This window comes from Schistocerca cancellata, chromosome 4, assembly GCF_023864275.1.
Source record: "Schistocerca cancellata isolate TAMUIC-IGC-003103 chromosome 4, iqSchCanc2.1, whole genome shotgun sequence".
In the NCBI taxonomy this organism is placed as follows: domain Eukaryota; kingdom Metazoa; phylum Arthropoda; class Insecta; order Orthoptera; family Acrididae; genus Schistocerca; species Schistocerca cancellata.
In genome coordinates this window covers 712,648,688-713,802,120 of record NC_064629.1, presented here as the reverse complement: position 1 = coordinate 713,802,120, position 1,153,433 = coordinate 712,648,688, and the positions used below count along the sequence as shown (strand labels likewise).

At 43.0% G+C, this 1,153,433-nt stretch overlaps 1 protein-coding gene, 1 long non-coding RNA gene and 2 pseudogenes across 7 annotated transcripts; 2 read left to right on the top strand and 2 right to left on the bottom strand.

The window, feature by feature from the left end:
• Positions 1-316,556: 316,556 nt before the first annotated feature.
• LOC126183466 (serine/threonine-protein kinase NIM1) lies at positions 316,557-803,460 on the top strand. Of its 6 annotated transcripts, none has more exons than XM_049925470.1 (11): positions 316,561-316,620; positions 472,007-472,054; positions 526,413-526,434; positions 568,756-568,825; positions 572,346-572,412; positions 710,662-710,841; positions 749,274-749,385; positions 768,951-769,107; positions 784,115-784,223; positions 791,315-791,557; positions 802,347-803,460. In XM_049925470.1, exons 2-11 carry the CDS (start codon positions 472,036-472,038, stop codon positions 802,808-802,810), a joined length of 1,443 nt encoding a protein of 480 aa, XP_049781427.1. In that variant the 5' UTR covers positions 316,561-316,620; positions 472,007-472,035; the 3' UTR covers positions 802,811-803,460. The 6 variants fall into 6 exon arrangements, with proteins under 6 accessions (XP_049781429.1, XP_049781427.1, XP_049781431.1 ...); XM_049925474.1 differs by having other exon boundaries at positions 316,565-316,620; positions 526,413-526,525; positions 802,347-803,452; XM_049925471.1 differs by lacking the exon at positions 572,346-572,412 and having other exon boundaries at positions 316,565-316,620; positions 526,413-526,525; positions 802,347-803,444.
• On the top strand, positions 376,848-376,965 carry LOC126186121 (5S ribosomal RNA; annotated as a pseudogene).
• A 40,450-nt stretch (positions 803,461-843,910) lies between the features above and the next one.
• LOC126184537 (uncharacterized) lies at positions 843,911-850,408 on the bottom strand. The gene is made up of 2 exons (XR_007536835.1): positions 847,565-850,408; positions 843,911-846,720 (listed from the first exon to the last, which is right to left on the bottom strand). It is a non-coding gene; the product is annotated as an uncharacterized LOC126184537 (long non-coding RNA).
• Positions 850,409-906,731: 56,323 nt separating this feature from the next.
• LOC126186140 (5S ribosomal RNA) lies at positions 906,732-906,849 on the bottom strand (annotated as a pseudogene).
• Positions 906,850-1,153,433: the final 246,584 nt, after the last annotated feature.

Sequence of the window (1,153,433 nt, the reverse complement as noted above, 5' to 3'; positions counted from 1 at the left end):
TTTGAAGGTTTTGAAAACTTTGTATAAGAGAGCAGGAACACATGTCAGCATATAAAATTTTCTTTCACACTCTGCGAATAGATCAAATGTTCAAACGTGTGTGAATTTCTATGGGACCAAACTTCTGAGGTCATCGGTCCCTAGCCTTGCACACTACTTAAACGAACTTATGCTAAGAACAACACACACACACCCATGCCCGAGGGAGGACTCGAACCTCCGGCGGGAGGGGCCGTGTAATCCGTGACGGGGCGCATAGACCGCGCGGCCACTTTGCGCGCCGCGAATAGATCATCAACAAAAAATGCCACTTATTTTTTTCTACGTGAGACACTGCATTTGCAGGGCTAAATGATAGACTGGGTGAGGAGCTACGTATCAGTATGTGTTTACTGGACTATCTGAATCAAAACAAACCGCTTCTCCTTCCCCTGAAGATGTCAGCCTAGCCCTCAGCCAAGTACCGTAAAAGTGAGCAACTTTGTGACTATTTTAACACTTTTTGGAAATTTGCTGTAGGGACTACGGGACCAAACTGCTGAGATCATCGGTCCCTTGGCATACGCACTACTTAATCTAACTTTAACTTACGCTAAGGACAACACACACACACCCATGCCCGAAGGACTCGAACCTCCGACGGCAGGGCCTCGCGAACTGTGACAAGACGGCTCAGACAGTAGCACTTTTTGTAGCATAACATATACAAGTATGTACTGCAACGTTTAATTTCCAAACATATGGAATTTGATAATTTTTATCCTTTAATTTTCACAGGAATAAAGTTCTTTTATGTGTAGTGAGGTATTCGGAATGTGGAATATTAATTGTCACAAAGTTACCCCCAGCTCTGGACAACACTGTCTTAAGACAGAGAAAGTAGAATTAAATTCATCAGTCACAATGATGAGCTGACCATATGCTTCTTTTTTTGTGAGAGACAATTTTAACTTTGTTGCGAATTTGCCGTGTTTTGTGAGTTTTGATTTATTTTTACACAGAAGTGAAAAAAGCCACAAATTTTGCCAATTTGGTGACATTTACTTTCCTAATTTTCTTAAATAACATATAATTATAGAGCTGTCCGCCCCGATAGCTGAGTGGTTAGCGTGACCGATTGCCGTACTACCAGCCCCGGGGAATTTTCTTCGCTCAGGAACTGGGTGTTGTGTTGTCTTCATCATCATTTCATCCCCATCCGGCGCTACATTTCATCCCCATCCGGCGCTCAAGTCGCCCAATGTGGCGTCGAATGTAATCAGACCTGTACAACGGCAGCCGGACCTGCCCCACAAGGGGCCTCCCGGCCAGTGCACCAAACGCTCATTTCCATTCCATTATAGAGCTATATATTCATTGGAACAAGGCAAGAGTGAAAAAAGTAAACTGCAATAAAAACAGGCCTTGAAGGCCCAATGATACCGATCGGTCGCCGCATTATCCTCAGTCCTAAGGCGTCATCGGATGCGGATACGTAGGGCGTGTTCAGCACACCTCTATACCGCCCGTTGTCAGTTTTCGTGACCGGTACCGCTACTTCTCAATCAAGTGGCTCCTCAAACTGCCTCGCAAGGGCTGAGTGCATGGCAATAAAACAAAACTTCTACAAAGTTATTGCCGTATCTGTTCAGTGGAACCGTTTGAGACAAAAACAGGTCAGAAAACGTATATTTAACGCAAAATTCTAGAAGCAAGGTAATTTGTTCAAACTGTTAGACAGTTATAAGTTCTATTAGAGGAAACAGAGTAATGACACGTTCAGTACAATATTCTGAACAGCTGTATGTTATATTTAGAAACGAAGTTAAAATACGAAATAAAACTTTGCATTTGTTACAAAACCACTCACAGTTGCCCCTTGTTTCATTAATAAGACTTGTTTTCTACAATTGCAGTTGCCACACTTTTTCCTGCAGGTGTGTGTCGTCACAAAGTAACCCCTGTAATCTACGGAAATAGCTATTTTCGCTTTTCCGTGGTTGAAGAAATTGTTTGTAAAACTGAACTCTTATACTGAATGATCTACACATATATAATTTATTTATATCAACTTACCTTCATTTAGTCAGCTCTTCAAAGTTATCAGCAGTAGCAGAAAGTTTCCAAGAACTCTATAAACTCGTTTTTCACCTTACGACAGTATGGCTTTGTGACCATCTCAGGTGTAATGCACGAACTTGTAGCTCCCATCATTAATGGCAGTACTTTGCAACAACACACTGCACCCAAATTACAGTATTTAAGAATAAAAAGCTGGAGCGCGCTGTTGTCACAAAGTGATACCTCAATCACGAATTTGCCACCTTTACAGTGTATAGTAGTATGTTACATGAAAATTCGTACAAAATCGATTGCAGCTTTCGTGTGATAGCAAATGATGGGAAACACAGTAATGCATAATATTTGTAAGATTATATAAACGTAGAGAGATGACCCTTGAAGATTAAGTGCGTAGTCATGGATTGATAGAAATGTAGAACATGGAACTGATAGCAGTAACTGACTTCAGACATACTGCAGGAAACGCTGAAGCGAGACTGGCCGTCCTTTGTACTACAGTCTTGCTGTGCTTTCCTAATTTCGGAGAAAGATTATAGCTGCATAGGAGCCCTCCTGAGAACCTCAGTCAATACAGTTGTGTGTTTGCGTAGCTCTAGCGCATTGACTGTTAACTCGTTATACTGGAGAAAGTCCAATGACGTGCATTTATCTTCTATCTTAACAAATGAAGACGGAACTGAACAAGAAATATTGTTAAGGAAACTTTATTCGAACGGGTGAAGGACGATCGACGTAGTGGGAACATTGAACGCGCCTGATAGTTATGCAACTGAAACACCATTTCTGTGTTGCGCACTCACTAGAACCGTTTAACGACCAACGTACCGTCCGTCACGACCAACGTGCTGTCTGCCATTACGTGGGGATCGATACAATGTTGTAATGGGTAGTTATGTTTCGTAAGTCGCGCCATGCCACTTCCTTCTTGTGCAAACTGCCAGCGACGGGAAAACACTGTGTATCATCAGTGAAATGTGAATAGCGTACCAGTCTTTGAGTGACAGGCGAAATCAACACAGTAAACAAATGCAATTCTTACTGAAACATAAAATACTGACAACAGAACTTAAATTGAGCAGATTAGTAGTGTTTAACTCGAGATGTAAACGGTAAATAGTTTTGAGCTGATAGTACTCTAAGGATGCGTTCTGTCTTCAGTACCAACCGTACTGTTTCTACACTGAAACGTCACCTCAATTGATGTAGCGTTACTAATATTTTCTAGATTTATTTGTGGGAGCTGGAATAAGATTTTTATGAGGATGTAGACTAAAATTAGCTTCTGAAAGGCGCATTCACTTCTGAATACTTCATGTGACTTTGAATTCGATGTCGCATTTCATCTTCAACTTAACAACTTTACCATGTTTACAAGCCGGGCGAATTAGTTCATGTAACATAATTTAATTACTGTCTTTTACAATAGTTCTATAAACTTTTTTGTAAATTCTCTATAAGCCAATTTTTAAATACGCTACCTGAGCTGAGGTATCCAGACACACATTAGCAAACATTAATATCGTGTGTGTCCACTCTTCGTCCGCGTGTGTGTGTGTGTGTGTGTGTGAATTCCTAAGGGACCAAACTATAGAGGTCATCGGTCCCTAGACTTACACACTACTTAAACTAACTTATGCTACGAACAACACACACTCCCATGCTCGAGGGAGGACTCTAATCACCGGTGGAAGTGGTCGCGCAATCCGTAACATGGCGCCTCTAACCGCGCGGCCACTCCGCGCGGTCCTTCGTCCTCATGATGGCTTTCAGTGACGTGTCTGAATATCTATGGAGGAATGGCACCCCATTCTTCCTCACGATCCGAAACCGGAGAAGGTAATGCTGTTGGACGTTGGGATCTGGAGTGAAGTCGACGTTCTAACTAGTCCGAAAGGTAGTCCACTGGATTCAGGTCGGGGCTGTGGGCACGTAGGACCATTTCAGAAATGTTATTCTCCACAGACCACTGACTCACAGATGCTGCTTTGTGACAGGAAGCAGTGCCATGCTGATAAGAACATACATTCTCTCCGAACAGGTCCTCTACTGTATGCAGTACATAATGCTTCAAAATGTGCTAATATTTCTCATGTAGAGTTTTCTTAAGCGCAAACACCCTCATACCGTACCACGACCTCTTCCATGCTACACTGCTAGCACCACATGACGGGAGGTAATGTTCTACAGATATTCACCAAACCCAAACCCTTCCATCGAATTTCCACAGGCTGCAACCTGATTTATCACTCCAAATCACTCGTTTCCAGTCATCCACTGTCTTCTAGCGTTGCTCTTTACTCCGCCTCAATTGTCACCTGGGACTGACTACTGAAATATGTGGCTTGTGCGGATCCTCTAGACTACTATACCCCCATTCTTTTAACTCTCTAAGCACAGTCCTTGTGCTAGTTGGAATGCTGGCAGCACTTTTTAACTCACGAATGATCCCTTCAGCTGATTTCAGGCGATTTTTTACAACCACCCACAGCTGTGCTCGACAGTGTCTATCCGTCAACACACAAGATCTACTTGGTCTTTGTTTTGCAAGGAAGTCTTGAATCCAGTCTCAAATTTGGTTCGATACTCGGTAAGCTCGCTTTTTTTCTTCACTAAACGGCAGTGTGGGACGGTGTTAAATTCCTTCCTGGAGTCAAGAAACATCACATCAGCCTGAGCGCCGTTGTCTATAGCGCTATGGGTCTCATGGAAGAACAGAGTGAGGTGAGATTCGCACGGTCGTAGGTTCGAATCCTGCCTCGGGCATGGATGTGTGTGATGTCCTTAGGTTAGTTACGTTTAAGTAGTTCTAAGTTCTAGGGGACTGATGACCTTAGAAGTTAAGTCAAATAGTGCTCAGAGCCATTTGAACCAATTATTCTACAACAGATTGACGTCAACGATATAGACCTATATGTGAATCTGTCCTACGACCCTTCTTGAAACCTCGAATGAGCTGCGATTTTTACCAGTCGTTAGGCACATTTCGCTGCTCCAGCGATATACGATAAACTGTTGCTAGAAATGGAGCTAGTTATTTCGCATAATCTTTGTAGAATCTGACAGTTATCTCATTTGGTCCTAATGCCTTTCCACTACTAATAGATTGTAGTTGCTTTTCTGTTCCGCGATCGGTTATCTGAATATCTGCCATTTCGACGTTGATACGATGATTGAAAGGAGGGACCGTGTAACGATCTTCCGCGGTGAAACAATTTCGGAAGACCGAATTCCGTATTTCGAGTTTCTCTGTGTTATCTTCCGTTTCATTTCCAATATGATCACTGAGTGAGTGAATCGTAAGAGCAAAACCTGTTAGAATTTTTACTCAGCTCGCCTGAAAAATTTTACTTTCAGAGTCACTGATCGCTTCTCTCATTGCTCTCCTTACTCTCATTTTCGCTGCGTTCAGCTTTTATTTGTCTGCTAGATTCTGACTTCTCTTGAACCTGTGATGAAGCTCTCTTTGTCTACGCAGAAGTTTTCTAACACGACTATTAAAGCATGATGGGTCTTCCCATCACATATGACCTTGCACGCAACATACTTTTATACGGCATATTGAACGATTCTTTTGATTTTATTCCATTTGTACTCCCCATCTTCGTCATCAGCATTGAATATTTGATGCTACATACTCAGATAGTCTGTAATTTGTATCCTGTTATTCTTGCAAAGTAAAAATATCGTCCTCCCTCAGGAGGTTTAAGACGTTACCTTCACGGATTGGTTCTCTAATTATCTGCTCAAAGTAATATTCAGAATAATGTCAGACGAGTCCCTGTCTCTGGAAGCAATTTTGATTACGCGACTCTCCCAATCTATACGTGGCAAGTTGAAGTCGCCGCCTATTACAACTGCACGAGCAGGAAAATTACTAACGATATTCTGCAAGTTCTCTCTGAAACGATCTACCAACTGCAGATCCTGATCCAGGCGTTCTATGAAAGCATCCGGTTACCATTTTTGACCAGTGTTCGACACTTAGCTTCACCCAAATTAATTCACATTCGGAATCCGTGATAATCTCGCTAATTATTATCGAGTTCTTTACTGCAATAAATGCGCCGCCACCATTGGCGACTAACCTATCCTTACGATAAATGTTGCATCTGAATTTAGGATTTCGTTGCTATTCACTTAAGGTTTTAACCAACATTCTATTCCTAACAGTATCCGAGCATTATAAGCTTCAATAAGCAATACAAATTCTGGGACCATTCCTTGGATTCTCCTACAGTTTACTGATATCATGTTAATCTTTTATATATTCGATCTGTAATGACGATCATTCTCTGAGAATATTGTGGCTGGTGTAATTTCGATTTTGCCAGGCAATTCATTTCTGATCCCAAGGAGCGGTTTCTCTAGCCTAAAAAATCCCATTAAGCACGCCACATCTATTCTGCTACCCTATTAGGCGCTTGCTTCGTGTAATGGACACCTGACGTATTAAAGGAAACCCAATAGCGGTGGTCGAGTAATTCGCATCCGATACCATCTGAGCCTCTGGTTTAGAACTTCCACTTTGCTCCAAGCCGGAGAACCGCGATCGACCCTCGGTACGATGCTACGAATATTCAGCTTTGCTTGCATCCCCTGTGAGATGCTAGTTACCTCCAGAAAACAAGCCATCCGCCGAAAGAAACCTAGGTCTCAGAACCCAAGCGACAGGCGTCATTCCTGCCGACATGTACCACTCTATTTTCAGCCGGCTGTACACAGTGCTCTCTACAGGGTGTTACAAAAAGGTACGGCCAAACTTTCAGGAAATGTTCCTCACACACAAATAAAGAAAATATGTTATGTGGACACGTGTCCGGAAACACTTAATTTCCATGTTAGACCTCATTTTAGTTTCATCCACCTACGCCCAATGGAGCACGTTATCGTGATTTCTTACGGGATACTCTACCTGTGCTGCTATAACATGTGCCTTTACAAGTACGACACAAAATGTGCTTCATGCACGATGGAGCTCCTGCACATTTCAGTCGAAGTGTTCGTACGCTCCTCAACAACAGATTCGGTGACCGATGGATTGGTAGAGGCGGACCAATTCCATGGCCTCCACGTTCTCCTGACCTCAACCCTCTTGACTTTCATTTATGGGGGCATTTGAAAGCTCTTGTCTTCGCAACCCCGGTACCAAAGGTAAAGACTCATCGTGCTCGTATTGTGGACGGCTGTGATACAATACGCCATTCTCCAGGGCTGCATAAGCGCATCAGGGATTCCATGCGACGGAGGGTGGATGCATGTATCCTCGCTAACGGAGGACATTTTGAACATTTCCTGTAACAAAGTGTTTGAAGTCACGCTGTTACGTTCTGTTGCTGTGTGTTTCCATTCCATGATTAATGTGATTTGAAGAGAAGTAATAAAATGAGCTCTAACATGGAAAGTAAGCGTTTCCGGACACATGTCGACATAACATATTTTCTTTCTTTGTGTGTGAGGAATGTTTCCTGAAAGTTTGGCCGTACCTTTTTGTAATACCCTGTATAGCCGACGGCAGAGGCTCCTCCCCGGAAACATATCGAGTGCACAATGGCATTCTTTTCCGCCCTGCCTGCTATTTCCCTGAGAGGCTCCATTACCCGCCTAACGTTGGAGCTCCCAGTGACTAGCATACCCGCCCTCTGCAATTCTCACATTTAAGCATGCGATTAACTTTAGACGCAGACAGATGAAGTATACAAATTCAGTCACGGAGGGAGTAATGACATCAGGAAGGGCATACAGCCAACAACTGGCACTAAAATTTCCAGAACTCACATAACACTGCCGACTCCGTCGAGGAAAATGAGAACAGGCAAGGAAGAAGAAGAAAAAGAAGGAGGAAAATTCAGGATATTGATGAATTTTATAGTTTATGTCTTTTTCAAATTCGCAAGTGGTAACACATCTGGAAAGTCTTGGAACGCCGGTTTACACTTCATTAACCAGCTTCTCGCTGTCTACAAGAATTGTGCGTTTACCAGTGGGTACCTGCTGTCACCTACCTCAGTCCACGCAGTAAAAACTTGTAGAATTTATTCCGCGAGACTTTGCAGTCGTTTTTAGTGCCAAAGATAGCGTAATTTGAGAAAGTTCAGAAAGGTAACGCTTCCGAATTTCTTGTGTGAAAACACCTAAAGATTTTTAATTAAAACAAACGTTATTAACATCCTACGTTATATTCCTCATGTCTACATATTTGATTGAGCGAGGTGGTGCTGTGGTTAGCACACTGGACTCGAATTCGAGAGACGACGGTTCTAACCTGTGTATAGCCATCCTGATTTAGGTTTTCCGTGATTTCCCTACAACGCCGGGATGGTTCCTTTGAAAGGCACGACTGATTTCCTTCCCCATCCTTCCCTAATCCGAGATTGTGCTCCGTCTCTAATGACCTCGTCACCGACGGCACATTAAACGCTAATCTCTTCCTCCTCCTCTACAAATTTGCAGCCTTCTGCCACTAGAGAACTCCGAATTGTAACAAGGCGGTGTGTAACGTAACAATTTCGGGGCCGAGAAATGACGTGCTGTAAGCGAGTTTCGAATTCGAAGAGTCTGTGGTATCGACAGCTACGATGCCACATAGTAGGTCCGCTCTGCTAGGTTGGCACTACGAGGGACACCGACGACAGCGCCCTCTAGCCGGTGCTGTCGAGGTCTAGGAGCTCCGCGATTGCTTCTGCCCATTTCATCGGGTACAGACAGCCAGGACACTTCGCTCCAACTTCGCACCACCTTGCAAGTTATGTAATATGTTTGCATATGTTATCCGCTAGTAAAGGTGCCTTAACTGTATCTGCAGTACCGAGAGATTAGTACCTTTTCCTGTTCCTGTTCCTTACCCACGCGCCGCCTCCCAGGCGGGATACAAAAAGAGTTCGTCCACATATGGAGGATCCTCTTTTTCAGCATGACAGTGCCAGACCATACACGAGCGCTGCGACATCTGCAACAATCCCATGTCCTGGGTTCACTGTCATCAGTCATGCTTTATGCAGTGCCAGCTTGGTCCCATCCGACTTCCATCTGTTTCCAAAACCTAAAGAACACCTTCGAGGACTTCGCTTTGACAGTGAAGAGGCGGTGAAACAGAGGTGAGGTTGTGGCTCCGTCAAGAAAGTAATAGATTCTACTTTGACGTTATCAACAAACTGATGTCTTGTTGGGAGAAATGCACTATTGGCCACTAAAATTGCTACACCACGAAGATGACGTGCTACAGACGCGAAATTTAACCGACAGGAAGGAGATGCTGTGATATGCAAATGATTAGCTTTTCAGAGCATTTACACAAGGTTGGCGCCGGTGGCGACACCTACAACGTGCTGACATGAGGAAAGTTTCCAACCGATTTCTCATACACAAACAGCAGTTGACCGGCGTTGCCTGGTGAAACGTCGTTGTGATGCCTCGTCTAAGGAGGAGAAATGCGTACCATCACGTTTCCGACTTTGATACAGGTCGGATTGTAGCCTATTGCGATTGCGGTTTATCGTATCGAGACATTGCTGCTCGCGTTGGTCGAGATCCAGTGACTGTTAGCAGAATATGGAATCGGTGGGTTTAGGAGGGTAATACGGAACGGCCTCGTATCACTAGCAGTCGAGATGACAGGCATCTTATCCGCATGACTGTAACGGATCGTGCAGCCACGTCTCGATCCCTGAGTCAACAGATGGGGACGTTTACAATACAACAACGAACAGTTCGTCCACGACGTTCGCAGCAGCATGGACTATCAGCTCGGAGACCATGGCTGCGATTACCCTTGACGCTGCATCACAGACAGGAGCACCTGCGATGGTGTACTCAACGACGAACCTGGGTGCGCGAATGGCAAAACGTCATTTTTTCGGATGAATCCACGTTCTGTTTACAGCATCATGATGGTCACATCCGTGTTTGGTGACATCGAGGTGAACGCACATTGGAAGCGTGTATTCGTCATCGCCATACTGGCGTATCACACGGCGTGATGGTATGGGCTGCCATTGGTTACGCGTCTCGGTCACCTCTTGTTCGCATTGACGGCACTTTGAACAGTGGACGTTACATTTCAGATGTGTTACGACCCATGGCTCTACCCTTCATTCGATCCCTGCGAAAACCTACATTTCAGCAGGATAATGCACGACGGCATGTTGCAGGTCCTGTACGGGCCTTTCTGGATACAGAAAATGTTCGACAGCTGCCCTGGCCAGCGCATTCTCCAGATCTCTCACCAACTGAAAACGACTGGTCAGTGGTGGCCGAGCAACTGGCTCTTCACAATACGCCAGTCACTACTCTTGATGAACTGTGGTATCGTGTTGAAGCTGCATGGGCAGCTATACCTGTACACGCCATCCAAGCTCTGTTTGACTCAATGGCCAGGCGTATCAAGGCCGTTATTACGGCCAGAGTTGGTTGTTCTGGGTACTGATTTCTCAGGATCTATGCACCCAAATTGCGTGAAAATTTAATCACGTGTCAGTTCTAGTATAATATATTTGTCCAATGAATACCCGTTTATTATCTGCATTTCTTCTTGGTGTAGCAATTTTAATGGCCAGTAGTGTATATTCGCCGCCAGTGTGATTATGTCGAGAAATAAATATGTAGACACGAAGACTAAAGATGTACAAAGTTAATAACGTTTGTTTCTTTTAAAAAGCTTTACAAGTTTTCAGATTAAAAATTCGGAGGCATTACATTTCAGCACGCTCTCTTATATCGTTAATGGCGCGGCTAACATTCGTGTTAAGTACTTTGTGTCAACCTCTGGCAGAGAATAAATGAGTTTGACGGAAATGAAGCTTATAGGTCTTCACATTATCGCAATTTTAACCCTCGCGCCCGTGCGCCAACGCCATCACATCAAGTCACGTAAGAAAGGAAGATTGGAGTTTAATGTCCCGTCGACAATGAGGTCTTTAGAGACGAGCACAAGCTCAGATTGCGGAATGATTGGGAAGGAAATCGACCGTGCCCTTTGCAAAGGAACTATCCCGATATTAACCTTAAGCGGTGCAGGGAAATCAGGGGAAACCTAAGTATGGATGGATCGACGGGGAATCGGTCTGTCCATATACAGGGTGTTTGGGGAGGAAAGGTCAATATTTTAAACAGTAATAGTATAAGTAATTCCGAACAAAAAATGTTATATGAACATGGATCGGCAAATTCTTCCTTAGGGAGGTATGGGTATTGAAAGGAACTTTAATTCTGCAAAACTGATGTGCACAACGTGAACGTATACGCTATACAACAGGACCTTAACGTGATTTTCTTGCAAACAATGTACAGGTATATGCCATGTTTACGCTATGCAACCTACAACGTATTATGGTCATGTGATGTACGTAGTTTATTGTTTGCGCAGTTGTGCCGTGTAAGCCGCATTGTGTTATGTACCGGCGACGCATCGGTTAGCTGTGTAGTGTATGGTGTTAACTTTGTTCGTACAAGCGCTGCTAACAATGCCACTCATCTACAGTAATGAGGGATAATCAAATATGGTGTATGTGATTCTTGAAGTTTTCCCGGCGGACATAATGTTCCATCATCTTTCGGGCGTGCACTCGGGGCAGCGACAATTCCTCTTACGATAGTTGGGAGGTTTCTAGCCGAAATATCGCAAGAAGAATTGTCGCTGTCCCGAGTGCACGCCCGAAAGATGATGGAACAAAATATGGTGTATGTTTATGGCTTCTGCGACGGTAGTGCTACCGCTGCAAGACAAGAATACCACAGGTGCTTTCCGACTCGACATTACCTGATCGCAGGGTGTTTACCAAAGTGTTTATCACTTTGCGTGCAACAGGCTCTCTTACAAGTACACATTTTTCGTCCGAGCGTACACATCAACAAACTATGCAAGAACAGGAAGAAATTATCTCAAGTGTTGAGCGTAGTCCCAGTAAGAACATACGAAGAATGTCCCTGCGTATGAATGTCCCAGAGACACGTGTATGGGAAATATTACAAAGTGAAGGTAAATACACGGGATGAACTGATTCGTCGCATCATGGACACTGCTGAATTGATTAGGAACCAACCATAGGCAACTGAACAAGCAACACAACATCTACATCTACATCTACATCTATACTCCGCAAGCCACCTGACGGTGTGTGGCGGAGGGTACCTTCAGTACCTCTATCGGTTCTCCCTTCTATTCCAGTCTCGTATTGTTCGTGGAAAGAAGGATTGTCGGTATGCCTCTGTGTGGGCTCTAATCTCTCTGATTTTATCCTCATGGTCTCTTCGCGAGATATACGTAGGAGGGAGCAATATACTGCTTGACTCTTCGGTGAAGGTATGTTCTCGAAACTTTGACAAAAGCCCGTACCGAGCTACTGAGCGTCTCTCCTGCAGAGTCTTCCACTGGAGTTTCTCTATCATCTCCGTAACGCTTTCGCGATTACTAAATGATCCTGTAACGAAGCGCGCTGCTCTCCGTTGGATCTTCTCTATGTCTTGTATCAACCCTATCTGGTACGGATCCCACACTGCTGAGCAGTATTCAAGCAGTGGGCGAACAAGCGTACTGTAACCTACTTCCTTTGTTTTCGGATTGCATTTCCTTAGGATTCTTCCAATGAATCTCAGTCTGGCATCTGCTTTACTGACAATCAACATTATATGATCATTCCATTTTAAATCACTCCTAATGCGCACTCCCAGATAATTTATGGTATTAACTGCTTCCAGTTGCTGACCTGCTATTTTGTAGCTAAATGTTATAGCTAGAGCGCAAAAGTACATTGACGTTCATGGTGGGATATTCAAACCTGCTCTGTGAACTGTAGAACATCTGTACGATAAGTGTTAAAGCCCTTTTTAATGAGTTGTCTGAATGTCTGTGGAGTAATGACAGCCCATTCTGCCTCAACAGCCAAAAACCAGAGGAGGTGATTATGTTGGACGCTGCGATTTGGAGAGAAGTCGACGTTCTACCTCATCCCAAAGGTCGTTCTTTTATCCATTTTGCTTAGAGAAGGTGTTCCATTGAGTTCAGATCGAGGCTCTGGCCAGGCCTGTCAATTTAAGGAATGGTATTAGCCACAAATTATTGACTAACAAATGTCGCTTTACGACATGATGCATTTTCATGCTGATACGAACGTTCATATCCTAAAAACTGTTCCTCTGCCGTATTAAGCACACAATACCGTAAAATGTGTTCATATCGTTTCACATTTTGTGTTTTCTTAAGCGCTATAGAGGAACCACGCCCCAATCACGGAAGACCTCCCATACCGTATCACCACCTCCTCCGTACTTCACGGATGGCTTCACACATGATAGCAGGTAACGTTCTCTAGGCATTCACCAAACCCAAAACCTTCCCTCTGATTACTACAGGATATGACGTGATTGATCACAGCAAATCATCCGTTTCCAGCCATCCACTGTTCAGTGGCGGCGCTATTTGCATCACACAAAGTATCGCTCATCAGTAAGTATACAAATACGTGGCTTATGAGAACCTACTCGATAATTTTAACTCATTCTTTTTAACTCTGCACGCACAGTCATTGCGCTAGCTAGTATGCTGGTAGCAGTTTGCAGTTTGTGAGTGACTCCTGTTGATTTCATGCAATTTTTTGTAACCACCTCCCGCAGTGCTTGAAAGTGAGTCTCCACAGCTGGCCGGCCGGTGTGGTCGTGCGGTTCTAGGCGCTTCAGTCTGGAACCGCGAGACCGCTACGGTCGCAGGTTTGAATGCTGCCTCGGGCATGGATGTGTGTGATATTCTTAGGTTAGTTAGGTTTAAGTAGTTCTAAGTTCTAGGGGACTGATGACCTCAGATGTTAAGTCCCATAGTGCTCAGAGCCATTTGAACCATTTTTCTCCACAGCAGGCGCTTGGTCCATGTACCCGTGCTGATTGCTGTTCTTCGGTGACGAAGGCTGGAATTTGCATGTCAATACCGCAACTGAACCTCCACTGAGCAGCGAGACGTGGTCTATTCAAATGAGACATGACCGCTGGAGTGTTCGGTTTGAATCGTTTGAAAGCAAACACCCTGCAATAATTGTCGGATGGGTCCAGGGTGGAGGAGACAGAGTTATGATCTGGGGACTGTTTTCGTTGCATTTCCTAGGTGGTCTCGTCATTCTTGAAGGCACAATGGATCAAGAAAATTATGCATCTATCCTTGGGGAGCATGTCCACCCCTAAAAGTAATTTGTTTTTCCTCAGCACGAAGACAGTCTTATTACACAGACATGAGGTCTGCTTTGAGTCGCTTTAGCTGTGCTTGTTCCTTCGCGTTTCCACGTCGCAATCACATCACCAACAGTCGAGTTGGACAGCTTTAGAAGGGTTGAAATGTCATTGATGGATGTGTTACTCAGATGACACTCAGTGAACAGTCCACCTTCAAAGTCACTGAGCTCTCCCGATTGACCCATTTACTGTTACTGCCTCTCTGCTTGCAGCCGGCCGCGGTAGTCGAGCGGTTCTAGGCGCTTCAGTCCGGAACGGCGCGACTGCTACGGACGCAGGTTCGAATCCTGCCTCGGGCATGGATGTGTGTGATGTCCTTAGGTTAGTTAGGTTTAAGTAGTTCTAAGTTCTAGGGGACTGATGACCTCAGATGTTAAGTCCCATAGTGCTCAGAGCCATTTGAACCATCTCTGCTTGCAGCACAAAACTCCCCCCCTCCCTCCCCCAACCCCTCCTTTTATACTGGCGGTTCCGCCTCTCATGACATCTAGTAGTCAATTCCTCTTTACGTAGGGGCTTACGGATACTTCAGATCAGATAGTTTATGTCTCCAGCCGTATAAATGTTTACGGTGGCTTCAGTGATTTTTGCAGTTATTGCGCAATGGGTAATGAATTATTGACATAATGAACGTAATGAGATTGGTAGTCGCCCGGAAGTCCTGTTTAGCTGGAGGCTAGATTACTGCTTTAATTTATTGTGTCTCTCACCCAATTGGAAATGTTTCTAGCTGTGTGATAGGGCGCAACATCTGCTTGAAAGAACACATCTTCCGCAAGAAATACACCGAGCACGTGTGCATGATGAATTCGTACTCCAACCGCTTAAGAGTGACTTAACACATGGTTGTATGTTATGAAAAATGTCGTTATAATGCTTCCTAGGCCTCAACGCTGTCCTCAAATCGCCGGAATGTTCTGGCAACAGTTGCGGCTTATTTGATCTCTCGAGTTCGTCGTCGAAGACCTACCATGCTACGAAGCAGAATACTGTCTACCGTTGATCAACAATCGTACAGTTTTAATTATATAGAATATTTCCTTTCCTGTCGACGCACCATCGTTGGTGTGAAGCCACTTGCTGTCTGCTTCGGAACCCAGTGCACAGAAGAGGCCATCGAACTACACAAGTCTGGTTGCTACCTGGTTTATTTGGACGGCGAGCTGTTCCACCGCAACACCTCAATTGCCCTTCACGCAATGCCGTAGTGGATGTTCGCCTCAGACTTCAATGTGAGCCGTTACTCCGCCTCGTAAGTAGCTCGCAAATGTCACAGTTTCAAGCAGATTGCCCCTCGCTTCTCTCCCCTTCCACTTCCTCCGCAAGCCGATGTAGCTCTACAATTTATAATTAATCTTCTTCATTATTTTTTCAGGTAAGAAATTTGTGTAGCACCTGATGCATTCCATTAACGTAGCGTCGGATCTGTGGTAAGTTGGGTGGTGTTATCGCGATTCTATTATTACACTTGACACTGTCATATGCGATGTATTGTATGGTATGTACATACGACATTCTTTATGAAGGGTGCTCTGTTTTAAGACTTCAGTACACTAAACTCTCGCTAATACGGCCGTCAATAGTCCGGCCTCTCAGTAATCCGGCACACTTCCAGCTTCTAGCCGTTCAACCTGAGATGACGCCCACAATAAAATAATTTCGTTTGCAACAATGTTGTTATTTGATTACAATGTTTAACATTCCTGTACACTTTGAAATTGTCGGTTTCCTAACGGATCATTATCATGGCTTCTAAAGGGAAACACGTTATGCTAGACCTCAAGCAGAAACTCGAAATTAGATATAAACTGAACTGAGGTTCTTCGCAGAAAACCATTATTGCTAGCAACAGTGTTGGACGAGCAACTATTTATGACCAAGCTTCAGCAGAAAAGAGGTAATTATAAGCTCACAGGAAAGTTTCGATGGAAGTGATGAAGAAGAGGACATAGGAGGAGAGAACATGTGGATATCTCAAACTGCTGGTGCTGAAGTTGGAGACGTCTTCCTAGAGTACATTATGCAACAATCAGAAACATGGTAGGACCTATGGAATGCTTGTAAAGCCTTTGTGTGATAAAACGTACTACCGTCGCGTATCATCATGGTGACAACTAAATCTTTGGGACATGTTTCATAGTGAATGAAGAGTGATACTAATATGCATGTACACACTCAACGACTAAGTGTCCTGTAAAAATGAATGTATCTTTTGATTTGATATAGGCACTCTCAACAATACGACACTTCCGCTAATCCGACACTTATATGTGCGAGGAATGGCCAGTTTAGCAAGAGTCTAGTGTACCACAACAAAGACACCCAAAGACCTGCTTTGAGGAACACGATCATAAACTTAAGTACTCCCCTAGAATAGCGAAATCACCCGACGAAAACCGTACTATGCAACTTTCAAAGAGTCAAATAGGAAGCAGTGTTTCTTCATCGCATCTAGAATGGATGAGTCACTTGTTTCAGAAAGTATTTCGCTAAGATGGCGTGATACACTTTCCCCTGGCACTGTCTACTATTGCAAAAATGAGCACTTGCCATACAACTTCCTCTCCTCACCGTTATCCAGGCACAAGCTTCCTCTTGTACTTGCAGCTGGTATTAACTTTGGCCTTCTCTAGTTAATCGCCGTGATTATGATCAAGCTACTAATAGGTGGGAAGATTATAAAGCTACATAATTAAGTTTCGTATACCAACTCAGATAAAGATACATATGAGCGGTACACTATATGACAAAAAAAAGGGAAGAACCCAGAAGACATGGTCGCATATCAATGTAACTTCTTACACGTACACACCATCGACGGGCATATAAGTGAGTTGAGATGCAATTCTCTTTGATGCGCGGAGTGGCTGCGCGGTTTGAGGCGCCATGTCACAGACTGCGCGGCCCCTCCCGCCGGAGATTCGAGTCCTCCCTCGGACATGGTTGTGTGTGTTGTTCTTAGCATACGTTAGTTTAAGCAGTGTGTAAGTCTAGGGACCGATGACCTCAGTGGTCTGGTCCCTTAAGAATTTACACACATTTGACTTTTTTTTCTTTCAATTCTCTGTGGCAGGTAAAACAGCCACCAGAGTTCATAAGTGTTTTTCGTGTTCAGTGTTGTTATTTGGTCTGGTAGGGTACATAAGGAGCATGAATAGCGTCAGATGCTGGGTGACTACTAAAAGGACACTGAGATGCCGTTTGCTCGTTTGAAATACCGTATCAGCACCTACCAGTGCTTCAAAGGAGCCTCATTGTGGGTCTCCATTTGGCTGGCTGGTCAAATCGTGAAGTACCCAGATCTGCAGCAAATTCAGATGTGGTAGTGGTCCGATGTTGGACTGCGTGGGAAGGTGAGGGCTCGCATACTCGTCGTCAGAGTTCCAGTGGACCATGTCTGGCCAAAGCAAGGGAATATCGACGTATTGTGTGCTAAGTACATCGTTATACCTTCACATCTGCGCCTGCCATCCGAAAACAGGTAATGGACTCCCCACAACCTTCTGTGCCATCCCGCACCATTGGTCGGAGACCGCCTGCAGCCGAATTTGGGAATTACCGACCCATGTGTAAACTGCCGTTAACACCGCAACACAAACGGCTGCGATAGTGATCGAAGCAAACGAAATGAATTAAAATTTGTGCTGCGTTCGTGACTCGAACGCGGGTCTCCTCGGCAGAAATGCTAAACATTACACTACAAAAGCAAGATGGTCAACACTGCTGCACGAACTACCTAAGCTGGATGCCCTCCTCAACACAAACTTCAATTCATTTTTCCCTTATACAGGGTGAGTCACCTAACGTTACCGCTGGATATATTTCGCAAACCACATCAAATACTGAAGAATCGATTCCACAGACCGAACGTGAGGAGAGGGGCTAGTGTAATTGGTTAATACAAACCATAAAAAAATGCATGGAAGTATGTTTTTTAACACAAACCTACTTTTTTTAAAATGGAACCCCGTTAGTTTTGTTAGCACATCTGAACATATAAACAAATACATAATCAGTGCCGTTTGTTGCATTGTAAAATGTTAATTACATCCGGAGATATTGTAACCTAAAGTTGACGCTTGAGTACCACTCCTCCGGTGTTCGATCGTGTGTATCGGAGAGCACCGAATTACGTAGGGATCCAAAGGGAACGGTGATGGACCTTAGGTACAGAAGAGACTGGAACAGCACATTACGTCCACATGCTAACACCTTTTTATTGGTCTTTTTCACTGACGCACATGTACATTACCATGAGGGGTGAGGTACACGTACACACGTGGTTTCCGTTTTTAATTACGGAGTGGAACAGAGTGTCTCCCACTGGAAACGCGTCGACCTATGTGCTATCAGCATGATGGTGCACCTGCACATTCCGCAATTAACACTAGGCTGACCCTTGACAGGATGTTCGATGGGCGTTTCATAGGACGTGGAGGACGCATAAATTGGCCAGCCCGTTCTCCTGACCTTACACCTCTGGACTTCTTTCTGTGGGGTACGTTAAAGGAGAATGTGTACCGTGATGTGCCTACAACCCCAGAGGATATGAAACAACGTATTGTGGCAGCCTGCGGCGACATTACACCAGATGTACTACGGCGTGTACGACATTCATTACGCCAGAGATTGCAATTGTGTGCAGCAAATGATGGCCACCACATTGAACATCTATTGGCCTGACATGTCGGGACACACTCTATTCCACTCCGTAATTGAAAACGGAAACCACGTGTGTACGTGTACCTCACCCCTCATGGTAATGTACATGTGCGTCAGTGAAGAAGACCAATAAAAAGGTGTTAGCATGTGGACGTAATGTGTTGTTCCAGTCTCTTCTGCACCTAAGGTCCATCACCGTTCCCTTTGGATCCCTACGTAATTCGGTGCTCTCCAATACACACGATCGAACACCGGAGGAGTGGTACTCAAGCGTCAACTTTAGGTTACAATATCTCCGGATGTAATTAACATTTTACAATGCAACAAATGGCACTGATTACTTATTTGTTTATATGTTCAGATGTGCTAATAAAACTAACGGGGTTCCATTTAAAGAAACGTAGGTTTGTGTTAAAAAACATACTTCCATGCATTTTTTTATGGTTTGTATTATCCAATTACACTAGCCCCTCTCCTCACGTTCGGTCTGTGGAATCGATTCTTCAGTATTTGATGTGGTTTACGAAATATATCCAGCGGTAATGTTAGGTGACTCACCCTGTATATTCTCACTAGTGCCAGGGCTCTCCGATATTGGCAAGCCCCCCAGCATTGGACGTAATGGGTCGTCCTTGTACCATTGGTGATCTTATAGATCTTATAATTAAATGTTTCCCTGAGACATTTAAGTCTCTTTTTATTATCTACGGTAATGTTCGAAGCAAACGAAATGAATTAAGAGATCACTTATGGTACAAGGACGACCCAGTACGTGCTTGCAAATATCGGAGAGCCGTGGCACCAGTGACAATATATAAGGGAAAAATGAATTGAAGTTTGTGTTGGGGAGGGCACTCAGCTTAAGTAGTTCGTGCAGCAATGTTGACCAGTTGACCGTCGTGCTGTGATAGTGTAGTGGTTAGAATTTCTGCCTAACAAGCAAGAAGACCCTGCTTCGAGTCCCGGCCGCAGCACAAATTTTAATTCAATTCGTTTCCTTCGATCATTATCGTAGATAATAAAAAGAGACTTGAATGTCTCAGGGAAACATTTAATTATAAGATCTACAAACGGCTGCGTTTGGAGTGGTGCCGTGACAGGAGAGCAGGGACTGCCGATGAATGAGGTCACATTGTGTTCAGCGGTCAATCCCAGTTCTGCACTACCCACGATGACCATCGTCGACGAGTATCGCGGCGACCTGTGGAGAGGTTACATTCTTCTAATGTTTCGGAGAGTCACGGCGATGCTACTCCTGGCATCTTTGCACGGAGAGCCATCGGACATGACTTCAGGCCACAGCCGGCAGCGATTGAGGGAACTCTGACGATGCAACGGTATCTCACGGAAATCCTGCGTGCTTATGCTTTGTTTTTCATGCGACACTATCGTCGAGTCATTTTTCAACAGCACAATGCTCATCCACACATCTGTGAATTGTGATGTTGAAATGCTCCAATGGCCAGCAAGATCCCCAGATCTATCCCCGATAGTACGTGTTTGAGACCAGCTCGGACGTCAGCTCCGCCACAGTGCCAGAATCAAGGATATCACTAACCAGTTATTACAGTTGTGGTCCAGCTTGCCTCAGGAGAGGATATAACGGCTTTATGACACCCGAATCAGAGCATGCATGCAAGCAAGAGGGAATGCAACGTCATACTGATAAATTGGTTCATACTGCCAAATCCTTTATAAATTTGACTCGATTTCGTAATCACTCAAATAATGGTATATATTCTCTCAATATGTGAAGTTTCATTCCGTTTCCTCCTCCCCTTCTAGGTGCTTCACACATTTTGTCAGGCAGCGTAATTAAAACCCTCAGATACAAATAGAAGAAGGTGACTTAATCGATTGTCAAGATAGCACTAAAGTAAGTGGAACAGCGTTCTTCAACTGTTCAACTTTTACTGGTTATTGGACAGACAGTTACTGCTTGATCGTCAAGAGGAAACGACACGCATTATACAGTCATACATGAGAATGTGAATGCAAGCAAGGGAGAGATTCTATCAAATGTTGCAATGGCGATAGCAGAACGTTAATAGAGCATAAGAATGGATGACTGGTTCGATTATGATCGTAATTTGGAGCTATCAGCATAGTATTTACTTATCGAGCTGTCGCTACGAGTGCGCAATAAGGGGCGTAAACGATTTGCTCGTCGTTAACCCACAACCTTCCCTAATCCTCTGACGCAGCGTCACCCTGGAGTACTGCTACGTCATCACGCCTGCACTGTTGGTTAATATGGCTCGGAGGCTGATTGTATCTGGCGCGGAAACACGTGTTGTCCTCTTCCTGGCGGTGAAAATAGTTAAAGCCACTGATCGCTTTGGGTGTTATTTAAGAACTTACCTGCAAAAGAAAACAACTGACAGACGGATGTGGTACTACTTTTTCCGGCCAACTTAACTTGGTCTGTTGCAGAATTTGTGGAAAGATCTCTCTGAAAAGTTGACAGGCAGTGGTGTCTTCCAACGGCCAACTGCTTGTGAAAGCGTTTAAGTTCCTACTTGGTTCTCGGTTGCCCTCGCACCACAAAAGAAACTGATATTCAAATTTGTACACTAATTAATAACTGAAGTTCCTGAATTAATTTTTATCCTCAAGTATCGTGTATTCTTTAATCTAGGTAATGATAAATTTATATTGGCATTCCTTGACGGTGCAGTATCGCAATGGAATGTGGATTAAACTGTGACCTTGAGAATCTATCTAAATCTTTATCTGAAGAGATCTAAGCAAACCAATGAACACCTGTAGTAGTACTACAGGTCTTAGGCCCAGCTGCCGGCCGCGGTGGCCGTGCGGTTCTGGCGCTGTAGTCCGGAACCGCGGGACTGCTACGGTCGCAGGTTCGACTCCTGCCTCGGGCATGGGTGTGTGTGATGTCCTTAGGTTAGTTAGGTTTAAGTAATTCTAAGTTCTAGGGGACTTATGACCTAAGATGTTGAGTCCCATAGCGCTCAGAGCCATTTGAACCATTTTTTTAGGCCCAGCTCATCGCGAATACAACACCAGCTGGTACAGACTTAGTTGTGGCATACAGCTTCACAACCATACAAAGACTAGCCATGATAAACGTATCCTAGGTCTCTATAAATGAAGAAAAAATTACTAAAATAACAATAACTCTGGATGATATAAAGCAATTGACACCGACGCGGAGCATGTCGTTACCACATTACTCCAGCAAGAAATTATTCCTGAAAACCAACACTTAACCCACTTGTGGCATCTGCACACAGAGGATAAAAACATGTTTGAGTGTAGGACTACAGTTGATACTGTGAGAGTGAGAGAAATTGCCAGCGTAGTAACTTCGGTCGTCTAGCCTCGAGCTATCGTTTACCAGAACATATGATGGATTGACTTCGGTACATAGAAAGCTGGTCAGATGCATATAACGATGACTACGTTGTGCAATGTTCATCTTTCTGTTGTTAGTAAACCATGACAACATTTTTAACAACAGCTTTGATATCCAGTAGGTATGGCTAGGACAGTTAAGGGCAGTGACACACACTTGCGATTGGTATGTGCTGTTACAGACTTGTTTGAACAGAATTGCGTCCCCACTGCAACTACGGTTGGCTCTTGTTCCAGCCCCCAAAAGGCCGATATCGTCGATTACTTTGGCTAGAATGCTTTGTGAAGATACTATGTTTACAAGACGAGCAATCAACTATGTATCACTCACAACGTGCCACAAGAAGGAGCGGGAATACAAACTTAGATGTTGAACAGGAGATTCGTGTCGAAACGTTCACCTTATCGACGAATCCCGGTTTATCTTGCAAAGCGAGAACAGGCGTGCTATACGAGTAGTCACATCACTTTCTGTTCACGACGATGCTGAGCGGTTCTTGAAATCTTTAGCGTGGTGCCACTAGGGCAATGAATATCTGAAGATGATCGCAGCTGATGTGCGAACCAGGTCAAATGAATCAAATAATACGCGACCTGTATCGGTATTATTTACTTAGTTTAAAATATGTTATTTATGAGGGCAGAACCGACTGTTATGTATCAAACTGACCAGTAGTGTCTGTAGAGTTGTACAGCATTTGGTGTGCAGAGAGACAATTATGTCTTCCCACCTGAAACTACCTGCGCAATTCCATGGAGATACATCCTTGATTCTTATGTACGTCCTTGTAAATGAGGATGGAAACGCTTCAGTATACGAGAACATCGATTGTCTTGTGCACGAATATATTCAACACAGAACAATTGAGACGCGCTGAGAGGAGGCTTACAAAATAAGAGATATTTATTTCCTATCGTATTCATGTCCACAGCCCGTGGTCTCGCGGTAGCGTTCTCGCTTCCGAAGCACGGCGTCCCGGGTTCGATTCCCGGCGGAGTCAAGGATTTTCACCTGCCCCGAGATGACTGGGTGCTGTTGAGTCGTCGTTATCTTCGTCGTTCATCCCCATTACGGTCGGAGAAAAGCAACGGCAAACCACCTCCGAACGACCTTGCCTAGTACGGCGGTGCGGGTCTCCCGCATCGTTCCCCTATGCTCTGTCAAGAAGCATGGGACTTCATTTCACTTCATATCACATTTCTAGATAAGATCATTACCAGCATCACAATCTTTGATTGCACCGTATTACTGTGTGGGCTAATCATATCCCACATTAACCATAGTTGTGCTTTTCTGAATATTTCAAACATGCTGGGTGTTTCAAAAAGTTTCATCCGATTTTAAAAGACTACGAGGGGAGCAATAAAGTTCAAATTTTAACCCAAAAAACAATGTTACGTAATTAATTTTTTTGTACATGTCTGCATTCCTTGCGCCGGCCGCGGTGGCCGAGCGGTTCTAGGCGCTTCAGTCCGGAACCGCGTGACTGCTACGGTCGCAGGTTCGAATCCTGCCTCGAGCATGGATGTGTGTGATGTCCTTAGGTTAGTTAGGATTAAGTAGTTCTAAGTTCTAGGGGGCTGATGATCTCAGATGTTAAGTCCCATAGTGCTCAGAGCCATTTGAACCATTTGCATTCCTGGCACATCTCGAAATCATTGCGCGTGAGTGCTGTAGCTCACCGCTAGAGGAGGCAACTGTACTGTGATGCGAGGATTTCAGCGAGTACTGGGAATACAGATATGTACGTGCAAACAAACAAAGTATTAATTAAGGAACTTTATTTTTTTCAGGTGATAGTTAAAACTTTATGATTACCTCTCGTATATTTTCTCCATGAATAAGACACAAACTAAGGGTAATTTTAACTTAATCGTAAAACTACAAAGTTTTTAAGCTCGCCAGACAAAAGTTAGTCACCCCTAGAGAAATAACTGCAAGCATCATTTAAAAAAAATGGTTCAAATGGCTCCGAGCACTATGGGACTTAAGTTCTGATGTTATCAGTCCCCTAGAACTTAGAACTACTTAAACCCAACTAACCTAAGGACAGCACACACATCCATGACCGAGGCAGGATTCGAACCTGCGACCGTAGCGGTCGCGCGGTTCCAGACTGTAGCGCCTAGAACCACTCGGCCACTCCGGCCTGCAAGCATAATTTAATACCGTGTAACTCCGCCCTGGACTTTATAACTGCCTGGACTCTGTTAGGAGGTGAGTCCTAGGTGTTTTGCAAGTACGTTGCACTGAGGGTAAACCACTCAATGAGGATTTGATCGCGTAATTCCACAAAATGCGGAGATGCTGATGTTGGAGTTTTACTTATTGTTGCAATGTATCCCACAGATTTTTTTGTATGCTTCAAAAACATGATTTTGCAAGCCAATCACGATGTAATAGGATGGGAGAGTGTTCATAAAACCAGTCACATACACTATGTGATCAAAAGTATCCGGACACCTGGCTGAAAATGACTTACAAGTTCATGACGCACTCCATCGGTAATGCTGAAATTCAATACGGTCTTGGCCCAGCCTTAGTCTTCATGACAGCTACCACTCTCTGAGGCATACGTTCAATCAGCTGCTGAAAAGTTTCTTGGGGAATGGCAGCCTATTCTTCACGGAGTGCTGCACGGAGGAGAGGTATCGCTGTCGGTCGGTGAGGCCTGGCACGAAGTCGGCGTTCAAAAACATCCCAAAGGTCTTCTATAGGATTCAGGTCAGGACTCTATACTGGCCAGTCCGTTACAGGGATGTTATTGTCATGTAACCACACCGCCACAGACCGTGCATTATGAACAGGTGCGCGATCGTGTTGAAAGATGCAATCGCCATCCCCGAATTGCTCTTCAATAGTGGGAAGCAAGAAGGTGCTTAAAACACCAATGTAGGCATGTGTTGTTATAGTGCCACGCAAAATAACAAGGGATGCAAGCCCCTTCCATAAAAAACAAAACCACCATAACACCACCGCCTCCGAATTTTACTGTTGGCACTACACACGCTGGCAGATGACGTTCACCGGGCATTCGCCATACTCACACCCTGCCATTGGATTGCCACATTGTGTACTGTGACTCGTCACTCCGCACAACTTTTTTCCACTGTTCAGTCGTCCAACGTTTACGCTCCTTACACCAAGGGATCCGTCGTTTGGCATTTACCGGCGTGATGTGTGGCTTATAAGCAGCCGCTCGACCATGAAATCCAAGTTTTCTCACCTCCCGCCCAACTTTCATAGTACTTGCATTGGTTCCTGATACAGTTTCGAATTCCTGTGTGATGGTCTGGATAGATGTCTGCCTATTACACATTACGACCCTCTTCAACTGTCGGCGGTCTCTGTCAGTCAACAGACGAGCTCGGCCTGTACGCTTTTGTGCTGTACATGTCCATTCACGTTTCCTCTTCACTATCACATCGGTAACAGTGGACCTAGGGATGTTTATGAGTGTGGAGATCTCGCGTACAGACGTATAACACAAGTGACACTCACTCACCTGATCACGTTCGAAGTCCGTGAGTTCCGCGGAGCGCCCCGTTCTGCTCTCTCTCGATGTTTAATTACTACTGAGGTCGCTGATATGGAGTACATCGCAGTAGGTGGCAACACAATGCACATAATACGAGAAACGTGTTTTTGGAGGTGTCCGTATACTTTTGATCAGGTAGTGTGTTCTTCTAGCCCAATGTGCTCTGCTGTTGTCGTCTTGAAAAATAGGTATGTGAGTAGCATACTCATCATTCAGATGCTGACTGAAAGGCAACACTTGATCATTCAGAATGTTTACATGAACATGCTGGCTCATGTTACTGTTACCTCAGTGGGCGGGCGCGATTCTTAATAATATATGAACACCCCCAAAATATCATAGACTCACCTCAGGCTTGAGCCTGACCCTGCACACTTGTAGGATGAAATGCTTCATTTTGCCTTGGTGCACTCAGCGGTATGCATCGTATGAATATAGACAAAAGCGTGATTCGTCAGACCACATTTCGTTCGGTGATTTCGGTCTCATTGAAGATTCACAGCTTCATGTGATTGTGTGAGCAAAGGCCTCGTGCGAGGTGACCGGCTCCAAATGTTCATTGTATGCAGTTCCCGTCGCATTGCTCTCTCAGTAACGGTTGGGGATGGGCCTTCATTGACAGTCTGCAACAATTCCTGTCGGGTTTGGAAGCGATTTTGATTCACAAGCCGTGAAACACGTGTGTGGCCCCTCTCAGTCAATGTTCTGTGACAACATGTGCTACAGCTAGAATTGTAAAACTACCGTAGGCTGCCGTACATTACCGTAAGGAAGTGTAGACTACGTTAGTTTTCCTGGTAATCTCCGCCTGTTAAGATTGTACCCACGTTACCTGTACGGTAGTTGTGTTGCATACCTATCAGGCGTTGCCTCATTTCTATTGCTTTGTCTGCATTTACGATTAGTGTCTTACTACGTAGGTTCCCCTTGAAACCGGAAATGGTGAGCCGTCTACGAACTAACTGTGGATATATAAAGGACCACGTAACGTACGAAACATTTTTGTTCTACGTAGTTATCCTCCTGTCTGTTACTTAAAAATAAACAGAAATTGTCAATAATCAGTTCAGATTTTAGTCGAAAATTGTTGATTTGGCCGGTCGGTGTGGCCGATCGATTCTAGGCGCTTCAGTCTGGAACCTAGGGGACTGATGACCTCAGATGTTAAGTTCCTTGCTGCTCAGAGCCATTTGAACCATTTGTTGATTTGTAACATGCAAAAGAGGGATGTTGTAGCAAAAATTACAAAAAGCAACACAGATTTATGAGGTGTGTCAGAAAGCGCAATGTCCTCCAAAAAAAGTTAAATTGAAAAACCGCGAAACAAAAACGTATCAAACATCGCTGCAGTACCTCGTCGAGTTTATTTATAACGTGTTTCTATTAGTTAAAAACAACGTTCGTACTTATCAATAATAACAGGAAACACTTGCCTTTCATCATCAGGAAGAACGTGTCACTGAGTACGAAATAACAACAATAATTAAACAGATTTTTTATGTTTGTGCATGTACAGCGTACTTGCATCAGAAGTAATTGCTTTGTTTGCATAAGGAACCAGCAGTTACGCTATCATCTAACTGTTCTTACCTATAAGATGCAATTTATATTTTGCATGGATACAAAATACACAGTGGACTAACACTGAACTATGTGCTGTTCTAATTACGTGTAGAACAATCAAACAAATAAAGAACAAGGAGAAGTCCTGGGTTTCCAGTTTCTTTCACACACATCCATTTATATCCCTTTCCCTACCAATGGTACCAATAGTACCGTTAATACTACCATTTACTACGTCATTTATGTACTATATCAGGCCGGCCGCGGTGGTCTAGCGGTTCTGGCGCTGCAGTCCGGAACCGCGGGACTGCTACGGTCGCAGGTTCGAATCCTGCTTCGGGCATGGGTGTGTGTGATGTCCTTAGGTTAGTTAGGTTTAAGTAGTTCTAAGTTCTAGGGGACTTATGACCTAAGATGTTGAGTCCCATAGTGCTCAGAGCCATTTTTGTACTATATCAGAACTACCTAACCGTGGTTTTGGTATAGCGCAACTTGGGTTACAACACTGCTTGTAGACGCGTTGAACCGTCCGTCACGAAACACCAAAAAATCCAGCAACTTCACACACCATATGGCCATGCGCACGGCTAAAGACGATTTCCCATATTTCTCACTATGTCAGGTCTTTGCATTTGCCCATGTTTACGTAAAATGTCTGCTGGAAACATAAATGCCTCACTGATCGCTATTTACTTATATTCACGTAGAGGCAGTGCGCGCGGTTGCGGACATGACTCGATCGTTCCGCTATCTGCAAAGGCTTAACGATTTTCTGTGCGTGGGTACTGGGGTGACGAATTTTTTGTCCAGCGAACTTATTTTCAAAAGGAACATCCGATTTTCCAAGAGTATAGCTTTTCCATGCACGCCCAAACGTCCTTTGCGTAATTTTTACAATTATATTTAGGATCAATGTTTTCGTTTACCTTTCACAAATGTTCAATACGCCCTCTACGACATACGCGACTAACATCGAGACGATAGCCAAGCTCATGCCACACTTTTCCTATTCCGAGCATGTCTAGAGTTCCTGCATTCACTGATGTTCCTATACAGCGTCGCAGTTCACCTATAGTTGCTCGAAGGGGAGGTACAGAAACGGAGTCCCCCCCCCCCCCAAAAAAAAAAGAAAAAAACCTGTAGGGAGTAACCGTACACTGCAAGATCCGTAGCTTCTGACGGCCGATCCACCGTTGACGCAGGTGGTTATTAAGAACTGCTCTGCCACGGCAGTGCCAGTATGGTGATGCTCCGTCGTGTTGTCCCCATGTAGAAACGAGACAGGTCGGGTAATCAAGAGGCGATCTAGCTGCTCCAGGAAGACACATGCCGATAACCACATAAACCGACAATTTACAGCTTGCGTCAGTGTAAACTATAGCTCCGATGCGAAATTAAAAATTTACCCAAAGTTTCTGTCTATCTTCGTCGCGTAAATATGTCTAAAACTCGGTATATCCCAACTTAAAACTGAAAATCTGATTTTTCACATTTTATTTATTTATTACCGACCTAGGTAATAGCACACTTGCCTCGTATTCAGGAGGAAGACATAAATTACATACTAAATGGTAGGGTATCCGGCGGTATTAGTAACACTGCTAGGGAAAGAAACATAAATGAAAGTGTAAGACAGAAATTGGGAATCAGTGACTTCTCTTTGCTTTTTGTTCATTTGTTTGTTTGTTTTGAACATAACTAGAACCACACATCATTCAGTGTTCGTCCATTGTGTATTTTACATCCTTATAAAATATAAATTGCATTTTATAAGTAATAAAATTTTGTTGGTCGCGTGACTTCTATGCTTTTATGAAACCTAAGAAAATACTTTGGATGCAAGTACAGTTCACATGCATCGTACATTATTATTATTATCGTTATTTCTCATTCAGTAGAACGTTCTTCATCATGATCAAAGGCAAGAGTTTCTTGTTGTTATTAATAAATGCGAAAATTGTTTATGAATAACGGAAATATGTTTTATATAAGTTCAACGAAGTATTGAAGCGATGTTTGATGTGCTGCTGTTTGGCATTTTTTTTTATTTTACCTTATTGTTAATGAAATTGTGTTTTCTAACGCTATACGATAAATCTGAGTTGATTCTTTTATTTTTATTCTTGAGAGTATTTTGATTCTGTCACAGCAACTATAAAAACGTGTGGTTTTTTTTTTCACCAGACGCGTTTCGCTTTATTGAGGTAAAGCATCATCTGTGGTCTGTAATTAAGTTATTTACATTTTGATTGCTTTAAGATCGAAAAACAGTTCGTTAACAATATGTTGGTTTGTACTTATGGTGGTTTTTCGCTTGATTTCTCGGTTGCATCGGGAAATGCCGTCTGCTAGCACATTGTTCATGTTTTTCTTCTTTCGACACTGATGGCTGTGGTCTAATTTTTAATTGTTCCGCAGTACTATGAATTTCTTATGTTTTTCACCCCACAATTTTTCGCACACCACTGTTTTCTGTTTGATTTTATAGAAATGGCTCTGAGCACTATGGGACTTAACATCTGAGGTCATCAGTCCCCTAGAACTTAGAACTACTTAAACCTAACTAACCTAAGGACATCACACACATCCATGCCCGAGGCAGGATTCGAACCTGCGACCGTAGCGGTTGCATGGTTACAGACTGAAGCGCCTAGAACCACTCGGCCATATACTTCTGAGTATGCTTTATGGTTTGTGTTTTGTAGTGTTCTCAACATAACATTGCCACTAGTTTGTCTTTGACCCACAATCATTTTTTTATTATTGTATGTGTATAATTTTATTTAATTATGTTGCTGTGTATTTATATACTGTGTAAGAATAGGGATGGAGTACTTATTTATTTATTGGCTGGGGTAGGGAGAAACCATGATGAGTGGACATAAGTTTACAGTAGTGGTTCAAATGGTTCAAATGGCTCTGAGCACTATGGGACTTAACATCTGTGGTCATCAGTCCCCTAGAACTTAGCACTACTTAAACCTAACTAACCTATGGACATCACACACATCCATGCCCGAGGCAGGATTCGAACCTGCGACCGTAGCGGTTGCATGGTTACAGACTGAAGCGCCTAGAACCACTCGGCCATATACTTCTGAGTATGCTTTATGGTTTGTGTTTTGTAGTGTTCTCAACATAACATTGCCACTAGTTTGTCTTTGACCCACAATCATTTTTTTATTATTGTATGTGTATAATTTTATTTAATTATGTTGCTGTGTATTTATATACTGTGTAAGAATAGGGATGGAGTACTTATTTATTTATTGGCTGGGGTAGGGAGAAACCATGATGAGTGGACATAAGTTTACAGTAGTGGTTCAAATGGTTCAAATGGCTCTGAGCACTATGGGACTTAACATCTGTGGTCATCAGTCCCCTAGAACTTAGCACTACTTAAACCTAACTAACCTATGGACATCACACACATCCATGCCCGAGGCAGGATTCGAACCTGCGACCGTAGCAGTCGCGCGGTTCCGGACTGAGCGCCTAGAACCGCTAGACCACCGCGGCCGGCTACAGTAGTGTGATGGAGTGAGATTTGGAGGAGAAGGTGAGTAGCAAGAAGAGAAATGAAACTGGGAGAGGGAAGGGGTTGGGTGGGAGAGGGGGAGGGGGTGGAGGATGGAAAAGGTTCTTCTCCCTTTCACGTAATTTCATCAATTATTTTATATAGAGTCTGGTTTCCACTATTTATTTGGTCATTGAGCAACTGTTTATTTTGTGTTAATGCTTTGTGTACGTGGAAATTTTGTTGGAAATGGGGGAGGTGTCTGCCTTTATTGATTTTTATGATATTAATATCTTTTTGAATATTGCTTTATTTATTTTTAATACAAAATCCTACTGTTTCACATTACAATTCAACTCTTTTCGAATAAAACCTGAATTATACATTGACAATTTCAGTTTTGCTATAAATGGCTCTGAGCATTATGGGACTGAACATATGTGGTCAGCAGTCCCCCAGAACTTAGAACTACTTAAACCTAACTAACCTAAGGACATCACACACATCCATGCCCGAGGCAGGATTCGAACCTGCGACCGTAGCAGTCGCGCGGATCCGGACTGAGCGCCTAGAACCGCGAGACCACCGCAGCCGGCTGCTATAAATACTGTTTATTCTTAAGTAATAGACAGGAGGATAACTATGTAGAACAAAAATGTTCCGTAGGTTACACAGCCCTTTATATATCCTGAGTCAGTTTTTAGACGGTTCACTACCCTCGGTTTTTAGGGGAATGTAGTGAGGTACTGATCGCAGGCGTAAAGACAGAGATTGTTATGAGGTAACGCCCAATAAGTATGCAACGCACCTAATGTACAGGTAACGCCGGTACGACCTCGATTGACCAAAGTTATTAGGAAAACTACAATAGTCTAGGCTTGCTTGCTACGATAGCCAACAGTAGTGTTACTACTCTACTTTTAGTGATTGCGCTAAATCGAGCCAGGCAATTGCTGAGATGTTTTCTTTGGAAAGGGCACAGCTGATTTCCTACCCCATCCTTTCGTAATCCGTCTGTAATGACCGCGCTATCGACGGCACGTTAAAACCTTACTTTTCTGTGTCAGGCGCACGACACTTGGGCTACGTTTCATTGATTCATAGAATAAATATGATTTATAGAAATTAAAGTTTGTGCTATCAGCCACGAATCTGAAAACAGACAAACGCAACATTACTGCGACCAGTGAGCTGTTTTATGGTTTTCTCAAAAGCTGTCTATTTGCCGCCCACTACGGAGTGGATTTTGGGTTATAAATGCGACCCAGAATCAGCTCGTGCCATACCCGCAGGTGACCGCGTAATTGCCCCTGTACTGGAGAGATTTCAGCCGCCACAACGGCCCTCCATTAAATGTTGCCGAGCGCGGTCGTAACGTCGACGACGTGTTTAATTGCAGCGCAGTAGCCAGCTGGCGGGTGCTATGTGCTCCTTGCAAGAGCTGCCCCGCCAGCCACATCCTCATTACGGTTGATTGGCCCCGCTATCACGGCGGAGAGTTGAGTACTCCCACACCGGCGGCCGCGTTTGCTCACCATAACGTTACACTGCTTCTTTACATCTGTCACGTCATGTTTCACATGCCACTGAATGCGATGCTGGCGCCAGATTATAGTACTAACGGTCAAAACCCACTGTTCCCAAAAATTTAATGAAGATAATGAACAGTTATAACTTAAAAGGTTCTGCATTGGATGTTATGAAAAGTTGGCGACGTACTAAATCGCGAAAGGAAAACGTAGTTACAGCGAAAAAAAAATCAGTTACAATTTAGAATACTTGTGGAAGGTGAGAGTTTGTCATAGCACGAGTCACATCAGCTTGGAGTAAGATTACTCTGAGTGGAACTGCAGCTTTTACAAAGATCTGCGATGCTGTTTGAGATGGTTTCTAGGAACTACTAAAGGAAGGAACGCTGTTCTTTTTGCGAAGTTGCTCGCACCGTGCTCACGTTCTGGAAAGGAGAACTGCGAATAGTAACACGCCTCCAGGCAACATCCAAAGAAACCCCGTGGGATTTAGCTGGGGAGACACAGTTGATATTCCATCAGGTGAACTGTTTGTTGTTGACAGAATTGTTCATTAGTCGGAACATGTGTTTCGAGAAGTGTCATGTAGCATGATAAGAATATGACCTATAGCATCAGCATGAGAACTACATGAGCATTGCCTTCTCTATAAAGCTGTGTTGTCACAGTTGCACATGGCTGGCCGTTGTGACCGAGTGGTTCTAGGCGCTTGAGTCCGGAACCACGCTGCTGCTACTGTCGCAGGTTCGAATCCTGCCTCGGGCAAGGATGTGTGTGATGTCCTTAGGTTAGGTTAGGTTTAAGTAGTTCTAAGTCTAGGGGACTGATGACCTCAGATGTTAAATCCCATAGTGCTCAGAGCTATTTGAACCATTTGAACAGTTGCACATGGAAAGCTTTTGGGCTCTGTGTGATCTAACGGATCACACCTCATACACTTCATAGACGTTTTATGGATGCCAAATATGTTATAACGGCCTTCCGTGTGTTTATGTGTTTGAGAGGTATAGAATCGCGTTTTAGTAACTGTAACATGTATATTAGCGCAGTCGTCATTTCTTTGCTTTGGACGGCCAGTAAACGTCGATCACAAGCAGTTAGCCATCAGCCTTCGTGGGCGAAACACCGCGAGACTAGCAAATAGCAAGTTAGCTTCTCTGTTTCTGTTCTTAGTTTAATTCTTAAATTCTTTCCGTGTTTTTGGGAACTTGGAAAGTTCAATTCTTAAATTCAGTGCTTATTTTTGTAGTTTAGAGGTATAGAATCAAGTTTTAGTAACGGTGACTTGTACATTCGGGCAGCCGTCGCTTATTACATTCGGACGGCCAGTAAATGTCGATCACAGCTAGTCTGCTGTCAGCCTCTGTGGGCGAAATATCAGGAGACTAGCAAGTTGCATATTTTAGTTTTCTGCTTGCGTTGCCAGTTTAATTCTTAAATTCTTTCCATGTTTTTGCGAGCTTTCAAAGTTTAATTCTTAAATTCTCCCACGTAGGCTGCTGCCTCGGGTCGTGGCGGCAGCGGGGAAACTGGCGCGTCGCTTGGGACACCTCAGCTGTCGCTTGTTTCGCCCACGGGGTCTGCTGTCGTGGCGCCTTCCATCGTAACCGACGCGGGGGGTGAGTGGCGGGTTGTAACGCGGTCGCGTCGCTCGAGGCAGAGTCAGTGTGGAGGAAGTTAAATTGAAACTCAGCACTGAAGATTGCAGTCCTCTGTTGATATGCATTGCTTTACAAGTGGTGTCAAATATTCTCTCCCGTGAGGAATGGTGAGATATATACATGTGAATGGTTATCTCGCATATGTATCAACTTTGTGTAAACCGGACTCTCTGATATCACGAATGTGATGGTAGGGAGAAGGGAAGGAAGGAAGATACAGGTTTTGCATCGTGACTTATGATATCATTGGAGAGCGAGCGAAAGCTCAAATGAAAAAAGAACTGAGAAGGAAATGACCCGTGTTTTTCAATGAAACCACGAGGGCACCTGTTTTAATGTTTTCAGGGAAATTGCCGGCCGCGGTGGTCTCGCGGTTCTAGGCGCGCAGTCCGAAACCGCGCGATTGCTACGGTCGCAGGTTCGAATCCTGCCTCGGGCATGGATGTGTGTGATGTCCTTAGGTTAGTCAGGTTTAAGTAGTTCTAAGTTCTAGGGGACTGATGACCACAGCTGTTAAGTCCCATAGTGCTCAGAGCCATTTTTTTTCAGGGAAATTGTTGAAAACCTAAAGTTGGACAGCCAGACCAGAATTTAAATGATTTTGCTCTTGCATATGAATCCAGTTTGTTAACCACTCGCTACGGTCGCAGGTTCGAATCCTGCCTCGGGCATGGATGTGCGTGATGTCCTTAGGTTAGTTAGGTTTATGTAGTTCTAAGTTCTAGGGGACTGATGACCTTAGAAGTTAAGTCCCATAGTGCTCAGAGCCATTTGAACCATTTGTTAACCACTGAGTCACTTCGCTTGGTCTGCACGGTGACAAAAACTTGGGCGATGAATTAGCGGTACTGTTAATTCAAGTGTACAACAACACATATCGGGCATAGATATACGTGGTAGTTCTTTGATGAAGTTCTACGAGGGTTTCTCAGGAAGTAATGCACCGCATTTTTTTTCTCAGCCGAAAACCATGCTACGAATGCTAAACGTTATGTATGTATTATTTGAAGTTTTCTGAGTGGGCGTGCCAAGTTTGTCACTTCCGACAGTTAACGTAGCTGCAGGATAGTTTCAAAACGGCCTCTGTAGGTGATGTACGTTACAAGCAACGTGCCGCAGAGAAAGAAACTGGGGAATATTCACAAACGCTTGTGCAGAGTCTGTGGAGCATATACTGTCGACAGAAGTACAGTTAGTCGCTGGGTACGGAGGTTGAGGTCATCAGAAGGCGGTTCGGCGGAGCTCCACGATTTGCAGCGGTCGGGGAGACCATCCACGGCTGTCACACCTGACACGTTGCAGCGAGCTGATGACTTCCACTTGTTTGGGCCACTAAAGGATGTCATTCGTGGCAGACATTTTGAGGACGATGAGGAGGTGGTTCACACAGTGAAGCACTGGCTCCGCCACCAGAACAAGGATTGGTACCGACAGGGTATTCACGACCTTGTCTCGCGCTGGAGGAAAGCCATAGAACGTGATGGAGATTGCATGGAGAAATAGGCTCACCATTCTTTCGTATGTGCAGTTCTCATTATGTTCAATAAAGAATTGTTGAAGAAAAAAATGCGGTGCAATACTCTTTGGGCAACCCTCGTAGATGCAAAATCACTTGTAAGGAACAGTTCTCATTGCCTAAGAACATAAGGACGTACACTTAGCCACGTGAACACCTTTGTGTGAATTAGATGTACCTCCAGTTCCTCTATTACAATCCATCATAGCTGGTCCAATAAATTACATTCCGACACCACTCAACCACGTTTACCCTCTGCTATGCACTTATAGTTGCTTGCGGTGTACATACGTAGATGCAGATGTTTGTAGTCCCAACTGTCTACATCTTTATGTACACCTATATTCGGTAAGCCGCCTTGCGGTGTGTGGCGGAGGGTACTTTGTGAGCCAGTGTCACTCCCCCCTTTTCTTTCCAGTCGCGAATAGTTCGCGAAAAGAACGACTGCCGGTATGCCTCTGCGTGAGCTCGAATGTGTCTAATTTTATCTTCATGATCTTTTCACGAGATATAAGCAGTAGGAAGCAATATTTCTGAAGACACATTTAGGAACGTACACTTTCGGAACTTTATCAATAATCCACAGTATGATGCAAAATGTTCAAATGTGTGTGAAATCTTATGGGACTTAACTGCTAAGGTCATCAGTCCCTAAGCTTACACTCTACTTAACCTAAATTATCCTAAGGAGAAACACACACACCCATGCCCGAGGGAGGACTCGAACCTCCGCCGGGACAGTATGATGCAGATCGCCTCTCTTGCAGCGTCTACCTCTATAGTTAGTTGATCATATCTGTGATACTTTTGAGCTTACTAAATGAACATCTACATCTACATCTACATTTATACTCCACAAGCTACCCAACGGTGTGTAGCGGAGGGCACTTTACGTGCCACTGTCATTACCTCCCTTTCCTGTTCGAGTCGCGTATGGTTCGCGGGAAGAACGACTGCCGGAAAGCCTCCGTGCGCGCTCGAATCTCTCTGATTTTACATTCGTGATCTCCTCGGGAGGTATAAGTAGGGGAAGCAATATATTCGATACCTCATCCAGAAACGCACCCTCTCGAAACCTGGCGAGCAAGTTACACCGCGATGCAGAGCGCCTCTCCTGCAGAGTCTGCCACTTGAGTTTGCTAAACATCTCCGTAACGCTATCACGCTTACCAAATAACCCTGTGACGAAACGCACCGCTCTTCTTTGGATCTTCTTTATCTCCTCTGTCAACCTGACCTGATACGGATCCCACACTGATGTGCAATACTCAAGTATAGGTCGAACGAGTGTTTTGTAAGCCACCTCCTTTGTTGATAGACTACATTTTCTAAGAACTCTCCCAATGAATCTCAACCTGGCACCCGCCTTACCAACATCTTCGTTGGATCTTCTCTATTTCCTCTAACAGTCCGATCTTGTATGGGTACCATACTGGCGAGCAATATTCAAGTATTGCTCCACTCAGAGTACCAACTGTCGTCTTACTTTCTAGTATTCTGTTGATTGTTAAGTGTAGATAACACGAGGAAATTGAATCGTGCATGGTTTACACGCAGTACTCACACTCATGGGTCAAAGCTGTATGTTACCCACCGCGAGATTGAACGATGACTCGATGAGGTAAGTACATATACAGGGTGGTCAGAAACAGTACGGTAAGTGTTTTAGGGTGTTGCAGAGTAGGTTGTGCTGAGAAGTAACTGTTAAAGTTGCGCGCGCAAGTTCAAGCGGCCCGCCAGATACATGTTAGTTGTTCTCATAGCGTAGATGATAGCGCACGAGACTGCTCAGCCCTTGGTTTGGTTTCGGTGCTCACTACCGTCCTACGCCCAGTTTTTGTATCACTGTCTTGTTCAGTTTTAGGAAACTAGACGAATCACTCGTTTGACGACACCGTTTCTGGCAGACTGCTTGAATTTGCCCGCGCAATTTGATGGATGACTAACTTCAATGCTAATTAACTCGGAAACGGTCCAACGTATCGAATTTTTTTCTTAACAGTTACTCCTCAGCACAACCTAACCTATAATACATTAAATGTATTCGCAGTTGCGAATATGGACAACCATGAACTATATAATGGAATTACGACAATGAAAATTCGTTCCAGACTGGGTCTCGAACGTAGTTTTCCGGTTACTGCGAGCGGTCGCCTTACCATGAGGCTATCCGAGCATGTTTCATGGCCAGACACAAATTACTTTTGTCATCAACGATGTGTCTACAACCTGCACTCGTACATCCATTACGTATATTCCCGTACAGGGGAAACATATTAATTGAAAGTTGCTTGCCCGGTATCAGCGGATAAATCCGATGCGGCGGTGCCTGTGTTGTTCAGAAGTACGGTGCAATGTTCCTTCGGACATGCATGCACGAACAGCCACTGCGGCGACTGCAGCCGTTATGAAATACGTGAAATGTATTCGCATCTACATCTACATCTATATTTATACTCCGCGAGCCACCCAACGGTGTGTGGCGGAGGGCACTTTACGTGCCACTGTCATTACCTCTCTTTCCTGTTCCAGTCGCGTATGGTTCGCGGGAAGAACGACTGCCGGAAAGCCTCCGTGCGCGCTCGAATCTCTCTAATTTTACATTCGTGATCTCCTCGGGAGGTATAAGTAGGGGGAAGCAATATATTCGATACCTCATCCAGAAACGCACCCTCTCGAAACCTGGACAGCAAGCTACACCGCGATGCAGTGCGCGTCCGGCCGGAGTGGCCGAGCGGTTCTAGGCGCTACAGTCCGGAACCGAGCGACCGCTACTGTCGCAGGTTCGAATCCTGCCTCGGGCATGGATGTGTGTGCTGTCCTTAGGTGTTTAAGTAGTTCTAAGTTCTAGGGGACTGATGACCACAGCAGTTTAAGTCCCATAGTGCTCAGAGCCATTCGAACCATCCGATGCAGTGCGCCCTTCTTGCAGAGTCTGCCACTTGAGTTTGCTAAGCATCTCCGTAACGCTATCACGCGTACCAAAAAACCCTGTGACGAAACGCGCCGCTCTTATTTGGATCTTCTCTATCTCCTCCGTCAACCCGACCTGGTACGGGTCCCACACTTATGAGCAATACTTGATGGACTATTTTCTAAGGACTCTTCCAATGAATCTCAACCTGGTACCCGCCTTACCAACAATTAATTTTATATGATCATTCCACTTCAAATCGTTCCGCACGCATACTCCCAGATATTTTACAGTAGTAACTGATACCAGTGTTTGTTCCGCTATCACATAATCATACAATAAAGGATCCTTCTTTCTATGTATTCGCAATACATTACATTTGTCTATGTTAAGGGTCAGTTGCCACTCCCTGCAGCAAGTGCCTATCCGCTGCAGATCTACCTGCATTTCGCTGCAGTTTTCTAATGCTGCAATTCTCTGTATACTACAGCATCATCCGCAAATATCGACAACCATCAGTTGTATAATGGAATGACGGCAGTGAAAGTTTGTGCTGGACTGGGACTGGAATGCGGATTTTCCACTTGTATCGAACGGTCGCCTTACTTTTAGCAGATAAGTGGGAAGTCCGGTTTCGAGAAGCTGCCCGGCACAAATTTTCGTTGTCGTTATTCCATTATACAGCTGATGGTTGTCCACATTCGCTACTGCGAATGCATTTCGTGCTCTCTTCGCCGCAGTGCCTGTTCCTCCGGACTTGCATCCATGTCCTAAGGAACAGTACATCGTACTTCTAAACAACACAGACGTATCCTACCGTACCCTGTAACACCCTCACAAGCTTTTCAGACTTTTTATAATCACCATGTATAAGCGGAGATGAAGCGAATGACGAATCATTCTATCGACGGTACCGCCCATAAATGTGAAATCCGCTGACGCAAGCGACTGTAACAAAAGGCAGGTTCCTGCGTCGTCCTCCCGAATGCGAGTGCAGTGTGATAACCACTGCACCACCCCGCTCGGTGATTGGATAGGGTAAAGGCGATCGTACTTGTCCCAGATATGTTAAAAATCAAAGATCTGGGTCTGACGTTCCCTTCTTACGGCGTGACAGGTTGGTGAGCAAAGGGACTGAGCCCACTTGCTTGACTCAAATGGCTCTGAGCACTATGCGACTTAACTTTTGAGGTCATCAGTCGCCTAGAACTTAGAACTAATTAAACCTAACTAACCTAAGGACATCACACACATCCATGCCCGAGGCAGGATTCGAACCTGCGTCCGCAGCGGTCGCTCGGTTCCAGACTGTAGCGCCTAGAACCGCACGGATACTCCTGCTGGCGAGCCCACTTGAAATTGGTACTTTAAGGTCGTTCTACACAGGGTGGGGGGGGGGGGGGGTTATTTTCGTACACTGATAATCTGCAATCTAGAGACGTTTATTCGTATAGCAAGATGACACGTGGCCAAATTTAATACACCAGAACCACCTCACTGGCGGGGGTGGCACTTGGCGTTTTACATCACATCATTCTACGATAATCTTAACCTTATCCGATTATACACTCATCAAAAAAAGTTTTGCACCACCCCGGTTCTTTGAACTACTGAGGACAGACGATGGCTGTGGTTATTGTATCACGGACACAGTCCGTTTGACTGTTCAGAGATGTCACTAAATCACGCCCAAAGGTGTAAACAACCATGCATGAGCAGCGCCTATTAGACGGAGCGGGTCCAACAGCCGATCAGTTCCAGTCGCTCCACCAGGAAGAAGGTACACGGCTCGTGTTGTCTGTAGTTCAACCATGCCTAGACGGTCAATACCGCGGTTCGATCGCGTCCGCATTGTTACTTTGTGCCAGGAAGGGCTCTCAAAAACGCAAGTGTCCACGCGACTCGGCGTGAACCAAAGCGATGTTGTTCGGACATGGAGGAGATACAGAGAGACGGGAACGGTCGATGATATGCCTCGCTCAGGCCGCCCAGGGGCTACTACTGCAGTGGATGACCGCTACCTACGGATTGTGGCTCGGAGAAACCCTGACAACAACGCCACCATGTTGAATAATGCTTTACGTAAAGCCACAGGACGTCTTGTTATGACTCAAACTGTGCGCAATAGGCTGCATGATGCGCAACTTAACTCCCGACGTCCATGGCGAGTCCATCTTTGCAATCACGATAGCATTCAGCGCGGTACAGATAGGCCCAACAACATGCAGAATGGACTGCTCAGGACTGGCATCACGTTCTGTTCCCAATGAGTGTCGCGTATGCCTTCAACCAGACAATCGTCGCAGACGTGCCTGGAAGCAACCCGGTCGGGCTGGATGCCTTAGACACACTTTTAAGCGAGTGCAGCAAGGTGGAGGTTCCCTGCTGTTTTGGGGTGGCATTGTGTGGGGCCGACGTGCGCCGCTGGTGGTCATGGAAGGCGCCGTAACGGCTGTACGATACGTGAATGCCATGCTCCGATCGATAGTGCAACCATATCGGCAGCATACTGGCGAGGCATTCGTCTTCATGGACGACAGTTCGGGCCCCCATTGTGCACATCTTGTGAATGACTTCCTTCAGGATAACGACATCGCCCGACTAGAGTGGCCAGCATGTTCCGCACAAATGAACCCTATCGAATATGCCTAGGATAGATTGAAAAGGGCGGTTTATGGACGACGTGAACCACCAGTCCCTCTGAGGGATCTACGCCGAATCGCCGCTTAGGAGTGGGATAGTTTGGACCAACAGGGCCTTGCTGAACTTGTGGACAGTATGCTACGACGAATACAGGCATGCATTAATGCATAAGGACGTGCTACTGGGTATTAGAGGTACCGGTGTGTACAGCAATCTGGACCACCACCTCTGAAGGTATCGCTGTGTGGTGGTACAACATGCAATATGTGGTTTTCGTGAGCAATAAAAGGGCGGAAATGATATTTATGTTGATCTCTATTCCAATTTTCTGCACAGGTTCCGGAACTCTCGGAACCGAGGTGATGCAAAACTTTTTTTGATGTGTGTAACTCGCCCTCAAAACTCAAGTTAAATGCTACAGTGCCCACTTTGTTATCTTCAGGTTCTCGTTGGACTCGACGGATGAAACGGATACCCTGTCTTTCCATATTTGCATGTATTTTCTGGTCAGTTTGAAGTATAAAGCCCCTGTGGAAGATTATACCATTAACGATATTTAGTTTCCTGTGGTGGAGGGACTGCGATAGAAATGTCGATACGTTTGTCGCGGTATAGCAATGCCAGTGAATAAGCGGGGAAGAGTGTTATAACCAATATGGACCCATTCAGATTTTATTTGTTCAAGTGACCACGCTATACTTGCCTTCAGTTTCTACCATAACAGATAATGGCTTGATATTTGATAAGGTTTCACCATCAGTCCTGGTACACACCAGAAAATGAAGCATATATGTCTCTGCTTGTTGGACATATTGGTTTTGTAGATAATGATGGAAACGTATTAGGGCTAGATCTTTCTGCGCTGAAGTAACTCGATAGATCTCGTAAGACCGCAAGAGTCGTACATCCAACAGCGTGGCTTAGCTTGCAGTGCAATGAAGTGAGTAAAGAGACAGGAAGTTTATGGCCCAGGATGACTGGGTGTGGACGACAAGGACACATGCGGGTGAAACGCCAATGCCAGAATGGTGCCAGACTCCACACTGGGCACACCACAATGGCTGCCACGGGACGTCCTTCTTTGCCACCCAAAAATCTGGTAACGGGCGAAATGCAAAATTATCGAATCACTTCCTGGCATCTGAACTATGCAATTGTCTTTTACTGTGCCGAAGGATTGTTGTATACAGTACATACAGGCAAAGAAGGTCTATCTTCCATCAAGTCATACGGGGAGACTTATTACTGTTTGCATTGCAGAAGTTTATTTAAAAACAATACTGATCTCTAAGCTAGCATGGAAGGAGGTGCCGGCACTTGATTGACATACGCAAAAGAGAGATTGTGCAAGTATGTCTAAAGACGAGAGGGTTCAGTAAACGACGTTTGTCACTAGGTCCTCGTGGATGACGGACGTGCAGAGAAGTTGATGTGCAACATTGGTGAAATGTTGCATATCCCTCACTTTGCTCGACTGGCGTTGTATCTCCCACTCAAGGATCAATTCATCGCGTATTTGTTTTAAAGTAAGGGTTTAGTATAGGATTGAACTTGTGCTTCGTGACAGCCATTCAGTGACATAGCTGCGCTAAAGTAAATGATTATCATATGATTTAACTGGTGCTTCTTGAACGATTAGTGTTCAGTCTAGAACCGTGCGACCGGTACGGTCGCAGGTTCGAATCCTGCCTCGGGAATGGATGAGTGTGATGTCCTAAGGTTAGTTAGGTTTAAGTAGTTCTAAGTTCTAGGGGACTGATGACCTCAGATATTAAGTCCCATAGTGCTCAGAGCCATTTGAACCATTTGAATGATTAGTGAAGGATTCAAGTTGTGCTTTCTGACAGCAATTATAAATAGGGCATAATAATAGTAATAAATCTAGTGTTATCTTCACTCTGATTTTTTTTCTGGATTGGAACCCAGCGGTGAGCTTGAAGTTTTAATAATCGCTGTAGATGTTGCGCACGTCCTATGTGCGGAGTGTTGAGTGTATGTTTTGTGCGACAGGGCACAGAGGCGAAAGTATGGATTGGAAACGGTTATGCTAGGGCTGTATAAAACAGATCTTGGTCCACTGATGTCCGAAGGTAACGGAATACTCTGCACTACCACAGCTCGAGCAAGGCATTATACACCCAGTGGTACTACCCAGAAGATAATTTTTCATAAGCTTGATTCTCTTCATTGCGATTGGTTCATCATGGTGGCATTCACTCTAATAGGGCGCGCTCCCCATAGGCTCTGTCCAGCCTAAACAGCCGCCACCTGGTATAGAAATTTGGTCTCGGAGGCCCTGCATCCCAAGTAAGATCGACACATACTCCTGAGAATTCATATGGAGGAATCAAATCAGACAGCAGCAGTGAGTATTCAGAGGGATACCATCGTGCATGGTACCTGACATTGCCCACACAGTCTGGTGACAGTGCTGGATATTGGTCGATCTTCTCTGCACGGTCCACTCTATTAAGAAGTTTTGCGGATAATATGGAAGTAAAACAGGGTGACGGGGGACATTTGTAAATAAACCGAAAGTGGTGTAGGATTAAACGAAAAGCTGAGAAACCGAAAGCAGTGGCCAGAGGTAGGGCCGAGTCGACATCGAATAGGGTATCTGTTGGAGGCTACGTAGAAGGATAATAAATAGTGAGAGATTAGCGATGCGGCTGGGGCAGAAGAGAAACTCCGCAATGGCTCGAAACTCCGCGTTTTACACGGACGTTCTGACAAAATAATTGTGAGCCCCTTACAGGGATGTTTATAGAGCCAAAGTGATCATCTGATGGTTATGCAATCGTCATTTAAAAGAAGTGATGCTTTATCCATAACGTGCTCTGTGTCGAACTTGCGATCTGTCCTCTGCATTGAAATTCCATCAGTAGCCCAGAGGTAATGACAGTTCAATGTTCTACTGACTCCTTCACTGTAAAACAGGTTATCGTTACCGAGTTCAGCGTGCTGCTCGAGCATCCCCTTCACTCCCCCCCCCCCCTTTTTTTTGCAGAATTTGTTAGCCCTAACGTTCTTTACATTTGCTTGTGTGTTGCTGATAGTCACGTGTTTTATGGTAAGTGGACTTAAGTTCCTTAGCTTCATGAATCGGGGGTGGTAACGGAGTGGTAACACCGAATCCCGTTAGATCACCGAAGTTAAAGGTATCTGGCTTGGCTAACACTTGGATGGGAGACCATCTGGGCTGCAAAGCGTTGTTGGCAATTGGGGTGCAGTCAGCCCTAGTGAGGCCAATGGAGGAGCTACTTGACTCAGAAGTAGCGGCTCCGGTAACGAAAGCTGACAACATCTGGGAGAACACTGTGCTGACTACATGCCCCTCCATACCCGCACCCATGACGACTATCGTCTGAGGATGACACGGCAGTCAGTCGGTAGCGTTGGGAATTTCGAGGCCTGTTCGGACGGAGTTAAGGTTAGCTTAGTTGTATGAATGAACTTAGTGATATGACCAGTGCGTTCCTCTTGTGAAATTTCCTGATTATATGGTCCCTTGACTGAATATTGGTCCATTCGGTATGTAGATGATAAGTGTTACCAATCTGTTATCGGATCATTTACTAACAATTTCTGGTTTGTTTTAGGATAGTCCGTTCTCTTGTAGGACGCGAGGGCGTGCTGGAAAGTAATGCCTCCGATTTTTTAAAGTGAAAACTCCTAAAACTTTTTAAACAAAACAAAATTGTTAACATTCGGAGTCTTTATTCTTCATATCTGTATACAGGGCTATTAAAAAAGAAGGAACATTTTTAAAACATTTTTTGCTTTCAAACTACAAAAGATAGAAACACGATTGCAACTTTTCTGGAAAAAAGAAAGATCAAATTTTTATGCCATCAGTGTAAGCACCAGGTGTTACAAGACAATTATCAAAACGGTGGCTCATTTCCTGCCACACACGAAGCAGCTGGTCTCTCGTTATCGAAGTCACACCTTCATCTATGGGATCTATTACAGGCTTTCAAGAGTGTCAGGCATAGGAGGGATAGAAATGCGGTCTTTTACGTAACCCCACAGATAAAAGTCACAAGGTGTGAGGTCTGGAGACCTGCGAGGCCACTGGCGATGAAGTTCTTCTGCTCCTCCTCTTCCAACCTGGCGTGCAGACCTCACACCTTGTGACTTTTGTCTGTGGGGTTACATAAAAGGCCGTGTTTTTATCAAACAAATGTTCAAATGTGTGTGAAATCTTATGGGACTTAACTGCTAAGGTCATCAGTCCATAATCTTACACACTACTTAACCTAAATTATCCTAAGGACAAACATACACACCCATGCCCGAGGGAGGACTCGAACCTCCGCCGGGACCAGTCACACAGCCCATGACTGCGCGTTTTTATCCCCACTGTTCCTGACACACTTGAAAGTCTGAGACAGCGCATTGTTGAGCTGTGAACTCGATAACAAGCTATCTGCTGCATCGTTTGAGACAGGAAATGAGCCACCGTTTTGATATTTGTCGTGTAACACACGGTGCTCACACTGAATGCATAAAAAATTAGAACTTTTCTCTTTCCAGGAACGTTGGAATTGTATTTCGTAGTTTGGAAGCAATAAATGGTTGGAATCTGTTCCTTCTTTTTTTGAACAGCCCTGTATTTGCAGCCTTCTGCCACTAGCCGGTAACATGACGGTGAGTAGCGTAACAGTGTCTGTGCGGGAGAAACAGAGTGCTGTGTTAAATTTTCGCATTCGGAGAGTTCATCCACACATGGTGCACGATCTCTTTCAGTGTGACAGTGCCGCACCACACAGAAGCCCAGCGACATCAGCAACAATCCGACGCCTGGTGTTCACTGTAATCGATCGTCTTCCATACAGTACCAACTTGACCCCATCCGATTTTCATCTGTTTCCAAAACTTAAAGAACGACTTCGAGATGCAATCAGAGGTGAGGTGAGATTGTGGCTTCGTCCAGAAAGTCAAAGATTCTTCAGTGTCGGTATCAACAAACTGGTCTCTTGTTGGGAGAAATGTTTTCGTCGTCAGAGTAACTATGTTGAGAAACAGAAAGCTCATAGAGGATCATCAGTTCACAAAAATCATTGAATCTCTGCTGCAAAACAGACAGTTCTATGTAATGTTGGACGAAAAAAAAAGCCGATGGCGTCGACAAAAGAACGGTCTCGCCCAGAGCAGTGTGCTGGTCCCCCTAATATTTAACGTATACACCAATGATCAACTAACACCGGAACGTACTACCCATTTCTTGTATGCCGATGATCTGGCCATTACAGGGCAAGGAAATAGCTTCGAGGAAGTAGAAGGGAAATTAGAAAGCTCACTACACGTAATGTCTGAATACTACACTCCTGGAAATTGAAATAAGAACACCGTGAATTCATTGTCCCAGGAAGGGGAAACTTTATTGACACATTCCTGGGGTCAGATACATCACATGATCACACTGACAGAACCACAGGCACATAGACACAGGCAACAGAGCATGCACAATGTCGGCACTAGTACAGTGTATATCCACCTTTCGCAGCAATGCAGGCTGCTATTCTCCCATGGAGACGATCGTAGAGATGCTGGATGTAGTCCTGTGGAACGGCTTGCCATGCCATTTCCACCTGGCGCCTCAGTTGGACCAGCGTTCGTGCTGGACGTGCAGACCGCGTGAGACGACGCTTCATCCAGTCCCAAACATGCTCAATGGGGGACAGATCCGGAGATCTTGCTGGCCAGGGTAGTTGACTTACACCTTCTAGAGCACGTTGGGTGGCACGGAATACTTGCGGACGTGCATTGTCCTGTTGGAACAGCAAGTTCCCTTGCCGGTCTAGGAATGGTAGAACGATGGGTTCGATGACGGTTTGGATGTACCGTGCACTATTCAGTGTCCCCTCGACGATCACCAGTGGTGTACGGCCAGTGTAGGAGATCGCTCCCCACACCATGATGCCGGGTGTTGGCCCTGTGTGCCTCGGTCGTATGCAGTCCTGATTGTGGCGCTCACCTGCACGGCGCCAAACACGCATACGACCATCATTGGCACCAAGGCAGAAGCGACTCTCATCGCTGAAGACGACACGTCTCCATTCGTCCCTCCATTCACGCCTGTCGCGACACCACTGGAGGCGGGCTGCACGATGTTGGGGCGTGAGCGGAAGACGGCCTAACGGTGTGCGGGACCGTAGCCCAGCTTCATGGAGACGGTTGCGAATGGTCCTCGCCGATACCGCAGGAGCAACAGTGTCCCTAATTTGCTGGGAAGTGGCGGTGCGGTCCCCTACGGCACTGCGTAGGATCCTACGGTCTTGGCGTGCATCCGTGCGTCGCTGCGGTCCGGTCCCAGGTCGACGGGCACGTGCACCTTCCGCCGACCACTGGCGACAACATCGATGTACTGTGGAGACCTCACGCCCCACGTGTTGAGCAATTCGGCGGTACGTCCACCCGGCCTCCCGCATGCCCACTATATGCCCTCGCTCAAAGTCCGTCAACTGCACATACGGTTCACGTCCACGCTGTCGCGGCATGCTACCAGTGTTAAAGACTGCGATGGAGCTCCGTATGCCACGGCAAACTGGCTGACACTGACGGCGGCGGTGCACAAATGCTGCGCACCTAGCGCCATTCGACGGCCAACACCGCGGTTCCTGGTGTGTCCGCTGTGCCGTGCGTGTGATCATTGTTTGTACAGCCCTCTCGCAGTGTCCGGAGCAAGTATGGTGGGTCTGACACACCGGTGTCAATGTGTTCTTTTTTCCATTTCCAGGAGTGTATAAAGAGAACTCCCTCAAACCAAATCCATCTAAGACACAGGTTAGCGCTTTCCACCTCCGCACAAAACAAGCAAACAGGAAGCTGAACGTCACCTGGAATGGCAACTAACTGGACCATACGGACAAACCAACATACCTTGGTGTCGTGCTGGATAGATCACTGACGTACAGATATCACTGTGAAAAAACCTGCCAAAAAGTTGCTGCCAGGAACAATATTTTAAGAAAACTGACGAATAGTAAATGGGGAGCTAGTTCGACTGTATTAAGAACAACTGCTCAAGCACTTTGCTTCTCCACGGCAGAATATGCATGCCCTGTATGGTCTCGATCCACACATGCCACAAAAGTCACTACAGTCCTTAATGAAACATGCAGGCTAACAACAGGATGCATGAAACCCACTCCACTTGGGGAAATATACAAAGCAGCTGGATTATCATCTCCTGAATGCCGAAGAATTGCGTTCGAACATACAGAAGAATTTAAACAGATTTTCGACGAGCGCCACCCGCTGCATGGTTCTTCATGTGGACGTAACAGACTGAAATCCCGCAGGAGATTTCTCACTAGTGAATTGAACGAGCCTCCGAAGGACTACCCTGCCTCACGAGAAATACCCAGCGGCAGTACATCAAGCTGGAAGATTTGGAGAACACTGAACCGTATCAGAACAGGCGTAGCACCAGTTAAAGCAAACCTAGTCAAATGGGGCTTCAAGGACGAAGGAGACAACAAATGCGACTGTGTTGAAGTTCAGGATACGGAATACCTTCTACAGTGTTCCATCTGCCCCACAAGGTGTACCCTTGACGAACTATGGCTTGAGAAGAGAGAAACATTGGACTTGGCCCGACATTGGGCTGAAAGGCTTTGAAACAAATCTCCGGACACGAGAAAGTAAAGAAAGTAAGAAATAAATATGTAGACATGAAGAATAAAGATGTAGAATGTTAGTTAGATTGGGTTGTTTTGGGGAAGGAGACCAGTTAGTGAGGTCATCGGTCTCATCGGATTAGGGAAGGATAGGGAAGGAACTCGGCCGTGCCCTTTGAAGGGAACCATCCCGACATTTACCTGGGGCGATTTAGGGAAATCACGGAAAACCTGCCGGCCAGTGTGGCCACGCGGTTAAAGGCGCTTCAGTCTGGAACCGCGCGACCGCTACGGTCGCAGGTTCGAATCCTGCCTCACACACATCCTGCCTGGATGTGTGTGATGTCCTTAGGTTAGTTAGGTTTAAGTAGTTCTAAGTTCTAGGGAACTGATGACCTCAGATGTTTAGTCCCATAGTGCACAGAGCCATTTGAACCATTTGAACGGAAAACCTAAATAAGTATGGCCGGACGCGGGATTGAACCGTCGTCCTCCCGAATGCGAGTCCAGTGGGCTAACCACTGCGCCAGCTCGCTCGGTAGAATGTTAGTAACATTTGTTTTACTTAAAAAGCTTTAAAAATTTTCACATCAAAAATTCGGAGGTATTACTTTTCAGCACGCCGTCGCACACTGCCTTATTTAATGCAGATCCGTTTTAAAGGGCAGCATTTTGACACTAAAGTAACCCAATACCAGTCGTACTCAAAGCTGACTCGGAATTGGCGGCGTTTACCACCATGAGTTATGTAATAACTCGTAAAAAGGCGTAAAAAATTATACACTTGCAGTAGTAGTTTGCTTATGTTTAATCCAACTCGGGAACGCGCAAAATATGAAATGATTCTTCTGAACATAGTAGTTAAGCTGTGCTGACTTTCCAGACAAGGTAACACTTCAATAGCTTTAGTCGGTGATCGGACTACAACTGGCTCGTCAGTGTTCCCCAGCAGCTAGTAACAATGCACAGTTGATCGTATTGTAACAGCCTCGGACGGTACAAGGTACTCCCAAAAGATATAAAACATCTCGTTATTCGGTTTTACAGCACGTTTCATACATTAAAGGTCCAGATACTTGTTTCACCTAGATGAAGTTTCGAAACTGCAACGTATGAACATCCTACTCTTAAAATTTAATGGTTTAATTGTGTTACTACTAGTCATAATCACGTAAAACAAATATTTTTCTTCACCAATGTTTCTTTCACGATGTTGAAAGTCATTGTACAACTGTGTACATCGCCATCTTTCCCGAATCGCCGGCCGGAGTGGCCGAGCGGTTCTAGGCGCTACAGACTGGAACTGCGCGACCGCTACGGTCGCAGGTTAGAATCCTGCCTCGGGCATGGATGTGCGTGATGTCCTTAGGTTAGTTAGGTTTAAGTAGTTCTACGTTCTAGGGGACTGATGACCTTAGAAGTTAAGTCCCATAGTGCTCAGAGCCATTTGAAACATTTCCCGAATCTCCATGTGTGACTATCACTGAAAAATAACAACGTACTATTTTCGACAGCAAGCATAAGGTTGAATTTAAGACAAGCATATAGAAATATGAAAGAAAACAAATATTACAACAGCATGTTGAAAGTAGAAACATTCAGTGGTTGTTCAGGGACACTTCTGAGTATTTTGGTATACGAGACCTACGGAATTTTTCTATGGATTAAGATTGTGAAACAAGTAAAATTTTACGGTGTCGTGTACTTTAACTGTATCCTATAGTTAGATAGCACCAAGTCACTTGCTAATAAACTCTAAAATAGTGTTAATCTATGATGGATGCAGACATTGTGATTGGATTGAAGAGTTCCTAGATAGCATGTCATTCTCAATGGAGAGAAGTCTTCCGAAGTAAGAGTGATTTCAGATGTGCCGCAGGGGAGTGTCATAGGACCGTTGCTATTCACAATATACATAAATGATCTTGTGGATGACATCGGAAGTTCACTGACGCTTTTTGCAGATGATGCTGTGGTATATCCAGAGGTTGTAAAAATGGAAAATTGTGCTGAAATGCAGGAGGATCTGCAGCGAATTGACGCATGGTGCAGGGAATGGCAATTGAATCTCAATGTAGACAAGTGTAATGTTCTTCGAATACACAGAAAGCTAGATCCCTTATCATTTAGCTACAAAATAGCAGGTCAGGAACTGGAAGCAGTTAATTCCATAAATTATCTGGGAGTAGGCATTAGGAGTGATTTAAAATGGAATGATCATATAAGGTTGATCGTTGGCAAAGCAGATGCCAGACTGAGATTCATTGGAAGAATCCTAAGGAAATGCAATCCGAAAACAAAGGAAGTAGGTTACGAAAAATGGCTCTGAGCACTATGGGACTTAACATCTATGGTCATCAGTCCCATAGAACTTAGAAATACTTAAACCTAACTAACCTAAGGACATCACACAACACCCAGTCATCACGAGGCGGCGAAAATCCCTGACCCCGCCGGGAATCGAACCCGGGAACCCGGGTGCGGGAAGCGAGAACGCTACCGCACGACCACGAGCTGCGGAGAAGTAGGTTACGGTACGCTTGTTCGCCCACTGCTTGAATACTGCTCAGCAGTGTGGGATCCGTACCAGATAGGGTTGACAGAAGAGATAGAGAAGATCCAACGGAGAGCAGCACCTCGTTACAGGATCATTTAGTAATCGCGAAAGCGTTACGGAGATGATAGATAAACTGCAGTGGAAGACTCTGCAGGAGAGACGCTCAGTAGCTCCGTACGGGCTTTTGTTAAAGTTTCGAGAACACACCTTCACCGAGGAGTCAAGCAGTATATTGCTCCCTTCCTATGTATATCTCGCGAAGAGACCATGAGGATAAAATCAGAGATATTAGAGCCCACACAGAAGCATACCGACAATCTTTCGTTCCACGAACAATACGAGACTGGAATAGAAGGGAGAACCGATAGAGGTACTCAAGGTACCCTCCGCCACACACCGTCAGGTGGCTTGCGGAGTATGGATGTAGATGCAGATGTAGATGTAGTGCCTTCAGTAGTTATAATCTTTTATTTAGCTGGCAGTATTGGCGATCGCTGTATTGCAGTAGTTCGAGTAACGAAGATTTTTGTGAGGTAAGTGATTCATGAAAGGTATAGGTTACTGTTAGTCACGGCCATTCTTTTGTAGGAATTATTGAAAGACAGGTAGCGTTGCGCTAAAAATTTTGCGTGTCAGTTTAGTGTTGATCAGAATAAGTAAAGAGAGAAATGCCTGAGTACGTTCAGTTTTGTTCAGATGTTTGAAAATCAAACAACGTAGAGGTTTACCATCTCAGTAATACACAATTTTCTAATACTCCTGTTAAAATAGGAACTAAATGTAGCAAACACGATACGATATAACATGTGCTACAGTAACAAAATGACAAACGCCGATTTTCTATGAAATATTTTATGCACAACACTCGTAGCTTCCTGAAGTTATGAAAAATGTCCGTTCATTTACCCTGATAAACACTGAAGTTCTAGGTTAACGATTCTTTGAGCGAGAATACTCTGCTAAAATTGTATATAGCAGAAATGTTGATTAGAACTGATGCATTAGCAAATCACAAAATACGTCTGTCGCGATAATCATTCTACGGAAATATAAAACATATCACGACACACACGCAGGTTGTCATACAGCCAACAAGAAAAATATATTTCAATTTCAAATTAAGATTTTGAAATTAAGTTATCGAGGCGAATTTATCTGACACACGTGATTTTATTCGGACGCGAAGTAAGTACCGGAAGTGGGTTATATGCGTAAATATAAGTAAACAAATGTGCGAAATGTACTGTGTTTTTTCACTTAGCTGATTTCGCGTCTTCTTTCTCTACCATGCCTAAGAGAAACACTGCGTCAGTACGTCTCACGAAAACAACGTAAAATGTGGAGCAACATAACGCACGTCGTCCCTCGGAGCAGCTAACCAGTTCCTTTGATCAAGCGTACACAAAAAGTAAAATCTCATATAGCCTTTAATTTGCCCTCAGCAGCTGTCAATGTTTAGACTCGGAAATTCCACCAAAGGTCCAGTTACTGTTTGTATTATACATTGCCCGGTTTCCTGTAGCAGTATGTTGAAAAACAGACTCTCATAAAATTCAGTCATACAAATGTATCTTCAAATTTTCCCCCTGAAATTAAGAAAGTTATATATTCCCACAAAAATAAAAGCTCACATGATTTGATGGCGTTTCCAACAGGGTATTAAAGATTTGTTCACTTATATTAAGCCCTGTCTTATCTGAAATATGTAATGCACCAGTTACTCAAGGCATTTTTCTAAGGAGATTGAAATATGGCATTGTTAAAGCCCTCGATAAAAAAAGTTATAGGAGAGATGTCGGTAACTGCTGACCCGCTTCACTACTGACATCATTGGTCAAGCTATTTGAGAAGATGATGTATTCTAGAATAGCATCTCACTTGCGCGACAATAATATCCACAACATATCTCAATTTGGATTTCAGAGAAGTCTTCTACTGAGAATACTATTTCCACATTTACTCACCAAATTTTAAAGGCGTTGAACAATAGAACAGAGCCTGTTGGTATTTCCTTTGACCTGCCTCACTCATTTGTCGCTGTGTGAACCACTATAGTCTCATAGATAAACTGAGGTTTTATGGTATAGCCAACCAGTGGATAAACATTTTTCTTAAAAGCGTTGAATAACAGAATAGCGCCGGTTGGTGTTTCCACTAACCTGCCTCAGGCATTTATCGCTGTGTGAACTACGCAGATAGATAAACTGAGGTTTTATTGTACAGCCAACAAGTGGATAAACCATCATACCTAATGAAAAGACGTAGGAAGTTAGGAAGTAGTACTTAGTAATTCAGCCAATGTAATCTGACTGGGGAAAAGTATCACATGGAGTTTCACAAGGCTCAATATTAGGTCCTCCACTGCCCCTAACATATATAAACGATGTTCTGTCTAATACACATAAAGTAAAATTAGTTCTTTTTGCGGATGACGCTAGTATTGTCATCAAACCAAGCAAACATACAGGCCCAGAAGAAATGATAAACATTTTTCTTAACAGTGTCATTGACTGGTTTTCTGCAAATGGGCTCACTGTCAATTTTAAAAAGACACAACATATTCAGTCATGCACATCTTGAGATATAGCACCAATGATAAGTGTAACACACGGTGAGGGAATGATAAATAGAGTGGAAACTTAAAAAATTTTAGATGTTCATTTTGATGGGAATTTAATCTGGAAGAAGCAATTTTTGAACTCCTAAAAATATTTAGTTCTGCCAGATTTGCGCTTACAAACTGCAAATCTTGGGGAAAGACAAATCGGTAAGTTGATATATTTTGCAAATTTTCATTCAGTAACGTCATGTAGAATGATATTTTAGGGGAACTCATCTTTAAGAAAGAAAGTCTTCATTGCTCGAAAATGTGCTATAAAAATAATATGTGGTGCTCATTCACGATCGTCTTGTAGACATCTGTTTAAGGAATTGAGCGTTGTGACTACTACTTCGCAGTATACTTATTGCTTCATGGAATTTATTGTAAATAATCCACTGCAGTTCAAAAGGAACAATGATGTACATAATTACAATACCAGAAGGAAAAGCGACATTCATTACTTCAAATTAAAGTTGTCTTTAGCACAAAACCGTGTGCACAACGCTGCAACTAAAAGACTGCAAACTAAAATTTGAAAACACACTGAGAAAGTTTCTCCTTGAAAATTCCTTCTGTTCCGTAGAAGAATTTATATCATTGTCATGTGTGAAAGTTGGTGGGTAGGAATTACTGACTCACATCTGTATACTTCATAATAAACTTATAAATGTTCAGCATGCCATAATTACAAATTAATTTGCGATGTGAATTTAAAATGACTCGTTCCACATTAATACGATTTATCTTACAAATTATCCATGAAACATGACCCTAACTAACTAACTCACTAGTCAGAGATAGTTTTGTTCTGTCTCATGTAGACGAATATCAACTCGTATATTGTTAAACTTAAATCTGATGAACGCTAGCAAGAGCATTTCAAGGTAGCGAATCAGAGACACAATGCAGAGAGCAGGTAAAAGTGCTAGCATTTAGGTTACCGGAGGTCAATAGTAACACTAGAGCCCTGATAATTCCAGACGCTCTGGCCATCTATCCCAGGGGAGAAATTTCACTTCAGAGAATTAACTGGCAACTCCATCCACCACCTAGACGCTGTTGTAAGGCGGCACAGTAGAAGGTGGTCACAATAAGGCACACCTTAGCAATCTTGATACTTGCCCGTGAGAACCGCAACATCAGGTAGAGTGCTGTAACAGCGGTCCCCGCGCACGAAAGGTCTTTGGGCGGGGCCATTTGACGTAAAGCACTGTTATTGCTATCCATAATAGGAAGGGCAGTGAAGAGTAGCGTTCAGCTCAACGTTGTTGCTACCAAACTTGAAGTCTGTTAATGTAAAATCCAGAAACATTCCTTCCTACCTACCGAGTAGGAGAGTGGGAGGTTGAATGTTGTTGGCCATAGGCGTCCTGGGGGTGCAGAGCCACTCGTCAGATTGGCCGAAGCCTGCAAATTGCCGGTGGATACTGTATATAGATTACTAAGATTTATACTTACGTTATTATGTACGTATTTGCTATCGTTAATTTCCTTGTATGTTTTCTTCCACGGCTTCAGTCTGATGACATAATTTTGAAACGTGTAACGCCTAATACAGAACTGTGTGATTTCAGACCTTTCTACATTTCAAAGTTGTGCCAGGTTTGTTCATTCTGAGTCAAAATTTGCATTTCATGAAAAGTTAGAGAAACAATGGAAGTAGCTTCGATAGAAACTTCAGTGTAATGAGTTTATAATATAATACATTTACTACAAAAATTTCAAGCCTGTAGCTTTAATACTCCGTGCGTCTAAAAGTAAAGAAAAACATCAATTTATATGAAAATAATTACATTCATTTCTGTCAGACATTAGATTTGGTACACTTATATACCGATATCTCTCATCGATATAAGCTATATATTTGCATTGTATTAATCCTTATGGTGTTTAAATAAGTTTTTGCGCAATCTCTAGCTCCACGCATGGTCTCACAGTTCACCCGCTTCACCCAACGAAGGATTGGAAGGAGTGGTTGGGAGTAGATGTCCGTCTCTCTCTGGCTCTTCGTGCTGTTCTGCACCTGTCGTAAATTATCAAACTCAGTTGCTTCCCCACAAGATGTATGACATGTGATAAATAAATTCTATTAATGTAATGAGCAAAAATTTTAACGTTTCACTAGAATTGCTTGAGAAATAAAAAGTGTGGCCAGCAGAGTCTAAAATATATTTATGTTGCACCAACCCTTTACCCATTTTGCTTTTGTATGATCCTTTGTACATAATTTTTAGTTCGGCAGTGAAGCCCTGTGAGGCATAAATTAGCAGTGTGTTCAGTGAATTATGATGTACGTTAGCAGTTTTAAATTTAAAAAATAAATTTGTCTCACAGAGGTAGATTTATCCATAGGTCTGTGGCATGTATCACTGCAAAACAGCTAAACGCAGCCTTTTATCAGCTGTTCTGATGATCTGTAAGGTCAGCTAACTTTTCGAAGGGCCAGAGTCGCTAAGAGGTATTGATTTCTCCTTGAACATTCACGGTAAGAAGAATCCATTAGTGCCTCTGTCGCTTATCTAACGATCACCTTATCCTCGAACTTGCGTGACTGCGAGCAATCACTACTACTTACATAGCCGATGGGCTGTGCCTCACGATGCAGACGGACTAGTCAGCCACAAGGACGCTTCGACTGAACTAGCTTCTGCTGTATCTGAAGATGTTCCACCTGTTTTTTGGTCAGTATAAGACAATAAATTTTATCTAACTAATAGCAAAGTGAAAAGAAAATACGTGGCGTTTCTTTAATAGATCTATAAGGTGAGACATATAACTAAATTTTATACAATGGTGTATGCTCACTGCCTGCCGATTTTCTGTTCCTGATTTACTACCAGTAACTTTCTGCAAGCGCATTTTATACTAATAATGCAAAATAATGCCGGCCGCGGTGGTCTAGCGGTTCTGGCGCTGCAGTCCGGAACCGCGGGACTGCTACGGTCGCAGGTTCGAATCCTGCCTAGGGCATGGGTGTGTGTGATGTCCTTAGGTTAGTTAGGTTTAAGTAGTTCTAAGTTCTAGGGGACTTATGACCTAAGATGTTGAGTCCCATAGTGCTCAGAGCCATTTGAACCATTTGAACCAAAATAATGCGGGAAGAAATCGTTTTATATGAAGACAGTAACTGTTCTCGAAAGAACAGATTCTGTAGATGACCGTGCAGCTTTTCTCTGGAATAAATGATGACTAACTGAAACCCTCAGCTGCCGACAGGTGTTCTTGATATACCTCGATGTGGACAGCTGAAAATGTGTGCCCCGACCGGGACATGAAGCCTAGATCTCCCGCTTACAGGGCAGACGATCTATCCATCTGAGCCACCGAGGACACAGATGAACAGCGCGACTGCAGGGACTTATCACTTGCACGCTTCCCGTGAGACTCACATTCTCAACTGTCCACAATTCAACCTATGTAATGTGTCTTATAGACATTTGCCCATTCACTCATTACTCGCGCACACTCCTTGGCGATTCCTGTAAGAGTTTGGGCAACCTGTGCGCATTCGCACAGACGAAGGTCAATGGCTGGGTAGCCTTTTAACTATATATATGTCTATAAGATGCATTACATAGGTAGAATTGTGGACAGTTGAGAATGTGAGTCTCACGGAAAGCGTGTAAGGGAGAAGTCCCTGCAGTCACGCTATTCATCTGTGTCCTCGGTGGCTCAGATGGATAGAGCGTCTGCCATGTAAGCAGGAGATCCCGGGTTCGAGTCCCGTTGGGGGCACACATTTTCAGCTGTCCACATCGAGGTATATCAAGAACACCAGTCGCAGCTGACGGTTTCAGTTAGTCATCATTTAGAAATCGTTTTGTTAACCGCCACTGAGAAATTAGCGGTCGCATTCTCTAATGAAGATTTTCAAGAACATTTCTCACAGAAAACAGTACGAAGAAAACTTCGTATATTTATCTCAGCTGGATCTACTGCAGACTGTAATAATGCAATTATCTGTGTCTCACTCCTAACATAATATTCCAAAATTTTCGTGAATGTGGTGTACTCGAGGCTTGTCATGCATTTGTTGAGTAATGGGATACTGAGTCAGTCAGAGTTGGGAGTTTATGAGCGCTGCTCTACTGGGGCAGCTATATATATGCGAGGATCATTCGGAAAGCAATGCCTCCTACCTTTTTACTTTTACATTACAACAGAAGTAAATGCCACATAAATAGGATACCAGCTACAACATTCACGATGAATGTATCACTTTTCGATATAATCACCATCTTCGCTCACAGTTTTTTTCCACTTTGAAACTCAGCAGTAAAGATCATACTACCCAGCATGTAAAAATCTTGGAGCAGCCCAGTTTTTCAATAACGACCATCACACTACCGGTACCGATGGATGCCTGGCTACATAATTCATTTGTTGTTACCGATCGTCGTCACTGATGATTTGTAGACATGAGTGGTGTCTCTGAGTGTGGATAATGAGCTGGGGTTGCTGCGGTGCCACAAGCAGGAATTTGGGAATTTGGGTCCGACGAAAAGCGTGTCCGGAAGGCCGAGGCGGTTAAGGCAACTTTTATAGAGAGGCAGAGCATCTAGGTTCGAGTCTTGTTCCGGCACAAACCTTCAGCTCTCCCCGTTGCATTGCCGCAGTGCCCTGTGCGGCTGGAAGTCATTATTTCTTTCCTATCTCTTTCCTATCCCATTTTCTTTCCATTTCTTTCACCACACATATTGGATGTTGTGTCAAGTAACTGCAGTCGCTGGCCTGGCGCTTGGATCTGCATCAGCCAAGTGTGTTTGCCCTTCAGCTTCTCTTCAGCTTTGCTGTCATCCAACGTAGCATCTCCGTACACCTGCATCAGCCTTTCATGAATGAAACTGGGAGATTCACCTTCTGCAGCAAGGAATTCGCTCTCAGAGCACTGTCTTATATCTACATCTACATCTACATTCATACTCCGTAAGCCACCTGACGGTGTGTGGCGGAGGGTACCTTGAGTACCTCTATCGGTTCTCCCTTTTATTCCAGTCTCGTATTGTTCGTGGAAAGAAAGATTGTCGGTATACCTCTGTATGGACTCTTAATCTCTCTGATTTTATCCTCATGGTCTCTTCGCGAGATATACATAGGAGGGAGCAATATACTGCTTGACTCCTCGGTGAAGGTATGTTCTCGAAACTTCAACAAAAGCCCGTACCGAGCTACTGAGCGTCTCTGTTGCAGAGTCTTCCAGTGGAGTTTACCTATCGTCTCCGTAACGCTTTCGCGATTACTAAATGATCCTGTAACGAAGCGCGCTGCTCTCCGTTGGATCTTCTCTATCTCTTCTATCAACCCTGTCTGGTACGGATCCCACGCCGGTGAGCAATATTCAAGCAGTGGGCCAACAAGTGTACTGTAACCTAATCCTTTGCTTTCGGACTGCATTTCCTTAGGATTCTTCCAATGAATCTCAGTCTGGCATCTGCTTTACCGACGATTAATTTTATATGGTCATTCCATTTTAAATCACTCCTAATGCCTACTCCAAGATAATTTATGGAATTAACTGTTTCCAGTTGCTGACCTGCTATTTTGTAGCTAAATGATAAAGGATCTTTCTTTCTGTGTATTCGCAGCACATTACACTTGTCTACATTGAGATTCAATTGCCATTCCCTGCACCATGCGTCAATTCGTTGCAGATCCTCCTGCATTTCAGTACAATTTTCCATTGCTACAACCTCTCCATATACTACAGCATCATCCGCAAAAAGCCTCAGTGAACTTCCGATGTTACCCACATGGTCATTTATGGCTGTATGTTAATGTCGGCCATTTCCTGAAGGAGAAAAAAACTGATCACATTACTTTCTAAATGGCCCTCGTATATGGGAAACAGGATGCAGAAAACTGACTATTATATTCTAGTAGTACAAAGAGGGACGCCATATCATTTGCATGGAGAGAAATCACAATGAACGTTCTGCAGTGTTCGACCATGGCATCATTACTCTTTGTTAAATCGCTACCATTTTATTTGAATCAGGATGCAAAACTAATCAGTTTTGCTGATGATACAAGCAACATTAAAATGTCGAAGAACGAAAAGTCAGCAGAGACAGTACAGGGTGTTTCACGCACGATGCAAGCGCTATCTGTGGCGTTGTCTCCCATAAGTAGGCTTGCTTTGTTTCACCGCTCGCAGCGTGGAAAGTGGCGTATCGTTTTTAACCGAGTTAAACTGGGCGAATTATGAGCGGTCTTGTTAGTCCGAGAAAATCGCTGCGCGATTTAGCACTGTAGACTGATATATCAATCTGAAACATTACAAAGGAATGATTGTTCATTGCCTGGCCAATTCAGATACTGTACCACAGTGTTGCAGCTGACTATTGCAATGTGTACATGATTGAGAGGTTGGTCGTGAAATGAAGACTTTGGTTGTAAATAGTGATAAGTGGCAAGGTGCTGTCTTGAGAAATTGTGCAGTAAAGTTTCAGTAAAATCTCATACAGAAAATATTTCAAGTACACCCAGTGTGAACTTTTGATTCATAAAAGTCATGGCTTTCAAAGATTAATAGAATTCGCTTTGACATACGGCATTGTATTCTGACGTAACTCTTCCCATTCACAAAGGATATTTTTGGCTCAGAAACGGGCAATACGAGCTTTATGTGCTGTAAGTTAGCGAACCTCTTGTCGACCCCTATTCAGGATTATGGGATTCTTACACTGACCTCTCAATGTATATTTTCTTTAATATCGTTTGTAGTTAAAAAAGGAGCTTCTTCCCAAGAATTAGCAACTTCCATCTAGTTAATACTAGGCAGAAATCCAGTCTGAATTTGGATAATTTATGTGGTGTAAGTTAGCGAACCTCTTGTCAACCCCTATTCAGGAGTATGGGATTCTGACACTGGCCTCTCAATGTATATTTTCTTTAATATCGTTTGTAGTTAACAAAAGGAGCTTCTTCCCAAGAATTAGCAACTTCCATATAGTTAATACTAGGCAGAAATCCAGTCTGAATATGGATAATATCCCCATGACTTTTTTGGAAAAAGACGTCGAGTATCTTGCGGCATCCATTTTCAATAACTTACAACAGAAATTAAAAAAATCTTAGCAGTAGGCACTATCAAGTCTAAATTAAAGAATTTTGTCATGCCTCGCTCCTTCTGTTCTATCGAGGAGTTCCTGGAAAAAATTAAGCTAATTCCTGTGTTATATTGTTGATCGTACTAATATACACTCGCGGCTTGTCTGCATAGGAATCGTGTGCATTTTATTTTACCTATTATTACTTTTCTAATGTTAATTTCATGCGATGACTCGTTCTACAACCATAGTAATTTACGCCTACGGTAGTAGACGTGTAAAATAAAAAGTAGGAAAAGGACAGCACAGGTGAGCATAGACATAGTGAAAAAGTGTTCTAGCAGAGGCTTGAAACGAAACGCTTATTGAAGAACTTCATGATTTACCGTCAATAGCTGCTGATAAAATTTATTTATTGGAGAGCCAGATTCGGTCCACAGACCATCATCAGGTTCACAAAAACATTTATACACCATACTAGGCGATAAAATAAATGGCGTTAAATATAAAATTCATGAATTAGTCATGTCAAACATTAAAAATTACATCGTAAATTATAAAAATATGCAAAACAGTGCACTTATTTATTTATTTCGAGTCAAAAACATTACAACAATATTTACAATATATACAATATAACAAATCAGGTCAAATCATAAAAGAACAAACTAAACGGTATTAGCCCAAAATTGTGCAACGGCAGCAGCATTGTCTGAAACATCAACAAGCTCTTGTGTGGAACATGATACAGGACATCTAGGACAGTTAATTAAATGTTTGGTTGTCTGTTCTTCTCCGCAGTCACACAAGGTGGAAGATTCCTTCATGAAGCCCCATTTAAACAGATTGTCCTTAGTTCGTCCGACGCCACTCCTGAGCCGATTTAGAGACTTCCACACTGTCCAGACTTGATTTCCACCAGGAGGAAGGGTCTCAGAAGGAGTCATCCAATCATTACTGTCAGATTTTGCTGTCCACTGAGATAGTCTGGCTGCTCCAGTCCGACCGGTGAGGGGTGTAGTAGTTCTCATGAAGCTCCTCCTAGATTTGAGTCTACTAATTGGTGGCTGGTATCCATGTAGCAGGTGATCGGTGTTATGATCTGCTTTATGTCTCTCAAGTTTGGCTGCGACTTCACGCCTTATGTCTGGAGGAGCAATACCTGCTAGTTTATGGAGTTTATCAATAGGTGTAGCTTTGAGGCATCCCGTTACTGTCCTGCAGGTTTCGTTCAGGGCCATATTAACCATCGTCATTAACATTACGAACGGAGGCGCTCTACGACTGGCGTATAATAAGTAATGCAACAGATTTTTTTTCTAAATGCAAGTTGGTTCTATTTAGGATTCCGATACACCACGTTATTCCCCACTCTTCTGGCTAAAAAACTCCGCCCCCGGTAGCTGAATGGTAAGCGTGACGGATTGACAATCCTCTGGGCCGGGTTCGATTCCCGGCTGGGTCGGGGAATTTTCTCCGTCCAGGGACTAGGTTTTGTGCTGTCCTCATCATCATCCTATCACTCCCATCGGCTGCAGGTCGCCGAAGTGGCGTAGAATTGAAAGACTGACACCTGGCGAACGCTCTGCCCGACAGGGGGCCGTAGCCATACGACTAAATAAAATTGGCTAAAAAATCCTTTTTTTCAACATAATCTACGTTTAATGCGAAGGCCTTACGCCATCTTACTGGGAGGGCCTGTATGCCCGCGTGGTACCATTCTGCTGATCGACGTCGGAGCCATCATCTTGCTGCATCAGTAACCTCCCCATCATCCATGTACTGCTTCCCGCGGAGTGCCTCCTTGCTTGGACCAAGCAGATGGAAGTCGGAAGTCGCGAGATCTACGCTGTAGGCTGGATGAGGCATAACAGTCCAACGAAGTTTTGTGAGATCCTGTCGGGTGCATAGACTTGTGTGATGCCTTACGTTTCCATTGAGAAGGAGAAATTCGATTGCATTTTTGTGACGACGAACACGCTGAAGTCGTTTCTATAATTTCGTAAGGATTGCACGATATACTTCAGGGTTGACTGTTGCAACATGAGGAGGGATATCAGACAGAATAACCCCGTCAGAGTCCCAGAGGATCGTCGCCATGAGTTTACTGGCTGAGGGTACGGCTTTGACATATTTCTTGGAGGACAGATGGTGCGGCGCCTCTCCATAGATTGCCGTTTTGTTTCCGATTCGAAATGATGAACCCGTGTTTCAACCTCGTAAAGCTCAAGCATTTCCGCACAGTAAGTCCTTCTTGGTCTTTATGGTCTTCTGTTACGCAGCGAAGAAGCCAGCGGATACACACTTTTGAGTACTCCTACTGGTGGACGAGTACATCAGCACTACCAACAGAGACATCCAGTTGAGCAGCGATCTGTTTGATATTGATCTGTCGATCATCTCGAATGAGAGTGTCCGCACGTTCCAACATAGTAGGAGTCACAGATGTGTGAGGACGGCCGGCGCGCGGAAGATGGGACAAGTTTGCGCGACTTGTTGTGATGATGACAGATGCCTCACCCAACGACTCACCGTGCTTTTGTTCACTGCCAGGTCTCCATAGATATTCTGCAAGCGGCTCTGAGTATCTGCGAAGCTCTGGTTTTCCCCCAAGAGAAACTCAGTGGCGGCTCTCTGCTTGGATTCACCTCTATTACAGACGCCATTTTGAAGGCTACGTATAGCGCCGCCAACTATTGGAACTTCATGAAACTATAGGGGATGAAGCAGGTATATTCCATGATGTTCCACAAGAAGTTCCGTATTTTTTCAAACGGAATTGGCCGAGGAAAAAATTGTTTCTTTACTTACTGAAGCTGCGCGGAGTGACCGCGCGGTTACAGGCGCCATGTCACTGATTGCGCGACCAAACCGCCGGAGGTTCGAGTCCTCTACCGGTCACGGGTGTGTGTGTTTCTCTTAGTATAAGTTATTTAAAGTTAGTTTAAGTAGCGTGTAAGTCTAGGGACCGATGACCTCAGCAATTTGGTCCCTTGGGAATTCACACACACACATCCTTACTGAACGTCCCTCGTACGTACTACCGTCGGCAAATTTCGAGCTCTTTCACGGCTGCCAGTGACAGATGAAGTAATATAAGCTGCAAGAATTTCAATTGATTTTTTCAATTTTTTTTCTTTTTTTCTGTAACTATTTTATCTGATTATGTTTTTAACATTCCGTTTTGCTTGTATATTAACAGTAGTTGCTGTTCACATACTTTATTTCTATATATACAATATTCTAAGTTATCATGATTATTGAATATGTACGATCTATTTAAGGTTTCAAGATAACAAGTTTAAGATTTATTGCAGTAAACTGAAATGAACTTCAAATTGTGTGACTAACAAGGGATTGTCCCTAATGAGTTACAAATGCGTCTATCTCTGACTGCAGTGTAGGCTAATGACTTACGTCAACTTGTCCCAGATACAAAGAACGAATTAGCGTGTTAATTGACAGCCTCGACTCAGTATTGGGAAGAAAAGGTGGACTTACAATCAAAATAAGACCATCTTGTTTTAGGTTTTGTATGATTTTCTTAAGTCGCTAAGTTTCAGCGAAGTCACAGAGTAGACCTTCTCGCATCATTATACAAATCAACTTGAACTCTATCTCTAATAACAGAGACGTGGACAGGATCTCTAAGTCTTTTCTTCTTCCTTCCCTTATGGAATGCCCAACTTGCAGCACTATTAAATCCCCTGGATTGAGCTCAAGGAAATTCCGTTTAATGACAACTCAGGCCCATTCAGTTTACGTACTGCCTTGTTTCCATGAATTGACAGATACTGCAATCGCCACATCTTCAGCGATACGTTTCCAGGTGTGGGTCACTTTTGTAGTAGGTAAAGTTTGACTTGTTACCTTTCCTACACGGCTTACAAAGGGAAATTAGTCATATTCGTCGATGTGCAGTTGAGGATAGTGGTGCCTCATTCAGGAATCCTGTAAACCGAAGGGTTCTCACTGCAACTGCCCGTGACCCTTCACAAGGATGTGTCCCCATACGAGGTCCTCTGCACCGTTTTCCCTCGATCGTTTAACACAGAGCGACATGTCTACATTTCCACTTACATCTTTATTGCACAAGCCACAATACAGTGCTTGCTAGATGGCACATACGGTGACGGTATCATTTTGCGCCCTTAGTATCGCATTCGAAAATTATGCGTGGAAGTAAAAACAGCTGGTACGCCAACGTGTAAGTCAGAATTTGTGTTTTCATTGTTTTTTCCAAATTTTAAGAATGCGGATTCTCCCGATCTGGCTCTGACATCTATCCCCTCACCCGACAACTTTTTACGTGGATTCCACAATGACAATCACTAACGGCTGAAATGAATCTGATGAAATATCTTCTGGAAAAGCACCACTGAGTGTACACTTTCCAATGATATTGCTACCAACCACAGAAAATGGCTCTGAACACTATGGGACTCAACTGCTGAGGTCATTAGTCCCCTAGAACTTAGAACTAGTTAAACCTAACTAACCTAAGGACATCACAAACATCCATGCCCGAGGCAGGATTCGAACCTGCGACCGTAGCGGTCTTACGGTTCCAGACTGCAGCGCCTTTAACCGCACGGCCACTTCGGCCGGCACCAACCACAGAGCACGAAGTCAGTAAAAATGTACAAAAAGTAAAAAAAAAAGTGTCAGTAGGCTTAGATTAAGTGCAAATGTGTGTCTTGAAACAATGCGCAGAGACTATACAAGCTCCTTTAATAAACGCAATAGAGGAACCCTTCACATCAAGGACAGTTCCAGACTATTTGAAACAGTAGTTGTACCTGTGCTAAAGAAAGGTAATACGAAAGACAAAGAAAATTACTAGTCCATTTCCCTGCTGCCACCATTCTCAAAAGTAATAGAACCAATCATGAAAGCCATGTTAATGAGTTACTTGAGTAAATAAAACCTTTTGAACAAAGCATAGTTTTGTTTACGAAGCGGTAGAAGCACGGAATGAGCCATAGTAAAAGTAACAAAAGTGGCACTTGTTGCTTCTGACAAAGATGAGTGTGTCACAGGAATATTTTTAGATCAGTTTAAGGTTTGTGATATTGCTGATCATAAGTTTCTACTAAATAATTAGGAATAAGAGGGGCAACTAACGTCTAATTCCAATCATACCTGGCAGGCAGGGTACAAAGATAAAGAACATATAACTCAAATAAGTAAAACGTTTTAGTAAAACAGCCAAGCCGCATTAATATAGGAGTTCTTCAGGGTAACATTTTAGGACCAATACTTTCTCACTAGTGTTAGTAAGGGGGAAACAATTCTCTTTGCTGATGACAGCAATTTTATAGTCACTAAGAAAACAAGAGAATTCCTTGCAAAGAAGACAAGTGGATCCCTCAAGGAAGCTTACAATAAGCACTAAAGTGACACTAACTCCAAAGTAAACAAATGTCATGAATTTCAGTTTGAAGAGGGTAAATGACAATGTTAAATTAAATGTAGATAACAACTCATCAGGCAATGTAACGAATGAAAAATTTCTAGGAATGAATATTGATTCTCAGTTGAAGTGGTGTGAACACACAAACATACTGTCAAACGGAAGGTCATCAGCATGTTGTATCCTTAGAGTCCTGTCATCAATGTGTAACAGCCAGTGTACTTCAGTTATATACTATTTATATGTACTCTCAGTTCTTAGCTACGCATTCTTTTCTGGAGATCACTCGCACAAAACACGAACACAATTTTCAAACTGCAGAAAAGAGCTATACGAATAATAAACAAAAAATGTAGCCGAGCTCATTGTAAAGCTCTGATTAATATAGTGTGGATTTTAAATGTACCGTCTGAATACGTTAACAAAAAAGCTGTACACAACAAAAATAACGTTGGTAATTACTGCACGAACAGCTCTGCCTTTGACGATGCAACAAGATCTAGACTGAAAATACATTTTCCAAGAAAGAACAAACATAAAATTCAAAAGAGCATTTTCTAGCAAGGAATAAAACTGTACAATAAATTAGAAAAGTAGACTGAGGAAATTGCTAAAACACATTTATTTGAAAAGGCAGTTAAAAAGTTCCTTGTAATCCAAGAATTATATACATTAAAGGATTCCTTAGATGAAGAAGTGTAGGGGTTTGGTAAAAATAAAACGCAAAAAACAACAAGGATAACAAAACATTTAAAATACCACATAACAATTTCACACTATATTTTTTCCTTCTTTTTTCCTTTCCTGGAAGAACTTACCCCCTACGCCGTTCACCATACAATACTGGCACCTTATCCTGTTTCTGAGCTCAACATTTCACTATTTATATAAGGTTGCTGACTCAGTATTTCAGGCTAGCAGCTGGGAAGTTACAATGTACAAAATGATCCTGACGTCAGCTGTGATAGGGTATGTAGTGTTTGTAGTGCTACGAGACAATGTGTGCATAGTGTGTGCAGAGCGTTTGTCATTAGCCTTCTGTTATTATTAAATAGCTTATCTGTAGAACAGTATTGTACACTAGGGATAAACCAAATGAGGTACCACTGTTTTAAACAGAGTGGCTTTGTATTCGGGAGGGAGGAGGCTAGGATCTTCCTCCAGCCACCCTGATTTAGGTTTTCTGTGGTTTACCTAAATTCTTCCGGACAAATTCCATGATGGTTCCTACTACAAGACCACGGCCGACGACCTATCCGATCCTTGCCATTTCATACCAATAAGTCTGTAAATATCTGTATATGTGAATTATTTTATTATTGTTGTTCGGTAATTCTAATATCAAGACATTTCCAGTATCCTTGTAAAAGAGATCTAGATCTATGGTTAAATGAAACTACTACTGCTACTACTACTACTACTACTGCCTTTATATAATTGGAACACAGCTGGTTTCGACCTTCTATGTCACTGTCAAGAGCACTTGATGATGACAAGAAATTTGCAACAGGCTGTGCTCTTATGACATGAAGGAGTTTTATGTGTACAGCCTATGTTATTTTTCAAGACTGTCTTTTATTATTTATATGGAGTCACCAGAACTTAAAAATCATTCCCGATGGACAGATCAAGATATTTTTGTGTTACGGCTATCATAGTAATTGATTGGCTCTCATGTATTAAGACAATATCAGAGCATTTCACGATACAAACAGGTCCTGAAATGACGTAATTGGACGCGGAGTGGGTGACGCCTTCTCTGTCAAATCCTGTCTTAGTTGTGGTATTAATAACGGTCGGGGCGCCCTTAACGTCGTATCGGAAGACACAAGGTGCCGTGGCGTCAAAGGATATCGTTTATGAGTATCTGCCTTCTCTCATGTCTATTAGGAGCTTGGAGGCAGCACAGCAGTATCGGAGGTGTCTCTCCAGCCCCAGTTTCTGAAATTAATGCGTAGCGCTTCCAAGGCATTTGCGAAGTACAGTATATCACGTGCCTATAGAGCTCACTTCACCCTGTAAGTTATTCGAAACGGACCACCTCTCTTGGCGTCTCAGATTCCCAGCCTTATCACGGACTGAACACCTACGGAATTTGCTAGGGCGGTTACTACTCCAACGTCAGCCTCTTTTTGAGACACTGGGCGATCTACGCATGTGATCGCAAGAAGAATGGTGAAAGAGAGCAATAGGATTGTGTATGCTAAAATAGATTCCCTCGTATCCACGGGAGAAATCTCTGCACCATGCTGAACTCGTACGTTCCTTAGTATGCACCTCACGTTATGGATGAATAATTGGGAATTTCTTTTCTTTACATGAATTTCCTCATTGAATAGATGTGTAATTCTGGTCTGGCTGGTCGAAGCTGTAGTAACTTCCAGGAACATCAGTGGAACCACTAAACTGAGAATCCTCGATATTGTATTCGAAGAGCAGGTGGCACTTTCTTTAGTTTTGAAACGTCCCCTTAGAAAATTGTGTATTACTGTGCTGGTAAACCTCTACGTTATTTGATTTTCAAACATCTGAGCAAAACTGAACGTACTCAGGCATTTCTCTCTTTACTTATTCTGATCAACACTAAACTGACACGCAAAATTTTTAGCGCAACGCTAAATAATTCCTACAAAAGAATGGCCGTGACTAACAGTAACCTATACCTTTCATGAATCACTTACCTCACAAAAATCTTCGTTACTCGAACTACTGCAATACAGCGAGCGCCAATACTGCCAGCTAAATAAAAGATTATAACTACTGAAGGCACTACATCTACATCTACATTTTCATCCATACTCCGCAAGCCACCTGACGGTGTGTGGCGGAGGGTACCTTGAGAACCTCTATCGGTTCTCCCTTCTATTCCAGTCTCGTATTGTTCCTGGAAAGAAGGATTGTCGGTATGCCTCTGTGTGAGCTCTAATCTCTCTGATTTTATCCTCATGGTCTCTTCGCGAGATATACGTAGGAGGGAGCAATATACTGCTTGACTCTTCGGTGAAGGTATGTTCTCGAAACTTTGACAAAAGCCCGTACCGAGCTACTGAGAGTCTCTCCTGCAGAGTCTTCCACTGGAGTTTATCTATCATCTCCGTAACGCTTTCGCGATTACTAATTGATCCTGTAACGAAGCGCGCTGCTCTCCGTTGGATCTTCTCTATGTCTTGTATCAACCCTATCTGGTACGGATCCCACACTGCTGAGCAGTATTCAAGCAGTGGGCGAACAAGCGTACTGGAACCTACTTCCTTTTTTTTCGGATTGCATTTCCTTAGGATTCTTCCAATGAATCTCAGTCTGGCATCTGCTTTACCGACGATCAACATTATATGATCATTCCATTTTAAATCACTCCTAATGCGTACTCCCAGATAATTTATGGTATTAACTGCTTCCAGTTGCTGACCTGCTATTTTGTAGCTAAATGATAAAGGATCTATCTTTCTGTGTATTCGCAGTACATTACACTTGTCTACATTGAGATTCAATTGCCATTCCCTGCACCATGCGTCAATTCGCTGCAGATCCTCCTGCATTTCAGTACAATTTTCCATTGTTACAACCTCTCGATACACCACAGCATCATCTGCAAAAAGCCTCAGTGAACTTCCGATGTCATCTACCAGGTCATTTATGTATATTGTGAATAGCAACGGTCCTATGACACTCTTACTTCGGAAATCACTCTTACTTCGGAAGACTTCTCTCCATTGAGAATGACATGCTGCGTCCTGTTATCTAGGAACTCCTCAATCCAATCACACAATTGGTCTGATAGTCCATATGCTCTTACTTTGTTCATTAAACGACTGTGGGGAACTGTATCGAACGCCTTGCGGAAGTCAAGAAACACGGCATCTACCTGTGAACCCGGGTCTATGGCCCTCTGAGTCTCGTGGTCGAATAGCGCGAGCTGGGTTTCACATGACTGTCTTTTTCGAAACCCATGCTGATTCCTACAGAGTAGATTTCTAGTCTCCAGAAAAGTCATTATACTCGAACACAACTGATCGACGTTAGAGATATTGGTGTATAGTTCTGCACATCTGTTCGACGTCCCTTCTTGAAAACGGGGATGACCTGTGCCCTTTTCCAATCCTTTGGAACGCTACGCTCTTCTAGAGACCTACGGTACACCGCTGCAAGAAGGGGGGCAAGTTCCTTCGCGTACTCTATGTAAAATCGAACTGGTATCCCATCAGGTCCAGAGGCCTTTCCTCTTTTGAGCGATTTTAATTGTTTCTCTATCCCTCTGTCGTCTATTTCGATATCTACCATTTTGTCATCTGTGCGACAATCTAGAGAAGGAACTACAGTGGAGTCTTCCTCTGTGAAACAACTTTGGAAAAAGACATTTAGTATTTCGGCCTTTAGTCTGTCATCCTCTGTTTCAGTACCATTTTGGTCACAGAGTGTCTGGACATTTTGTTTTGATCCACCTACCGCTTTGACATAAGACCAAAATTTCTTAGGATTTTCTGCCAAGTCAGTACATAGAACTTTACTTTCGAATTCATTGAACGCCTCTCGCGTAGCCCTCCTCACACTACATTTCGCTTCGCGTAATTTTTGTTTGTCTGCAAGGCTTTGGCTATGTTTATGTTTGCTGTGAAGTTCCCTTTGCTTCCGCAGCAGTTTTCTAACTCGGTTGTTGTACCACGGTGGCTCTTTTCCATCTCTTACGATCTTGCTTGGCACATACTCATCTAACGCATAATGTACGATGGTTTTGAACTTTGTCCACTGATCCTCAACACTATCTGTACTTGAGACAAAACTTTTGTGTTGAGCCAACAGGTACTCTGAAATCTGCTTTTTGTCACATTTTCTAAACAGAAAAATCTTCCTACCTTTTTTAATATTTCTATTTACGGCTGAAATCATCGATGCCGTAACCGCTTTATGATCGCTGATTCCCTGTTCTGCGTTAACTTTTTCAAATAGTTCGTGTCACCAGAAGGTCTAATATGTTATCGCCACGAGTCGGTTCTCTGTTTAACTGCTCAAGGTAGTTTTCAGATAAAGCACTTAAAAAAATTTCACTGGATTCTTTGTCCCTGCCACCCGTTATGAACGTTTGAGTCTCCCAGTCTATATCCGGCAAATTAAAATCTCCACCCAGAACTATAACATGGTGGGGAAATCTACTCGAAATATTTTCCAAATTATCCTTCAGGTGCTCAGCCACAACAGCTGCTGAGCCAGGGGGCCTATAGAGACATCCAATTACCATGTCTGAGCCTGCTTTAACCGTGACCTTCACCCAAATCATTTCACATTTCGGATCTCCGTCAATTTCCTTCGATACTAGTGCACTTCTTATCTCTATAAACACGCCTCCCCCTTCACTGTCCAGCCTGTCTCTGCGGTATACATTCCAATCTGAGTTTAGGATTTCATTACTGTTTACGTCTGGTTTCAGCCAACTTTCTGTCCCTAGTACTATATGGGCGTTGTGACCGTTTATTAATGAGAGCAGTTCTGGGACCTTTCTATAGACACTCCTGCAGTTTACTATTAGCACATTAATATTTTTATTCCCTGTTGCATTTTGCCTACTCCTACCTTGCCGCGTCTCAGGAGGCGTCTTGTCGGGCCTAGGGAGGGGATTCTCTAACCTAAAAAACCCCCCTTGTGCACTCCACACGTACTCCGTTACCCTTGTAGCCGCTTCCGGCGTGTAGTGCACGCCTGACCTATTCAGGGGGACCCTACATTTCTCCACCCGATAGCGGAGGTCGAGAAATTTGCACCCCAGATCTCCGCAGAATCGTCTGAGCCTCTGGTTTAAGCCTTTCACTCGGCTCCAAACCAGAGGACCGCGTTCGGTTCTGGGAACGATACTACAAATAGTTAGCTCTGATTCCACCCCAAGAGAGAGGCTTTCCGCCTTCACCAATTCCGCCAACCGCCTGTACGAAATGAGGATGACCTCTGAACCCAGACGGCAGGAGTCATTGGTGCCGACATGAGCAACAATTTGCAGTCTGGTGCACCCAGTTCTCTCTATCACCGCCGGTAGGGCCTCCTCCACATCTCGGATGAGACCCCCCGGCAAGCAGACAGAGTGAACACTGGCCTCCTTCCCCGAGCTTCCCGCTATTTCCATAAGGGGCTCCATCACCCGCCTAACGGTGGAGCGTCCAATAACTAATGCATAGTTAGCAAATGAAAGATTTTAATTGAGAACAAACAATGTATTTACCTTAATAGTGTTCAAAAGTCATAATACATATATCAGTTCATGACATCCAGTCTTTCGTTTTTCTGACGGACACACGTCCAGATCGTCCGCTCTCAAAACTCTGCCATCTCTCTTCCCACATCCACCACTGCTGGTGGCTCACCTCCAACTGTGCAACGCTACGCGCTGTTCACATCCAACAGCCCAACACTACAGTAGCGAATATTGCAACAATGCCAACCAGCCACAGACTGCACATAGCACAGTCAGTTGATTTTCATACAGGGCACTACATACCAACATAAAAACCTAAACAGCCTACTTGCTCCCCACAAAAATTTTTACAAACTGTTTCGGAGCATTGGCCAATACATATTTGTTAAAATTTTTTATATTAACGCTAACGAATATATCAAATGTACACACTTATCGATACAGTGTTGGTCAAAAGCAAAAATTTTCTCACAGTCCATAAAGACAATCCTAATCATTCCTCATAGTATTAATTGCAGTTTTTTTTCAAAGTCTGAGCAGTAAGAGAAAATGCACACGGAAGTAGTAGATATCCATGCAGTCTTGAAGATATTGGCGCTCGCTGTATTGCAGTAGTTGGAGTAAAGAAGATTTTTGTGAGGTAAGTGATTCATGAAGGGTGTAGGTTATTGTTAGTCAGGGCCATTCTTTTATTGTTAGTCAGGGCCATTCTTATGTAGGGATTACTGAAAGTCAGATTGCGTTGCGCTAAAAATATTGTGTGTCAGTTAATTGATGATCAGAATAAGTAAAGAGAGAAGTGTCTGAGCACGTTCAGTTTTGCTCAGCTGTTTGAAAATCAAATAACGTAAGAGGATTACCAGCACAGTCATTTATAATTTTCAAAAGGGGAAGTTTCATAGTGTGTCCGTCAGAATAAGGAAATTTGCCAAACTGGATGTCACAAATCATACATATATATTCTTACTTTTGAACACTATTAAGGTAAATACATTGTTGTTTTCTCTATCAAAATTTTTCATTTGCTGACTATACCTATCAGTAGTTAGTGCCTTCCGTAGTTAGAATCTTTTATTTAGCTGGCAGTATTGGCACTCGCTGTATTGCAGTGCAGTGGTTGATGTGGGGAGAGAGATGGCAGAATTTTGAGAGCGGACGATCTGGACGTGTATCCGTCAGAAAACGTTTACAGGGTGTTACAAAAAGGTACGCCCAAACTTTCAGGAAACATTCCTCATACACAAATAAAGAAAATATGTTATGTGGACATGTGTCCGGAAACCCTTAATTTCCATGTTAGAGCTCATTTTAGTTTCGTCAGTATGTACTGTACTTCCTCGATTCACCGCCAGTTGGCCCAATTGAAGGAAGGTAATGTTGACTTCGGTGCTTGTGTTGACATACGACTCATTGCTCTACAGTACTAACATCAAGCACATCAGTACGTAGCATCAACAGGTTAGTGTTCATCACGAACGTGGTTTTGCAGTCAGTGCAGTGTTTACAAATGCGGAGTTGGCAGATGCCCATTTGATGTATGGATTAGCACGGGGGAATAGCCGTGGCGCGGTACGTTTGTATCGAGACAGATTTTCAGAACGAAGGTGTCCCGACAGGAAGACGTTCGAAGCGATTGATCGGCGTCTTAGGGAGCACGGAACATTCCAGCCTATGACTCGCGACTGGGGAAGACCTAGAACGACGAGGACACCTGCAATGGACGATGCAATTCTTCGTGCAGTTGACGATAACCCTAATGTCAGCGTCAGAGAAGTTACTGCTGTACAAGGTAACGTTGACCACGTCACTGTATGGAGAGTGCTACGGGAGAACCAGTTGTTTCCGTACCATGTACAGCGTGTGCAGGCACTATCAGCAGCTGATTGGCCTCCACGGATACACTTCTGCGAATGGTTCATCCAACAATGTGTCAACCCTCATTTCACTGCAAATGTTCTCTTTACGGATGAGGCTTCATTCCAACGTGATCAAATTGTAAATTTTCACAGTCGACATGTGTGGGCTGACGAGAATCCGCACGCAATTGTGCAATCACGTCATCAACACAGATTTTCTGTGAACGTTTGGGCAGGCATTGTTGGTGATGTCTTGGTGCCCCATGTTCTTCCACCTACGCTCAATGGAGCACGTTATCATGATTTCATACGGGATAATCTACCTGTGCTGCTAGAACATGTGCCTTTACAAGTACGACACAACATGTGGTTCATGCACGATGGAGCTCCTAAACATTTCAGTCGAAGTATTCGTTCGCTTATTAACAACAGATTCGGTGACCGATGGATTGGTAGAGGCGGACCAATTCCATGGGCTCCACGCTCTCCTGACCGCAACCCTCTTGACTTTCATTTATGGGGACATTTGAAAGCTCTTGTCTACGCAACCCCGGTACCAAATGTAGAGACTCTTTGTGCTCGTATTGTGGACGGCTGTGATAATACGCCATTCTCCAGGGCTGCATCAACGCATCAGGGATTCCATGCGACGGAGGGTGGATGCATGTATCCTCGCTAACGGAGGACATTTTGAACATTTCCTGTAACAAAGTGTTTGAAGTCATGCTGGTACGTTCTGTTTCTGTGTGTTTCCATTCCATGATTAATGTGATTTGAAGAGAAGTAATAAAATGAGCTCTAACATGGAAAGTAAGCGTTTCCGGACACATGTCCACATAATATATTTTCTTTCTTTGTGTGTGAGGAATGTTTCCTGAAAGTTTGGCCGTACCTTTTTGTAACACCCTGTATATATATAGGGTTTCCCAGCTATCTTGTCCACCCAAAATATCTCTGGAACAATAACAGCTATTGGAAAACGACTTTCACCGGTATCAATGTAGGGCTGGGGCCCATGAATGTACATATTTGGAAACATTCTAAAACGAAAGCATATGTGTTTTTTAACACAAGCTTATGTTTTTTTTAAATGGACCTCCTATATTTTTTCTTCAGCAATGCATAGCATGACACAGCACATACACAATGGCGTTGATTGCATCGCAATGTTCCCATTACATCCCGAGATATTAAGACGCGAAGTTGACGCTTGAAACATCCGACATGCGCTGCTAGCGCACGTCCTGAGGCTCAGGCGTGAAGCCCATGCTGCCCGTAATCGCGATGTGATTGACATGCGTAATCACACTTCCATACTTATCAAGAGGTCCGAAACGAATAATACGGTCTGCTGCCATCCTGCATTAACGTCGTACATTCCAGCAGGTATTTATCCCATAGACTAGGGGTGATGCGGTTCTGTAACATATCTGTGTACTGCAACGTTAGTCACAAAGTTAACTTCGCCTATCGTTAATCCGTTACTAAAAAGGTAATGCCGTTCAACGTTAAAACTTTACTTTACTGTAGATCTAGCGCAAGTGACAGTTAATCATTCACTCGTAATAGTAAAATTCATGTTGATGGTTTTAGTGAAACGAGCAAGTGGACTAAAAGTTTTACCGTTGTTTAGGTAAAAATGTTTTGATTTGGGAAGTTCAGGTAGGACATAGAAGATGAATGTAAACATGTTTAACCAATTAGTTTTATTATCACATAATTATCAATGTTATGTTTATCTAATGCGTTAAATGACAAATTGTTGCAAACAAATGTTTCTTAACATCACTGGGTAAAATGGCCCTTTGTAGAAACTTCCACTGTGATACCAGCACTACATACTAAACATAGCGGTCACATCTCATGCTCAAAGTGATGCCCATTGGCTTGCATACATAGGGTCACTCTGCGGATGAAGGATGCCCTACTTCGTGCTACTGTTTCCTCTTGGATGGCTGTACAAGCATCAATAATGCGTTGCTTCATGTCCTCTGGTGTTGTTGGTTAATGTTGGTAAACAGCATCCTTCACTGCTCCCCAAAGAAAATAATCCAGCGGTGTAAGATCCGGAGATCGGGCAGGCCACCTAATTGGGCCACCTCGTCCAATCCGCCTACCAGGGAACTTACGGTTCAGAAGTCGTCGCGCTCGTAAGGCGTTATGTGCAGGGCATCCGTCATGCTGATACCACATGACCATTCTCCGGTTAAGAGGTACGGTGTCCAAGATAACAGGAAGATTGTGTCGTATAAATCTGGAGGATTGTCTGCCATTTTGGATGCCATTTATAAAGAAGGGTCCGATAATGGTATCTCCAATAATCCCACACTAAACATTAACTTTCCACGGACGTTGATACTCTACCTGACGGAGCCATTTTGGATTGTCTGCGGACCAATAATGCATATTCCTCATATTGACAATTCCTTTGTTGGAGAATGATGCCTCGTCGGTAAAGAGAACATCTGCTAAAAAATTTGGATTAGTCAGAAGTTTTTGCTGAGCCCACCGACAAAATGTTACCCCATTGCGGATGTGATTTCCATAAAGATCCTGGTGTAAATGAACATGGTAAGGATGAAATTTATGACGTTTAAAAATACGCTGTGCACTTGATTTCGACACACCAACTTCACGTTCAATTTGACGTGTGCTGATTTGAGGATTCACAGCTATGGTAGCGAGCACAGCAACTTCAGCACGTTCATCTGTGCGTGTTCTAGGACGATGTGGAGGTCTTGGATTTAAGCTTCCCGTTTCACGTAGACGAGATGTGAGACGACCAAACATCCGGCGCGAAAAGGCGATAACTTGTCAGGGAATCGTCTTCTGTACAGTCGTTCTGCCTGAACAGCATTTCGTCCACCTACAACAGGGTACAGTACAGGTATGTAGAGTAGGGTAGAAAACAGACATATTAACTTAATAATCATAATGTTCGCTAAAAGTACTATCAACAAACAAGCAATCTCATAACGCATTTTCCGTCAACGTTCATTCTCCATAGATCAGCAGCATATCTACCATATCTTCATGTGTGTACATTATAGTGTACAGTATAAGATCCACAACACAACATTTATTGACAATGTGTACTACCTCCGTGCCGTCACTAGATTATTCTGATGCACGACTACACTGGCAAGCGGTGTACTGCGCGCCAAAGCAACAACAAATGGGATGCTCGGAGGGTGGTGGAGTACAGGAGTTTGTATGGGTCGCAAATCATAAACAAGGCGAAGTGGTAACTGTGGCAGTAGTGGGAACTACGTTGGACACTTGACTAGGTAGAGCCAGGCCCTGCGCGACGGGCACAATAGGTCATATAACGCATTAGATCAACCTTATTTTGGGTGTGCAGGATAAATAAGACAACCTGACGGATGTACACCGATCGGTACTGGTTCATATTGTGTACGTAGATACGTAAAACGTGCAAGAGGCAAACCATTATGTGCTTATGAGAGTTGATGGCAGCAGACCGTATTATTCGTTTCGGAGCTCTTGGTAAGTATGGAGGTGTGATTACACATGTCAATCACATCACGATTACGGGCAGCATGGGGTTCACGCCTGAGCCTCAGGGCGTGCGCTAGCAGCGCATGTCGGGTGTTACAAGCGTCAACTTCACGCCTCAATATCTCGGGATGTAGTGGGAATATTGCGATGCAATCAACGTCATTGTGTATGTGCTTTGTCATGCTATGCATTGCTGAAGAAAAAATATAGGAAGTCCATTTAAAAAAAACATAAGTTTGTGTTAAAAAACACATCTGCTTTCGTTTTAGAATGTTTCCAAATACGTACATTCATGGGCCCCAGCCCTACATTGATACTGGTGAAAGTCGTTCTCCAATAGCTGTTATTGTTCCAGAGACATTTTGGGTGGACAAGATAGCTGGGACACCCTGTAATACCCTATAATGACTTTTGTCCATTATTAAGGTAAATACATTTTTCGTTCTCTATCAAAATCTTTCATTTGCTAACCATACCTATCAGTAGTTAGTGCCTTCAATGTAACACTAGGCTCCAAAGTAAATTGAGAAATGATAGTGACGACGAGCGTAGCTTATCAGCACCACCGTGTATGAATTAACAGACATTCAAAGTAGTAATTTGGTAATTGTGCATAGGGAAATGGAGCGGGCGGCAAATAATGGTGTAGACAGTGAAACAATTAGTGAACAGGGAAACATTATCGATCGAAAGGTCGGCAACAGCTCGCCTCAGGATTCCGAAATGACAGGACAAAATTTTGCAAATACTGTAGATTCAGGTTTGCGTCCTCACCTTTTTCTCAATTAAGTCAAGACACATCTTCTGCTTTTCAAAATGCGAATGTTGCCGGTGCAAATGCACTGCCGAAAAGCATAAAGGAACAGATTCCAGGCACTAATACATTATTATTGCAATTAATGCAACAAATCAAACAAAATCAGAGACAAACACAGCAACAGCTTCAGAAGTTAGACACAATGGAACAAAATCTTCAAAAGTTAGACACCACGCTTGAACAAACACGTGAAGGTTTAACTGCTGAGCTACTTAATATCGAATCGAAATGTCAAAAAGTCTGCAATGACGTAAAAACACAAATTTGTGAGCATTTCCAACCTATTTTTTCGTGTCATGAAAATGCATTACAGAATCACGAAGCAGCCATTAAAGAACTGCGAACTGTTGTTCATGAAAATCACGACACCTTGCAAGCTAAAACTGACTCAGTTGCATCTACTGATTCGGTTACGCAACTTGCAAAAACTCAGGAAAACTTAAAGGACACAGTAGATACGCTTTCAACACAAATGGACACTCTGAAACTCGGTTCAGAAAAACACACTAAGGAAATCAGTTCATTATCATAGAAAGTAGACGAACTTTCGGATCAGTTCACTAACTTATCTGAATCTGATCCGAATGACACAAGACCCATAGGCTTCACTGACACAGAAGAGTAGGAACAAATTAGAAAATTCAAACAAAATCAGAATAAAATCAATACGCAACACAAAAGAGAAACCCGGGAAGTACAAGATCAGTTGGCACAAGTAATACAAGAATTACATATTTCAGAGGACACTCGCGCTCCAACACGGCAAGAGGGACTTAGAAATACGGAAAAGCAACAAAATAATAACACAGAGCATTTGGGAAATTATGAAAGAAATTGGCAAGGTGCGCCGAATTTTGAGATGGAACCGCTGACATGACGTAACAATGACCGATATGCGACTCGCCGATACGATGACTTTGACTATAAGCTGTTCATTACTACACGTAAATTCAAAACATTTAAGAATTCTGGCAACGACATTCATCCAAAACCGTGGCTTCATCACTTCTCTCATTGTTTTCCTCCCAACTGGTCATTAGAGCACAGATAAGAATTTATGTGTGGCTGCTTAGAGAATGAACCAGCTGTAAGAATGCGATCGGTCATTCACGATTGTCACAGTGAAGGAGAATTTTATCATGCCTTTCTCTCAGCATATTGGTCTCACGCTACTCAAGACCGAGTAAAACATAGCATCATAATGATGAAACACTTTGAACAATCTGAATTTTCCAGTCTTGTCAAATATTTTGAAGACATGTTGCATAAGAATCAGTATCTGTCAAACCCATACAGCCTCTCAGAACTCATCCGCATTTGCTTCATCAAATTTCCTGAACATTTACGACATATTATTTTGGCAAGACGTTGCAAAGACGACATTGAAGCTTTTCAGGGACTGTTACAAGATTTGGAAATTGACACTGACAATCGCGGGACGCGAAAACAGGAACACAACAATTACAGGTCACATCCGTCACAATTCCGCGATGACAGAAATAATAACTGGACACGACAAGGCTATTCTTACAACGCAAATCGTAACCAAAACAGACACAACCCGTATGACAACCGTAGGCAGAGTAGTAATAATTACAGGGGAAGATCACCTCCCCGCGGTAATGACTATGACAGAGACAATCAGAGAAACAGACAATATGGGAACCAAAATAATTATTATCAAGGGAGACAGAATAACTTCAGACGCAACGGTCTACCGCGCAGTTACGATTCCGGGAGAAATTTTCCACCACATGACCGACAAAAAAGAAACTACCGACATAACGACAGACCTGAATTTCATCAGAACTGGAGAGATTCAAACAGGGCAGTGCCCTCTCGACAAGGTGAATTTGTAGAAATTAGATCTCCAAATCCCAATAAGGACGCGCGCCAACAAAGAGACAGTAGTGAGTAGGCAATGACTTACACCGCTGGCGGCCACAAAACGTACTTATGAAGCTGACGACGTAACTGCCGTGGCTAGTAATTACGTAAAAATGGAAGACATTAGGGACATCTTACTCCAGGTATACGACGTAAAACATAACAACATTACATATCCTGTAATTCACATTACAGTAAACGAAGTAAAATTTACGGCAGTACTTGACTCTGGCAGTCCCATTTCAGTAATTAGTAAAACAGCCTTTAGCAAATGCAACAAATCGAACGATTGCCCCACACTTCCGTAAAAAAAGGGTAGATATACGCCAACAAACCAACTTAGAATTCTTTTGTCAAAGCCACAGTTTCTCTATGAACTCTCTTGTTGTTCCATTATTGTCGACGGAAATTATATTGGGAGTAGACTTTGTGAATGAATACAAAGCAATCTTAAATTTTCACGATGCTGAAATAAGTTTAGAGAAAGAAGGTAAGTCAATAGCTTTGAAAGTTGAAGATTGGCTCTCAAACCATGACGAGGAAATGAATCGACTTTACCTCCTGTTAGATAACAGTTCGGAATTTTCGACGGAACTTGACACTAACAATCACTCGGCAAGTATTGCCAGGGATGATATCGACGGCGTATTTGATACTAATGAGTTAATTCAGAATAAAATTCAAACAATTGAGAATTGTAATGACACTGATAGGCAGGACCTTTTTGAGATTTTACAATAATATTCCACAGTTTTTACTCACAAAACTGGAACAATCAAGGGATTTCAATACCAATTTTGTGTACGTGAGCATACTAAATTTTGTGTTAGACCATACGTAATTCCGGCAAATTATAGGGAGCGTGTTAGAACAGAAATACAATCTATGCTTGACGAGGCCATTATTGAGCCAGGCGTAAGCTTATACAACAATCCATTACATGTTGTTGAGATGAAAAATGGATCGATAAGGCTTGTATTAGATTCGAGACAAATCAATACTATCATCATTCCTGAAACAGACAGGCCGCAAACGTTCGAAGAACGTCTTCAAAATTTTAATGGTGTAAAAGTGTTGTCTTCTATTGATTTCAGATACAGCTTTTATCACATCGAACTTCATCCAGAATGTAGAAAATAACAGTTTTTCTTTGTTTCGGCGTTTGTTATCAGTGGTGTGAGTACTGTAAGACATTCGGTACACACGCCATCAGATTATTTGACTTGTCGCTCTAAAGAAGTAGGCCAGTGTCAGCAATATGTCTCGTGGTCTTATCGTGGCGTGTTTATCCTCTGCTGTTTGGTCAGACGATAGAAATGCCACTTGCACGCTTAGAGTAGCAGATTGACGGTGACCAACTTTAAACAGAACTTGATTAATTTTCGCACACATTTATTAAAATAATAACAGGTATACTTGAAAAAAGAGACAGCATTGGTCGTATATTTTTTACTATCGCAAAATCGATTTTCTGTCACAGAGTGACCATCTTCAGTGCTAGAAGTTAAAAATTTTTTCACATTACGATTAGAGAGTACAACATAGAAAATCACGATTACATCTGCATATGAACATAACACTTGTTAGAAACAAACCTATATTGTATAACTTAAATTAGGATGCACTGTTGTCACTAAGCTTACGGCAATCACATAGACTGAGGTCGCTGTTTACCTGCACTTGTTCAGCAGACCTCGGTGTGACGGGGCCTGACACGCCCTCTATGTGACATATATCACGTGAAGACATAGTATTACTGGTTTTGCGAATTATTAACACTAAGTAACTCTTGTACTTTTGTGAATGGTGTAGTACTTCAAATTTAAAATGTACGTACAACACATAGCAGACGCAGGGGAATATCTAAAATACATTGGCGTATTGTTTTTTTATAAACTATAAACATAAAATAGATCGATGATAAGTTGTTAGAGTGCAGAACATATAAAAAGCAAAAGATAATGCAAAAGAATAATAAATGAATAACATAAAAAGAGGCGTAACACAGGTTTTTTAAAAAACATAATACCCACCATCTGGCGTGGGAAGTCAGAAGTACAACGTTCGTAATTTATGTAACAAACGTTAATACCAAGGAGTCAAATATATAAAAATAATAACGTTAATACCAAAGAGTCAAATATATAAAAAATAATAACAGTACGAAATTTTTTTTTCCTTTATTGTAATTTAAACACCTATACAGGTGCGCTGGCAGCAGCATGGTTCGCTGCTCTTCAGCCTTTAGTTGAACAATAAACATGATAGAGAGGTGATATACAAAAAAGACGGCGGGCAAAAACATGGAGATACAAAAAAATAAGAGACAAGAAGCCGTTCACGTTGGACGAAAAAACACTAACACTTGGAAACATGGCGCACAAAACACGGAGAACGGCGACGGCACATGGGAACAGTTGAGTCGGGACTGCACGAAACACAAAACGATGCACACACACTAAACACTGGTGGCGATGGTCTCCGGCGCGCGAATGTTCACTGAGCGTGTACGAGTCCGGGGACCTGCCAAGAGGGGGGGTGGAGGAGGAGGAAGGGGAGATGGGAGAGGGGAGAGCAGAGATGCCACGGGCAAAGGAGAGAGGGGGAGGGAGGAAGGGGGAGGGGAAGGGGGAGGGGAAGCCCGGAGGAGAGGGTAGGAGGGAGGGGGAAAGGAAAGAGAAGGGAAGGGAAAGGGGGGGAGGGAGGGTGCCGAAAGGAAAGGACACAGGAGGGGGGAGGAAGGATCAAAGTTGATAGGAGGGGTAGATGCAGGGGAGGAGGACATCATCAGGGAGGGGGAGCTGGCGGAAGCCACCTTGGGAGAGGGTATGGAGGGTGGAGAGATGGAGACCAGGTGGGACATGGGAGTACAGGCGCGGCAGCGGGCGGGGGTGGGAGAGGATCGGGGAGACGAGCGGGTGAGGAGGATCGAGTTTACGGGAGGTGTATAGGATTCGTATCCTTTCGAGGAAGAGGAGGAGGTGGGGGAAGGGGATAAGGTCATACAGGATCCGCGTGGGGGAAGGGAGACGGATGCGATAGGCAAGGCGGAGAGCATGGCGTTCAAGGATTTGGAGGGATTTATAAAAGGAAGGGGGGGCGGAGATCCAGGCGGGATGGGTGTAACAGAGGATAGGGCGGATGAGGGACTTATAGGTGTGGAGGATGGTGGAGGGGTCCAGACCCCACGTTCGGCCGGAAAGGAGCTTGAGGAGACGGAGTCGGGAATGTGCCTTGGCTTGGATTGTCTGGAGATGGGGAGTCCAGGAGAGGCGACGGTCGAGGGTGACGCCAAGGTACTTAAGGGTGGGGGTGAGAGCGATGGGACGGCCATAAACGGTGAGATAGAAATCAAGGAGGCGGAAGGAGGGAGTGGTTTTGCCTACAATGATCGCCTGGGTTTTGGAAGGATTGACCTTGAGCAACCACTGGTTGCACCAAGCGGTGAACCGGTCAAGATGGGATTGGAGAAGGTGGTGGGAGCGTCGCAGGGTGGGGGCAAGGGCAAGGAAGGCGGTGTCATCGGCAAACTGGAGAAGGTGGACGGGGGGTGACGGCGGCGGCATGTCCGCCGTGTACAACAAGTACAGAAGGGGGGAGAGGACGGAGCCTTGGGGCACACCGGCGGAGGGGAAAAAGGTGTAGGAATCGGTGTTATGGATGGTGACATGGGAAGGACGGCGGGAGAGAAAGGAACCGATAAGACGAACGTAGTTAATGGGAAGGGCGAAGGTTTGGAGCTTGAAGAGGAGACCGGAATGCCATACGCGGTCATATGCGCGTTCGAGGTCAAGAGAGAGGAAGATTGCGGAGCGACGGGAATTGAGCTGTTCGGAAAGGAGATGAGTGAGGTGAAGGAGAAGATCGTCGGAAGAGAAGGACGGCCGAAAGCCACACTGGGTAACGGGGAGGAGGCGGTGCTGGCGGAGATGCTGGTGGATGCGGCGGGTGAGGATAGATTCCAGGACCTTGCTGAAGACCGAGGTAAGGCTGATGGGACGGTAGGAGGAAACGGCGGACGGCGGTTTGCCAGGTTTGAGGAACATGAGGATACGGGAGGTTTTCCACAGGTCGGGGTAGTAACCAGTGGACAGGACTACATTGTAGAGCCTGGCCAGGGTGGAGAGAAAAGAGACAGGAGCTTCACGAAGGTGACGGTAGGTGACACGATCGTGACCAGGAGCGGTGTTGCGTTTGGTGCGGAGTGTAGTGATGAGATCCTGTGTGGTGATGGGGGCATTAAGGTCTGTGTGTGGAATGTTGTCCAAGTACTGGAAACCAGGAGCGAGGGGAGGGACAGAGGTGTCAGTTCGATCGCGGATATCTGGGAAGAGGGAGTAATCGAACTGGGGATCATCAGGGATGGAAAACACATCGGACAGGTAGTAGGCAAAGTGATTGGCCTTACTAAGGGCGTCAGGGAAGGGGTGATCATCGTGGAGAAGAGGATAGTAGGGGGAGGGTTTGGTTCCGGTAAGGCGACGGAAGGCGGTCCAGAACTTGGACGAGTTTATAGGGAGGGTAGCATTTAAACGGGTGCATGTCTGTCGCCAGTCCCGGCGTTTCTTAGCCGCGAGCAAATTTCGAATGTGTCGCTGTAGTTGCCGGTGGCGTCGTAGTGTGTCCGGGTCACGCGTGCGGAGGAAGGCACGGTAGAGACGATCATAGTCAGCTGCTTGTTATCCCTTATATACAACGCCTCAGTCATAGTCGCTACGAGAACACGTATAATGGCCGCTATTTCAACTATCTCAACACATTGACACACATGTTTTCAGTTTGTTTTAATAACATTACTAATTTCGTTTTTTAAAAGATGCTTCTTCCTTTTTTGTTCTGTAATTTGCAGAACTTATGGACGCCTACTGAACATAATTTTACTACAGTCGACATCTCGTAGGCGTTGACACAAAGTAATACAAACCGGTTATCACTTTACGTAATTATTTTTAATGTATGTTAACAATTCCTTTGCTATTTGAATAAGTGCTGGATATCGTGCATAATCTATGTTTAATTTCTCTAAAGTACGATGTATATTTTGGTATAAGTGAGACTATTACTTGTCTTTCCTCATGATGGTTTCTCGATGATTGATGTATACTACTTGTTCGCACCTTATATTTGCACGGCATTTTAATTATTAAGTCAGATCTCCGGCGGTACACCGAAAGGTTACCGCCATTCGATAGTGCACCTTCGCGCTAATCGAAGTGTTAGGGGTTACAGGTGCCAGCCAGCCAGCCAGCCAGCCAGCCAGCCAGCCAGCCCGCCCGCCCGCAGCAGCAGCAGCAGCAGCAGCAGTTCGCGGTACCGGCCTGCAGCAGTGGTCAGCCAGCCAGCCAGCCAGCCAGCCAGCCAGCCAGCCTGCCAGCCCTCCGGTGGCAGCCGCAGTCCAGCCAGCAGCAGCAGCAGCAGCAGCAGCAGCAGCAGCCGCCGCCGCCCCGGCCCCGTCCGCGGCAGCAGCGTCCCTGCCTCTCGCCGCCGCCGCCGTCGCCGCCGCCGCCGTCGCCGCCGTCGACGGCCGTCCGCCGTCCGCCCGTCCGCCGTCCGCCGTCCGCCGTCCGCCGTCCGCCGTCCGCCGTCTCCCAGTGTGTGTCCTGTCCTTTTAGTGTTGTGTTTTTTCTTTCTTCTTCTTGCCGTCATGTCCGCCCCCACCACCACCGTCACTACTACCACCACCGCCATCGTGTATACGTCCCCATCCGCCGCCTCCACCACAATCACTTGGTGTGCCCAGTCCCACCCCCCTCCTTCCATCCCTCCCCTCCTCTCTATCCCTTCGCCCTCGCTCTTTGTCGCCCCCTCTCCCGCTTTCTCCTCTCGTTCTGATCCCTTCCCCCCACTCCCCCAGCCTGTCACTGCAGCTCCGGCTAGGGTGGTGGCCCGTCGGGCCACTGCCCACGCCCAGCTCTCCCCGTCGCCATCGCCATCGCCACCGCCGTCATCATCATCGTCGCCATCGCCATCACTGCCACATTCGCCTGCACCGTCACAGTCACTTCCTCCGGCGCCGACTGCTGCGTCCATGCCGGGACCTGTCCCTTCCCACCACCTCCCCATCGTTCCCGTCCCTCCTGTCACCACCCGCCCATCTGCCGCTGTCAAACGCCCTAGTGGCGCCTCGACTTCCTCTACTCCTAAAAAGGCTCCACCCCGCCCCCCATCCCCACCCCAAAATGCCATGGACGTCTCCCCACCAGGCCCCGCTCCCTCCTCCTCCTCCTCCTCCCCCCCCCGGTCTCTACAAATATCTCCTGTCCCGTCCCGATCCTTCCTTCCTCGAGGCCCGGAATCTCTCCCTCCTCCTCCGCCAACATTTCCCAGGCGCCCCCATCTCTCTCCTTACTCCCAGACGGGATTCTGTTCTTATCTCCTCCCCCAGCCCGACCCTCCATACTGACATCCTCTCCCGCCTCCCCATCACCCGTTTTGGTCCTCACGCCTCCCTCACCCCTGCTCCCTCCCCATCTCCTACCCGCCAACCCCAACCCCCGCGTCGCCCGCCGACCCTCACCACCGTGATCACTCGGCTTAGCCCGTCGATCACGGAGGAGAAGGTGCTGGCGGAGCTGAAGGCCCATCCCACCCTGGAGGTGCGGGCAGTCCGCCGCATCTTCAACGCGACCGGCCCCACCCGCCTTATGCGGGTTTTCTCAGAGGACGCCCCCTCCATTGACCGTCTCCTGAAGGAGGGTGCCCTCCTCTTCAATCAGCGGTACAAAGTCGACCCCTCCCGTTCCCCCCCTCAATCCCTGCGCTGCCAGAGATGTCTGCGCTACAATGCACACACAACAGCCGAGTGCCGCGAGGCCCCCACATGCCCGCATTGTCGCCAAGCGCACTTCCTCCGGCAGTGCCCCAACCTCCAATCCCCTCCCTCCTGTAATACCTGCAGCCTCCCCCACCCTACCTACTCCCAAAAGTGTAAAGCCCGGCCCCCTCCCACCACCCCTGAACTCACCGTCCCTGTCCGTCCCCTGGACGCCCCCACCCCTCCTGGCAATTCCCTTCGTCCCCCCCCCCCCACTGCTGAGGACATCATCAGGTTCCTCACCATTGTCCTCCAAAACGTCCATCCCTTTCAGCGCCCCCACACCCTCCAACAGATCTCCCTCGCCGCCCGTTCCATATTCCACCTTAAAATGTACGCCACCTATTCCAATAACCAGGCCCATTTCACCTTCTCCCGCCTTGACACCCTCGTCTAAATCCTTATCATGGCGCGACAGCATCGTATCCTTTTCAACAATATCCGCTCCCTTCCCGCCAACAAGAACCTCTTCCTGCACACCCTTGCTACCCACCGTGTGGATGCCTTCCTTCTCAATGAAACCTTCCTCCAACCCCACCACTCCATCCACACCTCCCCCTATCTCCTCCACCGCTCCGATAATCCCCTCCCAGTTGCGCGTGGCGGAGTTGCCATTGGCCACCACCGCCAGATCCCCGTTCGGCTCCAACCTCTCCTTCCCGACCCCACCGAACACCTGATCCTTAGTCTCTTCTTCCCCGGCCTTACCGTTACCTGTGCCACCATCTATGTCCGCCCCAACGCCCCTCTTCCTTTCGACTTCCTCTCCCACATCGACCGTACCTTCTCCTCCTATGTGATCGCCGCCGACCTCAACATCCATAGTCGCTCCGCTGCCCAGTTGCGGCGGTGGCATCGGTTCCTCTCCTCCCTTCAAGGCGACCTCGTCCCCATCCCCCAGCACACCCGCCCCGAATCCAATTCCACTCCCGATGTTATTCTTTCCTCCCCCAACCTCCTTGGTCGCATTACGGTGGATGTCCTGGAGCCTATTGGTAGTGACCATCTCCCTGTCCTCCTCACCGTTTCCGACGGTCGTCGCCCCCGCCCCGACCCTCGTCATGACCCTCCCCCCAAGTACATCCATGACTATTCCCGTGCCAACTGGGATGCCTACCGGGATACCCTCTCCACTCAGGTCGACAGCCACCCTCTCGCCTACCGCCATCCCGATGATGTCTCCCATGCCGCCTCCTTTCTCCAGCAGACCTTGTCTGAGGCCGTGGAGGCCCACGTCCCTACTGTTGCCATCCACCCCCACCGTCCTACCTTACCACCACAGGCCGTCCTCCTCCTCCGTGAATCCCGTCGTCTCTACCGTGCCTTCCTCCGCACGCGTGACCCGGACACCCTACGACGCCACCGGCAACTACAGCGACACATTCGAAATTTGCTCGCGGCTAAGAAACGCCGGGACTGGCGACAGACATGCACCCGTTTAAATGCTACCCTCCCCATCAACTCGTCCAAGTTCTGGACCGCCTTCCGTCGCCTTACCGTAACTAAGCCCTCCCCCTACTATCCTCTTCTCCACGATGACCACCCCTTCCCTGACGCCCTTAGTAAGGCCAACCACTTTGCCTCCTACCTGTCCGATGTGTTTTCCATCCCTGATGATCCCCGGTTCGATTACTCCCTCTTCCCAGATATCCGCGATCGAACTGACACCTCTGTCCCTCCCCTCGCTCCTGGTTTCCAGTACTTGGACAACATTCCACACACGGAACTTAACGCCCCCATCACTACACAGGATCTCATTACTACACTCCGCACCAAACGCAACACCGCTCCTGGTCACGATCGTGTCACCTACCGTCACCTTCGTGAAGCTCCTGTCTCTTTTCTCTCCACCCTGGCCAGGCTCTACAATGTAGTCCTGTCCACTGGTTACTACCCCGACCTGTGGAAAACCTCCCGTATCCTCATGTTCCTCAAACCTGGCAAACCGCCGTCCTCCGTCTCCTCCTACCGTCCCATCAGCCTTACCTCGGTCTTCAGCAAGGTCCTGGAATCTATCCTCACCCGCCGCATCCACCAGCATCTCCGCCAGCACCGCCTCCTCCCCGTTACCCAGTGTGGCTTTCGGCCGTCCTTCTCTTCCGACGATCTCCTCCTTCACCTCACTCATCTCCTTTCCGAACAGCTCAATTCCCGTCGCTCCGCAATCTTCCTCTCTCTTGACCTCGAACGCGCATATGACCGCGTATGGCATTCCGGTCTCCTCTTCAAGCTCCAAACCTTCGCCCTTCCCCTTAACTACGTTCGTCTGATCGGTTCCTTTCTCTCCCGCCGTCCTTCCCATGTCACCATCCATAACACCGATTCCTACACCTTTTTCCCCTCCGCCGGTGTGCCCCAAGGCTCCGTCCTCTCCCCCCTTCTGTACTTGTTGTACACGGCGGACATGCCGCCGCCGTCACCCCCCGTCCACCTTCTCCAGTTTGCCGATGACACCGCCTTCCTTGCCCTTGCCCCCACCCTGCGACGCTCCCAACACCTTCTCCAATCCCATCTTGACCGGTTCACCGCTTGGTGCAACCAGTGGTTGCTCAAGGTCAATCCTTCCAATACCCAGGCGATCATTGTAGGCAAAACCACTCCCTCCTTCCGCCTCCTTGATTTTTATATCACCGTTTATGGCCGTCCCATCGCTCTCACCCCCACCCTTAAGTACCTTGGCGTCACCCTCGACCGCCGCCTCTCCTGGACTCCCCATCTCCAGACAATCCAAGCCAAGGCACGTTCCCGACTCCGTCTCCTCAAGCTCCTTTCCGGCCGAACGTGGGGTCTGGACCCCTCCACCATCCTCCACACCTATCAGTCCCTCATCCGCCCTATCCTCTGTTACGCCCATCCAGCCTGGATCTCCGCCCCCCCTTCCTTTTATAAATCCCTCCAAATCCTTGAACGCCATGCTCTCCGCCTTGCCTATCGCATCCGTCTCCCCTCCCCCACGCGGATCCTGTATGACCTTATTCCCTTCCCCCACCTCCTCCTTTTCCTCGAAAGGATACGAATCCTCTACATCTCCCGTAAACTCGATCCTCCTCACCCGCTCGTCTCCCCGATCCTCTCCCAACCCCGCCCGCTGCTGCGCCTGTACTCCCATGTCCCACCCGGTCTCCATCTCTCCACCCTCCTTACCCTCTCCCAAGGTGGCTTCCGCCAGCTCCCCCTCCCTGATGATGCCCTCCTCCCCTCCATCTACCCCTCCTACCAACTTTGATCCTCCCGCCCTCCTCCTGTGCTTGCTCCTCAGGGCACCCTCCCTCCCTTCTCTCCCTTTTCCCTCCCTCCTCCTTTTCTCGTCCCTCGTCCCCCGGGCCCCCCCTCTCCTGTCCCTATCCTCCTGTCCCCGTCTCCTCAGCCGTGGCATCCTCTTTTCCTCCCCTCTCCCCTTCCTCATCCCTGTTGCCCTCTTGGCAGGTCCCCGGACTCGCACACGCTAAGTGGACATTTGCGCGCCGGAGATCACCGCCATCAGTGTATCGTGTGTGCCGTCATGTTTAGTGTTCCGTTTCGCCGTCACGCTCCATTGTTCACCTGTGACATCGTCTTCTTCAGTGTTTGTGCGTCGGGTCTCCAGTTCCTAGTGTGGATTGTCATCAAGTGTGAACGGCTTCTTGTGCTTTTCTGTTCTTGTGTCTCCTGTGTTTTCCCGCCGTTTTTCTATGTAATGTCTCTTCTTTGTTTATCTCCATGTACTCTCTTCGGCTGAAGAGCAGCGTATTGTGCTGCTGCCAGCCTACCTGTTTGTTCAGGTTTCAAAATTACAATAAAGTAAAAAAAAAAAAAAAATTATTAAGTAACGGTATCAGAGGGTTGGATCCCCTCATTCGAAGGCGTCCGATTCCACGGCCTGGGCTACTCCCTGGTTGGAATCTCCGCTTTCGAAGTTTGTGTTCGTCTGTCTGTCTGTCTGTCTGCCTGCCCGCCCGCCCGCCGCTTCCTGCTGTCGCTGTTCGTCCGTCTGTCCGCCTGCCTGCTCGCTGTCCACCGCCGCCGCCGCCGCCGCTGCTGCCTGCTGTCCGTCCGTTCGTCTGCCTGTTCGCCACCATCTGCTGTTCGTCCGTCCGTCTGTTCGTCGCCGTCGCCGCCGCCGCCGGTGCCGCCGCCAGCCGGTGCCGCCTGGTCGCCGCCGTCGCCGCCGTCCTGACCTTGGTCTACGGCCGTCTTCGTCTTCCTCAGTCTTCGTCTTCATCCGTCTTCGTCTTTGTCTGTCCCCAGTTTCTGTCCTCTCCTCTTCGTTCCGTTAGTTATTGTTTCTGTCTACCGTCATGTCCGCCCCCACCACCGCTGCCACCGCTACCACCACCGCCATAGTTTATACTTCCCCTTCCGCCGCCTCCACCACTATAACTTGGTGTGCCCAGTCCCACCCCCCTCCTTCCATCCCACCTCTCCTCACTCTCCCTTCACCCTCTATCTTTGTCGCCCCCTCTCCCGCTTCTTCCTCTCGTTCTGATCCTTTCCCCCCACTCCCCAAGCCTGTCACTGCAGCTCCGGCTCGGGTGGTGGCCCGTCGGGCCACTGTCCACGTCCAGCTCTCCCCGTCACCTTCGCCATCACCGCCGCCACTGCCACTGCCACTGCCACCGTTATCGTCATCGTCATCGTCGCCGTCGCCTTCACCTTCACCTTCACCGTCGCCATCTCTGGCGCCGACTCCGGCCCCGGGACCTGCCCCTCCCCGCCACATTCCCGTTGTTCCCGTCCCCCACACCTCCTCCACTGCCGTCAAGCGCCCCAGTGGCACCCCTGCTTCCTCTGCTTCCAAAAAGGCTCCGCCTCGTCCTCCTTCCCCCACCCATGATGCCATGGATGTCTCCCCGCCTGTCCCTGCCCCCTCCTCCTCCTCCTCTACCCCCTCCTCCTACCGCTACCTCCTCTCCCGTCCTGATCCCTCTCTCCTTGAAGCCCGGAACCTCACCCTCTTCCTTCGCCAGCATTGTCCTGGTGCCCCCATCTCCCTCCTCACTCCTCGCCGTGATTCGGTCCTCATCTCCTCCCCCAGCCCAACCCTCCACACATACCTCCTTTCCCGCATCCCTGTCACCCGCTTTGGCCCTCATGCCTCTTTCACCCCTGCTCCTTCACCACCTCCCTCCCGCCAACCCCAACCTCCGCGTCGCCCGCCGACTCTCACCGCCGTGATCACTCGGCTTAGTCCAGTGATCACGGAGGAGGAGGTGTTGGCGGAGCTCCAGGCGCATCCCCATTTGGAGGTGCGTGCAGTTCGCCGCATACATAATGCTACCGGCCCCACCCGCCTTATGCGGGTTTTTTCCGAGCACGCCCCCTCCATTGACCGTCTCCTGAAGGAGGGTGCCCTCCTTTTTAACCAGCGGTACAAGGTCGACCCCTCCCGTTCCCCTCCTCAATCCCTGCGCTGCCAGAGGTGTCTGCGCTATAACGCGCACCCCACAGCTGAGTGCCGCGAGGCCCCCACCTGCCCGCATTGCCGGCAAGCGCACTTCCTCAGGCAGTGCCCTAATCTCCAATCCCCTCCATCCTGCAATACCTGCAATCTCCCCCATCCCACCTACTCCCAAAAGTGTAAAGCCCGACCCCCTCCAACCACTCCTGAACTCACCGTCCCTGTCCGTCCCCTGGACGCCCCCACCCCTCCTGCCAATTCCCTTCGTCCGCCCCCCACCGCTGAGGACATCATCAGGTTCCTTACCATCGTCCTCCAGAATGTTCATCCCTTTCAGCGCCCCCACACCCTCCAGCAGATCTCCCTTGCCGCCCGTTCCATATTCCAACTCAAGATGTACGCCACCTACTCCAACAACCAGGCCCATTTCACCTTCTCCCGTCTTGACACCCTCGTTTAAATCCCTGTCATGGCGCGACAGCAACGTATCCTTTTTAACAACATACGCTCCTTTCCCGCCAACAAAAACCTCTTCCTGCACACCCTTGCCACCAACCGCGTGGATGCCTTCCTCCTCAATGAAACCTTCCTGCAACCCAACCACACAGTCCACACTTCGCCCTACCACCTCCACCGCTCCTATAATCCCCTCCCGATTGCGCGTGGCGGAGTTGCCATTGGGCACCGCCGCCAGATCCCCGTTCGGCTCCAACCTCTCCTTCCTGACCCCACCGAACACCTGATCCTTAGTGTCTTCTTCCCTGGCCTTACCGTTACCTGCGCCACCATCTATGTCCGCCCTAACGCCCCTCTTCCCTTCGACTTCCTCTCCCACATTGACCGTACCTTCTCCTCCTACGTGATCGCCGCCGACCTCAACATCCATAGTCGTTCCGCCGCCCAGTTACGGCGGTGGCATCGGTTCCTATCCTCCCTTCAAGGCGACCTCATTCCCATCCCCCAGCACACCCGTCCCGAATCCAACTCCACTCCTGATGTTATCCTCTCCTCCCCCAACCTCCTTGGCCGCATAACGGTGGATGTCCTGGAACCTATTGGTAGCGACCATCTCCCTGTCCTCCTCACCATTTCAGACGGTCGTCGCCCTCGCCCCGACCCTTGTACTGATCCTCCCCCTAAGTATGTCCACGACTATTCCCGAGCCGACTAGAATGCCTACCGGGATACCCTTTCCACCCAGGTCGATAGCCACCCTCTCACCTACCACCACCCTGACGATGTCACCCATGCCGCCTCCTTTCTCCAGCAGACCTTGTCTGAGGCCGTGGAGGCCTACGTTCCTACTGTCGCCATCCACCCCCACCGTCCTACCTTACCCCCACAGGCCGTTCTCCTCCTCCGTGAATCCCGTCGTCTCTACCGTGCCTTCCTCCGCACGCGTGACCCGGACACACTACGACGCCACCGGCAACTCCAGCGACACGTTCGTAATTTGCTCGCGGGTAAGAAACGCCGGGACTGGCGACAGACATGCACCCGTTTAAATGAAACCCTACCAATCAACTCGTCCAAGTTCTGGTCGGCCTTCCGTCGCCTTACCGGAACTAAACCCTCCCCCTACTATCCTCTTCTCCACGATGATCACCCCTTCCCTGACGCCCTTAGTAAGGCCAATCACTTTGCCTCCTACCTCTCCGATGTTTTCTCCATCCCCGATGATCCCCAGTTCGATTACTCCCTCTTCCCGGATATCCGCGATCGAACTGACACCTCTGTCCCTCCCCTCGCTCCTCGTTTCCAGTACTTGGACAACATTACACACACGGAACTCAATGCCCCTATCACTACACAGGATCTCATTGATACACTCCGCACAAAACGCAACACCGCTCCTGGTCACGATCGTGCCACCTACCGTCACCTTCGTGAAGCTCCTGTCTGTTTCCTCTCCACCCTGGCCAGGCTCTACAATGTAGTCCTGTCCACCGGTTACTACCCCGACCTGTGGAAAACCTCCCGTATCCTCATGTTCCTTAAACCTGGCAAACCGCCGTCCACCGTCTCCTCTTACCGTCCTATCAGCCTTACCTCGGTATTCAGCAAGGTCCTGGAATCTATCCTCACCCGCTGCATCCACCAGCATCTCCGCCAGCACCGTCTCCTTCCCGTCACCCAGTGTGGCTTTCGGCCGTCCTTCTCTTCTGACGATCTTCTCCTTCACCTCACTCATCTCCTTTCCGAACAGCTTAATTCCCGTCGCTCAGCAATCTTCCTCTCCCTTGACCTCGAACGCGATTATGACTGCGTCTGGCATTCCGGTCTCCTCTTCAAGCTCCAAACCTTTGCCCTTCCCATTAACTACGTCCGTCTGATCGGCTCCTTTCTCTCCCGCCGTCCTTCCTATGTCACCATCCATAACACAGATTCCTACACCTTTTTCCCCTCTGCCGGTGTGCCCCAAGGCTCCGTCCTCTCCCCCCTTCTGTACTTCTTGTACACGGCGGACATGCCGCCGCCGTCACCCCCCGTCCACCTTCTCCAGTTTGCCGATGACACTGCCTTCCTTGCCCTTGCCCCCACCCTGCAACGCTCCCAACGCCTTCTCCAATCCCATCTTGACCGCTTCACTGCTTGGTGCAACCAGTGGTTGCTTAAGATCAATCCCTCCAAAACCCAGGCGATCATTGTAGGCAAAACCACCCCTTCCTTCCGCCTCCTTGATTTCTATCTCACCGTCTATGGCCGTCCTATCGCCCTCACTCCCACCCTTCAGTACCTTGGCGTCACCCTCGACCGTCGCCTCTCCTGGACTCCCCATCTCCGGACAATCCAAGCCAAGGCACGTTCCCGCCTCCGTCTCCTCAAGCTCCTTTCTGGCCGTACGTGGGGTTTGGACGCCTCCACAATCCTCCACACCTATAAATCCCTCATCCGCCCTATACTTTGTTACGCCCATCCCGCCTGGATCTCCGCGCCCCCTACCTTTTATAAATCCCTCCAAATCCTTGAACGCCATGCTCTCCGCCTTGCCTATCGCATCCGTCTCCCCTCCCCCACGCGGATCCTGTATGATCTCATCCCCTTCCCCCACCTCCTCCTTTTCCTTGAAAGGATACGGATCCTGTACACTTCCCGTAAACTTGATCCTCCTCACCCGCTCGTGTCCCCGATCCTCTCCCACCCCCGCCCGCTGCCGCGCCTGTATTCCCACATCCCACCTGGTCTCCATCTCTCCACCCTCCTTACCCTCTCCCAAGGTGGCTTCCGCCAGCTCCCCCTCCCAGATGATGTCCCCCTCCCCTGCATATACCCCTCCTATCAACTTTGATCCTCCCCCCCCCGCCTTCTGTGTCCTTTCCTTTAGGCACCCTCCCTCCCCCCCCCATTCCCTTCCCTTCTCTTTCCTTTCCCCCCTCCCTCCTACCCTCTCCTCCGGGCTTCCCCTCCCCCTTCCTCCCTCCCCCTCTCTCCTTTGCCCATGGCATCTCTGCTCTCCCCTCTAACATCTCCTCTTCCTCCTCCTTCACCTCCACTCTTGGCAGGTCCCCGGACTCGTACACGCTGAGTGAACATTCGCGCGCCGGAGGTCGTCGCCATCAGTGTATCGTGTGTGCCGTCGTGTTTAGTGTTCAGTGTTGCCGTCGTACTCCATCGTTCACCTGTGCCATCGCCATCTTCAGTGTTCATGCGTCGTGACAACAGTTTGTAGTGAATTATCGTCGAGTGTGAACGGCTCCGTGTTTGTCTTTATGTGTCTCCTTTTTCTTCACCACCGTTATGTCGCATTTGTGTATTCTTTCTGTTTTTTCTTATCTCCTCTACGGCTGAAGAGCGGCGTACCATGCTGCTGACAGCCTGCCTGTTTTGTACGGGTTTTAAAATAACAATAAAGGAAAAAGAAATTATTAAGTAACGGCAGTTTCGTACTGTTATTATTTTTTATATATTTGACTCTTTGGTATTAACGTTATTATTTTTATATATTTGACTCCTTGGTATTAACGTTTGTTACATAAATTACGAACGTTGTACTTCTGACTTCCCACGCCAGATGGTGGGTATTATGTTTTTTAAAAAACCTGTGTTACGCCTCTTTTTATGTTATTCATTTATTATTCTTTTGCATTATCTTTTGCTTTTTATATGTTCTGCACTCTAACAACTTATCATCGATCTATTTTATGTTTATAGTTTATAAAAAACAATACGCCAATGTATTTTAGATATTCCCCTGCGTCTGCTATGTGTTGTACGTACATTTTAAATTTGAAGTACTACACCATTCACAAAAGTACAAGAGTTACTTAGTGTTAATAATTCGCAAAACTAGTAATACTATGTCTTCACGTGACACATGTCACATAGAGGGCGTGTCAAGCCCCGTCACACCGAGGTCTGCTGAACAAGTGCAGGTAAACAGCGACCTCAGTCTATGTGATTGCCGTAAGCTTAGAGACAACAGTGCATCCTAATTTAAGTTATACAATATAGGTTTGTTTCTAACAAGTGTTATCTTCATATGCAGATGTAATCGTGATTTTCTATGTTGTACTCTCTGATCGTAATGTGAAAAAATTTTTAACTTCTAGCACTGAAGATGGTCACTCTGTGACAGAAAATCGATTTTGCGATAGTAAAAAATATACGACCAATGCTGTCTCTTATTTCAAGTATACCTGTTATCTGGTCGTAGTGCACAAGACAACATGGAGTCGCTAATCAATAAAATAATAACAATCATAAACCTTACTTAACTTGATTCTGGATGCTATTTGCAATTGACAGTCTGAAGTTCCTTTGGTCTTGGTACGTTAATCTTATTCTCACATATCTCTGATACTTGACAAAGTGTCTATACATTTCTCTTCATGGCTATGCACACGAATATGATAATCTTATTAGGCGCAGATTGAAACTTGACTATAGACGGGTACAGACTAATGCAGACAGGTGCAGATAAATGCAGACTGACTAATCGGAGGTCTGTACACTCATTATAATACCTCGAGTGTTCAGGTATTACTGCGCAAGTGTGACCCTCAAGGAGAAAAGGTTCTACGTTAGCAGCAATCTCATTCGCTGCGTTACATATTAATACGCGGATCGGTGGAAGCAGAATTTGGTCCGTCTCTAAGACAGCGCCATCTCGTAGTGCGGAGACGGACGAGCGCTGCGCCTGCGCTGTTGTGCTTAGTGGGGCGCGCTGTATTGGGAAAGTTGTGTACGCGCTGACTACGCGGATCTATGTACACAACATGATCAATTTCGGAAACTTCCTTTTGGTTTGAACATTTATTCGGCAGCATTCATTCGTGGGCTAAATTCAATATTATCTGAGTTCTTAAAACGTCACATCATCTTATATGTGGACGATATTCTAATAGTAGAAGCCTCATGGGAACAACATAATCGCATCCTCAACAGTGTGTTACGTATTTTTGCAGAATCTGGAATTACAGTTAACTTGGAAAAGTCTGAATTCGGTAGGTCAAAGGTTAAGTTTTTGGGATATATTATTTCTTCTGAAGGCATTCAGCAAGATCCTGAAAAGTTAGAAGCAATCAGAGTCATTCCAGTTCCATCCACAAAAAAACAAGTCCGCAGTTTTCTAGGTCTCGTAAATTTTTACCGTCGTTTTCTGAATATGCAATTCTAGTTACACCAAAACTTTGTTCTCTCACTGGAAAAAATACTATTTGGAACTGGGACGAACTGGCACAGTTGGAATTCAATTCTTTGAAAGAAGCGGTACTTAACGCGCCAATTCTAGCTTATCCCGATCTGTCACAAGATTTCTGCCTTAACACGGATTCTTTTAAAGTCGGTCTTGGTGCCCATTTTTTTCAAGAAGCCATAGAAAATGTCACAACTGTTCAGAAAACCATTGCTTTTGCTAGCTGTGTGCTAACAAAATCTGAAAAAAAATTATTCCGTTACTGAATTAGAAGCTTTAGCTATCGTTTGGGCATTTAACAAATTCCGTTTCTTTCTTTCTGATAAGCACGTAAAAGTATACAGTGATCATCGTGCATTACAATTTCTTATACCTACAAAGTTAAATCATGACAGGTTCAAACGGTTGGGCATTGTTTCTGCAGGAATTCCACATCACAATAGTCTACATTCCCGGCAAGGAGAACGTTGTTGCGGACGCACTATCACGTGCTCCTGCTGGGCTTGAGAAAAGCAACACAGAAGGCAACCTCGAGAAAAATTTCAGCTTTCTTTACATTCAGAAAGTCGCCTTTGAAAACTTCATCACCACATCTTTAAAGGACATTGCTCATGAACAAGATAAAGATCCGATTTGGAAAGACATCAAAAGTAAATGGCATGAAAAGACACACACACAGATTCGGCATTATTATCTACATCTACATCTACATTTATACTCCGCAAGCCACCCAACGGTGTGTGGCGGAGGGCACTTTACGTGCCACTGTCATTATCTCCCTTTCCTGTTCCAGTCGCGTATGGTTCGCGGGAAGAACGACTGTGTGAAAGCCTCTGTGCGCGCTCTAATCTCTCTAATTTTACATTCGTGATCTCCTCGGGAGGTATAAGTAGGGGGAAGCAATATATTCGATACCTCATCCAGAAACGCACCCTCTCGAAACCTGGCGAGCAAGCTACACCGCGATGCAGAGCGCCTCTCTTGCAGAGTCTGCCACTTGAGTTTGTTAAACATCTCCGTAACGCTATCACGGTTGCCAAATAACCCTGTGACGAAACGCGCCGCTCTCCTTTGGATCTTCTCTATCTCCTCCGTCAACCCGGTCTGGTACGGATCCCACACTGATGAGCAATACTCAAGTATAGGTCGAACGAGTGTTTTGTAAGCCACCTCCTTTGTTGATGGACTACATTTTCTAAGGACTCTCCCAATGAATCTCAACCTGGTACCCGCCTTACCAACAATTAATTTTATATGATCATTCCACTTCAAATCGTTCCGCACGCATACTCCCAGATATTTTACAGAAGTAACTGCTACCAGTGTTTGTTCCGCTATCATATAATCATACAATAAAGGATCCTTCTTTCTATGTATTCGCAATACATTACATTTGTCTATGTTAAGGGTCAGTTGCCACTCCCTGCACCAAGTGCCTATCCGCTGCAGATCTTCCTGCATTTCGCTACAATTTTCTAATGCTGCAACTTCTCTGTATACTACAGCATCATCCGCGAAAAGCCGCATGGAACTTCCGACACTATCTACTAGGTCATTTATATATATTGTGAAAAGCAATGGTCCGATGATCTGGTTAGAAACAACATACTCTTCTAACGCTGCACTGTTGATGACAAGCTATGGGTACTTTGCATTCCTGACGATTTTGTTAATAAGCTCATATGGTACATTCATTTCAGCTACGTACATTTTGGTCCACGAAAATGTTATCATATTCTTCGTACGACTTGTTATTTTAACAATATGGAAAAGAGAATTCGAAGAGTCTTGTCTAAACCATTTACTCTCTCACATCGGGCTCCGTTGTTTCCTATCATTCCTTCTAAATTAAAAGAATCTGCTGCTGTTAATCTCTTGAGACCCCTTGTCAGAACATCGAATGGATTTTCGTACGTTCTACTCGCTGTTGAACTTACTTCAAAATTTGTTTCTTTTACACTGTTATGTAAAACCACTGGACAGTCTGTATCCAACACCTTTGTTAAAAATTTCTTACGTGAAGTTGGACACGTTAGTAAAGTCATTTCAGATAACGGACCGTAATTCAGATCTGCTGTTTGGTCATGCATGCTTTGGAATCGTAAAATCAAACCTGTTTTTATTTCATTGTACTCACCACATTGCAACCCGTCTGAACGGATTATGAAAGAAATCAATAAGCTTTGCAGACTTTATTGTCACAGAAAGCATCAGTATTGGGACAGATATTTACACTTATTTCAAAATGTGCTGAATGAAATGCCTCATGACTCCACTGCTTTACCACCTATTCTTGTACTGAAGAATGAAGAACCACCAAACACAATCAGAGAGCTTGTACCTTTTCCGAATACACGTAAACTTCGACACAAAGACGTAATTCATTTGGCTATTAAAAATATAAATTCTGCTGCAGGCAAATGGAGAAAACTACACGGTAAAGCAAATGCAAAGAAACTATATATTGGTCAGAAAGTTCTCATTAAGGCTCATTCATTGTCACATAAGAAGAAACACTTGAGTCACAAATTCTTTCTGATTTACAATGGACCTTACAGAATCTGACGTATAACATGATAACTACGTTGAAGTTTAAACTCTGCATACTAGGAAGAGTGAAGGATTGCACCACATTTCACATGTAAAACCGTTTATTGAGAGATAATCTGCTTTTTAACTTAGTCTTTGCCATAAAATCTTTCACGTCACATTACTAGTACACTTTGTCACACTTAGAAACTGTTAACATGCAACTATGTTTTAAAGTTAACTATCCAGTCAAGAACCTAGGCAACTTATTTAGACAGTAATTACGAATACATTTTTGCAGTGAACAGACGGCACAGTATTATTTTGTGTACATTCTTCCTTGTTTGTTTCACAATTACATAACGACGACTATAAGGCTTACAGATTGGAACATAAACTGCTAATGAGATTTTAATGCAACATTTTGGTCTACTTGAAAAGACATTCTTTATTTAAAGTACTTTCTGTGAGATTACAGATGATTTAGTATTTGGTTTTTTTGACAGCTACCTGATTATATCACGACGCTACTAATGTGTGACACAATTATATTGTTGCTTTTGCGGTGTATCTGTTTTATATCTGCACAGTTGTTCTGTATTATTCTGGAAAGTAAAACATGTTTTAGTAGTAACTTTGTGGTATAGCTACAATGAGACAGCCTTTTCCGTAGCCAACAATGCGTTACAGTACAGTACTTTCTTCATCAAGACAATAAGTGTAATAACTAAGATATCTATATGTAAAGCATTTCACTTTTGTTTATGATGAGGTAAGTACATTGACTTTTGCAGAACTTTGCTTGCAGAGGACGATAACTACGACACTTCAACAGAATTATCTTACAGCAAGACGCACAGTTTAGCACTACTAGACGCGCATTTGAGTGATTAATTTTTGTACTTAAAACATTTATTTTTAAAGATTTTTGAATTACAAAGATACAAAGAAAGTTTTCCGTGATGCATTTCATTCCATTGCTATAATTTGTAATATCTGATGGTATAATTATATTTATCCTCTATGTGTTACCTTTTGAATCATCCTGTATAATGAGAGAGCGAAACCATTTTGCCCAAAATAGCCGCTTCTGTATTTTTCGACCGGATTTTGGGAAAATGATCAAACTATCTTATTACGTTTCTACGAAACTCTAACTCGAAAGCGCGGTTGGCAGCAAGATGGACACCATCAAGCATCCATAATCCGGAAACAAGTTTATGCATAAACAACACTTCTGTAATGTAGCTACGTCCGAAGCCATGTGGGAAGTTGGTATTACATTAAGACACTAGACTCGTATTAGGAGGAACGTCAGTCCAAATAGTTTTCCGGCCATCCAAACTAGGAATTTCTGTGAATTCCACAGATCGCTTAAGACGAACGCCAGATTCTTTCTCTGAAAGGTCACGGACGATACCCTTTCCCATCCACCACCATTGCAAGATTGTGCTTCGTTTCGAATCACAGGATGTTAAGACCCTAATATTCTTCCCTTTTCTTTCCTTATTAGGCATGTTGACCTGACTACATCCCATCCTGCCAGACGATATCTCAGGTTAACACCTAGTTTGTGTTTCCGGCGATGCAACAAAGTAACGAAAGTCTTACAATACTTCAATAACTTCACAAAATGCTGAATTTCTGACAATAATTATGTTACACTGTACAGTCACATTAATGTGATTTTATTTTTTATTTAGCGTATGGCATCTACAGAGTAAAACTGCACGCATACTATTCAAATGGCTCTGAGCACTATGGGACTTAACATCTGTGGTCATCAGTCCCCTAGAACTTAGAACTACTTAAACCTAACTAACCTAAGGACATCACACACATCCATGCCCGAGGCAGGATTCGAACCTGCGACCGTAGCAGTCCCGCGGTTCCGGACTGAGCACCTAGAACCGCTAGACCACCGCGGCCGGCTCACGCATACTATTAATTAATGTAATAAACGAATTACAAATATGGTAGTAAATGATTGATTGCAAACAACAATATGCGAAAGATTAGGGAGACAACCACTGCAGCTATTACAAGTCCACATCTAAGCAGGTCACCCACTGAACAGCACGTGGAGTAGCATTCATTATATCCCTCCATTCTCCTTCAAATCTCCTCGCAGGACATTTGAAGATCAGGTAAAAGATTGTTTCTTCTTCTGCACCACAGTCGCATCGTGGGTCGTCAGTGAGTTTCCATTTGTGGAGAATGGCCTTACAGATGCCGTGGTTAGTCCGCACACAATTAAGTCTGCACCAAGTTCTTTTGGGCATTTGCATTCCTTCCACCAGTATCGAAGCATCAAAATCGGTGATGAGAGGATGGTGATTATTCAGCGACCAGTATTGCCTCCATTCCCTTGCTATGTCGTAACTTTCTGGGAATTTGAGGACTTCGTCTTCCCAAATAGGTTTCCTGGATTTTTGGCGGACAGTTGGTAGATGGTCCAATATTTTTCGGATAGGTATATCTTCTTCCATTATCGAATAGCTGCTTGTTGCCTTCTGAAGGAGGGAGGAGCTATATTGCAAAGGGCATGAAGCCAGGGAAGTGGAGTTGATTGCAGAGTTCCTGAGACAATCCTCATGGTGGTGTTAAGCTGGACATCTATTTTCTTCATGTGTGTGCTCTTGTGCCAGACTGGGGCGCAGTATAAACAAGAGATTGTGCTGCGGTGCGTAGGGTGTTAGCTTGAGCTCTCCAGGAGGTTCCAGTCAGCTTTCTTAATATGTTATTTAGATTTTTTATCTTTTGACTGGTTATGTCTAGAATGTTTTTTATAGGTTAACGACCGGTCAAGAGTGATTCCTAGATATTTTGGATGGCTGTTGTGCGTCAGTCGCTTATTGCAGAATGTTACTTGTAACTCTCGTCTTGCCTCATGATTGTTCAGGTGGAATACGCTTACCTCAGTTTTATTTGGATTTTGGCAGAGCCTCCATTTCGTATAATACTGGTTAAGAAGTTGAAGGTCCGTTGATAGAGTAGCTTCCCCCTCTTCGAATGTCTTGCTCTGAGTGGCTATTGCAATGTGGTTTGCATAGCAGAATTTTTGCGATTTAGTTGCTGGCATGTCACTCATGTATAGGTTGAAGAGAAGGGGAGCCAACACTGATCCCTGTGGGAGCCCATTGTTTATTGAGTAGGATTTACTCGTAGATTGGCCTACGTTCACTCTGAAGTAGCGATTTTTCAACATGTTTTCCGGACGCTTAGTAGTCTTGCGGCAGGGGTCGCTTTTTTCAGCTTGAGTATGTCGAGCCAGATGGTATCATAGACGGCCGAGAGGTCCACAAAAGCCACACTGGTTTTTTGGGCCCTTTAAAAGCCTGACTCAGTGTATGAGGTTATGGCAAGGACGTGTTCACAGCAGCTCCGTTTGTTCCTAAATCCTGCCTAGTCTGCGGGAATTAGTCTATCTATGGAGTCATATATTCTGTTGTACAGCAGTCTTTCTAATAGCTTGTAGCAAATGCTCAATAGGGCTATTGGCCGATAACTAGCTGGGTCATCCTGTGGCTTTCCTGGTTTTAAGATTGCGAGGATTTTGGCTATCTTGAACTGATAGGGAACCCAGCTGGTGTTCATGATGTCACAGTAGAATTGTCTAAGCCATGCACTGGCGGCTTTCCCCAGTTTAAGACGGGGTACGAAGTGTAGACGATCTCCAAGACGGTGTACCCCGGTCAACGGTCCGTGACGACGGAAGGGCAAACATTTTACACACTAGGCGACCGAACTATAATGAATTTCTCTCACGGTCAAGAAAATCTACAGAGGAAAATTAATGTGATCAACTGTCAGAAGTCTGAATAACCACCATTTGCAAATGGTTCAAATGGCTCTGAGCACTATGGGACTTAACATTTTAGGTCATCAGTCCCCTAGAACTTAGAACTACTTAAACCTAACTAACCTAAGGACATCACACACAACCATGCCCGAGGCAGGATTCGAACCTGCGACCGTAGCAGTCCTACGGTTCCGAACTGCAGCGCCCAGAACCGCACGGCCACCGCGGCCGGCCCACCGTTTGCAGCATGGACCGCTGTGAGACGTGCAGGAGGAGAGTCAGTGAGGTTGTAGAAGTTACCACCAGTTATGTGGAGCCCTGTCGACTCCAATGCCGTTGCCAGCTGCGCTAGGATTCCCTGTTGCGGATCCATGGCATAAACAGTCCGATCGAGATGGTTCCACAGATTCTCCATTTGACTTAAATCCGGGAATTTTGGTGGCAAGGTGAGCACGGTGGAGATATCCTGGTGCTCTTAGAACCACGCACGTCCAGAACGAGCTTTGTGACACGTTGCAGTGTGATACTGTTGGATGCTATTGTGCCGAAGAAAAATAAACTGCTTATAGAGATAGACATGGTCCCCAAGGATAGATGAAAACTTTTGTTCATCCATTGTACCTTCCAGTGGGAAGAGATCACCCAGGGAATGCCCTCCGGTGCGAACCCTTCCGACGATTGATTCCGAATGTTTGCTTTCAGATGTTTCACGCCATACACACCAAACACCATCTGCCCGATGGAGCATAAAACGTGATTCGTCTGAAAAAACTGCCAGTCGCCACTCAGTGAACGTCCGGTTGCGGTACTGGCGTGCAAATTCCAACCTTCGTCGCCAATGAACAGCAGTCGGCATGAATCAGGCACCTGCTGCAGAGGCTGACGTTCGCTGAACGGTCGTTGAGGCGACACTGTTGGTAGCGCCTTGGTTCGTCTGGGCGCTCAACAAATGCACGTCTATTCGCCCACGCACATCTCCGCAGCCGTCGTTCGCCCGAAAGCCAATGACCATGCCCTTTTGGACGTCAGATAAATCTCTCCGTTTCCGCATTTCAACAAGTACTGCATTCTTTTCCGCGTCCTCCCCACATTTACATACCCTCCACTGCTACTGCTGCCACCTGTCTTTTGCGAGTGGTTGGCGTCGATCATAGACGGTGGTCACATTGATGTGACTGGGCCATGTATTTTCGTATGATTACAGCTATTAGTCACTCGTGGTCTACAGTTCATGATTTTCTAAACATCCATCGCCTGTGCCACAGTATTGAAAACAAATATTACATTATCATAAAGCTTCTACATGCCTTAAAATGCCATGCTACATCAAAAATATTGCTACAGCAACATCCTGTTCTACATTACTTAACGTTTTTCTGATGGTGTCCCGAGTCTGGTTCGCCTACACCGTTAGGCTACCCGCAACGTAGAACCGAGGCCCTTAAACACGAAAATAAATATACACTACTGGCCATTAAAATTGCTACACCAAGAAGAAATGCAGATGATAAACGGGTATTCATTAGAAAAATATATTATGCTAGAACTGACATATGATTACATTTTCACGCAATTTGTGTGCATAGATCCTGAGAAATCAGTACCCAGAACAACCACCTCTGGCCGTAATAACGGCCTTGATACGCCTGGCCATTGAGTCAAACAGAGCTTGGATGGCGTGTACAGGTACAGCTGCCCATGCAGCTTCAACACGATACCACAGTTCATTAAGAGCCAGATGCTCGGCCACCATTGACCAGACGTTTTCAATTGGTGAGAGATCCGGAGAATGTGCTGACCAGGGCAGCAGTCGAACATTTTCTGTATCCAGAAAGACTCGTACAGGACTTGCAACATGCGCTCGTACATTATCCTGCTGAAATGTAGGGTTTCGCAGGGATCGAATGAAGGGTAGAGCCACAGGTCGTAATACATCTGAAATGAAACGTCCACTGTTCAAAGTGCCGTCAATGCGAACAAGAGGTGACCGAGACGTGTAACCAATGGCACCCCAGACCATCACGCCGGGTGTTACGCCAGTATGGCGATGACGAATACACGCTTCCAACGTGTGTTCTCCGCGATGTCGCCAAACACGGGTGCGACCATCATGATGCTGTACACAGAACCTGGATTCATCCGAAAAAATGACGTTTTGCCATTCGTGCACCCAGGTTCGTTGTTGAGTACACTATCGCCGGCGCTCCTGTCTGTGATGCAGCGTCAAGGGTAACCGCAGCCATGGTCTCCGAGCTGATAGTCCATGCTGCTGCAAACGTCTTCGAACTGTTCGTGCAGATGGTTGTAGTCTTGCAAACGTCTCCATCTTTTGACTCAGGGATCGAGACGTGGCTGCACGATCCGTTACAGCCATGCGGATAAGATGCCTGTCATCTCGACTGCTAGTGATACGAGACTGTTGGGATCTAGCACGGCGTTCCATATTACTCTCCTGAACCCACAGATTCCATATTCTGCTAACAGTCATTGGATCTCGACCAACGCGAGCAGTAATGTTGCGATACGATAAAACGCAATCGCGATAGGCTACAATCCGAGCTTTATCAAAGTCGGAAACGTGATGGTACGCATTTCTCCTCCTTACACGAGGCATCACAACAACGTTTCACCAGGCAACGACGCTCAACTGCTGTTTGTGTATGAGAAATCGGTTGGAAACCCTCCTCATGTCAGCACGTTGTAGCATTAAAACAAAACAGAACAAAAATGTCTAAACATCTTTACAAAGTAAATAACATAGTATTAGAAATATTTTACAACATAACTCTTATCAGGTAAACATATAAAGACAGGAAGAACACAAATACACAAGGGTACACAAACACATAGCGAGATAACACAAAAGGAAAGGACAGGATTTGTTTTACTGCAGTATTTATCGTATTTGAGTTGCAAACAAAACTTTTTTTACTTCCTGGATGTCTCCCTTAGTTCATCATTATTCCCAAAAAGTCCTGTCTATACGTGTTGTCCCTAAACTCTACTTTTTTGTTCATGTCCTCTTTCAAAATAATTATTTCTCATTGTACAATACTCATTTTGGCCAAAATCTTTTTCATATAACTTCTTAATGCATTTCTTCCAGTTAATCACAGCTCATTCTCTTACATAGCCTACCCCCTCTTCAGCTAACTTAAATCTACTGAGTTCAGATACATATACCAATGGACGAGGCAATGCAGCAGCACAAAACAATTAACACAAACAGAAACGATAAAAAAATTGTAATTGGCAAAGCAAGCAAAAGTATATCTAAATTAGCAAAGCAAATGCCACATTACAACTAATATGAAACAATGTGCAGTAAAAAGAGAAATAAATCAGTAGAGAAACTGGATTAGCAGAGTAATACAAAGTGACATATGCAATAACTTATACTTAAACAAGACAAAGCTCAAGCAGAAAAAATATTACAGTAAAGATATGAAATGTCTAATACCTATGTCACATCTTAACACTAGAGTGATGCATCACAAAAACTTACTCTAACAAAAAAGTTACCAAATCGTTGAAAAAATTATGTATGCAATTCCTGTGAATGGAAATGTCTATTTGTGCCCCTCCCCCCCTTTTTTAAGAAAGTAGATCATAAAATTATTCTTTATTAGGTCAGTAGACAGAAAACGTTTCTATTAGTACATCTATTAAATTTTATTTTAACCAATGCTGCAGTGCAGCTAGAAACTAGATATTAAACAAAATGAGCACATATATACATAAAGCAAGGCATTAAACGTCATTCACTGTCCACATGGCATTTCATAAGGCAGTAAAAAGTCTCTCAACTAGCAAGACAATAGATGTAAAAATGTTTCTCATCATTTCATTAAGCATTTCAGCAAATATCAGAAACTACGAGCTCCAAAGTCTAATCGTATGTTTTCAAGTATGAGCATGTCGCATTTGCGATGCTTTCTACAAAGAAATGTCAATAGCGGGGATAATGGCCTCTTTTTTCTCCATCTAATGGCTTTTTTTTTCAGGTGACTGTCACTCAGCTGGGCGCCCACAACACATTACATCAAGGTCACCTACCTTCCTTACCAAAACATTTATGGCAGCAGTTTCCGCAGTTTCTCATATAAAAAAATTTCACAGGTTGAAAAATTACGGTAGAAATGTGTAGAAACGAAATCTCATGAACAGCAGTGTTGTGATACATTCACACATGGACACACGTCATAACTCTTAAAGTACGATTCTTGGTTTCCAACATCCTTTTTTACAAACCAGAGTCCCTAACTTCTATTCATTATTCATATACATTTAAACATGTAATCACATTTCTCATATAGCATCAGCTTACTGATCATAAACATACTTCAACAGCATAATACACATTGTCGTCGTAATAATAACATCATAACAGATCAATCACATCTCAAAATCATCAAAGCTTCTTTCAATAATTTCAAAACCTAAAACAAATTCTCTGCTCATTTCAGTAGTGTCATCTACCTCAAACATACTTCAAAAATCATGATTCCTTATCAAATACAACATTCAAAGCACTCATATTATCACAATGGTTCGGAAAAAATATGAACAGTTCACAAAGTACAGACAAAATACAATTTCATAAGTGTGAAGTTATCCAACTGTGTAATTGCGTAAACATGTGTCACTGACGTAATAAAAGAAATGTTTGTTTCTCTCAGTTAAATGGTCAGATAGCTGTGTGATTCTGTGTTAGAGAAATATGGTACCAATCTGTAAAGTTGTATAAGCAAATACCATATTAGCAAAGGCTCCTAGCGCTTGCCACAAGTTTAGTACACAAAGAGAAGAGAAATACAAGGAAATAGAAGGAAATTTTCCTGCACAAAATCGCACCAATAAGAACGGAGGAGGGCTCATCAACGTCTGCAGACAATTTGACTTAAAAGTAATGTTAACATTTTTCAGGAAATTAGCAAGAGGAAATAAGACCTTATCTTCTAATACACATTTTGGCTCATATCAGCTGGATCATGTGGCAATAACTAAACAAAATCTAAGAGAAATCATGAACATACGGGTCAGAAGAGGACTAGGTATAGATCCGGACCGCTTTTTAACTGAAGTCAAAGCCAAATTTCAGATTCAGAGACCAAACCCCAAAATCAAAAAAGTCCATAGAATTGACACAAAATTTCCGTCAGAGAACAGGAACGTATTCGTTAAAAAGCTTCACGCAAAGAAGATGATATAGTGGGATAAAATCAGAGAAGCAACGACAGAAACGGTGAAAGAACTAGAACGACCACGTGATGAAGCGATAGAGCATAGACTAACTGCTTGGAAAAAATGGAAATCCTGCAAAAAGGAAAAAAAAAATAACTGGACCACATTCACTGACATTAGAAAACAGTCATCAAAAATTATTCGAAAAGAGAAACGGAAATTTGACAAAAAACGATTAGAGGAAATAGATACAAATTTCAGACCGAAAAACACTAGGAACTTCTAACAAAGTTGTCAGAGAAAAATAGCAGGGTACAAGCAGATGGGCCTACACTTCAAAGGTCCAACAGGCAGACTGATTACCAATGACAAAGACAACTGAATTACTAGCAAAATACTTCAAAAATCTTCTAACCTGCGAGGTTAGCCTCAAACGAAAAACCCACCTTCAGAACCACCACCATTGCGTCAAACTTAACAATACATTGGCCAGCTGAAAAACGAACAGAGCTGCAGGTGAAGACGGCTTATTAGCTGAGATGTGGAAACTGGGCCGAAAGCGGGAAGCTGAAACAATTTGTGAGGTTATTGAAGGTTGCTGGGTGAAAAAAAGAAAAACGGCCGACTGGAAACAAGCCATAACCCATCCGCTACATAAGAAGGGTAACAGGACAGACACCAAAAATTACCGAGGCATATCTCTACTTCCAGTCACCTACAAAATTATGTCCAAATCTCTGCTGAATAAAATAGCAGATGAAGCAGAACACACAATTAGCAAGTACCAAGCAGGGTTCAGAAAAAATAGATCGTGCCCAGAGCAAATTTTTAACTTGAAAACTATGCTCAGGATCAGAACAGTGTGGAAACTTAACACAGTCGTTACATTAATTGATTTAAAAAAAGAATACGCCTCTGTAGACAGATAGACACTGAAGAAGAAGCAAATATCGACAAAACCACCAGACAAATAGTCGAACAGACGCACACAGACACAACTTCAAAAATTTAATTTCTATGAGAAATTTCTGAACACTACAGAATCAACATAGGTGTTCGCCAGGGCAATAGGCTCTCACTGATTCTCTTCAGTCAGGTCTTAGACAAGGTCATGAGAGAGTGGGATAAAGCACTACAACAGAAAAATACCGAAGGAATCAATCTAGGGCAATGAAGGGGAAGATTTGAGGTGAAATGTCTCGCTTTTGCTGACGATGTTGAAGTAATTTCCAAGGACAAAACAGATGCAACGATAATGATAGAAACACTTAACAAAACTGTAGCTAAAATCCTATTACTAATATCATATGAGAAAACGGAATACAATGGACAGAAATACAATAGAGAAAAATATATACAAACGCAACACGGAAACACCAAAAGAGTTGATTTGTTTGGGAGAATGACTACAATCAAGTGGGTTAGATAAGTAAGGAAAGCTCGAAAAAAAAATGGAATTAGCATAAGAACTCACCCAAAACCGATATAATAAAAGATCAGTATTATTCCAGGTAAAATTTAAACATTACGCAACAGTAATTGAACCGGAAGCACTAGCGCTGAATAAAAGAGGTGAACATGAAGAAGTGGAAAAGAAAGAAAGGGAAACACTCAGAAAAATTTTAGGACCACAGCACAACAAAGATAACAACGTACAGCTCGTAGTTCAGAAGATACGACGTCATAAACATCGAGCTGTGTGCAAACGAAACTACATGACGAAACTGAAAATGGTTCAAATGGCTCTGAGCACTATGGGACTTAACATTTGAGGTCATCAGTCCCCTAGAACTTAGAACTACTTAAACCTAACTAACCTAAGGACATCACACACACCCATGCCCGAGGCAGGATTCGAACCTGCGACCGTAGCAGTCACGCGGTTCCAGACTGACGCGCCTAGAACCGCACTGCCACCGCGGCCGGCCATGACGGAATTCGCTAGATACAGGTGGCATACGACAACAAATACACATGAAAAATGTTAAATATATGTGAAATATATATGACATATGCGAACGCAGGCCCAAGTGTAAAAAGCTCATCCTAAAACCCTGAAACGATTTTAACGAAATTTGGCACAAATATCAGTTACGGTCTAGAAAGAAATGCTGTGGGGTAATAACCACCAGCCTCCTATTGGGATGAGTGTGATAACGTGGAGAGGGAAGGAGGGAGGAGAATATGGACTCAGATAGGGAAGGAGGAAATGAACAGAGAGATGGTGAGGGGGAAATGAACAGAGGGAGGGGAGAGGAGGAGATGGGCAGAGGAAGGAAAGAGACAGTGGGAGAAAGAGATACGTAGAGAGAGTAGGGAAGGGGAGATGAACAGAGAGAGGGGGGAGGAAATGGGCAGGGAAAGGAAAGAGAGGAGATAGACAGAGAGAGGAGAGAGAAGGAGATGCACAGATAAAGGAAAGAGGAGGACATGTACAGAGAAAGGAAAGGAGGAAGAGATCGACAAAAAGCGGGGGCATGAGGATATAGACAAAGAGAGGGTCCAGGAGAATGTGAACACAGAGAGGTGGGAGGAAGAGATGGACAAAGAGAGGGGCAGAGGAGGGTGAAGGAGCAGATAGACAGAGAGAGAAGGGTGGAGGCGCTGGACAGACAGAAGGCCAGGAGGAGATGGATCTAGAGTCGGGGGTGGAGGAGAAAATTGACAGAGAGAGGGGAAGGAGAGGATGGACTGATAGAAGACTGGAATAAACACATACCTGCACAATGCTGGGTGCTCAGCAAGTGTATTATAAACAACACAAGAAAATGACTCCTTGGAGTCTGGATTGGAGGTCTGTTGTGTTTGCTGATGAAACGCACTCTGACTGCAAATCTGGACGTCATTCTGGTGATTCGATCTGTTGTGCGGCCATTCATGAACAACTTTCCAAGGGGTATTTCCGAACAGGCTAACGATCGTCCACAATTCGATGTTGTAATCTAACATTTTCTACAGAATGGTTGCCTTGTCCTGCTCGATCACAAGATATGTCTCTAATCGAGCATGTATAGGACATCATCGGACTTAACATCTGAGGTCATCAGTTCCCTAGAACTTAGAACTACTTAAACCTAACTAACCTAAGTACATCACACCCATCCATACCCGAGGCAGGATTCGAACCTGCGACCGTAGCGGTCGCGCGGTTCCGGACTGAAGCGCCTAGAACCGTCGGTCACAGCGGCCAGCCTCAACATATCATCTAGCTTAAAACCCATCAGAATAAAATATGATTGAACTTGGAAAACTGTGCCGTGTCTATTGTCATAATCATTTAAAATCTTGGGATTCTAGTATCTACAACTTTCAAGAAATTATCAGTGAATTACCGAAAGTTTCGTCTACCCTACCGCCGGTATTTTCACTGAGGAATGAACACCCTCCGGGTTAGATTCGGGAGACTGTTCCTTCACTTTCTACTTTGAAGTTGCGGCACAATAATGTAGTGAAAATGGCCTTGCCAACGATTCAAATGGTTGCGACGAAACGAAAAAGGTGTGATAGGTTTAAAAGGTCATTCACTACTGCACAAAATATGCTGATGAGGTCTTACAAGTTATCGAGTAAGAGGAATTTCTTTAGTCATAAATTTCAGTCTTTGCCTGATCCGTTCAGAATAAACGAGTAGCACGCCAAAATTCACCGGATGTGGAGACACTGAGGACCAAGATGTCACAAGGTCTGCTACATGTTTCTAATGTAAAAGCTTATCATCAATAGAAATGTATGTTGTACTGCACTTTGGATCAATCTGTTGTAGATAATGTCTCAAGTGTATCATATCAATGTAAATAAAAGTTGTCTCTACGATACTAATTTTACCCACGATTTAAGATGAGAACAAAGTGTGACAGACTGTGTATCTGTTTCTTACGTATTATGGTAACACTACATAACTGTCATGTGCTGTGGAGACCTCTGATTTCAGATAAGAACGTTGTATTGAATAAAGGACTTGAGTTAAGACGATAGACTAAGCATTCAATCAGATCAAGAAAAAACGATTTTGGAGGGTAATTATGCGATGTATCTCATGAAAATGTAGGAAGGTAAGACTTTGACTAACACAGGTGTGTGTGTGTGTCGTGATGGTCAAATAGAGAATTCGATGCTGTATCATTTGTATGGTTTTGAACATTGATATATATCATCCGGGTGAGGATGTGAGGATGGGTTGAGTTTAATGACCTCGCTATAAGTCACGATGTTGGTGCAGGATGGTCGGCAGAGCAGTAGATACGTCAATCCAGATAGTTGGCTGTAGTAGTCATAGAAGCAGTGAGAAAACAAAGCAGGCCCAGGCTCGTGTGAAAGACGAGATGATTTTAGGAAAGAGCTTCTGTAATTCGGGGATGAGGAACCCGGTAAAGTATTTGGAAAAAAAAGATGCAAAAGAGCCAGTTCCTAGATCAAGTATTTGCAGCGACGGACTTGATTCGCATATGATACGGCGAGTTGCCACAGTCGTGTCAGCTATCATTGGTAGGTCGCTGTAGGCAAACGGAGGAGGATTTAAAATCACTGCTGCAAGGAAGAGCGCGAAAAGTGCAACTTATAACGGCAACGATCAACTACCCTTGAGACCACAACGAAACTACACTGGTGGAAAAAAACAATCGCAACATTAAGGAAGAGTTGTGGGACATGAGCGGATCTAGGCGCTACAGTCTGGAACCGCGAGACCGCTACGGTCGCAGGATCGAATCCTGCCTCGGGAATTGATGTGTGTGATGTCCTTAGGTTAGTTAGGTTTAAGTAGTTCTAAGTTCTAGGGGACTGATGACCTCAGAAGTTAAGTCCCATAGTGCTCAGAGCCATTTTTAATATTTCGTGTCAGTCGCACAAGAGAGGCATTAGTATCGACACTATGAGGATGCAAATCATGTTTACGTTAAATACACCCTGTAACGGTCGTGAGCGTTAGTTTCCTTTGAGACTGGACGTGGTGAGTTGATGTTTGTCAAGAATGCCTTTTAAGATGACAAAATCGGCATTATCAACAGTACACTGAGTTTGAACGAGGTCGTGTAATAGGGCTACGAGAAATTGGATGTTCCCTTTGCGTTATTGCAGAAAGACTTGGAAGGAGTGTAGTCACTGTACATGATTGCTGGCAGCGGTGGCCACGAGAATATACTTTCGCAGGAAGACTGGGCTTCGGACGGCCACATGGCACTACCGAGAGGGACGACCATCGAGTTCGGTGGCTGGCGCACCGCATACAATCTGCAGCCGCAATTTGAGCATCAGTTGGCACCACAGTGACGCAAAAAACTGTTACAAATCGCTTATTTCAAGGACAGGTTCAAGCTAGACGCCTTGTAGTGTACATTCCACTGACCCCAAACCACATTCACTTGCGACTTCCGTTGTGTCCAGAGATAGCTCATTGGTGGAGAGGGTGGAGGTTTGTTGTGTTTTCTGATGAAACCTGGTTCTGCCTCGGTGCCAATGATAGCCGTGTGTTGGTTAGAAGGAGGGCAGTCGTGGGCCTGTAATCTGTCTGTCGGTGTGCTGGACGCACTGGACATACATCTGGAGTTATGGTCTGGGATCCGATTTCGTACGACAGGAGGAGTATTCTCGTGGTAACCTAACGCAAATTTTTCCACCAATCTGGTGATCCGACCTGTTGTGCTGACATTCATGAACAGCATTCCAGGGGTGTTTATCAACAGGATAACGCTCTCCCACACGCAGCTCTACAGAGTGTGGGCATGTTACCTTGACCAGCTCGACCACCAGATCTGTCTCCAGTTGAGTGCATTTGGGACATCATCGAACGACAACTCCAGCGTCATTCACGAAGAGCAAGCATCATGAACCGTCCCTTTATTGACCGGCCAAGTGCAACAACCTTAGAACTACATCCCACAAACTGACAACTGGCACCTGTACGTCACAATACATGAACGTTTGCTTGCTGCATTCAGCATTCTGGTGGTTACATTGCTTATTAATGTACCACCATTTCATGTTTATAATGGCTCATCTCGCGCTTATATTAACCTGTGCTCTTGCAATGTTAATCACTTAAATATGTTACTTAGCGAGATATATTCCCGAAATTTCATTACTCTACATTAATTATTTTTTTTTTGTGTTTCCAGTTTCTTTTCCGTCCGTGTATAATGAGAGACGAGATGACAGTTTACGATCTCGTGCACGTCAACCGTACAACAGTAACCAGCCGGGCAGGAATAACTGGGATTACGGGAACAGGAACCATTTCGACCGTAGAGTCGAATAGCCACGGGATAGCAACCAGGAGAGACAGGATACTAAAATAATTGAAATCAAGGCGCCAAATCAGCCGCCCGAAAAGCCAAGAAATGACAATGAGTTCAGTGACGGCATGTCGGTAAACGGCATGTCACAAACGCACATATAAACCTTTGGGGAGATCTGTGTTAAGGATCCAGTAAATAATGTTTATATGATGAATTTCTTTCTATGTATTCCTTTTGTCAATGCTGATCGAGTGTTTATTTTGACCACAGTGTTGGTCGTGGATTAATGTGAAAAGAAGTGTTTTCCGTTAACTATGACCTTTAGGTAGCTTACTGATGTCGTTTTTTAAGAAGTAAATGTGGGGTGATTTCATTATGTTTATGCTGGGCAGGTAATAAACGCGACGATGCCAAATGAAGTTATGAATTTTTGATGTGTATGGAGGGAGAGAGGACTGTTGATGGCGCTAGGACGCGCGCATTTTTAGTTAAAGTGAAGCACGCCGAGTACAATGTTTTGGGGCATGTGCCCACATATGTGAAGGCAGCACGAATCAAGGTCGCACTGCATGTCAACGAGGCATATGAAGGGTTAAGTGATCGTAGTCTGATGAAACGAAACTGAAGCGAAGCATGCAGTAGGGAAAGGAGACAGCACTTTGAACACTAGCTTATTAAGGGAGTCTGGAGTTCTAAATAAGTGTATCCGCATTGCAGTTGATGGCTCTGAGCACTATGGGACTTAACTTCTGAGGTCATCAGTCCCATAGAACTTAGCACTACTTAAACCTAACTAACCTAAGGACATCACACACATCTATGCCCGAGGCAGGATTCGAACCTGCGACCGTAGCGACGGTTCCAGACTGTAGCGCCTAGAACCGCTCGGCCACTCTGGCCAGCTCATTGCAGTTGAAGTCGACCACAGAATTTGTCGTATGCGGAGGAGATCTGTCCGCGTCAAGGTACCCCTGGACCACGAAGTGGTTGGTGAACTTTTATTAGATGTGTCCACGTCATAGTGTAGAGAGCGCAAACAATAATGAAGAGCTGGGGACCCTCCTAGCATGTAGTGTTCTTACTGCGGCTAGGTGACCTGCTTGCAGTGGGAGAAATTAAGATAAAATAGTAATGTATGAATAATACTGACAGCATATTGAAGAAGTGTTTCTAGAGAAATGTTTCAGAAACTGGCGTCATAAAAGAGGGTCAGCTCACAGCAGTTACCGGACGACATCAGGTGATAGAAAAGAAGCCGAAGCGGAACCTTATTGGCGATCCTTATCTGAGGACGCGTCATTTGCAGGAGATGGTTCAAATGGCTCTGAGCACTATGGGACTTAACATCTGAGGTCATCAGTCCCCTAGAACTTAGAACTACTTAAACCTAACTAACCTAAGGAAATCACACACATCCATGCCCGAGGCAGGATTCGAACCTGCGACCGTAGCAGTCGCGCGGTTCCGGACTGTAGCGCCTAGAACCGCTCGGCCACCGCTGCCGGCTTTGCAAGAGAAGACGACAATCGACGACAACTACAGCCCAAAACAACAGCGGTGTACTATGCTAATTTTTAGTTTTGCCTTTCAGCATTTCAGCATCGTGCCGTAATCCATCATGTAGATAATTTGAATTACGTGAATGCGTGTAAAACGTACAGCAACTGAATAATTATGTGTATGTTTGGTGATTAATCAGTTTTGCACCCACAGGTATTTAGTGTTTTTCTTCAGAATGTCTTGTAAGTTGTTATCTGCAATTTTTATATAGATTTGGCACATGTTTCTGTTTAAGTTACAGGACTGAGAAGTGAGAGATGGAATCAAGAAATCAAGAAGCTTTTTTTTTATGGATTGGATCACTTTCAGTACACTCTAGGCCCTATAATTTCTGTTCCCCACGAGACATAGCTGTGTATAACTGACAATCAAAGCTTTCTTTACCATTATACTGTCACAGACCCACTTGTTGCAACAAGCTATAACAGTTCCAGAAGTTAACTTCCCTAAAAACACTCAGACCACTAGTTGCTAACAGATATAATGCATATCCATATGAGTAATCTACAGTACAGACGCAGTTCCCCGATAAGACTATGCATTTCATTCACACCAATATTGTATAATCTCAAGTGCAGAAGGAAGAAGTAGGATACAGAGGTTAGTATTCAATGTGCGTTCCCACACAATAACCCCAGTAACACGTTCAATCATCGATTTTCGAGCCGAGGGAACGAACTATGATTTCAGTGCAAAACTAAATCCGTGTTCACTCCACAGGAGTACAAAATATCACACAAGATCAATAGAACCTACAGTAGAATGATATGGCTGAAAAAATTAAAATTTAAAATTTTTATGTTCACAGGATATTATTACTCAATAAATTCGACAAATAGCTCACTATTTATAACACTACTGCTCTATAAAACGTCCACATACACTTTGAATTCCTCCTCAAGGTGCAATGTAACTTCAACGTAAATTTACAGAATCTTTTGACTGTACCTGACCATCCACTAATTCAGCACTACTCTGAAGTCTCTCTACAGCAAAAACATATGAGAAACTACTAACTCAGAATAACGCACAGAATGAAAGATTCAAATTCTCAAGACCAAGCTTATTAAACTTTAGTACCACTATAAACAGAGAGCATTGTTTCAAAAAATAATTCCAACATCTGCTGCTAACATTCAAGTACACCCAAGAGATCAGATGCTCACTACAACAGATTCAATAAGCCCCTTAAAGTCAACTAATTAAGTAACTAAGTGTAAGAAAAATCAGTTGTATGCATCACGTTAGTTAAGATATTCAAACAACTTGTTCAAATGTGAAAGACATGACTACCTGTAATTTAGGACACACTATACAATAAGAAAAATTTTCAATTTACGTAAAGCAGGGCAAGGATGTCAAACAAAATGTAGTAAGCTTTCCGCAAGCGCGGCCTCAGAACAACGTAGTTATATAAAAATTACGCAGTATCCACCCAAATGACATTCAGAGTTTGGCAAGCACAATTTAGAGAATAATTTCAATCTGCATGTACTATGTATGCCACAGACAAAATTGTTATATTGTTCCCATAACTTCCTAATAAAATAATAATTAATTCTGCTGAAAGGAAGAGCATACAATGAAGAGTAAGTAACTAGTAATCACGTGACCATTCCAAAGCATCAGTTTACTGTACCACTCTTATTTAATATTCACTGAGTTTACAAATTTTTCCGCCGAGCAAGGTGGCCCAGTGGTTAGCACACTGGACTCTCATTCGGGAGGACGACGATTCAAATCTGCGTCCGGCCACCCTGATTTAGGTATTCCGTGATTTCCCTAAATCGTTTCAAAAAAATGCCTGGATGGTTCCTTTGAAAGGGCACGGCCGACTTAGTACACCATCCTTCCCTAATCCAATGGGACCGATGACATCGCTGTTTGGTCCCCTCCCCCGAATCAACTAACCAATCAACAAATTCTTGCACTAGCAGTAACTGAATGAAACAGGTTTTTAAACTGGCACAATTCTTTTCTTGCGAAGACCCTAATGCATTGTTTAACAAGTCGCTGATTTTGAACGTGACCACGCGCCCCTGCTTAGGCTTTTCCTCGCGAGCAGAGCGGTTGCGGCGTCGTGGGGGGTGAGAAGAAATGTTTGCGCACCATTTGGTCGTGATAACACGGCAGAAACGCCAAATGTGAAACAGAGGTGCCATCTAGTAGCATCAGCAGCGAGTCGGCACTGCGTAACACCGAGAATGTCTTCGCATTTCAGTCAGCAGTGCGAAGAATGTTATCTTTTTATACAAAAAGATGGATTCGCAAAACGCTTAATGTATCATAAGACACTGAATACAAACGCAGTGTATGTCTCGCCACGTCAACGAATACGGAAATGGAAAATGTGAAAGAGCTGAGCTTTCACAAGAGGTTTTAAAACTTGAAAGGAATCTCTATGAAGAGCAGGAAGAAGAGAAAGAAAAATCATGTCAGTGTGCCGTTCGAATGGCCTGTCTTTCCGATATTTAAATGAAGGTGTCCATCTTGTCTGTACGATGCAATGGCCTAACATGTGTACAGGTGCCATATTCGATTACGTCTCGTTTATCTTTCTGTCTCCAGCCAGTTAGTCTGACTCCTCCCGTTGATGTTCGACGGATTGATCCTAAATAAAGACATATCCGCGAATATTTTATAACTGTCAGTTTCGTAGACGCTGATATCGTTTCAAAGGCGTACCACACTACCATAGACTTACTATCCCGCTGGGGTCTGTAATATCTCTTTATATTCTACTAATTATCCCTGCACACTTCTATGAGTGAATTACGTTTCCTACTTGACCATCTATATACTCGCAGAATCGATGCGCAAAATACTACACTACTATTACTATTCCATGAGCGCATAATTACGCTTTGTAATATTCTCTCTGGTGTGTTGAGAAGACTTCTAGGATCTTCTTCGTGCCGAATAGCCGCATTTAATAAGTGTAATTTTGCTATCGAGATTACTGGAAGAAAGAGATTGAAATAATATTGTATGCTACTCAAGAAAATATATACTGAGCATTTATATCAAAGGTGTGTAAGGAATTTCATTATATATGTATTCTCTAATTGGAAATTTGCATGGAGGTGTCGTTTCGTTGGTAACCAGAAGGGAACTTCCGATGAATTGGGAATGAACCTGCAATTATTAGATCCAAGAGCTCCATTATTTCATCGGATAATTAAACTCTATCAAAGCAAACTTTTCGCTTGATCTGAGGTTTCCCGACTGACTACGCGACGCAAGAAAACCAAGACATTTTATTTACACAGGATTGCAGATCGCTTCGAATCATAGAGACTGCGGACAAGGAGAGTCATCGTCCGATTCTGATTAAACAAGTAAAGCTTAATTATAACTCTCTTGAGCGACTGTGATGACTGTGATATGGCTGCTTATGAATGAGATCATTAATGAAATACTAATAAATAACTTTCCTCCTCACCAGCAACCAGTATAAACACAATATTAATTAAAATTATAGGTCAGCCATCTTGCCTGCCTCTTGTTGAAATAGCTTCCCCGTCAACATTCTGGGAAACTGTCTGGTCAAGTCTTAGTCTTCTTATATCATCGATGGAGACTGTTTCATCGTAGTATAGTGTCATTCACCGTTTGATACCGACTGGCTACCATCTTTTCCACACAGACCTTCGCCCGACTGATCAACGTGACGAATGTCATCACACTGATAACTTACGTCACAAACTGATATCTTGTGGACGGAATCATTGGTTCTGGATTTGTCGACAGTTGGTTCCTCTTCCCCGTCGGCCTGAATCCGCTTTTTCGGATGAATTTCCTATTCGTCCGGACGTATCGTTTTTTTCCTCAGACGAAAACGAATACGATGGTTTGGCTCCTGGTTCACTACGTTCATTACGTTGCTGAAGAGGTGAACGACCCTGATCCCCGTATTTTTCACCAATATCTGGAGATCGCGCATTGGAAGTGGCTGCGATCCCCACGTTATCGAGCACTTTTTGCAAATGGGTTTTTTGTTATTTTTAATCGACAGGGTGTTGGTTAAGTTCCCCTCTAGTCTTTGATTCCTAGCCTCGTTTCGTCCACTACTCTTCCTTATATCCATAAAACATAAAAAATAAAAAATATTAAAAAATAAATAAAGTTAAAACAAGTAGACAGTATGTCGTGAGATAGTTTCCGGCTAACCCAGAATCTTTTTCTCTTGTTTTGTTACTAATAATTATTTGTTTTTTCAATTTGTAGCTCATATTAACTGATGATTTTGACTATGGTCGTCTGAATCTTCATGAAATTACCAAGTCAATTTGATAATTAAGAAAAATGGGAAACAAAACTGCACTACTTTCAGCAAAGTCTTTGCGCCCATTGACGGATGGCTATTTAATAAAGAATGCTTGGTAGCTGCAGCTGAACACTTATGTCAGCTTCCGGTGGAAAAATTTCACGTGGTGCAGTTATCAGTCAATTGTTAAATCATGCGTCCCACACAGGTTAGAACAAAAGACGTTCGGAGCCAGCTTTCGAAATCTTTCTAAAGAGTTGGTTGCGTATTCGTTAACGCTCCACGTATAGTATCACAGGCACATAGCTGGATATGACATTCATACGAACGTTTAAGAATGTGTAGAAATTGTAGGTTTGTCATGGAGTTAATTAATTTATGTGTCTACAGACGGAGCGCCTGTCATGATGGGAAATAAATCGGGATTCGTAGGTCAACTGAACGTGAAAATGAGAAAGCTTCCAGCTCCCAATCTGCACAAATCTACGGTTTGAAGAAACTGAACTACAGTGTGGTAGGAAATATAAAGACGTTCTATATTTTCTGGAAGCATTTCCCTCAGAATCGAATCCTCGTTTACACAGGTCTCTACGGAGGGGTAGAGTGCTCACTGCTTGCAGGCCTACGCTCACGGTCTGCTTGTGGAGCACCTTTACTGTGAACCCCTGCCCTAATGTAACCAGCAGGAAAATAACATGTGTACGATAATCACTACATTTAGTAATAGAAAACTGTCCTGTGCAGAGAAACATACATTATATTTGGATTTTATAATCAGAAATAGTCGTTGAAAGCCTGAAACTGTAAAAAAAGGCTTTGTTTATAAAATAACTTTTCTGCTACAAGTTTAAATTTTCTTTTTATTTATATTTTGCACGACACGTTTGGTGAGTGCGTTTCTCGTGTGCTATGCTATTTATGCGTGACACATCAAACACATCGTGAATAAATGTAGAACACGAAAACGCAATTAACAATGAGAATCATTTCTCGAAACGCATCGTGCAAAATATAAATAAAAAGAAAATTGAGACTGGTCGCAGAAAGTTTTTTTTATAAAAAAACACACACATTATATGACTCCTAGACTTCACAATAAGTTTCTGCCTCTCAAAGTGCTTTGCTTAATTGAATGTTTACATGTAATAAATTTGTCTGAAATTGAGCAAAAATAGTCCCCACAGTTACACAGACAAATATCCATTAGTTAATATAAAGGCATATAAGGGATGAATAATCAAAATCAAACTTCAACAAGTGTTCCCACATCCCGGTAATCTCTTCTGTAGCATATATTTAATGCACAAGCACTCGCAAAAGCTCCTATAGTAATTTGAAACTGTTATCTGATTAGATTTTAACAAGTCCACAGTATTAAATTTAAAAATGTCTGCAGCACGAATATTCTTAATAGCAAGACATTTGCTCCAGCAGATAATTAAGAGTTGTTTTGCAGTGCATATACTAACAAAATAAACATGAAATAATGACGGGACCTAGACTAAAGTGAATGATGTGCCTACCAGAAGCTTCACAAAGCAAAACATCCTGACTAAGGACTGACAGATGTAAGCCTCCTACTTCTATTTAAATTTAATCTCAGCACATAATTGAAGTGTCTTCAGTATCAATGCTCTGAAAGTATTCCCCTCATATACAAGATTTTGAACGATAAATGGATGTTAACGTGGCTTGGCCCCTTTTATGAGATATTTAGACGTGGGAAAGACTTTCATAACGCAACGGTAAATATAGCGGATCTTGAACAAGTCTTTAAGCAATGCAAAATTACAACAAATGCATTCAAATCTTAATAACACGTTATAAAAGTATATGGCATCTGTGCGATGGAGATATTGGCTCTACATAACTCATTTTCACAAGAATCATTAACCATATTTTTTCTAAACTTATTCAGGAACAGCACTTGATTCGAAGTTCTCTGCAGCGTCGACATACCTTATTATCGCTGTAATATGTGTGAAAAGAAATGACTGTATAATCTGCCGATGATAGCTTGTATAAACAACGATTTCGTTTAAGGCTGAACGTATCCAGTTATGATTTTACACAAAGATTAAGTGAGTACATGGGAGCTTGCCAACAGAGCATGACAGTTATGAATGGTTTCAGGACGAAAAGTAATTAAAGAGGGATTAGAATTGTTTGGATAAACGATCTTATGTTTAAGAAGCTCGGTGATTCATTATAAGGTTTTGTTTACTTTTGATACATTCACTTTTTATAATATAATCATGATCAGTTTCGGGAAACGACACGCTACAATAGGAAAAATAAAGGAGTTTGTGTTAAGACTTTAAAAAAAGGAAAAATATATTTACTAAGTCTGCTTCTGAATTAATTAGTGACATATGGATCATACCTATGGGCGACGTTTGATGAAGAAACGATCAAACGTTAACAAACTAAACATAATACCAAGAGTCGGGAAACTGTATCGATACAACTAAGATTACTTTTCTGTCCCTATTTTCTGGTTTAGATGCTCGCATTCTCTATAATAAAAGTCTTTATTTGCAAAGATTTGGATGTTCTCGACACGGAAACTGGAAGAAAGTACTTGTAAAAAACATAAAATGTGTCAGATTTCCGATAAAAGTCCAATCAGTCACTTGGAAAACGTTGGAAGTAGAGCACAGGCCGTTACAGCACTGTATATAAACAAGAGGATGGTCTGCACAATAGAAGGAACTAAGAAACAGCCATTATGGTATATATTTCCGATAGTTGATAGCGCTGCACTTTGGGCTGCTAGTTGTTTACTTCACTACCCGTAAGCTCAGAAGAGATAATACAGACCGGACGACAGGGCAGAATTCTGCTGCAGACCGCTGTCACTTCTCTTCCGGCTGAGAGGTGTTTACGTTAGCTGGACAGATGCTCGGAAATGAAGACGTGACCTGGATAACACAGTGCAGCACTCGGTCGTCGGGAGGCTTCACTTACGAGCATCTCCCCAGGTATCGTAAACACCTCACAGCCATGAAAGAACTGACAGCGGCAGAATGCTTCTCTTTCGTCCGAGCCGAGTCGTTTCTTCTGCGCTAATGGACAGTGAATTAAACGTCTGGCAGCTCGAAGTACAGCGCCATCAGCCGTCTGGAACATGTTCATCTACATCTACATATACAGGGTGGTCCATTGATCGTGACCGGGCCAAATATCTCACGAAATAAGCGTCAAACGAAAAAACTACAAAGAACGAAACTTGTCTAGCTTGAAGGGGGAAAACAGATGGCGCTATGGTTGACCCGCTAGATGGCGCTGCCATAGGTCAAACGGATATCAACTGCGTTTTTTTAAATAGGAACCCCCCTTTTTTATTACATATTCCTGTAGTACGTACAGAAATATGAATGTTTCAGTTGGACCACTTTTTTCGCTTTGTGCTAGATGGCGCGGTAATAGTCACAAACATATGGCTCACAATTTTAGACGAACAGTTGGTAAACGTAGGTACGTTTTAACATTTTATTTCGGTTGTTCCAATGTGATACATGTATCTTTGTGAACTTATCATTTCTGAGAACGCATGCTGTTACAGCGTGATTACCTGTAAATACCACATTAAGGCAATAAATGCTCAAAATGATGTCCGTCAACCTCGATGCACTTGGCAATACGTGTAACGACATTCCTTTCAACAGCGAGTAGTTTGCCTTCCGTAATGTTCGCACATGCATTGACAATTCGCTGACGCATGTTATCAGGCGTTGTCGATGGATCACGATAGCAAATATCCTTCAACTTTCCCCACAGAAAGAAACCCGGGGACGTCAGATCCGGCGAACGTGCGGGTCATGGTATGTTACTTCGACGACCAATCCACCTGTCATGAAATATGCTATTCAATACCTCTTCAACCGCACGCGAGCTATGTGCCGGACAATGGTTCAAATGGCTCTGAGCACTATGGGACTTAACATATATGGTCATCAGTCCCCTAGAACTTAGAACTACTTAAACCTAACTAACCTAAGGACAGCACACAACACCATGTCATCACTATGTGCCGCACATCCATCATGTTGGAAGTACATCGCCATTCTGTCATGCAGTGAAACATCTTGTAGTAACATCGGAAGAACATTACACGGAAAATCAGCATATATTGCACCATTTAGATTGGCGTCGATAAAATGGGGGCCAATTATCCTGCCTCCCATAATGCCACACCATACATTAACCCGCCAAGGTCGCTGATGTTCCACTTGTCGCAGCCATCGTGGATTTTCCGTTGCCCAATAGTGCATATTATGCCGGTTTACGTTACCGCTGTTGGTGAATGACGCTTCGTCGCTAAATAGAACACGTGCAAAAAATCTGTCATCGTCCCGTAATTTCTCTTGCGCCCAGTGGCAGAACTGTACACGATGTTCAAAGTCGTCGTCACGCAATTCCTGGTGCATAGAAATATGGTACGGGTGCAATCGATGTTGATGTAGCATTCTCAACACCGACGTTTTTGAGATTCCTGATTCTCGCGTAATTTGTCTGCTACTGATGTACGGATTGGCCGCGACAGCAGCTAAAACACCTACATGGGCATCATCATTTGTTGCAGGTTGTGGTTGACGTTTCACATGTGGCTGAACACTTACTGTTTTCTTAAATAACGTAACAATCCGGCGAACGGTCCGGACACTTGGAGGATGTCGTCCAGGATACCGAGCAGCATACATAGCACACGCCCGTTGGGCATTTTGATCACAATAGCCATACATCAACACGATATCGACATTTTCCGCAATTGGTAAACGTCCATTTTAACACGGGTAATGTATCACGAAGCAAACACCGTCCGCACTGGCGGAATGTTACGTGATACCACGTACTTATACGTTTTTGACTATCACAGCGCCATCTATCACAAAGCGAAAAAAGTGGTCCAACTAAAACATTCATATTTCTTTTCGTACTACACGAATATATAATAAAAATGGGGGTTCGTATTTAAAAAAACGCAGTTGATATCCGTTTGACCTATGGCAGCGCCATCTAGTGGGCCAACCTTAGCGCCATCTGGTTTCCCCCTTCAAGCTAGACGAGTTTCGTTCTTTGTAGTTTTTTCGTTTGATGCTTATTTAGTGAGATATTGGGCCCGGTCACTGTCAATGGACCACCCTGTATACTCCGCAAGCCGCCATACGGTGCATGACGGAGGGTATACTATACCACAACTAGTCATTTTATTTCCTGTTGCACTTGAAAATAGGGCGAGGGTGAAACGACAGTATAAAGGCAACCGTATTAGCCCTGATTTCTCGTATCTTATCTTTTTAGTACTTATGTGAAATGTATTTTGGCGGCAGTAGAATCGTTCTTCAGTCACCTTCAAATGCCAGTTCTCCGAATTTTCTCAACAGTGTCCCGCGAAAAGATCGTCGCCTTCCCTCCAGAGTTTCCCATCTGAATTCCCGAAGCATCTCTGTAACATTTGCGTGTTGTTCGAACCCACAGGTAACAAATCTAGGAACCCGACTATGAACTACTTCAATATCTTGCTTTAATACGACGTGGTGCGAATCCCAAATACTCGGGCAGTACTCAAGAATAGGTCGCACTAGCGTCCTATATGCGGTCTCCTTTACAGATGAACCACACTCTCCTAAAATTCTACCAATAAACCAAAGTCGACCATACGCTCTCCATACTGCAATTCTCACAGGCTCATTCCATTTCATATCGCTCTACATGAGTACGGCCAGAAATTTAAACGAGGTGACTATGTCAAGCAGGACACTACTAATGCTGAATGCGGACATTAAGAGTCTGCTTTTCCTACTCATCCGCATTAATTTACATTTTTCTACATTTAGAGCTAGCTGCCATTCATCACAGCAACTATAGATATTGTCTAAGTCATCTTGTGTATATTATTAATAATGTGAAAAATGTGAGTATTACGTAAAATCTGACTGCTGCACATCTTCAGTGAAGTAATGTGATCAATGTAAGTGTTCTAAAATGATTTTCTCTCTGATGATGCGTAGTTACAATAGGCACAGAATTATCACATGCACCTCTCGTAGTGTACATTAGGAAGTTGTGTGAAGGTTGAGGTCGTTAGAGAAGGTTGGTTGGTTGGTTTGGGGAAGGAGACCAGACAGCGTGGTCATCGGTCTCATCGGATTAGGAAAGGATTGGGAAGGAAGTCGGCCGTGCCCTTTCAGAGGAACCATCCCGGCATTTGCCTGGAGTGATTTAGGGAAATCACGGAAAACCTAAATCAGGATGGCCGGACGCGGGATTGAACCGTCGTCCTCCCGAATGCGAGTCCAGTGTCTAACCACTGCGCCACCCCGCTCGGTCAGTTGTGTGAAAAGTTTGTTATGATATTTTAGATGGAAGTATGTTTAAGATCTTTTCACTTATTTCACATTCATTAGGATTATTTCGCTTGGGATCTGTGGAAGGTATATTAATATATCTCTTTTTCTTTGTAAATAGATGTTGTGTATTCTTCTTTTATGACATGTTCTGTATCAGGGGTAGTCAAAATTTTTACCTGCCTCCTACTTTTACATTTCTTTAGCAGTAAAATTTTCTAACCTCTTAATTCTTTCTTAGTAACAGCGATTTATAAAGTAAGGATATAACTTTGCCTTAGAAAGATTATGAAGCAGAGTTGCAAGTTAAAGCATGTAATAATAATTAGTTACCAAATACCTTATGTCAAAATTTTATGAAAACCGTGTGGAAATGTTTTTAAAATCCCTATTGCCTGCCCGCATCTCGTGGTCGTGCGGTAGCGTTCTCGCTTCCCACGCCCGGGTTCCCGGGTTCGATTCCCGGCGGGGTCAGGGATTTTCTCTGCCTCGTGATGGCTGGGTGTTGTGTGCTGTCCTTAGGTTAGTTAGGTTTAAGTAGTTCTAAGTTCTAGGGTACTTATGACCACAGCAGTTGAGTCCCATAGTGCTCAGAACCATTTGAACCCTATTGCCTACCATGAAAGTGGGCGACAGGGACCACGTTGACAACTACTGTTTTGTATTGTTGAGGATTTCCTCAGTAATAGATTTATAGAATAAAATGTGCATCTAATCTAATGTAAACTGTATGCATCGCCTAATGTGTGTTTTTATACACTTAGCCTACTGTTTCACGTAAAATACACCACCGTGTAACGCTCTATTCGCAACTGGTGAACCTTCTCCATACTTAGAGCTTCCAATAGCAATGTTCCTGTCATAATGTCAACGTCTGTTCCGTGTGAAATGTGGTGCGTAGAATTAAACGGGAGAGGAGAGAGGGTCTTCAGTGGCCTATAACGAGATGGCGATTCTGGATTGTATGACGGTTGTTAATTACTTTGTTATTTCCATTTTTGTGGATCACATTTTCAAGAACTCATATGATGTGCCAGCATCCGTATATAACAGCGGTAATAGTAAAATACTGGTCGAGGCAGAAAAGAGAGGCCATGCAAAATGTATATGCAACGGGTAAATAAAGCGAGGTGAGGTTTTCGCAAAGATACAGGAGACAACGTGGTCAATTCTATGATGTGTTCAAGTAGCTTTTAACGTTTATTCTCGTAGCTGCCGATTTATGACACCAACATTTTTAAAAGTGGAACTATATACCTTTTTTCTGTGGAATTTGAAACAGTCTTCGAAGGGGCTTCAGCGACGTAGCATGCTTGGAACTTAATCGGACAGTAACAGGATAACAGCATCGCGGTCCACTAACTCACCGTCAGGAGAAGAGGTCACACAAACGTCTGGTTTATTGTACGCAAATACGTACCACAGTATGGTTGGTGTATTTGTTTGTATGTCTGGTATATAAGATGCTCAAAATATTGAACTCGAGCACTGACATATGCTGTAAAGCGGTGCCCGAAAGGCAATACTGTCTGATGTTCAAGCGGAATTTCTGCAGCAGAGGCTCGTGTTATACGGCAGTTCATGTTCTCAGGAGCCGTCGGTTTTGCCTGGTAGGTCTCTTGTTTCAGTTTTCCCATAGATGAAAGTCCAGAGGTGTTAAGTCTGGTGAGCGTGCACGCCATTTAGTGTTTTCCCCGACGACAGATCCAACCATCCTCAAATGCTGTGTTGAGGTCTTTAATAATATCTTCATAATGTGCGCGGCGTCCGTCGTGTTGGCACCACATGGATTGCCTTATGTCCAGTGGGAAGTCATTCAACAACTGCGACAGCATACACGTTAGGATCTTCAGATGTTAGTGCATATTTTGAGTCTCATCAATAAAACAGGGACCTAGCACCGCTTGACAGGCCGTCGTCGTTTTTATGCATTTTTCTCGGCCATCGCGGATTTTAAACTGGTCGCTAGTAGGGGAAAGGGTTGTATCTTGAAAGATTCCTCAGACTTTCAACTCTAGCCAGCCCTGTAATAGAAGTTTGATGTATTTTCTTATTCTTGTTTTAAATGATAGTACCCACCTGTTGTACACTGCAGTCTTTTTAAGAAATTATAAAAATTTCTCTGGAAGAGGAAGGTTTTCCCAAACGTGTTGCAGTAGAGAATATCTTGTTAATGTTATTGTATTTCATGTCGATAATATTGTATTTAATAGTCTATCTGTTATATGTTTATATTATTGCACTTCCAGTAATCTGTAAGTGAACCACATTAAATAGAATTATTACCAAAAACCCGTTACTAGTCAAATACATTTTTAAATAGAAGCTATTTGAAACTAATACTAATTTTCATGTTCAAGACGGAAAAAATTGGTAAGATACCAAAAAAACTCAGTTTATTTCCAAATATTGCACGTTGCATGGTAGAAGATAGCCTTCCGTTTCAAGGTCCACGATGACGCACGACCGACGAAGAATTGCTTACCCGTCCACACGTTATATTACTTGTTTTAAAGATAGGTAGATTTTTATTTACCATAAAATTCTACAAAGGAAGACTTAACAATATCTTCCTCATAATGTTAATATGTTGAACAGAATTTGAATGTGTAGTAATCAAAATATTTACAAATGCTACACATAACTCAACCTTATATCTCACAACAAAAACAATAGAAAACACTGGAAACTGCTTATGGCGGTCTCTAGTGCGCAGTCCTTTGTGTAATTCGTAAATCGGTCATTGAATTGAAACACTGACCATAAAACGTATTGTATTCAGTTGGTATACAGCAGTCTACCCTACATATTTCGAAGATTGAGCTGCCCGTGGTTCGTAAATGATGCTTTATTCGTAAAGAGAACACTTGTATAGGAACGACGACGCACTTTCCGTAGACTCCATTCGGAGAACTGTAATCGATCCTGAAAACATTGCCACGAAACTTTTAAAAGAGAGAAATGAGGAAAGGATGAAATGCGTTGGACTGCAATATTCGCACAACGCTAATGTGAGTGATTTCATCCTCTTATGCTTGTGGCTCCGTAGTGACACATGTATTGTCTGTTACAGCCGCTAAAACGTTAGAAGCACTTCTCTCTTCTGTTGGTGTTCTCTACAGCTGGCTTATTTTATTCTTCACTCTTCCAGTTTCTTAAAACTTGGTTCAAATGGCTCTAAGCACTATGGGACTTAACATCTGAGGTCATCATTGCCCTAGACTTAGAACTACTTAAACCCAACTAACCTAAGGACATCACACACATCCATGCCCGAGGCAGGATTCGACCCTGTGACCGTAGCAGCAGTGTAGTTCCGGACTGAAGCGCCTAGAATCACTCGGCCACAGCGGATGGCTCTTGAAACTTACTTTATAATTTTGAACACTTGAGATGGAATTCATATCAGTAACCATACAAACCGTGCCTGAGTTGGAGCTACTCCTGATGGCGGGATAGTGCTTTGCTTCATTGTTACCTTGTTACTATTTAATTAGGTCCTATTTGTGCTAAATCGCTGAAATCCTCTTTGAAGTCTGTTTTCAGTTCCACAGAAAAACGTGTATAGTTCCATTAAAAAACCATTTGTGTTAAAATTCGGGAACTACTGACGTTAAAAATTGTACGTCAGAAAATTTGCCGCATCTACACATGTACAACACTCTCCTTCAGCACGACAATGCCAGACCACGCACGAGCGCTGTGTTATATGCAACAATCCGAAGCCTTGTGTTCACTGTCATCGGTCACCCTCCATATAGTCCCGACTCGGCTCTATCCGATTTTCATCGGTTTCCAAAACGTAAAGAACACCTTCGATGACTTCACTTTGGTGTTGATGAAGCAGTAGAAACAAAGATGAGGTTCTGGCTCCGTCAACAAGGTCAAACGTTCTACAGTGTCGTTATCAAGAAACTGTTCGAAACGTGTTCATCGCCAAGGTGGCTATGTTGAGAAAGAAATATGTAGATATGAAGAGTAAAGATGTAGAACGTAGATAAAGTTTGCTTTGGTTAAAAGTCTTCAAGAATTTTCACATAAAAAAATTCGGAGGCATTACTTTTCAACATCCCCTGGTAAATTCATGCTTTTTGCAGCTCAAGGTTTCTTTACTACGCTACTGGCTATTAAAATTGCTACACCAAGAAGAAATGCAGATGATAAACGGGTATTCATTGGACAGATATATTATACTAGAACTGACATGTAATTACATTTTCATGCAATTTGGGTGCGTAGATCCTGAGAAATCAGTACCCAGAACAACCACCTCTGGCCGTAATAACGGCCTTGATACGCCTGGCCATTGAGTCAAACAGAGCTTGGATGGCGTGTACACAGCTGTCCATGCAGCTTCAACACGATACCACAGTTCATCAAGAGTAGTGACTGGCGTATTGTGACGAGCCAGTTGCTCGGTCACCATTGACCAGACGTTTTCAGTTGGTGAGAGATCTGGAAAATGTGCTGGCCAGGGCAGCAGTCGAACATTTTCTGTATCCAGAAAGGCCCATACAGTATCTGCAACATGCGGTCGTGCATTATCCTGCTGAAATGTAGGGTTTCGCAGGGATCGAATGAAGGGTAGAGCCACGGGTCGTAACACATCTGAAATGTACCGTCCACTGTTCCAAGTGCGGTCAATGCGAACAAGAGGTGACCGAGACGTGTAACCAATGGCACCCCATACCATCACGCCTGGTGATACGCCAGTATGGCGATGACGAATACACGCTTCCAATGTGCGTTCACCGCGATGTCGCCAAACACGGATTCGACCATCATGATGCTGTAGACAGAACCTGGATTCAACCGAAAACATGACGTTATGCCATTCGTGCACCCAGGTTCGTCGTTGAGTACACCATCGCAAGCACTCCTGTCTGTGATGCAGCGTCAAGGGTAACCGCAACCATGGTCTCCGAGCTGATAGTCCATGCTGCTGCAAACGTCGTCGAACTGTTCGTGCAGATGATTGTTGTCTTGCAAACGTCCCCATCTGTTGACCCGGGGTTCGAGACGTGGCTGCACGATCCGTTATAGCCATGCCGATAAGATGACAGCCATCTCCACTGCTAGTGATACGAGGCCGTTGGGATCCAGCACGGCGTTCCGTGTTACGCTTCAGAACCCACCGATTCCATATTCTTCTAACAGTCATTGGCTCTCGACCGACGCGAGAAGCATTGTCGCGATACGATAAACCGCATTCGCGATAGGCTACAATCCGACCTTTATCCAAGTCGGAAACATGATGGTACGCATTTCTCCTCCTTACACGAGGCACTACAACAACGTTTCACCAGGCAACGCCGGTCAACTGCTGTTTGTGTTTGGGAAATCGGTTGGAAACTTTCGTCATGTCAGCACGTTGTAGGTGTCGCCACCGGCGCCAACCTAGTGTGAATGCTCTGAAAAGCTAATCATTTGCATATGGCAGCATCTTCTAAATTTCGCGTATGTAGCACGTCATCTTCGTGGTATAGCAATTTTAATGGCCCGTAGTGTAGCATGGGGGACTGACTGAAATTATGTCTTACTCCTTGCTCAAATAATATCTCCCTTATATATTCTTCGACTCTTCTCTGTAAAACGTGTAGATTGTCCCTGTGTCTTACCGCTGCGAAGTTCAGAATTCCAAATAGTGCGTTTCAGTCAATACTGTTTTTATAAATCTAAAAATTCAGTAAATTTATGTTTGTTTGTTTTAAATCTATCTTCTGAAACAAGCTGAAAGGTCAGTATTGCCTCTTGTGTACCTAATTTATTCTGTAATCCAAACTGAAATTTTCCTTAGGTTAGCTTTCACAGTCATACCACACTTTAGTACGACGGCGGTTATTAATAAATACGATACATTTTTTTTCTGAAAACAGAACGGTTTTATTCAGGATTCCATTACACAATATTATTCCCCAATCTTCTGGCTAAAAAAAACCATAATTTTCAACATAATCTCCGTTCGATGCGACTGCCTTGCATCACCTTTCTGGGAGGGCCTGTATGTCCACATACCACTCTACTGGTCGACGTCGGGACCAATGTCTTGCTGCATCAGTAACCTCGCCATCATCCACGTGCTGCTTCCCGTGGAGTGCATCTTTCATTGGGCTTTTTGCTCCCTAAAACAAATCTTTCATTGGGCCAAACAGATGGCGCGAGATTCAGGCTGTAGGACTGATGACGAACAATCCAATGCCGTTTGTGATCTTCTCTCTTGTACTCACCTTTCTTCAGGCAATACGTTGTTATGGAAAAGGAGAATTTTGTTTGCATTTGTGTGACGACGAACGCGCTGAAGCCGTTTCTTCAATTTCCTGAGGGTAACACGATACACTTCAGAGTTGATCGCTGCCGCATGGAGGAGGGCATCAAACAGAATAACCCCTTCAGTGTTCCAGAAGACCGTCGCCATGATTTTACTGGCTGAGGGTGCGGCTTTGAACATTTTCGTCAGAGAAGAGGTGGTGTGGTGCCACTGCGTGGGTTGCCATTTTGTTTCCGGTCCGAAGTGATGGACCCACGTTTCATCACGTGTGAAAATGTTCGACAAAGCGTTGTCACACTCAGCCTCGTAACGTGCAAGCAATTCCGCACTGATTGTCCTTCGTTGCTCTTTATGGTCTTCTGTTTGGCGACGAGGCACATAGCTTCTAGTACCCCTATTGGTGGACGAATGTGTCAGCACTACCAACAGACACGTCCAGCTGTGTAGCGAAGTGATTGTGATCCGTCGATCACCTCGAATGAGAGTGTCCGCACGTTTCAACATATCAGGAGTCACAGCTGTGTACGGCTGACCGGCACGCGGGAGATCGGACAGGCTCGCGAGATCTTGTGATGATGGCAGATGCCTCACGCAACGACTCAACGTGCTTTTACTCACTGCTAGGTATTCGTGGACATTCTGCAAGCACCCACGGCTCTATGATGCTCTGGTATTCCGTCAAAGGAAACTCAATGACAGCTCTGTGCTTGGAACGCACCTTCGTTACACACGCCATTATGAAGGCTACGTATCTACCGGAACTTCAAGAAACTATAGGGTCTGCATCGGAAATATTCCACAATGTCCGACAGTAAATTTTGTATTTTTTCAACTGAAATTGGTCGAGAAAGAAATGTGTTGCCTTAGTTATTGAACACCCCTCGTAGAATATTCGTGTTAGTAATTTGCAGCCCTGACTTATTAAAGGGATGATTCGGTAATACTCCCACCTGTCAGCACTTGGCTTCTTTAGTACTGAGATCATTACAGTCTTTTTGAAGTCTGATCGTATTTCGTCTCTTTTTCTTATTTCCCGCATAATATGTGGAACAGTTTTGCCTTGGTTGCTTCTGACAACGATATTAATCGTTCCGAGGAAATGGCGTGTAGTACACGAGCCTTGTTCCGACTTAGATCTTTCAGTACTCTGTCAAGTTCTTTATGCAGTATCGCGTACCCAATTAGCCCATGTACGTAGCACCTTTCAGACTGCTCTTCTTTGCTTACTACTGGCGTCCCATCTAAGCTCTTGGTATTCGTACAGTCGCTTCTCTTTTCTCCGGAAGTTTATGTAGCTTTTCTACATGCACCACCTATTCACTGCTGTTCTGATATTCTCGACTTTCGATCAGTATCATTTTTAGAATCCTATACTTATTTCTTTATTTGCTTCGTTTTTAAATACCCTCGTTTCATAAATTTAATTTCATTTATCGTGATGTTATTCAGGAATATTTACTTGGCTTTGAGTAATTGCTTAGTTGTTCCCATGCCGCTTTTTGTATTTCATCTCTCAAATCTATCCGTTCATCTTCTACTGTTTCCATTAGCCTGTTACGTCCAACTGTTACTCAATGATCCGTTTGAAATTCTCAACAACTTCTGATTGTTTAAACTTATCCATGTCTTATCTACTTAATTTACGACCTTTCTACTATTTATTCACGTTCAGTGTACGTTTCATTATCAATAAATTATAGCCAGATTTCATGTCTTCTCCTGGCACAGTTTTGCAGGTTAAAATCTCGTTGTCAAACTCAATCTCGCCATTACGTAATATATCTAAAGCCTTCACGAGTCTCCAGGTCTCTCCAACGTATACAGTATTTTATCATAAAGCATAATGTGTTTTTCAAACAAATTGTGCTCTGTGCCAAACTCCAGAAAGCGCATTCTCCTTTCATTTCATTCCACTACTCCACCATTTCTCCTTCCCTTCCTTTTCCTACTATCGAATCCAACCTCAAATCACAACTAAATTTTCGTATCCCTTAATATACTGAATAATTTCTTTTATTTCATCGTGCATTTTCAATATCTTCACCGCCTGCGAAGTTAGTAACAATATATACGTGTCCTACTGTGATATGGCTCGCGAATTTGTGTCAGTTATGGCTTCGATAAACCGTTCACTATGTTGTTCAATTGCATTCATATTTTCTTGTTAATTATTATATCTAGTTCTGCATTACATCCCTCCGCCACACACCGTTGGGTGGCTTGCGGAGTATAAATGTAGATGTAGATGTAGATGATTTAGTGTTGATAACCCAGGATTCACCTGCCACTACACTTCACAAAATCCCATACCTACCACAGATCTATCCATTTCGCTTTCAAAGTTTTCGTACCTACCTATACGATTAAGGAATCCAACCGGACTTCCACATTTAAAAAAGTTCAGATTATTTTTTGCTGTTGACAGAAACCTCCAGAATAATCCCCAGCCGGAGATCCGAATAGGTGAGTATGTTACCTCCGGAATATTTCACTCATGAAGGTGTCATAGTCATTAAACCATACAGTACAGCAGCATGTTCACGGGAAATACAACGACTGTAGTTTCCAGTCGCTATCAGTCGTTCGCAGGATGGTGGGACAGATTAAAAACGTTCTATGGGGTCATGAATCATGATGTAGTGCTCCTACGAAAGTAGACGGGACCCGACTGTGTCCGTTGAACAGTCTTCGTGCATACCGCAATATTTCCCACTAGGAAAATTGATGGGTGATTTTCCTGGAAACAGCTCCTTTTGCTTGTTATGCCAACGCTATGACACAGCGGTACAAGGTTGGAATGACAACTAATTAAGAGTCTGTTGTCGAAGACCACTTAGTGAATGAGCACAGCGTGCATTAGTATGAGACGGAAGTCGTTCATATTGTGTGACTTGTTGAGCTTCGGTTTTTACTATAAGAAAATACTGGTTACAGAAACCTTTAAGCAGAATGTTAATAAAGCACAACTGGAATCTCGTACTTTATTTCGCAGAACCTATTTGAAACCAGACCGCAAAATGTTTTCTCACTTCTAACATAATCTATTTTAATTCTGGAAAATTTGAAATTAGAATAATGTTTGTTAAACGCCACTTTTGACAGTGAATTGATTAGATTGAGTGCTTTTCAGTACCTTAAAATGCAATAGCAGAGATAATGATTAGTATTTTTAAAAAATTGTTTCTGAATATTTATGGTTGAGTTTCTCACTTAACTTACAGTCAATGTCCATTGCAGGTCATTCGTATAATTTGGCACAGCTACTGCCGGGGTATGATATTTCCTGCTTTAAGAAATAGGTCATTGGATTCGGAATATCTTTTATGCTTAGTGTCAAATGAAAAGTCGCAGGACTTAATTTTCTTCATCTCTTTAATTAACACTTCTTAGATTCAGTAATCACAATGCAACAAGTGCAACTGGTACACACTTTCACGACACTCTTCTACACAATCTTGCCAAAAGTGAACAAAGATCACTTAGCTATACAAAGATACTACCTGAAAATTTGATTGACAGCTATAGAGAATATTATCTTTCTGTATTTTTCATTTGCTATTTAATATTTTAATTTTATTGCTTTACAGTTCAATATTGATTGTGTTAAAAATGGTATTAATTAATATAACTAGTTTCCCAAAATGCAAAATATGTCTGACATATTTTTATATCACGATATTTCATTGAAAATTACTTTGGAATTACTATTTTTGCGTAAAAACAACTCTTTCATGTTAATTATCAACCAAACAACGCGTCTACGTCGGTATAAATATAAATAAAAGTGAAAAATTATATTATGCATGTTCTATTACTGAACTGGGTGATGAATGTATAGAATGTATCTTGTTGTATACTAGAAAATTAAAGTGTGCTACTCACTAGTTCCATTACACACTCCAAAGGAATCTAGGGCTTGAAATTGACCCATAGGCAAATGTCTCCTGAAATTCTAAGTGGGAATCAAGATAATTTCGATCACAGAGTGTATGAGTGACGGCAAGTATTAAGTGTAACTCTGAGGAATGTATTGAGTCAACGTATATTTGTACTGTTGGTGACAGAAATGAGAGGGGGAAAAGGGTGAGCCACGTGCTGCGCGCATCGCCTGACGCTCTCGAAAAGAGGTGACCTCCAGTCTTAAGAATCCTCTTATGGATGGATCACCATCAACAGAGTCTTCCACCCGTAGTCCGGAAGTTACTCCGTGGAGGATTGGGATTTAAGCCAGGACGTTTACGCACAATCTGATGATTGAGAACCGTACCGGGCATCCTCGCATCCCCACCGCACGTCATGTACTTGATGAGAATTTATTCTGCCGGTGGGATTAGCTGGTTCAGATCGAGCGGCGACACGTGCCTGAATTTTGGATAATAAGCCACGGAGTTTGGCCATAACAGAGGTGAGCAGAATAGATAAACGGAGGACAGCGCTCGACGACGTTAGATGTGCATCTACGGCAGCACTGAAAAAGCGACTGCTTTCACTAAGTCCATGACCATAACAACATTTTGGATATGTGTTTATTAATATTCCGTAACACTGTTATGTTACTTACATTGACCTATGTGTATATGAGGACAATATGCCTTAGTATTTCAGTTGCGTGCTCATATTTTAAGATGGAAGCCAGGAGTTACACTAATATACCTGATGTTATAATACTATTGATTTTTCCATTACATATATGAAGAGAGGAAATGTCAAATGTTTTAAGTTTTTTCACAAAACACGTCTGCAATGCTATGGTGTATACAGTGCTATGTTACATGTAAATAGACGAGTTCCAAGTGTCAAATCATGGAGAAAACATTTTTTCAAACATTCATTACTATATAGCGGACGGTAGCAAAGGTAAGCAAGGACGTTCGTGCGCAAGATTTACACGAGATCGTTAAGTCAGCTAAAGCAATGAACATATTTCATGTAATTCCAATGCATACATCTTATAATACTACAACAAAGTACCCCATAATTATCGTATTATTCGCTTTCACAACTTCGATATTATGTAGTTCATTATTTTATCATTAGTGATAATTAACTGAAGGGATAAAAAAGATGTCGTGTGACTAGGGCCTCCCGACGGCCTCCCGACGGCAATAAGGAACTGAATTCATTAATTCATTGTAGTAACTTACTCGCATTCTATCATTATTTGAGAAAGATGTTTAGTGCACATTAAGAGTAATAAAAAATAGCGGCAAAGTGAAATGATACACCATGATTAACAAAAATGATTATATTTACGTGTTTTATGAATATACTGAATGATCTTTGTTCTCTTAATTTCGGCGTTGCACAGACTGATTGGTGCTATCTTGTGAAATCTTGTCGAACTTAATTGTTATAAAATCTGGTATGGAATATTGATTAATCGTAGCTATTGCTTCAGAAAACATGACGAGAATCAATGTTGTAGCGAATAACATTGCTCAGTGTATACCACGTTAAGTATTGTTAGTGGGTAATGAATACTGGGTTTCACGAGTTTTAAAGTGTTCAACACAATGGTAGTTAACTTTCTTTAACGTCATTATCGTGGCATTCTCGTTGAGCTTCGACATATTAATTTACTGTTATTGTCTAAAAGCACTTCAATTATTTTTATGTAACGTCAGTTTCAAACAAACATACAATACTTCATAACGTTTGCTGAAACATGAGCTGGTAACCAACATTATCATCCGATAGTTAGTACTTCAGTCAATTTCAGTTACATAATTAATTAAAAGCTTGACTTACTACACATAAATAATTAAACTGATTACAAAATGTATTTTCGATCGTTGTAGTACAGTGTAATTATTTGTGCTTTAACGATCAGTAGTACATTCATCGACATTCTTGTGGTGAAATTATTCTTTTGAGTTGATGCTATTTTTTTTTTTTTTTTTTTTTTTTTTTTTTGCAAATTACAGCACATGAGGTCACACGTGTTCCTTAATACACCGGACGAAGTTGATCGGGTTACAAACTGACCAATTTGTTTCTAAAGATACTGCTCAAACAATGTTGTCAATGCGAGCATGTAAGATCTCCAAAGCAAAGTGTCTTACGTTCATCCATTTCATAAAGCCATTAAAAATTGTTACTGTGAAGCATAAGGATGGAAAAATGTCAATGCCTTAAAAATAAGAAAAACCCTTTGCTCATATGCGAAGCACCGTACTTCATGTAAAAGACCAGCGATGTTCATAATTTGCAGAACAGGAAGACCTATTGATAATGTTGCCATTTGTTTCTTAAGAGAACAGCGAGCTATACAGTAAATTTTTAAAATTTTGTTCCCAAGAATGGAACTGTGTGAAAAAAAAGGTTCAAATGGCTCTGACAGGGGAACATCCCCATCGCACCCACCTCAGATTTAGTTATAAGATGATACAGTGGATAGGCCTTGAAAAACTGAACACAGATCAATCGAGAAAACAGGAAGAAGTTATGTGGAACTATGAAAAAAATAAGCAAAATATACAAACTGAGTAGTCCATGCGCAAGATAGGCAACAACAGGATAGGGTGAGCTCAGGAGCGCCGTGATCCCGTGGTTAGCGTGAGCAGCTGCGGAACGAGAGGTCCTTGGTTCAAGTCTTCCCTCGAGTGAAAAGTTTAATTTTTTATTTTCAGACAATTATTATCTGTCCGTCCGTCCGTCCGATGCGAGGTAACTGCGCCATAGTATGGGGACGCTACACCTAAACAAACATCGAAACACAGGACGTCAGTCGACTACAACGCACGGAAGAGAGAGTATTTCTGCTAAGGAGGCTCCCTGGCTGGCAGTTGACTGTTCGCTACTTTGGACGAGATTGCATTAAATACGTGAGATCCATTCCGTGGGCAATATGAATCCAGCAAATATAGCTCGCGACTTCAATAACAATGTCAATGAATATTTTCCGAACTGTAAGGCATCGGAAAGTTCCTTAAGGGATCGAACGATTGTCGAACATTTGTATGATTATTTCCTACATTTCTTGATAAACAGTACGTGTGGTGATGATTGTCTGAAAATAAAAAATTAAACGACAAACTCCAGGGAAAACTTGAACCAAGGACCTCTCTTTCCGCAGCTGCTCACGCTAACCACACGACAACGGCGCTCCCGAGTTCACACTCTCCTTGATGTTGATTATCTTACGCATGGACTACTCAGTTTGTATATTTTGCTTATTTTTTTCATAGTTCCACACAACTTCTTCCTGTTTTCTCGATTGATCTGTGTTCAGTTTTTCAAGGCCTATCCACTGTGCCAACTTATAACTAAATCTGAGGAGAGTGCGATGGGGAGGTTCCCTTGCGAGCACTATGGGACTTAACATCTGTGGTCATCAGTCCCCTAGAACTTAGAACTACTTAAAGCTAACTAACCTAAGGACATCACACACATCCATGCCCGAGGCAGGAGTCGAACCTGCGACCGTAGCGGTCACGCGGTTCCAGACTGAAGCGCCTAGAACCGCACGGCCACACCGGCCGGCGAACTGTGTGAAAAAACAGAAGTCAGTAGTGAGAGATTTTTTTTCATGAATTTCATTTTTTTTCTCTTTTGCAAGAAATTTAAAGTGTTAAATGATTTTTATTGACTTTAGTTATTCTAGTTACAACATTACTCCTGTACAATGAGGTGATAAAAGTCATAGGTTAGCTATATGGACATACACAGATGGCGGTAGCATCGCTTACACAAGGTATAAAAGGGCAGTGCAGTGTCGAAGCTGTCATTTGAACTCAGGTGGTTCAAGTGAAAAATTTTCCGGCGTGGTTATGGCCGCACGACGGGTATTAACGGACTTGGTAGTTTAAGCTAGAAGCATGGGACATTCCGTTTCGGAAATCGTTAGGAGCTTCAGTATTCCGAGATCCACAGTGTCAAGCGTGTGCCGAGAATACAAAATATCAGGCATTACATCCCAGCGCGGGCAACCTTGCGGCCTTCACGTAACGACCAAGAGAAGCGGCGCTTGCGTAGACTTGTCAGTGCTAACAGACAAGCAACACTGCGTGAAATAACAGCAGAAATCAACGTGGGACGTACGACGAACGTATTCGTTAGGGCAGGATGGCTCACGTGGTGTTAATGGGCTATAACAGTAGACAACCAAGGCGAATGCCTTTGCTTACATTGCCTGCATTTCCTGTCCAGGGTCCGTTGTTAGTAGGCTGTTTAGGTTTTTATGCTGGTAAAGTCACGTAGCGCTCTGTTTGAAAATCACTGACTGTGCTGTGTGCAGTCGGCGGCTGGTTTACATTGTTGGAATATTTGCTATTGTAGTGTTGGGCAGTAGGATGTGAACAGCGCGTAGCGTTGCGCAGTTGGAGGTGAGCCGCCAGCAGTGGTGCATGTGGGAGAGAGATGGTAGAATTTTGAGATCGGACGATCTGGATGTGTGTCTATCAGAAAGAGTAAATTTGTAATACTGGTAATCATGAACTGATATATATACGAGGGCTGTTCAGAAAGTAAGCTCCGATTGATCGCGAAATGGGAACCACAGTGAAAAATTGGAAATGTTTTATTTTTAACAGTTAGCTACACCATCCAGCTACTTCTCTACGTAGTTGCCGTTCTGACTAAGACATTTGTCGTAGCGTTGTACCAACTTTCCAATACCCTCATCATAAAAGACAGCCGCCAGTGCTTTCCGCCAATTCTCTACGCTGGCCTACAGCTCGTTTTCTGTGCCAAAATGTTGTATTCATAGCCAGCGGTTCATGTGAGCAGAAATGAAACGCAGGGGGAGTCAATTACGGGCTGTATTGTGGGTAGTCAAACATTTCCAATTGAAAACGATGCAGGAGCATCTTCATTGCCCCTTCAGAATGCGGCTGAGAATATTGACTTGTAGAAGAAACTGCACGACAGTTATGTAATGTTGGCTGTATAGCTTCAGGCGAAATTTCTCACCAGGTCCTCGTACTTGGCGGGAGACACTATTCTCTAGACAACTTTACGCGATCACTGTGAGCTCAGAAATGAGAGGAGTGACTTGATGCTATCTAGGGTCATACTAGAGACACTGCCCAACACATCTGTGCAAAGCTTTATCGGATTATCATAGTCGTTTCCATTTCGCGATCAATCGGAGCTTACTTTCTGAACAGCCCTCGTGTATATATATATATATATATATATATATATATATATCATGACTTTTGAACATTATTAAGGTAAATACATTGTTTGTTCTCTATCAAAATCTTCCATTTGCTGACTATGCCTATCAGTAGTTAGTGCCTTCAGTAGTTAGAATCTTTTATTTAGCTGGCAGTATTGGTGCTCGCTGTATTGCAGTACGCTACGGTCGCAGGATCGAATCCTTCCTCGGGCATGGATGTGTGTGATGTCCTTAGGTTAGTTAGGTTTAATTAGTTCTAAGTTGTAGGCGACTGATGACCTCAGAAGTTAAGTCGTATAGTGCTCAGAGCCATTTGAACCACTTTGTATTGCAGTAGTTCGAGTAACGAAGATTTTTGTGAGGTAAGTTATTCATGAAACGTGTAGGTTATTGTTAGTCAGGGCCACTCTTTTGTAGGGATTATTTAAAGATTGCGTTGCGCTAAAAATAGTATGTGTCAGTTTAGTGTTGATCAGAATAAGTAAAGAGAGAAATGTCTGAGTACTTTCAGTTTTGCTCAGCTGTTTGAAAATCAAATAGCGTTAGAGGTTTTCCAGCATTGTCATTTTTAAATTTTTCGAAGGGGACGTTTCATCGCCACCATATCGGTTGGACCACAGACGACTAGAAAACCTTGGTCTGGTCAGATGAGTCCCGATTTCACTGGGTAAGAGGAGATGATAGGGTTCGAGTGTGGCGCAGACCCCACGAAGCCATGAACCCAAGTTGTCAGCAAGGAATTGTGCAAACTGGTGGTGGCCCCATAAGACTGTGGGCTATGTTTAAATGGAATCATCTGGGTCCCATGATCCAACTGAACTGATCATTGGCTGGAAATGGTCGTGTTCGGCTACTTGGAGGCCATTTTCAGCCATTCATGTACTTCATGTTCGCAAACAACGATGAGCCATGTCCCAGGGCCACAATTGTTCGACATTGGTTTGAAGAACATTCTGGGAAATTCGAGCGCATGATTTGGCCACCCAGATCGCCCGTCATGAATCCAATTGAATATTTATGGAACATAATCCAGAGGTCATTTCGTGCACAAAATACTGCAACGACAACGCTTTCGCAATTATGGTCGGCTATAAAGGCAATATTTCTGCAGGAGACTTCGAACGATTTTTTAAATCCATGGCACGTCGAGTTGTTGCACTACGCCGCGAGAAGGAGGTCCGACGCAACATTAGGAGGTATCCCATGACTTTTGCCAACTCAGCGTATTTCTCTACTTGTATTATCACATATAAATCGCAGCGCATTAGTATTCCTGACACATGAAACTAGAACTTTCTTATTGGCACTCAGAACCGGTCAGCTCCCTGTTATAGCACTCAGAAGGAACGGTCCAATCCGACTTGTCGAAACCTGCCCTGAAATTTTTTTATACAGGAAAAATACACCAAAAGAAACACAATTTTAGCTGCCAAGCCACATTGCAAGTATTTTTTAAAAAATGTTGAAAATTGCCAAATTCGTAGCTCGCCAGACAACTGGAGAAATGTATACTCCTACCGTAGCTGTAGCAGACAGCACATGCTTAACACGGTGTGCACGTATCCTTGGTTGATGGCACAACGGTAAACAGATAACGGAGCACAACGCTGTCATAAGTTTTAAGGCGAATTTCAGTTTCCGTGGTTGGTTTCTCTGACACAGTTATTCAGAGTTATTATTCGCTCGAATATGCATCAAATTTAATATCCATAAGAATTAGTAGTGGTTGCTAAACACACTTCAGATAGGTCCAAACATTTTGTAAAACACTTATCAGAACCAAAATACAGTAATATAGGGGTTCCACAAGGTAGCATACTAAGACCAATACTATTCCTGATACACATCAATGACTTTCCCAGCAGTGTTACTCACGGTGAACAAATTCTCTTCGCTGATGACAGCAATATTATAGTCAGTGAGATAACTAGAGAACTTCTCGCAGAGAAAGCAAATGAAACTCTCAAGGACGTTTACGATTGATCAGTAAGCAATAAAGTGGCATTGGACGTAAAGAAAACTAATGCCATGAATTTCAGTTTGAAGAGGGAAAATGACAATGTTAAATTAAATATAGATGGTACCTCTATAGACTGTGTAACAAATGCAAAATTTATAGGAATGTTATGCCCTTGGAATCTTATCATCAGAGTGTAGCATGCAGTGTCTTTTAGTTACATACTATTCATACGTACACTCAATCCTTAGCTATGGCATTCTTTTTTGGGGAACAAATGCACGAAATATGGACACAGTTTTCAAACTTCAGAAAAGAGCCATAAGAGTAATAACCAAAAATAGTTGTCGAGCTCATTGTAAAGATCTGTTCAAAACACTGGAGATTTTAACTGCACCATGTGAATACATTTACCAGTCAGTTGTACATATCAAACATAACATTGGTAATTACTGCACAAACAGCTCTGTCCATGACCATGGAACAAGAGCTAGACTTAACTTACATTTACCAAGAAAAAATAAACATAAAACACATAACAGCGCTTTCTACCAAGGAATAAGACTTTACAATAATTTACCAAAAGATATTAAAGGAATTGCAAAAATACACTTATTTAAAAAGGCAGCTAAAAATAAATACATTTTATACAGTGGAGGATTACTTAGATAAAACAGAGTAGGGGCTTGGTAAGAAAAAGTTATACAAATAAATAATAATAATGACTATAAAACATCCAACATTCCACGTAACACCTTCACACTATGTTTTTTTCCTTCTTTTTTCCTTTTCTATAAATACTTACCCCCAAGCTATGCATTGCACAATACTAACACCTCTTCCTCTTGCAAATCTCTACATCTCACTCATTATGCAGGGATGCTGACTCAGTTTTTCAGGGTAGCAAACGGGAAGGTGTAGTACAGAAAATGGCCCAGAGATCACCGGTGTGTTTGTGTTTGTGTGTGTGTGTGTGTGTGTGTGTGTGTGTGTGTGTGAGAGAGAGAGAGAGAGAGAGAGAGAGAGAGAGAGAGAGAGTGTAGTGAGTGTAGTGAGTGAAGTGTTATGCAACAATGTGAGTATAGTGTGTGCAATGACTGATAGTGAGATATGAGTGAACAGTGTGGCATTACATTATTTAATAAGTTATTTGTAAAAAAGTATTGTATAGCAGGAGTAAATCTAATGATTGTCTCTAACTGCAAGTCTGTAAATGTATGTGTATACGAATTAGCTTATTTTAAATTGTTCTAAACTTGTAAATATTTTGACATGTCCTATATCCTTGTAAAAAATAATCTACGGATAAATAAAGCTACTAGTACTACTAATACTACTACTAATAGCATCTATTTTTGTGCAGATTCTAGAATTTCAAAGTAATGTGGATCCGAATTAGTGTGTTCAACATTGCAAAAATGAAATATGAAGAACGTGTTGAGCAATCGAAATCACTTACTTCTTCTGGGCACCGGCATGTGTGTTATTTATTAGTTAATTTCTTGGACATTAATTCGAATGCTGTCGAAATTTCGTTGCAAGTTGTGGAAATATAAGTGTTAGAAGAAAGGAGAAATAGCTTAGGCAGTTCCGTGAATTGTAGTTCGAACGATGATTGTTGTGCTAATTAAAGTCTAGAGCAAAAATAGAGTACCTTCCAAGTCCAAAGAAAAAACGTGCAGTAATATGTTTCAAAGGAAACTCTGTAAATTTTTTGGTTAAACGAAGGAGGGAGAAAACGCTTAAAATTAAGCTGTGTGCAAAGGTGGTTTCGTATCGTAAAATATGAACCTGAATTGTATAAATGAAAGAAAGACTTACACTGCCGCGCGGTGTAGCCGCGCGGTCTGGGCGCCTTGTCACGGTCCGTGCGGCTCCCCCCGTCGGAGATTCGAGTCCTCCCTCGGGCATGGGTGTGTGTGTTGTCCATAGCGTAAGTTAAAGTTAGATTAAGTAGTGTGTAGGCTTAGGGACCGATGTCCTCAGAAGTTTGGCCCCACAAGACATTACCACAAATTTCCAAATTTCCACTTACACCAAATATAAAATATGCCCAAAAGTGAAACTCGCAAAAGTGTGAAGGAAAATTGTTCGAAATATTTTGTTAGAGCTGCACGTGGGAGTCACTATTACTAAGAGACATCTACCAGACTGGGTGCTCTGGATTACAAATGAGATGAAAATTACTGATTTCCAGGCTTCTTTGAGCCGCTTAAACTGATTCAGGAAAATATACGAGAAGGAAATCGCAAATTACGTACATTATCTCAAGTGAACGCGTAGAGGAGATGACATTAATAGGCAATACTATAGAGCAATTCGTAGCTGACGTGTAAACTAAGTTTGTTGTTTTCCCCTAAAATGCTGTTTTATAAAGCCACTGAGTCAGATTTCATGCAATAACTGCGAGAAAACTGCAACGACAAAGTCACTTGTGCAGTCGAATACAAGAATACCAGTTATAGGTATCGGTGGATTACTGTTTGCGCAATTTTATACCTACCTTCCGAAACATCAAGACAAATTAGGATAATAATTTAAAAAAAGAAAATCTGTTTACTTGAAAAAAATCTTGTAATCTACATAGCAAAATCTGAAAAAAAACGTGAGCGAATGTTTTTCAATGTAATATCCGAAACGTCTTTTTACCAGTTGCAGAAAATGATTCATTCCTTTTGTTGGACTCCTGGAAAGGACCTAACGACCCCTCTGTGTTTAGGTGGACGACGAAAAGGCTATTAATATAATTCTGGTCCCACGTGGAACAAACAGTGTGTCAACAGCCTGAAGCATTTTTCAGAAAATTGTTAAACAGTATAATTTCTGATAGCCCTTTTTAATTTCAGGTCTATCAGTGGAACAGCATTGTTAAGCTTCAGTTCTTTTTACATTGTCAGTTTGCATCGCCGCATTTTAAGAATTTGATCAAGTATGCATGGTACACAGCGCAATATGCAGAACAACGGCTACGACCATTTCTAAAGCCATTCCAGTTCTGTACAAATAAAACTAGTAGTTGCGGTGAAGTGCCTGAGTACACATATGTTATGTCAGATGTGCCTGGTGAAAGGAAAATATTTGTTTTCGTCATCCAATAGACACTTCACATTTTGTGACGATTACTGGCACTAAGCAAGGAACACTTCCATTGTTAGTAAAATATACATTATTCAGTAATTATCATAAGAAATGTGCTACGGGAATTTTTATAGTATACCAAACGTCAAAAAATTAAAGTCCCTATTGATGCAAGCCGTCTGTAACGTAACATCACACACTGCCTTGATTTTGTTTGCTCTACTAGCCAACTGTGTGGGAAATACGTTTGCAACAGTTTAGCTGTCAGTACGAACTGCAAGTTATTCAAAAAATTAATGATTTTAACATTATTTTTAAATACTTGCAGTGTGCCTTATCAGTTAACACTGTATTTCTTTCGGTGTACTCTTCTTGTGTGAAGAATGACAGGGTAGGTTTCGAAATGTTGTGTTGGACCATTTCCTTGTTAGAATGTTCTTAATAAATTACTTATTTTTAATTTGCCTCATTATGTTTCGCATTGCTATGACGAGCAGCATGTTTCTGCGGTGTCATAATACCTTCTCATTTTTTTTGGATATCAGTACGTTATGTTCAAAAAGATATTAGACTTTCCTGACAAATGTGGGATTTGCGACATGGACCATTTGAAATGTCCACTCTTCATACAGGGTATATTGTCATATAATTGTCCTATAGACCGAAACCAGTCGTAAAAGTAAATAATAATTCTTGAAAAAGTTTTGTAAATACCTGAAAGCTCAGTAGTACTACTTACGAAAAATTTGTCCCCTACCGTTTCCATTTGTTACAGTAAAGGTGGTGAGATCCGCTTGGTAGATGTTCGAATTACTCTAATATAGACCGACTTGGAATTAGGCGACATGTTAACTGTAGGAACAAATTGTTTCTCATCTATCTAAAACGCTCATTTAAAAAGTAGATAAAAATTCGCTTGACGCCTTCCCAAGAGGCCATCTCGACCCCCTCCAATCTGACTATGTAAGCGTAGACCAGACGTAGTTTAAATTCAAAGAAACAGTATCGACGGTGATTGAGAGGTATATACCAAATAAATTTATAAGAGATGGTACTGATCCTCCATGGTACACAAAACAGGTCAGAACACTGTTGTGGAAGCAACCGAAGAAGGATGCCAAATTTAAAGGAACGAAAACCGCCAAAACAGGCGATGTTCTGATGAAGCACGGACTTCAATGACAGATGCTTTTAATTGTTTAGACAACTAAACTCTTTCTCGAAATCTGGTAGAAAATCCAATGACGTTCTGGTCCAATGTAAAGTACATCAGCGACAGGACACAATCAACACCTGCACTACGTGGTAGAAATAATAACGTTACTGATGACAGTGCCAGTAAAGCAGAGTGTTTCGAAATTCCTTCTCCAAAGAACACGAAGTAAATATTCCAAAACTCGAATCAAAAACAGCTGTGAACATGAGTAACTTAGAAGTAAATATCGTCGGTGTAGCGAAACAGCTTAAATCACTTAATAAAGGCAAGTCCACCGTTTCAGATTGTATACCAGTTAGTTCCTTTCAGAGTATGCTGACACAGTAGCTCTATATTTGGCAGTCATATAGAAGCGCTCACGCGACGAAAGATCCTTACCTAAAGACTGGAAAGTTCCTCAGGTCACAACAGTACTCAAGAAACGAAGCGGGGGTAGTCCACTGAATTAGGGACCCATATCACCAACGTAGATTTACAGAAGTATTTTGGAAAATATACTGTGTTCAATCATTATGAATTACTCCGAAGACAACGATTTATTGAGAAATAAGCAACATGGATTCGGAAAATAATGTTCTTGTAAATAGTCTTCCCGGGTTTGCCGCCGGTTCTTGTTAAACAGAATTATCTCATTATTCTAATATGAGTGTTATCGACAGGGGCTCTCATTTTGACTCCATATTTTTAGATTTCCAGAAGGCTTATGACACCGTTTCTCACAATCGACTTATAATCAAATTCCATGCCTAAGGAGTATCATCTCAGTTGTGCAATTGGATTCCTTATTTCCTGTCAGAAACGTCATAGTAAATGACGGAAAGTCATCGAGTAAAGCAGAAGTGGTATTAGGCGTTCCCCAGGGAAATACTAGAGGCCTCTGCTCTTCCTGGTCTATATAAACGATCTAGGAGACAATCTGAGCAGCAGTCTTAAAGTTTTTGCAGATGATGCTGTCTTTAGTGTCTTGCAAAGTCATCAGATGATCAAGACTGATTATAAAATGATTTATACAAGGTATCTGTATGGTGCGAAAAGTGGCAACTGACTAAATAATGAAAAATGTGAAGTTATCCACATGAGTACTGCAAAGAATGCGATAAATCGTATTTATCTGAATTCAGTAAAATACTTAAGGATTACAATTCCGAAGAACTTAAATTGGAACGATCATTTAGATAATTTTGCGGAGAAGATAAAATGCTGCGTTTCATTGGCAGAACACTTGGTAGATGCAACAGGTCTACCACAAAAGGGACTGCTTACACTACCTTTGTCCGCCATCTTCTGGGGTACTGCTGTGCGGAGTGGGATCCGCATCAGATAGTACTGACGGAGGACATCGAAGAAATCCAAAGAAGGGCAGTTCGTTTTGTGCTATCGCGAAACAGGGAAGAGAGTGCCACAGATATGATATGCGAATTGGAGTGGCAATCATTAAAACAAAGGAGTTTTTAGTTGCGGCAGAATCTTCTTATGAAATTTCAATCACCACCTTTCTCCTCCGAATGTGAAAGTATTTTGTTGGCGTTCACCTAAACAGAGAGAAATGATCGTTGTAAGAAAATAAGAGAAATTAGAGCTCGCACGGAAAGATTTAAGTGTTCGTTTTTCCCGCGCGCTGTTCGGGAGTGCAACGGTGGAGAAACAGTGTGAAAACTGCTCAGTGAACCCTCTGTCGGGCACTTAATTGTCAGTTGCAGAGTAGTCTTGTAGATGTAGATGTTTCGGCTGTACATCCAAGACGTGATGGAACTATTTTGGTGGGCAAAGAGCTGAACTTAGCAACACGGTCAATTGAAGAGTGAGTAAGAAGTGATGCAATATTAATGGAAGGCATGAGTATTTGTAATCTTATCCTGTCTACACATTATCGCGATATTTGGATTGAAAGAAATACAGTACGTTTGTAACCAAGATGAAGCAGCGTTCATCACAAGACAAGGGACAGAAACAAACTGATGCAGAATTCACAGAGATACTCGCACGCATGTGAAAATTTTTCTGCTTTCTGTCGTATCTCAAAAGGTTTCCATTTTATTGTAGTCATATCCAAAACAGCCTTGAAAAGATAAGAACCGAATTTAGAGCAGAAACAACAATCTTAGAAAAAGTAACACTCACCCAACTAGCCTTCGTTTTTGTTTCTATAGTGTATCGGCAGCTAACTTCATTCTATTGCTGGTCTAATAGATAAATATACAAAAAGATCGAATGTTCCACGAAATTAAAGATCTACGTTTCCTGAGAACAATTTTCCTTAATTGCTGCATTTTCTTGACGTAGGTACCTCTAAAGGTCGAAAACACTCGCCAAAAGTGTTCCGAGGGAAGAACGATGAAAGTTATGAAGGGGGTGGACAAAAGTATAAAAATACCAAAAAAACAACACGTTACCATCCCTACTACAGAGTAGGAAACCAACTGGCATTCATGAACAGCTTCCAGTCATCTCGGAGTGTATCAGTACAGGTCCTACATGGTTTTCAAGAGAATCTCATACAATTCGCCCTAAAAAATACTGGCTAGTTCAAGTAACGATGATGGAGATGGATGCCGCCGACGCATCATTCTCTCCAAAGTAGATTACAGAGACTCAATAATACTGAGATCTGGTGATTGTGGTTACAAGGGTAGATGCGACAATCCATTCTCGTGTTCACAAAACCAGTCCTGGACCATGCGAGCTGTGTTAACTGGGGCCCTGGCTTCTTTGAATACAGCATCACCATAGGGAAACAGACGTTGTACAATGAGACGGACTTGATCAGCCAAAATGGTCTCACAATCCGGGGCAGTTCCCTAGGTAACGGAAGAACACATCACCATCGACAACCAACAATTTATACACTTTCGAATTCACTTAGGCTCGCTATAATGCATTTAAAACTACACGGAACACCGTCCTGACCTCTATTAGGACTTGAGTACATTGCAGGATGACCAAGGGGCCCATGGTAAATCAAGATATGGTTACCCAAATCATCACTGAACCCACGCCATGTTTCACTCTTGGGATGCAAACTTGGGCAGTAGTTGGAAACAGTCCGAAACAAAAGGAACAAAACTCATCCGGCCAAATGACTATCTTCTGTTGCTCCATAGTGTAGGTTTTACGGCTTCAGCACCACGTTTTCGTGTTACGGGCATTTGCATCACTGAAGAGTGAGTTTGGAAATCCAGCTCGCCCTACAGTTCACGGGTATGGAGCTCCCTTCGTGTTGTTTTGGTGCTGACAGGGTTCGCGAGTGCCACATTTAGTTCTGCTGTGACTTTTACACCTGTCGTTCTCTTATGTTTCGTCACAAACCGCTTCGGTGACCGTTAGTCATGATCACACAACACACTTTCGTCCCTGTTGTGACTTATCGGATGATGTTTTCCCACTTTCCCTGCATACGGTACAGATCTCTGATACGGTGTCTCCTGCAATACGAAACGTCTCAGTTCTCTTAGTTACGGAAGAACCCACCACCATTCGAGTACCAACAATTTACACACGTTCGAATTCACTCCGCCCCGAAGTAATGCACCTAAAACTACACGGAACCCCGTCCTGACCACTACTGAGACTTCAGTACATTGCACCGGTACCGTTCGTGATCAAATATAGCAACGCACCCTGCATGCTTGGCTAGCGTCAAGACGTGATACTATCACAGGACAGAGGAAATGGAGGAGACTGAGGAATGAACCTCCAGCGCCTTCGATACGAATGGCCGGATTGTGAGCTATCAAGTAAAGTAATGCGCATCTCTGTTCGTTATCAGTTAGTTCACAGTCCTGGTTAGGCTCTGAGTGAGAATGGATTCTATAATCTGTCACATTACTGTGCCTGAATATGAAATTTCTATTTGAAAAATGAAACAGATTGAGTACATCATAAAGAAGTGCATTTTAACTGAACTTGGCAATTTTGCAACATTTTTTTTTAATGTCAAATTGCTCCGACATGAAAACACTGCTCGTTCATGCGTGAATTGGTTCGATGTCTTGGCTCTCATCTGGAAAGGATGAAACTCCACACGAGAAAGCTGCTGCAACAAAGATAAACTCTACCCATATTTTACCAGCCGACTTCCTCCTTGGGATTGTTCTGCCCACTTCACGTGTCTAAAGCAACACGAAAGAGGGTAGCGAAATTATTGATGAATGAGAACTCGTGATTGGATTTTGCTCACTGCCTTTGGGGGATCACGCAACAGCCGCAGTCCCCCCGTATTAAAGGAGATAGGCTGATCCTGTCATATCTCTCACTGCTGCCTCGCTTGTGTCTGTAATTTCATTATACACTGTCAATAAAACTTGCCTTTATTGGGAGTTGTACACTTTTTCTACTATGTATGATCGTTGTTCTAAGAAACACAGATTTGACTGGTTTTCATGCAGTAGGCGGATAACGATATCTGTGTTGTTCCATACAAAAGATGACGAACGTAACTCGTAGAACAGCAGATATAAGCTTCTTTAGTTCTCACTCTCATGGGAAATTACTTATCGTTAATTTGCTCTGTACGACTTAACACTATTTTCACGATTCATTCATGTAATGTTACAAATAGCGAAGGAGATCGTGAATCCAAAATTAAGTATCTCAAAAACTAAGATGGATAGACGAGTGCAACAAACAGTGTGTTTACTGTGAAAGCTGTAAGAAGCTTTTACAGTAGTTTCGAAATAGTTCAAGAAGCTTCTAACAGATCGTGATGTAATCGCAATGCGTTGTCCCTATAAATAGTGCGCCGCAGCTAAGAGCGATTAGGTCCACCACTGAAATGTGAAAGGAGTTTATCGTACCGAACGAAGAGGTTGACAATGCGTATTCCATTGAATAACGTGTTTGCCTGGTACTGGAATACCACAGGTTACAACACAGTCGTACGGCAGCAACGTGCAGTTTTATAAACATTCGCAAGCTCTTCGCCAAGTACGAACGGACAGGCAGCTTGACTGATGATCTAGCGGGGAATGTTGGCTCCAGGCAAACTGTAGTTTCTCCTGAAAACGTCGGCACGGTTTCTGGAATTATTGGTGGCCGTGGTGGCCGAGCGGTTTTGGGCGCTTCAATCCGGAACCGCGTGACTGCTACGGTCGCAGGTTCGAATCCCGCCTCGGGCATGGATGGGTGTGATTTCCTTAGGTTAGTTAGGTTTAAGTAGTTCTAAATTCTAGGGGACTGATGACCTCAGATGTTAAGCCCCATATTGCTCAGACCCATTTGAACAATTTTTTAGGGAATTATTGAGCAAAATTCAAGTAAATCCGTCCGAAGAACAGCAGCAGACACTAGTTTGAAACATTCCAGCACGCATTAAATACTGAGAGAGAGCCTACATACGTTTCCACTCAAAATACAAAGCTATCAAACCTTACAATACCTGTACGAACTGTGCGACAGAGCGCTGACTTTGCGAGCTAGATTCTTGCAATGACTGATGTTGGAGGATCTGATGTTGGCTGCATCTGGTTCACAGATGACGCACATTTCTATCTGGATGGAGTGGTGAATAAGCAAGACTGGCGATTTTGAGGTTCCGAAGATCCCTATTTGTATGAAGCGAAACCGCTGTATTCCCCCAAAGTTACCATCTGCACTACGGTTTGCAGCAGAGGCATAACTGGCACTTCTCATGCGAGAAACGATCACTAGTGAATGTTACTTTGTAGTTCCGCAATAAATTGTTTGACACACAGCTAGCGTTATAGGATCAACCACGCACCGAGCTGTTTATGATGAAGGGGCCAGAGCACGTCGCACCTAACAGATGTTTCTCTTCCTTGACGAATACTTAGGGGACAGAGTCATTGCGTTGGATACTGCAAATTTACTGGCACAGGGATGGATAGGCCTCCATATTCGCCCGATGTGATTCCTTGTGACTAATTCTTGGGGGAACGTTGAAAGACACGTACTGGAACCATCCCACTACTGTGGACGAGCTTGAATCGAAGACTTGCACGGCATCAGAATCCGTTCTGTTGAGGCACTACAGAATGTAATGGCAAATTTTATGGTTCGTTTGCGCCACCTCCGTACTACGAGTGGCTGACATTTCGAAAAGATTGTGATGTGCTGGCACAGACTGCTTGCATAGGACGAGTTTAATTATGCACGCTGATACTGTACGAGCTGCACAGCGTACAGCGCCATCCGTTAGCAGCTTTTCGAACTGTTTCGAAATTCTTGTATAAAATTCTTGCATCTTTCTCAACAAACATCCCTTTGTTGCATTCATCTATCGAACTTAGTTTTCTGAATATTTAATTTCGAAATAAGGGATCCCTTCGCCGAAATCCCTGTATAAAGCACCGTAATAGAATCGGAGCCATAAATTTGGGCAAAGCTATGTAACTGAATTTGTAAGAGAAGACACTGCGATTTTATGTTCGTCTGTTTCTGCTTGCATACACATTTTGAGTCTGCCATTAATTAAACCAGTCACAAATTACACTTTGATATTAGAAAAAAAATTATCTAAACCAGAAGACATCCCAAATACGGAAGCGGAAAAAAACACGATTCTGGGCATCAACAGCAGGAAACTTAAAGTGATATTTACTACAATTTTTTTTTAGGTTTTTATGGATACATTATGTCGTATTGCCTGTTTGCTTTCATTACATGGTCTTCAGAGGACGTTTGTTTAGTGATTTTTATAATACTTGACAATTGTTTGAGGGCCTTTGCCTGCTCATAACCGTTGCGATTCTCCCTTTTTTACCTTCAGAGGTCGTTCGCTGCTGCACGGAAATCCATGATTCGTTTATCTCGAGGCTTTCTTGTTTCTTGATAAAACTATCGCACGCTTGTGAATTTCGGTAACTTCCCTGAACAAACGAACGTGATACGTCTTCTTTACGACGGGAACTTACGTTTCGGCGAATCTTCACTACATACTCGGTGTCTCACAGCACTTTCTCCAACACGGCCGACTTGTTTACTGGTCCCAACCTGTTATACCGTTTACGTTGGATCAAACTGGTACTGATGGATCGTCCAATCATTCTGATATTGACTTTTCCACACGTACATGGTATACGATCGACTTCTGATATTGTGAGTGGGTCCATTTTATTGTTTGTCGATCCGGAGCACTGTCTAACATTCTTGGTCAGTTTGTATAAAACAGTCTTTACGCCGCGTTAGCGCAATGCATGGTCCATATTGCTTTTCTGCCATATATCTTCAGGATGGCGACCACAGCCAACCTATAACTCTTGTGCGATTCTCGAGGTTATGCAAAATACTGTATGTTTCTGTTTACTGGGCTCGAAAGATTTTCTAGCCACTGTTTTGTTGGTGGAAATGACAAAATTCCAAACCTTGTGAAAAAAGTCAATATTCCAATAATTTGTGCTTCAAATCCCTCGAGCACTGTCATTCTTTTCATTCAAAGCGGAAGTTTCACACTGAAACTACTACTAGGCGCTAAATGATTGACGTCCACGACTCTTCACAGAACGTGCGGTTCGGAGGCTTTTCTGCTCTGTGAAGAGCAGTTGGTGATCTGTACCAACTGTGCCGAAAAAGCACACTGCTGGTGTATGCACCAGTGTTTCGAAGCACACCGTTCATCGTACATTTTTGAACATGGAGTTCAGCAGCAGACCACCCTTACGTGTTCATACGTTGACCCGACGACATCGTCACTTTCGATTGCAGTGGGCACGAGATCAACGGGATTCGACTGTCGATCAGTGAAAACATGTCTGCTTTCCGGCTGAATCACATTGTTGCTACATTAGGTCGATGGTCATCTCCACAAACGCCGTCATCGAGGTGAACGGCGGCTCGAAACGTGCAGCGCGCCACGGACGCAGGCTCGTGGGAGCAGTATAGTGCTCTGTGAGACATTGCCCTGTGCTTGCACGGTACCTGTGGTAGTAATCGTAGACACGCTGACAGCTGCAAACCACATGCATCCCTTCATGCTTGATATCTTTCCCGACGGCGATGTCATCTGTCAGCAGTATAACTGTCTGTGTCTGAGTCAGACCCGTGCCACAGTGGTTTGAGGAGCATTACAGTGAACTCTCGTTGATGTCCCTACGCCTGTTGTAAATGCTACGGAACTCATCTGGGTCGCTATCGTGCGCCATCACCGCGTACGCAAGTCACCGGCCCGTTCTTTACACGAAGTACATGGCCTGCAGGTAGACATCTAATCCCACATACCTCCAAAAATCTACCAACAAACTGTTGGATCCCTGATACCCAGAATCACTGATGTATTTCGTTCCAAAGATGGGCAAACAATCTATTAAGCAGGTGGTCTTAATGGTTTGGCTCATCACTGTACTTTGTCTATTTATTAGTTTTTCGATCAGTACGAACATACTTTGGATCTAGTAGAATGAGATACGAAATTTACGTGGTTCAAAAAAAGTTTTATTCAATACAAAAACTAAAGATATTGCAAGAATTGTGCTTTTCAATCTATTTTCCAAATAAAAATTGTTATGTCTCTAATTACTTTCTTGTATAATTGAAGTCACGAACTTGGTTTGTTTGTTAAGACGTTAAATCCCTGACATCATGTTTAAAAGTGACGTATTTGAATGTGCAAGTAGCAGCCCCAGAAGTAACGGAAAGCTCCTTGACTAAAAATGGTTCCTCATCCACGAAAGTAAACGTGTTTGTTCTGGCTTGTCCTTTCTAAAAACATCAACCTAGTCTTTGCCTTCTAGATAACAAATTTTACACTCATACAATCTAAATAATTGCCTAATTTTCTCCATATGCTTTAATCACAGCATAATCTCCTGGACTAAGAACAGTGTCAAGTACTTCTTCATTTCCTTCAAATTATTGGTCTTCCTCTGAAGAAATACAGGTGATTACTGTTTCTATTCACCCAAAAACTTCAGAAAACATATTCCTAAATTTTCAATTTGCTGAAACACAAGTCAAATTACTGTATACTTTAAAACCGAACATTTGGTTAACGAAATGGGATTGGGAATTTGCTTATCATGTACTTAAATTAAAACAACACAATCTAAGACGGTACTTAAAAATAAATTTAGCAGTAAACGAATTTAACACCACATCCGATATTTGCCATAGAATGAACAAACAGCAGCTTACACTGTTGATAACTATGATGGTTCAAAATGGTTCAAATGGCTCTGAGCACTATTGGACTTAGTCCCCTAGAACTTAGAACTACTTAAACCTAACTAACCTAAGGATATCACACACATCCATGCCCGAGGCAGGATTCGAATCTGCGATCGTAGCGGTCGCGCGGTTCCAGACTGAAGCGCCTAGAACCGCTCGGTCACACCGGCCGGCGGATAACTATGAAATTGATATTTTACCTGTTACACTGGTTCACTACCAACCTAGACAAATAAATCTTTAAATGATAATCCCATACACACATTTCTCTTGGTCGAGCTGTAGTAACCACTAACCAGTTACCAAATATTGACAATAACAATGCAAAAAATAGAGAAGGAACTCCGCCGCAGGTAAAGAGAATGACATGTCATACGTGATTTTAAGCATATGCGCAGACGAGAAATTCTACGCGCTTCACTGTGTTGAAAACATCTGAGCGAGACCGATTTTACTCTAATGATCACCAACGATACCAGTAAAGAGTTTAATTATTACGTCGTTTTATTCAGGTACGTATAGCGGATTTTGTCTATGAAAAGTCTATGTTCATGGATCCAACTGTACCACATGGTTGTCCAATCTGGATTCCAATATATTTTTTAGGTTACCTGTTCTTGTGTAAAAAATAATCCAATACGTACGTATGATGTAACAGGAATACTTGCCTTGTGAGTGGGAGGTGATTGCTATGGCTGTGGAACAGGGACATTTGTGACACGGATATCGAATCTTTCTGCAGCGCTTCCGTTTTCAAAGAAAGTTATTAAGTAGTCATGAAAGAGTAGTGTTGTCCATGTCCACACGCCTGTAATATAGAATGAATTGTGAGTAAATCACAAAGTGCAATCTATGGGAGTTACAGAATGGGGATTTACATTCAAGGTGTGCAATGAATGTATCCCTAGGACCTTGAGAGACGCTCCTAAAATACTTTTATCTCAAACACTAACTGTGAGAAACCTTTCGACAGGAACTCCCAAAAATATTGCATATTTTAGTGTCTTTGATATCGCAAGTAAACAATAATTTCACAACCACGAGGTGGGTAATTCTCGTTTACAACATGAATTTCTGTTGAGTTGCCACTACGCATTTGATATCCCATAGCAAAGTTTGGTGTAGTGCACGAAGTTTTTCAAAAAAGGTCGTAAGGAAACTACTCTGATCTCGGGATAATACTATGAAATGCCACAGAAATCTCAACGGCACACATTTAACGACTTTGAAAAACAATTTTAGTTTTAAATACAAACACGGATGCCTCTTGTTCACTCTTATTTTTGAGAATAATCTCATCCTAACATATGTTCCTGTGGGGGAAACGGTTGGTCTGCCGAATTATCCAGTTTTGTCTCGTGTGCTCTGTTTTTTCTCTGAGTAGGGAGAGTGTTTTACCAGGTGAATGTTGTATCTTGATGTTTCCAGGTTGGTGTTTCAATCTAGTGACCAATTTTAGAATAACATGAAGTAATGCGCTCTAGAAACCGCCATAAGCAGTTCCCGGCATGTTTTTACATTTCTTTGTTGCCGTGGGACATGAGGGCATATTTTGTCCAGTGTTTGTAAAAGTAAGAGCTCTACACTTTTAAGTGCTGTATAATATATTAAAGCTACACAGAAGAGCCAAAGAAATTGGTACACCTGTCTAATATCGTGTAGGGGCCCCGCGAGCACGCATAAGTGCCGCTACAAGACGTGGCATGGACTCGACTAATGTCTCAAGTAGTACTGGAGGGAACTGACACCACGAATCCTGCAGGGCTGTCCATAAATCCATAAGAGTGCGAAGGGGTGGAGATCTCTTCTGAACAGCACGTTGCAAGACATTCCAGATATGCCCAATAATGATCACGTCTGGGGAGTTCGGTGGCCAGCGGAAGTGTTGACACATAGAAGAGTGTTTCTGGAGCCACTCTGTAGCAATTCTTGACGTGTGGGGTGTCGCATTGTCCTGCTGGAATTGTCCAAGTCCTCGTAATGCACAATGGACATGAATGGGTGTAGGTGATCAGACAGGATGCTTACGTACGTACTGTCAGAGTCGTATCTAGACGTATCAGGGGACCCATACCACTCCAACTGCACACGCCCCACTCCATTACAGTGCCTCCACCAGCTTGAACAGATACCTGCTGACATGCAGGATCCATGGATTCATGAGGTTGTTTCCAAAACCGTACACGTCCATCCGCTAAGTAAACTTGAAACGAGACTCGTCCCACCAGGCAACATGTTTTCAGTCAACAACAGTCCAATGTCGCCAAAACCCCATTTCGATGACACTTCGTTGAATGGCACGCACGCTGACACTTGTTTATGGCCCAGCACTGAAATCTCTAACAATTTGCGGAAAGGTTATTCTTCTGTGACGTTGAACTATTCTCTTCAGTCGTCATTAGTCCCCATCTTGCAGGATCTTTTTCTGGCTGCAGCGACGTCTGAGATTCGGTGTTTTACCGGATTCCTGATATTCACGGTAGACTCGTGAAATGGGCGTATGGAAAAATCCCTTCTGCATTGCTACCTCGGAGATGCTGTGTCCCATCGCTCGTGCGCCGACTATGACACCACGTTGGGTTGTTTGGGGGAAGAGACCAAATTGCACCGGCCGAAGTGGCCGAGCGGTTCTAGGCGCTACAGTCTGGAACCGCGCGTCCGATACGGTCGCAGGTTCGATTCCTGCCTCGGGCATGGATGTGTGTGATGTCCTTAGGTTAGTTAGGTTTAAGTAGGTCTAAGTTCTAGGGGACTGATGACCTCAGAAGTTAAGTCCCATAGTGCTCATAGCCATTTGAACCATTTTTGAGACCAAACTGCGAGATCATCGTTCTCATCGGATTAGGGAAGGACGGGGAAGGAAGTTAGCCGTGCCCTTTCAAAGAAACCATCCCGGCATTTGCCTGGAGCGATTTAGGGAAATCTCGGAAAACCTAAATCAGGATGGCCGGACTTGGTATTGAACCGTCGTCCTCCCTAATGCGAGTCAAGTGTAACACCACGTTCAAACTCACTTAAATCTTGGTAATCCGCCATTTTGACAGCAGTAATCGATCTAACAACTGTGCCACACACTTGTTGTCTTATACAGGCGTTACCTACCGCAGCGCCGGCCGGTGTTGCCAAGCGGTTCTAGGCGCTTCAGTCTGGAACCGCGCGACCGCTACGGTCGCAGGTTCGAATCCTGCCTCGGGCATGGATGTGTGTGATATCCTTAGGTTAGTTAGGTTTAAGTAGGTCTAAGTTCTAGGGGACTGATGACCTCAGATGTTAAGTCCCATAGTGCTCAAAGCCATTTGAACCTACCGCAGCGCCGTATTCTGCCTATTTACATATCTCTGTATTTGAATACACATACCTGTACCAGTTTCTTTGGTACTTCAGTGTATTTGGAGACTGTTGTTGAGTCTTCAGGTACAGAGTTCTGTGGCGAGTACAGTTCTGTATAATTTTAAAACTAGTTACATAACACATGGGCCGTTAAGCTGTCTTCGTTGGTCTTGAACCGTCTTGTACCTTTAAATTGAAAAAGGTCTTCTACCACAGAACACGTGCCATTTGTAAATGAACTGAATTTCATTAATGCTTACCAGTTTTCTCTCGCTTATGAATGGCCGCAGCTCGTGGTCGTGCGGTAGCGTTCTTGCTTCCCGCGCACGGGTTCCCGGGTTCGATTCCCGGCGGGGTCAGGGATTTTCTCTGCTCGCGATTACTGGGTGTTGTGTGATGTCCTTAGGTCAGTTAGGTTTAAGTAGTTCTAAATTCTAGGGGACTGATGACCATAGATGTTAAGTCCCATAGTGCTCAGAGCCATTTCGCTTATAAATGGAAATTTGTGTTAGCTGCCAAAGATTTTTATTTGTAACTGGTTTTTTATAATGTTTCTTATTACTTTGATCTCACTTGCTGATTACTGGTGTCTAGTAGAGGAATAATATAACACACAGCCTATTAAAAACACCACTGACAAGATTTTCTCGATGGTTACCATTTTTAAGTGTGAATAGAATATTTGCTCCGGTACATGACCATGTTGTGCCATAGAACAGTTTTCCACATTTTGAAAAACATTACTATTGCGGAACAATTTGTGTAATTTCACAAAGAGAGTGCGGCATACATAAGGCGTATAATACATTATAGATACAGTATGTCATATACAGGGTGGAGAAAAAAATGCCGCACTTGGAGGTGGGCATTCGAGTCCTCAACCAGATTCAAGACAAAATTTTATCCAACGAAATCAGAGCGGGCGTATCCTGAAAACACATGTATGAAAATTAGTAACTGGCAACACTGTCACATCGTGCAGCGCATCGGAATGTTCAGAGGAGTGTGTATAATCCCGCACTACCGTACCAGCCGTAGTAGCTCTCTGAATAAAAGCCGTCTGCATTAGCGCGCTCCTGACCTGTTGCCCCTGCCGCGAGCGCGCGTGGAAGATGAAGTGCGTACGCCGCTGATACACGTGTTGTTGTCTGAATAGATCGCCATGGCACATAATTTCAGAGAGACTACGATCTAATTTACGCTTGACAACGAATATGCCAGACCAGAGGCTTTTGAAGTAGCACGTTCTTTGTGGGGTGAAGTTCGTTTACCTGCTTCAGACCTCACTGGGTCACACCCATCCACTTTAAGCAGCACAGTGTGTACGTTAAGATGACCAATGATGCTGCATGTGAAAAAACTATCACCGCTGCTCAATCGGGATTTAAATTTCGACACTCTCGTGGCCATATCAGCGATGTAACAGTGGCTCCTTCAGGCTTGGGAGTGAGGGTCATTAGCATCTTTGAAGTGCCGTTTGAGGTACCAGAATCGATGGATATTAAATCGCTGCGTTCATATGGAACGGTACTCAGTCATGCGCCTGAACGCTGGGCGAGTTTTAGCACCTATCGCGTGCGAAATGGCGTCCGATAGGTGCGAGTCGTCCTTAATAAACATATTCCTTCATACTTCTATACTGGAGGGTGTCGAGCTATTGTGATTTACGATTGCCATCTGCGGACATGTTTTGACTGTGATGGAGAAGGACATATCTGCTCTGAGTAAATACAACTCTTCATCAGGCAACTGCCACGAGGAGGAGCGTCACAACGAGAAGTTCCTACGAAACTGCCGATGAAATACGTGTCGGTAGTCTGCCTGAGGGTGTTGCCGAGTTCGGAGCGTGACACGTACGTGTTGATGGAAGAGCTGACCGAGATACGGGAGCAGTGAGGTGACAGGGAGGATGCCCCTACACCCCCTTCATGGCAGATGAGAGAGGAACCGCATGCAGCCTCAGAAGTAGTAGGCGTTGTGGAAGTGAAGGTCGAGAATGTGGCGGCAGCAATATATCAACGAGCGCCCGACGAACAACATGAGGGTTCGCCTACCGTGGCAGAGGGCAGGGCGAGATAACAACACTCGCCGAAGTGTCGTAAAAAGCGCCGCCATCATTCGGGGGACGCGGGACACGTCCTCCCCTAGCGTAGGGGACACGGAAGATCTTAGAGCTGAAGAGATACCTGACATGGAACACGTGCCTTTAGAGGACGTCGAAAGGATTCCTTCGAAAGGTGACCGGATGTCCTCACTTTCTGACGGTCCCTCTTCATTGACAGTCCGCAGCTCGTGGTCTCGCGGTCGCGTTCTCGCTTCCCGAGCACGAGCTCCCGGGTTCGATTCCCGGCGGGGTCAGGGATTTTCACCTGCCTCGAGATGACTGCGTGTTTGTGTTGTCCTCATCATTTCATCATGATTCATAGAAGTGGAGAGATTGGACTGAGCAAAGGTAGGGAATTTGTAAGGGGCGCTGATAACCGCGCAGTTGAGCGCCCCACAAACCAAACATCATCATCATCTTCATTGACAGCCACTGACCCAATAATGCTGATGGATGTGTGAGTGACAGTGTCTCAGCAATCACATCGAAATGCAGCAGAGGGTATTTCTGGGGTTGATGACCAGCGTGACTGGGCAGAGCAAGTCGAAGAGGTGCCTGAGTTGGAGTCCCCACTTGATGATGGCTCGCTTATAGGACTACACCATGGGACAAAAACAATCGAGGGAAGCCCGTTGACCGTCAAATATCTGTGTAAGAATCGTGGGCTATAGCCTTTGGAATTTACAGTGTTATGACAACGAGGAAGACGACGACAACGAGCCAAGCATATAAGGTGAGAATAGTAAACATTAATACTGTACGATCGCTTGCGAAGTTGCATCGCGTCTGGGACACGATCTGTGCTAGAGACATGGATATCCTGCTCGTGAAGGAAACCTGCAATGCTGCCCTCCCAGAAGTGCTTGGTTATAACACTTACCTAGCGCCGACTCCAGACCTAGGACGTGGCATGGCGATCTTGGTCCGGGAAGGGATTCTGGTGTGTGACCTTTATTATCTCCCCTCAGTCTGGAGTTTGACGATGACCGTTAACAGCATTAGTATTTTCTCACCTATGCACCGTCTGGATCTGACAATTGATGAGTGCATGCGAAGCTCTGCTCGGAGGAGATTGCGCCCCTGTTCCGTGGCAGATATGATCATATCTTGTAGAAGAGGACTTTAACCTTTTTCTCATGCTGAAGGATGAAACCCCAATTTTAACTTCTGTTATGCACTGCGCTCGGTCTACCAAGACATGACGCTAATGGACACATGGGAAAAGATCCATGGGCAGTGAGAGGTCTACACGTTTTTTAATAGCCACTCGGGGAGCAGACTGGATCGGTTTTTTTTTGTTTCTGACAGATTATGAGATCATGTGCTGACTGCTGAATGTTGGCATAAAGTGTTTACGGATCACCTTGCATATTTATGCAATTTAACCCTCCCACAATATCAGATCTCGTGGAGCCGTAGTTAGTGGAAACTTAATTCATCCTTATTGATGGATCCTGAATGTCGCCTGCATACTGCAGAGGCGTGGCTGATATGTACTCGTCGTCTCTCGGTGCATTGTATGGTCTGAGTGTCAAGCGGAAGACCATAGCATTCAGCTATCCATTTTATCGATCACGTGACGTCGATTGGAGGGACTTTCGATCCGTGCTAGGTGCTTGGACAATGTCGATGGAAAAAACATTTCCATACACCATGTGTCCCAGGGGCATGCACGTAATCGCCAATCGTTGATCACAGTGCTCCATGATGGGAATGACCGGCCCCTGATGCCACAAGACATTGCGGCCGGGTTTCGTGGTGCGTTACCGCCTCCTTTCTGCCGGGACGCCGACGGACTATCGGATGGGCGAAGACACATTACGACAGATGAACATGGGGTTGGGTTGGGTTGTTTTGGGAAGGAGACTAGACAGCGAGGTCATCGGTCTCATTGGATTAGGGAAGGACGGGGAAGGAAGTCGGCCGTGCCCTTTTAAAGGAACCATCCCGGCATTTGCGTAGAGAAAACATGGGGTTGGATGGTTCGGATGAAGGGGAGTGACTGGAACCCCTAATCGACAATGACAGAAGGACGGCACTCAGAAAGGGGGCGGTACGTAGATCCCCTGGGTCAGATGAGTTGGAACTCTAATTTTATCGTGAATTTGGGGATATAATGATGTCCCAATGGGTGCTGTTGTGTAATGAGTTATTGCGCCCTGACACGCAAGTCCCATCGCCATTCATGGCAGGAATGCTTATACCAATACCGAAATCGGCGGTCATTGTCAGTGCCCCTCAATTTCGACCGCTCACGATGTTCAATACTGACTACAGAATCTTTGCACAAATGTTGGCGGAAAGGCTCAAGACTCTAATATCCAAGAGAAGGCTGGTGTACCGGTTCGGAGTAGCATCCACTCTAGCGTAGGTGAATACCGTGACATCATTGCCCTGATGTAGGATGTCGCCTGCGAGCGGCGTTCATGTCAGTGGGTTTTGATCGTGCCTTTGTCAGGATTAGCGTTGATATCCTTAACTCGACCATGTGAAACATGGCGATATCTCAGGATTTGATTACTGTCATGCGCCTCCTTCGCGGCCCTCCTTCGATGATGAGAGTCAATGGCAAGGAGGTAGGCACGATTTCTGTTTACAGCTCGGTTAGGCAAGGATATCTTACATCGATGGTGCTGTTTGCAATAGCACTCAGACCGTAGATGCAGACTCATCGACTTTCTCTTACAGGCGTCTGACTCTGTTTGAGTTCTTTCAGGTGTTGCGCATATGCCAATGACTTGATGACACTCGTCAGATCAGAGAACGAAGTACGTCAGGTGGCTGCTCTTCTTACAACGTACGGTGTGGCGGTGAGTAGCAGGATCAACGTGAATAAAGCCCAGTTTATGCACATCCGACGGCGGCTGGACGCTTTGCACAGTACGCTTATGAAGGTGGACATCTTGCAATGCTTAGGGGTTTTGTTCACCCGATCGCTACAACCATCAGTGGTGGCGAGTTACCAGCGACCGCTCCAGCTTGTCCGACTGCACATACGCTACAATTGACTCTGAACCTACGACACGCTCCGAAGGGTGGACTCGACTAACGTTCGTCTTGCCTCACGAATGTCACAGCTTGCACAGATACTGCCAGTGCCACATGGTATTGCTGACATGTTAGCTGCTGCCTATGGATACTATGGCAGCCAAGAGATGCTGTTTAACGTTAAATAGGATACTTTAATTCTCCCACGCCATTCTGAAGCTCTTAAGCTCACGAATGTGCAGAACAAGGCTATGTGCGAACGACGGTACGGATCTGGAACCAACGGCATCACTCCATCACGTCGTCGATCCTGGAAGTTCTTCTCACGTCCTTTGAACCGCCGGTGGTGGTTGGCACAATATCGCCTTTCTTTTCTCACGTCGTGCTATACTTTGTTGATCTTAGTTGTGTCCAGTTACAAGTACCTTCGACGAGGATCCCCACCAACCGTGAAATATATCGACACTTGAGGCTTCATCACGACAGCAATGTTGTCGGACGTAATACGCAAAGAGCGACTGGAGACAGATATGGGAGCTGCACGTACGCCTCTCCTCACCGAGGCGTTTGCTTGATGGATTCCGCACTCAGCCTTATATCTGGCATGCTGGACACCGACGAACATTGTCTGCAGTGCGGTGAGGCGAAGGATGTTTGGCGGCTGATGCAACGCGTCATGGCACTCCTCCAACGCACCGACGACTCCGCGATCACGATGGAGGCATTCTTCTACCCGGACGCCGTCTTTCTCCCCCACAAAACTGTTGACAATCCACTGGATTTCAGGGCACGCATCGTACTATGTGCTCTTGTGGACTCTGATATCAGGCATGGGTTATTGACTCTATCTACTAGAAAAACATGAGATCATTGGACTTCACTCTAAATACAAAATGTGTAAGTAGGCTGTTTAGGTTTTTTTATTGGTAACGCCACATAGCGCTCTGTATGAAAATCACTGTCTGTGCTGTGTGCAGTCTGTGGCTAGTTAGCATTGCTTCTGCCATTGTAGTGTTGGGCAGCTGGATGTGAACAGCGCGTAGCGTTGCGCAGTAGGAGGTGAGCCGCCAGCAGTGGTGGATGTGGGGAGAGAAATGGCGGAGATTTGAAATTTGTAAGACTGGATGGCATATATATTATGATTATTAAGGTAAATACATTGTTTGTTCTCTATTAAAATCTTTCATTTGTTAACTATGCCTATCAGTAGTTAGTGCCTTCAGTAGTTTGAATCTTTTATTTAGATGATGAAAATCACTGTCTGTGATGTGTGCAGTCTGTGGCTAGTTAGCATTGTTGTCTGCCATTGTAGTGTTGGGCAGCTGGATGTGAACAGCGCGTAGCGTTGCGCAGTAGGAGGTGAGCCGCCAGCAGTGGTGGATGTGGGGAGAGAAATGGCGGAGATCTGAAATTTGTAAGACTGGATGGCATATATATTATGATTATTAAGGTAACTACATTGTTTGTTCTCTATTAAAATCTTTCATTTGCTAACTATGCCTATCAGTAGTTAGTGCCTTCAGTAGTTTGAATCTTTTATTTAGCTGGCAGTAGTGGCGCTCGCTGTATTGCAGTAGTTCGAGTAACGAAGATTTTTGGTGAGGTAAGTGATTTGTGAAAGGTATAGGTTAATGTTAGTCAGGGCCATTCTTTTGTAGGGATTTCTGAAAGTCAGATTGCGTTGCGCTAAAAATATTGTGTGTCAGTTTAAGCACAGTCATGTATAATTGTTCAAAGGGGACGTTTCAAATGTACTTTGCGAACTTTCTATGAAGCTTGTTTCATGACCCCACCAGAGCAGTGGGGACTCCCAGGCTCGCACAGTTTCACCGGCTAAGATGTTCCTCCCAGTGGAGTGACAGAAATGTCACTTTGGCCCTACATTTGTTTCTTTTCTTTTTCAGATGTGATTTGCTTTTTCCTAGTATATAAAAAGTAAAATAAAAAAAATTAATGGAGGTACAATGTTCCCTTCCCGCTACCTCTCCGTCATCCTGTCAGGAGACGGGAACATTGTGACCAGTCCTCTAACTATGACCCCTGCCCACTCTGTCGCAACCTACTAAAACAAGAAAAAATAGTATGTAGGTAGTACGTCTAAAAATGCAAAGAGTATGCTACTGAGTATGCTATGGCTCGAATCTTTGTCAGATTCCTGTTTTATTTGTTAGACTTCCATTCACTAGTTCTCGTCGTTTATAAGAAGGACATCATTTTGTCACATGCCAATGGCCTTTCACACGACAGTGGGATCCATTAAACTGCGTGCATGTATCTACTAACTGGCAGTGCACAACCATAACTGGTCCTGTCAAGATCATGTAGGACAGCTTCCCGATGGAGTACACAAACGATGAGTACGTCGGTATGCTTTTGGTGGTGGGTGCATCCAATAACAAAGCCGCTGCTGCTGCTCCAGCGTATGCTGCAAGGTACGCTCAAAGGCGACATCCCGATAAGGATGTTTTCCGTCGCCTGGAGCAATGTCTACGAGAAATCGATAATTTTTGTCCACAAGTAATGGACAGAGATTGGCCAAGGACTAGGCGTTTTCCACAAGCAGAGGACGCGATTCTTGAAACCGTTGAATAATCACCTCGCGAAGTATCCGTGAAATTGCAAGGCAGTTCCAGATATCCCAAAAACTGGTTTTCGGAGTGTTGCACGATGTAAAACTGCATCCATATTATAACGTTAACTCAACACCAGCGGCCAGAAGACTGCATTCGACGAGTTCACTTTTGTGAATGGCTTTTGCACCGAGTGGAAGGTAATTGACATTTTATAAATAGCGTGATATGGACTGACAACTCTAGCTTCATTCTGGAAGGTACTTTCAACCTCTACAACAGCCATTATGGATCGGAACAAAATCCACATGCAAACCGTGAAAGTGGCTCTCAGGCACCCTTTAGCATAAACCTGTGGGCTGGAATCGTGGTAGGAGTGCTTTTGGGCCCTTACGTATTGCTGGACAAGTTGAATGTGCCGCTTTACCCTACGTTTCTTTGCAATACTTTGCCTGGCGTATTAAAAAACATTCCACTCGGTGTTTGGTAACAGCTATGGCTTCACCATGACAGTGCAGCTTCACACTTTGGAATGAATGTGATTAACTATTTAAATGAAACATTTTCGTGGGAATGGATTGGTCGTGGAGAGCCCATATTCTGGCCGCCACGTTTCCCGGACCTTTTAATTTATAGGGAAACACGACCTAATAGCTCGCGTGCATACCACTTTGGCAGTTGGGGATGAAGGTGTGTTGTGTAGGGTCCAGCAAAAGAATGATCCAGTGAGTGGCGAAGTGTCTGCAAATACAAGGTGGTCGCTTTGAGCATCTTCTCTAAAGTGAAATTATTGTGTGTAGAATGATGTGCATTCTAGCGTAGCCTACCTATTGTGTTTTTGTGCCTCTTTGGTTACAGACGGTGTTACTGTATCTTCTTTTATTTTCCGTGGGCTTTATTTGTGTCATGGACGGAACAAAGCGGTCATTTACGTCTATAAGAAGTTCGTGTTATGTTTTAATGTTTAAATAAATGTATCATTAACAAAAAGAAATACACAAGATATCACATTGTGGAAATGTAAATTGGATACAGTTTGATCATTTAACTGAAAAATTTTTGACACAAAAGTTGGTAGTCAGCAGTTCTGCGTAATTGATCCCCGTGGTATTACCTAGTCTCACTGAGCTATTTTTTTCTGCTTTGGTTGATCTCGTTTTGTACTGTTCGATGAATTCGTTCGGGGTGGACGTCCGATAACACCCGTTCGGACTCTTCGTTAATCCAGTTACTCCCTTTGTTTTATTACAGAGGGCAGTTAACCATCTGACCGAACACGCTGAGCTACCGTGCCGGCTAGCTAATGGGACAGCTACGGCACAGCGCAGAATTCATGTTGCCTGTTCTTGGTCATACAACATGCAGTTACAGCTGTTGCCGCCGCAGACGTTGGCGGACAACGCGCCACGTAGGAAAACTTGGAATAGGCATCCATTATAATGGGGCAATACCGATTTAGAAAGAGCCCAGAAAGATCGACATTTCGACGCTCACACGGGCGCTGCGGCGTCGGCCAAGGGGAAAAAGACGTCCGCGTTGCCGCCTGTTGCTGAACACAGTGACTGCAAGCGGCGATAAGCCTTGTAATGTCCCCATCTATTCCCGGTCAATACACATGCCGGTGGGCCAAAGCTTTGGCGCGAGAGGTCCTCCAATGACCGAAATGCAGAATCCGCAGTACATTACGGCTTAACGAAGCAGGGATCACAGCCCGGGAACTGCGTGTTCCGTAGCCAATAAAAGAACCCCCTCAGCAACAGAAAGGCGGTGCTGGAGGGAGAAGTAATTACGCAAGGAATCCGAGACACTGCCCAGAGGTTTTTCCTGCCAACCATGCTGCACAAAAGAGAGGACCCAACTAAGTAAAGGATCCGCTGCGACGGACGATGCTATCGTGGTTCTAGTGATAGGAAAACCGTCGACTGCGTTCTGTTTCTCAGTATCTACACTCCTGGAAATGGAAAAAAGAACACATTGACACCGGTGTGTCAGACCCACCATACTTGCTCCGGACACTGCGAGAGGGCTGTACAAGCAATGATCACACGCACGGCACAGCGGACACACCAGGAACCGCGGTGTTGGCCGTCGAATGGCGCTAGCTGCGCAGCATTTGTGCACCGCCGCCGTCAGTGTCACCCAGTTTGCCGTGGCATACGGAGCTCCATCGCAGTCTTTAACACTGGTAGCATGCCGCGACAGCGTGGACGTGAACCGTATGTGCAGTTGACGGACTTTGAGCGAGGGCGTATAGTGGGCATGCGGGAGGCCGGGTGGACGTACCGCCGAATTGCTCAACACGTGGGGCGTGAGGTCTCCACAGTACATCGATGTTGTCGCCAGTGGTCGGCGGAAGGTGCACGTGCCCGTCGACCTGGGACCGGACCGCAGCGACGCACGGATGCACGCCAAGACCGTAGGATCCTACGCAGTGCCGTAGGGGACCGCACCGCCACTTCCCAGCAAATTAGGGACACTGTTGCTCCTGGGGTATCGGCGAGGACCATTCGCAACCGTCTCCATGAAGCTGGGCTACGGTCCCGCACACCGTTAGGCCGTCTTCCGCTCACGCCCCAACATCGTGCAGCCCGCCTCCAGTGGTGTCGCGATAGGCGTGAATGGAGGGACGAATGGAGACGTGTCGTCTTCAGCGATGAGAGTCGCTTCTGCCTTGGTGCCAATGATGGTCGTATGCGTGTTTGGCGCCGTGCAGGTGAGCGCCACAATCAGGACTGCATACGACCGAGGCACACAGGGCCAACACCCGGCATCATGGTGTGGGGAGCGATCTCCTACACTGGCCGTACACCACTGGTGATCGTCGAGGGGACACTGAATAGTGCACGGTACGTCCAAACCGTCATCGAACCCATCGTTCTACCATTCCTAGACCGGCAAGGGAACTTGCTGTTCCAACAGGACAATGCACGTCCGCATGTATCCCGTGCCACCCAACGTGCTCTAGAAGGTGTAAGTCAACTACCCTGGCCAGCAAGATCTCCGGATCTGTCCCCCATTGAGCATGTTTGGGACTGGATGAAGCGTTGTCTCACGCGGTCTGCACGTCCAGCACGAACGCTGGTCCAACTGAGGCGCCAGGTGGAAATGGCATAGCAAGCCGTTCCACAGAACTACATCCAGCATCTCTACGATCGTCTCCATGGGAGAATAGCAGCCTGCATTGCTGCAAAAGGTGGATATACACTGTACTAGTGCCGACATTGTGCATGCTCTGTTGCCTGTGTCTATGTGCCTGTGGTTCTGTCAGTGTGATCATGTGATGTATCTGACCCCAGGAATGTGTCAATAAAGTTTCCCCTTCCTGGGACAATGAATTCACGGTGTTCTTATTTCAATTTCCAGGAGTGTAAATAGAAATAAAACAACTCGTCCTGATCGAAGCCGGGTCTTGCCCGATTGGAAGGCGAGATAAGGTATCGGCGTTGGAGTGCTGCGCCGTCGGCCGGTAATGGATTTGATAATGATAACGGGAGAGCCACCCATGCAACGATGCGCTGCCTTGTTCGGCGGGGAAGCCGAGGGTTAAAAAGAGCAACCAACGGCATGTGATCCGTGATTAAATGGAACTTACAACCATACAAGAATACGAGAAATTTCTTGAGGTCGAACAGAATCGCTAAAGCCTCCTTTTCAGTCTGAGAATACCGCTGCTGAGCGGGAAAATTTTAGAAATTTGTGGTAAGTTCCTATTGGAGCAAACTGCTGAGGTCATCAGTCCCTAGGCTTACACACTACTTAACGGAACTTAAACTAACTTACACTAAGGACAACACAGACACCCATGCCCGAGGGAGGGCTCAAACCTTCGAGGGGGAGTGGGGGAGCCGCGCGAACCGTGGCAAGGCGCCCTAGACCACGCGGCTAGAACGCGCGGCTGCTGGGCGGGTGGTAATGTCTTAAGACGCGTAAGCAATCGGTCGTTCACACCGGTGCACATATTTCTACGCCATCACCAAGCCATTACCGTGCTGAGAGGTATTTGTAGCCAACACGAGACTCTGACCTGGCTGAAAAGGTGGCCACACATAGGGCAGATTGAAGCTTAGATTTAAGCAAGGCAATTGCTCGGTCGCAAGTTGGGGATCACAACAAAAGGCACATTTTTGCGTAAAAGCGCTTGCAGTGTCTGAGCAACAGTGGATGCGTCCGGCAACAGCTTACGGTAGTACACAACTTTACCTAGAAACGCCTGCAGTTCCTTAACAGAGGTCGGTCGCGGCAAAGCAGCAATAGCATCGACATGGTGGTGTAACGGGTTGACCCCTGTGTGAGAAACCTCAAAACCTAGGTACTCAACTGACGGCTGGCAAGATTGTACTTGAGACCCACAGACTCCAAAACAGGAAACAACTAAGTGGCCTTGACAGAGTCACGCAACGTGACAGACACCAGCCGCGCCCGGCCTGGAAACCAGTAGCACAACCGAGCCGGAGGAAAACAGAGACGAAACGTCAGAGCAGAGGGACTCCATTTGCTGTTAAGGAACTTGATCTGACACTAAATTTACCTCATCGACAATGGAGAAACCAAAAGCATCCAACCCGAACAAGTCTGTGGTATGGGAGTGATCCACAAGAAGGAAAGTGAGAGGGCGAGGAACAGATTTGTAAGAGACAGGAACGGAGAACTGATCTAGGATTGTAATCTACTGTTTATTGTAGCTAATTACCGTGATACCTGTGTGAGAAGAGGGGAGCCCAAGTCCACGGAACCGGCCGAAGTGGCCGCGCGGTTCTGGCGCTGCAGTCTGGAACCGCGAGACCTCTATGGTCGCAGGTTCGAATCCTGCCTCGGGCATGGATGTTTGTGATGTCCTTAGGTTAGTTAGGTTTAACTAGTTCTAAGTTCTAGGGGACTAATGACCTCAGCAGTTGAGTCCCATAGTGCTCAGAGCCATTTTAGCCAAGTCCACGGAAGTTCGTGCGTTTACTAAAGTCACTGCAGCTCCTGTGCCGACTTGCAGTTTTCGCGGTTTATTAAACACACGCAAGTCAATAAACAGTTTGTTCGGGGAGACAGTCATTGTAGAGAAGCAGTTTACGCATATCGGTACTAATGTGTGCGCCACGTTTGAAGAGGAGCTACTCACCGATGTAGTGGGGCTTTTCTTTCGCCACATGTTGGAAACAGCCCAACGCTTAAGGCACGGTAGTACGCTCGTGTTGGACGAAGCAGTAACAGCAAGACGGAAGGGGGGCAAGCAGCCTCTGCTGTGAAGCTGTCCGTTACTGGTGTGGCCGAAACCGGCGCTTCCCCATGCGACGCTGATTCGAGGTTTGTACTGGTGCGACGGCTTCCCCGTCATCCGGAAACCTTGCAGCGTGTCTAAGGCTGCGGTCACAGTGGCTCCGATATCGGTGGATTCCGCCCACGACCGACATCGGCCGGAGACGCCCTATCTTATCAAATCAGTACGCAGTCACGTGCGCGGTCACACTACAGCCGATCTTATCTCCCGAAAGTACAGACTTCGGACGACAATGGGTGAAATTCAAATCAGTTTGTTTTATTTGGTTAAATCGACCGACGTTCTCGCACACGAAATATGGAGCGCGAGAAACATATAAGCTTAGTCCAAGAAAGAATAAGATTGTGGCATCCTGATGATGAAAGTATGATAAGCGGAATATACACTACTGGCTATTAAAATTGCTACACCAAGAAGAAATGCAGATGATAAACGGGTATTCATTGGACAAATATATTATACTAAAACTGACATGTGATTACATTTTCACGCAATTTGGGTGCATAGATCCTGAGACATCAGTACCCAGAGCAGTCACCTCTGGCCGTAATAACGGCCTTGATACGCCTAGGCATTGAGTCAAACAGAGCTTGGATGGCGTGTACAGGTACAGCTGCCCATGTAGTTTCAACTCGATTCCACAGTTCATCAAGAGTAGTGACTGGCGAATTGTGACGAGCCAGTTGCTCGGCCACCATTGACCAGACGTTTTCAATTGGTGAGAGATATGGAGAATGAACTGACCAGGGCAGAAGTCGAACATTTTCTATATCCAGAAAGGCCAATACAGGACCTGCAACATGCGGTCGTGCATTATCCTGCTGAAATGTAGGGTTTCGCAGGGATCGAATGAAGGGTAGAGCCACGGGTCGTAACACATCTGAAATGTAGCGTCCACTGTTCAAAGTGCCATCAATGCGAACAAGAGGCAACCGAGACGTGTAACCAATGGGACTCCATACCATGACGACGGGTGATACGCCAGTATGGCGATGACGAATACACGCTTCCAATGTGCTTTCACCACTATGTTGCCAAACACGGATGCGACCATCATGATGCTGTAAACAGAACCTGGATTCATCCGAAAAAATGGCGTTTTACCATTCGTGCACCCAGGTTCGTCGTTGAGTATACCATCTCAAGCGCTCCTGTCTGTGAATAAGCGTCAAGGGTAACAGCAGCCATGGTCTCCGAGATGATAGTCCATGCTGCTGCAAATGTCGTCGAACTGTTCGTGCAAATGATTGTTGTCTTGCAAACGTCCCCATCTGTTGACTCAGGAATCGAGACGTGGCTGCACGATCCGTTACAGCCATGCGGATAAGATGCCTGTCATCTCGACTGCTAGTGATACGAGGCAGTTGGGATCCAGCACAGGCGTTCCGTATTACCCTCCTGAACTCACCGATTCCATATTCTGCTAACAGTCATTGCATCTCGACCAGCGCGAGCAGCAATGTCGCGATACGATGAACCGGAATTGCAATGGGCTACAATCCGACATTTATCAAAGTCGGAAACGTGATGGTACGCATTTCTCCTCCTTACACGAGGCATCATAACAACGTTTCATCAGGCAACGCCGGTCAACTGCTGTTTGTGTATGAGAAATCGGTTGGAAACTTTCGTGCTGTCAGTGCGTTGTAGATGTCGCCACCGGTGGCAACCTTGTGTGAATGCTCTGAAAAGCTAATCATTTGCATATCACAGCATCTTCTTCCTGTCGGTTAAATTTCGCGTCTGTAGCACGTCATCGTCGTGGTGTAGCAATATTAATGGCCAGGAGTGTAGTTCGGAATCTGTGGACTGAAATCGTAGGTTTATTCGAAACCTCAAATACGTAAAATTTTTATTGAAAATTTTAGGCATAGATTATAACATCAAAAAATAATTTGTTCAAGTGAAAAGGGTGGCGTATCTTATATGGTTACTGTTCTGGATCTTTTCTGTGGTAGGTTTTTTTTTTTTATTTACACGTCACGTTCTGTGGGACCAAATTGAAGAGCAAATCTCCAAGGCCATGGAATTACAACATAAAAGTAATAACACTTAAAAATAAATGTTTATGAACCCGAGAAAAGTCAGTCCGTAAGTTTAAGTAAGCGCAATCAACAATAAAATAAGAATCAGCTTAATTTTTCAAGGAACTCCTCGACAGAATAGAAGGAGTGACCCAGGAGGAAACTCTTCAGTTTCGATTTGAAAGCACTTGGATTACTGCTAAGATTTTTGAATTTGAGTGGTAGCTTATTGAAAATGGATGCAGCAGTATACCGCACACCTTTCTGCACAAGAGGTCCGATCCAAATGCAGGTTTGATTTCTGCCGAGTATTAACCGAGTGAAAGCTGCTTATTCTTGGAAATAAGCTAATATTGCTAGCAAGAAATGACAGTAAGGCATGTATATATATTGAGATACCAATGACAAAATACTCAGACTCTTGAACAAGAGGTTCGCGAACTTACATCACTTATTGCCCGAACCGCCCGTTTCTGAGCCAAAAATATCCTTTTAGAATGGGAAGAGTTACCCCAACATATAATACCATACGGAATGGACAGTATCTTGAAAGGAGGATATAAGATGAACATCAACAAAAGCAAAACGCCGGCAGCTGGTGGCCGAGCGGTTCTAGGCGCTACAGTCTGGAACCGCGCGACCGCTACGGTCGCAGGTTTGAATCCTGTCTCGGGCATGGATGTGTGTGATGTCCTTAGGTTAGTTAGGTTTAAGTAGTTCTAAGTTCTAGGGGACTTATGACATCAACAGTTGAGTCCCATAGTGCTCAGAGCCATTTGAACCAAAAGCAAAACGAGGATAATGGAATGTAGCCGAATTAAATCGGGTGATGCTGCTGGAATTAAATTAGGAAATGAGACGGTTAAAGTAGTAAAAGAGTTTTGCTATTTGGGGAGCAAAATAACTGAAGATGGTCGAAGTAGACAGGATATAAAATGTAGACTGGCAATGGCAAAGAAAGCGTTTCTGAAGAAGAGAAATTTGTTAACATCGAGTATAGATTTAAGTGTCAGGAAGTCTTTTCTGAAAGTATTTGTCTGGAGTTTAGCTATGTATGGATTTGAAACGTAGACGATAAATAGTTTAGACAAAAAGAGAATAGAAGCTTTCGAAATGTGGTGCTACAGAAAGATGCTGAAGTTTAGACTGGTAGATCACGTAACTAATGAGGAGGTATTGAATAGAACTGGCGTGAAGAGAAATTTGTGGCACAACTTGACTAGAAGAAGGGATCGGTTGGTAGGGCATATTCTGAGGCATCAAGGGATCACCAATTTAGTATTGGAGGTCAGCGCGAAGGGTAAAAATCGTAGAGGGAGACATTAGATGAATACACTAAAGAGATTCAGAAGGATGTAGGTTGCAGTAGGTATTCGGAGATGAAGAAGCTTGCACAGAACAGAGTAGCATGGGGAGCTGCATCAGACCCGTCTCTGGACTGAAGACCGCAATAACAACAATACGACATAAGGGAATGAAAAAAAGTGAAGTAGACTAGTTTTAGTGTCAAGCGATCACTCACTTCAGGTACCGTACGAATAGTAAAAATGGCAGTATTAAGTCTTTGAATAAGATCCTGAACGTGGCTTTTCCATGACAACTTACTATCTATCTGAACACCTAGAAATCTGAACTGTTCAGTTTCACTAATCATATGCCCGTTCTGTGAAATTAAAACGTCAGTTTTTGTTGAATTGTGTGTTAGAAACTGTGAAAACTGAGTCTTACTGTGATTTAGTGTTAGTTTATTTTCTACAAGCCGTGAACTTAGGTCGTATACTGCACTATTTGAAACCGAACCAATGTTGCACACAACATCCTTTACTACCAAGCTAGTGTCGTCAGCAAACATAAATATTTTAGAGTTAGCCGTAATACTAGAGGGCATATCATATGTATAAATAAGGAACAGGAGTGGCCCCAACACTCTACAAATTATTATTACTGCTTACTGGCGTTTTATGCCAACAGGGTAGTGATTGTGTTAATATCGAGTGGTCTGCAAATGTAGTGCACGGTATGTATTTCCACGTTTAATTGCTTTACGTTTTCAGAGTATCATATGCCACACTTTATGCTTGTCTTTCACTCGTGTGTTAAATGACAGTCATTGAAGGTTGGTTGACCTACGTCTGCAAAATTTTATAGAAATACAGCGAAACAGAATGTTTATAACTTGCTTTTCAAGGTCACCACGAATTATCTTGAGTATGTAACAGAACGTTTCTCCCGTCATATCATATTTCGTAAAACTTGTCTGGTTATTCCGATAACCGAGGACAGAGTGTATAGTACTCGCCACGTTCTTTACGCCACAGGAAAGCTAATTCACATGCATTCGGCGTCTCTTTAATTGCAGCGCAGCACTCGCGTCCAAGCATAGAGGCGTCGTGGTATCCACCTCACCCTAAGAGGTTAAAATCTAATCTACTTCATACATGGAATAGATTCTAACCTAACCTAACGTAACGTAACCTCCCTGACCCTGCGAAAAACTGACGAAGTAGATCGGACGCACTATGACCATGCGATCGTCCGATGTTATCGGGCGACCTCTGATGATGGTGTCTGACGACCGTTGTCTACATCTACATCTACATCTACATCTACATCACTACTCTGCAATTCACATTTAAGTGCTTGGCAGAGGGTTCATCATTCGTGATGGGTACTAGTGACAAATTTAGAACGATGGCTCAAAACGTGTGATTCTGCAGCCCAGGCTTTGTAAGATTGGTTTGAGCGTTTCTGACAACTGTAAAATTAAATATGCGTCGCAATGAGATGCGTCCTGTCACAGTAACGGGTTGAGAGAACCTTGCACATTTCATCGAATGATAAGCTGGCCGTTTCATGCAAGGGGCAAGTTGGTACAACAACCGATAAATGCGAGGCGGAAGCCGGGAAAGAAGGAAAGCCCTACACAAATCTGCATCCCCCACGCGAAAAACCTGGAAATGTTGGCGTAACCCTGTCTCGTACGAGTCCCAATCTTAAGCCGAATTATGATATGGTGGAGATAGCGACTTTTGCACTGACGGAAGAGTATTCTGCGGCGAACACGCAGATGTCACTTGAGTCAGATTGGTGGTGAGAACCTTCAGTTGTTTTGCGAAAGTTTGCTACTGGACAATGATACGTTGGAGTAGTTCTTCCGTCGAGATGTTTGTCGGGTGCCTTAGCAATGGTACTAACACGAGGAGAAACCGTAGCCTTGCTGTACCAAGAACAAACGTGATTTGTGGAACATGGTAGTTTATAGAGCAACACGTAAGGCACAATGAACTATATATTGTGCGCAGCACTAAATACGTTGACTGGACAACAGTATTACAGGTCACCGAGTAGGCTGAGCACTCGTTTGCGGTAGCTTAAATAATAATGTTTCTTTGGCGGCTTACCAGAGCGAGCCTTGGCGCCGACCTAGGTGGCCTCTATAAGAGGGCCTGAGTACTGTATGGAAATCGCGTGCGTCATGAGTGAAGGTCCATCAACATGCAAAGCGCTCTACATCTTTCATGTGTTATTTCAAGAATGTATTTTCAATAACAGTCGTCACTTGAATTGCATAATTGAAGAAATTGTATCGTATGTACTGTCATTAATAAAGTAACTTTTCATATTACTTGTCCTGTCTGCTCTTTGAACTTTTCAAACTGTGAACGTTATTTCTGGTGCAATGTGTGTTAATTACTTATGAAAAATGTTCAAAATAATTAGAAATTTAATATGATCATAAGATACTAAAATCACACAAAACAGTTAAACAGAAGTCCAAACCCTCCAGAACCTGAAACTCAAAATTAATGAATATTTAGTGTCGTACTCCAGAGTCATTTTGACGTACATTACACCGTTAGCTCCATTTCCGCACGTCACTTACAAGATTGGACTGAGATTTTTGTGACAGTGAGAATCTAGTACATTGTGCTTGATGGCAAGTACTTACCCGGAGCGCAGGGTGGACACGGGTAATTCAAGGAAAAGGGGTCAGGTAGTAAAACTGTACTCTAAGATTCACACTGAAACATTATGGCTCAACTTCTGTCAGTATAAGACTTAGTATCTTCCGGAAAGAAGTCATCTTTACGAACTTTACACAGTAAATTAGTATATTTCAGCAAATAAAAATTAGTTCAAAGAATAAAGTTTTGAAACTAAATTAAAATAAAAAATAAAATAAAATTTGTGTCTATAGACAGATGGAAAAATCTGGTGGACTGTAGTGAGATCTTAAAATCAATTATTTTAATGAAAATCATACGCAGAAAATACACACCCCTATCACAGAAAGTATGAACGTATTTCATTACGAGCATTTAAAATGAGTTTGGTTAGAAAAAAATTCGTCTGGCAGAAATCATTTGGTGTATATGTTCTTTCCTTTTTTCTCTATTATGACTAGAGCAAGAATTTCAATGTAGCTAAAACTTAAATATGTATCCATCTTCGCTGCAGAAAAAAATGAAAATAAGCATTTATAAAACAAACATAAATGACAAAAATTTGAATAAATAGCAGAGAAATAATTCTTACCTTCGCAAGATTGTATTGGAATGAAGATGAACACCATTTGTAAGTTGTCAGTTGCAAGAGTGATGACTGTCACATAATAGGCTTAGTAACGTGAAGAAGTTGGTCCACCTCACATGGAATGTTGTCCGCCGTGGATATTTAATGAAAACAAGTTGTTTTGGTTACCTGTGATTCCAGCAGGAAACGACTGAAATTAGCAACAACGGAACGCATTCGTCTGAAACTGTGGTTTCCCTCATAAAGGGAACTTACTTTGTGTATTACTGTGTCGATCTTACTTTGGCCTAACTTTCCGAGCGCTTCAAGAGCGTTATCAACCACGCGTATTAGCTCTGCGCAGAGCTGATCGGAACCTCAAACGTTTTTAGTAATTTCTCTTCAAATGTAAAATGTGATTTGGTGTATAATAAGAGTAATTTCAAATTTGTGTTGTAATCCGAATCTCACAAAATAGCGATTAAAAAAGCATTCTTCGCATGTAATTGCTGTACGACATTAAAAAAATAGCTCAAAATTGTCAGTATAGTATTCAATAGCACTTAACCACGGACTGATGGAAAGAAGAGGTAGGACTACTCCGGAGCCGTATGATGAAAATATTCAATTCCGTGCGCTACTTTAACAAAATATTTTTCCAAGTGTCAATCACAGCATTCACATTGGAAGCCTTCTATATTTTCTCATAAAGAAAATGCAACATATGAACAACACAGACGAGGTGAATCATTTTGAGGGCTTACCCGCTGAAAAATGTTGTCAAACCCCGTCAATACTTTGACCGTATGAGGGCACATATTGACGTACTGTCAAAACTAGCAATGTTGAGGAGCAGTATTGATGGCCCTCAAAATATTTTCAGTATTGTAAGTACATACTGAACGAGTGAGGTCAGGCAGTGATGGTTTGACTGTATTCCGTATTCAGATGTTGACACAGCTTCATGAACAACCTACACGGCCTTAATGTGCGCTATTTATGTTTTCAATTCGTCTTTGTGAATATCATATCTCAGACTGAAGTTTTCACGTAGTCTTCAAACACAAAAAATTTAATGGGCCTATGCAAGGGTAATAATTGCAAATACCACTTTAGGATGATCAACGGAGGATTCTGTATGACACTGCTTACATTATCAATCTGAAAATACATCATATATTTGCAGTTTCTGTTGTTAGAACTAATATAATTGCAGCATGAGCTTCCTTTTGAGTGTTCGACATCTTAGTCGTGTAAAATCGCAATGTCAGCAGACAATATTGACAATAATATTGATGGTGTGTGGGGTTGCTTTAATTTATTGAAGCTTTGACAAAAGGGTATTGTCAATAAATACTGAATGTTTACAGGCCCCTGTACGTACGTTTACTTGTAGTGTCTTAGCAGTTTTTTTCATCCAGGTGGCTCTATGAGCTCAGGACAAAGAAACATTATCGTAACTAGTAGCATGAGGCCACAGTAATTTTATAGCTTCATTTAAAATTCTAGCAATAGGGTAATGATAAATAGTTTTCAGCTAAGGCAATTTAACAAAAATGATGTAGAATACTCCACGGCCTCTGTCAACAGTAACAAGGTTTCTAGTAATCAGTCGTGCTGTATGTGTCGTCTGTCTCCACTAAAGTATGCTCATTATTCGATTTTCGCGAATTCTGCTCATAGTTTTCCTGGAATCCTGGAACAGTGTCGCATGTACTTTTGCGTTGAATCATCGAACGAGTACAGTCCTGTACATTTACACAGAACTGTATTTAACTGTTTTTAACTTAATGAAATGTATATTAGCTACAATTAAAAGTTTTCGCAGATCCATAAGATACCTCCCTGCCAGTTATCATGTGATATATAAGCAAATGCTTCTACAACAAGCTATTCCCACTGATTAGACAAACTCTTCGTTCCTCCATACTTCTACCTTCTAGGTGCTGGAGCACTTGGGACCATTGCGTAAAGCCTGTCACTTCAACACAATTAAAAAAAAAAAAAAAAAACAGACTGTTCCAGTGCTACAGAATATATCGGTAAATTCTTCAGTATACTCGTTAAGTTTTAACAACTGTTTTGTTTGCATTTTGGCACGATGAATCAGTACATACAAATACTTAAATCTCAGAACTCTGCGCACAGCCGATGCATAAGAAGGGACAAACATTACACTGAACTGTGAGACACTTTACACAAGCGAACAATCGAAAATCAATTGGCCTGCTTTAATTAGACTTGCGGTGAATTCCAGGGTGTCACAGATACTGGCAAACTTCCTGCGTCTCTGCGCGAGACCCGATGCGCCGTGGTCACAAGAATGCCTCACTAAAAGGGAAATTATCGAGTTTGTAGTCTCTAACACGTCTGGTTTAAGTTCAGTCGGTAGAAAATACGTTTCAGCTAAGTAATTTACGCTGTTTAATCTACATAAAAAGGGAAAATATGCAATGCATATATTTCATCATTATATTTTTTATGTTATGAGAAAGGAAAAAAGTAATTGTGTGTGATACTAGATTCTTCAGAAGTACTTGTCGATCTACTTATCAAATCACAGATATGTCCTACGTGTTTTTACATACAGCAAAACTGAGAAACTTTGTGAAACTTTTATCACTTTTTGTAACATAACCTTAACAAAAATCTACTGCTATATTTAATTTCAACATGTATGTAATTTTGTAACCTTTGTTCTTTATTTCTGATAGCATTACATTTTTATGTGCGGTGAGGTATCCAGAATATGAAATACTAATTGTCACAAAATTACCCTCAAACCCAGAATATCACAGCGACAAGAAGTCTCAGATAAGGAGAGTAGAGTCAACTGCATCTTTCGAAAATATGGGATGACAGCGTTTCTTTATGACACACAGTTATAACTTTGTTAGAAAATGGTGCAATTTTATGAGTATTGTTTATCAATAGACAGAAAATCATTTGTCACAAACTTTACAATTGGGTCAGATTTATTTTTCTAATTTACTTGAAACCCAAATAATTATTGGCCTATCCTCATTGAGACAAAAGAAGAGTGACAAAAAGTAAACTTCATTAGATAAGGTAATGAAATAAAACTTTTAAACATTTATTTATGTAGTTGTTCAGTCAAATCATATGAGTAGAAAACAAGTCGCAACACATCCATTTAACATAATATTCTCTAAGCAAGGTGATTCTTTCAAGCTGGACACTTACGTGCTTAAAAGTTCAGTGGAATGAGGAAAAAACAAAGTCACGACACGTTCTATACAATATTCTGAGCAACTGTACGTTATAGTTAGGAACAAAATTATAATGCGGAAGAAAACTTTGCTTTTTTACAAAATCATTCAGAAATTACCCTGATTTCATTAAAGAGACGTTTTTCTACAATTCAAATTGTTACACCTGTTTCTGCAGGTGTGTGTGCTATCACAATGTTACTGTGCTACCTGTCAACAGCAGCAAACAGTTAATAGTTTGTGGTGATTTCAATGTAGATTTTCTACAGGATTATGGTACGAAAAATGATATGGAGGCCTTATTTGGATTCTGCAATTAGATTTCACATATGTGGATAAAGACAGTAGAACCCTAATAGATAACGTTTTCTTTGATAAAGCTCAGAGCAAGTAAATAGCTGTATACCCAGTAACGAATGCTTGGATCATGACGCACTGTCATTGGGATAAATGAGATAGTCCCTTACAGTATACATACTCCTCAATGGAAATCAGTTAGAATAAGTTATGACTCCAGAACAAATATTTTTAAGAATAGTTTACAAGAGATGACCTGAGATGAAATTTATAAAGAATCAAATGCTGACATAAAAGTTAATCTATTCCTTGGTAAATTCGTATCATTATTTGACAATAGCTATCTGCATAAGCTAATCGGAAGGCACATTAAGCAGCCATATAAAAACCCATGGATTACTAGAGAGGATAAAGAACGTTTAAAAGAAAAAGCGAAATGTATCTGTTAGTAATAACAAGTGAAGTTCCCACAGCAGATGCACACTACAAAAACTACTCAAAATTATTGATAAAATTTATTAATAAAATCAAGGAACATGCACATCATGTCAGAAATCAGTAATTCCGACAAAATGTCGAGAAACGAGAGGCAGGACAACCAGTCAAAGAACAGGATAACATCGCTAATGACTTGAGTGGAAGGGCAAAAAAGATAAGTCACAAGTAGCAAATGCTTTTAATAATCATTTGTTAAATATAGGAAAAAAGATAGGAACAAACAGTTCAAGAGAAAAAGCACAACAGTATACTGAAAAAACAACTCTCATAAGATTCAGTCATATGAGTGTATCATCAGCGTCTCCCTCTGAAATTAAGAAAATTATACAGTCCCTCAAAAATAAAACCTTATGTGGCGGACTGGATGGTGTTTCTAACAGAGTACTGAAGATTTGATGCCACATAATAAGCCCTAATGCATCACTTAGCGCAAGGCATTTTCCCAGAGAGCAGAAACATGAGATTGTTAATGACCTATATAAGAAAGCTGACAGGCGAGTTGTCAATAACTAATGATCTGTTTCACTGCTGATATCATTTTCCAAATGTTTTAAAAAGAATTAAGTATTCTAGAATAGTGTTCCACCTGAGCAACAATAACATCCTCAGAAATTCACAATGTGGATTTCAGAGTTGCTCTACTGAGAAAGCCATTTACAATTCCACTCCCCAACTTTTCGAAGCATTAAATAACTACATATCACTGGTAGTTGCTGTGACGTACCTAAGGCACTTGACTATGTGAACCGCAATAACCTCATAGATAAACTGTGATTTTGTGGGATTAATGGAATAGCAAATCAACTGTTAATATTACATCCAAACAAAAGAATGCAGAAAATTGTAATTGGTATTTCAACCAATGAAATCAAGGGATACTCCACTGACTGGGGAAATCACATAAAAATTTCCCGAAGGCTCAATCTTATGTCCGCCATTGTTTCTCATGTATGTAAATGATCTTCCGTCTAATATACAACCATCAGAATTAGTTCTATTTGCAGATGACACTAGTATTGTAATCAATCCAAGCATATATGTAGCAACAGAAGAAATTTTAAAAAGTGCTCTTAACTGTCTCATTGATTTCTGCCAGTGACCCCACTCTCACTTATAAAAAGACACAATATACTCAGCTCTGCTCATCTAGAGGTACTACGCCAATGATAGGCGTAGCACGCGCTGATAAAATAATAAACAGAGTGGAAAATTCAAATTTTTCAGGTATTCGTATTGATGAGAAATTAAACTGGAAAAAGCACATTTTAGAAAGTGTACTTGCCTGTGAAAGGCAAAGGTCCCCAGTTCGAGTTCTAGTCAGGCACACAGATTTGTTCTTACATGAAGTTTCATATCACTGCTCACTCCGCTTCAGAGGGAAAATTTCATTCTGGAAACGTTCCCAAGCTATGGCTAAGTCGTGTCTCCACAATGTTTTTTCTTCCAGGAGTACTAGACCCGCAAGTTTCTCTGGAGAACTTCCGCGACTTTTGGAAGGTAGGAGACGAGGTAATGGCGGAAGTGAAGCTGCGAAGAGGGGTAGGTCAGCTGATAAGGAACTTACCCGCGAAAGTAAAAGGTTCCTATTTCGAATCTCGGTCCAGCATACAGTTTTGATCTACCAGGAAGTTACATATCAGTGCACACTCCGCTGCAGATGAAAAACTCATTCTGGATTTGTTTAAGGAGTGGGGCTTACTGACTACTGCTTCAAAGTGTATTTATTCCCTCACAAAGTTTGTTGCAAATAATCCACAGCCGTTCAAAATGAACAATGATGTACATAACTACAATACAAGAAGGTAAAAGCCACATTAAGGCTGTCTTTAGCACAAAAGGAGGACACAATTCTACAACCAAAATTTTCGGTTACTTACCCACTGACAAAATGCCTGACAGATAGCAAAGTAAAATTTAAAAACAAACTCAAAAAGTTAAAAAGTACGAATTACTTACTCAGTTCTGTACATTCAATAATAAAACAACAAAAAACTAATAAATATTCAGCATGTCACTATATTTACAAATTAATATGCGGTGTGAAAGTAAAATGACTCGTTCCATATCAATACGATTTATCGTTCAAATAATCCATGGAACTTTAAATTAACTAACCAACCAAACTTTATTTTTAATTTTCGAATCGTTGAACAAAATTTTTGCAAACCAAGTTTAACTCTTGTATAGAATAGTCTCCATATATATACCAACGGCGTCCATCATTAATGACAGCCCAATGGAAGAACACACTTCAGCAGAGTTTTATGTTGAATGCTGACACGAGTTACATAATTCAAGAATAAAAGAGGGGAGCGCGCTGTTATTACAATGTAATATCTCAGTCACAAAGTTTCCCCGTTTTACGATACTTTTTAAAAGACGTAAAATCTGAGCCCTATATAAGTTTTACCATCTGGCGAGCTGGGATAAGCTATACTAGGAAGATATTATCCTCTTTCATGCCGAGCGGCTTTTACATCTTAAGAAGAAGTATAATAATTTTAAAATATATTATGAATGCAAATGTATAAAAATGATCAGTTTTTCGCAATGTAAAAACTGTGTTAGGCATTTTTCAATTTTTTATGTATCATGAAGTGTTCAGTTTGTATGAAGTTTATTTGACTATGCAAATGATGTTGCAGGATTCGTGGGATGTCACGTCAGACATACTGTGTCAGGAATGTGTGTTCGAGTAATTATGCGAAAAACTAGTTGTTGCGCAGCGAATAAAGGGGTAGGTTTACGATGTGATTACAGGTTATATGTGAGGGATCTTACAGTTGCCAAAAACATGGGAGACAGTTACGGATGCTGAGACTGAGTCTTCGAAAGGAAAAGAAATGATAGGGCCAGGATGTGAAAGAAAGGAAACATCTATTAGATTTCTCAGGACTGAGTTTGCAATTTTCATATACGAGACCGAAAGATGTGCCACAGCGTAGTTGGCATGGAGATAAAAGGCGAAACAATGGGGATGTAGGTATAAACACTTCAACATTTTAAAGCAGGTAGGTACATCCGCAAGTGTTGCCGATTATTTATGACAATTAGAATGTCAAATGCTTCTAAGCTGCTTGGCCACTTGCAGCCTTGACGATGAAATCTCGTAGATAAGTAGGTTTTCTTTATAGTTTGAATTTTGCTAGTCGTAATCTTTCGTTGTAAAATTAATTAACAAACAGGGGTGTTTCACAACGGACTGCAAACGTCTCCTTGTGGAAAGCCACGGGTGACTTGCCGGCGGGTCTGCCATCTCTTTTAGGAAACACTCGAACGAATGTGGTTAAAGATTTGAAGTTCTGTGACTTGTCAAATGTTTTTACAAAGATTTAGGGAGAGGGTCTTAATTTGCTCACTGGGTGACAAGCTCGCCCATATTTTATGTAAGTGGCCAGCCAATGACAATTTCCTGTGGAATTCTTGATACTCCGTTTTCATTTTCCTTACGTTTTATTTTCTTATACAGCATTTCCCTTCTTTTCTTGCCTTCTTTGTGTGTTTGCTTCGGTTTTGCTAAGTCTGTCTACATTCGATTCTTTTAATGTGTGTCAGGGCGCTGATGACCTCGACGTTGAGCGCACGTAAGCCCCAACACTCACTCTCTCTCTCTCACACACACACACACACTCCTTGGCGGAAAACTGTTTACTCAGACAGTGCGAGTCAATGTATTAGTTTATGGAAGTTATATAGGTTCAAAAATAATTAATATTACATATATAATTTAATTATATAATTAATAAAATACGAGCAAGGGAATTGTGACGAACTGGTAAAGAACTGTTGTGGAATCTATTGTTGTGTATGCAGATATAAAGCTTTTCACACAGTCTTCTTTTTTTTAATTTCATCTGTTGCTCGATAGAAGCGAAGACAAAGAATTCAAGTTTCCTAGAATGACAGACATTTCTGCTTTAGCAGATTTCTTGGAATTACCTGAATAACTGCCAACGGACAATTCGGATATAGATTCTTAATGGCAAGTGACTGAGTGACTTCGATAAATCGACAGTCGTTATACACATTCGCAAAATAGTGCATCCACTTGTTGGGAATGATGAAGATCTGAAAGAGCTACGTTATGCAGACTCAAAATAAAATATGGATTTATTAGAAGAACTGGAAATGTTAGGACAGTACAAAATATGAGAAGGTTTTGAACGACCAGATTACAAGAAAAACAAAGTCATAGCTTTAAAAGCATCGACGATTAGTACTAAGCCGAAATGCTGTCCACAGTGTGAATTAAGTGTTGCCCGCCAGGAGAGTCGAATTCGTTAAGTTATTACAGATCAGATTATTGGCTGATAGCGTAAAGAAATTACATACATCGATATGACACGTTACTGACAATACTTGACGTATTTTGTTTCAAATGGCTCTTTGCACTATGGGACTTAACTTCTGAGGTCAGCAGTCCCCTAGAACTTAGAACTACTTAGACCTAACTAACCTAAGGACATCACACACATCCATGCCCGAGGCAGGATTCGAACCTGTAACCATAGCGGTCGCGCGGTTCCAGACTGTAGCGCCTAGAACCGCTCGACCACTCCGGCCGGCGACGAATTTTGAATGTACCTTTTGAAGGTAGCTGCGTCACCATGACATGGCTCAGTGGAACCGCAGGTAGCGGGCGTTGTGTACGAGTTAGTTGCAGTATATCACACGAACAGGAAAACAAGCAGCTAGAAAGAAGTCCTGTCATATGCTATTGACCTGCGACGCTGCACTGTTCAGCATAGTGCACGATCGGAATGGAGATGGCAGCCGAGAAGAGGGCTGTCAAGGGAAGTAAGCAACGACAACTTACAAGGAGACGGCACGACCGTGGGGTCGGGGATTTGTCCGAAATTTTGTGTGGTGAAAGAGGACCCCTAGCACCTCACGTGGTTAAAATACTAGGACGCACTACCCGGAAAATCCCGAGAAAAATCGAGCCAAAGTTCCTTAGGTGCCTTATGAGTATACAATGTTAGTCAATTGCGGAGCCGCCGTCTGGCCTAGGTGCTTAGGGTTCGGACACTTCCGCCAGATGTCTCGGGTTCGATTCCTCCTGTGGCACTTTTTTTCGTCTGTTTCATTTTCTTTTGTTATCCCGCCAATTATTCAGAAAGTTTCCCAAACCTACATTATCTTTATCAAATTAGTTACATTATTGAATAAAAATTATTTTCTTTTTGTTCAACAACGCAATTCATGGCGGTGGGTTTTCCATTTTTCATTGTAAAGTATATGAGGTATATTGGGTTTTTAATCAGAATAACAAAATCGATTGGGGAACATTCAGTTTTTATACATATAATAATTACAAACAAAAACATAGCATCGCGAGAGATTTCTTCCGAAGATGTCGATGCAATTAAATTATTTTCCATCAACAGCCTTTCATAATACACCACTGCGTCCTTTTATCGTAATTTTGATATATCACCATGAATGGATTCTTCACGAATTTCTTCTCCTATTCCTGAAGATCCAGCAATTTCTTCAGTCGACATGTTTAACCTCGGATCGGAATAACACGTTGAAATTTGAAACAGGCACGTCTGTTCACGACGAAATCGAAAAACAAACTGCAATTTACTTCTCACGGCTCGCGCACAGTCCTATGCGCAGATGACCGTTATAATCCCAAGGAGACCCTTACAAAGCCCCTTTAAACCTTGAAACCCCATAAAACGAAATAGAACAACGAGCACGAATATTTTTCTGTGAATGAAAAACTTTACGTTCTTGAGCTAAAATAATGTAGGTTTGAGAAACTTTTTGAGTAATTGGTGGAATAACAAAAGAAAATGAAACAGAAGAAGATAAATTGCCAGAGGAGGAATCGAACCCGAAACGTCTAGCGTAAGAGTCCGAGCCCTAACCATCCTTTTTTTTTTTTCGCTTTATCTGCTCGGAGCGGACGTCGTAAGACATCCATTTAACTTCGTTGTTGATCTGTTAACTCAGTTTTTTTACTACAGAGGGCACGTTACCCTGTGACTAAACACGATGAGCTACCGTGCCGGCTGCAACCATCTAGGCCAGACGGCGGTTCTGCAATGGACTAACATTATATACTCATAAGTCACCTAAGAAACTTTGGATCGATTTTTCTCGGGATTTTCCGAGTAGTGCGTCCTAAGATTTTACCCACGTGAGGTGTTAGGGGTCCTCTTTCACCACACAAAATTTCGGAAAAATCCCCGACCCCACGGTCGTGCGCGTCTCCTTGTTAGTCTGAAAGCTTTAAACCTGTCTTATGAGCTGTTTTGTGCTTTTCTTGGATATTCTGGTTCTTGTAGTGGTGGGTATCTGAAGGCGGAAGCTTGATTTTACAAAACGTATCACTTTTAATATTGAAAGATATTAACTTGATAAACGTTACAAATGAGATTCAGCTGACTTATTCTCTTAGCTTCAAAAATTGTTTAATGGACGGATTTTTAGGGTGCTTCTCGAATATGCTAAAGAAATAGATGTAAACTGCAAAAAGTATTTCTAACCTCCATCTCCGCTTGTATTTCTAACAGAAATCATCTTTGTAATTAGTCGAAAGTGTGTGATGCGCTAGTATAAATCTGTCAAACCAAACAGATTTGTAATACTGATATTCATCGCAGCTCGTTTTGTTTAAAACTGAAGATAATTCAGTTCAAGTTTCTGCAACTGATAAATTTTATGTTAAACCAAGAATTGTATAACATTAACAGGACGCTCGAAAAAGTGAAAAATCTTTTCCACGTCAGCTAGCATAAATCGTTTTGTAAAAGCGTAGTGACAAACACGTGTGGTACTTTATCGTTGCATACAGCGAGTGTTACTAATCCGTTTTACAGTCAGAACATAAATGCAAAGCAGCTTAAATCACTTAATAAAAGCAAGGCCCTCGTTCCAGCCCGTACACCTGTCAGGTTCCTTTCGAAGTGTGCTGATACCATAGCTCCATACTTAGTAAATATATGCAACAGCTTTCTCGAGAAAACGTCCAGACCTAAAGACTGGAAAGTTGCACAGGCCATACCAATGATCAAGAAAAGAAATAGTGGTCTGTAATTCAGCGGATAACTGCTATCACTAACGTCGATTTGCAGTAGAGGTCTGGAACATACACTGTGTTCGAACATTACGGATTACCTCGATGACAACAATTTATTGACAAACAATCAAAATGGATTCAAACATATCGTTCTCGTAAAACACAACTAGCTCGGTATTCCGATATTGATTCTATAGTTTTAGATTTCCAAAAGGCTTTTGACACAGTTCCTCACAAGCGACTTCTAATCAAATTTCATGCCTACGGAGCAACGTCTCAACTGAGCTACTGGATTTGTGATTTCCTGTCAGAAAGGTCGCAGTTCGTAGTCAGTGACGGAAAGTCATGGAGTAAAACAGAAGTAATATTCGGGCGTTCTCCAGGGAAGTGCAATAGTTCCTCTGCTGTTCCTGATCTATATGAATGATCTAGGAGACAATCGGAGCAGCCATCTTAGATTGTTTGCAAGTGATGGTGTCGTTTAGTGTCTTGAAAAGTCATCAGATGATCCAAACCAATTGTAAAATTGAGACTCCCTGGCAGATTAGAACTGTGTGCCGGACCGAGACTCGAACTCGGGACCTTTGCGTTCCGCGGGCAAGTGCTCTATCAACTTTTTATTTTTTTTATTTTTAATCTCATTTTTGTTCTATATTGTTCGTTGAATATGTTCGTGGCGGACGTCCGATGACACCCGTTCGGGTTGTTCGCTGATCCGTTCACTCAGTTTTTTTATAACAGAGGGTAGCTAAACCCTTTGACCGAACACGCTGAGCTACCGTGCCGGCAACGTCGTAGTGCGTAGTCAAACTGAGCTACCTAAGCACGACTGACGCCCCGTCCTCACAGCTTTACTTCTGCCAGTATCTCGTCTCCTACCTTCCAAACTTCACAGAAGCTCCCCCGCGAAAGGCAAAGGTCCCGAGTTCGAGTCTCGGTCCGGCACACAGTTTTAATCTACCAGGAAGTTTCATATCAGCGCACACTCCGCTGCAGAGTGAACTCTCATTACAATTGTAAAATTATTTAGACAAGATGTCTGTATGGTGCGAAAAGTGGCAATTGGCTCTAAGTAATGAAAAGTGAGAAGTCCTCCACATGAGTACGAAAAGAAATCTTCTAAATTTAGATTACACGATAAGTCACACAATTATAAAGGCTGTGATTTCAACTAAATCTTCAGCGATTACCGTTACGAATAACTTAAATTGGAATAGTCTCATAGATCATGTTATGAGGAAGGCAAACCAAAGACTGCTTTTTATTGGCAGAGCGCTATTGGAAGATGCGACTGGTCTGCTAAAGAGACTGTCTTCACAACGCTTATCAGTCCTCTTCCGGCGTATTGCTGCGTAGTTTGGAATCCGCATCAGATACGATTGATGGAGGACATCGAAAAATTTGAATGATATTATCGTGAAACAGGGAATATGAAAACTGGAAATTTGTGGTAATGACTATGGGACCAAACTGCTGAGGTCATCGGTCCCTAGGCTTACGCAATACTTAATATAACTTAAACTAACTGTGCTAAGGACAATACACACACCCATGTCCGAGGGAGGACTCGAATCTCCGACGGTGGCAGCCGCGCGAACCGTGACAAGACGCCCCTGACCACACGGCTACCCCGCGCGGCCATGGGATATGATATGCGATATATGATAGCTATCATTAAAACAATGGCGGGATTTTCTCATGAAATTTAAAACATCAGCTTTCTCCCCAGAGTGTGAAAATACTTTGTTGGCGTCCACCTACATAACGAGAAATGATTGTCACAGTAAAGTAAGAAAAATCAGAGCTCACATGGAAATATTTAAGGTTTCCCTCCGCGCTGTTCGAGAGCGGAACTGTAGAGAAATACAGTAGCTTGAAGGAAGTTCTACGAAGCCTCTGCCAGGCACAATAACGTTAATCCTTCACCACTAGCACAATGCAATACTAAAGTTTCTTGGCAGATCGACATCTGGCACTAAAAACAAAAAAAGGCAAGTAGCATGTGCATGCTACAGATTCAGTCCATTCAGAAAAAAAAAAACTACTTGGTGGTTTCGGCATGACCATAGAAACGCGTAATGAAATAAATATTATCTAAACCAGAAAATTGAAGATGATATTTGTTTAACACTACGTCACTCAGAGTAGATACATTGTCTAGTCACATTAATGTGACCACTACCTATGCTCGACGTCACCACAGACGAGAGGTGGCAGCACTAGCAATGGAGGTTATATAAAGCGTGTCGAGAGAGCGCGGTAAACGGTGCAGTTGTTGTTGTGATGCTGAAACGGAGCGATTTATCTGACGTCCGAAGGGGAACGATCATTGACTTTCGGGCTTGCAAACTGTTCGCGTGCCTCCCGTTTAAAGTATGGTGGATGGTAAAATGGCGAGAATCACTGTTCAGACTATACCTGGACTCGTCCGTGAACATAACCTGGGACCACTGTTCCAATGACCATGTGCTGTGTTCTTGACACCAGGCTTCACGGTCTCACCTGTGACGAGGGGGCAGTGGAATGCAGCTTGCAGGTCTCCAGGCGAATAAACCATGTCTGTTCAGTCGTCTGTAGACTGTGTGTCTGGAGACAACTGTTCCACTGGCTGCGGTAAGGTCCCGAGCAAGGCTACCTGCAGTACTCCGTGGCCGTCTGCGGGCACTGATGGTGAGGTATCAGTCTTCTTGTGGTGTTTTACACTGTGGACGTCCCGTACTGTAGCACCTGGACACGTTTCCTATCTGCTGGAATCGTTGCCATAATCCTGAGATCACACTTTTTGGCAGACGGAGGGCCCGTGTTTCGACCTGATGTGTTTGACCAGTCTGCAGTCGCCCTAGTATTCTACCCCTCTTAACGTCATCAATATGTGTTCTTTGAGCCACTTTCAGCACGCAGTCTCCATTATCATGTCTGAAAACGTCTGCACACTTACTCGCTGCACCGTACTCTGACATGCACCAACACACCTCTGCGTATGTGGACTGCTGCCAGCGCCACCGTGCGACGACCGCAAGTCAAATGCACCGCATGGTCATACCCCGAAGTGATTTAAACCCGCAAACCGCCCACTAGAGCGTTGTTTCACCATGTATCAGCATTATCCTTAATTTATGAGCATGAGTTTAGATATGATTACAGTAAGTGCATAAATCTGACAATTAAATACTACACACTGTTAAAAGCTTTCTCAAAGTCGAAGAATGCAACGTAAATACTGAATATAGTCTTCTCCACTTCCATACACTCCAGCTATATAATCCACTCTGGGAATACAAAACAAATATTTCGGTGCGACGGACTATTTGGATGATATGACAGCACAAGTAGCAATAGACGGAGGTGACGAAAGCCATGGGATAACGATATGCACATATTCAAGCAGCGATAGTATCACTCACACAAGATATTAAAGACCAGTGCACTGGTGAAGCTGTCATTTGTACTCATGTGATACATGTGGAAAGGTTCCCGACGTGATCACTGCCGCACGACGGGAATCAAATGGTTCAAATGGCTCTGAGCACTATGGGACTCAACTGCTGTGGTCATAAGTCCCCTAGAACTTAGAACTACTTAAACCTAACTAACCTAAGGACAGCACACAACACCCAGCCATGACGAGGCAGAGAAAATCCCTGACCCCGCCGGGAATCGAACCCGGGAACCCGGGCGTGGGAAGCGAGAACGCTACCGGACGACCACGAGATGCGGGCACGACGGGAATCGACACACTTTGAACGCGGAACTGTTGGAGCGTGACGCATGGGACATTCCATTTCGAAAATCGTTAGGGAATTCAGTATTCAGCGATCCACCGTGTCAAGGGTGTGCCGAGAATGCCAAATTTCAGGCATTACTTCTCACCACGGACAACGCAGTGGCCGACGGCCTTAACTTAACGAACAATAACAGCCTCGGGCACTGGCAGATGTAAAGCCGTGAGGGCGAGGCTTAGGTAGCTCAGATGGTAGAGCACTTGCCCGCGAAAGACGAAGGTCCTGAGTTCGAGTCTCGGTCCGGCACACAGTTTTAATCTGCCAGGAAGTTTCATATCAGCGCACACTCCGCTGCAGAGTGGAAATCTCATTCTAATAACAGCCCCGTTTGTATAAAGTTGTCAGTGCTAACAGACAAGCAACACTGCGTGAAATAGCGGAAGAATCAACGTGGGGCTTACGACGAATGTATCTATCAGGACAGTGTGACGAAATGGCAGCAGACGACCGACGCGAGTGCCTTCGCTAACAGCACGAAATCGCCTGCAGCGTCCCTCCTACGCTCGTGACCATGTCGGTTAGATGCTAGACGACTAAAAAGTCATGGTCTGGTCAGGTGAGTTTCAATTTCAGTTGGTAAGAACTGATGGTAAGTTTCGAGTGTGGCGCAGACCTATCGAAGCCATGAACCCAAGTTGTCAGCAAGGAATTGTGCAAACTGGTGGTGGCTCCATAATTGCGTTGTCTGTTTTTACGTGGAATGAATTGGATCCTCTGGTCCAACTGAAACGATCACTGACTGGAGACGGTATTTTTTCGGTTACTTGGATACTATTTTCAGCCATTCATGGATTAATTTTCCCAAATAACGATTGAATTTTTACTTATGAAAATCCAACGTGTCATCGGTTCACAGTTATTCGCGATTGATTTAAAGAACATTCTGGACAATTCGAGCAAATGACTGGGCCACCCAGATCGCCCGACATTAATCCCATAGAACATTTATGGGACAGAATCCAACACTTTCGCAATTATGAACGGCTACACAAAGGGACTCAATTTATGAGGTCATCAGTCCGCGTAACTTAGAACTAACTAACCAAAGGACATCACACACATCCATGCCCGAGGCAGGATTCCAACCTGCGACCGTAGAGGTCGCGCGGTTCCAGACTGTAGCGCCTAGAACCGCTCGGTCACCCCGGCCGGCGGGCAAAAGAAGGTCTGACACTATGTTAGGAAGTATCCCATGATTTTTTAACCTCGGTGTAGATTATTTAGTAGCTCGCAATCTGAAACAAGCCCAATGAATAGTGTAAAAGAGACTGCGGAGGAGCTGCTAAACACTGGATATGCGAGTGACAATACAGATAATGTAAATTCATTGTGTGACTACTTCGCAAAAGTGAACCATACTGCTGCGATTAGATGTGGTAACAGAATTAAGAAAATTCTCGTTAGCACAGTATTACTAAAAATAGATTATCCACCAGTATACGACAACACAAAATGCAGTAACTACATCATTCCCGTTAAATATGTGTCAGGAGGTTTCAATAACACAAATGATTAATCTACCCTCACTGAAATGCTGTTAACTCTAGAAATGGAATATATGTGGTGTCACCGCCAGACACCACACTTGCTAGGTGGTAGCCTTTTAAATCGGCCGCGGTCCGTTAGTATACGTCGGACCCGCGTGTCGCCACTATCAGTGATTGCAGACCGAGCGCCGCCACACGGCAGGTCTAGAGAGACTTCCTAGCACTCGCCCCAGTTGTACAACCGACTTTGCTAGCGATGGTTCACTGACAAAATACGCTCTCATTTGCCGAGACGATAGTTAGCATAGCCTTCAGCTACGTCATTTGCTACGTGCTAGCAAGGCGCCATTACCAGTTACTATTGATACTGAATCATGTACCGTCAAGAACGATGTTCACCATAAATGGATTAAAGTTAAGTATTCCACCAGCTACGTCCGTTTTTTCTAAATTCTAATTTCCTTGTCCTGTTCCAGACCTCACGCCAGCCTGCGTGAGCTAAAACGCGTGCCTTTCGGCTTCCTCTAGTAACACGGTGTTGGCTCTCCTGCCAACCACAACAATATACTTACTGAAAAACAGCGAAATCAAGCCTAGTGACGCAAAACAAAACTCAGCACCACGAGAAGCAGCAGCCAACCCTAACTAGTCTACTATAGGCTACGACAAGTTAGAAGAAGGCCTGCAACTATGCAGAGTGGAAAACAAAGACAACTTACAGACTGCCCAGAGTCTAGCTATACGATTAAGACATCCACAGACTGACAAAATTTGTTACCCCACAACTGAGTAGACAGACAAAATGTTACTACGAGCCGTAAAACTACTACTGGATGCGCTAGAACTTTGTGACCTAATGAAGAAGGCATGTAAGCGTCGCTGTGGGGAACTAAACCTCGACTGTCTTGTATGCACACACGAAAGAGTTCTGCTCGACCGTACCAAAGATAATGCCGCACTGCTATGTCTTTACACAAAGCCCGTGATGAAAATAATGCCGTAACAAGTAGGCTAGTAAGCGCGGCATTAACGAAAGTCCCGGCAGAACTCGATGTGCCAAGAACCGTACTCCAAATGTAGTCGACGACTCACATGCCTTCCTATAGGAACAAAAACAATTACGCATGACCAAATGCCAAAGCCTGCAAAGTAGGCGAGAAGAAAACGCGCACCTTGGTTAGTCCCAAACGAAGAACTCCCTCCTGGCCATATGGAAGGATGGACGACATGGAAATCTCTTAATAGGCTGCGTTCTGGTGTCACACGATCCAAAGAGAATATGCGCAAATGGGGCCTCTCAAATGAACCGGAGCTGTGTGACTGTGGACACAGAGAAACCACCACCAACCTCACGCAGTGTGTGCTGTGCCCAAGCACCTGCACCATGAAGGATTTGATGAATGCCACCCCGGAAGCGCTGGACGTGGCAAGGTTCTGGTCCAAGACTTCATAAAATAAAAAACTGCTTGACCCTGCTTATATATCTGTATACTTTTATACTCTTTTTGTATTTGTCATATACTTGACATATATGTGTTAATCGTTCTGATTTTATGTAAGATGCTTCTGACACGATTAAATAAATAAATAGTGCTGAATAAAAACATTGTAATACCCAAATTAAGTCAACATTCTACCAAGCATATGGGTGTATACGAAGAGGGTCACAGCCTCTCTTTATGCAAGATACTCTGACAACATATAGCCATATGTACAGTACATTAGATTAGGAATGTTGCACATTATGCAAGACACAAATGACTTTTAGTATGCGCGGTCATTAACGCAAAATCGGTGTTATCGCACTCCAGCACAACAGACGATAGAGTACGAATATTATTTATTATTTATTTATTTAGCGTATGGCTCATAACATCACAGTAAAAATTACAGAAACAACACGATTTTAAAAAAATCACATATGTATAAAAAGAACAATCAATAACAGTTTGTATATAAGGACACCACCAATTATAAATTTACAATCACAGAAGAGCAATCACAAGCAGACGTCCAGCTTAGATAATGTATAGTCGATTGACTCTTGGGTCGCCATTAGGAAACCCTGTGGGTCACCCTCATATGCCCTTAGTGGGCATTCCTGCACGATGTGTTTGACCGTCTCTCTCTCAGTGCCACAGTCGCAAGCGGCAGAAGGAAGTTTACGCCATCTGTGTAAGGAGTCGGCACATCTCCCACAGTTGGTTCTGGTGCGATTAAGAGTTGACCAAACTTTGCGAGGGCAATCAAATCCTTTTGGTTTACTAAAGATGGATGGCATACTGTGGCAGTTTACTGCTGTTCTGCTCTCCCATTTGTCTTTCCATCGGTCATTTATTTTAAAGTTGGTTTGGTGCAGAGCCTGTGCGGTCTTTAGTGGAGGATGCCTACACCGGAGTCGCTTTCCTTGGATGTCGTGAGTATCTTCATGGATTTGTAATTGAGGGTTGGTCATGATTTTTTGAAATTCTCTATCCAGAGCGTGTTCTCGGCGCAGGTTAGGAGGGGCTATGTTACTGAGAACGGGCAGCCACACTGTAGGAGTTGGTCTGATTGTGCCTGATATAATACGCATTGTTGCATTAAGTTGGCTATCTACCATGTGTGTGTGTGTGTGTTTGCTGTTGAGCCACACTGGGGCACAGTATTCTGCCACTGGATACACCAAGCCAAGTGCGGATGTTCTTAAGGTAGATGCTGTGGAGTCCCAAGTGGTGCCACAGAGCTTCTGCAATATGTTGTTGCATGTTTTAAGTTTCGCTGCAGTTTTAGTCAGGTGTTCTTTGAATGTTAGTGTCCTATCTAGGGTAACCCCAAGGTACTTTGGGTGTTTGTTGTGATTTAGTAATTTCCCGTCTAGATATACATATAGTTCTCTGTTGGCCATTTTGTTGTTAGAGTAAGCGTAGTAATCGATAAAATACATGAACAAAATCTACTTTTTCTTAACAGGGGAGGGCAGATACCGACGTCTGAACGAAATACAGAAAAGCCAATTAACAGATATCTCTGCCGTAAATAATAAAGTCCTGTCACGAATACGAGACAGGTTCGTTCACGAAGTGTTCACACGAAGTGACCGTAATGCAGTCGCAACAAAAGCGCAGACAGGTGACCCAGACTGTGTATCTAACAAGAGATTATCCGCTGCAAAACGCGACAGGAAGTGTGGACTGGAAAATCCATACACTGACTGAACTGATACAGACAGCACAAAAGACAGCCATACCAGACACAAAAAATAAACCGAAGCAACACTAAAAAATTCCATGGCCACACGTGCGCACAAAGCTAACAAAGCAAGCTAGGAAACACTACCTACGAATAAATAATACCGGGGAAATACAAGCAAGACTGGGCATACACAGAGAGATGAAAAACAGATATAAAGCAGCCATTTTTCAGACAGAGAAACGACGCCGGGACAACTCTACACAAATAAAATTACAGGAAAACATATATGGATTACGCTACGAAGTTTTATCGGAAAAAAATCAAAACCCACTGGTGTTGTCAACGCTACGGTAATATGATGCAAGTGAACACAATGCTGAATACTTGCTGCAGAGACTTCTAGCTGATGACAATGAAAACACAGTCCCACTTATACACACGAACCTACGGATAGAACTACAACTTGACTACACAACTGAAAGTGTCACTTATCATATTACGGGAGAAGTGGTCACGCGAGCGATAAGACTAGAGAGAAAAAAAGCCGCTGGGCCCAATGGCACATAGGCGAAAATCTTGCAACAGATTGAAACTCTCATTAGACCCTCACGAACCGAGCCCCTAAACGAGGCTCTGAAGCTTGGAAGAATACTATGCCTGTCTGAACATCATATAGTCGCAGGTATGGAAATGGTAAATGTAGGATAAGCTTTCAGCACACGTAAGTAGAGGCACTATGGAGAGAGGAGGAGTTGCCATATTTGTTAAAATCAGTCACAGTGTGAAAAATTTGGAAACTAAAAAATTTTGCGTAGAGCAACATACAGAAGTATGTGCATGTGAGCTTCAACTAAATAATAGCACTTTTATGATTGTAGCTGTGTATAGGTCCACATCGGGAAATTTTCAACTATTTTTGAAAAACTTGGATTCTTTGTTGTGCTACCGCTCAGACAAAGGAAAGCAAATTATTGTTTGTCGGGATTTCAACGTAGATTTTGTGAAAGACTCCGATAGAAATCTTGACCTTGAAGTATTACGTGGTTCTTTTAATTTGACATCAGTTGTTGATTTTCCTACTCGGGTGGTGCAGGGAAGCAGCACACTGATAGATAACGTTTTCATAGACCAAGATAAATTTAATCAAATAAAAACTTTTCCTGTTAAGAACGGTCAGTCTGATCATGATGCACAGCTAGTTACATTACATGATATAGCTCCATACAGTAATGCAAAACAGTCCTCCAAAATATTGCATTCCATTAACGATTTAACACTTCAAAACTTTAGGGAAAGCTTGCAACAGTTAGACTGGGATGAGGTGTACAGGGAACATGCTACATGGCTCTGAGCACTATGGGACTTAACTTCCGAGGTCATCAGTCCCCTAGAACTTAGAACTAGTTAAACCTAACTAACCTAAGGACATCACACACATCAATGCCCGAGGCAGGATTCGAACCTGCGACCGTAGCGGTCGCGCGGTTCCAGACTGTAGCGCCTAGAACCGCTCGGCCACGAACATGCTACTTTAAAATTTAACCTATTTCATGATATCTTTGTGAGTATATTTGAAAACAGTTTCACTAAGAAAACAGTGAAATATAATTGTAAGAAACCATGTAAAAAGCTATGGCTTACTAAAGGTATAAAAATATCTTGTAAACAGAAAAGGGAAATGGATCTTATAACTAGAAGGAGTAATGATCCCGAAACAGTGAAACATTATAAAAACTACTGCACTGTATTAAGAAAAGTTATTAAAAGTCCAGAAGTATGTGCATTATGTCTGAGATTAGTACATCTGATAATAAAATTAAAACAATTTAGAATATTTCGAAAAGGGAAACACGGCAACCGAGAGCACAGGAAGACTGTATTTCTATCAAACACTATAAAATGTTTGTTAACAAGAAGTCAGAAGTAGAAAACATTTTTTAATAATCTTTAAGTGTTGTATCCCACGCCCGGGTTCCTGGGTTCGATTCCCGGCGGGGTCAGGGATTTTCTCTGCCTCATGATGCCTGGGTGTTGTGTGATGTCCTTAGGTTAGTTAGGTTTAAGTAGTTCTAAGTCCTAGGGGACTGATGACCATAGCTGTTAAGTCCCATAGTGCTCAGAGCCATTTATACCATTATTTTTTAAGTGTTGTAGAGAAAATATGATCCAACTATTCATTAGAAAATGCAAGGCAGTATATGGAAGAGGCAGTACCTATGCAATTTGATAAAATTGAAATTCAACCCACCTCTCCTACTGAAACCAGGAAAATAATAAATTCACTCAAAAGTAAAAGCTCACACGGAACTGATGGCATTTCCAACAGAGTACTAAAAGCTTGTTCCCAACAAATAAGTAGGATTCTCAGCCACATATGTAGTGGCTCACTGAAACAGAGCATTTTTCCAGATAGACTAAAATATGCTATTGTAAAACCGTTGCATAAAAAAGGGGATTGATCTGATGCTAACAACTACTGCCCAGTCTCACTTCTGATTGCTTTATACAAAATTCTTGAAAAATTAATGTGTTCAAGAGTAGCATCACATATTCGTAAAAATGAAGTACTAATGAAACGTCAATTTGGTATTCAGAAAGGCTTTTCAACAGTAAATGCAATACATGCTTTCACTGATCAAATATTAGATGCATTGAATAATCGAACATCACCCATTGGGATTTTTTGTGTGAATCATGCAATAAGCTTAAGTATCATGGTATAAGCGGGACAGTACACAAATGGTTTAATTCATACTTAATTGGAAGAATGCAGGAGGTTGAAATTAACAGTCCAGAAAATCTGCAAAACCCAGCAGAGTCCCCTAACTGGGGAGGTATCAAGAATGGTGTCCTACAGGATTCAGTCTTGGGTCCCTTATTGTTCTTAATATATATTAACGACTTGCCACTCTATATTCATGAAGATGCAAAGCTAGTTATTTTTGCTGATGATAGAAGTATAGTAATCACACCCAAGAAACAAGAATCAGCTGAGGATAGATGAATTCTTATACTGAACGCCGCGCGGGATTAGCCGAGCGGTCTCAGGCGCTGCAGTCACGGACTGTGCGGCTGGTCCCGGCGGAGGTTCGAGTCCTTCGTCGGGCGTGGGTGTGTGTGTCTGTCCTGGGGCCTCGTTAAGTAGTGTGTAAGCTTAGGAACTGATGACCTTAGCAGTTAAGTCCTATAAGATTTCACACAAATTTGAACATTTTGAACTTATACTCAACACACTTGCTAAGATCCAGGAACGCTTTCTGTGTGACAAACTACAGTCGCAACGGGACTTAGCCCCCATCAATATGGATGCTGACAAAATAAATCAGTTGATCACGCGATGAACGAAGCAAACGGGATAGTAGAAAAGAGGTCGGAAATATGTAATAGCCGTAATGATAGACATAACGGACGAATTTGACAACATCTGGTGGCCTGTGGTGTTAGCACATCTTAGAATCTGTATAGTGTCGCGCAACTTTCCAATCGACAAGACCATTAGGTGCCGTGCTGCAACGTATTGGACGAAGATGAGCTTCAGAGAGAAGTAAGAGCAATCACAGAAGAAGACGTCACCGGAAAACGCATACTAAAACTAAGCTATTATGTCGAAAATTTACATGTTGAGAACAGTTGCTGTAATACTATAAGGTTTGTAATTGAGACAGCAACCAGCCACAAGTACGGTTTAACAAGGTTTGTGTGGATCAAAATGTAACCGGTTTCTGACTTTTTTTTCAAATCTTTGTTCGGATAGTTGTTACACGTTTCGTTGTTTCCTTGCTGGGGCCTCGTTTTGTATCCGTTATTGATTTGCTGCACACGCGATAAACATTTACAAAAAAATGGCTCTGAGCATTATGGGACTTAACATCTGAGGTCATCAGTCCCCTAGAACTTAGAACTACTTAAACCTAACTATGCTAAGGACATCAAATACATCCATGCCCAAGGCAGGATTCGAACCTGCGACCGTAGCAGTCGCGCAGTTCCGGACTGAGTCCATGAGCTCTTCCCAAAAACAAGGGAAAGATTAGAAGTAAAAGCGTCGAAAGATATGTTTCATAAACGAACACGGCCCACATCCATCACACTTACTTCGAGTGAACATCCGTTCGAGCCAAGAATGCGCATGCTGGGAACTAAATATGTAATACTGCACTGCACCGCACGTATACAGGACAGACGATAGATGCTGACTCACGCCAACATATAAAGCTTCCTAAGGAATAAAGACAAATGGGCAGACCTAGACAGAACAGAAGACACTATTTCAAGAATATCTCAAGAAGGAGGAGGGGGTCATTAGAGATGGAGCATAAACTCGCATTATGGAGGAATAGGGACGTAAATCGAGTGTGTCCTTTCAAAGGAAACATCCTGGCATTTGCCTGAAGTGATTTAGGGAAATCACGGAAAATCTAAATCAGGATGGCCGGACTCGGGTTTGAACTGTCGTCCTTCGGAGTGATTACAAGGAGAATACCAAGGAGAGTAGCCATATAGAGTCGCACCCAGACCAAACATAACTGTATCACTAAACGGTGGCAGTGACAACAGAGGAAATTAAATATAGCTAACAGTGATGTAGAAACGGAAGACGAAGCAGGCACACATTAAGCAAGGTAGAACATAACAGAAACTCAGCTACAACACTATATAATTAGAGATAATAATACATATGAAAACAGCTACACAGAAAATTACAAATAAAGATATGCTGGTCAGAAATGCATAACTCGATGTCTCCATTCCGAGGTCTGCCTTCCTGACAAGCTGTATAAAGTATTGGCAGTAATGACTGCTACAATAATTGTCACTGAAGCGTATTTCACAGTAGGCTGTAAGCAGTTATTTTTGCCTAACGGTCACTTAAAAATGTAATTGATTTAGGAAACTAATCCTTTTCATTCAACCAAATTACATACAAAACTAGTAATGTCAAATCGAAAGAAAAAGGCTCAGTGCGATTCCGTGGCTTTCCTTTCCGATTATTGACAGCGGCGGACAATCATTTAATCTATTCTTTCCTATCCTTCTTTCATTCTCCTCTAAATTACTAAAATTTTTAATTATAACCCATATTTTCTGATCGATTTGCAGTTTCTATTTTGTTTAACTTCCATTTTAACTCGTTATTATTACTTTCATTTGTCTTTGCTATGAACAATATTTGCTTGTATACTCGAAAACTTCTTGTTATGACAAGATGAAAATTGTAAAATTAAGACCTGTTTTAAAATACTAGGTAGCAGGTATTTAAAACAACTATAGATAAAATGTAATAAATGAAATGACATATGTGTCGTTGAATGCAATTATATTCTCGTTTGGCAATGCGTTTTCAGCTGCCACCAATTTCCCCAGACATCGTGGCCACAGACACCTTTCAGGTTCAATCGAGCTCTGTTGAGCCGTGAGCACGGACTGCCCGTCGTAATACTATTCGCATTCACACAGTGTTTTATACTGATGCCTACAGTGTCTTTCACAAACTTCGTGATGTGTCATGAAGATTGTCTAGATTTTATGTCTCTTTAGAAAGTAGGAGATCTTCACTGTGACTGAATCACACAATGAAAAAAAGCCGGCCGGGGTGGCCGAGCGGTTTTAGGCGCTACAGTCTGGAACCGCGCGACCGCTACGGTCGCAGGTTCGAATCCTGCCTCGGGCATGGATGTGTGTGATGTCCTTAGGTTAGTTAGGTTTAAGCAGTTCTAAGTTCTAGGGGACTGATGACCTCAGAAGTTAAGTCCCATAGTCCTCAGAGCCATTTGAACCATTTGAATGAAAAAAAGGCACTTTTTCCTCTTCGACGTTCTGATTGCGGCTACCACCTGAAATTGCTTGCCATATTTTTTGTTGTTATAGCTATTCTCAGGGGATTTTTTTCGTAGGTGGTTTAGTTCTTGTGGCAAGTTTCCGGCATTAGGGGCGGTTTCCACACCAAGAATCGAGTTCCTCAGACCAGCGCGCGTTAGGGCCGCTAGATAACGGCTGAAATCTTCCAGATACCGCTCCGTGTATGTGCGAGAACAGCAACAACACAAGGTTGTCAGTTACCACTTGACAGTTTTCGAGAAGCACTCGGCTGAAATCACGTGGATATACAATGATGAACACAAACATGACGGAAATAGCGTGTTGTTGCGTGTTCTGCTTCGTAGCATGCTGGTCCGCCGTTAGAACGCAGTACGACTGCGATTGTATGTGGCATGGATTCAACACATATCATGCGCTTCTTGTAAATTTCGGACCAGTAGTTCGTGAGTGCGAAGATGGTGCCTGATAATGTTCAAAAATGTTCAAATGTGTGTGAATTCCTAAGGGACCAAACTGCTGCTGTCATCGGTCCCCAGACTTACATACTAGTTAAACTAACTTAATCTAACTTATGCTAAGAGCGACACACACGCATGCCCGACGGAGGACGTGAACCTCCGGCAGGAGGGGCCGCGCAATCCGTGACATAGCGCCTCTAACCGCGCGACCACACCCAGATGTGATCCATACGGTTCCAATCAGGCAAATTTGGTGCCTAAGGCATCCACGCGATTTCACTATCATGCTTATCGAACTATTGTAACACAATTCTTGGCTTGTGACCCGGAGAATTATCCTTCTGGAAGATGTCTTAACTATGGGGAAAGCCATCCAACATGAAGGGATACAGATGACCCACAATAATGCCCAAATAGTCCACAGCTGTCATGGTGTCTACCACAAGCATGCTACAGCCACCACTAGCCAGTGTCCGTAACCCAGTGCATGATTCGGACAGCCGTTCGCTTGGATGACAGCATATATGGACACCGTCATCCACCCGATACAACGTGATTAATCCACCAAACGACACGCTTCCATTGCTCAACGGTCCAATCTCGATGATCCCGTGCACACTGCAATCGTAATTGACAATGTCGTTCCGTCAACACGGGACATGAAAGGGTCATTTGCTGTGGAACTCCGTGATCAAAAATACACTACCCGCCATTAAAATTGCTACACCAAGAAGAAATGCAGACGATAAACGGATATTCATTGGACAAATTTATTATACTAGAACTGACATGTGATTACATTTTCACACAATATGGGCGCATAGATCCTGAGAAATCAGCACCCAGAACAACCACCTCTGACCGTAATAACAGCCTTGATACGCCTGGGCATTGAGTCAAACAGAGCTTGGATGGCGTGTACACGTACTGCTGCCCGTGCGGCTTCAACACGATACCACAGTTCATCAAGAGTAGTGACTGGCGTATTGTGACAAGCCAGTTGTTCGGCCACCATTGACCAGACGTTTTCAATTGGTGAGAGATCTGGAGAACGTGCTGGCCAGGGCAGCAGTCGAACATTTTCTGTATCCAGAAAGGTCCGCACAGGACCTGCAACATGCGGTCGTGCATTATCCTGCCGAAATGTAGGGTTTCGCAGGGATCGAATGAAGGGTAGAGCCACGGGTCGTAACACATCTGAAATGTAACGTCCACTGTTCAAAGTGCCGTCAATGCGAACAAGAGGTGACCGAGTCGTGTAACCAATGGCACCCCATACCATCACGCCGGGTGATACGCTAGTATGGCGATGACGAATACACGCTTCCAATGTGCGTTCACCGCGATGTCGCCAAACACGGATGCGACCATCATGATGCTGTAAACAGAACCTGGATTCATCGGAAAAAATGACGTTTTGCCATTCGTGCACCCAGGTTCGTCGTCAGGCGCTCCTGTGTATGATGCAGCGTCAAGGGTAACCGCGGCCGTGGTCTCCGTCGAACTGTTCGTGCAGATGGTTGTTGTCTTGCAAACGTCCCCATCTGTTGACTCAGGAATCGAGACGTGGCTGCACGATCCGTTATAGCCATGCGGATAAGATGCCTGGCATCTCGACTGCTAGTGATACGAGGCCATTGGGATCCAACACAGGGTTCCGTATTACCCTCCTGAACCCACCGATTCCATATTCTGCTAACAGTCATTTGATCTCGACCAACGTGAAGAGCAATGTCGCGATACGATAAACCGCAATCGCGATAGGCTACAATCCGACCTTTATCAAAGTCGGAAACGTGATGGTAAGCATTTCTCCTCCTTGCACGAGGCATCACAACAACGTTTCACCAGGTAACGCCGGTCAACTGCTGTTTGTGTATGAGAAATGGGTTGGAAACTTTCGTCATGTCAGCACGTAGTAGGTTTCACCACAGGAGCCAACCTTGTGTGAATGCTCTGAAAAGCTAATCATTTGCATATCACAGCATCTTCTTCCTGTCGGTTAAATTTCGCGTCTGTAGCACGTCATCTTCGTGGTGTAGCAGTTTTAATGGCCAGTAGTGTACATGCTACAGGGTGTTTAAAAAATGACCGGTATATTTGAAACGGCAATAAAAACTAAACGAGCAGCGATAGAAATACACCGTTTGTTGCAATATGCTTGGGACAACAGTACATTTTCAGGCAGACAAACTTTCGAAATTACAGTAGTTACAATTTTCAACAACAGATGGCGCTGCGGTCTGGGAAACTCTATAGTACGATATTTTCCACATATCCACCATGCGTAGCAATAATATGGCGTAGTCTCTGAATGAAATTACCCGAAACCTTTGACAACGTGTCTGGCGGAATGGCTTCACATGCAGATGAGATGTACTGCTTCAGCTGTTCAGTTGTTTCTGGATTCTGGCGGTACACCTGGTCTTTCAAGTGTCCCCACAGAAAGAAGTGACAGAGATTCATGTCTGGCGAATAGGGAGGCCAATCCACGCCGCCTCCTGTATGTTTCGGATAGCCCAAAGCAATCACACGATCATCGAAATATTCATTCAGGAAATTAAAGACGTCGGCAATGCGATGTGGCCGGGCACCATCTTGCATAAACCACGAGGTGTTCGCAGTGTCGTCTAAGGCAGTTTGTACCGCCACAAATTCACGAAGAATGTCCAGATAGCGTGATGCAGTAATCGTTTCGGATCTGAAAAATGGGCCAATGATTCCTTTGGAAGAAATGGCGGCCCAGACCAGTACTTTTTGAGGATGCAGGGACGATGGGACTGCAACATGGGGCTTTTCGGTTCCCCATATGCGCCAGTTCTGTTTATTGACGAAGCCGTCCAGGTAAAAATAAGCTTCGTCAGTAAACCAAATGCTGCCCACATGCATATCGCCGTCATCAATCCTGTGCACTATATCGTTAGCGAATGTCTCTCGTGCAGCAATGGTAGCGGCGCTGAGGGGTTGCCACGTTTGAATTTTGTATGGATAGAGGTGTAAACTCTGGCGCATGAGACGATACGTGGACGTTGGCGTCATTTGGACCGCAGCTGCAACAAGGCGAACGGAAACCCGAGGCCGCTGCTGGATCACCTACTGCACTAGCTGCGCGTTGCCCTCTGTGGTTGCCGTACGTGGTCGCCCTACCTTTCCAGCACGTTCATCCGTCTCGGTCCCAGTCCGTTGAAATTTTTCAAACAGATCCTTTATTGTATCGCTTTTCGGTCCTTTGGATACATTAAACCTCCGTTGAAAACTTCGTCTTGTTGCAACAACACTGTGTTCTAGGCGGTGGAATTCCAACACCAGAAAAATCCTCTGTTCTAAGGAATAAACCATGTTGTCTACAGCACACTTGCACGTTGTGAACAGCACACGATTACAGCAGAAAGACGACGTACAGAATGGCGCACCCACAGACTGCGTTGTCTTCTATATCTTTCACATCACTTGCAGCGCCATCTGTTGTTGAAAATTGTAACTACTGTAATTTCGAAAGTTTGTCCGCCTGAAAATGTACTGTTGTCCCAAGCATATTGCAACAAACGGTGTATTTCTATCGCTGCTCGTTTAGTTTTTATTGCCGTTTCAAATATACCGGTCATTTTTGAAACACCCTGTATATATGCCGCGAATAGTTGTACCTGCACCAACATTGTACTCTGTCGACAGACCTGCCACTAACCGCCGGTTGTCCAGTTTTGCAGAGCGGGCAAGCCTTAAATATCCACGTTGTGTGATGAGGTGAGGGCGTCCAACACCTCGTGGCCTACTCGTAGTTTCACTGTAATTCATTTACTTTCCACTGATGCTCAAGGCAGTAGTACGTGAACAGCCGACCAGCATCGCCGTTTCCGAGTTCTCGTTATCAGGCGCCGGGCCATAAGGGTATTCCCTTTGCTAAAGTCGCTTATGTCAGAGGATTTCTCCATTTCTGGCCTATATCTTCGCTAGAATTCGTCTGTGCTCCACTTATATGTACCTTCCAAATCCAGTCACGTTCCGCAATGCTACCAGGTAATATTCAATCTCGCGGTGGGCAGTGGAACGTTTTGGCTCTTCAGTGCATAAACACTATAAAAACTTGATGCGCCTGGGAGTCCGATACGGTTTTACTGGACCATATGCGCTCACATATAACGTAAACGGTGTTTGTTTCATTAGTCGTTCGTTTTCAGTTAACTGTGGAATTAATGGCTAAAGGGATTTTAGAGATTTTTTATGTTTTAGAATTACTTCCTCTTGTTGAAGTTAAACTTTAATACTCAGTACCATTTTGAGGATACTGATAACAATAGAAATATGATTCAGGTAATGGAACCATTATCCCCTGAAAGTCGAATGCGAAAGGTGGCCTGTGTATCAACTAGCACCAAATTGTGTTTTAAATCGCAGTGTCTGTAAATGTAAAGCGATATTATGCGGACGCTATATCGCGGCAGTTTTAGGTGGGAAGTGTTTTAAACCATGGTTTTTTAAGATACCGCTAGAGGTCGGGCCTGAACTACCACTGTCAACAGCGTAAACAATTGTACTGCAGCCATTACCAAATGATTTTTTTGCTCCAGTTTGCATTGTGTTGTTCACTGCTTTTTTCATTATTATGAAATAAGTGAAGAGATCACTACTGGTGCATAAAGGGACTCGAATGCGACTCTCACTGCAACACAAGGAATCAGCGATCCTTATGACCGTTACGTCGGTTCTGCTTTCGTGGCAGCACAGAAATCGTACGTAGGATGGCAGTCCTCTGAGAGGGAGGCGGATCTTATTCCCTCGCACCGCTCCTCGCCCCTCAGGCGATCTAAGTTTTCGTTTGTTTACGGCGCGGCCGACTGCCGCATAATATCAAGTGGGGAAGCAACGTAGAAATTGACACAATCTGCAGGAAGAATCACCTACAACTTGCACCGCAAATATTGCGGAAATGGAAAGGGCTGTTGATGTGCGCTTTTCACAGAATGGAAGTTTATTTTTGTGCAAACATACACTTTTTAGATGGAACGATGCCTATTGACATTAACAAACTAAAACTACGGTAAATGAGAATGTAAGTGGTGTTTGTTGCAGGATTCTATCTAGTACGAGTATTTTGGAAAGTTTCCAAGTTTCCACAACGATACTTGTACAGTACCTGCAGTAGCACACACTAAAGAACAACACAAGTGCGTACACTAGTTATGTGTATTCTGACCAGTAACGAGACAACTGACCGTCACAGGTTGTGTTCAAAATGACCACCGGCAGCGGCAATACACGCCTCCAGTCTGGTATGAAACGACTACTGCACATGCACTAGCGTTGCAGTGGAGATCTCCGAACAGTTTGCCGTAACAAGTCGTTGAATATCACTGGGTGCAGTTAGTGTGTTCTTCTAGACAGCGTCTCAGCGTCTTTCAGCTATCCCAAAAGGAAGACGTCTACAGACGTCAAACCCAGAGAACGGGCCGGCCAAGGTACAGGTCCTCTGTTCTATGTCCAATCCAGCGATCTGGAAACAATCATAAAGAGATGCTACAGTACTTCGTTCACTATTAGCTGGGAAGCCATCGTTTTGGTACCATAAGCTCCTCCTAGTCTGCAGAAGAACGTCTTCTAGTATGAGCCGGCAGGAGTGGCCGAGCGATTCTAGGCGCTACAGCCTGGAACCACGCGACCGCTACGGTCGCAGGTTCGAATCCTGCCTCGGGCATGGATGTGTGTGATGTCCTTAGGTTAGTTAGGTTTAAGTAGTTCTAAGTTCTAGGGGACTGATGTCCTCAGAAGTTAAGTCCCATAGTGCTCAAAGCAATTTGAACCAATCTTCTAGTATCAGCTGAAAGTGGTCTGTTAGGAGGCTGCGATACTTGTGGGTGTTCGGTGTTACGTCTATGAAAAACGGGCCTGTGAGCTGATGGTCCACTATCCCACACCATACGTTTACACTCCGTGGGTCCTGACGTTCCACCTGACGAAGGCAACGGAGATTTTCAACAGACCAATACGGCATGTTTCGGCGGTTTACCTGGCTATGATTGGTAAATGTGGCTTTATCACTAAACAAGGTACATGATACATCTAGGGTATCCTTTCTTAATGCCCATGTAGAGAATTTAACACGGTTCTCATAATCGTTTTCGTGCAGCTCTTGATGGAGGGAGATGTGATAGGGATGTATCGTATGTTGATGGAGAATGCGTAGCTCACTTGCCTGACATGCCACTTCCTCGTGCGGTTGTACAGGAGTTAACGAGCGGATCGAATGCAACAGCGGCAAGAACATTAATTTCCCCCTCTTCTGTCGTCACTTATTTCCCTCTGTTACGTTGTATAGGTGTTACAGTATCACTTTTACTTAACTGGTTGAAGAAGTTGATAAATAACTGACGAAATGGTTGACGTCTATTGGGATATCTTAGCGCATACACCGCACAAGAACGAACTGCGTATACTCTCTATACACCAAGAGCATGACGGCTTTTTCTGTATTGGTAAATCCCATTGTCGACTCACGATCTATTTCTTGAGACTGTTACACACGAACTTACCAGCAAGTCGCAATGCACTTAAGGAACACGCAAGCGCACTGTAAGCAAACTTAACAATATCGTACATGTACATCTATATCTGCATGGATACTCTGTAAATCACATTTAAGTTCCTGGCAGAGGGTTCATCGAACCACCTTCACAATTGTCTATTATTCCAATATTGTAAGGCGCGCGGAAAGGACGAACACCTATATCTTTCCGTACGAACTCTGATTTCTCTTATTTGATCATGGTGGTCATTTCTCCCTATGTAGGTTGGCGCCAACAAAATATTTTCGCATTCGGAGGAGAAAGTTGGTGATGGAATTTCGTGAGGAGATTCCTCCGCAACGAAAAACGCCTTTCTTTTAATGATGTCCATCCCAAATCCTGTATCATTTCAGTGATACCCTCTCCTCTATTTCGCGTTAATACAAAACATGCTGCCCTTCTTTGAACTTTTTCGATGTACTCCGTCAGTTCTATCTGGTAAGGATGCCACACCGAGCAGCAGTATTCTTAAAGAGGACGGACTAGAGGAGTGTAGTAAGTTTCCTTAGTACATTTTTTACATTTTGTAAGTGTCCTGACAGTAAAGCGCAGCCTTTGGTTAGCCATCCCCACAACATTTTCTGTGTGTTCCTTCCAATTTAAGTTGTTCGTAATTGTAATTCCTAGGTATTTAGTTGAATTTACGGTCTTTAGATCTAACTGATATATCGTATAACCGAAGTTTAACGGATTCCTTTTAACACTCATGTGAGTGACCTCACACTTTTCGTTATTTAGGGTAAATTGCCAATTTTCGCACCATACAGACAACTTTTCTAAACCGTTTTGCAATTTGTTTTTAACTTAAGATGATTTTACTAGTCTATAAACGACAGCGTCATCTGCAAACAATGTAAGACGGCTGCTCAAATTGTCTCCCAAATCGTTTATATAGGTAAGGTACAGCAAAGGTCCTATAACACTACCTTGGAGAACACCACCTAGCAATTACACAGGTTGAATGGCACGACCAAGTGTCGGTGTGGAATCTTTCCAAAATACGATACCTCGTAAATGTTGAAACCTTCCCACAAAATTTTCTTATAATGGCAATAATTTGAAACGACAATTACAATCGTGCTAAGTGTAACCTTGGACATAGAGCCAAGTGTAACCTCCCAGCAAAAATTTAGAAAGACAATAATTTGAATGTTAACAAGATTAGAACCTAGTGTAACCTCCCAGCAAATAAAATAATTTATTGACAATGGCAATTACATGAGAACTAACAATCTGAGCCATGTGTAAGCTGCCCACAAAAATGTAAGACAATTCAATGATAGTGAAATCTCAGTGACAATGAAAACACAAGTAGACCGAAATGCCGATCTTTAGGCCCTGATTAAACTCAAATTCTTACCTCAATAAAACTGCATCTGCTCTTATTTTTCGCCATAGCTTGGAGGAAATGCATCGCAAATATATATATATACTTTTTTGAATTTAAGGGAAACTTTTCTTTAAGGAAATGCAAGGGAAATATTATTGCAAAAAAGGATTGTTTGTTAAAAATGCTTAGTTTGAAAACAAATTATTATTGGGGCAATTCTTGAACAAATTAATTACACTTAAGATCCATTACAATACATTATTAGCTGAGCGCAAAGCTGCTTCATTACCTTATTTAAAAATATACCTCGTCCTGAATCTTGACCAGAGCCATGTCTGCGCCCGCCGACTCGTCACACAACTCGACTATCTCTCGCGCGCTACTAGCACTGACTGCTTACATGCAACTGCACTGTAAACTCGCAACCGACTGCATACTCTCGCGGCTTGCTACTAACTACTACTGCATCTCGCAACAAACTGGAACTGTGGCGCGCTATAACTCTCTCGCAACTGAGCTGACTAAATGGTCTCTGGTCAGAGATTGTGCAATGCCTCACCATCGCTGCGTACGCGTTTCAATGTCTCGAACTGGAATTCTACAACAAACACCACAGGCATTCTGCTTTACCATACTTTTAATTTGTTAATGTCAGTAGACACGGTTACATTTCAAACAATGAATACTTTCTAAGTATTACTGCAGTCTGTTGATTGGCTACAAAACACGCCCCTGACCACCAATCCATTCTGTGGAAAGCATACATCAATAACACTTTCCATTACCGCAATATTTGCGGTGCAAGGTTTAGGTGATTCACCCTCTGCAAGTTTTGAGCAGACCTTCAGAAAGATGATGGAGTATACAGGAGTAGGTGTTGCTCATGGTACAAAAGAGGGGTGAGGTTACATCTTATATTGCAAAGATGAACATTTTATCTATTGCTGAAATCTCACTTCGTACGACAAAAAAGTAGACGAACTATGAAAGAACTAAATTAGTGATCCTACACAATGTGATGAGGATCAGATGTTAAACAGATATTTTCACACAGAATCCTACATCGATTACCATTTACGAAAACAGGGTCGGAACAAGAGCTAACACTTCATGCTGAAAAAAAGTTTAATGAGTACACATTAAAGCACAGACGAAGTTGAACTACAAGCAGAGAGTGTTCCTATTTGTACAAGCACAGAATACGATAGCGCCTTCTAACATTCCGCAAATAAGAAAGTCCCAAAACCATCCAGAAACGATAAATAATGGACGTTAAATATTTGTAGGAGGCGGTAATGGAACCAGCGTTTCACACGACTGCAACCGCTGCACCATGATAGGCGATATAACATTGTTCTGTTTACTAGGAAATCCTCGACTCGTTGATTTGGAGGTCACTATAGTTTCCTGGATCTGGATCTAGACAGTATTCCTTCGTAGCTTTGCGCCCCGAAATGAATCTTGTGTGTAAACCTAAAATTTTTGAAGTTTTACCCTACAAGCTCAGAGCTGAGGTAGTCAACTCAGTTCAGGTGTGCCAGACTGAATATCAACACGGCGTACTGCTGATGAAGCGGAAGAAAGGGCACCATGCAAGCATTTGCACACAACCTCCAGTCGCGAGAAGCAAAAGAGCAAATGCTGTAATACACCATAACGGTATGAAGTAACACTCCGTAACTTCAAGCACCATAGTACCCATGCGACAGTCAAACGTTCGAGAAAGACACAAGCTAGGCAAACCAGAATAATTATTGATCCACCTTACTAAGGCAAGTAGCATTGATGAGACCAATAGACGAGGGAAAATTCGCTAATGCATCCAGACCATTGTGTCGTAGGTATGGTCTTCACGCCGGCCAGGGTGGCTGAGCGGTTCTAGGCGCTACAGTCTGGAACCGCGCGACCGCTACGGTCGCAGGTTCGAACCCTGCCTTGGGCATGGATGTGTGTGATGTCCCTAGGTTAGTCAGGTTTAAGTAGTTCTAAGTTCTAGGGGACTAATTGTTGTGGGTTGGCAAGACAGCCAATCCACTATGAGGAAGCCGAAAGGCACGCGTTTAAGCTCACGCAGGCTGGCGTGAGGTCTGGAACAGGACAAGGAATTGAGACTAGCAAAAAAGGTACGTAGCTTCTGGAATACTTAACTTTAATCCATAATTGGTGAACATCGCTCTTGACGGTACATGTTTTACAGCATCAATAGTAACTGGTAATGGCGCCTTGCTAGGTCGTAGCAAATGACGTAGCTGAAGGCTATGCTAACTATCGTCTCGGCAAATGAGAGCGTAATTTGTCAGTGAACCATCGCTAGCAAAGTCGGCTGTACAACTGGGGCGAGTGCTAGGAAGTTTCTCTAGACCTGCCGTGTAGTGGCGCTCGGTCTGCAATCACTGATAGTGGCGACACGCGGGTCCGACGTATACTAACGGACCGCGGCCGATTTAAAGGCTACCACCTAGCAAGTGTGGTGTCTGGCGGTGACACCACACTAATGATCTCAGCAGTTAAGTCCCATAGTGCTCAGAACCATTTGAACCATGAACCATATCGTCTTCACTCTTTAAATGACGGAGCTTTCGGATCTCTAGAACAGATTCAGTCATGCCACCATTCTATCTGTGTCACCAGGGCCAGAGAGAATCACGGTCTATTGATTTTCAGTCAAACCACGGCAAGCCAATCGATGATGGTCTACCTGCTACCTGTTTGCTGACTTCGATGCCGAGATGCAGCCAACTTTATGCAAATCACAGCCGTGGTGTGCCGTTGCTGCCTGCTGGGACATTGCAGGTGAGGAGACGAGTGGTGTGCTGCAAGCCCTCCTTCCAGTGAGGGTCATTCATCCATGATGTCTGAGTACTCATCCCTGCACTGTACACGCATGGACGCGTTCGCACAGCGCTCTGGTCGACTCGTGAACGTTGACTGCAGTATTGATCGACCCAGGACAGGTGACCATGGCCTAACCTTCACAAAAATGACGTCCTGGACCACACAATCGGCTATCCTCACCTAAGTGTGCAACAGGCTCTTTTACAAGAGAGCTGATGTGTAGGCCCGCACTGTACAGCAGAACGTCTGGACTTCGCAACTCCCGCTCGTCTTTAAGCTGCCGCCTGCACAACACACCTGTAGCGGCAGACTGACCTGTGGTCCCGCAGCCACGACTCACAGACGAGGCACGTCAGCGCTTCTTCGTGGCATGCACTGAGGCACAGCCACCGTACGACGCACTGAGGAATCCTTATTACTCTGTATACGCATCCTGGCGAATAAGTGTCACTACACATACCGCTGTGTTTCAGACGCCCCCGAGTGCTTCTCTGGACCACTCTCCTGCATTCCGTGCTCGGCCTCCCGCACAAACAACGACCGCAGCTCCCTGGGTCCCGAAAGTATGGTCGCGCTGGTGGATTCTCGCGTTCTGGTCATGTTTTGATGTGTTCATGGGCACTACGACATTCACACAGAATTACTGCGGTCGAGGCATCGCGATCGTGGGTCAGGTCTTCATGTGTTTTGCAGCGGAAGACCCTGTTATCGTTCTACACCACAGGATTATGATAGATATTCATATAAAAGCCATGGACGAAGTTTCTGCTGTTTTGTCTCTTCGATGTGCTGTCATTACTCTAGACTTCGTAGATGACAACTGACAAGTGATGTAGGATTTCATATGAGCCAAAGTAGCGCTTTAAATATTTTTATGGTAGCTCACCCCTAAGCACATGTGTAGTAACCCATACTAAGTTGCATGTGTTGCATATTACAGGCCAGTGTTCGACGTTATAAGGTCCTCACTCCTTATTCTCGGCTCCAGTTTCCGAATGCGTGCCAGTGATCTTGCTTCGGCCGGCCGGTTTGGCCGAGCGGTTCTAGGAGCCTCAGTCTGGAACCGCGCGACCGCTACGGTCGTAGGTTCGAATCCTGCCTCGGGCATGGATGTGTGTGATGTCCTTAGGTTAGTTAGGCTTAAGTAGTTCTAAGTTCTAGGGGACTGATGACCTCAGATGTTAAGTCCCATAGTGCTCAGAGCCATTTGAACCACTTTTTTGATCTTGCTTCTTCGCTTCTGGTGATGCGTTGTTTGCTGTAATCATTCTCAGCATCGTCAGTTTGAAAAGAAAACAAAGCATTCAATGTTGTTTCAGCCTCTTGACTGTGAATCAGGAAAAACGTGTGAAATTTATAATGTTTTTCCTTACTGTTTTGCACAGAATGTTGCGATAGGCAATACCGTACCCCAGTCTCTCCTTCGAAGTCAGCATACTTTGAGAGCATATGTACCAGTATTTTATTAAAACGTTCCGTGGGATCGTTAATACACGGGTGATAGACAGGTGTCATTCTATGGACGATATTAAATTATGAAATTACATCTGACGTCAGTCTCGACTGAAATACTTTTCCACGCTCAGAGATGACCACACAGTGTGCTCCATATTTCAAAATTATAGCACTCGGAAGAGACCTGGCGATTTCCGTAGTTTCGGTGGTCGGTACAGCCTGAATGACAGATCGGTTAGACCTGGTCGGTGATACTTACTTCTAATAACATCAAGGATCTTAAAAACCCAGATGACCTGATGTCAGAGCATCGAAATCTTCATTATGGGTGGCTGTAAATACAGTTGGATGACAAACCACCGTTTCCGTCGCGGTGGGTGGTAATTCCTTTAATGCAATGTGCCCTTTATTGACATGAATTCTTACTTGACGTGGAATGTCATACTGATAAATGGGGGCGGGGGGGGGGGGGGGGTAATATGGCCATGTTCTTCATAAACTTCGCTCGATATTGTGGTCACTTACGCTCCCAACCCGTAAAGTTCCATTTCGTTTCCCCCTGCCCTTCAGTATGCTTCACTTTTTTTGTTAGGTGGTGTAAGAAAAGAATCGTTTACAAGCCAACCATGTCTTCCCCTAAGGCAGTATGTCTGGTCTGTGTAGTTAATTTTCCTGTTATGGTCGACAGCATACAGTAATTCAGCTTCCCTCCTTTCGTATGCATACAAAGCTTCGTAGGGTCTCACAAATCGCGTAGGAAGTGTATCTGATTGAGAGTTAACGAGCAAGTTTTCGGCAAATACTGACAGTCGTCCATAGGTACGTTGTGGCCGTAGGAGAACGACTGTCAAGAGGCTTCTAGAGCTTAGCAAGCAGCCACGATGTCTGCTCACACAGTAGATCACGAGATATAGCTGGAGTCTAAGGAGCTGATCACTCAGAGCTATCACAGACAAAATTCATTACTTCGTTCTTCATCCACCGTCAAAGCCGTGGCAAGATAAGGCAGTCACAGAGCTGTTCGCATCACGTTTCACATCTGATCACAAGTCTGACTTTTGGAATGATCCACCTGTACTAGTATTGTGCAGGAAAACGAACATCGACGAATGATAATTAGAATGTTAACACCAAAGAGCAACATAAAAACATGCCATTGACGCAGAGTATTACGAGGTGCATTCAAGTTCTAAGGCCTCCGATTCTTTTTCTAATTAACTACTCACCCGAAATCGATGAAACTGGCGTTCTCGACGTAATCGCCCTGCAGACGTACTCATTTTTCACAACGCTGACGCCATGATTCCATGGCAGCGGCAAAGGCTTCTTTAGGAGTCTGTTTTGACCACTGGAAAATCGCTGAGGCAATAGCAGCACGGCTGGTGAATGTGCGGCCACGGAGAGTGTCTTTCATTGTTGGAAAAAGCCAAAAGTAACTAGGAGCCAGGTCAGGTGAGTAGGGAGCATGAGGAATCACTTCAAAGTTGTTATCACGAAGAAACTGTTGCGTAACATTAGCTCGATGTGCGGGTGCGTTGTCTTGGTGAAACAGCACACGCGCAGCCCTTCCCGGACGTTTTTGTTGCAGTGCAGGAAGGAATTTGTTCTTCAAAACATTTTCGTAGGATGAACCTGTTACCGTAGTGCCCTCTGGAACGCAATGGGTAAGGATAACGCCCTCGCTGTCTAAGAATATGGACACCATCATTTTTTCAGCACTGGCGGTTACCCGAAATTTTTTTGGTGGCGGTGAATCTGTGTGCTTCCATTGAGCTGACTAGCGCTTTGTTTCTGGATTGAAAAATGGCATCCACGTCTCATCCATTGTCACAACCGACGAAAAGAAAGTCCCATTCATACTGTCGTTGCGCGTCAACATTGCTTGGCAACATGCCACACGGGCAGCCATGTGGTCATCCGTTAGCATTCGTGGCACCCACCTGGATGACACTTTTCGCATTTTCAGGTCGTCATGCAGGATTGTGTGCACAGAGCCCACAGAAATGCCAACTCTGGAGGCGATATGTTCAACAGTCATTCGGCGAGCCCCCAAAACAATTCTCTCCACTTTCTCGATCATGTCGTCAGACCGGCTTGTGCGAGCCCGAGGTTGTTTAGGTTTGTTGTAACACGATGTTCTGCCTTCATTAAACTATCGCACCCACGAACGCACTTTCAACAAATCCATAACTCCATCACCACATGTCTCCTTCAACTGTTGATGAATTTCAATTGGTTTCACACCACGCAAATTCAGAAAACGAATGGTTGCACGCTGTTCAAGTAAGAAAAACGTCGCCATTTTAAGTATTTAAAACAGTTGTCATTCTCGCCGCTGGCGGTAAAATTCCATCTGCCGTATGGTGCTGCCAGCTCTGGGACGTATTGACAATGAACGCGTCCTCATTTTAAAACAATGCGCATGTTTCTATCTCTTTCCAGTCCGGAGAAAAAAAATCGGAGGCCTTAGAACTTAAATGCACCTCGTACAAATGCCACCACTGGCGTGAGAAGTTCTGTCACTGTGTTCCTACAAGTAATACGGAAGGTAGAACAAACTTTTATGTGTTTCAGCACACTGCGGAGATGACATATTATACTGTTACAGCCAACTATTCTGAAACTTTCAGTGGCACAGCAGCTGTACTGTACTATTTGGAACGTTGCTGCAGCCAGCTAGTCTGAACAAATGTCTAATGTTTTATGACTGAGAAACTTCACACATTCTTCAAGATGTCAGCTTGTGTTCTTACTTCTATAGTATGAGATTTTAGTCGCCAAACTTGCAATCCACACTGCATCAAACAAAAAGTTAAATGTACTGATTAACAGCGTGGTTTTAGATGTTGACAGGAAAAGAAAGGGACGATTTAAGTGGCCAAACACGCAAAGCTGCGAACAATGATTATGATCATCTGACATATAATCTCATTACCGGAACAGACCAAAGATCGTTCGCTAGAGAGCCTCCTCACATCTTGCACAAGATGAGTTCTTCAGAGTTAAGACATCTGCATGTACAATAAATCACTACTCCCAATCAACACATCATGTACTGAAACACCGCCAACATATCTAGGCAACTGGCTGTGTGAGTGAGTCAATGATCACGCATATTCCAAGCACAGACACGAAGCACTGTCACAAGACACCAGTACAATGCACCTTCTGCAACTATAAATTGGCACGGAGTATCTTCTAAAACACAACATCAGTAGGATGTGCCCTCTCCCATGCAACATTGCTATGAAGCACATACTGCCACACAACACTACTAGGATACGCCCTCTGCCATGTGACACTGGTGGAAAGTATTCTCTGCCACACAACAACAGTAAGATGTACCGTCTGCCATGCACCATTGCTTTAAAGCACCCTCTGCCACAAAACACCAATATGGTGAACCCTCTGCCATGTAACGTTCGTACAAACCAAAGTTTGCTACACAAAATCAGCAGGGTGCACAACAATAGGACAAAGCTCCCCTGCTACACAAATTCGTAGGTTGCGCTCTCTGCCACACAACATTCATATGAAGCACTCTCCACCACACAACATCACTAGGCCACAAAATTTAGGTAAGAAGCACCTTTTCCTTCTAACATTTGTACATATTACCCTCTGCAATCGAACACTGGTAGCAAACACCATCAGCCACATATAATTGGTGTGAATCGCCACAGCGGAACAAAACTAGTCACAAGGACCCTCTGTCACATAATAGCGGAAGGCTGCACCGTCTGCACGCAATATTAATACGAAGCATCCAATGACACACATCAGTAGCATGCATCCTCTGCCACACAACGTTGCTACTACGCATGCTCTGCCAAATAACATCAGTAGGGCGCACCCTCTGCCATGCAACGTTGATACGAAGTATCTTCTACTGCCAACAATACCAGTACAGTGCACGCTCTGCAACGTAACATTGCTACAAAGCACCCCTGTCACACAACACCAAAAGGGTGGACACACTGCTATGCAATTTTCGTACGAAATACTCTCTGCAACACAATATCTGTATGGTGCACCCTCTACGACACAACTATGACCTGAAGGACCATCTGCAACACAAAACCAGTAGTGCACACACTGCCACACAACACAGGTACAAAACACCCTCTGCCACATAACAACAGTAGGGTGCACCCTCTCCCACTCAACACTGGTTCTATGCATCCTCTGCCACACAACATCAGCAGGATTCCGTTCTCCCATGCAACATTTCAGTGGAGCATCCTCTGCCACACACCAGAAGGGTGCACCCTCTCTCATGTGGCCTTGGTACACAGCACCGTCTGCTACACTACACCAGTAGAGTACACTCTCTGCTGTGCAACATTGGTATGAAGAACCCTCTTCCACACAACATCAGTAGGATTCACCCTTTTCCACACGACATTACTATGAAGCACCCTATGGCATACAACATAAAGAGGATGCATCCTCTGCCACGCAACATGAGTACGATGCACCCTCTCCCTTGCAACATTCCTATGACGCAACTTCTGTTACACAACACCAGCAGGATGCACCCTCTGCCATGCAATATTGTTGCACACAGCACCAGTAGGATGCACACACTGCCACCTACCGTTGCTATAAAGCATCGTAACAGCAGTAGGATGCACCTCATGACACGAAACATTGCTATGAAGCGTCGTCCGCCACACAACACCCTACGGTGAACCCTCTGCCATGCACCGTTAGTACGAATCACAGTTTGCTACATAGCACCAGTAGGGTGCCCTCTCTGCCACACTTTATTGGTACGAAGCAACCTCTGCCACAAAAAATTGGTTCAAATGGCTCTAGGCACTATGGGACTTAACGTCTGAGGTCATCAGTCCCCTAGACTTAGAACTACTTAATCCTAACCAACCTAAGGACATCACACACATCCATGCTCGAGGCAAGATTCGAACCTGCGACCGTAGCAGCAGCGCGGTTCCGGACTGAAGCGCCTAGAACCGCTCACACCCTCTGCCACACAATTTGGGTACGAAGCACCTTATTTCATTCGTCGTTGGTACATAGTACCCCCTGCAATGCAATATTGGTTGGAAACACCCATATGACCTGTAAAATTGGTACGAAGCACCCTCCACCATGCAACAGTGGTACAAAACAACCTCTGCCCCAGCCAAACAAAACTAGAAAGAATCACCCTGTGCACGTAGAAGTTGTAGGAGGCACCTTCTGCCGCGCAATATCAGTACGAAGCGTCCTATGTCATGCAATATTGTACAATGTATCCTCTGGGAAGTAACCTTGGTACACTGTTGACAGCAGTGCCGCCGGCCGGTGTGGCCGTGCGGTTCTGGCGCTTCAGTCTGGACCCGCGTGACCGCTACGGTCGCAGGTTCGAATCCTGCCTCGGGCATGGATGTGTGTGATGTCCTTAGGTTAGTTAGGTTTAAGTAGTTCTAAGTTCTAGGGGACTGATGACCACAGATGTTAAGTCCCATAGTGCTCAGAGCCATTTGAACCATTTTAAACAGCAGTGCCAGGCTACACGGGTAACTGAGATTCCAAAGAGTTCTGCCATTCACTGCTAGATAGTAATGTCGTTGTTTTCTCAGCAGCAGGAGACTTCAGTTCATCACAAGTCATTCAGTTTGCACGCAATGTTTGTGAAGTACATATACAAACCCTCCTAGTAAAGCGCTGTACATGTTATTGAAAACTGTGTGAAAGCCCGTACAGTAGTTCCTGACATTAGGCTGAACATGCAAACAGAACCACGACATGGGACTTCAGTTTACACTGGTGTCCAAAATTAAAGCAACAAACCGTTATTTCCACGTCCTTTGACTAATTCACGATATAATCATACAAACTATCAACACATGTCCTTACGATCGTGTGTTCTGCACGCAAGATGACATTCTGGGCAACTGACAACCACGCCAACGATGACTTCAGGGCACCTTTCAAACAGGGTAGCGTTTGCCGATTAGTCCCACATCCACAATCACTGTATACACTATCATAGCCGGTGCAGTATGGGACAGGGAAGACCCTGTCATAGCCGGTGCAGTAAGGCACATGGAAGACTCCTACCAGACTCTATGCGGTGGAAGAATGGAAGCAGGACAGTCGGAAACTGATGTGGCCCGAAGGCTTAATGTGAATCCTTCAGTTGTTTCTCGGACGTGATGATGATGATGATGTTTGGTTTGTGGGGCGCTCAACTACGTGGTTATCAGCGCCCGTACAATTACCCAATTTTTGCTCAGTCCAATTTCGCCACTTTCCTGGATGATGATGAAATGATGAGGACAACACAAACACCCAGTCATCTCGAGGCAGGTGAAAATCCCTGACCCCGCCGGGAATCGAACCCGGGACCCCGTGCTCGGGAAGCGAGAACGCTACCGCGAGACCACGAGCGGCGGACGATCTCGGACGTGGTGACAGTTTATACAGATCGAAACACTATCAAGAAGACCACGGCATGGCCGACCACGTGTGACACCAGAAAAATAGGATCGTTATGTAGCTGTAAGGTTACGACGGTGCCGCCGTGGTACTGCACGCCAACTAGCATCTGACGTCGCAGCATCCATTGGGCGTGTTGGATCGAGCCAAACGGTTACAGAAGGCTTCGGCAGAGTGGGCTTTATTGTTGGAGAACTCCTGTATGTGTACCTGAGACGACAGGCATGTTGTTCGGTCTATCTTGCAGGATCATATAGCTACTTCATGTAACTTGAGTCAGGAAATGAGCCTATTTTCAGTAATGACGTCTGGATTATCTCAGACTGTCAGCACGGCGACCATTGTTGTAGTTTCTCTAGATGCGGCCACTGACGGGACAAGGTGACAGTGGGAATGTTGCCAGCTGGCATTCATCATCCTCATACGGGCCCAGCGCCTTGTGTGATGCCATGGATGTCAGTGAGTACACAACACTATCCTTCCTAGTTCGTAAAGCCGGTAATTTGGACAGGAGGCATTACATATCTGACGTGTTAAGGCTAGATACTACAGGACCACATGCTGACCATGCTGTGTAGATTTGTTCGATGCAATGGGTGCTCGAATGTTGCGTTCGCCAGATCTGGTCATTGGTTGCCGATAGAATGGCACACCACCACTAGCCAGACACTAGCACTGAGTAATTCAGGCATAGAGCTGAAGCAGCATGGGATGAGGTTCCCGTGTCTGTTATTCACGCTCAGTTCGATTTGGAACCATTGTTGTAACTCTGCGTAGCATTTTGGATATTTGTGGTAAGGTCTTATGGGACCAAATTACTGAGGTCATCGGTCCGTAACCCTACACACTGCGTAATCTAACTTAAACTAACTGACGCTAAGGACGACATACACACCCATGCCTGAGGGAGGACTCGAACCTCCGACGGGGGAAGCCGCGTGGACCGTGGCAAGACACCTGAGACCGCTCGGCTAACCCGTGCGGCTCTGTGTAGTAATTTCACACACTACAGACCCTCAACTCACCTACAAATTTAGTTATTTATTCTTGCAACAAGCCAATGGCCTTGCCGCATTAGTGACAGCGGTCACCGAAGTTAAGTGTTGTCGGGCTTGGCTGACACTTGGATGGGTGACCGCCCGGTCTGCAGAGCGCTGTTGACAAGTGGTGTGCACTCATCCCCTATGAGCCAAATTGAGGAGCTACTTCACTGAGAAATAGCGGCTCCGGTCACGAAATCTGACAACGGTCGGGAGAGCTGTGTATTGACCACATACCCCTCCATATCCGCATCCAGTGACACCTATAGGTTGAGGATGACACGGTGGTCGGTCAGTACCGTTGGACCGTCCGAGACATGTATGGACGCAGAGGATTATTCTTGCTACAATACAATTACAGTATATGTTCTTGCTGCAATATCGTGTACACAAAAAATTCGTTATATGGTGTACTTCCTGGTATCGCAATTTGAAGACCTTAAAAACATGTATGTGGAAAATGTGTTGAGTTGGCAGAAGAGCCAACACCGTGTTACGAATGGAGGCCGAAATGCACGCGTTTTAGCTCACGCAGGCTGGCGTGAGGAGGGAAGGACTATACTGACGTGAGGTCTGGAACATGACAAGGAATTAGAATTCAGAAAGCGGACGTAATTAGTTTCATACTTAACTTTAATCCATTGATGATGAACGTCGGTCTTGACGGTACATGATTCACAATATTCTCTATTAGTAACTGAATATGGCGCCTTGCTAGGTCGTAGCAAATGACGTAGCTGAAGGCTATGCTAAACTGTCGTCTCGGCAAATGAGAGCGTATGTAAACAGTGAACCATCGCTAGCAAAGTCGGCTGTCCAACAGGGGCGAGTGCTAGGGAGTCTCTCTAGACTAGACCTGCCGTGTGGCGGCGCTCGGTCTGCAATAACTGATAGTGGCGACACACGGGTCCGACTGTAGGGAAGCAGCCTACTCACGCCTTATAAAATTCACATCAGTCTTTCCATTGTGTGCCAGCCTAGTCCGCTGTAACTAGCTCTGACGTCATAAATGTTGCGCAATACTTTACAAATCAAGTAAATAACCTGAAACGTTTCTAGCATGTCAGGAGTAATACTAAATCAATATGTGTTGAATATCAGTTCAATAACTTTAACCATTTTCGAAATTTGGACGTTCTTCTGTAAAAATCATTGGCGCAACAGAAAAGAGCTAGAAACTTAAAAATTTATATTTAGATTCCTTTTTCATAATAATTTAGTAGAAACAGTATTCTGGATCTCACAAATTAAAATTTTAGTTGAAATTCATGATCTGGTTTTTGTCTTAAAAATTAAGGAAGCAGGATAGATTAAGTAGGTGAATAGATAAAGCTAGGATGTTTAAATTTAAGTAGAAGGGAGATCTGCTATAATCATAAAGATGTAAGAAGTTTCAACCGAATAACTATAAAACTATAGCGATAGCGTATCTCCAAAGGGCAAGTTCAGAGCTCGTCTACTGCGTGTAGTGTAATTAAATTAATTCTCTCGCCCAAAATATTTGACTTAGCCGCGTCAGACTTTTATTATGATTACTTACCTGTGTGCTGATTGCACATTTAATTTGAGAGCTTCATCGGCCATCAGCAAAGGAAGCAATGATTTATTCGATAACTTGAAGTGGTGCATTACTAGCCCAGCGGCTAGTCAGGAGAGCGGATTTGATCAGGCGTTCCCTTTATATAAGAACGCTGTGCGAGAAGAATAAGGCCCCAGTTCTCTCCAGACGCTGATTAGCGGCACCACCTGTGCCGGGAGTCGGGAGTCGCGTCGCGTCGGTATCATTGCTATAAACAGCCTCGGATGCCTTAATAAGTTACTTGGTATATGCGTAACCATGAAATCATTTTCGAGTGAAGTGTTAATTCTGGGATGACTTTAATGATCTATCTTCAGTTTGAGTATGTCGTATTTTCACGTGCCGCCGTGGGACAGACATTGTACCATTATTTAGCGTGGCGTTTGATGAACATTATCATCAAATTATGGCGAGAATTCACTTAAACATTTAATTTGAACAGTTATAGTTGCATCAGCGCATTAGACTCTGAACTGCTCTGGTAGTTGGATTGTGTGGATTCTTTTTGGTCTGTGACTTTCAGAATATAGTGAACATTTTAGAGAGAATGGTTTTTGATTATGAATCCCAGACAATTTCCTAATTCCTCAGAGCTATAAGCTGTAGCTATAAATATATTTCTCAGATGAAGTGGGTACTAGGAATTCTAATTACAGGCTTCACGTTTTGCTAATCACTTTCTGGTTGCCAATATTGTAGTTAGAGAGCCAGTGTTGAGAACGGCAAACAACAGCAATAAATAAATAAAAGGAACATTCATAACAATTATTCCACCCGCCGCCACACATATGGTGCATCGCCCGGGAATGCATCTTTTCTACAATACATTCTACATTATGACAATTAATTCCACCCGCCGCCCCACACGACGTATACTAACGGACCGCGGCCTATTTAAAGGCTACTACCTAGCCAGTGTGGTGTCTGGCGGTGACACCACAAAATGATAAACAAGCAATTTGCGATTCGATTAATTTCCTTCTGTCTCATAAAACTGACGCAGATATAACTTTTAAAACTGTTGTAAGTACTATAATTTTCTGGCTGGATATTCATCCACGAGAGTGTGCGGAAATCAACACTTTGAACGCATTATAACTGCAGCCAGCGATGTGCTACAAGATGTGAAGTGTTTTTCAAGCTGGTGCGTTAGGGTGGTGAGTGGCACGTGGCGCGCGGCTGATTTGTGAGTCGGCGGCGTTCTCTTTATGCGCAGCTGGCGCCAGGGCGGGCTGTAACGTCCGCTGTAGCGGGCCCTAACAGACGCAATGAGGCGCGTCCCTTCCGGCCGACCGTCCTCTGCGCATGTCAAGGCCACGCCGCATCTGTCTGCCCGTGCCCATCCCATCTCAGTTGCAAAACCAAGTGGCATCGTAGGCAGCGCGAATGCAGAAAAGAGCCTTTCTGACTTCCAGCGCAAAGTTAATTTCGCTTTGCTCTCTGTCAGCTACTGCCATTTTCTTCTTCTACTTGTCCCTTTGTCCCGTATCGGAGCAGAGTCCGCATTTTTATTAACGAATACGGCACGATAAATTTAAGGGACGGCCGGATTTCCTCCCTGTCGCCACCTTGTACTTCCAGGGACGGAATATGTGTGCACCAACTACACTTTTAAAACTGCCGTATCATAAGCAAGCGTAGACTTGGGTAGGTTTCCTGGTAGCCTTGGCCAGTTGAGATCGTAGCCGCGTTGCGTTTATGTTTAGTTGTGTTGCATACCTATTGACGTTACCTCATTTCCATCGCTTTGTTGGCATACTCTGTTACTGTCTTATTAGATTCCCTTAGAAACAGGAAGCGATTAACCTTCTACAAACTGAGTGAGGACTGTATAAAGAGCCACGCAACCTGTGGAACGTTTTTGTTCTACACAATTATCTTCCTGTCTGTTACTTAAAACAATACAGTATTTGTAGCAAAACTAAAATTACCGACGTTTAATTCTGGTTGTTGTCGAAAACTATTTACTTGTAATATGAAACAGAAGTACGTTGTAGTAAAAATTTCGAAATAATACAGATTTATCATAGAAAACGCAAATTCTTCAATGAAATGTTAAAATGAGAAAAAAAAGAAAAAAGTGTAGTACACGTTGCTTCAGTACTTCATCGAGCTTAACCGAGCGAGGTGGCGCAGTGGTTAGCACACTGGACTCGCATTCGGGAGGACGACGGTTCAATCCCGTCTCCGGCCATCCTGATTTAGGTTTTCCGTGAATTTCCCTAAATCGCTTCAGGCAAATGCCGGGATGGTTCCTTTGAAAGGGCACGGCCGATTTCCTTCCCCATCCTTCCCTCACCCGAGCTTGCGCTCCGTCTCTAATGACCTCGTTGTCGACGGGACGTTAAACATTGATATCCTCCTCCTCCTCCTCCTTCATCGAGCTTATGTAAAACATGTTTCTGTTATTTATAGCCGGCCGATGTGGCCGAGCGGTTCTAGGCGCTTCAGTCCGGAACCGCGCTGCTGATGCTGCGGTCGCAAGTTCGAATCCTGTCTCGGGCATGGATGTGTGTGATGTCCTTAGGTTAGTTAGGTTTAAGGAGTTCTAAGTCTAGGGGACTGATGACCTCAGATGTTAAGTCCCATAGTGCTTAGAGCCATTTTTGTTATTTATAAACAACTTTCGTGCTTATAAATAATGACAGAAAACTGTTGCCCTTGGTCACGGTGAAAAACGTTCTATTGAGTACAAAATAACAACAATAATCACATTTTTGTTTTGTTTTGTGCAAGTACTTACATCATTCCATAAGAGAAAAGTAGTTATGCGGTCAACTGACTTTTATTACTTCTAACACGCAATTTATATTTTGTGAGGATATGAAATACACAATGGACTAATATTGAAAGATGTGCTGTTCTAATTCTGTGCAAAACGAACAAACAAAGAGAAGTCGTCAGCTCTCTGTTTCTCTCTCACACATCCTTACCATATACGATTAACGGAATACTCCGAGAAAGTTCTAAAAAGAGCAGAACATTTCGTATTATCCCGAAATAGGGGAGAGAGTGTCACGGACATTATACAGAATCTGGGATAGACATAAATCAAACATAGGGGTATTTTTCTGCGACGGAATCTTCACACGAAATTTCAATCACCAACTTTCTCCTCCGAATGCGAAAATATTTTGCTGACGCCGACCTACGTAGGGAGAAACGATCATCGTAATAAAATAAGAGAAGTCACAGCTCGCACAGAAAGACGTAGGTGTTCGTTTGTTCGAGATTGGACTAATAGAGAATTATTGTGAAGGTGATTCGATAAATCCTCTGCCAGCCACTTAACTGTGATTTGCAGAGCATCCATGTAGATGTTGTAATCTTTCCCTACCAATGCTACTTGTAATCCTACCAGTTACTACGCCATTTATGTAGCGTTTCAAAACTACCGTACCGTAGTTTTGGCAGAGAGCAACTCTAACACCAGAAAGTTTTCTTAATGTTTGCGAATCGTGTAACTGAGATGGGACCATGTACCAGACCGGTATTCACCTAGTAGGATGTGGGAAACCGCCTAAAAACCCCATCCAGGTTGACCGACATGTTCACCTGCATTGCTGATCCGCTAGGCGGATTCGATCAGGGGTCGGCGCACATCCCCGTTCTGGGAGCTCGCTTTTGACATGCATGGCTACCCGGGCTGTTTCTGTCAGCTACTGACGTTGCTATCCAAGTCAGGAACCAGCAATTAAACCTTCAAACGATTTATACATATAAATAAAATTCTCTGCTTGCTCATTTCGTATGTGAACTGCCCACCTAATCTTACGAGCTGGGGGAGGGCTTACCCTAGGAAGAATGAGAATGTAATGTAACAATGTAAATTGATCGCAGCTTGTAAATTCCTCTTGTTAGTGGGCGTTACTTTCATCTATGAGGGTCACTCCAAAAGAAATGCACACTATTTTTGTAAAAATGCAGTTTTCATTCTGCATGTGTAAGTTTTACAGGGTGTAGATACATCCTTCCCGCTTGATTTCAAACTTAGTTCAACCTGTTCCCATGAGTGGCGCCGTCACAGCATGTCTTCAAGATGGCTGCTACGCTTGACGTTCGTCAGAAGCAACGTGCTGTCATAGAATTCCTGTGCTGTGAAAACGAGACAGTGGGAAACATCCACAAGGGGTTGAAAAAGGTGTATGGAGATACTGCTGTCGATCGCAGTACAGTTAGTCGGTGGACAAGCAGGTTACGCGATGAAAGTGGACACGGCAATATTGATGATTGTCCCCGCAGCTGCAGGCCTCGTACTGCACACACTCCAAGCAATGTGCAACGAATTGGTGATTGCTGACAGACGCATCACAGTGAACGAATTGTCACGCTACGTTCGGATAGGGGAAGGTAGTGTTTGCAGAATACTGATAGTGTTGGCGTTAAAAAAGGTTTGTGCCAGGTGGTTCCCAGGATGTTGACAGTGGCTCACAAAGAAACAAGAAAAACGGTATGCAGCGAACTTTTGGAGCAGTACGAGAATGGTGGAGATGAATTTCTTGGATGAATTGTGACAGGTGATGAAATATGGCTCCATCATTTTTCAACAGAGACAAAGAGACAATCAATGGAGTGGCATCATGCAAATTCACCCATGAAAAAAAGTCGTGTTCGACCACATCGGCAAAAGCAGGATGTTTTGCTGTTGCACGACAATGCACGGCCACATGTCAGTTAAAAAACCATGGAAGCTATCACAAAACTCGGATGGACAACACTGAAAGACCTGCCTTACAGTCCTGACCTGGCTCCATGTGACAATCATCTCTTTGGGTTTGAAGATGGTGACTCCCTTGTGCACGCTGCCAAATAGTGGCTCCAACAGGCTGGTCCAGAATTTTATCGTGCGGGTTTACAGGCGCTGGTTCCAAGATGGCGTAAGGCAGTTGAGAGGGATGGAAATTATGTGGAGAAATGAAAATATTGTTCCTAAAGGATGTATCTACACACTGTAAAACTTTCAAACATATAGAATAAAAGATAGATTTTTAAAAAAGTAGTGTGCATTTCTTTTGGAGTGACCCTCATAATATTATGGAGTGTTTCAGGAACATTAAAACACCGTCAGTTCAAAAAGTTCTGTGACTGATATTCCCGGCGTACAAACGACGGCAGCACAATAACTACGGTGACTACGTGAAATAACGACAGTAGACAACAGATGTGCATCCGACCCGTCAGATGTGAGCAGGCCGTGTTTAACAGTGTGCTTATGGCCATAGGGTGTCAGCGTTGTATGACAAATCGCAATGGAACAACATTTCTATATCAGGTATTCAAGACGGTTCCAAAATGTTTTGAAAAAGATGAAAGTTTGTGCAACGTTTGTCCCGCACGTTGTGTGATTCCCGAACAAAAACAACACGTGGATGCCGGCCGTGACTGGATTTAAATGCAAAACGCGGACAACGCTTTCCTGGAAAAAATCGTCTCGGGTGACGACAATTCGTCTTATCAATACGAACGTACCACAAAACGATAAAGTGTAGAAATACACATGAAGTGTCAACACTTTGATAACATAATCGATATTCGAGTCAATGTGATGCACGAATCGACCAACATTCCAAAGACGGGCTTTTCTGACAGTTTCACATAGTTGTATGAACGTTCCGTGCGTCGTACTCAACTGTGGGAAACTATGCAGAACACACGAAGTGTTAAACCCACCATTTTTGTTAGTACAGTTTCAAAACTGTTTTGACTGATGAGACATATTTCTTACACGTACACATATAAAACCTTGGAGTAATTTTTACAATCACGCTTAAGATCAAAGTTTTCATTCACCTTTCACAAATGTTCAGTGTGCCCTCCACCGAATGCACGACAAACATCCAAAGGGTAGTCAAACTCGTCCCATACTTTTGTGAGCCTGTCTGGAGTTACCTGCATCCAATGCTGTTGCTATGCGACGTCCTAATTTATCCAATGCAGCTGAAAGAGGCGGTACATATACGGAGTCTGCGACAAACCCCAACAAAATGGAATCACACATCGTGAGATGAGGTGACCTTGGAAGACAACGGTGCAGTATGAAATCCGTACGCCCCTTACACTCAGTCCACCACTGAGGTACTTACCTGTTGCAAAATGCTCTTACAAGCAGGTACCAGTGAGATGGTGCTCTGTCATGGTGAAAATGAAACACATTCTGTCATTTGTGTTATAGTCCTCTTCGCTCGACGCACATTGTGTAATGAACGAGTGAGCGACCTAATTGTACCAGCGTCATTCTACCAGCAACCATATGAATTGGCATCTTACAATTAAGCTAAGCTACCCCTTAGTACCCGGATGTTGTAAGTGCCTGCATGCAAAAGATTTACCCGTCTACAATTGGATGGTTCTCTTGAAAATAAATCTATGTAGTCCTATGTGTACTTTAAAATTTCTCCGAAGTTTCTTTCTTCATTCGTTTACAATCCTAGTCTTCTGAAAACGGATGAATGTGTTTGAGACATATTGTATTCAGCAGATACAAACAGGTTGCAAAAATAAGCCACACCTTTCTAACGTCTCAAACAGTCTCTGTCAAAATGTGGATCTATACCTACATATCTTGAAAAGTACTACACTACTGGCCATTAAAATTGCTACACCAAGAAGAAATGCAGATGATAAACGGGTATTCATTGGATAAATATATTATACTAGAACTGACATGTGATTACATTTTCACGCAATTTGGGTGCATAGGTCCTGAGAAATCAGTACCCAGAACAACCACCTCTGGCCGTAATAACGGCCTTGATACGCCTGGGCATTGAGTCAAACAGAGCTTGGATGGCGTGTGCAGGTACAGATGTTCATGCAGCTTCAACACGATACCACAGTTTATCAAGAGTGGTGACTGGCGTATTGTGACAAGCCATTGCTCGGCCACCATTGACCAGACGTTTTCAATTGGTGAGAGATCTGGAGAATGTGTTGGCCAGGGCAGCAGTCGAACATTTTCTGTATCCAGAAAGGCCCGTACAGGACCTGCAACATGCGGTCGTGCATTATCCTGTTGAAATGTAGAGTTTCGCAGGGATCGAATGAACGGTACAGCTACGGATCGTAACACATCTGAAATGTAACGTCCACTGTTCAAAGTGCCGTCAATGCGAACAAGAGGCAACCGAGACGTGTAACCAATGGGACTCCATACCATCACGACGGGTGATACGCCAGTATGGCGATGACGAATACACGCTTCCAATGTGCTTTCACCACTATGTTGCCAAACACGGATGCGACCATCATGATGCTGTAAACAGAACCTGGATTCATCCGAAAAAATGGCCAGGTTCGTCGTTGAGTATACCATCTCAGGCGCTCCTGTCTGTGAATAAGCGTCAAGGGTAACAGCAGCCATGGTCTTCGAGATGATAGTCCATGCTGCTGCAAATGTCGTCGAACTGTTCGTGCAGATGGTTGTTGTCTTGCAAACGTCCCCATCGGTTGACTCAGGGATCGAGAGGTGGCTGCACTATCCGTTACAGCCATGGGGATAAGATGCCTGTCATCTCGACTGCTAGTGACACGAGGCCGTTGGAATCCAGCATGGCGTTGCGTATTACCCTCCTGAACCCACCGAGTCCATATTGTGCTAACAGTCATTGGATCTCGACCAACGCGAGCAGCAATGTTGCGATACGATAAACCGCAATCGCAATAGGCTACAATCCGACCTTCATGAAAGTCGGAAATGTGATGGTAGGCATTTCTCCTCCTTACACGAGGCATCATAACAACGTTTCACCAGGCAACGCTGGTCAACTGCTGTTTGTGTATGAGAAATTGTTTGGAAACTTTCATCATGTCAGCACGTTGTAGGTGTCGCCACCGGCGCCAACCTTGTGTGAATGCTCTGAAAAGCTAATCATTTGCATATCACAGCATCTTCTTCCTGTCGGTTAAATTTCGCGTCTGTAGCACGTCATCTGGCGTAGCAATTTTAATGGCCAGTAGTGTAAATCGCATTTTATGTCATCCCCCGCAAAGAACAATCTCAATTTCTTTAGAGATATTAGAGCCTCTGACATACCATCACTTGTTTCTTCAATACAGATGCCAATAGCTTGGTGACATTAAAATCTGGCGATACCGAAGACCAGGGAAGGCTTTGCTGGTAACAGGTGACTGTGACTACTCACTCAGTGGAATATTCAAGATTTGTTTTGACGTAGCCACCTGTTTGGGACAATACCTGCGTATGTGAATGAAGTTGTCCAATTAAAATGGTTTATACCAGTTACCTGTCCTTTACGTGTAACCACAAAAACATCAAACGCCACAATGCGATGCAACTATCCAATTGATTACAATCAAGCGACTGAGCGAAGTGGTGCAATGTTTAGCACAATGTATTCGAATTCGGGAAGACGACAGTTTATATCTCCGTCCGAATATCGAGATTTAGGTTTCCCCCGATTTCCCTAAATCGCTTAAGGCAAATGCCGGGATGATTCCTTCGAAAAAGGCAGGGCCGATTTCGTTCCCCATCCTTTCCTAATATGAGCTTGTGCTCCGTCTCTAATGACCTTGCTGCCGTCGGGACTTTAAACACTAATCTTCCTTCCTTCTTACCGTCAAGCAGCGTGCTCTCAGTTGGAAAACGGTAAATTCGGTTGTATGCAAGCTGGGCCATAACAGCCCACAGGCGATCTTCCTAATTAGTCGTATCTGGTGGCGTTCTACTATTCTGTACCGCTGCAGCCACAGCAGCATCCGTCGTCGTTGGAACTACCGTAACTCACCAAGCTGCATTCCATATTCCTATCGGCATTCATAGATATGGCTGTAAAGTTTCCATAGTCGATATATACAGCGAGGCAATGATTGAATTAAACTCATGGGACATGAGCATATACTTACAACATTGCAGTGTACTAAAACTGAATGATCTCTGATGCGCATTATCGATTGCCACAGACAGGCTTTGCCCCTGGAATCCATAAGTAAGAGGATCATTGTTTAAGCTTGTTGACTACTTGAGCAAAGAAGCTACGTGCCAATGAGCATAGCGTTTCAAAGCCTGTATTCCTCCTGTATCGTCCTGTATAAGTGAATAACCCATCATGTCTGTAGAGGCTGAGTTCACTGAAGGAATTCCCATGTATGTTGTAACGGCCATTGGACTGAAAGCAATATAGGCCGACTTTAAGTGCTACAAAAGACAGCTTCATTCAAAATAATGTGCTCCCACTATCCAATGAAATCATATATATATATACTCCTGGAAATGGAAAAAAGAACACATTGACACCGGTGTGTCAGACCCACCATACTTGCTCCGGACACTGCGAGAGGGCTGTACAAGCAATGGTCACACGCACGGCACAGCGGACACACCAGGAACCGCGGTGTTGGCCGTCGAATGGCGCTAGCTGCGCAGCATTTGTGCACCGCCGCCGTCAGTGTCAGCCAGTTTGCCGTGGCATACGGAGCTCCATCGCAGTCTTTAACACTGGTAGCATGCCGCGACAGCGTGGACGTGAACCGTATGTGCAGTTGACGGACTTTGAGCGAGGGCGTATAGTGGGCATGCGGGAGGCCGGGTGGACGTACCGCCGAATTGCTCAACACGTGGGGAGTGAGGTCTCCACAGTACATCGATGTTGTCGCCAGTGGTCGGCGGAAGGTGCACGTGCCCGTCGACCTGGGACCGGACCGCAGCGACGCACGGATGCACGCCACGACCGTAGGATCCTACGCAGTGCCGTAGGGGACCGCACCGCCACTTCCCAGCAAATTAGGGACACTGTTGCTCCTGGGGTATCGGCGAGGACCATTCGCAACCGTCTCCATGAAGCTGGGCTACGGTCCCGCACACCGTTAGGCCGTCTTCCGCTCACGCCCCAACATCGTGCAGCCCGCCTCCAGTGGTGTCGCGACAGGCGTGAATGGAGGGACGAATGGAGACGTGTCGTCTTCAGCGATGAGAGTCGCTTCTGCCTTGGTGCCAATGATGGTCGTATGCGTGTTTGGCGCCGTGCAGGTGAGCGCCACAATCAGGACTGCATACGACCGAGGAACACAGGGCCAACACCCGGCATCATGGTGTGGGGAGCGATCTCCTACACTGGCCGTACACCACTGGTGATCGTCGAGGGGACACTGAATAGTGCACGGTACATCCAAACCGTCATCGAACCCATCGTTCTACCATTCCTAGACCGGCAAGGGAACTTGCTGTTCCAACAGGACAATGCACGTCCGCATGTATCCCGTGCCACCCAACGTGCTCTAGAAGGTGTAAGTCAACTACCCTTGCCAGCAAGATCTCCGGATCTGTCCCCCATTGAGCATGTTTGGGACTGGATGAAGCGTCGTCTCACGCGGTCTGCACGTCCAGCACGAACGCTGGTCCAACTGAGGCGCCAGGTGGAAATGGCATGGCAAGCCGTTCCACAGGACTACATCCAGCATCTCTACGATCGTCTCCATGGGAGAATAGCAGCCTGCATTGCTGCGAAAGGTGGATATACACTGTACTAGTGCCGACATTGTGCATGCTCTGTTGCCTGTGTCTATGTGCCTGTGGTTCTGTCAGTGTGATCATGTGATGTATCTGACCCCAGGAATGTGTCAATAAAGTTTCCCCTTCCTGGGACAATGAATTCACGATGTTCTTATTTCAATTTCCAGGAGTGTATATATATGAGTGTAAGGAGTATAAATGCAGATATTTCTATTGGTGTCTGAGGACAGTGTACTGAACAACATTAAATCAATATTTACGTCATTTGTAGACCAACAATTATAGCTGTTACGTTTTTAGATTGGGTAGCACCTCCAACTACATGTGGCAAAAGCAAGCTATTAATGTTTATTTTCCCCTTGGCAGAAGCTCACGTGGTGAAGTGTGGACACATTGAGGCAAAGTGGTTAGTCCATACTGAAAGGCATACTTATTGCTGCAGTTACAACTGTGCTGAAAACATCAGGTCATATTGTTTGTGCATGCTTGTGGGAACACTGTTCGATGCAGGGGAAAAACAACCAACTCACTCTGTATACGAGAGTTGGAACTTTAATAGTGGCAACTATTTATTTACGTCTCGTTCAAAATAGATATGTGTTTCAAAGTTTTACTGACCTTCAAAGTAGTCACCAGCATTGTGCATAATCCGTTGCCAGCGATGTGGAAGTCGTAGGATACTCTTAGCAGTGCCAGTTGTGTTGACAGGCCGGCCCGCGTGGCCGTGCGGTTCTAGGCGCTTGAGTCTGGAACCGCGTGACCGCTACGGTCGCAGGTTCGAATCCTGCCTCGGGCATGGATGTGTGTGATATCCTTAGGCTAGTTAGGTTTAAGTAGTTCTAAGTTCTAGGGGTCTGATGACCACAGATGTTAAGTCCCATAGAGGCATTTGGGTTCAAATTGACAGTTCGAGCGGTGCGGTGTATTGCCTGACGAATTTGTAGCAGTTCTGAAGCGAATGCCGCGAAGTATTTCCCTCAATTTAGAAATCGAGGTGAACGAGGGATTAAGTAAGGAGAGTGCAGTAGGTGGTATAGCTCTTACCAGACCCATCAGTTAAACAATTGAGTAACAGCTTGCACAACACGTGCTTGAGCATTATCCTGAAAAATGATGGTCAGTTTCCACAGAAAGTGTCATCACCTCTGTCTGTAAGCTGGTCGTAGGTTGTGTTCCAAAACCCCCTCCACCCTCCCCAACCCTTCTCCCTCTTAACTGCCTTCACGTACCGTATTGGCGGGAATTTCGAATTTTCACGGGAATTTTTTTGTCCCAGGTCTGTGCTGACGACACATCCCACAAGGGAATTGGCAGGAAATTAAAAATGGCGGTGCCCTTTCTGGGACTCGACCCTGGTCTTTCTGGATGGAAAGCCGAAGTGCTCCTCAGACCGCACGCCTACCCCGGGTGGCCAACACATGGAAACTGTCCAGATGCAGGAGAGGAAGATTTGGTTAGTGTTCTTTATTAATTTTGCTCAGGAAACTGACCTAAAGACCAGTCCTAATTAAGTAATGAATTGTAGAGATCAGGGATAATTACACAACTATATGTGTAGCACTACATAAGAACGGCATACAATAGAAATGAAATACAGCTGAAAAACTAATCGTACCATACAAATGGTGTTATCCTGCTGGGAAAAAATTTTCATTGTGTAACTCAAAACTACTAACAGACACATTCAAACTCTTCCCTTCACCTACAAGCTGGTGGGAAAAAGGCTGGGGTGTAAGGCAGAATCAACATTCTTTTTGGTGGGGAATACATTCAACTGATGAGATGCTGCTATTGGACAGAGAGGAGTTTAAAAAGTGTATTACCTGTAAGTACACAGCTGAGGACAGAATCTATCACTGTTTGACATCAGAGTTCACTACAGACACCTGCTCAAAATCCACCCCAGGCACCTGAAGCCAATATACGCTGCCACAACTGATAAAAAAATTCATCACTGCACTTCGAAATTGTCACGATAAAAACCAGGAGTTGTAATGAATTAGTCATAATGCAACACATGCACCGGGAAAATGGTTGTCCCAAAAGACAACAGAGGGGACAGTATCTGAACGGCATTCTCCTCTAGAGGCGCTCATAAACTGCCGGAAATTGAGGCCCTCTCCTATCCCTTCCTCCGTCACATTAGCATGTATAATGAACTAGACAATAGGAGATAAAAGGTCACCCACCCCAAATACAACTTGTTCATCTGAAATATAGCAACACAGCCTCCACATGCCCCTAGTCAGAGCGCGGCTGTGTCTGGCAACCAGACACAGTAGACATACCCCGTATTGCCCCCAGCAGCCTGCTGTTCTGCGCTAGAGAACAACTGTATTTGTCGTCAATCCAACTGTTTCTTGCAATCTGTTAAATGCATATCTCCGAAGGACTGGACCCCATTTGGAACAACGAAATTCCAGAGAATGCTGCAGATCGCATTTTCAAACGGCTAGCTGCTCCACCGAACGCTGCGCTTTTTTTTTTTTTTTTTTTTTTTCTGAGGCTGATTGCCACCCCCTTGTGGTCACTGGTCTCACCAGGCCTTCCGCTATTCTCCGTGGTCCCTCACAGTATATGGTCTGCATTGAGGCGACGGACTTCGCCAACACAAAAGGGAAATTTAGCTGCACGGCCCCGCCAATCGTCGAAGCGTGGCTGTGTCGCGCAATCACTCACCATAGACGCGCCACCGCGCTCCCAGCAGTCCACCGTTTTGTGATGGAGAACAATTGCATTTGACGTCAATGCATCTGTAATCAAACATCTATTAAAATAAGGAAAACACAATTGTGACTATAATAAATGTCCTCTTCCCACGAAAATACACTCCTGGAAATTGAAATAAGAACATCGTGAATTCATTGTCCCAGGAAGGGGAAACTTTATTGACACATTCCTGGGGTCAGATACATCACATGATCACACTGACAGAACCACAGGCACATAGACACAGGCAACAGAGCATGCACAATGTCGGCACTAGTACAGTGTATATCCACCTTTCGCAGCAATGCAGGCTGCTATTCTCCCATGGAGACGATCGTAGAGATGCTGGATGTAGTCCTGTGGAACGGCTTGCCATGCCATTTCCACCTGGCGCCTCCGTTGGACCAGCGTTCGTGCTGGACGTGCAGACCGCGTGAGACGACGCTTCATCCAGTCCCAAACATGCTCAATGGGGGACAGATCCGGAGATCTTGCTGGCCAGGATAGTTGACTTACACCTTCTAGAGCACGTTGGGTGGCACGGGATACATGCGGACGTGCATTGTCCTGTTGGAAAAGCAAGTTCCCTTGCCGGTCTAGGAATGGTAGAACGATGGGTTCGATGACGGTTTGGATGTACCGTGCACTATTCAGTGTCCCCTCGACGATCACCAGTGGTGTACGGCCAGTGTAGGAGATCGCTCCCCACACCATGATGCCGGGTGTTGGCCCTGTGTGCCTCGGTCGTATGCAGTCCTGATTGTGGCGCTCACCTGCACGGCGCCAAACACGCATACGACCATCATTGGCACCAAGGCAGAAGCGACTCTCATCGCTGAAGACGACACGTCTCCATTCGTCCCTCCATTCACGCCTGTCGCGACACCACTGGAGGCGGGCTGCACGATGTTGGGGCGTGAGCGGAAGACGGCCTAGTGTGCGGGACCGTAGCCCAGCTTCATGGAGACGGTTGCGAATGGTCCTCGCCGATACCCCAGGAGCAACAGTGTCCCTAATTTGCTGGGAAGTGGCGGTGCGGTCCCCTACGGCACTGCGTAGGATCCTACGGTCTTGGCGTGCATCCGTGCGTCGCTGCGGTCCGGTCCCAGATCGACGGGCACGTGCACCTTCCGCCGACCACTGGCGACAACATCGATGTACTGTGGAGACCTCACGCCCCACGTGTTGAGCTATTCGGCGGTACGTCCACCCAGCCTCCCGCATGCCCACTATACGCCCTCGCTCAAAGTCCGTCAGCTGTACATACGGTTCACGTCCACGCTGTCGCGGCATGCTACCAGTGTTAAAGACTGCGATGGAGCTCCGTATGCCACGGCAAACTGGCTGACACTGACGGCGGCGGTGCACAAATGCTGCGCAGCTAGCGCCATTCGACGGCCAACACCGCGGTTCCTGGTGTGTCCGCTGTGCCGTGCGTGTGATCATTGCTTGTACAGCCCTCTCGCAGTGTCCGGAGCAAGTATGGTGGGTCTGACACACCGGTGTCAATGTGTTCTTTTTTCCATTTCCAGGAGTGTATGTGCAGTTCATTTTCTTTTAGTTTTATGAAAAAATGGTTCAAATGGCTCTGTGCACTATGGGACTTAACATCCGAGGTCATCAGTCCCCTAGAACTTAGTACTACTTAAACGTAACTAACCTAAGGACATCACACACATCCATGCCCGAGGCAGGATTCGAACCTGCGACCGTAGCGGTGCGTGGTTCCAGACTGAAGCGCCTAGAACCGCTCAGCCACATCGGCCGGCTTTAGTTTTATGAGCAAAATCGGTATAGCTTATACGCTCAATTGCAGAATACAATTCCCATGGCATTATTTTGCTACATCCAGCGAAGGGTACCGCCGCCAATTACAGATGATCAGCAGAGACATGTCCACCCTGCATAAAATCAGGAAAAAATGTTGACTATTTTGCTGTGAAATCTACCGATCACCATAAAATGTCCTCGTTATTTCCAAACTGTCATCAGAGTAAAGAAAAGACGAGAATTTAAACTCTGAACCGTCTCTCGCATTCAGTGTCTGTAAACAAATTGTCATGCACGTGCGTATTACAAACATTTCAGGAACATGAATTAACGTTAGAGAACACAATCTTTCACGACATTGGCTCACATGTTGGAACAAACACAATCATGTTACGTTTGACAACAACACTCTATAACTCAAGAGAATGTAAATGTTTTGTACACTGTGGCCGGTCTACTTTTACCAGTGTGGTGCCATATCATACTAGCGTTTACGTTTACGAAACAGATCGTAAGAGCCTGTCTCACCCTGTGTAGGTGGGAGATTGAAATTTCGTTAACAGATATCGCTGCAACGAAAAAGAAAACAAAGAAACGCTTGTCAAGAATCATTCCTTGGCACCCTAGCCATCTCTTCCACCCGCCAGGTGGCACGTCTTTGTTACCAAATTGGTAGACTAATTAATGTAATTGACCATTAGAGTCACTTAGCATGGTTAGTATTTCTTTTTTTCAGGTGGCACGTCTTTGTTACCAAATTGGTAGACTAATTAATGTAACTGATCATTAGAGTCACTTAGCATGGTTAGTATTTCTTTTTTTCAGCAGTCGGATTACACCCACCAGGTAGGACAAATGGGAATACGTGGAGGGAACACGATCTTCTTTTCGAGGAACGCTACTGAGAAACGACATTTGCAACTGATCACAGAGGGATCTGCAGCCTGAAACATAGGTTTCGCCTAAGAAATGTGCTATTAGGTACACAATCATAGCGACTATGTTACTGCCACCCTGCATAAAAAGCAGTCTTGAGTCTACAGCCACTCACAGGTTGCTGACAACATTACGCTTTTGGATAGAAATGCTTTCCGCAATTTGGAATCAAGTTTATCCATTCAATCACATACTTGCATTGGATTCTGTAGAAACTTCTTTTAATGATTACAGCCACTGTTGAATCATATTCGTGCCGCTCTCATATCTCGAAACGAGTCACCTCTTTTGAATCTATCTGATAAGCATCCCATAGAGGTAAAACTCCAGCGCTGTTTTTTAGACAGTCCCTCTGCATCTTGTAACTGCTCCTCAGTCTCTGTCCCACTGTCCCTGCAGCTTCGTCCATGTGATCGACGCAATTTAAGTCGACCTGAATGGAAGTCGGAGATCGCTATACCTAAGACTTTCTGCATCCCATGGAAAAACAGGATGAGTTGATTTAATGCAACAGGGCCGAGGTTTGACCCCTTGGTGGAAATGGGAACATGTTGTCATAGCTCCACCACAATGAACAGTGTGTAAGGCCAGTGCCAACCGAAGTTTTCCCCTGAAACACGAGGTAATAGAAAATATAGTACGAGCAGTTACGGTGGTGTTTCTTGTTGGGAAAATTAGGACGTCTCCACATCATACAGGGTATGGAAGATGGACGAGGATTTTACTACTGAATTGCAATACATCTCCAAACTACATACAGGTACTGCAGTCCAAAGGAGATCTGCATCTCTCAGGGTACGTTCATGCCTATCGCCCAAACGTTCTCTCTCACCTCGGTGGTTTGTACCATCCAACAGACGAAACCAACAAACTATAAACCCTCCGCTAATTTCATCTGTCAGAAAACTCGATAAGATATTACCATTTCCCTGTCTTCTGATATATCTGTAACAAATACAGTATGCCTTTTGGCGTTGACCATATGTGGCGATTCTATCAAATATACAGGTATTGGTTTATTGGAGCAGGTGGTTCGTGATCGAAGTCGCTTACAGAGACCGGTGTAAAGTGTTGTCACCTGTAATGTAAGAGGACCATGTCCAACAGACTATCAATCTCATGAGAGGGTTCCTGTATTGATCCTTTTCCTTTATAAACAAGTTAATACACTGTTTTTTCGGTTGTAACACATCCAATCAGTGTACACCACCATAGGCTGTTTTTTTTTCCTCCCTGTACATAGCCGGCCGGTGTGGCCGTGCGGTTCTAGGCGCTTGAGTCTGGAACCACGTGACCGCTACGGTCGCAGGTTCGAATCCTGCCTCGGGCATGGATGTGTGTGATGTCCTTAGGTTAGTTCGGTTTAAGTAGTTCTCAGTTCTAGGGGACTGATGACCTCGGATGTTAAGTCCCATAGTGTTCAGAGCCAGCCATTTTGTACTGTACATAACAATAATGACCACGAAGGACTTTCTTCCGCCGTTCAATTGACATCTAGCACACAGAGTAGTAGAATGGGGTGATTATTTTCTATCATTATGGATCTTTAAGTGTGTAAATGTAGGCGTGATAGGCACTGCAGGATGCCATGGTTTGGTGTTATTCCTGGCGAATTTCGACAATAATGTTACGAAATATCGGTAATATAACATGCATCAAAGATGTTATGCTCTTTAATAGGAAGTTTAAATGTACTTACATCCCCTACAGAATAGCTTTGCGAAGGGTTTTTCGCACTGTCGGTAGTAACATACAAGCAGTTGATATTGAGACTTTGCAATTTGTAACGTTCACGGATAGTCTCTATATGTATGCATATAGTGCTGTCAACGGTTGACAGTTGCCATTTAAATGCATAAATTTCTAAATGTGCATCTATAAATTATGCTGCTGGGGGTGCACATTCTCTAGGTACGGAGAGGGGAAAACTCTGACAGTCCAGGATATGCATTCGACACACTGTCAGCTAACGAATAACTTATTACTAGGATTAAAAAAAAAACCTGAAACCTACAATTTGCAGATGTCCTGACGTGGTTGTGGGGGGTATATCAGAGTTGGGCGATGTAAACAAAAGTAGCGAAGCTCATTTAGTAATCAATAAAAACATATACTTAGGGGAAAAAGAATATGAGAGCATCGCAGAAATCATCTCTGTACAAGTGTCAACTACCTGTTGCAGATCCCTACATGGTAGAGTGAACGTCAGATGAACACGTAGGACTGTGTTAGACTTTGAGCTTCCATCAAGTGCATCACTACACGAGGCTGCAGACATGCTCTCTGATGTGCAGTAGCATTACATGGATTTATTTACAGACTACGAGTCTCTAATCTGCACCACTCGCTGAATCTTATCTAGGTATGAGGCGAGTGTTACTATATTTTTCATGACCTTTCTATCCAAAATGCGTGTATGTAGATCATCAGGAAAAGGGGAAGTCTTATGGTCCATCCTTTTTTTAAAAGACAGGTGTATAAGACACGCAAATATCCTGATATAAAATCAAACAACGCATGGGCATGCCTGCAATATGACCATATGCCTATGGTAAAATATCAAGAAATATGGAAAAAGACATAAAATACATAATAATCAACGAAAACCTGATATAACTACGACAAATTGATGGAAAGTATGTAAAATTGAGGGAAAAACGACGAAATTAGTAAAACCGCGAAAGAACTTGCAAAATTACTTAGCGACCACGACGAAGGGACAAGGGTAGTAGAGTGCAAAAAGTGGCAGAGCAGCTGGCTGTTTGTAAAAGCCTGTGTCCTCCCTGTTGGAGGGAGGGTATGAGGGGAGGGGTGAGGGGTGATGATGGGCCTCGATTATTGACAATTTGTGAGCGTTTCTCAAGGAGAACGCACTTTCAGCTACTGTCCCCTTTCTGTCTTTTGTAACAATGATTTTCCGCAGTACATGTGTTTCATTATTACCTGCTCATTATGAGTGCTGGTTTTTATCATGACAATTTCGAAGTGTAATTAGAACTGTGATGCATTTTTACTATCAGTTGTGTTAGTGTGAAGGTTATTGGCTTTGGTTACCTGGGTTGCAGGGCGGTGTTTGAGCAGGTGTCTGTAGAGAGCTCTGACGTCAAAAAGTGATAGATACTGTCCTCAGCTGTGTGCTTACAGGTAATACACCTTTAAGCTCCTCTAGGTCCAACACCAGCATCTCGTCAGTTGAACGCATTTCCCACCAAAAAGAATGAAGGTAGTACCTTACACCACAGCGTTTTCCTCACCAGCTTGTAGGTGAAGGGTAGAGTTTGAGTGTGTCTGTTACTAGTTTTGAGTGGTACTGTGGAATTTTTTCCCAGCAGGATAACACCAGTTGTATGATATCGTCAGTTTTTGAGCTGTATTGCGATTTTAGGCTGTCGTTGTATAGTGCTACGCATATAGTTGTGTAATTAGGACTGATCTTTATGATCTGGACAGTTTCCATGTGTTTGCTACGCGGGGTAGCCGTGCGGTCTGAGGTGTCTTGTCACGGCTCGTGTGGCTCACCCCGTCAATGGTTCGAGTTCTCACTCGGGCATAGGTGTGTGTGTTGTCCTTATGATAAGTTTGTTTACGTTAGATTAAGTAGTGCGTAAGCCTGGGGACCGATGACCTAAGCAGTTTGGTCCCATAGTCCTTACCACAGATTTCCAATTTCCATGTGTTGGCAGGCGGACTTGGGCTTTTCATCCAGAATTACCAGGGTTCAAGTCCCAAAATGGGCACCACCATTTTTAATTCGCTGCCAATTCCAAGGCTGCAGAGGTGCTGGGCCCGCCTTATATCTCTGATGTGATCGGATGCTGCATTTGTATTGACTCTGCCAGATTCAGGCGCTTCTAGTGGCACAATCGTGTTAGGGGGTGCACTTGGGCTTTCTGTCCAGGAGCAGCAGGGTTCGAGTCCCTGAAAGGGCACCGCTATTTTTAGTTTGTCGACAATTCCCTGGTGTGGTGGGACACCGGCACAGCCCTGAGACATAGAATTTCCCACCAAAATTCGAAATACCCGCCAAAATTTGAAATTCCTGCCAATATAGTATGTGGGGGAGGGGGGCGTTGGGGCCTAGGTACAGGATGAGAAAAGCACATGACGTCATCTGGGGGGTGGGTGTGTGTGTGTGTGGTTTGGGGTGGGGTGGGCGTGGTCAGGGGAGAAATTAATTAGTCTATTTAATTAATCTGCATATAAATTTGATATAAAAATGCGGGTGAAGCCGCCATCTTCCTACTACTAAAGAAAACCACAACGGATAGAGCCGTTTTTCAAGGTAGTACTGGTACTGCCGTAGTCGAAGTGGCAGGAAGTTGTTACAAAATATGAATGCACAAACACGTGACTCACTCGTACTGCTCATTCAGGAGCGAACACCACTTAAAATATTGGCTCGTGACCATTTAAGCGTTTCCTCTACATACTCAGTATAGGATATTCTACTCTCAGTATATTTTTGACACTAAACGCTTGGTACAGAGCATACAAGGACAGCAGACGTATCCTGCACGCTTTTTGTCCTTGATTACTACGACTACAGACGTCGTCGGAAGGTCGAAATCTATCTTTGAATTGATAGAGGTTACCAATCGAGAAATCTTTACCCAACCTTGCGAGCGTGTGTACCGCTGCAGACACCGGTACGATGAACTCTCACTATGCTTTGCTTCCGCGTATTCGACGCATTTTATAAAGCTCCGCTGCAGGAGAACGTTTTAAACTTTTCTTCACAGTTTATTACTCGCGCTAAACATTGTTTCTTGACAAAGATAGCCGTTGCATCCTATATTATCCACACAAAATCTGCGAGTTCTAAATGTACTTTTTTGTAGCACTGTTTTCTCCCATGTGCAAGAATTTGTGTATTTGAATATCAGCTAATCTATTTGGACACGAACTTGTACGACCTCACCGGCCGCGGTGGCCGAGCGGTTCTAGGCGCTTCAGTCCGGAACCGCGCGACTGCTACGGTCGCAGGTTCGAATCCTGCCTGGGGCATGGATGTGTGTGATGTCCTTATGTTAGTTACGTTTAAGTAGTTCTACGTTCTAGGGGACTGATGACCTCAGATGTTAAGTCTCATAGTGCTCAGAGCCATTTGTGCGACCTCAGGAAGACTCACATTGCGCAGACCCGGACTGAATCGTCAAAGGAATAGCTTCCGAGCTAACAACTGCTGCGAGCTGTCAGCCACAAATAAAAAGGTAATGTAGCCGCAAACTGTATAGACGAAAGTCATGGAGCCCTTCACCTGGCGGGAATTCTAGACTGAACAAAGTACCGGGTGGTTATAATTAAAGTGCAGCTGCTCACGGAACTCCAGTGTGGGCTGTAACTATCAAATGGCAGCGAAACTTGGTAGATATTCTAATGCGCTAATGCAGAACCGATTTACGCTGGAAAAAAATTAGCCCAATTTTGGCCACCATGTGCAAATCTGGCGCTGTGAATGCAACAAAGACGCATAGAAGTGTTTCCATATGTAATGGCATACGAACAGAATACGGGCAGGAAATGTCAAAAAAGTGAAAAAGTCACGATGCAGATGTTATCACTAACCGCCGCTTACGCAATTTGTTCAATATGAGCACCGCAGACGTCGACGAGATGATTTACAGCACCAGATTTGTACCTGAAGACCAAAACTGGAACTAATTTTTTTTTTCAGCGTAGATCAGTTCCTCATTAACGCATTAGGAATATCTACCAAGTTGGGATGACATCCGGCAATTACAGCCTAAGCTGGACGTCTGGGAGTAGCTTCACTTTAATTATGATCACCCATACTATGCATTAAGTGTTGCTCTACCTTCCTTGGAGCGTAGTACTGAGGTGGTGTGCCGTCTGGGCTTGGACAAGATGCTTTCAATAGCAGGAGCTCCTGCGTTCGTCAGACGGGCGCACGACACAGACGTGTGTAATGCTTGGGTCAATACGCAGTCGCTGTTTAGATCAACTGCTTGTGGCAGACATACGCTCACTGGTGTTCTGCCTCGCGCGTCATCAGGCGCGTGCTTACGCATTGGCTGTCGGGATCGTAAGCCTCCTTTTCCTTACCGTCACTCGTCTTCGCGTTATCTCCCATCTGGTATCTATTATGCAACAGGCTTTCTGGTCCCTGACAATATTTCTAGTTCACTGTTGATGTAGTAAAAGCGCCAATGTTGTCACAGTCAACATTCTTATCTGCTCAAGCTGCATACAGTTTTTGCGTATCATATATTTATACCGCATTCTTGTTTACTGTTCTTCTAAAAACTGTTTTCCTTGTTTCGCGTAAAATGTTTTACAGGTGAATTGGTGGGAAAAATACAGTTCACTTCATCCTAATACACTACTGGCCATTAAAATTGCTACAACACGAAGATGACGTGCTACAGACGCGAAATTTAACCGACAGGAATAAGTTGCTGTGATATGCAAATGAATAGCTTTTCAGAGCATTCACACAAGGCTGGCGCCAGTGGCGACACCTACAACGTGCTGCCATGAGGAAAGTTTCCAACCGGTTTCTCATGCACAAACTGCAGTTGACCGGCGTTGCCGGGTGAAACGTTGTTGTGATGCGTCGTGTAAGGAAGAGAAATGCGTACCATCACGTTTCCGACTTTGATAAAGATCGGATTGTAGCCTATCGCGATTGCGGTTTATCGTATCGCGTTATTGCTCCTCGCGTTGGTCGAGATCCAATGACTGTTAGCTGAATATGGAATCGGTGGGTTCAGGAGGGTGATACGGAACGCCGTGCTGGATCCCAACGGCCTCGTCTCACTAGCAGTCGAGATGACAGGCATCTTATCCGCATGGCCACGTCTCGATCCCTGAGTCAACACATGGGGACGTTTGCAAGACAACAACCATCTGCACTAACAGTTCGACGACATTTGCAGCAGCGTGGACTATCAGCTCGGAGACCATGGCTGCGGTTACCCCTGACGCCGCATCACAGACAGGAGCGCCTGCGATTGTGTACTCATCGACGAACCTGGGTGCACGAATGACAAAACGTCATTGTTTCGGATGAATTCAGGTTCAGTTTACAGCATCATGATGGTCGCACCCGTGTTTGGCGACATCGCGGCGAACGCACTACCCTTCATTCGATCCCTGCGAAACCCTACATTTCAGCAGGATAATGCACGACCGCATGTTGCAGGTCCTGTACGGGCCTTTCTGGATACAGAAAATGTTGGCTGCTGCCCTGGCCAGCACATTCTCCAGATCGCTCACCAATTGAAAACGTCTGGTCAATGGTGGCCGAGCAACTGGCTCGTCACAATACGCCAGTCACTACTCTTGATGAACTGTGGTATCGTGTTGAAGCTGTATTGAGAGCTGTACCTGTACACACCATCCAAGATCTGTTTGACTCAATGCCCAGGCGTATCAAGGCCGTTATTACGGCCAGAGGTGGTTGTTCTGGGTACTGATTTCTCAGGATCTATGCACCCAAATTGCGTGAAAATGTAATCACATGTCAGTTCTAGTATAATATATTTGTCCAATGAATACCCGTTCATCATCTGCATTTCTTCTTGTTGTAGCAATTTTAATGGCCAGTAGTGTAGTTAGGTGCCTAGGTTGGTGCTAAAGTGGGGGCGGGGCGACACAGATGGAAAAGGGTGGGGGAGGAGGCGGGGGTACTAGTTAATGTTTGATTGCACTGAGCGGTAATGGTCTAACAAAGGTTGAGAACCACTGGTCTATGGGGATGTGAATGTTCTACAGACTACTGCCGATAACAACGGCCCACCACCGGCACATTATGCCCAGCATGTGCAGAAACCCACCGACACATTCATCCAGCTTTCCTCAGGCCAGCAATGCAACCCTTTTCAAATGGCTGAAATTGTTGAACGGAGTACGTACTCGTCGGCGGGGCAGGGTTCTACCCTAGAATGAATGCTGAACAAATTGATCACCTCTATACTCAGCACAGTTACTGCTTGCAGAATCAAAACAGAGGGCGCACAGACAGGCCTGCAGAGCGTCATCTGATCGCCGATAACCATGGCAAATGAATCACTACTACTACTACTACGCCTCAGTATGCACATATTATTCCCTGGTGGCATTGTAGGCAGTCCAGGAGGGTATTGCATTATTTTAAGGCAGTGTACTTTTAAGCTCCCCAATAGAGACAGCATTTATTTAATTACTAGCTGACTGACCGACAGTGCCCGGCATGTATTTTTCCTATGTTCTATTAGTGCACCTCCTCCTTGCTCCTATCACTGCCCACTTCCACCTTCTCCTTCTCAGTCCATTTCCTCTTTCCCCCTATCTGAATCTATATGCTAATCCCCGTCCCCTTCTGCGTATCTGCTCCTTTCTCCTCCGTCCATCTCCACCTCCCCACTCAACGTTCATCCCGCCCTCTCCTCACTGTCTCCTCCTCACCCCCTCCACGTCCATCTCCTCCTTCCCTCCCTCTGTCTGTCTGTCCATCTGCCCCTTCCGCTTCCCTCTCCTCGTTATCAGCCCTACCCCAGTAAGAGATTTCTGGTTCGTAAACACAACAGTAATTCTTTCCACATAGTAAGTAGTATGTTACCAAGTTTGGTTGAAATCGAACCATAAGTTTAGGAGGAGCTTTTTACCTGTGGCTTTGTCCGCATATGCACGTGTCACGTATTTTCAATGTATTTAATACATATTTACTCCATAGTTCAGTACCTCTAGCGAATATCGCCCTGCAGTTTCGTTTTCACGTATCTCTGTGTTTATCACCTCACAACTCCTGAAGTACGCGTTGTAAAATAATATAATTTTGTAGGTACATTCAGTGGCGTATGAGAATACTGTCTGCGAAATGTGCTGCGAATAGAATAAGTAGCAAAGAAGTCATGCATGTTGCGGCAGTTTTTCACCCATCTCGGTGCTTCAGACATCATACCTCTTGCACTATGTGACGTACAAAGATATAATTTTGTAGGTGCATTCAGCGGCATACATGGATACTGCCTACGAAATGTGTTGAGAATAGTTTTAATAGCAAAGAAGTAATAAATTTAAACGTCAGGCCTGATGTGACAGTTTTTCACGTATCTCTGTGTTAATAGCGTCATACCTCCAGAACTGTGTGTCTTGCAGTGCAGTAAATTAAAACGTCATGCCTCGTACGGTTTTTTTTCTGCATGGACAGTGAAAATGTAATAAGAAAAATTCTTTCCCTTTCATGATTTTGTTGGGGGTACTGTCAGCGAGAAAAAATTCGTAAAGGTTTGAAATGATGTATAAAGTTAGTTTAAAGTCAGTAGGTGCTCTCATTTTCAAATACTGGATGAATAAAACCTGGGTATTCGAGCGTCGTGGGCTACACTACAGTTTCACCCCCACCCCCATCCCTTGATAGATACCACAGCGACTCTCGCCAGGCAGTAAGTGACATTTGTATCAAATTTGGTTGAAATCGGTAGAGTGTTTTAGGAGAAGATATAGAATATACATACATTTTTATAATATATACGGATTTCACGTATTTGGCGAAACATTTTGAAATTATTTTGAATGAACATACCGATCTAAAAAACAAAACAAAAAATCATCGAAGATTTGAGCAATATTCTCATAAACCTTTGGTGTTGAAATACATTCCCTTGTTTAGGTATTCCGTTAACGCGTAAAATCCAATAGAGAATTAAAATTACTAATGTATTATATAAGCGACTCACTCATTATCTTTGGATGTAAAGCTCATCGTCCCATGACAGTATACAATTTCAAAATTAATGTGCTGATAATTACATAATCATATGACTGTTGCTGACAAACGTTACTGGTATGTGCTAAAAAAACCGGGCAGATACAAGTAGATCTTGCACTCTCAAGATTCCGTACGAACTGAATTATGTATATAGATAATGATAAGAATTACGAGTGGCTCAACAGCCTGCTACAAGTCTCTCTACAGGACGCCACTTCGGCGGCTTGCGTGTCCCTAACCTATCCCAGATATCCAACCAGGAAAAGGGGACCTACTGTGTAACGTGGAATTTCGAGGACGTGTTGTTTCTAGCGACTACTAATATCGCTGACAGGTAAAATCTAGGTTAAAACGAAGACAGGAAAACTGGGTAGTCCGACCAAAATTCGATCCCGAAACCTCTCGGTATCCACGCACGTAATTTATCGCTACACCAACAGGCCCTACATATACACTCCTGGAAATGGAAAAAAGAACACATTGACACCGGTGTGTCAGACCCACCATACTTGCTCCGGACACTGCGAGAGGGCTGTACAAACAATGATCACACGCACGGCACAGCGGACACACCAGGAACCGCGGTGTTGGCCGTCGAATGGCGCTAGCTGCGCAGCATTTGTGCACCGCCGCCGTCAGTGTCAGCCAGTTTGCCGTGGCATACGGAGCTCCATCGCAGTCTTTAACACTGGTAGCATGCCGCGACAGCGTGGACGTGAACCGTATGTGCAGTTGACGGACTTTGAGCGAGGGCGTATAGTGGGCATGCGGGAGGCCGGGTGGACGTACCGCCGAATTGCTCAACACGTGGGGCGTGAGGTCTCCACAGTACATCGATGTTGTCGCCAGTGGTCGGCGGAAGGTGCACGTGCCCGTCGACCTGGGACCGGACCGCAGCGACGCACGGATGCACGCCAAGACCGTAGGATCCTACGCAGTGCCGTAGGGGACCGCACCGCCACTTCCCAGCAAATTAGGGACACTGTTGCTCCTGGGGTATCGGCGAGGACCATTCGCAACCGTCTCCATGAAGCTGGGCTACGGTCCCGCACACCGTTAGGCCGTCTTCCGCTCACGCCCCAACATCGTGCAGTCCGCCTCCAGTGGTGTCGCGACAGGCGTGAATGGAGGGACGAATGGAGACGTGTCGTCTTCAGCGATGAGAGTCGCTTCTGCCTTGGTGCCAATGATGGTCGTATGCGTGTTTGGCGCCGTGCAGGTGAGCGCCACAATCAGGACTGCATACGACCGAGGCACACAGGGCCAACACCCGGCATCATGGTGTGGGGAGCGATCTCCTACACTGGCCGTACACCACTGGTGATCGTCGAGGGGACACTGAATAGTGCACGGTACATCCAAACCGTCATCGAACCCATCGTTCTACCATTCCTAGACCGGCAAGGGAACTTGCTGTTCCAACAGGACAATGCACGTCCACATGTATCCCGTGCCACCCAACGTGCTCTAGAAGGTGTAAGTCAACTACCCTGGCCAGCAAGATCTCCGGATCTGTCCCACATTGAGCATGTTTGGGACTGGATGAAGCGTCGTCTCACGCGGTCTGCACGTCCAGCACGAGCGCTGGTCCAACTGAGGCGCCAGGTGGAAATGGCATGGCAAGCCGTTCCACAGGACTATATCCAGCATCTCTACGATCGTCTCCATGGGAGAATAGCAGCCTGCATTGCTGCGAAAGGTGGATATACACTGTACTAGTGCCGACATTGTGCATGCTCTGTTGCCTGTGTCTATGTGCCTGTGGTTCTGTCAGTGTGATCATGTGATGTATCTGACCCCAGGAATGTGTCAATAAAGTTTCCCCTTCCTGGGACAATGAATTCACGGTGTTCTTATTTCAATTTCCAGGAGTGTATACAGGGTGTTACAAAAAGGTACGGCCACACTTTCAGGAAACATACGAGCCTGGATTAGAAGGGAGAACCGATAGAGGTACTCAGGGTACCCTCCGCCACACACCGTCAGGTGGATTTCGGAGTATGGATGTAGATGTAGATGTAGATTCATCACACACAAAGAAAGAAAATATGTTGTGTGGACATGTGTCCGGAAAAGCATACTTTCCATGTCAGAGCTCATTTTACTACTTCTCTTCAAATAACATTAATCATGGAATGGAAACACGCAGCAACAGAACGTACCAGCGTGACTTCAAACACTTTGTTACAGGAAATGTTCAAAAGTCCTCCGTTAGCGAGGATACATGCATCCATCCTCCGTCGCATGGAATCCCTGATGCGCTGATGCAGCCCTGGAGAATGGCGTATTGTATCACAGCCGTCCACAATACGAGCACGAAGAGTCTCTACATTTGGTACCGGGGTTGCGTAGACAAGAGCCCCCATAAATGCCCCCATAAATGAAAGTCAAGAGGGTTAAGGTCAGGAGAGCGTGGAGGCCATGGAATTGGTCCGCCTCTACCAATCCATCGGTCACCGAATCTGTTGTTGAGAAGCGTACGAACGCTTAGACTGAAATGTGCAGGAGCTCCATCGTGCATGAACCACATGTTGTGTCGTACTTTTAAAGGCACATGTTCTAGCAGCACAGGTAGAGTATCCCGTTTGAAATCATGGCGGTGAATCGAGGAAGTGCAGTACATACTGACGAAGCTAAAATGAGCTCTAACATGGAAATTAAGCGTTTCCGGACACATGTCCACATAACATCTTTTCTTTATTTGTGTGTGAGGAATGTTTCCTGAAAGTTTGGCCGTACCTTTTTGTAACACCCTGTATATATTGATGGGTGAGTTTGCGAGTATCAGAATATCTTACATATTTGGCCAGATCTTTCGATTGCATTGACTTAGAAGCGAAATTTATTTACACCGCCAAAGAACCGTGTATCTTAGTATTTTACATAAATTTCAACTTGATACCTCTGACAATTATTGTGAAAAACGGGTCTCATCAAACAGACAGACGAACGACAAAGTGATCATTTAAGTGTTCCGTTTTCACCGACTGAGATACGAAACCCTAAAAATGAAATCATGGCCGAATGCACCCCTGAAAAAACGCATATGGGGAAGGAGTACAGTTTGACAATAACGCTGACCAGTGGGTGTACGATGTTCAGAGATTTGGAAATCAGTACGCGCGTCAACATTATGCCTCTCCACACTATAACACACCACCAAAACGACCATGTCTGACAAAGTCCCTGGGTGCATTTCGAACTCATATGGCGAGAGGTGGGAAACGATAATGCACCCAGAAACACTGTCGAACATGATCGTTTTGATGTTCTAAGTGTTATGATGTGAGGAGACATAATGTAGCGCGTGAGCGTACGAAGCTCCCAATCTTCGAACAAGTACGCTTAACTGTCAACGTTATTGTGATCATGTGCTCTTTACACTGTGCGTCTCGTTAGGAATTCATTCGGTCCTGACTTCATTTTTATGGATGACGATGCATCGAACAGCACATATGGAGCAGGTCTTGTAACGAAAGGATATTCGTCGAATGGACAGAGCTGCCTGTTCCCCACGATTTAAGCCACATCGACAATGTGTGTAATGCGTTGAGGAGACATATTGCAGCTTGGGATGCCCTCCTGCAACAACGCCTTACCAACCTTCTGGCCAGCATGGGAAAACGTTGCAGAGTGTGCACTGCTGTTCGCCTTAATTACACACCCTATTAAGAACAATATCCCACCTCATGCAATGTCCAGGGGACCATAATAAATTGCGGTGACTTCAGTGTAGTTATTATCTTTGAAGAAAAACAGCATTTGTGACCGTACTATTGGGTATTTCTTTCAGTGTCCGTCTGTACTATACGGTAGCATTTCTTTCTGTTTGTGGTCCAAGTTTCATCGGGACATATGTGATGGAAATATTACTTTCCTCTTTATGTTTTGTACAATAGTGTATACTGACATATAGCCCTACGTACTGATAACTGTTTATTTCAGTACACTTCCATTTTATGAAAATTTGACAATTTCTTATCCGTTTTACTCAGAAATTCCTTTACAAAAAATTATTTAGAATTTACCGATTATTCTGCGACAAGTGACATTACTATTCTAAGTCTTTCAACTATATTTTAGCTTGCCGCTGTGGCCGAGCGGTTCTAGGCGCTTCAGTCGGGAACCGAGCTGCTGCTACGGTCGCAGGTTCGAATGCTGCCTCGGGCATGGATGTGTGTGATGTCCTTAGGTTAGCTAGGTTTAAGTAGTTCTAAGTCTAGGGGACTGATGACCTCAGATGTTAAGTCCCATAGTGCTTAGAGCCTTTTTTGAACTATATTTTAGGGTAGGGAAAAGTGAGGTTTGACGTAAGTCTTACATTTGACAGTAATTGATTCGCAATTCAATTTAGGTCTTTAACTTCATACTTCCACCCCTTCTTATTTCTTATTCATATATGGGCGCAAAATAAAATTTCCTTTTCTCTCTGTTATTTCAGGTCAACCGACAACGGTGAAGACGTGTGATTAGCCACGGCGTAACCCCTTTGTCTGCATTACTAGTTCATATTCTCACGAATCCACTGCTATTCAGTAAAATCGTGCAATCAGTACGGAGACTGTTCAAGAAATAACTTCCTTCTGCATCACCCTAACCTTCAGAATCCTCCATTAATTAATTCTCTTCAAATGTCGAATACAGAGTATTCCAAGATCTCGCCGAAAAGTCGATCAGACACATAAAAAGCAGAACTTTTGCTGAAGCACATGTTCTATATATTTCGTAGTTGGTTAGCTGAACAGTAACATAATTCTTGACGCTCCGTGGGGAAGTGAAGTTGTTATTCTGTATGGCAGTTTCTGGATCCATCATGGGCTAGGACTTCTATGAGCTCATTATTACGATTGTGTGTTAAGTACAAGCGATGGACAATGCAAAACATCCTCGTCGATCTATGAACACCTACATCACTGTACATTTGTTGTATTTTATTGACGTGTTAGAGGAACAGGGTGTCTTCTGAATTCGTTGACAATCAAAGACGCGATGCTGAGGCTCTGGATTTTGATGATGCTATGTCAGAGAGATTTAGTAATGCTAAAGAGTGCTGTGGGACGTACTGTATGCATAGATCATGTAACTGTTTGGATAAAGAAGATCATACCTCTGTATAACTTTCCGAAGGAACACGCACTAGGATCACCTGATTTAGTATTTTGTATGTCATTTATGCAATGATTTGTTAGTCTTTAGTCTAAACGCTTCAGGCTACAGACACAGCGCTCCCCCACCTTCATCACATACACATGTATTATTTACAGATGAGTACCACTCAACGCGCCACGGTTATTTTATTAACATTCGAATACCCACACTTGCAACTACGAGAATCAACATGCGATTAGTGGTAAATCTTACCAAGAAGGGATTCAAGAACATTTGGATTTGAATTTTTGATAATAATCAGCTGCGGTCTGCACTTTTGCCAACGCGTTAAACTTCATTAGTTTACCAAAAAATAATTCTCATTGAGTGATTTGTCGATGCTCAATATTTATCCGTGAGATACTGCCATTCTGTAGAAGTCTCGAGACAGCGTCTTTCCTTCTTCCAACTTTCCATGCATTTAATTGTTGCTGTATATTGGTTTGCAGCATTGCTTAAAATAGCATGCATCCAAAAAAAGTGGGGAAGATTTGGGTTTAGCGTCCCGATGATTAGAGACGAAGTTCAAATTCTAATACAGCAAAGACAGGTAGTAAATAGTGTTGTTTCGAAAGAAAACAATCCTCAACCTATTTAGGGAAACCAAGTAAAACTAAACCTGGATGTCGAATACTAATGCAAGTCTAGATCGTTAACCATTGCACCTCCTCGCTCGATTCGATGTGCAAACAATCGTGTCATCGAGTGCCATACAGCACTGTAGGGTATGAATATAAAATAAACGGTATGTGAATTGCTGCTGAAAGTAGAATAGAATCAGCAGTATTAATTACTCTGTTTATTAAAAGTAGATTCGTTACTGGTTTCGGACCCACAGATTAATCACCGGACGGCCATTTCATCCTCAACGCTATGTAAAACATATAAAATAAACGTGTCAGCCCTCTGAAGATGACACTGGGGTCTCTAAAGTGATTAAATCTCTGTTTTTAATAAATTAAGTAATTAACGGCAGTTGATGCCTGTTTTTCCATTCAGTAAGAATTTATTTGCATTTCAAGACAGCAACGTTCTCATGGGCCCAGAAATTTTGACAGACGTATAAGGTACACTTCTGCTGCCGCTAATTTGTCCTGTGACACTCCCACATTCTAAAGTTGAGAATAACTGATAATATTTATCAGCAAATTGCTTTGTTTTCAAACGAATAACAATTTACTATTTGTCTTGTACGCGTGATCCTAAACTGTCGCCAACTGCATGCGATTTTATGCACTACACATTGGACATGCAACAGTGACAGTGAATTACTTAGCACCTGGTTACTGTTGTCGATGTAATAAAAGTTTTAGTTTAACAAGTTTGCATACAAAAGGTATTTTACAAAACAATGTTATGTACCCATGTGTTAGTTTAGAATTGTCCGATGAATAATATTATGAAGCTAGCCATTATACAGTATTTATATAGTACACACACTACAAAAATAACGACTGGCTACTTTTAATCTAAATTATGCTTTATCAGTTATAAATCCCAATGCTGTTGCCTGACCTCCGAAATAAAACTAAGACCAGTCACAACGACTACAGTTACAAAGGAAGGAAGGAAGAAAAATTGGTGTTTAACGAGATCGAGGTCGTTGGATACGGTGTACAAGCTCGGAATGGTTCAGTGATGAGGAAGGGAAAAGGTCCTGTCCTTTCAAAAGAGCCATCCCGGAATTTGCCTGGTGTGATGTAAGGAAATCTTAAATCAGGATGGTTCATCGTGGATTTGAACCGTCGTCCTCGCGAATGCGAGTCCAGTGTGCTAGACTGTGTGTAAAAGGTTCCTCACATTACGTGAACACTTACGTTTTATTAACTGTTCCAGATATCGAAACAATTGTTACCACTCGTAATTATTTTTCCTATGGTTCAGTATCAACAGTATTTAAAATCTCTTGAAAATTGGAGATTGATGATGTAACGCTGTTGAGTATTTATAATTTGGATTTCCCAAAAGTACTCTGAGAATGAACAAAATCTGAAATCATCCGCTGTCGTTGCGCAGTTTCAGCTCAATTAGAAAGTAAAACTAACGTGACAGGATCGCAAGTCCTTCTCGTTGGCACACTTCAGCATCTTATTTACTATAGCTTCGTACTCACATTTTTAGAAGTTTAACTGTAAATATTAATACGCATTACGTCACATTCCATTTGTCGAGACCATTACCCAAACAGTAATATATTCTCTCCTTCGAAAGCACTCATTTATACTATTCTTGTTTCGATATTTTGAAAACTTTCAGTATATTTGAGGCATCCTAATTCCGTTGAACGGAATGTACATAACAGCAGCAACATTTTTTTTAAAATTACTTCTACAACAGCGTGAAGAAAATTGCCCTGTGACCATCTGTGCGAGACGTGAGAAGTTAATCAGCAATGTAAGCGGAACGAAAGGTAGAGAAGTGATCAGCAGTAGATGATTTGAATTGAAAACTTCCGGTGGGCGACTTTTTCCTGCAAACAACTGAAATACGTTACGTCTTCAGGTGCCAAGCGCACTTCTGTTCGCCTTCCGGCTGCTGTAAACATTTTCATCGAGTGCAAAGTCCATCTGTTCTTATCGAAAGGCATTTCAGTAAGGGCCGTTTATTAAAAGAATTTTAGATTCTTTGAAATGATTGGCAATTTCGTCACTTTCGCTTTCGTTATCAACAGTAACTCGGAGAAACGTACTTCCGTTTCTCGCACTTTCATTTTCTAGAAATCGACCAGGGATCTCTCATTTGCACGGAAAATGTTTTTCTAACAGGTGATCTAAAAGAAGTAAGAATAATGAAAACTCAATAAGTCGAATAAGGTGATATACTTTGAAACGATCCACTCTCGATAAGCCTCCTCTAAGTGTGATTTGAAGAACCAGTCTCCCTTCTGTCAGTTTCATTTTGTAGAGATCGATAGGCTATGTCTTATTTGCAGTGAAGTCCTTTATCTGTTGGAGGATACAAACTTGAATAATGAATAACAGATAAAGGATCACCATTTCCAAGATACTGTATTCACTGGCATGCTTAACAAAAATCCGAAGTTTTCTTTAATAGTGAAAATTATGTTTACTTTTAGTAAGTAAATATCAGGAAAATATTAAGTTGTAGAATACGTATTGTGGGGTATTACTGAGTCTTTGAAAACATCGTTAAAATGTGATGCGATAAGTGATTTAAAGGTATAATTGTTTGCACGTGTCAGAAGATTTCCAGCCTGAATAATATATTTTTGCAGTAATGATTTCAATCATGTCGTAACATGAGTTAAGATATGTAACACACAGAACAAATAATGACAATGGCTGTGCAAAACTGTGACAACATTTAAGAAATCGGACAAATGCGAGTAGGCATCGCGCTCTGAGGATTCCATACAAACTTAATTATGTACACACACCAAAAAAAGTTTCGCATCACCTCAGATCCGAGAGTTCCGGAACCTGTACAGAAAACTGGAATAGAGATCAACATAAACATCGTTTCCGCCCTTTTTATTGCTCATGAAAACCGAACATTGCATGTTGTACCGCCATACAGCGAGACCTTCAGAGTTGGTGGTCCAGATTGCTGTACACACCGGTACCTCTAATACCCAGTAGCACGTTCTCTTGCATTGATGCATACTATCCACAAGTTCATCAAGGCACTTTTGGTTAATATTGCCCCACTCCTCAACGGCAATTCGGAGTAGATCCCTCAGAGTGGTTGGCAGGTCACGTCGTCCATAAACAGCCCTTTTCAATCCATCCCAGGCATGTTCGATAGGAGCGATGTCGTTAAACTGAAGGAAGCCATTCACAAGATGTGCACGATGGGGGCGTGAATGGTCGTCCATGAAGACGAATGCCTCGCCAATATGCTGCCGATATGGTTGCACTATAGGTCGGAGGATGACATTCACGTACCGTACAGCCGTTACGGCCCCTTCCATGACCAACAGCGGCGTACGTCGGCCCCACATGATGCCACCCCAAAACAGCAGGGAACCTCCAACTTGCTAAACTCGCTGGACAGTGTGTCTTAGGCGATAAGCCTGACCGGGTTGCCTCCAGACACGTCTCCGACGATTGTCTGGTTGAAAGCATATGTGACACTCATGGGTGAAGAGAACGTGATGCCAATCCAAAGCCGTCCATTCGGCATGTTGTTGGGCCCATCTGTACTGCGTTGCATGGTGTCGTGGATGCAAAGATGAACCTCGCCATGGACGTCGGGAGTGAAATTGCTCATCACGCAGCCTATTGCCCACAATATGAGTCGTAACACTTCGTCCTGTGGCTGCACTAAAAGCATTATTCAACATGGTGGCGTTACTGTCAGGGTTCCCCCGAGCAATAATCCATAGGTAGTGGTCATTCACTGCAGTAGTAGCCCTTGGGCGGCCAAAGTGAGGCATGTCGTCGACAGTTCCCAGTTCCTGTCTCTCTGTATCTCCTCCATGTCCGAACAACATCGCTTTGGTTCACTCCGAGACGCCTGGACACTTGCCTTGCTGAGAGCGCTTGTTGGCACAAAGGAACAATGCGACCGCGATCGAACCGCGGTATTGACCGTCTAGGCATGGTTGAACTACAGACAACACGAGCCGTGTACCTCCTTCCCGGTAGAATGACTGGAGCTAATCGGCTGTCTGACCCCCTCCGTCTAATAGGCGCTGCTCATGCATGGTTGTTTACATCTTGTGGTGGGTTTAGTGGCATCTCTGAACAGTCAAAGTGACTGTGTCTGTGATACAATATCCACAGTCAACGTCTATCTTCAGGAGTTCTGAGAACCGGGGTGATGCAAAACTTTTTTGATGTGTGAGTTTAGACAATAATAGTAATTTCATGTCGCTCAGTTGACTGGTGCGTGTTCCAAACCTATCCCAGTTATCCACCCAGGGAAAGGGACCTACAGCGTAACGTGGAACTCGGACCGTGTGCTCATCGCGGAGAGGTGAAAACTAGGTTAAAAACAAGACTGAAAAAACTGGTAGTTCGACCGAAATTTGATGCTGAGTCCTCTTGGTTTTCAGGCAAACACTCTACCGCAAGACCAGCAAGCCCGACGTCGGAATATGTATTTATAGCTCGTCTGAAGGGTTTGTTGAGAGCACAAGCGAATATTAAAATATGTGACATATATGGCTGTATCTTTTGACTGCGTTCGCTCCGAAGGTTCAATTTTTCACACAGCCAAGGGACCGTAGACCTTAGCATGTGGCATGAATTTCCGCTTGATACCCCTCACCGTTCATGAGAAAAAGGCGTCTTAACAGACGGACAAACACAGACAACCAAAAATTTGTGATGTTATTACAAATTAACAGTTTTGGGATTTTTCCTTTACTTGTACTACGAAACTGCGCTTCTTGACAATTTTTTTTTTATTCTAGGTCGATGGAAAGTACACCATAAGTTTTGATGAGTGAGTTTGCAAGTATCGAAAGTTATGATATAAATGGCCGTATCATTTGATTGCTTTGAGTCAGAAGCTTCAATTTTTGACACCGCCAAGGGACCGTAGCATATCATATTAATTTCAGCTTGATACCACTAATCGTTGCTAAGAAAAAGGGGTATTAACAGTAGGACAAACAGACAGAGAGACAGACAGACAGACAGGTAAACGGACAACAGTTCTCCTGTAAGTGTTCCGGTTTTACTGATTGAGGAACTGAACCCCAAGAAACAGGTATATAAGGCAGTTTGTGTTTTGTGAAAATAACAGCATCCACACTAAGTAATACGAAATAGAATACAGCAGAGATAAATGAACACTGATAAGCCGAAGCATTGTGAGAACTACCCACCGCGACGTTGGATGCCGTGGTATTGCGGACACGTAACGCGGTAACAAAAGTATGTAAGCAGAGCATACACTGACGGGGGATCGCCCTAGCGAAGATATACTCTGCAGATGGGGAATCCATTAAAATACGCGACTTTGACAAAGGGCAGATTATTATTATCCACAGCCTGTGAACGAGTATCTCGAAAATGGCGAAACCGGTCGAATGTTCTCCTGCTACTACCGTGAGCATCTATGAAAAGAGGTAGGACAGTGGAACTAGCACTAGCTCTATATTGTTGGACGTCGACTCTTTACAGAACATGAGGTTCGGAGGCTTGTCTGTTCTATAAAGTAGGATAGATGGTGATCTGTGGCATCTCACAATGCTGATGCACGCAAAATATTTCGGCGCCACCGTTCATCGTATATTGTTGAACATGGACTCCGCAATAGATTTCTGCTTCGTATTCACATATTGACCCAACGGCATAGTTAATTACGATTACAGTGGGCACGGGAACGTCAGAATACGACCATCAACCAATGGAAACGGGTCAGCTCTTCACGTGAATCACATTTTGCTACACAAGATCGATGGTCGTATTCACAAACATCGTCACCGAGGTGAACTGCGGCTCGACACGTGCAGAGCGCCATGGACGCAGGCTCGTGGGAGCAGTATTATGCTATGGGAGACATTCTCCTGTGCTTGCATGGTACCTGTGGTAGTAATTGTAGACACGCTGACAGCTGCGAACCACCTGCATCCCTTTGTGTTTGATTTCATCCCCGATTGCGATGTCATCTTTCAGCGGTATAGACGTCCGTGTCTCGGGAGTCAGAACCGTGCTACAGTGGTTTGATGAGCATTACAGTGAACTCTCATTGATCTTTCGACGACCAAATTCGCCCGGTGTAAATCCTATGCAACACGTCTGAGTCGCCATCGGGCGCCATCACCGCGTACGCAAATCAGCAGCCCGTTGTTTACGAGAATTACATGACCAGTGCGTACACATCTAATGGAATATACGTCCACAAACCTGCCAACAAACTGTCGGATCCCTGATATGCAGAATCAGTTATACAAATGATTGAAGCGATTTCATAAATTCACTGTAGCTCCATTCATTGACATATGGTCACGACACACTACAGATACGTAGAAAAACTCATAAAGTTTTGTTCGGCTGAAGCCGCACTTCAGGTTTCTGCTGTCAGAGCGCTCGAGAGCGCAGTGAGACAAAATGGCGACAGGAGCCGAGAAAGCGTATGTCGTGCTTGAAATGCAGTCACATCAGTCAGTCGTAACAGTGCAACGACACTTCAGGACGAAGTTCAACAAAGATCCACCAACTGCTATCTCCATTCGGCGATGGTATGCGCAGTTTAAAGCTTCTGGATGCCTCTGTAAGGGGAAATCAACGGGTCGGCCTGCAGTGAGCGAAGAAACGGTTGAACGCGTGCGGGCAAGTTTCACGCGTAGCCCGCGGAAAATTGGCTCATGCCACAACTGGAGACCAACAGCGCCGACTTCATCTTTCAACAGGATGGTGCCCCACCGCACTTCCATCATGATGTTCGGCATTTCTTAAACAGGAGATTGGAAAACCGATGGATCGGTCGTGGTGGAGATCATGATCAGCAATTCATGTCATGGTCTCCACGCTCTCCCGACTTAACCCCATGCGATTTCTTTCTGTGGGCTTATGTGAAAGATTCAGTGTTTAAACCTCCTCTACCAAGAAACGTGCCAGAACTGCGAGCTCGCATCAACGATGCTTTCGAACTCATTGATGGGGACATGCTGCGCCGAGTGTGGGAGGAACCTGATTATCGGCTTGATGTCTGCCGAATCACTAAAGGGGCACATATCGAACATTTGTGAATGCCTTAAAAAACTTTTTGAGTTTTTGTATGTGTGCGCAAAGCATTGTGAAAATATCTCAAATAATAAAGTTATTGTAGAGCTGTGAAATCGCTTCAATCATTTGTAATAACCCTGTATATTTCGTTCCAAAGACGGACAAACAAGCTATTATGTAGAGTTTTTTCTCGTCAGTGTATACTGAAATATATTTTGTCTTCTGCAATGCAGATGCCGCTGATGGCGAGCATGTGAGCCCGGTACTTACTCAGCAACAAATAAACAAAAGAAATCTCTACTGGGTGGCTTATAAATGTGCATACATATTTAAAATTACTGTTTTAGATAGTCGGAGCCATCTAAAATGTATGCTTACAAAGAAATCATTTGCTTAACGTTTTTTAGAAGTCTAACAAGGGGAGGCTACGACGTTTGGTACGCGGATTTACTGCAAACTTCGTACACTCGTAGTACTCCACGAGGACAACAAAATGTGTAACCAGTAGCGCGTACTTCTCAAGCGTTATTGATAAAATCGCAAGATAATTTCGGTCGTCGAATATATATTTGTGCCTGGCCATTTTAACCGTGAAGCGGATGCGGCCGAGTGGTGCTGACACGATAGCTCAACGTGTTTGGTCAGAGCGTTAGCAACCCTTTAAAATAAAATAAAAATTGTGCGAACGGATGAACGAACAAACTGGGACGGGTGGCATCGGACGTCCGCCCTGAACAAATTCAACGAACAATATAGAACAAAATTCTTTTTTAAAAAAAAGTGTTTGGCGTTCTAGCCGCTGGATAGCTGGATCGAGTTCCGTTCGTCAGTTTTTTTTATTTTCAACATAGTCATTTTCTTTATTATTTATAATACAATTGATATAATGGCGAAAATACGTGTAATCGGATGAACGTTTATTAAATTTACAATGTTATTTGGGAGTCCACTAATTTTTATTATCGTAAATAATGTAATATTCATAACTATCGACTAGTAAACGACCAAACGCATAAAGTGATACTGAAAATGTATGCTTGTCCGTGATTTGAGAAATCCCTTATACCTAGAAGGAGCCCGAAACGACTTGTTACCTCCAAGTTTTGACCGGCACAGACGGCTTTCGAAAGACGTAGAATTAATCGTCGCTTTCGACATTACGAGTACAAGTTGCAGGAAGGTATTTTTCGCAAGAACATGGAAAACAAAGTTAAACTGCACCAGCTGCATTGAATAAATGCTATGTTTCCACATACGCAAGGCCTTTTGACGGTTTCCGTGGAAAAACAAACTTCGTTAACATTTTCGGAAACCCCTCTTTCAGACGATAGTTTGCAGCAAACCATGCATAACGCAGTATTTCCTTAAAAATCGGCGCTGATAATTCGTTATGCAGTATCGAGTGTATTTTAACAGCGTCTTCCGAGAAGCAATTTCTCGTTCTCTTTCGATTAAATACGAACAGTTTTGAAGACACGGACAAGCATACATTTTCAGTATCACTTAATGCGTTTGGTCGTTTACTAGTCGATAGTTATGAATAACACATTATTTGTGATAATAAAAATTAGTAGACTGTCAAATAAGATTGTAAATTTAATAAAAGTTACACGTATTTTTCTCATTATATCAACTGTAATATAAATAGTAAAGAAAATGACTGTTGAAAAAAAAAAAAAAACTGTCGAACGGTACTCGATCCAGCGACTCAGCGGCTTGAACGCCAAACACTTAAAAAAAAAAAAACATTTTGTTCTATATTGTTCGCTGAATTTGTTCAGGGAGGAGTCCGAAGACACCCGTTCAGTTTGTTCGTTCATCCGTTCGCTCAGTTTTTTTTATTAGAAAGGGAAGCTAACGTGCTGACAGAACACGCTGAGCTACAGTGCCGTCACCACTCGGCTGCAGCCGCTTCATTGTTAAAATAGCCACGCACAGATATATATTCGAAGACCGAAATCACCTTGCGATTTTCTCAGTAACGCTTGAGAAGTACTCGCTACTGCTTACACATTTTGTTGTCCTCATGGAGTACTACGAGTGTACGACGTTTACAGTAAATCCGCGTTCCAAACGTCGTGGCCTCCCCTTGTACGTTACTCCTGATCCTAATTATTCCTTTTATCAGCATGTAATATTATGCTCAGCTGTTCCACTAAGAACACAACGATAAATACTCATCGCAGGAGCAAACGATAGGTCAGAAGTTATGAGATGTCCGTCCACTCACACTGTAGAAATCAACAATATCTGGCAGCTCTTTAGTGCTATGACAAGTCTCCATAGAGCACGAAATGTCTTCGGGATACCCAGTCCCTTGTCTGAAATAGATGCACGCTAGTAACAGAAATGTGCAGTAGAGGTAACGCTTGGGCGTTCATTGTGGCGACTTTCCGAACGTAAGGAGAAGAATCTCTCAGCCGTTTGAGGTGTCGGAAATTACTAGGGTCCGGGAATACTATGGAGCTGCAATAAAGTCACTCAATGACCTAGGAGGAGGACTAGTCATTGGATGACACTTGAACAATAAACCCACCTACGACATTCAACCCTCCTAAGGCTGCCCAAGTTGACTGCCCAAGTTCACTGTTGGTGATGTGCTTGTGAAGTGCAAATGCAAAGGAACAACAGGAGCTAAATCAAGACTTGGCAGACCTCATGTGGTGACGGGTAGGGATCGTCGAACATTTCAGAAGATGGTTGCGAAAAACAGCATGAAATCAACTGAAGGAATCACTCGTGAGTTTCAAAATGTTATCAGCACTACAGCTAGCACAATGACAGTGCGTAGGGAGTTAAAATGAATGGGGTGCAATGGCAGAGGAGCTCCTCCCGCGATCACTTCAAGCGACACTTGAAGTGATGTAGACAGCAACACCCTTCGGCAGCGGATGACTAGAAACGAGTAATTTTGAGTGATAGATCACGCTATAACCTGCAAAATTCAGGGGAGTAGTTTGGATTTGTAAAATGCTTGATAACGCTAATTGCAATAATGTATAGTGCCAGCAGTGAAGTGCAGAGGGGGTGGTATTGCGGTCTGTGGGTGTTTCTCGTGGTGAAGGTGTGGTCCTCTTATTGCGCTTAAGAAAACGCTAAATGCGGAAGGACATCAACATGTTTTACAGCATAGTGTGCTGCGTACAGTAGAGAAAAACTTCCGAGACGATGACAGTTTGCATTCATGTACATCTACATCTACATTTATACTCCACAAGGCACCAACGGTGTGTGGCGGAGGGCACTTTACGTGCAACTGTCATTACCTCCTTTTCCTGTTCCACTCGCGTATGGTTTGCGGGAAGAACGATTGCCGGAAAGCCTCCGTGCGCGCTCGAATCTCTCTAATTTTACATTCGTGATCTTCTCGGGAGTTATAAGTAGGGGGAAGCAATATATTCGATACCTCATCCAGAAACGCACCCTCTCGAAACCTGGACAGCAAGCTACACCGCGATGCATAGCACCTCTCTTGCAGAGTGTGCCACTTGAGTTTGCTAAACATCTCCGTAACGGTATCACGCTTGCCAAATAACCCTGTGACGAAACGCGCCGCTCTTCTTTGAATCTTCTCTGTTTCCTCTGTCAACCCGACCTGGTACGGATCCCACACGGATGAGCAATACTCAAGTATAGGCCGAAGGAGTGTTTTGTAAGCCACCTCCTCTGTTGATGGACTACATTTCTACGGACTGTCCCAATGAATCTCAACCTGGCACCCGCCTTACCAACAGTTAATTTTATATGATCATTCCACTTCAAATCGTTCCGTACGCATACTCCCAGATATTTTACAGAAGTAACTGCTACCAGTGTTTGTTCCGCTATCATATAATCATAAAATAAAGGATCCTTCTTTCTATGTATTCGCAATAAATTACATTTGTCTATGTTGAGGGTCAGTTGGCACTCCCTGCACCAAGTGCCTATCCGCTGCAGATCTTCCTGCATTTCGCTGCAATTTTCTAATGCTGCAACTTCTCTGTATACTACAGCATCATCCGCGAAAAGCCGCATGGAACTTCCGACACTATCTACTAGCCCATTTATATATATTGTGAAAAGCAATGGTTCCATAACACTCCCCTGTGGTACGCCAGAGGTTACTTTAACGTCTGTAGACGTCTCTCCATTGATAACAACATGCTGTGTTCTGTTTGCTAAAAACTCTTCAATCCAGCCACACAGCTGGTCTGACATTCCGTAGGCTCTTACTTCGTTTATCAGGCGACAGTGCGGAACTGTATCGAATGCCTTCCGGAAGTCAACGAAAATGGCATCTACCTGGGAGCCTGTATCTAATATTTTCTGTGTCTCGTGAACAAATAAAGCAAGTTGGGTCTCACACCATCGCTATTTCCGGAATCCATGTTGATTCCTACAGAGTAGATTCTGGGTTTCCAGAAATGACATGATACGCGAGCAAAAAACATGTTCTAAAATTCTACAACAGATCGATGTCAGAGATATAGGCCTATAGTTTTACGCATCTGCTCGACGACCCTTCTTGAAAAATGGGACTACCTGTGCTCTTTTCCAATCATTTGGAACCTTCCGTTCCTCTAGAGACTTGTGGTACACGGCTGTTAGAAGGGGGGCAAGTTCTTTCGCGTACATGACAATGCACCCTGTCATTATGCAGCATCTATGGAGCAATGGATTATGGGCAATTATAGTGTTGTGATGGACTGTCGTGACCAGAGTCCCAAGTTGAAGCCAATGGATGGGATCAGTCAGAATGTCCAGACCCCAATACCTAGCATCACTGCCTTCTCCAGGTTCTGTTCTTGAGACTGCCATTCCTCCACAAACATCCAGTACCTCACTGAATGTGTTTCCAGCATAGTTCAAGCCATCATAAAGGCGAAGGGTGATACAGCCTATATTAATGAATACTAATAGGGGGCCGGATACTTTCGATCAAGTAGTGTATGGGGGCATAGGACTTGCACTGAGATGCTTGCCACTGCAAGGACGCAATACAGCCAGTGTGGATAGTGACTATGCAGACTTCGTAGATGTATAGCCGTAAGTCCTAAAGTGAAATGAGCTCTCTCTGGGTCGTCTTAGACAGCGACACTTGATGGTCGTGGAAATATGTCTAAGTTTGATTCCGGGGACTCTGTCACTAAAGCCTAAGGAGGTAAAGACCGTTGTCACGGGGGAGGTAGCTGGGAGCGAAATGGCAATGAAGTGGAGTACTGCGAGGAGAGAAAGTGTGTTTGGATAAGCCAGCTGTACAGTTATCCATCTGATCGTCTCACAGTTCATTGTAACAGTGAAACATACACTTACTACAGTTATCAGAAACTGAGTCCATGTCATACTACAAGAGGTTGAAACAGTGAGAGATGTAATAACATCTGTATACCTCTTCACGCCCCTCGCGTGTGGTCGCATTGGCATAGAAATACGGCTTAATAGTACTAGAAAATAAACAGTAAAGAATTTTCTTTCATAAAAAACATGAACTGAAAATATACAATTTTTATTAATCGATATTTGTTCTGTTTATAGTACATTTCTACATTAGTTTCATATACTAACCCACTTACATATTACCATAAGAAACGTAACCATAGTTTACAAACACTTTATTATCACATAGCTGCGTATTAGTTTTATGTTGTTTAGAAGAAAACCTGTATAATCAGTTAAAGATTTTTAATAACAGGTTTAACATGACCTGCTGTAGTACCATACCAGCAACTCAAAATCCAGTGTTATGTAAAAAATAGTGAAAATATCTGGCTGTCTTGGACCCCCGCTACACTGCTGATGATCTGGAAACATCTTCTACAGAGAACGGACATCGTGGCGGATTTGACAGAAACTGAAGTTAAGTGTGAAAAGCGGAGAGAAGACGGAAGTTCTCTCTTACTGTAAAGGTGTGAGAGAACCAGCTAGTGGCATAAAGTACGGACACACGTGGGTGTTCTCGTCAAATTGCATCACACGACGCTTAGACTGTTGTGATACCGCAATGACGCATGTGCTTTGCGCACAGTCAGTGCACGAATACAACAGTCATAAATTAAAGCTTTGTTCGTTAGACTTTATTCGGTGCCTTATCTAGACTACCTAAACGAGACTATTTTACCTACTCTGTCGCAAAACAGGACTCCCGGTGAAATCTTATGCACACGTTGTAAGCAACACAGACACTGTGCGCCAGAAGTTCTCGCGGTATTTTGACCACAGAGACTATTTGAAAAGGCCGGAAATAGAGCGTTAAATGAAATTGCTCCTATACTGTAAGTTTTCTTACTGGCCTGGGAACGGTAAGCTTCACCATTGAATTGTTTGTCAGCGTTGCGGACAACATATTAGTGCACATTGCGTATGTCACTGCTGGGGTGAATCATCCCAATCGGGCCGTTCTTTTGTTAAAATTTTTCCAAAGAATCGTGTACAACGATGTGGACAAACACTATTTTGAAGCAAGATACCGCGAAGAATTAAATGAATAGAATCAACCTGTATTCCGTGATAATATCTTCTGATCAAATATTATTCTGGGTTCCCGAAAGTAGAGTAAACGCAACATACATCTAGTTATATACTCCACAAGTGTATCGCAGCTCAATGAACATAAACTCTGTGAAAGAAGTTCTGAATATTTCTGAAACAAAAAAGACAGATAGAAGCACGTCTGCAAACAACTTTGTCGAAGCATTTGGAATTGCTGTATTCACCATATACACTTGGTGTCAAACATAAATAGATGGCAGGAAGTGAATCCCTTTACACCGAAAGAAGCTGCTGTCATAGAGTGCCTTTCTTGCACTTAGCAGCTACACAGCCTCGTCACAGGGCCAAAGAGGTAGGAAACAAATTAATATTATTTTCCACTAATTGATGAAGAGAAAATAAACATTGCGTATCTTGAGTGTGAAGATGATACGTGGCAATGCTGCTATAAGTTCAATTGAACTAAAATTTGAGCAGTGGTCCAATTCTGAATCCAGTAAATTATAACTAATGTAACCAATAGAATGTTCAAGTGGGTCCGTCTGGGCGACGACTGTAGATATTTCCCGATGCAGTCTTGAGGCGCGGTGTTGATATTCTCGAACTAATTGTTGATACACAACGCCGGCAGGGGTGGCCGAGCGGTTCTAGGCGCTACTGTCTGGAAGCGCGTGACTGCTACGGTCGCAGGTTCGAATCCTGCCTCAGGCATGGATGTGTGTGATGTCCTTAGGTTAGTTAGGTTTAAGTAGTTCTAAGTTCTAGGGGACTAATGACCTCAGAAGTTAAGTCCCGTAGTGCTCAGAGCCATTTGATACACTACGGATACTTGAAATTCTGGACTATGGATACTTATTAAGTGGAGCCGCGGAGTCGTGTGTCTACTTATATCCGCATTTGGTGGGTGGTTGTTCGCTTGGAGCTATTTGTATGACGTTAGGGGGAAGCGTAATATAGTTCGTGCTGTGTGCGCCCTCTATAGCGTCTGACCATAAATATGTTACGCTTATATGGAGACTTACCTTGACATGTGCGCACTTTCTGTGTATGGCAGTGTACTGTATCTTCTAGGGGGCATAAAATAAATAATAAGCTGGTAATAAATTGAATTAGAGATATCTGGCGTGCAGAAGGCGGGGTGCCGTTGTCGCCACGAAAAATGGAATCGATCCGCCTGTCATGCCACTGGGATAGCGTCATACTCTATACTGGCTGTCGGCGTGACAGTAGAATGAAAGATGGGCGTGACAAAGGTGCATTTGATCACAGTTAGATTGTTAATGCCAACGGCTCTGCCGCAGTGGTAATAGTGGTTCCCGTCAGATCACCGCGCTGTTGAGCTAGGCTAGAGCATGGATGGCTCACCGTCCATTTTGCCGAGCGCTGTTGGCAAGTGGGGTGCAGTCAGCCAATTGTGGAGCTACTTGACTGATAAGTAGCGGAGTAGCTGTTCCGGTCACGAAAACTGACAACGGCTGAGAGAGCGGCGTGCTGACCAAATGCTTCTCCATACCCGCATCGAGTGACGCTTATGCGTTGAGGATGACACGGCGGTCGGACGGACGGTACCGTTGGGCCTTACGAGGCCTGTTCGGACGGAGGTATTGTTAATGCCGTACTTATGGGACAATCCATCTTCAAGGTCATGCTGGAACTGGGATTTTTACTTACCGTTTTGAAAACGGCATACTGTAAGTTCCCCGTTTCGGCTGAAGACGCGGCTGCAAGAGTCAGCTACTATGTGCAGCAACGTGTTGATAGCAGAGGTCGCTTCGAATATCATCGGTTGTGACAAATGATAGGCGGATCACAGTGAGCAAGACACACATGCCACTTAACTGGAATACAACAGATTGTGAACAACCATAACATCGAGAACCACTCCATCGCTATGGGATATGGCACTCACTGCTCCATCCGTGTATCTTGCCTGGTCACAAGTCAGCAAGAACACTTCCACTGGGTGGTCAGAGCTAGCAAATTAGTTAGCCTAGCCTGATGAGTCACGTTATACTTCGGCATACGCTGATGGTAGGTTACGAACTGGCGAAAATCGCACGAGCTGGTGCCTTCCCAACGCTTTCGGTGTCTGGCAGTCAAAGCCACGACGTTTCGCTGCCGTAATAATGTCGAAATTGGATTCCATGCACTCCTAGAAATGTGTATAATTCAGTTGCTCATAAGTATAAAGAATATGTATTGTATATCTGAAAGCCAGACACAATACCTGGGTTCGGTGTGGGGCGGCGGTGAGGTGTGTGGACAGAGGAGATGGACAGAGGGGGAAGGGGGAGGTGCTTAGAGGTGGAGGAGCAAATGGATAGAAAGAGTAGGGAGGAGGAGATGGCGAGAGAGGGGGAAGGAAGACAGCGACGAATAGAAGATTGGAATAAATACACATCCAGGCATCGCCGGGTACTCATCTAGTAATTCTTTACTAAAACTGAATGTCCAGATTGTTGTTGAATGTTTCAGTCGTTATTGATAGCTTTCCATTAACTCCATACTGTGATGTAAGCTATCGGGACAAAGGTTTCTGGTCACCCCAATGTAATGCGAACATGACCGCTCGTTGTCACGGGAGGCTGAACCTCCAATACAAAAGGAAGCGTGGTGTACTGTGTTCTCAGAAGGAGACTATCCAGCAATGAGATTTTTGTAATTTTTTGTATTTCTCATACGTGAAGTTTAGAACTGAAATATCAATACCCTAAAGCTGTTCGATGCAACTCTCAAAAATCTTTCAGAAAATCGACTCTGATATTTGCCAAGGAATTTCAGAAAATTTAATTCTCTAAAAGGAATGCCATTTATTACGACAGTCACGGCGGCTCGCTAGGTAGCGTTGGAGAATGGCAATCAGGTATTCAAAAGATCGCTGGTCCAAATCTCGCCATAGTCTTCTTTCCGTACATTTTGAATTCCTACATCATTATAAAATTCATCAAATATATGCCAGTTAACATATATCTAATGACTAATTTTTGAACAGTGCACGTCTTCTTGTTTCTAATTACATATTACACACAAAATTCTAGTTGCCATTGCAAATATGAAGTCCTAGTTATTGAACTTTTATAAAAGATTGCAAATAAAGATCGTTTAAATAAAAAAAACATAAAATATCGATAATTAAGACTTTAAAATGAAAACTGGAATTTTGTATGCGATGTCTAATTAGAAAAAATTAAGACCTTCATTTCTTATAAAAGTAATGATTAGATGTATGTTAATTAACATATATTTGATGAATTATATTTTTAAGTGATGTAATTTGAATTGAACGAAAGAAAAGAGAAAAAAACTGTAGCCTGATTCGAACGACTGATCAGTTGAATTCCAATACTACAGAGTGAGCTCCGCTGCCTGTCGACAAGAACGACTTTACTCTTAGGGAATTACTGTCGCTCAAGTTGTTAGGGAAACAGCGAAGCTGATTTTCTCGAGACCTTTTGAGTGCTACATCGAACTGCTTGAGCGAACTGCCAGCATCGAACTGGTTTGATATTTGAGTTCTGAACTTCACGTACCATAAACATAAAAATTACAAAAATCCGATCATCGGGTGGTCTAATTGTCAGTAAGGAAGCAGTAACAACCGAATGGATCGGTCAGGAGAGCTCACTAACTTCCAACGTGGATAATCATTGGATGTCACCAGAGTAGCAAATCCATCATGGACATTTCAAGCCTTCTAAAGCTGTGCATATCGACTGTTGGTGATTCGATTGTGAAGAGAGAACGCGAAGGTACAATCACAGCATAGCTAAACCAAGTGTAGGTAGACCCCATATACTGACGGACATGGTTCGTCGGGCATTGCAGAAGGCGGTTGAAAAAATCGCACGAAATCAGCAGAAGGATCAATCGTTAGTTCCAATGGGTTACTAGCAGTTCAGGTAGCGCAGTGAATGTGCGTACAGCGTTAAAAAGAACGGCATACAATGGTCGAACAGTTCCTAATAAGCCATACAGTTATACAGTCAGTACGAAGTGTCGCTTGAGGTGGTGTAAAGAGCGACGACACTGAACTATGGATGGCTGGAGACGAGTTAATTGCAGTGATAAATTACGCTATATCCAGTGGAAACCGATACAAGTGTCTGGGTTTGATGAATGCCTGGAGAACGTTACCTGCCACCGTGGGTAGCGCCAACACCGAATTGCGGGGGAGATGGTGTTTCGGAACGGGGGTGTTTTCGTGGTTAGGGGAGGATATGAACAAACTATACTCAGTGAAACAGAGGAACAGTTCGAAGACTTTGGGTGCTCTTATCAGCATGACAATGCACCCTGGCATCAGTAATTTTGTAGGAGTCACCCCTGCTTTTTTCCAGTGGCTTAGAACTTCGCGCTGGTCGAGAGATTCGCGATACATGCAAACTAAGTAGGGACTTATTTGTTTTCAACTCTTTCAGTTGTTTCTCTACGCCAGCGATGCTTATTATTATGTCATCCATACGGAACTCTGTGCGATGGACAAACGACAGTACGTTTCTACGATTCTCCTACATGAACGATTTCTTAAAAGTGGAATTTAAAACTTCAGCCTTCTTTTTGTTATCTTCTACTGCCAAATCAGAATCGTCAACGAGTGACTAGATGGAAGCCTCAGACCCACTCAGTGATTTTACATAGGATCAGAATTTTACACCCACCTGCATCAGTTCTCTCTCTTGGTGATACAAACTGCTTACTGGTCCTCCCGCCTTCCTGTGGACGCGGATTCTGGCATTCGTTTGGATCTTGTGGAATCGCGTCAGCAGGGAACGGGTGTGTCTGATTCAACCCCCTTGTTGACCTCCCCTACCCCCCTCCCCGACCAAAATATCGCAGTCTGACGAACAAAGATGCCCGAGTGTCTCCGTATCGACCGCCATCGACAGCACTCCGGTTACGCAACCTTCTTAACTTCCGTCTTTGTATCTTTTAGCGCAGGAGTCGCACCGAGGTTGCTTGTCCTGTCGCCTGCTGAGTCTGTTGTTCCGTCCCTGTCTGCCATGCCGGATGATCTTTTGTGGAGTAGATTACTTTTCCTGGTTCATCGCGTGCAGATTCAGATCTTGTGCTTGATACCCCTACTCTTCCGGCTGCTGAGGTGATTTTGCCTCACAGCGTGTCCACCCAGTTTGTTCTGTCTCGCGCGAGAATTCACGGCGTAGGAATTCTGCAGGGAGTGGGACTTGTCCCCCATCCCCGGACTCGCCTATGGACTAGGCAATGGACTGACGATCGGAATGTGGCATACACGGACTTTACTTTTTTCCCACTTTGATAGACGACCCAGGCATACATCTTTATTACTTTGTATGTCAGTCGCATTGAATCTGAATTACGTCTCGCTGCTCTCCGTCAGTTTATTTATGATTCTACGGCAGATGTTATATTCGTGCAGGAAGCATTATGTACCACCTTCTCTCTCCCCGGATTCCAGACCGCTTTGAGGATTCTATTGGTACTGCTCTTTTATCGTGAAGGTATTCCCGTCACTGGCATTGAATTTCTCACTTCTGGCTGTGGGATTGCTTGTCGTCATTTTGACTGTACCCTGGTTGTGCCTTATGCACCTGCTGGCACGAGTCAAACGTTGGCTACTCGAAATTTTACAGAGAGGAGCCCCCTTACATTTTGCGTAAGACTCCTCGGAACTTTCTGCTGGGTAATAATAACTGCATGTTACTTCCCGTTGACCAGCCTATACGTTTTAATTTTAGTCGTGATCTTCAAGAATTGGTTCTTACGATGTGTCTGAGGGATGTTCGGGAACATAAATGGACGACGTTGGTAAAATTCACGTTTTCTGCTGCGACGTCTAAAAGCAGACTTGACAAATTTTGTTTCTCCGATGTTCCGTTTCATCAGATTCTTGCAGTGGACTGATTCCTGCTCCTTGCACTGATCGCTGTGCTGTTGCAGTGATTATCGACGCCGGCCTGTGTGGCCGAGCGGTTCTAGGCGCTACGATATGGAACCGCGCGACCGCTACGGTCGGAGGTTCGAATCCTACCTCGGGCATGGATGTGTGTGATGTCCTTAGGTTAGTTAGGTTTAAGTAGTTCTAAGTTCTAGAGGACTGATGACCTCAGAAGTTAAGTCCCATAGTGCTCAGAGCCATTTGAACCATTTGGTTATCGACCTCATCCGACAAACCATAAGTATTGTTGTGCTCAGTGGATACTCAACGTTTCTAAGCTTGCTTATGGGTCCGTTGATGCCGTGACTGGGGCTGGGTAGACATTTTGCCTCCGCTCGGTAGAGCGCTACCCATGCTTATTGGGATTATGGTCTCAGTATGCAAAGCCACGAATGCGAAAAACGCTTATATGTTATTCTGTGGCAAGGGCGAGAGGCTTTCGGAACACGTATGAGTTTTGTTATACGGTTCTTCGTGAGTTACATCCACGAGCAGGTGATACGCCGCTGACATTCGGCGGATCAAGGCTAATTTGCCGCTGATTAAGAAGCAACAGATAGAACTGTCGAGGGTGAAATCTAAGCCACGTTCTATCGTTAACAAGGAACTGACAATCTTGTGTTACCTGCTTCGCCATCACATTCTTCGTCGTGATTCTCGTATTACCTCCGCCATCGCAAATGATGACCGTCAGTTGACTACTCAAAGAGAGGTGACTCAAGCTTTATATAAAATACTGTGCATAGTTGTGCGCAGTGGATGACACGTGGGTATCCATTATGACGCTAGTTTTGCGACCCTCTGTCAGGTGATAAAGCCTGACCACAATGTTGATATTTTATCGGATTTTTTTGGAGGATAAAGTGTTAGATTTTACGGCTAATTCCCCCTTCCATAAATCCTCTGGTCCAGACGGCATGCTGAGAGAAATGTGTTTACGTTTTTAGAATCGCTTGGTTTCTACTTTTACTTTCATTTGAAACGAGATTTTGCGTGGATGAGCCGTGCCTGCGAGCTGCAAGGGGGGGAAAATTAACATTCCGAAGCATCATGGCTGTTTAACAGTGGCTGATTTTCGTCTCTTCAAGCTGCATAGTTTTTACTAAAAAACTGTTGCACGGGCTGTGAACAGCAGATTGTCCTTAATGCTTGGTCTTGTGATTCGTAAACATCACTGTTGCTTCCATGGCCGTACCTTTTTGACTACGGTAGAAGAGTATAGGGATGTGGTTTCGGTGGCTGCTGCTACAGCTATTGGTTCAAATGGTTCAAATGGCTCTGAGCACTACGCGACTTAACTTCTGAGGTCATCAGTCGCCTAGAACTTAGAACTAATTAAACCTAACTAACCTAAGGACATCACACACATCCATGCCCGAGGCAGGATTCGAACCTACGACCGTAGCGGTCGCTCGGTTCCAGACTGTAGCGCCTAGAACCGCACGGCTACTCCGGCCGGCTGTTACAGCTATTCATTGTGCTTTTGCCTCCTTAGATTTTTTAAAAGACATTTGATAGTGTTAGTCGCACCTATTTACATAACGTGTTGGTGATTGGTGGCTCCTGCACGCGTCGTTCTTTCTAACTTGTACAATGACATTGCAGCGTCAGTGGTGGTTACTGGGTGGCTGACACCACAGATTGTTCTCTGTCGGGGAGTGCCTTAGGCCAGTCCCCTCTCTGTTTTTCTTTGTCCTGTCCCTCGGAAAGTTGCTGCAGCAAGTTATTGATCGGCTGTCAAATTTAAATCCTCACAGTTAGGTTGTTTACCGATGACGTGTTGGTCCTCCTCCGTCGAAGTGAGGAAGTCCCATTGTTAAAACTAGCAATCGATGGTTTTTGTCTTACTTGAGGCGTGCACTTAAATGAAGACAAATGTAAATTCCACAGCCTACGCGGCTTCGAGGACACTGTCCTCTCTTGGGCACGGTTTGTGGATAGGCGCACACCTTTGAGGGTTGTCGTTGATCATTGCCCACTGAAGATGCCGGCTTTGAATTGGAAATCTATTACTAATAAAATTCATGGTGCCGAACTGGAGCACGAACGACGCTCGCTTACCATTTTGCAGATAGTATGAATTTTGCATACCTGTATTTCGTGTAAGGCATATTGTATCACGCAGATCTTTCTTACTGCAAAAAGGGCAGCGAAACAATTGCGGCAACTATCTGGCCGTTTTATCTGGAAAATGCCTATATTTAAAGTACGTTACGAGATGCTGACGAAGCCTTGCACGGAAGGAGGCTTGTCTCTCTCACATATCACGGCCATTTTATGACCGACGTATGACAATGATTGTTACCCCTGAATTGCATATTGTCGCGTCGCAGTTCTTCACTCTAGTACGGACAGTGTACTTGGGTGACAAAAGTCACGGGATGGCAGTGTGTACGTACACAGATGGCAGTAGTATCGCATACACATGTTATAAGACGGCAATGCATTGGCGGAGCTGTCATTTGTACTCACATGATTCATGTTGAAAGGTTTCCGAAGTGATTATGGCTGCGTGACGAGAATTAACCGACTTTCAACGCGGATGTCAATGTGTGATGAAGGCAGACGTTAGGACAGTGCGGAGGAACTTGGCGTTAATGGGCTATGGCAGCAGACGACAGACGAGAGTGCCTTTGCTAACAGTGCGACATCGTCTACAACTCCTGTCGTGAGCCCGTGACCGTACCGGTTGGACCGTAGACGACTGGGAAACGGTGGCCTGGGCAGGTTAGTCCCGATTTCAGAGTGTAAGAAAGAGATGATGGTGGGATTCGAGTGCGGCGCAGACCTATAGACGCCATGGACTCAAGTTGTCAACAAGCCACTGTGCAAGTTGGTGGTGGCTCCATAATGGTGTGGGCTGAGTTTACTTGGAATGGACTGGGTCCTCTGGTCAAAATGAACCGATAATTGACACGAAATAGTTATGTTTGGCTACTTGGAGAGCATTTGCAGCCATTCATGGACATCATGTTCCGAAACAACGATGGAATTTTTATGGGTGACAATGCACCATGTCATCGGGCCACAGTTGTTTGCGATTGGTTTGAAGAACATTCTGGATAATTCGAGAGAATGATTTGGCCACCCAGGTCACCCGATATGAATAACCATAGAATATTTGTGGACGTAGCTGAGAGGTCAGTTCATGCGCAAAATCGTTCACTGGCAACGGTTTCGCAATTATGGACGGCTACAGAGGCAGCATGGATGAATATTTCTGCAGCGGACTTCCAACGACTTGTCGAGTCCCTGCACAACGCCGAGCAAAAGGAGGTCCGCCACGATATTAGGAGGTATCCCATGACTTTCGTCACCTCAGTGTTGGTCTTTCTTCGCCACTGATGTTGGCTTCATTCATCTCCCGTTCGAGAGTTCGCGCGGTGAGCTATCAGGGGGCGACATTTTGATGCTGCAAGTGGTCACGACACAATTCCTGTTTGCTCACGGGGAGGGAGTGGTCTGTCCCAACCGATTTAAACTGTTATCACCGGGTGTCCGTTGGAAGGTTGTATGGGCCAACATCAGTCTCACGAGTCACACCGTGGAAGCGGCTTTCTCTTGGTACAGAGTCATTAATAAGTTATTACCTACAAACGAAAGTCTACACTGAATTGGAATTATTTGCACGGCTACATTTTGTCAATGGAGATAATTAGACACGTGCCCGCATAGATTTACGTGCAGTGGTCACCTGGATAATCAGCTCTGGCTGCGAAATCAGCTTGCTTTCCCCACTATTAGTTCTGTCACTGTTTACATCACCGGTATTATCATGCGGTCGGATTCCTCCACCTTTCCGAAGTCGAAGACAGACTCCGTGATATGGTTAATTTCTCATTTTGTTCGTTTTGTTGTTGCTGGTGTGCGTGGAGGTAGAGGAATGACTTTTTGACGTTTCTGCAGTACGTGCTTACTGCATATCGGGACGCCCCACAATTTTAGGTTTACCAGACAGTAAGCTGGTAAATGTGGTCAGCGATTGTGACCCTTATCTGACAGAGAGGTCGAGGTGTCCTGTCATTTCTCGTTTCTGTTCTTGGCAAGTCAATCCATGGATTATGTTCTCTGTTATATGTAGTCGAAAAAAGGACACCACGTTTAGCCACCTGTTTTGTCCTTTAGCTGTGTGTTGCTGCAGCTTCCGTTTTAAAAAAAAGAAGTGGTTAGCATTGAGGTTCCGTAATCGGTGAATCGCTGGATCGAGTACTTCTCTTTTTTCTATTGTTATCTTATTTATCTACTTTTTCACAGTCGGTCATATTGTTTTATGTATATGGCATTTGAGGGATAGTATGGCGAAGGGATGCGTGCTTTTGTATGGTCGTTAGCTGGATTCCTGAAGTTAAATGGGAAAAAAAGAAAAACAAGGCGGTCGAGGCATTAGACTACCAATACGCTTTTCCGTGTTCGATTCTTGATTTTGGCTTAATTTCGATATTTTGGTGAATCTGATAATATTCTGAAAATCGGAATACTTTTCTTTGACTTTTTTTGAAGTAAAACATCGTGATACGTAAAACAAAAATACACTTAAAATATATTATTGCATGATCCTAACTGATGGTCTATTGATGGCTGGGTGTTGTGTGCTGTCCTTAGGTTAGTTAGGTTTAAGTAGTTCTAAGTTCTAGGGGACTTATGACCACAGCAGTTGAGTCCCATAGTGCTCAGAGCCATTTGAACCATTTTTTTGATGGTCTATTCTTGAACGCTCTTGCAGTCAATGGGGTGAAACTTACCATAGAAAGAGGCAACACATCCTTATGCAAGCGACAGCATGCGTAACTAATATGTTCCAAGACACCGATTATAAAAACGGGATTTTCCTGTGCTCTATCGGTGATAAAAAGATAGGATAAAATGCAAATATTCTAGATAGTCCTTGGGCTAGGGGCCATTTGGGTATCCAATAGAAGGATCGACTTAGTGTCACTAGCCTACTGTAAGGGGTCAAAGTATCTACATCTACATGGATACTCTGAAAAATCACATTTAAGTGCCTGGCAGAGGGTTCATCGAACCACCTTCAATCTCGTATAGCGCGCGGGAAGAATGAACACCTATACCTTTCCGTACGAGCTCTAATTTCCCTTATTTTATCTTGGTGGTCATTCCTCCCTATGTAAGTCGGTGTCAACAAAATATTTCCGCATTCGGAGGAGAAAGCTGGTGGTTGGAATATCGTAAGAAGATTCCATTGCAACGAAAAACGCCTTTCTTTTAATGATGTCCATCCCAAATCACGTATCATTTCTGTGACACTCTCTCCCATATTTCGCGCTAATGCAAAACGCGCTGCCTTCTTTGAACTTTTTTTATGTACTCCGTCAGTCCTATCTGGTAAGGATCCCACAACGCGCAGCAGTATTCCAAAAGAGGACGGACAAGCGTAGTGGAGGCAGTCTCCTTAGTAGGTCTGTTACATTTTCCAAGTGTCCTGCCAATAAAACGCAGTCTTTGGTTAGCCTTCCCCATAACATTTTCAATGTGTTCCTTCCAGTTTAAATTGTTCGTAATTATAATACCGAGGTATTTAGTTGAATTTACGGCTTTTAGATTAGACTGACTTATCGTGTAACCGAAGTTTAACGAGTTCCTTTTAGCACACGTGTGGATGACCTCTCACGTTTCGTTATTTAAGGCCAACTGCCACTTCTCGCACCATTCCGATATTTCTTCTAAATCGTTTTGCAGTTTGTTTTGATCTTCTGATGACTTTATTAGTCGATAAACGACAGCGTCATCTGCAAACAACCGAAGACGGCTGCTCAGATTGTCTCCCGAATCGTTTATATAGATAAGGAACAGCAAAGGGCCTATTACTCTACCTTGGGGAACGCTAGAAATCACTTCTGTTTTACTCGATGACTTTCCGTCAATTACAACGAACTGTGACCTCTCTGACAGGAAATCGCAGATCCAGTCACATAGCTGAGACGATATTCCATAAGCACGCAATTTTACTACGAGCCGTATGAATAATACAGACTTCCTTCCGTTCAGGCAAATCGAGCAAATCGGTAAGTTATTTTGCGTTCGATGTGGTCTACGTTGGGCTTGATGGTACTTACGGAGGCAGTGTTATTTCATGGGCGGTTCCTCAAAAACCCCAAAAAAGTTTTTTTTTACTATATTTTCGTCGTCACCAGCGGGCCAAAACCCAGCCGAGGATTCCAGGACGGCTATGTACAGCAAATGACTAAATTTTTTACGATACATTCCTAAGATTCCGATGTCGAGCAACCTTGAAATTTTCTTGATATATTTTGTTCGTTTTTTGGATACAGAGGTTCAAATTACCCTACTTCAATACGTAAAATACGCACATAAAATCCTGTGTGAGGTTAAAATATAGTTTATAAAGTGATGTAGTACGGAGAAATATGCTCTGAAGTGTCTCTGTTACCATCTGGCAACCTCATGTTGTAGTGCTGAAGATATGAAAAGTTATGTACGTAAAATCCGGTCTGTGATTTAAACTTAGTTTCAAGTTACTTGAATTTCACATTAGTAAACTATCTATATTTTACTGACCAATAAATTTCTTTTCATATAAGTTACATGCCCTGCTGCAGCAGGGGAAAGAAGAGAATCACCCAAAAAATCCAAAAAAATGCTTCTACTGGAGCACAAAAAATGCGAATATGTTCCTATTTGTTTAAAAGACTAACTGAAAAGTATGGTACCAGCTGCTTCATTCTGCCTTCCTAGGCACCTGTAAACATTTTCCCAAAAATTTAGGCAGGGAAAAAATTCGGGTTCAGGGTTTCTATGTGCTGAGAGAAGAAGAAGAAGAAGAAGAAGAAGAAGAAGAAGAAACGGGAAAGTAGTAAATACTGGAAGATAGAAGGCAGTGGTTATGTTCTAGAAAGAGCGAAGGAAGCAATGGTATTGTGAGAGAAAGAGAGGGCCACAGTGACACAGTGGCAGTGGAACATAGTTGACAGTGACAGCAATGATAGAATTGTGCTAGGAAGAGAGTGCAGGAGACAGTGATGACGGGAGGGGAGGGGGAGGGGGAGGAATAAAGAGAAAGAGAAAGTGGGTGAGAGCCAGTGACAATGAGAGACAGCGTTTATGATAGTGACAACGAGGAAGAGAGAGATAGTTGCAGTGAGAAGAGATTGCAGCAGTAGTAAGGAAGGAGGTGGAGGTGGTTAGTGTTTAACGTCCCGTCGACAACGAGGTCATTAGAGACGGAGCGCAAGCTCGGGTTAGGGAAGGAAATCGGCCGTGCCCTTTCAAAGGAACCATCCCGGCATATACCTGAAACGATTTAGGGAAATCACGGAAAACCTAAATCAGGATGGCCGGAGACGGGATTGAACCATCGTCCTCCCGAATGCGAGTCCAGTGTGCTAACCACTGCGCCACCTCGCTCGGTAGTAAGGAAAGAATGAGATGTTAGTGGTAAGAGAGAGCAAGAGGGAGGCTGTGAAAGTGAGAGGGGACTGTAGTAGTAGGACAGAATGAAGTGGATTGTGGCTGTGGCACAGGAGACAATGACAGAGAGACGCAAAGAGCTAATGACAATGAGCTTGGCTGAATGAGTGAGTGAGAAAGGGCAACTGGGAGTGGATGGATATGAGCGACTTATAGTGATCGATCAGTGGGTGAGTGAGTTGCACTTACGGGAGCTTGTGGCAGTTTGAAGTGAGCTACATGTTAAAAAAGAGCGAATAAGTTCGCATGATTAAATTTTTGGGAAAATTTTTTAAGGTTCTGAGAAAGGTAGAATGTGGCAGCTGGTACCCTAATCTTCAGTAACAGTCTTTTAAATAAACAGGAACATATTCGCATTTCTTGTGCACCGATAGGAGCATTTTTCCTCTGGCAAATATTTCTCGCACACAAGAATGTCTCAATGACATTTTCCTATAGATTCTTCGTGGAAAACGTAGCTGATTCACGTTCCTAAACACAGATATGTTAGATATTTATTTAGATGCCTACTAGTCGCATAAAATCATATCTTGAAATACAGAGAGCGGACAACTTGTTATGGACCAACGCATGAATTTGATAAAATCCGCCCTGTCTAATTGTCTGCTCTGCTATGATGTGTCATGATTTTGAAGCTGTGAGATGAAATTATTTAGCTAACGGAAAAAGTAAACGTCACACGATTGACAAAGAGAGGCACATTTCGGTGGTATCACTGTGTAAGTGGAAAATGACTAAAAAAAACCGGCAGAGTGTTGCAAATTGCGTCAGTGAAGTTGGAAAGTCGACCGAGTAATACGCATGACATGCAGTACTACAACCGATATTGTGAACAAAATTTTTAAAAAAATCTGGGGGCATTGTTTTTCAGCATGCCCTCACATAGGTGGCTACAAATAGGTTGCACCCTGATATCAATGATGATAGAGATTAGGTATCAAATTAGCAGTTGTAAGTTTTTCCTACCTGGAGTTATACCATTTTGGAGAGCAAACTCTTTATGAGGTGATGACTCTTCGTTGATTGTGCACATGACACCCGTTTCTTTGGGAAGGATACCTTTTCCGTCGTGATAACATCACCTAAAGCTAAGTCACCTATCCACATATCTGGCTGAATTCTGTTCTGTATTTTTGCCTAGCTTCGAGAGTTCCGTGTTGAATTTCCGTGGTAGAAATAGGATACTAGCCCGACATTCCGTAAACTGGTATGCTGAGCGAAATGGCAAGTGGGTCGAGTTAGAGGTAATTAAGTTGGCGCGAGGTTTCGATTCGAGTCTGGTTCACCGCTTGGTTTCCAAGCGTTACGCTACGCGAGCAGGCATTTAAAACAAAGGCGAGGGCACTTAGAGATGCAGTACCTGTCGTTCACATGCCTGAACACCTCGAGCCAAAGCGGAGATGGTGAGAAGGCCCGAAGGAATACGTCTCTTTGATAGAGAGTGGGAAGATGCGACAGCTTAGGGTCGAAAATAGCTGAATGGAAAAAGCACAACAATGCATTTTGTTGATGAAGACGGGCACAAGATCCACAGTGTCGACAAACGCCTTGAGATAAGTAAGTATATATTCAAAAAATAGAAAGAAGTAGATTTTGCATAGATTAGTGTATGGAAGCATCAATTAACATTGATAAATGTAATTTTTATAATTGTTACAGTATGTATGTCCCCATTGATAAATCCTGTCGGTAGTCCAGATACAAGGGTGTAAACGGTAATTGTTTACAGCATACCACAGTGTTGTACGGGAAATCAAGAAAAACAATTTTATGCAGGATACTTGCGGTATATCAAGTCGGGAAAGCACCTCAAATTGGGCAACAAAAACAAGATACAGCGCATGCACGTCGCACGAGATTTTCAATGTTCTCTCTCTCTCTACGTACGAACTTTTAGTCATAGATAAAAAAAATGAATAAGACGTTTGTTGTAATAAATTTAATATAGTTTAATTTTGCCCTGGGATACGTTGTCGCCGGAGGCCACGGTTTTGGAGTCATTCAAGAAAAACGTAGAAAAGTAACCTTTAAGCGCACTCTGACACACACACGCACCCCCACACTGGTCAGGATTTTTAGTATGTCGTTCATCACAATTCCTCCTACCATTTTTTCCCAGATTCGACCTTTTTTGGTTGTCATTGACTCATACACTACGCCACTGGCTTAGTGGGTTATTTCGGCAACATTATCAACCGAAAAGTGCCCCGGTGGGCAATGAAAGAAAAACGACTTCCGTACACGTTAGTCGAAAACCAATTGCGTTGACAGTTCGATCTAAAAATAATCCTTACAATCTCTGTAGTTTTGTAGTAAGAAGATCGGACAGACAATATGATTTAATGGGTACTTTATGCCGTCAAAATTCATAAAACTGTTAGGTTTAATTGACGCAGACCTCAGCTTTACAATTTTTAAATGCACGACTAAGCCTGTAGAGTAATTGAGTCCAATCGATGAAGACCAAAAATTCGTGTAGTCACAAATTTTTGTATAGTAGCAGGAGGGAATGCCATGAACAAAATACCAAAATTCCTGACCCATGGGAGATGGGTATGGTAGTAGAAGTGCGTTTGATGATCTTTTTTGTAAGTTTTTCTTGAATATTTCGAAAACCCCGGCCTTAAACGAAAACGTATCCCGACACAAAATCCAACCACATTAAATTTCCTACAAGAAAGGTCCTATTCATTTTATTTCTAGGAGTAACAGTTTGCTCGTAGAGAGCGAAATGATTTGAAAACATCTCGTAAGGATCATACGCTAAAGCTTATTTGGTTTTTGTAGGCTAATCTGAGGTACTTTCCCGACTCGATAGATCATAAGTGTTCTCTATGAGTTTGATCGTCTCGACTTCCTCTACACCGCTGTATATATGTAACTTGAACATTAATAATAACTGCTACTATATTTGCACATCATGACAGTCGTAAATATGATTTCTGGAATATGTAGTCAAGTAAGGAGAATGCAGCGTACAATGACGTAATACATATTTTAGTTTAAGAATATGTTTCATTGTGCGAAAATTTAGGTAATCTTCCAGCGAAATCACACAGGTAATCGTATTACGCTCCATATTTATGTGGAAAAGAATGACGTACAATACGTGCTGAGATCGAACGCTTTAAGACGCTGTACATTTTGCTAAGTACGACTAGTACAACAGCCGAAAATAGTCGACAGGTTTGGCCGGCCGCGGTGGCCGTGCGGTTCTAGGCGCGTCAGTCCGGAACCGCGAGACTGCTACGGTCGCAGGTTCGAATCCTGCCTCGGGCATGGATGTGTGTGATGTCCTTAGGTTAGTTAGGTTTAAGTAGTTCTAAGTTCTAGGGGACTGATGACCTCAGATGTTAAGTCCCATAGTGCTCAGAGCCATTTGAACCATTTGAACTAGTCGACAGGTTTAAGGAAGTACTGGAAGAATCCACGATCAGAGAAAGCTCTAATAGCATTTAGCTGTCATACAGGTGATGTTCGATATCAGGAAAATATAAGTCTGGAGTGAAATACACGTATTTTATGTAAACGTGAGTTTTTTTATTTTTATTTTTTAAATTGGCCTCAAGCTATTGGGCCATACAGGCAGCACGTCAGGTTAGATTTGTCAACCATAACTGTATATACGAATCTCACACTGCTGTTCTAATTATATGTTGCAGTTAATTTATTAATTTTGTTTTTCAAGCGTCAGACAGCTACATGCACGCATGTCTATCATTTGACTGTTTTGCTACATAGAACACGTACAATAAAAATGAATTTAAAACGCCCATTCTTGCTAGGCCAAAATCGAATCCGATTTTTGGGGCAATATTGCTACGAAACTGCATGTGTAAGTTAAAATTCATCCCAAGTTTATATCAGTTCGTGTAGAAGATACAGTCGTTTGAAAAAAGGCAATATTTTGGGAACATTCTGTATTAAACTGGGTGTCGCAGGAGGGATGGCCAGTATTCAGGGATATTAAAGGAACGATCATTCTAAGCACAAAAAGTCTAGTAAACATGGGCTCTAAATTGCATACCTTAAGAGGTATGAACACTTCTTCATCTTCGATACTGTACAACAAATCTCTTCTACTGCAATCTCTTTGCCTTCCAGTTATTGGGAAGAGGCAGCATGGATGAAAATAAGAACATTGTCTAGTACCCATGGGCTCTAAAATGTGTACCTTAAGAGCTATGAGTAATTGTTCAGTAGAATAGATGTGTTTCACTGTAGGGACCATGAACAAGTACCCATAGGTCTTAAGGTATGCACTTTAGAGCACATGTTTTCTGGGCATTTTTTCTTGTTATAATACATATTACCACTTCTCATACAGAAAGCGAGGAGCATGCACTAGAAGAGATTAATTTTACAGTATCGAAAACAAAGAAGTGCTCATTGCTCTTAAGTTATGCATTTTACAGCCCACGTTTACTGGAACTGTTTGCTTTTGCTGTAATATCCCTGAACACTGATCATTCCACTTGCAACACCCTGTAGAAGAGCATCAAACAGTTCAACAGCATGTAAGACATAAAAAACATAAAGGCTAAATGTTTTGACAACCGTCATATCATAGTCGAGAGAGCGGGATGGATCGTTTGAAAGGGCACAGCCGATTTCCTTCCCCATCCTTGAAACAGACCAAGCTTGTCGACAGGATGTTAAACCCTAATTCTCCTACTTTCGTCGAGAATGCCTGTTCCTCTGATGAAATTAAACATAGCTCGAAGGCAGGGATAGTTTGAAAATACAGAAGAATTTTTCAAGAACGAGAAAGATGAGTTATTAAAATTCCATGTTATGTTTGTGGAGTTTTCCGAGTTGAAAATATTTTTGTCAATAAAATGCTCTTACAGAGTAAAACAAATAGAAACTACAGGTTCTGGGCACTGCTCTTTACCGAATATTAAAGAAATTGTGTAAACTGCCCTAAACCCCTCTAGCACTGTAAGTGGTCACAGACTTGTATGACGCAGAATAAAATTAGACAGAAAGTTACATAGGTAAAACTCATCGGGAGGAAATTAGAAACCGAGCATAAATTAATGACGTATAGGAAGGTATACAAGTTTAAATCACAACCAAGTTCAGAAACTGAAGTCTGTCACACATGAAAGGAACACTTATTTAAGAAAGCAAGGCTGAAAGTAGGTGACTAACAGCATAAGCACATTTCTAATCGTATAACCAATATGTCTCTACCACCAGCATTAAAAATCAATCTTCTACTTACTAATAAAAACGAATGTATCTGTATTCATTTACGCAAGGGAAAAGACGTAGGTTGTATCCTAGGAAACTTATATTGGTATGTGTGGACTAATGTACTAGCAGTGAGAATGAAAATAAGTTAAAATTGGACTGAACGTTTATTAACTTCAGAATTTTACAGGATAAGCACGAAACATTTACGTTAAAACACAATGGGTTACTGGCACCTGATTTACTAAACCAGTGAGCGCAAAAATTATCAAAATACGTTGCCCCATGAGCTCATGTGCCATCGATAACTTTTAAAATGGGAACAGTTTCATGGACAGGTATCATACACGCACTTACACATTCACTGTAGCACAATGCAGAGAAGAGAAAAGAAACGAAAAGAGCTGAAACATACACCGTAATCAAATACGTATAGCCGGCAAAAAGGCGTGTTCCCAACGGCCTAACGCATCAATGATAAACAGAAAGACGGCTTTATCCAAAATTTCAGAAAAGAATCGTGTGGCCGAACAGGTTGTCATACAGAATAAACCACGAAAACTCCACAATATCTGGAGTCATAAAAAGGAGGGACAAGAAATCGCAAAGTGAAAGACCGCTGCTGTACTGAAATAATCACAATCTCAAGCGTAGACTAGCCGCGTCCGGTGGTACAGCCATACAAAGCACCCATGCAAAGAAAATTACGAACCGTCGGAAATACAAATCAGAAATAACACACACGGGAATGGAATTTAATTTAAAGCCTACCGGTAAAGAAGGGCTTTGAAAAACGAGGAGCTGAGGTCCCATTCGTTTTTCAAGCACGTGGCCCAGGTTACACAAAGCAAGACCATGAGAAAACATAAAAGTCCTGAAAATCTGTTATTCTGGAGAAAGATTCGTCCACACAGAAAATTACTGGAAAGTAATTACAAAAGAAAACAGGGTCAGAACGCTGAAGGCTCTCTAGACCGTACACGTGGAATCGAACAGACAAAATCACAGGTACTAAATAAATAGACGGCGAAGAAAAAAGTAAAACTATTGAAAAATGAAAGAAAACAAGAGTTCTAGTGGAAACCGAACATGGTTCGTTCACCACGCATGTGAATTCCTAAGTCGGCTGAACAAAGCAAGTACCTATAAAAATCGAATAACAGCAAAACAACTAGCACCTCCCGTGTTGATGAAACTATACCACATGATTACCAAGACCTAATGCCGAAAATAAACAGATTAATACTTTACCTAAGCTGAAACTTACACAACCTCAATTACCATATGAAAGCTATTGTAGACGAGCTCTCACGAGCAACCTAACTCCCAGCCTTTTGGGAAATATCCTCTTCTTGGGGACTAGGTGTGCTGTTGTCTTTACGTTCGTATAGTTGTAATTGACATTCCATTGCTGAGCTGGCTGAATGGACATCTCCAAAAAGACAATAAAGAAAACGCAACTCACCGTGCTGACTTAAGCACATTACCGCTTCTCTCACGTCCTTACCTCACCCCAAGTTTACACAAGAATTGGCTAAACTGCCACAGCAGCAGACGGAAACTACATCAACAGCCAAACACTATGAAAACACAATACGCAGACTCATTCACGCTGTCATTCAAAAAGGGAAGGAATGAGAATGAAACACAGGAATACAATATTCAAACATCATAAACGAGGGTGTGGGAGTTAGAGGAAACACAGATACTCAAATCTACATAGATGATGCAAAACAGACACAGACATAGTTAATGAAAATGTGTGAAACTGTGGCTGATAATCACACTCAGCTGCTCATTCCTTATCCCAGAATGATTTATTAAATGCACTACAAGTATTAGGTGCTAATAATTTGAAAAATGATGCGAAATTGAGCGAAACATTATGAAACAGCTCACATAGAGACATTTCAATGCTTCAAGAGTCTCGGATAGCACAGCTGATAGAATATGCCTTAGAATAAAGGTCTTATCACAGCTCACTGACTACAAAAGATGACCGAAGCTTCTCTGCCCACCATGTCTACCACATAACAACAAAGCTCATCCTTTTAGATCGCGCTGTATGACAGATACCTATAATCTTAATAACAATGAACCCAGGCTTGAAAGGGAAAAGCTTTGCCGGCCGCTGTGGCCGAGCGGTTCTAGGTGTTTCAGTGCGGAACTGCGTAGCTGCTACGGTCGCAGGTTCGAATCCTGCCTCGGGCATGGATATGTGTAATGTCCTTAGGTTAGTTAGGTTTAAGTAGTTTTAAATCTAGGTGACTGATGACCTCAGATGTTAAGTCCCATAGTGCTTAGAGCCATTTGAACCATTTGAAAAGCTTTCCGACAAAAAAACAAACATAAGTGTATTATTTATCCTTATTAAGATGTCTCTATAGCAAACTGTAATAGTGAATGAATAGCAACCACAAAATTAAAAAGGCCAAGACTCACGTAACTGACACAACAAGACGAAACCCGGAACGTAAACAAATACGTGTGCAAGACAATACATATGTTCATGAAAACGCGTCAGTTTTTCACATAGCAAGTGAAATGAAACATGTGCAACAACAACAATAATAGCTGAGAGCGTAACCATGTAAAACACGCAAAGAGAAATAAGGCGGCAAACAGTTAAATATTTCATTAGCCTCTACACAGAAATCAAAGTTCGTATAAATACCGAGGGATCCGTTTTGGGCCAAATAGGAACCTGACCAATCATGGCGGATAATGTCAGTATAATGAATGGAGTCACCCTAGAACAACTCGCAGTGTAGTTGTCATGCCGGTGCCCCCCGCCAACCCCCCCCCCCCCCCCCTCCACCCATCCTAAAACCTCTGCAGAACCAACAGGTAAGCGTCGGTAGACAACCGGCGGATTTTAAATGCACTGTTGGTCCTGGATTGGTGCAAAATTAATTGCAGCGTATAATATCCAAAATTATCCTTCGGTTAAATTACTTAACACTAATTGTAATAGCTAAAGAAGATTACTTGAGAGCATATTAAAATCCTGCTTGGCAAATGTCATCTGGCGGTATCAGTGTGGGAATCGTTATTACGAATGCTCGATGTTAACTTAAGAGAGATACGGGTCTTCAATAACAAATCGGCGTGTCAAATATACGTGGGTGAAACGTTTGTTAAGCAACGATCAGTTGGATTTCAGAATCAGCAGATGGATAGTATCCGATATTTTTCTTGCTAGCGGCGCCAAGTTTAATGAATTTAAATCTCAAATTACACCACTTTGATCCAGAAACAAAAACAAACAATTCGATTGGATTCAAATCACTCATCTGTGCCTGATTTCCACTGCCAACACAGCTATCGTGCTTAAATCAAATTGGGACAAAAAGATTAATAAGATACGGATGGCAAAGTTTAGAAGGCACTCCTAAACCGAATTCAAAAAACCTAATACGTGAATAGCAATGCGCTCAGTCAGCCGAACTATCCTGTCGCTACAAAGAGACATCGGCAATAATATGCACACACCCGTTTGTTGCCTCATGTAGAAAGCAAGTGTATTCGATTCTTTCTTTCAAACTAACAGTTTACCTCCAGAAGGGCATTTGGGCATCAAGAAACCATACTATCAATACGTGGCGATGTTTGCTAGTTGAATCCTAAAAACATTTTAAAAAATGTTTCTTTCCTTAGCACTGAAGGACAGATCTGCACTAATTAAATGCAGCGCTTGTGAACGTCAGTTTCAAATATGGCATCAAATTTTATGTGGGATATAGTTACATTTAAGATAGTCTACCGACTGGTAGGCCAGCCATTCGGTATGCTAAAAGAGCGGAGGTTCGAGTCCTCCCTTGGGCATAGGTGTATGTGTTTGTCCTTAGGTTAATTTAGGTTAAGTAGTGTGTAAGCTTAGGGATTGATGACCTTAGCAGTTAAGTCCCATAAGATTTCACACACATTTGAACATTTTTTTGCTAAAAGAGCTCAGGGTGCAACATAAAATCCAATAGCATCTAAATACCTGTTCAAAGATTAGGAAAACATCTGTAAAAAATTAAAAAAAAACCATTTCTACATCCAAGTCAGATCTCAAGGACAGAGATCAGTTTAATAGTGTAATTCATCAACGTGTTTTGTTATCTCTAACAGTTCCTTGTTAGCTACCAAAAAGGACAGAGACTTCAAGCTTTTCCTTTGTCTTAAGATATTGTAATTTCAAAAAGAATACAGGAATATGAAATCTAATTGTCAAAGAGCCAAAACCGACGAAGCCGTTTCTGGTGATTGTGGGGAAGAGTTCAAAGAGATGGACAGCGTTCCTGAAACTTGTTAAAGCGACTGCTTATTATGCTCACGTTAAGCAGGAGATCCAGGCTCGAATCCCACTCTGGCACAATTTCTCATTTGTCACGACATATTCACAAACATCTAAATTTGAAAGCCACAGTTAAACAGGGTAGATACATAGAGCAAGCCTTGTCCTTTCTTTACAGTGATATAGACACAGGTAGGTATTTACAAACATCAGAAAGTGTAAGACGACTTGACTAACTCCTAAAAATTCATAAAAAGATTCAATTAGGTTTCATCAGTAATAAGATGTGTAGCTACAACGATAACATAGACGAGGTGCCTGGCGGTAATTAAACTATATGGAATGTAACGACCTAGGATATTTTCTTGTAAAAAGAATGTTATTCATTGAAGGAAATGTGGCTTAGCTTGGAGGACAGAAATAGTGCATATAAGTAGCTAGTCTACTCGTTTCTCAAGATTAGACTGTAGGAAATAAAAATTTTCTTGAAACGCATATAAGGGGCAGTCAAAAGAAAACGAGACAGACAGAAAAATCCGGATAAATGCGAGTAGGACTCGCCTACTAAGGGTTTCGTACAAAATTAAGCGTGAATAGAGATAGTGTGGTGTCACCGCCAGACACCACACTTGCTAGGTGGTAGCTTTTAAATCGGCCGCGGTCCGCTGGTATACGACGGACCCGCCTGTCGCCACTGTCAGTAATTGCAGACCGAGCGCCGCCACACGGCAGGTCTAGAGAGACGTACTAGCACTCGCCCCAGTTGTACAGCCGACGTTGCTAGCCATGGTTCACTGAGAATTACGCACTCATTTTCCGAGACGATAGTTAGCATAGCCTTCAGCTACTTTTGCTACGACCTAGCAAGGCTCCATTACCAATTGATATTGTGATTATAAAGCCTGTAACGTAACGAGAGATGTTCTACAAATGTGGATTAAAGTTAAGTATTCCAGAAGCTACGTACTTTTCTCTATAGCATTCATTACGTATCCTGTTTCAGACCTCACGCCAGCCTGCGTGAGCTTATAGCGTGCATTTCGGTCTCCTCTAACAAAACAGTGTTGGCACGTCTGCCGACATATCAGATAGTTCATCCGTTTCGGTAATCGAGAATTTGTATGATTTTTGCCTCTTATCGATGTTGATACTAGCAAGGTATCAAAATATGTGAAATGAATGGCCGTAACTTTTGTTGAATTGACTTAGAAAATTAAATTTTCCACGCCGCCAAGGGACCATAGTCCTTAGTATGTGACATACATTTTAACGTGCTACGTCTGCTCGTTCCTAAGGAAAAGGGTTCTTAACAATCGGACGGACAGACAGGCGAACAATAAAACGGTCCTATAAGGCTTCCGGTTTTAGCGATTAAGGTACAGAACCCTGAAAAGTAATTAAACGGTTTATTATTTCAAAAGTAATCGCCATAACTGTTAATAAATTCATCGCACTGTGAGCCTTCATAGAAAAATGTTTGTGGTTGCCTATGGAACCATGATTGTACCCTGACGTGCACTACTTCGGCTGAAGCGAATCGATGGCCACCATTATCTTTCATCAGGGCACCAAAAATAAGGAAATCGCATGGTTAGCGATCGCGACTGTTTGGAGGAACGTAAGGGCTTCCTAGCGGAACTTCTATAGCATTGTCAAACAACTTCGCCAACATGTAGACCCGCCTACATGTTACCCCCATACAGTCCTGAACTCTCCCCATGCGATTTCTTTATTTTTGGTGCTCTGATGAAAGACACTGGTGGCGGTCGATTCGCTTCGGGCGAAAAGGTGCACATCTGGGCGCAAACACGGTCTTATAGGCAACCACAAATATACCGGGTGATCAAAAAGTCAGTATAAATTTGAAAACTTAATAAACCACTGAATAATGTAGATAGAGAGGTAAAAATTTACACACATGTTTGGAATGACATGGGGTTTTATTAGAACCACCCGAAAGATCTCTTGCACGCGTCGTTTGGTGATGATCGTGTGCTCAGCCGCCACTTCGCCACTTTCGTCATGCTTGGCCTCCCAGGTCCCCAGACCTCAGTCCGTGCGATTATTGGCTTTGGGTTACCTGAAGTCGCAAGTGTATCCTGATCGACCGATATCTCTAGGGATGCTGAAAGACAACATCTGACGCCAATGCCTCACCATAACTCCGGACATGCTTTACAGTGCTGTTCACAACATTATTCCTCGACTACAGCTATTGTTGAGGATTGATGGTGGGCATATTGAGCATTTCCTGAAAAGAACATCATCTTTGCTTTGTCTTACTTTGTTATGCTAATTATTGCTATTCTGATAGATGAAGCGCCATCTGTCGGACATTTTTTGAACTTTTATATTTTCTTGGTTCTAATAAAACCCCATGTCAATCCAAGCATGTATGTCAATTTGTACCTCTCTATCTACATTATTCCGTGATTTATTCAGTTTTCAAATTTATACTGACTTTTTGATCACCTGGTATTTCCATGGCGGCGCTGACCATCTTGTCTCACAGTGGGATAAATATATTAACAGTAATGGCGATTGCTCTGAAATAATAAATAGTTTACTTACTTTTCTTTCCATCTGTCTAGTCTTCGTTTGATTGCCCGCTATATTATTTACAGATTTTGTAAGTAGGCTGTTTAGATTTTTATGTTGGTAACGCCACGTAGCGCTCTGTATGAAAATCACTGATAGTGCTGTGTGCAGTCTGTGGCTGGTTTGCATTATTGGAATATTTGCTATGGTAGTGTTGGGCAGTTGGATGTGAACAGCGCATAGTGTAGCGTTGCGCAGTGGGAGGTGAGCCGCCAGCAGTGGTGGATGTGGGGAGAGAGATGGAAGAATTTTGAGAGCGGACAATCTGGACGTGTGTCCATCAGAAAGAGTAAATTTGTAATACTGGATGTCATGAACTTATATATATATATATATATATATATATATATATATATATATATATATATATATATATAATGACTTTTGAACATTATTAAGGTAAATACTTGTTTGTTCTCTATCAAAATCTTTCATTTGCTAACTATGCCTATCAGTAGTTAGTGCCTTCAGTAGTTAGAATCTTTTATTTAGCTGGCAGTATTGGCGCTCGCTGTATTGCAGTAGTTCGAGTAACGAAGATTTTTGTGAGGTAAGTGATTCATGAAAGGTATAGGTTATTGTTAGTCAAGGCCATTATTTTGTAGGGATTGTTGAAAGATTGCGTTGCGCTAAAAATATTGTGTGTCAGTTTAGTGTTGATCAGAATAAGTAAAGAGAGAAATGTCTGAGTACGTTCAGTTTTGCTCAGCTGTTTGAAAATCAAATAACGTAGAGGTTTTATGGCACTATCGTTTATAAAGTTTTTTCTAAGGGGAAGTTAAAATTTCTGAGTTGATTGGGATTTTGGTGAAAAATTCTAATTATTATTTCTAGTTTTGGTGGAACACTGGGAACTGTAACATTACGAAATTTGCTGGTAAGCAAAAAGCCAAGTTGTGTAAAACAAAATTTGTGAAACAAAGCTAAAAGTGTGCTTTTCCTTATATAATCGTTACAGATAACTTTAGTGAACATGAGTCATGCAACTGTTCAGTTGACAAGTTAGATTCTTTGGAAGTTAAGTGCTTAGGATAAGCGAAAGTATTAATATAATAGTGGGAAATAATTATCTATGATACTGCGTAACAGTGTGCTCACAAGTGCACGCAGCATGAACTAGTAATGCTATCTACGAAGTGCCCATCCGCTAAATTCTGGCAGTATTTTTTTTTTTCGAGGATTTGCTGGCCACGATACCATTCAACGAGGCGTGACCCCGAACCTTCGTAGCACTTCCTTTTCCGTGAGAACTCTCCTCACACATTATCGCAGTCGTGATTCCTTCTTGCGATCGTCGCCGAGAGTGGCCACTGTAATCGTATTTCCCCGGCTTTATGGATAAGGCTGTTGTCCTGTGGCATCTTGCCCCCATAAATCTCGCACTCTTTCTTCCTGTCTCCGCGCAGATGTCTTCCGGGGTGACACCGCTCTCGTCTTCGCAGAGTGGGGATGCGACGTGAAGCCGAGGGAACAACAGTGTGTATGGCCGCTGCTGAAGAGTAACCTTCCTGGAAAGGATGGATTAGCTGGAAGGCCAGTCCACAATTTCCGCCTCCCGAATTAAAACTAACTCTCCAGTCATTACACTTTAATGTTTATGCACATCGTAAATTCAGACTTATTTATAGAGCGATTTCTTAAATTCTACTAAACTTAAAAGGAAGTAAGAATGACCTACTGAATATTTTGAGACGACCAACGTTTGCTTTCTCTATTTCATATTACGTATGGTTCCACAAATGTGGCAACGTTTAAAATTATTCCCCTACTGTTTCGTTTGTTTTCATTCAGTTATGTTTACGTGCACGTATTATTTACGTTTATGTGAGCACAGTCACATTACGATTCACTCCCTCTTACGGTTGTTTCACGTATCTTCCATGTAGCCGTAATTTTGTGCACAAATTATATAACACTACGTTGGGTTTATGTAAACACGATTACATTAGAGTACGCATTTATTGATCAGCTTCCGCAGCTGGGGTTCCCAACTTACGTCATTGTTATGGTGCTGCACGTGGAGGCACGTTGTTCGAAATCTGGTCGTGGAAAGATATTGCGAGTACCAGTATTTGATTGAAATGGTGAACAGCCCATCACTGCACCGTGGGACAGTACCTGGGACTAGATTCTCTGTCTGCCCGTACTGCGTCATCAATTGTGACATGTGACTGTGTTAATGAACATGCACAAGACACAGATACAAACGTACCACAGTAATCTGAAGGAAGATGAAGAATCGTATTTCATTATTTCACTATACTCCACTAATGAAAATACGACGCAACATTCAAATTCTAACAGCAATCTTATAGCTCCTTTATGTGTAAAACCATTAGTATGGTTACACTTGTAGCTCCTTAAAATGACATCGCACATCCGTAATTACCTAACTCAAAATGCAATGTAGAGAATTCGTGTAATTAAATTTCTCGCCGTTGCAAAATGCATACGTATTTCAAAATGTATGTATGTATATATGTTCCACATCTCCTCCTAAGCCATTCGACCGATTTCAACCAAACTTGGCACGCATGTCATTTACTGTTCGTAAAGATTCGCTGTTGCGGTAATAACTACTTACCTATCAAACGGATGGGGACGAAATATAAGTGTAGCACATGTCGTGGAAATAGCCAGTCTGTATTTATTCTGTATTTGAGAATGAGAGCACTTAGAGACTTGCAACAAACTTTACACATAATTCAAAACATTTGCGATAATTTTTCTCGCTAACAATCCCCACAAGAAGTTTATCACTTGCCTTATTTTTGTTATTTGTACAGTAAAACTGCCACGTGAGACATGACGATCAAATTTATTACTTCCTTACTACTAATTCTATTCGTAACACATTTCTAAGACAGTATATCCGTGAAAACGAAACAGCAGGACGAAATTCGCTAGAGATGCAGGTGAATTATGTCCACAAATATGTGTGAAATATATTAAACATATGTGAAATACACTGAATCGCCAAAGAAGCTGGTATAGGTGTACGTATTCAAATACAGAGATATGTAAGCAGGCAAAATACAGCGCTGTTGTCGGCAAGGTCTATTTAAGACAATGAGTGCCTGTTGCAGTTAGCCGGCCGGGATGGCCAAGCGGTTCTAGGTGCTACAGTCTGGAACCGCGCGACCGCTACGGTCGCAGGTTCGAATCCTGCCTCGGGCATGGATGTGTGTGATGTCCTTAGGTTAGTTAGGTTTAAGTAGTTCTAAGTTCTAGGGGACTGATGACCTCAGAAGTTAAGTCCCATAGTGCTCAGAGCCATTTGAACCATTTGGCGCAGTTGTTAGATCGGTTACTGCTGCTACAATGGCAGGGTATCAATACTGAAGTGAGTTTGAACTTGGTGTTATAGTCGGCGCACGAGCGATGGGATACAGCATCTCGGAGGGAAGTGGGGATTTTCCCGTGCGACCATTTCACTAGTGTGCCGTGAATGTCAGAAATCCGGTAAAACATCGAATCTCCGACATCGCTGCGGCAAGAAAAAGATCCTGCAAGAATGGAACCAACGACAACTGCAGAGAATCGTTCATTGTGAGAGAAGTGCAACCCTTCTACAAATTGCTGCAGATTTGGGGTCTGAGTGGGGTACAGTCAAGTGGGGGGGGGGGGGGGGGGTGTCCCAGGGATCAGTGTTGGGGCCACTCCTGTTCCTTGTTTATGTAAATGATAAGCTCTCTAGTATTACAGGTAACTAAAATTTTCTGTTTGCATGATGACACTAACTTGGTAGTAAAGGATGTTGTGTGCAGCATTGGCTCAGTTTCAAATAGTGCAGTTCATGACGTAGCTTCATGGCTTGTAGAAAATAAACTAAAATTAAATTAAGTAAGACTCAGATTTTACAGTTTCTAACACACAATTCTACAAAACCCGCCATTTTAATTTCACAGAATGGGCATATGATTAGTGAAACTGAACACTTCAAATTTCTAGGTGTTTAGATAGATAGTAAACTGTTGTGGAAAGCCCACGTTCAGGATCTTGTTCAAAGACGTAATGCTGACTTTTTTACTATTCAGATATTAGTGTATTTTGCTTATTTTCATTCGCTTATGTCGTATGGTATTATATTTTGGGGCAACTCTTCCCAATCTAAAAGGATATTTTTGGCTCAGAAACGGGCGATTCGGGCAATATGTGATGTAAGTTCACGAACCTCTTCACGAGTCTGGGTACTTTGAGATTGGCCATTGACATTCCTTACTGTCATTTCTTGTTAACAATATTACCTTACTCCCAAGAATAAGCAGCTTTTTGCAGAAAGATGTGTAGTATACTGGTGCATCCTTTTCCAATAAGCTACCGCTCGAATTCAAAAACCTTAGCAGTAATCCACGCGCTTTCAAATTGAATCTGAAGAGTTTCCTCATAGGTCACTCCTTCTATTTTGTCGAGGAGTTCCTTGAAAAATTAAATTGATTCTTATTGTATTGTTGATTGCGTTATTTAAACTTATGGGTTGATTTATTTCGGATTCATAAACATTTTATTTTTATCTATTATTACTTTTATGTTGTATTATCATGTACTGACACGTTCCATGACCGTGGATATTTGCTCCTCAATTTGGTGCTACGGAAATTGACGCGTAAATAAAATAAAAGTCAATGCTGGACAATCAACAAGTGTCAGCGTGTGAACCATTCAACGAAACATCAGCGATATGGGTTTTCGTAGCCGAAGGCTCACTCGTGTACTCTTGATGGCTCCCGACAGGAAGCTTTACGCCTCGCCTGGGCCCGTCAACACCGACATTGGACCGTTGATGACAGGAAACATATTGCCTGCTCGGACGAGTCTCGTTTGAAATTGTATGGAGCGGATGGACGTGTACGGATATGGAGACAACCTCATGAATCCATGGACCTGCATGTCAACAGGAGATTGTTCAAGCTAGTGGAGGCTCTATAATGGTGTGCGGCGTGTGCTGTTGGAGTGATAGGGGACCCCTGATACGTCTAGAAACGGCTCTGACAGGTGAAAAGTATGTAAGCATCCTGTCTGATCACCTGTATGCATTCATGTCCATTGTGTATTCTGACGGACTTGGACAATTCCAGCAGGACAATGCCACACTCTGCACGTATAGAACTGCTGCAGCGTGGCTCCAGGAACACTTCTACTGGCCACCTAACTCCCCAGACATGAACATTATTGGGTATATCTGGGATGCATTGCAACGTGCTGTTCGGAAGAGATCTCCACCCCTTCGTCCTCTTACGGATTTATGGACAGCCCTGCAGGATTCATGGTGACAATTCCCTCCAGTACTACTTGAGACATGAGCTGAGTCCATGCCACGTTGTGTTGCGTCACTTCTCCACCCTCGCTGGGGCCCTACACAATATTAGGGAGGTATACCAGTTTCTTTGGCTCATCAGTGTATATGTGACATGAGGGTAAGCGGGTGAAGCCGCAGATAAAAAGAGTCATCCAAACTCCTGGATCAATTTGTACCAGATCTGATGCACATATTCTTACTATCTGGAAAGGAAATACTGTGGGGGAGATTATAAATGCACTGCCTCAATAAAAAGCAACACCCTCATGCACTGTGTATAATTGTCATCGACGATCATATGCCATACTGAAGACTAATCTGTGCGCCTTCCGTTTTGGCTCTGCAAGCAGTAACGGCGCTGAATTTAGAGATGAACAGTGTGTGGAGCATTCATTTTATGGTACAACCATGCCCCAGCGACGAATACGTACTCCTGTTTTACAAATTCTGTCATTTGAAGCGGGTCGCCATTTGAAGACGCACATGAAAGCATTATCTGGTTTCGAAATTACAGTTTAGACTCTCTGCGGAACCCAATGCTCTAAAATAAAAAGATGGAATGGCTTTATTGGCCGGGAGACCTAGTTCGTGGCCGTTAAAAAAAAAGTTCAAATGGCTCTAACTACTATGGGACTTAACATCTGAGGTCATCAGTCTCCTGGACGTAGAACTAATTAAACCAAACTAACCGAAGGACATCACACATATCCATGCCCGAGGCAGGATTCGAACGTGCAACCGTAGCAGCAGCGCGGTTCCGGACTGAAACGCCTAGAACCGCTCGCCCACAGCGACGTTTCGCAATCTGTTGCAAGTCTTTCTATATGACGTCACTTCGGCAACTTGCACGTCAATGAAGATGACTTGAAATGATCAGGACGACACAAACATCCGGTTCCCGACGGAAGAAAATCTACCACGTCGACAATGGAACTTGGGACCGCACGATCTAGAGGAAGTGTTGCTAACCACTTCATCTGTCTGTTTCTTCGACGGTTTTCATCTGCAGTTCTGTGGCGATATCGTATGACTTCTCGCCGGCCGCGGTGGTCTAGCGGTTCTAGACGCTCAGTCCGGAACCGCGCGACTGCTACGGTCGCAGGTTCGAATCCTGCCTCGGGTATGGGTGTGTGTGATGTCCTTAGGTTAGTTAGGTTTAAGTAGTTCTAAGTTCTAGAGGACTGATGACCACAGATGTTAAGTCCAATAGTGCTCAGAGCCATTTTTTTCGTATGACTACTCTCATATTTCTTCCGTGAAAACTTTACTCAGTATTTTAATTACGTAGGGTGGCCGAACACGTCGAGCTACAGTGCCGGCTCAACTAGACCACGAGTGGTGAATCATTGCGTGCACTGTTAGCGTTTGACACGTTGGGGGAATGCTGCATGGTTATATTTTAAGTTGTACCATTCGCTTGTAGTTCATTTGTGAATGGCGCCTGAGACGTTATAGAATGACAGTAAGGAGTGGTTAAGTGTCATACTACGGATCCAGAGGTTTCGACTCCCATGTCAATTAGTACTACGGTTTTTATCTGTTACTTCTCTCTTCTTTCATCTCTGACAATATGAAAACACCTAGTTGCACAGTGGTTCGGGGACCACGTCAAACGGTAGTTACCTCAGTTAACAGAAGAGTAAGTTCAAAGATCGGGGGAAGGCACATACCACCTCCAATAGGTCAATGCCTAATAATGCATGGAGGTGTTCAAACAGGTAGATTCCATATACCTAGATTTCCAGAATACGTTTTACATGGTGCCCCAGTGTAGACTGTTAAGGAATGTCCGAGCGTACGGAATATGTTCCCAGTTATGTGAATGGCTTGACGACTTCATAAGTAATAGGAAGCCCTACATTGTCATCAGCCAGTGTTCATCAGAGACAAGGGCATGGTGAGGAGTGCAACAGCGAAAAGTGATAGAACCGCTCCTATTCTCTGTCTTCGCAACCGATCTGACGGAAATGGTGAGCGTCTAGGGCTGTTTGCTGACGACATTGTGATGTACGGGAGGGTGTCACCACTCAACGACTGTAGGAAAACGCAAGATGACTTAGAAAAAATTTATAGTTGACGTGATGAACGGCAGCTTGCTCTAAATTTAGAAAGATGTAAGTTAATGCCGATGAGTAGGAAAAACAATCCCTTAATGTGCGAAAACAGCATTAGCAGTGTGGTGCTTGACCCAATCACGTTGATTAAATATATGGACGTGACGTCGCAAAGGGATATGAAATGAAAAGAATACGGAAGGACAGTAGTAGAGAAGACAAATGGTCGACTTCGGTTTATTGTGGAAATTTTAGGGAAGTGTAGCTCATCTATAAAGGACACAGCATTTAGAACACTAGTGCGACACATTCATGAGTACTGCTCTAGTGTTTGGAATCCCCACCCGGTCGAACTAAAAGGCAGATGTCGAAGCAGTTTGAAGGCGTGATACTAGATTTGTTACCGGTAGGTGCAATCAGTATGCGAGCATTACGGATATGAAACTTCCTGGCAGATTAAAACTGTGTGCCGGACCGAGACTCGAACTCGGGACCTTTGCCTTTCGCGGGCAAGTGCTCTACTACTGGCAGAAGTAAAGCTGTGAGGACGGGGCATGAGTCGTACTTGGGTAGCTCAGTTGGTAGAGCATTTGCCCGCGAAAGGCAAAGGTCCCGAGTTCGAGTCTCGGTCCGGCACACAGTTTTAATCTGCCAGGAAATTTCATATCAGCGCACACTCCGCTGCAGAGTGAAAATTTCATTATGGATATGCTTCGTGAACTCCAGTCGGAATCCCTGGAGGGAAGACGACATGCTTTTTGCGCGAAACACTATCGAGAAAGTTTACAGAACTGGCATTTGAAGCTGAGTGCGGAGTGATTCTGTTGCCGCCAACGTACATTTCGCGTAAGGACTACGAAGCCAAGATAAGATAAATTAGGGGTCGTACAGAGGCATAGAGCGTCAATCGTTTTTCTCTCGCTCTATTTGCAAGTGGAAATGACTAGCTGTGGCTCCCTCCGCCATGCAACATACTGCGGCTTGTGGAGTACCGTATGTATGTAGATGCAGATGTAGATGTAAAGGAGCTAATTGTAAAAACGTGTAGCATTCGTCTACCTAAAGATTATTTCAAGCAAAGTTATTGTTGTGATCTTAAATCTGAATACTGATTTCATGCAGCTCTCTACGCTCTTCCGTCTGATGCAAGTATCCTCACCTTTGTGCAACTACTACAGCATGTATCCACTTGAATATCCTTGTTGTAGCCAAGCTCTTGTTCCGTCTCTTACAATTTACTCTTCTTTGTTAAGGGTAGTTGTAATGGTCGTCCTCTGAAGTATGAAGATAGTCAGGTATCCGTCTACGGTTGGACGTACGGCTTAATGTGGGCTGTGTGAACAGATAACTTACATTCTTTGTTGGCCATAGTGATGTGCAGAGGAAAGTTTACCAACTGAGTCACGGTAGTGAAACTGGGAACGACCTAGACAACTTATATGAGTAATGAGTATTGGCTTACTTTAAACGTGGATTAATGCCTTGGCAGGTAATGCGTGTGAGTAGGAGCAAAGTGAGTAAAGGATTATTATTAAATGTCTCTGGACTTAGTCAGATTGATTAAATACCTAGGTGTGAAACACATCTTTCAACGTTTAATACAGCTGTAAATGAGACTACGTACAACACCCCTGTACGACCTATTATAGGATATTGACTGAGTATTTAGAAACGTCAGCGGGTCACATAAAGAAGAAACTCGAAGGAATACAAAAATACCTCTATGTACGGATTCTATGGAGACCGTGAAGGTAAAATTAAACTGAAAACAGCTAGTACTCGTATAGATAAATGTTAAGTATCATTCTTCACACTCTCCAGCCGTAAATGCAAAGAGCAGAAACAGTTATGTACAGCAGAATAAAATTGTATATCGCAGATTATAGATGCAGATGTTAACAGAATGTTGATCGATTTTGAATGTGCTTGGGTAGCACGACTAACAGCCTATTGTTTACGAAAGAGAGGTATCAGGGTTCGAGTCTCGGCTCGACAGATAGATTTAACTTGCAACATGTAACCGACATAGCACATATTTCAGAATAAAGTAGCAGATCACAATCGCAGCAGCTGGGCAAGTTTAGAGAAACAATATAGAGACATACTATGAAACAATGTGAGACATCCCCGTATACGACGCTCAAGTGGAAGGGGAAAGGGGCGGTGAGACATATAACGGTAAAAAGTACTCTCCACCATGCACTGCAAATTTTCTTTCTGTGTATTAGCACAGCTATGTAGATGTTGATGATTGATGTACAGGATGATTCAGCTGCCCCTACCGATGACGTTTTATGCAACCGCAATTCTATATCTGGCATTCAAAAACCACGCGCGAGATTTTCATATTCTCTCGATCGCTACGCACAAACTGTTAGTCCTACAGAAAAAAATTAACATGACGTTTTTCTAGGAATTTTAATGTAGCTAAGTTTTGTACTGGGATACATTTCCGCTGGAGACAAAGGTTTTCGAGTTCTCTCACCAGCCAGGATTTCCAGTATGTTGATCTTGTCGCTCCTTCCTACCACTGTACAAAAATTTCCGATTACACGAACAATTCCCGATATCAGACTGTTTTTGGTCTCTATGGACTGGGCTGCTATGCCGTCAGCATATTCGGCTATTTCATTAACGTTATTAATATTACCTTGTCAGCGAGGGTAATGGAAGAGAAACGACTTTTTCAAACGTTTTGCTAAAGCTAATTACGTTGACAATTCGATCCAAACTTAACACTTACAAGGACAGTAGTTTCGTAGACAGAGGGCCTGACGGATACAACGACGTAATTGTTTGTTTTAAGCTGTTAAAATTCATAAATTTGTCAGGTAAAATTTACACAAACGTCAGTTTTACAATCTGTAAGTGCTCGACTAAGCTGGTGGTGTAATAAGGTCAGTCAATGAAGACCAAACAAGGTCGAACATGAGAAATAAGTCGTGCTGTCGTAAATTTTTGTACAGTGGTAGGAGGGAGCGCCATGAACAACATACCAGAACTCCTGACCGATGGGGACTGAGGGTGGGAGTGGGGCTGCGTTTGTAGGTCACTTGTATGTTTTTCTTGAATAACTCGAAAACTACAGCGTCTAGCGAAAATGTATCCCCGTACGAAATTTAAGTACATCATATTTCCTACAAAATCTGTTCATTTTTTCTGTAGGGCTAATAGTTTGCGAATAGAGAGAGAGACAGAGGGAGAGAGAGAGAGAGAGATAGAGAGAGAGAGAGACCAAATATGAAAATCTCACGCGTGGTTTTTGAAGGCAAGCTATAACATTGCTGCTTGCATAAAACGACGACGGCAGGGGCAGCTGAGACACCCTGTATAAACTCACCAGACAAAAGATTAATCAGCTACTTAAAAGAATGCAGTGGTAACTTTGGAGTGCTGTAGATACTGCAGAATTGGTACCAGGCAGTCATGTGACTCTACACCACTTACGTAAATAATTCCAGCGATGTTGTGTGTATGTGCGGCAACGGCCTTGTCGCAGTGGATACACCAGTTCCCGTGAGATCACGGAAGTTGAACGCTGTCGGGCGTGGCCGGCACTTGGATGGGTGACCATCCAAGCCGCCATGCGCTGTTGCCATTTTCCGGGGTGCACTCAGCCTCGTGATGCCAATTGAGAAGCTTCTCCACCGAAAAGTAGCGGCTCCGGCCAAAGAAACCCATCATAACGACCAGGAGTGCGGTATGCTGACCACACACCCCTCCAATCCGCATCTTCAACTGAGGATGACTCGGCGGTCGGATGGTCCCGATGGGTCACTTGTGGCCTCAAGACGGAGTGCTGTGCTTTGCGTGTATGTGCCAGACGACTGCATGCAATCATCGCAGTGAGGGTGATCGACGTAGATGCTGGACATAATAGCAAAAAGGGGCAACGGGGATTGGAAGTGCACATAACCACACCGGGAATGAAGTTGTGCTATTTGCTGTTCTATCAACACGGACGGTCTAACGGTCTGAAAGGAACACTATACCATTTGCAATCATGTAACAGGGCATAATAACAGAGGTTGTAAAAATTTCCTAACTGGCACGGACCGAAGACGAGTGATTTACCTTGTTAGTGACAATCGGTTTCAAATCCGGCAGCAGTTACGGCTGCTGTCGGTGAGTGGAAGTCCATCTCAGTCACTTTTTCAGAGAAAATTTGGAAGAGAACTGCATGTTATGAATATTTGAAGTCGTTTACCACTCAAGCATGCCATTGCTTAAAGCCGTGCATAGTGTCGTACTTCTTCATTGGGCCAGGCAACATGGAAACGGGACTGCAGGTGAGTGGAGATAAGTCGTGTGGCCCGAAGAGTCATGATTTCGTCTCTTTTCAAATGCCACAAGGCGTTGAGTGCATCGGGGGGCCAGTGAGGCTTTAAATCCGCAATATCTGGAGCGTATATTTCCGACTGCTGTTAGTTTTGCGAGAGTTTTAGGGTATTTTTGGTACCATAATTTGGATCCTCTCGTTCAGATTACTGTGAACATGAACAGGATGCTTACTTGAACATTATCTATGACCAAGTAATCCCCTTTCTTACTACGACTTCGTGATGAATATGTTGTGGAGATATAGTCTTCCAAGGCGATAACAGCTGTCTTCACAGAACTATTCGCGCACGTTCCTGGTTTGAGTAACACTGGGCCACCCTATTCCACTGAAAAAATGGTTCAAATGGCTCTAAGCACTATGGGACTTAACATCTGAGGTCATCAGTCCCCTAGACTTAGAACTACTTAAACCTAACTACCCTAAGGATATCACACACTCCCATGCCCGAGGCAGGATTCGAACCTGCGACTGTAGCAGCAGCGCGGTTCCGGACTGAAGTGCCTAGAACCGCTCGGCCACAGCGGCAATCTATTCCAATGAAAATGTTTGGGAATATTTGGAACAGCAGGTTCAACGTAGCAATAAACATCCTCGTAATTTTGTGGTTCTACTACATCTAATCATCAGTGTGTGGTTTAAGTTGGATATGACGTATCAGAAGATAATTGTAGGCTCGTCCGCTTCGTTAGCTGAGTGGTCAGAGCCGCCGAATGTTGTGCAAAGGTGCCCGGCATCGATTTCCGGCTGGATCGGAGATTTTCTCGGCTCAGGGACTGGGTGTTGTGTTTTCTTCATCATCATATGATCCCCATCGACACGCAAGTCGCCGAAGTGGCGTCAACTCAAAAGACTTGCACCAGGCGACCGGTCAACCCGACGGGAGGCCCTTGCCATACGACATTTCATTTCATAGTAGGCTTACATGTGATTGCAAGCTTTCTCGGCGTATTCGAATGATAAAATCTTTTCGGATGATCAGATGTATGTTGGCATCACCTTGTCGCTACGTTTTAATGACTTTGGTACCCATCATTTCAAGGTGAAGGTAATGGGTTCGAAAATCATTTAAACGCCAACACTCGGATGATCACCAGAGAAGATTTTATCAGTACTCGTAGGCTGTCTGTTAGCTGTATTGAGGCCATTATCAAGATTAGAGTCAGTGTTACCCGAAATTCGCGAGTTCTCTCCTCGGGATGATTACTTGATTCTACTGTGTGCTTAGATTTATAGTATTGAACGCAGTCGGATGGTTTACGGATGAATTGGAAAAGGACAAATAAAGGAACAGGTCATTGTCTTATCAAAGATCGTTCCAGGGCTTCGCCGAAGTGATGGAAACCCTATGAAACCTAAACTGCGATGTATTAACTGTGCGTGCTGCGAGATACGTGGGATATATTTGACGTTGTTCGATGTCTGTTTGTAGTATTACTGTGTAACATAGTGTGAGCTCAAACATTATGATTTAAATGGAACAAAACTACATCCTACGTTAAAAACACTATGAATTCTGAAAGCATCGATTTTGTGAAACTCGACTTTCGAGCTTTACTCATAACATCTTGAGGCCAAGTATACAGGTAACCACATGAGTTCAGTAATTATAAATATTCGTAAAGCTGTCGGTGCAAAACTACTTTGATCTGATTAGGAAAATGTACTCGTATGTTCTATCTAATCACATTTCCGATCGAATTGATAATTTTTTATCAGGGAGAACACAAAATGTCCACAGACACAGAAGTCCTATCGCCTATATTCTAGAGAAGCGTAGTAGTTCATCGCTGTTCGTGTTTATAATAGTTCAAATGGTTCAAATGGCTCTGAGGACTATGGGACTTAACTGCTGAGGTCATCAGTCCCCTAGAACTTAGAACTACTTAAACCTAACTAACCTAAGGACATCACACACATCCATGCCCGAGGCAGGATTCGAACCTGTGACCGTAGCGGTCGCGCGCTTTCAGAGTGTAGCGCCTAGAACCGCTCGGCCACTCCGGCTGGCTTTAAAATAGTGATTTAGTGGATATGCTTAGCTGAAATTTGAGAATTTTTGCATCTCTATCTATGGAAATGTTTAGGGCTATAAACTCAGTAGCACTATCCACTCAGTTCCCGCTGCAAAAACTAGCAATTACTTCTCAGGGTAGATAAGTACAAAGTTATACACTGCAGGAAAGTATAAAAATGTAATAGGCTTTAACTACTCGGTTAATGAGGGACAAATAAAGCCAACGCTATCACACAAATACCTGTAAGCAACAGAGCGTAGAGATACTAAGTGGAACGTTCACATATGCTCAGTTCAGCTCAATTATCAGGCTTTGATTTGTTGATAAGATACTACGAGAATTGCTGTTTTTCTAGGAATGAAAGCTCCTACAAAGCATTTCAGTATTGTTGGTCGGGGTTGGGTTGTTTTGGGGAAGGAGACCAGACAGCGAGGTCATCGGTCTCATCGGATTAGGGAAGGATGGGGAAGGAAGTCGGCCGTGCCCTTTCAAAGGAACCATCCCGGCATTTGCCTAGAGCGATTTAGGGAAATCACGGAAAACCTAAATCAGGATGGCCGGACGCGGGATTGAACCGTCGTCCTCCCGAATGCGAGTCCAGTGTCTAACCATATTGTTGGTCGGTCTGCGGCCCTTACGAAGTTGGATTAACAGAAAGCATTGAAACGGTTCAAAGAGAAGTTTCAAGATTCGTCCCATGTTTGTATATCAAGCGTGAGAGTGGCACGGCTATATTCAATAAACTTCACTGGAGGCGTTGCGCCTCACGGAGAACCCTGCTCAGAATTCCTGGAGCCCACGTTACAGAACAAGTTCAGAAACGTACACTGAGGTGACAACCTCAACAAGCCTTTGGAAGTGGTGGTGGTGGTGGTTAGTGTTTAACGTCCCGTCGACAACGAGGTCATTAGAGACGGAGCGTAAGCTCGGGTTAGGGAAGGATTGGGAAGGAAATCAGCCGTGCCCTTTCAAAGGAACCATCCCGGCATTTGCCTGAAACGATTTAGGGAAATCACGGAAAACCTAAATCAGGATGGCCGGAGACGGGATTGAACCGTCGTCCTCCCGAATGCGAGTCCAGTGTGCTAACCACTGCGCCACCTCGCTCGGTCCTTTGGAAGTCCCCTGTAGAAATATTGAGCAGTGCTACTTCTATAGAGACAGCCATAATTGCGAAACTGTTGCCAGTGCACTATTTTGTGCACGAACTGACCTCTCTATTATGTCCCATGTATGTTTCATGGGATTCATGTCGGGCTATCTGGATGTTCATTTCATTCGCCAATTGTCCAGAGCGTTCTTCAAATCAATGGCGACCAATTGTGAGCCGATGTCACGGCGCATTGTCAGTCACAAAAATTTCTTCGTTGTTTGGGAACATGAAGTCCATGAGTGGCGCTAATGGTCTCCAAGTATCCGAACACAACCATTTGCAGTTTGTTATCGGTTCAACTCGATAAGAGTATCTAGTCAATTCCATATAAACACAGCCCACACCATTATAGAGCGACCACCAGCTTGCACAGTGCCTTGTTGACAACTTGGGCCCATGGCTTCGTGAGGTCTGCGCCATACACGAACTCCACCATCACCTCTTATACAATGAAATCGAGATTCATCCGACCAGCCGATGTTTTCCAGTCGTCTGAGGTCTAGCCGATATTGTCACGAGCCCAGGAGAGGCGCTGAAGGCGATGTCGTGCAATTAACAAAGGCACTCACGCTGGTCATCTGCTGCCATAGCCCATTAACGCCAACGGATACGTTCACCATTCGTCCCACATAGATATCTACCGTTACTACACGCTGTGTTGTTTGTCTGTTAACGTTGGCGACTCTACACAAAAGCCGCTGCTCTCGGTCATTAAGAGAAGGTGGCCAGCCACTACGTTCTCCGTGGTGAGAGATAATGCCTGAAATTTGGTATTCTCACTATACTCTTGACGTTGTGGATCTCGGAATATTGAATTCCCTAACGATTTCCGAAATGGAAAGTCCTATGTGTGTAGCTTCAACTACCATTCCTCATTCAGAGTCTGTTAATTCCCGTCGTGTGGCCATAATTACGCTGGAAACCTTTTCGCATGAATCAACTATCTGCCAATACATTGCCTCTGACCGTAATAGGGATGAATGATGATGATGAAGACGACACAACAACACCCAGTCATCTCGAGGCAGGGAAATCCCTAACCCCGCCGGGAATCGAACCAAAAAATGGTCCAAATGGCTCTGAGCACTATGGGACTTAGCTGCTGAGGTCATCAGTCCCCTAGAACTTAGAACTACTTGAACCTAACTAACCTAAGGACATCACACACATCCATGCCCGAGGCAGGATTCGAACCTGCGACCGTAGAGGTCGCACAGCTCCAGACTGTAGCGCCTAGAACCGCTCGGCCACTCCGGCCGGCAATCGAACCAGTGACCCCGTGCGTGGGAAGCGAGAACGCTTCCGCAAGACGACGACGTGCGGACTCCCATAATGATCATGACACAAAAATTAGATGCTGCTGCTTAAAGGTTTAAGGACACGAAACATCGAAGCTCATCAGGCCACCAGGACGGCATGGGTGTAACCCATCTTTCTGCGTCGACAGTAATTTATATGCGCAAGTCTGAGAAATATTTTAAATGTTTGCGTAACGTGAGTCTGATGCGTGGCGTGGTAAACAGCCCACTGTTTAGCTAGTGGGATTGGGGAAACCGCCTAAAAGCTACGTCCAGGCTGGATGGCACACAGGCCGCCGTCGTTAATGCGTCGGCCGTACTCGAAGGGGGACGGGCACACCACCCCTTGATGGAAACGGGCGCTTTAACACACACTGCTGTCGGCTATCAGAGCGTGTTCACACATTAGCAAATTTGGACTCATACAGAGTTCTGGTTTCCGTGTACTAACAGCGAAATGAGCGGAGAGATGGGAAATGACCGAGGTACAGTAAGTGCTCTTCACTGTACATCATACGGAGGCTGTCGGATTACACATGTGGGTGCAGCAATATTGTTCAAGTATATGGAATCGATATCAGGTCGGAGGGATAAATCGAGCCTATATAAAGAGTGGTTGCGCGAATGATCGCTATATTGTTTATCTGGCGGGAGAGTGTAAAATAAATGCTGAAAATCTTCACTGGCAGACATTCGAAGAAAGACGTCGATATCTGCCCAGAAATTCAACAATAAGTTTCTTTAGGGTGGAACCTAAGAGTATTTCGCAGCCCCTAATAAATCGATACCACAGATATCGCGATGACCAAATCAGATTAGTAACAGCTCACAGAAGGAAAGCGAGCGAATTTTGATAGATGGCGCCATAAAAAGTACGCTCTTCGTAGTGATTCGCAGAATTTGGGAGTAGATGCAGGTAAAGGTAATTTAATACGAAGTTTGTAAAGCGAAGGCGGAAGCTAGGTGGTGAGGGGAGGGGAGCAATAAGGCGGGAGCAGAGCCAGGGCGCAGGCGTGTGCCGCCCCTCCGACGCCGCTACCCCCACCACCGCCGGCGCCGGCACCTACAAGTAGAGCGACGCCAGCGCCGGCTCGCAGTCGCGCAGCCGCCGCCTCCCTGCTCGCACATCGCCGCCTCTGCCTGCAGGTAGGACGCGCTGCGGCTCGCGCCACGCGCCAAGCGCCAAGCAAACGCCTGCTTTCTGCACGCTGCCTTTGCTGTGCAAAAGTCTGTTACATACTGTTTAATTTTACTGTACAGAGACCAATATGTAGAGATTCACTCTCTATTTCCTTGTACCCTCTTGTAGTCTGACGTAATTTCGATTGTTTATTTCTTGGTAACATGACAGTTCGGCCTAAACTCAAATTTAAAAGTCAGACTTCTCTCTGTGTTGTCTTTGAAAACGAATGCTACTGATTCAAATATGAGTCCTATTCCACAAAAAATAGACGAGAAAATTCAAAGAGGGGTTATCAGCTTGCATATTGTTTCGCATTTGCCGCAACAGACGACAGAATCCCGCGTAAAAGTGTCATTTCTGTTAAAATTAGTACTTCTCACTTCAAAATTCGCTGTATATACACTATATTTTTCATTTTTATACTAACTGTCTGATCGCGAACTTTGCCTCCCGTGCTGAAAGTAATTTCGTTTATCTGGGAATGAAATACGCGCTTAAAACTTTCAAAATTATTCACAGATTTCAATCGCCAATGTTTTCTCTGTTGTAAATAAAAGGCAAATGATAAAATTTAGCTTGTGAAATATTCCTTCAAGTTTTCTGATAGACTTTAGGGGATTGTTGATGTAGCCACAGGGTGTGAAACGCAAAATTCGCAGGTCACTGAGAAATGTTAATTTACATCTGCGACAGATCTCACTTTTCATACATTTGAACCGCTGATCTCATCTGTAATCTGTTAAAACGTGAATGAATGACATAGGTCATTGTATATTGTTTCTTCTGAGACATGGTAATGCTATAATGTGCAAAAAAAAAAAAAAAAAAAAAAAAACAAGCGTTATGACATTACTAAATTTGTGTAAATTTCAGCTCTGCAACGTGAAACTGAAGAGTAAGGTAAGATATCGACAGGAACCGTAATTTATATTGAATTATTTGTTTTTCTTTGTTGTCATATTGTCATGTATTGTCATGTTATGTACACATTCCATAGAAATGAATCACCAGTCTTGGACGGAGCATTTATGGTACGCTGGTTAAGTACAGCGCAAATTTTCCGCAATTTTCCTTTGGCACATAAAAAAAAAACAAGTATATTTCAACGAATATTCCATAAACAAAAATAGTTAGATAATAAAAGCCAGTCCATAAGTTCTCAGTCACGTTGAGAGAATCTTTCTGTCTAGAGATAATTTCTTACTCCAAGGATACAGCTATGATCAGTAAGAGAATTTAAAAAGTTTTCGTATAATGCAGATCAAGTTAGTTTAAATTAAATGAAAAAATCTAAATCAAAACTATGTGGATGACGTTAGTCTTCTAACAAACAGAAATGCTACTAAGATAAATTAAAAAAAAAAACATTTAAATTCTTGACATAATTTGTCAGTCGATTCAAAAGTGTTTCAAGTTTTTCGATTTCCTACATTTTTGTTTTGACAACACGACACAACATGTTCGCAGTAAGTGTATTTGCTAGAGCACTGCAAGCATGGGAACTTTAACCAGAAGGGCAATACAAAGTAAGACTGTTTTTACATTGAGGTAAAGTAGTTCACAACAAAAATTATATGTAACAGAAAAAAACCAGAGGATAGATGCAATATCCTATATTAATTTAATCATATGTTACTATGATCTGTTTTCACATAGCCAAGTAATCATGAACAATGACAGCTAAGAAGAGCGCAGAAGATGAACGTTGATGTTTTAAATACAGGTGGAGTTTTACATTCCCAAATTTCATATGTTGTATATCATGTTCATTGTAACGTTTCATTACATACGAAATATTTATGAGTCATCAGGCCTTAAACAGAATTTCTGTAAAACAAAAAAGAGACATGCTGACAATTACATACCTTTTAAATTTCTTGTTTAACATTATATTCGTTACATCTATCGTATGTGTTCATTTTAATTCTAGCAAACGAACAGTTTATGGTAAGTTCATTATTTTTGTTGACAGTATCTACTTAAGTAATGCTGACTGTAATTATATTCCCAGGTATCTAACTTTAATTCACCCATTTCTACAGTAATACGTAAATAACACTCAGTCTATCTTCACTGACCAACAAGACATTAGAAATTCCCACCAGGTCCCTAAACACGCTTGTAAATAAATGTATGCTCTGAAACAGTACTGAACCTGCTGTGGCGTATGCTTCATAATCCTATTGTTGAATTTTGGGATTCTTGTTACCATGTTTATCCATGTTTTCAAAATAAATATATATGTTGTGGAACCACCTCCTTTAAAATACAATACGCTTTTACCTATTTTTGGTACCTAAAGATGTTCCCACATCTAAAGGCATTTTTCTGTGAGCCTTGGAATTTGCAGAAATAAAGCGAGATCCGCACAGATAAGTACTGGAGAATGTCTGCGAAGAAAAAAGAAAAAAAAAACAAAAAACACTTGGTGTTTCTCAGTAGAAGACGCTGTAAGAACCATATCTAGAATGCATTTGGTAACATGAATCTGTATCCCACAAGCCACCGTACTATGTGTGGCTGATTGTATATGAAACATCAGAATCACTTTCCCCCTTTCCTGTTCCATTCGCGAATGATAAGCAGAAAGGAAGATTATCGGTACTCCTCTATAACGGGTGTAAATGATAGCAGTTTACAACGTGTAAACATGAATTACAGGGAGGGGAAAGGAGGGTGGGAAATCGTGACGAGTAGTCGCACAGGGCACTGTGGTAACGCAATGGCAAAAGTTGAAAATTTGTGCCAGACCGGGAATCGAATCCGGATTTACCGCTACTCATGAACGGCCCCTAACCGTTTCAAATTTCCAACTTATCACACGCTGCAATGCAGCGCCGCTCGTCCATTAAACTCACCACTCGCAAATCCTGATTCCGGTAGGAGTTCGGGAGATATTTGCGCGTTCGCCTGAAACAAAACTCGTGGAGCTGTCCTCTTTTTAAAAAATACCGACAGCTCATCGACGTTTGTTTCAGAGCAAATGTACAAATATCGTCTGAACTCTTACGGGAATCATTATTTGCGAGTAGTGAGTTTAATGAACGAGAGACTCTGCATTGCAGCGTGCAGTAAGTTGGAAATCAGATTCGGTTAGGGACCGTTCATGGGAAGCGGTAAATCCGGGTTCGAGTCTCGGTCCGGGACAAATTTTCAACTTCCGCCGTTCCCTGTGCGGCTAGCCGTAACGATATTCCACCCATCCTGTCCATTTCCTCCCCCTTCCTACAGTTCATGTTTGCATCTATGTACCAGCCGCGTCATCACGAGTGACGTCTGTTCTGTCGTACATGTCCGACAGAACAGACACCCCTCACATATATACATGTTGTTCCAAAAAACATCGACAAACTTTAGAGACAGGTTCCTTACGCCAAAACAAGAAAAAGAGGCTAATAAACAAGGTCTCCAAAGCGCATACCTTAAAAGATATGAGCACTTATTCGTCTTCGATGCTATGAAACATCTACTGCTAGCTCTTTGCTTTTCATATTTTGGAAGGAGGTTGTACAGACCAAAACAAGTAAGAAATGCTGGTATAAATGGCCTCTAAAATGCAAACCTTAAGAGTTCTGGGCTCTTGGTCAGTAGAAAAGACGTGTTTCACATTAGCGAAGATGAACAAGTGCTCATAGCTCTTAACGTATGCATTTTAGAGCCCATGCTTACTGGACTCTTTTACTTGTTTCTGAGTAAGGAATCTGTCCCTAAGGGTTGTTGGTATTTTTTCGGACACCCTGTATACAACGTACCACAGTAGTGTAGGGGACGTCGAGACGAACAATTTCATACAGGACACTTGTGGTCTATCAAGCCGGAAAAAACCTCAAATCAGCCCACAAAAGAAACCTAAACTGCAGCACATGTCTACTGCGCAATATTTTGAATACCCTCTCGTCCTCGTATGTCACCGGTTTAATCGTTCATAACTGCTTGCAGCTTACTTCTTTTCCTCGCTAAAATCGTTCAGGTTAAACGAGCGTTGTTCTTGCACTTGCTAATTGTAAAATTGACGTTTGTGTAAATTATACCTCAAATTTATATAATCTGTAAGTGCAAGAACAACGTAAGTTTAATGCACAAGAGAAAAATAAATGAGCTTCAAACGGTTAAGTCCGACTAATCCGGTGGCATTAATAGGGCGAGAGTATATTTAAAATTTTGGGCGGCACGCATGCGCTGTAGCTTAATCGACCTTTGTAGGCCGAATTTAGGTTTTTTCCGTACTTGATAAAGTACAAGTGTCCTGTATCAAATTCTTCGTCTTGACTTCCCCCACACCACTGCAAACACGTTATTGTTTCTGTAATCTTCCTCTTCTGGTCACAACACGAGGTATAATTTCGTGGAAATAACGTTCGAAATTAGAATCTCGAAATTATGAGATCAAGGAGAAGTACAGCGTCTTCCTTTAGATTTCGTTGACCATATCTGGGATGACTTCGTGCTGTTTAAAAAGTTTTATTATCTATTCTGATCATTCAGTTTGGTAAGTATCCTAAACCAACGAACAATACTCAAGAACTAACTGAAAGGGGGTTTCGTAATCAACCTCCTAAGTGGGTGAACTAGCTTCCTTAGAAGTCTTTCAGTAAATCCGAGTCTAACACTGCACATCCCCCAGTCTAAATTTACTGTCACTCATTGCTCTTGAACGAAGGTAACACAATAATGACATCTACCGTACATGCACCCTTCTATGCTATTTTCATTGGATTCAGTCCACAACTATATCTCAGTTTATGTAACTAACACTTGTTATACGTTTGCAAATAAATCCTTCCATTCCCTCCGAGAAAGTTCTGAGCGCTTTATACCGCAAGACTGCTGCTTGATGTAGGTGTCTGTGAGCTGCAAAATACGAAGGGACGACGACACGCTCGATACGAAGTATTAGTTATTTAAGTCCCTTTATGTTAACATTACTGCAATACACAGTACGATTGTCCTGGCATAAGACAACTGAGCACGAAGGGTTTCCTATTATTTTCCGTACAGCTTACTTCTTGATAGGGCAGAAGCATTCACGCTAGATACAGAAGATTTGATTTTGTGGTTACTCATTTTCCCATAAGATATTATTTTCCATTGTTTGAAAAGAATGCTGATATGTTTTGAACAGTGGGATGTTTGGCTTCAAATGGTCATAATTTTAAGGTTGCCACCACCAGTTGAACATTTTTGGTAAGTATACGAATTGCATCAATCACGTGACAAACCTCACGCACGATATTTGCCGACGGAGCACAAGAAAACGTCTGTAGTTGTCTGTTCGGCCACTGTCACTAAGGTTATCGATTTTCATGAAACGTGTCACAGCGTACGGACACAGTCCAAGGACGACGCATAGTCGAGTTCTAATACCTCACGACAAATAGTTCCTTATTACTGTGAGCCGCCTCGTTTCTTCTGTATCGCGTCAGAAATACAAATGTAACTGCTGGTGGCAGAAAACAGAGAGAAGAAAACCAGGTTAAATGTAAGCTATGACATTAATCCTGCTACTCACAAATTAATAATTGAGGTAAAATACACTTAGAGACTGTTCCCCATTGTGAGGCAAAGAGCGCAGTCACCTTCTCGGAAAAATTTTTAAGAGCAAGACAGAACCTCCGTCTTAGGCTGATTCAATTATTTTCAGCCGGTTCAAAAAACAAATATCTTTCTTTAGCCCGTCACAAATGCGAAAGTCACTCGGCCACATATTTGGCTTCTAGAATTAACACTCAGATGTATATCTATAAAGTACGGTATATCTAACAACGGTTTCTGAATGTGTTGCCCACCAATACGAGAAGGATAATACAGTTCTTCAACGTTTCAGAGGGCTTGAATTCAACGTTTCTCGTACGTTACAGGTATTTTCCTGTAACTTTCACGTTGTTGGTAACCTGAAGGACGATATGAACATGTACAGTCTTTGGGTACGTGAATGACTTGGTTCAATTGAGGTATTTTCCTGTAACTTTCACGTTGTTGGTAACCTGAAGGACGATATGAACATGTACAGTCTTTGGGTACGTGAATGACTTGGTTCAATTGAGGTCCAGTAAAATGACAAAATGCTGACAGAAAATTTTACGAAGAGAGGAATAAACTTACCTGATGAAAATACTAACTAACTTCACTCTAACAGTGTGTATAACTCACACGTGTCTTGGTAGGAGCTACGATTCACTGTTCCTGGGACTGAACGACATTCTAATTGTAAGATACGTCAATGACCAGTCACTCTTGCCACAAAATCTCACGTTGCCGTTTGAGATTACACGAGTACCATGTCAGTAACGTCTCTGACATGGTGGATAGTCCAAAGGTGGGATTACCCTTCAGTGTTTCTCATGCTAGGAAGTCACAGTGCCGGCCGGTGTGGCCGTGCGGTTCTAGGCACTTCAGTCTGGACCCGCGTGACCGTTACGGTCGCAGGTTCGAATCCTGCCTCGGGCATGGATGTGTGTGATGTCCTTAGGTTAGTTAGGTTTAAGTAGTTCTAAGTTCTAGGGGACTGATGACCACAGATGTTAAGTCCCATAGTGCTCAGAGCCATTTTGAAGTCACAGTTTTTGGACAACGAATGCAAGACTCGTCATCTTCAAAAGTAGGATTAGATATGTCACGCTACTCTTTAAGATGAATGAAATGTATTATTTGTAGTCGTGAATGCAGACTACCACAAGCTGTACGAGGGCCGTTCAATATGTAATGTCCCACATTTTTTTCGCAGAACATATTTATTGTTGAGAGTCAGTATTTGGTGACAATATACATCAATATGTCTTGTCCATGTCCTATTTTTCTACGTAGTCTCCATCACGTTCTATGGCCGTACGCTAACGCTGAGGAAGAGCATGTATTCCCTGCCGGTAAAAGCTCTCGTCCTGCAGGCGTAGCCATGTTTTCACTGCATGACTGACACACTCGTCATCTTCAAAGTGTGTTCCCCGTAGAAAATCTTTTAAACGGCCCAAAGAGATGGAAGTCCGAGGATGCCAGGTCTGGACTGTAGGGTGGATGAGGCAATGATGTCCAGTAGCTGTGGCAGGACGTCCCGGGCGTGACTGATCACAGAGCTCTGTTTCTGCATTTCCTGGGGCTGTAACTTTTCTTACCCATCACCCAGCGGCACTCCTATCAACTGCAGCATCGCCATACACTGCACAAAAACGTTTATTGATGTTCACCAGGGTTTTCTTTTTCTGCACACAAGAATACTTTAACAGCATTCTGCTTGTAACGTGAGTCGTATGTAGACGCCATTTTGACGCTGTCCTACGGATCTTCCATCTGCCAGAACGGTTCGAAACTTCACTGGCGCACAGAACAGTCTTCAAATGTGAAGCACCAACAAGGACGTTTGTCTACGTATATTAATGGTTTTTTTTAAAAATGTGGGGCTTTAGTTTTTAAACGACCCTCGTATAAGGGACTGACAATTGAAATTTGTGCCGGACCGGGACTCGAAATAGGACTTCCTGCTTTACGCCAGCGGTCGCCTTGACCACTTTTTCTATCCGTGCACGACTCACGAACAATCTCAAACTTTCATATGTCATCGTTCCTGCATCACAACCTATACTCGTACACACATTATATAATTCCCGTACAGGGGAGGGCATTTTAATTGAGAGTCACTGTCCAGTATCGACCGATAAATACGATATTGCACTGGAATATAGTATTTATGTTGTTAAGAAGAACAATGCAATGTTCCTTCGGGCATTCCTTTCAACTGGAATGTTCCTCGGCGTACGGGAATTGCGTAATGTCTGTACGAGTACAGGTTGTGAGGCAGGAACAACAACATATGGAAGTATGTGACTGCACGTCAGTCACCAAAGAGGTTAAGGCGACCGCTTGCGTAAAGAGGTGAAATCTGGGTTCGACTCCCAGTCCGGCATAAAGTTTCATTGCCGTTATTCTCTTACACAGCTGATAGTTGTTCATATTCGCAACTGTACAGTGCCTGTTCCTTCCGATTTACATCATTTTTCTTAATAATACAGGCACTACAGTATCGTACTCCTTGAGATAGTGGGCAAATGGCAAAATACAATACGGTTGCCCAGCATCTAGATGCAGCCGCATTGACTCTAAGTACAGTTCTTCAACCTTTAACGCGTCGTGCAAACATCCCAATAATCTCAAACTCTCTCCTAAAAATTCCGCAAATCCTTCTCTGAAGGCTTCTTTAGATCTACGATGATCGAGACGCAGCATATCATGCACGTCATGTATAATCGTCACATATCACAAACACGACACTACGATTTTCACGTATCCGTTGCAGCCCCTATACTCATTTAAGAGACATTTCTCATGCATCGCGAAGGAAATGTGCTACTGTGCACGAAGGAAGAAACACCTTAACTACTAGATGTCTGAAACCACCCCTCGGGTTTTCGCAGCCAACCATGGTATAAGAATTAACTTCATTCCCGTATAAAATGATACGTGATTCATCTGACCACAGAAAACATTCACATTCTTCCGCGGTCCGCTGTCGGTGCTTCATTTCGCACCGTTGATGACCAATTGTCTGGAAACCAGGAGACAATATTCCATTATGACGACGCCCAGGATCAGTTCTTGGTAGCGATGCGATCTCCAGTAATTAGATGCGACACATGCGGGCTGTCACGGTCTATCATGGTCGCGATTCAGCTCCGTCTTCTCTATTCAATTCCACGTACGACGCCATATCTCCCACTTCTAGGAAGCCCGCAGGGTAATCATGGTCGTCATTTAGCTTTGTCTTGGCTGTTAAATTCCCCGTATGTCAGAATATTTGCCACTTCTAGGAAACCCATAGGGTAGTACACGATGATATAGCTACACATATAAAAAAAAAGTTTTGCATCACCTCTGTTCCGAGAGTTCCGGAACCTGTACAGAAAATTGGAATAGAATCAACATAAACATCATTTCCGCCCTTTTTATTGCTCATGAAAACTACACATTGTATGTTGTACCACCATACAGCGAGACCTTCCGAGGTGTTGGTCCACACTGATGTATGCACCGGTACCTCAATACCCTGTAGCACGTCGTCTTGCATTGATGCATGCCTGTATTCGTCGTGGCTTACTATCCCCAAGTTCATCAAGGCACTGTTGGTCCATACTGCCCCACTCCTCAACGGCGTTTCGGCGTAGATCCCTCGGAGTGGTTGGTGGGTCACGTCGTCCATAAACAGCCCTTTTCGATTCATGTCTGGAGAACATGCTGGCCAGTCTAGTCGAGCGATGTCGTTATCCTGAAGTAAGTCATTCACAAGATGTGCACGATGGGTGCGCGAATTGTCGTCCATGAAGACGATTGCCTCGCAAATATGCTGCCGATATGGTTGCACTATCGGTCGGAGTATGGCATTCACGTATCGTACAGGCGTTACGGTGCCTTCCATGACCACCAGCGACGTACGTCGGCCCCACATAATGCCACCCCAAAACAGCACGGCACCCCCACCTTGCTGCACTCACTGGATAGTGTGTCTAAGGCGTTCAACCTGACAGTGTTGCCTCCAAACACGTCTCCGACGATTGTCTGGTAGAAGGTATATGCAACACTCAGCGGTGAGGAGAACGAGATGCCAAACCTAAGCCGTCCATTCGGCATGTTGTTGGGCCCATTTGTACCGGGCTGTATGGTGTAGTGGTTGCAAAGCTGGACGTCGCCATGGATGTCGGGAGTGAAGTTGCACATCATGCAGCCTATTTTGCACAGTTTGAGTCGTAAGACCTCGTCCTGTGGCTGCACGAAAAGCACTATTCAACATGGTGGCGTTGCTGTCAGGGTTCCTCCGAGCCACAATCCGTAGGTAGCGGTCATCCACTGCAGTAGTAGTCCTTGGGCGGCCTGAACGAGGCATGCCATCGACAGTTCCTGTCTCTTTGTGTCTCCACTATGTCCGAACAACATCGCTTTGGTTCACTCAGAGACGCCTGGACCCTTCCCTTGTTAAGAGCCCTTCCTGGGACAAAGTAACAATGCGGACGCTATCGAACCGGGGTATTGGCCGTCGAGGCATGGTTGAAGTACAGACAGCACGAGCCGTGTACTTCCTTCCTCATGGAATGACTGGAACTGATCGGCTGTCGGACCCCCTCCGTCTAATAGGCGCTGCTCATGCACGGCTGTTTACATCTTCGGGCGGGTTTAGTGACGTCTCTGAACAGTCAAAGGGACTGTGTCTGTGATACAATATCCACAGTCAACGTCTATCTTCAGGAGTTCTGGGAACTGGGGTGATGCAAAACTTTTTTTGATGTGTGTATGAAGTTTGATACCTCTTCATACGATGAAGTTTAGTTCACCCTCCCGAATAGCTGCGCTCTTTAGCATGTCGCTTCTGGCACTTGAGGAGGCTCACCAATCACGGATCGAATCCTGGCGGCGTATTAACGACGTAACCGGTGTGCCGGCCAAGCTGGATGTGGTTTTTTAGGCGGTTTCCCATAGCCAACTAGGTGAATAATTGTCCGTAAATGGTTGCAAAGTTCTGGGTATATACGAGGGGCGGCCACGAATGCGAAGCTTTACGGCACCTGCACACCTCGTGTCCGGTTACTACTGCAACCAGACCAGCGCTGAACTGCAGTAAAAAGAGACGAAATCAATCTGTACAGGCAGTTTCTTTCTATGCAGTTTTATTGATTAACAGCCCATTGTATCATCACAGGCGGTTGACTCAACAGCAGCTAAATGCACTCACCACATCTGGAGCCTAACCCACCGCCAATCAACAGATGGTCGTAATCAGCCCCCTGGTACCACAGCAACTTGGTCACTCTCCACTAGTTAGACAATCATCGCCACTTCTCGCCATCCACGAGCCCTGCTCGAGGAGCAAGATAGCCAAAATATAACGTATTCCTCCGAAATATCGACGTCTTCAGAAGTTAACCCCGCGGCTCGCGATTGAGGGGGGTAGGATATCAAACGGGCCGACTTGGGGCAGGAGAGGCATCACAGGACATTTTAATTTCCAGTGTCTATACTTTTACAAATAAATTCATCAAACTTTGTCAGAATCACCAGGAAGGATTCAGGATTCACACCCATTGCAGTGGAAGTTCGAAAACATAACAAAATAAATTTTTTTACGTGCGAAATTTCATCATTTTTTCCACTTACTAATGGCTGCATTTGTTGCTATAGGTACACTTTTCTTCATAAGTTAGAGAGATTCTTCGATGAATTTTGCACAGCATACATACCATACTCACGGGTGTATGACACTCTAGAATTTATTTAATTTATGAAAAAACGAATGAAATATTATATTTTAAACTTCATGTTTAGAAAAAACACAAATTTTACACCTTTAAGTATAGTTTGTATGCTGTGCAAAATTCATCGAAGAATCTCTCTTACTTATGAAGGAAAATGTACCTACAGCAACAAATGCTGCCATTAGTAAGTGAAAAAAATGAAGAAATTTCACATGTAAAAAAATAAAATTATTTCGTATGTTTTCGAACTTCCACTGCTAAGAGTGTGAATTCTGAATCCTTCATGGTCATGCTGACAAAGTTTTATGAATTTATTTGTAAAAGTATAGACAGTGGAAATTAAGATGTTCAGTGGTGCCTCTCCTGCTCCACGTCGGCCCATTTGACGTCCTATACCCCTTAAATGGCAACTGAAGCCAGATCAGGTGTGTCAGCAAACGCGGTCACATACACCACAAAGGGTCCGTGTTCACTCCTTGGAGCTCACGGGCAGAACATCTTATTCCTGAACTATCCCACCAAAATCAGACTAAATGTGCGCACTTGATCATGGATTCTATAGATGGCCAACGCAAAATACGTACACGCATTATGTAGAGAAATTCTTACACAACGGCCGCAGACTATGCTGATCATCCCACAACGTCCCATGCTCTAATACAATCAACACCGGGAAACGCCACAAACGCCCGGATCGCAGAACATGTGGAGGTCAGTCAGTCAGTCTCCTAACGTAGCAGACACATAAAAGCTGAACGAAGTAAAAATGAGCGTATGGAGAGCAATGAGACAAGCGTTCAATGACTATGAGAGAATAATTTGGCAACCGATGTGACTAAAAACTCTAAGAGGTATTGGTCTTACGCAAAATCGGTAATCTATTGGAAATCATCTATTCCGTCACTCAGTGACCATACAGGCAGCGAAACGGAAGATAACAGACAGAAGGCCGAAATACTGAATTCAGTCTTCCGAAATTGTTTCACCGCAGAAGATCATACATAATTCAGTCACTCCTTTCAATCATTGCATGAAAGTGGAAATGGCTGATATTGAGATAACAAATTGCGGAATAGCAAGTTCTATCCATTAATAACGGAAAGGCATGAGGAACAGATGAGACACATGTAAGATTCCGCAAAGATTATGCGAAACAACTTGCTCCTCTTCTAGTAACAATTTATCGTATTTCGGTGGAGCAACGAAGGGTACCAAGAGATTGGTAAAAAGCGCAGGTCATTCCCATTTTCGAGACGGGTCGTGGGACAGATGCGCATAGTCGTAATTACAGGCTTATGCCTCTGACGTCAATCTGCTGTAGAATTATGGAACATGTTTCATGTTCAAGGATAATGACGTTTTTGGAGAACGAAAATCACCTCTGTAAAAATCAACATGGATTCCTCAAACAGAGATCTAGTGCATAAATACGAGCTTAACTAGTACTTTACCGTATTTGCGACTAGATTCAAGACTTCCTGCCAGATGGAACTCAACACGTCACTCTTAAAGGAACAAAATCAACAGATGTAAAGCTAATTCCAAATGGTTCAAATGGCTCTGAGCATTATGGGACTTAACTTCTGAAGTCATCAGTTCCCTAGAACTTAGAACTACTTAAACCTAATTAACCTAAGGACATCACACACATCCATGCCCGACGCAGGATTCGAACCTGCGACTGTAGCGGTCGCGTGGTTCCAGACTGTAGCGTCTAGAACCGCTCATCCACCCCGGCCGGCCTAAAGCTAATTTCCGGAGTACCCCAAGGAAGTGTGATTGGACCGTTTACAGCGTATGTAAATTATCTAGTTGAAATCGTAGAAGCCCTTTAAGACTGTCCACAGACGATGTGATGGTCTATATGGAAGTAGCAACGCCAGAAGACAGTATCGATTTGTAAAATTACCTACAGCGGACTGACCAATGGTGCAGTGTCTGGCAGATAACCGTGAACATAAATAAACATAACATATTGCCCATGCATAGAAATAGATATCCACTGTTGTACAACTACACTATCGATGAAAAATTATTGGAAACAGTATCTGCCGTAAAATGTGTAGGAATAGTTATCCAGAGCGACCTTACGTGGAATGACCACACAAAACAAGTAGTAGGAAGAGCAGATGCCAGACAGATTCGTAGGAAGAATCTTAAGGGGAAATGTAACTTACTCACGAAAGAAGTCGCTTACAGGGCGCTAGTTCGACCGACTCTTGAGTATTGTTCATCAATATGGGACCTTTACCACACAGGGCTCACAGAAGAGATACATATTATCCAATAGAGAGCGGCGCGTTTCTTCACTGGATCATTTAGTCGGCACCAGAGCGTTACAAAAATGTTCAACAAACTCTAGTGGCAGACGCTACAGGAGAAGCGTGGTGCACCACGGAGAGATTCACTATTGAAATTTTGAGAGAGTACTTTCCATAAGTAGTCGGACAACGTATTGATTCCTCCCACATACATCTCGCGAAATGACCACGATGAGAAAATTCGAGAAATTAGATCCGCTATAGAGGCTTACCGACAATCATTTTTCAAACGCGCCATTCACAAGTGTGAAAAGGGAAGAGGAAAACGATTAGTAGTACCAGAAGTACCCTACACCACACGCCTTATGGTGTCTCGAGGAATGTTGATGTAGATGTTGATCACGAAACACAGAACACTACACTTTGGGGGTTGAAGATACCGAGAATTATCTGAAATCTCGTGTAAAAACCTATAAACCTCCGCTTGAAATCTTAACCGGATAGCGTCTAACACTATAGTAATAAGTTTCCAGTAGTCTTTATATTCTGCTGACGTAGTCTGCGTCTTTGTTCACGAGATCATCAATAGCAAACTAGCCATCGCGACGGACTACGATACAATTGTTAAGCGAGTAATCTCATGTACCCTGCATGTTCTTTTGTCGTCCGGGCGAGGCATAGCCGCTCGGTTACAAGACTTACCGCTGATAAATATTTATGTCCTCTCGGGGACAAACCGCAGAGGGGTAGGGCGTGACTTCTACCACAGCTGTATAATGCAGCTATTCACATCTTTGTGTGCACCTGAAATTCTATGTGAAGACCTCAGTGATGTGATATCTAAAGACGATCATACCCAGGCTACAATTATTCGGAGTAACCTTAGGCACTAATCACGGAAATGAAATTCGAAGATAGTTGATGGCGACTGAAACCGAATACCGTCAGCAAGTCATCTTGACAGACTACACACACAAAAACACCTCTTGCTGGACATCGTTGACTGTGATTTGTGGTCAGTCAATTTTTCAGATGATACCGCTTTTCAAATATTAGTACAACTGCTGTCTCAGTAAGTGTATAGGGACTCAGTTGCAGCCTTCCATCGTACACAGATTTCGAAGCCGAAGGTAAGTAAACCTAGCAAGCGGCATTGGCTGCGCGACAAAAATTTCAGTTTGGCATACACTGGAAGACTAGACATTCTAAGGCAAAATTGAGAAACTTATGAACCTATGAAGTTAATAAACTCAGATGAAATACGCCAACGAGATGGTGGTACTACTATCTGACGCTGATGCAGGAATACTCTGAACCCATAAATTCCATCCAAAATATCTCCGCAATCAATCAGATAAAAGCAAATATTAGGAGTATAATACGCCAAAACTTCGGCGTTTTTAGAGTTCGTGCACGGGATTGTGCCGACTTCTTGTATACTCCCTCTTCCATTCACCACGTGATCCAACTGTCACCTGGCGCGCCCTCTTTCTCTTAAATTTGCGAGATAAGGGAAGCAACCTGTCCAGCAGGCGGTTTGTTATACAAGCCTTCATTGCATTACACCACTGTCTGCTCCACAGGAATCAAAGACTTCTCATATGTGCACGGTAAGGTGTCGAAGTTGAGTGACCGTAGCAAGATATAAGACGACTGCGACAATATTTCCAGTGGATGTGATGAATGGCAGCTAGCCCTAAATGTGGAAAATGTAAGTTAATGAGGATGAGTAGAAAGAGCAAATCTGTAATGTTTGGATATAGTATTACTAGTATCTTACTTGACACAATGAAGTCATTTAAATATCTAGGCGTAACGCTGCAAAGCGATGTGAGATGTAACGAGCATGTGAAAATTGTCGTATGGAAGGTGAATGGTCGACTTCGGTGTACTGGGAGAATTTTAGGAAAGAGTGGTTTACCTGTGAAGGTCGATTTCGGTTTTCTGGGAGAATTTTAGGAAAGAGTGGTTTACCTGTGAAGGAGACGGCATATAGGACGCTGGTGCGACCTCTTCTTGAGTACTGCTCGAGTGTTTGGGATCCGTACTAAGTCGGATTGAAGGAAGACATCGAAGTAATTCATAGGCGGACTGCTATATTAGTTACCGGTAGATTAAAACAACACGTAAGTGTTACGGAGATGCTTCGGGAACTCATACGGGAATCCCTGGAAGGAAGGCGACGTTCTTTTTGAGAAACACTACTGAGAAAATTTAGAGACGCGACATTTGAAGCTACTGCCGCCATTATACATTGCGCTTAAGGACCACGAAGATAAGATTCGAGAAATCAGAGCTCATACAGAGGCATATAGACAGTCGTTTTTCCCTCACTCTATTTGCGAGTAGAACAGCAAAGGAAAAGACTAGTAGTGGTACAGGGCACCTTCCGCCACACACCGTACGGTGACTTGCGGCGTGTCTGTGTAGATGTTAGATGGTTCAAATGGTTCAAAGGGCTCTGAGCACTATGCGACTCAACGTCTGAGGTCATCAGTCGCCTAGAACTTAGAACTAATTAAACCTAACTAACCTAAGGACATCACACATCCATGCCCGAGGCAGGATTCGAACCTGCGACCGTAGCGGTCACGCGGTTCCAGACTGAAGCGCCTTTAACCGCACGGCCACACCGGCCGGCCTGTAGATGTTAGATGTAGAAAATAGTTCCCAGCAGTGAAAAGCAATTTCAAGTGGTGGTGTGAGTTTATCCGCTGTTCCATATACCATGCAAGCACACATTAGAAAGCTGGTGAAATAATAGCAGATGTAAACTGAAGAGCCAAAGAATCTGGTTCACCTGCCTAACATCGTGTAAGGCCGCCGCGAGGACGCAGAAGTGCCGCAACACGTCGTGGCACGGACTTAAGTAGTGCTGGAGGGAACTGACACCATGAATCCTGCAAAGCTGTCCATAAATCCGTAAGATTACGAGGGGGTAGACATCCCTTCTGAACAGCACTTTGAAAGGCATCCCAAATATGGTCAATAATGTTCATGTCTGGGGAGTTTGATGGCCAGCAGAAATGCTTAAACTCAGAGGAGTAGCAGTTGATGACGTATGGGGTGTTGCATTGTCCTGTTGAACTGTCCAAGTCCGTCGGAATGCACAATGGACATGAATGGATGCAGGTCATCAGACAGGATGTTTACGTACGTGTCACCTGTCAGAGTCGTATCTAGACGTATCAGGAGTCCCATATCACTCCATTAAAGAGGCTCCACCAGCTTGAACAGTCCCGTGTTGAAATGCAGGGTCCATGGATTCATAAGGTTGACTCCATACCCGTACACATCCATCCCCTCGATACAATTTGAAACGAGACTCGTCCGACCGGGCAACATGTTTCCAGTCATCAACAGTCCAACGTCGGTGTTCGCGGGTACAGGCGAGGCGTAAAGCTTTTGTCGTGCACTCATCGAGGGTACACGAGTGGGCCTTCGGCTCCGAAAGCCCATATCAAAAACGGTTCAAATGGCTCTGAGCACTATGGGACTTAACATCTGTGGTCATGAGTCCCCTAGAACTTAGAACTAATTAAACCTAACTAACCTAAGTACATCACACACATCCATGCCCAAGGCAGGATTCTAACCTGCGACCGTAGCGGTCACGCGGTTCCAGACTGAAGCGCCTAGAACCGCACGGCCACACCGGCCGGCAAGCCCGTATCGATTATGTTTCGTTGAATGGTTCACACGCTGACAGTTGTTGATGGCCGGCATTGAAATCTCCAGCAATTTGCGGAAGGTTTCACTTCTGTCACGTTCACAGATTCTCTTCAGTCGTCGTTGGTCCCGTTCTTGAAGGATCTTTTTCCGGCAGCAGCCATGTCAGAGATTTGATGTTTTACCGGATTCCTGATATTCGCGGTACACTCGTGAAATGATCGTACAGGAAAATCCGCACTTCATCGCTAACTCGGAGATACTGTGTTCCATCACTCGTTCGCCGACTATAACACCACGTTCAAACTCACTTAAATTTTGATAACCTGTCATTGTAGCAGCAGTGACCGATCTATCTGCGCCAGACACTTGTTGTCTTATATGGGCGTTGCCGACCACAGTGCCGTATGCTGCCTGTTTACATATCTCTGTATTTTAGATAACTTTGTATTTGACAATGAAGTCAAAATTTCGTGTAGCAGACGTGGTAGATGGATCGCAGTAGCGGCAAAAATGCAAACATACAAAGAGTATGAGCTATAGAGTGCAAAGAAATCTTGAAAATGAGAATGTGTCGAAATTGCAACCGCAATAAATAATATTAAAGTGGAATGCTTGATTTAAAAATTTCACGAAAGCTGTGAACTCAGTCTGAATCAAAATACTGGTAGATGTCTACTTCTCTAAGTTGACAAACTAACTGCCTCATGGTGTGCCTTTATCAGCAAATTTCAAACCGAGAGTTACTCATTTCCGAAACGACGAACGCCTTGTCCATAATAACCCTACGGCCGATTTCGCTTTTAAACTCTGACTTTAAATTACTAAAACACATTCTTAACAATAGATCGGAAACACTTTCATCGCATGTCTAGGATTCGTACCAGTTCAGCGCTATTGAGGGATGATCAGTGATGAAGATTCTAGATCACTGTGGAGACCTAATATATTTCTAGACTTAGAATGAGCATATGACCACATTGCTTATGGATAAGTATAGAACACAGTATCCGTTCTACGACTTCATTCTACCTTTTTGAAATCATTACGTAGCTTTCAGCAGCAAGATATCGAGATTAAGAAGTAAACGAAGCGCTCACAGTGCAAATCTTTTGCTTACGAGAACTTTCACAAGGTTGCCCTTAATTTGCCAATTCGTTCGAGCTCGTCACAGAACCCTTGCTAACACACCTGCACGACACACTATAGGGCATCAATCTACTTAGCCTCAGAAGAACCGTTCGAGTGTACACAGATGACATCATCTTAATAATCCAAGATAGCAGACACTGAGTTTGCCAAAAATATTCTAGGAAATTGACAACAGTAAGTGGTACCTTCTTGGGTATATGTAAATGTGCAATCATACTTATAGGTCGACCTCAGCGCCGACTGCACCTCACTTCGTTGCCACAAGAAGAAATCCAGAAACAACTGGGAATGTTTCCCACTGCCTGCTCAAACGATATGAAAAAGGTCAGCTGGCGCATATAGGTGCAAAATATGAACGCCACCTCACCTAGGCAAAACATGCAGTATGTAGATCGGCTCCAAAATATCTTCTATTTCAGCCAATACGTCCTTACGTGAATGCAGCGCATAGCAGCAGTGGTGCCCAGCCCAGAGCTTCAGCATGGCAAGTCTTGGTGGTAACATATGGGTATGTCTAGAAATAAACTTTACTCAGAATAACTTTTAAAATCACTGCCCTAACCAACAATTTAGAGGGCCATGACTTAAAAATTCAGAGACCTACTGTACGGCAATTCACCTAAAAAGAGTGAACAAAATCATCAGTGATGCCCAGAACAGCGTAACTAAATATTTGTAGGAATCCCTACGCCGTGAAATCTATCCATCACTGCGTCGAGGTCTCGCTGTCAATTTGTGCAAGAATACGTTACCATCTACGATCAAGCTAAGGTCTGACTGGGTGAGGAACTGCTTCACCGCTCTACGTCATTCATATAGAACACTTAGCTTCATCCTCCTGAGCACCACCCTCTGCCAACCACGTATCCGCGGCTCAGATGATCCACAGTGTAGAGCGATGTCTTCCATCGAGTGGTACCCACTTGCTAAAGGGCGACATGTTATGAAGCAGTCGCAAACGTTGTACTTACGGATCTGAAGATGAATCGTGCCAAACTTGAACAGTCAGCTTTGAAACGATTATTAAATCCCCAATACCATCGAACGCCGCTTTTTGTATTGGCGAAATCTCAATTCTGAATTGGGCGCCAAAGAAATTGGCTCTAATTACCTGTACGTCATATCGTGTAATCACATCACAGTTGTTACGGCGGGATTGGGAATATTTCCCATCTTCCAACATTTCAGCTTGATACGCTATTCAAGTGTTTTATTTTTTTCTGTTTAACAGAAACTTATTTTGAACTCAACAAGACCAAACGTCAAAGACAAGACATCACGTCGACGCTGGTGGAAAATACTTTTCTGTGGATGGAGGCTTTCCATTGTCCTCTTCTTCACCCCACTTCTTATTCTCTTTCGAAGGATAAATTTCTTCTTGTTGGTGCGAGGATTCTACAGCCGTCGCCACATCCTGCATCTCTGTTGCCAAACGTCTCGATCTTGCCATTCTTCCTCATACTCTTGTATTCCTCTTCTTTCCATCGCTTCTTGGATACCCCTTAACCGCATTTTCTGTGGAATTCATCTCCAGACCCTTCAAGGAGGTTGCCATGAAAGTACTCTTTTGGGCCATCTCTCTTGTTTTGATCTGTCCAAAGCACTCCACCTATCTTCCTTTTGTTCTGCTCGTAATACTGTAATGAGTCTGCGTACGTTCTCTTATTTCCTCGTTTGTTACGTGGTAAAGTCGGGACGTTATACAAACTCTTCTAAAGTGGTGCATTTATAAAGCCTTGCGTCTCGTTTTATTTATTTGTGTAAGTTCACAGCACTGACTCCCATAGCTTGTTATTGGTTTCACGATGTATTTGGATAAACTCATTTTAACTTTTAAACTCATTTTTGAGGACCAAAGTACAGGATATAATTTTTGAATAGCCGCCCTACCCTGCCTGACCGTTTGATAGATATCTCTGTCACGTATCCCATCACACGATAGGATACTGCCCTTGTACTGACACTCTTTACATGCTTTAATATGATGTCTGCCAATTTCTTTCTGCACCTTAATGACACATTCTGCCGACTTGTAGTTGTTTATGATACTTCTTACATAAATTTTTGGCAATTCCCCTGACCACAGCCCCTCAAACAATAGCTGTAGTGGCACTTTGTTGTATGATTTACCGAGATCTACAAAGACCAAATGATTGCTTAGATCTCTTTCGCGTCTCTTCTCCATGATCTGGCTTAAGATAAAAATGTTATCTACACATGATCTGCCTCTTCTAAGGCCACTTTTTTCCTCCGTTTCCTTCACAATCTTCTCCATTCTTGGTTTTACAATCCTCCCGAATAGCCTACTAACAGAACTTGTGACACTTATACCACGACAGTTGCTATACATTTCCTTGCCTCCTTTTTTATGTGTGGGGCTTAGACACGCTAAGTTCCACTCTACTGGAATTTCCTTCCCATAGGACATACATTAATTACATAACTTGTTTAGATATTCATACAGAATGTTTGGATCATACCTCACCAATTATAATGGTACGTTTCCAGGCCCTGTTGATATAGACACCTTTTGTACCTCTTTCATAGTAATTTTGTCTGCTTCTTCACCATCCTGGTCTTCCTGTATCTCCCATTTTATTTCATTATATTCTGTCCTTTGTTCCGTTAGCAGGCCTTTAAAATGCTTCTCCTACTCTGCTAGACTTACAATCATCAGGTCTGCTCTTTCTTTTATTTCTTTCCTCAGTCTTGCAACTACTTTCCATGCTGTCGTCACTTTGGTGGTCCCCCCCCCCCCTCCACCCCCCATTGCATCGATCGACTTCCTTGCATTTATCCTGTCAGATTTCATTTCTCCTTTTGCATACGACCTTTTTTATTTCTCCATTAAGTCTAAAGTAAAAGGCTCCTTCATGTCGTCCCCTATTCTCAACCATTTATAGTAGCACCTCTATTTGGGGTTAGCTTTTTCTTAGCTGCTTTGAGTCCACCATTGTAGCGGCCTCTTTCTTTCTTCCTTTTGCTGCCCCAGTGCTTAAAATGTTGCTCATATATACATTCTTTAATTCCTTGGTACATATTCTCAGCCATTCTTTCTTCTAACTGCCTCATTGTTTTAACAATCGTAATAATGTACAGAAACACACTATCTAAGTTGTATCTACTGTCCTCTTGACAATATTTGCCTCTTTAACTGTCTTTGGCCCTTAGATGTTACTATCATCAATGCGTCTAACATTCTGCATCCCTGTAGACCATAACATCATTTGTTCTTAAGTTGGAATTTTTATTTTGAATGATGTAGCCTATTACTGACCTGAAATTTCCGGAAGGATTTTCCCATGTATACTTGTAGATCTGCTTGTCAGGAAATAAACCATTTAAAATCTTTAAGGACACTGTCTAACACATATCAACTAACCTTTCCCCATTGTCATTTACTGCGTCATCTCCATATCTTCCCACAATACCACTATCAGTGCCCACCCCAACTTTTCCATTAAAATACCCACTTAAAATTTTTCTTTTGTGGGCCCATATGTTATCTAGCACACTTTTCATGGAACTGATCTTTGACTTTGCTGTCAGCATTATTTGTAGGTGCATAAGCCCCGAGACTGATGATTTCGTGGCCATATTTTTATATTTCTGCAGCCTTTATCCTCATCAATTTCCTCCGAGCATTTGCTATTTCATCTATGCTTCTTATGGACGGCTATTGAAATCTATCTGTTGTTGCTTTCCTTCCATTGAACTCCACCTTAAAAATGAATTTAACAGGCTACATTTTCATTTCCCCTACCCTTGACCTTTGTTTCACTGAGGACACACACACCTATCGTCACCCTACTTAGTTCCTAGAATATTTCTCTTTTCTTTGTACCCAAACTCTGCTCATTCTACGTTGGTATAAACATAGTCCTTTTCTGTAGCCGTTTTTGTCTCCGTGGTGATCCAATCCCGTTATTTTGCTGAGGGTTTGGCTGATATCTTGAGCCGAAAAAATATTTTTTAGAAATGCTGAGGATGTGGTCCGGCGAATCAACGCCCATCCTGGAGGACCGGGCAGTATTTCGGGTTGCCATCCCCTAGGTAAACTGCCTTCCGAGCGCTTCGACCTCTGCCCGCCTACGAAGCAAGGAAAGGAAAGGAAACATCAAGGCTGGCTGTAGGAAAGATGGGACATTGTGAGGCACTCCTCGTCTGGTTCTCTCGTAGAGGCCTGGCCGGCTAGGAAGGCCCCGCCAACAGCTACACTGCTGCCGGTATAGCCCGCCACTCCCTTGGAAACACGCAAACCCTCTCGCCCACACGGACAGTGCTACGGTAAGACGGTGTCTCCTGAGAGGCGAGAGTAAAATTTTTTATTTCAGGCTAAAAGCTTCAGCCGAAGGAGGCATTTATGACGAGAGGGGGACTGGAAGGAAATTTCTTAAAAAAGCCCAGTGTGTTAGACCATTGTTCGACAAAACCAAGCTTCCGGATTCGAGTCTCACTCCGGCACCCTGTTTTATGCCGCCAGAAGTTTCAAACAAAGTAAGTATTCCTACATATTATGACTGCATGTGCTAATGGACTGAGTATACAGGGTGAGTCACCTAACATTACCGCTGGATATATTTCGTAAACCACATCAAATACTGACGAATCGATTCCACAGTCCGAACGTGAGGAGAGGGGCTAGTGTAACTGGTTAATTCAAACCATAAAAAAATGCACGAAAGTATGTTTTTTAACACAAACCTACGTTTTTTTAAATGGAACCCCGTTAGTTTTGTTAGCACATCTGAACATATAAACAAATACGTAATCAGTGCCGTTTGTTGCATTGTAAAATGTTAATTACATCCGGAGATATTGTAACCTAAAGTTGACGCTTGAGTACCACTCCTCCGCTGTTCGATCGTGTGTATCGGAGAGCACCGAATTACGTAGGGATCCAAAGGGAACGGTGATGGACCTTAGGTACAGAAGAGACTGGAACAGCACATTACGTCCACATGCTAACACCTTTTTATTGTTTTTTTTTTTCACTGACGCACATGTACATTACCGTGAGGGGTGAGGTACACGTACACACGTGGTTTCCGTTTTCCATTACGGAGTGGAATAGAGTGTGTCCCGACAAGTGAGGCCAATGGATGTTCAATGTGGTGGCCATCATTTGCTGCACACAATTGCAGTCTCTGGCGTAGTGAGCGTCGTACACGCCGCAGTACATCAGGTGTAATGTCGCCGCAGGCTGCCACAATACGTTGTTTCATATCCTCTGGGGTTGTAGGCACATCACGGTACACATTCTCATTTAACGTACCCGGCAGAAAGAAGTCGAGAGGTATAAGATCAGGAGAACGGGCTGGCCAATTTATGCGTCCTCCACGTCCTATGAAACGCCCGTCGAACATCCTGTCAAGGGTCAGCCTAGTGTTAATTGCGGAATGTGTAGGTGCACCATCATGCTGATACCATATACTTCTGTACCTAAGGTCCATCACCGTTCCCTCTGGATCCCTACGTAATTCGGTGTTCTCTGATACACACGATCGAACAGCGGAGGAGTGGTACTCAAGCGTCAACTTTAGGTTACAATATCTCCGGATGTAATTAACATTTTACAATGCAACAAACGGCACTGATTACGTATTTGTTTATATGTTCAGATGTGCTAACAAAACTAACGGGGTTCCATTTAAAAAAACGTAGGTTTGTGTTAAAAAACTTATTTCCGTGCATTTTTGCATGGTTTGTATTAAACAATTACACTAGCCCCTCTCCTCACGTTCGGTCTGTGGAATCGGTTCGTCAGTATTTGATGTGGTTTACGAAATATAACCAGCGGTAACGTTAGGTGACTCACCCTGTATTATGGCTGATATAACACAATATGTTGTTTTCAGTGGAAAGCCATGATCAAATCAAGGTGAATCTGGGGTGCTTGAGAAAGTGCGAAGAGACAGATGCTGTGGACGATATAAACAGTTGCTGAAACGTTAGTTGTGCACTAATGACATTAGCAGAAAATGTTGCTGAACACAGGAAGTTTTATAGGTTGTCCACGCCTGGTGGAGACATACACTATACTTTCAAAAAGTCCGGATACGTGTTAGTAGACACAAATATTGGGGGTATCCATGTCTAGGTTTTGTGACGAAATTAAATCTACTGGGGACACTTTCAGTGAGGTGTCTAAATGTCTGCAGACGAATGGCAGCTAGTTCTGCTTGAAGAGACTAAACTAAAGTGGGGAGTGAACTTGGACCCTAGGGTTTGGAGTGATATCGACGTTCTAACTCATCCCAAAAGTGTTCCACTGGATTCAGATCAGGACTCTCGTTAGAACAATTCATTTCAGCAGTGTTATTATCGACAAACCATTGTCTCACAGATGTTGCTTTATGATAGGTTGCGTTGTCATGCTGATAGAGGCAGTTACCGTCTCTCAAGAGTTCCTTTACTGTACTCAGGACGCAATACTGCAAAATTTGTTCATGTCCTTCCGCATTTAGCGTGTTCTTAAGCGGAATAAGGGGACTACATCCTAATCACGAAAAACACACCCGTACCGTAACACTACCTGCTCTGTTCTTCTTTGTTGGCAGGCACTACACACTACAGCGAAAAACGTCCTCCAGGCATTCACCAAGCCCAAGCCCGTACACCGAATTACCATAGGATACAGCTGGATTTATCACTGCAAATTATTCGTTTGCAGTCGTCCATCGTCCAGTGGTGTCGCTATTTACACCACGTCGTTTAGAACTGACTAAAGAAATGTGTGGCTTCTGGAAAGCTACTCGATCATTTTACAACATTCTTTTTAGCTCCTTACACACAGTCGTGGTGCTAGCTGGTCTGCTGATAGAACTTTGGAATTCATGAATGGTTCCTTCTGCTGGTTTTATGCTACTTCTACAACTACCCTCCGCAATGCCTCACAAATCCCTGTCCGTCAACATATGATGTGCGCCTGGTCTTGGTTTTTACTATGGTTGTTCTTTTGCATTACGTAATCAACCGTCGACTTGGGCAGCTTTAGAGGGATTGAAATTCCCTAATGATTTGGCTGGTTCAAATGGCTCTGAGCACTATGGGACTTAACATCTATGGTCATCAGTCCCCTAGAACTTAGAACTACTTAAACCTAACTAACCTAATGACATCACACAACACCCAGTCATCACGAGGCAGAAAAAATCCCCGACCCCGCCGGGAATCGACCCCGGGAACCCGGGCGTGGGAAGCGAGAACACTACCGCACGACTACGAGCTGCGGACTCCTAATGATTTGTTACGCAGGTAACATCCAGTGACTAGTTCATGTTCGAAATCATTGAGCTATTCTGCTGCTATTGTTTTTCCGCTTACAACGTAATACTCCCAGCCTCCTTTTATACTGGCATACCCACCTCTCGTGAAATCTAGTGGCCAATTCCGCATAACATACGGATGTCCGGATGCTTTTGATCTGTTTGTGTAGGTAACTGGTTCATAACGCAAATAATGTTTTAGAATCATTCTCTTATGTTACCTGATTGCGCGATAGCGACCAGCCACTCCAGCCAAAGTTTTAAGGCAACTCCGTCCGCTACAACTCAATTCGGAACGACAACATGACATTAGTTGTTGGGGAAGTTCGTAAAACGCTAGAATTCATTAGAGGATTTAAAAAGTAATTCATCTTTGAAGATCGCAGCGTACTCAGTTATCATCGGAGTCATTCATAAGTAAGTCCTAATGGTGCAGTGCCTAAGATAATTACCATACAGGAGTAACATATGAGTGAGGGAGACGCTTGAACGATGAGTTCTTTACCTTTTACTGGATTGTTTAATAGGAAAGAGAATAGTCAAAGATCTCCAGGGGAATGTGGTATAACAAAGATGTTATGACCCACAAATGCTTTTTCAAAATCCAAAAGCTCATCATCAGAGAGGAATCAATGTCAATACTTATCGTGTAACGATACCGAGGCTAAAAATAGAGAAATCTTTACTCATACAGCCAGTCTTTCATTCCACTCATATTTCACGACATGGCTTCGTATGTAAGAGGACCGACTTCAAATACTTGTACGACAGTCCAGTTTAAAAAGAAGGACGGAAGATTAGGTTTAATGGCCCGTCGCTGACGTGGTCGTTAGACACATAGCACAGGCTCCGACTCGACGGGCATAAGGAAAAATATCGGCCTTGTCGATTTCCAAGGAATCACCGTGGCGCCTGCTTGGTGCGATTTAGAGAAACCACGAAAAATATAAATCAGGATGGGCAGACGGGTCACAGTTCGTAGTAACTGGCGGAAAGTAATCGAGTAAAACTAAACTGAAATATGGTGTTCCCAAAGGAAGTGTTATAGGGCCTCTGCTGTTCCTAATCTTTATAAATAATTTAGGAGATCATCTGATTGTTTGCAGATGATACTGTCATTTACCGTCTAGTAAGGTCATCAGAGGATCAAAATCAATTGCAAAATGATTTAGACAGGATATCTGTATGGTGCGAACAGTGGCAATTAACGCGAAATAATGAAAAGCTTGAGGTCGTCCACATGAGTACTAATAGGAATCCGTTAACTTTGTTACAAAATAAATTACACAAATCTTACGCCTGTCAATTCAACTAAATGCCTAGGGATTACAGCTACGAACAACTTAAATTGCAACAATCACGTACATAATGTTGTGGGAAAGGCGAACCAAAGACTGCGATTTATTGGTAGAATACTTAAAAGATGCAATAAAACCGCTATAGAGACTGTCTGAACTACGCTTGTGCGTCCTCTGCTAGCGTATTCGTTGTGCGGTAAGGGATCCTTACCAGATAGGATTGACGAAGGACATATAGAAAGTCTAAAGAAGGGCAATTAGTTTTGTTCTATCGCTAAATTGGGGAGAAAGTATCACGGATACGATACACAAGTTGGTGTGGCAGTCATTAAAACAAAGGCGTTTTTAGATGCTGCAAGATATTTTCACGAAATTTCAATCTCCAGCTTTCTCCTCTGAATGCGAAAATACTTTACTGGCGCCCACCTACATAGGAGAAACGTTCAACGCAATAAAATAATAGAAATCGAAACTCTGTCGGAGAAATTTAATTGCTCCAATTTCCCGCACGCTGTTCGGGAGTGGAACGTTAGAGAAATAGCGTGAAAGTGGTTCGATGAACCCCCTGCCAGGCACTTCAGCGTGAATAGCAGAGTAGTCATGCAGATGCAGACGTAGATGGGTGTCTGAAGAGCCCATTCCTTACAGTACGAGTCGTGTGCCCTAGTACTCCACCAGCTCGCTCGGTATCTAGGTTAAGATTATGAGTAACTTCCCTAAAATCTTCCAGTGAATGTTTGGACGCCTTATCTAAAGGTCGGAACCGGTCACCCTTTTGTCTTCTTCTGTCAGAGATTACGTTCAGTCTCTAACGATATTTATACCAGGAGGCGATAAACTCTTCATTTACATCCTTAATTTCTTTACTCCATTTTATCTCCGCCGTACATGTACCGTATCTTGCGGAGTAAAAACGTGGATGAACACAATCAGTTCTCGACTGTAGCATCATAAACCTGCCGACTGCCAGATCCGAATTTTTGTAAGTAGTTATCGTACATGAGAAAAACAGCTACTTTAAGAATATACTGTACAGACGTTGAGAGTAATGGTTGTGGCGATAAGAAAAATTTATTTACTAGAAAAAAAAAAGTTTTAGATTTTCAATGCAGTTAATTAATGACGAACCGATTTTATTATTCAAGATATGTGTTGATGAACATGTACCGTTTCATATAATGAGGAAAGGGGACGATTCGCGTAGTAAGAAGATCAGTAAGCTCCTAAGGTCACAGAGAGGACTGAACAGTACAGTCAAGATATTTCGTATGACTACCGGCAATAAAAAGTTACGTGAAGACAAAAATCTAAATGATATTAAAATTACCACGGTTATACTTTCGGAGAATCTGAGAGCCAGATTCTGTATCCAGAGCTATCAAATGGTTTCATACTCTCAATTAGTGAATAAAAATAAATTTATTGTTCTGTTAATCGTGGACCAAACTGGTACAGTAACTATAAATTCTGTTTTTCTTAATGCTTTCTTAATGCGGAACGTTTCTATAATCGACTTCTTAACGGATGCGAAGATACAAGACATACGAAGGGACATTAAGAGCTTGACGCCCCTTCAAGGTTCAAGGTGTAGGAGGAATTTAAAAATAAGTAAAATCATTAACCCATTAACCAAAAGAACGACACTGCCATTATACAAATTTTTCGTTCTCTCTATGCTGAGCATGCAGTAGACCTGCTTCAGAATTCTTGCCATTGTTTACGCACGTTGGTTGGGAAGCGGATCGCTCTAAGTGACTGGATAACGAGAATATTTGAAATATCGATCTTTGTAACTGTTGACGTGTGTGTTTTATATAACATTTTGTAGAATTGTAGAACACTTTTAATGCTCGAATATGACGACCATCTTTGAGACAACTCAGCTCGTCTGTTGAAATCAACTTGGATCCCGGAGGAGACATTCATTTGATTTCCAATTCGCCCTCTTTATTCACGAGATCTTACAAGGACTTTCGGATAACAAATAATTACATAATACTGATAGAATGCGCTATACGGTGGGCTTTGAGTGTCAGTGTAACCTCAGATGTCTTACTCCTGATATCCGTTTGTTCGTGCAAGGGTATAAAACGAAGGAACACCAGACTTTAAGGTTCCGTGAAGGGAGAAGTCATTAGAGACGATAAGAAAGTTGGATAGGACAAAGATGTGGGAAGAAAACGCCCGTGATCATTTTCACACCAACTAACCCAGCATTCATCACAATAAATTTATGGCAACTGAAATGAACCTATATTAGGATATATAATAAATTTTTACGTCAACGGTTGCTTAAATGTTTACAAAATGTTCACATTACTGGCTTCACCAAACAACTGCCACTTGTAGGTGTGAGATAATCCACTACAAATCTTCGTACAGATATCTAACAAAAACTTTTAAGCACTTCGAACACCATGAAATCAACTAAAATATATAAATGAAAGTAAATAATTTTACCACATGGTAAAAAAAGTCCAGGAAGCTAACCGCTGCGCCATCTCGCTAGCTAATTGTGAGTGACACGTAAATGTGTCGCATAGGAAAGTGATGATAGTCTATGCAACGGCTAAAGAAACGTGCTAAATTTAAGTTTATCAAAGACTAATAGTAAAAAAATCGAGCTGAAAGATAAGAACAGTATTTACGGAGCATTGCTACGCTGTAATTGTTTTCCTAAGACTGGACGGTGTCGCAAGGAAGCATTATGCAATGCAGATAAGTAAAAGTATATTTCACAACTACATCGAGCAAGTGAAAAATTTTGCATTTCACAGAAGGTAAACTAAAAGAAAGAGAAAATCCATACAGTAAATTACGACATGGGGAATATCAAAGAGAAATATGCGCCTAACAAGATGCTGTTAAATTACATTTATCATCTTTAATGAAAATTGGCTGTTTTGTCGGCCACAGAGATTAAAATTCTAGATCACGAGAACTGTATTTTTAACTAAAGAATACATGACGAGTATTGGAATGAGACGACACTGTGTGACGTACATAAACGATGGATAACTTGTATCTTCTTGTAGCTTTGAATGAAGTACTTGCAAATAAATTATGTGAAACAGAATAATAGTTTTTCATCATACGAACAACGTATGTCACAGTCGAACGTTCCTTCGATAATATTTGGTATCATGTTTCTTTAATTATTAACTGCCGTACATTACATACAGAGACACTGATGGCAGCGTAACGCAAAAAGCACGATACTTGTAAAGCAAGTCTTATGTTTCGTAGCTTTGGCGTTATAGACGTGTTTTATTTTGATGAAACGCCGTCCGATATTTATCAAAATTTATGCAGATGTGTATCATACAACGCATGTTACATGATTAAGCTCTCATTCCATTCGTAACTGGTGTCCACAGTCAACATCAGTATGATGTCTGACTCCCACGGGCACGAATACACACTTACAATCGTTGTAGTACGGAAGCAAACAACCTCGGAATGTCATATTGAGGAAGTCCTTGCCATATCAAAAACACGTTCTGTGCCAGTAGACGAAGACTGATGGCTTGTCATTGCATTCTAGACATGCTATATGAGCGATAAATCAGGGGACCTCGTAGGACAGTGAAAATGCGAACATTCCTCGCGGTGTGAACGTAGCGTGAGCTCTTCATTATCCTGCTGGAATCTATCATTTAGTACACAGGTCATGGACGAGTGTGGCAACGGGATTTCCCATTATTGCCACATACTGGCGAACATTCAGTCTCCCTTCAACAATTAACAAATCAGATTGTTGTCATGTTCAGTAGCACCCCACACCGTGATTCCAAGATCTGGAGAGGTATAGATCACTAGAATCGTTGCTCCTTGAGTCGATCCCCCTGCCTCAAACAGAAGCAAGAAACTTCGCTAATCACTGCAGAATGATTGGCAATTTCAATAATGAATTCCCGACGGGTTCGTGGCGCCGCAGTTCCACAAACCTCTCCGCGGATTTCAGCTGTTGTCATCCTTATATTGGTCACGAATGATGCCTCTCTACTATTATGGCCACATTGTTGTCTTTATTCCATATTGTCACTAATCGTTGTTCAGTTATTGTACTAGAGGCAGTTGTCTGTGTCATTTGTCGGTATGATGCTACCACGTCTTTCATGACAAAGATTCAATATTTCACAAAGTCCGAAAGTTGGCGAAACGCTCCATGTGCAGATCCTGTGGGCTTTCTGTATTGCGGCATCGATCGGAAACCATCTAGTAAGGTAGCCATTACAGACTGTCTAATCTTCGTCTGTAGGAATTGCTTTTTTCTATGCTGAAAATAAGCTCACACGATCCTGAACGTTTGATTAAGTTATCCCACAGGCACGTAAATACGGAGTAATTTTCTCGCCATGTCCAGTGCAATGGTTTCGCTGTCGGCAGCAATGCGCCATGTCCGGCACCCTCAAGTCACAATGGAGGCAGGTAGTATCAGAAGTCCTCCAGAGTTCGGTAGTACGTCCTGCATTCTTTTCATTGGTTGTCAATGACGTGTCATCAGGTTTATCCGACATCAAATACCACATGTACGCTGATGACATTCATTGTATCTAAGAGCAACACCAATAAACCTTAAGATAGTTATTGAGAACCTCAGTATCGACCTTTGTGAACAATCAGAACGGGCGCAGTATATAGCATTAAAACTCGACCCATCCAAAACCCAAGCGGTCATTCTAGGTTCATTAGACCGAATTATCGGGAATCCCTACCATCTTTATCCCTAAATTGGAGAAATATCAACTTCTCTCCTTCAGAAAAGAGTCTAAGAGCAATAGTAAATGAAAATTTAAATGGGACTGAGCACGTAACCGCAGTGTACAAGAAGGTATCAGCATCTCTCCATTCCCTACAAAAATATAAAAGTTTCTTCTCTCTTGACGAGAAAAATAAATTTGTTCGAGAAGCTATACTTCCAATTATTGATTGCAGCGATGTTATCCTGCAAGTACTTTCTCAAGGAAGATCATCGCCCCGAGAGATGGCTATGAATGCCAGTGTTCGTTATATCTGTGATGTTTCACTCTTTACTCATATTTCACCATAATATGCACAGCTGTCATGGCAGCATGCAGACAAGCGCAGAGATTTCCATACCCCCTGTCTTGTCTACCGTCCTATTAACGTACACTCTCCCCCCATATGTCTCCTCGACCTTAACGCTCTTGTCTGAACAACATGGCAGAAGCTACCGCTCCCATCGGAGCAAATTCTTTCTGACCCGTAACATCGTTCTGCCACTTTCTCGAAGTCCTTCTCAGTAGCAGTAACCCGAGTCTGCAATAACCTCCCTCATTATATTACAGAACTCCAGCTTCAGAAGAAAGTTAATGACATGATCGATGAAGCAACAACAATCATTATCATTGTCCTTGTACGCATTCGTTGCCCTCGTCAATCCTTCTTTCCAGCTAGGTCTTCCTCATTTCTCAATATTCTTAGCTTGTGCAATCTCCTTAAATTTCATTTCCCCACAACCCGCTGTATCAGAAAACATCTATTTTATACGCAAATAAATTCGTTTTATATCTTCCATGATCGTTATTGTTATTATTGTCATTATTATTATTATTATTACTGTTATTACCATTGTCAATATTAGTGGAAGCAGTACTGCCAGTATCAACTTCATCAGTTCACAGACAGTATTATCTACTCATACTGTCACTATAACACCAAAATTATTTTAATAGTTTTCGTTATATGAAAACTCGTATTTCTTAGGTAACTTATGATGTAAAAAAGATTCTATTGGTATGAAATCCTGGTCCGATGAAAGAGAGGGCCTTATGGCCCTAACCAGATCCGGTTAAATAAATTAAAATACAATAATAGTTTGATTGCGTTCGATCAATGTGTCCATGGTGTAACACATTCAATATCCGTCACTATATGATTATGCATTAAGCTTGTCCCAAGAAAAGCAGATAAAGCGTACTTGTCATGGAATCATTGACGAATACAGTAATCTACTGAATATATGATTCCAGAGGGCAGTTCTGGAGGTTACAATCTGAAGTCAACGTTGTTCCGTAGCTACCGACTCTTGTCAAAGTGGTAATGATATGTGATTAACACAAAGTAAAGTCGCCTGAGAGAATATATCAAGCCATTCATTAACACTTTTGTAGATTTTGTGCTTCTTTCAAGAAAATTAGAACTTTTATTCATGTAACGATATAGTATATTCAGCTAAGCGTAAGGACGAACACCGATAAACTGTTGGGAGAGATCGTACGGACGATCGTCTTAATTAGGGCTCCAGCGGGAATATTATCAACTTCCTCATAAGTTCCAAATAACAGTGTTGTTCTATAGTTACTACTAGCACTTGAACTTAACTACCTATAACGGAGGAAATCAACCATTCGCGCTGTATAATTGAAGACAGAAGTACAAGACAGTACTGTAACTAAATTCGCCACAGATATTGACGTGATTTATTGCAGAAATCACAGTTTAATTCACTACTTGTGATCCCCGCCTTCTGTTAGAGTTCATCTCTCAATCAGCTTGCACAGTGCCACGCGAGAGTAGAATTTTTTTATGAGAACACTAATATTGACCCGTATTTCGTTTATGTGGAAAGCACAGATAGAATATAAGGGAGAGGATAAACAAAAAAGCGATAAAAAGTTTCAACTGTTGCCCATAACATTATTCGCATAAAACTCAGATCGTTTATGAAACTGATTTCTTTGGTCAGTATCACCTTTTGCAATCACATGGAGGCTTATGTACAACATTTTATTACTGTTCAGCATGGAGCCATAGGAAATGCTATGATAGAGTTACGTATATTGAAAGAAATAATTTGCGTCGGTTAAGTAACTGCAGTTGAGCGTTTCAGTAACAAATTGAGTAATAATGATGTACATCAACTAGACACTATATACCTGTGCGCGCAAACTACATTGACACTTGGTGCGGTGGCTAATGGGAGCGACCGTAAATGGGAAATGCATTTACGGTCGCTCCCATCAGACACCGCGTCGACTCTCAACTTAGTTTGCGCAGACGGTACTTAATGATGTTTGAGGTGCAGGGACGATCAACTCATATACATTCTGAATGTTACACGCATCATGTTCACAGAGAATGTTCCATAAACTCTTCGAGATACCGAAACACGGTTTACTATGAATGACAAAAGCAAAAGGGCTAAACTTCTTTTTTCCTGTATTATTAATGTTACTATTATTTTACCTATTGACATACTGAAGTAAGCTCTACCGATGTCCCTGTGTAATGTAATTCAATAACTTGCGAAAATAGAAGTGTCGGGAACGCAGTGAAACTTTTCGCTCTGATAGCATGGAAACATCCTAAATGCAAGGCCGAAGCCGATGCACATTTAGCCATAGTTGTTAAATATGTGTTAGCCAAATCGGCAGCTATTTTTCAGTGAGTGTGTATGCTTAACCAGAAACACACGTATGGTGTACAGGGCTGGCAGAGATAAAATTTTGAGTCGTCTGAACTAACGGCTTGCACGCTGACTCCACAGATTCTTATGACTGACATTTTCAGTGTTGGGAAAACTCTTTATGAATTTACAGAGTTGCCATAATATGCATGGTATCTCAAAATGATGTATGCTCTCTTTGAAACTGAATATCTCCTTAATTAAAACAGATAGAAGTGAAAAGCTTTTCTTGTCATATACATTAAGGTGTAGCTTAACCCTGTATTGCCTGGTGGTACTCAAAAGAACCAGCTTATTTTTACTCGCATAGTTTGCTCATAGTTCAGTTTGCTGTATTCAGAACATATTGGAAAGTTACGGTACTTCCGCTCTACAGTTTCAGAGACGTTACTTCTGGCAGCCAGAACTCAAAAGTCTTTGTTGAGCGTTGCTGTGAAAACGAAAGATTGCACGTAATTGTGTTTCCGTAGTGCTGCCTAGAAATTTTCGCATGTTATTGAAACTTCTGTCGTATTTTCCGTTGCAAGTACTTACTTTCTTAGTTTTGTACAATAGCTTGGAGCTTTAGGTCACAAACAAGTGATATCAAATGAAAAATAAAAAGTGGACTTACAAGTACAGTCAGGCTCTGGGAACACTTTATTGCAGTAACGTGCTGTAGTCTCTCACATGTTGTTCTGTGGTTATTTTTGTCTTTAACTGATGCAGAAATTGAAGCGCTTTTGTATGAGGACATTCTCACTAATATTTCAAAAATCACTGACATCAAAGATGAAGATGACAATGTTAACAATTTTGACAAAGCTTTTTCGATCAATTTGTAATAGGCAGATTTGAAACAAACATTAAGTGGTTCACATTATGATGGGTTGGAGAATATTTTGCAATCTACATCCATAGCTCGACGTGAAAATCAGCCAAATTTCAATAGAAAGTGCAGAAACAATTGCTCTGTAACAAGTAACTGCGATTACAGATACAGTGAGTTAGCACACTTGATTCGCATTCGGGAGGACGAAGGACGACGGATCAATCCCGCTTCCGGCCATCTTGATTAGGTTTTCCGTGATTTCCCTAAATCACTCCAGGCAGATGCTGGGATGGTTCCTTTGACAGGGCACGGCCGACTTCCTTCCCCTTTCTTCCCTTCTCCAATGAGACGGATGACCTCGCTGTTTGGTGTCAGGCGGCCGGTGTGGCCGTGCGGTTCTAGGCTCCTCAGCCTGCCTCGGGCATGGATGTGTGTGATGTCCTTATGTTAGTTAGGTTTAAGTAGTTCTAAGGACTAGGGGACTGATGACCACAGATGTTAAGTCCCATAGAGCTCAGAGTCATTTGAACCATTTTGTTTGGCGTCTTTCCCCAAATCAGCCCAACCCAACAGATATACTGAAAGTACTTTCTTACACTCTCCTAGTCATAATTATTTTTAGCCTATAATTACTGCTTCTTCTTCTTCCATTCATGGATTTTGCTGGAAGTCTGTTCCGGCTGTGACAGCCGTAGTACTACTTCAATTCATGTATTCTAAGGGCAGATCCTATAGAAGAATTACTTCACGATTACCTCTCAGCTACTGATGTTCTGTATTTCGTTTTGAAGCCAATTACAGAAGACATAATTTTACAGAGCAATCTTTATGCAACACTGAAGGGAAAGATTTCAAATCTGAAGGAACATGAGTTGTTAGCTTTTTTGGGAATTTATTTGTGGGTTATCACAAGCTACCATCATGGAACACTACTGGTCTACGTGTGATGCCCTTGGTATTTCTATTGTAAGGCGCTGTATGAGTAGTGTGACAGGTTTGATTTTATTTTGAGTAATTTACGTCCTAACGACAGCTCAAAAATTCCAGCAAATGACACTGTTTAGTTGTATAAAATTCGCCCGCTTCAAACTGTTCTGAATAAGAAATTTATTTCCATTTATAGAGGTTCTAGCGAGCTCGGTATTGATGAATCAATGATTGTCTTCAAGGGAAGTAGTATAAAGCAATATAATCCATTAAAATCAATGAGCAGTTTTTGACCAGAAAGAATACACACAAAATTTTGATGTGTATCGTGGTAGAAACGGGACACTGGAGAAGGAATTTGATGGACACGGTTTCGAGGTGACAGTTGTATTGAAACTGTGTAAATGAAATTGCGGTCAAAAAATTGGAAACCTGTGGTAAGAGCTTATGGGACCAAACTGCTGACGTTATCGGTCCCTAAGCTTACACGCTATTTAGTCTAACTTGAACTAACTTACTCTAAGGATGACACACACACCCATGCCCGAGGGAGGACTCGAACCTCCGACGGAGAGAGCCACGCGGACCGTGACAAGACGCCCCACACCGCGCGGCTACCCCGAGCGGCTAAATTGGGGTAAGTTCAGAAAATTGTACAAAATGGAAACATTTATCTGTCTTTGTTGCTGTTATGTCCGTGAAGGCAAATGGTACATCTGATTACCTACGCTGAAAAAAGTTGCAAAAAATGTCTTAAGCCATAAAATCACAGATTCTACAGAGAAAATGGAAAAAAGTACATTTTTTCTTCATCGGGAATTAGAGGGTGATGGTGGTAAATGCCCAAAATGACCACCTTCCACCACAATACATCGTCAACAACGACTTAGAACAGAGCGACATACCAACTGTATTATTTCTAATGGAATAAACATCGTAGTTGTGTTCAGTTTGCCCTCTTAGATCATACTGTGTTTGTGGCTTTGAGCGTACACAGTGCTCCTGATATTAATAATTTTATATAAGATTGTCGGAGAATTCTTATTCCAAAGATAGAATTTAAATTGGATAAATTCGGTGATCGGTCTCTTCTCTCCGTCCTGTCCATCTCGGAGGGAATGTGTCGTTGAGAGATTCCCTGATATCAAGTTGAAAGTTAAGTGGCACGCCGCCCCATTGAGATTTAACAATCATCATTGTCAGAAATGTCGTTAAGGCATGGAGCTTGCATATGCAACATTTCTAGATGAGAGTCACCCTTGACAATGTCGTGAAAGAAGTGCGGCACGATCAACCCTTTAGATGACAGACAACACCATCTCATACTCATGGTTGATAAACATTCCTCCCTTCAGTTACGTATGGATTTTCGTTAGCCCAGAGTTCACGCAGTTATGGCTGTTAATTGTTCCTTTAAGTTTAAAGGTCGCTTTATTCGGCAAAAAAAAAAAAATAGTTTTTGGAAACAGTCATTTCCTTTACACATGATGATGAACCACTCACAAATGTCTATCGGAACCATCCATGTTCAGAGCATGGAAAAGTGTCGGAATGTAAGGCTTCCATCTCTGCGTCCGTAAAATTGTGCAAACACAGGTTTTGATGATTCCAGTTTCATGAGAGCATTACCTCACAGACGTTTTGTGTACGCTTCAATCTCTGTATAAAAACTTTCGCTGTCTGTTAAAAGTGTCTTTCTTCCACTTCGTCCTTTCTTCACACCATACAACGTTCCATCGACTTCACACTTGTCTCGTACTCTTGTAATTGATAACCAGGAAGGTGGTGGTGTTCCAAATTCAACAATCCAAAGTCGTTGATACTCACATTATCTGTTTTCCAGTAACATTTTAGCATCCGCTTCTGTTCTTCAATGATAGCGTCATGTTTATTTCCAGTCCTGCAACAAATGGAAGCAATGCTAAGTTTTTTACTGTCCTCTGAATTATTACTCACAAAAATATTTTTATTTGGTTCAAATGGTTCAAATGGCTCTGAGCACTATGGGACTCAACATCTTAGGTCAGAAGTCCCCTAGAACTTAGAACTACTTAAACCTAACTAACCTAAGGACATCACACACATCCATGCCCGAGGCAGGATTCGAACCTGCGACCGTAGCAGTCCCGCGGTTCCGGACTGCAGCGCCAGAACCGCTAGACCACCGCGGCCGGCACAATTTTTTTTATTTTTTTTTTTATTTGCGTTAGTTAAAGAGAGATTCCAACGTTAATTTGGGACACCATGTGTGATACAATAGGCTGTAATAGAGTGAAAGTACGCAAATGAAATAAGCTGTCGTATTTCCGTGTCGTAGACAGCAGAAGTTATTTTTATAGTGTAGATAGCAGCATTAAGGTTCTGTGCAAGATCCCAAGCCTGATACTTCCAACAGCTTTCCATCTATCTGCCGTTCTAGGAATTGAATGTGTTGGACGTCACTGTGTATTTGATCACCTCGTGACAATAAAATTGAGCATCTACAATAGCTTCGTGTCATAAACTGTATGCACTCTGTTTTGGTGCAGTCAAGTGTCAATCTGTTTGCTATAAGCCACAAGCTAGTGTTAAACACTACCCTACTTACTGTATCATTTGCATAACACAACACACCTTTCATAATGTAGCTTTTGTCTATTATGAACAGAATTTTTTAATCATCTGCCATTTTTATCGACATATTAATATATTCAACATAATTATCCGTCTTGATCCCTAACACGTTTCGGCCATAGCCATAATTAGAATGTCACACACACACCGGACAAATAAAAGTGATATTTCTATCAGAAATTCAGTAACTGTACAGAACAAATTTTAAACTTGGTGTGCTTTCCTTTTGTTCTATACACTGTATTACTGTATTTCTGGTAGAAGTATTACTTCTCGTCTGTTATGTTTCTCTGACAGATTCTGATGATAACTGTGGCCTAAACGCGTCAAGGCAGGGGTCCCTAAACACGGGCCGCAGGCGCATTCGGCCCGCGAAGTGATTAAATTCGGTACGTGCTTGAACGAAAGTTTTTAAAGTAACGCACGATTCTTCCCGCTCGTTTAACTCTCAAGAGAGGCCGCTAAGAGTATTGCCTTCACTTGCTCATAAATAACAGTGTTGCCAGAAGACGCGCTCTGCCTGCAGCTGACAGTGACTTGCCGGGTATGTTTGCTGTGTAGTTATTTCAAGTCGCCTTTCTCTCGAATACGTGTGCTATATGTCCGTTGAGACTAAAGAGATAAATTTAGATACTGAGTGTCGTATCTTCAACATAATGTGGGCAGTGATACATTTCGTTACCGAGAAAGACAACAAACCAATGTGTGTTACCTGTAATCAAGTTACTACTGTTCTTAAGGAATGCGCCCATCGTCACCACTACGAGAAAAGCATGATGCGCATTTTGATAAATTCAAGGACAAGTTCCGCGAACATAGACCCGGAATATCGAAACGTGGACTTTGTTTTCAACGTAACATTTTTAGGAAACGTGTCTAGGAAAGTGATACTATTGCAAAAGTGTGTTTACGAATTGCCAATGAAACGCCAGACAAAGCACGCCGTTCTCTGACAATGACTTCCTAAGCCGAACGATATAAAGCAGTTACTGTTTCAGAAAATACAGTGGAGCGTAGAGTTGAAGACATTGCTTGTAATTTACCAAATCAGTTACAAGAAAAGACAAGTTTGCTTGATACTTAGTAGCCCTTAACGAATATACAGATATCACTGACATTTCGCGAGCGCTGTTGTTTTTTCGAGGTATTAACACAGACTTTGAGGTTACTGCAGAATTAGCGGATCTGATATCGTTGTATGGTACAATAACAGCTGAGGAGTCTTTCAAGGGGTACAGTTTACTTTAGCTGAAAAGTAAAAACTACCTCTTTCTGGACTGAAATGTGTTACAATAGATGGATACAGAAATATGTGTGATGATTATGCAGATTTCGTTGGAAGACTAAACTGAGAATGTGAAGGCAGTAGTCTCAATAAACCACTGACAATACACTGTGTTCTTCATCGGGATCCACTTTGTGTACGGTCAGTGTGATGAAGCCTTTAATTTCTGTTGTCATGCACTTAAACACCGTCAATTCAAGTTTTTCCTGGATGAGATAAGATTTTTGTCAACTGATACACCATGCCACGCGGCAATAAGATGTTTAACCTATGGTAAAACTACGTGAAGCTCTGTTCCTTGAGAAGAGAGATTGAAATGTTTCAGAATGAGAAAGTAAGCCTTTGGAAGTCCAGTATATGGAAACAAGCTTTCGTAGCTGAAGTTGGTCTCCATTCACGATGTCGATGTATTTTTCTTGTACAGCATAGCCACAGTTTGAGAAAATTTTGGATTCAAGAGACAAATATACCTCTCACATAGTGCACTAAAGAATAATGAAGTATAACTTAGGTTTCACTGATTACTGTATTTGTGTAAAATAAAAATAAGATTCTTTATAATTTTTTTCTTCAGTTTCTGAGAAAATGTGTCACCAACCCAGAATAAAGTTTCAAAACTTGATATATGGTCCTTGCAGTCTTGTAATTTGGAGCCTCCTGTGTTAAGTTGCATAATTTTAAAAGACAAAACTATAAATAACGATCAAGGTGGACGAGTATTGACTAGTGCTAACGGTAACGGACTTGTACAATGATTTTATTTCATTTATAGTGAAGGAAAGGTTGATGTGTATTAATAAACGAACGGACCCAGAACGAAATCCTTTGGTACCTCTACATTAGAACACACAATTCAAATTCAAATCTTTTTTTCCTAGTTCCTAAAATTGTGTACAGCTACAATGACGCAAAAGAAAATAATCATTTTGCAAATCTTTTATAATATCCTTACTACAATATGCACAATGTTCTTATTGAGATACACAATCAGTACTGTTCCAAGAATACTGGTACATGTATAGGTCCGTATGCAAATTCTACATACAAGCTACCACCCCTCCATCACCATATTCCGGTTTACGCAAATGATTCAATTGTACACGAACTGACAAACACTCAACCGAACATTGATCACCATGAAAATTTAAATTAACTGTTATATGACACAACGGCTACTTGTAATTTAACCTGCGCTTGGCTATTAAAAAATAAACAAATGCTCATACGTAGCTCCGTGGCGCTTACATGGCTGGCAGTGGAAACTTTGAAGATCATGCTGCGTCAGTCAGCTTTCTGCTGCGTTTGTCAGTGTGCAAGCAACAGGCGATTAAAGTGGACGGTGTTATTTCTTCTCCCGGCATTTGCGAGGTACGTTTCGTCATTCTCTTCCTGCAAGCAGAATGAGTCAATGTTGTCGTGATTCATCGTCGACTGTGTCTTACGTATGGAGTTTGGGTTATGAGTGATGGTGCTGATAGGGGGTGGTGCAGAAAAACAAGGCTGGTTGTAAAGATACGCATCTCGAAAGCGGTCGATGGAGACATTCGGATGTGACTGATGAGCAAGCGCAATCCGGTGATGAAATTGTGCCTGCGAGACGGCGATTCACAATTTCAAAATATCCTGAAGGTATGCCTCAGAGTTCAAGGAAAACCCTTGTTAACATTTTTAAACAGATGTCACACTTTTGGACTCGGAGGTTTTTCAACATTCTCCATGTAGTCCGGCCTTACCGCTAAGCGACTTTCATCTCTAGCACAAGATGAAGGCCTAACTGGTTACTCAGCACTTCACAACCAGAGATGGGTTCGAGGATGCTATCAACAACTGACTAAACGACTAATAACCATTTTGTAGAATTATGAGTCTTCATCTACATCTACATATATACTCCGCAAACCACCACACGGCGCGTGGCCGACGGTTCCTTGTAATACTGCGAGTCATTCCATTTTCTGTTTCACTTGCAAAAGGAGCGAAGGAAAAACAGCTATCTATATGCCTCCGCACGGGCTCTAATTTCTCTTATCTTCTCTTCGCGATCCTTACGCGAGATGTACCTTGACGGCAGTATAATTGTTCTGCACTCAGCAACAAATGCCTGTTCTCCAAGCTTTCTCAATAGTCTTTCGCGAAGAGAACGTCGTATTCCCTCCAGGGATTCCCATTTGAGTTCACGAAGTATTTCCGTAATATCCGCACGTTAATCGTACCTATAGGAAACAAATCTAGTACCATGCTTCTGAACTGCTCCGACGTCTTTCTATAATCCGACTTTATGGGATCCCAAACGATTGACCGTTACTCAAGAATGGGCCACACAAGTGTTCTATGCACGGTATCCTTTATAGCTGAGCTAAACTGTGCTACAATTCTCTCAATAAACCGAATTCGACTATTCATCTTCCCTACTACATACCTTACGTGTTCGTTATTCGAATATTACAGTATTCTTTTAAGCACTCATCTGCATTAACTTATATTTTTCTACGTTTAGAGCAAGCTGACATTCAGCACACGAAATACACCGGTGTGCAAAACATGGACGAAAGTAACTTTCTCGTGATTCGTCACTGCCAAGTAACACAGGTCGATGAAACTTGAACCGTACATAGAAAGAATTGCTAAAGTACAGTACATAAGGTAACTGAAAGAAATATTGAATGAGATGAACTGAAATGACTCTTTTATTCAAAGAAAATAATTACACCAAAGTCAGCGTGGTTCATGGTGGTCCCCTGGACACTATAGAATGTTGGACACCGTTTTTAATAGGGTGTGTGATCACCACGAAAGGTTACGCGCGCTTTGCAACGTGCTCCCATGCTGGCTATAAGGTTGGTAAGGGATTCTTGTGGTAGAGCGTTCTATTCCACCACAAGCGCGGTTGACATTTAGTTAGAGATGGGGACCCTCCACGCCCGCACCAACATGGTGACCAGACCAAAAGTTCTACTGTCACTGCTGGCCGCGGTGGTCTAGCGGTTCTGGCGCTGCAGTCCGGAACCGCGGGACTGCTACGGTCGCAGGTTCGAATCCTGCCTCGGGCATGGGTGTGTGTGATGTCCTTAGGTTAGTTAGGTTTAAGTAGTTCTAAGTTCTAGGGGACTTATGACCTAAGATGTTGAGTCCCATAGTGCTCAGAGCCATTTTGATCTACTGTCACCTCCGTCAACATGTTAGTTATCTAATAGGTGGATCACAGGATGCTGGGCTGTGATGTTATCCGTGCGTCTGGTAACACGGTCCATCAGGTGATATATAGTGGACGAAACGCGTATGAGGGTAGCAATTTGAAGAGCAGAGGGAAAAAAGTGCCAAGGCTCTTGCCGTGGGAAAAAAAACCTCAGCGACAGTGAGATGGGTAGTAAGAGCAATAGTGGCTTACTAGCGGCGATAGTTCATGCAAGGTTGGGTTTGTTAGTATGGGTATCATGCATCATTACCGTGGCAAGCGATGGCGATGTATCGCTGTTTGCTGCAGCCGCTGCATTCCTGGAACAATCAAGATCGGCCATAGATCATCTCACTGTGTGTGGGGGGTGTGGAGCTTGTCTGTATGCAGTGTACGGTACGGCTTCCCTGCGTGGTGCCAGTTACTCTTGACAGCTGTAGGATGCTTCAGTACGTCTTCATCACCCATCCCACATTCGGTCGATGGAATATAAGTCAGGGGAACGGGGATGTTAGTCCATTCGCCGAATATCCTCTCGTTCCAGAAGCTCCTCCACAGCCGATTGTTATCCATAAAAATGAACTCAGAATCTAATTCACCCCTGGAAGCATGCGCATGGGGAAGGAGTACAGCGCAGGTAGATGTGCTGTTGGAACGAGAGGATATTCGGCGAGTGGACTGGCCCGCCCGTTCCCACGACTTAAATGCCATCGAGTACTTGTGAGACGCGTTGCTGAGACGTGTACCAACGACCATCCAGCAGTTTTCAATCGAACTCGTGGAGAAGTGGAACACTGTACCACAAGAACTTACCAACCTTGTGGCCAACATCGGAGCACGTTTCAGAGCACGCGTCACCGTCCACGGTGGTAACACGCCATATTAAGATCCACGACCCCCTTTTAGTAATCTCCAGGAGACCATAAATCGGAGTGACTTCAGTATAATTATTATCTTTGAATAAAATCATCATTAACTCTATATATATGAAGATGGTCACCGTCGGTAACCATGCAGCTCGTTAGAATGAAATGAATATTCTTACCTGCATACAGGCGTTGATGTAAGTCAACGGGGAGAGTTGAAAATGTGTGCTCCGACCGGGACTCGAACCCGGGATCTCCTGCTTACATGGCAGACGCTCTATCCGTCTTTTTTTTTTGGTCGAAGCGGACGTCACATGACATCCATTGAAGTTCGTTGTTGATCTTTACACGCAGTTTTTTTTGTTACAGAGACACGCCAGGTCTCTGACCGAACACGCTGAGCTACCGTGTCGGCTACCCATGTGAGCCACCGAGGACACGCCTGGAACAGATACCATCTTCATATATATTCACCGGCCATTAGACCATCTTCTTCTGTGCGGATGCACGAACAGTGCCCGAACTCCCGGGTAATGATTATGATGGGCAGGGGCACTATGAATATAGTGTGGGACAATAAGTTGCGAATGTGGGCCTCACGGGAGGCGTGCCAGTGATAAGTCCCTGCAGTCGCACTATCCTCTCTATCCTCGGTGGCTCAGATGGATAGAGCGTCTGCCATGTAAGCAGGAGATCCCAGGTTCGAGTCCCAGTCGGGGCACTATTTTCAACTGTCCCCGTTGACTTATATCAACACCTGTGTGCAGCTAAGGGTATTCATTTCACTGTAAAAGTATAATTTATGTTCGTCTCATTGCGTATTTATTTCATATAATAAAACAATTCGCTTCAGTTGACAGAAAGTAGTGGCAACTGAAGCGGATTTTTTGTTACGTAAACATGATCCACAGTTGCGCGAGTTAGCCTGATCAAATGCTTTGTATTTCTTTCAGTTGCTTATATACTGTACTGTACTGTAGAAGTTCCTTCTGTGGATGGTCCAAATTTCATCGAGCTATGTTACTTGGCAGTAAGGCATCATACGTAAGCACCTTCATCCGTAAGTTCTAAACACTACTAAAGAAATTCTGTTTAACTCATCTGTGCCCTCCTACAGTCTCTCAAAGACACACTTTCCCGTACACTACAGCGTCAACGGCAAACAGTCATAGATTGCTGCTCAACCTCTCCGTCCTATCGGTAATGTACACTATGTGATCAGAAGTACCTGAACGCCCCAAAAACTTACATTTTTCATATTAGGCGCATTGTGCTGCCACCTGCTGCCAGCTACTCCATATCAGCGACCTCAGTAGTCATTAGACATCGTGATAGAGCAGAGTGGGGCGCTCCGCGGAACTCACGGACATCGAATATGGTCAGGTGTTTGGGTGTCACTTCTGTCATACGTCTGTAAGCGAGATTTCCACACTCCTAAACATTCCTAGGTCCAATGTTTCCGATGTGAAAGTCACGTGGAAACGTGAAAGGACACGTACAGCACAAAATCGTACAGACCGACCTCGTCAGTTGACTGACAGAGACAGCCGGCAATTGAAGAGAGTAGTCGCGTGTAATAGGTAGACATCTATCCAGACCATCACACAGGAATTCCAGACTGCCCAGGACCCACTGCAAATACCACGACAGTTAGGCGGGAGGTGAGAAAATTTGGATTTCATGGTCGAGCGGCTGCTCATAAGCCACACATCACGCCAGTAAATGCCAAACGACACTTCTCTTCGAGTAAGGAGCGTAAACATTGGACGGTTGAACAGTGGAGAAACGTTGTGTGGAGTGACGAATCACGGTACACAATGTGGCGATCCGATGGCTGGGTGTGGGTATGGCGAATGCCGTGTGAACGTCATCTGCCAGCGTGTGTAGAGCCAAAAGTAAAATTCCGAGGCGGTGGCGCTATGGTGTGGTCGTGTTTTTCATGGAGCTTGTAGCCCTTCTTGTTTTGCGTGGCGTTATCACAGCACAGGCCTACATTGATGTATTAAGCACCTTCTTGCTTCCCACTGTTGAAGAGCAATTCGGGTATGGCGATTGCATGTTTCAACACGATCGAGCACCTGTTCATAACGCACGACCTGTGGCGGAGTGTTACACGTCAATAACATCCCTGTAATGGACTGACCAGCACAAAGTCCTCACCTGAATCTTATAGAACACCTTTGTGATGTTTTGCAACTCCAACTTCATGCCAGGCCTCACCGACCGACATCGATACCTCTCCTCAATGCAGCACTCCGTGAAGATTTGGCTGCCATTCCCCAAGAAACCTTCCAGCACCCGACTGAACGTAAGCCTGCGAGAGTGGAAGCTGTTATCAAGGCTAAGGGTGGGCCAACATCGTATTGAATCCCAGTAGTACCGATGGAGGATGCCAAGAACTTGTAAGTCATTTTCAGCCAGGTGTCCGGATACTTTTGATCACATAGTGTACGTAAAAAAAAAACAATAGTGGCCATATTACATTTCCCCGGGCTCTCCTGTCGATACCCTTTTCTCTGATGAACACTCGCCGCGATGGAAAACATACTGGATTCTATTACGTAGAAAGTCTTGGAGCCATTCCTATACCTGAGAACCAATTCCGTATGCTTAGACATTGTTTAACAGTCTGCAGTGGAGCAGTGTAACAAACGATCTCTGGAAGTGTAGAAATACCTGTTGCCTTTTATCCACGGTTCGCAGAATATCACGAGAGGAAAGAGAAAATTGAGTTTCGCACCAACGATGCTTTTTAAATCTGTTCTGATTTTTGTACATAAGTTTTTCTGTCCCAACGAAACTGATTATATCCGAACTTCGAACATGCTTAAGAATTCTACACGAGCCGACGGTAAGGATATTGGTCTGTAATTTCGCAGGTCTGTTCTGTTACCTCCTACCCTTTTCCCAGACGCTTGGGTCCTTGCAATGGGCAAGAGATTCGTGATTGATGCAAACTAAATAAAGGGACGATACCGAAGAGGACTCCCTGAAAAACACAACTGCGATTCCTATCCGGTCGTGGCGACTCATTTATTTTCAGATCTTTCAGTTGTTTCGCAACGCCGGGTATGGCTGTTTCTACGACCACCAAACGAGAGTCCGTGGGACGGTCGAACGATGGTATGTCTATACGATCCTCCTGCGTGAAAGATTTCTTAAATACGAAATTTAAAATTTCAATCTTCTATTGCCACACCAGAATGGTCGACGGGTGACTGAATACAAACTTTTGGTCTGCTTAGCGATTTCACGGCAATATCTTTCGCTAACTTAAAACGGTGGAAATTGTTGCACGCTTCCCGCATCGACACCTTAAAGAATCTGTCAGTTTGCTGTCACTGAAGGAGGAGAAAATAGGAATCGTTGTGTGAAGGGAATTTCATCCCAGCGCTGTGCATACTGTATTACACGTGACTCGCCGACTGCTTGGCGAAACGACACAGGACGGAAAGTAGGCTTCTGACATTGCAGCAGCTCTCACCGGATTCAACATTAATTCCCCACCCAGCGGCACGTATCTTAAGTTTTCACCATTTAGTATCTTAAAGTCCTTTATTTTACACCGACTTGAAAACTGTTAAACGTATCAACCATTGTAGCTCTCTCCTCTAATGTCGTCGCACAGTTTTTATCGCCTATAAATTTCCTCTAGCAATTACAATAAAATTTTACGGTTATAATACCACATAAATCTTTATTCAACAATTGGTCTTCGGGATCACGTGAAGGGGATATTCGTCTCACGATATGTTCGACTCTGCTGCAACATCCAACGCGAAGGGATCAGAACTTTATTGGTCACAACGGCGAAAAACAAGAACAATCTGGCTTTAGGAGAACGTGACGAAACTGCCCGCTGAAGCCTGCTAAACCACTGAAATTCTCGCCAGAAGTGACCGCCGCAATTTCCTGCAGCTTACTGAAACCACACGAATAGCCGATAGCTCTTTCTTTCCCTGAACTTTGGTAAAACTCCTCACTCTCATCTTCGAAGTGTACGTGACGAGAAAGTGAATCCAGCATGGCCAATATCTGTTGGAGATAACGTGCAACTCCAGAAACTTCTTAAGCCAGGTATATCCCATTTCTGACGTGCTGCGGAATTACACGATGATGCAAAGACTAGGAAGTTATTGACTTATTACTGACGGCACTTAGGAACTCGTGTCAGATGGAGATGGAAAATTTCTGGATAGAACTTGAGGATCGAGTCTCACACACGCGAGGGGGGAGTTAATGTAATTGATAGTGTCAGGATGTCTGTATATGTCTCTCTGTTGCTAATATCGCTAAGGAATACACAAATAAACGGTAAAAATACACGTGTAGAGAATGATAAACCTTAATTTTTGCAATTCAAACACGAAGTGTAATAGTAGCTTCTGTACGAAATGATATGAAAAATCGAATGTAATTGATTTATTTCTTCGGTACTGTCTGACATTCTGCTGCAGTCTAAATCCAAAGCTCGTTAGCAATGTCCACTGGATCTTACTGAATGGCAATGTAGCACTGATGATATAATACCGGATAACCGCCTTCAGAAATCTCTGGAAAGAAAAGAGCTGATATCCGCTGAACTGCGAAAGAGGTGTGAATAATCAGATTAAAACCGAGTCCGGTGTTTCTCTGTTGGTATATTAATTAATTCATTCTGGAAGTAACGTCAGACGAGGTAAGGGTACCTATTCGAAGTATGAAGAAAGGGAGGAATTAGGAGATTATGGTGTCTCAACAGAAATGATTAAAACTGGAGTGTAAGTTACACGAAACGACTCTGCAAAATTGTTTACAAATTTTTTGCGAAATAAGACAATTGCCCAAAACTGAAACAATAATATAATTATTTATTTGTATTTTCTACTACCAGTCATTTATATTTGTTTTATGTTTAATTTAGCATATTGCAACACGCTTCGCGGTTGTTTTGACCATCTTCAGGCGTTTCTACACACTGAAAACTGTTGTTTAAAAATAAATTGCCTTAAGCTAAATCAACATAGAACTTTTTGTTTACTGTTCGCTGCTGGAGTGTCTGTTGGAGTATCTGGAGGGAGGGAGTGGCGGCAGCGGTTTGACAGAAATTGGTGTCCACTTCTGTTTGCTTCTGGTGTGGTTGTTTATTATGTTTGACACCACAGTCTGTGTGGAATACAGACAGTTTTGCATCAACTACTATTGTGTACAAATCTTGTGACACACTTTCTTATAAGACAATGGTTCACTTACGAATTTGACGTCCCAATACTTTTTTGCATCATTGGTACACTGGCGGAATTGTTGTTTAACATTACACTAGTGCTCTCTCTATTTTGGTACTGTTTTTTGACGTAATTCGATACAGAAATTTTTCTACGTACATGTTAACACTATACACATAATGCATGGCGATCTTCCAGTGTTTGCATGAATATCGACTGTCTCGTTTTACAGCGGTATTCGTGCTACTGACATTCTTGTAGTCGTTTGTTTCACATATTAAGTCTATTGCATTAGAAATGCCCCAAGACTACTGCAGAATTCTGAGATTTCGTATTTGGTTATTTCATTAAGAATATTATCTCCATATTTCGTATTATGAATGAAAATTTCTAGTACTTCCGTGATGTCCATTCTTTTACTTTTTCCGATTCTATGCAAAATTTCAAGGTTGTCTTTGATTTTCAAAGGGTGGCCTGTGTGTGTAATGTTCTTTGCTACTATTGATTTGTTACATTCGTCCAGTCTGTAGGAGTCTATATGTTGTTTACACCGAGTTCTGAAATTTCTCCCTGTTTGATCTACATTTGTTGCTTTGACTGTAGGTAATTTTGTAAACGCCATCTCCATGAAGCGAAAGACATTGCTACAATGGTAATACCGTCTCCTGTGAGATAATCGAACTTAAGCGCTGTCGGGCTTGGCTGACACTTGCATGGATGACCGAGCTCTGTTGGCAGGCGGGGTGCACTCAGTCCTTACGAGGTCAACTGACGAGTTGCTTGAGTGATAAGTAGTGACTCCGGTCATGAAAACGGACAACGGCCGGGAGAACTCGGTGCTGACCACATGCCTCTCCACATCCGCATCCAGCGACGCCTGTCGGCTGAGGGTGACACGGTGGTCGGTGGATGACGCTGGGCCTTTCGAGGCCTGTTCGGACGGAGAGACATCCATCAAGATCGATATCTGGCGGTTTTGTATTGTAAATAAGCTTCCTGTGTAAGTTGTTGGTGCTGAAGCTGATTTTACGTATGTTTTTCGAATATCCTTGCTAATTTGTCAGACATTATGCCAAGATATGGTATTTCTACATATTTAACTGTCAGGGTGCTGTCAGTAGTGAGTGTAGTTTTATATTGTCAGTTCAGTTTGTGTTTTTGTCTGTTGTAGCATTGTACTGATGAGTAGAGAGTCATATCCATTGTTTATTGCGGTGCATTTTATGGTTTCTATTTCTTATTGGATTTCCGTATGTTAAAGTGTAAATTTGTGGCCTCTGTACAGTATTAATCTATATACAGCTTTTTTGGGGGGATATCGGATGTGTGGAGGAGTTTGGTATAGTGGTGTCTGTATAGGTTTTCTATAAACACTGAAAAAAAAACTCTTGGTTCTGTTTTGTTATTTACACGGCAACAAATGGTATAGAGTTGTTTTATTGATGCTCAAGAGTGAATTGGATACTTATATGCAGGCTATCGAATTTATTAAAAATGTTTGTTACTCCTCATCTGTGGCATCAAATGAGGGTGTCATCTATATACTTCTTATGGAATTTATCTTTGTTTTTGATGCAGTCTTTTAGTGTCAATATTTTATTCTCTATATGGTTGATAAATGTCTCTGCTATTGGCCACTAAGAGGGATTTCCATTGCTAGCCCTAGGTCCTGACTATAAATTTTGTTGTTGAAAGAGAAGTAATTATGTGAGTGAACTAAATTTAATACATCTATAAGCTCCATTATCTCTGGTATGCTCATTTTCTTGTTTTTAATAGGATCTTTCTTATTATCTCAACCGTTTCTACAGTACAGGTGTACAATGTCTAGAGATATAATCTTAGCTTGAGGTGGGACACTCAGGGCGTTCATACTGTTAATAAGTTCATAGCTGTTCTTTATGAAATATGATTTTTTGAATGTGCATTTTTCAACGAGTAAGTCATTTAGTTCTCTCATTAATTTTTATTAAGTAAATAGTGTTTACATGTATGTAAAAAAATTGTGCAGTGAATTACTTCAAACACAGGCCAAAATAAATACTGTAATAGTGTAATGTTACACAACAGCTCCGTATGTGTACCAGTAATGCAAACGAGGCTTTGGTACGCCAAAATCGTTAGTGAACACCTGTTATATCAAAAGCGTATCGCACGATTTTCACACCGTAACAACTCATGGGATACGATCTACATTCCACACAGGCGGTGGTGTCAGACACGACATACAACATATGCCGCTCCACACACGCAGAAGACATCGGTGGACATAAATTTCTGTCCAACCATTGCTCCTCCTCCCTTCAATTACCCCAACAGCCACTCCAGCAGCGAAGAGTAAACAAAAAATTCTATGTTTATGACAATTTATCTTCAAGTAACAATTTTCTGTATGAATAAACACTTGAAACACATGAAGTTGATCAAAACATACACGAAACACTTTGCAATATATTAAACTAAGCACAAAACAAATCAAAATGTCAGGTAACAGAAAATACAAAAAAGGACACACACAAGGAGAGACAAACTATAGACTTATAAGACTCTTACCCAAATTTTATGAGATATTCGGAAAATTATCTCCAATCACATAGATAACAAATTGATGTTTTAGCCAGACGAGGCAACAAGCTGCTTTTAGAAATGGATATATCATTTTCAACTCGTGACAGACTTCATAGAACGGATCAGACAGTGCTTGTCCGGGATCTCTAGGTTTTCCGAAAGCTTCTGATTCGGTTTCAACAAAATATGTATTATTAAACAAGGCATCGATTCAATATATCTTAGCATACTGAAGAATATATACTTCAATGAAAGTGCTTCCATTATCCTTCATAAGGAAAGTGAGATCAAACTGAATGAAGAATCAGGCAAGGAAGTTGCTTATCACCAAAACTCTTCTCAGTATACATACAGGACGTATACAGGCGGAAAAGGATTGTGCGTTAATGGAACATATTAGAATAATATGCGGAAACAATTTAAAATCTCAGGGTTGATCATTTAGCAACTGGAAGAGACATTTTGAGAATTACTAAGAGAGACGCGAATACTAACAAATCGCTTAGGGGGCCAGATAATTACGATTTCAACGAAATTTAAGATGGTCAGGGTGTGTATCCAGGGGAATGATGTTCTATTTCCAACGACGAGGTTTCTTACTTCAGTAAGCTCGACAAATGCGCTACCTAGTCTAAGGCGAAGAACAATATATTACATTCAAGAAATGCTGTACAAAACTGAATGTCCAACGCATGTCCCTAAATTTCGCCCTGTGATATAGTATTATACTGTATATTTATTCTACATTTTAGGTCTAGGCTAACTAAGTAAATGAGGTAATCTGTTTGACGGATACATGTTACGCTTTTGCCTCCGCAAAGGTTACGTACACTCCTACCAAGCCCGTACTAAACAGGAAACGCACTTTTTGAGTGCCCTGTTCTTGGTACGAATGTTAAAATTTATCTGTGTCTTTTACTATTCGGTTGACTCAAACTACACACTCTCACAAACTGTCAGCATCTATATCAAACGTTCTTCTGAATAGAAAACGCAACAAAAGGAAGTCTGTTAATGGTCTTATATTAATGTAGTATTCAGTGATTAGGTTTGGTCTACAAATTATTAATCAAGTTCGTTACTTGTCAGTGAGCTAGAGTCCCTAAGCACACTCCATATTATACACTACTTGGTGTTACGGATTGTAGCATGAAGGTAAATCTTTAGTTTAACTAATAAAACTCTCAGAAAAATCGTCGATCTTGGGCATTAGTGATCATGTCTGGTTTTTCTGTTCTCTTCACACTGTTCGTCCCTAAAGCACATGACTGAACACTTCATTTTTCAGACCATTTGGAGACATCCTTCTTCTATGAAAATTAGAACCCGTTTTCTCGACAAATAATCGATGTAGCGCATCTACCGCCTCCAGAGCGAGTGTTCGTCCTGTTTTCTGATTAGCTGAGTCAGACTACGGTGAGTGAGCGTTATCGCTGCCCTCATTTAATTAGGTACTTCCCCCGCTCGAACAGTGAAAAACCTTTAATTAAATTTCAAATTCTGCCAAATTATGGGCTCTAAAAAGGCAGACAAACTTTATATAACAATATCTTTACATGTCAGAAGGCCTGTATTATGGAAATACCGCCTGTTTTATAAAATTCCTTTCACAGTTTTCCTTGTGCACTACAGGATTGTACAATGTTATGTACACTCTTATACATAATCCAGTTACGTAACATTTCAAGATACATTCTCAGGTACAGGTTGCATTCATCCCATCGGATATGCTAACAGCACTGCAACTTATATTGCTAAACAAAAACCACTTGCATTGAAAACGAATGTTCCGAAATACAGTACATACGTGATTGCCTCGATCCATGGCTTTCAGAATGTTATGCAAGAAAGGTGCGAGTTGGGTTTCAAATGATCGATGTTTCCGGAAGCCATAGTGATTGGCGTAGAGGAGATCATTGTGTTTGAAATATCTCATTACATTAGAGCTCAGAATTCAACAAGGTTCAACAACAAACGGATATCAGGGATATTGAACGCAATTTCGTGAATCATTTCCACTGCTCTTCTTGTAGACTGGTGTGACCTGTACTTTCCTTCCGGGGGATCTTCGGTGTATTATGTTTAAAAGAGGTGCTAACTCAGCAGCAAATTCAGTATAGAACTTGACACGGATTTCATCAGGCCCTCTTGCTTTGTTTAGTTTGAACGATTTCACGTTTCCCAACGCCTATATTTCATTCATATTTACAGTGGTACGAGCAACACTCCTGAGTTTTGCTTTGTAAATGAACATTTGGAAACGGAATTAGGCATTTCTGCTTCTGCTTTGATACCCTCAATTTCAGTTCCTGTCTCGTCCATGGGTGTCTGGACACTAATATTGGGGCCACCAGTAGCCGTTACATGCGATCAGAATGTTTTATCCCTCTTGGCAACCAGAAACGTTTCGTTTCTTTGAGCTTCTCTCTACCTACAGCCCTCTGCTTTGTTTTTTCACCTATTGCGCTGTAGTCTTTGTTTCTTTAGAAGTTTCTTTGCAGTGACTGTATACCATGGAGGGTCGCTGCCATTATGAACTTTTCAACTAGGTACATGCCTATTCCACCCATGGTCAACAATTATTTTAAACTTCAGCCATAATTCATTTCCATGCTCCTATTCTGAGCTAAGAGTTTCAAGTTCCTCATTGAGATATGACACTACTGTCTATTTATCTAGTTCACTCAATGTATAAATATTTCTACTTGCTTTAGTTGCCTTTTGTGCCCTGGTATTCATTATTGCTACAAGTGCCTCATAGTTATAGATACCAGTTTCAATGTGGACATCCTCGAAGAGGTAGGTCTATTTGTTGCCATTAGATCCAGTTTATTTCTAGCGTGGATGTGGTGAATTATCTGTTCCAAGTAGTTTTCAGAAAAGGGATTTAGTAACGCTTCACAGTATGTCTTGTCACGACCACCACTAACAAAACTGTAAGTAACTCAATTCATTGTTCGATTGTTCAAGTCTCCCAGAGGATTCTAGTATGGCTGTGGAACTTACGTGCTAGCGAACTGAGGTTTTCCGTCAGCAACTATTACAGTTTTATGCCTGGTTTAGCGACTCCATACACGCTTAGAGAACGACGCATCAATTGGCGAATACATAGCTGGGGACACAACTCTCGGGCTACATCTCTGCCCAGCATATTCACAGGCGATCAATAATGCCTTTTAAAGGATGACTAAATATCGCTATCCGACAGACTGGAAAATGAAGTTTTTACTGTATTCCAAGAGACAAGGAAAGACCAAGATGACGGCCTAATGAAATGTGGGCAGAGAGCGTTAGAAAACATACAGAAGCGACACGGGGTTCGTGAACACGGAAAAGTGTACAGTAGGCCTCTGTTTAGCGTTGTACTTGCTAAGCAGAAAATTTTCCTATCTTTTCTAATATTCCGATGGCATTCTCTGCTCCATTTTGCTACTTGAAAGTGTGCTCTGCGCATATTGACCTTAGTATCTAAGGAATGCTAAACTACAAAGACTGTGCACATCGTAATGACTTTAAACACTGATATTGTTTTCAGAAGATTTGCTTAACAACCCATTAACTGAATAGAATACAACCTTGTTAAGATTATTTTTTCAAGAAGCAGTAGTTCAAAAATGGTTCAAATGGCTCTGAGCACTATGGGACGTAACTTCTAAGGTCATCAGTACCATAGACTTAGAACTACTTAAACCTAACTAACCTAAGGACATCACACACACCCATGCCCGAGGCAGGATTCGAACCTGCGACCGTAGCGGTCGTGCGGTTCCAGACTGTAGCGCCTAGAACCGCTCGGCCACTCCGGCCGGCAAGCAGTAGTTCACCCTATCTAGTTGTCATAATGACCATCACTGAACAGAATAGATTTTGTGTTCCCCTACAATTCTGTCATTAAATCAATTACAGTCTATAATACTGAATCGCGCCTCGTCTTTAAGAGATGGATAGCATTCTTCTGTGGAGGAATTTGTGCCTCAGATGAGTGGTAGCAGCAGCGCTTGAGCAGCGGTGGCTGCTGTCTATCTGACGCAACACGTTACCTCACCGGAACGTCTCGAGAGCGGTACATGCTAATTGCCAGAAGAATACGCTAAAGCCGATACGGAGCAACTAACGAAAGAAATGCAGAGCAGCCATTTATAGAGAAAACTATAACTCGTAAAAAAGTAGCTCTACTCATGGGAAGATTAGGTAGCTCTGGTGTCGTATCAACTGAGCACTATGGGACGTAACTTCTAAGGTCATCAGTACCATAGACTTAGAACTACTTAAACATAACTAACCTAAGGACATCACACACACTCATGCCCGAGGCAGGATTCGAACCTGCGACCGTAGCGGTCGCGCGGTTCCAGACTGTAGCGCCTAGAACCGCTCGGCCACTCCGGCCGGCAAGCAGTAGTTCACCCTATACAGTTGTCATAATGACCATCACTGAACATAATAGATTTTGTGTTCCCCTACAATTCTGTCATTAAATCAATTACAGTCTATAATACTGAATCGCGCCTCGTGTTTAAGAGATTGATAGCAGAAGGATGTGGGAAACATTTCTATACCGATAATAATCTCTCACACCTCTAGTGAGAAGAGAGCGTATCGTATGTTGAAAGGCATTGTTCATAAAACGAAGGCACTGTTATTTCAATCAAAAAAATATTAAATCTCACACTGCTTATAGCTATTAATTGATTATCCGTATTTCATTGACGAAGGGAGAAAATATTAACTCCACCAAATGCTGCAGGCGAAATGGAATGCAGGCGTTTAAAACTAGAAGTGACAGAATATGCAAAAGGGCTATTCAGAAAAAGCTACGGGTAACACACAAGGCTGTAGAGGCAAGCATGGATAGGATAAAGATAAATGCTGCCTATAAGAAAATTACACTGGTGTCCAAATTTAAAACAACAAACGGAAATTTTTTAAGGTTGCGTCAATTTTGCCACAATACAGTATGAACAGGCTATAGTACAGTAGAAACAATGTAAAGGATACAGAACGCAAAGAATCGCAACGTACATAACGGTAGACAAAAATGTTCTACGTTTTTTCCAAATCAACGGATTTTCCCACACATTCCGACAACTGGTTAATATGCTCAGTGCGGGGTGTGGCTATCTTTGGTAGCAATGTAGGCCTGACAACGTCGTGGCATGCTGTGAATGATGTCATCAGTCTCATGTTGCGGCAATAACGCCCATTCATCCTGCAGAGATGCTCGCAGTCTTGGAGAGTAGTTGGTGGGTGCTGACGTGATGCAAGCTGTCTCCCTAGTGCATCCCACACATTCTCTATGGGACTGAAATCGGGAGAGAGAGCAGGACACATCATGCGTGCAATACAGTATCTTCCGTTCCCAAGAAAACATCAACCACCCGTCCTCTATGAGGGCGAGCATTATTGTCCATCAATATGAAGTGCAGGCCCACAGAACCTCGAAACAACCGGAAATGAAGTCCCATGATCTCGTCACGATACCTAACAGCAGTTAAATCTTGTCGATTAACCCGTACAATTTTATGAAGAGAGATTAGAGTGATAAACGTAATTCCTGCCCACCCCATTATGGATCCTCCTCGATATCTGTGTATTTCCACAATGTTTGGCTCCGGAAATCGTGTTCCACGTTTCCTCCAGATGCGAACCCATCGAGAATCACTCTCCAGACTAAATCGGGTTCATGTGTGACAGTAATGTCGGCCTACTGTTCGACCGTCCAGGAGGCATGTTGATGACTCCACTCTAGACATATCCTTCTTGAAGACGCGTAAGAGGTAGAAATAGAGCAGGTCTCCGACAATAAAGCCACTCTGCCGAAGCCTTCTGCACACCATTTGCCTCGATATAACACGTCAGTGGATGCTGTGAGGTCAGACGCCAGTTTGCGTGCAGTACTAAGGTGGTACCGTCATGTCCTTACAGCCAAATAACGGTCCTCTTTTTCTGATGTCAGCCGTGGTCAGCCCTGCCGTGGTCTTCGGGATACAGTTTCGGTCTCTATAGACTGTCGCCTCATCCGAGAAACAACAGAGCGATTTACATTAAGCCATCGAGCCATATCAGTTTGCTACTGTCCCGCTTCCTTTCTTCCTATGGTCCTCCACAGCAGAGAGTCCGGTAGACATCCTCTCTGTGCCATACTGCTCCATCTGTGACTGTGTACACAGCGACTGTGGAAGTGACACTACACGGCAAAATCTACCTCGTTTCATGGGTGCCCTAACGTCATCGTTGGCATGGTTGTCTGATGACCGGAGTGCCAACTTCCGTGCAGAATACGACCGTACGAGCATCTTTTTGACAATATGATTATATTCTGAATTATGCAGAAGATGGAGTTGTTGCTTTAATTTAGGACTCCAGGGTACATACACCTTTCGAGAATGGAAAGACAGCAATATGTATATCAAGAGCTCAGAGGGCAAACCAGTACTAGGCAAAGAAGGAAAGATAAAAGTTTGAAGGAATACATAGAAGAGCTATACAAGGCAAATGAACTTAAAGGCAATATTATAGAAAGGGAAGAGGAAATAAATGAAGATAAAAAGGGAGATATACAGTGGGATGACAAAAGTATTGGGATAACGATATGAACACATACAGATGGCATGCACAAGGTGTAAAGGGGCAGTACGTTGGTGAAGCTGTCACTTGTACTCCGGTGATTCACGTGAAACTGTTATCGATGAAATAGTCGCCGCACAACAGGAACTGACAGACTTTGAAAGCGTAGTTGGAGCTAGATGCATGGAAAAACACATTTCGGAAATCGTTTCCGAATTCAGTATTCCGAGATCCACAGTGTCAAGAATGTGCCGAGAATACCAAATTTCAGGCATTACCTCTCACCAGAGACAACGCAGTGGCCGACGGCGTTCACTTAACTACCGAGACCAGCGGCGTTCGCTTAGAGACGTCAGTGCTAACAGTCAAGCAACACTACGTGACATAACCGCAGAAATCAATGTGAGACGTACTACGAAATTATCCGTTAGGACAGTGCGGCGAAATTTGGCGTTAATCGGCTATGGTAGCAGACGAACGACGCGAATGCCTTTGCTAACAGCACGAAATCGCCTGCAGCGCCTCTCCTGGGCTCGTGACAATGTCGGCTGGACCCCAGACGACTGGAAAACCGATACCTGGTCAGATGAGTCCCGATTTCAGTTGGCAAGAGCTGATGGAAGGGTTCGAGTGTGGCGCAGACTCCAGAAAACTATGGACCCAAGTCCTTAACAAATCACTGTGCAAGCTGGTGGTGGCTCCACAGTAGTGTGGGCTGTGTTTACATGGAATGGAATGGATCCTATGGATGTTCATTTAGTTGGAGACCATTTGTAGACATTAATGAGTGTCGCGTCCCCAACAACGATGGAATTTTTATGGATGACAGTGCACCACGTCATCGGGCCATAACTGCTCGCGACTGATTTGAAGAACATTCTGGACAATTCGAGCGAGTGATTTGGCAGCCTAGATTGCCTGACATGAGTCCCATCGATCATTTATGGAACTTAATCGAAAGATCAGCTTCTGCACAAACTCCTACACCGGCTACACTTTTGCAGTTATGGACGGCTGTAGAGGCAACATGGCTCAACTTTTCTGCAGGAGCTTTCGAACGTCTTGTAGAGTCCATGGCACGGCAAGCCGCCGCACTACAGTGGGAAAAAGGAGGTCCGACACGATATTAGGAGGTATCCCATGACTTTTGTCACCCCAGTTTATATTGGAAGATAGGTTAAAGAAACGCAAACCTGCGTTTACAGCATTTGTAGATTTAAAGAAATATTTTGACGATATTGACTGGACTACATTCTTTGAAATTTTGAATGTAGCAGGGATAAAATACATGGAACGAAGGTTTATTTACAGCTTGTACAAAAACGAGACTGCTGTTGGAATAGTCGAAACGTATGACAGGGAAGCAGCGGTTGAAAAGGGAGTCAGTGAGGAACGTAGCCTATTCCCAGTGTTTTTCAGTCTGTATAGTGCACAGACAGTAAAGGAAGTCAAGGAGAAATTTCGGAAGGGAATTAAGCTTCTTGGATAATAAGTAAAACTTTCAGTTATGATAATGACATTGTAATTGTGTCAGTGACTGTAAAGGAGTTGGAAGAGCAGCTGAAAGGATTAGACAGTCTCTTGAAAAGTGTTTATAAAATGAAGAATGACAAGGGTCAAATTAAACTGGGCTGTACTGAGGAAATTATCGCCGGCCGGTGTGGCCGAGCGGTTCTAGGCGCTTCAGTCTGGAACCGCGCGACCGCTACGGTCGCAGGTTCGAATCCTGCCTCGGGAATGGATGTGTGTGATGTCTTTAGGTTAGTCAGGTTTAAGTAGTTCTAAGTTCTAGGGGACTGATGACCACAGATGTTAAGTCCCATAGTGCTCAGAGCCATTTGAACCATTTTTTTGAGGAAATTATCCAACGGCCTTGCCGCAGTGGTGACACCGGTTCCCGTCAGATCACCGACGTTAAGCGCTGTCGGGCTGGGCTAGCATTTGGATGGGTGACCATCCGGTCTGCCGAGATCTGTTGGCAAGCGGGGCGCGCTCAGCCCTTGTGAGGTAAACTGAGGAGCTACTTGATTGAGAAGTAGCGGCTCCGGTCTCGTAAACTGACATACGGCCGGGAGAGCGGTGTGCTGACCACATGTCCCTCCATATTCGTATCCAGTGACGCCTGTGGAAAGAGGATGACACGGCGGCCGGTCGGAACCGTTAGGCCTTCATGACCTGTTCGGGAGGAGTTATACTGAGGAAATTACATTAGGAAACGAGGCACTGAAAGTAGGAGATTAGTTATGCTATTTGGGCAGCAAAATAACTGATGATGGCCGAAGTAGACAGGACAGACCGGTAACAGTAAGAAAAGCATTTCCAAAAAAGAGGAATCTCTTTTCATCGAATATAAATTTAAATGTTAGGCATTGCTTTCTGAAGGTACTTGTCTGTAGTGTAACTTTATAAGTAAGTGAAATGTCGATGATTAACAATTCAGGCAGGAAGCTTTTGAAATGTGGTGTTACAGAAGAACGCTTAAGATTAGATGGAATAACTAATGAATGGAGACTGAATCGAATTGGGGAAAAAATAAGTTAATGCCACAGCTTGACTTAAAGAAGGTATCGGCTGATAGGACCAACTCTGAGGCATCAAGGAATCGCCAATTTTGAAATAGAAGGAAGTGTGGGGGGGAGAGGGAGAGGAGGGTACAACACTGTTGAGGGAGACCAAGGCTCGACTATTCGAATACAGTAAGCCTATTCAAATGGATGCAGGTTATTCAGTCATGCGGCAGCCTGCATATAATAGACAAGCCTGAAGAGCTGCATTAAACCAGTCTTCGGATTGAAGATAAGAACAACGACATGTTCTGTAGATCACATGATCGATGCATGCGTTTCTCGAAGTAATGCAAACAGTTAATTTGGTGATCATGGCCTTCCGATGAAGTGGTCAGGTAGATTTTCGTTCATTGCTATTGTCGATTGCTGCTACAGTGCAGAAAGTTAGACTACAGTGCATTAGGCTGTTTCTATATATTCGCCCGCGCCGTTGCCTTGATTTATGTAGATGTAAACAGATGCGAACTTAGAACGCACAGCTGGTTGGAGCAAGTATATGAAAGCCGGTATGTGGGACCAGGGACCTGTAGAAGGAGAAGCCTCGCTGTTCCAGGACTTTAGAGAGGTCCCTCGGTAGCTAGGACTGACATAAACGTCTGCTAGAGGCTGTTACAGGGAAAACAAGCCATTGTGCTCGAAGAACAATATTCGCAGGGAGGCCGCAAATTGTTACTCTCGCCCATTAATTCTCTGCACTCATCTAGACGGTAGTGTGCTGAGTCCATACTGCAACAGAATGTGCTTCTAGAAATAGTGAACTTCCGAAAAAAACACCGGTTCGTAATTCTTGGGGATTTTCAAACGCTGTAACTGTAACACAGGGTGCTTAGAAACCGTCTGAACAGATTGTAAGAGTGTTGCAAGGTAGTTTGCGCTGAGAAACAGCTTTTAAGAAAAAAATTCGATACGTGGCGCCATTTTTCGAGTTAATCAGCATTGTAGTTATCCCATCAGGCCGTTGCTCGCAAATTGAAGCGGCCCGCCAAAGACGGTGTCGCCAGTCGTGTTCTTCGTTTGGTTTCCTATAACCGAACAAGAGAGCGACATAAAAATTGGGCATGGGCCGCTAGTAAGGATCGAACCCAAACCAAAGACTGAGTAGTCTCATGCACTATCATCTACGCCATAAGAACAGCTGACACTAATTTTATCTGGCGAGCAGCTTGAATATGCGTGTTCAACGATCTGATTGACCATCTTCAATGATAATTAACTCGGAAACGGCGCAACGTATCGGATATTTTTCTTAACGTTGTTTGAGCACAGCGCACCCTGCAGCAGCCTTACAAGCTTTTCAGACTGTTTCTGACCACACTGTACGGTGCTGCATTGGGATGGTTGTGATTACTGTGCCAGGTTAATGTCTAGGAAAGCGGAGGAACTAGAGCTGTGTATAATAGCAGGATAAAACTTTGGAAAAGGAATGAATGGTGATGAGAGTGGGATAAGGTGAGGAAAGCTAATAGACACCCTCGAAGATTAAAACTAAAATATAGTAAGCCAAGACAAGGCATGGGTCGTTTACTTTGTGGTAATAATTTTCTCTACCAAATTTTATTACAACTGAGGTCAGTACTTACCAGTGTGTTTGGAGTTTTGAGAATGTACTACCTGTACGTTCCTTGACAGAAAATGTTAGGTAGCCATTCCTTTAAGGTTATTTTTGTATTGTTTCAAGGATAAAATAAACCTGTCGCCTTCGTTAAACACAATTTGTACACAGCGTTTATAAAATAAAGTTCTGGTATACCGCTAGTGTACGTAAAACGTTTGTAATGAAATTCCAGGCGTGAAGCTAACAGTGAAGTGCACGTGAACATTATGCCTGAAAATCGGATATCGAGAGGAACAAATTCACAGGCGTCCCATACACAACAGCGCAAGATTTATAAATTTGTCAGAATAGGCATTCGAAAAAAAATACAGCAAAATGTCAACTGTATATCTCAATGAGAATACCTTTTTTTTTTTTTTAAAAAAAGTAATTTATGAGCATAACGTTTGAATTACAGACATGTGAATGTTGGTCATATGTGTTTGATGCCAGCAACTTTTCAGTATTCGAGGAAGGTAGGGAGGAAGATTAGTTTTCAACGTCCCATCGGCGGTAAGGGCATTAGCATATATATTGTGTAGTTGTTACAACTAGAATTGGGATAGCAGCAACTCGCGCAGGCAGACTTACGAAAAGTCGAGTGGTGCTGAGGCACGCAATAGCCGGCGAGTAACAACTAGTATAGAAATAGTCACATAGGTTAGGATGCACGCCAAGCTACTGGCAACACTCGAAGTCTTTCCCAGACAGCTACACCTTGAGCGTGCGTGCAATAAATGTGTAGTGTGTAGGGCAGTTTTCGAGTCTGTTTAGCTCAGACTAATTTTACTCCATCGTGGTTTTTAATACTCTTTGTCGTACGGTGACCATATTTCTCTTGCTAATAGTAAATTTAAAGACTAAAACCGATTAATGAGGAATTTTGCAAACATTGTCACTGTCCTGCAGTAAAGACACAGGAAAGCAGATATCGAGGTAGCAGTAAGAACAATTAAAATTTAAGCTTGTTCCATATGTTTCATAGCGCTCTTGTGTTACTCTATACTATGAAGACCTTGAAAGAGCATATCTTTTTGCACCATTATCGTAAACTCCCTACGTTAGATGGATTCCTTTCTAGCCAACACGTGACTCAATGGAGGTCTAGTGAGCCGGTAGGGACGAACGCCAAAGTTTACTCTTTACGTTGTCGAGCGTATAATATTACTAATACCGGCATTCAAGGCACATACAGCATACTAACTTAAGCCAAACGAATGTATCTAAAATAGTTTTATTTGGCATTGCTGTTAGGCAAAAAGCAGACGGCCGGCCGCTGTGGCCGTTCGGTTCTAGGCGCTTCAGTCCAGAACCGCGCTACTGCTGCGGTCGCAGGTTCGAATCCTGCCTCGGGCATGGATGTATGTGATGTCCTTAGGTTATTTAGGTTTAAGTAGTTGTAAGTCTAGGGGACTGATGACCTCAGAAGTTAAGTCCCATAGTGCTTAGAGCCATTTGAACCAATTTTTGAAAAACAACTGAAGACTGCTTCCGAAGGTGATGCAACACCTGTAACTACATCTTTACTTTGCTACCACCATAAGGTGTATGGCGAAGAGTACATCATGCAGCTTTGTACTTGTAATTTAATAGATGTCTTCTTAGTGTAGAAGGCCTTCAACTAAATGGTATAATTTTAACCAGAAAAGATTTTGAATATAAACATGTTCTTAAGCATGTTCAGAAACATTGTAGTTCCATGTAACATGTTATTTAAATTCAGTAAAACCCTGAGCTCGTAGTAAGGTCGTTCCCTCCACATTATTCTTTAACGCAGGACTGGTAATCCACCGTTGTTACTTCACTAAGACCTACGTAATTTGTGATGAAAGAAAATAATTTCAGTTGGGAATTCCCTAACGGCTTGTAAGAAACACCGCAACGACTCTATCTGAAGAGAACTAATCGCAAGCACAGATTATTTTGACGCAACACGAATGTTCAAGACAGCCTTTATTCAGCCGTAAGTAGCTGCTTTAAAGCCATTGTTACTACATACGATTGTGACGCACTGCATTGGAGAAACAAAAGTATAGGGAATTTACAGATCGTTGTGCTGGATGGAGAGGGCCAATTCCTCGTCCATGCATACTCCATATTGTACCTACTCAGTCACATTCCTCTGAGGCACGTCAGAGACGTGGTATATTGTACCTCAGCCAATAGGCAGATGCCCTGCAAGCACATTATTTGGAATCACAAGAAACACTGCTGCACATGGAGATGAGTATGAATACAGATTACACAAACTCTCGGCACATATCGGAGCTCATATATAGCTGTACTAAGATGTAAATTCTACTCGTGACAACTTGATGAGTTTGGCTCAAACCGTATTTTTTGTTCTTAGCGAAACCTTATCACACTGTTACAAAAGGGCTTCCTATAGTTTCTATATTTACTAATATATTTAGCAAAACGTTACATACGTTACGTGAAATGTTTTCAGGAAGTCGTACCTTAATAAACAGTTTTGCCATTGATCAGCTATATCATTCACTTACTTATACAATCAAGACTTTAGCGGCAGCTGTTGAGTCAAAGATGATGTTAATAAATAATAATCAAAGACTAGATTATCTATGAGGGTTTTGGAACATCTCTTCACATAAACAGTAAAGGAATTCTGGACCTGCACATGATTTCCTGCGCCTAGGAGAAGTGGTCAGTGGTTAGGTTCAGAAGAACGAGAACAGACGTGGATTCAACTATCACCGATGTCAGAAGGTCGTCACAGCGTGTAGAGACAAGCACATGCGCGCTCGCACACATTCTCTCTCTCTCTATCTATCTATCTATCTATCTATCTATATCTCTCTTACACACACACACACAAACACACATACACACACACACACACACACACACACACACACACACACATTATGCTTAAGTTCCCTCAGATGGAGCTATGTAAATTTTTTTTATGTTGTGGTTGTTCTCTCGGACGTTGCTGAGTTGGGATATAAAATACGCTTCTAGCTGCATAGAGTGTTGTTGAACCTTAATCACTTTGCGTTTTATAATTTACTCAATAAAGTATGTGGATGGTAGTTTTCTGAAAATTTTCGATGTTATGGTTTTACGATCTAACCGTGCTCTACTTTTTACGTATTCGGATAAAATACAAATGAATGGATTTTTTGAGTAAACTATTGTTTAACACTTTATGAAATTCTTCTATCATTTTTCCATAAGTTGTTTCGAGATACGTAAATGGCTCTGAGCACTATGGGACTTAACATCTGTGGTCATCAGTCCCCTAGAACTTAGAACTACTTAAACCTAACCAACCTAAGGACATCACACACATCCATGCCCGAGGCAGGATTCGAACCTGCGACCGTAGCGGTCGCGCGGTTCCAGACTGTAGAGCCTAGAACCGCTCCGCCACTCTGGCCGGCTGTCGTGCTTTGTACTCAGATAACGACTAAAGAATGTTTCCTGTCATTATCGTTCTTGAACTGGAGTCATTCTCTATGCTTAACAGCAGAAGACAAAGGAACATATTTTCCATAACTTTTTTGATAAAGTTACGAAAGTGGAATAACATTTGATATATATGAAAATGGCGTAGACTGTATTAAGTTTGCAACGGTAATATACTCGTGTTAATCGATCATAGTAACCGTCCAGATACTTGCTTAAAAAAATTAAAATCAAGTACTATTTTACTCTAAATGAAACTTTAGGTCTTCATTTTTCTTTTTACACAAGCGTTCTTCAATTCTAACAGAAGAGTTGCGGCGAAGGGAAGGAAGTCAGTTCGATACATCAGACCGACTTCCACAGGAGCAAGTGAATAATCTACATAGTCCACACGCAATTACGGTATTATACATGTGCTCCGTGCTTCGTACAGGGCATCTACAAAAGTATAAATGACACATGCAACCAAAGAAAGCTTAAATGTCTCGTGAAAGTTACATTCGATGCCAAGAGGATGATAGACTAAATATTGGGTTATTGCTCGTTATGAAAGAAATGAACAATCCTATAGTTTACACACACACACACACACACAAACACACACACACACACACACACACACACACACACAGCGCTAAGTTTGACAATGAACAGACACGAAACACTTGTGGCCTGAAGTCTTGAAACTTCGACGAATTACATCAAGAAATGTACGAGGAACAGCAATGGAAATTTCATCGATCGTCTTCATTGATAAACAATACTCTTATTCTACATTCGTTTTGAGCACAGACCATTGGGAATCGATTACTTGGTGAACGTTTGGAATTTGCAGTTGGTGACAAGTTGAAGTCCTGCAGTCAAAGGGAAGAATCATTACTGCAAACCAATATGTCTGTCTTTATCTGTTAAGAACGCTATTCTTATCTTAGAAACGGAGGTAGTTGCAGAAACATACAGTCACAGTACACTATTTTTACTTTGACCATCTGCAGGTGTTTCTGCATCTCTTACTATTTTTCCAATGATTTCGCATTTCTAAGAAGGAACTATGTGTAGTGGCGTATTAGTGTACCACAGTTTTCTGACCTTGAAGTGTATCCCTACGCCGGTCGGAGTGGCCGAGCGGTTCTAGACGCTACAGTCTGGAACTCGAATCCTGCCTCGGGCATGGATGTGAGTAATGTCCTTAGGTTACTTAGGTTTAAGTAGTTCTAAGTTCTAGGGGACTGATCACCTCGGAAGTTAAGTCCCGTAGTGCTCAGAGCCATTTGTATCCCTACGCTTTGATTGACTTATTAGCAATGGAGAAGCAGTTTACAAAAGACGTGTTCCTTCCCTCTGTCAGAAGCCAGGAACGCAGGAACTTCTAGACTGCCTTGCGGGAATCGACATGAAGAAATATTTTCAACACTGGAAGGATCGGAGGTAGACGTTCTTCGACTCAGATCGCTCCTATTTCAAAATCTGTCATTTGTGATATATATGTAGTATGTACTTGCAGAGTTACTCTCATTTTTTTATTGTCTGACATTTTTCACAACAATTGCCGCCGGATCGCGAGAACACGTTCGTAGTAAGCTGCTCTTCCATCACCACTGAGTTCAACGATGTCAATGAACCTAGTCCAGCCAAGGACTGTTCTCCAGAGCAGAATAATAGTCGTGAATTCACTTTGATATCATGAAAAATAGTTCCCAGTTCATGGATTTATGAACATTTCACAGTAAAATTCTAACTAGCTGACGGCTCATTTGCAGTGGAGATCTGAAGACGCTTCACTTGTGAGACACAGAACTTTCGGCGTGAAGATTGTCTGTAAAATTATTTTAAGGCCGCAATATAATGTTATACCGAACCGACCGTTGCCTTTTTCCGACAAATAAAATAATTTGCTCTTCCGTCCTTTAATTTGTATGCAGATGTAACAGTAAAGAGTAATTTTTTCTGTTTGAAATTAAAGTTTGGTTTGGTTTGCTTTGAGGTTAAACGTTAAGGGTTATGTTGAAGGTATCGAAAAGTGTTACTGCAAGATGTTCAAACGCACCGCGAAAGATAATCCTGCATAGTCTGCAGCTACCCTGAAGCAATCTTGTCTTCAGCCTTTTAATGAAGAGACCCATCTTCACTGATACGTCTCTGTAAATTAGCGTAGTTTTCAGATAGAGCGAAGCTGTACCTCCTATAATATCTGCGTCAGATTTATAAGAAGACTTAATGGTCTAGCGATATGTTTATTAATTTGAAGAATTATCACAGAACCTTACCGAAATAGTTCAATTAGGAGCCCTTGTAGCTTCCGTAAGCAACTTCGCATGATCTACGCGAGAAATTAACATTCAGCCGGAATATGTCGACTGTACTCAAAGAATGTGCTAATTCTGCAATCCTTTGACTTTATTTTAAAATGTTTCTCAGAATGAAATATTTCAGTCTCTCATATCAACGTACTGTGCACAGCTGTAAAAAATATTATCTTTCGCGGAACCTGTCACCATTTACCATTATCGATCTACAAAGAGAACTGAACGTTTTATGAGTAAGTTTGTACAAGTTATTCAAATATCGACGGTAGCTACGTAAATTAAAACAGAACAGAAGAACACACACTTTATTTTGAAGTACGTTTTATGGCAGTAAGAGTTCATCATCATTATGTTATCTGGATGAATAAGGGCATGATCTTCTTTCGAAGATTAGATCGCAGCTTACCGGTACATAGAACTAAGTATGTTTTACAAGTCGTAGCTAGTTTTCTGGTAGCGATCTGATGCGCCACCGTGGAATGCAGGTCTCCTGAGGTCTAGTTGTAGGATGATGATAGTTATCATCTGATAATCCGGTAATCATTCAGAAGAATCACTAGCGAAAGAAGTGGGGTGTTGAAGTACTGAGGCTTGATGGAGTGCGTTTAAAGTTCTCTAAGGTTTTAGATATTGCGATAATGAATACAACGGTAGGAGGTACTGTTTAAGTGGAATGGACATCTGTAAAATGGGCAATCACAGTAGTTAGACAGATAAATGTAGGTATTGCCAAGAATCCTTGGGTAACGGAAGAAATACATTAACTGATCGATGAAAGATGGTAGTATAATGATGTTTACGAAAATTCAAGAACACGGAAATGTAAGTCACGTAGGAATGAAATAAACAGAAAGTGCAGGGTAGGCAGGGCAAAATGGCTGCACTAAGAATTTGAAGTAATCGAAAAAGAAATGGTTATGAGAAAGACAGGTTCAGAATACAGAGATGTCAAAACAACCTTCAGTGAAATTAAAACTAAGGCGTCAACATTAAGAGTGTAATGGTCAGTCCATTGTTAAATGCAGAGAAGAGAGCAGACGGATGGGAAAAGTAATTTCAAGGCGTCTACGAGGGAGTGAGTTACAAGTACTAGAAGAAAAAATGAAAGTGGCGATGGAAGACATAGGGGATCCAGTATTAAATTTAGAGTTTAACAGGGCTTTAGAAGACTTGTGTTCAAATAAGGCCTTCGGAATTTCTAAAATCATTCGGGGAAATGGCAACCAAATAACTGCTTAACCTGATATGTAGATTCTATGAAACGGGAGCCATACCATTAAACTTTCAGAAAAAAATATCATCGATCTATAAAAGCGTTGGAAATTCTCGAGGAAACTTGTCTAACTTATAGGGAAAGACTGATAATATACAGTATATAGGGACCTTAGCAGGGAAAGCGAATGGTCGTCTTTGGTTTATGGTTCAAATGGCTCTGAGCACTATGGGACTTAACTGCTGTGGTCATCAGTTCCCTAGAACTTAGAACTACTTAAACCTAACTAACCTAAGGACATCACACACATCCATGCCCGAGGCCGGATTCGAACCTGCGACCGTAGCGGTCGCGCGGTTCCAGACTGTAGCGCCTAGAACCGCTCGGCCACTCCGGCCGGCTAAGAACCGTCGTCCTGTCGACTGCGTTTCCAGTGTGCTAACCAATGCGCCATCTCTCTCGGTAACGTTTATTGTCCAGCATAAGCAGGAGGTAGATTGTGGAGCCATTTTCAAATCGAACTCTTATTCTACAGCTGAATTAATTTCGTATGTTTACTGCTAGAACATTAAAGCAAACTGTTCACCATATATATCAGGAGAACGTAATTCCATCTTCTGGTGCAGTATGGGACTACGGCTGTTCAATGTTCAATAAAAACAATACCAATCGCCGTTATGTATTTTTATTTCTAGGGAATGGAGTGGCAGTGCTGTCTGTTGTCCAACGAGCACGTATGCCCGTCTACTACGAGGCCAGTTAAAGGCACTGCTATATTTGTAACACGAAGGTTACTAGATTGGAGCAGTTTTTGCCTGAAGATGACATAGTGTAACGTCGAAACTGGTTGCCCAAGAATAAACCTACATAACGGCGATTGGTGTTGTTTTTATTGAATATATCACGAGTTTTTGTGGAATTCTGTTAGCGTGCTACTAAATTTCACTGTGTAGTGACTCAACATTGACCACCTGCCACCATTAGTCTTCCTAAAACTGTTTTGTAACATGGTGCAATCGTAATAAGATGTCAAACCTAATATGGCAGTATTCCAATCATGCTTGAGTGTCATAAAGTCGTTAGTACTGATGCAGAGATGTGGATGCATCGTTACAGAACGAGCAGATCGTGGTTTCCTACAACTGCTGAAGGTAGCTGTTGTCTTGTGAGTTCAAACATCAGTGATGATGACAGAATTTAAATCATTTACGCTGAGAATGTGGGATGTGTTTTGCTATGTCGTTGTGGTGAAAGGTGCCACCATCGTGCAGTGGTGCCAAAGTTCGGATACTACAAGTGGATCGTAATAAGGGAACGAATCGCGGGCTCCTTTATTACCAATAGAGGCGCTTACTACTTCTCTTACACCACAGTACAGTCGTCATTTGGCCTGTATATCGACGCCATTCGCGATGAACTTACACCTTTCGTGCTTTACAATAAATACTCAGATGGTCTTGCGCGGCGTCGAGTATTTTTTTTGACACATCAGACCAGCAGACTTTCTGCACCTGTCTACTTCCTAATGCGCATAATCTGGTCGTCGTAAACGAGCTCGTAGGAGGCGCAGGCGAAGCAGGAATCTTGACGTATCCAGCGGTTTCTCAGCCCTTCGGAAAAGGCGCTATTTCCTAGATTGTGATGCAGTCATTTGATTCTCCCTAATCTGTTCCTTATTAAACACTAGTAAACCGTTTCGACTTTTAAACTAGTTTGGAGCCCCTGACTAACAAAACCATTCGCGCTGCGGTGGACTTCGGCGCGGTGAAGTTTACTGGTTAACGAGCTATTTCTAACTCAATCGTAACTTAGCGTACAAGCGCGAAATGCTTCCTTTTCATGACTACCTAGATTCAGAATTAACTGTCAAGTTTGGAAAGAGATTCACAACATTAATGTTGTCTAATTTAAAATTTTCCTGCTGTTAGCAAAATGAAGAAAGCTTAGGATTAAGCGTTCCGTCGACGACGAGATAATTAGTGACGAACTAGCAAGCGGAAATGTAGAATGAAAGGAAAGGAAATTGTGGGTGCCTTTTCACAGGTATCATGCCATCATTTGCCTTAAACAACATACGGAAAGCACGGAAAACTTAAATCTGTGTGGTCAGATGGAGATTTGAACTGCCGTGTTTCTTTCATTCGCAAAATCTAAGAAAACGTCTGTAACTTCACAATGCGTTACTACTGACACTCTAGAGAACATACAGGTGCTATTGATCAGGATGGAACCATAGTAGGGATATATTAATAGTATGAACCTTTCAAACAAATGATTGACTTAGAATGGAACGACACATGGTAAAAATATGGTTAATATGAAAAATGTGGCTTTTAATGTTGGGGTATTGCACTGCACCGCGGATACATCGGAAACGGTGTGACACGTCCTCATGTTGTCCTTGTCAAGGGCGTAGACTGTTCCATTTCATTGTGGTTTATTCACTCCTACGAAACTCTACATTTTCACTTCTATGACAAATAAGAAAGGAACTTACAGCACAGTAATTCATAATTCGTATAATACGTGTAAGTATTGAATGTGTTAACATGCAATATTTCAAGCAACTGGCTAGATTTTTGCTCAATAATACCTTCATCTATAGCTATTGTGAATCTTCGGGACATATCTGTTTATTGCACGCTATCGTTTCTTTAACATCTTGAGCTTATGTTGATTTCAGTTTCATTAAACTTCAAACATCAGCCGCACGGGGTAGCCGTGCGGTCTAGGGCACCTTGCCACAGTTCGCTCGGCTCCCCCCATCGGAGGTTCGAGTCCTCCTTTGGGCATGGGTGTGTGTGTTGTCCTTAGCGTAAGTTAGTTTAAGTTAGATTAAGTAGTGTGTAAGCCTAGGGACCGATGACCTCAGCAGCTTGGTCCCACAGAAAATTACCACAAATTTCCAAATTTTCTTCAAACATCCGTAGAACCCAAATGCCTAGTGGCTGGTAGAGCAGATACATCTCCCTATCGTGAAATCTTCTTTATCGAATTTTAGCTCTTCAGGCTGAGGTGAACCCCTTGTAAATGGCATGATAGGTAACATCTGTTTAGGAAACATCTGCAGCTACCCATGTAACTGGAAGTCGGACAATTTGGTAAGCCTTTTATTATTCAATGTTCTTCTTTATTTATGACTAACCTTTGTCAGTTGTACTTAGGATGAATACTAGGCCAACCTCCTGCATTTATACGATCCACGATATGATGAAACTTCTACTTAGCATATGTGCATTTGACTGGAAGACGATATGAGTCACGTTCTTTTGACTAAACAACCAATGATTTTTGTGTACGTATTTTAAGTATTTTCTAGAATTCCTGGGTGTCTGCGTGGATCACTTTGTATGTTCTCCACGGTATTTCAGCAAAGAGACTCGTTGCCGTCTACATGTGGTTCCTGATGATTGCTGACCTACGAGAGCCAGTGTCCTATATACGTTTGTCGTTACCCCGCTATAAACCCAGCAGTCACCGCTATCCTTTTAGCTGCCGCGGTGGGTGATGGTGTTCATGGCGAAGGTGGCGACGCCCATCTGTAGCGGTCTCCAGACTCCGCACTCTTACCATCGGCTGTGGACTTCACTGTACGATAATGCTTTACTTTTTCTAGGCTCAGTGCAGAGTTCCTCGTCTGACTCATCTGTAGGTCGCTATATTTGCCTATTCTTGCTCTAAAATTTCAAAGGCATCTTTTAACACACAGTACCAAAAGAAGGAAAATTTCCTAAGAAGCTGGTTTTGTTGTAATTATATAATACGGCCAGTTCTTATATTATCTCGGTCAGCGCTGATTTGGTGGTCAGTGTGGCGGCTATGTTCACGGCACATCTCCTCTACAATGCATACCGTTTCCCGAATGTCAGTGGATTTGGTAGACCTCTCGTTAGCGAAGGCCTAGATTATTCTTTACGGAACCTGGTAGTGTCAAGGTCTTAGGGAGTGGGCGAAATACACATTCGACATCGTGTCGATCCAAGTTGCTGTTCATTTTTATGGAGGTATCGCCGACAAACGGTATGCACGCAAGTGATTTATGCTTTTCTTTTTCTTTCTGCTGTTGTCCAGGTATAACCAGCTTGCTGTTGTGTTCATTCCTTCGAAATGTTGTCTCCGGATGTTTCAGCTCAGTCGGAAGGCTGTCTTGGTCCCAGATGGATCGCGCCCTGTGGAAAAGGGGGGGGGGGGAGGGAGGGTAAAGCGCCTCCATGCTGGGAGATGTGGTAGCTGCTGGAGTCGTGTGGATACAAATCAGTGTGCGTAGGCTTCCTGTACACGGTGTGTCCCAGTTTGCCACCGGGTTTTACCATGACGTCAGTAAAGTGGAGGACGCCATTCTGTTCCACCTCCACGGTAAACTTTGTGTTGGTGGTGAAGCGAGTTGAGGTAATGGAGAAATTCTTCTAAGCTATCCCGACCACGTGGCAAAACGACGAATGTATCATCCACGTACCGGCAGAAGCAAGTTGGTTTCAATTTGGATGTCTCCATACTCTTCTCCTCGAAAACTTCCAAGAACAAATTCGCTACAACTGGTGATAAAAGACACCACTTGGCGGTGCCGTCCCTCTTTTCGAAGTAATTTCCACCTAACAGGAAATAAGTTGAGGTGAGCACAAACCCGAAGAGTTTCGTGCTCTGTTCTTGAATATCTTACTTACCAATTCTAAGGAGTCCTTTAGTAGTACCTGGTGAAGACGGACAATACGTAAAAACTCTGGGACAGGTTACTATCACTGAGGCAAATATCTTGCAGATGTACAAATTTAATGGAGTTAAGAATGTGATATTGACAGTTGCTGACAAATGGACTCAGGAGTGCAGTCACGTGTTTGGCCAAGGAGTATGTTGCTGCTCCTATAATGATGTTATGGGCGGCCGTGGGATGCCTTCTTTGTGGACTTCTGGTAGCCCTTACAGTAGTGGTGGAGCACCAGTTTGTGGACGAACTTTATTGACAGTTTTCGCATCTAAGATAGTTCGAAGAAGTTCGATAGTTTCTCTCTGGAGGCGACTCATCTGTCCTATTTTCATGACCGCTGCATCATCGAGAAATCCATAAATTGTTGTTGATATTCTGAGCAAAATAGTAAAACCATAACGTTCTCTTTGTCAACGGGCAGGAAGACCAAATCTGGATCGTCACGTAACTCACAGGTAACCATTCCTTCCGCCTTTGAAACGTTTCTCTTCGGTGGAGCAACCCAGGTGGAAGCGCGGTACGTTTCAAGGCGAATTTCTTATGCCTTGTTGACAGGTATAGCGTGGGTGTCCTGTTCTACACTGCTTGTTATGTCCAAAATTGGTAATGATGTTCGATTCGGGGCGAAATTTAGTCCTTTCTCTGTCACCGACATTGCTGCATCGTTTATCGTTTTCCTGTAAGGTTGATAAGAGTTCGCATAGGTTATTATTGCGTGGTTGCATGCCGTGCTACATGGCGTTCATAATTGTCTTTTTAGTCGTAGATTTTATTCATATGCTGGTGGCCTGTGACTGTGTGACAGCATCATCTTACTCCGGTGAAGTTGGAGAGTGCGCTGAAGCTGTGTTATGATGGATATCCAATAATTTATCGAGGTAGTCTCCGGTTATCGGCTAGTTTAATAGGTTCTCCCTCTTACTAGGTATAAGCTGGATCGTTTTGTTATGCGAATGGCTGCTGCAGTCCTTACATGGTGGGATACCTAGGCGAAAGGTGGAACCAAAGTACTATCTCGATAACGAAGCAAGTGTGTGAGTGAGCAAAGCAGCCGCTTCTTCTTGTTCCGTAGCTTGTCCACCGTTTTCATTTTAAGTATGATACGTCTGACATGCATTTCAAACAACCATTCGAAAGCTGCCACACAGCAGAAATTGATTAGTAGTGGTCAATGCCAAATAAATTGAAGTTTTTGATCCAACCAATCACAGCCAATGTGCCAGATTGTCATCATTCAGATAATTAGTTTTGGCTGTGGACTACTACTATACTGTACCATTCCGATAAAGCTGTTTCAGTTCATTCCACCTTTGGAAGTACGGATATTCTCGGTGTGCCTCTTAGTTTTCTTCCCACCTTTCTTCTTGCAAGCATTTTCCTTAGAGATTCCATAAACCGAATTAGTTGTCCAATTAACTAAGTAATGTGTTAAGGTGTAATTTTTGTTTTATTTTGTTTAGTACTTTTTCGAGAGATTTTACATCAGTCTGAGTGTGTTTGAGAGTCTTTTACACGTTTGATTCTTTCTTGCATCGAAGTTTGCCCTTTAAGATTTTCAAAATGTCCACACTTCGCGTTCATTGTAAGAAGCATTCATAATAATTATCTTTAGAAACTTACACCATATTTCTGTTTTAAGACCATAGTTTGTTAATAAATTATTTTAATTTCTATAAGTCTGATTGTACATCGCGGTTCCTGCATTGATATCCAGCGCCTGCTATTCTTCTGTGTGTTTCCACGTGTCCAACACGTGTGTGTGTGTGTGTGTACTTTGTTTTGGATGGTTTCGAAGAAGAGAGGCAGGATGATATTTCCTAATGTCCTTTTGATTCCTTCTTTTCCCCCCACGTAATGCGCAGGTGAGTCATCCAGCAGCATCTCAGCACTTCAGAAAATTCAACTCGTAGCGAAGATCTGGATAGTATAAAAACGTCTCTTTTAATGGTGGGCTACGACACTACAAATAAACCGAAAATGGTGTGGCGTATCCACACGTTGTCCTTGTCAAGGGCGTGTAGTGTTCCATTCGACTGTTGTTTAATCCTTCTTCGAAACTTCATTTGCACTTCAGGTAACTTATGTAACAAGTGAGGAAAATCGTACGACAACACAACAATTCTCGGAAAATACTACCTTTCAAGTAGCGCATGTGTTAACATGCATTGTTTCAAGCAAATGCTTAGGGTTTTGTTCAATAAGACCTTCATTTCTAGCTGCTGTGAATCTGCTGGTCATAATTGCTTGTTGCACGCTGTCGTTTCTTTAGCGATTTGGGTTTATGTAGGCTTTAGTTTCTTTAACCTTCAAACAAAGATAGTGCATAAATGCTCAGTGTTAGGAATAAATGTCCTCGGCCGGCCGGAGTGGCCGAGCAGTTCTAGGCGCCACAGTCTGGAACCGCGCGACCGCTACGGTCGCAGGTTCGAATCCTGCCTCGGGCATGGATGTGTGTGATGTCCTTAGGTTAGTTAGGTTTAAGTAGTTCTAAGTTCTAGGGGACTGATGACCTCAGATGTTTAGTCCCATAGTGCTCAGAGCCATTTGAACCATTTTTTAAATGTCCTCGAATACCGATAGAGCAGATATAGCTCCGTAAGGTAAAATCTTTTATGTTTAATTTTAGCTGTGCGAGCTGAGGTACATCCCTTGTAAGTGGCATGACAGATAACAGCTGTTTGTGGGAAACGTGCAGATACGTATGTAACTGTGCAGCCCGACAATTTGGTAAACTTTTATTATCCGGTATTCTCCTTTATTGTATTCCTGCCATTTGTAATTCTACTTACGCTGCATACTAGGCCAATCTCCGATGTTTGGAAATTCTCTGCCATGATGAAACTTCTACTTAACCCAAGCCGCACGGGGTGGCCGCGCCAGTTTGAGGCTCCATGTCACGGATTGCGCTGCATCTCCCCTCGGATGTTCAAGTCCTCCCTCGGGCATGGGTGTGTGTGTTGTTCTTAGCATAAGTTAGTTTAAGTAGTGTTAAGTCTAGAGTCCGATGACCTCAGCAGTTTGGTCCCTTAGGACACAGACTCACACTTAACCTACGTACAACGGGAAGACGAGGTAAGTAATCTTTTTATTCTTTCGATTGAACTACGAAATAAATTTTACGTATGTATTCTAAAAATTTTGTAGAATTCCTGTGCTTGGGTCACGTTTTAAGTTCACCACGGTATTTCAGAAGAGAGACTCGTTGCAATGTACAGGTGGTTCTGATGACAGCTGCTCTGCTGGAGTCAGCGTCCTATGTACTTGGCCGCTACCCCCTCCAACAACCCACCTCTCACCGCTATCCGCTTAGCTGCCGCGGTGGGTGATGGCGATGATGGTGGGGGTGGCGACGCCAGAACTCGAACTTCGGTCTCCAGTCTCCGGACGTGGACACCACTTAATGAGAATGCTTTCCATTTTTCTAGTTTTTGTGCAGATTTCCTCGTCTGATTCAGCTGTAGCGCGCTACCGTTGTTAATGAGACAGTCTTAAAGCAAAGTATCAGTGACCAAAAAGAGGAAAACGTCCTATTTTGTTGTGTTGTGTGGTATTACCAGTTTTTATACTATGGTCAGAAAGAGCTGATGCGGTGGTGTGACGTAATTCAGTGTAGTGTTTATTTTCATGGCAGCTCTCTTCTAGCATGAATACAGTTTCCCCAATTTGGTAGAAAATCCGAAGAAATTCTGGTCGTGTGTAAAGTACACAAGCGGCAAGACGCAGTCAATACCTTCGCTGCGCAGTGCCGATGGTACTGTTACCGACGACTGTGCCGCTAAAGCGGAGTTATTGAACGCAGTTTTCCGAAATTCCTTCACCAGGGAAGACGAATGGAATATTCCACAATTTGAAACACGAACAGCTGCTAGCATGAGTTTCTTAGAAGTAGATACCTTAGGGGTTGCGAAGCAACTCAAATCGCTTGATACGGGCAAGTCTTCAAGTCCAGATTGTATACCGAGTAGGTTCCTTTAGGATTACGCTAACACAATAGCTCCCTACTTAGCAATCATATACAACCGCTCGCTCGCTGATAGATCTGTACCTACAGATTGGAAAATTGCGCAGGTTGCACCAGTGTTTAAGAAGGGTAGTAGGAGTAATCCATCGAACTACAGACCTATATCATTGACATCGGTTTGCAGTAGGGTTTTGGATCATATACTGTATTCAAACATTATGAATCACCTCGAAGGGAACGATCTCTTGATACGTAATGAGCATTGTGGTGTCAGCGCCAGACACCACACTTGCTAGGTGGTAGCCTTTAAATCGGCCGCGGTCCGCTAGTATACGTCGGACCCGCGTGTCGCCACTGTCAGTGATTGCAGACCGAGCGCCGCCACACGGCAGATCTAGAGAGACTTCCTAGCACTCGCCCCAGTTGTACAGCCGACTTTGCTAGCGATGGTTCACTGACAAATTACGCTCTCATTTGCCGAGACGATAGTTAGCATAGCCTTCAGCTATGTCATTTGCTACGACCTAGCAAGGCGCCATTATCAATTGCTATTTATCTTGTGATGCATGTACCGTCAGGCCGATGTTCACTAATTATGGATTAAAGTTAAGTATTCCAGCAGCAACGTACCTTATTGGCTATATTAATTACATTGGCCTGTTCCAGACCTCACACCAGCCTGCGTGAGCTTAACGCGTGCCTTTCGGCTACCAATCATAGTGGCTTGGCTGTCTTGCCAAGTCACAACAAGCATGGTTTCAGAAAACATCGTTCTTGTGCAACGCAGCTAGCTCTTTATTCGCACGAAGTAATGGCCGCTATCGGCAGGGGATCTCAAGTTGATTCCGTATTTCTAGATTTCCGGAAAGCTTTTGACACCGTTCCTCACAAGCGACTTCTAATCAAACTGCGGGCCTATAGGGTATCGTCTCAGTTGTGCGACTGGATTCGTGATTTCCTGTCAGGAAGGTCGCAGTTCGTAGTAATAGATGGCAAATCATCGAGTAAAACTGAAGTGATATCAGGTGTTCCCCAGGGAAGCGTCCTAGGACCTCTGCTGTTCCTGATCTATATAAATGACCTGGGTGACAATCTGAGCAGTTCTCTTAGGTTGTTCGCAGATGATGCTGTAATTTACCGTCTAGCAAGATCATCCGGAGACCAGTATCAGTTGCAAAGCGATTTAGAAAAGATTGCTGTATGGTGTGGCAGATGGCAGTTGACGCTAAATAACGAAAAGAGTGAGGTGATCCACATGAGTTCCAAAAGAATTCCGTTGGAATTCGATTACTCGATAAGTAGTACAATTCTCAAGGCTGTCAGTTCAACTAAGTACCTGGAAGTTAAAATTACGAACAACTTCAGATGGAAAGACCACATAGATAATATTGTGGGGAACGTGAGCCAAAGGTTGCGTTTCATTGGCAGGACACTTAGAAGATGCAACAAGTCCACTAAAGAGACAGCTTACACTACACTCGTTCGTCCTCTGTTAGAATACTGCTGCGCGGTGTGGGATCCTTACCAGGTGGGATTGACGAAGGACATCGAAAGGGTGCAAAAAAGGGCAGCTCGTTTTGTATTATCACGTAATAGGGGAGAGAGTGTGGCAGATATGATACGCGAGTTGGGATGGAAGTCATTAAAGCAAAGACGTTTTTCGTCGCGGCGAGATCTATTTACGAAATTTCAGTCACCAACTTTCTCTTCCGAATGCGAAAATATTTTGTTGAGTCCAACCTACATAGGTAGGAATGATCATCAAAATAAAATAAGAGAAATCAGAGCTCGAACAGAAAGGTTTAGGTGTTCGTTTTTCCCGCGCGCTGTTCGGGAGTGGAATGGTAGAGAGATAGTATGATTGTGGTTCGATGAACCCTCTGCCAAGCACTTAAATGTGAATTGCAGAGTAATCATGTAGATTTAGATGTAGATGTAGATGTATACTTTGCCGCATTGTCAGGGTATTTGGTAGACTCGTGGTTTGGGAAGGCCTAGATTATCCTTTACTGAACCTTATAGTGTGTGAGTCTTAGGGAGATTCTGTTGACTTTAAGAAGGTATTGCCAACAAACGCGTTGCAGGATAGTTGTTTGTGATCCTATTTTGTTTCTGCTGTTGTCCAGGTACAACCAGCTTATTGTTGTTTCCATTCTTTTTAAATGTTGTCTCCAGATGCTTCAGCACATTCGGAAAGCTGTCTTTGTCGCAGATGCGTCTCGCCCTGTAAAATGGTGAGCATAAAATGCTATCACGTTCGGAAATGTGGTGAATGCTGGAGGCGTGCAGATACTAGACTTCCTTTACACGCTGTGTCAAGTTTACTGACTGGTTTCCGATTCACCAGGACGTAAATGAACTGGAGGACGCCGTTATATTCCACCTCCATAGTAGGCTGTTTGTTGGGGATGGAGAGAGTTGGTGTGATGGAGAAATTCACCTGAGCTGTCCAACCATGTCGCCAAATGACGAATTTGTCATCGACATAACGCCAGAAACAGGTTGGTTTTAGTTGTGCTGTATCCGTAACCTTCACCTCGAAATCTTCCATGAACAAATCCACCACAACCGGCGATAGACAACACCGCTTGGCTACGCCGTCTGTCTGTTCATAATAATTTCGACCGAACAGGAAGTAAGTTGAGTTGAGCACAAACCCGACGGGTCTCATCAGGGTGTTCTCGAATTTCTTAGTCCTTTAGTGGTTCCTCATGACGACGGGTAACATGAACATGCTGCTTTCATTGAGGCGAATATCTTGCAGATTTTCTACAAACTGAATGGAGTTACGGATGTAATGCTGACATTTCCCGACAGATGAAGTGAGTCAGTCAGGCGTTTGGCCAAGCCGCATCGCTGCTCCTATAATGACGATTATGGACGGCCGAGTCACGCCCTCTTTGTGGACTTCTCGTAGCCCTAACAGTCGTGGCGGAGCTTGTGGAAGACGATTCTTGACAGTTTTTACATTAGGGTACTGAGAAGAAGTTCGTTGTTTTTCTTTTTTTCTCTCTGGAGATGACTTGTAGGATCTCCTCCTACTTTCAGATACGCTGCGTCATCGATAATGCCAAACATTTTTTGCTTGCATTCAGAATTAGGAGCAACACCGCGATGTTCCCTTTGTCAGCTAGGGCAGGCTCACCAAATCTAGATCGCCACGTAACTCGCAGATAGATCTTCTTTCCGGCACTGAAGTGTTTCTCTTCGGTGGAGCGGCGTGGCTAGATGCGCAGCACGTTTCACGGAGTATTTCTTCCGCCTCGTTGAGATCTCCGTGGGTGTCCTGTTCCACACTACTTGCAATGTCCAAAACTCGTATGATGTCAGAGTCGGGGCGAAATTTAGTCCTTTCCGGGCACCGATTTAGCTGCACCGTTGATCTTTCTTCTTGTGAGTTTGATCATAGTTCCCTTAGGTGGTTATTGAGTGGTTGCGTCTCGTGATGCAAGACATTCATAATTAAATGTCTCTTTGGTTTTAGCTTATATTCGTGCACTGCCGACCTGTGCGCATGCGACAGCATCAGCTCACTCCAATGAAAAGAGAGAAAGCGCTCAAGCTGCTCATTTTAGATTCTGATGGGTGCCTACGCAGGCATTAACGGAGTATTTCCTCTATTTGGTCACATGTATCATCGAATTATTCATCTTTACATCTATTTGAAAGTAAGTTTAAGTTTATATTATTCATAGGCAGAACGAAGAAGCAACTATAAGGAGCAGTCTAATGAGAATGAGATAGCTCGAAAAAAAGGTAAGTAAACTGTTCATTGTTTCAAACGTAACAGTCTATTGAGTATAGATTATGGATTCAGATTTAAAAATAAGGAATAACAAAGTAATTAGAAACAGGAGAAACGAGATTAATGTAAAACTTTTCAGAATTGATTACCGGGAAGTAGATGTAGCTTAGGACTTCAGCTGCGTTGGAAGCAAAGTAACACAATGCGGACGAAGCAAGGACGACGTCAAAAACAGACTAGCGCAGCGAAAAGGGCATTTCTGACCAAACCAAGTCTTCCAGTCAAAATATCGAGCTTACTGCAAACAAGGATTACCCGAGAATGGTGCTGTAGAAGGTTGCTGGAAAATAGATGAATTAACGAAACAAGAAATGAGGAGACTCTCCAGAGAATCGGCGAGGTAAGGAACACATGGAGCACGCTGACGAGAAGTAGGGACAGGATTTATTTATTTAATCGTATGTCTAGGATCCCCCGTCGGGCAGACTGTTCTCCGGGTGCCGGTCTTTCAATTTGACGCCACTTCGGCGACCTGCAGTCGATAAGGATGATAGGATGATGATGAGGACAGCACAACACCCAGTCCCTGGGCGGAGAAAATTCCCCAACCCAGCCAGGAATCGAACCCGGGCCCAGAGGATTGACAATCCGCGACGCTGACCATTATTTTTCTTGCTTTTTTTCCGTTATGGTTCGTTGTATTTCGTCGTAGCGGACGTCACATGACTTCCGTTGAAGCTCGTTGTTGATCGTTTCACTCAGTTTTTTATACAGAGGCCAGCCAGCTCTCTGACCGAACACGCTGCGCTACCGTGCCGGCTTTATGACCATCCAGCTACCGGGTGCGGACAGGGACAGGATGATGGGACATGTTTTAAGACATTAGGAAATAATTACTGTCGTACTAGGGGCGCTGTAGAGGGCAAAATCTGTATGAAAAGACATAGAGTGGAACATAATCAACAAATAATTGAGGGCGATGAGTGTAAGTGCTACTCGGAGGTGAAGAGGTTGGCACAGGAGAGTATTGATCTGTAACTTTATCAAATACAATGGTGGCAACATCCTTTTCATAATGGGAAAAGTCACCTATTAGCGCCGAAGTCTCCACAAACAATAATATCTTGTGACCGCAGTGGATACCCGATTACTCTCTGCGATTCACATCTTCCTAGACCGTGTAGGTTGCTGTGCAGCCAGAAACATGTACTGTCCAGCGCAAGTTCCTCATAATATGTGGAGCTATTTACGAACTGAACTCTAATTCTGCAGCTAGACGATTAACGAAATCGGATCAGTACATACCTGCTGCACACTAATCGTTTCTTTGACGACCTGAACTTATGTGGGATTTAGTTTGTTGACCTTCAAACATCAGTAGTACAGAAGAGCATGGTGTTGGGGATACATGGCCTTGATGAGTGACAGAGTAGATATATTTCAATCCAAATTTAGCTGTTCGATCTGAGGTACATCTCTTGTAAGTGGTTTGTTGGGTCACTTCTGTTTAGCAAAGACATGCAAATACGTGTGCAACTGTGGAATCCGACAGTTTCGTAGACGTTCTATTATTATTCGATGTTCTAATTCATTGTATGCCTGCCGTTTGTAATTCTACTTACGCTGCATACCGCGCCAGGTCCTACATTTATAAGATTCAACGACATGATGAGACATCCACTTAAGCTGTACGAATTTGATGGGAGAACGATATAAGTCATGTTTTTATTCTTACGAGTAAACAGCCAACGAATTTTTATGAGTGTCTTCTAAGTATTTTGAAGAATTCTCGTGTGTCCGCCTGGGTCACGTTGTAAATTATCCACGATATTTTGAGGTAAAGACTCGTTGCCATCTGCAGGTTGTTGCTGATGACTGCCGCTCTGGTGGAGTCAGCGTCCTATATACGTTGGCCGTTACCGTCACCTTCACCCACCGCTGGACGCTATTCGTTCAGTTGAAGCGGTTAGTGGTGATGGTGATCGTGAAAGTGGCGACTCCCGTCTGCGAACCTCGGACTCCAGTCTCCGCGCTACCACCGTCGGGTATGGGCCTCACTATACAAGAATGGTTTACTTTTTCTAGGCTTAGTGCAGCGTTCCTCGTCTGACTCCGTTGCACGACGTTATCTTTGTTAAGTACACAGTCTTCCACCGAAATTTCACTAAACACTCTAACCATGTAATACCAAAAGAAGGAAAACATGCTAAGCAGACTGGTTTTGTTGTAATATGTAGTATGGCCTGTTTTAATACTATCGTCGGTCGTGGTTGATTTGGTGGTCTAGTGGCGTCTATATTCACGTCACTTCTCCTCTACTGTGCGTACAGTTTGCCCTGTGTATGCCTAGCCACATGGTCAGAGCTTTGGTAGTACCCTGGTTCGAGAAGGCCCGTGGTCGTGCGGTAGCGTTCTCGCTTCCCACGCCCGGGTTCCCGGGTTCGATTCCCGGCGGGGTCAGGGATTTTCTCTGCCTCGTGATGGCTGGGTGTTGTGTGATGTCCTTAGGTTAGTTAGGTTTAAGTAGTTCTAAGTTCTAGGGGACTGATGACCATAGATGTTAAGTCCCATAGTGCTCAGAGCCATTTGAACCATTTTTTTGAACGAGAAGGCCAAGGTTACCCTCTACTCAATCTAGTAGTCTCAAGGTCCTGGGGGTGGGCGAAATACACATTTGACTGTGTTGTTCCAAGGTTCTGTTAACTTCTCCTGAACATCTGAGACTTATCAGACCAACAGACGTTCTGCATCCGTCAAGTTTCTAGTTAGCATAATCTGTGCAGTATGTCTAATAGTCGTCGCAAAGGAAGACACGGGTGGCGCAGGCTATGCAATGAGGCTGACGTATCAAATGGTTCAAATGGCTCTGAGCACTATGCGACTTAACTTCTGAGGTCATCAGTCGCCGAGAACTAGGAACTAATGAAACCCAACTAACCTAAGGACATCACACACATCCATGCCCGAGGCAGGATTCGAACCTGCGACCGGAGCGGTCGCTCGGCTCCATACTGTAGCGCCTAGAACCGCACGGCCACTCCGGTCGGCCCCTGACGTATCCAGCAGCTTCTTAGATCTTCAGGAATGTTGTTATTTCCTAGATTGTTACGCAGTCATTCTATTCTGCAAATCAGGTCTTTATTAAACATCGGTATACCGTTTAGTCTTTTAATCTAGTTTGAATGCTGATTCAGAAAACCCTTCGCGGTAGACTTCGGCGCGGTGGAGTTTTCGTGCTAACGAGCTAATTTCAGCTCATCGTACAAGCAAGAAGATCTTACTTGCTATGACTTCCTAGATTCAAAATGAACAATCAGTTCTGAAAAGAGATTAAACATTAATCATTGTTTGGCTGTTTTGTGGGAGGGGACCAAACAACGAGGTCATCGGTTTCGTCGGGTTAGGGAAGTGTGGGGGAAGGAAGTCGGCCGTACCCTTTCAAAGGTACCAACCAGGCCATTGTCTGAAACGATCTAGGGAAATCACGGAAAACCCGCCGGACACGGGTTTGAACCGTCGTCCTCCCGAATGTGAGTCCAGTGTGCTAACCACTGCGCCACCTCGCTCGATCAGAAGTAATGCTGTCTGATTTAAAATTATCCTGCTGTTGCCAGAAGGAGGGAAGATTACGGTAATACGTTCCGTCGACGACGAGGTAATTAGAGACGAACTAGCAACTGGAAATGTATAAGGAAAGGGAAGGAATTTCTAAGTGCTTTTCATAGTAACCATCTCGTCATTTGCCTTAAGAAATTTAGGAAAACCACAGAAAACTTAAGTCTGTGTCACCGAATGGAGATATGAACTGCCGTCTTTCTTCTATTCGCAAAATCTAAGAATGTGTCTATAACTCGACAATGCATTGCAACTGACACACCAGAGAACATTCTGTTGCTATTCACTTGGATTGCACTACAGTAAGGGTATCTTAATAGTATGTAGTTTTCAGTGAAGTGATTAAAGTAGAATGGGTCCGCAGCTCGTGGTCGTGCGGTTGCGTTCTCGCTTCCCGCGCCCGGGTTCCCGGGTTCGATTCCCGGCGGGGTCAGGGATTTTCTCTGCCTCGTGATGACTGGGTGTTGTGTGATGTCTTTAGGTTAGTTAGGTTTAAGTAGTTCTAAGTTCTACGGGACTGATGACCATAGATGTTAAGTCCCATAGTGCTCAGAGCCATTTGAACCATTTTTTTTTTGAAAGTAGAATGGAACAATTTATAGCAAAGATCTGGATAATATAAACAAAAATATTACAAATATAAATGATGTTAGCCGCGCGGGATTAGCCGAGCGGTCTTAGGCGGTGCAGTCATGGACTGTGCGGCTGGTCCCGGCAGAGGTTCGAGTCCTCCCTCGGGCAGAGGTGTGTGTGTTTGTCCTTAGGATGATTTAGGTTAAATAGTGTGTAAGCTTAGGGACTGATGACCTTAGCAGTTAAGTTTCATAGGATTTCACACACATTTGAACATTTGGAACATAAATGGTGTTAAATCTACCGCGAGTAAGGACAGCGGCGCGGTCTAAGGTGCCTTGTCAAGGCCCTCGCGGCTCTCCAGTCGGAGGTTCTAGTCCACCCTTGAGCATGTTCTTGTGTGTGTGTGTGTGTGTGTGTGTGTGTGTGTGTGTGTGTGTGTGTGTGTGTGTGTGTGTGTTGTTGTCCTTAGCGTAAGTTAATATAAGTTAGGTTAAGTAGTGCGTAAGCTTAGCGACTGATGACCTCAGCAATTTGGTCCCGTAAGACCTTAACACTAATTTCCAAATTTCCAAAAGTAAGGCCATTTTCGTTTCACATGTGGTTTTTAATATATAATTTAAAAACTAGTAGAGGTAGCATATTGCTGTCACATATTTAAAGTTCTTACATGAAACTGGGGCTTCATAGGAATTTTCAACTTTGTAAGTCGATATTTAGCGGCTTCAATTTTTCATAAAAACATCGATTTTCACTAAAATATTGCTCTGATCAAGGTGAGACTTGTAACTTTTAGTCGTGATACATTTGCATATTCTGACCCGTTTTTAGCTTTCTACTTTTATCTTTTAGCGCCACTTACCTTTTTTTTTCTTAAGATCGCTTATTTTGCGTAACATATTCATTTGATATTCCTGAGACTTGACAATGTTATTATTGATGTACTTAAGCATACACTGAAGAAGTTTGGAAAAGTTATTTTAATGTTTAATTTCACTCTTAAGTTATGATGCAATCCTACATACGTTATGATGACGTGGCACTGGTAGTGGTGAACTGTAGTAAGCCCCGGCACACTCGCTTTCCTCTGTATCTTTTTCAGCGATACAACACTTGTTTCGCCTCATGTCCACATGTTGCCCTTGTCAAGCGCGCATACTGTTCCATTCACCGTAGTTTAATCACTTCTTCGAGACTCCATATCCTTAATTGTATGACGAATAAAGAAGAATGTACGACAATCCGAAAGTAATACTGTAACTACTGCATATGTTAACATGCATTGCTTAAAGCAAGTGTTTAGATTTTTGGTCAGTAATACCTTCGTTTATAGCTAATGTGTATCTGCTGGTCATAACTGTCTGTTGCACGCTACCGTTCTTAAGCTACTCGAGTTTGTGTAAGCTTTAGTTTCTTTAACCTTCAAACATGGATAGGACACAAACGCATAGTGTTAGGGATTGATGTCCTGGATGGATGACAGAGCAGATACAGCTCCGTATGGTGGAATATTTTGTATTCAATTTTAGCTGTTCGAACTGAGGTTCATTCCTTGTAAGTGGCATGACAGGTCACAGCCATTTAGGCAACACATGAAGATATGTACCGGCTGATGAAAAAGTCAGTATAAATTTGAAAACTTAATAAACCACGGAATAATGTAGATAGAGAGGTAAAAATTGACACTCATGCTTGGAATGACATGGGGTTTTATTAGAACAAAAAAAGGTCACAACTTGTCCGACAGATGGCGCTAGACAGCAAAACGTCAGTGGCTGCGCATGACAATCGTGTATAAAAGGAGCTGTAATGAGAGAGAGAATCAGATGAGCCAGCAGTCGCAGCATGTAGACGTTACCTGAAAAGGCGCTTTTAGTGAAGCTGTATTATCGGAATGGGGAATGTGCTAGTTCAGCGTTACGATCCTGTCGCCATAGGAAGGGGATTCGAACGGGTAAAGGTCCGTTGACAAATGCAGCTGTGTTGAGAATGATTTCGAAGTTCGAAGCCACGGGTTGTTTAGACGATAGACCCCGTAGTAGCCGACCGAGCACAAGGCATAATGCTGCTGAGACAGTTTAGGAAGAAATGGAGACTGTAGCGGGTTCGTCTATGCACGGGGAAGTTAGCGCTCGTGCAGTCACACGTCGTAACGGCATTCCATACACTACTGTTTGGTTGGCACTTAGGCGTACCCTCCGATGCTATCCGTACAAAATCCATCAGCATCATGAACTGTTACCTGGCGATTTAGTGAAGTGGAGGGCATTTGCGGTGTGGGCGTTTCAAAAGATGGCGGAAGATGACGGTTGGCTGAGTAACGGGTTGTGGACCGACGAAGCTCATTTCACGCTCCGAGGGCCTGTCAACGCCCACAACTGCAGAATTTGGGCTACCGAAAATCCTAGAACTGTCGTGGAAATTCCATTGCACGACACGACGAGAAAGTCACGGTATGGGTTGGATTTACCACATCTACCGTTATCGGGCCTTTTTTCTTCGAGGAAATGTGTGATTCTGGTTTTGTAACTGCTACCGTGACGGGTAAGAGTACGCCGATATGTTACAGAATCGCATCATCTCCATCCTGGCTGATAAACACCTGCTGGAACTTACGATGTTAATGGAGGATGGCGCTCCACCTCATATTGCTAGACGCGTGAAAGATCTCTTGCGTGCGTCGTTTGGTGATAAGCGTGTGCTCAGCCGCCACTTTCGTCATGCTTGGCCTCCCAGGTCCCCAGACCTCAGTCTGTGCTATTATTGGCTTTGGGGTTACCTGAAGTCGCAAGTGTATCGTGATCGACCGACATCTCTAGGGATGCTGAAAGACAACATCCGACGCCAATGCCTCACCATAACTCCTGACATGCTTTACAGTGCTGTTCACAACATTATTCTTCGACTGCAGCTAATGTTGAGGAATGATGGTGGACATATTGAGCATTTCCTGTAAAGAACATCATCTTTGCTTTGTCTTACTTTGTTATGCTAATTATTGCTATTCTGATCAGATGAAGCACCATCTGTCGGACATTTTTTGAACTTTTGTATTTTTTTGGTTCTAATAAAACCCCATGTCATTCCAAGCATGTATGTATTTGTACCTCTCTATCTACATTATTCCGTGATTTATTCAGTTTTCAAATTTATACTGACTTTTTGATCACCTGGTATGTAACTGCGAAGTCCGACAATTTGGTAAACATTTTACTATCCGATATTCTCCTTTCCTTACGTCTACCATTTTTAATTCTACCTACGCTTTACACTAGGGCAGCGTACTACGCTTATACGATTCTGTGACATGATGAAATTTTTCTTAAGGTACGTGCATTTGACCGTAAGTTGGTGTCAGTTATCTGTTCATAGTTTTTTGTAAAAAACAAATGCTCTTTGTGTATGTATTTTAATCATTTTGTATAAGTCTCCGGCCGGATCACGATATTTCGGCAAACAGACTCGTTGCCATCTGCAGTTCGTGATGATTACTGCTCGGCTGGAGGCAGCGTCCAATATTCGTTGGCTGTTACCCTCACTATCACCCACCACTGACCGCTGTCCTTGTAGCTGCCGCGGTGTGTGGTGGCGTTGATAGTGAGGGTGGCGACGCCCGGCTGTGAACTTCGGTCTCCCGTCTCCGCACCTTCAGCGTCGGGCGCAGACCTCGCTGCGCGAGAGTGGTTTACTTTTTCTAGACTCAGTGCAAGAATTCCTTGTCTGACTCCTCTGTAGGCCGCTATATTTGTTATTAACTCAGTCTTGCAACAAAATTTCAGTAAAAGAAACAAAACATCCTAAGTAGATATGTGTTATTGTAATTTGTAGTTTGTACTGTTCTTATGCTATGGTCGGTCGGGGCAGATATGGTGGTCTGGCGTAATTCATTGTGGCGTCTGTGTTCACGGCACTTCTCTTCTACCGTGAGTACAGTTCCTACAATGTATGCCCTGCCACATTCTTAGGGTATCTGGTAGACCTCCGTTTATCGGAGGCCTGGATTACATCTGTCGATGTAGTGCTTTTCGTTGGGTCTTCTGTATCTCTTCTATGAGTCCTACCTGGCAGGGGTTCCTGATTAATGAGCAGTACTCAATAACCGTCCGAACAAGCGCTGTTTAAGCCACTTCTTTCGTGGATGAGTTACATTTATTTAACAGCTTCCTATTAATCTTAGTCTGTGTTATGTGTTCATTCCACTTCAGATTGTTGTGGATAGTCACTCCTAGATATTTTTCGGTATATACTGTTTACGGCAATTTGTCATCAGAATGTAGTTGTACAGTAGTGGATTGCATTGCCTATGTATACGCAGTACGTTACATTTATTTACGTTCAGGGTCAACTGCCAGTCTCTGCACAATTCGTCAGTCCTTTGTAGGTCATTTTGTAAATCGACGCTGTCTTATAGACAACCGCATCATCTGCGAACTATCTTACAGTGCTTCCGACGCTTTCTACTAGATCATCTATATACATTTTAAATATTAACGGTCCTATCACACTTCTCTGAGGTACTCCGGTAATTACATGTGTCGTTTTTGTTAGATCAAGTATTTCTTGTGTTACCCGAGATTTCCTTGGTCTGACTCCGATTTTCCTGACATTTTCTTCCAGCGTCAGTAACATTTCCTTGTTTCCTTCATCTTATTTGCTAATCTTTTAGCTCTAAGCTCTTCAGCTGTGACTATTTTCGAATTTCTTTGTACCTCTCATTCGGAATGTGATTTTGCTATTTTTTAAACCAAACTTTCACTTGGCTTTAAGAACGAAGCGGTCGCTATCACTATCAAAATCTAGATGAGAATAACAGGATATGATTTGCTTTTGTTCCTTTTTTTCTTGGCCCAATACACTTTCTTGTTGTACGAATGTCTCTTTTGTTTTTATGGCTTCTCTTCCGCAGTCGTAGTTTTACAAGGAATTTGCGATGTATGCCAGCTTTGGTGATTGTGGTATAGGTCTCATTTGGACTAGACACGTTTCGCTTTATTTTAAAGTATTTTCATGATCCATATGGCGATTGTGGTTTTTCTTACAAACCTGTTTGGCAAGATCATAAAGCTATCTCATGTTTTAAACTACGTTTGTTGCTCCAGTTTTTTGTCTCCTATACAATATCTATATATTATTCTACACACAGGTGTTCGGTTTAGCACACTGCACTTCACTGATACAGAACACATTTTCATCTCCATGTTTTTGCAAACAAACATCCGGCTTGTGTACTTCGTATATTTTATTCTGATAGTGCGGAATGCGATCGTCGTTTGTTTTGTTTTTGCGGCTGCGGCAGCGTCTGCTATTCCTCTGTGTCTCCCATGTATCCAACTCGTTAGCACGCTCGCGCGCGCGCGCTTGTGTGTGTGTATTTCGTTTTGGACGGGTTCAAAGGGGAGGGGCGGGGTAATATTTCCTAACGTACTTTTTTATTACCATTCTGTAGAAAAATGACAACTGAAGATGCTTTAAAACAAAGTGAAACACGTCTCGCTCAAATTAGAAGTACGTTGCAGTCGCAAAAGACGAACGGGATATAATAGAGCGCACAATTTCCAATTACCTTTCTGCTCTACTAGCTGCGTTACCTAATCTAAATTTTCCTGCTCATTTTAGATTTTGTTGGTTGCCTACAGGGGCATTAAGCCTCCTATTATCATAACATTATCATTTATCTTTATTACTGCGAGCAGTTCCTCTATTTCATCACACGCGTCATCGATTTATTCATCTTAAGAATTTATTGGTTGAAACTAAGGTTCTATTACTCATAGATAAAAAGAAGAAGCAACTATAAGGGGCAGTCAAATGAAAATGAGACATGTGGAAAAGAGTAAGCAAGCTGTTTATTATTTCAAAAGTAATCGCCATAACTGTTAATACATTTATCCCACTATGAGACAAGACTGTCTTTATGGAAAAAAGTTTGTGGCTGCGTATGGAACCACGATTGTACCCAGGCAAGCACCTCTTGTACGAAGCAAATCGACGTCCACGAGTGCCTTTCTTCTGGTCTCCAAAAATACGGAAATCGCATGGCGAGAGATCGGGGCTGTATAGAAAATGTGTGAGGGCTTCCCAGCGAAGCTTATGCAGCTCACTCGTAACAGCCTGGCAACATGTGGGCATACCCGCCGACGTCTTAGGTCATCGTCAGGTGTCAACAGTCGTGACAAAAGAAATATAATTTTGCTGACATTATGAAAGTGTTTACCGTTGACTATTGTTGTCATGCTCTGACAAGCGCCTCAGGTATTTCGGTTAATGGTATCTACAAATTATTTTAAAAACTCAGTCTTTTTGCAACGAGCTGTGTCTTTGTGCCGTTTCTTTCACTCTGCGTGCTGTTGTGCAAGTTTGTCAGCGCCGAGTGTTCGAGCATTGATAACGGCTCTGTTTATCAGTGAGTGTTCTGTCTGACATGTCTCATATTAAATGGAGTTGATGAGACGTTATCACAGCTATCGCGAACAACACTAGTCATCGGGGAACAAATTGCTGACCAGATCTACACTTCTCACGTTTTCGATAAAAGATCGAAAATAATGCAGCCTGTTGACTCCAGTTTTTGTGTTTCCTATTTATGTTAGTTGTTTTTCATTGTTTACAACACATTTCCCCTAGAATGTTATACTTCAGTAATTACTGGGCCAGACTGTTACCTTTGTCTCGTTGGAAAAATAGAGCGAAATTGCACAGTGATTAGAGCGTTGGATCTGCATTTCGGAGTGCAGTGGTTCAGATTCTTGTATGACCATACTGATTTAGGTTTTGCGAGCTTTCTCAGAGTCGATCGAGGTAAACGCCGAGTTGATTCATATGAAAAGGTCACGGCCTATTTCCTTCATCGTCCATGCCAGTCCGAGCACATGCTCCGTCTCTTGACCTAGTTACCATTGGGAGTTTGAAAACACGTTCTTGTTGTTCTGAAAATTATTATTAATTTGATCACAGATCGGCTTTTTAGGCCATCGTCAGGTGACTCTTTCCTGTGGATAAACTCATATTGTGCCTCTGATCAAGGCACACATTTACATTTTAATTTTTTCTCTTGGTCATTGTAATTTCCTTGCATTTAAAAAACTTGTGAACTGCGAAGAACCCAAATAACTCTTAAAAATCAACGTAAATATCACAATAAAAACCATGCCTAACAAATGTGACAGACTTTCCAAGGATTATAAAAAGCACTCAAAGGACAAAAAAAATATTCCGCACGTGAAGGTGAAGAGGGTTTTGTTGAAATGTGGAAATAGTCAAGTGATACAGAGAAGACTTTCTTACACATTCTTCTAACATAAATCTGGATAACAGAACAATTTCCCGAACGTTGGACCACGGCCATCATCCACCCATTACATACGGAGCGAGATAAGGGCAATCAGGACAACAGCATACAAATCTGTCTCCTTGGCTGCACATACAAGATTTTATCCAAGATCCTAAATGAAAGAATCAAAGAACAACTAGAACAGGATTTAGAGAAATACCAGGGAATTTTCAGACCGTGGAGAATCTGTGGAGAGCAGATCATTAGTTTAAAATTGATTATGGCACACTCCTATTTAACATCTTCATCCATTTGAACGATAAGAAGTGCAATAGTATCGAAGGAAATTGACGGAGATCCGAAATGTGAAATAATTTGGGTGAAGGTCACGGTTAAAGCAGGCTCAGACATGGTAGCTGGATGTCTCTATAGGCCCCCTGGCTCAGCAGCTGTTGTGGCTGAGCACCTGAAGGATAATTTGGAAAATATTTCGAGTAGATTTCCCCACCATGTTATAGTTCTGGGTGAAGATTTTAATTTGCCGGATATAGACTGGGAGACTAAAACGTTCATAACGGGTGGCGGGACGAAGAATCCAGTGAAATTTTTTAAAGTGCTTTATCTGAAAACTACCTTGAACAGTTAAACAGAGAACCGACTCGTGGCGATAACATATTAGACCTTCTGGTGACAAACAGACCCGAAATATTTGAAAAAGTTAACGCAGAACAGGGAATCAGCGATCATAAAGCGGTTACGGCATCGATGATTTCAGCCGTAAATAGGAATATTAAATAGGGTAGGAAGATTTTTCTGTTTAGAAAAGGTGCCAAAAAGTAGATTTCAGAGTACCTGTTGGCTCAACACAAAAGTTTTGTCTTAAGTACAGATAGTGTTGAGGATCAGTGGACAAAGTTCAAAACCGTCGTACATAATGCGTTAGATGAGTATGTGCCAAGCAAGATCGCAAGAGATGGAAAAGAGCCACCGTGGTACAATAACCGAGTTATAAAACTGCTGCGGAAGCAAAGGGAACTTCACAGCAAACATAAACATAGCCAAAGCCTTGCAGACAAACAAAAATTACGCGAAGCGAAATGTAGTGTGAGGAGGGCTATGCGAGAGGCGTTCAATGAATTCGAAAGTAAAGTTCTATGTACTGACTTGGCAGAAAATCCTAAGAAATTTTGGTCTTATGTCAAAGCGGTAGGTGGATAAAAAAAATGTCCAGACACTCTGTGACCAAAATGGTACTGAAACAGAGGATGACAGACTAAAGGCCTAAATACTAAATGTCTTTTTCCAAAGCTGTTTCACAGAGGAAGACTGCACTGTAGTTCCTTCTCTAGATTGTCGCACAGATGACAGAATGGTAGATATCGAAATAGACGACAGAGGGATAAAGAAACAATTAAAATCGTTCAAAAGAGGAAAGGCCGCTAGACCTGATGGGATACCAGTTCGATTTTACACAGAGTACGCGAAGGAACTTGCCCCCTTCTTGCAGCGGTGTACCGTAGGTCTCTAGAAGAGCGTAGCGTCCAAAGGATTGGAAAAGGGCACAGGTCATCCCCGTTTTCAAGAAAGGACGTCGAACAGATGTGCAGAACTATAGACCTATATCTCTAACGTTGATCAGTTGTAGAATTTTGGAACATGTATTATGTTCGAGTATAACAACTTTTCTGGAGACTAGAAATCTACTCTGTAGGTATCAGCACAGGTTTCGAAAAAGACGATCGTGTGAAACCCAGTTCGCGCTATTCGTCCACGAGACTCGGAGGGCCATGACACGGGTTCCCAGGTAGATGCCGTGTTTCTTGACTTCCGCAAGGCGTTCGATACAGTTCCCCACAGTCGTTTAATGAACAAAGTAAGAGCATATGGACTATCAGACCAATTGTGTGATTGGATTGAAGAGTTCCTAGATAACAGAACACAGCATGTCATTCTCAATGGACAGAAGTCTTCCGAAGTAAAAGTGATTTCAGGTGTGCCGCAGTGGAGTGTCGTAGGACCGTTGCTATTCACAATATACATAAATGACCTTGTGGATGACATCGGAAGTTCACTGAGGCTTTTTGCAGATGATGCTGTGGTGTATCGAGAGGTTGTAACAATGGAAAATCGCACTGAAATGCAGGAGGATCTGCAGCGAATTGACGCATGGTGCAGCGAATGGCAATTGAATCTCAATGTAGACAAGTGTAATGTGTTGCGAATACATAGAAAGAAAGATCCGTTATCATTTAGCTACAATATAGCAGGTCAGCAACTGGAAGCAGTTAATTCCATAAATTATCTGGGAGTAGGCATTAGGAGTGATTTAAAATGGAATGATCATATAAAGTTGATCGTCGGTAAAGCAGATGCCAGACTGAGATTCATTGGAAGAATCCTAAGGAAATGCAATCCGAAAACAAAGGAAGTAGGTTACAGTACGCTTGTTCGCCCGCTGCTTGAATACTGCTCAGCAGTGTGGGATCCTTACCAGATAGGGTTGATAGAAGAGATAGAGAAGATCCAACGGGGAGCAGCGCGCTTCGTTACAGGATCATTTAGTAATCGCGGAAGCGTTGCGGAGCTTATAGATAAACTCCAGTGGAAGAGTCTGCAGGAGAGACGCTCAGTAGCTCGGTACGGGCTTTTGTTGAAGTTTCGAGAACATACCTTCACCGAAGAGTCAAGCAATATATTGCTCCCTCCTACGTATATCTCGCGAAGAGACCATGAGGATAAAATCAGAGAGATTAGAGCCCACACAGAGGCATACCGACAATCCTTCTTTCCACGAATAATACGAGACTGGAATAGAAGGGAGAACCGATAGAGGTACTCAAGGCACCCTCCGCCACGCACCGTCGGGTGGCTTGCGGAGTGTGGATGTAGATGTAGATGTAGATTTCGCATTGTGGGTCTGCGGGAAGCTAGATGGAGTATCGACGGACTGCTGCGTAAGTTGGACACAATGTATCGGCAGCGTAGCGCTGCTTTCAACGTTGGTCTGTGGAACATTTTCCCACCTGTATACCTCCTTCTGGACTTCCGCCTAGTACAGACCCACGTCAAGGTCAACGCACTGTGCGAGCAGGCAATCATCATCTTGGGCTTAATACAGGCAATGTGGCACCTGCTTTGTCATCAGAGGCCATTGGGAACCGGATGCTCGTATCAGGACTACGATTACGAGTGCCTCTGGCCAGTCTACCACCAAAAGCACGACAGCGCCAAGCATGTCTGGTATGGTGTCGTGAAGGAGTTGACTAGAGAATAAAATGGCACTCAGTTGTCTTCAGTGATGAGTGCAGGTTTTGTTTGTATGAGAGCAATGGACGTACTCGTGTTTGGAGCAGACCTGGTGAGCTGCCTATTCCAGAGACCAGCCGACAACACATAGCTCCCTTTCCCCCTCAGGGGCCAACATACGTTTGCTGCGTATGGGCTTGGCGACCTTGGGGTTCCTGAGCTGGGGACTGGTAAGCATCGCAAGCTCTGGGCATGCTGCAGCCATCACTGCTCGGCGCCGCGATGGAACGTTATGTGTCACAGGGAACGGGAATCTTTACTTGACCGCCTGGATCGCGAGGATGGTAAAACCTCTATAAAAAAAACCTTTCATTCTCAAGGTGTGCTGCGCACCGATGTGATGCATGGCTGTTGAGGTGGACCAGTCGTTAGTGGGCAACAGCTGGGGATAGTGCCTCACCTCAGTTGCATAAGGCTTATCTAGGCACGTGGGGCTCTGTCTAGGTGGACTTCTACTTCCCTAGCGGCTCGTGGGACCTAAATGTAACTCTCTTCCTAGAGAAAAGCGCGGGCCGCTAGTAGGTATTAACACCCAAACAAATAAGAAGGTTCGTGTAGCCAGTCCTCCAGGCTCGGAGTTTACACAGAATTTGTCATTGAATAGTAACAGAACGCATGTTACTGGCCAAATGTGTTTAGATTGTGAAGTGAAAAGAGGGTAGCTCTGAGAAGGTTTCGCCTTTTTGTATTCAAAAAGGTTTAGAAAGCATCGCAGGTACACTGAAATCAGCCCAGCGATTGCATAATGGCACACTGCTGGATGAAACTTCTGGTTCCCAACAAGCTACGAACCTCCAGGAAGCTAAGTGCCTTGGGGAATAGGCTTTAGAAACAGAGCTCCACAACACCTTGAACTATAGCAAAGGTGTTGTGCCATGTGAAGATCTGGTTGACGTTCCCAAGAAGGAAATGAAAGATTAGCGGGCTCAGGAAGGAATCGTTGATGTGTGAAATATGTTGAAAAGGGTGGATAGGGATCTCATAAAATCTGGCCACTTCATCCTCACCTTCAATAGCACAAAACTCCCATGGCATATCAAGGCAAATTTCCTTTGACTAAGTGTATGGCTGTATGTCCCCAACCCAATGCGCTGTTTTAAATGCCAACGCTTTGGGTACACCACCTTAGGATGTAAGGACAAAGCCAATGGGGTAAATGTGGCAAGGCAACCCAAGATGCTGTTGGTTGCTTCTCCCCTTCGAAGTGTATAAGTTGCTTTGGGGATTTCCCTGTTTGTATTAAGTACTGCAGCGTATTCCTTGAAGAAAGGAAGATACAGGAGATTGAAACATCGAAACCATGAAGATATATAGGGCCATGCGGCTTCCCACATTCACTACTTCTTTTGCTAGAGCCTTTAAAAAGCCTATTTCGACAGTCAACGCTTCTACGCAAGTAGAAGTTGCTAGTGTGAACACTTGTACCTGCGTTTGTCAGTGCAGTTGTCAAGCTGAAATTGTTTCAGAGCCCGTAGCCTTCCTGTGAATGTCAGATAAAGTGACAATTGCCACAACTGCAGACTTCCTGGTACGTCCAAAGACAGACTCTGGTAAAAATACGTCACTGCCTCTACTGCTGCTGTGGTAGCTTCCACAACGACCTTCCAAATCAAAAAAGCAAATGGGAGGCTTTTACTAAAGGCGAAAACAAACAGTGAATCATCAGACCATGTCGATGTTATTCGACTTAACGGCTCCGCTGCCTCTGCTTCAGAGCCACTGGATTGCGAAGTCTGCCCAGGGCAATCATCTTGCCCCAAGGCTGAACCTCCACTAGTTGTAAGCTTCCCACCCAGCAGAAAGACGGGGTGAAACTGCAATCCTCGGAATAAATGGCTCGCATACTACAGTAGAGCATAAATTGGTTTAGGACTCATGTGGAGGAACTGAAACTCGTTGCACAGGCACACCATCTGTGCTTGTGTTAACAGGAAACGCATTTCAAGGTCACCTCCCTGTGCTACAGGGCTATAACCTCCACTGAAAGGATGACCAAACTGGGGAAAGGGCCAATGGAGGGGTTGTTGTATTTGTCAGTAACACACATCACTCCTCTGCTCTCTCCTTGGTTGCTGACCTGTAAGCAGTAGCAGTTTCTGTTTACGGAGGTCAGAACACTGCTATCTGCTCCCTGTATTTGCCTCCACTGGATATGGTAGACTCAACCGAATGCCGTGAAGTTTCCTTCAGTTTAGAAATCGAGTTGAACTTACGAGGGCTTAAGTCAGGAGAGTGCAGTAGGTGGTATAGAACTTAGCAGCCCCATCAGTCAAACAAATCAGTAACAGCTTCCACTGTACGTGCTTGAGCAAAATGATGGACAGGTCCTGAAGAAAGTGTCATCACTTCTGTCTCTATGTTGTTCATTTTTGCAACACAACCTACGACCAGCTTAGAGACAGAAGTTAATATACCAGCCACCAGTTTTACTAAAGATGTGATGATTTACTTTGATGGCTTAATTCGTTTATAATCCTTACAGATCGTCTTACATATGCAGAAAAGATTTCCATTGATGACCATCGGCAATAAAATAACAAAATTTCTTACGATTGTTTTAAGTTTAATTTACAATGTAACGAGGTGTTACAACACTCGACTGGTAACTGAGAAGAGATGAATTCGTTCACAATATAGCCACCGTGATTAATAAGGCTTCCGTTTCGTACCTCAGTTAAATCCAGGTGGGCGACGGGATGTCTATGATGCTATGGTGACGATGGATTCCTCGACCTCTTCGGTTATCTTACGAAAATGTAAGCCCAGAATAGCTTGCCGTGAAAGGCAACAAAACGGGGCATAACATACCGTCAGAATACCGCTTTGCAGTATGGGTGCCGTGGATGACAATCAAAGGGGTTCTAATATGAAATGAAATGGCACCCCAGGCCATCACTCCTGGTTGTCGGGCTGTATGGCGGGCGACAGTTAGCTTGGTACCCTATCGCTGTCTGGGACGTCTCCAGATACGTCTTCGCTAGTCATCGTGGTTCAGTTCGAAGCTGCACTCATGACTGAAGACAATTCGAGTCCAGAGATTCCACGCCGAAGATGTGTCTGGAGAGGCCCCAGACAACCTGACTGCTTCCGCCGTCCGGCAGGTTACTGGGAGTTATGGTCTGGTGTGCCATTTCATTTCGTAATGGGACCTCTTTGGTTGTCATTCGCGGACCCTTTACAGCACAGCGGTACGTAGACAATAGTCTATGTCCCGTTTTGTTGCCCTTGTTAGAAAGCCACCCTGCAAACAAGATAATGGCCATCCGCTCACTATGAGAGTGCTTGCCAAACCCTACCTGGGCCAGAAAGTCGCCGGTTTGAGAACGTTTGGAGCATTATGGGCAGGGCCCTCTCAACAGCTCGGGATTTTGATAATCTAGGGCGCCAATTGGACAGAATTTGGCATGATTTCCCCCAGGACATGAAAGGGAAGCAGTGGTTGGGAAGGGAGTGAGACAGGGTTGTAGTCTCTCCCCGATGTTATTCAATCTGTATATTGAGCCAGCAGTGAAGGAAACAAAAGAAAAATTCGGAGTAGGTATTAAAATCCATGGAGAAGAAATAAAAACTTTAAGGTTCGCCGATGACATTGTAATTCTGTCAGAGACAGCAAAGGACTTGGAAGAGCAGTTGAATGGAATGGACAGTGTCTTGAAAGGAGGATATAAGATGAACATCAACAAAAGCAAAACGAGGATAGTGGAATGTAGTCGAATTAAGTCGGGTGATGCTAAGGGAATTGGATTAGGAAATGAGACACTTGAAGTAGTAAAGGAGTTTTGCTATTTGGGGAGCAAAATAACTGATGATGGTCGAAGTAGAGAGGATATAAAATGTAGACTGGCAATGACAAGGAAAGCGTTTCTGAAGAAGAGAAATTTGTTAACATCGAGTATAGATTTAAGTGTCAGGAAGTCGTTTCTGAAAGTATTTGTATGGAGTGTAGCCATGTATGGAAGTGAAACATGGACGATAAATAGTTTGGACAAGAAGAGAATAGAAGCTTTTGAAATGTGGTGCTACAGAAGAATGCTGAAGATTAGATGGGTAGATCACATAACTAATGAGGAGGTATTGAATAGAATTGGGGAGAAGAGGAGTTTGTGGCACTACTTGACTAGAAGAAGGGATCGGTTGGTAGGACATGTTCTGAGGCATCAAGTGATCACCAATTTAGTATTGGAGGGCAGCGTGGAGGGTAAAAATCGTAGAGGGAGACCAAGAGATGAATCACTAAGCAGATACAGAAGGATGTAGGTTGCAGTAGGTACTGGGAGATAAAGAAGTTTGCACAGGATAGAGTAGCATGGAGAGCTGCATCAAACCAGTCTCTGGACTGAAGACCACAACAACGACATCCATCAGGAAGGGATCCAACAACTCTATCAATCAGTTCCAAGTCGAATAACTGCCTGCTTTAGAGACAGAGGTGGTCAAACGCGTTATTGACTTGCTCAATTTGTGAAGCTCTTTCTCTTGAATAAATAATACAATTTTTCTGAAACTGTAATCATTTGTTTAGTAGTACGTGTACATCACATCTACCGATTTTCGTCCCATTCGGAATATTCCTTTGTGGTGTGTCCTCCTTTTATCTCAAAGTGTATTAAATAAGCAGGCGGCATTCGTGATGTCTTCGTGAGGTAACAGGTCAGAGCCAGAGGTCCAAGTGAATTCCCCATCAGACTTAGCACTTTCATAGGAATTTGTCGCGGAGGCGTTCTACAGGACTGTGTGTGGTGGTACTCTCATCTAAGTGGTTTGTGGTTTCACAAGAAACGTGATATATCAGAGCAGATGCATCAGTACGGACACGCGTTCTGATCACTTGATGTGTAATCCCATATCAAAGGACGGTGTTCTCCAAAAGACGTGTGCTTCTCCAACATTAAATTAAGATGACGGTTTGATGTAATACGTGATCTGTGTCCATCGTGGTCGAGATCGTTAGGCACAGGAAACTGATTTCAGATAGAAATCAGCCGCGCGGCATTAGCCGAGCGGTCTCAGGCGCTGCAGTCATGGACTGTGCGGCTGGTCCCAGCGGAGGTTCGAATCCTCCCTCGGGCATGGGTGTCTGTGTTTGTCCGTAGGATAATTTAGGTTAAGTAGTGTGTAAGCTTAGGGACTGATGACCTTAGCACTTAAGTCCCATAAGATTTCACACACATTTGAACATTTTTGATAGAAATCAGAGATTGCTGCTTCTTAAAAGATTCACGTAACTTTCCTGATTCGACTTGGTATAATGGAGGGCTTATTAATAAATGCTTGCAACACTTCTGAGGAAGAAAAACCTCACTATTATATTAATACAGAATTCATCATGCGCGAAGAGCCATATTTGATTTGATATCTAAAGCCTCTATTCAGATGTAAAGCACGTCGCTTCTACTATTGTCAGAAGCCATATAATCTTCATGAATAGCTACATGAAAAATATTTCAGTTCCTTTCCCGGGAATGTAAAACATAAAGTAAAAAACTCTGGTACAACTCTTTATGTCTCTTTTGCATTACGACTTCACGTTTTTATCTACAGAAACCTTACCTGTAACAGTCAAAGTAATAACTCTCAATTTTAATCAATGTTTTCGCCTTAAATTCTACGTATTTTAATGAAAGATATGCTGGAACAGATATTATGTCTAAAATTACTAAATAATTGTTTACGCCTAGTTATTTATGAGTGTGTCATTTCGGCAACGCTTTAAATGGTAGTGCAATTTTAGGAGAACTTTATAAATGTGTTCAAAAACAAGCTCTAAAGTATACATGACGAGCCAGGCGAACAACTGCCTAGATCAACCGAAAATCTTCATCTGTAATTACTGGCACCTGCCCTGAATTTTTTTCGTGCCTGCTGTTATCCGTTATACAGAAACGGTCTGTTTAAAACTTGCAGGGATATTCTGTGTGCGGGACGTAACTGAATATACGAATGAGGATATCGATTACTTCTGCTTTTGGTTGAGAAATCATTTGTCAGCTATTTACATCAATCTATAGAAGTTGTATAACACGTGAATGTGGAACTGGATGATTGCCTCTGCAAGTCACCGTTGCTCGGTCATAACAGGTCCTGCAGAGGAAGCACCTGCAGTGCAGCCCGTACTCTCTCACCACTGACTGGCGTATTACTGCAGTCACTTGGCTGCGCTTGGATTGGAGCTGAGCGCGCCGCCGCCGCAGGCAATTTAATTGGAGTCACACTTGCGATTTATCATGCGGAAGATAACTGAAATCGAGTTCAGCGATAAACGCGCTGCGCCTATCCATCTCGCACTCTCATGTCGATTCATTAACGAAACCGTCTAGTTCATGTGTCACACTTCAAGGGATCCGGATTTCTTCCTTCCACAGGAACCTGTTTTAAATGAGTTCCCATATTCTAATTTAATTATGCATTTCTCTCAGTTTGTATTTGTTCTGTTCTTTTTTTGCTTTTTATTTCTTAATCTCACTCAGCAAATGAATCTTAAGTATTTTCTCTTGTGTAACGAACGCCAGACTAGCAGTACTTAATGGCATAGTGGTTACACTAGCTATGAAAAATGTGGATGTGACTGATGACGAACCAATCGAATGATGACAACCAGTTTACTAAATGAGCAAAAATGCAGTTTTCTGGACGGGCAAGACTGATGGTAGCCAATCAGATTATGTACCTAGCTTCCTCACCGCCTCGAAAATGGTAAGGCCGAAGTGGAACAGAGCTAGGGCGATGATAACAGCTTGGCTCATGCATTGTAATGCAGGTTTTCCTCTGGTTCAGTGAATCCTTCAGGTACATTATGGGAGAAGTCTTTCGAAAACGTTACGGTTATTTCCGCGAGCCTCCTCTGTTCAAGTGAGCCATAGCCGCATTTATTACGACCTTTGTATCAACATTACTTTAACGCATAGGGGCGGAAAAGCGCTTGCCATGGTTTTCGATTTATGTATTAGACACTTATAAACTGATTAATTAATTGTCACATTCTGTGTTTCGAAAAGCGTGATTAGACGGCCTGATATTCTAAGATTCTGTAAGTGATGGAAACATAACCGTCTCCATGAAGAGTAGACGTAATGTACAAGGTAATTCAAAAATAAGCATCCGGTTCGCACAAGACTATATCTTCTGCACGAATGAAGATAGAAAATTACAGTAAATTTTAAATTTCTCATAGGCTAAAAACATTTTACAAACCGCTTTCTGAGGAGTGCAACAACAGCTCAGAGATATTATAAATAAAAAACACTCATCACTCAATAACCATGCAAATTATCATGAAAATTATAATTAAAAAATTCAAGAATGATGAGGTATTTCCAGAGATGCATAGCTGTATGAAGATACTTTATTCGCAGCTACCGATTTCACTTCAGTTTAGACGTATCTTCAGGTTTATCTGCCAAGAATACAAATCCCTGTGTGAACTTTTTTGAAATGGTAGTGATACGGGACCACAGTGTTGCGTTCAACAAAAAATAATGACACGTTTGAAGGCTTTTTGGAACGCTGTTACATACTCTATTGTGCTGTGTGGTATCACTGTCCAAATCACGAAATGCGTCGTGTATGTATTCTTTTAGTTCAGCAGTGATCTGAAACTTCTGAATAAACAGAGCACTTGACGACAGCCCAAACGAAAAAATCCATGCGCGTGATATCTGGTGAACGTGGAGGCATGTCAATATCTGCCCTTCGATCAATCACTTTTCTTTGGAAAGTTTCGTTTAAATAATCGCGGACTGCAGCAGCTTAATGTGATGGAGCACCATTTTGTTGAAAGTAAATTTCTTGAAAGTTTTCAGCACATGTCATAAGTTCTGATACTACGTACTTCTGAAGCACAGCTGGCCGGGGTGGCCGAGCGGTTCTAGGTGCTACAGTCTGGAACCGCGAGACCGCTACGGTCGCAGGTTCGAATCCTGCCTCGGGCATGGATGTGTGTGATGTCCTTACGTTAGTTAGGTTTAAGTAGTTCTAAGTTCTAGGGGACTGATGACCTCAGAAGTTAAGTCCCATAGTGCTCAAAGCCATTTAAACCATCTGAAGCACATATCTCTTCCATTACAAAAAAGTTCACACAGGGATTTGTATTCTTGGCAGATAAACGTGAAATGGTTCAAATGGCTCTGAGCACTATGGGACTTAACATGTGAGGTCACCAGTCCCCTAGAACTTAGAACTACCTAAACCTAACTAACCTAAGGACATCACACACATCTATCCCCGAGGCAGGATTCGAACCTGCGACCGTAGCGATCACGCGGTTCCAGACTGTAGCGCCTAGAACCGCTCGGCCACCCCGGCCGGCAAGATACGTCTATACTGAAGTGAAATCGGTAGTTGCGAATAAAGCATCTTCATACAGCTATGCATCTCTGCAAATACCTCATCATTCTTGACTTTTTTAATTATTATAGTTTTTACGATAATTTTAATGGTTATTGAGCGATGAGTGTTTTTTGTTATTTATAATATTTCTGAGCTGTAGTTGCACTCCTCAGAAAGCGGTTTGTAAAATGTTTTCCTATGAACGTGGATAACGTGGATAACTTCCCGAATGCTAGGACTCTGATATTGTCCATCTACAGTATGAAAATATACCCATTGTGAGTGCTTGTCGTTTTTGTTGACTGTAACATCATGGTCCTGTATTTTTACCATTTCAAAAAAGTTCACACAGTTATTTCTATTTTTGGTTGATAAGCCTGAAAATGTGTCTATACTCACATGAAACCGGTAGTCGCGAATAAAGCAACTTCATATAGCTATGCGGCTTTTGGAAACATCTCATAATTCTTGACTTTTATAATTATTATAATTTTTATGATAATTTGAGTGGTTATTGGGTGCTGAGTGTTTTATGCTGTTACGAAAAAACCTTTATTTTCAAAAGAACCATATGGTTTTATGAGGGAATGGCTTTTACATCCATGCACATGCACACTTGAGGTAATTTTTACAGTTATGTCTAGGATGAAAGTTTTCATTTACATTTGACATATGTTCAGTGTGCCCTTCGCTACTCTCAAGAAAAAAACATCCAGATGATAGTCAAATTCCTCCCATACCGCTATGTACATATCTGGAGTTACTACATTCACTTCTGTTGCTATGCGGCGTCACACTTCACACAGAGTTATTGGAAGGTTAGGCATATAGTCAGTGTCTTTCAAACGCCCGCCCCCACACCCTGATCCGTACGCTCCTTACGGCCAATCCGTCATTGAAGTCCGTCGTTGAAGCAGTTCACTGTTACGAAATGCTCTTACCTGTAGGAAACAGCATGGAGGTGCTTCATCCTGCGGACCACATCCATAGCCGAATGGTCACTGGTACGGTAACTCAGCATGCTCGGTCAGCTGACTGTGCGAAAAAGAAAAGAGTGAGCTTCTCAACGATAGAATTCGAAAGATGTCATGTGACATACAAACTGAACCGCTGAGGAACACGATGAAGAAACAGATGAAAGAAGAAAAAAACAAAAACTCTTGACGTCGTTGCTTTCCGTGTGGTAACATGCGGGTTCAATTCCCGGTATCTTCTTAGATTTTGCTGAGGTAGGGAGATCTGAAACGAGGTCGACACAGCCTCGGGAGGCTCAATGAGGAGCTGCTTGAGTAATGAAGCAACGGCATCACCAGGACTCATCTACTGGCAACAGCGGCTGGAGGTATTGGTGATATGGTGACCACATGTCCCACGGTCGTAGATCGATCCCCGTTCCACCTTGTCGGCAGCAGTCGGGAACTCTGAACAGACCTAAGACATAATCCGTGAATGGTGTTTACGTTTAGGTTCTCGTAAGAGTGGAAAAATTCAGGTATCGATCTGACGCACATTGCGTAATGAACAAGCTAGCAAATGAGACCCTAGCGGCAACTACATGAACCGGCAATTTCCGTGTGGCTCCAAGACGAACTTTTTGTTTCTGTGCGCGACTTAAAATTTACCACAGTTTTATGTCTTCATAGATGTAGAAAATGTACTTCTATAAAACCAGATGAATCTCTTTGATATAACCTATATTCCGTTCGCCGTGTTGATAGGAGAGCTCACTTTCTGAAACGCATTCGCTATCGGTAATTCGTTTCTAATTGTTATACCGTCTCAACAGTTTACACATGACTCCTGTGCGAAACTCGTCAACGAATTATTAACAGGCATACATTGCTTAACGTGAGGTCCTGAGTAACATTAAAAGGCATGACTGCTGAACGAAAGTCATTTTCCTCTTGTCAGCCGTAACATATGAGGAGGAGGAGGAGATTAGTATATAACGTTCCGTCGATAACTAGATCATTAGAAACGCAGCACAAGCTTTGATTAGGGAAGAATGAGGAAGGAAATCGGCCATGTTCAAATGGTTCAAATGGCTCTGAGCACTATGGGACTTAACATTAGAGGTCATCAGTCCCCTAGAACTTAGAACTACTTAAACCTAAGCAACCTAAGGACATCACACACATCCATGCTCGAGGCTGGATTCGAACCTGCGACCGTAGCGGTCGCGCGGTTCCAGACTGAAACGCCATGTCCTTTCAACGGAACCATCCTGGCATTTGCCTGAAGTGATTTTGGGAAATCACAGTAAATCTAAATCAGGGGGGCCGGCGGAGGGTGTGAACCGTCGTCCTACCGAATGCGGGCCCAGTGCGTTAACCACTGCGCCATCTCGCACGAGCCTATGATTTGAAGTGGTATGACAAAAATTAGTCATTTCCTTATGTCGTATCTAATAAATAACGGCCACCTTTCATTACGGAATCTAATTAAATCCGGTATTCATACCTTACCTTAGTTAACGTAAGTGAGAGACACAAACTCAAAATTCATATGAAACGTGTTTTAAACAATGTTACTAAACTCATTATGAGAATGTATTGCTATTTAATACTGTGAGCGAGTTGGATCGCCAAGCTGTATTCAATAACAGCGATAACAGCGAACTAACGATCGTTACGGAAGTTCTGAACTTTGCTTCATTAGTACGCCTGCGTTAGGGTTTCGCCAATCATGTTTCTTTGCAAGAGCGATGCTGCCATCGGTGGTTCTCCGCTTGGCATATATTGCGTAGAAAATGATTCACAGGAACAGACGACATGTTTGGAAATTAGTAACACGACCGCAGGATCTGGCTCGATGTCCAGTTAGATCATCGTGACTAAAATTCAACACATTAGGACTGAATTACGTAAGAATCTTCTGTATTTACAGTGGACTCTTTTCTCATTTGCTACACAGCTGTATCTTAATCTTTACTCTGCAAACAACTGGGAAATGATTGGTACGGGATGTTTTGTTATTTTGCTATAAAGGGTTATATAACTCAGTTTGCAAGACAACAACCATCTGCACGAACAGTTCGACGACGTTTGCAGCAGCTCGGAGACCATGGCTGCGGTTACCCCTGACGCTGCATCACAGACAGGAACGCCTGCGATGGTGTACTCAACGGCGAACCTGGGTGCACGAATGGATGGCAAAACGTCATTTTTTCGGATGAATCCAGGTTCTGTTTACAGCATCATGATGGTCGCATCCGTGTTTGGCGACATTGCGGTGAACGCACATTGGAAGCGTGTATTCGTCATCGCCATACTGGCGTATCACCGGGCGTGATTGTATGGGATGCCATTGGTTACACGTCTCGGTCACCTCTTGTCCGCATTGACGGCACTTTGAACGGTGGACGTTACATTTCAGATGTGTTACGACACGTGGCTCTACCCTTCATTCGATCCCTGCGAAACCCTACATTTCAGCACGATAATGCACGACCGCATTTTGCAGATTCTATACGGGCCTTTCTGGATACAGAAAATGTTCGACTGCTGACCTGGCCAGCACATTCTCCAGATCTCTTACCAATTGGAAACGTCTGGTCAATGGCGGCCGAGCAACAGGCTCGTCACAATACGCCAGTCACTACTCTTGATAAACTGTGGTATCGTGTTGAAGCTGCATGGGCAGCTGTACCTGTACACGCCATCCAAGCTCTGTTTGACTGGGTAGGATGTACGTAGAGTTCGGTGGAAGGATCGTCAGCAACTCCTAGTCTTGCGGTCAGTGTTGCTGACTCGCGGTCACGGGCCCTCGGGTTTCGTTCCCGGCCATGTTGGAGATTTTCCTTCGCTCTGGACTCGATGTCTGGGTGTTCTACTTACTAACAGTCCATCATCATCATCATCGAGGCACAAGTTGCCGCAATGGATAACATTATGCGTGTTCTATTTTGTAGGAAATTCGTAGTTTCTGCCCTGGAGGATGGTTTTTGAAGCTTTCTAAGCATCTTATCACTAACTGTGCGACATCTGTCTTGGAATTTCTGACAGCGTTTGTGTTACACTTTCACGCCAGTTAAATATTCCTGTGGCCATTTGTGCAGCCCTCTCTTTCTATACGCTCGATGTCTACTGTTAGTCCGACCAGGCATGGGCCCCCATTCACTAGAGCAGTATGCATGTGTCTGTATGTGTTTTGAATCCAGTCTCTTTTGTGGACAAACTACAGTTTACTGCTATCCTACGAATGCTTCGCAGCCTGACATACTATGCGACTACATTAAAAAACCTGGCACCAGCTCTCTTTCAGATCGATGGAAGAAAGAATTGTTTGTAGCTGTATCGAAGGATGCTTCACATCAGTCACATGGAATTGTTTCGGAAAACCACCAGAAGCAAGATTCAGGATGGCTGTGTTGTTAGCTTCAGTATTTGATAATTTACACTTTTGTTACCTCCAGAATATTTTCTATTATTTTCAGCTGTATACTTATCCGTACCCTCCTCTAATTAAAATTATTACCACAAATACACATATATTAGGAAACTATTACAAAATATAAGTAACGAAAAAGATGTTACGTCTTCTGCATAGTAGTCACGGGGCTTCTTTCCTCCTTTACTTCTTTTAAAACTTCTTCAATGTATTCTTATCTGCCTAGCTGGTCTTCGTTATCTTATCGAAAGCAACGTCTCTATCGCATCTAAGCGAATCTCTTCTGTAGTCAACAGCGTTCAAATTTCACAGCCTTACAGCTGAATACAGCAGATGAACGACTTCTAAAGCTGTTTCTTCTTTCCCATAATACGTGTTTACTACTAATTATCTTGTTTCTGTAAAACACATTTTGCTGCTGCTGTTTATACTGTATCGCCGGCACCATCGATTTGCCTTTTAGGTTATAATACCTAACTACTAGAATACTTTTCGGAGTAATAAATAAGCGTTCTGTCCAATTTTTACTCTGTTAATTATGTGTAATGCCTTTATAAGTCTGTGGCTCCATCATAATGTGAATAGTCTCACATCTTTTCTGCCACGTACAAATTATTTAAATTACAGTGCAGTGTAACGAGATGTTACAGAGGAAATAGAGCTAAATTGCGTACTAAAGGCCGTCTGCAGAAGTGAATTTCGTATATTAATGTTTTGATATATTTTCTTGCGAGCAGTGATTACCTACGACACAATGAATGTTTCGTCAATCGTGAGTACAGTCTACATTTATTCCATGCACTTGTATGAATCTGTCAGACAGTTTACTGTACGCAAACTAAAGGCACAAAGACATAAAATAACCTATGATTCCGGGATTCATGTTGAAATAATATGTTTTTTCCTGAAATCTCAGAGGTTCTGAATGCTGAAGACAAATTGTTGAGTCTGTAGAAACATATTTTAGAGAAACTTTAAAACAGTTATACCTGTAGAAGACTATTTGATCGTCAAGCATGTGATGATCGAATATTATATTTTGTAGATATATTTCTAGTTTCTCCAAGTTGCTTCCACTGATTTATGTTCGCAGGACAGTGGGCCGGTCTGCCATACCTCTTATCAAGAACTTGTTCTTGCATCTGATGAGTTTTTGGTCCTGTTATTCGCAACATTAAATAATTCGCAGTTAACGCAGTTCAGTCCATAAATTCCAGTGCCCTCTGTTACGGGTCGGATGGAGCTAGTAGCGAGTTCTAGACAATGTTTTAGTTTGTTGATTATGTTGGGAGAGATTTTAAGATCCGTTTTTCTAAATTAACTGTTGTCTGCAAATTCAATGAAATACAAGTGTGACCCGGATTTCTCACCCGAATATTTCTATTAATGAAAAATCATTTGTTAAGCACTAACAATAAATGAATTCAATCTTCTTATTTTTCCTGGCTTTTATCCCGTATTTAGATGGGGTCGGCATGTCAATTGTTGGATTTGGCAGTGTTAGTTGCAGACGGTGTGCAAATGCCCTTCCTGTCGCAACCCCTCTCCATCTCGGTTGCGAATCGTGTAACTGAGGCAGGACGTCGATACCAGTCACCTATTCGGATGTGGGAAACCGCCTAAAAACCACATCCAGGCTGTGAGGCACACCGATCATTGTTAATCCGCCGGGTGGATTCGATCCGGCACCAGCGCGGCTACTCGAAACCCTGAAGCGGCGTGCTACCAGTCAAGTTACAATTCAAATAACAGAAGTTATCTAAACGGGCGCTTGGTTACTGTCAATTTTGGAGTTAGATATTCTTATTCTGTTTTATCTGTTAACGATTACTAGGTCGGCCGGTGTGGCCGAGCGGTTATTGGCGCTTCAGTCCGAAACCGCGTGACCGCTACGGTCGCAGGTTCGAATCCTGCCTCGGGCATGGATGTGTGTGGTGTCCTTGGGTTAGTTAGGTTTAAGTAGTTCTAAGTTCTAGAGGACTGATGACCTCAGATGTTAAGTTCCATAGTGCTCAGAGCCATTTGAACTATTACTATTTTGAGTTTAGTTGTGTACTTCGAGGTTCACATTTAAGTGTAGGATTTTCTATGAAGAGCTGGGTAAGTCAGTTCAAAGACTGGAGGAAGACAACAGGATGTCGCCTCTCATACGAACGCCCCTAGTTACCTCTGCGGTGTTCGAATTAACCTTTGGGATGTGGACAACTGTGTATTTGATGAAGATTTAAACTCGATTTTTTCCAGAATTGATTCCGATTTAATTCTTATATCGACGTAGACGTCTCATGTGACGTGATGTTGATATTTATGTCAGTAATAGTTATTTGTTCCACGATGCGGATGTATTTCGTACTTTGCGTCAATTCTGTTTACCTGCGTCGCATGAGGCCAGTGTTAGGTTGGTTCCTTCATCAGAGACACGATTTCCCCCAACGTCAACGTTCAAATAACTCAAGCCTCTGTTTTGTATGACCTCAGTGTCAATGAGACTTGAAACTCTCATCTCAATTTCGTCCCTTATCTCGTATATTTTAGTATCGAGTAAAGAAGGAAAGTATCCTGCACGTTCAAGAACACTGCAGGCTGATGAAACGTTCGCGAGGAGAGGGACAAAACACAGTGTCTCTTTCTTATTAAAGTTGCGACTAAGAATAGAACAAAGCCGCGGCGTACCTGGCGGGAGCGGTTTCCTCGCGACAGCGGAAAGCATGCAGTATGGAGGGCCGGGCCACGGCGCAAGTTAAAGATAGCGGCCAGCAAAGAGAGCACTCGCCTGAAGGTCATGGCCGCCTCGCTGCCCTTCATTGTTTATGTCGTCGTTATAGAGATGGTCACAGCCGGCTGCCACGTGTCACCCCCGCGTGAGTGATGGCGCGCCCCCCACATGGCAACAATCACGTTCCGACGCGCTGCAGCGCTCGCTGCAACATCAGCTAATTACTTTTCGCTTGACGTGACACTTCGATTGCTTTTTCCGTAATGCGAGATCGGATCCCCGAAGTTTATCTCTAGTATCCAAAAGTATCTCATCTGGCCCGCTCTAAACCAAGTCGAAAGATATACAGTGAATGTCATCAATGTTTACTTATTTACACGTCAAGTTCCGTAGGACCAAATTGAGGAGCAAATCTCCAAGGTCATTGAACGTGTCAGTACATGAAATTACAACATAAAAGTAATAACAGATAAAAATAAAATGTTTATGAACGGGAAAAAATCAAGCCGTATGTTTAAGTAAACGCAGTCAACAATGTAACATAGGAATCAGCTTAATTTTTCAAGGAACTCCTCGATATAATAGGAGTAGCGAGCCATGACGAAACTCTTCAGTCGAAAGCTCGTGGATTACTCCCAAGATTTTTGTATTTTAGTGGTAGCTTATTGCAAATGGATGCAGTAGTGTACTGCACACCTTTCTGCACAAGAGTTGCGGAAGCCCGATCCAAATGCAGGTTTCATCTCTGCCAAGTATTGTCTGAGTGAAAGCTACTTATTCCTGGGAATAAACTAATATTGTTAACAGGCAATGACAGTAAGGAATATACATGGTGTTTCAAAAGTGATGGTCAATATTCAGAGATATGATAGGAATTAGATGGGTAGATCACATAACTAATGATGAAGTATTGAATAGAATTGGGGAGAAGAGGAGTTTGTGGCACAACTTGACAAAAAGAAGGGACCAGTTAGTAGGACATATTCTGAGGCATCAAGGGATCACAAATTTAGCATTGGAGGGCAGCGTGGAGGGTAAAAATCGTAGAGGGAGACCAAGACATGAATACACTAAGCAGATTCAGAAGGATGTAGGTTGCAGTAAGTAGTGGGAGATGAAGAAGCTTGCACAGGATAGGGTAACATGGAGAGCTGCATCAAACCCGTCTCAGGACTGAAGACAACAACAACATGATAGGAATGATCATTCGAAACAAAAAAGTCAAGTAAACATGGGCTCTAAAGCGCATACCTTAAGAGCTATGAGATATTCTTGATCTTGAATACTGTCAAACAAATCTCTTCTACTGCAAGCTCTTTGCTTTTCATATTTTGGTATGTGTTAGTATGGACTAAAATAAGAAAAAAGTGTCCAGTAAACATGTGCTCTAAAATGCATACCTTAAAATTATGGGCACTTGTTCATTAGAAGAGTCGTGTTCCAAAGTACTGAAGATGAACAGGTGCTCATAGCTGTTAGGGTATGCATTTTAGAGCACTTGTTTACTGATCACCTTTTCCTTTTTTTGGTCCATCCTACCGCTTCTCAAAATATGGAAAGCGAATAGTTTGCAGTAGAAGAGATTTGCTTCACAGTATCGAAGATCAAGAGCTGCTCATAGCTCTTAAGATATGCGTTTTACAGACCATGTTTAATGTTTACTTGACTTTGTTTAGAATGATCATTCCTGTCATATCCCTGAATATTGACCATCACTTCTGAAACATCCTGTATGTATTGAGAGGCCAATGTCAAAATACCCAGATTCATGAACAAGGGTTGACAAGAGGTTCGTGAACTTACACCACTTATTCCCCGAACCGCCCGTTTCTGAGCCAAAAATATCCTTTTGGAATGGGAAGAACTACCCCAAAATATAATACCATAAAGCGAATGAAAATAAGCAAAGTAGACTAATTCTCATGTCGAACTATCAATCACTTCAGATACCGTTCGAATAGTAAAAATGGCAGCATTAAGTCTTTGAACAAAATCCTGTACATGGGCTTTCCACGACAGTTTATTATTTATTTGAACACATAGAAATTTTAGCTGTTCAGTTTCACTAATCATATGCCCATTCTGTGAAATTAAAATGTCGGGTTTTGTTGAATTGTATGTTAGAAACTGTAAAAACTAAATCTTACTGTGATTTAGCTTTAGTTTATTTTCTACAAGCCACGAATTTACGTCATGAACTGCACTATATGAAACTGAGCTAATGTTGCACACAACATCCTTTACTACTAAGTTAGTGTCATCAGCAAACAGAAATATTTTAGAGTTCCTCATAATACTAAAGGACATATTATCTATATAAATAAGGAACAGGAGTGGCCCCAACACTGATCCCTGGGGAACCCTCCACTTTACTGTACCCCACTCAGACCCCACATCTCAGCCATTTTCAACATTGGGAATAATGACGTTTTGCCGCCTGTTGCTAAAGTAAGAGGTGAACCATTTGTGAGCTACTCCCCGTATTCCGTAATGGTCCAACTTATGGAGCAATATTTTATGATCAACACAATTAAACGCCTTAATTAAATCAAAAATATGCCTAGCGTTCGAAACCTTTTGTTTAATCCATCTGGTACCTCACAGAGAAAAGAGAATATAGCATTTTTAATTGTTAAACGACTTCTAAAGCCGAACTGTACATTTGACAGCAAATCGTGTGATATAAAATGATCAATTATCCCTACATACACAGCCTTTACAATAACTTTAGCAAACACTGATGGCATAGAAATAGGTCTAAAATTGTTTTCATTATACCTTTCTCCCTTTTTATGAAGCATCTTTACTACTGAGTACTTCAATCGTTCAGGAAGCTGACCATTCCTAAACGAAATTTTGGAATTCTCTTACCAACGCCACTTGTGTCTCTTTGAGGGAGTCGTGGTGTTCTTTTACGAATGCAGCATTATTAACAACCCGAACGATGAGTTGGTCTCCTGTGGTTTCTTTTACTTTGTTGGCTTCCCCTTTCAACCAGCGCTACAGGACATAAACTAAAGCGGTAAGATGCGGCGACTTTGATGACCAAGATACGGGACCATATCTTCTGATCCATCTTCAGAGGAATGTTAGGTTTAAATGATGTGTCACCTGACGATTAGAATGTGCACTGCACCCGTCATACTCGTCATACAGGAAGAACGCTACACAAACATGTAGCCAAAGCAATTTCTATCAATAATTGTGGATACCACATCGACATACTCAGCACATATAAATACGTGCACTTGCTTAAATGATACAGCAGAACTGGACAATGAATCACACTCAAATCTCGGTTGAAAAATTCCTCAGTGATAATTCAAGCACGACTTCACAATCTTAACTTCAAAACAAAAATTGAGAATCGATAAATAAACCCATACTATACACTATCGATCTGATCGAAAGTTCGTTCACCCACATGTAATGCGGAATCGACCAGTAGATGTCACGAGAAGCAGAATCGTCAGTATAAACGGAGGGATCTACGGCCTCAATGCCACGCAGTACACAATGCTGTAAATTGTGCTAGTATTCTTCGTCATTTAGCGTTTTCTTGTGAGCAATAAGTGAACCACAGCCTAACCTCAAAAAAATCCCCATATCGTAGCACCACCTCGTCCGAACTTCGCTGTTGGCACTAAGCATGATGGCAGGTGACATTCCGAGGCAATAGACAGGACATTGGCAGGAATGATCCGTGAAAGAAAAATGAACTTTCATGTTTTCAGAACTGCTGGAATTTTAACCATTCTTATTCAACAGATTGGCTGATACATGTCGACGGAATTGTATCGTCTTTTTAAAAACACAACTACTTGATCCATACGTCAGAAGTATTTTCATATTTAACTCTTGAACACACAGATATAATTAAGGGATTAAGAACGCTGAAGGTGTAGAGAAGTTGTTTTGAGTTCGTGACAAGTCTTTAGTATACAGAAAGGTCTTAAAAAACAGCATATTTCGTTCATAAACTCGGAGTCAGGTCCGAGAAGTACTGGCTGGCGTGGCCCGCTTTATCTGTGATGGGTATAGATGACAGATAAGGCTCTTCACTTTCAGATTCCGCAGTGAGTGACGTAGATGTGTTTTATCTATGTATGTTCTCCAGCGAGAATCGTTACCGTTGGAGTTTCAGAAACCGCAGTCATCTTCAAACAGTCAACATCCCTTCCTGGTGAAGAAAATTACTATGTCCATTACGTTTGGAAATATCCCCTACACATAAATTTGCACTAAAGAATATACGGTTAATGACTGAGGATGTTATATATGGTATTAAATGCACGTTTTCACAAAATATGTAAGTCGTAGTTCCCTGGAGTTGAATAAAAAGCCACTCGTGTACTACATCGTGCACTTTTGAGATTTCTACTTGCTTATTGCCATATTTTGTTTATTTGCACAGTTGTAACGCCTGAATAGTACTGGATGTCTCTCGTTGGATAATGCTGTTTTTTTCAGTACGATTGCTTTTCGCGATACCATCCCGTTTAAGTTGTACTTTTCTGCGAAGCGTCTCCATGTCCTCAGTATTCATTTTCTGTATTACATTTACAAATCTTGGGAATTCGAAGTGTAATTAATAATACGTTTCACCGTAGTTCCTTATGTATACGAACTACTTGATTTTTACTGAACTCTTCATACGTTGTTCTACAGCATGTAGATTTATACAGACACTCGGCAAAAAATCGGAAGAAACGTCACTGCCGCCGTCTTCGATGGTCAGTTGGAAAATTCACTTGGGTTAGTTTGGAGAGAGGACAGAAAACCTAACAGAAACTATTTTAAACAACAGTTCTCGAGATAATGCTTCAATTCTGTTCTGCGGAATATTTCTCTCGCTAATGTGATACATCATGAAACGCGAAAAGTCATACTTCTGCATTGATTACCTTAGAGGAATGCGATTTCTTTCTGCATGATTCGATGTGAAAGCTCTCAGAATACCTTTAATAGTACTTACTGTGTTTCTTTGGAAACTGAAAACTGGAGTTATCTTTCCCGGAGTTTCCCATTCGTGATTATGTCTTAAGACGTGATTCGATTTATTTTAGAGCAGTGAAATATAGCAGCTGTAGTCCATCGCAATGTATTATAGATTATAAACAACAGTGAGGTATTTCGACGGACGAAGCCTTTCTGGAATCGAGAAATAATTCGTCCGTGGCATATAGCTATGCGGCCTCGGACATTCGTGTAACCCTTGTCACAACACTTGGTACTTCCTAGGCTTCATTTTCTCTCCTCGGACATCTGTATGTTCACATTAGGATGGTAAACCATACTAGTACTTTTATGATGGGTTTATGATGAGTGTGTATTTTTTCGAGACGAGCTCAGTTAACACTCGTAATAACCTTTGCAGTTCTTTTTTTTCTAAGACTGACTGTCAATCAATACTGTATGGTGAGATTTCAAACACGTGACTTTCTCATGTCGGTAATTTAGTTCGACTCAGGTAGTTTTATAAACCCTCCGTTCTCGTGATTTCCGCAACTTACAGGTTGGTTTCCTCTCGATCCCTTGCTGTAGATTTTTCCTTCGATTGTTTGTATGTCAAAAGTGTTGTTATTACACACTGCCAGAAAATGTTTAATATGCAATGGAGTGCAAAACTAAATGAAGAAAGAAAATTTCGCATGGCGTGTCACTGTCAAGTAATATGGCTCGATGGAACTTGAACCATTCGTAGAAGGAACTGCTACTATGTATATAGTAAAGAAACTAAATGTAAAGTATATGCAATGAGACGAACAGTAATGACACTTTTCTTCAGAGACAACTTGTCTCCGCTGTTTATGATGGTTCGATGGACATTATAACAGTTGGGACATCATTGTTCATACAGTGTGTGATCACCACGGGCAGCACTGCATGCGCTGCAACCTGCTCCCACAAGTTTGTTCTTGTGATAGGGCGTTCGGTTCTTCCCTACTAGCGCGGTTGCCAACTGCTGAATGGTCGTTGGTGCGTGTGGACATGCTGCAATACGTGTCCACAACGTGTGCCACACGTGCTCGATGGAATTTAAGTTGGATACGGGGGGGAAGGGGGGGGGGGTGGCGGAACAGGCAAGCCAATCCATTCGCAGATCGCCCTCTTGGAACTCGTTCCAAGACCACCTCCACCAGCGCTGTTCCATGTAGTCGCGATCAGTCATCCATAAAAATGAAGTCAGGGCCGAGTGAACTCCTGAAAAGACGTAGATGGGGAAGGAGTACAGGGTGACAAAGTTGCCTGGTGAGTGCACCGTGTTCAAAGGTTTGGAGGTCAGTACACCCATGCAACATTATGCCTCCCCACACTATAACACTTTGACCACCAAACCGCTAATGTTGACGATGCTGGACACACCCTCATATGGCGAGAGGTGGAAACGCGAAATGCACCCAGGAATACTGTCGAACATGATCGTTTTGGTGGTCCAGATGTTATGGTGTGGGAAGGCATAATGTTGCACGGGCGTACTGACCTAATTTTTGAACACGGTACATTCACCAATCAACGTTATTGTAGCATTATACTCCTTTCTCCCGTGCGTCTTTCAGGGCTGCGTTCGACCCCGAATTCATTTGTATCGATTTGAAAATGTGCGAGCGCATCTAACAGAGCAGTTAGAGGAGCTCTTTTAACGAGAGGCTATTCAGCGAATGGACTGGCCTGCCCGTTCCCTCGATTTAAATCTCACCGAGCTCTTGTGGAATGCGTTGAGGAGGCGTATTGCAGTCTGGAACGTCCTACATCTACATCTACATCCATACTCAGCAAGCCACCTGACGGTGCGTAGCGGAGGATACCCTGAGTACCTCTATCGGTTCTCCCTTCTATTCCAGTCACGTATTGTTCGTGGAAAGAAGGATTGTCGGTATGCTTCTGTGTGGGCTCTAATCTCTCTGATTTTATCCTCATGGTCTTTTCGCGAGATACGTAGGAGGGAGCAATATACTGCTTGACTCCTCGGTGAAGGTATGTTCTCGATATTTTAACAAAAGCCCGTATCGAGCTACTGAGCGTCTCTCCTGCACAGTCTTCCACTGGAGTTTATCTATCAACTCCGTAACGCTTTCGCGATTACTAAATGATCCTGTAACGAAGCGCGCTGCTCTCCGTTGGATCTTCTCTATCTTTTCTATCAACCCTATCTGGTACGGATCCCACACTGCTGAGCAGTATTCAAGCAGCGGGCGAACAAGCGTACTGTAACCTACTTCCTTTGTTTTCGGACTGCATTTCCTTAGGATTCTTCCAATGAATCTCAGTCTGGCATCTGCTTTACCGACGATCAACTTTATATGATCATTCCATTTTAAATCACTCCTAATGCCTACTCCCAGATAATTTATGGAATTAACTGCTTCCAGTTGCTGACCTGCTATTTTGTAGCTAAATGATAAGGGATCTATCTTTCTATGTATTCGCAGCACATTACACTTGTCTACATTGAGATTCAATTGCCATTCGCTGCACCATGCGTCAATTCGCTGCAGATCCTCCTGCATTTCAGTGCGATTTTCCATTGTTACAACCTCTCGATACACCACAGCATCATCTGCAAAAAGCCTCAGTGAACTTCCGATGTCATCCACAAGGTCATTTATGTATATTGTGTATAGCAACGGTCCTACGACAATCCCCTGCGGCACACCTGAAATCACTCTTACTTCGGAAGACTTCTGTCCATTGAGAATGACATGCTGTGTTCTGTTATCTAGGAACTCTTCAATCCAATTGGTCTGATAGTCCATATGCTCTTACTTTGTTCATTAAACGACTGTGGGGAACTGTATCGAACGCCTTGCGGAAGTCAAGAAACACGGCATCTACCTGTGAACCCGCGTCTATGGCCCTCTGAGTCTGGTGTACGAATAGCGCGAGCTGGGTTTCACACGATCGTCTTTTTCGAAACCCATGCTGATTCCTACAGAGTAGATTTCTAGTCTCCAGAAAAGTTGTTATACTCTCACATAATATGTGTTCCAAAATTCTACAACTGAACGACGTTAGAGATATAGGTCTATAGTTCTGCACAACTGTTCGACGTCCCTTCTTGAAAACGGGGATGACCTGTGCCCTTTTCCAATCCTTTGGAACGCTACGCTCTTCTAGAGACCTACGGTACATCGCTGCAAGAAGGGGGGCAAGTTCCTTCGCGTATTCTGTGTAAAATCAAACTGGTATCCCATCAGGTCTAGCGGCCTTTCCTCTTTTGAACGATTTTAATTGTTTCTCTATCCCTCTGTCGTCTATTTCGATATCTACCATTTTGTCATCTGTGCGACAATCTAGAGAAGGAATTGCAGTGCAGTCTTCCTCTGTGAAATAGCTTTGGAAAAAGACATTTAGTATTTCGGCCTTTAGTCTGTCATCTTGTGTTTCAGTACCATTTTGGTCACAGAGTGTCTGGACTTTTTTTTTTTAATCCACCTACCGCTTTGACATAAGACCAAAATTTCTTAGGATTTTCTGCCAAGTCAGTACATAGAACTTTACTTTCGAATTCATTGAACGCCTCTCGCATTGCCCTCCTCACACTACATTTTGCTTCGCGTAATTTTTGTTTGTCTGCAAGGCTTTGGCTATGTTTATGTTTACTGTGAAGTTCCCTTTGCTTCCGCAGCAGTTTTGTAACTCGGTTGTTGTACCACGGTGGCTCTTTTCCATCTCTTACTATCTTGCTTGGCACATACTCATCTAACGCATATTGTACGACGGTTTTGAACTTTGTCCACTGAGCCTCAACACTATCTGTACTTGAGACAAAACTTTTGTGTTGAGCCGCCAGGTAATCTGAAATCTGCTTTTTGTCACTTTTGCTAAACAGAAAAATCTTCCTACCTTTTTTAATATTTCTATATACGAGTGAAATCATCGCTGCAGTAACCGCTTTATGATATCTGATTGCCTGTTCTGCATTAACTGTTTCAAATAGTTTGGGTCTCTTTGTCACCAGAAGGTCTAATATGTTATCGCCACGAGTCGGTTCTCTGTTTAACTGCTCAAGGTAGTTTTCAGATAAAGCACTTTAACCACAAGAACTTCTCACCAACCTTGTGACCAACATAGGAGTATGTTGCAGACCATGCACTGCCATCCGTGGTGATCACACGTCCAATTAAGAATCACGTCCCGCTTTTTGTAACAACCAAGGGATGATAATAAATCGCGGCGACTTCTGTGTAGTTAGAGGAAAATGTCGTTTCTGTTCGTCTCGCTACGTATTTCTTTCAGTCATCTACTGTACTGTACTACACTGCAGCAGTTCTTTCTATGTATGCTTCAATTTTCATCGGGGTATGTTACTTGGCCGTGACACATTACGAGAAAATTATTTTCTTACTTACGTTTTGCACACCAGTATACGCTAAGATGACAAAAGTTATAGGATACCTCCTAATATCGTGTCGGATCATCTTTTGCCCGGCATAGCGCAGCAACTCGACGTGGCATGGGCTCAACAAGTCGATGGAAAGCCCCTGCAGAAATATAGAGCCATGCTGCATATATTGCCGTCCATAGCTGCGAAAGCATTACCGGTGCAGGACTTTCTGCACGAGCTAACCTCTCGATTACGTCCCGTGAATGTTCGACAGGATTCACATCGGGCGATCTGGGTAGCCTAGTCAGTCGCTCGAACCGCCCAGAATGTTCTTTAACCCAGTCGCGAAAAATTGTGCCCCAGTGACAAGGTGTATTGTCATCCATAAAAATTCCATCATTGTTTGGCAACATGACTTCCATGGACGCTTGCAAATAGTCTCTAAGTAGCCGAACGTCCAGAGGACCTAGTCTGTTACATGTAAACACAGCCCACACCATTATGGAGCCATCGCCAGCTTGTACAGTGACTTGTTGACGACTTGGGTCCATAGTTCAAATGGCTCTGAGCACTGTGGGACTCAACTGCTGAGGTCATTAGTCCCCTAGAACTTAGAACTAGTTAAACCTAACTAACCTAAGGACATCACACACATCCATGCCCGAGGCATTGGGTCCATGGCTTCGTGGGGTCTGCGCAACTCTCGAACCCTACCATCAGGTCTTACCAGCTGAAATCGGGACTCATCTGAACAGGCCACGGTTTTCCAGTTGTCTAACGCACAACCAGTAGCGTCACGCGCCCAGGAGAGGCGCTGCAGGTGATACCGTGCTGTCAGCAAAGACACTCGCATCGGTCGTCTCCTGCCATAACCCATTAACGCCAAATTTGGCCGCACTGTCCTAACGGGCACGCTCGTCGTACGTCCCACACTGATTTCCGACAACTCTACGCAAACGCCGCTGCTCTCTGTCTTTAACTGAGGGCCGTCGGCCACTGCGTTGTGCGTGGTGAGAGCTAATGCCTGAAATGTGTATTCTGGGCACACTCTTGACGCTGTGGGTCTCGGAATATTGAATTCCCTTACGGTTCCTTGCGTCTAGCTCCAACTACCATTCCGCGTCAGTCTGTTAATTCCCGTCATGCAGCCATAATCACGTCGGAAACCTTTTCACATGAATCACGTGAGTACAAATAATAGCTCCGCAAATGCTCTGCCCTTTATACGTTGTGTACGCTTTACTACCGCCATCTTTATATGTGCATATCGATATCCCATGAATTCTGTTACCTCAGTGTATATTGGCGTAAACGTAGTAATGACTGTTCATTTGTATCCACGTGCTTTTTCCGAAGACTAGACAATTTCTTCCATGTGTGGCCCAGGAATTTCCTTATAAAAATTTGTTTAGAATATGTATGTTGTTCTGCGACATGTGACATTACTATCCTAAGTATTTCAACTATATATATGACACTGTTTGATTTACCATTTCATTTAGATCTTTAACCTCAAACTTACGCCTCGTGTCAGCGGGCCAGCAGCTCATGGTCTTGTCTTTAGCGTTGCCAATTCCAGATCGTGCGCCCCAGAGTCGATTCCTGGCCGGGTTGAAGATTTTTTTCTCTCGGATCTGGGTGTTGTCCTTATCATACTTCCATTATCATCGAACAGCAAGTCGTCGAAGGGGCGTCAAATAAAAACACTTCCATCAGATGGTTGTCCTGGCCTAGGATTCCATGCGCACATATCCATCCCTTATTTATTGTTCACGCATGAGAGTTAAGTAAATTTTTCTTTGCTCCCTGTAACATCTGGTCTTCTGACAACGATGAGGACGCATAGATAACCATGTTGCAACCACTTTGTCTGCATTACTGGTTCATATTCTAACGAAACCGCAGTTCTTCAGTAAACTCGTGCAAACATTTCAGACACTATTCAAGAAACATATTTCGTCTGCACCACTCCAACCTTCAGAACTCTCGCATACAGTATGTTTTAAAGATGCCCCCGAAAAAAAAATAGGACGCACAAGGAGTAGCATTTTTGCTGAATAACATTTTCTCGTCGTTGGTCAGTTGAAGAGCGTCATAATATGCGACGCTCCGTAGCCAACTCATAGTAGTTGTCTTATTTGGCACTTTCTGTACCCATTGTGAGCCAGGACTTTCATGAGCCCTCTGTTACGATTATGTGTTGAGGGTATGCGTTGGCAATGCAAGAGATGCTCGTCGATCTACGAACATACACACAACAGCACATTTGCTGGACTTTATTAGCGCCTTAGCGAAACAGAATGTCATCTGACCTCGTTGACAGAGAAAGACGTGATGTTAAGGCTACGGACTTTGATGATTCTGTGACAGAGAGATTTAGTGATGATAATGGCTCCTGTGGCACGTGCTATACGCACAGAACGCGTAACCGTTTGGAGTGTACTGACTGTGAATTTGAACAGTCATCATCCCGAATGCTGGTCCATTGTGCTAGACTACGTGTAAAAGGTTTCTCACACAATGTGAACACTTACGTTTTTTTAATATTTCGAGACACTGAAACAATTGTTAATAATCGCATTTCTTTTGTCCGTTTTTGTTTCTTAAATATGACAATGTGCATTTTCAATAGTATTTAAAATGCTTTGAGGAACAGAGGCTGACGATATAACGGTTATGAATATTTGGAATTAAGGATTTCGCAAAATTATTCGTAAAATGTACAAAATCCGAGGAGATCATCTGCTGACATTGCGCAGTTTCGCCTCAAATACAAAATAAAGCTAAAATAACAAGTCCGAGACACCAGCTGGCTGGCACACTTTTGCACCGCTTTAAATACAGGGTCATATATTTTGAGAAGTTTCACCGCAGATAATAATAAGCGTTACATCATACTCCATTTGTCAAGAGCACTACCAAAGAGCAATATACTCTCTCCTTTGAAAACATTTATTTATATAAAAGCTTGTTTTGATATTTTGGAAACTTTCAATATATTCGAGACATCCTCGTTCCTTTGGAACGCCGTGTTTTTAACAGTAGTAACGATTGTTTTAAATTTCTTTTGTAGTAACGTGAAGAGAGCTGCCCGTGACAATTTGTGCGATGGGTGAGACGTTAATCAACAACACAAGTGGTAAGAAAGACAGACGGTGGATCAGCAGTAGGTGATTCGAACTGATACTTTACGGCGCGTGATTCTTTGCTGCAAGCACATGAACTGCGTCACGTCTTCAGGTGCCATGCTCCCTACATTTCAATCAAGTGCAAAATCCATCTGTTTTTATCTAAATAAATTTCTGTGAGAATCATTTATTTAAAGAAGTTTAGATTCTTTGAAACGACTAGCAATTTCATCACTTTCGTTCATCAACGATATAAATCGAAACGTCCATCATCCTCAATGGTCCTCCTGTAAGTGTCATTGGAAGAACCATTCTTCCTTCTGTCAATTTCGATTACTAGAGAACGATAAGCTAGGTCTTATTTGCCGTGAAGTCCGTTATCTGTTGGATGATCCAAAATTGAAAAACGGATAAGTCGTGAAGAAATACCTTTACCGAGGTGTTGTATTTACAGGCAACCATAGCAAGACATAATAATTTTCTTCAGTAGCGAAAATCATATTTAATTGTAATAAGCAAATATCAAGAAAATGTTAAAGTGTCAGAAAATATATTGCGGGGTATAACGGCGTGTATGAAAACATCTTTAAAAAATGACACGACAAGCAATTTTAATGTATAATTATTTGCGCGTGTCCGAAGTGTTACAGCTTAAAATATGTAACACACCGAACAAATAATAAGAGTGGCAACATTTGAAAAACAAGAAAGAGGAATGACGGCATGTGTTAAATCCAGAACAATAATGACACCCGCAGCACTTTGACCACATGTCAATCGGTGGCTCATTACACGTACCCCCTATCAAGTGTACAATAATTGTATGTTTCCTCGTACAGGTACACTGCTTCTGGATGTACATCATCACATAGCAATTATTAAAGCATGCGTATCCAAGTCTCACTGTCTGCGCCGATATGGATTTCCTCGATAACGTCAGACTGAGGAAAAGCTGGCAGTATACAACAGAAGACCTTAGTGATACTGCTCTAAAGACTAGCTTCCTTCAACGATAAAGAACAAGCAATCAGCTAAGAGAGTGGAACGTACTGTTAGAACATCTCGCAGCAGGACACTAATACTAATTAACAATATAATCTACATTGCTGACACAAAATCCCACAACCATAAATGGCATTTCACGTAACGTTTGAGAGAATGTGGAGTTGTGTTGACCACCTCTTACTTATAAGAACACAGATAGCGCACGTCAAACAATGCAATGCAGCTTTTAATAACAGAAGGCAGAATAGCGAATAGCGATATTGCGAAATTTAGTCTTATTCCACCTCGAATGATTTTGTTCCCGACAAGATGATAAACCCTAAGCGTCTTTTGTTTACTCTCATCTCGTCAGTTTATTCTGGTTTCCACGAGGATATAAACCACCTTTTCCGCCTAAATCTGACAAAAACTAGGGTGAAAGTGGAAAGTAAAAGCTCTGTTTCCACATTCTATAACCAAAGACGAAAATTATGATTTTGTACAAAAGGTTTTGTGGAAAGGCATGGACCTTAAAAAGCGCCCAATTGTTCTGTATCTCATCTTCTGTAGCCATAGTTAGCTAGTTCACGCACCACTGGCCACTTGTAATTTAATGACGAGGGTTAAGTCAGTTTATAGGTATTACCACAATTTTTGTTTGAAATAAGTCTGCAACCTTATCTTTTGCATATGAGTTCACATAAAGGAAATTAATAACAGCAGTAAGTGCAGCAAGTCTAGATTAGCCGGACTAATGTTCACCCTAGGCTGCACAGATAACCGAAAAAGATGGGCAATCCAAAAACACACATTGCTGATGGAAATTGCTGTGTTCTATATTTACAAAAACATGTTATACTGTACGTCACTTTTGAAAGACCCCTGCATTACTTACACGTCACTTGCCGCTTACAAAATTCCATATAAAGGCGCTGTATATCGTATCAGTTTACTATCGGGAAATAACGATCGAGTGTTTTCTGTTTCTGTTTTTCATTCACTTCTTTCGTGACGATGGTTCGTGGTTTCCTATGAGTGGAAACATCGGTGTAGTAAAACGATTTTTGTCTTGCATACTGTGGCAACAGAAAATGCATGTCAGTGCCTCGGTGTCCGTTATAACGGGTTCCTTGATCACATCTCTTCCTCTACCGAATACACTTTGTTCGCTGTACCCACATTACTAAGCTGCTCTAATCCCTGTTCATAAGCATCTCCATGTAACCACTCGCGGACATTTTCGTCATTTCCGTTTTCACAACTAGAATTTCCTTACTATAAACAAAAGTATTCGTTCCAATTGTAACAGAATCTATCAGGCTTTTTTTTTATTTTTTCAATCATCACCGTCAACAAAAGAGGCAGCTTACAAAACGCTCGTTCGTCCAATACTTGAATATTGCTCGTCAGTATGGGATCCGTAACATATAGAGCTGATAAGAGAAGTAGAGAAGATCGCAAGAAGAGTTGCACGTTTCGTTACAGGCTCATTTAGCGAGCAGCGCCACGGAGATGGCCAACTGCCTCCAGTGACAGTCACTACAAGAGATGCGTTCTGCACCTCGAAGTTCTTCCCGTGAACTATTCGCGAGTGGAGTAGGAAAGGTGGGAAGTGACAATGCCACACGAAGTATCCTACGCCACACACCGCAAGATAGATTGCGGAAAGTAGATGTAAAACTGAATGTAGATGCACGGATAATTCGCAAGCCGTATAATCGTCATCTTGCTGTATGTGCGAGGGGACTACCAAAAGTCAGTTACCAATTATTATGGCAGTGACTGTTATAGAATGGTGCACTGTACTGTACTTCAAAGTGTCACAGATACATGACACGATTTTTCAACACAGTCATCAAGTCTCTGGAAACAACGGTCGGAACGTTGTACCAGTCGATCAATCGCTCAACGATAGAAATCCGCTCCTTGGGTTCAAAATGTCTCTGAGCACTATGGGACTTAACATCTGAGGTCATCAGTCCCATAGAACTTAGAACTACTTAAACCTAACTAACCTAAGGACATCACACACATCCATGCCCAAGGCAGGATTCGAACCTGCGACCGTAGCGGTCGCGCGGTTCCAGAATGAAGCGCCTAGAACCGCTCGGCTACAATGGCCGGCCCGCTCCTTGAGCACGGAGCCATTTTCTTTCCCCCCTCAGACGCTCTTTCAGCTTCCCGGAAAGATGGAAGTTGCAAGATGAGAGATCTGGACTTCTCGATTAGTATTACCAACGCCTGTGCGGCCTTGGCCACTTTGTTGGACTCACGTCGCTACAGTTGGACGCGATGCTAGATTTGGTCCACATACCGCTATAATTTCACTGTGAATCTGGGCGCAATTTAGGCATTTTGCCCACAAGTATCGCATTCTCTCGCATACTTGAACCTTGGAGCACATTTCCGGTTGCCACGCCACTTGAGCCACACACTGCGATGCACGTGTTATCCGTACCGCAGCAGAACTCTCTCTGCAGGAAACCCTGAAAATGTGGTCTCTTCTGACAATGAGCCGCTGTTGTTTGCGCAATGGTCTTAGCGAGGGCCGACATGTGTAAATTGCTTTCTGAAATTCCTACACGATACTTTTTCACGCGGGTGGGCAAACGATGGCCTACAGCCCGGATCAGACCAGCGACTGGTTTCAGTCCGACCCGCAAAAGAAATTAGTGGTCTCTAGGGCGAGGTTCTCGCGTTGTACTCCGCACGGGATGCATTTTCGGATATTTCAGTCGACACTCGTTTCTCCTCGGGTTTGCGACTCATTACGCAGACCCGCAAAACTTGACATTTTCCCCTTTGCTTCTGTATATTACAGTCGATGTATGCTAAGTTCAAGCGAATTCGAATTTTAAACCTTTTTTTTTAAAAAAATTAACACATAAATAAAGGCTTAATTTCTTTAGTGTTAAAGAAACTGCCCATGCCCATGTGATGAGTTACCAGAAGTTTTTTTGGGTAAATGTTTAATACATCCTTGCTGACAGTGTTTGTGAACATTAACACAACAAATTTCAAACACTGAAATGACCTTACTGCGCTGAAAATCGCGAAGTTACGCCTAATCACTTGCCGACTGGGACTGACTATTTCATTGCCGTATACTGTTTTTCTATTGTTTCTCGTATTAACATTAGTAAATAATTCTTGCCAGTTGTGGACGTAATAGAACACTGCAACTGCTGAAAATGAAGGATATTTGTAAAAAATTTGCGCAACTTGTTGTGTTACAGGCGTTTATTTTTCCATGGTGACAAAAAAAAAAGGTTCAAATGGCGCTGAGCACTATGGGACTTAACATCTGAGGTCATCAGTCCCGTAGAACTTAGAGCTGCTTAAACCTAACTAACCTAAGGACATCACACACATCCACGCCGGAGGCAGGATTCGAACCTGCGACCGTAGCAGTCTCGCGGTTCCAGACTGAAGCGCCTAGAACCGCTCGGCCTCCATGGTGACATTTCAGGATGCTTGGCATCCGCTCATGAGATATTTGCATTTATTTACATATAATGGAAGTTTTTTCCCCCCATGAACCATGGACCTTGCCGTTGGTGGGGAGGCTTGCGTGCCTCAGCGATACAGATAGCCGTACCGTAGGTACAACCACAACGGAGGGGTATCTGTTGAGAGGCCAGACAAACGTGTGGTTCCTGAAGAGGGGCAGCAGCCTTTTCAGTAGTTGCAAGGGCAACAGTCTGGATGATTGACTGATCTGGCCTTGTAACAATAACCAAAACGGCCTTGCTGTGCTGGTACTGCGAACGGCTGAAAGCAAGGGGAAACTACGGCCGTAATTTTTCCCGAGGGCATGCAGCTTTACTGTATGATTAAATGATGATGACGTCCTCTTGGGTAAAATATTCCGGAGGTAAAATAGTCCCCCATTCGGATCTCCGGGCGGGGACTACTCAAGAGGATGTCGTTATCAGGAGAAAGAAAACTGGCGTTCTACGGATCGGAGCGTGGAATGTCAGATCCCTTAATCGGGCAGGTAGGTTAGAAAATTTAAAAAGGGAAATGGATAGGTTAAAGTTAGATATAGTGGGAATTAGTGAAGTTCGGTGGCAGGAGGAACAAGACTTCTGGTCAGGTGACTACAGGGTTATAAACACAAAGTCAAATAGGGGTAATGCAGGAGTAGGTTTAGTAATGAATAGGAAAATAGGAATGCGGGTAAGCTACTACAAGCAGCATAGTGAACGCATTATTGTGGCCAAGATAGATACGAAGCCCACACCTACTACAGTAGTACAAGTTTATATGCCAACTAGCTCTGCAGATGATGAAGAAATTGAAGAAATGTATGATGAAATAAAAGAAATTATTCAGATAGTGAAGGGAGACGAAAATTTAATAGTCATGGGTGACTGGAATTCGAGTGTAGGAAAAGGGAGAGAAGGAAACGTAGTAGGTGAAAATGGATTGGGGCTAAGAAATGAAAGAGGAAGCCGCCTGATAGAATTTTGTACAGAGCACAACTTAATCGTAGCTAACACTTGGTTTAAGAATCGTGATAGAAGGTTGTATACATGGAAGAACCCTGGAGATACTAAAAGGTATCAGATAGATTATATAATGGTAAGACAGAGATTTAGGAACCAGGTTTTAAATTGTAAGACATTTCCAGGGGCAGATGTGGACTCTGACCACAATCTATTGGTTATGACCTGTAGATTAAAACTGAAGAAACTGCAAAAAGGTGGGAATTTAAGGAGATGGGACCTGGATAAACTGAAAGAACCAGAGGTTGTACAGAGTTTCAGGGAGAGCATAAGGGAACAATTGACAGGAATGGGGGAAAGAAATACAGTAGAAGAAGAATGGGTAGCGTTGAGGGATGAAGTAGTGAAGGCAGCAGAGGATCAAGTAGGTAAAAAGACGAGGGCTAGTAGAAATCCTTGGGTAACTGAAGAAGTATTGAATTTAATTGATGAAAGGAGAAAATATAAAAATGCAGTAAATGAAGCAGGCAAAAAGGAATACAAACGTCTCAAAAATGAGATCGACAGGAAGTGCAAAATGGCTAAGCAGGGATGGCTAGAGGACAAATGTAAGGATGTAGAGGCTTATCTCACTAGGGGTAAGATAGATACTGCCTACAGGAAAATTAAAGAGACCTTGGGAGATAAGAGAACCACTTGTATGAACATCAAGAGCTCAGATGGAAACCCAGTTCTAAGCAAAGAAGGGAAAGCAGAAAGGTGGAAGGAGTATATAGAGGGTATATACAAGGGCGATGTACTTGAGGACAATATTATGGAAATGGAAGAGGATGTAGATGAAGATGAAATGGGTGATACAATACTGCGTGAAGAGTTTGACAGAGCACTGAAAGACCTGAGTCGAAACAAGGCCCCTGGAGTAGACAACATTCCATTAGAACTACTGATGGCCTTGGGAGAGCCAGTCCTGACAAAACTCTACCATCTGGTGAGCAAGATGTATGAAACAGGCGAAATACCCTCAGACTTCAAGAAGAATATAATAATTCCAATCCCAAAGAAAGCAGGTGTTGACAGATGTGAAAATTACCGAACAATCAGTTTAATAAGCCACAGCTGCAAAATACTAACACGAATTCTTTACAGACGAATGGAAAAACTAGTGGAAGCCGACCTCGGGGAAGATCAGTTTGGATTCCGTAGAAATACTGGAACACGTGAGGCAATACTGACCTTACGACTTATCTTAGAAGAAAGATTAAGGAAAGGCAAACCTACGTTTCTAGCATTTGTAGACTTAGAGAAAGCTTTTGACAATGTTGACTGGAATACTCTCTTTCAAATTCTAAAGGTGGCAGGGGTAAAATACAGGGAGCGAAAAGCTATTTACAATTTGTACAGAAACCAGATGGCAGTTATAAGAGTCGAGGGACATGAAAGGGAAGCAGTGGTTGGGAAGGGAGTAAGACAGGGTTGTAGCCTCTCCCCAATGCTATTCAATCTGTATATTGAGCAAGCAGTAAAGGAAACAAAAGAAAAATTTGGAGTAGGTATTAAAATCCATGGAGAAGAAATAAAAACTTTGAGGTTCGCCGATGACATTGTAATTCTGTCAGAGACAGCAAAGGACTTGGAAGAGCAGTTGAACGGAATGGATGGTGTCTTGAAGGGAGGATATAAGATGAACATCAACAAAAGCAAAACGCGGATAATGGAATGTAGTCGAATTAAGTCGGGTGATGCTGAGGGTATAATATTAGGAAATGAGACACTTAAAGTAGTAAAGGAGTTTTGCTATTTGGGGAGCAAAATAACTGATGATGGTCGAAGTAGAGAGGATATAAAATGTAGACTGGCAATGGCAAGGAAAGCGTTTCTGAAGAAGAGAAATTTGTTAACATCGAGTATAGATTTAAGTGTCAGGAAGTCATTTCTGAAAGTATTTGTATGGAGTGTAGCCATGTATGGAAGTGAAACATGGACGGAAAATAGTTTGGACAAGAAGAGAATAGAAGCTTTTGAAATGTGGTGCTACAGAAGAATGCTGAAGATTAGATGGGTAGATCACATAACTAATGAGGAAGTATTGAATAGGATTGGGGAGAAGAGAAGTTTGTGGCACAACTTGAACAGAAGAAGGGATCGGCTGGTAGGACATGTTCTGAGGCATCAAGGGATCACCAATTTAGTATTGGAGGGCAGCGTGGAGGGTAAAAATCGTAGGGGGAGACCAAGAGATGAATACATTAAGCAGATTCAGAAGGATGTAGGTTGCAGTAGGTACTGGGAGATGAAGAAGCTTGCACAGGATAGAGTAGCATGGAGAGCTGCATCAAACCAGTCTCAGGACTGAAGACCACAACAACAACAATGGAAGTTTTTAAGACAGCTACTATAAAACGTCGTACGTCAAGAAATAATGTTCACGAAAGGTAAATAAACGTAAGCATCCGCAAGATGCGTTGAACATAAAATGAATCTACTCGAAAATTTGTGTTTTGAGGCGTAATTTCTTGGCGTGTCGTGTCGGAGAAGCGATGCCATTCGCATCGATGCGTTACCCCATAGACATTAAGGTCACAGACGCTAGATTGACTGTCTGCTAGGAGCTTCGCTATCAAGTCACGTGATGAGGCGGCCTGCGAGGTATGTGAAACAAACCCGCGGATCACATAAGGTACCTCAAGACTGCTTTAGTAATAAACAAGCTACAAGTGATCCCCCGTCAATATACTTCTTCATGACGTTCAAATTTAGCTTTGTTGTCTGGATGATGATGATGTTTGGTTTGTGGGGCGCTCAACAGCGCGGTTATCAGCGTCCGTACAATTTCCCAACCTTTGCGCAGTCCAATTTTCGCCACTTTCCTGGATGATGATGAAATGATGAGGACAACACAAACACCCAGTCATCTCGAGGCAGGTGAAAATCCCTGACCCCGCCGGGAATCGAACCCGGGACCCCGTGCTCGGGAAGCGAGAACGCTACCGCGAGACCACGAGCGGCGGACAGCTTTGTTGTCTGTCATACATTTAAAATCATCGCGTATAATCTATCAAAGATTTGGGTAACAACATTATTTACCTCTTTCTGAGCTAAAGTCAGTTTTAATTATGTTTAATTATGACTAGCGAAAGTATATTTCCCTTCTAGTTTTGTAATTATGGACATCATTATTCAAATGTCCGCCCCTGGTAGCTGAGCGGTCAGCGCGACAGAATGTCAATCCTAATGGCCCGGGTTCGATTCCCGGCTGGGTCGGAGATTTCCTCCGCTCAGGGACTGGGTGTTGTGTTGTCCTAATCATCATCATTTCATCCCCATCGACGCGCAAGTCGCCGAAGTGGCGTCTAATCGAAAGACTTACACCTGCCGAACGGTCTACCCGACGGGAGGCCCTAGTCACACGACATCCTTTTTTTTTTATTATTCAAATGGCTGTGAGTCCTATAGGACTTAACAAAATGGTTCAAATGGCTCTGAGCACTATGGGACTTAACTTCTGAGGTCATCATTCCCCTATAACTTAGAACTACTTAAACCTAACTAACCTAAGGACATCACACACATCCATGCCCGAGGCAGGATTCGAACCTGCGACCGTAGCGGTCGCGCGGATCCAGACTGAACCGCCTAGAACCGCTCGGCCACCACGGCCAGCGTCCTTATTCCTTCTGCTCTTATAGGTTATTTAGGACATGTTGCATGAGAGAAAATAAGTGTGAATTACAACTTAAGAATATGTGTAGATTTAAACACAGTGTAAGCCTCCTAACAATAATCGATATTAACTTGAGAATAAATAGGAAAAACTCGCTGCAGAGGCCACAGTAAAGGCTTAACACATTCGTGTAAACAAAAGGAATTTTGTGATGGATTCGTCACTACACTACAGTCGCCAGTTTTGAATCACTGGGATTCTAACATCAGCTTGTATCGGAAAAAATATTTTGTTAAAACCGAAGAAGAGAGCCCAAAGTATAACGGGAAACGCTGACACGGAGAGATTCCGTTTGTTGACATTCACTCTGCGTGTTGACGCAGCTCGAAGGTGAGTGAGCAACCGGGGCGTCTGCCCAGTACCCGGAAACGCGGGCGGAGCCGCAGGACTCGCAAACAGCGACAGTCCCAGCTTTCGTCCGAAATAGTGCGGGATGGGCGCTGTGAAAGCCGTGCACATGTTTGTTGCCACTCGCAAATGGCGGACCTCTCCAACCCAGGCGCTCTCGTAGCCTGTCTTGTGTCGCTGTTGACAGCCCAGCTGTCGTATCCAGCGATACCACCATATGTAAAGTCCACACTTCCCGAGCAATGGCGACAGGAAGCATCCGGTCACCCTCTACCACCGACACTGACAAATACTGACGACACGGGATACGGACAGGAAAAAAAGCAAAATACTGCTTTCGGAGCAAAGAAAATGTCTGCGTGCTTAAGTATCAGTATTGGTATTTATCTACACTTGCTTCTACATAAATACTCCACAAGCCATCGTATGCTGCATGGCAGAGGGTACCTTGTATCACTACTAGATATGTTCCACTTGCAAACAGAGCGAGGGAGAAACGACTGTCCATATACCTCCATACGAGTCCTAATTTTCCCTATTTTATCTTCGTAATCCTTAAACGAAATGTACATTGGCCACAATAGAATCGTTTTGCTGTAAAATTCGAATGCCGGTTTCCTAAATTGTCTCTGTAGTGCTTCGCGAAAAAACGTCGTCTTCCCTTCAGGAATTTCCATCGGAGTTCACAAAGCATCTCCGTAAAACTCGCTTGTCGATCTAACCTATCTACCTCGAAGGAATTCCAAACGCTGGAGCTGTATTCAAAAATGGGTCGCACAAGTATTGTATACCCGATCTCCTTTATAGATGGGCTACACTTTCCAAAAATTCTACCATTAAACCACAGACGGCCGGCCGAAGTAGCCGAGCGGTTCTAGGCGCTACAGTGCGGAACCGTGCGACCGCTACGGTCGCAGGTTCTAATCCTGCCTCGGGCATGGATGTGTGTGATGTCTTCAGGTTGGTTAGGTTTAAGTAGTTCTAAGTTCTAGGGGACTGATGACCACAGCAGTTAAGCCCCATAGTGCTCAGAGCCATTTAAACCATAAACCAAAGACGACCATTCGCCTTCTCTGCTAAGGTCCCTACGTGCTCGCTCCATTTCATATCGCTGTGCAGCGTTACGCCTAGATATTTCATCGACGCGACTGTGTCAAGCAGCAAATTACTAACGCTCTGTTTGAAGAAAAATGGTTCAAATGGCTCTAAGCACTATGGCATTTAACATCTGAGGTCATCAGTCCCCTAGACTTAGAACTACTTAAACCTAACTAACCTAAGGACATCACACACATCCATACCCGAGGCAGGATTCGAACCTGCGACAGTAGAAGTCTTACAGTTCCAGATTGAAGCGTCTAGAGCCGCTTGGCCACAGAGGCTGGCGCTGTGGAGTGGTGATAAATAAGTAACAGAAGAAGTAAAAAATGGTAAAATATTTTATTGTATGATAGTCTCCCTTACTGTATGCCTTCCATTTTATTTCCACCTTTTATATGGCACAGTAGGCTAACAACATCCTTTTTTAACGGCGTAAGACCTTATGAACGCTTCACTTGTAGCCAAGTATGCATATTTCATGGGTTCCGCGGTGCAAGCCTTCCTTTCATTCTCTCGGCTAAACAACCCATCGTTCTTTTATATTTATATTTTAACTATTTTTCACCTGATATGTGTTTGAGACAGCCAGCTGAAAATCACTATATAGTAATAGTGGTGACTAGAAAATAAAAGGATGTTTTAATCCACCCGTTTACAGCTTTGCGGCAGTTGTTATTACGAAGAACATTTAGACTGCAGGATCAGCATCTGTACTGAGTTAATCGATCAGATATCTAACGGTAAAAGTGTATTGCGAACTAGAAGCTTAGGATTAATGCAAACAGTTATTTATGGAGAGAATGCTGGGAAAGTGTGAAGTATTTTTCAAGGTAATAGCGGAGAAAATGTCGTACAAGATATTCTTCAACATTGTTGGAGTGTTTGTGAACCAATCAAAGTTTCAGAGGAGAATGGAAATGAAGGAATGAAGGAATCGGTAACGTGCAATTAAATGTTAATATAGCATGTGGTTGGTTCACCAAGTTCGAAGTTATAAAGATATCTCTGAAAATTTGCAAAAGAAATGAACTAAAGAAAATTTACTGTGTTCCTAGTAAGGTCTGTTAACGAAATTTGGGATAGGATATTAGAAGGTGACTGTCGAATAGATCTAGTGTCTTCACTATATTCCTCATACAGACAGCCAAGAGAAAGGGAGGGGACGGGTAACCTTTGCCTTTCTATGCTAAGGGATGACGTATTTCTTGTTTAAAACCTCACAATTTTTCTTGAATGTCACTGTTCCTGGAACTCACTGATGTCCTACGCACTCATGAGACATTACTATTTAGCGAAATCAGTTTGAAGTCATAATTAATGGTAGGTGCACTGAAAACATCATAAAGTATCTTAGCATGGTCGTGTACGATTCTTTTACATTGATTGCCTACACATCTGGAATACATGGCAGCTAAATTCACTTTAGCACAAAATTACCTCAGCCTCGAGTTGACTTATCAATTATGAGACACGGTCTGTCAGGACAGTCTCATACTAATTTCAGTCATCAAACGAACGCATCTTCACAGTAACTGAACTCGCCATCTATTCTACAAAAAAATAAAAAGTAAAAAGAAAAGATCGTTCGGACCATTCTGCTAAACTCAAAATTCCACTTAACTGTGTGGAACTTTTCACAGGAATAATTTTGACGATATCAGTTCTGCTTTATTTTTTGAATTTTACAGAACTACAATGAATTCCCTGAATTTGGTTATCGTAAATTTATTGGTCATTCATCGTTTGACTTCTGTGAAAACACCGATTGTAATTAAGTCTGCTATTATTAAAATTGCAGCTTATCTGAATGCTTCTGTGTCTTTTCTGTACTGCGGTCATAATTTAATAAATATTAGTTACATTGGACTACAAAGTGTTGGGTATATGACTTACGTTGTGTGTATATTTATTTCAGATCACTTCAGTTAACATTGCTTGTACTGGAGAAGGAACTCTAATGATTAATTTTTAATACAAATGTCATTTACCTGGTTCCTATTGTCAGCCTCAGTATAGAGCTGTAGGGGGTATTGATTCACAAAGTTACAAATCTTAAAAATATTTGGAAATTGAAGACAACGTCGAAAAAACGTCTATCTAACTTCTTTGCCGATATGTTTATATTATACTTATTGCACGTAAAGCAGGCATGGTCAGTCCGCAGGTAGAATGTAGAATACGTTACGTTCAGGATGTACAGTCCCTGCCAACAGCAGATTCTCTGGAGCATCCAGGATCCATTCGCTTCCTCCCTGGTATCAATACAGAATTTCTTTTTAGTTATGTATTGTTGGGACATGCAACGGCTTCATCCCCGCCGACTTGCGCGAAACGATTGATGGCTGACCTTCAGCTCATAAATCGATAGAAATCGATTGGTTCGCAAGCTGCCCTCGTCTGTATGACAACATCTTCCTTTTGTAAATGCTGACACCTTGAACTGACAACGTCATGTATACTCTGAACACTTTGGTCACATTCTTTACTGACTCCAGTTTAGCGTAGCATGCTTACTTAAACTGTGGGTAACGTTCTTGTCTTTGCCAAGAACAAGCTATAACCAACAGAGCTGGAATACGATTGCGTTATCATGTACCGAAGAACCTGATTAGCCTCTCCAGCTAGAAAAACCTATTTCGATCAAGTAAATTTAGCGGAATCTAACCGTGACCAATGACTATAAAACACTTTTAGTAAGGAAAATGTGTAAAACTATGCTCAGAGGCGTAATTTAACTTGTAAAGTTGTGTCCACGGTAAATCGTTTGCAGTGTTCATTGGTCGACCTGGATGTCTGAGCTACGTAAAATTTTTATCGTACAGGGTAGTACGTAATCCTAAAATACTGATAATATTGTCTGCCCTTTATTCCGCAGTCTCGATATATTTTTCAAATAAAAAAATCCTTTATGGGCTGTACTGTTTTCAAATATATTTGCCACTGGCCAATTACCTCTTTCTGTTATCAGGAAGCCACCTATTAACGTATCAAAAACAGATAGAATAAAACATGCAACATATAAAAATGTTTGTAAAGAACACCAAATAGCAGCGTTGCTAATTTAAAAAAGTATAGAGCCTAGCCTCTGTTAAATTGGCAGAGCCGCCATTTGGTGTTTTTTTTATATGTTTCTTCTTTGTTACAGGTTTTAGAATGGATATAGGTTGCTTGTTAATGAGTAGAAAGTCGAAATTGGCCAATAACAAATAAATCAGAAAACTGTACAGCAAATTCTGGACAGCCTTTTATTATTTGAAGAGTAATCAAAATGTACATTCCCAACTCAATGTGATGGTACCATACCTCTTACAAATTCACAATTGTCAACGAAATTTTGGAAACAACAATAGACACTAAAACCGTCGTGTGTATATTTCCTAGCTCTTTTCTTGACGAACAACGTGTCAATATGCGATGCGCTTAATACCTTTGTGGAACTGGAACGCGAAACCAAGTATCTACTTTTCGAGAAAAACGTTTATCCATACTAAGTATTATTCTGATTCAAGTTGTGAGAAAAGTATAGGCTGACGTATTTCTCCATCTCGAAATTATAAATGTAGTCCCGAAGTCATCGCTATATATGTGACTAAGAACTTTCCTGTACCGTAGCCACTCTCATATATGCGCTGCGAACGTGAAGCGTTGCTTTGAGGGCGCCGGACAACTCGATATTAAATCTTCGGAGTTGTTTTACCTATAGGCCACCGACCATTGCTTCATCAATTTTTTCTCCCCATCTAATGATACGGATGTAGGCTAGATGCGAACTATAAACTTATTTCCTTGTTTCTCAGGTATACTGGTCCTTCATCGTTACTAGGAAAGCTCGTTAATGAGTACTTATCTATTTTTCTTTAACTGTTCAGAGAGCAGCTTCGAGTCGCTCGGTGTTTTCTGATAGCTTAGTAGTAAGAACTTCGCTCATGAAAGGGAAGGAAGTGAGTTCCAGAAATAATTGGGCACACTGTTTTAACCTCTTACGAGTGTTCAATCAAATGAATGCATCATTTCAACGAAGGAACTCTATTCTATTTACTTACACTATGTGGACTAACGCCCCGAGACCATCCACATAATGTTCTTTGTGTGATGTTACGCTATGTATATGAAGCTATACAAGTGTAGGAACATACGGCAACCTAACGAACTATTGTCAGTCAAAATGGACAACGCAGAGAATTAAACGAGTGAGAATTGATGTGTCATTTGAAGGTAAAAATTATCGAGAAATCGAGGCATTCCATTAGAGATTAGTTTCTTTCTTCTGGGATTCATATCTTCTAAAAAAAACCTTGCTAAGCATCAGGTTTTATCCAACAGAGGTGTTTCACAGGAGTAGTATGTTCCAATATCCAGTTGCTGCATTGTTCTTGTGAAATGGATACATCACAAAAGCATTAAGCTCATTCATCGCTCTTGAAGGCCTAAGAAATTGAATGAGAGGAAACGGTGTACACAAAAGAATACTATACGAATGAATCGCAAGATATATCCATTGCCTTTTGCTCAGAAATGGCGTACAAGATAGACCGATCCGCCAAGAACCTATAGGATCCTGCCTAAGTGATCCCGGAATCACCTGATGTGATTTGGCACTTCGCAGAGCGTCTCTCAGTTTGGCAGATACATGGAGAAAATGTTTAGCTGAGTGTGTTGTGATGAAGATGGTGATATGAAGGCGTTGATGAAAAAATTTTAAGAAATAGTATGCCTACCATATCGTGGTAACAGTTTGGACTTTGATCTTTTCTGTAACAGCGTAGTGATGATGTCTGGTTTGTGGGGCGCTCAACTGCGCTGTCATCAGCGCCCGTAACTGCTTAGTAGTTATGTCAACATAGCAAGGACATTGCACTGTGGTTTGGAAACAAAACTGATTTGACGGACTGACATACTCACACCGCTTAACCGAATCTAATCGAACAGCGTACAAGATAAATTCATCCAAAACCAAATAACGACTATTCACTCTGTTTTGTGTATACTGTGACCTGCAGTATTCATGTAATTGATAAACGTATTTGTATTTATAGACAAGGACAAGGCCGCTTTTTTTTATATTCTTACTTTTTTGGAAGATCTAGGGATCTTGTTGGCCACGGGAGTACCTAAACATGACGCAGAATGTTCACAGAGACACTTGACATATATGGACGAGCATTGTCGTGTTGGGAAACGGCACTACGGTGGTCTCATATGAAAGGTAAGACATGGGGACGCAGAAAATCCGTGACATACCATTGTGCCGTCAGAGTTCCCTCAATGACTGTCAGCTCTGCCCCGAAGCCATACCCAATGGCTACCCACAATATGACGCCAAGACTAACACCGCTATGCCTGTCAGAGCACTGGAAGATTGGAACATCTCCCCTGCCCGCCGCAGTATTCGCCAACGATAGTCATCCGAAGCGCTGCAGAACCTCGATTCATCGCTGAATACAATGCAACACCGTACATCAGAAATCAATGCTTCCTCGTTACGGCAGCACTGAAAATGCAGCCGTTTGTGTTTTCGTGTTAACAGTAAACATGTCATCACGGTTATTTGACGTAAAAAACAAAAAAATGAAAAACACTTAGTGGAGTTCTCATCGATACAATTTGAACGATGCCGTACGACATCCGCGCAGAACCACTGACAAATACTGTCGAAGAAACAGATCGAAAGAAACAAGACAAAACAAGTGGTAAAGCGCGTGCCTGGAAACCGAAAGGTCGTGGGTTCGAATCTCGGTCGAGCCATGGATTTTTCAATCTTCGTTTTAATGTAGCCTTGACCTTTCAATGTTGTGAGGAATCGCCAGAAACAACACGTGGTGCGGATTCCACTTTTAACTGTAGGTCCCGTTTCCCCGATTCGATAACGGGGTAGGTTAGGGACGCGCAAGTCGCCTAAGTGAAAGACTTGAATCAAGTCATAGGTCCACAAGATATTATTATTATCATTATTATCGAATGTCCCCTCTGTAGATCGATAAGCAGATGATTTTTTAATCTCTCTTCGGGTTTTCTTACTTTCCCAATACTTTCTTCATTATTATTATTATTATCATGACAACCGATATACATAATTAAGTTTGGACGGATCCTTAGAGTGTGAGTCGTACTTGCACTTGCACTTTTTTTTCCATGTGTCTCGTTTTCATTTGACTGCTCCTTATACGTGACAAGTTCCCTTGGATTAACGCCATTGGCTAAGCCTTAGTCAACTACCATGTCTGACCGTGTAAAGTAATACTTTTTGGGGTTATTTCACATTTGTTGTTCACAGTCCACGAAATTACTGATGTCTAATGCAAGCTCATCGTCGAAACGACACGTTCGGAATGGCTGATGTGGAAGACAGTTAATTGTAGGCGCTACGTATGAACAAAAACGTCACACTCTGAGGTTTAAGTATAGAGAAAAACGCAGAGAATCTGAAATCAATACCGAACGTTAATCGGGAGACAGCCTGCACCAATGGGTTATTAGCGTTCCTGGCGTATTTCCAATAATACAATATCAACAGCCGTTTTTTAGGTTTTATTTTTAGGCTACCAGTTTCGACTTTACATTAAAGTCATCTTCATGCTTAGACAGTGAAGGTTATAACAGAACAATCAGTAACCTAGTGGAGTATTCATACTGGTTTTTGTCCAAGGAAAAAGAGGCGGGTAAGAGGACCGACTAATCATCTGTAAAGTAGATAACAGGATCATATATCAGGTAAAGTAAAGGGGGTACACAATGAGCAATGGTATTCTTTACAGTATACAAAAAGGAACGACACATTGAAAAGGAATTACAGCTATTGAACACCATAGCTGTACTCTATGGTTATTAGACAATACTCTACAAGGAGGACCCAGAAGCACTCTAGGAGCATGACTGTAAGAAGTAAAAAATAAAAAGTAAAATTGTATTCATCCACGTAATAAGACCCTGAATACAACAACCAAAAAGTGGGTATTGCGTACGTTAACTTTCACAAAGCACACCTTTTTCACCAATAACACAAGGGTGGTTTCTAATTGTAAGAACACCATTTGGAAGATGGGAAACCAACACCAGTTATTTGGGCAGAAAATTCCTACCATACTTCTGTGGAGTATCTAATGAACGAAGATAATCAACCGTAGTCTCGTTATAGGAAGTCGCGAAAATAAAAAAAAAATTAGTATTAGACTATGTCCCTAGTGCTCAACAAAACGGGACGTTAACTGTTCCATATAGATCGTAGGGGAAACGCAAACATCGAGAGGTAAACTCAAGTACATACCATGAAATGTTAAATCAAATAAGAGTCCACATGGGCTCTGAAATTTGTAAAAGGATGATGTACTCTTCATCATATAGTATCCGAATATATCACTTCTTAATCATGTAATCGCGGAAAAGTCACTAGAAAGTAATCTCCACTCCCCAGACCATCATTATAACACTTAAATGCAAATGAAAATTGCAGAGATGTAATAGTTCCATTCGCCATTGGGGTAACATAAAACCGAATGGACTGAAACATCTACGTAACTAACCTAAAAGTACTCATACCCTAATGACCTAACTATACGAAACACGTCAGGTAAATCCACTACTAACTGTTAAGTAGGACCTACATTAAGCCATAACTGACCACAAAGACACAAACCAATACCCACACTGGCATGCGTGCTCTTTGGACAGCTGTCAGCAACTGTCAAATCATCCACTCTAATACCCATAGAGTACAGCTATGGTGTTCAATAGCTGTAATTTCTTTTTAATGTATCGTTCTTTTTTGTATACTATAAATAATACCATTGATTACTATGTACCCCCTGAACTTTACCGGATATATTATCCTGTTATCTACTTTACAGATGATTAGTCGGTCCCTTTACGCGCCTCTTTTACTTTGGACAAAAACCAGTAGAGTCTGCCTCGTATAAGCATACTTATTTACAGACAATGGATATACTGGACTGATGGCTGCATTACTTTAACACTTCTGGTGTATGAATACTCCACTAGGTTACTGATTGTTTCACAGTATGCATGAATAACCAATTAATTTCTGATAGTACATATTGCGTTGTATCATGTAGATTTTAATTAAGACTGTTTTCTTATAATTATGTAAATTAATATGTAACACTTGCATCTTTCAGACAATACGCTCTGTATTTTAATATGTACTTATTGCTCTAATAACCTTCACTGTATAGGGCTGAAGTTGACTTAATCTAAAGTCGAAACTGGTAGCCTAAAAAGAAAAAGAAAGGCTATTGGTATTGTATTATTAGAAATTGTCCAGCCGTATTCGCCGGCCACTATGGCCGAGCGGTTCTAGGCGCTTCAGTCTGGAGCCGCGCGACTGCTATGGTCGCAGGTTCGAATCCTGCCTCGGGCATGGATGCGTGTGATGTCCCTAGGTTAGTTAGGTTTAAGTAGTTCTAAGTTCTAAGGGACTGATGACCTCAGATGTTAAGTCCCATAGTGCTCAGAGCCATTTGAACCATTTTTGAAGCAGCCGTAGTCCCACACTCCAGACAGAGGATGGAGTTACATTCATGTTCCTGACGTAAGTCAACAAATACTTGTTTTGGGGCATTTGTTTATAGGGCTTTCTTTTTAGTTTAGTAACAATATGAGACACTTTTTTAAAACACCCTGAATTAGGGTCTCTTCAAGCTTAATTCTGAGATGGATCTTGGAAAGAACAATTTACTATATACATTTGTGCGAGCAGTTGTTTGTCTATCTTTGTCTTTAGTCCATATACTGGAGCTTGAGTGAATCGAAGAATATTACTAAATTTCGTTCCGACCGTAGAATATGCCAGGTTTTCCACCAGTGAAAGCTAGAGATATTGTTCGACAATAGTGTACAGCTGTTCCTTTAATTTTTCATCAACGTTAAGTGATCTGCGCTGTTTCCACACACGAAGGAATACACTCTGCACGTGAACTTCTCTCAATATATAAGTCAGTGAAAAGACTATACCCGCTGCCTTAGCAATCAAAAATATAACAGGAATTCTGCCAGGACGTGGTTCCCCGTTCGAATAGTCGTATTTATACAAGAAGTATTTACTTTAACGTCAGCGTTTTTTAAAGTTTGTACTGCGGTCAAACGATGGTGTGGTAGTAGAATCGTCAATTGTGTATGCTTATTCAAAAGCAGAAATTAATTTTTCATCTCTGCGCCTGTGTCTTAGGTCCGCTATTGTTCCTCACGTATGTAAACTGTCTTCTGTCTCATATACGACAAGCGGAATTAGTTCTTTTTGCAGATGACACTAGAATTGTAATCAATCAATGAATACATACAGAAACAGAAGAAATCGTATAGAATGTTATTAAAAGTATCATAGACTGGTTTTTTGTGACAGGTCTGAGCGTCAGTTTTAAAACGACTCAACATATTCAGTTCTGCACATGTAGGAGTACTGCACCAATGTGTAACAAAGTGTAACATATGGTGAGGGAATAAAATTCTGACTTGTCCATATTGATAAGAATTTAAACTGAAAAAGCATATTATAGAACTCCTAAAACAGCTCAGTTCAGCCACATTTGCAAATCTTGGGGAGCGACAACTCAGTAATCTGACATATTTTGTATATTTTCAATCAATAATGTCATGTAGAATAATGTTCTAGGGTAACTCATCTTGAAGAAAAAGTCTTCGTTGCTCAAAAACGTGCTGTAAGAAAAATATATGTGGTAACCCACAATCATCTTGTAGACATCTGTTGAAGGAGTTGGAAATACTGACTTCTGCTTTACAGTATATGTATTTCGTAATGAAGTTTGTTGTAAATCATCCACTACAGTTCAAAAGAAACAGTGATATGTACATAATTACAATACGAGAAGGGAAAGTGATTTCATTACTCCACATTAAAGTTGTCTTTAGCACAAAAAGAGGTGCACAATGCTGCAACAAAAAAATTGATCAATTCCTCAGTGATATAAAACGTCTGACAGACAGGAAAGTAAAATTTGAAAACAAATTCATAAAGTTTCTCCTTGACAACTCCTTCTATGATATAGAAAACTTTCTATTGTTGTAATGTGTAAAACGTGGTGAGTAGAAATACTAACTCGTATCTGTCTACTTAAAAAGAATTTAGAATGTTCAGCACGTAAGAATATTTACACCTTAATTTGCCACGTGACTGTAAAATGACTCCTTAAGATTTATAGCGCAAAACGAACCAGCGAACGTAAAACTAACTAATTAACTAGCTTCACATTTTGACTTCAGTCTTCCGACTAAACCTGCATATTTTCCAGACATATTTCTTTCCACATCTGTTATAATGCATTTTAGCCGACAAATTGGAGGACCGTACTTTTCAGCTAAAATTAACTTCATTTATTGAAAGAGAGCCTCATTAAAAAATAAAATCAGATCTGCCAGATCTTCAGTAACTTCGAAGTCTGTGTTAATACCTCTAAAACACAACAGGGCTTGAGCAGTATCAGAGACTGCCTACACTATGCCTGCCCGTCGTCTTTTGGAGTACTACTGCGCGGTGTGGAATCCTTTCCAATATAGGATTAATGGAGTACGTAGAGAAAGTTTAATGAAGGACAGCACGTTTTCTACTGTCGAGAAATAGGGGAGATATTGTCACGGACATCATACCGGATTTGGGGTGGACATCATTAAAACAAAGGCGTTTCTCATTGCGGCGGGATCCTCTCATGAAATTTCAGTCACACTTTCTCCTCCGAATGCGAAAATATTTTGTGAACGCCTACCTACATAAGAAGAAACGATCATCAGAACAAAATAATATAAATCAGAGCTCGCACGGAAATATATAGGCGTTCGTTTTTTTCGCGCTCTGTACTAGACTGAAGTAATACAGAAATATTGTGAAGGTGGTTCGGTGAACCCTTTGCCAAGAACTTAAATATGATTTGCAACGTATCTATGTAGATGTATGTAGATTTAGAGATGCCTGTAGATTCGTCGAGGGCTATTGAGTACCAAGCAAACTTAGATGGCATTTCTTGTATCTGATTTGGTAAACTACAAGCTGTTTTCAACTCGACGCTCCACATCATTTGCTGAAAGAGTAACTGCATCATGTTTTTCAGTTTTGTCATGTAAAATTCTTTAGCTGTATCTAAAATGCACCTCTTTATGTTATCACCGTGAGTGAGTGGTACGTCTGTTTGGTGATTTTATTGGTGATTCTTAAACTTACTTTTGTACTGACTTCATACTTTCCTGAATGTATTTCCTAAAAAAATGTTTTGCTGAAAACAAAGCTCACGTTTCAAAGTTTCAAGTTTATGTTCACGTATCTTGCTCTTGAATTCATCGAAGTGTGCACCATGATTTTATCGTTATGTTGACGAATATTGTGTTCCTTAAGAACAGTAATAACTTCATTACGTATCATACAGTTTAGTTTCTTGTCTCTCGCTATGACGAAATATTTCACGGCCCACGTTGTGTTGTCGATACGACACTCACCATCTAATTTTCTTCTTTTAGTTCCAGCGGACACATTGTACTCGTATTCGAAAGAAAGACAACTCAGAATAACGTCACAGCAAATATTATGCCAGTCAGTCGCTTTCAGCCTCAGGCAGAGCGTCCCTGTTGGCATCGCTGTTATCTATTAACAAGTGAAAGCAATACTCTCAGCGGCCTCTCTCAGAATTAAACGAGCAGGAAGAATCACAAGGTGCTTTGCTACATGGTATATGGGAACATCAATATTACTGACAAGAGGCCAAAGAGAAATCTTTACCTTATGGATGTTCGAAAGGTCGTATAATCTAGGGGCTACAATACTTAAGATTTACGAATGTTGACCACCTCCTGTGCAAGGAGCAGGTCATCACTGAATTTGCGAAACGATGGATCAGATAGTAAACAGTGCATGTTTTTAACATCATTTTGCTTTTCCAGCACAACAGTAACATTGCTCTTGTCCACGGGTAACACAGAAGTATCAGGATCCACCATGAGTGAACGCAAAACAGCCCTTTCAGTCACTACAATATTACTGATGGGCGAACGTGCTCCAGTCAACACACGACATGCTTCTTTCCTAAGACCTTCGACAACAACAGGACATAGCTTAAAAACAGCCTGTTCAACAGCACTTAAAAAATCAACCGGCGTCAGCTTACAACTGTATATTTATTCTCTATCGTTTCAGTTATAACAAACTTCTCAACAGGAGGAAAACAGTATACGTCAATGGATCGAAAATACATTTTCGACAAATACGAGGTGCATTCATGTTCTAAGGCCTCCGATTTTTTTTCTCTGGACTGGAAAGAGATAGAAACATGCGCATTGTTTTAAAATGAGGCCGCGTTCATTGTCAATACGACCCAGAGACGGCAGCACCGTACGGCAGACTGAATTTTACCGCCAGCGGCGAGAATGAGAACTGTTTTAAATACTTAAAATGGCGACGTTTTCCTCACTTGAACAGCGTGCAATCATTCGTCTTCTGAATTTGCGTGGTGTGAAACCAATTGAAATTCATCGACAGTTGAAGGAGACACGTGGTGATGGAGTTATGGATGTGTCGAAAGTACGTTTGTGGGTGCGACAGTTTAATGAAGGCAGAACATCGTGTGACAACAAACCGAAACAACCTCGGGCTCGCACAAGCCGGTCTGACGACATGATCGAGAAAGTGGAGAGAATTGTTTTGGGGGATCGCCGAATGACTGTTGAACAGATCGCCTCCAGAGTTGGTATTTCTGTGGGTACTGTGCACACAATCCTGCATGACGACCTGATAATGCGAAAAGTGTCATCCAGGTGGGTGCCACGAATGCTGACGGACGACCAAATGGCTGCCCGTGTGGCATGTTGCCAAGCAATGTTGACGCGCAACGACAGCACGAATGGGACTTTCTTTTCGTCGATTGTGTCAATGGATGAGACGTGGATGCCATTTTTCAATCCAGAAACAAAGCGACAGTCAGCTCAAAGGAAGCACACAGATTCACCGCCACCAAAAAAATTTCGGGTAACCGCCAGTGCTGAAAAAATGATGGTGTCCATGTTCTGGGACAGCGAGGGCGTAATCCTTACTCATTGCGTTCCAAAGGGCACTGCGGTAACAGGTGCATCCTACGAAAATGTTTTGAAGAACAAATTCCTTCCTGCACCGCAACAAAAACGTCAGGGAAGGACTGCGCGTGTGCTGTTTCACCAAGACAACGCACCCGCACATCGAGCTAACGTTACGCAACAGTTTCTTCGTGATAACAACTTTGAAGTGATTCCTCATGCTCCCTACTCACCTGACCTGGCTCCTAGTGACTTTTGGCTTTTTCCAACTATGAAAGACACTCTCCGTGGCCGCACATTCACCAGCCGTGCTGCTATTGCCTCAGCGATTTTCCAGTGATCAAAACAGACTCCTAAAGAAGCGTTCGCCGCTGCCATGGAATCATGGCGTCAGCGTTGTGAAAAATGTGTACGTCTGCAGGGCGATTACGTCGAGAAGTAACGCCAGTTTCATCGATTTCGGGTGAGTAGTTAATTAGAAAAAAAATCGGAGGCCTTAGAACTTGAATGCACCTCGTACGACACAGCCAAATGTAGAGCATACATAACTGCATAAGAATCTGTTTGAACATGAAATGAAATGATCGTATGGCTTTGTTGGCCGGGATGTCCCAGTCGGGTTTTACCGCCAAGTGCAAGTCTTATTTCAGTCGCCGCCACACTGAAGAACTTGCGTCCGGTGATGAGAATGAAATGATTATGAGAACAACACAACACGCAGTCCCCGAGCGGAGAAAACCTCCAACCCGGCCGGAAATCGAACCCGGGCCCAGTGCATGGGAGGCATACACGTTACCACCCGCCTAAGCAGGTGGACTGTTTGAACGTAATCCATATAAACGTCCTGTATATTAGCACAATTGCAACAATGTATATTTGCTTCACATCTAATAACTGAACGTTACGATACTCAAAAGTACAAATATTATCTGTCGAACTGGTATGCGTTTGGACGTGGTGCAAAGTTTAAACTTTTCCCTAGCACGGATACAGCTGCGTCGCACGAAGCTTTCTCCGTGAGACTGATCACAGGACATCGAGATGTAATATCATACTGCTAGCCACGGAAACTTCCAAACTTAGCCGGATGTTGGGCAGTTACAGAACGAAATCAACAGTCATACTGCAACCAAGAAGCAACGTCCAGCCAATCCCAAAAAAGAGTTTAAATGCTCGATACAGTCATCAAATGAAGCCAAAATAATTGTTTGGAAACAGAATCCAACTGTCGGCAAGTATAATGCATTCTTTCATGAACATACACCAGTGTATTACTTGATGCGATTAGCGGCAGCAGAACTAATTTTGTTTAGCTCTAGTTAGTGCACACGCGACTGTTGGGATAGTATTATTGTGGAAGCAGTTGATATCAAGTTAGCTAGTGACCTTATAAATCAATACGGACGTATTTGCTTAAATTCTCCTTGCAGTCCTGCTCTCTCCCTCGTCAAACAGCAGATGGATGGAGTTACCGTTACTTGCGTACCTTTTGGTAAGCGTCAGATACCGATTGTCTCTCCTAACAGTCGTCAGGTGCATTTTCCTTCGTATTTCGGCAGATATCTGCAATATGTATCTGGTGTCAGCCCAAACAAATACTGCACATCACGTATTTCATGCGACGTTCCGTATGATCGGAAAGCGTCGGTTTGTTACCAGTTACAAATAAAATTAAAGTAGAATTTACGTGACCATTCGATAGAGCGGTCCCAGATTAGTTTAATGCGATATTTGGTTTATCACTATGTATTAAAAAAGGACAGAAAAACACGAAGAATAAACATTGCGTCGCGAGCTATCCGTCTGCCGCAGCGCAACGAAGTCGCTGTAGAGTACTGCTTATTCTCAGTGTTTTTCTGTCCTATTTAAAACATAACGCAAAAACTAATACTGCATTAGCCTAATTTTGACCCTCTATCGAAAGGGCGCGTAAAATTCTTCCTTAAAAATCATTTTGTTTGTCACGGAAGCAAACCGACGCTTTCCGTCGACACTGGGTGAAGCGTGAAAGATGTGATGAACAGTATTCTTTTGGGCTGACTCCAGCTAAACACTGTAACAACTAAATTGCAAATATCTGCCAAAACACCGGAGAAAATGCGCTTGACGACTCTTAGGAGGGATACCTTGTATATGCATTTGTTTTACCTGGCAAGATTGCTTGATGAATCGCAACTCCTCCGACAAAATTCCGAATGTTGCTTCGGGATATTTTCTGAGTATTTTGATATAAGGGATCCGGGATCTGCGATGGCTGTTACAAAGTAAAAATATAATTACGATTTTTCTTCTTTGTTATCAGATTTATCTTTGTTTCTGTGAATACATTTTCACAACAATGAAAACGCATTTATTACGCAATCACCAAAACGTGGGAACACGAAAGCATTCGGTTGTTCGTGGGCGCCTATGTACCGATGCATAACTACTGTGATGTGGTTGCCGCCGATGAGGAAACAGCTGAGCAGGGCGTCGACGTGCCGCTTTTCCACGGCATTCAGTGAACGCATTTACAAGAAGCATATCGGCCGATTCTTCGCCCAATGTTAATGTACAACTAACAACGCTGATAAAACATACTCAAAACAGGACCGAACAGTACTGAATGCAAGCTTGAGGACCAAGAGGAAAATAGATTTCCAAACAAGACAAGTCACATGCCGTCGATATTTGCACTGTTGTGCACTGTTTCAGTGCAATACAGATAAAAACCTAGCCGGGGAAAGAACCCAAACGAAACGCAAATACTCTGTAAGAAGAGGCCGTAGATGGCGGGTACCTGTCGAAATATCGTTTGTTGTCGACAATGTCAGCCGGCTGTATTTTCACAATTTGCTCGAATTGTTGTAATATGTCAGCAACTTCTGAATTTTAATCAATACTCACCTCTTATTCATGAAAAGGCCTAGATTGATCTCTTATACCAAGCAGTTTGCGTGCTGTTAAGGAGAGGGCAGCTCTTTGAAGTACACAGGGGCGTTTGCGTTCCCCATGATTAACGCTTTGCGTGAAGTCTTTACTTCATAAATGATGAACACCATAATATTTTTAACTATGCTGCCACCGCTCGGAAACAAACTCAGTTCTGAGCGCTATCTGTGGAAAGCTAATTATTTTACAACTCGTTTCCAGCATTTCCTTTCGAAAATTCTCTATTGTGTTTCATCACAGGGAGATTAGGTAACAACCGGAGCAATAAAATTTAATCTGAATTTCTGTAACTGTCTGTTAGCGGTTCACGTGAATGATGACTCCACAACAGTTATCCATTTTCTGTGAGAGGTAGAGCGAAATACTGTAGAGACAGACGGAGAGAGACAGAGAGACAGAGAGAGAGAGAGAGAGAGAGAGAGAGAGAGAAATCTCCAAGTCGATGAGCCGACTGTCAACCCGTTCACTTCAGTCAAGGAAATGTTTTATCTGAATTACCAAAATATATTTCAAAATACATTTGTTTAATAAAAACGAGGCTCGAAATTTTTAACCAACCTCTGCGTTATGTTGAAAAGTAATATCTCTGTTTTCTGTGTAACTGCGATTCTACGAGCTTTCTGTAATGACACTGGAAGTCTACCATATGAAATATAAAGTATTTGCCGATGACCCCCTAAATATCTAGACAGCTTTCCAGATCAGTAATTCGCAACAACTAAAGTGATGGTGATTAAAGCAATAGACTAGCGATGTGGCCTAGCGATGTACAAATTCTCCTCCAGCCACCCAAATTGAAAGTCTAGAAGATTTTATTCTGGCATGACACGGCATAAGACTACAATCACTCATCCAGATTTAGTTTCTTTGAAAACAGAGGGCCTGTTTCCTTCCCGTCTCCTCTATTTAGAGCTTATGTTCCGTGTTCAACCACTTCCTTGGCGACGAGATATGAAAATTCGATGCAGAAACTGCAGTGTGCAAGTCTTTCCCACAAAAAATCCTTAAGAGTTGTTCCTGTGGAAGATAGAATTGGCAACATATTACACTTTGACCGATTAGTTACTCTACAGATGAAAACATGCTGCAGTTGCGTTGTGAGAAAGACCGGCTAGGGAGTACCACATGGTCATAATAAGACTGAAGCTAAAACAGTTTCAGGTTGAGTACTGACCGAGGGAAGCGAATGGGAGACTCACGACACAAATTCTCAAGACGACATTTATAAATTAAAGCTGTTCATAATGCCAGAGTACAAACAAACGCAGGAGATCATCTCAAAGCTTTTCGTAAAATTTTTAGCACTTTTTCGAACTACGTAAATTCCAAATGAGACTCATTGTCAAGCAATGAAATTTTCACTGACATCAACTTCTTGTCACTTTTTTTCCGTTGCTTCTTATCTTTCCGGAACATCTATTCACACATTGTCTTTGAAATGCACTGCTGAGCAAGTTAGCTGAGAATCCACCTTTGTTCGAAATTTTAGTAATCCATCACGATTTGAAAGTTTACTACTAAGAGTGATTTACCATTTAAGCTGAAATGGACCTTTGAATTTTTTGACTAATTAAAGTTGTTTGTTACTCCAAAACTTAAACCGAGATTTTGACTGTCGCAGGCAACTAATAACAGCCCATACAATCAGAGTAGATGTACTATACGTTACGACTCAAAGATATAATTTGTCACCCTTCTTCCGAAACTGAAAATTTTCAGACAAGACAAACAATTTAGAGGAAGAAATGCTTCTGAAACCGGAACTGTTCACTTTGGAACTATAAATATCAGCATTACAGTATTTGAAGTTTGATCAACGTTGCAGATGTCACTAACATTCTACATCTCTGATAAATTAAAAAAGGGCCTATTTTTGGAGGCCTCAGAGACGACAGAATAGTTTCAGTACACTGTATGGTCTATTGGATGATAAAAGTTGTACGACAGTCATCTTATTGTGGTATCACTTCGTGTGAAATAAAAAGAGGTAGGAAACGAGAACTCGAGGCTTGCCCAATATATTGCAACGACATTTCCTTCCTTTATGAAACACGAGAGATGACAGCGTTACAGCTCTTGACTTTTTAAACCATATTACTGTTTTTCAGGGACGGATGGTACACACGAAATTGTACCGAACTGATACGTTGTCGTCTGGGCTCCAACGCCGATGTTACCATCATAGTATCAACCGAAAAACTCAGTCTGTGTTCCTGTGTACAGCTGATGCGTTATTTTTATCGCTGATTAGGTGTCACATGACTTGTTTGAGTCACAGACAAAGAGAGCAACTGAAGTCGCTCAACAGAGGAAAGGCCACTGGACACGAATACACGAAAGAACTTGCCGCTCTTCTAGCTGCAGTGTGCTGTAGGCCCTAGAGGATCGAAGCGTACCTAATGATTGGAAAAAAAGGACAGGTCATTCCAGTTTCCAATACTTGTCGTCGAACAGACGCACAAAACTATAGGCCTGTATCTCTCTGACGCCAGTCTGTTACAGAGTTTCGGAGCACGTTTTATGCTCGTGATTATAACGTTACTGGAGACCGAAAATATCCTGTGTAGCAAACGAAATGGTTTCCGAAAACAGCTAGTGAAACCCAGTTAGCTCTCTCCGTCCACGAGATCCAGAAAGCAATAGACACCGGCGCCCAGCCAGATGCTCAGTCCCTTGTCTTCCTGAAGGCGTCCCGTACAGTTTCGCACCGCAGCCTAATGAACAGAATTCGAGTGTACGAATTTTCACACCATCTGTGTGATTGGACTGAAGAGTTTCTACCAAACAGATCATAGCCTGACATTCTGAACGGACAGAAGTCTTAAGACGTAAAGGTAAGTCGGGCGTGAAACAAGGGAGTGATACAGGACCAGAACTTTTCACAGTATATATAATATGCAGATGAAGTTGGAAATTCCGTGAGACTTTTCGCGGATAATTCTGTTGTATGCAGAGAAGTCGCAACGACAGGAAATTGTAGCGAAATGCAGGAAGACCTGTTGAGGATCGACGCTTGCTGCAGGGAGAGGCAACTGACCTTAAAAATAAATACATTTAAATTATTGTGAATACATAGACGGAAAGAATCTTTATTGTATAATTACACAATTGGAGAACAATCACTCGAAGCAGTTACTGCCATAAAATATCTAGGATTAAGGGGACGGAGTGATTTGAACTGGAACGACTACGTAAAATTAATCGCGGGCTTGTCAAATGCCAGCTGAGAGTCACTGGAAGAACCCCCAGGAGAACCACCAACAAAAGAAGTAGCTTAGAAAACGCTATTTCTACCAATAACTGAATATTTCTTGTCAGCCTGGGATCTGTACCAGATGAGATTGACAGAGGAAACGGGGAAGATGTAAAGAAGAGCGGCACGTTTCGTTACATGTACAGTTAGTAAGGGCGAAAGTGTCAAGGAGATGCTCTGCCAACTCCAGCAGCAGACGCTTCAAGAGAGGTGTTCCTCATCACGGTATGGTCTGCTGTTAAAATTCCGAGACTCTACGTTCCTAGTAGATTCAATCAACATATTGCTTCCTCCTATGTATATCTCGCGCAACGACCACGAAGATAAAATTCGAGAGATTCGAGCCGAGGCAGAAGCGTATCAGCAATTGTTCTTCGCAAGCACTATATGAGACTGGATCAGGAAAAGGGGTAAGTGCCAGTGGTACACTAAGTACCCTCCGCCACACACCGTAAGGCGGCTTGCAGAGTACAGACGCAGATGCAGAATATGTCTGCCGTTTATGGCAATCATATGATCTTCCTGTGATCTGTGAAAGCAATAAAGGTCTCGTGGGTTAGTAAACGTTATATTCCTGCTGAAAGTCAGTGGATTAAACGATGTCATCTATGCAATGACTGACTTTGTCAGGTCATAGCCTTGGACAAATCACGCGTTCTTCTTTTCACCTAAACATATTTTGGCACTTTGTTCCACAATCAGCGCATCATTTTATTACTTAGTTTTACGTTAGGTTGTGTGTATGACTGGTCGCGATAGATAGTAGAAGTTTTCCGCTAATGTGGTTCTCAAATGAAATGTGTATTTAGTGATTTTCCGATTGAAACATGGTTATAAATTTTAGTTTTCTTTCGTGTGCTCATCTGAGTCTAATATTTTTCAATTTTACGTAGATTAGACTAGTTTCTTTCTGTGTTCCCTGACTCCATTTTTATATTAAGCTTGGAGCCTATGTGATGTGCACTGCTAATGTTATATAAAATCTTTATTCTGCAGTTTCTGTTAAATCAATTATGTTTCACGTGCCTTTCATGTTGTTCCAGATGGCGTTCTCACCGATGTAGCTACTCGCATGTCCAATTTCATTCCAGGTATTTTCCAAATTTATTTTTCTTATAGCCATTTTCGTAATATAGGGGGTGTTAGGGGTATAAGTGTAGATATTGTGATCATTGCTACCTTAATGTGTATCTTCTTCAGTGTTTCTTTTCTCTGCATCTAACAGTCTTCGTGCTACCAAGTTATATACACTACTGGCCATTAAAATTGCTACACCAAGAAGAAATGCATATGATAAACGGGTATTCATTGGACAAACATATTATACTAGAACTGACATGTGACAACATTTTCACGCAATTTTTGTGCATAGATCCTGAGAAATCAGTACCCAGAACAATCACCTATGGCCGTAATAACGGCCTTGATACGCCTGGCATTGAGTCAAAAAGAGCTTGGATGGAGTGTACAGGTACAGCTGCCCATGCAGCTTCAACACGATACCACAGTTCATCAAGAGTAGTGACTGGCGTATTGTGACGAGCCAGTTGCTCGGCCACCATTGACCAGACGTTTTCAGTTGGTGAGGGATCTGGAGGATGTGCTGGCCAGGGCAGCAGTCGAACATTTTCTGTATCCAGAAAGGCCCGTACAGGACCTGCAACATGCGGTCGTGCATTATCCTGCTGAAATGTAGGGTTTCGCAGGGATCGAATGAATGGTAGAGCCACGAGTCGTAACAAATCTGAAATGTAACGTCCACTGTTCTAATTGCCGTCAATGTGAACAAGAAGTGACCGAGACGTGTAACCAATGGCACCCCATACCATCACGCCGGGTGATACGGCAGTATGGTGATGACGAATACACGCTTCCAATGTGCGTTCACCGCGTTGTCGCCAAACACGGATGTGACCATCATGATGCTGTAAACAGAACCTGGATTCATCCGAAAAAATTACGTTTTGCCATTCGTGCACCCAGGTTCGTCGTTGAGTACATCATCGCAGGCGCTCCTGTCTGTGATGCAGCGTCATGGGTAACCGCAGCCATGGTCTCCGAGCTGATAGTCCCTGCTGCTGCAAACTTCGTCAAACTGTTCGTGCAGATGGTTGTTGTCTTGCAAACGTCCCCATCTGTTGACTCAGGGATCGAGACGTGGCTGCACGATCCGTTACAGCCATTCGGATAAGATAGCTGTCATCTCGACTGCTAGTGATACGAGGCCGTTGGGATCCAGCACGGCTTTCCGTATTACCCTCCTGAACCTATTGATTCCATATTCTGCTAACAGTCATTGGATGTCGACCAACGCGTGCAGCAATGTCGCGACACGACAGACCGCAATAGCGATAGGCTACAATACGACCTTTATCAAAGTCGGAAACATTATGGTACCCATTTCTCCTCCTTACACGAGGCATCACAACAACGTTTCACCAGGCAACGCCGGTCAACTGCTGTTTCTGTATGAGAAATCTGTTGGAAACTTTTCTCATGTCAGCACGTTGTAGGTGTCGCCACCGGCACCAACCTGAAAAGCCAATCATTTGCATATCACAGAATCTTCTTCCTGTCGGTTAACTTTCGCATCTGTAGCACGGCATCTTCGTGGTGTAGCAATTTTAATGGCCAGTAGTGTAATTTACTACCTAACGTTTTCTCCTTGGTCGTTACTGCACCAAGTGGACTACACTTGTTAGTCTAGACTAACTGTTTTGCGCCTATGTGTGCACACTTTAACAGCTGACATGCTGCTCAGGGGAAAATAAGCATAAGGGGTGTTCTTCCCAAACTTGGAGGCACTAACCAAGCTGAAAATATACTATTTCTAATTGTTAGTCTGAAAATTAAGTAAATAATGATCTAATGTTGTTCAGTACGCTGCCGTCAGTCAGCAATAAAAATATCTGCACTTATACCCATAAAACCCTGTGTGTACTACACCTACAGCTTTCACTGAAACTGATATAGCTTTACTTTGTTAATAAGCGTGGCCAGGTTATATTGACTAAGAAATGCACTGTCTCGCAAAAATGTGAAGCACCCAGCAGGAGGCAAAGAAATGAAACAGCACGGGCTGAGAGGATATATGATGTTATTTCATTGAATACAACACTGGGAAATGGAAATGAGCGTTTGGCGTCATTGGCCGGGAGGCCCCTCGCGGGGCAGGTCCGGCCGCCTTGGCGCAGGTCTTATTACATTCGGCGCCACATTGGGCGACCTGCACGCCGGATGGGGATGAAATGATGATGAACACAACACAACACCCAGTCCCTGAGCGGAGAAAATCTCCGACCCAGCCGGGAATCGAACCCGGGCCCGGAGGACGGCAATCCGTCACGCTGACCACTCAGCTACTGGGGCGGACACAACACTGGGTCAAATTTACAGAGAACTACGCAGTATGAGCCCACTTATCTGTATGATGTAGCATCCCCTATGGCCTGGAGGCATGCTCTGATTTGATTGGGAGAACTGTGAAAAGACGGTAGTATCCTTTCCTCAAGCAAGCTGTTCCGCAAATGTTGTACCGTAATTGGTCCTTGATATCCTGGATAATGAAGTGGGGCGAAGCTGACGTTGGAGTTAGTACCACACATGTTTTATCGCGGCCATGAGAGTACCTCAACACCACGCTGATTGTTCGAGACACGTGCCTTATATGGACCTGCAGTGTCCAGTTGAAAAATATCGGCATGATACTGCCATATAAGGGGTAATACATGAGGACGCAGAATGTGCGTGACGTACCGTTGTGTCTTCAGAGTTCCCACACGCACTACCAGCCGTGTCATGAAGTCATACCTGATTGCGGCCCACACGGTGGAATAGCACCGCAGTGCCTCTCCAAAACATTGGAAGAATGGAGCCTTCACGAGGAGGCCGCTGTCATCCTCACCACGATGGTTATCAAGTGTAGTGAAGAACCGCGTTTCATCCGTGAACGCAATGTGGCGCTATTGATCAGCAGTCCATACTTCCCAGTCACTGAACCACTCCAGTCGCAGCCGTTGCTTTTAATGGCCTTAACGGCAGCCTACGCATGGGACGGTAATTCCCTAGTCCGGCTGCTGCTAGTCGCTGATCAATGGTGCGTGTTGACACAGAATGATGTAGACAGTCCATTATCAGTTCTGGGATAGCAATTGCAGACGTGAAGAAGTTACAGTTTGCTTGATGGGTGTACAGTACGGCTTTCTTCCCTTGTGGCGGTCAGACGTTGTTGACCGGAACCTTGACAACGAGTACGCTTTTAATGGTGTCACCTTCGCATACTGTTCAATACCAGGCCACTGTCCAATTAGAATGCTCCACAAAAAATGGTTCAAATGGCTCTGAGCACTATGGGACTTAACTACTGAGGTCATCAGTCCCCTAGAACTTAGAACTACTTAAACCTAACTAACCTAAGGACATCACACACATCCATGCCCGAGGCAGGATTCGAACCTGCGACCGTAGCGGTCGCGCGGTTCCCGACTGCAGCGCCTAGAACCGCGTGGCCACTCCGGCCGGCAATGCTCCACAATACTGGATACTGCACGGTTCGACCAGCTGGCCAAATGGGGACCCACAATCAGACCCCTTTTAGATGTTGATAACGCTGTCTCCCACAATTACGTTGCATTTCCGTGTCCTTCACAGTGATCACTCAACATCTGAGCATGTTCATGCCTCTTATATTCGCTACCAGGCTTCGTAACAGCCCAAAACTCGAGCATAACTAATAGACTCTGGTGCAAGTTCTATCAGTCGCAGAGACTTACAACTCTAATGATTTAAATACCTACCAATAGTTACGTCGATATCTGGCCATATCTTCTGGGTGCTTCACTATTTGTCAGGCAATGTATTAAATTACTTTTAAGGATAATAATTTAATCTAACATATGTTATTGCAACACAAGAATTACAAGAAAATTTCTCCTTTCTTCTTACGTGGTGAGATGCTATTGGAATCACAGTAATGCGTTTACTCACTAACACTGATTACGTGTAACTGATGAATGTGATGAGAGTGAAATGATTAGGTACACAGTGCAGTAAAATAAATGTAACCACCCTCTATGTTCGACGTCAACGTGCAATAAACACTCACAGACGGCAGGTGGCAGCACCAGCAGTAGACGGTATATAAAGGGTGTCGGGGGGACGCTGAAACAGTCCAGACGTTGTAAAAAATGGTTCAAATGGCTCTGAGCACTATGGGACTTAACATATATGGTCATCAGTCCCCTAGAACTTAGAACTACTTAAACCTAACTAACCTAAGGACATCACACAACACCCAGCCATCTCGAGGCAGACAAAATCCCAGACCGGCCGGGAATCAAACCCGGGAACCCGGGCGTGGGAAGCGAGAACGCTACCGCACGACCACGAGATGCGGGCCAGACGTTGTAATGCGGAAACATGAGCGATTTATCTGACGGCCAAAAGGGCATGAGCATTGACTTTGGGGCCAATGGTGGAAGCATTTCCGTAACGGCTAAATTTGTAAGCTGTTCGCTTGCCTCTGTGGGTGAAGTATACCATGCATGGCAAAATGGCGCTGTCCAAAAACGGCGCCGAGGCAACGGTGGTGCACCACGGGTCATAGATGACAGGGGTTGACGACTGCTGCAGAGATGAAGTACAGGCGAATAAATGTGCAGCTGACCACCCAGACGAGCCAAGGGGCTGTCAACAGTGTTTCCTCAGCGACCGTTCAGCGAATGTTGCTGCGTATGGGCATGTACCCAAACGAGCCAAGAGGCTGTCAACAGTGTTTCCCCAGCGACCGTTCAGCGAATGTTGCTGCGTATGGGCATGTACCCAAACGAGCCAAGAGGCTGTCAACAGTGTTTCCCCAGCGACCGTTCAGCGAATGTTGCTGCGTATGGGCATGTACCCAAATGAGCCAAGAGGCTGTCAACAGTGTTTCCCCAGCAACCGTTCAGCGAATGTTGCTGCGTATGGGCATGTACCCAAACGAGCCAAGAGGCTGTCAACAGTGTTTCCCCAGAGACCGTTCAGCGAATGTTGCTGCGTATGGGCATGTACCCAAACGAGCCAAGAGGCTGTCAACAGTGTTTCCCCAGCGACCGTTCAGCGAATGTTGCTGTGTATGGGCATGTACCCAAACGAGCCAAGAGGCTGTCAACAGTGTTTCCCCAGCGACCGTTCAGCGAATGTTGCTGCATATGGGCATGTACCCAAACGAGCCAAGAGGCTGTCAACAGTGTTTCCTCAGCGACCGTTCAGCGAATGTTGCTGCGTATGGGCATGTACCCAAACGAGCCAAGAGGCTGTCAACAGTGTTTCCCCAGCGACCGTTCAGCGAATGTTGCTGCGTATGGGCATGTACCCAAACGAGCCAAGAGGCTGTCAACAGTGTTTCCTCAGCGACCGTTCAGCGAATGTTGCTGCATATGGGCATGTACCCAAACGAGCCAAGAGGCTGTCAACAGTGTTTCCTCAGCGACCGTTCAGCGAATGTTGCTGCGTATGGGCATGTACCCAAACGAGCCAAGAGGCTGTCAACAGTGTTTCCCCAGCGACCGTTCAGCGAATGTTGCTGCATATGGGCATGTACCCAAACGAGCCAAGAGGCTGTCAACAGTGTTTCCTCAGCGACCGTTCAGCGAATGTTGCTGCGTATGGGCATGTACCCAAACGAGCCAAGAGGCTGTCAACAGTGTTTCCCCAGCGACCGTTCAGCGAATGTTGCTGCATATGGGCATGTACCCAAACGAGCCAAGAGGCTGTCAACAGTGTTTCCTCAGCGACCGTTCAGCGAATGTTGCTGCATATGGGCATGTACCCAAACGAGCCAAGAGGCTGTCAACAGTGTTTCCTCAGCGACCGTTCAGCGAATGTTGCTGCGTATGGGCATGTACCCAAACGAGCCAAGAGGCTGTCAACAGTGTTTCCCCAGCGACCGTTCAGCGAATGTTGCTGCGTATGGGCATGTACCCAAACGAGCCAAGAGGCTGTCAACAGTGTTTCCCCAGCGACCGTTCAGCGAATGTTGCTGCGTATGGGCATGTACCCAAACGAGCCAAGAGGCTGTCAACAGTGTTTCCCCAGCGACCGTTCAGCGAATGTTGCTGCATATGGGCATGTACCCAAACGAGCCAAGAGGCTGTCAACAGTGTTTCCTCAGCGACCGTTCAGCGAATGTTGCTGCGTATGGGCGTGTACCATGCTGACTGCTGTTCAGTGGCGACAAAAGGCTGGAATTTGCACCCAAGTACCACAGCTGGACGTCCGCTAAATCGCGAAAGGTGGCATTTTCGAATGAATGACGTTTTATGTCTCATCTGACTGAAAGAAAACACCGTGCAACAATCATCGGGAGGACTCAGGCCACAGAATGGAGACTCATGGTCGAGGTAATGCTTCCGTGGAATTTCCTGAGTGATCTTGTCATTCTGGAAGGCGTCATGGATTGACCCAGGTATGCATATATCGTTGGGGTTCATGTCCAACCTTATGTGCAGACTGTTTTTCCTTTGCACGATAGCATCTACCAACAGGATAATGCAACATGTCACGCAGCTCGCAGAGCACCAGGATGAGTTAACTGTAATCCCCTGGCCAGCAAACTACCCGGATGCAAACCCAATTTAGAATCTGTGGGACCACCTCGATCGGGCTGTTCATGCCATGGATTCTCAGCCGAGAGACCTAGCGAAGCTGGCCACAGCACTGCAGTCAGGATTTCTCAATATCCCTGTCGGTACCTTTAAAAACCTTACTGACCCTCTTTCTGCAGGTATCGCAGTGGGCTGCGCTGCAAAAGTTGTTATTCAGGCTTATGACAGGTAGTCACATTAACGGAACTGGGCAGTGTCTAAGGCACATTAGCTGCTGAGGAACCGTACATCTGAAGCTCGGATGTACAGGAATTAAGGGTCGTCTGTCGCACGTATGAAATATTGAAACGTCCTGTGTTTGTCATTCACCAAGAGAACGAACTTCTGGATAACTGAACACTAGAAAGAGATGTAATGTACCATCATGAAAAACTTTTAATTCCATAGTGGCAGTAATTTATTACTAAGGACCCGCTAGGGTAGCCGAGAGCGCTAACGCGCTGCTTCCTAGACTCTGGTAGGCGCGCCGCCCCCGAATCGAATCCACCCGGCTTATTAACGACGAGGGCCGATGTGCCGGCCAGCCTGGATGTAGTTTTTAGGCGATTTTCCACATCCCGGTAGGTGAATACCGGGCTGGTCCCCATGTTCCGCCTCAGTTACACGGCTCGCACTATTCCACGGATTACACTCGACGCAGACAATTGGCGTACACTAATTCCGTCCCGGGGGGGGGGGGGGGGGGGGGTACATGGTGGCGGCAGGAAGGGCATCCGGCCACCCCTTAAACATTAACATGCCAAATCCGATTAACGATGGCTGACCCTGCGTAACTGCGGGACAAGGCTCAAGCGATAGATAGATAGATTGATAGATAGACAGATAGATAGTAATTTATTATTAAGGAAAGATTAATAGAATAGGAAAGTTAATAATAGTGACATAACAAATATAGTATGGTAGAACAAATGTAAAAGTGTTATTCTGAAAAAGTTATTTTGAGAATTCAGGTACGAAACAGCATTGAATGAATGTAAAACTGTTATTCTGAAAATGTTTTCGTTATATGAGCATTCACGTACAAAACAGCATTGTCTTCTACTGGTTTAACTCAGTGAAACCGCTGAATAAAAGGACATGGTTGCCAAGTGAAGGGTAGAAATGGAAAATGTTCAAAGTCCCATAAAAGAACTAGTTTTCAGTGTTATTGGGTTCTAGGTTCTCTGCTGTATGTTCCTAGAATTGTTCTAAGTGTCAGTGTGGAGCATGTGTTTCAGATATTCATTACTAGAAGGTGCATGGTCTTTATGCTGAGAAATGCTTCCCCCAGGAGTTCAAATGCCGTTCCGGTACATACACCTGATTCCTTTGATTCTAAAGAGCTTACGGAGTATCGGAGCAGACCTGCGATTGGATTCAAAACTTTCTTGCAGACAGTACTCAACACGTCGTTCTTAACGGAACTAAATCGACAGATGTAATGGTAATATCCGGAATACCACTGGGAAGTATGATGGGACGTTGCTGTTTGCAATATATATAAATGATCTAGTAGAAAGCGTCGGAAGCTCTTTAAGGCATCTTCGCTTTTGAATTATTTCTTTTTCAACATCTGATCCCAAGAATGGAACCATGTAGGGAACAGAAGCCAATAGTAAGAGATTTTTCATGAATTTTATTTTATTATTCTCTTGTAAAAAATAAATGAGATATCTTTTGTCGACTAAAGTTATATAAGTTAAATAATTTTGCGGTATTTTTGTACTTGTATTATCTCAAATAAACCATAGTTCCTCTGTATTAATGACACTTTGAGCAAGAACTTTCTTACTGACACTTAGAACCAGTCAGTTTCCTGGTCTGGCACTTAGGACGTTATTAATAAACTATTTATCTTCAAATTTATTATTTTTTGTATTAATGAGGTGGGCAGCATAAATATGTGGAATCAGAATACCTTCTCAGTATTTTGGATACAAATAAGCTATGAATAAGAATAGGTACATAGCCTTACGGTTCTCCTGGCAGGTGTGAGACTTGGCACTTGGAACATTTTCCACTTCCATTCCCAAATAACTGCTGTTTTAAAATATTTAATTGATATCCTCTGCTGTTGGGCTCTTAATGTTTGTTAATAGAGAATGGTCAACAGATACTAAAAGTTTCTTAAGCCAATGAAAATTCTACACAGTCCAATCATATTAATGTGACCATCCGTCAAAAGACGGAATAACAACGTTCTGAATCGTGGATCACTGCTAGTCGTGAAGGAAGAGGGTCAGTCGGGTTCCGGAAGATACCGACAGGGATGTGGAGCCATGCCGTGGCCAGTTGCCGTAGATCTCTCGGTTGAGCACGAACAGCCTGATCGCGATGGTCCCACAGTTTCTCGACTGCGTTTAAATCCGGTGAGTCTGGTGGCCAAGGAAGTACGGTAAACTGATCCTGGTGCTCTTCGAATCGTACACTGAGAGCTGTGTGACACATTCGCCGCGCGGGGTAGCCGTGCAGTCTAGGCGCCTTGTCACGGTTCGTGCGACTGCCCCCGTCGGAGGTTCGAATCCTCCCTCGGGCATGGGTGTGTGTGTGTGTTGTTCTTAGTGTAAGCTAGTTTAAGTTAGTTAAAGTAGTGTGTAGGCCTAGGGACCGACGTCCTCAGCAGTTTGGTCCCATAGTACCTTACCACAAATTTTCAAAATTTTTTTGTGTGAGACGTTGCATTACTCTGCTGCTAGGTGCCACAGTGCCGAGGAAAAAACAAACTGTGTTTGGGGCTGGACATGGGGCCCAGCGATAGACGTATATTTTTTATGCATTGCGCCTTCCAGAATGACGAAATCATACAGGGAATGCCACGAAAACACTACCCAGATCATAACGCTCACTCCTGCAGCCTGGACGCTTCCGACTATTGTGGTAGGGCAATATACTCCAACGACCATCTCTGCGACGTAGAGTAAAACGTGATTCATCTGAAAAGGCCACCTGTAGCATCCAGTTGCAGTACTGGCGAGCAAATTCCAGCCTTCGTCTCCAATGGACAGCAGTCAGCCCGGGTGCATGAAACAGGCACCTGCTGTGGCGGCCCATTCGCAGCAATATTTGCTGAACGCTCGTTGAGGATATATTGCTGGTAGCCCCTTATTTCATCTGGGCGCTCAATTGCTCAGTAGTTGCACGTTGTTTCATCCGTATACTTCTTTGCAGCCGTCGTTCACCCCTATCGTTTATGACCCGTGGTGCACCACAGTTGTCACGGCGCCAGCTTTGATGGCGCCGATTTGCCATGCTCGGCATACTTTAACCACGGCGATACGGGAACAGTTTAAAGACTTAGCCATTTCGGGAATGATTCCACTCTTCACTCTTGGCTAGAAAGCCAATAATAACGCCCTTTTGGCCGTCAGATAAATCTCTCCGTTTCCGCATTACGACAACGTCTGGACTGTTTCCGTTGCTGGTTGGCTGACTAAAGTTCCGACCTAAGGCACGAGTGGGGGCAGGATAAGCACTTGCGTGCTATGCCTACAGGACCTAACTTTGTGTGGGAGGGGGAGTGTCCTATCGGCCATGGGGGTCCTCTCTAGTGATGGGGGTGTCCCCTGGGAGTGTTGGGAAGTGGGTCACTCTCGCAACAGGTCCGGCCAACGAGTAGTAGGCCGATGTGTGGTTGTTGGCCCAGTCACTGGACGAGCCGGTTGCGAGAGAGATCCCCATTTTCGTAGAAGTGATGTGCCGTAACCCGAAAACGGTCACGCAGTGGCAGAAGGCCAGTATCAAATGGTTCAAATGGCTCTGAGCACTATGCGACTTAACTTCTGAGGTCATCAGTCGCCTAGAACTTAAAACTAATTAACCCTAACTAACCTAAGGATATCACACACATCCATGCCCGAGGCAGGATTCGAACCTGCGACCGTAGCGGTCGCTCGGTTCCAGACTGCAGCGCCCAGAACCGTACGGTCACTCCGCCCGGCATAGAAGGCCAGTATCCTCATGGAGGAGATGAGAGGGGTAAAACCGGAGGAAGCGCAGCGCGAGCCTAAGCGCCCTGATTTGGACCCATTAGAGGCAGAGTATCCCAGGAGTCGGCTGCATTGCCCCACACCACGGCCGCTTACTCCAAGACTGGACGCACCAGTGTTAGATACAGCGTGGTGGAGAGACAAGGTCGACTCCGGATTTAGCGGGGTGTATAGGACGCGAAGTCTCCCTATGACACTGTTCTTGACCCATAAGATATGTGGGACCCAGGTGAGCTGCTGGTACAATTGCTCACCGAGATATGTGGCAGTTTTTGACCACGGGATGGGGCCTCCCGCGATGTGTAGGGATTCCACATTAGGCGGTATCTTCCGCTCTGTGAAGGTAACTGCCTGGCTCTTCCCTGCATTAAACTTACGACGCTACCTCGTGGCCCAAGCACCAAGTGCTTCACAGCCTTGCTGGAGGCGGCGTCCCATGTGGTGCACATTCATACTGCGAGTGCACACCAGTGCACACCAGCACTGATGGGCCTGACGGTGGACGTACCATGGTCTGCCCGGACGTGGAACGTCTTGCCAGAGAGGTATGACCTCAGGAGGACTCTGCGACGTCGACACCCCGTGCACAAATAACTTGTCCACGAGGCCATCGCGGCACACAGAGTCAAAGGCACGGGAGACATCTAGGAACACTGCGCCAAGGTATTCCCTCGTCTCCAATGCCCTCATCGCATGCTCCACGAGACGGTGCAACTGGTGGGACGTGGCGTGGCAGCCACGGAACCCGAACTGCTCATCAGGGAGAAGATGTTCCTGGTTGACGTCTCGAAGAAGACGCTTCGCATATAGCCGCTCGAATACCTTCGAGAGAGATGGTAGAAGGCTTATGGGCCTGTAGGTAGACGGTAACCGGGGGTCTTTGTCCTACTTTGAGATGGCCACCACTTCCGCATTTTTCCATACGTAAGGACAGAGTCCCGAAACAAGAATCTGGTTGAAAATGTCCTCCAGATGAAGATGAAGTTCCGGAGGCAGATTTCTGAGTAGTATGTTTGGGATGCCGTCGTTGTTCCACCGACACCCTCTATATACCGTCTGCTGCTGGTGCTGTTACCAGCAGTCTGTGGCTGGTTATTGCACGTTGACGTCGGACATAGTCCGTGGTCTTAGTAATGTGCTGGACTGCGTATGTCAGTTCCTCGTACGTGTGCATTAGCTTAGTAGAACAAGTTCGGTGGTTTTGGTACAGTACATGAGTAACGAAAGACATAGGAGGATTCCCGGTAGTAATGGTTGCATTGGCAGGCAAACAAAGATAAAAGAATGTGTAAGAGACAGAATGCGAGCTGAAGACTTCTCTTCGATTTCTGTTGTTTCTTTGTTTACTTTGCAAATAATTAGAAACGCACATCGTTCATTGTTAGTCCATTGTTTATTTTGTATACTTATGAAATATAAAAAGGATTTTATAAGCAAAAATCGCATTTCTATAACGAAAGCAATTACTTTTGATGCATGTACAGCACAAATGCACACACAAAAAAAATCTGTAGAATTATTGTGAATTTGTACTCAATAGAACGTTCTTCTTCATGACCAAGGGCAAGAGTTTCCTGTTATTACTGATAAGTGCAAAAATTGTTTATGAATAACAGAAAGAAGTTTTATATAAGCTCGACAAAGTATTGAATTGTTTTATATGTTTTCCCTTTGCGTTCTTCTTTAAATTTTACCTTTTTTCGGGAAATTAAATTTTCTAGCGCTATATGATAAATCTGCATTTTTTAAATTTTTATTACAACACCTCTCTGTTTCATGTTGCAAACAAACAATTTTCGAATAAAACCTGAATTAAATATTGACAATTTCGAGTTTGTTATAAATACTGTTTAGTTTTGAGAACTATATAGAACAATATATACAGGTTTCACGACAATGACGTGTTGTTATACACACATCAAAAAAAGTATTGCTTTAGCCCGGTTCCCAGAACGCCTGAAGACAGACGTTGACGGTGGATATTGCTTCACAGACACTGCCCCTTTGACTGTGCAGAGATGTCACTGAACCCGCCCAAATATGTAAACAACCATGCATGAGCAGCACCTATTAGACGGAGAGGGTCCGACAGCTGATCAGTTCCAGTCATTCCACCAGGAAGAAGGTACACGGCACGTGTTGTCTGCAGTTCAACCATGCCTAGACGGTCAGTACCGCGGTTCGATCGCAAGGGGTCGCAACAAGTGAAGTGTCGCGGAGTGAACCAAAGCGATGTTGTTGGGACATGGAGGAGGAACAAAAACACAGGAATTGTCGATGACATGCCTCGCTCAGGCCGCCCAAGGGCTATTATTCCAGTGGATGACGGCTACCTACAGATTACGGCTCGGAGGAACCCTGACAGCAACGCTACCATGTTGAATAATGCTTTTCGTGCAGCCACAGGACGTCGTGTTACGACTCAAACTGTGCGCAATAGTCTGCATGATGCGCAACTTCACTCCCGACGTCCATGGCGAGATCCATATTTGCAACCACGATACCATGTAGCGTGGTCGAGATGGGCGCAACAACATGCCGAATGGACCGCTTAGGACTGGCATCACGTTTTCTTCACCGATGAGTGTTGCATATGCCTTCAACCAGAAAATCGTCGAAGACGTGTTTGGAGTCAACCCGGTCAAGCTGAACGCCTTAGACACACTGTCCAGCGAGTGCAACAAGGTGGAGGTTCTCTGCTGTTTTAGGGTGGCATTATAAGGGGCCGACGTACGCCACTGGTGGCCATGGAAGGCGCCGTTACGGCTATACGATACGTGAATGCCATCCTCCGACCGATAGTGCAATCATATCGGCAGCATATTGGTGAGGCACTCGCCTCCATGAACGACAGTTCGCGGACCCATCGTGCACATCTCGTGAATGACTTCCTTCAGGATAACGACATCCTTCTACTAGAGTGGCCAGCATGTTCTCCAAACATGAACGCTATCGAACATGTCTGGGATAAATTGAAAAGGGCTGCTTATGGACGACGTGTCCCACTAACCACTCTGAGGGATGTACGCCGAATCGCCGTTGAGGAGTGGGACAATCTGGACCAACAATGCCTAGATGAACTTGTGGACAGTATGCCACAACGAATACCGGAATGGATCAATGCAAGAGGACGTGCTACTGGGTATTAGAGGTACCGATATGTACAGCAATCTGAATCACCACCTCTGAAGAGCTATCTGTATGGTGGTACAACATACAATGTGTGGTTTTCATGAGTAATAAAAAGGGCGGAAATGATGTTTAAGTTGATCTCTATTCCAATTTTCTGTACAGGTTCCAGAACTCTCGGAACCGAGGTGATGCAAAACTTTTTTGATGTGTGTAGATACATATACAATATCACGTAAAGTGAGTGGTTGAGGTAGACTCGTGAAACACCCGAGCCAAGCCAATTGCAACCCTCAGGTGTCTCCTTTCGCCGACTCTATAGCTTTGGTCGCGTAGGGTAACAGTTACACTGAACTTCAACTGTACGGTAGCTTAAGAACCTATGATAATATCCTACGATACACGTTATGTGGCTATATAATTTTCGGTGAGAGGTATCATGATTCCCATCTCAAAAGAAAACTGTTAGCCTCTTGATTTGTAGACGATAGCACCAAACCGCTGCGTCACCAACGTTTTGTTTACAGTAGCTGTCCTTTTTGTTTTACAACCGATACAGGTAACTGCATACATGATGCGTATATACTTACAAAAATAGCTGAGGTAGCCTACATTCTTCGCAGTGATGTCGCATCAGAGATGCAGTATGTCATGCAGTGCGTCTGCCCTCTGTTCTACTAAAGTAAGCTGGTCTGACGTGTTACGAATCTAACTCTTTACTAAATAGGGCACTGTTGAAGAAATCGGTATTAAAGGAATCTCTACTTCAATTCATACTGCCCTTGTCAGCCGACATCTATGCTTTAATTCGAATCAGTGTTCCTTTTCTCAAATGCAGCACATTACTACAATCCAGTAACATAAGATAAGATAGGTGAGATGTTGGAGATACTGAAGCAAATTTAAAAGAATTACGTATAAATCTTGCTTTAAAGGAGTTCTAAATTCTGTTACGAATTGTATAATAGATTACATATAAACTCCATGTGCGTGACGTAATCGGAAATCAAATTTCGCTTCGATTATACATTACCCGATTTAGTTTAGATTACTTGCAGTCAGTTATTTATGTCAGGTCTAAAATACTGAGTTTCACAGGAACTTAAGAAACGTAGCTATTCCAGAAAACAAGAGGCCAGCAGTCACAGTCAAGCTCCTTTCGGAAAAAGATAATCTCTGTCTAATACGGTCAAATATGGCTAAGTCTCGAAACGTCGTGGGAACGACTTTTTAGATTCGATGTGCTGGAGTGCGATAAGCTACATCTATAGCTTTTGATGTTGACTTTGGACCACGGATTACTCTGTTGTTTCATTTCTATCACTAGATCGAAAGGAGAACAGATGCTGAGACCAGCGTCACGCCCTTGAAGTTCTCCGCGTCGATTCATCGATCCACCGCGTTCCGCCACAAAATGCTTTCGTCAAACAGTTGCTCCGAAGCGCCGAATGTTGCTGAGAGCGTGCGGAACGTTCGTGTAATAACCGACGGGTAATTACGTGCGAGTACACGGAAGAACCGGTTGCGTTTCTGTCAGTATCTGAACTTGATGCTTAACCTCAGAAAAACATCTAGACTTAAGGTAACCTGTAGCCGACAACCGAACCGGGGACTGAAGCTCTTACAAATCAATTTCAGATCGTCATAACCTTAGTAAAGTTCCCTTTCACTGTTAGCTTTCCACAACAGTTACCTGGCATAAGAATGTACTCTTTCACGTGTATGAGGGGCATAAACTGCAAATAAAATTCTATAATCTCTAATCACAGCCACCCACATAGCACAGTTATCCTGTTGATATACTGTGGTGAGAAAGAGTACGAAATGAACTTCAATATTACAGATGGAACACACATTAAGAATTCATAATTTTCGGAAACAAACTAATGACTAGTATCGTTATTGCCACCAGCGACAATCACACATTAGTTTCCTGTCCCCTGGATGTAGAGGACAGTAAAATTGGAAACGCATTTTAAAGTCTACTACAGGTATTTTTAGTCACTGAGCGCATGCGCACTGTACTATTGGTACAGGTTTTGGCATTAGCCATCTTCAGACCTTCTGCAGCATACAGGTTGGTCCATTCATCGTGACCGGGCCAAGTATCTCACGAAATAAGCGTCAAACGAAAAAACTACAAAGAACGAAACTTGTCTAGCTTGAAGGGGGAAACCAGATGGCACTATGGTTGGCCCGCTGAATGGCGCTGCGTTTTTTTTTAATTAGGAACCCCCATTTTTATTACATATTCCTGTAGTACGTAAAGAAATATGAATGTTTTAGATGGACCACTTTTTTCGCTTTGTGATAGATGGCGCTGTAATAGTCACAAACATATGGCTCACAATTTTAGACGAATAGTTGGTAATAGGTAGGTTTTTTTAAATTAAAATACAGAACTTAGGTACGTTTGAACATTTTATTTCGGTTGTTCCAATGTGATACATGTACCTTTGTGAACTTATCATTTCTGAGAACGCATGCTGTTACAGCGTGATTACCTGTAAATACCACATTAATGCAATAAATGCTCAAAATGATGTCCGTCAACCTCAATGCATTTGGCAATACGTGTAACGACATTCCTCTCAACAGCGAGTAGTTCGCCTTCCTTAATGATCGCACATGCATTGACAGTGCGCTGACGCATGCTGTCAGGCGTTGTCGGTGGATCACGATAGCAAATATCCTTCAACTTTCCCCACAGAAAGAAATCCGGGGACGTCAGATCCGGTGAACGTGCGGGCCATAGTATGGTGCTTCGACGACCAATCCACCTGTCATGAAATATGCTATTCAATACCGCTTCAACCGCACGCGAGCTATGTGCCGGACATCCATCATGTTGGAAGTACATCGCCATTCTGTCATGCAGTGAAACATCTTGTAGTAACATCGGTAGAACATTACGTAGGAAAACAGCATACATTGCACCATTTAGATTGCCATCGATAAAATGGAGGCCAATTATCCTTCCTCCCATAATGCCGCACCATACATTAACCCGCCAAGGTCATTAATGTTCCACTTATCGCAGCCATCGTGGATTTTCCGTTACCCAATAGTGCATATTATGCCGGTTTACGTTACCGCTGTTGGTGAATGACGCTTCGTCGCTAAATAGAACGCGTGCAAAGAAATCTGCCATCGTCCCGTAATTTCTCTTGTGCCCAGTGGCAGAACTGTACACGACGTTAAAGTCGTCCCCATGCAATTCCTGGTGCATATAAATATGGTACGGGTACAATCGATGTTGATGTAGCATTCTTAACACCTTCCCGGCGGGGTCAGGGATTTTCTCTGCCTCGTGATGACTGGGTGTTGTGTGATGTCCTTAGGTTAGTTAGGTTTAAGTAGTTCTAAGTTCTAGGGGACTGATGACCATAGATTGTAAGTCCCATAGTGCTCAGAGCCATTTGAACCATTCTCAACACCGACGTTTTTGAGATTCCCGATTCTCGCGCAATTTCTCTGCTACTGATGTGCAGATTAGCCGCGACAGCAGCTAAAACACCTACTTGGGCATCATCATTTTTGCAGGTCGTGGTTGACGTTTCACATGTGGCTGAACACTTCCTGTTTCCTTAAATAACGTAACTATACGGCGAACGGTCCGGACACTTGGATGATGTCGTTCAGGATACCGAGCAGCATACATAGCACACGTGCGTTGGACATTTTGATCACAATAGCCATACATCAACACGATATCGACCTTCTCCGTAATTGGTAAACGGTTCATTTTATCATGAGTAATGTATCACGAAGCAACTATCGTCCGCACTGGCGGAATGTTACGTGATACCACGTACTTATACGTTTGTGACTATTACAGCGCCATCTATCACAAAGCGAAAAAAGTGGTCCAACTAAAACATTCATATTTCTTTACGTACTACACAAATATGTAATAAAAATGGGGGTTCCTATTTTAAAAAAACGCAGTTGATATCCGTTTGACCTATAGCAGCGGCATCTAGCGGGCCAACCATAGCGCCATCTGGTTTCCCCCTTCAAGCTAGACAAGTTTCGTTCTTTGCAGTTTTTTCGTTTGATGCTTATTTCGTGAGATATTTGGCCCGGTCACTATCAATGGACCAGCCAGTATATAAAAGAAAAAGTACAAATAATGACTATATTACAACAAATGTAATGACCTACTAGTCAGATCTAAGCAGTCTCTACTAGTAATATAGATTCGACGTGCAAACGTAGCAGTTTTTCCCACTGCTCAATACAGAACTTATCGTTAATTTTTTTGTGTACAGTTTGTACACGCCACAATTTTATTGCTGCAGATAGATGGTTTTGGCTTCTATACGTATTCATATATAGATGAAACAGATAGCATGCTTCGTAATGTCTGATATTCAATACAAGATTTTTTAAGCAAGAGAAGCCGGCCGCGGTGGTCTAGCGGTTCTGGCGCTGTAGTCCGGAACCGCGGGACTGCTACGGTCGCAGGTTCGAATCCTGCCTCGGGCATGGGTGTGTGTGATGTCCTTAGGTTAGTTAGGTTTAAGTAGTTATAAGTTCTAGGGGACTTATGACCTAAGATGTTGAGTCCCATAGTGCTCAGAGCCATTTAAGAAAGAGAAAACACATTACATTAAAAAAGACCTGAATTTTCATTTAGGGCCGGCCGGGGTGGCCGAGCGGTTCTAGGCTCTACAGTCTGGAACCGCGCGACCGCTACGGTCGCAGGTTCAAATTCTGCCTCGGGCATGGGTGTGTGTGATGTCCTTAGATTAGTTAGGTTTAAGTAGTTCTACGTTCAAGAGGCTGATGACCTCAGAAGTTAAGTCCCATAGTGCTCAGGGCCATTTGAACCATTTTTGAATCATTTTTCATTTAGGTTTTACAATAGTAAACGTAATAGAAACAAAGGAAGAGTAAAACAGTGATAAGTGTGCAAGCTAACTTGTTTTTAATAAAATATAGGAGACACTCTCTGAAACCAGCTATACAAACCAAAAGTAGTTTAGGTCCATAAAATTATACAGATTTTTCTCTTTTTTTATTGTTAGTTACTTGTGGCCGTGGTAGTCTATTGGGAAAAGAATTAGACTCCATTTCTGAACGCTCCGGCTTCAATCCTGGAAAAGAGAGGTGACTTTTCCTGGTTCCAGGCCATCCTTAAAGGCCCTAGGTCCTCTCCAGGTGCTATAAAATAAATCTTCCCTGTGCCTTTCCCGTGGGTAAAAGACGGTCGCGTCGCTGGGATTCTCGCTCGTACCCTCCTAGTGTCGATGCGAAGTAAGGCCGTAACCTACCTACGCCCGGACCAATCACTCCGTTACGGGCTTGCGCCAAAGACATAACTTTTAAAATTAGGTATTTACTTTTATTTTCTTAGTTTAGGCTGTAACGTACATTACGGCCGTGTTCGAAAAAATAGTCTAAAGTAGAAATGATTGAGTACGTCCATTTCTCATACAGCCAAACTTGCTCCTGCTTCAACCTTTTTAGGCATGGTTATGTCGGGCAATGGAACCTTAGGCCATGCAAGATCCCATGCTGCCTACACTACTCAGCCCATTACAAGAATCCGCGCGTGTCTGTTGTGTGTCAGTAATGGAGATTATGGAGAGAAGTGTTGGTGAGCCACGACAGGGCTGGTGGCAGTGACCGCTGTTGAGCGTTGCGTGAGGGAAGCTTCCTGGAGTCTGAAGGCCCGCGCCATGGCCTTGCGTCCAGGCCTGACCACTCCCGGCGCTTTTCGTGAGTCCCACCGTGGCGTGCATGGCCGCTGAACACCGATCTTTATCTCATTTCACATACATTATGCATGCCGTAAGGCAAATCGCAGAGTCCTACACGGCACCTTCGACCATTCCATTCTTTCACGGAGAGAAAGAAGTTCTTAAATGTATCGGTTCGACCTCCCATCTGCTCTGTCGTGTACTTGAAGCGGTTAAATAGGAACTACGAAAGATATCGCCCAGAACGGCGCAGCCTCAAGCTAAACGTTGTTTCTGTATAGTACGATTGCGACTTACTGCATGTCCCTGCAGGGACCTAGAACTAACATTACAGTACAAACGACTTAAAACTTTAGTATTACATTTTAATGAATAGTTAATTTCTGCTGTCTGCTTAGAGTTTTATTATTTTGTACTATAAGCTTATTTCGGCGTTATTGCCAATTTTTAGTACAACCTGCGTTTTATTGGCAGGACACTTAGAAAAAGTAACAGACCTACTAAGGAGACTGCCTACACTGCGCTTGTCCGTCCTCTTTTAGAATACTGCTGCGCGGTGTGGGATCGTTACCAGATAGGACTGACGGAGTACATCGAAAAAGTTCAAAGAAAGGCAGTACGTTTTGTATTATCGCCAAATATGGGAGAGAGTGTCACAGAAATGGTACAGGATTTGGGCTGGAAATCATTGAAAGAAAGGCGTTTATCGTTGCGACGGAATCTTCTCACGAAATCCCAATCACCAACTTTCTCCTCCGAATGCGAAAATATTTTGTTGACACCGACCTTCATAGGGAGGAACGATCACCACGATAAAATAAGGGAAATCAGAGCTCGTACGGAAAGATATAGGTGGTCATTCTTCCCGCGCGCTATACGAGATTTGAATAATAGAGAATTGTGAAGGTGGTTCGACGAAGCCTCTGCCAGGCACTTAAATGTGATTTGCAGAGTATCCATGTAGATGTAGATATATGTCACCAATTAGGTGGGTGTTTACTTGGAATATGTTCACAGGTATACTTATGTTAAGTTGTCCATAACATATGTACATATTGCATATGTGTCTTGTTGCTATTTGCTTACTGTCTATTATTATGAACAATTATGTACTTTTCATAAGATATGAGAGTTGGTTCTGACGGCTCATCACCGAAAAACCTGAGTTTTCATTAGAGCGCTGATACCAAGAAAACATGTTGAACTGAGTGTTTTTACCTAAATAATTCTGGCTAACTTTCCACTAGTCAGAGCATGTGCATTAGCTCAGCTTGAGAGGAATAGGAGAAGGAATCGGCTGTGTCCTTCTTCGATGGACCAACATGACATTTGGTTTATGGAAACCACGTAAAATAAAATAGGGTGACCGATATATAAATGAACCCCGATTCTTGCGACCGTGACCCAAATGTCTTAACCACAACGCCGTCTAACTGCGTACTGACTACATTAGTGTATTATTTGATTATACTTTGACTAAGTATTATTATAGACGTTGAGGCAGCTATGACACGACACCTAGAATATGTCTTCAACGAGTAAATATGTCCTGACAGCCAATAGCCTTGCCGCAGTGGTAACACCGCTTCCCGTCAGATCACCGAAATTAAGCTCTGTTGGGTTTGGCTAGCACTTGGATGGGTGACCGTGCGGGTTTGTCTAGTGCGGTTGACAAAAGGGGTACACTCAGCCCTTGTGAGCCCAATTGAGGAGCTACTTGATTGAGAAGTAGCGGCTCCGGTTATGAAAACTGACAACGACCGGAAGAGCGGTATGCTGACCACATGCCACTCCACATCCGTATCCAGTGACGGCTATCGCCTGCGGATGACACGGCGGTCTGTCGGTACCGTTGGGCCTTCCGAACCTGTAGTTTCCGAGGACAATATAGCATGTCCAAAGGAAGTTTACATCGTAATTCAGAACAACGCAGGCACTGCAATATCCGCCGACACAGAGCTAGCGACTTTCAAGTAACATGTCTCACCTGTACGAGAATATACATAATGGATGTAGGAGTACAGGTTGTAGACGCATGGAAGTTTGTATCTGGCTGTGAGTCATGCACGAACAGCCATATGGTTAGGTGACCGCTCGCGATAAGCGGGATATCCAATTTGTAGTCTTGGTCCGGCACAAATTTTCATTGTCACCATTCCATTACGCAGCTGATGGTTGTCCATATTTGTAACTACGAATACATTTAATGTGAAATGAACACGTTCGATAATTACAATGATTTTTTTACTTACTGTAAATTATGAACATTTTGAAGTGGGGTAGTAATATGAAACAAACATTGCCAGTTTACATTTTTATTAATGAAATTATTAAATTCTGTTTAGCCCTTATCTCAAAGAAAAGTACAAATTACAGTGTAAATTTGTAGTAAAGTTGCTTCATGAGGTATAAACCACAATTACAGTTAACAATTTAAAGTTATTCTTGAACAAAAGCCGCAAATGAACACTTCAGTCTCACCCCCAATGCACAACATATGAGCCGGCCGTGGTGGCCAAGCGGTTAAAGGCGCTACAGTCTGACACCGTGCGACCGCTACGGTCGCAGGTTCGAATCCTGCCTCGGGCATGGATGTGTGTGATGTCCTTGGGTTGGTTAGGTTTAAGTAGTTCTAAGTTCTAGGGGACTGATGACCTTAGAAGTTAAGTCCCATAGTGCTCAGAGCCAGAGCCACAACATATGAGCCCATTTCCGACACTTGGCACACTGAACGCAAAGTTCTCAAGATTTTTACTTTTTAAATGCTGTGCCACAAAACAGACAGTGTGGATCACCGTTTTCATGAACTTCCTTTCCAACAGGTTTCATGATGTTTGAACTCCCAGAAGATAGTCTTTCTATTTACTCTTCCTCCCTACAACTTTCATCTTTACTTCTTTTTCTTGTCGAGAACAGTCTTCATTTCCCAGTATGAACATTCTTCTCTTTTGTAGGTCTATTTGACGTTTTGCTGGTTCCTGGTTAATCTCGGTGACCTTTTCTAGGTCTATAAGAGGAAGATTTTTGAGTTGATTCGTTCTTCTCCTGTAAATTCTGTTCACTTTGTTTCTTGTCTGTGGAATAGTATAACGCATTTTCATAGGGTGAATTGGGTGGGACCGTAGCCGAAAGTGCTTTCCGACCTCTGGTTGCTGTTTTATTTTTTGCGCTTGAGACTGGAGAGATGTGTTGTGACTTGACATAGCATACAGATGGACCTGAAGTCTGTTCTTCCTCTCGCCCCATCAACTGAAGATCTGGTCAGGAGGATAAAACCGTTTAGTGTATTCGGCTTACAGATAAGTCATTCTCCTTACGTAATTTCGAGTGAGACAATAAAACTTCTTTTCCATCAATAGGCAACATTCAACTAGGTCCTATGCAATTTCTTGAGGAAGAACAGGTTTTCTACCTAAGTTTTCATGCGTTGAAGTATTTACATGTACATCCTTTCTGGCCTGCAGCCACTATTGCTTGAACCATATCTTCAGAGCACTGTTTGTCATGTTCCCCTTTTTTGGGCCATATATTTCTATTAATAAATCAAAGTAGAGACAGTATGTTAATTTGTAAACAAAGGTAACAGAAAAATATTTTAATGTAACTTTGCAAAAGTTTAGGAGTTTTGAAAACAAAGAGGTCTGCTCTCGGCCATAAACTACGTGATATTGATCCTTGCTGCTTCTAGTGGCGGAAACAGAACATCACGGTTGTGAAAACTGAAGCTGTCGCCCGATGCCATTAGTCTGCAAATACTATAGTGTTTCGTGTTACAACCCTGTTTCATATTACCACCACCTCCCCTACACACTGTTGAACATGGCTCTGCATATTTTGTGAGTGTTTCTATCAGAATATTGGGTTTTACGATGCTGCAGTATCTGTGAATCATGGCAACAGTAAGGTTCTGCGGGCTGTGTGAGGGTCTCGTGTTTCAGTGTAGCGTGGCTTACTGTTCGTGGTGTTCCGTGCAACTTGCTTCTTCCGGTGCAGTCTGACGATATTCGAACTGTGTGCGAAAACGAAAATATTATCGTCGTCAAAAATCGCACATGAATAAATGCCTGTTGTCAACACACAGCTACTTCCACAGCGCGTTACTCGCTTCATAGGTGAAGGATTTATAATGAATGTTACAACCGTCCTAGTGATCCATGCAGTTAAGGCAAGATTCTTGCTCAGTGTAACATACTGAGTAGTGTTCCACCATCACAGCCCGCGATTGTTTCTGCTAAACTAAAATTCCTATAACAGTGCTGCGTCTCCATCTTCGAAACTCTCATTTCGCAAAATTCAAAGTAATTCAGGAAACTACTGATGTTCTTCACTGCTCACCAATTTTGGTCACCTAAGATCATGTATAGCTTACGGAGCAGACGTACCTGTCATTAATTCACAAATACGACAACTTTATACAGGGTGTTACAAAAAGGTATGGCCAAACTTTCAGGAAACATTCCTCACACACAAATAAAGAAAAGATGTTATGTGGACATGGGTCCGGAAACGCTTACTTTCCATGTTAGAGCTCATTTTATTGCTTCTCTACAAATCACATTAATCATGGAATGGAAACACACAGCAACAGAACGTACCAGCGTGACTTCAAACACTTTGTCACAAGAAATGTTCAAAATGTCCTCCGTTAGCGAGGATACATGAATCAACCCTCCGTCGCATGGAATCCCTGATGCGCTGATGCAGCCCTGGAGAATGGCGTATTGTATCACAGCCGTCCACAATACGAGTCCGAAGAGTCTCTACATTTGGTACCGGGGTTGCGTAGACAAGAGCTTTCAAATGCCCCCATAAAAGAAAAGTCAAGAGGGTTGAGGTCAGAAGAGCGTGGAGGCCATGGAATTGGTTCGCCTCTACCAATCCATCGGTCACCGAATCTGTTATTGAGAAGCGTACGAACACTTCGACTGAAATGTGCAGGAGCTCCATCGTGCATGAACCACATGTGTCGTACTTGTAAAGGCACATGTTCTAGCAGCACAGGTAGAGTATCCCGTATGAAATCATGATAACGTGCTCCATTGAGCGTAGGTGGAAGAGCATTGGGCCCAATCGAGACATCACCAACAATGCCTTTCCAGACGTTCACAGAAAATCTGTGTTCATGACGTGATTGCACATTGCGTGCGGATTTTCGTCAGCCCACACATGTTGATTGTGAAAATTTACAATTTTGTCACGTTGGAATGAAGCCTCATCCGTAAATAGAACATTTGCACTGAAATGAGGATTGACACATTGGTGGATGAACCATTCGCAGAAGTGTATCCGTGGAGGCCAATCAACTGCTGATAGTGCCTGCACACGCTGTACATGGTACGGAAACAACTGGCTCTCCAGTAGCACTCACCATACAGTGACGTGGTCAACGTTAACTTGTACAGCAGCAACTTATCTGACGCTGACATTAGGGTTTTCGTCAACTGCACGAAGAATTGTTTCGTCCATTGCAGGTGTCCTCGTCGTTCTAAGTCTTCCCCAGTCGCGAGTCATAGGCTGGAATGTTCCGTGCTCCCTAAGACGCCGATCAATTGCTTCGAACGTCTTCCTGTCGGGACACCTTCGTTCTGGAAATCTGTCTCGATACAAACGTACCGCGCTACGGCTATTGCCCAGTGCTAATCCATACATCAAATGGGCATCTGCCAACTCCGCATTTGCAAACATTGCACTGACTGCAAAATCACGTTCGTGATGAACACTAACCTGTTGATGCTACGTACTGATGTGTTTGATGTTAGTACTGTAGAGCAATGAGTCGCATGTCAACACAAGCACCGAAGTCAACATTACCTTCCTTCGATTGGGCCAACTGGCGGTGAATCGAGGAAGTACAGTACATACTGACGAAACTAAAATGAGCTCTAACATGGAAATTATGCGTTTCCGGACACATGTCCACGTAACATATTTTCTTTATTTGTGTGTGAGGAATGTTTCCTGAAAGTTTGCCCGTACCTTTTTGTAACAGCCTGTATAAGCCTTTGTTTGTAACAGAATAGCAGCTTATGCAGAGGACGTCCGTCGTTTAGCCAGATTCATCTTGGGAGATGGAGTTATCTGCTTCATTCAGTAAATAATTGTAATAGTTCTTTGTGTTACATTTCCTCCAGTTTAGATCATTCCTATTGAAACATCATTATCTGCGGACACCCTTTCTTTTTATACATGCAATGGATTTATACTTCGCATCTGACATAACTTCCACTGTATCTATATCTTCCAGTTCATCTCGAATACAAATATTTAAAATAATCTGGCAATAATATTACAATTTTTCTCATTTTTGTTAGTTACTGTGCCATACACCAACTTGGAACAAATTAAATGTAGTGACTACCCAACAAAAGTTTCAATTTTATTTTTTTCATAGTTTCATTGTTTTCAGTCGTTTGCTCTTAGCAAATTTCGTTTGGATCTGCCCAGAAATTGCTTTTCTGCTTTCCTTATGTATTCCTGTTTGATTGTTCTCCATAATTTATGCAGGGCAATGTGTTTCTACTTTGAGCGAGAAATAAAATTTATTTATAGCTTAATGTCAGAAACGTTTTGTTGTAGCATTAACATGGAATGATTCGAACTTCCACTAATTCATTCTAAAAGCCTCTACGGATGTACGAACTCGATAATTTAGATATAAAATATCGAACGGTAGTTTATTTTTAGCAGCTTCAGGGTAATTTTTAGCGTCAAAGCAGCTAGTGGAGTGAGTACATCGCTATATTCTGTATTGGCTTACTGGTGGGACAGTCTGTGCAGCCACGGCACGAGCTGCAGTGGAATGAAATGTGGTGAACGAGTGCTCTGCCAGAGACAATTGGTTGAGCAGGGGCCGGGAGGAAATTGTCGACTCTGGGCTATTAGTTAATCGGCGCCAGCCGACTGCCGGTTTGCGTGCCTCTTAAGTACCAAATCCGGTTACAATCCTCCGTCTCTTAGTTGGTAGCACACCTCCTGTTCTTCTCTAGTGGGGATGGAGTTTTATTTCCCTCAGTTACAGACCAAATGTAAGTGCATAAATGATCTCGAGTATCCGCATTTAATAGTGCTTTGCCAAGGGTCTGTGTTGTTATCAGGTAACAACTGGACACTGAAATAACAGACGTGTCACTGCTTTCTAATCAATCTCCACACAATGGGAATACACTGTACATGTTTCTTCGGGACGTTTAATAACGTTTGAAGTCTTTAAGAAATATTTATCTAAGCGTTATGAGGATAAAAAATCTGAAATCATTAATACGGTGATCGTGATTTAAGCAATACTGTTCTAATCTGTTACCGAATATTAAACTCAGATAAAATTGTATGCTGTGTTCAGAGTAGAACTGGCATAATCACGTTTGTTTAGCTAAAATGCATCATACAATGAAACATCATTTTCATAATGCTGTAGTAATTATTTTACTGAATATCTTCAATAGAATACGGCAATGTTTTGTTTCACATAATTTTTTTTTTTTTTGTTTATCGCCGGTCCCTATATTGTAAAGTACCTACAATCTGCAGTTAAATAAAAATAACGTGTTACTTTTCACAAATTTAAATGAAATAACAATATAAAAATATTAAACCGAAAAAGAAGAAAAATGAGGCATACAAGCAAGATCAGACCTGAAACGAAGAACTTTTCGCGAGACTGAACTTCCGTTGTGCAAATCAAAGTGTCTACATTTAATTCGAACAGTGTACTAGTAAAATAGAAATACCAGAAGCAGCAAAATTGGCACCATTACGTTCAGTTCCCCTATAGATCATTCTGATATACATTTTTTGTGGTCCTCACAAATAACACGGGCCAAATGCCGGGAGGATTCCCTGAACTAGGAACGGCCGCTTTCCACTCATCATTCTCCTACTGTGCTAGTACATCGTCTCTTATAACGACGTCGTCGACAAGACAAACTCGAACTCTCCTTTATTTTGCTAATGCTTTTTACTCATTGAAACGAAGTGAATAATATTTTTCCACCTATAAACTTCGTTGGAGAACAGTATTGTTATTGAACACAACCTCTACACCTAAACCAGTTTTCCTAATATCGAATATCTCTAGTTTTAAAGGAAAGAAGATTAACGAGATGTATGTAATTGATAAAAAAAACAGTATGACGACTGCCCCCCAGAAAACTGATTACCGCCAAGTAAAATAAATAAATAAATAAATAAAAAATAAAAATAAATAAATAAAATTGAATAGTTACATTAGTGAGACTAAAAATGTTTTCATCAATGTTAACAATAATAATGTATACATATCCTGTAAGCTGACACGTTATACCTAATTTCGACTAAATAATCGTTAAAAAGTTCTGTGCAACCTGTAAGTAACTATGTGCGCAGTAGAGACGGAAAGGGAATCGTTCCAGCGAAGATACGGGCCGCAAATTGAGAAATGCACTGGCATGAATTACTTTGAAGAAGGGCAGACTGTTACCAACCAGCGACTGGAAACGAGCTTCTCAGAAATGCTAAATCCAGTCGGTTGTTTGTGTGATACTGTCTTGAGAGTCTATGGAAAGTGGTTGAAGGACGGTGAAACAGAAGTGGATGTCTGAGGCTTGCTCGCTCTGTGAAGCAGAGTAGGTGGCGATCTGTGGCAAATCTAGCGACAGACTACAATGCTGGTAATGGCCCAAGTGTCCCGGAGCAGTCCGTTCAGTGAACATTGTTGAACGTGGGCTCCGCAGCAGACAATCCATACGTGTTTGCCTGTTTGACACAACGTCATTACTTACGACCCAATAGACCGTGGCTCGTCAGATCGACGATCGTATCCGAAACACTGTCATGATCGTGAATGACCATCCGAAATATGCACCGCGTCACGGACGCAGGCCGGTGGGGCCATTGTAGTAGTATGGTGGACATTCCCTGGGCTTCCATGGGAGCTGTGGTAGTAATCGGAGCCACCGTGACAGCTGTGGACTACGTGAACATTATAGCTGATGACCTTCAAACTTAACCTCTTCCCCGAAGGCGATGGCATCTTCATCTACAGCCATACACGGAAAGCCAGCACATGATATCTGGTAGGAGGTACCTTGTACCACTGCAAGTCATTTCCTTTCCTGTTCCACCAGCAAATGCAGCGAGGGAAAAACGACTGTCTATTTGCCACTGTATGAGTACTAATTCCTATTGTCTTATCTACGTGGTCCTTACGCGAAATATACGTTGGCTGCAATAGAATCGTTCCACAATCAGCTTCAAATGCCAGTTCTCTAGACTTCCTCAGTAGTATTCTTCTAAACAACGTCGCCTTCCCTCCAAGGATTCTCATTTGAGTTCACCAAGCATCTCAATAATACTTGCATGTTGATCGAATCTACTGATAACAAATCTAGCAGCCCACTTCTAAATTCCTTCGATGTCTTTCTTTAATCCTACCTAGTGGGGATCCCAAACACTCGAGCGGTGGTCAAGGTTGGGTCTCACTAGTGCTCTATACGCGGTCCGCTTTGTAGATAAACCATACATTCCTAAAATTCTCCCAATAAATGGAAATCAACCATTTGCCTACACTACTACCGTCCTTCCGTGCTCGTTCCATTTCAAGTAAGTTTCCAACTTTACGCTTCGATATTCCATCGACCTGACAGTATGAAGTGTTACACTACTATTGTTGTATTTGAACATTACAAGATTCTTTGCTTCTTTTCTGCAATATCCTACATTTTTTCTACATTCAAAGCAAGCTGCCATTGATCGCATCAACTAGGAAGTTCTTAAGTGATCTTGTATCCTCCTACAGGCACTCACTAACGACATCTTCCCGCACACCACAGAATCGTCAGCAAACAGCAGAAAATTGCTGTTCACTCTGTCCATCAGATCATCTGTATAGAGAATAAGGCACTCCTGACGATATCCTTGTCTCTGATGAACACTCGCTTCGAGGACATAGCACTGGTTTCTATAACTTAAGGCATCTTCGAGCCATTCAAATATCTCGAAACCTGTTCCACAGGCTCGTATCTTCGTCAATCGTCTGCTGTGGGGTATCGTGTCAAATGCTTTCTGGAAATCTAGGAATATGGAATCTGACTGTTGCCCTTCATCCATGGTTAGTAGGACATAATGTGAAAAAAACGGAAGCTGAGTATCGCACGAGCGATGCTCTCTACATCCGTGCTGATCCGTGGGCGGAAGGCATCTTCCATGAGGCTAACAGTCCGTGTCACAAAGCCAGATACAGTGGTTTAAGGAGCATGCTAGTGACTTCTCGTTGCTGTCTAAGCCAACAAATTCCTCTGATCTGAACTTACGGTACACATCTCGGATGCCATCGGGAGCTTGCTCCACGCCTGTAAGCAACCGGCCGTAATTTACGGGAATACGTGACCTTTGCGTAGATATCTGTGGTCACACACATCTGGAAAGCTACCAGGGACCTGTCGAATCTGTGCTACGCATAATCGCTGCTGTATTGAGTGCCATTGAGTGCCAAAGATGGACGAGCATGCTATTAAGCAGGTGGTCATAATGTTTTGGTTAATCAGTGTCAGGCACTTAGTTGTGAATTGCAGTGTAATCCTGTAGATGTAGAAGTGACTTAGGTTGTAAAATGCTTCCAATCAGTGGCATCTCAGTGTATCACTGACAATAAAGATCAATCACCGATGGTGTAGCCTTATATTGAAGGAGTTGATCGTCTATTAATTCACGCTATTTGCACTTGTTTAGCTACGTGAGGAACCAGCTACTACTCTTTACATCAACTGTCATTTACCTACAACTCTCCAACCATTTCGCAGCTCTTTCCTGTCGAATACAGTTCTTTGTAGGTAGCGCTGTTGTCTGCGAACATACTCAGAATTACTGATATTCTTAATTAAGAACAGTAATAACAAACACTTTTGAAGTGTATAGAAAACCAACTACAACCGATACCATAATTAACTGAAACTCTTGTCCACCAAAATGGCAAAAATACGTCTATTTCTACTCACTGACTAACAGAATTGCAAGCCTACCTGCTAGAATAACCAGTACTATAGAAAGAAATAACTATTCTCCAACACAAAAACTATTTCAACCAAAACATAGAACAAAAGTTATACAGAGATAAAACAGAACCCAAAAACCAACCAATACACAGTAAAACAACACTAACAAGAGAAACCACAACCAAACAAAGTACTACATAACTATCGATGGTCTATATAGGAAAACTGTCAAATAAGACGAACAATATTCAAAAAATAAACCTATTAAACTAGCATTCAGAATCTAAACATGAAACTCCACTCTGGTAGAATTAAAATATCAGCAATGGCTAATCCAGACTTAGAGAAAATTACGTGTGATAACTGTAATAAATTTTACACCGGACAGTCAGGGCGCAATTTTTACATCAGATTTAGATACGATGCTAGAAATAGTGATAGCAGGCTATACAGTCTCTTCAAGCATTTAAAGAACCAAAACCGTAAATTCGACAAACTCGAAATTGCGCTTCAAATCTTATACATAATAGGAAAAGGGCTAGCCATGAACATAATGGAATAATAGGAAACTTATATACAAATCAAAAATTATCCCTACAACATGTTAAACGAACGGACCTAGTTAAAACAAATATTACCTAAAAATTTATTAACAATCTGGAACATGACAACGGATAAAACAATTAACAACCAAATATTACCCAAAAAACTAAAGTTTCTGTAAGTCAAACAGTACCGCTATAATCACTATCTACACATACAGCGTCATTAAGAACTGTAAACTATCTAAGAAATCATCACGCGACTTTATTTTAGAATCATAAAAATAGCGACAGTTGACAAAAGGATTCATCAGTGATGCAATACGTACGTCTCGCTCAGCTACACGTGAGGAGTACACATATACAATCAACTCCACATACAAACATCGCAAATGTAAACGAAATTTGCCAACTATAATATTTGCAAGTGTACTTAACAATGATAATATTGCCGAAATGAGCCTATTATACGAAAGGTAATGCAACTATTAGCAGCTAACTTCGAAGATAGTACGATATGTTTCATGCTGCGGGCCTAATTATACAAAAAATCTATATTGTTCAGTTAGAGTACTGTTGTCACTCATTTAATAGCATACTTTACTGGTACAGTTTACTAAGGCAGGGGATCAACAAGCTCTGGTTCACGTATTGCCTGTTGGCTACGACCGACGTGTCTAAGGGAAAATCGTTAAACAAACGTCAGCCGAAGAATCCAAGGCCGAAGCAAACACGTCACGCTATAGATTACGATGCGTGCGTTTTGTTCTTAGAGGTCGTGCTCAATGACATTCGAGAAATATTTCGTGAGGCTGACATACCGTAATGACATTTAGTTTGTAAGCAGTATGAAAAAGGTACACTGAATCACATGTAGGTAAGTAAAGAGTTGCTTAAACCAGCAATATGAGCTCTGGTTTTATAGGCGTGATATCTAGTACTTGTCAGTAGCAAGAAACCAGATGAAATCCAGCTTTGGTATAGCCCTGCTGGAAAATGCCATTTTACGTGAGGAAGATGTCAGCACTGAAGCGTTCAGAAAAAATTATGGGCTCAATTCATATATTGTATTGCAGCTTTTGTTGATATTACTTTGAATCCTTCCACTTGCGTACGTCACGCAGTACGGTTAATGAGCAGGCTGTCAATGTGATGCAAGTGGGAATGCTGTTCATCTCACCGGACAAATAGCTCAGATTCGTCCACGTAAAGAAATAAGTACGTGACTTCTCCTTACTGCCGGATGTGACAACTTCTTTCCCATCTTATTATACATTTGAAAGTTGCACAACTGATTTCAACATATTCTGTGTTACAGAATAGTGACTTCTACATTGCTGACAAGGCTCTACTTCTTGATGTCTAGTGTTACTGTTTCCAAGTTTTCGTCCTCAGTGTGTGATGTATGCTCATTTCCGCCAGACGGTTCTGACCATGCACCATAGCGTACGCCGTATTCCGAGATTCCTTCGAAGTTAAAATGAATTACTGATGTTGTTCTGTATCGCTCAACGTGAAATAAAAAAAATCAAATAAAAAAACGAGGGAAAATTGTATCCAACACACATACGCGCTCGAATTCTACAACACCCTACTTCCATCTTTTAAACCGACGAAGTGCGCACAGAACATAAGATGCTTTGGAACGAAGCTGACGCACGCTTGTTTAACTCTAATTTCCGAGAGTTAAGTTCGCCTTATGATTAATTCATTAACAAAGGCATTGTCTACTTATAGCGCAGAGCGTTTACCGAAATAGACGGAGGTAATGAAGAAATACATGGAAGGTATTATTTTGCTGATACAGAACACTAACAGAAAGCCAGTGACATGTCTTGGTTAGTTATGATACATTTTAGAAGCGTTTCGTCTTATTTATCTCAGAGAAAACTAGCGTGTTTCTAGGACGCTGCAGACGATTGTCTCAGTATAGAACGAAGCCTCATTGGAAGGTAGACGTAGGAGCAAACTGACATAAATTTGATTCTGTAGTTGATACAGAACGTTTAAGAGCTTGTCCCTAATCTTAAGCATTTGTAAGAAAATTTCTTTGCGTATCAGTAAAGATTTGTGTCATACGTGTAACTGCATGTATCTTAACACGAATCTCAATAAGAGTCGATAACGATGTTTTGTGGAATAAATTTACAGCATATTTATTTTATGAGCATCAAGGATACCATTATCCAGAGAACTGCAAAATTATTTACATTTTAAACTGTTCAAAAAAATGTTCACACCACTTACATATCTACGAACTTCTGTAGGCTTAGATTCAAGTGAGGCATGAAATAAAAATGGTTCAAATGGCTCTGAGCACTATGGGACTTAACTGCTGAGGTCATCAGTCCCCTAGAACTTAGAACTACTTAAACCTAACTAACCTAAGGACATCACACATATCCATGACCGAGGCAGGATTCAAACCTGCGATCGTAGCAGTCACGCAGTTCCGGACTGAAGCGCCTAGAACCGCTCGGCCACTCCGGCCGGCATGGAATAAAAGAATAAGACTTATGACACTACAATTTACTGTGAAATTAAAGCAAAATATTAACAAAAATAAAGACAGCCGTTTCAAAAGCGCACATCTGTTAAACCCAGACCCACTGATTATTATAATAGCCAGCTGCTGGTTGTAGACTGAATGACTTGAAGAGACAGAGCAACGAGCCACTTTTTTTGTACAGCTTTGTTTTGTGTAAGGACACGTTTTGCTCTTTCATCTTCAAGTTACCGAGGAGATTTAGATATTCATCATATAGCGTTTTTATCGACTGCATTTTGAATGTTCCAGCTGAGGAACAAGAGGCAGCTGCAGCATTCAAAATGCCGGTCAGTAAGCTTTCTTATATTGCTGCTCACACCATGCAGTACGGCACTTTTCCTAGATACGGTAGCGAACGTTGTGGCAAAATAATTAGACAATTAGACAAGGAGGAACGGAGTATAAGCATATGTTAATAAATCGGAGAAGTTGTAAGATATTAGTTATCTAATGTGTGTGTTGTGAAATGCGAAGCCGTCTCAGCTAATTACTGTCCTGGAAATGGGCGTTGCCAGTTATTGGACCGTACTATACCTTTGGAGAAAAAAAAATAAAAGACAAAAGCGTAGAAGTGCAATAAATATTTACATGTATGGAGCTTGATAATATGGATATAATCACGAATTTATAATTCATTTATAAATTTTACAGAAATATTATTTTGAATTATGTCTGAGACAAACGTCTTCTTATAAATTTTGTAACTTCGTGGTGCAGGAGTGTAAATTTCCCGATTTACTGTATTTCGCCCATAAATATTACAGTTGGGCTACAGACCTGTTAAGTTTTCAACGACCCTTCTGTTAAATCACTTTTACAATACCATCCGTGGACCCTGCGTTAAATCGCTATTATAACACTATCCGTGACATAGGCGTGCTGTTACTTTTCCCGTAATTTGACACATTATCGTTTGGGAAAAGAACAGCTCAGATGGTCAAGAAAGAGTTAAAAATGGTCCGTCGTCTCACTGAAGCGACGGTGCTAGCATTCACCACAAACGATTTAGGGAAACCGCGGAGTACTTTAGTAAATAGGGTTGAACAAGCATAGTTACACTCAAACACCACGGTGCCCGAGAAGCACGTCATAATTAATAGTGTTGTACACGGTGTAAACGATAACAGTTTAGAACGTATCACAGTGGAATGGATGAGTTCGAGACGAGCAGTGTGATAAGACTGCGTTTTGGCAGAACACTTCGAAAATGTAACAGATCTACTAAATGTCCTGTCTACACTACGCTTGTCCATCCTCTTCTGGAGTACTGCTACGCGGTCTGGGATACTTACCAGATACGATTAACGGAGTATATCGGGACAGCTTAACAAAGAGCAGCGCGTTTTGTATTGTCGCGAAATGGGGGAGACTGTCACGAAACCGGATTTGGGATGGACACCATTAAGGGTGAAGTGTTGGCAGAAGAGCCAACACTGTATTGCTAGAGGAGGCCGAAATGCACGCGTTTAATTACACGCTGACTGGCGTGAGGTCTGGAACAGTTAAGGGAATTAATAGTAGCAAAAAAATGTACGTAGTTGATATAATACTTAACTTTAATCCACAATTGGTGTACATCGCTCTGGACGGTACATGTTATAATCTCAATATCAAATGCTATGGCGCCTTGCTAGGTCGTAGCAAATGACGTAGCTGAAGGCTATGCTAACTATCGTCTCGGCAAATGAGAGCGTAGTTGTCAGTGATCCATCTCTGGCTAAGTCGGCTGTACAACTGGGGCGAGTGCTAGTATCTGTCTCTAGACCTGCCGTGTGGCGGCGCTCGGTCTGCAATCACTGATAGTGGCGACACGCGGGTCCGACGTATACTAGCGGACCGCGGCCGATTTAAAAGCTACCACCTAGCAAGTGTGGTGTCTGGCGGTGACACCACAAAAGGCACTTTTCGTTGAGGCGGAATCTTCTCACGAAATTTCAATCACCTACTTTCTCCTCCGAATGCTAAGATATTTTGTTGATGCCGAACTACATAGGGGAAACGATCATCTTAATAAAGTAAGGGAACTATTGTCAGAGCTCGTACGGAAAGATACAGGTGTTAGTTTTCCCCGCGCTCGGTTCGAGAGTTAAATAATAGAGAATTCTGTGAAGGTGGTTCGATGAACCCTCTGCCAAGCACTTAAGTGTGATTTGCGGAGTATCCGTGTAGACGAGGATGTAGAACACTTGTGGTCTATCGAGCTGGGAACAGCCTCAAACTAGCCTTTAAGGCCCACTTAAGCTACAATGCATTCGCGCTGTTCGAGATTTTGGATAAAATCGTCCTTAATTATAATAAATTCCTTGTTATTCCACTTACAAAATGCGAAATTGACGTTTGTGTAGCTTTTACGTGATATATTGCGAATTTTTATAGCATGAAATTAACAATTAAATCGTTTTGCTTCTCTGGGTTTTTACTACAAAACTGTCCTGCTTTTAAGGTTTAAGCTTAGACAGAATTGTAATTGTAATTAGTTTCTGCACAACGTTTACGGAAACATTTTTTCTTTCATTATCTTCACGGGAAAGTTCAGTATTGTTAACGATACAGCCGACAGGATTAGATGGCTTTTGTATCCCAGTTTGAGGCTGTTTCCCGGCCTGATAGACCACAAGTGTCCTGTATCAAAGTGTTCGTCTCGACTTCCTCTACACCACCGTTATACGTCGTAAAGTTTTCGTTTACACCCTGTATATGCGGAGCTAAGTATCTTGCTCCTAAGTATTCTCACATTTGCTGAAGATATAATTTAAGCAGTGTGGATAACGACAATCGACTGGCTCCTGATTTTGCGAGCCTTTGTATGAGACAGAGACGGTAGAGAGTGAGAGGAAGAGATAGGACAGTCTGTTTTGTTGATTTACGTAACAGAGAAGTTGGTGAAAGAGTTGGAATTTGGCTCGGAGCACTTTGATGTCCCTACAGTTAATAAATTTCAGGCTTGCAATTGTTATTCAATGGGTGGAATCAAACTCACCATTTTAGGCGATTTTATGGCGGGACGCCATGTACAGAAGATTTATAACCACAAACGCTTAAAACTGTCGGAAGGCGTAAATTATAACACATTTGTTCCTATCTATTGACTGAAGAGTTGTGCCACCATCGCAATTTAGATATTATATTATTTGATTGTCTTGTTTATGACTGCTGCAGTGCACTTCCCCAGCTGAACGTTCAGCATGTCCGACGGCCAGAGTGAATACCGGTGTTCAATCACCAGTACTACCAAAAACATTTTTCTCACTGTGGGGTCTGTAACAGTCACTTTAGCTCCGTGAAGGTAACTGAGGAATACCTGAAAGAAAATTTGTAGCTCCTTTTCTGAGGGTTGACATTAACAACGGTGGCAGTTTGACAAACACGTGTTACTCGAACATTGCCGTACAATTCCTCATACGGAGGGTGAAGCAGAGGTTGCCGGTCTTCTCACAGACCCGAGGCCCGACAGCGGAGTTGATAAGTTAGTTACGCATGACTGAAACATAATATTCATTAATAAAACATTTTAGTAAAGCACCAACAAACAAGACAGTAAATCGATGGCAGCAACGGTAGAGCATACATACAATAAATCATACAAGACAAGTCGATTGCTTGTAAAACACTCACGTGACACATGTAGAAAATTGAAGATATTCTAAAAACCCAACTTGCTTATTACGAAATAAACTGAGTTGTTGTAACATTTTGAAAAAAAATAGTGACATTTCACCTTGCAGATTCCAAGCCTCACGATAAATCCGATTCGCCAACGTGGGGTAGATATTACGTGAAGTTGTTTCTCTAAAATCGTTATTTAGTGCTCAAAGTAGCTTTTTTTGCCGGCGTTAATTGCGTGACTTCTCTCTCCATTCGCAAAGAGAGAACGCGAAGTCAGCCACATGCTCCAGATTCTCATATCTCGTTGCGGCGATCTGTTCTTGGAAGCGCTCAGAAAATTATTCCAGGAATACACTTAAGAATCCAGCGCAGTGTATCTTTCTCGTATATTACCATTCTGTAAACAGCATGTTTCCCTAGAGGGAGAGCGTTTAAACTGTATATTGCAGAGACGCCTGGTGCAAAATGAATAAATCCTCACAAAGTGGACTGTTATCTTTGAATATAGGCGATATCCTATGTGAATCACATCACACTAGTGGTTTTCATGAGTAGGCGCGCGCGCGCGTTTGTGTGTGTGTGTGTGTGTGTGTGTGTGTGTGTGTGTCGCATCCATTTGGTTCGCTGCTAGACCGTATAGTAAATGTGACCTTACTCTAGCACAGGGCTTGGTCAAAAATTGGGAACACAGCTAGAAACGCATGCTTGAACATAAATGCTGCTAATTTCCATCTACTATTCTGGTCAACCAAATTACCCAATAAATCGCCGAGAGCGGTCAAAGTTGCAACATTAATTTCCTTTATTACATGATAACTAGTTTCGACCCTAAGCTCCTTATCGAATCAACGCAGAAAACAAACTAAATATTAAGCACTTCGTGTGTTACAAAACTGTGCCACTGTCCGAAGATAACTGATGAAAATTGGTATATACTAGTAAAATATGCAGTAACATACATTACGACAGCCATGCGAATTTTCATTGTGCTTAAACGTATCTTTGGTATAAAGCATTACAGGGCTGAACTTCATTCACGTAACTGAGATATCGAAGTGTGGAAGTATTAGCAAAACTAGGTAGGATAGGGGACGCTTATCGGAGCTGCGCTGTCTAGGAGCAGTTTTATTTTACATATACTTCTTCTCTTTTTCAGTTTCTTATAAAGTGGTTTACATCACATGTGGTAACAAGGATTGGAAAATACGTATTTCAAATACATGCAAAAATCTTTACAAAAAGATTTTTGAGTTACAATTTGAACGGAAGCAAAATGACCTCAATGCGCTATCATACCAGTATCATCCTCGACTTACCTATGTAACAAAATTTCGACATCTGACGAAACTAACACAAAAACAAATTTTCAGAATACCAACAAACACTCATAGACAAACTTAAAAGATAACTTAGGATAACATCGTAGGACAAGAAACTTGTACATGGAAAAAATAGCCACATAGTCAGGTACAAAACCATTACATAAAAGTCAGAAAGACAACTTAGGACAACATGGTAAGATAAGAAGTCCAGCAAGAATAAACCCACACAGTCAGTTATAAAACGATTAAATAAGTCAGACATAAAATAGATGTAATACAACATGACAAAATAAGAAAGTCCAACATGAATAAAACCAGTCAAGTATAAAACAATTACATAAAAATCAGTCATAAAATAGTGGTAAAATCACATAGCCAGGTATAAAAGCATTATATAGAATCGGACATAAAATTGAGGTACATCTTCCTTTAAAACCATGGTAACGAAGACCTATACTCATAAAAAAGATCATATTTTCATAAATGTTGTAAATTATCGTTCATAAACGTAAGTTTCTTTTCGACAGTGTGGAATTTTTTCCTCTCAAAAATTAGTGTAGAACAGAAATAAACAATAAAACATTAAAGCATTAATTTAAGAGCATATTCCTAAAAGAACTTTAAAATAGTGCTTCACCCATAAAGTGCAGCTTCGTGGATATAAAAACTGATGAGGTCAATGTTGTAAAACCAAAATTCTACATGATATTGACCATAAACCCAAAACACACAACTGTCACGTTAGCTTCAGAAAAAAACTGATAATTTTCTTCTGTGGAAAGCTTGAAGCTTAGTAAACAATGCGAAAGTGGTGTATTTTGGTTTATGGTCAATATCATGTAGAATTTTGGTTTTACAACATTTGACGTTCTCAGTTTTTATGTACGTGAAATTATTTTAGGGGTGAAGCACTATTTTAAAGTTCTGTTAGGAAAATGCTGTTACATTAATATTTCATTGTTTTATTACTGATTTCCGCTTTACACTTATTTTTGAGAGGTAAAAAATAGGAGCTCCACATTGTGAAAAAATCTCACGTTTACGTACGATAATTTACAACGTTTGTGAATATACGCTCCTTTTTGTGAGTATATGACTATATTACCATGACTTTAAATGCAGATGTATCTCTAGTTTGTTAGATTGTATGTAATGGTTTTATACCTGTCTGTGTGATTTTACCACTATTTTATATCTGACTTTTGTGTCATGGTTTTACACCTGACTGCGTGGTTTTATTTACGTTGGATTTTCTTATCTCACCATGCCCTGATAAATTGTCTTAAGTTTTTCCATGATTCTATTTGTTGGTATTCCGAAAATTTGTTTTCGTGTTACTAGCTTTGTCGAGGCGTTCAAAATCTTTCATCGATTTGCCGAGTATGACGCTGCCGTGATAACATATAGACGCCTTTTTACTTTCGTTGTGTATTGTAAATTAAATTTCTTTTTGTAAACATTTTTGCCTGTATTTGAAATACATACTTTGTAATGCTTGTTACCGCGTGTGCAGCCAACCACTTCATAAAAAACTGTAATACGAGGAAAAATATATCTAAAATAAAGCTACTCCTAGACGGTGCAGTTCAGATAAGCGGTCCCTATCCTATTCTTCCTAATTTCTTCCACACGTCCGTATCTCAGTTAGGTGAATGATGTTCAGCCGTGTACTGCTTTATACTAAACGTATGTTTAACTACAAAGAAAATTCATGTGGTTTTCGTAAGGTATGTTCTTGCGTAGCTTATTGGTGCACAATAACATGCAGTTACCTTTGTACTATGCGACAGTTTGCTATGTACAAAGTGCTTAATATTTGGTTTCTGTTTTGTAGGATGATTTGATAAGGAGCTTAGGCTATAAACTAGTTATCAAGTAATAAAAGAAACTGATATTGCAACTTTGACGGTTCTCTGTAATTTATTGCATATTTGAACAAATGCAGAGGTTAGCCAAGCCTGCAGATTGTGCTGTTGTATTTGACCGCGAACGGCACCTGCGAAATATCCTCAATACGTTGCAAACCTCAGTGGTGCTGAGAACAATGTTCTGTGTAGTTGTCAGTGTATTATGTCGCAGCTGAGTGAATTCGAACGGTAAAAGTTGTTGGTGCTCGAATAGCAGGTGCTGTCGTAATCAAGGGAACTGAAGCTTTCCGTGTTTTAAGAGGACCTGCGTCGAGGATTTATACCTCATACAGGGAAAGTGGAAAAACATTATCCGCTAAATAACAACTCAGACGAAAGTGTGTGTGTTGAGTGATCGTGACGGTCATTGAAGAGTAGTGTGACGAAAATTGAGAAGACGACAGCTGCAAATGTCACTGCAGAACTGAACGTCGCACTCGGGAACCTTGTCAGCACCACAACACGAAGTGGAGCTCCATAAACAGCGAACTTCACGGCGAGCTGAAATTCCAAAACCAGTCATCAGGCCTGCAAATGCCCGTAAATGGAAAACGTGGTGCCGAAGCCATAAAACGTGGACTGCGGAGCAGTGTAAGAATGTTATTTGGTCGGATGAGTCTTGTTGCACTCCGTTTCCAATTGCTGGCCCAGTTTATGTCCCAATAGTCAAACATGGCACAGATTCGTTGACGATTTGGACAGCCATATCGCGACATACCGTGGGCCCCGTTGTTACTCTCAACTTCACATTATTGCCAAGGATTGTGTGGACATTTTTGGTGATAGGTTTATGGCATGGTGCAATGTTTGTTCCTGACTGGTGATGCTGTAGTCCAAGATGGCAGAGACCCTGTTCGCACCGCTCGCATCGCCCACGACTGGTTTGTTGCATCTCCCGCATATCATCAGGTTTGAAGTCCGCCCCCGGTAGCTGAGTGGTCAGCGCGACAGAATGTCAATTCTAAGGGACCGGGTTCGATTCCCGGCTCAATTGGAGGTTTTCTTCGCTCAGGGACTGGGTATTGTGTTGTCCTAATCATCATGATTTCATCCCCATCGACGCCCAAGTCGCCGAAATGGCGTCAAATCGGAAGAATTGCACCCGGCGAACGGTCTACCGGACGGGAGGTCCTAGTCACACGACATTCACATTCACCAGGTTTCAACATAATTAAGCCTTTTATGGTATACTTTGGAAAGAGGAGTGCGTGATCACTATCTACCTGTATCATCGCTAACAGAACGTGCCACTATTTTGCGAGAAGAACGGTATAAAATTTCCTGGAACACCATACAGAGTCCATTCCGAGACGACTAGAAGCTACTTTGTATTCCAACGAGTTCCCTGCAACATATTAGGCATGGTAATGTGATGTCTTTGGCGTTTTCATACTTTCGTCCAACTCCTGTATGTTCCCATCAAATGTTACAAGAGACTCTGGAACTCAGCAAGGAGAGTAATTCACTTCATTTTCATATGACACATCTAATGTGTCCAATGACTGCATTATACTGGGTGATTCAAAAGTAACAGTACACTCTTTGTGGATGTAATGCATGCATCAAAATATGAGTAAAATGTTAGTTTCGTCTAAAATTGCTTTACTTCAGAGTTATGCAGTAGAGTAGGGACCACAAATGCAGCACAAAAAAAAAATCTTCTCAGAAAGCAATGGCTATAATGGACCCTAAAATCAACATAACCACGTACTGTACATTTACCGCAGTACATATTCAAAATGATGTCCATGTAGATGAAGACAGTGACGGCCTCGACATCTTACCGCTCTCGGAATGTTGCAGGTTCCGTTCATCTCATCCTGCGCAGTTGCACAGCCATTTTAAGTTCGCTGTTGTTGCTTTGCTACCTTCTCAGTTGCAATACCGTACACGAGCTTCTTAAGATGGTCCCAAAAGTATAAGTTAAAGGGTTAAGATCCAGAGATCTGCACGACCTATCCATTTATCAGGATAAGCAACAATGAGATACTATCTTGCCTCTCGGCTGCCATGTACAGGGGCACCGTCGTGGGAAAACCATAAGTTGGTTCGTGTAACGAGTCGTACATTATGAAGCAAACCACCCATTTCATGTTCGAAAAACTGTCGATACACTCTGCTGGTCAGACGTAAAAGTAAATTCATATACACTACAAGAATTTGTTACACTTTCATTTTTGTCTCGTATAAAAATGCGTTTACACGGGTAATATTTTACGGCAATACGAAGCCGCAATACTGATGTTATCATTGTTGCTGCAATATAGCTGCAATACATGGCAATATTGTGATACGGTGGGGCAATGCTGGTAATGGGACGAGTAGTAGCAGGTAGATGTCGACGCGTTGCCGATGTTGTCCAAGGGTGGAGAATGTTTCGTATAGCCACGCCATATCTCTCTCTCTTTCTATGCCTGTAAATGCTTCCTTCTCACTCTCACTCTCGCTTCCTCTTTCTCAGGCCAGCAGTGCTGCAGTTTGACACTGCAGCACTGCTGGCCTGAGAAAGAGGAAGCGAGAGTGAGAGTGAGAAGGAAGCATTTACAGGCATAGAAAGAGAGAGAGATATGGCGTGGCTATACGAAACATTCTCCACCCTTGGACAACATCGGCAACGCGTCGACATCTACCTGCTACTACTCGTCCCATTACCAGCATTGCCCCACCGTATCACAATATTGCCATGTATTGCAGCTATATTGCAGCAACAATGATAACATCAGTATTGATGTTCAGTTTGAAAGCGTGCGTACATAGACGCAATCGATTTGGTTGTTGTATACAAGAATTTCGAACTGGGCAAACGAGAAGACCATGAAAACCATGACTCTGATACACTAAGTGATAAAAAGTATCCGGACACCTGGCTCAAAATACCTTAGAAGTTCGTGGCGTCCTCTGTCTCTAATGTTGGAATTCAGTATGGTGGTGGCCCACCCTTGGCCTTGATGACATGACAGCTTCCACTCTAGCAGGCATACGTTCAGTCAGGTGCTGGAAGGTATCTTGGAGAATGGTAGCCCATTCTTCACGGAGTGCTGCACTGAGGAGAGGTATCGATGTCGGTCGGTGAGGCCTGGCACGAAATTGGCGTCCCAAAACATCCCAAGGTGTTCTATAGGCTTCAGGTCACGTCTCTGTGTAGGCCAGTCCATTACAGGGATGTTATTGTCGTGTAACCACTCCACACGCCGTGCATTATGAACAGGTGCTCGATCGTGTTGAGGGGTGCAATCGCCATCCCCGAATTGCTCTTCAACAGTGGGAAGCAAGAATGTGCTTAAAACATCAGTGTAGGCCTGTGCTGTGGTAGTGCCACGCAAAACAAGGGGTGCAAGCCCCCTCCATGAAAATCACGACCACACCATAAGACCACCGTCTCCGAATTCTACTTTCATCACTACACACGGTCAGATGACGTTAACCGGGCATCCGTTTGCTCACCTCTCACCTAACTGTCATAGTACTTGCAGTAGATCCTGATGAAGTTTGGAATTCCTGTTTGATGGTCTGGATAGATGTCTGCTTATTACACATTATGACCCTCTTCAACTGTCGGCGGTCTCTGTCAGTCAACAGACAAGGTCGACCTACACGCTTTTGTGTTGTACGTGTCCCTTCACGTTTTCATTTCACTATCACATCGGAAACAGTGGACTTAGGGATGTTTGGGAGTGTGGAATTCTCGCGTACAGACGTATGACACAAGTGACACCCAGTCACTTGACCACGTTCGAAGTCCGTGAGTTCCGCGGAGCCCGCCATTCTGCTCTCACGATGTCTAATGACTACTGAGATCGCTGATATGGGGTGCCTAGCAGTAGGTGGCAGCACAATGCACCTAATATGAAAAACGTACGTTTTTGGGGGTGTCCGGATACTTTCGGTCACGTAATGTACATACGTCTACGACCAGAGTTATGTAATGCAGAACATAATATATACAAAGATCGAAACCTGATAAATAACATTCTCGTTCTACCGCCTTAGAAGACATGAGTGAACTTCAGTTTCACTGTCCATTGGTTCTTAAGACGTCTAAACTTTTTTGAAGTCTCAGCAAGTGTCATGAAAAGCATTCACAAACTGCCAATTCAGTGCTACTGCAGCTATGGAATTTACTGGAAACAAATGAAAATTTGTGCCGGACTGGGACTCGAACCCGGATTTCCAGCTTCACGGGATCGGTCACCTGAACCTCTTCGGCTATCAGAGCTCGCTTCACGGAGAGACCCAAACTTCCATATGTCGCAGTGTCTGCTTCCCATAATGCTCGCAAAATTATGTGGTTTCCGCACAGGTAGACTTATTTTGGTTTCTCGTCACGTTGCCCTGACTTTGGCATGAAATCCGTTGCACTGGGTCTGTATTTGAAAGTGTCTGAAACGTCCCTTCGGACATGCATGCACTAATCTAGCTCATCACGTATGTTTTATAAGCGAGAATTCTCAACATTTTTTTGTTACCGTACTAGAATACATTATTTTTCACGACTGCTAACTCTAGTCGTAGAGGTATCAGACTTACGAAGTTAACGGTTCCATCACTGTACTGGTGAACCTCAATAAAACATTAACATAAACATTTGGCTGTTATTTCAAACTACTGTAATGAATTCCTTGAGTCCTATCAAAGCACTGCAAATGCATTGTACCATGTGGCATATAGAGGAGAAGTGCACTCTAAATTGGTACATCAGACTTCTTTGCGTATCACCACTAACCAAAAACTGATGTGTGATCGACAGTATGGCTCTAACAGGTACACCGTCGTTCGTATTGGTATTGGCCTTAACAGTTCTCTGACGAATTACTTTTAAATGATATATTCAAAATCGTGCAACGTTTTGAGAAAGGTACGTATCCATTATCAGTTCACGAGCTAAAGTTTAGAAAGCTGTTCGCTTACTTGAAAAAGATCGCATACACATACCCTGTTTCTCTTTGTTATGATCATTTTCTTCCTTGCGGAATGAAAATACCGGAGAGCCACACCCACTTACCACTATTTCGCTCTCTTCCATTTCGTGGCCATTGCGTTGCTCGTGTGAACACTCCTGGCCTGTCAATATTTTGCTGCAAACATTGCCGGGCAACAGTGACCGGAAATTTTGCCATACATGGGGCTGCAATTCGTGTGGCTATAACGTTGCCTGACAACATTGTCGACCTATGTTGTTGGCAATATGCACCGAGCGAGGTGGTGTAGTGGTTAGCACACTGGACTCCCATTCGGCAGGACGACGGTTCAAACCCGCGTCCGGCCTTCCTGATTTAGGTTTTCCGTGATTTCCCTAAATCGCTTCAGGCAAATGCTGGGATGAAACTTCCTGGCAGATTAAAACTATGTGCCGTACCGAGACTCGAACTCGGGACCTTTGCCTTTCGTTGGCAAGTGCTCTACCAACTGAGCTAACCAAGCACGACTCACGCCCCGTCCTCACAGCTTTAATTCCGCCAGTACCTCGTCTCCTACCTTCTAAACTTTACAGAAGCTCTCCTGCAAACCTTGCAGAACTAGCACTCTTGGAAGAAAGGATATTGCGGAGACACGGCTTAGCCACAGCCTGGGGGTTGCTTCTGTCGGAGAAAGCTACACAGTACAGCAGCAAACAAGGGAAATATTTAGCTACCCGAAATTAAGCATCCACCTGAAATATGGGCCCTTTATTCTACTGTTCTCCAACTCCATTTCGAGAAATTTTTCAAGTAAAAGCTGCTTATATCCCTGGGTAGCCACTATCCTGAATCTGTTTCTACTACGTTACAAACACTGTTGGTTGTAAATCTGGCATACTTCGTGTCAAATCAGTCGCTGAAATCTTTATTCAGAGTGTCTGTACTTCTCTTTGACTTCTTCACTGAGCTACAACGATGCTTAAGCGCTTCATCGGTTTTACTAGTTTTTGATGCATCACGATAGATCTTACAGATCTTCATTCTCATTCTTTGTAACAGTGTTTTATATTGATTTAACTTTACTCTCTTCTGCTTTTGCTTCACTTCTGTTGTGCGTTGCGCTGGAACGCTGAAAGTTTCACTTTCAGATTGATTGTAGAAATAATGTTTTTAGTCCACAAATTAGTCTTGTAATTTCATTTTAAAATCTGAAGTGTTTTGAACAACGCTCACAATTGCCACTGTTATATGATGCCTCTTATAGTTAATACACTCAAAATACGAAACGTCAACCGTGATGCAACGGTAAGGACAATGTTTAGATATTCGGAGGGAGGGAAATTAGTCTCCGTACGTACACCTTGATGTAAGTTTCCTTGATGTCCCAGTATCACTCCAGGCTGTCTCACCCAACAAGGATGCTGCTGATTCATTTCTCATTCTTGCCTAATATGAAGTTCCGCACCGTCTTTGATAAGAAAAAGAAAGAAAGATGACAGTTTAAATTCCCGCCGACAGCGCGGTCATCAGAGGTGGAGCACAAGCTCGGAGTGCGAATTGACCGTTCCGTTTTCAAAAGAACCATCCCGGCATTTTCAAAGACCTATTTAGGGAAATAATTGAAAATCTTAATCTGAATGGTGGTACAGGTGTTCGAGGCAACAAAACTGCTATTCCCTCTCTTCCTTTCGGAATTAGATTTACATGTACCCCAGATCTGTAAGAACAAAGGTAAACAAACAGTTTTGGTGCTGTTGCTAGTCACTCCCTCATTCCTGTCGTAAGATTTATCCTCAGGTAACATCAAAGGGCAGTTGTATTTGATAAAAATGTTGGTTACATTCGAGGGTATTCTTACACCTTTGTAAATGGCTTTCCGTTATTTGAGTTACCTCTAAAATTGTATAGTGCTGCGAGGTACTTGAATTCAAGTGAGAAAGCAGGAACACGATGTAGCAAATCTGTGCCCACTTCTAATTACAGATGCGGGAAAACAGATATTATGTCATTAATCATCCATGTTGCAATAGAACAAACGATGTAATAGAACGGACAATTTACGGTGTGTATTGTTCTTCAAATGGAGAACTATATTTTTTGAGTCCGAATTCAGCAGCAGGTCGTAGCAATATACTTAGAAGACGTAAGACCAAGCGACGTGCCGCAGTGATAACGAGCAAGCCACGGAATTTGTATTCAAAACGTGTGGGATTAAATTGTCCTTCAATTAATCGTTCTTTAGTTTTCTGCGATTTCTCTAAATTACTTCAGATGAATGTCAAAATTGTGACTGCAGCAAGACTACAGCCAGTTGTTCCACCTCTCCATGTCCTGCTGATCTGTTATCCATCTCTAATTAACTCAACAACAGTACGACAAACTGTAATCTTCCTTTACACGTTCACATTGTGTATAAAAACCAGATGGATAACATTTTTGATATTCTCTGCTAGTTAAGAATGCAAGTGTTCGTGTTTCAGTGGTTCATATCGCTGCGACAAAATGCGCGCTGATTAAGACGAAGGTCCCGAAGTCTTGAGGTGCAGGTTTCAGATCCTTGTCCGTGTTAACCTGGTTTAGATTTCCCGTTTCAGACGTAACAGCTGAGCCCGAGTATCATATAACTTTTCTTTATTTGAATCGCTATGTATATTTACCTTTTCCTCTCTGTACTCGCTTTCTCACTCTTGTAACTCGTTGACCTCTTTCCATTAAGTACACAACCCGTGAAGAAAACAATCATCACCTTATTAACGATGACGTTCGTACTTTCCACCGTCCACTTTACACTTCTCGTCCCTTTTGTTTAGTTCTGTTTTTCTGTTTCACCTGTGCGTGACCTCAGAGTGCCACTGTTTGTTGTGTCTTTGGCACTCTTCGCGTGGTCTCTGTGGGCTGCATAGAGCTTACATTCGTGCAAGTCGCAGCTTAGCGCCAGGGTCCAGCTTACGTGAGACGCTCATCAGCACGGTGAGCGCCGCTGCGCAAATACAGCCACTGCTGGCGCGCTTGCAGACAGCTGATACACGGTACCACGGCAACAGCCGCACCGGGCTCTGCTGCCTCCTGCCGTGGGTCTTACATTCTTTCACAATTTATAATCATCAGAAATATTGCAACCATAGGCCTACATCAACGACGCTGGTGTCTTGTAAAAATTGTAGAGCTTTAGAGAGGACATTAACGGTATCTGTGATTAGATAGAACATCATAATCACAGTCAAGAACGTGATATTTTCAAGAAACTCAGCAGCGTCACCGTTGTATTTAATCCTCGTACGTGGGTCGTAGACGACGGGAATGGGAATCTGAAACAGTAAACGCCCTATGAGGAATTTTTAATCCGTTGGTGTAGACGGTGTAAATGGGAAAATGATCAAAGAAATGCGGCAGGAAAGTGTTCGTGTGCTGCTTGCATTGTGTAAAAAAATCTGTAAAACTGGGAAATGGTCAGAAGACTGGTCGAAATCTCTCTTCATCTTCCCACACAAGAAAGGGTCAATCAGAAACTGTTCCAACTGTCGAACTATTGCTCTCATATCTCAGACAAGGAGAATTTTCCTCTACATCTTGAACCAGCGTTTGGAGTCGTAGATGCAGCCTCACAAATCCACGAAACAAGCAGGTTTTGTTGAAGGAAAAGGAACTCCTAAGCAGATCTTTAACACACGACGAATAATTGAGAAAGCGCGAGAGTTCTGTATTCCTGTTTTCCTCTGGTCCCTGGATTGTAGGAAAGACTTTGACTGTGTTTGGATAAAAGTAGTCGCAGTTACTTGTAGAGTTCAGTGTCTAACCACACCTGAGGGCAGTGATCAGAAATCATTGCAATCTGATTTCTTCAGCGTATCAAAAGGAGTCAGCGTTGTGTCCTTTCCCAAAGGGTACATCTACAGAAAAGCACGTTATTAGGAAAGCTCTTGATGGGTAGACTAAAGGCATTTCAGTTGGTGGAAGACTTATTAACAAGCTCCTATTTGCTGAAGACACCGTGCTTTTAGCCAGCAGCGAAGATGAACTTGCTAAGCTGCTCACAAAAGTAAAGGACCTTAGCTTATTATATCGATGATGATATGGATCAGATATGTCTCAGCAAGTCCAAACTCGTGATAATGAGCAAAGGTCCCACTCACAGATCGATTAAAGGAACTGGAAACCGTTCATTCTTTCATCTATTGTGGGTCAACCATCTACGACACGGAGAGCTGTGAATATGAGATAAGACAGATCACGCTAGGGAAAGTGGTGATGATGAAGTTAAAGATCTTACGAGAGAAGAGATGGAGAAAATCTATAGAAAATAATGATGGAAGGAAATATCGGTGGAGGGGGAAAGAAGCGAACAAGCGGATGGACCAAATCAAGATGATCTCGGGTTTATCACTTGATCAGGCTGTAAGAGAGGCTAGTAACAGTCCAGAATGGAGACGCTTGCTTCGTGGTGTCCTGACGCTCAGAAACGAGCGCAACGAGATTTTGATGATGATGATGATGATGATGATATTTCTGGGAACCGAAAATCTCCTGTTTATGAATCGAAATTGATTCCGAATGATGACTGTGAAACCTATCTAGCTCTATCCGTCTACTTCTTCTAGATATCGGCGCCCAGGTTGGAAGGTGTTCGATACACCTCTGCACTGCGACCTACTGAACAAAATACGAGAGTACGGAAAATCAGACCAGCTGTATGACTGGAATGAAGAGTTTCCAACAAAAAGCATCCAGCAGGTCAATCACAACGGAAAGAAATCTTCAGAACGTAACTTGGGGTGTACTCCACCGGGAGTGTTACTGACACCTAATTATGGCTTCTGTTCTCTAGATATACGCTCCTTTCAGAGTCCATATGCAGGAAAGATGCAAGCGGCTAAGATCATACTATCAATAAACGATGAATTCATGCAACAGAAGCTACCGCCTGCAACTATGCAGTACGTTTATCATAAGGAACACCTGCCTCTTGAGAGAAAAAGGAAAGTTCCATCATTAGCGTAGAATTTCACATTTTTGTGATAGGCTGCATCCGACGTCAGCGACAGAAGCGATCGACAGCGCGGCATCCGGATGCATTACTTTCCAGTTACAAGAAGCAGCATCAGCCGACCAACATCTACGGGTGTCCGGCCTGTGTGCGAGATGCAACTCCAGCTACAATTTGAGCCATACAGCTGACTTAAAATAGCGATGCGATAACGATGAATGTTGTCCCTCAAAAGTATGGCACCAACTTTAGCCTCAATGAAGAAAATGAGGCGAACAGGGACCGCGATACATGAAATATACAACCAGAAGCATCTTCACTGCGAATTTCACTATTTGTATCACCAGCCACGAAGATCTCCAAGCAGCAAAATCTTCGAAAACGCAAGGATGAACATGGATACTTTTTTACCCAAGTTGTAACTTAATTTTTACTGTGTATAAACATGTAACGTGACTAGCATTAGGTATTTTTTTTTTTCGTTGTTCCGGAAGACGGTAAGATTTCGAAGTTGAGTGACTGTAGGAAGATACAAGATTACTTAGACAAAATTTCGAGTTTGTGTGATGAACGACAGGTGGCCCTAAATGTGGAAATATGTAAGCTAATGCGGGTGAGTAGCAAAAGCAAACCTTTAATGCTCGGGTACAGTATTACTAGTGCCCTGCCTGACAGTCAAGTCGTTTAAATATCTTGGCGTAACATTGCAAAGCGATATATAATGGAACGGGTATGTGAGAACTGTGGTAGGGAAGACAGATGGTAGACTTCGGTTTATTGGGAGAATTTTAGGAAAGAGTGGTTCACCTGTAAAGGAGACCGCATATAGGACGCTGGTGCGATGTATTTTTGAGTACTGCTGGAGTGTTTGGGACCCGTGACAGGTCGGATTGAAGGAGAACATCGAAGCAATTCAGAGGCGGGCTGCTAGATTTCTTACCGGTAGATTTGAACAGCACGTAAGTGTTACGGAGATGCTTCGGGAAGTGAAATGGGAATCCCTGGAGGAAAGGCGACGTTCTTTTCGAGAAACAGTATTGAGAAAAATTAGAGAACGAGAGTTTTAAGCTGACTGCCGAACGATTCTTCTGCCGCCTACATATAATGCGCCTAAGGACCGCGAAGATGATATTTGAGAAATTAGGGCTCATGCGGAGGCATATAGACAATCGTTTTTCCGTCGCTCTGTTTGCGAGTGGAACATAAAGGAAATGACTAATAGTGATAGAGGGTACCCTCCGCCACGCACCGCACGGTGGACTGCTGAGTACCTATGTAGATATATATGTAGAATGCGTTATTTAAAATCAGTTCTAGCGTAGTTTTGTGGAAAGTTACGCTAATAACAATTTTCTAGGTGTTATTAGTCGCAAAACACAAATTTAATAAATTTGCAGCGGAGACTGTTTTGTTGGTTTGAAAATCAGAAATATGCGCTCTGGAACTGAAGGCTACTATTACAGGTTACGGTTTCCACTTTAAAACACACTACTTTTACAAGTCTAAAATTCTGTGCAAATAAATATTTTAATTCAGGTGTTACGCTACAGTAGCATCATTTCGTCAACTCTAATTTTTATTTTGAATCGATAACACAATGCTGGCAAATACTGTGAAAGAAATGTCAAGAGATCTATGGACACACTTTCAGCCAGCACGTACGCCACAACCAACAACAGAGCACTTTTATACAGTTGAGAAGAAGTTTGAAGAGAAATGGCCGTTTACAAACTGCATTGGCAGTATTGATTGGAAGGATTCGTAACCCTTCTGATTGTGGATGTCAACACCTGAGCTTTAAAACTATTTTGTAGTTCTTCTTTCAGTAACAGACGCAAGATATGGATTTGCATATGAGAAAGAATATGACACTCGAATATTCCGTAATTCTATCTTTCATAAGACAAATGAATCACATCAACTTGCCTAACCTCGGTATTCATTCCTACCAAACCAAGGTATGAAAGTGCCCTATGTGTTTCTAGGTGATGAAGTATTTCCGTTAGGCATATACTTAATACGACCATATGAAGCCAGAAATTTGCCAACGGAAAAAAGGTATTTAATGAGAATTTCTCCAGGGAGAGTGTTTGTTTCGTATCCTTTCATTAACCTTTCCATGAATAAAATTTATTTCACATAAATCTGAAAAATGAGGTCTAAAACTGTCTTCCTTTGCGATAAATAATACACATTCACTACCAAAAAAATCTGAAGCTGACCGATTTGGAAAATCGGTGGGGACAAATGTCACACGAACCTAACTAGGTCGATATTTTAATTTTCAGAGTAAAAGTTTAATATTAAAATGTTTTTATCAGGATGGCAATTATGGAAAAATAAAACAAATCAGTGCCAAAACACATTTACTCTCTTGACAATGAAAATATGAAATATCGTAAGAAGTTTACAACAAAACATCTGAAGATGCCTTTTACATACCCACACCAATGTTTCCTACATTCTATGAAATTTTCCGGGACATGTACGTCCCACAACTTACACACTATGTAAAAACCAGCTGAATTACTGAGGTGTGTAGTAATGATACAAACTAACGTCCATGATGTATACGATAACACAATTAGTTACTTCAGGCATTCTTAGAACGAAGAAGGTTATTTGATCTGACTTTCGTGAAACAGACTTACTGTGCCATGTATAAACACACGCCGCTCCACTTAATCGCTCATAGTCAATGTATTCATCCCGTGGTTCGTAGCATTTTTCTCAAAGTTCCAAAAGCATCTCACTACACCGTAATCCTAGAAAGCTACGAGATACAGGCGTCCCACCGCTCAAAACTGCGTATTACTTTATTGGGACATATGTTCCCGTCAATCACGAAAGGGTTAGTGGACAATTTTCTTGAAGCCTTTTGCTACTGATGTTTAAAATGCTGTTGCAATAACAGTTTTACATAATGTTATCGATCGTACCTTTAACGTAGTAAATAATGAAGTAACTGTGATAAAAAATGTAAGTCTCTAAATGAACTTAAAATCTTCGCAATGAGAGACAGGAAGGGTTATAAATTCCTACTGTGATAATTTTAACTGTATACAAACAGAAAACTTACAGTAAAGCTAATTTAGAAGTGTATCTAGAGAAGAACATTAATAACGCCCGTCAAATGTTTTCCTTACTGCTTTATGTATAAATGTACATGATCACGAATATATTATGGTTTATTCATTGAAACTGTTACCTGTCTTAATTGTAAACAAAGGCAAATTTTACATGAAATGCTGAACAACAAAGCTTTTAACTGACATGTCAGTATCACACAGTCACAATGCCATATTAATTATTAATGTACTCACTATACACTGCATATCCATCTCAAAGCATATTTTTAAGTCCTTTCGAAGATACAGTTTCATCCCTTTTACTTCATATGTACACGTGCATGTCCCTATAAATCATTCACAGTAGATTCTTGATTAACTTATATAATGAACAACTCTACAAGAAGTTTTACTGATATTTAAGTCTTTGGAACACAATTCGTCAGCAACGTTTCAATTAACCAAAGAAGTTTTCAACCCATACAGATTTTCTGTTACCCTACTAATTTTCAAATTGCTTGCACTTTCTGAGCTACTCTTCTACGTGTTGGTCTTCAAACAGATCAACTTCAAATTACGTATCAGATTAATTTAATATTCTTCCTCCTTCCCATGTGCGTTACATAAAAGTGAAAAATATTTGTAATGTGTTACCGAGATACTGCTTCCCTCACTTGTCTTGAAATGTACACAAAGCTAGTCCAGTACACTCATGTAAAAAGGTCTACAAATTTCTGAGCCATAATACTACTTGTTGGTCTTTCAACAGATAAACTTCCCTATCGTGTTTCAGCTAAACACATATGTACCACTCTTACCACATCAGTTACACAAAACTACAATGTAATGATTTAAGTCCTCTTATGTTTCAGTGGCACATAACAAATCACCTTTTACAAAAGTTAATAAATGCAAACTATGATAGATATAATAGGTTCTTGACAAGTGATACAAATAAATCTTGGTAGTTTCAAAACAAATACACATTTCAGTGAGAGAAACGGTCACTTATTGTGCTATTTTTTGTCTGATATATTTTTCTAAAACAGATTACCTGCGCCACAGCACCTAGTTTCCTGAGGGTTAATATAAAGGCAATATTAACTTTGTGTCCTTACACCCTAGTGCAGTTTCTAGCATTTTTGTTTCTTTGTTTTGCCTCCAGTTCGAGACTCCCCTTCTCGAAGGTGCTGCTCTAAGGCATTTTCTTCTTCCGCCTTGGGGATAAAAATGCTGCTGCTTTTGGTGGTCTTAATCGTGGTGGTGGTGCTGGTGTTGGTGAGTCAACAATAGGAAAATGCTCTTCTGTGTTATGGGACACCTCCTTATTTTGAACCCAATCCAGCACAGTATCCATTTTTTTGTGGATTGTAATCTACTTCAGATACCTCAGTGTAACTTGAGAACCCCCTTTGATGTTTGTGTTGTGGGAATTTCGAAGGGCATGTAAGAGCATCTCTCCCTGCGTGTCTTAATGTTTTTCACAACATTAGTGTGTCCAAGTAGCACCATTTTCTGTGTCCCTCAGCAGCTGCATGCCGTAAGGAAAGCTTTGGTCTCATCTTTAGCTTTCTTCTAAATGTAACCCTTAATTACTTTGGTTTTCCTTTTGCATCATCCTCTGGAACCAGAAGCATGTATATGTGTATGTAGTTAAAACCTTTCTGTGTGGCTTCTCAGTTATATTTCATGTTTCCCTGTGCTACCCAATATGGCACAAATTTAAACCACTACATCTCACTGAAGAGATTTAAGTACTTGGAAATAATTTACAATTTTTACAGAGGAATGTGAAAATACGGTCTTTGGTGAAAGCAAGACAGTGTTCGAAAGATACTAGTCAGAATTCGTAAAGCTAATAATATGGAAATAAACATATAATGCATTAATTGCGCTAATAGTAGAGGTATGGAAAGTGACTACAGCATACCTGAAAACGACATTAGCCAACATTAAACAAACAATTTCCATTTGTTGCACATCAGCAAAAATCATAGAGAAGTAAATTAGAAGTGAAACTGAACCATACACTTCTGCCAAATATATCCGAATTAATAATTTTTGTGCATTTGGAAAGTAGTTAACTCTTTGGATTGCTGCCTATACTAGCACAGTACAAAAACGAAATGAGTCATTTCACAAAATAGTGCTCAGGCATTAAACATGTACGACATAGTTTCAGTATTCACACACTATCCCACACAGGCAGCGGTGAAGGAAACAATGAAACAGAGCTATCATCCCACATAATTAGGTGTATAACTATATATTACATTGATTCCAAAACATTTCTGCGTTAGTTAAAACAATGCTAATATGTAGTATACTTACAGTCTTCATCAGCATAAATTGAGAGCCTATTATGGTTCACAACATATAAACTATCAGATTATACAAGAACACTGAGTGACACTACTATTTCCACTCCTAGTAGTTACTTTATTTGTATCTACAAAACACTCTCAAACAAAAGCGGAAGTATTTCTGGTGATACATACGAAAAAATCCTTAGTTGTATAATACTATATTGCTCTGTAAACAGGAAATTAAGAAACATGAACTTCTTTCCCCACATGCTAGCGTGCATATTACGTACATTCATAGTACATAAACTGTGATAAATGTAGGGGAAGGGAGGGCACTATGTAACTTCTACCTTCAGCAGAGCACGTGTTTTATCTCATTATCCACAAAGAATAAAGTCTTACAAATACTTGCTCTTGGGAGTAGTTCTTACCAAAGTTTTAAGAAACTGATGAAAAAAGTAAGGTGACTCCGTGATCAGGCCCAAGGCCTGCAAGATACCTAGCGGTCGTCTTGTCACCCTCTGCCATACGGCGTTACGCGTATGCGGTATAGAGCGGCATGGGATCAGCACACCGCTCTCTCGTCTTTGGTCGACTTTCCAAACCTTGGAGCCGCTAATTCTCAGTTAAGTAGCTCCTTCATTGGGCAACACGAGGCTGAGTAGACCCTTTTCGTTTCCTCCCACCAAGAAAAAATCCCTGGCATTACTGGGAAGTGAAACAGTGTGCTCTGAATGACAGTTTGCCACGCTGACCTCACAGCTACAGTGGCGGACATGGAAAAACGGATAATTCATTTTCTTTTTTACACGTGTACAATCAAAACACCAACAAAAGTCTCTAATGAGTTGGACATAAGTACAGGAACTATAATAGCGTGAAGAAATAGACCAACTTGTATCAAAGGCAGGAATAACGTCAGCTGTAATATTCTAGTTAAAAAGAAATTAAGTAATTACAAATAATACTTCTTGTTGTCCCACTGCCTTGGTCACAGCGGGCCACTCTTGATCAGATATAAACCTATTCTGATGATTCTTTTGCTTCATGTCCCATAAGTACGTCTCTTGCACACACACATCGGATATCAGTATCGTCGTCATACTGGGAATCAGTCTCGATGACTGACTGATCTGCCTTTGTAACATTAGCCAAGATAGAATTGCTGTGCTGGTACTGCGAACGACTGAATCCAAGGCGAAACTACAGATGTTACATTTTTCCCGAAGGCATGTAAATCTGGTGTATAGTTAATGAAAAGTACTCCAGTTGTTTTTTATAACCTTATCAAATTCACATGCTCTGTGTGGGCCATTAAATGAGGTCGTTATCAAGTGTTATGGAACTGTTAAATGTTAATACATAATAATATGGGAATATATACATTTACTTTTTACTAATGGGAGATGAGCGACAATTGTTGTGTGTACAGTAAAAGTGCAGAAATAATATATAACTTACGTTATTCTGCAGAGCTGAAACGTCAAATGAAAAAAAAGCAGTAGAATTGAAACGGATTTAAAACAGTTTCGAGCCCAATGACGTCATGAGGAAAATGGGCATTTCGCAATTATAAAAGCCGTAAAATCCGATACATTGAAACTGTTAGCTTAGAATGAGTTATCTAATATGTTTCAAAATTACATTCTATATTTTTCAGATAAAATGCTAATAGTAAACGATAAAACAGCAGAAGTGAAGTAGATTTAGAAATTTTTTGCACTCAATGACGTCATGAGAGAAACAGGTGTTTCGTAATTTAAAAAATCTACAAATAGATTTGGACTCTGACCATTATTTATTGGTTACGAGATCTAGATTAAAGCTGAAAGGATAGCAAAAAGGTTGGAGGTTAGGGAGATGGATCCTGGATAAGTTGAAAGAACCAGATGATGAGAGTTTCAGAGGGAGCATTAGGCAATGGTTGACTAGAACAGCAGGAAGGAATACAGGAGAAGACGAATGGGTAGTTTTAAGAGATAAAATAGTGAAAGCATCAGAGGGTCAAATAGGTAGAAAGACAAGGTCTAGTAGAAATCCCTGGAAGACACAGGAAATATTGAATTTAGCTGATGAAAGGAAAAAATATAAAAATGCAGCAAATGAAGCAACCTAAAGGAAATACGAACGTCTAAAAAAAATGAAACTCATAGGTAGTGCACGTTGGCTACGCAGCAATGGCTAAAGGACAAATGTAAGGATTTAGAAGCATATTGCACTATGGGAAAAATAGATACCGTCTACAAGAAAATTAGACTTTCGGAGAAAAGAGAAGCACTGTATGAATATCAAGAGCTCAGGTGGAAAACCATTACTAAGCAAAGAAGGGAATGGTGAAAGGTGGAAGGAGTATATAGAGGGTCTATCAAAGGGAGATGAACTTGAAAGCAGTACTACAGAAATGGAGTAGGACGTAGATGATAATGAGATGGGAGGTACAATACTACAGAATTTGACAAAACACTGAAAGACCTAAGTCGAAACAAGGCGCCTGGAGTAGACAGAATTACGTCAGAACTACTAGACTTGGGAGAGCCAGCTATGAAAAAATACTTCCCTCTGGTGTGCAAAATGTTCGAGACAAGCGAAATACCCTGAGGCTTCAAGAAGAATGTAATAATTCCCATTACAAATACGGTAGTTGCTGACAGATGTGAAAATTTCCTAATTATCAGTTTAATAAATCATGATTTCAAAAACATAACACATTAATTACAGAAGAATAGAAAAATTGGTAGAAGCCAAACTTGGGGAAGATCATTTTGGATTTTGAAGAGATGTAGGAACACGCGAAGCGATACTGATCCTTCGACTTACCTTCGAAGACAAGTTAAGGAAAGGAAAACCTAAGTTTATAGCATTTTTAGACATAGAGAAAGCATCTGACAATGTTAACTGGGACACCCTCTTTGAAATTCTGAAGGTATCAGGGGTAAAATACAGGGAGCGGAAGGCTATTTACAACTTGTACGGAAACCAGTCGGCAGCTATAAGAATCGTGGAGCATGAAAGGACAGCAGCGGTTGAGAAGAGATTGGGGCAAGGTTGTAGCGTATCCCCGATGCCATTCATTCTGTACGTTAAGCAAGCAGTAAAGTAAATCCGTCAGACAGCAAAAAAAGCAAAGGACTTGGAAGAGCACTTGATCGGAATGAACAGGGTCTTGAAGAAAAAAAGATGAACATCAACAGAAGCAAGACAAGGATAATCGAATGTAGTTGAATGAAATCAAGTGATGCTGAAGTAATTAGAATAGGAAACGACACTTAAAGTAGTTCAGTTTTTGCTATTTGGGTAGCAAAAATAACTGATGATGCCCGAAGTACAGAGGATACAAGGTGTAGACTAGTAATGGCAAGAAAAGCGTTTCTGAAGAAGAGAAATTTAACATCGAATGTAATGTTAATATTAGGAACTCTCTTCTGAAGATATCTGTCTGGAGTGTAGCGATGTATGGAAGCGAAACATGGACGATAAACAGTTTAGACAAGAAGAAAATAGAAGCTTTAGAATGTAGAAGGATGTTGAAGATTAGATGGATAGATCACGTAACTAATGAGGAGGAACTGAATAGAATTGGGGAGAAAAGACATTTGTGGCAGTACTTTACTAAAAGAAGAGATCCGTTAATAGAGCACATACTGAGACATCAAGAGATCACCAGTTTAGTGTTGGAGGGAATTGTGGTGGGGAGCGGGGGAGGCAATTGTTGAGGTAGACCACGAGATGAATGCAGTAACGAGATTCAGAAGGATGTAGGTTGCAGTAGATATTGGGAGATGAAGAGACTTGCACTAGACAGGATAGTATGGAGAGCTGCTACATGTCAGTCTTTGGACTGAAGACCACAACAACAACAATTATAAGACGTACAATCCGTAAAACTGTTAACGTGAATTAGCTTAAGAGTTATATTCTGACGTGTTCCAGAATTACAGTTACATGGTTTTTGAATAAAAGCTGAAAGTAATTATTTGGAATTAATAAAAGTGGAGAATAGTTGCAATGAACGAAGTCTCCAAGTCGAACGTAAAAGTACGACCTCTAACGAGCAAACTTTGAACCATGGGAACTCTTGAGGGCACTGGCATATCTTGGACGCATCGCCGACTGCTTAAAAATGTATGTCTACAAAAAACTAGATACAGTTGGGAACTTCCGGAAAATCTTTAAAGGAAATTGTCAGTACCTGGGCGATAGATATCCAAGAAATGGCTTGATGCTGATGGCACCCACTTGGGTAAAATATTCCAAACTAAAATACTCCACCATTCAAAATTCCGATCAGCGAAACTCTGGAGGATGCCGTCATCAGAAAACAAAGGTGACATTCAACGGATTCAGAGCCTAGAATATTAAATGTTTTTATAAGGCACAAAAGTTAGAAAATTTAAAAAGGGGTGTGGACAGGCTGATATTACATGTAGTGGGATTAGTGAAGTTCAGTGGCAGGATGAAAAAGACCTCTTGTTAAATGATTACAGGATGTAAATACAAAATCTAACAGGGTAATGCAGGAGTAGGTCTAATAATCACTAAGCATTCCTTGGCGTTTCGGTATTGCTGCCGGATAACGTTGACTACTTGACAAGATATTTCGGCTGACAATCATTCAGCCATCTTCAGGTGAATATTTAGCACTGAAGATTCAATAGTAGGGAAAACAAGAGAAGAAAAAATAGATGAATATGTACCGGGAGAAAGGAATGAAAGAGTAAACTACCTGGTAGAATTTTGCACAGAGCATAATTTAATCATAGCTAAAACTGGGGTTAAGAAACAAGAAAGAAGGTTGTATAAAATACGTGGACGAGACTTGGAAACACCGGAAGGTTTCAGCTTGATTATTTAATACTAAGACAGATATTTCGGAACCAGGCTTTAGACTGTAAGACATTTCCACGGATAGATGTCGATTCCGACAATTTATTTATTACCTGTATATCAAAACTGAAGAAATTGAAAAAAGATAGGAAATTAAGCAGATGGTACATGGAAAAGTTTTCACGATAGGCAAAATTACTGGCTTTCAAGAATTTTCTAATTACAAGTTCATCCAAGTTGAGAATATAGTATGTCTCGTCCACCAGTTGTTAATGCGGGTCATAAGTGCGGAGTATGAAAGATGATGTCAACAACCTAAGGGTATCTGAAAGTGAAATCCTCCGGAAAATTTATGGGTTCGTCAGACTGGCAGAGGGTTGGGGAGTAAAGTAAAACCACGAAATAAAAGAGCTTATACAAGGGAAAGACATAGTGAAATTTGTTATACCTCAAAGAGTACGATGGTTAAGACATATGGAGAGGATGACAGGGTTCCCAAACGAATTATGAAAAGCAGATTGTATTTCACCAGAAAGAAGGGCCGACCAAGAGTTAGATGGCTGGACAATCTGTTGGCTGACATTACCAAGATGGAGAACCGAGAAACGAAGAGAAAAACAGAGAGCAGAGATCTATGGAAGAAAATTGAGGAGACCAAGGCTCATCAAGGGCTGTAACGACGACGACGACGACGACGACGAAGAAGAAGAAAAAGAAGACCTGACCTGGATAAACTGAAAAAAAGAGATGTCGAGAGTTTTAAAGGGAGCATTAGGCAACGCTCGATTGAAACTGGGGAAAGGAATACAGTAGAAGAGTGGGTAGCCTTGAGAGATGCATTAGTGAAAGCAGCGCTGGATCAAATATCTAAAAAAACAAGACCTAGTAGCTATTCTTGTGTATCACAGAAGATATCTAATTAAACTGATGAATGAAGAAAATATAAATCTGCAGAACATGAAACAGGCACAAGAGAAAACAGATGTAAGAAAAACGAGATTGATAGAAAGTGCAAAATGTTTAAGCAGGAAAGGCTAGAATTCATATAAACGTCTATAGAAGAATATGTAACTAGGGGAGAGACAGATACAGCCTATAGGGAAATTAAAGCAATCTTTGGAGGAAAAAAAGCATCTGCACGACTATAAAGAGCTCAGTTGGAAAACCAGCACTTAACAAACAACGGAATGTTTAAAGATGGAGGGAGTATAGGAGGGTGTACTGAAACGAACTTTAACTTCTATATCTTTATTATTCATGACTACATATTTATTTCCCAAACGTAGTCACGCTGGCGACGAACAAATTTTTCCCAACGAGAGACGAGTTTGTTGATAAGGTCACTGTAGAATGTTGAATTTGACGGAGCCACAATGTCACATCTGCATGCACCGCTTCATCGTTATGAAACTGAAGTCCTCGAAGGTGGCATTCAAGTTCTGGAAAAAGATGAAAAGCGGACGGGGCCAAGTCGGGGCTGAATGGAGGATAATCGATGACAGTGTTCCCAAGGCGTCGGATTGCTGCAGATATCGCAACACTCGTGTCTGGCCTGGTATTCTCATGCTGAGTGAGAGGGTGCTCCATGTATAGCTAGAAATTCGATTATAGTACAGCGTTTCTCACGCACCGACATAGTTACGTTACACATAGGGATGTTACACCAGACAGTTCGAAGCTCTCTAGCGGCAGTGTGTTGCAACTTCAGTCAGCGGAGTCTGAAAGTCAACTGAGTAATATACATGACAGTTAATACATCAATCGATATTGAGAATAGAATAAAAAATTCGGAGGCTTTGTTTTAGAGCACGCCCTCTTACAGATGGGTTATACAAGGGAAATTAATTTGATGGCAATATCATAGGAAGGGAAGAGGAAGTAGATGAAGATGACGTCGGAAATATGATGCTGCGAGAAGAATTTGACAGAGCACCAAAAGACCTAAGTCGAAACAAGACCTCTGGAGAAAGACATTCCCATAGAACCACTGATATCTGTGGGAGAGCCAGCCAGACAAAACTGTTGCACTTGGTGAGTAGGATGTTTGAGAGAGGCGAATTACCCTCAGAGTTTACACAGAATGTAATAATTCCAATTTCAATCGATCGGGTGCTGCCATGCGTTAATATCAGAATTATCATTACCTTAGAGCACAGGTTAAAGAAAGGCAAACCTGCGTCTATAGCATTTGTAGGCGTAGACAAATCTTTCGACAATGTTGATGGCAATACACTCTTTGAAATTCTGACGGTATCTGGGGCAAAATATGAGCGAAATGTTATATACAACTCGTACAGAAACCAGAAGAGAATAGACGACAGAATCGAAGGGAATGAAAGGGGAACAGTGGTGGTGTTCAATCTGTACACTGAGACTGCAATAAATAAAACAAATGGTGATTGGAGGTGGAATTAACGTTCAGGGAGAAGAAATAGAACTTTGAAATTTGCCAGTGGTAGTGTAATTCCGTCAGAGACGGCAGAGGACTTTGAAGAACACCTGAACGGAAACAACAGTGTCTTGGACGGATGGTATAAGATGGACATACAAGGGTAAAGGAATGTAGTCGAATTAAGTCAGGCGATGCTGAGGTCATTACACGGTCCCGTCACCTTAATGTGACCACCGCCTATTTTCGACGTCAACGTGCGGTAACCACTGACAGACGGTTAGTAGCAACACTACGAGTGGAGGGTATATAAAGCGTGTGACGCAGAAAACGGTGCATCGTTGGCGTATTGCGGAAGCGGAGCAATTTATCTGAAGTCCAGATGCACATGATCGTTGGCTTACTTGCTAAGAGTGGAAGCATTTCCGAAATGGCTAATTTTGTAAACTGGTAGCTTTGTTAAAGTACACCGTGAATGACAATATACGATATCCGGAACCGGCGCCGAGGCAACTTTGGCACACCACGGGTCGTAGATGACAGGGGTAAGGGACGGCCGTAAAGATGAGCACGGCCAATAGACGTGCAACTGTCGAACAACTGACCGCCTACATGAACCAAGAGGCTACCAACAGCGTCTCCTCAACAACCTTCCAGCGAACGTCGCTACATACGGACTTAGGCAGCAAGCGCTTGGTTCAGCCACCCGTGCTGATTGCTGTTTATTGGTGACGAATGTATCTGAACACCCACTGACCTTCTCAGATGAATCACGTTTTTTACTCCATCGAACAAACGGCCATTGGCATGTACGACGTAAAATGTCTGAAAGCAAATACCCTGGAACAATCGTCGGCAGGTTCCAGGTCAGAGGTAGGAGCGTTATGGTCTAAGGAATCTTTTCATGGAATTCTGTGTGTGATATCATCATTCTGGAAGCCACAGTTGATCGACATAAACACGTATCTACCTTTGGGGACCATTTCCACCCCTAAATGCAGTTTATTTCTCCTCGGCAAGATGGAATCTACCAGGAGGAGAGTGCAACGTGTCACACAGCTAGCAGTGTACGTGCGTGGTTCGAAGAGCACCAGGATAAGTTTACCGTAATCCCGTGGCCACTCCTCGGATTTAAACCCAGTCGAGAATCTGAGGGACCACTTCAATCTGGCCGTTCGCGCCGTGGATCGTCAACTGAAAAACCTAGCGCAGCTGACCACAGAACTGGAGTCGGCGTGGCTCCACATCCCACTTTGTACCCACCAGAACCTCACTGACTCTTCTCACATACCTTGCAGCAGTCAGCGCTGCAAAACGTAACTATTCTGGCTTCTTACAGGTGTTCGCATTAATGTGAATGAACCACGTAGATTTGGAAATGACGAGCTAAAATTAGTAGACTAGTTTTGTTACTTGGGCAGTAAAATAGCTGATGATTTCCGAAGTAGAGTGGATATAGAATGTAGACTGACAATTGCCAAAAAATCGATTGTGGGGAGAAGTTTATTAACATCGAATATAAATTTAAATATTAGAAAGTTTTGTCGTAAGTATCTGCTTGCAGTGTAGCATCGTACGAAAGTGAAACGTGGACGATAATGCGTTCTGACAAGAAGAGAACAGGAGCTTTTGATATGTGATGCTACAGAAGAATGCCCAAGATTAGATCGTAAGTTACGTTAACTAATGAAGTACTGAATAGAAAAATAGGGATCGGTTGATAGGACACTTTCTGGGGCATAAAACAAACATAATTTTGGTATTTAAGGGAAGTGCAGAGGGTACAAATTTTAGACGGATACCAAGAGGCGAATAAAGTAAGCAGGTACGGATGAATGAAGTTTGCAGTGTTTATTCGGAGGTGGAAAAACCTTCCCAGGGTAGCGTAGCGTGAAGAGCTGCATCAAATCAGTCTTCGGACTAAGACCGCAACAACAAGAACAACCACTAAAACAAAAACAACTGTACTCTGATTAGCAACACATTTTACAAAGACTCTCGTGTCAATGCCTCATACGCGTTCTATAGCGGCTATATTGAAACAAGTTTGAATTCAAACGTGGGCCGTTGTTGGGGAAGACACAGAGCACTACTAACATCGCTCACGTAGGACACTCCCGTGAGGATGGAATCAAGAAAACGATATTTGGGAAACTCGATGCTGGTGCATAGCCTACTCCTCTTCCAATGGACGAATAACAATGTCCCGCCATGACTTCATGAGACACTGTGGATTATCTATGAACTTAACGCAGTATGGTATTGTACGATCTGTCAAAGTGAAATTGCATGTTGCCACCATTACGCCTAGTCCCATAAGAGTTTTGGCTCTGACAATTTATTATACCATGTGGATTATGAGGAATGAAACCGGCTATTTTCTGGCTGTAATGCCGTAATTTAGCTTGATATTCGATGAATGCGGTATAAATCTACACTGTAAGGGGAAAAAAGAAGGAAAAGAAAACACCACGAAGGAATTATCCCAATAAGACTGAAGAGGTATACGTGATGATCATAGGACAAGGAAATTATAATAATTTCAGAAAAAATGGGTTATTTATTCAAGAGAGAAAGCTTCAAAAATTGAGCAAGTCAATAACGTGTTGCCGGCCGCGGTGGTCTAGCGGTTCTGGCGCTGCAGTCCGGACCCGCGGGACTGCTACGGTCGCAGGTTCGAATCCTGCCTCGGGCATGGGTGTGCGTGATGTCCTTAGGTTAGTTAGGTTTAAGTAGTTCTAAGTCCTAGGGGACTTATGACCTAAGATGTTGAGTCCCATAGTGCTCAGAGCCATTTGAACCAATAACGTGTTGTTTCACCTCTGGCACTTATGCAAGCAGTTATTCGACTTGGAATTGATTGATAGAGTTCCTGGATGTCCTCCTAAGGGATATCATGTCAGATTCTGTCCTGCCCCAAATGGCCCAAACGTTCTCAATTGAGGAGACATAAGGTAATCTTGTTAGCGAAGGTAAAGTTTGACAAGCAAGAAGACAAGCAGTAGAAAATCTCGTCGTGTGCGGGTGGGAATTATCTTGCTGATATGTAAACCCAGGACGGCTTGCCATAAAAGGCAACAAAATGGAGCACAGAATATAGTCGAAGCACCACTGTGCTATAAGGACCAAAGGGGTCCTGCTATGAAAGCGACCATCGTTCCCAGTTGTCGGGCTGTGACATTGAGGTTGGTATCCCACAGTGGTCCGGGAGTCTCCAGACGAGTCTCCGGACTGGAATGTTATTGACTGGAGTAAAATTGCCTTCAGTGATGAGTCCCTCTTCGAAGTGAGCCCCGATTAACAGCGGAGATGTGTCTGGAGACTCCTCTGACAGCTGTGGGATACCAAGCCATTCTGGCTTAAATTTTGGGAAGATAATGCCCGCCCACAGCACTGCAAGAGTTTTTACTATTTGCCTTGCGGCATTTGCCAAACTGTGTCTTCGCCAGCACGATCGTCTGATGTCTCTCCAATTGAGAACATTTGTAGCATTATAGACAGGGCCCTCCAATCAGATCGGGATTTGGACTACTTAACGAGCCAATTGGACAGAATTTGGAACGATATCCGTCAGGAGGACATCCAACGACTGTATCAATGCCAAGCCGAATAACAACTTGCATAAGTGGAAGAAGTCGAGCAACGCGCCATTGACTTGCGCAGTTCGTCAAGCTCTTTCTCTTGAGTAAATCATCTAATTTTTCTGAAACTGTAATCATTTGTTTGTCTGTACATCACATCTATCGATTTATGTCCCATTCGGATAATTCCTTCGTGGTGCGTAGTTTTTTTGCCATAGACTTTACCTTATTTTACCAAGCACTCTTCAGTCTTTCTTGTGTGTTAGAATGTGAACTTAATACAATAATAGCAGTTTACTTTATCATGTTTACAGAATATTTTTGCAGGAACTGGTACCATTATTCCGTTTTCTGTTACCAGGCACTCCCGACAAGTCTCTCGATCTTTGTTCCAGTGCTCTGTTTGGAAAAGTCGCAAATATTTACCATAAGCTGGGCGAGAACACCAAGCAGACCGCGCTAATTTATTTTCGCTTAGACTCATCTGTTTGTTGTTACGTGATTCATCTGCAGAGATCTAAAATTTTGATTTACATTTGTTAATATTACGTCCCGTGCTCCTTTTTTAAGCGAAGATTCGTCTATTTTTATTCCATCCACTATTTGTTTTGACAAAACATTTTATATGCACCTTCTTTGCTGTTCATTTAAGCTCACTGCTGTGGAGTTGTTTGCAGCTTAAAAATAGAACGAACAAATGGAAGGAAGGAAGATCAGCGTTTAACGTCCCGCCGATATTTTTTTTTTGGTCATCAGTCTACTGACTGGTTTGATGCGGCCCGCCACGAATTCCTTTCCTGTGCTAACCTTTTCATCTCAGAGTAGCACTTGCAACCTACGTCCTCAATTATTTGCTTGACGTATTTCAATCTCTGTCCTCCTATACAGTTTTTGCCCTCTACAGCTCCCTCTAGTACCATGGAAGTCATTCCCTCATGTCTTAGCAGTTGTCCTATCATCCTGTCCCTTCTCCTTATCAGTGTTTTCCACATATTCCTTTCCTCTCCGATTCTGCGTAGAACCTCCTCATTCCTTACCTTATCAGTCCACCTAATTTTCAACATTCGTCTATAGCACCACATCTCAAATGCTTCGATTCTCTTCTGTTCCGGTTTTCCCACAGTCCATGTTTCACTACCATACAATGCTGTACTCCAGACGATATAGAGGTCGTTAGAGACGGACCACAAGTTCGAAATGTTTTGAGGTTGGGGAAGGAAGTCGGCAGTGCCCTTTAAAAGGAGCCATCCCGGAATTTCCCTGGAGTAACTTGAGAAATGACAGAAAGCTTTAAATTTGGATGTCTGGAAGCGGATTTGAACCGTAGCCTTCTCAAATGCGAGTTCAGTGTACTAACCACCGAGCCACCTCGCTCCCTTTAAAAAAAGATCGACTAGATAGCAAGACTTGCTGAAGTTTATCATTCTGAGAAGAAATTAGTGCCAAAATCTGTCGAATCATTCAAATTACTCTGCTTATTCATCTGTTTCTTCATTATAGTACATTACAAAATATTATCAAGTAATTGTTAGATGCAAATACAGTGGTTTCTCATTAGTCTAGAGCAGCTAGTCAATAATTTAACTTAATAATGATGCCTCGGCTGTAATAACCTCAGTAATGTTTGCAGATATTAGATTATGAAGTCGTTCATTCACTCACCACCATCATCATCGTTATTAAACCATGATCAAATCCAGGTGACACAGCTCTGCTACGAGGCTGTTCCTTCATTGGCTCCTGTCAGCTGCTCTTTAATTATCCAAATTAATGAACGTGCTAAGAGTAATTGCCTGCCAAATAATGCTCTGTCTTCGGAATACTCAAGCAGGAAGCTGTTCTTGTATGAACCGTATGAAACAATTTGCCAAGTTGTTATTAGCGGCATCTCAACATGTTTAACGATATACGGAGTGTAATAACGAACTACAAATTAAAAAAAGAAATAAAATCGAGCAATGCAAATGAAATGAAATACGATTAATGAAATAAAATAACTCAGCCAAATTTTTGCTACATTGTTACTTTTCCCATCAGTTTCTGCGCTGATAAGTTGTTATACTACTGCGGACTGGTGTCCGTCACGGAATGCCCTCAAGCCTTGTACTGCGCTTGAAAGACAAATGTTATGATTTAGTAAACTGCTTGCGTGCTGTATCCTACCTACATAGATAATGTTTCGGCATACCAGGCGTCACTTATACTGCATCTACTCCTATACCCCACATGCCATCTTGCAGTGTGTGGCGGAGGGTATTTTGGTACGACTATAGATTCCTCCCTTTTTCTGTTCCTTTCGAACAATGTGTGTGCGAAGAACGACTGTCGGTAGCTTTCTGTATAGGCTTTAATTTATCTGATGTAAATTGGGGAAGTAATATATCGCCTGAAACTTCTTGGATCGTACGATCTCAGAATTTAATCACAACTACTCTCCGGCATGCACAATGCTTCAGGGGTTGAGCATCTCCATAACTGTTTCACGAACCTGTGACGAAACGCGCTGCTGTTATTTGTATATTCTGTATCTCCTCTGTTATTTCTACCTGGTAAGTGTCCCACATTGACGAAGAATACCTAAGAATCTATCGAACAAATGTTTTTTACTCACTTTACGTAAAAGAATTACAGTACAATTGGATTCTTCCAATGTAATATACGATTCTCTTACAATTAATTTTATGGAGAAGTTGGACTTGAGGTATTAATTAGACGTTGATGAATTTGCATACAACATTAATAGTAACCTCAAACATTTCGCAGACGATACAATTGTCAACAATATCAACAATTATCAATCTGAGAATAGCTGCACACATATATATTCATCCATATCTTCATAAGGTTTCGATGTGGCGCTAAAATTGGTAATTCACTTTAAATGTTCAGAAACGTAGAACTGTGCACTTCACAAAACGAAAATCATTATATTCTATGACCACTGTATCAATGTGTCACAGCTGGGATCTGTCAACTCACAGAAATACTTCGGTACAAGAATTTGTAGTGATATGAAGTGGAACGATCATACAGGCTCAGTTGTAGGTCAAGCAGAAGGCAGACAGCGGTTCATTGGTAGAGTGCTTGGGAAATGCAATGAGTCTAAAAAGGAGACTGCTTAAAAAATATTCGTGCGACCCACGTTAGAATATTGCTCAATTCCGCAGGATTCGTACCATTTAGGACTAACATTAGATATTAAAGGGATACAAAGAAGGGCAGCACAAATGGTCACATGTTTGTGTGACTCGTGGGAGACTGTCGCGAAAATAGCGATAGAAATTAATTGGTAGACGCTTGAAGATAAACGAAAGCTATCACCTGAAACCGAACTTCGAAAGTTACTACAACCAACTTTAAGTGATGAATCTAGGAATATACTATAATCCCCAGAAGAATCGGTCCCATAGAAATCACGAAGACAATATTAAATAAATTGTAGCGCACACGGAGGCGTATAAGCATTCATTCTGCCCGCGCTCCATGTATGAATAGAATCGTAACAAGCTCCAATAACTGTACAATGGGAAGTACCCTCTGTCATGCACATCAAATTGGTTTTCAGAGAATAGATATAGATTAGGTTGCTCTAAACAGACACTCCTGGGTATTTTACGGTTTTCTGTCTGCAATGAACTATCGTCAAAGGTGCAGTCGAACTGTAATGGAGCTTTCGTCCTATTTCTGCACAAAGTGAGTCCCACAGGGTTCAATTTTGAATCCACTCATGTTTCTTGTACACGTGAATAGCCTTCCACTTAACATTCAACGAGCAAAACTGGTACTTTTTGCCACGATACTAGTCTTGTAATAAATCCCATTAGAGAGAAAGCACCAGAAGAGGTCATAAGACATTTACCAAAGAATTATTGATTCCCTGAAAATGCACTTGAAAAAAAACACACTAAATTCAGTTCTGAACAAAAGATACAGTCGTACCAACAATTCATGTAGCACATCAGCAGGAGTCAGTAAATATGGTAGAAAACGTCAAATTTTTTGGTGTACATATTGATGAAAAGTCGACGTGGAAGAAGCGTATTACTGAGCTTCTTATACAATTATGTTCATCTACTTTTGCTCTTCGTATAATTTCTAACCTTGGAAACAAGCGTATCAGCCACTTGGCATATTTTGCAAGTTCTATTTCCACTCAATAATATTGTACAGTATAATTTCTGGGGTAACTCTTCACTTCCAAAGAAAGTATTGACTTCACAAAAGCGAGCAGTAAGAATAATGTGTGTTCACCCAAGGACGTCATGTAGGTACCTCTTCAAGGAGCTTGGCAATTTACCTGCGCCGCCACAATACATTTATTCGCTAGTTAAATTTGTGATCAATAATCCACCACAATTTGAGAAGAACAATGATGTACATACCAACAACATTAGAAGGAAAAAATGGGCCTTATTATACGCTGTTGAAGCTGTCAGTGGCTCAGAAAGGAGTTCAATGCGTAGCAGCAAAAGTTTGTGATCATTTTCCCAATAACATAAAATGTCTGATAGATGGCGAAGCAAGATTTAAATCTACTTTAAATTCATTTCTCCAGCAGAGTTCCTTCTATTCAGATAACGAATTTCTCCCAAAAATCTGCTAGCAAGAAAACTTTTTTTGATAAAAGAAGCGTTCAAATGATCTATGGAACGGGTAACTAACTAACTTACTTACTACGCAATGTGTTTCATTTTGTTTGCGTTGTCGGTCCCGTGTGTGTTAGTGTTAATTCACTGAAATATATTATTTGCCCAATAAGCTTTACAACAACACTATAAAGGAAACCTACGATTTTAACATTTCATTACTCTTTTAAGGGTTTCGTGCCTCAATCGGCAAAAACAGAACCCTTACAGAATCGTTTCGTTGTTCATCTGTAAGTCTGTCTGCCTGCCTGCCTGCCTTCCTCCCTCTCTGTCTGTACGACTCTTAAGAACCCTTTTTCTCAGCAACTGTTAGAGGTATCAAGTTCAAATTTGTGTCACATACTAAGGTATATGGCCCCTGTGCGGTGTAAAATATTTAACCTCTAACGTCAATGCAATAAAAACGTAAGGCAGTTTTTTTATACTCGCAAACTCACTCATCACAACGTAAAGGGTACTTACCTTTGACCTACAATCTTGAAATTTGACAAGAAGCAAAATTTCACAGTACAAGTAAGGGAAAAATTTCGAAAATTGGTAATCTGTAATTATCACATATATTTCTTTTTTGCGATTACAAATTTACATTTGATTCGTAATCTGTCAAAAATGTCCGGATCTACTGTAGAGATTTTGATCTGGTTTTCACTCAGAAGTAGAGTGATTCAAGAAGAAATTTTTCGTTGTAATCTACAAATATTTCGTGCTAATTAGCTGAGCTACGATGAAGTGAAATCCTCTGCCCTGTGAAAACGCGCGAAGCCGGCTTATTCTACTTATACATATACCCTGACAGTCTAAGCTTACGACACGTAGTAGTCGACTACAGTGTTATTGTCCCTGGCAGTGAGGGCGCTTTGGTAGGCTTATCTGGCGTTTTTATGGTGATATTTCACGAAGTCACGCTGAACCACTTGACAGTATACGCAGAACAGACTTGAAATCGTTTACAGCGCGATGCGTATTTCTAACGGCCATGGGAAGCCAAGTAAAAAAGCATCGTGGTCGGATAACACAGCATCTGTAATTTCTAAGCAAAGCAATACTCGTAGCTGGTGGACGATTGCACGTCCATTGTTTGGAATGAGGTTCCAATAGGCCATAAAATATCCGTTGAAATGCTCCACAGAACAGCTAGACATCTGCGTAAGAACAGTAGTCTCGTAGCCAGCTGTAGTGTTTCCTTCTCTGGAGACTACCGTCAAATCTTACCAGTAACCGCGAAAGGGACGAAAGCAGACGACGTCAAAGTACCTGAAATTTACAATTAGCAAAGCTTGTTAATATAACTCCAAAATTAATAAAATAAATGAAAAGTTAACAATAACTAATGCGAAATCACACAAAAAATGTAAACCGGCCAGAGTGGCCGAGCAGTTCTACGCGCTACAGTCTGGAACCGCGCGACTGCTACGGACGCAGGCTCGAATCCCGCCTCGGGCATGGATGTGTGTGATGTCCTTAGGTTAGTTAGGTTTAAGTAGTTCTAAGTTCTTGGGGACTGATGACCTCAGAAGTCCCATAGTGCTCAGAGCCTTTGGAACAAAAAATGTAAACTTAAAATACAAAATTAATACAGTCTCGAAAGTATTTGAATTATCCCGGCAAATATTTTGCCAGTATCGATATCGATAACACGGAAAAATCATCTGCATTCTGGATTATCTGAATGGATGAGCTACCTATATACATAACTAAGTTTGTAGGGAATCATCGGAGCGCGTTGAACTTGTGTCCCTCATATTGCGGTTGCTGATGTTGGGTGACTTGATGTAGGGAAACAACAGCGATTCCACGTGATAATACACTCGTAAACGACGATGTTCCTCAAAGATCACTTGTTGAGAATCACTAAGTTGATCAGAAGAGGAAGTCACGTTGCGGTACTACGTCAAAGAAGGAAGACAGGCAGTAACCTGTAATCACTAGACGAACAAACAGATCTGATAGGCACTTTCACAGTGGCTCTCGTTCCTGATTTCCGTCCTTGCGCTGCGTGTTTTCACACAATCAGTATGCTGGAAGAGGCATCACTTTTTTTTTCGGGAACGGAAGTGTAGACTACTCAGAGAGATAGATAGTGCACTTGAGATCTTTTAATAGCTTAATCATATAGTTTGTATTGTAAAATCTGCGAGAGGAACCTCATCCAGAACCGAGCCAAGCATCGCAGTGCCTGTACAAAATGCTGACTGACGATGTTGGCTAAGAATGGCAACGATCAAATTCAGAAATATCACAGTCTGTACGTCCATCATCGATGTGGATAATATAAACAAAAATCGACCAAATTTATTAGCTGAGAATGTATCATTTTACAAGATATTAAAATCTCGCAGAAAAAGTAAAATTTCTTTACAGTCGCACAAAAGAAGAACACATTGCATTTTTAATTTCGAATTCGTTCCGTCAGCTGAAAATCAGCATTACATTCCGTCTGAACTCCTGGGGAATATCAGAACATATCTATTTTGCGCTTTCTCAGATTTCAATTCTCGCTTCGGAGAAATAAAGTTACGTAATTAAATTCTGGTCTCCTTGGAAGCACTTATCTCCATTCCTGGTACGCTTTGAAATACCCGCTAAGTGAGCCAAAATAAAATGGTTCAGCGCATTGATAAATTGGAGTATAGTGCTGTAATTCGTGTGCTCCGCTTGAAGGGGAACAATTCTGCAAAATTCCATTACGATGAAATGGAAGCGTACGGCAGTAACTCTCCATCGAATGGAACAGTGGGAAATGGGAGGTGATGGAGGTGCATCCGGTGTGGTTATGAAGTCTGAATGTCGAAGAACAAAGTGGCAGCAATTTCTCTACGAGGAACTGGGAATCGCGAGATAAATTGTCCTTGGGGTCATAAGAACGGCATATCACTGTCGAAGCGATAGATTATATTTAGACATCTTGTACAATATACCAAATATGATAAAAGTTGCCACCTGCTGGATTCCACTAGTGTTCACAACTGTTAAAAAAGGCCCGCGGCCGGGCGGGGTGGCCGAGCGGTTCTAGGCGCTACAGTCTGAAACCGCGCGACCGCTACGGTCGCAGGTTCGAATCCTGCCTCGGGCATGGATGTGTGTGATGTCCTTAGGTTAGTTAGGTTTATTAGTTCTAAGTTCTGGGGGACTGATGATGTCCGAAGTCCCATAGTTCTCAGAGCCATTTGAGTCAAAGGCCCGCGAACCGAGGCAGCGTGGAAATTCTGCAGATGTGTCAGGCCAATACAGACACTCTTTTAGACATCTACTCGCAATGGACGAGTTCTGGGTGTCTGTGACGAGACAAAAGGGTAAAAAAAAAGTGAAAATGTGACTTAAGGCCCTCCGAAAAAGGCGAAGACCCAATCATAATAGCGCAAGGTGATGCTGAGTCTTTCTTGGGACTGCCGTGGAGTGGTGCTAACAGATTATGGTCTTAAGGGGTCCACCAACACACGTGCATCCTGATAATGTTTCAGAAGCCTGTCGGGACGAACCTTTGCGAGGCGCTTTTGCTCCAGCACTCTACACAGGATACTCCCACACGCCCCATTTTTGTTATATCAAATTTCGACTTGTTCCCATGCCCCCTCCCCTCCTCACTCAGTGACGACGAGATAATTTTCGATTTCGAAATTTTCCTGAACAGTCAAATTAAAACCGAACACTCGCGACAAATGGACCATGGAATGGTTCCATTCAAAAGTAATTACTATACACGTTAAGATATTTATCCCACTGGGAGACGGGACTATGAATTCCCGTTTCGTAGAACTCGGTCGGCCGCTGACGGAACCACAACAGCACCCACTCTTGCACTTCCTCGTCCGACTGAAACCGATTTCCACTCATGTCTTTCTACAGTTCGCCAAAGATGTGGAAATCACACAGTGAAAGATCTGGGATGCATGGGAGATGTTGTAGTATTTCCCAATCAAATCGCTGAAGCGTAGCCTTCGTCCAGTTGGAGGCGAATGTTACCGTGAAACAGGATGCTTCCGTACGACAGCATTCCGACAGCACGAGGGGCAAACGGCATCACACATATACCCCGCCAAAGAAATCCAAAGCTGTTCCGATAAGGTCATGATGAACTCCTTCTTCGACTGGAGGGCCCCTTTCGCTCATAGAGTTCCTCGAACGTGGAAGCACAATCAGTGCGCAGCGCCATGAGGGCACTTTGCATAAACTGCGACGCGCCATAAAGTGAAAACACCCAGAAACGCCGTCGGACACACTCATCTTGTTGGACGATAACGCCCGCCTCCAATTGTACGAAAGCTACGCTTCAGCTATTTGGTTGGTAAACACTGCAACATCCTCCGCACAGCCCAGATCTTTCTATTTTGCTAGTTTCGCATTTTTGGCTACCTGAGGAAAGACATTCGTGGATGTCTGTTTCAGTGGGACAAGGAAGTGCGAAAGTGACTGTGGTTGTGAATCTGTCAGTGGCTGACAATGCTCTACGAAACAGGAACTGATCGTCTGGTCTCCCAGTGGGATAAATGTCTTAACGGGTGTGATTCATTTTGAATGCAACCATTCCATAGTTCGAATGTGTCGACTATTCGGTTTTCATTCGACTGTCCCTTATACAACTAAGGCCTCTGCCAATTCCTCCATCATTGGTAAAACTACGTCGCGTTGAAGGGCGAATATGTAATCAACGACTGACACCATCACAAGGTTTAATGGCCGCAGTCTGTCTTTTCGAGTTGATAATTGAAACTTAATGACTAGTTGTACAATTTTTGTCATTCATTTAACATGCCGATTGATCTGTACGACAAAGCAGACTAACCTCCCAGGGAGATCAGGGGTTAGAATGTACTTAGAGATATTTTTCGACAAACTTTGCATGTTTCGACAATAGCCGGCCGGAGTGGCCGATCGGTTCTAGGCGCTACAATGTGGAACCGCGCGACCGCTGCGGTCGCAGGTTCGAATCCTGCCTCGGGCATGGATGTGTGTGATGTCCTTAGGTTAGTTAGGTTTAAGTAGTTCTAAGTTCTAGGGGATTGATGACCTCAGCAGTTACGTCCCATAGTGCTCAGAGCCGTTTTTTGACAATAAATTCAGCCGATGAGTAAAAATGCTTCAAGCCTTCTCTCTCCTGTAAGAAAATTTAATCGTTCTCATGAAAATTAAATATCATAGATTATTTAGAAGGAAACTGCGGAACGAGTATTATTTTTGATCATATGAAACACTGTGGTACAAAAGCGAAAAGAAAGAAATTAATAGAGGTATTACTTAAGGTTATATTAGGTATACTGCCCTCACAGTAATGATGAACTCCGTTCTAAAGCATCAAGACATGTCGGTCTGGGGATCACTAACTTCCGATCAATTCTAGAACTGTTGCTGTTACCAGACACTATGTACAGGTGTGTGTGTGTGTGTGTGTGTGTGTGTGTGTGTGTGTGTGTGTGCGCGCGCGCGCTTGCGCGTGCGTTCTGGGGGAAGGAGAGGACAGATGTGGGTGCCACCATCTGTGTTACACCTCGTAAATCAATTTTATCAGTGGCGTTTGACTCGGTAGGTAGCTGCAGCTCGTTTAGATACCCATATTAAGCTTGAGGTCTCATATTATCTGACTTCCGTGGAGTAAAGCTAATATCCGGTATGTCAGACAAATACTGTCAATATCCTGGATAGTATGAAGTTTCAAATTTGAGAAGTTCTACGGAGTGGGTGCGTTCATGGCAGACAATACAAACAAGAAGTTAAATAATAGCGTACTTGATTTACGACGAGTTTCAGTGTAATTTTTTAGATGTTTACTTGTATATGACAATTATAGGAATCTGCATCCTCTGTAGCTCGGAAAACAGCTTGTTCGGTTCCATTGACTCTAAAATCATCGTGGATGATTCTGTCTCTCAAAATTAACACTTATAAATATCAATGTCAGAATCATACGTATGAAAAGTCAGTTCCGTGTCTTGTATAAGAATTTCTTAAGTTTCACAAGCTGCTTCTTTACTGTCGTCCAAGAGTATTCAGCAAGCTACAAGTTTCTAGCTGAAATTTTCTGTGCTCGCCACATAAGTGAGTGGAGGGAGAGGTATTGTGAATTAGGGTTTTGGTCGGACATTGATCCACAATCCTTGTAGCGAATGTTGCGATGATGGAAGTGGTGGTTTGTTTTGCAGCCGAATGGCATCTCGCGTTTGCAATTCAGATTTCCCCTAGTACTTTGACGTACACTCTGTGCAAAATCGTACAAGAAATTTTCATTCAGAACAATAATTATACACTCCTGGAAATTGAAATAAGAACACCGTGAATTCATTGTCCCAGGAAGGGGAAACTTTATTGACACATTCCTGGGGTCAGATACATCACATGATCACACTGACAGAACCACAGGCACATAGACACAGGCAACAGAGCATGCACAATGTCGGCACTAGTACAGTGTATATCCACCTTTCGCAGCAATGCAGGCTGCTATTCTCCCATGGAGACGATCGTAGAGATGCTGGATGTAGTCCTGTGGAACGGCTTGCCATGCCATTTCCACCTGGCGCCTCAGTTGGACCAGCGTTCGTGCTGGACGTACAGGCCGCGTGAGACGACGCTTCATCCAGTCCCAAACATGCTCAATGGGGGACAGATCCGGAGATCTTGCTGGCCAGGGTAGTTGACTTACACCTTCTAGAGCACGTTGGGTGGCACGGGATACATGCGGACGTGCATTGTCCTGTTGGAACAGCAAGTTCCCTTGCCGGTCTAGGAATGGTATAACGATGGGTTCGATGACGGTTTGGATGTACCGTGCACTATTCAGTGTCCCCTCGACGATCACCTACGGCCAGTGTAGGAAATCGCTCCCCACACCATGATGCCGGGTGTTGGCCCTGTGTGCCTCGGTCGTATGCAGTCCTGATTGTGGCGCTCACCTGCACGGCGCCAAACACGCATACGACCATCATTGGCACCAATGCAGAAGCGACTCTCATCGCTGAAGACGACACGTCTCCATTCGTCCCTCCATTCACGCCTGTCGCGACACCACTGGAGGCGGGCTGCACGACGTTGGGGCGTGAGCGGAAGACGGCCTAACGGTGTGCGGGACCGTAGCCCAGCTTCATGGAGACGGTTGCGAATGGTCCTCGCCGATACCCCAGGAACAACAGCGTCCCTAATTTGCTGGGAAGTGGCGGTGCGGTCCCCTACGGCACTGCGTAGGATCCTACGGTCTTGTCATGCATCCGTGCGTCGCTGCGGTCCGGTCCCAGGTCGACGGGCACGTGCACCTTCCGCCGACCACTGGCGACAACATCGATGTACTGTGGAGACCTCACGCCCCACGTGTTGAGCAATTCGGCGGTACGTCCACACGGCCTCCCGCATGCCCACTACACGCCCTCGCTCGAAGTCCGTCAACTGCACATACGGTTCACGTCCACGCTGTCGCGGCATGCTACCAGTGTTAAAGACTGCGATGGAGCTCCGTATGCCACGGCAAACTGGCTGACACTGACGGCGGCGGTGCACAAATGCTGCGCAGCTAGCGCCATTCGACGGCCAACACCGCGGTTCCTGGTGTGTCCGCTGTGCCGTGCGTGTGATCATTGCTTGTACAGCCCTCTCGCAGTGTCCGGAGCAAGTATGGTGGGTCTGACACACCGGTGTCAATGTGTTCTTTTTTCCATTTCCAGGAGTGTATGATAGATATGCGGCACTATTTGTAAGGTAAGGAGACAAGATGTCAAGCAAACGGTAAAAAGTAAAAAACTGATTCTTATAAAACTTTAGCAGAAACGATTCTCCAGAAGAAATTATTTTCGAGCTGAAGCGTGTAGAAAAAATAAACATCGCGACGATGCCCACCTACTGTGATTTGGTGCGAGTATGTTAACTTTTGCAGCGAATTAGTGTCTCCCACGTATAAAACGTCATGTCTCCCGAACTACATGTCGTAAATTGATATAATCTTGCAGATAATTTCAGTGACATATTTCGGTACTGTCTGCAAAATTTATTGCAAATAGACCTAATACTAAAGGAGTAACAAATTAAAGCGTCGCGCTTGTTTTTGGAGTTCTATTACATGAACAGCGAAAATGAAGTAAGCAATAAACTTTTTTCCTTTCATCTTTTCTTAAGTGCTGTCTGCTAGAGAAAGTTTTGTAAAGTCTGAAATTATGTGTAAAATTTGTTGGATGTAAGTAAGTGCTCTTACTCTGAAATGCTGGATGCATACAGTCTGGGAAATTTGCACGCCGTGATTTGTGCTGCTCCAAGACATAAACACAATTTCTAACTGCAGTACTCGACTTACTGTTTTAATACTTTAACGTAAGATTGTCGCCCTTAATGGGTAGATTATGACAGCATTTAAAATTTTTAAATTCGGTCAATAACTGTTTGAAAAATGAAATCAAATTTTTGTTGCCTCTGGAAGCCGTTAGATAGACAACGTGCAGCTGTGATTGTGTCTCGGGTTAGCCGTTCAGTAACATCGATTACCAATCATACAGGGTGTTTCAAAAATGACCGGTATATTTGAAACGGCAATAAAAACTAAACGAGCAGCGATAGAAATACACCGTTTGTTGCAATATGCTTGGGACAACAGTACATTTTCAGGCGGACAAACTTTCGAAATTACAGTAGTTACAATTTTCAACAACAGATGGCGCTGCAAGTGATGTGAAAGATATAGAAGACAACGCAGTCTGTGGGTGCGCCATTCTGTACGTCGTCTTTCTGCTGTAAGCGTGTGCTGTTCACAACGTGCAAGTGTGCTGTAGACAATATGGTTTATTCCTTAGAACAGAGGATTTTTCTGGTGTTGGAATTCCACCGCCTAGAACACAGTGTTGTTGCAACAAGACGAAGTTTTCAACGGAGGTTTAATGTAACCAAAGGACCGAAAAGCGATACAATAAAGGATCTGTTTGAAAAATTTCAACGGACTGGGAACGTGACGGATGAACGTGCTGGAAAGGTAGGGCGACCGCGTACGGCAACCACAGAGGGCAACGCGCAGCTAGTGCAGCAGGTGATCCAACAGCGGCCTCGTGTTTCCGTTCGCCGTGTTGCAGCTGCGGTCCAAATGACGCCAACATCCACGTATCGTCTCATGCGCCAGAGTTTACACCTCTATCCATACAAAATTCAAACGCGGCAACCCCTCAGCGCCGCTGCCATTGCTGCACGAGAGACATTCGCTAACGATATAGTGCACAGGATTGATGACGGCGATATGCATGTGGGCAGCATTTGGTTTACTGACGAAGCTTATTTTTACGTGGACGGCTTTGTCAATAAACAGAACTGGCGCATATGGGGAACCGAAAAGCCCCATGTTGCAGTCCCATCGTCCCTGCATCCTCAAAAAGTACTGGTCTGGGCCGCCATTTCTTCCAATGGAGTCATTGGCCCATTTTGCAGATCCGAAACGATTACTGCATCACGCTGTCTGGACATTCTTCGTGAATTTGTGGCGGTACAAACTGCCTTAGACGACACTGCGAACACCTCGTGGTTTATGCAAGATGGTGCCCGGCCACATCGCACGGCCGACGTCTTTAATTTCCTGAATGAATATTTCGATGATCGTGTGATTGCTTTGGGCTATCCGAAACATACAGGTGGCGGCGTGGGTTGGCCTCCCTATTCGCCAGACATGAACCCCTGTGACTTCTTTCTGTGGGGACACTTGAAAGACCAGGTGTACCGCCAGAATCCAGAAACAATTGAACAGCTGAAGCAGTACATCTTATCTGCATGTGAAGCCATTCCGCCAGACACGTTGTCAAAGGTTTCGGGTAATTTCATTCAGAGACTACGCCATATTATTGCTACGCATGGTGGATATGTGGAAAATATCGTACTATAGAGTTTCCCAGACCGCAGCGCCATCTGTTGTTGAAAATTGTAACTACTGTAATTTCGAAAGTTTGTCTGCCTGAAAATGTACTGTTGTCCCAAGCATATTGCAACAAACGGTGTATTTCTATCGCCGCTCGTTTAGTTTTTATTGCCGTCTCAAATATACCGGTCATTTTTGAAACACCCTGTAAAATTTGGTATGTGTTAGCTTCGTGCTTTTTGTCGTCAGCAAGCTAAGGCATTCGGTTCCTGTATCAGTTCATGTGTCTAGTAGTTCAAATATTTTTCCAGCTCTCTGGAATACACTTATTAACAAATTAATCAGAGATACAAACTTAGTAGCTTGTACATCCAGATTCCCCACAAGTGCCCTGTAGTAAGCGTTATGACGTGGATTCCACGAGACACTGAAACCACTGGTGAGCCACTCCGGTCGTGACTGTTCATCTGTTGTCAACGGATCGCACTAATCTATTATAGTTGGGCCCAGAGACTCACGACTCGCACGGAGGAATCTCATATACGCTTAATAGGAATGACCTTTGCAGACTACCGAGTTGCGGGGAGGAGGTGGAAGGCACCCACACTCCCTCATTTCTTCTTTCTTGCAGACGTGGCTCGTCTAATGGAACTAAATGAAAGAATGTTTGTATTGTTCCTCGCGTGTTTCGCTTTTTATTTGTGAAGCATCTTCAGTGGCCTGTAATACAGGTTCGTTTTCGTATATAACAATTGCGTTATATAATAATCACAGATTTATTACTACATTATAGATCTTATTATTCTCTTGTTTCATAAGGTTGAATTAATATTTGTTTATACTTACGATACGTGATCTTATGAGAGCTTATGTGTAGTCCTGGAGTTATACTTCGTTGGCCTGCATACGCAAGATGTCCGATATTGGGCGTTTTACGAACAAATTTCGCCATAACACCTCGCTTTCACTGCTCAGTGTGTTTGGTTTGGTGTGTTTATGTGTATAGTGTTGCCAAATATCACTGTTTTTGTTGTCAGAAGAAGGAATTAACTGAGCGGGTTATTCAGTGTAAAGCATAAAAGGAATTCCGCCTGCATCGATTACTTCATTCTTCTTTAACTGATTTCCGACAACACCGTGCAGTTTGCAAGACACTCGGATGGTGGTATAGAAGTGCGTCTGCACTGAACAGAAGCATCTGTAAACTTAGAACATCAGTGTTTTCTTTTGTGTTATTGTATTTTGTTTCCTCACCAGGCTGTTCGCCGACGATTATATCGAATTCTAAAATCCGCTAATGAATTCAGATTGGAAAATGTCCAATTTCCAAATTGGAAGTGGCGTAGCCAAAAACACACTTTTTCTTAAAGATCTGCACGTTGTTAACAATTTTTATCTGTTACTCCAAATACATTACTTTTTATCCGTGGTTCCTAAATTTTCAGCACTTGAACGCAGTACCATTCAGCAAGTGACTCACAATAAATTGATATGTAAACGATATCTTTCTTTCGAAACCCAACTCATTTTTATTTTGTGGATATGGCATTAGGTCCTCTTAACCCCGAATTCCCAAACTAAACGAGAAGTTGTACCAAACAAGAGGGACTACTGTTCGATGGCACAGAGTTCGAATAATCAGCCTGACTTTTGTTTATCGAGTTATCCGCAAAGTACTTCAGCGAAATGATGTAAATCAAAACTACAGTTATTTTTTACTTTCCTGTTAGTGTTCCATTATTTATGAGCTGAATGCAACGGGACGTTAATTTTACTCCTTTCCTTCCAAGAACGGTTTTTCTTATTGAATACCCATTTCTTTGACGACATAAACAACTGAAATAATCTAGATAAGTATTTTAATATACATAGGTAACGTATTTCAATCTTGAATCATCCATACATATGGATGAAGTAAACGCGTTACATTGTAACTAATCTTAAAAGATCAGGAAATAATCTATAACGACGTTAAACTGATAATATCGTGTATTAGGTTGCTATAGTAACTGAAATAAATAATTAGCTACAACTATCAATAAATCTAAGTTGGGTCGTCTCTCAGATTATCAGTCTTTAGTTTTAACTGTCATTTTCAGCGGATGTGATGATAACTTTTAGGAGCCTAAAACTAGCAACTCATCGACCATGAGTCTATTTAGTACACTGTTAAGTTCATATGAGATTTTACTCATTTACAGATCCCTACCAACATGCATTTCGAAAAAAGAGCGATTAAAAGTTTTCTAATAGTAGATTGAAGAAAGTTTTATTCCTTTATCTCAATTCAGCGATAATTTTATCCTGTAATACCGTGCACAGAATACTAATTTCATGTCATTTCTAACACATCTCTTCTTTCTCTAATTGTTTCTTGGTACAGTACTGTAGTATGAAGTTCTAGTGATGTTCATAAAATAAGAAGAGTTAAATATTTGAATATTTTTGTGATGGTTTGAATAAATGCTGTATTCGTACAAAACACATTTATGGAAACATTTTCTAGTTTCGTACTATGAAACATATTGCTCTCTCGGCCACCAACAAGAGAATATCTGCTCCTTGCTCCCAATGCCCCTCCCTCACCCATTGCCTGACATTACATCCACCACTTCCAAACTGCATAAATACAGTTTACAATATCCGTCTGGCCGCATACATTAACATAACAACTGTATTATATTGAAATGGTCACAGTGGCTTGCATTCTCACAATACAATACCCCTCCCCCCGCCCCCCTCTTCCGCAAAAGAATTGAAACGAATAATATGAATAGCGAATTTTTTTAAATGTGGCTGCTGCCAGTAATATAAGTAATTTTGAAATACAAGACAAAATAAAATTTTCAGTAATGTTCACAGGGAACAAACTGAAACTTATAATACCATTATTAATACTAGTGTTGATAATATTATGTAGAAGGCACTTAACTACTAAAATATCAAAGTAAAACACAATAAACATTCATTTTATAACTATTGACATAACATTCATGAAAGATTAGTTTAATACCAGTAGTTTTAGTTTACACACACACACACACACACACACACACACACACACACACACACACACACACGCACGTCCTATGGAATATCAGATTAATGATATTTTCCTGTAGATTAGTCTTCAAAACAACGATGACAGTAATAAATATTCCATCTTACACAAATAAATTTTAGAGGAAAAATTCTGTTTCAAACAATGACTAAAAAATTATTCTGAGATGCATAAACTCCAATTATAAAGCCCTCTTTGTAGAAGCAGAGATTCCTACATCATCACTTTTACTACACTCAGTTAATTGTTCTTCAGTGTTGGATGCACTGTACCATGACTGAATGTCCCCTGTGACCTACAGTTACATGACTCATGAAAGCCTCAGTTTGTTGGACATACAAACGAGTCCTAATTAGCATCTAGTTTACTACTCATTCACCCATGAAACTGATCGATCACATTCACTCTAACACGCCACTGACAACGGGCTGCCAAAGTATAAATGAATTGCTGTAACAAAAAAAGAAAAATACGTAGACATTCTAAAAACTAAATTTATTAAACTGGATGCTAAGTTGAATGCGTTATTTCAAGATTTGCAACAAGTAAAGGCGCTTTTTATTTACAAAACGAATATATCTCTGCTTGCTGTGGATGATGGCCATGTAAACAAACTTGTTATCTCCAATTTCCAATACGTACTTGACATTGTGTAACAGTTTCCAGTGACGTACCCATGTTTGATATTAACACCCTTGGTTCCACAGTGTTGTATACTTTTCTCAGCTGTTCCATCTGATCTCACTGCCAGAAAGACTTCAGCCCCATCAAGTTCTTCCACATTTTCAAAAGAATCAGCTACATTTTTATCTGAATAACTACCAACACCACCATTAATAACGTCATTGCCATCCACTTCAATGTTAGCGCAAACAAAATCAACAGCAACATAAACACCAAAATTAGCATCATAGTTACAAGAAATACTTCTTACTTGTGAAGCTACAGAATTTCGATCTGCATCAGTATACACATTACTCCCTGCTACATTCTCCCACATTCATTCGAATTATTTGGTTATTGCTAATATTCGCCTTTACCTTTTTGTAACATGGAGCATTCAGTTACTAACATTCTATTTATCCTGTCGACAACTGTATAGAGAAAAAACATGGGGTTCAGAATTTGTGAGGTTTTATTTTTTATGCTTCAAATAAAAAGTTTTCCAAAAACTACTTCAAAACTTTACGTCGTTTACATCCAGTACAATCATAAATCAGCACTGGAGTTGACTCAGCTTTCAGCTGTCTACTGTCCTTGAATCGAACCTAAATGTGCACAAAATTCTTTGCGTAACATGGCGAAGAGCTCTACCACAAAGTGTCCACGAAAAATAACTGCGACAGTGAGTCTCAAAAATAAATCAGTGTGTACTAAGCTTAGCAAGCAGTGAGTTGTAACACGACATAAACATGTAAATCGCGCGTATTTTTTTAAATTTTTTTGTTATTAGTGTCAGCTTCTGACACATATTGAATCACTCATACACTCGTGATTCGTGTACAATATTTACACTGGTTGTTAACACATTAATTACATTACGATGTTCTCCCATCATTGTTATAATACGAATATGTCACTCCAAACGCCAATTCTACATGGAACGCACAAATTCATGCCTCCAAAGATCTTTGCTGTTGTGCGCTTCTTACATCGCTTAAAGTTTTATTCATAGCCACCAAACAAAATACGCTACGCCAGTCAAGTCTTACGTCCGTAGACACTTAACGCTACACATTCGAAGACGAGCTGAGTCGCTAGTAAAATAATAAAATAACGAGAGTATGCGATCAAGTTGAAAACATTGAGAGATCTGACTACAGCTTTTATTGTTAAACCGAGCATGACGGCACAATAAGTCAGACTTCCTGTCATCGGCATTTTCCTGACTCGTTGAATGCAAAGGCCGGGATGATCCCCTTGAAAAGAAAGTGACCATATTTATTCTCCGTATTTATCCTATATTGTGATCCGTCTCCAATTACATTGCCGCTTAAGAACGTTTAACTCTACCTTTCCTTCCTTTCCTTATTTCTTGTTGAACATTTAATTCAAATTCATACGTCCCACAGAAAACAAACTACGACAGAAAAATAATCACGGATTCAAGCTCTCACTGACTCCCACTAGTTATAAAACTGACTGGTGAGAGATAAGACATGAAATCACACTTCGTAAGTAAGTGATTTCCATACACACTCCAACTTATGTATTTGGTAATGGTACGATGTCAGAAGTGAGGAAGCGCCATCTTTGAAGAGAAATTTACGTTTTAAAAGTGTTGCCTTGTCGCTGGCATTAGATAATTGTTCCTGATGATTAAGTAGTACATCTGGCTACAAATTCAGTATCGATAGCAAGACTCCAGTAATAGCTCCTCAATTGCTTTCTCGATCTAAATGCTTCATTCCATTGGTGATTAATAATTTTACGCCGGTGAAAATTTTCCATTATCGACCACTGTCTTCCAGATACGGCTGGATATGAACGTCTGAAAGCAAGATGGCAATAGTCGTCTTTCAGTACCTCGTAAGTTACCTGAGCAACAGGCATGCCTTCTAGAATACGAGTAGTCATTGAATGCAAAGTGAATAACAAATCACGACGGTAAAGCAGATGTTTTCTCTTTCAGCATGTCAGTTCTCGGGAAAAAAACTCAGATCATAGATGCAAAAGTCATGTGACAGGAGTAAAACTACATTCCTGAATGTATCATATCTTAGTAACAATATTACCACAAGTGGTCTTCCGCTACATCGTGAAGGAGTACTTACTTATCAACTGAAAGTACAGTACTATTACACCATATATAACCTCAGAGAGTTGATATACAAAAATACCTGTGATAACTACTGAACCATGAAGGGACAATACATATCGGTGACACGAGCATGGATTAAGTCCCATCGTCTGAAAGGTTGAGTCAGACATCTATGAAAGCTCCATAGAAACCGTTGAATAATTTATACCATTTTTTGTCAGCAGAAAATTACTATATGCCTCAGAATAAGGGACATCGTAGACTGCGGTACGGAGAAAAGAACTGAAGTCTTTTTCAGCGCCTAAAATCTGTGGCGGCGCTTTCAGACAACCCGAGACGTAATTTTTAAAGCTGCACAACCATGCGTCTCCGCTGAAAGCACGTCACCTGCTCCTTTCTCCCTCGCGACTGTTTAAAATGGTGATTCTGTCCCTTGTTGCATACATACTACCTCTAACGACATGCACCAGATTCGAGGAGGAGTTTCGTGGATTTGCTCCTAACATAAATAGAATGGTGACCACGAGAGCAACAGCCGGAGAATTTGCGTTACATTTGTCTTTAATTTAAAAAAAAATTATCATGAAAGGTGGTAAGCCCACGTTTAACTCGGTTTTCATGTAAAAATACCTGAATGTAAACATCAGCGCTACAATGGTAAAAAATCAAACAAGTAACCACGGAAAGACTATCCTTACATAGCTTTTCCTTCTATTTTCACATTTGATTTCCTGCCAACATCAACACAAGTATTATCCCATCTTACATCTTTGCTAAATACCTTTATAGAGGAGAATTTTAAAGAAAGAATTTCCACGATAATCTTCTAAGGTCTGGTTGTATGGGGTTCCATATGGTGCGAAAGCTATGAATAACGGTTTAGTTGCTGTTCATTGCATTCAATGAAGTTCCGTTAGCAGAACAAGAAGCTGTAAGGAAGAAACACGTGTTCACTCCGGGATCAGCTTTGGTAGACAGTAGCCAGAAAAAGCCAGCCTTTGCTTATCTCTCCATGCTGCAGCAAGGGTCATTTCTGAGACAAGTCTTTCTATCTCTAACTGGGCTTAAACTGGGTGTGTTCTTTCTCCGGGTCATCCGTTGCGGTCATCAAATTGTACTTTGACACTGGTATCAATTTACTTCCTTCCTACTTCAGTAAAGGGAATTGTGTGTGTTCTACACAACTGACGGGCAATTTCAATGGAAAATATCAGCCCTGCTTACCAGGTTTCAGATATTAATGAAAATTTTACAGTATGTTACACACCTCGTTAACCACAATTATTTCGAGAACTGTGTAAGGTATCAAACTAAAGTTTCTGCAACTGGGATTACTTGAGGCAGTGAGCATTTTTTATGGTCAGTGCTCGTAATATTTTTATCCAACGAGATGCAACTAGTTATTTTAAGCGTATTCTTTACTTTTGAATGGCAGACAAGAGCTCTTGACTAGCATAATAAAAAGTTGCTCGTTTTCACTGGCAGGATAACGTCTCGGAAAACGAGAATGGCGACGTGCTTAGTATGAAGAAGGCAGCCAAAACAGTTTTGTTGATAACAGTACTAACTCTAAAAGTCGAATTAGTTTGTCGGTACACCCATCTCTAGTGAAATTTATTAAGTTCCTCCAGAAATATTTTGATGAATATTATGGGATCAGCCACACGATTTCCGTAACGATTTCTTAATCCTTTCAGCAGCTAAGCTACGCAGAATGAACAAAAATAGTCAAGCACTCCGAAGACATGGTCGAATGTCAGTGTAACAGAGTAAAAGTACATACCATTGGCGTGTATGTAAATGTTTAGTGTTACCAAGCCGGATATGATGTGTATGGGACGTGAGAAGTGCCATACATTGAGTGATAAGTGTGAAGGAAACGGAGATGTCATACACTCTTATGAGACAACGTTATCAGCACCTAAAAGAGTTTAAAGTGGCCTTCATTGTGGATGTGCATTTGGCTGGGCGGTTTAATCGTCCAATATTTGTGCGGCCCTGGGACAGTGGACCGATGTTGGACTCCATGAGAACTTGAGGGTAGATATTCTCGTCGTCAAGATTCCGGTCGAGCAAGTCTGAGATAAATATGTTCACCGTATTGTGCACTAAGCGCATCGTAACCCCTTCACATCAACGCTTGCCATCACAGAAGAAGTAATGGATTCCCTGAAAAAATTTTGTCATCCAGCACCTTTGATCGACGAATAGTTGCATTTCGACTAAGGAATTACTGTCCCATTTGTAAGCTGCTGTTAACAGCACGACGTGAAAGGATGGGTCTGGAGTGATGCCTTGACGGGGAAACATGTAATGCTGACGAATGATGTCTTATTGTATTCAGCGATGAATCGTTTTCTGCTCTACCTCCGATGACCATCGTTGGGAATATCAAGGCGACCAGTGGAAAGTTCCATCCTGTCAGTATTCTGGAGAGGCATAGTGATGTTACTCCTAGCGTCGAGGTGTGCGTAGCCATCGGGTATGACTTCGTCACGGTTGGTAGTGACTGACGGAACAGCGGTATGTCATGGTCTTCCTACGTCCTCATGTGTTAGCTCTCACTCGAAATACCGTGGTGCCGTTTGCCAACAGGACAGTGCTCATTGACAAATGGTATTTGTCTCTATGAATTAGCTGTGTGGCCATCAAGATCCCCAGGCCTGTGCCCGATAGAAAACATGAGGGACCGGCTCGGAAGTCAGTCCTGTCCCAGTGCTAGTAACCAGGATATGTTACTAAAATGCTTCATGAGATGTCGCTGTCATTTAGTTGTACTGTAATAACACTTTTCTATTGACCACAGTTTTTACTGTCTTTGTTAAATCTTATGCGTTATGGAATTAAGCCATTTTCAAAAGATCTACAGTAAAATGGGTTTACATAAGAAACAGGTGATTACATCAAGCAATAGTATATACACCAGTACAAGCGAATAAAAATTAGCACATACCGAATATATTACACAAAATTTCTTATGGATGTAGGTGCAAACTGAAAGAACGTGCTCACTGACGCCTTAACCAAACAAGTCCGCCAGATGGCACTAATAGCATGGCTATATTGATGTATAACATTTTGGCATTACAATAGTAATTTACATTTTGTAAGCATCATACATTACTGTTTAACAAATATTCAGGTATGAAACGTGTAATAAAATTAAAAAAAGTACTAGTTCAAGCCAAAGCTGTAAAAAGTTTTGTGTGCGTGTTTCAAGTAGGTGGCGCTGGTGTGTAATTATGTCAGTGCTATTAGTCACCAAAGCGTTCAAAAAGTTTCGAAAATAATAGATCGTACATAATGTAAGTAAAAACAATAGATCAATATCCTAGTGTAGATACGGTCAAATGTAATCAGTGCTATATACCAAGAAGATAATGCAAATTTGCATTTCTGAAACTGTAAAATGGCGTGTGATGTGTGTGTGGACTGTATGAGGGCAGTCAGGTGGTAGCTAATAATGACGTAAGAACACTACGACAGGAATACAAATGTCAATTAAATCTGATTACATGTCATTTGAACGACAAAAGAAACGAAAAATAAAAAAATTAAAAATTAAAGAACCTCCATGCAGTTCCATAAAATATCAATGTTGAAAGGACGAGTAGTACATTATTCATGAAATGTACAACGAGCATTATATAATCATTATTGTTTACATCACAATATTATTAGGAAAATAAAAAATAAGAGTAGAAAAACTGTAACCTTATGATTGAATCAGTAAACTCTTCAAAGAAGAACAAGCTTTATAAGAGGTATACCTAAGGACTAATGGTGAACGCGAGTAGTAATCAGCCTCTTCGCTGTTCAATAAACAGAACCTGTATATTAATTTTATTCTTCTTGTGGAAGTAAATATCCATTGTCTATAATGTACGAAGGGGCAGAGTAAATAGTGTCTTATGCCACAGTCGATGCAAATATTACAAAGTCCAAAATTAAATTTGTAAAAATATACATACAGCGTGGTTATAATTAAACTTTCACTGCTCAAGAGGACCCGCACGAAAACGAGTGATCGAAGGACACTGAAACTCTGTGAAAACATTTGTAACGACATGCAGAAGAGAAATAACGAATAAAGCATTGAAAGAAACACATTTTAATGTCCACATGAGAAGGTAACATTTGTTAATTGTGAATCACGTAACGTTCCAGGCTACAAACTTTGCTCAATGTGACGACCATCTGCATTCTCGAAAGCCTGCAACTGCACTAGACTTACCATTTCACAATTGTTCGCATTATTTTTCGAACGGTGGACCATGGGATGTTCAACTGTCGTGACACAGCTTGCTGTATTATTTAAATGTGATTTATTACAGAATTTGTAAGAGCTGTAAGTAGCTGTACTTCAGACTGTCTTACACTCCGACATTTCTGGTGCATCGTCTGTTCTTCGGCTAAGCGAGCAACCACCGTGCAAATTCAACGTTCTGGATTTCACCGGTTTCTGGCCAAGCACTGCCCGTCTTCGTACATGTGCTGACAAGCAACAGTCGCTTTTTCCTGGATCAGCCACGCCATGCCACGCCCTGGGGTCGCCAGCCAGCGTTCGGCCGCACAACAAATTCACTCACCTAATACCAGTTCCAGGCGGCCGAATTGCACGCCTAAGTATGTGTAACGTTACACACCTTCCTTTAATGCGGCTAATTTGCTTGCTATTACCCTCATTAAGTAGCATCGAAGTTGACTTACTTACACAATATAATAAATAAAATACATGACGTAGTAAAAAGAATTAACTAATTTCGTGTCAGAACAATAGTGTGTGTCTTTGTTTTGGTGTGTGAAACAGCATGTACCTTCTAGGTTATGTCATAACATATACTATCAGAAACTGCTCTGTAGGAATGGATATTCATGTTATTCTAACCAACGATTTACCAAGATTTAAAAACTCGAAATTGAACCTTCTTGCTGTGCTAAGCATATTCTCATAAACTACTCTCTAGGTGAGGCAACCACTGACCAAGTCTGAGTCAGCCGTAACAGCGCATTTGCAAAAAACTGGATATACTGTAACAAGTTCAGAAAATAATCTGGAAATTCTGTTTAAGGAGAGCAAGAGGATCATGTTAAATGTATCGGAGCAATTTGAAGCATGAAATCCGTAAAACGTGTGCCCAAGCATACTTTGAACAGTCAAACGGAAATGAGACGTTGTGGCTCCTCGATAATTTCGATTATTTAAGCTCTGTCAGTTGAAGGTCATGTTATGAAGTTTTACTCCCATGTGGGTTATGCAGCCACAGAAAGATTATGGCCCTTTGTATACTTTAACGACTTTAGATTTTATTGTTTTACAAAAGGAATGTTTATTAATGTTTATATTTCAATTAATCGTCAGTATTATAGCCTCAATCCATGTAATACATCATAAGACAGGAGGAAAAACTTCGATCTATGGTTATATATAATGTATATTAATCTCTTTCTGATATTTGTGTATCCTTTTAAATTATTTCCGTCAAACACTACAAACTTTATCACAATTAACTCCACTAACATCCGACGATGTCCCATAAGCTTCATTACTTAAACCTTATTTCACATACTTCGGTGGGTTATAACAATCAACATCAATAACACCCTCAACCTTCGCCGATACATCACACAAATTTCCGCTCATGCATCCACTACATCAGAATTCACAGTACACTCAAATTCTACCAAATTCGGATCTACTTCTTCCTCTGTAATGTTTTCTCTCTTCTCAGATGTCTCGTATGCCTTAACATACCACCTAACCCGTTATTTTCACATTAAGCCATCAACAGCCACTCAGAATTCACGATATCATCGAGAGACATCGGTTCACTTCAATCAATAGAAATAAATGCAAAAATTCCTTCATCCAAGATATCTAAATCAGTCACTTCAACCTTCGCAACTTCAGCACTTAAAACATCACCTTTACCTTCCTTTAACAATATCTCATCCACTTCCGCCGATGCATAACGAAATTCATCGCCAGCTGACGAGACTACTGCTAAACCGCATTCACAAATATCAAATATTTCCGTCGATACATCACAAAATTCATCTCTAGCTGACGGAACTACAGTTACGCCATTTTCACAGGTAGATTCATCTCCTTCTGCCCACAAAAATTTATCTACACTCTTTTCTTCCACATTACTGTAATTGTTGCTACTGACCAGAACTTCATCAGAATTCATCATACATTCCACTTCACCCAAATTCAGATCCACCTCAGACACTCTTCTGATCACAAAATTTTCCATCAAATATACATTCATTCCATCATTCACTTTTTCCTTTCAGAAGATAAAATTTTCAGCCCCCTATGGTTGTTTTCAAATTTCTCTAACATTTTATAATGTTTCTTACATCTTCTTGATGGTTGTGCTGCTTATAATTATTCCCCGTTTTACTGTTAAATTTTATTACATCCATTTCCAACATGTCTACTTTTCCGAATTTTCGACAACCACTGAATTTTTGAAACCATGTGTCCTTTTGCAGTGCTGGTTTATTTTGCTCCCTGTGGCACGAGATGCGGCAATCAGTAGTTTTCCGACCTCTTATCCTGGTGTTGCATTTCGTGAGGTGTTTGCCCCTCAGACTTTCGCTAGCAGTTTTGACCTCCATTGCGAAAATTCCCTTTTCAGTTTTGCCTCTGAAAATCGTTATTAGCATTACGATGACAATTATTTTGGTTACGATCACGATGGTTATTTTGATGATTATTGTGGTTCACGCTCTAATACCCATTTCCCTGTCCACTGTTTCCATTATATTGCTTGAATTTCAACGCCTGTTCTAATTTTTCAATAAAACCAAAGAAATCATCAATGGAATTTTTCGTACTGTGGACAAGACGCTACAGAAAGTAATCCGATAAACGTCTATTGAGAGTATTGATTTCCATTAACATTCCCAGCATACGACTTATGTGCATCAACTTAGTCAGTTCATGGACCCAAACATTGCACATCAATCCACTTCCATCTTTCAAACTTGGTCCGTTTAGGAACTCATTCTGAAGTCGTATTTGTTTCGCTTCACTCCATAATTTATTCAGGGAACAACTCTCAAAACTTCATTACATTTGTCCATCACTGTGCGTTGTCCTCAGTATGCAGCTTCATAAACTTAATTGTAGCCGCTTCCGACATTCCTCTCAGGAAACATCTGTACATGCAGCAATGAAATCAACTGGGTATTATTTTCCATCATTTGCAGAACACTTTGTCATTCCTAAACTAACCTAGGGAATACCTAATACAATAGTACCCTGATTTGTTGCTAGAAAATTTAAATCTACCCCATACATCTTTAATCTGTTGTTCCCACTGGAAAGTTTCTTTATTCTTTCCTGATTCAAAACTTTGCCTTTTTTTTAAATTACCTCTTCTCAAGTTCCAACACTCTACCAGACAATTTGTAGATAGCTTTATTGGCCACTTCCTCATGTGCATTTTGCCTCTGCAGGCAATTAATGACATCGCTGGCCAGCTCGTCCTGTATCTTTTACGACCTGCCCCCAAAATATTTTTGCACTAAATCGAATACCGTATTAATCAGGCCAACCTCCCCATAAAATATACCACATCAGTCCTTATGGCCTCTAATTTTGAACAACACACCTTCAATATTCGATTTTATTTTTCCGACCCCGTCTTTGACACGTTCTATACTTGCCTGTTTTACACTTTCTGCAGTTACCTCTACTTTCTCAACTTTAGTGCCTAGCTGCGTTTTCAGTGAGCCCCTTTCTAAATTTCAAGTTTGTCAGGACTTCCCTTAACGATGCCACTGAATCAGCCGCATTATCTTTCTTCTCTGATTTCAGATTATCTGCCCCACTAATATCGTCCCTACCAACACTACCATATTCTGTTTTAAGACAAACTGGCCTACTTCTGTTAGGAAATACTCACGCCTTTTGATATATCCTTCTTGATTCTTGAAGGTCCGTGCCTAACTTCCCCACACCTAAATAGTGTTACCGATTCTCACACATGCAGCTGCTGCAGTATCTTATGCTCGGAGTCCCCATGCAAACTGCCTGTCATGCAATAGATTTGGAACCCGGATCACACAATGTTGTAAAGTCTTAGAATTGCAGTTGCAGCTCTGACGGCATTAGATTTATCTCCTGTAAGTGAAAACTCCAATTACGACGTTACTTTGTGCATATTCCACTGAGTAGTAACTTCTATAACCAGCATTCCATGCGAGCGAACCAACTGCAACTTTACCTGATGTTGCTCGCACCTTACATGGTTGGGCTATGCACAGCTCTGTTTAAAAACAATAATTCGATAATGTCCCAGGGTCGAGCAGCACACGTCTGTCACGTCGGTAGCTGTGAGACTATAGCCAAATAGTCTATGCATTGGGTAGAATTGCGGATCAATAAAATAAATAGAAATATAAAAGAGAAATGAATAATTAATAAAAATGGCCCTGTTCTAGTGTATGTAATTGATGTAGACGACATGAGAGAATTCTGTTGAATAATGTTTATTCAAGAACGTGAATCTCGAATGAACGGAATGTGGTCAAACGATAACCGGTCATAACACAGACAGAAATAGCATCTTATAGAATACAATAAAGCTGCTTTGAAAGCGTTACGAGAATAGTAGCAAAATCCCCTAACTAAATAGCCATTCGAGATGTACAAAAAACTAAGTCCATTTCGTGACCACAATACACGAAATATTCGTCAGCTCAAAATAATTCAGAGCTCAGCACGAGGATTTATACAGTTACACACGAGAGATAATGTTTAGAAATTCGTATTCTGTCTATTCTTAATTCCATAATGCAAGCGGTAGAAATAAAGTTCTTAACTGGAGCACATTTAGACCTTATGAAAGTTGGAGTCCTTTCAAAAGTTAAAGTATTGTAGCGGCCATTCACCGCTCGCAATCAGTCACCCGCACCAACGAATCTTACACGTTCCGTCGCGTCCGGCATGTCTGCCTTCTCCCAGTACTAACGTGAAAGTCTCCAGAATCGATCCCTTGAGCACACCGCTCAAAAATTTTCCACCTGGCTACAGCAGTGTTCCTACTTGCCCACTGCCTGAAGGTAGTCATCACAAAAAATACATCTACACACATGACTTTGACTTAGTTTGACCACATTCCATCCTAAACTAGTATTTAATAATAATAATAATAATAATAATAATAATAATAATAATTAAATAAATGTTGTAACCTCCCTGACACTTTTACACTAAATGTAAATAAAAGTTTGTTCATAAATAAATAAGCTACTATTATTGCGCAAATACAGTTATGTTAAATGACATCAAAATGTCGTTAAATATTGCATAAACAATCAAGTTTGCTTGTTTGAAGAGTCTTTGGTACACGTCCGAATAGTGTGTCCAGCTAACCCGTGCAACTGACAGCTATTAAATCACCTCGGTTTTTAATCAGTTCTAATCATATATAAATAAAGCTCTTGGCAAAATATTAAAATATTCATTAAATAACTACAAAAGTATGTTAAAATAAGAGTTTTCGTTCTGCATTCAGTTGCTGTGTTATTGTGGAGGATAGTATGGTCTGACAAACTTTTGCTAACAGAAAGAGCTAAAATAAAATAGGTACCGGTACACAGCTTTCAGAGATGATATAGTGCAGTGCTATCTTCTGAGATATCGTTTACTGAATTCGCATGACTGTTATTTTCTGCATTTATCATTTTATATCAGTATTATCGCACCTTGACTGCAGAAAGACTACTAAAATCTAAGACGAGATAATGTAAATATTTTCTAGTTAGGATCAACGGAACCAACTGTGGTAATACTCAGTTATTTCAATGGCCGATCCAGACATTTACACCGTGCAGTTGCTAGTACCCATAAAGCAACCATCTTGAGGAATAGCTTTGTGGGGACGTTTTACCAAATTCTGAGACAGTGGTTTAATTTTACTATATCAGAAGAAAGGAGACAGGTAAGATCAGAAAACTATAAACGTATTAGCCTCGTCTCTATAATGTACAAGTTACTCACTGGAGTTATCTTGAAACACAAGAAGAAACATCCGATTTTAGTCAATGACGAGACGATTAAAGCCAAAGTTCCTAGGTTCATGTGTGCAATTTCAATGCTACTTGTGTGTTGCAGGTTGTCAGCATGGAGGCGTAGACCATGCCGTCAGCGCGGCTGCCTGGACTACCCAACCAGGTCGCCTCAGGTGCGTCGCTGTGGCCCTGCCCTAACTGAGAACACTAACCGCTTTATTGCACTTTACTAACACCAATTTTTATATTGCGGTGCGTCCACAACCTCTGAGTATGTCAGAGCGCTATGCTACGCAATTTGAGAGGAACGTCTGCGTAATTAAATTTCGTGTCCTAACTGTTACACTTGTCTGTGTAAAGGGCATTTCTCCAGAAAATTTTCTCCGCGGAAAACTGTGTTGAAATGACATCGGAGGGTCTGTAATCGTTAGATTTGATCTGCTGAAATGTCTGTAACTTCGTCATGTTGAGGTCTGGTCAAAGAGAATACAGGAGCTTGAAGTCTCGTCAAAAAGAATACAGAAGGCGCCAAGGGAGATCACAGTACATTCATATCAAATGAGGACAATGATTTGATGAAACAGTTGAGACAGTAAGAAAATAGATTTCTAAATGTGATGCTCCAGCGTAATGCTGAAGATATGATGGGTCGGTAGGATAACTATTGAAGTTTCGAATTTTGGACAAAAAAATTTGTGGCACTACATGACTAAGAGAAAGGGACGGTTGATCGGACGATTCCTGAAACTTAGAGGAATTGTCGATTCTGTAGTGGAGGGAAGTATATGGGGTAAAAATTGCATAGAAATTCCACGCCTAGCCTATAGTAATAAGGTTCAAATCTTTGTATGTTGTAGTAGTTATGTAGAAATGAAGAGCTTTACATAGAATAAACCAACGTAGAGCTGCATCAAACCTGGTGTTCAGACTGAATTCACAACGACAATCATACAGTTCACTCTTGTCAGTGTGTGCAAGAACAATCGTTGCACTAGCAGTGTAGTTTAGCAAAAGAGGAGCAATCATATTTACCGTTCCATCAAATGGAGTGCGGCGAAAATCTAACACTGTTACGTACGTTCCTTACGAGCATCATTGAGGTCACTGGCGATATCCTGGAGGATATTTTGATCCCGCTTAACACGAACTGTCTCCAGTTCTGGATGCACAGACGGTTCCGTGAATTACTACACGCCATCATTCTTCGAGCATCATTCTCCATCTGTGACCATGATACGTATCAAACGATCTTCTCGTCAACGAGACTTCTACACTCTAAACTACTGTTTCTTATTCTTCTAGCTCTGTTAAACCGTATTACTTGCCGTTTTCCTAAAGGCGCTTGTATTCCCAATCATGAATATGTGCAAGAAGGCTAAATTTCCAAGAGCGTGCTGAGTACGTTATTAGAGTGATTTTTTGAAGCACATCGTCCACGAGCTGTATGGATAAGGGTATTGACCATAAATCGAAAGTGCCAATGACAACAGCGGAACAATGGGCTGAACAAAAGGTCAGAGAAACCTGACTTTATGCAGCCACCATAAATTCCTTTCGGTAGACGTGAAGGACCGAAAGTTCGCTGCCGAGCTGAATACAACACTCCTTCACTGCGACACTGCAGCACTTACGTATAGATTTTTCGTGTTCAACCTTCTCTCCAAATGTAAAGGTGTCGATTGTGAGGCTCAACACTGAACTAGGACAATTCGGAAAGCGAAACATGAGTTTATTCACTCTACGGATCCTCCGTCGAACGATGTATAGTTTCGTGATTTGAACAGGACATGCACCACGAGCATCGAGACCATTTTTCTAAAAATGATTGCTGTTAGTTTGGATTGATGTTCTCCTATTTGAATTTTTAAGGCTTCCTGAAACTGAGTTGCCTGTTTCAGTAGACAATGAGCAAAAAGAATGAACTTTCTGTGGTTGCGTTTACTTGTGAACAACTCCGCTTTTCACTCGTATTTGAATAACTTCCACTTTTTGAAAGCCAGTTCAGTCGTTAAACTGCACTTACCGCAGTGGCCTAAAAAACCTTACTCCATGACTGCTTCTACTTCATCACTGGTTCTTCGCATCACATTTCCTGGTAAACAACGTTTCTGAGAAGTTTAATCATCTTTGCACTACAACTAAACGACGAATTCATGCTCTCCAATACTTGAGGAAGGGCGTATGTATCAAGTTGATTTTGCAAGGTGAAAAGCGTGATTACTTTTCAGTTTCTGTAGCAGTACTAAATACTTACTTTCAAAGTTGTCTGAGACACAAAATAACACCTCGGTTGTTTCGGGATACGTCTGACGATTTCCGTTGTTGTTTTGACCTGTGCACTAGCAATCCTGCTCAGAGATTGCCACATATGCACACTACCTGCAAAACTAAATTTTTGAACTGACAGACATCTGTTAGCATACAGCCAGTGCTTTTTTATCGTTGCTGCTCTGCACCTCTGGATGTAGTCTTCGATTATATACCTTCTTTACAAGCTTCCATCCAGCTAAAGTTATGTTAGTGTATATTCTATTCGGTATTACCTTCGTTACAGAAATCAGTAGTAAACCAAAGTATGTTTACTTACTTCAATGTATGCTGAGATACATACATCCTTTTTGAGGGTGCTAAACCAAAATTTGATATTGATTTTGAATATACTTAGTGTTCGGACGCCTGTCGAGCCCCATTGATTAGCATTCACAGTTCTCCTCAGAGAAACGTTGCAAAAGCATGTTATATCTAATCGTCGATTCCATTCTGTCCATTAGTTTGTTGTCCAATCTTATCCGCAATATTACTCCGTTGATAAAACTTATGATAGCTGTTTCGAACAGTATTCTATATAACTGAATTGTACAATAAAACGTTCTAGTCAATAAAAATATTTTTGTTAACGACAACGGGAAATCTTTGCAAGAGGATGTGACATACAGAATCTTTCTCGTACACTCATCAGGACAAGAAAAATGTCTGATACGCGTACTTATTACGGAATTTTCGCAGCAGTTCATTAATCTGCATCTACATATATACTCCGCAAGCCACTGTATGGTGCACAGCAGAGAGTACCCTGTACCATTACTAGTCATTTCCTTTCCTGTTCCACTCGCAAATAGAGCTTCGTACGAGCCCAAAGTTCTCTTATCTTGGTGATCCTTATGCGGGATGTATACTGGCGGCAGTAAAGCCGTTCTGCAGTCAAATTAAAATGCCGGTTCCCTAAATTTTCGCAATAGTGTTTCGCGAAAAGAACGTCTTCTCTCCACGGATTACCACTTGATTTCAAGAACTATCTCCGTAATACTTGAGTTTTGATCGAACCTGCCGGTAACAAATCTAGCAGCCCACCTCTGAACTGCTTTTATGTTTTCCTTTAATCTGACCTGGTGCGGATCCCAAACACTCAAGCAGTACTATAGAATGCATTGTAGCTGTTACCTTAAATTCTCCCAATAAATCGAGGTCGATTATTCGCCTTGGCAACTGCTGTCCTTATTTAATCCTACGTTTCGTTCGTCTTAAAGTCTAAGTACACGTGATTCACCATTTCTTTCCTCCAACCTTTATATGATGTACCAACAGTGTCAATGCTTGGTCTGTGTAGCGTTTAAATTAATGTTGTTATGGATGAGCGTAAAACGTAAGGTAGAAGAAATGTAACTCGTTACCGGCACATAGCTTACTTTTCAGGAAGGGGTAAAGACGACCAACGAGGTCAGCCTGCCAATTCGCCGGATGGATTATCACCAACGATCTCGTAAGTTCTCACGGCATAATACAACGTAACATTAAAAACTGTCTCTCTCCCTTGCCAGTCAAATTAAGGAGACAAAAATTTCTCCAGTTCATGTTCGTATAGTTGTGTATTAAGAATTTAGCAGTAATCCATGTGACTGAACCGCCAATTCGTGGCTGTCTCCGAAAGAGACTCTCTGAGACCAGCGCAGCCACGGTACCAGCATAATAGGATGCCGCGCCGAGCAGACCCTCATTCTGCATTCAGCATTCGTTCTGTATTCTGTATCCTGCATGTGTACTGTAAGTGTTATTAGTTAGCCTCTGTTGTTATTATGAACCTGCCTACCTCAAGTACACTCAGCGGATTGTATTCTAAACTTGGTTGTGTTGAAGTTAAGCAAAAGAACATTTACTAAACACAACGTGTGGATCTCATCGTTTCGACTTGGTCACACAACACACCGACTGCTCGGTATCCACCTTCGGACCGAACAAATAAGAAACACGTCACAAAATATAACCAGTGAACTAAGCTCTTTTTCCTACATTTCGGCCATTTTGACATCAAAATATTACTGAGGCGAAGGACGATACGGTCCAGTTTATTCTAGAAATGTTACCGGCGAATTTGAATAATATTGATTTATTACCAGCCCGATACTCAAGTATCTAGAAAAATGGCTAGCACGAAAACTGTGTTAAGAAAAGCGAAAGAACTTACATTAACAGTTATTGATAAAGTCGTTTGCACGCCCTGGCAGCTATCCCCAACCATGTAACGTCCTAAGCAGGTTGGTTTGATCTTTGGTTTCCTATTCCACATTACTCGGTTTAGAATTCTGTCACTTCTGTTACCTAACCCAAAAATTAAAATGTGTCCTGTAGAACATGTGCTTATTATTTCAAATTTCCTAGCACTTCATAAATATAAAAAAGCACTCAGTCTTCAGGCCACGAGTGGCCTACCGGGACCATCTGACCGCCGTGTCATCCTCAGTGGAGGATGCGGATAGGAGGGGGCGTGAGGTCAGCACACAGCTCTGCCGGTCGTTATGATGGTGTTCTTGACCGAAGCCGCTACTATTGGGTCGAGTAGCTCCTCAATTGGCATCACGAGGCTGAGTGCACACCGAAAAATGGCAACAGCCATGGCGGCCTGGATGGTCACCCATCCAAGTGACGACCACGCTCGACAGCGCTTAACTTCGGTGATCTCACGGGATACGGTGTATCCACTGCGGCAAGGCCGTTGCCGCACTTCATAAATATGGAAATTATTATTTAAGTGCAAAAATATATTAAATAAAAACATGCTTCACCAAAATTAGGAATCTGTACAGACAGGTCTCTTGCTTAAAAGAAAACAGGTTTAATGACTGAGAAGCAATCAATTGTCTTTGAAGACCATTCGCATTATTTCCATGACTTCTTCATCCATTGGTTCACAAGCAGCTCACGCTGGATTAGAGTATACGACAGAAAAACGCTTCCGATAATGTTCTTGTTGCGCACTATTGTTCCGGCGTGTTGTTGAGTGTACTGCAACATAATCTGGACATATGTGTTTGGCGCTAGCCTTTATAGAAATTATGGACCCATTACTCGTTATTGTCCAAGTCTTCACACCTTTTAAGAAAAGGCTGTCGTATTGGAAACAAGAAAACGCGCAGTTCACCATCCAAATGGTAAACAAGCAAGGATCGCTAATAATTAAGTTTTACCTATTGTGTGAATACACTATAGAAGGAAGCATGTATGATTAAATTTTTAGGTGATATTGGATGTATAGGGTATGACAATTAGTACACAGATGTGCCATCTCTAGCAGCAACAATGGCTCTATTCACAAGGGGCATCGAGCCGAAAATCATTCCATGCTACTTTAAATTAATATCAGAGTCAATCAATCGCATTGATTGGTGTTTAGTGCGTAATACTCTCGTAAATCAGCGACTAGATGATTTCAATGAGTCCGAGGTCTGGAGACGACGCTGGCCCGAGAAACAGTCGAACACCTCCATCAAGGTAGATCAGGCGTACAACAGTAGGCGCGTCTCTCTGCTCCCCCATCAAGGGAAGGCGCAACAATGGTCTCTACGCTCACAGTCCGTGGTGCTCCAGATATCGTCACATTCTCCTTGCGGAAATGTACTTTTAGCTGTAAATTGATCTGAGAAATGAAGCAATTTGTACAACGTAATTTTTTCAAAGTGAAAATTTCAAACTATTTCAAATAACCAGGAAACGGGTTGAATAAACACAAACAAATAAGAAATAATAGTATTGACTGTGTGGACACTTGTCTTGCGGCAAACTAGCCCAGTTTCCCACATAACATGGTTATACGATCCTACACCGCCGAGCGAACAATATTTCTGTGTTATCGGGCGCTAGTCTTGCGAGTTCGCTGACATCTTACATGGCGCATATATTTTTGACTGTTTTGGGGTCTCAACCAACGCGAGCAGCAATATGTCAGAACGATAAACCTCACTCTCCATAATCCACGATTCTGCTAGATTCCGATACGTGTTGGCTGGCGTTTCTTCCTCTTACACGAGGCATTACAATATCTTACAAACGGACATTTTAATACGATTTTTAACTGAGAAACCCACTGTATACTCGTGCTTTATGCACAGAATGTAGATGGGTTACTCTCACCTAGTTTTGGTGGTGGTTCTGAAAGGATAATCAGTTGCGCATCCAAGTATGTAGTACACTTCACACAAATTCGACGTTTGTTTCATGTCGCCTTGATGGTGTTGCAGTTTTAATGGCCAGAAATGGATTATTAAATAATACAAATGTCAATGTCCTTTCAACAGTGACATCAAGACAAATCTACCGGGCTTTGATGATATACCCGGAAGTTTCTGGCGGAACCCCTCTGTTGACCTGTTGTAGCGATGCAGTTGATCACTGCAACGATAAAATAGGGTGAGAGTGAATGGAAGGGGAAGGGAGAGATTGGAGTAAAATGAAGACCATTGCACCACGAAGAGCACAAAGGTGCAGAGGAGGAGACCTTCGGAATGGCACAGACGGCTGAATTCGCAATCAACCCTCCCTGGGGTTAAATGGAAGAAGACACCGCTGCCCTGTGGAGTAGAGGGATCTTCAAATGCTAAGGAAGTACTTTTCAACAAAAAATCTTCTGTTAGCAGCAAAGAAGAACAACAATCAGTCTGATAAACGCCAACAAATGAAACAGATAGTACAAATAAGGAGTGGGAAGAATTTAAGACAACGTTAGTAAACTGTGCTGTACAAGTTTGTGGTAAAACAACTGGTAGCGTAAAACAGAAGGAAACCGCCTGGTGACATGATAGGGTAAAGGAAGCTATTAAAGGACGGAATATTAGAAAAAGAGTAGAGAAACATAAACAAACAAACCAACGGGATCAAACCAGCAGATGCCCATAAACTAGCCACATTGGCACAAGCAACATAGGGTTGAAAAGGTTGTGAAGTAATGACAGAAGTTGGGAAATATTCACCCAAAAACTAAAGGAGGACAGGAATGGAAGCAAGTGAATACTATAAGGATTGATAGAAAGCGAAAGGTCAGATAGCGAAAGCATAAAAGCAATAGAAAGGGAAAATGAGAGTATAGTCTGGGATCAGAGAATATATGAAAAAATACTTCAACACACTGGTGAATAGCAAGGAGATAACAAAGGTGGAATAGGAAATAAAGGATTTACCAAAACCTGTAGTGCAACAACCACCTGTTACCTCGGCAGAGACTAAGAATCCATGAAGCAGCCAAAAGGAAGCAAATCAACCTGGGCATATGAACTGACAGCAGACACGATCAAGTCAGCAGGCATCCACGGAATACAGTGGCTAGATCGAACACTGAGTCATTTCGAATGAAAACAAACTTCTTGCTGATTGGAAGATGGAGATTATAAACCAGTGTTCAACAAAGCAAGTAGGATAAAGTGTTCTAATTATAGAGGAATCACCCTGTTATCAAACCTGTCTTTAGATATTGGAAAAGATTATTGAGAATGGATTAAGATAGTCATTAGAAAACCAGTTTGAAGAGGAAAAATATGTATTCAGAAGCAGCGTAGGAACAACAGACCTCATATTTACCCTAAGACGGTTAATGGAAAGGTATTGGGAGAAGGTTAAAAACCTCATCATGTTCCTGGATTTGGAAAAAGTGTATGACAGTGTGGCAAGGTGTAAGATCTGGGAGTGTTTAGAAAAACTAATGGTTCCAAACTCCGTAATAAGTGAGGCGCAAATGCTATTTGAAGGCTGCAAAAGTTGTGTACAAATGGGTAATTACAGATCTCATTTGTTCAGGAAAGAGAGAGGAGTGCAACAGAGTAGTACAACGGAGTAGTGCAAGAGCATTTTCCCCAATAGTTTTCCGTGTATTTATAAATGTGATCGTGAAGGCAGCCACGGAAATAGTGAATGGTGACCTCGATGTTTTAGTTTTTGCTGATGATGTAGCTATTTGGGGAGTAACGGAACTAGATGTACAGTAAAGATTGGACGAATGGGACTCCAACTTTAAAGAGTTCCAGTTGATCCCAAGCAAGAGCATCACTGTTGCAATGGTTATGAGCAGGATATCTTTCCAAGGCAACCTGATGCTAGATGGTGAGGAATTGAATGTATGGAAGCTCTCAGTTGCCTGGTAAGTACAACAGCAAGGAATGGTACTGTCAAACTAGAACTACAGAACAGAGTATGGAAGGGATCTGTTACATTTTCCATCAAGAGCGGAACCTTGTGTGGGACAAGAGAGTTACTGCGAGAGCCAAACAAACCATGTTTAAAACGTACCTCCCGCCGATTGCGACATACAGCTTGGAGTGCTGTGTAATTAACAAGGCATATTTGAGCAAATTAAAAGTATACGAAACGAAGTTTCTGCGCTCATCCTTGCGGAAGACCAGAAGACATAAAAGTAGGAATGAAGAGATCAGAGGAGAGATGTAAGTGGATCTGTCAAGGACTGAGAGACTGAGTACTACACGGTTCAAGTGGTTTGGACATGTGAAGACGATGGAGGACAGCCGCCTGCAAAACAATACGTGAATAGAATGCGCAGGGTAAAAGACAAGACGACCTAGAAGGAGATGGCTGATCAGGTAAAGGAAGATCTCACGACTAGAGGAGAAAGTGGGAAACAATATAAGGGCAAAATGTATATCAAGATAGAGTAAAATTGAGACAAATTGTTCATAAAAACCCACCCGGCTCGCTGGGAGGATACGTAGATGGCAGGACTGCGAATGCGGTCACTGTTTACCTAAATCTGAGACCAGCATTTTATAGTCTGATAACCGATGAAGACCAAAACACTACGCGAGCCTCCGTGACGTATGCCTTGCTGAACCGGTCTAAGATGCTATTCTTGTGTGCTTCTCAGTCCATCGTACTCTTTTACACTGTGATAAAACTAATATCTAAAATTGTTCAAAAAAAAATTATTGGTGATGTCTGCGCGAATAATTCTCAGTACTTTGAAATACTGGAAAAGGTACTGAATTAGCGTTGAGTGGTATAGTAATTCACGTATAATTTTTTATTACTTATCTTTGTCTTTTCTTCGTAGTTTTCTCAATATTTTTCATTGACGCAGTATGTTTGAGTATGTTTCGTGTTTACAGAGGAGAGATCCAGGACCATGATTTTGGTTATGCGTTAACTTTAGAATTGGTTTGTTTAGTAAATTTTTCTTATGATTGCTTACCTCTTTTAATGCTATGTTTTGAAGAACACATCTTAACACACACAATATTTAATTACAAAGACACTTCTATAAAACTGTCCGTCTTAACACAGCATAGGACCACAACAGACAGTTCTCAACGGCTTCAACAAAACCCCTGTCGCAACTACTGAAAATGTGCCAATAGGAAAATATATTAGCGATATAGTTAGTTCTGCAAAGATGTTGTCTGAGATCGATATACATAAAGAAAGACAAATTTATGTGTAATATATAATTTTGATAAGTGACATTAAAAATATTATAAGTGATCATAAAAGCTGTAGAGATAATAATAATAATAATACTCATTGTAGGTGTTTTACAAAATTATGAAATATTTTTCAAAATTATTTAATATTGGATTCTTCTGTTTGAAAAGCTTTTCACTGCATATTTTTGCATCTGAATAGAAACAAATTATACTTGCCATCTGTTTAACGTAAGTAAAAATCAAAAAGTAGCGTTGTATAAAAAAATGTCATTGAATCAGGTGGTGACTATATTGTACGTATCGTGTCGTATACTAAAAGCATGCCACTCATCATTTCCATTATATCAGCTACCTGATTATTTAGTAGTTTGCCGATAAGTTTCTGAGAGTAACGTGACACATCGAAATCTGTGACTCGCGTGCAGAAGAAAGGAGTTTACACCTAAGCACGAGTCTCTAAAAGCTCGAAAATCTTCAAACGAGACTTCCACAAAATGTGTGGGCAGGTTAGTAACGCAAGGTGGTACTCCGTCCATTATGGGACTAAGTGCTAATTGAAGGGCGTGTCAGAGACACGAGGATTTCTCCGCATGAGAAGACGCCGACCTGTAACTGGAACACGAGACGGGACACAGCCACAACGCTGCCATCCGTATCGACCGGTGGCGCCCCCCAACAAAAACAAACGATGGTATGTTGGGATGGAGCCGGGTATCCACTCGACAGCTGGCGGCACGCGTGCGGCGTTTCTCTTACGCAACCCGCTCAAAAGCACGATAACGCCCCCGTGCTTCCGCGCCAACTGCTCGGCCGCCGTAGGCTCCCACGTTAATGTTAAGCAGTTACTGTCTTGCCTCCGCGCATCACTGTGGCTGGCAACATGCGTTTGATGAAACTAGTGTAGCACAGGTAACTGTTACAGATCTTATCTAAAGGGCAGGAACTGGCTTTCTTTACAGGCCAGGAAAATGTGTTACATATACAGGGCTATTACAAATGATTGAAGCGATTTCATAAATTCACTGTAGCTCCATTCATTGACATATGGTCACGACACACTACAGATATGTAGAAAAACTCATAAAGTCTTGTTCGGCTGAATCCGCACTTCAGGTTTCTGCCGCCAGAGCGCTCGAGAGCGCAGTGAGACAAAATGGCGACAGGAGCCGAGAAAGCGTATGCCGTGCTTGAAATGCAGTCACATCAGTCAGTCATAACAGTGCAACGACACTTCAGGACGAAGTTCAACAAAGATCCACCAACTGCTAACTCCATTCGGCGATGGTATGCGCAGTTTAAAGCTTCTGGATGCCTCTGTAAGGGGAAATCAACGGGTCGGCCTGCAGTGAGCGAAGAAACGGTTGAACGCGTGCGGGCAAGTTTCACGTGTAGCCCGCGGAAGTCGACGAATAAAGCAAGCAGGGAGCTAAACGTACCACAGCCGACAGTTTGGAAAATCTTACGGAAAAGGCTAAAGCAGAAGCCTTACCGTTTACAATTGCTACAAGCCCTGACACCCGATGACAAAGTCAAACGCTTTGAATTTTCGGCGCGGTTGCAACAGCTCATGGAAGAGGATGCGTTCAGTGCGAAACTTGTTTTCAGTGATGAAGCAACATTTTTTCTTAATGGTGAAGTGAACAGACACAATGTTCGAATCTGGGCGGTAGAGAATCCTCACGCATTCGTGCAGCAAATTCGCAATTCACCAAAAGTTAATGTGTTTTGTGCAATCTCACGGTTTAAAGTTTACGGCCCCTTTTTCTTCTGCGAAAAAAACGTTACAGGACACGTGTATCTGGAGATGCTGGAAAATTGGCTCATCCACAACTGGAGACCGACAGCGCCGACTTCATCTTTCAACAGGATGGTGCTCCACCGCACTTACATCATGATGTTCGGCATTTCTTAAACAGGAGATTGGAAAACCGATGGATCGGTCGTGGTGGAGATCATGATCAGCAATTCATGTCATGACCTCCGCGCTCTCCCGACTTAACCCCATGCGATTTCTTTCTGTGGGGTTATGTGAAAGATTCAGTGTTTAAACCTCCTCTACCAAGAAACGTGCCAGAACTGCGAGCTCGCATCAACGATGCTTTCGAACTCATTGATGGGGACATGCTGCGCCGAGTATGGGAGGAACTTGATTATCGGCTTGATGTCTGCCGAATCACTAAAGGTGCACATATCGAACATTTGTGAATGCCTAAAAAAACTTTTTGAGTTTTTGTATGTGTGTGCAAAGCATTGTGAAAATATCTCAAATAATAAAGTTATTGTAGAGCTGTGAAATTGCTTCAATCATTTGTAATAACCCTGTATTGTCAGTAAGCAAGTAGACTAACTTGTTTATAAGTAGTTTCCTGAATGTTCTCAGCTTTCGTTGATTGCATTTGTCGGCCACACGCCGTAAAGTGGCTTTAGACGTAGATGCAGATAACTGCGATCAGAAACGAAAACCGTTACCTTAAAAAATGTTATGCAAAGAAACAAAAGGGCTAACATACGAACATACCGACTCTTAACCATAAAAGGCATCTTCATCCGCCGTCAAAAGCGCCGACTAACGCAAGTATGATGGGCTCATCTCTGAGGTAACTAATGCAGTGATTTAGAGAAATCATTTCGGTGATTTTGTTTTGAAAAGACCATGGCATAAGTTATGCCCTGTTGTTCTCCAGTACTAACTTATTCCCTGTCTATAATGCGTTCATCATTGACAGAGACGTTGTATTCTAATCTTACTTCCGTTCGAAACATTTTAACGGCAAAAATACTCCACTTCAGTATTTGGTCAGCAGAGAAGCACAGTTCTTAATCACTGGAGTTTGTACCAGTATCCCGTGTTAAACAACAACCCGTAATTACTCACTTTCTGCATTGTCTCACGGATGGAGCCCATGCCGATGTTACTCAAGTTACCCTCTCCGACTGTTTGAGAGGAACGGTAGTTGCGACACCAATGAGTTGCTTTCTTCTCATTCCTTTCATTTCCATAATCAGATAAAACAACACAATAATGTACTGTACAAACAGTCGCCACAACCTTCTTTATACAATTCAAACAAACTCGCAAAGTAGCAACCTGTTACTACAGTCACGTCCTCTTTTATCGGCGTTTGAGAACTCCTAATGATGTAAATATCTTAATTGTTTTGTTATGAAATCATTCATGAAAATAACTGGGACAAGTGGTGAATGTAATGGGACGAGTTGTCAGAACAGCACACTGTCACTACACCACAGTCGTTAATGAGCGTTATATCTCTGTATTTCTCTGAACAAGATTGCTCTAATACCTTCATGAAAGAGACATCAGAACCTAAAACAAAGCGTAGTTTCTTCAGTATCTCAAAATTGTATTAAGCATTAATTATAAACTTCTACATAAACTGATTCCAAGTAGAAAAGCTTCTGCAATTCAATGTCTCATCTCAGCTGGGAAAGCTGTCTTCCGGAACGTTCGAGACTGTAGTAATCAGGCACTTGCCTTGACTTGAAAACTGGCTATATTCCTTGATCTTTCGGCTGCTAATGGCACCATTCGGAAAGAACGTCTTCCTCTGAAACTCATTAAAGCTGTACCATGTCGCAACATCTTCTGTGATATACTATATACTTATTAATAAATTTTTCGAAATACTTACAGAACATGCCTGTAGCAGATTCCACAAACTTAAAAATTGCCGGACATAGGATTGTGTCTTTTCCCCAGTTCTCTTCAATTTTTGCTATGATGACCTTCCCTAAATAGCACCTCGTGAATTCATCCATAGTGACAACGTCAATCTCGCAATACAATGAACAGATTTCAGTGAGGCAGGGGACGCGCTGTCCTAAGTTATTCAGTAGATGGATAGTCACTTCACATAATGGCATATACAGCTTATTCCACTAAAGATAAAAAACTATGTTCTACCTCAGGAATAGGAAGGTAAACTAGCAGCCTAATGTCAGGTGCAGGAATCACACACTAAAGTACGTTCCAAGACACGCAAACGGTAACTTTGAAACTCCTGAGCTTGGGTATCAACGTGTCACATAATTCTGGCGGCAAACGCTAAATGTAGAGCACTTAAAGGAACGAATTTCAAGCCGTGAGCTCGCAACCTCCCTTAGGAAAAATTGGCGCCAGTTCGTTTAGAAGTATTGCTGCACAGGATGTAAGTGCGATCACAGTATTTCAGTTCGGAAATGTGAAAGTGGTGTTATTGTACTTAACGTGTACTGGTATGCCATTTAGTGTGGTCAAGACATTTATCGACTGGAGGAATCACACGGGTAGGTAGGGTGGGCCAGACCACGATACTTAGCAAGCAAGTACGAACGTACGTTCACGGGTGCACAGGTGGAATTCCTTTCACTAGCGACTGACGTGGAAATTCCACCAGACATACTTACTAACATTTAATGCACACACCACAGCATGCAAAACTAGATCACATTATTTTCTAAGCTTCCACAGCCTTCCTCAATATAAAAATTGTAGATTACTTATATCTTAGCTTAGCAATATATACTATTCATGTTAACGCAATGTTTTATGAGTTACTATTAACTTTAAGTATAAAGTGGTTGACATTATTTTGATCTGCATTTGGATAAGACTTATTATGAAACTATTTTTATTAAGGTTGAGTTATTGGGGCTTGTTGATGTCAGATCCTCTTGAGTCACAATGTCTGTGCAGATGGAGTAAACAGGGCAGTGAAGGAACTTGTTTACAGTCTGCTCAGCATCACAAACGCAGGACACGCCTTGGTTATCGTGGGGGACCCATTTTAAAGTGGCACTTTTACTTCGGTAAATTTCCACGCGAAGACGACTGAGTGATCTCCACATTGGCCGTGGCAAACTGTTTCCTGGGGTAGCTCCTCCGGCCAATGTTGAAGACCTTGAGCAACAGGTTCATACCCATGAAATGAGTGTGTACCATCGACCTTGCTCCTTTCCGATTTCACTGTTACTATCCGTCTGACTTCCGGTGGTATGACTCCGGCCAGAACCTGGACCTTCTCGACTGGAGCGGGTGTCAGGCATCCTGTCACCAGGCGACAAGTTTGGTGAGGAGTAATGTCAAAGTGTTTAGAGTGGCGGGATCGGTACCACACAGGGGGAAACATATTCTCCCGCAGAGTAGCACAAGGCTAGAAACGACGCACGAAGCACATGCGGACTTTCTCCGCAACTTCTGTTTTCAAGTTTTCTTAACATTTTATTTCGTGATGTGACCTTCATTCTGACACTGTCAAATTTCTCCTTGAATGTTGGACTACAATCATAAATAGCTCCTAGGTATTTAGTGGCAGAGCTGTGACTAAGAGGAGTTCCCAACTATAAGGGTTTTAATTTATACCCTCCTAATTTATACCCTCCTAATTTATACCCTCCTAATTTATACCCTTCCTAATATTGTGTAGGGCTCTCGCGAGCACACGATGTGGCATGGACTTGACTAATGTCTGAAATAGTGCTGTAGGGAACTCACACCACGAATTCTGCAGGGCTGTCCATAAATCCATAAGAGCACGACGGGGTGGAGATGTCTTCTGAACAGCACTTCGCAAGGCATCCAAGATATTCTCAATAACGTTCATGTCTGGGTCGTTCGGTGGGCAGTGGAAGTGTTTAAACTCAGAAGAGTGTTCCTGGAGCCACTCCGCAGCAATTATGGACGTGTGGGGGTGTCGCATAGTGGGGCAATTACCCAAGTCCGTCGGAATGTGTAATGGACATGAATGGATGGTCATCAGACAGGATGCTTGCATCAGTGTCACCTGTCAGAGTCGTATCTATGTGTATCAGGGGTCCCATATCACTCAAACTGCACACGCCCCACACTAGTGCAGAGCCTCCACCATCTTGAACAGTCTCCTACTTACATTCAGGATCCATGGATTCATGAGGTTGTCTCCTCCTGTTAAAATATTTACCTCGTTATTTGTCGCTTATTCTTCACATACTCAATGTTGTGCCTTTTTTTGCTATTACGTACTGGAACCATCTATAACAATGTTTTTATCGCTAAGAAAGGCAACACATGTAAACGGCTGCCTCTAGTGCTAACCAGCATGTATACATCATTACCATCTGTGTAAAACTTACGTGCGCCTCTCATGAATATCGTGCGAACCCTCGAGGAACATCTTTGATGATGATAAAATTGTATGTGTATTGTGCGTATTACTTTCTTTTATATCTTTATGATTTTGAAGTAAATGGGTTATGAATAACATTTAAACGTGTCGCAAACACTAACCTATAGTAGTACAGAGCTACAGGTGGTTTGGCTTCCTACTGGAGGCGGCTATAAACAAACTAAGCCCAGCCAAGATGTCTTAAGGGTACCTCGCAATGTAAAACAATACAATTAGCGCAGTAGGAAGACAGGTATTCTAGCTGACTGTTTTCCGATAGGTGCGTTAATGCAAGCGGTCGCCACGAAAGGAAAAATAGCAAGAAGACAAATTTACTCAAGGTTGAGGGCCAACATCTCTAAGGAAAGCGATGGAGACTAGATAGCTATTCTTAAGAAGAGCGATCCAATATTCAAGTGTATCTAGAGAACTTAAAAAACGGAGAGCCAATTGCAGTAAGCACATGAACTGAACTGCTCAGTCTATATAGCAGGCGTTCAGTGGACTTCAGCGTTGCTGTAACTCGTTGTGACGCAGTTGTGTATGAGCGTTCAGTCGTGTGTAGGGGTTGTGTTCCACGAGACTTCCCATTTTATGTAAATAGCACGATAGCTTGACGTTAAAATAGAAATCCTGTTAAATTTATGTTAAAATAGTTTGTCCAGATGACAGGATATGCTCTATTTTTCAGACACAACCACATTGATTCGTCCAAGACGTCTACGTGATAATTTCATGAACAGGTGTAGTTTTGCCACAGGATTATATAAAAAGACTGTGCATATGGTTCACTGCGCAGTCAGAATCGCTGCTGTGTGTTGTCATGTAACACCCTCACGAGCGACGTATCAGAAGTTAGATTACAGCCACCAGCTTTCTAAAAAGTTTAAAGTTTGGAGATCAGGTGACATTTCTGCGTAGGGTGAGTACTGAAAGAAAATTATTATTATTATTATTGTTACTAGCCGTACTTTTACCATGCCACCCACTCGCTTCGATTAGTTGCGTCCTCTACATAAATTTGTTGCTCCTATTGTCTCCACCTAGTGGCGGTTTACCCTACCTCTTTGACTTAGTTCGTTGTTATGAGCTATCACCACACTTTCTGCACGGAAGCTACTTTACTCAGAACTTTTTATGCTCTGTTGGGTGAGTGTACAGCCTGACCATTTATGCCAAAGAAATGTGATCTTTTATTAACGTTTCAAAACTCTTGTTGTAATTCAGTTCACTTTATTGTTACAATATGTGAAGATAGCTGAGCCGAAACACGTTATTAATCAAGTCCATAGATGTCTAGAGAGAAAACATTTACTGAAATTCACTAAATCGTCTTTGGTTCTTATATCCCCGACGCTCATGTATGTGTATTTCACCTGTCCAGTTTCTAGAGGCAGGTAAGCTCATTGACAGCCACGTTCCCATCTAGGACTTAACATGTGTCACTGTTTACAAAAGACACTGTCTTGAAAACGCAGTGTGTTGTTAACGTTACGTGTATAGGTAGACGAACTATTGCCAGTATTTCTTTTAATTGTAGTGTAACTCACTTACAGGCGTGTGGCAGACGAAGAATGAGCTATTTTTCATATCTCATCAGCGTCGGATCTCTTTGAGATATAACACTAACAGAGGTGGACAAAGTTGAGGCAGTTTATCGACCTTGTAGGTTACTGGCATTCGTCGTAAGTGACGGAGGAAAACTACAGAAAACCTAGAACAAGATTTTTGCATGCAGATCTGAATCTTACTCGTCCGGAATACGAAACGAATGTCATAAAACTGCGTCATCTTATTTGCTAAGTCTAATTTTAATTCTATCCCGTAAATGATTCAACTACATACTATTTATTTACTTCCCACTGTAGCAGTATTCAGTGTTACAGAGAGGTCTCTTCGGTTTTGGCCCCATGCGTATCGAATCGCCTAGCGGAAAATCACAAACTACTCGAAGAAAGCGCAGATAACCCCGGAATATAAGAAAGATGGCAGGACGGACTCTAAAAATAACAGAACAAAATGCTAAATATACTGTGCTGTAGAATTCTGGAGCATATTCTAAGATAGAATATAATAAATTTACTTGAGAGACTGAAGCTGCTATCCACAATTCTGCACAGATGTAGAAAGCATCGCTCGTCTAAAGCTCAGCTTGCCCTTTTCTCGTACAATATCTTGCGAACCATGGATGAATGGCAACAGGCGAATTCCATACCTCTAGATTTACAGGATGCATTTGGCACAGTGTCACAATGCAGTCAGTTAAAAAAATGACCGAAGACGCAGAATAAGTAGTGAGATATATTAGTGGCTTGAATACTTCTTAAGCAATAGAAGGTAGTACGTTGTCGTGGACAGAGAGGGTTCATCTGAGACGAGGCTATCGCCAGGAGTGCCCGGGGAAATGTGATATGACCGCATTTGTTCTCTACAAACATAAACAATTTGACGGATAGAGTGAGCAGCTTTCTGCGACTGTTTGCTGATGACGCTGTGGCGTAAGGGAAAGTGCAGCCTTTGAGTTACTATAGAACGTTACAGGGTGACTCAGACAGATTCTCTGTTTGATGTGATGAAAAGCAGATTGATCTAAAAGTGGGAAATTGAAAGTTCATGCAGATGAGTAGCATAAACAGTATTGTTATCTTAGAAGACAGTATTAACGGTGTGGTGCTTGACACGGCCACGTCTCGATTGAAAATCTAGGGCTAACGTTGCAAACCGACATTAAATGGAACGAGCACCTAAGTTCGGTTGTTGGGGAGGCGAATGTGCGACTTCGGTTTGTTGGAAGAATAGTAGGAAATTGTAGCTCATCTATGAGACTGCATAAAGAGAACTTGTACGACCTGTCGTTGAGTACTGCTCGAGAGCTTACGATGCCCATCAGATCGATTTAAACGAGGATATGAAGCAATTCAAAGGCGAGCTACTAGATTTGTTACCGGTGGGCTCGATAGCCCAGCGAGTATTACAAAAGTACTCCCTGAACTCAAAGGGCAATCTTTGAAGGGAAGAAGACGTTCTTTTCGCGAAATACTATTGAGAAAGTTTAGAGAACGGTCGTTTACGGGAGACTGCAGAATGATCCTAGTGCTACCATCATGCATGCCGTGTAAGGACCGTGAAGACAAGATAAGAGAGATTATTGCTCGTGCGGAAGGATATGGAAAGGGAAAGAGAATGACTGACTGTGGTACAAGGTACCCTCCGCTATGCACTGTATTTTGGCTTGTTAAGTACGTATGGGATGTAGTTGTAAACAACACAGCCACTAAAACATTTCTTTTTGTCAGACTGTAGTTCTGTGTAAAACAACAAAGAAGTAGCCTCTTGAAGTTTGGAGACTCTTAATTTGAACTTAATTCAAGACTATGGAACAAATATGAAACAACAAAGTTTAAAAAAAGTGAAGTTTCTTACATGAAAAAACTTAACCAACGAAATATGTTCGCATTTGTAAGAGAAAGAGATAGGAGAGAACAGAAAGACGCAATTTATAATTAACTTTCAAAATATGTAAATACTACTGCTGTGCGGCAGAAACAAACTGTGCGTTTTTCAACATCGTGTTGTATGATTAGCTATTAACTGCAGTGTTTACTGCACAAAAACCACATGTCCATTTATACGTTAATGTTTAACGATATAAACCCATCCGTGAGTTCGTGAAACGTTATCACAACGACACAGTATATTGCAATAAAATTCTCTTCATCAGAACTGTTAATATAAACATTATTAGCGGCAGTTAGTCGGTAGCCCCCTTCCATGAAGTTGTCCACATTAACAGATGCAATCACCTCTGAAGATTATTCTGCTCTGTTTTATTTGTTTCGCACGTGAATATTATACGTATTTTAAAATAATTTTATTCGTTTCTTTTTATAACGTACTGTAACTGTCATTATGCAGGCAATTAGCTTTTAGTTTCCATTCAAGTTCTGTAAATATTGTACCGACAGCATGCAAACTGTCAACACGTGAAAACCCAGCAGGAAATTGAAACCAGCACTCCTACTTCTTAACGTTTATGAAATGTTGCACTTACATATAGTAAGTATCCGGACACACTGAAAATGACTTAAAAGTTCGTGGCGCCCTCCATCGGTAATGGTGGAATGCAATATGGTGTTGGCCCACCCTTAACCTTGATGACAGCTTCCACTCTCGCAAGGCATACGTTTAATCAGGTGCTGAAAGGTTTCTTGGGGAATGGCTGCCCATTCTTCACGGAGTGCTGCACTGAGGAGAGGTATCGATGTCGCTCGGTGAGGCCTGGCACGATGTCGGCGTTCCAAAACATCCCAAAGGTGTTCTATAGGATTCAGGTCAGGACTCTTTGCAGGCCAGTCCATTACAGGGATGTTATTGTCGTGTAACCACTCCGTCACAGGCCGTGCATTATGAACAGGTGCTCGATCGTGTTGAAAAATGCAATCGCCATCCCCGATTTGCTCTTGAACAGTGGGAAGCAAGAAGGTGCTTAAAACATCAATGTAGGCCTGTGCTATGATAGTGCCACGCAAAACAAGGGGTGAAAGCCCCTTCCGTGAAAAACAAGACCACACTATAATCCCACCGCCTCCGAATTATACTGTTGGCACTACACACGCTGGCAGACGTCGTAAACCGGGAATTCGCCATACCCACACCCTGCCATTGGATCCCCACATTGTGTACCGTGTTTCGTACTTCCAAACAACGTTTTCCACTGTTCAGTCGTCCGATGTTTACGCTCCTTACACCAAGCGAGGCGTCGTTTGGCATTTTCCGGCGTGATGTGTGGCTTATGAGCAGCCGCTCGACCATGAAATCCATGTTTTCTCACCTCTCCCCTAATTGTCATAGTACTTGCTGTGGATCCTGATGCAGTTTGGAATTCCTGTGTGATGGTCTGGATAGATGTCTGCCTATTACAAATTACGACCGTCTTCAGCTGTCGGCCGTATCTTTCAGTCAACAGACGAGGTCGGCATGTACGCTTTTGTGCTGTACGTGTCCCTCCACGTTTCCACTTCACTATATAAAAAAATGTTCAAATGTGTGTGAAAGCTTATGGGACATAACTGCTAAGGTCATCAGTCCCTAAGCTTACACACTACTTAACCTAAATTATCCTAAGGACGAACACACACCCCCATGCCCAAGGGAGGGCTCGAACCTCCGCCTGGACAAGCCGCACAGTCCATGACACTTCACTGTCACCTCGGAAACAGTGGACCTAGGGATGTTCAGGAGTGTGGAAATCTGGCGTACAGACATATGACACTAGTGACACCCAATCACATGAAACGTTCGAAGTCCGTCAGTTCCGCGGAGCGCCCCATTCTGCTCTCTAACGATGTCTAATGACTAGTTGCTGATATGGAGTACCGGGCAGTAGGTGGTAGCACAATAAACCTGATATGAAAAAAGTATGTTTTAGCGACATCAGGATACTTTTTATCACATAGTGAGTGACGACTAATGAAACTTTTCACTTTCGGAAACTAATTTTAAAAATAAAATTTGTACATTGCACAATATTTATGATCACCTATGCAGAGGGGCTATTTTAAACACATTGAATTTATGTTGGGTCAGACCAGGATAAAAAACTCCGTCATACCATCTAGATTCAGTTGTTCTGTGGCTCATCTAAACCTCTCGAAGCGAATGTTGGGATGATTCCTTTGAAAAGGTAGTGGCCGATTACCTTACCCACCCCTGTCCCATTTTCCTAATACAATTACAGTAATACGTGGTAAAATATGGGTCACAGAACGTATTAGTTGTATGGATTGCTTTATGGTTATGAGCAAACATCATTAAAATAACTTGTGCAAACTGTTCTGTATCAAATATTCAGTCGCTTTGTATTCATACTGGCACCGAAATAGAAGACAACAGAGAGAAGGGAAAAATACTGATTTAGGTGTACCAAATTTTTTTCGCTCTATAAAACTGTAATCCGTATCATCCTTTCAACTATCCTGTGATTGCAGTGACGATAGATAAGTGATTGTAAAACTGAAAGAAAACTAAATCTGCGTATAAGAAGAGAGGCGTCTGGCTCTGATAAGATACCTGCACAAGACTGCAGAAAGCAACGAGAGATTCTAAGAGTTCAGAAAAGGTGCAGATAATTATCAAGATGTCGAACTGATACACATTGTCATAGACCTAGAACTCTGAACTCAGTCTCCGGTATAAATGTGTAAAACGTTCTAACTACTGGATGTTGAATTATTTGAAGAACGGGGATTTCATATGCAGGAATGAACGTGGATGAGACACAGACCTTACGATACCCAGCTCGTAGCCTGTTCCTTGGCTTCCGAAAGATATTTGATAGAGTTTATTATTTTCGCTTCCGCCTACTTGACCCTAGGCCAGTAATTTAGACAAGTGGCTAGTATCTTAGTATTTCTAGTAATGATCAAGCGATGTAAGTACAGCAAACACATTAGTAACAGTTACAGTTTTCCTACTTTTTCATTTTCCGTTAATTTTACTTACATTCCCCCAACGAGGATTTGACAGCAGCTAGATTGCTGCTCTTCAGTCAAACATTAAAGACAATTTGTAAAGAATTTAGTAAATTACTGGAAGTGGCTACATTTGCGCTGAAATGCTATTCTGTATAACGATCTTAGTCTATTTCATGGAATTTCCTTTCTGAAAGGATGAGTCGTTGTGAAGCCTATGTGAAAGTAGTAATGGCCTTATTGACAATGTTTCTATGAAATAATTGTTAGTACCTTAGTCACGGTTTACTAACGTTTATTAATACGAAGCCTTTCGGCGGCATAGTGTCATCATCAAGTGTTACAATAACATTATGGCAGAACGCTGCCGAAACGCGCCGTGCTAATAAATATTAGAAAAGAGAGACTGAAGCAGTAAAAATTATTTCATCTCTACAATTTCTACGCCCTCACTTCCCTCCATTACTAAATTGACGATTCCTTCATTCCTCAATATGCATCCAGTCAACCGACCTTAAATTTCATTGAAACTTCATTTTTCATTAGCTATCCGAGCTACCCATCTAATCACTGGCATTCTTCTGTAGGACTTCCGTACAAAGCTACACTCCATAAAAATGCCTCAAGGAAAAAACTTCCAAACACTTAAATTTACATTTAGTATTAACACGTTCCCCTTTTTCAGGAACACTTTTCCTGCTGTTGCCAGTCTTCATTTTCTATACTTTCTATTTAAACCATCGTCAGTTAATTTTCTAACCAATAACAACACTTTTCTAATACGTTTAATGTTTCACTGCCTAATTTAACGCACTCAGCATTGCTTGATTTAATGTAACTACATTCCATTGCCTTTGTTTTGATTTCGTTGATATAGATCTTAGAACCTCAATATGTTGTTGCTTCAAGGAAAAGCTGGGTTGAGAAAAGTTCGGTAATGTATAGACAACTTATTGTCCTAGGACGAAAGTTTGATCTTGAAGTTTCTCGAGTGCATTGATTACGAAAAGGCCTTTGGTAAAGCCAAAATACCTCTCCCTCCCTCCAATGGAAATTAAAATTATACGAAGACATCTTCCCCATTTTGTGGATGTGATGTTTGTCATGCCACACAAATAACACTGAAAACAAAAAATCCTATCAGATGAAATATGTATCAACTAAGGAGTATGCCAGGACTGCAAATTATATCCCACATCTTTTTAAAATATTTACATATATGTTATTAGATAACAGAAACTAAGTAAAATAAAAGAATACGCTTAAATAAAATGCCGTTTGCAGATGGTCAGGTTATTATTCAAAAAACTGAGAATTACCTTCAGAGATCACTATATTATATTTTACAGATCAGTTCGGCGTATAACAAGAAATTTTTTGCGCAGAAGACGAAAACAATGACTTATAGCTCCAAACATCGAATCAGAACAAAATTAACCTTGGATCAATAAAGGAAGTGTCACACTTTAATAACTTCACTGTGACACGACTTACGACATTTATCTCGGTATAAATTACGATGTATGTATCAGGTCATATGTGGAACAGTGCGGAGAACATTATCGTGGAAAACCAAACAAGAAGCAATGTTGTGATAACTGTGTCAGTTTTGTTGTATGGCTCTAAGACATGGGAGACGAATAATAAATATCTTAATAGGATACAGGGATTAGAAATGACTTTCCTGGGGTCCATGGAAGTTTTTCCAAGGCCAGGTTCAATTTTTGGAAGGAACTGAATATTTTTCAACTAGAACATACAATAGGCGAAGATTTAGAGACATGGCTTTCACGCCTGGTCAGAATGCAAGATGGAAGAATGCCAAAATAAGTTCTATCTAGTACACTGAATGCTATTGTAGACAATGGACGAGCAAGGAAACTTTGACAACAACTTCTTCTGTAACCGGGACAGGCAGCTCTCCTACTCCTTGAAGAATGAAGTCGTGCAACTCGTTTTTTAATCTTTATTGTACAACAATTTAATAATCTGCTTCGATCTTTGATACTACTTTATTCCCTCATAGGAAATGCTACTTTAAATTATTAACTTTTTGTTTTGTAGCTGCAAGTTCTGTTACACTCTCGCTTGATTTTAATTACCACCATGTCTCAATGAGAGAAAAACAAGAAATTCCGAAATACTACTCCGATTTCGACAGTGTCTTATAGAAAAGTCTGTCGGTCAGAGGAAGTGTGAATACTTAGCGGTTCGATGGCATCTCTTTGAGAATACAGAGCACTTTTTTGTTGGCGTGAGTAGCAGTACTTTGCGGCGCTGTGTTACACGAGTCGGCCGCCTATTGTGACATTGTAAGCACGCAAGCTACTGCACGAAGCGGCGGAAGCTGCGCCACAAAGGCAGAGCACAGCTCTCCTCTCGCAGTGGGGAAAGCTGAGCTCCTTTATTTCAGAACAACTCAGAATGGACTATAACGTAGTCTAGCCTTACGGATTGACACTTTCCGGAAAACTGTATTGTTTGTCTCCAAGAAGACAGTGGCAAACTTGGTCCTCCAGTCAAACAAAACGTGAACCAATTAATCCAACGACATCAAAATGTTTACGCAACACCCAAAATATCTGCAAAGTTCACAAAATAAGTATGTCGTAAGTTTTGGGATACAATTTGCACCTTACGTAAAAATGTAGCCGTTCTGTACATTATGGACTAGTAGACAGCTCTTCGATAAAATCGGAATTTCAACGTTATTATTAAAAGTAATTCTACTAAAGTGTATGCCGTTCTGTGGGCACTGCAACTTACACTTTCACCGACAGGCGAAGAACTACATTCACCTATTACAAAAGTGCCCTATTCTAATCGCACAGCAAAGGGAATCGCATGCAGAAGCGATGCAATTAAAATACACGCGTTGATACATTATCAATTGCAGGCTCTAGTTTTCGAGAAAATACTTCGATATGTGGGGTATGCAAAAAATTATCGCCAGATCGCTAGATTTTTAGCAACGTTAATAAGGTTACTTTTCCTATCGATATTTTCGTTTTTATGAGAGATACAACTCTTGGGAATGGCCTGATTCTCCTGAAGTATGAAAGTAAAAACTAAAGCAAAAATTTAATTACTACAAATTACTACAATTTGTTTCTCATTTTCAATTACTGTTAATTGTATAAGGTTATATAAGACTTTTAAGATAAATTCAATTTTAATAACATTTAAAATGCTTATTTACATAGCCAACAATTAAATTGTATTTAGCGGCGTTACAAAAAATATAGATGTCATATTTTTCCGTGACAAAAAAGGAAAATAAAGCATAACATTGGATTTGAACATGGGACGCAAAAATTGTAAACTGTGCTCTTAGCCATTGCGCAACCGACTCAGAAGTTTTTACGGCGCGCGAGCGGACAGATGAAGTTACGTCGAAACTTTGACCATCATTTTATCGGAAGCTAATGAGTGTCGACGCATTAGCCAAAATTGGGGTTCCCTTATTTTCACCTTTCTTTCACCCTGTGAAGTTTCGACGGTGTCAGAGATCTATCTATGGTTGGTTCACCTTGTCAGAGGAAGGCCGTGTTTATCTTGGGTAGTTGGTGAAATTTAATGAGGAATGTAGTCAATTAATCGAGAAATTACATCTAATGTTGAAATTATATATTACTCATAGTTTAAAGTTTTGGTCACCGGCGATGCGAACTAGACGAATAACTGCACTCTGTAGGTAACCAGCTGACCATACAGTTTGCTATGGAAACGGTGGTGGTAAGTTGCTATCGGACCAAACTACTGAGGTCATCGGTCCGGAAACAGTGACTTTCGAATGGATATACTTTCAAATTGAGCGAAACATGTCCCAGACATAAAGGACAAAAATATTTTTTATGTTTGTAGAAAATGCTGAAGGTTGTTTGGTACTCGCAGTCCGAGACGAGAATTCAGCTGGTTCGAAATAGTGATTCTGTATCCCAAAAATAATTGCGGATCTTCTGCTTGTAGACAGGGGTGAGGAGCAAAATTACCTTTATTTGCTGGTATGAGGTCTAGCCCGAGATGTCACTACCATTAAGTTTCTTCTGTCAATTTGTTCTTGACTGCTTAAGACTTCACAGTTCTTTCGGATTTTATCTTCCTCTTTGCCTCGGTTAATATTAATTTGTCTCTATCTCAGCACATGCATATGTAATTCAGTGATCTCATCTACATGTACAACATATTCCGCAAGCCAACTAATGGTGTGTGGTGGAGGGCACTTTCGGTACTACTACCTGATCCCTCCAACCCTGTTCCACTTGCGAATAGTGCGTGGGAAGAATGATTATCGGTAAGCCTCTATATTGGCCCCAGTTTCTCGAATTTTCTTCTCGTGGTCAATACGCGAGATGTACGTGGGGGAAAGTAGTACGTTGACGAACTCCTCCTGAAAAGTGGTGTCCCGAAATTTCAGTAGTAAATCTCTCTGTGATGCACAACGCCTCTCTTGTAACGTCTGCAAGTGGAGTTTGTTTAGCATCTCCGTAACGCTCTTTCGCTAGCGAAACGATCCCGTGACGCAACGAACCGCTCCTCGTTGGATCTGCTCTGCCTCCTCTATCAGTCCTGTCTGACTGGGATCCCTGATATATGAACAATACTCAAGAATCGGGCGAACAAGCGCCTTATTAGCCACATCTTTCGTGGATGAGTTTCATTTCCTTAGGACTCTTCCGATGAATCTGCGTCTGGTGTCTGTTTTTCCCACTGTGTGTTTTATAAGGTCATTCCACTTAAGGTCGCTCTGGACAGTTACGCCTAGATATCATACGGCAGACGCTGTCTCCAACTGTTTGACATCAATATTGAAGCTGTACAGTAGTGGATTTCTTTTCCTATGTATGCGCAATATGTTACATTTATTTACATTCAGAGTCAACTGCCAGAGCCTGCACCATTCATCAATTATCTGCAGGTCGTTCTGCAAATTCTTACTATCTTCTGGCGTTGCTACTTTGGTACAGACAACTGCATCATCTGTGAATAGCCATATATATATAGTAACGGTCCTATCACACTTCCCTGTGGTACTTCAAAAATAATTCAAAAGGCTCTAATCACTATGGGACTTAACATCTGAGATCATCAGTCCCCTAGACTTAGATCTACTTAAACCTAACTAACCTAAGGACATATCCATGCCCGGGGCAGGACTCAAACCTGCGACTGTAGCAGCAGCACGGTTCCGGACTAGAACCGCTCGGCCACAGCGACCGGCTAATGAGGTACTCCGGATATTGTTTTCACATTTGTCGATTTAGTTCCGTTAAGAATGACGTGTTGAGTTCTATCTGCAAGAAAGTTTTGAATCCAGTCGCAGGTCTACTCCGTAACTTCATGTTTTTTTCATTAAACGGCAATGTGTTACGGTGTCAAATGCCTTACTGAAATCAAGAAACCGGCATCAACCGGAGCGCTATTGTCCACTGTGCTGTGGACCTCATGGAGGAACAGAGCATGCTGCGTTTCGCAGGAACTCTGTTTGCGGAATCCATGTTGATTTTTATAGAGGAGATGTTAATTTTCCAAAAACGTCATAGTTCTTGAGCATAAAACATGTTCCATAATTCAACAGCTTGACGTCAACGATATAGGTCTATAAATGTGTGGATATGGGTTACGGCCTTTCGTGAAAACGGGAATGACCTGCGCCTTTTTCCCAGCCGTTAGGTACCTTTCGTTGCTCAAGCGTTCTAAGATAACTTACTGCTAGAAGGAGAGGAAGCTCTTTCGCATAATCTTTATAGAATCTTATAGGTATCTAATCTGGTCCTGAAGCCTTTCCACTACTAAGCAATTGTAGCTGATTTTCAATTCCGCGATCGGTTATCTCAATATCTGCCATTTCAATGTTCGTAGGAGGATGGAAAGGAGGGACAGTGTTAAGATATTCCCCAGTGAAACAACTTCCGAAGACCGAATTCAATATTTCGGCCTTCTCTTCCGTTTCGGTGCCGGTGTGGTCGCTGAGAGAATGAGGAGAAGATTTTGACCCACTTACTGATTTTAGATACGACCAAAATCTTTTAGGATTTTTACTCAGGTCTATCGACAGCGTCTTACTTTCAAAATCATTAAACGCTTCTCTCTTTGCTCTCCTTACGCTCATTTTCGCTTCGTTCAGCTTTTGTTTGTCCGCTAGGTTTTTAATTCTCTTGAATCTGGCATGAAGTTCTTTGTTTACGTAGTGCTTTTCTAACACGGCTATTAAAAATTGGTGGATTTTCCCCATCCTTTAAAACATTACTCGGAAAATACTTTTCTAAGGCATATTGAACGATGCCTTTGAATTTTTTTCCATTTGTTCTCCACATCTTCGTCCTCATCACCGAATATTTGATGCTGACTGCTGAGATATTCTGAAATTTGTATCCTGTAAACCTTGCTGACCAAATGTATCTTCCTACCTTTCTTAACATTCCTTGTAGGACCCGCCTCATAGATGCTGTCACAGCCTTATGATCACTGATACCTTCCTCTGCGTTAACTGATTCGATATGTTCTGGTCTATTTGTTGCCAGGTCTTAAGACCTTACCCTCACAACTTGGTTCTCTATCTGCTCAAGGTAATTTTCGGACAAGACATCCAGAACAATGCCACACGATTGCCTGTCTCTGGCACCAGTTTTGATGGCATAACACTCCCAATCTATCTATACCTGACAAGTTGAAGTCCCCCCCCCCCCCATTACAATGATATTATCAGGAAAATTACTAATGATATTCTGCAAGTCTGAAGCGCTCTACAACTACCGATCCTGACCCAGGTGGTCTATAAAAGCATCCGATGACCATTTTTGACTGTTCTTTGATACTCCATTTCACATTCGGAATCTGTGATAACCTCGCCAGATTTTGTCGAATTTTGTACTGCAATAAACACGCCGCCACCACTGGCGACTAAGCTATCCTTATGATAAACATTCGAATTTGAACTTAGGATTTCCTTGTCATTGACGTCTAGTTTTACCAGCTTTCTGTTCCCAATACTGTCTGTGCATTATAACCTTCAGTAAGAGATACTAACTCTGGGACCTTTCCTTGGATGCTCCCCTAAAATCATATTAATCTTTTCCTTCTCTGATCTGCAAGGACCAAGATTCTCTGAGGTCACTGTGGCTGATTTAACAGACAAATCGTCTTTGATCCCAAGAGTGGTGTTCTCTAACCTAACAAAGCCCCATGTGCACGTCACACGCACTCCGCTACCCTAGTAGCCGCTTCCTGCGTGTAGTGTACGCCTGACCTATTGAGGGGAACCGTACAGTTCTGCACCCGACAGCGGAGGTCGACAAATTCGCATCCGATACCGTCACAGCGTCGTCTGAATCTCTGGTTTACACCTTCCACTCTGCTCCAAACCAGATAACTGCGATCAACCCTTGGTACAATGCTACAAATAGACAGCTTAACCTGCACCCCCGTGCGTCGCTAGTTACCTGCACCAAAGCAGCCAACCGCCGAAGGGAGCCGTCCTCGGCCTCAGAACCCAAGCGGCAAGTCTCATTCGTGCCGAAATGTGCCACAACATGCAGCCAGTTGCACCCAGTGAGCTCAATAGCCGCGCCGGCAGGGCCTCCTCCACATCACGGATAACACCTCCCGGCAAAGATACCGTATGCACACTGGAATTCATTCCTTCCTTGCTGCTACATCCCTGAGGGGCTCCATCACCCTCCTGACATTGGAGCTCCCAATGACAAGCATATCCCCCATCAGTACTTTCATTTTTAGACGTAGTTTTGTTATGTGGTATCTTTGGTGCAGTTTCAGTACTTCTTGCGACTTTCTGAACCTCTTATTTCCATTATTGGATTACATTTAATTCTAAAATATACTCAGAAATGATCTTTGTCAACATTATCTGTCTTTTTTCTTCGAAATACGACTCTGGTTTGGTAATGCGATCTGAAGCCTTATTAGTATTACTTTACAGATCCTCACTTTCCTCTTTTTGAGATCTATTCATCGTTTTCTCTGGTTTTAAAACTTTACTCAGTATTCTACTTGCTTTTTCAAATGTTTCCAGTTCCCTCTCATGTTGCACTGTAACATCTAGTTATAGTCTGATAAGTTTGGGTTTTCTAGCCATTGTTTCAGTTTTGATAGATTTAATCCATTCGTGGGCTTATACAGGTTGTCCCAGGAGGAATACACGGTATTGAAGGATATGACAGGAACGATAATTTGAAGCAAAAACGTCTCGAAAATATGAGCTCTGAAATGCATACCTGAAGAGTACGAGGAATTCCTCATATTCGATACTCTGAAAGAAACTTTTTACTGTTTTTTTCTCCCCATATCATAGGAGAAAGGTGGTATGGACCAAAACGAGAAAATCTTGCCTAGTAAACATGGGCTCTAAAATGCATACCTTACGAGCTATGAGCACTTTTACATCTTCGCTAGTGTGGAACACATCTCCTCCTTACTAATATTAAGTTTCATTCAAAACGTTTTGCTCTCACCCACGCAACAGACGTAAAGGTGAGGTTGAAGTACATTAGCAGGTTTTGTAATATGTCAAATACTTGTAAGTTTATCCTTTTTCCTAAAAGCGTCCAGCAACTATAACAAATTTAGTGAACAGTTTCATTCGTTACGCCTACTAGCGGAGCTACGGTCGTATTCTCCAAAAAGTTGGACCCAGGTCGCCATCACAGCCTAATCTAGGAATCTGATCATTTTGCTCGGGCGACTACTCTACCGCATAGATGTATAAATAAGGTATCTGTGAAAAATCACTCCAGCTGACCTCGGCCGGGTTTGAACATGCAAACTCGAGTGCAAGGCTTTGTCACGCTAGCACTTTGACTGCCGCCATCAATAGTTTCAACAGTAACGGCGGATACAGTTTTTCTTCCTCTCGGGTCTGAACTGAAGTATGTTTAACAGAAAAATAAATATATCGACAAGCATCTTACTGGATTCTGTTACTTACGGAGTCTTCGAGCCATTCACATACTGTGTTTGAGAGCATATTCCGTATGTTCCGACCTTCGTTAGCTATCTTTGTGTTAAACGCTTTCTGGAAATCTAGGAATATGGATTTTGCCTGTAGCCCTTCATCCATGATTCGCAGCCTAAAGCGCAATAAAGGTGCAAACTGAGTTTCGCACGAGCGGTACATTCTAAATCCGTGGTGATTTATGGACTGACGCATTTCTGTCTTAAGGAAATTCATTAGATTCGAACTTAGAATGTGTTCAAGCGTTCTGCAGCAAATCGACGTTAAGGATATTAGTCTGCAGTTTTCTAGGTCCTTTCTTTTACTCTTTTTTATGTACAGGAGTAACCTGCTCTTTTTTCCAGTCGTTGGGAATTTGCGTTCGATGGGAGATTTACGATAAATGCTGGCTAAGTATGCGACCAATTTCGAAAAGTGCTCTCTGGAAAAACAACTTGGGATTCCTTCTGGACCTGGCGATTATCTCAGCTAAATTGTGAGGTTAATGATCATGAACGTTGTGGACAGTTCTAGCAGTCAGAAACAGTATTTTGTCTCCGACTTCTGCTTTATATCATATTTGAGGAATGTCTTTCCTCAAATTCTGGTTACCACTTTTTCGTTTGTTAGCGGTATACTAAATTATGATTTACCTTTATTTCATGATTCGCAATAATCAGTAGTTCAGAATGGTTTTAAATTCACGTAAATTTTCCATGCGTAGACTTTAACTATAAAAAGAACTTGTGTAAGGTTCCAGTGGCATAGGTATTTGGTTCAATTAAGAACTTGGCTATATTTTCCTGCTGTCCATCTTACAAGTAATATCCAATCTACTTTCGCTATTGCAGGGGCGAGGCGACCGCGCTGTTCTTACTCTAGCGCATTTTGCGTGGATTGTGTGTGCAGGGACTAATATGATAATGATGCATCATATACGCCCCCCCCCCTTCCCCACTTTTACTCATGTAAAAGTGGCCCAACCACAGATTTTTACTTTGAGTACTGTGTTTCTGTTACTTTCATAAAAATCTTAGATCTAAATATGCCCAAGAGCTTATTAGGTATGATCGGTATGTACCAATAAGGTTACTCTAGTCGTACCCGTAAGGGAGAATTTTTTTTATTTCGTAGAGTAATTTAAATAACACAGCTTGTTTTGAGTACACTGAATCTTTATTTTTAAGCTATCAACCAGCTTCCATACAAATACAAAATCTTTTCTCTAAATGTGTTTTCAACATTTTTCAAGTCTGTACATTCGGTACGATTAAGGCTCCTTATTTCCTTATCCGTACACCCTACGGTCTAACTCTTACTTGGGATACGAAGTCTGCGACGACATAAGAAATACATGGAATAATGTAACGAAACGTCACGATAACAATTACATACTATAAACGTAATCTTAATTCCATAGTTACACGTAATGAAATTACACATAGGAAACAAAATATGAATTCCCAACGAATTACATGGCTTCAACTGGCATGTCGAAACTCATTTGGTTTTAACACAGATATCATAGAAATATTTCTTAATTCTATTTTCCACAACAGCACACAGATCATGAACACATTCTTTACATTTCATACATAGAATAATGCATTTTCTCTATCTTCCTTACACAGTATACATAACCAATTCGTTATGTCTTTTATTTCCTATTCTTGTTGAATTTTTCAAGTTTTTATCCATCTGTGCCTTTTTTATGGGTTTTTACAAAGATTTCTTTTTATTTGCCTTTTGTTTGGATTCAGATTCCTTTCTGTAAGGACTTGATGTTACTTCCATTGTTGGGTTAGGTCGTTTCGTATTTTTCTTGGTAACTGTTGTTACACACAGAATATTTGTTGACTATTAATTTCGGCAACTGTTGTAATATTGTTTTCGGATCCTCATTCTTGATACATTGAAGATAGTCCAGCCTGATTATTGAATGGTGTTGCAAAGTTAGGTGACCTTCCAGATTTTCACGTCGTTGCTTCAGTTCCATCTGCCGATAATTGGGTCCGATTGGTCAGAAATATGTAAAGTAGTAGCTACAAAGCCTACTTCTTTGGGACATGAATTGGTCGCTTGGCCACAAGCCTGTTGCCTTAATATCCTTTATAACTGTGTGCATACAAACTGACATGGCGAATACATTACTGAGGAGTTCTGCAATGTTGTCATATTTTATGACACTGCCAAAGTGTGAACGTAGCCACGAAGATGCCGCTTCATTGTAGCTGTTTTTTAGTGTTTTAAAGAACGACCTGTCCTATGGCTGTAGCCAATAAGTCATCCGACCAGGAAATGATAGCATGGTTATACGGTAATCACGAACAGGTTGAATTACCTCCGAACTTACGGTGTTTGCACTATGCCCACTCAGTAAAAGCAAAATCTGTTTCTGGTCCCTTTTTTCTACAGTTTTAGGTTTAATAAAAGGATCTAGCCATACGGCAAACAGTTTCGATGTTATCCATCCATTTTCCGGACATCCAAATGCTGTTTTTGCTGGAACTCCTCTTTTTAAGACATTTTTCATTCTGCTGCTCTTAATTATTAACATCTGAGGTATGAATTCACCTGCTGTATTCATTGCACATACACATGTCTTTGTAAGAATCGTTTTTCCACTTGTTATTGCGCCCACTTGATGTTTGCCTTTTCTGGCAATTAATTTAGACACTTTGTGAACCGTGGATGAGGCAGCTTTCTCCACGTTATATATTTGGTCAGCAGTAAAGTGACGTTGATCTAGTATTTCCTCACATTTATCGAAAAACTCATTAAAACGCTCTTTATTAAACCCCTTCCTTCGTGCCATCGATATTGCTTCGGGTACTAGCAAGGACGAAGAGAGGTGATCTTTCATAAGCCCGTAATGCCATTTTACCGGTTATTTTTTGTTCTTTGGTAGATAAGTTTTCTTAATTCAGTAATACGTAGTCCGAAAAATCTAGACTCGAAATTTATTATAAGCTGCGCTAAATTATTTTCCATCTCTGCTGTCATATCATTAGGTCTTCATATTTTGTTGTTTTGTTTAAACTCTTCAAATGACGACGCAGTGTAAGCTTTGGTAAATTATATATTCTACACGCTTCACTAAATCCAACTTCACCATTCCGATGTTCCAGTTAAGCGTCGTCGCTATCCTCCTGCTTCTACTTTTTTTTCTCTCTTCGTTATATTGATCAGCTGAAACAAACCATTTTTAGTTGTTGCGTAATGGCCCTCAACACCACAGTCTTACCGGTACGATTAACGAATTCTCCACAGGTACGATTTCAGCAGTGAGAGCTCTAGCGTTTTAAATCAGAATTACAGGCATAACATCAGTTTTCTATCGTTTTATTATGTTTAAATGGGCAGCAGAGCACCACAAAAATAGAAATGATACAATCAATTACTTTATCATCATACTCTTCTGATATTGCTTACAAATGAGCGACTCAATGCGATAAGAGTCATACAAACTTACTTGCTAATCTTTTTTTTTTCCACAACAGCCAACGGTCTTCTCACTTGTTTCTGCTTACTCGAACGACTGTTTGGTACAATTTTACACCACCTGATGTCACATTTTATGTACGTGGAATCAGATATTACTGGAGTACGACTTAGGCTGTAGTAGTTTGAATGTATACTCGTGTATAACAGTGTTGCAGGCGCAGTCCCGGGCAGCAAAGAGTATTAACGCATCGTTTCTGAGATTTGGGCAGGCTAGCATACCCAAGATCGAATCCGCCTCTCAGATTACCGTAGAGGGCTGATGCGCCGCCCGTCGTGGATGTTTATTTTTGCTGTTTTCCACATACAACTAATTAAATACTGGGATACTTCCAACGTTCCGCCTCAGATTCACGATACTGGAACATTCAGAAAACATTCACACACTTAAATATGAGATTTACTGTAAACGCGGTCTGACCAAATTGCGCTACGTGACCGTCAGCGCTCCGTCCGTACTCCCGCTTAGCGCTACGAGCGCAGCATCTAGTGAGGCTGACAAGTGAGTGAAGAGGAAGGTGAAAATGAAGGCTGCAGCCGGACGCCGCTACACCAAAGCAGAAGTTTCGTCAGGCGCCAGTCACTCTGCTGACAATACTACGTGCCTTAAATCGGATTTACGTTCTGCATTATAAATACTATGGCATCCACGCACTTGTCCAGAAAAAGGGTAGTGGAGAAGTCATTGTTCAATGCTGATCCGGAACTGGCCTGCTTTTCGTATCTTTCAAAGGCCTTGAAAAGTCCTTTATATGCCATCGCATTATTATGAGCTGGAATACCACTTTCTGGAGCGTCATTAACACAGTAGCCACAAAGACGATATGGTGCACATGTTTTCTATCGAACAACGTTGAATGCTGGCTGAACAGAAGGCCGTCTTAAGGGAAAAAACTGAGTTACAGGTTAGAAGAGCGGTGACAAAATCTTTTATCAGATTTCAAAATTTGCGATCAGTTGTTTCGGCTAGTAATTGGTCATCATCAATGCTAAAAAATACAAGTAGTATATGATAATGGCTAGTTACTAGCCGAAATCTAGATATGCCATCATAAAGCCTGAAAGGAAAGGACGACTGATTACTGTTCAGCATCATTTTGATAGTCATCACAGTCGTTGATTGCATTCCACATTGTTAATGGAACGTAATTTGAAAAAAAAAATTGTGGTCGACATCATCAATTACTTGAGATCATTAAATGTCCTAACGTGACGGAAAAATCATTATTTGGTAACAGATACGGCGGAAAAGTTTGAGTCTGTCAAACAAAAAGTAATCCTGTAGAAAAATCAGCTTCAAGTTCTTGACGCGGAACATTTCCCGTAATGCAAGGCAGTCATTTGTGGACCAGACACGACTCACCACGTTTCAGTAACTGAAATATTTCATCATAATTTCTCAAAGAGGTTCCAAAACATTGCTCGACTGAAGACAGATTTCGATTTATTTGACTGTTAATGTACCTTACTACTTCCAACTTGCGCCGGTAGACATGCAATGTAACATTCAACTCAATTACATGTGTGTCCAGTCGAGGAATTTACCAGACTTTTATAAATTGTTACTCCAAGAACAGTATCTTCCACTGCACAGACAAGCTGCGAATGTTATTTCAATTTATGGTTCTATTTCTCTTAAGTAACCGAACAAGTCCCGTGAACGTTCGGGTTTAAGAGATTTTAATCTAGATAACTCCACGTGTTTAAAGGTACCACGAACCAAAGTTCCAGATGTTACATATTCTTCACTGAACCACCAAAGAAACTGATACAGGCATGCGTACTAAAATACAGATATGTAAACAGGAAGCATGCGGCGCTGCGGTCGGCATCGCCTGTCTACAAGTGTCTGGCGCAGTTGTTAGATCGGTTACTGCTGCTACAATGGCAGCTTATCACGATTTAAGCGGGCTTGAACGTGGTGTTATAGTCGGCGCAGGAACGATGGGACACCACTTCTCCGAGATAGCGATGAAGTAGTGATTTTCCCGTACGACCATTTCACGAGTGTACCGCGAATATCAGGAATTCGGTAAAACATCAAATCGCCGATAGCGTTGCGGCCGGAAAAAGATTATGCAAGAACGGGACCAACAACGACACAACATCCATATGGGTTTTCGGAGCCGAAGGTCCACTCGTATACCCTCGATGACTGCACGACACAAAGCTTTACGCCTCGTCTGGCTGGGCCCGTCAACACTGACGTAGGACTGTTGATGACTGGGAACATGTTGCTTGGTCGGAAGTGTCTAGTTTCAAACTGCATCGAGCGGATGGACGTGTACGGGTATGGAGACAACCTCATGAATCCATGGATCCTGCATGTAAGTATGGGCTGTTCAAGCTGGTGAAGACTCTGTAATAGTGTGGGGCGTGTGCAGTTGGAGTGATATGGGATCCCTGATACATCTAGATGCGACTCCGACAGGTGACACCTACGTAAGCATCCTGTATGATCATCTGCATCCATTCATGTCCATTCCACATTCCGACGGACGTGGGCAATTCCAGCAGGGAAATGAGACACCCTAAACGTCCAAAATTCCTACAGAGTGGCTCCAGGAACTCCCTTCTGAATTTAAACACTTCCGCTGGCCCCTAAACTCTGCAGACAAGAACATTATTGAGCATATCTAGGATGCCTTACAACGTGCTCGCGGCGGCCCTACACGATATTAAGCAGGTGTACCATTTTTTTGGCTCTTCAGTGCAAAATGGAAACGTTTACAAATTTAGAAACACCTTCAACTTAATGTTAAATGCCAGCATGTAAAGCTATTTCGTAGTTCTGCTCAACGTATTAGCACTATCTAATGTACTTATTTAAGCAAGTACTAACTGAGAAATAAGAGTCGAAAGTAAACACACATGATAAAATCTTGCTTGTAAGAGTATACTGCAATATTCGCCTCTTAGAAGTAGTTGCACAGTGTTGCAAACAGGTCTTCGTAAGCTTCCCGCGTGTGCAATTTTCGGAATACCGCCGTCTGACACACACACCTGCTCAGAATAGCGCAGTGGTGAGGGAAGCCGGAGCGCAGAGCAGACTCGGCGTCGCTCGCGGAACGAGAGTGCGCTCCTGGAGCACAAATCTTGGCCAGCCTCCTCTAGACGCAGACTGATGGGGTACACCAAGTCCGCCCCGGGAGGTTGCGGTGCCATCAAGAAAAGCGTCCGGCCACCAACTGTAAGTAATATTGCCTCAACTCCTACCCCGCAGAGAACGGGAGCAGCAAAGAAGAAGAAGAAGAAGAAGGAGTGAACGTCCGGTAAGATGGACACTGCTTGCGGCTTTGGTCTAGAGCTCACGGGAGCAGACAAGACTTTCCAAGCAGTATCATCAGAGGAGACCATGATTATGGAAATGCGAATGTGACATGCCATAGTATTGAAACTAAGGCAAAATGCCTACCTGAGCAGCTGCAGAATATCCACACTGGTAAGACGTTTACGACGTTGCACGCCGTCAGGCATGGATTCATGCTCTGATGCGGTTTGGAAACGTCATTGAGCCGTTGCATCCTCCCCTCAGGTTAACTGCTCCAGAATTTATAACTGGTCCTTAATAAGCTAAATACGGGCACTGAGACGGAGCTGACATCCAAGATGGTCCCACATATGTTTCATTGGTGATGGATCTGTGGATCTTGCTAGCCACAAGAATTCGTCAACATCACGCAGACAGTCCTTAGGACTTGTGCCATGTATGGATGAGCGTTGTCCTCTTGAAAAACGGCACCACGATACTGTTGCACCAGTGGCACCGCACGAAGGCGTAAGATGTTCGTGACACACGTATGTCGAGTCAGAAATCCCTCAGTTCCCTGAAGTCACACCCGATGGCTCCACACACTATGACACAGGAGTAACACCGCTGTGCCTCTCCAAAATATTAGAAGAATGGGACCTCTCCCCAGGTCGCCGCCGTAAGTGCCGACGATGGTCATATGGGGTAGTGCAGAACCAAGATTAATCGTTGAACATAATCTCATACCATTCATCAACAGTCCATGCTTCCCCATCGAACCACCGACTCTATTGTGGTGTTAACGACAGCCCAGGTATGGGACGATAATTGCTTAGTTCTGTTACAACTAGTTCAAATCTTTCAAATGGCTCTGAGCACTATGGGACTCAACTTCTGAGGTCATTAGTCCCGTAGAACGCAGAACTAATTAAACCTAACCAACCTGAGGACATCACACACATCCATGCCCGAGGCAGGATTCGAACCTGCGACCGTAGCGGTCTCGCGGTTCCAGACTGCAGCGCCTAGAAACCGCACGGCCACTTCGGCCGACTGTTACAACTAGTCCCTGACCAATGGTACGGGATGAAGCAGATTTCAGCAGGAAGTCCATTACTTGTTCTCGGATGTCAAGCGCAGATGTGATAGGGTTACGATGTGCTTGATGCACAATGCGGTGATCCTCCCTTGTGTTGGTCGGACTTGGTCGACCGGAACCTTCACGATGAGTATGCCTGCCCTCAGGTTCCCATGCAGTCCAACATGGGACCACTGACACACCCAAACGCCCCACAAATTTGGATATTGTACGGTTTTACCTTAACATTGGAAACCCACAACGAGCCCCCTTTCAAACTGTGTGAGGTGCTGATAAAGCTGTCTCATACGACTACGCGGCATCTCCGCGTCGTTCGCAGTGATCTCACATCGTCTGACGGTCTTCACGCCCCCTATTTTCCCTAAAAAGGACTGGTAACTCGACTAAACACGAATAACACTAGCCGTTCGTCTCGTCGCCGGTAACTGCAAATGTAATCATTCACATATCCGCCGACAGTATGTACTTGACGAAGTTACGTTGACATCCCAATGCTTCACTTCTCTTTACCAGGTAGTGTAATGGCTATCCGATACAAGAAGACGGAAAAGAGTTGTTCGTAATAAAGGAGAAAGTCCGAGCACAGACATGATTTCTGCCTCTTTTATGTGAATTTTAGGAAGAAATGTAACGTGATGCGCATAAACAGACAGACTCATTATTGTATAATAAACGATTGCAGAACAATTGCTGGAAGCACTGGCATCCATAAATTACCGGTAAATATGCACATGGAAGGATTCAAAGTGTAACGCCCTTATAAAATAATCACAGTTAAGACAGACTGCAGACTGAGACTAACTGGGTGAATCTTCAGGAAGTGTAGATGCCCACAAAGGAAGTAGCTTACAAGACTCTTGTTCGACCAGTAAACAAATACACCACCTCAGTCTGGGATCCATACCAGATGAACTTCACAAGTAGAGAAGATCTAAAGAATAGCAACACGTTACATTGCAGGTTCATTCAGTGAGCGCGAAAGCGTCACTGAGGTGGTCGGTCAACTTCACCGACAAACGCTGAAGGATAAGTGTTTTGCATCACGTTGTGGTTTACTGTTAAACTTCCGTGATTGTATTTTTCTAGAAGAGTCAATCTATAAATTCCTTCCTCTCAAGCACATCTCACGAAAAGACCATGAATGAAAACAGAGATTCGAGATCTCACAGGAGCTTACCTACACAATCGTTCTTCCCGGGAACCATTCGCGATTAGAATAGGAAAAGGAGGAAGCGATCTACTTAAAGTACTCTCCTCCCCCCCCCCCTCCCCAACCTCCCGCCGCCCCCGTCACACATTGTAAAGTGGCTTACAGAGTATCGGGATTAGTGAAAATTTTCTCAAATCATCATCATCATCATCATCATCATCATCATTTAAGACTGATTATGCCTTTCAGCGTTCAGTCTGGAGCATAGCCCCCCCTTATACAGTTCCTCCATGATCACCTATTCAGTGCTAACATTGGTGCCTCTTCTGATGTTAAACCTATTACTTCAAAATCATTCTTAAACGAATCCAGGTACCTTCTCCTCGGTCTGCCCCGACTCCTCCTACCCTCTACTGCTGAACCCATGAGTCTCTTGGGTAACCTTGCTTCTCCCATGCGTGTAACATGACCCCACCATCTAAGCCTCTTCGCCCTGACTGCTACATCTATAGAGTTCATTCCCAGTTTTTCTCTGATTTCTTCATTGTGGACACCCTCCTGCCATTGTTCCCATCTACTAGTACCTGCAATCATCCTAGCTACTTTCATATCCGTAACCTCAACCTTGTTGATAAGGTAACCTGAATCCACCCAGCTTTCGCTCCCATACAACAAAGTTGGTCGAAAGATTGAACGGTGCACAGATAACTTAGTCTTGGTACTGACTTCCTTCTTGCAGAAGAGAGTAGATCGTAGCTGAGCGCTCACTGCATTAGCTTTGCTACACCTCGCTTCCAGTTCTTTCACTATGTTGCCATCATGCGAGAATATGCATTCTAAGTACTTGAAACCGTCCACCTGTTCTAACTTTGTTCCTCCTATTTGGCACTCAATCCGTTTATATTTCTTTCCCACTGACATTACTTTCGTTTTGGAGATGCTAATCTTCATACCATAGTCCTTACATTTCTGATCTAGCTCTGAAATATTACTTTGCAAACTTTCAATCGAATCTGCCATCACAACTAAGTCATCCGCATATGCAAGACTGCTTATTTTGTGTTCAAATATCTTAATCTCACCCAGCCAGTCTATTGTTTTCAACATATGATCCATAAATAATATGAACAACAATGGAGACAGGTTGCAGCCTTGTCTTACCCCTGAAACTACTCTGAACCATGAACTCAATTCACCGTCAACTCTAACTGCTGCCTGACTGTCCATGTAAAGACCTTTAATTGCTTGCAAAAGTTTGCCTCCTATTCTATAAACTTGTAGAACAGACAATAACTTCCTCCTAGGAAACCGGTCATATGCCTTTTCTAGATCTATAAAGCATAGATACAATTCCCTGTTCCACTCATAACACTTCTCCATTATTTGCCGTAAGCTAAAGATCTGGTCCTGACAACCTCTAAGAAGCCTAAACCCACACTGATTTTCATCCAATTGGTCCTCAACTAGTACTCGCACTATCCTTTCAACAATACCTGAGAAGACTTTACCCACAACGCTGATTAAAGAGATACCTCTGTAGTTGTTACAATCTTTTCTGTTTCCATGTTTAAAGATTGGTGTGATTATCAATCACCTCTAAAAAATAAAGCTACGTAATTTGTCTCGTTTTTTACATGCTGGTAAACGTCTGCAGTTGTGGCATACATTGAAATCCCCGCGCCACAATATCGTAGCACACCGCAAAGGATCCTCACTTTATCAGTCGTCAACTCCATTTTGTTTTGTTCCTCTAGAGCCCTGCAACGCTAGTATGGCGTGGTTATTTCATTGTGAACCAGGACTATAGACAAACAAATAAAAAACTGCATTCCGGTCAGAGTGCCGGACGTAGCTGTCACGTATGCCTGAAGTGTGATTTCTTGTCTCAATCTGTGTGTTTTTTTTTTGTGGTTTTAGGGCGCAAAACTTCTAAGGTCATTAGCGCCCAATCAATCTGTGTGTGTTTCCTTTTCTGAAGAAAGCTTTGGCCAAAAGCTAAATGTGTGATAGGTTTCACGTAGTGCCTGTCTGCAATTCATCGTGTCATCTTTACGATGACTAGCAATCTATCATTTTCCTAAATTGTTACAAAATTAATTCCGTAACTAGTTTTTTATAGATGATAATTAAAACTTTGACTACCTAGCGATTTTAGTTAAAATATCACTGTAGAAATCTCATGTAGCCTTAATACTTCTCCTTTAGTAGAACAGAAGTTTATAAATTTTGGTCACAGTATCCGTTGCAGTTGAGAGCCGAGAGATAAAGAAATTCATTTCATGTTATACAGGCCTTGTAAATTGTCTCGAAACGTCGGCAAAGTTCCACAGTGATGGTAACCAACTGCGAAAAATGTAACTGCAGTGATGAAATCCATTCGAAAAATGTTAGACTTCGTGTATCAAACTGTTTTTCAAGTATACGAAGTTTGTGTCCGATGAACTGATTTTTCTTACATGTCAGTATTACTCGACTACACTGTTGTATCAGGGAAGGCTACATTCGCTACTCATTTCTCATCACCTAGTGATTGCTATGCCTCTCCTTTAAATTACAAAAGAAGTTCATTTCCTCCCAAATCACAAAGAACTCTGCGCTTACTATGTCATCGAACCCTCCACTGACAGGAAATGACGCAATGGCACCGTACTACATCCCAACAGCGTACCAAAATCTTGTGATACTCTCAGGTGTGTCATTTATCATCCAAATCGACGACCCGCTAGAAATACTTAAGATAATAGCATCATCACCATTGAAACTTCCTGGGAGATTAAAACTGAGTGCTAGACCAATATTCGAAGTCGGGATCTTTGACTTCCGCGGGAAAATGTGCTACCAACTAAGCTACCCAAGCACGACTTACGACCCGTCCTCACACCTTTACTTCGACCAGTACCTCATCTCCTACCTTGCAAATTTCACAGAAGCTCTCCTACGAAGCGTGGAAGACTAGCAGTCGTGCAAGAAAGGATGTTGCGGATGCTTAGCCACAGCCTGGGAGATGTTTCCAGAACGAAATTTTAACTCGGCAGCGGAGTGTGCGCTGACATGAATTTTCCCGGCAGATTAAAACTGTGAGCCGCACCGAGACGCGAACTCGTGACCTTAGCCTTGTGGGGACAAGTGCTCCACCGACTGACTGACTCAAACACCACTCACGAGCCATCCTCACAGCGTTACTTCCGCCACTACCTCAACTCCTATCTTCCAAACTTCACAGAAGCTCTCCTGCCCTTGCCCGCGAAAGACAAAGGTCCTGAGTTCGAGTCTCGGTCCGGCACACAGTTTTAATCTGCCAGGAAGTTATATATAAGGGCACACTCCGATGAAAAATGAAAATTTTATTCTCGAAACTTACCCCAGTCTGCCGTTCAGCCTTGTCTCCGCAATAGCCTTTCTTCCGGGAGTGCTGGTCTTGCAAACTTCTCACGAGACCTTCTGTGAAGTATGGAAGGTAGGAGATGAGGTACTGGTGGAAGTAAATCTGCGAGAACGGATCGTGAGTCGTACTTAGATAGCTCAGTTGGTAGGGCACTTGTTCGCGGAAAGCAAAGGTCCCAAGTTCGAGTCTCGGGCCGAGCGGTTAGAGGCTCCATATCACGAATCGCGCTGCTCCTCCCGCCGGAGGTTCGAGCCCTCCCTGGGGCATGGGCGTGTGATTTGTCCTTAGCGAAAGTTAGTTTAAATAATGTGTAAGTCGAAGGACCGATGACCTCTGCAGTTTGGTTCTTAGGAATTCACAAACTTTGAACATTTTTAGAGTATCGGTCTAGCACACAGTTTAAATCCGTTAGGAAACATCAGCGCACACTCCGCTGCAGAGTGAGAATTTCATTCTGGAATCATAACCACTGTTAACGGCACCTCCACTACCAAACGTCCCTCTCCGGTATCTCTGATAATTATCCCAACAATAGATAAATGCATATTTTGGAGAAACACTGAATTTCATGTTACAGTTCAGTAGATGATACTAGGGTAAACAATGCGGTAAGCAATGAATCCACCAAAAATATCATTCATAGGTAAGAGACAAGTCATGAAGCTCTCAGTCCGAGGTATCTTTCTCATCTTGGGTTGTGACTCTGTGGCTGTTTGTAACTAATGACGGAGCTTCGTGTCCAGAAGTAAATGTGTGGCATATCTAATGCGGTTCCTACCAGTTAGCCAATATCAATTACATTTAGAGTAATACAGATACTGTTACGTACCAGAATATCATTATTATTCCCTTAAACACTTGTCTACATCAGACCCCACATTCTTCGGCTCACGCTTCTGGTTCGTGAGAACACTGTGTCGCAAAATTTGTATCTGATCTCATGACAGCCAGTAAAAGAACTCTGTTACAGGTCGTGTTCTGATCGATGAACTGATTTTTTATTTTCGTATCTTACAAAATTTCGGGTTATTTATCATATTAGTTGTGGAGAAGCAGTGACGAATAAGAAAAATGACTTGAAAATGCTTTGGAGATTCATCCAGAAATTTTTTTGTGCCTGGAGAAGCCATTTGGACAAGTCATGATTTTATTAAGAGGACCACCATAAGATCTAAATCTTCTCTTATTGAAAATAATGTACTTTGACCTTTCTTTTTTCTTTCCAACGAATTCGACTAAGATTTCGGTCTGTATTTCGTTCGATCGGCATTTTGATAATAGTATAATTTCGACAAGTGACATGCTACAGTCGTGATTCTATGCAGGTTTCTAGGGTATCAGTATGGTATACTTTAAAGGCACATTGAAGAAGAAAGACGGGATACTATAACGCCGCTGCGTATTTCATTGCTCAGAATGTTTTCTTATTCCCCGCTACATACGTCTTTGCTTGAATAGGGGAGACTATGATAGAGCGCATGGTTTTCAGTATGCTCTCAGTATGTAGGAATGGGTATGTAGCACTCAGTCGCACCTAAAAGCGATAAAATACGGTTTTCTCTCAATGCTGCTGAACACAGCATGTTTCGGTCACCACGTTGTCGTCTAAAATATGTTCGACTGCCACTGTCGGATAGTGTAGAGCAAGACCAGTCCAGAAACACCGCATTTTGTTGTTTAGTGCACCAACTACGGTGTTAGAATCTCAATTGCAGTATGAGGCTCTTACTGTTTCTATGCAATTAAAGCTGATATAATGGGACCATCTTATCAATACACCTCATTCCCAATTGCGTCAAACCGTTGATAGAAACAGGTCCACAGTGGTTTCTGTGCTATAATCGAGCTAACACTATGGACGAAGCTGTACGGTCCGTAACGACTATGCGGACAAGTTGGCAGGTATCACGTGCCGTTATCACGTTGAGTCGTTCGTCACTACATACTACTCACTTCCTGGCTCTATACATGCAACAGTATCTTAGAAGTGTGCCCCATACGAACAGAAATGCCATCATATGATAAAACTATTTCCGCTTCTAAAAAACTCCTTACATGCTAGTATTTCACTCTTTTGACGTTTACAGGTGTTAGAACTTGTTTTCATTTAGAGACTTCTTATAACGCCTCTTCAATGTTCATTAGCTAAACTTGGCGCAACAATGACGTTTTCATTGACACAAGCGAGAACGCTATTGAGCTCATGTGTCACATTTATGACCACTTGTTGCTCGTACACTGATATATTTTGCAGGTTAGGATTCATCTGTAGTAAACTGCTGCTCCGAGCAGAAATTTTTGGGATGCATTGTTACTATCAGTTACCATATTCGGTTAGGATCCACCATGTTGCCACACTGCTAGTCAATATCATTCTAACGCACACAAAGACTTCAAGGCAGCTGAGACGTTCCATCACATGTTTATCTATTACGTAACGTAAAAAAGTAACCTAACATGGAGCATTTCTGTGACGGTTTCCAGCTTACTAAATGTGCCGCTGACATATTACACAGCTTTCATTTCAAGGTTAGGTATCTGCGTATCCTAAACTTTCCTGAGAATCAGAAAATATTGAACAATAAAAGTGACGAAAATCAATAGGCCATGTCGTTTTAGAAGCTACTCCACTAAACTAATACCTGCTATATGATTTTCCCACTACAATGTTCATGATCTAGCTCCGTCTTATATCACTTAAGGCAATCTAAATATTTCTTCGTAATGTAAATAACTGAAATAATTTATCCCTAGAGTCCTCCCCAAATGCTGTTTGAAAGTTGCCTCTTGCTGAGCTGTAAGATACACCAGCGTATTTTGAACGTGGGATGTCAGTCTTTGTATTAAACTTTGACGATTTGTTGGGCGTTGCCGATTTGATAATAGTTTACATACTGTTCCTTACTATACAATAGCGTCTTCTGCAAACAGTCTGACGCAGGTAGCAACGACCGAGCGAGGTCGCGCAGTGGTTTCTTACTGAACTCTATTTCAGGAGGACGACGGTTCAAACCTGCGTCCGGCCATCCTGATTTATTTTTTACGTGATTTCCCTAAATCGCTTCAGGCAGACTCCGGGATGGTTTCTTCGAGTGGGCACGCTCTATTTACTTCTCCATCCTTCACCAATCCGATGGGACCGATGACCTCACTGTTTGTTCCTTCCCCCAAAATCAACCAACGAACCAACCAAGCAGGCGGCAACAGCACTTACAATGATACTTGTAAATGTTGTGACTATTGACAGGTATATTTCAACTCCATGGCGTGAGCACGAACTGCCTTTCCTTCAGGGGATGTCTCTCTTCGAAAACGATACAACGGGTCCTCTCTATCACACTGTCCTCAATCCAGTAACACATCAGATCAAATACACCGTTTTCCTGTATTTTTCTTACAGTACGCATGTGTTATGAACCGATTATAAATTAAAAAGTGTTTGACTTACAGTTGTTGTAGGTGCATGCACAGAAACCTTCGAATATACTTGGTTCATGTCCTCCTCGGAAAATAAATGGTTCATTATTTTAATAGAGATGTCCCTCTACAACCAAACATTCGTCGCTTTATCTGTTACTTCCGGGTGCTAGTGAAAATGGTATTTGCTTCTTATCTTCTCTGTAAAAATTTTTTTTCTGCGCCAACTAGGTATTCACCAAAACTTTTGCCTGTTGTTTCGCGAAATTACTATAATCATGACTGCGGTCCTCTGTGACTGTACGACGCTTTTTCGACATCACATGTACTTACACTCTACTCCCATGTTGCTGACACAAATAACATTTACACCGAGGAGCATTGATTCTAAATCCACTATAATCCTTGCTCTTTACTCGCCTTATGTGTGAGTCTCTGCAATTACGGGAACCATTTCTGTTAATATTATTAGTTTGTGACGCTATAACATGTATTGCACTGTCATCGTCAGAAAGCACATACTTTTCGGCATCATTAATTTGTTCTATTGGCTTACACTTCCAGATAACTAGATTTCACATTCTTGGAATTGAAAGATTGGAGAGCGAAGCATAAACTCAGCTTTCCGCAATTGTAGTAGACTTTTCACCGATAACAGAATTTTACGACAGTAAGATGAATGCTAATAATAAAATATATAAAAATCTTTATTTATAGATTTACGCAGCGAGCTTCAGTTCTGCATATTTTCTGTCAAACATCAGCCGACACGGCTTGTTGATTGTCTCACGAGTCTGGAAGTTTTCTTAGTAAGTAAACAAAACTATGGTCAAAGAGTACAGAATGCCTGCTACAGCAGTAGCAGGCATAAGAGTTGTGAAAATATCGTGGGCTACTGTAGGCTACGATAGTTTTTCTAGAGTATTTGGTCAGTTAAGACGGTAACCACGCTACCTTTGCGTTAGGTATGTTGGATACGTATCTGGCGTTCTCATTTCGATCGCTTTGTTTGCGTATGCGATCAGTGGTTTACTACATTCGCCTAGAAACTGGAAGCGATGACTGTCTAGAAACTGATGATATACAAGGGGCCACGTGACCTGAGGAACATTTTTATCCTATAAAGCTATCGTCCTGTATGTTACTTAGGAAGAAACAGTTTTTATCGCAAAGTTGAAACTGTTAATGTTTAATTGACGTTTTATTCGTAAATGGTTGATTTGTAACGTGAAACACAGGGATATTGCAGTAAAAATAAATAATATATACAGATTTATCATACATCACTATAAAATGAGATTTCCTTAAAAAAACACAAGTCGAACATCGCTTGAGTACTTCGTTGAGCTTATATCCCGAGCGAGGTGTCCGCGCTTCATGGTCTAGTGGCTAGCGTTGCTACCTCTGGATCACGGTGTCCCGGGTTCGATTCCCTGCCGGGCTGGGAGTTTCTCTGTCCGGGGACTGGGTGCTTGTCCTGTCCTCATCATTCCATCATCATTCATAAAAGTGGCGACATTAGACTGTGTTCAGATTGCGAATGTGTACGGGCGCTGATGACCGCACACTTGAGCGCCCCCAAACCAAACACCTCCATAGTCTGAGCGAGGTGGCGCAGTGGCTCTCGCATTTGGGAGGACGACGGTTCAAATGCGCGTCCGGCCATCCAGATTCAAATTTCCTATGATTTTACTAAATAACTCCAGGCAGATACCGGGATAGTTCCTTTCAAAGGTCACGGCCGATTTCCTTCCTTATCTTTGACACAGAGCTTGTGTTCGGTCTCCAATGACCCCGATATCGACGGGAATACCAATGTTCCTGCCTTCCTTCCTTGCGAGCTTATATAAAAAAAATGTTTTTGTTATTGCTAAACAACTTTCTCACTTCTCAATAATATCATAAAGCTCTTACCTTTGATCATGATGAAGAACGTTCTATTGACTACAGAAAAACAATAATAATTATACAGACATTTTGTGTTTGTGCATGTAAACTGAAGTAGCATCACGAGCAATTGCTCTGGTTACATAAAAGCGCAGAAGTTACGTGGTCAATTAAGGTTTATTACTTACAAAATACAGTTTATATTTTGTAGGGATGTAAAACACAATGGACTAACGCTAGACAACGTGCGGTTCTAATTACATGAAAAAAAAAAGAAAAAGAGAAGTCGTTGGCTCCCAGTTTCTCTCACACATTCATTTATGTTTCTTTCCTACCAATTCTACCAATACAATCGCTAATCCTTCCATTTACTACGTCATTTATGAACTGTACCAAAACTACCAAACCGCTTTTTTGGTAGTGCGCAACTCCAGCAGGAATACAAGCTGACAAAGAAATTACACATCACAACGCCCGATTTTTTGGTCTTAAATAGTGGCAGTGCGTTGTCTTGTAAGATTTGTTGCACCATCACATGGTAATAAGACCTCAGATGTCGCTTTCCCCTGTTAGCAAAGAATTATCGAGGAAAAATGAATAAAACCTAAAGTCCATTAAGTCCAGTCTGAACTTAATCGTTCATGAAAGTGTCTCGTCTTCATTTAATGCCATCAGTTCAGCTTCGAAAGTAATTTTCCACAACTTCTGAGATGGTGCTTCATGCAAAAGCTCCGCATCATCCATAAACTGAGAAACAAATATCTTCTACTCAAGAGAGTGTACAGTGAGCATTACGGTCCACTAGTTAACATTATTCATGGCTAATCAATATTGCTTCTGTTCACGTTGTAGTTGAACATTCGTACATCTTGGACAATCTAATGTGGTACTTCAGTAACGAAGGAAATCAATATTCGTCCAAAAAGAAGAAACGTACTGATAAACACACACTATTCCTAACTTTTAATTTATGACCGATGACCGTAGCAGTCTGGTCCCTTTCCTCCCACAAACCAAACCAAACTTTTAATTTATGATTTTACCATAGTATGGTTGTAACATTACGACAAAACGCAAGGTTTCACAAAATAAAAAAAATTATATTAATTTTGTTGATTACTTTGATTCTGCGCCGTAGATAGACCTAATCATTCGCAAATAACTTCGTGTATTTGCGCTGTGGAAATTTTTGTAATTAAGTTTCGTCAGTTACTTGTAAAATGTTTTTCTACAAGAAAACCTCTTGGAATTGTTACATGATTTTGTTCGTGAATGAGATAAAATATATTTTTATTATTGCTGTAATTTTAACAATAACTAATTCCGGAAAAATTTTGGAGACTACTGTAAACACTGTTTAAATCGGGTCGTTAGTTAAAATGCGTGCTAGATGTCTCTTTTATTCGACAGAGCACGAACGGCAACGGGAAAACGTACGTTAAGATTTATAAATCAACATTGTTCCTAAAGCGCACAACGTGCTTGTTACATCTGTTGGTTCTGACTGAAAGTAAAGCAAGTATGAAAGCATGTGTTGTGGGCAGCGCCTGACATTTAGGCAGCCATGGAAGCAGTTTAGTTGAGCGGGCAAGAGCAATAGCCAGGCGCGGCTGCGCGGCGCCGGGCATCAGATATAAAGTGTGCTCAAAGCACGAACCTCTGCTATAGCTAAATGAAAGACCTGCAGCGCACCATCTATACTCTCACCGTTTCTCTGCAGCTTTCCCGAGAGGTCTTTTTGCCACATTTGGTGCTTTGCAAATTCCACAGGAAGTGTTTTGCGTCACGAAATGAATACTACAGAGGCATACACTTCTCGTATAACTCATCCGTGGAGCTAAGGCACCTTGCTTCCAGAGTTCTGTGATCAGCATCACGGCTGATTTGTGTCTATAGCTGAGAAGGAAGTATTTGTTGATACTTTAAAAAATACTGGCCAAACCTTGTGTACGTCTTCTCTTTCTCTCTGGCGAGCATATATGAATTCTTCCTGAATTCACATTTCTCATAGATCTAAAGTTATGTTTCATCATTATAACTTTATCCGCGTCTATAACAGGAAAGTAAAACTACCCCTAAGCTCAAAACCACAGTGATTCATTAGGCCAAGTACTACTGAATGTGGTATGCTTTTGTTTTCTTTGAATCTGTCAACAGTCTTACTCAGTTACGTCACACATGGCGACGTCCATCTCTGCAACCACGACACCATACAGCGCGGTACAGATGGGCCCAACAACATGCCGAATGCACTGCTCAGAATTGGCATCACGTTCTCTTCACCGATCAGTGTCGCATATACCTTCAACTAGACAATCGTCGGAGACGTGTCTGGAAGCAACCCGGTCAGGCTGAACGCCTTAGACACACTGTCCAGCTAGTGCAGCAAAGTGGTTTCCTGCTGTTTTGGGGTGGCATTATGTGGGGCAGACGTACGCCTCTGATGGTCATGGAAGGCGCCGTAACGGCTGTACGATTCGTGAATGCCATCCACCGACCGATAGTGCAACCATATCGGCATCATACTGGCGAGGAAATCGTCTTCATGGACGACAATTCGCCCCCCCCCCACCCACCCATCGTGCACATACTGTGAATGAATTTCTTCAGGAAAACGACATCGTCGATTAGTGGCCAGCATGTTTTCCAGACATGAACCCTATCGAACATGCCTGCGGTATATTGAAAAGGACTGTTTATGGACGACGTGACCCACCAACCACTCTGAGGGATCTACGCCTTATCGCAGTTCAGGAATGGGACAATCTGGATCAACAGTGCCTTGATGAACTTGTGGATAGTATGCCACGACTAATACAGGCATACATCAGTGCAAGAGGACGTGGTACTGTGTATTAGAGATACTAGCAGTCTGGACCACCACCTCTGAAGGTCTCGCTGTATGGTATAACATACAATGTGTGGTTCTGATGAGCAATAAAAAGGGCGGAAATGATGTTCATGTTGATCTCTACTCCAATTTTATGAACAGGTTCCGGAACTCTCGGAACCGAGGTGATGCAAAGCTTTTTTTGATGTATGTATATAAATAGGAAATGTTGTTAGCAAAAACCTCGAAGAGCTCTTCACTGATTTACTTCAAATTTCCGCACAATACTCTAGTAAATATTCAGACGGACATATTTTTTAATACATTGGCTTATAAATATGTACATCTTACATAGAAGAGGGACGTTGACGTGAAAAATCTTCAAACGTTCATGACTGAATTACTTAACATTTTTACAGTATACTCTAATACATGTTTTTACGGAAGTAGGCTGCACAAAGCTGTTCGGAAAATTTCCGTTACGAATTTTCAAGACAGACAGAGAACGATAAATTTGTGGTAAGGGTCCATGTACTGGCAATGATAAAGTCGAAAGTTATGAGCGGAAACAGTGCTGATACCTCTGGTAGTGGGCTACATGTACTGGTACCGTTGTTGCTAAGATTGTAGTGTAGGCAACTTTCAGAGGTGGTAGTATAGACCAAAACAAGACCAAATATCTACTTAACATGGGCTCTAAAATGCATACCGTAAGAGCTATGAGCACTTGTTCAATGGAGGGCATGTGTTTCATACTAGCGAAAATGAACAAGTGCTCACAGCTTTTCAGGTATGCGGTTTAGAGTCCGTGTTTCCTTCTTTCGGTCCGTACTGCCACCTCTGAAAGTTGCCTATCGTGCAATTTAAGCAAAAACAGCACAAGTACATGTATTCCACTGTCAGAGGCATCAGAGTGGTTGTCGCTTACGACTTAAGACTCGTTCGTTTCCGGTGCAGGGACCCTTATCTCAAATCGATACATTTATTCTTCTCCGTCATTCTAGAAATTTTGTAACATCACGGTATCAAATACATTTACATGCGCCGGTGCCTATAACTTTGACGCTCTCTAGCGTCGCTGAATGATGTCCCTGCACGTGGGTTCTTACTCAGAATATTATGTACTCACTCCCCTCTCAAAGTCCTAGAAGTCTGTAACGGGAATTGCCGAACACCCTACATATGACATGGACAGGGAGCCGGGGAGGCGGAGATACGAATGTACAATCAATTCCCATACATATTTAGCCATTGTGAAGCATTGCCGGGTTCGCTAGTGCCTTATATTCACGATGTTCCTTACCAGACTATAGGAAAAATCATGTCAGTACAAAACTGTTTCTTTACAGAAGTTTTAAATGTCGAGCGCCACGTTTACGGCGGATTATACAGATTCCCTAAAGAAACTTCATTGCATTGTTGTGTACTACGCTACACAGTGACAGGTTTGTCTCATTGTTCTTTTCTGCATAAGTTTTTGTTACCTGTTTCAGCATACTCAGTGTCGTCTGACAGTTATCACAGTTGAAGCCAGGGGTTGAAGGGTAATTAAATGTATTTCCAACAGTGAGTACCGTGAGTCACTATCTTTATGTAAAAACGCGTCACACACACACACACACACACACACACACACACACACACAGAGAGAGAGAGTATTTCAAACATATTCACCATTTTGTAAGTATTCTTAGTTTACAGGCAAAAACCTGATTTTACCATCGTAATACTACGGTTAGTTGTTTGCGGGGACGGTAATTCTTTCTTCGCGGTTTCCGAAATGTCTGCAATCGAAATTTTAAAAGTAACGCTTGCTGTAATGCACAGCGCCAGTAAACAAAAACTGATCTCATCACAACGACTCTAGTGTCCAGCTCCACATGGTCCAGGATATAATGCTCCTGTAGCATCTTCAGCTGATACGAGCCTGCAGAGGCTTGAAAAATAGTTAATCGTTCAATAAATCGTGTCATATTCTAAAATAGACTGCTTACATTTTATACCTAAATAAAGCGCCAGTTTAAATCACAGTTGCAGCTCGCCATCCACAGCTGATTCACTGAATTTAGGCAATGTATTGGCGAAGCCGTGGCACATGTGGTGCTACGTGGTGGCTGGCGTGTTCTGCGGAATGTCAGTTTAAACCAGACGACCAGCAACTACTTTTATTTAGTTTTTATCATTTCTGGAAGTTTTTTTTTAATATTTTATATTTGGAATGTTTTTATATTCTGAAATATTCGTTGTCTGCATAAATACCAGTATTCTGGAATGTTCGATGCTTGTATAAATAGCTGCACTGTCCGTCCCAGAGATCAGCTCTGTTCTAGCTGTATGTTGGCGTCATTAATAAACGTATTCTCTGCTCTAAGTGCCGTACTTCAATGGTGACCTTCCTTCGAACTTGGAATTAATTGTGGTTTCGATGTTATAATTTTAACACAGATAAAACCATTTCTAAAATATCGCAGTAAATCATAGTTCACAGGTAGTTATCATATACGGAGATGTTCAAAGCTAGTCCGGGAACTGTTTGTCAGTAAAGAGAAGAAATTATAAGACTTAGAACATTAGGAGAACCACGTAAATAATCAAGCATAAAGCCAATCTACCAAAGTGTATTTCTTAAATAGTTTGTTATGCTGTTAATTTTTACTTACTACAAATCTTACATTTGCAAAATGCCATATATAATAATATTTGACCTAATGGGAAGTGAATGATAATTTCACAAAATCTGTATTGCTGCATAAGGTGTGGCAACGACTGCAATTTTCTATTGAATATGTTTGTAAGCCTAGAAGAACTACGAAATCACTGTCTCAGATTTATCATTTACAATATTTTTTACATATTTTATGTTGTACATCAATTTTTACAACACTTAATAATAGTTCATCTAGTGTAATTTACTTACTTTGTTGTCCTAAGAGACTATTAACTATTTTAACAAATGCATAGCTCTGACTCTGTTGTTGATGTCGCTTTTAACATGTTTAAAAGCTGACGCCTTTCAGAAATTAAGAGACGTGCGTCAACAAGCACACAGACTACATAGGGGAATTTACTGTGGTGACAATTTAATAAGCCGTGGGATGTGCTCGTCAATACAGTGAGAGCATAATTTCGGTATTGAGTAACGAGTGCTATCGACAGGAGATATCAAATTGATTCCATATTTTTAGATTTCCAGAAAGCTTTCGACGCCGTTCCTCATAAGCGTCTTCTAACCAAACTGCGTAACTATGGAATATCGCCTCAGTTGTGCTACTGGATTTGTGTTTTCCTCAGAAAGGTCACAGTCCAAACGAATAGACGGTAAGTCATGGAGTATATCAGAAGTAATATACAATGTTCCCAAAGGAAGTGTTATAGGCCCTCTGTTGTTACTGGTCTATGTTAACAACAAAGGAGGCAATCTGAGTAGCCGTCTTAGATCGCTTGCAGATGATGCTCTCATTTACCGTCTTGTAAAGTCATCAGGTGACCAAAACTAATTACAAAATGATCTAAGATATCTGTATGGCGCGAAAACTGGCAATTGACCCTGAATAAAGAAAGGTGTGAAGTTATTCACATGAGTACTAAAAGAAATTCGCTAAATACCGATTACGCGATAAGTCACACAAATCTGACGGCTGTAAATTCACCTAAATACTTACGGATTACAATTACAAATAACCTAAACTGGGACGATTTCATAGATAATGTTGTGGGTGGAGCAAACCAAAGACTGCGATTCATTGGAAGAACACTTAGGAGGAGCAACAGGCCTTGCCCGCGCTATTCTGGAGTATTTCTGTGCGGTGTGGGATCCGCATCAGGTGGGACTGGCGGAAGACATCGAAAAAGTTCAAAGAAGGGCAGCTCGTTTTGTATTATCGTGAAATAGTGGAGATAGTGTCACAGACATGATACGTGAATTGGGGTGGCAGTCACTAAAACAAAGGCGTTTTTCGTTGGGACGGGATCTTCTCACAAAATTTGAATCACCAGTTTCCTCCTCCGGTTGCGAAAAAGTTCTGTTGGCACCCACCTACATAGAGAGAAATGATCATCACGATAAAATAAGAGAAATCAGGACTCGCACAGAAAAATTTAAGTGCTCGTTTTTCTCGAGCACCGTTCATTGAACCCTCTGCCACGCACTTAATTGTGAATAGCAGAGTAATCACGTAGATGTAGACGTAGATGCCGGTGACTGTCATTTTCAGAAGAGCCATGTCTAATATCGGACTGTTCAATATGGCGTTATATAAAATTAACTTGTAATACTTTTGCTGCAACAACAGAATATACGAGGTGGTTTTGTAAGGACATGTAATGAACATTTGGTAATATCGGATGTCTGGCAGATTGAAATATTTCAAACAGGTGATACGCTGGATAAACATTAAGCGTAGAGACACTACTGAAAGTAGTGGAAAGGTTTTTGGATATGCGGTACTTGTTTTTTGCCTTCATCTCTCTTCCGACATGTAACTCAGTTATTCTTCAGATAGGGAATAAAATTACTGAACAAATCGATTCAGTAGCTGCCCTAAAATTCGTCGTTGTGAAACCATTAATCGAAATGAGCTGACCATCAGCCATAATCGAATAGTTTTCATGAAATATAAGACGTTCTACCATTAGTTTTTAATTTTTATTGCGTCTTTCGGAAACTATGCAGGAAAGTACCGGATACAATATAAACGCGTACTTATGGTTCTGTGTTGCCGAGGTCAAGTTAGTCTGTTCATCGATGAAATAGCACGCAAGCAATTTTACAAATCTCTCAGCGCTACTGTGGTTATCTCAATGACTTAAGCGAACCAAACTGAAATCGTTGAGTTTTTGAGAAACATTTCTAGTATTTGTGAGAAGTAGGATGAAAATATACATCAGGTTACTACGATTTAGAGCTTCCAGTGAAATATTTTCAAGAGAATGCCGAGTTGATTTGTTCAACATTGTTAAGGCCAGTTACTTAGCTCATCTTTCCCAAACTGTGCCATTGGATCTCTCCTTACTTCATTTCCACTGAGTTGAGTTTATTATTTTAATTGATTTGCAATAGATTTCGAAACAATCACGGCATCCTTGAGATGTATAGGTGTCACACAACACACTGAAGAGCCAAAAAAACTGGCACACCTGCCTAATATCGTGTAGGGCCCACGCGAGAACTCAGAAGTGCCGCATCACGACGTGACGTGGACTCAAATAACGTCTGAAGTAGTGCTAGAGGGAACTGACACCATGATTTCTCCAGGGCTGTCCGTAAATCCGTACGAGTACGACGGGGTGGAGATCTCTTCTGAACAGCACGTTGTAAGGCATCCCAGATATTCTCCATAATTTTCATGTCTGGGGAGTTTGATGGCCACGAGAAGTATTTAAACTCAGAAGAGTGTTCTTCGAGCCACTCTGTAGCAATTATGGACTTGTGGGGTGTCACATTGTCCTGCTGGAACTGCCGAAGTCTGTCAGAATGCACAACGGAACATGAATGGATGCAGGCGATCAGACAGGATGCTTACGTACGTGTCACCTGTCAGTCGTATCTAGACGTATCAGGGGCCTCATATCACCCCATCTTCACACGCCCCACACCATTACAGAGCCTCCACCAGTTTTAACAATGCCCTGCTGACATGCTTCATCCATGGATTCATGAGGTTGTCTCCATACCCGTTAACGTCCATCCGCTCGATACAATATGAAATCATCCGACCAGGCAACATGTTTCCAGTCATCAACAGTCATATGTCTGTGTTGACGGGCCCAGGCGAGGCGTAAAGATTCGTTTCGTGCGCTCATAAAAAAAGAAAGTTCAAATGTGTGTGAAATCTTATGTGACTTAACTGCTAAGGTCATCAGTCCCTAAGCTTACACACTACTTAACCTAAATTATCCTAAAGACAAACACACACATCCATGCCCGAGGGAGGATTCGAACCTCCGCCGGGACCAGCCGCACAGTCCAGGACTACAGCGCCTCAGACCGCTCGGCTAATCCCGCGTGGCTGGGCTCATCAAGGGTACATCAGTGGACCTTCGTTGAATGATTCGCACGCTGACGCTTGTTGATGGCTCAGCACTGAAATCTGCAGCAGTTTTGCAGAAGGGTTGCACTTCTGTCACGCTGAATGTTTCTATTCAGTCCTCATTGGTCCCGTTATTGCAGGATCTTTTTCCGGCAGCAGCGGTGTCTGATATTTGATGTTTTACAGGGTCCTGATATTCACGGTACACTAGTTAAATGATCGTACGGGAAAATCACCACTTCATTGCTCTCCCCGAGATATTGCATCCCATCGCTCGTGCGCCGACTAAAACATCACGTTCAGACTCACTTAAATCTTGATAACCTGTCATTGTAGCAGCAGTAACCGATCTAACAACTGCGCCAGACACTTGTTGTCTTATATAGGCTTTGCCGACGGCAGAGCCCTATTGTGCCCTTTTATATATCTTTGTATTTTCTTTGTATTTGAATACGCATGCCTATACCAGTTCCTTTGGCGCTTCAGTGTATGATGCTGCGCTATATTAACACTTTGTACTTGCGGTGGTACGTCACATCTATAAAAATGCTAAAGCATCTGAAGACGAAGCCGTAGTTGCTCATAAATAGATTGCGAATAAATTTAAAAAATAAAGTTGTGTGGAACAGTAGTTCTCCACAGAAACAAAAACGAAAAGAAAATATTTCCTAGCTGATGCACGCAATTTCCATCACTATGGGAGCAACAAGAAGTGTTATTTGTTTCCTTTCCTGTTACCCCGACTTCAACAGGACACAATCTTCTAAGAGACAAGGTTACTTCAACAGAGAACATTAAATCTTATGGATAAGCCGTGAGAGCTAAACAAGCGAATTGCATATTCCACCGACCCACTTCTCTCCAGAAAATAAATTCAGGGATGTGTTGTACTGCGTAGGTAAATAGCAACGGTTCCGTCAATACGGTGGTAATGTGGAAAATGAGACAATATTATCCTCTCCATTCTGACAACAACGCTAGTGTAACAGCGATGCCATAACCCGCCTCCGTAGCCGACGTCGTTAACGCACGCCTGTGCTACGGCACTCGACTCGGAGGTAAGCCGGTTCGAATTCCGATGGCGGACGAAATTTTCACTGCCAGTATGTGATCACCACAACTTTCACCATTATCCTAGATCAACATTCTAGCCTCTCTGTGGGTGTAAAGAAGTGAGGGCAAGTGACAATATTGACGGTGATCCGTGCGTAGGATGGGGAAGATAAGCCCGTCAAACCCCTTGGTGCTGTCAGAAAGGAGTAGGCTATGAGCCGCCAACAAGTTTCACCGTCTCCATCATCATCAACATACAATACAAACACGGCAATACATCCTGTACACGCATACCTTACATTCACCTTCGCTCTACACATACAATAATACTCAAATATTCGCAAGGAAAGGAGCCACTTTGGGTGGATGAAGAACACCCTTTCCCACTATGTGGCTGAACCTACCGTTTCTGGCCTTCCTGCTAACAAGGCCATACGACTTCGCTTACTTTATAGCCTAAATGCAAACGGTAAGTAATAAATAGTTGTCTTTTCCTGTTCCATGTGTAGAACGCAGTGCACGTTGTTTGAGACATAGCTGATGCACATTCTTTTTTAATTAATGTCCACAGAACATGGATTTCAAGCAGTTAAATATCCTACCTCTCGACATTGTGTTTCCTCACGCCTAAATATATGTTGCGCAACATTGAAGATTCTCCGCGTGTAAATATAAGTCTAGGTAATTAAACTGTCACAGTGCAGCAAAACTGAAGCAACGTTTCGTGGAAAAGACGCTATTCATAACTGCTCGACGGAGTGGATATTGAAGCAGAAGATTTGGCATTACCTCGGTTGTCTGCCCCAGACGCGGAAGTCTGTAATGGGTAAGCGACTCGCAGACAGCTGTCTCCAGGTTTGCAACACCGTTTGCGACTTATCGCGTGCTTTTGGCAGGGCTTAATTCCACGGAGCGTCGGGGGCGGGGGCGGGTCCGTTTCCAAATCGATAAGCGGCTCGGCGGCCAGCGGCGGGCATGAGGGACATGCGCCTTGCGCCTTGCGCTCGCACACCCATCCATCAGCCAATCTGGCACGCGGATAGGCCCGCCGCAATTATTCCCGCTGCCAGTGGCAGGACATTTCGACACGTACACCGTGCGACATGCAGACAGACAGGTTAAAGTGTTGTTTATTGTGACAGCCAAGGTCGTTGTGTAACACCGAAGCAGTAGCGATCGGCACAGGCGGGTTCGTTTCGGATTAGGGCGATGAAGGAAATTTCAGAACCAGTGTCAGTGTGAGCTTCAACTTTTCTGACGTTCCATGGTCCCTGACAAGAGGTCACGGCCAACTTCCTTTCCCAACACTGTGCAATCCGAGCGTATGCCCATTCTTTATTGGCTGCGATGTATTCGTCGAGCTCTTTTTCAAACCCCACTCTATCCACCTCCTCACGCATCTCTCCATCCATTCCCCTTACGTCTGTCCACATCATGCTTCTCTCCCTCTCTCTGTCCATCTCCTTCTTCCCCCTGTCTCTGTCCACTTCCTCCTCCCTCTTCTGTGGGTCCATTTTCTCCTATTCCCTCTCTCATTTCATCTGCTACGCCCCCTCCCTCCTTCTGTCCCCACCTTTCCCCTCTATCTGTCCATCCCCTCCTCCCGTCCCTCTCCATGCTGTTTCACTCCTCACCCCTCTCCCTGTCTGACCATCTGCGTACAGCCACTCCCCTCCACTCCCCTCCCCTCCCCCACCTCTAAGTCCATCACCCATTTATCAACTCCACACCAACCCCCCACCTGAGTGAGAGGTTGGTAGTTTTTACTCCCCTCCCAGTTTTTCTTTCCAAGTGGCAAGTACGAAGTCGTGCTGGAAAGTAATGTTTCTGAATTTTTTGACAACTCTTAATGCTCTTTAAATAAAACGAACTTTATTAACATTCTGCATCTTTAGTCTTCATATATACATATTTATTTCTCAACCTAGTCACGCTGGTGATGACTACACTACTGGCCATTGAAATTGCTACACCACGAAGATGAAGTGCTACAGACACGAAATTTAACCGACAGGAAGATTAGCTTTTCAGAGAATTCACACAAGTTTGCCGCCGGTGGCGACAACTAAACATGCTGACATGAGGAAAGTTTCCAACCGATTTCTCATACACAAACAGCAGTTGACCGGCGTTCCTTGGTGAAACGTTGTTGTGATGCCTCGTGTAAGGAGGAGAAATGCGTACCACCACGTTTCCAACTTTGATAAAGGTCCGATAGTAGCCTATTGCGATTGCGGTTTATCGTATCGCGACATTGCTGCTCGCGTTGGTCGAGATCCAATGACTGCTAGCAGAATATGGAATCGGTGGGTTCAGGAGGGTAATACGGAACGCCGTGCTGGATCCCAACGGCCTCGTATCACTAGCAGTCGAGATGACAGGCATCTTATCCGCATGGCTGTAACGGATCGTGCAGCCACGTCTCGATCCCTGAGTCAACAGATGGGGACGTTAGCAAGACAACCATCTGCACGAACAGTTCGACGACGTTTGCCACAGCATGGACTATCAGCTCGGAGACCATGGCTGCGGTTACCCTTGACGCTGCATCACAGACAGGAGCGCCTGCGATGGTATACTCAACGACGAACATGGGTGCAACGAATGGCAAAACGTCATTTTTTCGGATGAATCCAGGTTCTGTTTATAGCATCATGGTGGTCGCATCCGTGTTTGGCGACATCGCGGTGAACGCACATTGGAAGGGTGTATTCGTCATCGCCATACTGGCGTATGACCCAGAGTGATGATATAGGATGCCATTGGTTAAACGTCTCGGTCACCTCTTGTTCGCATTGACGGCACTTTGAACAGTGGACGTTACATTTCAGATGTGTTAAGACTCGTGGCTCTACCTTTCATTCGATCCCTGCGAAACCCTACATTGCGGCATGATAATGCACGACCGCATGTTGCAGGTCCTGTACGGGCCTTCCTGGATACAAAAAATGTTCGACTGCTGCCCTGGCCAGCACATTCTCCAGCTCTCTCACCAGTTGGAAACGTCTTGTCAATGGTGGCCGAGCAACTGGCTCGTCACAAGACGCCAGTTACTGAACGGTGGTATCGTGTTGAAGCAGCATGAGCAGCTGTACCTGTACACGCCATCCAAGCTCTGTTTGACTCAATGCCCAGGTGTATCAAGGCCGATATTACGGCCAGAGGTGGTTGTTCTGGGTACTGATTTCTCAGGATCTATGCACCCAAATTGCGTGAAAATGTAATCACATGTCAGTTCTAGTATAATATATTTGTCCAATGAATACCCGTTTATCATCTGCATTTCTTCTTGGTGTAGCAATTTTAATGGCCAGTAGTGTACACTTCTGCCAACGAGAGACCAGTTCGTTTGTACCGTCAATGTAGTATGTTTGTGTTGACAGAGCCTAAACCTCATTCCTGCTTCCACAGCTTCGTCACTATTAACGTTAAGTCTTAGAAATTGTTCGTTACGTTTTAGAAACAGATGAAAATGAGATGGGGTCAAGTAGGGAATGTATGCAGGATGATCGAGGACAGTGAACCAAAGGCGCCGGATTGTTGCAAAAATTGCAGCGTTCGTGTGTGAAGTGGAATTGTCATGGTGAAGGAGAGGGTGCTCCATGTGTGGATGAACCATTTGAATTCGTGCTTTCAGAAACTAGATAAAAGCACACTGTTTCTCAAGTACCGTCATAATTATGGTACACACCGCCATGTCGTAAGCTACAACTCGAAGCCCTCGAGCGGCTGACACCCATAGTGAGTCCACATTACAATACGTGTTTCACATGAGAAGTATAGGTATTATTAATTCTAATACTAAATATAATTTTAGGAAATGGTGAGTCACAGCGACTGTTATAATTTCTTTATTTATATCTCTACACCGAAACCCCCCTTACGGTGTGTGTTGGAGGGTACTTTGTGTACGACTGTCACTTCTCCCTTTTCCTGCTACAGCCGCGAATGGTTCGCAGGATGATTCATTGCTGCTGAGCCTTGAGCTCTAAACTCCCTGATTTTACGTTCGTGGTCTTTTAGCGAGATATACGTAGGAGGAAGCAATATATTGGTTGACTCTTCTAGGAAAGTACGATCTTGTGATTTGATCAGTAAAGCACACTGTGATGCTGAACACGTCTCTTCGCAGCGTCTGACATCGCAGCTGGCTGAGCAGTTCTGTGAAGCTTCTGCACTTACTAACTGAACCTATAACAAAACGCACTGCTATTCTTGGGATCTTCTCTATTTCTTCTATAAAGCTTATTGGTATTTATCACAGCAGTACTGGTCGAAATCGGGGTTTGTAAGCAACCTCCTTTGTGGGTGGATGACATTCCCTGAGGATTCTTCCACTGAATCTCAATTTGGCTTCTGCCTTATCTGCCATTAGTTTTACGTTGTCTTCCCACTGTTAGTAGCTCCATACACATAGCTGATGATATTTAATGGATATGATTGCTCCTAGAGATAGGGTTGCAATAGTGTAATCATGCAATAACAGGCCTTTCTGCCTATTTATGTACGACATGTTGCATTTGTTTATCTTGTGGGCAAGTTATTAATATCTCTACCAAGAATAGATTCTCAGCAGGCCTTCCTGCGTTTCGCTACAATTTTCTAGCCTTGCAACTTCTCTTTATACAACTGCATCATCCGCAGGAAGCGTAATGGAACTTCCGACGTTAAAACTTATATACACACATCAAAATAAGTTTTGCGTGACCTCGGTTCCCAGAGTTCCGGAACCTGTACAGAAAACTGGAATAGAGATGAACATAAACATCTTTCCGCCCTTTTTAATGTTCATCAAAACCACACATAGCATGTTGTACCACCATACAGCGAGATCTTCAGAGGTGGTGGTCCAAATTGCTGTACACACCGGTATCTCTAATACCCAGTAGAACATCCTGTTGCATTGATGTGTGCCTGTATTCGTCGTGGCATACTATCAACAAGTTCATCAAGGCACTGTTGCTCCAGATTTTCCCACTCCTCAACGGCGATTTGGAGTAGAACCCTCAGAGTGATTTGTGGGTCACGTCGTCCATAAACAGCCCTTTTCAATTTATCCCAGGCATTTTCGATAGGGTTCATGTCTGGAGAACATACTGGCTACTCTAGTCGAGTGATGTCGTTATCCTGAAGGAAGTCATTCACAAACGGTGCACGATGGGGGGCGCGAATTGTCGTCCATGAAGACGAATGCCTCGCCAATATGCTGCCGATATGGTTGCACTATCGGTCGGAGTATGGCATTCATGTATCGTACAGTCGTTACGACGCTTTCATGACCACCAGCAACGTGCGTCGGCCCCACATAATGCCACCCCAAAACAGCAGGGAACCTCTACCTTGCTGCACTCGCTGGACAGTGTGTCTAAGGCGTTCAGCCGGAACAAGTTGCCTCCAAACACTTCTCCGACGACTGTCTGGTTGAAGGCATATGCGACAGTCATGGGTGAATAGAACATGATTCCAGTCCTGAACAGTCCATTCGGCATGTTGATGGCCCCATCTGTATCGCGTTGTATGGTGTCGTGGTTTCTAAGATGGACGTCACCATGGACGTTGGGAGTGGAGTTTCGCATCATGCAGCCTATTGTGCACAGTCTTAGTCGTAACACGACGTCCTGTGGCTGCACGAAAGGCATTATTCAACATGGCAGCATTGCATGTCAGGATTCCTGCGAACCATAATCCGTAGGTAGCGGTCATCCACTGCAGTAGTAGCCCTTGGGCTGCCTGAGCGAGGCATGTCATCGACAGTTCGTGTCTCTCTGTATCTCCTCCATGTCCGAACAACATCGCTTTGGTTCACTCCGAGACGCCTGGACACTTTCCTGGTACAAAGTAACAATGCGGACGCGATCGAACCGTGGTATTGAAGTCTAGGTATGGTTGAACTACAGACAACACTAGCCATGTACTTCCTCCCTGGTGGAATGACTGGAACTGATGGGCTGTCGGACCCCATCCGTCTAATAGCCGCTGCTCATGCATGGTTGTTTACATCTTTGGGTGGGTTTAGTGACATCTGAATCCTAAGGTCCCGGGTTCGGTTCCCGGCTCGGAGATTTTCTCCGCTAAGGGACTCGGTCTTGTGTTGTCCTAATCATCATAATTTCATCCCCGTCGATGTGCATGTCGCTCAAGTGGCGTCAAATCGAAAGACCTGCACCCGACAAACGGTCTACCCGACGGGAGGCCCTAGTCACATGACATTTTATTGTTAGTGACATCTGTGAACAGTCAAAGGGGCTGTGTCTGATACAATATCCACAGTCAACGTCTGTCTTCCGGAGTTCTGGGAACTGTGGTGGTGCAAAACGTTTTATGGTGTGTGTATATCGTCAAAAGTAATGGTCCCATAACACTCCCGTGTTGTACGAACGAGCATCATTTTACATCTAAACGTTTCTTTCTGTTGAGAATGAATGCTATGATCTGTATACCAGAAAACCTTCAGTCGAATCACACAATTGGTCTGATATTCCGCACGTTCGTATTTTGTTCATTCAGCAGCTGTGCGAAACCGCATCTAATGCCTTCAGGAAGTCAGTGAACACGGCATCAACCTGGGCGTCAGCATCTATTGCTTTCTGGTGAGCTGAGTTTCACGCTATCGTTGTTTTCGGAACCCATGGTGATTCCTATGGAGGAGATTTTCTTACTCCAGATGGGTCATAATAAGCGAGCACAAAACATGTTGCAAAATTCTACAATGGACGGACGTTAGAGTTATGGGCTTCTAATTGTGTGCGTCTGTTCGACTCCTGTTGATAACTGGAATGACCCGCACTTTTTTCCTCTCGTTAGGAATGCTTCTCTCCTCCAGCGACGTACGATACACTGCTGCCAAAAGAGGAGCACATTCTTCCGCCCAGTCTACGTAGAATTATATTGGCATTCCGTCAGATCCACTGGCCTTTCCTCTGTTAAGTTTCCATCCCATGGTCTCTTATTTCGATATTGATAAAGGAATTAATATACAAACACAGCCGCAGGTAAAGTATTATTTATTTTGCCCGCCAGAAGCTAGTATCTTGAGATATTTATTGTCCTAGTTACAACACGTTACGCGTTAAAAACACCACTCGGCTCCATCGTGAAAACAACTGAAAATCTTTGCATTTTCCGCGAAAGGCAAATTTCGAGGTTGGATTACCAGCTCGGCACTCAGTTTTGATCTGCCAAGAAATTACTCTCTAATGTTCGAGAGTCGTAGGGATGAAGCGGAGAAGAGTGTGGGGAATTATTTGTGTCGAGTGGTGGTTTTAACTTGTAACATGTTGTCACCTGCGCGATGAATGTCTCGCCGCTGACGAGTGAAACCAGTCAATGTACAGGATGACAGCTATTGAACTACATGAAAAAAACCGTAAATTAGTTATAAACTACGGCGAGCACACACTTAATCAACATGTAAACGTCACTACAGATATTCGGATTTAGGTTATGACATGTTCGATATGCCAGCCATCATTAGTGATCATGTGGCGCAGATGAATAGTGAAATTCTACGTGACCCGCTGAAGTGCCAGAACATGGATGCTGTCGATGACCTCCGGAATGGCTGTTTTCAGTTCAGCAATGGTTTTCTGGTTATTGCTGTACACCTTGTCGTTGATATAGCCGCACAAAAGTCACATGTGTTCAGATCCGGAGAATATGGCGGTCAATCGAGGCCCCTGCCAGTGGCCTCTGTGTACCACAGAGCCAGAATGCGGTCCCCAAAGTGATCCTCCAGGACAGCAAACACACTCCTGCCTCGATGGCGTCGAGCTCCGTCTTGCAAGAACCACATCTTGTCAAAATCAGGGTCGCTTTGGATAATGGGGATGAAATCATCTTCCAAAACCTTCATGTACAGTTCGGTAGCCACCGTGCCATCAAGGAATATCGCACCGATTATTCCGTGATTGGACACTGCGCACCACAGTCACCCTTTGATGGTGAAGAGACTTCTCTACCGTGAAATGCGGATTATCAGCCTCCAAACTCACCAATTTTGCTTATTGATGGACCCATCCAAATGAATGTGGGCTTCGTCGCATGCATGTGCATACTAGTTTGCATCATATCTCGTGGCCAACCGTACAGTTTTAGTGTCTTAAGGAAACCGTTCAGAAGTTAAGACGATTTTATTTCATACAGTTCAATAATCGTCACGCTGTGCATCGAATAATACGAGACCTGTTTCTGTGTTCTATACAGTAATAATAATACAGTAGTAATGAATTTACGGAAGTAATGAATATGCAGGATTTAAAGAAACAAGAATTGTCGTATGGCATTATTTGCTGGGAAATCCCACGGGGTGGGTTCAGCCACCTAGTCAGAAACAATGTTCTTCATCCGCGCACATTCGCTCCTTTCCTTGTGAATATGTGAGTTTTGTGTAGGTGTAGAATGTAGGTGAGTGTAATGGATGCATGTATAGTATAGTGTTATGTTTGTGTATGACGATGATGATGACGATGATGATGATGATGATGATGATGATAGAAGGTAGAGACTGAGACACTACGCCAGCACGTAGCCTACTTTTCTCAAAGAGCACCAAGGGGGCCGCCTAGAATGATGTCACACTCCGACGGACGTTTCACCGTCAGCAATGTCACCTGCCCTCACTTTGAGACACTGCAGAGCTGTCCTGATACCAGGACACAGGGCAAAGACTGGTAGTCAGAAACTTCGTGCCACTACCTTTGGTCCTGTTTGTCGTCAAATATTGGCAGTGAAATTTTCATCCCCCTCCAGGATTCGAACTGGCGTATCTCCGAGATAAGCACCACGGGCCAGCTGTGTGTTAGTGACCTCGGCTACGGAGGTGGGTGTTTAAGAAATGATAGTCTCAGTAACATTGTTCTGCAATTTCTTCATTACTTTTTATCGAATGTATCAAAGTTTAATATTAATGTATGGCTACAGGATGATAAGGATCAGATGTAGAGAAGTAGTACACTGTCCAGAGGAAGGGAGGGAAATAATATGGTGAGAATAGCAGAAAAGATGAAAGGAGGGGAAACAGTTACACTCCTGGAAATGGAAAAAAGAACACATTCACACCGGTGTGTCAGACCCACCATACTTGCTCCGGACACTGCGAGAGGGCTGTACAAGCAATGATCACACGCACGGCACAGCGGACACACCAGGAACGGCGGTGTTGGCCGTCGAATGGCGCTAGCTGCGCAGCATTTGTGCACCGCCGCCGTCAGTGTCAGCCAGTTTGCCGTGGCATACGGAGCTCCATCGCAGTCTTTAACACTGGTAGCATGCCGCGACAGCGTGGACGTGAACCGTATGTGCAGTTGACGGACTTTGAGCGAGGGCGTATAGTGGGCACGCGGGAGGCCGGGTGGACGTACCGCCGAATTGCTCAACACGTGGGGCATGAGGTCTCCACAGTACATCGATGTTGTCGCCAGTGGTCGTCGGAAGGTGCACGTGCCCGTCGACCTGGGACCGGACCGCAGCGACGCACGGATGCACGCCAAGACCGTAGGATCCTACGCAGTGCCGTAGGGGACCGCACTGCCACTTCCCAGCAAATTAGGGACACTGTTGCTCCTGGGGTATCGGCGAGGACCATTCGCAACCGTCTCCATGAAGCTGGGCTACGGTCCCGCACACCGTTAGGCCGTCTTCCGCTCACGCCCCAACATCGTGCAGCCCGCCTCCAGTGGTGTCGCGACAGGCGTGAATGGAGGGACGAATGGAGACGTGTCGTCTTCAGCGATGAGAGTCGCTTCTGCCTTGGTGCCAATGATGGTCGTATGCGTGTTTGGCGCCGTGCAGGTGAGCGCCACAATCAGGACTGCATACGACCGAGGCACACAGGGCCAACACCCGGCATCATGGTGTGGGGAGCGATCTCCTACACTGGCCGTACACCACTGGTGATCGTCGAGGGGACACTGAATAGTGCACGGTACATCCAAACCGTCATCGAACCCATCGTTCTACCATTCCTAGACCGGCAAGGGAACTTGCTGTTCCAACAGGACAATGCACGCCCGCATGTATCCCGTGCCACCCAACGTGCTCTAGAAGGTGTAAGTCAACTACCCTGGCCAGCAAGATCTCCGGATCTGTCCCCCATTGAGCATGTTTGGGATTGGATGAAGCGTCGTCTCACGCGGTCTGCACGTCCAGCATGAACGCTGGTCCAACTGAGGCGCCAGGTGGAAATGGCATGGCAAGCCGTTCCACAGGACTACATCCAGCATCTCTACGATCGTCTCCATGGGAGAATAGCAGCCTGCATTGCTGCGAAAGGTGGATATACACTGTACTAGTGCCGACATTGTGCATGCTCTGTTGCCTGTGTCTATGTGCCTGTGGTTCTGTCAGTGTGATCATGTGATGTATCTGACCCCAGGAATGTGTCAATAAAGTTTCCCCTTCCTGGGACAGTGAATTCACGGTGTTCTTATTTCAATTTCCAAGAGTGTACTTAGAGAACTGAGAAAAGCATTGGTAGTGTTGATGGTGTGACAGAGACAATGGGTCACTATAGGACAGAAGGAAAACAGCTGGGATATGCCGTGATGAGAGTTGTAAGCTGCTCTGGAATGCAGAGGGCTTTTGGATAAGACGCAAGTTGCAGCGTAGCGTCCAGAGTTGTGTGGCTTAAAGGGAGAGGGTTGCGGAGAAAAATTTGGCGTTACGCAAAGGTACAGCCAAGATTTAGGACGTATCCAACCTGGTACTGGAGTTGTGAAAAAATGTAAATGTCATACTGCACTGTTGGCTAGGCTATCCCATGTAGCTGGTTCGTCCACCTGTCGGAAACGGTGTTCTTCCTCTGCGCCGGGTGGCTCCTTCCCTTGCGGATATATGAGAGTTGTTTGGAATGTGTGGAACTGAGCGTAATGGATACGTGTATATTCTAGTGTTGTGTTTGTGTTATATGATGTTGATGAGAGAAGGGAGAGGGTGAAACCAGATGCCCGCATACGGCCTACTCCTCTTGAATAGCACCGAGGGGCCACCCAGCTTAACACAGTGCGGACAGGTCCCGAGTTTACTCGTCGTTCGCGCGCCGACCATTTCGGACGGATATCGACATAACTCGTGCTGTCTGTAGATGACATCTGGTATGATATATTTTAACTACTTTGTCTATGTAGGTGTCTACACCAGTAGTCAACGTATCAAACTTGATTGCCTTCACATAATTGTTGCTTATTTAGAACTTTGAGCGTATTTTGATATTTCAGATAACTACTATTTTCGTCTTGAAGATCCTCCTGCGTCCGCAGCTCGTGGTCGTGCGGTAGCGTTCTCGCTTCCCACGCCCGGGTTCCCGGGTTCGATTCCCGGCGGGGGTCAGGGATTTTCTCTGCCTCGTGACGACTGGGTGTTGTGTGACGTCCTTAGGTTAGTTAGTTCTAGGGGACTGATGACCATAGATGTTAAGTCCCATAGTGCTCAGAGCCATTTGAACCATTTTTTTTTATCTCCTGCTTTCAGAGAGGGCCTTACTCAGAAAACGGAAGAAAACGAGAGAATTTGAAAGAGTTTCGGGGGTTTTGGAAGATGATTATTCAGATGTTTCTCCTGAATGAAGATCCGGGTGACTGTGGGATATTATTAGCTCTGAAAAGAAGCGATGGCGTCCGACAATTGCGATGAAGAAGGTTCAGTTCTTCTAAATGATACGTTTTTTCGAAAACAGCGTCCGAGTCTCACTCGGGCACTGTAATCCAGCGGTGAGCCTCTGATGTCGTCTTGAATGTGTTAACGTCCCCATCATCATCAGTGAGGCACTGCGCAGAGGCTTGCAATTTAATTCAGGAAATCTGTGCAAAGGATGGAGATGAAGAACTTTCCGCCGCCGCCTCTCCTTTCTCCAGCGACAATTTCACCCACCACCAGGCTAGAACCGGCTTGGGTGCTGCCATACAAGCGTGTTTTGCATTAAGGAAGTAGAGCGGTCAGCCTCAGATCGATGGGAGAAGGTGGGCAGGGGTCGAAACCCAATGCCTGGCCACGGTGCCTCCCTCTTCCAATCCCTGAACCGCCCCTTCTCTCTCTCTCTCTCTCTCTCTCTCTCTATATATATATATATATATATATATATATAGGGTGGGGCAGCTAAGTCATAACACCTCTTGTTCTCCCCAACCGTAATAGATACAAAGATGCCGTTTGGAGAGTTAATTGCAGGGAAAGGGGCTACTTGAATACATCACATTTCAAGTTTGTGCTATTTTTTTTATCACAGATGAGGCCACCTTTGGTTTTTTTAAATTGAACCCTATGTTGAATTTTAGGGTAACATGATGGGCTTAAAAAGACGGTTTGAAGTATGTGTATATCATAATATTTAGGCGAATAGTTTTTAAGACACAGATATGTTCCCGTATCGTATTCGTCCCTCGAAGCGGCGTTGTCCAATGCGACATTTCCTGTTGACCACTGAGGAACTTAACGGGGAAGGCATTGTTTTCCTGCTTCTCGATAACGCCGCAAGGTGATGCACGAGGTAGCTGAAGAGAAAGTTATAAATGTGCTGCTGGGGTAATGAGACGTCGCATTTCCGTCAGTTTCTTGGAGCATACATGTACACCAAAGAAGAGAAGTTGGATATGCTTTTAGTGTATGGTGAAAGCAGACGAAATACTGTTAGAATAATAAATCGATACGGAGAGCTGTATCCTGATCGTGAGCGTCCTACGCGCCAGCTTCTTGCGCATGTTTGCAAGAAACTACTTGAAAAGAGATCATGGAACGCCATACAGAGGACAAGGCAGAAAGCTGCAACTGGCGAGGTACATGAAGAGGGCGTTATAGCATAACGACCCTACTGTTCCGTCGCGACTTATCGCCTCGGAATGTGGTATAAGTCAGAAGTGTTCTACGCTAATTGCACCGGCATAGATTTCACCCGTTTCACCTCTCATTACATCAGGCAGTCTCCGGTGTTGATTTCGAACGGCACCAGGAATTTTGCCGGTTTGCTCTGCAGCGCCTACAGGATGATCCAACGGTTTTTCAACGGGTGCTTTTTACTGATGAAGCGACTTTCACCAATCACGGTGATGTGAATTTCCATAATATGCGTTACTGGCCTCATTGGCTTCGACAGGTAAAGCATCAGCAACCGTGGAGTGTTAACGTGTTGTGGGGCATCGTCGGAAATGTCATTGTGGGGCCGTACGCCATTCCGGGTATACGAAATGGCAATAACTATGCACAGCTCCTGCGAAACGTTCTGCCCATTTTGCTCGAAGGGGTACCACTAACTACGCGTTAGTGCATGTGGTTCCAACATGACGGCTGTCTTGCTCACTCTTCCCATGTGGCTATAGAGCTGTTAAATAACAAGTTCCCGGATTGGTGGATAGGACGACGTGCTGAAGTGAAGTGGCCAGCCCGGTCTCCTGATTTGACCCCCTCTTGATTTTTTTTTCTTTGGGGAGCAAACATAGTGTATGCTCAAATACCAACTACGCCAGACGATATGAAGCAACGTATCATCGAAGCGTGCGCTGATATCTCACGTGACACCCTCGCAGCCGTTCACAAATCATTCAAACGGCGACTACAAATGTGCATTGCAGCAGAGGGCCTGCATTTTGAGCACATCCTTCAGTAAAGTTTTGTATCATGCGCAGTATGTATTTTGCATCTTTGTGTGTATTTGCTTCGTATTGTGATCAATAGTAAATATTTTCAAATAAAAAACAAATACGTACGAAATAATTATGACTAATAAGGGCCTCCCATTTACATTTGTATTTCTGTTACTTAAAATATGTTATCATTTTATAGTACTTTAATACTGTATGTTGTCTACTATTTTTGGTATCACAGTTGTCAATAAACTTAATAATATTTTCGCGACATCATCAGTTAATTTTTGCGCAAAATACCTCAGTAAGTATTAATGTTGACGGGTAAATGGGCGGACTCGCGAAGTTTACCATGTACTCTACTCAACAGGAAAGGTCGCGTTGGACAACGCCGCTTCGAAGAACGAACACGATACGAGAACATACCTGTATCTCAAAAACTATTCGCCTAGATATTATTATATACACATATTTGAAACCGTCTATTTAAGCCCATCATGCTACCCTAAAATTTAACATAGGGTTACACTTAAAAAAACCAAAGATGGCCCCATATCTCTGTAATAAATAATAACAAAAACATGAAATGTGATGTATTCAAGTAGCCCCTGTCCCTGCAATTCACTGTCCAAACGGCATCTTTGTATCTCTTACGGTTGGAGAGATTCAAGGGGTATTATGACTTAGCTGCCTCACCCTGTATACATCTCTTATTTATTTTTTTATGGAAAAAGAGGGCAGATTAAATAAAATATCTTTATTCGTGCAATAGTGGCGTTCTAACGACCTCGACTTCGGAGGCAAGTCAGTTAACTGATGATAGGCATTTGTTATGTGAGGTGAGTTCTAATCTCGTCTCCACTTTGGGTAGCAATATCAAGCGCACAAAGTACCACGTTATCCACAATGTCAAGAATAACTCTTTTCCCCATGTAGCGGAATGTGAGCTGTTTCGTAATTACCTGGCAAGCGAAAACTGCGTGTCGGATGTGCTCTCGGGTCCGGACGCTTGCCTTTCGTGGGGAAAGCTCTTATTGGCTGAATTAATCAAGCACGACTGATTACCTGCCCCTACAGCATTACTTCCGCCTTCCAACGTCACAGAAGCTCCTCTGCATACCTTTCGGGGCGAGCACCCTGAGATATTGCGCACTCAACACTGTACAGCGAAACATTCATTCTGCAAACGATCTGTTAGACTGTGACTGAGCCATTTTCTCGGCAATACGCTTTCTTCCAGGACTGATAGTTCCGCAAGATACGCAGTTGGATTTATGTGAAGATTGGATGGTAGGGGAGAGGTACTGGTGGTGGAATGTAAGCTGTGAGGTAGCGGTGGAAGGGCCATTGGTAGGATGTGGAGAGGTCTAGTGGCGTCGTGTTTGCATAGCTTACGAGCACTGCCGATGAAAGGCAAGAATACAAACTCTACATCACACGAGGTTTCATCAGAATCAACTCCATGACACAGATATACACATGCAGCACTGCATAGAGGGACGATTACGCACTCAAGATAATTCTTAGTGTATTACGTAAAAAGGAGTTTACCTGCCTAGGAGGACAAGGAGAAGGATCAAGCCACTTGGATGGACCAAATTTGAAGACAGTCAACAGCTTTATCTACTCATAATCAAGTGTCTAGTGATGGCAATTCAGGTATGGCAATACGGCGTAGGGTGCACAGAAGTTGGATGAACCGGCAAACGTCGTCAAGTGTACATAGTAATTTGTGCGAATGAAATATAAATATTTGGTAAAAAAACAGTCAATAGCCTATATCGCATAAAGTCACCTTTATTTTTGACATCCTGTTTCGACAGATGCAACTGTCATCTTGTCTGTAGTACATGGAATATACCAAATGGTTCAAATGGCTCTAAGCACTAGCAGACTTAATATCTGAGATCATCAGTCCAGTAGACTTAGAACTACTTAAATCTAACTAATCTAAAGAAATCCCACACTTCCGTGCCCGAGGCAGGATTCGAACCTGCGACCGTAGCAGCAGCGTGGTCCCGGACTGAAGCGTCTAGAACCGCTCGGCCACATCGGCCAGCTGGAATATATCCCTTACCATGATTTATGAAGTAATGTTTGAGAAAAATTTTTGTTTGACATTACATAAACTGAAATTGAAACTGTACATTTACATACTGTCAAAAAATTTTTGTTACAAAACACGCTCATTGTGAGAAAGAACCTCACGCCACGTTGTTGTTATGGTGTGGTAAATATAGCAAATTATACAGTCGTTTCTCAGAAATAAAACTCTTAAAAATTGAAAACTTTGTGCACATGGCCATGTCTGTGAACGTAGCGCTCACAGATGATTATTAATTCTTAAAACTCACAGTATACGGTAAAATGCACATTTGCACATCTGTTTTGTGTGTGTGTGTGTGTGTGTTTGTGTGTGTGTGTGTGTGTGTGTGTGTGTGTGTGTGTGTGTGTGTAAAAGACAGGGGGGAGGGAGAGAGAGAGAGAGAGAGAGAGAGAGAGAGAGAGAGAGACATCTTCTATACATTGAGCATCCACATTACACGAGATACGGTATATGGTGCAACTGGATGATAGTGTAGCGAAGATAAAGGATGTACAGTATGTTACAGCCAGTAGAGAGCTCTTACATAGGTATCGTAAAATCAGAGTGTAAATTATTCTCTTTTCACATTCAAAAATTACAGACTTCTGTGAATGGTCTTTAAACATTGTAATGACTACAAAACTGTACTGTATTTGTACACGAAACAATACTCTTTAAAAATTCTTATTGCCACATTCATGACATGTAAGTTTTGTTATTTACTTTGCTGCAATACATTTTGATGTTGTTGTAGCGTGTACATGCCAAACAACAACGAAACAGCACTTCGCAAGACGCCCGACGCGCGACGCCCGACGCGACATGAAAGAAGGGGGGAGGGATACGGCGCAAAGTCGAGATAAACACAGGCAGCTTGATATTAGAACGAACAGGCCTGGCAGGAAAGGTAAGGGGGGTGAGGTGGAGAAGGTGGAGGGGAGCGTACGATCATTTTACAGTATCTACAGAATATTTGCACACAACATAATTTTAGAAATAATAATATCCACTAAATCTATGCACTGCAACTTCTAGTTTATCAGTACCCGTGGTACTTATAGGCAAACACCCTCCCAGTGCTTCAATGCTTTATTATTTCCTAAGTTATACTGTATGTAAATATTCTGTAGATACTGTAAATTGAACCTGCGAGCTTCTTCCCTCCCCCCCCCCCCCCACCCTCCTTCTTACCTTCCATACTAGGCTTTTACGCTATAATATCCATTTGTCTGTGTTCGTGTCGCTTTTGCGTCGTATCCTCCCCCTCCCCCCTCCCCCCTCCCCCCCTCCCTTCGCAACTCTGCAGTCACTTAAACAAATGTGAGGAACTATCCAAAACCCAAGCTCCGACTGGCAGGTGAGTCATGCCATCGGAAATGACTTACTGTCCTGCTGTAAGCGTTACGCTGTGCAAGCAAGACATAACTACATTGGTACGCTATGACACAAGGGATGTAACTGTATGCGTGTACTCATATTAATTATTGGCGCATTGCAGGTCAGATACAGAAATAGTAGGCGAGTCCAGCACTCGCCTTCATGGGTGTGTAAACTGCCCTGAAAACCACACGCAGGTTGGCCTTCACCTGTTGCATTGTCCTCTCGATGCCTCTTACTAGAAGGGATTTTCATACATAACTTGAAAAACTCTTCTTTTGTGATGAGTTCCCCAGTTTCAAAATTAAGTACGTTATCAGACATGCGTACGACATAGGATGTTTCTGTACAACTATAGTTAGTTAAACATACCTGTTAACTTCTCATCAAATTCTGTTTGTTAAATCTTATATGTTCCGTATACATTGTTCTTAGGAAGACGTGAAACGGTTCCCTATCTTGAGTGTACCATTATTACACTTCCGAACCCAATGGGCATAATGAAGACGATTCTGGGCCCACTAATAAGTGAATTCAGATCTCATCATGTCGGATAAAATTCTTAATTTATCTTGCCAGATACTCCTCTGTATTAAAAAGATGCTCGACAATTTTCCCATCATAGTTTTTTATTCATCGTCCTCCCTGAAAATCAGAAGTTCTTCGAAACTCTACCACAGATTCGCTACCTACGAAGTGTGTTTCACGCCGTTGGTTCTGTGTTTCTTTCCAGCTTACATCTTCTATAATAGTCATGCAAGGTCACCCGTCTATATACGATGTGCTTGATTGATCAACGTGCATACGTGCTGAACGACAGTGATACTCCTAGTTGCAAGCCTTACATTAATTTTGATTATCTTAAGTGTCACTCACAACGTACACCACTGGGTTAACATTGCCTCGGTTACTTATCGATAACTAACACAGGATAAAGCCTTAGGTTATCAGAAATGAAGCTTAAAACACTAATTAAAGCTCTAAATATACAGCATTTTCAGTAGTCTACTTTTTATCCTCGAATGGCAGCTATGGTTCTGGTAAGAGTGGAGAGTGGTGGCATCCTAAATAGGAGTTACTTTTTTTAATGGTTCATGATTTCCTGTTGACAGCATACGTGTAACTATTTACCTGGCAAGTTCTACAATCTCTGACGGTGAGGTCATCTTCTGGCAGTTCAGTTTTAGATGATAATGGTGATTTAATGCTGTTTTTGACTACAGTGTATTTTCACTTCCATCCTCTACCGAAATATGTCATGTGATAATCATCCGATATAGTTATTTCTGATATGATCCGCAGTTTGATCATCAGCAGTTGTAAAAGAAACGGAAACATCAGTCACTTAATTATTTTATGTCTTCGGTAGACATTTCTATCGGCATGCTCACCTAAAAAGTATAATGCCAGCTTACGCTACTCGTTCGTGAGGGAACCTTCGGTGACTAATTTGGATAAATGGTCTTTGGAAAAGGAGCCGGCGACTTCTTTTTGTTTTTCTGTTTGTTCGTTTGTTTGTCTCGTTCATAATTAGAGCCGCACTTCATTCAGTGTTAGTCCCTTGTGTATTTATTATCGTTACAGAATATAAACTGCATGTTATAAGCATTAAAAATTAGTTGATCGTGTAACTTACGCGCTTTATGCAAGTGCAGTTTACATACACAAACATTAAAAACATATACAATTCTTGTTGTAATTTTGTACTCAGTAGAACGTTCGTCATCATGGTCTAAGCCAGGAGCTTCCTGGTATTATTGATAAACGCGGAAGTTATTTATGAATAACAGAAGCAAGTTTACCTTGAAACGAAAGGTGGTTTCCTGCCATGCAATATGTGATATTTAGAAATTAACTGTGATTCTTCAATGTCTTAACAGTTTTACCTGTCTTGAAAATGGAAATTTGTGCCAGTTTTCAATACTGTATACAGGGTTCACAGTAATAAAACCTACAAATTGCAGGGACGTATTCCTGACTGGAAGTGTAGAAAAAAGGTCCTTTGAACATGGGTCGGGAAATGCATCGTTGGAACATGGGTCGGGAAATGCATACGAATGGAAGTTCCTCTGACCATGTGCCATGTGTTCATTGTATGCTGCAGTCCGTGTGATTGGTGCAGCACAGTGTAAGCAGCAGAATGGTCCGGTGCTCATGTCGGGAACAAGGTGAGATGTTTGTGTACCGCCAAGCAGATAGAAATGGTCGAGAGGCAGAACCCGGTTCTCAAAATCTGATGTACGCACAGTTCGCCACCGACCTGCAGTTTATCTGTCTAAAAGGGTCCATGAGCACTCACAGGTCCCAAAAGGGCCTGAAAAATGTGTAATGTGGTTGTTGTCTGTGAGGGTATACTTGTTTTGGTATAGCCGTGTTGCCACTCGGCCGTTTCCATCTGCTTGGCCGTAAATAAACACCATCTCGGCCTGTTCCCGACATGAATACCGGACCATTCTGCTGCTTACAGTACGCTGCGTCAATCACACAGTCCGCAACACACAAGGAACACTCAGCACGTGGTCAGAGGAACTTTCATTCGTCAGCATCATATAGTGTGGCAACGCTGCATTTCCGTAAGTGTTCGTAGAATCTTTTTTTCCTCCATTTCCAGTCAGGAAACCTTCCCTGCAGTTTGTCGGCTTTATTAATGTTCATCATGTATTTCAAATTGTATATAAATTGTAATTGGTTGTTTGATAATACTTCTACATAATTTTCTTTCACTTAATGATTACTGGTGTGTGGTAGAGTAATAATGCAACGTATAAAGTATTAAATGCAGTACTAGCACATTTTCTCGATCGCAACACTTTTAAATATCAATCCAACATTTTTTCACAGCTACATGACGAAGTTGTTCCGCCGGCCGGAGTGGCCGAGTGGTTCTAGGCGCTACAGTCTGGAACCGCGCGACCGCTACGGTCGCAGGTTCGAATCCTGCCTTGGACATGGATGTGTGTGATGTCCTTAGGTTAGTTAGGTTTAAGTAGTTCTAAGTTCTAGGGGACTGATGACCTCCGATGTTAAGTCCCATAGTGCTCAGAGCCATTTGAACCATTTTTGGAGTTGTACCTCGAACAAATTAAATTTCTATTACAGAGCTGGGAGAGGCGAAAGTCTGAAAACTGTTCACAGGCGCAACACTAATACTTATAATTATCCTGGAAACTAGCAGTTCTGGATTTCATAAATTTTACAATTGCCTTTTAATTTTTGACAGCTGCTTCACTGGCGAAAGTTCTCGAAACCGAAATAGCGTTAACGCTTGAAAATATCTCTTGAAACTGATGCAGTCAAAAAATCTCTTAATGTAAGCCGCGTAGTTCCTGCTTTATCATTACACATATTGCAGTTACCTGGAGCAATAAAACATTTCTTTCTGTTGAATAACGTAGACCGTATGACTGGTACGTCCGGCAGCACGCATTTTCACATTTAGTAGTTCACCGGGTTTCAAGAACGACTATTCAGTAGCACCAGCACAGCGCTAACAACTACTATTAACTTATTCAAAATCGCTTACAGCCTGATACTACGTATGACAACGACAGTTGCCGTAAAGACGCAGTGTGTCACATCACGCCGCCCTGTGGAAAGGCAATGCACTCACGTTGCGGGAAAGCAGACGCAACGCGCACTTCCAGTCAACGGATCGTTGAACGTTTCAGTATACTTAATTTTTCCGAGCTCCTAGACACGGAATAATACTGACCCGCTGCCAGTGCCATGTCTCTGAATGTGATGGGGGGTTGGACACCACCAGTGCTCTCCGGACATCCTCGGTGTTGGTTGTAATTGGTTCTCCTTCAAGCTTTGAATCACAAGATCAGAAATTTCAAAAATTATGGAAAATTTATTTGTGAAACTCAGCTTAACTGTAATAGGAAAAAAGTTACTACCTAAAACGACGTATGAAAATTTGTGCCGTACCGGGATTCTAACCCGGATTTCCCACTTACCGCAAGCGGCTGCCTTATCACTTACGCTATCAGAGCACGCTTTCTGAACCGACTCAGACTTCCATGTCTTATGTCCATCTACATCTGCATGTCCATAGCTACTCTGCACATCACACTTACGTGCACGGCAGAGTGTTAATAGAACTACCTTCGCAATAATTCTCTATTCTTCCACTCTCGAACAGAGCGCGGAAAAAACGAAAACCTATAGCTTTCCGTGCGAGCTTTGATTTCCATTGTTTTACTATGATGATCGTTTCTCTCAATTAGGTCGGCGCCCAAGAAATATTTTTGCATTCGGAGGAGAAAGTTAGTGACTGAAATTTCGTGGAAAGATCCCGCCGCAACGAAAAACGCCTTTCTTTTAATGATTTGCGTCCCAAACCCTGTATCATGTCCGTGATGCTCTCTCCACTATATCTCGATAACACAAAACGTACTGTCCTCCTTTGAACTTTCTAGATGTACTCCGTTAATTCCATCTGGCAAGGATCCCACTCGGCGCAGCAGTACTCCAAAAGGGGATGGACAAGCGAAGTGCAGGCAATCTGTTTAGTAGATCTGTTGTATCTTCCAAGTCTTCTTCCAATAAAACGTAGTCTTTGGTTCGCCTTCTCCACAACATTTTCTATATTTTTTTCCAATTTAAGTTGTCCGTAAATGTAATTCCTTAGTGTTTAGTTTAACTTACAGCCATTATTCATTTGACTGATATGTTGTGTAACCGAAGCTTAACGGATTCCTTTCAGTATTCATGTGGATGACCTCACACTTCACATTGCTTAGGGTCAATTGCCCATTTTCGCACCGTGTAGGTATCGCATCTAAATCGTTTTGCAATTTATTTTGGTCTTTTGATTACTTTACAAGACGGTCAGCGACATCATCATCTGCCAACAACCAAAGACGGCTGTTTAAATTGTCTCCTAAAACGTTTATATAGATAAGGAACAGCTGAGAACCTGTACCACTACCATAGGGAACTCCAGAAATAATTTCTGTTTTACTCGGTGACATTCCGTGATTTACTATTGACAGGAAATCACGAATCCAGTCGCATAAGTGAGACGACATTCCATAAGCACGCAATGTGATTAGGCTACAAGCGGCTTGTGAGGTACAGTGTCAAAAGCGTTCTAGAAACCTCGAAATACGGAATCAATTTGAAATCCGTTGTCGATAGCACTCAACACTTCGTGTGAGTAAACAGCTAGTTGTGTTTAAAAAAAAATGGTTTCTAAATCCATGTTAACTATGTGTCAATAGACCGTTGTTTTCGAGGTAATTCATAATGCCGGTCGGAGTGGCCGAGCGGTTCTAGGCACTTCAGTCTGGAACCGCGCGACCGCTACGGTCGCAGGTTCGAATCCTGCCTCGGGCATGGATGTGTGTGATGTCCTTAGGTTAGTTAGGTTTAAGTAGTTCTAAGTTCTAGGGGACTGATAATCTCAGATCTTAAGTCCCATAGTGCTCAGAGCCATTTATTATGAGATGTAAGTTGCTTCACCACTGCGATGATTGTAACTAACTCAAGTTGGCAACTGTTGTTGGTTCGAATTCTGAAATATTTAATTCGTCTTCTTTGGTGATGGAATTTCGGAAGGCAACCGTATTTCGATTGCTATTGCGCAGACAACAAAGGAACCCTGTATCCGTTTTGATGTTCTTTATTAGCTCAGGATTATTTGTTGCTAAGAGGTCAAGTGTGTTTTTCAAATGGTTCAAATGGCTCTGAGCACTATGGGACTTAACATCTGAGATCATCAGTGCCCTAGAGTCCGCGGCTCGTGGTCTTGCGGTAGCGTTCTCGCTTTCCACGCACGTGGTCCCGGGTTCGATTCCCAGCGGGGTCAGGGATTTTCTCTGCCTCGAGATGACTGGGTATTGTGTGTCTTTCATCATCATTTCATCCTTATTCACTCACAAGTCGCCGTAGTGGCGTTAAAGAACTTGTGGAGCGGCGGCCGAATCGCCCCACGAGGGGTCTTCGACCACCAATGCCATACGCTCATATACATATAGTGCCCTAGAACTTAGAACTACTTAAACCTAACTAATCTAAGGACATCACACACATCCATGTCCGAGGCAGGATTCGAACCTGCGACCGTAGCAGTCGCGCGGTTCTGGACTGAAGTGCCCAGAACCGCTCGGCCACAGTGGCCGGCAAGTGTGTTTTTACCTATCTACATCTTCTCACTGGTTATTAATTGATTTCCTAATACTCACACGTCTGGTGATTCCCGTGCAGCTTTTTAGAATCCAAGCAGCGAGAAGCTATAGACTATCGTTGTCTATTTCATCACAGGCCCCTCTTTGGCCCTGGCTGTCGGTAGTAGACTAAATCTATCCCTACTACAGTTGAGTTTCAGTAATAAATTTCAAAACTATAGTTGTTCATCAAATACAAATATACATAAGGCCAAGACGCGTCTGTGATTAAAATGACAACGGTAGTCGATGATTTCTTGTGGTTTTGATTCTAAAAACATACACGGCAATCACGAGGTGTGTGTGTGTGTGTGTGTGTGTGTGTGTGTGTGTGTGTGTGTACACATAAAGGAATTAATAATCTATGAGAAGAAATAGATTGGTGAGTGGCATGTGGAATTTGGATTGGTCCGGGGAGGGTGTTAGGATAGCCTATGTTGTAAGGTGATCGCTCACCATAAGTGGGAAGTCTCAAGTTCGACTCCTGGTCTGTTAAAAATATTCATATGCCACTTTAGGTAGTACAGCTATGCCTACCACAGTCCCAAGTTGAATTTGAGGAATAAATTTCAATGTTTGACACTGCAGTTCGTCATTAAATATAAATTATGAAACGCATAGACTGTTACCCACTGTAAAGATGATAGGTTGACTTCCAAACAGGAACAACGAAAAACTGTTACACATTGAGCTTTCGGCCAAAGCCTTCTTCACTTGAGCTTTCCACTGTTTGAAGATCAACAATTTATTGCGCAATCACTGTGTTGATTGTTTATTTACTCGAATTTAAAACGCCTTGCTAATGCCTGTCATTGATGTTTCTGAACACCACCGTTCCAGTATAGCCGATTTTGGTTAATAAATAAAATGTGTTTAACAGAAGTACTGAACATGTTATATAGAAGGTCGACATGAACTTTGTCAATGAAATTTAATTCGCTGAAAAGCTGAGCGCTGCTTAATTTGTGATATAGTAAAAAGAATCCATGGTCACCTATGGCTGGTTACCGAGAAATATGATGTTGATGTGTTACACATATGATATCTTTAAGACAATGGCTGATAATACAAGGAATTACGCTTTAAATGATGTAAGGAAATCGCAGGAAACCTCGACCGTTATGGCCGGACAGGGATTTCTATTCTGCTTTTCCAGAATGCTGACTTTCATATTAAAATCAAATCTGTCAATTGCTTATTACGTACCGAAGCTTTGATTTTATGTACAAAATAAATTGTACGGGTATTGTGACTATCAGTTGAATATCGGTTCTGACAATTTAAAGAACCGTGCCTTTATAGCAACTGCTCAAAACATTTGTCACTCTTAGATCTCTACAGTGTCACTTCTTTTCTTCCAGGTTGTAGTATAAGTACACCATCATCAACGGATGCCGTCTCTTTTCTTCCCGTAGTGGTTGGACTACCCTTTTTCCCTTATAGGATTCGTTTTTCTTCTTGTTGCAGTGCGCCTGTTATGGTGCCAAGCACGTAAGGGCAATATGTGGGCCCTCTTCGCTATTTTCTGCCCGTGCGCCAGAATTTTGTCGCTGATGGAAAAGATCGACTTTTCGTAAAGCTACCGCGCCATCTGCTTAATGGGGTGCTCTAAAGCGGGACCCTCGTCACATGCCGGACATTTGCAGACGAGAAACCTCGCTGCAGATTGTGCGCCATATGTAGCACGCTAATTTCTCACTCACGTGAGAATGAGAGGTTTAATACCACAGCACAGTGACACGCTCTAACACAGGGAAGTGTAACGCCTTGGTACAGTGGCACCTGTTTTGAGTGGCAGCATTATAACGTGACTGACTTATGTGGTTCCGGTCTCCACATCCGTCTCTTACTGCTGTGACCACGACAGACTGAATCGTTGCACCACACTTTCCAATATTTCTTAGTGCTGACGTACAAATTTAGTGACAGTAGCAAATCCGACATCCTTCGGCGTACGAAACTTGTGAACTACGCTCTTTACAGTACTGTAGAAAAGAGAGCCAACAACAGTCTGTAGAAAAAGACGTACGTACTGTATTTGAAAACTTTAGCATTGCCTATTTAATTTGTAATGTAAGTTCTGGATATCTGATTCCATACAGAGATTATTAAAGTTGTTAAAATGTAGTGGGTAGCTTTTAGACTGGATTTTTAAGCTAAACTGTACATGTCAGAGTCCAAAAGGCATCACATGTCCAACACATCAACCTGAAATCACTGGGTAACGAACCACCACGTCTGTATATCCGAAAACCCTCTGAAACTTCTGGGGTAAGGATTTTATCCTGCTTGTAGGATAAGCAGTCTGACGCGTCATTATGAATATTTATCGAACGGCTGAATATACTGAAGCAATCAGAATGAATTTTTCACTCTGCAGCGGAATGTGAGCTGATATTAAACATCCTGGCAGTTTAGAACTGTGTGCCGAATCGAGACTCGAACTCGGTACTTCTGTTTGCCAGTAAGATAAATACGTATCTGCGTTTTCGACAAATTACTGTACTCAAAGGGCAGAGCATTTTGCCACATGTTCAATGATCGAAGCCCTTACATACCATACATATTGAAACAGCTTTAGTTTTTTATTGATTAATTCAGCATTTTAATACCTTCGAAATCACTTGACGATACTGGTAATGTGGTGTATAGCTTCGTATTGTTCTCAATGAAACTTTTCGCGAAAGGAGACAGGGATTTCGATGAATGAATTGGGCCAGACAGCAAGCTTAAGGCAGGTTTCGTCCCATTATGAGATATTTAGGCTACAAACTACTAAGCTGTTTCTCTTTTGAAATTTCGTAGTGTAGGTTATGAAACAATATTTATCACGCACAAAAACTTACCGCACTTATCTCATTTCTTCACCGTTGACACCTCTACTCGTATATGTTATCGTTGCATCCATTAAAATTGTTACATTTTTATTGTGTGTGTTAATTTCAGAGGATTAAGCAGAACTGTCAATAAAAAAAGAGCTTGTAGTCGTCTCAGCTACACGTAATGTTTTTTTACTGGCTGCGTGTACTGGCGCTGTACGCGCACACGGCAGCGCGCTACAGGATACCTGCCTCTCCGTACACGTATGCAGCGCATCGATTTCCCATTTCAAACCTGATTTTGTTTTAATTAACACACTTTCAGTCAGCCGCATAATTATCCACCGCTTGCGTAAACTGCTTTCCGCACCGAGTTCCGAATAACCCCCGCAGTTGATGTTCCCTACCGATTCGCCAGTCGTGCATGCCAAACAAGATTTTTTTAATTAGTTCGTGCCATGAGTTTAAGGTCATTTTTTATAGCAGCTCCTTGTTGTCTAATCGCAGTCTGAGTACGAACAGTAATTTCAAGAAGTTGAATAACATTGACAATAACTGTTTACTGTTCGCAGTTGTTTGAGGGAACTTGTCTCAGTCAATCAATGTCATATTACACGTTGTCGATCAGACGCTGCTAACTCAACAAACATCTCTGAAAGTATAGGAACTTCTAATAGCCAAATTTTCTAAAGAACTGACTTACATTATGATGGAAGTATTTGTCTGCAATACAAATAGTTTCGTTTGCGACTATAATGGAACACACAGAAGACTGTGACTAGTTCAGAGCAGGAATAAATGAGTGACTGAAGAACAAAAAATTCCAAGTGACCAGGCACCTGTGCATTCTGTATGAATACCCCAGAAGCTTGATAACGTAATGTGGTCAGTGGCAATAAATATCCTCGCAAAGAGTTAGTGCAGCTGTAGCAATATAAAGAAACAGATTAAATAACAAGAATCTTCAGTTTTACTGCAATTTATATATATTTGCCCTTGTGTAGCCTTAACAAAAGAGTCATAATGAATGACTATCTCTACTGGTAAGCTTGATGGAAGAATTAAACCGTCTGGCTGTTCTGCTCTAAGACGCCAAGAAACCATGCATGAAGCTGTAGAAGTAGTGAATCTTGCCGCCGCTGCTGCAACAAAACGGCGTATCAGCCCAAGGAGCGTTCTACTTATTCTTCATAGACATCAATATCATCCGTTCTATATCACTCTACATCGAGAGCAACCCCGTTATTTTCAACATCTTTTTGAATACTTTTAGTGAGTTTTCCTGAAAGACATTAGTTATGTCGAGAAAGTATTGTTTAATGATGGGGCCAATCTGAGAAACATGTACTACCGGTCAACGGAATATTGGCTTTGTCTGCTGTTCAGCCAAGGAGAGGTGTGAATGTGCGTCGTGGCTTACAAGGGTTCATACGATGGCTCCTTACTTGGTTGTTTATACGTTGAACGGAGGGAAGTACACACAGTTTTTGATAAATACTTTACCTTTGTTATAAGAAAACGGGCCCTTGACAATTCGTCAAATGATGTGGTTCCAAAATGATGGATGTTTTGCCCATAGTCCGTCAGTAGCAATTCATACATTAAACCGCTTATTTTCAAACTGGTAGATGGGTGGACAAAATTCAGAGGTTTCCGGTACGATTGGCTGACCTGTGGCCGTTAGGCTTGTTTCTCTGGGGGAAAATAAAGCGTGTGGTCTCAAAGGAAGTTCCGGTAACTATGCAGGACATGAATGATCGAATTACAGCTGCGTCAAAAGCGATTACTCCAGATATGTTCTTTACCAATGCAGGATGTACGAGAGTGTGGTGATGCAAATGGTTTTTACTTTGAACAAAATTTTTTGTTGTCCGTCGGTGTAACGAGGTAGATGGACGCTCTAGAACACATGAAACACTATAGAATGATTAAAACAGTAACAAAGTTTTTTCAGTATATTCAGCGTAAACCAAAGATATCTTTGTATACTGTAGTCTCTCTCCAGTCTCTGTCTCTGTTCACTAGTATTGGTTATCAATATTCACTAGCACTTTGAGTAGCAATCGTTTCGTGCCAGGTTCGTAAAGTCACAGTGGGCTAACTCGTTTCAAATCTGGGCATAATATAAAAATAGGTATAAAATTCTACGAAACAGTGTTCCTTTGCAATTTTTGTGGTCGATAATTACGAATCCGACGTCGATATTACAAAATTCAAAATATTGGATCCAATAAGGTGGATCAAAAATTATAGGCTTGGAGGATTGGAGTAAACCATCAGGTAAAAGGTATTTTTAGGTAGATAATAACGAGTCACAAGCCTGAAATGCCGTATTGAGATGTTTATTTGATATTTTACATCTTTCAGTAGAAATCGTTGTTACGTTATCTGCTTCCGTCATTATCGGTATCAGAATGTCACTGCCGGGTTGTCTAAATGGGAGGTGGTTCGAAAAGCAGATCTTTTACCTCAGGTGGCATCCGTCTATCTACTTAAACTGTCATTTTCTGAAAGCTTGAGAGGGGTAGATATGAAGATGCCAGAATCCGATGGAATACGTCATACATTGTTTTCTCAAAGAAATATTTACACATAAAATATCGGTAACGTCGGATATCCTTATTCCAAGCGATTGTGTAACAGAAAATTAAAACTGTCACACTAACGTATAGCACAAAGTGTTGCAATGAACAGTAACAAGAATGCCGACCTACTCACCACAAATTTGATCTGTCCAACCAATGTCTATTGGCAACGTCAAATAAGTCATGTTTCCGTCGATCCTGGTTCCACCTCATCCAGAATTTCGACAAAATTCATCGAAATTGCTTTTCATTAGAATCAGTCAGCTGAAACGAACTGTCAACGTCTTCAGATAATTTTGAATATTGTGCATCGTTTTAGAATATTGTATATTACTGCATCATAATTGTCAACCGTGTGGTACCAAAAACGCGCAAATATACCCACGCAAATACACTGAAGCGCCAAGGAAACTGGTATAGGAATGTGTATTCATATACAGAGATATGTAAACAGGCAGAAGACGGCGCTGCGGTCGGCAATGCCTATATAAGACAATAAGAGTCTGGCGCAGTTGTTAGATCGTTTACTGCTGCTGCAATGGCAGAATATCAAGATTTAAATGACTTTGAACGTAGTGTTACAACCGGCGCACGAGCGATGGGACACAGCATCTCCGAGGTAGCGATGAAGTGGGGATTTTCCTGTACGACCATTTCTCGAGTGTACCGTGAATATCAGGAATTCGATAAAACATCAAATCTCCGACATTGTTGCGGTCGGAAAAGATCCTGCAAGAACAGGACCAACGACGACTGAACAGAATCGTTCAACGTGACAGAAGTGCAACCCTTCCGCAAACTGCTGCAGATTTCAATGCTGGGTCATCAACAAGTATCAGCGTGCTAGCCATTCAACTAAGCATCATCGATATGGGCTTTCGGAGCCGAAGGTTCACTCGTGTACCCTTGCTGAATGCCGACACGAAGCCTTACGCCTCGCCTCGGCCCGCCAACACCAACATTGGACTGTTGATGACTGGAAATATGTTGCCTGGTCTGAAGAGTCTCGTTTCAAATTCTATCCAGCGGATGGACGTGTACGGGTATGGAGACAACCTCACCAACCCATGCATGTCGTCAGAGGACTGTTCAAGCTGGTGAAGGGTCTGTAATGGTATGGGGCGTGTGCAGTTGGAGTGATATGGGACCCCCTGATAAGTCTAAATAAGACTCTGGCAGGTGACGTGTACGTACGCATGCTGTCTTATCACCTGCATCCATTCATGTCCATTGTGCATTCCAACAGACTTGGGAAATTCCAGCAGGACAATGCGACGCCCCACACGTCCAGAATTGATACATAGTGGCTCCAGGAACACTCTTCTAAGTTTAAACACTTCCGTTGGCCACCAAATTCCCCAGACATGATCATTATTGAGCATATCTGGGATGCTTAGCAACGTGGTGTTCAGAAGCGATCTCCACACCCTCTTACTCCTACGGATTTATGGACAGCCTTGTAGTATTCATGGTGTCAATTCCCTCCAGCACTAATTCAGACATTAGTCAAGTCCATGCCACGTCGTGTTGCTGCACTTGTGTGTGCACGCGGGGGATTCTCTTTGGCTCTTCAGTGCATATTGGAACTTGTTAACTAGACTGTTAAAGGTAGTACGAGAGTTCTTTCCAAAACTGGAGCCACGCAGAGGAAATTTTATAGTCAATGATTTCGGTTAATATACACTCCTGGAAATGGAAAAAAGAACACATTGACACCGGTGTGTCAGACCCACCATACTTGCTCCGGACACTGCGAGAGGGCTGTACAAGCAATGATCACACGCACGGCACAGCGGACACACCAAGAACCGCGGTGTTGGCCGTCGAATGGCGCTAGCTGCGCAGCATTTGTGCACCGCCGCCGTCAGTGTCAGCCAGTTTGCCGTGGCATACGGAGCTCCATCGCAGTCTTTAACACTGGTAGCATGCCACGACAGCGTGGACGTGAACCGTATGTGCAGTTGACGGACTTTGAGCGAGGGCGTATAGTGGGCATGCGGGAGGCCGGGTGGACGTACCGCCGAATTGCTCAACACGTGGGGCGTGAGGTCTCCACAGTACATCGATGTTGTCGCCAGTGGTCGGCGGAAGGTGCACGTGCCCGTCGACCTGGGACCGGACCGCAGCGACGCACGGATGCACGCCAAGACCGTAGGATCCTACGCAGTGCCGTAGGGGACCGCACCGCCACTTCCCAGCAAATTAGGGACACTGTTGCTCCTGGGGTATCGGCGAGGACCATTCGCAACCGTCTCCATGAAGCTGGGCTACGGTCCCGCACACCGTTAGGCCGTCTTCCGCTCACGCCCCAGCATCGTGCAGCCCGCCTCCAGTGGTGTCGCGACAGGCGTGAATGGAGGGACGAATGGAGACGTGTCGTCTTCAGCGATGAGAGTCGCTTCTGCCTTGGTGCCAATGATGGTCGTATGCGTGTTTGGCGCCGTGCAGGTGAGCGCCACAATCAGGACTACATACGACCGAGGCACACAGGGCCAACTCCCGGCATCATGGTGTGGGGAGCGATCTCCTACACTGGCCGTACACCACTGGTGATCGTCGAGGGGACACTGAATAGTGCACGGTACATCCAAACCGTCATCGAACCCATCGTTCTACCATTCCTAGACCGGCAAGGGAACTTGCTGTTCCAACAGGACAATGCACGTCCGCATGTATCCCGTGCCACCCAACGTGCTCTAGAAGGTGTAAGTCAACTACCCTGGCCAGCAAGATCTCCGGATCTGTCCCCCATTGAGCATGTTTGGGACTGGATGAAGCGTCGTCTCACGCGGTCTGCACGTCCAGCACGAACGCTGGTCCAACTGAGGCGCCAGGTGGAAATGGCATGGCAAGCCGTTCCACAGGACTACATCCAGCATCTCTACGATCGTCTCCATGGGAGAATAGCAGCCTGCATTGCTGCGAAAGGTGGATATACACTGTACTAGTGCCGACATTGTGCATGCTGTGTTGCCTGTGTCTATGTGCCTGTGGTTCTGTCAGTGTGATCATGTGATGTATCTGACCCCAGGAATGTGTCAATAAAGTTTCCCCTTCCTGGGACAATGAATTCACGGTGTTCTTATTTCAATTTCCAGGAGTGTAGATAGCAGATCAGTTTTAAGTCGATATACGTCAATACATCGGTTAAAAATTTGATAAACATGCATGCTGGACTACTATTCATCTTACTTTATCCTGACAAATGGACAGAATCGCTGTCATATATGAAACAGATTACACAAACACTATGTGAAAATGTGTCACCGTTCAATTCACTGTTTACCAGCAACTGTGACGGCACCTATCATATCGACTTGTGACAGGGATGCCACCACGGCATTTGACAAGTAGGCACCTGTGCCGTCTACACAAGATTTCGTGAGACTGAAATCGGGACGTGCATCATCTTCTATTTGTATTCTGTCCAGATTTTGAATCGAGTTGGCCCACTATGTGGCGTCGTGTTAGGTTCGTTAGAGCTCACTGCACTGTATCCCGTGCGCTCGGCGTGGTCTGAGAGCAGTCTGGGGATAATCTGAAGACAATCAGAGACGGAGCTCTGATTTCGACGGATTAAAGGGACGCGCGGACAAATCACAGTTTCAGGCTGTGAGGTGATGCGAATTCGGCGTTCTCTGGTAGTGTATGGCGACTCGTTGTGGCTGATTTTAACGGCGCTTCTGTATAGACGTAAGACCCGCGCGACGCTCCGGTAGACAGACACCGTAAATACCGCACTTTTTAAAACATTCACCAACAAAAATGTGATGGCGGATAGTAATGTCTTCATTAATCTTTGGTTGCATTTATTTCCTGTATTATTTTAATGTAAAATTTCTTTCCTGCGACTGCAGATAATGTCTTAATTATTTTTGACGTTATCTTTGGTTTCACGTATTTCATTTGTTTTTTAAAGTAAGATTTCTCACTAGTGGGCAAATAACACAACATTTAAAAATAAATAGAAGAGGTAATTTGATTTTAATTTAAAATAACAATTTTTACCTCCCAAATTCTAGTAACTTTGTCAACGTTGTCAAACATAACTTCCACAGAATCAGATGTCCTCAAGGATATCTGACAATTTGTTGAACATTGTGAGAGGTAAAAAAGTCCGTATCTCCCAATGCCGGCTGAATAACTTTATAGCGATAGGACATTTTAAACCTTTTTATGGGCTCACGTCTAAGCATGACATTGCGTTTTAACCCGGCAGCCCACCAGCAGCTCAAGTTTCCTTTGAGAGTGGTGTAAACTTCCTGGTGGCGACCCATTCAACAGCCGCAGAAACAGCACAGAAATCCTCATATTCGATGCAATTGTACTCCGCAAATACTATCAGATCTAGAAAAGAGTGGGATCACTGAATTTCCCTCTTAGAGTCCTGTAAATATACAAGGTGAGTTTTTATCATGAGGCAACGAAACGTCTCAAACTATGTATCGGATTAAAAAACGAAAAACACGTGTTCAATATTTTTAAAAATGCTATCCGGCGATGCTGTGATGACCCACCTGTCCCGACCCCCAGGGGGTGAGGCGAGCGGGAGCTAAGAAATCGTAAATGGAAACATCCCATCTTTATTGTAGATTTGTAGTCTGCGGGAAAAAATACGTAACTTTTGTATGTAACTTTCTCCGTTGCATGATAGATGGCGCTGTAACTGATAAGAAAACTGGCGTCCAAAGACCGTATTTTCACGAGGGAAACGCATCCGTTTCTGCAATAACAATGGAGTATCCCTATTTAAGATTTCAAAGCTGCACCCCGCCGCCTTACACTCTTTCGGAATTCTCAATGTAAAAACTTCACCCTGTATATATGCACATCCGAAGAAACTGTTCATCGTATTTCTGAATAACACAGGCACTGAGAATCGCATTTATCTGCCGACATCGGTTAAGCAACATTCAAGTAAACTGTCTTCCCTGTACGGGAATATACATAATGGATGTCAGATTAGTGGCTGTAGACATTGTCGACGACATACGAAAGTTTGGGTCTGCCACTGAGTCGTGCTCGGATAGTCAAATAGTACGGCGACCGCTCGCGATAAGCGGCAAATTCGGAATTGAGTCCCCGTCGGGCACAAATTTCCATTGTCGATATTCCATTATAGGGCTGATGGCTGTACACATTGGCAACTGCGAATATTTTAATGCAAAATGTAGGAAGATTTCCAGATAGCATTTCGAAAGTGGCGAAACGTTGGGCTGGTACATTGTCACAAGGGGACTATTCTGAATGTGATGGTGCATAATAAAATCTTGGTAAGATATAGTAATTTTAACTAAAATATTTCGGAAAATTTTGGACGTTATGCTATTGTACCATCGGAAAATGATCTTGGAGTTCAGGATTTTATTTCTTACAAAATTGTTAAGACTTTCGTGGCCACTTGTCGACAAACTGCCTATTGGCTTCTAATGATTTTACTGACGTTTCGCCAGCGCGATTGGCTGGCATTGTCAAAGCTTCATCCTCCATTGCCGGTACATTGCAAGTGGGTCCCTTTTCTCCTTGGCCGATCTAAGACACTCTTTGATCTTCCTTGTCGGTTTGAAAATTGTCTTTACGCCATGCTTGCGCAAATACGGCCGATTCTGTCCGTCACTCTGGGAATGTATGGCAGAAAGGCCGTACCCGACGTTTCTTTTTCTGATTCTTTACTTCGCCGAGTGTCTGGCTCTGTTACACATCTAATATCATTTGTGGAATAGCCATTGCTCCTCAGAATACGTTCCAGGTGTTGCATTTCGCGTCTGAGGTGCTGAGGCTCACATATTCGTCCTGCTTGCGTTACGAGCGTATTAATCATGCCTCTTTCCTGGCTCGGGTGGTGGTTTGATGGTTTGTGCAGGTACCTCTGTGTGTGTCTGTATGTATGTATGTGTGTGTGTGTGTGTGTGTGTGTGTGTGTGTGTGTGTGTATGTGTGTTTTAGATACACGCTGTGTCCCAGGTTTTCGCCATCCCTTGTGATCAGCACAGCTAGAAATGGAAGTTTTTGTCCTTTTCTCCTTCCATGGTAAATTTTATGTTGGCATGAAGGCTGTTCAAGTGTCTTAGGAAGTTACCGAGCTGTTCTTCACCATGGCTCCACACAACGAAAGTATCATCGACGTATCTATACCACACCTTAGGTTTGCAAGTCGCCAAGTCCAGTGCCTGTGCTTCGAATTGTTCCATGAAGAAGTTGGCCACCACTGGACTAAGAGGACTACCCTTGGCGACGTCTTCCAGCTGTTCGTAGAAATCGTCATTGCACGTGAAATAGCTCGTGGTGAGACATGCATGGAAGAACTTCGTGATGTCTTGCGGGAAAATGGAACCCGATGTGCTCCAGGGCGTCACCGAGTGGCACTTTCGTAAACAAAGAAACAATATCAAAGCTGACCAGGATGTCGTTTGGTGCAAGTTTGTTTCTTCAGCTTCTCTATGAAATTTCCTGAGTCCTTTATGTATGTGTCGGTCTTCCCCACGTGTGGCTGGAGCAGAGAGGCCAAGCGTTTTGCCAGTTTATACGTCAGTGAGCCAGGAGCGCTAACGATCGGTCTCAGTCGAACGTTGTTCTTATGGATTTTGGGTAATCCATACAGCCGAGGTGGTACGGCTTCTGTGTTGCGCAGGTTTCTCTATATGTCCGCCGGCAGAGAAGACGCCTTGATTAATCGATTCGTATTCCGTGTGATACGTTACGTCTGATCTGCACTTAGTTTTCGGTACGTCGTCGGATCTAATAGGTCTCGGATCTTTTGCTCATAATCTTCGTCTTCGTCAGTAAAATCATTAAATGAACGTCGGCAGAAGAACCCGAGACTGAAGCCAATAGGCAGTTTGTCATTTTATTTCTTGTTACAACATGTACATAATAGGCTAAAAGCCTTTTTTTGGCCATTTGGATAGAGGTTCCAATCTGGTTGCAGCGTATCATTTATTATTATAGCCTCTGTGATTCAGTTTATCAAAGCAAGTTTGTGGCGATGCTGCAAGTCTTTTCGCTTCAATGCTTGTACAGTTTGAACATATTAAGCGTGCAAGCGAAATCGTTTATGCAGCACCTTCTCAACTGTTGAGCGAGGGTTGTTTGGTTCCCATGATGCTCAGCAAACTGACTCTGATGGCCTCCTTTTGATGGTATTTCAGGTCTCTTCGGCTATTTCATCATATGCTAGTTTTTTTGCCATAACCTGAATGTTTACACTCCCAATGGTTGGCAGCTTCTCATGCCAAGCCTTAACCAGCTTAAAGTCCGAAGACACTCTTTAGGACAGCTATGGGTAATTTCGTTTCCGCACACCATACCACCTCTCTCCGGTTGTAGCCGTTTATGATAATTACGAGGGCTATTCAGAAAGTAAGTTCCGATCGGTTGCGAAATGGAAACCGTTGTGAAAATACGATGAAACTTTGCACAGGTGTGTTGAGCAGTGTCTCTAGTATGTCCGTCGATCGTGTCACGTCACTCTTTTCAGTTCTTAGCTCACAGTGAGCACATTGGATGCTTAGAAAGTTGTCTTCCACGAGGTACGAGGGCGTGGTGAGAAATTTCGCCTGAACCTATGCAGCCCACATAACATAGCTGTCATGCGTTTCCTTCTTCAAGACAGTTCTCAGCCGCATTCTGTAAGGACAATGAAGATGCTCCTGCAGCGTTTTAGATGGGAAGGGTCTGATTACCTACAATACAGCCCGAATTTTGTTCCCTCTGAATTTCATCTCCGCTCACATGAACCGCTGCTGGCTATGAAGACAACATTTTAGTACAGACAACGAGCTGTAGACCAGCGTAGAGAATTGGTGGAAAGCACTGGCGGCTGCCTTCTATGAAGAGGGCATTGGAAAGGTGGAACAACGCAATGATAAATGTCTAACTTGGATCGATGACTATGTAGATAAGTAGCTGGAAGTTGCAGCTAACTGTTGCAAATAAAAACAGTTTTGATTTTAGCAGTAGTTTCCATTTCCGAATGCCCCTTGCATTTAACACCTGAAACAAAACAAAAAGAATCGGTTGGAAAAAAATCGTATCAGTTTTTTAGTGCCGTAAGATATATGCCACATGGTTTTTTTATTACTATTCATTTGGAAATCGTTGAGGCTTCTTGCGGATACATTGTATTTCAAACAAAAAACGACTAGTAATTATGCGAAAGTGAATTTTGATTCTCTTCTTTGAAACATCCCATTCGATCCTAATCTATTTTAGTTTTCAGAATGAGATTTTCACTCTGCAGCGGAGTGTGCGCTGATATGAAACTTCCTGGCAGATTAAAACTGTGTGCCGGACCCAGACTCGAACTCGGGACCTTTGCCTTTTGCGGGCAAGTGCTCTACCAACTGAGCTACCCAAGCCCGACTCACGCCCAGTCCTCACAGCTTTACTTACTTTAGTTTTGGTTTGTAAACTAAAATCGACAAAAATGCTTTAATGAGTGAGCAAGGCACCAGCCAGCGTTAGGGGAACTCACAAACTGAGGGGGAGGGGGCGAGCACGAAACATATACAATTACGGGGTTAAGTGGATTAACCATTCAACAAAATTACATGTCTCTGTAAATATTATCATTTGCCGAAAAATACGTTTCATTACCTTAAATCGTTCACGAAATGCAAATTTTTGATGAATATTGCGCAAGTCATCCTGTTTATTCGATATCTTACGTATTTAACGTTTGTGAAAAGAAAGAAAACAGAGCTGGTCCCCAAGGTCGTCTCAGCAGCCACCGGCTGTACCGACAAAGAGGTTTGGCAAGGCTCTGGTCACCTAGTTTTGCCTGGGTCGGGGACGGCGGGGAATAAAAAGACGCAGAGGGCAAGGGCGCGTCGATTGGATTGCGCCGACGGCAGCGTCCGTCCCGCGGGACTCGGCCAGCAACACGTGCCGCCTCCCACTCATCCCTGCTTCTCTGCCACTTGATTCCTCGAATCACTTACAGCCTGTTCCTCACAGCAGTTTAGCACGCGACGTTTCCTCGACTCCAGGGTGCCTTCCGCACGGTTCGACCCCTCCCCAGCTGGAAGCAGATGTGTGTCACGTGCTGCCTCCGAGGGTGCATCCACTACTTGTTCAAGTAACTGGTCTGATACGCCCCTCTGCTACTCCCTTTGATGAGTTACGAACATCCAGCCACTGCGTCAAGGTAATTCACTGATGACTTCGCTGTACAAAAGAAAATCTTGGAATTTTTTTTAAAACGCTCAAATATTTTGTGATATGATTTGTCTAAAAGTAAGATGGTTCAAATGGCTCTGAGCACTATGGGACTTAACTTCTGAGGTCATCAGTCCCCTAGAACTTAGAACTACTTAAACCTAACTAACCTAAGGACATCACACACATCCAATCCCGAGGCAGGATTCGAACCTGCGATCGTAGCGGTCGCGCGGTTCCAGACTGTAGCGCCTAGAACCGCTCGGCCACTCTGGCCGGCTAAAAGTAAGGAATAAAATAGATTAGAGAAAGGCATTTGACGTGCCTTTGAATGATACTCGAAATCATGTACAGCAAATGAGGTGCATCAGACTTTAACGTGTTTCATTTCCTACTTTTGGAAAATCATTTAAAAAACATTCGAGCCTTTCTCGTAGTTTTTTTAATTCATCATCATCATCATTCAAGAATGATTATGCCTGTCAGCGTTCAGTCTAGAGCATAGTCCCCCTTATAAAATACCTCCATGATCCCCTATTCAGTGCTAACATTGGTGCCTCTTCTGATGTTAAGCCTATTACTTCAAAATCATTCTTAACCGAATCCAGGTACCTTCTCCTTGGTCTACCCCGACTCCTCCTACCCTCTACTGCTGAACCCATGAGTCTCTTGGGTAACCTTGCTTCTCCCATGCGTGTAACATGACCCCACCATCTAAGCCTGTTCGCCCTGACTGCTACATCTATAGAGTTCATTCCCAGTTTTTCTTTGATTTCCTCATTGTGCACACCCTCCTGCCATTGTTCCCATCTACTAGTACCTGCAATCATCCTAGCTACTTTCATATCCGTAACCTCAACCTTATGGATAAGGTAACCTGAATCCACCCAGCTTTCGCTCCCATACAACAAAGTTGGTCGAAAGATTGAACGGTGCACAGATAACTTAGTCTTGGTACTGACTTCCTTCTTGCAGAAGAGAGTATATCGTAGCTGAGCGCTCACTGCATTAGCTTTGCTACACCTCGCTTCCAGTTCTTTCACTATGTTACCAACCTGTGAGAATATGCATCGTAAGTACTTGAAACTGTCGACCTGTTCTTTGTTCCTCCTATTTGGCACTCAATCCGTTTATATCTCTTTCCCACTGACATTACTTTTGTTTTGGAGATGCTAATCTTCATACCATAGTCCTTACATTTCTGATCTAACTCTGAAATATTATTTTGCAAACTTTCAATAGAATCTGCCATCACAACTAAGTCATCCGCATATGCGAGACTGCTTATTTTGTGTTCACCTATCTTAATCTCACCCAGCCAGTCTATTGTTTTCAAGATATGATCCATAAATAATATGAACAACTGTGGAGACTGGTTGCAGCCTTGTCTTACCCCTGAAACTACTCTGAACCATGGACTCAATTTACCGTCAACTCTGCTGCCTGACTATCTATGTAAAGACCTTTAATTGCTTGCAAAAGTTTGCCTCCTATTTCATAATCGCGTAGAACAGAGAACTTCCTCCTAGGAACCCGGTAATATACCTTTTAAAACATAGATACTGTGGTGTCACCGCCAGACACCACACTTGCTAGGTGGTAGCTTTAAATCGGCCGCGGTCCATTAGTACATGTCGGACCCGCGTGTCGCCACTGTCAGTAATTGCGGACCGAGCGCCACCACACGGCAGGTCTAGAGAGACTGACTAGCACTCGCCCCAGTTGTACGACGACTTTGCTAGCGACTACACTGACGAAGCCTTTCTCTCATTTGCCGAGAGACAGTTAGAATAGCCTTCAACTAAGTCCATGGCTACGACCTAGCAAGGCGCCATTAGCATTACATTGCATGTATCTGGAGAGAGTCTCACTTGTATCATCAAGAATGCTGTATACAAATGATGGATTAAAGTTAAGTATTCCAGCAGCTACGTACTTTTCTTATAGCATTCATTACGTATCCTGTTTCAGACATAAGCAAGCCTGCGTGAATTAAGCGCGTGCCCTTTCGGCTTCCTCGCCTTGTGTCTAGACTGTCTTGTCTAGACACAACAGATACAATTCCCTATTCCACTCGTAACACTTGTCCATTATTTGCCGTAAGCTAAAGATCTGGTCCTGACAACCTCTAAGAGGCCTAAACCCACACTGATATTCATCCAATTTGTCCTCAACTAATACTCGCACTTTCCTCTCAACAATACCTGAGAAGATTTTACCCACAACGCTGATCAAAGAGATACCTCTGTAGTTGTTACAATCTTTTCTGTTTCCATGTTTAAAGATTGTTGTGATTACTGCTTTCGTCCAGTCTCATGGAACCTGTCCCGACTCCCACGCCATTTCAATTATCCTGTGTAACCATTTAAGACCTGACATTCCACTGTATTTGATGAGTTCCGACTTAATTTCATCCACCCCAGCCGCTTTATTGCACTGCAATCTATTGACCATTTTCTCCACTTCCTCCAATGTGATCCTATTTCCATCATCATTCCTGTACCATTGTACATCGAAATCTGAAACATTACTGATCGTATTTTCACCTACATTGAGCAGCTCTTCAAAATATTCCCTCCATCTGCCCAAGGCATCAACAGGATTCAAATGGTTCAAATGGCTCTGAGCACTATGGGACTTAACTACTGAGGTCATCAGTCCCCTAGAACTTAGAACTACTTAAACCTAACTAACCTAAGGACATCACACACATCCATGCCCGAGGCAGTATTCGAACCTGCGACCGTAGCGGTCACGCGGTTCCAAACTGAAGCGCTTAGAACCGCACGGCCACACCGGCCGGCTATCAGGATTCACCAGCAGTTTTCCTAACCTATCCAAAATACTTGTCATTTCCTTCTTACCTCCCTTTCGAAGACTGCTAATAACACTCCAGAATGGTTTTCCAGCAGCTTGACCCAAGGTCTCCAACCTGTTTCCAAAGTCTTCCCAAGATTTCTTCTTGGATGCTGTAATTATCTGCTTGGCTTTGTTTCTTTCTTCAACATAACTTTCTCTGTCTACCTGAGTTCTAGTATGTAGCCATTTTTGATATGCCTTCTTTTTCCTTTTACAGGCTGCCTTGACTGTGTCATTCCACCAAGCTGTTTGCTTCATCCTACCTTTACACACTACTGTTCCAAGACATTCTTTGGTCACTTCTAGTACTGTGTCCCTGTACCTTGTCCATTCCTTTTCCAGTGACTGCAATTCACTACATTTAACTAACTGGTACCTTTCTGAGATCACTGTTATGTACTTGCGTCTGATTTCCTTATCCTGATGTTTCTCCACTCTTATCCTCCTACACATGGACCTGACCTCCTGCACTTTCGGCCTCACAATACCAATTTCACTGCAGATTAAACAGTGATCAGTGTCATCAAAGAATAATTCTGAAGTTTTATTCAGTAACTGTGAAGTAATGCAAAAAGCAAATACCACTCTAGGATTAGGCCTTAAGCTTGTTGCAACTGCCTACAAGGTAGTACGAAGAGCCGTCTGTCATCGTGGCATTTGCCATCAGTATGTCACCAATCGCTCCAGCCGTTACTGCCAGGAGATGAATCCTGATGATGAGGCTAATTCTTATTCACGCAGCTCCGCATTTGGCCTCACAATTGCTGAGTGGACACCGAACCAGACCTCACTACCTCACAAAAATCTCAAGGAGGACCGGGAATCGAACACGAGTCCTGCAGCACTAAAGACAGTGATACTAAGCACTCGGCTACGTAGTCGGTCAGAAAGCATCGAATACAATATATTTAAATATCATTCGGTATTCTATTGTTATTAAGCGTATACAGACCATGAGAAAGCAGACAATTCAATTTATGCTGTAATTTGATATTTATTTTTTCAACACGAAAGTAAGAATTCCAAAATTTCTACATCAGTATAACATTTTATGCGCGAAATAGCAAGGCCTTTTTAACAATTTCTTGCCGGCCGGAGTGGCCGTGCGGTTCTAGGCGCTGCAGTCTGGAACGTAGTGACCACTACGGTCTTCCCGGGTTCGATTCCCGGCGGGGTCAGGGATTTTTTCTGCCTCGTGATGACTGGGTGTTGTGTGATGTCCTTAGGTTAGTTAGGTTTAAGTAGTTCTAAGTGCTAGGGGACTGATGACAATAGATGTTAAGTCCCATAGTGCTCAGAGCCATTTGAACCATTTTTTAACAATTTCTTTATATAGCTAGCACCAGCCGTTGTGAAACATTTTAATTTTCCCTCAAATCACGAAGTTTTTCTTAATTACACTGATTACTTTCTAGTAATTGAATCTTAATTTGCGGAACTAGACCTCACGTTGGTAAATTTGATATCCCGTTTTGCTATTTTCCATTCTTGGTTTGGCTACGAAATTCGAAGAAAAGTCTGTTACGTAGTTTTTAGGGTGGCTTGGTTTCTGTCCGCTCCAACATTTAACCAGATAACCTGAGATAAATATTTTTGAAAAGGAAATGAAATGTTTCGTGACGAAATAAAGGGCCAATACTCGACACCTCTAAAAATTCTTTTTCATCTTTTTTCTGGCAGCTATAACTGTCTCACTTAGCTACACTTTCATTTAACTCATTGTAAACTGAGATGTTGAGCCATGTCATACTAACAAAATGTAAAGATTTACAATACTATTATACGCGCAATAATATTTTACAGCCACGTAACATGGACAGCAAAGAAGTAACATAGAAAGTCCCGTCCGTTGAAGGTGGAAGACTGTGGAAACAACGAACAAAGAGCTGTGTAATATTGTGATATAATTCTGTTAAATTATCCATGCCCTTTAACAATCTAAGGTCAATAACAAGTACTTAACCTACATTTCATCTATTATTTCAAACGGAAAAGTGTTATAATGAAATAACCTGAACTTTTACGTAGTGGATATTGGTTTTGTTGGAATATAATACACACTTCCGGCTACAAAATAAGGTTGCTTGAAATTACTCGTCTCTTTTCACACCATTCGTTTTATAAATAATTGATTATTTCCAAATCCTACCGTTTTTTTAATGACGACATAGTATTATTTGTGTTGCTGCACTTACATACTGGCTGGACACTTTGTTGCCTTATCTGTCAAGTCGAAACTGCTAATGAAGTAGTTTTTGTTGAAGCAGCATCTTACCTTGCTGCATATGACGTTTACACGTTTACAAGCTGTGGGGTTCCGCATACATACAATTGACTAGATTTGAAAATCTGGAATTTGTGTACAGGAATAAAGTAAAAATACCGAGACACTTGAACAGTCTTCTCGAAATCCGCAAACCGATTTTACACATGGTGCTGACCGCCCTTTTCTGGACTTTGAATATTTAGCGTGGACGCACATAATTCTCTCAAAACATGGCATAAAGGCAGATAGTAGATTGAAAATCAGTAATCAACAAAAACGCTTCTGAGTGTCAGTGTGAGTGGATGTTATTCATACAGCAGCACTCAGTTTCTGCATGAGATCCTGCGTGTGCTACGTACAACAAAACTTTTTATCTATCTTACATCCAAAGAATTTAAACTTCGATTTTGCTGATCATTTAGCGGTAATAATGTGCACAGAATAGGTATACATCAGTTGACCTAATTCCTCCTTTACAAATAAATGTAACAGTAGCCAGAGACTTTTACAGGCATCTGTGCCGTTGATTTACGCTATTTCGGTGGTGCCTGTCGCTGAAGAAACAAATTCAAATCCTGATGAAGCAAATTTTGACCTCTAGTACGTGGGATATGGGACTGTCCAAGGCGATTCCCACGTCAGGTGGCCTCCATGATATATCCATTCGACAGGAGTAGACTACATGCCAGAACTGTTTTTCACTGCCCGGCTCAATTTCATTTTCGTTATCATCCATAACAATACAAACGGAATATTATTCTGTACTAGCTTTCACTATAGAGAATCGCAAAACATAAATACATATTTGACGCTCTGCAATTTTACTTCAGTAAATCAGTATACTGGACGAACGCGAGGGAAGATAAGTCTAATCGTTCGTGTTGCAACAACTTATCAAACGGTGAGTTTACTTTTCAACGTCTCCTTGTCGAAAAACGGAAGACAAAAAATATAGGGTCTCGAGCGAAGTTGAAGGTATAATAGCCAACAGGTGGTCTTGAAATTTATACTAAATGTAAAAGAAATGACCTACAAATCTGCATAAAGAATAATTTATGTATTTCTAAGATGTTGAAATATATTTTGGAACGTACGTTTTATTGATAGCCTCATTATGTTTTAATGAGTGAATTCGATCATCTAATTGCATCCTTACCATTTGTGATAGTGAAGCATACTTCATATCTGTATGAACTTCCAGATTAGGAAATGTGTAATATTAGGGCTATGACATTTGGCTGTTATGTAGCAAATTGTTTTCAAAAATATTTGCTGAGGCTCATAACTAGAAAAGTGTCAGATATTAGGACAACAGATGAGCAGGCATAGAAGGTGACGAAGACATACCATAAAAGTACTTTGGTATAATAAATTGCAGATTATACCAAAATAATGTGAAGTATGCTCCAATGTAACTGGTCATCTTCATTATATTAAATTATGAGTATAAATGTCAGAAATATTACGTTTCAGTCTCAGACAAATTGTCTCCTGTTGCCATCAGCACTGCCAGATACAGATTAACACTGTATGAACCAAAACATGTTAATTATTTCAGCATCAGATGATGGACGTGGAAACTATGTTCTTCCTAGACGTTTTCCACGTTAGTTCGTAAGTATGTGCCACATATGCTACAAGAAGTAGTAGGAAAAGGCCAGGAATTGAAAAAAGTGATATTCTCTCAGCGGAGAAAGTGATTGACGAGTATTAAAAATTTATCTTTGTTTCTTCTTTACACACAGTTAAAGGTTTAATCACAATCTGTCAGCCATACGTCGGCCAGCTTCATAAACTACAATGACGTACAGTTGATCAGCATAGTCTTAAGTGGTAGAGGTACTCGTATACTGTACATCCAATATTGACAATATTCATCTAACTCATGATGCAATAGTAAATTATGTAGTTATTTCGGAAGTAAGAATTCTAATTGGTGATTCTGATAGGCTAAATCGCAGTTTCCACAACGAAACTGCCAAGGTTTCGTTTGTGAACAGTTTCCAATTTCTGATACAACATAATTGTTTTTCAAGCAGTTTTTAATCAGTTTTCTGTACTCACGTAGGCAAGTAATGGTACTACTCTTCATACTTCTGATAGGCACGATCACAGAACGCCTTTTACTCGTGACTGGTTTAGTCCATATATTGGTCACAATCAGAAGCAATAATGAAAAAAGGAGAAAACGTGTACGTTATAATTTTCAGAGCTTTAAAATTTGACAAGTTCTGTTTATAAGCGTTGTTTAGCAAAATACAGTAAGGATATCGAATTTTCTACTGTGGCAGTGAACGCGCTCACCGTCTGTGGAGCCCGGGTAGTCGGTTAATAGGCGCCCGAAAATGATTATCACGGAAATGGCGGAGCTATTTCGATGTCCACGTGCTGCCGTCATTAACGCCTATGGAACGCAGAGCAATTACAGTGAACCCGCTAGTGGACAGATTACATTTTCCAGTAACATTGACGGTGGAAGCTCAATTTACCTTCGATCACGTAACTAGAACCTCTACATGCTGTGTATAATCCATTTCACAGGCAGCTGCGAATGGCTTAGGTAATTAGATGGATAGCAGTAAATACTAGCTGATCGTTTTTGGAAACGATCTATAAGCCTATTTGCGTTATTCGTTGGAATTCAGTAATTGTAACTGATGCGTTACGATGCGTAGGTATTCATAACAAAACTAAATCAAGATATGATACAAACGGAACATGTCTGGAGCAACTGTGTAGCACTCTAATGAAATGGCAAAAGAACATTCTGCATATAAAAAGGTCTACACTTACGGACCAAGAATGGTGAACTACACTACATTTCAACATAGCAGCTGCCTCTAATTCGATTTCTTATGAGTGTACGTCGTATATGACCGTGATTACAGTTTGAAATTACAATGTGAATCATAAGATGAAGTAAACGGCCCTGCGTTCCAGATGTTTCCTTGAATGAAAGAGAAATGGTAAGCACTAAGAACAGTTTAAAATATTCTTGAATTGTCTATAAGATAACAATTTACCAAACACTACCTGCACTGAAGTTTCCCTGCTAAGTCGCTGAAAGGAAAACTAATTATTTGTACATTCTTTCAAGCAGATATAAACTGTAACCTAGTTCTCAAAATTCCCAAAAACTTTTACATTAAACCCTGTTTCCGACATACAAATCAAATAAGGCCAACGTTTCTAAAATTAGATAATTATGTCGGATCGGGTAACTTAACCTGTGTATCATCTATGACTGAAAGGAGGATGTCATTGAAACGTAATCATGGAAGGATGAAGAATCGGTAGTTGCTGCTCAAAGAACCGACTCGGAATTTAGTTACATAATTCACGCTTTCTACCGACAGGATTCGGCCCCGTTAATTCCCGTTTCAGGTATCTTGTGTAATATTTTTACTGTGTTACTGCAGTTTAAGACCCACCATCTTGTTTCCTATAGATGGAAATAGCGTGTCACAATAGTACGCAATATCACAAGATGAAACACATGGTACATAATCAGTACTCATGTAGAGAACTGTACAGCTTTTTGACTAACTAAAACTAAACTAAATTGTTTGTGATCCCGGGCTCATTGTCAATGTTATTACGTAATTAATAACGTTGTGTTTCAGTGAATGGTACCACTGAGATGCATTTTTGAACAGGTCTTTAGGAGAGGAAATGAATTACCGAATAAAAAATACAGGGTGCCATTGCAAAAAGTCATACCACTGTTCATATCTTTGTAAAAAAACAAAGCTACCACGAAGGCAATCATGCTGATTGATGCCCCCTGACGGTTAAAGAACATTTCAAAATGGTTCAAATGGCTCTGAGCACTATGGGACTCAACTGCTAAGGTCATCAGTCCCCTAGAACTTAGAACTACTTAAACCTAACTAACCTAAGGACATCACACACATCCATGCCCGAAGCAGGATTCGAACCTGCGACCGTAGCGGTCGCGCGGTTCCAGACTGTAGCGCCTAGAACCACTCGGCCACCCTGGCCGGCAAAGAACATTTGCTTGAAACATTTTGTAATTTGCATATGAACAAACAGTTTGTTAGGGTGGTCAAGATAAATAGGACACCCAGTATATGGATGATTTAGGAGACAATCTGAGCAGCCCGCTTTGATTGGTGATACTGTCATTTACCGTATTGGAAAGCTATGAGAAGATGAAAACAAACTGCCCCTAAATAATGTAAATTTTGAGGTCATTCGCATGAGTACTAAAAGGAATCCATTAAGTTTGTAAACAGTTTTTGATGTTGCTGAGCAACAGTCATACAATAATTTTTAAATGAACACACCGCCGTTTGACTGTATTGTTCTGTATTTAATTACGACCCACGTTTGAGCCTTTTATGCCATTTTCGAGTAACTGAGTTTATATCATTAACACATGATGCAGGGCGTCATGCTCAAAATTGGCTATAAATTAAGAAAAATATTCGCTCCCCACAAAATGCCAGATATAAAATCAGGATCTTGTAAAACTACTAGAAAATAATAGTGGGAGCACGGTATATTTAATAAAAACAGACTTACTTTGGTATATACCAAAGGCCTTTTCTCTGCCTCGTGATGACTGGGTGTTGTGTGATGTCCTTAGGTTAATTAGGTTAGAGTAATTCTAAGTTCTAGCGGACTGATGACCATAGATGTTAAGTCCCATAGTGCTCAGAGCCATTTGAACCATTTTTGAACCAAAGGCCATGTTTACTTTGGTATATACCAAGGTAAATCTGTTTTTATTAAACAAGCGGTGCTCTCACCATTATTTACTGATCGTTTTACAAGATCATGATTTTGTATCTGGCATTTTGTGGGGAGCGATTATTTTTCTTAATTTATGGTCAATTTTGAGCTTGACGCCCTGCAGTGTGTGTTAATGACATAAACTCAGTCACCTGAAAGTGGCGGAAAAGGCTGAAACCTGGGCCGTAATTAGAGAACAATACAGTCAAATGGCGGTGTGTTCATTTAAAGGCTGTCAGTTCAGTTAAGTAGCTAGAGATTACAATTATGAACAACTTAAATTGGAACTGTTAAACAGGTAGTGTTGTGGGGAAGCCGAACCAAGTCTGCATTTTATCGACAGAAAACTTAGAATATGCAACAAATCCTCTAAAGAGACTGCCTACACTACGTTGGTCCGACCTCTGAAATAGTATTGCTGTGCGGTATGGGATCCTTACCAGGTAGGATTGACGGAGGATATCAAAAAATTTCAAGGGGCAGATCGTTTTGTACTATCGTGTAACGGGAGAGAGAACATCATGTATATTATACGCGTTTTGGGATGGCAGTCATTAAAACAAAGGCGTTTTCCGTTGGGACGAGATATTTTCACGAAATTTCAGCAACCAACTTTCTGCTCCGAATGCGAAAATATTCTGTTGACTCTACCTACAATGGGAAGACTGTTCATCGTAATGAAGTATGACAAGTAAGAGCTTACTCAGAAAGATTCATATGTTCATTTTCCCGCGCACTGTTGGAAATGTGTGTGAAATCTTATGGGACTTTATAGGTGAGCGCCCGTCGTGAGTAGATGGTTCAAATCGCTCTGAGCACTATGGGACTTAACTTCCAAGGTCATCAGTCCCCTACAACTTAGAACTACTTAAACCTAACTAACCTAAGGACATCACACACATCCATGCCCGAGGCAGGATTCGAAACTACGACCGTAGCGGTCACGCGGTTCCAGACTGTAGCGCCTACAACCGCAAGGCCACCCCGGCCGGCCGTGAATAGATGACACGCGTTGTCTTTCTGCATGGGCAAAGTTTTCTGATAGTGCTAGTAGTTTATAACGCCGGATTTGATCTTAACAGCACTTGTTAAATAGTCTGGTAAAGTGTATAAGCTTATGGGTTTGTCAGCTACTATTCTCGCGCACACATCGATGCTAAATCTAACCAGATGTCTTGCTTCCACGATCGCTGTAGTATTTGCTTCTGCTCATTACTCCACGCTGTGCGAATCCCACGTTATTCGTAAATAAAATAAAAGCTGTTATGCGATAAATGACAAAAATCGATTATCACAACTGTAATTGGCCTGAAAGCGTTCACACGCTGTGATTTAATGATGAAGCAAAACTGTGGTTTGTGCCTTCGGCAGTTTCAATTTCTCGCACACTTTTTGGCTCATAACTCTGGAGCTTCCATATTCGGCGTGTGAACTGTGGGCAGTCTACCGCGATTTATTATCGTTCTTGAGAATCATAAAGTGTCTGCAGTGACCTAGTCGTCGACGAGATATTAAACCCAAAAATCTACGGTCCCTCTTCCGAATTTTATTTGTTTTGTGTTCCCTGCGCAACTGAACTGGTAAAAGGCGTAAGAATTCTCTGCTTCGTAAGTTTGTTTCTGTTGATAAGCAGCGTGTTCTGCAGCTGGCAGTGCATTATGCAGCTCAGGGCCACAGGGAAGTTTGATGGTGGCGGTTCGTGCGGACGCGTCCTTGCCCGCAGCTGTTCGCGCTGAGGACGTCGCACGCCATCACTTCCGCTGTGGCCTTCGCGCCCGCCCTTAACGACTTCGTGACACATGCTTCAATAAAACAACCGGAAACCTCACCAGACGACTGCCTCGAATACGATAAACTTCCTTGACGATGTGTTAAGAAAGGGTATCAGCCTTCACACCTGAAAGGTGTCGTGTTCGCAACTCTGATTGTGGCTCATAGCATCTTTCGGCGTTTACGTTGCCTTTTTCTTGTTTCTCCTCCTCTTAATTGATCTGTCAACGAAATAAACTCAAACCGTAATTTAAGTGTAGCGTACATATTCACATAATACTGCTGCTTCCCACGAAGCACCTTGGTAATTTACGAACTACACAACTCGCTACCGTAACGAGTGGTAACGTATAGCTAACGCTGGAAGACAAAGGTAGTTACACACATAGATAAAAAACAAACAAAAACTGTTAACGTACCCATGACGAAAACCAAACTTCCGACCCCTAGTTTATCATGGAGTCGTTTTAATGAGTAATAAAGCGTGCGAGAAACTGGCACTGTTTGCCACCGCGTATTTGCTGTTTTAATCGTGGGACGTAAAGCTGCTATCCGATTGGTAGTCTGATCCCCTACTTCTTCGTCAATATACGGTAGGCCACAGTTCTGCTTAAAGTCGAACAGCAAAAGTGATAATAAGAAAGACGGGTTCCAGCCATGGAAGGTACATGTTCCACATCTACATATCTACATAAATACTCCGCAAGCCACCCAACGGTGTGTCGTGGAGGGGGGGGGCACTTTACGTGCCACTGTCATTATCTCCCTTTCCTGTTCCAGTCGAGTATGGTTCGCGGGAAGAACGACTACCGGAAAGCCTCCGTGCGCGCTCGAATCTCTCGAATTTTACATTCGCGATCTCCTCGGGAGGTATAAGTAGGGGGAAGCAACATATTAGATACCTCATCCAGAAACGCATCCTCTCGAAACCTGGACAGCAAGCTACACCTCGATGGAGAGTCTGCCAGTTGAGTTCGCTAAACATCTCCGTAACGCTATCACGCTTACCAAATAACCCTGTGTCGAAACGCGCCGCTCTTCTTTGGATCTTCTCTATCTCCTCTGTCAACACGACCTGGTACGGATCCCACACTGATGAGCCATACTCAAGTATAGGTCGAACGAGTGTTCTGTAAGCCACCTCCTTTGTTGATGGACTACATTTCTAAGGACTCTCCCAATGAATCTCAACCTGGCACCCGCCTTACCAACAATTATTTTTATATGATCATTCCATTTCAGATCGTTCCGTACGCATACTCACAGATATTTTACAGAAGTAACTGCTACCAGTGTTTGTTCCGCTATCATATAATCATACAATAAAGGATCCTAACGTTGCTTCTGCGTCCTTCGCATTCTGCTACTTCTTTGTTGCCGGTGATCAAAGGTTTGGGAATCACCACACGGCCACGACTAAAAAACGGCTCCGAGCACTATGGGACTTAACTTCTGAGGTCATCAGTCCCCTAGAACTTAGAACTACTTAAACCTAACCAACCTAAGGACATCACACACAACCATGCCCGAGGCAGGATTCGAACCTGCGACCGTAGCGATCGCGCGGTTCCAGACTGTAGCGCCTAGAACCGCTCGGCCACTCCGGCCGGCCGGCCACGACTACACTGCAGGTGTTGACCTCGGTGAATTGCAGTTGGTAACCTAACTTGTTGATGTAATTCTGCTCTATGTCAAAGCACGAAGCGATGGTGTTGTGCTTATTTTCGTGCTCTGTGTGCCAGATAAGAACATGTTCTGCAAAAATATAAGTAAATACACCACTGAGACGTTTTAATAATAAAATTCACTTAAGGTGCGCACTAAAATAAATAAATCTTGTTGTATGAGGACAAATTTCGATACATAACGTCAATGGCATACGCAACACAGACCTCTCACAATCCAAGGGAATCTATAATTAGGAACAAATGTACGTATAACTGAAAGGCACCTGATGATTGCAGCATGCTGCCGAAACTCGTCGTGCCAATAAGTACTGGAAAATAAAAGTAACTGAAGCTGGAAAATTATTTTATAAGTTTGACGTACGATGGTCTCACGTGAATTTAATCCATACTGCCCCTGTATGAGAGCCCATAGCGTAAACTACTGAACCCACATTTCAGTACAGCCAAAAAACAAATCATTAGTTTCCTATATATCTATTGAGAAGGCGTAAATACTGAATTCGGACTTCCAAAACTGTTTCACCGCGGAAGAATACTCGTACAAACGCAGAAATAGGAGACGTTCAGATAACCGATCGCGGAATATAAAAGCAATTACAATCGCTTAGTAGTGGAAAGGCATCAAGATCAGGTGAAATTCCTGTCAGCTTCTACAAAAATGACGCGGAAGAATTTGCTCCCCTTTCAGCAGCAATTCATGGTAGATCGCTGGAGCGATGAAAGGTACCTAGCGGCTGGAAATAAGAGCAGGTCATTCCCGTTTTCAAGGAGGGTCGTAGGACAGATGCAGATAATTCTAGGCCCATATCGTTGACGTCAGTCTGTTACAGAATAATGAAGAACGAAAATTTCCTCTATAAAATCAACTTAGGTTCTGCACGCAGAGACTTTGCGAAACTCTGTTCTTCCACGAGATCCATAGTGCTGTAGACAACAGCACTCAGGTTGATGATTCTTTACACATGCACATGAAAGAGGAAAGTTAACCGTTTGCGAGTAACTATTTTTTAAAGTATTCTGGATTCTAGCGTCTACAGTAAAATCGTGTAGTACGAAAAATAGATCCAGAATCGAAATGAAATATTCTTTCCAAAAGCAGAAGATCCTTAGGGGCATTCTGAGAACTTCTCAGTCTCTGTGCTTATCCACAAGCTTACAATTTTGCTTTCCCGAAAGAATCGCAATCTAAAAGACATTAGTGCTTTCTTGCATTTTAACTCTTACTTTATGTAAGGTACCTCTGCGCCACCTGCAGCACAAGAATTATGATTTGGTCTCTCGTTGCGCCTCGCCGTTCTTTTTAGTTCGTTTCCGACCACTTGGTTTAGTGCTTTATGTTGCGATGTTATGTAGTTGCTCGTAGGGAAAGAGGGAGTGGGGCTATGCTTGCTGTGCATAGTTACCAGGCCACACGGACATCGTCTTTGAACAGACGGAAGCTGGATTCACCTCGATTGACAAACTACAAGCTGCTGCCAGGTAATGAAGATTCTGAATGCGAAGTAATTTAGGTGATGTGTCAAAGATTGATAAAACAGAGTAATTGGATGCTTAAACAGATCAACTGCCTCAGGAACGAACGTAGCAAAACATTTCAGGACAAGCTTGAGTAATGTTGTGCGTAAATTTCCTGACCATCTTCTGATAACGAGGGAAGATTTCAACTTGCCAGCTACCGACCGACAAACTTAAATGATTAAGACTCGTGAAATGTACAGGGATTCGTGTTATACTGTACAAAAAGACGTATCTGAAAAACAATTTGAGGATTTAGTTAAAAAACGGACAGCAGAAGGTAACGTCTTAAATCCGCAGGGATAAACATTCCTGAAATTTTCAATTCCGTCTACTTAGTGTCATGTTCGGTCAGGCATTTTTTCTAATAATCCTCTGTGTCAACTGAGTGGTTATGTACCAAACGTACGCAAAAATGCACCGGGTCAGTAGAGAGACAGTTGTTAAATAGCAAACGGCCATTTAATCATTGGAAAACGTTTATAAACATTGTTTTAGAAAATAATTTAGATGGGTTGTAAAAAAATAAATGCTTAGTAACTGGTAACATAAGGGCATGACTTGAGTTTCCGTGCATAAATCACGTTGTGTGTTGTATGCTACGGTATGTTTCTCCAAGTCTGATCCTTTGTTACTGTTCCGTTCTGCCGCGTGGTCTGCATGGTCATATTGGCATGCCAGAGAACTAACACGGCATTCGAAAAGCGATAACTTGTATTTCTTTATTTTTCTCCATGCGAAGAGTCACAGTCATTGTTATATAGATAGTCAGCAGAATATATCGAGAAAGATGGTTGGGGATGATATAAGACGGGAAGAGGAGGAAGATCGCATTAAATCTGTCTTTCAAAATGGGCACCCTACGAAGCTAAATGAAAGAGAAGGCGATAATTTGTAAGAAATATTAAGCGTAACCGGCGATTATATCGTCCTAAAATTGTAGTCCCGTTGTTGCAAGAACATAATAAGCAAGTAATTGAGAAAATGTCGGGAGGTTGTCTGAGACGAAGGGTACAACGGAAAAGTGGCGCGGAAATGACCATTCGTGAAGAAACCGAACTGTATGGTGGAGGCCAAGCGACGAGCGGGAAGCTACTGTAAAATGTGACGCAGTGTTTTCGTATGCGACTGTATTTCATATTGTGTGGGAGACATTTTTACAGCAACATTAACATGGGAGTGAAAAAAAGTTAGAGATTAGAGCAAGTTAAAATTTTTCCAAGATAATGTCCATAAGTAAATTTCACACCTTGTAAAAGTACGCGTTATTTATACCTCCTCAAAAGTTATTCAGACATCACATTAGTATCCGAACCTTAACCTCATACGGTGTTTATGGAATGAACTCAGTAGCGGGACCATGTGGGGCACAATGAACCAGAAAGAAATCTGTTATGAACCTGCAAGAACAATGGGAACTAATTGTTCCTGAATACACTGGAAACATCGTTTATAACATGCAGAAGCGTTTGAAAGCTATTATAACGCAAAAAGGATTTACCATCAATGACTGAGTTCCAGGATAGTTTCTGTATTCAGGAACAGTAATGTTGTGATCGAGAAATAAAAAACTACAATCTTAAACTGTGAAATACTATTTAAGGAAATATTGTCTTATTGCGTTATTTAACAAATTGTATGCCATAGTTTACATTCATTAACAGAATACATTGTTCATTTAGCGAGATTTCGTCTCTTTGTTAAATGTATACGTAAAAATAAAGCACACACTGTTAGAAACAATGAATTGATCGAATATTAGTGATGGCCTCTTCACGTAGAGGAGAGAATCTGTAATTATAAGGGTGTCATATGATCAGCGATTATAGATGTTAAAAACAATGTTAATGAAGGTGCGAAACTATTTGTGCATATTGAAATGCAGGCTTTCTTGGATGAATTTCTTTGCTGGAATCCTCTCGGGTTATAAGCCGCGTCATGGCGTCGTTTTCTCAAAACGTTGCGACGAATTTACGTCTTGAGGTGAAGTGCCTTCAAAGCTACTAAATCGCAGACTCCTCTGCCCAGGAACCAACGGGTGAGCAGTCGCGTGTCTTCGGAAGAAATGTCGCGTGTCGCGTCCAGCAATGGTGGGGGGGGAACACCGAGGGCGTTGAGGGGCTGTGCTGGCGCCGCGAGCAGGTGTTGTCTGTCTATTCCACCCGCTGCCTCACCGTTTTCACATCAGAGCATTCCTGACGTATTTTTGCTAACGTCACATCCCATGACGAGCTCATTTGGAAACCGCTGTCCTGGCTGATAGGACTGTCACGTACTCTTATTTCCACTGTCTCTTTGATGATCGAATCCCAGAACCTGTTGCTGCTGCACAGCACCTTTGTGTATTCAAAAACATACACTATCTGATCTGAGGTATAGTGTATAAACACAGGGCAACAAAGCAGACTGCACGGCTTCAGATCGGGAACGCTTGCAGTGCAGTATGTGAAAAAGGAACAAAAGCAGACGAATAAACTATGTAATCATTTACTGCTGACATGCTGAAACTAAATCGCACATTTAATAATGATCACAACGAAGTCCACCTTGACATTTATTGATCTGTGGAAAATTCTGCATTTCTTTGAAAGCATGACAAACGTCCATTCAGCAAATTTTCTGCCACGGGTTATACGAAAACTGAATATGCGTTCTTTTTTCGTAAGAAGTTCCTAGTACATGGGCGTTTAACGTTGCGAGAAGAGAAATTCCGTATCACCAAAGAATACGAAAGATAGAATTTTTTTTTATTCTGTTGCTGGAATATGCTTGCCATTGTTGTCATTGGTAATGTGAAGTTCATCGCTTCCAAACGACTGCAAGAACTTTTACCTCTCAGATATGGTACTCTCCCATAAAACTCATTACGAGCCAACAGCGATAGAATATCAGTCAGCTACATCAAACAGACCTATAAAAAACGTTCATGTCGTTTCAGCACAAGCATGCAGTGTTACTAGATTTCACTAACTTCACATGTTCTCCATCTAATATTACAAAAACACTATGTGGAAAATAATACGTTCTTCGAATCGCTCTGCGATTTTCAACAATCTTACTCTAGAAAAATATGAGATGCAATGGGCTGGCTGTATTAGCGTAGAGATGGAAACTACGAGTCAGTCCGTCGCCACGTATGATCTGTAGGATAGTGGAACGCAGCGTCCTGCGTCAGTAAAAAAAAAAAGGAACGCGAGGCCCTTTGAAGGTTACTTCAACCTTGTTTACAAGTGTATCACATGACAGTGGTATTTCTCCAGTTTTTTTTTTTTTATATTTATGGTACGTGAAGTCCAGAACACAAATATTAATCCCCCAAAATAGTTCGATGCAACTCTCAAAACTCAATTCTCGGTAAAACCGACGCTGAAGATTTCCTACCGTTTTAATATGGTAAAGTAAGGTCCATTTTTCTGGACATCTGTGTGGTAGTGTGGTAGAAACCTCGCCTGCCACATAACGGTTATACGTTTGATTTCTGGCTGATGCAATTTTTTAACATAGGTACATGTTCTGTTAACAATTCCGTGAAGTTTAAAATACATTAAGATGGGAAAAAGATCAGTAACGCTCGAGACTGGTATCGTGGTTAGTCTCGCGTCAGTCTTTTTTCGGTTTCTTCCGTTCAGTTCGAATACCTATGTCACCTGACTGTAAAATTCATCAAATACATTCTAATTAACAGAGACGTAATTGCTATTTTAAGAAAAATGCACGTCTTCTTATTTATAATTACATATTGCACACAAAAATCCAGTTTTCGTTGCAAATATAAATTCGTAATTACTGATATTTTGTAACAGATAATTTAATTTGTAATTTTTTAAAATGTAAATAATTTATCATCCTTACGAATTTTACGCTTCGTGGATTAGTTCACGCGACATGCATTTTCGTTTAATATTTAGGCAGAACTGGGAATCGAAACCGTGCCTCACACGTGGTACGCGAATATTCTATCACACAGCCACATGAGCTCTTCATGATAGGCTGTCCTTGCTTTAGCGTATTAAAGACGGCGGAAATATTCGAAGTCGATTATCTCGAGAATTTTTGAGTTACATCGAACTGCATTTGTTGACTGATACTTGAGTCCTAAATTTCACGTACCATACATATTTTAAAAAAAATCCAATTGTCGTGTGATCCGCTTGTTAGATTGGTGTGTACAGAGCATATCTGTGAGGGATGAGAAAGCCCCACAATTGTTCAATAGCGGTATTAGAAGTTTGAACTACTCAACAGAGCAAATATAGCTAGACATTATGGATACCTATATTATTCAGTGCATATTGTGCTGAAGAATTTACTCCTATCGCTTTACTGCAGGCCGCTCCAAAAATGATCAAATGTGTGTGAAATCTTATGGGACTTAACTGATAAGGTCATCAGTCCCTAAACTTACACACTACTTAACCTAAATTATCCTAAGGACAAACACACACACACCCATGCCCGAGGAAGGTCTCGAACCTCCGCCGGGACCAGCCGCACAGTCCATGAGTGCAGCGCCCGAGACCGCTCGGCTAATCCCGCGCGGCGCAGGTCGCTCCAAGTGATTGCAGAAAGGCGTGGGTCTTCTCAGTTTCAACTAAAAGTAATCGGACAGATGCACGTAATATGCAACTACACTCGTGAGCCGAAATATTATGATCAATCCAGAATGAAATTTTCACTCTGGAGCGGAGTGTGCGCTGATATGAAACTTTCTGGCAGATTACAGCTGTGTGTCGGACCGAGACTCGAACTCGGAACCTTTGTCTTTCGCGTAAAAGTACTCTACCGACTTTTTTTTTGGTATTTTGTTGGTTGCTGTTAGTTGTATTTGGTCGTAGCGGGCGTCACATGACATCCATTGAAGTTCGTTGTTGATCCTTTCACTAAGTTTTTTTATTGCAGAGACAAGCTACGTCTCTGAGCGAAAACGCTGAGATACCGTGCCGACACCGACTGAGCTACATCGCAAGCACGACTCACGACCCGTCCTCACAGCTTTAATTCCGCCAGAACCTCGCCTCCTACGTTCCAGACTTCACAGAAGCTCTCCTGCAAACATGCCACCTCGCAGCATCGCGGGCGTATGACGCGCTAAGGAGAGTATAAAAGCGGAGCTGATATAAAATTTGCAATAAATAATATGTTGAAATCAAAAACCTACCCTGCCACCGAGAAGCGGATATGGCTGAAAGGAGGATTCATTCTAGCGACGATACGGGCAACGGGACAGGTTCATCGATATACCGACTTGAAAAAAAGAGCACATTTTTATGGGCCGTTGCCCAGGAGTGGACATCTCGGAAACGACGAAGCTGGACGGACGGCTGTCTAGGTGGTTTCCGGAGAATAAACGTAGGTATCGTGCTTACAAATGACGACTCAAGTTACACTCAAAAGAAGTACCAAGAGACAAATTATAAACGTGTTTAGTCACGACAACAAATGAATTCTCGCCATAAATTCGAAATATAATAAATTATTTTCAAATGTTGTGTAACACTTTAATACCCAAGCTACAAAAAGTAATTAATTTGACAACGTATCGTCCATAAATATAATTAAGTCAGCATATACGGATCGCGATGATAATACATTTACATTTAAAGGTCTTTATTTCAGGCAAGTGGATAAGACTTTACATAAAATAGCTGCGGAATTTTTTTATTGCTGAATTGGAAACTCGAATAGGTTCCTGAAAATTGAAGCACCCATCTTTAGTAATAACGTAAGAAATGCAGATGATAAACGGGTATTCATTGGACAAATATATTATACTAGAACTGACATGTGATTACATTTTCACGCAATTTGGGTGCATAGATCCTGAGAAATCAGTACCCAGAACAACCACCTTGGCCCTAATAACGGCCTTGATACGCCTAGGCATTGAGTCAAACAGAGCTTGGATGGCGTGTACAAGTACAGCTGCCCATGCAGCTTCAATACGATACTACAGTTCATCAAGAGTTGTGACTGGCGTATTGTGACGAGCCAGTTGTTCGGCCACCATTGACCAGACGTTTTCAATTGGTGAGAGATCTAGGGAATGTGCCGGCCAGAGCAGCAGTCCATTTTCTGTATCCAGAAAGGCCCATACAGGACCTGCAACATGCGGTCGTGCATTGTCCTTCTGAAATGTAGGGTTTCGCAGGGATCGAATGAAGGGTAGAGCCACAGGTCGTAACACATCTGAAATGTAACGTTCACTGTTCAAAGTTCCGTCAATGCGAACAAGAGGTGGCCGAGACGTGTAACCAATGGCACACCATACCATCACGCCGGGTGATGACGAATACACGCTTCCAATGTGCGTTCACCGCGATGTCGCCAAACACGGAAGCGGCCGTCATGATGCTATAAACAGAACATGGATTCATCCGAAAAAAATGAAGTTTTGCCCTTCGTGCACCCAGGTTCGTAGTTGAGTACACCATCGCTGGCGCTCCTGTCTGTGATACAGCGTCAAGGGTAACCGAAGCCATGGTCTCCGAGCTGATAGCCATGCTGCTGCAAACGTCGTCGAGCTGTTCGTGCAGATGGTTGTTGTCTTGCGAACGTCCCCATCTGTCGACTCAGGTATCGAGACGTGGCTGCACGATCCGTTACAGCCATGCGGATACGATGACCGTCATCTCGACTGCTAGTGATACGAGGCCGTTGGGATCCAGCACGGCGTTCCGTATTACCATCCTGAACCCACCGATTCCATATTCTGCTAACAGTCATTGGGTCTCGGCCAAAGCGAGCAGCAATGTCACGATACGATAAACCGCAATCGCGATAGGCTGCAATCCGACGTTTATCAATGTCGGAAACGTGATGGTACGCATTTCTCCTCCTTAGACGAGGCATCACAACAACGTTTCACCAGGGAACGCCGGTCAACTGATGTTTGTGTATGAGAAATCGGTTGGAAACTTTCCTCATGTCAGCACGTTGTAGATGTCGCCACCGGCGCCAATCTGGTGTGAATGCTCTGAAAAGCTAATCATTTGCATATCACAGCATATTCTTCCTGTCGGTTAAATTTCGCGTCTGTAGCAAGTCATCTTCGTGGTGTAGCTATTTTGACGGCCAGTAGTGTAACAGTTCTAGCGAACGCCACGACAACGTTTCCGAAACCATACTGCCATGACCACCATCTTGTTTTTAGTTGCAATGTGGTTTCATTGACATCTAGCCGCCAAATGATGCAGACTCGTTGAGGTACTAGGAGAAGGCTACCTGACAGCGACTGGAGCAGTCAATTTTAAATCATGCCTTTTTCTTTTTCCGATGATTCATTGTTGATCATTTGTGTGGAGATTTCATGGGATTGCTTTGGAACACCATATGCAGTAGTTTTCACTGTACTTCCGGAATAATTTCGATTGTACTTACCCCTTACTTAATTTGGCCTCCAACAACGTTGTAGTCAGTTTTCATTTTGGGCATTAATGGCACGTGAGGCTATGCAATTTCCGTGACGGCCATCCACGATTATATGGTTATTACACTCACGACATTCAGTCACGCTACAGAGACAGGAAAACAGTCTATAGATTTCGATGCACAAACACTGTACTTGATAATCAACCCTCTAAGTTACTCGAATAAATTGGTTTCTTTTGCTACCTATACTAGCAGTGAAGATTGCAAAGACATGTTCCCGTTACACATGTATTAGGCTAGTTACCACAGTTTTCACTTACGTGCTATAGCCTCCACCTCTGGGTGGGGGGGGGGAGGGTGGTGGTGGTGGTGGTGGTTAGTGTTTAAGGTCCCGTCGACAACGAGGTCATTAGAGACGGAGCGCAAGCTCGGGTTAGGGAAGGATTGGGAAGGAAATCGGCCGTGTCCTTTCAAAGGAACCATCCCGGCATTTGCCTGAAACGATTTAGGGAAATCACGGAAAACCTAAATCAGGATGGCCGGAGACGGGATTGAACCGTCGTCCTCCCGAATGCGAGTCCAGTGTGCTAACCACTGCGCCACCTCGCTCGGTGGGGGGGGGGGGGGGGGGGGGGGCGGCAGACATCATACTGTGATCTGTCTGAAAAGCCGCAACGCTACAAATCGATACAACTTGTACGGATATCCACGTGAACAATTAACACATAGTATGAAATCTACGCATGGATGTTCAGGGTTTATTTTCCCGTATTTAAGACTTTCGGAGGAGTACTGAACTAGATGGGAATGTTGCAAGGAGATTTATGTTTGCGAAGCAACGGCTGACACGTAATGGTATACAATACTTCCCTTAGCAGAAATGTTGTGAGAGGGCACGGGTCTATTGAAGAAAGCGCAAAATACTTTGAATGTGCAGGTTACACATATCAATGTTGGCCCTTTTATTTTTGACTTCTGAAACAATAAGCTCATTGTGAATACATAATTCAATTCAAAATGTATAGTACGGTACACTGTAGGAAAATATGTTTCGAAAGTAACCATATTAATAGAATGAAGCTGACCTCATGAGTAAACATACCAATTTTTTAAATTGCTATAAGCCTACATTGACCTACTTAGTATTTTTAGCTGATGCGTTATTGTTGTTTTGCAAAATACATTGAGGTGTAATTCACAAAATCGACAGCTGCATTCACGTGCTGAAGGCATTTCCTAGCAGCAATAACTATGCGTAATTAACGCTGATTAGTTTCTTCAAGCTACGGAAAGTATGAGAATTTTGGACATATTTTTCGGACTTTTTTCTGTCAATTTCGTGCTGTTGTGAAAAACTACCATTGTTTTCTGAATAAGCTTTACTACACCATTCACTGAAGTAAAAAATTCACCATTGAGAGAGTATTAAAGTTTTTTAGAGATTGTGTTGCTCATGTCAACACACGAAAAAGCCCATATAATATATTTTGGAAAATATTTGGTTTTTTAGGTATTAGTGAAAGAACATCTCATACTTCTCAACGTAGAAACTCTCAACAAATTTTCAAAATGTCCTTCATTTGCTTCTATATATACGTGCACTCTTCGAATCATGAAGTATCGTATCATTCAGATACCCCGGATGGTTTCATAGCCATACATGACAGATTTATAAAGATTTTTCCCGATGTGAAAGTTTGCCACATAAAGCAATGCTTGTAGGTATCCACCTGTTTTATCGGTGCTTTTGTAATCATGACTGCCTGCCGCGGTGGCCGAGCGGTTCTAGGCGCTTCAGTCGGGAACCACGCCGCTGCTACAGTCGCAGGTTCGAATCCTGCCTCGGGCATAGTTCTAGGGGACTGATGACCTCAGATGTTAAGTCCCATAGTACTCGGAGGCATTTGAACCATTTTTAATCATGACTAATGTATAATTTGGTCTATATTGCACCTAACAAGGGAACCTCTCCATCGCACCCCCCTCAGATTTAGTTATAAGTTGGCACAGTGGATAGGCCTTGAAAACCTGAACACAGATCAATCGAGAAAACAGGAAGGAGTTGTGTGGAACTATGAAAAAAATAAGCAAAATATACAAACTGAGTAGTCCATGCGCAAGATAAGCAACATCAAGGAGAATGCGGGCTTAGTAACGCCGTGGTCCCGTGGGGAGCGTGAGCAGCTGCGGAACCAAAGGTCCTTGGTTCAAATCTTCCGTGGAGTGAAGAGTTTAATTTTTTATTTTCAGACAATTATCAAAGTTCACGTACTCACACATAATCAACTTCGCTCTCCAAAATTCCAGGACATGTTCAGATTTGCTTGGACATATGCAGGATTTGACAGTCTACACATGGAAAAATTTGAAAACGTTAAAAACATATGTTTTGACAGAGCACAGGAACAACTGTGCGACTGTGAAACTGCTGCATTCATTTGTTGCCGTTTATGTGACAAACTCTTATGTTTTCATCACTTTTTTGGGAGTGATTATCACATCCACAAGAAAACCTAAATCGGGCAAGGTAGAAGAATCTTTTCATCCATTCACCAAGTGTACAAGTTAGGTGGGTCGACAACGTATTCCTGTCATGTGACGCACATGCCGTCACCAGTGTCGTATAGAATATACCAGACGTGTTTTCCTGTGGAGGAATCGGTTGACCTATAACCTTGCGATCAAATGTTTTCGGTTCCCATTGGAGAGGCACGTCCTTTCGTCTACTAATCGCACGGTTTTGCGGTGCGGTCGCAAAACACGGACACTAAACTTATTACAGTAAACAGAGACGTCAATGAACGAACGGACAGATCATAACTTTGCGAAAATAAAGAAAGTAAAAATGTTCGCTCGAGGGAAGACTAGAACCAAGGACCTCTCATTCCGCAGCTGCTCACGCTGACCACGTGACGACAGAGCTACTGCGCCGACCCTCTCCTTGATGTTGCTTATCTTGCGCATGGACTACTCAGTTTGTATATTTTGCTTAATTTTTTCACAGTTCCACACAACTTCTTCCTGTTTTCTCGATTGATCTGTGTTCAGTTTCTCAAGGCCTATCCACTGTACCAACTTATAACTAAATCTGAGGGGGGTGCGATGGGGATGTTCCCTTGTAAGTAACAAGTGGTAATACATTCTGAGTCTTCAGACATTGGCCACGTATACTTACATCATGGCTAAAATTGGAATCCAATTATTTTTGCTATTCTTTTCAACCTTAGTAAGTTCATTCAAAGTGTTGGTAATATTTTATCACACCCCAAGCATAACCTTTCATACTTTCTGACCTCTCGTTCCAACGATCTCGATATAGTCCTTCTGCAACGAGTATATTCTACACACAGGAACGCGAATGTATTCTCTTTCAGCGTGTAAGTAGTCTCGGTTTCATGGCATAATTCAGTCATTAAGTTCATGTTAAAGATAAGTCTTTCTCAAATCATTAAATCAGTGGACTCACGTAATTATTAGTAGAAGATAGGACCTATTCTAACTTACATGCTTTGGATTAAATACATGATTAAAGTGTAATATGACTCTTCGCAAACCTAAGGTTCAGTCTTAAATAAATAGCCACTCATTCAAACATTGTCAAATGTTCTTCCATTAATAATTCACAATGGACGAATATTTCTGGAGCCAGAAGCAACTTGCTATGTCCATTTTAATCTCTTGTGCCGCTTTAATTTGGTGCCGTGGTACGCAAGTTACCTCTGGGTGTTTACCCGGAAGACATGGAGCGTATTAATTATATTGCGGCTCCTAATCAGCCAGCTGTCGGCGCCGGAGTAGGAGCGGCGAGGAGCTTCATCTGCGAAAGCGTCTCAGGGAAGGTACGCAGTCTCAGAGGATACGGCGTGAAACTGATACTGGGCGCAAGTATAACACACTGCTTGGAAACAGGCGGTTCAGCATTGCCCTTAAGCCCCGTTTCACAACGAATAACATTACTACGGCCATATGCTGATGGATATGTGTATTTATTTCACCAATTGTTTTCTAATAAAAATCGCTATCAATTCGTACCGTTGAAGCTTTACTCGATTCACAGACAAAACTCTCATCCTATATACCACAGGAATCACCGAGGTGCGCCAGACAAACTATAATGGCGGTGAGATAACTAGCGAAGTGTCAGACACGTCTTGCACACTGCAAACACGAGAAACAAGGAGGATCTTTTCACTGTACTTATCGTCAGTAACTACTCAAGGTAGACAACTACCTCACAATCTTCAATAAGTTTGAAGAAAACTCGAGGACGACATGGCTCCTGATAACCCTTGTCAGTACCTGAATGCGTCCCTGCTGTGTATGCTGCACACAGTACTTACTTTGGTTGGGTAACTAGGGGGGGGGGGGGGTTGATAGAAGTCATTAGAGACATAGTATGTAAGAAAATCGGTCTAAGGTATTTGAAGGAGAAGAAAACCTGCATCTGGATGACCGGATAGGGATATAAATCTCGCTCCGCTAGAACTTGAGGCCAATGTCTTAGCCATAGCTCCACACCGCTCTCTGATTTTTCTCAACAGTTACAGGTCATCAAGCAGATTTGACTTTTTTTGTGATTTCCCTATGTTGATCAAGAAGAATACCGTTATGGTTCCCTGGAAAAGGGCACGTCCTATTTCTTTCCCCATCTGCGTAGTATCTGAGTTTGTGTTCCGTCTCTAATAATCTCGTCGTCGCAAGGACTTTAAGCACAATCTCCCTGTCTTTCTGTTTGTTTTCTGCACGTATTTCCTACATTTCCTTTAAAGTTTTGAGTAAAATTACTTTACTGTTTAGTTTTTCGATTGAATTATACTCCCTGACTGTTATCTAACGATTTATATTTTTATTTAAAAGTATAGGATAATGTTCGCAAGTTATAAAGTTCTTTCAGTGCCTAAAATGTTACTATTTTTCATGTAAATCAATGTAAACATACATGTTTATGTTTGTGGAGAACCTGATGGTCCTCTGTGTTGTTCAATGAAGGCTTAGAGGTTGTGGAATATGGAAAAGTTGGCTGTGCTGACGTAGCCTGACAGTCGAAAGGTTCAGTCTTCATAAAATAAAGAGAAACTGTGGATTCTTATGTTATAGCTCTGCTTTGGTGTATTTACAGTAAAGACATGAAAACATTGTTTCCTGTTTTTGATCTTTTCTTTGTTCATTAATCAAAATGACAATACAGAAATAAAATAGAAATACTAGGAATACAGGAGTACAAAATTTATTACTGTATCATTTTGTCGTCGCTCATGCGTCACAAACTGTACTTGTACACTCGTTATGTAATTCACGTACAGGGGACTTGGTCAAAAATAATCAAAGAAGAGTTTTTTTGGTAACTATTACTATACGTTCCACAGATTGTTTATCAAATACACGGCAGCACGTGTCATCAGTTTCTTACTATCCATGGGGAGTAGTATTGGAACCTCAGTAGTGAATCTTATATTAATTGTTCGTTCTTCACATTCAAGAATGGAATACCATGACAGATCTGTGATCGTTACAGATTTCGTGCCATATTTTCCGCAGGTTTCGTGTCTGAGTAAAGTGTGAGCTTCAGACCATAAATTCTATCGCAGAAAATTGTGGGAAAATGTATGTCAGGTCTAACTACCGCAATTAAGGCAGATTTCGTGAAACTGTGGAACTTATTTATCAGACAACAAAAGTGAAATTAAAGTTTGGAAGTATTTAAATTTTTCGAGGGGAAAAGATAAGCAGCATTTTTGATGGACTGTGTTATACTCGCGACACGCGAGCTCAGTAAACAGCCATTTCGTGACGGAAGGTGTTATACCACGGCGACTATTCGTGTGACCACTCGATTGACCACCGGCTATGCTTGATTGCTTTTGGAAGTACGATAGCTCATGGACTGGCAGCAAGCACCGTGTTTGCACACTTTCTGTATCCCTAAGGGGCAAAGTTGTTCCATTCCAATGAAACTAACAAACGAGCTCCCGCCGTTGTTAAAAAACCAGATTTGTATTTCGGAAGAGTAAAGTCCATTAAAAACTCGGATTTTGGTACTCCCTGGTTTTGTACAAATAAACTACCCGACTGCCGCTCTGATTGCGTGAATGTCAGGTCTAATTCCCTCGCGCATCATCGTTCTACTCAGCCACTACTTTATCACCGAATCCATGGAGAATGAGTTATGTGAACGAAATTACCTGGCTTCGAATAAGCAGCATTGGTACTCCACTCGCGAACGTAAGTCCATTCTTTTGTTCTCTTCAGACACTCTTCTAGGCTAACGGTGACCAGTGGCTCGCCCCTATAAGGTCTATAAACACATATATTTTTTAACCTTTCAACATAGTCTACATCGAAAAATTAAAGAAAAACGTCAATCTAAACGAATAAAACACATGTGACAACTAAACCATAACTCATTACTCACATCTGTTGCGAAATTCGTCAACGAAAAAGGTACGTAGTGGCACTCGACTTGTAGGTGACGTGTTCGAATCCTGGCGGTAGAAAAAATTTTAAACACCGATATTTGACCAACAAGGGAACGTGTGGTGGTTGCTTTGTGTCCCTGATCACCAGACTTCGCGCCAATACCCTAAATTAAATTCTCATCCTTTCCACTGTTTCTCATGGAGTGATAAGATGTCACATTGTTCGTGGTGTCCCGTCCGTCTGATAGGGATGCTAAATTCGGCAGTCTAGCATAAGTTACAACACAAAATTGACACACGCCCAATAGTCACTTGCATTCAATAGATCAACTAAAGGCACAGCTCTCACACATTGCGAGGAACGGAATCATGGCGTGCGTAGAGTTTTTCTTCCTATCAGGTGGCTGAATTAACTCTCCCAGCCAAGAATGCCATGTGACTCTTTCTTTATTTTATAAGTTACTGATTCACTAATTTGCTTCCTTCGGAATCTGTTCTGCCATTAAACAGAACCCTCGTGGAAGGCACGACTAAGAAAATCGTGAGCGCCTTGGATTCTCCAAGCTGTTCCACTACTAATAAATACGTTTTTAATAATTGTAGTTCCTTACGTTCCCTTAACATGTCGTTACCGAACACGATACCACATTTATTAAGATACAGGAGTCGTATTCGGTATGAGACAAGTTCAAATGCAGTCCCATCCATCTTGCAGCAAGTTTCCTATAGTCTGTTTCCTTCTTCCAGAATGTTTCATCTGAGATGGCACTCTGTCTCTAATTCTTCTAAATCGCCTCCGTGGCGAATGCTGGTAAACTACAATCACGTGCTTGACCGGGGAGAAAGTATTTCGATTTCTTGTGGTGGAAAATTTTCTTTCCCAGAACGTGATTGGGATGGCGTAGAAAGATAATGTCGCACAGCTCCTGGGTAGAAAATTATATGTTCAAAGTGCCTGTGCAATTTCTTTTAAAGTGGAGGCTTAGAACGTTGTGTTCATCTGTCGGACTGACGGGAACACTAAGATGTTTAAGTCCCTTGGTGCTTTACGAAAGAGGAGTTGTCTATGTACTGACATTAGGTGACACTTCCCCCCCCCCCTTTTCTTTCAGACCTCACTCAAGCGAAATAAAACAAGCACGGCTTTAAACTGCGCATCATCTCATCCTAATTGTACCTCTCCACGTCTGATACATCAATCTATAATACCTAGCCGGCGCACTAATAAGCTTCTTGATATGGATGAAATTCAGTGTACACGCGAAGACAGATACGTGAAGATAAAAACAATGAAAATAGTATGACGAATTAAACCAAAATTTATTAAAATATTCTCACATCAGTACTTGTTTAGCTTGAAATCAACCGAAAATTGGCTAAGACTAATACTTGTATGTACTGAAAAATCAACGTTACAGCCACGGAAAGCTGCGTAAGAATTTACATGGATAATTTTTGTGGTAGATATTTTTTGGTAGTAGTGCCGCAATTTATACGATGTGGCGTGTCTGGGGAACTGGCGTGCTGCTCGCTCCGGTTTCTTAAAGTTTTACATAAGCGAAGACTTTGTAGGAACACGCATGGGAGGTAAAGGACTGCAATTTCTACCTTCTACGATAAAGAAGTAACTTTTCTTTTTGTTTGACATACTGAAAGGCTCAAAAAATGATTATGCAGGGACTGCCACAGAAACCTCTTACTTCCTGTGGGACGTGCTCCAGTTAACATACAACTGACCAATGGTATCTCCGTTCACTATTTGCTAGATACACAACTAAATAGGATACACAAAAATTTGTTTTCCGGACTGAAGTGACAAATTTCCACATAATGATTAATTACAAGCATTCAGTAGACGATGTTGATCTGAAGTGACGATGATTTTCAGTAGCCATGGTACAAACACTGTATTCGAATGCATTTTAGCTGTCAATGTTGCTCTCATCTATCTACTGTCGAAGTACAGTTTTCAGTGCCTATTTTTGTAGCAGAGTATATTGTCACCTGATGACACGTATGCGGGTTGGACTAAAACTGTGAGGTAATGGATGGCACGTCTAATATTTTTGTTTTGTTGGTTTGGTTACGAACGAAGGATGACATTCAATCAGGTTTTGTCATTTAACTTTGCTGTATGTGTTCTTCTCAAAGTCCACATTTTTGTACCAGGACACGGACCGCTAAGCAGCTAGAGTTTTTCTGTTACCGCAGGATGGCTGTAACTTTTAACTGAAGCGTTACTGTCAACTTAAAATAAAAAAACTATATTTTAAACAGCGTTTCGCGAGTGACAAGTTTAATACGATGATTCATCATCATCATCATCATCATCTTGGACAGATTCGAGCCTCCCCCAGGGGGTCCACAACTCTTTTGTGGATACGTGCGTAGCGAGCACGGGACCCCGAGCTAATGTGGCCCTCCTTCCTTTCCGGGCTGCATACCTTCCCTTTCCGCATCCTTCCCTATCCCCCATCTTCGCCCCCCCTCCCCTCACCTCTGGCTCTTTCCTTCCCTTTCTCCCCCTCTGGGAGTATGGTTTGTGCCTACGTCCGGAGACGGACGCTCGTAAATGTAACGCATTCTTCGCCTTCTCTGCTTGTACGTCTTCATCCTTCCTTTGTCCTTCTCTTTTCCTTACCTCTTCTCTTTACCCTTTTCTCCGCTGCGGCGTTTGAGACCTCTCTTCTTTCCTTTCCCTTTCTTTGTTTTTCCTTTTCTCTTTCTTCCTCCCTGTGTGTGTCTGAAGGCCTACCCACGCATTTTGTGCGTAGCCGGTGACGGGGTAACGCGTAATTCCCCGCCCCAGGTAGACAGGTAGGACAAGTACGTACCCCCTGGTAACGGCCAGGCCCAGGGAGGGGTGATTACCCGATCTGATACCTTCCGAAAGTGCCGATTGGTCCCTCCGTCCGTTTGTCGGGAGGTGTGACCTGAGGTGTGAACAATCACCTAAGGCGGGAGTGCCCTCAGAGAGGGCCCCCACAAGGGAGGAGCGCGCCATCGGAGACGCCGGTATCATGGGGGATTCTTCCACAATGGTTTCCACACCTTCCACTATGTCTGCTCACAAGTGTAAGTTCACTGAGTCTCAGCTACAGACAGTTCTTCCATCGTTGCCACAGGTCCTTGTTGTTTCTTGGTCTGACGAATGTCACGACTTCTCCACGGTCAACCCTTTCATTATTCAGAAAGGTGTCGACGCAATTGCAGGTCCTATAAAGTCTTGTTCCAGATTACGCAATGGCACCTTGTTGTTAGAAACAGTCATTGCCCTCCAGGCACAAAAATTGCTGCATACTTCACTGCTCCACACCTTCCCTGTCCGGGTTGAAGCGCACCGCACTTTAAATTCCTCGCGTGGAGTCGTTTATACACGCTCACTCGATGGATTGTCTAACGAAGAAATTCAGCACTACCTGTCTGACCAGGGCGTAACGGCTGTTCATAGAGTTATGAAAAGGGTTGACATGAACATCATTCCAACCCGCACTGTCTTCTTGACATTTGGCAAAGTTCAAATCCCATCGAAAATCAAAGCAAGCTATGAGATAATTTTCGTTCGCCCTTACGTCCCAAACCCTACGCGTTGCTATCGGTGTCAGCGGTTGAATCACACCAGCCAATCCTGTTCCAATCCAGCCAAATGTGTTAAGTGTGGCAAGGATGCCCATGAGGATGCTTGTCCACCTCCATCCCCTCGCTGCGTCAACTGTATGGGTGACCACGCTGCTTCCTCTCGAGATTGCCTCACTTTCGCCTGCCCATTCTATGGCTCACCCTTCATCGGGTTCTGTTAAATCTCGAGCCCAAAAGTCAGACACCAAAACTTCGAAAAAAGAGCATACTCATGAAGATTTTTTACGTAGCCCAACTTCACGACCATCGGTTCCTCCTTCATCTAGACATCATACTTCCAAGAAGGCTACTAAGAAACCCAGTTCATCTCCTTCTCCACCAAGGTGTGTCCCATCTACAGCACCACCTGGCGGAAATCGCCCTCGGCCGTCTTCTGTGTCGCCGAGGCGCACTGCTGGCGGCCGATCAACTGGCCGATCACTGGTGGCAGGAGCTGCTCCTGAACAACCTATGGATCAGGATCTTCTGTCTTCGGCTGAATGCCATTCCATGCTGTCGGTCGCAAGCTCTGAGCAGTCTTTAAGTTGACGGCAACCTTAATCACATTGCTCCATTTTCTGTTCACCCTATGTCCATTATCCACTGGAATATCCGCGGCATTCGAGCCAATCGGGATGAATTGTCGATCCTCTTACGATCCTACTCGCCAGTCATTTTCTGTCTTCAGGAAACAAAGCTGCGTCCCCATGACCACTTTGTACTCCCCCATTTTCAGTCCATCCGATGTGATCTCCCCTCTGTTGAAGGCACTCCAGCCCATGGAAGACTCATGATTCTTCTCCATGATACTCTCCATTATCACCCAATCCACTTAAACACTTCCTTCCAAGCTGTCGCTGTCCATCTTTCCCTTTCTGGATATACCTTTTCTCTTTGTACTGTATACATTCCGTCGTCCACACCAATGGCACGAGCTGATCTCCTTCATCTTCTTGGTCAGCTTCCACCCCCCTATTTGCTGGTTGGGGACTTCAATGCCCACCACCCACTTTGGGGATCTCCACATCCTTGTCCACGTGGCTCACTATTGTTAGACGTCTTCCACCAAGCGGATCTAGTTTGCCTCAACACTGGGGTCCCTACATTTTTGTCAGCCTCCACGACAAATTTATCTCATTTGGACCTTTCGGTCGGTACTGTTCCGCTAGCTCGGCGCTTCGACTGGTTCACCCTTGATGATACACACTCGAGTGACCACTTTCCATGTGTCCTTAGACTGCAGCCTCAACTGCCATATATGCGCCCGCGACGCTGGAAGTTTGCTCAAGCCGATTGGACACTTTTTTCGTCTCTCGCGACATTCGATGACCGTCACTTTCCCAGCGTCGACGATGAGGTCACACACATTACCGACGTTATTCTTACAGCTGCGGAACGTTCAATACCACGCACCTCCGAATTACCCCGGCGCCCCCCAGTTCCTTGGTGGAACGAGGCGTGCCGTGACGCAATACGTGAGCGGTGACGTGCTCTTCGCGTTATCCGCCACCATCCTACTTTGGCCAACTGTATCCGCTATAAGCAGTTCCGTGCGCGATGACGTCGTGCCATCCGCGATAGCAAGAAGGCAAGCTTGAAATTCTTTATTAGCTCATTTAACACCTTCACTCACTCCTCGGAAGTTTGGAGTCGGCTTCGACGGTTCTCAGGCGCGCCTAGTTTCTCCCCGGTCTCTGGGCTCACTGTCGCGCATGATACATTGGTGGACCCCGTCGCAATTTCTAACTCATTGGGTCAGCACTTTGCTGAGATTTCGAGCTCTTCAAATTACCCGCCAGCGTTTCTCCCGAAGAAACGTGCAGCGGAAATACTACCTCTTGCTTTCTCCTCTCAAAATCGCGAAAGCTACAATACTGTTTTCTCCATGCGGAAACTCCAACATGCACTCTCTTCTTCTCGCTCCTCCGCCCCAGGACCGGATGGTATCCACGTCCAAATGTTGCTGCATTTATCAACCCATAGTCTGCGATACCTCCTTCGCCTTTATAATCGAATTTGGACCGACAGTACTTTTCCCAGACGATGGCGGGAAGCTATCGTCGTTCCTGTTCCGAAACCTGGAAAGGACAAACATCTCCCCTCTAGCTATCGCCCCATTTCTCTCACGAGTAGTGTATGTAAGGTTTTGGAGCGTATGGTGAATTGCCGTTTAGCTTGGTGGCTGGAGTCCCGCAGTCTTTTAACACCTGCCCAATGCGGATTCCGAAAGCATCGTTCTGCAGATGACCATCTTGTTGCTCTCTCCACTTATATGATGAACAATTTTCTCCGGAAACGCCAAACAGTAGCAATATTTTTTGATCTGGAGAGAGCATACGATACCTGTTGGAGGACAGCCATCCTCCGCACACTGTTCTCTTGGGGCTTTCGAGGTCGGCTGCCCCTTTTTCTTTTTGGCGGAGCGCACATTTAGAGTGCGGGTGAACACCACTCTCTCCCGTACTTTCTCCCAAGAAAACGGGGTACCCCAGGGCTCTGTGCTGAGTGTTGTACTGTTTGCCATCGCCATAAACCCAATTATGGATTGTCTCCTTCCTGATGTCTCGGGCTCCCTCTTTGTGGACGATTTTGCGATCTACTACAGCTCTCAACGGACCAGCCTTCTTGAACGACGTCTTCAAGGATGTCTCGATCGCCTCCACTCTTGGAGCATCGAAACCGGCTTCCGTTTTTCTCCCAGTAAGACCGTTTGTGTCAAATTTTGGCGACCCTCCTTACATCTAGGACCTGTCAACCTACCGTTTTCGGACGTCGCTAAATTCTTGGGTCTTATGTTTGACAGAAAACTGTGCTGGTCCTGCCACGTTTCCTATCTTTCAGCTCGCTGTCTGCGATCCCTCAACACCCTCCGTGTCCTGAATGGTACCTCCTGGGGAGCGGACCGAGTGGTCCTTCTCCGCCTCTATCGCGCCTTAGTGCGCTCGAAATTGGACTATGGAAGCATAGTCTACTCCTCTGCTCGGCCGTCTATTCTTCGGCGTCTCGACTCTATCCACCACCGTGGATTACGTTTAGTGTCTGGAGCTTTTTACACCAGCCCAATGGAAAGCCTTTATGCTGAGACTGCTGAACCTCCGCTGTCCAATCGGCGAGCTGTCCTTCTGAGTCGTTATGCTAGCCGTCTGTCTTCCATGCCTACTAATCCAGCCCATGACATTTTTTTCGACGCCTCTTTTGATGTAGGGTATGCAGGCCGCCCACTACCACCGGGAGTCCGCTTCCGTCAACTGCTCCATTCTCTTTCCTCCCGTTTTCATAAAACCTTCTTGACAACTTGGGGTACAGCACCGCCTTGGCTCCGTCCCCGGATCTGCCTGCTCCGTGACCTTTGTCAGTTTCCCAAGGATGGTACCCCTTCACTGGTTTATCGTCGGGCACTTTCTGCTCTATGTGCACAAATGAAGGAAGCCACATTTATTTACACTGATGGCTCAAAAACATCGTTTGGTGTAGGGAGTGCCTATATTGTTGGCGACACCCCAAATCATTTTCGGCTTCCCGACCAGTGTTCGGTTTATACTGCGAGCTTTACGCTGTTCTCCAGGCTGTCCACTACATCCGCCGCCATCAGCGGATACAGTATGTTATCTGTTCAGATTCTCTCAGCTCTCTCCTCAGTCTCCAAGCTCTTTACCCTGTCCACCCTCTGGTCCACCGGATTCAGGACTGTCTGCGCTTGCTCCACCTGGGGGGCGTCTCGGTGGCGTTCCTCTGGCTCCCGGGACACGTTGGTATCTGTGGAAATGAGGCGGCCGATATAGCGGCCAAGGCTGCAGTCTCTCTTCTTCGGCCAGCTATTCAATCGATTCCCTTCGCCGATCTACGGAGCGTTTTACGTCGTCGTGTTGTTCTTTTATGGCACGCACATTGGTCGACACTTCCCCATAATAAATTGCGGGACGTGAAAGCTCTTCCTTGTGCTTGGACCTCTTCCTCCCGAACTCGTCGTCGGGAGGAGGTAATTTTAAGTAGACTCCGGATAGGCCACTGTCGTTTTAGCCATCGTTATCTTTTAAGCGGCGATCCTCTCCCACTCTGTCCCCACTGCTCTCAGCCGTGGACGGTAAGACACCTTTTAATTGAGTGCCCCTATTTTACTCCGTTACGCGCCCGTCTACAGCTGTCGCCTGACATATCGTCAATTTTAGCAGATGACACGCGCTCGGCCGATTGCGTTCTCGAGTTTATTAGTGCCAGTGAAATGACGTCAGTCATTTGAAGCTTTTTTTGGGGACAACCAACCCCTTTCTGTAGTGGATTTTTAAGCCTTCGTTCTGCTTTTAGTTCCTCCAATTTTTTGAGTTTCGTTCCCATTGCTGCTGGTTTCCATTTTCGGTTTTTTACTGTTACCTAAGTCACGGACCGGGCGCTAATGACCATAGCAGTTTTGCGCCCTAAAACCAAAACAAAACAAAAAGAAAAACAAAAAAAAAAAAGATTCGAGCCTCTGGCCGGGTCTTCTGTCTTGACACCATCTCTCCGTCTTCACCTGGGTCCAGTCTTCTCCTCTCTTCTGGACGCATTCCTCTAATCCTTTCAGCCATCTGTCTCTTGGTCTTCCTCTTGGTCTCTTTCCTTCCAGTTTCATCTCCTGTATCCTCCTGGGTATCCTCTTCTCCTCCATTCTCTTAACGTGCCCATACGATCTCTGCCTTGATTTCTCTATCTCCTCCTGTAATGGTTCCACTTTCATTAACTCTCTGATCCTCTCAGTTCTTAACGTGTCCATCTTTGTCATTCCAATTCTGTGTCTCAAGAATTTCATCTCACTAACCTGAACTTTGCGTTTCTCTCTTCCTTTTATAACCCAGGTTTCTGATGCATATGTCAGGATCGGGACATATTATGAGCGGTATGTAACCTTTTCACTGATTTGGGGTACATTCTTGCTCCATATCAGGCTTCTGACACTCTTCCGTAACGCTTCTGCTTTTCCCCCCGCTCGTTTATTTCTCCGTCATTTTTTTTTCATCTTTCTGTATCAGTCTTCCTAGGTACTTGAAACTCCCCACTCTCCTCAATCGTTCCCCACCAATTGTTACTCCAGTCGTTCCTCTCTCCTTCTTTCTTGTTGTGATAATCATCTCACTCTTACTTACACTAAATTTAATCCCATATTCTTATACTGTTCGTTCGCATACATCCACCTGCTCTTGTGCTTCCTCCTCCTTATTCCCCCAACTCATCAGATCGTCAGCAAACGCCGTAGCTTTCGTCTTCCTTTCACCAGGTACTTGGGCTACTATACTCATTATATAATCCACCACTACAATGAAGAGTAATGGTGAAAGTGCACTTCCCTGCCTCAAGCCATTCTTCTGTTCAATCAAAACTGATCTCTCTCCTCCCACTTTCACATAGCTCACACTTCCATGGTACATTTCCTTTATCCTCCAAATAATCTGTTTTGCTACTCCACTGTTCTCACGCTTTTCCAAGGTCCAGGAAGGTCATTAGTAGATCAGTTCCATATTCATGGTGCTGTTTCTGCAGTTGTCTTACAGCAAAAATTAGATCCACTGTGGTCCTTCCTGTTTTGAAGCCATGTTGCTCTTCTCTCATTCTTCTTTCTAATTTTGCCCGAATTCGAGCTTCCAAAATTTTCTCAAAAATCTTTGCACTATGACTCATCAATGTTATCTCCCCGATAGTACGATGATTACTTCTTCCAAATCTTTATTTAAAGAAATGAGTGCAGTTTACGTGGTAGATATTCATGCATCTCCGAAGGATCAGTGCATCGTTCTTCTTAACAACACAGGCCTGCAATATCGTATTTATCCGCCAGTACCATGCGAGCTTTTCAGTTTAAACGTCCTCCCCTGTATGGAAATTACATAACGTGTGTAAGAGTACAGTTTGAGGCAGGAGCGACGACATATGGAAGTTTGGGTCTGGCTCTGAGCCGTGCACGGATAGCCAAAGCGCTTCAGGCGACCTCTTGTGTAAAGCGGGAAATCAGGGTTCGAGTACCGGTCCGACAAAGTTTCATTGTTGTCATTCCCTTATACAGCTGATGGTTGTTCGTATTCGCAACTGCGAATACATTTCATGTACCTCTTGAAGTACCTGTCTATTCAGTGTTAGTGTTGTACAAGAGCTCCATATGATGAGACTGTTAATGTGTAAAATACCAAACTATGTTCATTATAGTGATTTGCAGATGGTTGTCCGGATATTCCAGCAGAGCGGTACCTTCCAAATTTCGAGATTTACGAGTCAATTTTTCTAAAAATTATACATTAGAATTGGCAAGAAAGTTTTGCTAAACATATTAAATCTTAGCATGTATGTGTGACTACGAAATTTGCGACAGTAGTCTCTTCATTCCACGTCTTAGTGCTTGCACAGAACATACACATTCTTAGTATTCGATACAACAAATAAAATAATTATTGGCTCTGAGCACTATGGGACTCAACTTCTGAGGTCATTAGTCCCCTAGAACTTAGAACTAGTTAAACCTAACTAACCTAAGGACAGCACAAACATCCATGCCCGAGGCAGGATTCGAACCTGCGACCGTAGCGGTCTTGCGGTGCCAGACTGCAGCGCCTTTAACCGCACGGCCACTTCGGCCGGCAAAATAACTATTCTATACCGAAAATAACGACATTTATTTCATACAGAGTGAACCTTGTGTGATAATGGTGTTAGTTTGGGTTGTTTGGGGGAGGAGACCAGACAGCGAGGTCATCGGTCTCATCGGATTAGGGAAGTATGTCAGCCGTGCCCTTTCAAAGGAACCATCCCGGCATTCGCCTGGAGCGATTTAGGGAAATCGCGGAAAACCTAAATCAGAATGGCCGGACGCGGGATTGAACCGTCGTCCTCCCAAATGCGAGTCCAGTGTGCTAACCGCATAATGGTGTTAACATGAATGTAGTACATACGTGGTGTTCGGAAAGTCCCGTTACAAACTTCTAGGTCTTGTAGAGGGGAAGGAGTAGATAACATTTTGAATTGGAACCCATCTCCAGAAACGCGCCATTTCCGTGGTACAACTATTTGAAAACATATTCGTAGCTTGACCACTTTTACAAGCAACTGATTAGGCATGACCCTCTGCTTGTGTACTTACTGAAGGATTTTCTTCGACGTGATGCAGTACGGCCTCTTGCAATGCGGGGCTGCGGCACCACAGCTACGCCTGCTGACAACAAAGTAATCTTTTCTGGAAGCCGTTACGTAATTGTGGTGAAAAGGATACGCAGTGGATTCAGACATTGTGAACATCGATCTTGATAAAGTTGACGTGCAGCTCTTCCATTGCCGTGAGCTTCACCACTCGGAAGTATCATGTCGGTGTATTCTGCAAACGTTTACTCAACCATTTTGCTCTAACACAGACACGTGGATCAGATTCAAACCAGGTCAGAGAGGTAGGACAGACGTCAAATGACATCAGCTGTACCGACTTAACCACATCCCACCATGACTACCATGTAGCATACCCACCTAGCAGCCGGCCAAAGTTGCCGAGCGGTTCTAGGCGCTTCAGCCTGGAACCGCGCAGCCGCTACGGTCGCAGGTTCGAATCCTGCCTCGGGAATGGATGTGTGTGATGTCCTTAGGTTAGTTAGGTTTAAGTAGTTCTAAGTTATAGGGGACTAATGACCTCAGATGTTAAGTCCCATAGTGCTCAGAGCCGTTTGAACCAACCCACCCAGCAAACATGTTTTCAAACGGCTGTATCACGGGAAGGGCGCGTTTCCGGACATAAGTTTCTATTCAAAGTATTATGTACTCACTCCACTCAGTCCCAGAATTTTGTAACTGGAATTTCCGAGCACCCTATATGTTAACACCACTCCATGCCTAAACGGATCGGCGCCCTATTTTAGTACCAAAACATACTGGCCGTGACCAAAACTTGCGTTAGCACACTGGACTCGCATTCGGGAGGACGACGGTTCAAACCCGAGTCCGGCCATCCGGTTTCACGTTTTCCGTGGTTTCCCTAAATCTCTTCAGAAAAACGTCGGGATGATTCCTTTGAAAGGTCACTCCGATTTACTCCTGTATCCTTCCATAACCCGAGCTTGTGCTCTGTCTCTAATGACCTCGTCGACGGGACGTTGAACACTTATCCCTTCCTCCTCAAAAACGAACTGACCGACTGAAATTGTGTCCATGAGTACGGCTTTCAGTTGTTACCGCGACACGCCATACAAATCTACATTTGTATATATATTCCGCAATCTATCTTACCGTGTGTAGCCGACGGTACTAGCGGTAAAGCTATCTTTACTGCCATCTCCTGTTCCATTCACGAATGGCGCCTGGGGTAAATAATTACCAGTAAAGTTCCATATGACATCTAATTTCTCTATTTTTCTCGACGTGAACATTTCGGAAAACGTACTGAATTGCATGCATGTCCGAAGGAACATTTCATCAGGCACTTGCCCGCGAAAGGCAAAGGTTCCGAGTTCGAGTCTCGGTCCGGCACACAGTTTTAATCTGCCAGGAACTTTCATATCAGCGCACACTCCGCTGCAGAGTGAAAATTTCATTCTGGAGCCTTCTCTAAGTCTACAAATGCTATAAACGTAGGTTTGCCTTCCTCTCTTCTAAGGTAAGTCGTAGGGTCACTATTGTCACGCGCGTTCGTGCGTTCCTCCGGAATCCAGACTGATCTCCTCCGAGGCCAGCTTCTACCAGTTTTTCCATTCTTCTGTCAAGAATCCGTGTTAGTAATTTCTAACCATGACTTATGACTCATAGTTCGATAATTTTCACTTCATTCATGTTAAAATGAGTTCTCTCTTTGCCTGCTCCAGCGAGCTGTGGAGAGCTAGACACGTCATGGAAACTATCAATGATGTAAGGCACTTTCTGATTAAGTAATGCGACAGAAAAAACGCGCCAGCGTTAGCCAAATGTCTTCATATTATAATAAAATGTAATTCATTATTAAAAAATTCATACGGCATTTAGATGGAGGGTCTATGTGGCAATATTAAGATACTAATTCAAAAATTACAAGGAAAATGAGAAATGTTTGCTTCATTGAAAAGGAAAACTTCCTTAGATGAAGAAGCAGAGAATTAAACATATTATTGAAGTTATATATAGTGGTTCAAATGGCTCTGAGCACTATGGGACTCAACTGCTGTGGTCACAAGTCCCCTAGAACTTAGAACTACTTAAACCTAACTAACCTAAGGACAGCACACAACACCCAGCCATCACGAGGCAGAGAAAATCCCTGACCCCGCCGGGAATCGAACCCGGGAACCCGGGCGTGGGAAGCGAGAACGCTACCGCACGACCACGAGATGCGGGCATATATATAGTGTACAAATAGCGTTATCTGTAATTATGAAATGATAACAATTTCTTTTATTCACAGTTTCTGTCACTGCTTCCGCATGTAACTAGTTAACATACAATAAATGATCTTAAAAGTCGACTGACAGAATCAAAAATTTCAAGTGAACATGGGGCCCTAAAATACATTTCTTGAGAGCTATGAGCACTTACTCAATAGAAGAGATGTTTTTCACAATAACGAACGTGGACAAGTTCTCATAGCTCATCAGGGATGCATTTTAAACCCCATGTTCACTTGACATTTTTTTCTTGTTTTAGTGCAAGGAATATGTCCTCAAAATCTGGAAAGGGAATTTAGTTACACTCATTAGGTGGGTTTTTCCCACTGCAGTATAAAACTCAACATCGAAGATTAGACTTTAAGTATTAATCAACATCGTCGAGATATATATATATGTCTAATTCAACCAGAAACCAGGTCATGGAAGTCCTGATAGGCACATATTTCTCTCGAATCTCACTGTTAAAATGAGAGATTAACTCTTTCTCAAGCTTGCAGATATAAATACATACTGTGCGCAGAATCCAAATTCGCTGTTCTACCGTTCAGAATACATTGGTATCACTTAAGTGCCTTTTTCCACTTCGAATTCACTGACGGGAGTATTATTTCGTCCAGCCACACACTTTTAGTTCTGATTTCTTATTGTTTCCAATTATTATTAACATGATATATGGAAGTAATCTTGCACAAGTAGTGGCGCATGGCTAATGTAGCACAATGGATAAATGTTTAACACATGAAAATCGCCTATTCGCGATCACCGATTTCATCCAAATTTTGGTATTTGCAATGCTTAGCCAGAAGTGGAAGTAACAACAGTGAGAGCTCCAGATGGATAAAATTTTAGAAAAAAGAACATTTTTCTTGCTGGTCGGATGAGGTATGAGCCACTTCCGTTAGCGTACTTCCAGGAGGCGGTTGGCGCCGCGGAAAGATTACAAAACAGTAAATGGAGGTCGTGTGGTAGAGTTCCTGTGCATAAAATTCCTTTTATTTTAAATTGTTACGTTGCTTAAATTGCAAAGAAACAGAACTAATGCTGAGTATATTGTATTTATAAAGATTTTCATATACGGCATTAAAAGGAAAGGCAAAGGAAAATTGGGGATTGAAAATATATTTCCAGAAAGGGATTGTAATGCGTAAAAGAGATTTTAGTATATTAGATTAGCTATTTTTATTATTTTACACGAGGTGGTGTGATACTCATCGTAAAAACAGGAAAAGCAGTAATTATCTCGGCTTCTTACAGACGGTATAAACGCCGCATTTTTTACTATTATATGGTTGTTTTAAAGTGTCGGCAAACCACGCATAACGCACCATTTCGCCAAATATTGGCGAGAATAGCTGGTGATCTACAACAGAATCTATTTTGATGCCGTCTTCTCGGAATGTAATTTCATTTTCTCTCTCAATGAGCAGATTTTACCTGCAGCGGAAGCTGATTATTCTAGTACACCTGTCGAGGACCGCTTGAAGGTGAAAACTGAAGCTAACGGAATACCGAGTCCTGTACGCTGAAATTAAAATCTCTTCTCGGAAAGTTATTTACAGAATCCTCGTGGGCGCTGTAAGGCCAATACGTTCTTGGAAATTTATTTGCAATCCCAAATTTTCCTTTGTCTCTCCTATTCACGCCTTTAATGAAAATATTAACAAACACAACATACTGAGCATTATTTAGATTTATTTGCAGTTTAAGTAACGTTTGAATTGAAAATAAAAAAATGGTTCAAATGGCTCTGAGCACTATGGGACTCAACTGCTGTGGTCATAAGTCCCCTAGAACTTAGAACTACTTAAACCTAACTAACCTAAGGACAGCACACAACACCCAGCTATCACGAGGCAGAGAAAATCCCTGACCCCGCCGGGAATCGAACCCGGGAACCCGGGCGTGGGAAGCGAGAACGCTACCGCACGACCACGAGATGCGGGCAATTGAAAATAGAAAGAAGCTTCTGCATAGGGACTCTACCTCATGAAGTACGGATTACCTCTGCGCCAACCGCTGTCTCGATACTATGCTTACATAAATGACTTGACTAGTCTGACCCGCGCCAAAACTGCTACTTCTTCTAAACGCTTGACCATGTGCAGCTCACACTTCTGTCAATTTAATTTCTGGCAAAGCCCTGTAAATACCAAAAATTTGACTAAATCGGTGATGACGAGTAGACACGGTCGCCTTGTAAGTAAAAATATTATTGTGGTTTGCACTGTGGTGTAGCTTTCGGGGTTGAAATGCTCTCACTGGAGACTTGCATGTTTTATGTAATTACACTCTTGGAAATGGAAAAAAGAACACATTGACACCGGTGTGTCAGACCCACCATACTTGCTCCGGACACTGCGAGAGGGCTGTACAAGCAATGATCACACGCACGGCACAGCGGACACACCAGGAACCGCGGTGTTGGCCGTCGAATGGCGCTAGCTGCGCAGCATTTGTGCACCGCCGCCGTCAGTGTCAGCCAGTTTGCCGTGGCATACGGAGCTCCATCGCAATCTTTAACACTGGTAGCATGCCACGACAGCGTGGACGTGAACCGTATGTGCAGTTGACGGACTTTGAGCGAGGGCGTATAGTGGGCATGCGGGAGGCCGGGTGGACGTACCGCCCAATTGCTCAACACGTGGGGCGTGAGGTCTCCACAGTACATCGATGTTGTCGCCAGTGGTCGGCGGAAGGTGCACGTGCCCGTCGACCTAGGACCGGACCGCAGCGACGCACGGATGCACGCCAAGACCGTAGGATCCTACGCAGTGCCGTAGGGGACCGCACCGCCACTTCCCAGCAAATTAGGGACACTGTTGCTCCTGGGGTATCGGCGAGGACCATTCGCAACCGTCTCCATGAAGCTGGGCTACGGTCCCGCACACCGTTAGGCCGTCTTCCGCTCACGCCCCAACATCGTGCAGCCCGCCTCCAGTGGTGTCGCGACAGGCGTGAATGGATGGACGAATGGAGACGAGTCGTCTTCAGCGATGAGAGTCGCTTCTGCCTTGGTGCCAATGATGGTCGTATGCGTGTTTGGCGCCGTGCAGGTGAGCGCCACAATCAGGACTGCATACGACCGAGGCACACAGGGCCAACACCCGGCATCATGGTGTGGGGAGCGATCTCCTACACTGGCCGTACACCACTGGTGATCGTCGAGGGGACACTGAATAGTGCACGGTACATCCAAACCGTCATCGAACCCATCGTTCTACCATTCCTAGACCGGCAAGGGAACTTGCTGTTCCAACAGGACAATGCACGTCCGCATGTATCCCGTGCCACCCAACGTGCTCTAGAAGGTGTAAGTCAACTACCCTGGCCAGCAAGATCTCCGGATCTGTCCCCCATTGAGCATGTTTGGGACTGGATGAAGCGTCGTCTCACGCGGTCTGCACGTCCAGCACAAACGCTGGTCCAACTGAGGCGCCAGGTGGAAATGGCATGGCAAGCCGTTCCACAGGACTACATCCAGCATCTCTACGATCGTCTCCATGGGAGAATAGCAGCCTGCATTGCTGCGAAAGGTGGATATACACTGTACTAGTGCCGACATTGTGCATGCTCTGTTGCCTGTGTCTATGTGCCTGTGGCTCTGTCAGTGTGATCATGTGATGTATCTGACCCCAGGAATGTGTCAATAAAGTTTCCCCTTCCTGGGACAATGAATTCACGGTGTTCTTATTTCAATTTCCAGGAGTGTACTTTATTATGGTCCTGCTACATAGCAGAGAAAGGTAAGTGGATGCGCTCTTTTGTGTATGTGCAGAGGAGAGGCCTCCCGCCGGCACGACGCCGTACGAACGATTGGTCCGAGCCCAACAACAGGATCATAAATGGCAGTCGGAGGTGAGCCTGGGGAAGCGCATAGGCTTCTACCGCATCCGCGGGGACCTGGGAAGTGGAAACTTCTCCCAGGTCAAGATGGCCGTGCATCAACTCACCAGAGGTCAGTAGCAGCCACAACAATTATCCTCTTAGATTTAGTCAATTTATTTGAAATTTCATCCGTTTTTAAATTGGATGACGGTGTGATATTTGGATTCAGATTATAGATAAGAACCTGAACTGTCTCTGCGAGTAGACTGGTTACGTTATGTCCTGGTTCACATACTCAGAGAATTCAGGAATTCTGAACATCCACTTGTGGTATTTGTATCCACCCGCCCTCATAGCAGAGGGCGTTAACGTGACGTTGCCTGTATACTCCTGCTAAAGGGTTAACCACGGGGACGGCGAAGATGCGGTTTTTAGTCGGTTTCCCACAGCCAGCTTCGGGTTGGGGATTTTCTCTGCCCGGGGACTGGGTGTTTGTGTTGTCCTCATCACTTCATCATGATCATCATCATTCGTGAGAGTGGCCCGATTGGACTGTGTATAAAAATTGGACTGGGAAAAAATTGGGACTTTGTACGGACGCTGATGACTGCGCAGTTGAGCGCCCCACAAACCGATCATCATCATCATCACAGCCAGCTTGGCAGGGGAACGTGGGGTAAAGTGGCCATTGTGTATTTTTTGCCTTCAACAGTGTTGTTGCCTGCCGCATAGTGCTCCAACTAGTTCTAATACACAGATACTCTTTCACTGTTGTCAGTGAGTTTGACAAAGGAAGCTTAATTCGTTATGTTTTTAATAAAATATCTCTTATTTTGTTTTTTGATGTCAGATAAGTCATTTATAATATATAATTCTTATTATCTCCCTTATACCCAGAGTAATACTCTTTTGCCATATAAATGTTTAAACAACGTTTGGCCTGCAAATGTAGTTCCTTATTATTTATTTCAATATGATAGTTTCCTCTGTGAACAACTATCGCCGACATCGTGTCCGGTCAGGAAAAGTGACCACACTACCCGTCGGGAGAAATGACGAAGGTGTTTACCCGATAAGAGTTACTTACTTCCATTTATCACAGATAATATTACAGATCATACCGCTTTTAAACCATTTTACGTACAAAATTCTTACCCGTCATTCTGTCCCTATGTGATGATTTTGAATTATTTAATTTTTATTTCCTAAATTCTTTTCTGTTCTATTATAATTTGCGTAATACAAAAATCCCATTGCAAACGATGTGCTCCAGCCGCTCGGTAATGTTTCAGACACTAGGGCATCAAGATGCTTAGAAAATATTTCCAGAAAACTCCATATTACCTCCCCCCCCCCCTCCCCAGGTAGAGAAATGTGTCCACTGTGTAATAGTTCATAAAAATGAATATAGTTCCTATATATTATAGGATTATATTAGCTGTACATGAATAGGTGGAAGTTTAATTTCCCTTAGAGTGGTCACTTTACACCACCCTTCCCTAAACTCCAGGCTGCTACCCAAGTTCCGCCTAAGATACACGACACACAAACATGCAGGAAACGTTCTTACACTTCAACAAGATATTCTCTCCAGAATCAGAAAGATGGGGTACATGAGTTCCGTCCATGGAGAGGGAGGGGGGGGGGGGGGGGGAGGGCGGGCGGTAAGTAGGTGGTGTCGTCAGGAACGGCACCCGGCTACCGGCGACTATTAACAACATCACAACTCCTATAGCGATGAAGACCCTGTGAGGGAGAAACGGCAAAGGCAAAAGAAGAACAAAAAGAATTAAGATATATGAATTTAGATGTGAATAGCTACAAAGGTACTGCTTCTACTGAAAGATGACTACTTCACTACCTGTTTCGTAAATTATTAGAAATATCAGAATATCAGAGTTTACAGGATATTACTTACGGGGCGTCGCAATTTAGTATTATACAAACATTACAAACCACACAATAAATTTTATAAATTCGTAGTGTTCCACAGCCGGTGTCATATTGCATAAATTAATTTTGGATATTTGGCTGTGTAACTGTAACTACTAAAACAGATAAACTGCCGACATTTCGATCGGCTTGCTGCGGTCCTCTTCAGGACCGTAGTAAGTCAGTCGAAACGTCGGCAGTTTAGCTGTTTTACTAGTTACAGTGCACAGCCAACCACCCAAAGTTATGTTCAAAGCATCCGCCGTAGGTGAAACTAAAGTCACTAATTTTCCACAATTATAGTTAAATGGAAAAAAAATGGTATGCTCGTCCTCTCCGACGAACCCAACACAATTAGCACTCAAAAATGACCGACAGGCTAGAGGCCCTTGTTCAGCAACTCAAACCGTCCTACCTGGTCGAGCTTTCCACGAACTAATATTTACAAAGGTGTACTGCTGCACACGGAAACCTAGTTCCACAAGAGTTTACTTTTGGTACTTGCACAGTGATATAGATCCTTGGAAAAACAGAATACAGTCAGTGTTCTACCAAAGCTTGTGAAACAGGGTAAGACATCCAACCACGAAGACTGGACCGTCAGTGGAGCTGCAGAGGCCAGGTGGTATCCGTCGAGGAGACAAATGGTCGCGAGCAGACAGCAGCGTCGTAGTGCAGTGGATGTCCGTCTGTAGCTCTGGCTCGACGTGAACTCCCTCTGCACGGCGGTGCGCGGGCCTAAATAATGTTGCGCGGCACTGTCTCGCAGAAACTGTTTTAGGTTCGTGGGTCATGGATTCAAACAGGTGCTTCCCCCCCCCCCCCCCCACTCCAGGTCCGTGACCCCTGTTGTGCCAGATGGGCTGCCGGCCATACAGGCTGAACGCAGCAACATGTCAATGTATACAAAATTAATCTTATGACTCCCATAGTGAAAGACTTCGTGTAAAGCATGTGTAAAATGTATTTCGAAATTTCAAATATTTTGGGAGATGAAGCATACTGGTAACAAGTAATTAGGTAGAAAAATGAATCTGCTATGTGAACTAAAAGATATTTCTGCTAGTAATGCTCAATGACGACAAAAAAGGTACGATCAAGAGGTTTCCGTTCGAAGGACATACTGACACCTTCCCTAAATGTCGGTGCTTCTAGGTCTGCATCGGAGTCGCGCTGGGTTGCATATATGTTGAAGCCACGCACTCAATCGGAATATTTTGATCGCACCTTATACTACGTAGGATTTCGCTGTTAGTTTTTACATTGTAGATGACATCGGTTTTCTGGGAATAAAGCCATAGTCTAAGATAAGTTAGTGATTTGTCTTCTCTCCCTACTACTACAGGAACACTAGCTTTCGTTACCGAGGTAGTTAACGCTCGCCCGCGCCGTAGTGCTTAACTCAGAGGTTGCCGGTTCGATTCGTGTTGACGGAACAAATTTTCACAGCTAGTTTCTGGCCAGCAAGGAGAAAAGATGTGATGACATATAGTTGCTGATCAGCAGACTTTGCGCCAATGTCCTGGATTTAATTCCGAATCTCTCCGCCGTAGCAGGCCGGGGTGGCCGAGTGGTTCTAGGCGCTACAGTCTGGAACCGCGCGCCCGCTAAGGTCGCAGGTTCGAGTCCTGCCTCGGGTATGGATGTTTGTGATGTCTTTAGGTTGGTTAGGTTTAAGTAGTTCTAAGTTCTAGGGGACTGATGACCTCAGAAGTTCAGTCCCATAGTACTCAGAGCCATTTGAATCATTTTTTTTCTCTCCGCCGTTTCCCATGTAGTGAGGGCAGGTGACAATGTTGACGATAATCCATTCATCGGGTGGGGACGGTAAGTTCAGCGACAACTTTGAAGCTAGCCAAGGAGGAAAGGCTATGTTCAGGCACCGTATTTCTCCCTGTCCCTTTCTCTCATCATCATACAAAACAGGCATGATACCAGACTACATACAGATTACAGGAACTTACACTCAACAGATACACTTAACATACAAATTTCACAAACTGCTTCGATAGAGACCATTGCGCGTGGAGAAAGAAATCCTGTTCCAATTGGGAGGCTGTGTACCCTTTAGGGGATCCCAATCAATACTGCCGTACGATTCTCTAGTCCTTTACTCGAGACACTCAGAGACAGGGTTTCGGAGAAGCGGTCCCCTCATCTCAGAGCATGATATACTAATATCCATTTATTTGCGTTGCCCAGAAGACAATTGCTCTTATGTTCTTTACGCCGGGTGGAGATGCTTCTTTTAGTAGTACATACACTCCTGGAAATTGAAATAAGAACACCGTGAATTCATTGTCCCAGGAAGGGGAAACTTTATTGACACATTCCTGGGGTCAGATACATCACATGATCACACTGACAGAGCCACAGGCACATAGACACAGGCAACAGAGCATGCACAATGTCGGCACTAGTACAGTGTATATCCACCTTTCGCAGCAATGCAGGCTGCTATTCTCCCATGGAGACGATCGTAGAGATGCTGGATGTAGTCCTGTGGAACGGCTTGCCATGCCATTTCCACCTGGCGCCTCAGTTGGACCAGCGTTCGCGCTGGACGTGCAGACCGCGTGAGACGACGCTTCATCCAGTCCCAAACATGCTCAATGGGGGACAGATCCGGAGATCTTGCTGGCCAGGGTAGTTGACTTACACCTTCTAGAGCACGTTGGGTGGCACGGGATACATGCGGACTTGCATTGTCCTGTTGGAACAGCAAGTTCCCTTGCCGCTCTAGGAATGGTAGAACGATGGGTTCGATGACGGTTTGGATGTACCGTGCACTATTCAGTGTCCCCTCGACGATCACCAGTGGTGTACGGCCAGTGTAGGAGATCGCTCCCCACACCATGATGCCGGGTGTTGGTCCTGTGTACCTCGGTCGTATGCAGTCCTGATTGTGGCGCTCACCTGCACGGCGCCAAACACGCATACGACCATCATTGGCACCAAGGCAGAAGCGACTCTCATCGCTGAAGACGACACGTCTCCATTCGTCCATCCATTCACGCCTGTCGCGACACCACTGGAGGCGGGCTGCACGATGTTGGGGCGTGAGCGGAAGACGGCCTAACGGTGTGCGGGACCGTAGCCCAGCTTCATGGAGACGGTTGCGAATGGTCCTCGTCGATACCCCAGGAGCAACAGTGTCCCTAATTTGCTGGGAAGTGGCGGTGCGGTCCCCTACGGCACTGCGTAGGATCCTACGGTCTTGGCGTGCATCCGTGCGTCGCTGCGGTCCGGTCCTAGGTCGACGGGCACGTGCACCTTCCGCCGACCACTGGCGACAACATCGATGTACTGTGGAGACCTCACGCCCCACGTGTTGAGCAATTGGGCGGTACGTCCACCCGGCCTCCCGCATGCCCACTATACGCCCTCGCTCAAAGTCCGTCAACTGCACATACGGTTCACGTCCACGCTGTCGTGGCATGCTACCAGTGTTAAAGACTGCGATGGAGCTCCGTATGCCACGGCAAACTGGCTGACACTGACGGCGGCGGTGCACAAATGCTGCGCAGCTAGCGCCATTCGACGGCCAACACCGCGGTTCCTGGTGTGTCCGCTGTGCCGTGCGTGTGATCATTGCTTGTACAGCCCTCTCGCAGTGTCCGGAGCAAGTATGGTGGGTCTGACACACCGGTGTCAATGTGTTCTTTTTTCCATTTCCAGGAGTGTATGTTCACTTGACGAAGACATTGTTGATACGGTGTTGAAACAAGAAAGGTCTTTAAGTATTTGAATACTGCAAAAAATGCTACGGTGGGAGTATACTTCTGTGTTAGCTGAAGAGCCAACACCGTTTTACGAGTGGAGGCCGAAATTCACGCGTTTTAGCACACGCGGGCTGGCGTGAGGAGGGAAGAACTATACTGACGTGAGGTCTGGAACATGACAAGGAATGAGAATTCAGAAAGTGGACGTAATTAGTTTTATACTTAACTTTAATCCATTAATGATGAACGTCGCTCTTGACGGTACATGATTCACAATATTGTCTGTTCCGAATACATTCTTGAAGACAGTAATTATAGTAACTGAATATGGCGCCTTGCTATGTCGTAGCAAATGACGTAGCTGAAGGCTATGCTAAATTGTCGTCTCTGCAAATGAGAGCGTATGTAGACTGTGAACCATCGCTAGCAAAGTCGGCTGCCCAACTGGGGCGATTGCTAGAGAGTCTCTCTAGACTAGACCTGCCGTGTGGCGGCGCTCGGTCTGCAATCATTGATAGTGGCGACACGCGGGTCCGACGTATACTAACGGACCGCGGCCGATTTAAAGGCTGCCACCTAGCAATTGTGGTGTCTGGCGGTGACACCACATATACTATATTACCTTGCACACGCAGCTAATTGTGAGTAGCAACCACTAACAGAAACATCAATAGCCGGCATCAAGAAGTGAAGAGCAGTTGTCATATCGGCAGCATAGATAAATCGGTTCAAATGGTTCAAATGGTTCAAATGGTTCAAATGGTTCAAGTGGCTATGAGCACTATGAGACTTAACATCGGAGGTCATCAGTCCCCTAGAACTTAGAACTACTTAAACCTAACTAACCTAAGGACATCACACACATCCATGCCCAAGGCAGGATTCGAACCTGCGACCCTAGCAGTCGCGCGGTTCCGGACTGAAGCGCCTAGAACCGCTCGGCCACCGCGGCCGGCTGATACGTCGGGAGTATCAGGTCACGCCATGCGTCCAGGGACCACCAATTTCGATTTTCCGATACTTAAGTTCTCTCAGGGTCAAATCATTACTGCTCAATTATGTCTAGAAGACCCCTGGAAATTCATAAACAGGAAAACGGCTTCATAAGAAAAGAGTAAGGTCCGAAATTAAAAGAAATTGTGAGATTACTAAACAAAGTAAACTGTACTAACCCCTCCGTCGCTAAATAACATACGTCGGCACTACGCTGGGATATTTCTCAACGGTGGGACGACGTCACAACTATACCTTTTCGCTGACACGAATAAATTTTTACCCTCCACGCTGCCCTGCAATACTAAATTGGTGATCCATTGATGCCACAGAACATGTCCTACCCACCGATCCCTTCTTCTAGTCAAGTTGTGCCACAAATTTCTCTTCTCCTCAGTTCTATTCAATACCTCCTCATCAGTTATGTGGTCTATCCATCTAATCTTCAGCATTCTTGTGCAGCATCACATTTCTAAAACTTCTATCCTCTTCTTGTCTAAACTATTCATCGTCCATGTTTCATTTCCATACATGACTACACTCCACACAAATACTTTCAGAAACAGCTTCCTGACATTTAAATCTTTACTTGAAATTAAAAAATTTCTATTCTTCAGAAACTCATTCCTTGCCATGGCCTGTCTACATTTTATATCTTCTCTACTTCGACCATCATCAGTTATTTTGTTCCTCAAACAGCAAAACTCTTAGACTACTTTAAGTGTCGCATTTCCTAATCTAATACCCTCAGCATCACCCGAATTAATTCGACTACATTTCATTATCCTCGTTTTGCTTTTGTTGATGTTCATCTTATATCCTCCTTTCTAGACACTGTCCATTCCGTTCAACTGCTCTTCCAGGCCCTTTGCAGTCTCTGTCAGAATTACAATGTCATCGACAAACCTTGAAGTTTTTATTTCTTCTTCTTGGATTTTAATTCCTACGCCTAATTTTTCTTTTGTTTCCTTTACTGCTTGCCCAATGTACAGGTTGCTCTCTCTCTCTCTCTCTCTCTCTCTCTCTCTCTCTCCCTCCCTCCCTCCCTTGCCAACCACTGCTTCCCTTTCATGCCCCTCGAATCTTATAACTGCCATCTGGGTTCTGTACAAATTGTAAATAGCCTTTCGCTCCCTGTATTTGACCCATACCACCTTCAGAATTTGAAAGAGAGCATTCCATTCACCATTGTCGAAAGCTTTCTTTAAGTCTACAAATGCTAGAAAAGTAGGTTTGCCTTTCCTTAATCTATATTCTGAGATACGTCGTTGGGTCGGTATTGCCTCAGTGTTCCAAAATTTCAACGGAATCCAAAGTAATCTTCCCCGAGGTCGGCTTCTACCAGTTTTTCCATTCGTCTGCAAAGAATTCGTGTTAGTATTTTGCAGCCGTGGCTTATTAAACTGATAGTTCGGTAATTTTCACACGTGTCAACACCTGCTTTCTTTGGGATTAGAATTATTATATTCTTTTTGAAGTCTGATGGTATTTCGCCTGTGTCATACCTCTTGCTCACCAGATGGTAGAGCTTTGTCAGGGCTTGCTCTCCCAAGGCCATCAGTAGTTTTAATGGCAAGTTGTCTACTCCCGGGGACTTGTTTCGACTTGGGTCTTTCAGTGCTCTGTCAAACTTTTCACGCAGTATCATATCTCCCATTTCATCTTCAACTACATTCTCTTCCATTTCTATAATATTGTCCTCAAGTACATCGCCCTTGTATAGACCCTCTATATACTCCTTCCAACTTTCTGCTTTCCCTTCTTTGGTTAGAACTGGGTTTCCATCTGAGCTCATGATATTCATACAAGTGGTTCTCTTTTCTCCAAAGGTCTCTTTAATTTTCCTGTAGGCAGTATCTATCTTACCCCTAGTGAGATAAGCCTCTACATCCTTAGATTTGTCCTCTAGCCATCCCTGCTTAGCCATTTTGCACTTCCTGTCGATCTCATTTTTGAGACGTTTGTATTCCTTTTTGGATGCTTCATTTACTGCATTTTTATATTTTCTCCTTTCGTCAACTAAATTCAATATTTCTTCTGTTACCCAAGGAGTTCTACTAACCCTCGTCTTTTTACCTACTTGATCCTCTGCTGCCTTCACTACTTCATCCCTGAGAACTACCCATTCTTCTTCTACTGTACTTCTTTCCCCCACTGCTGTCAATTGTTCCCTTATGCTCTCCCTGAAACTCTGTACAACCTCTGGTTCTTTCAGTTTATCCAGGTCCCATCTCCTTAAATTCCTACCTTTTTGCAGTCGGACATCTCTGGAGTGTTTTTTGTTCGTTCCCCATTCCATCTTAAGACAAATGCTGGGATGCTACCCTCATAACATCTCCACGGCCCATTTCCTGTCTAAGTTGACTAATACTTTCCTAGAAGCTAAAGGTCTGTAATTTCCGACCCCTTGTTTCCGGCGAGTAATGCGTAAATAATACAGCGGGATTTCAAATGTTACATGAAGCAAGTTTCTTAAATATGGTGAATAGCATATTCCGGTAAAAATGTGTGTTCATTTTACAATGTCTGTTCCTTCAGATATGCTGCTTGCTTGAAGGAACAGACGTTGGAATATATATACTACAATCCCAGACGAGCAAAAGGACAATAATGATACTTACGTTGTACCTGTTTGTTTCATTAATCCTGTTGGAGGAATAGGAGTAATGTTGCAAGCAGTAGAGGCTAAGAGAGTGTGGCATATGGAGGTTTGGATTGCTCCAGTAAGCATTAACAGATGGCCGAGTGGTTAAAGCGACCGTTTGCTATACAGGTAATCAGGGTTCGAGTCCCAATCGGCGCAAATTTACATTTGTCACGAATAGGTAATATTTTCAGATCTATGGCATTTGAGATCAAAAGAATTCGCAATTGGCGAACGAATTTTATAATGAAAATATGGATGTTTTGAATGATTCGCTATTTTCGGTGATCCGTGCAGTCTAGAGTCTACATAAACCTAGATTATCGAGTGTGTGTTGTACTAACGTACCCAGTCGAAAAAAGGGCTTTGCAAACCTTAGTAATACAAAAATGGTCCTAGGATGCAGCAAATCCAACATAGCTTTCTGTGCCGTAAATGTTCGCTTAATCTCTAAAGTCAGTTCATTAAATGTAATCAAACACGTACTATCATACTTTTGTTTGCTATAAGATGATGTGATACGATCTACGCACTTCGGGTTATGTTTTTCTAACTTCATTATTTAGCATTTTCCTATAAATATTTTAATTGCGGTTGTATATATGTTCGTAATATGTATTACAAAAGTAGATGGCTGTTAAGATTTGATACGTCTCGGTTCGAGGCAACCACAGCAGCTATGTCTTTCAGCGTTTGCTGCCATTTCCCCACTCATCATATAGAACGATTTTTCTTCCAAACCTGATTCCTTTATGCATTGCATTTTCTGATACCGTCGCGACCATCGCTGAGGATGTTGGTAACTCGTGCAGAATGGGATTCTGACAGCTATCTTCCGCTGAAACTGTCCAACACGATTTTCCGATTAGCTCTTGCGCGAAAGGCAATTTCGCCTTTCCACCTGCTGCTGCTATGATTGCCAAAATCTGCGCTGGCAGTCAATATGTCAGAACGATGCACTCAATACGTGGCTGGACACGCAGCAGAAAAATGTCATAACAAATCTAAGTTGCGCATCTAACGCCGTCTGACAGGTGACCTGGTCCGCTGATTCCGACCATCCCGCGTGTGGTGACTGGCGCTGATATGTGAAACATATCCCACGCAGCCGAAACAGCGGACGCTACTTTCATATTCATTACAAATACCTCTCCTCAATATTGCCGACTGACGGTTCCGCTCACGTTGAGATCGAAGCAGTTCGCATCCCTTCTCTGGCATCCGACCTATAGGTATTTTCTCAGCATGAACTTTAGCAGTAGCGTTCGGGTACAAGGCGAAATATTTAATTCAAACATTAAAAACAGGAAACTCCACTCAGTGTTCTACGGTTGTATTATCACGGATTTGGAGATGAAGCAAAGGCTTAAAATATGTGGAACATAGGGAACGACGATTTGTAAGACATGTCTTTGTTTTCCCCGCGATCTTCACAATTATAAAATTTGACCATACATATATCTCGTACAGGGACAGGGCGAAAATGAGACACTGTAATGGTACTTGAATTACGTAACCATTACGGCACCTCATCTCAACCTCTCGATACCAGCAATATTCTACTGTGTTTCTGTAAAATAGTTAACATATTTCTGTGACAACATTCAGATTTGATTTCATTAATGTAGAGGTACTTCGATACAACGATATCTATATATTTCAATGATATTATTCTTATGTGTATTCTTTTTTGTCACTGTGACATTTGTCGTACTAGTAACTCTGACTTTTGGGCGCGTAAGCGGTTATTAGGGAGTCAAGTTTTAGTCGTCATGTTAAAAAGACGCAAATTGTAGTAACTTTATGAAATGTGAACTTTAACAGTGAGGAAGATATTTTCAAGTATGTTTTATATTGTGAAGTGATGTTTTGGAACGAGTTACGTGATATTGCAACAAAAGTAATAAAGTGTAACTTAAATTCGGAGTGCTGATTACTTTTTTACATCACCATTGTCCTAATTTGCAAAAGTTTCATCTTCAAGAATGGTTTATGAAACACATCTATAAAATTTTTGAATATCGCAGAATAACACCTAGGCGTCTTTGAATCCGAGCTTGGAATCATCACTACCTAGATTTTTGACGATTTAGCCATGAGTTCACAACGAGACCAGCGTGGGAAACACAAAAAGATGACCGCCTAGTTTATCCATTATTTCAAGAACTGACTTTATTAACTGTGCTCTAATGACACCTGCCACATAATGTAAATTTGTTGTTGCCCGAAAATTCAATATTTAGCAGCGTGAGCAACACTAAAATCGTAATTAATTTTTGACCTTTGTTGTGGTAGGGTTGTTAGAACACGTACATAGTGTGTTACACTTATAAAGGGGGCGTCATAATTATTAGAGTAAACTGACATGGGTGAATGGTGACATGGTGACATGGTATACGATAAAGGAAGCAAAACTGTTCCAATAAACATGGGTCCTTGCTGTAGTTGCGCTCCACCACAACTACGATTCGGTAGATTTGGTACAGTACATAACTGACGCAGTATATGGTAGGATTAGCGATAGTATTGTGACCTTTTGGTAGGGTGAAAAACATAAATGAATGGGTGAGCGAGATACTGACAACCGAAGACATCTGTTTCTCTTTTGTGTGTTTGTTTGTTTTAGTTTGCTCCTAATTAGAACCTCACATCGTTTAGCATAGTCCATTGTTTATTTTAGAGCCTTATGAAATATAAATTGCATTTTATAATTAATTAAAATTAGTTGGTCGCTTAACTTCCGCACTTTCATGTAAGCAAAACAATTACTTTTGATGCAAGTACAGTTTATGTGCACGAAAATATCAAAATCTAAATAAATATTACTGTTATTTTGTACTCAGTAGAACGCTCATCATCATGATCAAAGACAAGAGTTTCCTGTTGTTAGTGATAAGTGCGAAAGTTGTTTATGAAAAATGGAACCGTTGTTTTATGTGAGTTAGACGAAATACTGAAGCGATGGTTCATATGTTTCTGTTTCGCATTTTATATTTAATTTTACCCTTTTTCAGGAAACTGCGTTTGATAGCGTGGTTTCTTTTTTATTTTTAGTACAACATTCCCCTATTTCTCGTGACAAATCAACAATTTTCTAGTAAAACATTAATTAAACATTGTCAGTTTAAGTTTTTCTATAAATACTGGTTATTTTTAAGTAAGAGACAAGAGGATAGCTATCTAGAACAAAAATATTCAGTAGATATGTTTTTGGATGGGGTACACCTTTAGCAAAACAGTTTTATTTTTTTATCCCAAACATGTTTCACTGCAGTTGCAGCATCATCGGTGTGTTTTTTATTTTATGGCTTTTTACCAGACGGTGTGGTTATCAAATGGTTCAAATGGCTCTGAGCACTATGGGACTCAACTGCTTAGGTCACTAGTCCCCTAGAACTTAGAACTAGTTAAACCTAACTAACCTAAGGACATCACACACATCCATGCCCGAGGCAGGATTCGAACCTGCGACCGTAGCGGTCTCGCGGTTCCAGACTGCAGTGCCAGAACCGCGCGGCCACTTCGGCCGGCGGTGTGGTTATCCTGCTGTATTGTGTTTTTACAGTGTCTGTTTTCTTTTACGGTTTGTCATGTTTTTTTTTCGTCATCTTCTTCACTGCGAAGTTCTGTGTATTGAACAGTCCAGGTCAATAGCTCAGGAGAGCTCAATACACAGAGCTTCACAGTGAAGAAGACAAGGAGAAAGAAAACATGACAAACTGTAAAAGAAAACAGACCCTGTAAAAATGTAATACAGCAGGAAAATCACACGATGTGGTAAAAAGCCATAAAATAATAAACTCACTGATGATGCTGCAACTGCAGTGAAACATGTTTGGATAAAAAACAAAACTGTGTTTTGCTAAAGGTGTACCCCATCCAAAGCCATATGTACTGTTAAAGGAAACACTGACAAGAATGCTTCAACCTCAAGATGCATATCCTCTAGGTTATGCGGCACTTTCTATTTCCTTATTCAGTTTCCAGACGGTTCACCGCTTTTCTAGGGGAGCTAGTGACAGTGATCGCATTCGCAAACAAAATTATGTAACGCCCGATAGGTGTGCAACACATCTAATGTACAAGTAATGCAGTTACCGTCTTAACTAACCAAGGCTACTCGGAAAACTATTGTAGTCTATTTTTATTTTCGATAGTATGTGGTAACCTACGGTAGTTCTACAACTCTAGTCCTTACTAATCCATGGATACGACCCGTCACCATCTTCGATATGAAATATTGTCCCAGTTAGTACAGATTTATTTTATGAATAAAGACACACATGGCACTGGTGTGGTATTTTACATTTACTATTTATTTGTCCAGACACATTTCCCTTACTCGCCACTTCTAACAGCAGATACTACTCATAATTCCATCGAGGCCATGTTGTAAATTACCCCATTTTTTCCTTTATTTCATATATTATAATTCTACTTGCCCTGTTAAAAATGTTTACTTCGTACAGTCACAACTGCTCCACATAATTGTTTAATTTCACTAGTATATCTAACCTGTTTGTAATATAGCACCTGTTAAACACAAGATTATTTTGTTCAGCCACTCCCTTGGAACATTTCAGCAACGTTTATTGTTAAATTTCATTTCTTCTCAGAACAATTACTGTTGTTAGTAATGTAGTTCATAAGTTCACGTGTCACACATTTTAGCTCAATTAAATAACCTTACATCGCATTTTCACAGAAGTAATTCCTCTCGTTATAGTCCTAAGTCAAAATTTAACAATGTCATTTTTGGAAAACGAGGTAATCTGCAGATGCATAAGCTTAAAATTTTGAATTCAACAAAAATTACACACGTTCTCTTTGCACTTCATGAAGCCGTAACGGGCGAAAACACGTTTCGTAAAATAAATAATAAATATTGTATAATATTATACCTGTGTCTTGTGTGTTTTCATTCATAATGTATAAAATGTTCTACCAAGAATAGACAGAACCGGCAATCAATACAAATGTATTTAGAATGTAAACTTTTCGTTTAACAAGGGGAGGCCACGACGTTTGGAACGCGGATTTACTGCAAACTTCGTACAATCGTAGTACTCCATGAGGACAACAAAGTGTATAAGCCGTAGCGCGTACTTCTCAAGCTTTATTGAGGAAATCGCAAGATAATTTCGGTCGTCAAATATACATCTGTGCGTGGCCATTTTAACCGTGAAGCGGCTGCAGCCAAGCGGTGCCGGCACGGTAGCTCAGCGTGTTCGGTCAGAGGGTTAGCAGCCCTCTGTGATATAAAGAAACTGAGTTAACCCATCAAAGACGAACTTAAACGGATGTCTTACGACGTCCGCCCCGAGCACATACAACGAACGAAAACGAACAAAATGAGAATTAAAAAAAAAAGAGGGTAATGTGCTCTCTGTAATAAAAAACTGAGTTAACAGATCAACAACGAACTTAAATGGACGTCTTATGACGTCCGCCCCGAGCAGATGCAACGAACTAAAGCGAACAAAACGAAAAATTAATTTAAAAAAAACTGAATGGGTGTCATCGGACGTCCGCCATAAAGAAATTAAGTAACAATGTAGAACAAAATGTTATTTTTTTAAAAAAGGTGTCTAGCATTCAAGCCGCTGGATCGAGTTCCGTTCGTCAGTTTTTATTTTTGTTTTCAACATAGTCATTTCCTTTATTATTTATATTACAATTGATATAATGGGGAAAATACGTGTCATCAAATGAAATTTTATTAAAGTTACAATGTTATTTGGCAGTCTACTAATTTTTATTATCACAAATAATGTAATAATCATAACTAACGACTAGTAAACGACCAAATGCATAAAGTCATACTGAAAATGTATGCTTGTCCGTGATTTGAGAAATCCCTTATACCTGGAAGGAGCCCGAAACGACTTGTTACCTCCAAGTTTTGACCGGTACAGACGGCTTTCGAAAGATGTAATGTCGAAAGCGACGATTAATTGTGCAAGTTGCAGGATAGTAATTTTCGTAAAAACATGGAAAACATAAAGTTAAACGGCATCGCATACACAAAGTCTTTTGACGTTTTCTGTGGAAAAACAAACCTTGTTAGCATTTTCAAAAACCTCTCTTTCAGACGATAGTTTGGAAGCAAACCATGAATAACGCAGTATTTCCTTAAAAATCGGCGCTGATAATTGGTTATGCGGTATTGAGTGTGTTTTAATAGGGTCTTCCGAGAAGCAATTTCTCGTGCTCTTTCGATTAAATACGAACAGTTTTGAAGACACGGACAAGCATACATTTTCAGTATCACTTTATGCGTTTGGTCGTTTACTAGTGGATAGTTAAGAATATTAAATTATTTGTGATAATAAAAATTAGTAGACTGTCAAATAACATTGTAAATTTAATAAAAGTTACACGTATTTTTCCCGTTATATCAATTGTAATATAAATAGTAAAGAAAATGACTGTGTTGAAAATAAAAAAAAACTGACGAACGGAACTCGATCCAGCAATCTAGCGGCTTGAACACCAAACACTTAGAAAACATACATTTTGTTCTATATTGTTCGCTGAATTTGTTCAGGGAGGAGCCCGATGACACCCGTTCACCAGTTCATCCGTTCATCCAGTTTTTTATTAGAAAGGGAAGCTAACGTGCTGTCCGAACACGCTGAGCTACCGTGCCGTCACCACTCGAATGCAGCCGCTTCATGGTTAAAATGGCCACGCACAGATATATATATTCGACGACCGAAATCACCTTGCGATTTTCTCAGTAACGCTTGAGAAGTACGCGCTACTGCTTACACATTTTGTTGTCCTTGTGGAGTACTAGGAGTGTACGAAGTTTACAGTAAATCCGCGTTCCAAACGTCGTGACCTCCCCTAGTAAGTTCCTTTAAATTTTCCCTCAGATTTTACATATGAACTGCGTTATCTAGAAACAGAGTACTGCTTTAGAACGTTAGATTTTACGGCATACTGTACAGTAGTTCCTCTTAAACAAGGAGTTCCACGCGTAGATCTCGTGTTTGTATGTGCAATACTTCAGTAGCCTTTACCGTGAGGAACAAATTCATTCTAACAATCTCGGATCATCTCGTAAATTTTGTGAGGCGTATACGATCTGCTGCTACTGTTATTGAATCATATCAGTGCACTGGTTAGTGCTTCACCTTTGAGATGAACCCAGACAAAAAAACCAGAAGACACTGGTCACGTGATTTCTTGGAGGCTACGGTACAGGTCCTGCTCGACCTATCCGTCTAGGACCATATTGGTGTGATGGTTCAAATGGCTCCGAGCACATCTATGGTCATCAGCCCCCTAGAACTTAGAACTACTTAAACCTAACTAACCTAAGGACATCACACCCATCCATGCCCGAGGCAGGATTCGAATCTGCGACCGTAGCGGTCGCGCGGTTCCAGACTGGCACCTAGAATCGCACGGCCACACCGGCCGGCTATCTGTGTGACGGATGGCGTCGTAAATCAGCTGTAAAATGTGCCGCTACCCTATCACACATTTACTACATACCCCAAGTATTGGCCATAAGTGAATTTTGATCCCAGTTAAATGATTCTTAATTGACAAATTTACATTTCAATTTCGTTTATACTAACTATGACAATATTTTGTTCTGAAGTCAGTAGCGCTAACCACAATTCACGAGTATCTTACAAAAGGCTCGTTTTCGGACTTAAGTTTACTGTAACATTTTTGCTTTTGTTATTGTATTCTTACTCCCGTGTCAGTTTTCGGCATTTATTATGATACATCCTGTAAAGCCAGACACTGAAATGTCAAGAAATTAGAGTACAATAGGAAAAAAATACTTAATATCACTTTAGAATTAAAATCGTTTCTCAAATCCATCTTGTCAAACATCAGATAAAGCAACCATCGAGAGATATTTTGGTTCCCAAACTGTAGTTGTTAACTATCTACGGTGCTGTTGCGGGGTGCATGTTCATTTCTTTGTATAATCACACGCTGCCAATTAAGAGTAACCCAGAGCTTTATATGCAATCTGAATAACGAAGCTATTTGAGAACTGCATGTTTACAAAGCCTTGTTAAATATAAAATTCAAATCAAAATCCTAATTGACTTCTAAAACTAGCCATCAAACCCCCAAACCGGGGACATATAAATGAGATGAAGTTGCTTTAACTCTTGGCGGAAAAAACTTGGCGTTGATTACATCTGACCAGCTAAAACGGTGTGAAGCACAACAGCTTAAATTCATATATGGTATTGTTTTTACAGTTCCGATTAAAAATAAAATTCGTTCTGTTTGACATCATATAACAATTCGATTATTACACGTAAGTGTGGAGCTACTAATGACCAGATTACAGTACGTGAGCCGGCCAGTGTGGTCGAGCGGTTCTGGGCGCTACAGTCTGGAACCGCACAGCCGCTACGTCACAGGTTCGAATCCTGCCTCGGGCATGGATGGGTGTGATGTCCTTAGGTTAGTTAGGTTTAAGCAGTTCTAAGTTCTAGGGGACTGATGACCTCAGATGTTAAGTTCCATAGTGCTCAGAGCCATTTGAACCATTTTTTGAACAGTAGGTGAAAAATTAAAATTGTATGTTGCACTGGAACGCGAACCTCGACACCTGCCATTAACAGTTCCTTTTCGCATTGTTCAGATGGCTATACCTCACTTACTTACCTTAACTATGACTTGTCACTGTCTCCAAGCTGAGATGAGTTGCGGACTATCGGAACTTCGGCATGTTAGCGATATATTACTTCTGCTGCGACTCATGTCGTAATGCACAACTGTCATGCCGCTCTCAGTCTGGTGCAAATGGAAGAAATTTCACTGTTTAGTTACACATGGGATGGACAAAAATATGGAAACAAAAAAATGTTCAAATGTGTGTGAAATCTTATGGGACTTAACTGCTATGGTCATCAGTCCCTAAGCTTACACACAACTTAACCTAAATTATACTAAGGACAAAACACGCACACACACACACACACACACACACACACACACACACCCGAGGGAGGACTCGAACCTCCGCCGGAACCAGCCGCACAGTCCATGACTGAAACGCCTAGACCGCTCGGCTTATCACGCGCGGCAAAAATATGGAAACACCGAGAAAAATGCACGCTTGTACGTAAGTGCATGTTCTGTCCAACCCGGCAGGTTACGCTGCTGTATTTGACCACGGACGCTACCTCTCCAATATCCCAAATACCTTGCAAGTGTAGTTGTCTTCTGAACAGGATTGTGTGTAGTTTTAGGTCCATTATGTGCGAATTAAGTGAATTCGAACGTGGTAACAATGTTCTTGTTCGTGTGGTGGGTGCTTCCGTAAACACGGTAGCCGCTTTGCGTTTCAAGAGGCAAAATATCGAAGAATTATCCCTCGTACAGCGCTGGTGAAAGAACATCATCCGCTAAGTCACACTGCAAACGAAAGTGTGTGTTGAGTGATTTTGACAAAAAATAAGAGGAGATAGCTGCAAAAGTCACTGCAGAGTCACACTCTAGAACCTTGTCAGCACCGAAACAAAACGAAGGGAGTTCCATAAGCTGGGAATTTCTGGGAGAGCTGAAATTTCAAAACCACTCGTCAGTGATGCAAATGAATGTTATAGGAAAACGTGGTGCCGAAACCATAAAAGCTGGACTACGGAGCACTGGAAGAAAGTCGTTTGGTCGAGTGAGCCTTGCTGCACACTGTTTCCAACTTCTGGCCAAATTTGCATTTTAAGAGTGAAACATGGTGCGAGTTCGGTGATGATCAGGGCAACCATATCATGGTATTCCATGGGTTTCGTGGGTACTCACTAAGATCACATTACCGCCAATGATTATGGGAGCATTTTGGCTGATCAGGTCCATCCCATGTTTCCCTGTGGTGATACTTTTTTCCATAACGACAGGGACCCTTTCACACAGCACGCATTACCACGACTGATTTTGTGAACTTTATGATACGTTGTTGCATCTCCCTTGGTCATCACATTCACCGGATCTCAGTATTATTGAGCCTTTGTGGTCTACCTTCGAGAGAATGTTGAGCGATCGCTATCCACCTCCATCATTATTATCTGTACTTGCCACAATTTTGCAGAAAAAATGGTATAAGATTCCTCCGAGAAACATACAGGATCTGTATTTTCTAATTCCGAGTCGATTGGAAGATGTTTCGAATACCAAAGGCTTTCCTAGGCCTTATTAGGCATGGCAATGTATTGTTTTTGGTTTTTCCATATTTTTGCCCGCCCTCTGTACAACTAGCGTCTTATTTAGTCTTCCGAGCTTAAGTGGACCGACTCTAGACCACAGGAAGATTCCAGATAACCCAGTGGGAATAAAGCTCACAACCTCTGCGCCAGTGGTCAGCAACTCTAATCGCTATTCAATGCAGGCGATACCTTCTATTATGAGGAAGTGATTTACAGCTTAGGTCTGCCATTCGGCTGTATAATGGTAGTAATTCAAACTGAGGCTTACATAATACAGGTGCATCAACATTTAACCATACATGCAGAGAATATTATCACCACACATGCACACTGAAGGAATGCAGCACAGACCAGTTCCTCATTAACAACAACAGAAGAGTCTCTCTTACTTTTCTTTTAGTGATAAGAATTACACACGCCCGAAAAGATAATTTAAGCTCTTCGTGACAATGCAGTCTAAACAGCAAAGAGACCTTAGCTTAAGGCAGCAACCATTCACATTGACTTGTTGCGGCATTAAACGTATAGCTACGTTCTCGTCGAGGTCACAGACAATAGAGGATCGATATACCCCAAGCGAGAAGCTCATTAAATGAACAACCGTCTCCGTGGTCGAGGTCGCAGTCTGCCTGTGGCAGCATTTGTGTGCGAACTGGCCGCGTCTCGCTATCGTCTGCTGCCAACAACGCTGAGTCAGTTTTTTGTGCGTAAATCTGAAAAATATCGAGCTATGTGACAAAAAAAATTTTCAAATGTGTGTGAAATCTTATGGGACTAAACTGCTAAGGTCATCAGTCCCTAAGCTTACACACTACGTAACCTAAGTTATTCTAAGGACAAATACACACACCCAAGCCCGAGAGAGGAATCGAACCTCCGCTGGGACCAACAGAACAGTCCGTGACTGCAGCGCCTCAGACCGCTCGGCTAATCCTGCGCGGCTATGTGATAAAAGATTTAAATCTTAAGTGGGGAACATTAAATTCAAAATAGGGACGGAAATGTGAGTGAACTTACCATGACACGTGCAGGACTTCATGCTGCCTGAATGTTTGAACTTTCATTCTAAATAACCACCGAGCTGATAAATGTAGTGATTTTCCCATATGGAAATGGCATAAACAACTTCACAGAAAAGTAATCGTCTGCCCATAAACTGACTTCCTTGTTAAATGGTGCCAGAGATCGGAGAGCTGAAGGTATACTTGTCGAAACACATCCAATCGTACACAAACACACACACGGAAATTAGTGATTACAAAGAGACAACATTACCTAAGAAGAAGAATATAGACACAAACATAACTACACATGAACAACAGAGCGCAAAATAGAAGAAACAATCCGGCACTGACCCCAACGACGATTATAAACGGAGCCAAGAATCAAGTCCTGCCACAATGTAATCTAAATATACTCCTGGAAATGGAAAAAAGAACACATTGACACCGGTGTGTCAGACCCACCATACTTGCTCCGGACACTGCGAGAGGGCTGTACAAGCAATGATCAAACGCACGGCACAGCGGACACACCAGGAACCGCGGTGTTGGACGTCGAATGGCGCTAGCTGCGCAGCATTTGTGCACCGCCGCCGTCAGTGTCAGCCAGTTTGCCGTGGCATACGGAGCTCCATCACAGTCTTTAAAACTGGTAGCATGCCGCGACAGCGTGGACGTAAACCGTATGTGCAGTTGACGGACATTGAGCGAGGGCGTATAGTGGGCATGCGGGAGGCCGGGTGGACGTACCGCCGAATTGCTCAACACGTGGGGCGTGAGGTCTCCACAGTACATCGATGTTGTCGCCAGTGGTCGGCGGAAGGTGCACGTGCCCGTCGACCTGGGACCGGACCGCAGCGACGCACGGATGCACGCCAAGACCGTAGGATCCTACGCAGTGCCGTAGGGGACCGCACCGCCACTTCCCAACAAATTAGGGACACTTGCTCCTGGGGTATCGGCGAGGACCATTCGCAACCGTCTCCATGAAGCTGGGCTACGGTCCCGCACACCGTTAGGCCGTCTTCCGCTCACGCCCCAACATCGTGCAGCCCGCCTCCAGTGGTGTCGCGAGAGGCGTGAATGGAGGGACGAATGGAGACGTGTCGTCTTCAGCGATGAGAGTCGCTTCTGCCTTGGTGCCAATGATGGTCGTATGCGTGTTTGGCGCCGTGCAGGTGAGCGCCACAATCAGGACTGCATACGACCGAGGTACACAGGACCAACACCCGGCATCATGGTGTGGGGAGCGATCTCCTACACTGGCCGTACACCACTGGTGATCGTCGAGGGGGCACTGAATAGTGCACGGTACATCCAAACCGTCATCGAACCCATCGTTCTACCATTCCTAGACCGGCAAGGGAACTTGCTGTTCCAACAGGACAATGCACGTCCGCATGTATCCCGTGCCACCCAACGTGCTCTAGAAGGTGTAAGTCAACTACCCTGGCCAGCAAGATCTCCGGATCTGTCCCCCATTGAGCATGTTTGGGACTGGATGAAGCGTCGTCTCACGCGGTCTGCACGTCCAGCACGAACGCTGGTCCAACTGAGGCGCCAGGTGGAAATGGCATGGCAAGCCGTTCCACAGGACTACATCCAGCATCTCTACGATCGTCTCCATGGGAGAATAGCAGCCTGCATTGCTGCGAAAGGTGGATATACACTGTACTAGTGCCGACATTGTGCATTCTCTGTTGCCTGTGTCTATGTGCCTGTGGTTCTGTCAGTGTGATCATGTGATGTATCTGACCCCAGGAATGTGTCAATAAAGTTTCCCCTTCCTGGGACAATGAATTCACGGTGTTCTTATTTCAATTTCCAGGAGTGTATATAACAGAAAGTTCGTCTCCAAAGAAGATGAAGAAGAATAATAAGAACCACCGTATAACCCGTCAAGGTACTGAATAGACGGCTGAACTTCTACATAAGGAAGCTAAAAGAGCCAGAAACAAACAGGTGAACAAACATTTGATAATGACAACATAAAACGAGTGCAGCAAATGCAATTAACCATGAAGAAAGTCCTACCACCTAAGTCCAGCCGGCAGAGGATTTAAACAAAAGAAAAACTTCGGCCACGACACTCGTAAAGAGGATAACTCTTGCGAGAAAATAACAGTACAGGAATAACCCAAAACAATGTCTTCAAGGGGTGTGGGCATACGATACAGAAGAGACGGATGAGGACGCAGATGATGAAGATCCCTGAAGCGATAGAGACCCAGTATCTGCCAACGAAACCCCGAGATGAGGAGAGAGAACGACATTTAACTGGAACAGAAATCTGGAGGAAGAGGACCAAATCGTCTCTACAATGACGAATATTAATACCACCCACAGGAACAGGATATGAACTCACAAGAAGCACACACAGTTGCGGCAGTAACCATCAGTAATGTACTGTCAGCACCACAGTTAAGTAATCTGCATGATTTCTTATACTCTGCAAGAATTTATGTAGTCTTGCTGCAGGACACAACATGTATCCAATTGGAAAAAATTAAGGGGCTACAATGCCATAATATTTACAGCAGGAAACGTAACGGACATGGAAACAGTCATCAAAAGAAAAGGAATACCATTAAAAGAACTAGAACAGCTCCTAAACGGTAGAGGAATCGCCGGTACCTACCACAATACCAGGATTATCGATATCGGTGCATCGTCCGAAAGTAATAATAAGAGCGGAGGGCGAAGTTCTTTGAAACTGAAATAGTTTCCCTTTTCGCAAAACATCACAAAAATATTATTCTGGCTGGCGACTTAAGCTGCGTGGTCAGTCCTAAGCAGAAAATAGCTAACCTTAAAAAACGCACAGAATGAGAACGTCTGATCCGAGAACTACGGCGTAGAGATACCAAGGAAATGAAGCATGGCATATAAACTGGATTCACGCATGTAAACAGTCACTCAGCCAGCCGAGAGCACTGAATCAACATTTCAGATAATTTTTAAAAAACGAGATTTACAGTCAGAATTATGGTTCATCATTTTTTTGGTCCCGTACATCAATCGGCAAAAACGGAACCTTTATAGGATCACTTTGTTGTCCATTTGTCTACCCGCCCGACTGTCAAAACCCCTTCTTCTCAGGAACGGGTAGGGGTATCAAGTTGAAATTTGTCACATACTGAGGTCTATGTTCCCTTGCGGTGTAAAACATCGAAGTTTCTAAGTCAGTGCAATTAAAAGATGCGGCCATTTAGGTCGCATGGTTTGATACTCGCAAACTCACTCATCAAAACTTATAGGATACCTCATGTTGACCTACAATCATGATATTTGGCAAGAAACAAGGTTGACAGTACAAGTAAAGGAAAAAAGTCCAATAATTGCGAACTTGTAATTATATCACATGAAAAAAATAATAATTTCTTTTATCATTTGTTATCCGACGTCAAACACGTCATTAGTACTTCTGCATTCAGGCTAACTAGGTAGCAATAGTAACAGTCAAACATCATTCAAGGAATGACTTTATTGGTCATACGACGCGTTTCGGAGTTTATTAATCAGATACCCAGGAGCGATTACTGCATGTAGATATAGCGTTTCAAGCTGTATGTGAAAAAAAAGAAAAAAAACATTGTGGTTCGAACGATTTTTGACACAGAGTTGATGGCGCCTCGTCATGTCATAGGAAAGAGAAACAGGCAAATTTTGAAGGTATTGTAGTTTGATTAACTACACAATTACGTCTTTTGTTGGCAACCCTATAACAGCTCCATATCTGTAGAAGAATTTTCAGCTCCTCTTAGTCTCCCACCAGCAGTTTCATTGCATCTAATGATTGTAAACCTAGATGTATTTGTGGATCAAAAGGATTTTACTTTTCCTTAGAGGGATAATTTACCTCAGTTTTATTGGTTTCCGTTAGAGTTTTGATGATTCATAACTACTGACTGCTGTCTATGTTACAAAGTTTGTGAGCTTTTCATTTATAAAAATTAAAAAATCACGGTAAGGTGGAAACTTGTTTCTCCTGGAATTCCAATTACTTTGTGTCCCAGAATATTTGACGTTCGCAGTCCCTAGGTTTGCATATCTGAAAATTGCAGCTGCTGCTGGGCTGTGGCGGTAGGTGGCCATATTGCGTGAGGCATATCGGCCCCTGTCTGTTAAACAGTCGCCTGCGTTCTACAGCGGGGTCTGCTGGCCCGTGAAAGTGTTGTTCATCAATCACCCGCAAGCAACGAGGCGGGCGAAGGAAAACCTTTTTGACGAATACGCAACAAAAATTACAATCCCTTGACCTATTGGGATCAATCTCTCCGTTATCTACTTCAGAGACCGCTACTTTTCTTACATTAACCGTATTACATCAATGTTTCTCGTCCCATTGTATTTTGAATCAGAACTATAACTCTGTTGAAGTGAGGCCGATGGGAATATCGAACGGGGTTTTGATCCTGTCTAGGTACTTTCCTTAACTGTGTCCCCTTTGTTTACACTCAAAATGTGCAAACGATATTAAACAGAAAGTCGCATGACGGCTTGAATGAAACCCATCTTCAGATGCAATTTCTTCAACGTTCATTGACCTATGGCGACACAACGTGAACAAACATCACGAAGTGAAACTTTTCGAACGTTAATCATCTAACAATTCCTTCTAACGAAAGCTATGAGAAAAAACTAGTTATCACTCCGCCATTCTATAATGAGCGCGATAAAACGGCGGGTCACAAGGCGCATTACTATATAATGCAATATCTCTCAGATTTCATACACAGCTCCTTAGTTCAGATTTTGCATCCCGTCATTGCAAATGGAACAATAGCACAACTGGTAAACGATGAGTTAAGTAGTCTACCGCGATCTTTCTTACACAACAGATGCGGTATTCAACTGAAGTAGTATTGGTAATACCGATTCTGTATCACTTGGCTTACATTTGTAACGTCACGTGGCGCATTTTCCTACCCATTGCGGAACTGAGCCAGCTGTGTTTTGTACTCCTCTCCCTCCCAAACAATCACATCGTACTATTAAAATGACGCACCCCAACCAGAATGCACTTTTCTAAATAAGTAAATAAATTATATAAATTAAAAATGTACTACATCATATCTCTCTGGTAGAGTAATTCTGAAAATTATTCAGAGAACACTATGACTTTTCTTGGGCCTTATTCAAAAGAAATTGTCCAAAAAATTACGTACAGAACATAACTTGCATTATTTTCGACCATGCTCCAAAAGTATCTGAAATCTGAACACACTGATGCCGACCCCCCACCCCCTTCCACTTGTTCAAAACTGCTTATCCAAACCGTTACGTAAAGGGCGTGACTTGCAGTCTTTCTGTATCTAAAAGTACTTTACACACCATTAAAATGAAACAGCCAGTCATACGTAGTCCTCTTGACGGTGCTCAAAAATATCTGAACTCTCTAAAATTGGTCTAACTTGCAGTATTTCTACATCAAATGTCACAAGGCAGGCAGGTATAGACAAGTATGAAATCGCTGACTGTCCGTTTTACTTGTCCCAATAAATCTTGTCTTGATGTGACATCCTATTGGTGTAATATGACAGGCATACCGCATTGGCAAATAACACCTGGGCGCTACTGCTATAAGTACGTTGTAGATGAGAGTAAACAATGTTATTTTCTTGTCAACGACTCGACTATAAAACTGATATCAAAGACAGTCAGGTGTTACAGTGACCCCCAAATAAATTATTTTTCCGCATCTATGATGCCTGTCGAATGTCACATCATTAATTTGCAGTTTAAAAGTCTGCGAAGTACGTCCGCATACACACACATACATACATCCGTCAAATTGGTGCCTACACTATCCCCATCGACTCTTAAATTAAGCGTCTCAACGCTATTTTCATGCCTAAACGCCTGTGGCTGAAAAACTAACATGCTAAACAGACATTTGACGATACAATTTAGACCTAAAATATCGATGTCCTTAAGCAAACCTGACCAGCTTTACAAATGCAGAAAATATATATTGGCTAAAATACTAGGCAAATGCACACACAAACAGGCATGCTAAAGTACTGGAAGACCTAATCTTTGTATAGGTCACAATTCACTCTCAAATTAAATGTAAATTTTTCCCTGATTCTTGTCAAGTATTAAAGTGCTATCTCCACTTCTAAAATACGATATGCATGTTGTCATTTCAATCTGAGGAAATGTCATAAAACACAGTGTCAACACCGAACGTATCTCGGCTGTGTTTTACCACCAGTTCAAGGGAGAACAATGTAATGTATCACTAAAAACATATAGTCGATGGTACTGATTGGCAAGTATTGATTTCTCTTAGAAAGTAGTTGTTACCCGCAGCTGCCCTCGCATATCAGTAGTTTTGTTGTGATGAGTGATGCTGATTAGGTAAGTTATTGTACGCACAATGACGTCAGATGTCTGCCTGTTCGGATGAGCGTAGCAAGTGATGTTCTATGTAGTAGCCTGTGTTCTCCCTCAGGTTTCAAGCTATCTCCATACCAAACTTCAGCGAAATCAGCTCAGCGGCTTAGTCGTGTAAAAGTAACGAACAAAGTTACTTTTGCACTTGTTGTATTATAATGTGGAAGTATGGATTAAACATGTTGAGGATTGTATAAGGATTGTATTCATTACCGATAATCGTATTATGTATGGCATATCAATCAATAAAACCATTTTCACAAATATTATAGTGTTAAAGGGTAAATAGATTTTTCAAAGAGTACATATTTTTCCCTAATTAGCGTAACATTCTTCAAATCTATAAATACCTTACACAGACGCGCGCGCGAGCGCAGAGAGAAAGTAAACAAAAGACAAATTTGGTGGCAAACTGGCTTCAGAACAAGAGAGAGCCAAACAGGAATGGACAAACAGCAACATTAACAATGTGTATGTTAAGGCTGCTAAGACATAGTTATTTGCAGACCAAGTTCCTCAAAAAGTTGTGCGATCTTTGTGTGTGCTGCTGAACAACTAATACGAAAGGAGATAAAAACTGATTTTCGAAAGCCAACTGTAAGTGATCGCAACTATTGTCATGAGATATTTTCGCACACCAAAATTACGTTTAGATATGAAGCTACGAGTTAATTCGGCAACCAGACTCACATTAACACCAATTAGTTGCAGATGACAAGCTATCGGTATCCGATAATGTATAGAGAGAGTCCTACATAACCCAATGACATAGAAAAAAATAAGGCAGTGACAACAATAGACGAAAACTGCTTCTGTGCCTAATTTGGTTGATTAATTATTACTTAATACATGTTCACACTCTACAGATTTGAATGAATAATAGCCACTGACGATGGCACAAAGGTGATGAAATATGTTTGAAGTTATATGAAAAAACCGTTGTTTGCATAATAGGCGGTCCTTGAATCCAGAACAATTTCCTATTGGAATTAACAATAACAAATTAGTCATAAATAGTTGTATTTCCGGTAAACCACATCAGACTTTCGATGGTGAGTAGATGGAGCGAGCCTTAATAATTTATCTGACTTTAGAGGAATAACCATGTGGCTGCAAGTGACGTACATAGTGGGTGGCAATATCAATTAACTCTTTGGTGTTAATTTTACGTGGGGCTGACTCTAATGAATTCGGAGTCCGAAGCATATAGATCTTCTACTGTTTCTGGTAAGTGTCATGTATTTGGTATCTAGTGTATACGAAAGAAACTTTCTTTTCCATTAAAACTGTAAAAGACTTTGCCGAGTACAATTTTGTTGTACATTAATACTGAGCGTCCTGTTGCTGACTGAAAATTATATCGGGTTGAACGTAGTGAAACAACGACTACGCCCCTGATCAAATGACAAACAGGAGGAACGAAACACCGGTTCCATGCGCACAGCCTCTGATGTGCTCAGCAATATCCGCGATAGTATGGGAGAAAGCTGCTGACAGCACGTTAAAATGTTAACCGCACCCACTGTCCATATGTAGATAGTTACATGGCTGTACTGGACTATCCCTCTATTGCAGACCGTTAATAAGTCCTTTATCAAATGTTCTTAATTTGTTACGGATTTTACGAGAGTGGGCAGCACTCACGAGTGACATCTGGGAAGTATAAGATCTTTCATGACTTCTTTTTGGACTAACCTATAACTGAGTTTTCTAAAGCATTCCACCTTTTCCGCTTGCTTTCTTCACTACGTTCTTTTTCTTGCGACCCTGTTCCACATATACGCAGGGTCGGCATGGTTGTGAAACGGATATAGTTAATTTAAGGGATGGTCGGATTAACTTCCCGTCGCCACCCTGTTTATCCCCGGGACAGAAGATGAATGTAACAGCTATTTGCCAATCGTGTAAATGAGGCGAGCGCGGTATTCATCGAGTCGGATGTGGGAAACGGCCTAAAAACCACACCCAGTTTGACCTGCACACCGACTCTCGTGCTTAATCCGCCGGTCGGATTAGATGTGGAGCCAGCACATCTCCTCATCCCTTTTGTGGCGCTTTAGCACACGCGGACATCCGGCTGGCTTTTTTTTTTAATTATGTTCTGCAGCAGATTATACAAATGTATCTCAAGCTAATTAATTCTGAAAATCAAAATCTCCCTGACTCTGAAATAAAACAATAAGTCTACGGTTATGTAACCAATTCAAAATTTTCCCAGTTTTTTCCCTGCTTTTTCTTCGCCGATTTCGCAATATTAGGGATTGGATTTCTTGCGTTATATATTCTCTTGTGCCCGTCCAACTCGACTTTTGGGTATGTTTTGAAGTAACAATGTTTCGGTTTTTTATACTTATTTCTTTAATATATACCGCATGACATAGCCTAGATGCCAGTTGGTGTATACTCACCCAGATTTAGGATGTGGCACTTATGCTGTGTGATAGCCAGCTCTAGGTTAATTCTACAAATATACGTTTCCTTCAGTTCCATACTACTGACAAAACAATGTATGGTGTAATGTGTTCTGGCTCTGATTTTCTGAGTATTTGTCAGCGTTACATAAGTTAATACGTTTCCGTTTTAAGTTAATTTATTTAGATGTTCTATGTTATTTTTCATCCTTCATTCTAGATCCCAGTAACGTTTGCTGATATATAATTCATCTGTAAATCATGCGTGCGATAGTTTTTTCTTCTTATACGCTTCTGTTTAATTGTAATCAAAGAAAAAAGTCTAAAAGTGTCTAAAGTCCGTAATTCATATTGTTCTTGGGGATGAGGATTCCAGACCTTTAGGACTTAACGGCTCTTACGACTTAAGCTGCCATTCTGGATGTGTCATCAACTCACGTAATATGTTCTTCACGACATAACGCTCTGCATTTTTGTACCATATCTGTTACCCTAGGCCAGTTTCTCTTCTGGAAGGCTGAGCATTGCATCAAAAATTTCACATGTCTATAGAAACTACCTTATACCGGTTTAATCTTACTATTGACTTCTTAAAGGAAAAGTGGTATACTGACAATGTAATACACTTTCATTAGTGTGTTTATTATGCATACCAAATTTCATTGACGGCATGCCTCTGTTGTTCTCACTTGTGGATCTTCCTCACTGATCACCCTTTTCAGTTTCTCTATTAGTTTACCAGTATTTCACTAAATAGAGGAAAAGTAACGGAGAAATTGAAGAGAATGAACAGAGAGGGAGATAGACTAGTGAGCAAAATTGAAGCATGACCTTAACGAAATCTGATACAAATAAAGAACAATGATGATGTGTCACAGAATATTATACAGACAAATGGAATCCTCCAAAGAGACTCTGATTCCAACACTGTTCAACATATACACAGCAGATGTGGCAACCAGAATTGACGAAGACTCAAAAGCAGAAATTATTCTGTGTGCAGACGACATGATGATAGTTCCAGTTGTAAAAGAGGACGTAAAGGAGAAACTACAAATATTGTAAACTTGGGCAAAGGAAAAGGTCCAAAAGTGAACCAAGAGAAGACAGTTCACATGACTTTCAGGAAGAGAGGAAGAATATCACCCAAAGACAGAATAACTCTCTGCAAAGAACAACTGAAAATAGTAGGAAAATATAAATACCTGTGAATTACATTACAGACAACAACAGAATCTTTCGGTATGCATATTCAGGAAAAAAGTAGCAGCAGCCATTAAAAATACTCATACAATATCCCGAACATAACTGATCGACAAGCACAGCGATGACGCCATTCAAAGCGGCAGTGGCGTCAGTCATAACATATGGAATAGATGTCGTACGGAAACAGCGTAAGATCGGCGATTTGAAAAGAATAGAAAAAGCCAAAACGATGTTCAATAAACGGGTCCTAGGAGTGGGAAAAACAGCGCTATCACGACGCATGAGAGTCTTAATTCATAGAGGACATCAAATTGCAACAGGGGCTGCCTTCAACAGGACAGTACAAGGAACTGATCGGCATTATGGAGCGCAAGAAGAAAGAGAGAGACCTAGAGTTCTACAGCACACCTTCCATGCTCGATGTCACACTTGTTTGTATGGTTGCAAAGTCTTGACAGAACCGCACGAAAGCTATCACAGAACAAATAACACCTAACAAATATTTGTACATTCGAGTTACCTTTAATTAAAATTGACTGACCGGGTTCCTTTATTTTATTGTTAGTTACATACATCATTTCACCACCGATGATGATAATGATGATGATGATGATGATGATGCTATACAAAATAAAACGCAATATCATCAAATCTTTATGTCTGAGTTCTTTAAGTGGTTTTCAGTTGTGCTATAAATTTTTATATCGTTCGCGCTTGAGAAGACTGTAAAGGAAGTAGGCAGTGTACCGTTTAACAGATTTAATTTCAGACGTAATTGTATTTGGTGTCTTGGAATTTAGTGCATGCAGATGTTAAGTGATTGAGATCGGTTTCTACTCCATTGTCATGACCGTACGTGCGGAAGCACAAAACTTTAATTTTGTAGAGATGAGTAGGGCAATATATACGTTGTAATCTGTCGTATTAATGAGTTTTGATGCAGTTTTCTCATTTTGACGCAGTCAGACCATGGTGCCCTCAGCAGTACCAGATTCATACAGGTGTATAATCTACGTTGTTGTTTTGTAATATGTTCTATTCTCATTTCCAATTTTCATGCGCTTGTTGGCGTAGTTTCAGAATGAAATTACTACACTGGAGTCCAATACCTTTGAATTTGCTTTTGATAACGTTTTATTTAGCATTTGTGTGGACTATTTCATTCTCTATGACGCATATCATTTTACCCACATAAAGTTTACGTTAACGTTGATATTTCTTGCAGTATGAATCGAACTCAGTGTATGATATAAGGGATAACCGCTTTCCGGTATGGGTTGCTGTCCACTATAACGTCCCTTTCGTAATTTGTTAAAATCATTATCTTTAGGAACCCATCCATTAAGTTAAAAGTTCATCCGCTGTAGAGTTCCGTGTAGATTTGCACGTAATTTTGGTTAAATGTGCTCCATAATAGTCATTACTGACTCATTGTTCTCCACGCGTTTTGTCATCGAAAATGCGTAAAAGATATTGTTTTCAAAGTATGCTACCTCATACGGATAATTCCACCCTATTACACTACTTTTCTTGTGAGATTATAGGTCACAATGTTCGGAGTTAATGGTAGTTTGACTAGAAGAGCGGTCGATGAGTATGATTCCTGTTTATACACTGGAATTCCTGTAGTAAATTGTGGATCTTCCTGAGCGTCACGTTATTGGGGTCCGTATATATATATATATATATATATATATATATATATATATATATAATAAAAACTGCTTTTCCAGTAACTGGCTCTGAGCACTATGGGACTTAACATCTTAGGTCATCAGTCCCCTAGAACTTAGAACTACTTAAACCTAACTAACCTAAGGACATCACACACATCCATGCCCGAGGCAGGATTCGAACCTGCGACCGTAGCAGTCGCGCGGCTTCGGACTGAGCGCCTAGAACCGCTAGACCACCGCGCCCGGCTTTCCAGTAACTGTTGTTAAACGTTAACAGGCATTTCTTTATCTTTTACGGGAGCATTTGTTGGCGACGTCGACATAACGTCCAAGCATTCTCTCATTGACTGTAACTTGCACAGCGTCTCTTAATGCACATTTCGGAGAATCTCTCTAATCAGGTACAGAGTGCGTAAGTGACCTGTAGAGGATCAGAACAGCCTCTGGTTCAGCTTCCCGACACGTGCGTGTTATGGACCTAAGCAAATTTAGTGCTTAAATTTTTAATGTGACCTATTCGATACGTTGATACCATGATAATCGACCTTCTGTATTGAGGCTGAGGGTTTGCTAGGAACAGTAAAGGAACCATGACACATAGCATGTCATGCTGCAGTCTATTTTAGCTATAATCCATTCTTTGATGTAAAAATTTGATATAATACTTCATTCCCAGAACAGCAGATGTCACTGTCTACTATTTGGCGCTGTAAGCGAGACAGGAGGTTGCCGTTTCGAATCCAGATTTTGGAAGGCAGTCCCTCACCGATATTTGTCCAACAAAAAGGGTATAGGTGATGGGATAACGTTTGTGAATGGCAGATCATGCGCCATGACTCTTTGAATTACAGATTGCGACGCTGTTCACGGTGGCTCGCCCATCAGTTGGCGGAATACACTGATCAGCCCGAACATTATGACCACCTACTTAATAGTTGTAGCTGGTATGTCCTCCTTTGGCACGGATAATAACAACGACGAGTCGTGGCATGGAAGCAATAAAGCATTGGTAGGAGGGAGTTGGTACCACATCTGCACACACAGGTCACCTAATTCTTGTAAATTCCAGGGAGGGGAGGGGGGGTCGGCGATGAGTTCTGACGCTACGTTCAGTCACATCCCAGATGTGTTCGGCCGAGTTGGCTGGCCCAGCACATCAACTAGAACTCGCCGCTCTGTTTCTGGAACCAATCCGTCACACTCCTGGCCTTGTGACATGGTACATTATCTTGGTGAAAAATGCCACTGCCATTGGGAAGTTTGATCGTCATGAACGGATGTACATGGTCTGAAACTAGTGTACAATTCTCTTTGAACGTGATGCTGCCTTGCAAGAGCTCCACTATAGCCATGGATGCCCACGTGAACGTTCACTAGAGCATAATAGAGCCACCACCAGTTTGTCTCTGTCCCACAGTACAGGTGTCAAGGAGCTCTTCCCCTGAAAGATAACGGATTCGCGCCCTCCCATCGGCATGATGAAGAAAGTATCGTGATTCATCAGACGATGAAACGCATTGCCTCTGCGCCAAAGTACAGGGCCGATGTTCACGTGCCCATTTCAGTCGTAGTTGTCGATGTCGTGGTGTTAAGTGGCACATGCATAGATCGTCGGTTGCGGAGGCTCATCGTTGGGTTCAAATTGCTCTGAGCAATATAGGACATCACATCTGAGGTCATCAGTCACCTAGAACTTAGAACTACTTAAACCTAACTAACCTAAGGACATCACACGCATCCATGCCCGAGGCAGGATTCGAACCTGCGACCGTAGCGGTCACGCGGTTCCAGACTGAAGCGTCCAGAACCGCTCGGCCACACCGGCCGGCCATCGTTGGGAGTGTTCGGTGCAATGTGTGTTCAGACACACTTGTACTCAGCACAGCATTGAAGTCTGATCAGAATTCGCTGCCTGTCCTGTTTCACCAGCCTGCCCAGCCTACGGCGTCCGACATCTGTAATGAGAGATGGCCGCCCAACCCACCGACATCTGGACGTAGTTTGACCTTGGTTTCCTCACGTGTTGAACATACTCACCACAGCACTCTACGAAAACCCGAGAAGCCATGCAGTTTCCGAAATGCTCGTGCCGAGCCTGCAGACCATCACAATCTGCCCTCGGCCAATTGCAGATAGTGCGACTCCCCCATTCTACACGGGGACAGCACGTTCACTGATACTACATGCACCGTGCGTGTGTCTGACTAGATGTCATTCCTCGTCGGGTGACGCTGCTACCGCCTGGGCGGGTTTATATCGACAGTAGGTCGTGGTCATAATGTTCTGGGTGATCAGTGTAAGTTGAGCAGCCACTTTTATTCTATTCTAAAAGAGTAGACTGTACACCACGACCAGGTTCAACATTATCCCTTTTCTCTTACGCCTTAATCAACAGCACGAACATGGCTGTACACTCTACATACAGTCATCGCGGGCACTTGCTCACACGAAGAAATTGCGCTTAAGGTACAATACATGCGATTAGCAAAGGGAGGATATCCAACACGTGCCAAAACTATTCCGAATCCGGGAAGCTGAACGCATAATGATCGCATATCCAGTAATATTATATGGCGTTCAAATTTTTTACATGTATTATTCTGCTAAAACTTACATTTGATGCCGTTTTTTCAAGTCGGTAACGTTTGCGACCTGTCTTCCTAGCTTAATCCTCTATCTCAGCGAACGGAGTAGCGCAGTGGTTAGCACATTCGACTCGTTTTCAGGGTGGCGACTGTTTAAACCCGAGTCCAACCATCCTGATTTAGTTTTTCCGTGATTTCCCTAAATCGCTTAAGGCAAATGTCGGGATGGTCCCTTCGAAAGGGCACTACCGCTTTCTTTCTCGATCCTTCCCTAATCCGAGCTTGTGCTCCGTCTCTAATGATACCGTGGTCGCCGCGCGGGGTAGCCTCGCGGTCTAAGGTGCGCCGCCCCCCCCCCCCCCTCCGTTGTAGGTTGAAATTATTCATCAGGCATGGGTGTGTGTGTTGTCCTTAGCGTAAGTTAAAGTTAGATTAAGAAGTGCGTAGGCTTAGGTACCGATACCCTCAACAGTTTGGTCCCATAAGACCTTACCACAAATTTCCAAAAGAATGTCGTCGTCGACGGAACGTTAATCACTAATCCCGTCCTCCTCTATCTACTTCTATATTGTTGCTCTTCTCTCTAATCTTTCTATTTCTAACACCTCGTTCTTCAGATACTTCAGTCTATACTTAACCAAGTCTTACAGTCGCGTGTTTGCACGCCACTTCCTGATTCGTGGAGGCGCGCCGGCCGTGCATCAGATCCACCCGGCGGATTAATGAGGACCGGTGTGCCAGCCAGCCATCCAGCCTGGATGAAATTTTTAGGCGGTTTCCCACATCCAGATATGTGAATACCGGGCTGGTACGTTAGAGGATGCAGGCTGAACACAGGAAGAACGTGGGTAGAGGAACCATTGATATAATAGTTGTAAATTGTCGTAGCTGTGTTGGGAAAGTACCAGAGCTCAAAGCGCTAATACAAAGCACTGATGCTCAAATCTTTATAGGCACCGAAAGCTGGCTATAGCCGGTTATAAGCTCAGCAGAAATTTTTGTGAAGAACATAACGGTGTTCCGAAAGGATAGGCTAAACACAGTTGGCGATGGCGTGTTTGTTTGCTGTCAGAAGTAGTTCAACGTGTCGCGAAATTGAAGTAGATACTTCCTGTGAGTTAGTATGGACAGAGATCATTGTTGGCAACCGGAATAAAATAATAATTGGATCCTGTTACCGACCTCCCAGTTCAGATGATACAGTTGCTGAAAGACTCAAAGAAAACTTGAGTTTGATTTCAAACACGTACGCGACTCGTACGATAATAGTTGGTGGTGACGTTAATTTACCCTCGATATCTGGCGAAAATACATGTTCATTTCCGGAGGTACGCATAAAATATCATCAGAAATTGTGCTAAACGCATTCTCTAAATGGTTCAAATGGCTCTGAGCACTATGGGACTTAACTACTGTGGTCATCAGTCCCCTAGAACTTAGAACTACTTAAACCTAACTAACCTAAGGACATCACACACATCCATGCCCGAGGCAGGATTCGAACCTGCGACCGTAGCAGTCCCGCGGTTCCGGACTGAGCGCCTTAACCGCGAGACCACCGCGGCCGGCCAAAACGCATTCTCTGAAAAGTATTTCGTGCAGTTAGTTCATGTGCCCACGCAAATAGTAAACGGTTGTGAAAACACGCTTTACCTCTTAGCAAAAAATAATCCTGAGTTAATAACGAGCATCAAAACCTTTTCAGGGATTAGTGAACATAGGGTTCTAGTAGTGAGATTGAATATTGTAATTCCCAAATCCTCGAAAAATAAGCGAAAAATATACCTATTCAAAAAAGCAGATAAAAATTCACTTGACACCTTCATGAAAGACAATCTCCACTCATTCCAAATTAATGATATAAGTGTAAACCAGATGCGGCTTAGATTCAAAGAAATAGTATCGGCAGCAATTGAGAGATTTATATCAAATAAATTAACAAACGACGGAGCTGATCCTCCTTGGTACACAAAACAGGTTAGAACACTGTTGCAGAAACAACGAAACAAACATGCCAAATTTAAACAGACGCAGAAATCCCAAGATTGGCGATCTTTTACAGAAGCTCGAAATATAGCGCGGACTTCAATGCGAGATGCTTGTAACAGTTTCCACAGCGAAACTTTGTTTCGAAACCTGGCAGAAAATCCAGAGAGATTCTGGTCGTATGTGAAGTATGCAAGAAACAATCAATACCGCCGCGCGGGATTGGCCGAGCGGTCTGGGCGATGCAGTCATGGACTGTGCGGCTGGTAACGGCGGAGGTTCGAGTCCTCCCTCGTGTGTGTGTGTGTGTGTGTGTGTGTGTGTGTGTGTCCGTAGCATAATTTAGGTTAAATTGTGTGTAAGCTTAGTGACTGATGGCCTTAGCAGTTAAGTACCATAAGACTTCACACACTTTTTTTAACAATCAGTGCCCTCTCTGCGTGATAGCAATGGAGATACTATCGAAGACAGTGCTGCCGAAGCAGAGTTACTAAACACAGCCTTCCGAAATGCCTTCACAGAAGACGAAGAAGTAAATATTCTAGAATTAGAATCGAGAACAGCTGCCAACATGAGTAAATATCCTCGGTGTAGTGAAGCAACTTAAATCACTTAATAAAAGCAAGTCCTCTGGTCCAGACTGTATACCAATTAGCTTCCTCTCGGAGTATGCTGATGCATTAGCTCCATACTTAACAATCATATACAACCGTTCGCTCAACGTAAGATCCTTACCCAAAGACTGGAAAGTTGCACAGGTCACAACAATATTCAAGAAAGGTAGTAGGAGTAAACCACTAAATTACAGGCCCATATCGTTAACGTCGATATGCAGCAGGATTTTGGAACATACATTGTGTTCTAATATTATGAACTACCTCGAAGAAAACAGTCTATTGACACACAGTCAACATGGGTTTAGAAAACATCGTTCGTGTGAAACACAACTAGCTCTTTATCCACATGAAGTGTTGAGTGCTATTGACAAGGGATTTCAGATCGATTCCGTATTGGATTTCCGGAAGGCTTTTGAAACTGTACCACACAAGCGGCTCGTAGGGAAATTGCGTGCTTTTGGAATATCGTCTCAGTTATGTGACTGGATTTGTGATTTCCTGTCAGAAGGGTCACAGTTCGTAGTAATTGACGGAACGTCATCGAGTAAAACAGAAGTGATTTCTGGCGTTCCACAAGGTAATGTTATAGGTTCGATGAACCCTCTGCCAGGCACTTTAATGTGATTTTCAGAGTATCCATGTAGATGTACCCACACCTCACCTTAGTTGCACGATTCCTAAACATTTAGGAAACGTTCACACATTTTCACGTGGGATAACTCTAGACGAAAGCAGGTAAGGTACACATGTGGTGGACGAAGGAAACTCTTTAATTATCCTAGAACTCTTAACGATGACTTGTATTCATTTTCTTTTTCGACATCTTTTTCATTACGTGATGGCTGGATGTTGCTGACAAATGTTTGTATGTTGATATGAGCATCTTGTTCATTGTTTCTACCTCTTTCACATTCACGGAGAATTATGAAAGAACTTAGACCTGATACTATTGCTTCTATGGTTATTGTACTAAGACTTTTAAAAATCCATCTGACTTGCTGTTGTCAGAAATACTCAACGACAACTTGTTAGTTTCATGTATAAATGTGACCATCATAAGAAACTTGCCTATTTTGTTACGTTCATCTGCTAGCCATTTATATCAGGACATTAAATTGCAAGTGGACAGAGCGTTTGCCTCTCAAATTGTTTCCACTGAAGATAAAATAATGCAACCAGAAAATGTGTGCATTTATTATTTTTCAGAACGAGTTGCTATCAAGATACTGGACAAATCTAAACTGGATCAAAAGACAAGGAAAATGCTTGCACATGAGATCACCACAATGGAGGCTATTCATCACCCGAATGTCATCCGGTATGTTGTACCACTAATTTTTATAATATTTTTTTTATAGTGTAGAAAAATGAGATGCTACGTAGACTAGGTTTGAGTAGTTGCTATTACAGAAACACTGCTAATCTTTCTTGCACGACGTACGTTAGTCAGTTATTAGAAAACTACATTAGCAACTACTAGTAGTTCATGTTTTCATTTCCAGTTCTAGATGCTGCCCATAAGCTCCTGCCATTAAGTTTGTATTTATTTAATTCTTTCAGTTAAACTGATTTAAAGTGCTAGACGCAAAGGTATGGTTGTCATCTCAACTATACATTCATGAGCAATTAAATTATAAAGACCTGCCCAGTAGTGTGCAGCATCCCCTTTGACCCCGATGACGGCGGTGACTCAGCTTGTCATGGATTCAACGAGACATCGAAAGCGCTCAGAGGCCAGCGTATAATCACTACTGAGTCGCCATCCACAACTCACTGAAAGCAATCGCAGATGTGTCTAGGGCCCACACGTCTCACTCGATAGAATCCCAGAGGCTTTCAGTACGAAAAAGATGAGGTCACCTGAAGATGTCACGCAAACGCACTCAAATCTGTGGAGTGTTCTTCAAAACATTTCGACACCATTCGGAAAGGTGCACTCTCTTGCTGAAGATACTCGTACAGGGTACTTTAAGCGACCAAACCGATGTAGATGATCGGGAATTAAGATTCTGTATAGTTCGCTAGTGAGAAATGATGATAATTTATCTTAGGACACACATTATTCCATTTAACACACCATACACAAGAATTCCTCCATCACTTGCCAGAACGATGAGCTGCTTGCAAGTGGAATACATTACCTGGTATGATTCCCTACCCATCTTACCTCGTTATCAGGCTGTACCAACGTGTACCACGACCCAACAATCCAGAAGATCCAAGCGTCCTGTGGCGGTGTTACTGGCCCATACTAATCACTGGACCCTGTGACGTGCGGCAAGGAAACGTCGACGCTGTTCTCTATACCCCATAGTCAGGAGATGGCTCCGAACGGTATCGCACCTCATTGGTTGGTGCCTGGCTCTGAAATCATAAGTGATTTACACCGCCGTGGCCTGTCTACTAACTGTTAAAATCCTCGACGGACATGGCGACCTATGCGATCAACAAGTTCTTTCTAACCGCTATTCGTTTTGTGTCCGGGACTTTCCCAGAAACAGGATACCCACGATACATCCTCGTCATCGAGGTAGCGTCGAAAATTCAGTATCTGGCAGTGATCGAATGAATGTGGTGACTTGTATCCCGCTCTCCAGTCACACATATGGCAAGTAGAAGGGCCAGTGACATTCCAGCCACGTGACAAGTCTGGCTCTTCCATTCACTGTTCGACATAAGAGCTCACCCGTGACTATATTGAAGAGATAGAACTCTGTTGAATGAATTATAAAGAACACAAAAAACAAGAGCATAATTTTATTAACCTACAGTCTTGTTAACAGTTACCAGCCCGTGTATAGAGTGGTAGTTACAGAAGCACGATGACACTTGAGACTTAACAATATCCACCTTCATTTAGCTTTCAAGAATAGCCGTTCGCCGTTGGGAGAGAGAGAACAGCGAATAAAGGAAATTTCACTAGCTGAATAGGTGTGACCTTCAGTACAACAATGGAGAAGTATGAGACTCGTTACAAGGTGCAATAAGGAACTGAAAGTAGTGGAGAGTCAGTCGTAGGTGTTAGTTTTAAATATCACCTAAAAAGAAGAAAGACTGCGTAATTGACTTCAGTCCTGATGCACAATGAAATACTCGCACCACATTACTGTAACAGTCGCAAACAGGAGCCGAAACAAAATAACACAGCTAGTTGGAAAAGTGCGAAATTTGTTGTGGCTCCTCTAGAGACGTGCTGCGGTACTGAGGCACGGGGATTTCATTTCGTACCAGGACTTTAGACATGTACCTGCAAGCAAACAAGATATTAATTGCGTAACTTTATTTTTTCAAGTGATAGCTAAAATTTATAATTACCCTCATCCAAGGGAGAAGACATAAATTCGCCATAGGTACTAGAAAGATACATGGGCTTCATGACGATAAAAGTGATAAAATACTCGTATTTGTATTTGTTTAAACAAAGCCAGTTCATCTAGAAGATAAAGGGAAGGGATATTAGCGAAATAATCAACAGAAATAATACCAGTGGGAATCGATTTGACGTATTTAAAAGTTTCAAAATTACTCACTTTTAATGTAGTGGCGGTTACGAGGGGCGTTTAATAAGTAACGCAATACATTTTTGTCTCTACCATTTTCGGTTGGAATAATGTGGAATATGTTGTGGGACACTGAGGAATATTTTCGCTTCAGACCCTATAGTTTCATAAAGTTCCCATGGTTGGTGGCGTTATACGAAGTACCGAGCGAGGTGGCGCAGTAGTTAAGTCTATGGAGAGCCAGCGGTGAACAAAAGAACGGTGAGTCGTTGGGCGAGGCATCTGTAGTCACCGCAGCAACGTAACGCAAACCTTTCCGATCTCACACGTGCCGCCAGGCCCTCACGCAATTGAAGAAACGACTTCAGCGTGTTCGTCGCCACAAAAATGCAAACGGACTTCTCCTTTTCCATGACAATGGGAGGCCTCGTACAGGTCTGCGCACTTGAGTAGAACTCACAAAACTTCACTGGACTGTTCTTCCGCGTCAATCCTACAGCCCTCATCTGTTTGGCCCAATGATGGATTCACTCCGCAGGGAACAGTACATGGATGATGAGCAGGTTATTGACGCAGCAAGATGTTGGCTCTGACGTCGACCAGTAGGGTGGTACCATGCGATCATACAGGCCCGTCTAGTAAAGTGGCGTAAGGCCGTCGCATTGAACGGAGATAATGTTTAAAAAAAATAGGCTTCTATAGCCAAAAGAGTGGGTTTTAATATGGTGCATTGGATTCCTGTATAAAAGCAACCTGCTTCCAGAAAAAAAAGTGTTAACGTTACTTAATCAACGCCCCTAGTACTAGGGCAAGAAGAAAGCAAGTGTATGATTTAGAGGCGCTACCACGTTATATTCATATCGAACTTCAGTATATGCCAGTAGACGTTAGCAGAAGAGAGAAACATCTTTTTCCTTTTTCCATAACTTATTCTTGATTAAAATTAACAAAATCATCTTTTTATCGGACAAGCAACTCCTTTCATGTTTTGTGATCACCACTACATTCCGTACCTGCAGTTGCTTATAACAACACTAAATCAACCTGCAATATCTATTGGCTCCGAATCAGCATAAGGTTTCAGTGTTTAGGTAAGAATTGCGGAAGTCAGAAGAAGGTAATTTTCAATGCGATACGGTCTGCAGCTGCAATGAATTTTTTGAAAGCTACCATTCTTTTTATTTCATGTACGATTCTACAATTTCGGCCTTAGGCCATTTTCAAGTATCTAAAACGGAAGCATTATCCATTGGATACATTAGTGACATATGTGGCTTTGATGTAGAAGTAAGTCATATCTATAGATATACCAGGCGCATTTTACCTTACTTTATGGGTGTGTTTTTAGTAGTAAATTATGCTATGTATTTCGTTGCTCCTATGACTCCATGTTATGCTCATAAAATAAATTCGATATGTTTTACGCTGTTTTAGGAGCACGTTACTTTCGAGCAGTTGTTGCAAAAAGCTTATATAAAAGGCCCATGTTTTAACGTACTTAACGCTAACTTACTAAACTAACTTCCTAGTGTAAGTACGTTAAAACATGGGCCTTATACATCAGAGCTTTGTAACAACTGCTCGAAAGTAACGTGCTCCTAAATTAGCGTAAAACGTCTCGGATCCTTTTTATGAGCATAACGTGGAGTCATAAAAGCAGCGATATACATGCCACAATTTACTCCTAAAAAATCATCCATAAAGTACTGTATGTTATAATGCGCCTAGTATATCTATAGGTAGGACTTGTTCCTACGTCAAAATCACAAGTGTCGCTGATGTATCTAATACATAATACTTCCGTTTTAGACACTTGAAAATGACTTAAGGCCAAAATTGTACAATCGTACATGAAATAAAGAGACTGGCAGCTGAAGGCATCACTAAATCTTTCAAAAAATCAAACGAAGGTGTTATACCGCTAGGTTATCTTACGGATGCGGAAAAATCACTTTAATTTATGCTAACTTTGACAGCATCGATTCCGTAAATTTTAATTATTTCTTTCATTTTTGGTGAGACGTTAAACATTAACAAGAGAAAGTGAGATCATAGATTCGGGAAAAATTATGATTAAGGCTGCACACATGTTAGAGTTGTTTTACACGTGGATTAGTGATGAATTATACCAATGATATACAGGCTGGCCAACGAGGAACGGTCAGTATTCAGGAATATGACAGGGACGATCATTCGAATAAAAAAATGGTAGTAAACATGGTCCCTAAAAAGCGTACCTCAAGCGCTATGAACACTACTTCATCGTCGATACTGTGAAACAAATCTCTTCTGCTGCAGTCCTAGTGCTTTCCATATTTTGGTAGGACGTTGTATCGACCAACAAAAGAAAAATAGTCAAGTGAACATGTATTCTACAATGCTTACCTTAAGCGAGGAAATCCATGAAATCTCTTGTATAGAGCCTCTGTAGACAACTCCCACCTTCCAGGTTTTCCTTCTTTGCCTAGGACTGGTTTACCATCTGAGCTCTTTATATTCATACAACTGCTTCTCTATTCCCCAAAAACCGCTTTAATTTTCCTGCAGCTGGTATCTATCTTTACCTAGTGAAACATGCTTCTAAATCCTTCCTTTGTCCTCTAGCCATTCCTGCTTCGCAGTTTTGGACTTCCTGTCAGTCTCATTTTTTAAACGCTTGTATTCGCTTTTACCTGCTTCATTTGCTGCATTTTTAAATTTTCTCCTTTCGTCCATTAAATTCAATATCTCTTGTTTTACCCTAGAATTTCTAATAGGCCTTGTCTTTTTGTGTTTGATTCTCTGCTGCCTTCACTATTTCATCTCTTAAACCTACCCATTCGTCTTTTACAGTATTACTTCCCCCTTTTCTAGTCAACCACTCTCTAATGCTCCCTCTGAAACTCTCAACTTATGATTGTCTCAACCTATTCAGTTCCCATCTCCTTAATTTCCTAATTGTTTCCGATTTCTTCAAATGGTGCTGAGCACTATGGGACTTAACATCTGTGGTCGTCAGTCCCCTAGAACTTAAACTACTTAAATCTAACTAACCTAAGGACATCACACACATCCATGCCCGAGGCAGGATTCGAACCTGCGACCGTAGCTGTCACGCGGTTCCAGACTGAAACGCCTAGAATCGCACGGCCACACCGGCCGGCGCCGATTTCTTCAGTTCTAATCTGCAGTTCATAACCAATAAATTGTGGTCAGAGTCGACATCTGTCACTGCAAATGTTTTACAATTTAAAATCTGCTTCTTAAATCTCTATTTAACCATCATATAATCAGTCTGAAACCTTCCGGTGTCTGCAGTCTGTTCCACGTATACAAACTTCTTTTATAATCTTAAAGTGTCAGCGATGATTAAATTATGCTATGTGCAAAATGGTACCAGGAGCCTTCCTCTTTCATTCCTTTCCCCCAGTCCATGTTCACCTACTATTTTTTCTTCTCTTCCTTTTCCTGCTATCGAATTCTAGTCAGCTAGTACAATAAAATTTTCGTTCTCCTTTAACAACCCGTATAATATCTTTCAGTAAATATCTACAGGCTCAGACGGATAACAACCCCTACATTCACAAGAAGAGGCTTCTAAATAGTATCTGGATTTTGTCAAACCCACATACAAGTTTCTAGCCGATCCTAAAAAAGTGTGTTCATGGCAAAACCTAGAATCCAGATGAGTCTCTAAATTCACTGACAGGGAAACGGTGCCCTAAACCCACATTTTCATTTGCTACAGATGTCAGAATTGCAACTTCTGACGCAGTTCATGTATTTAATGATGGGAACGTTAGGAGGATAAAGGTATTAGAGAGAATGGGCTTTAAGCTAGAAAATTTCACTCAAGTCATCTAGAGAAAAGTATTTACAGCGCCTCTCTACACCTGAAAAGTAGGTTGAAGACGTTGTGTAAGGGAAAGAAGGTAGAAACAAGCAACCAGAAGAGAAGCCTTGAAGGCAAATAGGACCCTGAGTACAAATCTGGGGCCTCGGAAACGTTAGGTTGAATTTTAAACTGCATTTCCTGAAAATTATCTTTCCTAAAGTTTATGTACGTTTTCCTCAGAATCTATGAAAGTAACAATTATGAAAGTTCACACACTCATTTCTAGAAAACCAATAAATGTTGTCTCAAGAGTAAATTTTGAAATTCTGAATGTGAACTGTGATATGAGGCAAAGTACTTGGAATTTTGAAAGAATTTTATAATATATTAACTGATAAAATTTTGAAAACATATGGAGACTGTGAATGATCCAGCAAATGTGCAGCAAGTGAGATTATGGATAATCTTTCACCACGACTGCTCTTACCCCAATAACCCAACGTTTTTATACGTAAAAACTGCGAATAAGGTGGAAAACCAACAAAAAATTTCAACTTTAAATTCTCATTTTACTTCTGTGTAAGGATAAATCCACAGACCAAATTAAAGTTTCTTACGGTTTTGGAACTACCCTAAATCTAGGATCACACTCCCACGTTCATAAAGTAGCTAAGATCACTCTTATATAGGTTCGCAATGTGGAAAAAGGGAGAAATAGCTCTAAATCGTCACGGCTATCTGTACTCTGCAAGCGGTAGTAGACATTAAATTCAGAAATGGAAAATCCAGTCAGACAGATTGAACTGAAGACCTTCACAGTTACTGCAGTGTAAGTGGGAGATAGCAATTAAAGTTATGCGTGTGGAGTACAATCCTGTTTCTAACAGAAAAATTTCTTCTCAGTCTCCAGTAAAACTAAGAAGGATAACCGCAAATATTACGGCCATCACGGTTTGATACCTCTCACGTTTTCAAATAATATGAGAATGCGTGCGAATAATATCTTCCCGTTCTACCATTAGCTAAATTATAGTACAGCTCACTGACACCGTTCAGTTATTCATTTGTCTCCTATGTGAAGGCACCAAGACATCTGTACCCGCCTTTTTGAAGGGACACTGACTGGTGGAAAATGGCTGCTTGAGAGAACATTGTATCAGGATCAGGCGTAAAAAAGCTCGTATTTGTCTTAGGTAAGGATACATGTTGAAGACTAGACAGGATATTAATCTGAACAAAAAATGTAAGAATACTATTTAATTGCGATATAGTAAATATGGAAATATATTTGTGTCAAGCAGAGAAAGACGTAAAAAATTCTGAAGAAAATAATATTGTTGATTAGACAGAAACGAAACACTTGCAATATTTTATACCACAAAGCGGTTAGAAGGAAAAGGAAGATGGAAAGTGTTGTGTCTATACAAGACAGTCTAGACACAGGGTGAGGTTACCGATAGGCACGCGTACACACACGCCGGCTGGCGTGAGTTCTGGAACAGGATACTTAATGAATGCTAATAAGAAAAGGACGGAGCTTCTCGTATACTTAACTTTATTCTCTTGTGTGGTACATCTCTATGATGAATACAAGTAAGACTCTCTCCAGATATGGTTAACTGCGCCTTGCTAGGTCGTAGCTATGGACTTAGCTGAAGGCTATTCTAACTGTCTCTCGGCAAATGAGAGGAAGGCTTCGTACGTCTAGTCGCTAGCAATGTCGTCCGTACAACTGGGGCGAGTGCTAGTCCGCCTCTCTAGACCTGCCATGTGATGGCGCTAGGTCTGCAAGTACTGATGGCGGCGACACGCGGGTCCGACATGTACTAATGGACCGCGGCCGATTTAAGCTACCACCTAGCAAGTGTGGTGTCTGGCGGTGACACCACAGAAAGTATGCGGGTACCTGAAGAAGCTGAATTGGACTACTTACAGGAATTCACGGTTAAACAAACAGTGAAGTATGGGCTTATTTTTGGTCTGTTTGAAAGAAATGTAGAACGGTGAGTTACTACGTTGGTACAGGCAATACACTGAGTTAAAATATGGTTTAAGTACAAGCGAAAGCAACCCATCAGCTATAAAAATCTGTACAAAGGAGGAGATTAGAATGCTGAATACAAACTTTAACGAATAAAACTCAGAAAATCATATATATTATTTCTCAATGATGTTTTCTGTCGGTACCCCATCTTCCATATTACATAATTAAAATTAATGATTGAAACATGATTTTCAAGATTTTATTCGCCACTGATGATGAAAATACACATGTAGTTTAAAGTAATCGTTTTCGTTAAAAAACTGTCATTTACTATAACAATGTAGAAGATGTCATCTATTGACAATCTCTTTAACTGACATGCACGACAGCTCTTACACTATAACGCGATTTCGGTCATAAACGTCAACGTAAAGAATTTAGAAGGCGCCGTCTATTAACAATCTAATTTTACTATGATGCACAACAGCGGTCGGAGTTGTTTACTTTCATAGACGCACTAAGTGTTGTCGATCGACTTTTAGGGGACATCGTGAATAATAATCTACCTCATGGATGCAAAATAATTCTATTTGTTGGAAATTTCCGTCAAGTATTACCCGTCGTTAACATGCCAATACAAGAGCCACTGTCGAAACTACATTTAAACGATGACCTTATGATCTCATGTTAAAATTCTTAGTTGACTAAAAGTATGAGAGCAAATGGTGATCCCGCTTTCAATGAATGGTTACTTAAATTGGGTGTGATTTATAAAATCGAACAGATTACTTCAAGGAAGTGATCAAAATTCCTAAACATTGTTACCCTAATTACGATAATTTTATTGCCACAAAATTCAATGCCAGATAAATCGATGAACGAAATGATTCCCAATTCTATTCAACGTCGATTCTGTGTCCAAAAAATGCTGATTGTAGAACAATTAATAAACATGTCATTTCAAATTTGTCACTTGGAGAGGCAAAGGCTTACCAGAGTAGTGATTCTGTCCAACTTGAAGGAATGAACAATGTTCAGTTGTACCAAGTAGAATTCCTTAACTCTTTAAATGCATCCGGTTTACCACCTAATCAATTATTTGTAGAGAAAAATGCTATTGATCTATTAATTACAAATATTAACGTTAATCAGATATATATTAATAGTGCAAGATTAATGGTAACTACCCTTAAACGAGTGCATCAAAACAAAACGACGATCACATTATAAATGCTAACATCGTTTCCGTAGAATTTTTGTAAAATTAAGAAGTTTTAAAAAATAAAATTAATCTGATATAGACATCTTTTTATATGTTTTGCAATTAATCATATTGCATATAACGATATCTTTTTTGCAGTGAGACTAATATTTGCTACTACTGTTCAAAATATAATACCTTTTATTCATAAATACTTGCATTTAGTTATTTCTCCATTACTATATTACCTATTGGTGACTGATCAGGATAGGGTGCGAATTATTTGCACGGGTACAATAGTTTCAAGCAATTCTGTTCGTCAAGAGAGGAATGTAAGGGAATCTAGAATTATCTCTAAAAAATATTCTAAAAAAATTTCTGTAATACTACCAGATTTTCTGTGCCTTTTGATTTGCAGTTTCTACTTTATACAATAATGCGATTTTCAGTGGCAGATTGCAACCTGTGTTGGCGATTATGTATGTTGTAATGGCGTCTACTATTGCGCGCTCGCTATGGGTTCAAGACAGGTTGCTTTAGATGAAACAGATCGTAGGGCCACCCCGACAAGAGATAAGCCCTGTAAAGAAAAAGAATTCGCTGGGTTGCCATTCAGACACACAGATGTTGAGCTGATTCTAGGCGTAAACTCAGGCTGCCAACACCTTTGAGAGCAAAGACATGTTATTAGTAAATATGAAACATTGTCCAAATGTAAATGGTCGTACCAGCTAAATTAACGCAATTCAGAGCTTATTTAAAATCATATTCCTGAAGAATTTCTCGAGGAACTGAATGTCCGCAAAATCTCATAGAACATCCAACGTTCCAGGAAGCTTTCAAGATATAAAGGATGATTTCCTTAGGAGGCTCCTAGAAAGGACATCGATTCCCATAGGTTTTTCTGAATCAGTCTACTATTTTGCCCGAAATACTCAACAATCTTGTATGGCATTATATCACACGTCTTCACACGGCTTTCTGAACCCAAGAGGTTCTACGAAATACGGGTACTGTCCCACAGGCTGAGACATCATCGTAATTGTCAGAGACTAAACCTACTGACAGATGTGTTATGAAGAAATCTATCATCTTCGACAAGAATTAACAAGCGAAAAGTGAAGTGGTTAAGGAGTTGGGTTCAAATCAAATCACTTTGTGAGCATTCTGATTTTGGTTTTACGCGGTTTCCCTAATTTACTTCAGAAGAATGTTTAGACGGCTCTCGTGATACCGAAGTCCGGGTCTAAATTCTACAGAACAGACTGTGTCCAAACTTTCCCATAAATACACTACTGGCCATTAAAATTGCAACACCACGAAGATGACGTGCTACAGACGCGAAATTTAACCGACAGCAAGAAGATGCTGTCATATGCAAATGATTAGGTTTTCAGAGCAGTTCACAAGGTTGGCGCCGGTGGCGACACCTACAACGTGCTGACATGAGGAAAGTTTCCAACCAATTTCCCATACACAAACAGCAGTTGACCGGCGTTGCCTGGTGAAACGTTGTTTCGATGCCTTGTGTAAGGAGGAGAAATGTGTACCATCACGTTTCCGACTTTGATAAAGGTCGGATTGTAGCCTATCGCGATTGCGGTTTATCGTATCGCGACATTTCTGCTCGCGTTGGTCGAAATCCAATGACTATTAGCAGAATATGGAATCGGTGGGTTCAGGAGGGTAATACGGAACGCCGTGCTGGATCCCAATGGCCTCGTATCTCTAGCAGTCGAGATGACAGTCATCCGAATGGCTGTAACGGATCGTGTAGCCACGTATCGTTCCCTGAGTCAACAGATGGGGACGTTTGCAAGACGACAACCATCTGCACGAACAGTTCGACAACGTTTGCAGCAACATGGACTATCAGCTCGGAGACCATGGCTGCGGTTACCCTTGACGCTGCATCACAGACAGGAGCGCCTGCGATGGTGTATTCAACGACGAACCTGGGTGCACGAATGGCAAAACGTCATTTTTCGGATGAATCCAGGTTCTGTTTACAGCATCATGGTGGTCGCATCCGTGTTTGGCGACATCGCGGTGAACGCACACTGGAAGCGTGTATTCGTCATCGTCATACTGGCGTATCACCCGGCGTGATGGTATGCGGTGCCATTGGTTACACGTCTCGGTCACCTCTTGTTCACACTGACGGCACTTTGAACAGTGGACGTTACATTTGAGATGTGTTCGACCTGTGCCTCTGCCCTTCATTCGATCCCTGCGAAAGCCTACATTTCAGCAGGATAATGCACTACCGCATCTTGCAGGTCCTGTACGGGCCTTTCTGGATACAGAAAATGTTGGACTGCTGCCCTGGCCAGCACATTCTCCAGATCTCTCACCAACTGAAAACGTCTGGTCAATGGTGGCCGAGCAACTGGCTCGTCACAATATGCCAGTCACTACTCTTGATGAACTGTGGTATCGTGTTGAAGCTGCATGGGCAGCTGTACCTGTACAAGCCATCCAAGCTCTGTTTGACTCAACGCACAGGCGTATCAAGGCCGTAATTACGGCCAGAGGTGGTTTTCCTGGGTACTGATTTCTCAGTATCTATGCACCCAAATTGCGTCAAAATGTAATCACATGTCAGTTATAGTATATTTGTCCAATGAATACCTGTTTATCATCTGCATTTCTTCTTGGTGTAGCAATTTCAATGGCCAGTAGTGTATTTGTGTCAGTTTGAAGTGTATTCTAGCACTCAATAAAAATTACATGGTTTGCTTTTGTTTCACGTCCCCTCACAATTCCCTGATGACAATACAGAGCTCCAGTTCCAGTACGTGCTTTTGGTTTCAATCGCTGGAATCAGTGTCCCGCTGTAATTGATGGCAGAATTTCTTCTGTGGATATGTCTATATGCATGTCCTACAGTGCATCGTGATACTGTATCACAGTGTATAGGGAACGAAAGTCCACTGTCAAAAATAGACGAGTTACTAAGGTGGAAGAACCTAACAGCAGTTAAACTGCTTAATAATAAAAAAACAGACACAATTACAAAATATCTAATTCACAAACAATGTTTAGAACATGAAAATTTATTTCTTTAATCGTATGGCTAGGGCCCTCCGTCGGGCAGGCCGTTCGCCGTGTGACGGTCTTTCAATTTGACGCCACTTCGGCGACATGCAGTCGATGTGGATGATAGGCTGATGATGATGATCATGGGTATAAACGTTCATGTCGTCCAAGAATAGACAGCATACACCGTTGACCAAAAAAGAGCTAATATATCTAAAATTTCAGTCTTCAAACGTTTCAGAACCAACTTTCCCGTTCACCCTAGATGAAATAGAGGTAGCTTTAGCGGAGTTTGAGAGTAGTAAGACACCGGGCGTGATAATACACATCCAGAATTTCTATTCCATCTTGGGAAAAATTCCAGACACTGGCTGACCCGCTTCTTCTCTATTTTGAAGGCACGAATACTTCCCGAGGAACTGAAAAATACAAAGGCTGTGGCAGTCTTGAAACTTACCAATCATTAGATCTTCTTGAGAACTTAAAGCGAATTTTCCTGCTTAATTGTACGTGTAATCTCCTGGAGAGACTCATTTACAATAAAGTGAATGGGTGTATTTCAGAACATATTGTAATAGAACGAGGTGGATATGGGCCTCATCGAAGCTGCAACGACCAGGTACTAGCTACGACAACTTTTATACAGGCCGGTTTCCGAGGGAAACTAAAAAATCTGTGGCCATTATTGATCCTATGGCAGCGTGTGACACCCGCTGAAGGGAAGGGATGATTTACAAATAACTGAAAATATTTGAATGTCGAACAACAGTATCTCTGATTAATTACCATACAACTAATCGATACTTCCATGTTTACTTCGATGAAAATAGCTCAATAAGGAAACCAAATAATGATCTTCCACAGGGCTCAGTTCTCGCACCTTTCCTGTTCGGCCTTTGTTTCTGACCTCCCAAAAACATCTTCAGGAAAATTCTGCCATGCAGACGATATTGCTCCACCTTTTCAATCAATAGAACTTGGTTCGTCAGAGGGAACACTAAGAGAAGACTTAGGGGACGTTAATTCATATTTCAAAAAATGGAGACTGAAGCACAGTACCTGTAAGAGCTAGGTTTGTACCTTTCGACTTAAGATCAAATAAGCTAAAACTCAGCTCAAGGAGAAATTTGATGGCAATGTTCTGCGTCATAATAAGTACCCCTAAGTATCTTGGCATACATTCCACAGCACTCTATTTTAGACAAACATCTGGAACGCCTCAGCCAGATAAAGACTCAGGCTATGTTGCATACCCGGGGGACCTCAATGGAGACTTTTCGTACATCATCTCTTGCACTGGTTTTATCGGTCGCGAATTATTGTGCCTCAGTGTGGTGTAGTAATTGTCATATCAGCCTCATAATTGCGTAGCTCAGAACACGATCCACATGATTACTCGTACTATCAGACCAACTCCTGTCTACTGGCTTCCCCTGCTAAGCAATATCTACCCACCACAGATTCGCAAACCTTGGTTAGAGATTACCGTTATATTCAAGAGAATAAGGAACTGCCCATTCATCCCGACTTACCTGTCCTATGAAGAAATAGGTTCCGTTCGAGACATCTGCAATACTGAACGCAGAGCAGGTAGCTGCAAGCAACACACAAGGAAGGGTTTTCTGGGACAAGATCCGTCAAAAGATCGGAAATTTTCAAGAACGGGAATGGTTCAAGAAATATAAGTGTGGTATTGTGTGTGTCGATCTTGACGCGAAACTATGGGTCAAATTAAATACAATCCGCACTGGATGTGGTCGGTGCTCAGACTATAAATGGGACATTGTGGAGTCTCTGGGTTTTGACTGCGATGCAAGTGATTCAAAAGTAACTGTACACACTTGTGTCAAAGTTAGAGTAAAATGTAAAATAAAGTTTTGTCTGAAATTTCTGTATTTCATAGTTACGCAGTACAGTAGGGATTACAAGTGCAACACAAACAACACAAAATTAATTCTTCTCAGAAAGCAACAACACGAATGGATCTGAAATTAAACTCAAATACATACTGCACGTTTACTCCAGGACATGTTCAAAATGATTTCCGTGTACACTAAGACAGTGACGTACTAGACTTCTTACCTCTAATACAATGTTGCAGGCACCGTTCATCTCATTCTGCACAACTAAAGGGCTATTTTCAGTTGGGTGCTACAGTTGTGCTACAGTCTCCATTGCAACCCCATACACGAAATCCCTGAGACGACCCCCAAGTCCAGGAGTAGAATCCGAATATACAATAAAATGGTGGTGGGTGGCTTCCAATTTAAAATACGAAGTTGACCCCACCCACAAAGGGGGAGGGTGGTTGGTTAGAATGTGGCCAGTGCTAGCACAGACGGACGTTCCCTTTATTAATTAACAGGTTTTCACCTAGAACATTTTTTCGTACGACGCGTCGCTTTCGCGATATTTAGTTGTCTCTACTTAAAAAAACACCTTATATGATGAAAAATGCTCAGTTATCTGTCGATTCCATCAATCTTGAGTCCACTGCGCGTCATGAACTTTGTGGTTGGTTTTCTAAAAAACGAGAGGTGTTAAGCTAAAATATCTTAGTCTTTCATTTTAGGTAGTACACAAGCCATCTGCCAAATATAAGACGAACCGGTAGGTGTCTCAGGACTTCCCCTTGTAAGTGTAGGAAGATATTTTAGAAGCGAATCAGAACTTTAATTTGGGCTACCACCCGGAGCAGATGACTGGATTATAGGCACGACGCAGAGTGCTTACGCCTTGCCGCCTCTCAGGGGCATAACCAGTACAAAAGCATGCCTAGCGGGAAGCGTCATAGAACGCTTTGTCTCTAACTGCAGTTGCTCCCCAAGACGTGATCAATCACCCTTAGACGATTGAAACAAATACTATAAAACAGCCTACTTATTGACTGGCCAAAAGTCGTAGGGCGATCGTCGGCTTCTGAAACCAGTGTGATGAATTTGTCTCTGTACAGTCTAGCTAGAAATGGAGTCCTCACGCCTCACAAACGAACGGCGGCGACATGACTTGAAACAGACTGTCAACCTATCTTCTGGTAAACCTTCATACTAAGACTGTCAACCTCCCTGTATGGCTCTTAGGGGGCTCCATTATATCTGTTAGTCTAACGCTTGTGGTCGTCCTGGTTTACGTGTGTGCAAACTTCGTCTCTGCGGTATTGAAGAGCCACTCTAGGCGCTGTTGACCTTGGAAATCCCAATTCTTGTGTGACCTCGGATACGCTATGAGCTAACCGTCTTGCAGCAAATACCATCCCACGTTCAAAGTTGGTTAGCACACGACGTGCTGCCATGCCTGTAAAAGACTGCTCTAATATTTTGTGTGCGCTCAAGTCATACACTGCATCTAGCCGCAGTATTCGAACGACACGCTCAACACATCTAAATATGGGAAAATCATTCCCGTGACCTTTGGCCACTTAGTTTATTTTAACTCCACGATTATTTCGTTTCTCGAAATAAGATTTCATTTCAGTAAATAAAATCGTGGAAAATTAGAATTTACGAGATACTCTCCCAGTGGCGTAACTATAAATACGATAGTTGAAACATTAGTAGTGCCAATAGTATATGTATAACTGATAAAAAAAGACTCAATTTTCAAAGTTTCACTGTCCTTCTTTTGTCACCAACACTGTATACAGTTTTCTGCCTTGGATATCAAAGTCGTAGGATACCTTCAACAGAACCAGTTGTTCTGACAGTACAAATGAGGCGGTCTATTACCTGACGGATCTCTGTAACAATTCTGAAGCGAGGGAAATGAAGTTTTTCCTTTATTTTAGGGGCCAAGTCGAAGTCACAAAGGCATAAATGTGGAGAGTATGATGGATGGTACAGCACTTTCCACTCGTATCGATCGAACAAATCAGTTGTGTTGTATGGGCCCGAATATTAGCCAATAAAATGATGGATTGGTCTGCAGAAAGAGTCACCGCATATTTTTAAAAGCTGGTTGCGGGCTGTGTTCCAAATATAAACAGTAATATAACCTACTGATAGTATGCCGTTGAGGAACAGTGCGCGTTAGAATAATACAACCACAGTCGTGCACGAGAATCACCATAAATTTCATGTTGCTGCACTTTCGGTAGTCGTGGTGACCCGTAATGTAGCCATTTGAGTGATTGGCATTTCACGTGTGGCACGTGTGATTTGGCGTAATGATGCTTCATAACAAAGCCTTTAGTCCGCATTCATAGCGGTCAAAGTGGTATAGCAACGTCGTACTCATTTTGGCATTTACGACAAATAATGCGAAACTCAAAATGATGTAGTTTTTCTCATGGCCAGGGGTTCCTTCAGAATATGAAGCATAGTCGTATGCTCTAATCCTGTCTCTCGGGCCAGCTCACGAATCGTTTGGCTTCCATCACTATTTATTAACGCCGTGGGAGCGCACACTACGTCTGAACCGACACCTGCCTAATGAATGACTGGTACATTTTGGCGCCCCTTGTACAAAGCTTTTAGCCACATAGCCACTGTAGTGATGTACGTCCTCTAACACATTCAGTTTTTATCCGTCTCCATTGTCCTTGTTTCGAAAACGTCATGACGGCACTATACTAGACCACCCACTACTAGACTTTTATGTTGGTACAAATTTCCCATCGTTTTGATCTTTAATCGAGGCAACGGGCAAACGCCTTGAGGCATTTAAGAAGTGGTTGTATAAGTAAATGCTAAGTGTACAGATGAAATTACAAATGGACAGATGAAATTACAATTAACAACACTCTCCGCAAAATGAAGAAAGGAGAAGTCTAAAACGCAGTAAAATCCAACAAAAAACTGACTACATCTGAAAAGTACTACCTCCTAATTTTTTATTCTGTTCTCAATATCTGTTGAGGCATTACATGTCATGCATATCACTCAGTCGACTTTACAACTTCGCTGACACAAATTGCAAGCTTCTGCCGCTAAACGGCTCCGAATTGTAGCGCGTAACACGGCGGTGTGTAACGTAACCACGTATGTGCTTAAGAAATACCACGCTGTAATCGAGTTTCTAGTTCATAGAGTTCGTTCACACATGGAGCTCCTTCTCCTTCGGCATGAAAATGCCACATCACACACGAACGCTGCCACATCTACAACAATCAGACGCCTTGAGTTCGCTGTCATCGATCATCCTCCATACAGTCCCGAAATGGCCCTGTCCAATTTTCATCTGTTGTCAAAACTTAAACAACACCTTCAGGACTTCTCTTTGACAGTGATGATGCGGTGCAAGCAGAGATGAGGTTGTGGCTCCGTCAACATAGTCAAACACTCATCAGTGACGGTTTCAACAAAATATCCTCTAATTGGGTGATGTATTCGATGCCAGGGTGATTATGCTGAGAAATAAATATGTAGACGTGAATAATAGAGAGGTAGAATGCTAATAAAGCTTTCTTTCATTCAAAGGGTTTAAGAGTTTTCACATAAAAAATTCGGAAGCACTACCTTACACCAATATCTCGGCAATATAAAGAGAGGTGACAAAAGTCATGGGATACCGCCTAATATCATGTCGGATCTTTTTTTACCCAGCGTAGTACAGTAACTCGACGAAACGTGGACTCAACAAGTCGTTGGAAGTCCCCCTGCAGAAATATTGAGCCATGCTGCCTCTATAGCGGTCCAAAATTGCGAAGGTGTCACAGGAGCAGGATGTTGTGCATTAACTGAACCCTTGATATGTCCCATAAATGTTCGATGGGATTCATGTCACGCGACCTGGGTAGCTAAAGCATTCGATCGAGCTTTCCAAAATGTTCTTTATACCAATTGCGAACAATTGTGGCCCGGTGAAATGGCCCATTGTCATCCACAAAAATTGTCTGTAAATGGTCTCCAAGTAGCCTAACATAACCATTTCCAGCCAGTGATGGGTTCAGTTAGACCAGAGGATAGAGTACATTCCGTCTAAACACAGCCCACTCCATTATGGAGCCACCACCATCCTGCACAGTGTCTTGTTGTCAACTTGGGTCCATGGCTTCGTGGTGTCTTCGCCACACTCTAACCGTGCCATCAGCTCTTACCAACTAAAATCGAGACTCATCTGACCAGGCGTTGGTTTTTCCAGTAGTCTAATGCTGAAGATTAGATGGGTAGATCACATAACTAATGAAGAGGTGTTGAATAGAATTGGGGAGAAGAGGAGTTTGTGGCACAACTTGACTAGGAGGGACCGGTTGGTAGGACATGTTCTGAGGCATCAAGGGATCACAAATTTAGCATTGGAGGGCAGCGTGGATGGTAAAAATCGTAGAGGGAGACCAAGAGATGAATACACTAAGCAGATTCAGAAGGATGTAGATTGCAGTAAGTACTGGGAGATGAAGAAGCTTGCACAGGATAGAGTGGGATAGAGTAGCATGGAGAGCTGCATCAAACCAGTCTCAGGACTGAAGACCACAACAACAACAACAACAACAACAACAAGGTTCAACTGATGTCCTCACGAGCCCAGGAGAGGCGCTGCAGGCGATGTCGTGTCGTTAGAAGAGCACTCACGTCGGTCGTCTGCTGTCATAGTCCATTAACACAAAATTTCGCCGCACTGGTCGTAACGGATACTTTCTTCGTACGTCCCACATTTATTCTGCGGTTATTTGAAGCAGTGGTGCTTGTCTGTTAGCACTGACAACTCTACAGAAATGCCGCTGCTCTCGGTCGTTAAATGAAGGCAGTCAGCCACCGCATTGTCCGTGGTGAGAGGTAATGGGTGAAATTTGGTATTTTTGGCACATTCCTGACACTGTGGGTCTCGGACTATTGAGTTCCCTAAAGATTTCCATAATGGAATGTTGCAAGCGTCTAATTCCAACTACCTTTCCACGTTCAAAGTTGCCATCGTACGGCTATAATCACGTCGGAAACGTTTTCACACGAATCACCTCAGTGCAAATGACAGTTCGGCCAATGCATTGCCTTTTTATAACTTGCGTACGCGATACTGCCGCCATCTGTATGGGTGCACTTCCCTATACCATGACTTTTGTCACCTCAGTATATGTAAGTAATGTGTAGCACAAGCGACATTATTTGAACCCGTTACGTTACGTCTCTGCGGTATTGTTGCCACTTTTGAAGTTCCAAACGTCGTAACTCATCAACTGTCCCAATCACTTCACCTGACAAATTTTCTTCTAGAACGCTTGTTACAACTGAGTACATTTTACGGTCCTCAAAATTTAAATAGAGAGCTTCGTGTACTTGCACTTCGACATACCGCAGCTTACGGCCATTGAATATTATTCTGCTCCCAAAAGTCACTGCTGAACATATGTGAGCGGAAGAGTGGAGGATTGGTGTTGAAGACAGAATGTGACTGCGTGTGGTGTGCACAGGCTGTACGAGGTTGTGGAGACGTACAGCCGGCTGCACCTGGTGATGGAGTACGCCGGTGGAGGTGAACTCTTCAACAAAATCACCAGTGCAGGCCGCATCCCGGAAGAGGAGGCCAGTCCACTATACGCCCAGATCGTCGCAGCAGTCGCCTTTATGGTCAGTACAAGCTTCAGTCTCCGCTTCGCTGTGACTTTCACGAAGTAATTCTCATGTTGCTTATCATTTCCAAAAGCAGTTTACATTTATATATGATGATGTGAACACTTGAACGAACATGATTAATACGGCGTTGTATTACCTTTATCGTATCGTACATCTGCCTAAATGAATGCATGCAACACCTGACTTGCTCCTAGAGAGATTTTGCACCAACTCGTATTCAGTTCAGGCGTTAGTTCGGTAGGTAACGATGTGACAACCAATCTACGCTGCCGTCTGTGCTGACTACAAAACCCCGTCAATGTTCAGTTCAAGTTCTTGGTCAAGGAGTAGTGTCCACGTGCAATCTGCGTTTTCGTCTAGCTAGCCTGAACACCACCACCAGAGCGAAAGAGGGAGTGTGTCATACTGAAGGTTTGTGAGAAATCAACGTCTGTACCACAGGATGCACTCGATCCTTCAACATCTCACTTAAATTCTGGTTGTGAGCAATCTTTAGAGAATAAAAGTAGGATATATGGAATACCCGCAGTCTGTGACACAAACACTTACAAGGTTAACTCTGTTTCACTATACGAAGCACGCAGCCCCATGGATAAGCTTCTCTGTGGCTCCACCATATATGGTTGCAAGTTGCTATTGCAAATATAATGAAGATGACTCATCAGACAACGGTATGCTCTTCCAGTCCTAGTCACTGCATACTGCAGGGTCTTCGTCACCATATGCATCGTGATATCGTATTGGTGATGATCACATGTTTAAATACTGTCGGTTAGAGTAGCCCTCGTCGAAATGTGACTGCACCGACAAGACCTTAGAATTACTTAGTGAGATACAACATTTTTTGGCAGCTTTTTCCTTCAGTCTCCTTCGAAGCTCCAAGATCTTGATCACTGGCGATAGCTATCTGTCCCCTAGTACTGCTCTTCCATGATGATTCGTATATTCTGTAACCAGATAGAACAGTGCTTTGCGCGGTACACGTAGTGAATTGGCAGCCTTGGATGCCATCAGATTCAGTGAATCTTTCGACAGCTGCGATATCTGTGCATTTTGGGAACCATGAGATGTCTCGAATTGATCGTCATGCTGCTAGGACTGTTATAAATATTATGGTCTTGTGACATGGACAATCTGTGTAGTTTATTTCGTAATCAGGCTTAGTCATTGCCATAATTCAGGCTCTGTCTATCGATACTTCATTAAGTTTTTAATTAAGAACACACGCTTGACGTGAACAATCTTTGACCTAGGTCATTCACCACACAGTCGCAATAGGCACCTTTCCTATGCTAGTGATTTTGTTGGTGTCTTTTAAATTATGACAACACAAGTATGTTAAATCCCCGGAGGAAATGATACAAACACTTGCAAATACAAGCATACAGCAGTTCGTGTTCCATAAAATAAAGCAAATCTGTTGTAGGAACGTTCCAGGTGAAAACAATCCGTAGCACATGTACCGATACAAGAGACACCAGTTAGCAGCTAAAGCGTAAACTGGCCTATTGTAAGGCTCCAAAATAGTGGCATAACAAGCGAGACACGACAGAATCCGGAATAAAGGTAGAACTTCTAATAATTCGTCAGACTTTCCCGGAGATCTTTTGACATCTTGAGGTGTCGGGTATTCTGCCAGATATATGCATCTTTCTTCAGGTGTTACCTGAATTCGCAAGCAATTTTTGTAGATGTAGAGTGGGGAAAACTCATCAAATACAGTGGAATGTCAGGTCTTAAATGGCTACACAGGATAATTGAAATGACCTGGGAGTCGGGACAGGTTCCATCAGACTGGACAAAAGCAGTAATCACACCAATCTTTAAACATGGAAACAGTAAAGATTGTAACAACTACAGAGTTATCTCTTTAATCAGCGTTGTGGGTAAAATCTTCTCAGGTATTGTTGAAAGGAAAGTGCGAGTATTAGTTGAGGACCAATTGGATGAAAATCAGTGTGGGTTTAGGCCTATTAGAGGTTGTCAGGACCAGATCTTTAGCTTACGGCAAATAATGGAGAAGTGTTATGAGTGGAACAGGGAATTGTATCTATGCTTTATAGATCTAGAAAAGGCATATGATCGGGTTCCTAGGAGGAAGTTATTGTCGGTTCTACAAGATTATGGAATAGGAGGCAAACTTTTGCAAGCAATTAAAGGTCTTTACATGGATAGTCAGGCAGCAGTTAGAGTTGACGGTAAATTGAGTTCATGGTTCAGAGTAGTTTCAGGGGTAAGACAAGGCTGCAACCTGTCTCCACTGTTGTTCATATTATTTATGGATCATATGTTGCAAACAATAGACTGGCTGGGTGAGATTAAGATATGTGAACACAAAATAAGCAGTCTTGCGTATGCGGATGACTTAGTTGTGATGGCAGATTCGATTGAAAGTTTGCAGAGTAATATTTCAGAGCTAGATCAGAAATGTAAGGACTATGGTATGAAGATTAGCATCTCCAAAACGAAAGTAATGTCAGTGGGAAAGAAATATAAACGGATTGAGTGCCAAATAGGAGGAACAAAGTTAGAACAGGTGGACGGTTTCAAGTACTTAGGATGCATATTCTCACAGGATGGCAACATAGTGAAAGAACTGGAAGCGAGGTGTAGCAAAGCTAATGCAGTGAGCGCTCAGCTACAATCTACTCTCTTCTGCAAGAAGGGAGTCAGTACCAAGACTAAGTTATCTGTGCACCGTTCAATCTTTCGACCAACTTTGTTGTATGGGAGCGAAAGCTGGGTGGACTCAGGTTACCTTATCAACAAGGTTGAGGTTACGGATATGAAAGTAGCTAGGATGATTGCAGGTACTAGTAGATGGTAACAATGGCAGGAGGGTGTCCACAATGAGGAAATCAAAGAAAAACTGGGAATGAACTCTATAGATGTAGTAGTCAGGGCGAACAGGCTTAGATGGTGGGGTCATGTTACACGCATGGGAGAAGCAAGGTTACCCAAGAGACTCATGGATTCAGCAGTAGAGGGTAGGAGGAGTCGGGGCAGACCGAGGAGAAGGTACCTGGATTCGATTAAGAATGATTTTGAAGTAATAGGTTTAGCATCAGAAGAGGCACCAATGTTAGCACTGAATAGGGGATCATGAAGGAACTGTATAAGGGGGGCTATGCTCCAGACTGAACGCTGAAAGGCATAATCAGTCTTAAATGATGATGATGATGATGATGATGATAGTGGGGAAAGCAAGGGGAGAGGGGAGGGGTTGGTAGAATTGCGAAAGAGACTAGACGAGAGTGACAGTTACGACATCTAGAGTCTCGCTCTGGCATTCAGTTAGGTAGAACGGAAAGGTTCTAGAAATGACTGATGATTCATAAAAATGTCCAGGATGACCTATGCTGCACACTTGACCAACAATAATCGGCAATGAACTCGTGAAGTCTATTAACACTCAAGCGCCTAAAGTAGACAATAATTAATTTTCTCTCGCAAGCGACAACTGACGACTGGCCCTGCCCCAACACTGTGTTGCCCTTATATGTGCCACTATTATGCAATCACTCAGGCTTAAGGGGTTTTTAGGAGTTTATATCTTCCCTTAACATTACAGTTTATGTAAATGACATCGATATCAACAACAAAAACAACTTTTAAAACCTATGGTACTGGATACTGTTGGTGCGATCCTGTCTTACAATATTCCCTCGACGTATTATTAGCAGTGTGGTAGCCCGAAGAGTACACATAATACTCCGAGCAGGATGCAGGGAGAAACAAATTCTCCAGTATGACACAATCTGTCACAATTTGTCACGCTGGAAAATGTCTGAAGCCGAAAGCTACCAAAGGTGTCAATGCATTTCGCAATGTATGTGTTGGGCGGGCAGTCGCCTGGTAGCTGTCCCAACTGCTGCTGGTCGGCCATTGACTTCATTCAGTAATCCAGACATCTGAAACTGCGTTAGAGTTTTACCTACGTTTTCACGCAACCATTTGTCCTGATTCTGACTGAGACAGATCTGAAAAAAATGCAAAAAATGAAACATCAAGTGGCTGCAGTCAGTAAGTATTGCGCCCAGGTAACTGCAACATGATAATACCATTATCACGAGCGTACTCAGCAGCCTCTAGACTTCTACTGTGTGTTTTGTGATAATCAGGAAGCAGGAGCACAGGTGAGTCCTTTCCACAGTTAACATGATTTTTTCTCAAGTGTTTGAGCCACGACACAAGCAACTCGGAAATCGTGTAGCCAGTGTCTCAGATGTCAAATGCACTTAAATTTAAGTTCTTACTGCATCTTCTTACACTTGAATATAACCACAGGTGGGATAATGTATCCAGCTGCATTGACAGCACAAACAACTGTGGTGTTAAACCCTCCCTCGACGCTTGTGCTGGTTCCCACTCGGTGCTTTCCTTCTTTCGCTGTGGATTTCGTCTCACGCATGAGTAAAAACACTTTTCCCCCACCATTTTCTTATCTCTGTTGAAAAAATGAGGTAACTCTCATTGATCTGCTACGTCGAATGCAAGATTACGAACATCGTTCATAGTAAACCCAAAAAACCTGTTATTCAAATAAGAGGAAGTGGTTTGTGAGAACTTTTTCCGTCTCAGACGTAAAAGTTGATTTTCTTTCGAATGTCTTAACTTCATCTGTGTGCGTGTTTTATTGTCATCGTATATGTTAGCTGTAGCTTTGGGTACACCACATACATGAGTACACTCGTTAAGTTCATTGTCACAATTACCGTATGATGTCACAGAGACTTTCAGCTCGTCTTCTGTCCATCTCCTGTGCATTCTCATTTTTGCCATCTTGAAATCCTAAAACCATTATCCCTGTTATTGCTTACTCTATATTACTAACTGCAATTTTTATGAGCGTCTCCTAAAAGGACTTGATCCAGATTAGGAAACTAGCAATGGTCTGACTTCGACAATTGGACGCCACATAAGAAATGACTACACTACAATAACATCCAAAATTAAACTCTAGTTTTAAGATGTCTAGTCATCAACTGAGGAAATGCAGTTACGAACTATTTGTCCAATATTTCATTTACTTACTCGTACATTATACAGAAGCTAAGATTTGTACCACAATGGCTATAACAATAACGAAGAGAATACAGCAGTGACAGTTATTCTTGCTTCAGTGCCTATAGTCGACTAACCGCTGGGCCACGCGAACTCGACAACATTTCTAGCACGTAGAGCCAACTTGAAGATTTAAGTTACCAATACACCGCGAAATACGAGGGTGGTCCCGCTTACGCAATGATCCAGCTTCGGGAACTCTTCCCTGTATTTCATCAAGAACCCTAACTCCCTTGTCCTACCGTTTACTACTTCTACAAATCTTCACCGTCCCATTTCAAGCTTCTATTTCGCTGTCCTTAACTCGGAGAAAGTTTTTTTTTACTATCTTTTACGTCTACACAATTAAAAGTGTATCCACGTTCTTTTTTCTGCTCTCGTAGAGAATGGGGGATTAGAATCTTATATTCTTCTCACACCACTCTCATCCTTGAGACTCGACACTATTAAACATAACAAAAGGGGAAAACCGCGTGGCAGCCACAGTAACATACAATGACTGAGGAAAAATCAGTCGGTGTAAAACCATACCACACACCTAAAAAACTGATAACTTTTGATCCGTCCTTAAAGAAGGAAGGAGGGATGACTGAGGTTTCACGCCGCGTCGGCGATGCTTTCAGTAGAGACGGAGCACAGGCTCGGAATGTAACAAGCATTAGGAAGATAGTCAGCTATAGCCGTTTCGAAGGATTCATTCCGGTATTCATCCTAATCTGTTTAGAGTAACATCAGAAATACTTAATCTGAATTCTCGGACAGGAATTGGTTGTCCATTCCTCTAAATTGTATTACTACGAATCTTTATGTCCATTAAGTAATCCCACATCGTCAGTCTACGTGTCTCACAGTCTCCGGTCGAAATGTTTTCTCTAGTTCGCCTTTTGTCTGAAACCATGATCCGATAATTTCCAAGGGCACAGATGACTGAATTGACACGCAGTATTCTTCCCTTTAAATTTGTAACTAAGTGAGAATCGGTAACAAAAACAATGTGGTATAGTCATATTTCTCGTAGATGTGATTTCTAGTATATAAGTAAAACGCAACTTTAGATTATGTCTCAAGATTTTTGTAGGATTGAACAGCAAAATATGATTTCTTCAATAACAATGAAAGTAAACTACTTCATCATATTAGTTACAGAGTTGGTTTGTACAGCTTGTCTTTAACGCTATTATAAGTAGCTTTCACATATTAGACCATTTCTGTTATGTGTACCAGTTTATACATTGTATTCCTTTTCTATGGCCGCACTACGCTGCATCCTTCTTTGGCTTGTAATGACAGTTTTGGCTGGATGTTCTTTCCGATCCTTCCAACAGCGCTCCATTTTAGTTTCTAAGCGAGTTTATTTAGACAATTAGTTAATTATATATTTTCAAGTTGTTTTCATTATTTTTACACCTGTTTTTGAGTTCCTTTTGTACTTTACAGCAAATATTACTCAATAAGTAGTGTTGAATAGAAAAATTCGCCAGGAGCGAAATCAGCGTACGGTGTACTGAAAGGCAGATTGATAGCACCTTATCTATGTAGGATTCATACAAATGACCGGCTAGATGTTCGCGGTCAACACATGGGGGCTACAGTATTAGAAAATTCTGGCGAAGTGAAAGAAAACAAGCACATGGTCAAAGCTGGCAGTTGTCACTCAACAGAAACATATAGAATGAACTAAGGCGAAAATATCCAATATTATTTTATTACGTAATCGCCTAGTACTCATTGGAATAAGGAGTAGTTGCCAAATACCGAGGAGTATTCATCCAGAGCAATTTGAAGTAGAATTACCACCTAAATTTAGTCGTGGGGAAGAAAAATGCGAGCTTAACATTCATTGAAAGCTTATTCCACGTCTATACCGAGGGATCCATGCAGTGCATACCAGTAGATATGGTCATCCTCTTCCTAAATCATCACGGATATCAGACTGCTCAAGAGACTTGGCTCCGAAGCGTTTTTGTCGTCTTTTCCAAACAGAAACAGCAACTTCCCCTTCAACCTGCTGCATGATAGGCCACACAAGCAAACCTATATTCTCTACATAGTATTTAGATACAATACCTCATATTCTCAGTTGGAGGAAACAAAATTAAATAGCTTTTATTCATCCGAAGAGCAGGTCGTTTAAATATTTCTGTCCGACCGATTCTTGAGAATGCTTCCTTAGTTTGTGGTCCTCACCAAGTTTAACTAATGTAAAACATGTCTGACTGAAACAACGGCCATATCATTAGTCGGTAGTTGTTAAGTAACCTTGCAAGCGTCACAGAAATTTCCAGCAATCTCCAGTCGGAGACTCTATAGCAAAGGCGTGGGACATCACGTAAAGACTTATTCTTCATGACGAAAGCGTTCACGGGAGAACAGCCGGGTGTTAGTGTCCAAACGGCACAATATTTCGGTAAGCCATCACGCTGCCACCACAGGCAAACTAACGAACTGACCGCCGAAGCTCCGGCGCCGGGCTTATATCTCCTTCCTCCCTGCAGGTGTTCCCAACGCGGTCCGCGCCCAGACACGAAGCGTCCAGTATCCGTTCCGTTCGCGGTCCGCGCCCAGGGGCGCGTGCCGGCTGCATCTTCTTAGTATCTCTGCCTGTTCTCGAAGTCAGTTCGTGGCGAGATGTCTCTTTCTCCTTTTAATAAGATTCAAAGAGGGTTCCCAGGCCTTACTAAGGACGTAACCGCTATCTCGATTGATCAGCTGTTCCAGTACTCGAATTTCGATACATTCTTTAGTGACACAGTCTCAGTATTTGGACGACTGTGTCAGAACATTCGTCTGGTCGTAATTCATTCTACGCAATTCCGAGAGACAATGTTCAGCGACCGCCGACTTGTTGGGCTGCTGTAGTATGGTGTGCCGTTGATCTTGGCAACGATTTTCGATTGTACGCACCGTTTGACCTATGTAAGTCAAGCCACAGCCGCAGGGTATCTGGTAGACTCCCGATTTCCGTAGCCATAGATCGTCCTTGACATTACCAAGCAGTGCTTGTGTCTTAATTGGTGGGTGGAAGACAGTCTTCACTTGATGTTTTTGAAGAGTTCGACCTATCTTCCCGACAAAGCGCCACAGAACGGAATAAATGCTACGCCCCCATCCTGTTGACTTTCCTCTTCTGTTTTCTCCGGCAGGAGTTCCATGTAATGAAATCTTTTTGTATTTTACGGACCAGAGTTCGAAACCGATTGACATATACAAGTACGACTCAACAACAACGCCCCTCACGCCCCACCACTTTCCTCGTTCCGCCCCAGAGCATCAGTTTCGTCAGCACCCCTCTCTGACATTGATGCTGACGGTAAAGTAAGAGAATTTCGGGCTTGAATGAGATTGCTCGCGAAAGGCAAAGGTCCCGAGTTCGAGTCTCGGTCCGGCACACAGTTTTAATCTGCCAGGAAGTTTCAATTTCGGGCTTGCATGGAGTAGAAGTGGCTGTCGTTATTCCCCTATGTCATCTTATGTTGCAGTAGCATCGAACTTCTTAAATCAGTTAATGTCTAGAAGGCAAACAGTGAACATAAGCCTGAGACAGCAACTATAATTGTGCATTGTCACAAGGAATGTTGGAAAAAACAAAACAAAAAATATATTTCTGGTTAGCAAGAGTGACAGGATAAAAGTGCAGAGTATCTAAGTAGTTAACATTAGATATTCAGTACTGAGGATGAAAAGTGAAGCATGGAAGAGACCCATCGTGCTACAAAGTTGCTACAAAAGCAGAGAGAACTTCATCTTAGATTTAAGCAAGTAAAATCCTTTCCATAAACCCTCGTCGCCAGTTTTGAGGATGTCGAATTGCCACTGTTGTTGCTGCGGTAGGCCGAGTTTTTTGAGTTCCTGAAACGGCTTTTGGTGCATTACACCGCTAAGACACTGCCACTATTACACAGCTATGCCCCAGGATCAGGTAACAGGACAGGGGAGAGAAGGTTCTACAACACTCCAACAAATAAGTAACAAAGTCACACACATTAGTTAAAAAGGTTTATTTATCTTTGTGACTTGTTGAATAATGAAGACTGCAACACTGCATACAATATAACACAAAAGAGGCCCTCAATGGCTAATTGCAAATAATAGTAGGCAAACTTCGCAGTGCATAGCAAATGCAATTTACAATAACTGTCTGTTCTCTTCTTAGAGTTCACTAAACGACGTTCATTGTCTAAGTCAGCCCTGGACGATGATCTATAACCAAGTGGGTGAGAGCTGCTCTTCTATCTTCCGAGTAGGCTTCTATCCGTTGTCGTCCGGTCATTGGCGGATTGTACTCGGCCGGCAATCAGCCGAGGCCAAATCGGTATCTTCATCCTCAGCGCCGCCCGTGAAGCTAGTGGAACTCGCACCAGCTCTCATCTTTGCGCCCGTGGTGCTTTTTCCCTGGCTGTCTTGTTCGGACAACACAGCAATCCTAGTACGCAAAAAAAAAAGCCGAATGAAGCCAAAATGAGCGTAAGGAGAGCAATTCCAGAAGTATCGGACCAATTTCAAAGGAAAATTTTGCCAAATACATTAAATGTAGTTGCAAATATGAACTACCATCAACTGTATAATTGGACATAGACAATGAAAATTTGTGCCGGATCGGGACTCGAGGGGTTGATCTGGTGTGGCAACTTCCCTATAGACATGGTAAGGCGAGCGGTCGTCTTACTATTTGGTTAAACGAGCACGACTCACGACCAGGCCCAAACTTCCATATATCGTCAACCACGACATACAGAACACACAGACTTCCATTTGCTGTGATTGACGACATGGAACTTTGGGTTTAGCCGTGGGTGGCGCTCGCATAACCAAATGGCAAGGCGACCGCCCCCGATAAGCGGGAAATCCGGGTTCGAGTCCCGCTCGGGTACAAATTTTCTCTGTCGTCGTTCCATTAATACATGTGATGCGGTCCACATTCGCAACTGCGAATATGTTTCATTTATTTCACGACGGCTGTAATCGTGGCAGTGCATGTCGGAAGAAACTTTACATCGTAATTCGGAATAACACACGCACTGAATATATCGAATTTTGCCAAACTATCTCATTAAAAGTCCTAAAACGTACCGGTTTCACATACTGTCGGTAAGCAAATAGATATCTCTAGTCAGTCATTTAGCGACAGAAAGATAATACTGAATTTGGTCTTCTGAAGATCTTTTATGGGAAAAGTTTGTAATAAGGTGCCTCCCTTCACTCATCGCCGAACGTGGAAATTACAAATTTGTAGGTAAACGATCGCATAATAGAAAATCAACTGAAAATACTCTACAGTGGAAAGGCCGACTGAAAACATGCAGCCAGCCGCTGTGGCCGTTCTAGGCGCTTCAGTCCGGAACCAGGCAGCTGCTACGGTCGCAGGTTCGAATCCTGCCTCGGGCATGGATGTGTGTGATGTCCTTAGGTTAGTTAGGTTTACTTAGTTCAAAGTCTAGGAGACTTATGACATCAGATGTTAATTTCCATAGTGCTTAGATCCATTTGCGCCATTTGAGAACATGCGCAGATCATTTCTGTTTTCAAGAAGGGTCGTCGAACACTTGCGTATTATTATAGGTCTTCCTCGCTGACTTGAATCTGTTGTGGAATGGTGGGAATGTTTTATTTCGTTCACGCATTATAGCGTTTTCGAAGAAAGAAAGTTACCATTATAAAAATCAAACTGGATTTCAACACAGAGATTTTGCGAAACTCAGCTCACTTTGTACGTGAATGAGATACAGAGTGTCGTAAACAAAGGTGCCAAGATTAATGCATTGCTCCTTGATTTCCAAAAGACATTCAATACATTTCCATACTGACATTTAGTGAAAAAAATTCAAACATATTGAATATCTGATCAGGTTTCCGACTAGATCTTGGATCTCTTGCAGATAGAAGTCAATACGCATTTCTTTAAACAGCGAAATCGACAGATGTAAAGGAAACTTCGAGAGTATCCCAAAGGAGTGTCACAGGGCCGATCCCGTTTGTAGTTTATATTAATTAATTAGTGAATAAACTTGGAGATTCCGTGAGGGTAATGACGGATGATGCTGTTGTCTATAGGAAGGTTGCAACACCAGATCAATGGAAATGCAGAACGATTAGTGCAGGAACTGGTAGCTGTCCCTGAACATAAATAAATTTAACCTATTGCAGCAAAAATGGGTAAAGAGGTCCACTGCTGTTCGATTAAATTATTGATGACATATCACCGTAAATAGTAACCACCGTAAAATACCTACGAGTAACCATTGGGAACGACCAAAAGTAGAAAGACCACATAAAACAATTTGTACGAAAAGCACATGCCAGGACGAGTCAATTTAAGAAACATAATTCATCCATTAAAGGAGTCGATTAGATATTCAACTGATTTCTGAGTACTGTTTATCAGTTTGGGGCCATTATAATTAATGGAAAAGAGAGAGAAGATACAACGAAGAGCGGCGCGTTTCCTCGCGGAATCGTTTAGTAAGCACAAGAGCGTTACGTTGATGCCCAACAAACTGTAGAGAAAGGCGCTACAAGGGAAGCGTTGTGCGTCATACAAAGATTTACAGCTCAAATTTCGAGACTACGTGCCAAGAAGTGTTGGGCAATATATTACTTCCTCCCACATACGTCTCGCAAAATGACCAAGACGTGAAAATCCGAGAGATTACAATTCAAATGGAGCTTTACTGATTATCATCCTTCCCACTTGCTATTCGGTAATGCAACTTGGGAAAACATATTGGTGTCAGAAGCTGACTGCGGAGTATGGATGTACACGTAGTAAGGGCTCAAATCTTGATGTAAACACTACGTACCTTCCGCCAAACATAACATGCTTCGTCTTCGCTTACAAATTCACAGGTAAAATGTTTCGCTAAAGATTGTAAGTCGCTTTGCTGTGTCATTCATTTGCTCATAAGTTATTTTTTACGTTCCATAACAACCTTTTCAGAAAATAAATAAAATTCACTTCTCCATAAGTCTGTGAACTATTACAGTTTATATATATGCACAGATAAGCCGGAACATTATGAGCACAAACCTCCTATCGATATAAACCCGTTCAGGCTATAGCAGCGTCACCTGCTGAGGAATGACTGCTAGTCAGATACACGCACCGTGCATTCAGTATCAGTGAGCGTGCTCTCCGTGTGTGGAATGAGGAGAGCGAGCGATCTATCTGTATTTGACCGATGGCAGATTGCGATGGTCCGGGGGCTCGGCATGAGCAATCGGAAACTGCACGACTTGTTGGGTGTTACAGGAATGGAATGCTGTTGCGAAACGAGGCGAAACCAAGGTGAAACGACGTCCAAATGCCGCGGGGTTGGACGGTCATCCCTCATTACAGATGTTGGACGTCGTAGGTTGGGCGGACTGGTAAAACAAGACATGCGGCGAACTGTGACAGACCTAACGCCAGACTATAATGCTTGACAGAGCACAAGTGTGCCTGAACACACAGTGCACCGAACACTCCTAAAAATGGGCCTACTCAGCAGACGACCCATCAATGTGCCTACGTTAACACCACGAAATCGGCACCTACGACTGAAATGGGCGGGTGACCATTGGCACTGGACGTTGGAGCAGTGACAGAGCGTTGTATGGTCTGATGAATCCCGATACCTTCTTCATCATGCCTATGGGTGGGCGCGAATCGTCGTCTTCCAGGGGAACAGCTCTTTGACACTTGTACTGCGCGGCGGAGACAAGATGGCGGCGCATCCATTGTGCTCTGGGGAACATTCACGTGGGCATCCTTGGGTTCAGGGGAGCTCGTGCAAGGCACCACGACGGCGAAAGAATATCGTACACTGGCTGTAGACTACGTACACCCCTTCATGAGGATCATGTCAGGAGTGTAATGGAGTGGTTCAAGGAACATAGTGTCGAGGTCCAGTTGAAGTGCTGGTCCCCCAACTCGCCAGATCTGAACCCAATCGAACACATCCGGGATGTAATTCAATGTGTCGTCAGAGATATTCGACCCTCACCGGAATCTATGGGAATTAGGTGACTTGTGTATGCAGATGTGTTGTAAACTCCCTCCAGCGACCTACCAAGGCCTCATTACTTCCATGCCACGACTCGTCGCCGTTGTTACCTGTGCGAAATACACTCCTGGAAATTGAAATAAGAACACCGTGAATTCATTGTCCCAGGAAGGGGAAACTTTATTGACACATTCCTGGGGTCAGATACATCACATGATCACACTGACAGAACCACAGGCACATAGACACAGGCAACAGAGCATGCACAATTTCGGCACTAGTACAGTGTATATCCACCTTTCGCAGCAATGCAGGCTGCTATTCTCCCATGGAGACGATCGTAGAGATGCTGGATGTAGTCCTGTGGAACGGCTTGCCATGCCATTTCCACCTGGCGCCTCAGTTGGACCAGCGTTCGTGCTGGACGTGCAGACCGCGTGAGACGACGCTTCATCCAGTCCCAAACATGCTCAATGGGGGACAGATCCGGAGATCTTGCTGGCCAGGGTAGTTGACTTACACCTTCTAGAGCACGTTGGGTGGCACGGGATACATGCGGACGTGCATTGTCCTGTTGGAACAGCAAGTTCCCTTGCCGGTCTAGGAATGGTAGAACGATGGGTTCGATGACGGTTTGGATGTACCGTGCACTATTCAGTGTCCCCTCGACGATCACCAGTGGTGTACGGCCAGTGTAGGAGATCGCTCCCCACACCATGATGCCGGGTGTTGGCCCTGTGTGCCTCGGTCGTATGCAGTCCTGATTGTGGCGCTCACCTGCACGGCGCCAAACACGCATACGACCATCATTGGCACCAAGGCAGAAGCGACTCTCATCGCTGAAGACGACACGTCTCCATTCGTCCCTCCATTCACGCCTGTCGCTACACCACTGGAGGCGGGCTGCACGATGTTGGGGCGTGAGCGGAAGACGGCCTAACGGTGTGCGGGACCGTAGCCCAGCTTCATGGAGACGGTTGCGAATGGTCCTCGCCGATACCCCAGGAGCAACAGTGTCCCTAATTTGCTGGGAAGTGGCGGTGCGGTCCCCTACGGCACTGCGTAGGATCCTACGGTCTTGGCGTGCATCCGTGCGTCGCTGCGGTCCGGTCCCAGGTCGACGGGCACGTGCACCTTCCGCCGACCACTGGCGACAACATCGATGTACTGTGGAGACCTCACGCCCCACGTGTTGAGCAATTCGGCGGTACGTCCACCTGGCCTCCCGCATGCCCACTATACGCCCTCGCTCAAAGTCCGTCAACTGCACATACGGTTCACGTCCACGCTGTCGCGGCATGCTACCAGTGTTAAAGACTGCGATGGAGCTCCGTATGCCACGGCAAACTGGCTGACACTGACGGCGGCGGTGCACAAATGCTGCGCAGCTAGCGCCATTCGACGGTCAACACCACGGTTCCTGGTGTGTCCGCTGTGCCGTGCGTGTGATCATTGCTTGTACAGCCCTCTCGCAGTGTCCGGAGCAAGTATGGTGGGTCTGACACACCGGTGTCAATGTGTTCTTTTTTCCATTTCCAGGAGTGTATGAACATACCGGCCAGTAGGTAGGTGGTCATAATGTTCCAGCTGATCACTGTAAATCACTAATTTTCAATAAAATCCTTTAATTTTCTACCCAAAATTATTTTAATGTTGTCACAGTTTACTTCAAATTAACTGCTAATTCTACTACAAAATAAAAATCACTTCATTTTCCAGCAGTAAATGGAGTAGGTGTTTCCGAAATCATTTCTTTCTTTCTGTAACTTGCAAGTTCTCCAGTGTAAAGTTACCAGCTGTATGTCAAATATTGTGAGTCACAGAAAACGCAACGAAGAGTCTGCATCAGCCATCTCTATATGTCTTCAGTCTTTTCACTACTTGCTCTGAAAGTCTGAATATCATGATGGTACTGAAGTCCTTCTAGGAAAAATAATGCGCTGTGTGTTTCATTTCAGCATGATAACAACTTTATTCACCGAGATATCAAAGCGGAAAACGTGTTCTTCTCATCACCAGGAGTTGTAAAATTGGGGGATTTCGGCTTCAGCACGCAGCTTACTGCAGGCAAGTAAAAAACATGTTTCACTTTCTTACATATACTTCACTATTCCACGCACATTTAATAAGTAGTTTCATGTTTCACTTCAAAACACTACAGTACTAATTACACATTTCTAGAATTAATTCTATAGATACTTTATAATGACAAAGATATAAAGCCCGTGTGTCTTAGCGAAAGCCACAATTGCCGGCCGCGGTGGTCTAGTGGTTCTAGGCGCTCAGTCCGGAACCGCGCGACTGCTACGGTCGCAGGTTCGAATCCTGCCTCGGGCATGGATGTGTGTGATGTCCTTAGGTTAGTTAGGGACTAATGACCACAGATGTTAAGTCCCAAAGTGCTCAGAGCCATTTGAACCATTTGAAAGCCACAATTGTCCATACAAACAGCTCCACAATGGTCCAATGAGAGACCTGCATTTCAAATTCTTTTGTAGAAATCAACGGGGTTTGACCAGATTAAAATTTTTTCATGAATAATTACAGAAAATTTCTGAAGGAGCTTATGTGTGACTCTCTTTAACGTTATTAATCCTCGTTATTGAAGCTGCTATTTCGCTGACATGGAAATCTTTCTTTTTCAGATTTTGGGAGTAGATACAAGGTAAAGTCTATACCAGTAATTACAGTAATACTAGGGTAATATCCCTCATGACTTTTATTAAACCGACTAATTCAAAAATAAGAAGGAAACTTAATAATTTAGGATGTAATAAAAAGCGAATAAAGTAAGAAATATTTTACTGGAAACAGTATTCCGTGGACGTGCAATGAAATTGATATGTTTGAGGCTGTGTATCGTTATTTGAAGTTATGAGATACTGTCATTTATTATTTTCATCGTAACGCTTTAGGATTTTTCCACCGCGTAATACAGTACAATTCTGTTCATGATTTGGAACTACTCTTGCAACAATTCAAAGTTTGGGAACTGATTCAAACCTGGCCAACGCTCCTTCTCTGCTTTGTTAATCACGATATCTCTAATCTGCCACTACGAGCGTTTCATGAACGTGTTGAGGTATTTTCTATAAGACTGTGAGCATTTATTGAAGTATGTAACAACTGAAGACTGTCCAGTGTGGATGTTACTGGGAGAAGTCTCAGGAATGGCGGCCACTATTTCCATAGTCACACGGAAGAACGAACTCTTCTCCACCGGAAACAAAACCGAAACAGAAACAAAGATATATTAAATTTTGGCCATTCACTATCGCTTTGAAAGACGTGGCTCTAATAAAATAGTAAAAGAACTCTAGATATTTTAGTTAGTCACACTCATTTTTGTTTGACCCACTCTGATAGGTATAACATTCTAGACGTCGATATGGAATCGTGACAAACCTGCGACGGAACGTAACGTTCCATTGACAGCAGTTTCATGATAGACAATTTTTTCTGATCCTTAATATTTGTGTATGTAAGTGACTAGACACTGAAAGCCTATTAACAAACGAGAATAAAAGTCTGTTCGTAAGTGATTACTTTCTAAACAATATCTAGCAAATATACAAACTGTGGAACTAAAGGGGAAAGCGGTAGCTTATATACTACATGTGTTGCTTACGCCTACCGGTACGTGCAGCAACACGTAAGAAATTCATATTCTGACACGAGCAGGGAAAAAAATCGTCACTAACGGCACAGCAGAAGCGGTAGATATTATTCCAATATTCTTCTTATTTAGATTTTTGTAATGTCCACTTCTTTTGAGTTTTATTAAATATTTTGTGTGTTATTGTATAAAGTCATTTGCACGATAAGCTATTTTACTTTCTTACATTTGTTAATGTAAATTCCTGATGTAAAGACGCATTCTTTTTGAATCGTGTAGGAACACGCAAAAACTTCCGTAATTATTTCAGATCGTAACTAAGAGTTACTAATTATATATCATTTTGTTCTACTAATTTGTTATGTTAAAATAAGTATCACTTTACATGGAAACGTCTCCATTATAGAAAAATATATTTTTTTTGTCATTTATAGTACACAGGTTTTACGACCACGTCCTATGGCTTATCCAGTATAGAGACTTTCCATAGTAAGCAGAAATGAAAATTTCGGTTGAAGTATTCCGTCTGATAACACAAGATAAGTCGTAACTGAGTCCTTAGTTACTGCTTTTCATATATCCAGTATCAATAATATCACTGCATGAAGAATGTTCGGAAATGTCGTTCAATTTTGTCTAAAGGAAGAAACCAGACTGCAGTAGCAGCAGCAGATATCTGTTAGCTGTAACTTGATTCCGGTGCGTAAATATCAATTACACAAGCTTAGCAGCACGAGCATAGCTGCCGTTGAGCTCAAGAACAACGTGACAAAATGCGATGACTCCACTCACTCGCTTAACAACTTTTCGCTTCTAACCTCATATGGGCCATCAGCAGCAGTCAACAGATAAATAAGCAGAGAGCATAATGGTTTGATATTATCCACCAAGTCAGTAAAGGGTAGTTTCAAGTGGAGCTTGAATCATATTTATTAATATTAATGGCTATTTTGATAACCGCCTCAATTAAAGGTGCCCGCGTTGGCTTTTGGAAATTAGAGGACGGTTAAATTCTGTTAACGGAGCGTGCGCCGATATTTTTTTGGCAAGGAGTTAATGATTAACAGGGTGCTCCCACCTACGTATCGTGCGAAACTCAGCCAAATTTGTATCACTGTGATTAGTTTCATCATAACACTACTGAAGTGAACATTATTGTTTTTACATTTCACCTGAGTACTTAGCTGCGGAGGCAGGCAGTCTTCTAAATATAAAGGCGTGATTACTTCAGGCGTAAACTGGACGTTAATGTGGTACACCTGTGACGAACTGTCAGAGATACTTGGTCTATGTGATGTCGCCGTTGACTGAGCACCGACCAGCCACCGTGTCATCCTCTAGCAGTGACGTCATTTGGATGCGGTGTTACAGAGGATGGGATTGGTACACCGCTCACCCCACCATTGTCAGCTTCCCAGATCTGGGAGCCACTACTTCTCACTCAAATAGCTCCTCATATAGCAACACGAGGCTGAGATCACTCCGTTCCAGTCCTGATACGAGGGATAAATCCCTCTCAGTACCAGGAGCCGAACCCGGGTTCTAAGCATAACTGGAAGAAGAAAAGAAGGAACATTGTGTTTAAGGTCCCGTCGACATCGAGGTCAAGAGATAGCGCAATAGCTCGGATTGGGTCCAAAACTGGGAAGGAAATCGGCCGTTCTCTTTCAAAGGAACCACGCCAGCATTTGCCTGGAACGATTTAGGGAAATTATGGAAAATCTAAATCTGGATGGCCGGAAGCGACTTTGAACCGTCTTCCTCCCGAATGCGAGTCCGGTGTAAACAACTGCGCTACCTCGCTCCGTTCCGCATAACAGTCAGAAACGCTGAGCCTTAGCTGAGGAGGAAGACAGTCGTATAAACACAAAGTCAAAATATAACTCACACCAGGAGGCTATTGCTGTCAAAAATAAGTCACAGTTCTTAATCTATTTGTGTATCGTACGAAACTCACCCAAATTTATATCACTGAGATTAGTGTCATCACAACACTACTGAAATGAACATTATTGTTTTTACATTTCACCTGAGTACTGAACTTACTGAATTATCCTATGCTCATAAAACATCCTGTCGACTACGAGGTCATTAGAGACAGAGGAAAAGTTCAGATTAGACTAAGCTAGGGATGGTTGGTTGGTTGGTTGGTTGGTTTGGGGAAGGAGACCAGACAGCGTGGTCATCGGTCTCATCGGATTAGGGAAGGAAGTCGGCCGTGCCCTTTCATAGGAACCATCCCGGCATTTGCCTGGAGTGATTTAGGGAAATCACGGAAAACCTAAATCAGGATGGCCGGACGCGGGATTGAACCGTCGTCCTTCCGAATGCGAGTCCAGTGTCTTACCACTGTGCCACCTCGCTCGGTAAGCTAGGGATGGAATTCGTCTGTGTTGTTTACGAAGGAAATACCGCGAAAAGAGTCCAGTATTTTAACCACTACGCCACTTCGTCCGGCTATTTTATATCCGGGCTATATACCTCACAGTCTATGGGCTTTTGCGTGAAACTGTATGATTCGCACTAATCTTTTCGTTTGATGATATACCAGGTAATTTAGTGAATATTTTAACCAGCATATCCCAAAATTTGGCCATACCGAGTTAAACTATGTGACCACTCAGCGCTCGTGATCAAAAGGAGATGTGACATAACATTTTTCCGTGAGTTTGTTTGTGCCAGCTTGACATCCTCTGTGTGCATGGTTGTCTCTCGTATCTACTGGAGGCCTCAGCGAGATCTTTTTACTACCACTGTTTTTACGCTGCGATAAATGGCTGTCGGTGGTACACCATCCATTGTAGACACGTTGCACAGTCCGCGTTGACGCATCAGCAAATCGAGCACTTTCATTCACAGTGCAGTCAGGCGCACGTATAAACACGATCCTCCTATCTACCGTTCTGTCACACGTTGATATCGACCCAGCTTACAGCGATGGCTCCATGTAACTGATTGGCACATACGCAACCATTTCACTGCCATGATGTAAGTTAACGGTGTAGGGTAGCAATGCAGACAGGTACAAGTTCTACACCATCCACAGCGCTCCAAAGCGACCAGTGTATTCTCTTGAGATGGTGGCTAATATTTTGTTCCCTTAGCATACTTGAATTCTTTTCCTTCCGAATGAGAGTGAGGAGCCACCGACCGATAGGCTTTTGAGGTAAAAACCTTTCCACTGTTAACAAAATTTTGCGAATTATCTTTAGTTTCTTAAACTTGCAATAACTGCAGAACTTGGTTAAGCAACCTGCTTATTAGACTTGTAAAACTACCGAAGGTTCCCGCAGTCATCGTAAGTAAGCGTAGACTACAGTTGTTTTCCTAGTATCTTTGGTCAGTTAAGGTCGTTCCCGCATTACCTGTACGTTAGAGGTATTGCATGCCTATCGGACGTTACCTCATATCGTTCGCTATCAGTGTCTTACTAGATTCCCCTAAAAACCGGAAGCGGTGAACCCCCTAGATACTGACTGAGGATATACAAAGGGCCGGGTAACCTACGGAACATTTTTGTTTTGTATTGTTATCCTCCTGTATGTTACTTAAGTAAGTAGTATTTTCAGCAAAAGTGGAACTGTTAATGCTTAATTCAGGTTTTATTCGAAAACTGTTGACTTGTAGCGTGAAACAGAGGTATGTTATGGTAAAAATTAAAAATACAACAATACAGATTTATCACAAAGCGCTAGAAAACGCAATATCGTCAACAAAAGGCAAAATAAAAAAATTCAAAACAAAAATACATCAGATATCGCTTCAATACTTCGTCCAACTTCTACAGGGTGAACTTTAGCAAAATCAATAAACTACAAGGACAGATTCCTGACTGGAAATGAGGAATAAATGATCTGTGAACATGTGTCCGAAAATGCGTCGTTTTCAAGGTAGATGGCGCTGACGAATAACAGTTCCTCTATCCATGTGCTGTGTGTTCCTTATGTGTTCCCTGTGTGATTGACGCAACGTACTGTAAGCATCAGAACAGTCCGGGATTCATGTCGAGAACAAGTCAAGAGAGCGTTTGTGTACCGCCAAGCAGATGGAGACGGTCGAGAGGTGGCATGGCTATACAAAAACAAGTACCCTCACAGACACCAAACACATCACATCATACAACACATCACACAACATTTCAAGCCATTTTTGGGCGTGTGTGTGATCATTGGTCCTTTCACACAGACGAACGTGCGTGGAGGCGGTGGACCGTGCGTATACCAGATATGGAGGACCGGTTTCTACAGGACACTGAGACGAACCCTAGTACAAGTTCCAGGCAAGTGGCCTGCCAACGTGGTGTGAGCCAAAGTACGATTATGTGTATCCTACATGATAACCGATACTATCACTATCACTTGCAACGAGTGCAAGGTTTCTCAGCAGCGGATTTCGTTCTACAGGAAGGATTTTGGCGATGGTTTTTGCACCAGGCCATCATAATTATGGGATATTTGTCACCAGTCCTCTTTACTCGTGAAGCAGTCTTTACCAGAATTGGTACCATCAGTCTGCATAATCATCAACTGTGGGCTACAGACAATCCTCTGTGAGTGGTTGAGTCTTCTTCTGAGCATCGGTTCAGCATCGGCGTGTGGGCAGGGATTCTTGCGACCACATACTTGGACCAGTTATTATTCCACAACGCGTCGACGGAGGAACGTACCTGATCTTCCTGCGGAATACTCTGTCTGGGCTGCTGGACAATGTGCCTTTGACAGTACGATAGGTTATGTGGTTTCTGGATGACGGAGCACCATCCCATTTCCGCATTACAGTTCGACGACACCTCGTCATCATCTTCCTGGTACGTTGCATTGGACGCGGAGGCCCTTTAGCATGGCTTGTTGGAGTACTGGACATACTCGTAATCCCTCTGGAGTTTTATCTATGGGGGCATCTGAAAAGCGTTGTGTATGCTGAACCTGTTCTTGAAATGCTGGCCTTTCAACAGCGTGATAACGACGACTGTGACACTATTCGGAGAGATCCCAGAACGTACGAAAGAGTGCATCAGTCCATTATGCGACGTGTGAACGCGTGCAGTGCATTCCATGGATACCATTTTGAACATCTGTTGATACGAGAATGCGATGCAGCTCTGTAGTGTGTTCCGGGACGATTTGTTGTCATTGCACGCACACCGTCTACTTCCGAACACATGTTTATTGGACCTTTATTCCTCCAAATGGTTCAAATGGCTCTGAGCACTATGGGACTTAACAGCTATGGTCATCAGTCCCCTAGAACTTAGAACTAGTTAAACCTAACTAACCTAAGGACATCACACAACACTCAGTCATCACGAGGCTTTATTCCTCCATTTCGAGTTATATTGAAGTATGAATTTACCATATGGATTCAAAGACAATGGGAGTAAAACAATCGATAAATAAGAAAAACAAAGAAAAACGTCGGGTCCCAGATTCTCTCTTACACATTCATTTGTTTTTTCCTTACGAATGCTACGGATCCTACCGGGAATCCTCCCACATACTACGTCATTTATGCAGCGCGCAACTCTACGATTTATGTTTGACAGGCCGAGAGCAGCAGCTGACGACTTTTTGCGGATCACCACCATACGCGGCGCCGGAGCTGTTCCGCGATGAGTCGTACGTGGGTGCGCCCGTCGATACCTGGGCGCTCGGCGTGCTGCTGTTCTTCATGGTGACGGGGCAGATGCCTTTCAAGGCGCACACCGTCGCTGCGCTGAAGAAGCAGATACTCGACTGTAACTACAGCGTGCCGCCATTCGTCTCACCGGCCTGCAAGCAGCTCATAGGTAACTAACTACACACTGTTAGTAGGGCAAAGTCGTTCCCTGTCGCACGCCTCACCAGCCTGCAAGCAGCTCACAGGTAACTAACTAGACAATGTTAGTAGGGCAAAGCCGTTCCCAGTCGCTGGGTGACGCTACTATCGCCTGTATGGGTTTATATCGATAGTAGGTCGGTAGCCATAATGTTCTGTCTGACCAGTGTATGCTGCACAGGGTTAATTGTACCTCCGGATTGCAGAAGACGACTCCACTACGCTACAATACATACACAAAATACACACACATATTAGTGGATAGAGCATCTCTCCAATTTTTGAACTCTCGCGACAGGTGCTCAGTATGGGAATCGCTTGTGATACAGTAAACGTCAATTTGTGTACACAGTTCATTGAAGTCGCTGCTGCTGCCCTGGAAGACACAGTGACAGCAGCCGTTCTGAAAATCTGTTCACTGAGTTGCCTTTATGCAGGCGAGAACTAGTTTGATGTGGCAATACGGAGCGCATGATTTGTCTGTATGTTCTGACACTTGTGCCTCATAGTAACACGATTCGGAAATTGAAAAGATGCTATGTCCACTGATAAGTGTCAATTTCCATATATCTTTTAGTTTTTGCGAAGTCATGTACTGAAACGTTAGAGGTACCCTGTATTGAGGAACAATATCCAATACTGAGGCAACGTCAGTGCACAATTTCTCTAAGCTTATCGCTAGTTTGGTTCCATCGAAGAATATAACCGAACATGAGTATCTTGCCACGTCTACACACACCATTCTATAAAATACATTGTAAGTAAAAAAAAAAGTCAGGACGCGAAGGAATTATCCGAATGTGACGGAATGCGGTAGATCTGATATACAAGTACAGACAAACAAATTATTAAATTTCATAAAAATATGAAGAAATTTTCAAGAGAAATACATTCACGAATTGAGCAAGTCAACAACGCTTTTCTCCACCTCTGGCCCTTATGTAAAAGGCTATATGGCTTAGCACTGATTAACAGAATTTTTGAATGTCCTCATGAGAAGAAACAGCCAAATTCTGTCCAATTGGTGCGTCAGATTTTCAAAATCGCGAGCCTGTTGGAGGGCACTGTCAATAACGCTCCTAACGTCCTCAATTGGGGAGAGATCCGGCGATCTTGTTGGCAACAAAATGAGACTCAGTTCGATGTGTGACTCTTCACTGAAAGCCATTCTACTCCAGTCAATGAAATACCAGGCTAAAGACGTGTCTGGAGAGGCCGCGGGCAACGGTAGGCTACCAACATGACTCCCATCCGCCATAAGCCCAAAAGCCAGAAGTGATGGTCTTACGTGTCATTTCTTTTCATAGCAGGACCACCTTGGTTGCCATCCGCAGCATCCTTACAGCACAGCGGTAAATCGAAGATATTCTGCGCCCAGTTTGGTTGCCCTTCATAGCAAACCAAGTTGGGCTTACATTTCAGCAATATAATGCCCGCCCGCTCAGGGCGAGGGTTTCTACTGATTGTTTAAGAGATGGTAAAACTCTAACTTGGCTAGCAAGATCGCAGGATCCTCCCCAATCAATAATGGTTCAAATGGCTCTAAGCACTATGGGACTTAACATCTGAGGTCATCAGTCCCCTAGACTCAAAACTACTTAAACCTAAGGACATCACACACATCCACGTCCGAGGCAGGATTCGAACCTGCGACCGCAGCAGCAGCGCGGTTCCGGACTGAAGCGCCTAGAACATTGTGGACAGTGCCCTTCCAACCGGCTCAGAATTTCGACGATCTGACGCGCCGGTTGGACAGAATTTGGCAGATATCCCTCAGGAGGACATCCATCAACTCCATTAATCAATGCCAAGCCGAATAACTGCTTGCATAAGGGGCAGAGTTGGATCAACGCACTATTGACTTGCTCAACTTGTTAAGCACTTTCTCGTGAATAAATCATCCAATTTTTATGAAATTTGATATTTGTTTGTACATGTACATCACTTCTACAGATTTCCATCCCATTCCGATAATTCCTTCGTAGCACGCTTTTTTTTTACGAGGTCTGTTCAAAAAATTCCGGAACTTCATCCACAAATTTTGTGTACGCTTGCCTTTTATTTTTGTGCATGGTCTTCTTCGAAATAATCTCCTCTACAATTGATACCCCGCTCCCAAAGCCGTTTCCACTTCCGGAAGCAGTCATGATACGCCTCTTGCTGGATCACACGAAACGCCGTCTGCGAATTTTCTTTTATCTAGTCTGTAGTTGCAAATATTCGTCCTTTCAATGGGGTTATCTACTTTGGAAATAAAAAAAAAAAAACATCGCAGGGGCCAGGTCTGGTGAGTACGGAGGATGAGGCAACACAGTGCTTTGGTTTTTTGTGCAGTAGTCACGCACCAACAGGGATGAATGTGCCGTGATGCAAGAGCCATAAATTGTCTCACCACATTTCAGGCCGTCTCCTTCTGACATTTATCGCAGGCGTCGCAACACGTCCCGATAGTACCATCGAGTAACAGTTTCTACCTGTGTCATGAATTCATGATCATCTAATCTTTCAAAGTCAAAGAAAACTATCCGCATGGCTTTGACATATGACCTGACGAGTCTTTTTTGGTCTTGGAGAAACTAATCCCAACCCATTGTGAAGACCGAACTTCGGTCTCAGCATCATAATCGTAGAGCCACGTCTCATCACCAGTTATGATCCTCTTAAGGAACAACTCGTTCTCCTTCGCACGATCCAAAAGCTCTCCACAGATTGCTAGGTGAAGATCTTTCTCGTCGTTACTCATGAGTCGTGGGAGGAACTTGGCAGCGACATGATGCATTCCAATACTCTGTGTCTGGATTTCATGACATGATCGACTGGAATGTTATATTCTGCATTCTCTCGGACACTCCGTCTTCGATTGACACCCACAATTTCGTTGACGTTCTTGACACGAACGTCGTCGGTAGACGTCGAAAGGCGTCCTGAACGACGGCCATCTTTAAGTTCCGTTCGGCCATTTTTAAATGATGTGAACCATTCGTAACACCGAGTACGGCTTAAACAGTCATCACCTTACGCTTTCCGCATCATTTGGTGCGTCTCTGTAAAGGTTTTCTTGAATTTCGCGCGAAATTTAATGCAGGCGCCTTGCTCCTCTAACTCTGCGATCTCTAAATTCGCAAACTGTGTGACACAACGTTTTACTCAATACAGCACTGAAAAATAGCTAAGCGACGTACAACGATGAAACTTCCGGCAATTACACATTAAACACTGGCGTGTGCAGGGATGAGAGCCAGATTTCGCTCCAGCTCACCATTGGTGGGAAATTACGAATGTTTCGGAATGTTTTCAAAAGACCTCGTAGTGTTTATTTTCAGCACAGTGAAACTTGGAGCGAAGTCTTGTGTTTATTATTACAACCAATCATGTTAAGCTTGTACTGTTCGAGATTTCACATTTGAAAGTAAGTAGCCACTCTCCACACACACGAGACATGATGAAAGAAATGGTACAACTTGAACTACCGTGTGGAAAAAGAGGGTTTCAAATTGACGCCGTTTGGCCCTCCAGATGTAGGTTTTCTAGGCGAGAGACCGTCAAACGCTTACTTTCCTTCTTTTACAAATTGCTTACTGCTTGGGGCAACCAGTCATCGTACAGAATTAGAATATGAAGAGTAATAATCGTTTACTTCCGTACAGTGTGTAATTTTTTTCTTGTGAGCTGACTGGTTACTAGGTTACGTTACCTGATGCAGCGCCTACCAGCCGGGAAGCCGAGGACGGAGACGAGTCGACCGCCCTGACTGGATCCGACAGCTTGACGCACCGAGAGTTATTAACTTGACGCGCTCTGCCTTGTACGGCCTCTCGCAGTTTGGGACACGTCGTTTGCATTTCTGCAACCTATGTAGAATCTAGAGCTTTTTAAAATTTGCAACATTTTAGCTGGCATGTTGAATAGTAATGAAGCACAGACTGATAACGAAAATGCAAAGAGGAATATTAGCAAGTGCATAAAAACACACTCCAAGTAAGCATCTACTTTCTCAAGTACAAGCTTTATGATACGCGATTTTCACACTGCGATAATGTGACCCTTCGACGGAATATGCCCGAGGTCCTACTAAATAACATTATTTTTTAGTCGATCTACGCACCAAGGATTTTTCTTTCATTATCACATGCAGATTTTCGCTGTAACTGATTTATCCCGAGTAAATGTAGTATCTCCTCGCTATTAGTGGAGCCATATAAGAACTAATCATAGCTTCAGTGGGATGCTTAAAGTCCATATGCTGGCACACGTGTAACAGAGGTAATATTCTTAAGCTAAATAACAAGTTATTTCTAGGCCAAATCGTGACGGTAAGTCGTATAGATAAGTAGATGTGTATTCGAGACACTACGTACAACTGTCCGCTAACAGCCATCGTATCGCTTCTAAAGCCATAAAGATCACCTAGAACAAAACTTCTGCACATATTAACAAAGCTCGTGCTTATTTAATATTAGGGAAGTCATGGAAGTAGAGTACAGGCCTCTTAGCGAATAACCTGACTCATCCTTAGACGCAATAGTAGAGTCGGGCGTACCATAGTTTAACGTAATATTATTTTTACTATTTACGATAGACGCAAACTAGGAGGTAGAGAACTTCTATAGCTATTTGAGGCTATTACTTCGAGACATTTTGCTGTGCCCATAAGTCACTGTAATATAAAATGTTTAGAAAACGTAGAAATAGTTGATGGCTATCAACTCTTGGTTCATAGACTGGATGCGATCTCTCAACACACAGATGGAATGTCATGCTCGTAAATAGGCGAAACGTTTCAACAGTCTATGACAATACCATCGCTAATCAACCCTTGGTAATATTCACAAACGCCACATACTCAGAATTAGGCATCGAGAACGATTTATGGTGATCAGTCACATTAAATTCATGAGAATAAAGGTAAACAAGTGTAAGCCACCTACAAGAGCTCGCAAAACCTTTCACGACCAGTCGTTGAGGATTTTTGTCAGCACAAAATTGAATTAACATAGGAGATTATTCTGAGCTCGTTTCCGTCAGTTTCATCGTGGAAAGGCTTGCGAGCTTGTATGTAGTGCTTACTTTGTGATTCGTAGTTACGGCAATGGTAACTCTCCACCCCACTCTACAGGAGCAGCTCAGACAGGTGGTACTGTGACGTGAAAATTACTGCAAAATGCAGTGACTCCGGCCGTCTCCCTACCAAAGGCTCCTTAGGCGTTTTCTCCGAAAAATAGCTCCTCTAATCTGGAGCGAAATGGAAACCACATCGCGTCACGTTGCTCTTTTCAGTTCCGAGCGCACAGTGAGCGCGTGAAGATACCAAGAAAGTAATGTTTCCCGCCAACTATGAGGGCCTGGTGAGAGATTTCACGTAACTGTCATGCGCTTCCTTCTTCACGACAATTCTGGGTCGCACGCTGCAGGGGCAATGAAGATGCTCCTGCTGCGTTTTCGATGGGAAATGTTTGATCACCCACAATACAGCCCGTAACTGATGGTTAAAATGGCTCTGAGCACTATGGGACTCAACTTCTGTGGTCATCAGTCCCCTAGAACTTAGAACTAATTAAACCTAACTAACCTAAGGACATCACACACAACCATGCCCGAGGCAGGATTCGAACCTGCGACCGTAGCAGCAGCGCGGCTCCGGACTGGAGCGCCTAGAACCGCACGACCACCGCGGCCGGCACCCGTAACTGACTCCACCAGAGTTTCATCTCTGGTCATATGAACCGCTGGCAATGAAGACAACATTTTAACACAGACAATGAGTTGTAGACCAGCGTAGTGAATTGGTGGAAAGAAAAATTGGTTCAAATCGCTCTGAGTGCTATGGGACTTAACATCTGAGGTCATCAGTCCCCTACATTTAGAACTACTTAAACCTAACTAAACTAACGACATCACATACACCAATGCCCGAGGCAGGATTCGAACCTGCGAACGTATCAGCAGCGCGGTTCGGGACTGAAGCGCCTAGAACCGCTCGGCCACAATGGCCGGCTGGTGGAAAGCACAGGCGTCTGCCTGCTGTGACGAGGGTATTAGAGAGTTGGTATGACGCTACGACAAATGTCTAAGTCCGAGTGGCGACTAAGTAGGGAAGTAGCCTGCAAAGTGTAGCTAACTGTTGCAAAAAATCATTTTTTATTTTCACAGTGGTTTCCATCTCGCGAACGATCGGAAGTTACTTTCCTAATAGATTTCGTCAGACATGCTGGAATAGCGAAATTATTTTAAAATGTAGGCAATTTAACCCCATTGTCGTTCTTAAAAATAAATCTTCCTGGTACCTCTTATCTTGGAAAACTTAATCCTTTTGGAAGCTAAAACTTCATCATGAAATTAAAACACTTTCCGCACATTGAAAGACAGGTAACTACTGATAAGGTTATGAAAAATCAACTACTTCTTGAGACGACGAGGTACGTTAAAGACGTAAAAATCATTTGAAATCTTTCTTCTCACATGTAGTCATCAGTAAATTTGCAGAATCGTCAACGTGATCCTCTTCTTGTAATAAAGTTCATCTTCTGAACATTTACAATTAAACTCAATTATTCATCTCTCTGAAATTTTCATTTTAATATGCCTATTCAAGTCCGACGTCTGCTTTCGATAAACGGATCTTTCAGTAGAGACTCTGTATCCACTGCATCTAGCAATAATTGCCTTAAGGACGTAACTCTGATCTCATTACGCATTTTTATTTTCCTATAGGTGTAAAACTTGAGCTTCTCCTGGAGTATAGAATGTTCAAACAATACATGTAAATGCAGACAGCTGACGTCCTCCCACAGTTTGGGATATTTCAGTAGAACATCCTGTCGTTTTCAAGGCACAAATGAGACGAAAGATGGCTGTGCATGGCAACGTAAACGCACGGTGGGCTAGGCTGCGTGAACCAGGAAGCAAAAGGCTGTGCGTGTGAAAAGACAACGCACATCGAAAACCACTAGCGCCACGTCGTAACCAAATATAACCAACGCCAGACGTTATTCATAGTGAAATACTAATTAACAACAAGAGAGCAAGTAGCGGTAACTATATCCTCCGTAGTTTGACTCGTGAGAGAGCAGGATTCCAGGCAGACTTTAAGCAAAACCTCTTTGTCTATTTATAAGGCCACATGATTGTTTAATGGAGATGATGATTTGGCTTAAATTCGACCTGGAATCCTGCTCTCTCTCTCTCTCTCTCTCTCTCTCTCTCTCTCTCTCTCTCTCTCTCTCCCTCCCTCCCTCCCTCCCTCCCTCTCGCCCCCCTCCCCCCCCCCCGATCGAACTACGGAGGGAGGAGTTTGCACTACCTACTCACCCGTTGTTAATCAGTATTTCACTACGAACTTAAGTAACACAAAATTGTCATCAGCAAAAGATACATATCAGACTGTCAGCTGTACGTTATTGGTAAACGTATTGAACAAGTAAACAACTGCACATGTCTGTGAACGAACTTTAACACAACTGGGAAACGCGCAAGAAATTGATGTCCGTATTGAGAGCGCCAGAGAGGCGCTTTTTTAAAAGATGAGTAATGTGTTTAAGGGCTAACACCTTTCAATCGAAACAAAATTAAAACTTCTATGTTCGTACAAATTTCCCATCGTTTTGAACTTTAATCAAGGCAACGGGCAAACGATTTGAGGCATTTAAGATGAGGTTGTATATGTAAATGCTAAGTGTATCCTGGACAGATGGAATTACAAATAACATTTTCCGCAAAATGAAGAAAGAAGTCTAAAACGCAGTAAAATCCAAAAAAAAACCATGAGGAAATCTGAAAAGTGCTGCCTCCGAATTTTTTATTCTGTTCTCAATATCTGTTGAGGCATTACATGTCATGCATATCACTCAGTCGACTTTCCAGCTTCGCTGACGCAAGTTGCAAGCCTCTGCCGCTAGACGGCTCCGAATTGTGGCGGTGTGAAACGTAACCATGTCTATGCTTAAGAAATGCCATGCTGTAATCGAGTTTAGAGTTCATAGAGTGCGTTCACACATGGAGCACCTTCTCCTTCAGCATGAAAATGCCACAGCACTCACGAATGCTGCGACATCTGCAACAGTCCGACGCCTTGAGTTCACTGTCATCGATCATCCTCCATACAGTCCCGAATGGCACTGTCCAATTTTCATCTGTTGCCAAAACTTAAGCAACACCTTCGGGACTTCCCTTTGGTAATAATGATGCGGTGCAAGCAGGGGTAAGGTTGTGGGTCTGTCAACATAGTCACACTCATCAGTGACGGTTTCAACAAATTGGCCCCTCGTTGAGAGATGTGTTCGATGTCAGAGTGACTATGCTGAGAAGTAAATATGTCGACGTGAAGAACAGAGATTTAGAATACTAATAAAGTTTTTTTTTTCATTTAAAGGGTTTAAGAGCTTTCATATAAAAAATTCGGAAGCATTACTTTACACCACGCTTTCGTACTATATCTCGGCTACATACACTGAGGTGACAAAAATCATGGGATACCTCCTAATATCATGTCGGATCTCCTTTTGTCGGGTGTAGTGCAGCATCTTGACCTGGCATGGTCTTAACAAGTCATTGGAAGTCCACTACGGAAATATTGAGCCATGATGGCTCTATAGCTGTCCATAATTGTGAAAGTGTTCCCCGTGCAGGATTTAGTGCACGAACTGGTCTATCGATTATGTTCCATAAATGTTCGATAGGTTTCATGTCGGGAAATCTGGGTGGCCAGATCAGTCGCGCGAATAATTCGGAACGTTATTCAAACCAATCGCGAACAACTGTGTCACGATGACATGGCGCGTTGTAAACCACACAAATTCCACCGTTGTTTGCGAACATGAAGTCTATGACTGGCTGAAAATGGTCTCCAAGTAGCCGAACATACCGATTTCCAGTTCAAAAATCGGTTCATTTGGACCAGAGGACCCGGTGCATTCCATATAAAACGCAGTCCACACCAGTATGGAGCCACCACCAGCTGCCGGCCGTAGTGGCAAAGCGGTTCTAGGCGCTTCAGTCTGGAACCGTTCGACCGCTACGGTCGCAGGTTCGAATCCTGCCTCGGGCATGGTTGTAAGTGATGTCCTTAGGTTAGTTAGGTTTAAGTAGTTCTAAGTTCAAGGGGACTGATAACCTCAGCAGTTCAGTCCCATAGTGCTCAGGGCCATTTGAACCACCACCAGCTTGCACAATGCCTTTTTGACAACTTGGGTCTATGTGTTCGTGGGGTCTGCACCACACTCGAACCCCGTTATCAGTTCTTACCAACTGAAATCGGGATTCATATGGCCAGGCCGCGCATTTCCAATCGTCTAAGGTCCAACCGGTATGGCCACAAGCCCAGGAACGGCGCTACAGGCGATGTCGCGCTGTTAGAAAAGGTCGGTCGTCTGCTGCCATAGCCCATTAACCTCAAATTTCGCCTCACCTTCGTACGTCCCACATTGATTTCTGCCGTTATTTCAGGCAGTGTAACTTGTGTGTTAACACTGAAAACTCCAGCAAACGCCGTTGCTCACGGCGTTCAGTGAAGACCACAGACCACTGTGTAGTCGGTGTGGTGGGGGGGGGGGGTAATGCCCGAAATTTGGTGTTCTCGACATGCTCTAAAGACTATGGATCTCGGAAAATGGAATTCCCGAACGATTTCCGAAATGGACTGTCCCTGGCGGCTATCTCCAACTTCCATTCCGCGATCAAAGTTTGTTAATTCCTATCGTGCAACCATTATCACATCGGAAATCTACTCAGATGAATCACTTGAGCACAAATGACAGTTCCGCCAGTGCAGTGTCTTTTATGTCTTGCGTACGTGATACAACAGACATCTGTATATGTGGATAAAGCTAACCCATGGCTATTGTCACCTCAGTGTAATGATTAATGGAAACAGGTGTAAACTGCTGCAGAACATTCTTTATGTAAAGATGCATGGTAAAGGAGGACGAGAAAGAAAGAGAACATCTTGACTAGGAAACTTAAGGACATGGGCGTTTTTGTATCCCGCCTGGGAGGCGGCGCGTGGGTAGGAACGAAAAAAGGTAATACAAGTCGGTACTGCTAGAACGATGTTTACTGGTGGAAAAACAAGGCGATAAACGATTAAATAACTTTGTACGTAGGTGCGATGCTGAAGCGAAGTGTCCTGGCTGGCTACACCTGATCAAAAGGGCTGAATCTGTCGCGGAGCTCGTAGACCTCGACAGCACCGGCTAGATGGCGCTGTCGTCTGTCTCTCGTAGTGCCAACTTGAGAAACTATTCCGTGGCATCGTTGCTATCGATACCACAGACGTCACATACAAGCTGGAAACTTTTGCGATAAGCGAAAGTGATATAACTGTGACGGTCACCAAAATCCGAAACGCATAGGCTCTAGATGATGATGATGATGAGATGATGATGATGATGATGGAAAGGATGAAGAATCGATATCGTCAGGCGTTAGTTACCTTTAGTTATGAATTGGTGCTAGGTGTTTGCGGTGTGCTAGCTTACTGAGCACACCGTCTTTCGTTTTCTCGTTGAAGCAATCCCTCCCGCGAAGTGTTTCGGTTGCCAAGCACACGATGTGTCTGTCGTATTACATGCGCTTCGAAAATGACGAAGCTTTCACCTGTCGAAATATTGGCGGTTGTCCAGAGCATTAGCCGGTTGCGTTCTAGTAAGTTATTTGAACTTTCCTATTGTTATCCCCGCACCAGTCCAGCTGAGTAATGTACTCGAGTAGATCCTGCCTGTAGCACAGGTTGAGACGCGTCATGTTGACCGCCGGTTGTGTTGCAGTGGGCATCCTGCAGCTGGAGCCGACGTCCCGCCTCTCGCTGCAGAGCGTCAGCGAGTCGGAGTTCCTACGCGGCGTGCGCATGCCCCGATCGGCAGAGGTCGGCGCAGCCGCGGCTTCCGGCGACTCGGACGCCGGCAGCGACCACGAGCTGCAGGCGCTGGAGAAGCTGGAGGAACTGGGCATCTCGCGAGACCTCCTGGACGAACACCGCGACCGCGGGAGCAAGAGCGCCGTCGTGGGCACCTACCGAATCTTGCTGCACCGCCTGGAGCGGCGTGCCGCCTCCGCGCCGCCCGACGCGCAGTCGCTCGCCGCCGACGACGCGGAGGACGGCGCCGCCGGCTCCAGCGGGGGCGGCGTGGGCGCGCTCGCCGCCAGGCTGCGCTCCGGGGGCTTACGCGCGCGCACGCGCAAGTCGGCCCGCAGCGGCACCAGTCAGTCCCGCGCCTGTGCGCTCCTCTGAGCGGCGTTCCGCTCTTCGTTTCTTGTACGAAATTGAGAAACAGAAATCTCTGAGTATTTTTGCATATTAAATGTTGAATGTTGACAACAGAATTCCTCCGAGAAATACAATAAAGTGACACTACCTACACAAAAATATAGTGCAATAACTCCTGCTAGAAGCAAACTACATTCATATGCATTCTGAAGGTTGGAGTCTTGTCGATGGAACCACTTCCTACTGTCAATTCCATGCTGTTCTCACATTTTCTTCTCCACCTTTTCCAAATACTTCTTCCTACGCCATCCTTTTTCCTTCTGTAACAGTATTGTCCCTTGAAAAATGTTAATAATGAAAGCGTTGTGTCCAATAATTTTTTTCTGTTTTCCATTTCCTTCAACAACACATACATTCGTTAACTTTCCTTAATAATTCCACGTCCGTTTTTTTGTCGCGCTAACTTCCATCATTTTTCGCCATAATCACATTTGAGCAACTGCGAGTCGATTCATTTCCAAGTTACCCACAGTCCAAATTCCACTTCCATATATCAGTGTACTCCACACAGATGTCATTGCAAACGATTTACTGACATCTGTAATAATATGGTTGCTAGTTAAAATGTTTTTCTTAGTCATAAAAGCCCGTTTTCTCAATGCTACCCTTCTCTTCATTTCCATTAAGAATCTATTACCCTCTGCGATTATACTACCGAGATAATAAAGTTGTTTCACCTGATCAATCCTGATGGCATAAATTTTTTATTGCTTTTAATTTTTTTCGTGTTTTTCGTTCTACCATTGCTGTCGTCTACTGTTTGTTCGCTTATTATTTCCATAATTTAAAAGTATTTAATAGAACTTGTAACTTTCTGTTCATTTCTTTTTCAGAGTTTCAGATTACGATGTCATCAGCGAATCTAATACAATGCATCCTATCATCGAAATAATTATGAAAAATCCGCCTCGACTGCACAAACTACCTGGTGTTTACCTAGGTTTCAGCGTGGGTAACGACGCCTTCTTCAGAACAAATATAAAACAGCTTGCCTAAATAGGCATAGACAAAGGCTAAAATCAGCACTTACAGCGGTAAGAACCCATAAAAATTTTTTACAAATACACGGTACATGTGTACCAAGTCAATAACATTACTTATCTCAACCCCGTATGTGCTGCCTCGCCCCAGCCAACGTACTATGGTCACAGGCTCTCCACCGAACTGAGGCGCCGCAGACTGCTCACATGCGCGGCTATCGAAATCACTGCGCACGCGCGCTTGCAGGAGCCGCTCTTATGCAAGCGAGAGGGATTACAAAGTTAACACGGATCGGGACCTAACTAACTGCCAAAAGTTGTGGCACAAATAGCAAATTGAGCAAATGATAAAAGCGATGATGCGGGAATTAAGACATATTTAATAGCAACTCACGACAAACTTTGTGCACGGGTGGTAAATCAGCCACAAGCTAATATGGAGACCCTAGAATTAGGTAGAAATTACAACTTAACTAGAAAGATAGCTATGCTAAGGACGTTATTGTTAATGCATAAGAATGCACTCATATCTGCAGCAGAAACAACCGTAGTCGCTACATCGCCATGATACTAAGTGTCCGACCAGGCCGTAATCAGAAGGCGTTAAAGATTCATAACATACCTTGGCTCTATGATCTTACAATTTCACAGAAGCCATCGAAGATACATAAAATACCTCCTAAAAGCTCGCAGTAATGAGAAAATGCAAATGGTGTTCTTCTTGGCTAACCAAACCCTCAACACAGTAGGAGGGAAAACGTACAAAAATGGGGGGGGGGGGGCGTCGTTACCATCCGTGAACGATCAATATCGTGCGCGTGCATCAACAAACTTCCACGTCATGCAACTTAATGTGAAGAATTAAGTAAGGGACCGAAACCTTCAAAGAAATTTCGGTTTCTGTTTTCTAATTGGAGCTGATCGTTAAGGCCATTGTCTTTAGCTTACGGCAGGTGTTTAGAAATCTGCATTTCCTCTAAGATGTCCAATTTTGAACCCTTAACTTCAGCATGAAGCAACTCGATATTAGACGGAGGACTCGGCGCATGAGCCATTTGTATAGGGTGTTTTGCATAAGTGGAACCCCTCCTGCCATCACCGCTTCTAGTGGGGATGTGCTCTTTATATCTAGTCATGAGAGTCCTGCCTGTCTGACCTATGTAAAATTTCGGACAGTCACCGCAAGTAATTTTATACACTCCAGACGGAGACAGTTTATCATCTGTGAACTGCAACGAGTGGATTAAATTCTTGTGCAGATTATTGTTGGTGGAAAAGGTTACTCTAATGTTATAGGCTCTAAGCAAACGCCTTAATTTGTAACTAACATTACCTACAAATGGATAGGCACTAGCTATCGCTAGAAATAATGGTTATAATTCGCAACTGGTAAGACGTTTGTACAATAAGAAAATAAATAAAAATAATAGTACGGCTTCCATAGATTTAGTAAATGACAAACCGATGGCAACAGTATCTATTCCTTATGTAGGTAATGTTAGTTACAAATTAGGGCGTTTGCTTAGAGCCTTTTCCACCAACAATAATCTGCACAAGAATTTAATCCACTCGTTGCAGTTCACAGATGATAAACTGTCTCCGTCTGGAGTGTATAAAATTACTTGCGGTGACTGTCCGAAATTTTACATAGGTCAGACAGGCAGGACTCTCATGACTAGATATAAAGAGCACATCCCCACTAGAAGCGGTGATGGCAGGAGGGGTTCCACTTATGCAAAACACCCTATACAAATGGCTCATGCGCCGAGTCCTCCGTCTAATATCGAGTTGCTTCATGCTGAAGTTAAGGGTTCAAAATTGGACATCTTAGAGGAAATGCAGATTTCTAAACACCTGCCGTAAGCCAAAGACAATGGCCTTAACGATCAGCTCCAATTAGAAAACAGAAAACCGAAATTTCTTTGAAGGTTTCGGTCCCTTACTTAATTCTTCACATTAAGTTGCATGACGTGGAAGTTTGTTGATGCACGCGCACGATATTGATCGTTCACGGATGGTAACGACGCCCCCCCCCCCCCCCCCCATTTTTGTACGTTTTCCCTCCTACTGTGTTGAGGGTTTGGTTAGCCAAGAAGAACACCATTTGCATTTTCTCATTACTGCGAGCTTTTAGGAGGTATTTTATGTATCTTCGATGGCTTCTGTGAAATTGTAAGATCATAGAGCCAAGGTATGTTATGAATCTTTAACGCCTTCTGATTACGGCCTGGTCGGACACTTAGTATCATGGCGATGTAGCGACTACGGTTGTTTCTGCTGCAGATATGAGTGCATTCTTATGCATTAACAATAACGTCCTTAGCATAGCTATCTTTCTAGTTAAGTTGTAATTTCTACCTAATTCTAGGGTCTCCATATTAGCTTGTGGCTGATTTACCACCCGTGCACAAAGTTTGTCGTGAGTTGCTATTAAATATGTCTTAATTCCCGCATCATCGCTTTTATCATTTGCTCAATTTGCTATTTGTGCCACAACTTTTGGCAATTAGTTAGGTCCCGATCCGTGTTAACTTTGTAATCCCTCTCGCTTGCATAAGAGCGGCTCCTGCAAGCGCGCGTGCGCAGTGATTTCGATAGCCGCGCATGTGAGCAGTCTGCGGCGCCTCAGTTCGGTGGAGAGCCTGTGACCATAGTACGTTGGCTGGGGCGAGGCAGCACATACGGGGTTGAGATAAGTAATGTTATTGACTTGGTACACATGTACCGTGTATTTGTAAAAAAATTTTATGGGTTCTTGCCGCTGTAAGTGCTGATTTTAGCCTTTGACTATGCCTATTTAGGCAAAATGTATTATATTTGTTCTGAAGAAGGCGTCGTTACCCACGCTGAAACCTAGGTAAACACCAGGTAGTTTGTGCAATCGAGGCAGATTTTTCATAATTATTTCGATACTTACGATTGCTGACGCGCTACAATGCTGAAAGTTCTTACATCCTGTCATCATTGTCTTTTATTCCCTTCGTCTTTTCCTTCATTATCAGAGTAGCTCCCACAATGAACGCATTAAATAAACAAATAGGGGTTATCCTTGTCCAGTTCCTTTTCTAAGCCTGGCCTTCTCCTCTACCTTATTGATGTTCTTGTGCTTTGTTTCTGATGCTGTTGATTAATCATTCTTTTATCCTTCCTGTCTAGACTTATATCTCGGCCATCTTATGAGGAATGGAAGCAGATGTAAACTGCTGCAAAAACATCCTTCAAGGAACATTATCTGGTAAAAGAGGAGGAGGAAGGAGAACATCTTTGCTCGGAATCTTAAGTGCGTGGATGTCACACTCCAGCGAGGATCTTCTTAGGATAACCATAAGTTATATAGCTATCATGGTCACCAACATCCAAAACGAATAAAAGAAGAACAAGCGATAATGCCGTGCGTTGGTTACCTTTGGTTATGACGAGGCTAGTTCTAAAGATTAGGTCCTTAGTCCACATTGTGAGAAATTTTTATAAGTCAGTGAAGGTAAGGTAATTCCATCTGTTCATATTCATCCCTCTCTCCAATAGCATGTGAAAGGGGAAAATTGCTTCTCTTGTTCGTCTGCATTCTCAAAGTTCAAATTGGCCATCTCCGATATACCTTTCCTTTGATCCTGCTCTCAACTACACTGAGCAACGGAATTAAAGGATCACTTTTGCGGTATCACGTACTCCCACCCATTACGCTTAAGTTTCAGTCCTCACTCGACCGTGTGTGTGTGTGTGTGTGTGTGTGTGTGTGTGTTGGGGCAGATCATGGGGCGCATACGCCACTGTCACGCGCTAGACGCTGGACGCTGCGCTTCCCGTGTGTGTATAGCCTGTGCTCGGTTCAGCGCCAAGCTGACGCTCTTTGAGTAAAAAATTGCACTAACGCTTCCGATGACTTCCCAAGACAGCTCTTGGCTACAGCGTTAATTTAACGTCATGTTTCGTCTCTTATTTTTGGATAACGCTATGCTTCCGATCCGCTGCATAAAATTTTATACACTCTGTCCTCGTCCCATCAGTAGCGCCACTGGATCATTATTCCTCTTCATTTACATTCATTTTACATTTTTATATCTGACCATACCTCACTATGACTGGTTTAAGTCTTCATTTTCAACAGAGTTACGCATATGTTTACAATACACGTCAATTATTTAACACTACATCGTATCATTTCCCAGTCCTTCCTGGTAACTTATCGTTTATTAGTGCGTAGTTGTGAGAAATTTGGTGCTGGGGAGCGGGATTCAGTTTTCCTAGTTCTCCTTGGTAGTGGACTGATAGCCCTCCATAGTTTTGGTCGTCAGAAGGAGAATGCTTTATTGACCTTATTTCGTAAGAAGTCAGCTCTCTCACCATAGTCTATTTCAGTTTGGTGAACTGTGGTAAATCTCAAGTGTGTCGGGAGCACATACATTATTTGTCACACAAATTCTGGGTCAACAGTCTGTAATCGCTGTCTGACACATTTTATTATCACAACTTCCACAACATTTACAATAAATATATCGGAGACATAAGATCATTAATAGACATAAAATAGTGGATCCTGGGTATCCTCGTGTTAAATACTTGTCCAAAGACCATCCTTCGAATGTCGTTCTTTGTCGATAATCAATTTGCTCTTGCTGTTCATCAACCTTGAGTCGTCCAACTGGAGAACTACACGATCCAAAGGTAACATTACAGGTATTACTGACATTTGCAGGTTTTCGTCTTCCATAATGCAGCAGTCTGTTTCTTTATTTAAAGCAGGTATTATGCCTACGTTACTTGTAATGGTAGGTATCTTATGTTCTGATTGCCGGCCGCAGTGGTCTAGCGGTTCTGGTGCTGCAGTTCGGAACCGCGGGACTGCTACGGTCGCAGGTTCGAATCCTGCCTCGGGCATGGGTGTGTGTGATGTCCTTAGGTTAGTTAGGTTTAAGTAGTTCTAAGTTCTAGGGGACTTATGACCTAAGATGTTGAGTCCCATAGTGCTCAGAGCCATTGAACCATTATGTTCTGATTGTAACATGACATGAGCTCCATGACATTTACATTGTTAAAGAAACGTCAACTTGCTTATACCTACCGGGACTTCTGCAAAGAATGCCGGCGGTAACTCATGATATAGACCTACTAATCCGTCGTCCTTAGGCGCTAAGAATAACCATTCGTGTGTGTGTGTGTTGGGGTTTGTGGGCGCTCAACATCGAGGTCATCAGCGCCCTAACCATTCGTTGTCCTGTATCTGCGTCCATATACTTCCGTTCAACAAAATATACTTTAGATCGCAATCTTTAAGTACCTCTCTCGCCGGCTGCAGCATTTTTGCTTTATATCTCACATCGTCAAAGGTAGAAACAGGCCGCAATTCCAATGCTTAACCTTAATACTCTTACGCTTTAATTGTTCAAGGGATAGTTGTGCATACTGATTCTTGGCTTCATCGGTTAGTAAGAATTCCGTTTCGGGACCAATATAGGTAAACACTCTTATTTACATCAACTTCTATTGGTAATGGCCATATTTGGACTTCAGTGCGTACAATCGGAAACCATTCATCTTTCGTATCATCTTCAATTAACTCTGTATTGAGTTTATTAAGTGAAGTTCTAACAACCCTTTCTGAGCATTCACTATGGCCATAATTAGCAAATCATATTATTCTTCTGATTCATTGAACATTATCATTATTAATTGCACCAACTATTTGGTTACTGTTATCACAATCAATGCTTGCTGTTAACTTCATATTTGTACTATTTTCACATTCTCCCGCTTGACTACTTAACTTCTGAATTCCATAAACGATAAACTTTTCATTCTTCGTAATCCCATTAATCATCTGATGAAAACTCGTTAGGGAAGCCTTCACTATCGTCACTTGCTCCTTAGATAGCCTTAATTCTCGTTGCAGTTCCTCCAGAACATTTATCTTAGCTTTGAAAAACGTTACATGCTCATCTAGTGTGTAAACAAAATTTTACTTATTTCGCCAATAGATTTCAAAATGCCTCTTTTCTCTCTGACAGATTCATGTCTGGCTAACTGCCCTTCAATTCTTTAGCTATACTTATGTTTTCTATATGCCATGTTACGGTTTGATGTGTATGTTCGCATTCGATTGTGGTAAACTTCACAGTATGTAATCTCTTCACGCAGTGCAACGTAGTTTGGTTCGTGGCTTGGCAAGTTTTGTCAAACTTACTGTGCAATTTCTTCAAATTGAAACAACCTACTATATGCCAAGTACTACTGTACAAATTAACTGTTCCTTGATTGTCATAACAAATCCCTGGTGCAGACCGGAATAGTTGTAATCGTACGTCCTTCAGTGTCTGTGTTCCGCTATACTGATCACCTCACTGCTGATGACTAACAATACCAATAAGCCTCGTACCCCTGCCTCTACAATGAAAAGAATTATTTCAGCCTGTTTGCATGTATCTTTGTACATTTATGTCCTTTGATTCTAATTACCACATTTAGCCGATCCACAGCAACTACGTTACAGGATCCTCTCCGCTGGCTGTCTGATTTCCTTGATCTACCCCTTCTTACACTCTCATCACGTAATAGCGCTTCTCTTCGTTATTTGACTCAGCATCATTCATTTTCTTTGGTGGCTCTCCCAGCGGCCCTTGAGGCGTTCGGGGTGTCTTCTTGTCTCTTCACGTTACCTGCAGTTTGTCGCGTGAGGCCTTCGCTGCTGCATCAGTTGTGCTGCCTTTGTCTATATGGTTATCTTCCACACTCACTGAGCTTCCTCTTCCGCTGGTCTCTAGGTCACTTGTTCCTTTACTGGTATTCTGAATGCGAGACAGTGCATATACTACATTATGATGCTTTGCCTCCTTTTTACCTGGATTGCGTCAGATGGGTAGACGTCTTGAAGTGTCTTTCGAATACGAGGGTTGGAACTTTAATAGTGGCAACAATTTATTTACACCCCGTACAAAATAGATACCGTTTAAAAGTTTCAATGACCTTCAAAGTAGGCACCAGTATTCTGTATAACCCGTTACCAGCGATGTGGAAGTCGTAGGATACTCTTAGCAGAGCCAGTTGTGTTGACAGTTCGATCACCGCGGTCTATTGCCCGACGAATTTGTAGCAGTTCTGAAGCAAATACCGTGAAGTGTTTCCTTCAGTTTAGAAATCGAGCTGAACTCACGAGGGCTTAAGTCAGGGGAATGCAGTACGTGGTATAGCACTTAACAGCCCCTTCATTCAAACAAATCACTAACAGCTTGTACCGTACGTGCTTGAGCATTGTCCTGCAAAATGATGCCCAGGTCTTGCAGAAAGTGTCATCACGTCTGTCTCTATGCTATTCAGTTTTGGAATACAACCTACGACCAGCTTAGAGGCAGAAGTGATGACACTTTCTGCAGGACCTGACCACCATTTTGCAGGACAATGCTCAAGCACGTACAGTGCAAGCTGTTACTGATTTGTGTGACTGATGGGGCTCCTAAGTGCTATACCTCCTACTGCACTCCCCTGACTTAGGCCCTCTTGAGTTCAACTCGATTAATAAACTGAAGGAAGCACTTCACGGCATTCGCTTCGGAACTGCTACAAATTCGTCGGGCAATAGACCGCGCCGCGCGAACTGTCAACACAACTGGCACTGCTAAGAGTATCCTACGACTTCTACATCACTGGCAACTGGTTATACACAATACTGGTGAATACTCTGAAGGTCAGTAAAACTTTGAAACACGTATCTTTTTTGTACGAGCTGTAAGTAAATAGTTGCCACTATTAAAGTTCCAACCCTCGTATTTATCGTGCTGGTGATACTTGTTCCATCTTTCACGGTCACTCTTGAGTCTGGGGTGAATACACTGTTCCGGCGTAGCGTCAAGGGCCGACACGTCGGCCAGGAACGTTACAGTAGAAAGGGCTGATCCCTTTCTAGTACCACAACGAGACGGAAGCGTCATCAACAAGAAGAGGACATTAGCGCCGCACCGCCTGGCCGCAGCCCGAGTTGAAACGCAAAGTTAAGTATTGTTATTTATCCAGCTATAATACACTTCATTAATACCATTTGCCTGAGTTGTTATTAGCGACCCGAGAAAGCTGGTGTCCTAGTAACCTTACATTAGACGAGGGGGCAGGACACAACATACATCTTGTCTTATCTCTTTTCTAGCAATAAAGCTTCAGTTCCTTTAACTCTTGTTAGTCGTACTTTCTCCAGTCATTCTTCTCGAGGTCATATCCACGTTTACTTTCTAACATTTTGTTGCCAATACTGCTGTCGTCTTGCCGGTTGACTACCGTTTATTCGTTGAGGCCTCTCGCCTCTCGACACTTCGTTCTTGCGAAGTTCTCTCACATGGCCTTTTTTTTTTCTTTTTCCTTCGATGCTGTTGCGTCTGGTCATGCGCAGCTTGTGCTAATGTCGCGGTCAGTTGACTCTGTATGGGTCCCTTATCTCTAGTCCCATCTGTGATTACTTGACTGAGTAAACTTCTGTTCCTTGAGTGCACGCCTGGCGGTTTCTGCGTTATCGCTTCAAAGTTTGCGTACCTCTGCGATCTCGTAATTCCTTGCGGTGCCATCTTGCTAGACATCGATTATTTACTTCTCATATAGTATTTTACGTGTCCTATGTCGGCGCTTCTGTTTTGTTTCGTCCCCACTTTGGCTACTGTTGCATATTCGTCTGCCTCTTGCAGCTCGACGCATTCGTGCCATATTTTTAGCCTTCTGCCACCGTAGCCAATACTGACGAGGTGCTGGTCCACGAAGTCTTTTCCCACTGCTCATCAAAGGCTAAATCTATACTTGCACATATCACCTGAATATTCTGCACACATTCTGTCCTCTGTGGCGTGTACAAGACTATTTTCCCCCCCAGGGGGTCCACAACTCTTTTGTGGATTCGTGCGTAGCGAGCATGGGACCCCGAGCTAATGTGGCCTTCCTTCCTTTCCGGGCTGCATACCTTCCCTTTCCGCATCCTTCCCCATCCCCCATCTTCGCCCCTCCTCCCCTCACCTCTGGCTCTTTCCTTCCCTTTCTCCCTATCTGGGAGTATGGTTTGTGCCTACGTCCGGAGACGGACGCTCGTAAATGTAACGCATTCTTCGCCTTCTTTGCTTGTATTTCTTCCTTCCTTTGTCCTTCTCTTTTCCTTACCTCTTCTCTATACCCTTTTCTCCGCTGCGGCGTTTGAGACCTCTCTTCTTTCCTTTCCTTTCTCTTTCTTCCTCCCTGTGCGTGTCTGAAGGTCGACCCACGCATTTTTGTGCATAGCCGGTGACGGGGTAACGCGTAATTCCCCGCCCCGGGTAGACAGGTAGGACACGTACGTCCCCCTGGTAACGGCCAGGCCCAGGGAGGGGTGATTACCCGAGCTGATACCTTCCGAAAGTGCCGATTGGTCCCTCCGTCCGTTTGTCAGGAGGTGTGACCTGAGGTGTGAACAATCACCTAAGGCGGGAGTGCCCTCAGAGAGGGCCCCCACAAGGGAGGAGCGCGCCATCGGAGACGCCGGTAATCATGGGGGATTCTTCCGCAATGGTTTCCTCACCTTCCACTACGTCGGCTCACAAGCGTAAGTATACTGAGTCTCAGCCACAGACGGTTCTTCCATCGTTGCCACAGTTCCTTGTTGTTTCTCGGTCTGACGAAGGTCACGACTTCTCCACGGTCAACCCTTTCATTATTCAGAAAGGTGTCGACGCAATTGCAGGTCCTGTAAAGTCTTGTTCCAGATTACGGAATGGCACCTTGTTGTTAGAAACAGTCAGTGCCCTCCAGGCACAAAAATTGCTGCGTACTTCACTGCTCCACACCTTCCCTGTCCGGGTTGAAGTGCACCGCACTTTAAATTCCTCGCGTGGAGTCGTTTATACACGCTCCCTCGATGGATTGCCTGACGAAGAAATTCAGCACTACCTGTCTGACCAAGGCGTAACGGCTGTTCATAGAGTTATGAAAAGGGTTGATACAAACATCATTCCAATCCGCACTGTCTTCTTGACATTTGACAAAGTTCAACTCCCATCCAAAATCAAAGCAGGCTATGAGATAATTTCCGTTCGCCCTTATGTCCCAAACCCTACGCGTTGCTATTGGTGTCAGCGGTTCAATCACACCAGCCAGTCCTGTTCCAATCCAGCCAAATGTGTTACGTGTGGCAAGGATATCCATGAGGGAGCTTGTCCACCTCCATCCCCTCGCTGCATCAACTATATGGGTGCCCACGCTGCTTCCTCTCGAGATTGCCCCGTTTTTAAGGACGAAAAGCTCATCCAGGAAATCAGAGTGAAGGAAAAGGTGTCGACCTTTGCTGCTCGAAAATTATTCGCCAGTCGACAGCCCACCGTGCCTCAGACAGGAAAATACAGCACTGTCCTTGCTTCTCCTTGGCCAACAAAGGAGGCGGCCACGCAGACTTGCGACCTCACCTTTAGTGCCACAGTCGTCAGATCGGCCAGCGCAAAGATCGCCCGTTCAACCTCACCACTTTCGCCTGCCCACTCTATGGCTCACCCTTCATCGGGTTCTGCTAAATCTCGAGCCCAAAAGTCAGACACCAAGACTTCAAAAAAAGAGCATACTCGTGAAGATTTTTTACGTACCCCAACTTCACAACCATCGGTTTTTCCTTCATCTAAACATCATAATTCCAAGAAGGCTACAAAGAAACCCAGTTCATCTCCTTCTCCGCCAAGGCGTATCCCATCTACAGCACCACCTGGCGGAAATCGCCCTCGGCCGTCTTCTGTGTCGCCGAGGCGCACTGCTGGCGGCCGATCAATTGGCCGATCGCTGGTGACAGGAGCTGCTCCTGAACAACCTATGGATCGGGATCTTCTGCCTTCGGCTGAATGCCATTCCATGCTGTCGGTCGCAAGCTCTGAGCAGTCGTTGAGTTGACTGCAACTTTGGTCACATTCCTCCATTTTCTGTTCACCCTATGTCCATTATCCACTGGAATAACCGCGGCATTCGAGCCAATCGGGATGAATTGTCGATCCTCTTACGATCCTACTCGCCAGTCATCTTCTGTCTTCAGGAAACAAAGCTGCGTCCCCATGACTGCTTTGTTCTCCCTCATTTTCAGTCCGTCCGATATGATCTCCCCTCTGTTGAAGGCACTCCAGCCCATGGAGGCCTCATGATTCTTCTCCATGATACCCTCCATTATCACCCAGTTCACTTAAATACTTCCTTCCAAGCTGTCGCCGTCCGTCTTTCCCTTTCTGGATACACGTTCTCTCTTTGTACTGTATACATTCCATCGTCCACACCAATGGCACGAGCTGATCTCCTTCATCTTCTTGGTCAGCTTCCACCCCCCTATTTGCTGGTTGGGGACTTCAATGCCCACCACCCGCTTTGGGGATCTCCACATCCTTGTCCACGTGGCTCACTATTGCTCGACGTCTTACACCAAGTGGATCTAGTTTGCCTCAACACTGGGGTCCCTACATTTTTGTCTGCCTCCACGACAAATTTATCTCATTTGGACCTTGCGGTCGGTACTGTTCGGCTAGCTCGGCGCTTCGAATGGTTCGCCCTTGATGATACACACTCGAGTGACCACTTTCCATGTGTCCTCAGACTGCAGCCTCAACTGCCATATATGCGCCCGAGACGCTGGAAGTTTGCCCAGGCCGACTGGACACTTTTTTCGTCTCTAGCGCCATTCGATGACCGTCACTTTCCCAGCGTCGACGATGAGGTCACACACATTACCGACGTTATTCTTACAGCTGCGGAACGTTCAATACCACGCACCTCCGAATTGCAGCGGCGCCCCCCAATTCCTTGGTGGAACGAGGCATGCCGTGACGCAATACGTGAGCGGCGACGTGCTCTCCGCATTTTCCGCCACCATCCTACTTTGGCCAACTGTATCCGCTATAAGCAGTTCCGAGCGCGATGCCGTCGTGTCATCCGCGATAGCAAGAAGGCAAGCTGGAAATTCTTTATTAACTTATTTAACACCTTCACTCCCTCCTCGGAAGTTTGGAGTCGGCTTCGACGGTTCTCAGGCGCGGCTAGTTTCTCCCTGGTCTCTGGGCTCACTGTCGCGCATGGTACATTAGTGGACCCCGTCGTAATTTCTAACTCATTGGGTCAGCACTTTGCTGAGATTTAGAGCTCTTCAAATTACCCGCCAGCGTTTCTCCCGGAGAAACGTGCAGCGGAAGTGCGATCTCTTGCTTTCTCCTCTCACAATCGCGAAAGCTACAATACTGTTTTCTCCATGCGGGAACTCCAACATGCACTCTCTTCTTCTCGCTCCTCCGCCCCAGGACCGGATGGTATCCACATCCAAATGTTGCTACAATTATCAACCCATAGTCAGCGTTACCTCCTTCGCCTTTATAATCGAATTTGGACCGACAGTACTTTTCCCAGACGATGGCGGGAAGCTATCGTCGTTCCTGTTCCGAAACCTGGAAAGGACAAACATCTCCCCTCCAGCTATCGTCCCATTTCTCTCACGAGTAGTGTCTGTAAGGTTTTGGAGCGTATGGTGAATTACCGTTTAGCTTGGTGGCTGGAATCCCGCAGTCTTTTAACACCTGCCCAATGCGGATTCCGAAAGCATCGTTCTGCAGTTGACCATCTTGTTGCTCTCTCCACTTATATCATCAATAATTTTCTCCGGAAACGCCAAACAGTAGCAATATTTTTTGATCTGGAGAGAGCATACGATACCTGTTGGAGGACAGGTATCCTCCGCATACTGTTCTCTTGGGACTTTCGAGGTCGGCTGCCCCTTTTTCTTCGCGAATTTATGGCAGAGCACACATTTAGGGTGCGGGTGAACACTACTCTCTCCCGTACTTTCTCCCAAGAAAACGGGGTACCCCAGGGCTCCGTGCTGAGTGTTGTACTGTTTGCCATTGCCATCAATCCAATTATGGATTGTCTCCTTCCAGATGTCTCGGGCTCCCTCTTTGTGGACGATTTTGCGATCTACTATAGCTCTCAACGGACCAGCCTTCTTGAACGACGTCTTCAAGGATGTCTCGATCGCCTCCACTCTTGGAGCATCGACACCGGCTTCCGTTTTTCTCCCAGTAAGACCGTTTGTGTTAATTTTTGGCGACGTGAGGAGTTTCTTCCGCCCTCCTTACATCTAGGTCCTGTCAACCTTCCGTTTTCAGACGTCGCTAAATTCTTGGGTCTTATGTTTGACCGAAAACTGTGCTGGTCCTCCCACGTTTCCTATCTTTCGGCTCGCTGTCTGCGATCCCTCAACACCCTCCGTGTCCTGAAGGGTACCTCCTGGGGAGCGGACCGAGTGGTCCTTCTCCGCCTCTATCGCGCCTTAGTGCGCTCGAAATTGGACTATGGAAGCATAGTCTACTCCTCTGCTCGGCCGTCTATTCTTCGGCGTCTCGACTCTATCCACCACCGTGGATTACGTTTAGTGTCTGGAGCTTTTTACACCAGCCCTGTGGAAAGCCTTTATGCTGAGACTGCTGAACCTCCGCTGTCCAATCGGCGAGCAGTCCTTCTGAGTCGTTATGCTAGCCATCTGTCTTCCATGCCTGCTAATCCAGCCCATGACATTTTTTTCGACGCCTCTTTTGATGTAGGGTATGCAGGCCGCCCACTACCACCGGGAGTCCGCTTCCGTCAACTGCTCCATTCTCTTTCCTCCCGCTTTCCTAAAACCTTCTTGACAACTTGGGGTACAGCACCGCCTTGGCTCCGTCCCCGGATCTGCCTGCTCCGTGACCTTTGTCAGTTTCCCAAGGATGGTACCCCTTCACTTGTTTATCGTCGGGCATTTTCTGCTCTATGTGCACAAATGAAGGAAGCCACATTTATTTACACTGATGGCTCAAAAACATCGTTTGGTGTAGGGAGTGCCTATATTGTTGGCGACACCCCAAATCAATTTCGGCTTCCCGACCAGTGTTCGGTTTATACTGCGGAGCTTTACGCTGTTCTCCAGGCTGTCCACTACATCCGCCGCCATCAGCCGATACAGTATGTTACTGCTCAGATGCTCTCAGCTCTCTCCTCAGTCTCCAAGCTCTTTACCCTGTCCACCCTCTGGTCCACCGGATTAAGGACTGTCTGCGCTTGCTCCACCTGGGGGGCGTCTCGGTGGCGTTCCTCTGGCTCCCGGGACACGTTGGTATCTGTGGAAATGAGGCGGCCGATATAGCGGCCAAGGCTGCAGTCTCTCTTCTTCGGCCAGCTATTCCATCGATTCCCGTCGCCGATCTACGGAGCGTTTTATGTCGTCGTGTTGTTCATTTATGGCACGCGCATTGGTCGACACTTCCCCAAAATAAATTGCGGGACGTGAAAACTCTTCCTTGTGCTTGGACATCTTCCTCCCGAACGCGTCGTCGGGAGGAGGTAATTTTAACTAGACTCCGGATAGGGCACTGTCTTTTTAGCCATCGACATCTTTTAAGCGGCGATCCTCCCCCACTCTGTCCCCACTGCTCTCAGCTGTGGACGGTAAGACACCTTTTAATTGAGTGCCCCTATTTTCATCCGTTACGCGCCCGTCTACTGCTGTCGCCTGATATATCGTCAATTTTAGCAGATGACACGCGATCGGCCGATCGCGTTCTAGAGTTCATTCGTGCCAGTGAAATGACGTCAGTCATTTGAAGTTTTTTTTGGGACAACCAACCCCCTTCTGTAGTGGATTTTTAAGCCTTCCTTCTGCTTTTAATTTCTCCAATTTTATGACTTTCGTTCCCATTGCTGCTGGTTTCCGTTTTCGGTTTTTTACTGCTTCCTAAGTCACAGACCGGGCGCTAATGACCATAGCAGTTTTGCGCCCTAAAACCAAAACAAAAAAAAGACTATTTTCGCTCTCCCTTTACTTTGGTCTCTTCATGTGGAATGCTCCAAATGGTGACAGCTCTCTTCGGATCCCAGCGTTTCTCTGGCTTCAGTCCTACCTCCTTTATTAAACTCACATGCGCAACACTATGTATTTAATAGATGTTTCTGTGGGCAGTGTCCTCTGTGCAAATGTTTTCACAATTGAACCATCGGTGGTGAAAACCCGTTCAAAAGGTGCTTGAGTTTTCCCCTCCATATCACGATCTCGAGACGTATTGCGCATAGAATAGAATAGAAAGAAAGGTGTTTAGCCTACCTTATTAAGGAATGTCAGTAGTCCAGGCCTTTCTCTCCGTTGCTTCTCTGAGTTGTTCGATCTCATGCTGCACCCTTCTTTCGCTTGTGCCTTTTCCCGCAGTTAGGCAGAGTCGGCATGGTTAATCGGATTTGGCGCCTAAACAATCGAGGGGCTGCCGTGCTACTTGTTGCCTTCTCGTGACCGCGATAAATGTTATTGTATAGGATTTAGCCATATTTTAGTGGAGAAAAATGTTTTACTTAATTTAACCCAGTTTTCTAGCAATTTTAGCCTGTTTGGCTCAACATCTCTCTCGCCCTCCCCACTAAGCGGCTCATGTAATTAATGGACGCCCCCCTTAGTAACTTTACCTGAGTGTTACATGAATCAGTGAAAATTAATTGAATAAAATCATTCTTCCTGGTGCAGTGCACGATGCGTATAACACCGTGTAATGTGACTGCGTCATTACGCCTTTCGTTCGTTTCCCTGGACATCTTTCTTACGGATATTTAACGACTGACTCTCTGAAAAATCTCTGGTGTTGTGCCCTGAGCTATGACATGGAAAATGTCCCTGGTTTTGCTTGTGTTCACGGAGGAGTAGGTCCCATCAAGTTGCACTGACAGACTGCACCTCACCGAAGGGGGACATTGTGATCTGGAACCGCTCCCTCTGAAGTGACAAACGGCGATCTCTATGACACTCAGTTTGGTTGGAGTTTGCCTTGGTGAAAGTACTTGAGCTTCATTAATTTGTCGGACTTGACAGTTTCGTTTACAATCGCGGTCGAAGTCACCTTAAAATACCCCACGCTTGATTCACGGCCTTGTCTTGGACTGACCGACCCCTTAAATTTCTTCCGATCTGAGATTATGGCACTTTCATCGACTGATGCTAAATCTATAGCTTCAGAAGATGTTAGGCGTTTCCCTTGAACTCAGACGATCGTCTTTATTCTGTCCTCATATAGACCCTGAATATAGACTGCCCATCCGAATTTTCTGACCAGTGTGTTATTTCCTGAAACATTTTCCTCGTCCATTACTCTTTTCATCACTTCCCTGAAATGGAACTGCATCGCACCTATTCTCGCTGCCTACGGAGCCACAGTTTCATCCGGTGTTTACCTACTGCCAAATAATTTATAAGCGTAATAGTCTAACTTTCGTTGACTCTCATAATTCTCAATTAAAATCTTGAGTACTGCGGGCCAGGTTCCCGTATGGTCACAGACTAATAATTTGCTACAACCTGGCGCTGTGATTTGTCCTGTTATAAATTTTGAAAGTACTTTCTTATAATTAGGATCTATCAGTTCATCAGATTTGTCAGAGTTGGTTATAGATTCAGGCACATGGTATGGGTCACGGGCAAATTGATTTAGTTGCCCCGGTGTAGTTTAAATATATTACATTCCTACCGTCTGGGTTGCACAGTCGGACTCAGTGGGTGAACTCATGATGACTAACCTTCCGTTGCTGTTGTCTTGATGGCTGCTGCGTTGTTCTCCCGTTGTCTGCTTCTGGGTCAGGTGAGACTCTCTCTAACGGGTGCGGAAGCGGCAGCGTCGATGGCAGCGATGGCAGTATCGGCCGCGGTTACCCTCTGGTTAGGTAAGCCTCTAGCTCACGGTTTGCACCGCGTTGGCATCGTTGGTTGCCTTCTGATCAGGTGAACCTCTCACTCATGGTCACAAGGCATAGGTGGCTGCTCTCTGGTACGGTGAACTTCCCAATCAAAGTGGTGCGGCTGTGACGGTGTTGGCCCTCTGTATCGACATATCCCCTGTCGGCGCTTAATAAAAACTACTGAGCTTCCCTACACCTATTTCAGTCCCCTGATTCGCATTAGCATTCTTCTTGATCCACCTACGCAATTACGCAAAACACACCCACCCCCACATCTGGCCCCAAAAAGTGTTCGCCATCCTTGTCGTGTCTCAAGAGGGAGTAAGAAGTACACGCTTTGTTTGTCAAGGGCTTACTTCTATTGATAGTCGAAGAGCGCCTTTTGCACGGGCAGCATGTAAGGTACCAACCTGTATAGAACCTACAAGCAGGAAGAGTGTTCAGAGACACAGAACTCAGAGTAATTCTCAAGGTAACTCAGAGCCAATGAATCTACGAATGACAAAGTTCAATGGAAGTATGCTCCTGGCACTACTAAATGGAACTGCTCTAACTCAGTGCCCACTATCACTGGGTCTGCCTTATTTAACTCTTCTAGTCATCTGCCTTCGATCTGGCAAACCTGAGTCTATTTTCTCAGTAATGCTAATCTCTCGACATTCTCCAAACTATCTAAGTCCGCAGAAGTAGCATCCCAGACGAGTGCTGAACTGTCTCCCGCTCTCCAGTATGGGTCCACTTTTTATAACGCTCACCAATTTTCTAGACGATTCCCTCTGACGTACATAGCGGTCTTGTGTGTGAACATTATCGTATTTGGGGCAGATCACGAGGCGCTTACACAAGTGTCACGCGCTTGGTATTAGACCAGTCACCAGCTCGCTGGATGCTGCCCTCCCCATCTGTGTATAGCCTTTGTTTGGTTGGCGCCAAGTTGACACTGTTTGAATAAAAGATTGTGGAAACGCTTCTGCTGCCTTCCCAAAACAGCTTTTAGCTACAACGTAAATTTAATGCCATATTTCCTTTTCTTAGTTATGGATTCTGTGGCAATCGGTTTGGAGCGCAGTGGGACAGCAAAGTTTACTCTGGATAAAACGGCAAAGAGTCCCCCTAGCACCCTCCAGTTTGGCAAAACTCTCGATGGCACCAGCCCACCTTTACTGAGAATTTTGAAAAACGTACCTGTACAGACGGAGCCCGTGACTAAGTTCTAGGTGACTGCAGGCAGGCTACACTGCAGCTCTTTCACCACCAGACTGCTGCTCATGCTCCTGATAGTAGACCATATAGAATCGGAAAGTGTCGAAGGCTTTGCCTGACTGCGAGCACCTACGACTGATTCTGTCTTTACAGATACATTTTTAAAATTTTCTGCTGGGAAACATGTCTGAATTATTACTAAGTCCACAGGCTCACTGGTTACTTCAACAATTCAAATCAAATGGCTCTAAGCACTATGTGACTTGACATCTGAGGTCATCAGTGCCCTAGACTTAGAACTACTTAAACCTAACTAACCTAAGGACATCACACACATCCATGACCGAGGCAGGATTCGAAACTACGGTCGTAGCAGCAGCGCGGTTCCGGACTGAAGCGCCTAGAACCCCTCGGTCACAGAGGCCGGCCTTTAACAATTACTAACCGCTCTCTGACATGGTAAGTATTACAAATATTATTTGATCATTTTCATCTTATTATAACTGACACTTAATGCTTTACTTTTTTCTCGCCACAACTGTAAATTATTCTAAACTCATCGCTGTATAAATCTCCATTTCATTTCCATCTTGTCTCACATAGACATTCTCCCACAACTGGTATTCACTTTGCCTAATTTTCCCGCTTTCATTAGCGTTCCTACATTCCCTGTTCCCATCTTCATGGTGATTTTAGAGGGATTTATCTTCATAAAAACCTTAGCTTTCTTCCTTCATCTGCCAAATCTTGGGTTCAGAAGAGGTGTGGAGTGAAGGATATGTAGGGGATTGCCGTGCAGAGTCAAACAGTCAGGAATTCCAAATTACTTTACTGCGGCTTCCCGCTGTGATTCATTACAGACAGCGGCAGTGCGGCAGCAGCCTTGCGTGGCCTCCTGCATGTGTGTGACGTCCAGCAATGATGACGGAATGTGGTTAGAAGGAGCGTTGGAGTGATACGCCACTGCTTCGGCCAGCGACAAAACGGCACTGACAGGTAGCCGGGATAAAAGGCGTCCCTCAATATAGCAAACGGCCTTCCTCAGTATCAAAAATAGCTACCTCTGAGTAAATGTACAAATGAATACAACATGAAAATAGTTACCAGTTACAGTTTCTTATTTTTCTTATTATCAACAAACATCTACATTCGTAATTATGATCTACATACAGCAACACAGCTGTTTTTAATTTTTTTGTTTTTCTATATGCCAAGTTCTTCTGGTAAGTTAATCTAAAAAGAAGTGTTCTATCTTCCTTTCGGTTTTGTCCGTAACACGCTTGTAATTTTCACGCTCACAGTGATATTTCTTCATGCATACTTGTGTTTATTTTTATCGAAAGATTTATAGCCATAGGCCTTGCCTATGTGACAGAGTGCGCCAACGCGTCCGGTTTGACCGGTTGGCGCACTACTGGTAGTGCTTTCCGGTCCTCAGATTATGCACCAATAACCTGGGTTAAATCCTCACTGAAATGTTTCTTATCATATTGTATATGGTGGCTCGTTCAAACACGGATAGGATCTTATACCTCGCTGGTACCCCTTGGTGCTATTCAAAATGTGGACGCTATATGCTGATCCAAAGTTTTATCTTCCTCCTTCACCATTATCAAGATCAACATAACACTGCATTCTATAAGCACTCACCACAAACAGTCTGACTATACAGTTACACTAAAGACAATGACATTTGGAAGGTGGTAATGTGCGAGAACAACGTGGATGGAGTCCTGAGCAACCATTTTGAATTTTTCTTGGCCTCTAATACCGTATGATTACTTCTTTTTACATTTTTGGCTCTCCCTTTTCTTGCTACCATGTCTTTTTCAATATCCCTCTTGGATTTCGAAATACCTATCTAGGAAAACTTTACATTATTTTACATCCAGGATCCTGGATACGTGGTAATCATCATGATGCGAAAGCCCCAACATATTTTGCATGGTACCTCTGTTTTAGTGTGACACAATTTCCTAATTATGTTGAACCTCGAAAGCACGGTTGACACCGCTCAGTCTGTTTCTTCATAACGAACTGAACATGTTGACGCAGTGGTGCGACACTGGACACACGAACGGGAGGGTGGAGGTACATTTCCCCGGACGACCATAAAGTCAGAGATTTACTGTGACATCCATAAATCGTTAAAGGGGAATACCGGGAAAGTTCCTTCGAAAGATCACTGCCAGTTTGCTCCCCGTCTCTAATGATCTAGACGTCGACCGCATTTGATAACATTATATATTTTGTAAAAAAAATTGAGCGCCAAAACTCCCTTACCAGAAAAAGTAGTACAGCCAGTCTTGAAAAGAATACGTTACAGAAACACGAACATGATTAAATAATTACTGATCTGAATTCAGTGGTGAATACTACAAACAATATTAATACGACGCAGTTCACTCACCTATAAAGTACTGTTTCACACACATAATATAAAAAATTATATCATCCACAACTGGTAGAAATACTGGATAAATGACTTGGATAAGAATCAACAACAACAACAAAGATTGTAAAATTATTTTATCACTACACAAATAATTCAGAATAAAATAAACTTGCTAATAGATTAGTAATACGGAAACTATTTAATTACATGGGTAGGTCAATACCGAAGAAACTAACCACTTTCAACCAGTATTTGCAGAAAACCCGCCACACCAAGTCGGTAAGACATGAAACATGATAAACTACCCCCATCCACAGACTGAAACCAAACAAGAGATATACTCAAAAATAACCTTTAAGTTGCGAAACGAACTCTTTGTTTTGTCGGAGAGCACTGTATAATACTAGCTAAAGTTCTGTGGCGAGCAAGAATCTTGTTCACTCTTTTCTCGTTTACTTGATATTAAAATATACGCTGAAAGAATTTATAGCGACTATACGATAGTGTACGAAATTTTAACCTGTTTCTAAGACGCCAGATGGTTTTTTCAGGGGATAACTCACATAATGTGGGTGCACACAGATATTTTAGAACAATCCTCCACTTGTCGTGCTACAGCCTTTGCCGAAAATAAACACACAGATACCTTATTTTTTCTACAGAGTTCTCACAAGCCACCGCTAGCGTTGAGTCACCCGTCGCCTGTTGGTTGTGTTCCGGGAAGAGTAGGAAAGTCTGTTCCCTCATCTAATTAGGTGTAAATGGATTCTGTAGTCTAAGGGTACTTAAAACATATAGTCTTCTGTTAGTGTCATGTATTTGTTCCATGATTTACCGATATCTTTGCAGTGCACCCTTTAATTGGTAGACCGAGACCCGGGATGGCAAATTAAATCCAATCGGATTGGCAGTACTGTCATGCTGGCGCCCAATAAAGATAGAAAGAAAGGGGGGGGGGGGAGAATGAAATACGTAGGTATCAGCAATGTGCTTTCCGGTATCCTAAAAATAATCCATTAAACGTCGGGTGACAAATGAATGTTGACTTCCACAGTACATTTTGTCGGTTTTTATTTCATTAGTATAATGACTACAAATCAGCGTCTCGTCTCAATAAATGAAAGGCCTTCTGAATTTCGCTGTTTCATTTTCTGTACTAATGTAATGTTTGTGAGTACATTTGATTATTAAACCTAACATGTTCCAAAACCGACCCCCTACGTACAACGGAGATGCTGAGAGTTTTCTTGCTAATGTTGAAGACCAGTTCCGTGTGAAGTTCTCACAGCTGGTACAATTATATTCTTACATTCTTCATGGTACAGCAGCTATTTCTGCATGACAGCAAGTAATTGCGTATCGTCGACAAGTACATGTTTACAGTACTCTGAATTATTCTTCTTTGAAGCAAATATACAAATTCAACTTCCTTTGTCTTTGTGCTCCTCCTTCCACAAGTCGCATCGAATCAACTCACAACAGCTTTAGAATGTTGTAAGCATATTCCGTCGTCTTCTCTGTCAGAGTCGTGTCTTTGTTCTCCATCCCGGCATGTACAAATGAAATATTGTTAATAGTATGTCATCATGCTTGTACTCTGGCATTTGGACCCATCTATTTCCACGTGTGTACTGCTTGGTTAAAATGCGCTATTCTTAAGCTTATATGAGTGCAGCCAAGTCCCACATCAGTTTTGCTGTGCTGGGACTATGGTTTGCCTAGTAGCACATTTAGACCGATCAAGTGAGGTGTGTGCCTGGAGGCACAATGGTACATTCTGTGAATACCCAAGTTTCTTTCAGTTTACCACGAACATCCTTGTATCCTTGATTTGATTACTTATTTTATGTGTCGAGGACTTAGATATACGAAATAATTAAAATTGATAATGATAAATAAAAGTACAATGCACTAATACAATATACTGAAAATAATAACATAATATAGCTAGACACGTATGGTTTTCTATTAAATGGACCGCAAGCTCCAGATTCCCGCGGTTTTGGCGGCCTAATGACTTTCTCCATAAATATCTGTAGTGCAAGGATCGGTCAGGTTTCTGCAGACTAGGAGATGATTTATATCCTGTAGGTCACCACGCTCACGTAATTCCTCCTCAGTAATGTAGACCCACTTCGTGAGGCTCGTCTTGCATCTTTACACTCCTGTCCTCAGTCGGTTTAGAGCCCTTCATATCGCTTGTGGCAGAAAAAAGCCCGCAGCATATCCCTCTTTTGTGTTCTTTTTATAGCTTTCAGTTAATGAATATTGCCATAGCTCTGTTCTACGTGTTCCAGGTACTGAGGGAATTGATGATGTGTGCATGAAGCTCCTTCTTGACTTCAGCCTAGGTCTTTGTCCTTCATGTCCGAACCCGGGATGCCGGGGTCGGTTTCCTGCTTCTTTTTCTCAATTTCTGCTGCTGTTTTTCTGCGGATGTCATGCGGGGATACACACATAATTTGATAGTTTGGCGACAGGAGTTGGTGGTAAGCAGCCAGTCACAATGCGTCCAGTCTCATTCAAGCCGTATCCACCTGTGTAGCATGTGTGAAGTTCCACCAGACTGGTGTTGCACATTCTGCTGCAGAGAAGCATTAATGACGGGGCAGATGTACAGAGCACGTTAGTCTGTGATCCTCAGGTGAAGCCAGTAAGTTTACAAATGATATTGTTCCGAACAGATACTTTCAGCATTGTTTCTTGGCGGTGATCTTTGAATGTATGACTACGATCCAACTACACTCCCCAGGTATTTTGAAGGATCGTAGCGACATAGTTGTTGCCCTCTCCAGGTAACGCTTACCGTCCTCATAGCTTCCCGGTTTCTGGGATGAAAGGTACAGTGTTTCTGGGATTTGGCTTCAGGTGGTTATCATAATAATACTTGCCGAGATCTTCAAGGGCTGCTGTCAGCTTCATCTCCACTTTCTCAAAGGTTTTGCCTTGAGTTGCAGATGCTGTATCATCTGCATAAAATAATCTTGTTTTAGGGTTGATTGTTTGGTCTTAGTGTAGATGCTGTATAGCGGGGGTGCCAGTACACTATCTTGAGGGACACCATTCTTCAAGGACCTCCATCGGATCTTTGTTATCCAGAGTGACAAAAAACCTCCTGTTTTGCTGCAAACATTGTGAGACCTGTGTTAAGCGGTAGTCTTTTGTAACTGAGTATACCTTTCTAATCAGCTTCTTGTGGCTGTCCGTGTCATAGGTTGCTGACAAATCTATGAACGCCATTCCAGAGACTTACACTCTTTCGTATCTATCTTAGATGTACTGAATTAATTTGGGGATCTGACCACAGCATGACCTTCCTGAACGGAAACCCCACTGCTCATTTATAAGGTGAGATGCGATCGAGGATCAGCCTTTCCAGGACTTCGAACAGTTATCAAAGAAGAGAAACTGGTCGGAAGATTTTAGGATGAGTTGGTTGCTTTCCCGGCTTCAGAAGCGCCACAACTTTGGCTTTGAGCCATATCTTAGGAATCTGTAATTTTGAAATGCTGGTATTCATTAAGTTTAAGATTTATTGATTTGTTACTGGCCCAAACATTTTAATATGCTCTGGTCTTAGCTTATGTAGACCTTCAGCTTTGTTTTTCATAGATTGAAAATTTGGTTCCAGTTCCTCCATGGTGAAGGAGGAACTGGAAGTAGTTTTCCTCATCAATATTTCTTTGAAGCTGTGTCCTTGATAGGACAGTAAATACTACTTGGATCAAAATTGACCTTTGAACATCGGGTTTCAGAGGAAGGGCTATAGTGTAGGAAAGGGAGAGGGGCAAAGGAGGAGCATGATGATATCATTCGTTGCCCCCCTATCCCTTCATGTAGGCAACCTGAAGATAAAAGGTTTAAATATGAGCCCAAGTCACCATACACCTAGTACTGACTTTCACTTGTATTTCTTCATCAGGAGGAGGAACGTACTGAAACACATTGTGTAACATAGTTATTCCACAAGCTATCGCACTGTGCCACTGTCATCACCAGTTACTTCCTTTTCCTTAGCCTGTAACGCGCTCACGTTGGATTCATTAGCACTACGTAGTTACGCGTCTCGCTATTCAGTAACTTCGTACGGCACCAGAACTCAGTATTCCCACATTGTCCTCAGCTATAAGCCAAACATGAGAATCCAGCTATGAAATATTCTTGCATGCTACCTGTATTAAAAATACAGCTCTGTCCAAAAACCTTCAGAGTCTAGAACATGCCTGGCCAAGGTTTGCGCTCTCGGAGCGTGCTCAGACTCCGCGAGTGCAGGGGAGTGTGCTCAGCACTCCACCTTCCCCCACCACTGCGCTATTCCGAGCAGGCATGTGAGTAAGACGGCTATATGCCGAAGGCTCCACATGCAGGAAACTTTGGAAGACATGTATGAAACGAAAATTACAGCATACTTCTATAACCAGTATTTTATCACTTGTGTTTATTTTCAGCTTTGTTTTTCTGCCAAAGCAGTAATTTTTATTACTTAATTAAGGAAGTGCATTATATAGTGCTGATACGGTGAGCCGATCTACAAAAAGCTTTATGAACAGGGATTTAACATTAAGTTGTGGTGTTTATAAATGTATATATATTTCTATTGTATAATATGTAATATATCAAGAACTATAGTTCTTGATACAGTGAGACATATGGAGTTACGCAGATTAAACTGTCACACCTAAGGGTTGGTGTGACGTTTCATAAAAAAAAGTTCGCACACGTGTTGAACCAAACACTGAAGTAACTTTAGAGACTTGTCGGTGCAGTCGTGGCCATTACTCTCTGGGTGACATTTTATAAAAGTCTTACATATATCTGGATTGGGCAAACAGGTCGCTGAGGTAGGTGTTACACTGTTCGTCTATCAGCTCAAGTTGGAAGTAATGAGGTACATTAGTAGCCAAATGCGAGAACAGTCTGACAAAGAAATCGTAATCTGTTTCCAGTCGTGCAATGTTTTGAAATTACTTTGAGAAATCATGATGAAATGTTTCAGTTAATAAAATGTAGACTGCCTTGACTTGCGGCAAATGCTCCATGCCATGGACCTGAAGCCGATCTTTTCCTAGGACTACCATTTGTTTGTTGGAATCAACCTTGTCCACCATATGTTACCAAATATTCTTCCCTTGCATTGAGACACTTTTTTTTGTCATCAGTCTACTGACTGGTTTGATCCGGCCCGCCACGAATTCCTTTCCTATGCTAACCTCTTCATCTCAGAGTAGCACTTGCAACCTACGTCCTCAATTATTTGCTTGACGTATTCCAGTCTCTGTCTTCCTCTACAGTTTTTGCCCTCTACAGCTCCCTCTAGTACCATGGAAGTCATTCCCTCATGTCTTAGCAGATGTCCTATCATCCTGTCCCTTCTCCTTATCAGTGTTTTCCACATATTCCTTTCCTCTCCGATTCTGCGTAGAACCTCCTCAATCCTTACCTTATCAGGCCACCTAATTTTCAACATTCGTCTATAGCACCACACCTCAAATGCTTCGATTCTCTTCTGTTCCGGTTTTCCCACAGTCCATGTTTCACTACCATACAATGCTGTACTCCAGACGTACATCCTCAGAAATTTCTTCCTCAAATTAAGGCAGGTATTTGATATTAGTAGACTTCTCTTGGCCAGAAATGCCTTTTTTGCCATAGCGAGTCTGCTTTTGATGTCCTCCTTGCTCCGTCCGTCATTGGTTATTTTACTGCCTAGGTAGCAGAATTCCTTAACTTCATTGACTCCGTGACCATCAATCCTGATGTTAAGTTTCTCGCTGTTCTCATTTCTACTACTTCTCATTTCCTTCGTCTTTCTCCGATTTACTCTCAAACCATACTGTGTACTCATTAGACTGTTCATTCCGTTCAGCAGATCATTTAATTCTTCTTCACTTTCACTCAGGATAGCAATGTCATCAGCGAATCGTATCATTGATATCCTTTTACCTTGTATTTTAATTCCACTCCTGAACCTTTCTTTTATTTCCATCATTGCTTCCTCGATGTACAGATTGAAGAGTAGGGGCGAAAGGCTACAGCCTTGTCTTACATCCTTCTTAATACGAGCACTTCGTTCTCGATCGTCCACTCTTATTATTCCCTCTTGGTTGTTGTACATATTGTATATGACCCGTCTCTCCTTATAGCTTACCCCTACTTTTTTCAGAATCTCGAACAGCTTGCACCATTTTATATTGTCGAACGCTTTTTCCAGGTCGACAAATCCTATGAAAGTGTGTTGATTTTTCTTTAGCCTTGCTTCCATTATTAGCCGTAACGTCAGAATTGCCTCTCTCGTCCCTTTACTTTTCCTAAAGCCAAACTGATCGTCACCTAGCGTGTTCTCAATTTTCTTTTCCATTCTTCTGTATATTATTCTTGTAAGCAGCTTCGATGGATGAGCTGTTAAGCTGATTGTGCGATAATTCTCGCACTTGTCAGCTCTTGCCGTCTTACACTTAATGGATTCAAATAATACGTCATATTGAGTACCAGGTATTTTGTCACCACGCTGTTTACCCCTAACTCAGTTTCTTCCCTAATCGCTGCCTTCATTTCAGCCAGCATTCACTGTCGTTCGTTAAAAGACATGTTTCATATCGTCGTCCGCTCGGAGCAAACGGAGCTCTCGCGCTCGCAGTGCGCTCTTTGCCCAGGCCTGATCCAGAAGATGCTGCAAATGGTAGTATACTCCAGCGAATAAATTATGGTCCTGTACCTTCTTCCGCATAAGAGCTGTTGAATCAACTGTTGCCACACCGCACCACACTGGCTCACCTCGCAACGTTGTGACAGTTATGTTATATTTTGTAGCGCATTACATCCGCTCTCGCCAGCGGCTGCTTCGCATGTCGGTGCACCATAGTTCCAAGATCCATGCCCATTAGCTAATTCCTCATTAATGTTTGCTATTACTGTTGCATTTTACTTGGAATATCCTTAAGATCTCCCCCTGTGGGTTGTGGGGTTAGAATCCACCCACGGTAACCTCTGCCTGTCGTAAGAGGCGACTAAAAGAGGACCGAGAGGTCACTGGTATAAATGGCCTCCCTCAATTCGCTAATAGCTTCCTCTGAGGGTGAATGAGCGAATTGAGGTCAGGGCACTCTTTTGCCCTTGGGGTGAGAAATCGCCCCTAAAGTTCAGTGTACCATCACATCATGGTCGACGGCATAAAAGAACTTTGCCGAAGGAAAACTCTCTCTAATTAGTTACTAGGACAGAAAATCAGACGTCGCGCGGCGTTAGTAGTATCTCTGTGTTCTTCACTATACGCAATCTCCAGCATAATCCTGACTGAATAGTTAAATAAACGTAATTTCCTTTCTCATGATTCTTGTCTGTGACGATATTAGGCCAACTGTATCCTAACAAGTTCCTTTGTGTGGCCATACTCCGCGGCAAGCACAGAAATATTTGTTTTGTTGAATTTCTGGCATAGACCACCACATGGAAGTGCGTGGCATGCCATGAATAACAAGTTTGTTTGGGTTCCTATCCTCTGTAGCAAGCACAAAAATGTTTGTTTTGCTGAACATCTGGTAAAGACCACCTGCCTGCCATGGCGGTTTTTATTTACAAAACAAATACAGCTGTAACCTATTTCTCTTCTTAGCTCTACTCAGGTATTACTTCCTCTGCTTTTTGATTCCTACTAAAAAAGTAAAAAAGATAAAAAAATCGGAAAAAGTGAGCACTAAACTAAAGAAATAAAAAAATCTTCGAATAAACGCACAAATGAGAACGACATTACACTTGGTGAGCCTAACTATTAAGTAACTGAAACGTTTTAAAGTTGTTAGGATACAGTTGGCCTAATATCGTCACAGACAAGAATCATGAGAAAGGAAATTACGTTTATTTAACTAGTTGGCTTCATACCAAGAAAATCTTACGGCCATCTTCATCCATTTCCTTATTTTTTGGCGTTTCTATTCCTTAGTTTCTAGACTGCCTGTCATTCACATTTTTTGTTTCAAAATGTCGTTTCTGGAAGTATTAGTAATCGTTTTGATTTAATACCTTCCCTTCGAGTTCTACTCGTCTCCCACACACCTACTAGGGATGCCGATAAATTTATGTTTCTGCTGATGACGAAAACGTATTTAGCTCTTCATATCAACACCAATACAGCCCCATAACTTGGAACCTAGATTCTCTTGTAATATCTACGACTGTATTATTAAAACTACTATTTAAGAACGTGGACAGTTCCCTTGTGAATAGTCAATTAAGAACTGACCTTAAGATATTGATGATTATGTATCATTTCACAAATGTGATAAACTCACGTTCAAGCTCTCCTGCTGTCAATGATGCAAGGATATCATCACCTACGATCTCAGCCAAAATTTGTTTCTTCTCGTTCCATAGTCATCTTTCAAACAGTCCAATTCCAGGGTTATATATTCTGTGCCATTGTCTATATTTATTTTTAATTTAATTTAGGTTTCACCAGATTCTAAAACCGAATCAACAGATTAAACAAATGCAATGAGATTTATTCACAAAATTCCTTGATCAATTAGAACGTTAAGTTCTCACACTCCTCTGTAAACTTGATCTCGAAGTGCTCACTCCCCCTGCTGTTCTCATTCGCAACATTCTTGGACTGTCTGAGAAATGTTTTTGGATCTTGGTCTCCCTTATTATGAAGCGAGTGAAGTTGTGCTAGGAAATGTTTCTTAGAATTTTGTTCTTACTGAGACATTCAATACGAATACGTCAACCATTTCAACGTATGTTACTTCATGATTAAATAAACAAGAAAAATTTTGAGAACTAATGAGTGTCAGTTCTCAATCAGTTTTAAACGTCGCACCAAGTTGAATCAAAATATGTTGAATACCCAAGGAGAATTTCTATCCACAAAAATGCCTGATGTTTTGTGTTTATCAATAAAAAGAGAGGATATGGTGAGGGAAAGTGAAGCTGGTAAACACCAGAGTCGCCTTGCATAATCCGTACATCACGTGGCCCATAGATTCGGGTTTGGTGCATTAAAGAAATGAAAATCGTGGCAGTTAAAGTTTTGTATTCACCTTCACTATCAACAAAAATCTACACTCGTGATTATGGCCTACACACAGCGACGCAGCTGTTTTTAAATTTTTGTTGTTTATAGATGGTCCTCTTTGGAGGTTAAACTAAAAAAGTCTTCCTTTTCATTTTTTCAGTAACACTCTAGTAATTTTCGCGCCTCAGTGTTATTTCTTCCTGCATGCTTGTGTTTATTTTTTATTGAAAGATTTACATTCTTAGGCCTCACCTAGGTGACAGTGCGGTTGGAGTGCTAGAGGCAGTGCTTTCCTATGTTCAGATTATTCACCAAAAACCTGGGTTTAATCCTCTCTAAAATGTTTCGTATCACACTGTCTATTGTGGTAATTTGTTCAGTGGATAGGAATTTGTACCTCACTGGCATAACTTGGTGCTATATGGAGAGTGGAAGCTATGTGCTGGCAGAAACTTTTACCTTGTAATCCTCAGATTATGTCACAATAGCATAGGTTAAATCCTCTGTGAAATATCTCGTATCACAACATCTATGGTTTACCGTTCAACGGATAGGAACTTACACCTCGCTGGCATACCTTGGTACTATTCAGAATGTAGAAGCTACGAGCAACACAGTTTTACCTTTCACGTTCACCATTACCAACACAAGCGTAACATTGGGTTCTGCAAGCACTCATCACCAACAGTTATACTAAGAACTCACATATACATACATATATAGTAGTAGAAAGATACAAATCCGATAGAACAAAAGTCGTTAGAGTCCTGAGCACCCTTCTTATAATTTTCTTGGTCAGTAATACCATACGATTATTCAGTAGCACCTAGCATGCCATTGATGTTAGCGTAATTTATATCCGTAGTCTGACCACTACTTTAAATAGCTTGAAGTGATAAATGAAATGGTGCTACTGATTATAGAGTTGCAATGATACAGTACATATAAAAACACTATCCCATACTTTTAAACTTAAGTTGATATGTATACTTTTGCATAAAGAGGCAGTAATTTTAGATATTACCATGAAAGGTTTTTTGTGAAATTAATTTTACGTATTACAAACAGACGTGTCATTTGAGTCAACAGTAGTTCTCACTTGCTGTAATTCAGAAGGACTTGCAAGAGGGGTTAAAAGTTCGTGTACTAGCATATGGTGGCTATAAATTCTTCCAGTGTATGTTTTAATATCAAGTAAGCGAGAAGAGAGTGAAAAGAATTCATGGTCGTTACAGAACTCTAGCTGGCGTTATACTCTGCTCTCGGGCAAGGCAAAGACTTTGTTTCTCAATTTCAAAAGTTACTTTTGAGTATATCTCTTGCTGTTTAGTTTGAGTCTGTGGAGGGTATATCTTCGAGGACTGGGTAATTATGATGGCTCGGGTGTTACTGAGTTGGTGTGACGAATTTTCTGTAAATTCCTGTTGAAAGTAGTTTGTTTCTTCATTATTGTCCAAACTATGCAGCAAAATAGTTTGGTACTATTACTTTAGTAAGAATTTTATTTTATTGTGAATTATTTTGGGATGCTAAAACAATTTTACATTCATTGCGTTTGCTGATTGTTATGCAAGTCGATTAACGTTACCCATTTCTACCAGTAGTGGACGCTGTAATTAATCGTTAATATTATGTGTGTGTATTAGTATGATATAAGAGGGCGACCTGTGTAATACTTAATTTTGCATGTAATATTCACCAGCAAACTCAAATTAGTAATTGTTTAATCTTGTTCGTGTTTCTGTCCCATATCTTGTCACACTTGGTGGTTCTATTTTTGCTGTGAGGGAGTTTTGGTGCTTATACTTTTGACCAAAATGTAATGTTACCACAACTGCGATTATATATTGTTTCATTTAGTTCATCATTTGCTATGGGTTCGTTACTGCCGCATCTTGCGTTTTGTTATTCTGAAGTATTTTTCATCTTAATTACAAACAAGCCACACATGCCAGAAGCATCTGTCATGATTTGTAAAAAAATTCACAACTACTTTATACAAACCACCGATGGAGCTTTCGCAGAATGTGTATACACTCAAAGCTTTGCGGCTTTCAGACTGCATTAAAGCACAGACTGCATGTGGCTCTTTGGGGATCATATTCTCGCTACCATCTTCTTTGTTGAGAGAGCGTATTTCCTAGAACGTCATCTACATCCTGCTGATTGATCCAGATAGAATCCTGGAAGATTTTGCTGCTTTCTAGCAGAGTATTCCCTGTATTTCTAGCGGTAGACGTAACTGGAATGTGTGGCTAGTTTATAATTAAGACGAAAATTGAGGAGACAGAGACAAACGTGAGCAGCAAGCAATGTATAGTCTTGAATCCACTATTTTTCTTAATAATTAATACTTAAATTTTAAAATATTGATGTAATTTAAGACAAAAATGTACAACAGTGAAATGCCAATGAGACACTGAAGAAGATATTTCAGAATTAAAACTTAATATGGTCGGCTTGATTAACAATATATAATTAACACTTAATTTTAGGTAAGCAGTGAGTATGACGTGTAGGCAGGAAAATATTTATTGGAACATGGCTTAGAGACAGCTTGTAACGCGTGCGTGTGATTTTTTTTTTTTTTTTTGTATCACTAGAAACGAACCATGTACATTGGACAACTTTTTCCGATACGTACAGAAATTTCTCGATGCACAATTAGATATAAAGAAGGTAAAATGGAGGAGTGATGATCCATGGTACCACCTAAAAAATGTCGAACATGTTTGGGACGCAGAGTGAAAATTCATGCTACAGTCCCATACAACGGGCGCAGACAGTTATTTTAAGACAATCCTCCACCTGTCCTGCTACAGCTCTCTCCAAAATTAAGGCGTCGAATGCCTTATTTAAATTTTCTACAGCGTTCTCACAACCCACCACCAATGTTGAGTCATCCGTCATCTGTTGGGTGCCTTCCGGGTAGAGTAGCGAAGTCTGTTTCCTCGTCTAATTACTTAAAAGGAGTCAGTAGCCTTAGGATACTTAAGAACATAAACAGCCTTTTACTGTTAATATCTAGTAGTTCCACGATTCGCCGACTTGTTCCCAGTGCACACTTCGGTTTGTAGGGCAGGGCCCAATATGACAAACTAAAATCCTCACCTTGTATGTCCACACACTACATTCGTAGTGTCCTACCCCACCACACTCATTACTCGTAGAAGACATTCTTACCAAGTCCCATAAGAGTTCGGGGAATGTGTGTGCATCCGCACAGGAGGAGGTCATGTCCGGTGTTGCCAGAACTATATACTTATATGGATATGGTGTCTGTTCTGGCAACACCGGCCATGACGTTCTTCTTTTGTGCGGATGCACACATATTCCCCGAACTCATAGGGGACTTGGTAAGAATGTCTTCCACGAGTAATGAGTGTGTTGGGGTGGGATTTACGAATGTAGTGTGTGGACGTACAAGGTGAGAATGTGGGTCTCGCGGGAGCCGTGCGCGAGATAGTCCCTGCAGTGGCGCTGTCCTCTGTGCCCTCGGTGGCTCAGATGGATAGAACGTCTGCCATGCAAGCAGGAGATCCCGGGTTCGAGTCCTGGTTGGGGAACACATTTTCACCTGTCACCGTTGATACATATCAACGCCCGTCAGCAGCTGAAGGTATTAATATAATTCTAATTTCGTTCTAGACGGCTGCAGGTCATCAATGGTGTCTCTTCTTTCGGACATGTCCGAAAGAACAGACACCATATCCATATAAGTATATTCCCACAGTTAGTCTCCACGCTATGGCAGCAATTTCTGCATGACAGCACGTAATCGTAGACAAATATTTGGTTTCAATGCTCTGAATTCTTCTTCTTCTTCTTCTTCTTCTTCTTCTTCTTCTTTGAAGCAAACAGTCGAATTCTACTTCCTTTGTCACATGGCTCCCCCTTCCATAACTTGCATGGCATCACTTCTCGATTACCAAAGTTTCAGTTTACCACGAATATCTTTGAACCCTTGATAGGAGGGTAATATGCTATTTGCATAAAATTTGACCTTTGAATATCGAGCTGCATGAGGGGGGGAGGAGGGGTTGTGGCGTTGGAAAGGGGGAGGGCAAGGGAGGAGGAGCATGATATCATTCGTTGCCCCTGTCCTTTCATATAGGCAACCTGCGGGTCAAAGATCAAATTAGGTCCCACATAAAATCGTTGATGGTTAAATCAAGATACGTTACTTACACATGAATAATTTCTTTCCACAGAAATCCGTGGCATTTTGTATCATCAACACAGAGATTATGGTGACGGGAACTGTAGCTGGTAAACCGTCAGAGTTAGCCTGCATAATCTGTACATCAACATGGACCATATGCTCAGTTTTGGTGCACTGAAAGATTGAAAACTGTTACCAGTTACAGTTTCGTCTTGTCCTTCATAATCATCAAAAATCTACACTCGTGATTATAATCTACACATAGCAAACCAGCTACTTTTGAATTTTTGTTTGTTTACTTTATAGCAGCTTCAGTCAGTAATTTAGTCTAATAAACATCACTTATCTTCCTTTTGGTTTTGTTCGTTACACGCTTGTGGTTTTCGCCCCTCAGTGTCAGTCTTACTGCATGCCTGTATTTATTTTTTATTGAAAAGTTTACATCCTTAAGCCTCTCCTATGTGACAGAGTGCGCTAACTCATCCGATTTGACCGGTTCGAGTACTAGCAGTATCATTTTCATATCCTCAAATTGTGCACCAATAGTTTACCCAAAATTTATGACTATTGTCTCTGAGTCTTACTCAGAATCATTCACTGTCATTCAATTACCTAAAACCGTTGTATCGTTTTCCTCTTCAGAAACGAATGCTTTGAGTCCCTCTTCCAGCACATCCTATCCAGCGGCATTACCGTCTTTGTCCACTACTTATTCTCTGAAATCTCCTCCTCATTTTCCTTCGAAAGTGAATCAGTTACATCTGCCGACATATATTCAGCCTTCCCACATCCGTCGCTACAACATATGAATCACCATTAGTATCTATTTCAACATCTGCCTCTGCGTTTCCTGTAATACTACCTGCATCACAATGATCCCTGCCATTGGATTTTATGTCAATTGAGGTCACAATACATTCAATCTGCTCCAAGTCTGTATTCGATTCTGGTGCTAAATCTGATAACGAATTTTTCCCCAGAAGTTTTCTTCCGCTAACCCCGTCTTCCTCTCAATCAAATAAACCTTTTACTCCCATTTCCTCGTCATCTAATGTATCTTTAGCGTACATTTCTCTCTTCTTGCTGTTATTCTGCTGCCGATTTCTCGCTACTTTCTTGTCCTCCATTATGGTCTCCACTTCCATAATTTCAGCCCTGCTTTCTAATTCCCTATATCCCTTCGAATCCACTGGCATTCTTCTTTCCCATGCCGGTTTAGATTGCCGTCTCCGGACCTGAGATGCGGCGAAATCTAGTTTTCCGGTCTCCTGTCGCGGTTATGTTTTCCTTGCACTACTGGTCCTTCAAACTTCCGCTCCCTATCGCGATTTCTAAAATTTCCTTCCTATTTATTCCCCCTTTGATAATTGTTTCCATTATTGTTGCTGTTGCTGTTCCTGTGAAACTGATCGGACTGATTCCTTTCGTGCTAGTTAAAATTTCCATTGTATTTCCATTGTAGTTCCGTTACCTTGCCTCCTACTGATACTCTGCTGTTTAAATTTCAACTTGTCCAATTTCGCTGCAAATTCCATGAATTCGTCTGTTGAGTGTGTTTAGGTATGCACTAGGTCCCATTGCAATGTTCCTGAGCAGTATAATTTCAATTAGATCGTCCAGCGGTCGAGTTACGTGCATCAGTTTAGCCAATTCGTGTACACAAAATTCTCTCTTGTCGTACTGCCATGGCTATAACTGGGCGCGTTCAAGAAATAACTTTGGAGTCTCATCTATTTCACCTCACTCCACTATTTATTTACCAAACATCTTTCAAATACCTCGTAATGGTAAACAAACCATTCGACAAATTTTCCCAATATTCTGCGTCTCCTAGTTTTGTTTTCGTCATATTAGGCAGTACCGTTGTGAAAACATCTTTACATGCAGCAAGAAAATTAGTCGGATTCTACTTTCCTCGTTAGCGAAGCATTTCAAAGTTCCCAGTTCATCCCACGGTACATTTGCTACGATGGCAGCATGACCTGTCGCTAATGCAGCTAATTTCAAGCTCATTTCCTCCAAACCTCGCTGATTTTTTTCCCAATGGCCCTTCCGCAGTCTACTGTTTTTCAGACACATTCTAGAGTGCCGTTCGTTTTTACCCCCAAAAGTGCATTCTGACTCAGGAAACAATTATCTACACTACCCCTTAATTCATCATGCATCTTTTCCACCTTTATATCCATTGACTATTTAGCAGGATTTATTTTCTCATCCTCGCGGCCTACTTCATCTGTAATTATTCCCATTTGTGTTCTAATTTCATAACTTCTACTCACTCGTATCCTCTACATCTGTATTAATTTTCCCAACTTCAGCTATTAGCTCATCTTGAATTTAGTGTTTTCGTCATCTATCTTTGAATCTAGCTCAGTTTTAACAGTCGAAATTTCGTTTGGAAGATTCGTTTTCATACTCAGCGGTATAGTCCCCATCTTAAGCCACATCTTAGTAACTGCATCTTCCGAATCTAAACTTTCCCGTTCTGACTCCAGGCTGCCCTGCTGACTATTACTCTCCAAATCAAAAATAGTCGGTGACTGAACATGACATCTTCCGTTCCTGATGGTAGGCAAAGCAACACAAGTTGACACATTCGCCCCCAGTACTTATGGCTTAGGGTTTGGTTCTGCTCCTGATTCGTAATTTGGTAATTATTTTGTGTTAATTGATATTCAGTATTATTTACGTATTGAATTTACTGTCCATTTGGGCATGTTGAAGCAAATTATCTTTCCTTACCTCGAAAACCATCACCTCACACTTATATTCGAGTCATCGACAACTCTAAGTTGACAAACGATGAAGTAATATTATTGTAGTGAGGCAAACAGTAAAAGCTGTATTACGTTCTTACCTGTTCTGAGGCCATAGAAGGAAGTATGACAAGATTATTAAATTTAGCTCCAGAATAAATCAGATCATCTCTGTTTCAATCTTACGTTGTATGGGAAGTAAATTCAAATTCCCGTGCAGTCATTCCAGAAAATTTTATTCTGGTGATTAACAAAACCGGAGTGGAACTGTTTTGTGTATGTGTCGAACAACCTAATTCATTTAAATTATCTTAAAATCACCGTATGAAAAGCATCAAGTAGAACAGCAACATAATTTTATTGTAATGACAAAAGTGGTTCACCTTCGTATGTTATATTTGTGGGCTTTAATTCGAAGGCTGGTTTGATGCAGCTTTTTACGCTACTCTGTCCTGTGCAAGCCTCTTCATCTCTGAATAGCTTCTTCAACCCGCGTGCATCTGAAGCAGCTTAATGTGCTCGTCTTTTGGATTCTCTTTGTAAATTTTACTCCCCACACTTCCTCCAATACTTAACAGATGATTCAGTGATGTCTCACAATGTGTCACATCATCCCTTCTTTTAGCTAGGTTATGCCACAGAGTTCTTTTCTCCCAAGTTGTATTCAGAACCTCCTTATTGGTTACTCGATCTGCCCACTTCAATCTTCAATATTTTTCTGTAGCACCGCGTTTCAGAAGGTTCCATTCTCTTCTCGCCCGATCTGCTTATCGTCCACTTTCACTTCCGAATAAGCCAACCCTCCAGATAAATGCCTTCACAAAAAATTTCTAGCACTGACATTTGTATTTGATGTTGACCAGTTTTTCTCCTTCAGAAACACTTTTCTTCTCACAGCCAGTCTACATTTTATATCCTCTCTATTTCAGCCATCAATACTTATGTTACTGCTTAAACAGCAAAACTCATTTACTACTGGTAGCGTCTCATTTCCTAATCTGTTACCCCTAGCATCGCCTGATTTAATTAAACTATAGTCCATTACGTTTGTTTGCTGTTGTTAATGTTCATCTTAAAACCACATTTCAATAACCCGACCATTCTGTTCACTTGCTCTTCGAAGTCGTTTATTGTCTCTGTCAAAATTACAGTGTTTTTAGCTTACCTCAGTTTCTTTTATTTCTTCCCCTTTAACTTTAATTCCTTCTCCAAATTTTTCTTTGGGTTCCTTTATTCTTTTACTTTGATTCGCTTTCGTACACAGAAATTTAATTTTGAGTAATTTGCTGCTCCTCTCTCTCTCTCTCTCTCTCTCTCTCTCTCTCTCTGTCTGTCTGTCTGTGTGTGTGTGTGTGTGTGTGTGTGTGTGTGTGTGTGTGTGTGTGTGTGTGTGTGTGTGTGTGGGTGGGTGGGTGGGTGGGTGGGTGTGGGTGTGTGTGGGTGTGTGTGTGTGTGTGTGTGTGTGTGTGTAAGAGAAATTATATGTCAAATGCCAGTCATCTTAGTACTCCTTAAATTGATGATCGAAGCTTCTCTGTAACTGTTACCTGACATCACTTCCCTTTTTCAAGCTATTTGAAATCCAGTGCTGTACTGAGACATTCAAACAGTCGTGTTCTAAATATCCCATTCAGCACCAAAAGCGGATGTTGAGCCTTCGATTTTGCCATCTTCTGTGCACCAAATCTATTTTGTTTGGAGACACATTCTGTTCAGTAGCTCGACGCCACATTTCCTCCATACACAATGAAAGTTTGATACTGTCCATATATGATACAGAAAATAAATTTACAGCGACCTCCACCACTTCAATCCCCGTACATCTGTAGTGCTTCTATTATATACATAGATCTGGACTGATAGTGAAGTGTTCTAGTGATCACTTATGTAGCTTTTCTGTGTCACTCGTATGTATGAAGCAAATAAGATAAAAAGGAACTGTTTTACAACAGGCATATTTCTGCCGACTGACAATGCACTAAACCAATTGGAGTTTCCTTCGTTTGCATTTAGATTTTACTTTGCAGTGCATGAATTCAGTTTCTGAAAATCATATATAGGTTTCCAACAAGTGCTTTGATCATTGTCAACAAATACAAGATAGCAAATTTTAACATGTAATAACTACGAATTTGCGGAGGGAAATAGCTGTGTCCCATCGCTTCTCGTGAACACATCTTTCACTTTACCTACAGGAATTTCCTGTTCAGAAGTTGAAAGAACGAGATGAGAGGCTACAGCCCATTAGTAAATCCAGACTAATAGGCATCGTTGCCTGCTTATACGTAACTTAGTGTTCAGCGATGGTCATGATCACATGCGACTTAAAAAAGATATTTCGAATAAATAATCGATCATTTATTATGTTCCACACTTAAATAATCAATAAAACAAGTCAGGAACCCCAGTCACTCTGAAGAAACGGTGCAATAATTTTTGAAGCATTATTTCTTCGGATAAGTAATAATTTTCGTGTATTTTCTCAAAAGAATCATAGTTAATGAAAGTAATACACACAAAAACTTCAACCAGTACCTTTCATGTTCTCTCCTTTTTACCATATTATCAGTTTAAGTCTTGTGCAGCACTTTCTCAGGTGATAGTGCTGTTTACAGGATTGAAAAACTTATTAGTTGACATCAAAGCATTTGCACATTCAGTGGGCAGACAACATGTCCAAAAAAAAAAAAAAAAAAAAAAAAACTCCGGTGGTACTGCAGTTTCATAATAGACGGCCGCACACGAGAGGATTTCTGCAACAGGTCAGAACCACTTTTAAATGTTATTGTTTAGATAATAAATTACTTTTGGGGGGTCATCTTGTCTGTGTTTGATACATCGAGAAGCAAAATAAAGAATACACATGATAATGTTATTTTATGAATATGCTTGTGCACTTTTAATAGCTTGAAAGAACGTTAATATACAGTCTTAGGGGGGGGGGGGGGGGAGCAGTCAGTGCAGCAGTAATTAGATACCGTCGTGAGTTTAAATATACAGTTAATATTGTCTGATGCAATGGAGAGAATTCCTCACAAGTTTATCCAACAAATTAGAGTCCTTGTTCTTCCTATAGGATATCCTATTTTAGTCAATAGACAGTTGTCGAATTTTACGCAGCAGATTCAAATAAAAATCTTAAAAGTTATTACATCATGAAAGTCATGCCTATTTGAGATGAAAATTCAAATTCCTCTTCGAACTTTTTGCCAGAAGAAGGAGCCACTGGCTCCGAAAGCTTGCACATTTCCTTAATGTACACGTGTTCTCTTACAGCAGCTTAGTGATTAGCTATTTTGTCATCTCAATTATGTTGTAGTATAATGTTAGTAATACATGAGCTACTGATTGCAGTAGGCAAAATACGGTTAATTCAGACTGGACACTAATAAATCCATAATGACGACGACACGGCATACAGTTCATGTGACAAGAGGAACTACTCCGCTTCGAAAGCTACGTTTTATATTAAAATATCAAACAATTTATATTCAGTCTCAAGCTGATTGACGAGTTATTACTGTAAGACCATTACATGTACTGTTGATGAGGAACAGATCAACACTGAAGTATCAGAAGCAGATAACGGTGTTAACCTCTGAAAGATGTAAAACGCGTTTGTAAATATTTGTGTTCAATAATCTAATAAATATAGTGAATGAGTTGCAAAACAGGACAGGTGCACCCAAGTTAATTACGAATAGGATACGATAATATTTGTCAGTGGATTTTTTAGAAGTCATGGCTGTGATAAGGACTCTTATAGGTACAACATTATAGGTGTCAACACACATGCTTAATGATAGCAGTCCTATTAATTCTCAAGCTACACTCGCAAATTCTTTTTTCGTGAGATGTTAACATTTGCTGGAACATCTCAACTGTTCAGCATATAGTAACAGCTGCTGCTGTGATATCATAAAGGAACTGCCATGAGTGATATTGAGTGAAATAACTTTTGGTGGGCTCAGATCATACTGAAGAATCTTCTTAAGATAGAATGGACTACTGGCAAGGGAGTCGCCCTGACAGCACTCATTGTTCTTTCATTTGACCCACGTCCAACCCGCTGATGGAAAACTTTTAATCTAACACTTCTTCAGGCACTTCCAGTGAGACAGCAAATTTTCTTAGTGATGCGGTAGTAGTAGAATTCCTTAAAGAACGAATCTATTAGAACATCAAAATCTTCACTTTTAAGTTCACTGCTAGACGACCATCTTAGAGCACCAACCCTGAATTGCAAGGTGCAGACGTTATTTGTGAGGAGTTACCAGACATCAGAACACTACTTACTTGGTACTTTGGAAATGTATTTCAATGACAGATTATTTCTCAGTATGATTACCTGATAATGCATTTTTTTAGCAGTTCAACCAATAAAGCCTATCCTAATTTTTAAATATAAGGACTATAAAGGTACCAGCGGGCATGAACCGATCACTGAGCCCATGAGCTATGTTTGGTTATCTCAGCTACTTAAATTTGGTCAACAGAAGGAAAATATGTGGGTAACATCCTGTCATGAATGATTAGTGGGGACTGTTGTCACTCAAAAATATACTTACTGCAAGTTGTTTGTGATAATCCACAAGTCAACATTTAATCTGACTCTAAAATTCTTTGAAATATTGTTTTAGGAAATGTCAGTGGTAACAGAGTACTACTAAAAATATAATAAAAACAATCTAGAACACACAAAATATATTATTTTACAAAATGGTGACTGGTTCTGACCAATATCTGGTTATCCTCACACCATTACATACTCCTTGTATATAATGGTTTGGGGACTAACACTCCTTGTGTGTAATGGTCTGAGGATAATCATATACTGGCCGAAACCAGTCATGGTTTTTAAAACAAAATATTTTATGTAGTCCAGATTTTTTGATAATGTGGTTCTGTTTCTCAATTTCTTTTGTGATCATGTGTGATAAGATATACACCATTAGAAATGTATAATTGAATACAAACTACTACAGATAACTTTCTGATCTGTAAAACAAAAAATGTCTTATTAAAAAGCTATGGTCCATGTACCATCTTCAAAGTGTTAAATCTTAAATGTGTAAAAGAAATAATTTCTTAATTTTCTACTACAACAATCACAAGAATATCCGTGTCATTGACAGCAAATGAGGTAATCTATGAATGAAAAACACTCTGGCAGACAAAACTCAACTTAACTACAGTTACTACAAAAACTGTATATTATTGGTGTAAGATTTGATAGATATGTTAGGTATTAGTTAATAATCTTAGTCAACAGAGAATCTAATATGAAGGTGGCTATGCAGGATAACACACACATTCTTTCAAATGTAAAGCTCTGTTTCCTAGTAGATAATTAACTAGGCCAAAAAATGCAGCCAATTACAGGGTTAGGTATGTAAAATTAGATATGCTGTTAACACAATAAATATATTATGTGAATAGTGCTTAATATGAGTGTAAGAATTATGCCTTTTGTAGTTAGGACTAGATAACTGACACATCGACAAGTTAAAAGAAGAGACAATTACTACTGAAATGTAGGACATTTTTATTCATATAGTATAGCAACTGAAGATATGATAATGTCAAAGTATGTCAAATTTATGCGCACATAAAAGACAATACTTAAATTATTCAATGTAATCTTAAGAATAAGTACAAAAATAAGGAGTAATAGTTTATATCTGTGTGTTTCATATTAATAGTCTTAAATATGGTGGGTGAAACATTTAGGAATGTATAGAAAATACTCTAGTAAACGAACCGTCGATTGTCAGAAGGAAAGTGATAGATATTTTTGAAGCGCCACACAAGACAATTGCTGAATTAATAAACACTGCTACGTAAGAGACCTGCTTATTCCGGTAAATCTTGTGTTCATGTATGCTATTGTCAAGTTTGTAAGAAATCATAATTTAAATATTATTAGTAAAATAATGTGAAGTGTTGGGGGTTTGTATTAGAAAACGGGAGTCCTCATAGTAAAAAGACTCAACTGAAAACAATGAAAAGTAATTGAAGTATCAAATATCGTATGACGTACTATATGTATCAGTAATCATGTAACTGTTTAAGTACAGCAGATGGCACTTCTGGGACTTTGAGGAAACTACAATTACCCATTAAAAATATATATCATTGCAATTAGAATGTAAGGCAATTTCAAATATAATATGGCCAAAAATGGTAGTGTCTGCTTTATATGTGCATACAAAACCATAGCTAAACTGTTTCATATAATATTAAGAATATAATCAGATATTGTGCTAGAAAAAACTATTTATTGATGCACCGATTTTCTTTGATGGAGGTAGTGTAAGTCTTGTTTATATCAACAAATAGTATGTTAAGCATTTAATCTGCAGTTCAATTTGAAAATGTAATCATTTGATGATCTTGAGTAAATTAAGAGTGATTTTGTGTCCAGTAACGAGAATTAGTCTAGTAATAGAATTAGTGTAGTAATAGAGTAGAAACTGTGTAGTAAGAAAGTAATTTAACTAAATTTACATCCATCTTATAACATATCCAGTTTGCACCATTCAATATAAAATCTACAAGTGATTAATATCGAATTTATGAATAAAATAACAGGCAAATCTAGACCTAAACTTAAATTTTCCCTAATAAATATGATTGATTTATGTTTTTGAGGCTTCAAATAAGACACCTGCCATGTTAATAAACACTGCTACATGAGAGAACTGAATGTTGTACTCCGGTAAATGTGCTATTGACATGTTTGCAAGAAATCATAATTTAAATATTATTAGTAAAATAATGTGAAGTGTTGGGGGTTTGTATTAGAAAACGGGAGTCCTTGTAGTAAAAAGACTCAACTGAAAACAATGAAAAGTAATTGAAGTATCAAATATCGTATGACATACTGTATGTATCAGTAATCATTTAACTGTCTAAGTACAGCAGATGGCACTTCTGGGACTTTGAGGAAACTACAATTACCCATTAACAATATATATCATTGCAATTAGAATGTAAGGCAATTTCAAATATAATATGGCCAAAAATGGTAGTGTCTGCTTTATATGTGCATACAAAACTATAGTTAAACTGTTTCATATAATATTAAGAATATAATCATATATTGTGCTAGAAAAAACTATTTATTGATGCATCGATTTTCTTTGATGGAGGTAGTGTAAGTCTTGTTTATATCAACAAATGTTATGTTAAGCATTTAATCTGCAGTTCAATTTGAAAATGTAATCATTTGATGATCTTGAGTAAATTAAGAGAGATTTTGTGTCCAGTAACGAGAATTAGTCTAGTAATGGAATTAGTGTAGTAATAGAGTAGAAACTGTGTAGTAAGAAAGTAATTTAACTAAATTTACATCCATCTTATAACATATCCAGTTTGCACCATTCAATATAAAATCTACAAGTGATTAATATCGAATTTATGAATAAAATAACAGGCAAATCTAGATCTAAACTTAAATTTTCCCTAATAAATATGATTGATTCATGTTTTTGAGGCTTCAAATAAGACACCTGCCATGTTAATAAACACCGCTACATGAGAGAACTGAATTTTGTACTCCTTTAAATGTGCTATTGACATGTTTGCAAGAAATCATAATTTAAATATTATTAGTAAAATAATGTGAAGTGTTGGGGGTTTGTATTAGAAAACGGGAGTCCTCATAGTAAAAAGACTCAACTGAAAACAATGAAAAGTAATTGAAGTATCAAATATCGTGTGACATACTATATGTATCAGTAATCATGTAACTGTTTAAATAGAGCAGATGAAATTTCTGGGACTTTGAGGAAAATACAATTACCTATAAACAACATACCATTGCAATTAGAATGTAAGGCAATTTAAAATATAATATGGCAAAAAATGGTAATATCAGCTTTATATGTGCATACAAAACCATAGTTAAACTATTTCTTATAATACTAAGAATATAATCAGATGTAGTGCTAGAAAGAACTGTTTATTGATGCACTGATTTTCCTTGAGGGAAGTAGTGTAAGTCATGTTTATATCAACAAATACTATGTTAAGCATTAGTACAATTTGAAAATGTAATCATCTTGAGTAAAGTAAGAGTGATTTTGTGTCTAGTAAAGAGAATTAGTCTAGTAAAGAGAATTAGTCTAGCAAAGAGAATTAGTCTAGCAAAGAGAATTAGTCTAGCAAAGAGAATTAGTCTAGCAACAGAGTAGAAACTGTGTAGTAATGAAGTAATATAGCTAAATTTACATACCAGCGTATTGACAATTCTACTCTGCACCATTCAATATAAAATCTACAACTGAATAAGCTCGAATTTATTAATAAAATAACAGACAAATCTAGGCCTAAATTACATATTCCCTAAGAAATATGATAATATGTATGTAGTACCTTACATGAATGAAAGAATCAAAGAATTTTTCTGTTGACACACTTCAGCGTTTCTGAGACAAAATATTTACTTTGTGGATGTAAATTAATAGAAATGAATGTCAAAATATGCTTTGTATCTAATATTTGATGTGTGTGTTTCAACCAAACCTGTAATCATAGCTGATGCATGAGTTACATGATTCAGGCTCCATATAGAACTAAATAATTCAACTAAAATTATATTTATTCTTAGAAATATGTTACTATACACAAAGTATCTTCAGTGAATGAAAGACTCTAAGAATTAATCACGTTATTATAGCAAATAGAATAAGTCACACCCAAGCATTACTAAGAATTGCAGTTATTCTTTTGTGACTAATGTAGACTTAAGGAACTTAAATGACTCATCATACACTTAAACTAATAAATGCCATAATATTTATACATATGCCAACATAGGGTAAGTAGCTCATATTATGCCTGTGCCAAAAAATGTTTTAAGTGTGTAATACAGTATTTTAGAGAGAGTTTCATATTTGATTTGTGTAATATTTATTATGCAATTTCTTGTATCCCCAAAGTAGAATTTGTCTATTAATGGAAATTTTTGAATGGTAATAGTAAATAATATATAGCTATAACAAAAAGTACTAGGTATGTATAACATGTATGTATTTTGTGAGGCAGTATTTAAAAGACAGCTGCTGTATTAATAAACACCCTTACTTGATGGAAACACATGAATTATTCTAACAGATACTGTGTTTAGTATTTAATATGTGAATTAGGAGTCACAATTCAGCTGTTGCTGATAGATTGATTGGAATCATTGACACTGATAGGAAGGCATTTTTTTCTTTTATGAAAAATACTTAAGTAAAGAGATAATCACAAAAGCTGCAAATATAAAAGTAGATGCTTCATTCAATGTGCACTATATTATGTGTATCAAAGAAAAGATTTTGTACATCTGTATCTATATACATACTCCACAAGCCAGCATATGGTGTCTGGCAGAGGATACCCTGTATCAGTGCTATCTATTTCCTTTCCTTTCCTGTCTTTGTGCCTCTGTGGGAGCCCTAAATTCTCACATGTGGTCTTCGTGGTACTATGAAAAGTAAGTTGGCGGCAAAAGAATCGTTATGCAGTCAGCTTCAAATGCTGGTTCTCTAATTTTTCTTAGTAGTGTTCCTCAAAAAGGGTTTTACTTTCCCCCATGGATTCCAATTTGAGCCCCTGAAGAATCTCCATAAAACTTCTTTGTTATTCGAACCTACTGCAATAAATCTAGCAGCCCACCACTGAATTGTGATTGTTAGAAGATAAAAACTGCATTGAAATTGACAATATATGCTTGAATTAAGTAAAACCAATTTCTTAATCATAATCGTTCTTACAAAGATTAGGATACTGCCCATTCTGAAATCAAACATAATCATTCCCATCTCTTCTGAATTCTTTCTCTATCTTTCTCTATCGGTTTGTAGTTCACCAGCTTAAGCTATGATGGTCAAACGAATATGCTCTTAAGCATAAAATGCCTGACATGTACTGTGTTATAAAAACAACTGCTACATTAAGTGTGTAATGCATGAAATGAATGTAGGATACATTCCTTTATTGAATGTCAAGTTCATCTGAAATTCAAGTTTTGTTTCACTTTACTTAGAGAAAATAAGTAACTGAAGCTGCTTTAATCATCCATATAACTGAAGTTGTTTGAATCATCCAGATAATTACATTACCTTTGTAACATTGGATTGGTGTGTAAGAAACAATGATGTAGTCGTTTTTATTATTATGTATCAATTATTTGTTATTATGTATTAATGTACCTTTTGTGCAAAAAAAAATTAACCAGTCAACTGAATTTGTTTCTGACAAACAAATGAATTAACACTGGCATCACATAATTGTAGTGCAATTTAATGTAGTGATGATAAACACAGGAACTGTACTGATATTACCTGTTCATTAAATTCAAATATATACTTCTGTCATTAACGTACCACATTCAGTTACTTTATACTTCCTCTGGATTTGAAATATGTAAAAACAAAAACAATAAGTTAAAATATACAAAATCACAATTTTTAACATCAAATAATCATGATGGTTTGTATGACTCAAAACATGGAACTAATGAGTAAATAATACAGCCTATTCACCTAGTACCACCCATTCATCTAATATAGAAAGTTCATCTAACATTACATTCCGAAGCATTTTAAGGAACAATGCTGTAACCTAACACATATGAGGAGAATATCATACAACCAATGACGGACAAGACTTCTATATCACTTATTCCAATTGTTAACTCACAAATGAATGATAGCACCATACTACTATTGTTATCTGACAGTGCTTCCAGTTGTAGTGAGTGTTTTGGAGCGTTATACCAAATGAACCTTAAGCGTGATAGCACATCATATCAGAGTTTTCCATGGTTTTCTCCACCCATTAGAAACCATTAATTCGAAAAATTGTAAATTGCGTTCGAGTCTTGAACCCAAAAAATTACTGTTTCGTGTAGATCACTGTGAATGTTTGTAGTGTCCAGTCAATGATGTAAATGACAGTGAAAGTGATAAAGAAGGGGTTGAACATAATGCTCGCTGAAAGGAAACTACTATCGAATGACACAAAGTGCTTCACTACCCTTTGTATCCACAACTGGCACACCAATCAGCATGAACATTATTTCATGTGCTCATTCTGCGAAGTATGTACACATAGACTTTATCAGCATAGGTTGAACCACCCCATTTTGTTCCAGTGGTGGTCTAGTACAGATTGTTTTGCAATTGAGGTACAGGATTTTCAAAATCTCTATATCTCGACTCATTCATGCACATTATTCCATTCTTTTACTTCTTTCATGATTTCTAAATGATCCAGTGTGCTCTAAGTTCTTCCAAATGAATTTCGTTCCATTATCTGAGTAAACTCTTACAATTTTTCTGCACTGTTGATGATAATTGTAATGAATATTTGTTATATTAGAGATAGAAGGCTAAAATGATTATACTTTTTGGTCTTACCTGTCTGTTTTTTAAGAGGGAATGGCAGGATTGTACAGGTTTCAAGGAATTCTCTTTGAAAAACATTCTTTTAGTAATTACACAAAATTATTTTGTGCAGTTTTTCTTACAGCTTTAATAATTTCTATTGAATCACTCATCTATATGTAATGTTATGATTAGTATGTCCGCCGTACAAGATATTCAAAAAGCGCCACGTCGTTTTGAGCATCATCTAGCTGGCAAGTTGCCGGAAGCACCTAGGTCAGCTAGGTATTGGTAAGTACTCAGAGTTGCTGCAGCAAGTCAAGAGAGGAGTTCTGTCCAGTAGGCTGCTGGATGGACACAACTTGGAGTTCCTATGACGTTTAGGTACGTTATACCGCTGCATGCTTGCGAACTCCGAGCAATATGGCCAGGAGTCTGACTGTGCTGAAATAAAACACTTTGAATATTCACAAAAAGCGCAAAACCGCTTCCCCAAATGCAACTTATAACAGTTAAATCGCAATAAACAGAAGAATTCAGTAAAATTATTACCATATTAGGAAAGCAAATACTAAGATAGTTACCAAAATTTATGTTAAAATGGTATACAAAAGCATAATAAAAGCTGCAGATGCACTACACACATGTACGCCCCACTAATGTATATATTTTGGAGTCATCTATAAAATGACCATATTTATTTTAATATGGAACAGACTCACTAACAGTTATAAACTATTCATACAGTATTTCTTAAAATAGTGCCAAAAGAAGCAGTTCTCTAAAGAGACAGATTAGCATCAGCATAAATATTTTGTCCTCTTATTCCAATTAGTTCATGTTTGTTTAACATGTATTCAAACAAGTTAATGTCTGTGAGCCCTTAGGTTTCTCCCAGAGTGTAGAATAGCTTATTGGGATAGAATACACTCCTGGAAATTGAAATAAGAACACCGTGAATTCATTGTCCCAGGAAGGGGAAACTTTATTGACACATTCCTGGGGTCAGATACATCACATGATCACACTGACAGAACCACAGGCACATAGACACAGGCAACAGAGCATGCACAATGTCGGCACTAGTACAGTGTATATCCACCTTTCGCAGCAATGCAGGCTGCTATTCTCCCATGGAGACAATCGTAGAGATGCTGGATGTAGTCCTGTGGAACGGCTTGCCATGCCATTTCCACCTGGCGCCTCAGTTGGACCAGCGTTCGTGCTGGACGTGCAGACCGCGTGAGACGACGCTTCATCCAGTCCCAAACATGCTCAATGGGGGACAGATCCGGAGATCTTGCTGGCCAGGGTAGTTGACTTACACCTTCTAGTGCACGTTGGGTGGCACGGGATACATGCGGACGTGCATTGTCGTCTTGGAACAGCAAGTTCCCTTGCCGGTCTAGGAATGGTAGAACGATGGGTTCGATGACGGTTTGGATGTACCGTGCACCATTCAGTGTCCCCTCGACGATCACCAGTGGTGTACGGCCAGTGTAGGAGATCGCTCCCCACACCATGATGCCGGGTGTTGGCCCTGTGTGCCTCGGTAGTATGCAGTCCTGATTGTGGCGCTCACCTGCACGGCGCCAAACACGCATACGACCATCATTGGCACCAAGGCAGAAGCGACTCTCATCGCTGAAGACGGCACGTCTCCATTCGTCCCTCCATTCACGCCTGTCGCGACACCACTGGAGGCGGGCTGCACGATGTTGGGGCGTGAGCGGAAGACGGCCTAACGGTGTGCGGGACCGTAGCCCAGCTTCATGGAGACGGTTGCGAATGGTCCTCGCCGATACCCCAGGAGCAACAGTGTCCCTAATTTGCTGGGAAGTGGCGCTGCGGTCCCCTACGGCACTGCGTAGGATCCTACGGTCTTGGCGTGCATCCGTGCGTCGCTGCGGTCCGGTCCCAGGTCCACCCGGCCTCCCGCATGCCCACTATACGCCCTCGCTCAAAGTCCGTCAACTGCGCATATGGTTCACGTCCACGCTGTCGCAGCATGCTACCAGTGTTAAAGACTGCGATGGAGCTCCGTATGCCACGGCAAACTGGCTGACACTGACGGCGGCGGTGCACAAATGCTGCGCAGCTAGCGCCATTCGACGGCCAACACCGCGGTTCCTGGTGTGTCCGCTGTGCCATGCGTGTGATCATTGCTTGTACAGCCCTCTCGCAGTGTCCGGAGCAAGTATGGTGGGTCTGACACACCGGTGTCAATGTGTTCTTTTTTCCATTTCCAGGAGTGTATTTCGACAATTTTAAACCTCGGTTTGCAGAGCAGTTCCGGCCCACACACACACACTCGCCGTAAAGAGTAGCGCTACCACACAACCGAAGGTGACCGACGTCAAAAGTTATTGATACTGAAAGTTACTTAACAAGTGAGGTGGCATTAACTCTGTCCCTCTGTTGGTTAACATGCGAGAGAGCAGTATTCAACGCAAAATTTGAGGAAAAAACCTCAGTCTCTATTTACAAGGTTAGTTCCTAATTTAATTTCAGCTGCTTTCATAATAACGCTATCCTAATTTCACAGGATGAATGGTGCCAAGAAATGTTCTGCAATAGCCAACTTGCTCAGCTATTGTTAGCGTATGTGACGCTTAAGCTCAGTACACCAATGCTCCAAGGTCCCGATATTCTGACGAACATATGACATGCCGCAACTGCAAGGAATACGATGGATACCCGCCTTACAAAACTAAGATCATCCATAAGGAACCCTAATCTTAGATGGAGGTCGGTAAACCCATTTCATATATTTCCTCAAAATACGACCAATCGTGATGCAGATGCTCTCTGCGCGAAAACACCAAGCCGATGATACTATCGTCACTCACCTTCTGAACGGTTGGTCGATAGCGCAACACACGTCTGATCTGTCTTTCACAATATCAAGTGGTTCAAATGGTTCAAATGGCTCTGAGCACTATGGGACTTAACATCTCAGGTCATCAGTCCCCTAGAACTTAGAACTACTTAAACCTAACTAACCTAATGACATCACACACATCCACGCCCGAGGCAGGATTCGAACCTGCGACCGTAGCGATTCCAGACTGAAGCTCCTAGAACCGCCTTTCACAATATCAATTCTGATGAAAGGTGGCCTCGAGATGGTTTGATTCAGCTGACAAACTCTCAGGGTCTGAAATGACGTGGGCCCTGAGAATCAAGATACTAAGTACCCGTTCATGCTGAGCCCGATGGTGACAAGAACCAGCCTGTAGATACAAGTCAGTATTAGGATTCCTGTAAACAGCGAGTCCCAATGTACCATCAACACATCAAGGAAGGGAAGGCAGCTATCCTCGACTTCTATCGGGAAACGAATATTCGGGTGGACTGATTCCAGGTGTGTCCTATAAAGTCATGCAAATTCTCACTGCTACGAGGCCAAACAACAAAAGTATTGTCCACATATCTGAAAAAAATACAGCCATCGATTCCAAGGCACGTTCCTCGACGTCTTCCATAAACAAATTGGCAATAACAGAAGACAATGGACTTCCCATCGCAACTCAATTTGTCTGCTAAAAGTACAGGTTATTGAGTAAAGGGCAAGTGGAAGTTAACACATTACGAAATAGGTTTGTTAATTCAGCAGTAAAAGTAACTTTAGGTAATCGTAACGACAGAGGAACATAAGTGAGAGAGACCCCATAAAAACTTACTAGAACATCAGTCAGACAAATGCATTACATTTAATCAGCGTAAGAAATCCACCGAGTTCTTACTGTGACGCTCGCATCAATCAAGTACTGGACTCAACACAGTAGCAAGGTCCTTTGCTACACGATTTATGTTGCTAACAATCGGACGAAGATTAACCCCCTTCTTTTTGGATTTTCGAAGGGCCATGTAACCTAGGGGAACAGAACAGTAAGTATTGAGACATTTGATAGTCTCTTGTGACCAGGAAGTTTTCTTCAGGAGGCGGTTAGCCTTTCTCTCAACACTTTTGTGGGGTCAGCACCGATCCTGTGATACGCTGAATTAGATAGTAAGCACTGCATCTTTTAAACGCAATCCTGATTGTACAGAGCAACAGTAGTATTGTACTTGTCCGAGGGTAAAATAACAATATCTGAGTCAGCTCTAAGTGAACGTAAAGCAGCTATCTCCACTGATACATTACCCTTGGGTGGACATGCTTCAGTCAACACACGAAAAACCTCCTTTCTAATCTCTTCTGCAGCCTCATAACTAATGACAGAACTAATAAAATCAAGCACTGGCAAACTCTTGGGTGTCGGTGCAAAATTTAAGCCTTTCCCTAGCACGGATAAAGCTGCATCGTGAAAAGCTTCCTCCGTGAGATTTATCACAGAACATCGAGATATACATTAGACTCCGAGCGGCGGAAACTTTCAAACTTCGCCATATGCCGGGCATTTATAGAAAGGGTTATCCCAGGCAGGTTGAGACCAGGAAGCATCGTCCAACCAATCCCAAGAAAAAAACCAACATTTTTGAAGCAATCACTAAACGAAGTTTAAACAGTTCCTTGGAAACAAAACTCAACTATTGATGAGTGTAATGGATGCGTTTACGAACAAGAAGTAGGCCTGTGTGTTGCTTGATGCGATTGGCTGGAGGAGAATTAATATGAAGCACAACTTTGGCAAGTGTTGGAACAATATTTCGATTGTGACACCTCAATAAAAACGACATAGCTCGTTGCAATCTTACTCTTCTTCTGCAGAGTTTACTCAGGCTTCGCAAACAAAGCTACATTTATACCACGTAGAGCTAAACAGTGTGAGACCTGAATTCCTCCTACTGTATAGAACGTTCACAAAGTTAGAGGAATGCAGCCAGACGTCGTCATCGACAACAGCCTATCGTTTTCAAGGCAAAACAGAAGCAATAGTGCAGCGGGTGAGTGCTGATAGTATCGACTACATATTAAGGTCTACGGCCTTTCTGCCTCATGCAGTATCTCCATCAGGACTGACAGAGCGAGGTGGCGCACTGGTTAGCACATTGGACCCGCATTCGAGAGGAAGACTGTTCAAAACCGCGCCCGGCCGTCCAGATTTAGGCTTTCCGTGATTTCCCATAATCGGTGAAGGTAAATGCCGGGAATGTCCTCTGTCTCTAACGCACGTATTGTCGACGGAGCGTTAAACACTAATCTGCTCCTCCGCCATCAATATTAGTCGTATTTTGCGGAAATATGATATGAAATAGGTTTTCCGACCTCCATCTAAGATTAGGGTCTGTAAATGATGATCTTAGTTTGTGTAAGGTGGGTAGCTATCGTATTGTTTGGCGTTGTGGCATGCCATATATTGGTCAGATTATCGGGACCATGGAGCGCTGGTGTACTGAGGATAAGCATCACACACGCTTATCATACGAGGGTCAGTCAAAAAGTAATGCCTCCTATTTTTTTTTCTACGTTTAATTGTCAGGAAATTTAAATGCAATTACATAGGTTGAAAACCACAACATTGAGGATCATTTTGTCATTTTTCAATGTAATCTCCGCCCATCTCTACAGTTTTGGTCCATCTTTGAACAAGGGCATGTATCCCAGCACGGTAAAAATCACAGCTCTGCTTCCTAAGCCATTGACGCACGGATGTTTTGACGGCCTCCTCATCTTCAAAATGAATCCCATGATGAGCTTCTTTTAGTGGCCCGAACAGATGGAAGTCTGATGGTGCCAGGTCAGGGCTGTATGGGGGATGAGGCAAATCTTCCCATCCAATTTTGACAATCTCGTCAGAGGTGTGACGACTGGTGTGTGGTCTTGCATTGTCATGCAAAAGAAGAACATCTGCCATTGATTTTGTTGGGCGAACTCGCTGAAGACGTGCTTTAAGTTTGTTGAGGGTTGTGACGTATTGAACAGAATTTATTGTGCATCCCTGCTCCAAAAAATCAACCAGAATCACACCCTCTGTATCCCAGAAAACTGTTGCCATAACTTTCCCTGCCGATCGCACAGTTTTGAATTTTTTCTTCCTCGGCGAGCTTGTGTGACGCCACTCCATTGACTGCCTCTTTGATTCGGGTTCAAAAAAATGCACCCATGTTTCGTCCTCGGTCACAATTTTTTTCAGAAACTCATCTCCCTCCAAACGGAAGCGCTGCAAGTGTTGGGAGGCTATTGTTTTCCTTGCCTCTTTATTCTGATCGGTTAACATTCTTGGAACCCACCGTGCACAAACTTTTGAGTACCCCAATTGTTTAATAATCGTGATCACACTGCCTTTACTAAGAGAAATAATGCGACACACTTCATCTGCAGTCACCCGACGGTCACCACGAATGATGTCATCAACTTGCTGAATGTTGTGTGGAGTCACTGCACTCACCGGCCTGCCGCTCCGCTTTTCGTCAGTCAACGGTGTTTGCCCTTCAGCTTCCTTACAACGACGAACCCATCGTCTAACAGTGCTGACATCCACTGTCACAACACCATACACCTTCTTCAGTCTTTCATGAATGCGTATGGGCGTTTCACCTTCTGCATTCAAGAATTCAATCACACAACGCTGTCTCAAACGAACATCGATGTCGGCCATCTTTTAAACTTCTGCTGTGCTGCCACCTGTTGACACAGAAAGTTACTACTGCAGTGGATTGCAGAAGAAGGTTTGAGGAATGGCGCCAAATTCAAATTTTTCACTTAACTTAATTTCTTTAAGTAGAAAAAAAATGGGAGGCATTACTTTTTGACCGACCCTCGTAGCTGAGCAAGTTGGTTACTGAAGAACATTTCTTGGCACCAGTCGTCCTGTGAAGTAAAACAACATGGAGAGTGAAGCATTGATTTAGAGATATTAGGAGAGTATTATTAAGGATGCAGTGATTTTCAGCATCTATAACTTCTGGCGTCGATCATCTTCAGTTGTAGCACTAGTGTGTGTGTGTGTGTGTGTGTGTGTGTGTGTGTGTGTGTGTGTGTATCTTTCCGGAATTGCTCTGCGAACCGAGGTTTAAAATTCACTTGCACAGCTCTTGTTTGCTTCAGTTTTGCCTTGAAAATGGCAGAGTGTGCACCTGTCGAAATATCGGCGTTTGTCGACGTCACCCAGTTGGGTCTCCTCGGTTATTTAAACAATTTAATGTCTGTAAGATGGCCGTTTTAGTAGCATATAATGGCAGCAGAAAGCCAAATGAGGACAAGAGTTGGACTGGGTATTACCATTTCACTTCCAGCTGAAAAATATGAATTGATGTTGATTATTCTGTGATGGTTAACATGTAATAAAGTAATATCTCTCAGAAAATTGTGTAATATGTATGTCACATATGTTTAAAGTATGTAGAGGTTGTAAAATATATACTCCTTAGAATTCCGACCTAGTTCCAGAATGCTCATTGGAATGTAGTGGTTGGTCACGTGACAGAAGTCACGAGTCACAGCGAGAAGAGTATGGTGCGTGGCTTTTTTTATGTTCATGTCTAGTCGGGCAAAGTTGTTGGTAAGGTTTGCGTGGCCAGAGTGTGCATGAGCCATAGGATTATTTCCGTGTTATCCCATTCGGGTTATAAGAATTTTTCAGTGTAACAGTTTTCAACATACAAAATGTGTGGGCAGTGAGTCCGCAACTATCTGTGGCTGTACTTTGCTATGGAGGATTGTTTATGATATATAGTCTTGCATGAACTTTCTGAGCTTCGGAAATTTAGTTCAGTTTGAGTGATTTGGGCGCACTGCACAGTGCCATTGGCTTACCTTTGCTATTTCCTGGGAATGATGTGCTTGTTCTGCTAGATCAGTCAATTTATATATTATTGTTAACCGGGTTTAAATATCAGGCTGTATGAGGCCACCATTCGAAGTAACTTTAATTTCATCTGAATAGACTAATAGTGAAATTAAAACCTGTGGTTAGGCTACATCATCATTCTGAGGGATCATTCGTTTCTTATCTCCCTTATTTATTACTCCACTTTTGTAAATGTATTCATAAAATTTTCACTGATTGTTTGCTTAGTATGGCGTTTGAATAGTCGATGCTTCTGTTAGGACTTAAAGCAACATTGCATGATCAAACCCCTATTTTGCAGTTGAGCCACATGCAAATAAAAATTCATGTACTCGCTCACTAATAGTTAGGTAGCAACAGCGGCGCGGGGTAGCCGCGCGATCTGTGCGCCTTGCCACGGTTCGCGCGGCTCCTCCGGTCGGAGGTTCGAGTCCTCCCTCAGGCGTGGGTGTGTGAATTGTCCTTAGCAAAAGCAAGTTTGAGTTACATTAAGTAGTGCGTAAGCCTAGGGACCGACGACCTCAGCAGTTTGGTCCCATAGGAACTTTTCACAAATTTCCAAAATAGATAGCAAAAGATTGATTTCATCTGCATACTGATTTGACAATATTTATGTCACCATACATCCCCAGTGAAGTTACACACAAGCACGATCCCTCTACCTATATCTTTAACAACTTTCTACATCCCATTCGGTGATATTTCTGGCATCTATGAATTTTCATTACTATGTATCTGAGTTTCCGATTCACCTCTTGAACCATACAAATTTTTAAGGAAATCTTTAAATTCTTGTACATTTGCTCTCCGTTATTTTTTATTCTGCCATCTGCCATCATAATATGAAATGTGATGCCCTGCCTAGTTTTCTTTGTGTCTGTTTACATAATTGCTAAGATCTTTTATAAAATACTTTGTTTTGAGTAATATATTCTACCGTGTTCCAACCACTGTTTGCTTGAAATTTACGCAGTTTCTTTAATAGCTATATTATCCAGTTTTAGAATTTCTTTCCGTTTTCCCTTCATAATTGCAAAACCTTTTTCTGTTAGCATAAACGAATTCGTTAAATAACTGCTTATTTGGTTCATTTACGTTGGATCTTGATTTCCCAAGATGTTGACCTTGGTGCTTGATTCGATCTGATATACGTCCCTATTGTTTGGTAAATTCTCACAGGCTTCACTCCTGACTTCCTGTCTGATGACACTCTTTCAGTATTTTGTACTTGATACACTTTTTACTTTAATCTTATGAGCTTACGACCACATGAAGCTCGAAGGTGGTCAAGGACTGTTATATACACAACAATTTCTTTTGTCTGATAAAATGTAATTTTCATGCTAAAAGTTCCATCTAAAACTAGTTACTTCCATTTTATATTTGTTTCTATTCAGAATAATATGTTAAGGACAAAAATGTTATTCTCAGGGAAATTCGCTGATGAATGACACCTGTCACCTCTTGTACCATAATCAAAGCTTTCATCATCATCATTTATGACTGATTATGCCTTTCAGCGTTCAGTCTGGAGCATAGTCCCCCTTATAAAATACCTCCATGATCCCCTATTCTTCTGATGTTAAGCCTATTACTTCAAAATCATTCTTAACCGAATCCAGGTAGCTTCTCCTTGGTCTACCCCGACTCCTCCTACGCTCTACTGCTGAACCCATGAGTCTGTTGGGTAACCTTGCTTCTCCCATGCGTGTAACATGACCCCACCATCTAAGCCTGTTCGCCCTGACTGCTACATCTATAGAGTTCATTCCCAGTTTTTCTTTGATTTCCTCATTGTGCACACCCTCCTGCCATTGTTCCCATCTACTAGTACCTGCAATCATCCTAGCTACTTTCATATCCGTAACCTCAACCTTATTGATAAGGTAACCTGAATCCACCCAGCTTTCGCTCCCATACAACAAAGTTGGTCGAAAGATTGAACGGTGCACAGATAACTTAGTCTTGGTACTGACTTCCTTCTTGCAGGAGAGAGTAGATTGTAGCTGAGCGCTCACTGCATTAGCTTTGCTACACCTCGCTTCCAGTTCTTTTACTATGTTGCCATCCTGTGAGAATATGCATCCTAAGTACTTGAAACCGTCCACCTGTTCTAACTTTGTTCCTCCTATTTGGCACTCAACCCGTTTATATCTCTTTCCCACTGACATTTTCTTTTGGAGATGCTAATCTCCATACCTTTGTCTTTACATTTCTGATCTAGCTCTGAAATATTACTTTGCAAACTTTCAATAGAATCCGCCATCACAACTAAGTCATCCGCATATGCGAGACTGCTTATTTTGTGTTCACCTATCTTAATCTCACCCAGCCAGTCTATTGTTTTCAACATATGATCCATAAATAATATGATCAACAGTGGCGACAGGTTGCAGCCTTGTCTCACCCCTGAAACTACTCTGAACCATGGACTCAATTTACCGTCAACTCTAACTGCTGCCTGACTATCTATGTAAAGACCTTTAATTGCTTGCAAAAGTTTGCCTCCTATTCCATAATCTTGTAGAACAGACAATAACTTCCTCGTAGGAACCCGGTAATATGCCTTTTCTAGATCTATAAAACATAGGTACAGTTCCCTATTCCACTCCTAACACTTCTCCATTATTTGCCGTAAGCTAAAGATCTGGTCCTGACAACCTCTAAGAGGCCTAAACCCACACTGATTTTCATCCAATTTGTCCTCAACTAATACTCGCACTTTTCTTTCAACAATACCTGAGAAGATTTTACCCACAACGCTGATCAAAGAGATACCTCTGTAGTTGTTACAATCTTTTCTGTTTCCATGTTTAAAGATTGGTGTAATTACTGCTTTCGTCCAGTGTGATGGAACCTGTCCCGACTCCCACGCCATTTCAATTATCCTGTGTAGCCATTTAAGACCTGACATTCCACTGTATTTGATGAGTTCCGACTTAATTTCATCCACCCCAGCCGCTTTATTGCACTGCAATCTATTGACCATTTTCTCCACTTCCTCAAATGTGATCCTATTTCCATCATCATTCCTGTCCCATTGTACATCGAAATCTGAAACATTACTGATCGTATTTCCACTTACATTGTGCAACTCTTCAAAATATTCCCTCCATCTGCCCAAGGCATCAACAGGATTCACCAGCAGTTTTCCTGACCTGTCCGAAATACTTGTCATTTCCTTCTTACCTCCCTTTCGAAGACTGCTAATTACACACCAGAATGGTTTTCCAGCAGTTTGACCCAAGGTCTCCAACCTGTTTCCAAAGTCTTCCCAAGATTTCTTCTTGGATGCTGTAATTATCTGTTTGGCTTTGTTTCTTTCTTCAACATAACTTTCTCTGTCTACCTGAGTTCTAGTATGTAGCCATCTTTGTTATGCTTTCTTTTTCCTTTTACAGGCTGCCTTGACTGTGTCATTCCACCACGCTGTTTGCTTCATCCTACCTTTACACTCTACTGTTCCAAGACATTCTTTGTCCACTTCTAGTACTGTGTCCCTGTACCTTGTCCATTCCTTTTCCAGTGACTGTAATTGACTACATTCAACTAACTGGTACCTTTCTGAGATCACTGTTAGGTACTTGTGTCTGATTTCCTTATCCAGAAGTTTCTCCACTCTTATCCTCCTACACATGGACATGACCTCCTGCACTTTTGGCCTCACAATACCAATTTCACTGCAGATTAAATAATGATCAGTGTCATCAAAGAATCCCCTGAATACCCGTGTGTCCCTCACAGCCTTCCTGAATTCCTGATCTGTTATTATATAATCAATGACAGATCCGGTTCCCCTGCCTTCCCAAGTATACCGGTGAATGTTCTTATGTTTAAAAAAGGAGTTTGTGATTACTAAGCCCATACTGGCGCAGAAATCCAAGAGTTGTTTCCCGTTCCTGTTGGCCTCCATATCCTCTCCAAATTTACCCATAACCTTTTCATACCCTTATGTTCGATTTCCAATCCTGGCATTAAAATCATCCATGAGCAGAACACTGTCCTTGTCCTTTACTCTAACAACTACATCACTGAGTGCGTCGTAAAAACTATCCATCTTATCTTGATCTGTCCCTTCACAATGCGAATATACTGACACAATCCTAATTTTCTTGCTAGACACTGTCAAATCTATCCACATCAGTCGTTCGTTTACATGCCTTATTGCAACTACGCTGAGTTCCATTTCTTTCCTGATGAAAAGCCCTACACCCCATTGTGCTATTCCTGCTTTGACTCCTGACAGCTAGACCTTGTATTCTCCCACTTCCTCTTCGTTCTCACCCCTTACCCGAATGTCACTAACAGCTAAAACGTCCAACCCCATCTTACTTGCAGCCTCTGCCAGCTCTACCTTCTTCCCAGAGTAACCCCCATTGATATTAATAGCTCCCCATCTCGTTACCATTCTTTTGCCGAGTCGTATCTTAGGAGTCCCTGGTTTGTCAATTAGAGATGGGACTCCGTCACCTCCAAAGGTCCGAGGCATTTTGCTCTGATTGTTGCCAGCATCATATTTATAGTACCAGGGAACCAGGGAAGCAGGTTGCTAGCCTTACTTGCCCCGGGTCCCATTGAGTTTTACCCCTAACGGCTGAGGGGCTAACCGGTGGATTTGGTAGTCTTTGCCGTCTGAGCACAAAGGTGGCCACCACTCGGAATATGTCCGAGATGCCCAGCCTTATTCCAAAGTAACTGGTATCCCGACTGTCAGGACCACTTACTTGGCCACTCATACATTGCCCATCGTTCATGAACTTGGACATGATACCAGGAAACCACACCATGAACCGCAATCAAAGCTTTAAACTGAAGAATCATTCTGATGCTTTACTTTTGTATTACAATCTTACATTCTCATCTAGGAGTGGAAGTTGCTGTCATATCAGTGTATGTAACTGTTTGTATGTGTTGTGTACCTCTTCAACATAAAGTGAGGACAGCATGCATGAATCTGAATGAACTGTATGGAACATCTTTTATCCTTAAAACTGCTTGCTATACTGTCTGAAATTTCTTCTATATTAGTAATAATATTTTTGATATTTTTATTTACGAAAAAGAATATGCCTAAATAACCTCATCGTGATGGTTTGTGTGAAATAGTACGTGCTAAACTGACAATAATTTAATTACGTCTTCGTTTTTAAGGTGTGCTTGTGACAGCTAAATAGTAACCTGTTTTGTTTTATTAACTCTTCCATCTCCACTGATCTATTACATGGACCCAGAGTTCTGCAGCTTATTGACCCTAAAACTAATGTAGCAAAAACAATTGGTTTTCATCGTACACGTTGTTGTCTATCCAACCAAAGTTTATGCAGCCATAATTATATGAACAAATGTTTTCATTGTTACCATAAGCATTTATTCACATGATTTCGAATCTGCACATAATTCTTAATTTCCAAAATCACATTTCAATGCACTTTTGATGATTAACAAACTACCACATCGACCATTACATAGCATTGATATGATTTTGAAGATGTAAAAAATGAATGGATGACAGAAATATTACGTTGTTGTTACAGACACGGTAAAGTAAATAACAAACGTGGAAACATAATGATTGTTAATTAAGAACAAAATATGGATTACATGAGGGACAAAACTAAACTCAATTTCATTTAAATTTCTAGAAAAGAATAACAGTTATTTTGCAAATGACAGTTAAGCACAGCTAGATATCTTCTCAGATAGATTCAGAATATTTAAATTACATGCGTCAAATGAACCGTCAGTTACATAAAATGAAAACACATCAGTAACTCCACTGCATTACCTACATTACTGAATAAGAATAATAATAGTCGATTACAAATATTCACTCCTGCAGCAAAACAGAAAAGGTAGATAGTCTATAAATACTTAATGTATCTAAATTATTAAAAGCAACATATGAGATTTGGACATGCTGACCAAAACTGCAAAAACAGGAACTAGCAGAAGCAGAAAAGTCAGTCGCTCTCTCAGCAGTTAAACAGTGCAGAAGGCGGTGTGTCCACTGTACAACGCTCCCCCGTGAGAATCAGTGCAAGTTCGAAATCTGTGGCAGACTTTTTTCTTACCGGCTACGTGGGAAATAGGGTGTGCAAATTTTTATTGGATACTAGTTGTTAGGTACCTTTGGTAAGTAGAAGTATACTCGGGAAGAACGAATTAAAAGCGACACGCTGGACATTAAGTGGCAAAGGTGGGGGTTGTGTGAGTTCACTCGGATCAGGGATGTTGACTTTTTGGGTAGGGAAAGTTAACGTCCTTGTTAATGCAGAAGTTCTTCCCCAGATTAGATTTCCTAGTTGCACATCACGCCAAGGTTGACTAGGTGGAACAGTTCTCTTTCTAGACTCTACAGCCAGAATACAATTGCTGCTGCAAGGTCCACCCCTGGGCCTGGGGAAACAGCCTAAACTACAAGGTCCCTTAAAGTTAACTCGCAGGTTATTATACCGAAAGGTGTGAGGAAAATAATCTGAGCAGATGTGAGTACTGATCAGCCAGTAAATTCTTTGTGTATATTCAAAGCATTATCTGAGAATGAAATGTTAGATACAGTCAATCGTTTTGTATGACATAGTGTGTGCTACATTCATGAAATGAATGTAGTATCTGTTGATAGTTTCGGCCCTAAAGAAGTACAATTATTAGAGTGTACGCTCACAGCGAGTTTGGAAGTCTTAGACGAGGAGGAGCTGGACAGGGACCTTATAGTTAATTACACGGCACTGGGAGGGAGTGTAAACTGGATCGAACTAAAAGATAAGATAGCATATCTGGAGGGACAAGACAGAGATGCAATGGAGAAACTTATGGGAGAGCATGTAGAGTTGATTAATCCTTTGGGTCTGTAAAGATTTACAGTTGTTTACGGTTGAATTTATCAATCAGCAACTTGGGAATGGAATTATAGGAACAAGTAATAGTCCATGGTCTGTCCTGGTAGTCATTGTAGGGAAATATCACCGAAAGGTGGTAAGGCGTATAGGTTTTGTTGTAACCACTGCTTCTTGAAACAGAAAATGGTGTCAGACACATATCCAATACCAAACATTACGGAGACGTTAGACAATCTTCGTCAGTGCCAGTATTTTATGACTTTAAATTTTCGAAGTTAAAAGTGGCAGTTGAAGGCCGTGTGAAGACTACGTTTTTGACACCAATCAGTCATTACCAATTTCATCGTATGCCCTTTGGCATTAAGAATGCCTCCAGAAACTTTACAGCGCTTTTTGGATAATGTGTTGCGAGGTTTGAAGCCAAAACAATGCATGATATGCATGGATGATGTAATTCTATATTCCAGACATAACCTGGACCTTATCGGACAGTTATGTGAGGTTTTTGATAGTTTACATGTGCACAATTAACGCTGAGCTTGGTGAAGTACCCATTTTACATTGCAGAAGTCTGGTATTTGGAGCACATTACAAGCTGTGCTGGTGTTCCCACCGACATGTGGCTGGTTGAGACTGCAAAAATCTTTCGGATACCCACTGTGGTGAAGGAGCTGTAGCCGTACTTGGGCCTCACAAATTTCTACATGCAGTACGTGCCGAGGTCAGCTGAGATTGTAAGGCCCCTTACACAATTTTTGAGGAAGGAGGTGAAGTTCCATGGGTCACTGGAACGCGAAGCAGCATTTGAAAAATAAATATTTGTTAGCACCTAGTTCAGTTCTAGTTTTTACAGATTTCCAATAACAGTTCATACTTTCATGTGACTCAAGGAATTTCGCATTAGGTGTCATATTGAATTAACAAGTAGGCGATCAGGAGCATCCCACAGCTTATGCTTCAAGGCAGCTGAATGAAGCAGAAAGGGGCTCAAAGAAACGACGAGTATGTTAACGAGTTGGGCTTTGTGTCTGAGTGAGTAATACATTGGCCGGGAAGGTCACACACAAACGACGATGGCCGCAGCCACGAAGTACCCGCCATGGAACATATTGGCATGGACAAGAATGAATGGAGGGCAGTGCAAAGTGCTGACTCGGATTGTCAGGGGTTTTCCAGGCAACCATGGTTCTGTTCAAAGGATGGAGTGATGTATAGGACAACAAGAAATGGCCCACACTTGGTAGAACCAAAGAGGTTATGGAACTAGGTGTTTAGGCAAGCTCACAATTCATTTTTGGCAGGACATTCGGGTTGCAGGACGACTGAGCGAAGGGTAACACAAGATTATTTGTGGATGACACACAGCCAGGATTTAGACTGTTTTACGAGGAACTATATTCAATGCATACAAAAGGTGGAACTCAGCCATTAAAAAAATCAAGTTTCAAAGGCTACCTCAAGTGGATAAACCATTCCAAGTCATTGGACTGGATATTTTGGGACCCCTAGCACAAACACTGGTAGTGAACCGTTATGAGTTGACAACAATAGATCATTTTCGCAGTTTATTTCTATGACAGCCTTACCAGACACACAGACCACAACAGTGGATCTAGCGATAGTAAATCAGTGGATACCTCTGAGACACTGGAGACCTATATAACAGACCAAGGAACGAATTTTATGTCTACATCTACATCTACATCCACATCCATACTCCGCAAGCCACCTGACGGTGTGTGGCGGAGGGTACCTTCAGTACCTCTATCGGTTCTCCCTTCTATTCCAGTCTCGTATTGTTCGTGGAAAGAAGGATTGTCGGTATGCCTCTGTGTGGGCTCTAATCTCTCTGATTTTATCCTCATGGTCTCTTCGCGAGATATACGTAGGAGGGAGCAATATACTGCTTGACTCTTCGGTGAAGGTATGTTCTCGAAACTTTGACAAAAGCCCGTACCGAGCTACTGAGCGTCTCTCCTGCAGAGTCTTCCACTGGAGTTTATCTATCATCTCCATAACGCTTTCGCGATTACTAAATGATCCTGTAACGAAGCGCGCTGCTCTCCGTTGGATCTTCTCTATGTCTTGTATCAACCCTATCTGGTACGGATCCCACACTGCTGAGCAGTATTCAAGCAGTGGGCGAACAAGCGTACTGTAACCTACTTCCTTTGTTTTCGGATTGCATTTCCTTAGGATTCTTCCAATGAATCTCAGTCTGGCATCTGCTTTACCGACAATCAACATTATATGATCATTCCATTTTAAATCACTCCTAATGCGTACTCCCAGATAATTTATGGTATCAACTGCTTCCAGTTGCTGACCTGCTATTTTGTAGCTAAATGATAAAGGATCTATCTTTTTGTGTATTCGCAGCACATTACACTTGTCTACATTGAGATTCAGTTGCCATTCCCTGCACCATGCGTCAATTCGCTGCAGATCCTCCTGCATTTCAGTACAATTTTCCATTGTTACAACCTCTCGATACACCACAGCATCATCTGCAAAAAGCCTCAGTGAACTTCCGATGTCATCCACCAGGTCATTTATGTATATTGTGAATAGCAACGGTCCTATGACACTCCCCTGCGGCACACCTGAAATCACTCTTACTTCGGGAGACTTCTCTCCATTGAGAATAACATGCTGCGTCCTGTTATCTAGGAACTCCTCAATCCAATCACACAATTGGTCTGATAGTCCATATGCTCTTACTTTGCATTGTGCAGGATGTTGCATATTAAGAAACTGCCAACAAGTGCTCTGCATCCACAGATCAATAGTCAAACTGATCAGGTTCACAGAACGATTGCGAAAATGTGAAGTTATTATATTAATTCCTAACACAACAACTCGGATCTGTTACTGGCTTATGTCATTGTCGCTTATAATTCAAAAATCCATAAAAGCACATGATTATCCCCATATGAGGTGATTTCCGGTCTTAAAAGTCTGTCACCCTTTGAATTTTGTAAACCTGCGCTGGAGGTTGACATTTCGTCAGTAAAGGACTTTGCCAGAAGGTTTAAAACTATTTTGAGGGACGTGACAAAGATGAATACTAAATCTCTGGAGTGGCAAGATAGGACTCATAACAGTAAAGCAGTATTGCCTATGTATCATGTGGGTCAGTGGGTGATGATGTTGGGTCCTTTCGTGCGGAAGGGAATAAGGACTAAGTTTGCATCGCAACATTAGCGTCCCTTTCAGACGAAATGACGTATCCTGTTACTGTCAAGTTATAGCTCCCAAGGTCATTCATGTGAGTCGAATTCGCCCATTAAAGGGTAATATTGGAGAGCTGCCTCTTTTGTTGGCAGACTCTTCGAAAGAGGAATGGAAGAGTCGAAGAGAAAAGGCTAAAAGAAAAACGTGAGACGAGAGAAACAAGGAAATACTATAGGTATCACATCTAATCATTATGCAATTAGACCTCTAGAAAGGATAAAAAACTAACAACAATACACACGGCTCTACAAAAGAACTTGAGGAAGGAGTCACAACAACGTACAGTGAGATTTGATCAGGAAGGAAAAAGAAAGTAGGAATTTTTGTCGTGCTAGGCCTATTCTGCTGTTGCAGGATCGAAGAAACCATAAAGATACGTCCCATTTCATGTAGTGTCGTGTTCTCACGACAAACGGACATAATTATATCAGACCATCAGTGGACCCCTGAGAGTAGATTGTAACATCTGGGTACTGGAAAACGAGATACAAAGATTGGAGGACATGATCAGCAAGCTGCATTTTATGATAGCTAATTAAACAGGGTTCAGTGGTACACAGGGGGAATACCAGCTACTACGTTCAGCATTTGCATGATTGCAGACTCAGTTGCATCAGTCTACAGGGTTAATGCCGTGAGTGAGATGGAAAAGCTGAGGGTTGGACGCAGGCGGTAGAAATTTGAAAACATTCTGTGGAACGGCTGATGCCGAGGATCTGGAAAATATTGATAAGACATTGGAGCAAGTACAGGGGGAGGCAAAAGGCTGCGAGGAGGAAGTGGACTTGCATACAACCCAGCTCGCCAGTCTGGAAAGCGACGTAGTGAACAACACCCAGTAGCTGCGTGGTCTGACCACAACACTAATGTCCCACATTCAGGCATCAGCCGAGACGATTAACCGAGACCTGCGCATAATCAGCATCCACCTGGATAGCATAGATACGCAGGTAATGGTCACACAATTACTACGCAACCTGGCAGATAGTATATCTGACGCCCGTACTGAGACTTCAGAACTGCTGGAAGCCCTACAACACGCCATGAGTGAGCACGTAACACAAGTATTGCTACCACCAGACCATCTGCGAGAGGGACTGAGGAGCATCCAAGCCGAAGCTCCTGCACCCTTAGAGCTATTACCGAGCGAGGTGGCGCAGTGGTTAGCACACTGGACTCGCATTCGAGAGGACGACGGTTCAATCCCTCGTCCGGCCATCCTCATTTACGTTTTCCGTGATTTCCCTAAATCACTCCAGGCAAATGCCGGGAAGGTTCCTTTGAAAGGGCACGGCCGACTTCCTTCCCCATCCTTCCTTAATCCGATAGACCGATGACCTCGCTGTTTGGTCTCTTCCCCCCAAACAATCCAATCCAATCCTTAGAGGTATTAACGCGGAGAGGGAGGTTACAGCACAGAATAGTCAGGGGCAGAAAACTTTCGTTAAAACTCACATTGCCACGGGCAAATTCAAGTTGTGCCAGAGTTCCAGAAGCTGAGACAGAAACAGGAAGCAAGCCAGTATGTCGCAAGAGGGTCAGGCCGACGACATTTTCTGCTGTGTAAGGATACACATTCAGTGGAAAGGAGAGTGTGACAGAAAACCAAAGGAAGCGAGACAAGCATATTCGTTAGCTCGTAAGGCATTTTGCAAGAAACTGTACGAGTATTCCTTTCATAAGAGCACATAGTGAGGGACCGACACAGTAGTTAGCAGCCTGTTAAGTTAATCGAATAAGGAGGACACTTCGGTCATTACGAACCGAGCCTCGCGTCATAGCCTCACGCTATCTCCTTTTAAATACTCCAGCTCTACAGCTCTCGTCGAGGGCATTAATAGTAATAGCGGTCGTTTCCACGACTGCGATAATGTAATAAATCTATATCCCAGATGCTTCACCACAGTCTATGAACTAGTCGAAGAAGTACTCAAGATGATGGCCTTCACCTGAAAACCTTCATGCTGCTCCCCGCCTGTAATCTGCTGATGGAGAAACTGACAATACATCGCAAAATGCTGCCAATATCGGACTTCAATGCCGGAGCCAGAAATAGGTCCTCTTGGGGTCCACCAATCTGTTCAACATTCAGGCACCTTCGGGTGCTGAAACCTACCAGGGGTAGGGAAGATATTAACTGACCACGGACGGGTATTGGACCAAGTACACTCCAGCAGCCAACCCGAAACGGCCGCACCTGTTGGCCGGCAGTCCGCCGCCGCGCCAGGGTCGCTGACAGCTTGTCCTCGCTGAGCTTACTCGGCGGACATCAGTTGGAATCAAAAACGTAGGTGAATGAGCAACAGCCGAGGCTGGTGCGCAAGGGTGACGATTTGCAAACATTATTGATAAATAACTGAACTCTAATAATATTTTACTAGAGTCGAAGACGCTTCACAGGTTCCCAGCAGCAAACCAGACACCACGCAAAGGTATCTCCGCTCGGCCCTCTGTAGCGAGGAATTTTTGTCCCTCTGCTATCATACGGCCACTATCACAAACTGGAACTCGCCTGGAGATTCACATCCAAATACCTCTAACGTGTAAATATTGTAAATTCGAATGCTACGCCTTACACACATACCCGGTAGCATGAGAAGCCCTACAAAAGTTCGTGAAGCTGAGAGTGCAGGAGATATTATTGGTGGCTCCCGACAGACACACCCATGCTCTGTTGTCCACACAGGAATTGCTTCACTGCCGTACCGGGCCGATTACCATCTGTACCACAAAGGTAATCCTCATTATTATGCTCTCAGAATTCGGTCGCAAATGTTCCAAGGACATAATCACAGATGAGGTGGCGTTTTTCCAACGAGCCTGCCAAAGTTAGTTGTATTCTGTAGCAAAGCAAACTGTTATAAGTTGCGCTTGTTATGAGCGAGGCTGGCAAGGTTAAACTCAGAGGATAGAATTACAAGGACAAAGACTGATAATTAACGGCACTCACCGCACTACATCTGGGCTTCTAGATTGCCAGCCTCGATAATTAGAGCAATCACGCAACCAACCTTTCGACATCCTATCCACAGAACACCTCACTTTTCTAAATAGTACCATGGAGTCGATCTTACTCGCCGCTGAAGACCAAATGATCGCCTAGCAGCAGGGCCGAATCGGCATGGAGCGCAATTTTGAGCATGCAAAAAATTAGCGACGCGAACAGCAACAACGACTGATAGTCATTGGGTCTTCGACCACAGGGTGCCTGTGTATTTTGCGCTGTATACTATCCGTTCAAGAGAAAATTTGCCCAAATCGCATACCTGCCAACCTTCGACCTAACAGTTCGGCACCAGCCAAAAAGGCAATGAAAACAATGAGCAGAGCCTGTAAGGAACAGCCAAGTGTGAGACTGCATGCGGCCACCATTTACCCTGATGCACGATGTACAAAGTGTAAATACACTGAGAATTCGTGAAGAGAAGTGGTGGAGAACACAGTACCAGAACACAAGGAATATGAAAGCGAACAGCCTAGCAATATTAAACAAAAGTAGTGAATATAGCGCTTTCGGGTTGCAGTAGAATTCGGGGGAGAATTCCTCCGTGAAGGGGAGCAGTGAAGATTGAAAATGACTAAACTGGTTAAAAGCACTAAAACATTTGAAAAAATATTGTGGCTTCTGTTAGCAGCTCAGGGGAACAAGGACGTGTCGTAAGTAGACAGCTGACCATCCAAGTCAGACAACAGAACGACGAAACGAGGACGTCAACGGATGGGTTACGTGATGATCGACGGCATGCACCACACCAAAATGACGGCATGGGGTGCGGTAATTGTGTCCCCATTACATCAGCTGGAGGCATCGTCCCATGCTGGAGCTTTCCATCACCCTACTGACCAGAGGAAAACAGCAGACATAGTGAGGTAGAAGCATACCTAACGACCGCACGTCAGCCCGTCACGGTCAGATGCAACAGGGCAGCGCCACTGACACCGTGATCGAGTTTCGAGCCCCTGACTATGACCTGCTCAGCCGCCAGACGGCCGCCATTGCGGAGATGGTGTACTGGGAGGATCGCTGGCCCGCTCTCAGCCGTTGACGTCAAGCTTTGACAGACTCCGCTGGGTGCGACAGCCGCGCTGTGCTTCGACACAGCCAGCGTCCTAGGGAGGCCGACGCCTGCTCCACACAGCAGATGTGCATTCCACTGCCGCCAGATCAGCAACACGCCACTGCGCCAGGTGCTCCCGGTGCGTGCCGCTAGCCGCCGTCCCAGCCGGTGCATTACGAGGAGGTGAAAATTCACCCTGTGGGCCGTCCAGCAATTGTAATGACTTGTTACTGGAATAAAGACTTTGTATTTGGTGTCAGCAGTCGACTGCTGTGCACCCCCTCCCATATCTTGGAAGAGAAGCAGCGATCGCTACAGTCACAAATTCCCTCCCCTTTTCCAGATTAAAATAAAGAGTTGCTCTAATAAAAACACTTACTACTTTTTATCAAAATCATCAAGTAATAAAAATTCGTGTACTATTAGTATTAAATTTTATGGTTCAATACACTACTGGCCATTAAAATTGCTACACCACGAAGATGACGCGAAATTTAACCGACAGGAAGAAGATGCTGTCATTTGCAAATTATTAGCTTTTCAGAGCATTCACACAAGACTGGCGCCGGTGGCGACACCCACAACGTGCTGACATGAGGAAAGTTTCCAACCGATTTCTCATACACAAACAAAAGTTGACCGGCGTTGCCTGGTGAAACGTTGTTGTGATGCCTCGTGTAAGGAGGAGAAATGCGTACCATCACGTTTCCGACTTTGATAAAGGTCGGATTGTAGCCTATCGCGATTGCGGTTTATCGTATCGCGACATTGCTGCTCACCTTGCTCGAGATCCAATGACTGTTAGCAGAATATGGAATCGGTGTGTTCAGGAGGGTAATACGGAACTCCGTGCTGGATCCCAATAGCCTCGTATCACTAGCAGTCGAGATGACAGGCATCTTATCTGCATGGCTGTAACGGATCGTGCAGCCACGTCTTGATCCCTGAGTCAACAGATGGGGGCGTTTGCAAGACAACAACCATCTGCACGAACAGTTCGACGACGTTTGCAGCAGCATGGACCATCAGCTCGGAGACCGTGGCTGCAGTTACCGTTGACGCTGCATCACAGACGGGAGCGCCTGCGATGGTGTACTCGACGACGAACCTGGGTGCACGAATGGCAAAACGACATTTTTCGGGATGAATCCAGGTTCTGTTTAGAGCATCATGGTGGTCGCATCCGTGTTTGGCGACAGCGCGGCGAACGCACGTTGGAAGCGTGTATTCGTCATCGCCATACTGGCGTATCACCCGGCGTGATGGTATGGGGTGCCATTGGTTACACGTCTCGGTCACCTCTTGTTCGCATGGACGGCACTTTGAACAGTGGACGTTCCATTTCAGATGTGTTACGACCCGTCGCTCTACCCTTCATTCGATCCCTGCGAAACCCTACATTTCAGCAGGGTAATAAATAAAGCATAGCCCAGTTTTTCCTTAACAAAATATGTGAATGAAGCCGAATCATATGCAAAATAATACATCCAGTTCTCAATTATATATTACACATCAATAAATTGGAAAATATCGACAATACGATCAATAACAAAGAAATGCTGAATCATTATTCGTGAAGAAAACAAACCGGGATTCAAAGCTAAAGTTGGAATTGAGTTTTTAAATCAAGTAAACAAACTTTTATACATTTTGTAAATAAGAAAAACAGAAGGATATATGTAAACTTTAACTCTCATTATAATCCGAAGTAGTAGAAAAAAGCAGCAAATTCTCCAGTTGAAACTGGATAATATTAGTAATACAGGAATATGCCAAAACATTATGACTACTGCCCACCGTGACGTGAGATGCGTCTTGGTGGCGTTGCAGGTACGTGACGCGATAATAGAAATATGTAAGCTGAGCAGATACGGACGGGGATATGGATATGTGTTGTGGATTGGCAAGAGAGCCAACCCTGTATGAGAGGAAGCCGAACGGCACGCGTTTTAGCTCACGCAGGCTGGCGTGAAGTCTGGAACAGGTCAAGGAAATTAGACTAGCAAAAAACGTACGTAGCTGCTGGAATACTTAACTTTAATCCATTAATGGTGAACATCGCTCTTGACGTACATGTTTACAGCATCAATAGTAACTGGTAATGGCGCCTTGCTAGGTCGTAGCAAATGACGTAGCTGAAGGCTATGCTAACTATCGTCTCGGCAAATGAGAGCGTATTTTGTCAGTGAACCATCGCTAGCAAAGTCGGCTGTACAACTGGGGCGAGTGCTAGGAAGTGTCTCTAGACCTGCCGTGCGGCGATGCTCGGTCTGCAATCACTGATAGTGGCGACACGCGGGTCCGACGCATACTAACGGACCGCGGCCGATTTAAAGGCACCACCTAGCAAGTGTGGTGTCTGGCGGTGACACCACATTCCTCCCCCGCAAATCGGCGTACGGTTGTGGCATAAGGCTTCCGCCCGCCATGGGGAGGACCCCATGTTGACGTATGCGACGAGGTGGGGAGCCTAACAACAGGCGGGGCTGTGCCACCCGCACCCTGCCATTCTGGGCCGCGGGGAGCTAGGAAACGCCTGAAAACCTGCTCCAGGGTGCACGCCAACATGCGGTGTATGCGCCCGTAGAGAGACAGGAGGGGCCGAAGGGTCGACCTCCATCGGGCCGGGGCACCCGACAGGCGAAGACGACATATGGTCCGGAGCGGGCAAGAGTTCCATGTCAGAGGACAACTGGTCACGGGAAGCGATCGGCGGCGCGTGACCCAGGGAGGCGCCCGGCGGTTGCAGCGACGCGTCCACTGCGGGCGTCGCCGGCGAGAGAACAGGCGGCAGCGGCGGCGGCGGCGGCGTGTCGCCATGGGGCAAATTGGAAGGCAGCGTCGGTAACACCTGGGGCTGAGGCGAGCCAGTAGATGGGTCCCCAGGGCGCTGACCGGACGGCACCGTCGCTGAAAGCAGACGGGGAGCGGCAGATCCCGTGCGACGACAGAGGCGCAGCTGATTGAGATGCCGACGCACCTCACCAGAGGCCCCCAAAACCAGATACATCGCGCGGCCGAGGCAGCGAAGGATGCGCCCTTCGAGCCAACGCCGTGAACCACGATAGTTGCGGTAGTAGACAACGTCGCCTGGGGCAAAAGCAGGTGTCTGCCGCTGCACAGGAACCTGCTGCGGCGGATGTAGCAAAGACATCAAGGTTCGATGAGGGCGACCGTGAAGCAACTCAGCCGGCGAGCGACCATCTCGGGGCTGAGAGCGATACGAGGACAAAAAGAGCAATAACGCGTCCTCCCGAGAATGCGACTCTTTCAACTTCAGCATCTGTGACTTGAAAGTCCTGACCAAACGTTCAGCGGCACCGTTTGACCGTGGCGAAAACGGCGCGGACGTCAGATGTTGAATACCATTGGCCTTGCAGAATGACTGAAATTCTGCGGACATGAAATGTGGGCCATTGTCGGAAACAATAGTCTGTGGAAGACCTTCAATGCAAAAGATAGCGGATAACGCTTGGATGGTGGCAGATGACGTCGTGGATGACATCCGGACAACAAAAGGAAAATTACTGAATGAGTCTACCACAACCAACCATCAAGCATTCCTGAATGGACCAGCAAAATCGATGTGTAAGCGTTGCCAAGGGGAAGTGGCTTTTGGCCATGCAAAGAATTTCCGCGGTGGTGCTGATTGTTGTTCGGCACACACCATGCAAAAAGAGCACATATTCGTAATCGCGGCATCGATTCCGAACCAAGTACAGTGCTGACGAGCAAGTTGTTTCGTTCTCACTATACCCCAATGTCCTTGGTGGAGAAGCCGTAAGACAGAGGACTGTAACGAACGTGGGACCACGACCCTGGACTGATCATTATCAGAACGCAACAGCAAAACACCACGTCGTACAAGAAGTCTCTCCTTGTGAGCAAAAAATAGGCGAACCAACGGATCCCGGATCCGTGACTTTGACAAGGGCCTTTGCGTAGCAACAAAACGCAGAACGGTAGCACGGACAGGGTCGGCAGCTGTGGCTGTAGCTACACGACGAAAATCAATCGGAAACGATTCGACCACGTCATCGGTTTCCGAATCAATGAACATGCAAGCAAGTTCGGAGGAATCGAATGCTCTATCCTCAGCAACAGGCAAACGGGACAACGCATCGGCGTTTCCGTGCTTTGCAGTGGACCGATACAAGATATCGTAGCGGTACTGCGAGAGGAAAATAGACCAGCGAATGAATTTCTGCGCTGTACGTGGAGGTACAGGCTTGGTCGGATGAAAAAGCGATGTCAAAGGTTTGAGATCTGTGATGATGGTAAAGTGACGACCATACAAGAAATCATGAAACTTTGTAACCCCAAAGACGAAAGCCAATGCTTCTTTCTCGATCTGTGAATAATTTCTTTGTGCAGACGAGAGCAATTTGGACGCAAAGGCAATAGGGCGATCGTGCGAACCATCTTTGTGCGCAAGCACAGCACCGATCCCGAATTCCGATGCATCCACCATCAACAAAAGGGGCTTCCGGGGATCGAATGGTGTAAGGCAAGTATTGGAAAGCAATGTCGATTTCAACTGGCGAAAGGCGCGTTCGCATTCCGTCGTCCAGACGAACGGAACACCTTTACGGCGTAAGCAATGAAGCGGAGCTGAAATGGAAGAGGCGTGGGGGATATATTTATGATAGTAATTTATTTTTCCCAGCACACTCTGTAGCTGCTTCAAATTCTGCGGCGAAGGCAAGTCTTGTATGGCATGGAGGTGCTCTGGACTGGGATGTATGCCTTGGGCATTGAGTACATGTCCCAGATAGGGTAAGTCACGAGCAAAAAACACACATTTGTCCTTCCGCAAGCGAAGACCATTTTGTCGCGAGACTTGAAATAATGTTCTGAGATTGGCTAAATGTTCTTCTTCCGTCTTTCCGGAGATCACAATATCGTCCAGATAGTTTGCTGCAGTAGGGACCGACGCACAAACAGTTTGTAGATATTGCTGAAACAATGCAGGGGCGGATGCACACCCGAACGGCAGTCGTTTGAATCGATACAAACCAATATGCGCGTTAACCACCAAACCGCGCTGGGATTCTTCGTCCACCGGTATTTGCAAGTACGCATCTGCTAGGTCCAACTTCGAAAAATATTTACCCGGGCACAGTTTGTCAAAAAGATCTTCCGGGCGGGGTAAAGGAAAAGTTGCAGTCACTAGTTGTGGATTCACTGTTGCCTTGAAGTCCACACAAAGTCTCAATTTTCCGGAAGGTTTTGTCAAAATTACTAAGGGTGATGCTCAGAGAGAAGCCTGCACACGTTCAACTACACCTTGTGATTCCAAATCGTGTAATGATTGTGCGACCTCATCACGCAATGCGTGGGGAACATTGCGCGCTCTGAAAAATTTCGGTTGCGCGTTTACTTTCAGTTCCAAATGTGCTTTAAAGTTCTTAGCGCAACCGAGGCCAGGTGCAAAAATGTCTGCAAATTCGGCACATAGACGAGAAACACTGAAGGCACAGTCTGGTTCACTGATAGGACCTGATTTACTATAGACAAGTTAAACAACTGAAATAAATCAAAACCAAACAAGTTCACTGCAGAAGAAGAACGAAGGACGTAAAATGACACAAGTTTTGTTTGTCCCTTGTATGTTGCAAGAAGGCTGCACTGTCCTAACACAGGGATATGCTGACCTAAATAGGTACTTAACATTTGCGGCACGCAACCGGGGTGTGCCCAGCAGTTTGTAAGTGTCTTGATTGATCAGTGAAACTGCAGCTCTGGTATCGAGCTGGAATGGTATCAATTTGCCGTTAATGTCCAAGTCCACAAAAAGTTTATTGTCCTGCTGACGACAAGAGCGACTGTCTCGTGCAACGTGATCTGACACTGGTAGAAAATCACTTGCGACTTGACTAGAGTTCCGGCGATGTCGACGCACACTATTTGTGGGACGAACACAGTCACCGTTAGAGAGAGTGGCACTGGACGGAGTGGCATGAACGATATGAATTTCCATGGGCGAAGTGTCGCGAGCCTGAGTATCCTTGGTTCGATTCCGATTCTGGCGTGAAGCAAAGGGCTTGGAATGGTTGTGTGCTTCCAATCTGAGCTTTTTCTGGAAAACACTTTGAACATGTCCTTTTTTATTACAGTAAAAGCAAATACACTCCTGGAAATTGAAATAAGAACACCGTGAATTCATTGTCCCAGGAAGGGGAAACTTTATTGACACATTCCTGGGGTCAGATACATCACATGATCACACTGACAGAACCACAGGCACATAGACACAGGCAACAGAGCATGCACAATGTCGGCACTAGTACAGTGTATATCCACCTTTCGCAGCAATGCAGGCTGCTATTCTCCCATGGAGACGATCGTAGAGATGCTGGATGTAGTCCTGTGGAACGGCTTGCCATGCCATTTCCACCTGGCGCCTCAGTTGGACCAGCGTTCGTGCTGGACGTGCAGACCGCGTGAGACGACGCTTCATCCAGTCCCAAACATGCTCAATGGGGGACAGATCCGGAGATCTTGCTGGCCAGGGTAGTTGACTTACACCTTCTAGAGCACGTTGGGTGGCACGGGATACATGCGGACGTGCATTGTCCTGTTGGAACAGGAAGTTCCCTTGCCGGTCTAGGAATGGTAGAACGATGGGTTCGATGACGGTTTGGATGTACCGTGCACTATTCAGTGTCCCCTCGACGATCACCAGTGGTGTACGGCCAGTGTAGGAGATCGCTCCCCACACCATGATGCCGGGTGTTGGCCCTGTGTGCCTCGGTCGTATGCAGTCCTAGTTGTGGCGCTCACCTGCACGGCGCCAAACACGCATACGACCATCATTGGCACCAAGGCAGAAGCGACTCTCATCGCTGAAGACGACACGTCTCCATTCGTCCCTCCATTCACGCCTGTCGCGACACCACTGGAGGCGGGCTGCACGATGTTGGGGCGTGAGCGGAAGACGGCCTAACGGTGTGCGGGACCGTAGCGCAGCTTCATGGAGACGGTTGCGAATGGTCCTCGCCGATACCCCAGGAGCAACAGTGTCCCTAATTTGCTGGGAAGTGGCGGTGCGGTCCCCTACGGCACTGCGTAGGATCCTACGGTCTTGGCGTGCATCCGTGCGTCGCTGCGGTCCGGTCCCAGGTCGACGGGCACGTGCACCTTCCACCGACCACTGGCGACAACATCGATGTACTGTGGAGACCTCACGCCCCAGGTGTTGAGCAATTCGGCGGTACGTCCACCCGGCCTCCCTCATGCCCACTATACGCCCTCGCTCAAAGTCCGTCAACTGCACATACGGTTCACGTCCACGCTGTCGCGGCATGCTACCAGTGTTAAAGACTGCGATGGAGCTCCGTATGCCACGGCAAACTGGCTGACACTGACGGCGGCGGTGCACAAATGCTGCGCAGCTAGCGCCATTCGACGGCCAACACCGCGGTTCCTGGTGTGTCCGCTGTGCCGTGCGTGTGATCATTGCTTGTACAGCCCTCTCGCAGTGTCCGGAGCAAGTATGGTGGGTCTGACACACCGGTGTCAATGTGTTCTTTTTTCCATTTCCAGGAGTGTACTTAACTTTAATCCATAAATGGTGAACATCGCTCTTGACGGTACATGTTTACAGCATTAATAGTAACTGGTAATGGCGCCTTGCTAGGTCGTAGCAAATGACGTAGCTGAAGGCTGTGCTAACTATCGTCTCGGCAAATGAGAGCGTATTTTGTCAGTGAACCATCGCTAGCAAAGTCGGCTGTACAACTGGGGCGAGTGCTAGGTAGTGTCTCTAGACCTGCCGTGTGGCGGCGCTCGGTCTGCAATCACTGATAGTGGCGACACGCGGGTCCGACGTATACTAACGGACCGCGGCCGATTTAAAGGCTACCACCTAGCAAGTGTGGTGTCTGGCGGTGACACCACAGGTTGCAAAGGGGAAAATCAAGTGAGATAAGCGACTTTGATAAAGCGAAGAGCCTGTAAATGAGTATCTTAGAACGGCAAAGCTGGTCGTATGTTCACGTGCTACTGACGTGGGCATCAGGAGAAAGAGGTAAAAATGATAGTGAAGCTACTATTAGGCGCTAAACGGTTGGACGTCCACGACTCTTCACAGACCGTGGGCTTCGGAGGCTTGTCTGCTCTGTAAAGTAGGATAGATGGTGATCTGTGGCATCTCTGCCGAAAGGTCGCGATGCTGGTGTAAGCACAAGTATTTTGGAGCACATCGTTCATGGTACATTGCTGAACATGGAGCTCCACAGCAGACTTCCCATGCTTGTTCACTTTTTGACCAAACGAATTCACCAATTACGATTCCAGTGGACACGGGACCATCGGGATTCGATCGCTGATCAATGGAAACGTGTCGGCTCATCGGGTGAGTTACATCTTTGCTACAGTAGGTCGATGGTCGTCTCCGTAAACGCCATCATCGAGGTGAACTGGCGGCTCGATACGTGCTGCGCATCATGGGCTCTGACGATGGGCGCACTATTATGCTAAGGGAGACATATTCCTGGGATTGCATAGACCCTGTCGTAGTAATCGAAGACACGCTGACAGTTGTGAACCACCTGCATCCCTTCATACTTGATGTCTTCCCCAGCGGCAATGTTATCTTTCAGCAGTATAATTGTCCGTGTCTTGCAGCCAGAACCGTGCTACAGCGGTTTGAGGAGCATTATAGTTTACTCACGTTAATGTCTTGGCAACCAAATTCGCCTGATGTTAATCTTATGGAACCAATCTGGATTGCTATCTGACGCCATTACGGCGTATGCAAATCAGAGACTCGTTATTTACGCGAATTACATGACCTGTGCATAGACATGCAATACCACATACCTCCACAGACGTACCAACAAACTGTCGGATTCTAGAATGAGATTTTCACTCTGCAGCGGAGTGCAGATTAAAACTGTGTGCCCGACCGAGACTCGAACTCGGGACCTTTGCCTTTCGCGGGCAAGTGCTCTACCATCTGAGCTACCGAAGCACGACTCACGCCCGGTACTCACAGCTTTACTTCTGCCAGTATCTCGTCTCCTACCTTCCAAACTTTACAGAAGTTCTCCTGCGTAGAGCACTTGCCCGCGAAAGGCAAAGGTCCCAAGTTCGAGTCTCGGTCGGGCACACAGTTTTAATTTGCCAGGAAGTTTCAAACTGTCGGATCCCTGATACGAGGAGTCAGTGATGTATCTCGTTACAAAGTCGGAAAAATAAGCTATTAGGCACGTGGGCATAATGTTCTGGCTCATCGTTGTAGATCCGTATATTTCAAAGAAATTTTGGAAAAGTATATAAATAATAGTCATTATTGACAGAATAAAAGGATATGCCACTCCTGTTTACAGAAAGAATAAAAGATTAGATGCCCTGAATTGTAGACCAGTGTCACTGACTCTCCTACAGAATCCCAGATGATATTCTCAGTTCAAATATTATGACATTCCTGGAGAAAACATGTTTCTGTCAGAGAAGCAACTTGGAGCCAGGAGAAACCATTCTTGCAAAATACAGCTTCCTTTATTCACACACAGCGTCTTGCAAGAAAGATGCAAGTGAACATGTTCCTAAAGGTACAACTTACGTTCTGCACTTGCACCACACAGCTGAATTTTAACTAAGACATGATCTTAAAGTATATCTTGGCGAATATATGATTGGTTAGATGAAATGAAATGATCGTATTGCATTACTGGTCGGGAGGTCCCATCCGGGGAAGTTCGACCGCCGAAACCGAGTCTTATTGCAGTCGTCGCCACATTGGGCAACTCGCATGCCGGTGATGAGGATGAAATGATGATGAGGACAACACAATACCCAGTCCACGAGCGGAGAAAATTTCCAACCCGGCCGGGAATCGAACCCTGGCCCGCTGCATGGGAAGCAAGCACGTTACCACTTTTCGTTTTTATTTTTTTTATTTTTTACATCACAGTACAAAAATGAACAGGGTATTTGCCAGACATTGAATATTACGTTATATCAGATACAATCTTATGGTTTTAACCAATCGATAAAGACATTTACATAAAAACTGTCAATTTTCATATTTAGACTATAGACCAATCATGCAACTTTAATGTTTTTTGTTTTGACACTATTAGACACACAATCTCACTGTCACATAAATTCTGTACATTAGCTTATAAAATTTCGAAAACTACTTCCTGGAGTAGAAAAAGCACACACCAAAAATTTACAGTAAAAATTTAAATAATATCCTTAAGGTAACTACAATACATCACTGTCAACACAGTCTTCTTTTTTATATTAACCAACGCCCATTTTTTCAAATATAACTTTTAACATAATATCGAACTTTTTCTTGCGATTCGAATACCTTGCAGTTTTGTGGCATTCATTCAGCATGTGTACCTTGAACTCTATTGCGGTGTCAGATCCTGGTTTGTTAATGACGTAATTAACAAAATTTCCAGCAACCAGTAAACAGCGTTATTTTTTGCCTCTGGAAAATATCGTGCTTCAGGCCTGGGTATCAATGACAGCGATATACTATCAGAGGATGTCCTTCTAATCAGATCTGTTTGCTCTCGGATCCACTTCTAACTATTCATGTGACCGCTGCAAGTGTATCTGTGAATTATTGTGTCAACTAGATGACATTTTATGATATAAATTTGTTTCACATAGTCCTATTGCGTACAGTCTTTCATTGGTGCCAACTATGTTATTAACTGCTCTGAACCATGACGTACACTGAATACCACATTAGAACTAATGTTTTTTTCAAATGTCAGTCCAATCAATGTTTGGAAACTGTCTTTCTTTATTGTTCCTTCCTTCGCTTTTCTTTCGTTCCCGCATTATGGCTCTTGATGTTAGGTGTCGTGACTGTGTGATTTCAGCATTTACACAACTAAACTCAACATAGGAAACCCTCACATGCTGTAAACGACTGTTGATATTCTGCACATCAACTGGGGAACCAGGCTTCGAGGTTTAATGATCTCGAAAAGTTGGCTGGTCTCGAGTTTCTCTTATTTAATTAACGTGCCTTTTGATAACAAGTGCAGAGACTTTATCCGTTATATCAGTCAATCTTACACCGCGATTTTTGGGATCTAAAGTGGTTACTTTAGCAGGTACTCTGAACACTTCACCTTTCCACAAAAAGTTTATGAGTTTGGACATTATTCTCCTCCCTATCATTCTCGGTATTGGAAACAGTTGGGCAGTATAATAAGCTTTAGCAAGGATGCATGAGTTGATATACTTTTTCTTTGAACTTGGTTCATATATCGAGGTAAATTCGCTATAATGGCTCCTTGTACTTTATCTGCTGCCACTTCTCAATTTAAAGCCGTCATTTTCATGGGACATGTTATCAGGGTGATTCCAGGTGTGTTATGTTGTCGGACTAATTTTTCCCACTCGACGCTGATATTATCAAAACCTCTGAGATTTAATATCTTACTTTTTTTTCGTTTGCATTGGCTCCAGACGCTTTACAGTACGTATCAGTCACTGTTGCTAGCGTGGTTACCTCTCCATTATTCCTTATAATGACCCCTATATCGTCATCATAGGCTCTCATAACTGTTTTATTTCCTGATAATGTTAAGCCATGTAATCTAGCATGGATATGCCCGAGGAAAGGTTCCAGTGAAATGGCGAAGACCGACATGGACAGAGGACTACTTGAGGAACACCTCGTCTGATTTGTATCGGCCTGGACTGTTGACAATTCACCGCTATTTTTTCATTTATTCCATTTGCTAAGTTCTTTATCAACTGTGTGAACTTATCGTTGAAACCTATTTTCTTCAAAGTCTGTAGAAGATATTCATGATTTAGTACATCGCAGCTTTATAAAAATCTAAAAAAAAAAAAAGAAAAGCACAATTTAGGTTGGATACAGAAATTATTGCAATGATATCCCTGAATTCTGCTAGATTTTGAAAAATGGTTCTGCCTTGCACGAAGTTCTGATGTTCACCAATAATTTTATCTGTAACGCATGAAATTATCTTGATTACTAGTCTAGCGATTAATTTATAATCGGAATGCAGTAGTGAAATTGGACGCAAATTAATTAAATCTTTGTTTCCAGTATTTTTTGGCATAAGAACAATTTTACGCTCCTTAATCTCAGCCGGAATCATTTTACCCTGAATAACCTCATTTACAATGTCCGTGATTTTTGCTCCCACTATTGGCCAGTAACGGATGTAAAACTCTGCTGGCAGACCATCCGGTCCTGGGGATTTTTTTGGTGGTGAGGCGCACAGAGTCTCCTATACGCCCTCTTCACTGACTGAAAATTTTCGTTGTCATCTTATATCAGCTGGGGGGGGGGCTAGGATATCAAGGAATTCTTCTAAGGATGCATCACTACTTTGATTTACAGAATATAGCTCGCAATAATAGCGGTAAATCTCGTCCATGATATCCTGCTGGTTTCTGAGAATCGTACCTTTTATGTTGGAATTTCGTCAATAAAAGTCCTTCTTCCGTTTTCCGTATGCTTCACTAAATGATACAGAGAGGTAGTTTCGCCTTCTGACACCGAAGTTGCCTTCGATTTATTTTCAAACCTTCCATTTGATTTCTCTTGATATTAAGTAACGTGGCTTTGACTTTTTTTATGTCTACTATCCGAAGTGAGGAACCTGCTGAGACCAGATCATATAGATCTCTCAAAACGGAATAGTAATATTCTATAGTGCATTTCATTTCTCTTGCGCTCTGGGCACTGTATTGATAAGAACCTTCCTCAACTTCGGCTTCGCCATTTTAACCCACCAGTCGATAACAGTGGCATATCTACTTCGAGCACGCAGGCATATTGCCCATGCTTCTTTAATCAGGTCTTCTAAATTATGATTTCCTAACAAGGAAATGTTCAAATTCCGCTGATACTTGACTTGGCGAAACGTCTCTCTTGTTAGATTTATGCAAGCTAAGACACTTGAATGGTCTGTCACGGAAGTTTCAAGATTTTTAGAAATATATAATCTATCAGTCCTCTACGAGATGTTGCCGTGATATAAGTGAACTCAACAATGGAGGGGCATTTGATTTCCCATATATCCTTTAATTCTAAACCAGCAACTAGTTGTTTTAGTTCACGTGAGAAATTAAAATCAGGTAACTGATCATTTCGATTTAAAACACAATTAAAATCACCTCCCAGTAATAACTGTCTTGGATTTTTCCTTAACAAATATATCAGTTCATCTTTGAAGAAACGTGCCCTGTCTGCTCTGTGAGAATTTCCTGAAGGGGTATACAAGTTGATGATAGTCATAGCATAGATATTTAGTCCTATTCCCCTCCCGGATTCCAGTCGTTCCAACTCACTTACTGGAATCCCTTTTCTTACTAAAACAGCCGTTTCAACACTTGTTTCGTGAGACACATTTATGTAACTGACACAACCGGGAATTACTAAATTCGACATTACAACTTCTTGTAACAGGACAATATCAATCGCGGATTAGTACAAAAATTCCTTAAGTGCTGATAATTTTAAGCCAGACGTAATTTTATTTATGCTAATAGTGGTGACAGAATAAGATTGCGTCATTGCGCTGTCACTATGTAGTTGCTTTGATGAACTAATTTAGTTTCCTGTGGTTCAGGGTTCAGTTAAACTATTAACAGTTTTGTCGGAAAGCTGAACATGGATTAACACTTCGATCAATTCATTAGTTACTGTCCCGTTTTTTCCTACTTCCGAGGTTTTCTCTTGTAGCGCTAGCAGACTAATTTCCTTGTAAAATTTCTGATTTTTCCTCCAGTGATTCGTGTAGGACCGTTTCGTACCAAACATTCTTTGGGCTTGGGTCACCCTTCCCGGATTTTCCCTTCCCTTGGTTACCAGCTACATTCACATTTGTTTGCGTTTTTATTTTACTTCGGGGCTCATCTGGAGCAGCAGCAGACGCTTTCACAATTTCTGTTGCTGGCGCCTGCCCAGCGGTGTTGAGCGTGATTTCATTTTGGCTACCAGTTCCTTGATCTTTATGAATATCACTTACTTCCTGATCGAGGGAAACAAATGGAGACGGCAGTATTACAACCTCTCCCCGAATTTGTTTACTAATAGATAGCTGCTGAACTTTGCAGTCAGCTACTTCACCTGTTGTTTCTTGCAAATTAATACTGACTACGTCCCGTTCGTTTCCTGATACCGTATGTTTATTATCTTTCCGTTCATCAGTTTCCATTCGCATTCTGCCTTCCGGTTCCTCTGCCTCCTCATCGCGCTGTTTTTGCTTGCGAACTGAGGGAGTTGTACAGGACAAAAAAAATGGTTCAAATGGCTCTGAGCACTATGGGACTCAACATCTTAGGTCATACGTCCCCTAGAACTTAGAACTACGTAAACCTAACTAACCTAAGGACATCACACACACCCATGCCCGAGGCAGGATTCGAACCTGCGACCGCAGCAGTCCCGCGGTTCCGGACTGCAGCGCCAGAACCGCTAGACAACCGCGGCCGGCCTGTACAGGACAGCTCGTCCTCTGAACAAATATCAGTTGTCTCCAGTGGTCGTTTCTTCTGTTGCATTTCAGTTGCACGAGTAGTGGTAACAAGGTTTCCCTTTATTGTTAACGGGGAAAATTGACTGTTATCGTGAAGGCGGACATCAGCTTCGCCCGCTGCGTTAACATCCTCAACCAGCTGATTCGGGCTATTCTTTGGTAACAGATCATTTAAGGTAAGTTTTTGAGGCTGTATCAGATTACTTTTAAGAACAACATTTCGCCGCGGACATTCCTGTCTGCAGTGGCCGGTTTCGTTACGTATATGACATGTAGCTTCCTGAGCTGTATAAACAATTTGTGCCTTATATCCACAAACAGTTATGTGAGACGGAATATTTGTCTTAACGTCCATCTCTACACTGCGGACACCATTGAAACACTGCAGTTTAAAGCGAGGCGACCATCCTTCATTTGCAATTAATTAAACGTCCCCGTAGTTTGAAAGAGCTTCCTTAATCTTATCATTTTCAATATCAATGGGAATATTCAAGACACGAACGGTTGTATGATCAATGTCAGCTCTATAGATGGAAATCTTACTTCTATAACCATTTCCATGCACAAAATCTACTTCATAACCCCACTTTTGTAACAAATGGTTCAAATGGCTCTGAGCACTATGGAACTTAACATCTATGGTCATCAGTCCCCTAGAACTTAGACCTACTTAAACCTAACTAACCTAAGGACGTCACACAACACCCAGTCATCACGAGGCAGAGAAAATCCCTGACCCCGCCGGGAATCGAACCCGGGAACCCACTTTTGTAATACTTAATTAACAGTGGCAGCACTGAATAACTTGTCAAAAAAACAATATTTTTCCTGATCCAGTTGCCAGGTATGGGCGGTTTCAGAATTGAGACCAATTACCCATGTAATCCAGTCGTCTATTTCCAGGGATATCGGCTGAACAGGACGGGATTCCTTGTCAAAAGCAAATACCAGAGTGTTCTTCCTGAGGCTTGTAACCATGGTTAATCCAGCGACGACATTTGTGTTGTTGTTGTGGTCTTCAGTCCAGAGACTGGTTTGATGCAGTTTTCCACGCTACTCTATCCTGTGCAACCTTCTTCATCTCCGAGTACCTACTGCAACCTATGCCCTTCTGAATGTATTTAGTGTATTCATCTCTTGGCCTCCCTCTACAATTTTGACCCTTAACGCTGCCCTCCAATAATAAATTGGTGACCCCTTGATGCCTCAGAATATGCCCTACCAACCGATCCCTTCTTCTAGTCAACTCGTGCCACAAACTCCTCCTCTCCCCAATTCTATTCAATACCTCCTCATTAGTTATGTGATCTACCCATCTAATCTTCAACATTCTTCTGTAGCACCACATTTCGAAAGCTTCTATTCTCTTCTTGTCTAAACTATTTATCGTCCATGTTTCACTTCCAGACACGGCTACACTCCATAAAAATACTTTCAGAAAAGACTTCCTGACACTTAAATCTATACTCGATGTTAACAAATTTCTCTTATTCAGAAACGCTTTCCTTGCCGTTGCCAGTATACATTTTATATCCTCTCTACTTAGACCATCATCAGTTATTTTGCTCCCCAAATAGCAAAAGTCATTTACTACTTTAAGCATCTCATTTCCTAATTTAATTCCAGCAGCATCACCCGATTTAATTTGACTACATTCCATTATCCTCGTTTTGCTTTTGTTGATGTTCATCTTATATCCTTCTTTCAAGACACTGACCATTCCGTTCAGCTGCTCTTCCAGGTCCTTTGCTGTCTCTGACAGAATTACAATGCCATCGGCGAACCTCAAAGTTTACATTTCTCCTTCATGGATTTTAATACCTACTCCGATCTTTTCTTTTGTTTCCTTTACTGCTTGCTCAATATACAGATTGAATAGCATCGGGGAGAGGCTACAACCCTGTCTCACTCCCTTCCCATCCTCTACTTCCTCTTCATGCCCCTCGACTCTTATAACTGCCATTTGGTTTCTGTACAAATTGTTAATAGCCTTTCGCTCCCTGTATTTTACCCCTGCCACCTTCAGAATTTGAAAGAGAGTATTCCAGTTAACATTGTCAAAAGCTTTCTCTAAGTCTACAAATGCAAGAAACCTAGGTTTGCCTTTCTTTAATCTATTTTCTAAGATAAGTCGTCAGGTCAGTATTGCGTCACGTGTTCCAACATTTCTACGGCATCCAAACTGATCTTCCCCGAAGTAGGCTTCTACCTGTTTTTCCATTCGTCTGTAAAGAATTCGTGTTATTATTTTGCAGCCGTGGCTTATTAAACTGATAGTTCGGTAATTTTCACATCTGTCAACACCAGCTTTCTTTGGGTTTGGGATTATTATATTCTTTTTGAAGTCTGAGGGAATTTCGCCTGTCTCATACATCTTGCTCACTAGATGGGAGTCTTTTGTTAGGCCTAGCTCTCTCAAGGCTGTCAGTAGTTCTAATGAAACGTTGTCTATTCCTGGGGCCTTGTTTCGACTTAGGTCTTTCAGTGCTCTGTCAAACTCTTCACGCAGTATCATATCTCCTTTTTCATCTTCATCTACATTCTCTTCCATTTCTATAATATTGTCGTCAAGAACATCGCCCTTGTATAGACCCTCTATATACTCCTTCCACCTTTCTGCTTTCCCTTCTTTGCTTGGAACTGGGTTTCCATCTGAACTCTTGATATTCATGCAAGTGGTCCTCTTTTTTCCAAAGGTGTCTTTAATATTCCTGTAGGCAGTATCTATCTTACCCCTAGTGATATGCGCCTCTACATCCTTACATTTGTCCTCTAGCCATCCCTGCTTAGCCATTTCGCACTTCCTGTCGATCTCATTTTTGAGACGGTTTCATTCCTTTTTACCTGCTTCTTTTACTGCATTTTTATATTTTCTCCTTTCATCAATTAAATTCAATATCTCTTCTGTTACCCAAGGATTTCTATTAGCCCTCGTCTTTTTACCTACCTGATCCTCTGCTACCTTCACTGTTTCATCTCTCAAAGGTAGACATTCTTCTTCTACTGTATTCCTCTTTCCCATTCCTGTCAATCTTTCCCTAATACTCTCCCTGAAGCTCTCTACAAACTCTGGTTCTTTCAGTTTATCCAGGTCCCATCTCCTCAATTTCCCATCTTTTTGCAGTTTCTTCAGTTTTAATCTACTGTTCATAACCAATAGATTGTGGTTAGAGTCCACATCTGTCCATGGAAATATCTTACAATTTAAAACCTGGTTCCTGAATTTCTGTCTTACCATTATATAACCTATCTGAGACCTTCCAGTATCTCCAGGCTTCTTCCATGTATACAGCCTTCTTTTATGATTCTTGAACCAAGTGTTAGCTATGATTAAGTTATGCTCTATGCAAAATTCTTCCAGGCGGCTTCCTCTTTCATTCCTTACTCCCATTCCATATTCACCTACTACGTTTCCTTCTCTTCCTTTTCCTACTACCGAGTTCCAGTCACCCATGACTATTAAATTTTCGCCTCCTTTCACTATCTGAATAATTTCTTTTGTCTCATCATACATTTCATCAATCTCTTCGTCATCTGCGGAGCTAGTTGGCATATAAACTTGTACTACTGTGGTAGGTGTGGGATTCGTATCTATCTTGGCCACAATAATGCATTCACTATGCTGTTTGTAGTAGCTTACCCGCATTCCTATGTCCCTATTCATTATTAAACCTACTCCTGCATTACCCCTATTTGATTTTGTATTTATAATCCTGTATTCACCTGACCAGAAGTCTTGTTCCTCCTACCGAGCCGGCCACGGTGGCCGTGCGGTTCTAGGCGCTCCAGTCCGGAGCCGCGCTGCTGCCACGGTGGCAGGTTCGAATCCTGCCTCGGGCATGGGTGTGTGTGATGTCCTTAGGTTAGTTAGGTTTAAGTAGTTCTAAGTTCTAGGGGACTGATGACCACAGCAGTTGAGTCCCATAGTGCTCAGAGCCATTTTGAACCTCCTGCCGACAAACTTCACTAATTCCCACTATATCTAACTTTAACCTATCCATTTCCCTTTTTAAATTTTCTGTCCTACCTGCCCGATTAAGGGATCTGACATTCCATGCTCAGATCCGTAGAGCGCCAGTTTTCTTTCTCCTGATAACAACATCCTCCTGAGTAGTCCTCACCCAGAGATCCGAATGGGGGACTATTTTACCTCCGGAATATTTTACCCAAGGCGACGCTATCATCATTTAACCATACAGTAAAGCTGCATGCCCTCGGGAACAAATACGACTGTAGTTTCCCCTTGCTTTCAGCCGTTCGCATTACCAGCATAGCAAGGCCGTTTTGGTTAGTGTTACAAGGCCTGATCAGTCAGGCATCCAGACTGTTGGCCCTGCAACTACTGAAAAGGCTGCTGCCCCTCTTCAGGAACCACACGTTTGTCTGACCTCTCAACAGATACCCCTCCGTTGTGGTCGCACCAACGGTACGGCTATCTGTATCGCTGAGGCACACAAGCCTCCCCACCAGCGGCAAGGTCCACGGTTCATGGGGGGGGGGGGGGGGGCGGGGGGGGGGACATTTTCGTTAAGCAACCGAAATATCACTTAGCAGCAGCACGACCAGAAGAAGCGATCAGATGACAAGGAATATGTACGAACACGGAGATTAACGGACGGACAGCACTCGGCGAAGCACAAGTACAGCGATGTAAACACGGAAGTGCAGCGCAGCAGTAAACAAGGTCCACTCGCTAGCGTGGCTGAAACGGAACTGTCAGCTAAGCAGGCGGACTGGTTAGATGAATTTTCCACTAACAGAACCCATTGTGCTATATGGTGTATGGATGGTGTATGCTCTACAGGCACGAAACGAAGTTAAGGGGCGCCTCAGGGAAGCACAATGTGACCACTAATGTTCTCAGTATACATAATCTATTTATAAGATAGGATCAGTAACACTGAAACATTGTATGCTGATGGTGCTGTTGTATGCAGCTTTCGTTAAATGTGGATAAATGTAAAATAATACCTACAACAAAGAGAAATAAAACTAATAAAATATCTGAAATGGTACGAACATGTAAAATCCGTGTTATAAAAGATGAGTGGAAGACTAATATTTGGTGGTGTTTGCAAAAAATGCATTGCATCTGTGAAGGGACTTCCACACAAAGACGCTAGTTGAGGCAATACCAACCAATCTCTCTTCCGAATTAATTATTAATGGTTATTTCAGGTTCGAAATTTTTCAACACAAGACAGTTATTGACTGTCGGAGCAGTACAGAGATACTGACATTAATTGACTTCTTCAACATATGTTGCCACCAATTAAAGTCTGCCTGTGATCGACATAGCATGTACATGTAATATCTTCCACAAATACTCGATAGTAACAAAACCTTCTCCTACACTAAAGATATAATCAGATACTTCACTAACCGATCACTCTTAACCTTCAGTCATAATATTGTGCAAGCCCTCTTCTATCTTAGAAGCAGAAAAAGCATATCAGAAATCCATAGGAAATTTTTCTGAGTGCATTGATTGTGAACTGGTAACTTGCGATCAACATATACATTCATATACAGTTCGACATAATTCCGACAATCTAAACAAGATGACATCGAACAACATAACATCATTTAGTTAATTGAAAAATCAGGAAACAACACTTTCTACAATTCTCAACAAGTCCTGGGGGAGTACATGAGCGCTTCTATTTGGAGTGACAGCTGTCAGAGCACATGCAGCTAACGAACGTGTACTCAATACAGATCCTTTGGTGGAGGCAGCACGTAATCTCCCAGTGCTTGGAAGTAACATGTAAAATCGATAGAACAAAATCATTTTTCAGTTACAAAAGTAAACGTATTCCTATTTTAAAACACTTTAAATAATGATAAAACTCTTAGTACATACATTGTGTCAGCAGCTGCAGGAAAGGGAATCTTGCAAATGAGTTTGTGACATTACATCATGTGATCAATTCTATAGCATTTTTTCAGTATTTCGAGTCTTTATCAGGCAAACACAGGAATAGGCACAGAAAGGATTCAAAGAAGAATGCACTGCTAAGACCACAACTGGGTCATATAGCCAATACTAAAGCGTAACAAAAAGTTAGAGAAATTAACTGGTTTTCCTAGATGAAATACGGTGTAATTTCAATTGAACCCAGTTGAGTAGCTTAAGAGAACCAGTATTCAAAGATAACTGTGTAGCCATTATGCTACCACAGCAGTGCAGCTGCGTAAATTCTGCGACAGCTGCCATCGTTGGCAGATCTTATAACAGTCTGCATTGTTGCCACATCTCCCCTAAGAACAATTTCACACTCTCCCCTCCCCATCCCTTTTGGCTATTTGGGTAATGTACAAATGGTGGAAAAATTAAAAATGGGGGATGGGACATTGGCCTATTGGCTGGGGGTACCAGAACTGCCTGCATAGTTGTCAAATTTCCAGAAATCTTATTACTTTGATTTATTGTCCAATTACTATAATTTATGAGCCAATTAGTATATTTTATGACCCAAAAATGGCTGAAGGCCGCTAAGAAAGCATATGTAAAGTGTCATACGATGTAACATTTAAAAAATGAAAAAATCCGAGTAAGATAGCATGATCTATTTATTTAGGAAAGTTTGTGACATGTATGTAGCAGTGTTGTGACAAAAGCCACGCTGTAGGCATCACCAGTGGTATATTAAGTATGAAATCCAAGACAATTAAGAATTACCGGTGTGTTTAATGGTGGTATTTAAATAAGAATCGAGGACGTTTCAAAACCATAGCTGCTATTCTCACACTAGCCAATGTTACCTAAGTGTATATAACAAATTCGAACAACATCACACTCCAGTTTAGTGGGAAAATTGCAACTTCTGCATTGTCTGTCAGATAGCTGCATCATTCTCTGCCAGGTGGACCAGAGTCAGGCGCAGTGCACAATTGCTGTCAAAGGGCTGACAAAATTGCGCTCTATTAAGCGACCCCACCCCCCTTGCCCCTGCAGAGTTAAAAGTGTGCTGGCTGCCACTCTCCTGTGTCACTTAACAGCCTTTTGTGACATGCTACTGGCCAGTAGCGACTGCATTACATCAGCTGGCTCCAACCCCCTCTGAGAGCCGCTAGCTTAGTGTGCCAGCTACAGCAGCTGTGAAATAGCATGCTTAAGCCACAGAAGAGAGAGATTTTGAAAAATACATTTTTTTTCTTGAGTCACCAATCTTCTGACTCAGCCAGCCACGAATACCTCTCCTCTGCCAATCTCTTCATCTCAGAGTAGCACTTGCAACCTACATCCTAAATTATTTGCTGGATACATTCCAATTTCTTTCTTCCTCTAGATTTTTTATCCTTTACAGCCCCCTGTAGCACCATAGAGGCTATTCCCTGATGTCTTAACACATGCACTATCATCCCGAACCTTCTTTTTGCCTGTGTTTTCTAAATGTTCCTTTTTTCACAGAGAACCCCCTCATCCCTTGCTCTATCAGTCCACTTAATTTTCAGCACTCTTCTGTAGTACCACATCTGAAACCCATCGATACTTTTCTGATCCGATTTTCCTACTGTCTATAGTTCACTACCACACAGTTCTGTGCCTCAGACGTACATTCTCAGAAATTCCTTCTTCAAATGGACTTCCCTTGGCCAGGAATGTCCTATTTGCCTCTGCTAGTCTGCTTTTTATGTCCTTCTTGCTTCCTTCGTCATGCGTTATTTTTCTTCCAAGGTAGGAGGAATTCCTAAATTTTCTCTACTTCGTGAACACCAATTTTGATTTTAATATTCTCGCTTCTCTCATTTCTGCTCTATCTCATTACTTTGGTCTTTTTTCAGTTTATCCTCAATCCATATTCTATACTCATTAGGGCGTTCATTCCATCAAACAGATCCTCTAATTATTCTTTACTTCTTTCACTTGCACTGAGAACAGCAATGTCATTAGCGAATCCTATCACTGATATGTTTTCAGCGTGAATTTTAATACCATCCTTGAATCTTTCTTTTACTTCTGGCATTGCTTCTTTAATGCATGTATTTAACAGTAGAGGCGAAAAGCTGCATCATTGTCCTACACCATTTATAAATGGAGTACACCGGTCTTCGTCATCCATTGTTATTGTTCTTTCTTGGGTCTTGTACATAGTACATGTTAACCATCTTTCGTTACAGCTTAATCGTATTTGTCTCAGAATTTCGAACATCTTATCCCAGTTTAGAATGTCAAATGCTTTTTCTGGATCGACAGATCCTATGAGTTTCTCTTAATTTTTCTTCGGTATTGCTTCCCTTATCAAACGAAACTTCAGAACCGCCTCTTTGGTGCCATTACCTTTCCTCAAGCCAAACTGATGCTCAGTTTTCTTTTCCATTATTCTCTATATCATGTTCGTCAGTAACTGGGGTGCATGAGCTGTTAAGCTGAGTGTGCCACAGTTTTCACACTTATTGGCCTTTGCTGTCTTCGGCACTGTGTGGATGATATTTTTCCGAAAGTCTGGTGGTGCATCGCTAGTCTCACATATTCTGAACACCAACTTGAATAGGCGTTTGGTTGCCACTTCCCTCAATGTTGTTAGGAATTCCGATGGAAAGTTACCCATCTCTTTTTCCTTCTTTGTTCTCAATTCTTGCTGAGCTCTTTTAAATTCTAATTCTAATATTGGATCCCCTATGATTTCTATATCGACTCCAGTTTCTTCTTCTATCACACGATCAGAGAAATCCTCCCTATCATAGATGCATTCAGTGTACTCTTTCCACCTATCTGCTCTCTCCTCTGCGCTTAACAGAGGCAATTTCCATTGCACTAGTAATGTTATCAACCTTGCTTTTAATTTCACCTAAGGTTGTTTTGACTTTCCTATATGCTGAGTCAGTCCTTCCGACGATCATGTCATTATCGATTTTTTCACATTTTCCCTGCATCCATTTCGGCTTGGCTTCCCTGCACTTGCTATTTATTTCACTACTAATTGATTTATATTGCTGTGTTACTGTCTTTTTCTAATCAATTTTGTACTTCCTTCTTTCGTCGATCAGTTGAAACATTTCTTCTGTTACCCAAGGTTTCTTTGCAGCTACCTTCCTTGTACTTATGGTTTCTTGTCCACCACCTGTGATTGCCCTTTCTGTAGATGTCCACTCCTCTTCAACAGAACTGTCTACTCTGGTATTCCTTATCGCGGTATCGAGATCCTTAGCGAGCTTCAAACGTGTCTCATTCCACCTTAGTACTTGAGTATCCAACTTCCTTCCTCATTGATTCTTCCGGATGATTCACTTCATCGGTACTAAATTGTGATCTGAGTCTACATCCACTCCTTGGTATCCCTTACAATACAATTTCGTAATCTCTGTCTGTAATTGATGTAATCCAGCTGGAATCTTCCTGTGATTTCAGGCCATTTCCAAGTACACCTCGTCCTCTTGTGGTTCTTGAAGAGAGTGTTCGCTGAAATTTATTGTAAAACTCAAGCAGTCTTTCTCTTTTCCCATTCCCACTGTCCGGTAACGTATTCTCCCACAACTATTTACTCTATTACTTCCCCTACAACTGCGTTCCAATCTCACATGATTACTAGATTTTCATCTCCATTTACATACTGAAACACTTCCTCAGGACCCTCATACACGTTCTCTATTTCTTCATCCTCTGTTTGTGACGTCGGCCTGTGTACCTGAACTATCGTTGTCGACACTGATTTGCAGTCAGATCTGACGAGAACAACGCAATAGCTGAAGTGTTCACATAAGCTCATTCTCTGACCCACTTTCATATTCACAATGAAACTTACTCCCGTTATGCAATTCTCTGCTGGAATATATTACCATATATTCTTCTGACCAGAACTCCTTATCTTCTCTCAATTTCAATACACTGACAACCACCATATCTGCGATGAGTCTTTGCATTTCCTTTTTTAGATTTTCTATCTTTCCTACCACGCTCAATCTTCCAACATACCAACCTCCGAGTTGTAGAATGTTATCCCTTCGTAGGTTTATCCTTCTTTTTTCTCATGTCACTTTCTCCTTAGCATTTCCCTCCTGGAGCTCCGAATGGGGACTAAACTGGAATCATTTGTAAATAGAGAGCTCATCGTGACACTTTCTCGATTACAGGCCACATGTCCTGCGGATATAGATTTTGTGTCTTTAATGCAGTTATTTCCATCATACTCATGCCGTCGATCATTGCTGATTCTTCAGCCTTTTAGGGGCTGATTGCCACCCCAAGAGCAAGAGAGTGCGCCCTCTTTCTGCCCTCCGCCCTCTTCGACAAGGACGTTAGCAGAACGAGGATGACTTCTTATACCAGAAGCCTTCGGCTGCCATTGTTGATGATTTTTATTCAGAATTTGAGCAGTGGATGTGTTTGGACACGGGACACAGGACGTTTTGATTACTAATCAAAGACGCTGCCCCTAGACTTCGGGTACGTTGCACGATAATTTATTATCCAGATTTTTTTCAAGACCATGTACCTTATCACTATAATTTCTTACCCAATTACACCTACCCAATTGCGTTTCCAAGAAGTTTGTTCCTGATGTCTATAATTTTCACTCTGAACACTGGCAGACGCTTTTCCGCGAAGTTAGTTCCTTATTGCAATGATATTTCACTCTGGCGGCTGCTAGATGCACTCTACATCTACATCTACATCTACATCCATACTCCGCAAGCCACCTGACGGTGTGTGGCGGAGGGTACCTTCAGTACCTCTATCGGTTCTCCCTTCTATTCCAGTCTCGTATTGTTCGTGGAAAGAAGGATTGTCGGTATGCCTCTGTGTGGGCTCTAATCTCTCTGATTTTATCCTCGTGGTCTCTTCGCGAGATATACGTAGGAGGGAGCAATATACTGCTTGACTCTTCGGTGAAGGTATGTTCTCGAAACTTTGACAAAAGCCCGTACCGAGCTACTGAGCGTCTCTCCTGCAGAGTCTTCCACTGGAGTTTATCTATCATCTCCGTAACGCTTTCGCGATTACTAAATGATCCTGTAACGAAGCGCGCTGCTCTCCGTTGGATCTTCTCTATGTCTTGTATCAACCCTATCTGGTACGGATCCCACACTGCTGAGCAGCATTCAAGCAGTGGGCGAACAAGCGTACTGCAACCTACTTCCTTTGTTTTCGGATTGCATTTCCTTAGGATTCTTCCAATGAATCTCAGTCTGGCATCTGCTTTACCGACAATCAACTTTATATGATCATTCCATTTTAAATCACTCCTAATGCGTACTCCCAGATAATTTATGGTATTAACTACTTCCAGTTGCTGACCTGCTATTTTGTAGCTAAATGATAAAGGATCTATCTTTCTGTGTATTCGCAGCACATTACACTTGTCTACATTGAGATTCAATTGCCATTCCCTGCACCATGCGTCAATTCGCTGCAGATCCTCCTGCATTTCAGTACAATTTTCCATTGTTACAACCTCTCGATACACCACAGCATCATCTGCAAAAAGCCTCAGTGAACTTCCGATGTCATCCACCAGGTCATTTATGTATATTGTGAATAGCAACGGTCCTATGACACTCCCCTGCGGCACACCTGAAATCACTCTTACTTCGGAAGACTTCTCTCCATTGAGAATAACATGCTGCGTCCTGTTATCTAGGAACTCTTCAATCCAATCACACAATTGGTCTGATAGTCCATATGCTCTTACTTTGTTCATTAAACGACTGTGGGGAACTGTATCGAACGCCTTGCGGAAGTCAAGGAACACGGCATCTACCTGTGAACCCGTGTCTATGGCCCTGTGAGTCTCGTGGACGAATAGCGCGAGCTGGGTTTCACATGACCGTCTTTTTCGAAACCCATGCTGATTCCTACAGAGTAGATTTCTCGTCTCCAGAAAAGCCATTATACTCGAACACAACACACTCCCCAGAAGCTTGTTTCATGCCACTATAATTTTTCACTCTGATGTTTGGCAGATGCTTTTCCCAGACACTTGTTCTTTATCACTATAATTTTTCACTCTGATGGCTGACAGATACTTGTCAGCATCCTACCCCACTCCTATCCTACTATTGGCAGGAAAAGTGGTGGGAAGTTACCCCATTACATGGATGGATAGTATTTGTCCGTGTCAGCATAATCCAGTTTGTAACGGCTCTTTATTTACGTCACCATTACGGCACTCCAACCCCAGTTCTCGATACCAGTAATATCGTACTACTTTTCTGCGAAGTAACAGACATATTTTTGTGACAATATTCACATTTGGTTTTATTAATGTATAGGTACTTCGATGTATCGATATATTACAGTGATATGGTTCTTGTGTGTGTTCATTTCTGTGAGACTGTCATAATCTTTGACTTACTTGTAACCGTTTTTGCACGAATGCGCACAGAGCAGTCTTTGTTTCACTTTGCAGAAGTTAAGTTGTTATTTCGCTTTGTAAAAGAACAGTCAAATCTTGTGTTCGGTTAAAGTGGAAATTAAATATATGAAGATTGATACAAAACTGTTTTCTTGATGATGTGACAATTAAGAAGAAGTAAATGTGAATTTGCAAGAAGTTTAATAAAAACGTGGATCGTGAACACGAGGTCTGAGATTGTTTGATCATTAAGAATTTCCTGAAAAACGCATTTGTTAGGTCTTCAAATATTGCTAAAATACAGATCTGGACCTTCTAGCAGTCAAAGTGGAATCACCCTGTTGTTGTGGTCTTCAGTCCTGAGACTGGTTTGATGCAGCTCTCCATGTTACTCTATCCTGTGCAAGCTTCTTCATCTCCCAATACGTACTGCAGCCTACATCCTTCTGAATCTGTTTAGTGTATTCATCTCTTGGTCTCCCTCTACGATTTTTACCCTCCACTCTGCCCTCCAATACTAAATTGGTGATCCCTTGATGCCTCAGAACATGTCCTACCAACCGATCCCTTCTTCTAGTCAAGTTGTGCCACAAACTTCTCTTCTCCCCAATCCCATTCAATACTTCCTCATTAGTTATGTGATCTACCCATCTAATCTTCAACATTCTTCTGTAGCACCGCATTTCAAAAGCTTCTACTCTCTTCTTGTCTAAACTATTTATCGTCCACGTTTCACTTCCATACATGGCTACACTCCATACAAATACTTTCATCAGAAATGACTTCCTGACACTTAAATCTATACTCGATGTTAACAAATTTCTCTTCTTCAGAAACGCTTTCCTTGCCATTGCCAGTCTCTGTTTTATATCCTCTCTACTTCGACCATCATCAGTTATTTTGCCCCCCAAATAGCAAAATTCCTTTACTACTTTAAGTGTCTCATTTCCTAATCTAATTCCCTCAGCATCGCCCGACTTAATTCGACTACATTCCATTATCCTCGTTTTGCTTTTGTTGATGTTCATCTTATATCCTCCCTTCAAGACACTGTCCATTCCGTTCAACTGCTCTTCCAAGTCCTTTGCTGTCTCTGACAGAATTACAATGTCATCGGTGAACCTTAAAGTTTTTATTTCTCCTTCATGGATTTTAATACCTACTCCGAATTTTCCTTTTGTTTCCTTCACTGCTTGCTCAATATAAAGATTGAATAACATCGGGGAGAGGCTACAACCCTGTCTCACTCCCTTCCCAACCACTGCTTCCCTTTGATGTCCCTCGACTCTTATAACTACCATCTGGTTTCCGTACAAATTGTAAATAGCCTTTCGCTCCCTGTATTTTACCCCAACCACCTTCAGAATTTGAAAGAGAGTGTTCCAGTCAACATTGTCAAAAGCTTTCTCCAAGTCTACAAATGCTAGAAACGTAGGTTTGCCTTTTCTTGATCTAGCTTCTAAGATAAATCGTAGGGTCAGTATTTCCTCACGTGTTCCCATATTTCTACGGAATCCAAACCGATCTTCCCCGAGGTCGGCTTCTACCAGTTTTTCCATTCGTCTGTACAGAATTCGCGTTAGTATTTTGCAGCCGTGACTTATTAAACTGATAATTCGGTAATTTTCACATCCGTCAACTAGAATCAACAAAATGAGCCATAACAACTTCGACGAAATCTACGTGGGAATCCATTCAAGATAAGTGCCAAAATTAATGACTTTTTTTACAGTTATTTCATTATTTCCATTCTGACGATACCATCCACAGTCAATAACTTTGTTGTTGCCCGATAAAGTGAACATATGCTGCGTGAGAAACATTATTAATCTGATTTCTAACCTACTTTGCAAGTGGTGGTATTGGTAGAAGTAGCATGGGCATCCTGCCTGCGTCGCACCACTTGTCCCTTCGCCCCGGGGCGTATACACAAGGCAAGACTGCACCAATAGAATTCACTTCACTCTCAGGCTAACTACCAGCCGCTAAGAAGCGTTCATGCGATCCATCTGGTCACAGTGATGAGGCAAGTAACTAAAATATTTTATGTTGTTTGATTTAAACAAGGTATTTGTAAGGTGTGAAGAGCGGCAATTTATCCTAAATAACGAGAAGTGTGAGATCATCCATATGAGTACTAATAGCAATCCGTTACATTTCGGTTACACGATAGATCAGACAAATATAAAGGCTGTCAATTCAACTAAATACCTAGGAATCACAATTACGAATATCTTAAACTAGAACAACAAATAGATAATGCTGTGGGGAAGGCAAACCAAAGTTTGTGTTTTATTGGTACAACACGTAGTAGATGCAACAGGTCTACTAAAGAGACTCCTTACACTATACTTGTTCTTCCTCTGCTAGCTATCGTCACAAGATAGGACTGACGAAGTCCGCTGAAAAAGTTCAAGGAACGGCAGCTCGTTTTGTATTATAGGTAAATAGGGGAAAGAGTGTCACGGATATGGTATGCGAGTAGGGGTGGCAATCGTTACAGCAAAGGTTATTTCATTGCGGCGAGATCTTTACACTAAATCTCAGTCTCCAGCATTCTCCTACAAATGCAAAAATATTTTGTTGATATCCACATACACACGGAGAAATGATCATTGAAATAAAATAAGTGAAAGCAGTGCTCGCACGAAAAGCTGTAAGTGTTCGTTTTTTCCACGTGCTGTTCGTGAGTGGCACAGTAGAAAAACAGTGATTAAGTGGTTCGATGAACCCTCTGCCAAGCACTTAAGTGTGAATTGCAGAGTACTGTCGTGGATGGTTCAAATGGCTCTGAGCACTACGGGACTTAACATCTGAGGTCATCAGTCCCCAAGAACTTAGAACTACTTAAACCTAACTATCCTAAGGACATCACACACATCCATGCCCGTGGCAGGATTCGAACCTGCCACCGTAGCGGTCTCGCGGTTCCAGACTGAAGTGCCTAGAACCGCTCGGACACACCGGCCGGCACTGTCGTAGATGTAGACGGTGTGTTTGCTCGTGTATGAGCAGGATCTTATGATTTTTTTATGTTACAGATGACAGCATAACACCACCACTGATGGGTAATGATACTCCAAACTTCTTGATCGATATTAATCGTGCTCTGGAAGTAGGTGGCTGGCTTGGGATGGCTGGACTAGCATGACTAAGCAATGAGCATTGCGCACGTGGGCGCGTACACACACACACACACACACACACACACACAGTGGCCCACACAAGCCATCCTCTGTAGTTTCATATTTACCGCATATGTTAGTGCAAGAAGGGTTGCCTCGTCACTGCTGTCCAAAGGGGAAGTGCACGACCAAGCGAACCTCCACCCAACTTTACCGCCATATGCTTGCGTTTTCCTCCTCGTTCTGCTCTGATACCCCGCATGGCCGCATGTTTACAGTTTGAGTCAGGTCGCACCGTCAAACAGGTAATAACTGCAATGTACTCTAGCGAATACTACACCGATGTGATAATGATCTATGGGGGGACGCGCCGCATTGCAGATGAGGCTTGAAGGTTCAATTCACGTTTTCCAACAAGACATCTACCCTCTGTGCATGTTTCTAGACGTACAGAGATACATTTAAGGACCGAGGGGGCTTTCCAGGTACGTCGTGTCGTGGAAAGGCCAATCCGCGACGCACTCGATGTTGCCCGGAACTTTATAGAGCATTTTGGAGCACATTCCACGCACGATAAGCATAGCTTAAATGAAATAACGAGTACGTACAACGTAGTACAAACTAAAGTGTTATCGTGCTATTGTACTTAGGTTGTAGTATTATTTGAACCGTAAAAAATAATAATAATAATAATAATAATAATACACACTTCACGATCACAATGCCACAAATATCGAATACATCACATACATTCAGCAACAGAAAGATTCACATTAAACAGAAAGGAAGGAGGAAGGGGATTTATCGACATAAAAAACCTACATTATGGACAGGTAGACAATTTAAGAAAATTCTTTATAGAACAAGCAGAAACTAGCAAAATACACAAATCAATCACTCATATAAATACATCGGCTACACCATTGCAATTTCATAACCACTTCTACAACCCTTTAGATCACATAACATCAACAGATACAAAGAAAGTAAATTGGAAAAAGAAGACACTACATGGCAAGCACACGTATCATCTAACACAGCCACACATCGATCAAGAGGCATCCAACACATTGCTAAGAAAAGGCAATATATACAGTTAGACGGAAGGATTCATGATTGTATACAGGATCAAACAATAAACACCAGATATTACAGCAAGCATATTATTAAAGATCCCAATACCACAACAGATAAATGCAGACTTTGCAAACAACAAATAGAAACAGTAGATCACATCACAAGCGGATGTACAATACTAGCAAATACAGAATACCCCAGAAGACATGACAATGTAGCAAAAAGAATACATCAACAACTTGCCATACAACATAAACTAATAAAGCAACACGTTCCCACATACAAGTATGCACCACAAAATGTACTGGAGACCGATGAATACAAATTATACTGGAACAGAGCCATTATAACAGATAAAACAACACCACAACAAACCTGACATCATACTCACCAATAAAAAGAAGAAATTAACACAACTAATCGAAATATCCATACCCAATACAACAAATATACAGCAGAAAACAGGAGAAAAAATTGAAAAATACATCCAACTGGCTGAGGAAGTCAAAGACGTGTGGCATCAGGATAAAGTTCACATTATACCAATTATACTGTCAACTACAGGAGTCATACCACACAATATCCACCAGTACATCAACGCAATGCATCTACATCCAAACATATATATAAAACTACAGAAATCTGTAATTATTGATACATGTTCAATTACCCTAAAGTTGCTAAATGTAATGTAACATATACCGTACAGTTTGAAGGAAGTCACGCTTGATCAAGGCCCGCGTCACTTTCCATTTTTAACCAGACATAACGTCTGAGAAAGGAAAGATATAATAATAATAATAATATGGTAATTATTATTAATATTATGAGAGTCATTAGATCTCGCCCAGTAATACTTACTTCTTGCCGGCCAGAGTGGCCGTGCGGTTCTAGGCGCTACACTCTGGAGCGAGCGACCGCTACGGTCGCAGGTTCGATTCCTGCCTCGGGTATGGATGTGTGTGATGTCCTTAGGTTAGTTAGGTTTAATTAGTTCTAAGTTCTAGGCGAGTGATGACCTCAGATGTTAAGTCGCATAGTGCTCAGAGCCATTTGAACCATTTTGAACTTACTTCTTATCGTAAATAGGACAAGTAAGAGATTCAATGGACCTGGGTATCACGAGGTCTTCGGTACAAAAGATGTGGAGGAACGAAACTGGCATCCCTTTAAACTGCACCTACACTAAGAGCTATAAGGAAACGATTTCCAAAATCGGGTATCGTTCTGAAGACGTCTCGTAAATAAAGTAGCCGTAAATCCGGGTTTCATCAGGCAGAATTTCTGCGGAGATGACTGCTACGTCGCCACTGGCACCACTGTCAAGAGACATGGTCTACATTACTGGGCTTCTGCAAATCCTCACTGGTTACGATCACATCACATACAAGCGCACTGAGATGTTAACGTGTGGTGCGACATTCTAGGATGCAACGTCGTTGGACCAGTTTATTTGGGTCCCAGACGAACTGGTCGGTTGTATTTGCAATTCCTACAGAGTGAGATGAATCTTGTGCATCTCCTAGCAGACATCCCACTTCAGTTAGCTGTGAGGCACTGGTTTCAGCACTATGGTGCTCCACCCCATGGTTGTAGAGGTGTTAGGACATATCGCAACAATGTGTACCCTCAACGGTGACCAGGTCGCGGTGGCTGCATTCGATGGCCAGTGGAATCAATTAATTTAATGCCCTTGGAAGTCTTTTATGAGGTTACATAAAAGCCAGGGTTTACGAAACGGAACCTGAAAATCCAGGTGTGTTAAAAGAACGAATAAATCATGATTGAACTTCAGGATCTGCAGAAATGTTAAGAACTGCCCATGCTAATACCACGAAGCGCTTACATCAATGCATCCAACAAGTCGGACATGCATTTCAACATTTGCATTATCAATAATGCACTTATAAAGATCTGTCAGTCTATAACATGGGTTTAACGGAACATCATTAATGGTATTCATTATATTGGTTGTTTATCGAAATTAGAGATATGATACCATTTATGTAATGCTGCCAATTGAGAAGCACGAATTGGTGCATTATGTGTTGTTAAAAAATTAGCTGTCATACGTTGATATCCCTTGAAACAGATAATTAATATGCTTTGGCCCTTGTGCATATTGTTTTGACCAGGGACAATCATTCTCCTACACAGACGCCTTTCTCGAGCCCAGGAATCGAAACCGGGATCCCTACTACAGCAAGGAACTTTTCTAAACTAGAATTAAACTCCGCCCGAACAAACCTTGGAAGGTCCAACGGTACCGACCGACCGCCGTGTGATCCTCAGCCCACAGGCGTCACTGGATGCGGATATGGAGGGGCATGTGGTCAGCACACCGCTCTCCTGGCCGCTTGTCGGTTTACGAGACCGGAGCCGCTACTACTCAGTCAAGTAGCTTCTCATTTTGTCTCACAAGGGCTGAGTGCACCCCGCTTGCCGACAGTGCACGGCAGACCGGTTGGTCATCCATCCAACTGCTAGCCCAGCCCGACAGTGCTTAACTTCAGTGATCTGACGGGAACCGGTGTTACCACTGCGGCAAGGCCGTTGGCAAGAAAGTTTTCTAGTGACAGCTATAGGATCAGTTATAGCGCTAAAGTGTATGTTTTCAAGCGCTGGTGGTCATACGTTTAGCAGGATCTTCTCTCTGTTGGACCCTAGTAAGCAGGTCTTCATCCATTTTTGTGGGGTTTCATACAATAACGTCTTGACATAACCCCAGAGGAAAAGGTCCACTGCCCCAACCACAACGCAGTATGTGAGGCAGGGTACATCAGTATGATTAGCATATGATAACCAGCGGTTCCATTCACGCACAGTATGCGGAAAATAATGACTCAGTATTTTCCCTGATTTCGCCAATCTTATTACAATGAACCTTACTTGATATATATGTTGGGGTACCAGGTATCGTTTTGTTATTTGTGTTCAGAACACCTTTGGTCATATTACGTGCTCTTATTGTTTGTGCAACTGTTTATTTCTGACATTAAAAATTCTTTTTTTCAAAATCCTGCAATCCTTCAAAACCAGAGCCCATAACATTAATGAAGCCATTTTCTTTTTCTCGCCCTCAGTTTCTTGTGCACTGGATCACTTGTTGTTAGATACCGTAGGTTATCAGTAGTTGCAAGCAGCATAATGTCTTCCGAATTCTGTCGACAAGCTACAGTCAGAATTAGGGCCACAGGGCTAAAGAGAAATAGAGCATGCCATAACAGGTGCAATCTGTTTCGACGATAACCAACATTCAACCTGAATTATGCTAAGGATATGCTCTTTGATTTCAATGACATCACTGTATTAACAAAAAAAGTATATATTGACCCGAATTTGACTATCAGCATATTCACAAATGGCAGACTTAATTGGTCATTTCTTAGATCCCACATGTATATCAACATCTTAACTTTGCGAATCACCGAAAGGCGCGTGGTAGAGGGTACTTTTTTTTGTACTGTGAATCATGGTAACCTCCTATTCCATTCACGAGTGGAACGTGGAGAGAAGTACTGCTTATACGCATGTTTGCGAGCTCTTATTTTCCTAATTTTATCTTCGTGACCTTTATGTGATCGATACGTAGAATGGCTGAAGAATGAATTTCGTTTCTGCCGTAAGGTTTGCCGTTTGGGATTTTTAAAGTAGATTTTCGCAAGATATGCAGTGTCTTCCTTCGAGTGTTGCCAGTCCACATTTTTCAGCGCATACGTTACACTCTCTCCCCAGTCAGGGCAACTTGTGACCATTCGCGCTGCCCTTCTTTGTACGTGCTTTATGTCCTCCGTCAGTCCTCCATGGCACGGGTCCCACACATTTTCTGTATTCAAGTATGCCGCACTAGCGTCTTGTCAGCAATTTCTTTCGCAGAAAAGCCACGATTTTCAAGTATCCTACTAACGAATAGTAAAATGCCGTTTCCCTTTCCCGTAGCAGCTCTCAACTGATAGTTCCACTTCACATTTCTATACCAAGTTACTCCCAAGCATTTTTATGACAGGACTGAGTCCAACTGAGAACCATTTCTTTTGTAATCAGAGGCTACTATACTTTTACGTTTCATGAAGTAGACGACTTCACATTTGTTTACATTTAGAGTTAGTTGCCATTCCCTACAACATGCAGATATTTTGACAAGGTCTAAATGGATATTATTACAGTTCTTGCAGGATAGAATTTTCTCGTAAATAGCCGCATCGTCTGAGAAAAGTCTAACATTGCTACGAATCTTAGCCCTTGAGTCATTAATGTACAACATGAATAGTAAAGGTGCTATTACACTCCCCTGAGGAACACCGGATGTTGCTTTATATCTGAGGAAGACTCCCCATCCAGGACAAAGTGCTGCGTTCAGCCTGTAAACAAATCTTAGATCCAGTCACAAATCTGGCTAGATATTCGATACGAGCTTATTTTCTGTCGCTGGCGTTTATGTGGTACCGAGTCAAACACTTTTCGGAAGCTTATAAACACTGAATCCGCCTGATAGCCTCTCTTGGTTAGGATATCATTCGTGAAAAGCGCAAGCGGATTTCGCATGATCGATGCTTTGATAGTTCTCTGTATTGGTCAACCATCGGGTCAGGATTTTTAGAGGCCATGAAAGTTGAGCAGGTGAGGTGGTACAGGAGACTGAGCTCAGGACACGGTGTGTACGGCTGCCGTACGCTATAAAACAGAGTTGTCTGGAATCATATTCATTACTTCTAATTTATAATACAGATTGTAAGTCTTGATCTTCTCGCACTCCCTTGCAACAATGAACGCGGACACAGCGTTATATTGGCGGAGGGTATCGTGCGGGTCAGATCATAGCGGCAGTGTCGTGCAGGTAGCCGGGACAGAAGTCTGTAGGGGCAAGCCTACCGCGCCCATCGGCAGCTAGAGCGGTCCGCGTAAGTGGTCCTGAAAATGGACGTGTGCTTAAGCGGTTCCCACAGTATATCACGGATGGAGAGTGAGGTGAAGCTAGAGACCCAGGACTTAAATCAGTAACACAGCATACAACCACAGAGATGAAACTACGTACAGACAAGGAGGCGGTACGCAGGTGTCTAGCCCAACAAGACGTCGTTTGCGGTCAATTAGTTCGGCCCTTCACCAGGGGGAAGCCAAGACTCGTAAACATCTGCCTCACAAACGGCGGCGACCAAACACCAGCAGCAGCTTGCACAGACTAAGTCCGACTGCAGTCAGCTGGCTGTGGTCTCGGAGGAGAAGTCTTCTCTCGGCAGCAGGAAGCACATCAAGATTCGCCGGTCAAGTTATCGTGTAACTAGTGAATCTGTCATTCTGTCGGAATCACAGATGCAGATGGGATGACGGGACGAAGAGACTGCGGCTTCGAAAATGGCCATTTTTAAGTTGGACGTAACGTCATCACCGCGAGCAATGCTATCATTTGCTCTCATTATCAGAAAGTGTCAGTGCACATGTCCCCACCGTGGAATCTCAGGTATTGTCAGTTCCGCTTGCCATCGTATTCCCCGTCAGTGCTAGGACCCAATGGAGCGGCTGTGTTTGGAGGTTACAAGCTTTGGCTTGGTAGTGCAATGCTCGTAGAATGACGCGTTAGGTGTTGTCACACTTCGCCGTTTGCGCTCCTTGATTACAGCTCGGTTCGGTGTGGAAATTTATTACGAGTTGCGACACGCCGTCTGCAACACTGCATTCTTTGTGTTCCCCAGATACCGACTGTGACAAACGGTATGAGCCGGATCTGATACTCTGCCGTTTGCGCCAATTAATAACTTTAAAATTTATATGTGCACCTTGAAATTTAATGAACTTGGTAACAATCCTCCCTTCTTCAAGAAATTCGCCCCAAAACAACTGCAACTTTCATGAATCAGATTGGCAATGGTTTATACCGTGGAATCCCAGTTCATATCTCACGAGAGTGAATTACATTACATGTTCCCACTTAAATCTAGCTTTTACTCTTTAATACGGTCGAGATCTTTCTCATTGTACTTGCTGTAATTTAGTTAAAGGTATAGGTACAACTGGTTTCAGTTCCTATTTCGTAGTTATGGTTTCAAGTGACTCTACGGGTATCTGGCGAAAAGGTAGGTCCAGAGGATTGGCAAGTGTAGGTATAGTATACAAGTTGCCGCAAGAAACACGTCCACGCTATATCCATTTCTGTCCCTGTAAGCTATCACCAAATTACATTTTTTTCTTATTCGATCAGGTGGTGCTTTAACAACATGTTCTGTTGTATCATCCATAACTTTGCCTTTGAAACAATAATTTCCCTTACGTTTTCTTAAAACACACATCCCTAAAACTAACGGCTACTAACAGTACTGCTGCTTACCGTAAACCGTTTGGTAGCTCTGGTTACCTCTGTTATTCGACAGTTACTTGAAGCTGACTACACCTTGCAACGCCATGCATTTTTAAACCTTTCCTTTTTAAAACCAACTCCTGTATGCATTGAATATTAGTGATGCCGTACGCTTTTTGGATGGTTCTGTTGAACCATGGACTTTGCCGTTGGTGGGGAGGCTTGCGTGCCTCAGCGATACAATAGCCGTACACCATGTGCAGCCACAACGGAGGGGTATCTGTTGAGAGGCCTGACAAACGTGTGGTTCCTGAAGAGGGACAGCAGCCTTTTCAGTAGTTTTAGAGGCAACAGTGTGGATGATTGACTGATCTGGCCTTGCAACATTAACCAAACGGCCTTGGTGAGGTGGTACTGCCAACGGCTGAAAGCAAGGGGAAACTACAGCTATAATTCTTCCCGAGGGCATGCAGCTTTACAGTATGGTTAAATAAAGATGGCGTCCTCTTGGGTAAAATATTCCGGAGGTAAAATAGTCCCCCATTCGATTCTCCAAGCGGGGACTACTCAGGAGGGCGTCGTTATCAGGAGAAAGAAAACTGGCGTTCTACGGATCGGAGCGTGGAATGTCAGATCCCTTAAACGGGCAGGTAGGTTAGAAAATTTAAAAAGGAAAATGGATAGGTTAAAGTTAGATATAGTGGGAATTAGTGAAGTTCGGTGGCAGGAGGAACAAGACTTTTGGTCAGGGTTGTAAATACAAAATCAAATAGGGGTATTGCAAGAGTAGGTTTAACAATGAATAAAAAAATAGCAGGGTAAGCTACTACGAACAACATAGTGAAAGCATTATTGTAGCCAAGATAGACACGAAGACCAAGCCTACCACAGTAATAAAAGTTTATGTGCCAGCTATCTCCGCAGGTGATGAAGAGATGGGTGAAATGTATAATGAGATAAACGAAATTATTCAGCCGGCCGTTGTGGCCGAGCGGTTGTAGGCGCTTCAGTCCGGAACCGCGCTGCTGCTACGGTCGCAGGTTCGAATCCTGCTTCGGGCCTGGCTGTGTGTGATATCCTTAGGTTAGTTAGGTTTAAGTAGTTCAAAGTCTCGGGGACTGATTGCCTCAGATGTTAAGTCCCATAGTGCTCAGAGTCATTTGAACCAATTTGAAAGTATTCGGATAGTGAAGAGAGACGAAAATATAATAGTCATGGGTGACTGGAATTCGATAGTAGGAAAAGGAAGACAAGGAAAATTAGTAGGTGAATGGGGAATGGGAACAAGAAATGAAAGGGAAAGCCGCCTGGTAGAATTTAGCACAGAGAATAACTTAATCATAGCTAACACTTGGTTCAAGAACCATGAAAGAAGGTTTTATACGTGGAAGAGGCCTGGAGACACTGGAAGGCTTCAGACAGATTATATAATGGTAAGACACAGATTTAGGAATCAGGTTTCAAATTGTATGACATTTCCAGGGGCAGATGTTGACTCTGACCACAATCTGTTGGTTATGAACTGTAGATTAAAAGTAACTGCAAAAGGTGGGAATTTACAGAGGTCGGACCTGGACAAACTAAAAGAACCAGAAGTGGTAAAGCATTTCAGAGAGAGCATTAGGGAACAATTGACAAGAACGGGGGAAAGAAATACAATAGAAGAAGAATGGGTAGCTTCGAGATATGAAATAGTAAAGGCAGCAGAGGACAAGTAGGTATTAAGACGAGTGCTAGTTCAATTTAATTGATGAAAGGAGAAAATATAAAAATGCAGCAAATGAAGCATGTAAAAAAGAATACAAACGTCTCAAAAATGAGATCTAAAGGAAGTGCAAAATTGTTAAGAAGCAGGGATGACTAGAGAACAAATATAAGGATGTAGATACATATATCACTAGGGGTAAGATACAGCCGCAGGCCGCTGTGGCCGAGCGGTTCTAGGCGCTTCAGTCCGGATTCGCGCTGCTGCTACGGTCGCAGGTTCAAATCCTGCCTCGGTCATGGATGTGTGTGATGTCCTTAGGTTAGTTAGGTTTAAGTAGTTCTAAGTCTAGGGGACTGATGGTCTCAGATGTTAAGTCAGATAGTGCTTAGAGCGACTTGAACCATTTGTTTAGATACTGCCTACGGGACAATTAAAGAGACGTTTGGAGCAAAGAGAACCACTTGTATGAATATCAAGAGCTCAAATGGAAAACCAGTTCTAAGCAAAGAAGGGAAAGCAGAAAGGTGGAAGAATTATATAGAGGGGCTATACAAGGGCGATGTACTTGAGGGCAATATTATGGAAATGGCAGAGGATGTAGATGAAGATGAAATGGGAGATACGATCGTGCGTGAAGACTTCGATAGACTATTGAAAGACCTAAGACGAAACAAGGCGCCGGGAGTAGACAACATTGCATTAGAGCTACTGATAGCCTTGGGACAGCCACCACTGACAAAAGCCTACCATCTGGTGAGCAAAATGTATGAGACAGGTGAAATACCCTCAGACTTCAAGAAGAATAGAATAATTCCATTCCCAAAGAAAGCAAGTGTTGACAGATGTGAAAATTACCGAACTATCAGTTTAATAAGTCGTGGCTGCAAAATACTAAGACGAATCCTTTACAGACGAATGGCAAAATTGGTAGAAGCCGACCTCGGGGAAGATCAGTTTGGATTCCGTAGAAATATTGGAAGATGTGAGGCAATACTGACCCTACGAATTATCTTACAAGATAGCAGATAGATTAAGGAAAGACAAACCTACGTTTCTAGCATTTGTAGACTTAAAGAACGTTTTTGACAATGTTGACTGGAATACTATCTTTCAGATATTGAAGGTGGCAGGGATAACTTACAAGGAGCGAAAGGCTATAACTATTTGAACAGAAACCAGATGGCAGTTATAAGAGTCAAGGGGCATGAAAGGGAAGCTGTGGTTGGGAAGGGGGTGAGACGGGGTTGTAGCCTATCCCCGATGTTATTCAATCTGTATACTGAGCAAGCAGTAAAGAAAACAAAAGAAAAATCTGGAGTAGGAATTAAAATCCATGGAGAAGAAATAAAAACTTCGAGGTTTGCCGATGACAATGTAGTTCTGTCAGAGACAGCAAAGGACCTGGAACAGCTGTAGAATGGAATGGACAGTGTCTTGAAAGGAGGATATAAGATGAACATCAACAAAAGCAAAACGAGGATAATGGAGTGTAGTCAAATTAAATCAGGTGATGATGAAGCAAATGAGACACTTAAAGTAGCAAATGAGTTTTGCTATTTGGGAAGCAAAATAACTGATGATGCTCGAAGTAGAGAGGATATAAAATGGAGACTGGCAATGCCAAGGATAGCGTTTCTGAAGAAGAGAAATTTGTTAACATCGAGTATAGATTTAAATGTCAGGAACTCTTTTCTGAAAGTATTTGTGTGGAATGTAGCCATATATGGAAGTGAAAAATGGACGATAAGTAGTTTAGACAAGAAGAGAATAGAAGCTTTCGAAATGTGGTGCTACAGAAGAATGCTGAAGATTAGTTGGGTAAATCACGTAATTAATGAGAAGGTATTGAACAGAATTGGGGAGAAGAGGAATTTGTGGCACAACTTGACTAGAAGAAGGGATCGGTTGGTAGGACATGTTCTGAGGCATCAAGGGATCACCAATGTAGTATTGTAGGGTGAGTGGAGGTTAAACATCATAGAGGGAGACCAGGAGATGATTACACTAAGCAGATTCAGAAGGATGTAGGTTGCTGTAGTTACTTGGAGATGAAGAGGCTTGCACAGGATAGAGTAGCATCGAGAGCTGCATCAAACCAGTTTCTGGACTGAAGACCACAACAATAACAAGAGAATCTAACGACATTGCAATACTTGAAACTGTCTTCTTCGGCTGAAACGTGTCTCTCCGAATTTGACTGTGGCTTTAAGAAGAATTACACGTCGTTTTTCATAGCCCCGTTATCAGTAACATTGAAAGTATCGTCAAATTTACCTTGATCCTCAGACACACATTCCTGAATGTATTCAGTCTTGTGAGTTAGATCTTAAGCGTTACAAGTTATTTTTCCTTCCTTTCCTCTTCCCCACTCTTTCCTTTTCAGATGTTGCCACCCTGAGTGACGACGAATCTGCATCCTTCGCAAATAAATTTGTCTGCGTTTCTTCACCTTTTACAACATTCACAACACAACTAACGTCATAAATAGCTTCCTGTGCATTCTCCGTAGTATCTACCTTAAAATCACTGTCTCGGCACAACGCAAAAATTAGTAGCACGTGTACTTTCCAGGTCATCTTTCCCAGACTCCACGGCCTCAAGAAACAACCATTATCACCTACTTAAGATACCTCAGACTTCGTATTTCCACAAGATACTAAAGCTAACCACTCTCCGTTACTTCCACAACGCCAGTACTCTGCGTCGCAAGTAAACTAACAGGAACTTCCACACCCTTCGATTCCTGACACCTGTTCGCCTTGTCTCGTCTCAGAAGATAACGTTCAACCTAATTCCTGCCTCCTCATGATGAAAGCTTGTACTATTGCTAGTGCAGCCCTCTCACATTCTTGTATCCACCAAGTATCCCATTTCTGCTCTTGCCTCTCTATTTCCTCTAAAGCTACGTCCGCTTGCTTGTTGGCATACAGTACCTCGGTCTGGTCCTTGTAATGCTCTAATTCTCCAGCTTTCTATTCATGTGCTGCTCGTAACCTACAGATTTGTTGTGACAGGGCGACAGTAGGAACACCCATATTAGTCGTGCGTGTTTCTGCCGGTCTCTTACGTAACCTACAGATTTGTTGTGACAGGGCGACAGTAGGAACACCCATGTTAGTCGAGCGTGTTTCTGCCGGTCTCTTACGTACTCTGCTACTGCCCAAACAATAAACATATGTGCGAAACAAAAGGCAGTGACATCATGTTCACACTACAGAGTACACAATGAGTTGCCCTAGTTCTTATAGCATATCATAGCCCAAGCATATTCACTACAGCCGGCCGGGGTGGCCGAGCGGTTCTAGGCGCTACAGTCTGGAACCGCGCGACTGCTACTGTCGCAAGCTCGAATCCTGCCTCGGGCATGGATGTGTGTGATGTCCTTAGGTTAGTTAGGTTTAAGTAGTTCTAAGTTCTAGGGGACTGATGACCTCAGCTGTTAAGTCCCATAGTTCTCAGAGCCGTTTGAACCATATTCACTACAGTCTCATGCCAAATGACCCCAATTTTCAACAAGTGAAACATATGGCTTGCACAGCCTCCGTTTACGGCAACTCGTGCCTAGAAAGACTGCAAAATGCACGCCTGACGGGTGTTAACTATGACTCGCAACAGTTACCTTCAAAAGCGGACAAATCAGGAGGTTCACACTGTTGCACAAGAACTACCTTCTGATTAAAATGGACATTCCTACGATCTGCCACGGCGAATAAGTTACACAATGAAAATGGTCAGTTACAAGGTAAACAAAATGTTGGTCAGCAACGACAAAAACTGGCGACGGACATGGTGGCCTCAGCATGAGGACCATTTCTTGACACCAGTTATAGCGTTCAAAACCTTTGGTCACGTTTTTTAGTGGGCGCGATAGCTGAGCAGGCGAGGTGTGATGCTACTGGTGCAGGAGGCTGCAATCGCGACTTGTTATGGATAGCTTTCATACGCTCTAAGGCGTCAGTGAAGCAGTGTTGCCTGGATTGATACTTATTATTTGTAATTAACAGTACATACTGTCTTCTCCGGCGCGGCGGAAGGTGAGGTGATCGGAACATTCGTCTGCGACAGTGAATGCGTACACAGTGCTTCAACAGCTGAGGCTGTTGTGCGAGTCAGAAATCAGCGTCAAAATCGTGGAGGTTGCGGGGACAGGAGTCTGTCTGTAGGGGCAAGCCTACCGCAGCTCACCGGCAACTTGTGTACACAAGTGCTCTCGAAAATGGACGTGTGCTTAAACGGATGCCAACAACATATCGGGGGTGAAGGGCGAGGTGAAGGATGAACCCCAAGACCCGAATCGGCAATACAGCATGCAGCCAGGTAGGCGGTACTAAGTACAGCCAGGGAGGTGAGACTCAGGTGTCTCACCCAGCGGTTGGTGGGTATTAATTTGCAGACACTTTGAACGGCCCTTAACCATGGGAAAGCCAAAGCTTGTCCACACCTTCCTCACATACGGCGGCGAACAAACAACAGCAGCAGCTGGCAGGGGCCAAGTCCCACTGCAGTCAGCTGGCATGGTCTCGGAGGAAAAGTCTTCTCTCGGCAGCAGGTAGCATATCAAGATACGACAATCAAGTTACCTTGTAACTAGTGAGCTGTCATTTCGTGTCGGAATCAGAGAAGTAGACGGGGTGACGAGTATTTAAGTTGGAGATAACGTCATCACCGCCACATTGCGATCATTTGCCCTCACTGTCAGTCGACTTGGCCCCACCGTGGTGTCTCAGATATTGTGAGATCCCCTTGTCTTCACACTTCGCCTCCGTGCTAGGACGCCGTGGAGCGTCTGAGATCGGAAGTTACGTGTAATGACTCTTCAGTGCAACGCTCGCAGAATGACGCGCCAGGTGTGATCATACTCCACCATTTGCGCTTCTTGATTACTGCTCGAGCTGGTGTGGAAATGAATTACGCGCGACGCCCTGCCTTCTGTAACTTTGCGCTCTTTGTGTATCCCAGATATCGGTTATGACATGTGGTATGAGGATGTGATTCTCTGCCGTCTGCGCCAAGCAATAACTTTAAAAAGTTATATGTGTGCCAGATATTAAATTTACTCTGCAACACCATGTTGGCTTCCACGGAGAAGTTTATTTTGTTCCAGATAAGTCATTATGTTTGAATTCAGAATATGTCCTAGTATTTGGCTGCAAACTGACGTGAGCTATGTAGGGTGGTATTTTTGTGGGTCCGTTCCACTTTCTTTTTTATAGATAAGTTTGACTTGTGCTCAGGTGACCCGTAGAAAATAATGGTTTAGAGCGTCGGGGTGAAATTTGGTCGAAAATTCTGGGTAGAGATTGATAGGGACCCTGTGGGGCCCTGCTGCTGTATTGTGCTTCAGAGATTTGAGCTGTTTTTAACACCACTGGTGCTGATTACAATCTACTCATCATTGTATCAGTACGATTACTGAATAGCCGCAATATTTCTTGATCTCGCTTTCTAAAGAAGCATTTGAAGACGGAATTTAACATTTCGGCGCTAGTTTTACTGGTTTATACTTCACTCCATGCCTCAACAACGAGTGTCTGAGGACTTATTTTTTGCCATCGACTGCCTTAAAGTACGATCAAAATTTGTTAGGGTTTTGGAAGATCTCCTGTGATAATGTTTTCTTTAGTAGTTTCTGATTGCTCCCTATGTGTCTATCAGAATTTTTCCCATTTCGGGTTATTCTTCGCTTTGTACCTATTGCGAAGAATACGCTCTTTCTTAAGAAGTTTCCCAATGTTTGTATTTCGTGGTGGTCCTCTACCGTCTAATTCTCTGGAATGAAATATTCGAGGTGTATTCTTTCATGCCAATTACACTCTACGACAAAAAGATACAGACTAATCACGAAGGAGCTATGCAAATTGGTCACAAATTGATATTCACACAGGTATCGATGGAAAACGCAAAAGTGCACACTTTGGCGGCCGATGGATGAATGTGTGGGGCTGCAGCGCAATTTCACCGGCGCAGATGGCAAGGATAGTAAACAGGGGACATGTCAGCACCAGAGCAGACATTTGAACACGAGCGATGCCACTGTTCGACGATATTGCCGGTATGGGTGAACCATGGCGGAACGCAGCGTCAAAACGGAAGCGGTCGACCTAAAGAGACGGCAGATGAGAGAACCGAACAAACGTCAGTGAGGCACTCAGAGGCCCAAATTCATCATTATTATCGATCCGACGTGAAATTGGTGCTTCAGTGACCACAAGGACCATTAATAGGCAGCTTAAAGAAAGGTGGATGAGCTCAGGGTGCTCCTTGCGCAAATTACCACTGACCAGTGTACATCAACACGCCCGTTTGCGTTGGTTAAGGGCACATTCGGCCTGGGATCTCAATGATTGAAGTATAATTGTCTTCAGTGATGATTCACGCTTCGAACTGAGCCCCGACGACTAGCGAAGATGTGTCTAGAGACATCACGGACAGATGTGGGATACCAACCTGACAGTCGACAGCTAGACCGCTATACAGACCGACAACCAGGGCTGGTCCGGCCTGCCACTTAATTTCATAGCAGGACCCTTACAGCACAGCGGTACGTCTACAAAATTCTACGCCCCATTTTGTTACCCTTCATCGCAAACCACCAGCGCCTCACATATCAGTAAGATGAAAACCACTCGCACACGATGAGGGTTTCTACTGCTTGTCTTCGTGCTTGCCAAACCAGGCCTTGGTCAGAACGCTAGCGGGGTTTTTCCCCAACTGAGAATCTTTGGAGCATTATGGGCAGGTCGCTCGAACTAATTCGGGATTTTGACGATCTAACGCCCCCGCTGAACAGAATTTAGAATGACGACATCTAACAACTCTGTCAATCAATGCCCAGCCGAACAGCTACTTTCATAAGGGCCAGAGGTGGTCCAACGCGTTACTGATTTGCTCAGTTTGTGAAACTGTTTCTCTTGAGTAACTCACCGAATTTTTTTCTGAAATTATAATCATTTGTTTGTCTGGACATGTCCATCACATCTACCGATTTCCGGTACTTCTGTCCTTGTGTCGGGTACCAGTTTGCTTTAAAGCATGTTATCATTCGAGAAGCAGAGTTAAAGTACCCCAAATTGAATTGCTAAACTAAACGCCTTTATTTATTTTCAATAAAGGACTATCACGGCGTTTTACACTTGATCTCACAGTGAACACGCAATTAAATACTGTCCCACAGAGGAAATCTAAAGCACAGTATCTAACCCAATCCTCGTGCAAAATCACTATACATGATTTGATGCAAAATTTAATGCTCTACATGTATGGTAATTTTGACGCTTTCGATTAAAAGCTTCATTTCGGAACAATTTGAGCAAAACCAGAAGTGTCCGAAATTTCGATAGTTTTCTTTTCATCACGTTCCACTCATCAAGTTCCACTCATAAATCGGAGAAAACTCAGATTATCAATGTCAAAGGCCGACTTTAGTGATTAAAACAGTTTCCAGAACTCCACTTATTTTTGAATGGCAGAACTCTAATGTTCTTAATCTATTAGCGGTTGTCCGCCATTTCGTGAGTGGGCCCATTTGTATTGTCGATAAACTTCACGCAGTAGCCGGCCATATCCAATCTCAATGACCAAACATTGTTAGAACATACATAAACGTTGTTTCTCTTTGGTTTCACGAAACCTGATATTTTTCGTCTGTCATTTTTACCATATCATTGAGCGGGGTGGAGTAGTGTCTAACGCACCGGATTCGCATTCGGGAGAACCGGGTTCAGCCATATAATCGGCCATCCAGATTTGGGTTCTCCATGGTTTCCCAGTTCACCCAAGACGGATGCCGGAATGGTTCCTTTAAAATCCCACTGCCACTTGCCTCCCCTCCAGTAATAAAAATTCCGAGCAAAGCTCGGTCTCCAGTGACCTTAGCTGTCGGCAAGATATAAGAAGTAAACTTAGTTCTTTACTTCTGCCACAGCAGATGATCGATAGACTTCGAAGTGGAATCGCCCCGTGTATTGCCAGCACTGAATAAGGTGGGAATTCTTTTCCACCTACTTCTCCTCTACGTGACGGTCATCGTGCTGCATCCTACTCTCACTAACTCCTTATTGTTTGGAATGATACCACTCGTTGGAAAGACGTGGACTGCCAACATATATTAGCAAATGCTCGCTACCATTCGTAAACAACATTTAGTGCCATACAGAAACACAACTGCACGGAGATAAGAAGGGCAGAAGAATTTTAATGGCTCATTTCTGCTTGATGATTAATTTATTGGCTAAACGATCTACAATGCCATACATTTTATATATAAGTACACACTACACACACACACACATAAATATATTTGTATTGAACATAAACAGGGGACTATTTGACGCGCCACTGTGGCCGTGGCTCGAGGCGAACGCTATGTTCAAACGTGGTACCGCCAACTTCAATACAATTAGCGATCCGCTTTTCAAACGACAGGAGAAAAGGATATCCGCGGGAATGTCATCACAGGCGTTCCTGATGTGGTCGCCCATGTTTTCACGGGCTGTTGGCACTTGCCGGTGCACCTTATCTTTTAAATATCCCCACAGACAGAAATCCGGTGACTTCAAATCCAGCGACCAAGCGGGCCAATTCGTGGAACAATCTCTGCCATCCACTGCCCAATGTAAACACTGACCAATACTTCGCGTGCTTCAGTTGCGTAATGCGCTGGGCAACCGTCTTGCTGAAACCACATACGTTGTCGAACGACCAGGGCGACATACTGCAGCAGTACCTGTAGTTCCTGTTCCAAAAACGTTCGATATTTGTGTCCATTCAACGTGCCGTTGATAAAATACGGTTCAGTGAGTTTGCTCTTCACGATACCACACCACACGTTAATCGACCAAAGACGTTATGGTCAACTTCCCTTAACCAGTAGGGATTGTCTACACTTCAGTACTTCATGCTATGCCGGTTAATGCTACCACGGTTTGTAGATTCATCGGAAAATTGTATCTTGGCAAAGAACGTAGGGAGCGTTTGTATTTGATGTTGTGCCCAATCACTAAACACTACCTGGTTAAGGAAATCAGCGCCATGAAGCTCTTGTTGCAGTGACACGTGTTATGGATTATACTTATGACGATGCAGTATTGTGATAATACAGCCTACATAACCGGAATCGCGGTGCTATTGCCAGGCACTTATCCGTGGATTGTGGTACTGCTACTAGTACAGCTATTTCGTTAGCTTCTCCTGTAAAACGTTCGCTACGTTTCCTTTTGCTGGTCCGTACGCTGCTGTGGTATCCACCACTATTAAATCGGCGCACCTAGCAGCGCCGCGGTCCATTACGCGCGGCCGAGAATCTCTTCGTTGGCCGTACTTCTCCATGAGCGGCCCATTGCTAGCATCGCAGGCCGCTTTCGCGCGCACACTTCCAGCCACAGGAATTGGCCACCCAGGACACACAACGATTGGCCGTCCAGAATATACAGCGATCCTAGCCGCCACCGACGTCTACACGCTAGTTCTCTTCGTGCTACTCGGAAGTACTACCCTGCGGTGTTTTGTTTCGTCTCTAGGACTGGTGTACCTGCTGCTCGATGTTGACTTGTCTGCGCTCTGGACTTACAATCAGGCTGCCGTACTGGAACTTGGACTTCAACGGTCACTAGGCTTAGTATATCAACGGACTTTTGATTTCCACCGGAATTCCACACTCCGCTTGCTCTTCCTGGACATTGGTATAACCACATTCAATTTATATTATTTTCATAAAGTGTGCGCCGACCACTTGGCGCTTGGTGACAGAATAATTTATATCAGTGTTGTGTTAATTAACCGTAGAGCTGTGATACATTTATTGTGTTATTCCCAGTTATAACAGCTGCCATCAGACACAAAGGCGTTTACAACCTTGTAAAAGAATGAACGAGAGCAAGCTTTCTCTGGAAAGCCTTCGGCGTACAAGTCAACAGCAGGCTCAACGTTTCTCCTACTTTCTTCGTAAGTCAGGATCATTTCAACCGTTTCTTCCATGGTTACAATATTCATGTCCACTTGCACGTTCGTTCTTCAAATGATAGGTAGGTCTGCAGGGAATAAACTCTGCGCAAGTATTGTAATGTTTAGAGCCGTTATTTGTTCTGCGTCTGCACGATTAGATTAGATTAGATTAACTATTCATTCCATAGAGCCATAAAAGAGGGAATCCTCCTGGGTGTGGAATATGTCAGTAACCGATCTCTGGTCACAATGTACGGCTAGTTACGATACGTCGTAGTTCGCTACACGGCCACAGTGGTGCGTCGAGTAGTCCCCTGTTCTGTATCTCGGAGGAATACCATGTTGCGAATGGCGCTTCCAATTACATGTTTTGAAATACTGGCTTGTCCTACCCTCACAGCACGTAGATGGGGTCCCCCATGCGTTTGGATATTCAGGGGCCATTGAATGGCATGTCGTAAATTACGATTGTGTATCCATTTTACAAGGTTCGTCCACAAAGTAAGTTACCTTTGGTTATATAAAACAAACGTGTACAGATACAGAAAAAAATATTTATTGTACAAGAATCTACAACCGTTAAACTACTTTCCTACATAGCTTCCGAAATTTTGTAGGCACTTCTCATAGCTTGGCATAGGTTTTTGTATGTCTTCTTCATTGAAGGTTTCCGCCTGTGTATTCAACCATGTGGTAGGATGTTCTTTCAGCTCGTCATCATCGTTGAACTGTTGATTACCACGGACAAATTTTAGGTGTGAGAAGAGATGAGAGTTGCTAAGTTGCTCTTAATCTTTTCTTCAATTGTGTGAACCAATTCATGAGTAAGCACAGACGGGCGTCCACTTCGTTCTTTACCGTGCACTTGATCACGTCCTTCATTGAACAGTCTGACCCATCTTCTAACCATTGAATCACACATAGCATTTTCTCCGTAAACCTCGCAGATTTGCCGATGAATTTCCTTTGGTTTAATTTTCTTTGCATTTAGAAAACGAATCACAGATCTGACTTCACACGCGGCGACATTTTCAATTCCGGCTGACATTATAAAGAAACACTAGAAAGCACACATCGGCAGCAGCGATCTGAAAATGGCGTACATGTCTTCTTCAGCCAGAGTAACTGCCGAGCATGCTCGGAATTGCGATCGTAACGCTGCCGCGGATGGAAATAGAAACGGAACTTACTATGTGGACGACCCTCGTATTCCCCGATAATAGCGCCATCTGTGTGGAAACGAAGAAAAAGCTTCAGATAAAACAGTGTGGTTTTTACTGTAGAATCATAATCTGCAATAAAAAAACGAGGTTCCTTATTGAAGATTTCAAAATTGACTCCAGCCACCCACGCACAGGGTGCGACGGAGGGTCGAGTGTGGTAACGCTGGATCTCAACCACCAAGACAAACAAATTGGACGTACAACGTTTTTTGATCCAATGTGAAGTTCTGTAGATTTTTCAATGTCTTCAGCTAAAATGAGCACTCTGTATATACACTACTGGCCATTAAAATTGCTACACCAAGAAGAAATGCAGATGAAAAACGGGTATTCCTTGGACAAATATATTATACTAGAACTGACATGTGATTACATTTTCACGCAATTTGGGTGCATAGATCCTGAGAAATCAGTACCCAGAACAACAACCTCTGGTCGTAATAACGAACTTGATACGTCTGGGCATTCAGTCGAACAGAGTTTGGATGGCGTGTACAGGTACAGCTGCCCATGCAGCTTCAACACGATACCACAGTTCATCAAGAGTAGTGACTGGCGTATTGTGACGAGCCAGTTGCTCGGCCACCATTGACCAGACGTTTTCAGTTGGTGAGAGATCTGGAGAATGTGCTAGCCAGGGCAGCAGTCGAACATTTTCTGTATCCAGAATGGCCTGTACAGGACCTGCAACATGCAGTCGTGCATTACCCTGCTGAAATGTAGGGTTTCACAGGGATCGAATGAAGGGTAGAGCCACGGGTCGTAACACATCTGAAATGTTCAAAGTGCCCTCAATGAGAACAAGAGGTGACCGAGACGTGTAACCAATGGCACCCCATACCATCACACCGGGTGATACGCCAGTATGGCGATGACGAATACACGCTTCCAATGAGCGTTCACCGCGATGTCGCCAAACACGAATGCGACCATCATGATGCTGTAAACAGAACCTCGTTTCATCTGAAACATAACGTTTTGCCATTCGTGCACCCAGGTTCGTCGTTGAGTACACCATCGCTGGCGCTCCTGTCTGTGATGCAGCGTCAAGGGTAACCGCAGTCATGGTCTCCGAGCTGATAGTCCATGCTGCTGCAAACGTCGTCGAACTGTTCGTGCAGATGGTTGTTGTCTTGCAACCGTCCCCATCAGTTGACTTAGGGACCGAGACGTGGCGGCACGATCCGTTATAGCCATGCAGATAAGATGCCTTTCATTTCGACTACTAGTGATACTAGGCCGTTGGGATTCAGCACGGCGTTCCGTATTACCCTCCTGAACCCACCGATTCCATATTCTGCTAACAGTCATTGGATCTCGACCAACGCGAGCATAAATGTCGCGATACGATAAACAGCAATCGCGATAGGCAACAATCTGACCTTTATCAAAGTCCGAAACTTAATGGTACGCATTACTCCTCCTGCTCCTTACACGAGGCATCTCAACAACGTTGCACCAGGCAACGCCGGTCAACTGCTGTTTGTGTATGAGAAATGGGTTGGAAAGTTTCCTGATGTCAGCACGTTGTAGGTGTCGCCAACGGTGCTCTGAAAAGCTAATCATTTGCATATCACAGCATCTTCTTCCTGTCGGTTAAATTTCGCGTCTTTAGCACGTCATCTTTATGGTGTAGAAATTTTAATGGCCAGTAGTGTATATAGGGTCTCAATCAGTATACTGAAGATACTGTTCTAGCAGCCATTGATGGCACAAAGCGCAACCTGCTACCGATTGTGGCGCGCGTTAGGGACTGATGAAACCTGTGATATGGGGTCAAATATCTTACTTGCGTCATTTCAGAGACCGCCAGAGAAGGTTGAGAACATCAGCCTTGCTAACGGAATTTCAACGAAGCTCACACTCTCCACAATTTCTTCCAGAACTAATCACAAGCTCCAAGTTCTGGGTGGAGTGGAAGGCTTCAACCGGGGACTTTGGTACTTTTCTGACAACCAATCTTCAAATGGCTCTGAGCACTATGGGACTTAACTTCTGAGGTCATCAGTCCCCTAGAACTTTGAACTACTTAAACCTAACTAACCTAAGGACATCACACACATTCATGCCCGATGCAGGGTTCGAACCTGCGATCGTAGCGACAACCGACCTCCGACACTTGCGCCACAGATATGAAAACTGAAAATTAGGTGGACAGATAAATATTTCAAGTTCTATTCCAAAAATAAATACGTAGAAAACACTGACAAGAAAAAGGGACAGGATGATAGAACATGGGTTAAGACATCAGGGAATAACGTCCGTGGTACTCGTGGGAACTGTAGAGTGTAGGAACTGTATCGGGAGGCAGAGATCGGGATACATTCAGCGATTAATTGATAAGACCACATGATAGGAATTCGTGGCGGGCTGCATCAAACCATTAACATATGATTCAAAGAAACACTTATCAAAGAGAACATTTTTAAAAGCCTTGTGATTAACTGCCGAAGAATTCACGTACTTGGGTAGCTCAGATGGTATACCACTTGGCTGCGAAAGGCAAAGGTCCTGAGTTCGAATCTCTCTGCGGTGCACAGTTTTAATCTGCCAGTAAGTTTCGTATCATCGCATATTTGGCTGCAAAAAGAAAATTTCATTCTGGAAACATCACACAGCCTATGGCTAAGATGTGTACCGGTAATATCCTTTTTCCCAGGAGTGCTCGTGTTGCAAGTTCCCCAGGGGGACTTCTGTGGACTTTGCAAGGTAAGAGACGAGGTACTGACGGAAGTAAAGCTGTGAGGACTGATCGTGAGTAGTGCTTGGGTAGTTCAGTTGGTAGAATGCTTGCACACGAGAGGCAAAGGCCCCAAGTTCGAGTCTCGGTCCGGCACACAGTTTTAATTTGCCAAGAAGTTTTATTATCAATTGTCTCTAGAAGGCCTTTTCATTTCGTACAGTTATTTACCACGTAATGTACAGACGAATTTTCACTGCCTGAGAAATCCTGACATAGGAGAGTCCAGGAAACTCTTGTTGCCGAGTACGCTTGTGAGCCCTGAATTGTTTTCCAAGCTATTGGATTAGTGAAAGCACACCTTAAGTACAAATGAATGCTAACATCGAAAGCATCCAATCCTGCCCACAGGTATTTGCCTCTCTGACGGAAGTTAATCTAGTCTCTGCAGCTTTCCTCATTGACAATAAAAATTTTCCTAGGCAGTCTCTCAAGCCACACTTAACACGTAAAATCCACACAGCAAATTGCAATTACATTCATATAATTAAATTTTTTAACGAACTTTCATGGTAATATTACGGACTGCGTTCCCAGATGTTGTGAATGCCCGAGCCAGGTGCAGGTATGTGGGTACAATACTTCCTTAACGGCGATAATTTTTTTATAATGACATGTGTTTCCCATCGCCTGCTGAAATAAGCTTTTGAACATTTGAAAAGCCCTTGAATGAAGCAGTATTTTGATGAGGAATGCTACTAACGGGAGCAGCAATTGATCAATGAAAATACTTGTATTCTGTTCCTGATGTTGATTAGCTGAGAGTAATTGATGTAGTAACGGTTTCTGGAACGGGTTTTGGAGCTTGCGAGATCGAAGTCGTCAGACAGTCCTCTCACGCCGTTGAAGGAACTTCTTTCGGCCACTGGAGCGAAGACAATGCTTCGAAATGTATTTCTGACGATGGTAGTTCGTGACTGTTAGTGATCAACCAAATTGTTTTTCAAATACAGGGAGCAGCAAGAAATCTGTGTATGAATACGTGGAACAGAAACAGTCTTTGATCGTAAATTTGTTTTATTCAGTTCAATAACCGGTTTCTGCCACTATGATCATCATCAGACTGGCTTAATAGAGAAAGTGTATATTTCTGAGTAAGAGGAGAATGATATTTTTTTCTTTATTGTTTCATCCTCCTTGCTCCATATGGACGAGGGATGGGCTATCAGCGGTACAACATTCAGCTGTTCAGTCAAGAGCGTTAAAAAAATAACAAAGACGAAAACAAATATTCTTAAAAGATGAAAAACTTGCAAGTGGTTTTAAAAAGTATACAAAGGATGACTGTTTTGGCGTTTATACAAAAACAGTAAGACTGTTGTTATCTTTCTACATTTAAGTCAAAGGCCTACAAGTTAATAGGTGACAGCGGGAAGGCAGAAGGCGAGAAATTTGGTGTGTAGGCAAGGCAATGGTATCGGGAGGAAAAGGGATGTGAGACACGGAGAGGAAAAATGAGAGTGAGACCCTGATGTGGAGTGGTCCAGGTGGGAAAGAGCTGTAGTTGGTAGAATGGAAAAATATCGGGGCGGACTTCATTGTGTGGAAGAGCTGGTGAGTAGAAGTTGCTTTGGGACAGGATATGAAGCGTGTGTAGGTGTAGGGATGGTGGGATGTGTTTGTAAGAGCACGGCAGCACCCTAGAATATGGGGTCAGAGCGGAAACAAGAGAGTTATTGGAATCTACTTTGCACACAGTATAGGATATGCGGAGGTGTGGGTGAGGAGTGGTGGGAGTTTGAGGAGATGGTACAGGATCTGCGTGGAGAGGCAAAGGCCCCAAGTTCGAGTCTCGGTCCGGCACACAGTTTTAATTTGCCAACAAGTTTTATTATCAATTGTCTCTAGAAGGCCTTTTCATTTCGTACAGTTATTTACCACGTAATGTACAGACGAATTTTCACTGACTGAGAAATCCTGACATAGGAGAGTCCAGGAAACTCTTGTTGCCGAGTACGCTTGTGAGCCCTGAATTGTTTTCCAAGGTACTGGATTAGTGAAAGCACACCTTAAGTACAAATGAATGCTAACATCGAATTATTATTAAAATATCGTGGACCCCACCATCGACTGGCAATTAATATGAAGATCTCACCTGCCAACCATCCAACAGAAAGCCCACGATAGGTTAATGGTTCGGAATTGCACCCCCTCCCCCCACCACTGTCTTTCACAGCCTTGATCCGACCTATTATCCCCTATGGCAAGCAAATGCTGAGTCGGTATCCATCCACCATCCATCCACCAGAAGTTCTATAGCTCCCCGCAAATACTTGAACATCATCTACTCGACCTCACATTCCATATCCGTTTACCTTCCTCCACGCAGTTAACTGGACAGGACGGTCGTAAACGGTAAGGTAGAAGTCGTGAATCCAGAAGATGTGGGTGGTTCGTCCTGTTGTTGCCTGGGTTCTGGAGAGGCTGATCTTGAGGAGCCATTCGTTACACCAGTAGGTAAACTGAATGAAGTCGAGCTGGAGGGATCATTGGGATTTCTCGACTGCAGGGCAGAGCTCGAGGAAAGCGGCTTCATCAGCATGCTGACGGAGGTGGATTGGCAGAGATGGTTTGAGCGTATAAAGTAGGGGAGGGAAGGCAGACCCTCTGGAGCACACATACAGTGGGATGGCAGGTGTGGGAATTGGTATTGTTAATAGTGAGAAAGACTGGACGATTAGGTAAGAACAGTACAATAAGGCGAACATAGTTATCAGCAAGTGCGTAAGTCTGTAGTTTGAAAAGGAGATCAGAATGCCTACATGGTTATAGGCTTTCTCTAGGTCGAGAAAGCAAACAATTGCGGATTTACGGTTATTCATCTGGTGCGATAGGAAGCGAGTGACACACAGGATGGCCATCAGGGAAGAAGTTGGGAGAGAAGGAGCACTGGTGAACAGGGAGGAGGTGATGCACGTGTCGCGAGAGGATAGATTGGAAGAGCTTGCTAAACATGGAGGTGAAGCAGTTGGGACGATACGAGGAGATACCAGTTGGGGGTTTGAGGAGATTGAGGAAAAGTAGGATTCTGGAGGTTCTCCAAAGTTCAGGATAGTAGCCTGTGGGTATGATAGTCATATAAAGGGTTGCAAGGGCGAATAGAAAGGAGAGGGAACATTCTTTCAGGTGTCGATAGGTAAACGTTAATGTCTTGGGTACGTGTTGAGCGTTTTTTGTGAGGTACTTGTTTTATGTCATGTACTGTGATTGGTGTATTTAGTGGAATCTGGAAGCCAGGGGTGAGAAAGCGGTATTTGTGTGTTCATGGATTGTTGTAGGCAACATAGAGTAATCAAAATGAGGGTCGTCAGGAACCGAGAAGCTGTAAGGGATATACTATACAGAATGGTCATCTTTGCTCAGGTTATCAGGTAGGCTATGGTTATAGTAGAAGAGTTGTTAGTGGCGGATGGAATAACTTCTTTTGAGTCGCTGGAACGTTTTCCAGAACTTGGAAGAGTTAAAAGGGAGTGTAGCTGAATCTGGAGCATTTCCGGCGCCAGTCCCGGCGTTTGTTAGAATTTAATAAATTCCTAATGTGCGGTGTAAGCGACGAGATTTTTGGAGAAGGAGTAGGGCTTGTCACGGGAGTGTAGGGCGATGAGGAATATAGTCTTGGTAGGAATGTGGGCAGATCCAGCGTCTGACAAGTTCTGCTGCAGGAAGGACGTGGCATGGGGGATATCGTCAGGCTGCTGGAAGTTTAGCGGATGGTTTCCAGTCTAGATATCTATTGGTACCCTGTAGGTAGTCGAGTTGATGAGGGAGTAGTCTGATAACTTTTGGACAGACTGGGATGGAGTATATACGGATGAGGCAGTTTGTAGGAGGGGGTCTATAGAGCAGCCAGGCAGTCATTTTCAATTGGATCGAGAACTTCTGCAATGAGGCGTCCAAGGAGGCCGCGCGATATTAGGACGCCATCTGAAGTGGTGCTGCTTTCAGGACAGGTGTGCTGTGGAATAGGTACAGTCTCATCGTAGAGGGAGTCTATAAACTAACGCCACCACTGGAGTTTTGCAGGGATCTACTATGGATGTCTAAGTCAGCAGTATTAATATAAGTGTAAAGGGTACAGTCAGTGTGAGTGAGGAAGTCATAGGGGACGGGTGATGAGGTCGGATGTAGATGATGACACAGGTAACAGTTAGAGCTTTGAATAACAGGGTAAGGATAACGCGCTCAGTGAGAGCATTGTATAAGGGTTGTGGCCGAACAGGGACGTTCTTGTAATGACCGACTGTAATTCCGCCCCTACGCAGGGAAAGGGGACTGTCAGTATTATGGAGAATACAGGGAGAGCTTCGGATGCTGTGATAGGGTTAGAGGAACGTTTCATTTAGTATGAAGGTATGGACGTTGTGCCGGGCAGGGTATGGATTTAGAAAGGAATTGTTTGTGGGTAGGGAGCGGATGTTATAGCACAGAATGTTGTATTGCTGCTGCGTCATGATGAGCGCCTAGGGAGCGATTAGGTAGGTGAGAAGTGGAGAGAGGTTTAAACGACGGTATCGAGATGGGTGAGTACAAAGTGGACTTGGTTTCTGGAGTAGGTGTATTCGATATTGAGGTGGCATACGGAGCGGATGGTAAGAGTAATATGTTGGATGGTATGTGGTTGTTGGAAGGGGTGAAAATTTTGTAGGACTATGGTGAGGAAACTGATGAAAAATGATATCTTTGGCACTGGGAGGTGGGCAGAGGCAGTTATTGGGATGGACAGGATTATCCATAGGTTTGCCAGGTCAAAAATGACTACGGCAGTCATAGCTATAAATTTTATTTGCTTCCTCAACTAAGTACAGGGAGGTATTTATTTGTCAGATGCTTCTCAGTGTCAATCAACGCTGCTACTCATGTTGTTAACTTATCACACTGCTCTGACTCATAAATATGCACATTCTTCTTTGGAGAAGCTAGTAGGCATCTAGAGGTGGTTTCGGATAAAAATTACAGACTTGCTAGGGTTTAATTGGGGCCAATGAGTTTCATATGTTTCTGTGGGAACTTGAGTGTGGTTTTCTTGTGTGTCTTTTGACCAGCTGAGTTTGAACTGTAGCTGGCCGGAGTGGCGGAGCGGTTCTAAGCGCTACAGTCTGGAACCGCGCGACCGCTACGGTCTCAGGTTCGAATCCTGCCTCGGGCATGGATGTGTGTGATATCCTCAGGTTAGTTAGGTTTAAGTAGTTCTAAGTTCTAGAGGACTGATGACCTCAGACGTTAAGTTCCATAGTGCTCAGATCCATTTTTATAGCTGTATTCCTGTGTTATTGTTGTAAATGTTTTCTGCAGAAGTTGCTAGGAGACAGCTAGAGACTGTGTATGAAATGTTACCGGAGTCCAGCAGTTGGATCTCAGAACCTTCTTGAGAATTATTAGGCATTTGTTGGTGGTATAGGCGTAGTAACAGTGTTAATCCTGAATCGCAGGTTCAATTGATACTCTTTATTCTTATTTAAACTGCTTAAACATTGTGGCAACGTAGAGCATTAATCTGGATCCACCAATAAAAGTTTCATAGTAAATTAGCGAGCAATACGTCGCATAATTGGCCTCGCATGCTGCACTTAGCTAAGAGCGTGTGGATTCCTGCTGCGGCCGTGAGTGAGACTTCGCACGACGCCATGGACGCACCGAAGACGGACGAAATGAACTTTTCAAACCTTTCCCACAGAATTCAAAATTATTTGTTATAAAGTGGCTTTCGTGAATTATATAAGCGTTCGGAAATTCCCATACAACAATTCTGACCATTGCGTTTCATCACCTTCAGATCAAAGACTTCATATTGCCTTCGTATGTCCCTCGCTCTGAAAAATAAGCACATCGGCGATCTCTTGTACAAATGGTTCAAATGGCTCTGAGCACTATGGGACTTAACATCTGAGGTCATCAGTCCCCTAGAACTCAGAACTACTTAAACCTAACTAACCTAAGAACATCACACACATCCATGCCGGAGGCAGGATTCGAACCTTCGACCGTAGCGGTCGCACGGTTCCAGACTGAAGCGCCTAGAACCGCTCGGCCACTCCAGCCGGCTCTTATAGTGTCCTGAGATGATTAAGAAAGATGATTTATGTAAAACATCTGGACATATTAAAACCAGTACAACCAGTTATCAAACGTGTCTTTACTCTCATGATGAGTGCACTAATGTCTTGCATCCACTCTTGTGAAGAAATCAGAGTTTACACAGAATTTAGATAAATCTGTTTTCTTCAGTCTAAGAAAATGTATTGCCAAAAATAGCAGAAACACAGAACACTTAGGTCAAAGTGTGTTATCGAGCAATTCCTACCCAGAGTTTTTAGGCGTTCATTTATTTTCCCTCTATTCTTGCCGGAAGACGTACGGCTTGTTCGTGTCTGAAGCGTTCTAGAACGTCACTCTGACGTTATTCGAATCAGTGTATATATAATTCTCAGAGTCCTTTGTTATAGAATGAGAGGCTGGTTCTTGAGGCGATAGGCAGTGAAATGTATGTGGCAGCATGGCCAGCCAGCTGAGGAGGCCGAGCTGTGGGTGAGACAGGTCGACAAGCATGGCTAGCATGAACGCTAATATCTACGCAGTGACTAATCAGTAATCACAGTGGATTACTGGGAAATTTTGAGGAAGTAGGAGTGAAGCTTCTCTCCTGTAGGTAAGAGGACAGTTTTGACTCCAGGTAGATGAAAAAAAAAGAATATTATACAAGTATTTGTACAAAAAATACGTGACATAACTTACATACATGCTACAGGAGAAGCAAATACACCAGAAAAATCGCGGCAATAAGACGAGCTCATTGGACTGATAAGTGTAATTCTAAACCCAGCACTTCGAAAGTTATAATTATTTTTAATTACAATAGTTTATAAAATTAATAATAAATGAATCAGTGAAGCAATATTCGAATATGATGAGTCATATAAAAAGCTGATGTCTTCAGTAAACACTAAAACATGCTCGTTTTAAAGTTAGACATGTTTAAAAACAATTATAAATAATTTAGGAAACTGATACGCAAATTGAGCCTTTACTACAAATAATCCACAGAAAATGTCCTAATGTATGAGCAACCATGATGGTATTATTTAAGTATTTATAATTTTAAGTTAGTTATGAACACGTTCAGAGTCGGATGTAGGCATGCATTAATGAATTTTTTTCACAACTTGGTTAATTCTGTGAAAATGTTTTAATGAGATGTCACAAAGTAACCGTAAGAATTTCCTCTGCGTTCTAGTGCATTCTGTATACAGGGTGGTCCATTGATAGTGACCGGGCCAAATATATCACGAAATAAGCATCAAACGAAAAAACTACAAAGAACGAAACTCGTCTAGCTTGAAGGGGGAAACCAGATGGCACTATGGTTGGCCCGCTAGATGGCGCTGCCGTAGGTCAAACGGATAACAACTACGTTATTTTTTAAATAGGAACCCCCATTTTTTTATTACATATTCGTGTAGTACGTAAAGAAATATGTTTTAGCTGGACCACTTTTTTCGCTTTGTGACACATGGCGCTGTAATGATCACAAACATATGGCTCACAATTTTAGGCGAACAGTTGGTAACAGGTAGGTTTCTTAAATTGAAAAACAGAACGTAGGTACGTTTGAACATTTTATTTCGGTTGTTTCAATGTGGTACATGTACCATTGCGAACTTATCATTTCTGAGAACGCATTCTGTTACAGCGTGATTACCTTTAAATACCACATTAATGGAATAAATGCTCAAAATGATGTCCGTCAACCTCAATGCATTTGGCAATACGTGTAACGACGCTCCTCTCAACAGCGAGTAGTTCACCTTCCGTAATGTTCGCACATGCATTGACAATGCGCTGACGCATGTTGTCAGGCGTTGTCGGTGGATGACGATAGCAAATATCCTTCACCTTTCCCCACAGAAAGAAATCCGGGGACGTCAAATCCGATGAACGTGCTTCGACGACCAATCCACCTCTCATGAAAGATGCTATTCAGTACCGCTTCAACCACACGCGAGCTATGTGCCGGACATCCATCATGTTGGAAGTCCATCGCCGTTCTGCCATGCAGTGAAATATCTTGTAGTAACATCGGTAGAACATTACGTAGGAAATCAGCATACATTGCACCATTTAGATTGCCATCGATAAAATGGGGGCCAATTATCCTTCCTCCCATGATGCCGCACCATACATTAACCCGCCAAGGTCGCTGATGTTTCACTTGTCGCAGCCATCGTGGATTTCCCGTTGCCCAGTAGTGCATATTATGCCGGTTTACGTTACCGCTGATGGTGAATGACGCTTTGTCGCTAAATAGAACGCGTGCAAAAAATCTGTCATCGGCCCGTAAGCCGGCCGTAGTGGCCGTGCGGTTCTAGGCGCTACAGTCTGGAACCGAGCGACCGCTACGGTCGCAGGTTCGAATCCTGCCTCGGGCATGGATGTGTCTGATGTCCTTAGGTTAGTTAGGTTTAATTATTTCTAAGTTCTAGGCGACTGATAACCTCAGAAGTTAAGTCGCGTAGTGCTCAGAGCCATTTGAACCATTTGAACATCCCGTAATTTTTCTTGTGCCCAGTGGCAGAACTGTACACGACGTTCAAAGTCGTCGCCATGCAATTCCTGGTGCGTAGAAATATGGTACGGGTGCAATCGATGTTGATGTAGCATTCTAAACACCGACGTTTTTGAGATTCCCGATTCTCGCGCAATTTGTGTGCTACTGGTGTGCGGATTAGCCGCTACAGCAGCTAAAACAACTACTTGGGCATTATAATTTGTTGCAGATCGTGGTCGTCGTTTCATATGTGTCTGAACTCTTCCTGTTTCCTTAAATAACGTAACTACCCGGCGAACAGTCCGGACACTTGGACGATGTCTTCCAGGATACCGAGCAGCATACATAGCACACGCCCGTTGGGCATTTTGATCACAATAGCCATACATCAACACGATATCGACCTTTTCCGCAGTTCGTAAACGGTCCATTTTAACACGGGTAATGTGTCACGAAGCAAATATCGTCTTCGCTCTTTCGTTTGTAGTCGTTCAGCAGTGGTGGGCTTGTGACTGTACTGCGTGGCCGAACTGCCATTTAATTTAGATTAACGTTCGTTGGACTGAAATTTTCTTCAGCGCGCAGACTTTAAAAATTCACGGGATTTCGAATAATTTCGTGAACAAGAGTTCCATACTCTACATTCTGAAGGGATTTAGAATTATTTGCGTAATTTTAGGTGATGTTTTTGCGTGACCAAGCGAATTTTAACTTTGAGTAATTTGATGCAGCTGTGAACTGTGATATTTGGCTGCAGTTATTACTGGAATTAGTGTCTGATGGACCTGTTAGATGTTTTGTCGTATCAGTTACTGGAAATAACGAACTTTAGTTTACATAGCGACTGTAAGTGAGAAACTGCATTTCTGCATTCGGGTATTTGCTGCTGATTTCTAGAGTTACTGAGCTGTTATATGAACTTTACTTGCGCTTGTTACTTTGTTCAACTTTCTGCTCGCACTACATGACTACATACTTTGTACTGCACAGTTAATTATGTTTTAACTGCTTCATTATAATTTGAATCCACAAAACTGTGTCAAGCCAAAGTTCTTATTTGTGCATATTTCATTTAAAAACCTTGTTTTGTTTACATTTCAAGCTATTTGTTTTAGTCTGCATCGATATCCTGTGGGAATTTATCCAGTTGTTTCACATATTTACAGTCATTTTACCTAGTTATATATCTATTTACTTATTCGTTGAATTGTCTGTCTACTATTTAAATATTTAATTAATATTTCTGTTTTAAACATTTGACCTCAGAAGTAATGATACATACCCGACTTCTTCTGACAGACAATGAGCCAAACTAACAAATTTTTGAGTAATGTACTGCAAACAGTGATATCGGTTATCTAAAACCACGGTGCGCTCGTACCTTTCAGAGTAATTCTACGCGAATAATAGGCTAAATCATAAGCCTCTTCTGAGCGAAGGGATTTTTTTAAAGTGATTGGTTAGCGAGTACACACATTTTTCTGAGAACAGAGATTAAGGAGGAATGGATATGTTCCTGAGGATTGTTAAAGTATGAACAATAGGTGTTAGAAAATTTTGATGGACAAGTTTCCGACTAGCCGTATCTCAAGTATTTTAGATTGGCGAAATGTCAAGGCCTATACAATAATCACCACATAAGATTGTATATTGTCACACTGAAACATGGCGCACAGAGCGCCACTAGAAGAGGTAGTTCTGCCTCGCTGTAACGGTTTCTGCTCGGATTTTCTTCAATAAATAGGTGACGTCACTTGTTGTACCAACCTATGCCCCGAAACGATCAGGCTTGCCATTCGAGGAACAAATCAAAAGGGAGATTAGGATTTATCGTTCCATCGGCAGAGACAAAGAATTACTGCAATTAGAGCAAAATGGTAAAGGAAATACGTTGTGATCTTTTTAAATGAACAATTGCGGCTTTTACCTCAAATGAGCGGTGAAACCTTTGGACAGCCTTCATATGGATGCCTGGACGTGAATCTGAACCCCTCTAATCACAAATACAAGTTCAGTGTCTTAATCACTGTGTTCATGCCCCCCAGTTTAACAGTCCAGACTTTCAGATTTCGAACACGATGGGAGTGTCTAACATATATATGCTGATCAACTGGCACAAGGTGAAAAAAAGAATTTCACCTGCCGTCTATGAAGAGGCCATAATATGTGGTGCACAGATTGAGATGATAGTGCTTTTACAACAATAGATGGTGACGAAACACATGTGTTCCGCCATTCACGTATACAGAGACGAAGTCGAACCGGCAACGCAGACAGTTTCACACCCAGTGAAGTACTGTTTGTGTTGTACCAAACTACACTTTCCGTTACGGAAATGCGGGCAACAAAGAGGTACCTTTGTATAATCTCTTACCCAGTTATCGCTGTGTACGCGCCTCTTCTGTCCAATGGTTTCACACAAATAACTCTCATAGAAGAATGCTCTGGACGAACCGAAGGGCTACAGTATCACTACACCATTATACGGAGACAGGTTATTCTGCACCATTGAAACTTACTCATACGCTAATATTGCACTCTATTACATTTTTCAGACAAACATAGACTTTCTTTCAAGTTTACACTGTGCTTATTGCACTGCAGTAAGTGAACTTGACGAAACATTGACCTTCCCCATTGTGCAATACGGGGTGGGCAAAATAAAATTGACCCGGAAAATACGAGGGCTGATCGGAAAAGAAGGTCCGATCGGGCGCGAAATGGAAAACAAAGTGAAAATCCGCTAAAACTTTGCACAGATGTCTTTGCAGTGTCTCTAGTATGACCTTCGATCACGTCACGTCGCTCTTTTCAGTTCTGAGAGCACAGTGATCACATAAAGATGCTTAGAAAATAATGTCTCTCGCCTAATATGGAGGCATGACGAGAGATTCTGGCTAATGTCATGCAGCCCACATAAAATAACTGTCATGATTTTCCTTCTTGATGACTATTCTCGGCCACACTCTGCAGGGGCAATGAAGATGCTCCTGCAGCGTTTGCGATTGGAAGTGTTTGATCACGCACAACATAGCCCGTAAATGGCTTGCCCACAGTTTTATCTCATCTCACATGAATCTCTGGCTATGAAAACAACATTTTGGCACTGACAATGAACTGTAGACCAGCGTAGAGAATTGGTGAAAAGCACAAGCGTATGCCTTCTCCTATGACGAGGGTATGGGAAAGAACGCTGCGACAAATGTCTAAGTCGGAGCGGCGACAACGTGTGTAAAGAAGTTACTGGAAGGTGTAGCTAACTGTTGCAAATAAAACTTTTTTTTTATTTTCCCAGTGATTTTCATTTCGCGACCGGTCGGACATCACTTTGTGAAGAGCCCTCGTATTTCATGCATCTCAATAGAGGCAACCCAACTTACATATTCTGTCCGTAAACTCGGTTGCCTATCTTAAAGCGTGTAAAATATTTTCTGGGCCAGTTTTATACTAAACTAAGCTTCATCCGAGCAGGCCTCGGAAGGCCCAACGGTATCGTCCGACCGCCATGTCATCCTCAGCCGACTGGCATCATTGAACTGGACATAGAGGGGCGTGGGGTCAACACACTGCTATCCCGGCCTTTTTCGGTCTTCGTGACCTAGAGCCGCCGCTACTCGATCAAGTAGCTTCTCAATTAGCATCTCGAGCGTGCGTACACCCCTGTCCGGTTTTATAACACCTGACAAAAAGGAGCAACCAGCAGCGGAGAATATGGACCGAGACGAAACTTCACAGGTTAAGAGGATATGCGATCATATTTCAGTGATTACAAAATTGAGTCATGTTTACGAAGAACTTTTTAGTATGAGCCCACTAATCACTACGACGTTGCACCCCCTCTTGCATGAATACATGCACTGATATGTTTAGAAAAGGTGTCAGACAATGGTTGTATCCTCTCCTGAGAACAAGCTAGTCCACAACTGTTTTAACTGGTCTTTGATATCCTGGATACTTGCAATCGTGCGAATTTCGCAACGTAAGTGGTCGCACACATGTTTCTATCTGGGAGTGATCTGGGAATCGTCCTGCACCTCGTCATCAAGCAGAGTGTTTATAAAGACATTTGCATTTATCTTTATTGATGCTTCATCCATCACCTAGCCAATTAAATGGACGATGTCTTTTTTAATTTTTTTTCGAGTTGTGCTAAAGAAATTTTTACTGTATCGTAGTACGTATTCATAATCTTACCAAACAAGTAAAAACTTAAAAAAATCTATCGTTAGCTGGTGAAATTAGAAGAGTTTAACTGAAGATTATTTGAATAAAAACGAGAAAATATGAATAAGACAGGATGAAATGTGTAAGAGCCCGCCACAATACGCTATTCCAAATTCAAGGACCTTTGTAGTACATTTCGAGCCATTCGCCTCTGTGTTGCTTACAGATTTCTAATCCCACTAATTGACTAACTTTAGGGAAGCACCTCCCAAGGAATATGGAACCGCTGCCTTAAGTCTATCTTCTTTGCTATTCTACTCTAAATACAATACTGTCCTAATTTAGTCTAAATTCTTGTCGCGTTCTATGTGTGCAGTTAGTGTTAGTTAGTTTCATGTTCCATGCATCATTCGCACGATACATCGTAATGATGAAGATCTAGTCATTTTATATTCAAGCCACAAACTATTTTGTAAATAAGGCTACATGCTGATAATTCACAAGTGTTCCTTTTTGAAAAAGTAAAAAACAAAAGTCTTACAGATGTGAGTTAGTAAATCCTACCCATCACCTTTTACGCATTACTATAATAGATATTCGTCTACAGAACAGAAATTATTGTCTAGCAGAAACTTTTACAGTTTGTTTTAAATTTTGCTTTGCTATCGGTCAGACATTTTATATCACCACGTAAGGGACCAAAATTTCGGCTTCAGCATTGTGCAAACCTTTTTGTGCTAATTACAAACTGAACGTGGGTAATAAACGTCACTTTTTCTTTCCGTATCGCAGTTATGTACATCATCGTTCCTTTTGGCCTGCAGTGGATTATTTACAACCAACTTCTTGGGGGGAATAAATATGCTGTGAAGCACAAGTCAAGATGCCTAGCTCCTTAAACAGATGTCTGCAAGATAATCGTGGGTGAGCACCACATACTATTTTTGCACCACATTTTTTTGGTATGAAGACTTTCTTTCTTAAAGATGAGTTACCTCAGACCATTATTCTGTATGACATTAGTGAATGAAAATACGCAATATGTGTCAATTTGCCGATTTGTCGCTCCCGAAGATTTGCAACGATTCTAAGTGCAAATTTGGCTGAACTAAGTTGTTTTAGTAGTTACAAAACGTCACATTTCCAGTTTAAATTCTCATACATATGAACACCTATAAATTTTGAAGTTTCCGCCCTATACGATGTTTCCTGACTATGTATTACACTTATTACTTATGTAGTACATCTAGATGTACAGAACTGAATATGTTGTGTCCTTTTAAAATTGAGGGTGGGACAGTTCGAAGATATCCAGTCAGTGACACTTTCAAGAACACTGTTTACTATTTCTTCTGTTGCTGTATCAATGCTTGGATTGATTGCAATACTAGTCTCATCTGCAAGGAGAACTAATTCTGTTTGTTGTTTTTTGGAAATAAGATCGTTCGCATGTATGAGGAACAAGGTCTAACCCAAAATTGAGCCTTGGGAAACACCATACGTGATTACTCCTCAGTCAGAATAATGTCCCATGACTAGAATGTTCCAGTTGGGAATCAGGACCCCGTAATAATATACCTCTTACACTACGCACTACACGTGTAGAGGCAACAAGCAAATTTCATTTATGACATCTATCAGTTCACGAGACCCAGACAAATGACAAAACCTGAACAGAGCCGCTGACAAAACATCACATATACTGTTTGCCGAATACATAGAAACAAGTTTGTACAGACGATACAGACAGGCAATTACCCGAAATGAACATGATCCGTGAGAAGTATCCGACACAGTACAGAACGAAACCACTGTCTCTGAGCTTAACAAATAATAGTAAAATGAGAGATCCAGTGGAAGCGAAACAGGGTACATAAACCACATTAATACCTGACCGTTTGACAGCTAACAGCTCCCAAAAGAGGAGATAAAGAAGTAACACTTGTAAACTACAGCTAGCTATAATAGTACCAGTAGTGTCCCAAATAGGTACGTTAAACCTGTAATAATTATTGTATAGAAATAGCACAAGTAGATCACTAAATCATGCATAAATCGATTTTTATTATAAAAATATATGTATTTATTTGCACTGGATAGCACAAAAATCGGGCTACCCCTGAATTCCAATGTTTAGGCCGTTCCAGACCGAGAGTCGAACTCGGGCACTTGCCCGCGAAAGGCAAAGGTCCCGAGTTCGAGTCTCGGTCTGGCACATAGCTTTATTCTGTGAGGAAGTTTCATATCAGCGCACACTCCGCTGCAGAGTGAAAATTTCATCCTGGAAATGACGATACGTTTAGCAGTGCACCATGAACGCCGTGAAGCTTACGTTGCCCCTGAGAAGTAACCACAAAAGGCATGTAATAAAATGTAACGCAGGTCTGTGAAAGGCTATGAAGTGAAGTTTGGTGATGGATGGGGAGCAGGACCCCGTACCTATATGAAGTGTTAACACAATCGGATGTCAGATCGTAAATATGTTCACCAACAGCGTGATACTGAAACCTGAAACGACGACACAAATGATTTTTGAATGGCAGTGATTCAAACCTGGCATCTTTTGCTATTGTCTTACAGCTACGAATAGACATGAAATGTTCACTAAATAGTTAGGACCACGCCGTTCGTAGAGACCTGGAGGAGTTTCGCATCGTGAGGAAACAACGAAAATAAGAAGGGTAGGTCTTATGACATTACATGACGATTGGTTCGTCAACTAAAATAACATTACTAGTGTAAGAAGCTTTCTAGAGACACAGTTTCTGCAAGCACCGACTTCCGCCAATGACAGCCAAAACTAATCAAATCTAGTTCCAGACAGTAGCGAATGGATACGTTTAATGTTGATTTGGAACCACGTCATAGTCCTGCGTTCTTCACTTGGTGTTGCTGAACGTGAACAGGGTATGTTTTTTGCTGTTAAAAACTGGAACCCCTGTGGGAATTGAATCCATGCCTTAGCCGTTACAAGCTATCCTCAGTCCAACTAACCACCGAGTTTTACATGTGTTGGCATCACGTTTTTGAGATAACGGGGTACACAGCACAGGGCACGAGAAGCGTTGGCTTCCACTTGAGCTGTTGTTGTGAATAACCTATTCGTGGTCTAGTAGTCAACATCATGAAGCGCTAATGTATAGTGGTGATATCAAACCCCTCTGTTTCCTTTCTTTTTTAAGCCGTATTCCATCTGTCTTGTAAGAGCACCAGTCTGACAGAAGGTCAGAGACAATTTCGTTACTTTTCTAATCAACCAGTAATAGAAAAATCTTGCTGAAACAGGTCTGTTAAAGTGTGCGTGGGTGTCTGTCATCACAATACCAATTTCAGTGCCATCAGCCAATGGCCGCTTGATACAGACCGGCGTCAGCCCAAGTGATCGCGATGCATCGGGCGTAGAGCCTATGATCTACAGCGGACTTTTCTGCTTGCGAATTAGCAAATAAAACACTATGTAACATTGTTTATGATATAAAACTACGTTTCAGCCTGCTTCGTGGCGATTGTTTGTGGCATGTTGCAATAAGCGTATTTATCTATGGTCTTATTTGTTCAAGTTTGCAGTATAGCTCCTGCCATGACAGCTTGAATATTTCTTATTTTTGACGTGATGAGGAGCGTCGTTTATGTATTAGAAAATGGAGTATAAGACGGAGTAAAGTCAAACGTTTGTGAAATTGTATTCTGTTCGTGTTTAATAAAAGGATGAAAGCAGTGGAAGCAATTCGAAACACCTGTGCCCTGTATGGAGAGAGTGCTATCGAGAAAGTCAAGTTGTACCGTTTCAAGTACGATCGTTTTGAGATAAATTAATCACCACATCTAGGAAGACGTACAAGCTTTGATGAAAGACGTTTCTACGATTTACTACTTTGGTCAATAACAACATATCTGATAAATGGTAAGTGTGATGACTTTTAATCTCAATATAGCTACTGAAAGCAAGTGTCTCACAAAGGTTAATTGGTCGTCACACTTGCCAATTAACAGATAGACTGTCATTGACCACAGTAGTAAATCGCAGAAACGTCCTTCACAATGACTGTTTGTCTTCCTGGATGTGGTGCTTACGTTATCTCAAACCGATTGTACTTTAAATGATACAACTCGGCTTTCTCGACAACACTCACTCCATACAGGGCACAGTTGTTTCGAATTGCCTCCGCTGCGTTCATCCCTTTGCTAACACAAACAGAACACGTCACAAATGTTAGATTTGACTCCATTTTAGATTCCGTTTTATAATCCATAAACGACACTCCTCGTAACATCAAAAATGAGTAATATTCAAGTTGTCATGGCACGAGATAATTTGAGCACAGACAAGTCCGCTGGAGATCATAGACTTTATGCCCGAAGCGTCGCGATCACTTGGGCTGACGCCGGTCTGTATCAAGCGGCCATTGGCTGATGGCATTGAAATTTGTCTTGCAAGAGAGACACTCACGAGCTCTTTCTCGAACATATTTCGGCAAGATTTTTCTATTACTGTCTTATTAGAAAATGAACGAAACAGTCTCTGACCTTCTGTAAGACAGACGCTCTTAGCAGACAGACGGAATACGGCTTAAAAAGAAAGGAAAAGGATGGGTTTGATACCTTATGTGATCAAAAGTATCCGGACACCCACAAAAACATACGTTTTTCATATTAGGTGCATTGTGCTGCCAGCTACTGTCAGGTACTCCATATCAGCGACCTTAGTAGTCATTAGACATCGTGAGAGAGCAGAATGGGCGCTCCGCGAAACTCACGGACTGCTAAAGTGGTCAGGTGATTGTGTGCCACTTGTGTCATACGCCTGTACGCGAGATTTCCACACTCCTAAACATCCCTAGGTCCATTGTTTCCGACGTGATAGTAAAGTGGAAACGTGAAGGGACACGTACAGCACAAAAGCGTACAGGCCGACTTCGTCTATTGGCTGACACAGACCGCCGACAATTGAAGAGGGTCGTAATGTGTAATAGGCAGACATCTATCCAGACCATCACACAGGAATCCAAACTGCGTCAGGATCCACTGAAACTACTGTAACACTTAGGCGGGAGGTGAGAAAACTTGTATTTCATGGTCGAGCAGCTTCTCATAAGCCACACATCTCGCCGGTAAATGCCGAACGACGCCTCGCTTGATGTAAGGAGCGTAAACATTGGACGACTCAACAGTGGAAAAACATTGTGTGTAGTGACCAGTCACGGTACACAATGTGGCAATCCGATGGCAGGGTGTGGTTATGGCGAATTCCCGGTGAACATCATCTGGGAAGCGTGTGTAGTGCCAACAGTAAAATTCTGAGGTGGTGGTGTTATAGTGTGGTCGTGTTTATCATGCAGGGGGCCTGCACCCCTTGTTGATTTGCGTGGCACTGTAACAGCACAGGCCTACATTGATGTTTTCAGCACCTTTTTGCTTCCTACTGTTGAAGAGCAATTCGGGGATGACGATTGCATCTTTCAGCACGATCGAGCACCTGTTCATAATGCACGGTGTGTGGTGGAGAGGTTACACGACAGTAATATCCCTGGAATGGTCTAGCCTGCAGAGTGAATCCTATAGAACATCTTTGGGATGCTTCGGAAAGCCTACTTCATGCCGGACCTCACCGACCGACATAGATACCTCTCCTCAGTGCAGCACTCCGTGAAGAATGGGCTGACATTCCCCAAGAAACCTTCCAGCATATGACTGAACGTATGCGTGCGAGATTGGAAGCTGTCATCAAGGATAAGGTTGTGCCAACACTATATATTATTGCAGCATTACCGATGGAGGGCGCCACTAACTTGTAAGTCATTTTCAGCCATATGTTCGAATACTTTTGATCTCACAGTGTATTTTGTGGTAGCTACGTTTATCATGAGTGTATTCTTTAACTTATTTTTCGTTAATATTTCAATGAAACGTCAAAAGTGGATGTGACTGCTCATGTTACAGAAAAATAGCTCTAGGTACGTTAGTTTGTACTACAGACTTGGGTAGGTTAGATGAAACGTTTGACCCTTCAAAGGGTGAGCGAGGCTGTGGGGCTTAGGTCTGTACTAGCCATGGTTTGCGAACTACGGGCCAGCCAGGCTGGACGGCTAACAGGCTGGCCGGCCAACAACCGCCTGGTGCCGAGGCGAGATCGAAGCGAGTGAGCCGGCAGTGGCGGGCCAACAGCTACCGGGGTGGGCCACCATGGCCGCAGCGCATGCCTCTGCCTCTGCCTCTGCCGCTCCTTTTCACTTAAATATGTTTACTTCCTGTCCTGGCACCTGCGTAAGAGCAGCAAGCAAAAATACACATTAGGCCGTCTGTTGCTATGGCTGACTGGGAGAGATCAACTTGAGACAGAGTCGTCGCTCTTATTTAAGAAGGTGGATGTTCCATCAGAAAAGCTGGCAGAAGGTATGGAGTGCCACATACAACTGCAACGACATGGTGGAGAAACTACATTGACAGAGGTACTACAACAGAGCTCCTGGATCAGGCAGAAAGAGAGTGAGGAGGACATGGAGCCAGTGTCTAGCAGCAGAAGAAATACCTTTCTGACGGTGAAGCAATTGTGGCTGGAGACCAACTTCCCCGGCTCCAGTGACACGATTCGCTCAAGGCTGGGAGACGTTGGAATGCATGTGCGACGATCCGCCGTGAAATATGAGCTCAGTGAAGACATTTTTTCATACTGGCTGGTAATTGTGGAGCTCCATCTGAGTACGACGTGGGGAAACGCCACTTTCACTGACGAGAAGGCGTTTTCGACCAGTAATGATGGTCCAAGAGTCGTTCACAGGCCGCAAGAGACTCGCCATTGACGCGAATATGAAACAACGACGAGAAGAAGTGGGCGGCTATTTGTTTCCTGCTGGAATGGGTTTTAGCGAGAAGAGTAGGAATTCTTCGCTGGGTAGAAGGAACTTTCGATAGACTGGCCACCACGGGGTGCTACTATGAACTCTATGGAAAACATGTGGGCTGAAGTCTCCAGAACGTAAAAAGAGAACTGGCTATGAAACCAACCAACAACAGCTGACGCCCTCTGGGACTGCGATCTTGAAGCCTGGGAGGAAGTTGCTTCTACAGGCTGTTACGCCAGATAGCTTATAGATTATATGCCAAGATGCATGATAGAACTACAGAATAGTGTGGGATTCTGGCTAAAATATTAGAGTCCTTAAAACGTTTCGTTATTTCGTTTTTTTCTTTCATTTTTCCTCGTTGGGAGCCAGTGAAAAGATCACTTGGCAACAGATAAAATCAAATTTGAGTTAATCTGCCTGTGAGTTGCCTTTGTAACTGAGGTGAGTTTCCTTTGAATGTACGAGCGTGTTAAATGTTCTACTTTTGTTTCATTTATACACTGTCTAGATACTTACAAAGTAACCGGTTTAGATGGAGGCTTTAAGAGGATTTTGTGTTATTTCAAATACATCTCTCTCTTCCCCTCCATCAATTAATGCACCCTTCGTCCTCCAAACATTATGCAAAAGATTTCCTCTTACGTTCTCCTCGAGTCTCTCTCTCACTCTCCTTCGGTTCTCTTACATTATCACCTCAGTTGCCCTTCTACTCCATTGTCCCAAAACGTTATAAACAAATCTAGCGGTTTCCATTGAAACTGTACGTTCTTGTTTAGTTTCTGTTTTCTTTACTGTCCTCAACATTTCTCTCAAAACCTATGACACCGTATTCTTTAATATCCCCTTACCTACCATTCGTCCTTCGTTCTGAAAACATTTCTTCCTTTTCTCTCTGTCATAAGATAAAAAGAACTGTGGCATACATCTAAGAATTGTAAGGAATAATTTGTAAGTTTTCACTCTTTTACTTTGCGCTTCATTACTCCAACCCATTCCTATGCTCCCTCCTTTCTGCTACCCTTCCCTTTACATTTGCATCCACATCTACATGAATACTATGCAGTTCACAATTAAGTGCTTGGCAGAGGTTTCTTTGAATCACTCACACTATTGCTCTGCCGTTCCACTCCCAAAAAGCGCATGGAATTAATAAAGAACTAATTAAATCTTACCGTGCAGGCACTGATGTGTCTTATCACAATGGTCATGTCTCCTACATATGTCAGGATAAACAAAATATCCCGTCATTGAGCGGAGGAGGTTGGCGAATGGAAATTAATGGAAACATGTTACCGCAGTGTAAAACACTTAGGTTTCAATTATTTCCATTCTAACTCGTTTACTATGTCGGTGACACAATCTCCCCTATTTCGTGATAATACAAAATGAGCTGCCCTTGTTTGAACTGTACAAGATGGCAGCCAGCCAAGGAATATTTTAGGGATTTGGTTTTAAAAAAAATTATTTCAAACGTCCAGTGGAATCTTTACAAGTTTTCTCCCAGAGTAATTCACGCCGTGTCTACGTGACACAAGTCGCTTGCCTTTCAAAATCGTGGCGGTTCTGTCCAGCTAAAGCTGCTGACAGGAGACGCCCTGAGCCCTCTGCTGAAACTGCTGGCGAATTCACGCCATTGATTTTCGCCAATAGCGTGCGCAGGATACCGATCACGTGTGTGGACGCCGGAGCGTCCGGCGGTGAAGAACACACTTGCTTCTCTCTCTTGTAATCCAGACCTCGAGCAGAACAGACGTCCTTTTGGAAGGCAGAGCCTCTGTCTCGGCTTTCACGACCGGCCACCAACATAAGTCAACATGAACCGCTTCCCCTTCCGTTGCCCATTTCATTTAATTGTTCGACCTCCTATACTGACCTAAACCTGCTAACTTCCGACCCTAGGCGCGCCCTTTGTACTCCGTGTATTGAAATACATCCTCTTTATTTTACTTAATTTCCTGTTTTGTCATTTAACGGTATCCCTGGATGCCCACTATCAATTCCTGACCGCTCAACCTCCTGCACATTGCCGCCACGAGGCATATTTAACAACCTTCTTCCTCCTTCCCTGCCATTTTATACATTAACGTTGGTGTCAGAAGTTTCTCTCTCCATCCAGAAACCACGTACTCTTTTACGATTGGTGTCAGAAGTGGGATGTAACAATTATATCCCCCTTTCTGGCAGAAACTATTTTACAACTGGTGTCAGAAATGAGACGTTAGCGTCCGTATAACTTTACATTGGTTGCAGAAGTCCCTCGTAAACTTCCCCTAACTTTGCAGAACTTTTCCGATGTCTTACGTCAACTATCTCATAGGGATCCCGTACCGCGCACGAATACTCATGAAGAGAATGGACAAGTGTGTTGTAGGCGGTCACTTTAATTGATATTTTGCATCTTCTACGTATTCACCAATAAAACGCGGTCTTTGGGTTTCCTTCCACACAGTGTTTTCCATATGACAGTTACAATTTAAGTCGGTCATGATCGTGGCTCCTAGATATTTAGTTGAAGCGGCAACCTTTAAATGTGACACCGTAAGGTGGCTCGCGGAGTATAGATGTAGATGTAAGCGAACTTTACCAGAATTGTTTTGGTATTTATATATAAAACCTTACTCATTTTGTTGTTTAGTGTCAATTGTCATGTTTTGCACCGTTACGATACATTTTTGACACCAATTTTGCAATTAACTTTGCTCTTCTAGGGAGGCAGCAGCATTACCTAACACAAATCTGAGACAAACGTTCTGATTGTCTGCTACGTAGCCGGCCGCGGTAGTCTAGCGGTTCTGGCGCTGCAGTCCGGAACCGTGGGACTGCTACGGTCGCAGGTTCGAATCCTGCCTCGGGCATGGGTGTGTGTGATGTCCTTAGGTTAGTTAGGTTTAAGTAGTTCTAAGTTCTAGGGGACTTATGACCTAAGATGTTGAGTCCCATAGTGCTCAGAGCCATTTGAACCATTTGTCTGCTACGCAATTTATATATATTAGAAAAAGTAGAAGGTCTACTTACTTTACTTGCGGAATCAAACTCATCACTTCGTTTCACTAGGTGATGTCCCGTAAGTTATTGCGAGCTGTCACCTTTCAGACAGGAAATCAGGAGTCTAGTCGCACAACTGCGACGATAGTCCATAGGAAAGCAATGCGGTTGGAAGCTGCTTGTGAGAAATGATAACAAAAGCCTTTTTGGCACTCTATAAATACGGAATCAACTTGAGAGCCCCCGTACGCAGTATGTCATACGAATAAAGTGCCAGCTTTGTCTCACAAGAGTGATGCTTTCCAAATCCAAGCTGTTCTGATGTCAATACATAATATATCTCGGGGTGTTTCATAATGTTGCATTTATTCACACGTCCTGCTATATGCTGATCTCAATGAGACGGGTCTGTAACTCAGTGGATTACATTTATTTTCTTTCATATGTACTGCGGTGGTCCGTGCAACTTTCCATTCTTCTCTCTCGCTATGAATACTAGACTAGCCCCAATGACATCTTAGGAAAAGCAATTAAACTACTGCATCGTTGATGCACAAGATGCGCTCCTAATTGTTAGCCCACTCAAGAAAACATTGCCTGCAGTAACAAAATCGTCCCGCTATGACTATGATAGGGACATGACAATGTAGTGGAACACGTCTGGTGACGCTGTGGTAGTTTTGTTACTTCCTGGAATGACAAAGAATTATCTTGTAAGAATCACTTGATTCATTCGTGGTATGCCAATAGCAGATTCTGAATGAATTTCACTTTGATGTGTCATCGACGTATCGAATATATGTTCACAGACAGGAGAGATAAATTACCAGCCACCACAAGGGCAATGAGGAGGCGATGAACGCTGCAGATGGTCACTTACACCATTAAAATGTCGGCACACTGTAAAGAGTAAGAGGCAGAAGATCTCAGACGTGCGGTAGGTATGTATGCCAACCAAAGTGCTTGGTGCTGACTTCCACGTCGTATTTGTTACTCTGCGACTGCAAGACATTTCATTCGCTTACAACTGACAGCTGCGAGGGACACATCCCTGTGAAACATTTCGTAACACAAAACGTTTTCTTTGTGCCACCAGAAGTATATCACTGACAATACATTTTGTGGACATATACAGACCATTGTTTGAGATAATGTTTGTTACGGTTTACCCACTGTTTTCTTCTAACGAAGTTACGATACGGTACTTCAAATCGCGATCAGGTAACACTGACTTAGGTTAACGGTGACCACCTGAAATCTCTTACGTCAAATGCCAGGATCAATCCTTTGCAAGGGCACAGACGACCTCCTTCTGTATCCTTGCCAGTTGAAGATTCTTCTTCGCGGTTAATCTCGTTTTCGACGAGTCGTTGTACCGTAATCCTCCTTCCTCTTTTTTAACCTCAGCATGACTACTGAAGGCAATTGTAACACGAAGGTTAATTGGTCGTTGCATTTATCAGATACGCTTTAATTGACCATAGTAGTAAATCGCAGAAACGTCCTTCATCAACGCCTGTTTGTCTTCCTGGATGTGGTGCTTCTCTTATCTCAAACCGATCTTACTTGAAATGATACAACTTGACATTCTCGACAGCACTTACTACATACAGGGCACAGATGTTTCGAATTGCCTGCACTACGTTCCTCCCTTCGTTAACCACAAACAAAACACGTCACAAATGTTAGATGTGACTCCATTTTAGATTCCGTTTTATATGAGCTATTGTTATACAGTAAATTTTATATGAAATTTAGGTATCTTGTCCACATTCCATTCTCAACATTGTGGCAACTAAAATCGACCATACGGAAAGTATACTCTATGGACTTTTACCTCTGCAAACTCTTCAAAATTTCGTGCAATGGTTTACTATATTTAATGCTGCATAATAACTGCGTTGAACATCGAAACAAAATTAAGTCATTTATGGGGGGAAGGTATCAGTCAAGAAGATGTGTAAAAATCTAATTTTTGGGCCAAATAGTTTTTGTGGAATCGATTGATAAGAGTGTCAAAGCAGTCGGAACACGATGTGTCCGCACAGGCGAGCAGTGCAGTGACAAAATCGCGCACAGCGCGGAATGCAGGGAGCATAGACATTGTGAGAGAGAAGAATGGGGCGCTCCACGGAACTCACGGACTTCGAAAGTGGTCAGGTGATTGGGTGTCACTTGTGTCATACGTCTGTACGCGAGATTTCCACACTCCTAAACATTCCTAGGCGCATTGTTTCCGAAGTGATAGTGAAGTGGAAACGTGAAGGGACACGTACAGCACAAAAGCGTACAGGCCGACTTCGTCTGTTGACTGACAGAGACCGCCGACAGTTGAAGAGGGTCGTAATGTGTAATAAGCAGACATCTATCCAGACCATCACACAGGAATTCCAAACTGCATCAGGATCCACTGCAAGTACTATGACAGTTAGGCGGGAGGTGAGAAAACTTGGATTTCTTGGTCGAGCAGCTTCTCATATGCCACACATCACGCCGGTAAATGCCAAACGACATCTCGCTTGGCGTAAGGAGCGTAAACATTGGTCGATTGAACAGTGGAAATACGTTGTGTGGAGTGACGAATCACGTACATAATGTGTCGATCCGATGGCAGGGTGTGAGTATAGCGAATGCCCGGTGAACATCATCTCTGAAGCGTGTGTAGTTCCAACAGTAAAATTTTGAGGCTGTAGTGTTATAGTGCGGTCGTGTTTTTCATGTAGGAGGCCTGCACCCCTTGTTGTTTTGCGTGGCACTATGACGGCACAGGCCTACATTGATGTTTTAAGTACCTTCTTGCTTCCTATTGTTGAAGAGCAATTCGAGGATGGCGATTGCATCTTTCAACACGATCGAACACTTGTTCATAATGCATGGCCTTTGGTGAAGTGGTTACACGACAATAACATCCCTGTAATGGACTGACCTGCACAGAGCCCTGAGCTCAATCCTATAGAACACCTTTTTGATGTTTTGGAAAACCGACTTCGTGCCAGGCCTCGCCAACCGACATCGATACCTCTCCTCAGTGCGGCACTCCGTTAAGAATGGTCTGTCATTCCCCAAGAAACCTTTCAGCACCTGATTGAACGTATGCCTGAGAGAGTGGAAGCTGTCATCAAGGCTAAGGGTGGGCCAACACCACATTGAATTCCAAAATTACCGATGAAGGGCGCCACGAACTTGTAAGTCATTTTCAGCCAGGTGTCCGGATACTTTTGATCACATAGTGTATCACAGCTTTGCGTTCGCACTGCATGATGTTGACTACTAGACCATGAATAGGTTATTCACAATAATAGATCAAGCGTAAGTTAACACTTCTTGTAACGTGTGGTGTGTACCCCATTATGACACAAACATGATGCTAACACATGTGAAATTCGGTGGTTGGCTGGACTGGGGCTAGCTTGTAATGACCAAGGTGCGGATTCGATTCCCGCTGTGCGTACCAGATTTTAACAGCCACAAACATACCACCTTCACCTTTAGTAACACCACGTAAAGAACGCAGGACTGTGCTGTAGTACAAAGTCAACATTAAACATGTCCATTTGCTACTGACTAAAACAGTGTTGGATTAGTTTTGGCTATCAGACGCGGAAGTCGCTGCTTGCAGAAACTGTGTCTTTAGTAAGCTGTCTTACACTATCAATATTATGTTTGTTCACGAACCAATCGTCATGTAAGGTCATAGGACTTTCTCTTCTCATTTTCGTTGTTTCATTACTATGGAAAACTCCTCCAGGTCTCTCGCAACGGCGCGATCCTAACTACTAGTGGAAGAGAAGTTGACAGTTGACACCACTTCGTGCGGTATCAACAACGTTGATATGTGCGGGGTTGAAATTCCAGGCTGCACAGAACTATTCGTTGCGTTACCACTATCCGAGCATGTGCACATCTCCCAACTGTTGAAAAAATAATGAATATTTCATGTCTATAAGACATGCTATAAGACAATAGCAAAAGTGCCAGGTTCGAAGCCCTGCCAGGAAAAAATCGTTTGCATCGTCGTTTCAGGTTAAAATATCACTCTATTGGTGAACATAATTATATCTGACATCTGATTGTGTTTAGTTAACAATTCACATAGGTATTGCGTTCTACCCTCCGTCCATCACCACAACTTTACCTCATGGCGTTTAACACTTATGCGCTGCACTTCGTTACAGTCCTTTCATGGTTACTTCTCAGGTACAATATAAGCTTCATGGGGTTCCCGATGCATTGCTAAACGTAACGTCATTTACTTCCAGGTTCGTACATTGGACCTTGTAAACTGATACTGGTGAAAACTTCGATATTTCGCGTCTCATTATGCCTAGTCTGTTCTCGATGAGTTACGTTTGGTTAACAGTGTTTTCAAATTCAGATCAGGAACAAAAACTCATAATGTCAGTTAATGGGTGTGATAAGACTTCTGAAGTGTCACTTATTGTAATGAAGTTTAATTTACACACGTAAAGGAGATTCTCATCTCTAATAACGTGCTCTAAAAAGTTTGTTGTAGCGCGTTATCAGTTTACGTCTGGACTGAATCCCATAATAAGCAGTGTTCTCTAGTGATCTCTTGTTGAAACCACTCTGTATAGTCAAACGACCATACCCCGCAGGATTTCGGCGAATAGAGAACCTGCGACACTGCTACGTTATGTTGGTTACATTCGGCAGTGGCCCACTTTTTTGCTGTCAGGCGCACACTGATCAGCGAGAACATTATATCCACCTATTACCGATATAAACCCCTCCAGGCGATATTAACGCCACCTGGCGAGGAACGACTGCTTGTCAGATACACGGTGCATGTAGTATCAGTGAGCGTGCAGTACGTATGTAGAGTGTGGAAGTCGTGCGATCTGAGTTTGACTCACAAGGGGAGGCCGCCAATTGTGAAATTCAGATTCTATTCATACTGCGCATAATAAAAGCTCATGGCCAGAGGTGTAATGTGGCAAAGCACCAAGATGCACTTCTCAGCCGTTGTCGAGAAAATCGACAGTTAAAATAAACCGTTGCGGTGAAATACTCTCTACGATTAACAATTTTCTACAGCGTCGTGGCGCAGCGGTAAGCGCTCGAGTTCGTAATCCGAAGGTCGCCGCATCGAATCTCGCGCCATGCAACATTTTTTTTATTATTAGTTTTTTGTATTTCAAATATATATATATATATATATAAACTATTAATGAATTGCTTATGCATGTTGGTGAAGGCGGATCGCTCTCCAATTGTACCGCCTCCATTTTTCCGTTTGTTTAACAGGGCGTACCAAAGGTCTCACGTCCGCACAGATTTTCGACGGTGTTATAACTTGCGCTAGGGACCGCATCTACCTTCTTTCGAAGTTAGCAGGCAACTACGCTGTTATGCGGCGGCTCGTTTCGGCCCATTCAACATCTGTCCTTCAAGTGTAACGAGCGAGTAACGGAGTTTATGTTTCATACCTGCCACAGCCAATTTGTGTTCGTGGGGTTTCTAATCTAATTCGAACGTTTGACTTACGCTATACGTATTCGTTTCGGAATATCGTTTCTGCGTCTTCTGTTAACTATACGTGGTTAACATTATGAAGACAATTAATAACATCTGTGAAATACAACTTTGTTTGCGGAAAACATAATGATTTTCGAAGTCGCCAGTTTTTCCACGACAAACGACTTTCAACAACTTATTATACCCATAATTGTTGCAACTGATTGCCGGGAATTTTATATATATATATATATATATATATATATATATATATATATATATATATATATGTGTGTGTGTGTGTGTGTGTGTGTGTGTGTGTGTGTGTGTGTGTGTATACACATTTGAATTACAAAAAACTAATACAAAAAAAAGGTTGCAAGGCGGGAGATTCGATCCGGTGACCTTCGGATTACGAACCCGAGCGCTTAACGCTGCGCCACGACGCTGCAGAAAGTTATTAATCGTAAAGAGTATTTCACCGCAACGGTTTATTTTAACTGTCGATTTTCTCGACAACGGCTGAGAAGTGCATCTTGGTGCTTTGCCACATTACACCTCTGGCCATGAGCTTTTATTATGCGCAGTATGAATCGAATCTGAATTTCACAATTGGCGGCCTCCCCTTGCGAGAGCAGATTGTGATGGTACAGAGGCTCTACACGAGCATTTCGGAAACCGCACGATTCTGCGGGTGTTTGAGAAGTGCTGTAGTGAGTTTATTCAACACGTGGACAAACCAAGGTGAAACTACATCCAGACGTGGTGGGATTGGGAGACCACCCCTCATTACGGAAGTCGGACGTCGTAGGCTGGGCAGATTGGTGAAACAGGACAAGCGGCGAACTGTCGCGAAACTAACATCAGACTTTAATGCTGGGCAGAGTACAAATGTATCTGGACACACAGTGCTCTGAAGATTCCTAACGATGGGCCTCCGCATCCGACGACTCATGCATATGCCGATGTTAACACTACGACATCAACAACTACAACTGAAATGGGCACGTGACCATCGGCACTGGACGATGGTGCAGTGACAGAGCATTGATGAATCCTGATACTTTCTTCATCACGCCGATGGGAGGGCGCGAATCCGTCCTCTTCCAGAAGAACAGCTCCTTCACATCTGCACTGCGTTACGGAGACAAGATGGCAGTGGCTCCATCACGCTCTGGGGGACATTCACGTGGGCACCCACGGCTTCAGTGGAGCGCGTGCAAGGTACCATGACCGCCAAGGTCTATCGTACACTGGTTGGAGACTACTACATCCCATCATAACGATCACTTTCCCGGACTACAGTGGCACGTTTCAACAAGATAATGCGCCATGTCACAAGGCCAGGAGTGTGAGGGTGTGGTTCGCGGAGCACAGTGGCGAGTTGCAGTTAATGTGTTGGCCTCCCAACTCGCCATATATGAAACCGATCGAATACATCTGGTGGACATACCAGCTATTACGTAGCTGGTCATAATGTTCTGGCTGAGCAGTATATGTTCCACATATCCTCCTAAACTACTAGATCAGTTCGAGCCAAACTTCGTGCACGTATCAGTTACTGTATGGAAAGAAGCGCTGTGGGGGTAACAACCGCCTACTTATCAAAATGGTGGGAATGGGGGTGGAAGAGAAATGTTGCCTACGACGCACAAGTATCCAGATTTCATTTGTGCAGTATTTGAGAATGATAGCACTTAGCCACTTGCAACAAGCTTAACACATAATTTCAACACTTTTCGAGACTTTTTATCGCTGGCACACGGCACAAAATGATTAAAGGAAAAAAGTTCGTTTCTTACTACATTTTCGCTGTTCATGCAGTAAAATTGCCGTATCAGGCATGACGTTTTAATTTATTATGTATATACTAGACACTCTTTTCGCAACACATTTTCCAGGCAGTGTTCACATATACCACTGAAAGTACCTGGAAAATTATACCATTGTACGACACACAGCTCTGGAGATAAGACGTTATAAACATTGAGCTGCGTATAAACGACGCTGCAAGGCGAAATTCGCTAGAGACACATGTGAAATATGAGTACAAATATGTGCGAAATATGTTAAATACATGTAAAACATATGTGACATGAACTTTCATAGACTGCAGCTCAGTCAGCAAATAGTGTAACCGACAGTTCTGACTGTATTTGAAGAAAGTATTTCACATTCAATATCTGTAATGGTGCTACTCAGAGGTCACGTTTTTGCATGAAACACTTTATTGAAGACGTAGGTGTTATGACAGTTTGCTTTCCGTGAAGATTTTTGTTTAAATCATGTCGTTTAGCTGTGATATCATTTACAAATGCCAGATCCAACAAGCAGCTCAAATCATCCAGTTGTTAGTAATGTTCCTCTCTTGAAGATAATAGGTTTTATCGCTGGCAAAAGTTCTCTAAATCTGTTTAAACCATACCGCCAATCAGCCATAAGTTCGGTGTGCTGTAGCAGGTCTCCATACTAGCTATCCCTTTCTTCTAATAGCTCTCTAAATTTTCTTCTCTGTAGTGATTGCGATCGAACTGAATTCACAATTCTTTTGGCAAAACTCATAACATGCTCCATTTTCAAAATGTGTCCGCAAAGCGCTTGCAGATACACAGTACAGTGATAGTTAAAGAAAGACGGGAAAGATTCGTCGTACGTATAAAAAGTAACAAATCTTTGTGTTTCCTTACCATACAAGGGGCTTCATTTGTAGTAATAAACGAAAGTTATTCAGCAATGAAGAATTTGAAAGCCTTGTAAAAGTGTTCACCTCATGTAGTGTCTTTCAAGGTCAAAATTGTAAGCAAGTCTTCTCTTACACTGAATCCCGAAAACATCAGTTTTACAGAAATCATAATTTGAAATGAATTGACTACATCTGTTGACTAGTCTAACTTCAATGAGAAACACAGACAGGACTGCAGATCTGTTACCACTTGCCCTTCTGTATTTTCCGCCATTAATTCAATGTTATGTTATTTTATTTTATTTTTGTGAGAGGAGCTGTTGACAGAGGCTTGTCTCTGATGGCTAACTATCTCTTACTTTTTTTAAATGTGGAAAACAAGAACTCACTAGCTACCAGGAAGCACTTCTTAACATATTTGCGATCATCATATGGTATTGCTTGTTTCCTCAGTACTTTTGATACACGAAATGATGCTAAGTTTTGTACAGGCTTTACAAGAAGCGACTGCTGTGATTGTTATTTACTTTTAAGGTTCGAAAGTTTTTCCTTCCTCAACTCACTACCAACAGCTTCCTCAGATTCAAAGTCTTTGTGAACTGTTTTAAAATGGTGTTCATTGTTTCCCTTTGTAGGTATGACTAAAATAGCATTACATATGAAACATATACATCTATCTCTAGGCACTGCAATAAAAAGCTGTTCTTGCTACTCAGCGGCCTCCCTTGTTTTGATCGGTAGCACTCGGCAGCTGTCTAGAGGCCTCGCGCAGCAGTGGCTCAAATGGCTCTAAGCACTATGGGACTTAACATCTGAGGTCATCAGTCCCATAGGCTTAGAACTACTTAAAACTAACTAACCTAAGGACATCACACACATCCATGCCCGCGGCGGGATTCGAACCTGCGACCGTAGCAGCAGCGTGGTTCCGGACTGAAGCGCCTAGAACCGCTCGGCCACAGCGGCCGGCCACCGCAGTGGTTTGGAGATGTACGTTGCCAAATATACTGCAAATTATTCTCCGGTGTTGATTGTCGCAAAGCCTTACTATCGCTGTGGTGTGTATTGTTGCGGTATTTTGTTAGCGATTATGAATGATAAGGTGGTTATTTGACACGTCAATACTAACAGAAATCTCTGTTTCTACAGCACGTAAGTCCCATAGTGCTCAGAGCCATTCTACAACACAACGTATTTAACTGATAATTGCCTGCCAAAGTATTTAACTGATCATTAACTACGTTCTGCACACTGCTCTTTCGCGGAAACTCGAAAACAGAGGTTTGTGTTGCCTACTCTAGGCGGAACTTGTTCCTCTCACCGTACACCGCGTCTCTTCCCACAGCAAACCCTGAGCGAGTGCTCCACCAGCTCACCGCAACCCGTCCTAACAACGCGCCAAGTTACAGTTCGCGAGTAGTTTCCTCATTACGCGGGAGGAAAGACTATTGCTTGGAGTGAGTGTTAAGGGCGGTGAAATGTAGATTAGACGAAAGAGTCCGAGACAGTGTGGGCAGACTTACCGCCCACAAGTACAGTGCGAAACACTATTTGGCACCAAACTGGTATTTTAAAAACAGCTCAGTTAAACAAATTTTGAACAAAGACCGCCTCAAAAAGTGATGGCGGTCGACTGATCGATCTCGATCGACGGGTTGAGGGCCATTGGTCTAAATCTTCTCATACTGGGAGCAGCACACATAGCGTTGCTGAAAGCAGTGTTAGACAGGCAGTAGAACTTTGTTTTTTGAGCAGATCGTTGTATAGCTCAATTTAGAAATTGCGCAAAGGCCGCGGTTGGACTTACGGCTTCGCGCATGATCACTGGACTCTGTAATTTTCACGAGACGTGGACTGTATGTGGGCAACAGACTAGAGTTTTGCGATGAAAACTATACTCTAACTGGGTAGTTTGGACACGCAGCAAGGATACAAAAATGGGACTTCTGTGTCTTTCAATACTTAAACATTTTGGGATGAGTTCATCGTTACTGTTAACAAGACTTCTTTGGTGGTAGAATGCTTGGTTTATGAACACTCATGGAGGTCCGTGATCCGTGGGTACATCAGAAACTTTATAGAGTGCTATGAAACCTTTGCTCGCTAGGTATTTTAGAACCAGTTGTACAATGGGAACTTGACATAATCCGACCAAAGAACTATTTGAGGATTTGTAACTGGATGTAATTAACAACATTTATTCGGTCAGCATTGTTTTTAAATTACAGTTAAAAAACAAACTATATTATTACGCCGGCCGGGGTGGCCGAGCGGTTCTAGGCGCTACAGTCTGGAACCGTGCGACCGCTACGTTCGCAGATACGAATCCTGCCTCGGGCACTGATGTTTGTGATGTCCTTAGCTTAGTTAGGTTTAAGTAGTTCTAAGTTCTAGGGGACTGATGGCCTCAGAAGTTACGTCCCATAGTGATCAGAACCATTTTTTTATATTATTACGCAATCAAACTATTTACACTGCACCTTTACGCTGTACTCACAAGTTGTGAACTATTATATACTGTATTTGTAGGGTAGACTCCGTGAACATTAACATGTAAACTACCAGCATGTAGTGTAAGACTGTGAGTGTGATCCGACATCATTACATCGGTGCCGAACCGTCGCTGTTCAGGGCAGGATCATAAACGTTAGTCCAGCAGCGGCTGGTGTGAGAACTTGGAAGCTGTGATCTTAATTTCGCCTTTTCACACATTTCCATTGGCTGTTGAAGGAATATTCAATTCTTCAGTCTCATTTCCATTAGATTATTACTGTAGTTGTTAAGAAAGTTTGCCATACGCTCGTACAATCCTCACCGTGTTAAAAGTTGATGTGTTTTTACCAAGTCACTCATTTGTTGCGTATAATATATCGGCCGAATGCATGTCTAGCTGAAAAATTTTCGTATCGTGACAGGTTAATTCCTTGAGATTCATTAACATAATTTGGGCGTTTAAGTGAACTCTAACGTAATTATCACATTATTACACACTTTTAACACATTTCTGCCATAATTTGGAAGCACTTCGTCCTACATAGGATAACAATAAATGCAAACGTCACAATTTTTGAAACCAGTGTCTTATCGACGAAACCGCACAACGAAACGACGAGTGGTACATCGATCTCTTTTCAGATACGGAAATACATGCATTGGTTTCTTATTCTTGAAATACTACTTGCTTGAACAGTAGAAGCTGGAATTGTATTCACCTTTGAAAGTATTTCTTCATTAAAACGTTGTAGCATACGTCATTTTATTGACCAGTTTTAACACAATTGACATTTATTTGAGGGTCGTGCACATCTCCGAGCACTATGCTAAACATTGGGAATTGAAAATACACTACTGGCCATTAAAATTGCTACACCACGAAGATGACGTGCTACAAACGCCAAATTTAACCGACAGGAAGAACATGCTCTGATGTGCAAATGACTAGCTTTTCAGAGCATTCACACAAGGCTGGCGCCGGTGGCGACACCTACAATGTGCTGACATGAGGAAAGTTTCCAACCGATTTCTCAGACACAAACAGCAGTTGACCGGCGTTGCCTGGTGAAAAGTTGTTGTGATGCCTCGTGTAAGGAGGAGAAATGCGTACTATCACGTTTCCGACTTCGATAAAGGTCATATTGTAGCCTATCGCCATTGCGGTTTATCGTATCACGACATTGCTGCTCGCGCTGGTCGAGATCCAATGACTGTTAGGAGAATATGGAATCGGTGCGTTCAGGAGGGTAATACGGAACGCCGTGCTGGATCCCAACGACCTCGTATCACTGGCAGTCGAGATGACAAGCATCTTATCCGCATGGCTGTAACATATCGTGCAGCCACGTCTCGATCGCTTAGTCAACAGATGGGGACGTTTGCAAGGCAACAACCATCTGCACAGACAGTTCGACGACGTTTCCAACTATGGCGATGAGGAATACACGCTTCCAATGTGCGCTCACCGTGATGTCGCCAAACACGGATGCGACCATCACAATGCTGTAAACAGAACCTGGATTCATCCGATAAAATGACGTTTTGCCATTCGTGCACCCAGGTTCGTCGTTGAGTACACCATGGCAGGCGCTCCTCTCTGTGATGCAGCGTCAACGGTAACCGCAGCCATGGTCTCCGAGCTAATAGTCCATGCTGCTGCAAACGTCGTCGAACTGTTCGTGCAGATGGTTGTTGTCTTGCAAACGTCCCCATCTGTTGACACAGGGATCGAGACGTGGCTGCACGATTCGTTACAGCCATGCGGATAAGACGCCCGTCATCTCGACTGCTAGCGATACGAGGCATTTGTATACTGCATGCAGTACAGGAACAGTTGAAGACGATCATTGTATCACCATTACTATACACCCAGCAATTAAGCAGCAGTGTGAGGCAATGGTTTGTCGACAGTAACACGCCTGAAATGAACTGGCCTGTCAGACTTTCGACCTGAACCAAATGCAACATCTCCAGGATGATTTAGAAGGTCGACTTCTCTCCATACGACAGTGTCCAACAATACTACCTTCTCTGATGGCAGCTCTTGAGGAAGAATGGGCTCCCATCCCTCCACAGACTGACACCTCATTGAAAGTGTCCCCATAAGATTTCTAGCTGTCATAAATGCGAAAGATTTACACAGTACGTGTTAATGTCCATTAATAGGTGTCCGGATACTTTTGATCAGGTAATGTACATACAGGGTGACAATCATTGAACTGTATGTAATAAAATCGTCATAAATTCTAAACGGTTTACGTTATGGGTGGGTTCGTCAAAAATCAAAACTGGCTGGACTGAGAATCCGCATTTTGCAATCGAGAAGTCTCACCACCCTCAAGGTGGTGTGGTGTGTCACGGAATAATCAGTGCGATAGTCCTTGATGGCACAGTGACTACCGAACGCTACGTGAAGGTTTGAGAAGATGACTTCATCCCCATTATCCAAAGTGACCCTGATTTCGACAATATGTGGTTCATGCAAGACGGAGGTTGACGCCATAGAAGCAGGAGAGTGTTTTATGTCGTGGAGGAGCACCTTGGGGACGGCATTCTGGCTCTGGGGTACCCAGAGGCCACTGGTATGGGCCTCGATTGGTCGCCATATTCTCCGGATCTGAACACATGTGACTCCTCTTTGTGAGGTTATATTAAAGACAAGATGTACAGCAATAACCCGAGAACCACTGCTGAGCTGAAAACAGCCATCCAGGAGGTCATCGGCACCGTAGATGTTCCGACACTTCAACGGGTAATGAAGAATTTCGCTATTCGCCTGCGCCACATCATCGCCAATGATGGCAGGCATATCGAACATGTCATAACCTAAATACGAATATCTCTAGTGACGTTTACATGTTGAAGAAAGTGTGTGCATGCCGTAGTTTATAACTAATTTACATTTTTGTCATGTATTTCAATAATTGTCACCCTGTTCATGTAACAGCAATGAGTGCCGTGACAGTGTTTGACTGGCTATCCTATAACGCAAGCGAGGATGCTGCTAGGCCTAAGAGTACCCCGTCTTTTTGCTGTCTTCATCATTTGTTGCTGGTACGCTATTCTGCATTATTTATCCTCTAGATATGGCTTTCTCCGTCCCATCATTCTGTGTGCTGCAGTTTTCAAAAATGGAATATTTCTCTGTATATATTACCAAAATAAGAACTTGTTAAAACATCGCATTGTACGAACAGTCAGTTTTTTTCTCAGATTGCGTGAAGTATTGTTATGAGGTGAAAAATGCATGAACATCCAACCAACTCTTCACAGGATTTAAGTAACCATCACACAGCAATTTTTCACAGAGTGCAGAGATACTTTGAGGGATATACTGAACTAAATATATTGGAAGTGTCCTTTGACTGCAAGCTAATTAGTCACACCTGGAAGGACTGATGGACGGTTAATGTACGATCTCTCCTCATTGTATAGAAACAAGAAACAACGTTAGAAACAGAACACCTAAAGTTGGATTCAGTGTGAAGGCAAATGGATGGTGGCTCTTTATGCGAATCGGACGTGTCGTATCTCCGAAAGCAATTAAGATTTCAGTTGTTTTCTGGGACCTTCCTCCTCAGAGCGAACTTGAAGAAGATTTTAACGAGTTATCTATATGATTATTCTCCACAAAACTGTTTCAATTTTTGCAAATTATCGTGCCTCTTGATGGCAGTAAGCCACCTATACTATATACACAATACACGATTTTTTAATGTGTGAAGCAGAGAGTGGATATGCGATTGTAGGCGTTGCAGGATAACATGAATGCATTGCTGCAGCGATAGTTACCAACAGGAAGTGTCAGTGTTACCATCTCAGTCTATTAATGAGAATACCAGGATGATTCCTTTGAATAGGATACTCCCAGATTCCTTCTCCATCTTTGTTTAATCTGTTCTTCTATTGCGTTTCCATTGACCTTGTCGTCAGTCTGGCGCTAAACCGTAATATTCATTCCTTCTTTCCTTCCTACGTGTGGAGTCTGTGTAGTGACTCCCTCCATGGTGATATAATCTCCATCCCACTCCTGGAAGTAATGCAACCGCTGACGTCGTCGTCTGCACCTCCTAACTCTTTAGACACATTACTTCAGAAGTCATTGGTTCAATTGGAAGTGACCGCCTACCTGTTCTGCTCACTATCCCCCCACACTCTACCTCATCCCCATTCACTCCACTGCCAGAACTGTCAGCAAGTCATCTAAGACTCTTCCTGCACCATCTGGAATACCAACACGCATCCACACATACCGTATAGGAAGCCACACATTAACCTTCCAGTACTCTCATAATAGTTCTCAAACTGCTCCTTTTCTGTAGCTGAACCAATCAGACGCCATATCCATCCACAACCCTATCAAGCCTATCCATGTGCCCAGTAAGTGGAATAAGGACAAAAAAGATTAATCGTGATGCAGTTACAAAGTTAGGAAAATGATGAGAAAACAGAGATGATTTTACTCTCGCTTCAAAAAATAACGCAGAAATTTCGTCAGGAAAAAAATTAATAGATAGTCGTACGTCTACAAGAAAAGCGATTCACGAAGCATACAACTTCCACCGTCCTACGTTAGCAAAAGTTCTTGCCGAGAATCCTAGAAAATTCTGGTGTTGCGCAAAAGGCTTCTGTTTAATCACTCGTAGACCAATCTGTTTTGATAAAAGAAGACAGCAAAAGGAAAGTTTTAAATTTCACATTTAAAAAAATCAGTCACGCTGTAGGATCCTAGAGAGATACCATTGTCTGGTCACCGCATAAACTCCTGTACGAAGAGCATGGAAATGCGTATCCCTGTCGCTTAAAGGCAGTTCAAAGAGTTGAAAACATGGAAGTTGCCAGGATCATATGGAATTTGAATTCATTTCGGCACTGACCGCATTCTTCGTTTGCATTTATCGCAAATCTCTCGTCCAGCACAAAGTCCCAAGCGACGGGAAGAATGCGCAGTACACTCCCGAGTTTAAGAAGCGTAAAAGAATGTATCCTCAAAATTAGATACCTTAAAGACTTATATCCTTCACGTCGGTTTGATACAGACTTCTTGAGCATATTCTAAGCTCGAAAATAATAATTTTACTTGAGAGAGAAAAGCTTCTATCCAAAAATCAACACAGATTTAGAAAGCATCATCGCTCGTAGGAAGTTCACTTTGCCCTTTTCTCGAACAATGTCCTGGGAACCATGTATGAAGGGCAAGAGGCAAATTCCAAAGTCCTAGATTGCCGCAAAGCATTGTATACAGTGATACTGCGGACTGTTAACAAATATCGGAGCATACGGAATAGGTTCTCATATATGTGATTAGGCCGAAGTCTTTTTATGCAGTAGAACCCAGTACTTTCTTCAGGAAGCACAGATGCCATGGCCTGTACGAATCCTATTAATTTTCTTCCAATCGCGTCAACATTAAGTTGTAAAATTCAGGTGTTATGATCCAGCTGTATTGTTGATTGGTCCTGAGATGAATCGTTCTGATGTAGTAGCGCCAGGAGACCTCCAACATACTAAGTAAAAAAGTGACACAGCCAGACGAAAAGGTCAGATGGCAATGTAATTTCGTACACGCAGTCGCCATTAGTGGGTATGTAACTGGTTATAGCTGCAATGCTCTGTGACGGGTAGAACGGCCACAATAGTGTATTAATATTGTTCGTTTTTAGTATTCTCAGGCACGGTAGTGTATATAACGGACGAGAATAGTGTCAGATGTTGAGTCATCACGGTGAAGGAAAGGGTGTTGTCGTGTAGGGGAGAGTGTTTTGCAATGGAATACTTTCCAGACTTTCGCCTCTACTTGTCCAGCTAATAAAACTAAACTTAGCTCTGCTCGAACAGGCCATGAAGGCCCAACAGTACCGACCGGCCGCCGTTTCATCCTCACCCACAGACGTCAGTGGATGCGGATGTGGTCAGCGCACCGCTCTCCCGGCCGTATGTCAGTTTACATGATCGAAGCCGCTACTTCTCAGTCAATTAGCTCCTCAGTTTGCCTCACAAGGGCATCCAGCTAGTAACAGAAATTTGATATATTTTGTTATTCCATTACTTTAATAGAGTTCAATTTTTATCTGTTGGTAGTGTTTTCTGAAATTACAAATATTATTCCAGAGAAGAAAAGTTCATTCAGCTGTGAAGGAATGCTCCACGTTACATTTCGCGTTCCTTGGAACGAATATTCTATTCAGATTTGTTGCATTATTACTCTACCGTTCACCAGGACAGTAAGTGAAACCAAATTATCGAAAGGCAGTTACGAGTTAAATATGTTTCGAAATAGAAGCTACTGCGAATTAACGCAAACTTCCATTTACAAGACTGGTGAAATTGTTAAGCGTCTAAAGAACCTCAGTTCACTTGCAAACATGTTCCAAGGTAAGAAACCATCTTCCGTGTCAAGGTGCAAGATGGTGAACAACCGCCGCAATATGGCTTAATCCTCTACACATTACGTAGCTACTATTCAAAATATACAGAATTTTGACCACCATAGAGTTCACTAGAGCTTTTGCCCTAGTGTGACAAGGTCACCAGCAAGATAAGACAGCCCGCATCTCGTGGTCGTGCGGTAGCGTTCTCGCTTCCCACGCCCGGGTTCCCGGGTTCGATTCCCGGCGGGGTCAGGGATTTTCTCTGCCTCGTGATGGCTGGGTGTTGTGTGCTGTCCTTAGGTTAGTTAGGTTTAAGTAGTTCTAAGTTCTAGGGGACTGATGACCGTAGATGTTGAGTCCCATAGTGCTCAGAGCCATTTGAACCAAGATAAGACACAAGGCATTTCCCCTCCTCCTGACACATGGTAAGGTCATCAAATCACAGAGCCAGTACTGAGACAAGCAGCTATTGTTCTAGGATGAAAAGGTCACTGGATCCCTCCCTAACCCTCCTCCACATCCTTTTTTTTATTATCCCAGTTGTGTGAGTTTCGACAGTCATTTGTGCTCTGTACTCTGTAATGAAAGGAGCATCTTTGTTTTGGGTGGTATTGTTTATAAACAACAATAACAAATTAATCCTAGGCTTGTCAGCTACAGTAATTTTTTTCAACCTGTCCCATCTCCTATACCACTTGAGGTCTATACACTGTAGTGAGATAGAACATTGGCAGCTGAGCTATCCTATTTATAAAATGGCAGTAAATATTACTGAGATAAGCCAGTTTGGTATACCGAAGTGCTGTTATAAAATGATGCCACAACATTTTGTCACACCCCATACCTATTTGCTATTTCTTTTCACAAAATCCACGCCTCCATTCTAAGAAAGAACGTTTTAACCAGTACTGTAGCACATTATCCTAGATAAACAAGAAGCACAACGTCATATGTTGACAGAACAATATAGCCAAAGCAACAAACACGAATTTAGTACGTTCTCCCTGAATTATTACTGTGTAATGACATGATTGCGATTCACAGAAACAATACCCATCGCGGTCTACTAGCCCGCTGCCTCTCTACCCCGCCCTGGCTGCCAATCGCCTCTGCTCTGCCCAACGCCGCGCCAGGCCGGGCAGCAAGCGAGATAACTCTGCAGCAAAGCACCGCCCGCCCACACACCATGCCGTTCTGAGCTGTGTCGCACCGCCATCGACTTATCAGCGTCTCACCACCAAAGTATAGGATAAGAAACGATAGAGGAAAAGTCTTTTCTTAAAACGGAGTCCCCAGGGTCCATACGCGATCGACCAGGACGCTAGCTGGAGAAAGACTGCCACGCCAAAGCTGCAGCCTCCAGGCCCATGAAACACCTCCCACCCCTCCGCCCACCCTCCACACCACCTCATGCCAGGCTCACACACTCTCCAAAAAATAGCAGTGGATCAATAAGTGGGCAGGATGCCGCCTGTCGAAAAAGTAAAGAGCAGCAGAGCCTAATGCAAGTTGTATTAAGCTCTAATAATTTCTTATTGCCAAATGTCCCTAATTTTCGAGGATATTTATACAAAATGAAATGCTAATAAAATGAACTGAAATGATTGTGTGGCATTAATGACTAGGAGACATCACCTGGGGTAGTTCGACCACAGTGTTGCACTCTTTTCAGGTGACGTCACATTGGACGCCTTGCGTGTCGATGATAATGAAACGATGATGAGGACAACACAGCACCCAGTCCAATGTTCCAGTGTGTGTGAAATCCTATGGGACTTAACTGCTAAGTTCATCAGTCCCTAAGCTTACACACTACTTAACCTAAATTATCGTAAGGACAAACACATACACCCATGCCCGAGGGAGGACTCGAACCTCCGCCGGGACCAGCCGCACAGTCCATGACTGCAGCGCCTTAAGTCGTCGGCACACGGACCGTGCATCCGAACGTTGAGCGTTGAGCGTGTCGCGTTTCTGACGTCATAGCGTGGAATAGCACGTTCGGGAGTCTTTCCGAATGTGCAGAGCAATATCTCGCATGTCAGATATTCTGAGCGTGCGTCCGAGCGTTGACCAATGAGATGGCACAACGCCACCTACGTCACACTCACGCCATCTTCCTTCAGTACAGAGTTGTGAGGCGTCATATTGGCATTCATTTCAAGCTTATATGTATATACGCCGTTTCTGAGCACCAGCAAATTGAGAATCACTAGAAAAACCGTTGTTAACTGTGTGATTCGTTAGAATACAATAATGAGAAACTTCATATTCGTGGCAAAAGAATTATTGTAACTTGCGTATTATGAGAGTAGTCTATTTGAAGGCAGCGACACACTGAAGATCCACCCAAAACGCATTGTTCTTGGTACAATTTGTTATAATTAAATTTCAATTAGTAATATATCTACGATAAGGTTTTCTGCAAGGGGTAACATACTACGATTACTTGTAATACGTGTGTTGTTGATTTAGCGTAGCAGTGCGGCTCTCGCAGCCGAGCGAAGCAGACGTGCGATGTGTGGTCTCCGCTGTCAGAGAGAGCCCGCGCGCCTTGTTTACTTTCTTCGGCCGACACTAACGTGACGCCGTAGCTCTACAAGACCATGGCAAACCAATACAGAAGATCAACCTTGAAATTCACATTTCGGAACGACTTTACCCGACCAAAGGCGCTCGAAGTCGAACGCTTTTTAAAAGAGGAAGCCAAGATCCCGGCTGCCGACATTGTCGGCATTCACTTTTCGATCGTCAGTAGCACGGTCTATGTAAAGCTCATAAACGAAACTACATGCGACAAGGTGCTTCGTGAGATGAAACAAGAACTCCGCTTCTGCCACGCAGATGGCAATGTTGGCAACGTCGAGGTCGGCCATGCCGCAATGGGACTGCGGACTATCCGCATATTCGAACTTCCATTTGAACTCCCGGCGGCAGAAGTTGTAGCGGCGCTCCGCCCCTACGGCACGGTACACGAACACGTGGCTGAAAAATGGACCCAGTTTAAGACGTATCCAGTACTCAATGGAGTACGCCAAGTGCGCATAGATCTCCAACGACACGTGCCATCCTATCTACAGACAGGAGGATGCCGGGCCATCGTTATTTATGACGGCCAGCCGAAGACGTGTTCCGGATGCGGCAAAGAAGGACACCTTCGTTCTGAGTGCCTCCAGCGTCGGATCACACAACTCCCACCGAAGGACGTTGCACCACCAGCGGCGAAGACTATTCTACCCGTGACTTACGCGGCGGCGCTCACGACGTTCTCCACACAACAGACACGGCCGACCGCTTCAGCGGTACAAGAATCACTTTCCACGGACAAAAACCTGGATGATCCGCCGACCTGTCCAGTGGTGGAAAATAGTACTACGACTCTGGAGCTACCGAACGCGACAGACATTGACGCCGGCAAGATGGCAATTGATTCCCTTATTGTACCGACCGAAGCGTTTGTTCCGGCGGAGCATGAGTCAGTGCCGTCTTCTGACAATGAAGGTCATGTACGGAAACAGCGATCACCGAAACGCCGAAAGCGCCGTCGTCGGACCGTGTCGGAACACAGCGGTTCGCATTCGGCCGGGGAAGAACAACTGACCACTCAAGAAGCCAGCCGCGAAGCTGAGGCTGTTTCCACTGACTCCAACTTTGCAGAACAGACAGAAAAACATGCAGCTTTCGAACATCAGCCCATTGACAGAAATAGTGAGCAGCGGGAAGGTACCAGTGCAGGCAGCGAAGTCGCCCGGTCCCTTACTACCAAACATTCCGAGGCTATGGAACATGAACAGACATCCGCGCCCGCTTCGTGGGCCGAGGACGTCGAGACACAAGATCCCGACCCGCGGCCAGCTGAGGCGCCGCCGGATCATGCAGCATAAGCAGCACAAGGAGGACCGCGTTTGGCGGGGGGTGACATCACTTCCGATGTTCGCTTCTCTCCAACTTCAACATGGATAACCTCGCCCAAACAACGCGTTGCCAGGCTTACCGCCTGGCGACAATGAATATCAACATGATCAGTTCTCCTGTCAAGATCCAACTTTTGAAAGAAACCATACGAGCCATGGGAGTTGACTTTGCTTTCCTACAAAAAGTGAAAACGACTGCACTCCCGCACTTTTACGGTTATGCCACACATGTGACGCCCGGTAGCCCTGCAGACACCGGAGTGGCAATATTAGTGCGTGAAGGTATTGAAGTTACCGACGTCACGTTTCTTCCCTCCGCGCGAGGAATAGCATTTACGGCACTCAACACCCGATTCATTAATGTTTACGCGCCGTCTGGTACCACAAGACGTCACGACCGCGCCAGATTCTACTCCACAGACGTCGCTCCCCTTTTCCTTGGACGATACGACCACAGCGTCTTCGCCGGCGATTTTAATTGCGTACTTCACCCCAAGGACCAAATCCCACATTACATGCCTTGTCCGGAACTGGGTGCGATGATCCAAGAACTTCACTTGTGCGACACGTGGGAAAAAGTCCACGGTAACCGCTCTGGCTTCACTCATCTTACCAGTCATTCGGCCAGCCGACTTGACCGCATATATGTGTCACAAGATCTCACACAACGTGTGGTGGACGCCGAATTATGGCCTCAAGCCTATTCCGATCACAGTGCCTATATCTGCACTATACACCTACGCCCCCAAAAAGTCTGGCGCAGCAATGGCTTTTGGAAGCTCAACATAACTCATCTCCAGGACCTGGATTGCCGTCGGCAAGTTGTAGCAACGTGGACTGACTGTGAACGCCGCCACCCACGATACACCTCGACCCTGGAGTGGTGGCTCCTCTGTGCCAAACCAGCAATCCGTAGGACACTTATGCGATATGGCAAGGACGTGACTGCGTGGCATCGACAGACCCTCGATTTTTACTACGCGGCACTCAGGGACCTCGACGCCTTACCCCCTTCCCCGGAGAGACAACATGACCAAAGCAGAATCAAGGCTCACATACTCTCATTGACGAAGCGTCGACTAGAGGTGCAGTAGTCCGCTCGCGACGGCACGACCTAACGGTTGCAGAGGAACCCACTATACACCACGTTGTGGCGGATAAGCGCCGACAACGCCAACATTTAATCACACAACTCAGGACACACGACGGTCGCTTATGTACGACCCAAGCAACCATAGTAAAGGCGGTGGAGGATCATTTTCGTCATCTTTACAAGGAAAGAACCGTCAATGACGAGGCCACTACTGAAGTGTTACAGCAGGTAACACGTACTATCGACGAGGCTACCGTGAATGCACTAACAGAGGAAATCTCACTCGAAGAAGTCGAAGACGTCGTGGACAAAGGTGCGGCCAATAAATCTCCTGGACCTGATGGATTGCCCATCGAATTCTACCGGACTTTCCGTGACATCATGATGCCTCGCTGGGTTATAATGTTCCGCGAACTTATGTCTCCAGACTGTGTTGTGCCGCCAGCGTTTGTAGAAGGTCTCCTCATACCAGTACACAAGCCAGGTGGAGGGCTATCGATTAACGACTATCGGCCGCTTACAATGCTGAACGCCGATTACAAGATTTTCACCAGGATTATGGCGAGCCGTATTAAGACAACTTTGCCGATGATCCTCGCTCCAGAACAGACGTCGCATGGGGGAGAAGCTAACATACACATGGCCACCGGTGACTACAGGGACTTAATAGCGATCGCTTCTGCGTGCCGTCTGAGAGCGGCGATCGTCTCCGTCGATTTCAACCGCGCCTTTGATAGAGTGCACCACAACTTCCTCCTACGAGTGATGGACTGTATGGGACTCCCCCCGGGCCTCATCGACACCCTACGGCGTCTTTGGACCGCAGCCAGCTCACACGTCCAGGTCAATGGAAGGACGGTAGGACCAGTACCCATTAAGAGGTCTCTACGACAGGGTTGTCCCCTTTCTACCTACCTTTATGCAATCGCACTCGAGCCACTCCTAGGGGGCCTTAACCACCGCCTATCTGGCATCACGCTGCGGGACGTCACCTTTCGCTATAGGACATACGCTGACGACCTGCTACTGCTGGTTCGTTCCAATGACGAAGTTCAAAGCGTACTAACCTGGATTGAGCGATACGGACAGGCCGCAGGCAGTCTTCTGAACATCAACAAGTCGGCGGCGTTGGACATTGGGCGTGGTCTCGGACCGGAAGCCCTCGCTCCCCTCCCACCAGTTTCTGATCTTCGATATTTGGGAATCACGTTCAAGAAAGATGTACATAAAACAGCTGCAGCAAACTACCGACGGTTATTACAGATCATACGCGCAATGGTGCGACAGAACCTGCTCCGGGACTTGAATCAGCTACAACGTGTTGAATACCTGAACCTCTACGTAGCATCAAAACTCAACCACGTGGCACAGGTCCTCCCACTACCGCTGCAGATAGGTCGCCGGCTTCAGGCGGCCTTCAGTTACTACGTTTCCGCAGGTCATATCTTTAAAGTACGATACGACACTCTTACCCTCCCAGTGCACAAAGGAGGGCTGGGATTGGTCAACGTCAGGGCGAGAGCAGCTGCCCTTTACATGAGCAACATGAGGAAACGATGGAAAAGTCAATATACCTCTCTCACGGGTCGTTTACTACAGGTTCTGATGCCAGCCTCTAACGTCCCGCCGGTGTCGGTTGCGCACGTCGCACCACAGCTCTCCCATGTGTAGACCTTCATTCTTGATTACAGCTATGTCAGCTCGAACCTCTCCGCCACACGTCCACCAAAGGCGAAAGATTTTTATACCAACCTTCTGCGGGCTGTTCACCATAACGTGGTGGAAAACAAGTACCCTACGGTTCACTGGCCAAGAGTGTGGAAAACGATACACCACCAATTTCTGTCATGCACGGTGCATTTCAAGTGGTATCAGATCGCCAACAAAAAATATGCCACACGCCAGCGACTTCACACTATTGGACTGGCAGACTCCCCTTATTGCCCAGATTGTCACCTTTTGGATACCGATGAACATCGTTTTACTTGCGCATCATCGTCCGGAGTTTGGCGACTAACACAGAAGATATTGGCTTGTTACCTCCGGGTCACACCTGATATGATTGACTCGAAGACCCTACTCTGTCCCGATGAAACTTACTTTCCGGCTGCAAAATATCATGCGCTTACATGGTTCAAAGGACTTACCGTCGCCTACATCTTTAGCGACGGAGAGAAAGAGCAGCTTGATTACTGGTGGTTCCTACAAAATGCTCACAATGCCCTCGAACGCACACCGAAATACCGTACGCTCTTCGCAAATTATTTACGCAGCGTTTTCGTTAACCCCCCACTCAGCTGGGGAGTGCCAGGCTGTGGTTAATGTGCTGTGCCGCATCACACTAACGGCTCAACGTTCTGCCTTGTCAGCCATGACCAAAGGAAGAGACAAGCTGCTGCAAGGATACTGTTTTCCTTGAGGCACTAGCGAAGCAGAATGCCTCCGCTGCAGATGCCCTTCAAAGGCGCTATTGGAGATTTCAGATAACGATGGCGAGGCTCCAAGTGGAACCAGTTACATTATTGAAGAACCTTTTAGTTAGAATTACATCAGTGGTTTATATTTTTATTTTTTGATTACTCTTTTATGCCACCTTTGTTGTTGTAACACTTACTTGTAACACTTAGTTACTAGAATTCTCATTTGTACACGCTCCCTAAATGTAATCATATAAAAACAAAAAGTGGCAACGGATAGCCCTAACCTTGATTTCCCATACTTCCCCTGGTCTATAGGCAGCTCTCTGGGGTGGGTTTACTCAGGAGCCAACGCCTGAAGTGGATCAGATTTTTTTGTTATAGGATGACAAGTGGCGGTGGCACTTAGGTTTTTTATTTTTTTTATTTATTTATTTTTTTTAGTTCCATTTTCCTAAGGGGCTTTTTAAGGGAAAAAAGTGGTCCAAAAAGGGGGTAGCGTCTTAAAAAAATAAAAAAAAATAACAAAAAAAATAAAAAATAAAAATGTTGGTAGAGCACTTGCCCGCGAAAGGCAAAGGTCCCGTAAAAAAACAAAAAAATAAAAAAGGGGTAGCGTAAAAAATAAAAAAGAAAAAAAGAAAAAAGAAAAAAGGTGTAAAAAAATAAAAAGAAGAAAAAAAGCGTAATGAGTAGCGTCACTGTGTTGTATTGATGTGTTGGATGGGGCAATGGTTCGCATATTGACACTTCTAGCATTTATTTCCTAATATCCGCGTTTTTATTAGATTCTGATCCTTTATTATTAGTTTAATATAAGTATGTACTATAATATTTTATGTTATATAAATATAAGTTTACTTTTTTTTTAGGGGTGACTGTTCGATTGGCTTAATCTACAAGACAGCTTGCGCTACTTGTATAAAGATATTTTCCTCCTTTTTCATTTACGCTTCATAATTCACATGTTGCAAAGATTCTGCTACTGGGTAGGAACAATGATTAAATACGACTGACCTTGGGGTTTTACTAAAATGTGGGAATGATGAAATAATGCTTATCTTATGTAGAGAAGGAGTCCAAATTTGTACCGCACTGATTGTAATGGAACTTTCATAAGCCTGTATCCTTATTGATTGGACATGGTACTTTCCTTTTTGTGAACGATGGAGAAAATGTGCATTTTAATAGAGCTAACGTTGGAATTTTACGCGCGCCCGTTGAGTAAACAGTGTGATTTACGAACTAGAAACATCCCTCAACTGCCGCTGGAGTGCTTTGCGATCGCATATACCACGTTTGGGGCCCACGTACCGTATCCACAAGTCGCATCGTTCCTGAGCGTTCAGCAGCACGTTGAACTTGGCACGCTCAACGTTAACGTTCGACAGCACGGTCCGTGTGCCGACGGCTTTAGACCGCTCGGTTAATCGAGCGCGACAACACCCAGTCCCCCAGCAGAGAAAATCCCTGACCTGTTCGGGAATCGAACCCAGTCCTGCTGCATGGCAGTCAGATGTGCTGACCACTCAGCTAAGGGTGCAGACGTTAGTAATGTATTACCGCCAGCCGGCCGCTGTGACCGAGCGGTTCTAGGTATGCCGTCACGGTAGCTCAGCGTGTTCGGTCAGAGAGCTGGCTGGTCTCTGTAATAAAAAAATCTGCGTGAATAGATCAACAACGAACTTCAACGGATGTCATGTGACGTCCGCTATGACGAAATACAACGAACCTAACGAACAAAAAAAAAAAAAAAAAAAGACGCTTCAGTCCAGAACCGCGCTGCTCCTACGGTCACAGGTTCGAATCCTGCCTCGGGCATGGATGTGTGTAATGTCCTTAGGTTAGTTAGGTTTCAGTAGTTCTACGTCTAGGGGACTGATGACCTAAGATGTTAAGTCCCATAGTTCTTAGAGCCATTTGAACCATTTTTATTACCTCCATTAGCAAAGTCTTCCTGTACAAGAATTTATTTTAAAATCGAAGCTACCTCCCGAAACGTACAACAGCAGAAGCATGTGCCACATCAATTGCCCTATTTGGAAATGCACTTGGCATGTCGTAGCAAGCATATCTCCTTCTGAAGAAAACAGTGAACTATGTTTTATCATTACAAACCAGTTAAGCTTCTTATTACCTGTCTTGCGATCTATGATGAATAAAGTTAATATAGTAATCCGTAAGGGCCTCAGGCTGACAGGCAAAGATCAATAAAAAAGATCAGTGTAATTAAACAAGACAGCAGGTACAAGTAATGTGCTACGACTGTCTCCAAGATTTTTACAGTGTGAAGCAGCTGTGTTACTCTGCTTAGAAAATGATGGTAAACAGCCAGTATTAATGTGCAACACTATGATTATAAGCATTAACAGCCTTAAAATACTTATAAGTAGGTATCTAGAGGAAGATAACGTATATTATGATTTTGGAGTCATTTGCAGGAATGTATTTCGTTATCCAAGAAGGATGTGAGCTACGAAACACCTCTGCAAGGCGTATTGCTGTACTAATCAATTTGTGTGTGTTGTTGTTACAGCAGAACAAGAGTAGTGCTATGTATGTATACGCTTTATACTCGAGAGGAGGTAATCCTAGGCCACGTCACCGAGAAGTTTATGTCTTGTATCGTTTAGCTACAATCCACGCAGTACAGCTATGTAAAGATTTATGGGCTCCTGACCAAGCCTACCCCTGCACATAAGGCGGATTTCATCACGTTAGGAATGATACACTGTTATAATAATTCATCATCGTGAAATAATATCCGTCGTGAGATCTTCAGTGTAAAAGAAGCTGATTGATCTGTTCAATAAATTGGACAAAAAGGAAAGAAATGAAAACGGTAATTTTGCCTGAGAAATAAATTATTTTAACACTGCTCATTATATCACATATATCTACATTCTTTGTCAACAGCCTGAATATGGGAATCATTTCCTGAAATGCCACGGCAGTGATAAAAAATATTAGTTTAGACCTATTTGGGCGGGTGTTCGTAGGCACTCTACAGTGGTTTAATGACAGTGGCGTAGTGTGGATTGCGACAAATACTGTTACGTGTTTTGTGTCGTTAGGGGACCGAGGTATGTCATATACACAGGCAAAAGCAGTACCTATTATCGATAGATTCCATCAACATGTCAGTAGTACGGAAATGTTTCGTGAACTGATGTGGGGATCCTTGCGGAGAAACACGACATTCTTTTGTAAATTATTATTGACAAAATTAAGAGAACAGCCATTTGTGACAGTCTGCTGCATAATTCTACTGCCGCCAAAGTACACCGCACTGTATAGGAGAAATTAGTGCAGGTATAGACACATACAGGCAGTCATTTTACCTCACACTCTGTTTGCAAGTGGGATAGGAAAGGGAACGACTAGCAGCTGTACAAGGCACCCTCCGCCGAGCACCAAGCTACAGCTCGTGGAGTATACATGTGAAAGTAGTTTTGCTGGTTGGTTGATTGGTTGATATGGGGGATGGGGAGGGGACTAAACATCGAGGTCATCAGTCCCACCGGATTAAGGAAGGATGGGGAAGGAAGTCGGCCGCGCCCTTTCAGAGGAACCATCCCAGCATTTGCCTGAAGCGATTTAGGGAAGTCACGGGAAACCTAAATCAGCAGAACCGGACGTAGGTTTGAACCGTCGTCCTCCCAAATGGCCGCGCGGGCTATAGCCGCGCGGGCTGGGGCGCCTTGTCACGGTCCGCGTGGTTCCCCCCCTCTCCCCCTCCCCCCCTCGGAGGTTCTAGTGCTTCCTCAGGCATGGGTGTGTGTGTCGTCCTTAACGTAGGTTAGTTTAAGTTAGATTAAATAGCGTGTAAGCTTAGGGACCGATGGCCTCAGCAGTTTGGTCCCATAAGACCTCACCACAAATTTCCAAATTATTTTTTCCTCCCAAATGCGAGACCAGTATGCTAACCACTGCACTACCTCGCTCGGTGTAGTTGCGCTCTACAATTTAGGAGACAAAACCGAAATTGACGTCATGAACAAAACAACGTTATAGGCACCCATCTGACCAGCCCAGCAGCGTAAAACTCCACCAGTCGTGACACACTCCGAAGGAAAATACTAACGTTACCGCTCTGTCTCCATTACATTCGTTGTAATACTACGTGTATGTAGTGTGTAGTCCGTAGTGCGCAGTGCTGTGTGATGCTTGTGTTGTATGATGTGAGAGCAGGGAGAGGATGAAACCCGGTGCAGGTACGTAGGCTACTCCTCACTAATCGCACCAAGGGGGCCATCAGGGTTAATGTCCCCATCTGATGGACGGATCACCATCAACAGTTTCAGGATTTTCTATAAATACCAACGTTTCCATTCTAAGATAGTTTCCGCTGCACTGTTTCTTCCTTGTTATTGCCGTCAATTCTTTCTTGAAGACTGAGCAGAAAATTTTATGAAATTATGGGGTATGCCGTCTACTCCTGGCCTCTTGTGTTTTGGCACGATATTTATTATGTCTTCTATTACTTCGTGAGATATTGGTACTGACGAAGTAGTAATACTTTAGTGCAATAGATATACATACAATCACAAAGCATCTGTGCTGTTTCCTGTATCACAGGTCTTGCTTAATACAGCCTTTGGTAATGACCTTTTATCCCCCTACCGGCTAACAAATGCATTCCTGCCTGCAGACAGGATATTCTATATATCTCTATTCACATCTTCTTTTTCTTTGTTTCTTTGTTGTCAGGTTGAGGTGATAAACGCTCCACTTCTCATGTGTCAGGTGGCTGTACACCATGCATATGACAGGTATTTTAAGACACGCCGCCCTTGCGAATGAATATTACCCAGATATAGTGAACATAATATATAACAAAACTGTAAAGAAGAGACGTAAAGAACAAGTACAGACAGTAAGTACATATACCTGAGATAGGGACTTAAAATAGCGTTCAGAACATCAGAAAATATAAAGAACATGAGTTTGTTATAACTTGCCACGCAAGGATAACAAATATGGGAAATCTTGCATCTAAAAAATACCTCTGCATTAAGTTGACACAGCAAACATAGCATAATTGGGTTATGTTTACAAAGGGGTCCCTCGAACATTATTATTATCTCCATCTGTTACATATATCCTGGATCTTTAGTGTATAGATATAAACTGAAGGGCCACAGAAACTGGTATAGGCATGCGTATTCAAATACAGAGATACGTAAACAGGCAGAATACGGCGCTGCAGTCGGCAACGCCTATATAAGACAGCAAGTGTTTGGGACAGTTGTTAAATCGGTTACTGCTCCTACAATGACAGGTCATCAAGATTTAAGTGAGTTTGCACTCGGTGTTAAAGTCGGCGCACGAGCGATGGGACGCAGCATCTCCGAGGTAGCGATAAAGTCGGGATTTTCCTGTACGACCATTTCACGATGTACCGTGAACATCAGGAATCCGGCAAAACATCAAATCTCCGACATCGCTGCGACCGGAAAAAGATCCTGCAAGAACGGGACCAACGACCACTGAAAAGAATCGTTCAGCGTGACAGAAGTGCAACCCTTCCGCAAATTGTTGCAGATTTCAATGCTGGGCCATCAACAAACTGTCAGCGAGCGAAGCATTCAACGAAACATAATCGATATGGGCTTTCGGAACCGAAGGCCCACTCGTGTACCCTTGATGACTGCACAACACAAAGCTTTACGCCTCGCCTGATCCCGTCAACACCGACACTGGACTGTTGATGACTGGAAACATGTTGCCTGATCGGGCGAGTCTCGTTTCAAGTTGTATAGAGCGGATGGACGTTTACGGGTAAGGAGACAACTTCGTGAATCCATTTACCCCGCATGTCAGTTGGGGACTGTTCAAGCTGTTGGAGGCTCTGTAATGGTGTGGGGCGCGTGTAGATGGAGTGATATGGGACCCCTGGTACGTCTAGGTACGACTCTGACAGGTGAGACTGTAAGTAGGCTGTTTATGTTTTCTTATTGGCAACGTTACGTAGCGCTCTGTATGAAAATCACTGGCTGTGCTGTGTGCAGCCTGTGGCTAGTTTGCATTGTTGACTGCCATTGTAGTGTTGGGCAGCGGCAGCTGGATGTGAACAGCGCGTAGCGTTGCGCAGTTGGAGGTGAGCCGCCAGCAGTGGTGGATGTGGGGAGAGAGATGGCGGAGTTTTGAAATTTGTAATACTGGATATTATGAACTGCTATGTATATTATGGTTTTTCAACACTATTAAGGTAAATACATTGTTTGTTCTCTATTAAAATCTTTCATTTGCTAACTATGCTTACTAGTAGTTAGTGCCTTCCGTAGTTTGAATCTGTTATTTAGATGGCAGTAGTGGCGCTCGCTGTATTGCAGTAGTTCGAGTAACGGAGATTTTTGGTGAGGTAAGTGATTTTGGAAAGGTATAGATTAATGTTAGTCAGGGCCATTCCTTTGTAGGGATATCTGAAAGTCAGATTGCGTTGCGCTAAAAAAATATTGTGTGTCAGTTTAAGCATAGTCTTGTATAAATTGTTCTAAGGGGACGTTACATATGTCGACCCTTAGCCGAGGATACCTCACTGGAATCTTCTGATTTTTTTCTTGTCGTTTGTGTAATTAGTGTAGATTTTGTTTATTGCTAGTGCGTAATTGTATTGAGAATCTCCTTTGTAGTTGCAGTCTTTCATTGTTGTATAGTAAAACAGTTGTGGCATGCATGTAGATTTGCACCAAGTATTTCGCAGCTGCGCTTGCAATTAACTAGATATTATTTTCAGTGCTATGTTAATGTATTCCCCTATTTTTGCTCTTCAAATTGTGTTTTTCTGTGTTGTTGTGTGAAATATTGTGACAATAATGGCGTGTGAAAAACGTAATACTAGGCTCCAAAGTAAACTGAGAAATGACAGTGAAGCGAAAGTAGTGTGTTAGCGCCACCATGTAATGAATTAACTAATGTTCAACATAGTAATTTGGTAACTGTGCATAGGGAAATGGAGCGGGCGGCAAACAATGGCGTAGGCAGTGAAACAATTAGTGAACAGGGAAGCATTATCGATCGATCGCTCGGCAACAGCTCGCCTCAGGAATCCGAAATGATAGGACACAATTTTGCAAATACTGTACATTCAGGTTTTGCGTCCTCACCGTTTTCTCAAATGAGTCAAGACACATTTTCTGCTTGTCAAAATGTGAATGTTGCCGGTGAAAATGCACTGCCAAAAAGCATAGAGAAACAGATTCCAGGCACTAATACATTATTATTGCAATTAATGCAACAAATGGAACAAAATCAGAGACAAATGGGACAAAGGCTTCAAAAGTTAGACACAATGGAACAACACCAGAGACAAACACAGCAACAGTTAGACGCAATGGAACAAAATCTTCACATCACGCTTGAACAAACACGTGAAGATTTAACTACTGAGTTACATAACATTGAATCGAAATGTCAAAAAGTCTGTAATGACGTAAAAACACAAATTTGTGAGCATTTTCAACCTATTTTTTCGCGGCATGAAAATGCATTACAAAATCACGAAGCAGCCATAAAAGAACTGCAAACCATTGTTCATGAAAATCATGAGACCTTGTGGGCTAAAATTGTCTCAGTTGCATCTACCAATTCGGTTACGCAACTTGCAAAAATCAGGAAAACTTAAAGGACACAGTAGATTCGATTTCAACACAAATGGACACTCTGAAACTTGGTTCAGAAAAACATACTGAGGAAATGTGTTCACTATCGGAGAAAGTAGCCGAACTTTCGGAATAAGTCACTAACTTATCTACAAAGGTAGATGATGATCTGAATGACTCAAGACCCGTAGCCTTCACTGACACAGAAGAGTATGAACAAATTAGAAAATTCAAACAAAATCAAAATCAAATCAATACACAGTACAAAAGAGAAATCCGGGAAGTACAAGATCAGTTGACGCAGGTAATACAAGAATGACATATTTCAGAGGACACTCGCGCTCCAGTATGGGAAGAGGGACATAGAAATACGAAACAACCACAAAATAATAACACAGGACACTTCGGAAATTATGAAAGAAATTGGCAAGGCGCATTGGATTTTGAGATGGAACCGCCGAAACGAAGTAACAATGAGCGATGTGCGACTCGCCGACACGATGATTTCGACTATAAGCTGTTCATTACTACACGTAAATTCAAAACATTTAAGAATTCTGGCAACGACATTCATCCACAAGTATGGCTTCATCAATTTTCTCATTGTTTTCCTCCCAACTGGTCATTGGAGCACAGGTTAGAATTTATGTGTGGCTACTTGGAGAATGAACCAGCTGAAAGAATGCGATCGGTCATTCACGATTGTCACAGTGAAGGAGAATTTTACCATGCGTTCCTCTCAGCATATTGGTCTCAAACTACACAAGACCGAGTAAAACATAGCATCATAATGATGAAACATTTCGAACAATCTGAATTTTCCAGTGTTGTCAAATATTTTAAAGACATGTTGCATAAGAATCAATATCTTTCAAACCCATACAGCCCTTCAGAACTCATCTGCATTTGCTTAATGAAATTGCCTGAACATTTAAGAAATATTATTTTGGCAGGGCGTTGCAAAGACGATATTGAATCTTTTCAGGGACTCTTACAAGAATTAAAAATTGACACAGACAGTCGCGGGATGCGAAAACAGGAAAACAATCACTACAGGTCACATCCGTCACAATTCCGTGATGACAGAAACAATAACTGGACACGACAATTCTATTCTTACAACGTAAATCGTGACCAAAAGAGACACCACCCGTATGACAACCACTGGCAGAGTAATAGTTACAGAGAGAGATCGCATTTCCGTAGTAATGAATATGACAGAGACACTCATAGAAACAGACAATTTGGGAACCAAAACAATTATTATTACGGGAGACAGAATAACTTTAGATGCAACGGTCCAGCGTGCAGTTACGATTCAGGGAGAAATTCTCCACCACTTAACCGACAAGTAAGAAACTACAGGAACTACCGACATGACGACAGACGATGTGATCGTAACGACAGACGTGAATTTCATCAGGACTGGCGGGATTTAAACAGGGCTGGGCCCTCTCGGCAAGGTGAGTTTGTAGAAGTTAGGTCTCCTAATCCCAATAACGATGCGCGCCAGCAAAGAAACAGACAATGACTCGCACCGCAGGCAGCCACTAGCGCCCGCTGGCTCAGTGAAAAATAACATAGACGCTAGCCTTGAGAAAAATTCCAGTATCCTTTACCGACGTATACCACATGATAATAGCGTTAAAGTTGAAACTCTGCGTACTAGGAAGAGCAAAGGGCTACACCACATTTCACATGTGAAACCATTTATTGAAAGATAATCTGCTTTTTAACTTAGTCTTTGCAATTTTCACTTCACGATACTTGTACAATTTGTCACACTGAGAAACTGTTACCATGCAACAATGTTTGAAGTTAAATATCCAGTCAAGAACCAAGAGAACTTATTTAAACAGAAATGACGAATGCATTGTTATTGCGAACAGACGACACAGTTTTATTGTGTGTGTGCATTCTTGCTTGTTAGTTGCACGATTACGTAACGACTATAAGGCTCACATACTTAGAACATATCTGGTACTGTTAATGAGATTTTAATGCAACATTTTGGTTTACTTGAAAATACATTCTGGATTTAAAGTACTTTCTGGGAGATACCAGATGACACAGTGGTTAGTTTATGTGACAGCTACACGATTTTATCACGACACTACTAATGAGTGACAATTTACAATGTTGCTTTTGCGGTGTTTCTGTTTTGTATCTACACAGTTTTCTGTTTTATTCTGGAAAGTAAAACATGTTTTAGTACTAACTTTTGTGCTATAGCTACAAGGCACAGCCTTTTCCGTAGGACAACAATACGTTACAGCACAGTCCTTTCTTCATCACGGCAATAAGCGTAATAACTAAGATATCTATACCCAAAGCATTTCACTTTTGTTTATCATGAGGTAAGTACATTGACTTCTGCAGAACTTAGCTTTCGGAGGACAATAACTACGACACTTCCACAGAGATTATCTTACAGCAAGACGCACTTTTAGCGCTACAGGACACGTATTTGAGTGATTAATTTTGTACTTAAATCATTTATTTTTAAAGATATTTGAAGTACAATGATACAAAGGTTTTCCGTAATACATTTCATTCCATTGTTGTAATCTATAACACCTGAGGGTATAATTACATTAATCCTCAGGGGGGTACACGCTTACTTTGTGTACCATGTGTTTGGCAAGCACAAGGAGCCCTAGGTAATATGGTATTTGCTTATACATCTTTACACATCGGTACCATATTCCTCTAACACATAAATTACATAGCTATCTGATCATTTAACTGAGAGAGACAAACTTTTTTATTATGTCAGTGACACATGTTTACGCAATTACACCGTTGGATAACTTCACACTTACGAAACTGTATTTTGTCTGTACTTTGTGAACTGTTCATATTTTTTCGGAACCATTGTGATACTATGAGAGCTTTGAATGATGTATTTGGTATGAGATCATGATTTTTAAAGTATGTTTGAGGTAGATGACACTTCTGAAATGAGCAGAGAATTTTCTTTAGGTTTTGAAATTATTGCAGAAAGCTACGACGTTTTTGAGATTTGACTGAGGTGTTATGATATTATTACAATGACTATGTGTATTATGCTGTTGAGGTATGTTGATGATTAATAAGCTGATGCTACTGTATATGAGAAATTTGATTATGCTACATATTTATAATGATGAAATATTGAAGAATTTCGACGAATATGTATATGTGTAACAAGGTAAGGAATAAGAAGTAGTGGTTAGGGACTCTGGTTTGTGAATAAGGATCTTGGAAACCAAGAATCGTACTTTAAGAGTTATGAAATGTATGTAAATGCGTGAATGTATTACAATGCCAACGAAAATTTTTTTGACACTGTTATATTCATAAGATTTTGTTTCTACACATTTGCAACGCAAATTCTCGACCCGTGAAATTTTGTATATGAGACTGTCACTGTAGCGGAAACTGCTGTCGTAAATATTTCCGTAAGAAAGTTAAGTGACCACCTGCACGTAATGCGTCGTGGGCACCCAGCTGTGTCAGCGGCCGGGAGAACAAGTCATTAGTGAGTGCCTCGTCAGAAGCACAGGTAGAAAAAAAGAAAGGGAAGGCCATCGTCCTCGCTATTGACATTTCCTTGTTGAAAGCATACTGTGAAGCTCGTAATTTATGATATTTACTAAAATGCCTAATGAAATGATTAGAAACATTTTACATCTATTGTCTTTGTAGTTGAGAGATTGCTCATTTTGTTTAATATCTGGTTTCCAGCTGTTGCAGCATTAGTTTTATAAAATAAACTTAGATGCATTTGCTAATGTGAACACTTTCTGTCAACAGATCTATTAAATAATTATGTTATGATCCACATTCTTCGAAAAAGGAGCTTTTGGAATGGAAAGAACAATAAGAAGGGACTGATAACAATAACTGCACATATAATTTTCTTTTCAAGTACATGGTAATTTTTTGTAGAATTAGTTTTTATGGTGCACCACTTTAATTACATAAACATTAAGATGTGAATAGACATTTCCCTTTTCTGCATTGTTGTTTTTACTGTAATATTTTTTCTGCTTGAGCTATGTCATGTTTAGGTATAAGTTACTGCTGTTTGCCAGGCATAGTGTTACTGAATTTGACTTTGTGTTACTCTTCTAAGCTAGTTTTACTACTGTTTTATTTTTCTTGTTTGCTGCACAGTGCCTTATATTAGTTGTAGTACTGCAATTGCTTTGCCTATTTAAAATTTTTGTCCTTGATGTTTGTGTTAATTGTTTTGTGCTGCTGCATTGCCTCATCCCTTAGTTTAGCATCTGAGCTCAGTAGATTTAAGTTAGCTTAAGAGGGGGTAGCCTATATGAGAATGAGTTCTGATGAATTTGAAGAAATGCACTGAGAGGTTATACGAGATAAATACAGAAAGCATGCTTGGATAGGATTTTTTTGGTGGAAACAAAGGTTGAAATAAGACGAAAGATCTATGGAATGAAGTTTTGGGTTGGACTGCAGTACCAAATGTTACACTGAAAACGAACCCCGTCCTTTCCTTTTGTGTTATCCCACTATGTGTTTGTGTACCCTTGTGTATTTGTTTTCTTCCTGTCTCTGTGTAGTTTCATAGAATTTTTTCTTCTTCTAATACTAAGCTACATTCACTATGATGAGGAATACTGTTATCCTCAAATATAATTTGCATTAATAATATGTTATTTACTTTGTAAAGATGTTTAGACATTATTTATTCCGTTTTGTTTTAATGCTCATGTGTGAAGATGATGTTTCAATAATTATTCTGATCTTTTATGTATGTACTCATGTCATAATTCCTGTAACACTGATGTATATGTTATTTCGATTCTTTTGTAAAGCTTGTACTACAAATGTTATCTGTATTGTTATGTTCTTTAATGATGTATTTTGTACCTTTGTAGTTGTATTCTCATGTTATAATATTGTAATTGACACCAGTTCATCAAATTAAGTAACTTGTAAGCATTCATTTCACTGCACACATTTCTGTTGGTCACAGTAATGCACAAAATGGGAGAAGTTGTGACTGTTAGTGTTTGCACGTGTGTTACTAATTCAGCAAGGGACTGGATAACAGCATTGCTGGTTCTAAGGACAATTCCAAAAACTTTATGCGTGCACAAGTGGTGGTTTATGGACTTGTTATCTTCTCTGCAAGACTCTTCGATGGTGATTGTGCACCTGAACAGTCGCAACAAATGGCTGCTGGCCATCTCTACAAGGACTGCAGTGGGTCTGCACCTCTGGTGGCCCACCAATACCATAATCTCTACCAGGACTACAGTGGGTCTGCTCTGTGATGACCTACCTACCAATATTCTTCAAAACGTCGAATGACTCTGCTGTGGGTTTGCTCTGTTGTGGCCCATTACCTGTCAGCATGTCAAGAGTCAGCACTGTCTTTCCGTTGGAAGGACAACACTACTTCTTCAAGACTGCATGGAAATCCACTACTTCCGTGTGCATTGTCTTTTACTGCTCAGACTTTGAAAAAAAAAACACTGAAATTTTACTGTGATGAACAATCTGGACTGTCTTTATGGACTGTGAGAAAATTTTAGCTTTTGACCAACATTGTATAAATAAGTGTGTGCATTTGATATCTTTGTTATTGTAATTATCAAAAATTTTTTCAAATCATTATTGGCCACTGCCCAAAACAATTTGTAAAATTTTTTGTGGGGAGCATGGGGGCTATGTAAGTAGGCTGTTTATGTTTTCTTATTGGCAACGTTACGTAGCGCTCTGTATGAAAATCACTGGCTGTGCTGTGTGCAGCCTGTGGCTAGTTTGCATTGTTGACTGCCATTGTAGTGTTGGGCAGCTGGATGTGAACAGCGCGTAGCGTTGCGCAGTTGGAGGTGAGCCGCCAGCAGTGGTGGATGTGGGGAGAGAGATGGCGGAGTTTTGAAATTTGTAATACTGGATATTATGAACTGCTATGTATATTATGGTTTTTCAACACTATTAAGGTAAATACATTGTTTGTTCTCTATTAAAATCTTTCATTTGCTAACTATGCCTACTAGTAGTTAGTGCCTTCCGTAGTTTGAATCTGTTATTTAGCTGGCAGTAGTGGCGCTCGCTGTATTGCAGTAGTTCGAGTAACGGAGATTTTTGGTGAGGTAAGTGATTTGTGAAAGGTATAGATTAATGTTAGTCAGGGCCATTCCTTTGTAGGGATATCTGAAAGTCAGATTGCGTTGCGCTAAAAAAATATTGTGTGTCAGTTTAAGCATAGTCTTGTATAAATTGTTCTAAGGGGACGTTACAAGACGTACGTAAGAATCCTCTCTGATCACCTGCATCCATTCATGTCCATTGTGTATTCCGACCTACTTGGGCAATTCCCGCAGGACAATGCGACACCCCACGCGTTCAGAATTGCTAGAGAGTGGCTCCAGGAACACTCTTCTGAGTTTAAACACTTCCGCTGGTCACCAAGCTCCCCAGACATGAACTTTATTGAGCATATCTGGGATGCATTGCAACTTGCTGTTCAGAAGAGATCTCCACCCCCTCGTACTCTTACAGACTTATGGACAGTCCTGCAGGATTCATGGTGTCAGTTCCCTCCAACACTACTTCAGGCATTAGTCGAGTCCATGCCACGTCGTGTTGCGGCACTCCTGCGTGCTTGCGGGGGCCCTACACGATATTGGGGAGATATACCAGTTTCTTTGGCTCTTCAGAGTATACAAAAATTTTGAGAAGTGTAGTTGATCGGTCGCGTGTGTATCATCTAGTTGTAAGTACCATGGAAATGGAAATTCCATGTGGCTAGGGTCTCCCTTCGGGTAGATCGTTCACCTGGTGCAAGTCTTTCGAGTTGACGCCACTTCGGCGACTTGCGTGTCGACGGGGATGTAATGATGATGATAAGGACAACACAACGCGCAGTCCCTCATCGGAGAAAATCTCCGACCCAGCCGGGAATCTAACCCGGGCTGTTAGGTATGACATTCCGTCGCGCTGATCACTTAGCTACAACGGGCGGACGTAAGTACCATGTGATACGGCGATAGCACTTCAGATGTGCCCCATAAACTCCACTATGGTAGTAGCGCTCAATGCTGTTTTTTGGTGCACGGCATGGGTAAATGTTTGATTCTATCAATTTTAATTTCTTGCCTACATAGATTTACAGTTATTCTTAGAAAAGACGTTATACAGAGGGAGCCATTGGGATTTGTGACAGTAGTTGCAGGATTTTTATGTATGCACTAGCTGTTGGTGTGCTATGATGCCACATGTGTGTGCTTTAATAGTGGAAAGACAGAGCATTCTAGAGTCATGGTGTCAAATTGAAACTGCCATATTCCCCCAACACATGGGCACTACTACCTAACATCAGATCACAACTTCTATGTCGACGAGAAAGACTGCCAGGGCAGCAGTAAAGTTATTGTGGACAAAGATAATACTGTTGCATCTCCCTTGGCAAATGATCACGGCATTGCCATATTACAAGATCAGTTTGGATTCCGTAGAAATATGGGAACACGTGAGGCAATACTGACCCTACGACTTATTTTAGAAGCTAGATTAAGAAAAGGCAAACCTACGTTTCTAGCATTTGTAGACTTGGAGAAAGCTTTTGACAATGCTGACTGGAATACTTTCTTTCAAATTCTGAAGGTGGCAGATGTAAAATACAGGGAGAGAAAAGCTATTTACAATTTGTACAGAAACCAGATGGCAGTTATAAGAGTCGAGGGACATGAAAGGGAAGCAGTGGTTGGGAAGGGAGTGAGACAGGGTTGTAGCCTCTCCCCGATGTTGTTCAATCTGTATATTGGGCAAGCAGTGAAGGAAACAAAAGAAAAATTCGGAGTAGGTATTAAAATCCATGGAGAAGAAATAAAAACTTTGAGGTTCGCCGATGACATTGTAATTCTGTCAGAGACAGCAAAGGACTTGGAAGAGCAGTTGAACGGAATGGACAGTGTCTTGAGAGGAGGATATAAGATGAACATGAACAAAAGCGAAACGAGGACCATGGAATGTAGTCGAATTAAGTCGGGTGATGCTGAGGGAATTAGATTAGGAAATGAGACACTTAAAGTAGTAAAGGAGTTTTGCTATTTGGGGAGCAAAATAACTGATGATGGTCGAAGTAGAGAGGATATGAAATGTAGACTGGCAATGGCAAGGAAAGCGTTTCTGAAGAAGAGAAATTTGTTAACATCGAGTATAGATTTAAGTGTCAGGAAGTCGTTTCTGAAAGTATTTGTATGGAGTGTAGCCATGTACGGAAGTGAAACATGGACGATAAATAGTTTGGACGAGAAGAGAATAGAAGTTTCCGAAATGTGGTGCTACAGAAGAATGCTGAAGATTAGATGGATAGATCACATAACTAATGAGGAGGTACTGAATAGAATTGGGGAGGAGTTTGTGTCACAACTTGACTAGAAGAAGGGATCGGTTGGTAGGACATGTTCTGAGGCATCAAGGGATCACCAATTTAGTATTGGAGGGCAGAGTGGAGGGTAAAAATCGTAGAGGGAGACCAAGAGTTGAATACACTAAGCAGATTCAGAAGGATGTAGGCTGCAGTACGTACTGGGAGATGAAGAAGCTTGCACAGGATAGAGTAGCATGGAGAGCTGCATCAAACCAGTCTCAGGACTGAAGACCACAGCAACAACAAGAATTCTAACTATGGAATGGTTGGTTGTGGGTTGTTTGGGTGAAGAGACCAAACAGCGAGGTCGTCGGTCTCATCGGATTAGGTAAGCATGGTGAAGGAGGTCGGCCGTGCCCTTTCAAAAAAACCATTCCGGCATTTGCCTGGAGCGATTTAGGAAAATCACGGAAAACCTAAGTCAGGATGGCCAGACGCGGGACTGAAGCGTCGTCCTCCCGAACGCGAGTCCAGTGTGCTAACCACTGCGCCACCTCGCTCGGTAAACTATGGAATGGACAGAGTCCATGTGCGTAACAAATTTTAATTTTTGAAAGCTGTGCTCGCTGTACTCCGCACGAATCGCCCACCATGTGGTGGAGTAAGTAAACATTAATGGAGTGATATACCACGCACCGAAGTTCTGTATCATATAAGATAATACCTAAAGGAATCAATGTGTTGAGCATCCTTAAACCATCCTCTATAGCGCAGCTTGTAAGATATTCTTCTAAGAAAAGCTGGCTGGCAGGTGTAGTGTAGACGTTTATCCGTGCTAGACAGGGCAAGTATGGACTGTAGCCAGAAGAAAATCCTCTGTAGAGCTGCGGCAAATTACTTACTCCCACATATGTCTTACAATATGTACATATCTCACATGCCTGGTGGTACTGCCATTCATGCTGCTACTTGTTTACGCCACTGTCCATAAACATAGAATAGATGTGCATGGAATAGACGGCATTTACCTTCTGCCGAGAGCTGCCACTCTTCTTACGACTGCGAAGTGTTTACGTTAGTGGACAGATGTTAGGAAGTTCAGATGTAGCCCAGATGGCACACTGAGGCACGGTCACAGGGAGGCTCCATCGTGAGCTGCAGCATGTATGTAGGACACGAGGACAACCTTACCTAAACACATCATCTTGAGTATTAAATTACGAATTTTCTGAAAACGCATTAGCCTCATTGACAACTTTATCCAGCTCCTTGAGTTTCGTAACATAAATCTTCTGTCCTGTAAAACGGCTAACCGTGTACCTTTTTGACTTTTACGTATAATTTATAGTTGCTCATCAGTATTACGAATATTATGTCCCTCCTTTTGCAAATGTAAGCCTATGGCCATTTTATTGCTGGAGTGAATATGTTCTTTAAGTTTCAGGTCAAAGGACATGCCTGTTTGGTCAACATAGCTTATTTTACAGTCACGGCATAATATTTTATAGACCCCATATTTAATACTCTTATGTGCCAAGTAATGACACATTCGTGTTTCTTAAATTATCCGATGTTCTGAACGCAACTTTAGCTCCCTTTCTCACGTATGCGTGCTCACATACGTGAGAATACATACACTACTGGCCATTAAAATTGCTACACCACGAAGATGACGTGCTACAGACGCGAAATTTAACCGACAGGAAGAATATGCTCTGATATGCAAATGACTAGCTTTTCAGAGCATTCACACAAGGTTGCCGCAGGTGGCGACACCTACAACGTGCTGATATGAGGAAAGTTTCCAAACGATTTCTCATACACAAACAACAGTTGACCGGCGTTGCCTGGTGAAACGTTGTTGTGATGCCTCGTGTAAGAAGGAGAAATGCGTACTATCACGTTTCTGACTTTGATAAAGAGCGGATTGTAGCCTATCGCGATTGCGGTTTATTGTATCGCGACATTGCTGCTCGCGTTGGTCGAGATCCAATGACTGTTAGCAGAATATGGAATCGGTGGGTTCAGGAGGGTAATACGGAACGCCGTGCTGGATCCCAACGGCCTCGCATCACTAGCAGTCGAGATGACAGGCATCTTATCCGCATGGCTATAACGGATCGTGCAGCCACGTCTCGATCCCTGAGTCAACAGATGGGGATGTCAGAAAGACAACAACCATCTGCACGAACAGTTCGACCACGTTTGCAGCAGCATGGACTATCAGCTCGGAGTCCATGGCTGCGGTTACCCTTGAAGCTGCGTCACAGACAGGAGCGCCTGCGATGGTGTACTCAACGACGAACATTGGTGCACGAATGGCAAAACGTCATGTTTACATCATCATGATGGTCGCAACCGTGTTTGGTCACATCGCGGTGAACGCACATTGGAAGCGTGTATTCGCCATCGCCATACTGGCGTATCAGCCGGCGTGATGGTATGGGGTGCTATTGGTTACATGTCTTGGTGACCTCTTGTTCGCATGGACGGCACATTCAACAGTGGACGTTACATTTCAGATGTGTTGCGACCCGTGGCTCTACCCTTCATTCGATCCCTGCGAAACCCTACATTTCAGCAGGATAATGCATGACAGCATGTTGCAAGTCCTGCACAGGCCTTTCTGGATACAGAAAATGTTCAACTGTTGCCCTGCCCAGCACATTCTCCAGATCTCTCACCAATTGAAAACGTCTGGTCAATGGTGGCCGAGCAACTGGCTCGTCACAATACTCCAGTCACTACTCTTGATGAACTGTGGTATCGTGTTGAAGCTGTACCTGTACACGCCATCCAAGCTCTGTTTGACTCAATGCCCAGGCGTATCAAGGCCGTTATTACGTCCAGTTGTGGTTGTTCTGGGTACTGATTTGTCAGGATCTGTGCACCCAAATTGCGTGAAAATGTAATCACATGTCAGTTCTAGTATAATATATTTGTCCAATGAATGCCCGTTTATGATCTGCATTTCTTCTTGGTGTAGCAATTTTAATGGCCAGTAGTGTATTTTATAGATCCCAGATTTCCCATATTTAATACTCTTATGTGGCAAGTAATGGCACTCTCGTGTTTATTAAATTATCTGATGTTCTGAACTCAACTTTAGCTCTCTTTCTCGTTTTATGCTCACCCTCTGTACATGTACTTTACTTCTCCTCTTTATAGTTTTGTTATATATGATGTTCACTATGTCTAAGTCATATTCATTTGCAAGATCGACATGTACTAAAATGCTTGGCACATGCAAGGTTTACAGTCATCCAACACATGAGGAATGGCGCGTTTACCACCTCAACATGACAACGAAGAAACAAAGGAAAAGCAGATGTGAATAGAGATATAGAGGGTATCCCGTCTGCAGGCAGGAATGCATTTTTTAGCCGGTATGGGTATAAAAGATCATTTCCAAAGGCTGTATGAAGATGAACCAATATCTGACGAAGTAATCATGCCAAAACACAGGATGCCAGGAGCAGACGGCATCCCCCATAATTTTATAAAATTTTCTGCTCAGTCATCAAGAAAGAGTTCACGGCAATAACAAGGAGGTAACAGTGCAGCGGACACTATCTTAGAATGGAAACGTTGACATTTAGCGAAAATCAGTATAGCATTTGGAGGCTGAGGTGCTTACAGGCAATATGAAGATCTCTTTATAGTAATTCAGTCACATGCTGCATTGTCAAAGTTTATTACATTATAACTTATGGCAATATTCGTATTAACCACTGGCCATTCCGTTTCCTGTTCCTCTCGCGAATGGAGCAAAGGGAATACGACTGTCTGTCAGTGGAGGCAATGGAATCATTCTGCAGTCAGCCGCAGGAATTTAATGTTCGTTTTTCGCCATGGCCGTGTGTTAAGCTATAAATTACAGCAGGTTTTGAGGAAGTAATCACGCTCATATTACTTGATGAATAATACCATGCAGCTGAAGCGGTAAGCTTAGAAAGATACGTCTGTTACAGAATTAAATGTTATGCATCTTCAATGTATACTATCTGCTTATAGTTTTCAATATATACCTAAAACTAGGTGGAGATTGCTATCACAGATAAAATGGTTGTTAGATGGTTCAAATGGCTCTGAGCACTATGGGACTTAACACCTGTGGTCATCAGTCCCCTAGAATTTAGAACTACTTAAACCTAACTAACCTAGGGACATCACACACATCCATGCCCGAGGCAGGATTCGAACCTGCGACCGTAGCGGTCACGCGGCTCCAGACTGAAGCGTCTATAATCGCACGGCCACGCCGGCCGGCTGGTTATTAGACACAGGTGCTATATTTTAGATAGGGAACATTTTTTTCCTCAATCCAGAATCCTGTTAAGATGTTATAAAACACTTCGAGCTTCTTTATCAAGACGACAATTACTAAACTTGTCTTTTGGAGCGACAGAGTCAAAAGCTACAAAACTCTTCCGTTGTCCGCTGCAAAACATGATTGGATGTTTTAGCATGAAAGACGTGACTGATCGATTTGCAATTTAATGAATGTTTCAGCAGTAGTGCATCAGAGATGGTGCTGTTCGTCATACCCTTAGAACGTTTAACCCGCACAGTCAACACCTGCATACCAGGACTACACGACAGTTCATCGTCAACGTCTGTTACCAAGATACTTACAGAGCCTTAAGACATCGTACAAATCTCGGGTGGCGCTAACTGCGCTCCCCAAAACTCAGAGTTGTACACCAGGTCGAGGCCGCTGAGATTGTTTGATCTGAAAAACATCCTCGGGGGCAGGGTGGCAATGTCACTATTTCAGTTTCTGGTAGGTCGTGGTTGGTGGAGTGTTGGGCTATTGAGCTGGGCAGACGGCATCTATAGCGTTATTTTCATCATTATGTCAATTGCCGTTATGACTCCTAAACTACAGAGCACAACTACTTTTATTCACATAATCCGCGATCTGTCGCGTGGTGCTTGGTGGAGGGTACCTTGCACAGCTACTAGTCGTTCTCTTTCCTGTTCCACTCGCAAACAGAGTGAGGGAAAAATGACTGCCTGTATGCTTCCATACTAGCCGTAATTTCTCCTACATTGCCTTTGTGCAGTGCCTTTTGGTGGCAGTATAATCACTCTGCAGACAGTCACAAGAGCCTGTTCTTTTATTTTGTAAGTAATGCTTCGCAGAAAGAACATTATCATCCCTCAAGGGATCTCCATTTCACTTCTCGAAATATATCGACACTACTCACATGTAGATGGAAGCTGCCCGTCACCTGTATACGAGAGTCGTACATACAGGGTGGTCCATTGATCGTGACCGGGCCAAATATCTCACGAAATAAGCATCAAACGAAAAAACTACAAAGAAGGAAACTTGTCTAGCTTGAAGTGGGAAACCAGATGGCGCTTTGGTTGGCCCGCTAGATGGCGCTGCCATAGGTCAAACGGATATCAACTGCGTTTTTTTTTTTAATAGGAACCCCCATTTTTTATTACATATTCGTGTATTAAGTATAGAAATATGAATGTTTTAGTTGGACCATTTTTTTCGCTTTGTGATCGATGGCGCTGTAATAGTCACAAACATATGGCTCACAATTTTAGACGAACAATTGATAACAGGTAGGTTTTTTAAATTAAAATACAGAACGTAGGTGCGTTCGAACAGTTTATTTCGGTTGTTCCAATGTGATACATGTACCTTTGTGAACTTATCATTTCTGAGAACGCATGTTGTTACAGCGTGCGCCGGTCGGAGTGGCCGGGTAGTTCTAGGCGCTACAGTCTGGAACTCCGCGACCGCTACGGTCGCAGGTTCGAATCCTGCCTCGGGCATGGATGTGTGTTATGTCCTTAGGTTAGTTAGGTTTAAGTAGTTCTAAGTTCTAGGGGACTGATGACCTCAGAATTTAAGTCCCATAGTGCTCAGAGCCATTTAAACCAATTGTTACAGCCTGATTTCCTGTAAATACCACATTAATGCAATAAATGCTCAAAATGATGTCCGCCAATCTCAATGCATTTGGCAATACGTGTAACTAACCTAAGGACAGCACACAACACCCAGTCATCACGAGGCAGAGAAAATCCCTCACCCCTGGAATCGAACCCGGGAACCCGGGCGCGGGAAGCGAGAACGCTACCGCACGACCACGAGCTGCGGACCCGTAATGTTCGCACATGCATTGACAATGCGCTGACGCATGTTGTCAGGCGTTGTCGGTGGATCACATTAGCAAACATCCTTCAACTTTCCCCACAGAAAGAAATCCGGGGACGTCAGATCTGGTGAACGTGCTTCGACTACCAATCCACCTGTCATGAAATGCTATTCAATACCGCTTCAACCGCACGCGAGCTATGTGCCGGATATCCATCATGTTGGAAGTACATCGCCATTCTGTCATGCAGTGAAACATCTTGTAGTAACATCGGTAGAACATTACGTAGGAAATCAGCATACATTGCACCATTTAGATTAGCATCGATAAAATGGGGGCCAATTATCCTTCCTCCCATAATGCCGCCCCATACGTTAACCCGCCAAGGTCGCTGATGTTCCACTTGTCGCAGCCATCGTGGATTTTCCGTTGCCCAATAGTGCATATTATGCCGGTTTACGTTACCGCTGTTGGTGAATCACGCTTCGTCACTAAATAGAACGCGTGCGAAAAATCTTTCATCGTCCCGTAATTTCTCTTGTGCCCAGTGGCAGAACTGTACACGACGTTCAAAGTCGTCGCCATGCAATTCCTGGTGCATAGCAATACGGTACGGGTGCAATCGATGTTGATGTAGCCTTCTCAACACCGACGTTTTTGAGATTCCCGATTCTCGCGCAATTTGTCTGCTGTTGATGTGCATCATCATTTGTTGCAGGTCGGGGTTGACGTTCCACATGTGGCTGAACACTTCCTGTTTCCTTAAATAACGTAACTATCCGGCGAACGGTCCGGACACTTGGATGGTATCCAGGATACCGAGCAGCATACATAGCACACGCTCGTTGGGCATTGGTAAACGGTCCATTTTAACACGGGTAATGTATCACGAAGCAAATACCGTCCGCACTGGCGGAATGAAACCGAAAAAGTGGTTCAAAGAAAACATTCATATTTCTTTACGTACCACACGAATATGTAATTAAAAATGGGGGTTCCTATTTAAAAAAAAACGCAGTTGATATCCGTTTGACCTATATCAGCGCCGTCTAGCGGGCCAACCATAGCGCCATCTGGTTTCCCCCTTCAAGCTAGACGAGTTTCGTTCTTTGTAGTTTTTTCGTTTGATGATTATTTCGTGAGATATTTGGCCCGGTCACAATCAATGGACCACCCTGTATATTTGAGTGGTGTCTGTTCTGTTGGACATGTGAGGGGAGGGGGTCAGGTGAGGGATTCGAGTGATTCGGCATACTAGAACAACACCCGTGGTTCTAGTACCGACCCTGTCGTTCGATGACCTTACCACATTTTGGGAGGAGGGGAAGGAAAGGACGTCATATTATCGTTGACCTTTGCATATTAGGAAAATAGCCCTTGGTGCCAGTACCGGTCCTGTGGTTCAAGGTCCTCACCACGTGTCACGAGCAGGGGATGAGTGGGAAGGGGTTTATCTTATCAGTGATCTTGGCATGCTAGGCTAATATCAGATAATAGTGAAATTTTCTGAAAACATATACAGTGTCTGATACTCTTATCCCAGTGACTGTATAGTTTCACTTGTATTTGGTTAACATTCTGCTTGAAAAACTGATTGTTTGTTGTTATCTCCCTTCCCCCTGTCACTGTCATTTGGAACAGATGTGCTCCTATTTGAAGTTCTGAACTGACAGTGGATTGACAAAATTGTATATGTAATTTCAGGTAAAATCATATATTTCTTTTAAATAGAGCTTCCTTAATGTTTTCACACTCCTTTTGAGACTGTTAAGTCCAAACTTACAGAACAATCGTTGACTAAAGCAAATAAGTTTCATTCAAAAATTTTTCATTTACGAATTTTGTATAAAAATATATATACCAAGAAATTACTTCACTTGCTTCTTATTTCTTGGTTGTGGAAACTCCTTTAGAGTCTCTAACGTCTCTGGACTTGGACTGACACTTCTTGCTAAGATAATATGACATAATATATCATAAGAACTGTATCTCATCCTTTATAAATTCAGATTTGGCCGGACAGGCAACAACATTTCCGTTTTGAAAAGCATTTAACACTTCTTCCAGACTCTTGTTACGCTCTTGCCAATCACTGGCAGGCATTAAGATCTAGACAACGTAAACTCTAATCTTAACCAGCATCTCTTCCATTTACTTGGAATCCAGCATTCGTATTGCGACTGTACCTAACAGTTACGACCGAGTGTAGTTGCTCTTCCAAACAGCAGTCCATACGAGCAAACCAGTTGCGTCTTTACCTGCGGTTGTTCGTACAGGGGCTATACACGGCTCTGTTTAAAAACAATAGCTCGAGCTAGTCATAGGGTCGACCCGCACACATCTGCTTTCATGCCTGCAGCTAATTCGCACCAATTATTAACCTGTAGCTGTGATCCTGAAATCAAATAGTCTGTGCATTGGCCAGAATTGCGAGTTAATAAAATACACAGAAATATAAAATAAAAGATAACTGAATAATAAAAAGCGTTCTACTCTAGCGTCTGTAATTGATGTAGATGACGGAGAATTATGTTGAATAATGTTTATTCGCGAAAGGACGTCTCAAATAACGGTAAATGGTGCTACTACACTCATTTAAAGTACAGACAAAAAATACCCTTATCAAATGCAGCAAAGTTATATTGAGAGCGATATGAGAATGGTAGCAAAATCTCCAAACTAAATAGTCATCAAAGACTCGCGAAAACTATGTCCGTTTCGTTAACACAATTCACGAAATATTCACCAGTTCAAAATACTTCATAGTTTAACATGATGATTTACAAATTAGCACACGCGATACAGGCAATAATAACTCATACTCTGTCTATGTGCAGTTCCGCCCTGCAAGCAGAAAGAAGTAGAGTCCTACTCTGGAGCAAATTAAGACCTCTCGAACTATAAAGTCCCTTCAGAAGTATCATATCGACCATTCACAACCCAAAAAAATCACCTACACGACTGAATAGCACACGTTACTCTAGATAGGTCTTCCTTCTTCCAGAAATCGTCACAAAGTACCCCGAATCGCTTCCGTGAGCTCTTCACTCCAAAAGTACCTGTCTTCACTTTCCGCCACTGTCCAACTCTCGCTAGCTGAAGGACATCTCCACCAAAAGCACATCGTTCTCAAGCACTATATACATAATGTGACTCATCTTAACCACTTTCCTGCACTATATTAACATATTACTGTGGTGTCACCGCCAGACACCACACTTGCTAGGTGGTAGCTTTAAATCGGCCGCGGTCCATTAGTACATGTCGGACCCGCGTGTTGCCACTGTCAGTGATCGCAGACCGAGCGCCACCACACGGCAGGTCTAGAGAGACGTACTAGCACTCCCCCCAGTGGTACGACGACTTTGCTAGCGACTACACTGACGAAGCCTTTCTCTCATTTGCCGAGAGATAGATAGAATAGCCTTCAGCTAAGTCCATGGCTACGACCTAGCAAGACGCCATTAACGATTTCTAGAGAGAGTCTCACTTGTATCATCAAGAATGCTGTATACAAATGATGGATTAAAGTTAAGTATTCCAGCAGTTACCTATTTTTCTTTATAGCATTCATTACGTATCCTGTTTCAGACCTACCGCCCACCTGCGTGAGTTGACGCGTGCATTTCGGCCTCCTTCTCTAGCTATATAGCAATTACAACAATGTTTAAATAAAAGAAATGTCATATCATTCGATAACATTCACATCATTTAGAATAAATATAAGTAGTAATTGGTTCATAAATAAATAAACGAGTATTCTTGCACAAGTGCGCTCATATTAAATGACTATAGATTATCGCTAAATATTTATTTATTTATGCCTTCTTAACGGAAGCGTCTTTCAGTTCTCTTTTCAATTAAGGTGTCGGCAAACACAAGCAATGACTATTTTAAAATTAGCTCAATTTTTAATAACACTTACAGTCCACATTTAAATAAAGTTACTGGCACAATAGTAAACCATTTATTTAAAAAAAGCACAAGTATGACAAAATATGACGTATTAGTGCTGCATTCATTTGCTGTGTAAATGTGGAAAATACGATGTTCTGAAAAACATGTACATAATGAAACAAATGTAAAAAAACGTTGTAAACCAATAAATAAAATATGTAAAGATACGTAGGTTTCAGAGATGATAGCTACAGTGCAATGCTGTCACCTGAATACCGTTTGCAGAAATTGAATGAAACGATGACACGTTGTTAACTGAGAGGTTCATTGTGTAAATGTTTATTTACTGTGAAATATTGACTTCTGCTCTTTTAAAACTATTGATAATTTGTTGTGTCTTTGGATGCGCCTCATTTTTCGGAGACCACAAATGTATTCAGATTTGCGCTAATATCTGACTGAGTTATTGTCGAATCTCAAAGAGCTGTAACTTAGCCATCTTTAAGATTTTCTGACACACCGCCATTTCTTGGACCATGTGCTGCACAAAGGGCATGCGAGTAACAACCTTCCAGGTTCCAAGCATCAGGAATTTCCCCACATCTGGTCATTTGCTACCGCACGTGGCCAACATCGACTCAAGGGAAGGCCTCGGCGCTTGTTGGTGACGTCACGTCAGCTAGGCACGGCGAACGCCAGGTCTGTTGCAGGGAGAAACGCTTGAGCGTGCTTATCACTATAAATCTCTTCTTTTTCGACAAAATGTTTGGTATTGTTTTGGATTCTGCAGTTTTATTTAGATGAAAGGTTTTCTTACTATCGTAAAACTACAAATGAAGATCATAGTTCTGTATTACTGAATCCTGTCGAAACAAACGTAGATCAACATGAGAAGATGCTTTGCCCCATTGCAAGCTTCGGAAATTTTACATTCAAGTAACTATATTTACTTGATCCATTTTGTTATCGAAACTTACCCCAACCCCCTTACAATGAACTCGTTTCTTTTATTTATTTATTTATTTATTTTCGTTTGACATCGTCACTGGAAATGTGAACTAATTTACATGTGTAAATGTCCAACTGTTGCCAGTCATTAGATTATAGTCGTTTTCAACGAAAGGAATTCTAAATAGGAAACAAAATAGCTTCATACATCTAAAATACTGCTGAGCTTAAACTTTTTTAAACATGCACATTAGAAAAGATAAATATTTCCCTCTTTCAACTGAAAGGAGAAACTTTATAAGATAAAAAATGTTATTTGATAAAACAAGTATCTCTCTTTTGCCTCTTCTTCTGTCCCCCACCCCCTCCCCCAACGTGTACAATCGCAAGATATTTCATTAACATTCAGTGCTCCTCACCCATATTCAGCCAAGATACCTGAAGAAGAGCCCCAATTTGTTCACAGTTTCTTGTAAAAGCAACTCAGTACAAACGTAACTTCCGCAGATTTACAAATAAGGTAAAGAAGCGCGAATTCTGTTGCTGTTGGACCATGAAGTTGTTTTTGTATGCCAATCATTAAAACAGGTGAAAATTTAAGTTCAGGAGTACATTATTTGTTGAGAAGTGTAATGAATTGCACAGTTAATTGATTGCAGAAATCTCTCAGAACAATGTGTTGGTCAACTACCGCCAATAGTTTCACATTTTCCTGTGTCAGAGAGGGAGACACCACCATTATGAGCATGCATGCAACAGACCTGGCGTTCGCCGTGCATAGCTGACGTGACGTCACGAACAAGCGCCGATGCCTTCCTTTGAGTCGGTGTTGACGTGGCTCACCTGGAGCGGCTGTGGCGGCCCGCGCAGGAGCGTCGTTCGCTCGGCCCTGGGGCCACACAACTTCGCAAACAAATTCACCTTACCTTGCGCTAATTCCAGGCGGCCGATTAGCTCGCCCACATAGGCGTAACGTTACAGTATGAAGGCAGACACAGAAATGTTTATCCCAAACGTCTGTACCTTGAACTGATAACATCTACCACCATAAACAAAAGCTGTGTGTTGCTTATATGTTCTCCATAATGTAATTAGCCAAAAGCCTGCGATTAGGTCAAGACTGGACAATACATTAGCCCCTTCGGATTTTTGTAGTAACTCTTCAAGAGCTTCTCGTCTATCATTCTCAGATTATATTGTTTTATACACAACTCTAGCGTCTAATGTCACTGTTACTGAACCATCCTTTTTGTTACATACGTATGATGATTGCAGTATTGACTTGTGGATCTTTCAATGATTTGCAAGTCTAACATTCCTTGATTTTCCTTCCCTAGAGTATCTCTAGGATTTTAATTTAAGTGGCTAGTGTGGTCTGAATTTGAATTCGAAAAGTTCATCTCTCATTTACTCTGGATTGCTGAAACCAACCTTTTACACTTCATAAGCAAATCCTCCAACTCCGCTTTTCCAGGTCGTTTAGTTATATTTTCTTTAGTTCTTATTTCATCAGCAGAATAATGATCAGTATGTTTAGAGTTCTTTGAAAACCAATGTCACTGCAACCCAAAATAGCAAGATGGGTTAGGCTAAACTGTACTTCCTTGCATAACTTTATAAGAAAGAATTGCCGGCCGTGGTGGCCAAGCGGTTAACCTAACACTCATTTGTATATGTTTAACTGGTACCTTGAAGAACTTTTGCTTTGTGTATATATATATGTACTATCCGTTTTGTTCAACCAAAAAAAAAAAAAAAAAAAAAAAAAAAAAAAAAAAAAAAAAGCGCCAACGCAAAAAAAAAAAAAAAGGCGCTACAGTCTGGAACCGCGCGGCCGCTACGGTCGCAGGTTCGAATCCTGCCTCGGGCATGGATGTGTGTGATGGCCTTAGGTTAGTTAGGTTTAAGTAGTTCTAAGTTCTCGGGGACTGATGACCTTAGAAGTTAAGTCCCATAGTGCTCAGAGCCATTTGAACCATTTGAAGAAAGAATTCTTCTGCAGGGACCTTCTCTGCTCTTCACGTGTTTGACTCAGACGATGACTATAGAAATGTTATAATATACCTTGGCGGTTTTTCCATGAGTATACTGATACAATAGCTCCATATTTATCAATTATAGACAACCGCTCGCTCACAGAAGGATCTATACCTAGAGACTGGAAAATTACTGAAGTCACACCCAAAAAGGGATGTAGGAGTAACCCATTGAATTACAGGCCCATATCACTAATGTCGATTTGCAGTAGGGTTTTGGAACATATACTGTATTAGAACATTATGAAGTACCTTGAAGAAAACGATTTATTGACACATAGCACGGATTCAGAAAATATCGTTCTTATGAAACACAACTAGCTCTTCATACTCATGAAGTAATTAGTGCTATCGACAGGCGATGTCAAATTGATTACATATTTTTAAATTTCCAGAAGGTTTTTGACACCATTCCTCACAAGAGTCTTCTAACCACACTGTGTGCCTCTGGAATATTGTCTCAGTTGTGCGATTGGATTCGTGATTTCCTCTCAGAAAGGTCACAGTTCGTAGTAATAGTCGGAAAGTCATCGAGTAAAACAGAGGTAATATCCGGCGTTCCCCAAGGAAGTGTTATAGGCTCTCTATTGTTCCTGATCTGTATTAACGATATAGGAGACAATCTTAGTAGCCGTCTTAGATTGTTTGCAGATGATTCTGTCATTTACCGTCTTGTAAAGTCATCAGATGACCAAAACAAATTGCAAAATGATTTAGATAGGATATCTCTATGGTACGAAAAGTGGCAGTTGGCCCTGAATAAAGAAAAGTGTGAAGTTCTTCACATGAGTACTAAAAGAAATCCACTAAATTTCGATTACGCGATAAGTCAAACAAATCTGAAGGCTGTAATTTCAACTAAATACTTAGGGATTACAGTTATAAATACCCTCAATTGGAAAGATCACATAGATAATGTTGTGGGTAAAGCAAACAAAAGACTGCGATTCATAACACTTAGAAGGTGCAACAGGTCTATTAAAGATACTGCTTACACCAAGCTTGTCCGTCCTATTCTGGAGTACTGCTTTGTGGTGTGGGATCCGCATCAGGTGGGACTGACGGATGACATCGAAAAATTACAAAGAAGGGCTGCTCGTTTTGTATTATCGCTAAATAGGGGAGATAGTGCCACAGACATGATACGTGAATTGGAGTGGCAATCATTAAAACAAAGGCGTTTTTCGTGGCGACGGGATCTTCTCATGAAATTTCAATCACCAGTTTTCTCCTCCGATTGCAAAAGCATTCTGTTACCACCCACCTAAATAGGGAGAAATGATCACGACGATAAAATAAGAGAAATCAGGGCTCTCACAGGAAAATTTAAGTGCTCGTTTTTCCCGCGCGCCGTTCGGGAGTGGAACGATAGACAGCTTGCAGGTGGTTCATTGAACCCTCTGCCAGGCACTTTATTGTGAGTAGCAGAGTAATCACGTAGATGTAGATGCAGATGCTGGAGAAATGAAGGAGTGCGGCTTCTTGGATTTCAGTGCTATAAGCAAAAAGGAGAAAATCCTGGTATATTTGTCCATAAAAAATTTTCTCACTTTTTTCAGTCAGCCACTGTCATGGCAACATCGATATGCTTAGCTATGACAATTACGTGTCAGCGCCATACTTTAATTAATCTTTAATTTTACCTTTAAAAATGAGTCAGAACATAAGTTGTGCAGTATTTACTATGTTTCAGACGATGATCCCTGAATAATTAACAGGATTTTCGTTTTCAACTAATTATGTATATACATAAAATATTATAAACCGTTAAACTTGTTATTATTCTGTCTCCAGGTTTAATGAGCTTGCGTGTGCGACTCACTCAGTGGTTATTGACAGAAAACTCAATAAACTAAAATACTGCCTTATAGGCATGTAAATATCCTTAGCACCAGCACCATTTTTCCTGTTCTTCTCAATTTTAGTTGTATCTCTCAAGTGCTGAATCTCACAGGGAACTAAAAGGCCAATGATGTTTACGGCATTCGACGCCCCATATATCTTCTATCACACAACCGCAATATTGGCTGCTAATGGCAATAGTGGGCGAGACTGGAGGTATCCAATCGTTAGCACAGAATGAGGTTACGGGGCGTAGTTGAAGTGCTTAGTCGACGAGTAATTCACAAGAATTCTACAGTGCTAGTGGTTCTGATACAAAGTAGAGGAAAGGCAATGATGAACAAAGCAAACATCGTATTATATCTACAACAACAGTTGCCGAAATTGACATTTAGCCAGAAAAGAACTCAAAAAAATTCACAGTGTGAGAAATAACTGGCAGACGAAATACTAACGTTTCTGAAAGATCAGTCTGTGGAACGTGTGGTGTCGTATACGCTCGATTGTGCGGACAGCGTACATGAGGTGTATAGTGATGACGATACGCGCTTAACAAGTGAAAGTGATATTGAAACAGATGTCGACCCATGTAGTTCATCATCCTTGTCGGGGAGGGAGCTACAAATCCCATCTTCAGTGAAACGTAATGAAGTACAATCGTTGTCCAAGGAGTGGATACTAAACATAATTATATGCGTGGGAGATCATTCGCAGCACAGTAAAAAAACAATTATGTACAGATTTCGAATAAGTCCGCAGCAATATGGCTGTGTCGTATGTAAGAAAAACTACAGATATTCAGGGGAGGACAAGGTGCACTTGTTACAAAAACTGGTGTTTGCGCGTTTCAATAATGGGCGATAGTTCACAGAACGTGCCTCATACTGACCTATTACATTATGCACATCAAACCGCGCGCAACACAGATTACAGTGATTTCAAGGGAAGCAGTGGATGATTGCATAACTTCAACCAGTGTTACAGAGTTGGAAGACGTAAGATAGCGTAATTTCAAACAAAGCATCAACTTGATAAGGCACAGCATACTGCGGAATCGGCCCGAAAATTTGTAGATGAGATAAATAAACTTATGCCTTCGTTCAGTGAGGATTTGTGTTCAACTCCGACCAATTGAGATCTGAAGAGAAAATACATATGAAAGGAACTATGGAAATCAGAGGTACCAAGAGAGTTGTATCAATAGCAGCTAACAGCAATGCCTTAACGCATCCGTAAACAATCGTGCCGACTGTTAATCTGAATGGTAAATTTGCTGGAAAGTTATTTATTGTGCTGCGAGAAGTTGCTCTGACCAGTATAATTCTTCCTTCTGCACGTGATCTTGCAAGAGTAGTTGGCAATATTTACGTCACAGGAAGCAAGCGTGGGTAAATAGGCGTGAGAGAACTACAGCTATGGTGTAAGCACTGCTTTTGGCTAATAGCTGGTCCAAATTACTTGCTTTTGCTTGATTCATGGTCTGCGTATAAAGTTCATACTCCTCCAGGGCGAACTAAGTAGGTGACATAGCAATTCATACCATCTGGAACCATTAGACTAATTCAGCCTCTGGATTTTTGTTCTTCCCGTGCCTATAAAACGTATTATAGCATTTCTGCAGATACGCGTTAAAAGTCAGTTTCACGTTAAGCTCCACAACAGACTGTTTCGCGTTCGGTAGCATGCGATCACATTCCATCAGTTCTCATCACCCCATTACACCAATAAGATTCTACATACATTCTTCAAGAGTGGATACCTAGCTGAACGTGCTGCACGTTCTGTAACTCCCAAGGGGTTCGCCTTCGATCTTGATGGAGCGAACCTTGGTAATCACTGTGGCGCTCCATTTTTCATTCGGTGATCATGGTGCAAGCTGATGATTTGTTCTGAACATTTTTTGAATGTCAAAAAAATGGCTCTGAGCACTATGGGACTTAACTTCGCAGGTCATCATTCCACTAGAACTTAGAACTAATTAAACCGAACTAACTTAAGGACATCACACACATCCATGCCCGAGGCAGGATTCGAACCTGCGACCGTAGAGGTCGCGCAGTTCCAGACTGAAGCGCCTAGAACCGCTCGGCCACACTTCGGCAATACATAAGTCCCATAACAGGTTGGCCTCTGCACCTCCCTGACATTTATTTCATGTCGCCATCCTGATGCACATGGTGAGTTATTAGCAGTTAATATTTTTCCTATCATAATTCTTAACACAACATTTTCAAATGGCAGTTAACTAAAGACTGAACTTGAGACCTCGCACTGAAGGGATTACTTGTCAGTGAGTGACGTTTCTTCTCAGCTGCATCAGTAATGCATTCCACAACATCAGAAATCCGTTGCAGAGCATCGTTTCTATTGTTAGAATTCTTATGGCTTTAATTTGTAACATTCTACAATACTGTCTCCTGTTCATATGGTTCAATAAATTTGATACTTTACATTTAGACTACACCATGATAAAAGTTACTATCACCAGAAGAAGTCTGACACACAACAACCACAAAAAAGAGAGCACGTTTGAGATTATAATCGCACGACCTGGATTGCAATTACAGACTATACTGCGCATGCACAAGTCCCAGGAATATGTCGCACTCTGTTCCCAAAGTCCGCGGCACAGGTTGCGGCACATGTTGCATGCTGCAGTCGCTGGGGACATTTTTGGCCACATCATTTGTGTTGCAGCATGTTGCAGACACGCATTTCAACAAATTTCGGGCACATGTGCCGGAACATGATGGAGAACATGTTGCGGGACAGATTTGGACTCGTAGTAATGGAAATATACCTTACGCAGCACACCCCTTGTAATGGTTCGTTATTTGCGTGACCATTACGCCACTCCAACCTCAGTTCTCGATACCAGTAATATCGTACTACTTTTCTGCGAAGTAACAGACATATTTCTGTGACAATATTCACATTTGGTTTTATTAATGTATACTTACTCCGATGTATCGATATATTACAGTGATGTAGTTCTTGTATGTATTCATTTCTGTGAGGCTGTCATAATCTTTGACTTACTTGTAACCGTTTTGGCGCGAATGCGCACAGTGCAGTCTTTGTTTCACTTTGCAGAAGTTAAGTTATTATTTCGCTTTATAAAAGAACAAGCAAGTCTTGTGTTTGGTTAGAGTGAAAATTAAATATATGAAGGTTGATACAAAACTGTTTCCTTGATGATGTGACAATTAAGAAGTAATTGTGAATTTACAAGAAGTTTAATAAAATTGTGGATCGTGAACACCAAGTCAAAAATTGTTTCTACCATATCATTGCTCTGATCTGGGATTGTATGATCATTAAGAATTTCCTGAAATACGCATTTGTTAGGTCTTCAAATATTGCTAAAATACAGATCAGGACCTTCTAGTAGTCAAAGTGGAATCACCCTAGAATCAACAAGATGAGCCATAACAACTTCGACGAAATCTACGTGGGAATCCATTCAAGATAAGTGCCAAAATTAATGACTATTTTACAGTGACTTCATTATTTCCATTCTGACGATACCATCCACAGTCAATAACTTTATTGTTGCCCGATAAAGCGAACATATGCTGCGTGAGCAACATTATTAATCTGATTTCTAACCTACTTTGCAAGTGGTGGTATCGTTAGACCCTATACATATACCGAAATACTTAATTATTATTATTTACACCTTCCCATATCTGACGTAAACTTTGATTTACTTTAGATAAGTTTCATTGCGCCCAGGTGACGAAGCTGGTTGCCCAGTGTTTCGGAGCCGCGCCCGTGCGTTGACATCCTGACCTCTGTGCGTGCTCCGCAAGCGTATCCCCTGGCTTGCCGCTGTGACAAACTGCTTCTCACGTTCTCCCTGTACGCAGCGATTCTTCTTCTGGTTACGTGGCTGTCCTCACCACGCCTGCTGTCGCTGTCTTCCTTCTTCTTCCTTGCGATCTTGTCTTGATGGTCGTTTGTTGCGTTTAGCTCCTGAAATGTTCGTAGCCCTTGGACGCCATTTCAACTCTGGCGAAATTTTGGTATCAAATTAGCTGTAAAATTAACGAAATTCATCAATTAATGACCCCTCCCTCCCTTCCTTCCTCTGGGAAATCCCCAGCCCACCGGGGGGTCACTCCTCCTACGAGACAACCCCAGCCATCTCCTCTGGTAGATCAAACCTTTGTGCCGGACCAGGACTGAACCAGGAACACTTCCCTTTGAAGTCTGGAAGGTAAAAGAAGAAGATCTGGCGAAATTTTTATATCAAATCAGTTGACTAGTTAATTAAACTTATCAATGAACTACCCTCTCTACCCCCAACCACCCCCACATGGAAAAATGGCTGGAAATTCAAAATCGGCGGAAATTCTAATTTTTGTGGTAAATTCGAATTTTCACCTTAAATTCAATTTCTAATTACATTGCATTGCAGAGAACATAATAAAATAATAATAATAATAATAACTTTAATAAACATTTTTGGAACAGTGATCAAAGATTTAAAAAAATTTTCTTTTTAAATTTCGGTTTTGATGACACCACGTATGTTACAAGAACATAGGTGACCGGTTTCGGTCATATCACATGATCATCATCAGACCTGTAATTTAATTTAGAAAGTAATACAAACCTTACTAGATAGACAATAAAATATTACAAAATGGTTATAAGGATAAAATACAATAGGACGTGTTATACCCATGGCATCTTTCGAAGATGGTAGGTGGAGCACTCTTTTCAGCTGCTGTGATGTCAACTGGTGCCAGGAAGTGACGAGCATGCGCTTAAGTACGAAGATGCTCCGCCTACCTCTTCTCCCTCTACCTCACGTCAACCAATCAGTATAAAATGGGTTCACATAATCATCAAAACGTAAAAAAAGTACAATAATAACATAAAAATAGTTATGAATAAAATATCTCTTTACAACCGCGGAATTACTTAACTACTGTATAAAATATCAATTAAAAGCTTTAAAATAACTGTACAGACGATGTATACTCAGTGTGCCCTCTATGGGCTAAGGTGGTACTACCACAATGGTTTCAAAGTCAACGATGTTGTGGAGATCTTTGGCATTGGGGCATCATATCGATATGTGAGTTGTGACTCGACTGCAAGTATACATCTATGCCAGATTCAGTCTGTCTGTCATATTAACTTTATTTGGCACTGGAGATATATGTAATTATGGAATGATCAGCTGCAGAGTGGTATGATATTACATAATTGTTTTTAAATATCATAAAACTGATTTATTAAAAATGGAGTCATATTTCGTAATATTTTTTTTAGTTGGAAGTTTAAAATTGTGATATTAATATTTACGTACTGTTCTAAGGTACATTTCTGCCATGGATACAACTGGGTCCTATGATTTTCTGAACAAAAAAGTACACAAGTGTTCATAGAATTTCGTCAAAGAGATCCTAAAAATGTTTTTCACGAAAATTCAACTGTTCATTGAGAAGCACTGACGGTTCATCTCTATAACGGACATATATCTCGATCTCCTCCAAAATATTTAATAATAAGCCTTTATTGGCGTAATGAAGGACTTGCAAATTCTGTTGTACCGTCCCTTCGGCATGCTTATTCAAAGTTATGTGATGGCCAACGACTGATTTTGCTCATGCGGTACCTGATGTATGTTGTTTGTATCGTGTAGTAAAGCTCCGGCCTGTTTGGCCAATGTATATTTTTCTACAATCACCACATTGGATCTTGTAAACCCCTGATTTGAGAAATCTATTGTTATCATTACCTACAGTATGTCTTAATTTATTTTGCAAAGTATTGATAGTTTCAAATGCTATTGTTATTTCAGAATTCTTAAACAGATTACTGATCCTATCTGATATGTTCCCCATGTAGGTCAGTCTAGTGTATTTATGAGCTCCTATTAGTGGTGTACTTGTGATTGTTGCATTTTATTAAACATAATGTCAACTTGACGTGTACCGATAGAATTGGTCTTCGCAATCTGTTTTAGAATACATACAACTATCACAGCAGCTGAGAAGAGCGCTCCACCAGCCATCTTCGAAAGATGCCATGGGTATAACACGTCGTATTGTATTTTATCCATATAACCATTTTGTCATATTTTATTGTCTATCTAGTAAGGTTTCTATTACTTTCTAAATTAAATTACAGGTCTGATGATGGTCATGTGATATGACCGAAACCGGTCACCTATGTTCTTGTAACATACGTGGTGTGATCAAGATTGAATTTTAAAAAGAAAAATTTAAATAATAATAACAATAATAAGTAATATATTCTTCATTTCTCGAAATTCAATTTGTATGTCGCAGGTGTGTAGGGATGTAGGGTACTCTCTTTATTTCAACAAGCAATCCTGTTGGAGGAACATCCGCAACTGAGCATTATACCAGAGGTTGAAATTACCGCTTCAGTTGTAAAGTTCTTTTATTATCGCACGACCGGTTTCGGTGCAGTACATCGCGCCTGGTACACGTCCACCGCGGCGCTCGGGGACCATAGCACCAAGTTACGACACCTGAAGATGGGCTTATAATAGCCGAAACCGGTCGTGTGATAATAAAATACCTTTACAATTGAAGCGATATTTTCATACCCTGGCTCTTTATTTCATCATCTTTGGAATACTGGTGCGGTCTAACTATGAAATCACAATCCAAGACGGCCAACCCAGAATACTAATGGAGTTTAACCCCCCTCCCAATATTGGCAGGAAATACAAAAACTGTCGAGAAACACAAAAATCATGGGGGAAATTCAATTTCTTTCTCTGGCTGTGAAGTATGGGAATGGGGGAGGGGTCGCTGCCATTGATCGAGCACTGGAGAGAACTCTGGATGTAGAGAGCACATTTTTGCTATTAGTCTAGGCAATACCCCTATGTGGAAAGAAGAGATGATAATAACAGGACAACAAACTATCACTGAAGTACAGGCGAATATCCTCCTACCGATCTACAAGTAATTGGTTGCTGCTAGGAAGGACATAACCAGTGGCGGCTGCTGAGGCATTCCACTGGCGGTTGGTAGCATCGAACTTATTACGGAATTTTGTCAATAACTCATATGTTCCGTAAGATGTTATATCAAACAAAACGTATAGGAAAACAGAAATAAACACTTATTCCAACAGCGCCCTTCTTATGCACAGTAAGAGTTTGATGTATTCCTGGAGAACATAATAGCAAGCGTTTGCATAAGAAAGAGAGAGAGAGAGAGAGTGTGAGAGAGAGAGAGAGAGAGAGAGAAGTTGGTTCAAATGGTTCAAATGGCTCTGAGCACTATGGGACTCAACTTCTGAGGTCATTAGTCTCCTAGAACTTAGAACTAGTTAAACCTAACTAACCTAATGATATCACACACATCCATGCCCGAGGCAGGATTCGAACCTGCGACCGTAGCGGTCTCGCGGTTCCAGACTGCAGCGCCTAGAACCGCACGGCCAGTTCGGTCGGCGAGAGAAGTTGCTTTAGCTATTTTTTTCGCATGTCTGGGTGAGATATAAAACGTAATACTAACTCCAAAAATCTCTCTCACACACACAAATGCACGCTCGCGCACACACATATTAACAGCACAATTCTTCACTGCTCACAGGGTATGTGCGGGCACATTTACGTGGCAGTCGTAGGTAGGTGGTGTTTCGATGTGTGGTTGCTTAAGATTTCGATGAAGATCGGACCTGAAATACCATATTAACGACACTGCCAACTTCAGCTAATAATTTCGCTCTAGACGTTGCCGAATGATTTATGTGCTCCGCTTTGATTTGAGTTGCCCTTCCTAGTCGTTACCTTTTCTTATTTTGAAATGAGTGCAGCTAGCAGTCTTCCTCTGTCACAGGGTTCGAGTATGACTCTCACAACACCAAACAGAATCAGTGGTTCACATGTCCATTATTACGGCGGTTCCGTCTTCCCAGGAGCCCAGAAAACGGATGCAGGCTTCCAGCCCTGTGAGAGGGAAGCATTGTTTGTTCCCTCATTCCGCTCTTCTCCCCTCGACAGCCAGAACACCTCGTTTGTTTTATGTTCGCGGCCGACTGCCAGAAAAGAGTCTGCCACTATTAGGAATAATAGAGCATGCATAAATTATCCGAACTTGTAATCTGGATTTTGCGAAGCATTTAAAACTAAAGTGCGTGTCATTTACGACGGCGGCCGAGTTTAGGTTCGTTCTGCGCATCTGACGTCACAAAACACAGTCAGCCAATGAACAGAGAACGACGTTGCCAGAGCTCGACTGCAGTGCACAGCACGGACGAGTGTCTTCAGTTTTAGAAACGTTCAGTCATAAATAAAGTAATTGAACAAAATCAATGTCTTGATAGCAGACTTTGTTTTATAGAAAGTTTGGAAAAAGCATTCTTTATACCAATTGATTCATATTCTATTAATTAATTAAACCAAACAAGCAATAAGCCTCCTAATTCAGGCGATAGCAAGGAAAGGTGTTTGTATCATTCTCACTAACCGCTATTTCGCAATAAAGAACAGCGGTAATTGTTTATTTCCTATCGTACTTCGACAAAACGTGAGTAATTCATAGTCATACCAACAGTGTTTGTCGGTATTTTGCATGACATTTTAAAGTCCTCCGGAATTTCTATTGCATGACGAGTTGCGTTAGCGTAATGGTGACAGTGTGTGGCTGCGTAGTAAAAGGTACTGACAAGGGAACCTCGCCATCGCACCCCCCTCGGATTTAGTTATAAGTTGGCACAGTGGATAGGCCTTGAAAAACTAAACACAGATCAGTCGAGAAAATAGGAAGAAGTTGTGTGGAACTATGAAAAAATAAACAAAATATACAAACTGAGTAGTCCATGTGCAAGATATGCAACATCAAGGAATGTCTGAGCTCAGGAGCCCGTGGTCCCGTGATTAGCGTGAGCAGCTGCGGAATGAGAGGTCCATGGTTCAAGTCTTCCCTCAGGTGAAAATTTCACTTTCTCTATTTTTGCAAAGTTATGATCTGTCCGTTCGTTCATTGACGTCTCTGTTCACTATAATAAGTTTAGTGTCTGTGTTTTGCGACCGCACCGCAAAACTGTGCGATTAGTAGACGAAAGGACGTGCCTCTCTCCAGTGGGAACCGAAAACATTTGATCGCAAGGTCATAGATCAACCGATTCCTCCACAGGAAAACACGTCTGATATATTCTATACAACACTGGTGATGGCATGTGCGTCACATGACAGGAATATGTTGTCGACCCACCTAACTGGTACACTTGGCGAATGGGTAAAAAGATTCGTCTACCTTGCCCGATTTAGGTTTTCTTGTGAATGTGATAATCACTCCCAAAAAAGTGATGAAAACATAAGCGTTTGTCACATAAACTGAAAAAAAAAGTTAAAGCTTTTCACCCGGGGGAAGGCTTGAACCACGGACCTCTCGGTCCGCAGCTGTTCACGCTAACCAAAAGACCACGGCACTCCTGAGCTTGTTCTTTCCTTTTGTTGCCTATCTTGCGCATGGACTACTCAGTTTGTATATTTTGCTTATTTTTTCATAGTTCCATATAACTTCTTCCTGTTTTCTCGATTGATCTGTGTTCAGTTTTACAAGGCCTATCCACTGTGCCAACTTATAAGTAAATCTAAGGGGGGTGGGATGGGGAGGTTCCCTTGTGAGTTCAAATCTTCTTCGGTGCTTAATATTTTCTTTATTTAAAAACAATATCGAAGTGTCTTACTTCATGAATTTTATTCGTTTGAATGTATTTTTCTGAAATTTCTAGTAGCAACTAAAATCGACCATACGGAAAATATACGCTATGGACTTGTTGGCAAATAAATATGTCACTCTCAAATTGAAATCTTCAATTTACACACTAATAATTTTTCAAAGGATAGCATCCCTAAGGCACTCAGTCGTTCTTCTCTCATGATGTTTCGTAGAAACATTTTAATTCACTTGAGCATTGGAAAGCACCGCTCAGCTTTTGATGTGGAGATAGTCATCGTGATTAGCAGTTTCAAAACTTTAACAGTCTCTTCGAATGTGTCACAAAGTTCATCCTCTAGAATCAGGGAAAGAAACGGTACTGCGCCAGAAACTGCTCTCAACTCAGGCCTAGCATAGAAGACTTGAAGCTCACACTTCAACTCCCTTTTATCCAGAAATGTATATGCGTCTGTAATTTCAGCGCATTTGACCAGTTAAATACGCTGAAATTACAGACGCATATTTCTGATGTATTTGTCAAACTGATTTATGTCAATAAGTTGGCGGCAATGAGGTGCCCAGTGAACTGAAAACGTAATTTCATTTCAGAAAGGATAGCATCGCACACTTCCAAAGCTTTTTTTATGTTCATCAAGAATCCGTGGCTTCTTGGCAGGCATTATTTCGTCATTTTCGAAACTAATCTCGTTAAGGATGGGGCCACTGTCATCTCTAATGCTTTGCACTTCAAAGTTTCGGATGTCTTTTTGTCAACTCTGCTATCTTCTTCTGAAGCTGATTAAAAAGTACGTCTGCATTGTTTGTACGAACCAGCTTTTTCAATAGTAGAAGATAGTTTCATGCTATCATTTGTTTTAGTGACTTCCATAACAGTAATAAGATCTTTCCTGTTTTCAAAAACATCTTTTACTACTCAAAAATTGGTTCAAATGGCTCTGAGCACTATGGGACTTAACCGCTGAGGTCATCATTCCCCTAGCTAACCTAAGAACATCACACACATCCATGCCCGGGGCAGGATTCGAACCTGCGACCATAGTGGTCGCGCGGTTCCAGACTGTAGCGCCTAGAACCACTCAGCCACTCCGGCCGGCTTTTACTACTCGCGAATGGTAATTCCATCTCGTGACACACACACGGGGCAAGCTTTTTTTAATAATGCTATGCAACACTTTTGATCTCTGTGGCGAGTTAGAAAAGAAAGAGAAAATACCCGAAAGATATGCAAAAAAGATCCAGGCTTTGTGATTAACAGAAGCTGCAGTGGGCATAATAAGGTTGAACTGATGCACATAACAATGGATGTAGTTGGTATCTGGATATTATCTTTCATTAATTTCTGAACCCCATTCGACTTGCCACTCGTAACATTTGCACCGTCATAACTCTGAGCTATTAGTTTTCCTCGGTCATTGCCAATTAATGGTTCAATTTCTTTCAGAATACTCTCAGCTATAGTATGAGCATTCTGACTTTCTGGATTAAGAAAGTTCCAAAATCTTTCAACAGGTTTTCCCTCAACAACATATTACAAAACTATAACCAACGGAAATTCACAGGGCACATCTTCGGTTTCATCCGTGTTTACTGCAACATAATCGGCACGTTTTATTTCTTTACGAACTTCATCATGGTACACCTCCAACATGCATTGCAGTAGTTAGTTCTGAACAGTCTTAGAAATGCCATTGAATACTCATGCTTGACTGAAATGAACTTTAAGATCTTTATCCAGTTGCCCACTGAACTGAATTAGCTCACGAAAAACACCCTTATTTTGAGAAGCATCAGATGCATTGTGGCCCCTGAGAGCCAGTTCCAAAGCACCACAGACAGGAATCCAGTTTACAATTAAATTCAAAAATAGCTATTTTTTCAACCTGTTTGTTGCGGCTGTCAACTGTTTCTCTATATTGCGAATTTAATTTCTGCTGAATGGTGGTTTTGCCTAGAAACGAAAGACTAAGCACATTATTCGAGGGTCGCTTTGACATTACATGTACTTCTATCTTAGGCCATATATGCAAATATCAATGTAATCTCCCCCAGATAACACAGAAGGAGAACAAAAAACACAGCGTTGCTATTTTCACAGCCACAAATCCATTTGTTCTTTTGGGAAATTTCTGGATTGAACTTACTGTATTAGATTTAATTAGGTATTAATTTGCGTTTACGAATGCATTAGCTTTAACTTGCAGAAAGATCGTAAGACTGGATTACAAGAAGTTCGCGCCCCGGTGCATTTTAACATGATCGCTAGATGGCAGGCCGTGCTTCAGTAGGTTCTGCACTTTACTGTTCTCTGGCGGTAGGAACGTATAAGTTCTGAGTCAGACCACGCGTGTAGGAACAGACGGTCGAGCCTTTAACACAGTGCTTATGAGCGCAGACGGTGACAATCTGCAGTTGGTTCCAAGCTTCAGAAAACTACCGCAACAGCGCGAGCGGCAAAAAGTCACACTTCAAATCAGAAAATACATTCTCCGAAACAATGTTTGATGCGCAATTCGCATAGATTTCTCTTTCTTTCTTCTTCATACAAGTGGTGCCGCGGCACAGCGGCACTAGCTCAGAAGCCGCCCCTGGACATAAAAATTGCCAATAACATCAGGGCAGCGATTCACTGTCCCAGTGCTGCTGTAAAACCAAGATGCACAGGAGTTATGTACCCCCAACGTCCCATTCTCCCTCCGCGGACTGTCCTCCCCCGCGAATCCCGCCGCCTCTATCGCTCCTTCCTGACAGGGATACACGTCAACGCCACCGGCAAATACGACACGTACGGAACCTTATTACAGCAACGAAACGCCGGGACTGGCGCCAGACCTGCACACGACTCAACGCCACCCTTCCTATCAACTCCTCCAAGTACTGGTCCGCCTTCCATCGCCTTACTGGTTCCCATTCCGCTCCCCACTACTCACTTCTCCATAACGATCCCCACCTTCCTGACAGCCTCAGTAAGGCCAACCACTTCGCTTCCCACCTTTCCGAGGTCTTCTCCATCCCAGATGATCCCCACTTTGATTATTCTCTTTTTCCCACCGTCATGGAACTTGCCGATACCTCGGTCACTCCACTTGCTCCTAGTCTCCAGTACTTGGGGCAGTTGCCTCCCTCTGACATCAACAATCACATCTCAAGACATTAAACTTATCCTCCCATCCAAACGTAACACGGCCCCTGGTCACAACTGTGTCACCTACTGCCACCTCAGAGAAAGCCCCTTTTCCTTCCTGACTGTCCTCGCCCATCTCTATAATATCATCCCCTCTACTGGCTTCTACCCTGACCTGTGGAAGACTTCCCATGTCCTCTTATTCCTCAAACCCAACAAACCCCCTTCCGTCACCTCTTCCTATCGTCCCATCTGCCTCAACTCTGTCACAGTAAGGTCTTCAAATCCATCCTCTCCCACCGTATCCATCAGCACCTTAATCAACACCACCTCCTCCCCCTTACCCAGTGTGGCTTCCGACCCTCTTTCTCCGCTGAAGACCAACTCCTTAACCTCCTTCACCTTCCCTTCTTCCAGCATAACTCCCATCGCTCTGCCATTTTTGTTTCCCTCGACCTCCAAAATGCCCATAACCATGTATGGCATCCCAGTCTCCTCTTTAAATTCCAAACCTACACCCTGCCTATCAATTTTGTCCATTTGGTTGCTTCCTCCCTCTCACGCCGTCCTTCCTATGTCACCCTCCACAACACCAACTCCCGTATCTTTTATCCCACTGCTGGCGTCCCCTAGAGCTCTCCCCTCTCCTTTATCACTGGTATACAGCTGATATGCCCAAGCCACACCCACCTGTCCATCATCCTTCAGTATGCTGATGCCACCGCCTTCCTGGCTCTCTATCCTACCCTTCAACGGTCCCAACGCACCCTCCAAACCCACCTTGACCAGTTTACCACTTGGTGTAACCAGTGGTTCCTCTGTCTCAACCTCTCCAAAACCCAGGCAATCATCATAGGCCACACACCAGCTCCTTCCATCTCCATGATTTCTACCTCAGCCTTTATGGTCGCCCCATGCAGCTCACCCCCATCCTGAAATACCTTGGCCTCACCCTCAACCGTCACCTCACCTGGACCTCTCAGCTCCTGACCATCCAGCAAAAAGCCCATTCCCACTTCCACCTTCTGAAACCGGACATGGGGATAGCATCCTTCCACCATACCCCACACCTACAAATCCCCCATCCATCCTATCCTCTGTTATGCCAGCGTTGCCTGGATCTCCGCACCCACCCACTTTTACAACACCCTCCAAATCCTCGAACGCCATGCGTTCCACCTTGCCTTCCATATCCGTCTTCCTTCCCCCACGCAGCTCCTGTATGAACTCATACTTTTCCCACACCTCCTCCTTTTCCTCCAACATCTCCGTATCCTTTACACTGTCAGCAGGCTTGATTCCCCACCCCCTGGTTTCCTCCTTCCTCTGCACCCCCGCCCATTGCCGCGCCTCTATCGATGTTTCCCTCCCTCTCTCCACCTCCACAGCCTCCATCTCCTTCATCCGGACAATTTCCAGGGCCTCCCTCTCCCAGATTATGAACTTTGCTGTGACGTATACCCTTCCTTCCAACTATAACACGGCCTTGTTTCCCCCTCCCCAGGGCCCCCTTTTTCCTCTCCCCTCCTCCCCCCCTGAGACTCTGCACCCCATCCTCACCTCCCTCCCTCCCATGTCCCTCCCTCCCTGGCCCTCTTCAGCGCACCCCCCGCCCACCTCCCCCCCTCTCTTCCCCTCCTCCCCTCCTTCCCTTCTCCCTCATCCCCTTGCACCTGGCAGATCCTCCGTTTTGATCATCATCATTAGTGTGCCACGTCATTGTTGTGTTTGGTACTGTTCTCCTCTGCATCCCAAGGTGTGATTTTAATTGTGTGTTGGCCTTGTACTTCGTGTTACTGTCAGTGACTGTTATGTGCTATGCCATCCGTCGATACTTTTATGCTTCGGTCATACTGCGCCTTGTGTTCTTTTAATTGTCCCAGTGTGTGGTTTTTTGTGTTGTTGTTGTTGTTGTTGTTGTCTTCAGTCCTGAGACTGGTTTGATGCAGCTCTCCATGCTACTCTATCCTGTGCAAGCGTCTTCATCTCCCAGTACTTACTGCAACCTACATCCTTCTGAATCTGCTTAGTGTATTCATCTCTTGGTCTCCCTCTACGATTTTTACCCTCCACGCTGCCCTCCAATGCTAAAATTCTGATCCCTTGATGCCTCAGAACATGTCCTACCAACCGGTCCCTTCGTCTTGTCAAGTTGTGCCACAAACTCCTCTTCTCCCAAATTCTATTCAGTACCTCCTCATTAGTTATGTGATCTACCCATCTAATCTTCAGCATTCTTCTGTAGCGCCACATTTCGAAAGCTTCTATTCTCTTCTTGTCCAAACTATTTATCGTCCACGTTTCACTTCCATACATGGCTACACTCCATACAAATTCTTTCAGAAACGACTTCCCGACACTTAAATCTATACTCGATGTTAACAAATTCCTCTTCATCAGGAACGCTTTCCTTGCCATTGCTAGTCTACATTTTATATCCTGTCTACTTCGACCATCATCAGTTATTTTGCTCCCCAAATAGCAAAACTCCTTCACTACTTTAAGAGTCTCATTTCCTAATCTAATTCCCTCAGCATCACCCGACTTAATTCGACTACATTCCATTATCCTCGTTTTGCTTTTGTTGATGATCATCTTATATCTTCCTTTCAAGACACTGTCCATTCCGTTCAACTGCTCTTCCAAGTCCTTTGCTGTCTCTGACAGAATTACAATGTCATCGGCGAACCTCAACGTTTTTATTTCTTCTCCATGGACTTTAATACCTACTCCGAATTTTTCTTTGGTTTCCTTTACTGCTTTCTCAATATACAGATTGAATAACATCTGGGACAGGCTACAACCCTGTCTCACTCCTTTCCCAACCGCTGCTTCCCTTTCATGTCCCTCGACTGGTTTCTGTATAAATTGTAAATAGCCTTTCGCTCTCTGTATTTTACCCCTGCCACCTTTAGAATTTGAAAGAGAGTATTCCAGTCAACATTGTCAAAAGCTTTCTCTAAGTCTACAAATGCTAGAAATGTAGGTTTGCCTTTCCTTAATCTATTTTCTAAGATAAGTCGTAGGGTCAGTATTGCCTCACGTGTTCCAACATTTCTACGGAATCCAAACTGATCTCCCCCGCGGTCGGCTTCTACCAGATTTCCATTCGTCTGTAAAGAATTCGCGTTAGTATTTTGCAGCTGTGACTTATTAAACTGATAGTTCGGTAATTTTCACATCTGTCAACACCTGCTTTCTTTGGGATTGGGATTATTATATCCTTCTTGAAGTCTGAGGGAGTTTCGCCTGTCTCATACATCTTGCTCACCAGATGGTAGAGTTTTGTCAGGACTGGCTCTCCCTAGGCCGTCGGTAGTTCCAATGGAATGTTGTCTACTCCCGGGGCCTTGTTTCGACTCAGGTCTTTCAGTGCTCTGTCAAACTCTTCACGCAGTATCGTATCTCCCATTTCATCTTCATCTACATCCTCTTCCATTTCCATAATATTGTCCTCAAGTACATCGCCGTTGTATAGACCCTCTATGTACTCCTTCCACCTTCCTGCTTTCCCTTCTTTGCTTAGAACTGGGTTTCCATCTGAGCTCTTGATATTCATACAAGTGGCTCTCTTTTCTCCAAAGGTCTCTTTAATTTTCCTGTAGGATGTATCTATCTTTCCCCTAGTGAGATAAGCCTCTACATCCTTGCATTTGTCCTGTAGCCATCCCTGCTTAGCCATTTTGCACTTCCTGTCGATCTCATTTTTGAGACGTTTGTATTCCCTTTTGCTGCTTCATTTACTGCGTTTTTATATTTTCTCCTTTCATCAATTAAATTCAATATTTCTTCTGTTACCCAAGGATTTCTACTAGCCCTCGTCTTTTTACCTACTTGATCCTTTGCTGCCTTCACTACTTCATCCCTCAGAGCTACCCATTCTTCTTCTACTGTATTTCTTTCCCCCATTCCTGTCAATTGTTCCCTTATGCTCTCCCTGAAACTCTATAGAACCTCTGGTTTAGTCAGTTTATCAAGGTCCCACCTCCTTAAATTCCCACCTTTTTGTAGTTTCTTCAGTTTTAATTTACAGTTCATAACCAAATGATTGTGGTAAGAGTCCACATCTGCCCCTGGAAATGTCTTACAATTTAAAACCTGGTTCCTAAATCTCTGTCTTACCATTATATAATCTATCTGATACCTTCTAGTATCTCCAGGATTCTTCCACGTATACAACCTTCTTTTATGATTCTTGAACCAAGTGTTAGCTATGATTAAGTTATGCTCTGTGCAAAATTCTACCAGACGGCTTCCTCTTTTATTTCTCTCCCCCAATCCATATTGACCCACTATGTTTCCTTCTCTCCCTTTTCCTACTCTCGAATTCCAGTCACCCATGACTACTAAATTTTCGTCTCCCTTCACTACCTGAATAATTTCTTTTATCTCATCATACATTTCATCAATTTCTTCATCATCTGCAGAGCTAGTTGGCATATAAACTTGTACTACTATAGTAGGCATGGGCTTCGTGTCTATCTTCGCCACAATAATGCGGTCCCTATGCTGTTGGTAGTAGCTTACCCGTACTCCTATTTTTTTATTGATTATTAAACCTACTCCTGCATTACCCCTATTTGATTTTGTATTTATAACCCTGTATTCACCTGACCAAAAGTCTTGTTCCTCCTGCCACCGAACTTCACTAATTCCCACTATATCTAACTTCAACCTATCCATTTCCCTTTTGAAATTTTCTAACCTACCTGTCCGATTAAGGGATCTGACATTCCACATTGTGTGCGCAACTTTTTTACGGTTTTTATCTCCATTTTACAGTCGCCCCTTTTTGTCTGTTGTCTTCCACAATGTTACCCTCTTTTTTATTTCTATGTACACCATGTTTTCTCCTTTATATTATTTTTAAATGTCTTCTGTTGTATGTTCTATGTTCTATGTCTTTTCGCTGAAGACCTGTGCATATGCTGCTGCCAGTCTGCCCTGATGGGAAATTGAAATACAATATAGAAAACAATAAGAGTTATGTATCCTCTTCGGCTGAACTCGTATGGGGTCGCCACTTCGAGAGTTGTCACCTGGCAATTGTCAAAGAGCTAGGGAGAGCAGCAGCAGCAGCAGCAGTCGCAGCCGCAGCAGCATCAGCAGCAGTCCTTGCAGCCAGCAGTCCTCGCAGCCAGCAGCAGGATCAGCCGCTGCCTCCCCAGAGTCGCTGCCTTCCTGGAGTCGCAGCCTTCCCGGGGTCACAGCCTTCCCTGGGTTGTCCACCTCCTTGGACCTACATTCTCTGTCGCCAGCCCCAGTGATGAGTTCTTCGCCGCTTAGCAGCTTCCACCGTGCCAGTCGCCTACAAGACCACACCGCCACCGCCACCAACAGCAGCAGCAGGGCGGGGCCTAGCCCCCAGTCACCACTGTCACAGTAGCAGCAGCAGCAGCAGCAGCAGCCGCCGCCTTCCTGGTCTTGTTCAGTGTCGGCTTCGTCTTTGTCTTCATTGTGTGTTGTTCTCAGTGTTTTCCTTACTCTGATCTGTTCTCTCTCTTTCCACCATGACCACCACCACCACCACCACCACCACCACCACCACTACCAGCACCAAAGCCACCACCAACGCCATTACATACACCTCCCCCTCTGCAGCCGCCACCACCATTAGCTGGTGTGCCCAATTCCCCCAGTATATATCAGCTCTCCACACCATAGCCACAGCAGTCCTCTGGACCACACCCACTCTTTCTGCCCCACAGCCATCCTCCTCCATCACCCCTGATCCTTTCCCTCCCCTTACCCCTCTTCAACTTTGGCTCCTGTGGCCTCCACCACCTCCCCATAAATAGTTCCCCTCAGCCCCCTCCCACGCCTCCCTCACCCACAAACGACCAAGCTGCTCCACTGTCACACCCACTCCCAAAAAAATCCCAGCCTCTACTGCCCCCTCGTTCTCCCCCCCCCCTCCATGACGCCATGGACATCTCACTGCCAGCCACTTCTGCCCACCCTCTCCTCTGCCTCCACCTCCCATAAATACCTACTGTCCCATCTGGACCCAACTCTCCTGGAGGCCCAGAACCTCACCTTGCTCCTGTGCAAATACTTTCCAGTAGCCCCTATCTCCCTCCTCACCCCATGTAGGGACCCTGTCATCATCACCTCACCTAGCCCCACCCTCCATACCGACATCCTTTCCCAAATTCCTGTTGTCCACTTTGGCCCCAATGCCTCCCTTGCCCCAGCTCCTCCACCTTCCTCATCCCACCAACCACAACCCCCACATCGCCCGCCAACCCTCACCGCCATGATCACTCAGCTTAGTCTCATCGCTCAGCCATCTTCCTCTCTTTCGACCTTGAACATGCCTATGACCATGTATGGCATTCTGGTCTCCTCTTCAAGCTCCAAACCTTCGCCCTCCCTATTAACTACGTCCGCCTGATCACCTTCTTCCTTTCTCAACGTCCTTCCTATGCCACCATCCATAACACATATTCCTACACCTTCCATCCCTCTACCAGTGTGCCCCAAGGTTCCGTCCTCTCCCCTGGACATGCCGCCGCCTTCACCTCCCATACACCTCCTACAATACACAGATGACACAGCCTTCCTTGCTCTCACCCCATCCTGCAATGCTCCCAGCACCTTCTCCAATCCCATCTTGATCGGTTCACCACCTGGTGCAACCAGTGGCTGCTCAAGGTCAATTCTTCCAAAACCATGGCAATCATTGTAGGCAAAACCACCCCTTCCTTCCGTCTCCTTGATTTTTATATCACTATCTACAGCCGTACTATCAACCTCACCTTGGCGTCACCCTTGACCATCGCCTTTCCTGGACCCCCCATCTCCGGACAATCCCAGCCAAGGCACGCTCCACCTCCTCAAACTCCTCTCTGGCCGCACATGGGGTTTGGATCCCTCCACTGTATTCCACACTTATAAAGCCCTCATCCACCCCATCCTCTGTTATGCCCATCCTGCCTGGATCTTCGCCCCTCCTACCTACTACAAGTCCCTTCGAATCCTGGAACTCCGTGTGCTACTCCTCACCTATCACATCCACCACCCATCCCCGACATGGCTCCTCTACAACTTAATTCCTTTCCCACACCTCCTCCTCTTCCTTGAACAGATATGGATCCTTTACACCTCCCATAAACTTGAGCCCCCTCACCTCTTTTCTCTCTTGTCATTTCCCATCCCAATCCGCTGCCACACTTGTACCCCTGCATCCCACCCACTCTCCATCTTACCACCCTCCATACCCTTGCCTGAGGTGGCTTCCGCCAACTCTCCCTCCCGGATGATGCCCTCGTGCTCTCCTCCTACCAGATTTAATCCTCCCCTTCCTACTCATCAGTTTTTCCTCCAGGGCTCCCTCTTTCCCTTCTCTCCTTCCTAATTTCCTTCCCCTTCCTCTCTCCCTCTCCTCCCTCCCCCATTGCTTCCACACCCAACCCTACCCTCTCCCCTCCCCACCACTATCTCACCCACTGGCGTCCTCCCCAACTCCCCCCTACCCTCCCCTTTTCCCTGTGGTAACCCCCCCTTTTCTTCGTGCAATAGTGTGTGCAGTCATCATCGTCAAAGATTTCTGTGCAGTGTTTCTCTGTTCCAGTAGAATTGTGTCTCTTCAGTGTCCTCCACCATTCGTCAGTGTACGCATTGTGCCTTCGTGTATGGTTGCAGTTGCTTATGCAATTCAGTGTCTTCAGTTCGAACGTCTTCTCTATTATCATTATGTGTGTCACCTGTGTTTTCATATTCATATTTTCTGTATATCGTCTACATGTTATCTGTTCTCTGGTTTTCTGTTGCCGAAGAGCGGCATAGATAGGCCACTGCCGGCCTACCTTTTGTACAAGGTTTTAAAATAACAATAAAGGAAAAAAAGAGTTATGTATCCATGCCCCTAGCACATCCTGTGTTTGCTCATCGTCATCAGTGTGCTACCTCAGTGTTTTGTTTGGTGCTGTTCTCCTGTGCGTCAAGAACTGTTATTTTAATTGTGTGCTGGACTTGTACATAGTGTTCTTGTCAGTGATTGCTATGTGCTTCGCCATCCGTTGACACTTTTATGATCTAGTGTGTGGTTTTGTTTAGTTTGCGCCAATCGTTTATGGTTTTTATCTGCATTTTACAGTCACCCCCTTTTTGTCTATTCTCTTCCGTACTGTTCCCCAATTTTTATGTATATGTACACCATATTTTCTCCTTTCTGTTCTTTCAAATGTGTTCCTTTGTGTAATTCATGTCTTTCGGCTGAAGAGCAGCGCATATGCTGCTGCCAGCCCACCCCAGATGGGGCATTGAAATACGATCAAGAAGAAAAGAGTTATGTAGCAACAGCGCTTCGGAACAAAACATACTTGCAGTATATTTATTTATGGGTTGCAAGTCACATCCTAGCCAAAGAAACATGGGACAAACATCGTACAATATTTTTTTCTGAGCATAGTGCTCATTAGCTTAGCTGAAAATGGCATCTGAAGACGAAAAAACTGGCCAATCATCTCTAGTCAAGTCCCACACCATCTACCAAATGTGTTGCGTACATGAACAGCCGACTGGCTCGAGCTTTTCATTGCACCTGGTCAGTCATCTATGGCCACTGGTTGGCCTAGCCCTTGTGACCACTAATGTCACTGGCCTCTTAGGACACTGCGAGACAAGTAGGTGCAGCTTGGACGTAAAATTTTAACTACATTTCCACCCCAACATAGACTCCCCTGTTCAAACAATCCACTTTAACGAATCCGAGACGGGTAGATTCCTCCCTTTTATGAACGTTATTTTCGAAGACAGAAGAAATCGATGTACACACGCGTTTTCACATCTCTAAATTATCATTACTTGTTGATTCTTAGTGTGAAAATCCTGTACAACAGTATGTCATAGGCTATATTTCATGTAAGTATCCTCTCATCTGGTATAAAGGTCTGTTCTTATCAGTTTAATATCCGTGACGTGCTGCAACACAGGACTAGACTATTAAACTCATTTTGTGCTCATGATGGAATGCTAAGAGCATGCTCTACCAATGTCAGAGAATGCCTCATTGCCTCATCATTTTCGACCTCTCTTAAGATAGTCAAATTACTTCTCTTTGACGATGTCTCTTAAGGTAGCGAAACAGTAGCACAGAGGAGTTGTAAATCTCATGTTAGTACTACGTATCGCTTCATAAATTCGGTAATATGGGTCATTTCATTACGATGGCTGTCTGTCCATGTGTAGATGAGAGATCGAAATTTCGTTAAAAGATACCGCCGCAACGAAAAAATGCTAGCAAAAAGCTGTCCCAGGCTTCTCAGAAGAACTGGGTGCTTAAATGTCGCTGCGGAAAATATCGCGATGTTGAACAGTATGTATTACAGGGATGTTACTGACGTGTAACCACTCCGCCACAGGCCGTGCATTATGAACAGGTGCTCGATCGTGTTGAAAGATGCAATCGCCATATCCGAATTGCTCTTCAACAGTAGGAAGCAAGAAGGTCCTTAAAACATCAATGTAGGCCTGTGCTGTGACAGTGCCACGCAAAATAACAAGGGGTGCAAGCCCCTTCCATGAAAAACATGACCACACCATAACAACACCGCCTCTGAATTTTCTTACTGCTGGCACTACACACCCTGACAGATGGCTTTCACCGGGCATTCGCCATACCCACACCTTGCCATCGGATCGCCACATTGTATACGTGATTCGTCACTCCACACAACGTTTTTTTCACTGTTCATTCTACAATGTTTACGCTCCGTACACCAAGCGAGGAGTCGTTTGGGATTTACCAGCATGATGTGTGGCTTATGGGCAGCCGCTCGACCATGAAATCTAAGTTTTCTCATCTCCCGCCTAACTGTCATGGTGCTTGCAGTGGATCCTAATGCGGTTTCGAATTCCTGTGCGATGGTCTGGCTAGATGTCTGCCTATTACACATTACGACTCTCTTCAACTGACGTCGGCCTGTACGCTTTCGTGCTTTACGTGTTCCTTCACGTTTCCACTTCACTATCACATCGGAAGCAGTGGACCTAGGGATGTTTAGGAGTGTAGAAAACTCGCTTACAGACGTGTGACAGAAGTGACAACCAATCACCTAATCACGTTCGAAGTCTCTGAGTTTCGTGAAGTGCCCCATTCTGCTCTTTCACGATGTCTGATGACTACTGAGGTCGCTGATATGGAGTATCTGGCAGTAGGTGGCAGCACAATGCACGTAATATGACAAACTTTTATTTTGGGGGGGGGGGGGGTGTCCTGATACTTTTGATCACATAGTGTATATTACTGAATTTAGAAAGTGATACACAGTATCATCCTGATATTTACAACTCCTCTGTGCTGCTATTTTGCTACCTTACGAGCATAGTCGGAGACGAGGCATTAGACCACCTTAAGAGAGGTCGCCAGTGTTGAGGTATCTCGTACAGAGATAGATTATGCTCTTAGCACTCCGTCACACCGAGCACAAAATGAGTTTACTAGTCCAGTTCTGTGTTGCAGGACTTAACGGATATTATGCTGATAAGAACTATTTTTCCAGATGAAAGGATACTTACACGAAATATAGCCTATGACATTCTGGTGAAAATGAGTTTCATGCTAAGAATCAACAAGTAACGATACTTTAGCGATATTAAAACGCGAGTATGCACCCATTTCTTCTGTCTTCGAAAATAACACTCATAAGAGGGTGGAATCTACATTTTGTGAGAGAAATTCGAGGTGTATGAACAATAACATATCCGTCTCAGATTCGGTAAAGCAGATTTTTTAAACCGACGAGTCTATGCTGGGGTGGAATTGTAGTTATAACTCTATATCCAAGCTGTACTTTCTTGTCTCGCTGACTTGCAGCCAGCGGCATTTGTGGTCATGAGGGCTCGGCCAACCAGAAGTCATGGATTTTCCTCTCATGGTTGGCCAGATACAAAGAAAAGCTACAGCCAGTCAGCTCTTCAGGTCCACAATACACTCAGTAGATGGCACTGAACTAGACTAGAGATGAATGCCTTGTTGGACTAAGATAATGAGCACTAATCTCGTAAAAAATATCCTACGATGTTCGGCCCCTGTTTGTGTTGGCTAAGATGTGACTTGCAACTCTTAAATAGATACGTTTGTTTCATTTCCCAGTGCTGTTGCTATATGACTCTTCTGTATAGGGAGCATGGATTTAAAGCAGCACTGTTCCACCTCCTCCTTTTCCTCCAACATCTCCACATCCTGTACAATGTCTGCAGGCTTGATCCCCCACACCCCCCTGGTTTTCTTCTTCCTCTCCACACCCCGCCTGTTGCTGTGCCTCTATCGCTGTATCCCTCCCTCTCTCCACCTCCACACCCTCCATCTCCTTCATGAGGGCAATTTCCAGCACCTCCCCATCCCAGATGTTGAACTTCGCTGTGACGTCTACCCCTCCTTCCAACTGTAACCTGACCTTTTTCGCCACCCCCCCCTCTCCCCAGGGCCCCCTTTTCCTCTCCCCTCCTTCTCCCAGAGCAGATTTCCCTTCATCCCTCCCTGAGTCCCTGCATCCCCTCCCCAGCCCTCCTTCAGCACGCCCCCACCTCATCGCCCTTTCCCTTCCCTCCTTCTCAGCTCCTTTTCCCTTCTCCCTAACCCCCCCCCCCCCCCACGGCAGATCCTCGCAGGCTTTTATTCATTACCAATTGTGCTGTGTTAGTGTTGTGATCAGTGCCGTTATACAGTGTCATCTAGTGATGTGATTTTAATTGTGTGCTCGACCTGTATATAGTCCATGTTTGCTCTTGTGCTTTTTATACTGTGACCGACTTTTAACTTGTTTTTGCCACCAGCGTTTTTTAAGTGCAAAAATGGTTCAAATGGCTCTGAGCACTATGGGACTTAACATCTGAGGTCATCAGTCCCCTAGAACTTAGAACTACTTAAACCTAACTAACCTAAGGACAGCATACTAATCCATGCCCGAGGCAGGATTCGAACCTGCGACCATAGCGGTTGTGCGGTTTCAGACTGAAGCACCTAGAACCGCTCTTTAAGTGCACTTCAAATTGCCAGCTGTTTCTTTTAACTTTATGTCGAATTTTTAACTGTTACCCAGTGCATGTCCCCGTATTAGTGTGTATTTTAAATCCCTTCATCTCCATTCCCAGTGTTTTTATGTCCCCCTTTTATCCTCCTTTTTATGTAAGACTCCCACTTTCTGTATTTTATAAAGCTGTTTGGCTGAATAGCTGTGGACTGTGCCGCTGTCAGCCCTCCCCTGCCCATGTGGGGCAGAGGAATGAAATTACAATAAAGAAAAAAAAATATAGCAGCACTGGCCCCTCACCCCCTGGTGTCTCCTATTCTCTCTACCCCCAGCCCATACCTTTACTGATGTGTCCCACCCTCTCTCCATCTCCATCTCTGCACCCTCCACCTCCTCTCCCAACGCCATTTGCAGCACCTACCAGTCCCAGATGATGAGCTTCGCCCTTACATCTACCCCTCCTACCAACTCTAACCCCAACTTCCCCCCTCCCACCTCTCAGAGCTCATCACATCCCTCCAGCTTCCCTCCCGCATTGCCCCTTCCTCTCCCCTATTTTCCCTCCTATCAGGCCTTCCCTGTCTCAGCAGGGCCCTCCTGGCAGGTTTTGCTCTTCATTGTGTGTACTCTGTCTCATACAGTGGTTTTTATGTGTGGAGTGTTTTAATACTGTGGCCTACTTTTAACTTGAGTATATGACTTCAGTGTTTCTTTAGGTGCTACCCTCATCGCCCACTATGCTTTTGAACTTTGTGTGTACTGTTTTTAACTGTCCCACGTGACAGTCTCCATGTATTTGTATATTTTAGCCCCCAATGTCTCCCCTTACTATGTTCTCATGTCCCCCTTTATCGCCTTTTATATGTCTCGTGTTTCCTCTCTTTTAGTAACTGTATCACTCGGCCGAAGAGTGGCGGACTGTGCTGCTGCCAGCCCCCCCCCCCCCCCTGCCCATATGCGTCAGGGGAATGAAATCACAATAAATAAAAATATAGCAGCATTGGGACAGTGGGCTGCTGTCCAAATATTATTGCCTGTCCTTTTGTCCCTTCTAACACAACTACTTACTTTTAAATCGTCAGGAGGATATTCACCTTGTAAAGGATGAGCCAGACAATAAGGGATTTTACTTTATTATATGAACCTCCAACCGGTAACTTCATTTTTCCATTGCGGTCAAGCCACGGCCGGCAGTGTTAGCTGCCTGTAAATTCTTTCGTCCCACGGTTTAGTAACAGGAAGTCAGCACCGATGAAGGGCACCTTGTTCACGCGCCTGTCTCATGTGCTGACGAGGTAACGCCGCCCCAGGCGTCGCTTAGCAGGCAACGCTCTGGAAAGTTCCATGCCGCCCGCACGGTTTGCTCGGTCCTGACCAATCAGGGCGGAGGAAGCTGCGTGGTGCGTCGAATATACCCGTCGAATATACCCGTCGAATATACCCGTCGCCGCGAGTCGGATGCGCGCTCTGTAGCATTGAACATCTCCCGCTTCTCCCGGTGCTGCGGCACTGTGGACTTAGTTTTGGCAGACAACCACTTTCGGTAGCTTCGCGAACAATGTTCGCCAAATTGTAAGCTCTGGCTCACCCTCACCTCCCTAGGCCTATGTACCCCCCTTTCAACATGCTTTAGCCAATAAATGGCCATTCTCTAAAAATTACACTATTATTCCATAACGCCCACCGCCTGCCCATACGCCCCATCCTGTACAACCTGTACTTCAGTGATAGTTTACTGTCCTGCTATTATTACCCATCCTTGTCATATCGGGCTATTGGCCAGACTGGCTGGATTAACTTTCTAGTGCTGGACTAATAGCGAAAATATCTTCACTACATCTAGCAGTCATTGACAAGACTGGCTAGAGTTACTCTCTAGTGCTCGATCAATGGCAACTACCCCTCCCCCACTACCACTTCACAGTCAGACAAAGAAAATTGAATTGTCGTGTTAATGTTTGAATTTCCTGCCAGAAGGAGGAGAGGTGTTAAACTCCACCAGTATTCTGGGTCGATCATCTTGGATTGCAATATCATAGTTAGACTGCACCAGAGCTCCAAAGATGACGAAGTGAAGAGAGTATCCTACATCCTTCCACACCTGTGATATGAAAATTGAATTTTGATAAATAAAGAACGTATTATCATTAATTATTATTGTTGTTATTATGTTCTCTGAAATGCAATGCAATGAAACTAGCATTTGAATTTAGTGCGAAAATTCGAATTTACCACAAGTATTTGAATATCTTGCCACTTTTCCACGTGAAGGAGATGGGGGAGAGGGGGTAATTAATTGATCAACTTAATTAGTTAGTCAATTAGTTTGATATAAAAATTGCTCCAGAACCTCTTCTTTAATCTTGCAAATTTCAAAGGCTTTGGTACCAGATTCGAGTCCTGGCTCTTCACACAGGTTTGACCTCACATAGGGTATGGCTGGCGATTTCACAGAGGGAGACTAACCCTCTGATGGGCTGGGGATTTCCCAGAGGTGGAGGTGGTAATTATTGATCAATTTAATTAATTACTCAATTAATCTCAGAACAATTTCATATCAAAATTGCGCCACAAACGGCTTTGTGTCAGTAATCATGAGGCAAACAATTTTAACTAAACGTTGCTACCTGCAAACCATTGATTCCAGTTGCTTATAATTCGGAATTCACTTCCCCCTTCTCTTTCCGACGCACTCGATGTTGGGTTGCATCTCCTATTCTCAAAACGAGTTTTGAGAACGTTTCCCCAGCACAGGGATGCAATATTGGAAGATCTTCTCGTAGTTCTAAAACTCCATAAATGCTTCTTAGTTTAGCCGAGAGTCTATGGAGAGCAGTGTAGGCGACATACAGTATAACTGGTTGTACCTTCCTACTCGAGTCTGCGAAATGTGTTGTATTCCTCTCTTGTATTCGCATATGAACACACATCTATGACCACAGAGAACAATCAGTTAATAAACACACACAGTAAATAAACATAATACTTCCATTAGCACTGAGGGAACAGTTATCTTCTATAGCTCTCCAATAACCTGTGGTTGTTAATGACAAGCTTGGGATTAGGTAACTCTTAGGTCGCCACAAATACACAATGAAGCAGCCACAGAGAAGGCTGTCAGGTATTCAGAAAGCTGTAGTAATTGAACTGTGAACGTTCGATGCACCACTGTTACTTTACACTTGTCAGCTGGAGGATTTAGTACTCATTACACACTAGAACAATGTGGGTTCAGCAGAACAAGGACTCTGAGTCCTGAAACAAGTAACTAGATGCAGCCGCAGAACTTCTCCGCTGCTCTACTGCGAACGTATTTAACGGGAGGCGGTGTGGCTTTGGCACCTAGCAATTCCGGAGTTTGTGGCTCAAGCCTCGCACGGATTGGCGCCGCCGAGTGTATAGCCGACGACCCCGTACTCCTTCTCCCCTTTAAGCTCCCGCACTGTCGTCGTATAAGGAAGTGGAGCATGAAGGAAGGGAAGAGGACGATATAACGCCGATGAAAATAGGGGGGGGGGGGGGGCAGGAGCCGAAATTTTAGTCTCTACCGAGCACCCACTCGCACCCTGGCATTCACACTGAGCGGAAAGCCAGTCACAGGGCGACTGTTCCTATAACGTAGACTACTACAGGCACTGGCGATGAACATGGTCTGTGAACAAAAAGGGGGCGACAGAATCTCGAGAAGTAACAGGTCTAATGTGATATAAGAACGTAGGCTTCGGCGGCCGGTGTCATAGTGATTAAAATTCTTCTGGATGCCGCGTCATTGCTAAAAACTGTTGTTAGTTTTTAGCAATGACTCAGCATAATACCCAGAAGAATTTTAATCACTAGGCCTAAAGTGGTTTTGATGGCGCCACTGCTGCCCCTTCAGACTCTGGATGGTGCAGGTCGACGTGCATGCTCTGGAGAAATATTCTGTAACAATAACCATGGCTGACTACTTGCCATGCCTCAGCAAGGGGCGGTATGACGATAAAAGCACTTTGAGGGTCTCGTCCCGTGAGTAGGTAGCCCATAACTTGCCCATTTACCCTTGAAGGTTCTAACAAAACGTTCCAACTCATCATTTGACTGAGAATGGAAGTGAGCTGTGAGGCTACGATGTATTTCACTGTTATTGCAAAAGTTTTCAAACTGAAGTGATACGAACTATGGACTATTATTTCTGAAGAAATTTCAATACAAAAAATTGAAATCAGGGCCAATATTACACTCACAGACGTGGTTGCGTTCATGGGTTCGATGAAAGGGAAGGGAACTTGCTGCAAGCGTCCACCACCAATAACCACCTGGTATTCCAAAGCAGATTACCAAAAGCATATTTGTGATTGCTGCCATTGTCCTGCTGGGTGGGGCCGATCAAAGTAATGCTGAGTGGGAGCAGTCTGATGTTCTGCACGCGTGGCACACTGTGAAGTCCTCTCCTCTATCTGACAGTCCGTATCCAGCCACGTACAATGGTGTCTGCCTAACTATTTGTTGTAGAGTATGCCCCAATAACCCTAGTGCAACAGTCCGAATACTTCCTGCTGGAGCTACTGAGGAACAATTACATAGGCATTGCCACTTTCTGTATGAAGCAAGAGGATGCCCATCTGACCGACATGGTACGACGATGCACAAAGAAGCACCTGTCATGCGATACGGATTTCTTTAATGCTGTGAGGCCACTTGTGGAGAACGAAGTCCAGAATAGCACTCAGACCTGGGTCAGAAGCTATTTCACACGTCAATCAGCAAAAAGTCACAGGGAATTCCTCCAATACATGTATCTCCTGAGCATGTATGTGGAGCAGGAGTCTTCAGACGAATTAAACATGTCGTTGAAGCCCCCTAGTAGCTGCGAGAGTAAGTCACCATTGAAACTGCTTGGCTGTGGGCCGGTACGACAATTCATATTGGTAATTAGACAGCAGTGGGGCCCACAGCTGTTGCTTTTGTGCTGTCTGAGCTGTGACAGGCTGAGATAAGCCAAACAGGGCCGTTGTTGTCTGTGGTCCGTAATGAAGTAAAAACGGCGTCCGTACAAATACTGATGGAACTTAGTGATCCCATAGAAGATAGCAAAAGCCTCTCTTTCCAGCTGACTGTAATTGCGTTGCACCTTATTGAACTTATTTCACGTGAAAGCCATTGCCCTATCTGTGGAGCACACACAATGTGACAACACCCCACTGATACCATAACAACAGACATCCATTGAAAGAATGACAGGTTTGGTGAGGTCAGACACCGATCACTTAACATTGCATGCCTGAAGCCCTGAAAAGCGTTCAGACATTCTTCTTGCGGTGCAGTCAGTTCAGTGGAGCCACGATATGTGCGGCGCTGTGTATGAAAGGAATGTAACAGGTTAATTTCCATATTACTGCTTCCAGGTCAGGTATATTTGTGACGGAACGCAAGTCTTTAATGATACACAAATGTGACAGAAATGGGCAAATGCCTTGCACATCACACACTGTACCAAGATACTCCATGTCTGTGGTAAAAGTTTTACACATCAAACCTGCTTCTGACAACACTTTGAACAATACCTCTAGGTTTTGCAGGTATTTAGCTGGCATATGGTCAGTGACGACTATGTCATCCAAGTAGTTAGCAGGAGATGGTATTTTTGCAGCAAGCTATTGTAAGAATCTTTGAAAACTTGCTGGAGCTGTCGTACAACTAAATGATAACCCCTGTAACTGAAATAGACAATTAAGAATATTGATTACAAAAAAAATATGGTGCCTCATTTAAAGACAGTTGCAGATATGCCTCCGTATGTAAATTTTTGAAAAGAAATGACACTGACCAAGTTTGTCCACTATTTCTTCCAGGCAGGGTAAAGAGGAAGAATCAACAGCAGTTTATGGTTTGATGGTAGCTTTGAAATGTGCACAATGTCTTAAGGCCACCCTATAGGCTCGATAGAATGACCAGGGGAGACGCCCACTGGCTCACTGACAAAGATTTAAAATCATTGCAATCCTGCCATCGCTGCAATTTTTGTGCTACTTGCTCCCACAGAGCATGAGAGACAGGCTAAGCCTGAAAGAATTTTGGCTTTGCATTGTCTTTCAAAGTAACATGGCCCTCAAACCCTGGCGCTTTATCTAAACTATCATTGAAAAGGAACTGTACTTGTCACGCAAAGTATTGACATTAGCTAGCGGCACAGTCGAATTTCCTTGAACTGACAAAACCAAATAAATCAAAGCTGTCCGCTACAGAAACATTTCTACTACCTCGTGACAAGAAAGAGAATTATTTTTATAGTTGCACGGAAAGTGGCAGGCAAACTGCACGCACCATTAAAGGCTGATAATGTTGAGACGGTACACCTAAAGGATACTGCTATTGTAGTTGCTCTTCCAAACAGCATCCCATTCGAGCAAACAATTTGCGTCGTTGTTACCTGTGGTTACGAGTACTTTAGGTACTTGGGCTATGCACGGCTCTGTTTAAAAATAGTTCGATGAAGTCATAGGGTCGAGCCGCGCAGGTCTGCTTTCATGCACCGCAACTAATTCACTGGAAATAACAACCTGTAGCTGCAAATCTGCAGGCAAATAATCTATGCATTGGATAGAACTGCGAGTTAATAACATACACAGAAATTCCAAATAAAAGTTAAATGAATGATTTAATAACAAGGGTTATATTCTAACGTCTGCCTCAAGGTAGGTAACAGGGTTATTTGGTAACCGTGATAGCGTTACGGAGATGTTTAGCAAACTCAAGTGGCAGACTCTGCAAGAGAGGCGCTCTGCATCGCGGTGTAGCTTGCTCGCCAGGTTTCGAGAGGGTGCGTTTCTGGATGAGGTATCGAATATATTGCTTCCCCCTACTTATACCTCCCGAGGAGATCACGAATGTAAAATTAGAGAGATTCGAACGCGCACGGAGACTTTCACAGTCGCATCGGTTACCTGGGCTGCAGATGGTTTTTGAGCAGGCGCCTGTAGTGAGCTCTGACGTCAAACAGCGGCAGATACTGTATGCTTACAGGTCAAACACTTTTTAAACTCATCTTTGTCCAACACCAGCATCTCGTCAGTTGAACGTATTTCCCATCAAAAAGAATAAAGATAGTACCTTACACCCCTGCCTTTTTTCAAATGGCTCTAAAATGGCCCTAAGCGCTATGGGACTTAACATCTGAGGTCACCAGTCCCCTAGACTTAGAACTTCATAAACATAACTAACCTATGGACATCACACACATCCATGCCCAAGGCACGATTCGAACCTGCGACCATAGTAGCAGTCCGGTTCCAGACTGAAGTGCCTAGAACTGTTCGGCCACAGTCGCCGGCCTCGGCCTCTCTTTTTTCCACCAGCTTGTAGATGAAGGGTAAAGTTTGAGTTTTTCTGTCACTTGTTTCGAGTGGTATTACGAAATTTTTTCCCAGGAGGATAACACCAGTTGTATGGCATCGTCAGTTTTTGAGTTGTATTGCGCTTTTATGCCGTTTTTGTGTAGTGCTATGCATATAGTTGTGTAATTAGGCCCAATCTTTATGATTCTTTATGTAATTACGACCGATTTTTACTTCATTTTACTGACCAAAATGAATAAAGTACACTAACCTAACCTTCCTCTCCCACATCTGGACAGTTTCCATGCGTTGGGAGGTGCACCTGGACTTTCCGTCCAGTAGAATCACGGTTCGAGTCCCGGAAACAGCACCCCCATTTTTAATTTCCCGTCAATTCCAAGTTCCTCTGGTGGTTTAGTTGTGTTAGGGGGGTGCACTTGGGCTTTCCGTCCAGGAGGACCAGGGTTCGAGTCTCACAAAGGACACCACCACTTGTAATTCCCCACCAATTCCCAGATTAGCTGTGGGGTGGAAAGTCAGCACAGCCCTGGAACACAGAATTTCCCTGCAGAATTCGAAGTTCCCTCCAAAATTCGAAATTCTTGCCAATAGGGCAGGATGGAGGAGGGAGTGGTGGAGGTGGAGGGGGAGGGGGAGGGGAGGGGGATAGGGGGAGGGGGATGGGGAGGGGCCCTAGGGTGAGGGGGAGGCGGGATAGGGGGAGGGGGGATAGGGGGGATAGGGGGACAGGATAGGGGGAGGGGGGAGGGAGAGGGTGTATAGGGGGAGGGCGTACAGAGGGAGGGGGTATAGGGGAGGGGGAGGGGGAGGGAGTATAGGGGGAGGGGGAGGGGGAGGGGCACACATGCAGGCTGATAAAAACACGTGATATCATGTGGGGGTGGAAGGTGGGGGTGGTTGTGGGCGGGTGTGGATTGGGGTGGGGGTGATTAATTGATGAATTTAATTGATTTGCATATCCATTTGATATCAAAACTGCATCTGTAACCCCATCTCCCAACTACTATCGAGAGTTGTAGCTTGTCGCATTGTGGACCATAAGGCCTGGGTTGTGGCCAGCGTGTCTTCGACGAATGTACACTACGAGTCAGCACTCACCAGGTCTACATCGTACACACAAACTACCATTACTTGCGTGCGGGCAGAATCTTCTTTCATTGCTGAAGGCCACAGCGTGTCATTTCATGTTCCAAGTGATCCTCAGATTGCACCAGTCGAGCCATGCACGTCGATGCTGTTGCATGAGTGGAAGACAGGGTAAAGGCGTGGATGCTTGTAGTCCCACTGCTAATATCCGATTCGCAACAGTTAGTGTTGACACGTCTGGGCTCCCAAGCTCTCTTATCTTTGTTGTGGTAGCTGTACAATCTGCCGCTGCTGCCATTACCATACGACGATCCTGGCGGGCGTCCCTGCTGCGTGGACGTCCAGAACCTCATCTGCTGGTGTGAGAATGTTCACGTGACCACTGATACCAGCAACGTTGCACAGCTGACATAGCACATCCAACTCGTGTGGAAATTCTCCAAAAGGACCTTCCCGCCACTCGGAAGGCCACAATTCGACCCCTTTCAAACTCGCTCAGTTGGCTGTAGGAAGCACGAGTGGGTCTTTTAGCATGGTTGACTGCTCGCTTCACACGTTTGCAGCGCAGTGGGTCTTCTGGCTGTGAGCATTACCTGTTAAAGGGTAGTCACAGATGGTGCTTAGATAGCTATGCCACTACACTGTCTGTCAGCGGACGACGTTGAAACCATTATATTTTCATCTACTATCCCCCCCCTCCCCCCCCCCCCCCCCCCAGGTGGAATATGCTGTCATCGGATCCAAATCGACGTCATATTTCCATGTGTACTACTTCCTTTTCCTGGCAGTGTAGATGCAACAGTAGAACTCCTCTACTTCTCTCATGTGGCCGTGTTTAAAAGCAGACGCCTAGCAACTCCGTGGGGTGTGGCTCACATCTCACCAAGATTGGCGCCACTAGTGAGGCTGCACTGGCATGCAGTGTCTCTGTGGCGGTCGACTGCTGGCTTCAAGTTGTCGATAAGCGAGGCTACCACAGTAAGTAAACCCTTTCCTGGATTACTTCAATGGATCGCTGTGTTGGACTTGCTTCTATCTGTTTTCGCAGATAAATCCCAGGATGCTATTGCAGTGCATTTATTAATGAACACCGTAAAACAGTTTAAAACTGAACCATTGAAATAATTCATCATAAAAATTACTAAAATGCGAGAGCGTGTTTAAGACGACTAGTACAGAGAACGGATTCGGATTAAAACCTATCACCGACTGACTAGATTGGGGGGGGGGGGGGGGGGCGCAGAAATCTCATGTATACTTATCCAACTTCATAGCTATTCATATGTGGTCGGTAGCTGAATAATTTTCATTTGTTTTCAGATTTAACAGGATAGCTGGGAAGCGATATTGTAGTAACTGTTGTAACCAAATCCAACAGCGGGAATGCCTTGGGCTGCGGATCGGAGCCGCCAGGCGGGGAAGCCGCCGGCGGTGGACCACGCACCACCGGGTAAACACAGGACGAGTCGGACGACAGACCAACGACAACTGACAACAACCGACCACGACCGACTATGAGCGACACAACAAGGAAGAGATAAACAACGGAAGCTTGTGGAAACCACAACACCAAACACCAAACGTAAATTCACTCGGAACCAGAGCCAGGCAAATGTCAAAAACGAACAACGACCACAACGCAGTACCGCCGAGATAAAAAAAAAAATGGTTCAAATGGCTCTGAGCACTATGGGACTTAACATCTGAGGTCATCAGTCCCCTACAACTTAGAACTACTTAAACCTAACTAACCTAAGGACATCACACACATCCATGCCCAAGGCAGGATTCGAACCTGCGACCGTAGCAGTCGCGCGGTTCCGGACTGCAGCGCCTAGAACCGCGTGGCCACCACGGTCGGCCACCGCCGAGATAGAAACGAAATCCAGAGCGAGTACCAGACTGGCTGGTCTAGGTTTCTTTTTTTTTTTTTTCTTTATTGTATTTCAATTCTCCATCGGGGCGGGCTGGCAGCAGCATATGTGCTGCTCTTCAGCCAAAAGACATAGAACAAACAATAGAAGACATTTAATAATAGCAAAGGAGACAATATGGTGAACATAGATATAAAAAAGGGGGGAACATCATGGAAGGCAATAGACAAAAAAAGGGGCGACTGTAAAATGGAGATAAAAAACTGTTTAAAAGTAGCGCACACAAAAAGCCACACACTGCAACAATTCAAAGAACATAAGGCACAGTATGACTGGAGCATAAAAGGTATCGACAGATGGCGCAGCACATAACAAACACTGACGTCGAACGTCAAGGCAGTACACAATTAAAATCACACCTCTTGATGCACAGGAGAAATAGCACTAAACACAACACAGATGTGGCACACTGACGATGATCAAAACGGAGGATCTGCCAGGTGCAAGGAGATGAGGGAGACCGGAAGAAGGGCGGGAAGGAGGGAGGGAGGGGAAGAGAGGGAGGAGATGGGCGGGGGGCGCGCTAAAGGGGGCCAAGTAGGGAGGGATGTGGGAAGGAAAGAGACAAGGATGGGGTGCAGGGTCTCAGGGGTGGAGGGGGGGAAGGAGGAAAATCCGCTCTGGGAGAAGGAGGGGAGAGGAAAAAGGGGCCCCTGGGGAGGGGGGGGACAAGGCCAGGTTATAGTTGGAAAGAAGGGTAGATGTCACGGCGAAGTTCGTCGTCCGGGAGGGGGACGCGCTGGAAATTGTCCTGATGAAGAAGATGGAGGGTGTGGAGGTGGAGAGAGGGAGGGATACAGCGATAGAGGTGCGGCAACGGGTGGGGGGTGGAGATGAAGGAGGAAACCAGAGGGTGGAGGGATCAAGCCTGCGATCAATGTAAAGGATGCGGAGATGTTGGAGGAACAGGAGAAGGTGGGGGAAGGGGATCAGTTCATACAGGAGCCGTGTGGGGAAAGGAATGCAGATACGGAAGGCAAGGCGGAGCGCATGGCGTTCAAGGATTTGGAGGGCCTTGTAAAAGCGGGTGGGGGTGGATATCCGGGCAACGCTGGCATTACAAAGGATAGGAAGGATGAGGGATTTGTAGGTGTGGAGGATGGTAGAAGGGTGAAATCCCCATGTCCGGCCAGACAGGAGTTTCAGGAGGCGGAGGCGGGAATGGGCTTTTTGCTGGACGGTCTGGAGATAAGGGGTCCAGGTGAGGTGTCAGTCGAGGGTGAGGCCAAGGTATCTCAGGGTGGGGGTGAGCTGGATGGGACAACCATAAAGGGTGAGGTACAAATCATGAAGGCGAAAGGAGCGAGTGGTGCGGCCTATGATGATTGCCTGAGTTTTGTAGGGGTTGAGACGGAGGAACCACTGGTTACACCAAGTGGTGAACTGGTTAAGGTGAGCTTGGATGGTACGTTGGGACCGTTGAAGGGTAGGGTAGAGAGCCAGGAAGGTGGTGTCATCAGCATACTGGAAAAGGTGGACTGTTGGGAGTGGCTTTGGCATATTAGCCGTATACAAGAGAAAAAGGAGAGGGGAGAGGACAGAACCCTGGGGGACGCCAGCCGTGGGATAAAAGAAACGGGAGTTGGTGTTGCGGAGGGTGACATAGGAGAGACGGTGTGAGAGGAAGGAAGCGATCAGACGGACAAAATTGATAAGCAGGGCGTAGGTTTGGAGTTTAAAGAGGAGACCGGGATGCCATACATGGTCATAGGCATTTTGGAGTTCAAGGAAAACAGAAATGGTGGAGCAACGGGAGTGGATCTGGAGGGACAGAAGGTGAACGAGGTTTAGGAGTTGGTCTTCAGCAGAGAAGGAGGGTCGGAAGCCACACTGGGTAAGGGGGAGAAGGTGGTGTTGAGTAAGGTGCTGATGGATACGGTGGGAGAGGATGGATTCAAAGATCTTACTGAAGATGGAGGTGAGGCAGATGGCATGATAGGAAGAGGCAGCAGAAGGGGGTTTGTTGGGTTTGAGGAATAAGAGGATGCAGGAGGTCTTCCACAGGTCAGGATAGAAGCCAGTAGAGAGGATGACATTATAGAGATGGGTGAGGACAGTCAGGAAGGAATAGGGGCTTTCTCGAAGGTGGCGGTAGGTGACACAGTCGTGACCATGGGCGGTGTTGCGTTTGGACCGGAGGATAAGTTTAATGTCTTGTGCTGTGATGGGTGTGTTTATGTCGGAGGGGGGCAACTGCCCCAAGTACTGGAGACTAGGAGCAAGTGGAGCGACCGAGGTATCGGCACGTTCCATGACGATGGGGAAAAAAAGAATAATCAAAGTGGGGATCATCTGGGATGGATAATACCTCGGAAAGGTGGGAAGCGAAGTGGTTGGCCTTACTGAGGTTGTCAGGAAGGGGGCGATCGTTATGGAGAAGTGAGTAGTGGGGAGTGGAATGGGAACCAGTAAGGCGATGGAATGCGGACCAGTACTTGGAGGAGTTGATAGGCAGGGTGGCGTTGAGTTGTGTGCAGATCGTGCGCCAGTCCCGGCGTTTCGTTGCTGTAATAAGGTTCCGTACATGTCGCTGTATTTGCCGGTGGCGTTGGAGTGTATCCCTGTCTCGAGTGCACAGGAAGGAGCGATAGAGGCGGCGGGATTCACGGAGGAGGAGGACAGCCCACGGAGGGAGAGTGGGACGGTGTGGGTGGATGGTTTTAGTAGGAACATGGGCCTCCACGGCGTCAGTAATTACCTTCTGAAGGAAGGACGAGGCGTGGATGATGTCGTCAGGATGGTGATAGGTAAGAGGTGGCTTTCGACCTGGGTAGAGATGGAGTCCCAGTAGGCATCCCAGTTGGCACGGTGATAGTCATGGACGACCTTGGGAGGGGGTGCAGGGTGTGGAGCCGGAGGGGGGCGGTGAGCAGACGTTATGGTGAGGACAGGGAGGTGATCGCTACCTGTGGGGCCAAGGACGGCGACGGCAATACGCCCAACGCCCAAGGAGGTTGGCAGAGGCAAGGACAACATCGGGGGTGGTGTCACTTTCGGGTCAGGTGTGCTGGGGAATAGTCACCTTGGATCGTGGAGAGGAACTGATGCCACCGCCGAAGGGCGGCAGGAGTGCGGCTATGGATGTTGAGGTCGGCAACAATCACATAGGTGGAGAAGGTGCGGTCAATGTGCGAGATGAAGTCATAAGGAAGAGGAGCAGTGGAGTGGACATAGATGGTGGCACAGGTAATGGTGAGGGAGGGGAAGAAGACGCTGAGGATAAGGTGTTCAGTGTGGTCATTGAGGAGAGGTTGTGGCTGGACGGGGATATGCTTAAGGTGGCCAGTCACGACTCCACCCTGCACACAAGGACCAGGAGTGTCATTGTGGTGGAGGATATAGGGAGAGGTGCAGATAGAATGGTGGGGCTGGAGAAAGGTTTCGTTCAAGAGGAAGGTGTCGACCAGGTGGTGGGAGAGGGTGTGCATGAGGAGGTATTTGTTGGAGTGGAAGGAGCGAATGTTCTGGAAGAGGATACAATACTCATCCTGCGATAAGGTGGGAAGGAGGGGGGAGAAGAGAGGGAAGGGAAGAGGCTTAAACTAGGGTGTCGAGGCGGGTGAATATGAAGTGGGCTTGGTTGTGGGAGTAAGTGGCGAAGGTGTTCAGGTGGAAAACGGAGCGAGCGCCAAGGGAGATTTGTTGGAAGGTGTGGGGGCGCTGAAAAGGGTCGATGTTTTGGAGTACAACGGTAAGGAACCGGATGATGTCCTCAGCCATAGGGGGTGGACGGAGGGAATTGTTGGGATGGACAGGGGGATCGACGGGACGAACAGGGACTGTAAGCTCAGGGGTGGCTGGAGGGGGTTTAGCTTCACACTTGTGGGAGTAGGTGGGATGGGGGCCATTGCAGGTGTTACAGGAAGGAGGAGCAGCGAGGTTGGGGCAGCTCTTAAGAAAGTGGGAGGCCTTGCAATGGGGACAGGTGGGTGGGTTTTTGCAGTTGGGAGTCAGGTGGTCATTGTACATCAGGCACCGCTGGCAACAGTAGGTTTGGGGAGGGGATTTGGAGGATTCGACAGGGTGGCGACGGTGGTATATCAGGGCACCCTGGGTGAGGAGATGGTCAATGGAGGGGGCGGACTCAGAGAAGACCCACACGAGGTAGGTGGGACCAGAGGTATTGTGGATACGGCGGGCAGAGCAGATTTCCAAGTCCAGGTGGGAGTTCAGTTCTGCCAACACTTCATCCTCCGTGATCACCAGGCTGAGCTTGGTGATCACATTGGTGTAGGGGGGTGGGGCGACGGGGAGGCTGGGGCTGATGAGGAGTGGAAGCAGAAAGGAAGGGTGTCAGAGAGGCGTGGGGGGGGGGCCAAACGTAACTCGTGGGAGTTTACGGAGGAGTTCTGTGTGAAAGGATGGGGACGGGGACTCGATAAGGACTGGGTCCCTGCGGGGAATGAGTTGGGAGATTGGAGCACCAGGTAAGTACTTTCGTATCTCCACGGTGAGGGTACGAGCGTCGAGGAATTTAGTATTGGGAGTTGACAGGACAAAGGTGTGGAGGGTGGGGGGCGGGGTTTGGGTGGCTGGAGGAGAGGTGGTGTCCATGGAGACGACAGGAGGAGGGGGAGGTGGTGTTGAGTTTTTGTGGGAAGTGGCGGGAGCAGAGTCGGTAATGACGCGCTTTTGGGGTTTTTTGGAGACTGGAGGCTGGGAGGAGGGGAGAGGGACAGGGAGGTGGCGATTGGCAGATCCCTGTGGCATAGTGGAGGTGCCGGGAGAAGCAGCCAGTTCAGTGGTGGCGACGGTGGCTCGGCGCGACGTGATACGTGCGGGAGATGCAGATGACGATGCGACGGGGTGGGTGAGAGAGGGGAAGCCGACCACCTGAGAGGTGGCAGCAGAGGCATATGTGAGGGCGGGAGTAATAGTAGGAGCTGTTGAGGGTGTGGAGGCTGGAGGAAGGGTGTAGAGGTGTGGGTATACAGCAGGGGAGGAGATAGTGGGATGGGTAAGTGGGGGAAGGGGAGGTGAGGTGTAAGGAGGGAGGCCAGGGGCGGCACTCCAGGAAGTGACTGTGGGAGAGGGGGAGGGGGAGGTGTAGATGACAGTGGAGGTGGGAGTACTCATAGCAGACGAACGGCGACAGACGGACGGACGGGCAGCAGCAGGTGGCGGCGGTGGCAGCGATGGACGACGACGATCAGACGGACGGACAGCAGGCAGCGGCGGTGGTGGCGGCGGCGGCGGCGGCGGCGGCTACGGCGACGACGAAGGACGGCGAGCAGGCAGGCGGACGGACGAACAGCTACAGCAGCAAGCGGCAGGCGGGCGTGCAGACAGACAGACAGACAGACCGACAGACAGACACAATCTTCGAAGACGGAGATTCCACCCTGAGAGTAGCCCAGGCTTTGCAATCTGACGCTTTCGAAGGAGGGGATCCAACCCCCTAGATGCTGGACTAGGTTTTTTTTTCTTTATTGTGATTTCATTCCCCTGCCCCATATGGGCACAATCCGCCGCTCTTCAGCCGAATGGCACGACAACTAAAACAAGAATAAAATTATACATACATAAGGAGATAAAAAAGGGGAACATAAAACAAAGTAAGCAAATACACTGACATGTAGACGTTCATGGGAGACAGTTAAAAAAGTCACCATAAAGTTAAAAAACACAGTTGGCGATTCTTAAAACACAGAGAAGACACTGAATGTGCATGCACAGGTTAAAAGTTGGCCACAGTATTAAAAACACTCCGAAACAACACACGAAAAACCCACTTGGAGCACACACGACGAAGAATAAAAGTACCAGGTGGGACCTGCCGAGGGAAAGGTCAGAGAGGATGGAAAAGGAGGGGAGAGCATGGGGCAGCTGGGGAAGCGGCGGGATGAAGAGAGGAGGGGCAACCGTGGGTTCACGAAGAGGCAGGAGACACATGGGGCGGGAGAGGAAAAGGGAAGACAGGGCAGGAGGGAGTGCAGAGACACTGAAAGGAGGCACAAGAGATGGAGGGGGAGTAGGAGGAGAAAGCCGCTCAGGAGGAGGGAGGGGGAGAAGAGGGAGCCCTGAGGAGGAGGCAGGAAGAGGGGGTTAGAGTTGGTAGGAAGGGTAGATGTCAGGGCGAAGCTCATCATCCGGGAGGGGTAGACAGTGGACGTTGTGTTGGGAAAGGAGATGGAGGGTGTGGAGATGGAGAGAGGGAGGGACACAACGGTAACGGTGCGGCAACTGGTTGGGGGTGGAGAGGAAGGGAGACACCAGGAAGTGAAGGGGATCAAGGCGGTGGACAATATATAGTGTGCGGATGTGTTCAAGGAAAAGGAGAAGGTGGGGGAAGGGGATGAGGTCGTAGAGGATGCGCGTGGGGGACGGAAGGCGGATGCGGAAGGCGAGGCGGAGTGCATGGCGTTCGAGGATTTGGAGGGCTTGACTAGGGCAGAGCGGGTCCCTATATACGAAACCGGAGGGAGCAGCTATTGGCCGCTGCCTGCACGTGGCATAGCGGTGGCACCCTCGCTGCGCGAGAGCCGCTGCGCGGAATAGCCGCCGCGGAGGCGGAGCCCTCTATGGGCTGACCACGTCCATTTGTTCTGCCGCGTGTTCGACTTCCGTGGCGGAAGGTACTAGAGTAACTAAACTTTAATGACAGTTGGGCGCCTCCTAGTATTCGCTCGGCCAGAGGTAGACTCTAATAATTAAAATTTACTAAAGAAAAGTTTCAGATTTCGTGAATGAGTATTGGTGGGTCCCCTACATAGAGATCGACAACCAAGATTCTTTCTCATGACTCGCTTACATCTCCTCACTCCATTGACTCACTATCACGCCGTTGCCAGTGCCCGCATGGGAAACAACTTTTCACTCGGTACTGTTGTATTCTGCAGTGCTGCTTAAGGAAGCGAATTACTTCTGCTAGCTGCAGCGTTACAATAAACGTAAAATTTAGGAAATGAAATGCCATCGAAAGTAAGAGGAACCTCTCAAGACGTAGAGCTACTTTTTCAGACTTCCCCCTTTCTGCGTCATATTTTTCTGTTTATTGCGAGAAAAAAAGTCAGCTATGATATTTTCGATACACTCAGTAAAATTCATATTTACAGTAATTCTATAATGATGTGTTGGCAGATGTGCCAACACCTTGTAGTTAGAGGAGGCCGAAATGCACGCTATAATCTAACGCAGACTGGCGTGAGGTCTGGAACAGGATACGTAATGAATGCTATAAAGAAAAGTACGTAGCTGCTGGAAAACTTAACTTTAATCCATCATTTGTATACAGCATTCTTGATGATACAAGTGAGACTCTCTCTAGCAATGGTTAATGGCGCCTTGCTAGGTCGTAGCCATGGACTTAGCTGAAGGCTATTCTAACTGTCTCTCGGCTAATGAAAGAAAGGCTTCGTCAGTGTAGTCGCTAGCAAAGTCGTCCGTACAACTGGGGCGAGTCCTAGTACGTCTCTCTCGACCTGCAGTGTGGTGGCGCTCGGTCTGCGATCACTGACAGTGGCGACACGCGGGTCCGACATGTACTAATGGACCGCGGCCGATTTAAAGCTACCACCTAGCAAGTGTGGTGTCTGGCGGTGACACCACATATAAAACTATTCATATGCTTCATGTTTGTAATTATATTGATCTACGTATGTTAAAGCCATTTACCTGAAGAGCTGATGGCTCCCAAATGGGACAATTAGGATGTAACAACAACAAAGACTAAAAAAAGATAAAGTAGAATTTTGATATTTTCATGCCCATACCTTTCGTATGCAGTCTAATAACAAATGAAGATGATTTATTTTCATCTAAACATGTGCTCCACCTTTAATGATGTCGATATTTACAGGTCACCTCCAGCTGCCCCTTCTTCCTTCTTTGCCCTAACGAGGCTAGGATATCACCGGTTTTAAGTCTTTATATTAGGAGTATCCTTGGCATGATAATGGTTATATGCAAACAACTGGGAATAACTCGCTATGACGAATTCCGCATTCTTTGTCTTCGTAACATACATGTTTACGCTTGCGTTGTAACTGGCTACCGTTATTGTGTCCAAGTGAGTAGCGTAGATGTTATGGCAGTGAGCTCGTCTTCCGGAGTTGTGGTGCTCATATTCTCGCCCAGCCATCCACATTTAAGTTTTCAGTGATTTATCTAAATTATTTGAAGCCATTTTGACTATTTCTCGACCGTTACTGTCTCAAGAAATACGTAAAGGTTTTTTCTTTTCTTTTATTTTCTTTTTTTTTTTTTTTAATTACCGCGACCAGTCACAAACTTTGTTAGATATTGTATTACTTATTTATTTAGCGACATGTTTCGAGGGAATACCTCATCTTCAGGCTAAATGGCATTACAAAAACAATTTTACAATAAGGTCATACTGATGTTACACAGTCTTTTCAAAAATGCCGTGGTTATCCTGTGGAAGAAGAGAAAACTTAGTAAGAGGCGATGTCACTTTAGAATATGGACTGATGTTTGCATGAAAATGTTTTGTAACTGCCAAACCAGAAGAACAAAGTGAGTGACCGTTACAAACATTTTCGTGCAAGCATCAGTCCAGCTTCCAAAGTGACATCGCGTCTTACTAAGTTTTCTCTTCTTCCACAGGATAACCACAGCATTTGTGAAAAGACTATGTAACATCAGTATGACCCTATTGTAAAATTGTTTTTGTAATGCCATTTAGCCTGAAGATGAGGTATTCCCTCGAAACATGTCGCTAAATAAATAAGTAATACAATATCTAACAAAGTTTGTGACTGGTAGCGGTAATTTTTTAAAAAAAACCTTTACATATTTCTCTAAATTACTTGAGAAAATCATGAGACGTTTCCCCCAGTGTGCTATGTCCGATTCCTGCCATTCTTTCTCTCTGTGAGTAAATGAGAAGCCGCTAACGAAGTTTGTTGAGGCCATTCGTCACACTCCCATTACAACTTTTTCTTTTGTTCGTTTTATGCGTGGGAGAACAGAACCTGAATAACTTCCTTTGTACGCTGTGTGCTCCGTCCTTTTCTCTTGAGTCCTCACCTGCTTGTCTTAATATCTTAGTTTCACTTCGCGACATAATATTTCCTTCATATTATTCGTGCAACGGCTCTCGAACGGAACAAACGAGTGTGTTTATTTTAAGTTAGCCCGAGAAGAGGTCTGGCAGCGGTCCAGCCACATGGCTCTCACCGGCAATACTTGCGACATTTTGACCATATGTAGCACCGCGCCTCCATGAAGCAACACTAGCACTGGTGTTCGTCCAAACAAGACATGTCTTCCAAATAATGACGTGTATGAAGCATTGAGACTCTGACAGAGCAACTTTTCCATTTCTCACATGTGAAAGGAACTTCCTCCGAGCGTCCTCTGCGTCTCATTAGAATTTCGTAAGTTTGGCAACGGAAATCGGTGACTACGTATGGTATGTATTACAGCCTATTCGTTCCATGGACCGCCTCTCCCCCATTGCAGGCACTCTGTCACGCACATCCACCCACCCACCCACCCACCCACACACACACACCCACACACACACACACATATATATATATATATATATATATATATATATATATATATATATATATATATATATATATATATATATATGGTACAAGAAGAACTTTGTGTTCTGCCTTAAGGCAGGTCTTGTCATGGGGGAGGCCTCGTCAGAGAGGTCCACTGCATGAGCGTCTAGGGAAGTGATTCCAGTGGTGGTTTCCCGCTGCCTTCCACTAATGATGATGTAATGATAATGAGGACAACACAACACCCAGTCCCTGAGCGGAGAAAATCTCCGACCCAGCCGGGAATCGAGCCCGGGTCCCTTGGCGTGAGAGACCGCCGCGCCGACGACGCAGCTAAGAGGGCGGATTATATGGTTCAGAAGACCGATAAATGGATATAGAACATAGAGAAACGTTTCTTCTCGTTGATGCTGGTACAAAACCTACGCCTCACGTATAGCCAATCCAGTACTCATTCACCATCGAGAGTGTCTCATGCCTTTAATCCACGAGACTTTGTGGAGGGGTTTGGAATTTAATTCCATACATTGGCCCACAGTCTCATGACCACCAACCGTTCTCCCAAATCTCTCTTCTCAACAGTATTCGAGCCACTCAGTTCGTGCATTAGCGATCTCAACTATGAAAGGGCAATATGACGTATTGCAGACGAATACTTACTATTTCTCTGCAGAAGAATTTGAGATATCCTGCCTATATCCATCACAATCCATTCAGGGTAAAATTAGACATGGCACAGAGAGTCACAAAAAATTTCTCAGTGTCGTCATACTTTTAGAGATGTCATGTATCCTAACACCATCTACATACAGAGGTTGGACAAAAATATGAAAACATCACGAACACAACACACCACCATGCCGAATACGATGTAGGAAACACCTTGGCATTCAAAACATCTTCCAGTAGAGTCGAAGTGGATAAATTCAGGTCCCGTATGATTTTCAAGGGAATCTTATACCACTATTTCCACAAAACAGTGGCAAGTTCAGGTAACGATGACGGAGGTGGATAACAATGAGGCACCCTTCTCTTCAAAGTAGGCCACAAAGGCTAAGTTACACACTGAAGTGACAAAAGACATGAGATACCTCCTAATATCGAGTCGGACCTCCTTTTGCCCGGCGTACTGTGGCAGATCGACATGTCATGGACTCAACAATTGATCTCTCGATTATATCCCATAAACGTTCGGTGGGATTCAGTCCGGGTGATGTGTGCCCAAATCATTCGCTCAAGTTGTCCGGAATGTTCATCAAACAAATCGCGAACAACTGTGACCCAGTGACATGGACCATAGCCATCATTAAGAATTCCATCGTTGTTTAGGAACATAAAGTCCATTAACGGCTGAAAATGGTGAAGTTTCTGGACATAAACATTTCCAGTCAATGATCGGTTCATTTTGACCAGAGAACCCAGTTCATTACATGTAAACACAGTCCACACCGTTATGGAGCCACCACCAGCTAGCACAGTGTCTTGTTGACAACTTGGGTCAAAGGCTTCGTGGGGTCTGAGCCACACTCGCATCTTATCATGACCTCTTACCAGCTGACATCGGGACTCACGTGACCAGGGAACGGTTTTTCGGTCGTCTGTGACCCAATCGATATAATCATGAGCCCAGGAGTCCACCCTGTCGATGTCGTGCATTTATTAAAACTACTCGCTTCGTTCGTCTGCTACCATAACCCATTAACGCCAAATATTTCCACACTATCCTAATGGATATGTTCGGTGTAATTCTCACGATGACCTTTGCGGCTATTTCAGGCAGTGTTGCTTGTCTGTTAGCACTGACAACTCCACGCAAACAACTCTCGTGAAGTGAAGCCCGTCGGCCCTTGCGTTGTCCGTGGTGGGAGGTATTGCCTGAAATTTGGTATTCTCGGCACACTCTTGACACTGTAGATCTTGGAATACTGAATTCCCTAACGATTTCCGAAAAGGAATGCCCCATGCTTCCAGCTCAAACTACTATTCTGCATTCAAAATCTGTTAATTCCCGTCGTGCGGCCATAATCACGTCGGAAACCTTTTCACATGAATCACCTAAGTACAAATGATAGCTCCGCCAGTGCACTGTCCTTTTCTACCTTGTGTGCGCGATACTGCCGCCATCTGTATATGTGCATATTGCTATCCCGTGACTTCTGTCACCTCTCTGTACTCAGATATGATGTCTGTGGTGGCCAAGGGACAGATCATTCTCGTCCTCACAAAATCAGTGCTGGACGCTACGAGTTACGTGAACAGGGGCCCTGTTGTCTTGAAAGACAGCATCACCGTTGGAGAAGAAACATTATATCACGGAATGGACATGATTAGCCAAAATGGTCACATGATTCTTGTCAGTATTGCGATCTTGCAGAGTAAGTGTGAGGCCCAAGTAATACCACAATATCACCGAACTGCAGCCTTTTTTCACTTTTGGGAACTAAATTCGGCCAGAAATTTGAAACCGTGTGAAACAAGATTCATCTAACTGTCTTTCTCCCATAGTTCCATAGCACTTTTATGACTTTGACACCATGTTTTCCTATTACGCGCAATTCCATCACTAATAAGTGGTTTTGGAATTCCAGCTCTCCCTGCAGTTACTCGCTTATGGAACTCCATTTGTGCTGTTTAATTGCTGACAGGGTCAGCAAGTGCGATATTTAGTTATGAATTGACTTTTGAAACTGACATCCTCTTAGTTATCGTTGCTATCCTCTTCAGTCACCGTCTGTCACGATCACTTAACACACATTTTTGTCCACGTTGTGACTTAACGGATGATGTTTTTCCGATCCCTGTATGTGATATAAGTCTTCGATACCCTTCGTCTTGAAATACTAAACACTTCGGCTCCCTTTGATTACGGAAGCACTCATCATACGAGCACTGACAATTTGTCAATGTTCGAGTTCACTTAACTCCAATATAATGTACTCACAATTACACTAAACACTTGTAACGGGACATCCTCCTCTAGCATTACTTTTCCTCAACAGTAGTTGCCGATATCAGTATTATTTTTCGAATTTTGGACAGGTCAATATTATCTCAGTTGCTTTTCTCAAAACTTTCATATAATTTTATACACAGTACGTTACATTTAAAGCTGAAATGAATTACTTTTTAAAATGTTTTAGTCTCGATTTTATAATCGATAACTACTAATTCTGAATGTACAGTTAAAATTATTTTTTCAGGAACATTTGAAATTACGAACTATTGGCACACTTAAAATTTGTATTATTAATTACGCAATACTGTACTGGTTACAATGTTTACTTCTGGATTAATTTATGAAATAATAATCGAAAATAATAATGAAACAGAAACTAGTAGAAATTCATTTGTTAAGTAAACTTGTAAACCCTTTGGAATATGGTTATTTCCGCAGAGTGTCAGGGTCGTCAGTATGCCTCTGATGTGATCGGACGTATTTTTGTATTTTGTTCTAACAATGTTCAAAAATGGTTCAAATGGCTCTGAGCACTATGGGACTTAACATCTGAGGTCATCAGTCCCCTAGAACTTAGAACTACTTAAACCTAACTAACCTAAGGACATCACACACATCCATGAAGGCAGGATTCGAACCTGCGACCGTAGCGGTCGCGCGGTTCAGACTGAAGCGCCTAGAGCCGCTCGGCCACACAGGCCGGCTTCTAACAATGTAATTTCGGCTTCATTAATGCGAAAAATCAAAAGACTGTATGATATACTAAAATGTGAGAAAATATATTAACGTAGAAACATAAATTCTGCAACAACGATCTTGAAATTTTTTAGATCAATCCAACCATGAGGATCTAAAATATGACATTTTCAGCTTCAAACTCCTAGACAAGAGGAACTGGAACCAAATCTACATGAAAAGCTAAGTAAACTAGAAAGTTCATTATAAGCTTCGCTCCTCTCAACATCCAACCCCTGTATGTAAGCTGAACGGCAACTTAGTTTTCATGAATACAGCATTCATCGGACCTTTTATCTGTGACATAATCTGATATATCGTTGTAAGCTATCTTCCACGATATGATTTCATCCTCCCTGTAAGTCTAGAAATACGGAAGCAACGACCGGTGTGGCACCTGCTCAGTCCAGTCATTTCTTCTCTCATTCGATTCAGAACCCTGCGTGTGAAATCGTGTTCTGTTGATGGTTGGGTGATCCCGAGGGATAATGCAGGACTAATGGCAATGAGTTTCGTAATACTTTCACATTGCTACCTTTGCCACCATCTTTTCTGTAATATGGGCATATTTTCCGTGTACATCACCATGATGGGGACATCTGGGATGTAATGGTGTGTTTACGTTGATAATGACTAAAACTAAAAAGGTAAAAGCAACACATAACCAACGCGTCTTGAAAAGCACCAAAGCTTTCAGCGCACTTAATTTAACGATCTGTCGGACAAACTGCAGTCAGTGACTTCACTTGCCCTCACATCACAAGACAGCGGAGGGAAATACAGAATTTGAGCGTAGGCTCTGGTGCACCATCTGTCGATTAAGTCCTGGTGACGAAAATGTTTTCTGCTATCAAATTACAAACTTCCACATCGAGTGCTAACACTCTACGGCTAGTAACCTTTCTCAACCACAAAGGAATCAGTAAACAAGACTCCCACTTGGAAGAAGTGAAATTCCTATCTGTCAATCTGCGATAAAGTTTCCTAAACCAGTTGAGGCGAATGTGGAACAGTTTCTTCAGGTATGCCAAGTCTATGTATTCTTAATGTCTCATTTTTAAGAACGTCACTGTTGACTAACTTCCTTCAAACGAACACTGAAGTTAGTGATTACCCTACGGCACATGTCTTCCGTAATTTCACTGCAAGCTTGAAGAATAAGTCTTCTGAGCTCCATTAAATCACGTGGACGTTTCGGGAAAATTTTTTCCTTTAGGTACCCCCAAATAAAAAAGCCACGTGGATTGAGGTCTGGACTATTGGGGGGCCAATTTTTTCCGTCATTGAAGCGACCTGGAAACCTGAGTGAAATGATCCGCATGTCGAAATGCTCGTGTAAAAACTCCAACACAGTGTTTGCAGTATGTGGCCTTTCTCCATCTTGCATGAACCACTGCGTGTTGAAGGGCAAGGAAGTAGCAAGAAGCTGTGGAATGAAGCTATTGCGGATCATGCTCAAATAACGCTCGCTGTTCACAGAGTCTTCAAAGTAAAAGGGTCCAATAAGTCTGTGACTGGAAATTGCTGCCCACGCTGTAATCCTCGGAGCACAATGTTGTCGTTCATGAAGCACTTATGGGTTTTCAGTGGCCCAAAAGCGTACATTTTGTTTGTTAACCACACCGTCTAAATGAAAATGCGCCTCGTCTGAAAATCAAACGTTGTTGAGTTTCTTCCCTATCCTCCGCCCACAGAACAAACAGTAGTCTCTGCTGCTTGTGTTCTTCAGTGAGCTTCTGTGCACAGGTCATCTTGTATGGGTACATATGGAGGTCACTTTTAAGAATGCGTTGAACGGAGCGTCTGGATATTCCTAGTTGCACTGCTGCCTTTCTACACGATTTCCCGGGAATTTGTACAGCAACTCGTACCGCTTCAGTATTCTCTGGCGAACAAACAGGCTTAGGCTGAGGTCGCTTCGCTTCCAATACTGTTCCTTTCTGTACAAATTTAGTGTACAACCTGTGGATGGTCTTCTTGCAAGGGACCCATCGTGTTTTAAACTGTTGTCGAAAACGCCTCTTAGTCACAACAAGGCTTTTCGTTTCATCAAAAAATAACACAGTTGCCGATCGTTGCTGTGTCGTCAGTCTTCCATTGTCAGCCATTGCTGCTTACTAGTCTCCTAGCGTCAGTATCGTGAATTACACGTCATTTGGTAACTCATTTGTTTTTCCAAGCTCTGCTGGTACTGCTGTAGAGATCCCAGCGGGATATCTAATGTGCGTCGTAAATTGTGAAAGAAACAATTGGTAACACATTTCGTGCGCCACCCTGTATCATTCTAATGATTAATACGACATGTAACATTCAAGCTAATTTTTATGCGGTTTCCAATTACGCTATTAAATTTTACGTAGTACACACTACTTTAACACGTTTTTATTTGGTCGCTTTCTTGTTTGGCTGTCTGTCTGTTCGTTACAAATTTTGCCAGTGATTTTATACTAACATCTCGATGAGCCAGAGATTTGAAGATTTAAACACAGCTCAGAAATGGATGACAGTGCAATGTTAATTCCCTTTCTTATCTGTCTGATCCAGCTAGCTTCCATAAAGGCGTGAGCGGTGTGAAAACGGTTCCTAACGGATGCTTCGCGCAACCAGCGAGTTCTGCGGACAGTACTGGAATGTGTTCCAGGCGTTCGTTACGTCCTACGTATTTGCTCCTGTATTACTGGTATGAACTTTGTTACTCAGCAGTGCCGTCCCCGTTATCCGTTTTCCTCTTGTTGTTGGCCTCCTGTTCACATTCCGCTAACCGATGCTGTCGGCCTATGGTCGGTCGGCCAGTCTCTGCTGGTTTTTGAGTCATTTCCGATCCTTGTCAGACCAAGTCACAATAGTTTGTAACTGGAGCTGCGCTCTACCAAGAGTATGGTTTGGTATTTTCGTAAAGGACATAAATTACGTAGTAAATGGTGGGATTACTGGTAGTATTGGTAGCATTGGTAGGGGAAGAAACATAAATAAATGTGTAAGAGGGAAACTGAGAGCCTACAATTTCTCTTTGTTTTTTGTTTGGCTACTTGTTTGTTTTGCCCACAATCCATTGTGTATTTTATATCGTTAAAGCACATAAATTGCATTTTATAAGTAATAAAAGTTAGTTTATCGTGCTGCTTCTGCGTTTTATGTAACCAAAGCAATTACTTATGGTGCAAGTATAGTTTAAATGCACAAAAATTAAAAGATCTGTATAATTATTGTTGTTACTTTGTACTCTACAGAAGGTTCTTCATCAGGGTCAAAGACAAGAGTTTCTTGTTATTGCTGATAAATGCTAAAGTTGAATAAAGGGAACATGTTTTGCATAATTTCGACGAAGTACTGAACAGATGTTTAATATATTTTTGTTTTGTGTTTTTTGTATCTTTTTGTTGAGGAAATAGCGTTTTCTACCGCTACCTGATAAATCTGTATCGTTTCCTTTATTTTTACTACATCATCCCTCTCTTTCACGTTACAAATCAACAGTTTTCGAATAGAACCGGAAACAAACATTGCCAATTTCAGTTTTGCTATAAATACTGTTTACTTTCAAGTAACAGTGAGGAGGATACCTCTTTAGAACAAAAGTGTTTCTTCCAGTCTTCCAAAAGTTGTACTGCCGTTCCCAGAAAGACTGGGCGCTTAACTGTGTCTGGGGTAAATACCACGATGTTGAACAATATGCTTCTCCTCCTCCCACCTGCAAACCGAAAAGTTTTGAGATGTGTTTTCAAGATGTGCTGGGAAGATACAAGACTAAAAAGCACAAAATAAAATTTTAATATAAAGTTCTTTTAAATTAGGCTAAAAGTATCAAATACTTTCTCCTGGTCCGATATAGATTCCTAACCCCACACACATAGTTCTCAAAATTTATGACTGTGAATTTTTAATAGCTATGAAAGTATCTGTAAGCCTTAAAAGGAAAAAGTGGGGCGGATGCAATATGCGATTAATGCATGAATACTTCGCCTCCTAACTATTATCTGTTGCACGCGCCCCACGATCTTCGTTGTAAATCTTACAAGTATTTTGACAACTCTTAAAAATTCACAAGCACAAATTTTCAGAATTATCTTTGTGCAATTAGGAATCTGTATGTGGGTAGGAAAAATTATTTTGTACTTTTTTGTCTCATTTAAAAACGTATTACATAAAAAAAATTATTTTTATGTAAATAATTATTTGAAACAGTCAATTTCCTCAATCGCTCTTTCAATTACATTCTAGTTTCAGTAACAAATCAATCTTATACTAGCAATATTTCTACATGGTAAGGTAAATAATACATATGGATATCTTGTACTGTGGTCTACTATGTGTAAAAGTCCGAATCACGGCGTTGTTGCTGAATTTGCGTATTCCTTGCTTTTAATTCGTGTTGTAGCGTCTGGACCGTTTAATGAATCATGGTTCAAATGGCTCTGAGCGCTATGGGACTTAACTGCTGCCCCTAGAACTTCGAACTACTTAAACCTAACTAACCTAAGGACAACACACACTTCCATGCCCGAGGTAGGATTTGAACCTGCGACCGTAACGGTCACGCGGTTCCAGACTGTAGCGCCTAGAACCGCTCGGCCATTAACGAATCTCTAGAATATTTTGGTCAGATGTAGTTACTTAGCGTAGCTATTTATCGAAGTAGTCTCCGTCTATAGCTATACGAATGTAATACTAATTACAGTCTTATTGACTGATATAAAGGTGCCGTAACTTTACCAATTTTCATTGTACAGACTGTTTTGAAGTGAAGTGAAGTGAAATAAGTTCATCTCATCGATACGAATAAAAACTCATGTTTATATATTTTTGTAGCATTAATGATTCATACTTAATTTGATTCTTGCTGAATACAACGACCATCAATTTCAAAAATTGCAGCTACCAAAGAAGTTACTTGAGGGTTTTTCCACAAAACTTGCGTGCAGAACTCTGCCTCCTTCACCCAGGAAGGCCCACCATGACAAGCCAATATTAAAACTCCAATTCAGGTAGCAGCCTCCAATACACTGTGCAATCCATTCCGTATTCCCCACATTCCAGCACTACGTGCTCTCTGCCCCTGAGAGTTAGATGCGGTCGTCATTTTACCTACTCTCTCAGGCCATCACGTCACACACTGCAGACATCCCAAACCCCACCCGATACTTACACCCTCCAATATAATGGCGACGAATCACACCTTCAGACTCACTCACACTTCCTCCCAACTGGTGTCATGCTGTAACAAATAGAAACTAAATTAATCCATAGATATTTCAAACTACAATATTTGGCTGCCGACTCGGTTACTCCTACGTCACGGCGTCCACTCTTAGATCTTGATCCACCACCCTCGCTAAAACAGTGGAGTATTTAGAATTAACCCTTTATAGAAAACTGGCAACTCTACACCACTTAACAAGGAGCTCATAACTAACTTAAGCTATTAAAACTATAAGGTGAAATCAAATGAAAACGTGACAGAGGGAACAAAATAAGATAACTATTTTTTATTTCAGAAGTAATCACCATATGTGTTAATACATTTATCCCACCGTAAGACAAGCTGGTCGATGCCTTCTTGGAAAAATGTTTGCGGTTGCCACCTCATTATACAGAGCAAATCAGCGGCGACGACCGTCTTCCTTCAGGGCTTGAAAAATATGAAAATTGCATGGAAAGACATCAGGACTTATTATAGGATGTGTAATGGTTTCACAGTGAAATTGCTAAAAAATGGTTCAAATGGCCCTGAGCACTATGGGACTTAATATCTATGGTCATCAGTCCCCTAGAACTTAGAACTACTTAAACCTAACTAACCTAAGGACAGCACACAACACCCAGCCATCACGAGGCAGAGAAAATCCCTGACCACGCTGGGAATCAAACCCGGGAACCCGAGCGTGGGAAGCGAGAACGCTACCGCACGACCACGAGATGCGGGCCTGAAATTGCTACATTGTCGTCAAAGATCCTTGTCTCCATGTGCCCCCTATCACCTCTTTGGGACCCAGCATCGTCAGAAAGACGTAACATTCGTGCTCGGTACTTTAATCGATGAATAGCAGCAGCAGTAGCAGCGGAAGCAGGAGAAATTTGCAATTTCGTTTCCACAGTTTGCAGCAGAGTATTGTACCTAATGGTATTTTCTGCGAGCACACTGCCTTCTGTTGCTATTTACAGTATTTCATGAAATCGTTACAATTTTACCAATTTTCTCCCACTTTTTTCAGAAGGGACACGTAACAGCAGGGCTGTAACTGTTTAACAGCTACCAACACAGTGCATACCCTGCAGGTACAACGACAGATGACCCTATTTACAGTACCGAGCGAAGTGGCACATTGGAATCGCATTCGAGAGGACGTCGGTTGAAACCCGCGTCCGGCCATCCTGATTTAGGTTTTCCATTGATTTACCTAAATCCCTTCAGACAAGTGCTGGGATGGTTCCTTTGAAAGGGCACGGTCGATTCCATTTCCCATTATTCCCTTTTCCGAGATTATATTCCGTCCCTAATGACCTCGTTGTCGACGGGACATTAAATACTAAACTCTTCCTGCTGTTTATAGTTATGGAGCAATTCCCTACAATTTTGCCGACTTTCTCCCAGTATTCCAAAGACACACGTAAATATAAGGCTTGCGTACTTGTAAATAACGGTGTAAATCCAAGTATGTAGCTTAAACAACTCGGTAAATGACATTGCAAGCAATTTGCAGTCACTGGGGATAGGATTGTAATGGTAGAGGTATTCAGTTCAGAGCTGTGTCAATACCGCCAATGTAGCATTTTATGGAAATTCCGCTGGCACCACGCAACATTATCAGCACTAGTAATACCTATATTTAGCCTTTAAACAACCGCCACCATTGCTGGGATAGTATGGCAGTAATTGAAACATCTACACCACATCGTGTAATGTCCCCTAGCACACCGAAGAGTGCCACGTCGTCTCACGCCATACGCCAGTGCCACGAAAATCTGCTGCTTCCGGTGTCTGCTACAAGTCTGATGGTCATGTCGCAGCCACAAGCCTTTCGCTGCCCTACCACCGCTACAAATTCACGTGAGCTGGCCAGAGTATAAATAATAACACAGTTCGAATGCACAAAACAAAGGACCACTGTCTTCCACTCAGCATGCATAATGTAGGCGGCCGCACGGACGTGTCAAACCATTAAAGCAAAACGAAATCTAATTCTTCAGTAAAACGATATAATTAAACCGCGTTTAATTCTCATTGTGGAGCAGAGCGCATCAGAAAATACACTGAAGTGCCAAAGAAACTGGTACAGGCATGCGTATTCAAATACAGAGATATGTAAACAGGCAGAATACAGCGCTGCGGTCGGCAACGCGTATATAAGACAAGTGTCAGGTGCAGTTGTTAGATTGGTTACTGCTGCTACAATGGCAGTATATCAAGATTTAAATGAGTTCGGACGTGTTGCTATATTCGACGCACGAGCGATGGGATTACGGCATCTCCGAGGCAGCGATGAAGTGGGGATTTTCCCGTACGACCATTTCACGAGTGTACCGCGAATGTCAGGAATCCAGTAACATCAAACCTCTGACATCACTGCTGCCGGAAAAAAATCCTGCAAGAATGGGACCAACGATAATTGAAGAGAATCGTTCAACGTGACTGAAGTGCAGCCCTCCCGCAAATTTCTGCAGATTTCAGTACTTGGCCATCAACAAGTATCAGCGCGCGAAACATTCAACGAAACATCATCGATATGGGCTTTCGGAGCCGAAGGCCTACTCGTGTATCCTTGATGTCTGCACGACACAAAGCTTTACGTTTATCGAGCAGTTGGAGGTGTACGGGTACGGAGACTACCACATAAATCCATGGACCTTGCATGTCAACAGGGAACTGTTCAAGCTATTGGAGGCCCTGTAATGGCGTGGGGCGTGCGCAGTCGGAGTGATATGGGACCCCAGATACGTCTAGATACGACTCTGACAGGTGACACGTACGTGAGCACCCTGCATGATCACCTGCGTCTATTCATGTCCGAAGGACTTGGCCAATTCCAGTAGGACAATGAGACACTCCTCACATCATTAATTGCTACAGAGTGGCTCCAGGAACACTTCCGCTGGCCACCAAACACCCGGAAATGAACATTATTGAGCATATTTGGGATGCCTTGCAACGTGCTGTTCAGAAAAGATCTCCACCCCTTCGCACTCTTACGGATTTATGGACAGTCCTGCAGGAGTCATGGTGTCGATTCCCTCGAGCACTACTTGAGACATTAGTTGTGTTCATGCCCCTTAGTGTTGTGGCACTTCTGCGTACTCGCGGGGGCCCTACACGATATTAGGCAGATGTACCAGTTCTTTTGGCGCTTCAGTCTACAGGGTGGTCCATTGATCGTGACCGGGCCAAATATCTCACGAAATAAGCATCAAACGAAAGAACTACAAAGAACAAACTTGTCTAGCTTGACGGGGGAAACTAGATGGCGCTATGGTTGGCCCGCTAGATGGCGCTCCCATAGGTCAAACGGATATCAACTGCGTTTTTTTTAAAATAGGAACCCCCATTTTTTATTACATATTCGTGTAGTACGTAAATAAATATGAATGTTTTAGTTGGACCACTTTTTCGCTTTGTGATAGATGGCGCTGTAATAGTCACAAGCATATGGCTCACAATTTTAGACGAACAGTTGGTAACAGGTAGGACTTTTAAATTAAAATACAGAACGTAGGTACATTTGAACATTTTATTTCGGTTGTTCCACTGTGATACACGTACGTTTGTGAACTTATCTTTTCTGAGAACGCATACTGTTACAGCGTGATTACCCGTAAATACCACATTAATTCAATAAATGCTGAAAATGACGTCCGTCAACCTCAACGCATTTGGCAATACATGTAACGACATTCCTCTCAACAGCGAGTAGTTCGCCTTCCGTAATGTTTGTACATGCATTGACAATACGCTGACGCATGTTGTCAGGCGTTATCGCTGGATCACATAGCAAATATCCTTCAACTGTCCCCACAGAAAGAAATCCGGGGACGTCAGATCCGGTGAACGTGCGGGCCATCCACCTGTCATGAAATATGCTATTCACTACCGCTTCAAACGCACGCGAGCTATGTGCCGGCCATCCATCATGTCGGAAGTACATCGCCATTCTGTCATGCAGTGAAACATCTTGTAGTAACATCGGTAGAACATTACGTAGGAAATCAGCATACATTGCACCATTTAGATTTCCGTCGATAAAATGGGGGCCAATTATCCTTCCTTCCATAATGCCGAACCATACATTAAGCCGCCAAGGTCCCTGATGTTCCACTTGTCACAGCCATCGTGGATTTTCCGTTGCCCAATAGTGCATATTATGCCGGTTTACGTTACCGCTGTTTGTGAATGACGCTTCGTAGCTAAATAGAACGTGTGCAAAAAATCTGTCATCGTCCCGTAATTTCTCTTGTGCCCAGTGGCAGAACTGTAAACGACGTTCAAAGTCGTCACCATGAAATTCCTGGTACATAGAGATAATGTACGGGTGCAATCGATGGTGATATAGCATTCTCAACACCGACGTTTTTGAGATTCCCGATTTTTGCGCAATTTGTCTGCTACTGATGTGCGGATTAGCCACGATAGCAGCTAAAACACCTACTTGGGCATCCTCATTTGTTGCAGGTCGTGGTCGACGTTTCACATGTGGCTGAACACTTCCTGTTTCTTTAAATAACGTAGCTATCCGGCGAACGGTCCGCACACTTCGACGATGTCGTCCAGGATACCGAGCAGCATACATAGCACATGCGCGTTGGGCATTTTGATCGCAATAGCCATACATCAACACGATATCGACCTTTTCCGCAATTGGTAAACGGTCCATTTTAACACGGGTAATGTATCACGAAGAAAATTCCGTCCGCACTGGCGGAATGTTACGTGATACCACGTACTTATACGTTTGTGACTATTACAGCGCCATCTATGACAAAGCGAAAAGAGTGGTCCAACTAAACATTCATATTTCTTTACGTACTACACGAATATGTAATAAAAAATGGGAGTTCCTATTTTAAAAACGCAGTTGATATCCGTTTGATCTATGGGAGCGCCATCTAGCGAGCCAACCATAGCGCCATTTGGCTTCCCCTTTCAAGCTAGACGAGTTTCGTTCTTTGTAGTTTTTTCGTTTGATGCTAATTTCGTGAGATATTTGGCCCGGTCACTATCAATGGACCACCCTGTATATGGACACTTCGCCCTTGCTGTACTCCCGAAGATTACCGCACCGATGGCTCCACCCCACTATTGCCCATCTGCCAGGTGCAGTGTTCTCTGTCTCGAGTCATAACGCAGCCCACAGTTAGCTACAGGGACCAGATATATCCACCTATCAGAACATACGGCACTCTAGGAATTTTTTATATAACTTGTCTCCTAGTCATAGGCTATATTTCCAGAATTAAGGCATTAATATTCCATCACCATGGCACTCATGAATCATTTGCTCTGTATAGTAACCATTTCTTGATTTTCTGTACTATATTTAAATGTGTAATGATGGCTAGGCAATGTCACAGAAGTTGTGCACTGCACGTAGCCAGGATTACGTGTCTCCAATAGTGTCGCTAGTTGGGCCATCACTTGTGATTAAACATATCTTTTATTACCCCTACGAGGCGAAAAAATGACTTACCATTTAGAAGAAGGAACTTCTGCGACTACTATCTGTCCATTCCCCATGCGTGAATAGCGCGAGGAAAGAATGTCTATCGGTAAACCAAGGCAGTCATCTCGTGAGAAATATGTGAAAGGTGGAAATATATTTCCCACAACACCCAGAAGGTGTGACAAAGTGATTGCCTATAAAACCCCTACCCCTATACTACGCCTATACGACACCACCACATTTCACTATTGGGTCGTAAACTTGGCTGCACACTGGAAACCGTATGGAACGAGACTCATCCGAGCAAATTTTATTCTTCCATTGCTCCATAGCGCAGTTTTTATGGCTTCAGCACCACATTTTGCTATTACAGGCATTTGCATCCTGATGAATCGTTTTGGAACTGCAGCTCACCCTACAGTTCCCTGTTTATGAAGTTCCCTTTCGTGCTGTTTTGATGCTGGCTGGACTCACGAGTGTGATATTCAGTTCTGTAGCTACATCTGCAGTTGTAGCCCTCTTTTTTTCATCATGATACTTGTCAGTGACGCTGCGTCACGATATCTGAACGCACATTTTCGTCCACGTCATGACAGTGCATCATGTTTTAACGCTTTCTCTGTATGCGGTATAAATCTTCGATACGGTACCTCTTGAAACACCAAACACTTCGGCTACCTTGGTTGCGGAAACACTAATCATGCGAGTCTGCAGTCTCCGAAACATTCCTATATCTCATAATTGGCCAGACGTCCAACAGTGTACTAATCTAGTGTTATCTTTTCTAAAGTCGTAAACTCATTCCACAGTTACGAAATTTGCTGTTCCTATGACTTGTGCAAGACAGCGAAGAACCGCTGTATATTATAGAAGTTCATTCGCACTCGATGGTAGATTTAGGATAGAGCAGTGAATTTTAGCCCGACATAAGCTTCTGCTTTATGGATCCTACTTTTTAGGATAGAGCAGATGCTTACCCCTATTCACTTTATCGAAGTCAATGTTCCTATCAATAGCCTAATTACCTTGTAGAGCACTTCCAGGCCTATTTATGTGCAATAGTTAGATTTATTTACGTTCAGTTCAAATATCAGTCCCTGCACCTCTCATCACCGAACCTCCACAGGCTTTATTTCATTTCGCTACTGCCTTCTTATAGACAACTATATCATCTCCTAACATTCTATATCCAAATAAATATCCCACAAGTCGCTTTACAGTGCATGACAGAGGGTATATTATAGCAGTATTATCAGTTTCCCTTCCATTCCACAGTCAAGCACTGATCGAGTAACAAATGATTGTCTGTATACCGCTGTACAGACGCTAATCTCTCACATGTTCCGAGAAAATACGTCGTCTTTTCCTTGAGCTTTTTTTCTATTACATATTCGAATGGATTATACCAACGTAATACGATCCTGGCAGCTACGTGATGCGACTGCTTGGCAGATCAACCTCAACCAATTACGCAATGTGATTTTATCAGTAGTAGTAGTAGTAGTGTTCTATAAACTACCTCCTTCATGGATGAATTAAATTTCTCTCAGGTCGGCATTCGCTTCTACCTTTATGCTTTTTCTCTCACGACAGGCTCTACACCAGGAAATTCAAAACCGTACCCCTTCCCAACACTCCACACAAGTTGGCTACCCTGTGCTGGCAGGGTTCAACTTGCTAGTCCTCCCCACCACTCCAGACAGATGTGCACTTTCATGATTTGTAGACAGCAATTGGAAGAGGGGTTTTTAAACCCAATAGTACGCCTGTCTTGTTAGGAGCCAAAGCGATGTTACTATTTGCCAACATGTATCATTTGGCCAAAAATGAGGCTGTTTGTGTCAATTTTGGGATAGCATTCAACACTGAGTTCTAAATTGTAGTAGAAATAAAAAAAATATGCAGCGAGTTACGAAGGTGAGGCTCGTTCAAATAGTGTGGGAGCAACTGAGCAGCAATCTGAAACATATTGAAAGTTAGTTGACAAGCAGATACACTCCTTTCCAACTCATCATCCACGTCTTTGTCAGCAGCGGGAGCAGCGGTGTCAGTGCATCAACAGCTGTTGTGTTTGGTAGTTAGATAGTGTTGTCACTGTGTCAGAACACTGTTGTAGTAAACTAAAAAAATGTAATATATTGATATTTTTAAAAGTCAAAATATGTTTTTTTTTCTTTATTGTAATTTTAGCACCTCATACAGGCAGGCTGTCAGCAGCATAGTACGCCGCTCTTCAGCCTTAAGTGGTACAATCATGTGACAAAGAGGCGACATAGACAATACAATGAAAATGGCGGGCAAAAAAAGTAGAGACAAAATACAATAAACATGAAGCCGTTCACGCTGGACGATAAAAACACTAACTTTTGTTGACACGGCGACGGCACATGCGAACAGTGGAGCTGTAACTGCGAAAGAACGCGTAACACAAAACGAAGCACACACACGAGACACTGATGGCGATGATCTCTGGCGCGCGAATGCACACTATGCGTGTGCGAGTCCGGGGACCTGCCAAGAGAGGAGGATGAGGAAGGGGAGTGGGAGAGCGAGAGGGGAGAGCAGAGATGCCACGGGCAGGGGAGATAGGGGGAGGGAGGAAGGGGGAGGGGAAGCCCGGGGGAAGAGGGGTGGAGGGAGGGGACGGGGGAAAAGGAAAGAGAAGGGAAGGGAAGAGAAGGGAGGGAGGGTGCCTAAAGGAAAGGACACTAGAAGTGGGGGGGTGGGGCAGTGTCAAAGTTGATAGGAGGGGTAGATGGAGGGGAGGACATCATCAGGGAGGGGGAGCTGGCGGAAACCACCTTGGGAGAGGGTAAGGAGGGTGGAGAGATGGAGACCGGGTGGGACGTGGGAATACAGGTGCGGCAGCGGGTGGGGGTGGGAGAGGATCGGGGAGACTAGCGGGTGCGAAGGATCAAGTTTATGGGAGGTGTACAGGATCCGTATCCTTTCAAGGAAAAGGAGGAGGTGGGGGAAGGGGATGAGATCGTACAGGATCCACGTTGGGTAGGGGAGACGGATGCGATAGGCTAGGCGGAGAGCATGGCGTTCAAGGATTTGGAGGGATTTGTAAAAGGAAGGGGGGGGGGGCGGAGATCCAAGCCGGATGGGCATAACAAAGGATAGGGCGTATGAGGGACTTATAGGTGTGGAGGATGGTGGAGGGGTCCAGACCCCACGTACGGCCGGAGAGGAGCTTGAGGAGACTGAGTCGGGCGCATGCCTTGGCTTGGATTGTCCGGAGGTGGGGAGTCCAGGAGAGGCGACGGTCGAGGGTGACACCAAGGTACTTAAGGGTGGGAGTGAGGGCGATAGGACGGCCATAGATGGTGAGATAGAAATCAAGGAGGCGGAAGAAAGGGGTGGTTTTGCCTACAATGATCGCCTGGGTTTTGGAGGGATTGACCTTGAGCAACCACTGGTTGCACCAAGCGGTGAACCGGTCAAGATGGGATTGGAGAAGGTGTTGGGAGCGCTGCAGGGTGGGGGCAAGGGCAAGGAAGGCGGTGTCATCGGCAAACTGGAGAAGGTGGATGGGGGGTGACGGCTGCAGCATGTCCGCTGTGTACAAAAGGTACAGAAGGGGGGAGAGGACGGAGCCTTAGGGCACACCGGCAGAGGGGAAAAATGTGTAGGATTCTGCGTTATGGATGGTGACATAGGAAGGACGGCGGGAGAGAAAGGAGCCGATCAGACGGGCGTAGTTGATGGGAAGGGCGAAGGTTTGGAGCTTGAAGAGGAGACCGGAATGCCATACGCGGTCATAAGCTTGTTCGAAGTCCATGGAGAGGAAGATTGCAGAGTGACGGGAATTAAGCTGGTCGGAAAGGAGATGAGTGAGGTGAAGGAGAAGGTCGTTGGAAGAGAAGGACGGCCGAAAGCCACACTGGGTAACGGGAAGGAGGCGGTGCTGGCGGAGATTCTGGTGGATGCGTCGGGTGAGGATAGATTCCAGGACATTGCTTAAGACCGAGGTAAGGCTGATGGGACGGTAGGAGGAGACGGCGGACGGCGGTTTGCCAGGTTTAAGGAACATGAGGATACGGGAGGTTTTCCACAGGTGGGGGTAGTAACCGGTGGACAGGACTACATTGTAGAGCCTGGCCAGGGTGGAGAGGAAAGAGACAGGAGCTTCACGAAGGTGACGGTAGGTGACACGATCGTGACCAGGAGCAGTGTTGCGTTTTGTGCGGAGTGTAGCAATGAGATCCTGTGTAGTGATAGGGACATTGAGTTCCGTGTGTGCAATGTTGTCCAAGTACTGGAAACCAGGAGCTAGGGGAGGGACAGAGGTGTCAGTTCGATCGCGGATATCCGGGAAGAGGGAGTAATCGAACTGGGGGATGGAAAACACATCGGACAGGTAGGAGGCAAAGTGATTGGCCTTACTAAGGGCGTCAAGGAAGGGGTGATCATCATGGAGAAGAGGATAGTAGGGGGAGGGCTTAGTTCCAGTAAGGCGACGGAAGGCTGACCAGAACTTGGACGAGTTGATAGGTAGGGTAGCATTTAAACGGGTGCATGTCTGTCGCCAGTCCCGGCGTTTCTTAGCCACGAGCAAATTACGAATGTGTCGCTGGAGTTGCTGGTGGCGTCGTAGGGTGTCCGGGTCACGCATGCGGAGGAAGGCACGGTAAAGACGGCGGGATTCACAGAGGAGGAGGACGGCCTGCGCGGATAAGGTATAAGGTAGGACGGTGGGGGTGGATGGCGACAGTAGGGACGTGGGCCTTCACGGCCTCAGACAAGATCTGCTGGAGAAAGGAGGCAGCATGGGTGACATCATCTGGGTGGTGGTAGGTGAAAGGGTGGTTATCGACCTGGGTGGAGAGGGTATCCCGATAGGCATTCCAGTTGGCACTGGAATAGTCATGGACATACTTAGGGGGAGGGTCAGTACGAGGGTCGGGGCGGGGGCGACGACCGTCTGAAACGGTGAGGAGGATAGGGAGATGGTCGCTACCAATAGGCTCCAGGACATCCACCGTTATGCGACCAAGGAGGTTGGGGGAGGAGAGAATAACATCGGGAGTGGAGTTGAATTCGGGACGGGTGTGCTGGGGGATGGGGATGAGGTCGCCTTGAAGGGAGGAGAGGAACCGATGCCACCGCCGTAACTGGGCAGCGGAACGACTATGGATGTTGAGGTCGGCGGCGATCACGTAGGAGGAGACGGTACGGTCGACGTGGGAGAGGAAGTCGAAGGGAATAGGAGCGTTGGGGCGGACATAGATGGTGGCGCAGGTAACGGTAAGGCCGGGGAAGAAGAGACTAAGGATCAGGAGTTCGGTGGGGTCGGGAAGGAGAGGTTGGAGCCGAACGGGGATCTGGCAGTGGTGCCCAATGGCAACTCCACCACGCGCAATCGGGAGGGGATTATCGGAGCGGTGGAGGAAGTAGGGCGAAGTGTGGACGGTGTGGTGGGGTTGCAGGAAGGTTTCATTGAGGAGGAAGGCATCCACGCGGTGGGTGGCAGGGGTGTGCAGGAAGAGGTTCTTGTTGGCGGGAAGGGAGCGTATGTTGTTGAAAACGATACGGTGCTGTCGCGCCATGATAGAGATTTAAACGAGGGTGTCGAGACGGGAGAAGGTGAAATGGGCCTGGTTGTTGGAGTAGGTGGCGTACATTTTGAGTTGGAAAACGGAACGGGCGGCGAGGGAGATATGTTGGAGGGTGTGCGGGCGCTGAAAAGGATGGACATTCTGTAGGACGATGGTGAGGAATCTGATGATGTCCTCAGCGGTAGGGGGTGGGCGAAGGGAGTTGCCGGGAGGGGTGGGGGCGTCCAGAGGGCGGACGGGAACGGTGAGTTCGGGAGTAGTAGGAGGGGGTTGGGCCTTACACTTCTGGGAGTAGGTGGGATGAGGGAGGTTACAGGTATTACAGGAGGGGGGGGGACTGGAGATTGGCAAAATATGTGTTTAATTGCATCATATATATTCTTACAACAAACTGAAAATAGATGTGACTTAAAAGAGCTCTATAGCCAGGAAGATGTGTATTAGAGTGTTTTATGATATGACTACCTAATCTTAAATCTCTATATATGTCTTTCTCATATCTGAAGTATCTAGTAAATTGTGTATGTTGCCATATGCCACAGTGAGGTATCGATAGCTACGATGCCACAACGTAGGTGCGCTCTGCTAGGTTGGCACTACGATACCGACGACAGCGCCCTCGAGCCGGCGCTGTGCAGCTCTATGAGCGTCGCTCCTGATTCTACCCATTTTGATTCCGAGGAGACGACCTAGCAATATTGTTACTACTTCATAGGGGGCTAGCTATTACAGACTTTGTTACTTCAGTTACTTCAATGACAGTTTGTCCAACTACTACTACCTGTTAGCACTGATTCCTATACGGCTTCTCATCTACGTGCTCATCTCAGCCAAAGTTAAGTAATATTATAATTTGTACATGTTCATACACCAGTAAAAGAGATTTAACTTATACGCACTACCGCAGTACTTCACCTTTTCTTGCTCCTATTCGCTTCCTACATTCGGCCTATCCTTCAGTTTACAGGAGCACGCCGCCTTCCAGGCGGGATACAAAACACAGTACTTCCAGGAAACTTAGAATAAGATGTAGGAAATCTGATAAGGAGAGAGTGCATACACTATGCTTCCAGTTGTATACATACTTAAACACACTACCCCACTGGAGATAATAAGTGAGCCATGTGTATTTCTCTGCTGCTGTAGAACAATTACGTTACGACCACAACGGTAGTGCTACATATATGTTTTACACTCGAAACCTTTAATAGGGAATGGTTTAAGGGGGGTAGGACGTCAAACGGGACGACTTGGAGCAGGAGAGGCACCAGAGGACATTTTAATTTCCACTGTCTATACTTTTACGAATAAATTCATAAAACTTTGTCAAATGGCCAGAAAGGATTCAGGATTTACACTCATAGCAGTGGAAGTTCAAAAATATAAGAAAATAATTTTTTTTACATTTGAAATTTGACCTTTTTTCACTTACCATTGGCTGCATTTGTTGCTATAGGTACACTTTTCTTCATAAGTAAGGGAGATTCTTCGATGAACTTTGCACAGCATACAAACCATAATTACAGGTGTATGAAACTATAGAATTTTCCAAATCTATTGAAAACTGTGGTAAAAATTGATATAATTAGCCGTAAAATTTGAGTTTTTTCTAAACATGAAGTTTAAAATGTAACAGCACCTTCATTTTTTCATAAATTAAATAATTTCTAGAGTTTCATACACCTGTAAGTATGGTTTGTATGCTGTACAAAATTCATCGAATAATCTCTCTTACTTATGAAGAAACGTGTACCTACAGCAACAAACGCAGCCAATAGTAAATGAAAAAATGATGAACTTTCACATGTAAAACAAAATTAATTTTGTTATGTTTCTGAACGTCCACTGCTATGAGTGTGAATCCTGAATCCTTCCTGGTCATGCTGACAGTTTTATGAATTTATTCGTAAAAGTATAGACAGTGGGAATTAAAACATCCTGTGGTGTCTCTCCTGCTGCAAGACGGCCCGTTTGACGTCCTACCCCCCTTAAGCCTGTTCAGTACATTAGCTCTTATTCTTAAGATCTATTACAAGATCGGGTCTGTAGCAAGCAGTCCTAATTCGGTAATGTCTCTACTGGACAATATTGTATCGATAAAATACGTTTCTCGTGGTTTCGTATCGCTAGCATTTGACACATTTAGACAGCACTCTACACGATCAAACTCAAGCAATCCATTCCATAGCTATAAATCGTAGCTTAAAACCACGTTCTTCAGCAGAGGAAGATATAAGAGATTCTACTGAACGTGTATCAGAGTGCATTATAAAATGGTTACCGATAACTTTGTTGTGATTTGCCATATAAATTTGTTATATGTCTTTACTCTACAGTTGGAAATGGCCTACCTTAACCCACCTTATCGTTGTATACAATATTACTATTCCCATGACTCACGTCTTCTCGTACACAGAAGTCGTGACTCGATGTTAGGTAGTCACACATATCCATTTTGTTAAATATCCTTTCCAAAATATTAAGTTATATCTAAGTCCGTAAGCTAATAGTCATCCATGTGAAACTGTTGCAATATTCCATTTTAAGTTTTTTTCCTTTATTGGATTTTGATTCCCCCCGAAGGGGGCGGGGCTGGCAGCAGCTTAGTACGCTGCCCTTCAGCCTACAGAATTTTTAAAACATAAGAAGATAAGAAATAATAAAAACAGGCGATAAAACGGTGACGTAAAATGTAAAACGGTGGAAAATTGTGGAAAGTTAAAACATAAAACTAATGCTGGACGATGATAATAAAATACACAGGAAGCAGACAGGGAAAAAGTAGACAGACAATTAAAAAAAAACACGGCGACAGTCTGGGTTCTGTTCGAAAGAGATCTAAAAAAAAATCACACCCTGTGACAGCATGATGTCCGTTCGCAACACTTCGGAAAAGACGCACAACACTTAACAATCACTAGGAACACTGCACTGAAAGGTCGGCACGAAGATGACACTCCACAGGCACGGGCAGATCGGAGGGTGGGACCTGGACAGAGGAGGGGGAAGGAAAAGGGGGGAGGAGAGGAAAAAACGAAAGGCGCGTGGGGGGGGGGGAGGAGGGAACGACGAAGGGAGAGGACTCAGAAGGGGGGAGCAGGTTAGACGCGAGAGGGAATGGGGAAAGGCAGAGGAAGGAAAACGCAAAAGGACTCGGGGAAGAGAAGGGAGGCAGAGAGAGGGTAGGCGGGGAAAAAACAGGATGGAGGGGGGGGGGGGGGAGAGGAAGTCTATTTTAAGTCGACTAGTTCCGCTTTACATGGATTTCTTACATTTGCTAAATGGTCTCCTATGTTCCATTGCCAGTTTTCCCCAGTATGCCTCTTGTTGTCATAGTACCGCTCCTGTGAAGGAGAAATGTTACAAGGGCACGCTGAAAAGTAATGCCTCCAAACTTTTTCTGTGAAAATTCGTAAAGCTTTTTAAATAAACAAACGTCTTCAACATTCTACGTCTTTATTCTCCATCTCTAAGTATTTGCAACCTTCTGTCGATAGAGGGCTCCTAACCGTAGCGTGTAACATGGTGTGTAAGGCAACTATGTCGGTGCGTGAGAAATAACGTGCTGTATTCGAGTTTCGAATTCGAAGACTTCGTCCACATATGGAGCACCCTCTCCTTCAGCATGACAGTACCAAACCACACACGAATGCTGCATGTGCAACAGTCCGATGCCATGAGTTCACGGTCATCGATCATCCTCCATACGGTCCCGACTTGTCCCCATCCGACTTTCATCTGTTTCCAGAACTTAAAGAACACCATCGAGAACTTCACTTTGATAGTGATGTAGTGGTGCAAGCAGAGCTGAGGTTGTGGCATCGTCCACAAAGTTAAGCATTCTACAGTGACGGTATCAACAAACTGGTCTCTCGTTGGAAGAAATTTGTTCGTCATCAGGGTGTCTATGTTGAGAAATAAATATGTATGCATGAAGAATAAAGATTTAGGATGTTAATAACACATGTTTTACTTTAAGAGCTTTAAGAGTTTTCACGTAAAATATTCGTAATCATTACTTTACAGCACGCCCTCGAAGTTTCTCATAACACCATGTCGCTGCAATGTTTTCCTCTATTAAATCATGCATATGGGGTGTCATTTCTCTCGTATATCTAGTACTCCCAGATTCTGCAGCAAATTAAAATTACTTCCACCGTATAATGCGTTCTTTTCAGTGTATCTATAAACCACTGTAGGTGGTGGATTATAACTGGTAAGTGTGATAATGGAATGCCCCGATACAGCGTCCAGTCGCTACCTTAAAGCACGTATATGCAGTGTACCCTCTCCTGCGTCTCCTGCTTATATTAAAGTCCTTCAGCTTCTGCTACAAATTCCGATTAATGTTCTGCATATTGATTTTTTTAACTGTATCTACAAATCAATGAATGCTACGAATTACAATTGTTATGTTGCGGATTCGGATATTTCTCTATGCCATATAATGCAATACTACATCAGGTTGCTACTACTTTAGCGGAGTGTACGATACAAGATCTCTCTGGTGTCATACAGCCACACTGTGAAGCATTAGTTAAAGATGGTGCAGAACTGTGTAGTACAGACCTAAATATCTTAATAATAGCACTCAGCGATGAATAAAACGGTGTTTTCTGATCCTGTGGAAGACTATGTCGTCAAACGGGGATATTGTACGTCCATTCTACGATCTGGCACAAAAATCTATGATTATTTTATGCTTGTCAGTTTTTTCGAAGATTGTGTTAAATCATGATGTAATCATAGTCTTCGTATTAAGAGGTGACCTAAGTATGGTCGATGTAGGAAAAAAAAGATTATTTTAACGATAGCGCTTTATTTCACACAATGTATGTAAACAATGTATAATAAAAGAATAGTACTTCTTACAAAATTGATGTTTTCGTCATAAATGCTCTCACTGCAGCAGAAACAGGCTTCCAACACACAGTACACTAGGAAAGGGGAGGTACACAGTTAACGGATGCAGCAATATGTCTACATGGAAAAAGTAGCCCTCTCATTTCTTTCTGGAAGCAACATTTACACAGGTGAGCAGTACTGAATGTTTTCACAGTTGCATGGTGTTCTGATGCTGCTTTCACTTTATCAAAACTTGTCGGCCTTAAGAGCATCCTCTGCAGTAATTATTGTCTCTCTGTTCTGACAGATATTACCCTTCGCAAGACTCACAAACAAACACTTGGAAAACGACACACCATGTTCAACTCACGGACTGCGCATTGCTTCCAACCTTTTCAACCCTCCACCACAGTAGAAACACACAGGTTGATCTCCGTTACTGATATAAAAGAATCCAGCTTCTCTTAGTTCGTAAGCAGGTTGCTTTATAACTAACAACCAGCGATTGAAGGATGTGAGACTCGCCTCATATGTTCTATATTTAGGGTGAGCTAACCCAATGTCTCGCACATCAAGTGTTGAGCTGCTGATTCAAGAGATGAATGCAGACGTATTTCCATCTTGCACAGGTCCCTGGCGTTGGGAGCTTCCATCGAGTGCGAATCAATAATCATAATATATAGTGGCTCTTTGCTGTCATGCAGAAGTCGTCCGAACAGCCAATTTCGTAGTTGTAGAATGAGTTTACCACTACAGAAAACATGACGATAAATTAGTTGATTTCTGCATGATTGCTAAATTATCATGATTTAAGAACATATCGAAGACAATAGTTTTAAGTAAACGTTTGTTAATGGCAAGAACATGAGGAAACCCGACGCTATGCAGCTATATCCTAAAATAGGGTTGACATAAGATAGTGTAGACGACCTGTTTTTAGTATAGATTTGTCCTCGAAAGTATTCCATAGGTTTTTATGGAAAATGCATCAAAGCACTTCCCGCAAATACTGTACCGTTATCCCACGTATCGTAATAAAATGATGGGTTATGTGTATCTATACACTTAAGCAGATTCCTATTAATGACATTTCGTCCTGGTTCCTGTAGCAGATCGAAGAGGTATAAGGATTGGACAAAAATATGGGAACACGTCAATAAATACAGATTCTCGCCAAGTGCGCAGGCTGTACTGTTGTACAACGCAGACGAAATCGTGTGTTGAGTGATCGTGATGGATGCCATTGAAGAGGATTGTGACGAAAAAAAATAAGTGGACTACAGTTGCAAAAGTCACTGCAGAACTGAATATCGCTCTCACGAGGCCCTTCTGTACTAAAACAATATAAAGCGGAGCTCCATAAGCGGGGAACTGTAGGGCCAGCGGCAATTCCAAAACCACTCATCAGTGATGGAAATGCCTGTAACAGCAAGATGTGGCGAAAAAGCCATAAAACCTAGACTATGGAGCAATGGAATTATTTCATTTGGTTGGACGAGTCTCGTTTCACACTGTTTTCAACTTTTTGCTGAGTTTTACGTCCTAAGAGTGAAACGTGGTGAGGTAGTACAGGCGTAGTATAGGGGTAGTATAGGCGGCCTCTTGGCCACTTCTAAATGTTTTTCAATATATTATCTCCTCCCACATATGTTTCGTAAAACGATTGCTACGAGAAATTGCATAGGTTTACCGACACGTTGTTTCCTTGCGTCACCCGCGAATGGAACAGGGACGGTTGATAGTAGAAAAAGTTCCGTCTTCTGAAAAAAATTAATTTTTCGCCCCTTGGAGGTAATAAAAGATATGTTTAATCACTAAAATTGCCCAGCTAGCGTGTCTCTTGGGGACACATAAATCTGGCTGCGTTACGTGCATTACGGGGATAACAATGGCTAGCCATCATTACTCGTTGAAGTATAGCACAGACGACCCAAAAATGGTAACTGTACATGTCTTGCTGCACAGAAAATGTTTCATGGTGGTGGAATATTAATAACTTCTCATTTCTGGAAATATCCTCCACGATTAGGAGATAAGTAATTTAAAGAAATTCTTACAGTGCGTGTATTAAAACTGGTGTCCATGCAGCAAGCTGGGAACTGCATGATGATGCGAGACAGAGGAACTGTGTTCCAAACGGGCGTGCAATGGTGGGGTGGGGCGAGTAGTGTAGCAGTTATAAGGAGCACAGCACCGTTGACATGTCCAGATGTTTTCTGATTATATAATATATACAAAAAGCAGGTTATACTGCAACCAACTTGGAGGGAAGTAAATTCTCACATGCTCTCAGCTATAATAACTTTTCATAATTAAATGCAATTTTGTTATATTGTGCTCTCCAAGTATGATGCCTTCCTTTGGACGCCTGCGGCCTGCATGCAGAGTGGAAGACTCTAATCCTCTGTTCTGGGCATTTGGAGTGAGTGTTACTGTTTATACACTGGCCAACCCTCGTGCATTTGTAGTGGCGATAGCGCAGCAAACTGCTGATGCCTGCGACAAGACCATCATTAAATTAGTAGCAGAAGAAGCAGACTTCAATGGCACCGGCGTACGGGGCGCGGCTACGCCTTACTCTTCGGTGCACTAGGGGCCACTAAACGATGTGGTGGAGATGCTGCTATTGCTCCTATACTATTCCAGCAACAGTGGTAGTTGTTTAAAGATTAAATGTAGGTATCACTATGGCTGATAGTGTTGTGTGGTGCCAGCACAAGTTTCTTAAAATGTTATATTCGTGGCATTTGCACAGCGCGAAAATGAATACCTCTACCACTAGAAGCTTATCTCCAGGGGTTGCAAATTGTTTAGAGTGTTACTTAGTGACGTGTTTTAAGGAACATACCTGGATTTCCCACCATTCTTACAAGTACACAGTATTGTCATGGTGTTAGATTCTTGCCGACCGATGTGGCCGAACGGTTCTAGGCGCTTCAGTCTGGAACTGCGCGATCGCTACGGTCGCAGGTTCGAATCCTGCCTCGGGCATGGATGTGTGTGATGTCCTTAGGTTAGTTAGGTTTAAGTAGTTCTAAGTTCTAGGGGAGTGATGACCTCAGATGTTAAGTCCCATAGTGCTCAGAGCCATTTGAACCATTTTTTTGTTAGATTCTTCTTAGACGGCCTGATAGTGACGTAATCGTTTTTAACCCACAAGTAATGCAAGGACGAGTTCCTTAAGTTGGTTGGTTGTTTTGGGGAGGGAGACCAGACAGCGAGGTCATCGGTCTCATCGGATTAGGGAAGGACGGGGAAGGAAGTCGGCCGTGCCCTTTGAAAGGAACCATCCCGGCATTTACCTGGAGAGATTTAGGGAAATCACGGAAAACCTAAATCAGGATGGCCGGACGCGGGATTGAACCGTCGTCCTCCCGAATGCGAGTCCAGTGTCTAACCACTGCGCCACCTCGCTCGGTAAGTTCCTTAAGTAAACTTAGTCTTGGTAGGTAGCAGAACTCGTATTTGTAGCACTGTGCTAATTGTAAAAGATTAAGCTATTGGGATATTAGCAAATTTCTTTTTACATAATGTACTGTGGTGGCAATTGTTAAACATCCAACCCCTGTATAAATATGTGCTTTTGAATACTGAGGGAAAATCGACAAAATTTCAACGATTTTACACAGAACTATTAATAGCGTCCTACGTCAGCATGCTTGCAGGATACGCACTGCGGTGGTAATATTACGTGTGTCTTATGAAAAAATGGGACAAAATCGATATAATTTTAAGAATTTATTGCAAAATTGTAAATAGCAATACAAGGCAATGTGTTTGCATAAATTGCCGTTGGATATAATACTCTGCTTCAAATTTCGAATACGACAAATATCACCTCCTGAAACTGCTGCTGTTCCTGCTGTTTCTGCCTGTTGATCGATCAACGCAAGGTACGTAAAAAAAATCAACGTACAGAGCAGGGCACGAGTGCTAAGTCTACCTCACGAAGCTGGGATCTCTGAGAGTAGTGGAGAGGGGGCGGGGGGGGGGGGAGCGGGAGGCAACCAGGATTGCACTACACAAGTGGTGGAGGGGACACTGCAGTTTCCGAATACTTTGGGGGTTTTTTTTGTGTGTAAGCTATTGTCATTAAGATGGCAGTTATCAAATTAGGCTAAAAGCATTTGATTATTAAGTAACACCTGTGTAAACAAAACTAACAAGTAAGAGTGCAAGTGGACTACTCGATGGCCAGCTTGGTCACAAATTATGGTACTTAAGATGAAAGTTATGGGTCATTAATTATATCCTAAATAAACAAAGCCAAGAGGCAAGTAAGTGGTTTTTTACATTATGGTCACTAAATGAGGCTAGGACAAGTGGTCGGTTTGTTTACATCAGGACAAAAATGCAACCATCGGGGTAGAGCCAGCATTTATTCACTGCTCATGAAGCCTAAATGTTTCTTACTGGACGCCAGTAATAGAAAATTTCGTTTTTTTCTGTTTTAACAAACGGAAACTGTCAAAGAACATAGTTTCTAATTTCGCAACATATTTTAGTTATCATTTAAATTACTTACATTGTGAGTTTCCTGACATTCAAAATGTCCCATGAGATTAACATGATGTCTGCTGAATGCAAATATTTTGCACATACGTATGGCTCATTTGGCAATCTTACAATATGTCTCTAATGAAGCCTTAATCTCATGATACAGTGAACCATGAAAGCGACGCCCCTATCTACTCGCCAACTAACAGAGGACGAAACATAATATTATCTGCACTGTTCCACTACAAATCTGCCTTTTTGTTATAAAGTTGCCTTCATTTAGCCCTGCCAACAGCAGACATTGTTCAGATAACAGATATTTCTAGGGAGTGATAATAATACAAAATCACTAATACGTGATACTGTACAAAATGTTTTTAGTTTTTCGTCCTCATGACAGCAGAAACTTGTCGTGGTGTCAACACTTTGCGACATGGAAAGTGTTGCGTAGCCATTGTAGTCCATGACAGCGCAACCACTATACCCAATTCACGGAGACTGGTTGGAGCTGTATCCCAGGTTATTTTACTCAATCAATGGCTTCGCAAATGTATTCCATGGGACTGAGGTTTGGTGACATGTTGTAAGTTGCTCTGCGGCCTGTAATGTGCGTTAAGTAGACGTATGTGCGTAAGACAGCATGACCCATAGCTAACAAGGTGCTCTAGGTGATACAGTTGCTCAAAGACTGTTGTGAATTTATGAACGATTTGCAGCAATGTTGCTCGACTACCTGGTGTTACACCTACGGTGGCTGACGGTGACCCTTGTCATCAACACGTTGTCTCCAATGTCCATTAACAACAACGACATAAGTTTTTCTCCACTCGAAATACGGAAGACCATGGACTCTAAGGCATGTGAAAAATTATTGTTCTTCCTCGACCTCGGAAAAGGGGTATCTTGTGCGTTAGGCCCCATGATGTGGTAGAAATCATTTTACTGATGTCGGGGGTTTTCACCATACTGCAGCCGACTACCACACCCACAGCCAGTACCAGGTCTAATGAAATCTCAGTCATGATACATGTCGAACTGTTCTACTCACAGTTCTCTCTCTCAAACACAGCAACCACCTCTGCTTCAATTATTCATTAACGTTTGAAATTGTATACTGCCTGACAAATGAAATGAAGCGTCCAGAATGTGGGGGGCGGGAGGGGGGGTGAAGAATAAATGAAGCACCATTGATTGAGAGGGTACTTGATGTCATTTCAGTAACTACAGAATCGAGTCAAATTTACAAAGAACTTCCGAGTGTGAGCGCACTTATCAATATGACGTTGCACCACCTCTGGACTAGATGCATGCAACGATTCGGTTGGGAAGCGTGTCACAAATCTGCTGAGGCAAGCTGGCCCACAACTATTGTAACTGGTTCTTGATATTCTGCATACTGGCACTGGAACGGAGTTGATATCCGAGCTGGTCCCACATATTCCATCGGGGATATACAGGGTGAGTCACCTAACGTTACCGCTGGATATATTTCGTAAACCACATCAAATACTGACGAACCGATTCCACAGACCGAACGTGAGGAGAGGGGCTAGTGTAATTGTTTAATACAAACCATACAAAAATGCACGGAAGTATGTTTCTTAACACAAACCTACGTTTTTTTAAATGGAACCACGTTAGTTTTGTTAGCACATCTGAACATATAAACAAATACGTAATCAGGGCCGTTTGTTGCATTGTAAAATGTTAATTACATCCGGAGATATTGTAACCTAAAGTTGACGCTTGAAACCTCCGACGTTCAGTTGCGTGTTGTAACAAACACGGGCATAAATTGGCCAGCCCGTTCTCCTGATCTTACACCTCTGGACTTCTTTCTGTGGGGTACGTTAAAGGAGAATGTGTACCGTGATGTGCCTACAACCCCAGAGGATATGAAACAACGTATTGTGGCAGCCTGCGGCGACATTGCACCAGATGTACTGCGGCGTGTACAACATTCATTACGCCAGAGAATGCAATTGTGTGCAGCAAATGATGGCCACCACATCGAACATCTATTGGCCTGACATGTCGGGACACACTCTATTCCACTCCGTAATTGAAAACGGAAACCACGTGTGTACGTGTACCTCACCCCTCATGGTAATGTACATGTGCGTCAGTGAAAAAGACCAATAAAAAGGTGTTAGCATGTGGACGTAATATGCTGTTCCAGTCTCTTCTGTACCTAAGGTCCATCACCGTTCCCTTTGGATCCCTACGTAATTCGGTGCTCTCCGATACACACGATCGAACAGCGGAGGAGTGGTACTCAAGCGTCAACTTTAGGTTACAATATCACCGGATGTAATTAACATTTTACAATGCAACAAACGGCACTGATTACATATTTGTTTATATGTTCCGATGTGCTAACAAAACTAACGAGGTTCCATTTAAAAAAACGTAGGTTTGTGTTAAAAACATACTTCCGTGCATTTTTTTATGGTTTGTATTAACCAATTATACTAGCCCCTCTCCTCACGTTCGGTCTGTGGAATCGATTCGTCAGTATTTGATGTGGTTTATGAAATATATCCAGCGGTAATGTTAGGTGACTCACCCTGTATATGAGGATTTTGCTGGCCACGGAAGTGCGTCAGCATCATGCAGACTGTTCATAGTGACAAATTCCATGTGTGATAGACCGTTTTTCTTGTCAAAAATTGCACCATGATACCGTCGCATGAGCGGTAACACATGAGGACGTAGGATACCCTTGAGACACTTTTGCGCTGTCAGAGGTCTCTCAAGCACTACCAGCCATGACCTGAAGTCACACCAGATGGCTCCCCCCACCACGACGCCAGGTGTAACTCTGCTGTGCCTCTCCAAAACATTGGAAGAGTGAGACCTCTCACCAGGACGCCACCATACCCGGCGACAATGCTCACTGGGGTAGTGCAGAAACTCAGTTCTTCCCTGTACACAATGCAACGCAACTGATCAGCTGTCTATACTTGCTGGTCGCAGCACCATTCCAGACGCATTCGTTTGTGTTGTAGGCATGGGACTCCCTAGCTCGGTTGCTACTAGTCTCCGATCAATAGTGCGGATGACAAAGAGTGTTTAAGGTAGACCATTATTTATTCTCGGATGGCACGAACAGATGTGCTGGGCTAACGATGTGCTTGGTGCACCCAATTTGGCGATCCTCCCTTATCGTTCCAGATGTGGTCGACCAGCACCTTGACGACGAATATGCCTGTGCTGATATACCCAGGCACTCCAACACTGGATCACTGTCACATCACAATGATCCATAGATTTGGATATTGCACGATTCAACAAGCCAGGTAAACGGAGAACCAAAATTAAGCCCCTTTCAAAACGTTTCAGGTGTGTCGTTAGCAGCGATCACTCAATATCTGACGCTGTTCATGCCCCTTGAATCCCCTACCAGGCATGGTAATAACACAAAACGCGAACAGTACTAACACACTCTAGCGGTCGTTCTACTGTCACAGATAATTGCAACTCTAATCATTTACCCATCCGATACACGTGTGTGCATGTACGTAAATATCCGACCACGTTTTCTGAGTGCTTCACTTTGTCATCGATGTAAAGGAATCGGTGTAACGGGATACTCAAAAGCACACTGTTTCATTGTTAGTTTCCCAAACATTATCTTTCACAGAATCCACAATTTCTTGAACACCTTCTTCCTTTGATATTGATCGTTTTAAACCGCACTCGTCTGATTTCACAGGCGTATTCTTGCCAACAGCTCGTGATCTCGCGGTAGCGTTCTCGTTTCCCGAGCACGGGATCCCGGGTTCGATTCCCGGAGGGGTCAGGGATTTTCACCTCCCTCGAGATGGCTGGCTGTTGTTGTGTCGTGTTCATCATCATCATTTATCCCGATTACGGCCGGAAGAAGGCAATGGCAAACCACCTCCACTAGGACCTTCCTTGCGTAGTACGGCGGGGCGGGTCTTCCGCATCGTTCCCCTACGCTCTGTCAAGGAGTATGGGACTTCATCATCATCAGTCTTATTTCGCGTAAGTTGGGTAACTGAATAGTGGCATGCGAAGTCTGCTTACCTACCGTAGTGATACCTGTCTAAATGAACAAATAAATAAATCAAAAACTGTGCATGTGTACAAACAATGGCAGCACGAAAGATTTTATGTCTGGTGTCATCTATCCGCCACAGCGAAAGCTATTGGACTGTTATGAAAGAAGCGACGTGATGGTAGTAACTGAAAATTTCCTTAACTTTTCTGAATTGCATGCCTGGTGGGGATATATAACAAAAGTAGGGTGTTTCCTCACATTCTCTAGATAGAATGAGTAGAATATCCTGGGGATTGGGTACACATTTTTAAGGTTTCAGTGCATGTGGAAAGCTGGCTTTAATGGTGGTAGTATTCCATCTTATGGCCACTGTTCGGAATGTAAAGGGATCAGATACTTTTATCTTTATAGGATTCCAATTTGATTTAATAAAATTTTAAAAGTATGTTCTTTTAATTGAATCGAGAAATTAAAATTTCTCGAGTAGGCCATAAAGAGAAATAAAAATCATGAAGCACAATAATTGTATTGTTCCCTGCTTAGATAATGTGTGAAATTGATTAAACGTTACACGACAAAGTTATAATTGTACAAACTGAGCATCAAATACAGGCCTAAGTTAATATAGCTTGATTTTGACATTCAGGACCATTTTACAGTTGTCATACTGAGGCGATCCTGAACTTCAAGCAAATTTTTGCTTTTGGATCTCTATCTAAAAAATGCGCAAGTCTATAGACATACATAGTTACGTAGTTACAAAGACATCTAATATCGTTTTAATATTTTTGCAACTGTTGCAGTTGTCTCCCAGGAATCGCAATTTTACGTTTTTCTGGGCTTCCATTGCTAAAATTGAGCAAAGTGAAGCCGTGATTAAGAACTCGACACACATATTTGGGAGGAACTGGCTTCAATTTCACGTTAAGCCAACCAGATTTAGGTTTTTCTGTGGTTCCCCTAACCACTTAAAAGCGAATGCAGCGATGCTTTCTTCGAAAAGGACATGCTCTACTTCTTTCCTTGTTGTTGTCCAATCTGGGTCTTTAATGATCTTATAGTTGAGGACTCATTAAAATCTCGTCTATCTCTATTCATCCGACGCTCGATTCAGCAGAAGCAGAAAGACATTTTGCTCCCAGCCAAAGGTTTGATTCTACATAGAAAGATGAGTCAAAACACAGCGACTGTTACCCACCAAAAGACTGAATGTTGCCAAGGGGGTGCAGCGTACACGTGACGCGATAAGGAAAGACTGTAGGCGGAGCAGAGACTAATTCTAGCAACGACACGGGGCCGCAAATGAGGAAATCCACTGGCAGAAGCGACATTGATAAAGGGCAGCTTGTTACTGCCCGTCGCCTGGGAACGAACATCTCGGAAACAGCGCAGCTGATCGGCTGTACACTGCTACTGTCGTAGTCATCTATGGCAGTGGTTGGCAAAGTAAAGTGCCAACATTTCACATTTTCTATTCTGCGAGCCATACTCGAGTTTTTTTTTAGGTAGGTCTAGGCCTACTAAAATCAGGAGAAGCAAGTTATCACAAATATATATATACAATAAAAATACTCAACAGACACAATTGCTGTTTGAAACACAATTTTACTAATGTGATTAATAAGATGCTTTTTTTAGATGACATTTCAACAAATTGTAGATCAAAGTTAATACTCCCTATCTTCAAAAGTGATTGCAATACGAATACTCCGTACAAATTGTTTTTGTTGTCTGAATAACAACTTAACTAACGCAATGATGAAATTACTTTTTCTTAAACAACATTTCACTGAATTGAGGATCAAAGATAATGCTCTCTCATCAAAATTGATTGCAGTGTTCATCTGTTGATGCTGACCTATAACAATATTTTACGTATTTCATCGTTGGAAATGTTTTTTCACACAAATAGGCGCCACCAAATACTGAGATCACACCCTAGGCACATGATCTTAGTGCACCATATTCATCTCTTGAAAGAAACTTACAGAATTCTGTTAGATTCTTCTCTTTAAATTTGCCGTTTACAGTGTTATCACACTGCACGTTAATTACTTCCAGCTGAAAGTTAAGTGAAAATTTCTCAATGGTACAGTCAAATGGCTTTTCAAATACAGAAGTGTCTACTGCACTTGCATCAAGTTCCAAAAAAGTTGCTGGTATTGTTGTTTAAGCTCGGAAAATAGAAGCTTGCAAATTGAGGGAATAGAGACTCCACTTCTAGCATTTTTGACAACATGGGAAATACACGAAGCACCTAGACATGATTTGCGACTGAGTCAAAGCCACTTGCTACCGAAATTACTATCACAGTAGAGGTTTCTCTTATTAGCACTGTTTTGCCTTTTAATATAAAACTGAATCCATTAAGAAACCCTATGATATCGGTAGCAAAAGCTAATTTCCAAAGCCATTCTATATTCAATAACAGTGGTTCAGGGCGGTTTCCTCATGTAGAGTTCAAAAAAAATCACTACAAAATTTTATCACTGCTAAGCCATCGAACGGGTGTATGGTAGGAAGTCAGGAAATTCAGCTTCCACATCTGACAGAAAATTCTGGAAGTGACGGTGGTTCATTCCACGAGAGCGAATGAAGTTCACTTTTGACACAATTTGCTGTATAACACATGACAGATTCGAATATTTGCCACAGAATACCTGTCCAACTAAGACTTCGTCCGTTTCTCACATATTTTTACCATCATCAGCTGTGACATGTGCTAGCTGATTCCATAGCAGGTTGTGCTTCATTAACGTTTTCTCAACTTCTTTCAATACATTTTCGCCCGTAGTTGTTCCCCGCAGTCTACTGACACGAGCTAATTTTTCAGTCACTTCGAAGTCAGCATTCACTCCTCAAATAAACAGCAACAGCTGAGCAGTATCTGTAACATCTGTCAACTAGTCAAGGGCCACGGTAAACCACTTAAAATAATTTTTCTTGTTAATTGATTCGTTACCGAAGTTTCTGCCAATACCCTCAACTCTTCGAGCAGCTGTTCTCGGGGAAAGGCTGATACAAATGAAACAAATCCATTTTCTTAGGACATACTGCTTCCATTGCTAAAATCAGACATGTTTTAATTAACTAATCATCAGTAAACGGTGTTTCCTCCTTAGCTAAGAAATGATCGATTTGTAATCTTACTTTAGTTGCAGCCTCATTTTCATTTTTCATTTTTGTAAATTAACTGCGTTACAATGAGATGCTACGTTTCAAAGTTTATTGTTTTTCCAATCGCTGAGCCGGGAATATTGTGCCGAATGCTGAGTCTGATAATGCCGGCGCGTATTGTACTTTTTCAGTACAGCTACAGTCTCACTGCACAATGAACACAATGCTTTGCCACCTAGCTCAATTGCGAAATAATTCTCAGCCCACTCTGGCTTAGAAGCACGACGTTCGAAGTTCACTTTTGTCTCCTTTTTTTGGTTTCGACAACGACACGATGGAAATACACCTGTGTTAGAAAGCAGAACATAATGTTTCAGAACAGCGATACATATGGTACTGGTAACTTGCAACTTCAAACTGCCTGTCACTGTACTGCTTACCCTTTGCGACAGGCGTGGTTCCCGGGGCTCCAGTCCCGAACCGCACCGAAGAGAGCCGAAGAGTGCGAATCGCGCAATCTGGCGGTACCCGCAGCTGGAGTCTAGAGCAGAGACGGCGTAGCGGACTGATTGAACTTGGTGTGACGTTTTCATGTGTTTCCACTCTATATTCTAAACTATGCGGCATTAAAACAGAAAACGATAATACTCCTTCTAATTGTCTTCATACTGTTCCAGCGTGATTTATCACAACTTTATTTTGGCCACTGTCCATTTTCAAATAAACTTAAGTCATCGATTCAGTGTTGTGATCTGACGAATCATCAGTTAACTTCATCCTGATCTTTCTACAAAAACGTCGCTATTTCATGGCCCTCCGTTGGGTCGGGCTTCGCGAACTCGATGCGCTGGATAGCTCTTTTCTTTTTTTGTTGGAAACAGTCTCCGTTGTGGAATGCATTTTGCTTTCTGACTTGTTTCGGTTTTCGGAAAGAAGAGCTTATCATTCGGACTGCGAACTGTAGTTAACGTTACTTTTATGGAAGCTGTATGTTTTTCGACAGCATATAGTTCACTAGCTACACTCCTGGAAATGGAAAAAAGAACACATTGACACCGGTGTGTCAGACCCACCATACTTGCTCCGGACACTGCGAGAGGGCTGTACAAGCAATGATCACACGCACGGCACAGCGGACACACCAGGAACCGCGGTGTTGGCCGTCGAATGGCGCTAGCTGCGCAGCATTTGTGCACCGCCGCCGTCAGTGTCAGCCAGTTTGCCGTGGCATACGGAGCTCCATCGCAGTCTTTAACACTGGTAGCATGCCGCGACAGCGTGGACGTGAACCGTATGTGCAGATGACGGACTTTGAGCGAGGGCGTATAGTGGGCATGCGGGAGGCCGGGTGGACGTACCGCCGAATTGCTCAACACGTGGGGCGTGAGGTCTCCACAGTACATCGATGTTGTCGCCAGTGGTCGGCGGAAGGTGCACGTGCCCGTCGACCTGGGACCGGACCGCAGCGACGCACGGATGCACGCCAAGACCGTAGGATCCTACGCAGTGCCGTAGGGGACCGCACCGCCACTTCCCAGCAAATTAGGGACACTGTTGCTCCTGGGGTATCGGCGAGGACCATTCGCAACCGTCTCCATGAAGCTGGGCTACGGTCCCGCACACCGTTAGGCCGTCTTCCGCTCAAGCCCCAACATCGTGCAGCCCGCCTCCAGTGGTGTCGCGACAGGCGTGAATGGAGGGACGAATGGAGACGTGTCGTCTTCAGCGATGAGAGTCGCTTCTGCCTTGGTGCCAATGATGGTCGTATGCGTGTTTGGCGCCGTGCAGGTGAGCGCCACAATCAGGACTGCATACGACCGAGGCACACAGGGCCAACACCCGGCATCATGGTGTGGGGAGCGATCTCCTACACTGGCCGTACACCACTGGTGATCGTCGAGGGGACACTGAATAGTGCACGGTACATCCAAACCGTCATCGAACCCATCGTTCTACCATTCCTAGACCGGCAAGGGAACTTGCTGTTCCAACAGGACAATGCACGTCCGCATGTATCCCGTGCCACCCAACGTGCTCTAGAAGGTGTAAGTCAACTACCCTGGCCAGCAAGATCTCCGGATCTGTCCCCCATTGAGCATGTTTGGGACTGGATGAAGCGTCGTCTCACGCGGTCTGCACGTCCAGCACGAACGCTGGTCCAACTGAGGCGCCAGGTGGAAATGGCATGGCAAGCCGTTCCACAGGACTACATCCAGCATCTCTACGATCGTCTCCATGGGAGAATAGTAGCCTGCATTGCTGCGAAAGGTGGATATACACTGTACTAGTGCCGACATTGTGCATGCTCTGTTGCCTGTGTCTATGTGCCTGTGGTTCTGTCAGTGTGATCATGTGATGTATCTGACCCCAGGAATGTGTCAATAAAGTTTCCCCTTCCTGGGACAATGAATTCACGGTGTTCGTATTTCAATTTCCAGGAGTGTATATAGATCTCGCGACAGTTCAGAAGCGATTCTGTCCTTTCGTTCCTTAAGGCCACTAAATCCTTACATGTCGATGTTTACTGACTTGCGCCAGTATTCTTTCTCGTTCGTTCATGGCAGAGAGATCGTCGCTGACTACTACAAGTGCATCGTCATTTTTCGTGGAGGTCGGAGGTTGAGAACAACTGTCAATCATTTGGCATACGCTTTGTACGTACTTACACATGCTTCATTTCTCACTCGAATCGACACATGAGCACGAATACCTTTGGATGCAAGTTTTGCAGTCGGGACACATCAGTCTTCAACTGTATTCCATTCGATTGTTGTTGACCAAGTAAATCTGTGTGACTTGTAAGTCAGATGGCACTTCCAACCACTGGCTTCCTCTGCAATGAGGTCCTTTTTTATTACTGCACTTTAATTATGCCTGCGACGAATATCTCTCATCTTGCTAGTGAGCTTTCCTTTCGTAATCATTATTATCCGGTCCCAAAACTTGTCTTTGACAAAAGAATTAAGTGCAAAAAGAGCTATACCAAGATGCTTAACATGTTTCCTCTCCAGATAGGCGTATTTTAGAACGTGATGCATTCTTTCGATTTACATATTCGTGTTGAGACAGCATGCAATCTGTGGCAATACGCCCAGGAATGAGTGTTATGGACATAGTTCTCCAGAAAGTAGATCCCAAACTCTGCTGTATCAGAATAACGCTCGAAGTTTGCTGTTCGAGCAGGTAGCATAACTTTAAATGCACCAATATGTCTCTCTTGTGACAATGTGATCAGGATCTTGTACACCTCCACTTGTTTCTCCTATCATCTTACCTTAATGTTTATGTTTTTCCTCCAGGCCTTGTCTACATGCAATTTTGAATAGAACCTCCTTTTCGGAGCTTTCACTGAAATATCCCACGTATAAACGTTCGGTGAAATGACTCCAGCCTCAGCTATTACGAAGTCGAAGAATAGGAACAGTACATGTTGATGGTTCCTGTTCGATATGAAAAAGGCACATGGGAATTCTTGCCTCATATCATCCAACACCAGTAATGTCCTCCGCTCAAAATCATAATTATTGAGCCCATGTGTCCCATCTATAGAAATGCAGTCGTTCCCGTACTTCTTCCACATTCTTTTCTGCGCATTGTTCGTTATAATTGAAACAAAATCTGTGCTTTTAAGCTCCGGGTGTGACTCCTTCATTGTGTCTTGAGGTTTATAAATTAAGGAAATGATAGCCCATGTGTGTTAACTTCTTACACCCAGCCTCTACACTGGTAGCATCATCGTGATGCCTGGTTGTTTCGGAGCACACGTTATAGCAACGCTCACTGTTATATAAATGTTGCCTTGTTAACAGATGAATTCTTTCAGGTTGAGAGTCAGAAACCGAGTCTCATACTTTTTCTAGCACACAGTATTGGAAATCAATATAAAGGCATGAATGTTTGTAGGAAAATTAATATTTTCCGTTGGAATAATTGTGCACACTGCATATGCAATAGTATGAGATCCAGTATACCGACAAATGCAGTCAAATTACATCCCATTTGACGTCAATAATACAGTATATAACAACACATAGCGACTCGGGTGTTACAGGGTGAAACGCGATACAAAGGCTGTCGCTTCCGTGTGATGTTAGAGTGTGCATATGTGCCAGGACCATTAGTGACAGTGCGTTTTGAGTACATAAACTACGATTGTGACAGTGCCACTCGGAAAACGGTTATCATGAGATGAAAAAGCAAAAATCGGTTCATACAAGGAAATGGGATAGTCTAATCGTCAAATCGCCAGGAAGTTGAACCGCTCAAGTACAGTGATTGATAATTTCGTTAGATTGAGCGCATGATATGGGCAGAACGGAAAATATAGGCAAAGTAGAAAATTATCTGAGGCATCGGAAGAGTTATATCTGCGCAAAGCATAGGCCACAAACCGTTATTATTCTCAACTTGTTGCTGATTTACAGTTGCTAGTAATTGCAAGACGTGTACGACAAATTTCGTCAAATGACAAACATCTTGTACTCAAGAAACGTCTGCAGGACCTGCTCAAACACCCAAACATAAACAGGCTAGATTAGAGTTTACGAAGAACATACGTCATGGACTTCAGAATGGTATAAAGCAATCTTCAGTGATGAAAAAAATTTTAATTTACTTAGGTGTACAGGATGGATTTCAATAGAACAAGCAACAAGTAAGAATGAGCAGAAATTTTGTGGTGGAAGCGTCGTTATTTGGGCAATCTTGTGCTCGAAAGGTAAATCACGCATTGCTGGGGTGGACAGTAAAATGAACTCTAGCGGGTACACTGAGATCTAGAAACAGAACTGATTAGAATGTAAGAAAAACTAGAGGACGAAAGTCTAATGCTTCAACAAGATAATGCATCTGTGCATGTTTCTGCTACAGCCAAAAAGTGATCTGAAGATAAAGATATCAGTGTCTTGCCCTGGTTTTCACTTAGCCAGGATTTGAACCCCATGGAAAACCTTTCAGGAATATTTTCAGGGCGTATTTATTACAATGGTAGGCGATTTGAAGCCGCATGTGAGCTGAAAAGAGCGATATGAGAAAAGGGGGTCGGCAATTTCATTGCAGTAACTACAAACCCTAACAAAATCAATGTCGAAGAGAATAGTTGAGGTAATTAAGAAGGACGGATGTCGGACAGAATACCAACAATGCAATAACACAACAGTAGAGTGGGTGTCTTTATACCAGTTTCCACCCAGGAAGTGCAAACGCCTTATTTTGTTACTCGTGTTATGAGAGAAAGTATGCAATTCCGTCATGAATGTTTGTGAATTATATGTGTCTACTACTTTTATAATAAATTCGATACAGTATGCTTCAGACATTGCACTATTACTTTCGTAGGAAAGCTGCCTTTATACTGATTTCCGCTACTGTACCGGGGAAAGGTATTTTATTTGCGATATCAGCAACTATACCTCTCTTTTCCATTTCAGTCAGTCCCAAGTGACTTAAGTCATGTGCGTGACCAACACGACTAGACACAAATTTTACATGGTACTATTTATCTATGGCCTGAGTCACCATTATTTTCGCAAGACATTCACAAATTTTATTGCTACCTTATAATTTGAGTACTCCAATGCCTTCACTTTTAGACACAAAATTCCGTAAGTGATGACACGCATAGTAATGTCTAATACTGCAGCCAGCAGGAGAATGTGAGGCGCGATATTTCATTAACATCGCTTGTGTAGAGTTCTCTGTTTCCACTTTCCATTTTTTTTAAATTAAATTATGAAAAGCCTCTTCGGACTTTAACTGGTATGTCATGTGCCGATCTTCATTGTTCAAAATAGTTATACTTTGTAACAGCTTCATAATTACAATTGCTTGTCTCATGTCAAATGAAATCTCAGTTGCGAATAATGACTAGCAGCAGGTGCAGAATGGAACGACGACAAAGAAAATTTGTGCTGGACCGGAACTCGAACCCGGATTTCCCGCTTATCGTGAACGATCGCCTTACCAGTTGGCTCTCCATGCGCGACTCACGGCTTTTTGCATTTTGTTCCGTGTTCTTCATTGTGTTTGGTCGTAGCGGACGTCGCAAGTCTCTCGATTTGACACTAATTCGACGACTTGACCGTCTATGGTTTCAAATTGGCTCTGAGCACCATGAGACTTAATATCTGAGGTCATCAGTACCCTAGAACTTAGAACTACTTAAACCTAACTAACCTAAGGACATCACACACATCCATGCCCGAGGCGGGATTCGAACCTGCGACCGTAGCGGTCGCGCGCTTCCAGACTGAAGCGCCTAGAACCGCTTGGCCACACCGGCCGGCCGCGTCGATGGGGATGAAATGATGATGATTAGGACAACACAACACCCAGTCCATGAGAGGAGAAAATCTCCGACCTAGCCGGGAATCGAACCCGGACCCTTAGGATTGACGTTTAATTCATTTTGTTCGTTATGGGTCGTTGTATTTGTTCGGGGGAGACGTCCGACGATGAAGCTTGTTAAAGTTAGTTGTTGATCCATTAACTCAGTTTTTTATTACAGAGGGCAGCTAACCCTCTGGAACACGCTGGGCTACCGTACCGGCACCACTCAGATACCGGGGGCGGACTGGCTAGACTTAAACTTCCATACGTCGTCACCCATGAGTCTGGCCGGGAGTCGTGCATGGACAGCCAAATGGGTCGCCGGCACGGTAGCTCAGAGTGTTCGGTCAGAGGATTAGCTGCCCTCTGTAATAAAAAAACTGAGTGGATAGATCAACAAAGAACCAGAACCGGTGTCATCGGACGTTCGCTCCGAGCAAATTCAGCGAACAATATAGAACAAAAATGAGATAAAAGAAATGGTAAGGCGAAAGCTCGCGATAAGCGGGAAATTCGGGTTCGACTCCCGGTCCGGCACAAGTTTTCACTATCGTTATTCCATTCTGCACCTGATGGTAATCATTATTCACAGTTGCGAATTCATCTGATATGTTTCGTAACGACTGTAGTCGCCGCAGTGCATCGTCATCAGAATAACACAGGCACTGCAACGTTGTATCGAATCTTGTGTCAGTAGAAGGCTCACAGTGATGATCTCGCTGATGTTTAAATTTGTAGTCATAACTGAAACTCTCGTCACAATTTTGCCAACTATACTCGAAAGCTCAATGAGCTTTCGAAAGGTGCTTCCGCAAATTCTTGTTGTGTTTGTACCCATTCTCACATTCTGAGCACTCAGACTGAAACCACGTATTCATTTAGAATAGACAGCACCGCCGAATGCAATAACAAAGAGCTACTTATTTCTTCACTTCCTACACCACCGAATGTAATAACGGAAACTACTGGAAATTCTTTCTTCAGTTGCTACAAGAACAAGCAACTGGAGACGCATAAAGACTCAAGACTGGTACCACTGGCCGCGCGGAGCGTGTGCGGACATTTGCCACGCCGGACATTTGCCACGATTTTACCTGCTCTGAGGGGTTGGGTCCCTTGTCTCCCCCTCCTCCTCCTCCTCCTCCCCATCGCTTACTGAGCCTTTCCGCTGATTTACTTAACATAGAACCAGAATCTCTTTGGATTTTCCAACACATGTCTAGAGAGAGTTTTGTTGTGGAAACTATTAAATGCATCTCCCATTGAAATCCGCACCAAATTTCGAGCCTCAGTGAAACTTCGCAATCTTGGAGATTTTGCGTTCGTCTAAATTATACTTGCCTTTTACGGTGCTCCTGCAGCAGCTTTCTGTTGTGTTTTGTGTACCATGGGGGATCAGTTTCGCCTCTTATTAATTTATTTGGTATGAATCTCTCGAGTGCTGTTAATACTATTTCCTTGAACTTAAGCCACATATGTGGCCACATATGGGACTTAACTGCTAAGGTCATCAGTCCCTAAGCTTACACACTACTTAACCTAAATTATCCCAAGGACAAACACACACACCCATGCCCGAGGGAGGACTCGAACCTCCGCCGGGACCAGCCGCACAGTCCATGACTACAGCGCCTTAGACGGCTCGGCTAATACCGCGCGGCTAAGCCACATATGGTCTTCACTTAAGTTTGGAAGGATTGGAGACTGTCTCTTAGAAAGATGTCAACCGAATTTTTAGTTCCTTTTATAAATAGATATATTTCGCCTTTAGTTTTGGTGAATTTCTTTGTTACGGATTTGAGCCTCGCTACGACTGTGTGTTCACTAATCCCTGTATCCGTCGTGATGCTCAGGATTATTTGTGGCTAAGAGATCAAGTGTGTTTTCGTAACCATTTACAATTTTAATAGCCTCGTGAACTAATTGTTCAAAATAATTTTTAAAAAAAGCATTTAGAACAATTACGGAAGTTGTTTTCTATCTACAATAGAGTCTAAAAATGTATTTTTGTCAACATACGGAAGGTAGATTGAAGTCACTGACAACTATAATTGTATGAGTAGGGTACCTATTTGTGATGAGACTCAAGTTTTCTTTGAACTGTTCAGGAACTGTTTCATCTGAGACCGGGGGTTGGTAAAAGAAGCTACGGATCGCTACCTGCCTGTGTGGCAAATGTCCGGCGTGACATATGTCCGGCATTCGCGTGGAGTGGCCGTGCGGTTTGAGGCGCCATGTCACGGATTGCGCGGCACCTCCCGCCGGAGGTTCGAGTCCTCCCTCGGGCATGGGTGCGTGTGTTGTTCTTAGCATAAGTTAGTTTAAGTAGTGTGTAAGTCTAGGGACCGATGACCTCAGCAGTTTGGTCCCTTAGGAATTCACACACATTTCAACATTTGAACCGTACCACTAAAACACCCTATTCAACCTGCATTTCCGGTGGAGCGCTGGAGCAGGTAGCGAGAGCCACAGCAGGAAGAATTGTCGTGTCATTTCGTAAATCGTAGCAGCTAGGCTGTTCCCGCTAGCGTTTGGGCCAGAGCTCCAGGTCGGTGTCTGTCGCAGACGTCAACTGTCATAGCGCCACAGCAGCAGAGCACAGCCCGTCTTTCTCACAAGAACCGAAACAACACGGGATCAAGCAATCACACCATCTGAGCTCAAACCAACCGACCAATGGAAAGTCAGAACTGCAAGGCCAATCGAACACCGCTACGTTTAACCTCCTCTCAGGTTTCTATTTTAAACTGAGTTACACGAGCTTTGTATTCTTGTTTTGTTTTTGCCTCTCTGAAACTCGCAGCAGATTCAGCGTGATTAATTTCAGTGATAACACTGTGGGCCAATAAAAGAATAAAATACCTTGAGTGAGTGGACCTCGGAAGCCGCAACATATTCGAAAAAAAAATTAACGACGGGGAATATAAATGTCATTTAAGCTATACTCATAAGTTCCTGCCTAACCACACCCTCGGAGATGGCAACATATTCGGAAATAAGCAGCAAATATTTGTGAAAAGCGAAGAATAGAGGAAAGTGACCTAAACTGGACTTTCCTCCCTAAGGCAGGGACCCTTGATCTTTTGGCTCGACATTCTCCTCAACTGCAGTGGGACCAAGTGTAAATAGTACTTAAGGCTTTCTGCTTCACCCTGCAGTCAGATGCACAATTCACCTGATAGACTTGATGCTTATCAATTTACCAACACTTTTTTTCGAAAAAAGTTTTAAATTGTCCTATATTTTTCGTAATTTCCTCTAGATATTAGCAGGTAAACCTTTCAACATATACGTGTTCTTGAATATTAAGGTTTAAGTTTACTGGTTATGATTAAACCATTTGATTTAGAATTTTGGTTCAAAATTTATTCTGTTACAAAATGTAGACTTCAGTCACCTAAACTGCACCCCCTACTATTTCAAGTTTAAAGTCTGCTTGTACTAGTACTCACTCTTTATCTCTTGGAATTCTCTTGCTGATCCCAAGAGCATAACAGGGAGGACTGATCGAAGAATGTGGAGTCCGTCTAAAATGACTAAAGTTATTGATGCAGTTCAAAAACAGGGAAGTTCGAAGAAGGCCAGTAAACAGTACAGTGCTTCAAAAACCACTCTTATACGGGCGTCCAATATGAAGTACAGTATACCTGAGGAAGCACCAAAAACAAAATGAGGTAAACCTACAATTTTGGGTAAAGATCTTGAGGAAGAGTTGCATTAGTACTGTCTTGTTACGGAAGCTTCTTTCTTCGTGCTTACTCCCAATGATGTCAAGAATGGCTGTACAACTGGCAGACAGAAATAACATCGAAAGCGAATTTGTTTGCTTGGCCATCCTCCATAGCAAGCACAGAAATACTTGTTTTGTTAAGTACACACAACAAAAACGTTTTGCATCACCTCGGTTCCGAGAGTTCCGGAACCTCTACAGAAAATTGGAATACAGATCAACATAAATATCGTTTCCGCCCTTTTTATTCCTCATGAAAAGCACACATTGCATGTTGTACCACCACACAGCGAGACCTTCAGAGGTGGTGGTCCAGATTGCTGTACGCACCGGTACTTCTAATACCCAGTAACACGTCCTCTTGCATTGATGCATGCCTGTATTCGTCGTGGCACACTATACACAGGTTCATTAAGACACTGTTGGTCCAGATTGTTCCACTCCTCAACGGCGATTCGGCGTAGATCCCAGAGAATGGTTGGTGGGTCACGTCGTCCATCAACAGACCTTTCCAGTCTATCTCAGGCATGTTCGATAGGGTTCATGTCTGGAGAACATGCTGGCTATTCTAGTCGAGCGATGTCTTTATCCTGAGGGAAGTCACACACAAGATGTGCACGATGGGGACGCGAGTTGTCCTCCATGAAGACGAATGCCTCGCCAATATGCTGCCGATATGGTTGCACTACGGTCTGAGGATGGCACTTACGTATCGTACAGCCGCTACAGCGCCTTCCACGACCACCAGCGGCGTACGTCGGCCCCACATAATGCCACCCCAAAACATCACTTGCTGCACTCGGTGGACAGTGTGTCTAAGACGTTCAGCCTGACCGGGTTGACTTCAAACACGTCTCCGACGATTGTTTGGTTGAAGGCATATGTGACACTCATCGGTGAAGAGAACATGATGCCAGTCCTGAACGGTCCATTCGGCATGTTGTTGGGCCCATCTGTACCGCGCTGCATGGTGTCACGGTTGCATAGATGGACCTCGCCATGGACGTCAGGAGTGAAGTTGCGCATCATGCAGCCTATTGCGCACAGTTTGAGTCGTAACACGACGTCCTGTGGCTGCACGAAAAGCATTATTCAACATGGTGGCGTTGCTGTCAGGGCTCCCCGAGCCATAATCCGTAGGTAGCGGTCATCCACTGCAGTAGTAGCCCTTGGGCGGCCTGAGCGAGGCATGTCATCGACAGTTTCTGTCTCTCTGTATCTCCTCCATGTGCGAACAACATTGCTTTGGTTCACTCCGAGACGCCTGGACACTTCCCTTGTTAAGAGCCCTTCCTGGCACAAAGTAAAAATGAGGACGCAATCGAACCGCGGTATTGACCGTCTAGCCATGGTTGAACTACAGACAAAACGAGCCGTGTACCTCCTTCCTTGTGGAATGATTGGAACTGCTCGGCTGCCGGACCCCCTTCGTCTAATAGGCGCCGCTCATGCATGGTTGTTTACATCTTGGGGCGGGTTCAGTGACATCTCTGAACAGTCAAAAGGACTGTCTCTGCGATACAATATCCACAGTCAGTGTCTATCTTCAGGAGTTCTCGGAACTGGGGTGAGGTAAAATTTTGATATGTGTAAAAACCACTTTTCTTACTGCACTGTATTTTATTTCTCCCAGACGCGTTTCGCCTTTTTCACTTTAAGGCACCATCAGTGGGATCTAGAATGATAGAGTTTTGTTTTGATATGTGGTATTTGTAGATTCTAAAGCAATTCGCGTCTCGGTTTTTATTTAAATAAGTGATTACATACAGTTCTTCTCGTTTATGGTGTTGGCAACTCAGTTTCCTCTTACGTGGTCACATGCTGGACTTCTTACTACAGCTCTACTTACGAAACATTAGCATGTTTTTAAGTTCAGATCTTTTATTCCTCCCACTTTTCATCTTGTTTGACCTTATTATTGTGATGAACTATCAGTGACAGAAGGCTGATAGTGCATCACAATAATAAGGTCAAACAAGATGTAAAGTGGGAAGAGACAAGTTCTAAACATAAAAACATGCTTATGTTTAGTAAATGGAGCTGTAGTGAGACCTCCAGCATGTAACCAGATGAGAGGAAACATAGATGCCAATACCAAACACGCGAATAACTCTAAGTAATCACTTACTTACATAAGAAAACGAGACGTGAAATATTGTATAATCTAAAAATAACACATATTAAATAAAATTGTATCATTCTAGCCGGCCGGAGTGGCCGTGCGGTTCTGGGTGCTACAGTCTGGAACCGAGCGACCGTTACGGTCGCAGGTTCGAATCCTGCCTCGGGCATGGATGTGTGTGATGTCCTTAGGTTAGTTAGGTTTAATTAGTTCTGAGTTCTAGGCGACTGATGACCTCAGAAGTTAAGTCGCATAGTGCTCAGAGCCATTTGAACCTTTTTTTTTTTTTGTATCATTCTAGATCTCACTAATGATGCCTTATTGCCCGCCCGGTTAGCCGTGTGGTCTTAAAGCACGGCTTTCCGGAATGGGAAGGAGCGCCTGGCCCCCGGCACGAATCCGCCAGGCGGATTTGTATCGGAGTCCGATGAGCCGGCCAGTCTGTGGATGGATTTTAGGAGGTTTTCCATCTGCCTCGGCGAATGCAGGCTGGTTCCCCTTATTCCGCCTCAGCTACGCTATGTCGGCGATTGCTGCACAAAGTCGGGGTCCGGTGAGCCGGCCAGTCTGTGGATGGATTTTAGGCGGTTTTCCATCTGCCTCGGCGATGCAGGCTGGTTCCCCTTATTCCGCCTCAGCTACGCTATGTCGGCGATAGCTGCACAAACAAGTTCTCCACGTACGCGTACACCACCAGTAATCTACCACGCAAACACATGTCTGTTGTGAGACGTTCCCTGTGGTGAGGAGAAAGGGGGGGGGGGCGTTATCCACCGGGAGCCTAACTGCACAATAACCTTGAAAGAGTGGTTCAGTGTGGGGTGGCGGAGGGGTGAAGTAGACTGCGGTAGTCGTAATGGAGTTGTGGACCACTGCGACCGCGGCGGGGACGGAGCCTCTCCGTCGTTTCTAGGTCCCCGGTTGTGGTGTCAACGCCAGACACCACACTTGCTAGGTGGTAGCCTTTAAAACGGCCGCGGTCCGTTAGTATACGTCGGACCCGCGTGTCGACTCTATCAGTGATTGCAGACCGAGCGCCGCCACACGGCAGGTCTAGAGAGACTTCCTAGCACTCGCCCCAGTTGTACAACCGACTTTGCTAGCGATGGTTCACTGACAAAATACGCTCTCATTTGCCGAGACGATAATTAGCATAGCCTTCAGCTACGTCATTTGCTACGACCTAGCAAGGCGCCATTACCAGTTACTATTGATACTGACTCATGTACAGTCAAGAGCGACGCTCATCATTTATGGATTAAAGTTAAGTATTCCACCAGCTACGTCCGTTTTTCTAAAGTCTAAATTCCTCGTCCTGTTCCAGACCTCACGCCAGCCTATGTGAGCTAAAACGCATGCCTTTCGGCTTCCTCTAATAATACGGTGTTGGCTCTCCTGCCAACCCACAGCATTTGGCGACGAGGCAACACCGCGTTCGTAACTATACTGCCCTAATTTACTTGTGTAATGGCTTCGCCACTATCTCCAGATATATTGTCCGAATTTTATCGCTTACAGAATCAGCAGACGCAGGCCTTACTGGATGCCCTTGGACAGCTCGTCCAGGGTCAACGTGCAATGCAAAACGATGCGGCAGCCGCTGCTCCACCGCTAACGCAGCCACAACTCGCAGTTGCACCAACTTTTCGTCCTTATGATGTGGCACTGGAAAGCTGGACGGAGTGGTCACGCCAATTTGGATTCCATCTCGCCGCCTACAGAATTCAAGGTAACGAGCGGCAGCCTTTTTTATTATCTTCCGTCAGGGTGACCACGTACCGTGTGATAGTCAAATTATTTCCCCGACGCGACGTAGCAACTCTGTCCTACGACGAAATTTTGTCTGCATTAGATGCATATTTCAAAGAATCAGTCAACGTAGTTGCCAAACGGTATACCTTCTTTCGTACAAAACGTATGGCAGGTCAGACTAATCGGGAGTGGGTTACAACCTTGCAAGGCCTTACTAGGGATTGTGCTTTTGAGTGGCAATGTGGACTCCCTTATTCAGATACTATGTTGCGTGATGCAATTGCACAGAACGTTTCTGATGTTCGTATAAGGGAACAGATTTTGAAACTAGTCAGTCCCTCCCTTCAACAAGTGATGGACATATTGGATCGGCAGGACACACTTGCCTTTGCTCAGGAATCATTTGAAACTTCGCCACCCGTGTGTCAGGTTAACCGGCCCGCCGGGCGAGCTGCACGGAACAGTAAACACTCCTCGCGCCCAACCGCGCCGCTGCCGCCAGGCTCTCAGCCACATGTCCCGCGCCGGCAAGCAAATGCAGTGCTAAAATCATGCCCGCGGTGTGCTACTAGACATTCGCGTGAGAATTGCCCGTCACGCCAAGCTATTTGCCTTTACTGTAATAAAAAAGGACATGTTCAAAGTGTTTGCCAGAAAAAGCTCCGCTCGGAAGCTCAAAACCATTCCAGGCCCTTTGTTTCGCGCCAGAATCGGAATCGAACCAAGGATACTAAGGCTCGCGACACTTCGCCCATGGAAATTCACATAGTTCATGCCACTCCGCCCATTGCCACTCTCTCTAACAGTGACTGTGTTCGTCCCACAAATAGTGTGCGTCGACATCGCAGGAACTCCCGACAAGTCGCAAGTGATTTTGTACCAATGTCAGTTCACGTTGCAAGAGACAGTCGCTCTTGTCATCAGCAGGACAATAAACTTTTTGTGGACTTGGACTTTAACGGCAAAGTGATACCATTCCAGCTCGATACCGGGGCTGCAGTTTCACTGATCAATCAAGGTACTTACAAACTGCTGGGCACACCTCCGTTGCATGCCGCAACTGTTAAGTTAACTACCTATTCAGGTCACCAGATCCCTGTGTTAGGACAGTGCAGCCTTCTTGCAACATACAAGGGACAAACAAAACTTGTGTCATTTTACGTCCTTCGTTCTTCTGCTGCAGTGAACTTGTTTGGTTTCGATTTATTTCAGTTGTTTAACTCGTCTATAGTAAATCAGATCCTATCAGTGAACCAGACTGTGCCTTCAGACAGTGTTTCTCGTCTATGTGAAGACTTTGCAGACATTTTTGCACCGGGCCTCGGTTGCGCTAAGAACTATAAAGAACATTTGGAACTGAAAGTAAACGTGCAACCGAAATTTTTCAGAGCACTCAATGTTCCCCACGTATTGCGTGATGAGGTCGCAAAAACATTACACGATTTGGAATCACAAGGTGTAATTGAACGTGTGCAGGCTTCTCTCTGGGCATCACCCTTAGTAATTTTGCCAAAACCTTCCGAAAAATTGAGACTTTGTGTGGACTTCAAGGCAACAGTGAATCCACAACTAGTGATTGCAACTTTTCCTTTACCCCGCCCAGAAGATCTTTTTGACAAACTGTGCCCGGGTAAATATTTTTCGAAGTTGGACCTAGCAGATGCGTACTTGCAAATACCGGTGGACGAAGACTCCCAGCGCGTTTTGGTGGTTAACACGCATCTTGGTTTGTACCGATTCAAACGACTGCCATTCGGGTGTGCATCCGCCCCTGCATTGTTTCAGCAATATCTACAAACTGTTTGTGCGTCGGTCCCTACTGCAGCAAACTATCTGGACGATATTGTGATTTCCGGACAGACGGAAGAAGAACATTTAGCCAATCTCAGAACATTATTTCAGGTCTTGCGACAAAATGGTCTTCGCTTGCGGAAGGACAAATGTGTGTTTTTTGCTCGTGACTTACCCTACCTGGGACATGTACTCAATGCCCAAGGCATACATCCCAGTCCAGAGCACCTCCGTGCCATACAAGACTTGCCTTCGCCGCAGAATTTGAAGCAGCTACAGAGTGTGCTGGGAAAAATAAATTACTATAACAAATATGTTCCCCATGCCTCTTCCATTTCAGCTCCGCTTCATCGCTTACGCCGTAAAGGCGTTCCGTTCGTCTGGACGACGGAATGCGAACGCGCCTTTTGCCAGTTGAAATCGGCGTTGCTTTCCAATACTTGCCTTACGCCATTCGATCCCCGGAAGCCCCTTTTGTTAATGGTGGATGCATCGGATTTCGGGATCGGTGCTGTGCTTGCGCACAAAGATGGTTCGCACGATCGCCCTATTGCCTTTGCATCCAAACTGCTGTCGTCTGCACAAAGAAATTATTCACAGATCGAGAAAGAAGCATTGGCTCTCGTATTTGGTGTTACAAAGTTTCATGATTTCTTGTTGTCACTTTACCATCATCACAGACCACAAACCGTTGACATCGCTTTTTCATCCGACCAAGCCTGTACCTCCACGTACAGCACAGAAATGCATTCGCTGGTCTATTTTCCTCTCGCAGTACCGCTACGATATCTTGTATCGGTCCACTGCTAAGCACGGAAACGCCGATGCGTTGTCCCGTTTGCCTGTTGCTGAGGATAGAGCATTCGATTCCTCCGAACTTGCTTGCATGTTCATTGATTCGGAAACCGATGACGTGGTCGAATCGTTTCCGATTGATTTTCGTCGTGTAGCTACAGCCACAGCTGCCGACCCTGTCCTTGCTACCGTTCTGCGTTTTGTTGCTATGCAATGGCCCTTGTCAAAGTCACGGATCGGGGATCCGTTGGTTCGCCGATTTTTTGCTCACAAGGAGAGACTTTTTGTTCGACGTGGTGTTTTGCTGTTGCGTTCAGATAATGATCAGTCCAGGGTCGTGGTCCCACGTTCGTTACAGTCCTCTGTCTTACAGCTTCTCCACCAAGGACATTGGGGTATAGTGACAACCAAACAACTTGCTCGTCAGGACTGTGGTGTCACCGCCAGACACCACACTTGCTAGGTGGTAGCTTAAATCGGCCGCGGTCCATTAGTACATGTCGGACCCGCGTGTCGCCGCCATCAGTACTTGCAGACCTAGCGCCACCACATGGCAGGTCTAGAAAGACGGACTAGCACTCGCCCCAGTTGTACGGACGACATTGCTAGCGACTAGACGTACGAGGCCTTCCTCTCATTTGCCGAGAGACAGTTAGAATAGCCTTCAGCTAAGCACATGACTACGACCTAGCAAGGCGCCATTAGCGTTACCTACTTTGAGAGTTATAGTATAAATGTCTCAAGAAGAACGCTGTATTCATCAGAGAATAAAAGTTAAGTATAAAGCAACTACGTACTTTTCTTGCTACCATTCAATAGTTATCCTGTTTCAGACTTCACGCCCGTCTGCATTAGTTAGCGTGCCTTTCGGCTACCTCCGAGTGGTGTGGCTGTCTTGCTACGCCACAACAGTTTGGCGACGAGTCAACGTGTTCTTCCTACTTGTTTTGCTCTGATTTGATTTGCTTGTGTCATGGCTTCGCCACAATCTCCAGATGTACTGTCCGAATTTTATCGCTTGCAGAATCAGCAGACGCAGGCGTTATTGGATGCCCTGGGACAGCTCGTCCAGGGTCAACGTGCGCTGCAAAACGATGCGGCCGCCGCCGCTTCCTCACAGCTACCGCACCCACAACATGCAGTTGCACCGCCGTTTCGCCAGTTCGATTCCACTCAAGAATCTTGGGCGGAATATTCCCGACAGCTGGATTTTCATCTGGCAGCCTACAGAATTCAAGGTAACGAGCGGCAGCCTCACTTATTGTCTTGTGTCGGCGTGCAAACGTACCGTGTGATAGTGAAATTGTTTCCCCGACGCGACGTAGCGACTCTGTCCTACGAAGAAATTGTGTCGGCTGTAGATGCCTATTTCAAAGAAACAGTTAATGTGGTTGCAAAACGGTATACGTTCTTTCGTACGAAACGTACGGCCGGTCAAACTAATAGGGAGTGGGTTGCAACTTTGCAAGGCCTTACTAGGGATTGTGAATTTCAGTGTGACTGTGGCCTTCCTTATTCAGATACAATGGTGCGTGATGCAATAGCACAGAACGTTTCTGATGTTCGCATAAGGGAACAGATTTTGAAACTAGTTAATCCCTCCCTTCAACAAGTGATAGACATATTGGATAGGCAAGACACACTTGACTGTGCTCAGGAATCTTTTGAAGCTTCGCCAGCAGTGTGTAACATTAACCGGCCCGCTGGACGCGCAGCGCGGCCCGGTAACCGGCCCTCGCGCACTTCGACGCAGCTGACGCCGCGCTCTAAACCAGGTGTGCCTCGCCAGCCCGCAAATGCAGTGAAATCATGCCCGCGGTGTGCTACTAGACATTCGCGTGAAAATTGCCCGTCACGCCAAGCTATTTGCTTTTACTGTCACAAGAAAGGACATGTTCAAAGTGTTTGCCAGAAAAAGCTCAGATCAGACAATCACAACCGTTCCAGGCCCTTTGCTTCGCGCCGGAATCGAACCACGGACACTCAGGCTCGGGAACCTTCGCCCATGGAAATTCACGTAGTTAATGCCACTCCGCCCAGTGTTACTCTTTCTAACAGTGACTGTGTTCGTCCCACAAAAAGTGTGCGTCGACGTCGACGGCAATCCCGTCACGTCGCAAGTGATTCTGTACCAGTGTCTGTTCACGTTGCACAAAACAGTCGCTCTTGTCGTCAGCAGGACAATAAACTTTTTGTAGATTTGGACTTTGCCGGACAAGTGATACCATTCCAGCTCGATACCGGAGCTGCAGTTTCATTGCTCAATCACGCCACGTACAAACAACTGGGCGCACCGCCGTTGCGTGCCGCAAAAGTTCAGCTCACTAGTTATTCAGGACAGCATATCCCTGTGTTAGGACAGTGCAGCCTTCTTGCAACATACAAGGGACAAACAAAACTTGTGTCGTTTTACGTTCTTCGTTCTTCTGCTGCAGTGAACTTGTTTGGTTTAGATTTATTTCAATTGTTTAACTTGTCTATTGTGAATCAGGTTCTCTCAGTGAACCAGACTGTGCCTTCAGCCAGTGTTTCTCGTCTATGTGAGGAATTTGCAGACATTTTTGCACCGGGCCTTGGTTGCGCTAAGAACTATGACGCACATTTGGAACTAAAAGTCAACGCGCAACCGAAATTTTTCAGAGCGCGCAATGTTCCCCACGCATTGCGTGATGAGGTCGCAAGAACATTAAAAGATTTAGAATCGCAAGGTGTCATTGAACGTGTGCAGGCTTCTCTCTGGGCCTCACCCTTAGTGATTTTGCAAAAACCTTCCGGCAAATTGAGACTTTGCGTGGACTTCAAAGCAACAGTGAATCCACAACTAGTGACTGCTACTTTTCCTTTGCCCCGCCCGGAAGTTCTTTTTGACAAACTGTGCCCGGGAAAATATTTTTCAAAGTTGGACCTAGCAGATGCGTACTTGCAAATACCGGTGGACGAAGAATCCCAGCGCGTATTGGTGGTTAACACGCATCTTGGACTATACAGATTCAAAAGACTGCCATTCGGGTGTGCATCCGCCCCTGCATTGTTTCAGCAATATTTACAAACTATTTGTGCGTCGGTCCCTACTGCAGCTAACTATCTGGACGATATAGTGATCTCAGGAAAGACAGAAGCGGAACATTTACAAAATCTCCGAACATTATTTCAGGTCTTGCGACAGAATGTTCTTCGCTTGAGGAAGGACAAATGTGTGTTTTTTGCTCGTGACTTGCCATATTTGGGACATGTCATAAATGCCCAAGGCATCCATCCGAGTCCAGAGCACCTCAGTGCCATACAGGACTTGCCTGCACCACAAACTTTGAAGCAGCTACAGAGTGTGTTGGGAAAAATTAATTATTATCATCGCTTTCTGCGCAATGCCTCTTCCATTTCAGCTCCGCTTCATCGCTTACGCCGTAAAGGTGTTCCGTTCGTCTGGTCGACGGAATGCGAAAGCGCCTTTCGCCAATTGAAATCGGCGTTGCTTTCAAATACTTGCCTTACGCCATTCGATCCCCAGAAACCCCTTTTGTTGATGGTAGATGCATCGGATTTCGGGATCGGTGCTGTGCTTGCGCACAAAGATGGTTCGCATGATCGCCCTATTGCCTTTGCGTCCAAATTGCTCTCGTCAGCGCAAAGAAATTATTCCCAGATAGAGAAAGAAGCTTTGGCTCTCGTGTTTGGTGTTACGAAGTTTCACGATTTCTTGTATGGTCGTCACTTTACCATCATTACAGACCACAAACCTTTGACATCGCTTTTTCATCCGACCAAGCCTGTACCTCCACGTACAGCGCAGAAATTCATTCGCTGGTCTCTTTTCCTCTCACAGTACCGCTACGATATCTTGTACCGGTCCACTGCTAAGCACGGAAACGCAGATGCGTTGTCCCGTTTGCCTGTTGCCGAGGATAAAGCATTCGATTCTTCCGAACTTGCTTGCATGTTCATTGATGCGGACACTGATGACGTGGTCGAATCGTTTCCGATTGATTTTCGTCGTGTAGCTACAGCCACAGCTGCAGACCCTGTCCTTGCTACCGTTTTGCGTTTTGTTACTACGCAATGGCCCTTGTCGAAGTCACGGATCGAGGATCCGATGGTTCGCCGATTTTTTGCTCACAAGGAGAGACTTTTTGTACGACGTGGTGTTTTGTTGTTGCGTTCTGATAATGATCAGTCTAGGGTCGTGGTCCCACGTTCGTTACAGTCATCTGTCTTAAAGCTTCTCCACCAAGGACATTGGGGTATAGTGCGTACGAAACAACTTGCTCGTCAGCACTGTACTTGGTTCGGAATCGATGCTGCGATTACGAATATGTGCTCTTCTTGCATGGCGTGTGCCGACCAACAATCCGCACCGCCGCGGAAATTCTTTGCTTGGCCGAAAGCCGCTTCCCCTTGGCAACGCTTACACATAGATTTTGCTGGTCCATTCTGGAATGCTCGATGGTTGGTTGTTGTCGATTCCTTCAGTAATTTTCCTTTTGTTGTCCGGATGTCTTCCGCGACGTCATCTGCCACCATCCAAGCGTTGTCTGCTATCTTTTGCATTGAAGGTCTTCCACAGACTATTGTTTCCGACAATGGCCCACAATTCATGTCCGCAGAATTTCAGTCATTCTGCAAGGCCAATGGTATTCAACATCTGACATCCGCGCCGTTTTCGCCTCAGTCAAACGGTGCCGCTGAACGTTTGGTCCGGACTTTCAAGTCACAGATGTTGAAGTTGAAAGAGTCGCATTCTCGGGAGGACGCGTTGTTGCTCTTTCTGTCTTCGTATCGCTCTCAGCCCCGCGATGGTCGCTCGCTGGCTGAGTTGCTTCACGGTCGTCCTCATCGAACCTTGATGTCTTTGCTGCATCCGCCGCATCAGGTTCCTGTGCAGCGGTACACTCCTGCTTTTGCTCCTGGCGACGTTGTATTCTATCGTAACTATCGCGGTTCACGGCGTTGGCTCGCAGGGCGCATTCTTCGCTGCCTCGGCCGCGCGATGTATTTGGTTATGGGGGCCTCTGGTGAGGTGCGTCGGCATCTCAATCAGCTGCGCCTCTGTCGTCGACTGGGTTCTGCCGCTCCCCGTCTGCTTTCAGCGACGGAGCCGTCCGGTCAGCGCCCTGGGGACCCATCTACTGGCTCGCCTCATCCCCAGGTGTTACCGACGATGCCTTCCATTCTGCCCCATGGCGTCGCGCCGCCGCAGCCGCCGCTGCAGCCGCCGCCGCTGCCGCCCGCAGAGGACGCTTCGCTGCAGCCGCCAACCGCCTCCCTGGGTCACGCGCCGCCGATCGCTTCCCGTGACCAGCTGTCGTCCGCCCTGGACCTCTGGCCCGCTCCGGACCACATGGCGTCATCGCGTGTCGGATACCCCGACGCAATGGAGGTCGACCCTGTCTCATTACGGGCGCATACGCCGCATGTTGACGTGCACCCTGGAGTAGGTTTCCAGGCGTTTCCTAGCTCCCCTCGGACCGAATGGCCGGGTGCGGGTGGCACAGCCTCGCCTGTTGTTAGGCTCCCCACCTCATCGCATACGTCAACATGGGGCCCTCCCCACGGCGGGCGGAAGCCTTATAACACGACCGTTCGCCGATTTGCGGGGGAGGAATGTGGTGTCACCGCCAGACACCACACTTGCTAGGTGGTAGCTTAAATCGGCCGCGGTCCATTAGTACATGTCGGACCCGCGTGTCGCCGCCATCAGTACTTGCAGACCTAGCGCCACCACATGGCAGGTCTAGAAAGACGGACTAGCACTCGCCCCAGTTGTACGGACGACATTGCTAGCGACTAGACGTACGAGGCCTTCCTCTCATTTGCCGAGAGACAGTTAGAATAGCCTTCAGCTAAGCACATGACTACGACCTAGCAAGGCGCCATTAGCGTTACCTACTTTGAGAGTTATAGTATAAATGTCTCAAGAAGAACGCTGTATTCATCAGAGAATAAAAGTTAAGTATAAAGCAACTACGTACTTTTCTTGCTACCATTCAATAGTTATCCTGTTTCAGACTTCACGCCCGTCTGCATTAGTTAGCGTGCCTTTCGGCTACCTCCGAGTGGTGTGGCTGTCTTGCTACGCCACAACAAGGACTGTACTTGGTTCGGAATCGATGGCGCGATTACGAATATGTGCTCTTCTTGCATGGTGTGTGCCGAACAACAATCAGCACCACCGCGGATATTCTTTGCATGGCCAAAAGCCACTTCCCCTTGGCAACGCTTACACATCGATTTTGCTGGTCCATTCTGGAATGCTCGATGGTTGGTTGTGGTAGATTCATTCAGTAATTTTCCTTTTGTTGTCCGGATGTCTTCCACGACGTCATCTGCCACCATCCAAGCGTTATCCGCTATCTTTTGCATTGAAGGTCTTCCAGAGACTATTGTTTCCGACAATGGCCCACAATTCATGTCTGCAGAATTTCACTCATTCTGCAAGGCCAATGGTATTCAACACCTGACGTCCGCGCCGTTTTCGCCACAGTCAAACGGTGCCGCTGAACGATTGGTCAGGACTTTCAAGTCACAGATGTTGAAGTTGAAAGCGTCGCATTCTCGGGAGGACGCGTTATTGCTCTTTTTGTCCTCGTATCGCTCTCAGCCCCGAGAGGGCCGCTCGCTGGCTGAGTTGCTCCACGGTCGCCCTCATCGAACCTTGATGTCTTTGCTACATCCGCCGCATCAGCTTCCTGTGCAGCGGCAGACACCTGCTTTTGCCCCAGGCGACGTTGTCTACTACCGCCACTATCGAGGTTCACGGCGTTGGCTCGAAGGGCGCGTTCTTCGCTGCCTCGGCCGCGATATGTATCTGGTTTTGGGGGCCTCTGGCAAGGTGCGTCGGCATCTCAATCAGCTGCGCCTCTGTCGTCGCACGGGATCTGCCGCTACTCGTCTGCTTTCAGCGACGGTGCCGTCCGGTCAGCGCCCTGGGGACCCATCTACTGGCTCGCCTCAGCCCCAGGTGTTACCGACGCTGCCTTCCATTTTGCCCCATGGCGACGCGCCGCCGCCGCCGCCGCCGCCGCCTGTTCTCCCGCCGGCGACGCCCGCAGTGGACGCGTCGCTGCAAACGCCGGGCGCCTCCCTGGGTCACGCGTCGCCGATCGCTTCCCGTGACCAATTGTCCTCCGACATGGAACTCTTGCCCGCTCCGGACCATATGTCGTCTTCGCCCGTCGGGTGCCCCGGCTCGATGGAGGTCGACCCTTCGGCCCCTCCTGTCTCTCTACGGGCACATACACCGCATGTTGGCGTGCACCCTGGAGCAGGTTTTCAGGCGTTTCCTAGCTCCCCGCGGTCCGAATGGCAGGGTGCGGGTGGCACAGCCTCGCCTGTTGTTAGGTTCCCCACCTCGTCGCGTACGTCAACATGGGGTCCTCCCCACGGCGGGCGGAAGCCTTATGCCACAACCGTCCGCCGATTTGCGGGGGAGGAATGTGGTGTCACCGCCAGACACCACACCTGCTAGGTGGTAGCCTTTAAATCGGCCGCGGTCCGCTAGTATACGTCGGACTCGCGTGCCGCCACTATCAGTGATTGCACACCGAGCGCCGCCACACGGCAGGTCTAGAGACTTCCTAGCACTCGCCCCAGTTGTACAACCGACTTTGCTAGCGACGGTTCACTGACAAAATACGCTCTCATTTGCCGAGACGATAATTAGCATAGCCTTCAGCTACGTCATTTGCTACGACCTAGCAAGGCGCCATTACCAGTTACTATTGATACTGACTCATGTACAGTCAAGAGCGACGCTCATCATTTATGGATTAAAGTTAAGTATTCCACCAGCTACGTCCGTTTTTCTAAAGTCTAATTTCCTTGTCCTGTTCCGGACCACACGCCAGCCTGCGTGAGCTAAAACGCGTGCCTTTCGGCTTCCTCTAATAATACGATGTTGGCTCTCCTGCCAACCCACAACACCGTTTAACATACAATACAATGATGCCTTAAAGTGAAAAAGGCGAAATGCGTGTGGGAGAAATAAAATTCAGCGCAGCAAGAAAAGGCTGTTTTTATTTACAAAACAAATATTAAATTGAAAGCCCTTTCAAAGACGAAATTTCTGGAAAACTTTGGGTTAGTCTTTCTCTTGAACGCCACGAAATTAAACAGTCAGAAAGAAAGTCTACAGCAGTGTTTTTCAACCTTCCTGAATACGCGACCCCTTTCCAAGCACCCCCAGAACCGTAATAAAACTATGTCAGTGATTTCAAAGGGAAGGTATTGAATTTTCTTTCTATTGGTAAGGTAGTCGCAGCGCTCGGCGGGCAGAAGTATATTCTTTGCCGCAGTGGCGGCAAGGGGCCGGGAAGGAGCCAGCACCCACGTAGCCGCGCGTTTCGCCGGCTTCTATCAGTTGTCCGAGTACGTCAGCGAATACGGACGTCGTTGTTTTGTCTTTACACTTCAACCCGAGCTAGCAAAAATGGAGAAATTTCTCAAAAGAACTGTGGGACTGCGCAAAACTCCAGGACTGGTAAGAGTGGCAGTGACAGTGGCTGTGATGGAAGCAAATTTAAAAAAAGAAAGAAAAGAGTAAAAAAAGAGAGTCAGAGAGCAAGAGAGAAAGACTATATGACAAAGTATACTTTTATTGTCATGAATAATAAAACTCAATGTGTAATTATATGAAGCCATCATGCGTCAATTCTCAACTAAATATTACAAGAAGGCTGATAGATTTACATTTACATTTACATTTATACTCCGCAAGCCACCCAACGATGTGCCGGAAAGTCTCCGTAAGCGATCGAATCTCTCTTATTTTACATTTGTGATCTCCTCGGGAGGTATAAGTAGGGGGAAGCAATATATTCGATACCTCATCCAGAAACGCACCCTCTCGAAACCTGGACAGCAAGCTACACCGCGATGCAGAGCGCCTCTCTCGCAGAGTCGGCCGCTTGAGTTTGCTAAACATCTCCGTAACGCTATCACGCTTACCAAATAACCCTGTGACGAAACGCGCCTCTCTTCTTTGGATCAATATTCAAGTATAGGTCATACGAGTGTTTTGTAAGCCAACTCCTTTGTTGATGGACTACATTTTCCAAAGACTCTCCCAATGAATCTCAACCTGGCACCCGCCTTACCAACAATTAATTTTATATGATCATTCCACTTCAAATCGTTCTGTACGCATACTCCCAGATATTTTACAGAAGTAACTGCTACCAGTGTATGTTCCGCTATCATATAATCATACAATAAAGGATCCTTCTTTCTATGTATTCGCAATACATTACATTTGTCTATGTTAAGGGTCAGTTGCCACTCCCTGCACAAAGTGCCTATCAGCTGCAAATCTTCCTGCATTTCGCTGCAATTTTCTAATGCTGCAACTTCTCTGTATACTACAGCATCATCCGTGAAAAGCCGCATGGAACTTCCGACACTATCTACTAGGTCATTTATATATATTGTGAAAAGCAATGGTCCCATAACACTCCGCTGTGGCACGCCAGAGGTTACTTTAACGTCTGTAGACGTCTCTCCATTGAGAACAATATGCTGGATTGGATTTCTTCGAAAGGAAAATGAAAACTCTTAACCAGCGGCAAACTACTATGTTTCAGGTAATAAAATGATATTGTTATTTGATGATTAATATGATGTTACTAATTATTTATTTGTTTATTTAGTTCAACGATATTTTTATCTGATTTTAGGTGACCAGTGTCAACGAGAAAGTGTTATTAGCTAGCTACTGAGTCACATGTCGAGTGGCTGAAGAAGGGAAGCCACAGCCAGCCGCGGTGGTCTAGCGGTTCTGGCGCTGCAGTCCGGAACCGCGGGACTGCTACGGTCGCAGGTTCGAATCCTGCCTCGGGCATGGGTGTGTGTGATGTCCTTAGGTTAGTTAGGTTTAAGTAGTTCTAAGTTCTAGGGGACTTATGACCTAAGATGTTGAGTCCCATAGTGCTCAGAGCCATTTTTTTGAAGGGAAGCCACATACAGATGCATCAATCTTATTTTGCCAGCAGCTTTGGATATAGTTGAAAAGTATGTTTGGTAAGCCGGAGGCAAACAAGCTAAAAAGCCTAACAGTACCACTGAACGCAGAATAATCGATATGGCCGGTAACGTTCGATAAGAATTAGTCGAAAAATTAAAAAAGAGACCACATTTAGCTTTGCAGTTTGATGAATCTGCTAACGTTTCAGATTGTTCCCAATTTATCGTATTTCTGCGTTTTGAAGCAGATGAAAGTATCGTGGAGGCCGTATGAACATTAAAAAGGATAACACTTCCTAATGTTATACAAAATTGTATTTGCTTGATCATGAACCAGCTTTCAGCCTCTCATGCCATTTTCATGTGACAACTCACTGTCGCAAACGCAGATAAATATGGCGTGCAACTTACACAGATGTTATCTGCACAGAAGACATAAAAATGACAAAGTTTTCACATATGAAAATATTAAAATAATTAAGTTAACGGAAAAAGGGGGTAAACAAAGTTATATGTGGAGATACGTGTAACAAATGATAGGAAATAAAATGAATTTACAGTCAGAACCTACTATTAGAAATGAAAACTTAATTCAACAAGGGAGAAAAGGGAAACTGAGTCTGATGATTTGATACCAGGCTGGCATACTGTGTCACGTGTTCGTTGATTTCCATTATTTCACTTTGGGTCATCTTCCTGCTTTTTTTGCCTTTTTTTTTTTTTTTTGACAGAATATAAAACTTCACATTCTACATCATATGAGCGGTTTTCTGCTAAAAGATGATCAGCAAAGGTCGAATAATTATTCCTTAATCGCTAGTTTCTCTCATGCTCAAGTAGTCTAACTGCCACAGCTCTGCCTGAGTGAAGAATATACATTTTTTTCACACTGGTTGCAAATGACGTTATATACAGCACTCTGTCCCAAGGGTTGCATTTTGTCTTTACTACTGAATAAAAATTTTTATATGTTATTAGCATCATAAAACGCAGGTCTGTAGTTGTGAGACTAACTTTTTTGCAAGATTGTCTCAAATGTTGCCAATGTATGGAATTTTGCAACAGACTTTGAAGCTACTGAGTGATTGCTAATGGTCAGCGTACAGAAGTGCTTTAATTTTATTCATGTTCTTTTCTTGTAGAAATTGCACCATTGAATGGAAAGCTACATGTTTGTGCCTGTGTGGATGCTGTGAGCTCGCAGCGGTTATTGTATAAGTAGCTATGTTTGTTCTATAAATGCTAAATACGCGTTTTCTTGTACTAATATCTACATTAAGGTTCAAGAAATTTATAACCAAATTATTTTGCAAAGCACTTCCAGTGATCACTACTTGCCAATGCTTGTGTGACATATTTTTAGAAATGCACTCGCAACTACGAGACTGATTGGACAAAATGTATTGTCCTTTATAATGTTGGCGCTAAACTATGTCTAGCAATAAAAATGGGCTCGTTGCGAAATTAGAATTACCAATGCCAAATCTTTCATGGAAACCCTGCTTTCTTCATCGACAAGCTCTGGTAGCCACGGATCTAACTTCTAAATTAAATGGTGTTCTTAAAGAGGTGCTCAAATTTGTGAACTCAATTAAAGCTGGAGCGCTACAAACTCGAGTGTTTAGAATCATTTGTGAAGACATGGATTCACTCAATCAAAATCTCCTTCATCACAAAGAGGTCAGGTGGCTTTCCAAGCGAGCCGCTCGGACCGTCAAAAGACGCCCTAGACCGCGCGGTTACTTCGCGCGGCAAAGTTATTGTTCATGCTAGGATTTCTTGATGATTTATCGTCGATGCGTCGTTAATAAGGTTACCAACTGTCCGGCTTTTGCCGGACCTGTCCTGCTTTTTACAGTCCTTTCCGGCCAAATACACACAAGTGCGGCCTACCTGGCTTTTGTTAGGATTTTTAGTGGTGAAATAGAGAACGCGCAACTAGGCCCATTCCAAGCTAACAACGTAAGCGCGAGGAACAGGTATATGGGAGAATAAGGAGTTATATCACAAGGATATATAGACATACCAACCAGTGCTATTCTCATGTCTCTGCCCTATGGTTTTCTTCGTAGACAGAACGAGCCCAATACACAATGTCACAACCACGCTAAGCGCAGAGCGAGCGACGCAAAGTGGAACATTCCGAACTGTCGATACCAAACCTCCCCAGCCCCGCCACGCGTCGCTCCACTACACCTGCGCGTCGGTCCTATCGGTGCTGAGGCAAGCAAGTGCGAACGAGAGTTAGTCTGCGCTGCACCATCGCAGTTCTATTTTAATTTCCCTATGTATGATTGAAATGACGGAAGTTACTGAATAACTTTTCGTTTTCCGTCCCAGAATTATCGATAATTTTTTTATTTTGTTTGATGAACAACGTTTAGATTGTGTGTACAGCATACTCAAGATAAGTTGAACCTCGTCCCGAAGTTGTGGTAGGTACTTATCGGTAACCTTCGTATCGACTGTCTTTTTCTATTTCAAATACACCTACATCTACATCTACATGATTACTCTGCAATTCAATTTAAGTACTTGGCAGAGGGTTCATCGAACCACAATCATACTATCTCTCTACCATTCCACTCCCGAACAGCGCGCGGGAAAAACGAACACCTAAACCTTTCTGTTCGAGCTCTGATTTCTCTTACTTTAATTTGATGATCATTCCTACCTAAGTAGGTTGGGCTCAACAAAATATTTTCGCATTCGGAAGAGAAAGTTGGTGACTGAAATTTCGTAAATAGATGTCGTCGCGACGAAAAACGTCTTTGGTTTAATGACTTCCATCCCAACTCGCGTATCATATCTGCCACACTCTCCCCCCTATTACGTGATAATACAAAACGAGCTGCCCTTTTTTTTGCACCCTTTCCATGTCCTCCGTCAATCCCACCTGGTAAGGATCCCACACCGCACAGCAATATTCTAACAGAGGACGAACGAGTGTAGTGTAAGCTGTCTCTTTAGTGGACTCGTTGCATCTTCTAAGTGTCCTGCCAACGAAACGCAACCTTTGGCTCGCCTTCCCCACAATATTATCTATGTGGTCTTTCCAACTGAAGTTGTTCGTAATTTTAACACCCAGGTACTTAGTTGAATTGACAGCCTTGAGAATTGTACTATTTATCGAGTAATCGAATTCCAACGGATTTCTTTTGGAACTCATGTGGATCACCTCACACTTTTCGTTATTTAGCGTCAACTGCCACCTACCACACCATACAACCATCTTTTCTAAATCACTTTGCAACTGATACTGGTCTTCGGATGACCTTACTAGATGGTAAATTACAGCATCATCTGCGAACAACCTAAGAGAACTGCTCAGATTGTCACCCAGGTCATTTATATATATCACGAACAGCAGAGGTCGCAGGACGCTTCCCTGGGGAACACCTGATATCACTTCAGTTTTACTCGATGATTTGCCGTCTATTATTACGAACTGCGACCTTCCTGACAGGAAATGACGAATCCAGTCGCACAACTGAGACGATACCCCACAGGCCCGCAGCTTGATTAGAAGTCACTTGTGAGGAACGGTGTCAAAAGCTTTCCGGAAATCTAGAAATACGGAATCAACTTGAGATCCCCTCTCGATAGCGGCCATTACGTCGTGCGAATAAAGAGTTGCACAAGAACGATGTTTTCTGAAACCATGCTGATTACGTGTCAATAGATCGTTCCCTTCGAGGTGATTCATAATGTTTGAATACAATATATGCTCCAAAACCCTACTGCAAACCGATGTCAATGATATAGGTCTGTAGTTCGATGGATTACTCCTACTACCCTTCTTAAACACTGGTGCGACCTGCGCAATTTTCCAATCTGTAGGTACAGATCTATCGGTGAGCGAGCGGTTGTACATGACTGCTAAGTAGGGAGCTATTGTATCAGCGTAATCTGAAAGGAACCCAATCGGTATACAATCTGGACCTGAAGACTTGCCCGTATCAAGCGATTTGAGTTGCTTCGCAGCCCCTAAGTTATCTACTTCTAAGAAACTCATGCTAGCTGCTGTTCGTGTTTCAAATTCTGGAATATTCCATTCGTCTTCCCTGGTGAAGGAATTTCGGAAAACTGCGTTCAATAACTCCGCTTTAGCGGCACAGTCGTCGGTAACAGTACCATCGGCACTGCGCAGCGTAGGTATTGACTGCGTCTTGCCGCTTGTGTACTTTACATATGACCAGAATTTCTTCGGATTTGCAACCAAATTTCTAGACAATGTTTCGTTGTGGAACCTATTAAAGGAATCTCGCATTGAAGTCCTTGCTCAATTTCGCGCGTCTGTAAATTTTAGCCAATCTTCGGGATTTCGCGTTCTTCTGAACTTTGCATGCTTTTTCCGTTGCCTCTGCAACAGCGTTCGGACCTGTTTTGTGTACCATGGGGGATCAGTTCCATCTCTTACCAATTTATGAGGTATGAATCTCTCAATTGCTGTTGCTACTATATCTTTGAATTTGAGCCACATCTCGTCTACGTAGTCCGGCTTTTAATGCAAAGAGCTGAGTTCGGTTTTTGTATGTTTCAACCTTGCAACCTAGTTTTTCTTTCCTTTATTGAATTTCGCCCCCCACCCCCCCCCCCCCCCCTCAGAGGGCGGGGGCGTGCTGACAGCAACTTATTACGCCGCTCTACAGCCGATAGAAGGGTTAAAAAACGTAATGGGAAGATAAGAAACAATATAATAAAGGTGATAGAACAGTGACTTTGTTAAAAACGGTAAAGTGGCGGAAAAGTTGCGGAAGTTAAAATAGAAAAAACGCGGGGTTGGCTACGCTAACGAAGATACATAGTAAGTACACATGCACAATTTAAAAAACAGGGCGACAATATGTTTTCTGGAATGAGATTTTCACTCTGCAGCGGAGTGTGCGCTGATATGAAACTTCCTGGCAGATTAAAACTGTGTGCCCGACCGAGACTCGAACTCGGGATCTTTGCCTATCGCGGGCAAGTGCTCTACCAAGTTTGGAAGGTAGGAGACGAGATACTGGCAGAAGTAAAGCTGTGAGTACCGAGCGTGAGACGTGCTTCGGTAGCTCAGATGGTAGAGCACTTGCCCCGCGGAAGGCAAAGGTCCCGAGTTCGAGTCTCGGTCGGGCACACAGTTTTAATCTGCCAGGAACTTTAATATGTCTTCTGTTCGCAACTGTGAAAACGGAGCACACTACACTGAATACTCAAACACTGCACCAGAGATTAGAGACGAAAATATCGCACCACAGCCTAAAGCAGATTGGGGGGGGGGGGGGCGTTGTTGCAACCCAAGTGGTTCACTGATGTTTATTATAAGGAATCCTATTGGGGATGACATGTCTGTGATTGATCTTCAATGCACCAAAAACAACTTTAGTAAGAAAAAGAATTTAAATCTGCACGCGGATGAAACATAACACTTTTCGATTGGTCTTCCAGTTCTGATTTTTCATTGGTCGCTCAGTCGGAGTGGTGGAGATATTTCGAAGACTCCGTGTTTTCTCCGTCCTTGCGGCTTACCTTAGTTAGCTTCCTGTACGTAGAGGTGCCACATGCGATTTTCTTGCAATTACTCAACTTCCAAGTCAACCGCTACAGCGCGTTATCATTCAACGGCAAGACGTATCAAAAATGTAGGACTATTCCAATACAGCCTCACAGACGCTGGTGTATTGCTTTACTTAATTTTCGTTTCATTCAGTATTATATCGAGGGCCATAGAAAAAGGTGGGCCGGATTTGGCCACGGGGTTGTAGATTGTCGACGCCTGATCTATCGTTAATTGGTTGGAGGACCGTGAAACCGCGAGTAGGCGTCAAGGTGTTGGACGTCAACGTCTCATCACAGGATGTGCAGGTCAGAGGCTTCCCCACTCTGTAAAACAGTGTACCTGGACCACGTGATTGGGGAGTGAAGCGCTGCGATTTTGTGACAGTCAGCAGCGCTGAAACAGCCTTTTTATTTAATCTTTTAATTTCAAATTTAGTAAGCACGCAATTTTTGGTCTTCAGAATTTGATGATAATTTCGCCCATACAGTCGTCTTCAGAGTGAACCCTGTGCCAGACGTCACAATTTGACCCAGCTCGACTAGTGCGACGTCGTTATCAGCGACATCAGGAAATTCAGAAATGCCGAGGGCGAAAGGCAAATGGAAGGCCCAAGCGATTTTGTTCTGAAGCCCCGGGTCTGAATAACTAATGTGAGGTTGTAAGGTGGCTGTAATTTCGCACCTTACAAGCAGTTATCCATATACTTTGCCGTGAACTACAACCACAATTAGATATCATTTGATAAATATTCGTATATACGAATATTTAAAGGAGACTGACATTGTCACGTACGCCTTGCAAATAACTGTTAACGCTTATTGCATGAAAGGTGACGGATTGTCTTTATTATCAGATCGGCGTAATGAATGGTGGCCTATAGTAGTAGAGGTTGTAACGCCAGTGGAGATGAAACGGCAGGCAGAACTCAAGCTCTGGCTGGAAGGCCCACATAGGTGTTGGTCCTGCTTAAAAATAGGAAGTAGCTAGACGGACGTCGTGGCACCTGAGCTCTGGAGCGCAGGGTGACGGCCGGCCGCTACTGTAGCAGGACCGGAGGGATAACCGAGAACTCTGCAAATCTTGGACGCAGGTGAGAGGAACGAAGAAGCGGCACCTCGGAAACCACGCAGGCTGGGTTATTTCCAAGGATTTTTACTCAGAAGCGTACCATTGTACGAGTATAGGTTTTTCCACGCAAACTTCCCGCGCTTGACGACTTAAGACTAAAATATGGTTGGTCGGCGCTCGGAAGAATCTCTAGAGAGGGAGAATATTCCGTGGTTTTGGGAATATGATTCGTTTTCGGAATTACGAGGGTGGGGAGCCGAGCCTTGCTGGGAAGCCAGCAGTGGAGAGACGATGTCTTCCGATGTGAGCGCCCGTGTGTGACGGTTGCTCGGTATCAGCTTTGTTGGTACAGACTGACTTGCTGTCTTTGCTCTCAGGAGAGTTTATAGTTAGAACAGTTAGGCACTGTACTGTTGCCAACCTATACGATTCTGGACTTCACCTCCGGGTTGGAAGTCGTCGTTGAGTACGCAGCATTCAGTAATTGAGAGCACTTCTTCTGCCTATGCTTACTTTGACACGTTATCTGAACTCGGTCCTTGTGGCTGGGAGTTCGCGTTTCTCGTCTGTAGAACACAGAGAGGAGAAGGCAGTATTAGAGTATATTAGTCAGAGGACCGCCTTCTGCCGTCCTAGTGTTTGAAAGCGTTTATTTATGGCTGGAGTTCTTCCATCGTCGCAGACGAGTACGAGAACCATCGCTTCGACGCACCGGACGCAGTACATTCAGTGATATCGCAAATTGATTCGGCTTATTAGGGCTATAAAGCTAAACAGCTGTGATCACGTTAGTTTATTTCCACTGAGGTTCCACACCACCGTAGATCAACTTGAAAATAGTGTCTTCTAGTGTTTGGTACCTTGATGATGTCAGTCATTTCGCGTTAGTGACATTAGACCATGCAGTCACAATGAGGGGCAGAGTTGGGCAATTAATTAATAATTTTAGTTAGTAAATAAGAAAATTGTGCTTGAAGGGTTGATTTTAATCTATAATAAATATATATTGAACAACAACGTTTATCGTTTAGTAGTATTAGTTGCCTTCATCATTCATTTATGTTTAGATTGTAATTTATACGTTAAATTACCTTTAAGAAATCCTAAGATCTGCTTCAGCGGGTAGTTCAAATGGTTCAAATGGTTCAAAAGGCACTGAGAACTATGGGACTTAACATCTGAGGTCATCAGTCACCTAGAACTACTTAAACCTAAGTAAGCTAAGGACATCACACACATCCATGCCCGAGGCAGGATCCGAACCTGCGACCGTAGCTGTCGGGCGATTCCAGACTGAAAAACCTAGAGCCGCTCGGCCACAACGGACAGTCAGGGGTTTGTCAGGCAGAGCCAGATCATCATTTTAGGGCGTATTATTTTTTTTCCGTTCCGCACATTCATTTTCACACTCGCCTGGAGTAGCATCTTGGAAGCTGTTGGGCGTTTCCACCTCCTTGTCGCCGGCCAGGGTGGCCGAGCGGTTCTAGGCGCTACAGTCTGGAACCGCGCGACCGCTACGGTCGCAGGTTCGAATCCTGCCTCGGGCATGGATGTGTGTGATGTCCTTAGGTTAGTTAGGTTTAAGTAGTTCTAAGTTCTAGGGGACTGATGACCTAAGAAGTTAAGTCCCATAGTGCTCAGAGCCATTTGAACCACCTCCTTGTCACTCTGACCAACATACAAATGGACGGCACTAATATTTAAAACACGTAAGATGAGACACAATTAGCCAACAGTTTAAATAAGTCACCAGAAACACATTAACTGATCATAATTCCTTAAAAACTAAAAGAAGAAGAAATTGTGGCATGAAACAAAATTAATTGTCGCTGTGGACAACGTAATTCAAGTACTTATCATACAGGAACTCTTATTCAAGTAATTAGTGTATACTGCTTCACACCAACACAGGCACCTACTGGCATTGATTATCATACACAAGCTAAATGTTCACCACGGGTTACTATAGAAAAACCATATTTGTAGCAGAGTTAGTTACCCAACTAGCACAGATATTACCACGTACCCAGCTGTTTGTAACATTACTATCAATTAAGCTACACCCAAACTGACTCTTAACCTAGAGCACTCAGTCAATGTTTATTAATTTTTATGATGGCACTGTCACTTACAGCTAAGGCAGTAGTCGTTTATTATAGGATGTCACAACTGTCCGGCAATAACCCTCTTGAAATTTCTTGGCAGATTAAAACTGTGTGCCGGACCGAGAATCGAACTCGTGACCCTTGCCTTTCGCGGGCAAGTGCTCTACCAACTGAGCTACCCAAGCACGACTCACGCCCCGTCCTCACAGCTTTACTTCTGCCAGTACCTCGTCTCCTACCTTCCAAACTTTACAGAAGCTCTCCTGAGAACCTTGCAGGCTGTGGCTAAGCCATGTCTCCGCAATATCCTTTCTTTCAGGAGTGCTAGTTCTGGAAGGCTCGCAGGAGAGCTTCTGTAAAGTTTGGAAGATAGGAGACGAGGTACTGGCAGAAGTAAAGCTGTGAGGACGGGGCATGAGTCGTGCTTGGGTAGCTCAGTTGGTAGAGCACTTGCCCGCGTAAGGCAAAGGTCCCAAGTTCGAGTCTCGGTCCGGCACACAGTTTTAATCTGCCAAAAAGTTTCATATCAGCGCACACTCCGCTGCAGAGTGAAAATCTCATTCTGGAAACATTCCCCAGGCTCTGGCTAAGCCATGTCTCCGCAATGTCCTTTCTTTCAGGAGTGCTAGTTCTGCAAGGTTCGCAGGAGAGCTTCTGTAAAGTTTGGAATGTAAGAGACGAGGTACTGGCAGAAGTAAAGCTGTGAGGACGGGGCGTGAGTCGTGCATGGGTAGATCAGTTGGTAGAGCACTTGCCCGCGAAAGGCATAGGTCCCGAGTTCGAGTCTCGGTCTGGCACACAGTTTTAATCCGCAAAGAAGTTTCATATCAGCGCACACTCCGCTGCAGAGTGAAAATCTCATTCTGAATAACCCTCTTATCACAAGATAGCATTCGTCGCAGTTTATCTAGTATGGCTACGAAGTTCAGCCACAGTACTACGACTTCCACTGCCTCTGGCACATATTTCACACTACTGCTCATCTCTCTTCAACAACTGGGGGTCACAGACAGGTCGACAGCAAATGCTGACACACAAAGTTTAAGTTCAGGACGGGTTCCTAAACGATATCTTCCCAGGAACTACCCCACTCTCCCAACACCACCATCCACACTCTGCTATCACAGGTGTACCAGGACAAAATGACTGGGGATTGGGGAACAGGGTGTTTGTGGCTGAGATCTGGCTGTGCTGAAACAATCTTTTTATTTAATCCTTAAATTTCAAATTACAGAAACAAGCAAATATCGGTCTTCGGTTTCTGACAAAAATTTCGCCCATCCAGCATCTTCAGACTGCACCCTGTGCCAGACGTCAGAACTTGACCCAGTTCAGCCAATGCGACATCGGTATCAGCGAAGGCGCGAAATTCTGAGCTGCTGAGTGTAGAAGACAAATGGAAGGCACAGCCGATTTTGTTCTGAAATAGAGTTCAATGTGAGCTGTTGCACGTTTCGACCTCCTTGTCACTCCGACCAACACACAATTGGCTGGCAATATTAATATTTAGAGCACACAGGTAAGGCAAACAACTGGCCGAAAATTTAAATATTTCATCATAAACACTTCAAGAAAACAAAATTCTGGCAGACACCTTAATTCAAGTCGTTATTATACAGCTGAAACTTCTATTCACAAAATCAGTGTATGGTGCTCCACACCAACGCAACCACGTAGCAGCATTGATAAACACACACAGGTTAAATGGTCACCACACATTAGCCTTACCAATAGTCACTGTGCTAACGCTGATTTATCACTGATATTATCAAAACTACTCTAAGTACACACTTTCATGGTTAACATCTCACGATACCCTCTGAGCAAAGCAGATGAACAGAGATAACGAGATATGCTGTTGATTACAACCAGTCTTGAACTCTTGACAGAAATCAAAGTGTAATGCCAAAACACGACGGCAGTACTCAAATTAGAGACTGATCAACACAAGGCAACAACTCAGATACATACCAGTATGTGGTCTAGACATAACTAACAAAATTGAGAGCGTTCATAAAACACAACCAGGCAAAACTCAATGCTTGCTCTGACTCAGCTTTCATAAACCACTCACCCTCAAACAATTCAAACAGGGACACACCCAACTGAGTGGCTATTTAACCAGCAGTTGTGTAGACGCTCTTAATTAAGGCAACCACTTTCAATTGCGATTTTTTTTACACAAAAGTTGTAAGACTATACCTAAAGCTACCGTATACTGTCATATGCAAGTGAAGACTATAGTAGTTTTCCTGGTAGACTTGGGCAGTTAAGACAATGACTGCATTACCTGTATATTAGGTGTGTCGCATACCTGTCGGGAGTTGCTTTATTTTAATCACTTTGTTTACATATGCGATCAGTATCGTATTAGAGTCCCATAGAAAACGGAAGTGTTGAACCGTCTAGAAACTGAGGGAGAATATATAAAGTCCTGAGTGACCGATGGAACATTAGTGTGCGACCAGCGTTGCTCAGTATGCATCATCGATCAGAAGCGTGGATACCAGGACCATATATCATAATGCAGTGGCTACTCGTATAAGACATCACCTTCAGTAGTTTAGACTGTCCACAATCTATCAAACATGTGGCTCAGGAACCGTTACAGAGCTTAAGAAAAATTTCGGAGATCACTTCTGAAACAGTTAATAAAACGTCGATGTATACTATGAATGCGACCTCAGTCCGCAGCTCGTGGTCGTGCGGTTGCGTTCTCGCTTACCGCGCCCGGGTTCCCGGGTTCGATTCCCGGCGGGGTCAGGGATTCTCTGTCTCGTGATGACTGGGTGTTGTCTGATGTCCTTAGGTTGGTTAGGTTTAAGTAGTTCTAAGTTCTAGGGGACTGATGACCTTAGCTGTTAAGTCCCATAGCGCTCAGAGCCATTTGAACCATTTTGAATGCGACCTCACCCGATTAGCAACCTAGTCTGTCGAATGCCATATCATCAGCTTCATCGAGTACGCCTACAACAATGTCTTGCAGAGATGTAGATGAATTCATTGCTGGAGCTATTTATCCTTTATGAGCCTCGTTCTAAATGCTGCAGACCCACTAATGAAGAAAAACGTTTCATTTACGTTGTCCTGTCTATGAGCCACTTAACCATCATGTTCTGAGCACAACGTTGCTCAACACTGGAGATCAATGTGTGCACCCTGTCGTCGCAGATAAGAGTAAACTATCAAATGATCTCGCATTAATTTCTGATGGATAGATATGTCCGGACACCAAGTGATTAATCTCATTGTGATGACACCAGAAAAAATTTTCTTCAAGCATATTCGTTCTTGTGAGTGCATAGAAACAGCACAATTTATCACCCAAAGCCTTATCACAGTAATTCAAGAGATAGAAAATGAAAATTTCATAGCGGTTATCACCGACAATACAAGAAATATACGGACTGTCTGGGGAAAAGTGGAATAGAATTACACGCATATAACATGTGCAGGATATGCTACTCACAGCATCAATCCCCACATCAAACAGATCATGTTTGTACCTGTACTCCAAGAGCTATTCCAGCCCAGTAAGGAAATAATGAGAGCATTCAAATTCAGTCATGCACCTCATGCTCTGTTGGACTCCATACAAAAAGAAAATAACGCGAATTCGGCTGTAGCTTTGAAACTTCCCTGGCTGGAGCTTTAATGAGTTCTGAGAGCTTGACAAGGAACAAGGAGACTATTCCAGAATCCACTGTTTCCCCTTCAGTTCGTTTCAATAACACAGTAAGAAGTGCTATGTTAAGGGATGACACATGGGAAAAACTTGAATAAGCAAGCAACGACCCGTGTCTATTGCCATCACCCGACTTTAGGTGACAATGCCCTGTTGTCAGATACGCATCATTACTTTATTAAAATTGCAGTAGAGGTGAACCTACCAATAAACACTAGCTCAATGGTATCCCCCCGAATACCAGCTCTCTGTTACATATGTAATTACAAAAAGAACGAAATTCACCTGCAGGCCCATCCACGCTACTGATAATCTGTTAGATCGACGATATTAAGTCACTAATCTGAATTCTGATTATGAAAGCCATGCATTTCAGTTCATCATCTCATTGTGCCAATTGTTGGAATATGAAACAGGACGTGTGCCAGCTAATGCCACTGAATTTAGAACTTGTGATGGTTTCTTCCCCTCAGACGGTGTGCGGGCTGCTACTGAACGTGTTTCACCATGTAGCTGGTGGAAAGGATTGTGTAGTAATCAGCCGCTGAGGTAGCTCGCCCGCAAACTTCTCAGTGTACCACCATCAACAGCTACAAGCAAGCGCAGTTGGTCGGCGCATGGGAGGATCCACAGCAAAATTAGAAAGAAGCTTTGTCCTGCAACAATCGAAAACTTAGTTTCCTTGCAGTGTAACTTCCGTTACATAGAAGTCAATGATGATGATGATGATTATGATGATGATGATGATGATGATGATGATGAGGTCCCATATTCCCAGGAGCGTAGGGAACGATGCGGGAGACCCGCACCGCCGACTAGGCAAGGTCGCAGTGGAGGTGGTTTGCCATTGCCTTCCTCCGACCGTAATGGGGATGAATGATGATGATGAAGACAACAAAGCAACACCCAGTCAACTCGAGGCAGGGAAAATCCCTGATCCCCGCCGGGAATCGAACCCGGGACCCTGTGCGTGGAAGCGAGAACGCTACCGCGAGACCACGAACTGTGGACAGAAGTCAATGAATCTGTTTTCAAAAACTGTAGGAAGCTCCAATGAGTATTTTACAGTTCCGATGGAAGACACTGATAGTGATACGGAATAATTTTATTTAGAAATTTTTATTTTGATCATTGTCACCAAAGTCATGATCACAAACAGTTTTTGTTGATCATAATTTCTGCATTTCTCTTTAATATTCTTAATTCGTTGTATTTTGTGCTGCAAAGTATTCTAAAACTTCGAATTAATTTCAAAGGGAACCATATTAGTTACGTTACGTTTATAGCTAAATAAAGTAATATTCATGAATGGTTTTCACAATCTTCAGTCACATTTCCTTAACTTCGTATCATGAAATGTTCGAGTATATCCATATTAGTTATCTTTTTCAAAACCACCAAATTGCAAAATATGAAACATTGTAGCGTTTGTGTTCTACATAGTTATCCTCCAGTCTGTTACTTAAAAGGAAACAATAATTACAACAATATTGAAATTGTCAATGTTTAATTAAGGTTTTATTCGAAACTGGCCAGATAAGGAATGAGGCGGTTCCCCGGAGAATCGACGAGAAAAGGAATATAAACACTGACAAGAAGAAGTGACAGGATGCTATGACATGTGTTAAGACAACAAGGAGAAAATTCCATGGTACTAGAGGGAGCTACTGAGTGGAAAAACTGTAGAGAAACACATCCAGCAAATAATTAAGGACATTTACCATAAAGCGCTAGCAAACGCAATTTTCTCAACAAGAAAGATGAAATAAAAAAACGCAAAACAAATACATGTCAGACATCTCTTCAATCCTTCGTCAATCTCAAATGAAACATGTTTCTGTTATTCATAAACAACTTTCTCACTTATCATTAACAGCTCGTGCCTTTGATTATGATGAAGAAAGTTCTATTAAGTACACAATAAGAACAATACTTATATATATATATATATATATATATATATATATATATATATATATATATATATATATAGACTTATTGAGTATGTAAACTGTACTTGCATCGAATTTTACTGTTGCACAAAAGCAGAGAAGTTACGCGATCAACTTTTTTTCCTTAAAAAAGCAGTTAATATTCTGTAAGAATATAAAATACACAATGGACTAACACTGAACGATGTGCATTTCTAACTATGTGCAATACAAACAAAAAACAAAGAGAGGTCGTCGGCTCCCAGTCCCTCTCTTACATATTCTTTTATGTTTTTTTTCCCTACCACTGCTACCAATACTACCGGTAATTCTACCATTTACTACGACATTACGACATTTATGTGCTGTACCAAAACTGCCAAATCGTAATTTTGGCAGAGCGCAACTCTACTTAACACCCTAAAAAGAACCGCAGGCGAGACTGACTGATCGTTTCCTCCCGAATGACGTGCAGAAACCATTCGCTAACAATAAATTTACTAAGCGAATCACGAAATCACTGATAAAGGGAATCTGCACTAGATTTCAATGAGATTTCACATCCTGAAAAATCACCATGAACTACTGATAGTACTCGACGCCTGTCAGATAAACTATCGGTAACTAATCCTCCACTCGGTTTTTTAGCGAGGAAGAAAACCAGGCATAAATATCCCAACGACCAACAACACGTCTTTGCGGAAACCTTGCGAAGCTAGCCAGAACAAATTTCCCAAGACTTGATATGGTCACCGAACTCACCGTAATACAACTGTGAGGTCTGCTTGTCCCTGGCTGCAGCAGAAGCAAACGCTGAACTACGGGTGTTGAAATATGACCGACACTAGCTGGTGCTTCATCAATCTGTGAGCTATCAAGCCATCTGTCAACTGAGAGAAACAACTCTAAAATCCTTGCACTTCAGGAGAACGCTGTATAGTATGAAACTTCCCTCTCACGCATAAGATGGTACGATGGGAACGTGTCACAACTTCTTGCCTCATCCATCCAAGGAGGAAAACTCCTATCACCGCAACCGCTAGAACAGGGGTGTGCAGATGCGATACTGCGGCCGCGGACACCTATGAATGCCCACACTGCTGCCCGCTGACTCTGTCAGCCAGCAGTTTCCCCCCTCCACCTCTCTGCTAACGTCACTCGTTTCTTACCGGCACACATGGCAAGACCGGAATATTTACTTCGTGTCGTTGGTGTTGTCGGTATCGAAGTCTCTTTTGTGTTGGTGGTAGAGCAAAATTAGTGAGAGGAAAATGTCTGAGGAAGAGTTAAGATCCGCAAAACTAAAACCGGTGGAATCCCTATGCTTCAACCCGCAGTGGGAAGAAGATTACTTTTTTTATTGAAACACAAACCCTCCCTCAGCGTCTCTTTTGTAATGCTATTTTATCGTCGTGGAACAAGTACAATGTGAAGTGACATTTTCAACTCTCTCATAAGAAACCCGTGATCAGTTTGGATACTGAAGAAAAGCAGGCCAAACTTCTGGAACTGAAACAAGAGAGAGAGAGAAAGAGGTAATTTCATATCTATAATATATAATATTACTATTATTTATAAAGCATTATGAGGTGTTGACACTGAGTTCGAGGTGATGGAGGACCTTCTCTATTTAGTGCCAATGCACAATTCAACTACGGCCGACGACGTATTTTCTTGCTTAGAAAAAATTGACCAATATGAGCTTTGTTGGGAAAGACTTCCTTTGATTGCCACAGGTGGAGCTCGTACAATGATTGGTCAAATGTCGTTGCTTTGAAAAGAAAAAGGTGAAAGATGTTGGCACCTAGCAGCAAACAACTGCGATACACTGCGTCCTGCATCCCATTAACCTGCTGGCAAAATGTGCCCACATAAGTGGCTTCATGGACATTGCTATAAAAACTGTTAATAAGCTGAGGTAGGACGGTTTGGGACATCCGAAGGTTATAATCCCTACTGGCGTACCTATAGTACGACTATGGCGATGTGCCCTATTTTAGGGAAGTACGCTGGTTGAGCCGAGATGTTGTTTTAGAGCGTTTTTTCATCTTGCTTAAAGATATGGCGTTGTTAATGGACATGCAAAGGAACGCCAGCAACTGAGTTTGATGACCCCCAGTGGATATTATATCTTGTATTTCTAACTGATCTTACAAAGTACCTGTATGTCTTGAATACAACAGGATAGACATAAACTGATTGCGTACGTTTTTACACCATTTTGAATTTTAAAAGAAAATTGCTGTTGTGGGTAAAGCAACTTTCAGAAGGGTCATTTGCGAACTTCTCGAATATTGCACTAGTTTTAAAAGAAATAAATCTTGTAAAGGAGACACTGAGCGGACATTTTGATGAATTTGTTATTGTGCTACACGTTTTGTTAGAATACTGAATACTTTGATAGCAGTTTTAGTTACTTTAATCAATCTGAACTTGACTTTAGGAGTTTTGCAACTCCTTCTGCAGTGGACGTTGAAAGAGCGTCTCCTGAAATTCAGGTGGAGCTCATTGACTTTCTGTGTATTCGTGTGCTCAGAGAGAGGTTTCGCACTGCAGAAAATATTGATATGATTTACAAGAACTTTGCTCGAGAACGGTACCAGTGGTTGTTTCGAATAGCTGTTCGAGTCTGCAGAATGTTCAAACGACGTATTTGTGTGAAAGTGTTTTCTCAATAATGAAATTAACGAAATCGAAGCTTAGGAGCAGTCTTACTGACGTTCAACTGGCAGGAGCAATGAGTTTGATGACCATTAATGTCACTCCAAACATCGAGATGTTAGTAAAAAACATTTAAAACTAACTGCAGAATGATGGAAATAGACGTAGCTTTCATTTCGTAAGTTGTAGGCCAATTCAGAGCTCAACACTTCTCTGTAAGATCACATGTATGTAGTTAATTTTTTTATTTGTGACCTGGAAATTAAGTCGACGAGAGCGACTTTTTCTTAACCCCCCGCCCGCCCACGCTCTTCGCTGAACAGAACGACGGAATTTGGAACGTATCGAACTGCTTGTACGTACTGTCAACTAATGCAATGTATGTATTACTTTTCGGCGGTGCCGTGCTCATTACAGCATTACACAGTGAAAATATTATTCTTTATTTATTTCTTTGTCTCTGTATAATGCCCCTATCGAACAGTAGAAGGTCAGTCGTTCAGTGTCATCTGAACGTGTACCTACCTTTAGTTTTCTTTTTTTCGAACGAAACAAGAACGCTACACTCTAGCCCAGAGGAAAGTGAAACATGAAGTACAAGCTGGTCGCACAGGGGAAAAAATCAAGAATAAAATTTCCCTCTCTGACTGCTGTGTACGTAGTTCCGCATAGTCAGCGCGTACACAACTTTCCCACTAGAGCGCGCCCCGCTAAGCACAACAGCGCAGGCGCAGCGCTCGTCCGTCTCCGCACTACGAGATGGCGCTGCCACAGAGACGGACCAAATTCTGCCTCCGCCGATCCACGTATTAATATGTAACGCAGCCAATGAGATTGCTACTTACGTAGAACCTTTTCTCCTCACGAATCACACTTGCGCAGTGATACATGAACGCGTGAGGTATTATAACGAGTGTACAGACATCCGATTAGTCAGTCTGCATTAGTCTGTACCAGTATGTACGAGTTCTACATTTGTCTGTACCAGTCTATAGTCAAGTTTCAGTCTACGCCTAATAAGATTATCATATTCCTGTACATAGCCATGAAGATAAATGTATAGACACTTTGTCAAGTATCAGAGAATAATGTGAGAATAAGATTAACATACCAAGACCAAAGGAACTTCAGATTGTCAATTGTAAATAGCATCCAGAACCAAGTTAAGTAATTTTTATGCTTGTTATTATTTTAATAAATGTGTGTGAAAATTAATCAAGTTCTGTTTAAATTTGGTCACTGTCAACCTGCTACTCTAAGCGTGCAAGTGGCATTTCTATCGTCTGACTGAACGGCAGAAGATAAACACGCCACGATAAGACCACGAGACATATTGCTGACACTCGCCTACTTCGTTAGAGCGACAAGTCAAATAATCTGATTGCGTGTGTACCGAAGGTCTTACAGTACGCACACCACACAGACAAACATAGGAAAACAATGTGGTTGTTTTTACAACCTAACAGGTGGCATGCAAAGCATTATGTGATAAGATGGTGTATCAAAGCATGCACACTTACGTAAATTCATCTGATTTTCTTCACGACAGAATTGTTGTATGCTATATGTTATTACATTTTCATTCGATGGCACTATTATGTAACACAAGGGAAGCTACATTTTCGCAAATCCTAAGCACATGTTATATTTGCACTGTCCTACTATAATAATTACAACAATGAAAAGAATGCTTCTGACAATCTAACGCGACTACAGACCAGAGCGTCAGCTGCCGATCGTGTATTGTCGGCAGTCTGCAGTAGAGTGCTGCAACGCTCAATGTTTATAACCGGTCGCGGCTCGCCTGTTGACGGGGAGACCGAGCCGCTCTTGTCCGGCCCCACATGACTCGGCTGGGTCACGTACTCGCCCCATGTCAGTTGTCCGGATTCCGGACACGCGGATAACCGAGTATGACCGGTCACCACTGACGTCTCACTTTCATTAATAGGAAACATTAAATAAGTGCTGTCCCTGTAATCTAGAAGACAACCATCTTCATAAAGAAAGCATACAAAGAACATTAAACATTTACAGACGTAACTTGTCATAAATTTCACTTCTTTGCAACAGAAACAAAATTATAGTTATTGTTGATCAGCAGCAGATCACTAACGCGTTACGGATTTAATTGGCCGCGGCGATTTGTTAGTAACAGGCCGGTTTTACTAAAGCATCTTTCACTAGGTGCGCTTGTAGCTGGGATACACAAAATACGTCTTGCAACTGCAGCCAGATCTGTGTCATGTCTGCTCCACCACTTCAAGATGTGATCATCATCTCCGGGGTGCAATAAAATGTAGAAATCTACTTCATCTGCTGCGGATGATCTGTTGTTCCTCCATTCTTTGAAACGATCTGTCTTTCTGGGTGGTGATGACACAGTACTTGAAGGCTCTATGATAATAAACAAAAGAGAGAAATAATACAGAACTGATGTGTAAATCATCGAAACGTTCCCGTAAAAACGAGGCGTTTTACGTTAATGAAATATTATACGAATTATAACATTCCCGTTTCTCTATAATACACTAGCCACTAACTATGGAAAAACGATCATGTTAATGATCGCATGTTGTACCTCCGTAAGTAGCACACATTTGTCGCACAATGCTAAGAATTTCCTGCTTTTCATTTATTTGAAGCATATTAAGATCACGGAAAGACGGCCAAAGAAACGTAGCAATTTTATGTCTGGAAGTGATCACAATCTTCTCACAAACGAAAGTCAAGGCTCGATTTTTAATCCTTTGTACTTCCTGTTAAAAAATACATATCTGTTAGTACGCATCAGTTACGCTAGTTAATTATAAATGTATCGCGTATCATGATGAAACAGTGTTTCTAACTGCAGTAATTACTCACCTTACAGTCAGTGTCATTTGTTGCAGTTTGTGAAACCAAAGAAGAACTAAGTGGGTTGTCGGTTCTTTTTCGCCTTCTAATTCATCTGTGGCCTCTTTAAATGGTCTCAGAAAATGCGCAATTTTTCGTGCAAGCTCATTATCATATCCTTGCAATCTGTAAGCAGAGTCCTTTTCCGTCAGCAAAGCAACAACTTCGTTATACTGGGTGTGTAAGGATTCCAGCATAGTGTACAAGCTGTTCCAGTGTGTGCAGACCTCTTGTTTCAACGATGAATTCAAAGACGAGCACAGGCCACTTTTCTTAATGTACCTTACAATGCATTTTGAAGTATTTATTGTTGATGCGATGTTCGGGGCATGACTTAACAAGAAGTTATCTTCATCGAAAGTATGGCTAAGTGCTGTGTTTGTACAATGAGCAGCACAAGGAATCCTTTCGTGATTTTTCAAAGCCTTTATTACATTGTCACCCTGGTCGGAGACAAAAATAAAACTGTGCAATATGTCCGGCGAAATGTCCCAATCAGCCACCCCCTCTTCAACTTCTTTCATAATATTTACTCCCGTCTTCTTAACGTCCGGGAATTTCGTTGTAAATAAAAAATTGTTCGCAAGACACCAATCTGTGTTAATGTAATGTGCTGTAAGCGTCAAACAATGCACCTGATGATGCGAATCAGTCCACATGTCAACTGTCGCAGCGCATGTTTTATTAATAACTTCCACAATAACAGAAGGCATTATGCTGTTTCGCATTGCCTCAGCTTGTTCTTTGACATGTCTGCTTGCAGTAGAGGTATGTGGCATGACATCTGCCACGTTAACTTCTGCATGATGCGCACATAGATGTATTAATTCTTGGCCTAGTTCTCTGAAACCTTCACCGGAAACAGCATTAAAAGGTCTCACATCATTAGCACACATTTTGCTGTAATACTATTTTTTATTACTGCCTGTATCCCTGAAGGAGCTGTATCTTTGTGAGGTTTCTTGCAACTGTGTTTCTTTAAATGAGTGGTTCCCGACTGGAAACGCAATAATGTGGAGCACGATACATACCTAGTAGACGCACTGTTTTCGTCTACCAACAACAGAAATGTGCTCCATACTTAGCTTATTAGACACCGTTTCTTCAATGTATGAACATTGGTTTCAATCTTACATCTTACTGCACTGACTTCCTCGCGCTGCATGATTACAGAGAGAGACACACCACAAAGGAGAAGCCCGGGCAGACTATCCAGTTAGGGTGTGCTCGTCCCATCTCGTGTTTTGTGCTCGCTTACTCAGTCATGCAGGACTCTAGTCTGCAGCGCTGTTCGCGAGTGAGAGAATGCGAACTGCGCGCTTCGTACCCGCACGGCGACACAAAGGCTCACAGTGCGCGTGGGCACCCTCGAGGGCAGCCCACGCGTCCAGCCCGGCGCTACAGGAAGCTCATATTGCTATTGCGAGTTCGCTCCGATGCATGTCAAGAGGCGAAAGACGGCGTTTCCGGCCGCTGCAAGTCTCAGTTCGCAACAGGCCCCGGGCAGTTCCTCTTCGAGAGAGAGTGCTGCGAGCAGCAAAGGCTTGGACCGCTCAGCTCAATAAGATAGACGGCAATCTGTGGCAGATCTGACGACAGAGTACAGTGCTGGTGGAGGCAAAAATATTTCGAAGCGCACCGGTCAGCACACATTTTTGCACATCTGAAACGGCTGCAGACCATCCCTACGTGTTGGAATGTTGACAAAATGACATCATCAATTACAGTTGTGGTGGGTACTGTGTCATCCAGGTTAGAATGTGGATGAATGGAAGAGAGCTGCTCGTCTGATGAATCACATTCGTTGTGGCATCTGGTCAGTAGTCCTGTCTGGGGTACACCGTCATCCAGAAACATGCAACATGACATACATGTAGGCATCAACGGGTAGTGTTATGCTATCAGGGACATATTACTGGACCCCAATGGAAGCTGCAGTAGTAATCAAAAGCACCATGTCAGCTGTGGACTAGGTGAACATTATTGCAGACTCTTGCATCCCTTGATGTTTGATCTGTTCACTGATGGCGATAGTATTTTCCAGCAGGCCAGCCCGGTTAGTCGTTCGGTCTAATGCACTGCTTTCCGGGCGGGAAGGCGTGCTGGGCCCAGGCACGAATCCGCCCGACGGATTAATGTCGAGGTCCAGTGTGCTGGCCAGCCTGTGGATGGTTTGATGGTTTTTAAGGTGGTCTTCCATCTGCCTTGGCGAATGTGGCCTGGTTCCCCTTATTCCGCCTCAGTTGCACTATGTCGGCGATTACTGGGCAAACACTGTCTCCACGTACGCATACACCATAATTACTCTACTACACAAACGTTTGGGGTTACACTCGTCTGGTGTGTGGAGTTCCCGGGGAGGGGGGGGGGGAGGAGGGGGGGGGCTCCACTGGGGGTCGAACCGCACAATAACCTTGGTCCGGTGTGGGACGGCGGTGGGGTGAGTGGACTGCTGTAGCCTGTTGTGGGGTTGGGAACCACTGAGGGCTACGGCGGGGACAAAGCCTCTCCATCGTTTCTAGGTCCCCAGTTCAGTACAATGCAATCTTCCAGCAGGATCATTGTCTATGTCACAAGGCCAGAATCGTACTACAGTAGTTTCAGGAGCATGATAATTAACTCATGTTTAGACGGCCGGAGTGGCCGTGCGGTTCTAGGCGCTACAGTCTGGAACCACGTGACCACTACGGTCGCAGGTTCGAGTCATTCCTCAGGCATGGATGTGTGTGATGTCCTTAGGTTAGTTAGGTTTAAGTAGTTCTAAGTTCTAGGGGACTGATGACCACAGCAGTTAAGTCCCGTAGTGCTCAGAGCCATTTGAACTCATGTTGATGTCATAACCCCTAAAAATTCTTCTGATCTCAATCCTATAGAACACATAATGGGACACTCTCGGGTACCAGCACCTTGTCCACAAACCATCAGCATGTAATTTGAGACAGTTGCGTGGTCTGTTCGTGGTCATCCAGTGCCACACATCTCCAGAAACGAGCCAAGGACTTATCGAAAATACCACACAGAATCACAGCTGTATTGCTTCCCGAAGATGGGCCAACACACTGTTAACTAAGTGGTCATAATGTTTTGGCTCATAATGTACTATCAATACAGAACTTAGAAAATACGACAGATGCAGCGTATCATGATTGTAATGCAGTCCTTGGAGCCCAGGCCGAGTTCGTAATGGTCATATGAAATGAAAACATATCTTATTTGATTCAGGTGTCGATCTAAAGTGGGGAGAAGTTGGTGATGAGACTTTTTTGGAGCCACAACATTACATCTGCTTGCACTGCTTAATTTTTATCAAATTGAAGTCTTCGAGGTATTCTTTAAGTTTTGGAAACAGATGAATATCGCATGTGAACAAGTCGGCACTGTGTGGAGAATGACTGATGATTGTGAACCCATAGCATCGGACCGTTGCAGATGTCGCAGCTCTCGCGTGTGGTGCGGCACTGTGTTGCTGATGGAGAAAATGCTCCATGTGTGGGTGAACACTTGGAATTCATACTTTCAATTTTCTGAACTGTTTCTCACGCACAGACATAACTACATTACACACTGCCATGATACATGTTGCAATTCGGAATCCTCTACTAGCAGAGGCCTGCAACTTGGTCTGTGAAGCATGAAAGCCAGCCGAGTTTTATGCATGCTACATAATACCTCAACCGATATTGAACACAGAATAAAAAATTCAGAGGGATTACTTTTTCAGGCATGCACTTGTAATTGTCTGTTAAGTTAATGAATTTCTTGAAAATTGAAACATATTACTGTGACTGGAATGAAATTTTCACTCTACAGCGGAGTGTGCGCTCATATGAAACTTCCTGGCAGATTAAAACTGTCTGCCTGACCGAGACTCGAACTCGCGACCTTTGCCTTTCGCGGGGAAGTACTCTACCGACTGACCTACCCAAACACGACTCACGCCCATCTTCGCAGCTTGAATTCCACCGGTACCTCGTCTCCTACCTTCCAAACTTCACAGAAGCTCTCCTGCTTCTACAAACATCCCCCAGGCTGTGACTAAGCCATGTCTTCGCAATATCCTTTGTTCCAGGAGTGCTAGGTCTGCAAGTTTCGCAGGAGAGATTCTGTGAAGTTTGGAAGGTCGGAGGCGAGGTACTGGCGGAATTAAAGCTGTGAGGAGGGGGCACGAGTCGTGCTTTGGTAGCTCAGTTGGTAGAGCACTTGCCCACGAAAGGCAAAGGTCCCGAGTTCAAGTATCGGTCCGGCACACAGTTTTAATCTGCCAGGAAGTTTCATATAACTGTGACGTCTGGATGCTGCTCTTTCTAATATGTAGCGTCCATGTTTCTAAAACTACCTATTAGCTCAGTCTGTATTTACTATTACATACTACAGTAATAATTTCAGTTAGCAGTTACTTTCAATTAACATTACCTCCAGTAAAACTGAATGCACTATTGTGATCTGCATATTTAACACTATACTCTGAATAATAAATCTACATGAAGCACATTCTAATGAACATTTTGAAAGATTTAGGTATATTCTGTATAAGCACTATGTAGACAACTAGATGAAAGCTGGAAAAGGAGAAGGAAAAAAATTAACTGTCAAACGGAGTGTAATCATAACAGATTGGGCCATTTCGGGCTGCTATATTATAACATAACATTCCATGAAGATCCAGATTATTAGAATGTCTCTGCTGGATAAGAAGGCCTGTAGTGGCAGAGATCATCTGCACACTTGTCTGAGGACTAACTCGGAATTTGCTGAAAATAATGTCATATAACATTTACAAAAATTGGGATAGAAGATTCCATTTTATCAGAGCGCTTTTGATGAATTTTTTAAGCTAAATTTGACACCTGCTTTTTGCATCATAAAATGAATGAAACACAATTTTATCATTATAATTCTTATTCAGCACATCAGTGAGACATTTCTTGTACCCTTCAGGATTAAAATGTAAATAATAATCACATTTCAACTGAGTACTTTGATGCTCGCCCATCACTTTATTTCCAGTGATGGAACTTTTCTAAATTTTACATATCCATTCATCTTCCTGAAGTATGTTCAGGAGCTATGTGACTAACCATAAACACAATTTATGGAGTTTTACTTTGATAATATACAAGTGAAACATTGTGGACAAATGAAATCATAAGCTACTGTTTGGGCAGCATCATATGAACGATAAATAACTACACAATCTGATGAAAAGTATCCGAACATCTATTAGTGTTCATTAATATGGAGTGCCTCCACCCTTTGCCCTTATGATGGCTTGAATTCTACTGGGTACCCTTGCAATGAGGTGCCTGGGGAGGAATGGTAGAGCATTCTTCCTCAGGAGCTGATACCAAAGAAGGTAGTGATGTTTGATATTGGGATCTGGAGCAAAGATGAAATTCTAATTCATGCCAAAGAGGCTCAGTTGGGTATTGTTCAGGGTTCTGGGCAGGACAGTCCATTTCAAGAATACTTCTGTCAACAAACCATTATTTCACAGATGCTACTTTATGACAGTGTGTGCTGTCATGCTGATACAAATGATCATCATCTCTGAAATGTTCCTCTACAAATTACCCACTTTCAGTCATCCACTGTCTGTTGGCATTGCTTTTTGTACTGCTTCAAGTGTCATTTAGCATTGACTACAGGAATGTGTGGTTTATGAGGAGCTCCTTGATCATTGCACCTAATTCTTTTTACCTTGCTCCAAACTGTCTGCTAGATGTACTGTTGGCAGGACTCTGAAACTAACAAGTGATTTTTTCTGCTGATTTCATGTGATTTATTATAACCACTCTCTGCAAGGCTCAACAGTTCCTGTACATCAGTACATGTTTTATAGCTGCAGTAGTTCCTTCACATTCCCACTTCACAATCACTCCAGCAACAGCATCTTTGGTAGCTTTAGAAGGGTTGTAATGTCCATAATATATTTTCCCTTCTATTGATATCAAGTGACTAATCCACATTGATGCCACTGAACTCTCCTGATCGATCAGTTTTGCTTTTGCTGCTTCCCAACTGAAACTCAGTATTCCTCACCACATTTTATACATGCAGGCCTATCTCTCATGTCATCTAGCTGTCAGTTCCACATTACATAGGTGTGTATCGATTCTTTTGATCAGATAGTGTGTGTATCATCCATGTATTCACTTCACAGCTGATGTACTGAAGAAATGCATTATGTATTTATTATTCAGTTATTTGAACACATTCTAGGAATAAATACAACTTTATCATATCCTGGAAATATGACTAGAAGATAACTTAATTAACTGGGATAAGGCTATCCATCTGAACAATTCATGGATACTCTAAGTAATTTTTGTCATCAGTCGGTGTGACTTGGTACTCTAATGCCTACATCCATTTAAAATTGCATATCACATAAGTTGCAATTGTTGCAGAGTTGCAGCTTCTACCAAGTGGTCCTGTCCTTGGTTATGTGTTATTCCTGTGACATTTCACCTTTTATGCAGTTCATGATAGCCACATAAGTTTATCTGTGTGTGATGCTGTTACATCATCTGTGATTTCCATACCTTCAGTTTAAATGTACATCATCTTTGTGTCCCATGTATCTCATTTCTCAAGGAGTAAACAGGTTGGGTATGAAGTAACAATGAGAAATAGACAACTGCTCATCCTGTCAATGTCTGTAAGGTTTCCCTGTATAGATGCAGAATTAATTATGACTCAGTGGTGTGGCTGATAATTAGCTGAGCATTAATTTCACCTAGAAAACTTTAAGAATCAGTTTCAGGCATGTCCTGATGCAAGCAATCCAGTTGTGATTGGCATTAAAGACAATACAAAATTCCCAGTTTCTTTAAATACTCATCTGTATAAAACATTTTCATCAGAAGTTATTTAAGTCATAGATGGAAAACTCTACTGATGGTTCAAATAAAAATTGGTCACATGAATCTGAAATTTCATTCTTAAATGAATCAAACATGTACTGTTTTTTACATAACATCTGCACCCAGCATGAGTTTTGATAAAAATGACACTGTGGAAATAAATTGGAAAATTGTGCCCATGAAAAGTAATACTTAATTAGAACAATCAATCCTAGTTTTTGCTGTAGAGTTTGTTGAAATTTTGCCAATGGCTATAACAGATGGAAAGCAGTGAAGACTGCGTCAGCCCTTTGAAGAAAGGAAGGAAGGAAGAATGATAAGACTTGAATGACCTGGTGACAGCAGAAGCATTGGAGCACAAGATGGGTAAACAAGAATGATAAAGGAAATTGGGCATATGCTACCAATGGAATCATTCCCACATTCACTGTAAGTGGTCCAGTCAATGGAAAGCCTAAATCAGAATTGCTACATAGGGATTTGATCCCACACATCATAAGTTTCAGTCCAGTTTCTGAACTCACTCACTCAGTCCCTCTGAAAAGTACAGTAAGGTGAGTAGTTAATATTAAGAAACACTCCCTCAACAGTGTCAACCAATATGTTGCTGTCAATTTGTGAGTATTTTGTTCAGACCTACAGAAAAGAAGGTGAACAAACATAAGTGTATGATGTGGAACTAAGAGTAGCACAATACAATTAACAAAATATAATGCAAGAAACCTTTAATAAAAGTTCTAAGTGTATCACCATTGGTGTGACTTTGAACCATGCAGCAATAGGGATGGTAGACTCTGCTCTACAGAAACAGACAAACTTTTTTTCTGATGTCAGAAAGAGGCTAAGACTAAGATGTTTTAATGTCTATGATTGCTTGTTCACTTCCTAATTGAACATGGTTTACCCTCAGTATATCTGTTCACAACATCTGTGTTATTAGTGATACTTCTATGTACAGAGATGTAAATAAGCAATTGTTAGTAGGAAATGAGGATCTTGGACCACACACAGATGTTTATAAGCAAATATGTTTGCTGCAACTCTCCAGAGAGGCCTGAAAGACCTACAGAGTAGCTAATACAACACAAAGCCATATGACCTCACAACAGGTAAATTTTATGTGCAGATGGAAGATGGAGATGATTCATTTTTAATCAACACAACAGAAACAAAAGGTCTATTAAGACATAATTACATCCATGTGGAAGTGCCACAAAATTTGTTGGATGATGGTCCAACTGAACTTACATAGTCTCAGAATTGACTGTGACAAGAAACACATTTCTCGAACATGAATTTGCCTAAGAATTCCAGAGAACAAAGTCCGATGACCACGGTAGTTCATAGTGTGTTGAGGGATTATGAATGAACTGAAATCTAAGACTAAATGTATTTCATTCCATAGTGTGTTAGAGGTTATTATTTGCAGGAATAGAATAGGAACAACTGTAGTTATAGAACTAGTAGCAGTAGCAGAAGTAATAATAATAATGCTGGTGAATGTTGAGTAATGGAGAAAGGTGTATTTTTCCTTTTTTTACCACTCTTCTGACAGGATCGATACAGATTGCTCCAAGTTCCACTCCTACGCTGAGCTCGTTGTCGCTCAGTGAGACTTACAACCAACATCCTCAATTATTTGTTTCATGCATTGCAATCTCTTTCTTCCCTTACAGTTTTTGCCCTCTATGGTACTCTCTTGTATCATGGAAGTTATTTCCTGATCTCTTAACACATGTCCTATCACTCTGACCCTTCATCTAGTTGGAATTTTCCACATATTCCTTTCCTTGGTGATTTTGAGTAGAATTTCTTCATTTCTTATCTTATTGGTCCACTTAATTTTCTGCAACCTTATGTGAAACCACAACTTGACAACATCCATACAATATTTATTATCACAGTAATAGTAATGCAACAACTATTTTCTTTTAGTAGGTAGTTATTTTTTTAAACCTTGTATTTGCCTTTTTCTTAGCTCTCTCGGTCATGACATATTGCTTGTTGGCTTTTATCTTGAGCTCTGTCTGACTTTTGTTTACTGATTTTTCTGACATTTCACCAGCATAAGTGGCTGGTACTGTCAAATACTGCTGATGACCACCATGTATTAAGTACTTTTGACTTGGAATATTAATAATGGTGCCTATTAAACAAGATGAGTAAATAAAATACTGTGTTTACAATATAAATCCTTTTTTTTTTTTTTAGGGGGAAAGAATGAAGTGTCTATATTTTCTCAGAAAAAGTACAAGTTTCAGAGGTGTATCAGTTTTTCATACAAAATTCGAAGACAATTACAGCTTTTTTTTATTACTTTACATAATGATATTATCTTCTTATACCTTTTACACCTGGAGAATTGCTAATAACATTCTCCGAACTAATACAAACACTTTGCCTAGGTCAATCCTTCATCCATTACGTACCATCTTTGGATGTATAAAAAAATCTCACATACCTCAGGTGACTGACTAGGAGCCAATAACACAGATTTTGGTTCTTCCGAATCATACAAATTCCCTATTGTTCCGAATCACTTTCTTCACTTCCTTGAGAATCTTTGTCAATCTCTTATTCGCTCTCGGAGTCACAGGAACTAGCATTTGAACAGTTTTCTAAAACTTCTTCTAGTAGTTCTTGTTTTTTTCATTTTCTTCATAAGACATCTTGAGAAATATAAAATCTAATAATAAATCAAAGAATACTATAAATAACTATATATCTCATAAACTTGCTGACAGCTCAAAATTACAACACCAAATACGAGGTCGGGTGTAACATACCCTAGCCACCTTTGCACATGTGTATCTCCCTCTGAGGCTGGCACAACTATAAACTCAACACTGCATCTTGCCCCCCTCTCCCTTACCTCCAGCTACTGTGACAGCAAGATTTGTATAGCAACAATGACATTTAATAATCAGCACTTCAAAACATCTTGGGTATGGCATACCCAACCTCACTCACACTGTGTTAATCAAGGGGAAGAAGGTTGAAAGGGCTCTGAGCACTATGGGACTTAACATCTGAGGTCATCAGTCCCCTAGAACTTAGAACAACTTAAACCTAACTAACCTTAGGACACCACACACATCCATGTCCGAGGCAGGATTCGAACCTCCGACCGTAGTGATCGCGCGGTTCCAGACTGAAGCACCTAGAACCACACCAGCCAGCGGGGAAGAAGGAATCAAAGTAGTCATCCACTGCATGTCAGGAGAAGTATAGCTGCTTGTACAAAGGAAGGAGAGAAGAGAGAGCCAAATCCCAATAAAAAATATAAAAAAAAGAGGGATAAGAATTTTATGGTGAATGCAAACAAATTTTTCCATCATTCCAAGGCATCTCTTGATGCAGATATTTCTATCTTCATAATACTGCAAATAATGTTCAACCCCTGTTTTGCACAGTCTCTTAGAATGACACTGTGACAAATCCAAAATACACACAGATGAGGAATGCCCAGTTGCATTCTTTGCCAGAGAGGCATTTAAATCTTTCCCCTGCTTGCGCCATTTTTTCAGTTTTAAACCCAGCATTGCCTACAATTTTTATTATCTCATTATTTCTGTTATAAGACAAGTTCAAAATTACCTCTGCTAGCTCTTTTGGGTGGGTATCAATTTTACCTCAAACTTTTGTCATGAGCAATTCATCTCTGAACCAGAACAATAGCAACCTCCTTAACAATTGTCTAGATGAATAGGCACAGTTTTTATTATAAAAATGAGTAATTTTTTTTTCTCAATGACTGTCTCCCATATTGTAGTGTGTCTCAGTTCCGTTCAGCCACACTGAAACAACTACAGCAAAAACGTGTGAACTGTACACACAGAAGAGAGATTCAGGTTTCACATTATCTGTAGTTAAATAAATGAATTTTATCAATACTTTTCACTGCGGTCATCATAGATTTATGTTGGTGCAGCTGTCAGAGCCCATGTTTTCTGTGAACAGTTGCCTAGAGAGAAACAGTATGCATGCAAGAAGACAGGAAGAAATAAGGAAAGAGAGAGATTGTGGGTTGATATAAAAATAATATAGACAAGACTATGAGATTCAGAGTGAATAATTAATTCAAGAAGGATAGTGAGATGTGAACCTAAAAATAGTAATATAATGAACATGGGTATCATCTAGAAATATGAAGCTTGAGAAGTGAAACGGTTGAATGAGATGGGATAAGGGCTGGAGCAAGACATCTGAAAGCGGGCAGAGACAGACAGAAGAGAGATACTTGTTTAAATTGAGGCCAGAAGAGTTATATGAACAAAGAATGTGTTGCTGAGTAGTTCTCACCTGTACATCTTGGAAAATCTATGTGTAAATGGCAAGAGCCATTTGGTCTAAGTTGTGAAACAGCTCTCGATGTTGATCATATTCTGTGGAGCAATATGGTCTAACTTGCCCTTAACCAAAATTTGGAGATGGACTTTCATACAGGGGGGCGTTTGGCACACAGTCATGACCATAAAGAACCACAAGTAGTGGTAACAATAATATTCTTACACGACATCACAGATTTTATAGCTGACGATACTTCTTATAGGCCTTAAGTGCCTTATAGTTCCCAAAAACTGGAAGTTTGAGTCATTTTGAATTACCAGACTGTGTGAAGGAGAATGTACTTAGAAAGCATGAAAAATGAAATGAATCAAAAATTTCTTCATTCGATTGTTCAGCTAAAGCTTGGTTTAAAGCTACTGCATCTCAGTGTTTCTATATATACACTTATACCTTTTAAACCACTGTGAAGTGTTGGCCAAAGGCTAGTCCCAGTTTTACCACATATTAGGGTTTCTTCCCATCCCATTCACATATTGAAGATGAGAATAATGATTCCTTAAATGCCTCTGTGCATACCTTAATTAGTTTAATTCTGACTCTGTAGCTTCTATGGGCACAATACTTAGGGATGTGTGGTAAATTTTTAGATTCTCCACTTAACATTGGTTATTGAAACATGGAAAGTAAACTTTTATGTGGGACTTGGTATCTGTTTTCAGTTTATGCTGCCATACTTTGCACAAGTGCAGTATTACTCTTAGTGTTATTTGCTATCGGACCCACAGACCTGAGCTGGTTTCTGTCATGGATCATACAGCTGTTTTTTAAGCAGTTTTCTTTGTTGAATGATAGCATTTCCTCAGTATCCTAACAATACACTAGAGTCTGCTAGTTGCTTGACCTATGACCAAGCCTCGCCACTACACTATGTCACCACAAATTGTTAGACCGACAGTAACTGTTTGATATTATAGTCATAGAAAGCAATGTTCATAGAAAGCAATGTTCATAGAAAACAATGTTCATAGAAAACAATGTTTCTTTTTGTTTTGTAAGGAAAACAATTTAATGGCTTCCATGATGTCATGTAAGATCATTAGTTGGATTTCATGTGACCAAAATTGCAGAAACCCATGATGGTTTCCATGTAGGAGGTCATTCTGTTTGAAATACCTCATTACATGAAATACCTCATTACATTTAAACTCAAAATAATTTGTATATTTCCACAACATTTGGATGTCAATGAAAGTAGGTCATAGTTTTGTGGGTCACTTCTGCTAGGCTTCTTGTTGGTGGATGTGACCTGTGCTTCCATCCAGCTGTGTGTAGATTTTTGTTCAAAGTGTCATCTGTATATTATGGTTAAAAGAGGGGTTAACTCAGCTGCAGATTCTATATGGTATCTGACAGGAGTTCTATTGGGTCCTGGGGCTTTGTCTAGTTTGAGCTATTTCAATGGTTTCTCAGTGCCACTGACACTAATACCTACAGCACTCATCTTTGCAGTGATGCAAGAATTAAACTGGCACAGTACTCTTGTATCTTCCTTTGTAAAGAAACATTTGGGAACTGAGTTTAACATAATGGGTTTTTCTCTGCTGCTCTTAGTATCACTTCTACTGTCATCCATGAGTGTCTGGACACTGTCTTTGGTGTCACTGATAACCTTAACAGTCAACCAGAATTTCTTTGGGTTTTGTGCGGTTTTTAAAAAAATAAGATTCTGCTATGGTAGTAATTAATGACTTCACATATTGCCCTATTAGCAGCCAAATACCTTTCATTTAGTATCTCTCTATGTCCATTACTATGGTTTATGCTATACGTGTGGTGCTGTACATCTGTTTCCTTAGACGTTTCTTTACAGATGCTGTATACCACGAAGAGTCACTCTCACCATGAACTGTTCTACTAGGTACACATATGTAGCCAGTGTTTGGTCAACTATTCTTCTAAACTTGAGCCACTCTTCTACTACATTCTTCTTCATGGAGCTGAAGGTTTCAAGCCCCTTCTTGAAATATGGCACTAGAGCATCAAAATTTGGTTTACTAAATGCATAAATTTTTCTACTTCTTGTGTTTACCTTTAGTACCTTAGTAATTAATTGTGCCGCAATTATCTCATGGCCACTGATACCAGTTTCATTGCGAACATCCTCAAAGAAGTCAGGTTCATTTGCTTCATTTGCTGCCATTAGATGTACTTGTAATATATAAGGGGCAGTCAAATGAAAATGAAACAGATGGAAAGATAGAAAGTAAATTGTTTTGTTATTTCAAAAGAAATCATGGTAATTGTTTATACAGATATCCCACTGTGAGCTAAGATGGTCAGTGCCTTCATGGAAAAATGTTTATGATTGCCTACAGAACCAGATTGTACCCAGCTGTGCTCCTCTCCATCCAAAGCAAATCGATGGCCACAAATGTCTTTTTCCCAGGCTCCAAAAATGTGGAAATGATATGGGGAGAGATCAGGATTGTATGGAGGATATGTAAGAGCGTCCCACCAAAACTTCTGCAGCATAGTTGAAACAAACATGTTACCAAGGTTGTTTTGAGTACATTGCAGAAATTTTGCTTTTGAAATAATAAACAGTTTACTTACCTGTTGTATTCCTCTGGGATGAAATTGAGTTCTATTGCAGAAAATTCAGATTAAAATACACAGGCACTGGTATAAGTTTCAGTATAATTGTTTACTTAACTTGATATAGTGATTCCACTGAATGTCCTGATATAAATCCAGGTAGTAGCCTAGAGTATGTACATGTATTGCTACTAATAAGAAATCCTACTTAAATTTTAGTCACTTTCTGATAACAAGCAGAGGCTTGAGTCAGTTACACTTGTACTTGCTGTCCGCCCCCAGTAGCTGAGTGGTCAGAGTGCCAACCCTAAGGGCCCAGGTTCAATTCCTGGATGGGTCAGAGATTTTCTCCACTCAGGGACTGGGTGTTGTGTTGTCCTAATCACCATCCCCACTGATGCGCAAGTCGCCAAAGTGGCATCAAATCGAAAGACTTGCACCCAGTGAATGGTCTACTCGATGGAAGGCCCTACTCACACGACATTTTTTCTTGTACTTGCAACTCTGTCTCAACTAGCCTGTCTTCAGATGTAGATCAAAGACTGAAGGCTCTGGAGACTTGAATACTGTAGCCAGAATGTTGTAGACCGGACACTGAAGCTCAACACCAATGTCTGAACACTGGAGACTCCATGCAGTGGCCTCTTGTTGACTTGGGGTGTGGTACAGATCCAAGGGAGGACATCTCTCAAGCAGCCAGCAGCTTGAGCAAGTGGTTGCTCATAGCTGCTTCTCACAGCAACCTGCATAACTTTGTATAGCGGAATAATGCTCCCTGCATGGTATCAATTGTTGCTGATACTACACTTTTTTCCATCTGTCTTGTTTTCATTTGAGTGCATCTTATATTTCCATCATCTTTTCTAAGTAGTTTTCAGAGAAGCCATTTAGTTTTGTTTCACAATATACATTGCCATACCCATCGTCTGTGAAACTGTTATAATTTCATTTGATTGTTGGATGAGTAAGATCTTCTCCAATAACGGTAATATAAGTGAGGAAAACATGAAAGTAGGGAACTAAGGTGTTCTCTAAGGTTTTTGGGCATGTCTGGGAGTGAGTAGTGGTCAACAGAAGGACTTAATTATAATTTTTTGCCCACTCATGATAGTTTTTCCCAACGTATTTCACACATACCATCTACTTCCATGTCAGTGAAAAATTCAAGTATACATATATATTTTTATGACTACATTGGACAAGCTGGTCATCTTCTTCAATAAGCGCATGTTTAATTCCTTTTGAACTGCCCAATATTTTTTTCATTTCTTCTGAACTTTCCTGTCTTTCCTCACCTGTAAAGGCAATTTTCAGTGTAATTTGATATAAAATGAATGGTAATCTTGTTCAAAAAACTTTGAAATCAAGGTAATTAAATAAAAAAATAATGTTAGACACTTTGAACTGTGTGTTGTGTGTTCATTTTTTATTTAAATCTAATTTTCTCCTTTTTCAGTTTCTTGATATTTTCTGTTTTGTTTTGTAGATCATCTGCGCTTATTTCTAGTTCTTCCATACCCTCTCTAATATCAATGATCCATCCTACACGTTATTTCAGATTCCAGAGTTTCTCTGAAATTTTGCTTGTTAATCTGGTTCCTGGTTGCCCCATGACGTGGCCAAAGACAGAAACACTCTTTTTACATACAATATCTTTAACAGATGCCAGTTCCCTATACAGCATTTCATTTGGCACTGTCCTCCATTGTCCTTTTTAATTTATTTTACAGTATTTAATTATGTTCTAGCTTTTCTTCTCTCTACTTTTAGGCTTTTGTTGATTCTGTCTGTCTGAGTGACAGGTAGATGCCGTGTTTCTTGACTTCCGCAAGGCGTTCGATACAGTTCCCCACAGTCGTTTAATGAACAAAGTAAGAACATATGGACTATCAGACCAATTGTGTGATTGGATTGAGGAGTTCCTAGATAACAGAATGCAGCATGTCATTCTCAATGGAGAGAAGTCTTCCGAAGTAAGTGTGATTTCAGGTGTGCCACAGGGGAGTGTCATGGGACCGTTGCTGTTCACAATATACGTAAATGACCTGGTGGATGACATCGGAAGTTCACTGAGGCTTTTTGCAGATGATGCTGTGGTGTATCGAGAGGTTGTAACAATGGAAAGTTGTACTGAAATGCAGAAGGATCTGCAGCGAATTGACGCATGGTGCAGGGAATGGCAATTGAATCTCAATGTAGACAAGTGTAATGTGCTGTGAATACATAGAAAGATAGATCCCCTATCATTTAGCTACAAAATAGCAGGTCAGCAACTGGAAGCAGTTAATTCCATAAATTATCTGGGAGTACGCATTAGGAGTGATTTAAAATGGAATGATCATATAAAGTTGATCGTCGGTAAAGCAGATGCCAGACTGAGATTCACTGGAAGAATCCCAAGGAAATTCAATCCGAAAACAAAGGAAGTAGGTTACAGTACACTCGTTCGCCCACTGCTTGAATACTGCGCAGCAATGTGGGATCCGTACCAGATAGGGTTGATAGAAGAGATAGAGAAGATCCAACGGAGAGCAGCGCGCTTCATTACAGGATCATTTAGTAATCGCGAAAGCATTACGGAGATGATAGATAAACTCCAGTGGAAGACTCTACAGGAGAGACGCTCAGTAGCTCGGTACGGGCTTTTGTTAAAGTTTCGAGAACATACCTTCACCGAAGAGTCCAGCAGTATATTGCTCCCTCCTACGTATATCTCGCAGAGAGACCATGAGGATAAAATCAGAGAGATTAGAGCCCACACAGAAGCATACAGACAATCCTTCTTTCCAGGAACAATACGAGACTGGAAGAGAAGGGAGAACCGATAGAGGTACTCAGGGTACCCTCCGCCACACACCGTCAGGTGGCTTGCGGAGTATGGATGTAGATGTAGATGTAGACTTTAAAACATCTTCACTTGTGTGTGTTAACCTCACTGAACCACTGTCTTGCAGTATTTTAATTTGGTTTTGATTCATAGACTTCTTTATTGTATGTAGACCATGTTTGTTTTTGAGCCCTTATCGCCTTATTAGTTATTTCTTGCCAAGCAGTTGTTTTTTTTCCCCCAAGCTGTATGTTAAAATTTCTTCTAGGTATTTAAATTGTTTCAATATTTTTATTTTCCTGTTGTTTACTGTTATGACAGTTATTACTAATGTGTCTATTACCACTATCTCACACTTTTTGAATAAGATCTGGCATCCTATTTTTGTGCTTTATTATGTAGACTTATTGTTTGATTGCTGTTAGCTAGTAACACTATGTTGCATGCAAATTCTATGCAGAGTAAGTTTATTTATTCTTTCTTGGTTTAGATGTGTATCTCCTGAGGATTTTCCTTGTACCATTCTCTCATCAAGTATTCGAGAGCACAGCTAAATAGTTGTTTCAATCCTAAACAGCTTAGACAGTTCTCCCAGTTCTCCTCTGAATTTTACTTTGGATTTAGAGTTTGTAAAAGTTAATTTTATCATTTTTATTAATTTGGGATGAAGTCTGATACGTTAATATGTTCAACACTGATGATCTGTGGATACAAAACAAGCTTTTTATGAAATATACAAAGGTTATGAATTGTTGTTTTTGTCTTTGTAGACATCCATTACCAATTTTAAAGTGAATATCCACAAGGGCAGCTTCTCCTTGATCTAAATCCTCCTTTGTAAACTCCTAGTTCTTGTTCAAACTGATCTTTAAAGTGCTTCTACAGCATTTTTTACAAGATCCAAGAGGGCCATCACTTTGTAGTTGTCTCAATTTCTTTTTTCTCTTTTTTGTGTAACAGATTCATTATAGCTGCATTCCAGTGTTCTGGCAGTTCTTTTTTGTTCAAGATTGTCACAATGCAGTGGTGTAATGATATCTCGACTGCTTGTTTTTAGAGTTCGACAAATGTTTGATCTTCTCCACATGCTTTGTAACTCTTGAGCTGTCTCACAGCTTTGTAAACTTCATCGATTGTCGGTGGGTTTATATTTTCTTGTGGTGCTCTCAGTTTTTTTGTGTTTACTGGAAAAAGTTCTGTGGGATCTTCACAAGTTAGCAGTTTGTTAAACAATTCTATTACAATTTCTGTATTTCCTTTATAACTGTGGGTCACCTTATTACTCTTTATCTTTTAGAATTAATTTTGGATGATCACATCTTTGGAGTTGTCAGTTAACAATTTTGTAGTAATCCCATGGGTCTGTTCTATTGCTGTTTATTTCTCTCTCTCTCTCTCTCTCTCTCTCTCTCTCTCTCTCTCTCTCTCTCTCCTTTTTTTATGGCATTTAACCCTCTTATCAATTTTTGTATTATCTTTATTTGATTTGTCAGTTCCTAGTGCGATTCATCTGTTTTTGTACTGCATTTTAACCAGGCTTGGTGTCCATGTTCCACTGTCTTATCACAGTCATTATTCAATTGGTGGTGTTTTTTTCCTTATGTTTCTTGGGGCTACTCATCCAGATATTGGTTTTAATTTTGGAATTTTTTCTGTAGATCATCTGTTAGTCTTATATTCCTAGTTCATTCTTTATATTCTTTTGTATTTCTCAGTTTATGAGAGTCATAGGTACTCTCCTGTTTGGGTTGGGATTTTCCCCCTGTCAGTGGAATGAATTTAATTTTCGTTTTAATCAAGTAATAATTGATAACAGGAGCTGGTGTCTGACCCTCTCAGAACAGTAAGAATTTATTGCAGTCAGTAACATTATCACACAGTCTAATTGCTATAGAAACCTCCCAACTAAGTCAGCTAAATTTTCAGAAACAGCTATTGATAATATTTTCATAGAAATGTACAATGAACAAAACTGTATTACAAAACCAGTAGTAATGGCCTCTCTGACCATTGCATTCAGTTTATTTTGTAAACTGTTAATACTGTTCAGGATGTAAAATCTACTAAATCTGAGTTCATGAGGATAGTCAGGAAGCCAAAAATCAATTATTTATTTAAAGACATAAACTTGAGTGATGTATATGGTGCTCATTGTGTGAATAACAAATACAACACTTTTATTAATGAAGTGCTTATACATTATTTAAGTCCGGTTCCCCACAAACTATTCCAGATTAAATCAAAGTCTAGAAAGAAGCCATAGATTACTCAATGAATAAAAGTATCTTGTAAATCAAAAAAGAAACTATATCTGTCAGTTGGGGAAAACTCTAATGTTGAAGCGATAACTCATTGCAAGACACACTGCAAAACACTGAAGAAAGTAATGCAGACATCAAAGCAAATGCATTACAAGAAAAAGGCAGTTACAACAGACAACAAAATAAAGACAGTATGAGATTTATAAATGTATGGTGTCTGTTCTTTCAGACATGTCTGAAAGAATAGACATAAATGTAGATATGGCTTGACAGCCAGAAGATCTCTTCAGTGTGAATGCAGTCTCTCTCCTGAGCTCTCACCATAATCCAACAAATGTTGGTGAGCAATGAGTATAATGGACAGGGCGTGCTACGTCAGGAGTGTGTGACGAGATGGGAATTTGGACCAGACAAGAGTCACATTTGGATAGCCAAGGCACTAAAGGCAACCATTCATGAGAAGTGCGAAATCTGGGTTCAAGTCCTGGTCCAGCACAAATTATCACTTGCTGTCACTGAAATTATTTCAGTGCCTAATTACAGCTGAGTCAGAAATTATTTCATTTCATCGTAATACAGGATATAGCGAAGGAGGAGACAGAGATCAGCAGAAATGAGGAGGAGCATGCATGATAATGAGTAAATGATATGTTGGTATCAGATGTGTGCAGTTTTGCAAAACTTATTAATAAGCCTTTCGTAACTGTTAATAAAAAAAAAGGGTTGTCAGGTTCAGTAGATGCTGCCATGGAACATATGTGCAGTTAACAATTGTTGCATGGTCACTGGTGCATGTGGACATGCTGCAACATGTCTCCCCAGTGTATGCCACATCAGCTTGATGGGATTTAAGTCAGGGTAACAGCCAGCCACGTCAATTCACTGAATATTGTCTTGATCCAAGAGCTGCTCCACCTATGCTGTTCGATGCAGTCGAGCATTGTCATCCATAAAAATTATGTAGGGCTAAATGCATTGCTGAAAACATGCACTTAGGAAAACAGTGCATGTCGCAATAGTGTTGACTGGTGAGTGTCTTGCGGTCAAAGACTTGGAGGTCAGTATGCCCATGCAACATTATGCCTTCCCACACCATAACACATAGCCCACCAAAACAATCAAGTTTGACAGTTTTCTTTGTTTTATTACATACCCTCGTACAGCGAGAAGAGGAGGTAATTACTCTCCATATGGATGTTACGTATGTAGTAGCAGACAGACATAACAATTTCACATACACTGCTGCCCATTAGAATCACAACACAGTGAAGCACATGCAACAAATGTCAGATTGGCATAAAGTGTCCTAAATGCTTGTTTATGTAAGAGATTAGCATTTCAGTGCAAATGAAGTAGGTAGGACTAATGCCATCTATATTCTGTATATAAAGAAAGATGATGTAGCAGGTTTCTCATACAGAAATCACATTTGAATATCTTTTGTGAGAAGATTTTTTTATTCTTCAAGAAAGAAGATGAAATGACTACCAGCACAGATTGAATTTTGACAGCAGCAGAATTGTATTCTATCAATACTGTGTTTTATTGTTCCATGATGTTGCTGCATGTGTTGGTCAGGATTCCACAAATGTCATGCAACTATGAAATTGGTGGGTTCAGAAGAGATATATGGTTTACAAAGCCATATGAGAGTGTACGGCCACGTCACATACCTTGATTAAGGAAATGGGCTTGCTTGCAGCACACAGACAATACAAAAACATCTGGAGCACTACTTACTGTTAGCATGGTCACCACTGTTGTGCCTTCCTTTGATAATAGGGCAGAAAGAGGCGTGTCAATGTTGGTGCACCAAACAACAACACTGCACAGAAGACTGGTTAGGAACAAGGCCCGGTTCTGTCCACGACATCAAAATGAATATATCCTTGTGTGGAGGACCTGAGCAGAAAGAAACATTGTCAGATTGTATTTCTCATCATCAAGGGTAACAGTGGATACAGAACACCATCGTCCCTGGTTTTTATGAACAGTATTTTGGTCAGCAGCTGTTACGTGCCTTACTTGCAAAGGTCAGTGGATGTACCCTATCTTCAAAGCCTCTGTAATGTTATCTCCAACAAAATACTGCAATCCGATATTTTGACATGCTGTTCTGGCCTAACTCAATACAGAGTGTGTTCAACTCCCCAGATCATTTACCCACTGAAAGCATCTGGTCGTGGATTGCTAGGAGATTAGCAGGCCACTACATACCAGCCAATATGATTGCTGAGCCCTGGCATAGAGTTGAAGCTACATGGTATGACAAACTTTAATCTGTCAACCAAACTCAGCTGGACTTGATGCTCAGTCAGCTTAGAGCCAAGAGTGTACCCAGGATCATCTAATATATGTGGGCGAGGAGGGAGGTAACTGTTAGATTACTGTAAATGGCAAAATAGTTTGGAAATTTCACTATACCTGCTACTTTTCAGTATATACTTCAGTGTTTCAAAGATTTTGAAGCAAACATCTTGAGCTTAAACGTTATATCATGGATAACAACTTTTGTTAGAGACAAAATGTTCATCAAGATGACGAAATTTCACCATACTAGCACCTCCTACTAATCAGATGTGCTGTGTATGACATATCCTAGTAAACTGACAGTGATATTCAATGAAAGAACCTTAATAGTGGATCTCTCTAAGCAGAGATAGATATTTTTGAAACAAATAAGGAACTGAAATTTTGCCAGACCTACCTCCTTTTATATGGAGCAGATGTCTGAATTATAGGCAACACACAAGACACACAGACGTTGCAGCGTTCCTACACCTTTCGTCTCTCAGGAGTGTAACAAATACAAAACGGTGCCTAGTGTAGCTGGGAAGCATCAGCAAACAGTTTATATCCACTAAAAGTTGTTCTCCATGTAGCTGGAGTCAGACCAAACAAATACTGGCAATCATGTCTTTCACACAACACTCAACATCGACAGAAAGTGTTGGTTTGTTTCCCATTACTAACGAAATTTTTTTTAAAGCGGAATTTTACGTTCTCATTCAATTGAGCAGTCCCAGATTAGACTAGTGCAATATTCGTTTTACTGATATGAATTAACAGTAATATTGAAACTCGATGAATGACAAGTGCTCCAGCAGTGACTCTCATGTCGCCCTGTCCTGTGCTGATTTCTACCGTCATGCAGCAGCACTACTCAGTCACTACTTGAGTCCTGATTATTCTTCGTGTTTTACTGTTCCTGTTAATACATATCACTAACAAAAATATCGCACTACACTAATTAGGACCTACTGTATGAAATGGGTACG

Excerpts from the sequence above, each read along its gene's own strand:
- LOC126183466 (XM_049925470.1), top strand. Across the intron at positions 749,386-768,950 it reads CATCACCCGAATGTCATCCG|GCTGTACGAGGTTGTGGAGA; the intron begins GTATGTTGTACC and ends TGGTGTGCACAG. Across the intron at positions 784,224-791,314 it reads CAGCACGCAGCTTACTGCAG|GCCGAGAGCAGCAGCTGACG; the intron begins GCAAGTAAAAAA and ends TATGTTTGACAG.